The following is a 1153433-nucleotide window of genomic DNA, read 5'->3' on the forward strand; positions in this document are numbered from 1 at the left end:
TTATTAACGGTTTCTTGCTTGTGAAAGGTCCCAGTGCAAACAGGTTTTCCACGTCATCTTAAACAGTCGGTGTACGTATTTCGTTGATACGGCGGCGGCCATTATGTTTTTATGGTTCTATGGTTAACGGACGTAGCTACTTCTTCGTAATTTGAACGAGAGGTGTATCGAGTACAGAGTGGTAGACAAGCTGCAGACGTCTTTCTTTAGATAGAAAATTAACTAACAAAGGTTGCTCCAGACCTTAAATATATGTACGCAACACCATTCGCAATATTTACGTGTTGGTTGTGTACTAGGGCGGAGCGATAGGGTAAAGTAGCCGAATATGAGACCTATTTCTTAAAAATATCAGAACTCTTGACTGAGAACAGTTTTATTAAAATTCGATACACGTTTTAAAAGTCGTTCAAATACGCAGATAAGAAAATGGGCTCCTAATATGAGACCCAGTTTGTTTTTTCCTGAAACTTATTTTTTCTTTCTTTTTTTATAAAGTCGGCATGTGAAATCTATTTCTTCACTATCGCAGTCTTCGTGGGCCCACCACTGAAGTCTTCATGGGCCCACCACGCCCATCGTAACACTTTATACGTACACTTAACCCATTGTTCACCTAGCTAGCACATCTGAAGAATAAAGACCTGTGCAAAACAAGCATTCTGTATCATAATTTTCTTTCTTAATCACTTACATCATTCAGGACAATTTCTTCTTCACTCTCATCAGTAGAACTTCCACGGGTCTCATATTTGGGAACAATAACATGGTAACTACTAAGTAGCTTCGAAGTTAAGTCTTCATCATTTAATCATATTGAACTAATAAGCCTTAAACTCCATTGCAAGCACTGTACAACAGTATTTGTGAGAATCATTATACACTTACCACTTTAGAGGTATTTGTAATTTAATCGAACGACTTCAATAACTTTCTGCAACATATTTCAGAAATATGTGCTTGCTGAATTGATTACAATGCCACTGTGCGGACAAAACAACTAATACACGGTTAGTTAGTAAAGAAATAGCATCGCTATTACATTCAAGAGTTCTGTAGCGGAGATAAGCTGGGGTCTCGTATTAGGAGAGGTCGTCATATTCGGCTACTTTACCCTACTATACACGCGAAAATTTAAATTTGAATTTTCAGTTGGCCTGGTTGCGGGATAATTGTCCCTTGATTAACCACACACAACTGTAAAAAATTTTGGAAAAATATTCATGTCTGCAGGTTCCTTTTTCTCTTAAAAATGTAAAAAATAAGATTTACATTGTGAATTTTTACAGTTTTAAGAGAAAAGGTAGCCTACAGACATGAATATTTTTCGAAATTTTTTTTACAGTTCTGTTTGGTTAATCAAAATACAACTATCCCGCATCCTAGCCAACTGAAAATTCAAATTTAAATTTTCGCCTATATAGTATCGCTCCGCCCTATTGTGTGCCATTATAGCTTCGGGAACTATCTCACTCTGGTGAAATAAAATGAATTTGTTTCCAATTAATTAAAGGTATGTAATGGGAAAGGGCGTGACAAAATTTCGAATAAAGTTCCCTACCAAAGCTGCCCGAAACGTTGGTTGTTATTCGTGCATAAATTCGTTCCGATATGAACGAAATAAATTATAAATTACGAATTGAAACTGAGTTTTGCATTTCGCTAGAAATACGAGGCTCGTAAAATGGACAATTATTGAGCATAAAGTTTAAAGAAAAAGCTTACGATATGGCTTCATGGTCCACAGGTTACGCGGAGGCATGGCCTGCGAAGGAATTATCGCGGGACCGAAGCGAAGAAACGAGGCTAAACGTGTACGTCAAGATAGCGAGGGTCGTGCCCAGGTACAGCGATACCGAGGAGCGACCGGCACGGTTCGACCAGATGTAGCCTGGAACCTGGAAGGGCGCAAGTGCACCGCCATGTGTATTATGACAATGCTTTCCTATCGATGTTTACCCGACGATAACGTTGCTGGGTCTTACGAATGCCTCCTCTACGGCGGCGTACGTGACCGATATGTCGAAGGCGTGCCGTCTGGGATCGCAGAAGCTGCAACGGCATATAGCAAGGAGACACACTAAGAACCGCAGTTCCGAAATTTATCAGGTAAGATAGTACCCACTTCCAGTTTGCGCGATACATAGGTAACACGGATGAACAGGCACTGGTACTACAGAGAGTACGTGTACCCCCTTAACAGAGCCACTTAAAAGTTTCGTGCCCTTTTTTACAATGAGTTTTAGCACGAAATGTAAATTCATTTCCTTTTTCGATAAAATTCCGCGCGAGATAGGTAGCAATTTAAAGTTTCGCGGTACGTGCAGGAAAGTTTGAAAAATTTTCGTTCGAAATTTTACATCGGACGCTACTCTTATTTATTCGCTTCTCTCGTTGTTCTTGTTTTTTTTTTTTGGCACTGGAGAAATTTAACTGTTGCGGGCAGTTGAATACGGTATCGCTTAGTTTCGCGTTCAGTAATTAGGGATTCAATAGGAATCAATAGCAGTACGGTTCAGCGGCCCGATAAACAGTTGTAAACTCTTACAGACTTTTACGTTTGTTGCTCTCTTTCTCTCTCTCTCTCTCGGAACGTGAAATTGGGTTTATCGCGCGGCCGCGTTGAATCGCAATGAACGGTGATCATGCTAACGTTATCGTTAAAATAGTTATGGATAGTAAGATCTTTAAAGGGAAGTTCTGGTTCGCGGTCAAGCAATCTCCATACCGGACCGCTGCTTCTGTATCGCGATAGAGGAACACTTCTATGGATTCAGCTAATCGAGTTGGCAACTATTGTGTAGGCGCACACGTACACATAATCGTGTTACCGGGAGCCAGTCGAAACCCACCGCCTCCGTCTAAAACGGCTATACGAGTAATAGCATCTAATAACATCTTTTATTGCATGTACATGCTACATAAGCACGTGCATGGCGCCCATGTACTTGCGATAGGTGCTCCCGTGTGACTATTCAACCAACAAACAGTCTTTGTTTCTGCCCCCATTCGTTATCGAACATCAAAAACAAGACCAGTTCACCAACCTCCATATTAGTACCTTATATTTCTTTGTCGTGTTAGAGTTCGGATCAGGAGAAAGTAGTGGATAGTGGTAGTCGACGTAGCACGCCTGACCAGAGGCAATCCAAATTACACGTATGCATCGGTGTTCATCCTCCGTGACGAGCACAAGTAGATCAGCCTCGAGCTTACTAATTTTCTTTTTAATTGATCGGATATAATTGCACGAATGCTATCTTTCCTCAGATTCGAAATTACAGCTTCTCCGCGAAAAGTGCTGATGCCACCAATTTATTTACACGAAGCGTGATACTTTTTACCATTATTGTGCCGTGAAGGTAATCAAGCAGCCCTTACTGCTGGAGTTCAACGATTGTCACCGTTAGGTTTTAGGCTTAAGGGGCTGTATTTCCTCTATTCTGGAAAAGGGGGCTAAGGGTCTTGGCTTAGACGAAGAGCGTCGACAAAGTCAGTCTGCGAAATGTGACCAGGTTGTGCGCGTCGTGTTCTTGCTTGGCTGGTTAATGCCTTTCTTGTACGCAACTAACTTTTAAACCATACTTGCGTTTATAGCGTTGTATTAATTTCAACCCTAAAGAAGTAATTCTAACACTTACGTATTTAATTAAGGCAAATTCATGCGATCTGAATGCTCGCACATTATTTTGTTTGATATTGAAATCCCGTCAATTGAACCAAGCGGGGAGTTGTATTTATTTAATACGCGAGTCCCTTTTGATAGGGATGCGTTTCGTGTTCATTTACAGCGACATAATGGGCATATTACCTATATTGCGTTTCGCCGTTTAATAATTTTCAGTTAATTAACCGCGCGGTTGCTATGGTATGATTAGAATTAATTGCAGTCTCAACGACCGCGCTGTATAATATACGCGCAGCGGTTCAACGAATAGGTAAATTTACAACGACCGGCTCATTGGCCGATCGAATTCGGCTATTGAGCCGTGACTCTTTTTTTTTTTCTTTCTAAGCGCGCGTATTTTCCCGCTCGCGCATCCACTTCAGTTACAAGGATCATAGCGAAGTTATTTTCGCGGCGGGTGCCGTAAAAGCTTAAAAAGTATGCGTTGCAGGGCGCTGACAATTTTACAGCTGCATTTTAAAAGCCGCTCGCTCTTACCTACATATCGGCTTTAAAAAGTTATTGGACCGAGGATTACGCGAGTAAAAAAGTTTAAGGCAAATATCTTACCCTTGAATATGAGCTATCTTCCTCCGCGGCCATACGCAACTTAGGTAATACTTCGGCTTCCGGCAACCGAGTTAGCTTTTACGCGGTGCAAATTCGCGTGAAAAACGTCGCGCGCGTTTTAAGCCAGTTAGCGAACATTAATGAACGCGAGTTGTTAGATTCGAACCTGTTACCCCGGCAGGTCCCGCGGTACACGACGGGAATACGTGCGGCTCCGTATTAAGAATATTAGCATTTATCATTGCGGTGGAAGCAGCCACGTTGCACAAAAATAGATTTACCGTCTCCAGGTTGTTGCGCTAACTGGATTGTTGTCATCCGCTCCGGGCTGCAGGCAGTTTCAGAATTGCAGTTAGCGGCGGACCCGTGCTTTTCATTCATTTCGTTATTTCCAATTGAGAGAAAAACTCGGTTATCCCGTTCCTTTTGTCCCGGCCGGAAACTGATACACGAGTTTCATTATAATATTCCTGTGCCTTTGTTGTTCGGCGCGCAACGTTCGCCACCGATTCGAAAACACTGTCCCGATGGAGGTGTTTGCTAGATTTTCTTTTAAATCCCCCGAAACGCGTTGCGAGAAGGTGTGCCGTTTGTAAATTGAGAATTTTAACGCGTATCAGCTGCCTACATCGGTAACAATTGAATAATGGCGAACGCGTATTGATAAAAATCGTTTCGGTCGCTGAACGCGCCGCGCACCCACGTCGGATTTGGTATACAGCGCTTCTATCACGATTTAATTAAAGCCAAATTAAATATCGGATACACATGAATTACAGACGTACCTACAATAATCCGCATTCATTTAAAATGTTCGCAGGGACGTTTTAATGCTGTGCCCGCTTTCATTCCATTTCCTTTCTAGCACAGTTTATGCCTTAGTAATGAGAATATTTTGAGAATTACTGGCCACAAACCTGGGGCATTAATGACCGACGTTTACGACCGCCGATAATCGCGGTTCAATATTTCCTGCAGAGACGAAGCGCGCGTTAGCTGGTGCGTCAAAATTTCCACAACTTTGTGTGAAACAGCTAGGCATGTTACTAGATGGGAAACTGACACAGAGGAGTCACCGATGTAAAACTTGAAAACAAACTGCCCCCGTAGAAAGCTATCCCAAAACCAATGTGTACATTGGAGATCTACCTTCGGGGGCACAGTTAGCAATTCAAACATTGACATCCAGTAACGAATTCAATTCGAAACTCCGCGGCACGTTACTAATGAAATTACCCACCCTGATGTAAAAATGCACGCAATCAAAGACAATGTCACTATTTAGATCTAGTAACGCGCCTAGTAAATCGATAGAACGCCCTCGTCTTAAGCTTATTAAACCAAATACATTTCATGTAGAGACTGAAAGGGTGCAATCCAGTGTTGGGATTTAATACTACTAAAACGCTTCTGTACTCGCTACAGAGGCACTCTGTCTAGGTTACTCGTGACTCTCCTCGCAGAATTCATTGAAGCTCCTCTCAATTTAGTAAGAAAGAACAGAACTCATTCCTTTTTTTAGCAAGCGTTAAATCCCCCGCCGATATGCAAGAATCGATGATTTCACTATCGACATTTAAAGTGTATGGACGGAGAGGCATTTAATATCGCTACAAATATTTCCCTGGCGTATACATAAATCGTGGATTGCTACCCTCTGAGTCGGTAACGCCGGGTGCAGGTATTAAAATATCCCGCATACCCATGGTACAGGTGTATACATTACTTCGAACTCGGCTCTCAGTTTCCCACGGATTGAACGTCTCGGCATTCGTCGGGAAATTGGATACACGCAGAAGGAAAGAAAGCGTAATAATTCAAGAGCACCACACGCGCCACCCGTTGGTTATAATGTTCCTTTCATATTGCGACCGGGGTCAATCCCTTTTTTCCTTTCATTGCCCGGCGAACTCCTCGGAGTTCGGGTAAAATCGTCCATCCGTTCCGTTGAAATTGGAAAGCATAATTAGATTACGCGTCGGCACTAAATTAAACCTATGAATCACGGAAGAATCGATCCACCCACTCACGGGTAATCTCCAGTGATTAAGAACCAGCTATACGCGGTTATTACTGCCGGATTCTCCCTTCGCTTGCGCATAATTTCGATCTATTTATTTCCTTTAAACCAAAAACCAAATAACCCCTTAACAAATCTTATCCGATATTATCCTGTGTGCATACGCCCGCCTGCGTGGAATATCGTAGAATTTATTATTTAAACTCGACAAATTCGAATTATCGCGGGGAACAACAGAGCGGGTTAATGTTTCAGTAGTACGGTATCAATGAAATCTTCTCTGGATTAAGGGATTATACCTAGTCAGGCGGCCGAAAAGAGGTGAATATTTGTGAATTTTTTTTTAAGAAACGGAAGCGTATATTTTTACAAAACTTTTGGCGCTTAAAAGAGCAAGATTTGAAGAACATTTGGTAATTTTTTCGTAGAAAAATATTTAAGATTATAATAAAGTAACAACCGACATCCAAGAAGCATTTTTAAAAATTTGATATTGCGGTAGAGCTCTTCCATTCGGAACCAAATTATCTAAAATCAAAAAACAAAAAAGATTTCGTTAGTATATTAATGTATCCTCAGGTTGGCGGAGAAAATTTCCCGAAATATTAATTTAAAATAAAATGGCCGCTATTTGAAGTTGAAATCGTGATTTTTTCATTAAAAATCCCGGGGAGAAAATCATGATTTCAACTTTAAATAACCGCCATTTTGTTTAAAATTAATATTTCGGAAAATTCTCTCCGGCAATCGGAAGATACATTAATATACTAACGAAATCTTTTTTGTTTTTTGATTTTAGATAATCTGGTTCCGAATGGCAGTGCTGACTGCAAAATCAAATTTTTAAAAATGCTTCTTGGATGTCGGTTGTTACTTTATTATAATCTTAAATATTTTTCTACGAAAAAATTACCAAATGTTCTTTAAATCTTGCTCTTTCAAGTGCAAAAAGTTTTGTAAAAACATACGCTTCCGCTTCTTTAAAAAAAATTCACAAATATTCGCCTCTTTTCGGCCGCCTGACTAGGTACAACCCCTCAAGTGACGACGTTCAGAGCGACGAATAGGTACGTTTATCCGTTGAATGCACGCGAGCCCGTTAGTTATTTCTAGTTAGTTGGTCGGTACCATAGTTGATTGACGCGGCCACAGACACTGAATTAGAGCGCCTGCTGAACGTCGACCACCGAGCAGAAATTGAATTTCGATGACAAGCGCAAAATATTAATGGCCAGCGAGCACAGCTATGCCGTTACATAATATCCCGAGCACTTCGGTCCCCCGTGTAGTGCTAGAAATTGGGCGCAATTGTGGAATAATTGTGCATAATGCCGTCGCGAAAATATTAACGATTCAGTGAGAACGGTCGCGCGTTTGCACGTCGTCGCAACGCGAGAAACCGTTCAGCGAAACGAGAACCACGAATAACTTGCTAAGGACCGCGTGTTCCATAAACTGAAAAAAATCGCGTATTAATAATTAGACCTGAGCTGTCGCTTGTCGCGTCACGAGATAAACGGTCGATTGTAAATATGCAAAGGACAGAAACGAACAAAAGAAAATAATTGCGCGAAGTATAGTACACACGTAGAAATATAATAAACGGAATGCGAGGATCAATATCGTCGGATCTATCGATCGAATCGTAATTCCCTCGACCTGGACTCGACACGGGGACGTTACAAATACAGGCGGACTTACGCGTCAAAAGAGACACTCGGCGAAGCGCAGCGCTCGATCCGCGGAAAATTAACAGCACTCGCTTTAAAAGGGTACTCGCGCAGGGTCGGACCAATCGATCCACCCCTACACCGTATGGGCATAATCGCATTTGCATGCTGTACTTTGATACAGCGCCCGTAAAATCCTCTTTCGAGTGGTCCGATGAATGAGTGGTGTCTATTATGATCATTGTTATTGGCGCGTTCCTCAAATGCGCGAGATTGCCACTGCTTTCGCCTCCACGGGCGAATTTTGGGAATCGCGACCGAAATTCCGAATTTCTATTCGAACTGCGCGGATTTGGCCGCGAAATTGGTGCGGTCGATAAAGTTCGTTCTCTCTCAGTTCCTGGTGTGGAGAGCAGGGCCAGGGCGTCGATCAGGGGTATAAGTTTGCAACAACTCCGCGATCGAGCACTAAATGTCGAATGGTGTGACAAACGCTGGGAGAAAAGTGAAATCGAGCTCGTGCATCAGCGGAATTACACCTCGGAGAACGGCGGATGGCTACCAACGCTGTTTCGTTTGGAATCGAAGTTCTACGATGGATTTAATTCCAGCCCGGGCGGAGGAACTACTTGAAACCCAGGTACGCGGATACCGTGGAACTTCGTTTCCTCCCTCCGAAAAAAAAACTTGTTCTAATTCCAAGGAAAAGATTAGCGAGCAGGGAGTAATCAGATTACCCTAGTTTAAAACCGTGCCTTTCGTTTGTTCCCCTCCCTTGTTGTCTCTGCTAATGACTGCGATGCAGCAATCGCAAACTGGCTTGTCCGGGCGCAATCGTTCCTTTAAAGTTAACACGAGGCACGAGGGAATCCATTTGCACCCTCCTACGGAGCGCTCGATACTTTCGTCATTAAGCTTTAACGGCTGGCTTTTAACGTAGAATCGTGAAATTCGAGGAACAGCAGCAGCAAATGAGGTTCGATGAAGAAATGATACGCGCCGTGCATTGTGCGAGTGGGAAAAATTTCGTAGAATATAATTGGCGAAACGGGATTAGTACTGGCTTCCGTAATTGGCCAAACGAGATTGGTACTGATCGACTCGCTGTTCGCTGCTGTGTAAATGCGTCTGACACTTCTGCGCTGACGATACCAGTCCCGTGCTACCGCGAGCTTCCAGCTCGTAGTAGCGTTACATAAACAGCTATCGAAAATGATCTACAAACCGTGTTAGTGTCGACGACCATCCGTATAATTTTGATCGATTACCTCGCCGAGACGTGACGGATGCTCGTCACGTAACCGTGCGAATCAATAAACGCGGATTCTGAACCTGACAAATGCATGTTAACCATCCTTACGCGACGAGGAGGACAACCGACGAAAGGAAAGGGACCGAATAACTGCACAAGCTACCGTTTCCGCAAACAGACTATTAGCTTCCCCCCCCCCCCCCCCGGAATTCATCGCTATGGGAAAAAGGAGACTTTCCATCGAGCTCCGGCAATACAATGTATAATTCATACAATGTGATCTTATAAGGAAGCCGATAATTGGATATATGAAGGCCCTATTGAATCCTATGTACTATGCGTCTGGCTTCGATTTTCGATACATACTTGCTTTTGACAGGCACTTACCTCCCGCGACACAATACTTCGCGTATATACCTACGCATAATGCGATCGAATAGCATTAAATCGAACTTGTTTCGCGTAACTTATTTCTCCTCGGTTAGGTATTTCGAAAAATCCGCTCACTTTCGCCGGCGTGATTACTAATTGAACGGTTTTCTGCCTCTCTTCGCGAAACACCGCGCGTTACACGGTTTTCCCCCTCGTGTATTTTAGTATTTGACACGGATCGGGGCAACACCCGCGGATAGATGTGAGCGGAAATCAAGTTTAATTCACCAGAGAGGAAAAACCACCGTTGCTAATAATTGACAGGCTGTGATCCGTGTAACGCCCGACGCCCTGTACCTCGTTATCTTTGTTATTTTTTCACCGTGTTATTGCATCGAACTGGGCAAAAGTATCGGTATAAAACGTGGCGAGGCGTTGGGTACGATAAAATCGATTGGCGCGGTGTTACTAGAATCGCGTTTCCATCGAGTGAGCGTATTCAACGAATCTGCGAAATTATATCCGATTGCCTGCGCTTGGCTTCGAGCGTCGGGAATAAAGAATTAATATTTCGGAAGAAATTATGCTGCGAGCGAAGGCTCGTGGAAGGAAGACGGGAGCAGCCCGGAATGTAGGATTTAAGAAACTTTTTCGTGTAGCTCAATTATGCGGAACTGTAATTCGACTGGGTGACCGCGAGGGGAGTCGAGATTCAGCGGTGGAATTGAACAGCCCCAGGTGAAATTATTAAAAAATCCCCCTTGATGGGATAATTATTTAAAGTCCAGGGCAAACTATTTGCTACGCGAGAGTTGACTGCAATGCTCGAACTAAATTGAAGCTTTTAATTCGAACGTACACTTCGGACGTGCAACGGGAAAATACTCGAATCGAAGATTGAGTTTCGTTTACATTGCAGATTTTATCGTTGCAAATTGTTCTTTTCATTGGCCTCCAGCAAATGTTTGTCGAGCGGCTGCACGGAGCGATTGTTGATTTAAAAATTAACAGAGATATTCTGCTCGGGACTGGCCCGACGTCGAGGGCCGCGACGTTTCCTTCGATTTCGTCGACCCACGAACAACTAATAAGCGGCTTTCGACGAATCAAGCCGGCGCTTTATCGATGGCGCAACCCCCAGGTGCGTTATTAGTTTTCGAAGCACCATTGAATAAATCCGTGGCCTACTTTTATTGTCCGCCGTGTATTCGAGAATTGTGCGAATCGACAGACAGCGAGCAACGCCACGATTTGAAGAAAAAGATCGATAATACGCCCCGTTGCTGATTGAAAATTATTTATACGCCGGTGACTTCGATTCAACCGCTTAGGAATATCCTGCGAGTTTATTGAAAACCTGGCTATCGTCTGGAATCGCGGCGCGATAATTTATATCAGAGATGTGCCGATTGGGACGCTTTCGATTCGATTACCGAGAGAACGGAATCTGGAAATAAGGACTATTGACAAGGAGGAGGGAATATCCTCCGTAGGTATTTTTAAAGTAAAGGAATAATTAGTAAAGATGAGCCCGCTTGAATGAAATAATTCGGTGGCAGACAAGAGTAGAGCTCCTCGCGAAACGAGATATATCGAATTAAAAGTGGAATGAAAAGAAATAAATAGAATAAATTTCTAACGTGGTTGCGAAAATACCACCGCGACTTTATCCACCACCGGAAGTACGTGACAGTGACATAGATTTAATATTATTTTCATTTCCCGAAATGAAACTTTTGGCATGTTTCACCTTTTGCCCCCTATTCTCCGCGGACACGGTATCATTCGATAGAACTATGCCGTTTGATAAGCCTGTGACTTGTCATGCATTTAACAATCGGGGCATTCTTCTCCTCGTTTTCGTCGTTTCGCAACGGAGGTCAAAGGCACGCGCGATGCCTTAACTTCGCGTTCCGTGCTTCGTCTCTTCGGAAAAGTATCTGGGCGAATAATTCAATAACAGAATGAATTGCAAACTCCGTTTAATTATTCTTTGCTCAATCTCCTAGCACCATTTTCCTAGAGATAATCGATGCTCTACGTTAGCTACTCCAGGAGCACTCCCCATCTCTTGAAATTGAAGTACTTTGCAATGCGGCGTGAGAGCATCATAGACCAAGTCCTTGCGGTTGTCCTTAATCACGGATTATGTATCGCTGTGTTTCGCAATTAGCGTACCGCCGCGTTGGCAGCTCATTGAATTACATATTAATTGCTCGATTTCCCGTCTTATTACACCTACTACATTATCAATTAACATCGCAATTATTCCGAAATATAAAAACCTTACCGAATGGTCGAAGTGAACGTTTTTAAATTCAATTGAAACGGTGTCTCGGGCAATTTGCAAAAAAAAAAGAAGGCAATAATTTAAGCGCGTTGAATTGCGTATGGTAAAAAGAACATGAGTCTGAAGAATTTCGAGGGGAGGAAAACAGCACGTCGGAAAGAAAACTTATAAGGTCGATAAACGAAGAGGCAACGGGAAGAAGATGGCAAGAAGCACCATCGATTCCCTGGCAGTACATCCGTGTAATCCAGGCTATCCGCGAGTCGACTTTTTATTGCCAGGTCGACTAATTTATCTCCCTAAGCCCTGGTGGCGTCTCATACATAAATCCTACTGACCGTCTCTGCGCCATTGCCCTATTCCTACACTGGTCATCCTGTGCGCCGGCTGAATCGCGCTGGCGTCTCTTTCTCGCCTCCTCGCCCTACCTCTGCCCCTCTGCAAATTAGAGAAACCCTTCCAAGTGTACTTGGATGCTGCAAAAAGGCAGGTCGGTTCGCCAGCATACTATAAGGGGCAACGTAAACCCGGTGGGACGCTTAATTTTCTTACATCGTACCTCAGGGATATTCCAGACGCTTGGAAAAATCGTGATTACTCGACTCCGCGCTGCAGGCTAACTAATCTTTTTCTTCTGCGCGTATTTGGACTCAGAGTATTTGCATTCGCCTTTTCACTTACTCAATGCTTCATGCGATCGAATTTTAATGGCACCGAAGTAAAGGCGATTAATATCGATGCTATCGAACGCGGTGAACAGTCGCGAGCCGTGGCAGCTTATAAAATATGTAAACGCGTCAGTCCACCGTCGTATCGGATGCCGATAACTAACATTGATTCGTGAAATTGCAATAATTGAAAGCGGCGGAGTTCAGAGGAGAGGTGGTCGTCGAATGAGCCGTTAGGTTACATCTATGCTGCTGGAACATTTTGTTGCCAAACACACTTGAAACTTTAGCATTCTCGAGCTTTCCACTAGCCACAACACGCTCGTCTCGAACCTGCGCTGCTTTCAATTTTAAGTGTTCCGTGGCGCGAACGCTGTGCATCCTGTTGCAGCAGTGTAGGCGAGCCTTAATGAGGACATTATGACGGTCCAGGTAGGCTTTTAAGTACCCACCCCCTCTATCCAACAATGCTTAATTCTTACTCCAACCCCTCTTTACATCACAATATGTCCTTTCCGCGTTGGCGTTCTGTACTTCGCCAGTCGAGCACCGCCGTACTTAGAGCCGAATACACGAAATTCGGCCAAGTGCGACCAGCAAAACGATCAAGTTTGATTAATTAGAACTGGCTATTCCATTGCTGGCGGCTCCATTAATTCTGCGATTCGAAAACAGTAACTGGAGCTGCTTGAAATTTCTCGGTCTAATGGAATGATTAAGACGCGCGCGTGGAAATGCAGAATGACCACGAAGTTGCACGAAGTTAGCCAGAAAGAGGCTCGATTGTGGTAAACAATCGACGGAATGGTGCGAAAAGTTTCTGCCGTCCGACCAGTGAACTCTCGTATCACTGGAGGTCGCGGGAGTTGCCGTTTTAATCGGGCTACTTTAACTTCTACGGCAGAGTAAGTTCATTAATGGCGTTATTAACAGAGTATCGATAACGTCGTTAAATTGACAGACGACGCGTTTTATTTGCTATGAAACCAGCTGCCATAGTACATCAATGCAGTGGAGTAGGATTGGTGGTGTTTTAAAATTTTCATCTGACTTTATCTTAATTTTATCAAACAGACAAATTTGTTCCCACGAAACGAGTTAATCTTTCACATCGCGGATCTAGTTTCCTAACAGACTTCTATATACACTTCTATGCCTGGAAGCACCGTCAGGGCGCAGTAGTTTTTTTCTGAATCGGCCTACATTATCCTGACCGATACTTTCCCGGGTGTCCTTTATAGGTGGTGTTTTTTTTATGTACACCCCGTGTCGTTAGATAATCGGTGTCCCTGCCAGACCCTCATCAATCACTAATATCAGCTGCCAAAACCCATGCCGTCGTGACTATGCGATCAGGCAAACTGTAAAGGATTCCATACTGAATCTGATCGTTTTATTTCTGTTATTTGAATAATAGTCGTGACCTCGCTCAACCGTGAATGGCTGCTAATTACAACGTCGAATACCGCGCGCTGAATGGCGTTACAAGCGAAACGGCGCGTTTCCACGAGATTCCTTCCCGAGACTATAAAAAGCTACAATTCCACTAACGAAATATCGTGCTCGATACTACGGCGACAGGCTGTTTTTTTCCCCTTAAGTAGTTTCATAGACCGAGCGCCACGGATATGTTATAAACATAAGAGCTGATAACGCGTACCTCATTGGTGCTTAGAGAAAATGGAGTAACTACCCCGCTTGATAGCGCCTTCCACGTGCCCTTCTTTTCTTAATTTCATACTCGGGCTTATCGTAGTCCACTGTTACTCGCTACTGGTCCCCTTTCCTTCTTCTCTCCTTTTTTTTTCCCTTAAATTATAAGATGTAAGACACCGCAGAGTCGCCCAGCCCGGAACGTTAGAGGTTGGAGAGCCCTTCTTTTAAGCGATCCTCGCCAGTTATCTCGAACAGACTACAGCTTTGCATAACGATTATTACTTTCTTCCCAGCGAGGCTTTCGCCGGCCGCGTCGGGGGTTCGTATCTTTTTCCACGTCTCCGGATCCACCTTATGCTCCCGTGTCATCCACGGGGGCAATCTCGGAGGAATTAGTCGGTTAACTATCGTATTATTAAGACGCGCTTATAAAATCAGATAGCCCGCCCGGAACGATAATTCCTCGCGGGCACGATAAAGAACTTTTTCGGCTGGCCTCTCTGTTCCGTGATTCCACGAGCTCACGCGAGGACACCGCCTTCCGTTCCTCGTTTCTCTTATTCCCTTTATCTGCCGCTGAAAGAATTCAGATCATTAGCACGCCTCCGTTTCATCATAATGTTTCCTCGAGGAACGCTGGAAACGAGGGACGTGTTCCACTATATTCCACCGTGTTCCGTAATCTTTGCAGCCCGTCGCTCCGAATCTACCTAAAAATGTAACTTGCTACCTGCCGTGACCCGAGGAAAGACAGATTTCGTTATGGCTGGCAATGTTTCACGGGAAAGTGTAAAGAGGACGTGCTAAAAAGTCCTACTCGTTTCACCTAACTGGCATATTCGGAGTTGCAGGTAAATATACACTTCCCCCGCGTGTTTTATCTCCCCTGTAATTGTGCACCGAGCTAACCCACTCACAAACATTTAACCGAAACGTACATCGTGTGCGCGGCGCAAACTGCAAATTATCCAAGTATATCGAGTAGGTGGTAGTTAAATATCGCGTTTCTGGGTAAACGATGTAAGTGTGTTCACGCGATCGCCGCGGCAGGCTGAGTTTGCGAGCTAAATTCGAGAATACAACTGCAAATAGAAATCTTTCGCCTACCACATGCTTCTGGAATATCTAAGTGTTACATACCTATTCGAACGCGGTGTGATTTAAACAGCTGCTCGATTAATTATCTGATCGGGCGAGAATTGAAAACTGCAGAGGACGTAATTAGGAAGCCTGAAACTAAGAGTAAATCATTCGGGTTTGAGAAAACATTTTGATTTTCTACTATTTTCTCACTGTCGATTTTAGTTGCTTCAGGCTGTTCGTTTAGGTTAGATTAATAAGCGATAACGTGTTTCCATTATTACTTTTAAAGATATTTATATTTTTCGAGGTAAGTCTACCGCACTTTGCCTCAATAGTTATACGTCGAGTTTATTTTTGCTATCGTAGTAGTTAGAAATTTATAATTTTTCGTGATATAACTTTTGTAATACGTTAAAGGAACTCTGTGGAATATTTTTCGGCCAGAATAGGTCATATTCGACATAGCACTTGGAAATACGAAAGTGCGGCGTCTTTTCTGGGCATTTGAGATAAATGCCGCACTTTTATGCGCACTGTATCGGAAGGTACCTAAGTCGACTAAATGATGCTTCTAATGTTAAAAATACAAAAAGAGTGTCTCAAAATAGATACCGTGATATCTCAAGGCGAATTATTTATTTTTTAATGACAAATCTGATAACCCAAACACATTTGTGGGCTTTTTACTCTTTTTCACATTTTATTTTTTTTTTATTTGTAATGAATGTGGAAGTAAGAAGAAAAGACAATTAAGTTTAGAAAAGCAGAAATAATATCTGCACCTATATATTTTTCCAATTTTATTGTATTTTATAACTGTATAAATTAAAAAGATGTTTCATTTTACTTTGCTTTTACTATTTTTATTTTTAAATAAAAAGTTAAAATTAACAAGTTTAAATGGAAAATTAAACGTTTTTTCAAAATGCGGTACCACTCCCCACGTGCGGCGTCTCTCCTAAAAAATTGATGTATTTATAGTTTCCATTTTTTACGGCTGACAAATATTAAAATTTTTATTTTCTATATGCTAGTAGTGGGACACGATGTTCAACTAATATGTATCCTTGCAACAAATTTTCATTGTAAAATTTAGATACGGTGACAATTTTGCGTAAGGTGCGGCAACTGTCCCACAATTACCCTATAATCATACTGCTGTTTTAAATGAAAACACGTGTAAGCGTTCGTCCAGCGGAAAAACATTCCAATACCCGTTGGAATTGCATTGGTCGCGGGGGTAGAATATTTATATACAGATTTATCAGGTTTTCAGTTCCCTGGCTGATCGTTTTATAAACATTTGTCACGAGCAATCCAAACATATCCAGCCAACGATATGATCGATCGATCAACGTTTCAGGCGAGCAATTTTCTGCGCCTCTTGAGCAATATCATCGTGAAATAGGATTACTCGATTTTAAATTAAAATCCAGCAATTTCTGTGCGATAATGCGAGGCGTATGAATCCAATCTTCCCGAAATTGACAATAGAAAAGCTCGTGAATTTGTATGCGAGGCTCTCGTACAGTAATTGAGTCCTTTTTTTTTACAGAAAAGTAGATGGATACTTGGACGCGTAAAAGCATAATGGCACCCGGATTACGCCGGGCCACTTATCGAGTTTACACACCGTGAAAATCGCACGGTGAAATAATAGATGCGCTCCGATTGGTATTTCACGTGTAGCTTTTAAAACAATCCGCAGTTCGGCCTCGGCTGGACGAGCAGCAGGTCCAGTGTATTAGAATCGATAGTCAATTTTGCGATCGGCCGCAGACCTCGCGCTAAAATAGATCTCCCCTTCTCCGACGAAACTTTCCATTAGCTTTCTCGTTTTAAATTACACGCGACCGGACCGTTCGCTTATTCATCGATCGAACCGGGACGTGGCCGATAAAAATTTCTGGACCCCGCAGACTCCCTTTTGCGCGTCTGCCTCTCGATTAATTGCCCCGTCCCTTTGTCCCGGAAAGGTTGCACACTTATGCACGTCGATAACCCGAGCAGGGTTCGGCGACGAAGGGGTAGAAAATACGGTGTTCTGGATGCAGCCAGTTTCGGTGATCACCTATCTGGTAAAATGTATTTTTCACGCGAAAATCGGAACCGACAGGGCGCAACGGAGTCTGACGAAGTCGGGTCGTATATCGATTCGAGGTCGAAGCTCCTCCACCGGTCACCGTCCATTTTTGCCCGCGGTTTCCTCCGTAGATTCACCACCCGGCCATCCCAACCCCTCTTCCACGTTGCACTCTTAACCCACATCCGTCCCTTTTTTTTTCCATCAACATTTATTTATTCGGCGCTAATGAACAGGACTGCTGATAAAAGGGAGGCACGTAACCCGATTTCGCGGCCCGCTGCTCGCGCCTATAAATCAAACGCTTGACGGTCCTTGCGGGCTTTTTCTCGGTCTTCCTTTCCTGCTTCGCGCCAACTTTCGTTCACTCCCGATGTACGAACCGAGACGCGCATGTGAGCGTTTTATCATAGAAGGCTGTCGTCGTTCTTTTTACCGTGTGCCACGGCAAGACACGGCCGAATAACCGTGCCAGCAAAATACAGGCATACCGTTAAAAGTAACGCGATCTATTTGACAGAGGAATAGGTGCAGATAGCCAGTTGACGTTTCCACAGTCGGGTCGTCGAAACATTATGCTGTTATAATTTCGCGCCGACTAAAGGGACTGACTTTAGAAGCAACCCGTCGACTATGTACGATTGGACGATCAGTGGACCGATGGTGGAAATTATAGGAGTAACGCTCAATTCCGTGTTACTACTTAAGATACTAGTCTCTTCCGGTTCGGCGAGCAAGCAGGCAGAGAGAAAGAGATCAATCTTCGACGTGCCGCACCTCGAAATGGATATTACCCTGGTTTCACGGCCTCGTCGGAGACACCGATCCGATACGGGAGAGTTACGAGCGACTCTCACGGGGAAGGTATGGTTTCACGTGATACCTTAAAGTTTAATCTCGATACGGTGTACGTCGCCCCGCAGCAGCTCGAGCCGAAAAACCGGGACACCGGAGTGCTTTGTCCTCCTCTTTCGATTCTAACCCCGTTCTCGTGTCACTGGTTCTCACAATCATTTCCAGTCTATACTACGTTCAAGAGACGCAGGTGATTACTACGAGGTTTGAAAATTAAATCCCGAGGCTGTCTCTATTACACTACCAAAGGCGCGGAGAAACGTTGGGCTCAAAGAACTCCTGAAGGGAGATTTAAGTGTTGGGGGCAAAGGAAACCTGGATCCCCTTGCATGTCAAGTGAGATCTCACTCTGCAGTCTATTCTCCTCGATATCATACCCATGCTAAAGGAGGGAAAAGAAAATTATACTTCAGATAGTTAGTCCTACTGTATCTGCTTCTTACAATTATTTTTTTCTTATGTTTCCAATGTAACTTAATTTCCTCTGTAATCGCGGTGACGCAGAGTGTGGAACGCTCTATCGCAATGAGTGCGGGAATTTGCGACAATAATGCGGCGGTGTAAATAAATAGCGTAAGTGGCAGCGACTAATAATTCATTGGAGCTTAAGTGCTGTAGAAGAGCGACAGAAACGAAGGATTCTGGCCGGATCAAGATTGCGGTTTCGCCCTTCGCCTCACTGTGATCTGCATCGCTTAACCGTAGTAGCGCGGCCACGACGCTATTCCCACGAGGCATGAAACTTTAAAGAGGGTACCAAGAGCACCGAAGGTAGAGCACGTAGCGAAAAAAACTCATCGCCTGGCCGGAATCCCATTTACAGACGTATTTTTAACGCGTTTCCACGCTGAGAAACGTGTCCAAGCTGGTCCGCGTTGTCGACGCGGCTGGAAAAACGACGAATACACGAGCATATTGTCCGTGATTCTAGTATAACTAACGCTGAAAAATAATAGGATTGGAAGTAAAATATTAGTTGTGCAATCGCGATGAAAAAATGTTCCAAGATATAATATCGTCGGAAAATATGGATTAAATTAACGTTAAATATGAACACATTAGTTAATTATGGTATTTCTGGAAATTGGTATTAACACATAGTCATAAAGAAGCAGGGAAAGAATTAAATTAGCCTCACAATGAGAGGAAGTGTTCCCTAACCCGCACAATGTCTGTATCCAGTAGAGTAACCCATGCATTAGTCAGACGGCGCGGCTCAGGAGGACGAAGTAGGTCGCCCCGTACCATAAACTTTCTTGTATTCTTCAATCTACCTTCTGCACACGACTCGAAGTGCAATCGTTGTTTGCAATTGCAGAAACCTTATATATTTTTTTTCGAATGCCTGTTATTTAACAGTTTTCGTTAAAACAATCCTGAGGCTTCCGTATGTTCTTGCGGCTACAAATTCTCCGCGATGTATGGACGGAGCGAGAATTTTTCAGCAAGATTTATAACCAAACACATAACGATAACATATACTATTGTTTTCTGAACATTCTCAAGCTTTGTCTGATTTATACAGGCAATGATAAATTTGCCAGCGCGGCTATCCGCAGAATTTCTGACAGGCATTGATGGATTAAGCTTGCATTACTCGCTGGACCCGCCGGTTCTCCCGTATCTCGTAAAACTTTTATATATCGCGAAATGAGCGGTTGACTCCCGCTATCCTCTAACACACAGCCAGCTCGCGATTTCAGTACGCCCTTGTTCCGAATATTCCCATCGCAGCGTACGCGGGGATGTTTTAGGCAACGCGGAACGGTTCCCCGCAGCTTCCGCCCAATTTTCTCACTCTTCCCGCATTATGGTCTAATTAAAGTATCGGGGAATACCATTGCGCATACCTGCTACGTGCTGGCAAGTTATAATAATTTTCATGTCGCAGAATGTGTATAATTTTAACCGATGCGCGACCGCGTACACGAGATAACTATTGAAGGGCGTGCATTACTCGGACGATTAATGAAATTTCCACCGTGGAACATTGACGCCATTCGCCGCGAGATAAATCGGAATTAAAACACTGTCGCGCTTCATTCGGTACAGTGGTCTGTAATCGCGATGATAACGCGGGTAGGGGACACTTTTGTTGAAAATCATAGTGCGACTCTGATTCAACTCGAATAATTCGAGTTTTTTTTACAGTAATACTTCCATCATTACCATAACGTCTCTGTCCACGACACATCCATTCTTGTCACTCTAATTATCAAGTTCTATATTTTTCCAGACCGTAACAACTATTGCACCCGGGTTTCACAGCGTTGCTAACAGGATACGGGGTTGAATAATTATTAGAAATGACCTGACACTCATCGAACGACCAAGAGTAACGATCGATTGGCGAAAGCCATTCTGGTGACGCCACGGCTATCTGGGAGTACACATCCGGCCATGTTTTCGTTCGGACATACTTCCGTAGTCAGAATGCTCGATCTCCACGTCGAAGAGGGCAACGTTGATAATACGGAAACGGATGACGTATTTTTGCAATTTTATGTCGGTGTCGCTGTCGTAACGCACTTACCTACTCACCTTCGCATCATTGCGGCGAGGCAAACGCGTGGCATATGGCACGGGGCATTCCGCCCGCAATATTTCTAAAAGCGCACTCCGCGGGATTGTGGGTAACGCATTTACATTTTCATAAACCGGTCATGTTTTGCTCGTAGCCGGTTGACGTCTCGCCGAAAGGTCTCCGAAGCTGTGCTACCCGCTGTCCCACCCGCAGCCATCGCGTTTAATAACCCCCCCGGATCACAGCTTTCAATTCGACAAAACATAAACATATTTCACGGTGCAATAACGTCGCCTGCGACGGACTAGTAACGGGCACTAGCGCGACCTGATGAAAACGTACGAGCACTTCCCGGGAATTAGAAGTAACTGCTTCTTCTTCGACCTATAGCACTGGTTTCTGAAGTCAGCTGACCAGACACAGGATAGATGGCCACGTTCTTCGTCGATTCTTTAGACGCGGGAGTGTAATATTTGCCAGAAGACGGGACAAACTAATAATTCGTGAAATCGTTGCGGAGCTACAGGGGCGTTAAGCTTCAGTCCAAACACTCGCCCCAAGAATGCTTACTCGCCCGTGCTTGTGTAGCTGGGCTGTGTTTGCATCGCGGCAGGCGTCGCATCCTTTTCAACGATACACTTCCACGCCGAGTGTTAATACGTTCTCAATGAGAACGTTCCGCGAATTTGTGGACGCTTAAGACAACTCGACGGAGTCACTTCTGGGAATGTTTGGGCTTAAAGCCCGGAGAAAAAGCTGCGGAACAATAAACTCTCCGTCCTTCCTGTTTCTCCCGAAAGCTTACGGTTTGACTTTCGCTCTGCCGGGTGTATAAAGCTCTATGGTAGACTGAGTGTTTTACTCTGTTATCCTCTTACCTTTCGCACAGCTGTTTCCACGCCGGTGGTTATCGCGAGCCGTCATTCTATCTGCTGTACTTTCGCGTGTATTTTTCAAACTGGTGTGTCGCTGGCCGCTCCCGGTGTATAATAATACGGTCTCTCAAGTAAATGACGTCCCTTCGCGTGGGCTACAACCGACCGACGTCCTAGTTAACTGACAGCTGATCTACTCACCTTAGTTTTCGTCGAATGCTAATTGTGTCCCAGTTGGCCATCATCCTCATACCTTCTACATATAAATGGCACCGCAGCCGAAATAGCTCTGTTCATCTAAAGCTTCATTCCCCGGTTAGTTGTCGCTTCAGAAATCAATATCTCGTAAACGTTGCTAACAGCTGCCTTCTGCTCAAATTGGGAAGAGTCTAACTTAAGGAGAGGTCTGAAATAACTTCAGATTTAGACTGGGTAGACGTTATTGCATGGTCCTCGCGACTTCTGAAACGGTCGAAAAGCGTTCTACAAGCATCCTAATTAACGACGACGTGGCAGGTAAAGCGGCTAATAAGAAACTAGCCGCTGACTCTGCCAACGCGGGAATGACGTATCCAGCTAGTGACGTTACCGTATCTCTTTCTGCATCGTCCCCCGCGTTTCTTCATCCCGCCCGTGTCTCGGTTTCTCCGTGCACGCTTTCACGTTGTGTCGAGCTTTCGAGTGTTGTACTTCACCTTTTAAAGGGGAGACGCCGGTGCACGTCCAGCCCCGCTCGCGCGAATAGAAGCTGCCGTGCCCTAGATGCCCTAAAACGAGACGGGACGGGCAGAGAGAAAGCAGCGAGAGGAGAGCACGCATGGAAATGGCGGGCTGCTGCATTTGCATCTTCAAATCCGTTGTGATCCCGTTCCCGAGGAGCCACGTTGACACGGTGTAGACTGAATTTACTCGAGATAAGTAGACAAATACCGGGTGTATCCGGCTTCGTGTAGCTACATGCGTCTCTCCAGGAAGATTGGGACCACCGTCCCGTATCGATTGCGATGCTTCAGAAGCTCGTAATGCTGTTCCGACGAATTAGTACGCTGACGCTCGCCTGGCTTCGCAAATACCTTAGACGCTGATTAGAGAAACGCAGCTGTGCACGGTTAAATACGGCCAACCGTTTTATCCTAATTACACACGACCTACCGTTGTAGGAACAGTTTCTTAGCGGAAAGGGTTTCTTAAGGAATCATGCTCAGTCAGGAGGCCGAAAAAAGGGTGGTTTTTGGAAATTTTTTACTCAAAAGCTATAATACATTTCTCAAAAAATCTTTTTTCCTTTTAAGGATTGCATCTAGTACCGTGCATCGTAATTTTTTTAGTTAAAAATATTTATCAATAACTAAGTTATGGTCCATCACTCGAAGGTTCTCTTAAAAAAAGGCTTCTGCGGTGACCACTGCTGCTCGAAAGTCGATCATCTGAAATAAAAGATTCAAAAGAATATACTTATTATATTATATTATCTAGTATTATAGAAACGAGCTTTAATTTGAATAATATATATAATATACACATTCTTTTAGAAATAAGTGACGGAACGATTACACATCCTGTTCGTCACGAGGACGTGAGAAAATCGTACATCCTGTTTCCTGCGTCTCTATTAAACTGTGATATATTGAATAAACGTCTCTACTCGTGCTGCATTCCCTATTAACACAGCTCATGACATAGGAATGAATTCAAAGGATATCGTTATTAATATAGCAGAACAAGATTACACAACGGTGCTCGCGAACACCTACACGAATCTTGCGCGGCATACCGAATTGGTCGCGTCAGAGCATGCTCCTCGATGGGGTTTTATCAATTTTACCTACACCGACTACTTTTCCATTCCTGTTCGGCAACGCGTCACGCTACATTTAGCAATTACACCCTGATTTGCGAGCTGTCTGCCGAACCGGAAATGAGAAAGAAAGGCGACCGACATTCTCCCTCGACGCTAACCACTGTTTCCAAACGTCCCCCGGTTCTCTTCGTTGTATCGAACGACAAGCGACGAAGAAAACGACAGACTCCCTCGCCCACCAATCCAACACTATTCTAATTTCATTTGTACACAGAGAACGCGAAGGTGACGTTCAAATTAACACTCGAGCGCGTTTGTCTACGTTCCCACAAATTAAGATCCATAGACAATACTGAATATTACTCGCCGCTTTAGAAACCGACCCTGCGGAGAGTGTAATGGCTCTAAATTCGTTCGTGGACGTGTATCCGAACTGTCGCGAGGAACTCGTCACCGAACGTCAACGAGGATCGGCGAAATCGATTGCCCGCTGTTTCTGTCCCGGAAAACCCGAGCGCTCCCGTACTAATGCGCATTGTTCGGCGGCCTGCACTCCTTCGTATACGTGCCCGTACACAATCGTTCGGCTGCAGATGCGCGGGTATTCGCGTATACCCTGGAGACTTGACGAAATTTCAGTGTTCCGCGATACGGTCCGGCGTTTTAAGGGAATTTAAAATTCCGCTGACGATGCTGCCCTATTCACGTGTACGTTATGTGTAGCTACATGTACAGCCAGAAGGAGAAAGGGAGGACAGGGTGGCGAGACACACGCGCACACACAGGCAGGCCCACACGTACGCGGACGTATTCTCGCACACGGGGGAGTTTGATGTCGGCCACTGCGAAGGTTATTTCTCGGACGCCGCCAGCTCTGACTCGTATCTGCTCAATCAATGAGGGTTGCCAGACTGTTACGGGGTTATGAAATACTGGCCGGGGACGTGGTAGTTTTATAGAATTGCCGAAAAGTGAGGAGGGGACGGGAGAACACGAAGAAATCTTAGCCTCTCCACGAGAATCCCGGCGCGTGGGTGGATGTACCGATTCTTCGAAATGTGCCGTTTGCGACCTATCTCGGCGATTCGGCGTTTCGTCTCCGCCGAGGCTATCGCCTGTGCTATCACAAATGCCGGCGGGGCGATCATCTCCGCGGGAAATGCCCCGCTCCCTCAGAAATGGGTGTTGAGCATTGGCCGCGCGCATGGTTTACGAGGCATTCACCGCCGACGCTTTCGAAACATAGACGGCTGCTCGATAGCCGTTTTCAAATTGCCTCGGGACAACGTCGATACTCTGGCCCGCGAAGGTTTTTAGTTCGCTAACGCAATACCGGAGTGTTTGATCCTTGGAGGTCGTCGGATTCCTCATATGTCCCTCGATCGAGGAAAGGAAAAGCACAAAAGGCGCACAGAGGGTTGGTTTCAACGTGCAGTTGCCGTTTAAGTCGTGCCTCTTTCGTTGACTATTCTTCAGATTTACTGTCACGGGGCAAGCAGTTCTTTCCTGACGGCAGATGTTTGCCTGCGCTACTGGTAGATGCGCCTAGGATATCCTTCTTTGCGATATTACTGAATATTGCCCCGGCCGGGGAATGAGGAGGAGGGACGAAGAACGATGGAGGGTAGTACTTTCCGTGAACAAGTCAACAGGATTATATTTTCCACGGTGCTTTCGAATTACGAATCGCCCTTAAGCCCCGGAACTTTTCACGTGCCGGCAGCACCGTAAATTCGCGCGTTTTATTTTCGAGTTGGCGAGCGCCTGCGTCGAAAAACTTCCGACTAGGACCGAGAATCGATCGCGCGCGAGAAACTTCGGTGGCTCTTCTGCTTTTCTCGTGGCGCAGCGAGATGAAATCTTACCTCTGCTCCTCGGGAGATATTCAACAGTCAAGATAGGAAATGTCGCGGGATGATGTCATCAATCCTATCCAAGATCGATGCTAACGATTATATCGAACGATCTTCGAGTGTACACGCTGCGCGCAAAGGGACGCGGGGGGCAGTTAATTTATGAAGCTCCTATCGATCGGAACATTCACATTCAGCAGGACACAAAGAACAGAAGGCAGGTCCAGGGAAGAAGAGGAGACGAGAGAAAGAGAAGCAGGTTACACGGTAAAACGCGCCACGTCGATGTCGCGCCTGCACAAAAGGTGAACGGACGATTTTTCAGGCAGACAAAAGTCGCGAGTGAAAAATCAACATCGCCCCGGTCCGTTGTGGACGAATCTGCGCGGGCGATATCCATGTGTACGGCCTGTACAGGATTCGCCCATTTCCTCCTTCCCCGTGCGAAAAAAAGACACAATAATGAGGGGAGTAAGCGTGGAATGAATATTGTTTTGTTAGATGTAGCCTGTGATTTAACCGCTTCGTCAGCTCCCAATATCCGCCCTTTCAGTGTTTCCTCTGTCAAGGTGCTGTCGCTACAAGGCACGGCCACGTAGTCCTAGATCTAATGAACTTGATAGATCGCGGGGTATGCAAGCGTGAACCACGTAACCTGGCCGTCAACATTTCTTTCTCCGTCGAGATAAACGAGGCGAAATTGTGGACTTACGTTTAAAAAACTGAAGGCGACTTTGACAGCTTCGGAACGAAGTTACCCGACATGAGACAATTTGAATCGATCCTCTAATACCAGAAGGACTGTGAGTGATCAAGTTACGGAACTCATCTTGAATTCAAGTAGATTACGCTCGCGGTGGTCAGACAAGCTGCAATGAAGGATACTGTCAAGGGTTTCAAGCTGGATTGTTCAAGTATCGCTGTAACTGCATCGACTTGGACGAAAGGTGTTACATTTATCGTAGCGCGCCATGCAAATTGAATTTTCCTCTTGATTTCGCGATTTCGACAGGATTTTAACGCGCTGACGCGCCGCTGTTTAAACGCAGCCGGCCTAACGAAAGCGTATTCCACTTTCGGAGGGCGAATGACGTTGAACTAGCTGGCAGACAGCGCGTTGAAATCGAGCAAACGTGCCTCTGACAGTCATTTAACACCGTTTTGAAATACAGGCGACGTAGGACGGGGGCGCGTAATAATTAAAAGGGCGATTATACGCGCCATAAAGCGAACGGATCGCCGCGGGACATACGTGCTCGCCAACTTTGCCCGCATTCGCCTCGAGTGCAAGGTATCGATTCCTATATTATCTGAGCACGACGCAACGAATAGCACGCAGATTCCATCTGCAAGTGGAACTGCGGCACACGACCCCGCGAAACTTCGGCCCCTCGCAATAATGTTCGAGTTTTCAACTCGATAAGCGCTTGATTAAAATGTGCCTTTACCCTCCTGCCCCCCCCTCGCTCGTCGTTCTTCCGCTTTGGCCGAGCGGCGCCTGTAATTTGAAAATGAGACGCGCCTCCGCAGAAACTTTTCAATATCATGCCACGTTCCCACCGTTGTTCTTCTTGTTCACTACCCCTCCTCGATGTTATTGTTGTTCCTCGTCTGTTTCTCGATTTCACCGCAGCCTCCCTCGAGAACCTAGGAAACTATCTCAGTCTTCCTTTCTCCTTCCTCCGCTCGCATAAATATCGTTATGCACCCTTCTGCGCGGCGACCTTTTAATGAATCTCTTCGAGGCTTTGTAATCTCCGCGGAAGTGATATTGTACACTCGGAGCTTTGCGCTTCTTTTTATCATCAAGACGGAGGAAACGGCGAAATTGTTGCTGGAAGTTGGGCTCCTCCTCCGAAGAATTTCGCATAATTTCGTGTGTAATGGCGTTTTAATAATGACTGGAGAAATACGGTTCTTCAGCAGCCATAGATTCGATGAGATGTAACTAATGCTAGAGAGCGACTATTTTCATAACGGCTTCTTGTTAGCCGTATGATAATTATGGAATTGCTCCGAATTACCTAGAAATTGTTAAAATACGTAAGTGTTTTTAGCAGCGATTAGACTACGTAAAATATATTCCGTTTAAAGCATTATTAATACACGCTTTCCTCGACTGCCTGGTGAAGCATTATCGAGCGGTCATAATTGTAATGAGCCGTCAAAATCAAAGCATCGAACGTCGGCTAATAGCTGTTATTGCATTTCCAGTAAATGGGTCTATTTTTGTCGCTGTTCGTAATTCATATTTCATTTCGGGGATTCCAAATTCGAGCCGCAAGCATGCGCGAAGAATTACGTCGTGTCAGTAAATGACGGAAAGATTTTTTTCCCCGGCAGCGTTTCATTAATTGCATCGTCGTTTAACAAGCGCGACAACTCCGCGGCCGACGAGCAAAATAATTCACAGACACCACGATCCAGATCACCGTGGACATTTACACGTTATTTTTCATTTGGATGCGGACAGGTTGGAAATGAGGGTGGCGGAAGCGCGAGCAACGCAGGGTATCGAATTATTAAAGAGTCCCAGAATCATACGGTGGAAAGCAAAGGGGTGGCGCGAAATTAAAATAACGCATTATCTACGCCTCGTATCTCTTTTCCCGCCCCAGTGTTGTTTCTCCTTCGCGCGGCATAGTTTGCATTTATCACGCGCGTTGTTGCACAGCGTATGCAACACGCCGCGTTTCGTGCGCGTTAAGTACGGAACAAGGCCGCGCTAAATAAAAGAGCATTCTACGGAGTACCGTTATGCAAATTTCGTTTAAAGGATATCTTATCTGTTTTACGAGTCCCTTAAGGGAGCTAGTAGGTAGTAGACCACTGGTAGCGTGGCTTGGAAGCACAAAATTCGCAACCCTTGGTCCTGTATAAATGTATCGATACAGAGACCGCGCGACTTCGTTTGCAAGTCCACTGTCACAGTGGGAAGCTATTGTATTTTGACTTCAAAGAAGTCCATTGTAGCAGCGTGCCGGCAAAGTGGAGCATCGATGGGTTGAATGAAACCATTTCAGAAACGAGGGGCTCGAGCATGACTATCTCATAATTATACACTGTGAATTAGACCACGTCTGGGTGATGGGTCCTGAGTTAGACAACCATTCTTCCATCATCACCAGGCCTGTACCAAATGCGCGAGAACAAAACGCTCCCAGCCGATCCGTACAGCCGTGCAAGTGATAAAGCCTGCACTGGCCGACAATGAGCATCCGACAAATCCAGTGCAACAGGTTTTCGTTTGACGGATATCTCCAATTAATTTCGTTTAATGCCCGCGCAGCCGCGAATCACGAGGATAAAAAGCGAGAGGCCCTCGAGGAGCGCGTTAATAAATCGAAGGAACGCCAGCGATCGTTTGCAAATCGCCCGTTAGGCCGCGGCTGATTATATTGTCTGAGGAACGATTAATCATTGAACGACGAAACGGGTATCGCGTGCTGGGCTTCTCGACCGACACGGGGGTTCGTCTATTTTTATTTGTCTGACGGCCAACGGGTCTGAATGGCGGGCGTCGCGGGTGACTGACTTTCAAAAATGTTCCTCATAGAGCGGAAGTTGCGCCGAGGAAACTCTTCCACCGCGGAGACGATCCATCATGGGGGGCTCTTCTTCGCGACAACTCCTTCTTCCTCCGGCAAAGTCGAAGCGCGAGTGTAATAAAATCCGAGTCAATTAACGGAACGTCCTAGGGTGCCATTAATAATTCCGCGGGCTTCATCGTGGGTCCCTGGAATCCCAGAAGGGGTTGGTTACAGGCGAATGGGGAAGAGAAAAAGAGGGATTAGTGGCGGGAGGGACAACGACTCCAGAGGGAAGAACGTTTACCTGGCGATGCTGGTTTCACGGACCTTTGAACCTTGAGCAATAAAATCGCAGGAGTTCCTGTCTTCCTGAAGAATTAAGAAACATTTCAGAAACTTCAATTCCGACAACTCTTCTTTAAACATTGAATGTTTGTAAATGAAATCTACGAGGCACGATCTATCGCGCGGATATCTATGACAAGCGGAACTTAGTTTTTAATTAGTGCTTGAAGGCAGCGGAGGTGCAGTGCACACAGCGGAGAGTATTAGATGTCTGAGCGTTGAAAGAGCGGCTCTACTCACAGTAGAACGCGACCAGCATTGATCCGACAGTGGAAGGTCGGCGGACTAGGGGAAACGAAAAAGAAGGGCTCGAAATGTAAGCAAATAGTCGTCTTTCGAAAGGATAGCAGCATACCTGTATAAGCTCTTCTCGTGAGCCCTGCAGCCCTCGCCGGCTAGCGCGCGTTGCCGCTACTCTCTTTCCACCGTCTTCAGGCATTCGCTATGCAAAAAGTAGTCACGAGTCGTTACTCCCCGTGGACTTCCTCAGACCTTTCTTACGTCGATATGTATACGTATGGGTATGCACGTGTAGGTGGAATCTTGTACGTGCAGCAGTTTGCTTTTGTACAGTAGCTGGGTACACTTAACCGCTCTCGCAAATCTTCCTCTATGAAACAAATTAAATTAGGGGCGGTATGCAATGGAGATACCGCATGCAGCAGTTAAGCTGCATACAAATCGTATTTTTCTATGCGTATGCACTTTGTTCTCTTCTCAAACGGTTCGGTAAATACGAGAATATTTATTAACGTTTACTAGCGCAATAACGTTGCTTCCATCGAGCAATTATTCCCTCTAACGACCTAGTTTCGCTATTTTATAAAGTTATCGAGCAGCAGCGTCCCGCAGAACGAAGTATCAAATGGAAACTGCTTCAGAAGTTAAGCAACTATGCTGAATATGTCCGTGGACTCTTGACTCGCTGGGAAGGCACTCGGGGACGCTGCCGAGTTTGCCTCCTGCCGCTTTTACGACATCGCTATACCTCTGCGAGCCGTTATACGTTCGTTTATCGCTCACCCATCGATGGAAAACGTCCGAAATGAGGCGCGGGTGCAAAACAACACCAGTCGGGGAAGAGGCGCGACGTTGATTGCTCTCAGTAGGTGATGCCCGGCAAGTAGCCGCAAAAACCCTTTAATTAATTCCGCTCACGCAGGGCAAGAAATAATGCCCCAGGTTACACCAATATTACTAACTCGGCGTTCTGTACATCCGCCGAGTAGAGGGAACGTTTTATACGCGTCATAAAGAATCGTCCCACAATGAAAAATATATATCCGCGGCGCGAAGCGTTTGGTCAGCGAGTTATTACGCCCGCCGAACTTACGAATTTTACGGTCGAGAGGGAGAAATTTTTCAGAATGCCCAACATCCATGGACGAAGCTCTCCGTGGCCGGCGATCGCACGTCCATCACGACCAGAAGAAATAGAATATTCCAGTACGAAAGTACTTTAGAGAGAGAGAGCGTGGTATATATTTCCTCGGCCGCGTAATGAACGCGGCATAAACCTAAACGTTAATAAATCATTCGCATTACTCGCGACCTTATTGCACTCGGCCGTTTTCCAGGTTTCTAGACGAGCACCAGACGCCTCGCCATTACGCTTCCTACCTCTCTCGTCTTCCTCGAATACCTCCTGGCCCACGCACCGCTCCGCCGCGGTTTCAAAATTAAGGGAAAAAAGAGGAAGAACAAAAGAAAAAGGAGCAGCTCCTTTTGTGAGCCTCTATACATCGTGGTCCGCTGACGTTGAAAAGAAGCACCATCAGCTGTGGAGGAACGCGAAGTCCTCCGACGTGAAAATGCTTTTGTACGGGACAAAAGCAGTTGTGCTTTATGAGAGGGCAGAGTGTTTTCAGTATAAAGCGAGAAATGTTACCGACATCTCGACGCGGGCTATCTTGAAGGAGCATTGCTGTTCGTTTGCATTCCAATGACGTTGGGGCGCGCGACCTCGTTAATAAGTCACAAAAGCAGTCTCGGCGCCCGTAATTAACTGTTTCTCAGCGACTGTCGCGACGAAGAGTGGCGTGAAAAAGGCTTGCGCGAGGAAACGGCTCGCTTTCACCGACGAGGGGAGGGCGTGGGACGGCGGAGCTTTTTCTTTCCACGTTTCACCTTTGCGATAACCAACCGGCGACGTCACCGGCTCTTTCGGAGGATTCTAGAGGCAATAGCAAGCGACTGCCGTGGCAGACAATGCGACGCTTATGTCGGAAAGGTCAATTCCCAGCGAGTGTCCTATTCACCCGGCTCTCCGAAAGCTCCGCTGCCGCGCGATCGCTCTTTAAAACTTCCATCCGTGGTACACACCGTCCCATGTCCCGATTTTTCGCGTCTTCGGGAAACTCGGGCCCGCTAGTTTCTCGGAGGGCAGCGACGAAATTGTCACCTAGTTAAAAATCTAATAAACAAGTCAATGAAAGAATTTTAAGAAGAAATGAGGAGTCAATTGGATTGATTCTTACTCGTGGTCAATATCGAACGCTTCGGTTATTAAAGCACTTAAAGCAGGATTTTTCGGAGCTTGACGCAAGTGTCTTCAGCCCGAAGTAACGATGGAAGCAGGCAAATAGCTAATGACCACCAGACGACGTTAGATTTACGCTGTGAGGGTTCTCGGTGACTGTCTCTAAAAGCTTTATCCATCCTGTGATCGTCGTTCCTCAAAACTTTCACAGTAGAAGACTGCTTTCTCCTCACGCCCCGTTACCCCTTTCCCCGGCGCTTAATTACAGAAAAAATCTTTTACTCGCACCAAGCATCGCTACATGCTAAATTAGACACAGTGTCGCGTCCTATTTTTTTTTTTTTTGGCAAGGACACTCAATTTGCAGGTTTGCATAGAAATTTGCTAACTCTATGTTAATTCTGAAATTTTGTCAGGAAATCATACGAAGGTCGTTTGGTAATACTTTGAGAGCGATAACTAATTGGTAGCTTCGTTCTGCTCGTACCTGCTGGCGAGATCGAAGTCATCGTAAATTGCCGGGAATTTTAAAAAAAATATTCGATATCCATTCTGCTCGGTGGAACAACCAGTCTCATTACGGTGGATAGCCTTTAACGATTCTCGTTTTATCTGTGGATGCGAAATTGGGAAAACGGCCACTTAAGCTTCATTGCGAGCTACCGTCAGGTCAGCGAACAAAACGGTACAGGGTATTGAGTAAACAACGGGAATGTACGAAACATTCGGCGATAGTCTTAACAACGTTCGTGCACGCTCGTTTCCGAACTGCAACCTGTTATGAGTTTCGACTGGATTGCACGCTCGATAGCTCGTCAGTATGTATTCCCAGAAGTTCCTCAGCGTTTCGCTTTCACCTATCGCTAACTACATTCTCTCCCTTGAGATGTTACCTATCCTGAACGATGTAGGTACGTACAGTTAGTCAAATGCATGAGAACATTGTATTCCTCTTCAGAGAAAACTTGATTCTTGTTGGGAATTCCAGTGAAATATTTACGACGCCTTCATTGTTCCCTATTTCAAAAGCATTTTTCACTGATTGGGGGGCGATTGTAACACGTTAAATATCTCAAAACATATGATAGAAATTAACACAAATTTTGGATATATGATGAAAAATGACATTTCGAAAACACACATCAATATCCAAGGAGTATAGATACACAATAGGCATGCATAGTGAAGAAAATAACTTTTCGATACCCTAAAGTACCTTTTCCTTACTGATTTAAAATTGTAATATAAATACTTCCTTTGCGAGTACCTGTTTTCTCCATTTTTTAATATTTAATCTGGCCATTTTTTAAGTAATACTGATCGTTACTTAGCACTTTTATGCGTCCCGTTAGTCAAAATTTATAATTGAAGTTCAAAAGCATGGTCGGGGGCGATTGTAACATCGGCAATCGAGGTCGGTTGTACCGCAATAGAGCCGAATAATGACAGAGAAGAATAATAGTATTGTCTTGTTTGCATGGAATCCTATAGCACAGCACAAGCAAACCAAATAAAAAATGGGTGCAATGTACTGAATGTAAGTATTGATCACACGAAGAATGCACCAGCCAAAACGTTTTCTATTTCTGCCACAATGGCGACACCGCATAATTGATTATAAATTTTACTTTTTTCATTTATTATTATAATTAAGATCAATCAATATTTTAATTTTGTAAAGTTAAATTTGTGCTACTACCGACTCCATGCAGTGCTACAACCGACCCGGGGTCAGGGACGGTTGTGACACTTTCTCCGCTTCTCATTTTTGATTAATAACCGGAATATTACTTGACATACAGCGAAACTGTTGTGGCTCAAAGAATGTCAGACAAGTAAGTAACATTTTCGTAAAAAAACTCTTGTTGTAACTGTAATAAATTTTGCGTAAGCGTATTCCAAAGTCATAGTGTTACTACCGCCCCCGGTCTACCCTACCTATGTTTCATTGTTGACCTCCACTTCTAAATATACATTTCATATTCCCGATTTGCACTCTCTCGCGTATTCATCGATCAATCATTAAATAATCAAACATTCAAACTTCATCGGGATAGTTTTTTAATCGCGTGAAAGTACCGCAAATTTTGTCGACGCTTTAATTGTCCATTTGCTGCTCGTCCGTCGAAAGTCGGCGATAATTCGAATCGGCGAAATCCTTTGGCGGGGAATAAAGAGGACGCTCGCGTCGCTCGTAATTGCATTATCGCGCGGGTACTTTATATCGCGGTCGAACCGTGAATCGCGACGGGGCGCGCCCAGGGTAGAGAAAAATCAATCGCGCCCCGTTCTGCGTTTTACAAACAAAGCCGTACTAATTGGACAATTTGATTTAATGGAGTCGCGTTTACGCGCCCGTGCGCTCGCTATAAATTACGGGATACGTTTAATTGCCGGTCCCGGTTTTTCTAACGACACGAGCCGCTGGATGGTTCAAGATAGCGTCGCGTTGAAACGTTCCGCTCAATATTTATCACGCCTCGCTTCTCCGCCCCATCCATCCAAAGCTGTAAATATTAAACAGTTCATTAGATCGTTCTGAATTATAAGACCGTGGCGTTTTACGTGGCACGCAATAGATAGACGTCGCGACATTTTTCACGGTAGATTATACGCGACGTATGTACTCGCGGATGGCGTTGACGTGACGTCGGTTCACGAACAAGGTCGTATAAAAATAACCGTGATAACAAGTGGCCGTTTGGGGGGATTCATCGGACTCCGTCGCGTCCCGCTAATGACTTATCCCCCGCGAATAAAAGGAAGGCGCAGCTTCCGTCACGGAACAAAAGCTTGCTTCTTCGACAGCGATATTGAACTCGTACCAGCGAGCTACCCTTGGCAATCGACATCCTCCTTGGACAAATTTGTTTGGATTAACCCGGCGACGAACGAGTCTGTCGCGGACCTATGGTGAACGAAGATTTAATTGAGCTCTGTAAATCTCGCGCGGTTCATCGGGATCGCGGTTAAGTTGGCCCGTCCCGCGGCTGTATACCAGCGGAACACCATAAGAAACCGACGTGGCGTGGATATACCCGAGACCGTTCTCGAAAACCGTCCGAAACAGTCAGCCCGTGTACACGAAGGAGCCGCGGACTCACACAGCCGCGCGCATGACCGCGCGTCGACATAAATCCTCGGCTTTTAAACGGATTTATGAGGCAGAAAGGAGAATGGAGGCAACGGGAAGACGAAAAAAAGGCTGGCAGGGGGGGGGGGAAGGAAAAACGAGAGACGCGAGCGAAGAGGGCGGGAGGGTGAGAATTTTTGCGACGTCTTCTGGAGGTGCAGGCAGAATGGTCGCGAATCTTATTAAATTCCGAAACACTCGGCGCGGCTCTCGTGCGCCGGGCCTGCCCATAATTTCCGGCGGCGGGGACCTTAAACGAGTGCCGATGTACACGCTCCGCAGGGGAGGGCAAACAGGTGCGCGTACACGGAAGGAGGTCGGAATCGTGTACAGGGCACGCTCGAAGGCCTGCAGGCACAGCTTTAACAGCTGGATTACACGGGCTGAGCCAATGATTAATCAAACACTCCGATGTGCAACGTAGTAACAATGCACGGCTCGCCGCTCAGCCGCTCAGCCGCCATTAGACGTAGGGGTTGCGGCCTCCACGGTTAACCTGTGATTAACCATGTATCCGGATAAACACAGACCTGCTGGCCGTGGACCAACTTCAAGACGACTCTGGAATCGAACCGGTCGGGCCCCATTAAAGGGGAAGATACTGTCCTGGGGTTTAAGCGGCCGTTTCCCGCCTCGACTTTTCCACCCCTCGCCAGGGGGTTCGGAATCGATTTCAGTGCGTGCACGACGGAATGGGTGTCAGTGGTGTTTGGTATTCTTGCGGTGTGTGCTGGTTTTTAGGTGGTATTTTACGTGATCTCGAGTCGAATGGAAACGTAAATGGGGTGATCCGGGGGATGTGAAATTGATGGAAGCTCGGGGAGGTACGTTCGTGTTTGATAGTGTGTAATTTCAGCGGGGTGTGCGTGTGGGGATTGCGTAACTAATTACGCAAAGTGGGACGTGCGTCTGGGAAGACGTCGGAGAGATTTGTAGGATTGAGGCAGATGTGGCAGTGGAGTTCTTTTAACCGTTGGGCTTGGGAATGATGGAATCGTTAGAATGCGGGGATCTTATAAAAAATTATAGGATTAGAGAATTAAAGGATACGTCCACGTTGCAATTGTATGCACAGAATACTTCCACCCTCTATACACTTTGTGTTATCAATCTGTGTCACGATCCATTACGTTCTCGACGTTGTTTAATGAGGGTGCACTTGTTACGCGTCATGGCTGCCGTCTAGTTATAATACGGCATCACATTCACGATCAACTTTGGAATATTATGACACATTAATTAGAATTTGATAATTTATACAGGGATAATTAAACGGACAGGTATCTTATTATACTGGGATATCGCGAAAGCTTTTAGTGGCACGTTGAAATTTTCTTACACTTCGTTTTATTCTCCAGAATAACAACGTAAAATCCTAGCTCTTTATAACGTAATCATATTTTAATAACGCTTTAATTATTCGCGAGATTCGTGGATGGTAGTACGGTGTAAACGATTATTATGGAATAACGCAGCAGTATGCGGAACCTAGATATTATTAAAGAGAGAAACTTACTTGTTCAAGCTAAGTAATAAAGTATCGATTTATTTGAAGATTTATATCGACATAAAGATACGCTGTATCTGTATGAATACACTGTAAACTGATTCTTCTGATAAAATTCTGATTTTTTAAGTATTTAACAATGTCTTAAATTCCATTGTCACGTTTGCCCATTCTGTAGTCTTCTGCGTTACGCGGATAATACAGAATCAATAACTTTTAAATATCCAGTATTTGTACATCGTATAATTTCGGTGAATATAATTAAAGAGAATTCTCATATAGAAAACATAAATATCCCATTCCGCTGGCGAATGGTTTCACACTATTTCTGTCGATGAATAGAATCGAAGCACATCGAGATGTCATTATAATAATCTGCTGAAACAAACGCGAGCGCGTGCAGTTGCTTCGTATTCTGGTGGGTTTAATAAACCGCAGTTTCGCGTTAGGAGCGTCGTTTCGTTCATTGTCGGTGACGTTAGCCCGCGTTGCCTTCGACATCCGGTTTACGAGGAAATTAGTATTCCGCATCGCGGGAACGGCGAGGCAGCGTATAGACGCATTAGCTGGTTCTATCTTAGCCACTCGGGACAGCTTCGAATATAAAAAAATTATAAAAAAAATTAAAACCGACTTCAAAATAATAAAAATGCACTAAAAAGTAAGAAAGAATTTTTTCCCTTATTTAATCTTCGACTCTCATATTTTTTAAGTGCACGCCAGATTTACACAGTGCAAATGATGAGGCGCTGGCAGAAAAAATATGAGAGTCGTAGATTAAATAAGGGAAAAAATTATTTTTTATTTTTTAGTGCATTTTTATTATTGTGAAGTCGGTTTTAATTTTTTTTTTAAGTTTTTTTATATCTAACTTTTTAGTTTTATATATATTGACACAACATGCTGATGAGATATGTGCGTACGTACATAAAATAATAATAATTAGGTGACAATAGTCTTTATTATTAACCAGAACTGGCAAAATATTGGGCGAATATTGATGCAGTGTATGCATATGCTGAGTAGTTATGCGGGGACAAACATAAAAAAAAATACGGGTCGAGTCTAATAACCTCTTCCTTTTTGAAGTCGGTTAAAAATGACGAATGACGAGCGCGGTCGCAATCATGGTCACTGGCCTCTGATCGTTTGGTGACTTTTGTGGTGCGTGGAACAGTAAGAGAAGGGTATAAATGCAGGGAACCTGTGCCTGCGAGGGATTCTTCAGATTACAGTTGTGTTGCTAGTTGAGTGAATTCTAAGGATATACGTGGAGGTTTTAAAGATATATTTTGAGTTATTAATTCCTTCGTCACAAACTTTCTCTCATCGTGGGAACGTACTGTTCTTCCCTCACGCACCTATCGCGCCGCTGTTTTCACATCTCCACGAAGATCGATAGGCAGCGAATACAGCGTTTCGCGAGGAAGAAGGAGAAGCATGGTCCGCGGGAAATCGAGCAACACGATTCAAGCTATTTTTTAATAAAGCTTACGACGGCCCGCCCTCTCTTCTCGGGGCAGATTTTCGTAGCGACCGGCCAGAATTTCATAAAAACTCGTTAAAGAAAAGTGGCGGAGAGTCAGATGGACAGGGTTGTCGAGCGTGGAACGAGATGAACTACGCTGGCATGGGGTGGGCTTGCGAAAGAAAAGTACCCACTAACTTGCCGGTAAACAAGCCTACCTGTTATCGCTCATTGGTTGGAAGTAATTCGCTGAAGCTTTATGAATTCCGTGGGAAATTGAATAAGACGGATTGCAGGGCCAGGGAAGCATATACAAATTATTTCAGTTTTACGCCACGGCGACGTTTACGTTTATATTCACAAAACGGTGGTCAAGGAATTTTGGAATCACTGATCTATCGCAGCGAATTAGCTGACTCTACGCGAAGTAGATTGCGGGATATGGTTCCTTGTTCCTTCTCGTTAAACCGTGATATTTTTATCACTATTCATACTACGAACTTCTGCGCGTCTCAAGTGAATTGCTGTGCAAATTGGGCAAACATGATTAAACAAACATAAGGTCTGCCCATGGCGCGCATTCAGCTTCGACCTGCCCCCCACCGAGGTCAATATTGATTTTAATTTCGTTGACAATACTTGTACAAGTCTCATAACGAAAATCGGGGGGAAAAGGAAACGAACGAATGAAGGGGGAGCAAGAAAGGCAGGGACAAAGATAATCAAACTTGATAGAATCGAACCAGATATGTCGAAAATTCGAGCCGCTTTTATAGTGCCCCGTTTTATCTGACGACTTTCCTGAAACGCGATGAGTCAAGTGAAATTATGCTATTGAATAGAGAATGGCGGTACGCGTCGTGGGATAGGGGAAAGGATTTAGGGTAGAGACAGTCGTAAAAGCGGACCTCGGCCCTTTTCGACGTCGTTCCGAAAGGAAGGCCGCCCATAAATGTTTCTGCTAAGTTTTCCACCCCCCGTGAAAGAAAGTGAAAGCGACGGGCACCGTGGCACGTACACACGCCGCTCTATATTCTTTCGCGCGGCGATTTGTCACCGGCTTTTTGCTGGTGGAGGAGGCCGCCGGAAGAAAAATGTATGTAAATATCTTGCGAAGATACAAATGGTCCGCCTACAGCGCTAAACTAATCCTCGAGTCGCGCGCGACGTGATTTATGTCCGCGGTAATGTCCGAAATATGGTGCGGCTCGGGACGATAATGAGGACGCTTTGACAAGAATAGCGTTACTTTTGCCGCGACTCACTCTTTTATTAGCGAGAGCGAAAGAGACTCGAGCTGCTTAAAGTATTCGCGTAACAGTTGAGTTCTTTTCAACGAATCTACTCACTTGTGATTTTGCCTACAATTTTAACTTCTGCTGTGTCGCAATGCCACTGGTAGAATCGCGCGAAAGATCAAAACCAATCGACCAAGTTCTGGCGCAGGCCTTTCGCGTTGACGGCAGCCGGATTAATTGGCGGCGATGGTTTAAAATTCCTCACGGTCCACGGGAGCGCGTCGCTAATACCGAGCTCGTGGCAGAATTAATTCCCATAATCTGCAGGTGACGCGGGGCTAGTTCGGCAACAATGCCGGTGTTCATGGTCCATCCCCGATTGTAATACTTGACGGTGACCGGTTCTATTTCCTGGACAAAAACAAGACGAATAGGCCGGCTATCTAGAGCAGATAGGCGCCGAATGGTTTCTCGTGATGTACGGGCTCGAATCGAACGCTAGTGGCAGCAAAAAAGTGTCCGTACATTGGGCGCATTGAACGCGGCTTGATTTTCATCCCCTTTGAATTTCATCGATGTGGGTGTCGTTCGTTTGTGCGCGAAATCGAACAGTGAATAGGGAAGTGAAGTCGGAGAAAATAAAATCGTTTAAAAAGTCTACAGTCGAAGGATTGGATCCGGGATACGTACGTGTTTGTAACGCGCACACAGAGGAGCGAAGAGGGAGATGTAAGGACCGCAGTGGTGTTGGACATGAGATGTAAAGCAGAGAGTGGCCACTATGGCCAGATTTTCGTACTGCACATTAGGCTGGGATTAGGGAGGGTAATGAAGGCAAAGCTGCATGGTTACTCGGAAGTTCTTGTCGCTCTAATAGCTCCCAGGACGCCCCATTGCTGGACTTTACCTTTTCAGGACTGTAGTTCTTTTTGTGAATTTCTGGTTCAAGTACTCCCGATTAATCAATCTGTAATTAGAGTATTTTTCGCTATTAGTTGCTCTCGTCATTATTTTTTCCTGTATACGCGGGACCAACAAAATTAATTAACGGATAGTAAGAGCCACTAAACATACAGAACCTTCTGCTGCATCGATATGTCATTGATCTATCTCTACTGAAACTCGCTGCTCGCACAGATGATTGGATTGCAATTAAGTGGCCTCTCGTTTCCTCTTTTTCATCAATTTGGTTACTTTACCGTGATCTGTCTGCAGAGGACCTGGAATACACAGTGCATATATAGACACTGGCGGGTAACTTTGAGAGAAACGGTAAGACTCGGTGTGGTGCGCTGCGGTGTAGGGTTGATGGTCAAAGCTTGTATTAATTACAACTGTCACGGTTTTGAGAACACCGACTGGAGCAGAGGCTTGCCAGGCGCTGCCACTGCTTCGTCTGAGGTCCACTGTGCCAACCAATTCTCAGTCGAAACTCTGAGCAGTAAAAACCTTGCGAAAACTCCCAGCAATTATCAGGTTAATTGCGTTCTTCTAATTTTTCGTAGTCCAGTCAGCCTTCCGAGCCTTCCAGACCTCAGAATACGAAACATATAAAATACATTTCGGCACACAGTAACATCATTGGAACACCACTGATCACCCAGAATGTAATATAATGTCCCACTGGCAAAGATAATATTGCAGCGTGCGCGCGCGATGGGGTTGAGCAAAGAGGAGCCAGAAAATCAATAAATATTGTCTTAGGCGAGATTAGAGTCGGCGTTCTAATACCGTGGAGCGCATCAATCATGGAGGGGCTCCTCCAATATTAAGGAAACCGGGATAATCCATTATACCCGTCGGTGCTACATAATAAAGACTCTATCGCGCTGCATCTGGCTTCTTCCGCGTGCAGCCGCTGGCGTCTGGCGATTCGGCCCTCTGTATCGCGGGGCGAAACAAAGCGGGCTGAAACCCTCTGCTTTCGTATTTCGTTTGAGTAGGCCAGTTAACGGAGGCTCCGCTGGAAAATCGTCGCGCGAGCATCTCTTGGCTGCTGGCTGGATGGAGGTCCTCCGGCTGAGGAGGGTGTGGGCGGTCGAGATTATTCCCTCGCTCCCTGTTCCGGCCTGCTCCAAGTAATACACCCCGGCGTCAGCCACCCTTCGGCGCATAAAGCCGCATATCAACCACCGCAATAAGAAAGCGGTGCAACCGGATTTAATATGACGTGTACCCTGTTATTGCCGGTGCTGTCTTGACTTTCACCCGTTTCCCTAGGCCCAACCCCTTTCTTTCGTTGTCTGCCAGTCGGCAACGTCTTGGTCCCTCCTCTCGCCCCTGCCACGGCTCGGGATACACGGCCGGGCTACGCGGCTACGTGTGAACGTGAACCGTGCCAGTGAATCTCGCGCACGTTCCTTTCCTCCCCTGTATCCTCGCACGAGCGCCGTGGAATTCCGCGCTACGCCGCTGGGATTTCAATATCCCTGCGCCACGTCACTTGCCCACTGCAGACTTCGGATTTTAATAACACCGTGTTCCTGGCTATTACACCCGCCCGCCACCCGCCGCCCACCACGCTTTTTATCTTTCCAGGATCCACGAAGGCAGTTTGTAAACTCCATCCCCTAAGGGAGGAGGGGGTAATCGCGTTCGTCAACCGACTCTGTTGTAGCTTGGGGAAGTTTAAGGGAAATGTTTAAGATCCTGCGAATTGTCTGCTCGATGATCAGCGTGAAATGGTGATTTTAATCTAGGTGCGTCGGGAAGGTGTGTGGTGGAACCACGAAAAGTGCAAATGTACACGCATCATGAAGCACGGTGTTAACACCGCCGGACATTAATGGCAATATGCGGCGTGAATGATCAGTTTGTCAAAGCCATTGTAAATTGTGACAGTGAATTCAGAGTGTGCTTCGGTCATTCGAGCGGAAAGCACTGTTATTAAAGCGCCGAACGGCACGGTGAAAAGACCAACGCGAAATTTCGTATAATTTCACGCGGGCACGGGGGAAACTGGCTTACATTGTTGTCGGCCATTCGGTCGTTTTACACATTTTGATTACCATCGTACGTGGGACATTGCGTAGCCAGCGTAGAACAGGTCCGGGGACCATGTAAAATATGCATTGTTATCGAATACGTGAACAATCGCGGTGCTCGTGTGACGATGCTTGTCACATCGCACGTCTATTTCTACCATAAAATTATCTAATCTTCCTTCGTGCACAGGCAAAGATACCGTAATCCTTGGATATAAATGTTATCGGTGAATGAATCTAACTGAAGAATGTTATTTTAGATTATTGTTAACTAATCTTGCACTTTCAAGCGCAAACATATTTTTCTAGATCCTCGATATGTTTGTATCCATTAGAAATGTCACCCCTCCAATACGTCTGTTAATCGTTACGTATGATTCGGTCTAATTACTCGCAATAATTTATACTTCGATTGCCTAATTGACCGAGCATGACTGATTATAATTGACTGTCGGACGCAGCATTCCAGATCGCATTCCTGAAACGCTGTCCCCCGCGTGATTATTAACGACGCATCGGCTCGGCTATATTTTATTCGCCAACTTACGAGCTTTCTTAACGCGTTATGAACTCTTTCAGAAACTCTGTTCGTTCGTTGGAATACATGCTTTAATTCGCGCCTTTCTATTCGTCTCTGGAATTTTCTTTGCGTTCTGCAGTTTGCATTTTTTCCTCCAGCCGAAACGATAAACTACGCTCGTGCTTCTGCCAGGACCGAATTAACAACTTTAGCGGCCGTAAGCGCTTAAAAAATTTAGAGACCCCCTTATACAGGGTGATCACTTCAACGCAATATAAGATTTCTTAGGCATTTCTGATAATTTGACTACAAAGTGTTTCTAACAAAACTTAAATTTTTAAATTCAGAAAATTTCTATGGTGCCTCCGTTTATCCTGATCCCCTAAGCACGTACTTATTTTGCTTATTGTTCAATCTGGAACTGGTTTCTGCCCGTTGAAAATAACATTTTCGGCAAAACTTAGAAGGGAAGATCCCAAACCAAAGTTGAAATTGTATGGAAAAAAAATATGGATTATGCTGTTTCATAATTATTTAAACATCCAGTTGAGATTTCACGTGAAACAACGAATTTTAGAAAACATTATTAATATTTTTATGTATAACTTTTTTCTAATTGTTTAAACAATTGATAAAACATTTACCATTTAATAGACCTGATTAAAAGAAGTAACTTTTGTCTTGAAATTTCTGTTTTATCTCTTACAGATTGCGAGTTAGAAAATAAAATCGAAAAATAGCCGAACATCAAGGGTTAATTTCACCCTCTTAGTGTGATTTTGGGCAGCAAAAAAAAAAGCGTTGTAATCAGAAGAAAATTGTCTACATATGCACAAAGTTTCAGAAATTTTTGATTTTTCGGGTTCGGGATTTTCCCTTGTTAGAAGCAATCCAACTTGGAAGAGATATAGGTATACACGACTCGCGATCTTATAACCGCGACAAGCAGAGACTTCCTTTGCCCGTTTCTTCGTTCCCGGCTTTCCTCTCGTTCGACCACTCCACGATTTATGCGCCGCGCATAAACTGTTTGCAACGTTTGTATCTTATAAATAAATCAATGCCAGCTGCTGCGAGGCAGGTTAAACGAGGACCGATAAATATGCGATTGAACGCGACTATCGTTCATCGGCCCAACGTTACCAAACGCGAATTCTATCCTCGACCAGATGCACAAAAATATTCCTGAGTATTTCGTATTTTCATAAACGAACACTCTTGGTGGCGGACGTATATAGAACAGACTTGGGGATTATTCGAATAAAAATTTATTCTTCAGGTATTCTCGAATAACGTCATTTTATTCGCAATTCTGATTGGATATTCCTGGAATAAAAGTTTATTCGGGTAATGCCCAACTCTGGTATAGAAGGATAGATATAAATTGCGGCGATGGAATTTCAGAAAGTAATCTTATCTTTACGAACTAACAGTTTCTAATCCGATATTTAGCACAAGATTACACTTGCACCTCGAGGGAACCATCGCCATAGTATTATCGAACTATGGTAATCCTTCAACTACCGTTGTTATTTCTCTGAACTTTTTACGCCCCATTTCGCTAAAGAGTTAAAGCACAACCGTCGTCGCCGATTTGCATAGAAACGAGGCGATTCAAAATGCATCGCACTGCGAGTAACGCGGGCGCAATCTCGTAAGTCAATCGAACGCGTGCACGAGAAAACGAAAAGGAAAAAGAACAATGACAAATTGACCGAGAGCCGGTGCCGTGTTTTTCCTTTATCGGGCGTGTACAACATGCAACTTACGCGTGCAAGTCACCGCTCCGCCACGCGAGCTCCAAGATACGTCCCAAAGAGTTTAATTGAGTAATAAAATACACGTATTAGGCGGTAAGCGGCAATTACGGGGACGTTTAGTGAATTTACGCAAGCGTAATACCGCGCGGTATTCGATATTGCAATTTATGAGCGGCTTCTCAATTTTACCCCGCCCTGTTCCGTCTTGCGATAAACTTTCAGAGGCGTTAAAGGCGGCGATATCCTATAAAATGATAATTCGTCTCGATAGCTCTCGCGTCGACACTCAGCTTCGTCGATAATCTCCAAGTGTCGTCTCTTATAAACAGTTTTAAGTGTTAACGATCAACATCGAGGACGGATATTTGCGGGAAACGGGGAACGATTTATTCAAAGTGAAAGAGCGCAAAGTTATTTAAAATAGCGTAGTAAGACTCCAAGGGAAGTGGGTTTCTGGGTGGATTTCAGTTTCAGAAAGCCACCGCGGGGGCTAATTTCGTATTAGACTAAGCACGAGGGTAATATGGATAGCAGCAGATAAGGGTGCCGCTCTCTTCCTCCACCTTCGAATTCAATTATTCTTTTATACTTCTAGGAGTGTAAAACCAAGGGAACATGGGGCCGTGGTAAAATGAAACGTTCCTCAATTTTCCCACGGTCGTTTTTCGAATTTAAATCATCGTCGTCTACCGCGCGGGATCGCCCCGAAACGCGTAGGTGCTCACGGGCTTTCCTTTCGCGAATCACCGCCGGGGGAAAGGGACTCCGACGAAACTGTGAATAAAATAATCGTAAACGTCGTAAATTCATGGCGATGCAAATCGTCAGATGCGCGTGACGTTTAGTTTTAAAATATGTTTTCCGATCTCGATCCCGAAAGGATGTGCTAAATCATCGCGGGAAAAATGTCCGATTTTTTCCGCATCGTCGATCTTCCCCGCAGTGCAAACAGACACGCTAGACAAGCCCGTTTTTTTTACCAGTTTAATTAAAGCGAGCAGGGTCCGCCAGCACCTCGATGTACCATTTACTTGTTAGCGATTCAATTCCTAACAACTTAACAACCACGTTGTTGAATAGAATGCGAGGCAGTTCCATGCACAGAATTCTTTGAAAACAGAAGCAGTTCTTGCAACGATGCGACGCAGGGAAGATCTAATAAGGGTACCGGTGCTAAGCGTTTCAAATGCATTCGAGAATCGCGCAAAAAGGGCTCCCGATGTGTCTTGCTTTTTAAGACTCTAAAACGCGCGCACTTAAATCAGAAGAACGATTGGAAGCACGTCGCCCAAGCGGGTGCCGATGAAATATACCAGCGAATGCGAACAAAAGAAGAAGAGCATCGACGTTGTGTTTCTCGCTCGTCCGATACATTGTGCGCCAGGGAAACGCGCGATGTACAGTATATTTTCACCAGTGGTTGCACCCACGTTGCATCAGCCCTGCGTGATATACACAATGTACACCCATCGACCTAGAGGGCGATTCAAAGGGAGCCAGCAGATTATGCAACGCTGAGATTACGCAATGTTTCCAAACATAAGTGACCCACATGAATACAGTGTATCAATGTTAGTGGTATATCCTCTTGATAAAGAGCACCCTGTTTCAATTGGTAAATTTTCCACATGCAGTGTGTCAGCACTGTCAGCAGATTCCAGGGTCTACTCCTTCGTGTCGTATTGAACTTGAACAAGTCGCATGTCTGTCCAGCTCTTCCCGTAACGTCAATTACGGTGTTAATTACCGCGACACCAGAATTCCTACTACTCATAGCCACTTTGCTCCAAACAGTCCGGAAAAAACAACTCCGTTGAACAGAACATAAGACCTCCCACAAGTGTGTCCTACCGCATTCGCTCGTCACGAACGTCAGTGATATATTTTAACGACGTAGATTTTTGAAACGATCTGTACATTTAGGCCCGCGCGTCTGTGTCCGTGTGCGAACAGGCACGATAATTTAGAGCGGGAAGGGAAGGCGTCTAGATAGATGCGCCGTAGAAATCGACAGGTATGATGAATGCTCAACAGGCGCCACCATATACTGCTAGCAGAGATTATTGCGTATTCCTGTCAAATGCGCCGTCGGTGGTAACGTAGCAGAAGGTGAGGGAAGGCACGATGGAAGGCGACGGTGGAACATCTGCATTTTCAGAGACGGCGGCCACGGTGAAAGAGAGACGGCGGGGGCGCGCGACGTGTTCTTCTCGCCCTCTCGCCCCTCGGTTCTTCCACTTTTCTCCCTTTTTCTTCTCCTCGCCTGCTAGTTCGTCGCGGCGTGGCGCGGCGGGTACCCTGCGCTTTTTCGCACTCGTTTTTTTTCGCTCCCCTTTCTTTTGCATTTTCCACGACGCTCGATGCCTCTATCGAAATCCTTTTAGCTTCCCTCCCCCCCGTTCGAGTGATTCCAGGTTTTAAGGCCGGCGTTCAATCATCCGACACTTCACGCCGGCGGGCCGCGTCGCTCCACAAGACGGCGACGACAACGAGAGAGCGTACGCCGCGTCGAACTTCCCCGATGATTCCCGCAGAGTTCCCAAGGCAGCCTGGCTAGGCCGACGTGAATTGTTAGGACGAGTTTTGATGGATTATCCGCTCGCCGGGGAAGTCAGTCGATGCGAATTTATCGCGGGGTACACGGCAAACACCGGCGCGGCCGGGTCTCCGTCACGAAGTTGGATCGTTACGTCGATCACCGCGCGAGATAAAAGTTTTCCATTTACACGATTCGCGAGGCAGCCGCGTGCGCTTAGACTTCCTCGGATATAAAACACCCCTGTGATTGGGAGCACTCGGCAGCTCTGTTTATCTGCATCGAGATCTCGCGCCCTCCACCTCCTTGCAGGAAGCTCGTCGGCGGTTAATTCAAATTACCTCCGTCCGAACCGTAAATAATTTAGCCGGCGACCACGCATCGCGGCCTTCGGTAAATCATTCGAATTGGTACATCAGCCAAATATGACAGCCTCCGTGCAGTGTCCATCAGTGCTAGGCGTTCCTACGCGAGCCTCGGGCGCAGAGGACGAGCCGTGCCGAGCCGAGCTCTACACCGCCGGAAGGAAATCATCAGTACCTGACTCGCAGAGTCGCGGAGCAATGGACAATGAGTTATTACCTTCTGGCCTCGCGATAGTACCACACGCTAGGCGACCCATTATGTCCCCCGCATTGAAACATCTCCGCGAGGGCCGCGTTTAGGCACGAAATAACCAAGATCGTCGCGCTTTGTTTCCGCGACGTTGCGTGTCGCGGCCTCCTAGCCGTTTCCGGCGCGGCGGCGGAATCTCATTGTGACGATAATGCCCGACTTCGTATCGGGGCTGACCACCCCTTTGGCTGTTCCCCCTGAATTGCTTAATTCCAGGGGTCGCGGGCTCCTGAAGTACGCGCGCCTCGGCTCTCTCGCATTAAGTGATTTACGCTGTTACAAGTTTCGAATATTCTACAGGGAGGGGGCGGGATGGAAGTCGCTGGTCCCTCGTTTCATCAACGTATTGCCCGACAATTTGTCCCCGCGCGGCTAATATTTCCTCCTACTGGCTGGATCGGTGTTGTCGAAACGTCGAAATGGAGCAGCATGAAATTTTACTCATTGCGACTGTGAATGTACATGCCAGGGTCGTTTTCCATAAACAGGTCTCAATTTCGCATAACAGAAGGTATCGCAAACCGTGGAGCATTGTTGCTCGAGGATCAACATGTACGATGAAATCGTGCACACGACGGAATATGGTTATACGTACGCGACGGAATCGGATGTCTCGGTCACGAGGGTTCGTATTAGGTTGTTGCAAATGAAATGGCCGTTTTCTACAATTTAACTTTCTACTTGTATCATTTGAAAAGTACATGTCTCACACGTGATTTGGCGTATATAATTTCTGTTATATTGCGCAGTATACGTGATTAACAACCGTTTTAACTGATCATGGAAAAGAAGGAAATTCGAATAATTTACTTGTACGAGTTCAAACTTGGTCACAGTTAGTGTTCCTTCTCGAGAATGCTTTCTCGAGAATTTCTCGAGAAATTTTATAATCGCTAATTTCTTATTTTTCATTTTTAAAACGAGGTGAAACCATAAATTCAGACAAATACTGTCAAGAAATTGATATCATGTACGAAAAACTGCGTATTCAACAGCCGGCATTGGTCAATAGACGTGACGTGTTATTGCTTCGTAATAATGCTCGACCACACACTGTAAAACAAACCTTTAAAAAGTTAGCAGAATTGAAGTGCGAAGTTCTCCCTCACCCTCCTTATTCTCCTGACCTTTCACCTAAAGACTACCATTTTTTCAAGCACCTAGATAGCTGTTTGATTGGAAAAGTGTTTCGAGAAGAAATGGATGTAAAAACTGCATTCGCTGAATTTATTGCCTCTCGTACTTTGGATTTCTTTCAGAAAGGCATTGGTGCACTTATTTCGCGTTGGGAGAAGTGTATTGAAGTCGATGGTGACTATTCCGATTGATGAAATACGTATTAGGTTTGCCAAGTAAAAGTTTAAATTAAAAAATCAGAAACGGCCATTTCATTTGCAACAACCTAATACTTCCCCCGCTTTGTATACTGTCCTAAACATTTCTACGGCTTTAAATCTCTCGGTTTCAGCGTCATCCGATTCGCCCGTCAAGTTTATTTAGCCCCGCGTAAATAATGGAGGGGACGAACGTCACCGTGAAGCTTTGTTTTATGTATGGAATCGGTTTATCTTGATTTTTACACGAATTCTTTTATGGAAACGTCAAAATTGCATTCGATAGCTTGCACAGATCTGGACAGATAGTACATGTATTTCCAAGATCGTTAGTTACGGGTTAAAATAACAAAGAGGATTTGCACCCAGCGGTGTGTCGAAACATCATTTTCTTTTCTATTCACTCGCGCTCGCTTCGCTGGGGAAGCCTCGCCTTCGGAATTCTTACTCATTGTTGCGAGCAGAGGTTGCAAAATAAATGCAACGATGCGAGAAATAACGCGAACCCTGGTTCCATTCTCTTCGCCCGCGATTTCCGCGATTCAGAGGGAGAGCATTTATTTTTCTAGCCTGCCGCGTTAGACCTAACGCGCACTGGCAACGGGCGAAGGTAATTTCCGGCAGCCGAATGGAGTGGATTGGTTTCCTGTTACTGATATTCAAATGGCCATGGTCGCGCCGGAACGCCGTGTGAAAAATTTATCGTTTCTTCCAGATTCGAATGCAGGATCTTAATATCGAATCTTACTTAGCAAGTGTAATAACGTCGCTTAAGAGGTTGATTTTTGGAAACATTTGGGGTCCCGATGTTTGGAAATATTTTTCAAAGCACTTGTTTATTCTAGCTTGCTGAAACTTTCAGGATGATTTAGTACATATGTAAAAAAGTAAAAAAAAATCCATAATGGAAAATAGTTAATACATGTCGATTCATGGAAGCTGATCCCAGCGGACACGGCGTCAAAATTATAAATAGGCGTGCAACATAGCTAAACAAATTTTTGACCAGTCAACTATCTTTTAGTTTCAAATTCCTATAATTTTTTTTAAATAAAATACTTTATTATTCTAATAGGTTCATACACAGTGTAATCTTATCACGAAAACAAATTTTTGGGGTTTTTTGTTTGTGTCTTAAAAATTTCCAAAAATCAGGCTGTATTTCAGTCATCTTTATAAAGCTCCTCCCTTAAACGGGCACATTTTTAATCGTCTCGATTATTATCACCAACGCAGTATCAGCGTCTCGCAACTCATTAGTAATTCCTAAATATTATTTCAGCATAGTCATGAATGCTATTGAAAGTTTTCAACTCTCAATTTTCAAATTCAAAACACTGATGTAGTTCTCATGTTTGCCCTCCTGTCACCGAAGAAATACAGTCGCACGAATTTCTTTCGGTGCGGCTTTAGTTCGCGTTGAACATTCGAAACTGTCCTCGCTTCCAAGGGAGAGACATGTTGGCATCCCATGCGCGCAATTTAGCCGCGTTACCATTAACAAAGCGACCGCTTTTGCCTCGATAAACTCGAGAACAAAGGTAGTCGAAATCACGAAAGTTTTCACCCGCTTCCCGTTTTCAAACACACTTTTCAAATGGTTTGAAATTTCGCCAGACGTCGGCTTTAATTGCGCTCATTAGCCTTCAGCATAGATATATCTTACCTACCTCTTTGCATTTCGTTCTGTCGCCTAGCAGACGTTGGCGGACGCAGTACTTTGACGAGCTTAAACAGCTTCTCGCTGAGTCTTTTGATTTGAATCTGCATGCTGCTAAGCAGTAAGTACCTACCTATATGCACCTGTATATTCTTCTAATTGTCCGCTTCGACCTATAGCTACAATTTTATCCCTCCAATGAGCACTCTAGCATTCGATCGAAACAACGATTTCTGGATTCGTTATGCCCGGAAAGCGAGGCAATCAGAGTTTTTGCGATACAATCGGGAATGGTGGATCCGTGCACAGGTTCAGGAAGCTATATGTACAGGAGCACAAAGAACGGGTTCAGAAATACCTGCTTTTAGCCGGCAGTGATGCGTACCTACATTATACGGCTAGTTCATTGGCACAACATCGAGGATGCTATTCCACCCCGCGGATTCCCCGTAAATTCCTCGGCGAGGGTAAAATTCCCGATCGCCAGGATAGATCGCGGCAGCCGCGTTTTTTATAAAGCGCCATTGGCACACTTGGAGCGGACACTCGGCCCGGCGGGCGTAATAGACGCACCAGCCTACATTTTCGGGGGTGTTGGGCAGCAACCGGTGTGAATTCGCGTAAATTTGTTGGGGGCGACAAAAATGGTGGCCTGCACGGAACGAGGAGTGGGGGTGGGGGGGGGAGGAGGACAGGGTGAATCGTGAATAATGCTGGCCGGTTTAAACGGCGGCCGTCCGGTCATCGGGGGAGGGTGGGGCCCCGCGTTTATGCCGCATCAGAGTTCGCCAAATTTATTCCATTGCTCGTGGCCACGTTCACGTGACTTGCACGATGCCGTGGGCTGGCTAGCGTGATGAATGCGCGCATTAAAATTGTCATTGGCGCGCGCTGCGCCCGCTGTAAAGTGCACGGTTCGGTTGTGCGTCGCCTCCGCCGGCTCTCCCGCGTCGCGGATAATGCATTTCGCCTCTAAATTGTCCGCGGGGCCCCGTCGTTAAATAGATAATAACAGTTACTATTATTTTAACCGCGGATGGAAGTGGAACCGCGAGACGACTCCTCAGCAGGCTCGACGCACCACCGGCGTGCGCCGCTTCGCTGCGAGACGGAGCCACGCGCCGGAGGTGCTGGTCGATCCTTTCCCGCGACGCGCCCGCTGCTTTTATGATAAAAAGATATTTCCGAGACTCGTCAAGACTTCCGCTAACTAGGAAGACACTTCCAAGTGGAAAGAAGTCGCTGGCGTAAATCTACCCTTCGAGACTGTAACGACAAGTCGATGGCACCGACGTGGCACTGGCTCGATCGCGGTAGGACCGTCGGGTATAATAAATAGACTTCCCAAGTTTTCTTGCAGATTATTGCGAGCGCGTATTCGAGCAATAATTCAAGACTGACTAAGGGAGAGAGAGAGATCGAGGAGGTAGAAAGAGAGACCGCGTGTCGGAGGGGTGAAAGTTATTGGGCCACGATCGGTTAGAAAATCAGATATGCCGTAGAGTTTCGCTCCTGGGAGGAAGTGGCCCCAGCCGGATGTTTACTTGAAACTCCAACCGCATCCACGGAGCTAAGTGAAGTAAGGTGGGCCGGAAGCTTCTTAAGTAAAACCATCCCTATCGTTCCTCTCTTTCTCCTTTCTCCTTCGAATCAAATCAGCCCACTCCAGCTCCGCATAAGTCCGCTCGTCGCCGTCTCACGGAGATTTGTTTTCTCGTCGTACTTCACGCCCGGGCGAGAGTAACGATGATTAATCCTGATATTCGGGTCTGCCCGAGTCGTCACGCTTCGTTGATCCGCGCTGGTCCACGCTGGTGCACACGACGAGATTGATTTTCTGCTTTCATTCGGTCCAAACGACCACTAAGTAGTGTGGCAGTAACCGAGGTTGCTTGTACGTCGTGATATGGTCTTTGATCGAATCTAATTTAAATTATCGAGGAAAAGGTGCAAAGAAACTTTGTTCTCGTATTTATCTAGAGACGCGGTAGTGCCCCGACGCCAAGTACATGAAAGACACCCTGTATATGTCGACTGTATATATCTGCTTAATATTATGTGATACAATTTTTCTTCGTATAAATAGCCATTGTTATAATTGGCGAAATTTTTGTATATCATTGATTTTGTAAAGCTATTAATTTACGACAATGTTTTTAAATGGGATTCTTTTTTATGGGTTCATTAAAATGTCCGCGATATGTTAGTTGTGTCATCTTAAGCGCAGTTGGAAAGCACCTTTATGTACTTGCAGCTCATTTTGATTTCACATCATTTTTTATATTGTAATTATTATTATCTTCTATTCTTTGTGATTTATTTGATTCCATGTACTTGGCGTAATTTTTGTACTTTTTTGAAGTTTTTTATGGTGATACGACTCTACCGTGTTTCTTTCGCAACCGAGCATGGTTCCAATGTCGTCAGGTGTTCGTCGCTGCGAGGTGGAACTTGACGGGCAGACGCTGAGGTATTTACAAGCTCCGCGTCTTGTAAGCTGCGCGTATTCAATTTTACAAGCTACTTGTTATCCGGGCAAGGAAAAAGTTACGGGCGCAACGGCGGATCCATTGGTCGGCTTCCAACTCGAACGTTTTTACTGTTTGCACGAAATCCGAGACTGCCGATTACCTTCACATTGGACCACATCCAACTTCCCATTTTCGTCAGTTTAAGGTCTCCCCGGTGCTCATCTGCCGCTGTTTTTCTGGCTGCTCCATGAATTTGCCATCTCCCCGATCTACGAGCGGGCTTCATAACCGCATTTGCATCTATCGTTGCGGCGCGGTTGGACTTTGCGCGCGGCGGACACCCCCTCGTCGTTCAAACGCATCGCGCTCCCCCTGCTGATTATAGAAATCCTAATTAAGTTACTCGGTGATCCCCGACGGGACAATCGGGCGCGCCTCGCGGGAAGAAATGTTTGTCCCAGATTAAATTGAACGTGTACGTTCCAAGGGAGGACGATAATACTTTCCAACGTCGACCAGAAAATCCGATATTACGTCGGTAAGTAGTAACAATGATTCTCTTTCTGCTTCGCGCAATTGTTTCGATTTCATTGAGGCGGGCATTGAAGCGGGGATTGAATGAAACGGGTCGTTGGGCTCGAACAAGCTTGGGAAACACAGAAGAAAAGCGGAGTGGATATTTCATTGTGAGCCCCGAAACTTCGGGGAGGATCGTAGAGATTCGTTAATTATCATCGCCGGTGAATCGACTCTAATTACTTTCCCTCATTGTTCTGGTACAATCCGACGCGTTACAAGAACCAGTGCTGACCCGCGATAGTGCTCCACGCCCGTCCCTCTTTAGGTGGCCATTTGTACGCTTTACTACATAATTACGGCGCTACAACGTTTCAGAAGCAAAGCACACTGAATTTCTGCCGGACCCTTCCGACTAGATCGATGACAGGGGCACCTGTTTTTTGCTCATCGGACCCGGACACCTACGCGAGGTTCACTATGAATAATGACGTGACGCGGCGTGACACGAATTCCATGGCCCTTCGGCCCGCGGAGAGTAGGTTCCGACGGAAGGACGAAAGAGGTGGAGGTCGGGGCGTGAAAAATAGAAGACGAGGCCGGTTAAAACGGCGGGCAACATTATTGTGGGGCACGGCCGTGACATAAACACGACTGTCGCTACATCCGGAGCTATAACATCGTCCCAGAGAGAGAGAGAGAGAGAGAGAGAGGAAGAGGTAGCGGGAAAGCCTCGTCGTCACATGGTAAATTTTTCATTACTCCCTGACACTTTCTACGTACGAGAAAATGACGGGGGCACTCGCGTATGAAATTGAAATACGTCTGCCGATCGAGCGGCCGATCCATTTTCCAGGCTACGCTCGGGGCCGTGCGGCGAGCATCGCGACGTCGACGCCGACGCCGAGGCCAACGCCGACTCCGATTCCGACGCCGCGTAAAAATGACATCGGATCACGGGCGCGTTTCGTGCACTCACGGGCACGAGCACTCATATGTACCCCGCCACAGCCAGCCGTGATATTTCTTATAGATTGCCAAACGCCGACGATCCGGCGATATTTTCCCAGACTCGCCTCGATCCTCCCCGCCGGATTTATCGGGGAGCAGTGCTCGGAAGTAAATGCGGTTTCCGTTATCGCGTGCCCGCGAGATTAACTCGCCGGATAGGGGCTCCCGCCCGCTCAAAGGGCTCACCGGCGAAAATTCTTATCGGGGCGAGAAATTTGTTTCGAAACGTGCCAATGACGGTCGACCCCGATTTGTTTCCTACTCGCATCCCCGCGACGCGTGCTTTCCGCAAAACGAAAGTGTCGAAATCCCTGAGATATGATTTATACCGAGCGTTCATGGTGTAGGGAGTTTGAACAGATGTACTTACTTCATATTGATAGCACGACGTTCGTCAATCGGAAACTTTGATTTCCAATTTTCAATTTTCAAGATCTCTCGGAATATCGCAGTATTCCAATTATTTTTTCTTTCCCTCGTTTTGTCTTGCTTGTTTTCTCGGACGCTGCGGGAGCAGAGCCCGGTAAGGTGAATGTTCAAATTTCTGCTCAAGTCCCCATTTCTACTCATTTCGTATTTTTCTTATTATTATAAGCGTTTATACCATAGTTGCAATAAAATAATTCTAAATTATTTGTACATTTATGCGAATGATTTTTATTCCGTGTTTTAGCTGGTTGTGCTAAGGAACAGGGTCACTATTGGTATTCGATAATTGGGAAGAAAATAGTTTTTGCAGTAAAAGTTCTTATTTAATAACAAAAACAGATACCGCATTGTGTTCTAGATGTAGATTTTTCTACTATTTTTAATTATTTTAAGTAGAAAACAGGTGATTAGGTTTAGGGTTAAGTGAATCACCGTCGTGTCCGCATTTCTACTCAACAAAATTTTAGTAACATATCCTCACAATTCAATATATGCTGTAACCCCTATTTCAATTCGAAGGCATTTTATTTTTTGTTTATCATTATTTTATGCTTTACTGTTGTGTTATAAAACATCTCCATAAAAGATGTAACTTATTTTAACCTGAAAAGGCAACATATTATATGAGTAGAAATTCGTACAAATGGTGAGTAGAAATACGAAAATCGCTATTTTTCCTGAGCAGAAATGCGGACATTTAGAGCATTATATTTAATTACAAATTACTAGTAGTTAAACATCTTGAAATATCTTTCTTAAATAGTTTTCGACTGGTTGATTTATTATTAAAGAATTATTCAATTACTTTGCAAATTTTGATCGCAAACAAATTGTTTACACCTTCTTTCTGACGAGTAACCTCTTAAATGAGCAGAAATTGGGACATTCACCTTATTCTCGAAGAAAGTCCACTGTCTCTCTTCGACGAGAAAAATCAAGCCTTGGGTGCTTACGAGCAGATTTCCACGAGACTGTTCGTCGTCCTCCCTTTTTCCGGCTTCCTTCTTCCGCTCAATTTCTTCTAACGGCCCGGCTCGAGACGGGAATTACTTCCACGGAATCTTTGAAAATGATGATCCCACGAAATTCTCACCGCGAAACTTTGACTTAGAGAGACAGAGAGGGAGAGAGAGAGAGAGAGAGGTGGGGAGAGGGCGTGGAATCGAAGTGGAGTAGAGTCGACCCGGTGCCCCTTTGCGATCAATTAACTGCGTTAATTTCCAGCGTGGTTTTTGCGCTTCTCGGGCCGACAAATGAATAGAAACACACAACGCGGAAACAATGACAGTTTCGTACTTTCGGTAACGTTGTTTTGCACCTTGCAAACTCGATCCTTTCAGCCTGCCCCGTTGTTCCTCATTAATTATTCATATTCAATTAAAACTTTTTGCTCGTGCCTCGAGAGTGCACGGTAAACGTTTCGATTACCTCCACCGTCGGCTAAATAAAACTGCCGCCCCCTCGATGCTGCGAAGGGTTGCGCGATCGTCGAACGTATTAAGGGTATTGTACCACTCTGGGCAAACTGAACGGAAAGGAACAACAAAAAAAAAAAAATTGGCTATTGCGTAAATACTCGGGGCGGTGTACGGGGCAGAATTGTTCGATTTCTGCGCGCCCCATGTTAATCAGGAGGAACGCGGGCCCGTTGTTTGGACGATCAATCTTATTTGAACGCGAAAAACGTTCTCGTTTGCGCGAACGATGCAGCTTGATGGATGGTGTGTTTGCTCGATGACATTAATTTCCTGGCGAACGGTGTTTATTAATAAGACTGTTCTGCTCGATGCAGCGTGCGCTGTTGTGTAATCATTTTCATTAGCAAATCGATTTTACCCTGCGAGGCGCGGTAAGAACCATTTCGTTAATAAACGTTGATCGCTCAGCCGAAGGGATTTAATAGCAGGTACCTGTGAATTTGTGTTCGCTATGTAGATCGATCGATTCTCCGCGACGAATCTCTATCAATTTCGATGATTAATGTGTGTGCGTTTTGGGAAGTTTAGAAAGCGAGGGGACCTTTATCTTTTCCCAGCTTAATGATATATTGTAAATTCGTTTCCGTCGTTCCCCATCGAGAGAAAAAAAAAAATTGGCGGGTGAATCAGACCTGCCCGATGTTCTATCACTGAAACTTCCAATGCGCTCGCTTTCCATGCTCTTCCGGTTAGTTGAGCGTATACGTACTCCCTGTTTGAGAAAACAGCGATTTCGAAGGGGAGCCACGTTTCCATTTTATCTGCTGCCATATCGTTCCAGTCCTGAGAAAGAAGAATGGCCGCTGAGCAGAGCTCGCGAAGGGGTGGGATTCGAAACGAAGGGTTGGCTCAGGGATACATCCCCAGTGCTTGGAAGTTAATTGAATGCAGAATAAACAAGTCTACCGATATTGTCAATAACTCCGCGGACGCGCAACCCTTTAATTAAAAAGTTGCTGCGAGAGGTTATCCCTCGGAACTCAATCAATCTAAATAGATATATTCGTCTGCAAATATAGAGTTTCAAAATTTCAGTGAGTACCGTTTCTCCTTTTTATATAATATCTTTGGACCCAGCACCATTGCGGCCCCATCGAAACTATAATATACCGTGACTATTAATTTGAAAAACGTCCACGACAAGCAAAAGTGTACCTATCCAAAGAGGGTAAAGTGGGTCAAGCATAAAGCTGTCGAAAGTGGGATATAAAGCGTCTCGAGTTTAATGCGTGTTACGTCCGAATAAAATTTTACGCGCACTCGTCTCCCCGCGAAGTTTGAAGGGGCAATAGATATCGCGGGCCCATCGGGCAGAAACTCAAGAAAACATTTACCTAAACTCGGCGAAGATTCCTGCAGGCTGGCAACGCCAACTAACCCGGCGGCTCACCCGAAACCACAACGGGTCGTCCAGCCAAAACGGGAGGAAAATTTAACGTTAGCCGGCGATTCGTATCGATCGCTCGCAGTCAGAAGTTGGCCGAAACCGCAGGACCAAACGTCGCGTCGCGTCGGCTCGCTTCTCGCTCCAAGTCCCCGGCTCGGTTTAAGTCACTCGAGCGCGGGCGACGGTCGTCCAAATTATAAACTTTGCATCGACTCCGCGAGAAACGGTGTCTCTCAGCCGAAAGAACATTTCGCGCACTTCGCTTCTTCTCCGCCCCAACCCCCCCACGGAACGTCGAATCGCCGAAAAGTAAGGAGAACTGCGGAAGTTGGTCTTCGGACGTGACAACTATCGTCGGCTGGCGAAACTTCCAGCCAGTCCCGTTGCCGTTGACGAAACGTTTTAAAAGTTCACCCCCGTTGCTCGATTACCGGGGAAACAAATTCCTCTATTTACCACGCATTGTGGTCGGAGCCGCGTTGTTTCGAATTTAAACAAAATTGACTGCGCCAATAGTCGCTCGTAAAGTTCGCGAACCTCGTAAATAACGCGAACTCTATCGGGAACGCGATAAACTGAAGTTTATCTTTGAATCGAAAAGTTAGACCTCTCGAGGAAACGATAAAATTCGTTTCATGGCTTCGATACTGCATTGATTGGTACGGAAGAGATGTACGCGTACGAAGTGAATTTCAAGAATTCACGAACGTAAGAATTTTCATTTCTATTCGCATAGGTACTATCGCGAAACATATTGCTGGATAATTTGGGGTACAGGTTTAGACAGCAATGAAAACGAAGTCTATTACACTAAGACAATGTTCCCCAACTTTTTTGAATTGCGATCTTGATCTGCGTAAATTTAATAACGTAAAAAAAAAATACATTTAACATAGGTATTTCAGAATATAATTCTAGCTTAATAATATTAAAAAAAAAACACCAAAAGCCGTGGAGACCTCCCAGAAAATACTTCGCGACCTACCGTATCCGATTACTTTTTAGATGCTTCAGTTGTTACATCCTATAATATTTAATTGATACGCGAGTCCATTCAGAATCTCATCAGGATCGTGCTAGTATATCCAATACAGTTCACCCCTCCTTATTCAGTGTTCTTTCGTATTTATGTAAGGTCACGTAACATCGTCTGCCGCCAGTTCGGCAAGTCTTAGCCGAGTTTCCGGTTTACGAGCGCGGAAGGCTCCTTCCTCGTGTTTATTGCCCGAGAAATAAGGGACGGAATTAGAGGTCCTCGAGGGGGGTTCGCGTGAGCGTGAAAGGCACGAAGATGGAATAAACAGGAGTGAACCGCGTCGAAGGAAGAACACGGGAGGTCCCCAAATACGGCGTAGTCTTTACGCCAAAATCCGCCGCGGAATGCGTGATGGCTGCTTCGGCGCAGATTAGCTGTCTTACAGGGTCTACCTCGTTTCTTTCCTATTACCGTAGTTCGCTTTTGTCTCGCGTAGCTGTTCTACGCGCTAACCCTCCAATTTTACCACTTGAAATGTTTCCTCTGCTTTCGGCATTCCAGGCGAAAATATTTTGCAGAGATATTGGAGGCAAAATTATTCGCGCGATGCTTTCCACGGCATCGTACACCTTTGTTTAAAGAACATGTACCTACCTACTTGGTTGAAGTACCGAATTGCAGGAGAATATTTCTGGTGACAAAGTTAAGTGACTCCCTCTGTACACTGTGCTCCGGTTGCTATTGTATTTGGCGAATGAAGCATTTCGCGAAGAAAATACAACAGCCCGTGGTGTCGCGTGTCGCGGGCTCTTTAATAAATAAAATAGAATATGAAACAAACACGTTGACTCGTTACTGTTGCGCCGGCGGTCGTTGCCCGCAAAACTTTCTAATTACGCCGGAGCAAATCCGTCATTCGTTGCTAGGTATCGCGGGACTTATAACTTTAATAAAGCTTTTTAACCCGTACGAGGAAAGTCTGCATTAGCATTGGCGCTGACAATAACCGCGGTCCGCGTAACTATACGTCCTCTCTCTCTCTCTCCCCTCTGTCCTCTGCCTCGCACTATTTCCAGTTTCCCTTGGAAGGAAAAATCTGTACACCGCTCTAAGAGAGCCGAGAGCGGTTTCATTAAGGGGTTAAAGGGGGCAGAGCGAAAGAATTGTGTTGGCGGGGCGGGGACGCGTCCGTAAATACGGGGAATCTATATTAGAGACGTAACGGAAGGGGGATAATGGTAAATCGTCGGCGATTTCCCGGCTCGTCTAGTCAGAAAAATTACATAATATGCAGAAATCCGTGTTGGTGGCGAAGGAGGTGGTTGTAGCACCGTTCGGGGCCCGGTTAAACGAAATGAAAGGCTGCGTACGTCATTGTCTTGTAACGTTCCTTCCAGTTCTTTTATTCATTTTCCAATTTAATTCTTTATTCTCCGGCGGCGTACCGCGGCGGCCCGCCCAGCCCTTTGTCGCTTTTTCACCTTTCTCCCGCACTCACACTTTTCACGTTGCCCATGCTTTTGTGCTATGAGTAATTAAAACATTTTGGCCGGACCATGAGGGCGAGAGTTCTTTGAGCTTTAAACGCGCCAGAAAATTCATCCTTCGCCGTCCCCCCTTGCTCCACTTGCTCTTCCCTCTGCCCTGCTCACTCACTCGTTCACCCCCCCAACCCCCTCTTTATCTTTATTCGCGCAGCGAGTTCATGAAAGGATCCACGCACGTTGTACAGAAACAAAACTCTGTTGAAATGATAAAGGCAAAGTGTCCAGCGGAGAGCTTGCCGCGTTTTTAGTCCCGGCTCGTTTAAACGTCACTATTTTGTTAAGCAACACGGCCACGCCTTCGAATTGCCGGATTTCTTCCATTGTTTCGCGCGCTTTATCTCGCTTCTTTACACGAGTCCCCGCTACCCCGGCTACAGCGGCAATTTAGAGAAATTCTGTCCACCCTTGGCGCTTCTAGTCGCTGGCTGCAGCGAGTTCATCGAATCGTGGTGAATTCCCGGAGATAGAGAGCGTCCTTTGAAGCCGTGCCCGCGCTTAAAGCGTACCCATCGCGCGCCAATATTTTTATTAGCCCGATGTTTAATCTTTCCCTGAGCGAAAAAAGGGGATGGGGATTCATTTACCCGGCAATTTTTTTAATGCGACCATACCGTCCTTAATGCGCGGACCACTCGCGAAACTATTTGATCGTTAATTAAATTTGTTTGATTCGTTCGTTTTCGCAATTAAAATTCCCTCGATGCGATGAACAGCCCCGGGTATTTGGTACTCATTCGGACCGTGTTTCCTGAAAATAGTAATGTGTCCCAGGAAAAATATTAATCTACGCGCGCGGGAAATCGCGTTAGGTGGTTTTTAAAACACACAGTGGGGAATTTTTGCGATTTTATGGCCGAAACCACAAAAATAAATTTTTGAATTCGACAAAATATATGCAAATGTCAATTGAAGAACTAATATGAAAATAATTTCAAGGCATGGATTCAATTCCTGGTGGTGCTTAAGATATCTTTTTGTCCTCAAAATAATTATGTTTCGGTTTTTAATACGTAATTTATACAATTTTTAAAGTAGTGTTTTAGAAATAACCTTTTCATATAAGAATTAACTTTCAATACATAAAATAGTTATCAATCCCATAATATCCTACAATGATTTTCATTCCTATTTTACGTTGGACTATTTTAATTCTATAAATGCAATTATTAATTGCTAATAGTTGCTAATCTTGTAATTATATGCATTTTTTTAAACACGATCCAGTATGTCTTGTCTAACATACGGCATAACTGTGACCGAGACTGGTTCACATGTTATACATTACAAACCTTTCTATTCTTTTTTAAACGATTTTATTCAGCTTCGATCCTCTGATTGTTTGTATTATGTATGTTTGTTTGTCGTCAGGAGCGATAACCCTTCTGCTATGCCCTGCTGCACTGTGGCAGAGGCATGCTCTAACACAGAAAAAAGGGTATAAATGTAAATAATAAAAAAATCTTTATCGTTCGTAATTTTCGTAACTGCTGTTTCTCGGATAATTTAGTTTCTCATATATTAGAACGTAAAAGTGCCGAATTGTATATATTAAAAATAAGTTTTGCGGTTTTGACCACGAAAATGGATATAGTTCTTCAATTGCCATTTGTATTAAATTTGTAAAATTAAAAATTTTCATTTTTGTAGTTTCGTCCATAAAATCGCAGAATTTCCCCACTGTGCGGCGTGGCTATTACCGCGATAACTGAAAATGTATTACTGGCTGTTTTCGTGAAGCAATAAATTTAACGATCGCGACGATACACAACATCGGCACAATAAAACCAGCACTATTTCACGCAAAACGAGTCCCCAACTTTTTTTCGCGTTTTCGAGCCTTTTGTTTCGCAACCAGCGGCGAGCAGAAAAAAAAGCAATCATTATGCTCCGAGGCACGGAAACATTACAAGCAGAGCATAAATTTCACCCACACGTTTGCACGGCGAAATGTACACTCATTTTCCCAATAAAATAATCCTCTTGCTCTTCAACCTTCATCCAGGAAGTCCTCTAACCCCGAGGTGAAGCTTTACAGCCTCCCTTCGACACAGAAGAAACGCAGAAAACAATTACCCCGCAGGTTTCATTCGTCCCGCAGGGCCTCTCCGGGCATAAACTGAAACGCGCTGCGAGGACGAGCAATTTTCACCTGATTTACGTGGCTCGTCACGTACCACCGGGAACAGGGATGAGACGTGCCTGTCAGAGCTAATTAAAGATTCTCCCGATTCCACGGACAAGCTGCTTGAATTCTTGCGAGTATCCCTCGCGAGTCGGAAGGATGATACCGGCGGGGCCCAATGGTGGCTGCAACAGGGCACCTTTTCTCGCGGGGGAGAGCAACAAAACAGTCGTTGATTAATAGCGCCGCTACGCAGACCCAGCATCCCGTGTCTCTCTTTCCCTCCCGCCTTCCTGCAGGCACTCCATTCTTCCTGCCTCCCTTCCTTACTCCTTCCTTCCTCGCGTTTGCTCCCCCACGACGTACGAGACTATTTATCATTCGCGCGCTTCCGCGTGTTATCAATTCCGCCGACTCTAACGACTGTGTACAGGCGGACCTTCTTAATTTTTTAAGGCTCCGCCACCGTATGTGTAACAAATGGCCCGTGTCTGACTCGTCTCGGACGCTACTACTGCGCGCTAGCTCGCCGTTGCGTGGCTCGCGGTGATTTTCGGGAACTTGACGCTCCGCGGTACATTTGGGATAGTTACGTTTCTAGAATGAGGAAACAATTCTCGAGGCCCTCTGACGTGCTGCATGCTAGTGGCGTTAGCTTAATTTAGAGGAGACGGAGCTGAACGTTCTTGCCTTCGACAGTCGTGAATTTACAAATTATCCGTTGCCGAATTGGAAGTGGAAAGCATATTGAAGAACGCAGCCACGAGAACGGCGCAAAAATTGAGTTTAGCTTGACTGAAGGCGGTATGCGAACGTCTTTCGGGGAAGAATAATGCGCCTCCATCGCGAAGATTACATCTGTGCATCTGTCATGTGCACGCTGCTCGCGTCTGTTCAGTCAGGGGAGAACGTTCAATCGAACAACGCGCGCGCGTCAAAGGAATCTAGAAATCTGCGCTCAATCCCGAACGAATTTTGATAAGCGTACAATAATAGACATTTATAATTCCTTCGTTTAAACGAGAGAATTTAGAAGAAAGTGAAAGTAAGTTGTTGGTGAAGTCCGCCGCGGTGCCCCGGGATCTAGATTTTCAACAAATATTGGATTCTTCGTGGCAAAGATATTCGTGGCGCGCCGCAATTACCCAGACCAATTCCATTACTCCCCGAACTGAAGGATCGCCACCATTCTGGCCGCCCAAGTATGCAGGTAACACTTTCCAAAATTGAAATCTCCCAAACTGGAAACTGATTTTGAGTTTGAGGCAGTATTTGATTGCGGACTCGTCCCGGGAACTTGTACGATTTAGTCCCAAGATCCACGCGAAGTCTCCCCTTCGCAGACAACAATTGTCCGAATATTAACACGTTCGCGAACCCTTGACTCCTAATGCTTCTAGTAGAAACCAACCATCCTGGAGGGTTCCGTTATCATCGTACAGAAGACAGTGCGCAAGGAGGTCGCGCGGTGAGAAATTGGAATTGCCGAAAGTGCGTGCCGGTGGCAAAAAACTGGCATCGAAGAGCATCGCGCTGGGCCATTGTGGGTGTTGGTTCAGCTGGAAGGCCCGATACCCACCGCGTTACGACTACTCGAGCCCACGATAGAAGTACGTGCATTAGGGTGATCGATGATACTCGACGTCGAGCGGCTGGCACGTTGGTCAAGTAGATGCATCAGCTGCAATTGCGCCAGCGGGCGATGCAGATTTCAATGAACGTCCCGACGCTCTAGCCGAAATCGTATAGAAATAGACGACGGTTAACCGTGCCCGTTTACGTGGTATTTCGGCCAGCATTGTGTGCGCGCCCCCTTTCGCATGATGGATTAAAAAGCGCAAGGCCAGCGACTGGTCGGGGTTGGATCGTGCGAGTCCCTCGCGGTGGGTGGTGTACTCTCGATTCGCATTTGAAATTTATAACTCTGGTAATGCCGGCGCACGCGAGACAGCGGCGCGCACAAGGGCAAGTCGTAATCGGATGCATTTATTTTCATTGCGCAGCTTTCGTCTCGAGTTTCCCTTACGTTCTGGCTTCGAATTAATAATAAACTCCAGCGAAAATATTGGACGCCCGCCTGTATTAAAGTAACGCTGCGCACCGGAATTTATTCGATGTTTGCTCGCGACCCGAGGTCACAGAGATTATATTAGTGAAGTTTGCTTGCTTTTAATCGCGCTGTACTTAACGGGGTATACCCGTTTGAACCCTCGGAAAATGTGTGGATTTTTTTACAAGTCAACGGCTTGATGAAGATTTCCCGTTTTTTTAGTATCTTTACACAGTATTATGAACTAGTTAAAAAAAAAGTTTCAGTTAAAAAACTAATGTTTCTCGGAAGTTATGCATACATATCCGAAAGTCTCTCGATTTTAGACGGCTCAACGGTGGGCCTGAAAACAGCTGTATGTCCGGTCTGAAATGAAAAACAATAAAATCTTCTTATAAAGTATGTCAATAGCTATCGTCCAGCGGGGCCGAGCTTGAAAATTTTGAAAAATAAAGAAATGGTGAGAGATCAAAGGTGAAGTTACATTTTTCTAAGAGAAAAGGCCACTTTTTTTCTTTATAAATAATAAATGGGGAATCGGAATAAAAAAAAAACTCGTTGGACGATGTGGAATCTCATTACGATCTTGCATGCAAAATTGAAAGTGAATTGGTTGAACGTAGCGCGAGTTTTTAGGCCCACCGTTTAGCTGTCTAAAATCGAGGGACTTTCGGATATGTATGCATAACTTCCGAAAAACAATAGTTTTTTAACTGAAACTTTTTTTTTAATTAGTTCATAATACTATGTAAAGATAGTTAAAAAACGGGAAATCTTCATCAAGCCGTTGACTTGTAAAAAAATCCACAAAATGTACACATTTCCCGAGGGTTCAAACGGGTATACCCCCTTAACCGCCTTGTGGCAAACAGGAAAACATGCTAGGGAATTTCCTAAAGTTTATTCCAGACGTCGTTATTTCTAATTCAGAGCCTCTACTTTTATTCTATTATATTATTTTATCAGCGAGATACTCAGCAGAGAGACTTATTGAGATATTCCACGACTAGTCACCATGGATTGTACTCTCGTTACCCGTGTCAGTCAATTTCTTGGACAAATGCGGAGGCAGGCGGACACGCCTGTGCGGCCACGCAAATGCAATACGCGCCCCTAATATCCGTGACATTATCTGTCGCGACAGGCAAATCCAGCGCGAATTTGCCGCGTAAATATTGCTCGGCCACGACAAATAGATATGTAGGCCACGAGCCCGTCATCAGTCAGGGGTAGGCCGCGTCATTAATACAATGGGTCTCGCGCGTGCGCGCTACTCGGCTCGATGTACGCTGGGTAATTAATATTAACGGCACGGGCATCGGTGTAATTACAATTAAATAACGTCTCCGTAATTAACACTATTGTATCGCGGTCCGCGGTTCCGTTTCATGCTACGTGTCACGTGCCCTCTGGACCGTTGCCTCTGAACGATTAAACAAGGACAGTAGTGTGTCCGTTTCAAAAAATCCAGGAATGCTACAATAGATCGTTTAACGGCCATTGGCAGGACTTGGGTGACTTTTCTGGTGAAATGTGAAAGTTCTGGACCTCAGACTAAATGGTAACATATGAACTAGATCGTACTGCCAACTTTAAGTAGTCTTTCTGTAACATAAGCGCATCCCCTTCTTTCGACATCAAAGAAGTTGAAAAGTAGTAATCTTCTGGTTTTTATTTTACTCCTTGCAATAAACCTTCACTAGCGCGATACTCTCGTGTTGCATTTTTGTGTGGCATAAAAGGAGAACTGTGAAAGTTTCGGGGGTCGCGACAGGGGGATGAAATCGTTCGAAAAAATTGTACAAAAGTTTCTCCCCAGCGGGACGCGAGCTTTCAACTGCGGGGAGGCGTTCGCGAATATACGCAATTTGGAAATGCAGAAGTTTTCAGCGAAGGTGCCCGAAAACTGTAAGCGCTCCGCTCTATAAAACCGTGATGGCTCCCGAATTTTTGTTTTCGCCCAGTCATCGGTGTAGGGTTCGTGTCAACAGCTTCCATAATCGTTAGCGTTGTTGTACTAGCCAGTCTATTCTCTTTAGCCAGCGATGCTGACGAGACTTCATGCCTCTGACTGAGGGGAAAAAGGGAAGTTTGCATCCACGCCCTTTTTTGCGCCAAAAAAAAATACGAAAGCGATGTCGGATAAAATGTTGCTTGAATAAGAATACTGACATTAATGTATTAATTAGCGCGACAGTAGTTTCTCTGAACACACGAGGGGTGAAAAGATTCTAAAATACAAAGGGGAAGATCGCAAAGTTTTCACACTGTGCATTACACAATGCCAGTGTGATATCAATAGTTTTATGGAATAAGTTCTGAATATCGTCGCCGGTTGAAACGGAAAATTAATTGTACCTGGAGAGGTATTCTACTCAGAGAGGCAGACGGCACGAGATTGTTTTATAACGGGAAAATTCATTACGACAATTTTATGAACCTACGAGCAAGGGTATGCGAGCAAATTTTTTGCCGCTTTCCGTGAAAAGCAGAACACGATTTAACAAAGGGAGAAGCGAATGGAAATGAAAATTGTTAGCAACTTTCATCAGACGATTTTGATAAATAAAATATAAATCAATTCTGTCCCTTTTTCATTGGTTTCCTATTGTTCGAAGAGGTACGGTAACAAAGGCACGCGCAATATGTACACAGATACATACGTATATTGAAATAGAAAGGGTGCGCGATATTGTTTGAGAGAAGATAATGCTTGGCGAAATAATAAAACAGAAATTTATTTATATTTGAACTTCGCTAATTAATCCAGTATCTGCGAAATATGAGCGTACATGGTACAGGAAATGTATGAGAAATGGAGAGAAAATAGTGCAGAAATTCAACTGTACTGCGAAGCCAAAGGGGGGTCAAAATTATGTTGACGAGTTTGAGGGAAGGCCCACGCCTAATTGCACCAACTAACGTCATAATCCACCGTTATTACTGCTGCTGGTAAATCGTGGTATTAGCACTCCTGACCATTCTCTCCGTGCTTTCGTGTGTTAATACATTACTTGCCTTCTTCCTGGGGGCAATTTCACTAGCGTGAACGAGCATCCCTCACGGACGATAACGTGGCATGCTCGCATAAATATCCGGGCCCGGAGGTTTATTACGTCGATAATGCATATCAAAAGGAGGGATGAAGACTACTGTAACGAGATTGCGGGAAAGAAAAGGATATACCGCGCGTATTTTCGTGTCCTTCTTGTTTCAGCATTTTTTTCCAAGCAGGAATAAACGGCGGCGTCGTTAGAAGGTGATTCAACCACAATCCCTTCGTCTTAGAAAACACCATTATTGCGAGGCGGGCGCAATCGAGATAGCTATTGTGGCGATAACGATGTCGCCCACGGGTGTCGAGTGCCATTGAATCAGACCCTCGATAAAGCTTATAATATAGTCACGGGATCCTATTATTGCTCCGTATGCCGTTCAGGTGTATATAAATTCAATCCGGGCGATACGAACGATGCAGCCGCGTAAATGAGCTAAACCGAATCCCGTATATCCTTCCGAGAGGAACGTTTCAGACGCTGTCGCGGCGATAATTGCAATTGAAATGCTTTAGTGTCCTCTTTCCGTACGGCTTCATTTACTGTTTCATCACTTACGCCATAAAAGACGTTCCATCTAATTTAGAATATTAAACCGAGACAGTAATTCAATAGCACACACAGTTGGTAATATGAAATAATAGACAGTCTAACTTCTGATTATTTCTCGACGCAGACGTTAATACTTCCCTAGTTCGGAAAATAGCGGAACAAGAACAACGCAGAATGTAGTCCCCTCGATTTCGAATATCTCCGCGTCGTTCCCCTTCGCTGGCCGGATAAAAATCATTTGCATCGGTGTGCAATCGGTGATTTATTCGTCGGCGAGGTAGACTAAAGTCCTCCGCCGGGCTGAAAGTGACTCTGCCCCCGTCTTCCTCTTTTTCATCGATTTGCCGAAGAAATTACTCTTACACGCTATCTCGCGATAGTTCGTTCTCTCGGCGAAGTGGGAGAATTATGCGTTTGTGTTCTATGAAAGGCCAACTACCAGGGCTAGAAGCTCCTTTCGGCTCTTGTCATTTGTCTTCCTCCGAGAGATAGAACCAAAGTTTCAAAGACCTACCCAAGTTGCGTCCCGGGCGGTTACCGGAGACCGCCTCCCTAAATTTTCTCGCTGCAGGAATTAATGGTGAACACAGTTCCTAAAATCTTCGTTAAGTTCGCGGGAGAAGTCAGGATCTATGTTTCGATAGTTCGCCGCTGGCAAACGGAACTGATCGCCTGATACGACCGTACGTATCGAGGCTTCCTGTTCATACCTCTTAAAAACTATGAGAAGCACCTCCGTAGATCAATGGAGTTCGAAAGTTGCACCAGATCAATTCAAAAGTGGGTCGTCAAACTTTCCAACTGTATTCTGTGTACCTCGAAATTGACAAATCAACTGGATAGAAGACTGGAAAATCCTGTCTTCGCAAGTGAACTTCTGTGAGTTCTGTGGTAGGTTCGTCTGAGTAGTACAGACCAGTATTAGACGCTCGAGTGGTAAGGACCTGCGTGTAGTCGGCCAAGGAGCGCAGCCTCGTGCGTGGTGACGCAAGTAGTGTGACTAAGAATAAGGTCTGGGAAGTGGTATAACGAACATATCGTCGGCCAAGTAGTATAGACGCGTGCGTGACCAGACTAGTAGTATAGACTGCACAAACCTCTTTATTTCATTTTACATTGAATTTATGTATTGACTTTTCCAATCTTCTAACCATGTACTTAGATACATAGGATGTAATATTTGCACTGACATTTCAATAGTAGAACAGACGCGACGAGTAATTAATTAGAGACCTTACCAGTCGGAGGTAGCATCTAGCAGAAGTGCACACATTATATATTATGGTTATCACCTCGCCTGCAAATATAAGCTCCGTTTCAAATTAACCGATTTATATTTCCCTGTACGCGACTGCACTCGAATATTTGCAGGTAGGTACACGTACCAGCTAGGTCAAAGATTGCAAGGACCTTTCGTAATTAAACGTTAGATTCAAAGACCGCCGGCGCTGTCCCCTGTTCTCGTAATTCATTCGCAATTAATATCTCTGCTTCCATAATTTTATTGCCCGGCTCCGAGTATCTCTTAATAAATCTGGCGTCGAGTCGTTTTTTCCGCGCTCCTGTCGGGCCAGCGTTCTGGTAGCAGCGTTTTCACGAAAGAGCGTAATTAATATGCGAATCACGTGAAAACGGCTCGGGCTGTCAAAGATGTCCATTTGCAGACAATCGGGGCTCTTTATCATACCGCCAGTTAATCTACGGCTTCTATAATTCAACTGAAAATGCCTCCGTTATACAGGATAGCTCTGGAGAATACCGAACTAGTAGACTTTATACTGCGCACATGGCGCGTTGAAAAACAGTCAGCGTAATAGCGAGTAACGTGTGAAGACAAACACAATCGCGTTCAAATGCTGATTTTAATTAAACTCCGACACGTCGCATGTACCTATACCTTTCGAGTAATTTATTTCATCTACGTTAATGACTGCATTAATTATGGGGCAGGCGCAAAGATCGAGTATTCTACACTGCGGGGGCGTTAATTTAAAACACGTGCATATTCAAATGAAATTAATTAAACGAAGTAAATTGGAAATAAGAATTAATTTATTAACGAGAAGTACCTGACAAAATACCACCGTGGAACTGAAGGAGTAGCCACTGAATATTTTTGTCTTGCATCTCCAGAATATTTTCAATTTCACATTTGCTCGAATAATGTTGCTCGACATTTTTCAACGGACAAATATGGTAACACTCAGGACCAATTAATTATAAGTCACAGATTTAATTTGCTCGGAAAATGGAAGCTTTTCGGGGGCGAATAAAAGCGTTTTAGAATACGATATACCGACGCGTTAGGCATTTAAAAGCCACGGCAACGTATTATTGAGTCGGTATGGAAACACCTGAACCCGTGGGTTCAGGTGGTCATGAGAATTTCCGCGAGTCCGATTCAACTGTTCCAAACGGAACTACCGCGGCATTATGAGGTTCTCCATGAGAAACAGCCTACTGTTACATTTGAAAGCGATAGTTGAGACTGCCACATGCTTCAGGCATAAAATTAGCCGCTTCTCTTATAAACCATACTTTTGCAGACACAGTTGAAGTACCCACGACTCCTTCAACGTTTTTCATGCGATAAAACGTGTGCTGTTAATTGCAACGCATGGCTGCCTGTGTTGAAAAGAGAATCTCGAGTTTGAGAATGATCGTGCAATTCAGTATGCAAAATACGCTCCGTAATATCGATATCTCTGTGCAAGATGTACTTTGGTCATCGAAGAGGAATGTCGCTAGTTGAGCTAGTTTGAGAAGTGTACGAATGCTGGGTATCTCCGTCTAAGATAGATGGGCGCAAAACTATTCCACAACTATACACTGAACGCCCAAGGATTTATGCCCGTGTCCCAGAGATTCCTCTGGACTTCGCCGCTTCTACTGCAAACACTTGCTATGATTGTGATAGCAGATTACAGATAACTATCGGCAGGCGTTTATCATATGTCTAAATGCCCGAGGATGTGTCGCAAGCAACTGTGTGATTAGAATATTTGATCCATTAACCCGTAGCTGTGATTATTAAAGAACATTCGGAACCGGCCAAATGTCAAGAACTGTATTGCAATGCAAATGGCTTGCCGTCGGAGCGTGCGAATGCAGTTGACAAAAGTTTCCACGGCGTATGCAGATTTCAGGCGTTGCTAGTTTTCAAAACAGTTCTAGCGAACGGACGACAACTATTTTCGCAGCTCGCAGGCCAATTTACCGTTAACCCGAGGGAGCCATTACCAGCCACTCGAACTAGGAATGGTGATCAAAGTTTAATTGCACCCTTATCGAGCAGTTACACCTGCGAACAAACTCCAATTCGCTCTGTAGCAGCTGCGATGACGAACTAGTTACTTCGCTATCGTGTAAATCTCTCGAACCTTAAACATTGACTTTCTCTGCGCACACGACTTGCCACGTTACTTAGAAAGGCATCCGCACAGTATGCTTTTTTTAAAAAAAAAAGAGTATACCAGATTGTTTCGAAGGAAACACTGTGTTACGATGTTGATCGTTTTATTGGTCCTGTACATCGAATTATACAGATCAACTTAAACGTACAGCACACCGGGCAAATGTATTTGGACGAATACTTCTCTGAAGATATTTCGATGTCTGCGTTCACTGGTGAGAATCTCGAATATTTTATGAAGGAATGAGCTTCGAAAAGCTGCTCGTTCAAAGACATTTGGTCGATATTGTTTGCGTAGATCGTCTTACGAACAAAAAGAATGGATTGCGCTTTACACAAGGATTCCGAGTATACTTGCCATTCGAAACAATAACCGTTTCTATTATACAGGATACAATTATAGTAATAAGAAATTAATTCATTGCAATAAAACATATACAACCGTGCCAATCGCCTTCATTCCTTAAATATTTGCAACGACGGGTTCGTGAAGCCCGAGCAATAATCGTTACGCGTCAGAAATCGTCGCAGACGCTGGTGTAAAAATGAAATCTCGACCCCGATGCTCGCACGAAATTTATAATATACAGGAATAATAAGTACCGATGCGATCAAGTGCGACCCATTGAACTTACCCAATTCGGGCCTGGTTTCGATTACGTTAGATATTTCGCGTGTAAATGAACACATTTAAACAGAGATGAAATCAACAGTGTAAAGATAGGATTTCTGAGTACATAGTACTCAAAATGTCGTGCACAGTGTCACATAAGGAATTTAGTAATCGCTTACGCACGTAACGCACGCTTCTCGATAACGGTAGGTTTGTTCCTTTAGGCAACACACACCTACTTCCGGAACAAATAGAAAATGTAAAAATATATATGATAACATGTATCATATCTCTCCAGAATACATGGAGATGATACGTAGCTCTGGCGTGTATTTGTGTTGTATTCATTTGACTCGTTTCTGTTGTCTTTGGCGATAGATATCATTGGCGGGCGGTGGTGGTAAGTCTTCCTCTTCGCTGTCGTCACCTCCTAAACGCGTCCTTCTACGTTTCGATCCGAGACTGACTCCATCGTTGCTTTCGTCAACGATCCAGTGCACTGATTTCGCTAGGTCGAACAACTTCGTATCGCATCCATTATCTGCTATTGGTAACGGGGCTGAAAAAGGGGGAACTTTATTATACCACCTGTTATCCCGCTAACTTTATTCCGATTGGAAATAAATCTGTAACGGTACTAGAAAATTTACCATGCTCTGGTAGCTGAATTCGATTAAACACATCCATGAGTAAGTCAACAGCCACAAATGGCCCTCGGAAACAACCTGGAGGTGGGAGTATGGTGCACAATTGTGCCGCTGCCGGTGGTAATGGGAAAGATCCACCTAAAATAAAAGAAACCGAGTAAATGCGTAAAAATCAATGCAAAGGCTTCTTAGTGTAGACTGCGTTGATATAGAGGAACTAACCAGGTACCGGATGTTCTCCGGGTAGCGGATTTACTTTTGGTTTATAAGGAATCATTTGTGACAAGTCAGGTCTGGGTAAAGATGCCATTGCCTCTTCTGGATCTTGGATTCGCGGTAACACACCGGCTGTACTTCTGGTAACACTTGAGACTTCCATGTACCCGATAGACCTTAACTCCATAGGAGTACATGGATATAAATCCAAAAATTTGTACCTATCTACTAGCTGCGCCGTTTCCTTGCCTTCAAATTCTTTGATCTAATAAATAATTACGTACGATAACATACAATCCATAAGAACAGCGTGTTTAATAGTATACTAATACCTTTTCTAACACAGCACTGCGCCTTTTTTCAACTTTAACAATACTAGCTAGATCGCCGATATTAGATTCAAATTCCAGAAAGCGGTTCCATATGTCACTAAAAATAAATTTCGTATTATTAACCACAGATATTAACGTACTGTTAGATAATATGTTCTTGTTATTACGTCATAATTCGGCAAGATATATATGTATATATATTACATACACTGATTTCTCAGGTTCTAAACTACCAGACGACAAAACCCTTTCAAACAAAACTCTTGTATTATTATCCTCTGCAACATAAGATAAACTATAAAGATAAAGCCTTGTAATTTCTCTCAAAAACACGTTCGTACATCTTACCATTCAAGTGTGATAAGTAATCGATGTAACAAAGTATATAGTCAGGATTATCCCCAAATTTCTTCAAACCGAGTTCAAATATTCGAAATGCAATGTTCTTATCCTTGGTGCAGTAATATTCCATTAACGCGGCAGCGACGTACACGTGATGTTTACATCTCGGGTCCTCCCGAGCTCTTTTAAATACTGTTCTGGCAGATTTTATACCTTCCGCGCGTCTAGCGAATTTCATATATTGTACATACGCCTAAACAATAGAAATAAACTTAATAATGCTCGCATCGGTGGAAGGTGTTATACAATTCAATAAGTATCATTGATAAAAAAATATTAATACGAACTAGTGTAGGATCGATATCGGGTATATCAAGAAACTTTTGATAGATTTGATGAACTTTCTCGTATTTCACTCTTCCTTCTTCAAAATCCGCGTGTGCAAAATATAACAACATATTCTTCGACAGTAACGTGCTCGTTGCCCTTTCGAACATGGTAGCAGCTTCGTCGCTCAAATTCTTTGCGGCATTCACGTCACCCTTTTCCGTCAATATTTTCGAACTGAGTTCTAAGAAATGTGCAGCTTGGTGCCACACTGCGGGATGATGGCCCAAACATAATAAACATTGTTCAATAGCAAACATTACTCGTCGGGCAACTAAAGAGGTATCCTCGGTTCTTAATGGATTACTACGCTCCCATGCGATGTACTTCTTCCATAATTCAACCTACATAATACGAAAATATTAATTGTATTACTGGTGGAACTTTTCAGTTGCATGTACAGCATAGCTTTAAAATGTACCTGCTTAACTTCCTCTGGGTGTCCAGTTGGAGGCACACTAGGTGCACTTCGATTCAATCCCCTCGTTACCGCCTCTAACTCTTTAGCAACCCGTCTCGCGTTCATGTAATCCCTGGAACGCTCGATTGCCATTTTCTCTGCAATTATTGGATTAATATTCTGTTCAAAAGCCATGTAATCTTTCCACAATTGTTCCATGTTTATCATAGGATTGACAACTCCGCGCTGATACACCTGCAATTCAGTAACACAATTTAATTAAAGCACCCGGCGCTCGTCGATAAAATTATATATGGTTAATTACCTTGCGAACGGCACTAATTTTTTGATTCTCAGCGTACGAACCAACAGCTTCAACACTTTTCAAAAACATAACATAGTCATTCCAAATACTGTAGGAATGTATATCCATACCAATTTTGTCTAACGCAAAATCATACGCTTGTGCCATTTTCTCTCTATAAATATATTATTTTTTGTTTACTTACGTCGATAGATCTAAGCGCATTGAATGAATTCTCTTAGAGACGTTAGTACTCACTTATACGTTGCCAAACTGGCTTTTGTTTCTTTGACATAAGAAAGGTAAAGTTTCCACAACTCAATATTTAAGATTTTCATGAGGCACCTTTGGAAAAGCTGTCAGAGAAAAGAAGTATTTTAGAGGTAACATAAGGAAAGAACACGCCATCCATGAAGTCCATTCAAATGTGGTTACAAAACACGTGTCTACCACCTTACTTACCATACAGGCAAGTTTTTTTTTTCTACATACACATTTAAGCATTATCGACAATACCAATAAGAATCACATGAAAATATCAGGAAGTAAAGATTCAGTAATTTATTGATGCAAGTGTTCAATACAATTGCTACTACAATATTGTTTGTATATAACGGGAGAAATAATAATGCACCAATGCATCAATTGAGAATGGTTTATTGCATAAACATACGCTTCGATCGTTAATAATTAAGAAATCTTCTAGACATCAGATTATAAAGGTAACATAAAACAAACCCCATAAAATAAAAAAGTTTATTTATTTTTTGCAATCGGGGTTGGTAGTATAATTATGGAATTGACCTATGTGGGATCTAGAAATGAATGATCCCAAAACATGATGAAAAAATTTAGACAGTGCGAAGCAACACAAGGTGACAAAATTAATAGAATTACCATGCGAACGATTGATCGCATTTCCTGTCGCCGAAAGGCCGTACAAAGAATCCTAGAAGCAAGTATTAACGTTTCATCACCTTATGCTACCTCTGTGTTGTTTGCACAATATTTGAGAATGCCTCTCAAATATTATTCAAGGGGAAGGTAAGTTACGTCAGTCTCAAAAACTTATTTCAAAAGCAATTTCTTGAGAAGCAAATATGTACACTACCAAGACGTTACCGATATCATTATGCGCGGGCATAAATATACCTCGCACAAAATGTAATTCTACGATTCTGGCACTGAATACTTGTTCGTAATTGCTTTATTCTGTACCATTTGTAATAAGATTTTTACGCTCCGTATACCATGGACTTTATCCTATATCAAGTAACATAATCCAAGCACAGTGAAGAATATGTTGTAGGAAGGAATATAAGGCTGTTACATTCAGGAAGTTGCCTTCGCAAGTTGATTTACGCTAACGGCAAATCTGCTTTCGCTATTTCTGTACATCTGCTTCGTGTTCTCGCAAATACATGTTATTCAACTAAGAAAACAACCTCCCAAATGTATCAACAGATCAACCATTAATCAATGAAATATTTGCTTATGGTGAAATATTCTTTTTATTCACCTCATATAAAATGCAAAGTGCTTAGAATCACATTGTATGATAATATTTTATCATGATAGAATAACCTGTAATTATTACGCGAAGTCCTATTTTACTAAAAGATTCGAACAGATTCTTTAAAAGACCAACGTTCGATTAAAAAATTTTCCTGCTGTAACATGCAATTAAATATTGGTCCATATAGAGAAAAGATCTACCCAATAGTTTTATTCTAAACTCAATAAAAACTGTTTGCGTTTAGCTCTGAACGAACAACTTATACGATACATATAACTTCGATAATATATAAAGTGCTCTCATTAAATTTTGAAACTCAGACAATTAATATTAACATACCTTTTCCACCTTTTCAAAGTTGCGCATTTTCATCTGAAACAGCCACAAAAATTACAAACTAAAGTTTCGCTCTTATATTACTGCAAACATTCGCCTAGTCGTGTCGTTCGATATATCGCATTTACTCCAATATGGTTTTCCCCATATTGTGAAACAAACACACATCGATATTGTTTACAATATGTGTAATTAAGAGACGATAGTTAAGTTTTACCTCTTGTTCTATATAAATCTTCCAATAGCGACCGGCTGAAGGGAACACAGAGACGAGCTTCTCGAACACTGGTCTTACTTCTGTGATAGGCCTGTTCTGTGCTTCGCGGATGAGGATGCTCCATGCCTCCAAATCATAAGGAGACTCGTCTACCGTTTTCTGGGCACGCTGCAACTTCTCGTTTCCCCAATCCTACAAGCAGCAATTAGCATGGTACCTTTCAATATGTGCGATTCAGAATACACTGGGAAGTGAGGTTATGCGAACGGAATTTCAATTTTCGAAACACTATCCAGCACACTTACGAATTCCGTTTTATCGTCCGACATTTTTCGATAGCTCCGACGTCACTAGTGCCCCGCAATAAGAGAAACTTACACGTATAGAAGAGAAAAACGGTCGAAAAGAAGTCTATTAACTAACTCGTAAAAGCTTGGAATATTACAATTAGGCAAGCGGCGCAGTTCTGAATAATTTCGATGGCGTTCGATACATCGTTTTTAGAGGTCGTTCGATACTCGATCTGCTTGCGATACTCGCAGTTTCAACGCGCGTCGAGCTTCTGACATGGAGCTTTCTCTGTAAAGAAATTTCGGTTAATTTGGAAATTCTTGAGTTTAGCAGCGTATATTTTTTGGTATATAGGTAGCAGAAGTGTTAAGTAGTGCTCAGAAGTATAGTGAAAGTTGAGTGGAAAGAAGATGTATGTCTACAAACCGAGGATGTAGAGTTTGAATGGCCAAGAAGCCGGGCTCCTTCTTCCAACCCCCAACCAATTTACTTTCAGTGAGATGCAAGTCTTTAAATCAATCTTTTATTATTACTCTGTCAGATTACTCCAAAACATTGCATAAACGCTACAATCTAAATTGAATTATCTCATTTATATCATTTCCCAAGATATGTATTCTAATCATAAATTGCACCCCCGATGGTCACTGATACAATTATAAATTCCATAGAATCGTCTAATATACTACGATTTTTACAAGTGAAGTATTAAAGTAATTACAAATCGCTTACATTTTCTCTGTTACTATACTTTTCTGACGAATTGCATTACATTTATTTTATATAAAAAAGAAATCGCCTCCGGGTGGGCTCGAACCACCAACCTTTCGGTTAACAGCCGAACGCGCTAACCCATTGCGCCACGGGGGCGTTGGAAAGTCTTCTCCAAAAGTGCAATAACGAGTAGTGTGATTTTAGTTTTCTATTATTTTGTATAAAACAAAAGATTTATTATAAGAATACAACAACTCGTTACGAAAGAATACAATTTTCAAGCAAATATCTCATTCCTTGTTCTCATTACTTCTGCACCTATATCAGAGAAATAACCATACGAATGCAACCAGCCTTACATTTCTGTTGAACGGAAAGAGTATACACAGAGGCCTTTCTTTTTCAGAACTTGTGTGTGGTTCCAGTTTGTGGATTGACAATGCGGATGAACGTAAAGCGAGTGCCCGGATCCTTCGAAATGTGAGTCATACAATTTTTAAATGGCAATTGCATATATAAATGCATTTCAAAACAATTTCAAGCTCGTATCGTGGAATACAGTTGAATTCGTTTTGATATCAATTCGAATACATGGTATGGGACACATAGCATGTAGCTCCATCGTGAAGTACCTTTGCAAAAAAAGTGGTATTCATCGCGTAGCTACGCAATAGTTTCAGTTTCAAGTAATTATTTCGGTAGAATCGATCAAAGGGTTGTAATCCAGTTGATTTTCTTCGTTGTTTGTCAATTGAATTCCGCCTGGAATTCGATCCGAGCAATCGAATGAGGACGTTTCGATTTTCGAGCATAAATAACTATGGGAATTGAAAGCTACTGACTGCACGAGTATCGGTCACGATCGAGTCAAATCTACTGTGACAAGTTGGCCGATCAGCCCGGGGCACAAATTCAGCATCGATCTTAGGTGAACACCTACCTCCTGGTACTGTTATGCCATAGAATCTTACGTAAACGCTGAGGGGGTTCCCATCATTTCGCGGACAATACAATAACCGTCGATGATACGGAAAAACCGGCTGAACTTTGTCTTCTGTATAGTTTTCCTTCAATTCATTTTCTTGAAACATACACTGCTGTAGATATTCAAAGTTAAAACAAAATTCTTTTTCGGGCTAATTCCCACTCATTTATATCATTTCCGAAGATATGTATCCTAATCATAAATTGCACCCCCGATCGTCACTGATGCAATTACAGATTCCATAGAATCGTTTAATATACTACGATTTTTACAAGTGTAGTATTAAAGTAATTACAAATCACTTAGATTTTCTCTGTTACTATACTTTTTAGACGAATTGCATTACATTAATTTTATATAAAAAAGAAATCGCCTCCGGGTGGGCTCGAACCACCAACCTTTCGGTTAACAGCCGAACGCGCTAACCCATTGCGCCACGGGGGCGTTGAAAGATCTTCTCCAAAAGTGCAATGACGAGTGGCGTGATTTTAGTTTTCTATTATTTTGTATAAAGCAGAAGATTTATTATAAGAATACAACTCGTTACGAAAGAATTCAATTTTCAAGCAAACATCTCATTCTTTCTTCTCATTACTTCTGCACCTATATCATAGAAGTAACCAAACGAATGCAACCAGCCTTACATTTCTGTTGAACGGAAAATATACACAGAGGCCTTTGTTTTTGAAAACTTGTGTGTGGTTCCAGTTTGTGGATTAACAATGCGGATGAACGTAAAGCGAGTGCCCGGATCTTTCGAAATGTGAATCATACAATTTTTAAATGGCAATTGCATATATAAATGCTATTCAAAACAATTTCAAGCTCGTATCGTGGTATACAGTTGAATTCGTTTTGCTATCAATTAGAATACATGGTATGGGTCACATAGCATGTAGCTCCATCGTGAAGTACTTTTGCAAAAAAAGTGGTATTCATTTCAAGTAATAATTTCGATAGAATCGATCAAAGGGTTGTAATCCAGTTGATCTTCTTCGTTGCTTGTCAATTGGATTCCGCCTGGAATTCGATCCGAGCAATCGAACGAGGACGTTTCGATTTTCGAGCATAAATAACTATGGGAATTGAAAGCTACTGACTGCACGAGTATCGGCCACGATCGAGTCAAATCTACTGTGACGAGTTGGCCGATCAGCCCGGGGCACAAATTCAGCATCGATCTTAGGGGAACACCTACCTCCTGGTACTGTTATGCCATAGAATCTTACGTCCACGCTGAAAGGGTTCCCATCATTTCGCGGACCGGCTGAACTTTGTCTTCTGTATAGTTTTCCTTCAATTCATTTTCTCGAAACGTACACTGCTGTAGATATTCAAAGTTAAAACAAAATTCTTTTTTGGGCCAATTCCAAGGAAAAGTACCTATTTTCCAGTACGAATCCTGATCGATAGAAAGAGAAGAACGCGTGGATAGTTTACGCGAGAGGGATGACACGGTGTACGGTATTCCGTCACGCTCGATCCTACGCGGCGATTCATTATACACAGAGCTCCAAAGTCGGAACAGATCGATTAACACATCAATTTGCATTTAAGCGTAACTAACTTAATGCGCCGCGCGGATGCATACATGCAAAGTAAGCTGTGCCTTACAAATGATGGCTTCGACTGAGGACCATTTGTTATTCGTGTCCCCGAACAAATTTCTGTTTTGCATAAGGATCTAGATGAGTTCCACCCTCCGGAGATCCACCCTATCTCCATCTTTGAAGCCCAAGCGTCTCTACCGTCCTTTCCTACCGCGACGCTTATCCAAATTTCGTGCAACTTTATCTCTCAGGTATCCCGCGATATTTATTTTCGAAAGCTGACACGTTCCCATAGACAATTGCACGTGGCTGAAGGCGAAATGACGGGAAACGTTGAACCTTAAATTAAGACAGCCGCTGGCGCAGCAACGAGGTGTCGATAATGAATCTCAGCGTTAATTAGCCCCCGAAGGTGAGGCGATAGGTGGCTGGTCGTGGCATACCGATATCTTCTTCTCGGTCTTGCGCACACATCGCAAAGTAAAGCCTAACTGAAACGTCACGCCACTTGTTACTCGTTAGTGTGCACGATGCCATCTTTACTGCTGGCCACTCGGCCGAGTTACTCCTACCAACCGGTCACATCGATACCAGCGCGGCCCTGTAATTAACAATGTTCCCCGCCTTTATCTGGCCTTGGCCAGGGCGAGTTTCTTAGACCGATTTCGCCGAAGATCCGACTTATCGCCCCCTTCGAAGGGTGAGCCGTTTTAAACGGAGACACGTACGGCTGGCTCCTTTGCTTTCGGCAGATAAACAACTTCAGTAAATTGTCTTTTAGAATTCTTTATACAAAGTCACAGGTACAATGTTTAACACGAGCGTAGAAACGCTAGATTTCCTTTGCTACGAAACTTGGCGATCGAGTTTCAGATTAAAGTACATTCGTGCTGAAACGATATACTTCCTTCGTGAAATATATCGTATTAAAAGCCAATAGTCATTTACTTAGCTCTAGTAGCGCCGTAGTGTTTCAGTAATTGAAAAAGTAAACAAGAAGATGTAATGTAAAGTCTGTTTTTCCCTAAAGTGATTTAAGAATAATGAACTTCAATTGTAGAAATCGTGGCTGTTAGAAGAACTTCGTAATTTTCACTTGGCTACGGTAAAATTAGAGGAATTGCCTGTTAGGGGAATCCTTTGTAGCTGGGTTGCATCAGGTGGAGAGTTAGTTCGTCCAGCTGGACAGGGCCAGTGGTCCAATCTCGAAGGTATCTTTCGAGCGTCGACAGAGAGTGCTTCCATTACGCTGGGCGGTGGTCCCTCGTTATATCCGGGACAGGCAAGTCCGTGGCTACTCATCTGATAGTCCGAGGATTTATGGCGACCCTGATGGTTCATTTAGCGCTGACATGACTGGACACAGGGGCGGGTCGAGACGCTTTCGCGTACGTGTGTGCGTGCGCTAACGCGACAATACGGAAATATCTTGTTAAAAACGGGCTGAGTAGCGCTATAGATTGGCTGATTTAACTGCACACGCATCGTACGCGTCAACTGCATCAATTGGGAAATAAGGCCTAAACTGCGCCTCGAAAAATCTTTATTAAATAGTTGCTCGCCCGTTAATCAGTCCAAGCCCTACCGATATATCAACTACTATCCAACATAACATTCTTTACTCTCAATTTTATCTTCCGTAAATTCAAAATATTTAAATTTAATCACCTATCAAATCCAACGGCCAGGTTGGAGATTTGGCGCCCCTAAGCTAGCAAAACTCTGCTGCTCTTTTTGTGAAATATCATAAAATATTTTATTTAAACGAGTTGTGACGATTTTAAAATTAATTCAATATACCAACTCACATATGAATTATTGCTTATTGCTAATTTGCTACACGAAGAGAATTGAATTGTTTTTATAGCTGTCTCAAGCCTCTGTGTTTAAGGTCGCTCAGTAATAAAATCACCCAAAAATAAAAACATTCCGCTACGTTTTTCAATTTCTTTCGCCCAAAATTTGCCGCCCTACTTAGGCTACAGCTTAGTCAGCCGTATATACAAATCCGCCCCTGATCAAAGCACCTCCTTCCGTATCACCGCCACAAGTGATCCACGCTATCATAGTCGAATCACCCAACTTTTGTAACATTGTCCCGGGATGCGTAGTAAAAGTTCCGCGTCGCCGGTACTCTGGCTTTTTTAGAGCCCAGCGTAGAGCATCAATGTCGAAACTCTCGCCTGGAGAGGCGGGTGCGCGCGTAAATTACACGCGGCGAACAGTAAAACTCGCGGAAATATATGTTCGCGATCCAGCTCCGGCGGCGGTTAAGTGTAACTTTCGAAGATTCATGCGCGATAAACGCGGGACTGGGTGGTAAAAACCGCTCCTAATCCGTTAAACAGCGCGGCGAATAATGATCGATACATCGCGTAATTGTCGGCCCTCGTTGTTGGCCGAGCGTGGGACAAGCAAGGGAATCCTAGCGGCGTGGACACACGCTGCACAAGTCCATTATTGAATTTGACGAGGAGTCGTGTAAACCGCGGCGCGCACAGCCGGTGGCCGCTAACGACCAATAAAGTATATCGCGCGGTTCGTTCACAATGCAGCCAGGATTTTCATGCTCGTTTCAATATACACAACGCGCGTTTGGCATCGGGCCTTGCCGCGCTGTTGCGATTGAGCCGTAAGGTGCGTTGGCGCGCGGAGGTTTCACAGACTCGGGGAGTTCAGAATTTTATATTCGAATTTATACAGCTTGAGTTTATTAATTGGATCAGCCTGGCTAAGGCTTCTGAAATGGCAGTACTTTGAAACTCTGTAGACGTGCGCAGAGTATTCGCTCGCAACGAGGAAACGTCAAATCAAAGACGTTCGCGAAGCCCATTGTAACAACTGCGCTGCAACCTTGATACCCTCCGTGGTGCACCGAGTAACTGGTTAAGGTAAAGCTAATAATCGCAGACACGAGGACTCGCGTGTACCTTTCTACAGCCGTGCCAGTGAACTGATTTCCAAGAGCTGCATCATTGTGCAACTGAATTCGCTCGGTGCAACCTTGGCTACCGTAAATCAACGCCCAGCGTTCGCCATCCTCGATGCTCTTCGGAGAAGACTTTCCACGGCGATAGGACTGCGTTTCGCAAGAGCGTATTTCAGCGAGGAAAGACGAAATCAAAAGATCATCAGGGCTATTAAAAGTGCGTCTGCGCGTCGGTCCCAGTCGCCGTGATTTTCCCACTGTCGGGCCTCGTGAAATAAATAGAAATCGAGTTCCATCTGAAAGCAGCGGGCCTCGGTGGAAAAATACGAAAACATTCGCGCGTAGCTCCCTTTCGTCGTTCGCCTAAGAGGGGAACTGCGAAATGCGTAAAGAACATTTTATGGCGGTGAGTTTCTTGCATGCGCGTATGTATGCAACTCGCGGTACACCGCCGCCGTGGGAAACGTGACACGAGCTCGCTCCTAAACCTGAAAAGCTGTTTCGAGACCGTAGATACATAGAGGACGCTGGCTAGCCGTAGGAGCTCGCCGCGCCTTGGTGCAGCCTGAGGGAAAAAAAGGGCCTCTGATAGCCGTGCGCAATAAATTACTCATTTGCTTGTCATCAGACACGACCGGACGTCATCGAAACGTCACGAGCGCGGTCCTTTATGAAGAAATCGGAACGTCGCTCGGAGAACTTGACGAGCGCTTTTTAAATTTTCAAGCCTGCCTCTCCTTGACGTTATTTCAACAGCAGAACGATGATCGATGTTCATCGGCGATTCAGTTGCTCGTATCGCTGATTTTCATGCGATGGAACCCTCGTCTCTCGAATGACGTACTATTTGAACGCTCTACTGTTCGAACATTCTGCTATCATGGAAGATTTAAAATCATCTAAGATTCTAGTGGACGTTCACATTTGAGCTTCATTAACCAAACAAATCCCTCGACTCATCGTTCGCTTTATAGAGTGTCGGCGATCTACAGGGCGTTAGTTTTCATTGGTAGATTCAATGTTTGTTACCGCTTCTTGCGACACTGTTCGCTCGTAGCCGTCGTCAAATGATCAGCTTCCTCGTAAAGATCGCGAGATATGACATGCGTTATGGTCATAGCGCGGAGTTTCGCAGAAATGCAGGCGCGCGTGTCCGCTCATGTCCACCAACGGGGCCTGCGATCTTTTGTTTCGCAAAGTCGCCTCGTTATCCGTGAGTTGCGAGTCTGGTGCTCTTCTAGCACGTGTGCAGGTACAGCGGTCCGGTTTGTACGCGAACGTGCTGCAGCGATCATCTCCTTTATGAGAGAAATATCGATCTTTCCTCCGTTCCCTCGAGATCTACAAGAAAAAACGATTTACTCCATTACCCTCTGATCGCGAGAGTGGAGGTGCCAGTGGAGGATTGTCGGGGGTGGATTGTGGCAACTTTTTTTCATCTAGCAAATTAGTAATAACTCACATGTGAGTTGTTGTATTGAATTAATGTTAAAATTGTCTCAACTCTTTTGAATTAAAATATTTTTCATGGTATTCAGGTTTCTTCTATTAGAGTAGTACAGACGATAAATAATAATAATTTTACAGAAAGGGCGGCAGACGTTTGTGAACCTAGGGGCGCTAAATCTCCAATTACGATAAGAATAAGTAATTAATTTTATAGAAATTTCAAGAAAAATAAATTTAAATGCAATTTCAACAGTTGTTTTATTGTTATGCATAAACATATTCAAGTATTAATCTGAAAGGTCCATAGATTCAACAATTCGGTCATTCACTAGTTGTTTAACCCTAATTACTTTAATCCCAGCCGTTTCGGATTATCATGAAACATTTCTCGCTGGTTGAACAAAATCCGTTTTAGCATCCCCACTCTGAGATAATTAAATTAATATCCGACTTTATTCCAACTCGATGCGAGGGTCGGAATAATAGCTTTTCCGAGTCGACACTGAATCTCCATTTGCCTGCCGAATATTCTAGTGCTCCCAGTTTTTCCCTCGCTCTCTTGGCGTCGCTGTTAAAACCCGTAAAATTGAATCTATTAATCGGGTAACGAGCGCCAGAACTTTTTACGCGCCGCGGACATTTTCGTAATTCACTTTCTAATGCACGGCTAAAATTATATCGTCACTTTTACCGCGGCAACGGTCCACGTACTATCCAATCCCTTATACGTACGCAATCAAATGGGCTCGCCACGAATGTGCACGCGAGGAGACATGATTTATAACCGCGCGCGATGCCGCAAAAAGATGCTCGGTTTCGTTCACACGTCGCTGAAACGATGTTAGACCGGGATAGAAACCCTGGAAGATATTGTACTTATTCTCTTCATCCTTTTTTGTCCCTCCGGCGATCTAACGGCCCGATAAAATTGACTTCGAAATCTACGTGACTTCATAGATTTTTGAAGTTTTCTCCCGAGAAGAATTGAACACGTGAAAAATTCGGAAATCTCTGAAATCTTATCGAACCTGACTTAAACTGTGCTCTTTTGTTTGCCTCTTAAATATCGACAGATCCAATAATTATTTGATAATTCCACATGTTTCGTCCCGATTTCATGCTTAAGCAGGGTATGAATTGTACTGTTGGACGCAAGAAGGGCTTCAGTGCCAAAAGTCAGTTTCGAGAAAAGTATCTGTAAACATTACGAAGTCAGATATTTTTTATACATAGTGAAGTCGTTGTAAAACTGTCTATAATATTTAAAATTTTCATATATCTCCTTTGTAATTGCATTATTACAATCAGAATTACGTAATAAATTAATCTGCGAAATTAGTTCTAATTATAGCCCTCAAGGCTTCTTGCATAAAATGAGGAAATATAGAAAAAAATTTGTCTTTTAACATTATTTTTCATTATTTATTTAATATTTGCATAATATTTGAAAAAATATAGAATATTGAAAAAGTATACTGATAAAAATAGTCATAGATCGTGCCATGTTCAGGTGGATGTACTTTTGGTTTGTTAGATACGAGTTAGGGTCAGTTGATCGACATCGATGCACAAAATTTACCATAGCTTTGTCAATTTTAAAGATACGGCAATGAAATTTAGAGGGCACGTGTAGAAAAGAACGAGGAAAAGGTTTTATGCAAAAAGAGCCTGAGTGCCCTGAGGCAATTCTTGCATCCAACAGTACAATTATGAATAGCCTTCTACTTCTGGAAGTGCAGTCCCAAGACGACAAACGGATCCGACGTTTCCAAATGAAACGGCTCTATAATCCTCGAATTGTACCGCGCCAGTTCAAACATATTCGCACCTCGCACCCGCTAATGATGACAAATATATATCCACGCGAGTTAGTCCCTGCTATTAATAACGAACGTGGACACACTGAGCCATTCGTTACGTTCAACTATACGCAAACGTATATTTCAGTGTAACGGTAATCACGTTGGCTTTATGGGGGTACCCTTATTCGCGTCCACCGACTTCGTCGTGCAGGAAAATATAGGAAAACTTCGATACCGGTGATAAATGACGCGTGCTACGGTTTACGTGTCCCAGGGATATCCAAACACATTTATTCGAGTCATTCCGATTGGTTACCGAGCTTCCAGATAGTGCCTGTTTGCGTTCCCCTTCTCCATAGCGGCGTACTATATCCACGCGCCAACATCTATTAACAGCTCTCAAGTTTCTCGTGGAACTTAAAATTCGCCGGGTCGATGGCAAATTTAGCAAAACAGTAAGGAAAGTCTTAGATCAAATGCGCTAACGTTAAGGGGGTATTCCACTGTGCGCGGTCGAAAAATCAAGCTATTTTTAAAGATTTTTTTCTCAGTAAATACAACATATAATGGAATAATTCTTTTTGGTTTTTATTAAGCTACTCTTATATTATACTAAAAAAATTGAAAAAAATATTTTTAATTTGTTTTACTTGTTTTTTACAAAGCGTCAATATAGCGCCTAAACAAAATCGGTATGTTCGTGGTGCGGGTGATTTCCCGGCTTAGGCTTATCTGAAACAAAAAATTCGAAATGATTCTTAATCTGTATGAGTGTCGCTATCGCCCGTAGCTTAATTAACAATTTTTGTCGAAAAATAACCCAGAGTTTTCTCGGGGAACATTCGAGAAAAGACGATTTTGTGGATCTTTTCTTTCAACCCGGCCGATTTTGTTATTTCTCAACAAAAATTGTTAATTGAGCTACGGGCGATAGTGGCACTCATACAGATTAAGAATCATTTCGAATTTTTTGTTTCAGATAAGCCTAAGCCGGGAAATCACCTGCACCACGAACATACCGTTTTCGTTTAGATACCATATTGACGCTTTGTAAAAAGCAATCAAAACAAATTAAAAATATTCTTTTCAATTTTTTTAGTATAATATAAGAGCAGCTTAATAAAAACCAAAAAGATTTACTTCATTACATGTTGTATTTACTGAGAAAAAAAATCTTTAAAAATAGCTTGATTTTTCGACCGTTCACAGTGGAATACCCCCTTAAGTTCATCGTACAAGCCCGATCGCAGCGCGTAAGAAGTGAATCGATTACGATGCACGCGACGTATGAATTATCGATTTATCGCGTAGAGTGCATACTCCAGCGTTCAGCATCGTTTCGCTCCAATCGGTGTCGCTAATTGCAACCAACCGACCACCGACCCTGTACCCGATAACTCTTCTCTTTCTTTTCCCTCGTCCGTCGGCGGTCCAATTACCGAGCACAACACGGTGATCAACGTTCCCAAGGATCCCGCCATCGCTATCGATACCCCGTGATTCCTATTTCTAAATTTAATTACCGACGCGCCGGATCGCGACGGCGATCTACCTACATATACATTTCGCTCTCCATCGGCCGGGCTGTTGGCGTTGCCTCCGTCTCTCTTTCACCCCTGCGCCGCAATTTGTAACCGTTTTGTTGATAGTTAGGCCGCGGACGGTTAATAGAAATACCGGTGGCATAACGTTAGTTAAGTTATACCGTCATTAGCGTCGGCGAAATGTAGTATCGGCACGGCGTTCGGGGTGGGAATCGTGCGTGGAAGCGGGAGCATTAAGCACGTTCGTGCCTCGTAGGGCCCGCGACGCGATGGGAATGTCACGTGGCCGTCAACAGGGCCCCGCGGAAAATGGACGACGTGGGTATACGCGAGCCGTTCGTAAATTCAATTATGGAGACTCGATCCCATTAGAAGCCGGCGAGCAGTAAAAACGTCCACGAGGCAGCGCGCGCGGCTCGGCTACCCGATCCAGGGATGCGTGCCGCAACCGTCGGTCGGCTTCTCGGCTTCTCTCCCTCGGCGGCATGCAGATATCGCTCTTTCGAAACGCACCGCACGAATGTGTTTCTATCTGGATCTCGTTACATACATTCTTCGGACTGTCCCCCTCGCCGTTTTGCAATTAACGATACCTTCCGCATGGAGCGACACGTGGCTTCGTTTTCACGTGAGCCGCGCCGTATTTTCGAGTTCGGATGCCGCCTACCCGCAGCCCCGACGGCTCGTTACACAGCGGGCAGCCGTCTGCTCATCCATCGACTGTTATAATTTTCTTGCCTCCTCGTCAAACGTATCGCGCTCCAGTTTCTTCCGCCGATAAATAGCGCCAATCTGAAGAGACACGTGGCCGCGATGGGAATGCCACGGCTGCAAGTACGAGTTTCTTATCTGGCGCTACCATAAGCGACTTTGTTCGCCGCTCTTTTTCTCGGCATTGCCCGAGAACTTGGCGCAAGTGGCAGAGCGTTCACTTAATTCAAAGCGAAGCTTGTAAAACGCGCGCGTACACGTACAGGCCGGCCGCTTATAAAATAGTTTCGGTCCACGTTGCGGAAAGGGCGGGAAGGAGGGGAGCGTAGAGAACGAGCGGATGAGTTGCGCGAGAATTAATTATACGGTCGGACGGTTCGATCGACACGCTTTCGTTTACGAATACACGTCTCCGGATGGCGGGGCATCAACATGAAAGGACGTCATGTCGTCGTTGATATCCCCGATTACAAGCGACTTCTGCCGGAGAAAGAGAGAGAATTCTGGCGTGGAGTGGAATCAACGGCGGGTATTCAGCTTAAGTTATGGCCTCGGTTATAGCCGCCGGTTCGGACTACAAATTCTCCTGAAGGTATACGGTAGGATTTGTACTTACCTAGTACGGAGACTACCTACAACTTAGCGGAATACCGGCGCGCAGAAATCTTGTTGCCAGACGGGACAAATACGCGGCCGCGGCAGAGATATTGCGTCTCAGGGTGCTGCACTCTGGAAAATAGCCTAATGATCGTATTGTGACTGGCTGGGTTGTCACAAAACATCTCCCCAGCGCTTACTCGGTTGCGGCTTTATTTATCGTCCCCCGGCCGCCTAACTACCGTGTAACGGGTAAAACGTTAACGAGGATGCAGATGTATTTATATGGGAGCGCGGGCTGGTAATGTCCGCGGAAAGGGTTACGGCGTCGCGCCGGACGATAATTTCTGCGATCGACGTCGATCGGCTTTGACGCCGGTGATCGATACAAGACTTTTCCCCCTAACTTGGCACGGGAACACTTTTTTCGTCCTCCCGTGACTTTCTGTTCGCGAATCACGAAGCAAGTTACAGACCCCCTTTCTGCAGCTCCTTAAACGGCGCCGATTATTAACAATTAATATATAGCATAAATTTCTCCGATATGCGGCATATAAAACTGGATGTCCCATGTCCTACACTAATCACGACTACAATCAAATAATGGACTGGCTTAAAATAGACTTACTCCACGAAAGAAGAGTAGTGGCCGATCTGTCTTTCCTCTTTAAAATTTTAAACGGCCATATTTACTGTTCCGAGATCCTCAGCAAAATTTGTCTATATGCGCCTGAACGAAAGATAAGATCGTTTCCTTTGCTTAAACCCACGCTCTTAACGACTAGTGTAGCGCATCCCGATCCCATAAACAGGATATCCAACATAACGAACAAATATTGCTCTGAGTTGGACTTCTTTAATAAGGCTCTAACCCCCTTTCTAATAGCGGAGCGCAAAATTATACTTATAGAATAGCAATAAGCGGTTGCATCGTTAATCTTGTAATTTAGTATCTATGTAATACCTCACACAACATTTTTATTAACCGTACAGTGTATACTAAGGGCTAGTCTCGTTTAAATAAATAGATAATAATGATAATATAGGATCGAGTTCAAGGTGGGAATGAAAATCGAGACAGGTGTTAGCTTTTTTTACGATTTTAATGTCGTAACCCTGCCAAATACAATAATAATAGTAATAGTAGCAATTATAATAAGAATCATAATAATGATAATGATAATAGTATTATCTAAAATATGTAACCATCATTTCGATAATAAGATTATCGACAGGCGCGATGTTGTACCACACAGGACGAGCGCGACGCGCCGTGCACGTTGCCGCGACTCGGCGATATAATATAATTTATTAACGACAATCGGGACGCGGGCCGCCCTCGCGATACAATAATTTTCACTTCCGCAAGTAGGAGTCGCGAAGTGGAAATATTAAATACGCCCTCAACCGTGCCATCGTTCTTGTTTGTTAGGACTTTCTCGTAGCGAGCACGCATCCCGCAGACGCGTCCCCGCGCTGATAACGTGTATAAATATATGTATATATAATTTCGTGCGTATTAATATATTTCGCTATTACCCCCATAATTCCGTTTCACATCATCCGCGGGAGATACAATTATTAATTACACGCTCTTCGTTTCCACTCGATCGCAATAAATAAATTATCCAAATCAAGGACATCGATATATCGATATAACAGTAATAAGATTACAACCACATTTACAATATATATCTATATTTATCTATATATGTATATATATATATATAGATTTTCATTTATATATATATATATAATATATATATATTTTTTTTTCCTTTTAATGCACTAACGAACCCCCCCTCCCACCCCCCTGCCGACGCGACGTGCGCGATTACGAATAGCGGCCGTCCTCAAGCGACGCGGTTAAAATAATTAGAAAGTACAAAGTTCTTTATGTAGTATAATGCCTTCGTTTATACAGTGAGTCGTAAATAATATATTATTATCGATCCTAACGCAAACCTACGCGAGAACATATACAGTTTATTCCTTATGAAGTAATAGTTGGTGGCGCGCGACCATTATTCCGTCCTTCTCTGAACTTCGACGCCAGTTCGAGCGAACGTTCACGCCGCGCTACGTGCGACGAGAACACCATCCACCGCGGACCCGCGTTCCAGAAACGTGGCGGCCCCGATCTCCGTTGTTCCCCTCCGACGTAGCTTGAGCTTGCTCTAGGAATCTGAATTGTCGCACGGCGAAAAGAATGTCGCGGCGAAGTTCAGCGCTAAGGGCACGCCACGCGCCTCGCAGTGTTTAAATCCGTGCGAGATCCGAGAGAGAATTACTGGCCCCCATTGATTACATTATTGCGAGATAATTATGCTACGATGACCATCCATCGGCGATCATCAACGGATAACTTTACATATACTATATATACAGTAGTTATTGCTTCGATAGCATCTACCTTATGACCTAGTAGTTCCGTTTCAGTGTCTTCACGAGAATTTCCGTGTTCCGAGCCAACAATCGCCGGTTTTTGCGTGCTTTAACCACCACAGAGACATTGTACCACGAGGGAGGCATTGTGAGCTGCAAGTAGAGTAGGAATCGGTCGATCGATCGTCCCACCCGAGCTTCACGCTCGGTTCATTCGTCTGTTCATCGACGGTCTGTCTCTCCTGAATAACAGCACGTGTATTAGAAACGTTCCTTAAATTCTGTATTTGAAGATAGCTGTACTTAGTTTATGAAATAAAGTCAGATTCAGCTCTGCGAATAGTTCACAGAAAGTTGGATTAAACGTTCAATGGAATCCTATTTAGCTAAATTTAATTTAACATTGAATTTCATTTTCCTCCACGTGGTTTAATGCCTCCTGGACGCAAACACGCGCACACCATTCAAAACGAAACTCTCTGCGCTCCCGCGCAAGCGATCCTTAAGGATCGATCTCCTCGTATTGTCCACGTTGATGTATATGTACGCACGTCGAAATCAACGTACGGAAAGCACCAAGAAAGATTGAGCACCGCGCATGATCGCAGATTAAAGACGCAATTTATTGCAGTTGCTTGATAAGGTATACGTATGAGTGACTAATGCGTTCATGTGTGTCGTGTGTGCATGTGAACGTGTACCTCTACTGGCCCTTGAATCGAAGAATGGGAAAATTATCGCTGCTCTGATGGACCGACTCGTCAGCTTCGTCCTCGGAAAGCTCGATAAATCGCGATCATTTAAGGACTCCTCTATGAAGGCTGCTCTAAACGCCCGACGTTGAGAACTCTAAATGAATCACTCGAATTATCGACGGAACTCTGTCGAATTCTTTTCGACAGCCTGCAAGAGATTTGCGATGAAACGCAGAACTTTTAGAACAAATTCAGGTACGTCGACAACGAACTATCCATCAAAGTTCTGAGGCTAAAATTTTGAAAGACTTCATCGATTGCGAAACACATATCAACTCTGACGATATCTTGCCTAAAAAGGAGGTTTCTATATTAAAAAAGATAAGAAACCGTGTGCCGACAGATATTTTACAAACCGAACGTTGAAAGACTTCAAAAGGGACTCTAGGGAAGATTTGGAGGTTGCTCGCGTGTCCCGACATCAATTTCTCGCGAATGCAAATCCTCCACCAGCGTGTTTACCATCTTCGTCGAAACTGTGCCGAGTGAATTCTCGAGAGCGTCCACCCGATCGTAGAAGGTGATTTCGATCACCGAATGCGAAACCACGATTAGTCGGTTGTCAGTTGACGTCTGTTAAGGCACTTGAAATGCTAATTCCCCTAGGTGGGGCCCTCATAGAGAATCGGTCGCGCTCGAGCTCCATTACCCGCTTGCCCTGTCCATTGATGGTTCGCCTTCTACGGAAAATTGAATAGGCTCTCGCATTAACATGAAACACGCGTCAAGTTTTCACGAATCTCCTCATCTCAGGCGCGACCCAAGGAATGTCTGTCCGCTCGAGGAATGTCTCCGCTCGTCTTTAGCTTTCAGAAACATCGACGCCGAATGGGAATCCTCCACTATCCAACGAGCTCCTCCTTTCCTACCCAATAATTTCGCGATAATTTAACGACAATTACACGCTCGGGCTGTCGCGCCAGCTTCGTGGGGATTGGAATGTAATTGGAATCGAAAGCTGAAGTTTCTCGGGTCTGGGACGGCAGTTGGTGCGCGTGAGAATCCTATCCACCCAGCCGTATCTTTATCCATCCCGTCGTTTAATTAGAGCCGAGACGGACGCTCGTTTGGTTCACCCGAAAGCGAGCCCGCGCGATGAACGACGATCAGACGGCCCGCGTGCGCGGGCACGGCGCCGTGATCTATGGTAGTTTCGTTTCGCCGTCGTGTCGACAATTAACGAAAGGAAAGGAACCGTCTGTACGACGTCGGGATGCAGCGCCGAGATGCGTGCCACGGCCCCGGCACACTCGGGGCTCTCTCTCTGTTTCTGGGGGGGAAAAAAAAAAAATGATAATGATCAAAGAGGGTGTCGGCATGACGTCAGTATACATTTCTCATCGCCCGCGCCCGCGCTCAGATTACTGACGGCCGCTCCGCTGAAGAAATCCCCTACAGGAAAGGTACAACGGTATCAGTCATCAAGATCGTAGAATGGCATCCTGGGTGGCACCTCGTCCATTTTCGGATTGAATTTCGCAGTGACGAGCGTACGAAAATTATTCATACGCGCCCCGGAGGCGCGGTCGGTCCACCGTTCGAATCGTGGCTCCGATACGAGTCACCCAGCTGACCGAAATGGATGCGACCCGAAAAACAGGCGAGGAGTCGACGGTGATCCTATCGGATTGACATGTAGGTAGATTGTGTGATTCGTTGACATGGAAATTGTGAAATTGCAGAGTGTAGAGAGATAGAAAAAGGTGTTGGGATCGATGGAAGGTAGAAGCGGCAACTGAAACGGCTGCGGAATCAAATCACGAGCCTCCCGATTTTCCCGAGGGAACACGAGATTCGAGAACGGTAATTGGACGAAGAGGATGGAAATATAACCGACAGTGAATCCCGTTTCGAAATGATGGAAACTGTAATGCGAGGATCGAGGATCTAGCGTCTGATTTCCACGAGTCTCGAGCGGATAAAGCGACGCTAGGTATCTCTCGCCGTGGTCCTCCGGGCGAAGATTCGAATGGGTGTTGGGTTATGAAATGTGTACAAGCACGAAGATTCGCGTGACTTAAGGCACTAGCAGTATACTTAAGGCCTAACGCAGCGTTCTCTTCCTTAAACATTAAAAGGCACTATTCCCTATGAAAATACAACACGTAACAAATACTAATTTATCAATCTTCGCATTAATCTTACACGTAGAGGTTTCTCTTTAACGATATAAAACTGGCTCTAGCATATACTGGCATCTTGTTCCATCGTTTCAACTAGCTTCGAAATAGTTTCTGTTCTCGTATTTTCTCTTTCCAAACTAGCTTCGCTGCTTGTCGCGTCACTCGCGCGAGCGGTGACAACACGGGTTCACGAAGAAAACTGGGGAATGCTACACATGTGCTGTATACCGAAACGTACGCGTTTCTCGAGTTTTCTAAATTATTTACAGTAACATCGCGTATCCCCATTGTCACGCGACACGTTTGTAGTCGGGAGAGAATCAATTGGCGGTTTCAGGCTCACCTCCTCAATAGTAAATCGCGCTAAACGAATCCTCGGTTTTACGTTGCTGCATATCCGTGTACAGAGAAATAAAACGATGGGGGTAGCTTCTCAGTGGCTTTAAGCAGCCAATTGCTTTTTTCCCGACTGTAGTATATAACTCTACGTGAAACGCTCCTTCCGTCTATTTGCAAGGCAAACGGCAACGACGTTGCAGTCTCTTCGCAAATAGTTGCGTCGAGGAACGAATCGAAAACATCACCCTCGCTTCACTTTCAACGCACGCAGTCGACGTCTTCCTTCGATTTCGATATGTTTCACCGTGTTAGAATTTCTATTCCCTATTACCGATATTCTCTAATCCGCCCCTCGCTTACGTAGATCAACGATAATTGAACAGCTGACTCGATGCATCGATGATACGAACCCTGATACGACCTTTTTATATACAGTTAAACGAAAGCACGAGGAACGTAGACGCGCGTCCTGCGTTTTTAACGAAACTTCTCCTCGATTCGTTCGGGCAGGGTTTATACGCTCGAGCGTTTCGACTGGCCGCTGGATGTGTATCTTGAGCTGTCGTTTCATAGCGGATGCCAAAATAAAATGTGCACGGATGAAGCTTGAAACGCTGTGACGAGACGAAAGAAGTAGAGGGAGAGGTGCATCTCGGGCATCGTGCTCGAATCGTGCACGATGCCAAAAAAGCGTTTAAAAAATAATTCTTCGAGCAACTTTTTATCTTTCCACGTTTTTTAGCGCAATGTACCGATGGGAACCAGAGTACACTTGCACCTTCTACTTTGGCACCTTGTGTGGACAAAAAAGAGCGCACCGATCGGACGGCACGATCGAAGGATTTTCTGCCGCTGAAGAAAAGAAAAGAACAGACCCGATAAAAGCATCGTACAGTGACGTCGATGATATATATATACGCGTCGTGTGTTGCTTTAAACGCGCACGTATAATACTGGCTACCAGAGCGTCTGATTCCCTTGTTTCCTTTCACGATGAAAACGTTAATGATTGTCCGTCCCTAAACGCGAAATTCTTTGTGCATATATAACCTGAACATCACGCTATTTTAATTGCTGTACAAAAAACGTTCACGATCACGATTGTAGTTTATTTAACTGAGCATGCTAAGTCCCAAGCTCCGTCACCGGAGTTCGATAATTCTCTTTACTTATTAACCGTTTAATTACCTTAACGAATATTACTCCTTCTCCCCGTTTACTGGCTCTATTCTTCGCAATAGACGATACATGGTGCTCTAGACTAGTTGAGCTGGCCTTATTTAATCGTAAGAATAAAAAAGAGAGAAAGAGAGAGAGAGAGAGAGAGAGAGAGAGAGAGAGAGAGAGAGAGAAAAGAAACTGAAAATACGAACAAGTAAAAATTGGCTAGAAGTAGAAACAGAAGTGACGCACAGACGCGTGCTGCTGTTGCGCTGAACCTGCAGCAATCGCAGACTTATAACTCCATCGAAGCTATGCTTCTTTGATATTCGTCAAATTTCGATTCGACAACAAAATAAATAAAATTTCCGTCAAATGTTTCAAACACCAACAATTCTTAAGCCCTATCACGTCTTAACAAGCATGTACAATTGGAACTAGAGATTGCCTTTCGATAGGAACAACGCATAAACGAAACGGAAATAATGAGAAATATTTTTCAACAATTCCAAACGTTGCAACTGCTGACAGATCCGCGCGATCATTCACCAATGATTACAGCGACACTTTCACGTTAGACCTCTGAACCTAACGAGCGATTCGTTCGCTTCTCGGTTCCTTCATTCCTAGTTTTAGCCTCCGACCCCCCAGTCGCTCGATCGAAGCGACTTCGAGTCGAGGCGAGACTCTTCAGGTCCCGAATAATAAAAAAAAAAAAAAATGAAGAGAAGAATCATTGTCGTTGTACACGAGCGTGATTCGAGGCCCCACTCCTCCGGGAACAGCGGCCTTCCTTCCGCCTTATTCTACCTCCTCTCCCGAATCTTCCTTCCATCGGCTAGACGGTCCTCTTCATCAGTGCCTTTTCATGTGCAGCGACAGGTGATCGCTCCGCGAAAACGATCGCTGACAGAGATGGCACTTGAACGGCTTCTGGCCTGTGTGCTTGCGATAGTGCCGCGTCAATTCGTCGGAGCGCGCGAATTTCCACGTGCAGCCCTCCCATTTGCACTGATACGGTTTCTCGCCTGCAACAGATACGTCGAATTTTCAGATTATTTCCGGTATTTTCAGATTCAGCCTACGGGAAGAGATTTTCCTCACTTCCATCACTTAAAAGCTTATTTTGAAATCTGTATGGATCACAATGGACCTAGCAGCTGATGTGCGATTGATCTGTCCGCCATGTAACACTCAATGGCAGAATCACCCTAAAAATCGACTTCGCGTCGGATTAGAGTGCCCGCATGAAAGAGTGGGAGTCATGATTGCGTAATTCGCGTTTAAAGGCAACGATGGGAGCGCAAATGCGGTACTTGAACGAAACATAAAACCTGGCGCTAGGTTTTCCGTAGATTTACGGGCGCCGCGGCGTGCGTGTGTACACATACGTGTGTCTGATCCCTTTCATAATCTCCTCAGACCGGATACGCTTCTTTTCTTATGCGAACGAAAGTGCACGTCCTTGAGCAATTTATAGGGGACTATGGGTTTTATGCGTTTTCGAATTTACGATCAAAAGGCGCAATTGAAAAGCGACGACGGTCCGTCGTTTGCTAGCTTAATGGTCTTTTTCTTCTAATGATCTCGTAGGGGCTTTAATTGGGGACAAAGTGATCGGAGGTATCGACCCGACGAATGAGAAATTACATCAGTTACATCAGAAGATATGTTTTCATGAAGGTGGAGAAAAGTTTCGATGAATTTTAGGGAACATTGGGACGGCAAGGTGTCGTTACTCTTTTTACACTGTCTAGAGTCTAGACGTTGCTATATAGTCCTAGCCAGGTACTCGGCAGCCCGTCGATACAGGTAGATTTCCCAGCGTTTCACCCGTGGTGGCTCGAGTGTGTCCGTGCGTTTATTCTTGGCTCTTATCGAGCCGAGTCCCTCTCTCGTAAGGACGCCGTGACAGCTGTCGCGCGTTGCAACGGCTCCGGGATCCCTCAGAAAACTGCCTATCACTCTCTTCTATTGTATGCAAGTCACCGAGCGTATTTCTCGGTCCGGCGTGCTCGCCACGATTCGCCACGAAGAAAGGGAACGGGGCAGAAAGAGAGAGAGAGAGAGAGAGAGGGAGACGGAGAACGCAATCGCGAAAGCCAGAGAGAAGGAGAAAGGCAGAGAAACGAGCGGAAAACGAGAGTAAGAGAGCTTAGGGGGCTAAAAGCGTAGCCGTCGTCGAGCCGTCTAGATGTAGAAACGGCCTGGTCACAACTCGATGACGCAATCGGCCATCAAGTTCAGCCCGTTCGAGAGGACGAGGAGACAAGTCCAGGGGAAATCGAGCGTTGCGATCGGGCGCAGTTCGCGATCCCATTAACCGCGCGCGAGCACACGCGGATAATGGGCGACGCGAGTGACGGCGGGACGACGACGTGCCATCGCGCGGTTCTATCTCGTGGAAACCACCAACGGCACCGGTTTGATCGATATATTCGCGCTTGTCAACGGGAGATCTCGGATCTTGACGGCGACGAGCCGCCACGGCTCGCGGCCCGCCCGTCCCAGATAAACGATTACATTTTTCGCGCTGCTGGAATCGCTGTAGATCGCTTGCCCGAGCACCGAGGACACAATTATCGCTTGCGAAAATCTGCCATCGAACCCCAACCGTTCCATACTTTAAGAGTTCGTTCCGCGTCTAATTACAACATCAATCTCGCCGGGGGCTCCTCTGATCATCGACGCTCGGTACAAGCTGTAGCCTCGAAGTATGATCGCTTTAGTAATCCACATTAAAAATCAACAGGATACAATTTATTCCATTGCGGCGGGCGAGCGTCCCTTCAGAGGCTAGCGCCGAGGGTAGCTTTTAAAGTTGGCTTCGTATCGTTAACGCGCGACGGATCGCGGAATACAGCTGACTTGGACGAGGAGCTTATTGCTCCACGCAAGATGGAGAATCGATAGGGCGATCGTTCGAATGCCCAGCTACTATGTCGGATCTAAATCGGTCGTTTTAACGTTTCGACGCCCATCGGCTGAATATTATTATGTAATTCGCTGGGAATACGAAGAACTAATGACGGAGAAGGAACCTGCGCGCAGTCGGTCGTGTTGCGTAATTGCGAGTAATTAGTCCATTTACGAGCGGGTTCGAGTACGTACGCTTCGGGCCTCGTGCATACGCACGCAATACGTCGGCCGACGTGCGGGCACCGGCGCAACAAGGCATTAATTCTCCCGTTATTAATGCATTTTGATCGGATTTTTCCGTACCGACGTTACGTTTATTGCACCATAGATTAACGCCCCGTTACACCGTCCGGCTCCATTAATTAACCGCAACAGCGAGCTTAGCCGCTCATTTGTAACGTTGCCGCGGTGCATGCGAGTCTGACGTTCGATATTAAGCCAACGCGATGCGTGTCTCGTCTTTCCCCTCTTCTTTTCTCCTACAAGAAACAGACTTTCCTGTTAGCTCCTTTACAGCAATCGAATCGTATAAAAGAATATTTATATTATTCGTACATATTTCTCTTGAAAAGCTTACAGACGATAAACACTAGGCGACCACTTTCCTCGTTCAGTCAGCTCAACGGAAAACCATGAACGAAGAACAAGGAAGATTTGTATTTATCTCTTCTGATGGTTCGTTGCTAATAACAATCCCCATAAAAAACTTCGAAAAAGTAAAAAAATCACGCCAAGTACATGAAATCAAATAAATCATAAAAGAATAGAAGATAATAATAATCAGCATATAAAAAAAAGATGTGAAATCAAAAGGAGCTGCAAGTACATAAAGATGCTTTCCAACTGCGCTTAACATGACACAGCTAAAATGTTCATACATTCCATTACCCATATCGCGGACATTTTAATAATGCGAAGATAAAATGTGACATCTAGACATTTGCCTAGATGTCCGCAGCCTGGGAGTCATATACTTGGCGTGGCCAGGCAAGGTATTCTCAGATCATCAATACGCATACCTTCCCTCTCGCAGGCTTTCAAATAATTTGCCAATTTAAAACTCTGACAATATGAGTACATTATATTGCGTTTTAAAATAATTCTAAGATCATTCATCGACACCGATACCTTTCCTCTCACAAGCTTTCAGATAATTTGTCAATTTAAAACTCTGCCAATATGAATACACTTTCATTATTTTGCGTTTTTAAATAATTCTTATTCATCGACACCTTGACCTGATATGCGGTTTACATCAGAAAAATGCCTTTAAATTTAGAAAATATTGCAGGCGTGATGAGATATTAATGAAATAAGTTTCAGGTTAGGTTGGAATAGCCGTGCGACGAGTAAATGATAGCGGTAGCGACAGTCGACATATACACGGTGTCTTTCATGTACTTGGCGTCGAGACGCTACCGCGTCTCTAGATATCCTCCCAGAGGAAAAGTTGCCAGTTCCAAGAAGCACTTAGGACAGACCTTGCTCAAAACCACAAAGTTGCTAGACTGATACGCCGAGGTGCATTATTAACAATTATTTACCAGTGCCCCATTGGCACAGGCGATAACCCATTTTTTCGTTGCGTTCGCGATAATTCTGCCAGGCTTATTATCGCGTGCCGTGAGAAAACCGTGAGGTTCACGGATAAGCGACGCGATTCGTGTCGGTAACGAGCAGCAAACTGACAACTCTCGCGACCGGGAAAAAAGGGGAAAAGGGAAAACAGGGATTGGACGGAGGGAAGAACGAAACTGGGGATCGCTAGGTGCGCGTTGTCGACTCTGCGTGGCGTCCCCCTAATGCGCCCAATGGCTACTCCCGCGGCGTGCACGCTCGCCACCGCTTCTTGTAAATAACAACACTCGTTAGCCGGTAAGAAATACCGGCGGCGATGTGTAATACTTCGCAGGTCGCGCGATTCAATTTAATCGCGGTCATTACGCGCCGTTCATTATTTACGCCCGGTATTGTGGTTTAATAAAATATATCGGCAGGACGGCGGGGCGTTGCCGTCGAGCTTCAATTAGCCGCGAAACCGATTTATCAGCGCGCTACCATTAACGTTGCGGGCAATTCAGGATTCGTGCGTGCTTGGGAACTGAATAGCTGCAGCGTCGCCAGTGTCGATGCTTATACACGTGTCAGTTTTACATTCGTAGACGCACAATGTCTGCATCGATTGGTCGGAGGCTCTAGTCGAACGCCAGCTGAATCGACTAGTTTCCAGAGAAGGAATAATCGAAATCGTGCAAATTAGAGGATACGGTTATTTTCGGAGAATTTTGACCTCGCGTATACATTAACGAGGTCACTCACCTTATCACCGCTTGCCCTATTTCAACGCCAACCGGCAGACATCAATCACTCTCGGGAAGAAAAAAGAATAGCTTCGATCGTCACGGTAATCGCCAGTGTGCCGCCGATCGCGGCAAATTGCCCAGTAAAAATGCTCCGAAAGCGGTCCGGGGCCAGCGCGACGCGGGATAAAAAAGGAATTTAATTTAAAACCGCGTACAGCGGGCCGAACCCGATAACGAGAGTACAGCTCTCGCTCGGCAGGAAATTGTGAACGGAGCGGCGGTAATCGTAGCCCTCAAACAGTGATGCATAAGTGCATTGTTAATGGCAGGTCTGGATGGTTCATGCGGCTCGCGTGGAGGGATGGGAATCCCTATATAGCCTGTGTGTATCGCTCGATACACGGAACCGATCTGGCGCTCGTTGTCTACTTTATGCCAAGGCTAATTCGCCTTAATTAATACACGAGATCTCACCGAACCTCTGGCTGTCTATCAAGGATCACGCTAGCACGCCGTTGTATTCTGGCGATTATCCAAAGTGATTCTCATGTCGCGCTCGGCCCCGTTCGAATTCTTCGAGACGAGGGATTCGTAGGGCGAGGGTAACCGGGTAGTACACGTTTGCCACGTGGTACCTTTATCGCGCGCAGTTTCGGGTAGAGGAGAATGAGGCAATCGCGGTCAGCGGGCAATGATGATTAGTATTGTTATTATAAAACGGCATGTCCGAAATGTGCAATTTCTTTTCTTTGCGTTCCGCGACATCATTCGCTATATTGTCGAACGCCCTCGCCTTAAGGATGTATATGAAACTTGAAATACTTGAATAACTACGTCATACGCATAGTAAATCTAGATGTAAGGAACTCGAACGACAGTTGGAGTCTTATTTTTTACTCCTAGGAAGGTATTTTTCACTTTACAAATGTTTTCTCCAGCATAATTTGCTTAACTTTTGGCAGTGAAAATGCCCTGAATTCAGAATTCTCTCAAGTTATAATTTATTTCTTTAAAACGGTGTAGTGAAAACAATTGAAACTTGGCAGATATTTTCATCTACCCATATACTGCATGTAAAACGAATTGAAAAGATTGGTAGTATTTCTTCAACATTTTTTCAGCTGTTTTATCCGTTGAAGTCGTCTCTTTCCATAAGAGTACGTGTAAAATCAGTGAAAATTAAAATCATTATAACTCAGCAACCATTTACTGAATGCGTTTAAAATTTTTGAAGCGCATCAGGAAGATTAGAAAGAACAATCTCACAAATTTTCATCGACTTGGCACCATTTTGAAGATAGGTCCAATACATCCATAATCGTTGCTATGTAACCAAGGAAAACAAGCCTTTTTGTGTTTTAAATGTCGTTGATGTTATATTTTGTGTGCACAGCGTAAGAGATAAATACTAATTTTGAAGCAATTTTTACATTTCAACTTTACGTAAATACAGATATACTATCGAGGCCAAGGATTAGAATCAAATTTAATATAAATATATTTAATTCATTTATGTAATCGCGGGGATTAAGTATTTATTACCGTCGATCTCGCAGGGCCCGATCTAGCTCTTCTGCCGCTCTGGGCGAAGATGATTTTTGCCGCCCTATACCTATATTTAATTATAAACTATTATTTTAAAGCATAATTTTTAACAGTGAGTGGAATTTTTTGTACGCATTTGTGGGATAACAGAAGCCAATTTAGTAATTATATGGGTGATTTAAGAACCATATATAAGTTTGATACTAAATTTAAACGTGTAGGTATTACTTAATTTTTTACCGTTTTTTTTTCAAAAGCTTTATTATGCTTTCTATTAAGTATTTTTTATTGATTTTAATTTTCTCTTTTTACCAACTTTGCCGCTCCGGGCAGTTGCCCTGCTTCCGCCCCCTAGATGGAGTCCTACGATCCGGACTCCGACGTCGGGGCACCCCGAAAGTGCCAGTGCTGCATATCCTCGTGATATTTCGCCCCGCTGCCCGTACAATGTAGCTTCCGATGTTCGTGGCGTGTGTTCGGAAGATTCATGGTATCGAAAGCGGTAGCGCGGACCGCTATTACTCCATTATACAGTTTGCGAGCGGCACGATATAAATTCGATGCAAATTCTGGCCGGCTCCGACCCGTGAGAATCATCAATCACGGTTAGCAGGATGGTTTTCGGTGCTTTTGTTGCGTTCGTTACGAAGGGCCGGTCGATCCAAGAATGATGATGGCGTTCGTGGCTTCGTATCGGGGATCGGGGCACGGTGATTGGCGCGAAACGGAAACACAGCGGCTTTCAAATCTTTCCCCTTGATTCCGAATTGGAATTCCGTCGGGGTTATGATTTTCGCCGGGGAGAGACCGTTGCCGCAGTTAATCTCTGACAGAAGTGCTTGCCGAAAGGACACGCGGCGTTCCTGATAACCCTGTATCCCGTCGACCTTTCAGAACAATGGGCTTTTTCATAGGAGAGACAAATTCCACCGCATCTGGGAGCAGATGGAACGATCGTTTTACCTCGAGCACGATCCGCGAACGATTTATGCCGCGGAATGGCAGAAATAACAGTAATCAATGAATTGGCATTTCCCACATCCAAAGTGCCAGTATCCGCCTCTGTAAAGATATCTTGATGGCTGCATAATGCCGTGGCGTTAGAATGATGGATATACGTATCGTGTTGCACAGTCGTTGAAACAATTATTATAACGAGTGTCTGTGAACGACGCACTACGACACCGCCGGTATATAAGTCGAGCCCAGGCCTGCGGAATCGACGGATCTCCACGGTGCCAGGATTTCGTAAAACGGAACGTGATAATGGCACCCTAATGCGTGAAACGTGTTGCGAGCGCCGGGGCTCGTTCCCCGTAAGGAAATTCTAATATCGAGATAAAGGGGAGTATCGCGTGACGTCAGTCAGCTCAATGAAACGTTAATGAATTCCGTTCGGACACTTTCAATGAATGCGTCGATGGAACTGACCCCTAACCATTCGTTAAGCGCCCGAGGCACTGTGATAGCAAGAAATCTGTTACGATGAGAACATATAAATTTTCAATATTACGTCTCGTTGCTTATGAGTGTAAAACACATTATTAGTGACCCTTTATTAGCGATTTTGTTTTTTTTAAAGAACGGAAAAACGCATCGTGGGTGAAACATACTTCGTCTGATAACGCGTACACTACACGCTGTATAAGGTTATCAACACGGCGGCTATAAAAAGGCGTAGATATCGTATGCGGCGTGTGCAGATCACAACGCTGGGGAAACATGTCGGTCTAGTTTTTCGCTTTCCTGACAATGTTCGCCATTATTGGCACGATCGCTCATGGTGGAGAAGCGCGGGAGTTTTCTATCAGAAAGTCAGAGTATCGTTGCGACAATTAGTGTTCCAGTTCTGTCAATCGTACATGCCCCCGTCACACTTTGGCAGTTTGCGTAATGTGAGATTATGTTCCTTCTATCTTGAGACTGGTCACTTCGGGTGTCCTGAAGTTCAAGCGAGTCCAGAGAAGTTTTGGTAAATGAATCGATGCTAACCTTCTTGTATAAACATCGTATCGCAGGGCCCTATCGCTCTGCTAAATTGTAACGTGATAATGAAATCAAAATTCCCTGCAATACTCATATCTTTCGTACGCGTTGCCCACTGATTCAGCAGCACCCTTCTTGATCCCGTGGTTCCTAAAAAATTTGGAGCTGACGTCGGTAAAGGGAAACCCAACCTGCCGCCCCGTCCCGAGCACGCGAGCGCGGACCTAATCGTCGCTGTTCGTGCCAGTCTCCCACGAATCCTTTGCTCAGGTTGAGCACCTCGATTACACCGTCTTGGTTGAGCCATGGACCAGACAAAAGATCCTGGTTCTCACGACCACGCCCTCTCCCCGCCGCCTCTGCACTCTCTTAGACAGCGGCAATGCCTTCACGAAGGTACCTATCCACCGGAAATTCTTCGTGCCGCGGCTTCTTCAGCACTATGTACACACATGCGCGAGAAACGAACGGTGTGATCTCTTCCAGGTTCTCGCGGGGCGATAATAAATGGTCGGGCGAATGTTCCTATGAAACGCGATGGTCGCGGATAAAAACGCATTCTTTGGTGAATAGCATCCAGCGTCACCTTGGGGTATCATCGAATTTCTAAGAAGCTTCAGGTCGTGCGTTCCACTATGCGGATGTCGAGGACCCCTGACCTTCGCGGGACGTAAAAAGCCATTATGCAAGATGGAAATTCCACGCGGTGGACGCAAGTAGACGGGATTAAGTTCGGTGTTCGATTTCGATGCAACATTCCTGACATCGAACGACCCACGTTTCCCCCAACCACCGCGTCACTTGGACCCGGCAAACTTCCGTTTGCGGTTTTGCATTGGGTGCGCGAGTACCTTGGCTGGGTATCAAAGGCGAGCGATGAGTAATGACTTATGGTCAATTGGTTGACCCGTCCGCGGAGGACGGACCGTTTTACTGCTGGCAATGCTTCAGCGTTAACTATTAACGTTATCGGGGCGAATCCGGCTGCATTATTTGTTAATAACGCTGTCTCCGTCGAGTTGACGTGGGAAGATTGCTTAATGATCGCGGGGTCTGAACAAAAACGGGAATTTCCTTTTACCATTTCGCGTCGGGTCGCAGGGGATATCAGTTCGTTTCACCGAGGCGACTGAAAGGTGAAAAACGCAGCTGCGCTGGAGTTACGAGAGGCTAATCGCGGTGGTATTGTCCTGGTAATTAGCCGGTTCCTTCGGTGTTCCAGTGGGTTCGCGTAATTGTGAGCACACCTCGTGTGCCTCACCTTGAGAAACGGTAACGTCACCTGTGAACCTACGTGATCCCTCCGAGCGAGAGGAGGAAACGCGTTCCACGGTCCTGCTTATGACGAAACCGCGCGCGCGTTCTACGCCGGTGATCGCTGACGCGAGTGCGTGAATCATCCGCAAACAATAAAGCGTTTAGGAGCCAATAAAAATATTAAACGGCGAAAGCCAGAGGATTTACGAGTGTGGCTTCCAACGGTTCGTAGAACTTTACGCCTTTAAATCGTGGACAGACCGATGGGACGTTAAATTCTAAGTGGATGGAGTACGTACACGGTTCAGCAGAGTTTGTAACAGCGGGAAATGAAATTGGTAAATTATGGCGATGCTGGGTATCGAAATGTTAAAGTGGATTGCCGTTAATGGAAAATACTTACCAGTGTGAGTCCTCTTGTGAGCCTTGAGGTGGGAGCTCTTCGTGTACACCTTGTCGCAGCCCGCCACGTCACATCTGTGCACTTTGCGTTTCTTCAGCGCATCGCCGCATTCGTTGTCGACTCCTAAGTTACCGCCATTTCCGCCCACACCGGCATTGCCTCTCCCACCGATACCGATTCCGGTCGCTAGCGCGGGACGTTTGTGAAAGACCCTGAAATTAAAGGAATCGTGCCTAGTAGAAAAACTAATATTTAATATCGATTTCAATTCAAAACGGTAAAACAGTGATTCATCCTGTCTAGGTGGAAGAGAAAGCAGAATCTTCCGATGGGGACAACTGAGCAACGGCAAGACGGTGAGTACCCAATAAAAAATGGTCCTCCCAAATTATTAAATAGCCGAAATAATCGAAGTTGGCGGTCGGTGGCTACCTTCTCGGACCGTGTCGTTCGATACTCGCGATTATACATGTATACCTCGATACCTGCAGCGACGCTGATTACGACGGGCAAAGAAAAGGGCGGCAAGAAGTTCGAGGGACGGGTGCCCACGGTGATTTCGATTCAGATATGGATAAGACGTCTTCATCGTTATTTTATCTTTTGCCCTTAATCTTTCGTTTCTCGTTTCTTAAGAAGCACCGGGGAATCGACAAATTCGAGCGCATTTGTCATGGATTTATACAGAAAGTTTTTGGTATACATTATTCATCGCGCTGCTGGCATCGGGTTTATCAATCGATGCAGTTCGATGTGTTATGACCGGTTCGATGAAGAACGGGTGAAATTACTACTCGCTGATACATAATACATCGATACATCCGGGCGTGCGCGTAAAAAGGTAGAGCTAGCTTATGAATAATACCAGATTTGCCAGGGGAAGCGGAAAAAGTGGAAGTCATTACGCTAATCCGCGCGGTTGTATGGAACCGTGTGCCAAGCAACGGGATGCTAGACGAACGTTAGTCGCAGATTTTTAACGGGACGCACGATTTGCAACTTGGGGAATGACCTGTGATTTTCCGTAACGGCTTCTCGGATTTCGAGCTGCTTACGGAAGCATGCGATAATGGAGACAACGTTCTCGTGCGCTCTTCCCAGACTTACCTATCAGGGAATAGCCTCAGAAATCTGAGGAACAGGCTTCCAAGAATCAGAGAGCTTTTATTTCTCTGCGCGCATTACAATATTAAGACCAAGCCGTTCATTCCTTCAACCATACCGTAATTCAGTAATCTCTAACCCTAAAGAACTAGCAGCTAACGGAAAGAAACACCGCGGTCTCCGTTCCTTCGAATACCATTGCTTCCATTCAGCCTTCTCGGGATGCGCCACCGAATCTTTCCTAAGTCCAGCGAAGCGAAATGCGTCTTTCACCACGGAAAATGGAAACTGAAAATGACCAAGATTTACGTCAATCGGTAGCGAGGCATTTCTTGCTGAACGCTAGTCGCTCGAACACAGAAGAACCAGAGATGTCTGCTCGTTGTTTTATGTTCAGAGCTGTCTCTGTCAGCGCATTTAAGGGCCCACCTCTGAAATGGCCATGCGAACGGGTTAGAGAGAGGATTTCTCCTGCAATGATGTACGCCGGTTGTTCAACTTCGTCTGGGACGGACAAAAAGGGGCGAAAACACATCGAACCGAGTCGATCAATCTTATCTGGACGCTTGGCCAAACTCGTTTTCGCGGCCAAATTCGTACGACGCGCCGACGCGTGCGGCCGATTGTCCACTCCGTCCAAGCGAGTCGCTGTTAAAGGATAATTTAAGGCATCGGGCTGGGATCGGCGCCCGGCGCGATGAGTCGGACACTGTTGCGGCCGCTCTTCTTCGAACCGCGCCACTAACTCGGGATTATTTAAGGCGCTGCAACCAGGGACGAAATTTAAGGACACCATAATTCTCGGCTCTCATAACGGAGCAACGGTAAACAAAGTCGCGGATACGTAGGATTTTCTATAAATTCGCGTTGGGTATAAATTACGCGCTCTCGCGGCGGGACACGCTCGTCCTCGCCCATGGAATGTACGCTACCGCGCGGAGAGAATTCGCGTTTCAACTTTGAACGGATAAAACAGCGGCGGGCACCGCTGACGCATCCCCCGGACGGGCTATATTTCATCGGAACGGAGCACGGGACTCGCACACTTCGCGCCGTAAACCAGACCCGCAGCTCGCTGTTTAAACTGGCATAAATCCGCTTCTACTTCGCGATAATCCGACTGGCCGCTATCTCGATCTGCGCCCGGCTAGAGAACCTCGCGCCCCCTCGCGAGATTTTCCAGATCCTCCTCTTGTTCCTGGGTGGACGCGCGAGTTGCTCACCACTTGCTTCAACGGCTGAGATCTTTTCCTGTGACACTGAAAGTATAATACTAGCGACTTCTAAGGGGGTGCTTTTCATATACCCGCATTGGTCGTTGCTTCCATGGTAGCTTCTCGCGAAAGTGGGGAACAGAACTCTACTTAAGTAGCAGTTTGTCTAAGGGTCGTGTGCTACGCGAACGTGTAGGAAAGTATAACGGAATGGATCATTGTTTAGGCGTGGAAGTCGTAAGCGCGCGATTCGTTGGAAAGTCGAGGAAGGAACTGGGAAGTACATTTGTCGTGAAGTATTGCTGCAAGCTCTAGCGGCAGTTCCTCTGCAGGGGGCCCTGACATGCGGGTACCAATGCCCGTCGATGCGTGTGCACGTGCGTACACCCTCGTGTGCGCAAGTAGCTAGCGTATACGTGCATCGAGACGGGAACGGACAACCAACCGACCAGAGATTTATGCGAAACGTGAAGTATAACTATCGGACCCCGATCTGCGGCAATGGTGACGATTTCACAGTACGCGTGATATATGGACAGTGAACGGCCACGATGGTATAAATGTTTTACAATGCCACAAGTTGGGAGCGGATAAAGAGTGGAGGAGATATTGGAAAGCGAGCGATACAAGTCTCTATTTCCGCTGCTAAGTTTCTAAACCAAGGTCCCACGTTTCGTGTTTCACGATAATAAGAGAAACAAATTTTATTGGGAAGTGCCTAAACAGTTCTGCTTCGTTCAGAACGCAGCGAGTGATACAGAAGCTTTAATAGAGCCATTGACATCGAAGCAGCAATCAACGAAGGAGTTCCGAGGTAGAAGGAAACGTTGTGTCATCGTCTGCCGCAGCGGGATGAATGGAAAAGAAGACGAGCGGAAATTATTCAGCGGGATCTCGGGCTTCGTAGATCTAGACGGTCTCGTATGGCACACGCTCGAAAGAAATCGTGACACACCGTACGAAATGAGGTTTGTTAGCGTGCACTAGGTGTCACGAGATTACTATGTTTTCTGCAACGCCAGCCCCGCTGGTTTCCGCGACGAGATCGTCCCGGCGTCGCGGATCTCGACAATGGAAAAGACACTCGCGAGCACGCGAAAGCAAATTAAACGAGATTTACAGCGGGTGCACGATCCCGTCCTATTAACCCTGGACGCGCTTATACATTCGATGAAATATGACGGCACGTAACCATTGAAGCCGTGAACGAGTCGCCCCGACATCCTGCTGATTCCGACTGATAATAAAGTAATAATAGTCAGTCCTCGTGTGCACCAGCCGCATTGCAGGATACCTTAATCCTTCGTGAGCTTCGGAGATTCATGAGACGCTGTAGTCTCAGCTCACTTTTCGGTTCGTCCCGAGTTCTTCCGCTTTCCCAATTGGAGTACCATCCATTTGTGGTTCCACGACGAGAAATAAAGCTGTTACGCGATTGCGAGAAGAGAGCTTTTGTGTAGGCAGATTATTGTTTATAAGACATTTCCGAGAACCGTGTGGATATGTGTGATCAATGATGAACAAAAAATGCGTTGCAATGAGGAGGGAATCCCCTACATATTCACAAAGTTTCAGAATTTTTGGAATTTCCGGCTTCGGGATCTTCCCTTGTTAGTGCATCACTTGTAATGAATCCTTCACCGAAGACTGGGTGCAGTGCATCAAATGCAGGGTTGAGGTTACGTGGAGTGTACAGACCAAGAAGATATCGATCATTTTACCTGTGAGATTTGTCGATGTGGCTAAATAAAAGTTCTATTCTAATTTTAAACGTTTTTTACTAACACTATTAATTACTTAGACTTTAAACTCTACTAACGAAGTAGTTGGCCGGTACTGGAGGGTAATTTTTCGTTCGCTGCAAATGACGAACTTTTTTATTCCTGCGAATTATTAATCTTTGTGATAAAATTTAAGAAAAACCATTTGTCCCCTTTTATTAAGCACCATTTGTGCTACAAATTATTTTTTTGAAATTTGATTTTTACCAACAGTATCCCAAGTTATAGAACAAAAACTTAGAGTGAACGGTACTGCTCGACTCCCCCTAATAAAAAAATATAGAAGCCTACTAACACGATGGCACTGGCAACTCCCGGTTTTCCCACTTGTAGTAGAAACTCTTCAACCATTAAACCTCTTATAATTACACAATCATAGACTATCCATTTGTGGCTCCAAGACGGGGCGAAATCTGTTACGTCATCCCGAAAAGGGACAGCTTTCGAAAGGCCTGATTATTTATAAGGCACTTCCGAGAACCACGTGGAAATGTGTGACCATAGTCAAAGGAATACTTTAGGTTAATTACGATGTATGCAAGTGCGTCGTTTGGTAATATGTGTGGAAGGTTATCGCCACGATGGCTGTAAGATGTAAAACCGTGGACAGAGGTCCTATATAAAGTCAATCTGATCGGTAGTATCGTCAGTAGAGAGACACAACACACGAGAAACATGTGGACGAAGAGCTACAGTATTTTTTTGTTGATCTGGCTGTTCACCATAGTGAGCTCGTCCATTCTAGAAGAAAAAGACGACTTTGGTGAGTTCTCTTTTAACACATGCAAGTACAGTTGCAATAAAGCAATCTTTCGTCTCCTCATCGCTTAATTTTAACATCTGTTTTCTTTCGAAATGAACGTCCTTAGTGAGTACCTACTGTTTGTTGATAATTTGTTGTCTCTGCTTCCAAAGATAGGAAATGCGTGATGGGGAAAACTTTTTATGATGGGTGCAACTGGTGTAGTTGCGGTAGCAAGCATATAGCCTGCACTTTGAAGGCGTGTTACGACCCTGAGACTGGTGGTATCCATAAACCCAAAAAAGCACCAGAAGATTTTTGGGAGAACAGCTAAATACGCTAAGCATGTATTATTATCGCACGATCACGTTCAATCTGACGAATCTTGAAACTGGAATCATCTAAACTGTATAGACTATTATTCCCAACTGATTGTATTCTGATATTCTGTCCATTCGAAAAAGGGAGAGGGAATATTATAATGCTCGAATTTGAATAAAGATGCTTTAAGAAAAATGTCATTTACAAGATCATTTACAAGAGGCTTCCAAGAAAAGCGCAGCAGTGTGAGTAGGGTGGGTCGTGTGAGTACAGGGCTAACTGTATCTGTGTGTTTGCGAATAATTCTGTGGAATCAGGAGCCCCTACAAGAGGGAGCCCGGAATAAGAGACCTCGGAGGGTCGGCTTTGGCGAAGATCGTGGGTTTCGAGTCCCATCGCCCGAGGCCCTCTTTTCCCGTGGCTCTCGAACATAGGGTAAAGTAGCCGAATATGAGACTCATTTCCTAAAAACATCATAACTCTTGACTGAGATCACTTTTATTAAAATTCGATACACGTTTTAAAAGTAGAATATGTATTCTTTAACAACCTACTGGAAAGTATTACAACAAAAATTCGGTTTCTTCATAATAAAATAAAAACGAAAGTTATTAAAATACGCAGATAAAAAAATGGGTTGCTAATATGAGACCCAGTTTATTCTTTCCTGAAATTTATTTTTTCATTCTTTTTTCATAAAGTCGGCATGTGAAATCTATTTCTTCATTACCGCAGTCTTCGTGGGCCCACTACGCCCATCGTAACACTTTGTACGTACACTTAACCCATTGCTCACCTAGCACATCTGAAGAATAAATACCTGTGCAAAACAAGCATTTTGTATCATAATTTTCTTTCTTAATCACTTTCATTATTCAGAATAATTTCTTCTTCACTCTCATCAGTAGAACTTCCACGGGTCTCATATTTGGAAACATTAACATGATAACTACTAAGTAGCTTCGAAGTTAAATCTTCATCATTTAATGATATACAACTAGTAAGTCTTAAAGTCCATTGCAAGCACTATACAACAGTATTTATGAGAATCATTATACACTTTAGAGGTATTTGTAATTTAATCGAACAACATCAAAAACTTTCTGCAACGTATTTCAGAAATATGTGCTTACCTACTCAAGACGCTCAATTGATTACAATGCCACTGTGCAGACAAAATAACTAATACACGGTTAGTTAGTAAAGAAATAGCATCGCCATGACATTCAAGAGTTCTGTACCGGAGATAAGCTGTGGTTTCATATCAGGAGAGATCGTCATATTCGGCTACTTTACCCTATAGGGATTACGAAACCTATTCTACAGTTTCCTTCGTTGAGTGTATGCTCAAAAAATGTAGATTACCAACTCGATGGCAATAACTGTACGGATAGATATTCTATACATTTTTTATGTATAAAGTCTGTCTCGTCAGTACAAGCCCGTTGTGACAGTCGAGAAACATGTCGAGTAAGTTGTGACGCTTTTCTCTTGGTGTTTGCCATCGTTGATTCGTTCGCTTCCGAAGAAAATTGTAGTGAGTTCTCTATAAGTACCTACTCGTCACCGTGTACATGTAGGTATTGTCTTTAAAAATGAACGACGCTGTTCACTATTGTTCAACGACACTTCTGTTCTCGTAAAGTAAGGAAATGCACGGGGGGTGGAGAATATTATAATGAGTGCAATTAGGGTCGTGAACTTGGAGTATCTATGAAGTGTACCTACTCTTATAGTATGTATATAATTACACAATTTCCGAGAAATGTCTGATCATATTCGAGGGAATACGCTAGGTTAAGTACGATGTATGCAAGTGCTTTGTTTGATAAAGGGTGTGGAAGGTTATCGTCGCAATGGCTGCTAAAATATAGACAGAGTTCCTATATAAAGCCAATCTGAACGGCACTATCGTCAGTAGAGAGACGCAACACACAAGAAACATGTGGACGAAGAGCTACAGTCTTTTTTTGTTGGCCTTGCTGTTCACCATAGTGAACTCGTCCGTTCCAGAGGAAAGTAAGTTCTCTTTTAACACATCCAAGTACTGTTGCATTAATGCAATTTTTCGTCTCTTTATCGCTTGTTTTAACATGTGTCTTCTTTCAACACGAACGACATTAGTAAGTATTGTTCGTTGATAATTTATTGTCCCTGTTTCCGAAGGTAGGAAATGCCTGCCAGGTAAAACGTTTTACGATGGTTGCAACTCTTGCTTCTGCGCGGGAGGACGCAAAGCCTGCACTCTGAAGCTGTGTTACGACCAGACTGGTGCTGTTCTTGTACCCCTAAAAACACCCGATGATTTTTGGCAGTAAAGCGAAACACGCTAAGCATGTTCTACTAATTAGAATCATCGAAAGTGTATAGCCTATTATTCCCAACTGATTGCAATCTAATATTCTGTTCATTCGAATGGAATAGAAGAAATAGTTATCTATGTTAAATACTCTATTGTAATTAAATCTCTTATAATGCTCAAATTTTAATCAAGATGCTTTAACAAAAATGTCATTTACCAGAGGCTTCTGAGAAAAGCGTAGCAGTGTGAGTAGTGTTTTAGTGCAAGGCAAACAGTATCTGTGTGTTTGCGAATAATTCACTTCGCCTTTGGTTACTGTTCAACGACACTTCTGTTCTTGTAAAACAAGGAAATGCATTGGGGTTAAAGAGTATTATAAAGAGTGCAATTAGTGTCGTGAATTTGGAGTATCTATGAAGTGTACCTACTTTTATAGTACATTTATAATTACACTATTGTACCACAGACTATTCATTTATGGTTCGAAGATGAGAAGAAATCTGTTACGTCATTGCGAGAAGGGACAGCCTTCGTAAGGGTTGATTATTTATAAGGCATTTCCGAGAATCGCGTGTGTAGATGTGCGATCATAGGCGAGGGAATGCGTTAGGTTAACTACGATCTATACAAATGCTTCGTTTGATAAAACTTGTGGAAGGTTATCGTCACGATGGCTGCAAATATGTGGACAGATGTCTTATATAAAGTCAATCTGATCGGTACTATCGTCAGTAGAGAGACACAACACACCAGAAACATGTGGACGAAGAGCTACGGTCTTTTTTTGTTGGCCTTGCTGTTCACCATAGTGAACTCGTCCGTTCCAGAGGAAGGTAAGTTCTCTTTTAACACATCCAAGTACTGTTGCAATAATGTAATTTTTCGTCTCTATATAACTTGATTTTAACATTTGTTTTCTTTCAAAATGAACGACGTTAGTAGGCAGTGTTTGTTGATAATTTATTGTCTCTGCTTCCGAAGGTAGGAAATGCGTGGACGGTAAAAGTTTTTACGATGGATGCAACTCTTGCTTTTGCGCGGGAGGACAAACAGCCTGCACTCTGAAGCTGTGTTACGACCAGACTGGTGCTGTTCTTGTACCCCAAAAACCACCCGAGGATTTTTGGCAGAAAAACTAAACGCGCTAAGCATGTTCTACTATTGCATGACCACGGTCAATCTTACGAATCTTGAAACTGGAATCATCGAAACTGTATAGCCTATTATTCCCAACTGATTGCAATCTAATATTCTGTCCATTCGAACGGAATAGAAGAAATAAGTTATCTTCGTTAAATACTCTGTTTTAATTAAATTTCTTATAATACTCGAATTCGAATAAAGATGCTTTAACAAAAATGTCATTTACAAGATCATTTACAAGAGACTTCCGAGAAAAGCGTAGCAGTGTGAGAAGTGTCGTTTTAGTGCAAGGCAAACAGTATCTATCTGTGTGTTTGCGAATAATTCACTTCGCCTTTGACTACTGTTCAACGACACTTCTGTTCTTGTGAAACAAGGAAATGCATTGGGGTTAAAGAATATTATAAAGAGTGCAATTAGTGTCGTGAATTTGTAGGATCTGTGAAATATACTAGCATCTTCGATAATAGTAGTGAATTTGGTATATCCACGACACGAAGACCTCTAGGAGACTTTTAGGAAAACAGACTAATGCTATCCGATTTTCTGTACGTATACATATTGCATTCTAGTATCGAAAATACAAATAAAGCCAATTCCACGATCAAAGTGCCCACAGACACTGTTTCAACCACAATAATTCGCGCACCCTTGCCGCATGCTCATCGCGAATGTCCCCAAAATCGATCCACTCGCTCGATACCGTGGTAGGATCACTGAAGATACTTACAGGGAGGTTTCCTTTATCCTCTGCAACGCGAGTAGGGCCGCCGAGGAGGAAACGAAGACAGGATCGAGAGGTTCCATCACGCAGACCGATACGTCCCTCTCCCTGTCCCTTTCCCTGTCCCTCTGCCTCTCCCGATCGCGATCACGTTCCTTTTCTCGATCCCTCGGCTCCCTCTCCCTGATCCCTGCTTCCCTTTCTTGCTGCCGTTCCCTGCGCTCGTTCTCCGTGCTCCTCTCTCGCACCCTCTCGCGATCTCGTTCCCGGTGTCTCTCGCGATCTCGCTCGTGATCTCTCTCCCACGCTGTTTCGCCTAGCGCCGGCAAAGGCGGCGACACTGCAAAAAAAAAGGACGGCGGAACATTAATTAACCGGCCAGCTGGAATATTATTAACCGTCGCGGCGTTTTATCTCACGTTGCTTTCGTAATTTCATCGAACGCCGCGCGAAAGCGAACGTTCGAAAGAGATCGTTAATCCATTGGCTGCCGCGCGGACGCCTCGCGCTCAAACTCCGCGTCTCGCAAGACGGAATGGAATAGGGTGCTCGTTAAAGTTGCTCATTAATTGCTATATTTCGCGAAATAGTAGATTATATAACGGATTATCTAGCGAGCGACACCTATGATATTACGTAAGCGTTCTCATTTTCCAATGGAATATAAAATCCTGCAGGCTTGGACTACCCGAAGCGGTTGAACGGCTTGGTTGAAACGATTAACGAGCCGGGCGCAATTAGCGCGCGTCTTTTCACCGCGGGTTATTTTATCGCGTTGTTTATGTCGACGTTCACTGGATACCCGTGCAACATTGTCATAAATCTCGTATTATGAACCGGGCAGGTTACGAGGCAAAGGGTATCAGTAGATGATGGTTCTCAAGTTTGAAGATAACCGAAGCGAAAGTTCAGTCGTTTCACAGGCGACTGGTGTACGCATTGTGGAAAAACTGTACTACTTGCAGTCGCGTGTTGTTTCTTTCCTTCAGTGAAATACTCTTCTACGCGAAGAGCCCCCAAAAGTTTCCCCATTCATTTCTGAGACATTAATTGCGCCATGCTTATCACTCAATCATTCCCTGGCTCGACGCTAGTTGAATAGCCAAAGCGCTGGCTATAAAATGCAGGAAATCGTAAACAATTACGAAAACTGACACAGACACTAGTCGAGGGTAAGAAGTCGTCGCGATAACGGACTTAGCATTAACACTTCGGCTTTTCAGTAATCTTTGACCCCACGACACTCGACTGCAGCACTGTATTTTGCTGCCCTCTTCGCGACCCACGGCAGACGTGTTAAATTTCCGTGGCATCCTCGTTACTAATTAATACGCTGCAGTGGTCAATAAATTCTCAATCGATCGAGTCTGCAACGGTGATTAGATAACAGGTGCAGCATCCAGACGATGGAGTAACTTTTGACCGCGCGCGCCCTACTCGCGCGCGCCTCTCATTTGATTATATCGGAGTCGCCGTCTCGATCGCCTCGTAATCCACGTAAAATTGTAATTTCCAGGCTTACCCTCGTTACGTGGTAACGACTCGTTCGCCGGTAAACGGTGGTAATTAGTGCGGCGTAATATGGAGAATACGAAATTGCTACGATATCGTTCCTCGCAACTGGTTCCGCAGTGTTCTCGGAGTGAAAAAAGGCTTCCTCGCCCGCGACTAGTTAGGGGTAGCTTAAGATATTCTCATACATGCGACGTTTCACAGCTCAATCCACCCTCCATCGTTCTTCCCCTTATATCTTTTCTACGTTCGTATGTAGCTTTCTCCTTTCGTTCACAGCCGCTCTGTCGATCTCATTTCATCGCATCGACTCGGAGTCGCGCGGCAGAGCACCGTTCCCCTTTTTCTCCGCCTGACAGGGAACCGAGGTGAGGTAGACACGCACCATGCAGAATAACAGGATTAAGAGGTAATCGATTTCGGAGAGGGACACGACTGTTCGTGGCAGCGCTGACGGAACAACGCGGAATATTGCGTAACGCGGCACACGCACGCGAGTCCCTCGGTTCCCCGTGAATCAACGAGCCCGGAGATTTATGCAAACGGCCGTTTGCGGCTGGCTGGCCGGCCGGTTGGGCGCGCGCCAGCTGAAAGAAACGCGCCCCGACCGAAGATGCATGGCTAGAAAACGGGGCCCGCGTTACCGCGTTTCGCGGCTTTCTGATGGATCGCCGCGGAGAGTGATTTTTAATTGAATTCGAGGCTCGTATTTCCATCGATCGGCCGCCGAGTGCCGGGGGCCTCGTAAATACCTAATACCTGATTGACAACGCGCGCACGCCGCGACGTGTGCTCGATCGACGTCGCCTGGACCGCTCTCGATCACGCCTCTCGCCCCGGAAAGCCCGGGCTGATCTTATAATAACGAGGTTAATCACTGTAATCGCGCGACGCGTCGGGCCGCGGCGTACACTTTCCTCGAATGTTTCGAGGCGGCACGTTGCGAGTAATAACGATAATCATGACGCGTCGCTTCCCTGGAACCGTTTCCCGTGGTCCAGGGAATCCGATGAAAATTTCAATCTAAAAAGTCCCCGGTGCTACAGATTCCTATCTCGGATCCCGTGTTCGCCCTTATCGGCACGGGAATCTCGGAGAGAGGCTCCACTGGTCGATCGTCGAATCGTATCGAGGAGTCATTATGAATACAGTCGGCCGGGCCAAGACGCGTTCTATCTGAGCGCTATTATTAACTGTAATTTCCGTGCGTCGGCTGCGCCGGGCGGCTTCGCTTAATTAGCCTCCGCTTCGGACACTTTTCCCCTCCGTTCCGCCGAGGTCTTTCTGTCTCTCGTTCTGGACGTCTCGTTAGGGCCATTAACTGAAACCCGTGGTTCTAGTTGAGGCCTATGATCTTCGCTATCTAATGGACCACGAAGTCGTCAGAACGTTAGAACGCCCTGACAGCGCTCGTCTAACTCTTTGACCTGTGCTTGGCTCTTCCTCCTCCACTCTTCTTCGTCCAGGATCCCTCTTCGAGTAGTACGAACGTCGTTCACGAGTGGGAGTCGCGGATGGATGCATGCTCGTTGGGAAATAATGAAATTCTTTCCGAGGCTCGCGCAAACACCTCTGTACAATCTACCCAGACTCTATTACCTGGATAACTTTTCCAATTTCCTCGGTGTCGATGATTCTTTCACTTCCCTTTCGTCCCGCCGTTTGTTTCGGTTGCGAAGCGTTTCCCTCGGCGGAGGTAGTGCTCCTCTTCCATCGTCGCCTCGCCCACGCGAGGCTAACGTCGGGCATTACCAGCAATAATGCGTTCTTACGGCGTTTCGCCTTCCTATTCGTTTCACCTTCTTCTGCCCCTCCCTCTTTCTCTCGTTGCTCGTCTGCTTCTTACTTCCTCCTCGGCGTCCGCGGACTCCTTTCACCCGCGCACACGCACAGACACTTTCGTGATCCGGCGGATGCACAGTCAGGGGGGTAATTGATAATGTTAAACGGCGAGGTTAATCTGCCGATTTATGGGCAGAGTTTGCATCGTGGATTTTTCGAATCTGCCAAATTGAGGGATAATAGGCAGACATTAGTGCCTCGCTGCCAGCAATCTAGCAGCCAGGCGGCAAAGGGAGATAAGTAGACGTCCAAGGAGTTAGGCTTCGTGAATCCAGTGGCAAATAAGAGGTGCTTGCCTAATCCTCCAGAAGAGATATGAATCCTGGGGCTTGAATTCACGAATACAGACAACGTGGTCATTCGCTTTGAAACTTTTTCACGTTAGACACTCTTTTCCAATCGCAGTGGGCCGTATGCATAAAAATAAGAAAATGCTTGAAAGTAATAAGTACAAGTACATAAAAATTTCCTTATTTTTCAAATAATCTGTGCGAGATTGCGTTTGGGCTTATTTTAATCAGAAAAATCTAACCAAACCAATGATAATACTTTCCTGAATATATTGTGAAAAATAAGGAAATTTTTATGTTATATATTAATGGTTAACCGTCTGAGATGCCTACGCTATTGCTTTGGCGCTCGTCGGTCAGATCGCTCTATTCCACTCGATCTCGATGTGTTTTGTTCGCTCTCTTCGTCGCGTGGTGTGACAATGTATGTGTCTACTTCAGCCAATAACCAAAATACGTGTGCAGCGTCTTTAAAAATGTGCCCAAATAGGTGATTCGACCAATCGTCATAGCGACGGACTGTATCGCCCGAGCCCGCCTCTTGGGGATCTTCTTTCGGCCGGGTAATAGTACGTGTTATGCACACGTATTTACTGAAAAATTAGTAAAAACTATTTCTAATAAATACTTCATCCTTTATTGCATACGGAATTGAGTATTTGCTTGAAAGATCACCAGTAAAAGCTTATACTTTCGTTTATGCATGCGGTCCATTATCTGCTTCCCATAATTCGTATACTGTCAATGTTTCCAACACTGCCCCTCCAACCATCAACTGTCTGACGAAGCATTAGATCGAGACTATAACTCGTTTCTGTAATATAATCTATATAAAGAACGCAGGTTTTTATACAGGAAGATCATCAATTAAAGCTAGTAGAACAACGCCAGCGACGCAACGTGTCATTCCACAGTAATCAAGCCGGGAATTTATCAAACTCTATCAATGCCCAGGCTGGAGCTGTCCAAGACACAATCAGCAGGAAGCACGTCGTAATTATTTACAGTGCATGAAAACCCCCTGAAGACAGCGGCACAATCGATACTCGATTGACAATTATTAAACACTCGGCGTCTATTAATCAGCATTAATTACGGGAGAAAAGTTCGGCATTGAAACGATAAGTTCGTGGCCAGTTCGGCGGGGTCGAATGATGAATCGTGCTCATCGGCGGTAAGCTGTCCCGCGGCATCATCGATTATCATACATTGTACGATCAGGCGGATGTAATGCTTGTGCCGGAGCAAGGAGAAATATGCGCAAACACTGCCTCTCTCTCTGGAATATACGCGTATGCACGGAGGGGAGAAGTTAGGTGGGTGGACATGCCACCCGCATCGCGGAACTCGTTAGACGCGAGTTTTCAATTAAATTTCCGGCTCGGCCGGCGAAATGAAGATTAGCCGATGACTCGTCTTGTACCAATTAATCGTAGATTACGATTTTTCACTCGCGCAGCCACCGCCGCTTGTGAATTTATCGGCGCTGCCTGGCGCGCGCTGCGTCAGGTGCGATTATAATGCGCTTGGGATTATTTAACGTACACAGGCGCGCGCGGAATCCGCTGGAAATTGAATTCTATCCGTCGCCGCGCTGGACAGGCTCCCCTGCGGTAGTAACGCTAATAACTTCGGTCATAGCTATTCGAACAGGCATTCGATACGTCTTCCAAGGGAACGAATACGTACCGGGGAATTTTGTGGTATTTATTTCGAAGGTGAGTCTTATTTCGCTGCGCCAGGATCGAGAGATGGAATTGCATTGATGGAAAGAGCTTTCGGAGCAGGAATGGGTGAAGGTTTAGGTAATTGTTTCCGATGGAGCAGATGGAGCTGAAGCGCAAAGGAATGCATAATAAAACGAGGCGAGTCCACGTACAGCGATTATCTCTTCGTTAAGCGTTACATTAACGTGTCGTTATCATAATTAATCACCGGCCGGTGCAGGTTAATTGACAAAGAGGGCGATTATACCACGTCGCGGTGAAAGTAACACGAGCACGGGACCGCGCATGCCAATTGGTATGCGCTTAACACGAGAGCAGCGTCCGAAAAGTCCTCGCCCAGGTCTCGACCTCCTCTTGTCGGTACAAGAATACCAGCGAGATGCGTACGGTGGCCAATCAGCGCGGGGGAACGAGGTCGTCGAATTCGGAGGCATCTTAAAAGACGGTATTACCTCTCGTCAGGTCGTAAAGGCCTGTTAAACGGCCGCGTCAAAGTGGAGAGAGCTCCGAGAGTTAACCATTTCGCAGGCGAACCGCTCGCGGCGAGCCACGAATTGTTCCACCTACGCTCGCGATCCCTTTATGAGCCGAGCGGTCAGCGAGCACGGAGAACGGGCGAGGAGCGAGGCGTGGAGTGGACGGGGAGGCGATTCGAAAAGGCGAGAAACGAGATAGGGGGTCCTCTGTAATTACAGTGGGGCCGAAAAAAGTTTCGGGTAACGGGGCGAACCTCTTACGACGCTGCGAGCTTTACAGCCACGGCCTTCCGTCCTGATACCTTCCAGGCCGCAAATGAATTATGCGCTTACGATCGAACGCTCGAAAGCTGAGGTAACGTCTTATTCGCTCCACCGATTTGCGGATGTTCCCTGTGATTACCGGACCCGGTAGGACCGGGAGTGAGACTTTCCAGGACCATATATCGCGGTTCCGTAATCGGATACTCGTGAATTGGTACATTTTATGGCGTTTCGGGCACGTAACGAACGATACCCTTGCCTCTGAACGTGAGCGGAGCGAGTGTGGTAGTCACTTGATTAAAATTCGGCTTTCACACCTACACCATACACCTGCATTATCATTCTACTCGTTAATCATCCGCTGGTCTAATTATATTTCCCTTTCGTGCGTCCTACTTCGAGTCCAAGTTTCAATATCAAATCTTCTGACAACCTCTACGCGTTCTAACGATCCTAATCTTCCAAATATCGTTACCGTGCCAACTGCAAGTCGTAACGTACATCTCTACTGCTCCGAGGAACCTCCGAACTCGCTAACAGAGGTATTCCAAAATATATTTCACCCAGACGCGAGGAATATGTACTAGTAAGCTGCACCGTAGCAGATAGATCGATCCCTTAATCCCGAGTCTCATCAAGTAACACGCAATCCCAGCGAGCACGATCGCGACCGAAGAAATATCACGAGGGACGGGCCGCGCGGGGTTGCGGTTGGATCGCGAGCGAGAGCGTAAGGCGTAAAGAATAGCGAAGACAGCCTCGACACCGGGGCCCGCGATCTTTATTGCATTATCGGCGGATCCGTCGGGTTGCCCGATCGTTAGGTGAAAATGATCGTTAGCGGCGGAGCATTCACGCCACGGCCGACGATGCATCTTCCTCGTCATCTGGCCGAGACGTTCGTCGCGGAGCTGTCCGGGGGCTCCGCTTCAGCCCGGCAAAGGTGTATAAATTGTCGAGGCCAGGCGGGACGCGAAGGTGCCGATACTCGATAAATCTATCCGGCCGTGATAGACGAGCCGAGGTGCAGGTTGCCCTGACCGCGCCGTGTGCAGCCGCTGCACCTCTCTCGAGTGGCTCGATGCACATGCACGATGCGTCTCTCTCTCGGTGCACCTTCACCTGTGATCTCTCGCGGATGAGCGTCTCGCGAACGACAGCCACTCCTGCTCCTGCCATCCCCTCCCGATTCCGCCCCGTCGCCCCCCCGATTCACGTCGGTGCCTCTCGCTCATTCCCTTAATTGTCCCGTATCGACATTTTTCTTATCAGCGATTCTTAAAATAGGATTCGTCGAAGAAACGCCTCTTATAATCTCGGTTGATCACGTCGCGGTATCGTCATCGGTCCTTTAGAATACCCCCATGCGAGGAGGTTTCGATGAATGTTAGACGGATGACAGTGGATTAAAATTGAAGTGGAAAGATGAGGGTAATACGTCTACGACGCTTGGCCGTGATATCATTACCTCGATTGAATCCGCGGCGGGGACTCCAGGCTCGCTATATACAGTAATCTGGCCGCATTTATCCAGCCAGTGGGCCGCGGTCCCAACAAACGCAGAAATAATGAAAATTTATTGGACACTCGCGCCGTTCGACTTTCTGCCGTTACCTACCTGCACGAGAGGTCCGGAGGAACACAATGTACCCGGGCGATGGTGACACGCGACAAACCACAGCCGATCCCGCGCTAGCGCCGCTCCGGGACTCGCGGAAAGGTCAGCCGCGACGTTGAGCGTCGCTGTCGAGCATTGTCGCAGGTGTTTAACCTTCGCGGGAACGGGCTCAGGTGTGTTTCACCTGCGCTCGAGAGGCTACGAGCACGCGCTCGTACGTACAGTACGCGAACCACACCGGCCGGTCAATAAATTCCGCATTTTTCCGTTTCCCGTTCCTCCTGCGCTTCCAAGCGGCTGAAACCCGCGGCCGGCAACCATCCTGCGGGATCACCCTTTTTCCCCGCCGCTTCCTCCTGGCCATTTTTCCCCGGGCCGTTGCAGCAGGGTCGGCTCGCGGCGCGTACGAGCCGCACCGGGAAAAGGACGGCGATTACAAGGATAATAAATTAACGCACACGACCTTATCGAGCCGTATAATTCATCACGGGCTTACGTGCCAGCTCGCAGGCCGACGAGCGTACGTGTACGCTAGCCAGACCTCTCCTGTGATTCTGCTTTTGCACATTAACCTCGTAAAACTCTAACGGCGCTCGACCTCTACACCTGTAGAACGATCTGGCCCCGGCGCGATGTGAAAGTTCGGAGCACGGAAGAGCCACGGGGCACGGACCGGGGCGAAAAAAGTTCGCTCGTTAACCGAGAGAGCGTTATCGCGCGGGGCTCGTTAACGATGAACCTCCCGACCCGAAAGCATGCCACTTTTTCGCCGATTAGAAGATGTCAGGCGAGCGCTCCGTGGGCCTTGTCGAGCAGATTACCCGAAGATCCCTGGGTTTCGTTGAACACGCCGCGACACGGGTAGAATCAGACGCGTTCACCTTTTACGTATAGATTGCGCCCTTCTGCCGCAGATCGAGATAAATCTGATCTATGGGGCGCTGAATTATTCGCGCTTAAACGAAGGGGAAGTGGAATCGGAGATTCCTATTACGCAATGGGAGACGTCTGCTATAAATTTCAAATGAGTACAGCCGTGTTCGTCTATCCTTCGTAGGTAAGATGATAGGCGAGTGAAGGTGGATTTCGTGTTAGTATTCATCGATCGGTATTTAATTGGCCGACACTGATTGGTCTGCTCTCTGCAGCGAGTTGGCTTCGATATCTTTATCCAGATATGGATAATCTCACCGAACTTTCGAGGAACAGTGGAGTGGAGAAGGAAACGACTGAGAATTTAGGAACATAGAATGTCTTGATAACGTATTTATAATAGCGATGTAGGACTAGCCATTACGCGACCTGTTATAACGGCGCACAGTGGGGAAATTTCACGATTTTATGGCCAAAACCACGTAAATAAATTTTTGAATTCGACAAAATAAATGCAAATGTCAATTGAAGAACTAATATGAGTATCAAATGCCACCAATTTTACTGTTAAATGTTTAATACAATGCTCGTATAGATTCGCAAATGTTTATGTTCATGTGAGGTTAGACCGATCGCAAAAATTAATCCAGACTTTCAAGTTGCTTCAAACACTTATACTGTGTTATCCAAAGATCTGAAAATAATTTCAAGGTATGGATTCAATTCCTGGTGGTGCGTAAGATAACTTTTTGCCCTCAAAATAATTATATTTCAGTTTCTAATACGTAATTTATACAATTTTTAAAGTAGTGTTTTAGAAATAACCTTTTCATACAAGAATCAATGTTTAATACATAAAATAGTTATCAATTCCATAATATCCTGCAATGGTTCACATGTTATACATTACAAACCTTCTTATTCTTTTTCAAACGATTTTATTCAGCTTCGATCCTCCGTTTGATTGTTTGTATTATGCATGTTTGTTTGTCATCAGAAGCGATAACCCTTCTGCTATGACCTGCTGCACTGTAGCAGAGGCATGCTCTAACAAAGAAAAAAGTGTGCAAATGTAAATAATAAAAAAATCTTTATCGCTCGTAATTTTTGTAAGTGCTGTTTTTCGGATAAATTAGTTTCTCATATATTAGAACGTAAAAGTGCCGAATTTTATATATTAAAAATAAGTTTTGAGGTTTTGACCCCGAAAAAATGGATATAGTTCTTCAATTAACATTTGTATTAAATTTGTAAAATTCCAAAATTTCATTTCTGCAGTTTTGGCCATAAAACCGCAAAATTTCCCCACTGTGCGGCGCGTCGGCGTAGCCAAGTAGATACGGTTCATCTTGATCAGACGCGGAGCTATAACGCCAAAGCAACGCTGCGGAGCCGCGAATGCGAACGATTCGAGAGGGAAATAACGAGGGGCCTGGGTCCACCAATGGACAGTAAATGCCATTATCTCCAAAAGTAGAAGTAGCCCTCTATGCGCAATCGCGGCTACGCTCTATACCGGGCTTCATTAAACGGTCTCTAAAATATCGATCGACGTCGTCGTCGTCGTCAATCGCCGTTTCCCTTCTATCCAGGGGCCGATATCTGAGCATGCCGTGGACGAATTTCTTATTAGCCCGATTACTCGTAGAAATCGGGCCCGTTTGCTCCGAAACTGCCGCGCGCGCTATTTCTCATAATAGCTTCGTTAGAATTAATTAGACAGCTGTTTTCGCGGTTAATCCCCGTTGAATGGTCGCTTCGAATCGGTATCGCCTCGCACCTGAGCCCTCGAATTTACGATAATTATTCGCACGATCCGGCGCAGGGTGTCAAGCCCGCGTCTCCTAGCCGCGCGACTTTTCTCGTTGCCGTTTAAGGCCACAGAGGAAACGGCGAATCGCGCAATCGGGTGGTCGAAGCGCTCTCGAGCGTCGAGTGAAACGTTAACGAGGTGTGCAATACGGGCGAGGGGTAATTAATTGCACCGTTAGGCGACGCACTGGCCACCCTGGATTTACTTAATAAGAGATGTCGCGTACACGCGCGCCAGAGCTTTTTCACACGAGACACTTCCGCGGCAGAGCGGAATCGTATATTTCGCGCCTTTTGTTCTGGATTTACTGTGTCGGAGCCGTGCAGCGACGCTAGTAATGGGCTCGGGACACAATGAGTGACACTGACAGCTGTATCTCCCGCTCGACTCGCACGTGAGAACGACACATTGTGGCATGGCAAATAGGAGATCAGGAATGCGCGAATGTGCGAATGTGTCCTGAATAGCAGTGGCGAGTCACAAAAGTGTCTCGACCGAGAAGCTCCTTATAGATCGAGGCTCGCTCTAGCTCGCTGCGCCCTCGGGCGTTCTCCGCGCGGCCTTAATCGACTTCCTCCGCGGTCCCGCGGACATGATCCAATTTTACGCGCGTTTGTTTCTGGAATAATTGCACGATCGCCAGACAGTCCTGCAATCTATGCAGACACGACGATCCGTGCGTTTACGCTCGCCCGTTACTTTGTAATCTTCTCGGTTTGCTCGTAAACTCGGGGTCACTACTCGCGCGAGATCGTCTAAATAGAAACTGCGAATGCTGGGGTTACGTAAGCATTATTCATACTGGACAGGCTTTCAGACAGGCGTGTAATGTAAAGTTGAAGGATCCTTTAATAAAGAGCTCTCCTGGGCACAATCAACTCTTTCTTCTGGCTGTAACAAGGCTCTCTGCAAAATTATCATCGCACAGGTCTGTGGGGAAGTCGAGCCAAATTATTAGTTAGACTTTTGAAGAGGTGTACCTACTTAGGTACTTAATTCTGCAGACTTTTCTTCCGATCATAATCACTGTTCATCTTTTACTGGAAATAAGGAATCGAAGAATCTTTTTTGGCACACAATTCGCAGAATATCTGACAGCAAGATATCTGATGTTAATAAGAGGAATGTCAGCAACGTATCGCGCTAACTTCTCCCCTGAAATAGTTTCCTCTTAACATCTGATGGTCTGGAAACGCCGCGGGCGCCGTGGAAATTCAATTTCGCGGAGGAAAAGGCGCACGTTTGAAGACAGAAGGATCGCGGCGCAGAGTAGGTACCCACTGGTTAGGGCTGCGCGTTTCCTGGTTAAATCGCGGCACGAATAAGAGATCCCATTACACACGGTGCATCAACAAATCACGGCAACCGATAATCCGTTTCGACCTTCGTCTGCAACCTGCAAGATTGTTGTTGCAGGCCGGCCGTGCGCTGAAGCCGTATCTTCGAGCCGCGGAATACATTATCCCGAAGATTAGTGTGCGAACGATACAAGAAAAGGCATCCGTAACACCAATGGGGGTCCGCGAACACATCCGTGTACCTTTCCACGTGCTCTAGCGCGGCTATTGCGTGAAATTTACGAGTAAACGTAACTCGAGAACGTTTATATAAGTTTCGCTGAGTTTTACAAAAAAAAAGTCATCAACTTTTACGATGCCACGTGGATTGAAATCAGAAGCTTTTAAGGCAAATGTCAGGCGCAGTCTGCTTAAAGCTGGGGTTAGATCACCGGCTAGTAAAGTTCGCAAGTTCACTTGTACTTTTGGGAAATTGCTCTACCTTTACCAACTTCGAGTAAATTAGAAAAACTGTTTATAAAATTAGTGCTTTGACTTAACATTAAAAAGAGGACACTAATTGAAAAATAAATTTAATAAGTCATTGAGTTGATAAGTTTTCATTTCTATTTTTTGCGAAAAAATATTGTATAATATTAATATTAATATTAATATTAATATTAATACAAATAATATTAATATTGATACAAATCCAAAGTAAAAATAGAAATATTAATATTTCTATTCGAGTAAATTAGAAAAACTGATTAATATAGAAATAAAAATAGAAATAAAAACTTATCAACTCAATGACTTATTAAATTTATTTTTCAATTAGTGTCCTCTTTTTAATGTTAAGTCAAAGCACTAATTTTGTAAACAGTTTTTCTAATTTACTCCAATAGAAATATTAATATTTTTATTTTGGATTTGTATCAAGCGCACTTAACGATGTAGATTTTTTTTACGTGTATTACACGTCATAACTCAAAATAAAAAATGAAGATGCACCCTTCTTGCTGTAAGGTTCTCAGTTGTATATCGTGAAGCTCTGTGAATATTTCTTTTAAAAGAAGAAAATCAATTTTCATTGCCTGATAGTGAGTATCGAACGGTAATTTCTGGAAAATTCGGTTCGAGGATGGCTCAGAAGAAATTTAGCCGCGAAAATTAAAGGCTCGATGTAATGAAGTCGAGGATTAATCCAATCTTATGTCCCAGTAACACGATACGGTTCACGTGTTTGCCCGCCAGGGAAAATTCAACTCCAATCTCTCGCAAAGACCGTGAAGTATTACGGATTTCACCTGTGAAAGTTTTAAATTTCACCCGCCATTGAACTTGAGAATAGTTATTTTCCAACCGAGTATTAAATGTTTCGAGGCTCTTTAAAAGAAAAGTGGCTTTAATAATCGAGTCGTAAAGGCTGTTGCACAGGACGCTGGGGCGCAAGTGGAACAACTATTCATAAATACCACGAGGCGCCGTTATCGTGGGCAGCATATGGCATCGCAAATCTCTAGCAGCAACTATACGTATAATAAATTCACAGCCAGTCGGCCATGTCAACAATAGTATCGCCAGAATAAAAGCACGAGATACAGAGATAGATAGATTACGGAGGATGCATTTCCAGAATTAAACTCTAAATTTTTAATCATTCGTCCCGTAAGAATAGAAACGAAGCTTCGAAGAGGATCCTACTCCATCGTCAAGCACCATCGACCGGCCAACAGATTAGCAAACAAGAGCGCTCGATCGAGTTTATCGGGAATAGAATTTCGAGGTCGAGTCATCTAATCCGAGGTCGCGTGACCGCGGTCGACGTAATTCATGATTGAATAAACGTCAATACCGGGCAGGGATTGATGGCGTGCGAGTGCACTGGAACCGAATGTCCCGTTTACACGTAAACATCGCCTATAAACGCCGCCGTATTAGCATAATTTCAGCGCGACACAGGTGCACGCTCGATCCGTGAAATTGACTCTGGCGTTCAGCGATCGAGATCCCCCGAGCCACCGTATCTCTCTCGCATCAAACACAATTTATGCTCCATCGAATAAGAGCATTCTGGCGGCGCAGTCGCATAAATAAAGCGCGGCTCGAATGCTATTATTATCAACGCCGCTGTTACATCTAACTATTTCAAAGACACGATATTAAGACATAAAATCACGGGATTTAGAAACCAATTCCCTGATCGGCGACGATCTACACGATCGGCGGGCCCACGAGCCGACTTTTATGCCAGACCTTGAAACCGGTGAACAGGCAAACATCTCTCGGCCGCGATCGATCGCAATTGCACAATCGATAACTGTAAATGCCTCGGACCTTTTCAATTATTCCTCCACCCGCCCCGAGGTCCCTCTGTTACGGTCGTTCAGCAATCGCTCCTAGGATTTTGTATCAACGATCCCATCGCCAGGGAAAAGTGAAATAATAACGGGAACAACGAGCCGATGGATCGACGATGCTCTCCAAGCCCCTCGATCCATCGAACGATACCCCAGACGGGGCAGAGGCGCGTGGAACGCGTGAAACGAAAATATCTCCCGCTGCCTGGAGGAAATTAAGCCCGGGTTAGGTCTGAATTAGAAAACGAGAAAGTCGCATAAATCGGGCACGCTAAGAAGGTTAAGAAGAAAAGGGGATGCAGGAGGATTTGCAACGAAGCTCACGGCACAGATACAACGGTATCCCTTTCATTGCATCCTCCATTATACGGTGCTTATAGCACCGTAATCTCGGTCGCATCTCTGATTTCAATCTGCCCGCTTACAACGCACCCAGCTCGCTAGCTCGCGCGGGCGCGCGCGCGACCGATCTACAAATCAGCCTCGTTTCTTTTCTCCCTCGCAGCAGCGGCTCGAGCTGCGTGAATCGCGAACGTTACGCGGATACGTACGTGTACACACGGGGGTTGCGCAATCTGCGAGCCGAGTTATACGGCCCCAGGCCCCTTCGCGTGTACACGATCGGCAAATCTGTACAAACGACGCGACGGGCTTAAAATTGCCCGCCGCTGACTGACATCGTGGGCCCGCTACCGAGAATTCGTGAAAACCGATCGAACGCGGAGTAGGTTGGTCTAACTGATTCAAAGGGGTGATTTGATTTAACAGAGGGTCTTTTTTGGATGTCGGGGGTCGATTGAATTATATCGTGATTGGCTCTCTTTGGGAAGTATGTAGGTTAGGGTGGCTCTTATTTTCGACTTTTGAATTTTCTTCAAGGCACCCTCCAGAATAGTTCCGAATAATTAAAAAAATTACGGGTAAAGTTTGAGCTCGGTCGGATAACGGGAAAGGGTGCCAGTGGGTCCTTAAACATTTAAATCATTATTTAACAGCTCGCGAAGTTGATTTTTTATATTATCCTCCAAGTTATTGATTATATAAAAAACATGTCAAACAAAAGTTGTAGATCCGGACAAGGAACATCTTTTATGCTCTACTACTTTTTCTCGTGCGACAAACGGTTTTCGGAAAAAGTCCGAACAATTAAAAAAAAACTTTCATTCCTCAAATTTTGAAAGTTTAAATGCTTCTAGAGCACTTTTTATTTATGAAGGTGAACAAAAAATGGAATTTTTATTTTCGAGGACTATTTTTTAAACATTTAAGGAGGGCATATACCGAAATATGCGAAAAAGATAAAAAAAATCTTATTTTCAGTGTTTGATATGTCATGAATGTTTCTTGAAAATTTGGGACCGTTATTCGCAAAAATATCGAAATATGAGACAATATAGAGTCTATATCTTCGATATTTTTGCGAATTTCGGCTCGAAATTTTCAGGAAACATTCATGGCATATCAAACACTGAAAATAAGATTTTTTTATCTTTTTCGTATATTTCGGTATATGGCCCCCTTATATGTTTAAAAAATAGTCCTCGAAATTAAAAATTCCATTTTTTTGTTCACCTTCATAAATAAAAAGTGTTCTAGAAGCATTTGAACTTTCAAAATTTGAGGGAAAAAAGTTTCTTTTTAATTTTTCGGACTTTTTCGAATTTGAACGTCGTAACCCTTTGTGAATCGACAGTTCTGTAGTTCCAGTTGCCACCAACAAAATATGCTATAAACCGCAAAATCGCGAAAAATGGACATTCCCGTTTTTCCCCCTTACCCTTCACATGTATTTTACTTAATGCCTGAGTTTTGAAGAGCAAGTCTCATTTAAATAAAATAGATACTCCGCTCTCTAGTCTCTAATCTCAATGACTCCAGTCTCATTAGACGTAGCTTCGGCATATCAAATATTGCGCTCATTAACTGAGCGCAAATGTACCAAATCTTTCTTTACTGAAGGTACAAGCGATCAATTTCCATCGCCATACTTCGTTTCCTTACCGCCCTACATATTATTCGACCAAGTAGTAGCGCCTAATATCTCCTAATGCATCGAACGGTGAACGTAGCGATTTGATATTCGAGAGGGAAGCCAGTCCTTTCCCGCGATTTTGAGCACAGCATCCGCGTCACGTCGCTCTCTGTCCCTACAATTTTGCAATTCCGTCGACTACCCTGGGAACGGAACGTCCAGACCGACGGCCCGCGACTCCCACGAGACGCGCGCGCTGTGTATATGATTATCCATAAACGGTTAAATATTGCGCTCCCTAATGCAACTGCCAGCCGATGAAATTAATTAATCGTCGCAATCTGATGAGTGCTTATTACCCGCCGTCAAAGAGCTCGTTAGCCCGCTGTATCCATTTACCAAGTGGATTACGTCCACCGCATTGACCGACAAGTGAAATTCAGTCAACGGGCTCTTGGAAAATTCCCCACCGTTTCTGCTCCGTTCGTCTCGGGTCCAACTCGAGCAGCATCAGAAGAATCTCGAACCTCATTATCATAAGGATATCTGAGGACGTCAGAAATCTGGGAAGAAGATTTCGAATGCTGTCTGAAGTGCAGTGGCACTCGAAGCTACTCGAACTCTGACGAATGACGCCGCTGGCCTAGACGCCCTAGACAAAGAAAGACCTGGGATTTGATTGCGCCTCAGAACGTCGAGGTGCGCGCTGTGTCCTTCGACGATTTTTCACGTGCGACCGACACAATGCAAGCCAGCGCGATAATCATATTGCACAAGAGCCGTGTACAGCTCAAGGTTGCGGCGTTACTTTATTTCCATGCTTATTTCCCCGTAAAAGGCAATAATCGAGCGTTGCTATGATGCCGGGTATATCACCGAGCTTCCCACGTTTCAAGATCCATCGAATTCCACGAGGCTGATCGCAGTCAAATATTTATGACCGTAATCGTTGCGTCGTCGAAACATCCGCAATTATTCCACTGCGTCGCAACTTACAATTTGTGTCGTCGATCTTGAGGAATGGTCGATCTTACGCGAAACTCTGGTAGAATTTCAAATACACCAGGGTCCGGCGAACGATCCACCAGAAATTCGTTATTTTCCATCGATGAAAGTCACGATGTTCTGGATCTTCATAATTCCCTCACGTTCGAGAATCGATCGGGCTAAAGTGGAAAAGAGGAGAGACGACTTCCGGCTTTCGGACAATCCGTCGCGACTAAAAGACGATGCTCGACCAGCTCGCACGTAAAACGAGCATCCCGTAAAACGGTGTAAATCATCGTCCACGCATTCCCCTCAGCGTTAATGGGTGCGAGGCGTTCATTAAATTTCACGATTTACGCTTTAACGACGGTGCGCGGCGTGGTCCGCTCGCGAATAATGCTCCCGTTTAATGCGTTATTATCGCGATTTTCACTCGACCCCGAGACCGAGGTGCGAAGTGGCGAATTAATTCGTACGGCCGGGCTTTAATCGCGCGCCGGTCGATTCCTCTCTTGCGAAACTCGACGACGAGTCGTCTTTCATGCCTGCTGGACAAAAAAAAAAGGCGGCTGGCTTCTCGCCCCAGTAATTCACGTTCGAGCGGGGCCTCTCTTTTTGCACTGTAAAATGGACTTTGAATTTGCTGAATTTACTTAGCCCGCTCTCGGATTTCTCAATCGTCCGACTCCGTCTCTGCGATCGAGAGATCGGAGGCGGGCAAAAAGGACGGGGGGTAAAATCAGATTAGTCGATTCTTAATTGGGTATCAATTTACCGTCGATGGAACGAAGAGACTGCTAAAATATTAATACCCACGGAGTGTTCCGCGGCCGGTTACCAGGAACACTATACGCGCATAGAGCGGCGCGATTCCCTAGACACGATTTGTCAATCCACGTCCATTACATCAGCCGAGGGGAGACAGTTTACGATCGTGACGAATGCGACCGAGCAGAAGAAAAGTGCGACGGGATTGCAAAGAGCTTGCGCAGGTCCTCGGGAAAGGATCTCTTCCAGCGGATTGCGAGCAGTTCCGTACGCCTGCGCGGGACGAAACTCAAACACCGTTTATAGAGACATAGCTAATGGACGTTTTTCTCCGATAATTCTTATCTGGGGCTCTGATTCTCGCCGCTTCCATGCCGAGGTGGCCACGTTTTGCGGTCCGGTCGCGATGATTGCGTTCAAACAATGGGCCTATTATCTAAACGCTTGCTCCGTTGCTGGTCCCGGGATGGCCAGCTTCCCACGGACCCGTCGCTGTCCATCACTCTGATTATCTTTTCCCCAATGTCGATGGAGGTTTTTACGTCGCCAGTCTCCTTCGCGGGGAAATGGTTGGAAGTAATGGGATTAGTCGACGGACGACGCGATCCCTGCCCTTTCCTTCCACCACCTGTCACTCTAGAAACTCTTACGTCCATTCTTTGCTCTATGGCTTTATTATTACTCCATTATTCGCGTCTCATCGCATTCGCCACGTCGTTACGACAGAAAAGTCGCGGCCCGAAGCGAGAGGCTGTTCAAGAGCGCGCCGCGAAGCAGCCGAGATGGGCGCATTACCATCCCCGCTGGTATATGCGTGTCCATACGTAATCTAACAACTCGGGGAGCCCGTCCACGTGAAGGTGGCTGAAGGGAGATGGAAAGTGGAGCATTCTCAGTGATGCTCAACCAGTGCCATTAGCCGCACTAAATCACCCTTTTGCTCCATTTTGATACGCCGTTCGCAGTCACTATTACACGTGGGAAGTAGGCATCATCCTTCAAAAGCCTAACCGACCACGGTTATACAGCAATCGTCCAGCAGAACTTAGGTGCAGGATCGTCGAGCCCCCAGGTTCAGTTCTCCTTCGATTCCTAGCAATAGGACATCGCGAGGACCATGGAAACCCTGCGAACAAGCTCAGCGGAATGTCCTCACCCTGCATACGCGAGTGATCGCGTTCAACTTGGCGTGTGTGAGTCATCGCGCGAGATGCTGTGTCTGGACTGAAATTACCCCGACATCATCGTTGTACCGCGGCCTCTCGGACACCTCGTGAAAGGTAATCGCGAGGAAAGAGAGCGGGAGAGGCTCCGCGTCGCGAGCTGGATTTTTGCCCGAAACAGAGGCCGGAGCAGCCGAGATCGGACCACCGCTCCCTCCCACTCTTTTGCCGGCCGATTTGCCAATAGCTCGTTGATATGCAGAAAGCCCCATCGGTTTCAGAGCGCCGAGGCAAGAGCGGTCGCCTCTCGCGGGAGAGGAACGTTTCAAAACAGGGAACGCAACGTGTACGGAGCGACGCCGCCAGCCGACGCCAGGCCCAATGATATATGGGCAATTGCTTCTCTCGGGATGAAAATGGGGGAGATGTGTCCGCTCGATTTTCTTTCTCGCGAAGAGGCGAGTGAACGGAGAACGGTTGCGGACACGCTCTCCCAGTCCTTGAAGACGAACAGAGGGATTTTAAATCGCCCGCTGACGCTCCTAGGGAGCAGCGTTCTCGCGCCGGCGGGCGTCTAAGCATACGTTTTAAATGTTATCGGGATTGTCCATCGGATCCTTCGCGGCTCGTATACGGTAGCGGCCGACGAATATAATAACTCATTCCTATTGTTCACGAGACGCGACGCGGCTGAGGAAAGCTTGGAAAATCCAAGGTAGCCGGGGCATATCGTAATTCAGCTTCGTTTTCTTCGCGAAAATCTGACACAGCTTCGGAATGTAATTCCTGTCGGCGATGATGAGCAATTAGACACACTCGGGCGCGTAGAAGTTCGTTATTACTATTGCGCTTAAAGTTGAAGAATGTCTACTGCCAACATTTATGGTGCGGGTGTATTATTCAATCCCGTTGCAGGCAACCTCGGGCGTTCCACAGGGCTCGCATCTTGGACCTCTTCTTTTTGATATATTTATAAACGATGTCGTTCGTGAACTGCAGGATTGTGAGTCCCTACTATATGCTGATGACCTTAAGCTATATATCCGTATTTCGTCACTCGCTGACGCTCGTAAGCTTCGATCAGCACTTGAACGATTGGAATCCTGGTGTACTGTTAACTTAATGACTATTAACTTATCAAAGTGTTGCGTAGTGAGATTCTCTCGTCGAGAAAGAGTGATATTCTTTCCATATTCACTTATGGGTGCTGTTCTTCCAGCCGTCGACACCATATGCGATCTCGGGGTTCATTTTAACAGCCATTTCGATTTTAACGAACACATCAGCCATATTTGCAACTCCGCAAGAAAAACACTTGGGTTTCTGAAGCGTTTTGCGGTACACTTCAGGAATCCGTTAACGTTGAAAATCCTGTACTTTTCTTTAGTTAGAGCTCAGCTAGAGTATGCGTCGTTGAAAAAGTTCAGCATACTTTTTTGCAATTTGCGTCTTACCAGTTAGGGAAGCCTTTGAGGTTTTTGTCTCACGACTTTACGGATATAGCAACTCAGTTGAACATGACGACACTGGAAGTTCGCAGGACAACCAGCGATCTTGTATTCCTGTACAATTTAATTAATGGCCACACAAAGTGTCCGAGCCTGCTAGGAAGCGTGATTTTTTATGTCGCAGGGAGGGCTCTTCGTCAGAGCGCCTCTATTCTATGCAAGACGGTTCAGGACCAATATTGGTCATCTGGATCCAGTTACTCGGAGTTGTAATTGCTTCGACAAACTTAATAGCGACTCTCACTCTTTTGACTTTTTCTCTGGATCCCTGGCACCCTTCAGAACATCAGTGTTTAGGTATCTTGAAGACGGTCGGGGTGACACTGCTTTGTACACTTTGTATATATGTATATATTTGTAAGCGTATTCAACGTTAAGTGCAACGACTTGTAACCTAGTAGTAAGTTTTTCTTATTTCTTCTTATGTTTGTAATAATTGTATTTAAAGGGTTATACCCGTTAGTAATAATAATAATAATTATTATTCGACAAATCCACGATGAGGCAAAAAACATCGCGTCTCATATGAGTCTTTAATTTCACGCGACAATTATTTCATCATTTTATTATTTTTTCATTCTTCTGTCATTAGTTTCATGAAACTAGACTCTCATGAGACAAGTTTCAAGCTATATTTTCAAGAATCTCATCTCTGGCGACTATTTCCATTATTTACATTTAGTTGTTGCAGAGATATTTCACGATAGAAAAGTCACATGTAAAATCTCATCATGAGATAAAAATTAAAGCCTCAATTAAATGTAAATAATGGAAATAGTCACGATAGATGTGATTTTTAGAAATATCGGTATCACGAAACTTGTCTCATGAGAGTCTAATTTCACGAAAATGATGAATAATTAAAAAAATAATTAAAGTCCGGTGTGAGACGCGATATTTTTGTCTCACCGTGGATTCGCACCTTAACAGGTGTCAGGCGAGAGTCTCGCAAGCGACATGGATTGTCGTTAGGATTTATTGGGATCGGGAGCGTTTCGAAACGCGTCTGTCCCCGCAATCTCGACGCATGCGAAATGCGAACCGCCTCATGCATATTCACGAACGATGCCCGATCAAAAGTGTACCGAATAGTGTAAAGCATCGCAAGTAGGTGTCCGGTAAGGGGCGCTCTATGAATTCTCACGGAGACTCGATTTGAAAGTACCAATCTACAGCAGCGGGCCGGCGGAACGAGCCGCGAATGAAATCAATGGAGCAAAAGTGTTCTTCGGGCTTGCGAAATTGGATCGGCCAACGGGGAACAGATGCGGATGTGTTGCAGATGCAAATGCAAAGTGGAGAAACGTGTGCGAATCACCTTCTTCCTACCCCTGAAAGTTCCCCCGTGTCCACGCGTGAACTTTGATTCGGATGATAAATCAGGAGCCACCTTAAATTCGCGACGGAAACATTCGGAACATCTGCCAAGTGCTTCGTAGACAGGCAGACACGTGTCTCGGAATCTCCCCAAAAAACCTCTGACCATAAATTACATCGCCAGGGACGTGAGAAACGTAGAAACTTCGTATAGAACATTCGCGCGTAGACTTCAACATTCGATCAATACTGTTATCAGCGAGAAATTCGTAAAAATCGCCGCGGCTCTCGGCGCAGAAGAGAAGCAGTCGGCGTGACGCAACGTCGCTCCGAGCCGCGGGACCAACCTCGACTATTATGCAAATGAATGTTAATTAAAATCAAACAGACATCCTCCGCGCTCGCCGCGGTCCCGACACACGTTGCGTGCTCGCGCGTGCACGTAGAAGTCCGCGCGGAGCCCCGACCCTCGGTGTATAGTCGTTGGCCGTCATCGAAAGTAAGCGATCGTCTTAATTTGCTGGAACCGCCCCGCTATTGGCGCAAATGCAGGCGACTCAATTCCTCTTATCAGAAACGCGCGCGAACGCGCCATCACGGTTTATCTCTATTGAGACCATTCCGCGGTCCGGCCGTCGAGATGCGGTTTTACGAGGAATAAAACCGCCCTGTCGGATGAGAAACGACGTGTCTTTTATCGTCGCCCCAGCGTCCGCGGCTCGACGGCGGACGGATTGGAGCGAGTTCGAGGGACCGCAACTGGTGGTATTTCTGGCTGATATCGGGACGAAGGATGGCGTCGTTTCCAGAGAAATTATAACTTCCCGGCCATTAGAGTCTGTCGTTGCGTACGATCGCTCGTAAATGCCATTTACAGGAATCGTTGCTAGAAAACCGTGGAACCTCTGGTCGCGGTCTCCGTTTAATTTTCCCCGGTTGGTTGGCTTAGCGTGGGGAGCGCGCGTGGATCGTGTTAATTGCCGTTTTAAACGCAACGGGAAACAGCTCGGTTGCTCCGTTCTCGTTTGATCCCCGATGGTAATGATCGGGGTCGCCGAGCGCCTGCTTGTCTAATGAAATTCTGGTTATTCATCGATCATGCGGGCCCGATCGGCTGGAGCGGAGGTGAATTTAAAGGCGCAGGTGATCCGTGCCGCGGTCGTGTCGGCCCCTGAGACCGGGGGAGGAAAAATCGACGCTGGCAATCTACATACATCGGCGGGGTCACATTAGAAGTAACGAGAAAGCGGGTCGGGAGCCACGCGCAATTTACGAGCAATAAGCGAGCCCCCCAGATATCTCGTGGAAGAGCGGAGAGACGTCGTTAGGATTGGAATATGCACGGCCACGACCTCGGTGTGCCCGCCTAGCTTCACCTTTCCTCGACAACTTCTCGTCCGTGCCACGACCCACTCTCTCCACCTCCTCAAGTGCACCTTCACCGATATACACGTGCACCGCCGTGCCGCGCTCGACTTCTTCAGGGGAAGAGGATGCATCGTAATCCACCGTTGCTCGCGTAGGAGTCGATGTAGACGCCGGAGACAAAAGACCTCGTGCGGTACCCGCGCGATTAATGCACGCTGCACCGACGCGCGCACCGGAACCTTTGTACCTGTCCTCTGCTGCGTCGGGAAGTGTCCGCGTGCTCGGGTATTTATGAATGTCGCGAACGCCGCGCGGCATTAGAAAATATTGTAAAATGAATGGGCCTCCGGGGAAACGTGCAATCGTGTATAGATTTCTGGTCGGGACTCTGTTCCAATGCGATTGAAACTGCGAATTCAGAGGACTCCTGTGATCGTTCTTTCCTTTAATTATGTCACGTGGAAAGAACGTCGAAATGGACAGAGCTGTGCGCGATGGAGAACACCGAAGGAGACCGTGCAGAGTGTTTACCAACGAGGCTGTCGTCCGCAGGCTCGAGTCCTCCTCTCATCGAGAGGCAAAGGCATCAGAGGATCGCGGGTCCTCGGAACGGCGACCTCATTGATACACGATGCACCGGAGTTCCTCGTCCGATAAAAGATGCACCGTGCACCGCGGAGAAGCGCAGCGTTGACCGCGGGACGAAGCGGTATCCGTGGAACGGCGACATGGAAATAGTCGCGATAAATCGCTCGCCACGAACTATTCCATTATAAAGGAGCATGCCCCGGGTAACATAGCCGCTCGCGACCGTTGCTTTGTGCAACGGCGCACCTACCTGTACGTGCATCGGCTGCCGACAGAGCCGGCTCTATACGACTAACGACAATCGAGCTGCCTAAGGATTTCCCTGAAACCCCTACGCGAATCTTGACGTACATCTTTCCAGCCGCTTCCTTCAATGAATTTTCTGCATAGGGAAAAAGGGGGGAAGAGATGCGGGAACACCGCTTCCCAATTCCACAGCAGTTTTATGGGAGGACGACCCGTGCCAGTTTCCGAGAAAGCTAGTCCCAGATGGGAGGAGAGAGGCTAAATATGTATGCGTTGAATATGCTTGGGGAGTGATGGAACTTTTGCCTTGAACTTGGCAAGTGTGTTGGGGACGCTGGAGATTCCGTTTCCCATGTTTTCCCATGGTGCTTCTGACTTCCTTGTACTAGAATTGGGTAAAATAAAGGATACTTTGCAAATATCGTTTCGAACAAGTAAATGAGATTCAGCAAGATATCCTGTTACGAGGATGCTCTTAATTTGCAATCAGATATAATGAGTTTGAGGACTGGTGTCGAAGGAATCGGATGAGTCTAAACCTTGCCAAATGTTATGTTATGAGATCATCGCGCTGCACTAACCCAATTGTTCACCCATATAGGCTTGGTAAAACTGAGTTACCGGTAACCAACGAAATTAAGGATCTGGGAGTTCGCTTATCTCCAACATTAGACTTCTCTAAACACTATAGGGTCACTGCTAACTCTACTATGAGTACACTTGGGTTTGTCTTACGCTTCTCGTAGGATTTCCAGAATATTCATACTTTTTGATTACTGTATACCACTGTAGTGAGACCTATATTACAATATGCGTCCATAATTTGGCCCCTCTCGCGGTTGAAATACATTTCGCTGCTAGAAAGAGTTCAGCACAATTTCTCGCTTATAAACTGGGACGTCCAATGTCACGCGATAATCACAATTATGAACAAATTATGAGCACAATTATGAACGATCTGTGTTGTTTATTCAAAATTGTCAATGGTTGCATCGACTGTCCTGCACTTTCGCGGAATATCTCCCTCTATGCACCATCTAGAAACTTAAGAGGAAGAACAGCCTTTTACTGTTCAAGCACCAAATCTAAGTTTGGTGCTCGCGATCTGGTTAATCGGATCGTCAGCGTTGCCAATTCCTACTCAGACCACATCAATTTTTTCGGTGGATCAATGCAAACATTCAGAAGCAACCTGCTCAGAATTGTCATAGATTAAGTAAGGTGCATTATTTAGTTTTTTTCTATTTTTTTTGTATAAAATAATTGCACAAAAATGTTTAAAATTTTTTTTTTTAATAATTTTTTCTTAAAACTTCAATGTCTTCTCTATAAGCACCGTAAAGCTCATCTCCATCCGTTTACTACTTCCATAGCTATAATGTATTGAAAAAAAGTTAGCACTTAACTTCAAACAGCTGTAAAATCGTCATTTCTCAAAATTTTAAAAAATCCTTTGAGGTACGTTTAAATATCACTAAAGACTACAACATATTCAAATTTCAGCAATCTACGAAAACTCACTCCGAAATCTGTCCGCGTTCGCATGGAATGTCCCTTTGTAGAGTGCCCACGGCATCTCTCCGGACACCAAGACTCTGGATCAGCAAACAAACCGGCGAGGCTTCTTCTCCCCCACTTAAAATAACAAAATCGAGGCTCGCGTTCCTCGCGCGGTTCGCCATAGTGGTGCCATAGATCTCGAGCGGGCGTTTACGCGTAACGCAAGACGAGCGTGCACGGGCATGCGCGCACGAGACACATGGGCTCCCACACGAGCAAACCAACGAACCAGGCACGCCTGTTATTACTCCCGCAGATTGATGGAATCAAGCAACCAGTCATTTCGCGGTGGAATCAGCGAGAATTAATACCGGGCTATTAATTTCTTCCCCCGCTGGCGGCCGATTCGTCGGAGGAGAGGCAACCTCGCAGAGGCATGCTCGCCGAGAGTGGAAAAGGCACACATTGGTACCGGTTCCCTCTACGTGATTTAGACAACGTCTCATTTTTTCTCTCCTCTTCCTCCGCGTCTCGGGTACGCGGCTCGAACCGTCTTGAACCCCCCCCCGAGCCTCGGCCACGTCGATCGTTCCCTGATGAGGATCAGTCGGATTCACCAGCGCTTAGCGCGAATTGATGCACGGGCATTAATTACGCGATCGGGTTCTACGGTCCGTGGCCTCGATCGTGGATCGGCTCGAGGTCGACGAAGGTAGATCCTTGGCCCGCCGCGCCGATTCCTGCCGATTCATCAAGCGACGCCGCGGGAGCGCGCGGGAGAAGGGACGTCGATGGATCGTCCTCGCGGTCCAACTATCCCTGGCGATACAGCTGGAACACTCCAAGGGTGCGTTACCTAGGTGTCATCCAACAACCGTCGCGCGCAATAGGGGACACCTCCGTTTATCTTTCAGCCCGTACAGAGACACACTCAGCGAGTCTCACCCAGGGTGTAAGTGGTATCGGTCGAGCATATCGAAGACGCTGGCTGCAGCGCGCTCGCCTAATCGTCTAGTCGGTAATGACGCCGGGATCACCGTGTTTAATATTATCGCGGGCTCGTCGACAATAAATATCAGTTTCCCGGGTCCGGCCGGCGCGGCTTGGTTTTCAGTGTAAATGCAAAATCGCGCGTAATTTATGCTGGCAAGCAACACGCCCGGCTGGTCGAACCCCCGCGGCGAACTCGCAACGGCTTCATAAAGCGCGCCTTCGCCTGTGCACGACTCGCAGCGACCACGGACGTGCCACCGCCAATGGCCAACGATCGCTTACACACACCCAATAATGCTAACCTACTGTTGGAGACCACGGTTCAGGAATAAGGTAATTTCTTTTGCCTCCCAAGTACACTTTCGTGCGACGGGGATGATCGTGGAATTTAATCTGGATAAGTGGCGTATATGGGTCCTGCAGTGGTCGGCTTGAATATCCTCGCTTCGCTAAGTGGAGCAAACTATTATACTAAATAACTAGTTTAAATCCGTTGCAACTGGATTTAGTAACTCCACGCGTTCCGTAGCTTTCGTGCTAACAGTCTACAAATAGAAGTCCCCCAGGTGGGAAGCGTTTATATTCCGGAATACATTAAGCAAACGAAATTTATTCGTGACTTCAGCGACGCGGCCAGCTATGATCGAGTTAAAGCTCGAAAGGAACCGAGCGGCAAGATCGAACGACCACGATTACGTTTTACAAATGAACTCGGGCGATGAATAATCAGCGGCCCGGGCGATATTAATGCGAACATAAGGGGTTGATTTAACGTCTGAGCGCGGCGGCGCACTTGTACCGGCGGCATTACTCTAATTGATTCCCAATTTCCTCCGTTCCGACGAATGATAAATTGGGCATAAATGGCGTGCATTTTCCTTGAATATACGCAATCATAGTTCGCGGCCGGTAATGGTCAATTACCGAGGGAACGCCGCTGGAAAGCGTTCCCCGCGAGCGCTTGGAACACCAAATTGAGTGCCTATTGATCAAGAGAGCCTTTCCATCGCTCCTCGATGCCTGCCACTGAATGAAATACTCACCGCGCGTCCGAAGTGGACGACTAATTGCGCGTGTTGTCGACAGGTGGAACCGTCCATACGTCGTGCGTCGGGACGCTAATGAGCCCTTCGCGAGGGGAAATTTAGAGCGTCGTCGTGGGTCAGCACAAATTTCCCAGCCCGATTACGACGGTCAGCTTCGTTGCTTTAAGCGACACTCTCGCGGGGACACCTTGCACATTCTCTCACGACGAAACTGTCGACGAGGTCGTTTAATCATTGCGACTCTATATTTCTCGAATTCTACCGTCGCTATTAATCAGGGTACAGAGAATGATCGTATATGCGCACGAAATTGGCTGGAGCATCATTTATGTATTGACATTGAATCGATGAATTTTAAAGATGATAAGAAAATTGATTAGATTACCAGGTTCGACTATGGGAATGTTGCAGCTGTGTTAAACTAGTTAACTTCATCACATGTCAAGATTTACAACATGTGTAACAAGCTGTAATAATCCTCTTCAGCTATAATTGCGAGGGTGCAATAAATTGTAAGGGAACTTGCGAGAGAGAGGGACGCGTGCAAGGGGAAGCAGAGTGTTTGTCGTCAGACAGCCCCATGTCGCCTGCGATCAGGGGCGCACTCAGGATTCAAGTTGAACGGATAAAATTATTTTTAGTGCAAATTCAGTAAAATTTAGTAGGTGATTATAAAAATTTATTTTAAGAAAAATCCAGTTTTTTTTCTTTTTACAAATCCCCTTCTTTGGGGATGTCAGGGCCCCTTGGCTCTACCTCTGGGTACGCCACTGCCTGCAACTATCCCTGTGATCATCATTTCTAAAATTCTTTCAAATAGAACTTATTCAGATGACTTTAACGGTACAAAATTATTCATTCTTCTAGGAGGATCGTAGAATTCTCTTTTCTACACTGTCTGAAAGTCCGCCTCGTACCATAGAGTTCAAGTAGACATTCTTAATACAATCGCGATAAATTCTCTGCGCAGAACTCTCTTGACACGCTCTGTAGAATTTTTTCGTGTTCGATAAAATTATGGCTTCCACGATCGAACACGAAACCGAAGAATCCCGGCAACTCCGTCGACGGCTATTAGCGATCTCGCGCTTCGAACCCATTGTTCTCTCGTTAACGCGTCATTAGAAAGAATTTGTGCGATTCCCGTGCGATTCTCGGCGAACAATCGTACGCGTTGGAACACACGGGCCCGGTAATGGGGACGTATCGCACTGGCAGATGCAGTTACGTGAAAACAGGAACTCTGGTCGCAGCCAATAACGCCTCCACGTGGCGGTGGATCGCTAAATAAGGCAGCCGGTCCAGTTCGAACGTGGGTCGTTCGGCGGTTCTATGATTTTTCATCGAGCAATCGAGATAAAGGTAGAAGATTGCCGGCTCTCCACGGCCCGTATCCCCACATTGTTGGCGTTATTGTGGGAAATTGTTGTCGATCAAATCAATACGAGGTTATTAGGCTCGCCTCGACGCTCAGGCACCATTATTACAGCCTTGGTGGCGGGGATTAAGCGGACGCAGAGAATAACGGAATCTTTCAGCACTGTATTTGCAGACTTCTTAAAGGGTTTCGCTTAGAATACGCGTTGCTTTCCACGATGAACTTCCAAGTTAATTTGAAATTTAATCAGATAAATAGGTAATATATAATCTTAATCTAAATCTAATTTAATCAGATAAATAGATAATATCAAAAGTCGAATAAACTGTTCTGATTTTTTGTACGAGTAATACACTCACCACTTAGCACCGCGATTTCGTATTCCAAGGAATTTGCAAAAACTTACCTGTAACAGAAAAAGAAAGACATTAAAATCAGATAAAACCATGATCGAAATTGAAAAGAAATATTCAGCTTCCTTGATTTTCTACACTATCCTTTCAGGATCGTGTAGAAATCATTAAAGGAACTTACGAGGTATCTTAAAGGGCTATTTAAGCACCTGTACCCACGATATGGAGATTCTAAGATCGCGCGTCTCGCGATTAGATAACGACTAATTGTAAGCGAGAGAAGGAATTTCAGCGTCGCAATCAGGAAGAGAGTTTGCGGTTCCTAGGCTAAAGCAGGCGGGACGCGTTATCGGATTGGCCGACGATATCGTCCACCGGTTATATCTATATCGACGATTATAATCGAGGTTGGATCGCGCTCTCCTCGCCTCGTTAGCGGCGAGCATATCGTCTTAACCAACGAGGTGTTTCCTTACTGCCTACCATCCAGATAGAGAATCTTCTTGTTCGGTCACTTGTTCTTCGCCGATTACATCGCTATGTAAATTTATCGTCGCTACGTGTATATGCGCAACTGCCCTTTTTCCCTTCCCTTCGCCCTTCCACTCGTTACGTGTGTGCGCTGCGCCAGGCCGCGACGATTACGCTGTCTCGTATTCGACTGTGACGTATGTACCAGCGATTATTCCAGCGGTCTCTCGATTTAGAACACACACTGAAAGCGAAATCGTATAGGGTGGACCCGAGCTCGTTTTCACGGCGAACTGAACGGAGCGAGGGTTGTGGCTTCGCAGACGCAGATCCATGAATGTATAGAGAAGATTCTGTCTCGAAATTGTTCATTAAGACCTATGAATTTTCTATTCACTGCAAAGTAGTATAATTAAAAAATTTAAAACATATGATTTCGGCGCACAGTTTCGGTCAATTAAAAGAATAAAAGCTAATTTGCAAATATAAGAAGTATCATCTTCCAACGTTTCGGTCAATATTTAGACCTGTATCAAGGAAAGTTTGAATAACTAAATGCTTATATGTAACATGCTTGATAGAGGCGTGCGACGTACGAGTCGGTTGAACAATGTAGTTTAATGCGTGGAAACTTGAACACTCTAGAATTCAAACTAAGTGTTGCACCGTTTTCGCTCCCGCGGTTACAACCCCCTTCATACAGATTCAACGTAATTGGAGTATCAATTGCACACGTCGTAATTACATTGTTTATTAATCAACGACGATTTCCACGATCCACCGTTCTTCACCGACGATAATGAACGGCTGCCACGGGCAGACGTCGGTCACGAAATCCCCGGGAGGAATTTTTCTCCGCCGCGGATGATGGACTCCGCGAGGATGCCCCATTACACACGACTCGGGGCCAACGTAATTGCACCGCGGGGCCGGGGAGCAACATAATCGTCCCGATTAATACTCGATCGATTAATTAAGCGGCCGGCCAATAGTCATCGTCCCGAATGATGAATAGCGATTTGTTATTCACCGGTGAAGGATGTTGAGCGGCTCCGCGGCGATACGTGCGTGCAAACGCGCGAGTTCGCGAGTCGAGCCATTAATTATGATAATTGATTCGCGCGGCTCTGCGTTCGGGAACACCGAGCTCGGACGAAATACGTATCGTGGGAGACGGGGCTCGGGACCCTTGCGAGCCTGCATGAATTTTAATCGTCTCCCTTCTGTGTTCATCTCCGCAGCGAACGAGCTTGTCCGAGTTTGCTCCTGACGAATAAATAAATTCCGCGGATCCGCGGATTCAGGTCGAAATCGGAGACAAGAGAATTCTGGGAAGTGCGCAGAAGGGAAGACTAGATAAACCGATATCGCGTCCGCGGCAAGGGAAACGTTAGAGAGGCTCACGGTCGATTACTCGACCCACCAAGTGAATCAACGCTTTAATAAATGATCCTTCCTATTATGAGGATGGACAGTGAGTGGATAGCTCGGTAGCCTCGATCTTCCGGAAAAGGGAAAGTCGGCCTAGGCCGGATCCCTCGTACGACAGATTCTTCCACACGACCTCGGGGAACTTCAACCGTGTCGCGTACGGCCGATCTAATCGACGATCATGCCGGAACAGTAGGTATTTCTCGATTTCATCCTTCTTCCGACTGGCTGATGCTTGTCTCGCGAGTCCTTCGCGTGGAATGTACGACATGAATCGTCGTGTTTGGAAAATCGAACAGGCTCATTCTGAGCACGTCATAACGCTTCAGTCAGATACTTGAAAGATGAATTTTAATTTATTTATTTATTTATTTATTTGTCATGCGGGAAGACCCCATTATTTACAAAAAGACATGGCAAAAAAAACGCAAATCCACATTACCGCTCACAAAAAATCCACGCATCTTACCCCGAGAACCAAAAATCTAGAGACCAATACGAGTATCACAGCCAAACAAACCAACCAGGAAATAATTCCCTGATTAAGCGCATAACCACTCACTCAATCGTCATACCATTTCATCCGAAACTCTAAACAGTCCAGACCTAAAGACATGTACATTCCGCGCAAAGAAATCAGTAGGCTCGCACTAATTATTCGCCAGTGTACAAATTCTGGAGATTGGATCCGTAACCCTGAATCGCGATGCATACAACGGGGGCCTGAAGAGCATAGCAGCTCTGACGGATCGGGCAGGCGCGTTAAAATCAACCAACGAGATCAAGGAATTGTTTGTATGCCCGTGCATTACCTTAAATAAAAAACACAGGACTGCGACGAATAATCATGGCACAGCCTGGACATCGGTCACATTTAATGTATACTTGCATGCAAATCGGGAATATAGAAGAGAATTCTAGAGTCTTAGAAAGAAAGAGAAACTGTGGAAAGAAAGGCGTCTTCGTAATTTGAGCCGCGACGACGTTCTATCATTTATTCCTTCGTTAATTAACCAACGCTCGATGTCGACGGATTAGCTGCGCGAGGGGCAGAAGAAATGCGCGATTAGGGGTTCGACGTCCGTCCGCATTCATCATCGGCTGTCATTTCGACTTCGCGCGGAGAAAAATGGCGAGAAACCGAGAGGAGGCTAGCTGGCGCTCTTGCGGACTTTACACTCCCGCGAAGTACTAAGTCACTGCGGAGGCAATTAACTTAATTACCGCTCGATACAGCAACGAGGTGGTTGTGAAGGAACCAGCGAGTTTTACGCCGCCGTCAGCCGCTATGCAAATGGATTTTGCAAGTCGCTTCGCGGCTCCGGACACCTCCGCTGGTGTAATTGTTCAAGCGCGTCAGCGATTTTTATGTGCAGTCATCAAACTTCGGAATCGTACGCGCGATCGCGGAGATTGACTGCTGTGCACCTGCAATTAATTCTTTTCTACGAAACTGTCGTAAATACGGGACGGACGGGAGGTGGGAGACGAGAGGAGGGGAATGCCTCTTAGAGGTGTTGCTTAATTTGCCCATAAGCAGGCTGGAATGCTTTTGTGAGCCCCACGGGCGATTCTCGTAAAGGGGAGAGTTTCGCTGAAAGAAGCGGGAAGAGCCTCGTACGAAGTATCAGTTAATAAATCAGGTACTTAATACGCCGTAGCGGTGATGCAAGAATTATCGTTTTTGCAAAACCGTAAAATTGATGCGCCGCGAGGAAGCGTAATTAGCAGCGCAGTCTTTAACGCTGTATGAAATACTATCCTCCTTGAGATAATTGAGAAGCTAATAGACGTCTTGCCAAGTCTCGCAATTATTACACGAGCAATTGACACGTTTCCCTAAACATCTTAACGTAGCGAACACTTTTTTATACGCGTGCCCACAAGTTGCGTCGTTATATCAGAAAGATAGGACTTTATCTTGAAATTCCAGGGAGGGACCGACAGCACCAGCGATTCAGGGACCTTACAGGTGCAAGCGCTGATCGATCGGACGTTCAGTTATTAGCGATTATTATTCATCGACGCGAAAGTTACTTGCGTTTACCACGAGGCGTGGCGTGGCGTGGGAGTAGCACGCGCAGCAGATATGTAAATAGATCCTCGTTGGGAGTTCCACAGCTCGATTGTTCCTTCCTTCTTCCATAATACGAAAATCGAGTGCTCCGATATAGAAATAAAGTATCAAGCTCGTACACTGAATATAATTAGGGGAGACCGGGGCAAGTTGATACATTGCTCAGTTTTCAATTTTTGTCATTTCTGTTTGAATTAATTACTTAATAACAGTAAATGCTAAAATATACTTTGGTCCTTCCTCTTTAATATATTGTAAATGAAAACTTGCGGAAATACATACAAAATAACTGAAAAAATGTTATTCGCACGTAAGCAAGTTGAGACGTCTGTAAAATATCCGTTTAATGAATAACTATTAAATTTAAAAAATAAATATAGACTAAAAATTAACAAACACGTAGCGTAAAAACTGCATGAATTTTCGAACCCCGGTGTACCTACATTACAACTGTAACTCCGTCGTCAAACTCTAGCGTAATGAAACTTCCTTCACCAGCTGCCCACTGCCCAACGCGAGTCGTCGTTTGAAAACTGTACCTACTCCCTCGCCCGGTGGCTCGTAAATAAATCGATGCTCCGTCTAGCCCGCAGAATCATATTTACGATTCTCGAATCGCGTCTAATTACAACGTTGAGCGGGCAGAACTGCGTCGGTTTCCAGCAAGGGGCTGAGGCGAAACGTTTGACGGGGGCGTTGACACCCACACCGGATGGACAATGAAACGCGCCGAGAGAGATCATCGGTTTCCACGCCCAGACGGATATCATCGGCTCGGTCTTTCTTCTGTCTCGAGGCCACGCAACCGTGGCCAATTAAAAGGTGCTCGCCTCTCGTACATGCAAATACGATTCCTCTTGTCGGAGGACACCGGGGATTCGCGTGCAGACCGCCGAGGCTTGTGTTCCGTCAAATTTCAGCTTACGTTAACGGTAGAGATAAATAGTCTCGGCTCTACCCTGCGCACCGTTCGGAACGTTGAGGATTGGAAGACCGTGGATTATTCCACGATCAGAGAAGGCCTCTCTTCTCCTGAACTGTGACGGGACGGGTGTTACTTTTGCACCGACGTATATCACTAATACGACGTTAATTGCGACCTCGGCGATTGTCTCGCTTAATGAGCGCATCCTTTCCGCGGCTAGAGAGCTGCACCAATTACGATTGTCTCCGGGGCCCAGACTAACTGATTTGGAAAGATTTATCTTTAATTAGTTCGATTCCGAGCGTGGTTCGCGTTACGCGCGTTCCAGGGAAACGAGCGGGGGGTGATCTTGCCCGGATAGAAAGCTTTCTACTGGCAGGCTGATCGAAGCTGGCCTCGCGTCGCGCAGTTGCACCGGTGAAAACATTTTGACGTCGAGTGTATCGTGGCCAGGGACCGTGTACAGGAAACCATACAGAGATTGCCCGATTTTACCAATATCCAGGCTCTTTGAGCTGACCGAGCTTTATCTCAAAGCACCATATTAAGGGCCACAAATCAGACGTTTCGCGCGCGCGTTACCTTAATACCTTCTTAAAGCGCGGCCAAACATGCTGGCAAAACGAGAGGGAGGAAAGGAGAAACGGGATGACGTTAATCGCGCGAATATCTTAGTGCACTTGCGCCATTTACGGAAGGCAAGATCCCCAAATTTCCGCGATGCTTTATGCCACCGCTTTCTACGACAGACGGCCCAGCCTTTCTTAATCCAGCTCACCTTCCCCGTAGGCGTCGAGCCGGCTCAATAATTTAAGCTTTAATGCTGAATTAATGCGCGATATTTATACGGGCCCGGCGCGCGTCCAATGATTTATGCTCGCCCCGAGTGAACTACAATCCGGGGAAACGATGTTTGTCACGTTGTAACCTTGATTCCACGAGGAACGCGGACAAAAAAGAATCTCAGCTTCGAGAAGAAATTTACCGAAGATTGATAACTTCTTGGTCAGCAGGATGCAGAAGACCAAGTGTCGACTGTCCTCCCATAAAGCCACAAGCTCGTGGGAATCAGACATATAGAATGAGACGAAACGATCCCGCTCTGAACTGGCTTTTTGCCGAGCGGAACACGTGTTGGCGCGTATAGAAGAGCGGCGATATCACGTATCGTAGCGCATATTAATCGTCGCGGTACGTGCGAGTCGCTGGACGTCGGCGTACTCCTCCATCGCGCTGTAATACATTACGTACGTAACTGAAGCACTAATGCAGGAAGATGGCCTGTACGCCAGCTACGCCGGCGCATTCAGCAGGATTACGTAAAGCCAGCTTTACATTGCTGCAACATTTTGTTGCGGAGAACACTGGAAATGGATGATTTTAATGACGCGGAGGCCACGGAGCCGTGTAACGAGCGAGACGCGAGCTTCGTCGCTCGTGCCACACGTCCTAGTTTGCCCGTGTTCGAAAATAAATGAACATGTGTGTTTATGTAACGTGTTAGGTCTCCAGAAAGTATAAATGTATAATCAGATGATCTTGGATTCAGAGAACGCGATGCACGTCAGGGGCGGATTTGGAGATTTGGCGACCCTAGGCTAACACGCGTCTACCGCCCTTTTTTCGAAATATCAAATATTTTTTAATTTAAAGGACAAGAGACAATTTTAAAAATAATTCAATATGGCAACTCACATATGAGTTATTGCTAATTCGCTATATGAAAAAGGGAATTCTTTTTAAAGTTGTTGCTATTGATATTAATGTAATAATTACTTCTATAATTTATACTGGGGTTGACTTAAATGAATGATAATAAATTCCTCGGCCTACGTGTGTAAATCTTTTTTAATCTCTTTCGGCCAAAATTTGCCGCTTCCTGAAATATGCTAGTCAATTTAGAGGGCTTTAGCCTGAGGAGTTTGATAGCAACGATGCTAGTGGCGAGAGGCTTCGTGGTGACGCTGTTTGACACGATACACAAACGACTTTCGATTCGTGCAAAGTGTCATAAACGTCCCGTCTTTATCATAGGCAAACGGGGGAACCATTCCCGCAGAGTCTCGCTGAGAGGAATCTGCGAAGAGGCGTTGATGAACGGCCGATAGGAATTTGCACGCCGCTCAAAAGTCGCGGGATATAATTGCAAAGTATCCGCGTGCACGCAGCACGTGTCCGTCGTTGCATATTTTCGCGAGGGAAGCAATTATTTCTTAATTAGCTGGAAAATTGTTCACTGGCCGCGGACGTGGACGCAGCTAAACGGACGTCGTACCTCGCAGCTTTAAAGCAAGGTATTAACGACAGGGATACTAATAGGGGAGGGTAAGAACGCAATGGGCAACGAAAGTGCGTCGCTCAATTTGCTAACAATCTAAGTGACGACCAATTTTACCACCTCACAAGCCTCGAGTTTGTGGAAATAAACAGACATGGACAGAAAACACCGTGGATCTTCAAGAATCCTGAATCCATGCTGAATTAAAATGGAAAATGGCACTTCTTTACACGAGACATCCACCCACGGCGTATAAATCGATTTGTAGTGCGTGTGCAGTTCCAAGAAATCTTATTCCGAGCTCAAGGTAGCTGACGACGAACAGTCCCGGCGGAAAGAATAGGCGGTGAAATAAAAATGGACAGAGCAAGAAAGACGTGGCGAGACGCGGCCGCGACTAGATGCGAGATAGGTGAAAAGAGGAGCGAGAGGTAAGGAGAGGACGACGGCGCAGAGCCGATGCAAAACTTTCGAGCAACGTCGTTGAACGCGCAGATCGTAAGCCGGGGTCAAAGGGTTAACCCAGTCTGTATGCACGCATCTAGGCGAGTTGGACGAGGTGGGCTTGGATGGGTATCATCGCGTTTGCCTTTTACAGTCGCCACGGCGTGTATACATAAAATCACCGACACCGGTTGTACGACCGAGCGCCACCAATTTGCAAGTAGCTTTATCGCTCTCCCGTCCATTTTGCTTGAAACCGCCTCAGCAGGGTTGAGTTTCGTTGATGTCCGCCTGATTCTTCGTTTTACTTCTGAGCAGCTGCCATTTTCCCTCGAGCTGTTCTTCAGACTATTAAGAGCAATCGAAAGAGAAACCGCGAAATTTTATATAAAAGTGCAATCCCCATGTAGGGTAACTCGGGGTAATATGCCGCAGTTAACTTTGAAACGCGATATCTTACAAGTATAAGTAGATACAGGGAAATAGATAAAATTATATGAAAGTGTAACTAATTCTGGATATTGAGTAATAAGTAAAGATGTGTGAATTTTATAGTTCAATGAGAAACGTACAAATACAAAAGTCCTCGAAAGTGGACACTCAAAGTTTTGAGAATCAAAAATATTTTAAACTATTCAAGCTATTAGTAACTAATAACTAATATTTGAACTCAATGAAACGTAAAATATATTTGAAAAAATAGCTATTTCTAACAAACTAAACAGTCCCCAATCTCTACGCAGTCTTCATGGACCCACTTTTTGCAACAAGTAGTTTTTACCCAGTCACATTTAAGTAATTTTTTATCTTAATAATATAGTTCACATATTGCACAGTAGTTGCACATTTTCTGCATCAGTCATATTGTCTTAAAAATTTCTACATTCTCAATATTTGTTCTATATTGTAGTACGAGCCTTCTTCACCATTCGAATGGCTTCCTTTAAACTTTCGTCTGACCAAACAGCACGGTTTGAAGTTCGTACATATTTCTTAGGCATAATACGAAAAAATAACTCGATGGCATTAAATAGAAAGAGTTATAAAAATATGAGATGTGGCATATTATACCGACAAACATCTGGCATATTACTCCACACGTCCATAAAAAGAAAGATTAAAAATCTCTCCCCTAAGTACATAGTGTTAACGGATGTACGAGAGGTTGTAAAATTCGTCTGTTAGTCTACTTTGTCGTAATCTATTGATTATTTGTATAACTGTTCACACAAATGTATAATCTGCATTCTAGTTACAGTGTGAAATTAGATCAAGACGATACTTTTATAACTTACCAGGATTTACTGAAAATAAAAGAAGGTAAAAGCCAAAATCTATTGTCGTCTCAGCAGTCACACAAAATTAAACGGAATTAGTGCAAATGGTAACGGTATCTGTGCATTATTTAAACAATTATTGAGAAGTGGCGTATTACCTGCGGTGGCATATTACCCCGAGTTACCCTAGATGCAAACTGCATCCGTCAAAGTATACAAGAGGAACAGGATTAATGGAGCGGTCTCCTGAAAAGGAGTCGCGCGCTGTTTCGCGAGGCTGGCTTGGGTATTTGTTGAATTTCCACAGCGATTCCTTCTCGCCTCCCTTTCTCGTTTCCGCGAGGCTAAAAAGATTCTCAGTGCCGATCAAGCTCTCTGCCCCGATGGCAAAAGAAAGGACGCGGCGCGGCGTGCAGAGGCCGCCGCTCGTTAGCACACCGCGCCGGCAATAAAGCGGCTCCAGCACGTATTATTGTTAAGCGCCTGCTGGAAAACAGCCCGGCACGAGGAGCGCCGAACGAGAGAAAGACAGAGGAGTATCGTGCTAAAAGTGGATATTAGAAGTCTGGTCGGTACAGAGGCGGCACGTAATCTCTCCATTCGAGAGTACTACGTGAGCGTTTCCTTCTTCAGCTTTTCCCGCTTTCAACGATTCTGCCCCGCGATACTTAACGATTTCACGTGATCCGGCGCTACGTAGCGCTCGCAGTGCCGGAGAATCTTGAGAAGTTCTTTTGAAACTGAAGCGATGGTCGAGGCACGAATGCTTTTGCTATTAGCAACTTGATATGTAATTGGTTCCCCCGGCCACTTCCTCCGCGAAAAAGAACGTTCGTTTTTGAAAAATAACATATTCCCGCCCGTACACAGTCGCGAGTTCTACCCCGGCGAGTATACACTTGCGAATATAAATGAATCTGCACGTGTGCGAGATAAGTGGCGCGAAATTCCCAAGTGTTGACGGCGCAAGGGAAAAGCGGCGTCTACAGCGAATTACATCGCGACTTTTAACGAACGTGCCTCGCGAGATCGAATAGCCCCGCGACACGCAATCTCCGTAGGCCTCGGCCTAGCCGGAAGTCATGCGTTGTACCGCGATAGCGGACAAATAAGCCGTTTAACTCGAGGCCTAGCGAGGCTTTGATTTGCGACTTCTCTCTTTCCCTCGAATCCACGTTTCTCCCACGAACGGCAAAGTGATTCTTTGCGAAACTCCCGAACAATCGTTCGCTCGTGTACAGAGAGAGCTTCGGTCTCGTGACGCCGCTTAATTATCGTATATCATTATGATAAAAACAGGAATAACGCGGTGACACGCGAGGCGCAGACGTCCGTACCGTTTCAACCGGAAGCACGTTGACGTAGCAGCGTCACAGTCGATAAATACCGAGGCGCGTGCACTACTTTCTCGCGAACACGCTCGCGAGAAACCCGAGACCGCCCCTCGCGGCTCGATAATTATTACGACCACCGCCGGGGGATAACATTTCAACGCGGGACGCGCGATCGTGAACATTTCAGGGATACTTGGGCCTTTAATGGAAAGGCTCTCATTGAATCCCCCTTTTTCCTTCGGTACCGCCAGCGATCGCAATAGGTCGCACGGAGGGGGTTGGGAGTATCTATTCGCAATTACCCTGGAACGTGTTTCGCGGGGGACATATTACGCCGCGCGACGAGAGCTGCTTTAATCGGCGACTTATTAAGATAAGGGGCATTAATAACGAATGAAGATGTGCGGCATCTAACCCGTTTAACCCGATGACAGCCATTACACGCATCATTTACCTCGGTCTGCGGCCGGCTCGCTCGTTGGACCACCTGGAATGGATTACCGACATTATCGATTATCTCCGAGAGATCGATTAACCGGATTACCACTCTCTGTCGACTTGTTATTTCGTTTTATCGCGAAACGGGATCTTACACGTCCCATAGACATGCCCGTTCCCCTGCCACTCCGGCTGACCTGTCGTTTCGAAACGGCAAACTTTCCAGAGGAAAAATTCCAGATGAAATATAACAGATAAGACGGCCGATTTGCGTACAGGTGCAAGAGGTTTCCAGGGACCTCCTTAACAGCCTCCGTGCGATGTCTTCTATTTCGTCGCGTTTCTTTTTCCCTGCCTTCGAGGCCGGTACCTGCCTCGCGAATATTTATCGATCATGCAGTCGGCTGGGCGACACGAAACTTATTGTCTCTGTCTTTTTAAGCACTCTATCTCGAAGACGCCGTGCAAACGTGCACGAGTCTGTTCGCCGAGGGAACTGATTTTCTAACGAATACGTACCTAAATAGCTAATTGAGGTATTGAGAGCAAAAACGGACTAACCCACATTTCTTGCGAATCTCAGTTAGGAGCAATAATGCACTCCAATAGGCAAAAGTTATTTTTTTTTAATATGGGTTAGTCTGTTAGTTTTGACGCAGTTATTTTTTCTGCCGCTATAATTCGTCAGCGAATGTAAGTGTGTACGATTATGGAAGCAATCATCTTCTAATAAAATGCGTAAAGATCGTGTAGCGAGTTCGATTGATTTCCGAAATTGTGTGTTGATAAAATATCGAGCCCTCGTGGTTCACCGACCGAGGCGGTGCCGCCGGTAGCGATTGGCCGATTAGGATCGATTATTCATTTCTGTAGTTTTACTATCAATTAGCGCCTCCGCAATGAATCAGAGTTTCGAATCTGCGCGCTAGCACTCGTTACCTCTCTCGGCTCGACGTTAATTGATTTCTTGGATTGTATAATCGGCGCAGAGCCCGGCGGTCCTTGGCGGCGAAAGGGACTTACTTACGTTTACATTATTAAAAAGATCATCGTGCGTCGATACACACGGCGAAGCCAGACATATCGCGGTCCCGTTTCGATCTGTGGCTCGCGAAATCCCCTTTCGAGCATTAAATATCAATAAGAAGATGGGAACGCGATTCTTGTAACTCACTGGCGAGAGGATAGAAACTTTTTTAAACGTAGCATCGTTAAATTACGTACCCGATTTCTGTTCCGAGTATATTACATTTCACGGTATTTATCGCTGACTTTAATGGTCACTACTTTTAACGTGCTCACCTTTACGCTGCAACAGTTCGATGTTGCCTTCTATGTTTATTGGCACTTCTCTCGAGGGATTCACACTCGTACATTTCTCTGTGCAAATTAATGTTATGATACCGAGCAGTAACGCATTCAAGATTTAATCTTCGGGGGGAGCCGAGTTGAAGGGATACAAATATTTTTAATGCAAAGTCAATAAAATTCATTAGGTGATTGTGAAAATTTACTTAAAGAATAAAATGCAGTTTTCTTTTAGTTTTACAAAGCTCTGAAATTTCTTCAGCCTTGGTTACATTAATCTCCTTTTTCCTTCTCCTTTGGGAGGTGCCAGGGCCCATTGGGAGTGTCACTGCTACTGAGTTCAAAAAGATCAGAGTAGAATGAAATTTCAGTGAAAATTTAGGGGAAGCCATTAAAATTGCCTCGTCCCTTGCTCTTTAGGGGTAAGTTTGCCATGCAACGCTTACTTCAACATCAATTAGGATTCTTCTCATATTTGCCCCTCCAGCCCTTGTAATTTCACAGATATTTTCACCACTTCTACCGTTACTCTTCCGACTTTCTTCCCGCTTCTTTACGTACACTTTCGTTTTTTCGCATGTTCACGGCTGGATTTGCGACGCTCATTAATGCGAAGCTAATTTCACGACATTATGTCGCCGTATTAACCACCTATCCGGCCGGGGAGACCGATGATTAAGATGAGCGCTCGCGATGCTCTTTAAAATAACGCGCATCGGACAATTATTATGCGGAGAGAGCGTAATTTAAGTAACGAAATAACCGGCGTCGTATCTTTGCGTTACACGAGGGGCCCAATTTCACGGATCGTACCACGGCACCGCGTTTCGCACGGTTCCACGAAATAACGAGCGACAGGCGTTTCAGCAGCACAGAGAGAGAGAGAGAGAGAGAGAGAGAGAGAGAGAGAGAGAAAGAAAGAAACAGCCACGTTCGAGACGCTTTTCGCGTTACATTCTTGCCGCGGTAAAAAATTAAGTTACAAGCCGACCGATAAGTCAATTAACATGGTCCACTCGATTGCCATCTGTAATCATTACTTTCCAGTCCCCCTGTAACATGCATCCAAAGCGTTTTCCAAGAAATCACAAAGGAGAAATGTCGGATGTCAGAGTTTCCGTAATTTATGCAAAAATCTACGGGTCTGTTATTTTCACGGCCTTACTGGTTCCTGAGCAATCGTCACAGTGCCGCTCGACCAGTTTTTCCCAAAGATCCAAGCGCGAGATCGGCGGATCCTTCCCCGCCGCCGATCGCACCCAAATTACACTTGCAGGGCTGCAATCTTGGCTTAAAGACTGTGTTCGTGCGGGGCGACACAAGTAACGCCGAGGGAACACGGGGAGGGGTGGAATATTAATATTATTGGCGGTTGGCGGCCCGATTAACCGGCAATGCAAGATAAATAAGACGTTTGCCGGCACGCATACGTGTCACGGGTGCAGTTAAGTGAACCGGTTCGCGGTTCACCGCGCGTCCTGGAGACGCGGCGCGTACGAATCCGCGAAAGCCTCGGTCACCCGCGAGAAAGATCGGCCGTCCGGAGAGGAACGGAGGTCTTAAGAGGGACAGGAGTCTTAAAAACGCTCGATCCACTTATTACATTTGCCAGGGAGACGCTCGCCGCTGCTCCGGCCGCGCGTTTTACTCGCGCGTCCCAAACGAATTTATAGTCGCAAACGGCCGGCCGAGAAATTTGTTTTTACTCCCGGCCCAGTCCTTTTTAACGATCGAGCGGCGCAAGGGAAGGAATGGACCCGTATAACTGCCGGGAGCGAAGCTGCGCCGCTCTACACCCTGCCCTTTTCCTCCTCCAGTCCCTGCTCTCCTCCTGTCTCGCCTCGGCCGCAAATTACGACGATTTCGGCAGCTACGCCCATCGCCTACTGCTCCTCGTGTATTTCGGGACGAGGCTGGCCGCGGACGAGATCTTATCGGGAATTATTGAGTTTCGAAACACGATCCTTGAACCTTGTAAACGACAGTCGCCGCTCGGCCGGCCACGGGCATTAATTTATTGGCCTGTCCACCGGTGCCCGGCCGGCGAATTATAATTATACGCCCGTAATTGCGAATGATATAATGCCCCCGGTGTTCCGATATTAAGGAGCAATGAAAACGCGGCTGGCGACTCTGCTGGAGCGCGCGTCGCCGCGACGGAAAGGGGGTCGCGAAGTTTTCTGCACTTTCGGCCTTGTATCGATTTGCGCGCGATGAAGAAGAGCAGATGATTCGGTATGCGGGGACTTTATTTATTATACTAGTGGAGAGTAGCATTGTTGGATCTGTATTCCGCGTGTTCAGTATTAAGCTTCATTTTCAGCTTGTCACCCTTATTAAAGGGTCATTCTGGTTAGACGGTTTGAAAAAATCGATTTTTTTTTACATTTTTCGAAAGTAAATATCCTTAATATAATAATATTATTATCATTAATAATATTATTAATATTATATTATTATTATTATTAATATTATTATTATATACGGGAAAAACCCTTTAGAGTACATAATATGCAGGTAATTACAAGTAAGATTAAACCGTCCGCGTACTACCTAACAATAAAACGCTACAGCGAGGTTGAAAGATTATACTAAAAGTTGGTCAAACAATTGATTCCGAAATGAATTTTCATTGAAAAATTCAATTAATTTTAGCTTCTTTATAGGCATTTTGTAGGGAGCGCAGAGGCCGGGCCTCTATAGATGTAAACTTTGAACGCGTTTTTCTCGAAACGTCAATTTTTCACATGATGCAGGTAAAATCTCAAAATCTATCGATCCGATTGCTTTATAAATTGAACTGCTTATTTTACACACCTATCCCTCTGACCGGTACTACAACCAAGTATTTCTGTTCAGTCTAACCTACTTTTAAAATCGAAAATAGCACAGAAAACACAGCCGAAATACACTGATTCTTGTATTTTGCCCGCCATTTTGTTAATTTTAAGGGTAAATCATTTATTCTAGTTCGGGCCATAGCGACAGTCATACTGATCGAGAATCTGTTTGTAGTCTGGATTCAGATAAGTCCAACTGCTGAAATCACCTGCACGAGCGAGGCATGAATTCTTAAACATGTCATCAAAATCGCCTGCAAAACCATTTCAAAAGCAATAATTTTATTACTTTTATATTTTTTATTTATTGTAGAAATGTAGTTTAATCGATAGAAAAGAGTTTTATTCCATTACTATAATTCCTGTCTTCGCAAGAAATTCCTGAAAATCGCTGAATTTATCAGCGCGCTAACTAGAATGACCCTTTAAAACTGGCGTTTTAGGAGCTAAAGCTCTGTTCCAGGATTCCTGACCTAGAAACCAAAATTTCCTGAGAGTAGTAATGTATCTTTCGGTGATCGGTTCGTGGAATATCCTGCTGCATTCCTCGGGGCCAGCTCTAATAACCATCAACGACGATGAACGATCGTCACTCGAGATGGCGAGAAGCAGGATTTAAGGGGATCTTGCGCTGCACGTAAGCGGTACGTAGAGGCGGACTCAGCATGCGCGCACAACAAATTTACCGTGGGATTCGGTTATCGAGCGACCGTCCCGAAATTCTTGCGGGCGTAACGCGGTAGAAAGCTCCTTGGAATTCGACCGTCCCCGTTCGTATAAAAAATTGCACGCGTCAAATACCGTGCTGGCGGAGCACCGTGAAAGTGGAGTCCAGAGTTTATGTTACAGCGATGGTATTGCGTCCGACGAGCTCTCCTCGCTTCTTCCCAATTATTGACAGATCCAGGCAACGAGTTTTCCATCCACCTCCGTCTTCCTAAGTCGGCGCCAGAACAATCTTTCATATTCCTGCATGCATATTAAACGCTCCGAAGTTGAAGCAGAGTTATTGCCGGAGGTTGCACCTACCGCGATTGTGCCTCTTCCGCTTAGACTTTAGACTTATCTTCGGAGAGTCTCGGGGAGCCCGCGCTCTCGGAAGTAGGAAAACGAGAGGGAGGAAAGGGAGGAGGGCTGGAGGGATCCACGGGCGATATCAGCTCTCGCGGGGCTTGAAACGCGGGAGAGGCGAGCATCTCGGGCCAGAAACCAGCAGGAATCTTCTTCTCTGGTTCCGATCGATCGTTAGGGGCCCCGGTGGCGGTGTGCGCGAACCGTCTCCGTTTCCCACAAGCAGTGGCGCACCGTCACACGCGCGCCTGTGCAACGCCGGCCGCAGCTCCTTATGGGGTTGCGGCACGGTCAATTTGCGTCTAGCAGAAGTCACGGGGTGCCTTCGTGCGTCCCGAGCCGACGTCATAGCTGGCGCATAGAAATGTCAACCGCGGCGAAGCGCGCGTAAAATAAGATGTAGCGTCGCTGATAACAAGCGTCTCCCTTTCGCCCTCCCTCGGGCCGCCGCGAAACTCCGCGGGGGAAAGGCAAACGGGGAGGAGTCGAACGAGGGGGAAGAGTCGATCTGATAGCGCAGGAAGCCGGGAGAGGAACCGCCACATCCTTACGCTCCCTTCCTGCCCGGCTACCGTCTTTTGCTCTCGTCTTTTCTTCCTCCTCCTCCTCCTCCTCCCCCTTGCCCGCACAGCTCCTACCCTGTCTGCCCGCCTGCCTCCTACGTCGCAACGTTTCTCTCGTTCAACAGGATCGAGCTTGTAAATTTGTGCTCGCCTCCCCTGATAAAGGCACAAAAGGGCCGCCGTCTCTCTGGCGCATTTGCATAATGCGCCGCGCGAGGAGAAGGTGGACGGCGTCGGCGCCGATGTGATGACTGATTTAAGGGGACCAGGCAGTCAGAAACTCGATTTTTTTGTTGTATTTTTCAAAAGTAGCACCCTTCCCAAGTAAAATGCCGTTTGATTTATGTTAAAATTCGCAAAATTAAAGATTTTACAGCTGAAAAGGTCGAGCGCGGCATAAACCGTTTCTGCGCGCACGCAGGTAGACTATTTAATTCCTCTTTCGAAACTTTAAACGCGTTTTTCTCGGAATCATATTTCCTCTTCGTTTTGCAGTGATTGCGAAAAAACGGAGGTACGAATCGATTTGAAAAAAATTCATATATGCGAAACATGTCTAGTTACGACTTTAACCTAAGCGTAAGTCTGTGAAAACTTCTGTTTTGACAAAAAAAAAAAAAATTTCTCTTTTCCCTGGCGAAAAATCTAGTTTCTTTAAAATTTGCCGTTTTACAGCCGCCAATGATACCTCGGGTTAAATGAGACTGGAGGATTCCAAGCCACGAGCAATATTGGGTGTGTGTCAATAATTTAGCCGATCTTACTGGTCCTGGCAGACATTTCAACTCGGGGCAAAGCAACGGTGATCCTCTCAACAGCTCTGTAAAGTTCTGCGGGAGAAACAGGGGAGGGAAAGGGAGGACGCCGTCGCGGTGATGCAGGTCGCGAAGAAGATGAGGAGATCCACGAAGAAGAAGACGAACAGGTGGGGGTGAAAAGTTACGAGTACCGGAGTTCAGGTCGCTGGAGTGGAAACGGCTCTTCCGTAACGGTCAGCAGGGGACTTTCTTCCCCCGATTCCGATCGACGATATTCGCGAGTCGCCGCACGTTTCTCCCATTACCGGCACGTCGTAAATAAGATGCGACGACGCTGAGAAATTATCGCGGGGCATCGTTTCAATCGACGTTCTTTTGCCCCAGTGAAAAGCGGCCACGCGGTCATACATCACAAGGATGATGCTCGGGCCCGGCCGGGTTTGATAACTCTGCCCCGATGTTTCTTTTACCGGGAACAAATTGCGAGCTCTTATGACCCGTGTCGCTCGTACGTCACGACTTTCAACGGAAGCCGTGACTCGGTGATTTATTTAGCGGGCCGGTCCGCTCGGGCTTCCGGTATTAACCCCCCAAGTGGGCAGAACGGACACATCCACCGCGTATTCGCCAGCGTTCGTCCCGGCAATACAAGCACCAGACACCATTACCAGCCATTAAGTCCTCTGCAATTTCTGTTTGTAAGCGATTAAAGGGTTATATCAATTGCTCGACCCCCGGGGTCGGGGTCAAGGGGTTTCCCGGAAACTGCAAAGGATTCGTGGTCAGGGAGCCAGGCGCAGGAACAGATGCTAAGCTAATAGCAAGCTCAAGATTAGGTACCAACATCATCCTCGGCGCATCGACTGGCTGAGTGTTTTCAAATGCAAGCGGAGGTCGAGGGGTTGCCTGGGAGCTGTAAAGACTACGTGTCCGGAAAGCCGAGCAGATGAATAGACTGTAAACCAATAGAAGATAACCAAGCACTGGGATCATCCTTGGAATATCGATTGGCTGGACCCCGGGTCTTGCGCGTTTTCAAACGCCACCGAGGTCGAAGGGGTTGCCTGGAAACTGAAAGGGATACGTGTCCATGGAGCTCGGCGCAAGAAACTCGCAACGCGAGGAGTTTTAATCTCGCCCCGTCTGATAATGAATGCTGCGCAACTGGTTATGAATGGCCAACCATAGCCAGGCCTCGATTTTTAAGGTAAATCTCCCCGTGTGGTTACGCACTCGCGTACTTTATGATTATTAGAGGGCGTAGCTACTCGCAGCGTCCAGGAGGATCGTTCAAATAGAGAATGCTTGGCCGAACGAACCGGTCGTGGCTTCCACGGGCCGATTCGCACGCTGCAAAGAAAGTCTCCAGCTGAATTAACCCTTCTGGAAGACCGAGTCCCAGTGGACTACAGTGGGGTCTCAAACGAATCATGTTTCTTTGCTCGGTCGTACAGTTTCTTCCTGCACACTTGAGTGCGCATTTTTTAGGGGAGAGCGGGGACGAAAGTAACACTTTTTACATTTGGCCTAGCCTACAATTATCTTTTATAGATATAAAAATGAAAATTGTGCCTTAAGATACTATGTTTCTTGATCTATCATTTGAGCCCAGATTCAGCTTTAAGTGATAAGTAGTTAAAAAGTTATGGCAGTTTTCCGCAGTGACTGTCATTGTTACTGTTGTCCTGCAGGGGTAGGACGAAAGTAACATACCGTGGGGACGAAAATAACACTAATTATTTTGAGGAGCTTTAAGTAAAAACACCGTCCAACGGAAATGTTTGTGGAAGGGGGTGGAAGTAGCGTTCCTGATTTCTCGATATTTTTTGTTTCTCGAGAAATCAGAAATGAGATCATATTTCTTGAGAATTCTCGAGAAATTGAAAAAATATTGCAAAAATTATATTTTTGGAATAATGCTGATAATATTTATCAAAAACACGAGAAAACTTTAACTAAATGATTATTCCTGTCTAATTTATACAAAACTTGTGTAAATGAAAAATAGATATTAAATGTAATTGGTAAATTTATTTATTACATCCAAATTTGTACAAAGCGAAACATTACTTTGTGGTTTTAAAATTTATTTTTAAATAGCACGATGCGTCTAATGTAGCGTCAGCGAATCTATTGTTTTTTTATAGCAAAATCTGTTACTGTTATATTTTGACGTTTTAGAAATATCTATATTGGCTGTTAAATGAAAAAATGCGTTTTTTGACCCTTTTGGAAGAAATTCTGGTTCAATATATTTTAATAGCCACAAGAAACTCATTAGGTACTTAATTCAGTATACAATTTTTCTAAATTTTTAAATAAGAACTTCAGCAGTACCTTCAGCAGTTGATAATATCGAATCTTCTGTACTGTGATTTTCTATTGGAATTCATATAGGTTCTAATGTTATTAATAAGACGTATTATAAATTGTAGATGCGTTTATACGTTCGCGATTAACTAGTAATAAATATAAATAATTTACGAAAATAAATGAGATTTATAATATTTTTCTAGACTTAAATTTCTCGAGAAATTATAGTATTTCTCGAGAAATAAGAAATAAGCAATTATAAAATTTCTCGAGAAATTCTCGAGAAGGAACACTAGGCCGAAGGCATGTTACTTTCATGACGTCGTTACGTTTGTCCCCGCTCTCCCCTATACACTAATAGTAATTGCAGTAGCGACGACACATTACAGCTGGTACTGCCGGTAATCTACTAGTCCAGCTAGAACCACCAAAACATGAAGGAGCAAAGGAGCGTCGAAGAGGAAACTCATATTCCCAAACCAACATTGATGTCCAAGGTGCACAAAGTCCGCAAAGTACAAACACAATGAGCCGCGCCGCGAGCAGAACGGGCGGGCTTAATTGTGCGGCTCGGTGGCCGCGGAATTATGCGAATAATTAATTTGAATTACAGCCAGGGGGGTTGCAGGGAGGGGTTTATCAGAATATGCTCTTACCGCGGGGACATTTGAATGGGCATGTAAGACAGTCGTAACGTCGAATCGGCCAGTGAAACTGTTGGCAGCGGCAGCTCGGTAGCCGTGGAAAAGAGAAGGCGAGGATGTTTTACGAGCAAAAGGGATCCCATGCGTGTCTTCCCCTTTCTCCCTCCATCCTGTCCGCTTCCCTCCCTCGCGAGCCTCATCCTCCACACGTGGGCCCTTCTTCGAGGCTCGTTCCACGGCAACGCGGAGGCAATTCTCGTTAGTCGGCTTCTTCCAACTTCTCGCACGCATTGTTAGATTAATTAATAGGATATAATGGGCGTTCTCGCCGCGATCGTTGTCTTCCCTTTATAAAGCCGGCCTGGAGAAGCGGGTACCCTCGTGGGGAGGAACTGCCCGTAAAACGCGCCGGTACCAACAGGATAAACGTCGATTCACCCAGGCCCCTCTCGCTACTGTTACGTCTGCTTTTTGTGTCCCCTTCGAGTCTCTTCTCTCGACTTAAGGGGATTCAAGCGTGAGTAATTATGCAACAAGAAGGGGGCAAGATTATGAAAACGCGAGGGTTTTCGTCGAATCGAGCCAAAGCGTGTAAATACGATCTCTGATGAACTTGCATTTAAGTAATTTTATGTAGTTCGATTCAATTCCTCTCAATTTCCATTCCAACAGTGGGAAGTTCATTGTGTGAAGCTTTCACTGACACCTCGCAACCGCTTTTATTTCCTCTTCGTCGAAATTCCAGCGACTCAGAGCCGGTCTCTGGGACGTAGGCGAATTGACCGCGCGCGATTGATCGACCAGAAGAATTATTCAGAGAAAGGTCTGAAGGGGAGGTCTAGCGATCCAGAGACGGGGCAATATTTCGTCAAGATCCATTCCTGCACGGGTGGGCTATTGCCACCCATTAAAGGAGGTGAGGAACCCGGCGAATGATAAATAGTGCGATTACTGGGCAGCGAGGTTACGAGGCTCGTGGCCGCCGCACGTGAAATTGTCCAATCATCATCAGTCTGCGAACGCCACGAATTATTCTTTCGCGATTGTATAGCTGCTCTCGCGATACGAGCATCTGTCTTTTATGCCGGAAGCCACTGGTTTTAGGGGAGGTCGTTGATCCACCCGTTTAGGGCAGTTCATCCTACTGGCGCCTGACTGCTCAGTTCTTTTTTTCGCCCGCAACATGTACGAAGTTTCGCACGGTAGGAGATTCCAGCGATAGCTGTCAGTCATTTGAGTTTTAACTGGGGAACGCAGGTCTTGAAAGGACTCGAGACGTAAACTTTTTACGCGAACAGTGGGTTATCGACGGTTCCCGAGTTTCAGTATCATTTCAGAGTTTATGGACACTTGTGACGTTTCTGATTAAGTAGACTTCTCTTCGAAGGGCGTCGCCTGTAAAAATAGAGGCTGGGATAAAAGTGTTAATGATTGACGACGCGGTCCGACAGGTATCCGTGGCAGGAGTGGAATTTGCAATTCGGAGGATCGACCAGGTTCTAATGGCTCTGGATAACGGCCACCGTGGGAGGGCCGAACGGTTGTTAGACACCGGATTGGTCGTACCCACGCGAGTTTTGAAACGTAAACCAGGGCGATTTGCAGCGTGCCGGGATAATGAAGGAGGTTGCATGCAAGATCATATTTATACACCCGGGGCACTATACGTCGCGCGTGCCAGCACTGGCACGAAATGCAATGCGCCGTTGATGGAGGTAAGCCGCATGTAAAACACCGTGTGGGATTTCATGGGATCTCAGGTTCACCTTGCTCGCTTGAACTGTCTCTCTCGCCGCCTCCCTCGCTCTTCTTTCACCGTCCGTTAGATCCTGGTCTTGCTCAAACGATCTCGCTGGATAGATCTAGCACAATCGTCATTTTTATCGTCACCTATGTATATAAGCGTGCTCACCGATTCCACAAATCTTACTACACGGCTAATCGCTGCAAACTCTGCCGTCCATTCAAAAGCTGTTTGCTTTCAAGAGGAAACTATAGTAACGATTTCGCTTTATGTTCTCTAATCCAACCCCTCGGTGTAATGCCACAAGTAGTGGATCCAATTCAGACCTAAGCCCCGGGTTGTTCATTTGCATAACTGTTACGCGTGATAATTAAATCAGCAACGCGACGTGTTCGGATTAAAGACGCGTTAACGCGCGCGTGGACCCGCCTGGATGTATCGCCGAACGAAGACGGAGGACGTATTCTTGACTCGTTTCACTTGAACGGTGCCCGAGGGAAGTCGCGGCCCCGCTCTCGGCCGCGTATATGTATATTAGGCCAGGAGTCGTGGTAAACGGGCAACGAAAGCCGCGATCGAAGATCCAAGGAAAGGAGATTGCTTACCTCCAATCGAAAACGATACCTACACGGATTACGTACGATCGAGATCGTAACTTCACCCCGAGGACTTTACTCGCGCCGGAATCGGATCAGTCCGAGCGTTTTAGATACCGTCGTGGCCTTCCAGACGTATCGAATTACACGCGTGCGTTTCGCGGTGCGTGTGCGAATCGATCACGGCTGAAAAATGCCGCAGAAATTATCCGTTTATTTCTCCGTGTTCGCGATTGCGATACCGCTCGGCGCGACGTGTCTCGAACGCAGGCTCCGCGCGAGGCGCGCCAGCCTTTTAAAACGGCCACGGTCTTGTCCACCTAACGCGCAGGGATATTTCCATGGGCATTTGAAATTTTACGCTGTCCGTTTGGTATCCCGCGTATTCGTTCAGCCACGTTCCCACGAGCCTCCATAAACGTAAGAATGTTGACTTGAGTGGACGTGCTTTTCAGAATTGCGACTTTCTCGAACGTTTACTCGTGGGCCTCTCCTTCGTTATACGCGCTTAGCCAGCCTGGAAATCGACAATTGGACGTCTCCTATAGGATGCGAGAATGAAACGGCGAAGATTCTCGTCTTCCACGAGCGAGCAGATATTATCGTGTCGATTTGCCGCATAGTTGGAGCGAGGGAAGCTATGCAGCGAACGCAGCCATAGCCGGAAGGACGGCCATCTTCAGAAGATCTCGCAGCCCCGTGGCGCGGCACCAGCATTCTATTGCCGCGAATACTGCCTGGAACGACAATTACGCAGTTCGTTAACACCAACGCCATTAATATTAGCGTTTCAATACGATCGACCGAGTCCCCAGGCGCGGCAAACGTCTTCATTATCGGCTTATTTACGCCCACGCTTCGCGACAATTTTTCGTCGGCCGTTCTCTCCGGCTCTAACGCTTCGTGTGCCGTTAGCTTCCTTCGAGATTCCATCGCGTGTAATCAGCAGTTAGGGAATTACGATTCGCCGATATCGGTTTCAGTTACGGGCGGCGTAAACGACGTGGGAAAACGGTCGGGGAATTAATTGGAATTCCGTGGTAAAGATTTTAAGGGCGCGGAAGATACGAAGCATTAAGAGCAAAAAGGGATTAACTCACATTTTTGGGGAAATTGAGTTGGTGGCAATAATGTATTCCAGTAGGCTGTAGGGGAGACCGGGGCAAGTTGATACAGACGAATTATCTCGACACTGTATATATGCAGCTCCTTGTGTGCGAGATATGCGAAGCTTGTTGTTCAATTCTTTACTACGATTCAGCGTACGTCTGTGTACCTTGACGTTAACAATCGTTTTTTAACTGTTTTCGTTTCTATAGAGAAAAAGTAAATAGTTCTGTTCACTTTCTATCTTTCCAATCGGTCTTGAGACGGGATAGAGAATTTTATCACTCAAAATAATTGGGCATCACATTGAGTCCTTATGAAGGTAAGGTAATTAAGTTTTGTTATTTTGTTTATATGCTCTACATTTTTTTATGGAGATGTTTATACATAATGACTTCCTGCGGGGTAAGTTGATACGTTTTCTCTGGGGCATGTTGATACAGTGTATCAATTTTCCCTGACTACTTTTAATTGGATATTTCCTTTTATTTCTAGGAAAACGGTAAGAAATTATGTCAGAAAAACGAATCGCGGCAAAATACCCCAAAATATTTTTCAAAAAGCGTGCGTCGGTGTAGAAAAGGAGTCAATGACGTTACGTCAATGCGCGAGAATATACGAAATTAAATGGCTTTATTAAGATACATTAATAAATAGAAGCAAGCACCTCGTGTTCAAGTGGGATATTCCAGACATCCATCCTTTACTCATTAAACGGATATTTTACAGTTGTATCAACGTGCCCCAGAGCAGTATCAACTTGCCCCGCAGTGAGGTAATTTGAAACAGTTTACCTTCGTCCAAATAATATTTTTTCATTCATTTTGTATGTATTTTCTCAACTTTTCATTTACTATACATTAAAGAGGAAGGACCAAAGTATATTTTAGCATATTTGTTATTAAGTAATTAATTCAAACAAAAATGAAAAAAATTGAAAACTGAGCAACGTATCGACTTGCCCCGGTCTCCCCTACTAATTATATAAAATAGGAAAAATCAATTTTTTTTCAATGCGGGTTAGTCCGTTTTTGCTCAAAATGCTTGATATATGAAAGCTGCTTTTGATTACCAATATTAGAATCAACCTGAAGCTGTAGGGAAGAGGTGAATACTTTTAATTCACACCACTTCCACTAGATTTCGATTCCCCAGTCTCTCTATGCCGACACAGCACACCCACGAGGAACAGCGAGTGTGCCAAGCAGATCCACGAGACTAACGTCAGAGCTACCTGCTCGAAGCCACGTAACGGGCTCTGCTAGGCAACGGCAAATAATAATCGACCGGAAGAATTGAAATCGGTGGATGCAACACGCACCGCGACGCAGCTGCACCAGTGCCGTTAATCATAAAGCGGAGAGAAGTGTGCGAGATGAGCTCGCCAGGATAATAGTACGTCGAGCCGAAGCAGCCAGAGCGTAGAAGGAGAGGGATGGGCGGTGGAACCGAAAGAAGTCGAGAGAAATGAAAGAGATGCACAAAGGGAAGAGTCAGCGTTCACAATCGGATTGTGACGCGTACGTCGAGCACCTGTTTCCATAATTACGATCTCCTTAAGATCCGTATCGGGACCAGCGGCGAGTAGCATTATCGTCGCTGAGCACGCCACCACCACTGTGGAATCGCCTAGGAAAGCGACAGTCGTGCTACTCTGCGTTCCTATGGCTGAGCACTGTAGCAATTAACGATTACGCACAGTTACGATTCTCGGACGCTTTGTTCTCCCCGCTTGAGACACGGTGATCCACCGCGATTCGCTGATTCCTGTCCATGTCTACTGACCATGAATCATGCGAGTGGGATCACTTACCTCGGCATTGCGTTGAGAAATTAGAAGCCTCCTATGGAACCGCCGTTTTCACGGAAACTAGAGGAAAAGCTCAAGCTTCCATGCGGTCGAACGTCACTCCCCTCATCGAAGCCACTTAATGGTCCCCGCGAAGGTTCTTTTCACGCGTAGCAACGCCGCGGTTATCTGTACAGCGGCGTATCGCTTTCCCAGGGACGATAACGATCGCGTGAGTTACGGTGCGGGACGCGTTAACGAACGACCACGGCGGAGGCTGCATAAGGCGTAAGCGGATTGCATCACAGGCGTGAGCTCGATGACGTGGATGCGTGCGGGCATCGCGATCGGCGCTACGCGTTGAATTTCACGGCCTGGCGGCCTGTCAGGGGGAGAGAAGGCTTCTGTCGGTGGAGAACGGTGGAAAATGACGACGTCGAAACGGTCTCGTTAGCTCGAAGGACGAGGGCCGAGATGCGATATCGGCTGTTACTTATTGCCCATTGTCGAGGAGGCGAGTCGCGCGACCGTGTGCCTCGCACGTGATGCAGCGCGCTGGCGAAAAACCTATTAGCCAGATCGGAGCCCTCGCTTTTCCTCGCGTTAGTCCCTCTGCTTCCTGAGATCGCGTCTCCTTGTCTTGTAAATTGGACTGTGAGCAGATTTTTAGCGCGAAGAGTCGCGCGATTATTTCAGACGCTGGTGGAAGGAGCAGTGTGTGCCTAGTGTTCCTTCTCGAGAATGCTTTCTCGAGAATTTCTCGAGAAATTTTATAATTGCTTATTTCTTATTTCTCGAGAAATACTATAATTTCTCGAGAAACTTAAGACTAGGAAAAATATTATAAATCTCATTTATTTTCGTAAATGAATGTGTTACTAGTTAATCGCGATCGTATAAACACATCTACAATTTATAATACATCTTATTAATAACATTAGAACCTATATGAATTCCAATAGAAAATCACAGTACAAAAGGTTCGATATTATTAACTGCTGAAGGTACTGCTGAAGTTCTTATTTAAAAATTTAGAAAAATTGTATACTGAGTTAAGCACCTAATGAGTTTCTTGTGGCTATTAAAGAAGAAATATAGAAAAGAGGAGATAAGACTATTGTATCCCGTATAAAATTTTTGCATATTCAGAATTTCTTGGAAAAGGGTCAAAAGACGCATTTTTTCATTTAACAGCCAAGATAGATGTATATATAAAACATCAAAATATAACAGTAACAGATTTTGTCACAAAAAAAGAAATGGATTCGCTGACGCTACATCAGACGCATTTAAAAATAAATGCTATTTAAATTAATTTGCTATTTAAAAATAAATTTTGAATCCAAAAAGTAATGTTTCGCTTTGTACAAATTTTGTATTAAATAAGAAAAATTTACCAATTACATTTAACATCTATTTTTCATTTACACAAGTTTTGTATAAATTAGACAGGAATAATCATTTAGTTAAAGTTTTCTTGTGTTTTTGATAAATATTATCAACATTATTCCAAAAATATCATTTTTGCAATATTTTTTCAATTTCTCGAGAAACAAAAAAATATCGAGAAATCAGGAACACTATGTGTGCCTTCTAAAGGTAGATTTATATTATCCGTTCAGACACAGAACGTTTCGGTTCATACAAATATTGTTGTGGTTTATTGGATATGAATGTTTATATGCAGAGTCGCGATCAGTTGCAACACGTTACGCTTCGGGCATACGACGATCGACATTCTCGAAAAGAATGTTTGGACTGAAACGATACGTGACTGAAGTTGTCGGAACGTGTTTGAACGGAGACTCGTATGATATGTATTTATTTCAGGCAGAATCTGAAACGATGACCCCTATACAAAAGATATTTTATTCTGCCGCCTGTCGCCTGTCGTTGTCGAATGTGAGAACTGATGGTATAAAACACTAACTACATCGTTGTTGTCTGAACCGAAACGTTCCGTGTCTGAACGGATAATATAAATCGACTTTTACTTTACTTGTCGAATGAAGTGCCGTTTCTTCAGCTTGCAGCTTCTACCCGAGGCAACCAAAATGTAGGAGAAAAAGGGAAAAACCTCGGACGATGGTACTTGAACCCTCGATCTTCGGATCCACTGTGCGCAGGCCAGCCGCCTAACCGATTCCCCCAAAAGCGACTCCCCGAGATCTCTATGTTTTGGACTCTTAAAGAGGTCTAGGAACTTAAGAGGCACCGCCTATGGTGCCGAACTCGCACCATAGGCCGTTCCTAATCGCCAAACTCCTACAAAAACACCCTTATGCGATGCATGTGTTGAAGAGTCTCCTCGAAGATCGAACCTCGACAGAACCACCCTCGCGGAACTAAACACCTACAGTACCGTCGTCGCACTTCACCGACGATCCGATGAAATAAAAACAACGGGAGACGCATTGCTGGTCGATATAAACTATACGTAATATCACGTTACCGCGTGCACGCGCCCGTCCGCCCGGCCGGGCGATATTTTTCGAGTCGCGCGGAATGCAAAAGTCCGGCCAACAATACCAGACAATAAGCAGGCATTGCCGGAAGGCTGAAAAGTTATGCCGAAGTGGGTGTCTCGTGGGTGGGACAAACCCGCGGAGGTATTCAGGCACGATCGAGAGGAGGAAGAAGAAGCAGAGGTGGAGGAGGTTGGAGGAAGATACGAGGCTACGGTGGAGGAGGAAGGCAAAGGCCAAAGAGGGAGCGCGCGGCTAGGCATATCTCCGTGAAAGAGATCTAACGGATCGGGGGCTCGAGTACGCAGCAAACGATAAGAGCCACGGCGGAAGCTCTCGTTCCTTTGTCGTTGCACGCGTATATACGTAAGACTAACCACCGTTCGCTGCCTGCTTCCACCGAGCGTAACACCGTTCTTCCATTTAGCTACCCGGAAAAAAGCAGAGCGGCCCGAGCTCGGTCTGGTTAAACGGGGGGCGTTCGTGTTCCCATTGGCTTCTCCCTGATCTAAGGGAATGACACCAGAATGGGGAGGTGATTCCAAGCGGAGATCGACGAGAGAGAAAGAAGTATCTGCTGCTAGAAATAATTGACGCCTATCCTCTACCCGCCCATATAGAGAGGAGCTGTTTTCCTCTTCGTAGAAGACCCTGCGAAGCTGTTCCATAAAATATGGTAATCAAGTGAAAACGGCTCTCGATTGCTAAATAGAGACAACCTTGGAACAATTCAGGCACGGATGAACGAGTCGAACAAACACTGTACACACTTCAATCACGTTCAGCGAGTTCCACTTCCAACAATGCAGCATAGTGCAGCTACTGCTAAGCACCCGGCGCTCGTAGCAATAAACAAACCCAAGCAGCAAGGCTTTCTACGGCCGTGGCTCGCGACAATGGCGAAAACATCAACCTTTCGACGATAATTGAAAAGCTACCCCGGGCGCTGCGTCCCGTAAATTGCCGGAGCAACAATGGGGCCCGCGACCTTTACCCGCGATTACGATCTGGCAGTCGCAGTCCATTCAGCAGACTTATTCAATTTTCCGTCCCTCATTCAGTCCTGGCGTTGCTTTAATTAAAGATCAACGGGTCGGAGCCAATCAGAGGTGGCTCCTTGATCCGAGAAAAATAATTAGCGCCTACGGTGGGAAACCCGTGACGTGAATCGACGCATTCCACCGGCAAGGAGGAGGATTATTCGCTCGTTTTTAGCTGATAATGTATTGTTGCGGAACAATGAGCTGCGAAGGAGTGATTTAGAAGCATCCCGTCTTCACCAGTCACATATATCGAGACCTGCGCCTCGATACACCTGCGCAGATCGGCTTCCTTATGCGTTTTCTAGTAATTATTTGCCGCATTGTCTGCGGCGACTCATTAATTCCGCGATCTCGTGTCACCCGCCGATGGTTCGTCGCTAACGACGAAGCCGGGGGATCGCGTTTCAACGTGCTGAACCAATTCTTGGTAGAACGCTCGGAGGAAGGTGGTTCACCGAGGTTCAACGTTAATTGCTTCCAATTTCTCTGCTGGATATATTTCTGCGATGGATGAGAACAATCCTTTGAAAATATCCATAACCCAACTGGAGAGGACAAGTGTACATCCGCAAGGTACACGCAGCTTGCACCCTGAGGAAGAAAAGCACAATGGCCACTGGCAAGGAGTGTATCGGGAGCGGTTGATCTCTCAACTGGGTCCAGCCAGGCATTTAAAATTGCATTTCTCCCAAGCACGGGACTCGCTATTACCGACAGGTATCGTCCGTTGTATCGGGGCTCGCGCACCGACCGATTATTCCGCAATCGGCGAGCAACGACGACGACGCTTTTCTACACCTGCGCCACCGCTGGCGCGCGCTTATCTCTCCGGGCTGTTGCTCTCTATTTCTCCCCGTCCTCGGGCCCCCGTGTCTCACCACCGTGGAAACGAGAGGGAAAAAGAGACGACGAGGGATAGATATGGTGTACGGAGCCGGAGGAGGAGGGGATCCCGTGGAAGTCGGTGTCGTTTATTCCCATTTAAGTAAAGTCAAGGTGACGGGACCTTGCGCACACAAATCAGTCAACCCTCGTGGCGAAGGCTCCGCCGAGGCGTCCAATCCATCTCGGTGAAATCACCCTCTCTAAGTCGGCCCCCTCTCGTCTCGCTGGGGACGCTGTCCGCGTCCTCGTAGTCCCCGGCACGCCGGACGAGCGTGAGAAAACCGATCGCTGCCGCCGTCGTCGCCGCGGTATCGGCCGCCTCTATGCATAAATACCTGCGCGGGGGTTTTTTCGTTAGCAGCGTAGATCTCGGATCAGCGCTGGCGCGGACAATGATCTTGCGTCAGTCACTATTTTTGACTCGCGCCTTCGGAACGCTCGAATAGCTTCGATTCCGCGGCCGATAGCTCCTTCAGCTTTGATCGCGCGCGCTCGCTGATCAAGGATACGCGTAACTGCTCGCGAACGTTCCGCAGGGACTGCGAGGGACGTAGGGACTTTTCGACAGCTGAACGATCAATGAGACGCTCGGCAAAATCGCAGGAGAGGTGTTTGCGCCTTTTTCAGACGACAGCTGGTGGGGAATATCTTCGCTGCTAATTGCTCGGCAAAGGAACCAGGAATGTACCTAGTGGAGTTGGATCCTAGAGGCGCGTCATGAGAGAGTTCCTTTTCAATCCGTCAGTTACGACAAAGTAGATTGCGATTTTTATTCCGAGCAATGTGTTATCATTCTTGCGAATCTGGAGAGCACCTTCCAGTGCGTTTTCCCACGGTTGAAATTATTACATTTCAACACATTCCAGATACGTAACACAAAGACACGCGCGTCGGAGTTACCGTGCGATTGTGTAATTTCCATTCAACGTAATTACGTAAAATTAATTCCCCGTGAAAATTATGCAGTCGTAAAGGCTTACGAGGGCCCATCGGAGAAGGCCGTCTTGTGTCATAACGTACGTTTCCACTCGCGAGGCGGCGCTCACGAAATGCGCCCGATCCTCCGCTTGCGTCGCGTCGCGGCAATAAACGTAATTCAGCGGGCGCAACGCGTGCATCCTCGCGAGTCGCGACCCTCGGAGCGGCAAAAACCGAGAGAACGTTATTCGGTGCTCGCCGCCGAAGGAGGGTCGACGGAATGCGTGAAAAAATGAAACGTTCGGTCGCATTAGCGCCAACGGCGACGAGAATGCGCGGCGGCGAGCGTTTATCTGCGCTCAGGGAGGCCATAAAACCAGGGAGATTCAACGGTAGTCCCAAGTCGTTTTTGTTTCGGGGAACGTCATCCTCTTCGATATCAATTCTCGATAATTCCACCTGCTTGCAAACGAATGCGTCAGCGTAAATTAAGTAGACGCTCGTGTGGGGCATTATGGTGGCCCTTATTTATACGGGTCGAAATTTAGTTGCTCTCGTGCCTTAGAATGATTCCATTTCATAAAAAAATACTCCCTGAAAAAGATTATTGCAATCGGACGACAGGAGAGGATGCCGACCGGGCCTTAAAATTTAGAATTCGTCAATGGTTCGGATTTAAAGAATTTCTCGAAAATGGTAAGCCCTATCAAAATTTTGTTCAAATAATATTAAGAGAGCACACAGTTTTCTACAATTTCTGTATATATCATTTTTTCGTACCTCCAACCAGTTCACAGTGGGGAAATTTTGCGATTTTAAAAACCGAAACATAATTATTTTGAGGACAAAAAGATATCTTACGGACCACTAGGTATTGAATCCATGCCTTGAAATTATTTTCAGATCTTTGGATAACACAATGTAAGCGTTTGAGGCAACTTGAGCATTGTATTAAAACATTTAACAGTAAAATTGGTGGCATTTGATACTCGTATTAGTTCTTCAATTGACATTTGCATTTATTTTGTCGAATTGAAAAATTTATTTTTGTGGTTTTGGCCATAAAATCGCGAAATTTCCCCACTGTGCAGTTGTTAGATAGTAGCGTTTGAATATAGAGAGGTCCCTCTACCCACGGGCGGCGTGGTGTATTGCCTATACGCGCGTAGTACGGATCTCTCCATATTCGAACGTTATTATCTAAAAAATGGTTGGAAGCACGAAAAAAATTTTATATACAACAAATTTATAAAATTGAGAGGGTTTTAATATTATTTCAACAAAATTTCGATACGACTTACCATTTTCGAGAAATTCTTCAAATCCAAAACATTGAAAAATTCTAAACTTTAATACCTCGTCGGCACCCTTTCCTGTTGTCCGATTGCAATAATCTTTCCCAGGAACTATTTTTTTATGAAATGGAACCATAATAGAGAGTGAGAGAGATTCATTGCGATTATCGCAATCTGCTGCGCGTAAAGCCGTACGTCAAGTGTAAGCAAAAAACTATCACGGTTTCCTGAAAAGTATTGCTACTGCCGATCACCAAACTGCCTCGAAATGGGATACCCGTGTACTCTCTACTCGTGAAGATAAAAGAACCGCCGATTAACCGGCTAACGTAACGTACGATTTCCGTGATTCCGCTGGGTAGGACCAGTTGCCGGCTAATTACACTCGTAAAGATTAATTAGATTAACGCTAACCTATCGAACCGTCCCTTCCTCGCGCGGGCCCTATCAGCACCCGAGTGCTGCTGTTCGTCACGGTGAAAAAAAAGGACAAAGTCTTCATAAGTATATTTTAACTGCTCCCAGCCTTAAGTGGTTCGTACGCGAGCGGAGCGCGTAATTAGTCGTTTAAAATTGATAACGAAATCGCCGGGAAGTAACGACCACTTGCCGTAACAGTAATTATGATCGCAGGACAGTTGGATCGATGTTTCGGGTCCCCTACCTTGGCGATAATGAAGTTTTAATAACCCTACAGAGTTAGTTGATCCAGACTTTACGATACCATTGCCTGGGCGGAATCGCCCCCAATTGCTAATTGATCTTCATCGTTTTTAAACGAAGCGAGCTAAGTTCCAAGGGAATTCTTTGTCCCCTACATCTTGATCCCACCAATCTTCCACTGGAACCGACTAGAAGTTAAATCCATGCCCGGGATTTAATGCCGGCTTCCCTCTTTTCTTCAAATCCTTCAAATTCTGCCACTGACGATGAATACCAGCGATTCAAGCGATTGAAGTAGTCGCAAGAAAAAGACAGACGGCTTCCGTCCATTCGCAGGGTAAACGGTGGAGTCCGGACGGGACCACCTGGTTCACCGTGCGGAGATTGCCGCGGCGAGCCTTATCGATTCGACTCAGCGCCGCGCCCTGCGGAGCGACGTGCGCGGAGAACGCATCCCCGTTGGTCGCGCGGAAATCTCATTATCAATTAGAAGCACGATGGAGAGCTGTTAAACGATTCCGGCGAGATGACGCGCGGGTGTGGCTGATTACAAGCCGCTCGGGGAGCCTAATGATAGCCAGGCTAATACGCCTAACGCAACGTAACGCGCGAAATTACAGGCTGCGCCGGGTGCATAGGTGTCGCGTGTAATACGGCTGCACCGCCCGGAGAAACGCCGCGCCGGCAGAGACGCGAGAAGAAAAGAGGAAAAATGGAGGAGGCAGCAGCCGGCCGGCGGCTGCGGGCGGCAACGACCAAATCACGCGGTAGAATCCAAGCAATTTAAATGCTCATCCCGGGGAATGTTCCAATCCAATCTGCTCGTGGCCGAGAGGCCACCCCGCCCATCCGCGTCTCGTTTCACGTCGGCGCGATGATAATTCAGGCGGGCGCGAGCGTGAGCGCCGGCCACTGTAAACACAGTCATTACGCCGGTATTTAGATGATACGTCGCGGCATCCTTGTGCAAATCCACGCGCATTCGACGCAGCGCCGATCGGCCGAGCGTCCGAATGCGACGCCGCGAGGCGTCCTTCGACTAACCAACGACGGATAATTGCAAATGACCGGGTGCTGGAGGGTCTGGCGCCGCTGTAATTTGTGTGTCGCCAGAAATTGGCGAGACCGGTGAGGCGACGATGATGGACGGGGTGTTTGTCTCTGTTCCGTGGATCACGATCGATGATGGTGTGGGTGCGACGGGATTTCGGGGCCACGAGGGAGTTGTCAGGGAGCAAATGATCTGCGAAGAAGCGAGGCTAGAGTTCCTTCTTCTTGTACAACAATTTGTCCAGATCCATGCAACGAGTGCGAGATAGTTGACGAGCAACCGTGCCGCGATAAGAAATCACGCGAGCACGCGAGTCTCGCGACGGGACACCGTGCGCCGGGGATAAGTACTCGCAGATTTCCGGGAATGTTAATTATATGCATATCCACGAGGGCTTAAATGGCACTTGGCATCGCTTTATTACTCCGATATCGCGGGCGTGAAATTATTCCGCGTCAGTTAAGGTGATTTGAAAGGTAGCGGCGCGGACGATAAGCGACGCGAGCCGATACGAAATTTACGACAGGTGTCGGGAAGAATGATAGCCTTGATACGACATTTGCATTTCCTCCGATAGAGAATTTGCATAGAGCTACCGGCGAGATTAATCTCCAATTGTCGGCTTCGCATTTCTTTATCATTATAGTGTATCACCTGTCAAGCTGCTACATTTTCACGTAGCGAAGCTAGGGGGGACGCAGGTGCGAAGTAAGGCGCGAAGTATAAAAGTTTCCCGAGCCACTGTCTCTTGGGCATTGTGAAATTAGTTATTCCACCATCTCCTGCACGCATCGCGTACCCCGCGATTATATGCACCTTGAGGAAGGTATCAAGTGTACATTTCCTGAACACGAGAAACTTCCTGAATCGAATAGGAGCCGGATCTTGGCGCGAGCTTTAGCACGAGGCAAATTACTCAATTAATTAATGGGCTACTTGTCGGTTGCTATTGTGTAATCTAGACTCTACATCCTCTCGGGTGGATATAAAATATTTTCAACAGTAAATCCAGCTATTCAATCTCCTTTTATATTTATCACTAATTAAACTCTGCAATCGAAAGGAATTCCATTTTCCTTCACACCTTTCGCCTCTCTTTCGAAAGCCTACCGATCGACGAAAGCGCTTGAGTCAACCTGGAATTGCTCGCGCCTGAATGCAATCCGCATGATCGAACGACTCTCGACCTCCGGTACACGCAAAAAATGCCAATGAGGCGTAAAGAATCGTCCCAGGGAATCGCGTGCGCGCGAGCGATCTGGGAATCTTCCGCCCACGACGATGATCGCCGGTCGCGGCGTCTGATCGTGCCGCGTGATCGGAATGGTAATGAAAAGCGTACGATCGGCCGTGCGCCGCGGTGCCTTCTCAATACTTTTACCATGGCCGAGAGCTGTAAAACGCACACGCAGCCTTGTGCCAATTGCAATCAGCACTGTGCCACCGTGGACGCTCGATCCCCTCTCACACTGCTCCCCCTGATCGGTACGTACGTAAATGAAAATGGCTCGCGAAGACGAAAATATTGCATGTCACGCGGAGCCAGAGGCAAAGCTTTTCCGGCCAGCACAGTGGTGTTCCCCCTTATGGTACGTTACAATGGGATCCACAAGTTATTCGATTGTCGAGGAGCATATTTTCCCAATACAACAAAAGTTGAAATTGTATGGAAAAAATATGGATTATGCTGTTTCATAATTATTTAAACATCCAGTTCAGATTTCACGCGAAACCACGAATTTTAGAAAACATTATTAATATTTTTGTTTGTAACTCTTTTCTAATTGTTTAAACAATTGATAAAACATTTACCATTTAATAGATCTAATTAAAAGAAGTAACTCTTGTCTTGAAATTTCTTTTCTATCTCTTACAGATTGCGAGTTAGAAAATAAAATCGAAAAATAGCCGAATCTTCAGGGGTTAATTTCACCCTCTTAGTGTGATTTTAGGCAGCAAAAAAATTGCGTTGTAATCAGGAGGAAATTCCCTACATATCCACAAAGTTTCAGAATTTTTTGAATTTTCGGGTTCATGATCTTCCCGTGTAAGCGAAACATTTCGAGATGTCTGATCTATACGGGACACTGCTACTTGCAGCCGCTCTGCTCGCGGTCACAGCGCGCATTGTCAGTATAGTATTCTACATTTAACCGGATGTGAGCATTAAAGGAATCGTTAATAACTTATAGATTATACAAAGCTGTGAAAGTACCCAATAGGAAGAATATCCGAATGTTTAGTAAAAGATAGCTCATTAAAAACTTGCTGAACTCTTAGGAAAGCTACAACGCGGAGTAAGCAACGGAGAAGTCTATGGATTTAAGACGCGACGAGCCTATCCCATGCAAAAATAGCGGCGGGTAGATCCAGCGATTAGGAAGTCTGCCGTGTGATAAAAAATATTAATCGAGCCCTCGACGATTTTCAAGCCGAGAATTATACGGCTGTAACGTTGGCGTGCAGCGGCGTACAAGCGAGCCGCGCGCGAGCGTGGACACGCGCTAAACCACGATAACTATAAAGATAGGAAGTTAGGGAGGTCATAGTGCATTAACTGAAGCTTTAATCAATAAACTAATAGTTCCGCGGCCAGGGCCTCCGCGCTACCGTGTGTGCAACTCTGACCCCGGCACGATCGACGTTTCGGAAAAAGGAGAGAAAAGGGAGGCGGAGGAGGCCGGGGAAGGGAGGAAAAAACGTCCACACCGGTGGGCAATAACCGTAAAACCGGCTTTTAACGTTCCGTACGCGTTGGGCTATCGTGCATCGTGATCGGACATTTTCAGAACCTCTTACCCGACACACGCGGAGGACGGTACGTGTATATCGGCGGTTTCGTTCCGCCGCGCGTTTTCTCTCGTAAACTTTTGCAAAGAGGACCCTTCCATACTCTCCGACAAGTAGTTCCAGAGATCACGGGGACCGCGAGGAAGGGTTGCAGAGAATCGCGTCGCGGTCGCAGCATCTCCTTTCTCTCGCAGCCTTACGAATTCAATTATCGCATGAACCAGATCACTGGACCTAGAAATCTCTGGCGTCGTAGAAATTGCATTGCACCGGGGTAGTCTAGTAAACATTGCCGGCTGAATACCCTGAAAAGATTAGAATAGGAACGCTTCCAGACAGCCAACAGCCTTTCGTCTCCGCTTAGCTCGACGCTCGCGGGAAACGTGGTCTGCGATGAAAATTCGACTCGAACCAGCGATTTACAGAAACAACTTTCGAATTTCAAGCTCGTTTTTCCTTTCACTGTATCGGAACGCGAGCGATATCCCACCGTTTTCCATCCGCTGCCTTTCGAGACCGCTGAACAAAGGCTCGAATTAGAAGCCGGCGCGCACCGCCGGCATTGAGATTCAACGCATGGCCCGATTTCCTTGATTAATAAAGTTACTCGGCGGCCGTTCGCTGTAAAAGGGGGCAAGGATCTATTCCGCCGTCCGTTTCCATACGGAAAGTCAATTTAACTCTTCCCGAGGCGGAGGAGATCGATGATCGTCCGAGGGCAAGTAATCCTTTAGAAGGTTTTCTCCGGTCGGATAGGTGGGGAGGTTAAAAGAAAGAGAAAAAAACGCGGGAGGGAGGGAGATCGAAGAGAGGGAGGAAGGAACGAAAGAATGAGAGAGAGAGAGTGAAGGAGAAGGGACAAAATGAGCAGTCTCGATGACAGGCGCGTGGCCTTACAGGGCGGTGGCCACCTCCATTTACATTTACAACACCCGCCACTGCCTTATACGGCCTCTTATCCGGTCGTTCGATGACATTTCTCTTTTATTCCTCTATTTTCGTGCCCACGTAGCACGAAAGCCGCTCGCTCGCTTGCTCGTGCTTCAAACGGTCTTGAGGAGCGCGGAAGTCCACCGGCCAGCCGTAAAGTCGATTACGCGCCGGTCTTTGCAACTCGATCACGTATCCGACGGCTCGCCATTTATTCTCCCGGCTTGCAAATTAACGTGCGTGCCCGGCTCGGCACTGTCTCGCGCGCATCGCGATCTTTCGCGCTCGGGAAACGATAAAAAAGGTGGTATTTGTCGCGCGCCGATCGATCCGCCATCGAGCGCTCTCCGAAAAGGAAACCAAAACGGCGGAACCACGAGATCGCTCGCCATCGAGATTCTGCAATTATACCGAGCTCCGGGGAAAAACTGGATGCCTTGGGGAATTGGAATTCAGGTTCCTAAGAGGTTCAACGAGATTTTTGCGCCACTTAAACCGCGCGCTTTAACAGGCACGGGTCCGAAAAGAGAATTGCCATCGATTTTAGAAATCAGGGGTGTTGAAATGTTTTCGTATCGACGAGTACAATTTGCCTATTTCCCCTGCTGGCGGCGTCGCTCCATTCGCGGTCTTCAACTTTTCACGCTCTGAGAAAGGCGGTTTACCCGCAACTAGGACACACCGATGATTAACCGCTTAAACAGCCTCCGATCTCATCGGTTTTAATCGATTCTCTCGTTTATATCCATCATAATAAGAGGCACCAGGCTATTGTGGACGAGCCGTTCACCTCTTGGCGCGCACGCGGAATTTCATTGGCCGCGCGGGGTGTTGCAACGCGTGTAACACGCTGTGCGTGCGGTAATTGCGGTTTACCAGGGGGATATTACACACATTTTATGATGTATTAACGGTAGCATGAAATCGGTGATTGCGAGCATTAGCCATGTCCAGCCAGCCCCTAACGAGTTACATATCTTACGAATATTAGGTACAAGCTGAAAGCAGCTTTGATACATCAATCCTAATGGGAAAAATGATAACGATGTAAGGGAGAACGACTCCTGGAAGTCCGTATCTCACGCTGATCGCGCCGCTGGAGCCTACCTTGGGGTACCGTTCGCATGCACGATCATTTGTTTCGTTTGACGATCCCAGCCTCTCCTCTCCCTCGGCCAGATACGAACATTCGCGGCGTTTAGTAGCGATCGGCTCGCCGCGAACATTAATTTATGCGCCGGTCGCGGCGTGTTTCGTCGAGGGATCATTTCACGGCTCGTTGGAAAGCCTCGCGATCGATCCCTAGCGAGGGGGATATTTATGCGGCCAGCCGTCGTCCGGGAAGACACGTTTCAGGAACATTCCGAAGAAAACGCTCCTGATGGATGCGGCATGGATACCCAAGTACCAGATTCGAAGCCGGGGACAAGTATCGAGCCCGAGCACATTTCAAATGGCACTTGTCACAAGGCTCGTGTGTAGCAGCTCGCATGAATTTGCGCCGCTAAAGCGATAAGAGATTGTTCTATCGAGGACGTATCCTTGAAACGACGTCCACATCTTGCGACACGCAGTTCATACATCAGATTGAATCTAAAAGAATCCGTTGATTGCCTGCATAGCTCAATCGCTCACAGCCAAACGTTCTAAAGCTGATCTATTCGAAATGAAAGATGAATACGGCGCGCTAATAAGAGAACACAGTTCCCATAGTGCGCGCCACCGAGTCAGGGTTAACGAACTTAATCGCAGCACCGAACTTGAACGCGCCTTCGCCCGTAAATCTTCGGCAGAGACCTCCTCCCACGAGACGATCACCGATGCTCGCGGTTTATTCACGATCGCTCGCAATTCGTTTACAGTTACGCAGCGACGTTGCGCGGGCATTTTTGCACGGCCGTTTAATTACGAGGCGCGAGGTCCCACACGCCAGGGAGCCCGCTCCTGCTTCTTCCTCGTCTTCTTCTTCCTCTCCTTAGCGACGCGAAGCCCGGCGGTACCGTTACTGAAAATCACGCGTTAAAACTGCAAGAAACGTTGATTGTAAAGTCCGTCGGGGCGCAATAAATAATACGTAATTACCGGAGCCGCGTCGGCATCGCTCTGCGGATGGCCCTCCTTCGCGGCAGCCTCGACGCGCGGAATACGAATTGCTCGTCAAAGCGATATTAATTCCTGAGCCCGATCCGTTCGACACCCCGCGATAGCCAGTAATGATGGTGATTACACGGAGACGCATGGCCACCGCGACGAGCACCGCGATTCTCTCGTGGTTAAAAATTACAGCTCGTTCTCTACTTTGTTATTCCACAACGGAATATTCGCCTGAATTCGGAATTTCACTTTGAATTTTTTACCAGAAATTAAGGTGATCGTGGCGCTGAGCACGCGAATACGTGTTCGGTATTAAAGGGAGGTATTAAGATCGTCGAATTCCTTACTCATACTGGGAAGGGTTGGGGTTTCAGAAATATTCTATTTGTGAATGGCATTGCGTCTGTTTTTCCAATACTGTAACTTCTTATTTTATGCTAACGAGCTTAAAATTTTTCTGAAAGTCGAATCTCCTTCAATTGCACGTCGTTTGCAACTCGACCTGAACAACCTTGTTGTGGGGTGCGAAACCAATCACATGTCCTTAAACGTTACTAAATGTAAAGTCGTGCGTTTCACCCTTAATAAATCTGTACTGGAGCATTCATACTCAATCGATGGTGTCGTGCTTGACGTAATTCGTAATGTAAATATGTGATCTCGGGGTCTCATTCTCCTCCTCCTTATCCTTCAATGAGCATTATAATGACATTGCACGGAGGGCCTCCAGAATGTCCCTTGGTTTTATCACAAAATCTTCCTCCGAATTAAAAAATCCAGCAACATTTAAAATACTTTTCTTTGCCCTTGTGCTTCCGCATCTCAACTACTGCTCCACGCCATGGAATCCTCGACATCGGATCCATGTTTGTCTCTCTTGAGCGGATACAGCACAAGCTTCTGCGCTTTGTCGCCTACAAACTTGGCGAGCCGATCCTGTCAATGTTTATTGACCCCATTCTGAACAGACTCGGACTACCCATCCTCGAGGAACGCAGATCTGTGTCCGACCTACTGTTTGCTTTCAAAATATTAAATCACCTCATTGATTCCCCGGATCTACTAGAACTTTTCAAACTCAATGCTCCACCCAGATTGTTTAGACAATTCCCACTTTTCTCTTTAGAAATGCACGCTACGAGTTACGGCTAGCATGATACCATTGATCGTCTTTGTAGATTGGTCAATAGTGTCAGCCACAAGATAGACTTCTTCCCACGCAACTCTGTCGTCTCCTTCAGAAGGCAGGCCATTGGCGCGCTGCGTGATTCTGTCCGTACCTCATGGCTTTATTATAGCTACAGTGACTCGCATTAAGGTCGAAAATCACTGATTTCGGGAATTTTCGCTTATTCTGCGTTCTTTAAACGTTTGTAGCTCGGAGCAACGTTAACCGATTTTGATGAAATTTTAGGCACGTATACAACTTACTGCAATGTACAAACGGGTTTTTTGAATTTTCATTACAAGCTCACAAAAAAAAGTTTAAAAATCGACCTTTACTATTCTTTTTGCTATTCCAACCAAATACATTTTTTTTCAAAATGACGAAACGCATCAGTTAGCAAACTAATTCTTCTAGCTTCTCAAAAAAAATTCAAGTCGTTTGGACCAATTCTAAAAAAGTTATGCGATTTTAAAAAGTGTCCGAATATTAATGCGAGTCACTGTATTTATTTCTGATAACTTCGCTCATTTTCCCTGTACCTTTACTTGCATTTGTGTAACCAAAGGTTGTCCACCCGTTTAACTTAGTAATAATAATAATAATAATAATATGAATGGCACCGGTCGATCCCTCTTGACGAGAGTTTTCCAGCCTCGTACATAGATCGCGGTGCGCTGTTTGATCGCAAATCACTTTATAGACTTAACATTGTCCTTTCCAAGTGAACACGCCGGTGGGTCTCACCTGGGCCGCGCGCTTGTGACCCTGAAACCGATACCACTGGTTGCGGTAACTTCGCTTCACCTCTAGCGGTCGCATAAATTCGAGTGTCGCAAACCGGCAATGGATCGTTCTGAAGGTAATAACACACTCGGTTTTATTCAGCTGCGCGCGTAATTTAAGGGTGGTGGGGGAGAATTTATTACGATGCCGCTCTGTTGTTCGAAGCTGGAACGTCGCTTGTTACGATCGGGGCAAGAGGCTTCCTGGTCCCTTCAGCCTCGCGAAATTTGTCATTTTCCGTTCTCGTGGCGGGGAAGAGATCGTAATCGTTCGAACTCGTGGAATGTGCCTGGCGTTGGTTCGTGCTCGTGTTCTCTTAACGAAGTGGCTTCATTCCGCGGACCTGTTGGATGAACGACGCGATCGCATTCAATCTCTAACGATGCAAAAACTAATCGCTCGCGATTCGATAGACACCGAGCAGTTCTATGTTTATCTGATCAAGGCTATAATACTTTGCTCGAGACGATGAAACTCACACAACCGCATTCCTCCCGGTTACTTCGTCCAACTCTAAATCGCCGTTCAGCAGGTACGCATTCTTTCTATCGGGAGTCGTTGCTTAAACAAGATCCAGCTGCCCATTAGACAAGGCATCCGCGGCGCTTGACAGCGCGAACACCTGCGCTCCCAACGATTAATTTTTACGGTGCAATTATCGTGTTGAGCCGACCATTAGCCCTTCGAGATACATCATTGAGAGGTGTCACCTTTTCGACGCTTTCGTTCTAATGAACCATTCACGGCGTCGCGTCGTTGCAACTGCGACAAGACGCGTCCGCCGGTACTCTATCCGCGAGATTGATGATCGAGCCGCGGCGAAACACGGGGAAAATAATTACGGTTAATGAGACAAATGGCTGGTTGGCTGGCTCGCTCGTAACGTAACATCGCGCGGGCTCACGACAGATTTAACGCCCATTGGGTTCTCTCGCAAGGCTTTTCCAGCAAGTATGTAATATAAAAAATAAAGTTACTTCAGCTCCCATGGCACAGCTGTTCCCATATAACCCAAGCGAGTTCCTTCAACGGACTATCATCCGTATCGTTTGTATACATTCGAGTACAACGGCTCTCGAAGAGACGTCACTGATGATGCCGCTGCGTGAAATTTTCGCGAGCCAGTCAGACAGCGTAATTATCGGCGAAGTGACGAGTCCCGGACTCGCCGCGAGCTCCGTCGGCCGCGTTTCGGTATCCATCAACGTCCGCCGCTGCCCATTGGCCGCAGGAATGCAAGAGGAATCGTTGTCCATCGATAATAACCGTCCCACGATCGGCACCAACGCGAGAAAAGGTCTCTTTTATCGCTATTAACGTCTTATTAGCACCGCCACGGCGACGCGTGAAGGATGACCGTAATAAGGCCCTTTACGTTTTAACGTGACAAATTGCGATTGCGCGTGGCTGCCGGTACGTCCGGCTGCTCGGCCAGCCGCGAAACAGCTTCCAGCGTGGCGAAATCATCGTGGACCCGCGCCTCTTTACAGCAACGCTCTTCCGCGACCGCTGCTAACCTATATCGCCTACGTCCGAGCTGCGTTACCATTCCAGCGATTCGAATCCCGATAGGAATCACCGGTGGCACTGCTAATCGCTCCATTGTGCCACCCAACCGCGCGAATTACGCGGCTGATTAATACGATGTCTGTCATAAATCGCGGGGAAAATCGGGGGGACCGTGGACGGACACGGGAAACGGACTCGTTCGCTGGCCTCGCGTGACACTTTCTTGCGGCGCGATAGCGTGGGATGTAGGAAATGCAAAGTGGCGACGAGATTGTTAGGAAATATTCGCGAAATTGCGCAGGCACTCGGAAAACTAATTAAGGCTTCACTCGAGGCTAAGGAAAGTCCAGGTTAAGCTTACTTCTGGAGCACGGCACACTTTTCAACCGTATTCTATATCCTACGCTATCCGCCGCGAAACTTCGTAACATTGCGAGTCTCTCCCTTGGCCTCGCTGCAGGTACCCGCTGAAAGCTGTCCACGTATATGGTGCAACGAAGAAATCACGTTTATGGAAAGTTCTGCAGAGCCGACTAAACGTTCCGTTAAGTAAGCGAGATTCACAAATAAAAAGGGAAGAAAAAAAAGAGGAAAGGAAGCTTAACTAGGAGCGTTCCTAACGAATCACGTCGATGGCGGTGACCGGCTCGAAATGAAGTTTCTCTCGCGTCTGTCTATCCGCCGGGAGAATTACGAGGACACGCTAATGTCCATACGGTGATGAATCCGACGGATCTCACGGTAGTAACCGTAACGAAGAGGACGAACGATGGCAGCGAGCCGACGTGCTGGCCGAGGCTCGGCGAGTACCTACAGCCACGAGGCATCTCATCGTTCGCTCTCACCTTTCGACCCCTCGAAAGACTCGCGACCCGAACGCCTGTCATCTAACGACCGAACTTTCAAAGTCCTGCGGTGTTATTTATTCCTCTATGAAACGGGAACAGCTTTCTATCAATTAGGAAGCGTGGCTTGGTCCACGAACATGTTCCTGATTTGCGTCTGCCGAGCGACAATGGTTCATCCGCGTCTTTTCTAGACATCGAATGGCATTTTAGAAATTTCAGCGCCTGGACGAGAGGGTGCATCGAAAGGGAGCTGGAAAGGTACTAGGTATCAATCTGCCACCACAGGTCGACAGGATAAGCGGCTAAAGATCCTCTTATCGCGAGAAAATCCTTGCTAGAGGTACAAGCTTGAAGAGCAAGATTCCCCGAGGGATACAGCGAGCCAGCTAGAAGCGTTCCCTGAAAGTTTGCCTTTCATTCTGTCTGAAACGTTGGAGGATCGCAAGAGTAAACGAATCAGTAGTGGAGTAACGTGTATATCCTTCGCGAGACACAGAACGAATGGGTCCCTAGCAGCCGCACGAGCAGAGGTATACCTCGGTTACACAGTGTACGGTGACTAATGAACCTTTACAGTCACCTTTACGTCCTACTGCCGGCGTAGCGTAACTGGCTGAGTTTATTGCCGATGCTAATTCAGGAGTCCGAGCAATTAGAGGGCTCGACCGAAGCGGACCCTTTGAGATCCTCCTCGTGCTACTGCCGCTGGAATTTGACGGCGCTCTGCCGATTATCCTCGATCCTCCGCGTCAATAACGTCAAACACATCGAAACGAACAGCCCCGTTTACCGAGGAGTGGATGAGCAGAGGTTTCCAAGTTTTTCTGGCGCTGGTTATTGATTGCTTCAACGTCCAAACCGTTTCCAAGAAACGCGTCACCAATGTTCAAGCAAATACGTAGCGAACGGAGCTGCAATTTCTTACGAGGCACGATATAAGGGGCGCGAAGGTGGACAAAGGAGGAGAGGAGGCGAAGGCGACGGAAGGTCGTAGGGAAAAACCGGTACATCGGTAGCGCGTAAGCCTAATGACGGAGCGCGACGGTCGCCGGGATATACCACGGTGCGTCGTCAGGATCGGTGACGAAGACGAACGGTGCAGGTGAACGCGGTTCGATCGAAAGAAACGCGTTGTCGCTGAAAGGAATATTCATAAGGACGGCTGCGACCGACTCGGAGAATTGTTAATGCGCCTTAATGATTCCACACGCTTCCGCGCGATCGAAATTCAAGTAGACGTTGCTGCGGTCATTAGAAATTCTAATAACTGCGACAGTTATGGTCCCTCGCAGTCGCCTTGCTTACTGTCAGATGGCAGGAGAGCTTTCCTCGGCGCACAAATAGATACGATCCAAAAAAAAGTGAGACCGTTACCCCCTACGTCTTTATTAGACAATCATGTTGCGCGAGACTGTCGACTGCCCACTCGAAGATCGAGCCAAACGGAGCGCGGGCCGTCCATTTCCTCTGCTCCAGTACGAGCAATCTAAATAGAACGATCAAAATCGAGTCAATAATAAATACCCCGCGTAATTACGCCACATTATATATATCAACGCGCGATACGGTACAATAATTGCGCGTCATTACACGCGATCGGTCACGGTAATATATTATTAGGCCCGGTTGCGCGCCGACGCTGGCCGCGCAGATCGCGACGCGGAGAGATATCACCGGCCACGTTTCTACGATATTTATACCACCGCTGGCCACTGTTAATTAAGGAAAGCGTCGTAAACGTCCCCTGGCCCCTCTCCCTATCGGCGGAAAAGAAGACCGAGGAGCTGGGGAACAGAGAAAAAAGGGAACAGACAGATGAGGATCACCGAGCCAGGATCGCGGTCGCTGGGAGGCCATGAACCGATCGGATGAGGCTGGGTGAAAAAGTTGGTACGATCGATCTTTCGCTGAAATGACCATAGCGGAAGGCTAACCCCGATGCAAGTAAAAGCGATAATGCCCCTGCCAGCTAGCCAGGCCTCGGGAACGTAAAAGTACTCGGGGGCCCCCTCCCATCGTGTATCGCGCGCAAACAACTGGCCACGGGGACTTGCGTAGCCCCGCGAGAGCAACGAGAGAGAGACGCATGTGAGCGCACGCAGTCGATACACCAGATAGTGATTGATGATGATTAGCCGGCGATTTGCCGATAAGGGAATGTACCGCGCCAAGGTAAGCTCCGTCGCGGGCCCGATGCTGTAGCAGCGCTATGATACAGGGTACGATATTGGGCCCCAGCGCTGCTACAGTCGTGTAAATTGCTGTACAATGAGCAATTACAATGAGTTACGCAACGCACCACCGCCTCCCCCCTCTACTGATGCCAGGCGGTTCGATATTTTTTTTTTTCTCCTCCTAGTTGAACGCTCTTGCTGGCTCGGGTAGAGGAAAAATCGGCTTTTTTCACTGTTTCTGCTTTTTATCTGTGTGCAAGATCAGATTGGGTAATCGTGAAATCAGTCACGGTTATCCTTGTGATATACGGTAATCGACGATGGACAGAGAGACTCCCACGCTCGATGAAGATCCTACATAGCGAGGTTCAAGCTTTTACAGATTATAAATCAATGATTCTTTTGGAACGTTGTGAACTCCATGTTATATGAAGTAGAAGGCTACACAATTCCGTTTCTATTATACAGGGTGTCCCAGTATCGAGGGAGAATCTGGAACATGCAATATCCTGATGGAAGCAGGCATCGAAAAGTCCTTTACCGTTTTGGGATCCGAGGCTTCGTTCTCGAGATATTAACAGTTGAATATTAACAGTAAAATTCCCAGATCCTAAAATGGTAAAGGACTTTTTGATGTCTTCTTGCATCAGGATATTGCATGTCTTGGATTGTCCCTCAATTCTGGGACGACCTGTACACTCGATTGGGTTCCATGTGTTAGCCACCGACGCGTCTCGATACATTACAGCTACCGAAACGTGTCTGACTTAACGACGTCATATTCCACTTGCTGCCGCGACGGGTCGGACCCCTCCAACCGTTCTTCGCGCCTGCTTTATTTCCCTATTAAGTCGTGGCCAACAGAAAACGGCGAGGCATCGAAACACCCTCTCGATTTACAGCGTCGATTTAACGCGAGTTTCCCTCGGCAGCCAGCGTGAAGTTGCAGGTGCAGCGGCGAACCAGCGTCCGCTGTAAAGTACGACGGGCGATACCGATCTACCGGCGTGACAATCTTCCGATAACAAGCGGAGACGTCCGCTGTACCGTGGAAGAAGGTCCGCGAACGCGGCCAGATATCTGTTCGCTGAGATACGCGATGCGTAAGTGATAAGCCGTATCGTCGTCGCGCACGATGCCGTGTCCTCTTCCGGCACGATCCTCGCACCCTAACGTTCTATAAATTTCGCTTCGTCGATAGCAACCTGGATCGAGCCACTTTCAGCGTAAATCGATTGTCGAATGCGCTCTTCTTTGTATAAGATCTTTATACACGCTCTGACGCTACTGTGTCTCTATTCTGTTGTATAATAATCACTTTTGAAACTTCCTTTGCAAAAACCAGAGGGTATATACTGCTGGCCTCTTTAATTCATAGAATTTTCAATTGTCACGAGACTTTTACTTACAATTGGAACAGATTACTTAGAGAAGAGAGGATCACTGAGATGCATACAAAGTTTTACTCCTATCAACGCGCGATTACATCCGTAACTATACTATCAACGTCGGAAGGCAGAGTCGAGGACAACGTCATTACTTCCCCGACACTTGCACGGTACAATAAAATCCCGAGGATTGGAAGAGCGCGTCGGGGTGGCATGCAAATCAACGTCGTAAATAAATCACGGCGGCGGCGCGAAACTCTTTCGCTCTAGCGAGCCTCGCGCCCGCATGATTTAAGCACCTGCTAATTACGCGGCCAGGGTAATTTACACCGCGTAATAATACCCGCAATCGCTCGTAATTAATTATTCATAAGATCAGCTGGTTAATTATGCCGAGCGTGCCGGGGGAAACATCTGCCACATGTAAGAGCTGTGGTCCTCCTTTTCCTTGGCAAATCTTGAAAGCAAGGGCTCCTCGGTGCAAGGTAAACCGCAGATGTAGATGCGCAGGTAAACTACAGATGCGTTTCTGTAAGCTTACGTTTGCATTCCGTGTCATAAAGATTGGCACATGGGATGCAAGAGCGCGAGTGTTCTAATAACGAGTGTGGTTATTAAATCAATTTTTCTGATCCTCGGCTGCCTTTTAATCGACCTCTAGGAATAGTAGCGACGTTTCGCCTCGATTGGACAAGCATTAATCTCTAATTCGTTAGATAAATGCTGAGAAATTATAGGCTGGTGTCATCGCGACGTTCGTAATAACAGAGCCGTCTTTGCAGTCATTATTATTGAGAACGCTTTGACTTTAAGTGGACCTCGAATCAACGTATGAAATCGTCTTTCTCTCGCCTCGAATCGGTACTTACTCGTGAAAGTTTATAGTAATACGATGGTGGACTCGCGACACGGTCACGTGTACAATTACACCTATAGCGCGCATTCGAAGAAGTGATCAAAGAAAATGGGCACCGGATGTTTATTCTTGTACAGACGTTTTACAACCGCGTAAATTTCCTGGCCGATCGCCTCGCGCTCGTAAGGGATTTACGATACAATCTGGCTATGAATACGACGGTGATGCTGGGATCAATCATGGGCATAAGTATTGCCTTTTAACTAATGTTGAAACAATTTAATTTAACATAAGCCCATCCATCGTGCTAGACGACTGTCATCAGCAAACACTCATAAGCCCGACTCTCGACCCTCAGTACCCACCATAACCCTATACGCTCTTACCAGATGTGTCAGAAAAAGGCCACCTTTCGTATACCGCAAATTCAAATCTAAATATGGGTCACTTGATCCAATGAATCGCTTAATGTTCAGTGCTAGCTCCTATGTAGACTATGTCGACTTCTTTCCCGGTAGTAGTTCCTCTTTCAGTTGGAAGCTCTTCAGACTATTGTGTCAGGAAAATCCTATCACGTCGTTGTAACTGTGCTTTGTATTGGGCAATGCCCATTTAATTTTCAATAATAATAATAATAATAATAATAATAATAATAATAATAATAATCCTGGGACACCAGGTCCTCCGAATTTCTTTGAAATAGTCTGCATGTGACGAGACACGCTAGGGTTCCCTCGTAAGTCAAACCTCTCGGGAGAAGACCGGGACCGTTGTGTGGTCTTGAGGTCCGATCGGTCCGGCTACTAGTTAGCGTGATTCAGTCTGAGCCTTGGGTGCACTCTCACACGCTCGCAGCAGGGGTTCGAGAGACCGCCGCGGTAGTCGATCGGTGATTAGACGGCAGGTTGTTGTTTCCGATCACCGCTAAATATCTCGAGCGCGCCGCAGGACGACGCTCCTGGATCGCTCGCGGTGCATCGCGCGGATCCTGCTGCATCCTGCTGACGGCCCATCTACGCCCCTCGCCGCTCTCTTCCCCCTGGTCACGCACGGGCCGATCCATCCTGCTCTCTCGCCAGCGAGATCCTTGAGAGCCGCCTCACTTTGCGCGCACCGCGGTGAGAAAGTTTTACGACTCACTCGTGCGAACGCCTCGCCGGAGGAATCGCGGCGAGGGAATCTCGAATGTATATCGCCGCCTGTGTCTCTAAATACGTGGCCAGCACTAGCGTACCCCTGTCCTTGCTGGATTTACGGCGGTAAATCAACACTTCCGCTTTCCTTTGGCCATTCTTCTGCTTCATTTGCAAAGTTCGGCATTATTCGAATAATTTTTATTCTAATAAAAAATCCGGAATAAAAATTTATTCGAATAAAAAATTATTCTTTATTCTCGGATAACTTCATATTATTCGCAATTCTTATTCGATATCATTCGAATAAAAATTTCTTCGTTATTCTCGAACAATTTAAATTTATTCGAAATTTATATTCCAAGATTATTCGAATAATGCCCATCTCTGCAAATATGATTGGTCCTGTCATCTTTCCGTATACAATGACCCTTCCCCACTGTAGATATTTCTGTTGCTGTTGGGATTTCAGAAAAAGCAGGGCAATTACATCAAAAGACATGTCCTGTGCAAACATTCGTCATGAAAGACCCATGCATCTTGCTTCTCAGGCAACTGTCATCGCGTGACACATTTGGAAGCTGAGTTTCGAGCATGGCACGCGTCCACGGTGGGCCAGCCTCATCGGCGATGCACTTTGAAGTCGGCTGGGATTCGCGCGACATACACGAATGCCACGCGCGCGATGTTACCGCCACGATTAAGTCCAAACGTGGTGCGAACGAGATATTATCGTTTGCCGGTGTGTGTAGCCGTCGGTGTCTCGTTAATTACTCCGTGAGCTGTTTCGTGTCCCGGGACGGACACGCGGAACACCGCGCCTTTCCATATCCGACCGAGAAACATCGGGATCTCGGACGCTCCGAGTCGCACCTCGGGGCTCCAATGAATTTCCACGTGCAAAAAAAAAATGCGCAGCAGCCTCGTTACTGCTACGTGGATAGCGTGTCGCGATGCAGTGACTCGCGAAAATTAAACAATCAGACCGTGGGACGTTGAAGCTTGGCTTGCAGCGACTTATCCATTGTAACTGTGTTAGGAGTTAGGAATAGACACGCTTTTCATGAACATTCACTTGAATCGTTAGCAGCTGTCATTCCTGGAAATTGCAAGTGCATTGTGCGATAGGGCGGAGCGGAAAATTTAAATTTAAATTTTCAATTGGCCTGGGTGCGGGATAGTTGTATTTAGATTAACCAAACACAACTGTAAAAAAAATTTCGAAAAATATTCATGTCTGCAGGTTCCTTTTTTTGGAGAAAAAGGAACCTGCATACATGAATATCTTCCAACTTTTTTTCACATTATATGATTATATGATTATATGATCATTTTTAGGAGAAGAAGGAACCTGCAGACATGAATATTTTCCAAATTTTTTTACAGGTGTGTTTGGTTAATCAAAAGCCAACTATCCCCCACTCAGGCCAACTGAAAATTCAAATTTAAATTTTTGCCTGAATAGTATGATTATATAATCATTTTTAGGAGAAAACGGAACCTACAGACATGAATATTTTTTCAAATTTTTTTTACAGTTGTGTTTGGTTAATCAAAAGACAACTATATATTATCGCCCCGCCCTATTGTGCAAGTAGTCTATGCTTGACGAAAGGGAAGGATGGGCCTCGAAATTTGGGCTGTACTGAAATATCTTTGATAGTTGGGGTATTAAGCCTAGCGCAAAAAACCTCCAGGAAGAGCAAGCAGGCCGTTGTGAATATTGATTAGGCACCGAGTACATAGAAGTATTTAATTTTTGTTATTAACGAAAGATGAAATTGTTCTCAATCATCTATAATTGAATTACCCAGCTTTTAGTAGATATCTTACGATTCTGAGAAGATGCGAAAAGGAAATGAGATGTACGAGGAACCTTCGCGCCTGACGGAGTGGATGTATAGAAGCATGATCAAGCGTGCCAGTAATTTTCCTACCAATAAATAGACGCGATAAAAATCAACGGAGTTTTTTTCAACAGCATCCTGTATACACAAGGAGCGTAGCATCTACACGACCACGACTTTCGTATAAATCAAAGCTTCGTTTCGTGGCGAGTCGCTGCACGACCATAGATAGGCATAATATCTTATGTCGAGGTCAAGGCGAATGCGTCAGGCTCGTTTACGGCTCACACACGAGCTGGAATTAAACGCCACGATTCATCAGACGAAGTAGAAAATAATCTGGTACCTCTGCCACGGGATCTTTGCAAAATTCCCTGCTCGAACACCTGGTTTATCTTACCGAACGATGGTGGAGTACCGATCGGGTCTGTGCAGCTATTTCAAGCTGCGCGATGTACAAGTATCGAACTAAAAGTCTCCCGCTTCTTCGCTGGCTGCAGACTTGCTGGCGATGGCAGCATTACTCCGTTTCATTACTCGGCGAGGCGATCGTTTCTATATTACAGTGCCCGTTCAACGAATTCAGTCGCGTAATTCATGGCGTTGCATACACTCGCGGGACAAAAGGCTCCGCGCGCGTACGTGCACGCTCGTTTCGAGGGCAGTTCATTAAAATTTATTTATGAATGCCTGGTAAGGGCTCGGCACCACGTCCCGACGTCCCCCTTGTCGGCACGCATTATCGTCGGGCGCAACGAGTTTTATCGGCCCAAGGTGTGTCATTGTGCGTTTCGCGCCGCGCAATTTGCTCCACTTCTTTTTTTTTTTCTAATCGCACCGCTCTCCGACGCATGAGACACCGGCCGCGTAAACGTTTTTCTCGTAAACGGGCGTGCCAGGTTCGGTCGGAGATGACAAGGCAACAGCCGATCGAGCTGTTTAGCGGCTTCAAAGGATTCGCGACTGCGCGATCGTGGTGGAAGGAACGATTAGGACGCGATAGAAGCAAGTATCGCAGTGTTAAGCGTGTGGCGTGTGTAAAATCATGGTTGAAGAAACATTGAGAGTGGAGGACAAATAAGTGTCAGAATTGAAAAAAGTACGAGAAGCATGGTACGGTTATTACTCTGCAAATGGAGAGGGAACCGGGATATCATCGAACAGAGCCACCTACCTAAACACAAATTAAAGTAGACTTTACGCTTCCCAAAATCTTTAAAATTGATCGAACGTTTGAATTTCCAGATAAGCGAATTATTTTTCTTCCACCTCGCGAACACACAGTTTGTTAAAGCAATTAGAGTTTAGAACGCAATGACCGATTTAACACGATAGCAGGATGATTGTGTAACGCCTGGAAAGACTGAGGCCGAGATCTAATAGTGATGTAGAGAAACGGGATTAGTGAGTCGGTGACGGTAATTTGTCACGCGTGCATGACATCGCTCTGGCTTTCAGCGTGAGTCCTCGTTATTGGTAACAGGACAATCTGAATACCCGGTGACACAGAGCCGTGTCCTGGTTCGCACGTATGTCACCCACACGTGACGTCCCACGCCTCGTTTGCACGGCTCGCTGTCGCCGTCCCTTCTGCGCTGACGCGGCTGCCCGGGGCCATCGGCGTGCGCGATCCCCTACGCTAATTCCTCAAAATTCCACAGACGAAGAGTGACGCCGCATAGTAGGAAGTACGAACCGTTGATAACACTTCCCTTCCCGAAACTTCAGCCGTCGTCCTCCATCTGTTTAGCTAGCAACCTACTCCGTGCGTTTTCACCACATTCCGTCCCGTTGTCACATCAGCATACAGATCAGGCGCGGCTCGACGTAGATCTATCAACCGGTCGCGGGCCACGGATCGATAGGAAGCGAACGGGACCGGTGACAGATTAATCTCGAAGTGCAGCGCGTGCACGGCGCAACCTATCGAACTCGTTCGTTCGTCCCCTGGTATTATTCATTATTTTTCCGCTGTCGCTTGCCCGCGTATCCTGGCTAACCTGGAACAATGAGGGATCGATGGCGAAGGACCGGGCGTTCCGGGTGCAGGCAATCGAAAGCGCAAGCCGCGACTTTTCGCCGGCTTATTATCAATGCGGAGCGAGATACCGCGCGTCGTCGCGCGCATTCCGTCGCATTAGATCGACGCGCTTTCCATTTCGTCGCGGGGCCCGCTCGTTTATTTAGCGACCCGCAGCGGAGTTGGCCTGTTATACAACCGTCCGGGACAGCCGCGATTTCGTCAATCGAGAGCAACCGGTTGAAAGGAGAGGGAGTCGGACGCGGTCCGATATAGTTAAGTGGTATTGGTCGCGGAGGATGTCGCAATGCTCGCGCATAGCTTCCGCCTGCAATGGGCATAATTAGCATTAAATGTGTTATTACTCGCGTTTCGGGCCGCCGTACACCTGGTGGGCTCGCGTATCTCGACAGGCGTTTATGTTCGCTCCGCGGGCAATAATGTCCCCGCGCACGAGAGCCGCGATAAATCGGGCAATTGAGAGATCGCATCTCTGCCAGCCGATCGGCTGCTTTAACTACGTTTTTTTCTTCAGCCGTCGCGAGGGAGAATTCGAGGGACGCACGTGTTACGGTACCGAGCTGTTTAGTAAAAGCGTTCTGTAATGGTAGCGACTATGGTTTCGTGTGTAAAGCATTGGTTAGGAATGTGGGATTGGTGAAGCGAATGTATGCATCCCGTGAAATGCTTCGTTGTAGAGATTAATGGTTAAGAAGTATGAAAAGGTCTAGCCGGGTAAGGATAGGGAAAACGGTCCCAGCACTAATTTTATGTGTAACAAATAATGCTTTTAGCCTAAAAAAAGCACTGAGAGAAATTTCAGATCTCTACCCGCTCTCGTTAGGGTGATATGGGGATATAAACCCTAAACTTTTTCCATTTTTTTTCTCAACAACTACCTAAGATATTTGAATACTTCAAAATGCACGTAGTAGGTACTTTTTAGCTCTACTACATATATTTTTTTGAAATTGCAGATCAATCCTTAAGGGTGGAAATAAAGAAACTAATTAATTCTTTAATTCTTGTTTTTTAATCTTGTTTAGTTGTTGAGAAAAATAATGGCGAAGTTTAAGGTTGTTATCTCCATATCACCCTAACGAGTAGGGGTACAGATCTAAAATTTCTCTCGGTGGTTTTTTAGGCGAAGAACATTATTCGGTGTACATAAATACTAAAATTGGTGCTGGGGCCGTTTTCCCTATGCTTACCTGGCTAGACCATTTGTGTGCAAAGTCTTATGAGTTTGCAAAGAGAAGTACGAAAGTAAAATGCTGGGTGAAAGTAACCTACCTTCGTTCTGTTCTAAACGTGGAATGTTTCTTTTGACTCGAATTAGAATATTCCCTGTGTTAAATCATTTTCAATTTACCGTTCGATTAATTGAACCTCGACGTAGAGCTCATTGCGATACTCGGTCGAAATTCACCCTTACAGAGAACCTTCGGCGACAACAATGTTATGAGTTAAGTAACGCACGTGGGTGACTGGATTTATGGGAAAGTTACGGTGGTTCCATTCGTTGCCCATTGTGCAAGCGATGATAGGAGTCAGACAAGATTTATTCGCGGTTTCGTGGACACCGGCGACACTTTATTCACGACTGCAGATTGGTGCAATGCACACCTACGTTCATTATCGAGCAACAAACGTGTGATCGACTCGCTATTCTTACGTCCGAGATAATACATCAATACTGAAAATCACGACAGTTGATCACAACAGTCGCCAGACTTCTCAGTCACCGATAATGAAAAATAATGTACCCTATAAGAGAGCAAGCTGAAGAAAACTACGGTTGAAATCTCACCGTTGCTCAATGATGTCATGTCTGACACATCGCCGGGTGTTTCGAGATTCACACGGCGCGAAGGTTCCTTTATGCAAGAATGTGCATTCGAATACAACGCGAGTTTCGAAACACCGTCGGTTTGGCCCAGCGAGTGCGCATTCGACGCACGTGCGATCTCGCGAAGTAGATGCAGATCGTTTATACAGACATGCGTTTGGTCCTTGCTAAGCGCGCTAACTCAGTTACCTGAAGCTAGGCACTTTGTATAAGAAAGTCATGGCTCTTTCACAGATAAAACATGTATAAACAATGAAAAGGCACGGATCATGTCAAAAGTACGTAACCCAAGTGATAGTCATAATCACCAACCCTCCTATTCTTCGATCCTCGATTCCTAACAAGTTGAAAGAAACCCAAAGCAAGTCTCACCGTTCCCAATTTGCCGTTCTGTCTGAATGCTTGGAGCAACCGGTGAGCAGGCAGAGTGGCGGAGAACAGAGACGCCCGTTTATCGTCACGCGTGCGGCAGCAACGCGAAATTAATAATCCGTCGTTTCTTATGCCACGTTATCGCGCATCGTCACGTCTTTATAACGCGAGCCGGGGCCCGTACGTCAGATGGTATCGTCGTATCTCGTACGGGCTAGCAGCTAGTAAAGTAAGTGCGAGTAAGTATAAACTACCGCGCTCAGCCACCACCCTCGATGTTCCGCCCCAGCGGAGAGATAACATCTTCCTGCACACTCGCCGTCTCTCTTTCTCTCCCAGCCAGCCTCTTTCTCCTCACCACAACCCTTTTGCTCGCCTACCGTCCTTCGTCGATCGGCCGGAGGCTTCCCTACGATCGGCTACTTCAGTAGCCGCACCATCTGCCCTCCATAAATCCTCTCCAGCGGTCTATACTGCGCCGATATCCCTTCGAACGAGCCTCCGTTTCGCTCTATCCGTTCACCCGCCTCTCTTCACCGTTCTGCCAGCGAATTTGGGTAGGCCAGATCCGCTGCTCCGCGCGCAATAGGTCTATGCAGCGCATTAGTAATATTCCTTACTTATCACATGTTTGCAGGCTAGGGCTCTTTAAACGATCGTCTTGGCTCCCTCGCGGTTTGTAGGTTCCGTAACTTACTTCTTCCTTTAGCAGGGTGCTTCTGACAGCAAACGATGTAAATCCTAGAATGCTGGATTCGTTATAGAGTAAGGAGACGGGTTCCGAACTGGAATTAAACGTGCAGGTTTCCTCGAGGCATGCAGGCCCACATCCAGCGCGTCAGTAAACTATTTACCCGCGCCATAAGTACAGATATCAAATATTCCCTTAAACCTGTTCGGCGGAACTGCCGCGCGATAATAGCCGCAACGGGACATCAAACAAACCGACCCACGAGCAGGTCGATCTATCGAACGCCATACCGGAACGAGCATACGAGAGCCACCGCGTGGGAGAGTGGAGCCTCGGTTCAGCGCTGCCCCGTGTCGCTTCTTCTTCTTCTACGCCCGCTTCTTCTGCCTCTTCCTCCTCTATCTGTTATGGGAACGGACCTACCGAAGGGATCCCTGCTCGCGCGAACCGCGCAATATATTGCCATTTGTTCCGGCCGCTATAAGGCAATATGTTTGTCAGTATCGCGGAATCGAACCCGAACCCTCGAACCTCGACGAGAGCGAGCCTAGTAGGTTGATCTTGACCGTTATTCCTCGGGTGCATATGGTCCCGTGGCTGCCGATACCACCTCCCGATATCAGCCAGACGCGATCCCCCTCGGCTCTCGATCGCTCTTCTCTCGCTATCGATAAGTCTTACACGGGGATTCTTCCACTTCTTCTTCCTCCTCGTCTTAAGGCTTGTTATTCATTTGTTGCCCGTAGATCTTCCGCCAATTGCCGCGCTGGCTGCAGCCGAGTTAAGGCTAACGATCCGGGGCCGGGGTTCTCGCTATCGATGCATCGAACGGATCCCAGGCCGATCGCTGATCGTTATTTACCTCCGGGGGGATAAATTTCGTGGCTTCGCTCTTGTTTCCGACGGGACGACGATGTTCGTAATTCCCTCGAGTCGGACGGTCGCTGGAGAGGGAGGCTGCTGATAAAAGAAGTGCATGTATCCTGTATGCACTTACGCGCTTAACGACGGATCAGCTGGGAAGGGAATATTGAATAGGATTGGTAGCCGAGTGCATTCGCTCCTCGTTTATATTTACAAGGGCAGCGCTTCACCCGACGACGGCATATTCGTGTTGCAATTATCCGCGGCGTTTCTCCGAGTACCCACGCTCATTTGATTTTGTGGCTCGAGCAGTCCCGCTGTAGGCTAGCATCTCATTAAGCGTGTAACCGAGAATTTCATTAAGTATCGGACAGTGACGAATAATATGCATCCCGGCGCTATGGTGCATTCGATTACCGCGAAATGCGATTGCGCGTTTCGCGGGGTTTAGTGACGCGGCGGGTCGAAGGTCGCGAGCCTCTCCGCGTGTTCCTATAAATTCACCGCCTGGGCCCTTTCCCCGGCCGGGGATAAATGGCGACGGGGGGATTAAGTAGTAAAGGACTATCGACTACGAGATCAGACGCACGATCGCGGCCCGTGGCTTTCGTTACGCGTCGTTTCTTGTCGCGAGTTTCGTCGAGTAATTATTGGTTTGCCTACGAAATACTGCCGGCGCGGCCACTTTTTCCTTGTACTGCTATTTCACCGCGATGTTCGTTCGTTTTACGATGGTGATTTCAGAGAGAAAACGTGGCTCCCCGAGTGCTCGTGTTCTATGCGCAGATGTAGTGTCCCCTGCTCCTAAGTACTCGCGTAATTCGAGGCTTAAATTGGTTCGGTTTAGTGTATGTAAACCCCGTAATTTATCCCTCGAGTCAGACTACACTTGGTCTTACGTTCAGCCCAACAGCGCTACGTTTGCGAGTAACGCACGCTTCTTGCGCTACAACTTCCTTCCTCCCCATTCGCATCCTTCGCCAGAAATTCAGCAGGCGCAGCGCGCATCCATATTCCATTAATACACGAGCGAAGCATTTTCCATCGCGACGTCGGGCGAAACGTCTCTACTTCGATCCCGGAATCTGACATTCATCAAGCAGTCCCCGCGAGGTAGGAATGCCGACGAAAGGTAGATATTAATCGCGGCAGCACGCTGCCTATTATAAATAGCGAAATTATATCGAACAGGTTGTCGGGACAGGAGCCAGTGACGATCGGTGACATGGAGGCGATCTTTCATCGATCCTATCGACTCTACCGATGTAAGATAACCGTGGACGTACGCGACAGCCGCGGTGCATCTCGCGTACGCCACGACCACGCTGCCGATCGCGCGGAATTCATCTGGTTTCTTTCCCGCCGGGCAAAAATATACCTCGCCGGGACGACTCTTTGCCGACCGGTGAATTATTATGACGTTAACGGGAAGAGAGCACGCCGGCCGATGGACGCTGGTTTCTTCCCTCGTTTTCGATTCTACGCGTTTTCCTGTTACGCTCGATAATCATCGACACGATTGTTCGGATGTGACCGTAGTATTAACGACGCTCGGCCGGACGAAAGTAGCCTGGCAGCTTTCTGGAAGCATCCTTGGGCATTCTTGCGACGCGATACTATCTACATCGCGTTCTTTCCCTCCGCGAGCATATTACCCTCGTCGCCGCGCAAAATTCACCCGTAGAAAACACGATTTACAGGGGAAATCGAGGAGAAAAAGAGATCTGTTGGAATTACATCTACGTTGCGCTGTCGGAGCAATTTTTCCCTCCTCGAACTGCACGCGGCAGTAATTGAATTTATTAAATATGACGCAAGGATCTGGCGCGAGCGAGCACCCAGTCCATTGAAATTCCAGTGGACGAGTCAATCATTTCCGTCGCGCCGAAACCGCGGGAATAAGTGGGGTTGTATATCTGATTAGAGCGCGAATCGGACACAGGGGCCGAGCGGCGCGTATATACGAGCCACGGTGGAGAAAACAGAGGCTGGAACGGAGGATCGTGGCTCGCTAATCCGCGGGGGCGAGCAGAGATGCACAGATTGGCGCGTAGCGAGGCGATTCGCGGGACGCCTGCAGGTGAAGCCGATGCAACCGGTGGAAAGAACGAGATCGAGGGACGATAGGCGACACACGAGGTCGCCGCGGCAATCCTTAACAAGGACTCAAATGTCACTTCTGGGCCTGACCCTGGAAAACTGCTCCTAACGACCCCCCTAAGGTTTTTTACGGTATTTCACGATCGACGGCGAAATCCGAGGGATCGCACTGCACGTTCTCAGGCAATTTCGTACGATTCCCTCGCGCCGAGGCGAAGCATCATTTCTGCCCTTCTGCTCGGTGTCGTTTCATCGCGAACTTTCCAACGAGATTACTAGTGTTCGTTTCTCGTGGATCATCGTGGTTCTCCTATTTTAGTAATAGAAAATTGGTGATTACTATGAAGTTTGAAATTGGGACGCGAGGGCCAGGAAACGTTTTCGTGGATCGCGTGTGTGCCCACGGAGTCGCCAGATGTTATCGCGATCCAACCCAGGGGCCCAGTCCTGAGTTTTGGGGGATTATTGCTCATGTGCGTGCACGTGACCAACGACAGACCATTTTGTGATATCAGAAAGATCGGGGCAGCTCTCTTCCTGCCTGCGACGATATTCTTATCACGTAACGGGGTGCGTTCACCCCTTATCTCTCATCTGTCGCCTGCACGTTCATCGTTTTCCGAAATTACCGTGAATAATTTGCCTGCTGGAAATATCTTAAGATTTCTGAGCACTTACCACCGAATGTCGTGAAAGTGCGGTTAGCAATAAAGTTGCTTTCAGAGAACTCACCTGAAACAGAAAACAGGAGTGCAAATGTTAGAATGATTATTATGGATGGAGAGTAAATTAATTATGATTGACCGTCTAGGCTCGAATCGTGGTCCAATGCGAGCACACGATTCAGCTTCTTTCTTCCTGTATTTCTACCCACTGTATCTCGCATTCGTTTGGTCTGCAATTTATGGGAAATTGCCGTTTGGCGTATTCGAGGATACGAATCCTCTCTTGTTCGAGAAGTTTATCTTTAAATTACTGGCTGTGAACCTGCTGTTCCCACGTTTACGCTCGGCGCATGCATGATAACTGCACTTCGGGGTCCATGCAAATAGTCGCGCATAAGTGTACGGAGAGATATGGTAACGAATTTATCAGAGATCATGGGAAACCGTGCGTCGGAAAATAAGATAGCCCGATCGTGATCCAGAAGGCGAGAAATCTGCGCTTACGCATCTTTATAAAAGTATTTCATCCGCTCGTTCCATCGTAACACAATGTTACTCCATATTCAGGATACTTCCTCGTGTCTATTCAGTCACGACTCACTCATACAATCCTCACACTTTTAAAATATATTTATACACACTGGGACAAAATGACCCACAATCGGACTTTGAGGTAAAATATCTCTGAGGCATCATTGAAATGGTAAATGCTAATTTTCAACGATGAGCATAAATTCTACAATGTTCAAACTTTATCTCAGAATTTTTGTGACTTAATTTAACAGATATTTTTTAAACAGCAGCTGATTGAAAAATTGTTTGAGTTGAATGACCCAGCATGACAACTACGTTCGAAAAAATAGGCGTGGCAACGGAGAGTTAATACGTGTCAAAGTCAAAACGTTCCGTTTGTCAAAAGATGATGTTAAATGTACAGAAATATCTTTGTTCAGTAAACCTACTTGTACTTTTACCAGAAATGGAAACAGTTCATAGATACCCACGGAAAATACTGGATTAAAAAATCATGTAATCGACAAAGCAAAGGAACTTTTGCACAGACCTAATATCAATACAATACTTGCCCTTAGATTTAGGAAAATCATAGAAAATGCCTCGCAGGGTATTCCCCGCCTGCAACACTCCCACGCACTTCAATCTCCCCGAAGCGAAAAACGAGGACAAGCAGGAGAACCCAACAAGGGTTGAACTGATCCGACCAAGTCCAGGATCGAGTCACGGCAGTCGTCCCATCGTTAGACCAACCACCTCATCGTCTCGTCCTTTCTCACCCGAGGATGCGCGCGGCCGGTCTCTCGACGGTCCCCCAGCTCACCAATTCCGGTTCCCACGTTTACATTTCGTGCATGCGCAATGGGTATATACCGTGTGGCCGGTGTATGTAGCGGTGGTAGCTCGTTAACCGGCTAACGGTAGGTCGGCTAGCAGCACGTTGCAGGCGCACAACCACCGAGAGTACAGGCGGCCGGTCGTAGAGCACACTGGCTAGAGGAGGGCGGCGGGGGACACGTCCGAGCGTGGCTTTACAGGGTACCTACAAGCTACCTGGAACGTCAGCCGCATATAGCAATCCCCGTGGAAGCCCTTAGGCTCATAGCAGTGCCTACGTTAACGTGTCTATTTGAGATATCAGCGATCGGCTGGTACACGGCTGCTGCACGACGCGACGAACTCGCCCTCGGGTCCTCCACGTTTTCGCGCCTGATGCGCGTTGGAAACCCACGGGGCCAAGTGTCGTTGAAAAACTTTGCTTTTTGGAGGGCTAGTGTGTCGAGGAATCGATGGATTTTTGGCGAGGATTCTGGCACTCTATTTAATCCGTGGAAAAGTGATAAGGCGTGTCAGCCACGCAGCAGTAAAGTCGAAAAGATTATAGGCTTGAGAGGGTAGGAAGCGGACGGGGTGGTAGAGAAAGAACTCGTGGCAGCTATACCTGCAATTTAATCAGGTATAAAGTCATTTACCGGCGTAGAACAATTTGCTGGGAAAGAAAAAGCCTCGAACAGGCGGGTTCGCATTAAATGTATAATGAACATGGAACCGCGCGCTCGGTCCAAGGAGAATTTTCCTAAGGGTACTAATTAACGCCGCGCCACTGTGTTACGTGCAAGAAACGGCGCTGTTAGGAGTCGCCATCGCAGCCGCTGCTACCTCATTCAAAGTTTTATTCTCCCCTAGGCTCCCGCAACGAGTTCAGCCGCCGCTTTCGAGGCGGCCATCGCGATCGGTGCCCACGGCGAAAATGTTGCGGCAGGCAGGGTTAAATGTATACGAACGAATGAGTCTGTAAATAATCGCGCGGACGTTTACGCGACAGGGAACCGTAACCGGCCGAGGAAAAAGGTCGAAAGGGAGAATCGACGATTGCGAGCTGCGGATCGTGGCACCCTGCAATTACTTCGAGAACCGTCTCCCTTCGCAATTGCGGCCGTGAAAAGCATCGTGTTACTTCGAATTAGTATCTGCTCGAGAAATTATCTCAGGTCTTTACTAAACAGCTGTGTGGAGTAGAAATAGGAATGGGAGATTTCAATGTACAATAACAGACATTCCCGTGTCCCTATCAGAGATCTTTCAGTCAAAGATAACTCTTCAACATATATATTTTTCATATTTGAAATTCATTTTTTATATTTGAAATTCATTTTTCATATTTGAAATTCGAAGTAAGTATTTAGTAATATTACCGCTGAAACTGATAGCACTGCCGTTAGAAGATCGAAGAGACGCGCGTGTTTCAGTAAACTTTTATCCGAATTAGCAGGAGGCACGATTACACGCGACCGTTGCAAAGAAACTCGAAGTCCCCGTGCGCTTAGCGCTGGAAATTATCTGTTTATACGTCAGTTCGCATTAATGCATTTTTCCCTTGATAATCCTTGTACTTACTGTCGTATTACGCGGCACGACGCTAATCCTATTCATTCGCGGCTCCGTTTGCGCGATTGTGCACGCGAGTTAAGATCTACGGGCTAACTCGTGCCCATTGTCTACGCGATTTTTACGCGGCCCTAGCGAGCGGTATCGCAATTACCGGTTCACGCCCCGCGAACTCGCGCAGCTTATTCCTGCGATTGGCTGGCTTTAATTACCGCATAATTGCGGGGACATCGAGGAATCCGTTGCGTTCTAAGAACTCCCCGCTAACTGATCGCTAAATCTATTCCTCCCCTTTAATTCACTGCAAGGCCCTTCTGATTTCTACGCTCCTATAGCCACGATTTATCCAGTCTCAGTTTTAATAGGATCTCCACGAGAAATATTCGCTCGCGTGCAGTTTCTGTTCGCGCGTATCTGGTGCAAGTAGCGAGTCAGTGATTTATCGCGAAATTGATCAGACGTCTGGGCGTTAGCCCCGGAAGCCTCGTGTTCTGGATCTACTTCCAGAAGATTCTCGGCTTTTCAACGATGGTGTGATAAATAAAATTTGGTCAATTAACAAGGTGTACCTCCCTAAAGCATCCTCGGAGGGGTACGAAATCATTTTTGCACAGCCCGCGTCCTCGAATCCAAGAATCCTTGCGCAAACGTGGACCGACAGGCCCGGCGAGGCATCAATATTCGTCATCCTTTACCGCGTGCTTTCCAAGTGACGTGTAATCGCGCTAGTCCATCGACAATGAAGTTATCGACACCGATTGCGGAGTACCGTTGATCGTATCTCTTCCCCTGGGCGCAGCGTGACGGGCATGCGAGGAAAATTCTAATTAGCCGCGGTACGATTTTTTTCTCAAATAAATCAATAACACGTACAGTGCCGGGGGGGGGGGAGGGTGAGAGAGGCGTGAGAGGGAGAGAGCGTGCAGCGACGCATTCAGACGAGAAGGCTATCAGAATTTATGAGCAGTGCCGATTGAAATGTTCCAGCGTGTTAGCGATGAATACACGCCGAGATTTAGCCCGCGAGAAGCATGCAGCAATAATACCGAAAGGTTATGACATCCTACTATAACCGTGGTTATTACATAATTACATAGCTCGCGCTCGTGCATCCTCTCCCCCTCGCCCTTCCGCGCAAAGCGGTTCGAAAAGGGAGACGACGGAAAATTCAATCGTTCAAGCACCAAGCACAAAACGCAAGGGCTCCGTAACGACCTACGTCACTCACCAACGATATTAATAATACGCCTGATATACGTCGATATACATACGTCTGTACATGAAACACGTGGCTCGTATATCACGTCAATTAAGATAGAAAATGCCTAGTGTCATAAGAGAGCCCCGTCTGCCTTTAATTATCCGCGGCGTTCAGCTCCGACAATTATCCGGTACGCTCGGAAGCGGTCCCAATAATAACAGCTCGCGTTACAATAATAACTGTTATAAATAATTAGTCGGTACGAGGGAGCTCGTCGTAAATCTAGCGGCGAGTCGCGTACCGCAGCCCGTATGAATGTATTCTCGCTCCCCGAGGCGAACCGTCCACTGTACGTCGCTTCCAGCTATACAACACCATAAATGAACAATCGCGATATTTAAAGACAAGCGCCGCGATCAATATCCTCGTAGCTGTTGATCGTACCATACCGATTCCGGCGAGTTAAAAGTAAGCGGTTCCAAATATGCGCCGCGTTAACCTGGGCGCTCGCATCAACTGACCTGCCGCGAAATGCCCGGAGGCTCCTTGAATTTATTCAGCTTCCTTCGATCGGCGCGTTATTAATTAAATTCCAGTGTTAATTGCCAGTTGAATGGGCATTTAAAGTTCAGCTCTACGTCAAGCTCCACCTCGGCCCAAGTCACTCGTAAATCAATTGTAGCCCGCGATCTTCGCGCGCCAATAAAGTGCAGTCACCCGGAGCAGTTATCCAAGTGTTAATTGTTGTGGGACACACACCCGCTGTGTTATTGATTCGTCGGTATCGAGTGATCGATGGCACAAAGAGGTGGTCGGGCGATGGCATCCAGCGTGCATAAGCTCGGTCTCAGCCAGTTGACATTAATTAAGCGTCAACGCCGCGCGGATTACCATTTTAATGGATAGTCTCAATTAACGGTTGAACACCAATTTAGTGCCGGCCGATTAAGCGAGCTGGTGGTGTTTAGTCCCCCGATACGGTGGCACGCGATCCTTCGAGGCAGTCACGCCTCTGCACAGATCGATTCTTACAGGCGATGAGGATCCGCGGCGAAGTTTCCAGGCGTGAAACGTCCAACGACGCGAAGCAGAAATTATCGATCCGTTTACGTAATCCGTTCTAATTAGAATTCGGGCCCGCAGGCGGGAAGAGGCGCAGCGTGCCGCGAAATTTCTACATCCTCCTGATGGAAGCAGGGCCCTCCTACGACGGATTTAAAGGTAATTTACGAGCCCGCGTTGCAACAGGGCCTGCGTAACGTTAACGGCGGCGGTGAAATACCGCCCGAAGTCTACGGCGAATCGTATATCAGCGCAATTAAGAGCGATTTCACGTGCACGGACGAGCGAAATAAAGCAGAGGGGGCCGGTGCACTTGCGGCGGAGGCTAGCAGTTTTGTAGCTCAGACGGATAGATATATTGCTTCAGTAATGACCGACTGGGCTAGACGGTGACGAGGAAATTCGGGCGACGGCTCCTTCGGAAGCTATTTTCCCTTTCGCAACTTTATATCACCGTGGTAGTGGCTCTGGGAGTATCGACAGACTCCAGCTGTTTGCAAATGATTTCCCAGAAATGAAGCTGGATCACCCACCGCGGTATCATCCCCGCGAGAAATCGAACACACGATTCCGCTTGCTAAGCTTAGCCGCGTACATTAGTCGAGCATGCACGGTGGAAGCGGCCCGTGAATTACGTTCTAATGAAAGACGCGGTTCGTGCGTGAAATTAAACGACGATTACCCGCGTGTACCCTCTTCCTCGTTCCCTCTCGCTCGTCCCTAGCCCGCGAGACTTCCTTCTCCCCCTGTTCCAGGGGCTTATTCGTTTCCACATCGACAACTCAATCGCGGTTCTCATCCGAGCCGCGACGAGTCATCAGGAGGATGTTTTACGCAACCGTCCGCCATTATCGAATATCTTCTTCCTCGGACATCCCTCTACCCTACCGCGATTCCTCGGCTTCGCTCGCCTCCGCCTCTTTCTTTCTCGGCCGCTAACGATCGCCAGTCGTTACGTCGTCCGTGCGACGCGTACGTATGTACTCCGCGACCAAAGACGAGAGGTAGGTACTCTCTCGACTGTTACCCGCGAGTCCGGCTTCGTAAGCTGCTTTGCAACCTGCCTAGCCAACAGTAATCACCTGCCACTCGGCTCTTCCTACCTGGGCAAATAAAAAACAATTCCCCAATCGCCATCAATCATGGAGAATTAGAGAAAACGGTTCCGTCCCCCCGTGTCTCTCATCCTGCCTCTCTTCATCCTACCCCCTGCGTCAGCCTCCATTTTCCTTTCCGTCGCTCCTCTCCCGTGTCGCCTCTTCCGATACGTCGTCTTCGCCCTCCCACCCCTCCGACGACGAGAGGATTTTTCTCTATCTGGCTTCGTAGGGCACACCGAGGTCGACTCGCGTGTCGTGACTCGCTCCAGCAGAGATTTCCTCCTTATTGCCGTTAAACGCGATACCCTACGACCGGGACGAAACATCGGAATCTCATTTGATAACTCGTTACGATGTGTACAGCCGTGCGGCAGGACTCCAGGCACCTCGATAAGGTGGCGAGGTCTCGGGGAGTTTCGATGGGGTGCTCAGGTCTGATGGGATTTCGTTTTGGTAACCGAAGGATCGTTTACAGCGGTGGGAGATTGAGAGTTAGGTGGAAGGATGGATGAAGAATTTGTCAGATATGTTTCTCATATTAGACACTTAATATTTCCCACGTCGTGTTCACGACTTAATCCTCCGCTTCCCTGTCGCATAAATTAACTTGGCCGACCAGTGTATCACCTTTCTCACCCAGAATTAGCTTCGGTGAAACACCATATTGGACTCGAGTACCTATGCGCCTATTGGGTGAAGAGGGGCGCCTAGTAGAACGTCAAGGGCGTCATTTTAACTGACGGACAGCAAAACGACCAGGCATGCCTGCTTGTAAGGAAGATGACCAACGTCCGACGCAATTTCCACACCAGCACGCGCCGTCAGGGTAATTGACACCGTCGGACAGGCTGCATTATTTACCGATATTTAGAAAACCGCTGTCCAACACGATGACATGCTAAACCAGTAGCCACAAATAACGCTTACGCGCTTCGCAGGCAGTAAAGAGGGATTAGAAGCTGACAACAATTGCTCCTCTGACAAGTTCCTCCCTGCTACATTCCAGCTAAATGCTAGCAGAAGTCTTACAGACGGTAGAAGATTTTACAAAATCTGCAGTGCAAATAATTATTCTGCAGGCAAAGTAAAATTTCATGGCCTATGCAATCCCTGGTGCGTATTAATGGAAAAGACGGTTATCCTGTAATCCAGGAAATCAGTTTTACCAAATCTTGCCCTACGTTGAGATCTAAAGACGCGGTAGCGTCTCGACGCCAAGTACATGAAAGACACCCTGTATATGTCAAATTTTGACAGCTTATCGTCAAGTTATAACCAAGTTATAAACGTGTTTTTACAAATATGTATCGTTGTACCATGTTTCATTATATTGCGTTTTAAAGTAATTCCAAGATCATTCATCGACATTGATAACTTTCCTCTCACAAGTTTTCAAATAATTTATTATTTTAAAACTCTGTCCGTATAAGTACACTTTCATTATTTTGCGTTTTTAAATAATTCTTATTCGTCGACTTAACCTAGCCACGCCAAGTATTTGACTTCCAGGCCGCGGACATCTAGGCAAATATCTAGATGTTACATTTTATCTTCGCATTATTAAAATTTCCGCGATATGGATAATGGAATGTATGAACACAGCATTTTAGCTGTGTATATGTAGTTGAGTCATCTTAAGCGCAGTTGGAAAGCACCTTTATATACTTGCAGCTCATTTTGATTTCACATTTTTTTTATATTCTAATTATTATTATCTTCTACTCTTTTGTGATTTATTTGATTTCATGTATTTCGCGTAATTTTTTTACTTTTTTGAAGTTTTTTTATGGGGTACGTGTTACTGGGAGCCTCGTCCGCAAAATTTCGCAATCGATTCGGCCAACGCCTATCGCGAGACAGTGCAGACACCGAGGACAGAGGAAAGTCTCACAACAATAGCGTTTTCCCTCGATCATTTATGGCATCGAATTAAGGGCGATAAATTATTAATTGCAGGAAAGGGATCGGTTCACCTGCAACCGTGGGAACGTTGCAACGGCCTTGTGGAACCTCCGCGAGTGACGGCCCGTAAAAACGCTAATGATATCTGATTGCTCCCTATTCACGATGATACCTAGGCCTGCACGCCGCTCGTGCAGGCTCGCCTCGAGGTACCCGTCCCTCGGCCACCTTATCTGCCGTCTTATCACCGCGCCGCCTCCAGGCGCGCCTCGCCTCGTCAAACGTTGCCAGCCCCATTAGAATCGCTCCGCGGACAAATGTCACAGCTGGGTCTCTATCAAGAGACACGGTAGTGTCTCGAGCCAAGTACACGCACAGCGCGAGACACAGAGTGTCTATATTACGCCACGACCCGCTATCAAGAACCCTTCGATTATCGAATCTCAATAATGATTGATCCGATTAGATTTTGAATGGTCTTAATGGATAGCTTGGGTTTGATTTACATCAGAAAAGTGTCTTCGTTTTGTTCCTACGTGCCTTATGAGCTGAGATATTTCAATTCAAAGTTCCAATTTGCCGAATTTTATGTTCTAAAAGGTTAATCATCGTCGTCGTCAAGTGTAGGCAAGAGGGGAACATAAAAGGGTGAGGAAATGTACCGCCAAATCACGCAGCACGAAAAAGACAAAATGAAGGGTACACACAGGTTTAGAGGTTGTCCAGAGAAGGTTAGATAGACAGAGGAGCATCTTCTATTGCGCAAGTTTCTGGAAATTTGTCAAATAAGGTAAATCGATAAAATTTGTCAAAAGATATAGCATTATGAATTAAGAAAATTATAGTCGATTTTACAAAACTAATCATATACAAAAATTGCGCTAATTATAACAATGGCTATTTATACAAACAAAAAAATGTATTAAATAATATTAAGCAGATATATTTTTATTTTATACAAATAGATATTTAAATACCAATAAATATTTTATTCAAAATACTTGGTGCTGCGAAACTGAAAAAATGTTAATCGTCTTAGTATTAATAATTTACAACAACTCCGTTACAATCTAAAATACATCAGCATATACATATTAGAAACGCAATTGATACATATTTATTACATATATATTAAAAGATTAATGCAATTTATACATATTTATTCAGTTTAACAACACCAATTCGGGGCGCAGCGCCAAGTATTTTGAAAAAAATATTTATTGGTATTGAAATATCTATTTGTATAAAATGAAAATATATCTGCTTAATATTATTTAATACACTTTTTGTTTGTATAAATAGCCATTGTTATAATTGGCGCAATTTTTGTATATCATTAATTTTGTAAAGCTAAATATAGCACATTAATAAATTTACGACAGTTTTTGTCGTTCGTCTGCGCGCGCGCACCTTTTTGTACCTTTTTTTTAAAAAAGATAATTTTGTGGAGATCACAACTGACTGTACACCTCGCTTACCGCTTGCCGCTCGCTAATTTTCCGAATCATAGCGCGGCAATCGCGCCTCGCCAGCGAAACAACGGATTTCCAACGATCGCCGGGCTTCCCGAGGACATTATCCCCCGTGTGAACCGAGAATGCCGTGTTCACGCAGCGCGGCGGCAATCTAATCAGTCGACGGCCGCTGTAAAAGGATTATTCCACTTTTCAGCGTGGCTACCTTTGCGACGCGATACGTTGCTTGCGGAAGAAAAGCTTCGCTCTGTTCTTTTTCTCTAATCGATCTGTGATGGGTAGCGCAAGTAGCACACGAACAAGGAACGCGTGTGTTGGAACAACATCGAGGAAGATTGAAACTAAGGACAGGGAAGACTGGAAAAAGGCTGAAGTTACAAACTGATCGTAAGCTGGCGCTGCTCGAAGAAACTTCTTCTACCCGCGAGCGGTAATCCGATCGATCTTCGCGATGTCAAGGTTCGCCGCCTCTGTGGCTCGAAAGTCTGCCCCGCGACTTGAATCAATCGCCGCTGAAGGTGTTCGTGTCTGCCGAAGTAATAGTCACTGAAAGAAGCCTGAGAGGGGGACGGGGCTGGAGGCGGTGGTTCAAATGAAAACTCTCTCGCAAGCTTCTCGCCCCGTCGGGGATCGAGATCGTGACGCGAAGGGAGGGCAGGCAAGATTGCGGCAACGGATCGTCCGTCGCCGATAAAACAATAGTCGTAAGCTCCTGTCAGGCCGGCCAAAGGGACGGAAAGAGAGGCGGGAGGACGGGGCTGGGAGGAAGGGGAGCACAGACTGGCCGACTGCTTGTGGGAGGAAACCGGCAAACTCATTCCCAGCCGTCGAGGACCTCGACATTTCCCGTCATGGTGTACCCCCTGTCTATTCGTCCGAAACGTTTCGATCGCGATACTTCAGAAAGAGAGGAAAGATTAATGCTTCGCGAGCACCTCTCTCCCTCCCGATCTCTTGCTCTTTTTCTTTCTCTTTCCCGTGGTCCCCACCCTCGCTGGTTTCCATCGCCGCGGCTCGCTTCGACAAATGATACTCCGTTGGACGATTGCGCGATAGCCTGTCAGTTAAATTATTATTGCGTTTACTCCGGGGACTACGCAATCTCGCGGAGACTTTGTAATACGTTTGAGCGAAGGTATCGTCGCCTCTCGTAATTATGTGCCGATCGTGATCGAACGATCTACACCCTGGCCTCGAGGATAGCCTCGGCTCGAAACGCAGCGGAGGCTGCAACTCCTCGGATTAGCCCTTTTGCGCAACGTGTTACCTCCGCGCGTCGCTGACAGCTTATTCAGCGTGGGTGTTCGCATCGCTTGATAAGAAGGAGATGATTGAACTGTCTTTCATCCTGCACCCTTGCTGTTGAACTTTGCGAACTATCGGCGCACCGAACAACGGATACTTGCATCTGAATAATTTACTGATAAGAGCTGCGCCCGCTCGTCTTTGCATCGCACTTTTAAGCCGAGAGCAGGATACGGCAGGAATTAGGAAGTGAACGTAGCCGAGACGTTACGTAAAGGACTGTCAAAGTGTACGTAACGTATCCTGTACACGATTCCAAATAAAGAACCGTATGAATGCGAGTTTGATTACTATTGCTCTCTAAGGTATCGAGACCTCGGCATAAGGACTCTTGAGGAATTTATGTGAGTGACTTGCTCGCCAGGAGAAGAAGAGTTGGCTTGTCTTCCTCCTCTGACAGGAATCAATGGACAGACATAGATGACATGCCCGATCTGAAAGCATTCCGTCGAACGTACCGTGCCGTTCGAGATCAATCCGAGTTAATCATCCAACCTTCTGAGCCCGGATACCTTAGTGACAAATCGAAGCCCAGCTTGCGCAGGCTCCGGTTAAAGTCTGGGAAAGAGAGGCAGCCTCTTAAAAGGGAATTAAGCGAATCACCAAAACCGATCGAGCGCGGTTCTCTGGCCGCGCGGTTAGGACAGAAAACCGAGTGGAAAATTAATGCGAGAAGTCAGAGAACGCGGGGCCTAGATATGCCAGGTGATGGAGGGACGATCTGACAACGAGCAAATGATGATCCTGGTAGAAAATCGCCGGAAGGTGTTAACCTGGAACGGTACGAGTCAGGCGTTCACGTACCACGGAGACGTCGGACCGTCGGCGTCGGTCACGTGGCTGCATCTCGCATTAATTCGTTATTTATTTGAAATATACGGATCTTCTGCCGCTCCGGGCGCAAGAGTGTAAAACGACGGACATCAGCTGGCTGCTCTCCAGAGCGTTTAACCTTAATGACGCGTCTTTAACGACGTACAACCGTTCCAGCCGTGCCTGCGCTACGCTCTTGGCACCGCTGCAGCGTTTCCCACGAGCCTATCTAGACGATCTCTATGGACCACAGCACGATCTCTTAATTGTTACTTCGGCGCATATCATACGCGATCTCCTTGGTGTCAGTTTGCCGGCGAGACGGGGGCAGGGAACAAACTTGCAGCAACGTCCAGTCGTGTTCGCACCCTGCGCTAGAATTCTATCCGCATCCCATGGAAATCCTTTCTTAAGCAGAACAAGGACACTGAGACGCAACTGCACAATGCGCATTTTATAAAAGATTCTCTTAAGAATGAAAAGTATTCGAAGAAACATTAAAGACCCCTGGTACCTGCCAAGATTACTGAAACCTTGATAACTTCCTATATCCAGCAGGGAACAGTAAAAATCGCAAATCGTCACGAACCATAGCAGAGATGTAACTAAAAACAGGACTAAGAATCCTCGATACATGCGTGACGTATCTAGGAAGTGGTGGAAAAGAACGAATGCAGGTAAGAGGACCCAGATTAGCCGGGAGAGGAGAAGATCCATCAATTCTCCTGTGATAGAGCCTGGAAGAAGCAAGGATCGTCAGGCACGTCGCGTCGGCCGCGTATTTTGCAATGTCGCGGCGAGAGCATCGCGTGGTTAAACAGGCGGCCGTTGGTTCGGCACATGCAAATGCCGCGGGTGCAACAGCGGCCGGGGATCGTCGCGGGATTGGTCGGATATCTTTTTCGCTACGTGGCCGATGCAAAAGGAGCTCGGCCAGCGCGGATTGGCCGGGCGGCTTGGCGCGGTTCACCGCGACTTTTCCGATTAGAAATCAACGCTGCACTGGATGCCCCTCTACTTAGGAGGAGCCTGTCGAAGTAGGTCATCCTATCTTGCCTTGGACTAGCGGTAAAATAGCCTCTCTCTCGTCCGAGTGGGGGTGGCGTGGAGGGGTCTCCTCCTCGATGACTCGAGTCACTCTGCTTTTACCTATCCTCTCTATTTCTTTCTCGCTTCTCCTCCCACCTATTCCTCCGGAATATCTTCCCGCCGCGCCGTTGATCCGTCCTCGGTCTCCTCTTCAACGAAACCGAAGGAAAGAAAAGGAAAAAAGAGGAGCCGCGATACGCGAGGACCGTGATCCTCGGCCAGCAAGAGACATCGAACTGGATGGGCAAGAGGGGAGCAGAAAGAGGGAGGCAGAGGGAGATTGTTGGCGGGCGTGATGGAGGGGTCGCACTCCACCACCTGCCAGGTAAATCCCCGGAGCGGAAAGACCTCCACGTGCCACGATTCGCCGATTGGATCCCCGCCAATCCCGTTTCGCCCGATACCGCCGTGCCAAGTAATCAAGCGGAGGCGATACCGCGGCCTGGCTGCATGGAAATCCCGTTTCGATCCTCGTTAACGTTTCCACTTCTTATGGACGTTTTCTATACGAGGACGATCCGGTTTTGTCTGCCGGAGACCACCGGGGACTCGTTTCGACCCTTCCACGGTTTTCAGTGGATCGACGCGGGATAACGATTCTGGCACTCTCGGGAATCTGCTTGCTAGAATGACGAACAGAATTGCCGGGACGCTCGCGAACTGATACCGGGATTTCATCCCGTACGCCAGCTGGGTCTCTGATACCTCTAACGATTTTACGGAATCAGTAGAACAACCTCGGGTTCTATCATCCTAGGTAGCTATCACGAGGAGCATTCTAACGTCTGCTAATGTGGATGCATACAATTTGAAGACGATAAAGTGGAAAGCCAGCCCGAGACACTGCGCATCACTCATCGCGGAATGAATGTAATTGTCTCCGCATGCAGCGAAAGATGGATTTCATAGAATAATCGCCAGGTAGGTGCGCTTCAACGAGCTTCCTTCGTTGTTGCCCGCAGCTCTCGCAACTTTCACAACCACCCGACCCGCAGATTCATCCCGCAGGGTGACTAACGTTAAATAATAATCTATCCCCGGGGAATATGTTTTACCGGGGTCAGCGAGTGCGCTGAAAGTCAGTCGGTTATCGTTAGACGCTTAAAGAACCTCGTGTCCCGTTAATCATGAGTTCCAATATTTCTCAATGTCTTAATGAGAAGAAGCATTATCGCACGGCCTAACGTGGCACCGCTGTGTGAAATCGCGTATATAGATCGCGTGTTCACGTGCTATCATACTCGTGCCCGCGCCCGCGCTCGCGCGCGCGCGCACGCTGTATCTAAATATCCTTTCTGAGGGTAGGACACGGACTTCGTGATACTCATCGATGATCCCTCGACCTCTCGTGTAACGATAACACCGCGAGCGGCACCTATATCTGCTGATTTACGACCCGATACACGTTTCTCAGATACCAAGGAAGGATTAATTGAGAGGAGTCGAGTGACACGTTGTCTGCGAACGTGAATTTAAAATTTTACATTCGACCAAAGAAAAATATGTTCCTTTACATTACAGAGACAAAAGATACTGCTTTCGCAAAATTTTCCAATAGCTCGAAAAACATGAAACAATTCGTAGACTCTTCGATACTCACGAGTAACAGGTGGCTCCTCTAAAAAAAAAACTTTAGACATTAAACACTCTTCCCACGGCAATCAATTATATACCGCCTTGCATCGAACGTCGCTGGACCACCGCGAATTTCCATCTCCGATCCTTCGTCTAAATTTTCCAGCCCATTCCGGCCTCTATCTCGTTCATTAATGAACCCAGTCCGCCATCCACGTAATCTCTCTTCGTCCGCCAGTCTCCTCAGCATCCCCCACGAAGAAGAACGAAACAGAGGAATAAAAGTTCCGCGCGCTTAATAACTCGCATAGTGACATGGACACCCGCCCACCTGGGATACTCCGAGCGTTGAGTAATCCAGGCAAAACGATTATAAAGGCCTCGAGTGGCCGGCTGCGCGAGGACGTGCGCGCAATTGATGATTATAATTAAGAAGCAATTAAACGTGCTTATTTGCGCGTCGGCGGACCGTTATGTAGAAGAGGCTGCGCGGAGCCTAGCGCTAATTAAGGGTTAACGTTTCAATCCGACGGTCCAGGTGAGCGTGCGCGAATTGCGCAAATAATTGTACAATACGGCCCCTGGGTGACGTCGCCTTTTATCGTGAGGCCACGTCGACGTGGCCCACGGTCGTTCCTTCGCTCGTTTCCATCGCGTCACGTTTGCATTCGACCGCGCAATCTGTTCCTGGATCTGTGTGGACGCGAGACACCTCGACCCTATTCAGAGGGCTCAGCAGCTGGTGTGGAATCACAGCAGTCTATTTCTTAAATGAATCTTACGCAGTGCAAGATTATCAGCGTAAAAACGTGTCCCGGAAACTTCCCGGTTGACGACAAAAAAAACGTCCGATTCTCCTTCATGGAAGTCCCTCTAGAGGATACTACAAAGGACCACGTGAAATCTGTAGGTTCATTTGCGAGCCACCCCCTTCGAGAAGAAGAGAGTCTGTGACCGTGCACAGGTAACTGCGAAATGACGCTATCGCGGAACCACTGCCGAGGATTACGTCCAGAAAGCGTGCGCCGGTTTATCGAGCGACCATAACCCCTGCGCGGAATGAAAATCCACGCGAAGGTCGTGACGACGTAACGCGAGGGCCGCAGGAACGGCCACGGGTTAACGGGACGAGCGGACGGGTCGATCGGGGGTGGATACGCGCGGGCCGGACGACGCAACTTTTATCAGGAAACGAGGAGAGTGCGATCAGGAAGTTCCGTGGAATGTCAGCGTTCTGTCCCTACGATTATGTCGCGGCCGAGGTGAATCCTTATCCCGGCAGGATCGTCGGTCGTGAGGTTAAGTCTATAGCTGGAAATAGAGACTCGGCCGTTAAGGGGGAGGAAGAAGCGGCGGAGGTGGAGGAGGAGAAGAAGAGTTTCCTGAAGGAGGAGGATGAGGAAGAGGAAAGACGAAGGGCCACGGGCAGAGGGGACGAAGACAGAGGAGCGGAGAAGGTGGAACGAGCCAGGTAAAGATTACGCGTAGAGATACGCCTAGACGGCGAAATTCAAATGAGCCGCGGGACTAAATCGAAGAGGCTCGGCCTGCTGGATCGGTTACACCGCATTTGGTATCTGATCCTGGAAACTGGAACCGTACGGGACGTCACAGGGAACGGTGCTGTAACTCGGCGCGTAACGCGCGTGTCGTTCGTATTCGCCGGGGCCCGGGGTTACAATAGTCCCCATCATCCCCTGATCGTTATCGCAATTAAAACCGGTTCGGGACGGGGCACCGTGTATTATATAGGTACACCTACTTGGGAGCACACACCTGTCTTCTTTTTAGCGTTTTATATCCCGACACGCACGGAATTGGACGGGGTATTGTGTTACCCCGTTGTTGGCTTTGCGCGGCACCGCGATTACGCTGACGTTCCAGAGCTTCGACGTGGAGGAGATTTCAGTCAAGCGTCAACGTTCCAACTTCCTTCAGCTAACTTTGGACCTTAGCCACTGAGGTGACACATTGTAGCCAACGAATAGGGGATTTGTTGAACTTAACAAACCCCTCCTGGCATCATCAATTTATCACGATCGAAGATCCATTCCATCGATTCGAAAGAAATCGGGGATGTACAAAGAAGCAGAGGTCAGCGAGCGCCTGGACGTCAATCATGCACTCCCGCGCGTATGCCCGCGGATAAACAAAATTCAATTTGAATCGCGACCAGAAGAACCGTCATTAGCCGGGCGACGGGGAGACCAGCAGCGTCGAGAGATTACGATTCGCGACGGTGCATCGCGGCCGTGGATCGCGTAGTCGCAGCGGGTAAAACGAGAAGCTGATGCTCGCTGGAAGAGAATGGCAGAAGGGGAGAGCCGGTCATTACCGAAGGAACACCTAGCATGACTTATGGGGAGTCCAGCTCGCCAAGAAGAGCCTCCCAGGCAAGAAGTCGCGAGGATTGGATCCCGCGGCCAGGCTCACGCGATGCATAATTCTTCGACTTGCGCGAGACCCGAGCAAACTGCTGCTTGTGTCGTACTCGTCGGCTACCATTGTAGTAACACACGCGGGGGGAAAAAGCGCCAGCAAGGGTACACCTATCTGTACTAACCTTGGGTAAAATTGTACGCGCGTTTGTACCTCGGCAGGACGCGGCGCTGGGCAACGCTTCTGGCGAAGAAAACCACGTCTCTTCTTCTTCCTTCTCGTTTCTTCGCATTTCTTCTCGTTGCTGCGCTATTTTCGTAATTGAGTTGCTAGATTGCTTTTTCTTTCGGTATTCGCCTCGTTGCCGGGTTCGATATTTTAGTTCCTTTTAGGTATCAGTGGCACAGTTTGCATTCCATTAGAGCATATCCCCATAAACAACTTCAAAAAAGTAAAAAATTTACGCCAAGTACGTGAAAGCAAATAAATCACAAAAAATAGAAGATAATAATAATTGTAAAATAAAAAAAGATGTGAAATCAAAATGAGATTCACGTACATAAAGGTAATGATAAATACAAATAAATATTTTAATACGAATAAACATTTTATTCAAAATACTTGGCGCTGCGTCCCGAATTGGCGCCGCTAAACTGAATAAATATGTATAAATTGCATTAATTAATCTTTTCCTTTCTTTCTTGTGTGCATTCATGAATGTGTGTATGTGTGCGTGCGCATATGCTACGTATGACATTAGAATTAAATATATGTAGAATAAATCTGACTGCGTTTCTGATATGTATATGTATATGTTTATGTATTTTAGATTGTAAGGGAGTTATTGTAAATTATTAATACGAGGACAATTAACATTTTTTCTGTTTCGCAGCGCCAAGTATTTTGAATAAAATGTTTATTCGTATTAAAATATTTATTTGTATTTATCATTACCTTTATGAACGTGCAGCTCATTTTGATTTCACATCTTTTTTTATTTTATAATACGTATTATACTGACGAAAAATTACATGAACAAGAAAAATCAAAAGAAAAATCTTACCGGTTCTGACAGAACCATGGGACGATATTACGATATCTCTGTCATGCGTGGACCGATTTTATTGAATTTGGTCTTGATCGAAAGCTTATATCCGATTTACATGAGAAAAATGCCTTTAAATTTAGAAAATATTGCAGGCATGATGAGATATTAATGAAATAAGTTTCAGGTTAGGTTGAAATTGCCGTGCGACGAGTAAATGATAGCGGTAGCGACAGTCGACATATACAAGGTGTCTTCATGTACTTGGCGTCGAGACGCTACCGCGTCTCTAGATACCAACAGAAATGCAACAGCGTCTTTCCCGCCTGTTTCTCTCGATACCACCAACAAACCGTTCAAAATAAATGTCCACTTAACCTCCCACGACCCCTCAGGTGTTCCATGCACCGAAACCGAGGTATTCGACGAATAAAAGCGCGCCAGGCAGTCGTAGGTGGCTCGGTGAGACCGGGACGCTGGGAATCGAAGGCGACAGGCTGGAACTCGAGGTATTTCGGGTTTTGCGAGCGTCCTCGAATTAAATGCATCGCTAATGAGCCGCTCGTGAAATTGCGCTGCGGCACGCTGGTCGCACGAATGCGTCACGCATTTGCCACCTTTAACGAGCGTGCTTAATAGGGACGCGGCCGCGTAATCCTGCGGCAAAGAAAAACGCCAATAAATCACTGGACCAACCGGCCAGCATGCGATGCCGTCCTGTGTAAAATTGCTGGACATATCTGCGCATTGTTCGTTGCTATGAATTTTTGCATTTATGGGTTTCTCAGGCTTAAATCTGTTCTAACGTTGGGACGACGAGAGAACGAAGACGGTGATCTTCCCTTGCGTTTCGCCTGCAATACCTCAAAGCGAAATGGACGGGGAAGCCGTGCTATTATTTCGTTATTAATCAAGTTTTCTTGCAGCGCGACCGATAGCGAAATGCTCTTCTTGCGTGGCGGACGGGGGAAACACCGCGGGCGAACTATCGACGCAAGGATATGATACATGGGACGCCATGCGGCGTCAAACGCTTCTTGCAAGCTGCGAGGATAATGCCTGGAAACAGATTGTACCTGTGTTCCTTCACAATAGCAGTTTGGCTATTGTTGAAGCAGCAAAAAAGACATTAACTTTGCGACCACTTTAAATTTAAAGCCCCTCTAGACTACGCTCATTTCTACAACGTATCGTCCTTAGACTTTCCCGCTCGAAGCCTCTAGAGAAGTAACAGACATTTCACGTTGGTATCCAAGAAATCATCGCGAAAGGAAAAAGCCACTGATAAGATAGGCGGCGCAGCGCTTCGTAATTAACTGCGCAGCTCGAAGCCAGGAAACACGGTTTCAAGGTGACGAGATTTACTACTCCGGGGACCGATAGGGGCACCCGGTGAGAAAAACTATTCGATATGACGCAGGGGACGCGAGCGGGAGAGACGAAGAGGGTAGAACAGAATGAAGGGGGGCAGGGAGCTCGCGGGGACACTATATCAATGTAATTGACGTAAAGCCATGGCGTCCCCGAAGACCTTTCACCGCGAAACATATCTACCGTTATCGTCTTCCGTGGTTCCTGCTTTCAAGCTGCTTTTCCTGAAACCGCGAGCCTACACGCCAATCGACCGTCACCGTGGATAACGCGCCGGAGACGACGTTCGATGCCACGGCATCGGGAGACGAATGCTCCACTCGAGCACATCGATCCTTCGACGATTATTTTACAGCTGATTAGATCTCGCTGTGACCTCAGACGATTCGATGAAAATCAGTGCCTTGCAGATTTCAATCTATCCTACTTTTGTCGAGTGAAATGAGGAAACGCAATTAAACGCAATCAAAGGGTTTATTTCAGGTAGTTCAATGGTCTCCAAGACTCACAAGGCAAATTAGGCAACCCGAAAATTAAAAAAATTATGCATCTTTAGGCGTAAGTAACTGTGAGAGTAAAATTGAAATCATCCCTTGAAAAAAATGCAGAATTTTCTTCATCGTGGAATATATCGAGATCGGTGAGAGATATCGAAAAGAAGTTTGTTTAAAAGTTGCATCTTTTTTTATATCTACAAAATTGCGTGAAAATAATTTTTAAAAATTCATACCTTTCAAGTTACCTCCACCACCAATCCTTAATTCGATAATTACTTTTACTCGGTTTGGTAGATATAAAAAAGCAACATTTGTTTAAACTGTTTTTTCAATATTTTTCACCATTCTCGAGATATTCCACGATAGAGAAAATTCTGCATTTTTTCCAAGGGGTGATTTCACCCTCTAAAATCGCACTATGTCACGAACAAAAAATAGATTTGTGTCACAGATGAACTACTCCACTTGCACTCAAAGTTGCATGTTTTTTTGAATTTCCGGGTTGCCTAACTTCCCCTGTCAGTAGTACTGAGCGTACACATTGGATAGCGAGGTGAAGTGTTGAAAGACGAAGCGTAAAATAATTTGATAATACTCGAAACTACCCTCTGCGCGGACTAGCGCACGTGTCCTCGAAAGACTGGCGAGGCAGGTATCCTCGAAATTCGTATCGACGTCGCTGATCAACGAGGTAGCAAGAATTTCGCTGAACACAACCGTAAAGGGACTGCTGGTACTACTCCATATACGTGGGTTCGTTATTGGCGTAACTTGTTGCGGGATCAGAAAACCGGCGCAGCCGAACTTTACGATCTTAGTTGCCGCATGGAAGTGTGGTTGACAGCGGTCGTCATTAGAGTTTCATTGCCGCCGTTGCGAAACGAGTCGGCGTACATGTATAATTGGCCCCCCGCGGGTTACCGGAACGAAATTTTATACGAGGCGTACGGCATGCGCATTCGCATATCGCCGTGTATGGGCAGCGCGCGTTTTCCTCGTCAGGTTCGCGCGCCGAGCCTCGCCTTCGCGTGATCAACCAGCTCGATAATCTGTCGGAAACGTCTCGGCCACGTGGTCGTTTTATCAACGCACGATTCTTAACTATCATACGAACGGACGTTCTTGCATACCGTCTGACAATCACGAGATCCTTGCCCAAGGATCTGCGGTGTGTGACAAATGCTCCTAAAACAATTGTGACGGATGTTCCAGGGAGTCCAGGGCATGAAACTCGAAGTTAATAGTTTGACAAGACTCTCTGCCCTCGATAGTTCCATAGCCATCAATGAATTCGCGAGCAATATTCAACGAGTGACAAGGATATAAGGGTCGAACGTAACCAGCAGACGTATTGCGAGCTATTCAGCACAGAGGCAGATTCAATCGCAATGTTCCGTAAATCGACTATTAGATGTCGTCGGAGTGATACTCCCATAAGAAACGAAGTTGCCCAAAGGCCGGATAGCAGCGATTAAGGTAGTTCCTGAATAATCTACTAAATTCAAGAATTCTTTGAAATTTCGTTCAAAACTAATTTGGAATACAAGAAACCCTTGTACAAAGTTTAAAATCGATTTACCATATAGTTATTGAGAAATTGTTAATTAAAATTCATGCAATTTTAACACAGTGGCACATGGCAGAGTCGAGAAAAAGAGGGTTATAGTTTCAGTTTTTCTCCTGAAACAGGAAAACTATATTCAAGAAGTCTACTAAAATTGGCACAAAAGTACATCGAAGTATCAGGAAATGAATTTATTAATTTCTGCAAAACTGACCACATGGTTTCTTCGTAAATGCCTATAAAAAATAGGTTTACGTGCAAATTTTTTAGAAACTACGCAGAACAGTCAAGGTGGCAGCGTCGCACAATGGATATGTTTAAACATTTAAATAACGAACGGCAATTCAAATTCATATGAACATTTTTTCTGACATTTTGGTTATAAAAGACGCTACGAATGAATGCGACGGTGTCAGATCTGGTGCTCCAAATCACTACGCTAACCAATTTAATATTCTATTTTCGTATTACAATTGTATTTGTATTAACATTGAACTTTTTAAAAAATATATATATACATGATGTTAAAAATTATTATTATTATTTCCATAGTATCATACTTTATATTTATCGTTTATTACCCGACTCTAATTTGACTAACATAGTTGGTTAGGAACTACCTTAAATCGAGCGACTGTGTGGGGAAACCGGAAGGTGCGGGATCGTCGATGGTAATGCAAAGCGACGGGACAGCGACGCAACGCGCCGGGATGCAGCCAGCGTTACTTTGTCGGCGCGATAACCATTGGGCATTGAATTTATTCCACGGGGGATAACTCGAACTTAGAACGGAAGGAGGGAAACGATAAGATCTAGCCGGCATCGGGCCAAAGTAGCCCTCCGCGGTACAACACGATAACAGATACGAGCCGCAGATAGGCAACAGCGGGTGACAAATAGCGCGTGCTACGTGCAACCCGAGTTGCCGGCCTTTTTTTTCTATCTAGATAGCAATTCTCCACTGTCCTGTCTCGATGATAAACGTTTGTGAACTCCGCGACTGCTGCGTCCGGAGGATCGCGTTGGGAGGTTCCACCATGTTAGCGTGGAATGATAATTACGCGCGACAATGCGATCCGCGAGATTATTCCTGGTCACGGTATCTGATGATCGTTAACGAACCTATTGTAAAAGTAATATTGCCGATTTTCTGACTAACGGGGAATAGTCGCTGGAGAATTTATGGTGCAGATATCTTGCAAATTACTATTATGTATGTGAACGTGTAAGAGAACCGACATGGAGAAGTATAGGAGGATCGATTGGTGGTAAGGGCAAATAAACTTGAATGTTTCCACAAGTCAAGAACCTTTGGTATAGGAAAATATGTAGTCTTTTGTTCCCATGAAAGTATCAATTGGATATCAAGAGAAACGGTAGTGTCACGGAGTGTCTATATTACGCCACGACCCGCTATCAAGAACCCTTCGATTACCGAATCTCGAAATAAAGCAGTGAAATAAAGCAACCTTGTAATTAGGTGCGGAATTTTCTACAGATTCTATGGATAACTTATAACGCCAACGATTAGAGCCATCAAACATATCTGAGTTGAACGTAAATGAACATGTAAACTACAACATTATGAAAGTCTTTGATAGGCACTTTGCCTACGTTAAGTATCAGTGGACGTAAACCGTAATAACTGTATAACAAGTAATACAACAAGAAGATATTGGATAGAAAGAAGAATAATTTAACTCAGATGTGTTTCATATTTTTAATTAGCGTTACAAGTTAGAATATGCTTTAAAGTGTCTAATATTTTCTTGTTGTATTATTTGTTATACAGTTACGGTCTACGTCCACTTATACTTAACATAGGCAAAGTGCCTACCAAAGACTTTCAAATTGTTGTAGCTTACATGCAGATTCGTTAGTTTTATATAGAAGAAGGAATAACTAGTAGTTGGTATGAAGCTGATGATACAAGCAAAAAATGTGTTAAATAATATTAAGCAGATATATTTTCATACAAATATATATTTCAATACGAATAAATATTTTTTTCAAAATACTTGGCGCTGCGTCTCGAATTGGTATTGCTAAACTGAATAAATATGTATAAATTGCATTAAAATCTTTTTCTTTCTTTCTTGTCTCAGTGGCGTCTTGTCTTGTTTTATTTATTAACCAAGACAATTAACATTTTTTGGTTTCGCAGCGCCAAGTATTTTGAATAAAATATTTATTCGTATTGAAATATTTATTTGTATAAAAATATAACTGCTTAATATTATTTAATACATTTGTTGTTTGTATAAATAACCATTGTTATAATTGGCGCAATTTTTGTATATCATTAGTTTTGTAAAGCTAAATATAGCACATAATAAATTTACGACAGTTCTTTTTCGTTCGTCTTCGCACGCACGTATACTCGGCGCGCATTTTTGTACCTTTTTCTAAAAAAGGTAATTTTGTGGATTATAATTACAGAAAAAGCAGCAGTGCTTATGGCGGTGTGCCACAGTCGGTTCCTACTGTCTGACCAGTAGATTCGGACAGCGCCCGTCTACTACTACTTTCTCCGCTCGCCGCGCGGAGACCAGTAAGTAGTAGAGGATCGTGCGAATCAGCCAGCCAGTCGGAACTTCTCTTTCGCCTCAAACACGTAACACACATTTGTAAGAAATATTGACGCGAACAGGTGGACATAAGAATATCGGTTTTTAACTTCCTCCGACCACAAATTCGCAATGAATAAAACAGAATCCTCGGAAGGTTTGACGCAGTCCCATCCCCAGAGTAGTGTACATATTCTAATCAGGAGAAAGGGCTTTACTTATGTTATACAATTTGGGATTAATGGGGTGCAAGATAAAATAAATTTAACCCTTAACTGGTATCCTGGGGTCAGTCATGACCCCAAGCACGCAAGGTTCGCTGCAAAATATTTGGTTGTCTAAGTTTGTAAACTGAATTTTTAATTAATTTGATCATAATAGTTTAACTTTCTACGTATCTATTATTTTATACATTACCTACGAACAAAATAGGTATTCATAGAGGTTGATCTAATGTCGACTTTACAAATATCTGTGTCCTTTTTTATTTGGGGTCTGCCACGACCCCAAGATAACAGTTACGTTTGAAAAAACAGTATACCAGTTAAGGGTTGAGCTCTTAATAAATCAGCGATATCGTCAAGCACACTGATTCTCCCCTGCCTCGAAATACATTGGCAATAGAATCGTCATCATCATCGCGCGTCAAAAGGCGAAAGCAGAATTGGTGGAAAGGGTGGAGGAACACCTTGACGCGTGTCGAAAACGCCGGCAGCAGCCGCCCGTCACCGTGGACGCGCGACCGACAGGTGACACTTGTTACACGACTTTAATACAAAGCGGCCGCCCCCCTTTGAATTTCAGAGCAGCCGCCACGAGCGTCGTCGTCTCTCGTTCCTCCGCGGTCCTCTCTCCTATATGTAAATCCCTCGATCGCATGCATACGCCGAGGAGCACGCGCTCGCGCGCGCCTCGAATCGTGCGTCCGCTTACAAATACGAGGCGAACGCGATCTAAAAATACCGAGCGGCGGCTCGTGCACCCGCAATGATTGGCCTGCGTCCGTCCTCGGGGTGCAGTCGCGATACAAATACTCGGCTGAGCAGCGGCTCCCGACGGATTTCCATGGCACCGTCGCGGAGGCAGCCGGGAAAAAAGCGAAGGATTGAGCTGAGGAGAGGAGAAGGAGAGGCATAGAGGCACGAGGCGAATAAGAGGGCCGCATAGTTAGTGGCACGAGTTAACATTTGACGCAGAAGGAATACTAAGGTTCTGCATGCGAGGGGGCCCCTTCGCTCTCTCCATCTCTCTATTCCTCTTCCGACTACGTAGCATGTATCCTTTTCCTCGCGTTTCGAAGTCCCTTCTCCGCGCCCCCTTGGCTCCCTCCTTTCTCTTTGTCGCTCCGTCTCAGTCGTTTGTTCGGCATTTCGCATGGAAAGGTAGCGCGCGCGCGCGAGCGAGCGAGCGAGCGTTCGTTGGTTCGCTGGTTGATTTACTTCGTTATGCGAGCGATGTCACAGGGAACGCGTGTCTCTCGGCGAGGGCCCGCGTTCGCCAACTACGGGGGACCCGCGAGATTGCGGATAACGAATAGGTAACGATCGGATTGTGTTTCCAGAGATGAGGGCCAATTATGGGTATAACGTCTGCCGCACGAGCTCAGCTGATCTTTGCCCGTTAGCGGTACACCCACGCGTGCGAAGTGAAACGAGCGCTGGATACACTGCCGGATCATATCTGGGAATGATCGATCGATCGCGTGCTCGCGCTGTTCCGCGCGGATCACGGGAATTAGTGCTAATCGTTCGCTGCGCTGACCGCTGCGGCCGAAGTTCATTTCAAGATGCATCGCCTCCTTAGGACGTGCTTCATCTCACGCGTCGTTCATTTTCTTCGATTGCGACATGAACTTTTCAAAGCCTGCGAATCGCTTCTTGTACCGCGAAATCATACAAGCCCGGTTCTTGTCCTACCTGGAATTTCCTCCTCCCAATAATCTGCCCGAAAACTCGCGGTGCTCTCGCAGAATCGATCGCCGAAAAGGCACTCTCGCGCTTGTCGCCCAACACGCGCGTATTGTGCCGAGCAAATGGAATGAGCCTGGGTGCAGCTGGTGCGCATGGTTTTCCCCTCTGTCTCGCTCTCCAGCTCTCTATCGGGCCATCTATCCATCTCGATTCGTCGCTCTCTCCTCGCGGGGATCGTTGCGCAAGGCAGAAGATGCGCGAGCGAGCAGAGAGGAGCGGCACTCTCGGCACGGCCTCAGCCGTGCATCCGTACACCAACAGCCCGCTCGCGTGCCGTAAATTTCGAGCTCGTGCGCGATGCTACGGCGTACGTGTGCCCCGAGTGTGGCACGAAGTGTGCCAGATCGTATACGAGAGAGCGCGGCTCGTATCGGTACGTGGATGCTGGAACGAGCCGATCCTTTTCGCGTGGTCGACTCCGTGGCTCGGCTACATCGCTCCAGCCGCGCTCGTCCAGGTCGACATTTAATCCTTCCTAAAAGGCGAGACGCGTCGAAGGGCGCTCGAGCTTCCGCCGGCGTGTGTGGGTGAGCGTATAAGCGAGCTGCTCGAATCGGCAGCTCGAAACATCGAGATTGTCACGCCACGGGGAGAGATCGCGTCACGATCCACCCGCAGACATCCTTCCTAAGCTTTCCTCCCTCCTTTTTAACACTCGGATTCTCTAGCTCTCTCTCTCTCTTCCCTCTCCAACGTCGATCGGGATCACTTCTGTCCTGGCCTGTGTTCAGAAAAGCTTCCTCGAGGAATTATTAAACAGTTATTTCGGGAACGAAACGGGCCCTCGACGCTAAGGCTCTCATTCATGTACATACGTATTCTATTGATAAACTTGCGTTACGGTTATGCCAGACGACTTGCAGAAATAATTCAGCAGCTATTCTGGGAATAGGACCGTTTCGCAGAGTTCCAGTTTACTTCTTTCCATTCTCGTGCTTTTAATTATTCTCGAGGGAAGCACGATGGGTACCGTTTCTTCGCGAAACTCCGGAGTAATCTTCGCTTAAATTCAAAGCTCGCCCTCAGACGGTGCCAGCGACGAAGAGTTCCAAAAAAAAAGATAAGACTCGAAAGAGAAGCGTTTGGCCTCGACAGGTATTTTTGCGCAACCTGTACATTGCAGTTCGTTTGGTGGACGGGATGCTCGCAGAAATCGATTCGTCGAACGTCCGTGTCGGCGAAGGGTCGTCGAGGTGGATTGGAACGGGGCTTGTCGGTCGTTTCACAATGGAGCGAGTCGAACGCGTGCCGTTCTAAGGCACAACCCGGGCAACATCTGCGCACCGGGATTTCAATGCACGCGACACGAGAAAATAATCGGCCAACCACGAGTGTTGCTATTTGCCTCTATAAACGCTTGAATCGACGATAGAAGCCGCGCGGTTCCCTCCGCGAGGCGCAGCCGGTCGTATTCATCGCGAGGCCCCCATCCGACCCCAACGTATCGCGTGATCCACTTAATTGCTCCCTAGCGGATTGCTTACGTGTTTCCATAGAAATCGCTTTCAACGCGATTCCTTTCGAACTCCTTCCTTCTCCTAAAGGCTTCCATTCCTGGAACGCTGAGAAACGCGTAATCGCTTTATGGAGGATTAATACGCGAGGGAGAGATTTTTATCAGTCCTCGGGGGGGAGAAAGTTCTCGTTTCGAGATCGATACGAAGTGTGCCAGAGCGAATTGAAGCATGGGAGACGAATCGAAAGAATACAAGCAAACGAAGGTTTTTCATCGCCGTAATACACCAGTGAATTTTTTCGAAATAAGTGGTCACTTATGTTCCACTTGTTCCTTTTACACCTCACTTCTTTCCACTCCATTTTCAGCTCTCTCTTCGTTCGTGCCTCGTGTCCAATCGAAATCCTCTCCGACCTCTCTCCTCCATCCTTCCACTTTTCCCTCGCAAGCTCGAGCTTGCGAGTAATAACGTGCATTATCCCATGGATTTTGTACGTGACAAAGCGAGAACCTCCTACGAAAGGCAGCCGGAGGGCAGACGGACACGGGCTCATCCGAGGCGGTATCGACGCGTTATGGCCCTATCGAGATAGTCGGGGGCGGCAGGCAACGCGGAGGAGGTGCACCGAGTTCCTGGTTCACCTGTATACCCGTATGCCTGATCCAAGGCTCAACCGAGGCTCACCTGGCCGTGTTGCCACTCCCGCGGCCGCGGCACCACCTCCGCGACATGCCGCCTTTTCACTCGCGGCGGCGTTATTATCAAAGGTCAGCGGGGAGGTCGTTCGGGCCGAATTACCATAGTATAGGTCATGGAAGATGCACAGCCGACAGGAACCGCAGAGACGAGAAAGAGGACGCGGAGAAGGTCCAGCGATCCAACCAACCGTGAGGTGCGTAATTCAGCGACGCAGTTTCTTCATCGGTCGCCTTCATTCCACCAACACTTTCCAACCAATTTTTCATCGGTAGATTTCTCTCGGAAGGCTGTTCGTTTCTGGATTTCAAGTTAAGGGTGAAAGCTCCATCGATACGAACATAAAATTACATACAACGTAATGCTCCAGCCGTCCACGGTAACAGTTGTAGTGCTCGAGGTGCCGCAATGCGGGCACCAATCAACAGGCAGAATTTTCCCTGCCCGCCGATGGAACAGCCACCCTTAAGTCGATTTACTCCCACAGATATAACTTTACGCCTGCATTGCAGTTACGTACGTGTGCAGCGAACTCGCAACTGAACCACCTGGAAGCGCGGGTCGCGACTTCAACAGAAGCTCCTCAACCCTCTTCTTGCTCGTTGTATCCCCCGATGAAGTTCAACCCCTCAGTTAATCCAACCTACCGTCAAACATGGGAAAAGAAACGCTCCGCTGCCGCGCTCATCCACTGTTTAAACATGCATTTCTTCGCCACAGGCGAATGGAAGATCGTGCGTGCAGCGGCGGTCAAACCTAGCCAGCAATTTCAGTTCAGAACTCTCGAACTCTGGGCTAGAAGTTCAGAGTTCACCCGCGGCACAATGAACCGTTCATCGATGCCTCGGAGCGGTCCGTGCTCCGCTCCCACCCCCGTCGCCACGCGTTCCAAGTAACGGCGCGTCAATGGAGCTGTTGTAACCTCGTGAGACTCGGTCCTACGATTCTCCTCGTAGGAGAAGAAAAATGGAGGCAAGGGGGTTCCTCCGAGCTGCACGGATGATACAGCGCGGTCGGGAATCGAAGGTGGACCGTAATGGAAGGCGATTGCCACCCGCTGCGCGTCATACGGGGCCACAACCGTGTTACGCGCGACTATTCGTAAGATTTACAATCGGACCGCCACGGTATTGTGTACCAATGACGCGGCATCCGCTGTTCAATACCCTCCGTGGCACTGGACATCGCGCTGAACCGATTCTGGCCTAACTGCGAGATATTATTAGGTTGTTGCAAATGAAATGGCCGTTTTCTACGATCTAAACTTCTCGGCTTTGTAGCTTAGCTCTTTTCCGTGCAGATGACGTTGTATTTGTATCAATTGAAAAGTACATGTCTCACGCGTGATTTGGCGTGTATAATTTCTGTTATGTTGTGCAGTATACGTAATTAAAAACCGTTTTAACTGATCATGGAAAAGAAGGAAATTCGAATAATTTACTTGTATGAGTTCAAACTTGGTCACAGTTCAAGCACCTAGGTAGCTTTTTGATTAGAAAAGTGTTTCGAGAAGAAATGGATGTAAAAACTGCATTCGCTGAATTCATTGCCTCTCGTACTCTGGATTTCTTTCAGAAAGGCATTGGTGCACTTATTTCGCGTTGGAAAAATTGTATTGAAGTCGATGTTGACTATTTTGATTGATGAAATACGTATTAGGTTTGTCAAATAAAAGTATAAATTAAAAAATCAGAAACGGCTATTTCATTTGCAACAACCTAATACAATTAGTTCAATTCGCAGGGAAGTGATTGGGGGCTTGCAACAACCGTAGGGTTCTTCTGGAACGTCGAGATCAAGAGACGCTTACTTGTGTTTCCGTAGAGACATGTTAAGGGTGATTGAATGTATTTTTCGAGCGCTGCGACGTTGAATGGGGATGTGGTCTGTACTATCAGACACTGTATTAGTAGGAGGACGTCGGAGTTGTAGTCTGGTGGCACTAGTTTGTAATAAAAAGTAGTAGGTATCTATTAATAATACAGCTTGCAAGCCACCGATGTGAGAAAGCTATGTTCCTATATAAAATTGTAAAGGCATAAGCTTATAGGCTATTCGGAACCGATACAGGTGGCATCGGACACACGAAGTCCGATATGCAAGATAGTAGACTCGTGCGACCCGTTACAGACAACCCTGAGGCCGTGAATACCGACATAGATGAACCAAGATCCTTGGAACTCGATACTGTGGACTTCAGAACCCACGAAACTTTATACAAGTGACGTCAAACCCGTGGAACCCAACAGAGACGACTTTGGACCCGTAGAACTCGATTCAACTATCGCTGAAGATGTGGAAAGACACGAGAAAGACAATCCGAGACTCCCAAAAAGAGACCCAATGATTTCGAGGGTTTCAGTGGATCTCATGGATCGCAGCTGACCTCAGAGATCTCACGAATCCAGAGAATCTTCAGACTTCAGGATGACCCTAAGGATGTGAATGGTTTCTACAGCAGATATATCATACACCCCGACAAGTTATTCTCGAGTGAACTCATATGATTTCCTGTTCTTATACAATCGGGAAGCATGACTTACAGCAATCCGTCTAATGACACGTGCGGGCTTGCACTTCTACGGCGTCCATGCAATTTTTATCGTCAAGGTAGAGTTGCAACTTTGTACAGTTAATGGCAGAAGTCACAGAGCATGCACGTTCCGCGACAGTGTTGCACTTGAGCAACCCAGCAACGATCGAAGCTGTCTGGTGCGTTGCGTCGAGCCTATAAGCCCTCGACTTCACGGCGTGGCTGGGACTTCATCGTCCGGCGTACAGCCATCTCAAGTACGTACACGGACCGAGCCTATTGCACGAGATACCAAGGTCTACCTTTCGTGAGCTTGTTGAAGCCAAACAACCGAGGAGACAAACGCCAAAAGCTAGGTCCAATCTGAATCTCATCGCGGTGATTGGAAATTCCGTGGAAGAAGAAATCGTAATCGTTACAGGGACAATCGAACGCCGAGGCACGCCCGGCTCGCGGACAATTATCTCGGCAGAGATGGTCCGGTGCGTGCTCGCGAGGAGGACAAGGCGGAGATTGCGGAATCGCCTAGAATGCAGATCCACCGTCGCAGCGGCGTTTTCTGCGTGCCGACACTGCCGACTGATCCTCGAGGTTCCGCGGTGCCTCGCGTTTCTGTCTTTCCCTGCCTTCACAACTTTACACCCATGCATCGTCCTGCGTTATGCGCCGCAGTCATCGTTCGAGCCGCCACCTCTCCTCCATTTCCCTCGACTCCCCCGCCTTCCACCCCCTCAGCCCGCAGCCATATGTTCCCCTTTCCGCCACCTCCGCCGCCTACTTTTACCCCCTTCGCTCTACTGTCCTTGTCGCTCCCTCTTCCTGGTCTCTCCCTCCCCGACGCGGACGACCTGTCGTTTCGCAAGGATGCACGTATCGCTTTATCTCGGGCCGCATTTAATTCACGTAGGTAGGGACTAGGAAGAAGAGCACGTGCATAACCCAGTCACTTTCAAAGGTTGGGCGTTCGAACGGTTTGCGAAACGCAGGGAGCATGCCTGCTTCTCCCATTTTTTTTTCTCTCCTCGCCGCTCTCTTCCTCCCCGCGCAGTCGCCGGGTACACGCGTCTAGGATGCCTCGTAAATCGCGATAAAGTTAAGTAATTCCAGGCTCGAAAGTCCGCGTCGTGACGCAACGGCGACGCTAGCAGTTTTGACGACCGTCGGTGCACGCTTCTGGTACAGTTCAGCCCTGTACTCTGCTCGAGTTTAAGCTCGGTTCTCGTCGTTCGTTTCCAGACCTAACGCATCTGCATGGAGATTCCTCTATCAACGGTGCGTAATCATCGCTCCGCGTCCTTCACACGGGACCCAGCATCACAAACGGCGGCCATTTCTCCGCGAGCCTTCGTCTCTGACCTTCGCCAGCCCCGCGAATTCCATGTTAACGCGTGCAAATATCCCGACCCCCTGTGTGTCAGCCAGCTCTGGTCGCCGACAGCCGCTCCGATCGCGCGTCTCCCCGCTTCGGCGAGGAGTAGGAGAGCGAGGGAGTAACGAAGTGGAATAGAAACGCATCTCGGAGGATGGGTCGAGATAGCATTGTGCCACGGCCCCGATGGGAGATGCCATAGGTGTAGGAGGATGAGTTGTGCCTCATTGTCGGGGCGGCATACCATTAGAATACATTAGAGGATCCCTACTCCGTGGCCGCGTGCTCTCGCAGACTCTATCGTTCGGTCGCGTCGCGTCGTGGCGCGTTAGAAAGAGGAACAGCGGTCCGCGAGGGCCGGCAGGGAGGGCAGGGGAACAGAGGGTGGGATCGTCCGTGATTCCCCCGATGATTAAACGTTCGCGGAACCGTTGAATTATGTTGTGAACGACGCTGGACTTACGAAGGGGCGTGATCGATCGTGGACCGAGATGCTAACTAGACCCTGTTGGGAGACAACGCTTTATTAAATAACGGCGTACTGTTGTTTCCGCGTACCGGCTTAACCTTTCATGGCCGCGTGGGATCAGGCGATCAAGAGTCTTTTGGGACTTGTACGATGCTGTTGATGCCTCGTGCTACAAACGGGGAATAGTCTCCTGAGAGATCGCAGAATATTAATAGAATATTCCTTAAAGGAAAGCAACCGAAGCTCCGAAGGAAAACTAGGAATTTCGCTGGAAAAACAATGGTTGATCTAGAGACGCGGTAGCGTCTCGACGCCAAGAACATGAAAGATACCCGGACACTTTTTTTACTCTCTACACTTATAATAGCAAAATGCCACTATATTTCTTTATAAGTTCTACGTTAAGTTGTAACTAAAATCACTAAAATGTGGATTTTATATATTTACAGATAATCGAAGCAGGAGATGATACAGTGATATACAGCCAAGTAATTGACTGAAAGCACCTTTATGTACTTGCAGCTGATTTTGATTTCACATATTTTTTTTTATTTTGTAATTATTATTATCTTCTATTTTTTTGTGATTTATTTGATTTCATGCACTTGGCCTAATTTTTGTACTTTTTTGAAGTTTTTTATGGGGATTTCATTTACCCTCGAACCGCGACGATATTTCACGCGAGCCGAAAGCGTGCAGGCCGCGAGGAGAGAACACTCGCGTGTGCGCTGGTGGTGCTCTCGCCGTTTCTTACACAGGTACAAATTGCAGGCGCGTTAAGGTAGCGCCGATTTCTCTCACGAACGATACCCAGATCTGTTCCCCGATCTTTCACGGTTGACCAAGTGGAGGCGTTAATTAAGATATTCCCCCTGGCCTGGATGTCGGGCAGCCGGTGAAATAAGGCGAGGTCGATCAATCTGCGATCGGGAACCAACCGTCGCCGTTCCTGTTCGCTTTAATTAAATCGAATTAAATAGCCAACATAATGCCAGGGATCAAAGAAGATCGGCAGAGCGATCTTGCGTGATCGTGACGGATCATACTCGAACCCTGGCATTATTCCATTCGAGGTAGTGTAGTCAAGGTTCTCCAATACTTTCTATTCATCCTGTAACTGCCCCATTATTTCGGTTCTCGAGCGATTAATCGCGATAAAGCGGCCGTTTCGTCGAGAAAAACTAACATGTTACGTTTCGTAAGACCGCTAGATTCTCTGCTGCATTGTGTGGGCGTGGTACAATTAGTGCAATCTCAAATACACGAAACGTAGAACGTAGCTAACGCAAGGCAAGTGCAATCGACTGCTTTCGGCCAGCCAATTCTTTCACCATTCATCCAGAGTCGAAAGATGAAGTACGGACAAAATGTAGGAGAAGCGTAGACAATGTGTACTGTCTCCAGTAGACGAATGCTACGAGCAACTACTTAAAATGCTCTGAAGTAGCAGTGAGAGTCATTTCGACTCCACCTTGCCGATCGCGAATGAATGCAAATGATCATTTCGCCGGTTTACCCGCTATCTCGCGCTGGAATTTCCACTTGCCGCGGGATTATACGATCAACGCGACGAGGGGGACGCGTAAATCTGAGCAGTTAAACTCGCCGGGGGGAAATAAAATTTGTCATAGGCACCCTTCGTCGTACCTAGTCGGATTCGAAGCGTAGGACGTTGAATTTACGCAAACGGCTTGCATTCCCTGCTCCGAGGCGATTTACGGTTATAGTGCAACGAGTTAATGGGAATTAAGAAACGCCTGAGATGTATCTGTTGGGCAGACCGATCGGGGGGAGACGTTTTATGGGCCAGATGGCTCGAGCTCTCAATGCACACCACGAAATTCAAATGATGCGCATCACGATGTATCAAAGACCTATTCGTGACTTGTTCCTCGCATCTCGAATATCTAAACAGTGCACAGTCCGTAGGTCTCAACTTTTTTTCCAATCTACGCTCTTTACTTTAAATAACACGCGTCACTTTTGCGAGATGATTCTGCATCGAACTTAATTAAGAAACATTTCGTTCGGTTCGTTCGGAAAAAAAGTTCCGAGCCCCAATTCTTCTTGAACTATCCACCCCCGCCATCTCTCCGCGTAGACAGTGCGAAGCAACTTAGAAACCTTCTATTTCCATCTTCAATTTCATCCTTGACTTCGGCCAACTGAATCCAATCACACGCCGCGGCGGAACGTAATAGAATAACCGGTAATTAAATAACTCATGCCAGCTGAAAGAAACAATAAGCGACGAAAAGCGGGTTCCCTCGGGGGGTTCCCTTGAACGCTCGTGGAGGAGAGAGAGAGGCCAGCCACGGGATTCGAATTAACTCGACAAAGTATCGGCAGGTAGTCCTTAATTAGCAGAACTAATTGCGCGCTGACTCCGCATGCAGAAAAGGTTACGCGTCGTGATTTATTGACCCTCCCCGCCACTGTCCTAATTAAGTGCAAGCGAACGCTATTGTAGCCAGCAGCGAGCAGAAACAATTACCGATCCGGGCAGACGGCGAAAAAACACAGCATTCACGGGCACGGAACCCACGAAGAAGAGGAATCCGGCCGTCTCCTGCGCTTAAAGGTTCGTTAACCCGGTTTGTCCTCGCGGTAGCTTCGCGTACGATATATTTCCCTTTTTAGGAAGGGCCTACGAGACACCGTTTCGCCAACCACCGTAGATCGTATTTCACAGGACACCTTTACCTACCGTCGGAGGGTTAATTCGATCCAGAAACGGGTCATATTAGCGGCTACGCTGTTCGATAGCGACTCACTGGATAATTACACGAAATACAGTGTTGTCTCTCAAATTGCACGCGTTTCCAGATTCTCTATACGCGTGAAGCTATCCCCGCTACTTCTTCTGTAGTCGCCGCACAGTTAAAATACCGTGAATCAATTAATTTTCTTCGACTGAGAGACAGAATTTGGGTATCGCATATCAAAGAAAAACCCGAAGAAGCCGAACGCCGAACGAAAAACCAACTGCGCGTCGCTCCATACCACTCGAGCGCTCGAGGAGGAATCAAAGCAAGCCGAATAGGCTACTCGTCTCTCAAATTGCGTGCGCCCGGCCCCGAAGCTCGCGTATATAGAGAGACAGAACTGTACTATAATCAGGGGTGCCATTATCTTGACAGCGAAGTAAAGAGGAACTAATAATTCTTCTCTCTCTCTCGTTTCTTTCTAATTCCGTGAAACTATGATACTTTTATGTAACATCCATCTGAAATCGGTGCTCTACCAATTGGTATTCCTTCGTGCACTTCGCGTTCGGCTTTCGCTTGTCAGTTCTACTCATTTACGCAAACTGTACCTATAAACCCACGAATGCCTGCAGCTGCGGTACCCGTGCTCTCCGACGTTCCCATTGCATGAAAACGAAAAGAATTCTCCCAGAAGCGTAACGCAACCCTTCCTCCAATCACGGCTAAATTCCAATCAAGATTAAAATCCAAGCGGAGCAGATACTGCTACTGGTTCGCCGCGAAATGATCGGAGCCCGGCTGCATGTAACAGCCCTTCTCCCGCGAGTACGTGATCTCGAAAATTAAGATTCGCCCGTACGTAGCGCGGTTTCGATAATACGAGTAAACAACGCCGATAATCCCCTTCTATCTCTGTTCCTCTGGCTTCCTCGAGGCCGTGGTTCTGCCTCGCTCGGAGCATGGCGCACGAGGAGAACAATCGCCGCCGATCTCTCGCAACCGGTGGCTACCGTATCGATCGATTGGATTTCTCCGGCCGGGCGGAATCGCGTTGTTCCCTGCAGATCGATCTCGACTTGGATATGTTCGGTATGATTGCACCGACGGACCGGAAGGCGAGCAGGCGAGCGAGAGAACGAGCCGCGTTGCACCATCGCGCGATGTGGCACACAATTAAACGCAGTCCCACCGCAGCCAGCCAGCGTGTTTCGTGCGGTCGAAAGTCCGTCGGTAAGTTATTACGATTCTCCATCAACGGTGCCGACAAGCCATTATGTAACGACACGGTGATCGATCTTAAAAGCGAGATAATGGATCGCGGTTCAGTTCCGTATTTTAGAGAACCCTGACGCACCCCGCGCTCTCCACGCCACGGAATCTCGATCTGAATCTGTCCGAGAGGAATTAATTTTTGAAAGGAGATCGACGTGCCCGTGCCTCGGCCGTCGAGATCGCGATCTACACGGCATGACGCGGCCAACACCGATGGGTACATCTACCCTGACAGCAGATGCATTAGTTCGCCGAGTTTTATTATAATTTAGCGTACGACGATTTAACAGGGATGCTTTGCGTTGATGGGTCAGAAGGTGCTTCTTCTAATTTCGGCGCGTTCTGGAGATCATAGTTGTGTTTCGAATTAAGTAATAGTAAGGATCTGGCTCCTTGGAGTAGCTCAGCACACCAGTGTTTATTACAACTGATAGGTGGATAATTTACGATATTTTTTCTGGCAAAAAAGTAGGGGAATAAACCGGACGCCTCCGCATTAATCATCGTCTGGATTAATAATTATCGATGTAACATGCCCCCTGGTTCTCTCGCCCGTTGATTTATGCAGTTAATTGCCACCTTTATCGCGCGGCTCTACACTGCAAAATGTTAACGTTTGCTGGTTTCTTCGCCTTGAAATGCTAATGCGAACGTTCTCATGTCCCGTATCGATCTCCGTAATCTTTATTGCCGTCACCAGTGGCGAGAATATTGAAATATCTCTCCTCCACGCGAATGTACCGCACATTAGAGATGTCTACGCGGGAATGGCACCCATACGTAGGGGAGACTGGGGTAAAGTGAACCTCGGGGTAAAATGAGCTTTTTTACAAATTTTGGTGACGTAATAAATGTATGTAGGGTAAAGTAGCCGAATATGACGACCTCTCCTAATATGAGACCCCAGCTTATCTCCGGTACAGAACTGTTAAATGTCATATCGATGCTATTTCTTTACTAACTAACCGTGTATTAGTTGTTTTGTCCGCACAGTGGCATTGTAATCAATTGAGCAAGCACATATTTCTGAAATACGTTGCAGAAAGTTACTGAAGTCGTTCGATTAAATTACAAATACCTCTAAAGTGGTAAGTGTATAATGATTCTCACAAATACTGTTGTATAGTGCTTGCAATGGAGTTTAAGGCTTACTAGTTGTATATCATTAAATGATGAAGACTTTTAGAGACTTCCGATTGGTTTTCTTTTCAATTTAGCTTTATGGATACATGAGTCATAAATGTGTTATTTTAACTCTAAATTATTTCTGCGTGATTAAAACAAGCTTACAAACATACATGTACACGCGTTTGAGAAAACATTAATCCTAACATTATTAAATAATTAATTTTCCACTGTGTACATATTTGCAAAGAAAAGATGCGCGAGTGATGTGTGCAATATGCTAAAACATCATTATTTTTATCTGAAACCTGTCTTCCAAAAATTATCGAAGCCCATTTGAAAAAAATGTGATAAAAAAATATAAAATGTTTTTGTTAAAAAAATTATTTAGATAGGATAAGTATGTATTTTAATAATATTTATGTACGGATTTGTTTTAGTAATAATATGTCAGACTGTTCGTCTAAAGCCGCGTATTCACCCGCGCATTCGCCCCGAATGTGCATTCGGCGCGCACCGATTTTTTGCCCGTTCGGAGCTCAGCGCGCGTTCGGCGCGCATTCGGCGCGCGTTCGGGGTTGAGTGAAATTTGCGGCGTCCTTTTCATGGTATTGTTCGGACCCGAATGCGCGCTTTGATGGACCGCCAACAAGCGGATCGGCCCGAATGCGCGCCGCGCCCCGAACACGCGCCGAACACCGGACGAGCAAAAAATCGGTGCGCGCCGAATGCACATTCGGGGCGAATGCGCAGGTGAATACGCGGCTTAAACAAAGCTCATTTAAAAGTTCATTTTCAGAAGAAAATGTGTTTATACAAAGTACAAAGTTACAAAGTACAAATTAATGACGTTAACCTTGTATTAATGAAAAATATTTTTTAAAAAATAGTTCAAATAGTTTAAAAGTTCTAATAAAGTTAATTTTATAATTACATCCTTCATTAAAACTCGTACTTTATTTCAGACCACTTTACCCCATACATGGTCGTTTTCGCTTTTTCTTTTCAAGTTGAATTTTAATAGACTTTAAGTGTACTTTAAGTATTACTATTCGTCATTTATCAATAGTAATGTTCAAATTATATTATAAATCTATTTCCACACATTTTTATTAAAAGCGAAAAATTTTATTAGACTTCAAACTTTTTTCGTCTCCCCTACAATTAAATACCGATTAAGTAATTAAGATAGAATCGCTTAATTGGATACCGTGCCACGGTTAATCAAACGGTGTCCCGCGTGCTCTTTGTGCTCGGACAAAGCGGCCGCGATAGTAAACGTTTCCTACCGTTCCTTTATCGAGACCGGGATCGATCTGTAAACGCGGTAAATCGACTATGACCGAGCCCCGAGACTCGCCTATCCTATCGACCACTCTGGGCTGTCACGGAAACGCTCCGACCAGTCAGACTCGCGTCGTTTCAGCCTATATCGGGGACAAAAAACTTCACGTAGACATTTTACGTTAATTTAAAATCTCATTTGCCAGGCAACCACTTCGACGAATCGAGTCAGATAATTACTTAAACGAGGTCCATCTTGCACTTTCCCACCGACCCGCAATAAAATGCAACGAATGTTCTCTGATAACACGGAAGGGTCTTCAAGGAACACACCGATGCAGTGTAGCGCTCCGGTATGACGATTCCAATTTTATAAGCCTGGAGGACTAGAGGAGACACGAAATTTACCGGGGACACGAATCCATAATGATTTCCTCTTCTCGTGACTGTGTGAACAATACGAGCGAGCGAGCGAGCGAGCAACGCGCTCGCATTGGCAAACGGTGTGTTGCCCAACGGCACGAGTCCCCCCATGAGGCTCGTCCTCCTCTTCTATCCGTCCCATAAAGCCGCGATTTCGCAAGAGCTTTTGCAGCCCCGGTCTCCCCGTTAAAGCGACGACAAGATAGGATCGCGAGCGCGTCAGGTGCAGCACGGCGCGGCGCAACGACCGAGCTACACCTAGACGCGACGCGACGCGATCATAGATCCGATTTATATTTGCATGAAATTTATCGGAGCCGAGGCCGACATATGTTCCGCCGGATTATCGCGTCTCATCGGGATACCATCCATGTGTCTGGCCTTCCACGGTGATGCACAGAGGGGGCAAACACGATCCGCGGATATATTGTTCCCGTTGTAGACGCCTTATCGTTTTTCATCGATTATTCTCTGGGAAGTAAATAACCGAGCAGCGCGGCCTTTCATCCAGACAGCCGTGGAAAGCTGGCCCTACCAGATGAAACGCAACAGTGAAAAAATTGCTGGTTCAGGCTTCGTTCTTGTACACCTCTTGGGAAGATCCAAGGAAATATGTCAGTCTCCAGTGGAAAGGAGATAAAATTGAAGTCGGATCTTTATGGATCTGTGCTTAGGGTCTCTTAGGGTCTCCTTAGACTCTTTAACGCTATATTACATCCTAGGTACGTAGGTACTTTTTCTACCTCGAACAAAACCAATCAACATGAATAATTCGACCACTGGGATGCCCAGCAGAACTCCGCAGAGACGCCAATTCGCTTCGCTCGGTGATTGACTTTTACTTCTGTTGCGGCCGCGGTTTGATTCCGGAAACACTTGTGTCCATTCCCGTATGGTCGTTGCGCAACCGACAGCAGCACAGCGAGCAGACTTTTGTCGATCGCGAAAGCGGCCGTCCCATTTCTTTTTCCCCCATCGCGAATATGCAGATCGACCGGATCGCCGACTGACGCGGCGCGGCGCGGCGGTTAACGAGAGTCGAATTTGGCAATAGTTTGGCGAGCGGCGCCGGTGCAACTGGAAAAACCGCGGCGCGATTGCGCAACTCGCCGATCCGTCGGCTGTTCGTCGATTTAGGCGGCTCGGCGCCCAAATGCAAACCGCAGGTACGCCGGTGAACGTCGAGGCGCAGGTGCGCCTTCGCGCTCGATCGTTACCCGCTGTCCACGGGAACGGCCGGTGCATGTTAACGATTATTTTCCAGCGATCCAGATTCGATCCCCTTTGATTTTTCCCGCGCCGCTCGACCTTCGGTCGATTGTAAGGCGAGCCGCACGCACACAGCCGCGAACCGCTAGGTGGTTGCAATTACGACCGTATGCGGACGCGTACCCTTGGCACTGCCTCGAAAGGCGCGACAAATCCGCTCGACGTTTCTATCCGTCGTATGACAGTTTCTGGACAAAGGGATCCCTAGCCGATCTGAGGTTCCTGGGAATTTTCGAACGTCATCGTCGTTGATCGTTGACTAGGTAGATACGAGGCATTGAGTGCCAAAACAGAATAACCCACATTAAAAAATTTCCTATCTTATGTGATTTGTATGGTCTATTGAAATACCTTACTGCTACTAACTCAGTTTCGCCAAAAATGTGGGTTGGTCCGCTTTTGCTCTCAATGCCTCGTATGTGAAATAAATAAATATTTGTAATATGTAATGTAATATATATTTAATATGGTTGAGCACTGCTATGAGGACCACAATGGTGTTAGGGGTTAAGTTCAAATTGTATAAAGCAATTAAAAGAATGCTGTAATTATAGGTACAGCTGAATTTCAGTAGAATAACCCAATTTCACACCGCACCGAAGAAAATAACAAGGATACAGGTTCCACAGCATAGAAGCCACTAAGAAAAGCGGCGCGAGGAATTGGAATCCACGCGGAGCGATTCCCCAACAACTCGGCGGGAGTTGATTTATAAAGAGCGCGCAAACCGCTGGTAGCTCGCGGGCTTCTCTCACGCAGCGTTAATTTCAAAGACATCGCGCCGACGAGCATCAGGAGCGTCATTCAGTGGCTCAGTCGATACGGGGAGATGTAAATACCTTCTTCGTTCTTAATAATATTAACTAGCTAGCTGGGCAACCAACAAAATGGTAGCTGGATACTCCTCCACGCGCGGCTTATGGTTACGTCACCGGTCGCGGTCAAACACGGATTCTAAATCACAGAAACAGCTTCAAAGGGGACGAAAGAAACCGACCACCTAGCATTTCCCTAACACCGCGGGTAAACGCAGTTTGTTAGACGATTCCAGGCGGTTCTCACGTCTAATCAGAATCGCGGGGACGAAGTACGTACACAGGTGGAATACGCTGGGATACGCGCCTCGTACACACGAACCTACTTAGTACGTACCCGACGAGGTGCTCATTAACATGCATTCACGCCGCAATATTTATCGTTGCTGGTCGCTGGCCCTGCCTCTGTCGTTCGTATCCGCGTCCATCTTCCTCTGGATGCGACCACGTGTTTAGATGCTAGATAAAACCACGGCGAAACGCGAACGCAATGAGTGTATGCGCCAGGACCACGCACCGTGCAAATCAGTGTGCCCCTATCGCGCTGTCTCGCTTTGGGAGGATTTAACCAGCTTCCTATCGCCTTCACTCATTCCAAGCTTGGTTCTTCCGTGCTAGAAACTCGTTGCATCCATTTCCGAAGGGAAGAATATTCTGTCTCATTGTTGATCAGATCGTAAAGTGACTATTAGGTAGTAAGTATGCAACGAAACTCTGCCATCTGGCTCCGATGCTTGCAGAATTATAATTTTTAGTAAACGTTTAGCCTGCGCATCGCGGGTATCTTTTATCGATCAGCTCAATTAACCAGGCGATTCCCTAATACCTTGGAGCAGTGTGCCTCTAACGAACACATAAACCGAGCCTAATTCGCCAACAGTCATACAAACAGCCCTGATTGGCAGCAATTCAATCAAACACAGATACAACTCCGAGAAAGTAATGACACCGCACCATTGATCGGGCATCGATCAAGAGCAGCGATAAACTGAACGGGGCAGGGAGCAGCGCACAATGTCTTGATTAAGACGATCGTGTCCGCGCGCCCCGAGTCGTTCACACGCGTCGATCGTCCAGCACGTTCGAAAGCAAGGGGTTTCAGGTAAACGCGTCCACGAACGATTAATCAAAGCGATATTAAGGTCGCGGCATCGTCTAATCTCACGTACTAAGCCGGATAACCGGTCCACTCGAGACTTGGCGCCAACCGCGCTTGCTCAGGCTACGATGCCCGCCGAGCGTGAGCAACGGGCCAGATCAGGACCTCTGTATTGAGACGAAACATCGGCTCGGAGGTTGCGAAAGCTTTCTGCATATCTGGCACGCATGATCCGTCTCTGACACCGCGCGAAGCAACCGTTGGCGTTCCCGAAGCGAAAGGACGCGCGCTGGCTTCGGATCGATTAGAGAACGTAATTCGCAATTCCCCCCCTGGCGATTAACGATCCTGTAATTGGGAAGGTTTGCAATGCCGCCAGCGACAAAGGCTGCTCGACGTTTCGACAATGTTCGGAGGAGCATCGAGGGATGACGATCTCGCGTTAAGCACCGTTACGCGGATTGCGTAATAAATTATAACACCTTATAGGGACGCGCCGAGTTCTGAGGGAGAACAAGTGCAGAGGAGATAGGAGCTGCGCAAGGGGAAGCCGCGACGTATATGCTAATCGGCCGAGCGTGCCGGGATTCTTTCCACTATGCTGAGCCAGCCTAACCCGCTTTGGGGTGAACGCGGATGAACACGGTGCCTCTTATAAGGCACCACGTTTCCTGTCCCTTCCCTCTTTGGGCTTACGAATCTCGGCCGCGATCTTTGATACCTGTGATTCCAGGCCCCCGACAACAACTCTGTAGCGGTTACACTTCGTAATTGCCATTTGAAATTTTAACACCGGCTATCGAGGGTTTAATCGGCGTGTCCCTGCGAGCAGATCGTTCTGCAGGATGGTGGCGGACTCGCGCGCAAGTCACGCGTAATATCTCAATCTCGGAATTTATGAAACGCTCAGCTAACTTTGGACATTTTGGATTTGGCGTTTGGGAAACGGCCTACGGCGCGATATGGGCACATAGGTTAAGGGGAGAGGCCACTGTAATGGTCTGAAAAGTTAGGGTGTTTTCGGGAATTTATTTCAACCAAACAATGCAAGCAAATCAATGTATTGCTTGGTATAGTCAATATGTACATATTCAATTTTGCTATTTTTTAAGATAAATCACTAATTATAATCCCAGCGATAGCGACAGACATACTGATCAAGAATCTGATCGGATTTTTGGGTCCAAATAAGTCTGACAGCTGAAATCACCTGCACGAGCGAGGCATGAATTTTTAAACATGTCATCAAGACCACTTTCAAAAGCATTTGAGAAGCAATACTTTGATTACTTTTATATTTTTTATTTACGGTAGAAATGTAGTTTAATAAATAGAAGAAAGTGTTATCCCATTACTATAATTATTTTCGTCGCAATAAATTCCGAAAATCGCTGAATTTCTCGGCGCGCTACCCGGAATGACCCCTTAAGGCGCCTGGCCAGCGCGCTGCGGATCCGAAGATCGTGGGTTCGAGTCCCATCGCCCGAGGAAATCTTTTTCCGTCTCCTACACCAGCCACAACATTAAATAGGTCGGTACATTTCGATCGTGCTTGAAAATAAACGAAAATGCGGTCAATCGCGTCGGTCGTACGTATGTAAATGACGCGTACGCTGAAGCGGATCGATGGAAAACATGTGGAGTGTCCAAGGGAGCTTCGAGGCACCTGGTGGAGCCGTCTGGGACGCGCGAATCTACGGATGCAAATCAAGCCGAGTGGCAATTGTGCCGTAGCACGCGAGCCCTACATGGTTTCCAATGCGCAGGCTTGTCGGGAGGGCCAGTGGAGTCCTAAAAATACCGTCGCCTCGTAAAAATACCAGCCGATAATTAACTCCCACGAATCCTCCGCGAGTCCCTTGAATCCTCCACATTAAAACGTCCGAGAGGTATGCAAGAAAAATACGGCCTACTCTGGAGCGATTAAACCAGCGGCTGACCGTAATCGTCAGGAACACCAGATCGGGCTACTGTTCTGTCCATACATTAATGCGAATGCCCTATCAATCGGTCCACGCGGTTCGTAGGTAATTAAATTAATTAGTATAATCGAGGTCGTAGCCATCCAGGTTTTCACGCATTACGCGACCCACTAAACGTCAGGTGGAAATAAACACACGTTATCGAATACTGACAAACCTTTTCCACTGGTGATTACCAAGAAATTACGGGTAATCATCGGGAAATGAGGGTTCGCCTATCTCCCGGGAATACACTAATAACATCATTTCTTCCCTTGAATCGACGTGTGGGCTCGTAGTGATTACTGTACGTGCCAAAATGCGGTTTTGCGCGGTTTTGCTGGAAAGCTGGCTGTGCTTGGAGCCTTCGGAGTCTACGAATCCATCTACTCAACTTCGCTGTTCAATTTAGACCCGCAAATTTTACTATGACAGTCACCGTTACAAATTACACCGACCGAAATCTTGTACTCGGCATTACAGCTACGATAACGTCGGTGTGCGGGCTGTCGAAGATCGGAGAATCGGGACGGTGGAAAAGCCGAGCGCCGAGCGACCATGCAAATCATACTCGTTCCTCGTGAAAGGAAAAGTTCGCAACCTCTAAATGGGAGCTACTTAACACGCTCCGTACGTCGGTGGTTGCGTTACAGCGTAGCAGAAGTATTTTGATTGGCCAGATTATCGTGGAAATTTACGTTTACTGCGAAACGAAACGCGCCGCGGCGCAGCCTCGCCGCAAACAACGACGTCTTCATCGTGCCGCCCGTCGACCGCTCCTCTCGCCCGTTCATGTAGACAATAATTATCAGGCTACGGAGAGTCAGGTAGCTCGCGCACAGATGCAACAGTACGTCGTGCAGATGCAAATAAAGGTGATCTACAACGGTGCAATCTCGCGGTGGGCAGCTCACGATGGCCTGGCGTACAGCCTCCGTAGGCCCGCGGAGAGCTCGCGGCTCCACGCTCAAACGGAGGTGGAGAGAAATCGCGCGGCGTCTAGATTCTATCATACAGCAGAGTATACACCAGAATCGTACCGGGGATCTTAAAAGTGTCTCGTGTCGATTTGCCGCTGGTTACCGCAAGCGGTGGACTTTTTTTTTAAGGACGTTGCATTTAAAAGCGTGTTGGCTCCCGAGAGAAATCTGATTGGCGACAAATTTCATTCGCGGTTCCTGCAACTTTTAAGGATCTTCGATTTAGGACAGTTTACTACGTTCTCTTTGAATAGCTCAGGTGTTTCTGAGAGAAGTTGAAGAGGACGATCCAAGCGCGATGAAGATCAACAAACGCCTAGCATCTAACAAGCTGGCAATCAATGATACGTCGATTACACATTTTCCTTCTCACAAGAAGCAGCAGCGCGCGCATTTTCGATTGCTGCACGAGCATCTTCGCCAATAATTCGATAACGCTGGTGAAAAACGCCCAGTGACACCGGTACTTCGTTACACCAGCGACCAGTCATACCAGTCTTGACCCGAGGAACCGCTTCGGAACCTTTCCCAGCACAGCTGGGGGAAACGTTACCTTCCTCAACGTCCGTGCATCGACGAAACGATTTACGCGGTGCCTCCTCCATCCGTCGCGTCTTCCCCCCGATCCTCCCCTCGTTATCGATCTCGTACGCGTCTCTGACGGCCGAGGAACACAGGGGTCGTGGCATCAAGACGCACGCGCCGTGTTCCCGTAATGACAGAGCACCGTTTTCGCTGAATAAAAGTATCAATTCCACAGAGGAGCTCAGCCATCGCAACTGCCCTAACGAAGGAAGCGCAGGACGCTCGAGTCACCGACTTTCTTCGAATTTGCTGGGTGCTTTACATAATCTATAAGAATTAAAGCATCGTGTTCAATCACCTGCATTTAATATAAAAAAACACAGTGTACTGGATTTGGAATAGAAGGACCAGACGTGCTGGGTCAAATACACTGCAACTGTATAGCTCCTGCATTTTGGAATTTTTGAAATCATCTTTGTTCCAAAATTTCGAGAAATAATGTACGGTGCAATGGACCCTGGATTCCAGAGTTCTTACGTATAATTTCCCTGGAAAATCCGTGGATACGCGACGTAACAGTTCGCTTGGTTCAGGAGGCAGGCAAAGTCCGCGCGTTTGCAGCGTTTCGCGCGCGCAGAAATCCACGCGGGGACGTATGTACGTAGCTGAAAACGGGTACGTAATCAGGCGTAATTAGCCTGTTGTGCCGCGGTAAAAGGCCGCGTCGAGAGAGAGGAATAGGTGAGTGACCCTTCGCCTCGGGCGGGGTTCACCGTGGGGTCTTCTGCAGGGGTCGAAAGGGCTCTCCTACGGTCTCTGTCTTTTTCCGTCCGCCTCTCCTCAGGTGCGTGTACCTTTCTAGCTTCGGGATTCTATCCCTCTTTCCCTCCAGCTGGCTTTGTCCCCTTCTATCGCGAGGCGATATATCTTTCTGCGTTTTCTCTGGCCGGGGGCAATGGCCTCGGTCGACGCGATACCACCGCCGCCGATGCTTTTCCACCGATACGAGTAATTTCCGAACTTTTCTCGCCTCGCGCCGTTCGTCGTGTGTCCCCGGCGGTCGGGATTCGCGAACGAGGCGAAAATGGAGTGTGAAAGCCCTCTCGAGAGACACTTTCGGGGCATATTTTGGTCGAATGGATAGCAATGCGGTACGAACGCGTACGGATATATTCGAAATACTAGTATTAGAGTGGATTTTTCTTTTAAAAGCTTGATGCAAGATATCATTGATATTCAGCTTCGCGAAGATTATAATCATACGCTACATAGTTTACAGGTTTTCCCCACGATCGTTTATTTCTCGTTACCTGCGCCTGACCTTTCTTCCTATTCATCGCCGAGGGAAAGAACCCTACAGTCACCTGGAGAAGCCATTGCCAGAAGAGCCGCGAATTTTTCGTCTATCGATCGTGGAAACATCTTCGTAGGTGGTCGATGCGAATTATCGCGCAGTCAATGACCTGTAATAAGTCACTCTTGCACGCGATACCGTACGACTCAATGGCCGATCTCACGAAATCCACTTGTCACTAAATTGCTTGCCTTAATTATACAGAAATGCGGCTTATTAACGGAAAAACACAATTTTCGAGAATCGTCTTTGAAAGCATGGATTTTTTAAATTTGTGAGTGGACAATTCGAGTTTACTATTCTCCGATAGAATTCGTCGGACTTGAAGCCAAGACGATTCGAAACGCCCGTGTAGGTGCAACGTTCAATGTTGGACACGGTCGACGAAGCGAAGAAGAGCGAAGCAGAGGAAACGACATTACGTTTTACTACTGGCCGAGCACGACAAGCGTAAATTAATTTTACAACGTTCCAGCGCATTGGAGACGCTGGCTCGGACACAGTCGGAGGGATCCATCGATAAGAAATAAATCTTTAAACGCAACTGGAGACCAGGCATGCCATATATCGCCAAGGTCCTTGCTAGTCTTTCAACATTGGATAGACTTTCATTCTTCGCCCATACCCTTCACTAAATTAAACAGGAACCGAAGAATTCCTCATAATTCAGCCTGCGCCTCCGACTCTGAAGCGTTTAATAAAAGAATCGTGCCGGTACTTTCGAATTCATCCACGTTCAATTATCCCATCTCCCATGCTTTTCCTTTCACAATTAATCACGTAGGTACTTCGATCAGAGTGCTATTAATGAAACCACGTCCCGTTATAATTTATTCACAAGCTGGCACCCCTAAGTCTCTCCTTCCCCCTGCATACGTAATTCACGCTCTCCGTGTTTCCACGTTTACGCCTCGCGATAAATTACATCCTCGCCGAAGAACGTCCAGGTCCAGGCGGAGCGGATTTTTTACCCGTAAAACGTCGCGTTAGTTTTGTTAACTGAAAATTAGAGTCCAGCGACGTGGTCGACGAGCCGGGGAGGGCTCTGCCGACAAGCACGTAGCACAGAATTACGGGTGGAACGCGTTTGCACGACGAACACAGGTAGACGGTTCCCTCGCGAGCCTCCCTGCTTTTCAGAAGATTCGCCGCGGAGGAGAAAGAAAAACGATCGCGATGCAATCAACGAGATCGCGCTGCATCGGTGGCCGCCATTGTTGCTGGCGGTGCTCCAGGTGAAGCGGAATGTATTAGTGTCAATTAAGTGATAATAAGTCCGCCCGGCAGCGCGATATCTTTTTCTTCCGCGTTCGAACGGGCCGGGCTTTAATGACGCTGCATCCTGCTACTTGATCGTCGCATCCTGACTAGTTCATTAGTCACGATTGCTCAATAACAACGGGAGCGGAATTGTTACACCGCCGGTGAACTTATAAATCACATGATCCACGACGTGATAAACCGTAATGATCCCGCGAGAGAGCGTTCGCGCTAATTCGAGGGACTTGCCTCGCGGGTCAGAGCAATCGCCTCTATAATGCGCGCCCGTGCGCACCGGATGACTTGCGAGCCCCTTCGCTATTAATATCGAATATTCCTGAATATTACGCCGGCTGCGATAATACATGGACGGGGTGTAGATTATTATTCAACCTGTACTGATCTACTCAGCGATCACTGGCAAATATTTGAAGGCTTCGTTGCATTGTGCGCCAGGAGCTTATAACGTCGAGGGGATATACCGCTTCCATTACACGAGAGCTTTAACGATCTGTTTCTGGCGCATAGCACACGCTAAGTTTGCACAGTAATAAACTGATGTCGTCTCGAGAACTCTCAACGTTAATAGCTCTACGGACATTTCTTGTATACATATTTCTACGAGCACCCGTTAAATTAACGGGTAAACGAAAATACGTAATTGCCTTTTAAAAATCGATTATTCAATTTAAATATAACTTCAGTACACATAATAATAAGCTGCGTGTCTAAATAAATTACTAATAAGTAAAAAGTATTTCCCCAGGAATTATCACCGAAGTTGTATAATAATAATATTAACGTTATGCGATACTTATTCGGTGCATCTTTTTGCCAACGTACTGATTTTCTTCAGAGCCAGCCCCAGAACAATCTTCACCGATGTGGATATTTTTTTCCTCTCAATAGTTCTTTATTTCTTCTTGACGTATTTATGATTGAATAAACCCTTCTTCTATTATATCGTGTACAAAACGAAATATGGATCTTCTGGCCCGATTAACCGGCTACTACAACAAACAAACTTATATGCTGATGCAGTTGATTTCTTTCATGAATCTGTTGACGTATTAAAGAGTAAATTGCACAGAATGCTAAGAGCGAACGATCAAAATAGCTGGTAATCCGTTAACGAGACAAAACTAAAATTAATAGTATAGTATACACTTTTAATTCCAACCCTCACTTTTCACTTCTATTCTATTTTCTATGTATTTCTACTTTCATTTTCGTTCTCATTATTATTTCCTTTTCATTTTCATTTTCTTTTTCATTTTCATTCTCATTTTCATTCTCGTTCTCATTTTCATTCTGATTTTCATTTTCATTCTCATTCTCATTTTCATTCTCATCTTCATTTCCATTTTCATAGTACATTTTTCATTTCTCATTACTCATTCTTCACCTGTATTATTTCATTTTTCTCTCCATTGTTAAGTATAATTTGATATAGTATGCATATATTTAGATTTATTTTTATTCAACACGCATAATGTTATGTATCCTTGCTATATAATGGGTTTTAACCCGTTTATGATTAATAAATAAATAAATAAATAAATAAATAAATAAATGATTGCCAAAGAAAGGTGACTGGTGAAAATAACACAAATAATGTGCCCAAATTCCATTATAATAGTGAAGACAGGATAAAGAAATTTCAATGAAATTAAAGAAATTATTTTGCATGTACGCGCGTGTGCGTAGGTAAGCGGAATGCACAAGTATGGACAGGCACACATGGAAACGTGTTGATCGGTCAGCTTCGTGGGAAGCGCACGCACCCCATAAAGAGAGTGCATCGTGTGCCGGTAATCACGAGGTCCTCGTAATGATAACTATCTGACGTAATTGTGAATTCGTCACGGCGCCGATAAAGGTTATTCGCGAGTCATTATTCCGATTTCCCATTACCCGCGCGCCCCTAAGTATCGGCGCATCTATGCTTTGTGTCGCGAACGGCGCAGCTGCGCACGACGGAAGAGGAAACGATTAATTTGCAAGAATTAGCCCGCCGTTTCGTGCCCACCTCGGCGATGTTAATCGAGCTTACTTCGAACGTTGCTCCGACGACTTCATACCACTATCAATTTCCCTCTTTCCCTGGTGTTTACCAATTTCCCTTCAGGCACGCACGTACATGTGTGCATCCCTACTACTACCTACCTATTATTCTGAACGAACAAACCACCGATCGATCTTCTCTAACGAAATCCATGTATCCGCGTACATTTACTATCTGCCGAAATTTCCCGAAAAATCAATCCACCTTCTGTGACACAGGCAGCTCTCCACGCAATGCTCGCGTGTCTGAAAATGGCGGAAGTCGGATGCCCAATCGATGACTCGTCAGTTAACATCGATCAGAAGTGCGCACTTTGCCCGTTACCCATTGCCGGATTCCCATAGCAGTCGGCGGTGTAGTGTTAATCGTCCAGGCTCGCAGGCGATAAGGTGGAATAGGAAGGATACACAGCCGGCTAGTAACGAGGGGTCCGTGATCCTGGCACACGGAGCGTGGTAGGAGGGAACATCTATGGGAAACCGAGGATCGTGGCCGTATGTAGATGGCCACGGGAGGCGTTAAGAGGCCGTGGTGTACGTGGCCACGCCACGAGGGTCGCGCACGAAGAAGGTGGTCTATTAGTTCTGTAACCTTCCCGGGCAGTCGAGAGAAGGCACACCATATCTGCGATCACCGGCCGATAAGATACGAGACGTAACAGGAAGTCCGTGCTATTCTCACCCGAATACAAGCGTTTCGTTTTAGTAGTCTCCCTTACCGGACGCGCGCCGCTCGGGCTGTCGAACATCGAGTAGACATTAAATTTGCGGGAAAAAAGTCCATGGACGTTTGAGTGAAAAATCCCCTCGTGCATGGAGGAGATTGCTGTTCGATGTTAGAGCTGAGTGACGGAACGTGACCCGAGATGTATAGTTTAGAAGTCATTTAAGATCGTCGAGGCTAGTGAATCACTTTGTGTTTGATCGCAAACTCAGATGTACTACATTTTATCGTGGATTGCATATCGCCAGTTGCACACCATGTTTCTATTTTGTTCGTTGTGCTAAATCCATAAGCTACTAAGGGTTTTTTACCCAACCACCGACGATAGATTTCTTCTTCGCGTTTGGCACCGATGCACCGCGGAAGAAACGCGTGTTGAGCTACGAATTCCACGTATCTCTTGCCGCGATGTCCTAAACGGCCTCGGATCATCATCGGCGATAAGATCGCACGCACGATAACGCACGGCTTTATACGGTGTTCCGTTTGTAAACGCAAACGTGCCGTACAAGCGGTTGCATCGGCCAGCAAACTGCCGATCCCTGTGGATTCGACGTGGCATTAGCTTTTGATGCAATTGAATGCAGCGATTCCGCGAGGTCAGTTCCGGTTCGAGCTAGCCACACAGCCTGCCTCGTGCCGCGAGATCGAAGGATATACCTCGTCCGCGGAATCCTCCATCGTGTCTGAATAATGCTAATGTCGTCGAGGAAGATGTCTGTCTACCTCAGCCGTCCGCGAGACAAGTTTGAGGAAACTCGGGGAGATAAGGCCGCGGGTTCTGGCGTTCTACTGGCATTTTACCTGACATCTTACATGCTTTCTCCCCCGTCGACGTTCCATTATCAACCGGAATATCGATTCTCCTGCTTCCCGTTTTCACCGCGTTCCCTCAGTCGCTCCATCCAAATCATATCTGACCGTTTGATCTCAGCTTCTCAACGCTACGCACATCGCTTGATACAGGTATACAGAGGGTACATGGAAGACCAAGAGGAAATGATGAAGTGAATGATGAAGGTTTGGAGGGGCATGGAACAAATCGAGTGTACCTATATTCAAGTGGAAAGATCACTAGTGACGTGCCTGTGGGAATGAATTCTCGGAATGCAAGTGCAGAGATTACCCCACCGTTTACTGTATACCCTGCATCTTTATCAACATCCCCAGTAGCAAACGACTGGTCCAACGTCGGACATTAAAAGCCTGAACAGTTGGGGCTTCTTTCCATCGACAGGCCGCTGGCAAGTAACAAATTCACCCTGTCAGAATATTCAAGATACCGGCGTACTAGTGCCTCGCGGATATCCTTCCCTGCGCCCGTTCTACGACATCCGCGAATGCAGAAAAGGGTCGTGGCTCGTGAAGCTCGAATAGTTGGCGTATCCTGCTACCTGGGTACCAGTGTCCGGGGAGCCACGTAGAATTCGTGTCGATTCCTACCGGAGAAAAAGGAGCCTGCTCCGAGAAGGAAGGAGGGGTGAGAGAGGGACTCTCGGCGACTCGGCCAGAGGGAGGACAGGAGGCGCACGGCCCACGCCACGGATTCCACGGATGCAAATTCGCCTGAGCTATCGGCGCATCGTGAGCCTCTTCCCCCGGCTCGGAAGGGAAAAGACGACCAACAGCGAATATAAGAGGCGGCTGTCCCCAGGATCGCGACGACCGTGTACGTGCACCCACTCACACAAGCGGGGTACCCCCGGGGGCGGACGCGCGGGGATGGCGTCCCCAAGAGCCCGTGTGGGACAAGGGATGCCCCGTTTGTGTGCAGGCACCGTTGCACTTGCACCACGACCCGCCACGACCGCTGCGGATGCATGATGTATATCCGCCACCGGGCTGTGCAGCAGCGAATATGCAAAACCGGTGGCGTGGCCGCCCAGGGGTCAAGCCTCCCCTGCGCTCGCCCTTTTCTGTGCCCAGCCCCTGTCTTCGGCGCTCGTGTCCGGACCCACCGAGCATCCAGCCCAGTCGATACAAGGAAAGCGGTCGTAAATCATACCTCGTATGTACTTCTTTCGCTCTAGTCCACTGCGCCCGCTGTCGCGTCGCGGCTCGTTAACCCCCTCGACGTCGAGGAAACCGACGGTCACCGGGATCGCTTTTTCGTAGTTCCTTGGAGAAAAAGCTTGTTACCACGCGCGAGTTTTCGTGACATTTACCGCCGTTTCTGGGAATGAATGATACGGTGATTTATGGAGTCACTGTACAATTGGATCCTAGACTGAATGTCTAGATTTGGGAAGATGTTGAATTGCTATGGAAGAAAACTGACTCTTATAGGGTTCGATGTAGGTGAGGGTTGGTTTTAGAATGAAACTTGTGTAGATATCTCATTGGAGCTGTACATATGCTAGATATGCAGGACAGGGAATAACGCCACATAGTGGTTCCAACCTGGAAAGAACCCTAAATTATGAAAGTCAGGTTTTTAGGTATCGATTATTATTTTCTGGAAGACAATGAAGCAATCTATCTTGCTATGAAAAGGGATATATGTTTTTTCTCTTTAATAAGGAAGTAAAATGCATCTGAAGTAGACCTTTCATATTCTAGCGAGATTCTGACAGCTTTCTAACCAATGTTTCGACATTTTCCTTTTACTTTTGGGGACATTTATAATCGAATGAATTATGTATTATAAACGGATATAGTCTCAGCTTATGTATGACGTGAGTGGTTTTCAAAATACATAACCGAAATCATGTTTTCGAGCCTTAAAGAAAGGTACGTATAATTTGAGGCTGTCACTGCTTTTTGTAGGCCTACAAAAAAAGCTACGCGTTCCTACGTTCTCTTGATGATATATTTTGAATGTAGATACCATCACATAAATGTCCATCAAAAATCAGCTGCTACTTCTTGCAAAATTAACTGGTATTAATGTTTAAAGTGTGAGAACGAATGAAATTTTGGGGGTACAGCAGGACTTCTGAATAGGTTCACGGCTCTTCGCTACGCGTTTCGGATGACTTTCGTGCCTGTACAAAATTGTTACTCTCATAGGAATGCATACTTGACCACGCAACGAGAAGGATCTTCGAAACAAAAAGTCAAGCTGAAATTGAGGAACTGGAAGAGCAAAAAAATGCTGAAGTTATGAGTTTTTTCCACTTTCTCCTCTATGCATCGGACCACTGCGCGCCAGGAGCAAGTAGAAACAGAGCGCAGTGGACAGACGCGTCAGCCCAGTCGCACTTAAAGGGTTATACGTAGTCAGGCGGCCGAAAAGAGGCGAATGTTTGTAAATTTTTTTTGAAAAAGCGGAAGCATATATTCTGGCAGAACTTTTTGCACTTAAAAGAGCAACACTTAAAGAACATTTGGTATTTTTTTGTTGGAAAAATATTTACGTTTATAATAAAGTAACAACCCACATCCAAGAAGCCTTTTTAAAAATTTGCTTTTACGGTGAGCACTGCCATTCGGAACCAGATTATCTAAAATCAAAATACAAAAAAGATTTCGTTAATATATTAATGTATCCTCTGATTGACGGAGGAAAATATTAATTTCCGCAATGTTAATTGAAACAAAATGGTGCCTATTTAAAGTTGAAAAAATTAGGATTACAACTTTAAATAAGCGCCATTTTGTTTTCAATTAATATTTCGGAAATTCCCTCCGCCAATCAGAGGATACATTAATATATTAACGAAATCTTTTTTGTATTTTGATTTTAGATAATCTGGTTCCGAATGGCAGTGCCCACCGCAAAAGCAAATTTTTAAAAAGGCTTCTTGGATGTGGGTTGTTACTTTATTATAAACGTAAATATTTTTCCACGAAAAAATTACCAAATGTTCTTTAAATGTTGCTCTTTTAAGTGCAAAAAGTTCTGTAAGAATATATGCTTCCGCTTCTTCAAAAAAAAATCACAAACATTCGCCTCTTTTCGTCCGCCTGACTAGGTATAACACCTCTTAATCTTCCAGGACGGAACAACGCTTGATAGAAACAAACATATGTGAATGGAGCTCTTAACCTCGAACTATTAACGGCAAGATGTCGAACTTGGAATGTCTAACTAACAAACACGTAGTTTGTTAAAGAAGAGAATCGTTCACGATGAAGGCTACCGGTTTCTTGACCGCCGAACGCTCGCTTTTGTACCACTTTGCGGTTCGTTAAACCCCGAGCGTGCAATTTTACGAAAACTGTGATATTCATTCGAGTGACTCGACTGAGTATCCTGGGATAGCCGGGGAACTGATACGGCTCGATGGTTTCTGAAACGATAAGCGTCTCCGCGTGCAATTAAAGCACAGTCGGTATTGCGAGAATCGGAGCAAGGAGATATCGATCATTTAAAGAGAATTTGTAATCACAAGTGGCGGGCTCCATTAGGCGAGATCGATCTACCGTTGCGAGCGGGCTATGCGGGTAAATGATGCATGTGGAAACGATCGCGCCGCCGACATCGATTCGGGATAATGGCTCCCCGAGGAGAAAAGCGGCGTTTTCCTCTCTTGGAAACACGCCAGAAACTGCCGCTGGATGGAAAGGGTTGAAGCGAGGAAAGCGAGGGGAACGGATGATTGGGCGAAATAGGGCGCCACTTTGCGATTACGTGATGCCCTGGCATTGGCAACAAGAAACGCGATCTGCTCGCGCGCATGGAACCTTGGGAACATCCACAATGCAAAATTAAAGTGAACTCTACGGCCGGACGCTCTTATCTGTCATACAAAGTGATTCAAACATACACTTGATCAGCTACTCCCTTTCACTATTCTAGTCGCGGCTGGCTCCTGTGCCGATAAACGTCACGCGTATAAAACCCGCGGAACTTATACTGAAAATCAATTTGGATGAGCGAATAACACGCTTTAGATATCGACGAGCGAACACGGAAAGAAACTCCATGCGAGAAATGAATGAAGATCGTGACAAATTTGATTAGCGCAGAAATAAAGTGCCACGAGGCTGTCGCTCTTTTTGCGCCGATTTACTCGTATCGCGAGCGCTCCGCGACGAGCGAATTAATTTATTTTCGCGGTCCGTTAATCACCGAGCCCTCGTTACTAAGTGTTACTAATTTAATACCCATCCGCGCACATCGTGGCGGAGAGCCGTTACAGGGCGCGGCGGCCATTCTAATAAAGTAATTTATTATTTACGCCAGGATTTTTCCGCCTCGCGACGGTCTGTCGCTGATTTACGCTAATGACCAACGCGACCTGGGCGGTTTTGTTAACGCGGCAGCGGCGCCAATCATACGCTCTAACCGTGATAAATATAGTTCTTGACAAGTTGTTAAAAGGAACGCCGTGATCCCGACACGCCGGAGTCGATCGGAGCCGGCGAATCGCCACGGTTGATTGAGATTTATGCTGATAACATCGGCCGGGACGCGAATACGAGTCGCACGGTGTTAGGTCATTAGAAACTGCTGTCACACGGGTCTGGACTCGTTTATGATTTTTGGCCCACTCCAGGAAGCAGGAAGCCGAATATTCGATCGATGCCCGCTGGGATTATTCTATTCCGCTGCAATTATAGCAGCCTGTTCACGGTATCCGAAAATAAGACAGTGACGAAGATGGTCCGAAACTCGCGGCCAGTAGCGCGCCATATTTCATGCAGGCCTTGAGGCGCTCTCAGGTTAATCGACTTTTTTTTCGCGCACGGCTTTCGTTAAATTCTTTCGAGCTTGATTTACGGCCAATACTTTTTACCCCGTACTTTTTACGCTCTCTTTCGTTTTCATCGCGGAAGAACGGTAGTCGAGCCCTCGCCAGAGATTTCTACATACGTACGGCGCGGTATTTATTCCTGCATAATATGCGAGTGACGCGAGTGGAATTATGGACGCGCGCGGCCGCAGGGACACAAGACGGATAAGATCTTCCTCGGTGTGCGCTTTCTTTTTCTCCCCTGCTCCGGGCCGCGCGCACAATATAAATTAACGATCCGGCGATGATTAACATTGCGCGACGCGATCAGCATACGCGATGTTTAAGCCTCCTTAAATTCAGACAGGCGGAGATCTCCTTCCATCGCGGGCAGCTGATGAGAAACCGCGCGCGGCTGAATTGCAAATCATCGATCCCGCTGGATTTTCTGCGGACGTCGAAACGAGTTACCGGCTGCCTGGAACTGTACACGTACCGATAAATTTCTAGCAGCGGGATGATTCTGTAACGTGGAACCGATCGCTCGAGCCGAGGATCGCCGAGTTTCCAAAAGCTAAGCGATCCTCGAGTAACAGAAGAGTGGGAAGAGATGGTAATCGAGCAGCGATCATCCAGGCACGCTGGTCAGGGGCATTCCAAACATTCTGCCGAATGGGATCGCGGATGAAGTGCGCGACCCCTAGAAATCGTAGCCAATCGAGGCAGAATCGACGACTATGTGGTACAGGTGTTCGGTTCAGGTGCAATGGCAACGGGAGAACGGGCCAGAGGGATGCTAGCTAGAAATGCATTCCTACACGAGCCAAGAGCGAACGCCCGTAATGATACCGAAGAAGTAGAGGAGGTCGAGGCGAAGGGATCGGTTCGAACGGAGGTCGGTCGCGGCCTGCGCGCAGGCCGTCGACTTCGGTTTGAGCGATCTCCATGGCAGTTATCCACTTGCGAGCCCTGGCGGTCGACTTGCATCGCTGGCTACTGCTACTGGGTCAAGCGTCGGTGCCTTCGGGGGCACGGGAATCTCCGGTGCATCTCGGGATGCACCAGTTTCGTACGGGCAAAATAATTGCGGCTCGCGTGGCTTCGTCCGACGGAGGGGCTCGTTTCTCCTCGCTGCGATTATTCGAGGCACGTTTCAGGTTTCGGGAAGGTGATAAAAGAGGTGCTCGACGGTGAAGAAATGGACAAGTAGGTGCCACGGTAGCTTTGATAGATAATTAATCGCAATTGAAAGCATAGTTTGTACCCCGCGATGTGTCACCTTACTCCCAGGTGCCTTTTATGCACGAGTTATCAATTAGACCGCAGGACGCGCGTCGTTACGTATGCTCGAAGAGACGAAGCATGCTCCCACCTGTTCGTGTCAGCTCATACTTGCAAGGCCAGCTCGACGCCAAGAGCCTCGCTACCAAAAGTACATACATACTCCCATTGGCACGTCCCCCGGCCTCGGAGCTCGCCTCGTCCTACTCGAAACTCCGCGGGCAATTACCGCAAAAACGCGAAACCAAACGCACACCCCGCCGCGTATTATTACAGCCGTGTATGTACACAGGGTGCGCCCCACAGTGGGACGTGGAGCGAAGTTAACTGAATGCACGGCAGAAAAACGTTCCGTACGTGACAGAGGAGCATCATTACCATCCTTGCGGCTTGCAAATTATACTTTCCGAAACGGCCGCCGATCCTTCTCACCTCACGCGTTCATTTTTCAAGGCCGTGACAGAGGGGACGACGACCGAGCACGCGTCGACGAGGAGTGCCAATTTTCCGCGGCTTTAGCCGGCTTAATGCGCGGTGTAAGCAGGTGCCAGCGGATACAAAACGGGCCCCGTTTAGCTTGTCTGCCACGTCCTACGTGTCCGGGCGATACCGAGCGCGCGCGCGCGCGCGCGCGATAATACGTTTATTACGATAGGCAATTTACGATACACCGCGACGGAGCCTTGTGCCGCGTGCTTCTCCACCTTTCGACGCGTCCATTCCGCCCGCGAATATGTACGTCGATCATCGGAGGAGGTCCTTCTCTACTCGGCGTCGCGGGGCATAATGCTGCGTTGCCGACGCACTACCCCGCGAATCGACGGGACCGCGTACACATACGCAACGTCATTACACGCCAGTTTAACGCCCGTGCTTTGGTCACGCTGCGCCTTGATTATGATCTCACACGCTCGGGATCCAGCCGGTTGGTTAATCGGCCTAACGGTCCACCTCGCGCAGAATCTTCGCGCTGAATTGAATTAGAATACGCGTTTCAGCCGTGACGCTTTATGGGAGACCCACGGCGAGTCGCGACGGACGAGCATCGCGGAGGCGATGCGCGCTGACGCATAGAATCAGTGTCAGGTGGGACTCGTATCCTCGAGGATTACAGTTTCTTCGAAGATCCTGTTCTTGGGATTTCAGGGCACGCGAGGTAGGAGATGGCGAAAATAGAATAGTGTGTTGGCAATCTGTGGTAATAAGCTATGTCTCTAATAAGTTTCTGGAAATTTGTCAAATAAGGTAAATCGACCATATTTGTTAAAAGATATAGCATTAAGAATTAAGAAAATTGTAGTCGATTGCTTGCAATGTAGAGCAAGTCGCATTAGTGAAAACTCAAATTTAAACCAATTCCACCAATACAATTGTCTTGAAGTTTTACAGGCGTTCATAGTTTGGATAACAATACAATATATTTAAAAAAAAAAAACCCTGAGGGGTGAAAAAATTATCTAGTCATCAATAAACACTACAAAATGTGTGTGTGACACTTTTCTGATGTAAATCAAACCCAAGCTATCCATTAACACCATTCAAAATCTAATCGGATCAACCATTATTGAGTTTCGATAATCGAAGGGTTCTTGATAGCGGGTCGTGGCGTAATATAGACACTCTGTGTCTCGCGCTGTGCGTGTACTTGGCTCGAGACACTACCGTGTTTCTTGATGGGTGTTTATGTATCGAGAATCCTGTATGCCTCTAAGTAAAGAAGACTCATGGTAGACTTCAATCTGGGTGCATATGACGCACCAACCTGTCCCAGTATCCTTGACTGTGACTTCGCTGGCAACAAAGAGATTTAGATCGTTCGAGGACTCTCTCAGCATCTCTCAGTGAAATCCAAACGTCACAGCCAAACGCACTAATCAGATGCACCTGATCGGACGCATACTCCCGGAAATTCCAGACCTCAGTGTCTCGATCGGACAGTGAAGGAACAAGGGCTCCGGTCGAAAGTAACGCCAAGGTGCGCGGGAGCGCGCGACGGCGCTCGCGCCGATACAAATTGACAAGGATCTAGCGCGGCTAACCTTGAGCCGGCAGCATTATTTATCGAATTAAGCGGCGGCAAGGGAGTAGGTAGACGGCCGGGACGTAGCGTCCAGACGAGAAAACGGTCCGAGGCCGAGGCTGGAAGGTGGATGCTGGTGCTAGTGGGGGCGTGCGATAGTTCAAGTCGTGAGCGGGCAGCCCCGCCCGACACGACCGCGGAGCATCTCCGTTCTGACCCCCGCTGACTTAGGGGGCTCTCCACCAACCCCCCGTCCCGTCTACCACCCCATCCGCGGTCCCACGAGGTCCGGAGACGACCAGGTCCTACGTCTCTCTCTTCCTCCGTCTCTATTTCCCTGTGGGACCGATCCTCTGCTCCTTCCCTCGTCACGGCTCCTCTGCCGCAGGGTCTCGCTTCCTCTCGATCGGGCCGCGAGTCAGCCTGGCTCGAGCCACCCCACCCTGAGGCACAGCGTAACGCCAAGGGCACACCGTGCTCAGGCACCGTTCCAACAAGCCTCACGGGCCCCCTGATCTCCAGGGTGGGGATCCACCGCGAACACTACTCCTTTCCACCTCCCGGGCAGCTAGCAGCCAGCGTAGAAGGAATAGAGGACCGAGTAGGGGAAGGGACGAAGCAGAAGAAGAAGAAGAAGAAGAAGAAGAATGAAGGCAGTGATAAGTGTGGGAAGGGCAGGTTGCATAAGGTCTAATATTATGCAAGCGCACACAGGCCTGAATGCGTTAGATCCCTTGGGTCCTGCCCCCTCCACGGTGCGCCGCGATACTCTACACGGCGTACACGCAGAACATAAGGCCCCGGGTACAAGGGAACGGTTCTCCTGAACGTCAGGGTTCAGGGTTTGCGCGTGCACGTATATACGGATTCGCGTGTCGGTGTGCAAGATATCCCTCTCTCTCTTTCCCTCTATTTCTCCTCTGTGTGTATACCTTTATCCTAGCTGCATAGAAATCGCAGGAGCGTTGAACCCAGGAAGTGGCCATGAAATAGTCATTCCTGAAAGGTTAACTCTCCTACCGCATCTCGCGGGGCCCCGAGGTCGAGGCCTGAAAGTCCGGAAAGTCCGCGGGTCGGAGTGGACCAGCGGGAGAGACGGATATGAGAGACGCAGGAGAGGGTCGACGAAGTGGATGAGAGTACAGGGAGGGAGAGAAAAGACAAGCGGGAGGAGAGTGGACGGAAAAGTCTGATTGTCGGTGTCCGTTTGGGCTGGCCAGTCCTGTGGGATTCGATGAACCCTCTGCCAGGGGAAATGACGGAGGGGTCAACCGATCGGCCCGTGTAATGAACGACTAGTCAGCTGGGCAAAGACGAGCGATGCCATGGACATTTCGAATGACGTAGTCGTGACAGAGGGTAGATACTGGCCTGCTCGTTATGCAGGGTCTACTGAATGCCACTCGTGTCGAAACTGGACACTGCCCCTGGACGAAGCAACGGCGTGCAATCGCCCTTCCGCGTTTCTTTCGCTCGCCCACGAGCCAGGCCATCCATCAATTTTTGTCTACCAGCTCCAATCTCGACAGAAACAAAGTGAATAGATATCCCGTTCCCACGAGCGAACAGTAACCCGTCGATTCTCGAATCAGGAGGTCGAAGATCGAGCGAAACGTCGAACGTGTCAAAATTTGATCGGGGCCGTACGGTTCGACCGGCACCGGACGAACGCGAGTGAGGATAGCGCGTATAGGCTTGCTCGTCTTCCTCCTTCTCCGCTGCCTCTCTCTGCCCCTCTCTCGGTACACGACGTGGCTACGTCGAGTACCTACGGAGGAGTAGTACCGGGGTACCCTGGAGGCCACGAAGGTCACAGGGCTAAGGCACTTCTCACGCCCCCGCCATGTCGGAGAGGAGCACCCCACTTAGACGGACGGTACATACCTTAACGCGGCCGATTAGTATACGTGCTTAATTACCGCTAACGTGCGTGCATGACGCTGGGTATCGATCATACCGTGCGGGTCGAGCCGACTCGAAAAAGGGGATTAGACGTCGGCGATACTTCCTGGAGCGAAGGTAGAGAACCAGCAATTCCTCTTCCTATCCGACCCCGTGCTGCCGAGAATCAGGAAGTCCCAATCTACTTTCATCTGGCAACTGTTAACCTCGGATCCAGCACTGAATCGTTGTTCAACGTTGGAAGGACATACAGTGACATTATTTCTAGTAATCAGGAAGAAACAGATGGGAGCGTGAAAGGTTCAAGGTCGCCAGTAGCGTAACATTCATCGCAAGACATAAATACACTCTACTGTGTACACCTGATCTAGACTGAAAGGCTCATCGATCTCGGTGACTGGCTTCGATCTTTGAAATGTCAGCCGACGATCGCGTCTCTAATACACAGGGAGCAGAGGCAAGCCGTGGATAAGAGGGGACATAATGTCAAGGGAACCAATTGTACGCGCGGCGATAGAAAAATTGATGATGAATGGTTCCGGGTTGAGGATGAGCGCGGTACCATCTCCTTCGTTTTGGATCATCCTTGTCCTCCTTCGCTTTTACAGAAGCACCGCCCGAACACATGGATGTGCAAACAGCCTACCGAGGAACGCGCACCTTTCGATTCTGCTAATCAATCGACGGGAACCTTTCTAGATCCGGGGGCACGTCAAGGATTTTGACGCTCCTCGATCGTCCCATATTACATCCACGGCGATATTAACCTGTCTATTACACTGACCAATTTAGCTGAATTTCTGTCTGCTCGATGGCGTGTGATTTATTCGAAAGTAGGTATGTCGCTACTGGTTGCCTCTACTCCTGCCATCTCGGTACTTGTTGAGACGGCAGCTTCAACTTTCGACAATTTTTACAGGGCCAATTTTAAAATATCCATATTTTTGAAAATTTGTCCATCAAGGGAAAGGATAGAACTATATTCTCCTTTTTTAAATTTTTAAAATCGCGCCCGATGTTAAAAACCTGCATTTGTTTAAAATAATTGCACAAAAATGGTTCATTTTTTTTTAACTGAAGTAATTTTTTCTTAAAACTTCAATGTCTTCTCTATAAGCACCGTAAAGCTCATCTCCAACCGTTTACTACATCAATAGCTATAATGCATTGAAAAAAAGGTATCACTTAACTTGAAACAGCTGTAAAATCGACATTTCTTAAAATTTTGAAAAATCCTTTGAGGTACGTTTAAATATCACTAAAGACTACAACATATTCGAATTTCAGCAATCTACGAAAACTTACTCCGAAATCTGTTCGAGTTCGCATGGAACAGTGCTTTTGGCCGAAGATGAGTGGATCCTAGTTCATTTGTAAAACCTAGTTATCTGCCCACGAGTTACTAAAATAGAGGATAGAGAACGATCGAAAGACGCTCAGAGGGATGAAGCAACCCCGCTCGAAATCGCTATTCCCTTTTCTCGACTTTGCAATTCTATTGGAACTTCCTAACCCTTTGGAATAACAGAGGAACGGGACTGGTAGACGAAAAGCCGTTTTACGGAGAAACGCGCTCCCTCTTTACTGATTACACAAGCTGGCGGGTTTGGGAGCTCGAAAAGTGTTAGCAATGGCGGAGGAGGAAGAAGAAGGTGGCGGAGGAAAAGGAGGAGGAGGTCGAACACGAAGAAGGAACGGTACCGACCGTTTACACCGTGACGAGGACGAAAACGTGGCGCAACGGAACGTCGGCGTTATGTAAAAGCGTAAAACGACTTAAAGATTCGCCTCACGCTCTGCCCTGGCTAAGAAGCTCTCCTTCTCTCCACTTTCGTCCAGAGAACCTCCGCATCTCTAACGCCCTCGTCCCTATACATTTTCTTCAGCTCCTTGTAATCCACGAGGCGTTTACTCTTGGCAATGTAACGATGAAACGTTACACTAACACGGTAATTATTTCTAGATTTTAAACGCATTTGTTGAAGAGGTTCCAGAGTACCTAGCTTGTAGTAGCTAGTCAAAGATCGATTGCCAATGTTTTCGATTGAATACGAAAGGAAATAAAGGTAATTCATCATCTACTAGCGCCGACAACCGCGTACACTTTCTTATCTCGCATAAAATCAAAGCGTGAAATAAAAAGTATAGGCTCCATTTAAAAGGAGTCAAGGCAAACTTGGCATCATCGATGAAAATGAAGATAACGCGAGTCTGATTCGGTAAAATCGTAGACGCTTACTACAGAAGAATCTTACACCGACTGTCTGCTTTAAAATATTTCGAGTGGCTAATAACATACAATGAAGGATAGGTAAACCCTTGAATCACGCAGCTTCCCTAAATCTCCACCGCTATAGCACTAGAACTCTTAATACTCTTAATACCCTTCCATACAGAAGGACGAAACCACGCTCCCTACGTTATTCTAATTAACGGTGAGCGAAAGTGGGTGATCGACGCGACCCACGGTAAAAGAAGCGAGCCAAGAGAGACCAGTAGATTAGAGAAGAGGACAGAAGGGAGCCTTTATCCGACTTATCTGCTGACAGTGTCGAAGCGCGAGGCCCGCAGCTTCAAGTCGGGTCTACACGGTGCACAATCACTTACGGTCGGTCTGATTCCAACTAGCAGAGGGAAAGAAAGAAAGAGAAAGAGAGAGTGGCGATAATCGGTGTGTTCGTGGAACAGTGAATCGACCAGCCGAGGCTGTGTGCACCTAGCGTCTATACGCGTACCCCACGAAGAATCTAAGATCCTATCGTGAAATGCTTGGAGCGCGATATGACCGCCGCCTATTGCTACTCGTCTTACTGGCGGGCCGGGGCCCTCTCTCCATCGCTCCCGCGCGGCCTTCCTTCTCTCGATTATCGTTTTGCCATTCAACCGGGGGATTTATCTCGATCGACGGAACATGCTGCCCGCGGTGTGTGCTCTCCCGGCTCCGATAAGGCTCCATAAACGTCGCCTTAATTGCGGCTAATAAAACCGCGACACCTCGGTGCGGCCACCTTTTTCTACTTTCATTTCGCGAAAATCGCGCCCAAGCTAAATATAACCGTGCGCAGGGACGACAATAAAATCGTGAGGCACGGTAAGTGTCGCCGACGAGGAGCACGCGGGTTCCCTTGTTATCTTCGCGGTAAATGCCTTTCGGTGTCTCTCCCACATGGCTCTCGAAGCTCTTCTAATAGAATTTAACCTTGCGGATGTTCGATGTTCGGAAATTCTTTCCTATTCAATTGCATCGCGCAGAGATTTAGTTCCTGTTGCTCGGATACGCGCGACAGGGGCCTGACAGGCCGATTATCGCTGTAACAGTTTGATATCGTAGGAAAGTTCTATCCCTGAAATTTTGAAATCCGCTGTGCTCGCACATTGGGATCGACGATGACAAATTGCGCTGCCCTGAAGGCTCCATTTAGACGAACTGATTGTCTCTGACATCTACAAATCCAGCCTGCCCGCTGCTACAAGCGTTTATCACCCGATCAGCTGCTCAGTCACCGATAATCGTTTTACCATTCGCCCAGGGATTTATCTCGATGGCTGGGAACATGCCACCGGCAGACTCACTGCGCGCGATAAGGGAACGCTATGATAACAAGCCGCTGTTTGCTGGAGCAACACGGCGTGTCGCGCTGCGATTACGCGGGACCAGCGCGTGTCTCGCCTTTTCAGTTCGACTTCTAATCGGCTGCGAATGCTGTCGCGATTCCGTTATCTGGCTGAACAGTTGTCGCCAGCGCGTAGGACGCGCTCAAAGACGACGTTGTTTAATGGACACTTCGCGAGTCGACAGAACACGTTTACACCCTAACACCGTCTCGATCACTGTAATCTCGCTGCAATCACAATGCGTACAAATATACTACACATAATGTTCCCATTGCAACGGCAATGCGAAATGAGCGAGCGTTCGCTTGAAGTTACGGATAGATCTTGTAACAGACCCCTGGATCGGAGTCTCCAATTGAGAATCGAGAAATTGCCACGTTACGAAGAATTTACAATTTCACGATGCGATAGTATTTGGAAGTCACGGTAGTTTTTAGAGTCGACAGTGAGCCAGACCAATGGCACCGTTCTTCCCGTCCCTAAAAGCTGAAAGGTCGCTCGCATCGGTGATTCCGTCGGTTTCCCCCTTAAACGCAAAAAGATTACGCCGGACCGTTAATACGGTTACGCATTATCTAGATTGCTACCCGTCTGCTTCCGCCGGCCGAGAAACAGCATGAGTAATTAATCAAAGACAATCAAAGTCTGGGAGCTTCGGCTGGGGCCGACTCCCAACAAACGGGACGCTATCCGTCATCTTTTCTCCGTTAAAACGCCGGGGAAGCCAGAAGAGCGGCAAGAGGTCGGATAGGAGGAACAGAAACGCGGCGTTCCTCTCCCGGATGTGAATTACACATACGAAAAGCTCAGGCGGCGTGCCTCGCGAGCTGTCGGCGACTTTCTCCGGGAAGGTTGCACGAGATACCGATCTGTGCTTTTAACGAACAAAATGAACGCCCACGCGGGAATCTGGGCGAGCACCGAGGTGGAACGTCGCGACCATTTGGTTCCTCGTTGAAAGACTGGGTGAAAAATGCGGAACGAGCCTTCTGGGCTCGGTACTTTTTACTCGTTTCTTCGTGGAATGCAAAGCAGCGTCGGGCAATTTTCTAATTTCACTTCGATTGTTTATGCGACGAGTAGTACCGAGCGGTAAGTGGATCACTTTCGTGCGGTGGCCCTTTTACCGAATCGCGGCACGCCCTCCCGAACGTTTACGTGTGCAAACAAGTGACGTTGCTTCTAGATCCGTGGGACAACGTTCGTATCCCTCGAGTGAACGCGTGACAAGTTTCCTTTATAACGCCGACCGTTTCGAAAAGGGAGTCAAAGCGGGCCCCGCGATGAGAGCCATGGGCCGTAACAACGAGACCCGACCACGCTAATGCGCTCGTCAAGTTTTACGAGATTCTGCCGAGCAACACGCTGAAAAGTTAACAGTTAATGACTCGGCCACCAGGGTACGGAAAAAAAAATTAATGGACCCCTTTGGGATCCCCCGCATCCGTAATTGCTCATTTTCGTGGTACGATTTTGCCTGCGACGATAAGATTCGTAACGACCGCCTGCGAGCTTTCAGCAGACAGCGAAGAACGTCTACTGGGATTCAATTGAAGGGTAGCAACGCAATCGATAAGGAGCAAACAGCACACATCTCGCGATAGCATCTTGAAACAGTGAAGACTAGTGATTAGTTCCGGTGGTATGAAACCTGGAAGCATTGCTCTACCTTGGTTGCTCGATGGATACTTAAGAATTCCGACGCATGAAATGCTTCGAGACACATCTCAGAATGAAGCTCAGTAACAGTGAAATACTCGAGGAGAAATAACTTAATGTAACTCATGAACAGTAATAGAATTTGAGAAAGAGGAAACGAGACTTTTCAACGAGGTAAGCCCGCTGCGTTTCCCTCCTAATGCGACCGTGAAATTGTGCAAGCACGCGGATCCGTGGAAGTGGTAGCGCGCGACCTGTGTCAGGTCCTCGTTCCCCAGACAACAGGTCGCCGAAGCTGTCCATTTCTCAAGGTGTTTCATTTTTCGTTGCGTCAGCAGGCCTGAGGACATCCCGAACGCAGCTGAATACGCTGCGAGAGCCAAGTCAGCCGGTCGCGATCGACTCCGTTGCTCTGCACGCGTATATGGTATCCACGCACGATCGGAATTTTCCGATAGCCACCAAGCGGCGATTTATGGACGCGCGAGGAAATGGACGCGAGCCGTTATACACGGCCTCGACTCGGGCCTGGAAAGGGGAGGCTCGACGTTCAAAGTCTATGTTCGATATCTGGCTGTATTCTATCGCCGCGGGGTATCGTTACCAGCGATTTACGGGAAAACAATGGAACTTTAGAGAAGCAAAATGGTGCTCCTCCATCGATACATCCTCCAACAGTTTTCCCCTAGTTTCCAGCAGGAACAGCTTGCACCCCTGGAATGGGGACTTCGGTTATACGGATCGTTTCCCTATCAATTTCGGAACGTTTAACTGTTATAATTGGCAGAACAGGGGGAGGGTATAAACAACCTTTGGTCATGATTGAACCGAGAGAAAATTAATTCTGCAGCTGAGGTGGATTACCAAAGCACTCGATCAAAACTTCCCCAAGTGAGTTTACACCGACGAAGAATTTTATTCGTATTTATCATTACATACTACCACGTTTTCCATACAGAGCTCCATGGTCGCGTCTGTAGCGGGACAAATTAGCTTTCGCGGCGTGGAAACGGCGATTCGCGGTAGAAAAAGTACTGGCAACGTTTAGAGCGACGAACTCGGTGACTATACGACGACTACGATGCCCCGGGGCAAGGACTACGGGTTGCGACCCCAATCGCATTCGGATTCTGCTTTGCGCAGGTGTGCGTGGTCATTAATCCAGAAATGGAAGTGAATGCGGGTCCAAATGCTGGTCAGGAGCGCGGGGCACGTTGCTCGCGTCTCTCCTCTCCCTTACTTTTTTTTCTTCGCTTCCCTCGTGATTCCGGCAATAAAAAAGGGGCGTGGCCCGTGCCCCTCAACCGGCCGATTTCGCGGTTCGAACACTTAACCGGACCATGTTGCACGATACTTTGCGCGCGGAACGACTTTTTACTCGGGCCTATGAAACTGGTAGTTCGTGGCCATTAAGCGCTCTTAAGATTATTTCAGCTATTAGCAGCTTCTTTTATAGTGCGCGGCATTTCTGCTCTGTTCGGGATACTGGATAGAGTCTATTTCACGAGCAACCTCAAACATGGAGAACGAAAGCTGCCTATAGTAGCTATCAGCTGTATAATTGCCAGGTCTTATCTCTGTCTTTATTCTATGAATAATTTATCTTGCTTCGAAGCCTCCATTAGACTATAAAACTTTTGAAACGACGATATACAGGAAGCGATTTCCCCGGTTCGTACCTACAGTTCCTCAAGAACCAGCCGTACTTTCGATAAATAACGACGCAATTTCAGCGCGGCCGAGATTAGCGCACTTTTAGCGCGAGCATGCTCCCCGAGCCAAGGATATGCCGTATAGTGTCCGCGGGACGGTTCGGGGACGTTTATCGCGGGCAGATCGTGTGGCTAATCGGTAAAGCTGTGGCAAGGACGCAACCTATCCACCGTAGCCTTGGCTGTTTCGTGAAACCCGCGCGCATTGCCAGGCACATCGGTTTTCCATAGAATGGGCCGGGGTCGGTGGGCTCGTCCGCGAGCGGTATGCAGAAAAAATGCAACATAATTAACCCATAAAGCAACGCAATCGCCAGAGATCTCCGACGGTTTACCCATAAGCGAGAGAGCCCGGCCACTTTCGAGCCGCGCGCGGTATTCCGCGGTTGCTGCACGCTCGTATGCGCCCGTATGCACCTGCATGCACGCGCCGGTGCGCGGGGAACGTACAGCGGCCACGCGTGCACGTACACCCGCCGCGAGAGTGTACACAAACGCGCGTAGGGACAGGCAATAGCCGATAGAGGCGGTTTCCTTCGCCTTCGGTTCATAATGTGGAATTGTACGGTCTCGCGAGTGCTGGAATTTTAAGCGCGCCTCTCGAATGCGCCTTCTACGCGCGGTTTATTGCAACCGGGCGTTAACTGCGCTTGAGGATCTTCCTTGTTCGGGGAAACGTGTGAAACATGTGGGCTATGCCCATCCAGGTGGCAAATACTAACGAGGCAATTGATTCTCTTCTATGGATCACTCTTTTTATGAGGATGTATGAGCTTCGAGATTATAGGTTGCAATGAATCTGGGTGTCTAAACTCCTTGTCGATTGGGTAGGAATTTAGAGACCTTTAATTTAGAGACAGCGGCAAGGAAGATTTCCCCGTTGAAGCCCAGCGAAGAATGGCATGCACTGTTGAATTTCGTTCACTCACCGGTGGAGACGGAGAGAGGCGGTGGCGTAGGCGTCGTCGAAGGTGAAGGGATTCTTCTAGCCGCTGCGGTAATTATAGCCGCTGGACTGTACCGAGGCACCTGCAACACCACGGGAGTTTTCACGGACAGGTCCACTGGTTCCAGCTGCACCGGCGGTCCCGCCGCCTGAAACAGAAACGCACAGGCTCGTTAGTTAATGCACGTCAGGTGTAGCAGATTTTTCGTGAAACGCTCCTTGGGCGTAACATGGTAGGCCATCAATTATTCGCGCATCGAACAGAACACGTGTCGCGAGGAACGGACGATCTAAATATGCTAAATAGGTTTATCGAAGTTGAGGATACGAGACATTCTTTTTTATCCTCGTCCTCTCCGACTGTTCACATTGAATATTTATGTTGGCTGCTAATATGGAAGATTCTAGCGAGGGAGGCATGGGATAATTACCCTCGTTGCGCGTACACTCCTTCCTCGAGGAGTCTCACAACGTTCTCTACTTAAAAACTCTCTTGACGCACTCTCAACTCGTTATACACACTATACCGGCACTCGTAATGCACTTACTTCCACATATGTACGTCTCTACGTACTGCACTCATTGCACCACTCAACGGTCTCGAGCACACGTGTTCCTGGGCCCCCTTTTTCGAACCCGGCCGCAGAGACAGTTGCCGAAGGCTTGAATTTCAACATTCAGCAGTGTCCGAGGTTTACCCGAAATATTGGAGGTGAGAAAACGTGGAGGATTCTTTCGTGGAAATCCCACAGTCGCGGAATTCGCGCGCTGCAGACGGAGCTATCGTGCCCCAATGATCGGAACGGCCGATCTGAAATCCCTCTGAGGAAGCGAGCCCGATAAATCGATAGCCAAAGGTACTACCTTCGTACCTAGCTTATCTCCGGGCAGCGCTCGCCGCTAGTAGCCGACCGAAGTGCTTTCGCGCAATTAGCATAACTAGCGTTGCTATTGACGTGGACTAATCACGACCAGTTCCCACGAGATCACAGTGACCCGAGCCTGCCCACTGACTATGCACGCGATGCTATCCAGTGGCTTCGATCGTCTTCGATCGTTTTCGATCGTCCGAGGATCGACGGGGTTGATGGACGACGATGAACGTGCGACGAAAGCCCTCTCCGCCACCGAGAAATTTCACGGAGCAGCGAGATGCGTCCAACCTCAACGGGTGTCGCCAACGAACTGAGCTGAGCCATTTAACGCCAACCCTCCGAAGGGTCGAACTCCGGATAATAATATTTTCAACCCTATTTTCTTCACACACCGCAGAGTATCCCCGCAAACTCAGCTATTAATTAGTATTTATGGCTTCTGTTTTTACACGCGTATTATGTAAATTTTGAGAAGGGAGGTTGACTTGGGAGGGATGATTTGACGGAACCGTAATTTCGCAAGGGGAAACGTAAGACGCGTCGATCCGTCTTCGTTACGTTTTTGTAATTCGGATAATTACACGATCATCCTTGGCGTTGGCCTGTCGCGCTTAATTACTCGCGCATTTCCCTCCGTTTGAGAAGATTTATGGCCATGGCACATGCGAGAGGGACATCGGACAAACTTGCGTCTAATTTTTAATAGCGTCTCTTGAGTGCCATTCTTATTACTTTCGATTAATCTCTCGCCTCTAGAGGCATGGAACAGCGAGATTATGTCTCCCAAAGAAAACTTTTCCGTCTGTGACAAGAATATAAAGAATAGAGCATGTTCCCAGTTCCCTGCTACCCCTAATTCGACGCAGCTCCGTTTCGGCGACCACAACGAGTCGCCCTCCGCATCAACGACAGCGACGAACAGCAATTTCATATTCTACAGAGCTCGCTGGGAGGATCGTGCCGGTATCGAATTCACAAAACAGAGTCGGATGGAAGATCTGATTTACAGCGGCGGCTGGGTCCGACCACCGAGAGCGATTGTTTCCAGGTAATGTCTTGACGAAACGTGGGAATGCTTGAGCATATATCGACAATGAAAACCTCCGCCCCTCCGCCCCCGTAACGTGCCTTTCATAGAGCCGAACGAACGGTATCGCGTCGTGGAACACGATACACGGATAATAGCGTAACATCGCCGATACGTTAAGACGGAATAACTGTACGAAACTGTAACGTCCGCTGTTTGAACAAATCGAAGAACAATGCGACGAGGGAGCACGTCATGTTCGACGCGGGGTAAATCGTGACGATCGCTGTCGGCTTTCTGCGTTCCTGGCCGTTTTAGCTGGGGAATCGGGGACAGTGATAAAGTGGCAACAGTTTTTTCAATTCGGCGCACAATGATGGCTGCAGCCTACGATGTTCAGGATGAATATGATAGTTGTGTATTCACGATGTTAGGCTGGGGCCTGTAATCGTGGATGGTATTCGAAAACAGAAGGAGACTTGCGAAACGAGACGGCGGAATCGATTCCGAAAAAAAAAAAAAGAACAGGGACACTCGTCACGCGAGACACGCCCATGTCAGGCGTTCTCGTTTTCAGGAAACTCGTCGTTACTCGCATTTGTTATTCATGACCCGGGAACAAGGGGTCTAGCAGCTGTCGTCCGTAGTTTCGGCCACGACGATGAAATCGTAATGGCATGCACGTCACGGCGCGGCGAACACAAACAACGGCATCTTTGCGGATCCACGGTTTTAATTAAGGAAACACGATGCTGAGCTCCGCGAGCCCACCCGTGATTGATTCCCAGATTTTAATTCTGCTCCTGTCACTTTCGAATTGTTTTAGATACATAAAAAGAGAGGAATTATTTTTGTTTAGCGCAGATAGCCGACAAGCCCAGCGTGATTGATTTTGAGATTGATTTTAATTCTGCTCCTGTCACAGTGGATTTATTTTAGATCGGTAAAAAGAAAGGAATTCTTTGTGTTTAGTGTAGATATTACTCAGACAGTCAACCTTGGGCAGTTCAAGTGGTAGAGGAATTGTTTAAGAAATTACTCAATTGACAAATTTATCATCTTCTTGTTGTGCCTTTTTTGACTTACACCACTCGTGAGATAATCTTCGTTCAATGCATCGCGAGTAACCGCAGTTAAATTAATAAGGTTTAACGAGAATTCGACGAGGTCGCCCCAGGACAGATCGTTTTACACGATTTGTCTGGCACAGAACCGACCGTACCATGGGCTATTTTAAAAAGAAAGGAAACGACCGTGTTCTCGAAGCCTCCCGACGGATGGAATCAAACGACGTATTAAATCCACGATGACTAATGAAAGACCGGGTAAACTGTTCTTAATGATGCCAGTGCTCTCGAGATACATAAGGGAGCATGTGTACGTGTCCGTATATATTGTGTATTATACTGTACATATGTTCCCACAGTAGCGACTGCTAATGAGAATATAACGGTCATCAATCATTCGTCAGGCGATCCGCGACCGAACGACTCCCATTGGAATTAATTTAATTACTACAAATGATTAGCCATAAAAATGGTCAGCGATCGGTCGATTGTCAAGTTCCAGGTAAAACTGGTTCCAGCCGTTACAATAATTCATGCAGCAGGAAGCATTAGACTCATTTTGGGTAGCCAGAGGAGAAGCGGGAAAAAAAATGGCACACGGTGTTCCTGAATGATTCGATTAGTTCGGCGAGACGTAATTAACGGAATTTAATATGGATAATGACATCTAATGAGGGTAATAGTATGCTAGCAGCCGATGATCGATAACTTTTAATGAGCCGTCGTCTTTGGAAATTGATACCATAGTCCGCCATTTGTCCGCCGTGCGCTGACGAAGAAAAAACCAGGAGCAATGAATATTCACCGAGCTAACAGCTGACCGAGTTCGGCTAGTAATTAAGCGTTACACAACGAGGAGAAACTGGGTGTACCCATTTTCTGAAGAGCTCAGATCTGTGTCCCACGTTTCAAGGCGTGACTTTAGGCACAGATCCATTAATCTGAAGAAGACTTAATCGTGAACCTGAGCCAGGTTTAGTAGGACCTTCTTTTCCAACATCAACCTGTAGAATACACTTGAAAGTGACACGGAGGTTCCTCCTAAATTACTCACAAGCTTTACAGCTCCTATTATACCTACCAAAGCAACTAAGTAGATACACACAACTATTCGCTACTTAGCCACCGTGACATTTATTGCATTTCCTCGCGTCAGATTTCTGTTAGTTTTAAGTGGTTACGTTAACAACTGCTGACAGCTGGACCTCGCCTTTTTCGCTCTACTTTTAACTGTACTATTTTTCTCCTTCTTTTTTTCTTTTATCTATTTGTTTTTTTATCTTCTTCTTATTTTTGTAATGTCTACTGGTTCAATAAAGAATTATTATCTTTTATTATTATTAAATTTCGCTCACCTATTTCCACCTAAATCATAACCTTTGCCATTCACACTGCAAACTTCGACACTTCTTGCAGCCCCATCGTGCCCAGATTAGGATCGTGGATGCAGGTCCAGTGAATTACTGGCGCGATGAAAATCGATGAATAGACGGATAACGTTTCGAAAGAATTCCTTTAAAAGCGAACGTGTTGGCCGGGCCGAGGTCGAGGAATAAATTAGTCGGAAGAGTGTTGCCCTTCCCGTGGATCACAGGAGAGCGTGTGCACAACGGCCAGCGCACGGCTGTCTTTGGAATTATCGGCAAGATCTACCGTGGCCGAAGTAACTACAAGTTATTACGAAGATAGGCCCATTATATATTATACACGGTTACTTTTTATTACGACCCGCTCGGCGTACGCGCTTCGCGGTCGTGCAAGCCAAACACGCGCTGGATTAGGTTAACAGCCGATGTAGACATTACCGAAGATAGGGTGTTTATAGAGTAATTTTTGAGACGGTAAATTAGACTGTCCGCGACGGCGCGCGATCCAGGCACAGCCTTGAACGACCGGCCCCGTAGTTTCTCTCGATTTCTTATTCGACCTAGTGTCATCGTTTAAAAATTCCGTCGAGATTATGCGTCACCGCGGTGAGCCACTACTCGACAGCCTATAATACCGCGCGGGCAAAAAACCAAGCCAACGTCAAATTAATCGTACTCGTTAGCACCTTACGAGCTGGTAAACCCTAGTCGTTAAGCCGCTAAGCTTCGGCTCTGGAATACATAGCGACAGTTGTGGGCTCGTCATTCCGTTTAATATGTAGTAACAGCGGAAGGTAGCTGGTATATTAGAGATAACGTTATGTTGTAGCAGCGAGAATAACAACTGATAATGCCCTGCCGGCCGTCGAAGATCGGCTGCTGAGAAGTATCGTGGACCCGCATTACGCAAGGCGGGTACAGTATCCCTGGACTTCTTTTTACCGCGACGGGCACAGGTGATCCCCCGGCACGTACGTGTCCGAACGGCAGAACTGTCTTCATTAACGTTCTGCGTGGAACGGTGGCGAACGATCGCGGATAAATCAGTTTGCCCGCCGTTGTAAGTCGTCCAGGGCTAATCGAGGCTGACCAAATTAACCAGCGGCGCATCGTGCTCGCGGACCTTTGGAACGCGGCATTATCCTTATTTACAGAGGCCAGCGCTTGCTTCTCCCTGCCTCTCGCTGCTGCGATTCGAAACGAAATTGGCGTGGCCGGTTGGAACCCGGGAATTAGTCGGGAGCAAATTGTCCAGTGAGAAAGAAAGGAAATTGAAAGATTACCTTGTTTACCGTAAAGTAGATTATATATCCCTTTCCAAAAACTTGAGACGAAATCAAAGGTTTCGGTTTCATTGACAGACTTCGTCGGCCGACGGGCACGGGTGTAAAAAAGGGAGGCGAAGTTCTCCGAAGCAGCGATCGCGAATACTTTCGAAGCGGTCGAGGCGCGGCCCGTATTTCGACAACTGGAGAGCAAATTAGAGCGGCGTTTCCGCGAAGCCGAATCGTACATCTTCGAGCGGATCGTTACGGCGAGGACAGGGACCTTTTTACGAAACTGTCAGTGGCGATCGAATACGGAACCATCGCGGACGGCTCAATTCGAGCACGGAGAATGTTTATGACACCGGTCGCCCGTCTCCTTATTGGGCGCGGGGCGATGCTCGTTAACCAGCACGGGCGAAATAAAAGCGGAGAGCGTCCGAGAAGGAAGCGCTAATTCGAGAGGACTCGCCGTCGGTCCGAGCGCCGATTTCCATCGGGAACGTAGCCTTTTTCTCACCTACGTATTACCCTTTTCGACTTTAATTTGCTTTTTGCCGCGACATCTGCGCCCTGGAACAGCCCCGGTCTTTCTTCCGCGCGATCGAATTCAATTAGCGGAGGCCATAGAGCTCCGACGGTGGCCGTTGCACGCTGTAAATAGGGATCGAACAGGAATCGGGAACGATATCGTGCTACTTTTGCGGAGATCGATACTGCGAACCACCAGCCGGGATGGAGAACTTTCATTCGCTACGCGACGCCGCGTTGCGTAATAAAACGAATATTTTTTGCCCACTATGGAAACCCCCTACCTTTCACTGTGTTTTTCACCTATCATCGCGAGTTCGATCGGACCGAGACTGGTGCAAATTGATTCGCGTGGCGTTCCAGCCGACTCCGTCGAATCTATAAAAGAGACGACGGTGTCCTCGCGAATGGGAGTCAATTGGAACTGGTTTAAGCGAACCTGATTTGCGTTCACCCGAGTTCAAGCAGATCCTAAGAGGTTAGATGCTAGAACGATCGATACGTCCATCCCACCCCTGGTCTCCTAAAAGATAATTCAAGGATCCCCGAAAAGCGCAGCGACAGTGTCCTCTCTTGAATAGTCACTCCGTGACACGCGGTTCACGTTCGCCAGCGAGGCAAGACGCAGCTCCGTTAGCCGATGGTAGCGGAGAAGGAAAAGAAAGAAAAAGGAAAAGCAGTGGGATAAAAGATCCCGAGCACGTTTCGCGATACGAGACACGCCTTGTGACATCATCGCTGCTTGATCTGAGAGTCCCACGAGGACGAAATAAGAGAGCAGGAGGAGAAACGCGCGCCGGAGGAAGAGAGGTTCGATGGGGCAGGATGGAGAAGGACAGTGGAGACGAGCGAGCTCCAAGTGCATCGCGGCTCGACAAGAATTCGAACCGATGTTACAGCTGATGCGAATTAAGCTGCAACGGATTTATCATGCAATGCTGGACACTCCCTGGTGCCCCCCTCGGTACCCACCCTCTTTGCTCCATCACTCCTTCATTTCGCGTCCCGTCCTTCGACGGAGCGTCTCCTCTCACGGAATTCGCCGGCTTATCGCGCTCCTCGTAAAGATGTCATTGATTATACGCACCGTCCACGCGCTGAGATATTACGCCTAGTGCGAATATACCGTGCAATAAAGATGCCTGCACCTTCAACGAGGGCCAAGGCTCGTGTGAGTGCCAGAGCGTGTACGTGGGTGCGAGACGATGCATATGTAAGCGGGTACATGCCGCGGCTTCACGCGTGTCGGGGAACAGTCGCGACGGGGGAAGCACCGAGAGAACCGTCGCGGCGGTTTAGACCGATGCATCCGGCTAATTGCAACCGGAGCTCCACGGTATCCCCGTGGAACAAGGTAAATTCGATTCCAAGGCTCGTAACTCCAAGTCTTCCATTTTCCAAGGAACTTTTACAATATTCCTGGCAAACACTTAAATTTTAATTGATATTCGCGCGGGGGTGGAAAGGTGACGGTGTAAGACTTTAAAGTATTAATATTAATGGAACCTTAAAAAATTCTGGTATGTAAAACCAGATGGGGCTTGGAATATTTCACTAACAACAAGATAGGAAGGTAGTGGAAGTTAGAATGTTTGTAAGGCTATTTAAATATTGAAATGAGTATCTTGCAATACGTATAAATAGTAACAATTTGAGAAATGTTTAAACATTGAGAATGCAATAAAATTCATTCGGCGTAGAAATTCATTTCAAGTACAAGTTTAAATGTTACTAATTGCTTTATGTTTCGAGTTGTATCGATCATAGTTAATAATAATTTTACTGGGCGGTTAGCGTAAATGTTGTTAACGCCATTTTTCATACTAATAGCCGCTGGAATGAATATTTTAGCGGAAAATCCATTTTTCTCGAATAATTCACAGACTGTCGCGTTTGAAGTTAAGGGGTTATGCCTACCTGCAGGGTCTGAAAAAACAAGCATTTTCGGGATTTTTTTTTTAAAGTTGAAGACTTTTTTAAATAAACCTTTATGTATTCGAAAGTGTGCATGTTAAACTACTTGTAGTACTTTTTGCGATGAGAAATATAAATAAATAAAAAAAATATCAACGATCTCGCCGCAGCGATTTTATATACACTTTCGAATATACAAGCGTTTATTTAAAAGTCTTCAAATTTTAAAAAAATACTTGCTTTTTCAGACATTGCAGGTAGGCATAACCCCTTAACTGTTGACCTTGTTGTGATCGTGTGTATCCCGGGCCACGTGGACTAGGGTTCCAAACCTGGTCCTCTTCTTACTCTCCTCACCCCCTCACTCTCTGGTTCAAGGTAGCTTATTCGGTTGGTGCCGAGTGCCGACCACATTTTGGGGTTCGTTAAAGATTATTCCAAATTTCATTTTTCTGTAAAGGTCAACATTCAGTTTTGTTCTCTTCTAACTGATTTCTTCGATGGTTTTTGCATGATTTGTTCTGTTTCGTACATTTCTTCGATGGTCTTGCGTTATTTATTCTATTTCATGTATTTCTTCGATGGTGTTACATGAATTATTCTATTTCATGTATTTCTTCCATGGTTTTACACGATTGATTCTATTTCATGTATTTCTTCGATGGCTTTAACATGATTAGTTCTGTTTCATGTATTTCTTCGATGGATTTGCATGATTTATTCTATTTCATGCATTTCTTCGACGGCTTTCATGACTTGTTTTCCTCTCATGCATCTCATTGATGTGTTTACATTTCCAGTTCTCCTTCATATATCTACGATGGATTTGCATGCTCGTGTATGCTCTCCTGTGGTTTCAAATTATCTCGATCGGCACCAACCGAATAAGTCTTTTGTTAGTTCTCTCCCAAGCTTATTGCACCATTACTAACATAATGTAATTGATTGTTTCAGCTTTGCAGGCTCACCCTTTCGCAGGAAAGGAAGATAATAAAAGAATATATTTAAAAAAAAGTGGTGAAAAGTGATTGTGAAAAGTGATAGTGAAAGAAGACACCTAAGGAAGCCTAGGCTAAGTTATTATAGTATGAAGTATTTAAGGCCCTGTGTAAAATTGCCAAGTAGCCACTGAATTTGATTAGCTTTGTGGCTCGTATGCTGGCTCATACGAGGTCATCGCTGGTTTCGTTTGCGGAAACAAGTGACTGAGCATGGAATCGGTATGGGTGGATCAGTTTCATCCCCTGGTGTTCTTGTCGCAAGGAAAAAGTTTCGGGCGTAGGGGGTGTACCTTCTGGTGCACTGCCTGCGTAAGCCACCCGGTCTGATACCCAATCTCCGCGTTAGTCGGCTTGAGTCAGGTCACACCGAGTGTCGCTCCTGACGAGTCGCATCGGAGCAACAGGAATCGTCTGGGAGGCGCCGAGCGCTTTTCCCTTTCGACTCGGACAGCAGGGTGGTAGAAACTGCGCCGTCGAATACTCCTTTCGTGCTCACCCGTAGTCTTCCCTTCTTTGCTGAATTTCTTTTAATCGAGTACTTGCTTGGCAGTTCTCTAGTTCTAAACTGAAAAGATAGATGGAACTTTATTTCCATCTATCTTTTTGGTTTAATAGGCTGTTTTCATGTTTCGATGGAACCTGGATTCCATCTATCTCTCAACCGGTCTCCAAACGCAGCAACCTCCTCGTGGTGAGACCTGGTAATGGATGAAAACCAAGCCGATGGCTGCGATTGTCAAATATTCTAAGTAGTTAGATGAAAGCATTTCTTTTACTTCCATGTGAAATTATTAAGCGTTGTTCGATTATCCCTACCCCAGAATACGAATACAGTGATAAAATAGAAGGATAAGCGGAACAACTTAGAATATTTCGGCCGAGGTGCTGGAACATATGGCACTTTGAATTTTTTCTGAGTTTCATCTGTTCTATCATCTCACGGAAATATTCCAAGTTCTAACTCCTTGATAAGGTATTGATAGGTCTTTCTAATCTTACTTCAAACTTTAAACTCTTTAAAATTTATACCATAAGCCTTGCAACACCATGACAACATCCATCTTCAACGTCATGCCCCAGGACAATCTGTCACTTGCTTGATTGCGCCAAACTTTTACCAATTACTTGGGTTAGTAATTATTGCTACGCCTGTCATAAAGCACGACCATCATTGTCGAAGGATTTCTAGCCCGTTGCACGGGTTCCACTTTCGCGAGAGCGAGGGCACGTCGAGAGAAGATGCGTCTTTCAAAGAGGCGCACCGCATAGGCACGGTTTCGCCATTTCAGTTTTGCCATTCGTCTGGCCGCTTAAAGATGTCATTGATTAAACGAGCAGGAAGCGTTAGTCGAACGGGATATACTTGTGCGTGCGGGTTTCTCACCCACACGCACGACACCCGCGACGGCCTTCGTGTGGGCAACGCATTATGGCACGGCGGTGTATGAATAGCCATGGCCCCTGGTCCCGAGAGATGCGTCTGGGCGTGTACGGGGCCCTTTTATGCTGCACGTTACATACCTCGTGGCATACCAGATTCATCCTTGAATAGAAGAATACGAAGGGAGAGCCGCGGCCTCGAAATCAGTCACGCCCGAACCTCGTTGCTCACCGAACATTTCATTCAGAGCAAAGTGCCTTACAAGTCCAGCGTCCATTCCTCTTAGCGACCATCGCGACGATCGCGACCCCGCTGTCGATTCAGCGATAACGAAAGAGGGGAAAATAACAAAGGGAAATACTTCCCGAATGATAGTAAAGCGAATGGAAATTATTACCAGAGTCGATTCGAGGTAATCTGCATTGCTTGCGTGTGGAAAACACACTGTGCACTCCGCGTGGCGGTTGATTACTCATGGGAGTCGTTTGCCTGAGAAACTGTGCACTCCAATTTTTGACTAATCCATCCTCGTGCATCGAGTAGCTTCATCATCCTCGTTTCATACTTTGCCTGCCCCGATATATTTCACGGCGCAAAGTATGCAATTTGAAAATGGCATGCGCTAAAACGAAACGCTGGCGATAACCCAGACGCATCAAATGCAATTTCGCTCGACTCGTATTAACGTAAGTACATGAATCCAGTGTCCCGTGTTAGCCGGGCAGAAGCCTTTAGGAAAATAAGTCACGCACGAGGGCACTTCATAAGCATAATGCAGCTCGCGCGAGCGCGAGCAACACAGTCGAAGAGGAGGAAGAAGGATGAAAGAGATAGCCATCGACATACTCCAACGATCAGCTACTGGCGTTTATGAAAGTCTTCCCTATGGTGGCACTAATTCAACGCGGCGTTTAATCCGCGCCCGATTACCTGCCGCGAACTTCGTTACCCGATCACTAATTGCTGCTTCATTAACAGTGCCCTGCAGTTTATTGGGACGCGTTTAGTAGGGACATACGGTTTATGAATCCCCAAAATTATGAAATTTAACTAGGGAGAAGTTACTCGGGACACCACTTCCCCATCTTCCTCCTCCAACTTGCCGCTGTTCCCTCAACTGGCTGAACGGGCGACAAGTTTGATTGCGAGTCGTTCGATCTGCCGTTCCAGACAGCTCCCTCGTGGTAACCGATATCGACGATCGGCGGGATAATCAATGACAGGGAGTAGCAGCTACGCCGACTGCAAATTGTAAATTCCCCATGAAATTAGACGAACTGGCTACTTTCAACTTCCAACGAATCGATTCTGGTCTAGCTTGAATCTGTGTACGTGCGCATTGGTACGCAGATATCGATCTAAGCGAGCCTTAGAATCGAGCGCTCCACAGCTACGTAGGTACTTCATTCAGTTCGTAAAATCCTTTCCGCTTCTAAAATCTCGAAAACGGCACCCAGTAGGTACCTGCACGCGGTAAATACGCGATATTTTTCGACGGAGGCCTCTGAAAGTCAAAACAGCCAGTTTTGCCGAGCATTTAATATTTTGGACAGATAAAAAACGACGGACTTGTGATTAATGGTTCTCCGAAGCGCAAACGAACGAAATTGATCGACCCTTTTTTATGCAAATCGCTCGGCGTCCGCGGGACTTAATCAAGACGCAACGATCACGAGGACAATAATCTTGTTACGCGCGGATACCGTAACCGACCATCGACAATGCCATCGATAACTGGTCACGCAACCCCGTTGATTAATTACGCACGACTAAAACGCGCGCCGAATTAGGCGTTCCTGAATTACGATCCAATTATCGTCAGGTGTCTCGACGAGGAGCGTCGCGAAACGAGTTAAGTTGCCGTGTAATCGCTAATTGGAGACAGTCCCCGCGAGAGGACGCTAATCAAAAACCGAACGGGAAGATTACACACTGAAAAGTGACGTAATTACACGTCCACGGTATACGCACGAGGAAAGCCGAAAGAAAAACCTTGCAAAAATCTATCTTCCAGTTTGTCAGAGGTTCGAGCGTAAATCATATTCACAAGGGAAGATCCTCAAGCCGGAAATTCAAAGAATTATGTAACTTTGAGGATATATAGAGGATATACAATGGGTATGTGTTATACAATTTTTCTTTGACGTTCAAATTCACTCTATGGGGATGAAATTGACCCCTGAAAATCCGGCTAGTTTCCGATTTTCTGTTGTGACTCGCAAACTGTAGGAAATACAAAGAAGTTTTCAGAAAAAAGTTACTTGTTTTAATTAGGACTGCCATTTAGCAAAAGTGATACACGAGTTATAACACAATATAATATTTGTATCATAATAGCCGGATATTCAGGGGTTAATTTCACCCTTTTAGACTGAATTTTGGCGGCAAGAAAAATTGTGTAATACCTATTGTATATCCTCTACATATCCCCAAAGTTTCATAACTCTTCGAATTTCCGGCTTGGAGATCTTCCCTTGGCAGTCACGCTGAAACGTTTCCCACTCACCACTGATATCGCAACCACCCTGCGTTCTTGCACCCACGATACTTGTAAAATTGAAGAGCCACACTTGAGGAGGCTCTCCTGCGTTGACATTCAAATGTACCGTACGGCGGGTTATAGGACTTATAGGAAGTCGCGAGCCGGCGTCTCACAGGCGTGCAGTGGGTACATGCGACCGAGGAACCTGTTTGATTGAACAAAAATGTCGCCTGCGATGAAAAGAGTAAGGGAACGGTAATCGTCGTGGGAGGAGGAGGATGAGGAAGAACGATGTAGGTACACGTGTATGGAACGGGGGACGGTGAAGGAGAGACGTGGTGGAAGAAAAAGAGGAGCTAGATAAAAGGGTGGAAAGGAGACGGCGAACGGGAATCAGCGGTACCGACGGTGACCGGAGGCGCGTTTTACGGCGAACGTGGATGCGTCGGTTTTTCCAAACGGCATCGGCATCGAAACTAATGGCGGAATATAGATATGGCGCCGGTGTATCCGCCGGTGGCGGCGATATCCTAAGAAAAGCCGATTAAAACGGCCACGCGGCGGCGTTTTTCAGCGTCGGCCGCCGCGCAGAAAGAGTTGGGATCCTGTATAAGGAAGCACGGCCACCGAGACGCTGAACGGACAATGAGCGTGTGCCGCACTGGAAATGACATTTCAGCGCCTGCCGAGGCGGATCGGAGGAGGCCCGAGGACGGCCAGGACGAGGGACGCGAGGCCGCGGAGCGAGGAAAAGGAAAGGGGCAACACGAGCCAATAAGAACTATCGGCTCGTTATTGCTACCTGGCGAACGAGGATGTTTAAAGATCGTGACTTCTGTCGGCCGCCGACAGCTTTACGAATCCCCGAGCTGGCGAATTTCCACGATCCCGCGGCCGTACGCTTGTACTTGGGATATTTACCTCGCTCCGAGCACCGATAAATTCCGCCATCGGGAAACTTTAAACGGCCGCGACGCTGCGCTGCACGCTTATCAAATGACCCACGTTTCAATGGCGAATAAACACCTGATGCCTGCCATTAATATTTTCACGCCGTTACTCTATTTGTCCCTGTCGGACCATTCCGCTTCTTCCACGGTAGCATCGTTTCTAATTATTTCGAGCGTTCCACTGGGAGTGCCTGAAGATCGTTTCGAGATAATTGACTGCTGTTAAACAACGTTCCTACCTGCTGTCAGCGAATCTCCGGCTTCTACTTTTGAAGCGTGAAGCGGATTGTGAAATCTGTAGTTAAGGTCTGACTAACAGTTGACCAAACTACTGCAGGTGCTGGGCATCGAGGCTGACCTTAATCGTCTGTCGCTACTGAACACGCTTCGAGTCAATTAGCTTTGTAGATGAGCGCGCAAGTTTCTCTTGTCGCGGGTTTCCAAGGCGCTAACATGATGCCAGCGATGCTTGTTTCGCGTCACAGTTTCGTTAAGAATGCACACACCGTCGGCGAGGGAATATTATCCGCTATAACGGTCGCCCTATCGAGGAATTCAATTATAATTCAGCGGTCCCCGCCGCGGCGGTGTGTTGATCGATCAAATGCTAATGAAATCACGTCCACAATCAGTAGGAAATAGACAGTCGTACGCGCGAGCCTTGTCGATACACGGCTTGCACCGCATTTTTTCACAATAAATCACGCTAACGAGAACGATACTGATTGGCTCGAACGAAATACTTGGACCACCGAGCCGATTACAGGGGAGACGTCGAATCGCAGTCATTAAGGAGCCGCTTAGGAGGGGAGATTTAAAAAAAAAATATAAATAAGAGTTACCCGTCCGTTATTAAAAGCAAATAGTCGGCCAGGTTTCTTCCAGCGCCGGCGGTGAAATCCGCGATCACGGTCGCTTGGGGACCGGCAATAACGAAGATTAATTCGATAATGAAGACGGGAATAATAATACACACCGATTCTATTTACGTTCTTGTAAGTAAATCGTCCGGACAGAGAGTGGAGTTGTAATGCAAGGTTGCGCCGGTCCGGCGATATAACGACGCGCTGCTTATTCAAATGAATTCCACCGCGGACTCGGCTCAATATTTATTCTATCTCGGGCTCGGTTGTCGCGCGGGACTAATAATCACATCGTTCTAATGCGACAGCACGATCCGATCTATTCCCAATATTATTCTTAACGCGTGTACGAGTTAGACTAATAGCTGCTCCCGACCGAGCTACTCCGATCGAAGGCAAACAGTCCCGATCGCTCGTGGAAAAACTTGTCCGAGCTGTGGAAGTTTGAGCGACCGGGGAGCGCGAAGAAAAGCGATTTGCAAGCATCGTTCGCGGCGATTAAACGGAAAATCGTGAGAAAAAGTGTGGACCGATCGGTGGCAGGTTGACGGGGAAAGCGAGAATAGAGGACAATCGTAGAGCGAGCGAGCGAAGCGCTTACTCCGCCACGGTCGACCTCCGTTCCCCTCTTATTTACGAGGCACGCAACGCCACTTCAGGAACGTTTTAACGAACGAACGGTTCTCTTTTATAATAGCGGCTGCTCGTACAAATTAAGTGCCTTTCTTCCGATAATAAACGTCCGCCGGTAATTTAGAGATTTAGAAATTGCGCCTGCTACCGCCGCGAACGGTAGGGGACCGGTGCCATTAATGACGTCCTTTCTTCCATCGGACGGCCGGCGAATCCGTTCTGGCCGCGATTCGCGTGTCGTCTGCTTTCTACCCCGTTTATCGGCCGTTCAATTAGCGACGCTGGCCGCTCGTCCCGACGAAATCCATCGTCGGGCCTCCGCGTGTGTGCACAGCTGACGTCTGGATGAAGCATCGACGGGCCGACATAATTAAACGCCTCGCGAGATGGTTATCCGATATCGCCAATAAGCCGCGTAGATCCGATACGACACTGACAAATAGCCGTATTGATTCGTTCCGCGGAGCACCGACGAGCCGCCCCGCGATCGGATTAATTAACGATTTGGAGAACGACGGGCGAACGTTGCCGCGTCCGTCGTTCGGAGGAATCAATTTCGACGACAGCGCCTGGGAGCCGGGCTCCGCGCGGTGGCCCCCTGAAAGGAGATCTATTTCACATGAGATAGGATCTACGGGTACGATCGACGTGCGCGGCCTATCTTCGGCCGCGATGGATCTCCGCGGAATCAGTCGGTACTTACGGTTGCGCCGTCCAAGTCGGATTCCAGATATCACGGTTCGTTATCTCATCTAACTCGCGCGGTGGTCGATCGTTACGCGATCATTACGGTCACCGGGTCATTGCCACGATCGCTTAGATCCCAATGATAGCGTGCGATCCGAGGGTCAATTAAAAGCGTAGCGCAGGGACGGTCGCGGCGGGGCAGAGGAGGAAAGAGGAAATTAGCTGGCACGGCACTGGCTACCGCCTCGCTTCAGCGATGCTCTTCCCAGTCATTTCGACCCGGGATGAATCTCTCGGGGACTCCGTCCAAGACGCCAGCCTGAAGCCTGAGGATTACTCGCGTACATCGCGGAACCATGCATCGGTGTATCATTGAGGCGTAGATTCTCTAGCCGGTGGGCCGCGGAGGCCTCGAAAATTGCTTTATCGCCGGCGATGTCATATACTAGCTATATCTACGTCATACATATTCAGATATAACGATGGGTTTTCTTTACCGTTAGTTTCTGTGTCTACAGACAGCCTCTAGGAATCCCGAAATACCTACACATACGCAGAGAAAGTCAACAAACCCCTGGCTATCCATCTTCGAAGCCGTAGTGGGCAGAAAACGAAATTTGATCTGCAGGTATCGTTCACTTCCGCCTGCGCCAGAGAAAAATAGACGCGAGTCTGCATTCAGAGGGTCGTGAAAAATAGAAAGCACTGATTTCTCCGAATAGAAACGCCGTTTAAGCTAGCCTCTTTCCACGGTCGCGCGAAACGGTTCATTAGACGCGAAGCGCAGCGCGTAAAAGTCGCTCGGCTTCTGAAGCGAGGGATCGACGCAGCTGCGACTACAAGGATCAGCAAATAAATATTTGGCGAGCCGCCTGCGCGAGCGAGCAGCTATTGAAACGTGGCGAAAGAAAACAAGAGGCCGCGTCTTTCCGAGGCTTTTCGAGGGATCGCCGTTTCAGCCGGATTTCATGGGCGTCCGTGCCTGTCAATCACCTAATTTCGAGATCGATGGTCGATCCAGCGATCGTGGGTCCGAGTAATTGCAGGCTTGCCCGGCTCCTCCGGCCCGGTGGTGGGATCGAATAAACACACAGAGTCACATCCGCGACCATGGATACGTTTAATCGAATGATGGTATTTAATTACAGACCATCGTTCTAGATGATTAATCGATCGGCGGCAAGGTGCCACGGCCGGGATCTCCGATCGATCCTACAGCCCGAACTTGCAATCAGCGCGGTGAATTGTTGCGCTATAATTCGAAAGGCAGCCGGTGCCGATGTTGCACGACATCATAATCGCCGGCGAATTTCACCTTGCTCCTGTTTAACCTCTCAACGAAACCTGTTCTCGGTCCGACAGACTTTTGGCTGCTTGAACATCGAAATACTGATTACCTTTTCAGCAGCAGAAGCGTTAGCGGCCCACTAGTGTCCAGCGTCAGTCGTTCGTTGGAGGTACAGCGATATTCTTTATTATCGTTTATGAGACTCGCGGTGGTAACAAGTGCAACGGAACTAGAGCGAAGCTGTACGATTTCTCGCATCGGAACTGAGAGTGCAAATACAACAGAGTCGTGCAAACAGAACCACCTGTGCGCAGATAGAACCATACAGCACGATGCCCAGGGGAAGCAAACACGATCGATGCCAGCTGAAACGAAACCTCGGCCCGAGGAAGTGACCACGTCAGTCGATACGAGCTAATCGCCGTTGAGCGGCGGCAAACCGAACGAGACGAGCACTGTGACGTATGTTTACGACGCAGGGGGTACTTGGAGCAGCCATCCTGTCGGCAATGGATAATAAATCACGATCTGTCCGACTCGCCGCGTTCTAATCCACTGGCTAGACATCCGACGAGGTCCACTTTCCAAAACGACGAGGAAAGGTAATTTGGAGGAAGGGCAAGGGCCTCGGGGAAGGAACGCTGCCCACGTCGGCGCGAACAAATTTCACCGTGCTTAATTTATGAGCTCGACTAATCACGCGGGACGACATTTTTCAGAGAAGCCTTGGAACCGGTTTTCGTACCGATTACCTCTATTTGAGGCAATAAATTGATAATAGCGATTTGATTAACTGTTTTACTGTAAACGTGGCTTTGGTATTAGGCGGTTTCCTTTTCGTCATCCATTCTCCCCACTCTCTAGAACGCGATAAGAAAAGTCCAATGATTCTTCAAGTAGACATATAAACTTTCTTTCTCCCGTCACTGTAAAATTCATTGCACCAATGCGACTCGGTGAACGCTTCTCTTTCCCACATGCCAAGATTGCCAAGCTCAGACGATGCAGACGTGCATCGCGGGCCGTGCCACCGTCGCGTGGTCACGTCACAATCGCCGGGTACGTACAATCTGGCAAGAATATTTTGTCACGAAGATCGTCACCAGCAATCGACAAGCTCCGGGCGAGCAGGACGTGTCTGTGGATAGCGGTGAATCGGCAATCACGTAGCTGTTTTCTTTTTCCCGCGGAATACGGTCCGTGACGCGGCGCCGAGTGGATTGACCCCGAGCTAGCCGGCCAGCATCGCCTATCGGAACGGAACAAGTGAAATCAAGGATGCAGCCTTAGCATATGTCGGGGTCCTTTCTCCCGCGAACGTGTAATTCGCGGGACGGAGGAATTCACCTCGGAGCCAGCCGAGACTACGGTATGATTTAGCGACGAAACGCAATAAAACCCGCGGCAGTGAAAGAAGATGACAACGCGGCAACGCGCTCGCGCCTCGTCTGTTCGGTCGGCGCGGCGCGGCGGGCAAGCGCACCGCTACTCGACAATCAGCGACGGCAGATGTTACGACTGTGAGCTAGGCTAGAAGCGACTGACTCGACATATTTCGTCAGCGAAGGAGAAAAAAGGATCCGCGTTTTACGCGGCACCTTCCTCTTCCTCGTGGTAACGAGCACCTTACGTTGCTAACCGGGACGAATCGCGTCACGATCTTCCGGAAACGGGGCGAACCTCTGCGTCTCGGTCGACCAGCTGCGGTACGCCTCGAGTGCGCCAATTCGATCTACCGGTCGCAGTGTTTCCACCTTACTTCTCTGTTTAATCGCTTTTCTAAAACACTTCAACGAATAAACAGTCGCTGGGACCTTGACTGAATCGAATGTCGATTAAAGCCACGCTGCAAGTGATCCTAGAAGGCCTGGATTTATTGTGCTGCTAGGGATACGCAGGGACAAGGACCTGTCGGCCGATCGGCAACCAAAGGCTTCAAGGAAGAGCCCGAGATGTCACTGTTTCCACCTGTCGATCCGCCGAAGGACGCGGGTCTCCTGCACGGATCTAGGGGCACGATCGGCGAAGAAAGTAGGCGCGATCGTGGCCACGGCAAACACACGGACCGCTCGAACATCCACATGTAGGTATGCGCGCGAGCCAGCAGGAAAGATCATCATCGATCGAGAATCCGTGGGCCGCGTGTGAATCGTCGGAGTTATGCCTCCGACAAAAGCCACCATGGAGCCTCGACAAAGCAATTCCGTCTTGTGGAGGCACAATCGAACGAGACGCGCCTCGTACCGACGTGTTTTCCAGGGTCTCTCCTCCTCCCGTAAAAGCGGGCAACACGCGCGCTCCTCCGTGGTCGCGTTCGTGAGAAAGGAACCGGGAGGAGCTGAAATGGCCCCGTTTATGTGTGCGTTAACGTCTGAAAATATATGCGTACGACTTAACCACTGACGGCGCGGCGGTGCGACTCGTGCGCGCTTCGATCTCAAAGCGACCATCATAGTTGTACGTATATATATTCGTTGCAGCGCGCGCGCGAGCCTACGCGACGTACGTGTCGGTGTGGCCACACCTCGAGCGGCATGCGATTCTCGTTGCGGCAGGCCGGTCGACATGTAAATTCGTAGACGTAAAGCTCGCAGCCGCGAGCCACGCGGGACGATAAAGAAGAATGCCTCGTGAAGATGGGGTAGGGTGAAGGGGATGAGGAGGATAAGGTATCCAGCTGTTCGATGATCGATTAAAATGCCATTGGCGAAAACTGCGCTCGGGGTAGGACTCTTAAAGCGACCGTTCTTCATCAGTAACGCGAATACGTTTCGTGTGTCCGAAATGTCTGCCAGCTCGGGAAGGCTGCAGGCTGTTCGAATGAGATCACCGGCAGGTAGGTAACGGAGCAGAGATTTAAGAAGTTACTCCTTAAATCCGAGTAGGTGAATCGGATTGAGATTAAAGTAGAAGTTTCGAGATGGAGTGGAAGCATTCGCGCTATCTCCCCCTCTCCCGATTAGAATTTCAAATGGCAGTTCGCAGGACGGCCCGCGTTTAACGCGTCCGTCCAACATATTACCCTTCCCGTTATCGCGGGGCTCACGGGATCCTAGCAGCGGGATGATGCATCGCGCGCATCATGCGAACGCTTTCGAAGCGCGACTCCCCCTTCACCCCGCGGAGCGTGCATCGCATAGACGCGCCGACAATAGATATTCCGCAACGCCCACGTTAGCGGGAGACAAAGGGGCCTGAATGGCCGGCAGATGCACGGGTTGCACCGGCGTAATGCACCGACGTCCGTCGATTTAGAACGGAACGATGCGCCATACGTCCGTACGAACGTTCGTTTATTCGTTCTTCGTGACGAAGGTGCGGTACGTAACAGCCACGACCGACCAACGTCCCCGTTCCACCTTCTCGTGTGCGTCCGTCCCGCACACGTACGTACGTACGTACGCTGGAGGTTACGTAATTCGGAGAAGAGCACGCGGAGGAGCGACCGGTGACGACACCTTCTTCGGAGAGAAGAGAAAGATCCGGGAGTGTCCACTCCAACGAGGTACCGGCCCAGCCCACGTTCCGCGATCAACGTTTCTACGATTCCAGAGATTCGTGCGCCGATAACGCGACGGATTCTGGCCACCGTGAATTTTTCCACGCGCGCCGGTTGGCTGGGATTTCTAATTAGACGGGGCGGCCCGCGAGATCGTTGATTGGTGTCGTATATCGCGGACGAGAAACGGGAGACGAGATACAGGCATACACTGGGTATAAAAAGTCTGCGTGCACTAAGGTATGCAGGAATGACTGTTTATGAAAATATAGAAATATTCTTGAATTCAGGTCAAAATGTATTTGTAACATGGTATGTTTGCAATTCTAGTAATGTCAAAGTGACGAATTAAAAATGACCAGAACTTAAATACAGACAATAAGACGAAAAATGTCCCTGAAAAGTCACCAGAAAAAGTCTGTGTACGGCTACGTGAAATGGTGATTTCCCGAAACAGGATTGGGGATTCCCCGGTTCCTAACTTTAATTCTGGTTTAACGAAGCTCTGTGCAGATTGATACGCGTGTGCGTGTATTATTTATAACGGTACGGTAGGTTTTAACAAACAAAACTAGCATGGAATACGGAGGAAAAGACATTTCTGTCAGTGAAAGGAAAATTATCGTGAAATTGTGGAAAGAAGGAAAATGTTATCGAGAAATAGGAAAAATAATAGGATGACAACATTCATCCTTTCAAAGAGTTATAAATAATTTTAAATCAACGGATATTAGAACGTCCAAACCCCGCTCTGGTCGTCCGTCAAAATTATCCAAAAGAGAGCAACGGAGTATTGTAAGTGAAGTTAAAAAAAATCCGTGAATAACTGCAATGCAAATTGCTAAGGATAAAGCGTTCAAGTTTAATAAAACAATTTGTGTCGATACCGCACGAAAAATACTAAAAAAAGGCTGGATATCACGGCCTCGTCGCACGTAAGAAAGCATTTATATCGAAGATCAATCGAAAGAAACGAATTCAATTTGCGAATGAACATGTCATTAAACCAATTGAGTTCTGGGAAAAATACATTTTGACCTGAATTCAAGGATATTTCTACATTTTCATAAACAGATACTTCTGCATACCTTAGTGTACGCAGATTTTTTGTACCTAGTGTATGTGCACGAGATTAATAAGGATTGTAATTTGTTTACGTTTCTGAATCATCCTTCGTGATATATATGCTGAATGTGTAACAATGTTCATTTGAGATAGCACACGCGTTTCCTTGGCGTAGAGCAGAGGAGCTCCTCGGATCGTGATTATCCGAGAAAAGCGGGGGATTATAACAGACGAAGGTAACTCGCGAAGTGAGAGGACGTTCCGTGTCTATACTTCATAGCAGCAATAGAATATCGGGATATTACGCGCCACGCTACTTTTCTATGTTCCCTTGAATAGTTTACGAGCCATAAAACGATGGAATCATCGGTTTCTCTGTAGATTTTTTTTTGTAAAAAAAAACCACACGATCGACCTGATAAAAACGGAGGAAGGATAGCAGAGCCGCGGAGCCAAGGGGATCGCGTGGGCGGCTAGTTGCCTATTTACCCACATCCGATGAGAAATCGAAATTAGAAATCAGAGAGATGTGGATGCAGATCCGTGGTATCTAGCGGCGTGAAATCATGCTCATCGATCGTGTGATCGTGGGGCGTTCGAACGTCGTAAATTCTGTTCGACGAGCGGGAATCGACGATGACGACTCTCGGTGATCCCACCTTCGTGCTTGTCCCGGTTTCCACATTTCTGTTCGATCCGAGCTTCATCTGCATTGCTGTTGCCGCGATCGCGTGACCAGCATTCGGGCCGCGATCCCGGTAGCTTTTCCCTTCAAGGACTTCGCAAGTATTCGCCAAAAGTTGCGCGGATCTTGGCCATGATCCGTAGCGCCAGCGAGAAGGAGCTTGGCCGCCGTCACTTTTCAAGCACAAAGAGAAGAGAGATAGCAGCTCGCAAAGAGGCACAAAGAGTCGAATTGCACATCGTCGCGCCTTTGAGGAATCATCTCCTTCCACGCATTCCAGTAGAAGCGCACACTACCCTATGCTCCCAAAAGCAGAAGCGCATCCACCGACGAACGTATCTGTTTACCCAACGACCGGAGTCGTTAAATCACTCCAATCCTGCAATATATTCGACCATCAACGTATCTCTAACGAGCATCCCTATCTATCGTCTCCTCCACGTCGGCCAGGAAAATCCGACAAGGAGTCAAACGACGAAAGATTCCACGACTACCATGGGCAGGCGACGGAGGCAGCGGGGTAAGCACGATAGCCACGATGGAATCCACGACTATCGGAAGCGATCGCGAAATCTTCGGGCAATAATTCACCCCCTCGCCCTCCACCTCCTGCCGTAGCAACGGGCCCCTCCGACAACGATGGTCTCGTAGAGACTTCGGGAGAAGAACCGCGCTGCTGCTCCTGCTGCTGCTCCTGCTGCCGCATCGTTGAACAGTTAATGCTCGCATAATACGTGCACGAGGACGAGGCGGAAGGGGGACGGGTATTGTTACTAGTTTACGTACCGTTATTTTGTTGCAGTTGACAGAAATTCCTGAAAGTACAAAGGTGAGCTATCGGGGAATCTGCTTGGGTTTCAGGGAGAAGCGTATATTTTTTCATTCAGACAGAATGTTGAACCCTCTCCCCCAAGTGATTGCTGCGAAAGCAGCCAAGTCGTTGGTGTTTATAGCTGTTTATATAATACGGTGAAACTTTAATTGACTAGGTAATCTCCATTTTTATGATTTTTAGGAACACAGGCTACGATTAATTAATACGGAATACTATGGGAAGCGAGGCAACTCCGAGACTGAATGGACTTTTATTGCCAGCTTGGAAGGAACGCTGTAACGGCTCCATTTTTCCACTTGGCACTACCAGGTGCGCGGATAAACGTTGAACTCAAAAGCGGGGACATCGTACGGATAATTAATCGACATTGGTTCGTGCGAACCTCTCGAAGGTAGAGTTAGAAATTTATTAGACACGAGAACGAAGAAGAAGCAACAGTGGTATAAACGATCCCACCGAAAACGGCGTTCTACCGTTTCGCGGCATTTCCCTGCACGTCAAGATGAAGATAGCCCTCGACACGGGGCCGATAAAGGCCGATAAGTTGCTCGACGGAGCTGTTCGCGGGCGTGGAATGGAAAAGGATGGAAAAGGAACGCGAGACGTTCCCGCGGTCTAAATTTCCCAGACGCGTCTAATTACCGCGGAGCGTGCGGCGGCGGGATGAAAATGTAAACGTCAAAACGAAGACAGGCAAGGTAGCTGTGTATCTCTGCCGGCCTGTCCCGAGTCTTTACACACAATTACGTGTACCACGCGAAGCAAAGAGAAATATTGCGCCGTTGGTGGACGTCGTGGCCGGTGCATGGCAGCGTGCAGTTACTGGTGCAGGCGGTAATATCGCATTGCAGAGCAGCCAGTGGAGAAGAGGATGGTCGAGATTAGTTCCGATTGCCTCTGCAGAGTTATAGAAGGGTTGCCCGCTCGAGTGGCCAGCCATCGATCCCGGGCTACCGGCTTCTGCCCGTTAATGAGTCATGTTTAATTGGCGTGGGAAGCCCTCGGCTACGTCCACGTAACGGAATTGAACTGTACCCGATGCAACAACAGTGGTTGCACCGACGTAAATACCCCCACCCGCTCCATCCTATTGACCTTATACCCGTGCACGGTGGAGAGCAAATAAATGGAACCAAAGAATCCCTAATTAGAAGCAAATCGCGTGGATTAATAGACGTTCCAGCGAACATGCTCTCTGCTCGCTAGAGACTGGTCTGAGAAAGAGTGTTTCGTGGTGACTCTACTACTTACAATTAGTATGTTTCGATTTTAAAACCGTGAAAAATATCGCGTCATCCATCTCACATACATCTCCGAGCTTATCCAAGAGTAGGTATGTCGAAACGCTGTCACTCGATAAATGCTAGCGAGGTGGATCGTACCCACTAATTAACAGCAGCACGGGGACTTATTAAAATCCGCGTTCGGGCGGTGCGTAATTTTTAACGCGTCAGATTAATCTGCCGAGAGAGACGGAGGGTACGTTGTTACGCGACAAACCGTGCGGGTGTTGTACGCCTGGCACGCCTGGACGTGCACTCGGTTTTCGCAAGGGGCTACAGTTTTACGGCTGCCTCGACGACAGCCCATTCACCATCAAATCGCGATTTCTCAGGCGGCGATTTAACGCTCGCGGCCATTCCCCGGTCCGGAAACGCTGTCACGCGGCAGATGGTGCGCGACAGGCCGTTTCAAAGGATTACTGTTACGCACGAGCTGCACGGAGGCGCTCTCAGGCAGCATGCCCAGCGTCTACCGGTATGCAAATAAATGGCATCAAGCGGACGCGTTAAAAAACGCACAATACGCTGTGCGCGTGGCCACGACGCATTGTCTCCAGTCTAATCACGGGCCCGTGCATTTACGAGCCACCGGTTAGAGAGACGTACACAGGTACGTGGCCGCCAGGGAAAGACTACCTTTTGCGAGAGGCGGTTCTCGTATTCTCCGCGTTGCCGCACCACGTAGTAATATGCATCGCGAATACCAACACGAGTCACACCCATCATAGAGCCCGACCCTGTGGGTGGCGCCACGTACTCGCGAATAAGTCCTACGAACGGACCCGTAAGGCCATCATCCGCAGTCGCGTCCTGTCTCCGGCTATGAATATTCTACGGCGATATAATGGCTGCCTTTGTGCCGCTTCAAGTACGTAATAATCGAGGTACCCGGAGGTGCTCCTTGGAGCATTATCGCGCGTCGAACGGCGAGAGGAATTGTCTCCGATACGTGGCCCCCCGTCCTTTCCGTCCTTTCAACTCGAGGATCTATTAGAGGAAGGCTGCAGCGCCACGAGGGAAAAAGTCGAACGAAATGGCAGCAAGAAAGTGTCAAGGTGCCTCGTGGCCAGGTTCATTGGCGCGCTCGCAATCCTCGCACGATCACGTACCTAAATCGACACCTAGCCGCGAACCTGGCGCTAATCGTCTTTCCGGGAGTGACGTGCCGACATACCGTGGTTCTTGCTAACAACCCCGACGGTCCCTATTAGCAGCCCATATATATAAGTATACGGGATGTCTGCAGGCGTAGACAGACGCGGCCGCCGTCACGATTCGGGTGCCATCACGTACCGCGCGGAATCGAGCGGGTTTCCATTCGCGGCCGTTCGACACGCGCTTCCCGCCGATCGATACCGATCGATCCGTGATCGAAAGCTGCCGTAAACAAATGGAGAGACGCGGCCCGGAGTGGACAGAACGCGCGAAAAAGTTGGACAGCAGCTTCGCGCAATGGACATGGTGGTACTTCAAACTTACTTAAGACGCAAAGATGATTGCGATTACCGTGTCAGTACCGTTAACACGCTAGGATGGAACGCGAGCTTTCCCGAGGCGCTTGTGTTTATCAACGTTCGTGTAATAAATCTGAAGGTGCTTTGGAAATTGCTGAATTACTGTCCGTACAAGGCGGGCGCGCATGCAGATGTTAGATTGCCACGCGCGAAGTGACCATTTCGTTACGGCGCGATAAAAGGACTTTGTCGTTTTAACAAGACAAGTTTATAGATGGACTCCTGCTCTTTGAGCGCGACATTCGAAGGTGGCTGGCGCTACGAGTCTACTGTAAAGAGAAAGATTGTAAACAGATAGTACCTGCGTACGTTCGTCCTATCATATTCAGCTCTGTACATTACGATCCAATAAAGCACATCAGTATTATCCTGTGAAATGTTTGTCTGCATAGATGGAACTGTCATCTTTCCCCGTAAATATCGTAGGAGTATCTACGAACAGGCACTTTATACGTTGCAGCCGAATGTAAAGTGGCTGTCCTCCGCGGTGGAGGTTTAACGACCGTTCCTTTACAACTTTACAGCTTCACGCGATGTTAGTTTATCCGCGAAAGAAGCGATGAGCGACTAGAATGGAGGGAAAGTTTACGTACCTCCCTAGACGTTGGTGCCCCCAGGACGCAGGGGCTGTCCGGGCGGCGGGGCGCACTGGCCCACCGCTTGCTCGAGAGCTCGCTCTCATCCTGAAACAATAAACGTGACCTGTAATTAGACAAGACGAAGGTAAAGGTGATAGGCGGTTAGGCCTGCTGAGCGTTATTATAGCAATCGTAATGGATCCCTCGGAAACCAAATTGCTCCTCGCCGGAGATTAGCCAGGGAACAATGCGAGGGAGCCCGAGAGCTCGATCGCGCTATGTTGCGCGCGAAAATCGGACGGGCGCCTTTCTCGAAGCGACCAATTCAGAAATTGCTCGAATTCCAAGAAATATACGTTTGCATTAGCCTCGGCTAAAGACTTGGGGAACATGATAGACTGTCAACTATTTAGCACCCGACGCGTAAGTATACATATGCGTGGACCTATGATTGACGAGCACTTAGGACTAACGATCAGTGAACAGCGGTTTTCCATTAAAACACACTAACCGGCGCGTGAAAACATCGCGATGACCGAACACCGTTACACAGATCAATATTCCGTCCTGCTCGTACGCATTTCAATTTTCTGGCTCCGTCGGGCACAGCGTGTAAAAAAGTGCGACGTATACTCAGCTTCGTTTTACGATCGCAGTATTTCATACTTTTTCCCCCGAGCGAGGGACATCGTCGAGCGGTCGTGTGTGGTCGGCCGAGTAAACGTGCCCGCGTGGAACACGGGGGAAACGCGGAACGAGCATGGCCGAGAGCCGCGCAATTTTCCAGGCGCCAACGCGAATCGATGCGACTGCAAACACCTCGGAATTACATTCCGCGACACGATTAAGCCCCAGCGCTACGCGGCGGGAAACGGCGGGCCGGCTCTAATGGATCAATTATGTCAGTCATTTGGGGGTAGAAACCGGAGAAAGAGCGGATGGAGGACGGTACGCGCGACGGCGCGGCGGAATAATTAAGATCGCATCTCGCTGCGGTGTCAACGTGAATCGCTTCTGCGCGAAACCCGTGGTCTACGACGCGAAGGAATTGCGTGGAAACGGCGCGTCATCGTACACCGCCTTTCAAATCTCTGAAATTTAAAACAAGGGGCGAGCTACTTCAGGCTCTGCCTAGATAACAATGTGTTCGGCTGGTCTAAGGCTAATTTCTCGTGATGGAAAGAAGTTCTGCTAGTGAGAGAATTAATGAGAATACAGGACGAGTCGAGATACCGTAGCTTTGATATTAGGATCGGCGACGACGATCTGGAAGAGGCTGTAGAGGCAACGTGCATGTAACACAAGTGTAACGTATTTAAGTCAAGCCCGCATCATCCAAGCCGCTCTTTTATTATACCTGCATGCGGTCTCGTGCGAGCGTGCACGCGAGCGCAGTTATTAAAACGTTAAAACAATTATGCTCGTCTCGTGACACACACGAGTCCAGGGGAGGCACGATGGTGCTCGTGCGGCAATTAGGCTGTCGTTTCTTAGTGGCGTGATGGCACATCGACGCCAACGTAGGGAATATGGTAACGGGAACGACGGTGGTTGTACGTTACGTAAAATATTTTAATCGTGTATCGGGATCTAAAATACACGACGCAGAAGTGAATTGAAGTAGCTATGGCTTGGATCCTGTGCTTCTCAGGAGCTACTTTAATTCTTCAGTCTGCACTGAAGTATTTCACAAGTCTGGAACTTTCTTCGGTAGAAAACGTGAAGTACTCTTGCCAATCTTCGGCGACCTTCTAAAATGGAGGTCACCTTCAAGGCTGGGTGAAATACGTTTCCGATTGACGAGGTTCTCGAAGCGCTTGGCTCGGTGTTCGCTCCTCGCGATAAGGCAATCATCAATGGCGTCGCTTGAAATTGTTTTATCGATTTCAAAGGCGGAAGAGCAGACGTACGCTTCAGCCTGGATTCTTCTTGCTCGGCGCGGCATAATCGATGCATTCGGATGGGAAACACACCTATATTTGGGGTCGTTAATGCGCGCACGGCGTGTCCAAAGGAGCCGATTCAATTTCAAGCGCAATCACGCCGCATTACGGAAAATAGGAGAAATCTAGCGAAAGTAAAACGTAACGCCGGCCACCGCTGTTGCAACCGCTGCGTAATAATGCGATATGCAGTATTAATAATAAGAGGATAGTAACGCATCTGGTTACCAGAGTATGAGCGAGCGTAATGAACATGCGCGGCGCATTTTCACCCTGTTAGCTACGCCTCGGGATCGGTTCTTTCTAATTTTACGACCGCCTGCCGACAGATCGCTCTTATCCACGGAGGAGCGATCGTAAATTCGACGGGGACGTCTCGAATCGTAAGATAAGGCATATTAATCGAACGACACTGAAAACGTTGCGTAAAGAAAGTGCTGCGTGATGCGCGCTGCTAGCCTTTATTGCCGTTACGCAACGCTGCGATATTTAATAAGTAGCCGCGTTAAAGCATTGCCTGGCGACCTATCAAACGTTTCTTAGATTAAATACCCCGCTTATTGCATTTAATAAAAGAACCTTGTCGTCTCTCGATTCAAAGTGCGATGGAATCGCGAGCCATAAACTCGCGCGATTAAATGCAAATTAAGCGCCCGTAAAAATCGCCCCTCGAGAGGGAAATCCCTAATTAACCAGCAGCCGGAACGTCGCGCCTTTTAATTACCAGCGAACGTGGATGCCCGATCTACGTTTATGAACGCGGGCATAAGCGCGAGAGCCGCTCGCGCACCGAGACGTGCACGCACTCGCTCCAATCGTCCTCTCGTTCCCACGCCGTCTTTAACTCGTTAATGGATCGGAGCTTTTAAAAGCTCCGTCCGGGGTAAAGGCGGTGGAAAGGTTCGCGAGCCGCGTAATCCGTTTCGCGCACCGCCGACACGCCGAGCGGGTGGGCCATAAATTATAACTTTCGGCCGTAAAAACGGAACTATGAAAGTGATTCGCAAGGAGATAGAGATATGCCCCCGGACTAGTCGGCGCCCCGTTCCCGGCCGCTGCTATCGAGCAGGTGGGGCGGATTTGAAATAATCCATGAAATCATCGACGGACACGAGCGTGCCCGTTCTCCATACGCAGCCGGTAGCAATAAGGAGGTGAAACGCTTGCGTAACACCGGGCATTAGCAGAATATTTATAACGTTAAGCGCGTAACCGCGCCGATTACGGTGCACGACGGACGTGCGGTCGAAAAGGCATTCCTCGGTAATCCGATTTCGACCGCCGATCGCTTTGGAGCGAGTGGAGCGAGTCGATGATTTTCGAGGCTCCATTGCTACTCGCGAGGCGACGATGGACTCGTGAAACTCGTTGCGCTTCTTCGTAATTCCATGGCCCACCGTAGGAGGAAACTGTTATGGAACATTGAAATTCGAGCGGAATATTTGCGTAGCTTAAGTTAGAGGAGAGAATGAGAAGTGGATGATCCAAGTGTAAATCCTGGATCAGTGATCCGACTAAACCGAGGGCGCACTCTGAAGCATCCGTTTAGTCAGTGTCTCAAGATATCTAAACCGTAGTCTGTTTTAAACGTTGAGCTTACAAGAAGTATCTGTCGACCCAGGAAATCTGACTGGTTGCAGGAGACAGATGGGAGATTCCTATCCGAATCCCCAGTTAGCTCTGTCATTACCTGCCTGAATTTATCGCGTAGTCTTCCATTCGAAAGGGAGGCGATAATTAAGCTAAATGCCTGGCGAGATGCTTCTGCACCTGCCGTAAAACGGTGGTGAAAAACGATTTATCCGTAGCAGCCGAGGAACTCGCCAATAAGAAAGACTTAATGCTCGAAACGGGCGGGATTTATGCCGGATGCCGGCAATATACCGAACAGAAATATGGAATGCGGGAGACTACCGTGCAGCAACGCTCGGGTCATTCGATGAAGGAAAACAATGGAGGGCGTGATTTATGAGGGCATTACCGACAACCCACGTACATGCCCAGATCTACATATTATACCAATATTCTCGATGTTTACTGTGCGACCACTACCGCTATCCGCGTACACGATGTGAATCACGCGAGCCTGGCTGTGTCTTCCGCAACAGTCGGTCGCGAAGACGTCCCGCATGAATACCTAAATTTTTCGAACGATGCAAATTTTCGGCTAGCCCCGAGGCCCTGTGCCGATACCAGGATCCTCGACGTCAAATCGTCGGTGATACTGCAACACCGCGTACGAGCTGTTTGTAAATACCGCGTATCTGCAAAAGCAGCAAAATTGAGATTTCGTGCCCACGGTTGCCAAGCGCTGTTTCGCTTTTTTTAAAAGTCACGCCATGTGAAATAGCCAACAGGAAGCCGCCTTTTTACCAACGGAACCAGCAGGTTCAAGGATACCGTGAATCTGTCTCTGTTAGCAAGTTGGCGACAAAACCGCGCATTTACAGAGAAATCAGTGAAAGTGACTTTACACAGCAATTAAGCATTTTTATGATAAATTGATGTTACTATTTATTACAAGGCGTGCTAAAACTGACCCAAAAAAGTTCAGTCAAAGAAATCCCTTAAAATGGCTGAAATATTAAGTTTTTTCTTCCTCCTGTAAAATCGGTAAAACGCAGAACCGCGGTATTTACAAACTGCTCATACGCGGTGTTGCAGTATCACCGACGAAATGTCCCTTATGGGGTGTCGAGCTTCAGCTGCCTATAAGTCGAGGCGGTAGGTCCCGAAAAATGTCTATCGAGGCACAGATGTCTCCCGCGAGAAAGATGTTGCGCACTGTACAAAAGGAGAAACCGTAAACATTGTGAGCCGGCATTAACACGTAACATCGAACGAAATCGCTGGCAAAACGGCCCGCTCGTAAAAGGTAGAAAAGGAACGGAAGTGAAGCAGGTCGTTGGACATAAATCACAGGATGCGGTTAACGCAATAAGCAGAATATAATGATGACATATATCACCGTACTAATAGTAGGACCGCGATACGATCACGCTGGGCGATGGTCTCTAAGAAACGGCCAGAACTGCCCCCCAACCGCGCAGAAGCGGCCAACCGTTTCGTACGCTTATAATCGGGCGACTTCTCCGGGATAATTACATTCGTTAAAGTAACTCGGTCCTCCGGGACGCAACTACACCCACCCCGCCTCGTCTCCTAAGACCCGATTTTTTGCCGCATTTCTCGCCGCGATCCCGAATCGTCGATGAACACCGTTAAGGGTGTCCTCGGCCGTAAAAACGTTTTAACGAGAATTATTCGTTAAAATCCAGGATGGCCCGGCCTCGTGAAACCGGTTAAACGCTCCCGGCCAAACTTCCACCCCTCCACCTCGACAAATTCAGCCTCGTATATCTTCTCGGACAGAGGGTGGCAAGCCCCGAGCGGCTGGCCGTATAAACGCGCGTCGATATGATCTTCATAAACATCTAGGCGAGTTACGTTCTTTTTAGACTCGCTTCCCGCTCATTCCGGCCGCGCCAGAGGACGAGGAATTAATTAGCGACGCCTGGGCATAGAGAGAACGCGTGTCGGAGCGACTTAATTGCGAATTTCGAAACGCGACTCTGCGCTGAAGGGAGAGGTAATTAATTTGGAGGAGAGAGTAACGCTATATGCTTGTCGCAGGGGCTCGTGGAAGGGTGCAAGAAAGGTTTTGAGGTCACTGATTTTAATGTTCTTTTGGGAGATTTCGTCGAAACAGAAGGAACAGGTATTCGTGGTTGAGAATTTAGAAATTTTGATTCGATCGGAAAGATTTGCTTCGGAGAATGATATTTAGTTGGCGGAGGAGGGTGTGAAGCGGAAGAGGAGAAACCTAACCAGGCATACCTATCGTCGCTCGCGAAGTCGTCGAATGGCGCGTCTTTTAATTTCCCCAGCGAATCAGTTCTTCAGGCAGTTTTTACCCCCGTTGCAGCAAGGTGAAAGTATCCGCAGCCACCTATTTGCCGGCACGAAAGCGAGGGAGAGTAACCACGAACTGCCTCTACGTGTGCACCGCGAATCTTTGCGCATGCACGTAACGCAAATCATGCGGCAGAAGTGTGGCACGTGTTGTCAGCAGACAAAGAGGCCCCGGTACGTGTAATGAAAGTCGGCTGGCGCAATTATATAACGAGGGGGATTTCAGTTTCAGCGTGGAAGCTGTCAATCTTACCCCGTTACACGGTGTAATTAATAATAATTGCCGGTCTCCGTGTCGCTCTAGTTATTGACTTCGTTTCGACGGCTCATTTAGCGCGACTCGCTCGTGACGCAACGCGATGAATTAAAAATCACACGTGCGTCGGCTAAACCCTCCTAAATTCCCCCGCGGAAGAATAATTATCCCGTGGCTACCGGGGGGGGAGCACAGTGCCTTTCACGCGGTTCTGAAGAAGAATTTTCCGCTTCGAAATACCGAATCGATAAATGCTGAATGCGAGCACTGATTATGCAGGCTCGCGCGAGAGAGAAGGATCCCCGCGAATCGCTGTGGATCATGCAAGTAGAACACGGCACGTGTTGTCAGACTCGGTGTCTACGTGACCGTAGATGTATTAGGCTGCACGAGTTTCCTGCGATTACACCAGCGGAACGTGCTCGAAATAAATGTTAAAATCACGATCGAGCCCGTGTTAAATGCGGACGGATCGCAACTCGATCCAACGATATCGTTCGCTCGAGACATACGAGATGAGAGTGAAACATTGTTTTCTCTGATTATGAAGAGGGAACCGATAATGGGGGACGGTTGAAACAAATGACTCAGACTTAAAAAAAGTGGACGAAAAATAAGCAAACCTCGTATTAGTAATTTCTGAAAGATACGCGGTAAAAATGTGCACTATAATTTTGTAGGTAATTGGTTTAATAAAAGTATCCGACTCCCTTCAGTAGTACAAGTAAATATAATCGTAGACTGTTCATAACGATACTCAATCCTCCCTAGCTCTATATACTAAAAAACACAAAATCAACTATCACATGCAGAAAACCGATCGCTCATGAACCGACAACCACCAACTCCAGCCGTAGAATGACATCACCTCGCGACCAAGGCAGAATAATGAACAGAAATGAAAGTTCATTGGTCGGGAATAAAGAGTTTACGATGTGCACGTGAAATAATTACAGCGCTGCTAATCAGAGCGACCCGATTACAGGGTTATTCAGTGTTATTCCGTGTTATTCCATTGCCAAACGCAGTGCGAGGAATAAATATTGCAGCGGTCCCGAAGGGATTCCGTTTACGAGGCCGTTCACGTGCGCTTTGACGAGGACCCTTTGACGTTTAAATCTCGTGATATACTGAATCGTTCGACTGGTATCTTTTCCTCCGGGCAGAGAGAGCGGGACAGTAAAATTCGAGGGACTGGTTACGTCTCCTCTTCAGCAGCATCCCGTTCGAGCGGGAAAAATACAGCCACAATCACGACGATCGTATAAAGGTCCCTGGCGCCGTTTCGGGTGGTGTCAGGAATCGTGAATCATACGGGGATATCCAGCGGGATTCGCGTAACCACAATGTAGCCATCGTAATTTATTACTAATATCGGCTATTAGCGCCAGTAAAAATCGCCAACGATCTCCTTACCGGCCGATACCATCGGTTTTACGAGTGCGCCCCGCGGAACATTTATTTTTATACACATTGTAATTACAGACCGCGGGGACGGCACTCGCGGGTTTTACTGGCGAGCGAGCGGGCGAGTTTTCGCCGCTGCCGCGACGTCCCTCCATAAAACAATGCGCACCCGCCGCGTTGGTGTAACAATGTCTTGGCGCCGCGGAGGCACAATGATATATCTGTGAGCCGCGGTCGGTTACTTTAAACTTCATTGAAACCGCGAACAACAATGACTTTCTCCAGCGTCGAAAGGAGGAAGTGGAGCCGACTCCGCCGTACGACTATTCTCGTTGCTCGTGACGCTCCTGGTTCGAACGGACGGGGGAGAAAAATCAATTATTTATTTCGCGCAGACTAAACAGCCTGAACAGGTCGCGGACGGTGAAAGGACGAAACTGCCTCGCGAACGTTTCACCCATAGGGGATGACTTTCGATCGCCCGAAGCCAGAGAGACATAAAAACCGGAGATTCGCAGGAGTTCCCGCGGTATACGGTATACACGTTTCACTGAGAACCGTTCGAACATGGAGTATTTATCAAGGTGGTTCGAATGTTTTGCCTACTGTAATGAGGAAAGTTTAATAGCTTCATATCGGACTTGATTTATATGAAACTCCGTTTCCTTATTCTCATCGTTCGCCTATTTGAATGAACGTAAACCCAAGATTCTGTGGTTTCAGTGACCGTACGGTCTATGATTGTATCTAAAGTGCGTCTGGAATTGTGTAACCTTGCATATGGCGTGTCAGTTGTACAGGGTGGTCTAGCGTTCAGTGAGAACTACCTCGTAATGTCCTCTCCTCGGCTTATTTCCTCAGTTATTCTCCAGCATTTCACAGCAACCTGCGCAAAGTCCCTCGCGATTGTCTCTTCCCCCATTCGATGGAAAAAATAGCTACTCTCGCGGTAGCTTCCGCAGTCACTCTGCTCGTGCTACAGTTCGAAGGAGCACGATCCAGTTGTCACTATCTAGGATGGGTTCACCCTTCGATCGCGCGGTACCGGCACGAGCCTGCTCACGTTACGACACGCTGCCCCGGTAGGCTTGATAATTTATTATTGCTGAAGAAATGGAAGCCGCCAATCTATTAGCACGTTCGACAATAACAGCACCGGCCGTAAGTAACCTAAGTGGTTAAGTAACGTCAATGCGGCTCACCAACCGCCTACGCGGGCTTCTTATAGGCACGTACGTGTATGTATGGCCTGTCGACGATGCGGTTGCTCGCGTTTGGCCTGTTCGACCGGTATCGATCACGACGGTACAAAGGTACCGGGGTTCGTACGAGAGGCTCGTCGGTGCCGAGAAAACTGCATTGCCTGGACAAAAGCTACCAGACAATGAGAATCGTTCGTCTCAGTAGAGCACGTCGCGGCACCAGTTAAAATATGCGTTATTTTTAACAATCATTTACATACGTTGATAAAGTGGACTCCCGACACCATTGCTCGGTTAGAGTTTATCGTAGAAATAGGAGCACCGGTAATCCAGCATGTTTTATGGAGAGCCATTACCCTTCCGCAACGTCCCTTTGCTGCATATTTCATGGGTGTATAAGCGGCTCGCTAATCCGCCGGTAAACTATGGACAAATATCGCGCCGCGTCCGATGCTAAGCTCCTAATTAAATCAACGATTCAGGACGCTGCAGGACGTTTAAGAAGGCCCCAAGACTATTCATTTATGTGCATCGCTCAGCCGGCTACAAACGCGGCCGCCGGCTTCTGATCTACGTGGACTGAACCGGCGTCGTTCCCGTGCATTTACGTGATTGTCATACCGCCTCTCCGCCCCGTGCAACTGCTGAAACGCAGCCAAGTTAACCAGCCAGCAGAGCCGCGCGAGTAGTCCGCCGTGTTTTCTCTCTCGTAAAGAATCGAAAGGAGGAGATTCTTGAGCGGCCACCTCGCGAGCGGCCACTATTCGAGAAATTTTCTCAGCGTTTCCCGGCGACCATTCATAACGCATAAAATCGCCGAGCGGAAGCGTAACGTTTTCGCCAACGATCGCTGGGCGCACGCAAATGAAACACCGCGATAGTTTATTGCCGCGTAAATCGTTCATTTCCATTCCCCGGGAGCGGCCGCGCGCGCTTGGAAAATTTACGCGAGGCTCGAGCGTGGGTTTCTCCCTCGAAATCCGGACCGACCGGACGCGCAGAATCGCGCGGACGTCGCGGAGACGGACATGTCGGGCAGGCAGCTGGAAGCGAGACGAGGCAAAGTCAGGGCGAGCACGCGGCGAGATGGAGAGCCGTGCCGCGGCTTTAAGAGCGGCGCCGTCCGGCCGCAAATGCGATTCGCCTCGGCGCGACGAACGTTTTGTCGCCAGTGATTGGCGTTTGAAAGGACAACCGCGTACAATGCAATTACCTTGGCCTTAACCGCTCCGACCGACCGATAGGATTCGATACCTACATCGAATAAATATACACGCCGAGCAGCGAGCTCTGCGACTGGCTTCCACCTTACGTCCCGTTCTTTGCACAAGGTGTTTCCAGATTGTAATAAGCGTATCGATATGTCACGGGATAAGACAGAAGGAAATGTATGTAAATATCCTCGCCAAACGAGAAATAAACTAGCAGAAAGCTCGAATACAATCACGCGAGGCGTAACGAATCCTGGTTTTCCCCTATTTCGTGTTCGCGTCCCTAACGAACCGTGAGATCGTATCTCGTTAAAGGGTCGTAGGGTCGCCACCTCGCGCTCCCTCATTCTCCCTTCGCGCCAGGGCCGTTTCGCACGGCGGCGCGGAGAAGAACGGCTCCGATACCACGCGACGATTGCACGAATCCCAAGGGAATTCGGTCAGGAGTTGCCAGATTCCCTGAAATCTGACCGACGCAGCGCGGCGGGTAAGATCAGGGGCAGCGACGTGCCGCGATCAAACGGCGGGATCGTTTTTCGCAGAAGCACTCGGCGTAATTTCTCTTTCGGAACAATACCGCGGTTAAAGACGCGTCCCGGCCTTTTAAAGCGCAATCTTTATACGGGCCCGAGAGATACGCGAGAGCGTGGGCGTTATTGCCTTTAATGCCGAATCCAGGATCGTAAAGGAGCATCGGCGCGTCACGATTCCATGTCGTTTATTGCGGCAAAGTGGCGGTTCGGCCCTGGTAATCGTCGAATACATTGAATTTTTCGTAACGCCATACCGGCGATTATCACGAGTCTAATTAGCCCGATCGATCTCTTTCGAGGGTCTGGCGACCCCCGCGTGACCCACGCGGCCACGGTAAAACTATAAAAATCCGCCGAAACGAAACTCGCTTAATAACGATATCCCTCGGTCGGCCGATCGGGCGATTAACTTACCCGATCGCATCTGATAAGGTCCCCGTGCACCGTTACCGTAAACGATCCCGCGAATAACTGTACGGAATCGAGAACGATATTTCGGGAAAAGCTCGCGGCCACGAGATACGGCTGTAATTGGCCGTAACCTCTTGTCCTCGGCGGCGATCTTTTTAATACGGAGAAATTATAACTTCTCGGTATTTCCATCGAGGAGCTTCTAGGACACCATTAAACCGACGGTCGTACAGGTCACTTTGTTTCGCGATTAATTACATTCGTTACGAGCCGGTGCAATCGTCGAACGGTGATTTTACGAGCCGGACCCGATGGTGGAAAGGAGTACGACGGACCGAACAATGAGTCTGTAGGTACTCTGCCTCTATTGTGAACTAGTCCCGAGTCTAACCGGACAAAGAGGACAGCCGGGAAGATGGAGCGAGAAAGAAGCGCGGGAAGCTGAAGAACGAGGCAAGGGAGGCACAGGTGCGGAGATTTACGGGTTAGCTGGTAACGAAGGGGACTCATCAGCATCGGTAATGGCGGCATTATGCTCCCGCAGCCTTTTGTGCCCGCTAAGCGTGTACCTCTGTGTCGGGACGTTCAACGATTTCGAAGCGAGCCGCTCGCGAACCGGTCAATCAATTTAATTACTCGTTCGAACGAACGAGCCAGACGCACCGGAGTCGAACGTTTATCAGGATGCCGTACACGGCGGTTCGAAAGAGCTATTTCTCGAGTGACTTGTCTACCCTGATAGCACTAAATCTCCTTTAAGTGGCTGACTTGAAAATTGCGCGTAAAAAGGATCGTCGATCGGTCTACATCTTCTCGACGCGAAGGAAGACTTCAGGGAAGTGAGGACGACTCGGAACGGAGCGTAGTGAATATCAATAGCGATAGCGGTGATTGCTGTTGGGTGGCGATGTTACTTCTTGCGCGTGAATAGTGTCGATCGAATCTTTTCACTCTTGCGATGTTAAGAGCCACGGGTATACCTGTGTATGCGCAATCTATTGAAACAAGGTAAGCAGATATGAGAAGTGGAAGGATAAACTTATCACAGATGAGAAACGAGAATGCGAATGGGCAATGCAGCACTACACGTAGATACAGAAGACCAATATTTTACGATCGCTTTATAGCAGATAGGAATACGACGATCCTTGAAATCAGCGCGAGCCGGCGCCGTCTTCCTTATAACTTTATGACCCTTATGCAATGGCAGGACTAGCTTGAAATCATATCTTCACTTTCATTCCCACAGATCTCGATTTCTTCTTCGGAAAAGAACGGAACGAATTTCCCTTGATTCCAGTCGCAACAGACGTTACAGCTGCCAGGATACCTGCATCGATGCAATTCCACTCGTAAGCGCGATCCATGCGCGCCTCCCGATCGTTACGACCGCCAATTATAAAGGAGTTACAGAACGATTAGCGTTTCCATAAAATTGCCAGCGAAGAGATTCCAGCGGCGCGTAGAACGGGCACGTACAGGCGGGATAGCGACCGGCGAGGAATTAGAGATGGACACGCGTCACGATCGCGATCCTTGGGTATGGTAAACGAGCTTATTACCGCAGTCAATCGTGGCATTGTTCGCGTGTTTCTAACGATGCCAATTTCCATAACGCGTATCTAAATATTGCATCCTCGCTGTTCGCGCGCCTCTTACGTAAGATCGGGTTTTTCGCGATAATCGCTTGGGAACTTGGGCGACACCGATAGAAGGCGTTATTTAATTCTCCATCCGAGGAAGAGGACACGCAGCCACGCCTTGAAAAATCGCTGCTGTCTGATGGTAAGTGAAACCAGACACCCGGAATCGCTGGAATCCGTGAGTCGTTCTGCCGATGTCTCTGCATATAATTAAGCTTAACACTGGCGCATGCCATTTCGTTCGCTTTTAAACACGCGCTCGCGGCTCACCGGCAGGGATCACGGAGCACAATAACGCGCGGCGAAGAATGTAATTGCATCGTGATTTAATGAACGCCGCGAGGTGGGGCGGCCGTAAAGTACTTTTAAGTACGGTTGAAGGATTATCGCGAAAGTGAGCCCGCGAATACGCCGGTATAAATTTGATTATACACCAGCTGGAATGCGGGAGCTTTTAAAAGGTGACTCGATGGACATCTTAAAAAGAATTTAATTGTCTACGGCGTCGGCGTCCCTGCCGCGCTCGTCGGGAGAAGGATTTTCCAATCAAGACTTTACACGATTTCTCCTCTTTTCCATGCCAACCGGTTTTAATGGACGTTGCAGAAATCCCGATAATCATGATCGTCCTTGTCTCGATAGCGAAGAAGCAACCGCGCTGCGCGCCGTTCTTTAATTGTCGTCTCGGCAGACAACATCGAAACTGTCCGTTCTCCTCGCTTTCAGTTGCCTCGGCGGCGACGGATATCGAGAAATCAATGAACGATGGTATCGCGCGATAAGGCGACAAGTTTCTCGGTGAATTAAATGCTTTGATTAGATTCAAGTAGTCCGTTCGATAAGCATCAGAATTATCAAAGCGGCTACACTCGTGTACCTTGACCTTTATTCGATAATACCTACCACGCAAGTTCAACGAATCTTCCAATGAAGTTCAAGCTATTTGCACACGAACTGTTCTAGCCGTGATTCGAATGCTGGAGAATCGGGGCCAGCGATGTACGAGGTCGACGCCCTATAATAAGCAGCGACAACAGCTCGATACTCCGGCGAATTTCGAAAACCATTCACGGAGCCCCAGCCTCTCTAAAGTTTCGGCAGAGCCCTGAACCAGCGGCGTCCGCGAACGAGAGGATACGTCCAGTCGCACAGTGGGGTAAAAGACCTTAAAAGTTGGCATCAATTTCTAGGCGTCATAGTTACACTTATGTTAATAATATAACTTAATTAAAAACGATTATTTTGAAGTAAATAAAAGAAACGACTCCTCTTTTAACATTACTTAATACATTTTTCTACGTATTCTATAACACAATCTGTGTATTTATTTGAATAAATTTAATTTAATTTAAGTGAATTTATGTTATTTTTAATTATACGGCAATGAAGCGATCATGTTAATGATCATGTGAACTAGTATCACTGCCATCAGTACCATCATATTTATTATCAGACTGCAACGGTATAGTATGATCATCACGACTTATAACTGGAGGTAATAATAAGTTTAAAGCATTTTTGGGCAGAGATTCGCGATTTTTTGGGGGGTAATCGTCTCTTGCTGGTTATTACGGGATCTGAACTTAATAAAAATTGATTAAAAATATCCTGATTGCAAAAAGACATTATTTTCACGAACTCGGAATCTTCTTCAATAACTTGAAATTTTAGAGATTCGAGCAAAAACGAGCACAATCTGAAAGTTAATCTCAGTTCTTTGATAATCCGAGATGACAACTGTGCAAACAACAATGCTTGATCGTACTTGGAAGTTAACTAAATTTTTAATTGTTTTTGTAGATCAGCTATGTTAATTAAGGTTATACGAGGCAATTTTGAATTAAACTTTATGAAGGTATTATTGCTTGCCGCAATTGACGTCTTCATCGCGAAACAGAAGTTTAACACACAGAAAACACAAAATCGTTTGATAAATCGCTTGGAATAAACATGTAATAGAGTTCCTACAGCTAACTGTTTTCGACCGACTCGAGTAAGGAAGAAAGAGTCGTTGTAGGCAGTGCATATACATTTTATTGCGCGCACATATCTCAACTATACCAGGGATAAAAAATCAGATGCGTAAACATTCTGTTGCATTTCGATTTTTCGCCAACTTTTAGGGTCCTACCCCACTGTGAGCCGGTTTGTGGCGGGCTTTGATGAACCGATATCGTCCTGTTTCACGTTCGAGCGGGGCCGCGCAATAAATATTCACGAGGCTTCCGCCGTGGATTGTCGCGGAATACCGACCACTGGGACGCGACGTTGTAACGCAGCTGACTTTCATAAACAACCGCGGTGTACCGGCAGGTTGGTTAGTTATGATCCTCGGAGGTAGTGGCGCACAGGCTACGCCAGGCAAAAGAGCGAAAGACGGATAGCACGGGGCCGAAGAAGAGCTCTGGAAGGCGTAGCCGTGGCGCGCGCGCGACCTTTAAAATTTCCTTCGGGTTCTGCGTTCCTGCTGGCGTGTTTACACGCTTAGCCAACACCTGCGCGATCATGTTACCGGCGCGGCGCGCGGAGGTTTAAGATTTCCACCCGTCTACGTGGACGATCCGACGGTTTTCCTCGGGAGACCTTGTCGATTGTAAATTCTGATCCAACTATAGATTTGAGAGGGTTCGAGAGGAGCTCGCCTCGAGGAGAATCACGGTTCGTTAGGAATGCCTGAGAGGCTTGAAGACAACGATCGGTCTTCGCGGGCCATCGCCAGGCGACCGACACTTGTCTCGTTTAATGTTAAATTGCATGCTGCGCGCGGGCCACGGTAAAAACGAGGCAGTACGAGGGACGCTTTAACGAGGCGGTCGCCTAAGCAAGAAAATCACCACCGGCACTGGCACCGTCGCCGCTACACGTTATTGTGCTGTACGCTAACGTTCTATCGGCGCGCGCGAAGAAAAAGGGCCGCGGCCTCGCCTCTGTACACCGAGAAGGGACAAATGCCATTTAATCAGTAGCGCGCGCTCGTGCACACCGCACACGGGTTTACGACACTTCGGAACGTGGCGTTCGCCGCGCTCTTACAAATGCAACCCGACATGGGACCGGGCAAATCGAGCAAAAGCGGCAGCAACAACAACCGCGGCGGTTGTCGTTGCTTGGCCAGCAGGGCACCGGGCAACAGAAGCGGCCAGCAGCGCGTTAATTAAACGCCAGCGATTAGTTAGCGGCAGTTAATTATATAGATTAATATGCAAATGAACTCCCTCCCCTGCACCGGCGTCGCCGCACCGGGTGAAGGTAGTCGACGCAACGAGACCCCGCAATCTCGATTACATTATGCCTCGGACTGCTTTCATCGCGCACTCGGTTCTGCGTTTCGCCGCGCGACTCTCGCCTCCTGCCTCCAGTCTAATCGACCCAACCTCCAATCACAGATACCGGTGTAATTAATCTCGGGAACCCCATGGTTCGGTGTCTTAAACGAGCGCTCGATAACCGAGTTTCTGGATTGTTACGATCCTGCCCTCCACGCTAAATTAACCGATCAGCGCCGCGATGCTGATTGCGAGCGTTGCTCGTCGCGAGGTAGCAATCAGGTGGAATGGAGCGACGAGCGGTGCTCCAATTGTACTCGATCCGAGCGCGCTCTGGTATCTTGGAATAGAAAGAAACGACTTACGGATGATCGACGCGTCGGTCGCTGGAACGTCCGAGTTATATTTCAGAAGCACACAGCTTACGTGCACCGGAAAACCTCAACAACGCCCATCGTTTTCCTCAAGTGCCCGTAATACGTTTTTTGCGCGCGTTTTCAGGCTACGCTGAAAGCGTTTCTGCAAATTCTGTGACTTTTGCCAGCATTCCACGGTCGACGGAATTCTGGTTTCTAAACGTGCTACTTCTTTTCGCGCCACCGCGATAAAAACCCATTCACGTAGCGAGTTACTATGAAAAGGTATTAGAACGACACGCGTGACGGCTCCGCCTCAACTTTTTCTGCCACCGCAGGAAACTCCCAGATAACACTGGACTGGCTGCCAGCCGGCCGGGAGAACAGTTCCAGAAATCTGCAACCGCGTACAGGCCTCTCGAAGACGGCGAGCGCTCCATGTCGTAGTTCATGCATTATCGAGCGCACGGATTAGAATGGAGAAACTGACAAATCGGTCCGCTGTTTACCGTAAATTGACTTAACGGCGGCGCGTCAGCTGCGTTAATTATCGCTAATGAAAACCAATTAGAACTTCCCGATGCGTGGCTGGACGGGAACGCGGGCCGTTGCAAAAGTCCTGAGCTGCATTCAGGCTCGCGGTCGCGCGAAAACGTGCGGGAAACAGGATCTCGTCCTACCTACTGTCATTCCCTAACGTGTGTCAACGTTGCGCGCAGAAGCACTCATGATTATTCAAGCGACTGCGCGTACCAGAGCGAAGAATTTTAATGCAAACGGCACGGCCGATGTTGAGTTTTGTGTCCGTTCAGGCGAGAAAAATAATTCACGATTCGGATTGAGATTTCAGTAACAGGCGCGCTGCGACACGTGCGAAATAGACGTACACCCCGGTGTTCCAATCAGATGTGTTGAAATCGAATGATACGGCGGGTTCATCAGCGTCCAAGTGAAACGCAACGAAGCGTCCGCTTGTCAACGGAAACGTTAAACTATCGTGTATTCGACGACGTTTAAAATCCCGTGGTATTATGCCCGACTGCAAGTGAAGAGGCAAAAGAACGAGCTAAGCTTTGACGACAGGTAGACACGTCGGTGTCCGATCTTATAAACTCTCTGAGCCCTGGGAAGATGGGCCTAGCGCCTTCGTATACCTCATGTAACTAACATTAGATGCATAATGCATGGATAGGTGGCCAAGCTAGGTGTCGCAGCGACAAGGCTCTACAACTCCTCGACGCCCCTTGTGTGTTGCGTCGTGCCAACAACGCTAGCATCTCCAGTTGCCCGCAGTTCGGTCAATATGCAGCGGCGACAGCGACGCCGGGATCGATAAGATTTTAAAATAAAATTGCTCTCGTGCATCTGACTTTCTATCGCGCAAGTTTCGCGATTATAGGGGCGAGGGCTGAAGTCTTGTAGAGGCTAGAAGGGAAAGGATGTTTGCTTGTTTTAAGTCAGAGAAGAGAGAGTAAGAGAAATAGGTTGGAAGAGAATGCAGGGAGTCTGAGCAAGAAGGAATTGAGGTCCTTGAGGAGTTTGATGCAGGTCCGATAACAAATGAGCGATTTATTGCAAATAAATAAAAATATTAATATTAAAATTGTTGCTTTGATTTAACGTTAAAAAAGAACACTACTTGAAAAATATATATTTTCACACAATAAATACCTAGTAGTAATTTAGTTGATAAGTTTTTATTGCTATTTTTGGTGGAAAATATAATATATATAATGCTCATTTAAGAGGTTACTCGACAGAAAGAAGGTGTAAAAAATTTGTTTACGATCAAAATTTGCAGAGTAATTGATTAATTCTTTAATAATAAATCAACCAGTCGAAAACTATTTAAGAAAGATATTTCAAGATGTTTAACTACTAGTAATTTGTAATTAAATATAATGCTTTAAATGTCCGTATTTCTGTTCACGAAAAATAGCGATGTACGTATTTCTACTCACCATTTGTACCAATTTCTGCTCACATAATATGTTGCCATCTCAGGTTTAATAAGTTACATCTTTTATGGAAATGTTTTATAACACAAGAGTAAAGCATAAAATAATGATAAACAAAAAATAAAATGCCTTCGAATTGCGAGGTTATGTTGCTAAAATTTTGGTGAGTAGAAATGCGGACACGACGGTGATTCACTTGACCCTAAACCTAATCACCTGTTTTCTATTTAAAATAATAAAAAATAGTAAAAAATCTACATCCGGAGCACAACACGGTATCTATTTTTGTTATTAAATAAGAACTTTTACTGCAAAAACTATTCTCTGCCCAATTATCGAATACTAATAGTGACCCTCTTCCTTACCACAACCAGCTAAAACACGGTCGAAAAATCATGAGTCTCTCATTTTAAAAGTTTTTCGTTGCTTATGCTGCACTTTGATTAGCCCCAAGCTCGTGCAACACTCGCGTAAATGTTCAAATAATTTAGAATTATTTTGTTGTAACTATAGTACAAACGTAACGCTTAAATTAATAATAAAAATACTAAATGAGCAAAAATGGGGACACGAGCAGAAATTGGGACATTCACCACTGCGAAACAGCTGAACCTACCGGATTATTGGATTTCAGATCTACATTGAAAGTTTCAGATGAAAGCGTAGAAAAGCAACGACAGGGAACTGGCCCGAGGCCCTGATAGCAGCGGCAACCAACGCTACTAGGCTTTTTCCAGAGACACAAAACACTGTGTACCTAGTAGCTAGGTCGTCCACGTGAGATCCTAGCCGATACAGGCGTTGTAAACCATTGTAATGGTAATATGCCGCGCGCGCGGCGACCCGATACACATCACTGGCATAAGCGCGACCGTTTTGCCCGCGAGCGTGTCGCCGCGCGCGGCGTAATCGGTCGTATGTAAAGCAGCGGTTTTCGTAGCTCGTTCCTTATCGATCTAAGACTGGACGAGGGAAGGAGTCACTCGTTTTTAATGCCAACCACGTCACCTGGGGTTCATCATACGGTCACGAAGCACTCGCTACTTTCCAATCGAGGAACTTTAGTTTGCGATCGGCAATGAAATTAGATCTTATTACAGATAAGCGTTTTCTCTTCCCCCGTCTGATTATTACAATTATCATTCAAGATGCGCCCACTGTGCAATAATCAAGACCGCGTCCGCGGCCTCGCCACTCGGCATATAAAGCAGCATCGAGTCGTCTGGTCAGCTCCAAGCGATTTTCCCCGTCACCGGTTTCGCTGGTGAACACAAACGAGGCATAAATCACTGGGGGCCCGAGTCGCAATCATATTTCACCAAGGAACGGTAGCGCATTGCTAACAAGCTCGCAGCGTTACCGGCAATTACAAGCGCGGGCACGGAAGCGACGGAGGATCGTCCGCGGTCCCCGTGTACAGCTCCGACCGGGGTGATTCTAAATCGATTTGTCAGGACGTCCGACACGAGGCCCGCGGGACCCCGAGGACATAAGGCCCGGTCGCAACAATCGCGACCGGGACCGGAAGCGGCCGTGTGCGACCGCTGTTTCGCAACGGCGTACAGCAACGGGGAACAACCGGGGACCGCGACTTCAGGACGCTTTCCACAGGCACGGACAGCTAACAACCGCGGTTGGCCATTGTGGAAGGGGCCCAACCGGTGACTTTTACAAAGTGGACGCATAACAAATGCCCGGCACGCATACATTAGCCCGCATTAATACCTGCTTGGATTTATTAATGCCCATATTATATTCATGCGTTGGTACGAGTTACGGCGCGATGCATTGCGCCGGGGCCCGATGATATATTCAGCGTCGCGCTACTCCATTGTTCGAACTCCCGCCACGGGACTCGCTCTCTCCCCGTGATAGCCCCTGCGTTGCTGCCTCTCTACATCCAACCCCTCTCGCTTCCTCCTCCTTTCGCATGAACCCTTTCGGTTGCCGCGCATTTAGACGAATATAGCATGAGGACACGGGTATAGGATGTACGCGTGTATGCTACTTGTTCCTCGGGATTGCAATAAGTCTACGGTTGACTACCCTGTCGGCTTTACCGGGGCCGCCTCCCGCGTGACAACTTCCTGTCAGAGGAGCCAGAATGCGAGCTAGGTGTGGAGGTAACAGCAAGCTGGAGAGATGGCACGTTGACCAACTTTCTGGCGAGCTGATGATTCGCAGATTTAGATGAGTTTCGAGCACTGTTCATTGGGGTGCGTTACCACCGGAGGACTTTCTCGGTGGTCCCGTTGAACATGGTTTGGACTACGGTCCAACGGTTTCTTTAAGTGGCAAGTAAGAAGCGAGGAAAGGTATTGTGTAGAAAGAAACAGGTATCGGCACGACACTTTCACGTGATTTTCTTGCTGCCGTGCCAACAAAAGAGACTTTTTTGAAGCGTAACGAATACCTCGCTATGCGTCAGAGAGTCGTCGACCATCGATGCTGACTTAACCGCTGCTTTTTATTATACGCGAGTTTCTTTAGCCGGAGTATAGGTACAGCAAAATCCTTCGTTCTGCCATTGCGTAAGAGTAATTACAAATGTTTGCGAAATGCCTCGCTAATTTCACGCAATTAAAAGCATACTACCCCGACGTGTTTCCTTTCGCTATCACCTCCGAGTCACCTGTATCCCACGCAATTCACGCGCATCGAGCACAGAGCATCCGATCTCTTTAATCCCAAAGTTCCATAAGTCAATGTCGAATCGAGGCATCAGCGTGTCGTGGAGCACGGGAGCCCGAAGCGTGTACGTTTCTACTATGCATTTCCTCGTACACGAGGCGGCCTTGTTAGCCGCAGTCAATAGGTCCACCCGAGAGCGCGGTGCACCGGTGCGTCCGTGTGCCGGTGCACCGTGGGATCCGCGATATATAAGGACGGGACCGCGAACTTGCACTTTAGCGTGCGACGTCTCCTCTCGCGGCGATAACAAACGCGGCACGTCGTGCTCGAGTGTTGCGCGCCCGTGGGATGACCGCCAGCGCGCACCAGAGACGTACAGCCTCGGCTAAGTACGGGCGAGCCAGCGCACGCATGTCACCCCGGCAAATATAAATGCAGTTACTCCACGCGCGGACGGGAGGTTGAGCTTTAGGTGGCAATTCAATGGCCATCCGCGCGTGGCGGATCAAAAGAAGAAGAGCCAGCGCGGAGACGCGGCTGGTGGCTGAAGCGAGGGCCGACGAGGAAACGGTGGCGGCGAGCGACCCGATCAATAAGAATAGTCCAAGCAGAAGAGATATAGAGAGAGAACTGATGCATGGGCCCAGGTAGCACGGTGGACACCAACGACATGGCAGTTCCACTGGCCACGTCGATACTCGTTAACTGTAACACTACGTGCCTCCGCACGGCTGCAGCCCTTCACGCTCCCGCGTCTCTCCGTGCACACGTCGCAGGGCGAGACCAGAGGGAAACGCGTAGCCTCCAGTTTATCCGTGGATATCCGCGATATCGACGCGTCCGCGTCGCCACGACCATATCGAGAGACCGCCGAGAGCCGCGTCACGGCTGGCTATTATTCGAGAGCGCACGTGCTGCTGGGTCTCATTGCCGGCGCGCAACATAGGCGTCGCGTGGATCTAGAGACGCGGTAGCGTCTCGACGCCAAGTACATGAAAGACACTCTGTATATATGTCGACTGTCGCTGCCGCTATCATTTACTCCTCGCGCGGCTATTCCAACCTAACCAGAAACTTATTTCATTAATATCTCATCACGCCTGCAATATTTTATAAATTTAAAGGCATTTTTCTCATGTAAACCGCATATAAGCTTTTGAATAAGACCAAATTCAATAAAATCGGTCCACGCATGACAGAGATATCGTAATATCGTCTCATGGATCAGTCGGAAACGGTGATTTTTCTTCTGATTCTGATTCTTCACATTAGTGAAGAAAGTACAATGAAAATACATCTCCCTTGATGCTTTTCAATCTTTTGTCAAAGACATTCGTAATACTTGAATAAAATCCACAGTAGTTGCCACGCTATTCATTATTAAATCATTCATTTTTTAGAGTCCCATTAACAATATTTCAATTCACCAATAAACATACTAAATTAATATTATTCCAACACCAATAAATTGTGCGTTAAAAATATTGGATCTCTTCGTTCATTTTCGCTGAATTATTACCATTAGCATTTAAATTTCCTGCAACGAGACTTTCTGCCATACGCTCTCACCCTCCACTCTATTTCTATATAAGTTCTATATTAAGTTGTATCCCTATAAAAAACTTCAAAAAAGTAAAAAAATTACGCCAAGTACATGACAAAGTCGAGGACGAAGAAGAGTATCACAAAAAAATAGATATGTACTTGCAGCTCATTTTGATTTCACATCTTTTTTTATATTATAATTATTATTACCTTATATATTTTTGTGATACTCTTTTTCGTCCTCTACTTTGTCAAGTAGTTGGCGTAATCTTTTTCCTTTTTTGAAGTTTCTTATGGGGATGTGCTTTACATTCGTGAAACGTCATCGTCCTTATCCCGCACTCGACGCGACGCCTCGAGTCGCCAGATCGAATCGGCAGAATTTAAATCAGCCCGATACTTTAGATCCAGATCTAACCGGCGAGGTTTATGTCCGTCCTCGGATGTCTCTGTCATGGAGGTTGTCCTCGGGCTGACTATATAATATGACGTTTTTATATCAGGGCGAACTACCTTTAGGTATGCCATGCTTTGTGCGTTGCTTTGCCGGTGGCAACGTCTCTAGCCCTCAATCACAGTCCCTCGCTTCGTCAGCGTACTTTCAAAGAACCTTTGGACCGGGACAATAAAGGTAAAATTGTCCACGGCGGGCACGATAGCGGGGAATCCGCGCAGCAACCTTGTCTCCCAATAAGCCAACGCGGAAAGTGCTTCCCCGAACAGCGAGATAACGCGCGGCGGATTTAGAGAAGTGAAAAATGGGCGAGTAACGAACGCTGACGCCGTTAACTAACGCGGGGATCACGCCTTAACGGCCGCGGCTAGGCGTTGTGGCGTTTTATCGGTCCTAATACACATACGCGCTCGCGTATACTTAGCCGCACCGTTGCGTACCATTAATCGACGATAAAGCGACTCACGGCCAGGGAGGATCGTACCAATAAAGTGGCCAAAGTTACAGCTCCGGCCGGCGCGGCGTTCCCCGTGTACGCGGAGCGGCAACAAGCCGCGCAAGACGACAAAAAGCCTATCATTATTAACGCGTTAGCATAAATCCCCACCAGGTCGGTCCCCCTCGTCGAGGTGGCAAAAACGATTGTCCACACGGGCGTGAGTCGCCTTTAGGTTGACAATGACCATCGCCGTGGGCCGTGGTAGCCGTAAAGGCTCGTTGAACACGACGACGTGCCACCGCGCGGAAACTACGGAGTTATGGCCGCCCGGAGAGGTTGCTGCCTCGCTATCGAGGCACCGACTTACGATATGTCCCCGGGAACCGTAATAAACGCGGCAAAAAGGGCGCCGCCGCGGCTCTGCCCGCCGCGCCGCTCCGCGCCGTAGCAAAAGCCACGGCCGAGTGAAAAATGGCCGTCGAAGGAAAAACGAGCCTCCGCGCGCTTCCTGTTGCCTTGTCGCTCGTCATTGTCGACCGCCACTGTCTGTTGGGAACGTCAATGCGAACGGCTTATCTCAGCTTTATCGAGTGTCGGGTTTCCTTTCGTCGCGCGTTCGCGGACCTCCGGCTTCTTTGGATACTTTTTCCGCGAGCAGACACGACGCGGAATGTCATGCGACCGGAAGAGACCACTGTGCCCGATGCCTATCGATATTTACAGAGTGTTCGGAGTTTATGGGACGAGTCAAGTGTTGCAAAGTCCTTATTGATTATGATCGAGGGATCGCGTCGATGGGCGTGGTACGAGGTAAGATTGAAACGCGGAGGGAGACAGGTGGATAGAGGTCGAAGGGCGGGCTCGACGGTGCCATTACGGTGTGAAATATTAAATCGGAAGTCTCGATTCAATTTTCATCACCCGGCACAATGTTAGCTCCAACGAGTTCTATAATTAATTCGGGAAGAGACCTTCGGCGAAAGTTAGTTACACGTCAGGGTGAAGCTTATTTTTAAAGTATGAAATTTTTCAACTTTGAATTTTCACAATTTCTGTAATCTTTGACTCACTTGAGCTACCCCCAAACATAAGAATGTATTGACCACAGTTTTTACATAGGGTAGACAGGGTCGAATCGGATCACAGGGCGAATCGGATAAGTAAATAAGTATTTAGTCCATATTTCTTACATCGCGATAGAAATGAGCATTCTAATCGTGAGTAGTACTTCATCCCTGTCCCCCGCATCTACCGCAATAGCCCGTCAATTGTTTTAAGTCATTGTTTAGAGCTGGCACACGTTTTCAGTAAGATGGGCGCGTGCGAACGCACAGTGGGGAAATTTCGCGATTTTATGGCCAAAACCACAAAAATAAATTTTTGATTTCGACAAAATAAATGCAAATGTCAATTGAAGAACTAATATGAGTATCAAATGCCATCAATTTTACTGTTAAACGTTTTAATACAAAGCTCGTATAGACTCGCAAATGTTTATGTTCATGTGAGGTTAGATCGATCGCAAAGAATTAATCCAGAATTTCAAGTTGCTTCAAACACTTATATTGCGTTATCCAAACATCTGAAAATAATTTCAAGGCATGGATTCAATTCCTGGTAGTGCGTAAGATATCTTTTTGTCCTCAAAATAATTGTGTTTCGGTTTTTAATACGTAATTTATAAAATTTTTATATATGGGGCTAATCGGATTACTGTTATTTTTCATTTGAGTATTTTTATTAATATAAATATGATAATTGTTTATATATAGATGGTTCGTACGTACATAAAAAAAGAGCACTGAGGGATCATGGTGTAAAAAAAAAAATAAATAAAGGAAGCTGTGATAAAAATTAAATCTAAAGAAATGACGAAAAAATAAATAAATTAATGGTCTTAAGAAGATGACATTGTATTTACTATGGTGAAAAATTAATTCGTCCACTTTCAGAAGATTGTCTGAGACGAGTGGTGCCCCGAGAATTGTGCCGACAGAGGCGGTAAAAAGGGACAATATGCTTGCGATCTATGTGTCAAGTAGTGTCAATTGCTCTCATTGTTATTGAATTATATTTTTCTAAATTAATTCCAAAGATTTGTTATTAAAATTTGAGTTTTATCAGAGATTTTTGATATTTTCACTTTTTCGTTTTTTATTTATAAAAGAAAGATTTTTATGTTTAGTTTTAATTTTTATATATTAAAAAATTAGTTTTTTAATGTCTGATTATTATTCTTTTACCATCAAACACAAAGTGATCCGATTCGACACGGTCTACTCTAGTATTTGTATATCTAAAGGAACAAATCGGGGTAGCAAGACTTATAAATAAAGATTTAATTTTTTTTTAACTTTTAAGCTCCACCCTATTACGCGTAACCAGTCCCTTACAGCTATGAGTCTGAATCTACTAAAGATCCCATTAAGCGTGCATTTCTCAGTGTACTTGCGCCGACTCCAATTCCAGGCGAAAGGAAAAGAAAAAGTACATTAACCTTAAGCGCGACTTCAAAGGGGATACATCTTCATAGGTCGTTAACGAACAGAAACGAAGAAAGCAAGCGAGCGATTGACCCGAGCAAACGAGGAAATATGAAGAAATCCTCGGTGGCCGGGTGCGCGATGCATCCACCCGAGGCTGGGAGTCGGGAATCAGTTCTCCAACGATTCTTTGCAGAAGCAACGAACCCGGCCAAACGTACATACACACGCCAGCCACCGTGTCATATTAGCGGGTTCCTGGACAATTTGTAACGCCATCTTGCACCCCGTCCGTGCGTAACAATGTAACCAGGAGCCTAGGCACCGCAGAAAATGAATGATCACGCCGTCGTAAATCAATCATCTCGAAAATTGGCCACGAAGCCGCTGCATCTGATACGCACAGGTGGTAGACGAAGAAGGAACCCTGTGTTTTATGACGGCGAGGCTGAAGGAGCTCCGAGAACCATAGATGATAGAGGTATAAATTAGAAGCAGATTGACCTTAGGAGCTGCAGTTATTCGCGAAATGGCCGGCAAGAAGAGGTAGATCCGGCGAGGAAACGGCGGGACGCAAAAATCCAGCGGTGCTGCGACCGGTTGATGCCCGGTTGCAACCGCGAAGGGGACGCGGTCGTCATTTGATGCGGCTCGTTTAAATACGCGCGACGTCTGGTCTCGCGCGACTAGTACCAGCAAATTCACAAAGAGAACCGACGAAAGCGACGCGGTGGAGGCTACGAAAGGGTCTTCGAAAGGTAGGCCAGGGCAAGAAACGTCCGCGGCCTCCGTCTGTCAGCTCCTTCTTCTTCGCGCGGCGTGTTTAGGAGCTGTTGGAACGCGATCCGCCGGATCCCCGGCCAGCAGGGAAAAAGCATACCCGAGCAATTTGTGACGACGCCGAGGTGCCGTGGCCGCCGCCACCGCGATATAAACCTCGGCCGGCGTTCGTGTGCGTTTCATATGCAGGTACATGCACGCGTATAACTTTATACGTGTACGGAAATATATGTCGCCAGCGGCGGCGGTATTCGGCCACGGCAAAGACGCCGAATCCCCGGGACTGCTTTCATTAGCCTGTAATGCCTAGATAATTCGATAAAACTGAAAAATTCCGATGTCGCGTAAGCGAGTGATGCATGGGCCCGCGCGGCCATCCGTCCACCCATTTAAGGCCACGCTCCTTCTGCGCGGACCCGCGCCTTCAATTTCTGTATTTAAAGTACCATTACCCGTTTTTCTTGCCCCGTCGCTCTTTCTTCTCGTAGCCCCTGGAATACCGTGGACGTGACCCCTGTATTCCCATTTGCTTACAGGCGAATCGCGTGCGCCAGGCGCGAAGAAAAACACCTGGCCAAATGCTACGAGTTCGATCAGCCTTTCGCGGTGACGGATAAGCAAGGCTGAAGCGTTTCGGGGAGAATCTTCGGAGAAAGGAAGGACTGGGGAAATTAATGAGGATTTATAAGATCGGTGACGAGCAGGTACCGAAGTTTAAAGTACGATATCCATGATTTCGGTGAGTGCTCCTCGGGCGAACTGTCGCCGTTGCTCGGCGAAAACGAGCTCTCTTCGCCATCCGGATACGAAAAACACGATAAATCCTGCGTCACACGTGGGCGTGCCCGCCTTCCGCGGTACCCGCAACACGAGAATCGCGGCACTACTAAATTACGACGACGAGTTCGGCTCTCTCCTTAAGTAAAGTGCAGGTTGCCGGTCCTGCCTTCCTCTCGTCCTTGGCGAGAGGCGCTACACGGGCTTTCGCGCATATAAAACGGTCACGTTGCCGCCTTACAAAACGCTCCGTCCATCAATAACCATGGGCTAGAGGCGGACGAACCAGTGACTCACCGAAACCATCTTCGGATTCGTTCGGAGAAAAGAAATGTTGGTCAAGTGGCTAAGAACCGAAGCCATTAATAATATTCAAAGTTTCTACTTGTACCTATTATAATCAAGAGACACGGTAGTGTCTCGCGCCAGTTCATGCGCAGCGCGAGACGGCCGTGCCTATATTACGCCGAGCAGGATTTGGAAGAACCCTTCGATTATCGAATCTCAATAATGGTTGAGCCGATTAAGTTTTGAATGGTCTTAATGGATAGCTTGGGTTTGATTTACATGAGAAAAATGTCTTCGTTTTGTTCCTACGTGCCTTATGAGCTGAGATATTTTTTTAATATTTTATTCAAAATACTTGGCCCTGCGCTCCGAATTGGTGTTGCTAAACTGAATAAATATGTATAAATTGCATTAATATTGTTCTTTCGTTCTTGTCTCAGTGGTGTCTTGTCTTATTTTATTATTTATATCAAGACAATTAACAGTTTTCGGTGTCGCAGCGCCAAGTATTTTGAATAAAATATTTATTGCTATTGAGATATTTATTTGCATAAAATAAAAATATATCTGCTTAATATTATTTAATGCATTTTTTGTTTGTATAAATAGCCATTGTTATAATTGGTACAATTTTTGTATATCGTTAATTTTGTAAAGCTAAATGTAGCACACTAATAAATTTGCGACAGTTTCTTTTCGTTCGTCTGCGCGCGCGCGTATACTCGGCGCACTTTTTTGTACCTTTTTTTAAAAAAGGTAATTTTGTGGAGTTTATAATACATCGTCAAATATGACCTCAATCTTAAACGCCCAAAGATTGTGTACCTAGCTATTATTTAAGTCAAAACAGTAGTTTCGCGCTAGGATTATAATTGCAACAGCAATGTATCGTTGACCTTAGCTAATTAGAGCAGTGATCGGCAGCGGAGAAATCCCTAATCAACGGTTCTATTAATCAATTTCCAGAAAACGTCCAAAGCCACGTCGATCGGGGCAGATCGCGCGAGCGAATGCTTCATATAACCATGGACGCGGGCAAGCCGGCTGAAATTCTGGAAGCGTGGATCCACGGGACCTCGTGTCTCATCGGCGATGTTCCAGGGGACTCCGCCCCAACATGTACCTCGTTTTATCTCCGGATCGTCCGAGCGTTAATGAAGCGGATCGACCGGCGCTCGGTGCGCTCCGAGCCGACGAGTCGAGCCGTGGAGCGCGTCGTGCGCGACGCTCACTTGCTCGACATTCCATACAAATGTTCCAGTCGATCAGATTACTCGTCGCCCTGCCTGATTTTGCCTCTCCTCTCCTCTCGCTTCTTCCTTTCGCGCGGCATTTTTACGAGCGGTGCCCCGGCCGTCTCTGCAATTTCGTCGCGCAATGGCCCGCGAAGTTCGATCACGAATACTACTTACACGTGTCCCGATGAACCAGATCTCGCTTCGTGACTCTCGAATTACTGCCTGGTGGTAAATACATCTACGATTTGTAGAAAATTGGAGGAGAATCGGGGCAGGTGGTGATTTACACGCTGCGCTCGGTTAATGCTTTAATTACCACATGATCCACCAATGATCGGGATCTAGTCCAGACCTATCCATCGATCACAGCGAACTTGAAAGTGTCGATACCTCCACTAGTACGAAGCACGTACCAATGATGGAGTCAAAGAACACGAGATCGATTATTATTAATCTTTATCGTTTAATCGCTAAACTGTTAGGAACTGAAAGGAGGAATTGAGTCCGCCCGCGTTCCATAGATCCCAGAGTCGGCGCGAATCGGCCAAGTGAACCGGCTGGCTCGATCGCGGATGCAACGCACGCCTCGATCGCGATTCCCAGTCGTGTCTTAAATTACTCTCGCGCCTCAGCGACGGTTGCGCCTCTTAAAAGGTCCGTAAGGAACATTCATTTCGTTCGAGACGCTTATCGGCACGTAAGTACACGGTGTTACGTCCAATTCGGTCCCCAGGAATGCTGATACGCGCGCGATAGCTTCATACTCTGGCTCTAGAACGAAAGAAAAAAAGAAGGGAGCGCACAAAAGATCGAGGAAGGGAAACGGTTGGCATCGTCCGCGCGAGCACGCGCATCGAGCACCGGCAAAAATTCCATATTCGCGTCGTAAATCGAACGGCAGCCCGGATCTGTTATTATTCGAGACACGAGGGATCAGCCCGCTACGTTCGCGGTCCCTTATTTCCATGCGGGACCATGAGAATCCCGCAACAATCGGCAAATATATCATTACCCTTGGCCGGCCGAGGAGCAGTGGGAGCACAGGTAGCACAGGGAGGAAGAGGATGCTTCCAAGGATCGGGAATTAATTGGAGGGTGTCGATTTTATGGATAGAAGCGGCAACTACTGCTAGCCGGCAATTTCGCGAGGCGTGCTCGGCCAAGGGAGCACGGTGGTGGGGCGTGCTGTGGGAACCTTAAGTAATTTATAGGATGTTGTAACGGGATTTTTACAACATTGGACATTGCAGCATGGGAACGGTAGGCCGGCAAAAAACTGGGGCTACGATCGAGGTCGCGGTTTGCCCGCGTACACCCACCAGCGCTAGACAGCCATTGTCTCGCGAGCTTGAAAAACGTGCTCTCGTTTAAGCCGAGACTACGTCTCTTCCCACCGTAAATCGCAAGGATGATCTTAACACTTAACCGTCCGCGTCAGTTCGCGAGTCTGACGCGAGACTATTATATGCCGCTCTCCTGTTTGGCTAAACTTAGGAAGCTCACCGAAATTCGCTCATCTAACGTGCCACCTGCTAACGTAGCCGATAACTGCAGGAAGTTTTCCCATGAAACCCGCATCTAATCTACTTTAGACATTAGGCAGAGCTAGATATGTGAGAAGTAACGAGGAAATTTGATTTAGGATCGGCACGGTGTGGGATTAACGAAAAGCTGTACAAGAATAAGGAAACTCCTTTCGAGAAGTTGTCACCCAGTTTCCCAAGAAGCCTCGTTTCAATAGAAATCCGTGGAACGCGACGTTTACGTGAATTCGATCGCGGTCTAGGCACAGGCCTGCGTAACCTTTGCTACGGCTACGGCTACGCTCGTGTAATTCCCGCCTGAAAAATTCCTCTGATGCCCAAACGGGGACGAATCCAGCGGCAAATTTAAATTCCTAATTGATCTCGGCGCGCACGGGACCCTCTCGTGTACCCGCAAACGGGTACGCGGCCGTTACCGGTGGGGGATGATCGTGTAACCCGGGACGTAAAGTTGCACCACATTAGTCCCATGGTATATTTACGGCTGTGTAAACCGTACGTGGGGACCCCGGTTGGCATTAGCCGGGCCAACATAACCGCGACAGGCTACATATATGGCGTGCAATTCGCACCGTTAACTACCGTCCATAGCCGGTACGTAACCTGTTGTGCATCCCCCAGCCTCTCTTTTCCTTTCACCGCTCTCCCATCCTCCTCATCCTCCACGTCCTCCTCCTCCTCTTCCTCCTGTTCTGCCTCGATTCACCGGCATTGTCCCAAAATTAGCTCGATAAATCGTCCTATACCCGCGCGTACACACGTACGTGTAGGATCGCCGGTGTACGCGTAAGCCACGTCGCGTGGGAGTGCGAGGAGGGAAGGGTACTTTACGAGCCGAGGAATAATAAGGGAAAAAGAAAGTGAAATTCTGTGGCGCACGGCGCTTCGGGAATTTACACTCGACACGTTCTATCGCCGGAGCTATGCGGGACCCGAGTTATCAGCTGAGTTTTATTCCTGTTGTGCGAATCGCGGCTGAACGCGCGCCAGCCGCAAAGGTGACAGGCGCGCGCGCCCTTGAGCGTCCGCAAACGAGCTGTACACTTCGGCGTGCTAGTTGCGGCGCGATTCTCAGGCGAGGAAAAGAATATGGAAAGGAGGGAAATTATGATTATGCCCCCGCCAATCCCGTTTCTGCGCCTCGCGACTACGAGCAATCGTTATTTTTAATTAAGAGGAGAGAAGATCGGCGCGGCTCCGCTGCCACGAGGTGAAACCACTCTTCCAAGGTACCTCGAGGTCGTCGAATATCGCGGAGAGATGCCTCGGCCGCGCTGGACGCGCATTAATTGCGCGCGGTGTTAATGGCATTGTGACGATCTTCGCTTTATGAATCATTAACCGCAGCCACGCTCAGTGCGGTACGAGACGAGCGATATAGAGCTTCCCGATGTATGCACGTTGTGTATTCCTTTACGACTCGCTGCTCAAGGCGATTGACGATTTGTAAGTATCTCGATTTCATCGTCGACTAATTTCCCCATAAATTCTTGCCAGTCGATTGGTAGAATTCAGAAGGTGTACCGCCTGTTGCGAAATTTAAAGGTCGCCAGTGTTTACGCCGGGCGCAAGATTTCCTTCCATTTCAAGAATGCCACGCGTTCCACGAGATTCCTTGGAATCCTTTCGCGAGGGACGTTCCTCAATTAGGGAATTACCCGTCCAAGGAATTTGGAGCTTCGGTAGCGCTATACTATCCTCTTTGGTGTATCGCGGGATTTCAGCCGGCAATGTTCTCACGGCCACTTGGCCCCCCACCGGCCGCCGTTACCCTGGCATATTTCGTCAAGAATCGATATTATTTATGGCTGCTCTGTATCGAATCGGAGATCGATACTCGCGAGTTTCTCAATCGGGAATACAGCGGACGGTATCGTCGAAAGGGAGGTCGAAGCAACGACGAAATAATTGCCACGTTGGGCCCTTAGCCGCAAGATGAATGCCGCGGACGGGCGGCGGATTTCCGAAAGGTTCTCTCCGCTTCTAAAATCGGCACGCGTCGAGCGGCCGGTTACCAGAGGCGATTTCACGGCAGGAGCCGAGCGTAAAAGGGAGAACCGAAGGGAAGAAAGTGAGACGAGGAGGAAGACCACTCCTTCCGTCGATTATGGTATTATATTCCCATGAAAAGTGGCCTCTACCTTTACGCTCACCTGCCGCCATTTCTATCCTATAATCCGATTATAGTTAAACGGTATCGCGGGGCTCGATTCCCAGAAGCCGATTAAGAAATTGGGCAACCGAAGGGAGGCTATATCTGGGATGACTCGAACCATTCTTCTCCCTGCCGACTCTCTTTTCATCTGCGCCACGTATTCAGGCGAGCACTTTTCGAACTTGATGTCGTCCGAGCTGCGCTGCGTTGCGACATCACCAGCATGCACAGAAGCGCCATTCAACGCGAAAAATAAAAGGACATCCAACGGGCGGTTACTATTCACGCTTGTTAACCGACGTGAGTGTGAATTCTGGGCGATTCCTTTCTTCCTTTTCGAGCTTGCTCGCCGCACGCTCCTCCCCAGAATCCACGGTTCTCGACTGGTTAGGCGATTCCAGTCCCTCCGCGTGTACAGTTATTATTGTACCAGAAAGCAAGGGACACTAATGACAAGCTGCGTTTGTCCCAATTAGGGACGAGTACTGCGGTTCTAATGAAGTCGTCGCAACTAAGTACGCCCGAAGACACCATTCTGTCAGAGTTCGTAATTTCTCTTTATTTAAGCTCCAATTTAATTCCTCGAGATTCAGTGATATCGTCCCATTGACCGAACTACGCAACTCCTTAGATTGAACTTCTCTAACGTCTGACCTTCCAGCGCGAAATTTAATAGGATTCATGGATTTCCCTGCACGCGTGAGAGGATACGTTACCATGCAGCGATTAGAAAGGAAAAAAGTGAAATAATCTAACTCGACAGAGGAGTCGACCTTCGTCGACCCACATATCGCAGATCCGACACGTCCGCGAGTATGCTTCCGCGTGGGGAGTCGACTCGCATTTCAGGCATTCCGGGGGTCGGTACGTGTCCACTCGGCTAAAATCCACGATCAACTCAATTATTGTTATTTATCTGAATAGGAATGGCCGGTAATGGCCGACCTTATTCCCGTTCGTAGCCGGTAGTTCGTGCATTTGCATGCAATTTACTTAAATCAGCGGCCGAGCCGTGCCCGACACCGCCACGTTCACTGGTCCCATAAACCACCGGGGGAACCATTCTGACTTCTTCGAAGGTGTAGGTTGGTGTATCGTGTGTCTGGCGACTGGTGTCGCTGTTGCTGCTGTTGCCGGCGTTGCTGGTGTTGCTGGTGGCTATGGCCGCTGCGGTCGGGGTCTGTCCGCGGTGACAGGATCGGTCAGATCTCGTACCGATACGGTGGTACTCTCGTTTCAAAGCAATTACGCATAAATTTCCATGCCACGGCTACGACCTTTCCGCTGTGCCTGAGTTAACAACTTATGAGTGATCCCGTGCCACGGCCTGCCTCCACGCCGCGCCGTTCCCAGCCGAGCAGAAAAACATGCTGATAATTATTTCGTTCGGTTCTCCAACCGCGGTTCCATTTAGTTGTAATCTTAGCAGTTTCAAGAGTGCGTTGAATAGCGCACGTGGCTTCTTTAAATACAAACGGTGTGTATTTAAATAGCTGCTTTTACTATCTGTGAAGCCAAAAAGACGAAGGGGGAAAATGGGAATCTTCCTGTGCCTTCGTATATCCCCAATTTAAATTTGAAATACTTCTCTATATTGCTAATAATTCCACCGATATTAGCGAGTGCACAATTGTGGGAAAATCAGGTTTATATCGGACAAACTTCTGGACTTTTAGAAAGACGAATATATGAACATAAAAGAAATATTTTTTCATCTTCTCTACAACATACTGCTTTAACCAAACATTCGCTAGAGGTTGATCATAGGTTTGATTTTGACAATGTTAAGATTGTTGATAAAGAAACTAATTTAAATCAGAGAATTCTTTTGGATTCACCCCTTTTTCACCTTCTAAAAGCAGATGTGTTGTTCACGGTTTACCTTAGTCTTATTCCAACCGACTCGCGAGTCACACGTTGTGCCAGAGCGCGGTGACTTATTTTCAATAGCATACGCAGTATTTTATATATGTTTTTAACTTTCCTTGAAGATGATCTAAACCAAGATCGAAACGTCGGAAACTAATATATATATATAATTAATTAATTGCAAAATAGCTTTGACGTATTATTTTAATTTCTTAAAATAATAATTGTTTTAATCTGACCGATCCAGTGCGCCGATACCATTGTAGTTGTGGGAAAATACCTTGCGCGCGTAAGAGGGCATGGTTACCGTTTTCTGCTAAACTTGTAAGGATTATTCGCAATATTTGAAACAGAAATCAAAGTTGTAGGGCTCTCCGCGGTGTAGTAAGAAATCTTGTCACGTCCGCGACTCTTGTACCGCGGATCGAGGCTGCAAATTATTCTCCCGGCTTGCACAACCCATTGAGGAATCTGCACGTCATAGATTGACCATCTTCGGCTAAATTAACGCCGGCTTCGAAGAATCGATGGTCTCCGCTATCGCGTGAAAGTGGCATAAGTTGCTTCGAGTAAGTCACGTTCCACTGACCCTGGCGGCTGATGAACACGTCTTTCAACGGTTTTACCAAAAGAGGACTACTACGCGTACCCACGTCCATCGATTATCCGTCCCTCGTACCTTTGGGAGCTTCTTTTCTTCGTAGTGCTGCCTGACGTCTAACGAATCACGCGGCACCAACATGCGAAGGATTCTAATTAATCCTAGCAACCACCAGCGTTATAAAATACACGTTAATGCGCATAGCGCGGGCTCCCCAAGGCGTCGGTCATTTTTAACAGACATCCACGCTGGGACAGTACGGGAATCAGAATGATATTCACGAGACTCGTTGCTGGACAATAACGACACGCGAGACACGTCAGAATGAGGATGTCGAACCTATGCGAGATAGCAGAAGACGGGCGAATATTGATGACAGGGACATCTATAATAAATGTCACGCAACCTATGTTTTCCATCGCGTTAATTTCACCCCGTGACAGTAAAGTTTATCAATTTCTTTACCCTTAACAGATCTATCGAGACTTCTGAATGCTAAAGTAATTCCAGGTCCCTTTGCGAGGGCGTAGCTCGTTGGAAATCATCATTCGCAAAGAATCACACACCTGCAAGGCGGAGACGCCGATGCTAGACGCCCTGTAACTTCAATAACAAGTAATCACGGGAGGGGAGTCCGTCAAACGCGTAGTCGTTTCGCGCGGAAGAAGGACATTGCCCACAGGGTTAAACCTGCGGTCGCGTCATTCTTGTGCAAGTCACTGATAGGTTACAGCTGATTGCAGTAATCTTCGCGTCGATGGTCCGTAAACGAAAAGAAAAATGCTGGGAACCCTAGCGCGAGAGCGCGCGGCATTACTAAATAACGGTACGCCTAAGTACGGGCTTTAATGCGCGAGAGAAAATATAATCGCTGGCAGCTTCAAGGCCGATGCCTGGAGAACGGTGTCCCATGTGTGGCCCAGAAATACGTTTTTTACTCTCCCTCTGTCTCTCTCTCTCTCTCTCTTCTCCCAGAATCGACTCGGATACACACCGTACAGTCCAGCCGATGGATACGCATGCAAATTTCGGGAAACTCGCGCACTTTACGGGGAAACAGTGGAGGGAACCTTGAAACGTTAGAAAGTCGATTAGAATATCAGAGCGGAGACACGAGGTAATGTAGGCCTCTAATTCGGTTATACGTACTACACGATACGCGAGCAAGTCGGATACCTACCGGCATCAAAGAGATAGTAAACATTGCGGTTCTTGAGTCCTGTTTGGTCGAGTGTGACAAGCTAATGGTGTCCTTGCTCCGGCGAGGCCCCGATTGAAAATACCGCACAGTAGTGTCTACCAAATCGGAGCGAAGTGAGCGGGCAGCGCGCGGAGCCCTAGATGCAAGTGACACGCGGCCGGAGTCGCCGGTCGTCCGGCGAGAGGAGAAGGCGAATGTCGAAGGGGAAGTGTTGGCTTTCGAGCCCGAAGCACGTGAACGTTCCACTATACCGCCGTATCACGGAAAACTATAAAACCTGAAATGGCCAGGTATCGTCTAAGGGAACGATTCCTGCGAAACGGCCTCGTTGAAAGAATCGGTAAACGGCGCTGGCTCGCGGAGCCTGCTGCGCCTTCCGAAGCCAGCCGATCCTCCGTATCTTACCTCAACGATCTGACGACATTCTACGGAAGCTATTCAGCACCGTTCCACGGAGCACCCCTGGTGACTTCTGGTCACTTCTGCCGCCATCGAGCGCGACGCGAACGCGAGCGAGCGGGACCAGCCGCAGGTAAGTCTCGAAGCAGATGCGCCATAATTCGAGAGGGCCGACGAAGCGTCAATCGGTAGGCTAATAATCCACGCGGCACGAAGATCGATAAAACGGGTATAACTCGAGCCGCAGAAGCAACGGGAAGATCTTTGGCGGTCGGCTGTCGAAGAATATCCGCAGCATCGTTCCACGGGTGTTCAACAGTCCCACGATAATAAGAAGCCACCGTCGAGAATATACGACACCTGTTCGATAAGCGCCGACAGGTATGCGGCAATGCACGGGCCTGTCACTTTAATACAGCAGGCATAAGCGTCGTTATTGAAAGGGCACAAATGACGTTACGATGCGAGTCTCGTAGGGGTTACGGGTCCTTACGATCTTCTGAACAAAAAAAATGCACGCCTTCTGCCCGCTGGGAACGGAGGTATAAAAGTACCGATCTACCTCTGTGCCTGCGTTCACGATACCTATCGGGTGCACGATGGGTAATCGCGTAAAGAGCCCGATACGACACTGCCGAGAGTGCCGAGGCTCTCGGTAACGAGCTAAACTCGTGGCGAGCGCTCAACCTTGATTCGATCAACCAGGAAATATGCCCGCGCTTCCTGCGTTGTCATCGGTGGCTACGGCCGTGTCGAAAATTGTACCACTTGCGAAGCGAGGCAATTCATCACGCTCGCCGAATAACGTCACGAAATATCCAGATAAGTTGGCTGGTGGACGCCGTTCAATTTAAAGTGTTTGAAAGTTTTAATTGAACGTCGCTGGGAGTTTGAGGCGGACTCGCGGCCAACGTCGCAATTCCACGAGAATTATAATATGCGTCGCTGATTGGCATCGCGCCTTGTACCTTGAGCGAGCACTCCTACGACACGTTGGAAGCCGCGGGGGTTTCCTACGGGACTGACGACTTTGTTAGCGCGCCCTGATGTAGATAGAGCACCTCCCTGCCAGGCTGTTGACCATTTGAATGGTAGAACCTAGTTGGCTGTAGGTTACCGTGCTATCGATGCTGGCGTACAACGTCGAGGTAGGCAGCGCGAGCGGCAAGAAGACACCGGGGCTTTCCGTGGAACACCTTCGTGAAACGTACGACGTTACTCGGGGAACAGGCTCCCGCCAGCTAGTGCCCCGATACTTGAGGATGTACCAGGAGCGAGTGCCCCAAGATGTATTATACGACCAGTGGTCGGCTCTATGGTAGGCGCGGACACGGAGGGGGTGTTAACGCGGGACAACTGAAATTCAGTCAGCGGGAACAGCGCCTCCGCGGGACTCTGTGAAAGAAAACCTGTAATCCGGGGGAGATCTGATCGACGAACATTCCGACGAGAGGTATTCCATATATTTAAGCGCTCAGGTGCCTCGGAGGTGGCAGAGCATTACTCAAAATGACTTTCACCGCAGCTGCTGACGCAAACTCAACATAGCAGCGGTATGAATTTTGCTTAATGAAGAGACGCGCGGAACTGTGCGCTTCGAAAGTTTCATCGACGTGGACTCGGCGACGAAGAAAGAAAACTTATGTTTCCCGTTTAAGGATTAACAGCTGAGCCGCGCGAGGCATTCCCAAAATTGGAACGCGCGGTGGCCTCGCGAGGAGAGCCGAAGACAGAGTGCAGCGATCGGTAATTTACATCGACGACCATATTCGATGGCGAGATTAAGCGCGGCAACGGGACGAGGGAACACCTGAGGCCTCCGCCGCGGCAGGTGAAACGTCCGCGACCGAGGTACACGCGAGAGACGCCAAGGAGCGGTGTTCCTGATCGATCCCCGATGCACCTTACGACCCCTGCCTGGACACATGTGCCATACGCATCGACGTGCACGCGCCTGTAACGGTGCACTCCCACCGATGCGTCCAACGAGGAGAAAGATAATTTCAGGGAAACGGAAATTCTGCGGCTGGCTCGACCACTCCGCGAGATTGAAAGAGGATTTAATAAGCCCTGCTGCTCGTGGATCGTGTCGTGCTCGCCAAGTACGTCGCTGCGTGCGCAACGAGACCCCGGCACCAGGGGAAAAAAAGGAAAGGTTACAGCCAGATGAATGCATAATCCCAGTAATCTTCCGCAGTCTCTACCCTGTGCGCCACGGGACAAAACCTACGCTTGTTTCACCAGCACCCATTTTCCACGGGAGAGTAAAGATTTTTTGCTCGATTCCTCGTTCGATTCAACATTTTTTTATGTAAAACGCTCCGATGGAAACAATGGTGAACCCATTGTGTATAATCTGGGGCAAATTAACGGTTGCGAGAATGTAGCTTTTCCTGCGACATTTGCGATCACAGTTGGACTTCCCCTCGTTGTTAAACGCGCGTAATTGAGCAACAGAGTCCCGTTCACTGCGGCTGCTAATCGTTGGGCACAATGAGGCATAAGGTTTGATTACGAAAAAAAGGTCCCTGACGCGGCGGACGCGAACGTCGCGTTTGCGCGAGCCTGTCCCGTTACGATACGTATGAAAAGCCAGCGCGCAGGAACTCCGCGTCGAGGGGTAATTACGGATTCATTCATCGATCATTAAGGGACGTACTATCGGATTGTACGTAGACGTCCCAACCGCCGACGAACGTCCAGCACGCTGGGCGTAACACCGCCGATGAATTACGTTGTATCGGGGGCCTAACGACCGTGGCTAAACTGTCGGGCGGGAATAATAGCGATAACCAGACCTGCGGCCTATGAATAATACGCGAATAAATATCGGCGTGGAAGAAGGGGAACGCTCCCAGCCGCTGTACGTCGCCGTGTGCGACGCGCTTTTATTCCGATGCCCGTAAATAATATTTCCCCGAAAACAACGTCACGGTTTATTAGACGTCGCCATGAGATACACCACGTCGCGCGCGGAGCACAATATCGTTTAGCGTGCTTTAACGACCGGTTGAACGATTAAACGCGGGACACACGTGGCGCGCGAGGTGCCCGAGACTTATCTAGATTTACACGGCATTAAGACGTATGTCGAGTAAAATAATTCAGCGTTGAGAAACGTTTGACAAGAGTGTACGAGGGGCATTATTCTATTCCAGCTGCTTCGGGCTGGATATATGGACGGGACCGATAGCTTTCGTTCCAAAATTCGCACGCGCGACAAGGAATATCTTGAGGATTTTGCGACACGGCTCGCCGAGGCGTTTAAACAGACGACAGTTGATAATAATGAAAGACGATACTGCTCCAAGCATCGCAACATCGTAAGGTGAATATCACAATTTCTGCTCATGCCTCCATTTCTGCTCATTTTGTATTTTTCTTATTAATTTAAGCGTTGCGTTTGTACTATAGTTACAACAAAATAATTCTAAATTATTTGAACATTTACGCGAGTGTTGCACGAGCTTGGGGCTAATCAAAGTGCAGCATAAGCAACGAAAAACTTTTAAAATGAGAGACTCGTGATTTTTTGATCGTGTTTTAGCTGGTTGTGGTAAGGAAGAGGGTCACTATTAGTATTCGATAATTGGGCAGAGAATAGTTTTTGCAGTAAAAGTTCTTATTTAATAACAAAAACAGATACCGTATTGTGCTCTGGATGCAGATTTTTTACTATTTTTGATTATTTTAAGTAGAAAACAGGTGATTAGGTTTAGAATCACCGTCGTGTCCGCATTTCTACTCACCAAAATTTTAGCTACATAACCTCGAAATTCAATATATCTCTTGTGTTATAAAACATCTCCATAAAAGATGTAACTTATTTTAACCTGAAAAGGCAACATATTATGTGAGCAGAAATTGGTACAAATGGTGAGTAGAAATACGTACATCTTTATTTTTCTTGAGCAGAAATACGGACATTTAAAGCGTTATACTTAATTACAAATTACTAGTAGTTAAACATCTTGAAATATCTTTCTTAAATAGTTTTCGACTGGTTGATTTATTATTAAAGAATTAATCAATTACTCTGCAAATTTTGATCACAAACAATTTTTTTGCACCTTTTTTCTGACGAGTAACCTCTTAAATGAGCAGAAATTGGGACATTCACCTTAGCCACTGCACTTCTGCAGTGCTCCTTCTAACGAAGCAGAATCGTTAAGGGCGATCTTGCCACGCAGCACAAGAGGCTCCCGAGCTGAGAGGAACGGGAAAGGAGGCAGGTTTTTCTGGCTAATTTGAGTAACTAGTGGATACGGGGAAACAAAGAGGAGTGCTTCTCGACGAGGAGAAGTCTTGATGAGAGGGCGTGCCGGTTGGTGCCCGGACAGTTTTACAAAGTCCTACCCCGCCTCTGCTGTCGATAAAGAACAGCGTGAATCAACAACGGCCACGGGGCTAGCTTGGAAACCAGTTGATGGATCCGATCCATTTTTAACGAAATCGCTAGAAAAAGGGTAAGCCTCGGCCGTCGTAGCACGCGGCCCACGGCAAAATTAAATTAATTATAAATCGTGGATCCACCATGAAATTCCTGCGACCAGTTTTTGCATCGCCGAGTTCCACGGCTATGAGAATTTCCGAGAGGGCTGAGCACGGCCAAAGACCGGATCCCCGCATCGATACGGCTCGGCACGTGATTCGTGTGCCTCACCAATTCCGTGTCTCGCTCTATTTGTATGTTAATCCGCTGCCAGAAGAAAGGAATTAACGATTCCGCAGGCAAGAGCGACGAAGTTCGCGGAACGATCGTTCACACGATCGCGAGCGTCGCTGCGCTGCCCTTTTTGCCCGGGCGAATTCAATTGACTTGGGATTACCGATGGTAACGAGATTCCCCCGGTCCCCATGGGGATCGACCCCGACGAATTCTCACGTAATCGGGTCGCGACTCTTCCCCGAGGGACGACGCATCGCGACACCGAGCTACCTTGGAAATCGTGCGCCGGGATGAAGCTCGCACGGCCTCATTATCCTCGCGAAACCGAGCTCATTACCTCGTGGACCGCAAAGAAGGCAAAGCAGCGACGTGCCTCGCCGTTTACGTAGACACATTAGTAATGTAGATATTAGGTAGAGGCCAGTTGGGCGGGCAAGCTGTTAGATAATGCGATTTACAGTTATGGGACATGTCGTTCGTTAGGTGATGGCTGTGTTTCCGTAATGCTTACGGAACAGGCCACGGTAGAGTCTATTTCGTAAATGTTAGAGTTTAGACCGTAAAGAGTATCGAAGCATTTTGTTTTTTTAGGTACATTTGGAAGGGATGTTTACGATCTGAGCATTGTGCGCTTTAACCCTACTTTACCGATTAAAAACCAAGTTATACAATATAAGAGAAGGTCCACAAAAATTACTGCGTCGTAACGTAATTGGTACTTCATCTGTAACTACTAATTGATTAAAGAAGATCAAGCGCAACGGTTCCGTGTAAATTCCTCGACCTCCATCGTTCAAGCAGCCAACTGCTAAGAATATTACCATTCGATAAAGGGGATTAAGATTTTACAGGTAAAAGGGCAATTTTCCGTCTGGATCGAGTTCCGTTACCATTAATCGCGTTTATTACGGCGGTGCTCGCGTCAAACGCTTCACGGCAAAAGTTGCCCGCAGATAGAAGCGCACCTGCTTCGACAGTTAACACCATCGAGATTCTACACACCGTATACACCGACTCTCTAATTGCGTTCTCGAGTTCCTGGCACGACTTCCCGTAGGTATAGCGCGCTGCTAAAGCTTGTTTACCCTGAGCACGCAGAAGGGTTACAGACAGGTACGTTAATTTGCCGTCAATAAATGTAGCGCGTGCTCCCAAATGGTTTTTCCCCGTACACGGTATCGCTTTCTGATCGACTAGATAAACATTCGCACCGTTAGTCGATCCTCAGCCTCCAGCTACTCTTCATGCACGCTGCACAACCGATACATTTCTTAACAATATCGCACATCATCCACATGATCGCACATTCTGCGTTCGGTCGGTGCAAGAGTTCGTTCACTCACTGTTAGATGATGCTAGGTGCACGGAAATGCCATTTTTTTACTACACCTACCTGTACTTTTAGTAGAAACGTGGCAAGAACATGTAATATGTTCTTGCTTTTAATAAACACTTTGTTCAACAAAGCGAACTAACTTTTGCACCGACCTATTATTTCTGGATACATTAATTCTTAATTGAGAATCTAATCGTCTTGAAGCATTTCTTAATTTTGAAGCAAACTGTGCAAAACGGCGAAAGAAATAAACAGTAGGTAGGTACGCGATTATCTGAATAAAACTTTCTAGCAACCGAAGCGTATCCTATTTGATCTGAGCTGATTAGGTGTAGTGAAATGATGGTCTTTTAATTTGTCGAACAATCCAATATACTTTCAATTATTTATGGCTTTTGCCATTGCTTCTCTACCTGGTACTTTCGTCATCCGCCACAGATTGAAATAAGATTCAATTTGGATGAAAGTTTGATGCGTGCACAAGTGTCGATATCCCCACCCGATGCTGTGGTCCGAATCGACTGGTATCGACGCACGCGAATGCTCGAGAGCGGTTGCCGCGCTCGGATGTTCAAAAGCGAGCAATCAGCTCGGTGAAAGAGCACAACACAGACGAAACGCTCTTCTCGCGCGCTTCTGTATCCGCGTACGCCCACGAGAGTCTGTTCCAGAGCATTATTAATACACATATATACATCATGGAAACGCGCCTAAGTACCAGCGCTTAATTACTTGCTGCCAGAACTGCCAGCTACCGCGACATGGCCGCGGTGAACGATAGTTTCGAGCCGCCTTTCTGGTTGTCTCTCCACTTCGATCTGGTCCAACCGCGCACAGTATTGTGCACACGTAACTTCTGAACGATCCACGCCACCGCGATGTCCTCCGCGTCGCGCGTTTCGAAAGAAACATAAAAGTGAGAAGTACCGACTGGAAAGGCCCGCGCGATTATTTTTCGTATCGTGTTTCTGTCAAAACGACAACCTTCCGACACGCGTTCCCCGACGCGCGAGCGCGGAGGATTTAAATTATTCGCGCGAAGATACACCCGGGCGCTAATTGTTTCTTCGCGGGCCCAGCGATCTCTCTTAATAAAGCCTGCGCGAAAGCGAAAGTCCGTCGAAGCGGCGGATTTTTGCGTGACGCTGCTAATGAAACGCGCGCATTCGGCTGTTCGTCGAAGCGGACAGCGCAGGATTGCGAATAAATCTGATCGATGCCGCGAGCGAGACGCAGTTGCGTCGGACGCAACGGCTTCCCGCAATAAGGTTAATCCTGAAATCTGCACGAGACGGTTCACCGTCATTCCTGGAAAGGGAAAGCCCGGCGAGTCGCGAGAAGATTGATTTGATCGGCGACGATGCTGAGGGATCCGGGGAGTGCGAATATCGCGGATACACCCCGGTGGATGTACAAATTACGCGTCGACACGATTCGCAGGCGATTTCTAAAAGCGATAGGCGATGCATTTATAGGCCGTTTACCGGGACGTATCAGCGGAGCACCGCGAGCGGACGCGTATTTATGCTTTCATTGCTCGAACGAGCAGTCGTCGGCTCGCGGCTACATGAATAACGGCTTTCTGCTGATCGCGCAGGATTCGCCCACATTGGCCTTTGAATCAATTATGTACGATTTATATTTATGCGCGTCGAAGAGGAAGAGAAGTGGACAAGAGGCGTCCGAGGGAAGTGAAGCTGGGGGAAAAGAGAAGAAGAGCGATACAGAAGGGGGAGGATAGGAGGATAGAGGGATAGAAGGGGGGCGAATGTGCAGCGGAGGGTCGGACGAAGAACGGAGAGGGATAAAGAGGGTGGCAAGAGGGAGGAGGAGGAGGTGGAGGAGGAAAGTTGCACACGAGCTCGTTTGCGGTGGTACCATCTCGACGGAAATAAATCAAGGCTGCACCCAGATTTCAAAGCGTAAGATTACAAAAATTAATCGACCTGACGTTCAGCGCGATAAAATGCGTCCCCTGCGCCTCCTTTTTTTTCCGCTCCTTCTCCCAGAGGTATCCAGAGGAATAACCGCGTGCCGGTTTCGTGGACGGGTACGCGTACATCAGGTACCGGATAGCTCGTGGGGTTTATATCAATTACGCCGATCGTGGCCATAAAATTTCGATGAACAAGACCGGGACGTCGTTAATTACACCGCCGCGCTCCGTAAACCTCCAAATAAGCCCGGGACGCAGATCGTAATCGCGGCTACGTCGATAATCTGTTCGATTAACAGGAGGAAGGGAAACCGTGGTCCCGCGACGTTCACGGAGGCTTATCCAGTGGAGATCGAACATGATCGCTGTGCGATCAGTTGCCCTTAATATTTCAATTATTCCCTTTCATACGGAATTGCTTGACGACCGATGATCGACAACGACTCGAATTCGAGCACCAATCGGAGTAGCCGGTCATTGGGCGATGTATTAGGCCTACCTCACTCGATCTAAGTAAATTATAATAATTCCAATTAAAAGAGATTAAAACGATTTATGCGGTCGAAATTCAAATTAAATTATAATAATTATCGGTAATCCCTCGCATTTAGGGGTAACCATTCGTCCGTCATTCTATGAATGCTCACAGTCCTATACGAGACGAGTGCAATAAGAATCACTTTTGCTTCCATATAGATGATAGAGATTTATTCGTTTTATTTTTCGTCTTTATTTCACCAATTTTAGTATAGCTGCGAACATTAAAATAGCAGTACTTTAGGGTATATAATTAAAGTCGTCTTTCTCAATAATACAGTAGCAAAACTTTCAGCGTGAGCACATATATTGATTACTCAAGGGTTGAGTGAAATTATTATAAAAATAAGTAGATTTAAATCTAGCAACACTTAACGGTTAATCCAAATTATCAGTTCAGTGATTCTCCTTAATATTAAAATAGCAGTGTGATTCTTATTCCTCGTTTATTCTGCGAAGACAAAGAAGTTTGCGATTTAAATCAAACTAGAAGTACTTAAGTTATTGTCATATTGAAGTGAATTTAAAACCAAGTGCTAGTATTTTTATTGCACTTTGTTTCAGTGGTTCGCGCTAAACAATGTACGGATGAAAAAAGAAAACTTATTTTAAAATTGAGAAAGGTTGGGAAATCCTATACAGAAATACAGGCTGTTTTGAGCTGTTCTGCTAAAATCATCTCTAACGCTATCAAATATAAAGAAAAGCCGGAAAAAAGAGTCGGAAAACGTGAAAGAACGCTCCACAATGACCGCAATATTTTGAGAACCTCCAGAAAGGATCCAACAAAATCGGCCGTACAAATAAAAAAGGAACTTGTGGAAAATTCGACAGCTAGACAAATTGTCCGGGGCGCTCCACTTTAGGGCCAAGTGCATCCATCAATGGGATTAAGCGGATATGAATGAGAGATGAGCTACGCACTGCATACGACCCTAAGCGAGGCTCGTGTGTTTATATTCCCACGTTTTTCCGAGCCCATTGTCCCGACGCTCGAAACGTGTTTACTTTAACGCCTGGCTGATCCGGCCAACTTCCCTATTTCGCTGACCTTACATGTAGAGCGGGTGGACGAGAAATAGGGAAGTGGGTCAGATCGTGCAAGTGTTAAAGTAAACAAGCCTCTAGCGGCCGGACAAGGACGTCGAAAAAAACGTGGAAATATTTCGGGCGTCGCTTATGGGGGGTTTACACTCGGCCGAGTCCATCGATCTGCTACTCGGGCGAGTGAGAAACTTGACACAGTGACCATTTACGTGCATCTAGTCAAATCTAGTGGTTTGAACGAGTCAGCCCGTTTTTAATGGCGTACGCTTAACCGAAACTAAACTAATATAGATGAAAAAATTAAATTCTCTTTCAGAATATGCATAGGTACCTATTAGGCATATTAAGCATTCACATCAGTATGAAATAATTGCTGAACGGAGGTGATAGTTTAATTTTTGATTATTCATACTTCCTCCGACAATAGTAAACGTCATTCTTCAAACTAGCGATCTATTATAATTTCAATGATTATTCTGAGGTATTAAGAAGTCACATATGCGTGTGTTAAAGTCATATAGACGTACGTGTGTGGAACTGTATATTTTTAAATCTATTGGAACAGGATCGGAACTCTACGCAGTTGAAATTTGTCCGTCGTTGAATCCGCATCGACGCATCGCCATTTCACTACCCGCTCAGAACAGGTGTGATATAATAACACTTCTTTTTTATCATTGATATAGGCTGGTGCTACATAATTACGACTGGTAAAAGATTTCTAGTAATTATAAAAATTGAAATTAAATAAATGGACTTAGAACTTTCTCAAAAGACATTATTACATATCAGACATGCCAATTTCGATAACAGAGTTTTAAAAATTTCTGACCATACTATTGAAAAGAATGCATAAAAGAAAATATCCTTCAAAATAATAGACTTGCAAATAACTTTTATACTTCTTGCTTACAAAATACATATAGTATGTATGCCTGTTTCCTTTTTGCATTGCCTGTCGGTTTTACTATTTCTGATGTTGGGTATACCGACGGTCTGAGGACAGCCCGTTCACGTGATACTTAGTCGAAAAGAAATTAAAAAGAAAAAGTTGTTTCTCTAGAGAAGAGAATAATTGGGAAGGTATTTCACTCTATGTAGATAATTCTTGATTCAACGTTGATCCTTTACAGGCCTACAGGCTGAGTGTTCTCGCCGAATACTTGATGAACCCCACAGCTTTTTTCGAAACCGCACGCATGTAGCGCGCACAGATGTGTGGCGAACATTCAATTCATCACGAATCCATCGAATTCATTATTAAGCGATTATTACACTAAAGTGCGTATATTCATTGAAACTAACAGGTACACGATTAAGATGTCTTCAGAAGGAAGTAATGCGTATATAGATGATATATCGTATCAGTGCGATGATACACCGGTTTTAAATCCCGAAAAAAGTAAAATCGCCGAATGGTTTGCTGATACTAACGTTTTAGTAACAGGAGGGACAGGTTTCCTGGGCAAGCTGATCGTCGAAAAATTACTAAGGTACGTTTCCTTCAAAGATATATTCAAAATTCCACTAATCCTTCGCAACCGAGCGTTTTTATATTATTCTGCTATATCGCGTAAACCGGAAGGGATCGGTATTTTAGTGTATTAATATGATATTTTTCCCCCATTATTTAATGTCGCATCAACCACTAGTGTGGGAATATGATATTATACCTAAAGAATAAAAAATATATATAAAAAAATTATGTTAAACGATTTTATTAAAAATGTAGTAAAAACTAAATTAAAATGCACTAAAAACTAAAAAATAATTATTTCCTTGTACTACAATTTCGATGGTGATATACGAATGCCTGCAAAGTTTTAGTTTTACTATTCGTACATACGTGACGGAACATTTTTCGATAAGTTGCGTATTTTCGGTAATCGTTTTCGTAAAGAACGCGAGTGGCTGATTTCAAGTCGTTTGGATTTGTGGTTATGGGTTATATTTATTGATGACTGGGTAATTTTTTCACCCCCACGGGTTAATTTTTTTTTTAAATATTGTATTGGCATGCAAACTATGCACGCCTGCAAAGTTTCAAGACAATTGGATAATTGGAAGTGGGTTAAATTTGAGTTGCCAGATTTGAACCATTCAAACATACATACAAACAAGCATACAACAAACAGAGGATCGGAGCTGAATAAATTCGTTTAAAAAGTGAACATTTTTCGATGTGTCACATCCTTTAATAGTTAGTCACACACGTCAGTCTTACGTTTAATGATCAGTTGAAAAGGTACATCCGGTGTTTGTAAAATAAGGTGGTTGTGCTTACAATTTAAATGAATTAACGTACGATTACGTTGAACAAATGGCTTTCTGCGAAAATGAAAAACAGAATGTCCGAAGGGAAAGAGAATTCACCTTAGGAAATTGAAAATCCGGAAGCGTAGTAAATTTAACGATTTCTAGCCAACGTTTTCAATAACGTACCAGCCACCGGTATATTGGGAAACCTAATGACATATTTTTATAACGTTTTTCGCACTACTGCATTACTGTCATCGTTCTTTGACTGTACCGTAAACTCGGGGAAGATTGGCATGTTTTTGGAACATTTTGCTGTATAACATAAAAATTAATATTTTTACATGTGCTTTAAGTATCCTATCATAAATAATATTGCATCTTTTGTGCATGTACTACAAGTGTCAAAATGCATAAAATTTGTATTGTTTTCCTTCAACATTGGTACATCATTTATAAATAGTACTAAAAAGCTAAAGTTTTACCACATTTGAACTTACATTAACACTTAAATTTGTTTCTTTTTATGTTCAATGCACTCTCTTTTATATTTTTTTATTATTTTATTTTACAGATTAACATTTTTAAATTTGGTTTAGGTATCCTACTATAACATTGCATCGTTTGTGATTGTACTAGAAGTGTGAAACTGCATAATTTTTTTTCCTTTTTCCTTTTAATAGATGTTAAGTAGATGCCAATGTTACTCCGTACTCCTAATGTTCCCACAGTTTACGGTAACTTATTTGCGTAGTATAATTAAAAGATTGTCGTACATAAGATATTGAAGGAGTTGCGAGTGTGTTTATCATTATGTTCAGTGAATCACAAAAATATTCGGACACCCTTTTAAACAGAATAATTTTTTTAAAATTTTTTTAAAACTGTTATAAGTAGTAGAACTCACAGTCTTTTTCGGCCTATACCGTTAATAAACCTAAAGATTCTAACATATTCCGATGCCTGTCGCTTTTGGAAAATTTCGACGAAATTTTCAGCATCCAACTTACTTAAATCTACAAACGGGAGTTTTAAATTGTCATTACAGGCCCAGATAAAAAATCCGGCGAAACACGTCATCTAGTAAACTAATCCTTCTAGCTTCTCAAAAAAATCTCAAGTCGTTTGGACCAATTTTGAAAAAGTTATTCTGTTTTAAAGGGTCCCTGAATATTTGTGTGATTTACTGTATATACCTATATATTTGTAGATCCTGCCCGGGTATTGCGAGAATATATATTATAGTAAGGCCGAAAAAGGGGAAAATTTCAGAACAGCGGTTTAAAGAGAACTTCGAAGATGCTGTAAGTGATATACTTATACATATTAAGTTCTATAAGATTAGGATGTATAATTATTATGTACACGCTATTGTGATCAGGTATACGATAGATTGAGACGCGAGCAACCGAATTTTCTGAACAAGGTGATAATGGTGGAGGGTGACGCGATGCAAGAAGATTATGGTCTGTCACCGGAAACGAAAACGATGCTGATGAATACGAATATCATTTTTCATGCTGCAGCGACCGTTCGATTTGACGAAAAGATGCGCCTAGCCGTGAACATTAATGTGAAAGGCACGAGATGCATATTACTGTTCGCGAAACAGATGCCGAACTTAAAGGTAGATCGGAGATCTTTTAAAACCTTTCGTCAAACAATTGAACCAATCATTATAATTAAACGCGTATTATAAATTGTATCTTACACTTAACACTAAATCCCTAAATCTATCTACAGTCATTCGTACACGTATCAACTGCATTTTCGAACTGTATACATAAACACATTGATGAAATACACTACAAACCACCTATCGATGGTGATAAGTTAATATCGTTGTTGGATATCTTTGATGATGAAAAACTTGAAGAAATCACTCCCATGTAAGTACTAACTGAATATTTCACGGAACATGATTGCGCGAATAAGAAAACGAGGTAGCTATGACTAAACATAATTTTTTTCATTTTCATAGACTGCTCAAAAACTGGCCCAATATGTACATATTCTCTAAAGCAGTTGGAGAAAGTATTGTCGCAAAGTATAGCGAAGGTATTCCGACGTGTATCGTCCGACCTTCTATTGTTTTATCAACAGCCGAAGAACCACTTTATGGATGGATAAATAATTTATATGGGCCTACAGGGATGGTTATAGGAGCAGGTCTTGGTTTCTTGCATACGATACAATGTATATCAGAAAACACGGCGCAAATAATACCAGCTGATTATGTAGTCTCTACTACAATTGCTGCTGCTTGGAATACTAGTAATAGGTAAGTATTTAATTTTGTCATTATAATTGTTTTATATTAACTTCCTGCGTTATCCTACTAATATAATAAATGCGAAAGTGTGTTTGTATGTTTGTTACACAATCACGTCGCAACTACGCAACGGATCTTTCTGAATATTTGTATACACGCAGTGGCCTAGGACTAGGAATAACATATAGAATACTTTTTATCCAGTTTTTTTTTTAACCGATCTGGACCAAATTTTGCGTAATTACTCTCTACAACCCTGCGGAAAATATAGACTTCCATAAAATCTGGATATCCCACCCCTTCCCCTTATTTCACCCCCTTGACAGCGTGGGACAAGCAATGTTTTACCTGGGCAACACCGGGTGCATTAAGCTAGTTAAGTATATATATAACCGAATATAATCTTTGATGTTGAAACGAAAAACTGGAGTAAGATGCTTTTCACTTGAAATGGAATAATTTTGGTTTATTATAAACAGAAAGTAATGAAATGATCGTGACACAAGGATTACAAATGTAAACTATAGATTACTAAAAATTTTAATTATTAGGTAAATGTACGTACGTACATGTATGTAATATAAGAATGTTTGAAATGTAATCTTAGCATTACTGATTTACTTTATAGGAAATCTTCTGAAATATTAGATAAAGATTCTAATATACCTGTTGATGAAAGAATCCCCATTTACAACTCTGTATCTTCATGTCAAAATCCCATTAGTTGGGGTACATTTATGAAAAAATATGAAATTTTTGGTTTGGAAGTACCTAGTGTACATAGCTTTTGGTATTATATGCTGATACTGACCAGATATGTAATTCTCTACAAGATGTATGTCTTCTTCTTCCACATTGTGCCAGCAATTATTGTCGATACGTTGGCTTATGTTTCTGGTCGAAAACCCATGTACGTATTTTATACATCAATTGTAATCCATATTAGGTAAATGATAACCGACAGAATATGTATAGCATTGATTAACAATGATGGTCTATATACTTTCAGATTGTTGGATGCGTATAAGAAAATAGAGAAATTAAGCAGTGTGATGAATTACTTTTCAACACAGGAATGGAATTTTTCTGACGATAACGTTCAGAAACTTTGGCAAGAATTGAATTCTACCGATCAACGAATTTTCAAGTTCAACATGAAAAACCTAGACTGGAATGAGTTCTTTTACTGTAGTATTAGAGGCATCCGTATGTACTTGCTAAAAGACCCACTCGACACAGTGGAAACAGCATCCAGAAAATATAAGAAGTGTGTTTCCTTTCATCGAGTCATTAAAATTAAATTTAAAAGCATCCCATGGTATAAAATTGCTTTCTAAAATTCAAATTTCTTCTATTTCAGGCTAAAAATCGCTCATTATACGATAATGACATTAGTCTCCCTGCTAATGGTATGGGTAACTGTACATTTTCTATCATTTCTTTGGTCCCTATGTCCTTTGGCACATTAATGGTTGGTAATATTAGCTTTGTAACCTTTTCCTCTAAATGGTAAATTAGTTCAATGGAAATCTCGTTGCGGCTGTGTGTAGTGCATACCTGTTTATTTGAAACAGCTAATTATTATTGATCTCGTGAACCTAATTTGCTGTAACGCTAAGAAATGTCGCCACGGGCCTGTACCTTCGTGAATAAAATGTGAAAAATATTAAGCGTGCTGCGTTCTTAAATCGTATTACCATGCGAATCACAAAATTTTCTGCTTCATATCATTATCCTATGATAACATCTGTTCAGAAATCAGAAAGTCGTAGCTCTATGTTTAGTTGTAAGTCTGACAGTACCTAAGTTTTCAATGTTTTCAAACCTTTTTTAGTTCTGTGCCTAACTATGCGTCAGTTGAATTGCGCCATAATAATTGTAAGTCGCTATCGTTCGTATAATCACTGTCGTGATACGAAGGAACTGGAAATCAAATGAAATTGTCACGGTTCCAAAAAAATCGTCTCACTCGTTCATTGTACTCGAGTTTATCAAGAAGGATGCGTATCACCTTATACGCGAATACACCGGTACGTTAATGTACGTGCTCACTTGAGCAAAAGCAGCCTGAGCCAACATCTCCTGCCTACGACTTCACCATGTCGCCAACAGGAAGATAATGATTTCACGATCCACGCTACTGATTCTTCGTAAAAGTATCCCGAGTGGAGATAGCGTTTTCAAGAACGTCGAGGTGGTAAAAAGAGGTGCGCACGATGAAAGGTGAATTTTATAAATGACATCTGTTGGAAGCAGAGGGTTTGTTTTCCTTATTGGTTACGCAAGAGATTATACACGGTCGTATTTCACGGGCATTTTTAATTTAACAAGTGCCCGGCCCGGCAGCGTAACGAAGACCGTGTACGCCGATAAAGGGCGAGCTTCGAATCGCTTGACGAAGTTCCAGTCGGATCGGCGATCACTCGGAAGAGAAAGAGAAAAGAGGCATCGCCGGGCAAGATTTACGCGCCGCGCGGAACACTCGACCGGCAGCCTCTCTTTCCTGGAGTCGTTCAATAAATACCGAGGTACCGATCGGCCTCGTATGAATTTGCACGATCGTTAGCCTCCCTTCGACACGCTTAATTAGCCCATCGGCAGTGATCTCTACAATACCGGGCGCACGTACACGAAATCGCGTAGCGGCCCGATACGAACGAGATCCGGTTAACTTACGATCGGTGAATTCGTTAGCGATCCTCCGGCCACGATTCCCGCTAACACCTACGAAATTCATGCGATCTCCCCTTCCGAGTATTCTGATTTATAGTTATCGCCATGCAGATCGACATTCTGAAGCGACCAGTATTTCAGAACGTATGGCAGGACTGTTTACAAGGGAATTATACCGAAAAATGTATTCAGTCTACTGTCCTTCGTGCGAACATATGGTGCCACCCACACTTCGCGTTAACTTGCACCGAGAAGTTTCGCTTGCAACCACGATGCGCAGCCCTGTCGCAGTGTTATCGCCGCGACCCTCGCCCATGCCGAAATATAAACGAAAATACTTGCGCAGGGCGATCGAATCGGGGTCGTTAAAGTGTCCCGCCGCAGCGGGCGCGAGTGTTTTTATTGAACAGTGTAAAGTCAGCGGATAGATACCGGGGTTTCATACAGCAAGGGAAGAAGCGCAACGGTGGCAGGTAACGAGAGCATAAAAGTGCGGCTCGATAAATCTGTGGCAGCGTTACGGTAGCGGGCCCGTCCCGTTCTGTCCCCTTTGTCCGAGGCCCAACGCAGGCCCACCGGTACACGATACTTTGTCTCCACGATATTAACGCGATACGACAAAGCCGGTGCATACGCATTCCTTGCAAGTGGACACGCGAGGGGCGAGGGAAACGCAGAGCCGTTAAAGATTTAAGGAGAGGACTCCAAAGGCCCCTTTTCGATTGAACGATAAAAGGAAGGGAAATAAATGCGCGGCGCGCGCCGTACACCTTCCGTCGCTTGCACCAACAGAGTATCTCTTGGCCGCTGATTCCCCGGGATCTCGATTTTACCGAGGGCATAAGCCGCACGCGACTCGCCGTAAAGATCGGGATTCAAATTAAACCGCGGGCCCTAACCCCGTGATTCTTTTCCAACTCCAGGCTCTTATTACGACCACCTGACGTTTCAATCATGGAGAACGAGTTACCGCGGTGGAAAGGGGATTTCGGGTATCGAGGGAGGGAGGGAGAAGTGCCGACGCGCGTTATTAATTACTTCGCGCTTGCGATTTTAATGCCGCCAGAGACGGAGGGAGACGGCGGGTAAGAACTCAGGATTCTGAGCGAACCGTTCTACAGCGAGTTGAACCGGGGCTTATGCGCGTCTCGAGCACCGCTCACATATTTGTACAATTAATACGCGCGAGAGTACCGTAAACTGTGGTCCAGCCGCCACGAGAGAAGGTATTAACGAAGAAGAGTCCGAGAAATGTATCCGCGTAGGTGTTAAACGCAAGCGTACACCGGCTGACGGCGATTCCGGGAACCGAATCTGAGATTACATTGATTCCCGCGAAATCGATGCTCGCGGCTTTTCTAATTGCCGATGGAATTGTGATTGTCCATTAGCCTATTGTATCGCCGCAGTAAAATCGTGAATTGGATGAGTGGCACTACATTATATTCTGAGAATACCAGTAGTTGAATTACCGTTGTTGCTGAATCAACTATGCAGCAGACTTGCGTTTGTTTATCATCGCCTCTAAACCCCGGTCAACTCCGAATGAAAGAAGCTAAGTAGTGATCATCGAAAGAAACGTGGGAAGTACATCCGAAGAGTTCATTGAATCTGCAAAACCCGCTGGAATTCCTGCGGTAACTCGATACAGCCGCTCTTCTGGATAAGTAACGACAATTGTCGATCCCAGGGACATCGGGTAAAGACTTCCTAAAATGAGCGCGCCTAAAGGTGCGTTAGGACCTCGGGGTACCGCACGCTGACCGAATATAATAATACCCACACGCTCGGGCGTGCAAACACACCCGGACGACACCACCGTATCCCTGGACTTAGATACCGGTTTTAAAGGCGTTTTATGCCTGCAAACACTCGAAGGTCGGTCCAGCGCGGTTCCTCGAGCGTCGTTTCGGAGTGGCGGCGACTTCGGATCGTGACGCGCGTCATCCACCGTATGTGGGTCAACCGTACGAAAATTAATACGAGGAGCTTGTTAGTAACGGTGAGAAGGGGTCTTCGCTACCAATAGCGTGGCCAGTCGTTCGCGAGCGCTGCTTCTTCTCTTTTCTCTTTCCTGGCCCTCTTGTTTCGTTTAGCGCCAAGCTGCCACCGGTCCCTGCCGGCTCTTATATCCATGCAAATTGATTGTTATTGGCCATTACGCTCGCGGCGCACCGTCGCGCGGCTCCACTCGAAATTACACAGTGACTTTTGCCGTGCCTCGGCAACGACCCGTTCGTTAACCACACGCGAGGAACGGCCGGGCGGAGCGCAGTTCGGCGCATCCGATTCATTATGAATATGACGTCTCGCTTAACTGTAACGTCGATTCACCGTACACTGCGTTATGCGCCATTATGTCCCGGGATACTCGCGTTACGCGCCTGTACGCGACTCGCCGTTGCTCCGGCTCGTGGGCGCGGTTCGGCGGGCACCAGGTTCGCGCGCGGAGTCTGGAGCGGATAGCTCCTCGATCGCTGGACAAATACCGTTTACGGTTTCCGTAACGACGGCCTGAAAGTGAAGCTGGTAAAAGAAGGCGGAAGTCTTCTTATCCGAGGTCTCGAAGGTTATGCGCCATGGGCGATAGAGGAAGTGCAGCATACTTGGAATACTGTTGGTAATACGGAGTACCGAAGTATACAATAAACTACTAACGCTATTTAATTTGTAACACCGTGGATAATAGGGGCCAATGACCTGTTCACCAATGACTATAATCTGCATAATAAAAAAACGTGAATCTGCAAAACTTTTTCAGCAAGTATTCAATCGTTCCAACCATGGTTAAAATATGTCAAAACTTCAGAGTTAATCTACTGACTTGCATGTTCCTTCTATGGTTCCGTGTCAGTTTTGCGATAATTTCGAGAATACAAAGTGTGACATGAAATTTTAGGTTTCAATGCCATGTTGCTAATTCGGAATACCGAAGGTAATTTGGAATATACCAAAGCTTAGGGATGCTTTTGTTTCACGCGGAACGGCTAGCGCCGCGTCGGTTTGGGCCAGCGATGTTCATTTATATTTATTTACCTAAGATTGTTTCTATATTGTGATTTTTGAGCCGAATTAGATCATGAAAGAAAATATTTTTTAAGTTTATAAAGTGCACCTTAACGAAATCGATACTTCCTGTCATTTTTCATTTAGACCAAAGTTTCAGTTACTTTTGGTGTTTTATTATTACTGACAGTTTGAAATATAAAAGTTTATTAGTTTCCCTATGATATTATGCAGTTTTATGAGTTTTATTTGTTCCCATGCTCTGCCGCAATTTTTTTTATTCATCTTAAACAAACTGCTATTCCAAATATACTACACTTCCTCCGTGTTTTATTTGAACTCGAAGGGAAACCTTAAAATTTCATGGTGACAGCTAGTGTCACCTACGTTTTGAAATGTATAAAACGGTGGAGCAGTACGCGGCACGATGTGTTAGTTATGCCAAGCCAGTCACGGGTGCAAAGTCGCTCGCTCTCGAGGGAACCGAGAGGAAAAATCGCGGCTAATAGCGGAACGATTTCCCTGGATACGACAAGAAACACGGCGCCCATACCAATCGATCGTCCAACGAACTCGAACCTGGCAGGAGTCGTTATTCAAATCGAACAATGCGCCGTTTTTTCCGCCGCTCCCCTTGGCGCGCGCCCGCGACGGATTAAAGGAAAAAGGGGCAAAACCTGCCCCGAAGAACCTTCCAATCGATCAATCCTGCATCAGGCGGCGGCGAACGATGGACGACGTGGTCCCGTACGGAGGATGCGTCAGCGGTGCAATAAAATTAGTAGCCTTTACGACAACGCGGTCCAACGAACAAAGGCGTATACGATGCCGTTCAACGAGGCTCGTCGTGATAAAAAAGTACTTTATTACGGTTCGCGGATGGGCAAGGCTGTCGCTAATTATCGCACGACTAATTGATGCTCCGCAACTTTGATGAACGCCGCCTCTGCTACCTCGACGGTTTCTTCACCGTTCGAATCGAGCTGCGAGCCTGGACTCGAGCTTCCCGCGATACTTGCCGACGCTAGATCGAACTTTCTCACCGTCCTGTGGCCAATTTTTGACGGGATCTTTCTCCTCGATCGAGATACCATCTCAAACTGTACGCAAGCCACTTCACCGTGCAACAGTGTTAACCCGTTAACTGCTGAAGGCTAACGAGAACGGGCCGCTCGAAAAATGCCTGTGCATCGAGCCAGGGCGGGATAATTTTCGCGAAAGTTTGATAATTGCCCACTAATTACTCGCGCAGGAATAGCGAATCTATCATTTGTATTTCACATCCGCCGTGGAACGTGTGAACGTCCTTTAGCGCGCAGATTTTTGCAAGGTACCCTCGGAAAAAAATAGCGATCAGCGAGCAGGTAACGGTGCAACGTGGCATTTTTTTTCCCTCCCGCTTTTAACGTATTCCAGTCTACAAAGCGGCTGGAATTCAAGCGTGACTCTATAGACATCCAGTTAATATAAAAGCGTTCACGCACACGGCAGCGAGCGTACAATTCAATCGGGCCCGCGCACACGCGTGAACGATCGTCGCGCACATACTGCGGGGCGCAGGAACGGGCGCGCAAGTCGGACAACTCGGTGCCACGAGGCTCGTTTCGAAACTTCGTACTACAAACGTTTGTTTATGCCCACATTCTCGGCGGGGAAACTGATAAATTAATCTCCCATGCTAATACATCGAGGCGCGCTGACACAGGCCGCTGCCTGGCAAGCACCGCGGTTTCGTATCCCCGTGATCCCCGCATTAATCCTCGATCGCTTCCGGATTTCGATTCGTCCGGGGGTCGAGCTGGAAAATCCGCGCGATCGTAGATTACATAGACGGTGGAAAAAAAAAGCTAGGCCAGGTACGCATCCATTCGCATCGAACGCATGCCATTATGTGAGACGGTTTTGTTCCCCCGAAACGATACGATCCCTGGACTCGTGATTCAGCCGCGATGCCAGATATTTTATTATTAATCGCCGAATATAACGCGGAATGCAGGCTCTACCGAGTTCCTCTATCGAGTTCCCGCGAACGGTATCTTTTACGGCTCAAAGGTTAAGCAACGCGAGCAGACGAACCCGGATTGATCTCGTATTCCAAGGTGGAGGGAGATGAGAGGGGAAAAAGGAGACGTGTACGTAATCCGCATCTCTTGTAAATTAATGCGTCTTCGCGGGCACCTTTATCTAAAACGTTCCAGTTGTTAATCGCGACGATTTCCTTCCTACGAGGACAATATCTCAGTGTATTTTATGCGAGGTGTTCGCTTCCGAGGCAACACAGGGGCAGTTAGATTTTAATGCCGATTTCAGAGCTGTGGGCTTAATGAAATTGTAACTCGCGATGGTGGACGAGGAAACAAAGTTTATAGATGAGCTTACGGTGCAGCGAGGAGTAGGTAAGTACGTAGCGCGCGTGCAACGATGCCTGTCGACCCGAACGATCGCTGACGATATACCTCGGGTCTAATGTCAAGGGTACGAGCAGATCGTTCGATCTGGACGATCGTAAACGACTTTCGTCGCGCGCGGTGCCGAGTGAAGAGGCCCCAGGGAAGCTTGGAAAAGGAAAAGTTGGACGGCAAACGGACTGATGGACTTTCCCATGCACCACCTCCGCGGGAGAGCCGTAAACGTCTTGTCTCTCGATTTAAATGTCCTGGCATCTACTGGGTTGGGCAGATCCAACGATCCTGGCCACTGCCGCGCCCTAGTGCGTCCCCGTCTACGTATTACGCGCACCGTCGCATAGACGATCCCCATCTCTTACTTCGCAACATGCGCAGCCGCCGATACGATTTTTTTCCGCCAGGAAGCCCCTCGGCCCTCTAGAATGCTCTGCTCGACGCTAACGATTCGATTTGCCTGGCATACTCGAATGGTTCAATGGTTGAAGTTGGAACAGATTTAGGAGCGAACAGCTCCAGCGTCAATGCTTTGAACACGACGGAACGGAGACAAGGTCGGGAACAATGCTCAAATTTCCGCTTAGAAAAGATAAGGCGGGTTAAATGTTAAAGTCTCGTGGACGGGTGTCGCCGTTACATAATCAGAAACAGCGACGCTATTGCGATAAGCGCAATTATTACGTGGCTGCGAGCATAACGAGTGCATTTCGCGTGTGAACCACGGTAAGATCGCGCTGCGTGCAAACAGATGCTTCGCTTCCGAGAAGATACGATTCCGTAAAACACATAAAGACAATATTGACACGGGACACGAATACCGTTTTGCAACGCGTCCGTATTAAACCACGGTTCCTACGTTGAATTACAACCGGCTGACACGCGACGCTTTAACTTTCTTCGCTTATGCGCAGCATCGGTGAAATTTTTCTGGGGAGTGTTTTATTGCGATATCTGGAATTTTAAATTCAAAATAGAGCCGTCAATGGTACGGTAGATTGCACGAGACAAGTGTTCGATGCACGAAAATTTTAAACGCTAAACGATCGCTTGGGATTGAAGGTAGAGGTAACAGAGAATCCTCGGTCAATCCATATTTATACGCGACTGTTGCATGTACGGTACTAGTAGCCTGAAGGAGCTTAAAAGTCACGGAAAAGACTGTATTAAACGGAACTGGAAGGTTTGCCGGTAACTTGTACCTCGTGTATCGTAGTATTACATTCCTGTTACATTCTCCCTATCGCAACCGCCGGTGTACGAGCCAGAGAGCACGAGACCTTTACGAGGGGCAATGAATGTCTCAACGGCGAAGTTCCGTGAAGCTCCTCCATATATTACAGAGAACTTATTAGAATCAATTAACTTTTCACCTGTACTCCGCATTAGTTATTGGCTTCAACGACCTGGCCGGTCGTCGATGCCATGTCGCGACGTATCCGTTCCTCGATCCGCTTGTGAAGTTCGGCTCACATTCAACCACGTAGGACTCGTAAAGTCGGTGCAAAATGCTGCAAGGAAAGTTGAGAAGAATCTCGAGAAATTCGAGGTACCAGGCTATAAAGAATACAGGCGAAATTAGTCTGCTCTGCGAGAGTATCAAGCTAACTCTTATGTTGCCGGTTGCTGTTACTGCTAATTCTAGGTATAAACCACTCTCGTTAAATCAAGGCCAAGCATCATCGTTCGAAACGTCCGTAAAATGGCTCTCGGTTGCACCCAGCATCGGGCCGGACCCATGCTAATCCTTCTGAACGATCGAGGTGGATCAGGAAGAAAAAGAGAAACGTCGGAGCGGCACGGAAAGAACGGAACACCGAGGGAAGTAGACGAACGAAAGGTGGAGAATGAGCGAGGAGGTAGGAGGGAAGGCGAGGTCGAGGTGATTCGCGGTGAGGCGAGGCGAGGTGAGGCGAGTCCGGGCCCACCTGCAATTATCCGGTCTAATGAGCAAACAGTCTGCACAGTCCCTCTCTTTCTCGCGGGTTCCCTTGTTCCCCGTTTCTCTCGATTCTGCTCCGGCTAGACAGCCCATCAGAAACGCGTGTACTTGACTCTGCTGTACCAACAACCTTCCACGGCCGTGTTCTCCTCCACCTTCTCCACCTCCTTCTGCATCTCCTTTTCTCCTCTCCTTCCCTCCCGCGCCCCCGCCGCCCGTCCCTCAACCTTCACCTCCGCCTCCGTCGCTCGGATGCAGGTTAATGAAGATTATTAAATTAGTACCTCTCACGGCCGATTTTTCCGCCGGCCAAGCGTACCAAAGACCCCGCCGCTCCCATCGATACGCCGCGAACCCATCGGGGATAACCAACTGGTTCGTTAACGTCCGGAGGAGCAGCAGCGCTCTCGCGCTTAGGAGGCGCCACACAAAGGGGCCAGGACCCTGAAAAATGGACCTCGATTCCCCTGCGCGCTGGGTGGGGAAAAAAGAGAGCAACCGGACTGGGTTAAATGCGAGGTGCACGATCGTGTGCGCGGCACGGCAGAGGAGGAAACTATCCCATGGCTGCCAGGAACGTCGGGAATAATGCAGTTGCGAGATTTAAAGCGTCTCGGGCGGGGTCAAAGGGCGGCCTCGGCCGACGACACGTGGTGGGCATCCACGGTGCGATGACCCTGATTTCTTCATTTCAGAAATAGAAATGATTCGGCATAATCGAATGAAACCGGGGGTGCGAGGTGACACGGGCTAAAAGCGGATGACTCAGCTCGGTGGAAGAATTAGGAGGACCGTAGAGACACTGATTTCGAAGAGGAAAAAAAAAGTGACTGATGGACCTGATAGAAGGCCCAGCTTAGGAGTTGCTTGTCATTTCGCTAGTTCAATCAGCACTTAAACAGAAATCGATCGATGCCATATACGGTAGCCAAAGTGTATTTAGCGTTGAAGATGCCAATGCGGCGCTTTGGATTTCTCTTACAGATATTCCAGCAAGGATGACGAAACGTCTGTCGAGGAAGGGCGTAACGCGAAGATCATTAGCTTGATTCAAATCTAACGTTAAACGACAGTAGGTATAATTTATTCGTAAGTAGTACTAATCGTTCAGTCTCGATTCTTTATTTCTTTCCCGCCAGATCACGTAGAACATCGGATATCTCGGACGAATGACCCCCCGTCCTTCGTCATACGAAATGGCCCCTCGGAGGAAAGGAAGACGGCGATCAAAGCATCGTTCAAGCAGGATGCACTCATCCTACCTTGGCTGCCCGCCACGCCCGCCATTCACCTTCAACTTGGTCTCTCTTTCTGTCGCGGAACAAACCCGTGTGCTGTAACCGAGCCACACGGACGACGCACACGCGCGCGCGCGAGGGGAACGGGCCTGAAAAGCATCGCAGAAAATTGCGAGCCGCGATAGAAGAGGAGACGAACGCCGCTAGTCTCGCTGGCCAGCCACCGATGAATACCAGAATCGAAACCAGTCCCGACAAATTGTCCCGGGTCAGCGCAAACCTATTGCTTTCCGCGAACGACGGAAAATCACGAGCGGCAGAAAAACCGCGGACATATTTATGGACTCGCCGAGCGCGATGCGAAGTAATTTGTTTCGGAGCCCCAGTGGCAAATCACTCGCGTTCGTCCGTGGCGTTTATCATCGCTATTAATGTCCGATCGGGAACGATTCATCCGGCGACATCGAGCTTTAATGGACATCTTAACGAGCATTTTTCTTCCTCGTTTCATGTCCCCAGGGCTCTCCTGTCTTCATAAGTGATTTATTTGACCCCAAGTCGGGATACAAACTTCAAGATTTGAAGTCCTACGCGACTTTCAGGCTCGAGTAGGTGTGTTCGCGAAGTTCTAAGGAAACGATTCGGTATAATCGTGTTACCACATGCGAATTGTATGCGACGTATGGATCTGGTGAGCGCTGATTGTACAACTACCGTGATTCCGTAGGACTGAAGGGACGTGGAAGCCTAATGACGCCGGGGTTGCATGTATTTCAGCAGTCCGTAACTCTGCAATTCGTAATTGCCGTAATCACGTGACCGCTGGTAATCGCGGTTGATCGAAGAGGGATTCGGAAGGCTCGCCCGTTCCTTCGGCATTTCGAGCTGCGACGTCGCGCTTTCGTCCCGCATACATTTCCCTGCCGCGAAATTCGGCAATCTGGATCAATTTCGCGCGCAATCACACGTGCACGGAGGGACGCTTCGTACGAGCGCAATCCGAGATTACTGTCATCAGTCTGATAATTGTGGACGAGGAAGCAGGATGACACGCGATGAAGAATGTCCCGCGTAATCTGTACCTATATTCATCTCGCTGAAACCTTCGATACTTCCACCGAATTCGCAATTTTCCGCAAAACGCGACGTAATCACACGCTGACTGATCACTGTGATTACGCGACGACCTATAATCGACAGCGATCGAAGGAACAGTGATCTCTAATGAACAGAACGCAGCAGTCCAAGTATTGTCTTATAATTAATCTTTCCTCCACACCCTGAATGAACAATAATCCCACCTGTATACATTAAATGAACGTGACTTCCTGCATAAAACACTTGCCCGTTTGACTCCTGAATTGGAAACCGCAGAAGCCGCGATAACCCTGCCTCAAGAAATTTCACCAGTGACCAAGTGGAGATAAATCTTTTTCGCATCGAGAGGAAAATTGGCTCCGTTGCTTTACGCGGCGAGACTCCACTTGCATTATGCAACTGGACGTTTCCAGTGAACGAACTTGATGATCAAACGCAGCCGCCATTGAATCGTCTCGCTTGTAAATATAATTTTTACCTGCATACACTTGCAACTGGTCTGCGGCTACTAGTCCTAGCCATTCTTTCTCATGCAAATTGGAGCGCACTGTTCGAGCGACCGGCGCTGATAAGGTTTTAGGTGACGTTGGAACGCATTAGGGCCTTTTGTTACAGCCACGGAAATGCTCGGTGGAACGAGGTGAAGGCTACTAGACGAACGTAGACGCGGGTGCTCGCGCATTAAGGCGCATGCACGCGCGTGCTGGCGTCAGGTCGCTTAAAGAAGCTACGACGATGCTTAACAGTGCATAAGTATCTAACTAACAAGCGGGTTGCATAACGCAGCGGCCGTTGTCGCTGGCGATATGCACTCCGTACCAAGAGTTCGTGTAAAACGTTCAGGCCTTCCCGGCGCACGGCAACCCGGCGTCGGCTACCTATCAGCTATTGCGTTAACCTTAAGGCGATATACGTATGTTGGCTCGTTCTACATACGAAGAAGCGTGATATCGGGCGTACGAGCGCGGCCCAGGAACGATCCATGCATCATACGATGCAGCGCGATGCAGTTCGGTACTCCTCGTCGCGGAAATTATATAATATCGACGGGTGCATGCTCCTCCTACGCTACTCGGTGACGCAACGGCTATGATTTTGCGACCCGCTCGTGGAGTGATAGAAAAATTCAATTACGGTAAGTCTGTCCCGCACCCATTCAACCTACCAACAACTTTCAAGTTCCCTTTTCCATATACGTCCTCGTATTTCGATTCTATTCCTACCGATACGTATCCCAGATTGATATTTCGTCCCTCGAAGCAGAAGCAACAGATCTGGCTTTGCATTTCTCTGAATTCTGTTTCGATATTACCATTAATCTCATTCGAATCTTTAATGCTTTGCTGCGAATTATTTTAAACACTAAATACCGTGTAGACGTTCTTTTGCTCTCACCGTGAAGATAATCTGCTCTATCCACTCGCACGCTCCCACGAATCGACGCGGGCTTGTGTTCGCCGCGACGAGCGAGCGAAGCATTATCCAGCCAGCCGTGATGTAAAGAAGAACGAGATGGAAAAGAAAAGGACTTTCTATGGAATCGGCGACACCCGGTATGTAGGCGAACCACGCGACGTATCGTGCGACACGGGAGAAGGGCGTGCCTGCAGTCGCTGCACACTGCGCAGTTTGTTGCACGCGCTGCAATCGGCCGTATGCACCGAGATGTGAGAGTTGCACGAGCCACGTACGTGAACGCGTACGCGTCCGCACACGCGCCTGCCTGTTACATGCACAGTGGCAGCCGTGCACACCAGCGAGGCCAGCTTTTACGCGACGAAAGATATCCGATGTGACATTTCTCTGGGAGACGCGGAAAACGCGGCAGAACGACGCCCGCGGCGCACGCGGGCGTGTCAGCGTGCCAGAATACGCGCAGGTTTACTTTTAGAAGAACCGATCCATGAATGGGATTTGACTTATCTTGTTGCGCTCGGAGGTTCCGAGATGCGTGAGAAGATTATGGAGGAGAGATTGCAGGGATCGGAATGAATAATTGGGGCACGAGGCTCGGATTTAGTGTCGTCTAACTCAGTCAGTTTAGAGGTTGCTTATCGCCTATGTCACAAACGCCGTTTCAAAGCTCGATTCAGATATTACGACGGTTACTGATAAGACGTCACGAGAGCATTTTTCATCGCATCCGAGGGCACGCGTGCCAAGTTGTTTATAGCATCTGTATCACGATTTAAAGAAGAAGCGTGTAGCGAAGAGTTAGACATATTTGAAGAGGAAACCAAAAGTCCACGATGTGCCTAATTAAAAGGAAAGGAAGAAGAATTGACTACAGTTCAGAAGCACCTGATTAAAAAACTTCCCACTTACCTAATCACCCCGAGCAAGAATCATTAACAAATAATTCATTTCATATGTACACATAGATAATCGTTGAATTAATATCTACGATTGCAAACAATTTGCGATTTTCTTACCCATCGGGATTATCTTTTTACACGTACGTAGGTATACGGTGTTCGTTTCTTTTGCAAATCGTGGAACATGACGGAACAGGATTGTTTGCTGTTATACACATGTATTTACGGTTCACAAGTTCACGAGCTGACAGATGGGAGCGGAGTATGGGCCAGCCTCAACAGCATTTATAATTCTGGTCTCGGAGTACGGAGCATCCGAATGACCGTAGAATGATTCGGTGTAGCAACGAATCACACCGCGGATGACGTCCCTTGCCGTAGTCGAGGAGCACAGAGCGTGTCGGTGGCAAGGGTCCCCCTACTTCCGGCGAACCATATCCGGCAGAACGCCCACCTATATCTCGGCCCGCCAGACCGTGCACACTCCCTCCTGCCACAATCTACTCTATCGTCGTCCAATTGTGATAGATGTTCTAGCCAGACGAAATTGTTCGACTGGTACGCAGCAGTAGAAGCTGATATCTCATAGGAACGATTCGCGATGCTCTCATCCCCGAATTCGTGACGCGAAACTTAGGGTCTTCGAGTTCCCCTTTTTTCCTTCCTCTGAGGAAGTCTCGATCGGAAACTGGTGACCAGTAGTACGCGGATATCGACGAAAAATCGCGGAAGCTTATGAAAACTGGGTAATTTAAATCGTGTACTTACGTGTACGCTATCACACATTTCCACGAAACTCGATTAAAGCCAGTAAAGCGATTCGTCAGAATCGCGGATTTGGAATGCATTGAACGGAAGATGAGAGACGAGAAGGCGGGTCTCATGCGGCGCGGGAGTCTAATTAAAAATTAACAGAGCCTCGATCGAGATGTAAACAGCTTCATGACGGTGCCCCGGGAAAAAGTGTGAGAGGCGATAAAAAACGGTATTACGAAACTGCAAAAAGGTCGTGTGCGCCGCGGCGCATGCCTCGGTGCATATAATGCCAGCAAAAACTTGTCTGTTAGCGGCCGTCATCTGCCCGTTCGATCGCGTATACCGTCTAACCGCTCGTGTCCATTGAGCTCGGAATAAAAGTCGCGGTGGAGGACGAGGCACAGCCGGGCTGAAGAGCAGCGTAAAATAAAATCAATCGTTCCAGCGAGAAATTGCGTAACGTTCCCGCCAACGTTCCGGGGGAATATTATTGGCGCGCGAAAGCGACGTTATTAATTCCCCGTTCGTTAATAACGCTGCTTCGCTGGCCGAACGGGGCCCCCGCGCCCGAGACACACATACTAGAGGAGTTATGCAAGGCCCGCGATCCTTGCAGCGAAATCCCCTTGATTTTGCGCGCCAATATTTATCGCACCCACATCCCGTTATCGTAATTAACTTGGCTCTCGGGTAATCCGACTCGTGGCGCGGTATGCACGATACGCAGGCCCCGCGATCCGCGCAATTTTATCCAACCACGTGGGTGTCCGCGTGGACCCGCGCGAAGGACTAGCGAGATGTGACGCAACCAGCAAAGTAACGGGCAGCTGATAAACCTGATAAAACAATAAAGAACCTTTAAACCCTGTCCCGATCGCCACCATTAACCGGGCACGGTTCAACGGGCCTGGCTGTCCACTGCTGTGCCGACGAAGTAGACGCCATATATCATCCAAACGGCGCTGCTGCTTTGCAGCTTTGCTGCCTTCTTTATCGGGCTAGGTATACGGTATGTATGCGAAGCCGCGCAGGATGCTCAAGGAAAGTTGCGTGAAACTTTGGCGCCGCGCAATAATCGTTGGAATGATTGAAGAGCTGTTGATAAGGCTGGGCGAGATATCGAAGAGCCGGGAGAAGACGTAAGATAAGAACTGAAGTTAGGTGCAGAGAAGAAAAGCTGGATCCTGTTATAATGTAAGGCGGGCCTGTTTTAACGTTATCCATGGAAAAGCGTTAGAAACTGGGGGCACGAGCAGTGGCAACGGTCACTGAAACTTGGAAGCACGGTGCAAGTAGCAAGAACCGATAAATGTCCTTATCGTATTACTAGGCTCGCACAGGGTCAGCGTTCTGCTATCTGTTAATCATTTCGGGCTGCATATGCAAGTGGTTCTCGAGTTTCCAATTACACGTAACGAGGACCGGTTGCTTGAACGATACGCTGTATCAGCGGGGACAATAAACCACGAACAACAGGCATCAGTGGAACGGCTAAACGAGTGTAAAAATAGTGGACGCTACGCTTCGTGATATCCTATTAAAACACGTTCCTCTAATTATTCCTCCGTCTGCTAGCGAAGCTCTCGTCAACCGTAAATCGAAGGTGAACGATGCCAGTTGACGGTGGCCTGTCATTCAACTGAGAAATCTGTTATCGGGACTTTATGAATAGATTCCAGAGACGAATCGACGTGTACGCAAGTCATTAACTAATGAAAATTACACGGCCACGCTGGCGAGCTTGCAACCGACAGAGCAGACGCGCTCGAGACACACAGGCCAACAGAAGGAGAGTCTCTACTCGTGGCCAACGCACACTAACCATTTGTCATGGTTGGTTACTGCGTGCTTGGGCATCGAAGTGACTTCATAAACTCGCGGGAGAACACCTGCGGTGAGTGAGGATGCTCGGATACCTTCTATCGAAGTGTCAACCAACCTGTTATCCAAACAATCTGACGGTGCAAACTTTGCCTGGATGTCGAGCGAGACGTCTACACGGATCAGTGCTCGGTGGGTTCAGAATTTTCTTATCGTACAGTGCTTCTCTATCCCTTCTCTTTAAATTTTATTTATTGCCAGTATCAAAGTGCGCGAAAGTCGTGTTTCTAATAGCAGGAAGACCGCCGAGGAATTTTCTGTATAGGTATAAAAGCCAAGTGTAAATCTTATCCATTGAGAGCACTGAACGAGAAGTTGACAAAATAGTTTATGAACACAGATTCGTCGCGTGAGCGCGGTGTCTGTTATACAAACGAATCGCAGCCACTTGATGGAACCCTAGAGATAGAACCAGCAAATGTACGGTCTCAACAGGCATCATGCAGTAGGGCAATAAAACGGGCGTAGAATAGTGTCTGACATTCGGATTGCAAAACACATGTAACTTTGGTGGCGAGCATCGTTCAGTTGCTCGTAAAATCCCAGCACGAGATACGGCCCAGCCATATGCAGTTTGGATTACGTTCTCATTTTACTGAAATTGAGTTTAAACAACGAATCGTAAAGTCGCTGCCCGCCACGGGACAATTGGTACTCTCTCTCCCTGCCATGAGAAATAGAGGGGACGATAATTAAGTGCTCGCATATGTAGGAAGAAAAACATCTGACTAGCGTTACAACGAATCGAGCTATCTAAATTGTACATTTCTTTCTAAATCTACAATTTTATTGATGACCTTGCAGGAAGAGAGGTGCAGCTCCATATTTCCCAGCTTGGAGTAAATTAGAAAAAATTGTTTATAAAATTATTGCTTTGACTTAACATTAAAAAGAGGACACTAGTTGAAAAACATATATTATCGCACAATAAGTAGTAGTTATTGAGTTGATAAGATTTTATTTCTATTTCTGACTTTTTTTACCTATTTACATTTTTATTTCAATTTAATATTAATATTGATATTAATATTTTTATTATAGAATATTTTTCACCCAAAATAGCAATAAAAACTTATCAACTAAATAACTACTACTTATTGTGTGAAAATATATATTTTTCAAGTAGAGTTTTTTTTTTAATGTTAAGTCAAAGCAATAACCCAACCAATACTAATACCCGGAACAAGTTGAAAAGTGGAATGCGTTGTGTCGGTATAACTCAACAGAAATATTGGTAGGAGGGAGGACCATGATAAAGTGATTAAAAAAAATCGGTAAGGTACCCTTTTATGCACAATTACTCCTGTATCTTTTGAACGCATTAATTGCTGAAGCTAAAATTTTATATTTGGGGTCTTTCCACACCCCTCGTAATACCCACCAAGTTTCATCTCCATCGGTCTCTTTCAGAAGTACAGCCCTCAAAAACTGTCAAAATTGAAGCTGCACCCCTCTTGTTACAAGGTCCTCAATTGGAAAATAGTTACCAGCTACGCTACGAAAGATGGGATGCGTATGAAATTCATTCGCAGACTTATTGACGGTGTGCAGGAGTATTCAATTGCAAATATTATACATTGTATCATATAATACAGATTCGTATACAGATTCAATGTACGCTGCGCTGATGGCAGATATGACACGTAAATCCACGATGAACGAGAGGATTCTATAATAAGAACGTTCACACCCACCGAAAGTCAGGAATAAAGCGCGGCCCGCAGCATCGAGCAGCGATGCAGTACGCGAGGCATAAAAGGAACAACAATTATTCAGCGTTGCCGCGAGGAAGTCACCCACCAGGACCTCATGCTGAGACGATCACGTTCCAGGGACCGGTCCAACCGTATCGTATCACGAAACCACGTAACGACGACGAATCTCGGCCTCGCCGGACGGCACCGAAATCCTCTCCCAGAATTGGATTATCAATTACGCTGATTCTTCCTGGACACGACTCCTATCGCTGCTTGTCCCCTTTGCGCGACTATTAATTCCACAGAGTGCCCCACAATGGGTGGTGCAACTAAGAAGAGAGTGATCCCACAGATAATGGCCAGGTACATAAATCCATGCAGGCAATACGTTCTGTTCCCCCGTCAATAATAATCACCACCATCGACACTCACCGTGAAGTATGCGCGCTGGAAACAGCCGGGATTCAACCGACCGAAACAATCGTACGAGCGAAACGATAAGTAGCGATTTGAATTATCAGCAGGCACGTAGCGCGCGGGATGCCGCGCGTATACGAGTCCCTGTGCAGCGAGAATTTAATAAGCGATTTTCCAGCTGAGGTACAAGGCGAGCTCGATGTGTAACCGCTACCCACGATACGCGAGGTACGCGGTACCTTGCACTCGGCGGCTCGCTTCTGGACGATTACGAACCGACCTATCGCGTACTTCTTGCGCGGGACTCCTCTTACGCAATGGTCGTTTTATCAGAACGATACGCGCGTACGGCGCGAGGATAGCATGGAAATTCTTCTGGAAGCCGGTAAAATTGAAAGTGACGCGAGAATTATACCCATCGGCGGTCGGCCATCGTTAAGAGGCCCGCCGCGGTGGGAAGGAGCGCATTCAGACGCATTAATAATTAATCCGAACCGCGCCGGCGTTCTTAAGTTCCTCGGGCACGAGCAGTTGCGTGAAATGAATAGAAGACGCCAAAGGAGCGATAAATCGTGCGAATGGATCTCGCGGATTAATTCCTCCGATAGCGAGTGCCCAGACGTAATGCAGTTGCCGTTCTGTCAAGGATGTGTTCGCGAACAGAGCCAACATTAGTTTCGAGCCAATAAACCTTAATGACGGCTAACGTACGCGTAGGAAGCTCGCTAATGACCCCCCCGGTGATACAGCTTTCTTGTAATTACCACCGATTCCACACTTTCCTTCCCCCGACCCTCTCCTCTCCGTTGCCGGAGCCGCGATGCAACGCGCCAAGTTTCCACGTACCGTTGCCACCGATTGTCTAAACAACGGCGAGGAAAATTAATCTCGAAAGCAAATAAAGCCTAGCTCGTTCCGCCGGCTCCCTTAATATCCACGCTCGCCGATAACTTGATTTACCATGTTAGACGTCCCTTCCTTCGGCCCCCTCCGTTCAATTAACGATCATTACGGCGTACACCTGTTCGACCCGGTCTCAGGATACAAGAATATGTATCACTTTGTTCGTGTCTTTGGCGCATCTATCATGCACGTCGGATACAGACGGCGTTTATATCCAGCCGCCTGATTCCGTGGCAATATTTTACACTGTTCCGAGAAGTAATTGAAATTACCTGTTTATAGCCCTTTCAAACTGCCTCCCCCTCCCGTTTCTTATGAAATATGAAACACCTGTTGTGTACACCGAGCATAATTTTCTTGCGCTGCAAGAAGTGGAAATGTCGGCCGAAAAACGCCCGGCTGGTAAAAAAGAGGAGGCAGCGGCAAGAATTTATTGTACCCCGCATCTTCCCACGGGGCGCAACGCGGTAATTCAGGCTTCGACAATTAAACCGTTTCGCAAGGCAGGCCTTCAACAGGAGGCTGCCGGTAGCCAAGGGCTTTGATTGATCGTTAATAAACATTAATGCCTAACTTTAAATTGGAGCCTCATTTGGCTGATACGGAATTTATACAGGGAGCTTTCTCCGCAGCAATCACGAGGAATTCTTCGACGCGGCTCGATAATTATTCACGTAATAACTCATGTCGCGGGGCCCGATCGATAACTCATACACCGCCTCGCAGGCTGTAAATTATGTTATTAGCGTTTTAATTGCACGGTTATCGATTTATTCGGGGTACCGCTAAAAGTCACACACGCCGCGGCGCGAGTGACCTTTTGCTTTCCGGCACACGGGGGCAGCACAGCTTGCTCGCCGATAAAATATCGGGATCGATAGAGAAATTGGCGAGGCGGCTGCCGCGAAATGTCAACTCATCCGCAGGTCGGACGCAGCATCCAGCAAGCTCCGCAATAACGCGCGCGAGAACGTCCCTCTAATGGACGGATCGCTTCGAAGGCACCGATTTTCGCGGCTGCTCCTTTTGCTCGTGTGCCTACCAGTGGCACAACTACCACGGCCCATTTGTCCGTTTTTGGGGCGGCAACGTGCGGAAGAAACCTTTCCGGTTTTGGCGGTACAACAACCGGTTTCGCCTTTTTTTTTTTCGTTTCACCCACCTACGGTGATGCTCCGCGACACGAGGCCCTCGCCAACTTTTTACCTTTTATTTATCAATGTGCCCCGTACAGGCATGCGCGCGACCATAGAGATCGGGAGATTGGACGATCTCGCGACGCGAAACGTCATTGCGCCCGGGGATATAAACGGTAGTTTATTAAGAAAAGGGTGAAACGCCGCTTTTTCTAAGGGAAACGCCCACTGAATTGGAAGGAACGATTGTCAGGCATCGAAGGTGTAGGGAACGCGTGGAAAAAGAAAGGGATCGTATAGATAGAACGAGATAAACGTGGAGGCCCGGGCAACACGTTTGCGCGCGGAAAGGCGCACCGGCGCAGAGTGGGAAAAACGGCTCCTTTTTGTGATAAAATCGTAGAACTTTTGATAGGAATAAGATAGAGGGATGAATCTTTTTCGAGGTTAAAGCTAAGATGTTGCAGAATAAGGGGAAAATATTGAGGATGTATGACAAACAAGTTTTGACCTTGAAAATCTACGTCAAAGTTGACATTTTCGAAGAAAATTTCGGTTTTTCCGTTATAACGCGTGGTTGAAGTTTTTTCTTAGCTTGTTATACATCATTTCCAATAGATTTTGACGTGCTGAATTCGAATCTGTTCGCAGAAATTGTCTAGGCCTTCGAAATATTTCCGTGGAATATTTCGAGAATGGTGAGAGATATTGAAATGAAGTTTAAACAAAATATACGTCGTTTTCTTATAGATATATCTACAAAACCGTGTAAAAATAATTTTCAAAAAATCCATATTTTCAAGTTGCTCCCACCACCAAGCCTTAAATTAAGTTTTTGTATTTTGTAAATATAGGCTAAAATACCTGTGGATAATCTCTTTTCATACATATAAATAGTTGGTGTGTTATATTTTGTTTGGAAAACAAATAAAACCTCTCTATTACCGAATTTAAAGTCCGTTTTAGCAGTTTCCATTAATAAAGTGGTTTCTGAAAGCCATATTTAAATTATTATTTACCTATATAAAGTTTAGACAGCTTTCAAGTATTTAAACAAGACTCATCGCTTTTTGTACATGCTGTATTGATTGATTTCAGTATATATTTACAAAATGCAAAAACTTAATTTTAAGGGTTGGTGTTGGGGGTAACTTGATAAATATGGATATTTTGAAAATTATTTTTACGCGGTTTTGTAGCTTTAAGAAATCGATGTATCTTCTGTTTAAACTTCTTTCCGATATCTCTTGCCGTTCTCGAGATATTCCAGGGAAAAGAAAATTCTGCATTTTTGTCAAGGAGTGTGTTCACCCCCAAAAGTCGCATTAAGGCACCAACAAAAAATAGGGTTGCGTTACGGATGAACTACTCTACTTGCACTCCGAGTTTCATAATTTTCTGGATTTCCAGATTGCCGAACGTCCCTTGTGAGCGTAACCCCTTAAATCACATTTTTCTTCGAATCCTGAAGGCCTAGACAAATTCTACGAACAAATTTGAATCCAGCGCGTCAAAATTTATACGAAATGATGTATAACAAGTCAAGAAAAAGCTTCAACCACGCGTTATAACGGAAGAATCGAAATTTTCTTCGAAAACGTCAAATTTGACGTAGATTTTCAAGGTCAAAACTTGTTTGTCATACATTCTCAATATTTTTCCCTTATTCTGCAACATCTTAGCTTTAACCTCGAGAAAGATTCATCCCTCTATCCTATTCCTATCAAAAGCTCTACGATTTTGACACAAAAAGGAGCAGTTTGTCCCACTGTGCGGCAACCAGCAGAAATGCTTTTCATTAGCGCTAGCGAGAGTTCAGCCGAGTTAATTTGCCCTCTAAATAGATCGGCGGCTATGCACGTAACCCGTCATTAGCGCACGCCGAACAAAGAGAGACGCGGGAATTAAGAAGGTAAGAGACGGCGAGACGTTATGCGCCTCGGGAGAGCGCATAATCATGGTGGCCGCTCCGTGGCAGACTACATTAATGTTTCCTGTTACGACTATCCCGTCGGTTATTGTTTCTCCATTAGATACGTAGTTAAAGGCTGGAAACGGACTTGCCCGGCTGAACGGTGTTCCAGGCGCCATTCCGAGCGCGATCGGCCAACCACTACGACGACTGCGAGCGAGCTTCCTTCTACCATGAAAACCCCGTATAATACCGCAAACGCTGATAATTAGAGAATAATAACAGGTAAATACGGCCTGCAGTGCGATTGCGCGCACCTCTCCCCAGGTAGACGGGGGTTTAAATTAAAACATGAAGACGATCTGAGAGCAGCGCGCCGTAACAGCGGCAATAAGTTAACACGTTAATTAGCCAAATTAACGATTGCGATCGTTTCGCGATAAAATTTCACGCGTCGCAAGGCACGAGCCCGAGGACGCCCCGGGATCCCGGCGCTGCGGGATTAACCCTCCGAGCGGGGAGAGAATTTTTGTGCACCGTTCTCTGGTTAGGGAGAAGCTCCGGTGCTATTGCTCCCGTGGGCGTAAAATCCCTGTACTTTTATACGAATTTCATTCATTCACACAATCTATAAATCGCGGACGAATCAAATACCTATGGCAGGTAGAAGCGCAAAGAGGTCACTCCGTCAGTCAAAGAGCAACGCAGCTGAATAGTTAAGGGATTAATAAGGGCCGCACGTTTGGCGTACACGTTCCGTTGACGTTTAACGTTTCTAGACATATATGTACATACGTCCCAAGAGAAAGACGCGAAATCAGTCGATCCTCCGTCTGGACGATGTACGCGGCAGGCAGTGACGGATGACGACAGAGCCGATAAAATCGCTTCTTACGATCGTACGACCGGTCGTGCGATCGGTGTCAACCGCGTAAATTGACGTCGACACGATTACTTATCTATATAATCGTAGAGGTACGCGTATCGGTCTCCTCTGCCAGCCGGAGATGGCGAGGCCGCCGCTTTATGACAAGACCTCGCATTTTCATGAAACGATGCGACGCGTCCCGTCGACCAGCGGGCCCCGACCGATCAACCAAACGGCGATGTTGATAAATGCCCGATCGCTACAACCATATCCGCTGGCTAACATGCCGTTTAGAGGATCGATAGCTCCCCACCGTACAAAGGACAGGGCAAAAAACCGCCAGCTTTTCCTACGGAACACGATCGAGGTTGTATTTGACGAACACGTAGCTTAGAGTGACGCTCGTCTTCAAGTAGGGTGGACCGGGGGCGATTGTAACACGTTAAATATCTCAAAACATACGATAGATATTAACACAAATTTTGGATATGTGATGAAGAATGACATTTCGAATACACACGTTCATATCCTAGCAGTATAGATAGACAATAGACATGCATAGCGCAGAAAATAACTTTTCGATACCCTAAAGTAACTTTTCCTTACTGATTTAAAATTGTAATATACATACTCCCTTTGCAAGTACGTGTTTTCTCTATTTTTTAATATTTAATCTGGCCATTTTTAAAGTAATACTGATCGTTACTTGTCACTTTTAAGTGTCCCGTTAATAAAAAATTTTAATTTAAGTTCAAAAACCTGGTCGGGGGCGATTGTAACATCGGCAGTCGGGGTTGGTTGTACCGGGACAGAACCGAATAGTGACAAAGAAGATTAATAATATTGTCTTGTTTGCATGGAATACTATAGCACAGCACAAGCAAATCAAATAAAAAATGGGTGCAATGTACTGAATGTAAGGATTGATCACACGAAGAATGCACCAAAACGTTTTCTATTTCTGTCACAATTGCGACACCGCATAATTGATTATAAATTTTACTTTCTCCATTTATTATTATAATTAAAATCAATAAATATTTTAATTTCGTAAAGTTAAATTTGTGCTACTACCGACTCCGTGCAGTGTTACAACCGACCCGAGGTCAGGGACGGTTTGTAACACTTTCTCCGCTTCTGATTTTTTTATTAATAACCGGAATATTACTTGACATACAGCGAAACTGTTCTGGCTCAAATAATGTCAGATAAGTAACATATTCGTAAAAAAAACTGTCGTTGTAACTGTAATAGTTTTTGCGTAAGGGTATTCTACCCGCCATTTACAGCCCCGATCTGGATATAGAAATAATGCGTGGAAGGTAATGGGGAAACACGTGGAAAACGTAACTTCAACGCTTCGAACGTGAATTATTGCGAGCCGGTAACGTCGAGGAATATGACGGCGCGGGGCCTAAGCTCTTTCCGCAACGTCACAGCGATCTGAATAATGCAGATAAGCGAAGGACATTTAGGTACAAGCATGGGAACGGAAGAAACGATTTTTTTCTTTCTTTATACATGACGTCTTCGCGTGTCTTTCGTACGAACGTGCGCGATTCGGTCGACGTTCCGTAAACGCGCGAGACATACGCTGGATGCTTTGGCGTGAATGAACTTGATGAATACAATAGGCCGAGGAACAGTTCGTACGGGTAGTTTAGCGGTGGATTTACTTGTAGATGTAAACACGTGTTGCGTAATAGAAACAGATGTAACAGTCTACTACTTGGTCGGTTTTACGAGAAAGTATTCGTGGGCGCCTTGTTTATGGCCAATGTTTGTCGACAATATGACTCGGACGAAAAATGATAGTGTTCAGCTGGCAACAATGACATTCAGAAGCTCGTAAATTATAAGGGGATTTGTCCAATTGAAATGTGATTCTATCCGGTAGCAGATCCGTTCCGCTGTTCGATTTCGTGACAAAAAAGGGATTGCAACAAAGTCGAGGGACAAATCGTGGGCCCAATTAAGGCAGCGAAGAAACGATCGGTTGCGTAAGGTGGAACCTAAGGACAGTCGATTCTAAAAAACCGCGACCAGGGCCACCGTTCGGAAAGGCAATCTATGCCGAGGCAAAACAGTCGGGGCGCTCGTTCACGCTAAATGCACTTGTATTATCGTGAAAGCGAATCGGTCGGCGAGGTGATTTAAAAAAATTTTGCCACCTTTTTAACAGCAGCCAAATTTACGCCGGGCCTTATATCTTCCGGCCGAGCAGCGGGATCGATGCAACTCCATCGACTTTAGTGGCGAGCCGCGTGACGTTAACGGTTCGTAAATTAAAAGGTGGCCATTTTGCTGCGGCCGAGCCTGGCCAAAGAAAGAAGACGTTCCCCGAGCGGCCGTGTCTCGGTATAAAATTCACGCGATTCATTGTTCCCCTTTTTGTATCGCGGAATGCTTGGCCACCGGTGAAAGGATACACGAGATTCAGTGCCCCGTACTCGTTTGCAGAACAGAAAATGATACACGACCGTAAATTTCAGCACCGGTAATTATTTTCCCCCCTTGATCGCGCGGGCATTCCCTCTTTCGAAATTTCTGCCCGCCACGTGGCCTGCAAGAGGACACGCGCTCGATTATTTACGGCTTTTCTCCGAGCGGAACTTTCACGAGTACCTACGATCGATTATTGTCAGCGGGGGGGAAAGGCGGTAGAGAGACGGAAACAGAGGAGCAGGAGCAGGCAAATTGTTTCTATGGACCGATAAATTCTTTGTCCCAGTTCGAACGGGAATATGAGCATCCGCTTTCGTGCGGAATCCTGTCAGAAACGGCCCAGCAAGCTCGTAAATCACACGAGCGCGTGTGTTCACGCCCTTCAGATGAGACGATCGAAAAATCGTCCGGGCTTATCCGATAGCGGTAATCGAGTAGCACGTGAGTTGCCATCCCACGACCACGGGGATAAGATGCGTGTCTGCATACGGGGTGCTTCAGAATCACTGTTTCTGATATCTTCCGCGGAATATATGTGCCGAGCTACGGGTAACAGAAACGGTAACTGGTATGCGCACAGGATCGTCTGGAAATACCATGAATAGGTAGGGTAAAGCAGCCGAATGTGACCACCTCTCCTAATATGAGACCCCAGCTTATTTACGTTACAGAAGTCTTGAATGTCATAGCGATGTTATTTCTTTACTAACTAACCGTGTATTAGTTATTTTGTCTGCACAGTGGCATTGTAATTAATTGAGCGTCTTGAGCAAGCACATATTTCTGAAATACGTTGCAGAAAGTTTTTCAAGTGGTTCGATTAAATTACACACACCTCTGAAGTGTATAATGATTTTCACAAATACTGTTGTATAGTGCTTGCAGTGGAGTTTAAGGCTTACTAATTGTATATCATTAAATGATGAAGACTTAACTTTGAAGCTACTTAATAGTTATCATGTTATTGTTTCCGAATATGAGACCCGTGAAAGTTCAACTGATGAGTGAAGAAGAAATGGTTCTGAAGGATAAAAGCGATTAAGAACGAAAAATATGATGCAGAATGCTTGTTTTGCACAGCATAAAGTATAAAGTGTTATGATGGCGTGGTGGGCCCATGAACACTTCGATGGTGGGCCCACGAAGACTGCGGTAGTGAAGATATAGATTTCACATGTCGACTTTATAAAAAAAGAAAGAAAAAGTAAGTTTCGGGAAAAAACAAAAGGGTTGAGACCCAATACGAGTATTATTGATTCCTAATATGAGTATTAGGAACCCATTTCTTTATCCACGTATTTGAATGACTTTCGTTTTTATTTTATTACGACGAAACCGAATCTTTGTTACAGTACTTTTCAGTAGGTTGCTAAAGAATACATATTCCACTTTTAAAACGTGTATCGAATTTTAATAAAAGTGTTCTTAGTCAATACTTATGATGTTTTTAAGAAATGGGTCTCATATTCCGCTACCTTACTCTACTATCGGGTTATCTTGCTGCTACCAAAAGCAAACTTCCAAAATCTCTTATCACTAATCGACGCGTGTCCTTGAAATTCTAATCGTCCCAGTATACGTATGAACTCTATAAAACTGACTGTTGTCTTAAAAGCCAGAAGAGCGAATTGCTCAGAAACTATTAGCGGGCTCGTGTTGTAATCAGCTCTGCCACCCGGTCAAGTTTCTGTAGGCAGAAACTATAATTCTGGAGCACCTTGTATGAACGCGTGCACACGTCCCCGCGGGTTACAGCTGCATGCGACCGCAATGTTACTCGAAAATTAATGCGGTATAAATCAGAAGCAACACAGTTGCGACATACGTCGAGCACGCATCTGCATGTGTTGACGGAGCATTGTAAACACCGGACGGCGGTGGAAATTTAAAAGTTCCCTCATTCACGATTATTTAGAAGGCGGCAGTTAAATTCCTCGTGCGACCTCATCCCGCTGTATTCTCCAAGCGATTGCCCGCAATTTAACGGCTGAATATGTAATAATGTGTTCAGTGAAAGTTACACGCGTGCAATTCGATCATTATCCTTTTTCCGTGAATGTTTTATGATCGCATGGGGGAGACCGTCCGTCGTAAGTCGCGTACACGGTAACGCAAGTTGCACTTGTTGTTTTTTTTTTTACAGAGCCATGGAATATGTATATCTCCTTACGATCAATACCGACGACGCGTGTCTGAAACGCTTTTCGTCGTCGGACATAGAAACCCCGAGAGGGCGTGCAATATTGTTTGCGCGGGCAGGAACGCGGCGCACGACGAAAATAGTGCGCTAATAGGTAAATGACGTTGCGCGAACACGCTGAACAGGACACTCCTCCGATCACTGTGCTTGAAATCGTTAATCGATAACAAAGGAGGGTGGTGCACCTCGGCCCACGTCAAATTTACATTAACATTCCGCTAGCCCCGCGGTCTAGATGCGGACATCGATAGAAAGAGACGGCAGATAAGGCCACGCGTTAGTCAACGATACAATCTTCACACTAGAAACGGATGATTCACCAGCGTGTTGACATGTTTTTTTTTGCAACGGAAACGGATTTCACTGAGCCATTGATACGACGCGTACCTGGCCATCGTGTTTCTTTAATTACCATTTACCTAAGCGTCGAATGAAGCGTCCAATTATAGATTCCATGAATATGCAAATGCACCTATCATTGAGCAACGCTTATCGATCGGATCTGTGCATCGGACGCCGCGCATCCGATAGGAAACGCGGCTGCCGGCGCGGCACAGTGAATTTCATCGGTTATTTCAGGAATTCAGTGAAACCTGTCCCCGAACGTTGAATTAATTAAATTAAATCGTACACCGCGAGTAGTTTAGAACTAGTAACGGATACCAACAACCACGTTCGAGCGAGTGTTGCACTCGTTGTGCAATAACCAACACGTGCCGGCGTCTTAAATATAGCTCAAACGGTATCCTTCTCTCTCCCTGTCCCTCTTTCTCCCTTGCTGGCGCGTTTCGCAGTGTGCGTGGCACGGATCAAAGAGAGGCAGGCCCTAAAGTACGTTAACAAACGCGTTGTTGTCACCAGACTTCCGTGAATGCTTACTAATTGGGGGGCCGCGTTATTTCAAGTCCCGTCCGAAAAGATTTACGCGGGCATTCGTTACGCGATGGTGTAACGGCGTCGCATTTCCGTGGCTAAGGTCACCGAAATTCACACCTTCGGTGGTATCGTTTAATCCGGATTTATCTGTCGGCGTTACGTAAACGCCCCTGCACGGTCCCCTTTCATTGTATTTGTCGCATCGTGCCTTACGATTACGATAATTCAGCCGCGCGTCCTTCTGCACGCACGCCGCGGCGAAATCTACAATTGACACGAACGGCACCGTGAAATCCACAGAGATATTGTACAATCCCGCCGCAGGACCGTGTGCGCGGCTCGCGTGCAGCGTGTTGTGCCTTTACTGGCGACATTCATTTATTTCGAGCGACACGTTTAAGCTCGCCGGAACAATCGGAGGGAGTATGGATCGGCGACGGAAACGAAGCTTTCTGTTTGAATGCACTCGTAAAAGTGCAGCGGGAGCTCGTATAAACGGTTCAACTGAACTCGAGGCGGACGTAGACGCAGAGTTAAAATTTTCCGGCCTCCGAAATAAGGGGTTAATCCGATTTAGGATGAACACTTTTAAGTTTTAACCTTTAGAGGGCCGGGATTTTTTCATTGAAATTGTAAATTTTATTCACTTAAAATTTATGCATATGTACCACCAAAATGTACCGGCAAAGTATGAAAATTAACCCATCGAAAGTAGTAACCATTACGAGCTAATCGCGCCAGGCGATCTTCCAGGGTTGCGTCTTTATTCTCGAAGTAGAAAGGAAACAAAAGCGGTTGCACGAATTTAAGAAAACATAGAGTATAACCAGACGTTGTTATTCAGAGGCCCGGCACGGCTGAAATAGGAGCCTGAATCTGGGACAGGAGTTTCTCTTCAACATTTCAAATTTCCCATTTTTAGCAAGGCCATTAATAAAACACGAGGAAACGTCACCTTCGACCGGCTGTCGTTAAGGATTGAATAGGAACGCAGAAATATTCTACGCTAACGATCGCAACCTCTCATTAACCCGGCGTTTCCAATCTTGATTCGCGCCATTAACTACCCCGGAGGGAAAGATCGCGGATTGACGCCCGTGGTTGTATCCAATTAAAAATCTGGGCTCCCCGACCCCTAGAGAAATAAAAGATTCGGCAGCGCGTATCGCCGATAAAACGAATGGAAATTAGGTGCATTACCGGCTGCATTTGAGCCGCGGAACAAATGGTATTCAGCGTATCGTCTTTGACAAGGGGCATGCATCACTTTCACGAGGAGTGCGCGCCTGTACGGCTGATGAATCGTGCCAGGCTGTTCTTTCATTTTTCACGTCCCATAGAGCACACACCGAGAGCGCGTTCGACTCGCTGCCGCGGCTTTCGTTCCCGCTTTAAATGTCCTCCGGAGCACAGGGAGGAGGAAAGGAAAAGAAAAATGGAATAGAGATATACAGGTATACTGTATATCCACGGGCGACGCGTGTTACGAACGTTAAGCCGTCTCCACCCTTTAACGGAATTTAATCGAGAGCCGTTCGCAGCCGTTCAGTGCCCCGCCGCTTGCCCAAGATATACGACCGATAAACGTTCATTTGTGACGAAGGAAATTTTTATTGACCGCCCGGCCGACTACGCTAGCCCGGTAGTATCGATATTTACGGTGCACTTTGAAACGCGAGCCGTACAGAACGGGCACAAGTTACGTTTAATGTTGCTTAGCCGAGCGTTATATCGGTGACTACGTGATTCGAACGTCGTTACCGTTTTATCGTCGCGGAGCGATGAAATTCGGCGAGGAACGGCAACCGATGTGTGCCGAATCTGGTTGCCTACGGTTGCCTCGCGGAGTCGAGGAAAAGGAACGGCAAGGACGTCGCGAAACTGTGGAAAAACAGTGAGTTGCATCGGGGAGTCGAGGAAGGTCACGGCTAACGATAACCGTAGCACGCGCCGAGTTTATGCGCGTCACGATGCAAATGCGCCCGAGCCGTATACGTATCTGGCGGCGCAAACGAACACACGCGGCGGAACGGTCGCGAATTGAATTCCAAAAGGGTTGCCGTGCATACTTAATGCCATGCATCACGGCGGAATATTATTGATGCGCCCCGCGAGCGCAGCCGCGTGATGCACGCCCGAGCGATGGCCTCTATTAAATTCGGCCCGACGCTAAATATGCTGATTCGTCGCTGCAGGTGGCGGGGTTAATGGCTACGACGACCGTTCTCGTAGTGGAAGGTGACCAAGGGGCCGACGACCGATTTTCACGGGACCGGCCGATATAGGGGCACACGTGCTGCAGGAACGAGTTCCGCCAGGGGGATTTCTTTTTTTCTCCCCCAAGGAATACTCGCCGATTCGTCGCACCCGCGAAAAGAACGCGCATATTTATCGCGGTCGTTAATAATGCACCGCGGTGAAAGGGCCAGGGGAATTCCACCCCGTCCACCGTTGCCGATTTCCTTCGATCTTTGTCAACGAGGCTCCGTCGTTGCGTAGGTTTAAAGAGAGCGATCACGGGATAATTGCGAACAGCAATGTATAAATATCGAGGACAACGAAGCCCAGCATTTCTCGAAAACCCACCGTTTAGTGGCCTCGGAACCGTTCGATCGGAGGCGCTAAAAGTTTATACGAATTCGATTCTCGATATCGCCAGGAAATAACTGGGAGTCCGAAAGAATTCGGTGCTTCGCGGGATACCGACGCAGCGAGGGCCCGCTGCACGCGCGTAAACGGAAGCAGGGGACGAAATTTTTGCGCATAAATTGACCGGGCCGAGTGACAACGCGCAATTAAATAAATGCTCGCGAGATAAACTTGTTTACTTCCTGCTGAGGAATGCTTAATCGAGGGGGGACACCGCGGTGCTCGCCGTGAAATTCGCGGGACGATTCCTCGTATTACCGGTTTGTCGAGTTTCCCGGCGACGTTAATTTCTCAGCTTTAATTCCGCCCCCTCGCTTCCGAAATGAACCATCGGGGTATCTAAACGCCCGTACTTTGGATAAACACTGGTGTCTACGACCCACGTGGAACGACCTTTATCGCGGTGCGTTGATATATTCCGCGATTGGCAAGTGGCCGCAAAGAAGATACCAAAAGGTGGATATAAAAATCCGACGAGCGAAGGATTAAACCGCCGCGCCGACAGGTTTGAAGGCGATCGGAGAGGTGGCATCGATTCGCGATCGACGCGAAGATTTTCAATAATCCAGAAATAAATTCACCTCTACGGAGGCAGCGGGAATCGTGGATGACGGTAAAACCACTACGCGTGCGGATGCACCCTTTCACCATTGATTATCCTTTTTCGCGATATATACGTCCAACTGGTTTATACGAAGGCAACGTGGCACTTTTTCCTCGTGTTTTGCCGGTCGCCGGTGCCCCGTGGACGATCGCGAAGAACCGAGGGAAGAGCAAGAAAAAGTAGAGGGGTACCAGGGGAGGGCGGAGTAGGAGGAACAGAAGGAAGAGGAGGAAGAAGAGGAAGAAGAGGAGGGTTAACGCACTCGCCACACCCTGCTTTAAAGATTGTAAACGATTATTAATGCTCCACCGTGGCTGACCCGTAACCCGCCCGCTGGATCCCTCTTTGTATCCATCTCTTTTCTGCGCGGCCCTGCGGCGCGTCTCCTCTTCCACCCTCGAAATACCCGAGCGAGAGCAACAAGACGCGGCAGCATAACCAGGAGAAATCGAATGGATCGAATGCCTCGGCGCGGGCCCTTATCCCGGGCGCTCTTCTTAATTAGCGCCAAGCATTATGGAGTATAACTCGAAAGTTATGCCCCGCGACGGCGACTAATTTGCGTAACACGCTGTACCGTCTGCATTAAGGTGTCGACCACAGTCGAAGTCGCGGGGAATTCAGGAACGAGCGACATTTTGCGAGCAGACCAGACGAAGCGCTGACCTCTGTCGTACCTTCGCGTTAAGGTGACTGTCCCAATTTCTGCTCATTTAAGAGGTTACTCGTCATAAAGAAGGTGTAAAAAATTTGTTTGCGATGAAAATTTGCAGAGCAATTGATTAATTCTTTAATAATAAATCAACCATTTCAAAAACTGTTTAAGAAAGATATTTCGAGATGTTTAAATATTAGTAATTTGTAGTTAAATGTATAATGAAATAAAAATAGCGGTGTATGTATTGCCCCAAGCTCGTGCAACAGTCGCGTAAGTGTTTCAATAATTTAGAATTATTTTGTTGCAACTATACTACAAACGTAACGCATATAATAAGAAAAATACGAAATGAGCAGAAATGGAGACACGAGCAGAAATTGGGACATTCACCTTAGATTAATTAATTTTACGACCATTTGAATAATAGAAGCGTATAGATACATTGTTTGCTAAGTTCTCTTCCAATTTCAGCCGATAAAGTTCATGTTCATCCGGTCGTAAAGGCTAACCATATTCACAAGAACTTGAAGCTATTAAAGGTAGAAGGTGGTGAAAAAACGTGGCAAAGAAAATTTTATCAAACGATCTACCTAACGTCACATTCCTTGAACCAGAAGGAAATACAATACATATTTGCAATGCAGAAGCAAAATCGCTCGATTTCCAAGCCGACCCGACCAGGCGGTGGGAACTCGAGGAATTCGCGATATCCGCGTAGAATATCGATCGCATCGAATTCGGTGAACCCGCTTTATCAGAATGGTCACGGCGAGGCCCGTTGAACGCTACCTTCGAACTTGCGATAAGGGTCGGCGGGTGAAGGGGAATAAATTGCGAGACGCGGAAATTTGTAATACTTTCGGTAGTCGTTGTTTATCGTTATTTACGAGACAAGTTCAGTTCCTCGAATTCACCATTATCGGATGTTCCGTTTAATCCGCGCTCTCCGATAATCCAATGATCCGCGATATGAAACGATGCGACGCGCATAAAGATAACGTCCCGGCGCATCGGTGAAGTGTCGATGTCGCATTATGCAAATTGCGCGTGACACGTGCTATATTTCGTGGGAGTTGCGGCATCCGCCGCTGATGGAAGAAACGGCTTTGCATAAAATCGTAACGGGTCTGCTGGCCAATTCGTAATTGGACGGCCGACGAGGGAAAAAAGCCGAGGCAAAAACGAGGTGAAATCAGGTGCAAGAACGACGAGAAGTATCGTTGAGATTTCGTCCAGCTAATTTCGTCCGCGCCACGGCAACGTGCCGGAGACGGACGAAATCGCTGTTGGACTTTCGATGCGCGATAAAGTTACGACAATGCGAAGCAAAGGATAAGAGACGAGAGAGAGAGAGAGAGAGAGAGAGAGAGAGAGAGAGAGAGAAAAAGAGAGAGACAGAGATAGAGACAGATCGGGAATGGAAAAAAAAGGTAACCGTATTAGAATTAACAGAAATAGATACGATGACTCACCATGAAAACCATGAACCTTGATTGCAGGTTGGCGCTCTCGAAGTAAGTCAGCGTTTCCAGCCAGCGTGCTCGCCTGTGTGTACGCTGTTCACTTCCTTTCTCCGTTTCGATCGTTTTCCCGGGGTATTAATTCACTTCACAGCCGAGAAATCGATCGGTCAGTCCACTTCGATAATCACAATCCGGTCGCGATGTCCGACTACTATGAATCACATATATATATTCGCGGGAACGCGCGATTATCGGGAATTTTTTTTGTTTTTTTTTTAACGCAAAAGAGGGAAAGAACGCGAAGCGACTAATGTGCGAGCGGAGAGAATTGCGATCGCAGATAAAGCACGGCGAGAAAATAATTGCTCCCGTTTGCGATGCTTATTGCTTCTCGATTATTGGTAATACGTTGTTAATCGGCTACGTCTTTATAAATCGACGCTCCTCTAGTAAATGATCATCCAAAAGGGGTGATGTATCGCCTATTGATTCGACTATCTAAGAGTAAATTATTAATTGGCTATCGGTAGCGACAGATACAGATACTGGCTCTCTACTGGCATCTGATTGGCATACTGGCATGAATACTGGCCCGTTCGGCGTACGTCACCTGCAACATACAAACGTACGTATCTGCATTAGAAATTAGTCGGTTACGATTGCGGGAAACTTAACTAGTAACGGCAAGGCTTTATCACGGCTCCGCTAGTTTCTCCACCCTGCTAAATCGAAGCCATGGTACGCCGCGTACAAACGAGCAAACGTTCTGCATTCGAAATATCCTCGTTAAAAGACCGTAGAAATATATCATACGCCACAAAGCCAATGTCTTTGCCTGTTCACCTAACGATCATTCGCTTTCTGATTACGAGCTTCATTGAGCCGAGTAACGAGTTCGCTGGGATATTAAATGCGTGTATAAATAATCTTGCAATTAGAATTCTTTTGAAACCGAGATATCATAAGAAATCGTTTGTACTCGAAAACTGCAATAAGCTGCGCAGGCACTCTCGAACATTGCAGACAGAAGATCATTGAGATTGGGCATAATAATGAGTAAACGCAATGGCATCATTTAGTCGGGCGCGGTCGACAGTACCGAGCCGGGCCCGTGACGCACCCGGTCTTTATTTAAATCATTCGATCCGTCACGCTATAATCGATTAACGCTAATAGCCAGGGAAATGGAGTCGAGAGCGTAGCCCCGAGAATCGAGATGCACAATTCCTATTTAGCTACCGCGCCCTGCCCGCGAGCCTCCCGCTCCTTAATCGAGTGTGTATCCAAGTATGCAGCGAGCCAATAGCTCGCTAAACACTTTGTGTATTAATTAACGTTCCTCTACACCTACACACGCTACTTTAGATCGTTATCACGGTGCTGTGAGAGAATTCCCACTTTATCCAATCTTCGTACTTTCCGTTCACTCCGTTATCATTAAAACGCCCTGTAATTTACGGAAATATCCTACATTCTCCCGGTTCAACGATACTTTAATTATAAACCGCTCGAAATGACTTTATCGCACACAGAGCCGAAGTATCCTGTACCTCGGAAGCTCGCGTGTTCGCATCCTCGATTAGAGCGGGGAGGAAAAGTGGTGAAAATCCTCGCACAAGCCTGGTCTCGTGGCGAAAGGTCGATAATCTCAGCACCTTTCACGAATAAAAGTTATTCCGCGAGATTATCCTCTGTTTTACAAGAGCAACGCGATTGAACGTCGAGCGTATGCTTATAGAAGACCTGCCCGATCCTTTTCACAAGCTCGACGAACCACTCGAAGCCCCCGCCCATAGTTCTGAAACACCCCAAGCGGTGTATTGAAAAGCAAGGTGAATTGCATTTCACAGCTTGCACTTTGCAGCCGTTGTCTCAAGGAAACGATCTACGTTAACGGTGAATTCTAGATCCGGCACGCATAATGCGGTACACACAAACATTTCGTACACGGTGTGAGTAAAAACCGCACTGGTGTTCGCACTTTCGTTAGTGCACTTTCACGGCGGGCTCGTAACGGTAGCCCTTGCGCTCCTGCCACTGCGTATGCAGACATATACCCGGCCGATTCAATTCTCTACGATCGAGCTGTGCGCAAAGGAGATCGCTTTCGACCGTGAAGTACAACGTGCCTCGCTGCATAACCGTTAAAAACCGTGGATAATTATATATCCAATGAGTCCGCGTATGATAAAGCCGCTGAAACGTGCAAGCACAACGCAGGGAAACGTGCGAAGCGTACGCGAACACTCTGCGCTGCGAACGCAAAGTGGATCGTGCCAGTTTACGCTCGGTTTAGAGTAGACCTGTAATTATTCGAGGAATTTCCAATACGAATAGTTTTTTCGAATATTTGAAAATTCAAATAATTTCCTAATAAGTATTCGAATATTGTTTACGTTTCAAAATTTATAAATCTACCAAAGATTGATAAAGTTCCAAACTTATCGGTTGAAAAACAAATAATTGTACATGCCAACATGAAAAGAATTACACGATAAAGTGTGAAACAATATTTCATGTTCAGATTCCTATTCGGTACAACCCGAAATTCGATCACTCCGAACATTTGAATTCCCCGGTATTCGAATATTTAGACTATTCAAATATTCGTTACAGCCCTAGTTCAGAGTTTAATGCGTAGATTCGAAATATTGGAAACAATATTTTTAGAAACATTCAAACGGTATTCTACGCGGCAGTACACGTAAATAAATACTTGGGTGGTTGAAGGTATCGGTTACTTATTTTCTATGCTAGTATAGGCCTCATGGAACTTTATTTTTACAGTGTTTTAAAACTTCAAGACTAACGCGAGGGTATAACAATGCATACACGTACATTGGAAACTTGCATGACATTTCAACAGCACCAATGGAACTAAAGACGGTCGATGGATCTACAGTGTTGTAGGAATGTAAGTGCAATTCCGAGGGAATACAAAATTAATGGGAATCTAGATTCTAGCGAGGGATAGACAGGACAATTTCCACTGGAAAAAGCTTCCGTACGGGTCTCGCATAATTTCATACGCGTAATAAAAGTTCTAATGAAAGGCAATAAAAGTTATGACACGAGTGCTCCGTAGGAAAGTTCTATGACTGGGCTTGACCTAAGGCTACGTGTTCGTCTAGCGTCTGCGAGCTGCGAATGTAGACGGAATTACATATGTGCATTGTGTTTATGTAACAGCGCCTACTGCTCAAATAATTGAAAGGCGTTAGTCACGTTTCACGCGACGCCAGTTGCAAACTATATTCTTTCACTTAAATTTGATTTATCGTGCTCTCTGTTCGACGCGAAACGAACCACTCGTGTTTCGTCGGTACTAAACTTACCAAACTTCTAATTGCCAACATAGCGCGTAAAGAACGCCACGCGGCTGATCGCGGAACCGTTTAGGTATCGATCGCTGTCGGCTGGTTTTATCGCGAGACAAACACCCCGACGATGAGCGTCGATAAAGCTAGTCAGACGCGTCGAATCGCGCGTTATCGATCACGGCTCTAAATCATCGCTGGCGCGGTCGTCCGTTCGAGTGCGAATCACCGCGCGCGGCTCGGTGGAAGCTGTCTCCGCGGTTCACGCTCGCGGTTTCCACTTTAAAGAACGCGGTTGCACCGCCGCGGCACTCCGTTCTTAATTGAAAGGTTACGAAAGCCCGCGTTTAACGAATAAACGGGCGCGTTGCTCGGCTCGCGCTCAACCTTCTATGCAGAACACTAGATCATCCATTATATCTCTTTCAGTGGATATGCGCGGCGCATAATCGCGGTGCACCGTGGAAGCCTAGATAAATCGAGGGACGCGTAAAAGTCGGCGCTAGCAGTTTACATAATTTCGCGTTATGTAACGCGGCATCTTTGCGCGGCCCACTGGATCGTGGCCTCCCAACCATCCGCGTTTAACGCGTTCGATCATTTCGCGTCAACCCCCCCTACTCCTCCCCGGTATCAATTCCCTCGCAGCGAGTTTCGCGAAATGTAAAGAAAAGACAGATCGGCCAGGAATTACGTCTATGGAACGGGCACGGTCTGGTTTCCTTGTATTTATGTGGCTACGAGGCTACACCTACGTGTCCCAGCGGACTCTATACGCGCCTTATGGCTTTATGAATGGAGTAGCACGCGTGCGCGACCACTGGAACAGTTCGAGCCGGCAGCGAAAGTGACCTGCTCTAACTTGTACCTGCTCCAACGCACCGCATGTATACGCTAGCGTGTACACGCACACGCTAGAGGCGTAAGAACTGCCTCGGATAATTGCACCGAGCGGCTAACCGCTCGGTGGACGCGAGAGTGCACCGCACGGCTGCAAGTGTGAAATGCACCGCGGGGTTCCGTGAATGGTAGTCCCACAATTTCTGCAACTCCGAACACAACCGACTCTAATTTTCCAGTGGATTGTCGCCGACGAAACGTCTATCGATCGTCACGGGCTCGTGCCTCGGCGATCGCCACCGCCGCTATTAATTCTCTAGCAGGTATTTCTACCTAATAAGGTCCGCGGCACAAGTCTGCCAAGTAAATCGTTACGAGCTGCGATCACTTCCAGTCCCATTTCGATTATCTCGCCGCGCTTGTAATCGCGATGGTCGCTTTCGACAATCAGTGGAAAGTTATGAATCCTAACGTTAATGCGGAAACTGGGGACAAGTGCGCGTGAGAATGAGATACACGCTTGGCACCCGAGGTGCAGAAGTTTCCGTTGAACTTGAAACTTTCATACACCGATACCGTGGTTATAGACTCATTGCCACCGGTCGAGTCAAAATGCGGCGAATGTACTGATAGAAGAGAGAGAAAATCGTTCGGTACATTTCCCTGGTCGGAAATGGCGGAGATTTTCGCGATCGATAGCGACGGAGTCACTGGATCGGGACAATTATTCCAACGGCACAGATTCTGTTCAAGCGCATTGAAGTTTTGCAGCGGCTTTGACGCACGACATTTCTCACATTTTTTCATTCTTCGGCCAGTCTCTCAGCAATGTTACCGCGCGCCGACATGTCGAAATAGATATCTGCATGGAGCTCGGCCGGTGGTACTACCGGTGCAAATAATTGTGTTATACCGGGGACACGGTAGATAACGATCGCTGCAGATCGCTCGTATCCGCGTGTGAACGAAAGCACATGTACCATTGCCAGGACATTGCCTTATCTGGCCTCCTCTCCTTTCGCCTTGAAGACTACTACCGTAGTAGCCCGCGCCGGTCGTATAGATATCGGAGACAAATGCCAGACGCAATGCTACGTCGGTGTGTAAAGTGCCCGACGTCGAGACGGGGAACAATACGAGCGGGGTGCGTTACTAATTGCACGTCCGATCGTTTCCGTAATTTCCGAGCCAGTCGCGCAGCGAAGCTCCTGGTAACACCGAATAAGCTCCTTCGTACAGAATTTGCGGCAGACTCCGTTATCATATGGACAGGGGATAACAAGCCGCGGACATTAGCATTCAACTGGCGATTGGTAAATCGGAGTCATTTAAAAGTAAAAGTGGAAGCTCGTGTCGATGGACTGACACGAGGATCTACGGGAGGCACGTGTTTCGAGGCAGCGCCCCATCATCAATCACGGATTCTATGGTTCCTTTGCGTTTATCAATTCGTTGAGCAAGTCTAATCTCTCTGCTGCTCGGGGTGCCTCTTAGCTCGATCGATTGATCCGTAACCGAAGTGATACCCGCGTCTTTCACCCTATCGTGCGTTGACGCTGTTAATTAAACTAATTGCGGGCGGCGAGCGGTCTGCCCCCGCCTCATCGCCGCCTTAGAAAGTGCAGCGCGGGGAGAGATTCTATTAAAAGAAGCCAATTATATCGGAGCATTATATTCGACGTGATACCTGTAATTAAGACGTCAACGTTCGCGCACGTCGACGTACGAGAAAAGAAAGCCCTCCGAGAATCATTTTGACCGCGCTGAAACCGCGTTCCGATCTATTTAAGGCTGGGAATAATTGCGACGTTCCCAGGCGGAACGAACGACTTGTCATCCGTCAGCCGTTTGACGATCTTCTCTCGGCTCGCATTAATATTGTACCCACGGAACGTCTGCTTTGCATGAAACCGTCATAACGTTAGAGCAACCTTACGCCCGGCGTATTAATAAGCTCGGTTCGTTGCCGGGCGCGCCTCTGCATCGACATTAATTTGAAATCTGCTCGGCGCAGATCTTATCGATTTGTTTCGAAAGCGAACCGCGCGCTAGCATGCCCGGGCAAACTTGGCGACACTTTGGCGTAAGCGGGCGGACACGCACGACGATGCACGTTTGCATGCGCATTGTGAATCGCAAAAGCTATTGGCACAGACAGATTTTTTGGACTCGACGATACTCGCGTACGAGTAGAGTATGCATTCGGCTTAATAGCCTGATCATTAGAGGAGTATACGAAGGTTTGTAATTAATACGCGCTCGTTCAGGGGATCTAGTAAATATTTCCAGAAAACACGCCCGTTTCATCGCGTTACAAATCTCGTAGAATGCTCCTTATCTACACGCGTGTGAACGCGTTAACGGCTCGCAAGCACGATTTCTAATGGACGCCGCATAATAACGCGTTAATAGGAATGCATCAAGTTGGCATACCGTGTCATGCGTATAGATATACGTGCATGCGCCTTTGCTCCTATACATATATACCAATATATATATATATATATGTGTGCACTGATATATACACGTATATATCAGTGCGCACCGCAAAAGAAATTCTCATTCTGTCGCGTGTTAATGTAGATCACGTACGTGTGCCTCATACCTCTCCCCAGTATCAGATTTTATCGTCCCACGTGAAAGAATGAAAATTAACGAGCTGATTTAGGTCCCGGATTACAGCATATCGAGGCGGTAGACTTCTGTGAGCGAATTCTATCCGGTCTACGTGGAGCGCGTGCAGAGATCGTAGCGGAGAAGTCCTGTTTCCATTCGAAGCCATATTAGACGAATTTTCTGACGAAAATCGCGAACGGGGGAAACACTGGCCTACATGCGCGATTAGTTTCGAGCAGTATTAGAAAGCCTGCTTTCCTTTTAAAAATCTCCGCCGCACGGCGCCGAGGCGCACGCTAATTTTTCCTGATAGAGTGAAAGGGACGCGAGGCAAATGGTCCGTTTTCTCGGGATAAACGAATCCGTAATCGCCTTTTGTCGAGTCAAAAGCAACGTCTCATTAGACGTAATCCAGGGCTGTTTAACTACAGCCCACCGAGCTGGCGCTACGACGTTAGAGTATCAATTATGACGGGACGTACATCAATTGAGACGGAACGTTCCGCTCGCTTTTTATCGGCTTTCTCATTATCAACAGCTACTTGCTTCTGCACTCTGCATCGGCTACCGTTCGCCGTAGTTTACAACCGTTCGTCTCATTTCATTTCACCGCCGATCTATTCGCGTTTTTACTGCGCCGAGAATAGTATGTACGCGATCTTACCGGCTGTATAACGTAGAACGTTCTTGAAAACTTCCGCCAAAGTCTCGCTGCATTTTTAAAGTCGCGCAACTGTTATCTTGTATAGGGTAGACCGGGTCGAATCGGATGAAAATAAGAATTTAGTCCATATTTCTTAAATCGCGATGGAAATTAGCATTCCGATCGTTCGTAATACCTCGTCCCTCTCCCCCGCACCTACCGCAAAAGACCGTTAATTGTTTTAAATCATTGTTTAGAGCTAGCATACGTTTCCAGTGACATGGACGCGTGCGAACGTTACAATTTTGGTCCGAATCGAACTTACGTAATCTGCAATTTCGTATTTAAAATAAAAAGTAAGCTTGAAAATTCCAATGTGTTTATTGTTAGTAGTTTGCACGGTGTCCAAGTTTAGTATATCATGTATTTTAGACTATTATATCATAATATGTTTTTGTAATCTACAACCTTTGAAATACTTATATATGGGGCTAATCGGATCACTCTTTATTTTCATTTGAGTATTTTTATGATTATAAATATGATAATTGTTTATATACAGATGGTTAGTACGTACATAAAAAAGAGCAATCAGGGATTATGGTGCCCCCAAAAAATAAAGGAATCTGTGATAAAAATTAAATTTAGAGAAATGACGAAAAAATAAATAAATTAATGGTCTTAAGAAGATGGCATTGTGTTTATTCTGGTGAAAAATTAATTCGTCCACTTTCAGAAGATTATCTGAGAAGAGTGATGCCACGAGAATTGTGCTGATAGAGGCGGCAAAAGATAGCAATATGCTTCCGATCTGTGTGCTGAGTACCTAGTGTCAAAAATTCAGTTTTTTCAGAAATTTATGGGTTATCCGATTCGCCCCAAAGTTCGGGGCGATTCAGATATTTCTCACTTTTTGGTTGTTTGTTTGCAGAAGAAACATTTTTAAGTTTGCTTTTATTTTCTATTATATAATAAAAAATTAGTTTTTTAATGTTTGCCTAGTATTTTTTTACCGTCAAACACAAAGTGGTCCGATTCGCCCCGGTCTACCCTAGTTGTAGGTTCCCGCGTATTCGCAAACTGATAACTATACCTAGAATTAATAAGGTGGCCGATTCAACGGGGGTGTATTTACCTAGTAATGCTTTGCTATATACTTTAGATACATAGAGTGGTTACATTTGACTCTATTCGCGTAAATATCGAAATTATTAGAAATATCAAAAAGCGATTCACGCAACGCAACATCTGACTCATTTTTCTCCCAAATGTTTTCTGACGTCATTAGTCACACGTCAGTTTGCGCAAGAAATGTTCTTCACCATTAATCCCCCAGCACAGTGAAAACGTTCCCCATGCATTCTTCCATTCGCATCGGGACTCGCGCCTCGCAACGCAGCCGCTCGCTCCGAAATCCCCGCGGCTTATCGCATTATCTCAATAATCCTCGACGTTGAAAGTCCGACAAAACGATAATGAACCAACGACCGTTGGAAACTGTAGCAGAGGCGGGCAATAATGCAACAGCGCCTCGCGTCTTTTACTGGGCCGCGCTAAAACCAACGATTCGCGCGCGTTCGCTGCGCTCCGTAATGAGACCCGTAGCTACAACTATAACGCGATCACGTGTAAACAGCGATTGGTCTACAATGGCAGACAGAGCCGGAGACCAGCGCGTTAACGTTATCTATTCGACCGGCGATACGCGCGCGTTAAGAATACGGGCAAGGACCGCCCGCGGTGTGCCCCGATGATAAACGTAATTCGATGTGCTACTGCACGTAAGTCACGGTAATTCCCGATTACGCGCGCGTACACTAGTTTCTATTTGCGTGGACGGCGAGATAACAGGGCGGAGATAACCAAATTTATTAATGGACAAAAGAGCCGTGGCCGTAGCTCTCGCCAGAAAACAACAGATAGAACTGATACGCCGCGTTAGTCACTGGAATTAATCGCCGGCGACTTTTGTTGAGCAACGACATTGTTCCTTTCAGCGAGCCCGACGCGATCTGCCCGATGCTTCTGTCAAGTAACGTGTAATAACCACCAGCCACCTGACAATTGACGCTCGCGTTAACGACAATCCATTATTCTTTTATCGTCGTGGTAGAAAATATGGCCGCAGTTAATAACGTTTGCGTGCAACGCGTAGGACGCTGCGCTGAGTATAAATCATTTGCCCAGCTTCTGATTTAGAAAGGGGACCTGCGTGGTCCGAAGAGGATCGATCGCCGCGCCGTTCGCGAAGGGAAAAAATTCCTCCGGTCTGCATTGCAATTTCAATATCATCGACACCGCCCTCTCCCCTCCGGGGTGACCAGAGGTACGCGGGAGACGTGCTATTGAACGGTAGCCGTCAGCGTGCGATCCCATTAGCCCGTATTGTATGCTAATGAGCGCTTGTCGCCTGTGCTCCATGCTTATATCGAGTTATATCGCCGACAGCGGTTCTCCATTTTTCACTCGCTGACATAACGCATCTTTCGTTTCCTCGTGGCGAGATGCATCGCGATATGGCACATGTGCGCAGTTACATCATCCCTTTTAAGCGTGAAATCTTCGAACCACCGAATGCGACTGTTCCATCTCCCCTGTCCTCCGCCGGCCGCTAATTGTAACACCGCCAGGTTCCACTGTTTCAAAGTGAAGCTCATCAGAGCGGCTAAGCGTCAAAGCCAATTAAACGGTTAATTACAGCATGCTACATCGGTTCTCGCGCATTCGGGAAAATAACGCGGTCTCAATGCGCCAGGAGAAGGTGTGAGAACTGTTGCCTCGGCTGGCGCGTTGAGTTTATGCACGATTTAACACCCTGATGCTTGCTGCAGCTATGGATGAAGGAGCTCCGGTGAACCCTGGGGCCCTGGGGTCGCGGAAATGTTCGCGAGCGTCGAAGGGTTGCCCGTCGAGGATATTAATACGCCCCTTAATTTTGCAAGTAACGCTGGCATTAACGATCCAGCTGCTAAGGAAACTTACTAAACGGGTTCGGCGTGCAAACTTCGATACAATTACTCACGCCCGTAATCCCGGTACAATGTTCGCGACGTTAAGTGTCCCTAAAACGCAACTAGTTCGTCATGCCAAGGTGACCGGAGGATTAATGGGTGCGTAAATTTTTTTACGCGCCATTAAAGTGATCGGACGCGTTGTTCCACGCCTCGCGACGCTCCGGCGAGGGCGCCCGAACGCGCCCAACAACAACAACGCGGAGCGATGCTTTGCGCAAAAGACTGAAACGCGTGCAATTAACGTTACGAGGTACCCGACGGGTCATTATCCGACTGAATCCCAGCCTCGTCTCAAAACCGCAAATTACCTCCAGCACGTCTACACGCACGCACGCACGCTGGCCACACATGGAACGGAGCACACAGCGAGATCGCAAGTAGATTGTGTATCACACTACAAGATGAATTAGATATCAACAATTAAGAACACGAATGTACAAGCGCATTACATACTCAGGCACGCAGGGGGCTCTGTATATTCATACACCGGCAAATTAATTAACTATCGCCACGGACACGGCCGGATTGCTCCTTTTCATATCGAACTAATTCGCGCAACTTATTAAGACGTAAATACTGTATAACATTAAGAACGCCCGACGACGGGCGCGTGTAAACGTAACGTCGATTAAGATAAATCCGAATAACTCGTAATCTTTATTTCTATGCATACGCGTATGGAATGATACTTGTATATATGTAACTAGCTTTACTACTCGGCTTCGTCCGAAATTTAGATTCTGATTTTATAAAAAAAATTTTTTTTTTTTTGGTGAAAATAGTCACATATATCTGGATTAACCAGGCATAATTAGCCGAGGTACATTTCGTCACCTCCGAGTTTACCGTTCGAAAGTTTTTAGGCGACAGACAAACACACAAACGTACGAAACACTTTCTGCTTTATAGTATAAGATTCAACTGAGGAACGATTTAAAAGGAATTGCGTTCATTTGGATTCTGAAAGGAAATTTTTACTACTTCTACAACTGCTCTATGTTTAGATGAATTTCTCCGATTTAGCGACTCAACGACACCGTTATCGGCGAGCAGAAAAATCGCGTTACCGTTCGAAGATGAGGAACAGACGCGCGGAGCGTTTTCTCTCAATTAATTCTCTATTCGTTCTTCCGTGCGCAACGGTGCGAGATAATCGTGTCAATAATGATCGGGACAAGTTATAGAGCACGTGTTCCCGCGGTGGAGCCAGTTTGTAGGCGATTAAAACGTCTCGTTGTACGTCGGAAGTCGAGCGAAGACAAAATCAGGGACGTCTAGGCGTTGTCACTTGGCTCGGCGAGCCCCGATACACAAACCGTGTCGACATAATTATGCTACGCGCCGTCAGGTAGATGAAGCCGATACGAACGTGGGACCATTTAAGCGCCTTTAGGAGCATAAATAATCCTATTAAACGTGTCACTGGCTGTGTCAACAATCTGACAGCCAACAAGATAGGAGTCTAGTCGGAGAAACGGGTGGTCTGGGCTAAGGTGTGTTCTCCACGTTGCGCGACGTGGATTCTCGCGCCTCAAAATCAATCCTCGAAAGTCACCGCTCCGTGGTGTCATCTGGCCGGTGGAAAAATCGTGTTTTGTTTGAAGTGCATCGCGTTCAAACATTGCGCAAGACGCTCGAGTGGCAGATATATTTGTCCACCATCGCGCAAAGTGGAAGCCTAACCGAGCGCGCGTCACGCTATGAAAAGACTACAAGCGTTGCTGTCGTTTTGGGAACAGCTCGACCGTGTTCTACGAGTATTCTACGCTTCTACATAATCGCGCTGGTCTCTATCTTTATCTGAACATTCGTAGCGATATTTTGTAGGGTATGGGAGGATGTTTTCTTTGTAGAAAACTAAAAAACTAAGAAATAATTATTTTCTTGTATTACAATTACGATGGTGATATGTCAGTTTAAATAAAATCTTGTTTGATTAATTAGAATATTTTTTGACTCGCTCGAAGAAATTTGATTTACTAATATTTTTCAGACAAATCTTTTTCCCTGGCAAGTTTAATATTTCAAATCTTTGATATTTCTAGGTTTCATGGATAAGCATTACCCGCCAATCCCAAGGGTGATTAAAAAATGTCCTTTTACAGTTATCAGTTATTCCGTCGCCGAACACCTGTTTATTCATTTGGGTTCCGCAAACTACTTCACCCCTCTCGATGTGCAGGCAAATAGAAGTGCATACGCGGAACGCACGCGGTTCGAGTGTCGTCGAGGAGTCAGTAAACTCACAGAGGGGAAACGTATGTTTCGCTTCCGAAACCATAAAGCAGAAAACACATCAAGCAACTTTACACGCGATCTATTCTACGCGTGGTTTTACATCGCGCACTTTGTTTACGAAACGAAACTAACATCAATCTACTGCTGAACTTTAGACGAAGTACAAAGAAGTTGAATAGAGAAAGGATAATAATTAGAGTTCACGGTCGGTCAATTTACTACCTCGTGACAAATTAATCTTCCACCGTAACAAGCACGCGTTCAGTTAGATAATACATATACGCTAATTATCAACGTACAATCTTTCTGCGTAAAAAGAATTCAATGATTTCCCTAACAAAATACTTTCCGGATAATTTATATGCATTACTATCCTCGCAAGCGAACGATACGAACGTTTACTAATATCGTCTCCGTCTAGCGCGCAGAAACAACCAGACCAGTACATTAATTGCTCAATAGAGTGACGTTGTTTTTCAAGAAAACGTACTCTTCCAGCTGCACGACTCTCCGGCCGTAGCGCGATTAACAGTACTTTTCATAGGCCATAACTTTCTGGCTACGCTTCGACGGAGCTTTGTCGCAAGCCTTGGTGGCGAGACCCTCGTAAACCTGACAATTACGCGGGCCCGTACCCTGGACCATGAGTCGCAAATGAAATAACCGCGAGCGACTAATAACCGTCCTCTCTGTCTCTTCGTGCCCCTTACTCCCGTGTCTTTCTCCCTCTGTGTTCTCTCTAATGCCGTGCAACTACGGCGGAACGTTTATTCGTTGGGTGCACACGGACGTCGGTAAACCAAATTAGGAACGTGCGACCGCAAATTAAGACGCGCCTGCCCGTTTCTCGCGCGTATGCATATATGCTGTGCATATTGTACCATCTATCCGCGTGTACACGAGCACATATCTCGGACCACCTTCGCGACAGCATTCATTTTCAGTTCCAACGACACTCCTCCTGCAGCGAGTCTACGCTTTATGGATTTTTCTCTTCTTTACGATCTCGTAATGCGTGTATATTAACACTCGATTGGTAGGATTAAATACATACTCGTTATCAGTGGCGCACTCGGAGGAGCCAAGGGGCCCTGGTACTCTCCAAAGAAAAGGGAACAAGGAGATTAATGTAACCACGACTGAAGTAATTTAAGAGCTTTGTAAAAAGAAAGGAAAATGGATTTTATTTTTTAATGCTATTCCTACCACGACCGGTCAAATGACCGTTTTTTAAATTTCGATTAGAAATTCCTATATACAACGTAATTGAATTGCCTTTAAATTTTATGAATATTCCTAAAATATACGCATGTACATGATATACTTCTGAATAAAAGAAACTGTATTTTTATACTGTCAAATTGAGTATTATCTTCATTTTATATTAAAAAATATAAGTTGTGGTAAAGACCGGTCATTTGACCGGTCGCGGTAGGAATAGGTATACGTGAGGTGTCGGTAGGAATAGTGTTAAATAAATTTTTATAATCACCTAATGAATTTTATTGAATTTGTTATTTAAAAATATTTGTATCCCTTTAAACTCGACTCGTGTAACTGTATGCTATAAAAGGTGGATTCTAACCCTCTTCTGCGATAAAATTTGTTACGCTTCAGGAGCTTACACTTTATTGAAATATATATGTAAAATTTGAAAGTCTATTTAATCCCAATATTCTCATAATTATTTGAAGAACCTACAACGAAACTTCAGCACTCATTTTTCTTTAAATAAATTTTTCTAATCACCTAATGAATTTTATTGAATTTGTTATTTAAAAATATTTCTATTCCTTCAACTCGACTCGTGTAACTGTATGTTATAAAGGTGGATTCTAACCCTCTTCCGCGATAAAATTTGTTACCCTACAGGAGCTTACATTTTACTGAAATATATATGTAAAATTTGAAAATCTATTTAATCCCAATATTCTCATAATTATTTGGAGAACCTACAACGAAACTTCAGCACTCATTTTTCTTTAAATAAATTTTTCTAATCACCAAATGAATTTTATTGAATTTGTTATTTAAAAATATTTTTATCCCTTCAACTCGACTCGTGTAACTGTATGTTATAAAAGGTGGATCCTATCCCTCTTCCGCGATAAAATTTGTTACGCTTCAGGAGCTTACACTTTATTGAAATATATATGTAAAATTTGAAAGTCTATTTAATCCCAATATTCTCATAATTATTTGAAGAAGCTACAGCGAAACCTTCAGCGAGACTTTCAATGGAAAGAGACGAAAATGACGATCCCCACTGCAAAATCTTTTCAATGCTGAATATAGGAGAATCTAAGTAGATAAGTCCGACCAGACTCAAACGAGACATCCGAAATCCTCTTTCACCGCCGCCCTGCGCCGTTATTTTAATCCTACTAATCCACCAAGCAGGAATGAGAAAGTTGAACGATAATGTAAGTGCATGGCATGGAAAAGAAAGATGACTCACGTTCAAGAAATGCGTATTTTTCCCCCTTTCTTTAAACTATCAGAAACGTAGACGATAAACCGTATCGTTGCATGTCCCCGAAAGACAACAGCAATGCGTACTTATATCGTACGCCGTCGCTTATTGCCGAGAGCTTATCACCGAGTGTGTACCTTTATTATGCGGGCGGTGTTTATCATTGACTACGGCCAGTAGCCTGTCTCGCGCGTACTTATTCGTGAATATTCATCGTACCAACGCCCTATGCCCATTTTTCCCTAAGTTATTAATTTGCAAGCACAAGTAAGTAATAAATTTTTAGAGAAATATTTGACTCGTTCAGCAATTCGAGATAGCTTCTAAATTGGAGGGGAAAATTATTCCCCAGCACGCATGAATATTTATCACGCGAATGCTTATATCACAGGAACTGTTAACGGTGGTAATTAACCGGTCCGCTCCGACATTGCGCGCCGAAAATCGTAACTGGAAGCACTTAGGTATAACCACGCCAGAAATATAACGCGACTTGCATTCCTGCGTGACATAGAGCGAGGGAGGACAGACGCAGACAGGAGGTAAAGATCGATAGAGGTTCGTCGACTCCAACAACTGACTGGAGTCTATATTCCACCCAACGGGGTTCACTAATATCTCCAAACGTACCTCCAAACGGAGAAACATTTACTCGGACTACATGTTTCTATCGCTACAGAGTCGCGCGTGAAAGTTTAATCTCTTTCGTCCCGTCATACATAATGTATGATTTCGTTCGGGAACAAAAAATGGCGGGAATAAGATTATGCCGTGTTACGAGCTTAACACAGCTCGACTTTAAAACGACCAACGCGCGTACGTCCTTCCTCACGCGATTAAACAACAACGTCTGGAGCTACCTCGCTCTGTTTACACTCCGGCTAAAACACAGATGTTTTTTGTACTCACCAAAGCTTTCTATCGAGACGATTCCAGGGACCGCGCTCTCCTCATAGCTGACTTAATCCAAGACTTAATGACGTTGCTGGTGGCATCGGCTATCACAGTGTTTCCTAGTGCATGAGGAAATCCTTCGACCTGTCATCGTTGCAGCCGACGCGTGCGGGCTGCAGTCGTATCCACCGCACAGAAGGAAGCGAAATCACAGTTCGGACGAGCAATGTCCCGATGGGAACAGAGTCACTTTAGGCATCCACGACGAGTCGTCCTCGAGTCACAGGTACAGACGATTGTCAAAACATGTTCTTATGGGGGGAAAGGATGTCACCGCCAATAACGAATCCCGATTTAATCAACGAACAGGCTACTGCTACTCACTGCGATCACAATTTCATTTTTCGATTCGCGTTTCGTGCCTCGTCGCGCGCGTGCGAAAACTGCGCGGCCATTGCTCACTCGGCCCCGATCGCTCCGATCACTCCGACAAGAAACAAGATCGATGTATCGATAATTTTTTCGAATGTTCACTGCGACACCATGTTCCGGTCAGTCGAATAGTAACGACCGCGTCGCGTCTTCCCAAGCGTTCCTGTGCACTGCTAGTTTAATCCGGCTAATCGAATTTCGTCCGTTCTTGGATCAACCCGGTTCTGTCGTGTGTCCGTTCTCGGTAGTCCCCCGGAGAACAGGATGGTTATATCGATGAGCGATCTTTTTCGCGCGATATTATTTCGATGGTTTTGTGGCGTGTCGCCGATGGTCGCCAAGGGTCGGTCACGTTCGTCGATCCACCTGACGGGGCTACGGCGAACATAACGTACGGTCGCTTGTTTCTTCGATGCGCAGCGTGTGCACACGTGTGTGTCGCGTTAATGGTGAAATTAAGTGCGTTTGATGCAGCGGTGGTTAACCAAATATGCCTGTCTGGTATTCGACAATGTCACGTGTGAACATAACCTGGTAAGGTTCGATCTTGCGGAATTGGGCGATCGATAGTATCGGAGCGGTTTCGATAGTTTGCCACGACGTTTCACAGAGCACGGTCAGGGGACGCATGGCAACGAATTCTCGGATCCAGTGCAGCTGGGCATTCCTCTCTGGGGCTTCATTTCCGGACGATCGAATTTAAGATGCGCGACGTAAATCGCGGCGAGGTCCCGACGGTTGTGTACGCGGTTTAGCGGCGTCTCCCAAACTTGCTGGTACGTGCATCGACTGAGCTGCAACTGTGCTCGCACGACTTGTCATCGGCGCACCACGAACGAGTCACACGAGCGGCGCGGATGTCACTGTATCCTTCCAGCATCGAGGGTACCGAGTACTGGATCGTTGTGGCTGGTGAGTACGAGCTTATAGATACTCTCTGTCATCTCCTTCGGGATTTTTCCGTGGGCTTCGGCGGTAATGTTCGGGAGCCGATGATGGCCGAAGTGCACGCGACCGTTGGTTCGCTGATCACCGAGCCGTTGCGCGAAAGTGCGTGCGAAGGAAAAATTGTCGTTAAAGCACGGGAACGCGTGCGACGAGAACGCACGAAACGACGGACGAGTGGACGGAGCCGCTGCTGGCCGACTGCCGACGGTCGAACACGCTCGGGTCCCGACGATCAGCTGATCGCCACGCGCGCTACTATGGTAACCAACGTCAGTGGGGTCCAACCAACGGGTAGGGTTGCACGCGCGCACTCGACTTTTCGAGGGCGCCCCGCGCGCCAGTCGCGCGCTCCCGATAAATCTGTGTAATGTGCGCGCGTGTGTGCGTGCGCGCGCGCACACGTGGTAGGGAGCAAGTGCGCGCGTGTTCGCACACAGTGTCCGTCGATGACAAAACACGATAACGATGGTAATCGACGGGGAGAAGCGAAGATCGAATCGAAAGAGCTACCTTTCGGGCTTTTCTCGTGTTTCTTTATATTTCCTTTTCTGTCGCGTTCGTTTCTATCTGTTTCTCTCCCTCCCCCCTCTTTCTTTCGCTCTATCTCTCTCTCTCTCTCTCTCTCTCTCTCTCTCGCTCGCTCTCTTTCTCTCTCTCTCACTCTCTCTCTCTCTCTTTCTCTCTCTCTCTCTCTCTCTGGCTCTGTTACTGTCTCTACTGGATTGCGCGCCACGCAACGTCACAACGCGGCCCAAAGATTACGACCGCGTGCCGTCGCAAAGATGGTTCAAAATACCGCGTGACTCGTCACAAAGTACGACGGCGGTGACCGTGTCTGACAGGAAGGAAAATTTCACGAGGCAAGCGTAGCGCGAGCGGCAACGTACACCATCCGCTCGTGTCGGCAGTCGGGCGTGCACTGCCTTCCTGAGTCGCCGGTTGGCTCTCGATCCTCGACTCGGCTGGCTCGACTCGCTCGCGGCCTCCATCCCCGTATATCGAGTTACGCGCTAACACTCGGTGCACGGTGCACGGTGCTCGCACACACATTTGACAATCATTCTAATGAATTTTTGTTAAAGTACACATTTGTGTAAGGTTTTACATTTGTAGGTAGGATAAATTGTTGAATCAATAAGTTACGATCAACTATATTCTTATACGAATGGATTTCTGCCAATTTTCCCGAATAAAATGAATGTTACTCCTTTATGGTTAAATACGTTGGTTTCTAAAGAAAGAATAGTTTGTCAATGGTATCCTTTATTTTATTCTTTATTATAGAAGATATTTTTCGTTAGTCACGTTTCAAAGTTGAGCGCGAGATAGGAACCTGCGTGTGGCGCTCAGTTGATATTGGTCTCGCAGCAAATAAATAACCAATAAGATTTCATTCGATTGCGCATAAAAATTTTGTTGGCGTTATTTGACTTTCATCGTATCGATTAATTCTGCATGTTCAATTCATCAATTTCGGGAACGCCGTTTGTTCCTTTCCATGCCCCAATTGGTTATTATTAAGTACGGGTGGTTGAATATTTTAAGTATTCAATCTTATTCGCAATTTTCGTAGCTATCTACGGCTTAACTATTAATACCATAGTATTATGATATAAATCGGATACTTTTTATTGAATCCATTTCATGATTGATGTATTTTAGTATTGAAACTGCATTACAATAGTCAAAGGGGAGCAAAAGTCAAGAAACAACATCTCTCGGTCGATCTTTAACGATTAATGATATTATCATCTAAGAACTCCGAAGGGTAATGAATCAATCGGTTTTATACAACGTGCTCGGCATCTAGACAAACCTGTAGTCACGCCTATAAATGATTGCACTCCCAACGCGATTGTGAGGCTCAGGGGGGGGGGGTACTCCCACGCGTCAATTCTATTTCCACGATTGATAACTTTTTTTCACTCACAAACTGATCATTTAGAATTGCCTATTAAAGAATTTCAGTTTTCAGATGGTTCTCTTCCTCGATGCGAACTTTCTCCATATATCCTTTAATTTAAACGATTTCGAGATGAATCTGGTACATCATTAGAATCTTACTTGGTACCTATGTAGGCTTTGCGTGAAGTACACATAGAAGTCGATACTCGAGTGTCAACGAGCCTAAAGGGACGTGTCCTTTTGAGAGTTTCTTTCGGTAGTTGCTTCGAGAATGCTAAATTGTGAGTCCACTTGAGAACAAGTTCGAAAATTTTTACTCTCAGATAGGCGATAGAAACCTCGCCGAGAGCTTAGTATCCGATAGAACTTCAGAACCGTGCCCACTAGAAATTGGTCTGTGCCTACTCTCTGTAGTTTCTCTCGCAAACGGGACCTGCTTAAGCGTCACGCGCCGATGTTGATGAGACTCTGCAGATTTACAGAATTGTCAAAAATATTCGACACGTATTTTTTTTTATCGACCATCGTCCACATCTAGGAGGGGAAATAGCCGTCAATATTGAGGGTTCAAAATATATTTTGCTCACTCCTGGACACACCGGGACAATCTACGGGACACCGCAAGACACACTTGGACACTCCGGTGTCTAGTGGTGTTCTGGAGTGTTCCGGAGAGCCCGATAGTGTCCAAAAGTATCCAAGAATGTCCGGAGTGTCCTGGTGGGACGCAACAATGGTGTCAGAAGTGGGATCCACACCAGATCGTCGGTAGGAGATTCAGTTTTACAGATAATGTTTGGTAATCTGCAACGTTCTATAGTGAGTTAGTTTAAAGAACAACTAAAGCAATTCGACTCCCGGTGGAAAGATGAACATGCTGTGTGGAATGAGAAACAGGCCACAGACAAAGCAGCACAAGGAACACGGGAGGTTGCATTGGGCGCTCGCATATCCCAAATAGAAAATCAGGTCCAAGTGCTCTCGTCTTCATTACAGTATACTACTTTGCATAATACGGAACAGTCGGGACAAGGAATGACAAATAGTGAAACTAGTATAAATAGTGTAAATATGTAAAGTCTAAATAGTATAAACATTATACATAATGTTGTTCCTGTACCTGATCCCACGACTGTGCCTCAAATAGCTTCATTACAGAGCCCGGCCCGAAGTGTATTAAGTTCACTTTCTGCTGCAAAATATTCAGTGTATTCAATATTGTTTTCAGCCTTTAAATTTCCTTCCGGGGCGAAAAATGTATCAAATCGAAATAACGTTTGATTACAAAATTATTATCGGCAACAGAAAGAGGAGTCTCCCTCCACGTGGCTTCTAGTTCTTTCATATCACGACAGTGATTATACCAACCACGTCGACTTACAATTATTATAATAAACGCTTGATTCAACTGGCGCATAGTTAGTCACAGGACTAAGAAAGATTTGAAAACATTAGAAACTCACTGTCAGACTTACAACTAAACATAGAGCTACGACTTTCTCTTAACATCTAACAAATATTCCAGATTTGATCCAATACGTAACAACAGTTTTTCAAAATAAATATATTTCAATGAAATATCGTTTGGAATGTTGCCATGTTATCATAGGATAATAATTACAAGTTGAAATTTTTGTGATTCGCATGGTGGGAAATAGGATTTAAGAACGCAGCATGCTTAATATTTTTCACAGTTTATTCACGAAGATACAGGCGCGTGGCGACATCTGTTAGCGTTACCGCAAATTAAGTTCACGAGATCAATAATAATCAGCTGTTTTAAATAAACCAACAGGTATGCACTATATACAGCCGCAACGAGATTTCCATTGAACTAATTTACCATTTAGAAGAAAAGATTACAAAACTAATATTACCAACCATTAATGTGCCAAAGGACATAGGGACCAAAGAAATGATAGAAAATGTACAGTTACCCATACCATTAGCAGGGAGACTAATGTCATTATCGTATAATGAGCGATTTTTAGCCTGAAATAGAAGAAATTTGAATTTTAGAAAGCAATTTTATACCATGGGGTGCTTTTAAATTTAATTTTAATGACTCGATGAAAGGAAACACACTTCTTATATCTTCTGCATGCTGCCTCCACTGTGTCGAGTGGGTCTTTTATCATGTACATACGGATGCCTCTAATATTACAATAAAAGTACTCATTCCAGTCTAGGTTTTTGATGTTGAACTTGAAAATTCCTTGATCGGCGGAATTCAACCTTTGCCAAAGTTTCTGAACGTTATCGTCACAAAAATTCCATTCCTGTGTTGAAAAGTAATGTATCACATTGCTAAATTTCTGTATTTTTCTATACGCATCCAACAATCTGAAAGTATATAGACCGTCATTGTTAATCAATGCTATACATATTCTGTCGGTTATCATTTAACTAATATGGATTACAATTGATGTATAAAATACGTACATGGGTTTTCGACCAGAAACATAAGCCAACGTATCAACAATAGTTGCTGGCAGCATGTGGAAGAAGATGACACAAATTTTATGGAGAATTAAATGTCTGTTCAGTATCAGCATATAATACCAGATGCACTGTATACTAGGTACTTCCAAGCCAAAGTTTGCAATTATGTTCATAAATACACCCCAAGTAATGGGATTTTGACTTGAAGATACAGAGTTATAAATGGGGATTCTCTCATTAACAGACATATTAGAATCTGTATCTAATATTTCAGAAGGTTGCCTATAAAGTAATGGAATCCATAATTCTAAGATTATATATGTATACATACGTGCAACTACTTAATAATTAAAATTTTTATTAATCTATAGTTTACATTCGTAATACGAGTGTCACGATCTTTTCATTACTTCCTGTTTATAATATGCCAAAATTATTTCATTTCCAGTAAAAAGCATTTTACTCAATTTTTTCGTTCGAATATGAAAGATTAAATTCGCTTATATATATATTAATAACGTAGGTAGTTAATATAAAGAAATTACAATGACAAAATTAAATACTTACCTATTACTAGCAGCCCAAGCAGCAGCAATTGTAGTAGACACTACATAATCAGCTGGTATCATTTCCGCCGTGTTTTCTGGTATACAATGTAGCGTATGCAACAATCCTAAACCTGCTCCTATAATTACCCCTGTAGTTCCATATAAATTATTTGTCCATCCATAAAGAGGTTCTTCGGCTGTTGATAAAACAATAGAAGGTCGGACGATACACGTTGGAATACCTTCGCTATACTTTGCGACAATACTTTCTCCAACTGCTTTAGAGAATATGTACATATTGGGCCAGTTTTTGAGCAGTCTATGAAAATGAAAAATTTATGTTTAGTCATAGCTACCTCGTTTTCTTATTCGCGCAATCATGTTCCGTGAAATATTCAGTTAGTACTTACATGGGTGTGATTTCTTCAAGTTTTTCATCATCAAAGATATCCAACAACGATATTAACTTATCTCCATCGATAGGTGGTCTGTAGTGTATTTCATCAATGTGTTTATGTATACAGTTCGAAAATGCAGTTGATACGTGTACGAATGACTGTAGATAGATTTCGGGATTTAGTGTTAAATGTAAGATACAATTTATAATACGTGTTTAATTATAACGATTGGTTCAATTGTTTGACGAAAGGTTTTAAAAGATCTCCGATCTACCTTTAAGTTCGGCATCTGTTTCGCGAACAGTAATATGCATCTCGTGCCTTTCACATTAATGTTCACGGCTAGACGCATCTTTTCGTCAAATCGAACGGTCGCTGCAGCATGAAAAATGATATTCGTATTCATCAGCATCGTTTTCGTTTCCGGTGACAGACCATAATCTTCTTGCATCGCGTCACCCTCCACCATTATCACCTTGTTCAGAAAATTCGGTTGCTCGCGTCTCAATCTATCGTATACCTGATCACAATAGCGTGTACATAATAATTATACATCCTAATCTTATACAACTTAATATCCATAAGTATATCACCTACAGCATCTTCGAAGTTCTCTTTAAACCGCTGTTCTGAACTTTTCCCTTTTTTCGGCCTTACTATCACGTATATTTTCGTAATACCCGGACATGATCTATAAATATATAGGTACATACAGTAAATCACGCAAATATTGGGACACCCTTTAAAACAGAATAACTTTTTTTAAAATTGGTCCAAGCGACTTGTGCTTTTTGAGAAGCTAGAAGGATTAGTTTACTAGGTGATGTGATTTGTCGTTTTTAAAAAATTTGCAATTGTTCGGAAAAGCGAAGAAAATAGTGAAACTCGCTTTTTTCACTTTTCTATCTGGGCCTGTGATGAAAATTTAAAAATCCCGTTGATTTCGATGAAATGTTCAACATGTATACACTTACGTAAGACGTTACATGCACTCAGGACCGTGAAAAGGGCGACCTAATTTAAAGAATATTTAAAGCAAATAACGATAATTCGTCTTGTTCGCCGTGTAGCTGCTATTGAAAACAAAAACAGAATCGTCGCGTGAGAAGTTTGCAGTGTCAATATAAGTGTGTGAACTTTAATTCCACCCCGTAATGCAATTTCTCAGACAAATTTCATCAGCGTTTCAAACTGTGGTTATTATAACAAACATCCGTATGACAAAACTTAGATATTGACGTGAGAAATAATCGTGCCAAGTCCCATTCAAACCGGTTCGGTAGTTTTTAAAATATCATTGGCACCGATTTGGAAAACGTAGTTTCGAGAAAACAGCGTTTAAAGTTTAAGGTGCAGGTTAATATGAGATAATTTGTTTTTGCATTTACAGAAAATCGTCGATTCCGGAGCTACAGAAGTGACCTTGCTTTGATGTTTCTGCGAATTCTTTTCCGAAAAAATCGATTGCTTCGATCATTTTACTTCGTTGCGTGTAACCCCTTAAACCTACAAACGGGATTTTTAAATTTTCATTACAGGCTCGGATAAAAAGTTGACAAAGCGACCTTCACTATTTTCTTCGCTATTCCGACCAATTGCAAATTTTTTGAAAACGACAAAACACGTCACCTAGTAAACTAATCCTGCTAGCTTCTCAATTTAAAAAAAATTATTCTGTTTTAAAGGGTGTCCGAATATTTTTGTGATTCACTGTACATAATGACCTAACATGTGGAAATGTAAACACACTCGCAACTCCTTCGACGTCTTATGTATATCCACCTTTTAATTATACAACGTAAATAAGTTACTGTCAAAGGGCGATGACATTAATGGCGGAAGATGACAGTGCGAAAATCGTTACAAAAATACGTCATTATGTTTCCCAATACACTGGTGGCTGATACGTTAGTGGAAACGTTGGCTAGAAATAATGTTTACTACGCTCCCGGATTTCCAATTCCCTTTGGTGAATTCTCTTTCCCTTCGGACATTCTGTTTTTTATTTTCGCAGAAAGCCATTTGAACAACGTAATCGTACGTTAATTCATTCAAATTGTAAGCACAACGACGTTACTTTACAAACACCGGATGTACCTTTTGAACTGATCATTAAACGTAAGACGGACGCGTGTTACAAACTATTAAAGGATGTGACGCATCGAAAAATGTTTACTTTTTCTACGTTATCTATCGAAATTATTACGTGACTCAAAACACGTCCAGCAAAGGTTTATAGTTATCAATTTGAAAAACAATTGCAATCCGAATCCGTATATAGACGAGAACTTTCTTTTAAAACGATTTTATTCAGCTTCGATTCTCTATTTGTTTGTTTGTTTGTTTGTTTGTTTGTTTGTTTGTTTGTTTGTTTGTATGAATGGTTCAAATCTGACAACTCACATTTAACCCACTTCCAACTATCCAATTGTTTTGAAACTTTGCAGGCGTGGTTTTGCAACCCGTGGGGGTGAAAAAATTACCCAGTCATCAATAAATATAACCCATAACCACAAATCCAAACGACTTGAAATCAGCCACTCGCGTTCTTTACGAAAACGACAAAAAAGCCGCTGCATTCGGGACGCTAGTCGCATCACGATTACCGGAAATACACAATTTATTGAAAAATGATCCGTCACGTATGTACGAATAGTAAAACTAAAACTTTGCAGGCGTTCGTATATCACCGTCGAAATTGTAGAGCAAGAAAAGAATTATTTTTTAGTGACTGTAGCACTACAACGTTTAAGCAAACTGTTAAACTGTATACAGCAATAAAAGATATTTGTAAAGAAGTCTGAGCTGTGAAATGTAAATCCACAAACACTAAAAACTAGAAAATAAAAAATATATAAAAAAAAATTATGATAAACGATTTTATTAAAAATGTAGTAAAAACTAAATTAAAGTGCACTAAAAACTAAAAAATAATTATTTTCTTGTACTTCAATTTTGATGGTGTTAATATCACTTTAAATAAAATGGTGGGGCTCCGTGTGCAATCAGAAGTTGAAGTAGTGATGTAGAACCTGTTATGAAATATCGTGTCCCACGATTTTATTTAAAGTGATCAAACACCATTTTAACACCATCAAAATTGAAGAACAAGAAAATAATTATTTTTTAGTTTTTAGTGCATTTTAATTTAGTTTTTACATTTTTAATAAAATCGTTTAACATAAATTTTTTTTACATCTTTTTTATTCTTTAGGTATAATACCATATTCCCACACCAGTGATTGATGCGACATTAAATAATGGGGAAGAAATATCATATTAATACACTAAAATACCGATCCCTTCCAGTTTACGCGATATAGCAGAATAATATAAAAACGCTCGGTTGCGAAGGATTAGTGGAATTTTGAATATATCTTTGAAGGAAACGTACCTTAGTAATTTTTCGACGATCAGCTTGCCCAAGAAACCTGTCCCTCCTGTTACTAAAACGTTAGTATCAGCAAACCATTCGGCGATTTTACTTTTTTCGGGATTTAAAACCGGTGAATCATCGCTCTGATACGATATATCATCTATATACGCATTACTTCCTTCTGAAGACATCTTAATCGTGTACCTGTTAGTTTCAATGAATATACGCACTTTAGTGTAATAATCGCTTAATAATGAATTCGATGGATTCGTGATGAATTGAATGTTCGCCACACATCTGTGCGCGCTACATGCGTACAGTTTCGAAAAAAAGCTGTGGGGTTCATCAAGTATTCGGCGAGAACACTCAGCCTGTAGGCCTGTAAAGGATCACCGTTGAATCGAGAATTATCTACATAGAGTGAAATACCTTCCCAATTATTCTCGTCTCTAGAGAAACAACTTTTTCTTTTTAATTTCTTTTCGACTAAGTATCACGTGAACGGGCTGTCCTCCTACCGTCGGTATACCGAACATCAGAAATAGTAAAAAACGACTGGTAATGCAAAAAAGGAAACAGACTTATATATGTAGGTATTATGTATGCAAGAAGTATAAAAGTTATTTGCAAGTCTATTATTTTGAAGGATATTTTCTTCTATGCATTCTTCTCAATAGCATGGTCAGAAATTATTAAAACTGTATTATCGAAATCGACATGTCCAATTTGTAATATAACAGTAGGCAGTCTTTTGAGAAAGTTCGAAGTCCATTTATCTAATTTCAATTTTTATAATTATTAGAAACCTTTTACCAGTCGTAATTATGTAGCACCAGCCTATAGCAATGATAAAAAAGAAATGTTATTATATCACACCTGTTCTGAGCGGACGGCGAAATGACGATGCGTCGATGCGGACTCAACGACGGACGAATTTCAACTGCGTAGAGTTCCGATCCTGTTCCAATACCATTAAAAATATACATTTCCTCACACGTACGCTATGTAACACTAACACACGCATAGGTGACTACCTCTTTATGTTAATTCGAATAGTATTTAATAGCCCAGAACAATCATTTAAATTACAATAGAAAGCTACTTTCAAATATGAGTTTTACTATTAAAGAAGGAAGTATGAATGACGAAGCAATTAAACTATTGCCTCCATTCAGCAATTATTTGCAAAAAAAGCCTCGCTGCACCTTGATAGGATAAGCGCCTGAAATAATAGAATTCTACCAAATTACTCTACCGATTATTTGTTTATAACATATTCGTTTAACTTAACGAACCGGTGGATGCCCTTCTCCCTTCACATCGAAATGAAATTTAATGGAAAAGTGTATTATCAAAAAGATAGACTTCCTAATGTTTTCAATATCATTATCAATTTTGATGGATAATATTTCGCTTTAATGATGATGGTACATTCGAAGAGAAATAGGTGGGGATCGATTAGAAATTTTGTACCATCGAATTAACATCACAAATATAACGTATATAACGTTTATGCTATCAATTTATTTGTACTGATACATGCTTCACGAAAAGGATACAGTATATACAATACAATACATTTTGGAATGGTGTAATGTGTAATATAAACAAAGAAAATATACATACAGCATAAACTACATATAAATACAGAAAATATATAACATCATACGCGTAAAGCACTGCCTGCAGATTAATTATGCGAAGTGGTTGAATACTATAATAAATCAAGCAATGACTATTACTATATCTCATTTGTGTAATATTCTATTGTTCGTTGTTCTCGATGTTCAATGAAAATTCTTCTATCTTGATCTGATACTCCTAGTACCTCTACTCAGGGAGAGTGAACGTGGAAAAATACTGTAAAATATTCTTGCTTATATATTTTATAAATCATGGGCCATTCCATAGCAAATCCGCCACTTTTTGCGCCCATGGCCCTGCCGATTTCGTTTGTACAGATCATTTGAATAATATATCGCGCGAATGGCATGAGTTTGTTACCTGAAATGGAGTGCGGCGCTATCATTAACAAGGCCAGAAGGAGTATTTGGAAAACAAGAATCCTTCTTGAAGAACGAACTTCGTGCGATTCATAGTTTTGGAGATACGAATTTATTTATAGCGCCTGTTCTTGCAAAGATGGGCAAAAATTGCAAAGTTTGACGGGCTGTAGTTTTTCAATAAATTTGGAACCAGTGAAACAATGACGATTTGTCGTGGAATGGCCCAATAATTTTACAATTTTTCTCCGTGTAAAAAATTAACAAGAACGAACATACATATCATGTACAACGAATTTTTTTTCATCCATTATCTTTGCACAGTGCCCATATTTGTAACGCACAGCGTTCTCTCTCTTTTTTTCATAATTTACATAATCAGTACCGTGTACTTCTTTCCATTGTTATTTCCATAATCAATCTTACAACGTTTAATACATCATAATTTAAAATCAATTTCAGACAAATGGCTATTCGAGAGCGAGTAGAAATAAAATATATGCATGATTTCTTTAACACTTATTTCACCATCATATACTTAATCGTCTTGTAAAATACTTAAAGGATCCTCGCCAATCTTTTCGGCCGTTTTCTTTAGATCCCTCGTAATCGATTTTTTCACGCTCGCGCGCATTTCCGTTGACTTCATTTGTGGCTCACTCGTAGAAAATTTCTTCCCAAAAATATTACCGCTATCGTCGTCGTCGTCGTCGGGGGGAAACAAAGATTTCGTCGCGACCACTTTCTTCGGTATAGATTTTACAGCAAAGATGTCATCCTCGCCGCTAGATTGATCGGCTAAGATGTCTGTAATATGCGATGTCTTCACAGCTTCGGTTACACTCGCGAAAGCATCACTTTTGTTCAATTGCTCCCGAATACTCCCCGAATCCGACTGTTGCGATTGCTCAGACTGCTCGAAAAACAGATTAGCGCCGTCACCGTCATCGAGCAAGCTTATTTTCTTTCGTGGCTGTTGCGCGGCATTCTTCTTCTCAGGCTCAGACTTTACCGTTGACTTCTTTGTAATAGAACCAAACAAGCTATCATCTTCGTCGTCCTGATCATCATCGTCGAACAGGATAGTTTTCGCATCTTTCAAAGGTTTTTTCACAGGTTTAGCCAAAGGTACTGAAAACAGATCACCCTCCGTGTCGTCAGCGAACAAATTCAAGCCTGGCTTCGCCATAGTCTGTTCTTCGGATGACTTCCTCATGCCCCTGGAAAAGAGGCTGTCATCTTCGGCGAACAGCAAGTTTTTACCCTTTTCAGGGGATGGCGTTTTCGTGACGAAAGCAAACAGTGAACTCGGATCCTTCAGGGGATCGTGACTGCTATCTCGTAATGGGTCGATCATTTCTTTCGACTCATCCATGGATTCGGCGCTATCTCGCTTATTATCTTCCTCACTTGCCGCTGAAGCCGCAGGCGTCGCATTAGAATCATTGTTAGCTTCAGTCTGTAGGTTAGTATCGTTACCGATTTTATCAACCGACGTGCCTTTCTCCGCAGCTGCCTCTGCACTATCAGGTTTTCTAATATGCGTGTCTATCAACGACTTGGAACTAGCCGGTGGCTTTTCAAGAACCCTCTCGACTGGCGAAAGAATTGGCGCTCTACCGAACAGAGTGTCTTCTTTTTGCGGGTCTTCAGGTAGATCAGGCGGTACGTCAAATAAATCTTCTTCGTCGGTGGATGGTGATAACAGTGTGTTTTTATTGGCGCTCATCGAGCTTTCCTTGCTTATGCTACCAAGCTCAGACTTATCGTCCACAGTCAAAGAAATATTAGCATCGCCTATTCGATGAAGATTATCATTCGCCAACGACGGTACTAAACGATCAGAAGTCGCGGCAACGATGTGCAGAGTATTAGGATTTGTAGAACTAGTGGGCTCTTTGCCCAAAGTATTCGGTAATTGATTGCCACGATGTCCTTCATCTTGAGTACGATTACCCGCGGCGTCCACGGTATCAAAATCGATTCCGCTTTGTCTGAGGGCAGATTTCCGCGCGTGCCTGCTCTGGGGTCGACGTTTGGCCTGTATTCTAACTCTCGTCTGAAAAAAATGACACGTAAATTCAAAACAAACGAATAATCTTAAACTTATAGATTACAATATTTACTTTGGAGGCGGCAATGGACAACGTTTCCACTTGAGCAGGCTCGTCGAAGCTAATGGCGCTCTCCACGTTACTTTCCCCCGAAACTGTCGACTGCAGGGACTGTTTCTGGGTGGTACTGTCTTCTATAAAAAGAAACATGCAGACCAAACGCAACATTATCATTTAAATACCATACAACAAGGGACAAAGAAGTATACGTTTGCAAGTAGTACACGTTACCAGATGCACTTGGAGGTGAACTGTAACCTTGGGTACTAATACACCCGCCGTCATCGCTATCTCTGTCCGCAGTGCTATCTTCTTCGTCTGTTTTCTCTTCGCTGCGTCTCCACAACGGTGGCGTATCCATCGGTGAGAGTATTTTCAAATCGCCCATTCTCCCCATTAGATTCTTGATTTTACCGGAAACCGTGCGTCGGGCTGCCTGGCCGCTTTCTTCAGGCGGCGATGACGACAGAGCTGCCTGAATGTCCAGTGACTTCGGTGGGATTTTCTTTGGTTCGCTCTCAGCGTTCCCTGCGGTGTCTATTCCCTGAGAAGTGACCCGACGCGCATCTTTCTCGCTGCGTTGGTCCACTTTGCTCGACCTGCTGACACTGGATCCTTGATCTTCTACAATGATATCAGGAGCAACTGGTGTTTCGGTGTCCTTAGCAGATAATCCCTCGACCTTCGTATCCACCTTTATCTCTGGCACCGATTTCTCATCTCCCTTCCTCTTTCCCGTGGTTACACTCTTATCGCTGAACAGGTCATCGTAATCGTCATCTTCGAAGACTAATCCGTGCGAAACAACGGTGGAGGAGAACAACCCGTTGCCCGACAGAATATCGCTGCCCTTTCTCTTCGTTTTTCGGGTGGACGCATCTCGATCCACGGTATCTGTCCCCGATTCGCTGGTTCCTACTGGTTGTTTAGCCTTTCCTAGTGCTGGCTTCGCGTTGAACCTCTCCTTCGCCGAGAACAAGTTACCCTCGTCGTCGTCGTTGAAGATACGGGACTCGGACTTCGTCTCGGTTTGAATCGGTTTCGTGGCGAACAGATCCCCGTCATCGATATCTTCCACGTCGTCGAACAATCTGATCTCCTTCGGCGGGACGTTCTGCCGTTTCTCTACGTTATTATTGTTAGGCGCCGCGTCGCGGATGTTGCTTCCAAACAGACCATCGCTGTCAGAGATACCTGGGAGTTTCCGAGTCGAGAGATTACTTTCCTCCTTCGACGTCGGTTTCGACACGATGCCGAAGATGTCGACATCGGGCGAGTCTTTCCTGCCGAATATATCGATTTCCTCGTCGAATAGGCCACCTCGTTGCGTAATCTTGACCTTGTCCGGATGCTGAGGGACAGTCGTCAAGAAATCGCTGCTCTTCTGAGACCTCGAGCCCGAACTGGTCGTTGAAAACAGTTCGTCGCCGGAGTCGGAGTCGTCGAACAGTAACAACTCCTTCGACTTCGCTGATTTCGAATCTGCCTTCGGTAAGGGCGGCGGGCCGAACAGGTGATCGTTCTCGAACACATCGTCCTGCTGCACGGAGGAAACGTCCTCCTTCTGTTCCTCCTGCGGCTGATTGCCGGTCAAGTTCGAATTCAGGTTGGCATTGGCCTGGTTCCTAGAACGCGCTGTGAAGAGGCTGTCGCTCAAAACTCTTTCGCGATAAATCTCCTCCGATTTCAAGCGGGTGGACGTCATCTGAGGCTGAAAATCGACACTGAAAACAACGATGAACTTTGAAACACGGAAAACCCCACGATAACACGCCAAACCACGGATCGAGGCAACTAATCGTTATTCTTCCCGTGCAGAAATAATGGAAATTTTTATTTACGAGATACGCGCTGCCAGTGCGTCACAAGAAAAAAGAAGGAAAGGGCAGTGTGCATTGATAAGATATATTTAGACACGTGTCGTATAATTTGGGGGTATGTATAACGATGATCACGCTTTAATGGCAAGCTTGATGGGATTTGTGTAAATTACTGGTCGCGGTAAATATTCCATTTATAGGAGGGAAGAGTTAGTTATTAGTTAAATAATGAACGAGCTAAATTACTGTAACACTCTTTCGACTGATTGATTTTGCGAGGATACCACGGCATAGTGCAAACGTATGAATAATACTTACAAAATATGTACATTAAGAATTAGAGAGTCAAGAGATTATAGTAAAGGTCAACGAAGATACGAGGAGAAGTCTAGGTATAAAAGAGAAATCCGAAGACCCACGATGCATGAGTGAGTGTCAGAAAACCGAAGAACTCAAAGCGTACGAGATTAGAAGTCAATATGAAGAACATCATCTTGTGGACATTTTTTGTAGCACTGTGCTTACTTGTGGAAGTGAAAGGTATATTATTATCGTAGGACTGTTTTGCAACCTGACCTTGCTACCTGACCTATTACTTACTTCGGAGAAACACTCTGTAGATCAAGAAGTAATCGAAAAACATACGTACAATCACGAGATATATCAAATTGCAAAAAAAAAAGAGAATCAATCGAATACTCTTAGCGACAAAGTTTTCAATGTAATAATTTATTTGCGTCTCATTGTTATCGGGGCGATTAAGCTTCTACTGATACACAAAGTTATAGTAGAGGATATCTTTCGTCCGATGTCACAGCACGAAGTTTAATTTTCGAGTACGGTCGACGGAAGCATTGCATATATAATTATAAATTTTGTGACGAACAGGATCTAAGCAGAGCTTCCAGAATCAATGCGCGCGCGTTACGCATCACTCAAATGGAGACATAACGGCGGTTGGGTAAGTTATGTTATTCGAGTATTGTAAATTGATGTCTACTTAACCAGTGCCCGTGTACGTTTCCCCCTTACGTTTCACATATCGCGTCAGATCACAAGCAGGGCTGCATTTACCATAAAGCGCACTAGGCGCAAGCTGTGGCATCACTCTCTATTGGGCCACATTTTAAAACCTTAGAGGCAGCTGGCAAATTTCTGAGGCTCCATAATGATGTTGCGCCTAGGGCCTCCAAAAGTATAAATGCGGCCCTGATCACAAGATGAAACTTTCATCTCGCACGATCGATCCTTCGAAATCAAATATGTATTACGACGCTTAACGTCAGTATACGTTAATGAAATAGAGTTAATAAATCCACAGTGATTAAACGGTGCGTGTTAAGATACGATTAAATTTTCTAGATGTGGGACATACGAATGTGCAGAAGGAAAGCAAATTGGATACCGTCACGATGATTTAAGCAAACCTTACCCTGAATGCTGCGGAGGACCAATTTGTAAAGACTAAACCCGACAGTCGCGAGTGATCGATATTTGATGCAGAACAGAATCTCATTTATGGAGTGCACAGTTAAATAAATATGGACCATGAACCGAAACCATCTTACGCTTACTTGATACGATATAAATAGTTAAAAAAAAATGTAATGAAAAAAAATTACGATGAAACAGACGCGTACGAGATACAGGCGCGCGATGGGATACACTTAAACTGGAGAGGCTCGCCTTGAAGCTCGCGTATCTAGTTGACACAATCACTACAACGCAATGGAGGATGACTAATGTTTGGATCATCAATTCAATGACATTTTGAGTATTTGGCACGCGTACGTGTTCTTGTACGCGTGAAACGCAAAGGGAACATTAATTCTCATTGGCGTTTTATAAATATAAAACTGAATACCAGATTGCCAGATTTATATAGTCAATTTTTACTTTAAAATATATCCTTATTTTTATTAACGAAGTGCTTGTATCTAGTCCAATATCAATTAAGAAAACTTGTAAAATGATAATAACTCACCCTATACTCAAACTTTCTGTGTTAATACTCGGCGGTTGGATCGATATCCCGCTACTGTAGGTGCTTCCATTAGCAGCAGTTGAATTTCGGTCGTTGATATTATCGTTCGAAACAGTATTTCGCGAACTATCACGCACTGCTTCCTGGTTTCCATCGCAATTCCCTGATGTGTCACTGCCAGAGGATCCGGTTGACTGAGTTCTCGATACCCTGTTTGACAATTTATTTTCAACGTCTACGTTTAAAATATTTCCAGGTGTCGGCACCTCTCCGGCAGGTTTCTAAAATATTGAACAATAAACGTTAATTTCATTGTATCGCTGGAAAGCTCGGCAAAGCTCCATATTAACAAGTTTGCGGATAACACTTGAATCTTACTTTCTTGCTTGGCGGTTGATTTTTAGGCGTCCCGAAGAGATCGCCAACATCCTCGTCGTCACTAAACAAGTTGTTGGTATTTGCATTAGTTTCCGGCGTACTAGTAGCCGCTGGCACTACGATGTCCAAATAGGTTTTCCGTGCATTTTCTGTATTCACCGAATTCCCAACATTCGGGTGTTTATTCTTCGCGACTGTTTTGACAGTGCTCTTCGACGAGAAAATATCGTCAAAATCTTCGGAGTCCGCGTCAGAGAATAGATCATCGATCGAAGATTTCGGCTTTGTAGCTGAAAATACAAATTTTCGTTAAAGACTCTCTTGGAAAATTTAATCGAACATACAGCAGAAAATTTAACGAAAAAGGAACATACAAACTGTACTAATGGGAGGTGGTATATCAATGCTGGCGGGTATTATATTATTATCGTACGATTTTATGGGTTTGTCCTTCCATAAATTTTCTGAGGATTGGTCAGTTAAAAATTTATTTCCACTGAATATAGTTTTGGACTTATCAGTTGTAGCATTCTCATCCCCTTCCGGTGTAAATAAATCTTCTGAAGGGAATAATAGTAACTGAGTGTTGGCAAATAATACAAATTATTGGTCTCATTGAAATACCTTTAAATCGATTTATCGCTGCATCACTCTTTTCATCTATAATAACTGGCTTTTGTGCTTGTCGAACAGTGCTCAATCGCTTCGCTAATTCTTCTGCGAAATTTGGTGCCGATTCATTTGATAATGGTAACTAGGAAATAAAACAAATATTTTATGGCATTAAGGCGCGCAATGTAGAAATCGCAGAAGAAATATAAATTATAAAAACCTTTGGCACATTATCATTAGCAGTAATTGATTCGGAAGCAGAATGCACATTATTTTCACTAACTACATCTATATTATCATTGCTCATATATGTTAAATCATTTCTTTTACTGTATTCTGATTCACTCATAGAAGGTAACTTTTCAACTATGTTGGATTTCGGAGTAGTATTCATATTAAACTCTCTAAGGTGTGCTCCATCATCCACATCATCACTTTTCGATTCCTCTTCTTCGTCTACTTGCTCCGATTCACTGTTGCTGCTACTTTCCAACCCAATTTTACTTGAATTCTTCCACCTCTCGGAGCCAATAACATAAGGTAAAGGCCGATCTTGGTATGGATTATTTGGCCCCAGTAAGACACTGAAATTTCATTACAAAACATTTCAGAACATCGCTGTTGCAATGAAAGCACTACGATAGATTTATCTACCTTAATACTAGTCTATTGTCTTCTTCCTCTTCTTCATCCTCTTCCTCCTCTTCGCTATCACTATCGACAAACTCCATCTTCTTATATTTTTCATCCATTATATTTAGGCCTTTCTTTATGCTCTCGCTCACACTGGTTATTAAATCCACTGCTGCTAAGTCTTCATCTTTAGACTCCTATAGACAAATTGGCACTTTTACAGAATATTAACTTAAAAGCTTAAAATTCTTTGTAATCTATAACCTTTAGCTACCTGCATTGAAGCTTCTACTTTTCTCTCAATCTCAACATCATCTTCCTGTACACGGCTCTCAATAAATTGAGTATTAGCCAAAGCTAAAGATGTATTAGTAACATTATCTATAAGTATTGCTGTTTCATTTAGCTGAGCTGTCAACGAATCCAATGCTTCTTCTGTTTTGTTCGCCCTTGACATTACATTCTACAGAAAGTATCACAAACCAATGTAAATCTTCCACTAGCACCATAGTTAAGTAATGAAAATTCTGTCAGATTTGAATAATACCTCAGAAAATTGCTGGAGGTGCTTAAGAAGTCCTGCGTCACCTGCCAGACTCCATTCTCTTCTTTTCGCTCTCATCTCTTCGGTAGTCCATGGATGATCCCATGATTTATCCATTCCATCAGATATATGTGCATCCTAATATATAAAGTTTTTTTACAGTTATATTCGAGGTCATTTAACGAACCCTATTATATGCGTCACAGGTTTTTTAATAGAAAAGAGAAACATGTCGCGTGACAATATGATTCTATATCGGAAAAAGTAACATTATCCTTAGATTTTTGTTTATATTTGTTAACCTTAAAATTAGTTTTTACAGTAAATATGAATACTAGTAAACAGACACGTTACATACCATACCACCTAATCCGATTTGGCCTAACAAACTATTAATTTCCTACGGAATTACATTTACATATGTCGGGTTATTTTTTTTTTATCAAACTTAGTGAAAGAAAAAAAACACCCAGTTAGTGGTTTGGATTATCAGCCACAGTGTTCGGCGCTGTCACATCCGCCGTACATATCATTTAATTCATACGTTATTTTAAAAGTTTCAGGAACGTGCGTAAGTTAATCCGACGGCTCTCTTTTACAAACCATTCTTTAATCGCGTTATTAATAAATAAAAAAAAGTATGTGAAACGTCAGGCGAAATTCCTGGTAAAATTAAATTATAACAAGTAAAAATTCTTCACGTCAACATTTTTTCGATGCAAAACTGTTCATTTGCCAGTGGCCATAATTATGATTGTTTGATGATCAGTTTGCAGTGATATCTGCAGTAACTCATATTTTCACTGATTATCGCTGTACTCAAACCCTTTCCTTCGCCGACTATAATATGTAACACGTTTTTAAACATTATATGTACATTTGTTTCCACTAAACGTCCAAGGAAGGGTCTTTTTATTATGCGATACGATACTGCGCACGGGCAATGTTGCCAAACCGAACAGTATTTTGGTTCGCATTCAACATTCCGCTGTTCGACCGATAGAGGAACAGAACAGCAGTGCGGATTGTTTGTCAATATCTTGGAGTTAGCTGATTTTTTACTGACTTTAATGTTGAAAGCAATCATTTTACAATGACACGAAGACCCGAAGGAATATCCTGATTGTAAATGTGCCAGAGTCTTTAGTGTACGCGTGTGGAGTACACTGATAATACTGTCAAGAAGAACGTCGTATATGTGTAATAATGCTACTTTTATATGCAAGTCAGGAATCCCATCTGTTTCATTAGGGAAAAGAATGTTTGGGATCCTTGCAATATAAAAAGTATCCAAACTTTTCGGAGGTACTATTTCCGAGTTATACGTTACCATGGATATATAATAAAAATATCGGCCCTCCAAGTGGAACAGTGAAAATTTATAGTGCATAAAATAAAACAAGACAGATAACCCTTGTTGCACGAAAAGTTCCATAAATTGGCACTTTCAATCGGTAAGTATACGAAATGTCTAATGTTGTTCGTTATTTCGAATAAAAATCAGGTCAATTAAACATTTCTTTTAACAAATCTATTTAATTGTTTACATAATACAATATACATAATTATTCACACGCCCTATCTGTTAACTAACGATAAGCGATGATATACGCTTCTTTTTTATTATTCAAAATTAAATTAAGAGCCACCGTCAACTTACCGTTAAGGAGTCGCTTGTTCGATAGTACCAGTCGCACGTACTAAATTCTTTTACTTCTTATTTGTTTTAGATACATTGTAAAAAATGTACATCAGGATGATACATCAAAGAAATATAGGTGGTCTATGTAGCAAAGATGAATATATTCAACAGTTGTGTATCTTGTTTAGTTGATGCACACAATATTATTTTAGACAATTGTCGATTATCTTTATTGCATATCTTTATCGTTGCTCTTACGGAGCAATCTGATTGTCATAAAGTATCCAGTGTTCATAAAATCATTTTTAATGAGGCTGAAAGCACGAGTAAGAAGGTATACTCTCTTTTGAGAAGGTACAGTGTTCTACTACTGACTTTCATGAACAATGAACCATTCGGGAAGTGGAAAACGTCAGGCGAAGGTTTTGGAAGAAAACTATTGGGACTGCAGTGTCTGCACGTATAGGAATACCGCAGAAGCATTTAAGTGCCTCATGTGTGACGTCCGTAAAGGAACTTCTACGCGGAAACCCCGCATTAATCCCCAACTTGTGGCGCAACAGGTTGCAATGTTATAACATTCTGCTACAATCTTTGTCTACCTTTCACGAATCTATTGTTACTGTTTAAGCGCAAGTTAGATGATTAATTTTTATTGAAGCACTCGTTCGATTGTAGGTGGCACAGCAACAGTATGTACCACTTCTGAAGCTAGGGAAAAAGGAAGGTGGTTGTGGAGGTAGTACAGCTAGTAGCGGTAAAGAGAAAGACCGCAAATTGGACAAACCAAGACGCAAAAATAGGCACCCGCCTCGTCTTAAAAATATAGATCGTAGTACAGCTCAAACCAATGAAGTGACAGTAAATAATGTTACTGTTGTTATTACGGAGTATAAGCCCAAAGTGAAAAAAAGTTCAGATCAGTCTGGTTTATCTAGCAGTGCTTCATCCGAGAATGGAAGCCAGCATGATTCTAATCAAGACTCTAGAAGTTTGGATATAGGAACTGATGCTTAGCTCAATGCGCTATATCAGATATGTGTATGAATTAATCTAATTAATATATTATACAATGTATGTCAATCTCTATGGACTATGGTACATTTTGTGGGCAAAAAGAACGACTTTGTCTGTGTTGCAGGTTACATAATATTCAATGAGGTCAGACGTTTTATGCTATCAGTGGAATCATTGAATTTTCATGACTCCAATATGAAATAAGACGTATGTCGTATATTGTTGTTTCATACTGACATCAAAATTGTCCGTTTCATAACAATGATCTACTTAATACCCAGATGCGTCAAGTGAAGTTGTACTTAACGTTATTTATTTCATAGTCGGACAGTATTCTAAATTACGTTTCTAATATTTCATTGATTATTTTAGATAATTTTATTTGTGCAACTTCGGACATTACTTATTCTACTTATACGATATTGACTGTACCAAATGCATCCTATGCATTAATATTGCGAATGGAATTTGATATATCCATTGCTGACATAATAATGTCCATGTGACTTTCATTGAATCTATAACACCACTGCCAGAAAGCATGTTGTAAGATTATTGTTAATTAGAATGTTTTAAAGAACTCATTTATGTATAATATGAGTTATTTAACTTGTTTATTTAATATTTACTGTGACAGCGAATGAAGAAACTGGCATTGGTACGTATATACCTTTATCCCATTCCAAATTATCTGTACATCTGATTTGTTCCAAGCTTTATACTTTCATAGCAGTATAATTTCACTAATGCGGTAATTTCTAGATCGTACGTACGAAAGATTATGCAATTAAAATGCGTAACGTAACGAAATGAAATAAGTGATACACAGTTTTATATATTTTACGTAGTATTTGACTCTGTGTCCGACAACAAGATCCGTTTATTTTGACTGCTCATAATTTTTATTAAAACACGTCAAAAATAACTTTCATGTACTTTATTCCCCTATACTTTAATGACACTACAATAGATAGATTCTACAGAGTATCCAATCGCAAGTAATATTCGACCAATTTACATATTATTTTGTATATGTTATACAAAGAATATATTTGGAACGCGCAGTGAAAAGCTTTTCTTAATCGTGGTATCGGAATAGAACGTAAAGGCTACTATACTGGCACATATTAGTAACCAATTACTTATAACTGTGATTTATAGTTCTTTTTATATTTATTTTTACATACTTTATGTTACCAGATAGTAAATAGTATTGTCGAATTAAATCACAGAAAATTTTATTGCGACTATAAGGACCACGAACGTTCAGGATTATTTTCTAAGTGTGCGAAATTAGAAAACACTATAGAACCAATTCCTTTTGAATTTATGTAAAATATTTGTATGCCAGTTAAATTGAAATATAAAAATGTAATTTGTCATTGAAATTAATATTCTACATTACGAATATGAAAGTAAACAATACTTTTACAACTATTTATACATAAGTACCGCATTATTCAGGTAACAAAAGCATTGATGGATTACGATGATTACATAATCGTGCAATATTAACCGAGATTTTGTAATAGAAAGGAAGTTCTTGTAGCTGCCATTTCATAAATAGTTTTTCACCACTATCGTCAAAATTATAAATTTTTATAAAACAAATGTTACACTTGTACCGAGTAGGAACACTTTCCACGTTCTTGTCTTCTTTAAACCTGTAAAAAGTCTTTCTAAACTGTACTATAATATTGCTTCAAAATAATTTATTTTTAATATCATTTTACAATTCACAATTTGAAATTTTTTAAATAATTTGATGATTTTTTTTGTATCTTTATGATATTGGATCAATGCAAATAAAAAATTTGTACTGACTGCCTTCACGGTGTAGGAATGCGTTAAAATAGAATTGAATTTTGTGTGTATTGTAAATGATTAGAACAGAGTGTCTATGTTGTACAGATTGTAAAACTTTCGGAGAATACTGTTGGGATTAATATTATAATTATTCCAGGGAAAGAATAAATTACATGTTTTAAGAATAAACACTCAAAAATTTTATTCGACGTTCCGAACATATTCCTGTCTAATATTTTATTCGTGTCAAATAATATACAGGTGAGAAGTAACAAAACAGGAGTACCATAAATTCGCAGTCTTGACAGAATTCATCACTGATCATTCCCATATCATTCAATATCTTGGTCCTTTTCGTTTATTCTTCTTCTTCTTCGATGATGTACTAGGCTCAGCTGTGTTAAGAACCATTGACTCCATATCCTCGGATACATCCATCATCTTTTCCCTACTTTGGTGCAAGCCCGTATCTTGATCTTCCTTTGATATATTACATTTCCTATCTTGGAATCTCTCGCGTACTGTTTAAAAATAAATAAAAGGTTACAGAAAAAGCATAGTACAGTAACATTATATGCAGATGTACATGAATAAATTACAACGTACCATCTGATATGTCCAAAAAATTGAATACTTTGAAATTGTGCGACTTATTGTCACCGCCACCAGCGAACACAAAAGGATTATCTGGATTTGACGCGAGACATAGTATAGACCCCAGATTACTTTTCTTTTCCCAAACAAGTGTTGGTTCCGTACCAATAATATCCCATACTTTTATGATACCATCATTTGCAGAGCTAACGAGAAAGCCGGGACACGATGAACTAAGAGATAAACCTAATGTCGAAATGTAATAAATTCGTATGTAATTTTTATATGTAAAGTATTATTTATATTTAAATGCCATGCATATGTACCTGTAACTTCCTTCGTGTGAGCTTGTGAATTCCATATTGGTTCATCTTTCCTAATATCCACGTATTGAATGTATCCATTATCTGTGCTTATCTGCAGCCAAAAGCAAAAGTTCCGCGATTTTCATGAATAGAACTTACAATGCTGTGAACATTATTACAACTACCAAACTAAAAGTTTGAAATGCACTTACTAAACAGTAATATGGGTCAAAACGATTCCATAATACTTTCTCTACTTCCCCCAATGCTGTCCAAGATTTTGCAATTGTTTCGTATCTGCAGTCAAATAATCTCACCTCCCTGGGTAAACATTAGAATTATAAACATTGGAAGTGTAATTAAGAAACATTTATATGGATCAAAGCTTAATAGACATACTTATCCGCAGAACCTGTCAGTAGCTGATGAGTTTCCTGTGGATGCCACGTTAATGACTGAACATTTTCATTAAAGGCAGTGAACTTATTCACAGGCGTACCATTCTCTAAATCCCATAACAACACTGTTTGGTCAGCCGATCCACTGGCAATTACATGTCTGAAAGCGAATGTTCATAGTATCGAACTTTAATACTGAACCCAAGAAACTTTATTACCAATTTTAAAATATACCAACACATAATTTTCATTCCATGCCAAATCTAATACAGCATCCTTATGTCCAACACGTTTCAGATTTTTCTTTTTATTTGGTTTAGAACCAAGCGTATAAGCTGGTTCTAAACAATCTATTACATCTAAATCCCACACTTCTATTATCGGAGTCATATTACCAATTGCACATAAATTGCCTATAATACAAAGTGTTTATTTTAAGTCTTTATATTATCTTGTGTTCTATTAAACTCTGAAATTGCTTTGCGCTTACTTGGTTTTGAATCTGCAGGGTCATAGTTAAGCCACTCTACGCAGAGTGGAAACGATGGTAGCAGTATGTCATGGTGACAATAAAATGAACCTTCCGCTTCATTGTAAACTGGAAGTTAATTGAAATTATGAAGACACTAAATATCTACGATAGATCATGTTTCTTCGCGCAACAGATTTTAACTTATACGTAAATTAGACATATACAAACCAAATACTTCCAAAATGCTGGAGTCTCCTTCAACGTGTCCTACCAAGACAAGATTGTCATCATCTTTTATAGTGTCGTCCTCTTTCTCCGAATCATCGTCATCCCGTGTCACGAGAGGATCTTTCCCATCTTTCCCGAAAGTTGCGATATTACCAATATTGCAATGTATGCTGCCCGCTACACGATCAAGCACACGTTAAGATAAATGCTTGAAGAAAAAGGTACACGATCATCGATAGAAAACATAAAATTTGATGTCCTACATTCATCGTCATATTTGTCAAAGTTGTATTCATCGGTGTTGGATACATCGAACTTAGGCTTTGTTTCGCTCTTGGTCTCCTCGTCTGAATCACTTCCAGCACCTCTAAGAGAGCAAAATTGGTTCTACGATCATTAAATTATTCGTTTATCACAGAGTCACAAATTACTCTATCACTCACTGTAGTTTCGATTGTGTCTGTTTTATAATTTTCTGCAACTCTGCCGGTGTTAACTGAACCTGAAATATTGAAAATAGAAACTTAAGGTACGAAATTGAATTGAAATACTGAAAATTTCTTTCGATTATCGACCTTTTCAGGAATCCTAGCCGAGACACCTCTTTTTACCCAACCTGTACACGGTATTATATTCATTTTCGCTTTATATAATATTCACACTACGCTCGTACAAAAGTATATTCGATTCTTGATGCAAAGGTATCGTATTAAGCGTGATGTGTAAATGCACGTGGCAGATGCATGACAACTTACACTGCATTGCACGTGGTAGAAAACAATCTCGATTCGATGTATCGATTCAATGTCTACCATAATTTATAACGTGTTCATTGTAAGAAACAAAATAATTATTTAAAATCTGGTAATTGTTCAACTGGTATCATAAATAAACATAGCGCTTATATATATTAAACGTATTGAGTAAATTGCAAATAAACTAAAAATCGTAAAATGTGAATGCGCTATAAATAGGAATGAAGTTTATTATTCATTGCAGCCGAGATTTTTTTGAATCCCCGAAATTTCTCGGGATCTATCGATATTCCATCTGAAGTTAGGTAATAACAGTGTACATATTCAGCCGAATCATTGATACGACAGTAAACGGCTGTTTAATTGTTAATGTAAATTGGTGTTTTTAAAACAAGTTGCTTCTTAAATCACCTAATATCGGTGAGTAATTGACGTACATTTGCATTACTGTGGTTTATATTAGTTTGCGACGATATAAGACTATATTTACACTATGCCATTATTTCATAACCTTACAATCTGAATATAAGATTACGGCAGATCGAACAGGATTTTAAAGTACAGAGTTCGTGTGTAAATTTCAGGTTTGCAAAATGAATAGTTCGTCAGATCCTAGACGCCCAGAACGAGAGGTTCGGTATAAACCCCTTACAGCCAACAGTCAAGCGCAAGCAAGTGACAACTCAACGCCGGACTACATGAACATATTAGGAATGATCTTTAGTATGTGTGGTTTGATGATGAGATTGAAATGGTGTGCGTGGGTCGCCCTGTATTGTTCTTGTATTAGCTTCGCGAACTCAAAGGTGAGCGACGACACTAAACAGATTCTTAGTAGTTTCATGCTGTCTATATCGGCGGTTGTAATGTCGTACTTACAAAATCCACAACCTATGACTCCGCCATGGACATCGGCGATGCAATAAAGATCACTTAAAATGTCTGTGATGTTTTAAACGTTCGTGGTTCCTGTTGTGACCAAAACAATCATATTACCTCGTTTAACAGTGAATAATACAAGTTGGTTGAAGGAAACGAGAAAGCGATAAACTGGGAATCGAATTCATCTTTTTATTTCTTAAAAAGTATTGTATCTTATTACATTAAATGAACTTTATTACTATATATCACTTTTCTCTAACAATATTCTACAAATATTACTTATAATAAATCCAATAAGTATAGATATATACTTATATAACTTATACATCGCTAAGTATATATTATATTTATTAGAATTAAATAGGTCATATATATTCTTCCTACTTTTTACATAAATACAATGAATTTAACAGCTCGACTATTAAGAGACTGCTAACATAAATTATGGTTCATTCATTATTCATTCTTTAGAATGCGATCCTCTTTCAACGAATAAGTATCTTACATTTCATATATAATCTATATATATATTTTCAGTCCCATTTCGCATTTATTAAAAAATCAGTAAAAAAGTCGTGGTAATCGTTTTTTAAAGTACGAAAAGAACGATTGGTGTGTTTTTTAAATTAAAACATATTTGGCAAAATTATATGTAGATGATTAGAAAAGTTAGCTTGAAATAAGGCTACTTTTTATTGTATTTTTGTTGCTTCCGTTAAAAATCTGTACAAAAGATGTGTCATTCGAAACTCTCGTATTACACAATATCCATGCATAGTAGGCCAGTGTAACTTTCGTGCAATGTTCGTACGTTTCCACCGCGTTACAACAACTAGCAGTAAATGTCCGGAAATCTAGTAAAAAGATTGATTCTACTCCCAAGTAGCAAGGCATCTTGATCTGCGTAAACTACCATTCGTGTAGCACATTTCGTTTATCGTAAGTATCTCTAACTTACATGTAAGCGTCTCCGTGTATATCTTATGTTTACCTTTCGTCAGGCAGAAAATTTTCTAAATCAGAAAATACTTTGTCTCGTCGAAGAAATGTCTGTACAAAGACGAAGGAGGAGTAGAGCTCTCTGATAAAAAGGTGGACACCGTTCGAATTCGACTATCTATCTTGTTCGACGATTTTCACGCGATTCTTTTATCGTTCGCTTAGTCTCGAGCTGTAGATTCAGCGAGCGTACATAGACTGCAGCGTAAGATCGTATAAAAAGAGGCTACGGCGCGTGGCCCCTTAATTTTAGAATCCCTCGGAAGTTCGTTCGCACGAGGGCTGACGAAAACGCATCTGAACAATCACACGAAAACGTGATATTGGCACAGATATCTACAAGTTATTTTTACATTTATTCTGCCTCATCTTTATGGTCCCCGGTCGGTCTAGATCCCCCGCAATTAAACGCTACTTTCACCTCGACCAACCAGCGTGATCGGGTACACGTACTTCTTCCGTTTCGCGTTAAAGAAAGGCGAGCTGTGTTGTCCGTGCGTGGGCGTGGGCGAGAGCCCACGCAGCAAGGGTAACGAAGCGTCGCCGCTCATACCCGTCGGGTCGAATCTCTTTTTCCATTCCGCTCCTAAATCCGTGGCTGGTGCCATCAAGCCTTTGCACTCCGGGGAACTTCTAACGCTGAGGAACACGTCGTTGCTGCTGTCGCGTTGCCCAGAAGAACCCTGTCATATCGATTACGAAAGATTCATCTTTATATCATGCTCGGTCACGAATTAATCTGTATTTCTATTTCTACTAGCATTTCGTACCTTCGCCTCGAAGAAGTCCAAGCTGGAGCCGTTTGTCTCATTCTCCTCTTCCGCGTAGCCCGGGTGTGCTCGGTTCGACGCGTGAGACGTCCTAGAGGAATGAGAAGAGTTGTGCGACGAGTTCTCTGACAAATCGTCCCTGCAGCACGCGGCCGTGCATACTCTCTGCTCTCTGCGACATTTAGGACATTTTACCGCATTGCGTAGCAAGCGTTTTACGTTGCCAATCGCCAAGATCAGGTACGTACCTTCTAACGATCACGGAATCCCGTCTTCTCGGTACTGGCGGCGGAAGACCAGCGGCTAGACTTTTGGCGCTTTCGTAGCTCGCCTCGCTGTTGCCGCTGCTAGTGTTACTGCCGTTGTTCCCCTCCCTCAGGAAGTAGTTCTTCGCCGAGAGCATAGCGAAGTGAAGGTTGTTCTTCAAGTCGTCCGCCGCCGTTGACAAGTTTCCCGAGATCTTCGGGGTGCGCCTCATCGGCCTCGGTGGTGGCACCGGTGATGGTGGGCTGCTCGACGCCTCCGACAAGGTCTCTGGGGTGGCCAGTGGCGCCGTTCGAGAGGCATCGTCCCAGTCCACCCGACGGTTTAGCCTTCGCACGAGAGCAACATTTAAGACAGTTCCTGAACCCGATCGAGGAAACTTCTGGTCGAAGAGCAACACTTTACGATTCCGCCAAAGCGAATGGAAATAAAGCAACGCGGCGTAAAGTGTTCCTCTCAAATTCCAATGCTCCTGGAGATGAGTTTCTACGAGTTCCTCGTACTCGATGACACCTGATAGAGTGCAATGATCGTTCATGTGCGCGACAATTGAAGCGGTGATAACTGCGAATGGTGAAGTAAGCGATCAGTGGTGAACGAGAGCTTGTGAATGAACTTCATCGAACTCAATAGAACGATACTCCGATTCTCTGCGAATGACCGAACGAATTCTATTCCATTTCAAGGATGCTAAAGTCTCAAAACATAGCGCACTGTCTTTTCTTAACTTCGTACCCTAAATCGAACGCAGATACATTCCCTCGGTCTTTGCCAAATTGTTACCCCCTAAACGCAATTAAAACTGGGGAGAGATCGTAAGTAACTCGTGGAACTTTCTCCGTTTCCCTAACTGGTCCGTGAAGCTAATCCTAGGAATCCTCCGGCGCCAGTCCTCCGTTAGGGACCGCACACGGTTCGTGGTTCCTGACGAAAAATTGCTATTCTTACGATTTGCTCTCGTCGGCCCTGGGCGTGTTGAGCAATTCGCTGGCCAGGCTGACGTACTCCCACGGTATCCCCCTGGAGTCAACGCTGAGCTCGCGGCCAACCTGAGGGAATTCCGAGGGGCTCTGTAAGGACGTGAAGGACGTCTCCAGGCAGAGTCTGTGCGGCGGCGTCCCGGCCAGGTTGCTGGGGTGCGACTTAACGGGGCTGGACGAGGACAGCAGCGCTCTCATTTCCTGCTCGATCTCCAGCTCCTGGATCTCCACGACCTCGCGAGCCTCGGATGCCTCCGTGGACGATGCGTGACCGGAAGCCAGCCTCTGCGGCTTCGCCGGTCCCAGGGTCGTTACAACCTGACATATCCATACGCGTTTTTTTTCCATATAATCGTTTCGCGCAACCCTCGAGCATTAGTTTCCTGCTCGGCCACGTACCGTTACCATTTAATGGATCGAACTATTCGTTATAAGTCTTGGGATTAACGGATGGTCGAACGTGGGGATATAAATTAATTCCATTGATTTAATCGCTTTAATCGGATACCAGTATATCCGATTAAGCGGTTAGGTCGCAACTGATCGCCCGCTTGCTATCCGTGTATGCGGATAATGTGGTTACGGTTAACCCAACACTACCGCGGTGGCGTACGTAAAAAAATAGCAGTGCAACCAGTTGATGTAACTTATCTCGTGGAGCGCGATTAGGAATACAAATGTGGAGGAGTTAATGGCTGAATGCCTAAGTACTAACTAAGTTTGGAAGGACGCGACTATTGCTTCGAAGGTCTCAAGGAAGAATAGCTTTGTTTATTGAACTATTCTCCGTTCGATAGACTGTGCATTGGCTTTTGCACGTGGGTCGCGGAATTCCTGCTCTTTATGCTGTCGCAACAGAATTGCAACGAGGGCCAAAAATCAGCCCGGCGATGTGTGCCACAAATACAGCTTTCTCGTAATTGTATTCCATGCGTTACACTAACGGGTGGTTATAAATATTTAATTCATATTATGCAGACCGGATATTCTCAGATTAGTAGATTCATTAATTAGTTGAATATTAACACGAGACTCGCGAATAACAGAGCCAAATATGACGAAGGAAGAATTAAAATAACGCGCACCTATTATAGTGCCTTAAAACTGGATCGCGCGAGTTACGTAGAATAAGGAACCTCGTGCTCCATAATTTTACGCTACGAAGTAAGCGGGCTCATCTGTTTGGATCTGTTATCGTTCCCAGACAGTGTTACTTTGTACATTTCTGCAAATGGAAGTGAAGTATTACAAGTGATAGCAGAGCACAACTCACTCGAGTGCTCAGCACTCCGTTACGATACTTGGCATGCGATTAACGAAGGACAAATCGCGACGGAACCGCTCTATGATGTATCTAAGAAACCAAGTGCGTAGAATGGCGATCGTGGTGGACTAAATGATGCGTGGTGCACATGCATGAACGACGGTGACAAGTACCATTCAAGTGATCGACGGATCAATTCTCCGCTCCCCTCCGCGAGTCGCTCAACGATCTCGCGCAACTAATCTCTACGTCGGCTTGCAATACGTACTTCTCTCTTGATTCTTTGGGACAAGCGTATTTCGAACGAACATGGCGGTGAACAGTCGTGGATGGTGTCTAGATACCGTGATCCGGGGTGATCGCATGCGACGGAATGCAATCGGGGGTGGAACGTTGCAAATGCAGCTGCGACAGTGGCGTTAGTCGATCAATGCGATCTGCCCGCTGGTGTGTTTTAAGTTACCACAAGATTTCTTCAGCGACCTAACACCGGTGATGTTCCTTCAATTCATACCTTCCCCCGCCACTTCACTTCGTCATTCCATCGAGCTTCAAACCGAACGTACTTATCGTCAAATAATTCTACCATATACACCAATTTCCACAAACGTACCCACGATGGGAATACAAAGATACCAGGTGCAGCGATGAAACAACGATAGGAATGGATTGATGGAATATAGCGAGATCATAAAATGCAATCAAGATCGCGAATCAAATATTGGAAGTGAAGAATCTAAAAGGCAGTGGCGGATTTAACGGGCGGCCGATGAGCAGTTGTAGAGTCCTTGTAGAAAACTGTGAGTGGCAAGATTGGAAAAAAGAATTTATCGGAAAATATTCTACGTCCCAATGGTAATGCTGTAGTCTATAGAATTTGATTTTTGGCACTTGAGTGTTTTCTACAGGGACTCTTCAATTGCCGCCAGGGTCCCCACCCAGAAGACTCAATCAGGGCCTCATCTTAAAAAAAGAATTATGATTTTATTCAAATACTATATTTTTTTCTGTACTACATTTAGCCGGTTTTTAGCAAACTATCTCTTCAATTTCCAACGTTTGTCACCTGGGCCTTTTCCTTAAATCCGCCACTGCCAAAGGCCAATGGAAGTCGTTCCACGTCGCTTGAAGTATGTTCACGTTCAATGATGGAAAGATAAAGAAATCAGTTTCCCTGGAAAGTCTGTAGATACAGTACGCGGACACATGGAGCGATGATTAACTTTATCCGTCTCGATCATAACGATCTCGACGCGATCGTCGTCATCGCGAAAATATGTATCTCGCTACATTTCCTCCATCTACTACGCTACTGGCGTGCGCAGCCTATGGAAGATACGCCGGATGAAGCCTGAAGACGTCTATGTACCTTGTTTCGTGGCGAGAAGAGTGTGTGGTGGCATGGAAGTCGGCGTCGCGGCCTTGCAAGGTCGCCGATGTACCTTGATGATGGACCACGACGTGGCGTTGATCATCGTGCCTCCATTGAACCGCCGAGTCCGCTGCAACCGTTGCATGCGTTGCTGCATCGGCCTCCGCAGCACCCCGATCTCTGCGCGCTGACACCTAATCCACACCACACACCCTCAGCCACATATCCTCTGGTAGGATCGCTGGTTAGCCACGAATCGAGGGAGCAACGTGTCGTCGGTCTTACTTTTCGCAACAAGTGGGGGGTATACTTCGCGGAAAATCGTCAACACCTAGTCTAATAGATAGCTAACAGGTGAACAGATTAATTCTCTACGGTACTGGGCGAGGATGAAAGGACCGGGAGCGATCGAAACGAGCAATAGCGCCGAGTTCAATGTTGCGGGCCAACTGCGAACGGTTCGCACAGGCAATTGACGGCGCGCGAAGCGAACAGTTGTTCAATTCTCAATGCCTCCCGTTTGGCGGAAGATAATTGATCATTGAAGTTCAATTGCCACGGCACTCGACGCCTTGATTCACTCTTCCAGGCTCCGTGTGTGGGGAAAAAAATGCGACTACGGCATTCGAACAACGGGGCGTGGCGCCACTAAAGTTCAACTGACTACTTCGGGGCGCGGAAAGCGTTCACTCGTGAATATCCACCAGCATGCGCAACGGTTACGGTTACTCTAGTCGCTTCAAACGAGCGCGGTAGCGTTTCGATCGACTTGTACGAGATCTTCTTACGCTTGAAACTAAAGCTTGTTTCCTCGATAGGCAGCTGCATCTTTTGAAATCCGAGAAATTCGACGTTTCATTGTCATGCAAAGCGGAAATAGACTAGCGGCCGTTTGCTTTGGCCGTGGTCGCCGTTGAAACAGTTCCCGTCATCTAGAAAAGTGTTTCAAAATTAAGAGAGAGAGGGATCTGGTAACTGGAGACATTGAAGCCAGTAGCAGACACACTAGCAAAATATTATTAAACGACGAAACAAAAAGTGTAATTCCTACCTCCCATCACGGTATCTGTTATCAATGCTAATATCCAGTCTCTACCGTTTCGAGCACAGAACTAGGAAGCGAATACTTAACAAATAAATAACAACACGTTTGTGTGTAAAAAGTATATTGACCAAGGCAACGTACATCGCAAATTATACAGAATTGAATTGTTACAATGTGCAATCAAAACGACCATTGGAAATTCCGTTCTTCGAATATTATATAAAAGTACACAAACGTCTGTATCAATTACTCGTATTCATTGCTTGGACTACAGCTTCTCTTCTGTGCGAAAAGCTCCTTAGTCGTTTTGGGTGCAATCGATCACAGTGAAACAGAAAACTCGAGAGAGAGATCGCGAAAGTGATTGGAAGAAATAAAGGAACAGAATTACGTGATTAGCTACGTATATAAACTCTGCCAAGTGTTACGGTAGTTCATGCAGTGTCGACGAGCATGCGTGTCAATTGCTTGATCGATTTCAGCAGCAAAGTAAAAACAGGCGTGTTTCTCCTTTAACGGCAACTCTCAATCATCGCTTACATCGTACATAAACATCATTGCGTTATTCTACCGAACGAATGTCACAGCACAACACAGCACGCACGATCTCCGTTACAGAATAATCCTGAAGAGTGAACTGAAAGGAAAACGGTGGCAACGCTAATGGCGGTAAAAAAAGTACTACGCTAATCGACAAACTACAACTACAATCAAGTCGGTGGTTCCCTCCGTCACGAAGAAGTGTCTTAGAGATCGTTCATTGGTAAATCGGCGCCGGTTTAAAAAGCGCCTCGATCATCGCGATCCAGATCCTTTGGGTGGTATACCTCGATATCGATGACGGCCACCTCGCCAGCCAGTTGCTGGCCACTGATCGTAGCTATTTGAATTCGTGCACTACTGGGATCGCGATCGTTAGCGTGTCCGTTACTCTCTACAGTGGCAACTACGTCCTCTTCCTTCGTAACATCCGGCTCGGCGATCGCCTCTTCCAAGAGTTTGTAATTACCCAGCTTTACCGCGGGTATCCGGCTTACCTTGGTCAAAGCTTTCAGCATATGGTCCGGCATGTGGTCCTGTATCATCACCGGGCTTATCAGCACTTCGTCGAAATCACACGGGCCAGCCCACAACGCCTGGTACACTGGCTCGCGTTTGTTCAATATTCGCCTGGAATCGAATCGGAAAACACAGCTGTACACAAAGTGTCCCAGGACTACATGCACGCAGACATATCTGGACAATGAAACTTCTAAAAGGGAGCACAAGAGTCTTGATAAACATAGATTGGCAAGCTAATCGTGCCTGAGTTATCCTTTAATAGAACACATTTCTTGTTTAAGAATTCGTGACGCGAACCGAGCTGCCAGTCCCGCGATAGGTAGCATTTGCGCGCTCACGAATACCCATCCCGTCCGCGTTTGAACCAGCGCGATGGGTCACTTTCAGTCGGCACAGCTGCCGGGAAGAGATTCGAGGGGAATCGTCGCGAGCAAAAATACGGTTCCGTGTAAAAAAGAAACGATATCCCCGGGAACATAGAAACGGCAACCTGGAGAGAGAAATAGTGCTTCTATCTATCGCGCGTCTTCCTGTAAACCCGGCAACGGTTATTCGCGTCACTCGTACGTGAATTCGAAAGCAACAGAAATATTATGTAGATGCGGTGTGGTATCAGGTGGCCCACCCTGTTCGGTACGACACACGATCCTTCTAGACTCAATCATGCACGTCTAAGGAGACATTTATAGAGTAACGTCTCTGAAAGAAGATAGTAAAAGGGTGCGATAGACACTGTGGGAGAGGAGAAGTCTAGAATACAGATCCAAGGGTTCGCATGCGGGCACATCCCCAAGATGCAATTACCCAGAGCAACCTTGAAAAATACAAAGTTTCTAATGAACGTACCTCCAGCAGCTCTCGTACTTCTGCCTGGGAACGGAAAAAGAGATCGTGGATTAAAGTCTGTCTGGCATACGAACGGCTATCTCGAGGTTCGATGTCGGGCGGAACGGCGCGGGTTAAAGTCGAAAAGGGGACGTAAACGTTGCAACTTACTCTCCCTTGTTCGGATGATGTCGGACCACGTGGATGATTCGGCCGGGCGGGTACAGGGGCCTGTGCAGGGTGAGCGTGATGCTGGTATCGCTTGGAAGAACGGTCTGGGAGCGGGCTAGGTCCTTGTCCCTCTGATACTCGCTGATGCATCCGCCTGCCTCTAAATTCGCCGCCGAGGTGGGGGTGGAACCGCAACCGCAACACATCACCGAGCAGGCTATCGTTTTCCACTGTAACGAATGTTGCGTGATTGATGCGCGCATTTCCACTCGACTCTAGATTGTTCTCCGCCAGGACCACTCTGTTTATCCCTCGCCCCATCAGCTGCTAATGTATTTCGCGAACGCTGCTACGAACGGCGTCGAAACGGTTCAGGGATGTTAAACTTTGAGAAGTGGGTCGATACAAATTTTGCACATATCTGGAGATTTATTGGAACGGTAGCGACGCGTGAAAGTGTTTGATTGATCAGCGAGGAACGCGGTTCGAGACGATTCGGTAGCTTTAATGTATGGTTACTCGGGGAAGCTCGACTGATACGTACCTTGGGATCGACGCTTCTTTTTATGGCATTGATAAGATCGGCCCGTAAGCTCTCCATTTGTCGGAGACCTATCCTGGGCACAACATCCTTCCCGACCACCACGGACGTAATAAATTCCTGCGTGTACTGCTGAGCGGGCATGCTCAACAGACCACCCGGTGGGGCGAACGCGAAGCACACCAGGTCTGGGTAGTCTTGTTTCAGCAATATCGCTAAGATAGCTGCTGTTCCTGCTCCTAAGGAATGACCAACGAGCACCAGACCGAATTCAGTGGTTCCCCTCGAAGGATCCTGAGGCAGAAATTTGGACGGTGTCCAATCGAGTGGTCGAACAGACATTCCTACCATCTGTGCATCGAACCTAACACATTTATTTATTAAATTGCGCGCGAGATCTTACTGTTATCAAAGCCCTGGGAGTACCGAGTCGAAGTATAACCGCAGAAAACTCGATAAACTTGTATATTCAGCCTTTCCGTTCCGTGACTCGAAATAGGTAACGAGTTCAGCGATAAGTATAATTATTCCGTTTAACCAGCCGCCGATATGCGCCGTGCGCCAATCATTTACATTTAAAGCGACGTGGGGAACAATACCTTGGCGAAGGCACGGGACATGATTTCCTCGTCGAGTAGCTTTTTCTGAATATATTCGGCGGCTTGGACCATCCCCTTGTGCCCCAGCCAGTCGTCTCTCGGGGGCGACAATGGTAACACTTCAGCCTCCCCGTTCAAGTCTGTTAGCACGTCCTCCATGCTGAGGGTACCTCGTATACTAACGACAACCTTAAGAAGAGACAGCAGCAAAATTGGTAGTTAACCGTTCCGGGTGTAAGTCCGCCGGAGTTCGGGGTAAAGCGATCGTTACGGGCGCATTATTAGGCGGCTTAATTTTCTCAAGCGACCAGCTTTGATGATCGAACTAGAACACACTCTGGGTTCGTTATAGATTGCGAGACTAACGTGCTTACTACCACGCGAGATTTATCCCCCGACCGATGGGGTGAAATCTACGTTACACATTGACGCGACGAGGTCTATAACGTCGAGGATGCTGTAAAGTTTAGAATCGCGCTAAAAAAACGTGGTGGTATACCGATGTTCCATCTCTCAAAGTTCATTAGTAGACAATTTAATGCAAGTAATTCGATATTCCCCGATTAAACTCATGACACGCTCGATATAAGAAGGAAGCTTCGTAGCGAAGATTCTAATGTCCCCCGGTGTTCCACCAAGGCAAACGCTATCAGTGCACGGGAATCGATAAAGGAACGCGGCAAACCTTTTTCCTCGTGTAATCGAGCGCGACGTAGAACGGCGTCTCGCTGACGTCGACGTGAAAAGTCGCATAAGTGACTTCCACCTCGGCGACATTGATCAGCTTCTTCAGCGCCGTGTAATTGCACTGACAACAATTGTCCTCCACCACGGTCGCCTCGTCTTCGTGTCCGCCGCATGGGAAACACCCGCACCGTAATCTGCGACAAGATTCCGACCATGTTACTCCCGAGACCCGACTTGTAGCGCTAATCCGCTTCGACAGATGATTTCGAGCGTGTAACTGTATTATTCAGCGTCTAACTTCGACCGCTACCTGCTTGTTACCGTAGTGCGCGAAGAGTTTCCCAAATGGACGGCTAACTTTAAATCCACAATCAGGCACAGAATTTAATCGTCGAATCTAGCAATATTCCCGGTATAATAATAGACTGCTGAACAATTCGTGTTTTGTCGAGAAGGTGGCAATGAAATGCCAGGGGAGTTCAATCGATGGGTGACGCTTAATGTCGCGACGGCACGTGCGCCACGTTCCCACGACATTACCTTGCACACAACTGGCAAAGGCCGGTGGATTGATGAACGAGGAGCATGGGCCAGCCATAAGCGGCGAGGGCGAAGTGCATGTAATGAATGGCCGACTGGAAGTGGCCCAGATCACCGTCCTCGGTCAAGGACAAGAATTTCGTGCGAGGCGTAACCGGCACCCCCGACAGGAACTCGTACGTGTCGTTTTTCCGCTGCTTCACGATCAGCTCCCTTTCGACCTTCTGGAACTTCCTCAGCAGCACCAGGCCGGCGACCACGTCCGACGGCACCACGTCCAGGTCGCGAAAGAAATCGCTGAACAGCCTGGCGATATCCGCGAACGAATTCTGAGAACCGAAGCGATATTATTCTACAAGTGACGCCAAGCTGGTCCCGCGTCTGTTCTTGAAAAGCTCCCGTGATTCTCGGTCAAACTTACTCGGCTTCTATCGGAATTACCCATGCAGCAAAACAGCAGCCTGCACCTGTTGTGCCAGCTATCCTGGTACGCGCGTATGACTTTTCTAAAATCGAGGAAATTTTAATAATGTCAGTGGTTTCCATTTGGGAATACCCTAGAAGGAAGGCTGATTGTATTAATGCTGTCATTTGGGTCAAAATAAACAAGCAGCTTTCCGTAATGGCTCCCCCATTTTACTGCGAGCCCAGGAATGTTTTGGAATATACGTAGGATTTTAATTATCAAAACTAGATACTAATAATAGGGATTGCAAATCGGTAAATCGGTAAATCGGTTTGAAGTTTTTTTTTACTGATAACGTAGTAGATGTCGACGGAATTATGCGCTATATATATGCGCTACATTGCTATACATCCAATTTTTACCGGTAAATCGCCAAATTTTTACCGGTAATTTGATAAATTACGCATTTCTCGATATTTACCGGTAAATTACGTATTTCTCGATATTTACCGGTAAATTACGTATTTCTCGATATTTACCGGTAAATTACGTATTTCTCGATATTTACCGGTAAATTACGTATTTCTCGATATTTACCGGTAAATTACGTATTTCTCGATATTTACCGGTAAATTACGTATTTCTCGATATTTACCGGTAAATTACGTATTTCTCGATATTTGCCGGTAGATCGCGAGAAATAGTAGCACATATATGTAGCGCATAATTCCGTCGATATCTGCTACGTTATCAGTGAAAAAAAGCTTCAAACCGATTTACCGATTTACCGCTTTGCAATCCCTAACTAATAATAAAATAAAATTACAGGCGTAAGTATAGTTCTCGAGAACGACGAAACAAAGAATCTGCGCGTTACACTCGTTTCTCCGCGCGCTACGTTCGTTTCGTTCTGTGTCCTTAAGCATTCAAACAGCATAACTGTAGCTCTCACGCGACTCAGCAACAGCCCTCTGCCGCCACGTTGGCACATCGACCGATTCCTACATTCATTTACATTATTGATTAAAGGAAAAGTGATGGGCAATGAGATTAATGTCACTTCGAGTGGTAAAGGTGCCGTAATAGTTTCGATTTAAAAGAACTTAGCAATAAAGGCAGCGGGCGACATGAAAGGTGAACAGCGAGTGGCGGGAGAGATCTCAGTAGAAGTGGCGGGTAATAAGTCAGACGAGGGGGATCAAACCGACGTACAAACGAACACAGAGCCGTTACCTTTGCCGCCAGTTTCTGTTCCTACTGCCGCTCCGGTTGTAATGTAATTTACCGCATCTTGATTCCGCCTCCCTCATGCTGCGCTGGTATTTCTTCATTTTCACCCAGGACCTGCCCGCCGCGTCGTAGGTGCACCACACGGTCACCATCACCGACGCCAGCACGCACCAATTCGATATCAGTAAACCTGTGGTGGAAGTTCTCGCTAAAATCGAACCGTTCTGATCGCGAAAGAGGCATCGGTTCCTCGTTCACCGACTGCCGCGTTACGGATCGAACAAAGAGAAATGATTGGCGAAGAAAATCGTACAAAGCACCGTGAAATATCATCATCCTTCTCGACGTTTCAAGCACTAGGAGTTCAAGAGTACTAATGTGTAGCATTCTATTCGCCTTGAATTTATGTAACGTCCGATTTCCTTGGTACAGGATTCTTTGTCCGCGTAAAACATAGCTGGTACAGGATGTTCTTATTCCCACGAGACGTAAATAGAGCAGAGACTTTCAGAACGATACAGAAGTTCGTATTGTTTTATACATCGTCTTCGTTCGATGTTAGAAAGCCGAAGGAAAGTGCTTCACGTGTCCGTGAAAAGTCAGACTTACCTAACATTATATCTTTGAGTTGGTTGACGGGACAGCTTTGATAGTAATAGATTATCCACGTTACACCTGCGCACAGCCATCCAGTTTCCACCAGTAGCAGGACTGAAATAAAGTTTCGCGAAGTTCATGTAAAAGCTCGTGGGGCAATTTAAAGTCTTGGAATGTTTATGTACACAAGGCGAGCCATGGAACAGACTGCTTATTCTGTCTGTGCGAAAATAAAGAAACGATCGGGGGAGAAGTGTGATGATTTCGTAACCCCTGAGTTTCTGATCTCTTATTCCATTCGTAGCGCGAATGTGTACCTACAAGTTTATTCTCGTTCCAATGGAATTTGAATGAGTGAAGAAATGTGCTCGCTATTATAGATCGCCGATCCCAATTGGCGGATCCAAAAAATTCGGGGACAGACGTCGCTAATCAGAGGTCCTTCGAGAAGCCGGAATCGTTTGATAAATATTAATAGGGACGTCGAGCAAGCTCCTCAATGTATTATATTTCTCCGAGATGTCATTTTTCGTTATTATGTATTTCGCTACAATTTTCTTTCATAATTCGAGTTTCTTGATTTACTAGCACTTCTGTATACAAACAAAGTGCAAAGTGTTCCACTTCACTCTCGATTGAAGTGCATCAAGTGACTCTGAAAAGCGTTTAGAAATAAAAGATGATTGAAAGGCAGGGGCGGAATATATTTGGGTCAAGCGTCTCGTAAAGTCTGCGTGCGTTTCTTTTTCAAGGATGATTGGCATTTCTTGGCTGAAATGAAAGTACGTCAACGTGAATGCCGCAGCTTCGCACCGGATAAGGATTGAAGGTATCGACAGTGCTTTCTTCGAGCATCCAGCAGGAGATAGCTTCGCCGCAAAAGCATAACTCGCCGTGTTCCGGCGTGCCAGCTTTCGTTCATTTCTGCATTCCGGTGAGTGCATTTGACATGATTATGGATCTATAGGTGCCGTTGCATAAGTCGAGATAATTTCAAATCTATCCAAGTAAAGGTATTTTATGTGCGATAAAGAAAAGTTCCCCGGTGTTTCTCTGCTTGCAAGTATTCCTCTTGTGAGAAATATCAATGCAGATTTGCATTAACTAATAATATATAGAAAATTGCCTAAACTCTATGAAATGTAAGTTGAAATTAGAATTCAGAATACGACTAACAAATTCTGCTGATAAAGTTAAGATAAAGCAGTGTAGCTTTATTTCGAGGTATTTTCTGGATGATTCAGTTTGCTTTTATTTCGCCTACATTCGGCATACTAATAAAATGGTTAGAACCTCAAGGCTGTTACAGAACTGTCAACGTTAATGTTAAAAATATGATCGTAACGGTAACTCATTCAGATTGCCGTTAGCGGAAATAAAAAGTCTAAAAGTAGTAGCAGTACCTATTATTTTAATGGTAAAGTTTATTTGAACAACTTGAACTGTTGCGGTTCCGATTAGATTCACGCCGATTGGACTTTAGTCGCGGAATCACGTCGCGAAACAGAAAGAGTTAGCTCGCGGACTAGCAAAGCGCGAGGAAACTGTGAAAGCAAACACTGCTGTCCACGATTTAATTGCAGAGCTGCGAAAATACATATCGCGACGATTGATCCTACCGTCATCAATAATTTCTTAGTGTTTACTCTCACAGAACATATATATCCTGTTTCGAGATTCGTTAGAAACGAATTTGGACCATTTAATATACTCCACCGAACGTATTATATATATGTATATCTTGAAACATGGTTTTGGCAAGATCAGAGATAAACAAGTTATTTAAAGCGGGAACTTCCATTAGCCTATCCCTCGCGTTTCCTAGAGCCTTTGTTACAACTTTCACACTCGCCCCCGAGATACATTCTCACTCCTCGTGGTGCAATCTCGCCTGGCCAGAACTCCCAAGTCCTCTGTTGTGTCGAAATCAGACCAGCCGAATCGAACAGAGAGTCGAAAGAGTGTAGCTGCAACGGCGGCGGGCCTGCCACTCTGTACGCATCCGACCAATCAGCTGTACGTGAACGGAATTTCCATCGAGTTCTTCCTCGGTGCGCTATAACTCCCGGAGAACAGCGGATCACCGTTGGATCCGTTCCAGAATCGTTAATACCTCAGCGATGTATGTGCCTTTCCGGAGAACAGACGGCTAGAAGTAATTCTTTGTACGCCTAACTGGCATGTAATGTACATGCCGGCAGTGCGCGAGTAATTTTACGGACACAATGTCAGATACCACGAAGCGATCTCGGAGGAGAGAATGCAAATTCTCGAGTAGATTTGCACAGGGTGCATGGAAAATGAGATCCTCAAAAAATCCTGAAAAGATCCTCATTGTCGTACCGATACTGGCATCTTCTACAGCTCTCTAAGAGCACTTTCAAAGGAAACCGTAGGATTTTGCAATAGGCCATTAGATCAGCCTCTGGAACTTCACCAATCGAGTTTCCGAGCTAGTCGACCGTTTGAAAACTAAACTTATTGAATTCCCTTACTTTCAACTATCTAGCTGCCCTAAAAGAAGTTGCTGAAGTCTGGGATTGAACGTCTAAACTGAAAGCTACACGAGTACCAGATATAAAATTTGCGCTTTCAGTTCAAGCTGACGCTATGAGCATTTCCCAGCGCTCGCAAAAGCTCTGTGACAAAGATCACGCTCCAGTTTTTCGCGCCATCCCTTGATTCTCTCCATACATACAAGGCGCTGCATTGTATGTATGGAGAGAATCAAGGGATATGGAGATTTCTATTCAAGTGGTTCTAGACGCGCAAGTGGTGCATTAGCATAATGGGCAATTAAAGGGACACTTGGAGAGATCAGAGGCCGCTAGAGAGAGGAGCAAGAACCCAGAACGATATGACTTCCTATTTCTTAATGGCCAGAAAGACAGAAAATTTCACGCCCGTCTCCGCGCAGCGAAAGGGGAGAGGCAAAAAGGCGAGAAACTTCAGAAGCGAGGAATCCTCTCCTACTTAAAAGACTCCTTGAAGCTGGGCAGCAGGGTGAATGAAAAAAGTGGAACAATTTTTTCTCACAGTCTACGATTCCTTTCACTCTGAAGAACCTGGCAGTGTCTGATCTTATATTATATTTGAACGACACCGATAACCTTTGTCCGCAAAAATTCCTTGAAATTACACAAGAACGAAGCGAATCGATTCTGAAATTCTACCCTTGCATTATGCACTCGTACAGAGGATAAGCGCGACCCTCGAGGACCAAACTCTTTTCCCTCGCGAACGATCGTTTATTACCAGCAAGGAGCCATGGGTACAGACCGAGCTCTTATTAATATTCGCCCCTCGCCCTCGGGAGATTGGAGGGGCCGACAAGGGAAAAGTGGCCTCCCGTCGCCACCAACGAAGCCTTTCGTTAACGAACTCTACACCCTGCGCCTCTGGATCGATTACGATTTCTCCTACGACCACCCCGATCTTCAATTAACCACATATTCATTAACGCGATATAGGTAATTAGATTGGTTAGAAGCTTTGGTAAATACTTTGGGGCGTATCTGTTTTTGATTACATTCGTGGTATTACCTACATACCTGAACGTGTCTGGCCGTTAATGTTATTACAGGCCGAATGGACTCACAGGGATCTATATTAGACGACGTTGCAAGTCTCTCCTACATTACACGAACATGAGCGTTCGCGAGCGAATTTAGGAGACTCTTCCAACTGCAATTCCTCTTTTGTACTGGCTTACCCCTCAGCTTCGGTATCATAAATATATCAGGTAACAACGTCAGAAAGGAAAGTAGCTCTGGGATTGAGGGCGCTGAATTTTTCGGCCATAGGGGTTGTTAATAAAAGCCTGATCGATTCTAGCGACGATACTTCTATGACCTATCTCCATATTTACGTAATCTTCATCTTCTAAGAATAACTATTAATTCGTTCTCTCGTCACCACAGACACTTATAAAAATTCCAAGAGATACAAAGGGGAGAATGTGAGTAGTTCGAATGCCGAGCATTCGATCTTACAGCATCCTTCTGTTTTAAATAAGACTTGCGAAGTTATCGAAGCGCCATAACGCGTTAAAGTGAAAGTCGATGGGACGTGTCACTCACGAAGTCGTACGTAGAGGAAGTACTGCATGGGCGCCCTGACCGCGGTGTCCAGGATGCTCCCCCTGGTCGCCAGGAAGCAGATGGAGAACTCCGCCGCTATGGAGACCACGAAAATGGCCAAGTATCCCACCATGTATTCCCATAGCAGCAGGACGCACGTGACGCTGCGATCCCATTCGAGAATCCCCAGCAGAACGGCCAGTACTGTCACCCTGTAACACAGACGATAAGAACTTCTATGAAAGCAATTACCTTCGGCCCCCCTTGCCGCTTCTGGAATAAAAATATCACGGCTGGCCCGTCAGTTACCCGAGCGTGAACAGAATACATTTCAAGCAGGATATTCTCTCTCTCTTAGCTTTCACTCAATTGCCCGTTGCCTTCTTTTCGTTCGTCCTTTCCCCTCCGTGTAAAATATGAGAAAAATTATGGCCGACGATGCGTCATAGAAACGGGCCCCGTATATCAGGCAATATAAGTCTATCCACCGGTCGACTTTGAGATTTCAGTGGTTCTAGAGCCCGCGGTGACATTTACCAATCCCCTTTACGCTCATTTCGTCCGTCTCGTATTTCATTGTCGCCGTCTAGCGCGATATTTAGGTGCGTGCCCGTTTCGCGCGGCCGGCGCGTTTCGCTGAAGCGCGTAATAAAAATCGTGGATCGCACGCCTCTCGCGAAATTCTGTTGGAAAATTAAGGTCACTGGAGACGGTGATCTTTGATTGCTTGCGAACCAGGGCTGTAGGAAATGAATCGCTGGTTTAGCGTATTCCGACATCTTTAATATCCACCGGAGGACACTGATGTCCATCGACTAGCTGGAAGATTCAGTAATCTCGGCTTAAATTTTCGTCGGCTACGATATTACGAGATTTTCTTGGAACCAGAGGCTCGGGCACAGATCGCAGGAGTCCTTTCTCGCGGGCGGAGCAACTTCGCCGGGCTTCTCTCGCGTAAACTTACCCTTTTTCAGAGGAGTAACCTTTCGATCGCGAACGCGGAGCCCCGCAGAACCCGCTGAAGCCTCGTTAAAGCCACCCTCGATCACAAAGTTCGCGCAATTCCCTTAAATCTCTAACCTCACCCCCTCGCGATTGCTCTTCGAATTGAAAACACTTACCGACGGCCGTTTCTTATTCCGTTCCGTGACGGCGTAATTACGCGCGATTACTTTGATCGAGAATGCTATGCTACTTTAATCGATTCACCGATACAGTTTGGACGCTTCCGCGTCGGCAGCTCTTAAACTCGGCCACTTCTCTGCTCGTTGCTCCGTACACGAGCAAAGTGATTGGATTCGTCTGGGGGTGACTTCTTTCTTTACTTCCTTTGACGTAGATCAGCCGATTTAATTCTGGCGACGTCGGGGTAAATGTCGATTTCAGTTGGAGGAAGGGGAACGAGTCGTTGGAAGCTAAATGCGGGGAACACGTATGGAGAATAATTAAGCACCGCGACACCGTTTTGGTCCTTCAACTTTACACAGAATTTGATGTAACAACTTTGGTCTATTTCGCAGCTCCTAATAGCTCATTAACACACGCTGCAAAGTACATTCGTATGAAGCAGACGTGTAATATACATTAATGTGGTGAAGTGATCGCTTTAAATCCGTGTACACTCATTGCAATTTTCGCGCGTACACTGGGTAAATAACAGTACAACTTTTTGGTATTAAATAGAGCGAACCACTTTGTCTCTATCCCCGGTAGTTTTCATGGAACTGGCTTTTAACGTTTCATGTGGCCAACGTTACATATTCCCTTATACATACACATAGACCCACGAGTGCCCAAGGGATGCAAAAATGCATCTAGTAGCTCGAAGGATCAAGGGTTGGTTTTTTCCCGTGCCCATGGATCGCGAGCCAATTAATCGGGATTATTCCTGCCCGATTCCCCCGAATATTTCGAAGGGTATTTATCGATTTCTGGAGCGCTATTGTTCCCCGGCGATGACACGCCGGGATTACGGTACGGAATCGAGGGAACTTCTCCGTGTTTTTGCCTCCCATTTCTTTCCGCCCTGTGCCTGTTTCTTTCGCTTCGCGGATGATTAGTGGACCAAGGGTGAGACGTCCTGCGACCCGGTCCAATTTTCACCGAGACGGACGATCGATAAGAGACAGTTTAATGAATGCTTCGCGCGAATACACGTAATTGCGCAGTTTCGTTAGAGTACGGCGACAAGTAGACAAAAGCCGATGAATTATTAACGCTGAGCAATCGATGGCCGACAGCGAGGGAGCACGGCGTGCCCCAGCGGTGACCAGTTTCGAGAAAGGACGAGGATTAATAATGAATCCCGCGAATCGTATTCATCCTGCGCCACTGAATTTTTCAGCAGCATCACCGTCTGCGACACTTCCTCCCTCGTTCCTAATGTACCAGCGAAGGATCGAGAATTTCATCGGCGGGTTTCTGGCTCGCCGGTCCTCGAGGCATTTTTCGAAACAGCCTGCACGGGGAACGGGGAGTCCGATGAAAGCTGGTCGCGTTTATATCACGGAATCTCTTCAAAGCGGCGGCAAGAAACGAGGTGAAACGTGCTAGGCAACTGTGAATGGAGTTACATGGGCCGTGCTTTAATAATGCAGCGTGTGCATCGTGTTCTATGGATAAAGGTCTCAAGGGATATGACCGATCGTCGTGCTTCAACGTTTGTTAGCCACTTCAGAACACGATCTCGACAACCCGGTATCATCGCTCTCTCCGCGGTTCAGATGGGCCACAGCGGAAAATGAACGTGTCACGAAGCAGAATGTTGCTTGGAACGGACTATGTGTTATTAAATTGGCAACGGCTCACCGATGCCTGAAGACAGTTTAATTAATTCTTCCATATCCGACTCCCTTTTCACGTTATTCTTTCATTCAAATGCACTGTCCCGACTGAACATTTGTTCCAGAGTTAATATGTTAGCCGAAATGGGAACGCATTGAAGTAAAGAATGAAACGCCAGAAACAACCCTTAACGGGAGAACCTGGTTTAGGAAACTGAAACAAGGTGATTTTCGCGATTTTTTAACACGGATCAATAAAGTAAATCTTTCCAGAAGTTTAGGGGTATTTTAATGTATATTTAAAAAATACAAAAAAAATTAATTGAAAAATTTCTAGTTCATCGCGCCGAAATTGGAATTGTGAAATGGTGGGGAAAATGGAAGCTTTAATTTTTGCCCAAAATAAACACATCCAAGTTTTTCTTAGTTTCCATGAACTGAGTAACGTTTCCATTACATTGTCGATGAACTAAAAAAACAAGAGAGAAGTCTAAAATTGACAAAATTCTGGATCTTTGAAGGAAATGTCACGGTTTCGAGGACAAAATTCCGATGTTTTTATGCAAAAAAATGTGGTTTAATTTAATTTTTTCATAAATGTTTTCAGTTCATCTGCGATGATTGTTCGTTATTTAACTAAAAAGCCCCAGGAAAGGTCGATGGGTCAAATATTTTTCTTGCTATCTTCCCCGCTAATATGCAAAATGTTGTTTTCTGAAAAAGCGTTTTAAACTTACGGTTTCCACATAACTGCTGATACTTCCGAAATACTTTGAAATTCGCTCTGAAACTTTAGGAATATATTCTCTGAGAGTATTACCATCGATTAAAGCAAAAAAGCAAATCGCCAATTTCGACCCTCTAAACTAGATTCTCTCCTTAAAAAAGAAACCTTTAAACATGCTTTGAAATGAGCCCCGCACACGCCCAATTAATGCCAGGCACTTAAGGTCTAACAAACTGGCGGAGCTGCAGAATTTCCATAAAAACAGAGTACTACGAGCCACAATATGGTAATAATCTCGTCGCAACGAGGTCGACTGAAAGAGAACTTCTTAAAACAATCCGATTCTCCTGGCGAAACCCAAAACTTGGTTGGAACGAGCCAGTCCCGTTACACGTTTCAAATCCTCCAATTAGTACGAACGAGTCACGGGTCAATTAAGTCCGTGCTCTGGCCTCGGCTAACAAGAAGAACGTTTGTCAAACAGAATCTCATAGTTCCCCATGCAACTTGGCGTAGGTACAGCACTAAAGTTCCCTCCCGGCGTCCTCGATCTCACGGTGCACGCTTTCGATTTCCCCGTAACCCGAATCGATTTAGAACGATGTTCCCCGGGTACCGAGCACAGTCGCTCAAGGCCACGCGCAGTCGAAAAGAGCAAGGGCCATTGTGGAGGAGATAAGGGAGCCGTAACAAGCGGGGCGAAGAAATACGCGACAGAAGAGGGACGGACCGAGGAAGAAGGAAGGCGATTCTATGCGCGGTTAGGGGTGATTTAGGAGGGGTTGTGCCCGGGGTACTTCTGGCTGGATAAGTAGCGTTGGGATCAAGAGGCTCGCGCGCGACTTTCGCATCGGTGCAACGATTCCTATTCGCGTCTGGCTGGCGCGAATAAGCTCGCCCCGCGTGACCATTTAAGCACCGAGGGTGGATTTATACGCCACTAAAACTACGGCCCGCGTAATACGCGCGCTATGAATTTTTACGAGCCTTTCCGTCGCTCCACATTTTGCGCGGCGTTCCGTTTTCTTGTTTAACACCTCTGTGGCAATAATTCTTCAGTGTTTCGCCTATGCTTACGTGTACTCCAGTTTTCGCGAGGGAGAAGGCACGGCGCGTCACGAGATCGTTGGCGGAAGCAGAAATTTCGGGAACTTCCGATTTGAGATAAATTTTAAAATGAGAAGCAGTACAGTGACTTTTGTGATATCGTTCGTTAAATTTCGGTTAGTGGCGATAATTTCGTGGCTGGCTGCAAGTAAACTGTGTCGATCTAGGTGGAAAGTTCCACGATGGTTACCAATAGGTTCCCTGGTTTCCTTCCAAAGACCCGCGTCCGCGGCGGAGCGTATTTCAAGGACTCCGCCGCAGTGGAAATTTGACGTCCGAACTTTGACCGAGAAGCCTTTCGACAGCGGGTGACGTGAAGTAGATTGAACTGTCCACGGTGTCGATCACAATGGGGGATGCAGTTCGGCAAGAGCCTTTCAAACGGTTAGATCAACCGGAAGTGCGCCACTTGCGCGCATCGGATTAACGATTTTCGACGTGCCTCTGCTAGGGCCACCGGGCATCGGGATCGATCGCGCTGAAAGGGTGAATTGGTTCGTACGCTTGCATATTTACAACGCCGCGCGGTTGCCTCGTTAAAACAATTGAAAAGAAGGTAACGACACACCGAACGGAGAGAAACATTTTCTCCCGGAATATTCTTTTTTTATCTGCTTTCAACGGCCGCGAAACGAGAACGCTCCACGGCCACGTATTCCATGTATATATTCGTTCGATGGCCGCTTTTTGGGCCGCCGATGTAAAGGGCCTGGACACGGGGGTGAGGTTCGTAGAACGAGGGGCACTTTCCTTCGCCAGAAGTAGCGGGGCATCGTAATCTACGCTACTGTAAAAACGCGTGTAACGTTACAGGGTACACAGTGTCCGCATCGTGGATCTTCCAAGTCCACGAGTTGATGGAAAAGAAGCCGTGACGAGTAGGGTAAACTCTGTGGGATAAGTGGCACTCTCATTCCTATCGCCAGAAGCGAACGTCATAGTTCCAGGCACCATGAAAGTGCGAGGCATCGTTGAAGGGTATATGGAGTACTTATGTCAGGACGTTTAAAGGAGCTGAATTTATAAGGCAGATTGTACTAACAAGGCAAGATCCCGAAGCCGAAAATTCAAAAAATTCTGAAACTTTGTGGATATGTAGGGAATTTCCTCCTGATAGCCCCTCCTTTCTTAAAAGCATCGTTTTTCTTGATTGTACTGCATTGTAGTAGTTGCAGCGAGCATTGTACCGTTCGAAGAAATGGTAAAACAACATTGGTTTACAAGACGAATAAAATAATTTCCTAATAAATGTCAGAAGAACATTGCTCCTTCAGATTTCACGTGAAACGACGAATTTTAGAAAACATTATTAATATTTTTGTTTATAACTTTTTTCTAATTGTTTAAACAATTGATAAAACTTTTACCATTTGATAGATCTAATTAAAAGAAGTAACTTTTGTCTTGAAATTTCTTTTCTATATCTTACAGATTGCGAGTTAGAAAATAAAATCGAAAAATAGCCGAATCTTCAGGAGTTAATTTCACCCCGTTATTGTGATTTTGGGCAGCAAAAAAAAAATGCGTTGTACTTAGGAGAAAATTCTCTATATATCCACAAAGCTTTAGAATTTTTTGAATTCTCGGGTTCGGGATCTTCCCTTGTAAGGTGAATGTCCCAATTTCTGCTCATTTCGTATTTTTCTTATTATTATATGCGTTACGTTTGTACTATAGTTGCAACAAAATAATTCTAAATTATTTAAACATTTACGCGAGTGTTGCACGAGCATTATATATTTAATTACAAATCACTAGTAGTTAAACATCTTGAAATATCGTTCTTAAATAGTTTTTCAATTGGTTGATTTATTATTAAAGAATTAATCAATTACTCTGCATATTTTGATCACAAACAAATTTTTTACACCTTCTTTATGAGGAGTTACCTCTTAAACGAGCAGAAATTGGGGCATTCACCTTAGCTTGCTATATTTCAGAATTCCAAGTTGTCTAACGTTATAAGAATATATAAATAACCCAGACCTAACCCCCTTCAAAGCAGACCTGACCGCCTGCAATAGCGCACCTGCGTTCTTTTCTCTCGCGAGAATATTCCCTTTCGCCCTCACGTTTCACGACCGTTTCCGGGTCCGGGAAATGCAGGCACCGTATGCGCATAGTAGTCGCATTGTCACAATTACAAGGTAGCTACTTTCGATTTCTGAGCGTCAGCGATTCTCTCGCTTCCACACTCTGTTGCGATGTTGGTCGTCGAAAAGACTGGGAAATTTTTGTCACTGGATAGGAAAAGCAACGTTTCAGTGGCGTAAAAAACTGCCTTGTCTGCTGACAGAGGAAAATGGAACGATAATGGCGACTTGGAAAAGTAGTTTTTATCTCACAATCAGAAATACGCTTATCCTAATATAATTATTTTATTTTCAACAGGAATTTCATTCACGTTTGCCAGTGTTTAAAAATTTGTTGTAATTCGAACGTTATAGCAATTCATATTCACGTGGTCTTCTGTTGACAATGTTTTCTGCATATATGTTTCTTAAAAGGATTTAAGAAACCTTTAACTTTGTCTTGGCAACATAGAATTACCTACTTTAGTAATATCTGCTATTTGTGTCTGCTTTTGCGTCGCGCTAGCAGCGAGCGAAGTTAAATATCCGTTCTGACGGATCCGCGACTGCGGATGAGAAACGCATCTGGGATTGCTGCAGGAATAGGATAGTCTTCGACAATCGTCTTTAGGGTAATCGATGCTGCATGGGCTGGTTTCTAAGCGAGGAAAGGGTAGGTCTATTTTATTCTCTTAGAAGGATCTTTGGTCAAGTTATTTGGAATAGGGTAAATCTGTAAATGTGTTGGTACGGCAGGGGAGTTGGTACAGTTGCTTTATTTCAGAATCTATACGTAAAATCGCGTTAACGGGTTACGTCTTCCTTCGGTGTCCTGTAATGTACTGACCCTTTCTTATCGTTTTTCTCCGACTTTCTCTGTAAATATGATTCGCACTAATTACCCAAATGCTGCGTAAATGTAAATACCGCGTCATCCCTGCTACACATCGTTATATTAGCCAATGCGTCACCTATCCCAAAATCCTGCAATTCTGCCCTATCCCGTCATCCCCTCTCTTACATTCAGAAACCTTTAAAACCCATCACAGTCCCTTATCCTACAGCATTACTATTCCAAAAGCCACCAGTGTCAGTCACGGAGTCAAGATAAAACAGTTGAATCTCCAATATTCTTACTTTAAGTTGAATAAATATCTTTATAAGTATTATTCGCAAAAACGATAGTTTAAATTATCCTTGTGTCCATTACAGTCCTCCCTCTTCTTGTACTCGTGACGTCTTCACCTGGCGTTCTTATCCTACCACTCTCACCGACTATCAAAGTAGGTACATCCTTCTACCAGGATAAAGTTTCTTTCACCCTCTATCCAACGAAATCCCCCGGGTCTTCTGTTTCTGCAATCCAAAACGTTCCTGTACGTAAACTTCCGATGCTCGCGTGGCAATAGAATAGGCGACACACCTCGAAGGAGCAATTGGTGCTACGTTTCCAGCGACAGGATCGAGCATCCCCGTATGCACGGCTGCAGAAACGCGTGCCACGGTGAAAACTGCGACTGCAGAGTTGGCCCGGTGGGGTCTGGAGGTCCGCCGAGTCGATAGGCAAGGGGGCCCAGCCGCGATGGCAAACTCCGTGGAACGAGTGCCACTCCATTCCCATCGCTAGAGGCGAGCACCATAATCTGCGCGAGGGGTCGCGGATAGAAGCGAAGGGAGGAGAGGACGGATAGGGGGCGCGAGGAAACGAGGAGGAGAGAAAGTAGAGAGACGACGGAACGAAGCGAAAGGCCGTCAGCCTTGGCTGCTGCGTGGTCCGTATCGATTTACCTTGTGCTGGCTTCTCCAGCGTGTTTCCACGTTACTCTCACTCCCTTTCCCGTGTGCCTCTGCTCCAATCTCCCGTGCTTCTTCCCATCGGCCGTCGAGTTAAAAGCCAGAGAGGCCGACTGATTTTATTCCCTCCCTCTCTGTTTGTGCACCCGCTACTTGTTTTCAGGCAAGCGTCGCCGTATCCGCGGGAGAGCCGATCTGTCTTGGGGACAAACGTCTCCTCGGCCTCTCTTCCAGCCCCGAGTAGCGGCGGAGTGACTCGTTATCTGTCTTTTCACGGGAAAATATCGAGCAGCGCTGCATCCCCGCTGACTCAGTGGGTCTCCAAGGCCGTGCGCCGTTCTCGGAATCGCCTCCGAGAAGTTTAAGAATAGAGAATTTCGACGATACCCCTCTGCTTCGCTTCTACTCCAGCCCTCGTAAACGGACACGCCACTGGTAGATTAACGCCGGGTGTGAGGGTCGTTGCTCGACGACACGCTAATTTATATTCCGCGAGCTTTCTCGTTGTTTGAACTACTTACAGCCTACGTTTTCCCGCGCCATTGTTTCTCCCCGCTCATCCACGTACCACCTACTCGTGCCAGCAGCTCACGGTCGTGTTGTCGATGCTTTTAATTAAGCTCAAACGAGCGTCGATGGTCCGCGACAACTCGAACGTGGGGGAACGAGACGGGAAACCACGAACGGTTTCGTTATTCTTCTATAAACGTTTTGCCTTTCTTTTGTCTCCTTTTATTCTGCGTTTTGAAATAGGATCGTAGAAGCGTGCTTGACTCAGTGTAGCTTCTCTCGAGAACAGGGTCTCCGAAAGAGTTCCTTTTACACTTTCGGCTTATTGCTTCGCGCAGAATCATCAATTGCTCGGTGCCATCAGCTACCACCAGAGACACGTCGTATTTCCACAATGCTTCGTAGAGGAAGCGCCTCGCTATTCCCATTCCCCTGGTCACGTAGGCGGGTGCAATTCACCGTGTACGTGCTACAAACACGCAGACACCGGTGTCGCCTGCCTAGACGAATTCTGGACCAGCGTGTCATAACGAAGAAGCACTCGAGACCGGGTGCACACACTCGGTTACGGGGAAAACCAGATAACGAGAGTGAAAAGGGTCGACGCTTGCGCCGACCCGCCGCGACTTCGGGGCGTCTCGTGTCGATGCTACCCAGTTTCCTTCCGCCTCGATGTCGTTGCCTTTCCTCGGTCCCACGATTTTTCGGAGCATCTTCTCTCGCAGCGCACTCCATTCCCGCGTTATCTCCCGCATTTCCATATACAGATAAAACGGCAATTGCCCCGTTAACATTACGCTCGCTCTGATTCGAGCTAAGCGAGCAGCCATGGCATTATACCCAGGGGTACTTTCCTCAGACGAGCATCGCATAAATATCCGCCCTGCTTCGCGAGTAGAATATAATCTATTAGCTGGAATGAAACACTGCCGCAGAATTTCGTAACGTTGCCGCTTTTCTAAATCACAAGAGTTCCCCTCACCGTTCCTTTTAGCTATTGTCGCGTTGAGCCAGCTGACGTGACAAAGACGACAGTAAAAGCATTAGATTATCCTGCAGTTTAGGAAGAGAATACGAGGGGACAGGGGGACGGATAATGCCAGAAGATTGAATGGTAGAGAGACGCCAGTGTTATGGCAACGAGGAAGAGCCGTTTTTATCGTACGCAGACGACAATTCGAAGCCATCTTCCGCGGTTCTTTATCTCGTTCCTTTCAGTCCGCGCAGCAGGATTTAGAGTGACGCGAGCAATTTGTCGAACACGCGGAATACGCGCTTTTGATAAGTTGCCAGAGAGGACTCGGTGTGCGCGAGCGGTGGCGCACCTTTTATATCCACGGGCAAAAAGGAAGAAAAATGTCCCTTTGAGGAGCACGCGTGCATTTACGTGCAGCCAGGACGACAGCCATAACCGAACCTCCGACGCATGCACGGACGTCCCGGGCATTGTCGCGGGAATCTCTTCGCGCAGCAGCGACGATTTTTAAAGCCGGTGAACGTGTGCCCGCGTGTCGCTGAATTATCTCCCTTTGTGGATTTTATGGATACACGTTCCTCCCTTTTCCTAGCGGTGCCAGGACGCTCGTGCCCGCTCGTGCGCACGAGGACGAGGCAAAGTGCACCTCCGCCGCGAGTCAGACGGCATTATGTATTTCAAAGTCCGAATGCGACGCACAATTAAACTGAAACGCGGATGGAGTTCTCCAGACGCGCAGTCGGCGATTCGTAGCGACCCTGTCGGAGCGTGTTTCCGACCTCCCCGCGAAAATAATGCCGCGGAACGCAGGAATTGCAAAAGAAATGCTATTGATAAATTGTTCTGATAATGTTCAGCGACGAACTCTGTGCACCGATCCATTTACTTGTGATGGAAAGGGTACGATGCGTGCTCGAACAAGGGAACATCGTGAACTGAAGAGTAAAATTTTTATCGGAAGATGTTCTACGTGCCAATAGTAATACTGCTGTAGTATAGAATTTTAACGCAATTTTCCTTTGTAAATAAGTTACCAATAGAGCTGAAACACGGCACTGTTGGCACCTACGTCCAACCGGTCCAACGTCACTACTGTAGAAAACAATGTAAGTGCCAATTAACTAGGGACAAACAGGATTGGCACTAGTGTTTGTAAGTTTAAATGAATGGCACATTCAGTTTTCTGTACAACTAACTAAGAGGTGGCACATAAGTGTTTTCTATGAATACAATTCTTTTTTTGTGAATTTGGACTATATTAATGCAAAAAATTGGAAATTTTGCAATGCATTTGGATTATTGAATAGGGTAAAGGACCCAATTACTGACACCTAACCAATTACTGTCACCTTAAGCTATTTTACTTAAAATAACGAACAAATAAACGTTGTCACACACAAAAAGAATTGTGTAATTCAACCTATAATCTATACTATAGATTATATACTATAGTTTATTTATTCGTTATTTTATTGTAAAATAGCTTAAGGTGACAGTAATTGGTTGGGTGTCAGTATTTGGGTCCTTTACCCTAGTTCAGCATATTTATCAAACAAAACAAATAAAATTTCGTAAATAATTTAAAGTCAGGGAAGTTTTTTCTCTCTGCTAAAAAATTTGATTCTTGGCACTTAGTGTTTTCTACGAGGATTCTTCAATTCTGAATTAAAATAGCTTTTCTGTACGATCTTTTTCCCTGTGAGCAATTGAGGAACGAAGCGAAAGGTAAGAGACGGTAGAAACTAGGAGACCAATGTATCGGAAGCACGGTTTCCGCGTGGATTACGCGTAGCACTATCGGCAGTATGATATCGGGTCCATGTTATCGAGATGTGTCCGAAATGGCTATGAAATTCCTGTCTTATTGATTTCTCTGCTCGCGAAACAGCTACCCTCTCCGGGAAACGTTCACTCGTGAAATATACAAAATTCGTAAAGCCCTAGCTTTCGAGCACTAAATAGACTCTGTAGCCTACTGAATTTTTGTTCCACTGAAAAAAATCGCTGATTTCGGGAATTTCCGCAATTCTCGACCTTATTCTGCGATCTTTAAGGATTTATAGCTCAGAGCAACGTTAATCGATTTTAATGAAATTTTAGACATGCATACAACTTACTTCAATCTACAAACGGGTTTTTGAATTTTCATTACAGGCTCAAAAGAAAGTTTAAAAAACAACCTTTACTATTTTTGTTGCTATTCCGATCAATTGCATTTTTCTTTCAAAAGGACGAAACACGACACTTAGAAAACTCTTCTAAAAAAATCCTTCTAGCTTCACAAAAAAAAACTCGTGTCGTTTGGACCAATTCTAAAAAAAGTTATGCGATTTTAAAATTTTCAAACATTCTTTCGTCCGCCACTGTATATTACACGTCGCAACTCAAAAACCGAGAAAAATGGAGCTGCCCCCCTCTTAATGCAAGCTCCTCAATTCGTAATACTAAACGTATCGTAATATTTCAAGCACGGCGCAGAAACCATAAAATTATCATGTCCGAGGATGCAACCGATTCGCTTCGGATTATTAAACAATTTCCCCGGGATTAATGGCGTTACGTGTACAGTGTTTGGCCGCCATGTTGGAGAGGACACATTAGTAGCACACCGTCAAAGGGACAAACGACGTGGATTCGTAATCGAATTCTTCCTGAAATGGCTATCGATTCAGGTCCTTGCAGTCGACAGTAATTCGAACACCATAGCCTGTGACAGAACGATCTGGCGAGGTTGGTCTTTCCCCCGACTATCCAGCAGGGATAGGGGCAGAATGTAATGTATCGAATAGAAAGAATCGCCTGGATGTTAATTCGTGAACGGGGTTTATTTCAGCGAGTCGTTGACCCTAGGCTCGATGTGTCTCTCCCCGTGCAGCCGTACAACGTTATCGTACACGCTTGGTTTCGAAATTCTATTAACACGATCCTTATTCAATTAACCCGTTGTGGTAATCTATACCATTCGGGCACTGCCTTTCAACCGAGGAAAATAGCTCTGCGCTTCAGACTCGCCTCGATCAGACAGTATCAGCGAGCTGATCGGTAGTGGCTCGAGAATATTTAAAAATTTAAACGAACTGCCATCCCTGCCCTAATAGCCACTATTAAAGGATCAGTGAAACGAATATGCGTTACATCCTTTCACTCTACCCAATTTTTCATACACTGTGCTCCGATAGATTCGAGCCATTCGAATGCGCGTTACGCGAAACGTGACGACGCGCGCTTCCATTCAAAAGCTGCGCGGCCATCGGAAACACACGGTATAAAAATCTGACCGGATATGTTCGATTACGCGTCGTGGCGTACCGTGAATCGGAGCCAATTTCGCGAACCGCTCGAGCCATCGCGGCACGCGAAGTGTATCAACGAATATCGAGTAACATAACGAATAAAACGCTAACGTAGCCTGCCCCGCCAATTCCCTACGTAGCCAGCGATTGGGACGAAATACTATTCCCACGCAATCCCAGCCAATTGATCGATCGCCCGTGCGGCTATGACACTGGATAATACGCTGGGTTTACATCGCTGCCGAAATATTTCCGCGCCGGGCGTCGGAGGAATCGCAATTTCCCTGCCGCTCTGTTTCGCTTTCATTTTTGTCCGAGAACACGCGTCGCTTTCGCTCCTCAAAATACGCAGACACGCCGGCGCGAACATTTTCTCGGCGGCATGAGAACAGCAGGCCTTGCAAGTTGGCCGTTCTGGCACGCACAGTTCCGCGAACGATACGGCCGATCGTGTCATGGGAGAAGTCTATTAATTATCGTCGCGGTTAGCGTGACGACGGGCATGGTCTTTGGGAAATCGACTTAGTTAAAGTGGGCCATTGCCACTGGTACCAGTCCATACAACGGTGCCGATGTTTATTCCAGGTAAATCCGTTCTCGCGAAACGCCTCCCCGCGATCAGGCACGATTACACGCGCCTGACTATTGCCGCGCACGCGAATAGACGGCGCGGAACGCGTTCGATGGTATGGCACGCAGAATTTCGTGCCTCGTGGCGATTCGATGGTATCTTTCGATAGGGCTGTTGTCGAGTGGCAGGTGTTGCCGGGAAATAGATACTAGATACAGTTTCCCGCGAATGTTTATAAAAATTTATCGCCAGACGATGACAGCTACCCGACATTCCCATTCACCGCAAACTGCTTACTTGCTTTAGAGACAACCAGGCGCGAGAGATTCGTCAATGGTCGATCTACGAGCTATCACAGATAACGCGTGTCCACTTTCATACGCTATCTTCTGGCGCAGCGTAAACGCGATAACACGTGCGCCGGCTGCTATTCACGGAAATGATTTATCGCGACAGCAAGAACGTGAGCAATACACTTGCAATTTTAATCAAAGTTGTCGGTACCGCTGGTGGGTACTATAGGAATTCTCGATGCATTCCGCGCCGCCCCATCGGTCGTTCCAACCCTCCTCCCCCGTCGAAAGATCAGAAGCGCCCCGCGCACCCGTGGGGCCGGAAGATTGCTAGCTGCCCTGCCAGCCGATCTTTTTTCGGTCGACCTTACGCGCCGCGGCCTCCTGTGTCAAACGTCGAATTGTTTTACGTAGCCGCGCTTCTGGGGAGGGTGCGGGCCCCTTCTCGACATCGATGCAAATCCACCCGCGCGACCCTTCCATGGCTCCTTCCCCAATATTCGCTCGCGAGACCTCCCCCTCGGTTTTCTGAATCGCGCGTGCACAGGATCGATACGCGCGTTTTTCGGGGGCTGCTGTCGGGACCCCGCAGCGATAAATGGCCCTTTGTCTACGGAACGACCAAAGTACCCTCGCGGCGGCGCAAGCTGCCAGTTTCGAGGACACCGGGAAGTCCCTTTTCTGGCTCTAATTTCCTCGACCGATAATCGCCACGAGTTTCTCTGGTGTTTCAAGTTGCTTCGGGTTAAGTTTCGGGGGGGAATAATAACTAAACATCGCTGGTTTACTGTTTAAAAGCTACTCGAAGAATTCCTTACATAAAGTAGAGCTCGAAGAACAGAGAAACCTTAGTCTTCCATGTATGCACCGCTAAACTGTCGTTTACTGTCTACCAAGCACGTAGATATATAAAGTAGGTAATTACGTCACAACTGGCGAGATACGTGTTATTATCAAACTTGTGATAATTTCGCGCGAGGCTACGTCGCTGCCGAACATTGAAATTAGTCCTCTAGGGTCTAGACTCTAGCCTCGACGCCAGCCATTTCCTCCCTGTTTTTCTGTCACCGTCCAACATCGTCGGAGGCATCAGGGGGGTGCACGCGAAACGACGTGCACATAATATGCAGCCGCGGATCAATGAACCAAGCGTGCTTTCATTTCAGACGTTCTTTCAAGTCTGATTCTATAATCGACGAGAACGAGGCAGCCAGGTAGTCTTTATCTTCCGGCCGCCTCTGTCGGCAAAGACGGGTCCCCGCGTTGGATTACGCATCCCTTGATTAAGGGGCTTGCACTCCCTCCAATTTGCTCAAGTCGATAATCACGGCTATCGATCTTTCGTGTGGGTAGCACCTTTGTTCGTCGCGCAGGCGAGCGCGCCATACTTAAGACGAGGCGACTCATTAAATTAAGACCGCTCCCGTAACGACAGGACAAACTGCACTTTTAATTACTCGCAATTAGGATAATAACATTACACGCTCGGAATTATGGGGGCTTAATGGTAATAAAGTGTTTGCCCCGATATTAGAACCGTGATTTCCATTCAAACTTCGAACCGTCGCCGTTAACAGCCGAGAACACAGGCGGATGGCATTCCAGTTGAAATAATAGCGGATAAAATTCTACTTGGTTTGAAAGTTTATCGCGTAATTGACCTAGATGCAAGTTCGCCTGAAGTATATTGAAGAATGTACGTATTGATAATAACTGCAGGAAGTACCAGAGGCAAATGGATCGGGGGCAGACGAAATGTTGCTGAGAATTTTTAACGAGTGTCTCTATAGTAGGTTATAAAGTAGAGATGAGCAAAATTTTTAGTTAAATAAAATTTCCAATAACGAATATTAAGTATAAAAATAATATTCGTCGCGTGTCGAATAAACTCGAAAATTAATAAATTCTCGTCGAATAAAAAAATTAACTTTATTCGTCGAGTAATCTAAAGTTAGAGTAATTTTTATTTGATTCGTTATTTAAATAATTGTTTATTTAGCTGCTACCTGAACTCTGTTATAAAGTAATAAGAATCGACGCGTGTATTTCCATAAAAAGCTGTTGAACAAATTTCCAATAGCTACGACTATGACACAAGAATGCTAGAAAGCTACTTTTCCTTTGAGACTAAAATTAATAAGTCAGAGCATAGCTGTAGGATTAAAGTAACGCTACAATTCCTAATAAGGCGAATAATTATTAATCGCGAACGGTGCCGTACGTTGAACTCGGTCGAGCATACTTCACTTCATTACGATACGTTTAGCGCTGAATATTTACAAGGTCGTAAGCTCGAACGTCTGAGTGGCACAAACTCTCTGAGACGAGAGCAGTTGGTTTTATGTAAGACTTACGCTAATTTTCAGTTGTAAATAATCTCCGATAAGATTTATACTGTTACAAATGATATAGGCGGTTTATACGTGTTGATTTTTCTTTGAATGATCGGTCCTTTAGGTAATTAGCGCTCATTAATCGACGCTCGATTAATCGATCCTATTTTAGATTGTCCAGCAGGTAATCGAAGCTTTACGATGTGGCCTGGAGGACTGGCTATTGTTAGCGGACCAATTAAAAAGAAAGAAAAGGAACCGTACTTGTCGGCTCTCGTGCATCTGTGCTATGAGCAATGTAATCGTCGTACACACAATGTACCCAGGACAAACTGCAATATCAGCGCTTCTGCAGGCCGCTGATAAGGTTACAATGCTGACAAAACGTCCGAATCAGTCTCAAAACATACCCAGCTCGCGACTGGCTGTCTTCTTGACCAATGGTAAGACCTTAAACCGTGGGGACCTTTGAACTTTTGCTATTACCTAATACTCTTATATTGGCGCTGGTTCCTGCAACATTCTAAATTAAGGTAGTCAAGGTGGTCAGTTAAGATAAGCGTGCAGCTCGTCGAAATGTCAGCGCAACCAAGGAAATCTCTTCCATCTTCTAGACGCTAGAGAAATCTCAGCGTTTCAGCAGCGAACGCGAAAACTTCTACGCCAGTGGAATGTGTAAAAATGACCTGCAAGGTGGTGAAAAGTTATGGAAGGCTGTGCATACTGCTCGTGTAAACAGTGTCAACATTAGTGAAGGGTAAGGGGAAAAACGGGGAATGTCCATTTTTCGAGATTTTGCGGTTTATAGCATACAAATTTAGTTGGTGACAACTAGGACCACAGAACTGTCGAATCACAAAGGGTTGTAAAGCTCAAATACCCCCGTAAGATAACGCGAAAGATTTGGTATACTGGTGGAAAACAGGAAATATCCACTCTGAAACAAAACATGGAATGTCTCTTTCCCTGAGCATATGCTTTTGTCGCGAAGGTAAAACAAGAAATTATTTAAGAAGAAAATTAAATTCATTGAATCTCGTTTCTTTACTCATGGACTAAAGAATTAAAACTTAAATTTCTCAATAACGCTGTTCTGTGTGGCATTCCTTGTTTTTCCCCTTAACCCTTATAATATATGGTCTACAAACAAATTTGAGGAACCGTGTTAAATCTAACAGTATGTTTCGAGTTACTCCTCTAGCCCCAGCACAGACACTGCCATAGAACTAAGCATGTATCGCTCTGATAAACAACGAAACTTCTAAACACCTGCAAGTGAGCAGACCTCAATAGACATAGATGTGCAAGCTGATGGATGCGAGAATTCTAACAATGAATTATCATCTACAAACAAATATGATTCGACGGTTGTTGCCAACTCCCTCAACGCCGATCGATTCTGGAAACTCGAACCAACGTTATTAGCACAACATTTGTTTCTGCAGGACAGAAGCAGTTCTGCATTACAAATGGCGCTGTATATCCATACGCGAATGATAATAATACGGCGAGACCAGACACCGTAACCGAAGAGGCTACCTGATCTCTCTTCGGTTACACCCGCCATTGGTCATTTTCGGACCCTTAACGCGCAGATGAAATGAAAACGTGATTACTCGCTGTGAACCTCGAGGAGAGTCACGTCCATCCAACTAATTTATCGAGTGGGGTGTTTCTTGAATAATTCCCGACGAATCGATAGTGCTGCCAATAAAAGAAGACGCGTTCCATTCGACGCGTTTATTCGCGGGGCGCGTCAGCTCGGGTAAACGAAAAATTTGAAGCGTTCTATTTCCAGTCCTACTACCGAGTCACGTCTGTCGTCTAAAAACGACAGTGCCTCCGTTACGAAACTTTTGCGCATTGTCACGTCAGCGCCGCCCGACACGCTCGAGGGTGGTATTCTAGGATTCGTAGCGAATACTTCAACGCCGGTAACATCTTGGGTCGCCGTGCGTCGGTTTCGCAACTGGTCCCCGTTGAAAAGGCGATATTTATTGCGTAAGACGGGGGCGAGAAAGCGAGCCTCTTAACCGAGGGAAACGGAAGAGACTGTCGAAAAGTTTCATGGACGGGAGTATCGCGAGCGAGATAAATCTGCCAACGATGGGTGGCCGTGATCGCCAGTTTTCGATCCAGATACCGTAATATCGCCGTGAAGGGAAAAGGAAAAACGGTACGAGAAGGGTTGATAAAGCTCCCCGAGATAGGTACTTTCTATCGATTTACTATTACTCTTTCGCCGTGCCCCACGGAGTGCCTCTAATAAAGCGCAATCGGAGGCGAAAAACGAGAGGCATCGTAATTTTAACGGCTATCGCCGACGCGGCGGCCGATAGGTCTCCTGTTATTTGCGTTCGTACGGGCGGGGGTGTGGCCGTGCATACGTAACAAAGAGCACGGGGTCCTCGAAACAATCTCACCGAGGCAAACAACAGAGAGCTAGCAAACTGACGTCGATTGGAGTAAGATGGCACAGGCGCAGCGAAGCTACGGGACATCGTGGCTGACAATGAGGGAAAACAGAGCGGCGAACGATGCTAGCCTGCTTAATGCACTCTAAATTTATATTTCGCTACCTGCACATCGGAGAAAAAAATAGTATTCGATACAGGTACGTATCTAACCCATGGTGGACGTTTTACGCGATTATGGAGGTTTTAATGGTTCGGGTTCTTGCGGGTGAACGCGTCGAAGTTAGATAGGGTAAACTCGGGTAAGTTCGTGGTACAGGTTACTCCGTGATACTTTTTCATTTATCTGTAACTCTAAATTGTCTGACTCAATTTAGATGGAACAGACAGCGTTGATCTTCTAGTTTATGTTGTGGTGTAATAATTATTCATTTGAAGTAAGTGTGATAGAGTGAGAGAGCATTTTGTTCCACGAGCGCATTATTCGTGAAATTTTTCGTGCTAGTTGTGGACGATCGCTTGTTTATGTATTATATGTGCTTTAGAAGATAAATGGAAAGTTCAGACTGCAGGTAAGTGATGGTAAAATGACACTTTAACAAGTCTCACTCTTGAAATTATCATACAATAAGGCATCAGTGTTATTTTTGCTTATGAAAAGTGACTGAAGTCTTATTTTTCGTGTGCCTGAGACTGCGTTTCTGATTGCGCTGTTTGAGAAATTTTTATGGTCGATACCAGAAACAATGTTTCCTTACGTCTCAGACATTTAACGATCATGAAACGATTGATTATGCACAAAATAACAATAATATAAAATAATATAAAATAATATGAAATAATATGAAATAATATGAAATAATATGAGATAATATGAGATAATATGAGATAATATGAAATAATATGAAATAATATAAAATAATATAAAATAATATAAAATACTATAAAATAATATAAAATAATGTAAAATTATTTAAAATAATGTAAAATAATATAAAAAATGTAGCTGGTGGCCATATCCCGGGCTAGCGAGAACTACCACGGAGTTATCAGAGTACTATCACGGAGTAACCAGAGTATGTCAACTTCATTTTATATATTTTCAATTAAATATACTTAGTAAATTTCTGTTCACCTACTATTTGTTTCTCTGATATCTGACCTATCATTATATCCTAGACTCACTTTCAGAATATGTAAATATTAGCAGTTAATAGACACATTCTAAAACTATCACAGACTTACGCGAGTTTACCCTACTCTAGAAGAAAAAAAAATTAAGAAAAATGACCACTTTTACATGCCATCTCTTATTAAGAAACAATTTACTATTGGAAAGCACGCGACCACTATTTCGAAATGATTTTGGGGAAGGAACGTGAATAAACAACTCCTCGAGTAGGTACTTAGCAAAGTGAATCACAGTAGCAACATTGGAATTGTCTCCCAGAAGAATCTATGGCTCACACCCAGAGGCCTCGAGCCAGTGCTACTGGCAAGCCTTGGCGAGATGCACAGGACATGCTCGACGAATTTATCGAACACAATGCATCGCGTTCTTGGCTGCGCGTGATATCACAGAAGAATGCAGCCCGTATAATAGGTAGGGTAATGGGGTGGCGCTTGGTAATAGTTGCGGTGCACGCACGCATTAATGGCGGCCCCTCGGCTAGAAAATTTCGCCCGCCGACGCATTTCATGATTTATGGAAACGTGCGTGCTGCTTGAAACGTAAATAGAACATTCCCGGCGAAAGATGGAGTCTTGGCCAAAAAAGGGGCGCGCGACACGCTCGAGCGCCGCGACGTGTGCCAGTGACGACGCTTGTCAAACATTCGAAGCGCTGCTCGAGCTCGTTTTTCTTAAATCTCTTGATATACCGATCGTTCATTCAACTCCACTCCCGAAGTGTATCGTGCAGCTTCAAAGTTGTAAGGAAATGAAAAAAGAGCGAAATATCACAGGGGTAGTATAAACATGACGGCAATGGTGATGATAATACTGTATAAAGAAATTGATTCACTCGACACTAAATATGTAAATAATTCAGCTGGCCTGTATCAGGTTCGACAGATTACCATTTAGAAATTGAATTCTACGAATCCTGGGAGTTATAGTAGGTAGTGCGTGTGGGTGGAAAAGTACAGCAGGGATGCAGTAGACATATAATAAATCACGCGAGGTGATAGCGACGGTGCAATCGTGTCATTTCTCATGGCACAGAGCACTGTGCAAATATCAGTACTGTCCGTTTTTTACTTTGCTACGCTTGCGTGCAAGTAATTGAAATCGCTAAAAAATCTACATATAAATCATATTGCACATCGGAGAAGAGTTATAAATAGAATTGTCCTTAAATAAGGTCGCGCCGTATTTCGTGTTGGAAAAATATGCTGCATATTAATTAACTCGCGCATCATTCCACGTTCGCGTGGATAAACGAAGACCGCCTGTATAATACACTGGTTGGATATAAACGGGTTAATGAATATGAAACAACTAAATTCCTGGTTTCTCCTCGCGCTTTGTCCTCTGTCGCGCCAATTTCTTTCTTCTCTTAACAAAGTCCCCGTGGCTTCGATCTAAGACCTCATTCCTGGAGCTGCTTCACCGCGAGCTGTTTGGGGCTAATTTCTTCGAATCCATCCGTAGTGTCTTTTAAATCGCGAGCTATTTCAAGAGCAAGATGCTACGCTTCCGCTTTGCCGGGAAGCTTCGTTGTTTGAACGGTACATAGGAATCGGGCCTGAAGAAGAGGAGAAGGGAATGGAACAACGGACGATATCCATCGATCTGGGGGCGAAAAAGACGGGCTCGTTGCGTACGGTTTAGAGCGCGCGTTGCGCGTAAACACAATGCCTTTGAATGGGGATGGTTATATAGGGTGAGCCTTAAATGATTCATAGCTCGTGAGAGAGGGTGTAACGGGCCATTCACTAGCGAGACCATTGCAAGCCGTTGTGCCTGACGTATTGATCATCAAGAACGTATTTTTCGTCTATGCCTCTTGCCCATTCTCCGCGTTCTTTACCTCTGTTCACCTCCAATCATATTAACGAACCCGAATGTGCTCCTTCTGTCGCACCGGGTTTTTCGTAATCTTTGCATTCTATTTGTAAAATTGTGACATTTTATCTAACGTCGAATCGAAAGCGACATTAATTTCTATAGTATTTTATATTATTTTCGCGTGCTAAATACACATTCGTCGTTGCTCCCGCGTACCAGGCAACGCGCTCAGTGTAACGAAACTAACGCGTCCGTCGGAAGAAAAAAATAGAAATAAAATGAAATTCGACGAGCGTTGCGTGTACTTCAAACTGAGGCGTGTAAATCATTAATTCATACGACAAGCGATGTGTAAATCCATTTTCCTCGTTGACCGTATACTCCAGCTCCCGTCGTTCGCGAATGTTGCGCAGATTAACGCGTCCCCGCGTTTTCGAATAAATGAATGCCGTAAACGCCGGGGGAAACTTTCTTTTGTTATGCTTTTCCCCGGTGCTTCTCTTTCGTCGCGGGTCATCGCGAGTGAAAAGCGTACGCGCACCGCGCGATGGCTTCAATTTACTGAAAGGACGATGGGGGAGAAGACGATGAACGAAGTCGCTTCTCGGGGAGAAGAACGCGCGGTCACTTTCCAAAAACGTGGCCTTCCGCGCTGCGAGTGCCACGCGCCTGAAAGGGGGATGGTTTTATAACCAGCTAAGTGAATTAAACGCGCGTCTACGCGCCCCGTAACGCATGGTAACGCCGCGGAACCAAGGAAACAAGGGCGAAACGTGGGAGAGCGTGTACAAGTTGGAATTGTTTCGCGATTCAATTTCAGGATAATTACGATGGAACGCCGCTCATTTAAGGAGATCGAGGCACAGAATCAGCAAATTCTTCTCGTTCGTCTCAATTCCAATATCAAATTGGATTTGCAGCTGAAATCCTAGGCACAACACCCCCTTTCTTGTAGTCTGTCACCTATTTACTATTCCTCTATTTATTTTTATTAATATTGTAAGGGACTGTCTTCTCACTTTCATTAACTCGTAGGGTAGACCGGGGCGGTAGTAACACTTTGACTTTGGAATACGCTTACGCAAAAACTATTACAGTTACAAGAACAGTTTTTTTACGAAAATGTTACTTACTTATCTGACATTATTTGAGCCACAACCGTCCCTGACCCCGGGTCGATTGTAACACTGCATGGAGTCGACGGTACCACAAATTTAACTTTACAAAATTAAAGTATTTATTGATTTTAATTATAATAATAAATGAAAAAAGTAAAATTTTTTCAGGCGGAAATAGAAAACGTTTCGGCTGGTGCATTCTTCATGCGATCAATCCTTACATTCAGTACATTGCACCCATTTTTTATTTGGTTTGCTTGTGCTGTGCTATAGGATACTATGCAAACAAGACAGTATTATTAATCTTCTTTGTCACTATTCGGTGTTGTCCCGGTACATCATATTACAATCGCCCCCGACCAGGGTTTTTAACTTAAATTATAAATTTTTTATTAACGAGACACTTGAAAGTGTTAAGTAACGATGAGTATTACTTTACAAATGTCCAGATTAAATATTACAAAATAGAGAAAACTCGTACTTGCAAAGGGAGTATTTATTTTACAACTTTAAATCAGCAAGGAAAAGTTACTTTAGGGTATCGAAAAGTTATTTTCTTCGCTATGCATGTGTATTGTGTATCTATACTGCTAGGATATGGATGTCTCTATTCGAAATGTCATTCTTCATCATATATCCAAAATTTGTGTTAATATCTATCATATATTTTGAGATATTTAACGCGTTACAATCGCCTCCCTGTTACTATCGCCCCCGGTCTACCCTATAGCAGTCGAATACGGAACAATTTTCGAAATTGTTCTCGATATTAGGAATTTCGAAACTGGCGGTGCCAGCTTTGAAATCGCCGCAGCTTTGAAATCGCCGCAGCTTTGAAATCGCCTAATTGATTTAAGTGCGATATCAGGGATAATATATTAACGTTAACGCCATTAGCGTTACTAGTATAATAATAAATTTACGATGGCAGTGTATTACAGTGCTATTAGCGGAGCACTGAAAATGGCACCAAACTGAAAACGGTAACACCATTTACGAAGAATCATTTACACGGCTACTCGATGCAAAGATGAAACCTGCCTTTGCGTTCCCCTTCAGTCTGCCGACTGTTCTCCTCGCGGGATTTGCATCGTTGAAGAGAGATTCGTGGGTTGAAGGAGACGGCGCTTGGCCGTGGCGAATTTGAAATTTAATCGAATTCCAAACGTGTGCCTGCGTGGACCGATTTCCATGAATTTTCCATCGAGGAGAAGAAAGAGAAACGAAAGAACGGCTAGATTAAGCACCTAGCCGAAAAGGGGGAAAATTACGCCCACAGTGGGAAAGGAAGTGGATTCCCGTTTCACTGACGCTTTCATACCTTCAGGGAAACCCGACGAGTTTATACGACGTCGCGGTCGAGTTCGCGCTAAATCTATTTACCGCCGCAAACGAACCCCATGGAACTGCGCCTCCTAGATTCCCCGTCGGAAAAGTGAGAAGCGTTGTAAGCGGAAACTGCCTTCCTCGGGCTGTTTGCGAGACAATCGTTATGATTCGAGTAATTGGGGGCGGAAGCTCCACTGTCCTCGACTCAAAGACAGGTTCAATTAAACTTCCTATGTAAATATCCATTTGTCTATGCACAGAATGGCTGGGTTAAATCTTTGTTGTCTGTCAGAAAAAGGGAAAATGTGAAATAAACACCAAAACACAAAAAGTTTAAGACAAATCCGGAAGGATATTGTGCACTTCGCGACGCTCCTATTCCACTATAAATGGACATTTTTATTTACATTTTTTTATAGTTATAGAAGATGAAAGAACAAAGCTATAAACCTCCCATAATTCCTTCTTATAATTCACAAGAAATTAAGTTTTCTTCAGCCGGCACACTAGGAAAGCCCCTTAATCGTACATGTCAAAGGCCAACGACTTGTATCTAACAACGTTCCTTAAAATGTCTCTAACGATGCAAAACATGCTGATAGCGCGGGTCGTGTCTAGCAGTTCTTGTGCATGTGTTATTACGTATTCAATATTCTCTATTTCCAGCCGCGCTTGTTATTCCGTAGAGAAGTTCCGCGCGCTTGACGAAAGTTTTGCATCGAGATCGAGCCACGTTCGAGCGAGGCGCGCAAAGACTCGTCGTATTTGCGCTCTATAAATCGTTTGAAAGTTTGAGCATTGATATTATCCGTCTCGCCATGCTCCATTCATAACAATCGCAGCTCTTTTTATTCTCGTTCTATTTACACTGCATGTACGTTCCAGAGACGGACGAAGGCCTTTAGAGGCCCTAAGCACTTAAACGATTTTGAGGCCCCCTTATACAAGGTGATCACTCGAACTCAATGTACGATTTCTTAGGCATTTCCGATAATTTGACTGAAAAGTGTTTCTAAAAAAAAGTTAGATTTTAAAACTCAGAAAATTTCTACGATGCCCTAAGCATGAGCTTATTTTCCTTATTGATTAATCCAGCACTGGTACGTTCTGATGCAATGCTCTCTAACGTATGTAACGGGCGCGACAGAACAGTGGGGGCGAGTGTAACGCGGCTTTATTCGCGCCTACAAAAGGCGCGTAATATTTCGAGCATTGAAACAATTGCATCAGTATCCTTATTGACATTTGCACTGTTACATCGCGCTCAAAACTGCCGTCATCTGTCTGAACGAGATTACGAAAATTGATCAATTACACGAGCATACGCTAGCTGTGATTCTGTAACGTGTCAGGTATGCACATTAAGTTCTAAACATACCTGGAGAGTGAACAGCAGTGGGAAGAAGTGGAGGCGACAGCGGTTCGAAGGAAATAGAAGATAAGCGGTGAACCTATCCTTCTTCCTGTTATCCCTCTCACAGTGTATCATATATCTGTGTTATGTATGTATGTGTGCGCAGGTAACTTCACTCACTTGCACTATACATCCAGAGGCTGTTGTAAGACAGTGATAGGTTCACCTCTTTCTCGGACCTTCAACTCGGCCGGCATTGCTCTGTTCACTCTCCAGGTATGTTTAGAGCTCAATAGGTATGCAGATATACACGTACGTACAGTGATAAACAAAAGAATGTTTGCGACACTTGTATTCCTACAAGCTGAGACATAAAAGAAATATACAAAATTCCTCATTCTGAATCAGCAGTGATGCACCCAGAGGGGGGCAAGGAGCCCTGGCACACCCACCAAAGAAAAAAGGAGATTAATATAATCACGACTGATATAATTCAAGAGCTTTGTAGAAAGAAAAAAAAGCTGAATTTTATCCTTTAAATTAATTTGTATAATCACCTAATGAATTTCACTGGACTCGCATTAAAAATATTTGTATCCCTTCAACTCGGCTCCCCCCAAGATTCAATCCTGAGTGCGCTACTGTGTATGCGACGCAAGTTACCTTAGGTAAGTATTTAAACATCGCGATGCTGCAAGCCAGACTTCATTCTACCGCTCACGTCTCACAATCACAAGCGAAGGCTGCAAACCGGCAAAGAATTCATCGAGCCTTGTCGTCCCTACAAATTCACCCGCCTCTGTTTGCTCCTTATTTCACCGCATAAAAATACGCCTATATTCGCTTGACCATCGCTGTCTGCCGTACACGAGCCAAGTGCGTCGCTAGTTAGCCGGCAGCGTCGCTCCGCATTCCCCACTGCATCGAATCGGAATCGTTGAGTTCCCTATAACCGAGAGGCATCTCGATCTCTCAAGCTCTCATATCGTCGCGATTCGTCGAACTGCACGCACGTGGGTCGCTTCACTTACACGCAATTTCATAGCCGGCATAGGAATGCAAGCGCGCGGTAGGTAGGAACGAAGGCAGAGCCGCCCGCAGGTCGCTCCTCTTTGCACTGTCGCACTTACTCGAATAGATGAATGACTGCCAAGACAGTGGCTGGCCAGAGCAGGTCATCGCTGCCGACTCCCCAGCGTCTGCCGAACGCAACGAGGCTCGGCATCCTTCCACCTCCGATTCAGCTGACTACGCCGAGACTAGGCGAATGACCGAATCGCTGGGCCTCGTGACCAGCCGACTGTCACGGGCGCACTGATCACGGAAGCGCGGGTAGTAGAAGCTGTGTCTGTCGTTTTATCGACAGGCAGAGGAAAAAATGGAGGGAACTCTCTGGCCCGGTTTCGTCTCGCAGATTTAACACCTTCAGCTATAAACGGCGTACATACGCGTTAGAAGTGAGTATTAGCCTGACGTTTGGGAGCGTCCTATCCGCGCGACAGCGGAACATAAACGGTGTTAGTTACTCGTTCATAATATCGCGATAATCGCTAGTTAATCCCTCGAATAGACGAACTGGTGTCTGACACAGCAATCTTGGAAAACTGGGAATCTTTAGGAATCCCTTTCTTAAATTCCTTAAGCTGCTCGCCTACCTTACCGCCCACCCCTACACTAGCAAGCAGGTAAAATACCGGCCTCAAACAGAGGGATGGCTCACAATCAGTTAAAAACCAACGACCAGCAGCGTTACGTCATTCTGTACGGTCATTGTAAAATTCTCATAAAACTGTAAAAGTTAATATGAATAAAGACATAGTGGATTCTAATTCGGAGTTAGGTACCTCGACGATGATAAACGCCGCGCGCAATAATTCGTCGTTCCAGTGCAACAGTGAGGGATGACTCACTTTCTAAACTTTTACTCTATCAGTTAAATTTACAATATTCTGCGAGGGATTATTTTTTATATTACCTATTTTTTTTCTTTTCTTTTTTTATTAGTTTTGTTTGTTTATTTTATTTATTCACTTTTGTATTCATTTGATTTGCTAATTGCCAGTATAACTACATACCTAGTTCACTTTTTGTTTTATGTGTTTCTAAACTTTTACTCTATCAGTTAAATTTACAATATTCTGCGAGGGATTATTTTTTTGTATTACCTATTTTTCTTCTTCTCTTTTTTATTAGTTTTGTTTGTTTATTTTATTTATTCACTTTTGTATTCATTTAATTTGCCAATTGCCAGTATAACTACATCCCTAGTTCACTTTTTGTTTTATGTGTTTCTAAACTTTTACTCTATCAGTTAAATTTACAATATTCTGCGAGGGATTATTTTTTGGTATTACCTATTTTCTTTCTTCTCTTTTTTTATTAGTTTTGTTTGTTTATTTTATTTATTCACTTTTGTATTCATTTAATTTGCTAATTGCCAGTATAACTACATACCTAGTTCACTTTTTGTTTGATGTGTTCTTTACTTATTTAGCGTAAACAAATAAGGTTTCAATAAATCTGTAGTTGTAAATAATTTTACTGTCTTCTTTGTTATTTCTCATGAATGATTATGTGGGTCATCTCTCCCAAAGACGCGAACCATCCCTCTTAACGACGAGAGCCATCTCTCCTATCAACTTATAAGAGATGGCCCGATGTCATGACTTCAGCTTTCAACCCGATTTTCAGCGAATATTGTCTTAAAGCAAACGCCAACCAGTTTTTCTGAATCAGTATAAAATTCTCAACACACCAGGTTCGCTCTGATAAAATAAATAATATCAGTACTAGTTTTAATAGCCATTTCATATCAGGTGGACCGAGTGTCCTCAACTTGCCCTGTCAGCGTTATTATGAAATCTATAAATAAATGAGGTGCTGTATGATTATGGTATAATCGCTATTTCATTCCGATCGCAATCAATTCGACGGCCAATGCGTGTAATTAGAATGGATTATCTTGTACGGTTGCGCGGCGGCTGTAGATGTACACGCATGCATAAATTCATTAGCGGATTTCCAGCGGAGAATTGTGATTTGTTATGTATTTGGAGAGGTCTACTGGGCGCCGGCACCGTGCGATTATTATTAGCGATGATCAAAGGGTAGTTTTCGCGTCACGGTGGTTCGCGCCCATACGTCTTAGCTTCGGAAAATCGTTAACGAACGCGGCAAATGACCTGGGTAATATACAAGAGGGGGGCAAGGATAGCGGAGAAATTGGCGGTCGTCCATTTCATTTTCGTCGCCACTATAAACACGCGTCCCCCCGACTTGACGATGCTGCGACCGGGCTTCTCCGTGCTTCCTTTCCGCGCCCGTGGAAACGCGGTCGATAGGAGTTTGATTAAAACAACGTCCAACTACTGCTGACGTCTGCGCGATCTTCCGAACGGGAGTACAATCAATTTTCTCATTTCCGTCTGCGTGTCGTCCTGTAAAATTGTCACGCGCCGTGGCGGAGCTTCGTCTCAGCATTCCGAGGGAATTAAATCTGAATCAATGCAAATAAACTTATCTTCCGAGGGGCACGGATTCTTTATCGGACCGTCGCGATTATACCGGTTCGTCGGGTATCGATGACTTAAACTTTGTGCGAGCAGATATGATAAGCTGGATGTACCTATCAATAATCTGAGAATGCATCAAAATGTTTATGTCTTCGCGGATCGTGCTAGCGACTTGTTTCGCGAGTTTTCTTTGGACGACGTCTTTAAACGGTTTAAAAGTTCGCACAGTTGTTCTAACTACATACGTCGAAGTGCGCGCGAAAGAGAATAGCGACGCACGCTTTGTCGTAGTTATTGAAACAAGCTAGACGCTCGATTGTGTAACAAGTGTTGACACAAGTGGACTGAAACTGGCGGGCAACGCTTTGGACGTACTTTATAACAGGATAAGCTTGGAGGGTGTTCCTCGCGAAACAAGATAATCCCCTAAGTTTCTACCCTCTCAAACATAGTTCTCCGTTGCATTTTCAACTAGCAGCGAAAAAGAGATGTTCATCGTTAACGATGAAACTGGCCGAACGTAGCAACGAAACATTCCGTTTCTTTGTTAAGGGTAGGACTCTTTATAGCGCGCAGCATCGTTCTCGTAGCTTCGATCTATAAAAGCGTTTATGTGTTAATTAAAAGCGCGTATATCTGGCATAACGAGAATTCCCAGTTTTCTATTCTCTCGCAATTCCAAGCGTTTCACACCGCCCGGCAACGTGAATCGGTACGGAACCTAGAAGTTCGGCACGTACCTAATTGAAGTTCCTCCGCGCGACTAATCGCGTTTAATTATAAAGCAAATAATTAATCGTGCAATTTATACACGTGTTCGAAGACGACGCGATGGGACGTGCGTGTGATTGCGCATGCAGAGATCGATTATCGAATCACGCCGGCAATTAAGGGCCGGAAATCACGGTCTTAGAGTATCTGTATCAACTAATCGAAATATACATGCACCGTGCAACGTAGATGCATCGATGCCTAAAATGTAGGTCACGCGGAATTATCCGCGAACGTATCCTATTTTAAAGAGGCTCTATAAATACTAGGATCTCCTCGCAAGTGCATATCCTATCGTTGAAAATTCTTGAGACCCGGCGGGTAGCCGATCGTTAAGGGGTCGAGGCGATCGATCGGGGCCCCGATGTAAATACATCGGGGTGGTTTCGATCGAGAAATTCCTCGAGGCTCCCATCCCCGGGACTACTATCTCTTCTAATTTGTATAAATGGTATTACTATATAATAGAGACTGTTCTACTCTTTCTCCTTAAACCTAATTCCGAGATCGCGAGCAACAGATCTCGCTTAGCTTTATGCCCTCCCCCCGTGCCTTCAGCTCTGTCCTCACCCTCCTGCTACTAAATAAATAAATAAATACGCGACCACTCACCATATCAGGTGCAGGATGAACAGGAATGCACCGGGGACGACGAGGTCGTCGCTGCCGACGCTCCATCGGCGTCGGAATACCACGATACCAGGCATCTCTTGCTCGTTTCGCCGTATCTTCCATTCAAACGTCTACTCGGAGTGTTCAGAGTCGACGGGAACACGGGTCGGTGGTTTTCATCCTCGAATCACCGAGCAACGCGAACTTGAACCTTGGTCTGAGGCCTCTCCAAAACACGATAGGGACGCCAATCGCCACGTCGTCGTCGCTCTGTTCCGCGACGCGCATTTCCGCAACTTTTGTCAAGAAGATCGCGAGCCTCCTCCATCCTCCTGGCGTGGTAGCTTTATCGGAAACCGCTGGAGCCAGTGTTTTCCTCCGGGGAAGGCGTTCTTGACGCACCGTCACCGCCACTAGACGACACCGCGTCACGTTCCGCTGACGGGATCGTCACACTTAATCGCGTCGAGGGTAGTTTCTCTCTCTCTCTTCATCCCTTACTTCTCTCAGAGTTCTGTCAACTGTCACTGTCCACCGGAGTCACAAATTATCTGACGCCCGAAGGGTTTCTTCGGGAGGGTGTCGCGGGACCACCCCAGAGGAAGACGAATGCGCTGGGATTAGCGCGATTACTCGAGCTCGGTAGGCACTCGTCAGCTTTGCAGGCGCAGGATACCATTCGTGATAGTTCAACGCACGTCCCGCTGATTAACGTCTTAATTCCAATCTTATTAACGCCCTCCCGGGCCAATGTGCCCAGTTACAGGAAATGGCCCTTAACTTGCAGCTCTGCGATGCTGTTGAAGAGGAAGGTTGGTGTCTTCGTTACTGGTCCAGCAAGTTGAGTTTCCTGAGCTTCCTTGTCGAGGTCTGATGAATACTGTACCCGGTGTAAAAAGGTTCATATTGTCTCGCGAATTCGTTACGGGTCACTGTTTTATTTCCCTTGCATTCGAAGCTGAACGCGCATTGTGCAACACTGAAAGAGCGTAATACCAACTCACGATTTGTATACAGAACAAAGTTCTGTCAAATTGAATGGGCAGATAAGGTAATGTAGATAACTAAGAAAATCCACGGCCAAACGAAGGTGCACGTTTTTAACAATTTTTAGCTCGTCGTGACGTGACTCTGTCGCAACAGTGAAACGAATTTATTACATGGGAAATGGCACAGGGGTTGCGAGGACAATTCTGAATTTGTGTTAAATCTTCATCGAGCGGCGATGATAGATGAATAAAATACAGGAATCAGGTATGCATCATTTGCGATGCATCTCGCTGTAAGGGATGAATAATGGAATTCTGGAGCCCGTAACTTAACCCGTAGTTAGTATGCATCCTTCTACGTGTGTAGTTACACTTCGTCAGTGGAATCGTTTCACGGTTGGGAAACAGTTGAAACTCTGGAAATGTCTTGATAAAATATTCTCGAAGGATCGCTGAAGCTGTTAAACACAGTTCTTAAGTTCCAAAGTCCTGCCCAGCCTCCTGCGAGCTAGGGCATCGCGGATTTCACCCAGCTAGAGCCTCGAAGGGCGAGATCTTCTCGTCGCCTTTCCAGAAACTCGTTCGGGTCCTACATACGCAATGCCAATCAATGGGATCTATTAAAAGAGGCATAAAACCTCAAAGAACGGCCACTTTGTTCGCCGAGAATAGGTAAATGAGGATGACGTAACTCGCCGCCTTTACGGGGACTAACTATTTTAAAAGCGGATTTTCCTAGAAAGAAAGGATCGGTGCAGCGTTTAGCTTGCCGGAGATGAAACTTCCCTTTGATAGTGGCTTCGCTATCGTTTGAATAAATTCCGGCCCTTTTCCGGGATGACGGACGCAGCGAAAGGAAAATACTAGCGCCGCTTTTACTTTGCTTCTTTCAGCCCGACGCGGAAACTTCGCCAGCCGAGCTCGCGTACATGCACGGAGCTTGTGCAACCCTTGCCGAGCCAGCTTGCCTCCCGATAGCAATGAAACGAAAGCTACGAACTTTCCCAAGAATCATTCCGCGTGTCAGGGCAAGCTGGTGAAACGTGCAATCAATACTAATTAAATTATCACCGTCTACCGAAACAGTTACCTTACTACTTGCACCTCGCCTCCTTTAAGAAACAGAAACCCATTACTCCATTATTCCTCCCTCGGCATTCACGTTCTCTCTCGCCCTCGCCACGACGCTAACTGCATCGTCTTTTAATTATCACGCTTTTAAATAGTAAACGCTCGACATATATATCTGCTATCTCTGTTTCAGGATGTACCTCCGGGCCTTGTCGTCTGTCGCGGTCCGAGCAAGTTAAAAGTCCACGCTTTCCTGCCTCGCTTGCTCGTCGCCTGACGCTGTCAGACACAGAGAAAGCTAGCGAAGGGTCGCGCATTCGCTTTTTCAGCGTCGCTCGTAAGATTCAGGGGACACAAAGGCAGACGAATTCCCTCCGGCGGAGCCGATGGGCCAGCGTTACCGTTCACGGTGCCGCAACGCGTGTCCACGCACCCCTGGCATCGTTCCCTCCCCCCGTATGTCGTCCACCGTGCACAGGGGGTGCATTTTATTGGCGGACCTCCGGCCGACGCCGCGCCACGTGCAGAGAACACACCACCATCGCGAGGATGTCACCGCGAAGAACAATTATCGGCACGATCGTCGAGGTGAGCCACCTCGAGCGCGACTGAGCTAGCCGAGTTCGAGCCACCGTGCATCTTCCACGGCTCGGAGGGTGCTCAATCTATATGTCGGTGGGCGCGCGTGCGTCGCGACGCCTGTGCTGCAGTTGCTGCGTCGCTGCGACGCGACGCCTCGCTCCACGGGACCAGTCGTGGCAGTCGTCGATGATCAGTGGCACCAAGTGGAGCAGGTGACAGTTGACCCCTAGTTGGTGACGGTTCTAGGCTCGATCCTCCTGGCAAACAGCTCGGACGTATTTCTCTTATTCCTGTTCTGACCGCATCTCTCGTGGGATGATTCATTGTTTCTTCTATCTTATTACCGCAGCACGAGATTATAAGCTTGGCAGGCAGGCCTCGGTTACATACTGTTGCGTATGCTCTATCGTGGAAATATCTGACAGCAGTTGGAAAATATAGTATTATTCCTCTATTTAGATTTGTAAGTTACTCCTTATGCGCTAGTGTGATAAGAATACAGGTATAGAATGTGCTCGATCTTTCCTCTATTTTGTACGCTCAATTGTTTTGCTCCCAATGAGAGGATAAAAAGATTATCGACCGTGAATGCAGTGCAGATAATTACATTGAGATTTATTTGCTCGCATTGGCCGATCATTGAGCGCAATTGGAAGGAACCGCTGGATGATTGTAACAATATACATTTGCGTACTGACCTATTTCCGTAACCTTTGACTCCGGCGGTACGTTCGAAATACTTGTACAAGAAAAGTAATGCGAAAATAAATTTTTTCTGTGGTTTGATATTGAAACTTAATACATGTTTACTTGAAAATCAGTAATGTTTATTTAACAATCTTAGAATGAACGACATCCTGTGTGAGTTACAGTCTAAAGAAGACGCGTTATCTACAGAATATTTATTCCAAAAATATACAATTTTTATGGCATTACTTTTTAAAATAGACTAGTGGAATTGCCAGAAGTTAGGGATATACGATTACAATTCATTTTCAATCCTACCTATAATCTTTCATATAGTTACTTAAAAAAAAAATGGAAACGTAATGTTTCGTTCCACAGTTCCTTTGCTGTAATTACTGAAACAGTTACAATACTATGTAAATGAATTTGAACTTTCTTATTTTTACACAGCCAAATATATCGTAGATGGAATATTTGAATAGTTTATATTCGCTAGTTCCTCGCTCGTTCATAATTTTCTATGTACCAGTCGACAGTTTCTTTAATGGCTTGATCGAATGGCGTGAAGTGAAAATCTGGTAAATACTTTCGTAGCTTCGCATTGCTGGCTGTTTTCTTGTATTGTCCATCGGCTGCTGATGAATCGTATATCAGCTTCCCTTTGAAATTGAAGGCCTGTGCAATTGCTTCGGCAACTTGAGATATTGTAACTTCTTGGGACTCGTCAACTATTTGTTACAAACATAATTATTTGGATAATTCAAGCAATGCCACGCACTAGTTCTCTATGTGCCTTAAAATGTACCTGATAATATAATTGGCTCCACAGAGTTATACTCTCTCAGCACCCATACTATCAACTTAGCTAAATCTAAACTGTAAATGAACTGTCTTAAAGGCTTCCCAGAACCCAGTACTGTAAACGTTTTATCTTCGGTATTACCTATAACATAAATGTACCCATTCCTGTAATCTTCCGCAACATAATAGGTAATTTTAAAAAATTTATTAGAACATTGTATACCATCTTCTATTATGTCATAAAGTCTCCGCATTAAGCCTGGTATAACGTGACTGGCACTAGGATGAAAATTGTCATTTGGACCAAATACATTGCAGGGAATGACGCTGCTATAAACTCTGCCATACTGTTCGTAGTAACCCCTATTCGCGATATCTATAAGGCGCTTGGCGTAACTGTAACCATAATTCGATTGATGCGGTGGTCCATTGTGAATCTAAAGAAATAATGAGAAAGGAGAGATAAATTTAATATCAATCAAAGCTCCGATAAATAGAAATATTAGGTAAGCCATTTACCATAGTTTCATCGATAGGATATGTGGTTTTATCAGGGAATATACATGTCGACAAACAAGAAATAACTTTAACTACACCGGTCTCGTGTGCAGTTTGTAATACATTGTCGTTCATGTGAATGTTGTTCCGCTAAAAGTTTAAAGCATATGCTGCGATAAATTCTGTACTAATAATACACCAGTGGTTCAGAGTTTACTTCGTTTACCAAGAAATCCAAATTATGTGCCATGTTATGGAATAGACCGCCGACCATAGCAGCCAAGTGAATGACATGCGTTGGCCTGTGCCTTTCGAACAGTTTCTCTGTACTTTGCTTGTCGCTGAAACCATAACACGTATACTTTCGCTACTCCAACCATATAATTAATATATTGATATGCGAATAATAAACAACAAACTACCATAAGTCTGCATCTTTGGATCCTACGAATATCCACTTTTCTTTTTCATTTTTCTCTGTGTTAACGACACTTTGAATAGCTCTACCTACTAATCCTGTTCCACCGGTCACAAGTATAATCCTCTTGTCTTCAGACATGTTGCATGAGATCTACGAAGAGCTTAAATGTTAAGACTGGGCTCCTTTTATCAGAACTATAATTATATACAATACGAGTTACTTAAACTCTCAAGACAAACAGATTATTTCTTATTTCGCACTGCGCTTTTATTCTGCTGATGTGGTTGATCTAAGTATGGAACGCTTCTATAAATCGCATATGTTACTATATGGTTGACAACTGAATAAAATCATAACGTTTGTAGAATTGTTATCACATGTTATGTATGACACCAATATCGCATATGTTCGCTTGCTTATTAGTAATACTCTTCAGAGACTTACATGTCAAAAGCAAATGCCAATAAGTGGTTCACTAATGTCAAAAATCTTCTGTCACTAATAATAATATTCGAAATTGATGAAAATTGAGGTTTGAATTTCACTGTATAATAAAGACGTTCGTCGCCATCTGCTAGCAAAAATGGGGTATAATTTGATTAAAGTATTGTTAATAATACGTCATACTTCTGATCATATAAATGAAATGTTATTAATAAATCGAGTACACTTTCAAATTCTCTACGTACGATTTAGAATATACATATGTACATACAGTATAATTTATTATAGAATTGTATTGTAACTGTTCCAATGATTCCGTTACTTATTTATTTACGATCTGAGGCTCTAGGTTTGTAGAGAAACTGTAAATCATTATATCACTGTATTAAACAAAAGCATTGCTTATTTATTACTCAAAAGGATGTTTTAAAGTTTGAGCACAGACGAGGTATAGGATAGACCTATCACCTTATAGATGTTCGTGTCGCCACCCAACTGTGTTACCGACCCATAATTTGAGGCACAGACGAGGTATAGAATAGACCTATCGAGCAATGTATTTTTGTGTCGCCGGTTTAGGGGGTCCTAGGACCCCCTTGCCATTTTAGTGTCGCATGCAACGTTACCGGTGAAGTCTCAAAACAGATTGTAACGCTACGCGTGGTAGGAACTAGAATTAAGCACGAGTAAAACTAGTTTATGTTTTGAGAGTCAATGCCCGCGATTTACAAATGTTTCTGTTAGAGTAACAATTTAAAAATCATCTTATGAACATATTTCGTTCAACGGAAAAGAACGGAGGAAGAAAATAAAACGATATCACATTCGTCTTTTAACCTTGCTGTCCTATTCCGGTTTATTTAACGCAAAACAAATTTATTTAACATACAAATTTATATAAACAACAACATTATTTGTGGAAGACATGCTTTCATGATGTAACGTGGAATACCTCGCAAAGGAATTGTAACTTTGTATATTTCAATAAAATGCTGAAGCAGAGAGGACTTTAAAAATTGTGAAAAACTCAACAGTTCCAGTATCTCGCTGAAATATTCCAACTTGCACTTATTCTTCCATCTTAACACTATATTCGTGTTCTGGGGTTCGGTAGGAACAATCGAACAACATTTTAAGTTACATATTTTATTCTTACATTCTACCATAGTATTTCAAGTTAAAGAAATTCTTATATACGTCTAGAATATTTGACAATCGCAGCCATCGGCTCGGTTCTCACCGATTACCAGGTCTCACCGCGAGGAGGTTGCTGCGCTTGGAGACCCGTAGAGAGATAGATGGAATCAAAGTTCCATCGATCTCCCTTTACATGAAGCCTACTAAACCAAAGAGATGGATGGAAACAAAGTTCCATCGATCCCTTCGGTTTAGATATAGAATCTAGGGAACTGCCAAGCAATCACTCGATTAAAAGAAATTCAGGAAAGAAGGAAAGGCGAAGGGTAAGCATGAAACAAGTATTGGACGGCGCAGTTCCTACCACCCTGCTGTCCAAGTCGAAAGGGAAAAGCGCTCGGCGCCTCCCAGACGATTCCTGTTGCTCCGATGCGACTCGTCAGGAGCAAACACTTGACCTGACTCAAGCCGTCCAACACGGAGATTGGGTAATCGAACCGGGTGACTTACGCAGGCAGTGTACCAAAAGGTGCACCCCCTACGCCCGAAACTTTTCCCTTTGGACAAGAACACCAAGGGATGAAACTGATCCACCCATACCGATTCCATGCTCAGTCACTTGCTTCCGCAAACGGAAGCAGCGGTAACCTCCTCATCACAGATGAGGAGCCAATAAGCGAACAACAAAGTTAATGATTTAGTGACTGCTTGGCAATTTTACATGGGACCTTAAATACTTCATACTATAATAAATTAGCCTAGCCTACCTTAGATGTCTTCTTTCACTGTCACTTTGCACGATCACTTTTCACTATCACTTTTCACTAGTTTCTTTTTAAATATATCGTGTTATTAACTCCATTCCCCGAGTAACGGTGAACCTGAAAAGTTGAAACAATCAACTACTATATGTTAGTAAGGGTGTGGTCGGCCTGGAAAGAAATTAAGGAAAAGCTTATTGAGTTGGAGACGATCGAGATAATTTCGACCAACACCAGAGCACGCACGAGCATGCAAAACCACCGCAGAGATAAGTACTTGAAGGAAAGAGCAGAGAATGTAGACCCATCGATGAGATGCATGACAGAGTGACAGAAGTCACAAAAAACCATCGAAGACATAGACGAGATGAAATGAATCAGGGAAAACCATCGAAGACATCGACGAGATGAAATGAATCAGAGAAAACCATCGAAGACATCGACGAGATGAAATAAATCAGGAAAAACCATCGAAGACATGAAATGAATCAGGGAAAACCATCGAAGACATCGACGAGATGAAATGAATCAGAGAAAACCATCGAAGAAATTCACGAAAATGAAATAAATCATTTAAACCCATCGAAGAAATGCATCAAATAAAATAAATCATGCAAACCCATCGAAGAAATACATAAAATAGAACGACTCGCGCAAAATTCTCGAAAGTATGCATGGAAATAGGACAGATGATGGAAAACGACCGAAGAAATCAGATTCGACATTCGCAAAACAATAAAATTTTAAATGACTTACCGAACCCCAAAATTTCATAAGCACCAAGCGAATAAACGAACCCAGGCCAGAGGGGCGAGAGGCTGGCGGAAGAACCAGGGTTGAAATCCTGACCAGGTCCCCAGCAAGTTCAGCAGCTCCGGGGGGAGGGGGAGGAAGAACTAGGTCCCCAGCAAGTTCAGCAGCTCCGGGGGGAGGGGGAGGAAGAACCAGGTCCCCAGGAAGTCCAGTGGATCCAGGTGGCTCGGCAGCTCCAGAGGGGAGGGGGAGGAAGAACCAGGGTTGAATCCCTGACCAGGTCCCCAGGAAGTCCAGTGGATCCAGGTGGCTCGGCAGCTCCAGGGTGCCCGGAGGTCCTTCAAGTCCGGAGGACCGACGACGACTGAGTACATGAAGATCTGTGAGCTCCTTATGTAGACTTCGAGGAATGATGTCCCCCGATGAAAACAAGGTCGACGGTTAGTTACAATTGCGAAATCCAGCGAATTCTTCGGCAAAAATGGATTTTCGGCTAAAATATCCATTCCAGTGGCTATTGCTGTGACAAATAATGTTAACAACATTTACACTAACCGCCCAGTATAAATTATTATTAACTATAATCGATAGAACTCGAGATATCAAGGAATTTGTAACATTTGGCCTTGGATTTGCAAATGATTTTCTGCGCCGGCTGAATTCTCTTTTATTCTCAATGTTTAATCGTTCGATACATTAATGTTAATGCTTATACATATCACGTAGTATTATTTATAATGTATAAATACGTTTTAGTTGAACTTAGCGTAAGTGAATAGTTGCAGGAATATTTGGAGAAATATGAGCGAGATACTTGTTTCTCCCCCTTAGTTACTAACATCGGCGAAGTATAGGCTAAAACGATAGACCTATCACCTTATGGGAATTCGCGTTCACATCACTAACACGTAGAGGCACGGTACTCTATGAAACACTTTTTGATTACAAAAGCAGTTTCTGTTTTTAAACATCCTTCAGTTTCTGAAAAAGTCTTCTAAGTAACGGGTATATCTGAATGGAATTCTGTTAAATTAAAAGGCCTCCCACATGGTCCAGTAATCGATGAAATTGAGAAATCACGAGATAATATGCACTATGCCATGCACACACTTCACTGAACCGATGAATTTCTCAGGGCTAGACAAACTTTTAAGACACTCATGCATCATGCAACTTTCTGCGAGACTTTTAAAATTAGATTTTCCTGTAAATTTCAGTGTTGGCGGTAAACTAATATTAGGGGCAAACGGAATCCAATCATTATTACTTCACTGGAATGACTAAACAGTGCATTAGAAACTTGTGGGAATATCAGTAACAGCGTGAATTTTTAATACTTTTTTCGGCGCACGATACGTGAAAGGGTTCGCAAGGGTACGCAAAGTGCTAATAAACAATGTCATCTTGCAATTTATAGCTTGCACGGGCTTTGAAGAAATGCCATTTCTGAACGCCATAGTGTCTTGATCCACGAAATGGATTTTCGGAGAGAAATCCGCGTGAGTCGTTGACCAACCGAGCCAAAGCATACCGTAACAAAAGCCTACCCTCTTATGTCAAACTCTCTCTCTAAACAAGTCACACGTATACAAGTACGCAACACCTTTCAGCATTTCAAACATTTCAGAGTAGTTGCTGAGTTGGACGCTGTTCATGAACAGAGGTCGCTAAATTCAGTCCTGAAATTATGGGTCGGTAACACAGATTGGGTGGCGACACGAAGTCCCATAAGGTGATGGGTCTATTCTATACCTCGTCTGTGTTTGAGGACTGATTGTAGTAGCGAGATACTGTAGGGATAGTGGCAGCCACATTTGAATCGTTTCTTGTAGTGTGGTAGGCAGTGCGTATTCACCTCACATATTTTAATAATTATAGATGCATATTTCTCTTCAATTTTCATTATTTTTACAATTTATATTCGTGAATAATCACTTCATTAGTATATACTTACAATTAGACGTCTGTATATACTAATCTGTAGCAAACACTTGTTCATAATTAGCGGTACGGAGCATGCGTAGAATGCAACTAATCAAATCCAGGCAGATGTTGGTGCTCTCCCCCCCCCCGCAAATGCATATCAGTCCCCTCTCCTAAAGTTACAACTCTTCCTCCGTCTTTATATTCCTATGTTCATGGTGTAATCCTATACCTGGTCTGTGGTTTGAGCTGTTGTCCGAGTTGTCTCATTTACCGATCGTGAAACATTATAACCACCTAGTGGTGAAATGTACGAACTAAAGCCAAAAGTACTTTTGTACCAGGAAATTCAGGAATGTTATTAGGGACACAGAATTGTATAGGAGGTATGCCTCTATCCTTATTGCACATGCTCTCCTTCTCTCTCGCACGATCCGCGCTTTAAATACCTCCAAGTTTTTCTCGGATCCTGTTAACACGGGAGAATTTCTGCTCCTATTCGGAGCATACCGAGCAGTGTTACCCTGGCAGGGAAGGAACGACAGGACATGGGTCCCCTCGATTGTAAAGCGACGCAATTGTTTATAATTCAATTTCGGCAGTGTAATTTATTTCATACTCCGTTATTGTTTTAATACAAAATATTTACAATTGCTTGAGAGTCAGTGACTACTAATCAAGGCTGATGGCAGTGTTTGTACCTGATACTTTTAACAATCTATCGGAACTCTTGGAGACACGTATCCTTTCTGGCTGTAAAATCTCGGCTATTATCTTCTCGTCGCTTCGTCGTTCCGGCTTCCGCGCAACATCTTGCGTTTTATTGCATTGCTGGGCCGCATCGCCTGCCGCCTCCTCAGCGACAGCGTCCAGTTGAGTCGCTTGGATGTCAGAAAAAGTAAGTCTTCCGTTGATCTTACTTTCTGAAGGCACGTGGGAATCGGGTTCAAGTGCCGTGGGAACGGGCGATCGCAACGGCTTCTCGTCATTACCACCGTTCAATCTTAGAATGTTAGCTGGCTCCACATAAAGCTGCGTCACGATCATAACGTTAGAAACTTAATCTCAACCACGTACTACAAGCTTAAGATGCATTACTAAATGTCCTTGTAAGAGACTTACTGCATCGAATGTAGAATCTAGAAACAATTCCTGCAGAAATCGTCGTGCTGGCATTCTATATGTACCACTACCTAAACGAGCTGCTACATCCGAAAATAAACAAGTATCCTATAACATAAAACATCGTTATGCATCAACGTTTTAAACATACATATAATTCTGTTATTTCTAAAATTCGATTTCCAACGTACCTGAAACTTTACCGAATGCAGTTGCCTTAATCTAAGCAAGGTTTGTCGACTATGCCTGTACCATACAGGGTTTGCTAACCGCTGCGTGTGCCTAAGTATTTTCCTATTCGTATAAAGTGATATGTACGTATTAATAAACTTAATAGTATTTCATCTTTCCATCATATCATTTAATTGTGTTACCTTTGTAACTTCATATCTTGTTCTGTAATGGAATCTCTGCTGTTACTTTTGCCATGAGAACATACTAAGCATATACGACAATGTTCCGCATCTACATCGTACTCCGAACAAGACTCCTCATCTACTTCGGTGGTTTCTATATCGGGCTTAGGTGCATCATCCGCTATAACTGGAATCGGCGCCTGTGGCGGTTCTGGGAAAATAGTTATAAGTCTCTTTGGAAGGGCGATGCCCATGTAAAATAAATTATCATTATTATCTTCAGGGGGCGGCGGAGGCGTCGGGGTTAATACGTGTTCCGCAATCCAGCTACGAGATGAATCGAACTCTGACAAACTTTGCAACGAGAGTCGGCCATCCAAACTGTACATCTGTAATCAGATATGGTAATTGTTAACCAAACTTCCACAAAGCGTAATCTACTTATTAAAATAACATATCAATTTCGAGGCACGCCTACCTCTAAGCTACTTTGTGAATAACTTGGTCTTCGATGGCGTTGCAAGCTACGAAGCTTTGCGTATCCCTCAGCATCTTGTTGACTTAATCTTTGAGTACTGGAAACAGGGCTCGGCGTTTCTCCCCTTTCTCTGTAAACGCTCTAATGAAAATCTATTTCTAATCAATGTAAAATTATCTGGAGAATGGTAGTCTTACGGTAGTGCATAACGCCTAGCTTCCAGATCCGTAGCCGCGCTTTCAGATCGGTTTCTGGTTCTTCGAGCCACTGGTTCAGGTAACTCTGGCTTGCCATCGCTGAGACTCCTGTGGTGCCTTTGTATGGGGACTGGACTTGGTGCTGGGTATCTGCTTGTAGGAGGAAGGACTGGCCAGTGGTCTCCGCGTCTGTGTCTAACACACGGCCAATCGAAAGTTAAGAGTGCATCGGCGCCCGCACGGGTGGTACCGATGAGACTAAGAGAGTACACAGCCGTAGCTCGTACCATGTAATACGGGCACGTCTCTGCCATGGACGTTAACAGTTCTATCATCCCCAAGTGATTCAAATGTTCAGCACCCACGGCTGATGTCCCCATGTGACCCAGCGCCCACAAGGCTGATTTCACTTTCAAGATCCTCTTACTTAAGCTTGCAACCTGCTCCTCCCGAGATTCAGCCTCCAATCTCCAGCTCCTTTCCGGGGTGGTGCGTCTGGAATCGTCTAAGCTAGCCTTCCGGCGAATTTCGACCAGGGAATCAACCTTCTGTGTACCATATACATCCGTCGGCTCCACGCCTTCGGAATCCATTATTGTCTCCAATCTATTATTTAACTCCAGCGTTTCGTCCGTACCGGACTCCTCCGACATAGCGTAAGCATCGTCAACTACGGAACGATTAGTTTTCGTGCATCTGGAGTTTGACTCTGAATCTCTGCAACCTGCTTCCATCCTGAACCGTTGAACGACTCGCGCGAACCGTTGTATCACATTTCGACGTAGCAACAGCTGCATGCCCAGATCGTGTTGCGCCAATTGGCCTATTAAGTGTGGTAGAATGAAAATATTGTGAGGTGTCATGGGGACATTGGTCGTTCTCCTCTGATAACAGCCAGTTTCATCCCTTTGCCGGCGCGTTAGGGAATCATGTATTTCTCCCTCTATCAAGCCGACGTATCTCTCCGCGAAGCCTCCCGGGCTGATCCACATTTCTAATTCTTCCGCGGGGGACGACAGTGCCGCGAAGCCTTGGTGAAGGGAATACAGCCGAATCTTTAACAAGTATCCTTTGTCACCCAGCTCTTCTAGCCATTTACTCCAATCCCGGGATTGGCCCCCTTGCTGCAGCAGAGCTTCTAAATACTCCGGTTCTTCGCAAGCTTCGTGTAATGCCTCTAAAGCAGTTAACGCTATGGTTTTATTCGAATCTGACAAGCGATCCGTCAGTAGTGTTATTGCCCAACGATAGGCATCAGCCATCCTGGCTCTGAGTATCAATCGGAGGAACTGTGTAGCGTATAGACGTGTACTGTCCAATGCTGCTTCTGTGATAATCTTAGTCATTACTTTTCTATTAGGTCCGTCCCTAAAATAATCTAAACTCGAAACTATAAGTTTAACGTAACAGTCATGATTAGTAGCTAAAGCTAAGTCTTGCAGTTTCTCTAATAAATTAAACCCCTTCAGGATCACGGTGCCCTTCGCTGAATGGCTCAATTGTCCAAGAAATAGGAAGTACTTTTGACAGCAAGTGGTAGACATTTGACGGGGCGAAAACAAACACTCGTGCGCAGATTGGGCTGTGCGGATGCTAGCGATCTGCTCAGCTATGTCTCCAATTAATTCGTTCAATAACTTTGTGCCCTCGGGTTCGTGTAGTTCCAGTAAACAGTTCAATAAATCACAACCAGCCAGCGTTGCCTCTCGTGCTAGATTGGCATTTGTCGCTAGCTCTACCCTGCTGTATCCATTTAAGCACGGTTTAAAATAGCGCACCAGCCTTTTCATGAACAATCGGTGATCAGAATCGTGGAGTATTCGTATCGTGTCTTCCCGCGAGCGTAATATAGACCGCACTATCGGCCAATTCCACGCGAGGGCATCCTTAGAGCTGAGTACTTGAGCATCTTTTAGAAGAGGCGTCGTGGTTGGCGACTCTCTGCGTAACCAATTCCTGCTGGACGTTCGTTGGCGCCTTGGTAAAGTCGGCCTCAACCAAGTGCCTGCTTGTAAAATTTTGTCGAGGAAGAGACTGGCGGGCGCCGGTCTTCGCCGCATCATAGTGTGCATTCGCTCCAAGATTGTTACAGCTGCCAAGGCTTGGTGCTTCCCAGCGCTCGCGTGCTCCAATAGATTTGGCAAAGGAGGCGTGAGATCGCATACTTCGGATGGTAAAAGAGAATGCGCGAGATGCAGCAATGCGCCCAGGAGAACAGCTGCGCGTACAGAAATAAAAGTGTCAGTGGATACAATGGTTTCCGCGAGGGCGTGATGTAGACCACATTCCAGTAAAGCGTAAACCAACAACGCTAAATGTATTTCGGTGATATTCGGACAGCGCGACGATAAAGATGGTAAAATGTATTTTCCTTCAGCTGCGACGAAACCTTCTGACAACTTCCAAGAGTCACGCGCTCTGCTGGGATCCACGGCTGCGAGAGCAACGTCCGGTTCGTCGGTCCAAGTAGGTAAAGGTAAATCCAACAGTTCGTAAAGTAATTCTAAGACAGCAGCTCGCACTTCAAGTTGATCAACATACAATATATCCGCTATTGCCTTTAAGCCTGAATTATCATCGGGCCGGCAAAAATGTAGAACACCAGAATACGATCTTAGTATGCTTAGTAATGCTAATTTACTAGCAGCGAACCTCTCTCGATCTTCTTTCGTTCTGTCCATACTCAGAGAGTGTAGCTCGCAATAAGGAGCCGCGAAACATAAAAGGGAAACGCTACTCCTAGTATCGGGGGTATTTAATAACTTTAGTAAAACTCCTACGACAGATTCAATTATAGCGGGGCTTTGTCCAGTCATAGCAGCTCTTGCCAGGGTACCGATCCCTCCGCAACTGATTAATACATTTGAATTTAAAACACCTAATTCGCAAAGAGTTGCCAAGAATGCTCGAAACGCTCCATCTTTCTCCTCGACTCCTCCATTCGTTAGACTTATTAAAGATCTTGCTAAAATGGGACTAAAATGTTTCGGAGCTAATACTAAAATTCTTCTAACAAGCCTAAGAGCCTGCATCCTCTCCATTTCATTTCGTAGATTAACATCCATACTGCGAGCCACAAAGTATGGATATTGTAATTTATTAATCGCGACAACATCCTGCTCCTTCTTGAGCATATATCGCACCGCTCGCAAAGCAGCAGCGCGAACTTGTGTTGCTTCATGGACAAGCCCCAATCGCAAGCTGCAAAATAAATACATCGTATAATAATAAATAAGAGTAACAATCGCACGGTATTCGCAATAAGCATTCCCGACTTCTTACCAGCAAAATATATCATCGATGGAATATCCATAATCCGGTGAATCATTTTGGCAAATTAACTTAACAATGGCATTAAGATAGGCTAGTTTCTTTATGTTTGGAACATTGTGACGTTGACACAGATTAGTTAAAACTTCTTTCACATTCTCCTTCAGCCCTGAAAAAATAAATTCATCTAAATAACCATTACAAATACAAAAAATGCAGATATGCGATAAAAAATTATTTATACACGCTGTTGCATAACAGTGTGCAATAGCAAACATTTGCGTGCTACAATGTTGAGAAGCTTATGCACCCTAATCTTATAACATATTACTCCAATATTTTCCTTGGAAAATCATTTACGTTCATCTGGAAGTAATCATTAGTCGTATTTTCTAAAAAGGGACACCTGTCGCGTCGCAAGATGCGAACGAAAGGTGAGCATGCATATGCATATACGATCGTAGACCGATCCGAGTCGGTCACGTTATCAAAGTGCTGTGGCTAGAAAGTTGCAAAGTACAGGTTAGGTTACTAACCTCTTGACAGATCGAGCTGCACGCAGCTGTCTTCACTGTTTTGACGACCTATAAAAAGAACACATGAATAGAAAACGAGCACAGCTTCGAAATAAAGAAACTGACAGACCGATGCTCAACGTACTTCGAAGGGATCTGCTTGTGCGAAGGCTCCTACCCCAGATCATCCAACTAGAAATTGCCATTTCTTTACCGGCTGCTACCCGCGATCACAATCAACACTTTTTGTCCGCTTGTTACTACAAGTCTTCCCTGCGGTATATGTCATTCTCACTGTTAATCCGAACCCCGAAGTACTACAAACGCACCGCTGATAAATCAAAGTGTAACACGATTCAAGTGTTACATGGGAACGTTGCACCCGATCTACCGCAATCTTCGGGAAAATTCGTCGGTACCTGAGAAAGTTGCAAAAGTCACGGTAGACACGCAGTCGACAAGCGAACGCGCTATTTATCCGAAATCTTCCACTCAGCTTTCCGCGCACGCACACGTGTCACATTAATCTCCGCTGTAAATATACGATTTCGAGCTGAACCAGAATATCGAATATTTTATATTTCCAAGATTACAATGTATTTCCCATTGCACGGACGTACGATCGAAATACACCGTTTGACATGCTCGACTGGCCTGGACTAGTCGGTGTTCAGAAGATCGAGATTCCGATGCAACAATGCTGCACGTTACATTTATGAAATATATTAACTTGGAAGAGCTTTACTACACCTCGACTTAACGTCTATTGCGTTTTAACCGCGGCACTTTAATCGCACGGATTTTAATATTATATTCCTCATAAAGAAATTAAATGAGATCTGGCACGGTAAACGGTCCTCCGCGAAAATTACGTTTTACACGCGAAAACGGTCTGTCGCGAAACGGATCGTACGATAACGCGGTAAACAATGGTAACGTGAAATTCCGCCTTTCTTTAACAAATGCTGATTATGAAATGTTTGTTTTTGGCTTTATCATATTTGCGAAATAAGTACTTTATTTCTAGCGAACGTGTTTACAGTTTAGAAGGAAACTTCTCATTATCTTTCAATCGTTGTAGATGGACACACTGTAGTCGTGAATTAGCTTTCAACATTCAACAATCGGTAGCGATCGAGCAGAGGGTTGACTCGTTGCAAATTTAAAATAATGGCTTATATGGTGGATAATTTAGTTCAACCCAATATGGGCCCAACTACTGATAATTTAGTTCCAGATTGGCTTCATTCGGAGCAGAGTACTGGGGTAAGTTTCCTCGAACTCTGGCATTAACATGTTTCTAGGTTAGAATGACAGTGCAAAGTTAAGGATATCTTTGCGGGAAACATTGAAATAAAATTATACCTCTTAATACTGCGTATTTCTTTGCATTAATTTCGATCATCCTTCTATCTATAACAATATTTTGCTTTAACATTATTTTGTTAATCAGACCTCAATTATGGCTTGTGAATTTGACGGAGGAGTTGTAATTGGAGCAGATTCTCGAGCAACAACAGGGTAAGAAATCCTGCATAAAGGCTTTTTACATTACTTTTGTAGCAACTACATAATCGATGAATATTCTTTCAGAGCTTATATTTCCAACCGATTTGCAGACAAGCTGAACAAAATAACAGATTACATTTATTGCTGTCGCTCTGGTTCTGCTGCAGACACACAAGCTATTTCTGATATAGTTACGTACCACTTAGGACTCCATAAGTAAGTAACTTATGTATAAAGTGACCAGATGTCCCACATTGTGCAGGACAGTTCCGCATTTAAGCCCTTTGTCCCACAAAGTGTCCTGGATTGGACATGTAACCTTTTACATTTTTGCAGTGGCATAAAGTTACTGTTTCCTCTACTTTTTTGTTGTGAAAAAAGAAATATTATTAATTTCGTTTCAATGTATCACTTTATAATCACAAGTATGTATTTTTAAATATATTGTAAATGCTTTAATAAACTACAGAAAAGATCTCCTCACGGATCTGCCAACCCTTTCTTTTGTTTTGCTTGCCTGCTTGCTCGTTCCACATTGGAACAGAAAATATCTGGTCACTTTACTTATGTATAAAATAAATGCTGCTAGGTGAGACACAGAGGTATTAAATTACGAACATTGTTATACTTTTACAGAATGGAATTAGGGATGGAACCTCTAGTAGAAACAGCAGCGAACGTGTTTCGTGAATTATGTTACAACTATCGAGATTCCTTAATGGCTGGAATCTTGGTGGCTGGATGGGATAGCCAGAAGGGAGGCCAAGTTTACAGTGTCCCCTTAGGTGGTATGTGTGTACGGCAACCGATCTCCATTGGAGGGTCCGGTTCCACGTACGTGTACGGTTACATGGATTCCCAATACAAGCCGAACATGTCGAAGGATGAGTGCGTGAAACTAGTTGAACACAGTAAGTGGCCAGCAACCTTTGATCGATACGATCCAATTATCTAACGCATGGATACTTACCACGCTTCCTTCACTTTGCAGCATTGGCATTGGCGATGTCGCGTGACGGTAGCAGCGGCGGTGTCATTCGAATTGGCGTTATCACGGAAACGGGAATTGAAAGAAAAGTTATATTGGGCAACGATCTGCCGCGCTTTTACGAGGGGTGAATTTCCTTGACAGTTAGATGTAAATTGTATACTTGCATAAACCTTATTTCTGTATTTCCAAAAAGCTTGTATCAAATACGTCGAGTTTCTTAATTAAATCTAAACGAAAATCATCTCGTTGTTTCTTTATAAACTGCATCCCTTGCTGAGAGCAGTGACGCGCTTCTGAACGCGTAGTATTTAAATGGAATCTCAAAGTTAGTAGTATTATGAACGAACCCTTTGGTTGCCCAAAAACGTTCAGGAACTTGTTTAAATCGTGACCGTCAATCGTGACTAACGCACATCCACACAACTACAACTATATCTAGGTCGTATTATCCACTTACGATTCACTCCCGGTATATACCCGGTCGTTTTAGCTTCGTACTTAATGTCCATTGTCGGTTTAATGAGAAAATTGTCACAATGGCACAATCGTGATGTGTGCAATCGCATGGAGCCGCTTCGTGCTTTTGGCTCTTTTCAGATGAACTGTCACGGCAGTTGCAGTCGGTCGTCCGTGATACCCTCTGCAATCTCCTGCGGTCACCATACGCCACGCAAACCGTGTACCATGCACTCCGCCTAACTCCTTAAGTTCAACGTATCTGGAGACCTGTCTTCCTCCAAGTGTGTACAGTGTTTAAAAGCGCATTGTTTCTATTTCCCAAGTTTTACATAAATTTCAATCCGTCGCTCGCAAATGCACATGAGTGAACAAACCGGAAGTCTTCAGCTACGTGACCATTTCTAAGCAAAGTACCATTAATGGACGAGAAAACTGTCGTGCACAAAAATTACGGTAAGCAATGTCTTCGATTTCAATTAACTCCAATTTTAAGTTCACCCTTGCGTGACCCTCCTCATCCCTCGTCTCTGAGTACCTCAGAATTTTAAAATGGTAAATGGTAATGAACTCGTACCGTTGTGTGTAGCATTTTTCAATGAAAATTTCTATATAAATAAATCCGGCTATCAGTTGCTGAGAGGATCCAGTTTATAACACGGTGCGCCTGAAGGCGTTGGAGCGATCGCAAAAATTCCGTTTTGTAACAAAATGACGGCGGAGAATGCTTTGGAGGACCGGCTGCCGAACTGGTCGCAGGACATGCCGACGGTACAGGAAGTCGGCGAGATAATGCGAACTTTCGGCGGATGGGACTATTCGGTTTTCGGGTTCATGCTGGTGACCTGCGGTTTGATCGGGGTTTACTTTGGTTTCGTTAAGAAGTCCTCGGGAGAAGACGAGTACCTCGTGGGTGGTAGGAACATGAAGACCATCCCTGTCAGCATGAGTCTCATAGCTAGCTTTATATCGGGTACGATTTTACTTGCAATTATAGACAACCGTTTAAAAAGGCTTCTATTACCGCGACTCTCATACTGATAATTGCGCCAGTGGTTATGAAAGTGGTGTATGTAAAAAAACCCTCAAAATTGAGATTTATATTATTTTATGTTATATTGGTATTTCAATGTTATAAAAGAATTGTTGCAAAATAGTCGCCGAGTAAGCAATGATACGATAGTGTCACTTCAGGGGGTTGATTTTGAGATTTTGCGCCCCTAGGCTACAAGCGTCTGCAGCTCCTTCCGCGAAATATCATCAAATATATTAATTGAAATCAGCCGAGACAATTTCGAAATTAATATAATATGGCTACTCACATGTGAGTATTATTAATTTAATCTAATAACTTTTAATAAACTATCTTTTTAATAAAAAATAATTGGAAACATTTTTTAAAGTTTAATAAATTTAAATATCCTCCCAATAAAATTACTTATTTTAATATAATTACTAAATAATTTAAATTAAATTATAAAATTCTGTAGGGTCTTCTCGCCCCATGTATAAATTTAAGCATTTTTATTTAAAATTTAAATTAATAATTTAAACTAGAGACACCAGTAAATATTACATCAACTCATTCATACAAGCCTTCAATAAAAAGACTAATTATTATGCTACCTTTTTTGTTAATTTACTACATAAAAAAAAGTGAATCGTTTTTAAAGTTGTCTCAAGTCTCTGTGTTTAAACATTTTCAAATTTCTTTCGCTCAAAATTTGTCGCTCCTCTAAATTATTGCCCCGCGCCCTTCATAAAAATTGCTTCTGTTCGAAAAAATATTTGAATTTATTAAGTTGTGAAGATCGAAAAACTACGTTCGAGCAATTTTGGAATTTGGGAGACATTCGAAGGATTAAAAACACACATTTTCGTACAAGTTACTCAAACAATTTTGCAACGATAGATAAATTTGACATTAGAAGAGCATATACGTTGTGAAACATTTTGTTCAATAATTGCAAAATATTTTTTAACACGTCCAAAACGCAACAGTCTAAATACCTCGAAACAATGACTCTCGCAACACTTTCTCGAAACGCTCCACTTTCATAATCAACGACAGAATTGATACGGAAAGGAGAGTACTTAACGCGTTAATAGATTCGATTTACTTTTAACGCGCAGATTAACAAACTATTGTTGCAATAACAGGTATTTCACTGTTGGGCACACCAACGGAAGTTTACGTGCACGGTACCAGCTACCTTTGCGTCGGTTTCGGTGTCATCATCGTCGGTTTCGTAATGTCCGGAATATACTTGCCGGTTTTCCATGAACTGAAAGTAACGAGCACCTACGAGTACCTCGAGAGACGCTTTAACAAAAAGATAAGACTACTAGGATCTATGCTCTTCTCGATTAGCGTCGTAAGTGGCTGCGATCGATTTCGTGATAATATTCCGATACATAGAATTGAATACAAACTTGACTAAAAATCGTTTCTATAAAAAAAAAAAACATAAATTACCATTCTTTTAGATGACGTGGCTTCCAATAGTCATTTACGTACCGGCGTTGGCTTTCAATCAAGGTATCACATGCGTATCGAATAACACGCCGCTAAAATTACACATTAATCCCTGAAACTAATACACGGGTATGATGTGCTTGCAGTTACAGGAGTGAACGTACACATAGTCACACCGTTCGTATGTATCGTGTGCATCTTCTACACTTGCGTGGTAAGAGACGGCTGGTTAATCGTTGCGAGAATGCTTTTCCGTTAATCAGTTGCGTAATCTACTTCGCGTTCTTCCAATTAAGGGTGGTTTGCGGGCGGTGGTGTGGACCGATTTCACTCAAACCTTCGTTATGTTCGGCTCTATGCTGCTGATCATTATCAAAGGCACATCCGACGTGGGTGGATTCTCCTTAGTGATAAGGAGGAACCAGGAATCCGGGAGACTCGAGCTACCCTCGTGAGTATGGTATAATTAATTAGAAGACAGAACAAGGTGTGTATCATTCTTAACTCGTGCCTGTTGGATGCGCAGGACTGATTGGAGTCCTCTAACGAGGCACACCATTTGGTCCCTGACGATAGGTGGTTTCTTTCACTGGCTGCAAATAGCCGCTATCAATCAAAGTATGATGCAGCGGTATCTCGCGCTGCCCACGCTGCGATCGGCTAGAAGGTACAATTAACTTGTCCGCCGTGTAAATTCGGCCCCGCGGTGGTAAATAATGTAACTTAATGCAATTGTGGTTTGTAGAGCGCTCTGGATTTTCATATTCGGGGTCTTGGCTATAATGGGAATATGCGGATACGCGGGAATGTTAATATATGCCTGGTACCACGAGTGTGATCCACTTACGACGAAGGTAATGATCGGGCTTCCCTGATAGTCCAATTCCACCGCGCATCCTGACTCCAACAGTAATGGACAGATTCTCACATTCAATGAGCTCTATCCATATTCCTGATATTTAATATTTCCCATTTAATGGACCATTTGCAGGTATATCCTAATGCTAGTTTTTCCCTTACGCTTTATGTTTCTTCGATGAATTTTTTTGGGTGTAGTTGGCAGGCGCCAAGGACCAGCTGTTGCCACTGCTCGTCATGAACATATTAAGCGACTTCCCGGGACTTCCGGGTCTCTTTGTCGCCGGCGTATTTAGCGCAGCATTGAGGTAACTTCCTTCTTTTCTCCATCCTGGCTGACAATGGGAAGATTGAAAGTGCTCCTCTTTTTATATTTTAGTTCTCTGTCCACTGGGTTAAACTCCATGGCCGCGGTGGTGCTGGAGGACTTCGTTAAGCCATTCAGAAAGACACCCTTCACTCCCAAGATGGCGGACATTTTGATGAAGCTGACTGTAGTCGTTCTGGGGGTGATCTGCGTGGGACTCGTGTTCGTCGTGGAGAAAACAGGATCTCACGTTTTACAGGTACAGTAGAGGAAATTAATACTCGATGGGACGTTCGTCTGAAACAGGGCACGTTTCAGCTGTCCACTAGCTTGGCGTCCATCACCAGCGGACCGTCCCTCGGTATCTTCAGCATGGGTGTCTTGCTGCCCTGGGTGAACGCCAAGGTATGCAGAAATTTAATGTCAAATAAGTTTTATGAATTTTATATGAATTCGCGCGAAACTTAGGGTGCCCTCATCGGCGGCCTCTCCGGTCTGGGGTTCATGGGGTGGATCAGTCTTTCAGCGGAAGCAGCGATTGCCAGCGGAAGATTAAAGTGGGTCTCTTAAATATAATGACAGAAATTCCCTTGTCCCCTACTAACGCGAAATTGTCTAATAGATTCGACGAGAAACCCGTCACCACTGAAGGATGCTACTACTCCTTCCCCCAGGTGGAAAATCTGATGCTGTTCGATCCCCCAGTTTCGATCTTAGAAGACGACAGCTTCCTCCCGTAAGCATTTGCGAGATAGCTTTACGGGGAAATGGGTTTTCGCGATACACCTTCTGAATTGCTAATTTCTAGAGAGCCCCTAGCGTTGTACCGTCTCAGTTATCTTTGGTACACGGTCACTGGCGCTTTGGTAACGATGAGCGTCGCTCTTGCCGTGAGCCTTATCTCGTCGCAGAACGTTGAGAAGCTGGACCCGATGCTACTGGCCCCGTTTATAAGGAGATTCGTGAAAACGTCCGACAAAGTGCAACAAATCGAGGTAGATAATGTTCAATGAAGCAAGGGCGGGTTTTTAAATTTGGCGTCCCTAGGATAACAAGCGTCTGACGTCTATTTTAGTTTAAAAGAGTCGGGACGATTTCAAAATTAATTCAACATGGGTACTCACATGTGAGTTTTTGCTAATTCGATATATGGAAAAAGAGTGAATTGTTTTTAAAGCTGTCTTAAGCTCCTGTGTCTAAACCTTTTCTAATTTATTTTCCTCAAAATTTGCAGCTCCCCAAATTTTTTGCCCCTCAAAATATATCGCTCCCAAAAATTTGCAGTCCCCAAATTTGCGGCTACTCAAAATATATCGCTCCCCAAAATTTATCACTCCCCAAAATTTGTCGCTCCCCAAAATTTATCACTCCCCAAAATTTTCCGCTGCTCAAAATTTGTCGCTCCCCAAAATTAGTCACTCTTAAAATTTTATCGCTCCCCAAAATTTTCCGCCCCCCAAAATATATCGCTCCCAAAAATTTGCAGTCCCCAAATTTGCGGCTACTCAAAATATATCGCTCCCCAAAATTTATCACTCCCCTAAATTTGTCGCTCCCCAAAATTTATCACTCCCCAAAATTTATCACTCCCCAAAATTTTCCGCTACACAAAATTTGTCGCTCCCCAAAATTGGTCACTCTTAAAATTTTATCGCTCCCCAAAATTGGTCACTCTTAAAATTTTATCGCTCCCCAAAATTTATCACTCCCCAAAATTTGTCGCTCCCCAAAATTCAACACTCCCCAAAATTTTCCGCTGCTCAAAATTTGTCGCTCCCCAAAATTGGTCACTCTTAAAATTTTATCGCTCCCCAAAATTTTCCGCCCCTCAAAATATATCGCTCCCAAAAATTTGCAGTCCCCAAATTTGCGGCTACTCAAAATATATCGCTCCCCATAATTTAACACTCCCCTAAATTTGTCGCTCCCCAAGATTTATCACTCCCCAAAATTTTCCGCTACACAAAATTTGTCGCTCCCCAAAATTGGTCACTCTTAAAATTTTATCGCTCCCCAAAATTGGTCACTCTTAAAATTTTATCGCTCCCCAAAATTTATCACTCCCCTAAATTTGTCGCTCCCCAAAATTTATCACTCCCCAAAATTTTCCGCTACACAAAATTTGTCGCTCCCCAAAATTGGTCACTCTTAAAATTTTATCGCTCCCCAAAATTGGTCACTCTTAAAATTTTATCGCTCCCCAAAATTTGCCGCTCCTCAAAATTTGCCGCTCCCGAAAATTTGCCGCCTTAGGCTGCAGCCTACTTAGCCTACACACAAATCCGCCCCTCCAATGACTACTTAATTGATAAATAACTACATCTGGAAAGATCTGATTTGATTCCCTCGCATGACACTATGGTCGTTTCTTCGTTCAGGTTGGAAACTTGGAAGTTGGTCTCGAGCCGCGAAGAACCAGAGAGGAGAGCGCAGCCGAAAGCGTTTTATTGGGATGACCTTGACCAACGATCATTGATGTTGATCGAATCAGGGGTCGACAAACTGTATACGACGAAGTGTTTGGTTGACAGGCTGAAATATTAAATTAGACCAGCTGGATGTAAAATAAGTTAGGCCAATCACGAGGGTACAAAGTGACTCGGCAGTGCCCGGCAAAGTGAAACGCTGGCGATGATGGGACGGGGAAAACACTTTGCAAGCACAACTCGCAGCGGCGCGGAGCGAATAAAATAAAATCGATTCGCCACCGGCCACGAAAGGAAACGGACTTGGAATCAAAAGTGTCCATAATATTTTTTACACTTACCCGTAGATGTATTTCATACCGTATATTTCAATGTCAACGAAGATGTACAAAGATAATACATGTGATAGTATTCTTATACTACGCTAGTTATTCTTTTAACCAACTTTTACTTTCACTGTCAAATATATAACATTCGATGTAAAAAACAATGAAATTTACTTAACGTATTTCTTTTACTTCCATCTTTCATCGCACGTAAAAAAAAAAAGAGAGGAATGAAAAGACACCGGATCTGTACAGTCTGATGAGCGATGCGAATAACATCTGGTGATATTGTTTCCGATAATATGACGTATCAAAATCATAAAAATCGCAGTCTAATTCTCGTTTTCGTGGATACGCGGAATAAAAAAAAAAATAGAGAACCCAGAAAGAGGGAAATATCCTTGTAGAAATAAATACATAGATTGCTCGTGACCGAAAGGGATGCATCGATAACATTTAGATCACTATACTTTAATGTTTAATATATTGCTATTACTATTATTACGTTTTTACAATACGGTTAACAAATACTTAAGATCACTTTTATTGACTGCATGCACATTCGCGATCATCCGGGCCCGTGCAGCCTGCGTGTATCCGAGATTGAGCGTCAGATTATACAGGGACTTTCAGCTATTAATGTACAAATCGTCTCGGGCGGTGTGTTTTCATGGATTAATCATGTGAATACGTTCTACATCCTATATGCTTGCGCGTGCACAGATTTATCTATATAAGGGTGACCAGACACGGCATTATGATATTTTGTACTTTAGGAGGATGACAAGCTGCACGAGCATAGCTGTAAATGATGCAACATAAACGTGCTCCATGTAACAGTATTTATTCACGCCGTAATGAAGGTTTCGTCGACTTATGCTCGATAGCGTCTCGTTACAATTGTTACGCAATTGAGGACCTTGCAGCAAGAAGGGTGCAGCTCCATCAAAGGAATATTTTTATAAGCAGTTTTTTCTAATTTACTAATTAGAAAAAATTGCTTATAAAATTATTCCTTTGATTTAACATTAAAAAGAGAACACCAATTGAAAAATATAGGTATATATTTTCACAGAATAAGTAGTAGTTATTGAGTTGATAAGATTTTGTTTCTACTTTTGACTTCAATGACTTATCTCTACGTTTATTTCTATTTAATATTAATATTAATATTTGTATTATAGAATATTTTTTCGCCAAAAATAGAAATAAAAACTTAGCAACTCAATAACTACTTCTGTGAAAATATGTATTTTTCAATTAGTGTTCGCTTTCTAATGTTAAGCCAAAGCAATAATTTTAATATTAATATTAACATTAATATTTTTAATTATTTGCCATAAATCGCTCATTTGTTATCGGATTTGCATCAAACATGCACCAAACGATGTAGAATTTTTGTACATATATTACACGTCATAACTCAAAAACTATCAAAAATGGAGCTGCACCCCTCTTGCTGGAACGTCCTCGATTACTGTTATAAAAATAAGTGATTCGTGACGCGTTTCGGCGCAATCATTGGTCAAGCGAATGGAAAGCGTTCGAGCGACTGGTAAAAATAGAAGAACGCCGCCAAATTGTATTTTAAACAAACAGAAACAACCGCAAGTAGGTACTCGTCGCAATACAAACTCCGCTGGCGCGTCGGCAACTACAATTTGAATTCATCACGGTTCCTTACGATACTGCAAGGAAAGAAACATCCGAAACTGCGACGAAACATGGACGATACAATTTTAACTTATGCTCTTATTATCTTCGTTATTCCTATCTACATTATTCTTTAAAGAGTCTGGCACTTACAGCCTCAACAAACGTACGAATTAAAACGGTCACAGACGTATGAACCCGCGAATAAAGTATCCGCGGGAGGAGTGAATGTAAAAGATGATTCTTGTACTTACAAAATAAATCCCGGTACGTGTTCTTCTTTTACAAAGGACAGAAGGCGAAATGCGGAATGTATATTACCTAAATGCAAATGCTAGAGAGAGAGTAGACGCGCTCCGAATGGAATAAATAAATAAATAAGTAAATACACATGCGTGAACGCTGGAGTACATGTATTTATTTATTCGTACGGCTCCTTAGACTTTAGACAGCCACTGCTGAAGGAAATCGCAGAACGTTGTGCTAACGTCACACGATCGCCGTAAGAAACATGCAACGAGATTTGTAAACTGCACCGTGAATTCTTAACCGAGAGCCATCGGCACTTTCTGACTCAAATTCGTTCGTCCACAATTCCTTCTAATTTTATTATAAATCTCCGTGTTTCAATGCCAGAACTAATATATTATTACATACACTGTGCATGTTGTTTGTCACTGAAAGCAGTAATTAATAATATGGGCAAGACCCATTCCCATGATTATGGGAATATCAACGATTCGATATTAACACATAAAAAATATTTCTTTGAATTGGAATTGCTTTTAAAAGAAAAGTTAAATTACTGAAGAACCAAGACAAGCCAGTACCGATGGCCCTTGCTTCTTCGAGGTGCAGCCACTGTTAAAGATTCGTGTAGAAACGAATGACGTTCTTCGACGACAGAGTAACAGAATTAATAAAAAGGTCTCATTGTTCTCCATCGAAAGTACATCATCGGTTTCTACGTGAGATTGTTACCGTCGGGGTTGTAACTACTTTATACAATTTCGACTAGATTAGAATTTTTTAGAATAAGGGAAGCGTGACGCTCCGTTTCTTTTGCATCTACAAAAGCAACGTCGTGACCTCTCAATAGGCTGGCCACACTGGTATACAAAATATTTCTTGCACCTCTCGATATTACACGATACTACAATGGATATGTATATATTATACGTGTACGAAACAGATAGTATATAAAATATTCTTCGATCGCTGAGAGAACACGCGACGGACCTTCTCAGTTCTGCATCGAGATGAAAGCAAAATCGTTCCCATTCGTTCTAACGTGTAAAAACGCCCTCGAAGTATCTGAATATTCTGAATAGTTTAGTATCAAACGAGAATCCCCGATCATCGTTGGGCAGAATACAAAAGGATTACATTTGATTTCATCTAACAGACCTGAAAAGATTGAGGATAATTATGGAATAAGAGAAGCTATTGCCCCGTTTGAAAAATCTTACAAATTCACTTTTATAAAACCGTAATTGTAAGTGTACACTTAACCGAGCACGTCTTCATATGCTGGTGACTCGTATTAGATTCAAATTAGACTTGCTTTCCGAACGAATGAAAGGGTGGACGTATTTTGAGGTAGCACAATCGACACGATGTATCCAAAGAGGGATGATCTCATCGTTTGGTCCCATTTCGAAGTAACGATTTCAATTATTTGAACAACACTACGCGTTAGTTCGAACTTCAAATCAAATCTGTTTAGATCAATAACCGAATATGATCCATTGCTATCGAGAACGGAATGAAGCGAAGTGCACGAAACTAACAGCATCTGTAATTAATTTTAAATTGCGATAGAAATTGTCGATTATTCAACGGAGGACTACAGAAGGACAAAGATTTAATAATTTGGCCTGATTCTGCAGGTACCGCTATTAAGATTATCCATATCTACTTCCTTTCTAATTTTCCTTCCACCCCCGTTTTTATTCGTATTGAATCTATATTAAACGTTGCGCAGACAACAGACTTTTCAGCGGACTTCCTACTCTTGCAAACAATGAGAATCAATCGATTGCGTTACGTATGAGAAGTGCGTCATCGCATAGAACACGGTTTAATGAGAAGCAATCGCATAGACGTGAATGTCTGCCCGGTAACATCGCGTAACTAGGAAAAAAGCTTCTACCCTTGAGACGCAAGCCTAAAAATTGTCACCGACATAATGAGCGTGCAAAAACACGGTCGTCATAGGCGGTAACGCGAACCTATGAATCCCGTTCGGAGAAAAACAAGGAACTTAAGTCTTAACGTACTAATTCTAAGCATGTGATCGTTGTTCCCTATCTACATCTCTGGACGCACGAATCGACTTGCATGTTTAAAGAAAATAAAACGCGTTTGAGGCAGTTAAAATCTATGCACAGTCGCCAATGAAATTCGTCGCCCTCTAATATTCTAATTCAGAAATATTTTCACATATAAAAGTACAGTTAAAGTAAGAACGTAATAATAACGACAGCGGTAATTAATAAATCAGAGTACATATAAGTGAGGGAAAGTCAAGTATGCTTCACTAGACGGCCGAGGATATAAAAAGAAAGTCATTTATAAAATATATACGTGTATCGTAGATAATTTTATCTGCCTCGAAATTGAAACGTAAACGTAACGATGGGGATAATTCGAATGACATAGGAATTGTACGCGGCGGCCAGTCGTAATTGAAACACCGAGTACAAGTTCGAAGCACGGCACCGTTGACGAAATACTTTCGGACTTGGAGGCGACGTTTAATCAAAAGCTGGCCGTTACAAGATCGATGCTATAACTGCTGGCAAGGTACAGTTTGAGGTGGTAGCGCTGGTGGCAATGGTGCATTCTCTTCATGAATCATCACGAGCTTACCGTACTTCACCATTCTCCGTCTATGTCTCTGCTGCAAACAAGAGCTTCCTCTTTTAGCTGGCATTGACTTTCAATTTTCGAAACTGATAAAATTATTTCTCTCACACAGAACGTAGGTATAGTACCGCTTGTACATACCTTCTCAGTATTTTTAACTATATCAACTATATATTACGAAATTATAAATATGCTTATCATCGAGTACGACTTAGATCTAAAATTCTCTTTCGTAATGTAGTAAGCAACGAAGGAAATGTTCAGGCGAATGAACGAAAGAGGTCCGTGATAATTTGTGCACCGTTTTCTTTTCGAATGAAATCTCTTACAATCGCTAGAAGCTTAACACACGTCTATGCCATACACCCTTAAAACAGAATCTTAAGATTATGTTTTACCTGCGACATCGTGCCTGCCGTCCAACTTCCGTTGCTGCTGCCACTGTCACTGCCGCTGGACGTGATCCCGTCTTCCAGGACAAGCTTCGTCTCGAAACCCTCCACTTCCAAGTCCAAGTAGAGCTGGCCCAATTGATCGTTCACTAACAGGGGCTGATTAAAATTTTTTAAGGCATCCATGTCGGCTTGAAGCACTTCGTTCAGTGTCTTAGGGTGTATTTGATACTCGTAGATCAGCTCCGGCGTTAGTTGGACACCCTCGAGCCACGGCGGTTCCTTTCTTCTCTTTCCTTGGTGCTGCTGCTTGGCATTGTCCTAGAAACGAATCATCCCGTTTACTCGATGATCAAACAGCACTTCTCAATCGCGAGAACGTGCGTCGCTCACCTCTGGCACGTATTCCGTTGGCTTTTGGTCCGGGTTGCAGCTGCTGTCGCTGCTCTTGTATAAAAAGCTACTGTAAAAGCTCGACGAACTCGACTCGTCGACGGTGTAATCGTTTTGCTTGTGGAGCTTGTGATTGACAGGCGTTGGGACGTCCACCAAGCTCGAGCAACCGCCGTCGTTGCTCAGGCAAGAGGAGAACAGTTCACCGGGCGATAGTACCTAATCATTATTGCGTATCATTGTATATGTTTAAAGAACCTGAACAACTTAAAATAAGAACAATGTCACGCACGAAGCTGGCTAATATTCGCTGCCAGAATTTTAGTTTACCTTTTTAGAAGATTCAGACATCGCCATGATGCTGCCCGGTTCTGCTTTCACGCTCGTCGCTTGACTCGCCGGTCGCTTCCGGTCCGAACACTTGTCCACGTTCGACTGGCCAGTTTCCCGCGCGGCTGGTGTTTGCTCGGGGATGACAAATGGACGGTACATCATCCCCGTCGGTGGGGCGCCGATCACTGGAGGATAAATGACTCCAGCCATCGTTGTCGTCACATATGAAACTGGCACAAACACTGGAAATTAGTTTCAACATTTAATCTTGCTATGCGGTACAAATCCCCGCGTCCTTTACACAGTTCACAGGGGGTACGTACTGTAAGGGTTCAGCTGCGGGGGCTGCATCGATCGAGGTGGATTGAGCTTCTCCTGCAGAGGCGACAGTACCGCGGAGTCGCTGGCTTGTGAAACGGGAACGTAGTACACTGGTATCATAGGCGGCAGTATTGGTATTCTGGGTATTGCTTGTGAATTGGCACTGAAATTTACATACAATGGTCAGTGGATACGTCTCCCACGTCGCGTTCATTGCGTGCACGTTATTTAATACGAAGGGACTCACTTTCGTTGCACATTGCATCGTTGAGCAGGCGTTGGAGGTGGTACGGTAACCGACAGAGGCTGCCACAAGTTAATGTTAGTACCTGTTTGGATTACAGTTGATTGATCGACACTCATGCTTGTGACCGTTGTAGTGACTTTCGTGGGGAACTGACCCGCGTTACTCGTCCTCGACGCTTCGTCGTGTTTGGAGATCTGACGAAGCGTAAACGAGCGTATTAGATTCGTATCGACACCTAAACTCGACAGATCGTAATATGGATTACTAACTTTATAACTGTCTCCCTTCCAGCTATGGCTCCCGCTTCTCTTCACCCCGTGACCCTGATTAACGTAATGCGCGGTCTGATCCGTCGCCATCTTCTCGGTGGTTGTCTTTATCCGTGCGTCCTTCAACTTGTCGCTGTTCTTGATGCTGGAACGTAGCTCCCGGTGCTTCTGCATCATCAGCTTCTCCATATCCTCGTTGTGACGATTGAGCAGCGACTCGGTCAACGTTGGAGGCTTGAAACTCTCCGTGGTGGTGGTGTTGCTGGTGGTGTTGGACGTGTTGCCTCTGCTTGCCGAGCTGGTCTGGTTGTTGGAGCCGCTGCTCAGATTCTCCGCGCTTCCGCTGCCGCTGGCGCCGCTTCCGTTTATCGGCGACATGCATTTCCTCGCTACAACCAATAATTTTTGTGTTAAGATTCATTCGAGCACGTCCGAGCTAAATATAAGTAACAGAGAGAAGCTACCCCTTGACGATCCCTCACCTGCCAAATTCGGGCTCGTCTTCCCGCCCTCGTCATTGCTGGAATTAATGTTCTCCTCGTCGCTGCCGTACATGGTGGCCACCGGCGGCTTACTCTTAAAGAACCTTTCAATATTTTCGTTGTAGTTGAGCTGGTTGTAACTCGGCGGCGTCTCCGTGGACGATTTACTGTCGTAGTACTCGTGATGGGGCGAAATCTCACCGAGCATCACGCTGTCGTGCTCCTGTAACAAGGGATTGCGTGATCCCTTCACAAGTATATTGTAGCGACTTAGAAAGAGTTATCAAATGCTTTCGTCTCTGTCAGTTTGTTTTGCAAATTTGCCTTGCGTTATGGTCGCGCCGAGCATTTGGTACGTTTGTTAGACCCGTTTTGCGCAGCTAGTCGACCGTTAAGAGCGAAAGAATACTGCGCGATAGAGAGGATTCTCTGCGCTTACGCAAGTCCATCTGCTGCAACCTGGCCACCGTAAAAGCGCAATATTTACAGCGCACGAGCGACCAATCGACCGATTAACAGTTCTCCAGCATCAATGTTAGTCGCCTCGGCTGCTACACAACCCACCAAACTTCCTTCCCGTCTTCTCTTCTAACTACCTGCAGCCACACACCTTCATCCATACTCGCTCTTCGATTCAACAATTTCTCTTTTTTTTTTCTTTTCTTAAAATACACTCCCTCTTCTATTCACTCCCTCTTCTATTCTCGCCCTCTCATTTTGCCTCGTTAGTTTCAAAACCTTGTAAGTGAAGAGATATACCGAGCCTCTAATCGCGGCTATCATATTGCAATAATTTATAAATACACTTGTAGCCTTTAACGTATCTCGACTGTTACTCCAATCTGTGGAGTACTACCGTGCATCTCGCGCTGCATGGTGATGAAGAAGCAAAGGAAGAGACTCGACGCGCCTGCTTGATTTCGAATGATAACGATTTTCGAAGTCCGTGGTTGGGGTAACGTAGAAGAAACATGCCTGGACGCGTGAAGAGAGAAAGAATGTTCGAAGCAGAAGCTCTTCAGGTGACGAACACGACGAAGAAAATTACCATCCAGGAGCCACTGACAGAACACGACAATGGAAAGTATGACACGATCCAGTGATATGGATAAAAAATGAAGATTAAACAATTTCTCAGATAAAAGAGCGGCGAGAAGAAACAACGTGCTTCAATGTATAAAAATCGTTCCTTACGAGTCTATAATCGTTCCCTCGACAGAGTACACCATCGGTCAGATAAAGAAAAGGCCGTACAATAAGGCAAATTGAAAAAAAAAACATGTTTCGATTACGTTGTCAATTTCCAAGGCGAATCATTGACGACACCTTAGGTTCGTCAGAAGTAGAAATTTGAGATGAATGGACATATCAGTGAATTGAAACTTCTATTACCCATTTTATCGTCCGTTTTACGACAGATCTGCCGGCGAATCAAAACAGAAGCGACTTGCTACTGTATAATCCGAAGAGTTGCAATCGAGGTTGGTTTTTGCATATTTTCAGCGTGATTCGTTTAACATGTATATCACGAATAACACATTGAATGAAAAGATGAGTAAATAGACTTACCAACGACGTGCCTACAAGGTTTTGAAATTGACGCTATCCTTCTCACCGGACCTATACAATATTCACTTTGCCCTCCGTCCGTGTTACGTGCAAAACATCTCATTTATTTTCTTTTTTTAGTTGTGACTTGTAACGTTTTTACTTACGATCCGCCGTGCTACGAATATTATGCCCTAACTCGTGAGAAAGCGGCTTTAGTGTTACTTTTTCGAGATAACCATCCGGTTAGACGTGGCACCAGGCTGTAAAATGTTTAATCAATTGCTGCGTTCCTTACTCACCTTGCACCTTAGCTCGCAAATCTCATCTAAGTAAAATTCTGGGGCGTACCGTTCAGAAGCGAGAATCTCGTCGTTCCCTCGACTTTCGCGCGGTAATGCCAGAGTGAAACCAAAAAGGCAAACTCTCATTAATTGAGTAGTTTCTTGTCGCGTAAGAAATCTCTGGTTGCTTCACGAACAGATACATAGAACTTTTTCCTACTAGCCATCCAACTGATCGTTTATACTCTACTTACGTCGTACCTTACCTGGATCAGCAAAGAAAAAAGAAGTTTCACAAAGAACAATGGCAACTCGACCGTTCCCTAAGCAACTATTTCTTCGAGACACGTTTAAATAAATCTTCTAACAAGCCTCGCGACAAAATTCTTTTTTCCTTGGTCGTCCTGATAGTGACGATGCATTTTCGGTACAACGCATTCGTTTTCTTTTCACTAGGGCCATTATGGTAGCTCGCGATTCAGGGCAAAGAAAATTGGCTTCGAAGAATAAGCGCTTAAAGTATTTACAGAAGAAACGGCGCGCAAGACGGGGCTTCGATAAGCATCGGAAAAAAAACGAATTTGTACCAAAATTTTATCGTACGATTCGCGAAGCCACGGGAGCGACGCGAATAACGGCGCTTAGATTGTTTAAAAGTTCTAGCGTTAAGATCTAATACCTTCCACGTTTTACCGTCCTAAGCGTAACGTGGGAAATATGCAGAGCTGCAAGTGTGTGCTTGTAGCAAACCATTAACAGCGCACCATAGCGTACTACTGCCAAGATAGATAAGTGTCGGCGAAACTAAAACGTAGCTAATAGTCACCGAAAAACTCCTGTCGTCGGCAGCGAGCACATCTTTGCCAAGACCGGGTGCCCTCGTCTCCTGCAGCAGATTTTCCATGAAGGACGCGAGGTCCTTGCACCTCTTTGACACATCGTGCTCAGTTATATCTGACTTTCTTTGGATGCTCTGCGCAGACGTACGATAGAACAGAAGAGAAAAATTTGGGAAGTGAGCGGATTACATTTATCGGGGTAAGGATTTCGTGGAGAAACAAGCTAAAACATCGTGAAACGTATTCTTTACTGTCCCTCTGTCCCCCGTTTTCACCGCTCGAAATTCTTATCGTTTCGTTCTCGCATTTATTTCCGCTAACATGTATCCGTCACGAAATTCCGCGGCACGCGAAGTAATCGAGTTCAGTCGAATTAATCGAGCCTTGAAAGTTCCTTGCTACGCAACAAACTAACGCGCAAACTGGTATAAATTTTAGTACGCAGTAAGGCAAAATAAGATCCACGCCGCGTTTACTTTTAGATACTCGAAGGCTGCGAGTGTTTCTAGGGGGACAGGGAAGTTCGAAGGTAAAAATACCCGACTCCACTCGCCCCGAAAATTTCCATTACCCCGCATCCCTATCGGTCATACATTTACGTGGCTAATAACGTGCATTTACGATAGAGGGTGGCGTAATATTACTGGTGGATCACACGCCGTGGGTACATGTTTACCCTGTAAACAACTCTTATTCCTTCGCATACACGGCCTAGACAAATCTGCGCTAACTATATCGCTGGTTCAGGTTGGATCGTCGAGGGAAGACGTACCTCGTCGAGAAGTGTACGTATCTCTCCTTGTATGATCTTGGCCTCTTTCACCACCTCCTCGCTAATGTTCGCCAGTTGGACGTAATCGGTAGCGCGCGGCACGCGAAAGATGTCGGGATTCGCTGGACCCTTGAGTACCCTGTGCTGACCTACGACAAACTCTAGTTTTTTCGTCCATGGATTGATAAAGGACGACCACTCGGTTTCGAGGAAGACGTGGCCGCCGTTCTGCACCCCGAACCTGTAGGGTTTCGATCTGAAGGAGGCACCTTCGAGCCTGATCACCTGTTCAACGATATATATATATACATGTACACATACGAGCAATCGGGGGTTAGTAAGAGTTGCACTGGCTTGCACTTTTTCTGCGGATTAGATATTCTTTTCTGGCTATTTCTTTTTATTTTTGTCTCAAGCGTATACTCGATCGAAACCTAAAGTTTTGATTTTTTTGTTTGTTTGTTTGTTTTAGGGCGCATGCTCACAGTCTCATAGATGTCTTTGATGAAGGGCAGATCCTCGGGATGGTAGAAGTCAAACAGGGAACGGCCAACCATATCCTGAGGTAGATAGCCAAAGTATTGGACTACGTCAGGATCAACATGGGATAGGTGGCACGTCGCGGTGTGGCGGGTCGTGAATATCGAGGATATTATTGTTTCTTCTGGCGCTGCGGAGAACAATAAATAACAAGGTCGGGGTCATTCTCTCTCTTCCCAGGCGGTTCCTTCGTGATGAAATTTTTTAGTCATAAATGGTACGCGATTAAAGGCTCCCCCAAACCAACGCGAATATCCGCTCCGCGCCGCGGATCAAATAAGGCAGCAGTGTTTTTATACGTGGTGGCTTATGGGCAGTGTTATCTGATCCGCGGCGGATCCGCTCCGCGCGGCGAAATTCGCGTCGGTTTGGGGGAGCCTTTAAAGCGTTTCGATTGGCGGAGAAGCCTGCCGGGAACCGGGTGAACGCTTTGCAGAGACCAACATGAGACTACGTCGCGTAAATTCTGCACGGAACCATCGCAGGCTTCTGCGAAGATCTCTACAAGCTTCTGCATGGCACTCTAAATCGCCCTACGACTACACCGGGCTAAATAAACGAACACAGAAGAAATTATTGGATAATAAGCCGCTTCTAATGTAAGCGTTAATATCCAGGCGAGAAAGTAACAGGCCGATAAGTAAAATAAGCGGCAAACGATTTCTAAAGCGAGTAAGTAACCGGCGTACGCCTTCGTTTCACCATACTTTGGCATTTGAGTGCGATTAACGTCATGGAATACTGATTTGCGTTTCCTACTTTGTTCGTCGAAATAAAAACGTACGGCGAGGAAGGGAAAGGGAGATAATCGATAGAGTTTCAATTAATAATAGCAAACACAGTCGCGATATTGTATACTGCTTAATTGTCTCGGTTATTTCTGTTTCCCTCTTTGCTTTATTAAAACGTGGAGTAAACAATAGCAACGACGAAATATCGCAGCGTCTCTAACAAGCAAAGCGTGGGCTGTACTATTGGTGAGCAATTATGAATGCAGCGGAGGTTTGTGCTGCGTTTAAATGAATAATCGAAACAGTGGTCTCCAAACTGAACGGGAACGAAAAACTGGTCAGATGATAAGAGAACGAAGAGATGAGAAGACGACAAAGATGAGATGCTATCAACATCGTCACGACTCTCGGGTAAACATTTCTGATTTAATACAAATTACCTTCTGCTTAAGGCATGTCGCCACGGAAACCACCGAGTCATACAGTACCATCGAGGAGACTAGACCGACGAAACGACTCGATTAACGTTTCTTCCACTGCGAAGGATTCGGGTATAATAAATTCTAACAACTTCCGAAGTTACTGGCAACATTTCGCGGCGAGCCGGGCGAGAGGGGGGATTTATCGAATCTTTTTGTCAGTCGGCTCTCCTCGAAGATCTTCATCCGTACTACCTTTATATGCAGAACGAACAGGTTGGGCAGTAACCACCAGGAACATTGCTTTGTGTTGCTGCTCAGTGGCGCGGTCTCGATAGTCTCTGAACGACAGCGTCAAGTGGAACGGGAGGTACAAGTTCGACCTTGCCTCCTTGTGCTGGCCGCTGGATTGGTGAACAACCGACCTCGCGTACTTTCGCAACCCGCAGAACAAGCTAGCTCTTCTGCCGTTAATACCTGCGAAAAATCAGTGCCCCGGGTAATCTTAATATCGAGTTCTACGAGTTCAAGTTCATTTGTATTTTGTTGTAAGACAGTATGAATAGATCTGGTTTAACCCTTATTAGTCACGCGGGGTGTATTTCCTTCTTTGCCAATATTTCTGTAAATTTTTAGATCTTGATATTAAAATTTAAAAATTTGACGAATTTCAACCAAAGAAATCGCTTAATTCAGCAACTACTTTTTTAACTACAAATTTCATCGAATCGAAATTTACATTTCTAGAAAAGAAGACTATTAGATAATGATTGCATGACTGTTACGAATGTACAATTATCACTGAAAAGTTAAAAGATTCAAAAGTTCGAAAATGGTAACTGAAAAATGACGCTGGAGTGCAGTGAACCCCTTGTGACTAATTTCTGATTATAAAAAGGTGTGACTGCGAAGGGTTGAGAGATTCTAAATCCTACCTTTCGGTCTGTCCTCCTGCGGCGACACAATCCCGCTGGTGATCTGGCCAGCCAATGTAGCCTTATCCTTGGCATGGACGTAGTCGATGAAGGAGCGCCCGATCCATGAATCTTTCGGGTATCCTAGAGCTGTGCATATCGAGGGGGTTGTGCACAACACCAGGCCGTCGTGCATCGAAATCACCGCGCAAAATCCCTCCTACAGAATACAACATGAACACGTGTCAGGCCTCGTTCACGGCAGATCTGCATTTCGTAAGTGAGTATTAGCACGTAGGTGGCAGCGAATCTATGCCATCGAGAGCAGTTTCATGGAAAAAGCTCGACGACGTTCATCAAGTAGCTAGTAGAGAGAACACGTCCCTACTTTGTCCTCATTCATGTACCGTTCACATGTTTCGCTGAGCTTTACTAAAGATGACAAACAGAATTTTGACACGGCTTTATCGTGGGACATTTTTCTACGCGTATCAGCTTCACTGAGCTCGCGTTCGTTGAATATAAAACACCATGCACGGAGAAATAAGCATCCTTTTGATTCTTTAACGGACTCTATTTTAACACCGAGAAGTGCAACTACGTGCATTAATAATATTCTAAATTGTGCTTAATTTATCTTATTTATATGCCGATCATTCTGTTCTCCCTACGACGCGTGTTGCCATTTAAATATCAGTTTCATTAGTAAACCCATTAAATGCTGCTTAAACCAGTAAACTACAAAATACCCTGCTATTAGTATACCTATAGAAAACCATTCGTGTTAACGTGGATGTTAAAAAAAAACTGGTATACAATACTTCCTAAGGGACTTGGTAGCCTCACCGCCCGCTAGAATGTTGCCTCGCTAGTGGCTATCGTGGTCAGAGGGAATAAATCTCCTTTCTCCATGCATAAAATTTGCTGAAACCTCTCAACAACAACACTACTGTGTTACATCATCGTAGAGTCACAGTGAATTGCATTGATTAAAAAATAATTATACACAGACATGGTATGGGAAGCAGTCAGGTTACGCTCGTATTATAAATAGGTAGCAGGATGCTCCTCCGAGCATGCCCGACCCTGGACCTCCCCAAAAAGGAGCCCCTCGATCGACCACGGCCGAGCGAGTCCCGAATCACATAATTCTGGCGTTATATTAGACGGATTTATCGTTCGGCGTGTCCCTTTCCTACGTGTCCTTCTACCACGGTTACTACTTTAAGAGAGAATCTGTTTCCCCGTTGCTGTGTAATGAATACTAACATTGGCTTGAGATGTGCTATCATCCAGATGGTTCGTACGGGAAGCATGCCCTGCTTCCACATCTGTGACAGTATCGCCGTTGTGCTCGCCAGGGTCCGTTGCATCCACCAACTCTACAGTGGCTATTTCTTCTTGTACAACATCCAACAAAAATTCTCGACGTTATATTACGTTCTTCTTGGGCATACCTTCCCGCGTTTGCTATGGTTTGCGACATGGATGTTCATACTCGAGCAGCACGATCGCGTTCTATTTATTCAAACCTTCCATGGACGCCCCAAGTGTTTTCAGGAAAATAGGGAACCTTTTTAATGTTGCTAGGTAGCGACTTTATTTCTTTTTTGTTCTTTTGGGGAACAGTTGGGCCGTTCTCAGAGGATATTTGAGTATCTAGGAGTTTGCGAGGAGGGAAGATGGCAACCAAGGGGAAATAGGGTCACTAACAGAGGGTCTTAACACGTCGGATGAATCTGTCAGAGATATACCTATTCAGAGATCCGGAAACGTGTCTGGTGCCGGGAAAGACACCTCCGAATTAGATCGAAGACATCTGGATGGAAAGGTTGAGGGTGGCCTGAGAAGCAGGGGCGTCCAAGAAACGTGTTATAATGCCTCTACGAGCTATAGTGACTTAGGTGTGTGGTACCCAGCGGGTAGGGTTTGTCGGTTTTTCAAAACCGGTTTATATTTATAAATTTGTAAAATTCGAAAACCGGTTTTTAAATTTAAAAAATCGGTTGTATATACTAGAATTCATATGCAGAAATGAATTAATTATTTAATTAAAAACGTTAACATTTTTATTTGAAATCACCCCAGACACAAGCATATTGTAGTAGGTAATAGTTTACTAAAACTAATCTTCATGGGTTCATATTTTCCGACGAATGATACTAAATGGAATAAAGATTTATAATTTGGTACCACTGTAAAAGATTTATATTTTATGCGGATTTTAGTTATTTTAGTTTTTTTTAAATGAACTCAAAAATAGTACGGATTTGTACGAATTTTAGTTAATTGAATTCTTTATTTGCTTTTGTATAGATAGAGTATATTTTATTTTGTAATATTTTCGTAATTCCATAAATATTAAGGAAACTGAACATTTTTAAAATAAGTACAAATATTTATTTACCATTTTAATTACATATTTTTTGTGAAAATTCGAAAACCGTTTTTTGGAAATAATGGAATTCCAAACCCGGTTTTTTTCAAAAGTCGGTTTTTGTATAAACTTAATCGATACCCTGCTGGGTACGGGCCGCTAAACGTGCCCCCCCCGCACTACCTCTTGCAGGACTGTGTTTAGGGAAGACCAGGACAAAACCTGGGCCCGAAAGAGTAAAATAAGTTATTAATTTAAAATTATTTATACTGCTACTGTTCTAATGCAGTACATATACCTTACTGAAATGGATTTGTATTTAATATGTGCTGACAATGAGACAATTTTTAATAGTCAGTAGCAAAACTTAATTGGTGTCTTTTAATAATGATAAACAGTATCTTCAATTTCTGATTTATTTGATTAAAATCGAAGTTGTAACACTTAATCTATAAGGCCCCGGTTTTGTTCTGATCCTCCCTAAACACAGTCCTGCAAGAGGTAGTAGAGGGCCACGTTTAGCGGCCCATACCCAGCAGGATATCGGTTAAGATATCCGCTGAGTGACCTCACACCTAAGCCACTATAGCTCGTAGGAGCACTATACGCGTTACACGCAATGTGCTGCATGAGTAATGGAATGATGAAGTAAAGGATAGGGGTTGCATGTGTTTCCTTAGTCCAACAGAACGGCAATATCGCGAAGACGTTTCGCACTGCACTAATACAGAACCCAAAGCTCAGGGCAATAATCGAACAAAAAGCCGGAAGACCAGAAATTGGTCAACAGTCTTTCAACCTTGAGCTCTACGGGTGCGTCCTTCGGAACACAGTGGGGTGGTACCAAGGCAATTTTTGCTTCTCGACCCTGAAATCGCTGTTCGACGCGTACTTTTGATTTCTGTTCCCGTACGTGACTTCGTGACCTTTTTTTACCTTTTTTTTTTTAACACCGATCTGCACATGAAATTGTTCACCGCGCGAATACTCTCGCCGCGCAACGTAGTCGCTCGTCGTGCAACGAACTAAGTAGAGGCCGAGCATCGTTATTACATAAGTAACCGATCTATTCTCGCGCTGGGGTACACGTATAATACGCGTCCTATTGCAGGACTGCGATGCAAAGCTCGTAACGAGCGAATCAGGTCCAGGGCTCGTAACGGCCGACGAAAAAAGCCTATGTGAGGATCGGTCAGTTATTAAAAATTATGTAAAATAATTACGTAAGTCAGAGGCGCTCTCGCGGCGTTATATAAAGCTTGCTTCGATCCGGCAGCCGATGTAGTCGGACCAAACGAGAGTGCTCGGTCCCGCCCTTTGTTCACGGAATACTACTGCGTGATTATATAAAACTGATGTGGAATGAGAGGTGCCCGATGTTTAGAATGTTTTGGATACGTCATCCCCCGTTACAAATGCCGGCGACACATTTAAATTTCATTTCACTGCAGAGAAAATGTAGATCAGATGCATACGTGCTTAGGTTGCAAGAGAGTATCAGCGGTTTTGCAAAGAATTTTCATGAATTATTTTCAGAAACTAACGTACGGATTTTAACGTTCTTGGGGGTTAAATTTATTATTTTTCATGTTTCCAAAATATAATTACAAATGTGTGAATGTAAATCGCAATGTTTGTGCCTCAGAGAGGGTTTCTAACGATAAGACGAGGAAGTATCGATATTCTACCTCGTAATTGAGTTAGGAGACGAGGTGCGTTCTTCGGCGTTCTGATTCGAATGGAGAGGGCTGAGAATAAGTGCCAGGGTAACAACAGCTATTATTACTCCACTGTTTAAATACCGTATTCCGGGCACCACTCTCTCGTGGAGAGGCTCGCGATACCGACAGCTACCGAAATTTCTGTCCTCGAATTCCAGAGTCCATTGAATCTCGTCCTTGTCAAAATTAAAACACAATAGTCGAAGACACGGCGAACATACGTGGACGTTCCATGATTATAAATGCAACCAGCGAGAGATGCAATAGATCTACATATGAGATCGAGAGTCTGGCGGACTAAGGTAACTACGGGGATTGAGGGGGTGGGTTCATTCGAAGCCTTTGATTGTGAAGTAAGCGAAATCTAACTGAAGGGAAGAATGCACGAAACAAAATTGTTGCATAAAAGTATCGACTGCCTTTCTTTCGTCTAAAAAATTCTTTCATATTTTTGGAACTATCAACGACTCGAATATTAATATCCGCGCAGTATTCGGCGATTAAAATAGAACAGCTCTATGTTCGATCGGTAGACAAATGTTTCCGTTTCGATTAACTACTGAAACCGCTAGGAAGGATTGTATTCGGTGAGGTCGACAGAATCAGTAGTACGAACAAATATCTAGCCCGACGCGACGGTGAAAATTTGATATTCGTCCTGTCTCCCGTTGCATCGCCACTGCGATACATCGATTATAACACCTCGACGATGAAGGAGTGTGAGGAACAGTAGAGTTTAACGTGCATTTCTTCCCAACGATTTCTAGATCGCAACCAACCTGGTTTCTTTTCGAGGATAGGTTTCGTTGGGACGACGACATTATAGGACACGCCCTCCGGCGGCGTGCCGACGTTTTTCAACGCGCTATCCGCCGCATCGTTAACAGCCAAAATCGCCTTCGACTTCTTCTTCTTATCCTTTCTTTTGCTGATCGGCTGCGGTAGTGCTTCATTGCTATGTTCATATAGACATTATATGTACAATGTGCAAAAACTTCTAACCTTATCTAGCGGACAGATCCAAAAATTAGTACACATCGGTCCTATTGCATAAATAGGGGTGGTAAAGGGCGATGTCCCAGACAATATTTCGGTGGGGGAGATATTTTCGTTTTACGAATAAAGCAATCGCGATTAATAAAGTAATACAGACGAATAATAATAATAATAATAATAATTAATGGAGTAAACTACTTACAAGGGAACATCCCGGACCCGGAAATTCAAAATATTCTGAAACTTCGTGAATATGTAGGGAATTTCCCCCTGATTACAACGGAATTTTTGTTTGCTGCCCAAATTCACTCTAAGGGGGTGTAATTGACCCCTGAAAATCCGGTTTTTTCCCGATTTTCTGTTATAACTCGTGAACTGTAAAATAATTTTTTTTGCCAAATGATAGATCTAATTAAAAGAAGTAACTTTTATCTCGAAACTTTTTCTCTATCTCTTACATTTCGCGAGTTATAACACAAAATCGGAGAATAGACAAATTTTCGGGGGTTAATTTCACCCCTTAGAGTGAATTTGGGTAGCAAACAAAAATTGCGTTGTAATCAGGAGAAAATCCCCTACATATTCACAAAGTTTCAGAATTTTTTTGAATTTTCGGTTAGTTATACTTCCTTGTTAGTAAACTATCTCTCTTCCTCCTACGACATATGTACTGCATTATAAAATATTAATTTCTCGTTTTAAGTGGAATGTTCGTGGTACGTTTCAGCCGACAGACAAGTAGTAGTAGAGCAGAGACGGGCAAAAATTTTATTTAAATAAAAATTTTGAATAACGAATAAAAGTTAACGAAATTACTAGTCGTCAACGAGGTTAGGCATAATAACAAATCTATCTAGACCTCGCCTTTTCACCATCCTATGTCTTAAAATTGGTGAAATAAAGACGGAAAATAAAAAATAAATAAAAATCGTGTCGAACAAAGTTAATTTTTTTTTAACTTTTATTCGTTATTCGAAATTTGTATTTAAATAAAATGTTTTTCCATCTCTGTAGTAGAGTAAGCTTAATATTTCCAGCAGAGTTTTCGCGCACCGTACCAACACCTCGCGTGCATTATCGCGAGGCTCATTTCGTGGGAAATCTTATGAAAATACCCTTTAAAACACCTTAAAATAGACTCTGTCTGTTCTCTCGCATTCGTCACAACAACGTGATACAGGAAACGTTCATATCTTTTTATAAACTGTTGACGGGTACGGTATCAAACGTACATGTTCTAAAAATAAGTATAATTTTCGCTGATTCGACAATCAAGAAGCGCGGTGGCTGTACGTGCGAACGTGAGCTGCGGGTTGACTTCCGACGTGAGACATTTTGTCATCGGTCATAGTGTCATTGGTCGGTGTAGGAGTGAACTGAAGCTAGAGTGAACCGTGAGATAACTTTCTCCAGGAAAAGCATTTGCGGAAAAATACCGTGCATAACAAACGTTTCAAGACGTCGGATCGTGACTAGCTTCGTTACGTAACGAGGAGAAAGCGCATTTCTCTAACGATAATTTCAAGCTTTCTCTAGGATAAGACCGACCATCTAACGCGAGCACTTCCTTGTTCGGATTTAAAGGTTCGAAAATGCCAGAGGCGGGTAAAACTCTTGGAATAGGTCTCTAATATCCTTCATCGTCATATTGCATGAATGCGCACTTTGATTTTCTGTAACTACCCCATGTTTAAAACCTTATCTATACATTCGTACGAAGATACGACATCTAGGATAATAACTCTAAAGTTATAAGACAATGAAACTGAAAAACCTGATCAATATCGAATTTTGTTCGGCACAGAGGTAATTTTGGAGGATTTTGCTTCGAAAAAAGTTTCAAATAAATTGGCGGATGAAATCTATTTCCAAGGAAATCTGTTTCCGTTTCAATTTTGGAAGGTGATCTTCATCTCTTTGCTCCGTATAAACTACAACTGATACTGAAAATACAAGATTTTGTTATAGATATTTATAGATCCATTACACAGTTCGACAAAATTTGACTTTTTTCGGACTTGTAACATTCAATAACTTAAATGTTCATAATGTACTAACAATTTATATCGTTGTATTCGGGAGGGTTCATAAAATAATTTGACACCACAAGCAACCGAATAACCATTACTATTTCGACACAAAAGATGTTCAAAGCTGAAAATTTTCTTCTTTTTTTCAAAATCGAATTTCTCAAAAACTGAGGGTGGTGGCGACAAACGGTTTGCGGATTTGCTTTCAATGCAAGAAAATCTATAAGAAACGACTATTGAATGTTACAAGTCCAGATGGCTGTCGAACTGTGTTATCTTGCGACATCTTTGTACATCTTTGTACATCTTATACATTGAAAATGAAGGACCTTGGCCATTGAGATTAATCATCATCAAATTTTATTCGCATTATACTCGCGATGGATGTAAAGTTTCCAAATACACCGACTTGGTACTGCCATCGCCATTTAGAAAAACGCTGATGGAGAATCGTACTCGCACGTAACCTTGACCTAGCCCTCGCAGGAGGATTTCCACGCGGAGTGAGACTCTGCTAAAGTTCCCTACGAAGCTGTCACGCTTCATGCACCCCCTCTCTATTGGCTCAAATTCTGCACACTGTGTCGCCGAAGACCAATGAATTGCCGCCGACGCGAGGTGTGTCATTCAGCGCGACAAATATTTCCATGCGTGCAGGCAGTGGCATTCTCGCCGTATGAAAACGCACACCGCGACCGATCCCGTGGAAATTGGATGTCCACGGTTTTATATCAGATTTTTATAGAAGCAAACTAGACAAAAGGTTCGGCGAACGGTGTCGACGTATTTCTGCGAGCTGCTTTGAAGATAACGCGCGTGTAGGTGGATCGTGGGCGTTGTGCTTTCAGATACAAATGCGCGGGAGAATTTTTCGAAGCCAGAAATTGGAAATAGGGGTTGTTTGATTCTAATTCGTGGATCCGATGCCGATTTATTATTACAACGGTGCAGACCGTCCGGATTATGCAACGAACGGTACATGGGGATATCTCTTGCCACGTAGGCGACGGCGATGGCGACACTGCAGGCACGTGGCACGGCGCATGCATCAATGTTTACAGCCGCGGCTAACGGTGTTCGCGCGCGCTTTCTCGTAACTGAATGTAACCGCTCCGTGTGCGTGCGCCAATGCAGATGCTAAATATTCACGCCCAACGGGGGTATGCGCGCGGGCGCGAGTTCACGCTGCGTCACCTTTACTAATCGCGGTAATTATGGAAACGACCGCGGCGTTAGACACACGGACAACAGAGCGATGGGGAATAAAAAGCCACAATAAGTTCGCTGCCATTACGTGGGGCCGTTGAAGTAAACAAAAGTAGAGAGAGTAAACGATAAAAGAAATCCAGCAATGACTAATCCGTAACTAAAATCGTTCTGCGATCCTGATCGATGCGGGAGCTCTTGCGTAACGTTTCTAAAAACTGATCGTGGTTGTGCGGTAGGAAATAATCTGAAGAGTTGAATCGCCTATTATAGGCTTCGTTATCGTAGACCGATGGACGATGCAAAAATGAAACGCGCTTCGCGCACGACAGACGCGTTCTACTCGCACAGCTCACGTTAGCGTACAACGCCTGTTCGATGTTGCTAGTTAGGTATAGCAATAATTGTGAACACATTGCGATTACTAATTGCACCCTAAACAGCTATTTTAATTTCCGCGACAAAAATAGACGTCTGCGAGCGAGTGTTTAATAATAATTGTTCAGCTTAAAGTAGCTTTTATGATATTCGAAAAACAACTGTAAGGTGAATGTCCCAATTTCTGCTGATTTAAGAGGTAACTCGTCATACAGAAGGTGTAAAAAATTTGTTTGCGATGAAAATTTGCAGAGTAATTGATTAATTCTTTAATAATAAATCAACCAATTGACAAACTATTTAAGAAAGATATTTCAAGATTGTTAACTATTAGTAATTTGTAATTAAATATATAATGCTCTAAATGTCCGTATTTCTGCTCATGAAAAATAGCGATGTATGTATTGCCTCAAGGTAGTGCAACACTCGCGTAAATGTTTAAATAGTTTAGAATTATTTTGTTGCGACTATAGTGCAAACGTAACGCATATAATAATAAGAAAAATACGAAATGATCGGAAATGGGGACGTGAGCAGAAATTGGGACATTCACCTTACCAACTCAAAGTGTTCTTGATTTTTGTTTGTTCGCGTAAGTTTCCTGGACCCATTACTAGCCAAGCATTGAAATAAAGACTGGAATTTTCATTGCGTTTTTCCTAATTAAATCAGAATTTAACACGTTGAATGCCGCGCTAATTTTACATGGATTGCTTGTGGCAACATGAATTTTTTATTGTGCGATAAATATTATGTTGAAATATTATCTACAACAGATAAGTTGAGGTGTATAATCGTGTTTAATTAATTTATTTTCACCGATGGCCCCCACGGCGCTACCGCTAAATTGAGTGCCGGTCACCGGTGACTCCGATTGCATTCGACGTGTTAATTATAATAGTGATTAGGGAGTGTAGTTTGACGTTAGGGGAAGTTAGTTAATAGTAGTGCGGCGCGACAAACACGTGGTTGGGCACGTTTTCAAGTTACCCCTTACGTAAAGCTCACCGAGCACTGGGGGATAAAATTACTTTCCACTGGATTCCTTACTCTTATTGTCTACAGTCGAGGTCGTCATTATCTTGTCTATTGCGTATTTATTTATCATTCTTCTGGATTTAACGCCGGTGCTCGCCACAAACCCGCGAGGTGACGGTAATAAAAAACAAGTACTCGTACTGGAGATCCGGATAATCGACAAACTTTCTGCGTACAAGAATCGACTACCATCGCGATTGCTTCTATCGTACTAATTCTATTCTTTTTTTCTCTAAGTGACCGACGATAGAAAGGTGATTGAACAGTGTGTTACCTGGATCCAAATGTCGAGGGACGCCTACCGTAGTAACCACTACTTTCGGAGCGGTTGCTGTTCCTCGAAATCGAGCTGCCGCTGCTGAAACACACATTAATCGGAGGTTGGTTAATCAATAGCTGTGAAACTGCTTCACTTCTACCACGTAACGAGCAGAACGCGACGTTCTTGTCTTAAGCCAGGGGTATCCACCAAACGCCAATTTCTGACCAACGTTTGCGTCGAAGCATTTGCCGAGTGTCTCCATTAAATATACGCTTGCGAGCAGAAACGTATTCGCGAGTATTCGCCATCGATCCGTCAATAACGGTGCTTAGTCATTCGTCTCCACTGAACGTGCATAAATAGCGAATTACCTTTGACGTACATGCCTATCGATATTGGTCGAATACCGAGCTTTAGAACGTGAGACGCTTTATGTAACCTGTGCAGTTACGCTACGGTCTGACGTTTAACCGACCAGACTACTGTACGCGCTTAGGCGCCGCGTCTGACTTCGAACGTCCGTTGCTACTGAACGCGTTTTGGAGTCGAATAGACCAGCACTGAAGTTTCTCGCCTGTTACAAGATTTCGAGAACGCTAATGCGTTATCATCGATGCTTCTCGTTCAATTCAACGTTTCTTGAACCCTTTAAGCGTAGAGGACAAATATATCCGCGATATAAATAGTTTATACAAGCAAGTAATTAAAATGCAAGATAATAGCTGCTTACAGAAATAGACTTCTGCCATTGAAACGGAAGGACAAGCACGATGTTTATGTGCATAGTAATATTCGCGATGCTAAAAGGGAGATAATGAAAGCTAACACAGGTGCTACGAAAGGAAAGCCATAAGTTTGCATTGTGCTGTATTAAAAGATTGCGATATGAATGAGAGAAAAGCCATTAGAAAAGATGCTAATAATATTGAGAAATCGGCAGTAGCAATCTTAGGAAGAATAATCCCTCTATTATACAGCTGTGCGTAAACGATTTCCAAGAAATCTCTCTTCCTGCATCGTTAATGCACCGAGGACCGAGCGAAGACGTCACTTGCAAAACCTCGTCCCCGCAAGACTTACGGAGCTTCGATACCGGAGACAAAATAATGAGAAATCTTTGAAAAGTGTTTTAATCTAATGTTCAAAGTGTAGTCCGCACTGTGTCAAAATTTCAGGTCGATTGACCGCACGGTTTTTGAAAAGATTGAAATCAAAGTTGCGCTCTTATACACAGACTCTTATGGGAGAAGCGATAAAATTTCTATATAATGTTACACAGAGTCCTCAAAAATAGTGAGAAAGTCCTAAAAAATGTTGCAATGTGAAGCTTAAGTATTCCTATGAAATTCTAAAAAAGAAAATCGGATATGAACCGTACGGTTTACTAGATAATTGAATAAATTTAGACAGCAATGTGCTCCTATTTTTGGAACTGCCAGAAGGGACTGTTTGAAACGCGGCAACGCTGTACGCCGGGTAGTCATCTGTACAATGTATACTTGTACAAAGGATACAGTAAAAATTGGTAAAAACACTACCAAGCTGTAACAATGTATTTAGTAATTTGTTGCGAACCAGTGCGAACGCCCAAAAATACGCCACAATAAGTGTGAGATGGAAAGAGAAAAAAAGATGGACGCAAAGCGACGTTGCCGCATTTCACGCTACTTTTAATGAAAATATAGTGTTTCTAGCTGCATTAAACATACTTTTTGTTTAATTGAATTCCAAAACAAACAGCGTAGTAATAATTGTATTAGGAATAGACATGTAATTAACATTTTTGTCTACAAAATTTTTTTAATCTAAAATTGGTATCGGTGCAGAGCTCCCATGTATAAGCATAGGCTGACCCCTCTCGCCGTCTGTCCCGCAAGTGAGGTATCGAACCTCCTTAAGCTTTCCGTTAAACGTGCTTGGCATCCACGTGGTAGTGCTCGCATCAGCTGTAACGGAAATAGTCCTTGAACGGAAGAAGCTTGAGCTTCTGCAGAAACTCTGCTCCAAAGTCCTGAAGTTTGCTCCAAGAATTCCATGCCCCCTTTCTAACTTCGCTGACGCAGAGCTTTAAAAGTTCTGAAAGTGGCGTTCTCAACTCATAACAAACTCTACCCTATGGATATTCATCCTGTAATTCTACGTTCTCCATCCTTTCAATTATCACGAGCTCTAGAACGTAGCATCCGAAGAAAATGAAAGACTCGCTGTTCGAGCGGAGTATCGTGCGCATCCCTCGATCTAAGATCTAGCCGGCACCGTCTCGGTGACTAGGCATGCACATACATCCTGCGGTTCTGTCCGCGTCGCTGGTTCCGGCTAGCATAGAGATCTAGGAGCAATTGCAAAAGTGTTGCATATCTCGAACGGCATGAACGGCCTCGGCCCATTGGCCGATTAAACCCGTCGCCGAGAATGCCACGCGATTCGCTGACACAAAATCTCTGGAACCAGTTGTGGAACGGGGAGGGAAAAAACGGCCCGAGCACATGTTCGGCAAACGTGACCAACGCGCTAGATCGGCCCTTACGACCGGGGTCTTTCTGGCCTTTCACTGTCCTCATTATTTGCCAGGGAACGAGCACGGGGCTCCTACATTTGTTGCACCTCGTTTAGTAGGAAAAATTATTGCATAAGGTCTGCTTCACGCTCGTGGCCCCGTGACTAGAACCGTCGAACGGGACCGTGGTCCGGCTATCGATTCTCTTCGACGCTCTGCTCCCAGCGATTCCAAGGAAACTTCGCATCAACATTAATTAACGAACGTTAGCAGGTGTTTTATTACTTTTATCGTTGCAGAAGAGAGATGGACTCCAGTTTAGATTTCCATTGTGCGCGTATGCGTGCACTTATTTGAAGATTTCTTTATATTATCGTGGCCACAGAATGTATTATAAGAGTGAATAGTAATTATTTAATTGACCGACATTTGAAAGCAATTATGTATAATCGAGTTAATCATTCGTAAGTGCCATGGATGTTTGTCGCAATTTGTCAGTATACTTATGGAAATTCTGTGTTTACGATCGTCTAGAACGTGATTCATTATATCGAGCAATCAAAACGTGATAAACGTGTGAACTTTCTTCCAGCGGGACATCACGTTTCACTCTTTACCCAGCATCCGTGGCGTACGCGATTTGGTTCGAACAACAACACGTGAGAATTCAGAATCTGTATGTCTATAATTACCGACATGTGTCAATTGTCCGCGTAAAATCCAGCCAGGTCGCCCACGAGGCCCGGAGTAATTACAAAGCGTCGCTATTATCCGTTGCATTGGCAATATTAATTAAGGAGACGACTCGAAGCACGACGTATATAACGAGGCGTATTCAAACGATAGTTCGAATTCGAACTCGCAGTTTTTGAAGTTCTACGTTCTAAGAAATAAATTCTCCGGTTTCTGCGCTCTTAGCTAATAGCAGCGATTACGTGTCCGAGGTACGGGAAGCATTTCAATCAAGCACTCCCGACAACTCGGTAATCGGTAATCTCACATACACACGTCTCCCATTCGTTCGACCTGTTTCCACCGGGTTTCGCAAGCCAGGGTATGCCTAGGTGTATCAAATACGAACGTGGAAATGCAACCGGCATACTTCGTCGAGAAACTAGTTAGCCTTAACCGAAGTGTTCGAGTTTCTATCCTTCTCGCTCGCCGCGCTTTCCGTCCACCTCTCACCTACATCATTAACAAAGCGTGTCAATGCCAAGTATCCTGCACCATTGCACGCCAAAGAGCCGCTGGATACCCTAACGTTGTGCAAACCCTCGGTATCGTCTCGTTCGCGAAGTGCTACGACGATTCGACTCCCCCGGTGGATGCGCTATGTGCAATGTGCATCCACGGGGCGCTTCGCGACTGGCGCCAACGGTAATCTAGATCTGAAGCAGTGGCGGTTTAAAGGCCCAGGTGGCAAACGTTCTGGGGGGCCTATTTTTCGGGAAAATCAAGAGGTAGTTTACTAAAAACAGGCTAAATGTAGTAATACAGAAAAAAATATACCTGGTTGGATAAAATCGTAATTTCTCTTTTGAAGATGGGACCCTAGGGGGCCTTCTGGGGAGGGGCCTATTTTCCGGGGAAATGGAGAGGTAGTTTACTGTAAAACGAGCTCAATGTAGTAGTACGGAAAATATATATTTTAAAAGAAGTATTTTATAGTGTTTGGATAAAATAATAATTTTTCTTTTTAAGCTGAGATCGAGATTTGAGCAGATTCGTTTTTGGCTGCTGGCTTTCGAATATCAGGGGGAAAGGATCTGTAATAGCGCGGAGCGGAAAATTTGAATTTGAATTATCAGTTGGCCTGGTGCGGGATAGTTGTCTTTTGATTAAGCAAACACAACTGTAAAAAAATTTTGGAATAATATTCATGTCTGCAGGTTCCTTTTTCTCCTAAATAATCATATAATTATATAATCATATAATCATATAATCATATAATCATATAATCATATAATCATTTTTAGGAGAAAAAGGAACCTGCAGACATGAATATTTTCCAACTTTTTTTACAGTTGTGTTTGGTTAATCAAGAGACAACTATCCCGCACCCAGGCCACGCAACTGAAAATTCAAATAAAAATTTTCGCCTATATAGTATGATTATATAATCATTTTTAGGAGAAAAAGGAACCTGCAGACATTAATATTTTTCCAAAGTTGTGTCTGGTTAATCAAGAGACAACTATCCCGCACCCAGGCCAACTAAAACTTCAAATTTAAATATTCGCCTAAATAGTATTGCTCCGCCCTAATCTGCAGGCAATGGGATGGAAATATTGATAAAAGCGCAATTATACGATCAACCAATTCTTTTCGCCGTACAATTTTCGGAAACTGGATTTGCCCTCGTGTCTCGAAGCTCGGTTTTCATGTTGCTTCGAGCTTCGAATGTGAGTAGGTAATAGAACTATAGGCAGTGCCTACTTTCCCGGTGAAGCTTGAAAAGGAAAAGTTTGCCAGCGGCATAGATAGCTCAATCAGCTACCATTGTCCTCTAAATAGAAGTTCATCAAGTTTGAACCCTAATCTGTCCATATAGACAGAAGGTAATTGCTCAATAAAAGGTGAAAGAAAGCAAATATGCTAGCGAGATCTTTTAAACATTTAAAGATGCAACTGTGACGAAAGATTTGAAACCTCTCGCATGGTGCCGGGTCGCGCTAAAAGTTGCAAAACTTCTAGTAGCGTTTTGAAACGCGCAGCGGTTTCCATCGTGCGAAATGATTTATGTCGATTTTTACTGCCGATTATCGCCCGTGCGTAGATTTCGTAAACGTTCCGTTTAAAAACTGACCAATTAACTTTCAAACCTTTACTCGCTGGGGATTAAGTAATTAGAATCCTGCAAATAAGAGGCAGAGTTGAGTATGTGCAAGCGATTCTAAAAATAAAACAGACAGTAACATTGGCTATTAATTAGTTAAAAATTAATGGAAACATTGCATCTCAACTAACAAGGGAACATCCCGGACCCGAAAATCCAAAAAATTCTGAAACTTTGTGAATATGTAGGGAATTTCCTCCTGATTACAACAGAATTTTTGTTTGCTGCCCAAATTCACTCTAAGGGGGTGTAACTGACCCCTGAAAATCCGGTTATTTTCCGATTTTGTGTTATAACTCATGAAATATAAAATAATTTTTTACCAAATGGTAGATCTAATTAAAAGAAGTAACTTTTGTCTTAAAACTTTTTTTCTATCTCTTACAATTCGCGAGTTATAACATAAAATCAGAAAATAGCCGAATTTTTAGGGGTTAATTTCACCTCCTTCGAGTGAATTTGGGCAGCAAACAAAAATTGCGTTGTAATCAGGAAGAAATCCCCTACGTATTCACAAAGTTTCAGAATTTTTTGAATTTTCGGGTTCGGGATCTTCCGTTGTAAGTAGGGCCGAGATGTTCTTCTTGTGTTCGTTTCAGAATTATTAAACAGTAGCGCAATTAGCACTCGCAATGTTCCTCAACTCCGCCTACACTGCAACAGCAGTCGTTAATGCATGACTTAACATAAATGCTCCATTAAATGCTTGTATTATAGAAAGCTCGTGATTAGCGTAACTGAATAAGAACGCATTAACGTTTTTCTCGACGGGCTGTAACGGTCAACTTATAGATTTTTGTGGTTACCTCTGCGCTCTATCAATGTCGATCAACTTTGCACCGTGTGTGATGTTCCTTTCTCTCTATTTTTAACAGCGACACGCTATATATACATTCATTTGCTTAAATGCCATATAAAGCAGAGATGTGTATGGCTACTTGAAGACGCAGTGCAATGTGTAAAACTTTTTACTCGAGGATAATCGAGGACACGCAATCGATACTCTGGAACAGCTTCGTTCCACACTGATCTCTTCAGTAATCGTATTTATCGTAGTTATCACATATAATAGACACGGATGAGTTAGATAGCGTAAGGAAGATAGATATACAGCGTTATTTACGATACACAGAGTATACGATGCAAATCTTATCGATCAAGATCAAGGTTGCGCGAAGTTTGTAATTTGATAGTGGAAGTGTCCATTTCAGTTAGCTGCCAGCGTCTTTACGACGTGCCTTGAATTGATATAAGAAACAACAGAGGAAAATCAGTTCGATACGCACCTCCGCTGCGACTGACTATTGCTGCAGGTATTAGAATATCCGGAATCCGACACTTTGGCATTCTCGGTGGACACCTCCTCCATTGTTCTCGTCCTGGGGCAAGCGTTCCTTTCAGACGATATCCGGTAAGCACACAACACTGCTGCTAAATCAAATGAACTCGATGTTCACGCGTCATTGTTAGTTCTTTTGGTATATAAAGTGGCTGAGAACCGATGGAAGGAAAAGGGCGCGAAGGATGAAACTGTCCGCAGTGTCACGCGCAAAAGATAAAAGTTCTTAATTGTATAGTGTTCACCATTTAACGACTGAGGATTTAAAGTGTGACGCACCCACTTGGTTAATTTCGTTTTAGTGTCGTTAAATTAATTTGAAAGAACAGAGACGACTGCTTTCGCTATATCGCCTGGTGGCTTGCAGCGCGTATGTAAACACTATGGTGCGTTCCAGGCGGTGATATCTGTGGAGACTGACACCACACAGTGCATCGCATATCATTCGCGCGGAGAGACCAGCAGCGACTGTTTCGCATCACGCAGCACGTTTGGTAACACGTGAGCCGCTACCCCTTCCACTCCTCCGTTAACCTATATCGATGCAAAACGTGCCCCACTTAAGCCTCATGACCGACGAACGAGATTAAAATAGTCTCCCCCTCCCCGAAACCTCGTGCACTTGATTTAGCAAAAAATTTACACTGGCGCGAAAATTCTATTTTGCACATGATCATGACACCTACTGGCAAGCGCTTCGACGCATCCTCCGAGGAGGATTTTAGCAGTGCGCGTGCAATTTACATAGATAGCGGGAAGTTTTCGAAGCATAAACTCAATTCTGTTTGTAAAAATTGTTTTATTGTACACTTTATGAAAATATAAAAGAAATATTTGAGAAATAATAAATTATAAGTATTATACACTTAAAAGATGCTGTATAAAAAATAAATACGTTTCAATAAATACAATAATTGTTCTCTAATTAGCGTAACATTGTTATCCTAGCAATAAAAAGGAGGTCCAACGTAAAATTGTAATTTATTATTTGTACGCTGTACGTCTGATATACATTTATATCAGAAATATCTTACTCTGCTATGTTATCACAGTCATCAGGTACACGTCATTGAATCCTTCTGAGGTAGCCTGAAAGTTAAAAGAAAACGCACGTCAGGTCAGTGAGTTACGAATATGCAACGTAGTACACTCTGTTCAGTGTGGTTTAAAAAAAGAGAAAAAAAAAGAAAAATAAAGAATAAGTGGAAGTCAGTGTGAGGTTTTGAATACTTAATGTGTATTTAATATCATCAAACAAGTCAGTTACAGTCTCCTAAAACATCATTGCGTATGGTCATTGAGTAGAACAGTCTAACACACGTACAAAAGTGTCCATCATAAAAGGTTCATGTTGTGCGTCAATCATTAGTGTTTGACGAAGTTGTGATCATGGACGTAAGTATTAATTGCCTAAGAAAACGTACTTTTCTTGACAAGATCCGATCTATTTGTAAAAAATAACATGGCGATATATTTTATGCAAATATATCTATATTCATGAGCGTATGTGATGTTGAAGTATTTCCAAAACAAGATGTACTCGCATTCTTTAAAAAATTTAGTACCGTGTTTACTCTTCATTTTAGTTTCTTACAAAAACTGAGTTTACGCCCATGAAAGGGCACGGTAAAATATTATAATTATAAAACATAGGTCTGATACCTTTAAAACAATTTATATATAACCCATGATAAAATGTAATAAATGAACTATTAAACTTTAATTTCAACGTAAGCGAATGTAGCTTTAACATGCATAAAACTTTTCCGCCAAGAACGCGCGCTCGACTATATGTTTTTACAAAAATATAAGATCAACTTATATTAACGATTAAAAAACACGTTTGCGAATCGTTAAAAAATAAAAATGCTTTAGAGAATGTATCTTGTTTTGGAACGAATTCTATGAGATTTATTATTATCGCGACTCGGTATCGCGAAAATATTCCTTGAGATATATACAAGAAATAAATTAGTTTACGTTTTCTTCCATACACAGTATAGCTAATAAAGGAATAGTACAGAACTATTAAATATAAATTATAAACGAAACTTGGTTTTACTAACTCTAAAGCACAGGTAGTGTTTTAAAGCCTGCGCGAATAGTTAAAATTAACATCATAATCAATAATAATTTCTATTCCTGTTTCACAAACAAGAGTAGAGGATCTTAAGGAACGATATCAGCGTCCGTTTCCTTAAATCACTTCGCTTCTCTAAATCTACAGAAGACTCATTCCTTTTCAGGCATTTCACTGGAAAAACGTTCATCCAAATTTGATTTCGCTATAAAACTGTACGAGCTTAGAAATCCTCTTATGTCTGTCTAGTGCTTGTAGAACATTATCGTAATAACAATAAACGCCTCAAACGAGTTGCATCATCGTGCAACTTCTTTTTGTTAAAGAAAGACATTTTAAGACCTAACTAATTCCGCGTGCTCTATCTACTCGTAAATTGAATCTTTAAGATCACTTTTCGCACAGGCCTCTTAAAATAATCAAAACCAGGAAGTCAGGTGTATGTGTAACGATATGTAAGGATAAAGTAAAGTATCGTTAAAGTTTCAGTAACGTTGAAATCGCGAACGTAAGCGATAGTTAAAAGTAGGTAGTTGGAGTAGTTTCCTTGGATGCGGGCCCGACGTGGTCAAGTGAGTCTTAAAATTCGTCTCTTTTTATTGCGTGCGTCCAGCTTGTGTATACCAGTCAGTCTGTGAAGACAAATAGAAAAATTACATTTTTCTCCTGTTTCCCGAGTAAGGTAATCGTCAGTTACAACGTCAGGGTGTTAATATTTAAATGCTTCTCTCTCTTTCTCTCCTTTCTTTCTCTCTCTCGCTCTCTGTGTGCCATGTGCTCGACGGTGTACTTACGAGGTATACAAAAAAATTTAATTTTCATCTTCGTCCATTCTTAGTCGTTTTCTACGGTCTTCGCCGACGTTGCGCTCTTCTGCTTCTAGTACTTTTAGTCGTGAACCACATATTTCTTGCCCGTGCAGGACCTACCATAAAAATTTTCCGTTTCACGATTTAACAGCACCTCCCCTTTAATGCATCCCGCGTTCATTGAAATTAGGAATTGATTGAGATTTCTAATAAAATACTACAAAGCATACCTCGATCGCTTCGTTTGCACTTTCCACGCTAGCATACTTCGCGTAACCACAATTCTTCCCTGGGAGCATATAAACGTCTATGAGGTTTCCAAATCTACAGAAAGCATCCTTCATAGCGTAGATAGGTGGTACAGGAGGTCCACATACAATAAAACACCTCTTGGCAACCTCCGCGTCTATACTGGCCATCGGTTGCACGGGCGGTAACTTGATGCACATCGAATGCTCTAAACCTAATTATGCGAATACATAAATATGCGACGAGTCCAAGTATTATCGTATTGCATAGATAAAGTAATCTCTCACTTGGTGCGGTGAGTCCTGCAGCTTGAATTAACGATGTGGCTTGAGCTATTGTTTCTGCCAGATGCGCTAAGTCTGTCCGGGCACTGGCGATTCCACCTGCGGAGCTTCCAGGTTTTACGACACTTTTCGGAGGCACACTTGACAAATCTGGTTTCACTATCATCCTATGACCAGGAGGATACTCGAAGCCATGAAACTTCTCTCTTGCGTACGCTGCTGCACTAGGATTCGAGTACACCACAACAGCCTGACCTCTGGGCATCCTATATCGTACATCATTTTTCAAATGACAGTAATCTAAACCAGGTACAATATCAAACAACTTCCATAGCTGATCTTGATTCAACGCTGGATGTGCAATTACTTGCAAATGCGTATAACCTTCGGAATTCGGATAATTCGTAGCAATTTCTAAACTAATACTGCTCTTTCCAAAGTTCGACGAACTGTAACCACCGCTGGCACCCTCGTAATGAGAGGATATCCCATTGTTATACTTCACGTCGATGTGTTCGGGTTTTGGTTTCTTCGGTTCGGCAAATACAGCCTTGTATTTCCTATCGCATTCTTCGAACGCTCTCGCGGCGCTCGATACCTTTTTAAATTTCACGTAACCAAAACCTTTTGATTCGTTTGTATTTCTATCTTTGACCACGGTAGCGTATTCGATAGGTCCAAACTTTAAAAACTCTTGCTGAAGTTCGCTGTCGGTCATAGACTTAGGTAACACACAAAAAAGACGAACCCATCTTTCTTCCTCGTTCGTTTCACGCACAGATCCTTGGTCACGACTGCAACAAATACCTATATTTGCATGCTTATAATACAAATGCGTGTATATGCACTAAAAAGGAACCAATGCTTAGAAAGCGATTTACAATAATATTTCTCATCTTACTTCGAAGCAATCATTACTTTGATAGGTCTTCCAACCGAACCCAACATTTTTCCATTCATTTCTTCTAGAGCAAAAGCTGCCTCCGACGTTTTCGAGAACTTAATATACGTAACTCCTATATAAACAATACGCTTTCGTTAGTAAATATCTCGTACAATGTATTAGGAATACGTGAAAAGAAGCGGCACAAAGTCACGGAAGTGATGTATCAAGAAATACGCGGCTACGTTAAAAAAAACAAGCTGTAAACTGAATTGTAAAACCATAAATAGATTATTGATTTGTTTTGTAGACACGAGAAATTACCTTTATTTTCGCCCGAATTCCGATCTTTAACCACCCAAATGTCCTCGATCTTTCCAAATTTCTCGAAAGCTTTCCTGAGGTCATCTTCTTCCAAGCTTTTGTGACAGATAACGAATAAACGTGAATTCGGCGGGTCGTCATTTTTTGATCGTAAATCCGCTTGCGAATAATATGAATCCCTTTCCCTGTGGTCAGCCATTTTGCAAATGAACGCTGCAGACTACGTCGCCCGTCTACGGTCAGTGAAGCCGACACATTTCAGGGACGGCTGAAATCGGAGTTCCGTACTATCAATTTTCAAATGTTAGGATTTGCATACTTCATTCTTCCGACATTTACTTCGCGCCAAAATAAATTAACCAATTTACTTGTGTTCTTGACACTATATAAAATTTCTTATCGAATACTTACGAGAGAGGAATTTCTTTCCAAATCTAATGCACTTTTAACCAGTTTCAGAATATGTATAACTATTTCATATGTGTTGCATTAAGAGCCTCGACTACTTGTATAATATAACGTTGTAAATTAAATGTATTCTCGCGCAAGAATAAATAAAATACTCGTTAATTCAAGTTGCACGTTCCCTTGTTTTCTGAAGTTTTATTTAACTTTGATGACTCATGGCGCGTAATTATTTTTACTTGGATTTCCATTTTAGTCGGTATAGGTACAGTTGTAATTTTGCGCGTTGTTTCCTCATTGGACCGTGTTCAGGAAGAATAAATATTTCATCGGTCGAAGCATTTAAGCACATACCTATATGTGCGGGTACTTTATTGTTTAGAAATGTAATACGATAGACAATTATGATGAAAGATAGGTTAGCTTAAATTACTTCCGCATCGATTTCACAAATGTTATTCAGCAGCTTAACAAGTCATGCTCTACTAAATTTTTCCTTGTAGTAACTTTCTTATGTGGAAGACACATATAGGTAATTGGAACACTTATATTTATTAGTGTTTTCACCTCCTGATTAGATATGTACTTAAATCCTGCTTATCATCTGCCCTGTATCAGTTTTTTTTCTTCGACCTAAATTTGTCATATAATTCATAATTATAGTAATTTGATAAACTTGAAACAAAATAAAACGACGACCCAAAAAGTACTGCTTTCCTTTGAACAGCATTCTGAATTAAAATTAATCATCCACACATGTAGAAATATATTTAATATATTTTTTTTTCAATACAAAATTGTATACTTCTTAATATCAACAGCATTCCCCGTAGTTCTCCGGAAGTATTCACACATTATTATGTATAACATGTATTAAAATGTCTATCACCGATAACAGTAACCTCAATTACACATTGTATGTACATACATTCTCTTATAAAATCACTTGAAACGTTTATTACCAATTCTTATACGTCATACGTGGAAGCAGAGACATTACCACCATGCCCTGTCCAATTGGTGTGCACGAATTTTCCTTCTTGGCCGAGTAATTCATAAGTATGAGCTCCAAAGTAATCTCGTTGGGCTTGAAGTAAGTTTGCTGGAAGCCTGGCAGTTCTGAACCCGTCATAGAAAGCCAGAGCAGTCGATAAAGCAGGTGTGGGAATGCCAAGCGTTACAGCAGTAGACACTACTACTCTAGCACTGGCTTGACATTCTTTCATAGCTTTAGCGAAGAAATCATCTAACAATAAATTGGAAAGCTTAGGATTCTTGTCGAACGCTGCTTTGATATTCCCCAAGAAAGCACTGAAAGTATAAGTAAATAGATCAGCACGAAACATTCTCGAAAGCATTAATAAAACTTATAAATTTTCACAAACAAGACATACCTCCTTATAATACATCCTCCCCGCCACATTAGAGCTATACCGCCGTAATTCAAGTTCCAGTTGTGAACTTTGGCAGCTTCCCTCAATAACATAAATCCTTGCGCGTAGGAAATAATTTTGGACACGTAAAGGGCGTTCTTTAAATGCTCTAGGAATTGTTTCTTATCACCCTCGAACGTGGCATCGGGACCTTTCAGTATAGCACTTGCTTCTATTCTTTCACTTTGCAGAGCAGAAAGGCATCTAGCAAAGACTGATTCACCGATTAGGGTTACGGGAACGCCGTAATCTAACGCGGCGATAGCTGTCCACTTTCCAGTCCCTTTCTGACCAGCTGTGTCTCTAATCCGTTCAAGCAAGTGACCCTTCCCATCTTTATATTTAAGAATATCTCGAGTGATTTCAATCAAGAAAGAATCCAGTTCTCCTTTATTCCATTCGTCGAAGACTTTGCTCATCTCCTCAGGACTAAGCTTTAAACCGTTTCGCAGAATATGATAAGCTTCGCAAATAAGTTGCATATCGCCGTACTCGATACCGTTGTGCACCATTTTTACAAAGTGCCCCGCACCTGTTTCTCCGACCCAATCGCAACAAGGTTCTCCGCTAACTTTTGCGCATATCGACTGGAAAATTAATATGTTAACAATTAAATGTTTAATAAATTTGTGTTGTAAAACTGTTCAATAAACGGCTGCATTTTTGTCAAATACCTGGAAGATATTTTTAATGTGAGGCCAAGCTTTTGGATTTCCACCTGGCATTAAAGATGGACCGTATCTGGCACCATCTTCGCCTCCGCTAACTCCGCTGCCAACAAATAAAATTCCTTTCTTCTCCAAGTCTTTGGTTCGCCTCTCGGTGTCTTGATATTCAGAATTACCACCATCAATTATAATATCACCAGGAGATAATAAAAGTACTAATTGTTCGATAAATGCATCCACAGCAGCGCCAGCTATTAGAAAGAAAAAAGGAATTTATTAAAGGAATATTATAATTAAATATAATTACATAAACCAAATAATTTCATAGGATTAATAAGCTTTATATATATTGACAATTATTATAGATCCATAACTTGTGAGCTTTGTGAGTCATGTAAGATACATGATATCAGATCTAAAGAAATAATCGATTACAAGGTCAAGCACCTATGTCCGATGAGAACACCAGCTTACCTTTAACCAGAAGCATTACTCTTTTTGGTGGTTTCAATTTCTCCACCATCTCTTTCAATGAATATGCACCAATGACTTTTGTGCCCTTTGCTTCATTCTCTAAGAAAGATTTAACTTTATCCGTTGTACGATTGTATGCACATACAACAAACCCGTGGTCGTTCATATTTAGAATTAAATTTTGCCCCATGACAGCTAAGCCGATGAGGGCAATATCTGCAACACTATCGAGCATAATAGAATTACAATAGAATCATATTAGTCCAGAATTATAATATTGCACTGTACGTATCAGGATATATAACATATTGCATAAAATAGTAATTCGTAAATGAACTCTGATAATAATAAAATATCTCCCCGTTATTTATTTTCATACATTATCGTCTTGATCACGGTAAATGTATAGATATTTGAATTAACGTAAACGAAACGATGCGTTAATTAAATTACGGGAAAGCTGAAGTTTTAGATTTTATATATAATTTAAAATGTTCATTTGCTTGAAAATGATACTTACGGTTTACTCATTTTCGTTAATGGTAAAGCGCGTACAAACTGGTATGCAATACGTGCCCTTTGGAGTAATAATGAGCAACAAGTGGTCGAGCGCTTCTACCGAAGAGATCGAGAGTGAACATTCATTCGCGTGTAGTCCTCGGCATCAGCCGACGTTCCGTGAGCCAATCGCGATGCACACCAAGGTCATCATGGAGTCAGCACTACGCGACACTACTATACTAGAATTTCATAACTTAACCACCACACGCATATACCTTAAACGTAATATTATATAATGATTACCGAAAAGTAGATTTTTATGTGCCCGATTACTCAATCTTTACAAAAACTCCATCCACGTAAAAACGATTCACCTTTCTGTTATTACAACATTTACCGTTCTATACTGAAAATAATATAGCAAAATGCTTACATCATAATTCGGAGATTGGAATGACTAATCAATTAATTTAATTCAAACATTCCATTACAAAGTTCAGAATTGTTTGCGAAAAATCTTAAACGAAAGGTGAATGTACGAAGACAGTCAAATGTAATTTTTTATTACCGTATTTTACGGTGATGTAATGCCATATAGAATCAGGCTCATATGTAGATATACAGCTATAAATATTTATGATTATTTAAACATACGCAACGACTGCAAAGTACGTATCTATCATGCCCCATTTTTTTTTGGACAAAAGAAAAATGTAAGTATGATTCAGCGAAATTGACTGGATTATTTTAATCTTATATGAGGTGTACTAACGAATTCAAACGCTGGCATTGTTTTACGCGCGCTTTGCTGGAAACTCTGATTCATCCAATCGGTGCGCACGTACACGAGACTGACGTCGCTTTCGGTTGTCCTCGCGAGATGATTGGTCCGATCGAGCGTATGGATGTTTTAATTGGAAACGCAACATGTCGCGATTTTCTTGATTAGATTAGGGAAGGTCTTCGTATGTTTCTTTCACTTTAGTGTTATACTTAGCGAATTACCAGCGATTCGCAGCAACTCTTAAGTGCACAGTTCTCTTTTAATTTGCAACGCGTGGATAATGACGTTAAGTTCCCCGAAACATGTTATGAAAGACCTTTGTGGACAGACGAACATAACCCCGCGACAATGAGATGCCCCATTTCTGAAGCCAAATGCATCCTTTTTATTGAGAATAAGACTGTACAGTAATACAGCTAAATAAATATATTATCTGTCCGAGTTGTTTAGTGCTTCGAACAACATGGGACTACTCTTCGCAAAATTGTGGAGTTTCTTTGGCAATGAAGGTAAATTCAGCATATGCACTAACAGTATTGTGTTACGATTATTTCGCTGCTTTGTCTGTCGCGTCGTATAAGCAATCTTACTGCACTGTATTTAGGTTTAATAGCACGTGCGAGTTATTGCAGCTTGTTTAACACATTGAATGCGTGTAAACAATAACTATATAATTGCTCTTTATCTTCACCAAGTATGCAGGAAAATGGCCAACAAACTTCACAAACATGTTCTTGCCAAGTGTAATTATAATATAATGAAATTGATAATTAATTCAATACAATCTCCTTTCCATCTCTTACGAAGCTTTTTATTAAGAAAAGTATTCCAAAGATGATAGACTATTTTACTTATTGAAAGTATCAAGTGCTATAGAAATAGAAAGTTTTAAATGAATATTTCCATATTTATTGCGTACAACTGTATATAATTTAGAAAAGTAAATGAAAATCTGTTTACCGCGATCGATTTCATAATTAGTATGTATTATAAACAGGTTTTTTCAATTGATACTTGTCCTACTTTAAACATATGCTAACATATGCTTTCTAAATTAAATCTTCTGTAGTGCTACACATGTACAGTGTCTTTCACTTACTACAGTATAATGTAGCTGTAATATATGTTTAATATGAATGTAATTTAAATTCTATTACAATGTATGCACATCTGGATACGTTAAATGAACAGTAACGATTAGTACGACTTTTATTTTTCAGAACACAAAATAGTTATGGTAGGTTTGGATAATGCTGGTAAGACAACTATATTATACCAGTTTCTGATGAACGAAGTCGTTCATACATCGCCGACTATTGGATCCAACGTCGAAGAAGTAGTTTGGAAGAATATCCATTTCATCATGTGGGATCTGGGTGGACAACAAAGCCTAAGAGCCGCATGGTCCACTTACTACACTAACACCGAATTCATAATCATGGTTATAGATAGTACAGACAGAGAAAGACTCGGCGTAATAAGAGAAGAATTATATTCTATGCTGAACCACGAAGAATTGAGTAAAGCCAATGTCTTAGTTTACGCTAATAAGCAAGATTTAAAAGGCAGCATGACGGCTGCTGAAATTTCTAGGCAACTGGATTTGACATCGATTAAGAAACATCAGTGGCACATACAAAGCTGCTGCGCGCTTACAGGAGAGGGGTAAGAGCAGAATCTATTTGCGTAATGCTGTACGTATTTGGGACGAAGCAACTTAATCGCCCGCAATATTTCAGGCTCTATCAAGGACTCGAATGGATCGTTGGACGTTTGAAAAAGACATGACGTAGATTATGAGGATTCGTTTTAAATGTACTAAGATATCTAAAATGTAAAGTATATGTTCGCCGTAAGTTATGTGCCACTTTAATGATTGTACAAATGAAACGAGAATGAATGGTCATTTTCTAAATGGTACACTAGCTTCGTGCATAACTTGAAGCGTAACTGCGCGCATCGGTCACAGTTACAGCTGTGGACACTTAACGTATCAAATGGTGGACGGGTAAATTTTGTCTTATCTATTAATGTGATACAAAATATAATGGCAAATGATTATATCTATGATGTAATAGCGAAATAATGTTTTAACTATTCTCTGTGTAAAGTATATTTAAAAGGAATCATGTTACGAAAGAAGTGGAGAAGATTTAAAATATCAAGAGTCTTTTATAGGGGGTATTGTTGTATTAAGGGAAACGTGTATAGCCATCTTTTCTTCTGTGTGTAAAAAGATACGTATTAGGAACATTCTACATCGGGACTGCCAAATTTCACATTACCTACCAATATATCTTACTATTTCTAGCTATAAATGCTGCATTTAAATCGCAATCTGAGACATATTCAATTTTACTCTTGATTTAATAAAGAAATTTAACGACAATTCTGCATGCATGTGTGCGAAATGTAGAATGTAATCTTGATCCCGTCCACCTTTGTTCATATAGTAAAAGGGGAGTAGATAATTATTCATTCTATTCGGTTGACATGCGGACAAAAATTGTTTGGCCTGTGCGACTTCGAAAAATATACCTATGTACATAGTTTTTTATACTCCGCATTAATAGTAAACAATTGTAAAAAGTGAAATCCGATTTAGCACCAATTAAACCACATATTTTTCAATTTATTCTGCGCGAGGTTAGACGTCTCTTAGTTCTTGATGCTGCAAACATTTTGTAAGACTTCATGGCTAGGTCATTTGATCAGTCTAACTAAACGTTTAAAAGCAGACTGCTAACTGCTCTGTGATATGTGGATTCGACAGTGAGACGGTTGTTTGTTGGGAACACTGACTCTAAGTTCTATGAAAGAATGGTAGATGCGTATTAGAGAAACAATCTTTACGTATTAAAAAGCGTTTCTTTGATGTAAAAAGAACTGATCGTCTCATTGCGAATATTATGAATCTTTTACATTCTTAAATCTATAAATGTCCAATTGACAGCTGTCTCATTTCTTTTATTTACCTTATTAATTATAACAGCTAATTTCTGTAGCTAGAAATAATCCAGTATTTAATATCTATTAAAACTTAAAATATTGATAGCGTACGCAAAAGATGATTATAGAAATTGTTAAGATCATTGTATGAAAGATAAATGCCGTCTAAAGTCAAGAGTGAGATCATACACTTAAAGTTTCGTAAAAATAAACAGTAGTTTTCTCATATTGAGAAACGAAGCAATTAATTGTCTTGTATATGATATAATACTGCAGATTATACACGACATTATTATATATACTCAAGCGAGCAGTTTTCGTTACATAACAATTGTGAAATGTGCAGTACAACTTAAAGGTTGTTTTATTCCCAATGTACACGACGACTCATGCGAGTCCGATACGCTTGTGCGCGTTTAAGTTTCGCGAATGGCTCAATTTCAATTCGAATAAATTTCAAACTTCTGAGCAACATGTATTTTTATTGTATGGGCCGTTGTTGATTAATTCACGTTCTATGAATCAAATAATCACGTACAAGGTTGTTAATTAAAATAAGGACTGAGATCGATGTAAACTGAATTTATAAAATTTTCTTTTGCAGGAAAGAGACGAACAATTATGCATTGTAATTTTTTCAACATGCAGTCTCTTACTTCCTTCAGCTATTTCTCTGTTTCTAGACATTTTATAGTTAAATTTCATTAATTATAAATACAGTGTACTAACATGAAATTATGTAAAAAATTGTAAGCATGCTCTAGTAACTACTTATTCCACATACAAGGAGCATGAAACTTTTCATTTCTTATGTAATAAAATCATTTAATTTATAATAAATATATTTTATTGTATTTTGCTTTTTTCCCTTTCGTATTACGATATTCGTCAAAACATTTTAATTCGTGCTTTAAGTAAATACTTTCACAACGAAAACAGTTAACTGCGGGTGTTAGGAGTTGGAGGGAAGGTATTCGATAGATATAATTTTCAAAGATTTATTTATTTTCACGTTCGTTATAAATAAAGTATCGCACACACTCACTCATTCTCATAACAGTGGATCTACCACTGGTCATCTTTTTTTAATTTACGTAAACTGTAATGACTCGATGCGATTGAGCCATGTATTTAGTGTAGTCGAAGAATTTATAACCAACAACTGGTGTGCTAGTATTGCAACATTGTTTATATACTTCATTAGCCCTATATATTTTCCTTCTCTATTTTACTCGCTTTACTAAGAGTAATTATTGTTTTTCGTGAACATTCTGTCGGTGAAAATCCAGGCGTATTCTAAAAACTCCGATGTTCCTTGGCAGTGTCTGTTACATTACAAGACAGTGTCTGCAAAACGTTAACTATGCACACCTATGGTTTGTACTGAATAGTTCCGTAATTCGCTAACTTCCATTACGACGATTTGTATCGGTTTTACTTCTAAAATTGTCACTATTTAAGTTAAACGTAAAGCGACAAATATATTTACAATGAACCGTGCCTACTGTTAATGTATGGTATTACTTATGCTTTCGTAAGGGCTTGGCAGTTGAAACTATGTATACCAATCTATATTTGTCATACGTGTTTCTCCGTTGCAGAAACTCTACCCCATTTAACTCGAATCTACGCGGGCAGCAGGTCGAGAGAAATGCAGGTGAAAGTTTTCACGACGCAACGCACCACGAAATTTCATTTTAGAATATCTACATTTGAACAATACATATTTCGTTACGCGAGATGATACTTGCTGTTTCTAACGTCTAGTTCCGTATCTTCTTAACGAGACGCAGCAATTAAAACGACTTCCCTGAAGTCATATCAACATGAATTCGAAATGAGTTCCGAGAAAATTCCATTCGTAACATGATACAAAGCAGTCAGTTCCTTGGTTCCTGAAGTTATGGTGATGGTGTGACACGAACTTAGAAGCTTTAATGATTCCGATTTGTTTCTTTCCTTTTATAAATATGGATGTCGCCGTTTAAGCCTTGACAGATTTCATGAGGAGGTCGGTGCTCAGGGATTTGGGCCTCTCGATCGGAAGGCCGAGGGCACGGTCCCAGACGAGGGACGCGAGTACACCAAGAGCACGCGATACTCCGAACAGGACGGTGTAATAATTCATCTCCTTCATTCCGTAATATTGCAACAGAACACCAGAATGAGCATCTACGTTCGGCCACGGGTTCTTTACCTTGCCAGTCTCCAAGAGAACCGGGGGAACTATTTTGTATACTTGAGCAACCAGCTGAAAATACAAACATTGTCGTTGAATTTTCACAATTAAAGGACGAGACTTATTGCGAATGAAAGGAATACAGCGTGGTCGTAAAACCACCAACTTCCGAGTTCCTGCGAATCAACGTTACAAGTACCTCGCTATATTCCTGTCATCCGAAATACTCCAAGGCTTACCTTGAATAGTTTGTCGTCCGGCAAATGTTTCAACGCGAATTCTCTCTGGCAGGTGTACCTGGGATCAGTCTTCCTGAGCACGGCATGGCCGTAGCCGGGAACGACTTGGCCACTCTTCAATGTTTTCCAGATGAAGTCTTTGAGTTTCTCGTCGCTGGGGCTGTCGCCGACTTGAGCGCGGAGCTTCTCCAGCCATACCAACACCTCTTGGTTCGCGAGACCGTGGAGAGGCCCGGCCAAGCCGTTCATACCAGCGGCGAACGACAGGTAGGGATCGGACAATGCCGAACCCACCAAATGAGTAGTGTGCGCCGATACGTTTCCACCTTCGTGGTCGGAGTGAATCGTCAGATACAAGCGGAGCAGCTCGATGAACTGAGCGTTATCGTAGCCGAGCATGCTCGCGAAATTCCAGGACCAATCCTTGCCAGAGTCGACGGAGCCCAGGCCTTTGCCGCCCTTGTAAATGTTTCTGTATATCGTGGCAGCGACTACTGGCAATTTCGCGATCAAGTCCATCGAGTCCTCGTAGACGGTCTCCCAGTACTTGCTCTTGTGTACACCCTTGGTGTACGCCTGGACGAACTGGCTCTCGCTGTTCAGAAGAGTGATGGCAGCAGAGAACTGGGACATCGGGTGAAGGGTCTTGGGGAAGTTGTTGAGGGCTTTGACCACGTGGTCGGGCAACGCGCTCCTCGCGGCCCATTCCTTTGAGAGAGCTTTCGCCTGGGCATCGTTGGGGACGTCGCCGGTGATTAAAAGCCAAAAGAGACCTTCCGGCAGTGGTTCCGCGCCACCCGACGCCTTTGGAAGAAGCTTCTGGCACTCGGGGATCGATTTGCCGCGGAATCTGATACCCTCGTCGGCGTCCAATACCGATGGCTCCCACACGAGGCCCTTGATACCACGCATACCACCGTACATCTGCAAAGTTCCAATAATTTAATGCCACCTATCAAAGCTAGACTTTAAAGTTTCAAGGGTACAAACAGGAAACGAGTTCATTAACACTGACCTGTGATGTAATAAAGCAATAAAACGCACATTTTGAACAATTTTACCAGCTACTTTTATAACAATAACGACTTTATATCTACTTCAGTTCTCTCTGATTCTTTTTACAATTTTACATCCGCGGGACTTCGCGAAGTTCGTTCAGAAATATAAGACGATAATCAAAAACCGTGAAGTTTCGTTTTATTTTTACTAGCGGACAGAAGAAATCTCGCAGCCACCTAATTGCATCCCTACCACGATCACACGATAAGCACGCGATGCCCGCTCATTCTGCGGTCCCTATAATCTGTTCTTATCAGCAAGGCAAAAAAAAAAACGACCACAAGTATGCCCCCTTATAAGAATTCTTCTTCCACGTGGCGTTACGTACTTTTGCAACATCGTCACAGTTAATAGTTTACTTATCCCGTCCCCCGTTTTGTTTTGAAAACGTGCAATCGTCAGAAATTGCATAACGATAGAACGCGTACCATGTCCACGGTGACCTCTCCAACTTTGGTGGAACCATGCTGCTTGCGGAACGCCTTGACGCGCTCCTGTTCCTTCGGGATCTTGTCGGCTAGAACTTTCTTCAGGTCGGTGGAGGAGTCGCTCAGCGATCTCAAGAATATCGTGGAAGTCACCTTCTGCAAATGGAAAGACGCGCGATTAATTCAAGCGGGCGCTCACTGGTAGAGGAAGTTCCACGTTTCATGCTTCGGGAAGCCCATCATTCAGCGAATTAAATTATTCAGTGACGAGTTGCTCTCTCTCTGTTATCGCGGCGGGCATATTTTGTTTAAAATAAATACTTTGGTGAATTCCTGGCGATAAAGGTTCTTAAATCCCCGTTGTGGATTGGATCGCAAGTTTCGGTGTTACAAGTTTTAACGAACGATCGCGCGTGACGGATTACGTAAAAAGCACGTTGCAGCGCATAATGATACAGTTGCCGGATCCACTTCCGTGTAGGGACCCGCGACCGCTCGGCGAGCGTTAAAATCGACGTCCACCAGCAACAAATAAGTCCAGCTTCGAAATACACAGAGCTCAAGATAGATCATTTTCATGGATCGTTGGAGTTTCCTCTCGTTATCTTGCGAAACAATTAAGAATGAAAACGGTATAACGAAGCGTAAGAATAATAGCATCATCGAAGAATACGCATTATCTCGAGCATAACGCGCAAATCATAATTTATATGAAAGGAAAAAAGAAAGGAGAAAAAAAACCCTACTATAGATGTCAACGGACATCGCTGTGCGATTCTTGTTTCCCTCCTACTTGCCCCCCCCCCCCCCCCCCTAACGGAAAGAATCGAATACCACGCCAACTCTAATAAATCGTTCGCCCCGAGGTCGCAGGGTCTCGCGTTAGAGTTCATTATCAGAGTGCAGGTCTTGGTCAGATACACCGGCGAGCGTCGCGTTGGAAAAAATGATTGTGAGTGACGTGGCGTAACTCGTAACTCGGTTATTACTGCACGCGTGTACTCTCGAATCTCGTAACACAGGAAGACACTAGTTCCTCGAATGCCTCCTCCCAGGGATCAATTTATTTTCTCGCTCGACTTTAATTTTCACTCGCAGATAGCGCGCCGAGCGATACGCACTCCGATACGCTCGGAGAGAACGAATTTAGAAACACGTACGATCCGATTGTCCCGCAATCACTTCCCTCGTGATTATTCCCGCGGACGTCCCGCTCTCTGGATATCCCCGTATTTTTTCCGTCGGCTAGTGTTTTCCAGCCGAGCAGATTCGTTGTATCTGTGCGTCGTAAAAGTCCGTGGATAACAGTGAATGCAAGGGAACGCTCGGAGCAACACACAGGCGCGGCTTGCAATATACGTGAGGAATTAGGTCGAGGCGACATCTCGATGGGACGGTAAAAAGGGGACAGTAGCCGGGGATCCCGTGGGTTCTCATATTCGTCGTTTCGCCCTCATTGTTTTTTTACGATCAATCCTTCGCGAAGAATTGGAGATCGTAACCCGCGGACACATCTCGATTCGTTTTACGTAACAGCATGATCCACGGGAGGCCTCCCTACAGACACGTGATTAGTGGCAGATAAAAAAAGTAGTCGTCGAGGGACTACGTATCTTTCCAACGTTCCGTACGTTATTTTTTTTCTCCATTGTGTCTATACCGACCGGGCTTGGCTAGCGATTAGGAATTTGCTCATTGCCATCGGGTTACCGTGACACTTTGGGATTACAGTTTACAGTCTGTTCCTACACTGTTCCTCGGCGAGCGTTGCATTTACGAATTGGAAACGAAACAATATGCCCAGAACGTCACTACGCGCGGACCGTTGTGTTTGGAGAATGGCCAGCGTTTGAAATAAGTGGATCTAAATATAAATAATTTCACGTGTTCTATAATTCAAACCGCACTGCATAATACACACGTGATAAGGAACATTGGAAGCGGGAACGTGACCTTTGCAACACGGCGACACTTCAATGTTACAAAAGAAGGTTACGTGAGTTCTACGAGGGTATATTCAGTTCGGTGTGAAACTGTCCTTTATATTACAGACAGAGCAGCGTTGCGTGCCCCCTGGGAGCGAAAACGACCATTTTCTTTCGATGAAAAGACAATCTCTGTGGGATTAAGGGAGTTGACTTAAGACTCAATTTTTAAGGAGAAGCTGTTACTAGTGTTAATGGTTTGGGAGACACAAGCTTCTATCATCATTACACGTGGCGTATTGCATAACAGAAGGGGTCGTTGAAGGATTAGAGACCTTACTGTGTGACAAAATCGTTTAAGTAGATGCCCTCATTACTTGGAGCACTGTATTAACGCGAAATAATGCGTACCAAATATCAGAAAGTAAAGTAATAAAACTGTGTACTTATGAGGTTCCCGTGCGAGAATAAAGCGAGAATATATCTCACACGTTGCGGGTTACGGTACGACAGGTTAATGTCAGGAATTTGTCGTCAGATACGCAGGTAACAATATACTTAGAATGCAACGCAAGACGGGTATCAAGTTGTACCCGCAACGATGTAATGAAATACTAATTGAACAGATTGACGGCGACTTTTATTTCCGCTCCGCGTACGCTTGTTTATCAAATAGGGTTTTAAACCTCTCGCGATTCAATTCCTTTGCCAGCAAATTGACAAAGGAATCCAATTAACATTCGAGGGATATACTGCCAATTCTACTTGACTCCATCATACTCTCCTGCTCGAGTAATTTTTTTCCAAATACTTCGTAGGTAATCAGTGATTAAGTTTGGGAGGGGAGAATCGGCGATGCTGCGTAGCAGAGCTTAGATTTCCTCGAAACTATAGTCAAAGTAAACTCGTTTCATCGAAATTAGCGACTCGGTCACTCGAGAAAGTACTTCCAGCGGATGGAGAAAGTTCGATCTTTATGCGATTTTGAGGTGCGAATCTCCTACGATTGCAAATAAGATATGCTGCGGGTAAAGGTTACCGACGAGCTTTACGACGAAGGAAAACGTAAAGATTCGATAATGCTCACATTACACGGATACACACCACGGAGGTGTCTTATCACTGCACGTGTGCAAGGCTACAGTGGTATTGGTGGAACAAAGGTAAAGTAGCGGAATTTATAAAGAAAGAAGGAGGCAGAAGGGGAGTTGCAAATTCGCAGCTCGCAAAGTAGTAACAACTATCGTTTTTGCAGGGGCCGAGCTTTTTACGATGAGCGATAATTAGTGGGTTACGGACAAAGTTCAACACGCGATCGCGCTAATGTGGGTTGCGATTGCATCGCGTAATTAATAAACAGTTTTACGTAGTGACTAATTAAGTCGCGACAATTCGTTAATTCTTAGCCGCGCACTTATTCAATTAACTGTTTACCAATAACTGGAACGATTTGCGCTTTCTTTATCGATCGGTACTGATAATAATTAATCAAAGAATAATATCCGTTTACGTGTAAATCTTACGAGTAGCGAAATCTGTAACGTTTAACGTTCGAATCTGATGACAATGATATTCAAAGTCTACTCTGATTGTCATCTAATCGCGTGCTTGTTCGAACCCACTGCACATAAAGCAGCCAGCGTGCGCGTAAAAATGTAAAAGTCCAGATCACTGCGGCACGGAAATAAATTATAAGAATTTCCGATGGTTATTGTTAGAGGCGAAGCGCGTCTACGTAAAGCATCGCGTAACGCCAGATTATCGTAATGGCACAGACAGATGGCACATGTGTGCACAATTACGCTATGTCCACGCGAACGTAATGCACGTCGCGATCTATCTTCCAACTCGTGCACGTTGTTTTTTTGTTGTCGTCGACATTATAAATCATCCCAGATAACGCCCAAGCTACTCGAAGGCATACAAAATTCCCTAATAAAATTTCATTCGTTGATACGTGCAGAAGGTTCTGATTAAGCGATACAATATGCGTATCAATATGGGAAATTTCAATTGCGCAACACGATTCATATCGCTTAACGCATTTTTCGATGATTCCAATATGGATAAAATTATACCGAGACAATGCGAACCACCGATGCTCGAGACTTTGGCAAACTGAATTTTCTGAGATTTTAATTTATTTATTTATTCGATGACACGTACGCGAAACTTTTCGTCCCGTGACTCAGCTTAAATCATCGAAGTATTTTTTTTTTCGCGATTCAACAGTAGATAAAATCCTCGTGAGCAGGAAACTGTCAAAGGTAATTCGTAAGGTGATGTTTGTTGATTGCGTTTTAATCAAGAGCAAATACTATGACGTGGATGTGTGTATGCAGTCGTCTCGCTGAGCAGACGGTGGAGAGATTACTCCAGCGACCATGAGATGCCATTATATTCACGCTATAAAATATCGAGATTAAAGAGATTAAATTATCGTGATTACCACAAGCAAAGCAGATTTTCTATTAATATTTACATGCGCGATAAAAAATTTAATTATTGCTTTCGCTCGTGTGTCTCGCAAATTCCCAATTCAACGAATGTAATCTGAAAAACCGTTTACATATTTGACAGTGCCTATATGTAATTAAATTTCGGATCCACGAGATTATTCTGACGTGCTCGATAAATTATCGACCTACGTGCACATGATATAGGTATTTGCATATCTGATGTTCTGACGTCATTCCTCGAGCGCTATACTTCGAGCTTGCAATGTGACTCACGTACTCGCGATAAAATTTTAAATATGTAATTCCTACTTTTCGGCGATTCCTATGGCTCCGTGCTTGCGTGTAGAATTTCAATGATTTTCCTGCTCCTCGGCTATACTCGGTTTACATACGATAAAAACGATTCAGCTCGAAAAATATATATGTTCTAGGACAGATCATTTGAAGTGTAGTCTTCGTTAAACATTAAACTGCAGGGTTCATAGTTCACGGGCACGTGAGTCCTTTCAAACTGAACACACCTTTTTACTTTACTTTCCGAAGACAACAAATATTTGCAATGCTATGTGGCGGATTAGTTACATCATCGTTCTTGACGTTACAAGTGTGGCGTTATCGCGCAAGGTGTGCCCGAATTGAATTCCAAAATAGGGAACAATGAGTAACAGTTTATGGCTTTCTCAAGAACTAATGCATATGGGCCACGAGAGTCTACTTTATCTCTACCGTGGAGTACCGACGATCGCCAAGCACTGTGTCACGATTGACGTTATCGTATCGCAGAATTCAAGCCACGGAAAAAAGGACATTTTCTGCGCATTCGCCTAATGATCGTCAACCGAATAAAATTCTACGTACGCGCGCGTTGTCCTTCGTCCATTGAAAAATAAAGGACCCGTCGTTTAAATCTTGCTGAGGCGAATCACACCAGCGAGAAATTTGGAGTCGCGTCGATCTAAACGAGCAAACGAGCGATCCACAGTGCCATTTAAGATCCATGTATGTACATGTGCAGTATGAGGCGCATAATTACATTCTGCAGTCATGCCACGGTTTCATTGTCGAAGTGTCTGTGCACGTGTCAATGGTTCAGCATAGCCGCGCACGCTGGGTCAATTGTATTACTCATTACCGTGTTATCGAGATGACAATTTCGTTCTCTATTGATACACGTCTCTATATCTTGACCCATCTACATGCGCCCCGTTAAATCGATTCCTTTACGAATGTGATCGCCTCGATAAAATTTCAAACAGGTCGCTGGTGCGCTCCGTTGCTTTTATTATCCTGGAAAACACGTGTTTGCCTCAAACGAGTTTCCAAGAGAAACCGCGCCTTTCTTGCTCCCTTAGAACGGAGTCGCAGGCTTTTTCCTCGGGGCTATAGCTGCGGAATGACGCATAAAGTTTCCTCTCATTCTCATTTTAAAGGGAAACAGAGAGAGGGGAGAGAGAGAGAGAGAGAGAGAGAGAGAGAGAGAGAGAGAGAGAGAGGGGAGTGTGACGATGCATCAAACGATTCTATGATGGAGTAAAATCTATATTGGGAAAAATCGAAATAAGGAGCTTAAAACAGAGATCTTTAACCTTATTTCTTTCGTTGATTGAAAGCAGGTTAATTGGATCATGACATTGTACATTCGCTACGAGGAAGCTTCACTTCCTTCTCCTAATAATCTCCATTATTTCTATCTTTTGGTCACATTCCAGAGCGAACGATGTCAAGGTGGTAGACTCTTCGTCGAGTGCTCAGATAGTATTCTAAGTTATGTAGGATATTGGAGTTCTTAACTCTTAATTGCCGGTTTCGTGACTTTCGTCGGTGTTTTTTTTTTAAATATTATTAGCTTCTCCCGTGGAGCATGAAATGTATGTGCGTAAATTAAACGAAATAACAACGTTTGATAGCACCAACCGTTAAGAGTTACTATTCGAGGAATACCTAAATTATTTTTAGCAGCGAGCGAGCGAAATTTTTTTTCGCCGGGGCGATAATGTTAAAAACCGCTATCGGAGTATGTAAATGAGGTAATCTCGGTGAGATCAGAATACACCGACAGTCTGTTCAATTAATTGTTCGAAACTTCGTGTGTACCGGGCCATATAGCACTCGTTATCTGCCATTGCGTAACCAAGAAGCTCGTGAAGGGCATTACAAGATAGAATACACCCGCGGACTACAATTATCTAATTGATTTCGCGCCATATAATCGCCAAATGGCGCTAAAACGGCTGAAGAGGGTGTCACGCGCAATCCAGCCTTTATTAACGCTGGAATACAACAGTCTTGCTGCTGGCTAAAGCTTTGTCGTTAATTTCCGCCAAACTCGTAACTCCCGGCACTTGGACTTATAGTTGGCGAGTAACGGTACTTGTAAGTATTTTAAAATTACATCGATTCTCCAGCGGGGTTGTATAAAACATTACTTTGCGCTAACTGAGGTAGGAGGACTCTAAAAAAGTGATTAAAAGAATCTGCAGAAATAAAACGAAGGAGTTACTATGAGTTTGTATCTATCGTTTGTGTTTTGATTAACTGCATATGCCTAACTGTGGAAAACTGGTGACAGCAAGCAATCTAATTTCTCTTTCCCATTATGTATAGCGGGTACATTAATAGACACCTTGGATAATTAGGCGATGGAAAGTTTTGGCTACAACGGGGCATGTTGAAAGCTTGAGATACATCAAGCAAACGTTAATAATAAATGTTACTAATATGTAGAAGGACAAGAGAGAAAGAGAAAGAGAGAGAGAAAATAAGGCAAGACGTTCATGAGGCAGTGTTACGCGATTCGAAGGTCGTATTCGTATATCCCCGATATTAGGTAATCGTCGAGCCATCTATAAGTTGGGCGAGTCTTCGAATCTGCCAAAAATTGCGACGGCCGTGGGTAGACTACAAAACACACCACTCGAGCTCGATCCATTGGAGGCGTGGAATTCGACGAAATAACTCGATGAAACGTAATACTTTTGATAATGTAGTAGTATCGATCACGAGGTACCTCCTATTTCCACTGAAGAAATTTATGTCCCCCTTTCCTTTAATTGCGATAACTGTAAGGTTCAGATGGTTATTGGTTAGAACTGGAAATATGGTCTATTGTATGCAAGTAGAGGGCACGGATTGGTTCCTAATGGAAGCCACACGATCGATAAGAAGCTCGATTGCAAGCAGGTGTTCGCAAGTAACAGGTCACGCGACCGATGTGGATCAAGAGGACGGAACAGATTTTGACCTCGAATTCAATTCAAAATTAGCCAGTCCCTTGCGAAACGTACGCAATTGCCCTGAGCTTTTCTTCAATGGGCATCTGTGTCCGTGAAGAAGATTCTAAATTCTAAAGGGTACTTGCGCCTGTGACCCACAAACATGTGTGCTCGTGGCCTTATGATTTGTGACACGAAACCATTTCGGTCGAGGTTCCGTCGATTCTGGCTGCGGTGTGTATGCGGTATCGCGAGAATTTACAGCGACAGAGATCGACTGACAGAATTCGATTTCGGACAGGCCGACTGACCTTTTATTTTTAGTGTCGGTGAATGAAGCCAACATCTGGCCACAATTCTCTCTATCGGGCATAGAAATTCCACCTTTCGGTAAAATCAATTTCAGCCATAAAAAAAAACGATGTTTGTTCACATTTTATACTTATTCGCCGGTTTTCGTGAATTTTCTGTACACCCACGCTACGAATTGTTCTACAACAAACTTTGCACCTGGACTTGGTCAGTCACCGAAAACAATACGTTGAAAAAAAATCATTAAAATGTTCTATTTTCCTTGCAAACACTATTCGCAATTAGGAGAATCATTTATTACAATGCTAACTATGCTCTATCTGTAATTAACACTAAGTAATAGCCAGGTAACATATGCCTCCTAAAAATTGATTACGTAACTACTATTAACCTCTACTAAATGAATGCTACGCCTAGGTCAGGTAAATCTTGGTATCGTTCAATATACGGTTTCACTAAAATTTTTTGGAAACGAGATAGTACGTGTTCGTTCTACTGTGCTCCTGATATTTCCCGTCGCAACTGAGCTGAACGAGTGAGTTCGGTAGGACGATTGCATATTAGGCGTATTGTTCCGAAATAATGTGCATTGTTGGAGCTTCGCAAAGGTGTACCTGAGCCCCACGCTCGATACGTCAGAGAGCCTTCAGTCGCGAACCTTTCACGGCCAGTCTTATCCGGTTCACTAACGACGAATTCCAGACCACATCTCTACCTCTCTCTCGCACACACACACACACACACTCTCTCTCTCTCTCTCTCTTAAATACCATCCATGTGCATGGTTTGTCGTGATTTTTTCGAATTTTGAACACCCACCGAGGCTCGATCGCGTTATATAGAATAGTTACTAGGCCATCGGTCGATAGAACGCCTGCCTCGTATCTAGAGGCTCGTAGCGTCTTCGCTCTAAACGGAGCACAAAAATTCTGCCGTCACGAAAGGGGCAAACGACGAAACATGTTTATCCCAGAACAATTGTCGCCGTCAAGTTCATACGTTTTAATTACCAAAATTAACGACACACGTGAAACATCTACTCGTCATTCGAATTTCGCACCGGAACAGCATGTACTATGGTTTAGGGGCCATTCAAACATGATATTCCGTTGTAAGACCGATGAATTCTCCGTGGGCCGGTTTATCACGTACCTGGACTTCGAGACAGCGTTTTGGACTAAAACGGAAAAGTGCCATTGCTCTTCGTATCCTGGCTTACAGATCCTTCCTCTTTCTTGATACCGTCAAACCACCTATCCAACTGACCACGCGGAGCTCTGGCGCCCAACTCAACTAATTCTTCTCTCGGCTCGTCACGAATACGCCGAGGGCGCATGCGCACTGTAGCAGGTATCCTCGAAGGATCATCTGTATCTGCAAATCTGCCATGTTACGTTCATTAAAAGCCTTAAGTAAAGCATACGATTGTCATCAGTGAGAACGCGAAGATACCAAAGGATGACGTTTAGTTGAATTATTGTAAATCATGTTTGGAGCTCGTCGCGATTAATGTGCGTTTCCTACCATTAACAACGTAAATTAAACGTTTCCATGATTTAGCAGCGTTCCGCTATAGGGAATTTTCGCAATTGGTAATAACTGGTTAATTTGGCGCGTAATACGATCGCTTATAAACAGTTTACTGTGTATTTCTCAGGTGTACAAAATTGAAATACATAAATTGTTACAATCTGTGGTTTCCTTTTCAAACACGTTTCCCGTCTTCGAATAGTCGAGTGAAAATACCCAACTTGTCACATATTTCTGACGACAAAGACGTTCTGCAATTGGCAAATATATTTTATATGAACATATTTTTTGATCATCAGACTTACCTATTTAATGTAAATAAGTGAAAGCCGTAAGTAGTTTTACTCGCAATGAGTTCTTTGATTATGTTCGTAGCTAATTCTGTTCCATAGTTACGAACTTCGTGATCATCCCTTTTTATGGATTCTAAAGTATTTAAAATATTCTGTGGTACTCTGACATTACAAATTTTTACCATTTTTTCGAAAGTCGCATAGTTTGGAATCGGAAGAATGCCCGGAATAATCGGGACGTTGATTCCAATTTCTTTGCAATCGTTCGCGAACTTAATAAAAACGTCTGCCTCAAAAACTATTTGAGTTATGATAAAATCAGCGCCCGCATCAACCTTCAAATTAAATTAACGTCACGTTAATACATATATATGGGTGGCAGTTAAATCGAATTACAATAATTACTTTCTCTTTCAAATAAAGTAAATCCAATTCTTTGGACGGCGATTCTGGATGCATTTCTGGATAACCAGCAACACTTATGCAAAACGTATCTCCAAACTGATTTCTTATAAAACGAACCAAGTCCGCAGCGTATGGAAAGTCACGACTCGCCGTTGTGGAATCTATAATTCGATGTACAATTAAAGAAGAAAGCTGGAAAATGTTATCTACCAAAAGTTTCAGAAAAATATATTTCATTACCTCCCCTTAATGCAAAAATGTTGTTCACGCCACAATCTAACGCTTTCTTTAAGATATTTAGCACATCGGCGCGAGTTAAATCGCTGACAATTAGATGCAGAACCGTATTGCTCGGAAATTTATCAATCAATTCTAAAGACGGGCAATTGTTTGTCGTACCTTTCGCGTGCCATGTTAGCGCATAAAACAGAGGACGATATTTATCCATTTCTGTGAAGAAACTAATAGACAAAATTTTTATTTAAAAACTATAAACATGTTACTTATTACATAGTGCGTAACATACGAACCTTTGATAAAAATCATGATTCTTTGCAGGAAAAAGCTCGAAACTACAAAATGCACTGTTTGCATCGATTGTATTTTTTAATAACTTTCTTAGATCTGGATGTTTTGTAGTTTTTGCGAGCCCAGAAGTAGTTCGTATCATTATCGCGTTTACTATATAGCCAACCAATTTTTTGCGTACGTTACGCCTCAAATTACGCGATCGTAAGCGAGGCCTTAACTAGATATTTTGTTCTTACTCTCGTACTATATAAGACTCTCGTTATCGGATTATGCAAGACATGAAATTCATGACTGGTTCCACGTGGTGGTACATTCTGCTGGAGAAATTACTATACCAACAGGAAGTTCATATTACATGTACACAGGATATGAAATTTTTACTAGAATTCTTTAACAATCTATTTAAGTTTTTAATACAAATTTATTCTCATTTCTTTTTTGACAAATATAATTTTCTGCAAACTTCGGTTATTGGGATATCAAACACAGGAGGTATACCACCAGGAACAGTTTCTTTTCTGGAATGCGAATGTTTATCTGTAATTGTTGTAATATCGTCTATATCTGGCGTCATTAGCAGATTTATGGCTGGATAAATAAGAAATGCAAAAGTAGCGAGAGCGGTTAAACCCCAAATTGGAATCGCTATTGCCCAATACTTAGAAGGCCAATACGTTAATCCTAAACGATGTAGAATTTGATCCGGTACTATCGCCCACACCAAGAACAAAAAGAAAAGCATATTCGAGCCTATGTACAAAGCATATCCGTAAACAGATCTTGGTCCATATGGAGCCGGAGTATGCTCCATTTTACATAGGATTATTTGAAATAATTTTAGATGATTGAAACGATGGAAGGTAATGTGGAATGTTTACTCAATAATAATTATAAGTAGGTACAGGTGGACCAAACTGTTGAATAGTCTCCGTTACTAAAATTAAGCTATCGAAAAATGATGTCAACGCTACCCGGACCTTTCGTGCTTCTGTCCCAGAAATTAATCTATAAAAAATAATGCGCATTAATCGGGTAGAAGTAATTGTATATCACAGATCAGAACGTGTATGAACTTACACTTGCAATGAATTATTGTCTAGTATTAATTTTTTTGAAACGCCACCCCTCGAAGGTTCTTTGTCAACTCTCAATACCTGATAAACAATTTCTGCTTCCCTTGCTGATGGGAAAGGTATAGACAAATTTCTGTTCGAAATTAAGGTTAATTATGAAATACTTCGGGAAATATTATACAATATCGTGACATTACTTGTTTCAAAGGATACACAGTAAGATTACTCATGGCATTACAATGGAGATAATAGTGGTGAATAGTGGTCGCTCAATTCATGTACAATAAAGTACTTTTTATGCTACAATCAAGAAATCAATCTCTTAACAATCCATGATGTTTAGATTCTTCGCACGTGTTCTTGGTTGGACACAAAAGGTTACGAGTCGAATATATATATATGTAGTAGGTATAATCATTCATAGATAATGCACCGACATCGATCCTACGAAACAAAACAATTTCATTCAATATTTCGAATACTTTTCACGAAACAAAGGACTGCAACCTTAACATTACCTTCTCATCGTACATTCGACGCTACACATGTGTAACTTGCGTATACGTATACGCGAGTCTAGTAATTTTTTACGAACTCTACTGTGTTTTACCGCGTCCGGCTGATAGCACGCAACAGTTTACACATAAATATAGAGTACCAATTTCCTATAGGCCGCTATGCGTTGACTGAAAATTTCTTAATACAGGAACACATAATCTGATCTACTTGAGGCGTAATGGGTCGAAGGAAGAGCAAGCGAAAGCCTCCGAGCAAAAAGAAAGCCATTCAACCTTTAGACACACAATTTAATTGTCCGTTTTGTAACCACGAAAAATCGTGCGAGGTTAAGATGTGAGTATATATAAAAAGTTCGCTATCGATTGCTATGCTACTTGAATTTCGCATTTCATTGTCTCGTTTCCCCTGTACAGGCACAAGTCAAGAAATACAGCAAAGATCACTTGTAGGGTCTGTCTAGAAGATTTTCAGACTACGATAAACCTGCTTTCCGAGCCTTTGGATGTGTATAATGATTGGATCGATGCATGTGAGAATGCGAATTGAAGATTTATTACCGCTGTATGCAATAATTACAGAGCCTGCAGATTTCTTTCTTCCCTTTCGTTGAGAAGTCAGCATTTCGTAAGATGAATCAATGTCGAGTTGTGTGCAATGTGAGAATGGCAATTTTGAGTCACTTATTTTATATATATATATATCGATAGAGAGATATTATATATACACATACATCCGTACTTTACCTAATTTAGAGCATAATCCTATTATATTAAACTAGATCTTACTAATTTAAGTTATATGATATTCATATAGTCACACGTAAGATCTGTCGTACTTAGTAAATGTCTGAACATTTACCTTTAAAAGTAATGAAAAGTAATGAGATTATAAATCGCATATATTTATAAAAACAGAAAGGACATGTAATGTTTTTTACTCTATGTTTTTATCATAAGAATTGTCATGTTATTATATAATATAGGGACAGCACGAATAAAGTAATTATTATAATTTACGATGTACGTGTTCATGATTTTAACTTAAATTACTCATAAGAAATGCAGATGTATCGAACAATGCATTGTACCCACTGCAGACATAGCCAGTTATTTCGAATACATTTCTTTTGTGTTGCAATACTATATCCATTATTTAAAACGACATTTCAAAGTCTTCAGCATCGAATGGTGCCCAGACCTGAATGTGCTTATTTAAAATAAATTAGTGCAGTTAAGATCGTATTTCCATTTTCACGGGAACGCGGATAATATGTAGTACCTATTTGAAAAGTCTACGCAGAACGGGACGTTATTTCAATTACACCGAGCGAAACTCGGGAAATAAATGTAACTAATTACTATTTGGAACTGGAGAGGCATATTTGATCCAGCTGTGGGTGTCGTTCCCTCGCGAACGCTGAGCGGATGTTTTATAGCGCAGCCAAGATGGCGTTTCACCGAGTGGAATATACTTGTTAGAAAAAGTGCGTGAAAAAAATGCCGCGGAAAGCTTGAGAGCGACGCGTGCGAGCTTAAGTGAACTTGCGATAGTAAAGTGAATTCTCGTAACCTCGTCATGCGGTTCAGGTGAAAAAAGATCGGGAGCCGAGCTCGGAACGATGCGTGCATTAACCCAAATGACAAGGCTCGTTCGCTGATCTTCGGACATTGCGGAGAACCGTGATCGCCGAGCGGCGAACAACGACGCTATGGCGTCCATTCGACGTGTGTATGTGTGTGTGTCATTAGTTTTAATCCGTAATTAACGGCTAATTAAGCAGCCGTGGATGCGGAACATCGGTAGAGCCCGACGTGTGCAAATTTCGCGTGGATGCCGGTCCCTAAACGACGTGACTTCCTGGTGCTAATCGCCGAGCCGGATCGGCTCGTCCGAAAACAAACATTCTGAGCTGCTCTCGTTCTCCCTGTTTGACAGCTCCTACCTTAAATAACTCGGGACATTATGAATATCTCACCGCGATACCTTCGCCTGTGTTGCCACGAACTATGTCCCGCGGCTGTTGTAACCTTTTTGTTAAACAGTACGGCCGAATTCGTTGCTGTTAGAGTCTGTTCGTGAGTTCGAGAATGTGACTAACTGATCTCTCAACAAGTGCGTTCAATTGCAATCCTCCCAGAATGATTCACAGTTTATACGCTATGTTGAAATACTTTGCCTGCCTTAAGCCTTTATTTATATCAATCATATATATTCATGCACGTTATATTCTATGTAAACATTTCTACGCATAAGTTCGTAGTGGCTCGCTTCTATTAGGGCGCATAGGCATTTTAATTTTCACATCGTTGGATGTTTGTTTACGTCACTTCACATGTAACTAGTAAATTCTCTTTTGCACGCTGCACTTCTGTATGAAATAGGAATATCTCTATTATATATCGATATTGTCCGAGATAATTGTACGTGATATAGCAATGTATTCCATAAACGTGCAGGGAATTACTAGCTTTCTAAAATTATTGTACACTGTATTTCAATACTGCAGGATTTAATAAATCTTCACTTCCAGTGCATATTAAATGCATGCGCGACGTAGCAATATCTTTATTTTGTACTCTGTGTTGCATTACGCGTGTCATAGTTTGATTCTTATCGTCTCTGTATCGCTCTGTATGTCTAACTTTTTAATTTTATGGTTTCTCGTACTTTGGCTTATGCAATGAATGCATTGTTGTTTCCTGAAATGCAATTTATAGAGGAATACGTTTCTTATTACAGGCATAAATGGATATGAAATTATGGGTAAATAATGTAAGTGATGCATAGAATAATAGAATTATTAGTGTTACTCAGAAAAGTGTCGAGACATTCCATGAGTTCATACACAATTTTAATGAGACACACCGTGACTTAATGGACTTTGCGACGCATCATGTCTAATAGTTTGGACAGTTTTCTAACACGTATTGGGGACGTCACTATAGAGCGTGTGACTCCTCGCTCGGGCAATAAGCCTAACGAAACATTAATTTCTCATGAAACTTCGACAAATACAAACATGAACAATGTAGAGCCTCAGACAGGAAATGATGAAAGTTCAGAAGAATCTAGCGGTGAAACATCTGATGGGGAACACGACAAGAAAAATGATACCCTACAGTCGGAGGAAATAGAAGAAATACGTTCCGAGGGTTCGGGAGATGATATGGATTTAGATGAAACGATTGATTCGCAAATCGGAGTAAGAATGGAGTCAGAACGGCAGCATCATTCTTCGCCCGAAGAGGATGATGACGAACCAGTTAACATATTGGATACTTTGCCACTGGAAGGTTTGTATAATATTATTTCTTTTATAATTATTATATACAGTAACGTTATGTCATTCTCATGCTTTCTAAATTATATTAAAAGGAGCTCCAATAGAGGGTCAGGAAGTATCTGAAGCTGATTTACTCGGGAAACCAATTTCCAAGGACACGGATGATGAAGAAAGTATAGAACATGAAAGTGACAAACACGAAGGTCATTCCATGGAGGAGGAAAATACCGAGAATAATAAGAGGCATGCTGATTCAGAGCATTCTGATACCACCAAAAAGAAACAGAGGAAAGACAACGGCAGTGATGGAACCACATCAGAATGTGAAACAAAGGCAGAAAAGAAATTGGCAAATATGAGAAGAAATATTCGAGAAGTTATGGATGAAACCCAACTGGACGAAGCTACCTTATCTGCCCAGCGACAGGAGATGGAACGTCTTCGGAGGGTACAGGAACAACAAAGGATTATTCGGGAAGTTCAACGACAAATAGCAATAAATAGGCAAAACAATAAGACGCAAACAAGAGTAATCAGTCTTTTACAAGGGAAGCAAAATCAAGTGGGCACTACGATTTCACAGTCATCTTCATCATCATTTTCACCTACGCCAGTTCGTTTACCAAATACAGTACTTCTTAAAGTAAATTCCGGGTCTGGGACTGGATCCCAGACTGCTTCTAGTATACAAGCAAGTCAAGCGCAAAGAAGGGCGGTAGATGGATCTCGTTGGCAAAAGGGCAGGGGTGTTTACCAAGGGGCGCAGACATCAATTTCTCGAGTTCCAAATCGCTCCACTGGTCCCAATATGTTACAGCAAAGAATACGAATGATGACACCCTCTGTGAGCATATCACCCGTGGTTCCTAAAAAGGAACCTATGGATAGATCCGAATATTATTCGGATTCGGAAATCTCAGACATAGAAGCCGAGGAGGCGTTCCGCGAACAACAGATACTTTCTGCTAAAAAGATGTCTATCGGGCCAAAGTCTCAGAAACCAACTAAGGGCAAAGATGTGGTTACGATATCTAGTTCTAGCGAAAGTTCTGATGATGATTGTATAGTTTTAAGTGATCCGAGCGGAGAGGAAGAAACAGACAACGAAGACGATCCATCCAATTCTGGCATGCACACCAATGATAGATATAACATTCCAGACGAACATGGTAGAGTGTTAATTAACGTGGGTCATCCTGAAACTGAACCTGATGTATATTTAGCTCCGCAGGTAGCTCGTATTATTAAACCTCATCAAATCGGTGGCATTCGTTTCCTTTATGACAACATCGTTGAAAGTATCGAAAGGTACAAGACTAGTTCTGGTTTCGGTTGTATTCTTGCTCATAGCATGGGTCTAGGGAAAACTCTTCAAGTTGCCAGTTTTTGTGATATTTTTTTTCGATGCACCACAGCTAAAACAGTCCTTTGTATTATGCCAATTAATACATTACAAAATTGGCTAGCAGAGTTTAATATGTGGTTACCCTACGAAGACCCTAATGCTCCAGAAAAGCATCACAAAGGCACAAATATCAAATCAGAACCAGGGTCGGAATTTAAACAAGAAGTTAAGGACGAATGCGGAAATCAGAGTGATATATCAAATATGTCGAGGCCTATTAGTACAGAATCAGCTCATCACTTTGGACAAGAAAATACTTCCCAAACTATGAATATTATGTCCGAAAATCCATATGCTCATCAAGGATATGAAACTCACAACATGATGTCTGGATATGCACAAGATAATATGTTAAATAAAAATATGCCGGATACCCCGATACACGTGAGCGAAAATTATCAGAATGATATTCCACAGAATGCTTTGTATAATACAAACCCTAATCCAATATCTAATTTTGATTCGATGAAATCGGAAGTAAATTGCCATGGTATGCAACAGAGATCGAACATGCCAGATACAAAATTTGGAGTGGAAAATCAGAACTCTGGTAACATGTATCCTGGTTTGGAGAATCGGCCACAAGCTCCTATGTATTCAAGCATGGAACCCCGAAATCCTAGCACTTTATATTCTGCTGGAGAAAATCATCACCCTGGATCAATTTATTCAAATTATGATAATTCTACCAACACTTTCCCTAATTATACGAATCGGCCGTCGCAAGAATCAGATCAAGAGTCAAGAAATGAATGTTTCAAAAGTAATTTGTCTTCTGTAAATACCGAAATTAATGTAAAGAAAGAGCCTGAAGAAACAATTAAGAAGGAAGAAGGTACTTGTACGACAAAGGAGGAAATAACGAACGAAGAGAAAAAAGACGTCGAGAAAATTAAAACTCCGTATAGCGTAGATTCTCCAATTGGCGTGGAAACAAGATCGCGACATTTTCGATTGCACATCTTGAATGATTCTCATAAAACTATGACAGCCAGAGCTAGGATAATTCAAGATTGGCAAGTAGGCGGTGGTGTTTTATTAATTGGGTATGAATTGTATAGACAGCTGTCTTTGAAAAAACCGAACAAAGCTAAAAGGAAACGTGGACAGCCTTTCAAAGATACCGTTGATGTCGAGGAAGAGGACAAAAACAAAGGATTATTAGACGAGATGCATGTAGCTTTAGTTAATCCAGGACCTGATTTAGTTATATGCGACGAAGGTCATCGAATAAAAAATTCACATGCTAGCATTAGCATGGCATTGAAGCAAATGCGCACAAAGCGTAGGATCGTATTGACTGGCTATCCACTGCAAAATAATCTTTTAGAATATTGGTGTATGGTCGACTTTGTCAGGCCCAACTACCTAGGAACTAAAAGTGAGTTCTGTAACATGTTTGAAAGGCCAATTCAGAATGGACAGTGTATTGACTCAACGCCGCAGGACATACGATTAATGAGGTATCGTGCACACGTGTTGCATGCTTTACTAGAAGGTTTTGTACAAAGAAGATCTCATTCTGTATTACAAGTCTCTTTACCACGTAAAGAAGAATACATCCTTCTCGTCAGGATGACGCCGCATCAACGCAAGTTGTACGATACATTTATGAATCAAGTAGTTAAAACGCGCGCTGTTCCTAATCCATTGAAGGCTTTCGCTGTGTGCTGCAAAATCTGGAATCATCCTGATATTTTATATCATTTTCTACGGAAACGTCAAGCTAATGAAGAAGATGATTTAGATTTAGAAGAAACTATTGGCGAAAAGCCTGCCGCCGGAGGGAAACGTTCGAAAGCTCGTCAGCCAAAAGGAGAGACTAAAAAGGGGAAGAAAACGAACACGACTATAAAAAATAAACCTGCAGCCAGTGTGCAACCTAATGCTTCTTCATCGTCCAATACTGATAACGTAGAGTCTGACAGCTCGCATACTACATCAAAGCAGAACAATTATTCTAATTACTCTATGCCCGTGAGTAATTCGGGTTATTCGAATTCTGTGCCGCAAAATTCTTATTCTCATGGTTATCAGAATTACAGACCAAACGATCAAACTACGTATTATAGAAATGACAATAATCATGGAGAATATAATGAATTTTACAATAACCAAGGGCCGCAAAGATATGGAAATCAATCGTTCCAAACGTATGCACAGAATCCAGGATACAGTACTTCGCAGAACTATCCCAATCAGTCACAGAATTATATGCCGAATAATGAACAACCTGCGAACAATCATTCGCAACGGTACCCAGCTGCTTCTTCTAATTCGGAATTTCGTTCAGACCAAAATCAAGGGAGCAATTACGAAGTACCTGGAATGTTTTCACGTCAGCCTTATCCGTACCAAGATCATGGACGTAATTATGCATCAAACTTAAATCAAGGATCTAATAACTACCCTCAAGTTCCAAACCAGTCATCTTTTCAATCACAAATGCCAAATCAATCTACGAACATACCAATGCCAGATTACTCTCCGTATACACCTAATCAACCTCAAAATTATAATTCTGCGCCAGCTCAGACAAATTCAATGTATTCACGAAACGAAAGCCAACCGATACAAAATTCTACATTGGGATACGGTACTAATCAGCAGAGTCAGAATCCGGCCCCTCAGACTCCAGCTGCTGGATACATTCCGAATCAGCAAGGGCAGAGCACAGCGCCTGGCCAAAACCGTGGGTTTTCACCTAATCAACAAAATCAAAGCCTTACATTGCAAAACTCTTCTCACTCTTACACTGGCCCACAGTCACAAAATATGCCACTATCTAATCAGCCCCATAACTATCCTACTCAAGTGAATACTAATTCTTCGTCACAAACGTCTCTAACTTTTAATCAGCAGTCTCCAAATCCAATGTCACAAGGCCAGCCTCACACATATATGACAAATCCATCGAGTCAACCTTCAGTTCCACAGAATCAAATGCGTGGATACCCTACATCGGCTCAAAACCAAATTAATGTGCCACAAAGCTCATCTTCATATCCCACAGGACAATCAGCTCCAAATGCTCCTACTCAAACACACGGATACCCTCAAGATCAACAGGGGCCAGTTTCAAATGCACAGAATGCTATGCACGGATATTCGCATCTCGTACCTTCATCAGCACCACAAAATCAGTCATCGTATCCACCTACAGCACAAAACCAAACGGGAGCTCCTTCAGGTCCAAATCATGCGTACAGTTCTAATCACCAGGGCTCTGCACCAATGCCACAGACTCCGACTCACAGATACGGCACTTCCCAGCAGGGACAAGTGGCACAATCTCAGAGCCAGTCTCTTACGTACTCTCAAAATCAACAAACGCCAGCCTCGTCATTGAATCAAAACGATCAACTTTATCCTAGACCAGACAGTCAACAAGCTCAAAACTATACACCGACATCTAATACGCCTCATGAATTCTCAACTGACCGGCAAAGTGGAAGTTCATCTAGTAATTCGACAAATACCTATTCGGTAAGCCAAACACAATCGCAGAACACTGTCCTGTCAAGTTACTCGTCGGACGGCACTCACCAGAATCAAGTGGGTCAGATGAAGGGACCAGAAGATCCTTATTGGCAAAGAAATTATTCCCAGCCATTTCGATCCGATCAGTGCAACGATCCTTATTACAGGGACGTGAATCCGAACGTGAACCGCTACCAAAATAATTACTTTTCATCGCAAAATTATCAAAATCAATCTTACGATTACGCTAATAATCATAATTCAGATGTGAACTCCCGCTCGGATGATTCAAAGTCTCAGCAGTCTACCGCGCATGTTCAAACCTCAGGACCTTGTGATAAGAATAATAAAGAAATGACATCGAGTGTTGGTGTACAAAGTCAACCAATACATCAAAGTAATGTATCTACAAGTTCAAGCTATAGTTCTGAATCAAGTTGCCAGACTCCAATATCGAGATCCATGCAAAGCCTCAGTACATCGCACAGTCCGCGACTAAGTCAGAGTGATTCGATAAAGGAGGATGAAAGGGAAAAAGAAGATTTATTAGACAAAGATAAAGAAGACAAGTCGGATGATGAAATTCTTACAAAAGATGAAGAGAAGGATTGCAAAAGTTTTTCAGGAGGAAAAGAAGATCCTGGAATTCCATACGACTGGGTAAGTGGAATGTAAAGAAATAATAAATAATACTAGGCTACGGGCAGCCAGTTAATGTTTTATTTAATTTATTTGCAGGCAACAGAATTGATGAAGGGCTATGTACCAGGATTAATTGACGCATCCGCGAAAATGACCATTTTCTTCTGTATTTTGGAAGAGGCAATCAAGCTTGGTGATCGTGTTCTGGCATTCTCCCAGTCACTGTTTACGTTGAATCTCATCGAAGATTTTTTAGCTAGAAATAGTTTAAAACATCCAGACGGACAAACGGATGCTTGGATTAAAAATGTAAATTATTATAGGCTAGACGGGAGCACTAGCGCTTTAGAAAGAGAGAAGCTTATCAATGAATTCAATAACAATCCAAAAATTCATCTTTTTCTCGTTTCAACGCGAGCTGGCTCGCTGGGCATTAATCTTGTTGGCGCGAATCGTGCCATTGTGTTTGACGCTTCCTGGAACCCTTGCCATGATACGCAAGCTGTTTGTAGAGTTTACAGATACGGTCAACAGAAACCTTGTTTTGTTTACCGTTTGGTTACAGACAACTGTCTGGAAAGAAAGATATATGACCGACAAATTAGTAAGCAAGGGATGGCTGATCGCGTCGTGGATCAGTGTAATCCAGATGCTCATCTTTCGTTAAAAGAAGCAACCACGTTATCTTGGGATTGGGAAGAGGATAGTCAAGTACAGGATTTCTCACAAACTAAGGACACTTATACCGACGAAGTCATGCACCGTGTATTAGAACGGCACTCCTCGTTGCTCACGAAGCAGCCATTCCACCACGAAAGCCTGCTCGTCGATCGGAAAGACAAGAAACTTAGTCAGGCCGAGAAGCGATTAGCTCGTCGTGGATACGAACTTGAAAAGATGGCTGCCAATTGTTCCCGACCTAGTTATAATTACGTGCCCGGAAATACTGCCACACGCGGTACGATTCAATGTGTAATATTTGGTTACATTAAGTTCTTGCTAAAATCTTTGTACTTTATATACTGTATTATTGCAGCAGGTGGATTACAAATTAGAGCAATTCGAGGTGGTGATAGTAGTACCACATCTAAACCTGTCGCTTCGGTTAGACCGATGCAACAACGTGGTGCTGAGGGATTAGGTTCGCGCGGCGTTACTGGAAGTCGGTGGATACCAGTGGAAGTATGGCAGCGACAAGGAATGAGTGCACAAGAGATGACATTACCTTTGGACGTTGTCATCCCTACCAATTCGCCTGATAAGGGAAGCATCGTGCTAAAAGCTGGACAACGAGTGATGGTACTGAAGAGTCCGAAAGGCATTTATATGCAACTAGAGTCTGGAAAGATTATAGCAATTCGAACGGCCCTCAAACTAAACCAACAGAAACGAGAGGAAGAACCTAAGAAAGGTATGCTGCGATTTCGATTTTGTTTTAATGATTATATATTTTACTCTTGCGAATGAATCTTTTTCTAAGTCTTATGTATTTATGATTTTAGGTGTAGCTTCAATGACACAGAGAAGTTCTAAACCAGAAGTCGGATTCCCATTAAGAAACAATTCGGCCATTTCCATAATACCGAAATCGTCTTCGAGTAATCAGACAAGTGCTCGTCCAATTACTAAGCCTGGAACCGGTCCTAATTACAGGCCATTTGCTGATAAAGAAATTTCGAAAAGACCAAAACCTGTTGCTACCGCGACTGCTAAACCTTATATGAGTCAAGTTACCTTAACCAATCAAGTTTCGCTCTCAAGGTTACCAAAAGTAAAGCAGGAGCCAGTAGATCATTCAGCGCTTGGAGATAATTCGAACTCTTCGGATGGTCAGGTTAGGACGGAGCAGAGGGTCGAAGAAGTCAGATTAGAAGATGTAGTCGCCGAAGTAAGTTCGAATACAGATTATAGCCCTCCTAACCATAATCGTGTATCTAATTCGGATACTGATAATTCCTTACAAAAGTCGTCCGAAGAGAATAACCAAATGTACACTTCGGATAATGTGACTGTACAAGGTGTTCAAACGCAACACGATCAAACGGAAACGGACTTGATATCGAACATTAATAAACAATGTTCTCCTTCGATGGAAAATCAGCTTACAAAAACGAATGACACGCTTACAAATTATGGGCATGCTTTTCAAACTCGGCAAGAAAAGAGAGACGCGTCTAATGATGAAATTATAATTGAAGATGCACCGCAAGTAACGCCTCAAATACAACCACAAATACCATCCCAGATACAGTCGCAAATGCCACCACAAGTATCACAAGTACCGCAACAAATGTCATCTCAAGTACCAATTCAAGTGCCACCACAAGTCCAACCACAGGTACAGCTGCAAGTACAGCCGCAAGTGCAGCCACAGGTACAACCGCAAGGGCCACCACAGGTACCTCCACAAATACCACCACAATTGTCATCGCATGTCGGAACACAATCAACACCCGCTCCATTGCAACCCCTCGTAACGCAACAGCCTACGCCGTCGACTATGCAGGTGCCGCCAACGCCTACGTTACGAAGCACTGAAATTCCTAAAAGTGCGACAGAGTCTACCATTGCCTTGTCTACTGCGTCTGTATGCACTGGAACCAGCACCATGACATCTCCAAAAACGACAGAATCAAGTATACGCGAAATATCTGTACAGGGCGAACCAAACGTTCCACAAGGTTACCCGTATGCCCAATATCCTCGGTACTACGATTACACCGATCCTCGATCGCGATCGTTATCCACTCCGTACGGCACATACTTCCCTGGTGTTCCACCCCACGCGACAAACCCCAGATTGCCAATAGACACCGCCAAGTCACAGCCAGACTTAGGGAAGCCTATGGAGGAAAGGGCAATGGTGAATGTGTCTGCTGCATACTCACAAGTACCTAACACTACTGCCAAAACATTAGCGAATACAACAGAAGCTAAAGGCGCGGAAACAGTGGTAACTACGACGGTTGCTGCTACTCCTAGTAGGGACGATGCGCATATACCTACTGCATTTAGTCATCCCACGAGTAGTCGTTATCCTGGACCTTATCCACCGGGACCGTACGATCCGTATTCGCAGCACTACCCTCCGGCGCCTGGTTCTTCTGCGGCATATCCACCAAGTGGTAAGCTCATATCTTTTATGTGTGATTGCTCATCCATACGATAAATGTGTGCTGAAACTGAGTTTGTGATGTAGGTGCACCTGGATATCCAGCATATGGCGGGCCAACTTATAATACGGATTACGCTCGTATGTACACGGCATTTCACGGTCCTCCTCCCCCAGCGGACCCTTATATACATAGAGGTTACGCGCCACCTTCTACGCATCCGCCTAATTATTATCCTCCCTTTCCACATCCTCCACCACCTTACCCGAATTATTCATTTTTATCGCCATATCCTAATCCCAACATGCCTAGCGAGCCGCAGCCACCTGCTCAGTAGGACGGTTTAGTGGTGTTTCGATGAACGATTAGTTTATTAATAATTTCAAGAGATGTCGCATATTGCGAAAGTTCGAAGGCTGTCGCGGTTCAGAAGCTTAATAGACTGAAGCTGTAAAACGCATTGATGTAAATATTTAGTCACGAGTATTGTATTAAGGATAATCAATTTTGCGCTGGTACTTCCCCGGGAAAGTACCGAGTCTTTGTCGAGGGAGATGGAATAATCTCTATGAACCTTGAACTGTGCAATTTGTTGAAATGTTCAAAATATTTAGCCTTGACTGTCATGCCGTTTTACGATGCGTCTGTACGACTAAATATCATGTCTGCGTTTAGAAGCATACAAGCATATTTCTCAGTCGAATATCCCCGAGTTTCGTGGAAGTTTCGATGGGGTTACTTCATGGACACTTTGGTTTTATAAATTCATCAAATGCTGATTTACGTATTTCCCCGTATTGGTAAAAGTCAATATTCTTGACTTACAAACAATTCTGAATAAAGATTGATGAACGCGAATGACACTAGGGATATTAAGTGGGAAATAATTTTGTAACTTTTAAACGAGCCATACAAAGAAGAAAGGAATGCTGTATACTATCATTTAGCTTTGTGCATAAATGATACCGCAGATCACTTTTGTATATTCTCTGAGGAAAAAAGGAGGGAAATCATTTCGATTAAGCACAATACTGGAGAAAATATAAAGTATAAGAAGAAAAGTAAGAACGCGTTGTTGAGAAAATTTTGTACATCAGCATTCCATCTTCGATTTTATATACACTTAAAATAAAAGTATACATCGCTTAAACAATTGATTCTTCCTCCTCAGTTAACATAAGAAGAGTGATGGATATTTATAAATTACTGGCGAAATGATATGATTTAAAATACCGAAGAAGTTACCGGCACTTGGAAGGCAGTAGAATAACAGATATAACTTTAGAATTTAATACTTTTGTAATACCTGAATTGAAATGTTGTGTACATTCTACGTAATAAGAATATTTTTCATTATATATTGCAACATCATTCATCACTCTTCCATATATGTAAATCGCATACTACCGCGCATCGTTACTTCGGTTCCCATAACTTCAACAATTACTATACATAAAGAATGAAATTTATGCTTCGTTTATGCAATATGCTCTGAATCTATGTGTCACTTCTGACTTTTTACATACATTATACGTACAGTATTCACTTGGAACATTTAGCAGCCAGTATACAGTTTACAGCATCCTTAGCAAGTTGTATATGACTATGTATTACTATTAAAAGTTACGATTTCTGAAATAGGTAATCTCATAGTAGCGCGTAGGATTGTTGTTAACTAGGATGTCTTGCAGTTCATGACTGTCTTGGAACATAGATAGAAAGAGGGACAGGGAGAGCCATGATTTTCGGAAGCGACTTTTCAAACTCGGAACTGTGATATTTTGTCATATTCTCGTGTGATACTTTTGCTTATATTTTTATTTAGGATCAGAGTTTAACTTTGACCCGTCGCGTGGAACTAAATGGGGAAAAGTGATGAGAGTTGTAATTGAGGTCGGTAGTGTACTGGATCGGAATTGTGCATTTATGTTAATGTAAGCTAATCGGGAGTAAGAGCACGAGATTTTTAATCAATTTTCCAAGTGGGATGTAGAGCCGCATGCGTGTTTATCATGGTGCTCCCTTCGAATATTATAGATGAATTATTATAGAGAATAAGCACTCATGCTGCATACTATTAGTATGTGTTTCCCATCGAATCTGTCACGTGTTTGCTACACGCAAAATGAGGCAAACATCGTTACGTGTCGGTACGTGTCACGGCTGCACGTTCTCTAGGTTCTAAGTGTACAGGTATTGCATGACGCGATATTAACGTAAGATGTAACTTTGCAAACAGGCGACAGAATCCATTGTAAAATACATACGAGATTATATTTACGGAGGATGAAACAATTATTTTGTCTCTGTTATAGCTTTTTTGCCATTTACATACTTGTAAATACCCATTATTTACATTTCATACATTATTTATTAGTATACATTATCCATTATTATTGCTTTTTTGATGTCAGAGTATTGCTCTTGTGTAAAATAAATTGTTTACACTGATGAAGAGATTGTTTTTGATTGTAGCGTTGTTATACAGAGAAATTGGAGGCGTATATATAATTGTTTGTATGACATTTACCCTTATGTCTGACCAACCAATCAACTTGGAATTAACACACGGTGCATGTAAATGCGTAGAATTAAGGATCTATTACTTGTATGTCGAAACGATAAGATTGTAATTAAGAAATGGATCTACTCGTAAAAATTTTAACATCCCCCGTGGTAGCACGAATGAAACATTCTTGATTACACACTTTCCTCTATGCACATTATGTGATTCAGAGTCACACGCCAGCTGGGTTTATTGAAAAGTTATAATTTACAAATAAATTTGTAGAAGAAATATATCGTATTCGTCTCAGTTTTTTTTGTATAAATCATTTTCTCTAATTATAATTTTTCTATAAACCATGCTATAGTGTACAAGGAAAATAAAATCATTCGAAACTAAGAGAAACAACCTTTTTTTTGTAACAAGTAAGTTGGTTTGATGATGCTTCACTAATTTAATAAAAAAAAGAAGAAATAAGAAAGTTATAGTTGCTTATGTGCGTAATATTTTCTACTTTGTATTTATTCTTTCCATCAGAAGCTCTTTAGTTGTAACCACATGTTATTTGTTTTGGAATATATTCTTTATACAAAAAAATATAAGAATATCGTTATAGACAAGAAATGTTCGTTATTTGTAGCGTTTATATTTGATACATTACAAGAGTACAAAAGAAAATAGCCTTGCAAAGTATTCATGCGTACAAATAATTATTTGTGTCAAATGTTTCACGGAAGCTATGCTATTCAAATTAGATTATACAAAGATCAAGTAAAGACATTATTCGACAATAATAAATTGCTACGGTTTCATCATGCTCTCTTTGATTATTTGAAATCGTACGTATTGTTGCCGCCAATAGTATCGTATCCTTAAAAATCGGGGCCGGCGATTCCGTCCATTAAGAAAGAGGTACAAGTCGGCGTATTCTCGCCATTCAAATAGAAAGCATCGCGAATGCAGTGCATTTCGCATAGTATACGCTTCCTTTGCAGACAATCTGCTTCAGCCACGTGCAGGCAGATCTCAATTAACAAACAGTTTCTTCGCAGATTTACCGTTACCTCTAGGTTAGCGAATTTCAGTAATTGGGGTACGACTAAGAAGCATCGGAACGTAAAAATACAGATTTTACTCGATATGGTGGATCCAAAGATCGAAGAAATTCTGTCACCCCTTCGAGCTAGTGTCAAGGAACAAGTAAGTGCCATATGGACGTTAATCGGTCTCTGTCTGCGACGCGTGTGCCCACGTGCAAGACGTTATAATTTATTTCTGCATTATTAGTTAATTTCTATCACCGAAGAACTTCGTCTATATAAATTATAAAACGTAAGCTTGTTTTATTCCAACAATTAGTGTTATTCGATTGTTTCATCGCCTTTTTCTTTAAAGGGTGACTATGTTCGAAAGCTCAAGGCTGATGGAGCTCCGGAGTTGGATGTCAAGAAAGCAGTTGCTGAACTTAAACTTCGTAAGAAGTTGTTGGAGGACAAAGAATTGTCTCTGTCGGAGTCGTCGACATTCGATAGAGCAAGAATGGAGGATCTTTTAAAACGTAGATTCTTCATGGATCAATCTTTTGCAATTTACGGCGGGATTACTGGCCAATTTGATTTTGGCCCTATGGGTTGCGCATTGAAAACAAACTTGCTGAATCTGTGGAGGAACTTCTTTGTATTAGAAGAGCAAATGTTAGAAGTGGATTGTTCCATTCTAACACCGGAGCCGGTACTTAAAGCATCCGGACACGTTGAAAGATTTGCAGATCTAATGGTGAAGGACGTAAAGTCCGGCGAATGCTTCAGACTAGATCACTTAATCAAAGCGCATTTGGAGAAAGTTATTAGCGATAAAAAGACTGATGAAAGTACGCGTCTAGAATGTAAAGATATAATCATTAAATTGGATGGAATGACGAAAGATGAAATGGCTGCAATTATGACTAAGTTTGCTATAAAATCTCCTCTGTCTGGAAATGATCTAACGGAGCCGATAGAATTTAATTTGATGTTTGCGACACAAATCGGACCTTCTGGCCTTGTAAAAGGATTCTTGAGACCGGAAACTGCTCAAGGTATCTTTGTAAACTTCAAAAGACTGCTTGCATTTAACCAAGAGAGATTACCATTCGCTGCCGCGCAGATTGGCAATGCATTCCGTAATGAAATTTCCCCAAGATCCGGGCTGATAAGAGTGAGGGAGTTCACTATGGCGGAAATAGAACATTTCTGCGATCCCAGCGATAAGAGTCACCCTAAATTTGAGACAGTGAAAGATTTAAGCCTGCTCTTGTATTCCGCTTGCAATCAGATGGATGGGAAGAGTGCTCAGCATATTACTTTAGGTGACGCGGTGTTGACGAAACTTATAGCTAATGAAACGTTAGGATACTTTATGGGTCGAATTCATCAATTTCTAATCAAGGTCGGAGTCGATCCAAAGAAATTACGTTTCCGTCAGCACATGGGAAACGAAATGGCTCACTACGCGTGCGATTGTTGGGACGCCGAGTGCTTGACTTCTTATGGCTGGATCGAATGCGTTGGTTGCGCGGATCGATCTGCTTATGATCTTACGCAACACACTAAAGCCACTGGAGTGAAATTGGCGGCAGAGAAAAAGTTACCAGCACCAAAGAATGTCGACGTATGCGAAATAGTAGCGAATAAAGTCATAATAGGCAAAACGTTTAAGAAGGACAGCAAGTTGGTACAAGATGCATTAGCGTCGTTAACCGAGATTGAAATCAACGCGGCGGAGGCTGGCCTTAAGAAAAATGGGGAGTACAGTTTGAAACTTTCTAACAATGCAGAGGTGGCGATTAAAAAGGATATGATTCAAGTGAAACGGTATCAGAAGACTGTACACGTAGAAGAGATAATTCCATCTGTGATTGAACCGTCCTTTGGGATTGGTCGTATAATGTACGCGATCTTTGAACATAACTTTAGGACGAGGGAGGGAGATGAGAAACGGACCTATCTGAGTCTGCCACCAGTCGTGGCTCCTTTGAAATGTTCGGTCTTACCTCTGAGTGGCAATGAGGAATTTGTACCATTTGTAAAGCAATTGTGTAAGTGTGTTTGCTCTGAAAAATATATGGGAACTCTGATGGTTAGAGTAATACTTATTTGTCACTTATTTACAGCTCAGAATCTCACGAAAGTAGATGTCTCGCATAAAGTGGACGATTCTTCTGGCAGTATCGGACGTAGATACGCACGAACGGATGAAATCGCGATACCATTTGGTATTACGATAGATTTTGATACTTTGAAAACACCTCATAGTGTCACACTTCGTGAAAGGGACGGTATGGGGCAAGTCAGAGTAAACGTGAGTAAATACTTTGGAATCCATGAAAAGGGGAAGAATGGATAATTAGAGAGAGAATACATTGTTCTTTTAAATTTGCAGTTGGACGAACTTCCGAGTGTAGTAAGAGATCTGTCTTACGACAAAATTACGTGGTCTGAAGTTGAAGCGAAATATCCGAAATTCGAGCAACAAGAATCAACGGAACCATAGGGAAATACGTTTAATATGTGCTGAATAACTTATTTGTAATATATAAGTATAGCTGAATTGCTACAATAGCAATTTTTATTTTGTATCGATGTAACTTGCATTTTTTTTAAAGTATTTGCTTTCCGAATATTTTCCACAAGTACTATGTTAATAATAAAGTACTCACATCTGCAATATCTCTTTCTTGGAAGTATCTTGATCAGCAGCGATAGAAGTCGATATGAAATTTAACACCCATTCTTGCAAAATCATGTTTAAAACAGACGGTTAAACACTTTACAGTTTTCACCCACTTTTCCTTATCCATGTCATCGTGGACAACTTCTTGAAGTTGCATATTAACACAACGAACATCTGAAGAACACGACAATAAAATAGCAATTAGTAATCTAGGGGTATCTAGTAAACAAACTATTATAGATATTAATTAAATACTCACTGCATTTGCGAGATCGTATTTGACAGCACATGGCGCAAAGTGTTTTCAGCGTTCGAATTTCGCCGATAAACTCGAAAACTTGAAGCGCCGGTAACTTAAGAAACAGCTTTTTTAATTGTTTATCCAAATCCTCCCGATTATGCCACAGTTGTAGACTCAGGTATACTGGACAGAGTTAAAAAGAATTTATGTAATTCTATCTTTTCAAAATAATAAAAAATCTATCACACAGTAAGACTGCTAAATTAGATGTACAAAGATCGCGAGAAATTAAATACAACATACAGTGTTCTAGCATCAGAAAGGAATGAGAAAAGTCCAATATAAATAACATTGAACAAAAGACGATCGACCGTTTAAACGCGTCGATAATCGATGTACTTTCAATCGATAAAACAGTTAGTACCGCCTTCTGTTCATAGGTAGCGCTTGTTAGTTTCCCGCGATTTAAAAGTTTCGTTGTAGAAAGTGTAACGGAAAGTAATAGAAGTAATCGTGGCGTGAAATAATAAAAGAATTCTCAAATATCACGAACACAAGTTATATCGTTACTTGGATTACCTAAAGTGCTTGAATACCACGCGCACAGTGTCTTAATCGTGCAGTTGAGGTACCACGGATGCCGAAATCTCAAATCGATGCTTGTCGACAGTGCAAAGGTATGTACTTCCGTGCTTTCCGTCAAGAATTTCTTATGCACGTCATACTGTGGTATTCCGACTGAAAAGTACGAACAACTAACGCTTGCTATGCACGAGTTCGCGTTGCAAGACGTCGATAATAATCATACAGTATTTTCGTACTAATGGCATATTGTACTTTCAGTGCCGGGGCCCAAAAATGTGTTTCTCGCCAAGCACCGTTGGGAATCAGAACCGCTGCGCTGTAAATTTCGTCCTCCATACACAGCAGTTGCAGCCAACGCCAGTTCCGGCCAAGTTTTCTACGGGATTATGGCGGGTATCGGTGCATTTCAAATTAAGTACGTATTTATTCAGATTTTCGTAGAAATAACTATTCGTTTCAAATATTAACTAACGTTTCAAATATTTAAAGCGTACAATAGTGACGATGTTATGAATATATTATGTATGCATATACCGTAAAGAAAGATCTATCATTGGTTAGGTTCAAGATTACGGTTTTTATGCCAAGAATAGAACAAACGAACCGTAGTTGCCATGCTTAAGGGGCCATATAGGTTTCTCAACGCTAAAACGTAGTCAATGTTTGCGAGTGATTCAGGGATAAACTATTAATCCGATTGGTTTAATTCTTTTTGTGTTTTATAGGTACATGTTTATATATATAATTAAGTTAATCGGATGAACGGCGAGACAGTTATCATGCCCACCATCTTGGAAAATGATGTTTCGAGAAAAACCCACATTTTTAAAAATTTTCCAATTCTCATACCTGAGGTATGTAACCATATATATATATATTATGGTGATATAGATATATATGTATATAGATATATATGTATATATATGTATATATATCTATATCAGGTATGAGAATTGGAAAATTTTTAATAATGTGGGTTTTTCTCGAGACATCATTTTCCAAGATGGTGGGCATGATAACTGTCTCGCCGTTCATCCGATTAACTTAATTATTTACACACATATTCTACATAAGATTCGTTATCCGGTGACGGTGAACTTTTTCAATTAAATTGGACCATTTTTTAATAACAAGCGAAAACGTACGACTTTTATAGCGAAAATTACGACTCTTTTCTTTAAAGTGTTACCATTGTCGCAATTTTTTTTCTCGAATAAATGGCGACGTCATCGGATAACTACGATCCCAAAGATTCTTAAAAAACCGAGATTTTTTATTCAGACCGCTCGTACGAGCTGAATCGTGCACACCGTTTGGGCAGACGCCACATTTTACCTATACAACACAAAAACAATTAAACCAATCGGACTAACAGTTTATCTCTGAATCACTCTAAAACATTGACCACGTTTTAGTGCCGAGAAACGTACATGACCCCTTAAAGCAATGCCCCGTAGTTGTGTGCGTATAATGGATTAAGAATACGGAAAAGATTAAGTTGGTGAATGTACTTGGCTAGATTGACAAGCAGATCCCCCGTGGGTGTTGCTATATACGCGTAGTTTACGGACAAGGTGGTGAGAAACTCGAAACAGCCGATCGCTCGGAACCAGTCGCATTTCTTGATTCTTTTATCCGCATAAAATCTTGATCCAACGGGACGGTCGGTGTCTACTGCGAGGCCTACCATTTTCTCGAACGCGCGCCAACAATACACGTATCTCATTGTTTTACGAGAGTTGTACAATGCCAATAGCAGCTGTACACCTTCGTCTGGCGTTAATGACAAACCTTCCAGACAAATAGATTCCAGGCCGGTCTGTTTGCTATAATGTACGACGTACACATAAAATCAGTATCACCGCAGCCCGATACATGCCTAACATCCTGTCGCGCTTTTACGATTCCATCTGCACGTTCATTTCTTCGGAGGAACGTGACGCAACTGATACGTTATCCAGCTGGAAATCTGACCAACGAATTCGCGCGATCTCTGATTTCTATTTAGTAAATCTGCATAATTGCTAAATACCAGAGGAGCTTCTTGAGATGATTTATTATGCCCTTCCGACCAAAGTGATCAAAGCTCCTCAGTTGTATTAATTCTCCCCACATGCTGATGCATCTCTTGCGCGTTCGGCTTCGCGTAAGTCTGCAAAAGGGACGTGGCGTAGAAAATTCTTCGGAAGGTTCACGCGCGCGTAGGGTTACCAGATCCAAAAATGAAAAAGGACGTTTTTAGGCGATAGGAGGACACTGCGCTTCAGTGAAAAAAGGAGGACATGTCCCCTTTTTGCATACCATGTACTAACCCTAGGCGCGTGAGAAGATTCGACAAGGTACCGAAGGGTGAAATGTATTTCTTACTTGGCCAGCGTAACGCGGAGGGCTAGATTGAGATTTTTCTGGTAAACGGGCGAGTGCCTTGCCGCGGTCGAGTACAAGTGCCAGTAGAAGCGGGCCTGGGCATAATAACTTTTTAATTATCAGCCGCCGCACGTTCTCGCCGACCGACATCCGTAATTGAGTTCTAGCCGCTCGTGTTAATTGAGTTCTCGGCTTTCGGATACATCGGCTTTCCTCTAGCGATACCTATACGTACCTCCCTCGAGGGCAGAGGCAAATTCGGCGTCGCCCTTGGAAACGCGGCCCTCTCGCAATGCAGCATCATTTCCCAGTGCCTGCGCGATTCATCCGCGCGTTGCGTTCTGCGCAACGTCGTTCGGATCTTATAATTTCCCGCCGCGCGCCAAGCCATTGTTCGCCTTCCCATCTCGTTATCGTAATGGAAATATTACCTGGAAAGCTGTTTCAGCAGCTCCTCGACAAAAGGGTCCTGTTCCTCTGTCATATCGTAACACACGGAGTAGTTTCCGCAGGTGTAGTCGAACAAGGACGTCTGCCTTTTCATATTTACGTCGATCAATGACATAGATCAATCGGAGATTCGGAATCGAAAGTCATTTCTTCTTATAATTTCATATATTACCTACAATCCTCTTCTTCCGGATCTTTCGTCGACCAATTGGATTCCTTAGATGCATTGGAGCACACCGAATGCTCTTCACGAACGCAAGTATTCGGCTCCCTTTTTGAAAGATGATTTAATGGGAAAAAGTGTACATTTTGGAAAATATAGCAAAGTATTACCTATGCTGCTTTTGCAGTTCTTCCGTCAAGGAATCGGATTCCTTAGATGCATTGTAACACACCGAATGTTGTCTACAAACGCAACTATTCGGCTTCCTTTTTGAAAGATGATTTAATGGGAAAAAGTGTACATTTTGGAAAATATAGCAAAGTATTACCTATGCTGCTTTTGCAGTTCTTTTGTCGACAATTCGGATTCTTTGGATGCATTGTAACACACCGAATGCTCTTCACGAACGCAAATAGTCAAGTTGCTTCATGAAAGATAATTTAATGGGTGAAAGTGTACCTACATTATGGAAAATATAGCGGAGTATTACCTATGCTGCTTTTGCAGTTTTTCAGCTGATGAAGCTGATCGTGAGTTTGTACAGGAACTATCAGACTTCTTCGTCGATATGCAATTCAATCTATAATTTTTACAGACGGAAGAGTTTAGATCCATTTTAATGCTAGCGAACTAGATAAAGAAAGTCGATGGTTCGGAAGGGAAAATATCATACTGTCACTTTCACATTATGTGGTTGTACCGTGTAATGATTCAGGTTAAAAATATTTATGATTCGCAAATGTTCTCTGCTACATTCGTGCCAGATAAACGAATAGAGATTCTGTCCTCTAACCGGCACGGGTAATGGGAACGATCGAGCCACTTCCTTTTAAGTGCCATTGCTTTTATTGGAATTTCGGCCTGGTACCACTCCGCGCACTCACCATTCGACGTGACGTTTTAAAAAAGTTTTAGTAGGCTACCAGGGAAAAGTACATCAGCCACGCGTGTTCCACTATCAGGCACCGTGGAATGTATGGTGCATTAAGAACGCAGGAGACAAATTACTCCGTTATTATAGCTGATCCTCTTGCACATAGAATGCCACGAACTGTTTCCATTAGTTTTGTAATTATCTGTACGCATTTCTTCAAAAAATAGCATCGCATTATTCTACCATCACTCAGATCGTAGAGACCACCCACGTATTTATGATCACGCAAGTACATTTAACAACGATTGAAGCGACTCTCCCATCGAATACTTAGAATCCTCGGGCAGAGTTGCAAAAAGTAATCTGATTAAAGCTCCTATTGGAAAGCCCTGTTTCCACGGAGTTGCAAACGCAAACACAGTTTCAAGGTGTCTTACGAAGCCAAAGAAGGACATGGGAGGTGGGAAAGAAAAGGCGGGACAATCATACAAGGACCGAAGCCGAGTTCGTGGGTGCGGTTCCAATTATCCACAGTGGCTCTGAGAATGGAAAAAAGGACCAGCGTGGCCCCTAGGCCGTAAAAAGGGTGGGGTTCTTACCCGTTCCCTTTTCTTCCTGCTCCTTCATTCAACCCTCCCGGAGATCGTGTCGAATCGATTCTCCACGACTCGTTTGCAAGCCGTCCGTCGAGTGACACACCGGATGCGTGGCGGCTGTGAATTATCATTTTTCCCAGCGAAAATACTTTGCATACCTCCGTTCGCTTAAGTCGTTCCCGATGATATAATTTTATAGGTGTCGATAGAGAGTGGGGAGGGCAGGATCGATTTCGATCGTAATTCTCTCCGCGCTCTCGATTCTGTGTTCGACCAGCGGCCGTTCTATTTTCCGCTTCCTACGGACATTCACGTCCCCGCGATAGCCGCCCGTGGGCTCAGCTCGGTGTCATTCAGAAAGTCCGCGGGGAATTGTTTCGCTTCCCTGGTCTTTTTATGCGCCGTCTATTTCTTGCCCCGCGACCCGTTCAACCGCAACCCGTTGATGCAACGGCAGCATCCTGTTCCTCATTGAAAGCGTAACTTTTTCCCGCGTCGACGACCCCGAAAATAGCTCCTCCAGGAAGGAGACCGCCTCTATTTGCGTCGCGGTAGGTCCGCGACGCTGTTATTGCTCTTACTCGAGCAGGCCCGAGCCCTCGTGGTCCACAAACCGCCGGCCTCGTGAAAACGCTTACTGGAGCGTGGCTAAAGACACAGACAACTGCCTGTTCGTAAACGAAAAGTCACTCCGGCGAGTGCGAGCCTCTCGAATAAGTCTCGCTTCCCTCTCCATCTTTCTCTGGCCCCCCCCTCGTGTTACAGGGTGCAGCTACCTGCGTAGGTGAGCGAGGGTTTCTTCGATGTTCCGAGCACGGTCGTCCGCTGAAACAGGAAAAAAGAGATCGCGCGATCGTCGCTCGTTTTCTTTCCCCGTTGCGTTTGCTCGTACACGCGACCTTGCAAATTGTGAGTTATAGTATCAGCCGGGGTTGCGCGCAGCCAGTCGTGAAATTATTGGCATAGATTTTCTTGGAGCAGTCTCTACGTTCGATTTCCTTCGTATTTTCACAACCACCAACCACCTGATCTTCAGATATTAATTTTTCATCGCGATATGAGTGATTAGTAATGAAACCTGACGCACCGTTTCTGAAAAATTACGACCTGTAGGGTGATTTGAACAAAAAATGTCATTACGTACCACTGTGCGCCGGCGGGTTAAGGGGTTATACCTAACAAGGGAAGATCCCGAACCCGAAAATTCAAAAAATTCTGAAGCTTTGTGGATATGCAGAGAATTTTCTCCTGATTACAACGCAATTTTTTTTCTGCCCAAAATCACACTAAGCGGGTGAAATTAACCCCTGAAGATTCGGCTATTTTACGATTTTATTTTCTAACTCGCAATCTGTAAGAGATAGAAAAGAAATTTCAAGACAAAAGTTACTTCTTTTAATTCGATCTACCATTTGGTAAAAAAATTATTTTATATTTCATGAGTTATAACACAAAATCGGAAAATAACCGGATTTTCAGGGGTCAGTTACACCCCCTTAGAGTGAATTTGGGCAGCAAACAAAAATTCCGTTGTAATCAGGAGGAAATTCCCTACATATTCACAAAGTTTCAGAATTATTTGAATTTTCGGGTTCGGGATCTTCCCTTGTTAGATCTTCTAGATCCTCGTTGCGCCAATAATTCTGCGCCTCTCCGTGGACATGGTGCAGGGAGCTTAGGATCGATATCTCACGTTCGAATGCAGGACAGAGGAAGAATGGATCGCGTCATCGGTTGCGTACACCAGTTGCAATTAACAGTCGCTTCCTCGTCGCGGCCCCATGAGAACTCGCGTTAACTGTTCCCCAGGCTTAACGGGTAGGACCCCGTGCGATAGTAAAGCGCGCGATAACGACCGAGTAAATTGTATCGTGCACGTTTTACGCTTTCATTTGCATAAATATTCTTCGGTGCTCGCGTTCTTATACGGCCACGAGAGCCATGATGCCCGGTTTACCCGCGAACGCGGCTGTCCGCTAACAATTTATTCGGTCCGTTCGCTTTTGTTTTTCCCAGGAATCCCATATTGCGTCATCACGCTGGCGACCGACACTTTGTGTAGGATTTTACGACTGGGCGAGGTGTTCTAAAGCTGCCCCGTCCGGTTTTCCATCCCCGTAAAAATGATTGAACATCCGAGCTCATTAAGTGCACTCGCTTGTAGAAGGTTATCAAATAAATTGCTCGATAAGATGATAGGAGTAATTAACGCCGATTTACCATCGGCAATTGTACAGCTGATTTTAACTGCCCGCGATTCCGCGGCTGGTCCCCGCGGGTCGCCGCGCCGTTCGAATTCAGCGCGCATTTTATCGCATTAAACGCCCCTGTATTCGTCGCCCATTAAAAGAGCACGCCGTTGCCATCTGTTACGTTTATTTTCGGCATCTGCTACTTTTTTTCCCCGGTGTCGAAGTAACGTTCCCAATTAATCGATGACTGCGTCATTTACAAGGTGCGGAGGGGGCATTAACAGAATTCTAAGTTACCGGGGGCCGTCGCGCTCTGTGTCCCCAAACGAGCGCGACACATTCCTGAAATTTTATTGCATGGTCGGAAATCTTGTTCGACCGTCTCGCCAACAGCTTTTCGATCGTGCCCCGTTTGTTCTTTTCTCTTTTATCTCCTGGGTACCATGAAATCCCGCGTGTCCCGCTCGGAACAGGACTCGGCCTGCGGGGCGCGGATTTATAGGCTTTAATTAAACGCTATTCATTAGGCTTGCCTTGGCGCGCGCGCCATGGTAGCCGAAATTGGCTCGAATGTCCCCCGAAAGCACCGATTAGGTTGGCGTATCGTGTTCGTCGCGTTAGACCACACAGGCCGGCCGAGCCTTTCGTCAGCTCGTCGACGATAATTTTATACGCGTAACGTTTCGCGAGTAGGATTTTATCGGGACTCCTTCTATCCTGCTAATGCACCGCGTCGGCTGTTACAGATGCGTTACGAGTGTGTTCGATGTGTCCGAGATAAATTCGCGCGGCCGAGTGCCATTATTCCGCTTGGTCCCGGTGATTTTCTGCTAGGCCACGTTACCCTCCCTCCGTCCCTGCCATCCCCCGTCATAACTTCCCAAAAAGTGGGCTCGATGAAGCGGTCTGATTAGGCAGCCTGATTTATCTTCTCCGTCCGCCAGTACGACTAGCCAGGGCCAGGTCGTCCCACTCTCTCTCTCTCCGGCAATCTCGTTAAAATTTATTCATGATTCGATACTGGCGGAGGCGCATCCTTAGCAAGACCCCACCGGGGACTGGTCCGACTGGTCGCGGTCCAAATATTCGCCGAGACGGCCTATTTTCCGCGTAATGCGATAGGGGGTTAATGCCGCTCTCGAACCGGTCGCGAGCACTGATTTATCGATCGGCGGTATCGACTTTGCTGCGTTGCGGCTGATCCATCGCGGCTCTCGTTGTACACGGTGCCGATGCGCTCTCTTATTGTCTCGCCGACGCGAACACGTCGCTGTGAATCTTAAGCACGTTAATAGGAAAATTAGGGTTACGCATAAGCTGCTGCAGGTAGAATGAAAGGGGGGGCGGTTTTATTTAATATCACACCGAGGACGCATTCCTTTGCATTACCGAGGTATTAAGAATTGGAAGGGGGCCAGTTGGGCGTGGGCGCGGGGTCAGAAATTGTTTTCGAGAGGATACATTTGCGCTCCCCACTTAGCAACTTGAATAAGCAATTTTCTGTCGCGGTAGCGTCGCTAACTTCCTCCGGGAAGAACACCAATCGTCCAAAGTAAGGTCTGGCGGTGTGCTCGGTGTAACGGGGAGGGTCTGAATTAATCACGGTGAGTCGGGAAATCCGTTGTGGGATTTTTATTCGAGGTGGGGAAGAGCTGTTCCCTTCCAGACGGTTTCGTGTACCCCAGGAGTGATGCGCTGGCACCTTGTCAGACTTGTAGGCGTTCCGCCTGCCTCGCTTCATACCTTCAACTTGTACAATGGGGGTACAACGACGTGGAGAAAGAGGAAGAGCATGCTCGCCCACCTCCGAAACTAATAAGTATTGTCCATCAGGCGCATTGTTTCGATGCCCACGTAGGCCAGGCAACACGTTCGAAGCAAGTTACAGTTTAAAGTACCCCGGTCGTTAGTTAGAGAGAGGGTGATCCCTGCTCGCTTCGTTAGACCTTCCTGCGCACTCAGCCCCACGACATTGTAAACGGTATCAAGATTTCGAGGGTGACGATACTTTACGCATTCCAGTCTCTTCCTCTGTGGTTTTACCGTGATTCATACAGTACCATTTACAACTACGTAAAGCGTAAAGGATAGCGAGCGCTCGCTTTGGAGTATCTTCTTTCAAAAGTGCTATTAAGTTTTTCATTAGCTACTTTATTCTTAAGATGACCGCGTGTTCTGGTACTCTACTTTCCGCAAGGGACAAATTAATGATATACAAAAGTTTCGCCAATTATAACAATGGCTATTTATACAAAGAAAAATTGTATTACGTAATATTAAGCAGATGTATTTTTATACAAATAAATATTTTAATATGAATAAATATTTTATTCAAGATACTTGGCGCTGCGAAACCGAAGAAATACTAATTGTCTTGGTATTAATAATTTACAATAACTCCCTTACAATCTAAAATACATAATATACATATACATACTAGAAACGCAGTCAGATTTATTCTACATATATTTAATATCTAATTCTAATATCATACGTAGCATATGCACATACACACAAGAAAGAGAGAAAAAGATTAATGCAATTTATACATATTTATTCAGTTTAGCAACACCAATTCGGAGCGCAGCGCCAAGTATTTGGAATAAAATATTTATTCATATTAAAATATTTATTTGTATAAAAATATATCTGCTTAATATTATGTAATACAATTTTTCTTCGTATAAATAGCCATTGTTATAATTGGCGAAATTGTTGTATATCATTAATTTTGTAAAGCTATTAATTTACGACAATGTTTTTAAATGGGATTCTTTTTGATGGGTTCATTAAAATGTCCGCGATATGTTAGTTGTGTCATCTTAAGCGCAGTTGGAAAGCACCTTTATGTACTTGCAGCTCATTTTGATTTCACATCTTTTTTTATTTTGTAATTATTATTATCTTCTATTTTTGTGATTAATTTTTTTATTTTTTTGGTAGTTTTTTTTATGGGGATCTTCTTTGATAATCGTCACGAGCTTGTACCTACATCTATATTCAAACACCCAATAACTCGAATTTAATTTACGATCGCATAGGCTATAATCCCCTCCCCCATCGCACAGCACGTATTACGTTCTCCCATCTTTCGATTCCGCAGTTTATAAGAGGCGGTAAATCGGCAACAGCTTGACGATAGCCGGCAAAATAACAGATTTGCAAATAGCCGGCGATGATTACCTACGCAGTTTTTCATCCATTGCCGATAATCCTCGCCTCCCCTTAAGCAGATACTTCTCGATCCACGAGGTATGTGTTCACAGTTAATCATATTGTTGATCCCATGTCCAGACAGTTGTAGCCCGTTTTCCGTTCCTGCCTCGATTTACATAACACTCTTAAGCGCCACGTTAAGACCCCCCCGTTTAGATTTAACTACCACTTCGGGAAATCATATTAACCAAATACTGCAGTCGTTATGCGGGGATACCCGATGCGCTGGAAATAAATTACCGCGGGCACCCTTGGAACCTGACTGCGGTGAATGGGACGCCGGCAAGAGAGAAAACGGCTCCACGTATTCGTTCGCCCGGAGACCCACCACGCATCGGAATTCTTTACGATTTCTATTCAATCCCTTTATCGTCCCTTGGCTCAAGAATTCCATTCTGGCGCTCCTCGTTGGCCAGTCGTCGATCAGGGCCCGTGTTTCACTTGGTGGGTACGCCCTCGATTTACGTTACTGATCGCTGCCCCAATATCGCGACAGATTAAATTGCGCCGGAGTTTGTGCGACATTCCGATCTCGCGTTAAGGTTGCAGAATTTTTTAATCGGACATATCGTAAGAAAGTTCCATCACGCCCGTTATTTTAATTTCCAAACGCGAAAGGAAAAGAGGCAAGAAATTATCGTTGCACAGTTTTGTGGTCGCTAGCTTGTCCCAGAGTGTATCAGTGATCGGATGTTCAGCATTGTTTCCGCGATAAATTCGACCGTGGCGCAGGGTTATCGCGTACAAATTTCGCTGCCGTGTTGCGAACTGGTGCCGCTGCGAGCGGCGGAAAAAGGAGACAGAGAGAGAGAGAGAAAGAGAGAGAGGAAAGAAGGGTACGCGCGAAGAGGGAAGGGGGATGGTACTCTCTCTCTCTTTCCTTCGCGTATGAAATAAATTGGCCTTTATATTAGCACGAGTCACGGCATAAATCCCGGTTCTCATTGTATCGGCCCCCGTGGGTGGACGACGCTGCACGTGGGCAAAATCCGCTTCCCTTCGCTTCGAAAGTGGCGCGCGATCGTGGGGGTGGAGGAGGCCGCGATCACGGTGGAAGGGGGGGTCGTTCGACGTGACGGTATCACGCGGCATGGGAGAAGTTTTCTGATGGAAGTCGTCAGGGTGAGGAGACGCACGTGTTCGACGAGTCGATAAAATAAATCCACTTAAATCGGAATCTGGGGATGCTGGTCGGCCCGCGGAGGCACGCCACACCGAGCGCCCTATTTTATAGAGCTGCCCCCGCGATAAAAGACCCACGCTCTCGCGGAAAATAAGAAACTGTTGGTATGGAAGCAGGATCTCGGCAGGTGCGTCCGTTATTGCGGCACCCTCCATTTAGATTTCACCACGCCGCGCGATAGCCGTGAAATTCGTGAGATTCGCGGGTGATTCGTGACAAACGTGAATTGGTGAATTAGAAAAGTAGGGGAGACCGGGCATAGTTGATACAGACGAATTATCTCGACACCGTGTATATGTTGCTCCATTTGATCGAGATATAGTGAAGTTTGTTGTTCAATTCTTTACTACGATTCAGCGTACGTCTGTGTATCTTGATGTTAACAATCGTTTTGTAACTGTTTTCGTTTATATGGAGAAACAGTAAATAGTTTTGATTCATCCAAATTGATCGTCCAAATAACATTTTTTCATGCATTTTGTACGTGTTTTCTCAAGTTTTTGCTTACTATATATTAAAGAGGAAGGACCAAAGTATATTCTGGCATATTTGTTATTAAGTATTTAATGCAAATAAAAATTAAAAAATTGAAAACTGAAGAACGTATCAACTAGCCCCGGTCTCCCCTACCTAGTGGTGGTGTTATAACCATAAATCAAAAACGCGGAGTAAGATCTTTTCTTGGAACAAGAATCTTATTGTTAGTTTCGGAGATTCCTAGGGTGTCTGACCATTGGTGTCCAATTCTACTTGAATCTATGTACTTTCTACTTCTAATTGTCTCTATAAATTGTTCCAGCTTGCTCCATTTCGTTACGTTTAAAAATTCTGTTCGAATACGAAGGTGCGCAACACCTTGACGCTGAACGTCGCCACACATCGCGCCGTTTCACTTTTACTTACGAGTTTATCGGTGGAAGGGGTGGTTCGTTTGCGGACGGCGCGAGCGGAATTATGCGTGGAAAATTGCGATTTAAAAGCTGCCGGCGTGAAGGTTGGTGAAGAGATCGGCGGGTATTCGTGCAAATCGTTCGCGCGCGAGTCCGGGAGGCCGCACACGGTGCTGTCCGTTCCGGATATACGCGCGGCTGCAGTAGGCGGGCGTTGTGCGGCGCGTCCACGCGTCTACGTCGCGCGACACGCCACGCCGCGAGGATGTCGATTTATATCCAGCGATGAATCGTGGCTTTCTGTGCCTACGATCGCAGCCTGGGTAAAGAAGGGTGATGCTCCGAGACTAGGTGGCTCTCGGTCATTTTATTCGTCTTATTGGCTCTGGCCGGGCACAACGGGGCGGAATAGAATTCGTGAGGTATTAAGCCTGGCGCTGATGCGACGATTTATGAAAATCTTTCGCAACTGCTTTATAAATTGTGCTTATCATCGTCATTATTCCACGCTCGCGTGTATTCGCATCTTTTCACTCCTCTCTATTCGTAATCGGTAGAAAGGGGTAGTGGAGAAGCGTGCCTAAATCCCTCGCGATCGGCGTACTCGACTTAGTAGCACTCTTGGCGCGACGTTTATCGCTCCCCACCGGTTAATACAACAGGCTTAACTTAACGAATCGACAAGATTTACGAAACGTATGTGGCGTTCGCGAAGCTGATCATATTTCTTCGTTCACGTGACGGAGGCGGCGTACATGGAAGTAGCCGCTGTGGTTCTTGATAAATTGAGGCACGTGTAAGACGATAAATCGTTGCGCGCCGCATTAGTCCCGCTACTCCGTATTTGTCTCCGTTCCTTTAGTATATTAATAAGCGATAATATATTAGACGATGCAGAGAAAGGGTAGCGCGGTTTCGTAACGACGACGCGGCGAGCACGGCCACGATCGCTCGTGCCGTTGCTTAATTGTCCTACTCGATCCTACTCGATCCTACTTCCAGCGATGGTCCTTATTCGAACGCTGGCCCTTGCCGTCCAGTCATCGTTCAAACCGGTGCCTATGCTCTTCTCGTGGAGGAGGCGAAGCCGAGCCACTGTAGGCCGCGCGAGCGCATTTACGACAAAGTAATTACGCATTTCCTCGTCACTAGCGGTCGTGTTGTGACTGTTTCTTCACCACGGACGATGTGAGCGATGACAAGGAGTCGCGGTCCCAGTGGGAGGTCTTAACAATGACCATCCGCCTCCGACTCGGCTACGCCGCTACCTGGAGAACCTCGGCTCGTGGCTTCGCTTACTGATGGCTCCCGATCGCTCTCGAGCTTCGTTCAAACGAATCGTTCCAACGGGGTCTCAATTCTTAATCCTCGAAGTTCCATGTTCGGAATGTTCCTAGGTCGGTGCTCCGTCGTACCTAAGCTTTGACTTCGAATCTGCGGTGTGAATCTGGCATTCCTCGTATAAACATAGATATCACGATCCTACATTCCTCTTCTCTCTGTTCTCTCCCTCCAACTTGTTATTTGCGTTTTCGTCACTAGGTTTGGGGCTAGTTTTTATTGCTAGTCACGTCCTCTGCTCTGTGCATCCGAGTTTCTATCGGTGTTCGAATTTGAATCGATTCCTTTTCGATTCATTGATCGATTCAAGTTGAACTCCAATCCGTTGGTCGTGTTCGAACGAAATCCAAGTGAACTGGCAGCAGTCCGGTCGGTTCAGCGGCGAGCTCTCTTCACAGCAAGTGAGACAGACCTCCTTACTGATCGTAGGTGGTCCTCTTCGTCGGGCGCAACGATTTTAAATTAAAATTAAAGTCAAGCGATCTTATGGTTCCCGCAGCCGACAACGCCGCCACCCGCGTAACAATGTTAATGGCCCTGGTGAGGAAATTGCGGACCCTGTCGCTGCGAGCCGCCAAATTCCCCTGCACCTTCGTAGAAGGGGGATCGTGATCCTGAAAACTGCCGATATTTACAGTAAACAAGTGCACCGCCTCTCGGGAATGTCACTTCATCCCGACGTATTATTGCTAAAATTTAATTATCAAAATTATACGCACTTCGCAGCATCATTTCGCTTGAATTTTCCAAACTTTCCTTAATTCGCCCAAATAACATTAAACATCCCGAATAACAACACGAATATTCCATAACTAACGTGTTTCCTGCACGACTCTAAAGTCACATTCTTTGATCTCGTTTCATCTCAACGAGTTTAAACGTGGAAACTTATTTCTTGGGCTAAAAACAGCAAAATTTGGAATTTTTTTTAAGAAAATAGAAAATAGTAAAAATAAAACTGTAACTTCTTCAAAGATGCATAAAAACATCCTCCAAATATCAGACGAATCAAATCGCTAGTTTCTTCGACAAAATTCCCAAATTCTGCTATGTTTTTATCCCCAAAAATAGGATCCCTCCTTAATACCCTTACTCAAGAATTGATCACCAAGATTTTCGCTGAAAGGTAGAAAATTCCAATTAGGTATGTAAGTACTAGAATAGGTGAAGGAATCGAAAAGAAAACGGATGGAAGGACCGTGCAGCGAACAGAATGCAAATCCGTGGTTATATCCAGCATAAGGCATTGTTTGAACTAGGGGCTCAGGCCCAGTCTCAGGTCCGGGCCTCCATTGTTGATTTTTGCTCATTGTTCGTCGCGCATTCGCACGACGCTGGCCACTTTATGAGAGGGCGTACGTCCGTTCTCACCGGGCGGCAGATAATTGGCTTCGTGTTTTTCGGAGTGTTACCATGTTTATATGCGCAACGGGCTCGTATCACTATTTCATAATTAGCAAGAAAGTTATTGTCGGTGCGGCACGGCGCGGGTCACGCTGCGAGAGCCGTGCGTGAAAAACGAGCGGGACCGCTTCGTTATTATTTCATTAATGTCGTCCTTCGAGTGACGGGTATTGTCCAATCGTGGCTCTCGTACGTTCGCATAATTTATCGCCAGTTTTCGTTTCCGACTAGCCCCGACTGGCTCGCAGCTGCACCTCGCGTCAACGGGACAATTTGTACGAGGAATAAAAACATTGCGTCCCCGTTTCAATGCTCCTCCTTTACCCTCCTCTCTCGACGCTTAATTTAACGACGGACCATTCGGCATTCAACGATCGTCGAAACGCGTCACCTAATAATCCCCCAAACAACGATACGAAAGAAACTCTTTCCGCGACTTTAACTCTCTCTCTCTCTCTACGATCTCCCCCTTAAAACATCCCTGTTACACCTTCTGTCAGCGACGTTTCCTTTCTGTCCCTTTACTTTATACGCCATAAACACCTTCGATGCGTCCGTCGAATCTTTGTTTTATGACGGACATCAAATCCCGACAGCGATAGCTTGGCCCGTGTACCCGAAGGTCCGCGAGGACCTCTAATTGGCAATTAATTTAATAAGCTTGATTAATCTGCGGGGTTGGATTCAGCCGCAACGGGAACTCGCTCGCGAATGGAGGCTGGAACGGAGGGGGGAAAAGGAGGAAACGCACGTATCACCTGGACGAGAATGTTTCCTCGTATTTCTGGCGGTGGGCGCGAACCGTGGCTGCCTTTCTGCCTTTTCGAATATCAAACAAGGTCGACAAAGTGCGGTGGCCCCCGCGCTCGTCGTTCCTCTCTCGCCTGCACTTCTTTTCTCCCTTTTCTCGAAACGAAGATATGCTAATTCGACGGGCGGGCGTACAGGTGCGCGTCAATTTTTTCCTCGCCATTGGCTACGTGAGTCGATGCCGTAAAAACGACGGTTTAAAGTCTAAGAGCACCGGGGTACCGAACGTTCGCCATGCGAAATGAATTATCCCCTCGGTGGTCGGCTGATTTTATTTTGATGAATTTCGAAAAGCAGCCCGCGGCCACGAGGCATTAGTCACGGTGTAATTGGCGAGGGGGGAAGGGAGCGCGGCTCTATACGCGCAGCGGCCACCTCCTCAAAGAGTTTCCGTCGAAAGTGATCGTACGAGCGATCGCCCGAAACGTTCGCGCGGCGACCCGGGCCGATTGACAGGCGTTATTAAAACCTTCTACCTACCTTTTTTGCCGTCTCGCGCGCCGTTCACGGTTTCCTGAAACGACGCGGCTCGGCTGCGCGCGCTCGCGATAACAATTTCGGCCATCCGCTTTGAAGCACAGAAAAGGAAATGTTCACAGGGTTACCTAGTGTCCCGTGAAACCGAGCCTTGCGGGATCATCGACGGTCCTCGCTGTTCCGACTCTCTCCGCGCGCCTCGTAAAAAGTCATCCGATAAAGATCCAGGCTCGGTTTCCACTGCGAGAGCCGCGGCTGTTGAATGGTTTTCGGAACGGTGCAGCGGTGGCTCTCTGTTCGTAATCGCGATTGCAGCGCGGTAAATTTCAATGTTTTTAATGACTGGATTCTAAGAAGGGAGGACAGAGGTAGGGGCGAAGGCCTGTATGCTAAGCGCAGTAGAATACAATACCGTGGCCTGGCAAAAAGAGGAGATTCAACGATTACTCTGCGTCAGGCCTCCTCTACGGTCACATAGATTTACCGTTCTTGAGGCTTAAAGTCTTAATCACGTTGCGTCGCGACTTCGTACTGGCGATAATATTCGTAGAATCTAGTAGACGAATTCAGATTCGAAGGTACCTAGTACAGATGCTTTCACACTTTGAATATGAATGAGACAATTGTGGGAGCAACGCTGGTTCCGCGGCGCTAGGCAAAGTTTACTTTATTATCGTAGCGGCGGATGATGTTCGAGGATTTAATTAGCATAGAATTATAAAATGTCAAAGGTAGGCGTTTCGCGCGAAGAGAGATCCGACTCCGATCTCCGCGGGAATATTGCACCCGCGGGCAATAATCTGTCCCGTGGATTATTCACCGCGGCTATCGCCCGATTCGCCAGGCTGTATTTGCATACACGCCCAATATATTTGTCGATTACCTTTACAACGTTTTCTCTATCGGTGTTTACACCGTATCTCACCCTGGATACAAAATACTGTCGTATCAATTACACGCGAGTATATCTTGCGCGGAGGTGAAATTAACGAGATGCGCGCGCGCGCGCCTGCTTTCGCTGGCGTGCGAAAGAAAGGAAAAAATCGTGGCCCGAGCGGTAAAAACGTCGAACTGGCGCCACGATGTTGCGGAGAAGCGGTCGATTCTCACGAAGTCGATCCACGACGCGAATTCCACGTCCCACACGTTTCCATGGTTTTCAGTTTTGCTGGCGGTGGTCTCTCCCGCACGTTTTTTCCGCGACCATTCTTTCCCTCCGCCTCTCTCCGACCTTCGTCCTTTTTCTTCCTCGCGTCTTACCTTATCCGTGGTTCTTTAATTCGCACGCGTGGGCGCGAATGGACCGCGAAGAATCGCTCCGTCCTCTTCCGCGGCGTGGAATCCCCCATCGGACCTGTCTCTCTCCATCCCCCGGCGGTTCCCGCGCCAGCGCCGAAAGCACGCGCTTTTAAACGCTATAATCGCGTGGCCCTTTGGAAGCTAATGCATTCGATCACTGATTTATGCACTATCCGCGTCGAATATATTGGGACTCACTCCGTGTATGAAATTAATTTCGTACATGCCCCGCTGGCCTCGCGGCCGTGTAACTATCAATAATGAAACGCGGGGCTTACTCGTCTAAGGTTCATTCCAACGACGCTCTCGTCCTTTCCCCTCCACGCTCTTACCTTTTATTTTTCTCCTCTGTCTATTTTATTAAACGATTTTATGTTTGTTTGTATGTTTGTATGGTTCAAGTCTGGCAACTCAAATTTAACCCACTTCCGACTATCCAATTGTCTTGAAACTTTGCAGGCGTGCGTAGTTTGGATGACAATATTTAAAAAAAAAATTAAACCCGAGCGGGTGAAAAAATTACCCAGGCATCAATAAATATAACCCACAACCACAAATCCAAACGACTTGAAATCAGCCACTCGCGTTTTTTACGAAAACGACAGAAAGCCGCTTGCGTTCGGGACGCTAGTCGCATCACGATTGCCGAAAATACACAATTTATCGAGAAATGATCTGTCACGTATGTACTTACTTATAGTAAATCTAAAACTTTGCAGACGTTCGTAGTATATCGCCATCGAAATTGTAGTACAAGAAAATAATTATTTTCTAATTTTTAGTGCCTTTTAATAAAATCGTTGAACATAATTTTTTTTTATATATTTTGTTATTTTTTAATTTAGTATCATAGTTCTTTTGTCGCGTTTCCTACGGCCGTACTAAGAACCACGTTTATTTGCTTCCCTCTGAACATGGGAAATAGATGTTGGCCACAGTACCCCACGCAGGGAGTCGCGAAGCATTAGGTGAATTAGCATTGGAGAACTCCAAGCCTCTACGAAGGTGGACGGATAGGTCGGTGATTAAGATTAGCGATTAGAGGGAAGCTGATAAAAACGCCAGTGGCTGGATAAGGGTACCGTTCGTTTCTCTCTTCCCACACGAGCGCGCAACGAGACACATAAAGCGCACTGGTGCTAGACGGTGGGAGAAAGCTCGCGACCGCGCGGCAGCGTGCAAGTTGCGGGCGACCGATACACATGTCGCGTTATTAATATTGGCTGCACACTCCGGCACCGCCAGAATCTGGGAACCCCCGCTTTCTCGCTACTCTTTTTTTTACGCCCTGGAATCTCGTCTCCGAAGTGTATAATCTTGCACGCGAAGTTCGGGGACACGCCGCCACCCAGCAATCTGCATATGCTTATGCCGCCATACGACAGCCGAAACCCTCCGCCGAAAAAGACCAAATAAGGGAGGCTCGTCGATAACGCGGGCTGTCGTCGACCTTTCTCGTCTCTCGTAGGAAACTGTCCTCTTTTTTTTCCCAACCACTTCGGTCCGAGGACCTTGCCCCGACGTTATTAGAGGCGTTAGGAATATCGATGAGACGCCGAGGCTAAAAGTGACGTTTCAGAGGTGTTCAAGCCTCGCGCGGATCAAACTCCACGGGACAAAGTAATAGTTGCGATCGAGGAAGACGGGGAAACATTCCTGGGTAGTTGCAGCTTCGGTGAGCATGCGAGGCGCAAGCCGAAGGCTTCATGTTTGAACATGCAATTAACACCTGCGTCCGAGAAATTGGCCAGCGCGACGGCCCGCCTTTCGAGTTCCCGTAATATAAATATTACGGGTTACCGTGTCACGTTCTCGGCGTCGATCATGAAATAACCATTATCCTCGCCTGATGACCCGCGATTCGATCTCGCGATGCCTCTAAAGGGGATATTCACGGGATCCAGCGCGGAGACCGTTCGATCACGCGATATGGCGCCCTCCCCTGGTCGGATTAAAAGTTCCTCTCACGAGTATCGCGTAAGCGTCGATTACCAGGCACTTTCTCTGCATCGCTGTCCGGGGACCGAACGCCTCGCGTCCCCCGATCCGAACGGAGCAGGCACTCCGTATTGGTCGTTAACGTTCAGATGTTAAATACTTTAAAAGCTCGACTCTGCCCGATCCGCCCACCGCTCGCGTTTCCCCGAAACCGCGCTCGCCCCTTCCGCGATGGAAAACCAGCTCCCACGAGCTCGCAGCGCTATTATATTTTCCCACCCTCGTAACGGCAGCCTCGGGACCACTCGAGATGGATCAGGGGGGCCCAACCGCGCGTCGGTGAAGTAGGATGTTTTTCTCATGAGCTCACGATGCATCGCGGAGACTCGTTTGGATCGCGTTTGGAAGACTTTACCTCCGCCTTCCATATATGTAATGACCGGGCTCCGAGGGAGGCGAGGTGGAAGAGGGAGAAGGTCCAGGCCCCGGAAAGAGGGAGCGAGAGGTGGCGATAGAGGGACGGGCGAAGGAAAGAAGACGAAAGAAAAAGACTGCGACGATGAGGGGAGGGGGAGCGGGATGACGGAGAACACGAGGCCCAGGAGTATGGGCCCCACCTAGACGCGTGGGACCGACACCCACGATCCTTGCATCAACGTACCGACTCTCATCGCGCACACGCGGCACTTACATATAGCAGGGTTTTACGACGGGGAGACAGCCTGTCGTAGTAATAAGAGGGGCCCTGGCCACGCGCGCCCAAGCCTGCCAACCGACTCGGAACAGAGGGCCGATCTACCGAGCACTCGCGAACGTTGCTCCTTTCGTCTGTGATCTCGCCGATAAGGGGGCTGATCTAGGAGCAGGGCTTGAAACGGTTCCGAAAATAACTGTTTAAAACTGTTATATAAAGGTTCTGATTAAAACGGTTTTGGAGAACTTTTATTCCATATAACTGTTATGAAGAACCGAAATTTCCAACTATTATCTGTTTCGGTTACGGTTCCTATTTCCTTCTTCATATCAGTTCCATAACCGTTATTTTTTCGGTTCTATATCGATTCCGAAACGGTTCCAGAACCAATTCTTATATCGACTTTTCCCTAATTGATATCATTCATTATCGTAGCTGTAGATTGCTGTAGATATTCATCTGTTTTACAAAATCCTTATAGAAACAGGAGAAACTTTTAACATCCTATTCTGAATGATATAGTGTGTGTGAATGTAAAAAATATGTATAAATGTTCCAGAAATTGTTTTTGCAAGTCCACGTCTCTCTAGTAATAATCGTGAATGTTTGACATTTATCCTCCTATTTTTTCCAAATTTTTAAAAAGGTGCCTTCAACTATAAAATTGCATTTGTTTAGAACAATTACTAAATAAATGGAGAAATATTCGTTTTAATTAAGTGAAATAATTTTTATTAGGTACTCTTATATCTGCACTGTAAGCACCCAAAAGGTCATTTTTATCAGTTTATTAGTTGAACAGTTATAATTTTTGGAAAAATAGTAAACACTATATTTCAAAGAGCCGTAACATCCACAATTTTTGACATTTCGAAAAATCCTTCGAGATATGATTATATACCCCTAAAGCCTGCAACATATCCAAGTTGCACCAAAATCCGAAATGTTACTCCGAAAAGTGTCCGACTTCGCGTGGAATGACCCCTTCGAGAATCACTGAATAATTCTGGAACTTGTCAGGGATTACTGATAAAATGTCGATGTAATATTGTAAAACCGAACGGCCTCGATTCGCGTGGCAAAAAAGTGGCAACAAATTTACCGATGTCCCGTGCTTGTTCCATTGGCATCGCCGTGGTTTCACGGTGTTCGACTCGATCCAGCCGATCCTCGATCCGGTCCATTCGATTTCTTCGAAGCAGCCTCGCCATCAGAGCGAAGTCAAATTAATATTCAATCCGACCGCCGATAAGGGATATATTGGGAACACGAGTTTTATCGTTAGTGTGTCTCCGTCGCAGATAACGCTTACGAATTAATTAAGCAAACGACATTGTGCGTCTCGTAGCCTACCTCTCCCCTCGACGGGAACGACGTTCCGCGTCGTGCAAAAACGGGCCTCATTTCGATGCCGACCGAAATTCATTAGCGCCGTGGCCGCGTTTCAATCGATGCAAAAGAAGAATCGGCCGAGTCGCGGAGTCCGGCTGATTTATTATGCGAGGCTGTCGAATATTTTATATCGCGCGGCCCCGAACGATGTATAGGGACCGTCAAAACGCTTGACGGGCCCTATACCTTCCGCGGACGGACAATGAAATTCCGTCTAACGTAGACGAATCGTCGAGATAATTGCTTGCCTGGTGAAACAGAGTGACGTGGGTGGGTGGTAACAAATCACGTGAAATCCAAGCGGCCCGAATATGTATCCCGCGTCCACGAAAAGGTAACGGGGCCGGCGTGCCATATAAAGAAGAGCCACCGAAGTCGAGCCATTGCTCCTTGCCCTCATCCTCGCCGACGAGAAAATGATATTTCGATGTAACGCGCTTCAATTGCGATCGTGAACGCCGCGAGAGCGAAATGGTGCCGTTCGAACGACGACAAAATTACAAGCCTCTGACACGGACCGCGTATCGTCGGCTGGCATCGCTTCGGGTGACGGTGTTCCGTGGCTCGTTGCTCGCGTGACTCGAAAATCATCTGCCATTGTCGGCTCGTTCCGCGTGGAGAAGGTCAAGGGACATCCATGGTACATTATTCAAGGCTGTACCAAATGAAGAACTTAGAGTGGACAAGGACGAAGGCGCTGGTACTTTCTCAGCGGTTGATAAGAAAAGGCCCGGCGCGAGCTCTTTCGATTTCTTCTCGCCTCTTTTTTCTGGTCCACCGGTCGAAGGTGCGAATTCTTGTATCTGGGCGTGGCAAATTGCCGCACGCGAGCCTCTAATGATGTGAACAAACGAGAGGGACCTCGAGGATAGAGAGGATTAAGAGAAAGAGGGGGGGCGGCAGTGATCGACCAACGAAATAAGGGCCCCTTCGACGAGTGTCCAAGTGCGAGGAATCGGGCCCCTTAATGCCGGTAACGCGCGGCTAAAAGCGACAGTACGGCGAGACTAACTACCTGGAACAGTCTGGACGAGGCTGTTTCAACGAGTTGCAGTGTAATCCGCTGGAATCGACCTTAAACATGGTCCAGATCACGCCTGAACTGAATACAGAACCGAAGAATGACAAGTATTAGCTCCTTAGGTAGTTTTAAAAGCAGATTCCCAAGGATCTTTATCAATTTACTTTGGAACCAACGCTATTCCTGCCGCGTAAATATGCAATGCTACCACCGCTTAGCCGTTGCCTCTTTAGTTAGTGAGGAAGTTGCAGATCTCCCCCTTTTCTTGAGAACAACCTTTCAAACCAGAAATTGAGCATATTCCTAATACACATCAGGGTATCATTCTATTTTTTTTACCGGTGCAGAGCGACAGTTTGAGCAGGCGAATAAAGTCGCAACATTTGTACAAGCACCGTGACGTTTCCACGCTGCAAGAATGCAAGCGTATCGTTTCACGTACACGTAGCAAGGGAGAAACTGAGAAGAAACCGACTGGCGCCCAATCGATCGATTCCTCCGTTCCCCTGTTCGACTGAAAGCCACCACGAGAAGAGCCAAGCCGAAGGCGGCTTTCGTTCTGGACCGACTGGTTCTGTTTCTCTCTCGCCGTCGATCGGCCACATTAATCATATTGCGAACGACGCCGCGCCTCTCTTTATTTATTCACCTTCCTTCTCTCTCATCCTCTCCGCGCTTTTTTCTTTACCCCGGGTATCTTCTTCGTGCACGGAGCCGCTCGATATTCGTCGCGAGTCCACGGTTCAGCGACTCCGACTCGACGCTGGATCATCCCTATCGTTCGACACCGCCACGCGAACCGATCGACGCGTCTCATTCGCATCTCGATCGAAGAATAACGAACCATTCCCCTCCCCATTCACGGGTGGTTGCGCTCGGCAAGTGTTACTAGCATCGACGATCCAGAAACTTCACATCATAATTAATCCTTGACTGATGGGATAGAACTGATAGAAATACTTGTTACGTTCGAGTAGAATTGGAGAAAAAGAGCATGAATATATTTGTTCGCGCGCGCTCTGTTTATTTCGTCAGGCGGATTGATGAGTGCGAGTGATTAAAGACGCGTTGAATTTATCGAACTCGCGCGACGGTGCAACGCGGCAATCGCGCGTCAGAAAGGAGAAGCCGAAAATGGTGGATAGCGCTAATAAGAAGAGTGGGCGCGATATTTATTGCCCATCGCTGAAGAAACCTAACCCGTCGTTGAACGCGCAGATTACAGGCTATTCGCGCTAACAGGCTGAAACGATTCTGGAAAGAGAACGATTTCGGGGTCCGGCGGGGAGAGAAGAAATTCGACGAGTAATGACGCCGGTGGCCGCGGGGGACTGCAAAATTGATTTTTCGAAAATACGTCACGCCCGCGGGACGTACCCGAGACGGTGGTAGCATTACACGATTGCTTTAAGGTCGTTTCTTCGGGAACCGCCGTGGATCAACGATAAATTGAAGGACTTACAAAGGAAAGCGCTGGCGAAGTAGCCGAAGGACATCGTTCGACGAAAGCAATCTCCCGGCGATATAAAGGAGACTGTACTCCGAAAAATAATAAAAGGCGATACCACATTAAATTCGGGATGTACAAAAAGAAGGATGTTATTTATCTCAATGCTCGATTTAAATCATAGTAAAAAAGAGCAGTTACAAGAGTAGCTTCAAATGTTTCCCCCGGGTCGTTCGGTATCCCGTGTCGATATTGTATCGAAAAACAAAAGGAGCAGGGATTGAGAAACGAGGTAGCGGACAAACGGTGTTCAGCCTGAAGTATTTCAAGATAAACGAGTATCCCCCTGACTATTTCGCCCTTTTATTCCTTCAGACGTGTATTTCAGCAAATTCGGTTTCGTTCTCCCGATTAAGGTCGTATTTTGCGACTGGAGAGCCCTTTTCCCTTTGCTCGATAAAGAATCGGGCAAAAATACAGTCGGCAGAGTCGTCCTGTGTAAAAGTTCGCAGTGCTTCCCAAGACTCGATTGCTCGCCGGAAGGGTGTAAAATAAAAGCGAATCCTGTGCGCTGCTACGGAGGGAACCACTACAGAAGTGCCTTTTTATTCCTAGTCGAGTCAAGGAGCTAGAAGGAACAAAATCCCGAGCTGATCTCTTACACCGCTGGCCCACTCCCCCGCTTTGTAACCAGATTAGCGTTTTCATCCCCTAGCAGTCGTAAAGGGACGCGGTGGGACCGCGTAACACGTATAAATTGACCTTAAACGACGGAGAAGCGCGCGGTAACAGGATAACCGCCGGTGCGCCACTTTGGGAAACACTGTTCTAGGGCCAAAGCGAAAGAACAAGGGGTGCGCCCACGCCTGGAAGAACAACTTGATACAAGAGACGCCGTCTCGCTTACAATCTAGTCTCTTTATAGAATCCTCCGTTCGAAGCCGAGGAGATGGCGGTGGGACAAAGACAAAGGTGAAGGAGCAGCAGAGACAGAAGGGAGGCGGATAGAATGGAAAAAAGGTGGGGCGCGCAAAGACGTGCACAATGGAGAACCGGAAACTCGAGCCGGCGCACCGAGCGGGCGCATCTTCGGCAACAACGAGCCTGAGATCTTGTCCGACGGACAGCTTTAGGAGGAAGCAGATGGAGAAGTGGGGAAAGGCGAAGGGGGGCAACCGTTGGATGAAAAGAAGGAGGCACAATCGACGGAACGTCGAGATTTATCCGAGGCCGCGCGATAAAACCCGTGCAGCCAACGGTCCGCGGGTGTGAACGAACCCTTAGCTCGTGGAAGCCCGAGGGCCGCGCCCCTTGTATTAGGCAGATTTATTAACGCGGTATCGAGATGCCTCTTCGGTGGTTTGAAACGAAATGCATGAATAATCTGACCGTGGGATCTACAGGCGTGAATCAGTCCTCTCCTGTGGTTGGTCCGTGCCGCGGTCTTAGGATTTGTAAGAACGGCCTTGAGGAACACCGGTTGCATCTTTGTTGAGGGTCCCAACCGGCGATGCCTGCCGTTTACACGCCGACGCACGGTGCTCCGTTCCTTTTCGCGCGCCATACTTGGTTATTGCCACATATCCTACCCCTCTTCCTTAGAAATTCGATTTTCCTTACGTTGCACAATCTTTAGCGTTCGTCATTTTTGTAAGTGCTGTTTCTCGGTCTAATTTATTTCCTCATATATCAGAACGTAAAAGTGCCGAATTTTATATATTAAAAATAAGTTTTGAGGTGTCGACCACGAAAATGGATATAGTTCTTCGATTGACATTTGTATTAAATTTGTAAAATTAAAAAATTTAATTTCTGTAGTTTTAGCCATAAAATCGAAAAATTTCCCCACTGTGGCGTTGCAAGCTTTTCGTAAAAGCCTCTGGGTGACTTTGGATCTGAGCATGTCTTGCTAATTTGTCACAAATTCCATCTTCTATTACGCTAACACAGTGTAAGGTGTGTTGGTCCGTCTGCAAAGAAACGGACACGGAAATCTCGGACTGCACCGTTATAGACTGTCACCCAGTCGATGTATCGGCATCCAATAATTTCCTAAGATCGCGGCGGTGCATGCGCACGATTGCGGGGGTGTAGCGTACAACTCGGTCGCTTTTCGAAGTCACGCGGAGAGTTATAGATCACCGGAGTCGGGTGCATTTCTTTATTCTTCGGCGTTTAATTGTGATATATGGACAGTTACATCTAAGCGTCTCGTGTACACCTTTCCATAAATTGTCGATTTTACATGGAAAATTTCTCGCCCCCACTGATTTATTACCGATTTATATATACGCTATGCCTTTACAAGGCCCCGGACACCGTCGTTAAGGCTTTTAGAGCACAAAGGGAGGCAACGTCTCTACATTATGGCTACATCATCCGGGAGTGTCAAATTGTTTTCCAAGCACCAATTTAGTTGTCCAAATTATGCCGTCTAACCTCGGAGCTTAGGAGATGCTCGGAGGTAGATAAGGTGAAAATACGAGGGGACGGGATTAAGATCAATCAGCCGTGCGCGTTTAGGGGTACGGAAATAAATCTTGCACGCTGCCCGGGACGACTCCGGGAATACGATTCGTGATTAATGTGGCCCCTTTTATCGACGCGTCCATCGGAACGGCATAATTACGCTTTCGAGAGGGAACTTTGTCTTCGCGTTGACGCGTCACCCGGTTTAAAAATGGTCCACCAGCAATCGGCCGCCGATAACGAAACAAAACGCTGCGTCGTCCCGTCGATACATTCCGATCCGACTTAACACCTACGTCCCATTAATCATCGCACTCCTTACGTCTCCTAATTAATAGCCAATTCCCTTAACGCGATTATTCACCGTGCCGCTAATAGACAACACATTATTCCGTGAAATCCTTCCTTTCTAATGCTCGTAACCACTGTCCGCCACCTACTCGTTTCCTGTAAATTCAACGTCTGATCCTCGCGTGGCGATCTGTCTTGCCTATCAGGAAGCTCGTGTTGCTAACAGGTAACATGTGTAAGACCCAGAATATCGGCTTTCAAGCTTGAATAATAAGTGGTGCACGAGCCGAGCAGACATTTACCGCAGGAATTTCACGGAACGGGAAACCGATACAGTCACTGGCAGTTGCTCGAGTTACGTTTCAACCTCCTGTCTCTGTCGAAGTAGCTTTCTCGACGAAGAAAAACGATCGGCTAACCTCGGGGGGGACTTTCACGATCTCAACTTACCCCGCGTATCACCTCGATATTTACACCTCGTTCCACTTCCTTTAATTACTATATACCCAACGATACAACCCCCTACTTCACATTCGTATACCCCAAGACGATTTCCATTTTGTAGGTACACTGAAAAAAATCGGTTGGGTGATAAGATAGCGCTATGTCGCTGCGTTCGAACGTCAGAGTATTCGGTAGCCACGTTGCCAGGAATTTTAAGACGTTTAGGGAAGCCGCAGTAGAGGGGGAACGGTGGCGCTCGCGGAATACCAACAAGCGAATATTTATCAAGGATAAATTTGAAGTGATCTGAAAATCTGCGGCTAGGGGGTGGCTCGGCTGCTTCTTCGACTTTGTATATCTAAGGCCGAACGTGTAAATGTTTGCTCGCGAAGGGGCAAGATATACTCCGTGCAAACTGAAAGCGGCATGGTGCAGCCAATAAGACAGGAGGAGGAGCAGATGGTCCATGTGACCAGGATCCAGCGCAGAGTGGGGAAATTTTGCGGTTTTATGGCCGAAACCACAAAAATAATTTTTTCAATTCGACAAAATAAATGCAAATGTCAATTGAAGAACTAATATGAGTATCAAATGCCTCCAATTTTACTGTTAAATGTTTTAATACAAAGCTCGTGTAGACTCTCAAATATTTATGTTCATGCGAGGTTAGATCGATCGCAAAGAATTAATCTAGATTTTCGAATTACTTCAAACATTTATATTGTATTATCCACAGTTCCGAAAATAATTTGATTGCAATTTATATAATTTTTAAAGTAGTGCTTCTATGCCCTGCTGCACTGTAGCAGAGGCATGCTCTGACAAAGAAGAAAGCGACTCAGTGTATAAATGTAAATAATAAAAAAATCTTTATCGTTCGTAATTTTTGTAAGTGCTGTTTTCGGATAATTTATATCCTCATATATCAGAACGTAAAAGTGCCGAATTTTATATATTATAAATAAGTTTACAGGTTTTGATCACGAAAATGGATATAGTTCTTCAATTGACATTTGCATTAATTTCGTCAAATTAAAAAATTTCATTTTTGTGGTTTTGGCCATAAAATCGCAAAATTTCCCCACTGTGCGGCGGTAGAAAGACTCCCGTCACACGGGAATATAAAATATACGTGCTCGATACTCGGTGTAACTAAACGGGGACACGTGATTCACGGTTGGCGACTTAAGACACGGACACTGGTTTCGGATGGTCAGCTGTGGCATTTACCGCCATTCCCGATGTTTGTATTTCTCATCTACCAGTTCCGCCACCCACACCCGACCGCCGTCGGAATTCCTCATCCTTTTTCTCGTGCCGTTTCGCTCACCGGTGACTAACGCGCCGTGACGAAATGAAATATCTGATTTACACATCTGACGCTGTCTCTTGTCCACGTTTCGCGCTAATGACTGCTATTCGCCGCTGGACGATGGCGACGAATAATTTCGGTATACGAAATGGTGGATCTCAACAGAACAATTAAGATTTATGCCTTGGGAGGAATTGCGAACATTAAAGAAATGTGTGCAGGTTCCACAAGGTATCTAGAAGTGGGGATGAAAAAGGAATTGAGGCGCTAGGTTCCAAACAAAGGGTGGAAAAAGAAATTCTTGAATAACTCAGTGTGAGTACGTCGAAGCACTTCTAGAATCTAGGTTACTTACGTGCAAGCTGAACACCTGTGACAAAATCTCTATAAACCTGTGACACCATAGGTAACACGATCACGTTGCTCCAGGTTGCCCTTGTATGATCAGCGTCCTTGTCCTCCACTTACGCGACTTTACTACCTTTCTGCCCTTCTCTCGCCGCTCCGGTAGCTATCCTAGGAGAGGAAGCTATCCCACCGAGCGTAACAAATGTCCGCGATTAAAAGTCCGCTCGACGTGGAAATGTGAATGGCGTTACTCGATATGCAGGCTTCTATTTAACGTTTTATTCTCCCACCGAGCCGCGAGCTTCGCATTGGAGGGATCCCAATTAAATTTCGCCCTGCTGCTACAAATGCACAGTTCTTAACAAGGACGTTCACGGTAAACGAGATGAAAAGATAACGGTGGACTAAAAATAATTAGATGGTGACCAACGCGCAGAATTCACGCAGCCTTTAAGGGAATATTGAACGAAATGGTTTCTCGTATACATTTGGCACTTTTGATTCTAATTCACTCCTAAAACTACCCTCATTGTTTACAAGGCAGCATGCATAAGAACTTATCAACACTCTTCAACATCGTACTTCAGATCTACTCAATTCTTGTTTCGCCTCACCCCTATCCTATCTCTCAAATCTAAGTGCTGTATAGAGTCAACAAGATCTTGTTCCTTCTTGATCGATTTAGCGCACTCCTGCGTACTCGACGCTTACACCTCAAGGGTCTGCTTCAGACCTCTCTATAGCGTCATTCCCATACAAGCAGTGTTCCAAGTGAGCCATTATCGCGAGTGGCCACAGCAATACGACTCGTGTACGCGTTTATCCCCGGGTACACGGTACACTGGAGTTCTACCTGAAAAGAGCGAATCACTGATGAATCCAGTGACCCCGGCGTACAAGCACGGGCTGCGCGCGATACGTTATTTTGACAAGGCGCGCGTGCAGCATCAGCGGCATTGTGCGTGGACGTGTCCGGAAGAGCGTGAATATTCAAATGCCGTTGGCTGGGACCTACGATCGTCGCTGCCATCGTCTCTCTTGCTACGTGGAAGTCACGAAGCAGCCGTACAGCTCGGAGGAGTAGACACGGAGAAACCCGTTCGGTCGCGTGGCTCGCCCACGCTCTGCTCGCGGGTGTGCGTGCGTGCGTGCACGCCGCATCTCGTAGATAGCTAGCAAGGTCTTCGATCTTAACGATGAACCACCGACGCGAACGTGTCGATGCCTCTCGTCGTCGTCCCCGTCGCCGTCGTCCGCCCTACGGTGTATCCTTATCTCTCGCCGTCGATGGACCTTATTATCGGCCGGCTGCCGCTACGAGCAGCTGTCTAATGCACTGCCCGATTGGCACTTACGTTTCGCGGACGTCCATGCAGCGAGGCGCGATAATACGGTAGGCGGTATTCCACCGATAGAGTTGTATTCACGCTCGTGTCCTGACGCGCTCATTTGAATCGGCTCGTCTGTAACCCTCCTCCCTGCGCTTTCTCCTTTTTCCTCGAACCCGCGTCACACCACAGGACATTGCATTGTACGGCTGTCTTGCGGCAGTTGCGGGCTCGACTTCGCTGCGGTTCCAATGTAAGAAGTTCGCGGGTTTAATTGCTCCATAGGTAACACGAGATATAGATCATTCTAGGGTAAGGTTGATCACAAACAAATTTTTTACACCTTCTTTCCGACGAGTAATCCTTTAAATGAGCAGAAATTGAGACATTCACCTTAGGTGCAGGTTGAAAATTTGCAATAAATTGCTTATTTGTTTTAGATTTTTTTTACATACATTACACCTCATAATAAAATATATAAAAAAATTAAGTTAAACGATTTTATTAAAAATGTAGTGAAAACTAAATTAAAATGCACTAAAAACTAAAAAATAATTCTTTTACAGTACTACAATTTTGATGGTGTTAATGTCAATTTAAATAAAATCGTGGAGCACCATGTGCAACCAGAAGTTGAAGTATTAAACTGTTATGAAATATCGTGCCCCACGATTTTATTTAAATTGATATTAACACCATCAAAATTGAAGTACCAGAAAAGAATTATTTTTTAGTTTTTAGTGTATTTTAATTTAGTTTTCACTACATTTTTAATAAAATCGTTTAACTTAATTTTTTTTATATATTTTTTTACTTATGAGGTGTAATGTATGTAAAAAAATCTAAAACAAGTGAGCAATTTATTGCAAATTTTCAACCTGCACCTAAGGTGAATGTCCCAATTTCTGCTTATTTAAGGGGTTACTCGTCGGAAAGAAGGTGTAAAAAATTTGTTTGTGATCAAAAATACGAAATGAGCAGAAATGGGGACATGAGCAGAAATCGGGACATTCACCTTATTCAAGTTTATAATTCAAATTATTAGTCAATTAAGTCTTTTCACCATTTCCCTCGAGCTCCCTTAATCACTGGCGGTATATATCCCCTGTACGCTTACAAAGCCTTGTAGAGCGTACAATCTTAACCGCTCGACAGAAATATAATGAGCAATCATCCGCGGTACGGATCGAACGTTAACAAACAACGTCGGCCGCGGTTGTTAACGCGCGACATTTACTGTTAGAATTCATCGCTTCTCGATAGGGGATACCTCTGTAGGTACTCGAACACGCCCCGCGGTGGATTCGTGCCGGTAGATTGTCGAGAAGGGGCTGGCCGATAGTTATACGGACTAGGCTGCTTGCTCCATATAGAAAAGCGACAAACGGTGATCGTCGCGACGGCAATAAAATCCGGCAGTATGCACGCCGTACGTACCCGGGACGATCATTTTCGCGGCGCTGATATATACTGGTACGCTTTACTACCGTGGTAGCAATATTATAGCTTATAAATTCCAACGTGCCCGGTGCTATGCACCCCGAGATATAAATGGGCCACTTAAGCGGGATGTCGTTCGCACGTAATGATGCCTTCAAAGCTTACCTACCGGAACACAATCTTCGACGTGTCGCTCAAGCGGTTAGCGCCGATTTTCCCACAGTTTTCGGCCGGAGCTCCGTCGGAATTCGACCAGCGAGCTCGAACGCCTGCCACATCGCAGCACGGATCTCCGAATTCAGACTACGAGGGCGGAAAGTGAGTGACGAATCCACACGTGAGACGGGACTTATCAATGAGACCGTTTAGTGGCTCAGAGCTAACAGAAGGCTGACCATCCAGCAGGTCTTTGACTGCGTCCCATGTAATATATTCATGAGCAGAGGTCTAAAGATGGAGACGCGCTATTTTAACGAGGCTTGCCTCAAATTATAGGTCTTCGCGAGCTGTTTAAGAAACACTCCAGTTTTAGACGTTATTTTCCGCGGCAGCGGCTCTTGCTCTTATTTCAATGTTCGCCGCGGGTAGATACGTTTAAATTTCCTGCTTCCAGGGCGATAAACGGCGGTCCGGAGACACTCACTGTCCGCTGTTAAAACGTTGCTTCGCTCGCTTCCCCGCGCCGCTCGGGGAATCGCGCTGTTAAACGTCGAATAACAAACAAGGTTCAGTTAGCGGCTGTACGGTGGGTATTTTTACGAGTATTGCTTTGTGCCGGACCGAAGACAATTGACGCTCCGCTCCGGGGCAAAAGCGTTAGTTTTACGACGCCGAGAGGGTTGGAGACGCGCTCCTGTCGAATGCATCCGCGCGTAGATTATGATTTCTGGCGACGAGCAGCAGCCTCGCTCCGTCGGGTGGAATGGAGAAGGAAGGAGACAGAGCTTGGGCCCGAAAAGAAGGGGGGGAAAAAGGAAAGCGAAAAACAACCACATGCGGTCCGTTATCTCAGAGCTGCGTCGTAAAAGACACAGGAGTTACGACGCGAGCGAGCATCCAGCCAGTTGGCCAATTGGAAAACTTCTTTTTCGGGCCTGCCTGCCTGCCTCCACCTTCTCCCTTTGTCCTTCTCGTTTTCTTCGTCGCACTCCACCCACGAGCGATTTACGGGCCGAGTGAAAGACACTCGTCTGCCAGTTTTATACCGAAACGGCCATATAGAATGACGCTGCTTTACATACTTAATGGAATTCCTCGGACGGGGCCTCTTCACCTTCGATCATCCCGGCGCGAAGCTCGCTCCTCGGCGAGTTTGGCCCGTAGAAAAACGCCCGCTCCTCCTTTTCATTCTTGCCCACCGACTGTCGGCTTTGTAGCTTAATAAGCCGTAAAACGCTGTCTATTGTTCGACGGGATTCGTAAAACAGGATACCGAAACCGGGGGGGTATTCAGGGTCGATCCAGAAATTATTCGCGGCCGCGATCGTATCTGCCGCTGTTCGGAAATTTACGGGACGACCGTGCGCTCGCTCGCGCTTGAATGTCTTCATCGGAAGAGCGGAGAAGGCGATCGCGCGCTGCATGGGACGCGATACCTACTTGGTCGACGCGGCGCAACGGTTTTCTCGTTCTACCATTGCCGCGAATAACGATCGGTGGTATCGTTGGACGGGCTGACAAACGAGACGGTTCGACCGAACGTGACGGCTGGCTGGCTAGCTCCAACGCCATATTCGTAGCACCAGCGTCGTTATTCGCACGATTTTTGAGATGTTAGGGCGCGGCGAACGGCTCGGAGCCTCGTCGCCGAATCGGTCCCCGCGTAACGGCCCGTAATGTACTTTTCAAGCGTCCCGAACGATCGCGAAATTTCTGGCATCAGGCTGCCGGATAAGTGGCGGGGCATCCGTGGTTGTTTACCCGTTCGAGCGTTTTAATTTTATGTCCCCCCGTATCCCGGGGGAAATTAAGGGCGGCGAGATTCCTACCGGATACTCGCGCGACCGCAGCGATTGCAATAAATTCGAACGCGAAGGGCAACTTTCTCCACGGGGGTACGCGTAGGTGGTTGTCGAATATTGCTTCGATACTGGTTTCAAACGAGCAGGAAGCATTCGTTTCGAGCTGCGATGCTTCGATTTTAAGCTTCTTTTTCGAATAGCGGCGCGCGAGGCTGTCCCTCCTTGTCCCTCGCTCGGGTATACGTTAAACACGGGCCGCATTAAAACAGGAAAAAGGCGTTAATACGTCTGTGTTTTCATAAATTTCTGGCCAGCCTCGCGTTCAGCTCGCGGGAATCTCGCGGCGCAGAACACGGTCGTTGGGAACGTGGCTCGCAAGAAATCGCTCTGATGAGAGGAGTCTTCCGGGCATCCGGCTCGTGAGCTCACGAATCAGATAATTTCGCGCGCCAATTACGTTATCGTGAAAAGGGGCAAGAAAAGTCGGGCGGAACGAGATGGAGATAAGAGGGGGAGGCTGAAAACTTCATTGGCTCTGTATGGAAAAATCTCGCGGAGGGGAAAAAATGTCTGCAGATAGCCGCCAAGTAATAGAGCCGTGTACTCGTCGTGGACATTATCTGATGGGAATTTGCATCTTCCCTCTTGCCTCGCTATAAATACCTAGCGTGCGCTGCCGGTTGTCGACGAACCGACTGGATTCGACTGGACTCGACTTGGACTCGGCTCCAGTCAATTCGACTGAGGCCGATTTCGATCTAATCTAGGAGAAAAGCAGGTAGAATAAGCTCTCAAAGATTGGCCATTGATACCTTCAACCCTCGTGCTCACCGTCGACACTTCAAATCACTGAAATCACCAACCCCCTGAAACTTCCACTTCCAACTCGAATCCCTTCGTTACCGATCATCCCTGCCATTCATCCACCAAGTGGATGAGGGAGACGTGGAAGAGAAATGTCCCTAGACAGCCTCTAAGTAATAAAGCCGTGTAGTCGACATGGACGTTATCCGATGGAAATCTGCGCTCCCCCTCCTGCCCTGTTGTAAATCCTTAGCGTACACTCGCGCAGAGTCGCTGGCAGATGAATTGATTTGGAATTGATCGTAGTGGATGCAGACTTGATTCGACTTGCTCGTGGTTGTCCGCGAGTGGGCCGCCGCCACAGCGCGTGCGGAACGCGCCGGCATTGTGTACTCCTTTTTCCACGCGCGCTCTCAGCCGGTGCGGCTCGCGCCCTCGCGCAAACGACAAATTATGTACTCGCATTTGCATATTTGATACGTGGCTACAACCTCCTGGAGGAAACGGTCCCGGTGCTGAGTTACGTTACGACGCCCCTGGCTCGGACTCTTTTTAAGCTTTTCGCCCCGCTGGCCGTCCCATTCTGGCTTGCACGCGTGCAACTTTCCAGAGGATCGAGCTCGTTAGTCTGCCGCGATCGAAAAATCGCTGGATCGCGAGTCGAGACTAGCTCCTAATAATCCACGCGGACAAGTGGGTTTATCTGCGCGCAAACGGGCGGACGAATAGGTATTATTGATATCTCAACGGCGAGTGACTTATGCAACGCGCGAAACGGTCCCGCTCGCATTCGTAGATACGGTTATCTACACGTGTATTAACTTGTATCCGTCGCCGCGCCTCGTCTGGTATCGATTAATTTTCGTGTTCCAGTTAATCTGGCTTTCTAGCACCCCGTAAATACGCCGTCCTACTGCGCGCTTCCCATCTTGTTACCGACGATTACGTAATTACCAGCGGAATGGCCGAGTTGTCGCGCGGTTTTTCACCGCGACGCCCGAGCTCCCTCTCTTTAATCCCCCGAGCGTTTACGAGCTCGACGATGATGCAGTGAGATTATAAATGTCGATACGGAATCGGACTTGTAATTCAGGTAGCGAGATCCGTGGAAGTGTGTATCTTAAGTCGATCGATGTCGTTCCGCGTCGCGTTTTACAAATGGGCCCAGGGGCGACTTAACGCGTTTCCCTCGGCTATCGTCGATCGCGATGCGATGCGATTTTTCACCACCGTGGGCCGTGGATCGCGGCGATCGCGCTGGGCGACAAATTGTCGACTCGTATTTGCATATCTGGCGCGCGTGGCTGTGCTCCCGCGGACGGAAACGCTCAGACGCGAATAGCGACCGGCCAGGCGGATTAGATCATATTCGGGAAACCGGTACGAGCGTGGAATCGACGCAGCGCGATTTGAAAAAGAGATCGCGGTTCCCGCGATACGAGTTATGCTGTTCGCCGAGCGCGCGTTTAACGTTCGACACGTGGGACGTCGGCTTAAAATACGCGCGACTTTTGCGCCACACCATTATGCCATACTCTCTTTCTCTTTTCCCATGGCGTATGGTCCGTGAAAAGCACGAATTCTATACAGAGTGTCGCGTTTTAATCGATCCACTCGAACGTACCGCTATCAAGAATTATCCAGATGAATGCTGAAGGGTGTTGAGGGGAGCAACATGATTGAACTTTGGATCAACTTTGGAAAAATCCTGATTTTTTCGTGCAACAGTCACGCGAAAAAATCAGGACTTCAACTTTAAATAGCTGCCATTTTGTTTTCAATTAATATTTTGGAAATTCCCTGCGTTAATCAGAGGATACATAAATATACTAATGAAATCTTTTTTGTCTTTTGATTTTAGATAATCTGGTTCTGAATGGCAATGCTCACCGCAAAACTGAATTTTTAAAAAGGCTCCTTGGATGTCGGTTGTTACTTCATTATAAACGTAGGTGAGACCGGAGCTAGTTGCCTAACGAGGTTAGTTCACTAATTATCTTTAATTGTTGTATTATGTTATAAATTATGCTGCGATTCGCGATATTGAAGTATATGAATGACCAGCTTGCCATTTAATCTTCCTGAACTCGCGTGTTGGTCTCACAGACCGGCGAATACAAAATTCGCTCATTTTTCAGAAATCATTAATGGGCACGGTTGATTTTTTATAATACACCCGCGGAATGTAGTTTCAAGTTCAAATTATTGAAGACTGTTTCGGAAGACTACTAAAGAGAGAAATATATATTTTCCAAATTAGTTTGTGCATTTTTTTATTGTACTATAACCCTGAATAAATATTAAAAATTAATGTTATGGAACTATAGAGAGTGAATATCATATCTTCAACGCGTAAAACACGGTCGCACGTTCAGTTCAGGAAGGTTTAATGTGTCACCGTGACAAAAACTTGCGTGTTCTATCAGTGAAAATGAAAAATCTAAAAAGGTCGGCGGGAAATAAATATTTTTGTTTCGACTATTTATGAATTTTTGTCCATTAAGTATTGCTTGATGTTTTTTCATGAATATTTTGTGGAAACGTGATACATTAACTACAATTTAGGGTATTTTATTTTATCCGGTGCGTGGAGGTTTTGTATGTACGACCCTTAACATGTTGACAATGTCGGACGGGGTTACTTGACTAACAAGGGAAGATCCCGAATCCGAAAATTCAAAAAATTCTGAAGCTTTGTGGATATGTAGGGGATTTCCTCCTGATTACAACGCAATTTTTTTTGCTGCCCAAAATCACACTAACGGGGTGAAATTAACCCCTGAAGTTTCGGCTATTTTTCGATTTTATTTTCTAACTCGCAAACTGTAAGATATAGAAAAGAAATTTCAAGACAAAAGTTACTTCTTTAATTAGATCTATCAAATGGTAAAAGTTTTATCAATTGTTTAAACAATTAGAAACAAGTTATAAACAAAAATATTAATAATGTTTTCTAAAATTCGTTGTTTCACATGAAATCTGAACTGGATGTTTAAATAATTATGAAACAGCATAATCCATATTTTGTTTCCATAAAATTTCAACTTTTCTTGTATTGCGGAAATATGCTCCTCGACAATCGAATAAATTTTGGATGTCATTGTATAGATTCATATAGATTAAGAATCTCATTTCCTTTTTGTGTTTCGGATAACCCTTACAGTACTTTTCGTCAACGCCAGGACCACCCGATTATTTTTCCACGCTCTCTTTGTATCTGCCATGTTTATTTTCACTGTCACACAAAAATTCAGAACAGTAGTTCAAGATACAATAAAACAGCCTGCCAAACCTCAAAATAATTTGTCGAACCGTTTTTATATAAAAAATTCACAAAAAATTACCAATTTTACGGCCCAACATGACGCAGTCCCCCCTTAAAGAAACTCCCCTACTCAGGAGAGACAAGAAATCATATTCACTATAGAATGTCCTCCTCGATACCCTGCAACTCAGATAGTAATTACTCCTTCACGTCATCAACGGATTCACCGACGATCTTTGGGGTCGATTAAAGCAGGACACCCTGCGCCAACATTTGCATAATTCACACGTGGGTACAGGATGCGCCCGCTGGCGAGAGACGGTCGTATAATATTTTTCTTGTTTATCCGCCTGCTCTCGCGGTTCATTCTCTTTTTTCCCCTGATCCCCGTGTACTTTGCATTGTTTAACATTGCCGAGGCACCCATCCTGTCGATACAAGCACGGAGGAGGAACTCGTTTCGGAGCGTCGCGCGAGGCTCCGTTCGACGAGATACGAAAACGGCCGGCTGCTCGTGACGACGCCCCTGCTCCCGGGATAGCCACCCCGCGAGTAATCGGTATCCGATATCGCGAAGAAATCCTGCGCGGTCGTTAAAGCGCGAGATTATCCTTCGTATCTCGCGTTATCGTGCCCGGCCGTTACTCCATTATTACGCGGCGATCGCGTTGTTACGATCGGCATTATTAATATCACCGATGCCGCGCGTAATATTCATACTCGTTAAGTTCGGATTAGAGGCGGGCGGTGCTCAGGCCGTGTACACTGCCGGGTCGTAGCGTGAATACCCAGATAAATTCAATCTCGAGAATCCATTAAGTGCGACGCACTTCTTGGGGCCCGCGTTACCCTGGCGTGCGTGGGTGCCCGGTAATGGGAAGTGCACATAGAAACCGTCCTGCCCATATTTGTCTACCATTCGTCTTTTTCAACCTCGGCCTCCTTCCTTCGCTCTTTCGTGTGCTCGCCTCGAGAGCCGAGGATTTTCTGTTCAGGTATAACACACGGGCCGCGCCGCGACGTACGTGCACAGGAGCGAGGGTACGGGCTCGCACTGTGCGCGTAGGTCGTGCATTCCTGAATGTCCTTTGGGGAATCAGCGGCATTAGTCCTTCGGGATTTTAGGCCGTCGCGGGGTACGCACACTCGTCACGTGTCACGGACATGACGAATGGGCCGGCAGCGATCGCGCCGTTTGATAAACATATTAAGTCGCTTTAAGCCTGCCTACGAGCAAACGGGGTAGATCCGAATCGATTTCACCACGGGTCGTCACCCCGCGCCTGGAATTCAGCTGGCTTTTTTCAACTCGTAATCTACCTGGTGGGACGCCGTATAACTTACTCTGTTCGTCTGCGCTGTACACTCAGAGAATCGATCGTATCGCTCGAATTAATACCGTGTAACGTCGCTGACGTCTGAAGGGACATCTGCCACGTGACGTGTACATTAGCTCGGCGAGATCCTTTCGCTTGGACACGGGTATTATAGTAAGTATAAGTGTATACGAACGTTTCTTCGATTTTCCTTCGTTACGTCTATCGGTGTCCAGTTTTATCGAGCCTTCTTACGATCGATGCGAATTTATAGTGGCGACGAGGGAGCCCTGCGTTTGAGTCACTATAAATATCGGCTTGGGCTCCAAAATGTGCCTGCCGTACGTAAACGTTTGCGATTCCAACATGGTGGACGGTATGCACGACGTGGCAGTAAATTTCGCGTTAAGCCGAAGTCAACGTGGGTGATTTACGTGAGTACGCAGAGAGAGAGAGAGGGAAGGAGAGTCGCTTTGGACCGACAGAATCCAAACCTTATTGGCTATCGTTTCGCTTTAGAAACTTTGCTTACGAAACGCTGTGACGTCAGTAGCTATCAGTCGGTCCCAGCCAATGTATTCCTCGAGCACTTCGAAATCCTATGGGGCAATTAAAACTGTTCTTTAGTATTCTCTCTCGGACGTGGTACCCAGAAAAATGGCCCTTCGATCGAGTGGACAGTCCACTAGGTAATTCTCTGGAACTACAGAAACCATCGCGACTGTCGTTCTGCCAGAGACTGCAAAAGTTAGGTACGTTTCAAGCCTCGGGAGATGCGACTATAAGCCAGCGCTGATACGCCCATAACGTCGTCGCAACAAAGCTTTGTGTCATTACCGAAACACAGCAAAGCCGACTGCATCTGTTGGTGAATAATGCTCTCCGTCCTTTCGCGAAACCTGAGAGAGTAAGGAATGGGAATATAGGTGCTAGTACATTTGCCACGCAGCACGCGACGCCTTCGTAACAATAGGATTTTAGGACGCGTGGGTGGGCCTCGCGTTTATTTCGCGCAAGACAGCGCGAAATCCCTTGTTTACAGACGGTTCTGTCTCGACGCGACCCTGTCTTCGCGCCTTTCTTCGGTTACACCCGTCCCTCGATCATTATTCCCCCCCATCAGCATCCTCAAATTCCATCTTTACGCTCGCAAAGAGCAATGGATCTTTCCACTACGAGCAACAAACAGAACATCACGAAAGCCAAACGGGGAGGTAAGAACAATATCACCGTTCAAACTTGCTACCATACGTCTTCCTTAATGGATCTACCTAAGCAGGATCATCATAATTTTCAGTGGCCATGGTCCGCGGCTAAACCGGATACGTATTTCTAATCTCTGGAACGCTGCGACCCTCACGTGTGCCATTTCTGTGAATACCTAGGGACGTCTGATTCAACCTCACAATTATTCTTTCGGAAATCCATTGAAATTGATGTCGCGCCTTTTTCACTGCTTAGCGTAGTTTGTGATGGATGTCTTTACCTTTCTAAACCCCGAAACACTGTTCCCCTTTCTCCTCAGAGAACACAAGCTTCATTCAGCGGTACCAAGTTCTTCTCCAAATTATTATACAGGCAACCGGCGAGTGACATTTTTATGCCCGGTCGGTGGACTGACACAGGGGATGTTCGACGACGTTTGGTCACGTCTGGTCGTCAGTTCGCGTTAATTTACGATGATTCGAGGGTCGGATTAATTTCGTTCCGAGGCATTGAAAGTATCGAAACGCGTCTGGCTATGCAGCGACCTCGCGCGTTCCGAGGTCCTCCGAGGCGGTGCTCAGCGACTCGGGGGCACCCTGTTCGCTCCACTTCAGCCGCGGATCTTCTTATGAATGCCGCTTACTGTCTGCAACAAGTGCATAATCAGCGGGCGTTTGAAAACGGCCTCGTTATCGTCGGATCGTGTCGCGTCGCGTTTCGATCCGATCCGAGGACACGCCTGGATTCGTCATCGTCTGGGCATACCGGTTCCCCGGTGTGTCGTCTGAAGCGTTCTACGCGATCCCAAGGCCGCGATCAATTCGGCGGAGCGGTTTCCACCCCGACTTTCGCGCGTTCAATCTTTTCGCGAGTCGCCTGACCTTCTGGGTGACTGGAGACGGCATCGCGCGAGGCGTACGAAATTTTATCGCACTTTCCGGTGGTTTTACAACATCACGGAATCCGCTTGAACCGCGATCGGCTCGACCAGGCACCGCCGTTCCCCCCTAGGCGATTTAAATAAATTGTCTTCGACGGACCGGCGGAATTGTGCCCCGTACATTATGACACCTTCACTCCATATTTATTCAATCGTCGCGGTGTAACCGCGAGCCTAGACAGGGGGACGCACCGTGGAATGCATCCCCGCGAATTCCTGCCACGTAGCAATATCAATATTATCCGAAAATAACGCAGCTGTCATTCGCCTGGGCGACGCGAATCTCGCGCGTGCACGTGCACACGCGTTCGCTGTTATTTTCTCTTTTTCTCTCATTTTTTATTATCACGATCCAGCGACCGCACAGTGGGGAAATTTCGCGATTTTATGGCCAGAAACACAAAATTAAATTTTTCAATTCGACAACATAAATGGAAATGTCAATTCAAGAACTAATATGAGTATCAAATGCCAGCAATTTTACTGTTAAATGTTTCAATACAAAGCTCGTATAGACTCGCAAATGTTTATGTTCGTGTGAGATTAGATTGATCGCAAAGAATTAATCCAGATTTTCAAGTTGCTTCGAACACTTATAATGTGTTATCCAAAGATCTGAAAATAATTTGAAGGCTGGATTCAATTGCTGGTGGTGCGTAAGATATCTTTTTGTCCTCAAAATAATTGTGTTTCGGTTTTTAATACGTAATTTATACAATTTTTAAAGTATTGTTTTAGAAATAACCTTTTTATATAAGAATCAATTTTCAATACATAAAATAGTTATCAATTCCATAATATCCTGCAATGGTTCACATGTTATACATTACAAACCTTTTTATTCTTTTTTGAACGATTTTATTCAACTTCGATTCTCTGTTTGATTGTTTGTATTACGCGTGTTTGTTTATCGTCAGAAGCGATAATCCTTCTGCTATGCTCTGCTGCACTCTAGCAGAGGCATGCTCTAACAAAGAAAAAAGTGTATAAATGTAAATAATAAAAAAATCTTTATCGTTCGTAATTTTTGTAAGTGCTGTTTCTCGGATAATTTAGTTTCTCATATATTAGAACGTAAAAGTGCCGAATTTTATATATTAAAACTAAGTTTTGAGGTTTTGACCACGAAAATGGATATAGTTCTTCAATTGACATTTGTATTAAATTTGTAAAATTCAATAATTTCATTTCTGTAGTTTTGGCCATAAAATCGCAAAATTTCCCCACTGTGGACCGTTGAGAAAATACTTTTCGCTGTTCCGCGGCGACGATCACGGCGAGGGCGCGTGCTGCTACGAACTGATCTATATTTTCGGGCACACGGGGTATTCCGGCCGAAGTTTATGCTCTAGAGGCGTATTTATTAAGGGGAGGATGTCCATTGGCCGAACGAGCAGATATCGCGTCGGTTTATAAACGGACGCGAGGAAACTGTCTCCCGGTGCACCTGAAAACCGGTCGCATTCTGCTAATTGGCTAAACAGTGTAACTACCCCGAGTTATAGCCCGATTTACATCGCCCATAAGGAATTTGTTGCCCCGGCTACTCGCCACGGCGGCCATAACCGCGGCTATTACTTTAATAGAATATTGCTGCGCGAAAGGGGGCGCAGCCGATCGCGAGGCATTCGCTGCTCCGGCCTCGATACCTCAATCATTAAACGAACGCGTTTCCGATCCGTTAACGACTCGACATCGGCGCCTTTGAGCCCGCGATGCCACCGGCGTACATACAATCGCCCCTAGCCCGCGGATCGCTCGACTGTAATCTCGCTCGAGATACAGCAGTTTATTAGTTTTCCAATACTACCGAGCTACTTGAGAACGGCAAGCCTTGCGCGTTTACTATCAGAAGCGGTCCGACTGATAGTACATCGTCCTAAGTAGAGGGATAAGCTGGCTTACCCTTTTATGCAGCCAGTGAGCGTTTGCGAGTCGTTGGTTGCGAAGCGATATTTCACATTTCAAGGATACCGTGTCTCGCGGAAGGATGGGGTGTACAGTGACACCGCGTGAGTTCTAGTAGTTTTATGCTTAATCGATTTCAGTGACTCGATAATGTACAGCAGTGTGAAAGAAATCAGCAGGTCTTTAGACGTTTAGGTTGCGGGCAGTTGGTCGTAATGAAGATCTAAGCCGAGAACACAATGGGATTAGTAGTTGGTCGTTTAGGGCTGATGAAGTCGACCCTCCGGGAGATAACGCTATCCTATTAATTAGCCGTGTCGAAGCGTCGAAACCGATTAAATCGAAATGGCGAGCGAGACGTGCCTACTTCGCGGGGGCGTTTCTTAGCCTCTTTAAGACCGCATTAATTGCTCGTGAAAACGCCCCCGCGCGCGTCCAGGCGCGCGCACACGGGCATAGACACGCGGGACCCGGTTTCGCCACAGTTCATTAGTGTCCTCGTCGGGTAACTCCGGTTGAATCCGATACCGCGAGAATAAATCCTTACGGATGGACGCCTCTGTTCCTCCGTTCTACAAGGCGCCATCTTGAAGAGTAAAGAGAGGCCCACGCGGAAGTTTACCGTGTTCCGCTACCATCGTCGTTTCACTCCCCACTTGCGGCTGTTCGGCTTCCTCTCCTTTGCGCCGTGTTATCGCCGCCCATTCGATCCTTACCAGAGATCGATTCTCGTCGACGGTTCCTTTGATGCTTCAATTTTCGCCCAGTGGCGTAGCCACGACCACGGCCTCGCTTCTTCTCCCTTCGCTCCAGCCTCCAAGTATCAGAAAAGCGGAGTCGATCCAACCTCGTCGATTAAAATCAGCATGGATCGTCTTGGCTTGAATGAATCATTAATGGCATCAAGGGTGATATTAACTCGCCTAATCGTGTATTTACCTACGTTAATACATTGAACGAGAGACTAATGCTGAATATTAAAGAGAATCGCAGTTTTCGTATAGGAGAGGAATAATGTTAGCTAATAACAGCCGTCGAGCATCGTCGCGGAACGTTTTGATTCCACGTCTGGCAAGGTGGCGTGAGATAACATATTCGAATCCGTCGAAGAGCTGGTGCACGCGGTCCCCGGTTTATCGCGTCCCGATCACAATAAATTAATAAACGTCCTTTTTTTTCGCCTTGCGCCGCGGAGATCGTTCGGCCGCGATATTAGTGGTTTATTAATTTATTTTTTCTTTATTAGTCGAACGAGTCGCGCCCACCGGTAATCAGGGATCTGTAATTAGTCGAACATGCTGTCTGTCCATAGCGATTTATGCCGTGCCCCCGGGGATCACTTCCCCTCCTCCACCCTTCTTCTTTCGCTTCGTCCGTTCGTTCCTTCCACCAACGCTTCTTCGATACTCTCGTCGGCGAAGAGATCGGCCCGGCGCCCTTCGCTCGGTTCTCTCGTCATCTTCGAATCTCCCTTCGAGGAAAGACGGAATCCTTCGCCTTCCACGTATCGCCGCGACTTATCCCCGAACTCCGTAATTGTTGGTTTACGCCGGGAAACACGAACGCATGGTGATCGATCGCCCCGTTGCATCGTGAATTTCGTTACCGCGAAATACTCTTCGTTAACGTGCACGCCGCTGCATAATGTCCCGAAAATTACACGCTATTCCCCCGTCGAATACGTAATTACCCCCAGTCGCTTAATAATCATACACTGTGTACTCTTCGTTACAATCGGTGCACGTTTTTCATGTCGCGTCCCTCCGACGCAGTGGAGACTCTCCACTGGGGAGAAGTGGCCCCCGCTTAAGCGGTTATACCTAGTCAGGCGGCCGAAAAGACGCGAATATTTGTGAATTTTTTTTGAAGAAGCGGAAGCGTATATTTTTACAAAACTTTTTGCGCTTAAAAGAGCAATATTTAAAGAACATTTGGTATTTTTTCGTAGAAAAATATTTAAGTTTATAATAAAGCAATAACAGACATCCAAGAAGCATTTTTAAAAATTTGGTTTTGCGGTGAGCACTGCCATTCGGAACCAGATTATCTAAAATCAAAAAACAAAAGATTTCTTTAGTATATTAATGTATCCTCAGGTTGACGGAGAGAGTTTTCCGAAATATTAATTTAAAACAAAGTGGCAGCTATTTAAAGTTGAAATCCTAATTTTTTTCGCGTGATTTTTGCACGAAAAATCAGGATTTCAACTTTACATAGCTGTCATTTTGTTTTAAATTAATATTTCGGAAAACTCTCTCCGTCAACCTGAGGATACATTAATATACTAACGAAATCTGTTTTGTTTTTTGATTTTAGATAATGTGGTTCCGAATGGCAGTGCTCACCGCAAAACCAAATTTTTAAAAATGCTTCTTGGACGTCGGTTGTTACTTTATTATAAACTTAAATATTTTTCTACGAAAAAATTACCAAATATTCTTTACATATTGCTCTTTTAAGCGCAAAAAGTTTTGTAAAAATATACGCTTCCGCTTCTCCAAAAAAAATTCACAAATATTCGCGTCTTTTCGGCCGCCTGACTAGGTATAACCCCTTAAACGCTCTGATGCCCCGTAACTCGTAGTCAATCATCATCTCGGAAAGAAAAATAATACAGCACGGATGCAATCGTTTGTCATGAAAGTCCTAAGCCGTCGCGTGCATTGGCTAACAATAAGTGGAACACAAAGATGTAGGTACCTACCTATATACCTACTTACAAGAAGCACGTCTGCTGTCTGGTTGGCTTCAAGCCAGCTAGATATCCGTCTGTCACTGACCACACCTTCCCTTTCTTGCGTCTCGTTTATTCTCCACGAGACAGATCCCCCAGGGATCCAATCGTCTCCACCTGAAACGGCCCCTGGTAGGGACTATAGGGAGGAAAAGAACGCTGTCAGGCGGTCGTAATAATAGGTGGTGGCTTTCCAGTCGGGGAAAAGCTGCGTAATTACACGTGCCTCGGAATACGTGGTCACGAGGCGGAGATTCGAGGTGCCCCGCCGCGAGATCGTTCAGCAACGGGATCGCTCGTGGACGTTTCCCATCGGTATTTACATTTCCCGTTGCGCGTACCTCATCGGGCGCAATAAAGGTCCGCACAATCGCGGCTGTACATTTTTCTTCGTGAAAGTTTAATCCCGCGTTGTGGACGTTCCTCGCGCCGTTTACGGTTCCGCAGGGCGCTCGCGGCCGGCTTATCGTCCGAATGACTTATCGCTTAAACAGCAACCTTTCCGCAAGCGCGCCGGGCCCCCGTCGTAACAACCTAAATTAAGTCCGTGCGTCCGTCTCCCACCCGTATTTCATTTCCACCGACGCTCGCGCGTGCACGCTCGTTTTCTCGGTTTAAGATTACCGGCCTGACTACCCTCTTCGAACCGCCGTCATTAAACGAACCCACGACCACCGTCACGGCGACGATCGGCCAGCGTAGCGCAAAGTGCCTCGCGTGTACACGCGATGGGGGCCCGGCGAATATCTGTAATTGGCGCGGACGTCGAATCTAAAGCGCTAGATAGTCCGGTTGCGGTGATGGTTTTCGGTCAATCGTTCGCGGTTGTCGTCCACCCGGTTTACGACAACGCAAGCCTCGTAAAATGGTGGGATCCAGTCGCGGGATGGTTCTGGGTGTACAACCACCCGATGCTCCTCGAGTTCGATAACGCGCCGCGGCAGTCAGTCGGACTGCGGTCGCATTAAGATTGAATTGTGGAACGATCGCGATTTACGGTCGATATACGGCTCATTACCGGGGAAAGTGGCCAGTTTGCGTCAACTCTGAAACGGATTCGAGCTCGAGTTGTTGACGGTATCAGCGATCTCCACCGGTGTCGAGATAAGGCGCTTAAGAAATTCTAGGGGATCTTTAGCCGTGCGAGCTCCGCTCGCGTCGTGTTCGCACCCCGCGAGCTGGGTACACGTTTCGTTTCAAGGGCCACGGGTGCCGTGCTCGATCGAGTAAGACGTCGAGTGGGTACACGTGTCCCCGCGAGTCTCCCTCGTTAGAATGCAGGCATTATTATCCTTCTGATAACGGTGCGCACGTAGGCAGCAGCATGCGAGACGCGGACTTAATTTAGGCTATTACGACGTCCGGGATCGAATCGGCGCGTTTCTCGATAAGCCGTTTCGGCCGAGGGGGACATAAGTCCATTGGCCACGGCCGATTAAGCAGGAAGCTGTTCTTCTTGAACTACATTAATCCTGCTTAAAAATGTCCCGAGTCTCGCATAAATCTTCGTACACTTTGGCACGCGGAGGTTCCCTCCAGTCCGGACCGTAACTGCTCGCCATTTTTCTATCTAGAACTTCAATTTACGCTCGTTCGCCTTCATCCGTTATTTCGCAGCTCGCACCACTTTACTGTACGTAACGTACACTTTCTCGAGGCTGCCTGCGTACGCTACGCGGATCGCGGGCCTAGCAGCGTCGTTCGTTACTCGAATAGACTGTTAATTCCGTAATAAGTTAGAGACGATCGGCAATCTCTCGCGACGTGCATTGCCGCGACGCGCGATAATTCGCAAACACCCGAGAGATCATAATCGACTGGTTACGGTGCAAGTTGGAGAGCGGTGGCACCGTTGCAACAACCGACGACTTATTCCCGTTGATTTGTTCGTTAGTGACCAGGGGGGAGGGGAGCTGAAGGGGCTCAGGGAGCGAGTCCTATTCGACGGGTTTCACCGCGAGTGCCGCGAACGGGAGACGAGGGAGACGAAAATGACGAGGAAGAAATAGGAGGCAGACGCGGCGAAGGAAGCAGGACGAGAGGCGGTCTCGCCGCGGCGAGCATATAGCTGGCATGAAATACGATGAGAGAGTGCCTCGGGTGCGAGACTTATGCTAAGTACACGCACACCAGCGCGCCTGTGTGTGCCTTTTATGCCTCGCGGTCGTGGCGCGGTCCACCGTTCTCGCCTTTCGTCTTCGTCCAGGCCAGCTGCCCAGCATCCTCTCGCCGGGCCCTGCGCACCCGGGTACGTGTGTAAGCGCGCGGTCGCGTGTTTCGCGCTCCCGCGTTCTACCTGTGCCAAGCCTTTATATGGGATTCTGCGTGCCGCTCCGATGCGCACGGTAGTAACCGCGTGCCACGTCCGACAGTTCCTCCGCGTCCGAGATGTCCCGCGCTCCTCGAGCGCCGTCGCGTTCCTCGTGTACGCGAATTATATCCACGCTCCCCACCGTAGATTAGTCAATACCACCCACCCCCGTGCGATCGATCCCTCCCGTTACTCCTCGAGCCGCGGCGGTCGTATCTACCGACAATCGTATTACTCAACGTTGCCCTTGACAAACATATAAAGGCTGAACCACGCCAAGCGTTACGAGGTACGCGCACGCGAGCATTTGTAAGTTCCCGCGACGACGCACGGTGGGGAAATTTTGCGATTTTATGGCCAAAACTTCAGAAATGAAATTTTTTAATTTTACAAATTTAATACAAATGTCGATTGAAGAACTATATCCATTTTCGTGGTCGAGACCTCAAAACTTATTTTTAATATATAAAATTCGGTACTTTTGCGGTCTAATATATGAGAAACTAAATTGTCCGAGAAACAGCACTTACAAAAATTACGAGCGATAAAGATTTTTTTATTATTTACATTTATACACTTTTTTCTTTGTTAGAGAATGCCTCTGCTACAGTGCAGCAGAGCATAGCAGAAGGATTGTCGCTTCTGACGACAAACAAACATGCGTAATACAAACAATCAAACAGAGAATCGAAGCTGAATAAAATCGTTTAAAAAAGAATAAAAAGGTTTGTAATGTATAACATGTGAACCATTGCAGGATATTATGGAATTGATAACTATTTTATGTATTGAAAATTGATTCTTATATAAAAAGGTTATTTCTAAAACACTACTTTAAAAATTGTATAAATTACGTATTAAAAACCGAAACATAATTATTTTGAAGACAAAAAGATATCTTACGCACCACCAGGAATTGAATCCAGCCTTCAAATTATTTTCAGATCCTTGGATAACACAATATAAGTGTTTGAAGCAACTTGAAAATCTGGAATAATTCTTTGCGATCGATCAAATCTCACATGAACATAAACATTTACGAGTCTATACGAGCTTTGTATTAAAACATTTAACAGTAAAATTGGTGGCATTTGATACTCATATTAGTTCTTGAATTAACATTTGCATTTATTTTGTCGAATTAAAAAAATTATTTCCGTGGTTTTGTCCATAAAATCGCGAAATTTCCCCACTGTGCGGCGCCGCGACCAAGGGTGGCTCGGGTTGTAACGCATAGCCCGGAGGCGACGCTCGCCATAACTCATCCTCGTTTCCCCGTCATCGACTCGCTCCCCCACTCGATCCACTCTATTCGAGACGCGACGCGTATGTAACGCGCGCTCCGTGTACGGTAAATAAATTCAGCCGAGCCGGTGATCGCGTCGTGCGCCGCGAATAAACGATAAACTGGCCGCGGCTGGTCTCCCCTAGCCCCTGACGACGGGGACAAATCCATGGCGCAATAATTTCCGATGCTACCGCTCGTTGTAGATCGGAGAGCTTATAAGATTAGTTTAATCAACCGTACACGTACTTACTGTCCCGCTCCAACAAGGATAATCGGCTGGTGCGCGCCATCAGCGACAAGGATATGGTCGCGGGGCGAGAGCCGTGCCCCACGGGGCAGACGGAGCCAACAGAGATCTGGTTCTCTTTTTATCCGGCCACGACAGCCTCATCGCGGCGAGGTCGACCGAAACAAAGTGGCACATTAGCGTTCCTTACGTGTATTGTTAACGAGCCACGCAAATCGATCCATTCGTTAGCTGGCGGATCAGTCGGCGCGGTAGCTTGTCTCGTCTTTCCATCGCCATATTTTACTCCCCTCGCTCGACGATTTGTCTACCGTGCTCTCCCATGTAACCCTTCCCCCCTGTACAACAAACAGGTTGCGTCGAAAAAATCGGTATCGCTCGACGGTCACGCTCGTCCCTTTAGCGCTATCAAGAACGCTCGGGATAATCCTAGATCTCATTACCGGCACGAAGATGCGCCTCCGCGGCCGCACGAAAAGATCGGTACACACCTCGGACGTGTTTATCGCTCGAAATTTGTTCCCGCGTGTAATAAGCGACCGACGGGCGGAATTTACAGGCTCGACGATGGGGGAACCACGTATAGCGCGATAGGCCAAGCTAGATATCGATCTAAAAATCGTTTCCTCCGTGGTATGGCGGGCGGACGGTGGTGTTATAACGAAATCCATAACTGTAACGGACATTGTGATATACTCCGGCGTGGAATTGCGCCATTAACACTTGGCAGGATATTATGCGTTCGGGAACTGACTATTCCGATGGAAGATACGAGACAATCCCGCGGCGTAACGTCCACACCACGCCCTTCGGGGATACGATCCGCGGACACGAGGTAAGGACATGCACAAGGACATGCGGCTGAAACGATCCGCGACGATATGTCGCGAGCGAGCGTGGGCATCGAGGAGCGATTCGCTTTGCTCGTCGGCGATCGTGCCAGGCCGCGTGCCTCGTGGCAGGGAGGGAGGCAGGAGGAGGTGGGTGGGGGGGGGGACTTAATGCCTCCATAGAAGCGTTTCCAGAGCTGTTCCTTTCGAAAACGATCGCGTGCCAGCCGCGGATCCGGGCCGTTCGACCGTGCGAGAAATCTCGTTTAATCGGCGGCGATACGGTACGGATCGTGCCATAAGGCATTCATTAGCGTCACCGTTGCCTATTACCATCGATGCATATTCCCTCAACAATGCCACTAGCCCAGGCCTGCATTCCTCCGCGGCCACGTGGGCGAACGTCGGCCAGATACGGATCTGTGTTTCATTATCGCGTCGTGATAACTGGTCCGACACTGTGTCCTGGCACTACACGAGATTCCCGGCCTATCGAAATGCCCACGTTTCCTGATGTCTCGCGCGAGCACGCGCGCGCTCGCCGCCCTATTAGTCGTCCTAATGAGCGAATAGAGGGAAACGGATTGCCCGGCCGTGGGCCGAGTAAATTGGTCGACTGGGCTAATGAAATCGCGCGTCACTGCTGGAAAGTTGGTGTTACACAGAAGTGTCGTCGAGGCAGGGTAAAGTGACGTGAAAGTTTCTTTTTCCTGTATGCTGGTTTGCAGACTTTCTACGTTTTCATTCTCTACTCGACTTTTCCTGGTGTTATGCGCTTTGTTCGTTTAGCGGTGCGCTCTTGTATTTGTCTCGCAACGATTCTTACAAGTGTCGTTCTGATTTTCAACGACCAGTTCTGGCCACCCCCTTATATGGTGTTGAGAAAGTTCTTGTACTGTACGTTTGTGCGTTGAGAGCCGTGGATGCTTAAAAATCTGTTCTTGCAGTCGGGTAGCAATATTTTATTAGCAGGTAATCGTATTAAGGAGGAATGTTCCTAGTGTCTTGTATAATATATCTCTTATCTTGTGATTTCTAGAGTTCTTTCTTCTTTAATGGTAGAGTCCAGGTAAAGTGTAAGGGTTAAATTGAGGACCTTGCAGCACGAGGGGTGCAGCTCCGTATTTACGAATTTGGAGTAAATTAGAAAAAAACTGTTTATAAAATTATTACTTTAATTTGACATTGAAAAGAGAAATATTGTTAATTGAAAAATTGAAATTTTTACACAAAAGCATAATAGAGTGGCTGAGAGAGCCACATTTTAAGTAGAAAACAGGTGATTAGGTTCAGGCTCAAGTGAATCACCGTCGTGTCCGAATTTCTACTCAGCAAAATTTTAGCAACATAATCTCGCAATTCAATATATGCTGTAACCTCTATTTCTATTCGAAGGCATTTTATTTTTTGTTTATCATTATTTTATGCCTAGCAATTTTTCGATAAATTGTGTATTTTCGGTAATCGTGATGCGACTAGCGTCCCGAATGCAGCGGCTTTTTTGTCGTTTTCGTACAGAACGCGAGTGGCTGATTTCAAGTTGTTTGGATTTGTGGTTGTGGGTTATATTTATTGATGACTGCATAATTTTTTCACCTGCTCGAGGTTAATTTTTTTTAAAAATATTATATTGTCATCCAAACTACGCACGCCTGCAAAGTTTCATGACAATTGGATAGTTGGAAGAGGGTTAAATTTGAGTTGCCAGATTTGAACCACACATACAAACATACAAACAAACAAACAAACATGCAAACAAATGGAGGATCGAAGCTGAATAAAATCTTTTAAAAATTGTCATTAATGGAGCTGCACCTCGCTTCCTGCAAGGTCCTCAATTCATCACTAAAAAGTACCTACCTATAAAAAATGAGTTCATCCGAACGTATGATATTCATTGTATATTCACGAGCACAGCGTAAATAATGCAAATGCATGTAGACTTTTGATCGATAACGCGGCTCTCAGTTTTTCCCGCGGAATAGTAAGACCGAAGCGTGGGTGCTCCATCGTTTTCCACGCCAGGGCAGAGATCTAGTGTCCACTTTGTGGATCATGTCCGCGAACGTTCGAAACTCGAGACCATATCTGGTTGGCAAGACAAGAATCTCATTCCATCCACGCCCAGCGCGCGGTGCTGCATAACATTGTACGCGAGCGTATAAATATCCGCGGAAATTATGATGTACCATAACTGACGACACCGTAGATCAGTCTTGGTTCGCGTTCTGCCCCGCGCGGGGGAAACTATTATCATAAATAAGCCGGCACCGAGCGCGCCTCTTTCCATGTACGTTGTCACGTCGAAGTCGACCCATTAACTTCCTCTACGGACTCGTTAAAAAAGGATTCCCACCGTTTCGTGGGTGACGCTCGGAGCTCCACGCGTGGCGGAGTGACCGCGCGAACGGGACTCGGTATTATCGATCGCCATCAATTACCAACCGACCGAGATTGTACCTCGTTAACTTGATATAGATTAGATCGTTTCACCCGGATTGCCCCCTTTCGCCTGGCCAGCCGTCACCCACGTTGTCGAAATCCTCTCCATGTCCAGGCGCTGAAACGCGATCCGCACGCAACACGCGCTGGTCGATTTAGGGGTTGACGTCCCGATAATTCTTCCAAATCCACCACAAGCAAAACGACTCTGGCCATCTTAATTCCGAAGGGTAGCGTCTCACGACAGATTCCCCGCACGTCCACCGAGGATTCTCCTAGACTCGCGACGGAACAGCTTGGAAGATCGTAGATATCCGTTGACTGAGACGCAGTATGGAAAACATATTAAATCTAACCCATTAAATTTGACCCATTTGCTTCTAATGTCAGGGTGATCGTGCACCTCTTAGGCACCGTGCGCCCATGTCTTCCATGGATCGGTGCGCGTATAAGTGTGTCAATAGCACCCACATATAGTACTCATGTTGGGCACTCACGTGGCAGACACGTCCGCCTGGCTGTGTTGGTGAAGTTTCTCTCCTCTCTCTGTCTTCTCTCGTTCACCCCCCTCCGACCGTGCTCCCCGAGCCGGCACGGGAACAGACACGAGCGTGCACCGAAAGAGGCGGCAGCGTGTGTGCGAGGCTGTCGGTGCACACACATCCAGCCGGTCATCTCTCTCTCTCCCTCCTGGTCCCTTGGTCTAAGGCGACTTACGCCTACACGTTGTAGTTGCAGCATCCACACTTAGCCCTCCTCAGTCCAGCGCGTGCCTCCACGCGACCAGCCACCACCTCAACCACTGCTCTCTCACTCTCGCGCAGGATCGCGGATAGTCACCGTGCCAACCTGAATATCGAGCGGGCCGCTGACTTCGCGTTGACAGTGCTTTTGGCAACGGTTAATCTCGCGTGCACGGTTCGGCGCACCCGTCAACCGAGCCGCCTACCCGGTTCCAGCGGTCCATCGGAAGAGATCCGCGAGCATCGGGCGTTATTCTTCGGAGCGATCCTGTGACAGCTCCCTCGACAGCGGTCGGCGATTGAATCGACACCACCCGATTGACGAACGGTTATCGCGAAACGGCCTACAGCCGCGGTAATCGTGATTCTACGTTGCAGCCAAGTGATCCGTGACAGTGGATTCCCGAGCGTTACCGAAACATTAGTGTCGGCCAGTGTCTCGCGTGTGGAACGTGCGCGATCGTTCGTCTCTGTTCTCCGTCAAGACCCGTCGGGTTAAAAGGGAAGGATTCTAATGGACGGTGGGAAAGTTCGGTTGGAGTGAAAGTCGATCGCCCGTTGCAGTCGATAAGCGCGCGAAATTGTTTTTCCAAGCGCGAGGAGTGGACGATCCGGCTGCGTCAATTCCAAGGATCAGGCCACTCCGAGTTTACGGGGATCGGGAGAGTCGGCGAGGAGGAAGCTCGATCGGTTGACGCGAATGCGCTCCTTACGACTCCTTGACAGGACGCGGGGAATTGTCGATGGTCGTGCGTTCTGTAACAATATCGCGGGGAATCGGCTTCTAGTCCCATCGGGGCGGCGATAAAACGCCGCTGATACGAGGCGACTCGTTGCCGAAACGACAGTTTATCGATCGATCGATCGAATCTCGCACGGTTTCGCACTTGCCACGGTGGAACGGGAAACGAGTGACGCGGATTGGAAATCGGCGAGCGTGGGTCGACACACGGCGCCAACCTGTTGCTCAAGATCACACGCCTCGTAAGATCGGACTCGTTTCCATTTAGAGGGCTCAGGCTCGAGCGGCCAGGTATCGTTCGCTAGAGAGAGAGAGCTACGCTCCGATCGACAGCCGGGAACTAATCAAACCGAGGCGGGGATCGAACGGAGAATCCTCTTTTCGATCGCGCTAGCGGCTGGTCGCGTACAGTGCTATCGCTTTCCAAGTATCACAGGAACTTCCCGAACGTCATCCATCATTTCACGTCCGTAGATACCCGATGCTGATTACGCTGCACTGGCTGCGACAGGGACTCGATGTGAATTAATTGAAATAATCGGGTCGACTTCTACCTGCGCGTAATTGAGCCATGCCGTTAACGAACGCGATGGTGCGCGAATAATTACGGGGCAATCGATTATATTGGCTAACACAGGAGACACAGTGCGCGAATTGGCGTTGCCGAGGGGCGAAGTGATGCGCTGAGCGGAGCGAGTTTGGATACGCAGAGAAAGAAAATGGGTGTGAGCTTGAAGATCGGTTTCCTCGTGCTGTGGGCAAGCATCATGCTGCCGATGGCTGTCTCCTCGACGAAGGAGTTGCTCGACTGCCGGGCGAATTTGACCGCGGCGATCAGGAACGACACTATGTTCATGGGGAAGGTCCGGCAGGCGGACTACATCTTCACCGGGAAGATCAAGGACCTGAGGAACGGGCGGTTGCACGTGCGCGTGAAGAGAGCGATCAAGGGTGTGCTGAACGCCACCCTCGATCTCACCGTGAATGACACTTGCGGCCACTATGTGCGGCGCTGCTATACAGGCATCTTCATGGCGCGCCGCAACAACGGTTTCGGCGATCTTCGACACCTGGACAAGATCGTGATGCACTTCGGCCCGGTGCCGCTAACTCTCGCGAACCTGGACAGGCTGAACGCGGCTGTCAGAGGTGAGTGTCGTACCTGTTTCTCACTTTCACGTGTCGCCTTGCGTCGCGTGGTTGCTCGCAGATCGGATAAATCGGGGCATACGGATGGAAAACAAGCTTGCGTAACGTATAATGTACGAAAATGTTATAGTTTCACGAGGAAGGAGTACGTTCTTCGCTCTGTGCAGCGTACAGAGCGGAAATTCACCCGAAACGTCACGTTTCGTTGTTAGTTATACAATCGTGGGTGCCACTCGACTTTGACGTTTAGTTAGAGGATCTTTTAGCAGCTACAGTTTCCTAGAACAGTCAGTATAGCTAACGCGAAGGACTTGGCATCTCGACGCTGTCTTTCCTTCCATAAATTTGGATACGACGATGAAAGAGTGCGCACGTTACCACGTTCGCGGTAATTAAAATCGCAGGTGACACTTACTCCTGTCCGCTATCTTGTTCGAAACTGTTCTGCGAACGAAGGGCAAGCTGGCCGACACAGCGAGCGTTGTCCGCCTGCTGTAAGCACCGAGGCTGCCGTCAAGGTCCGCCGGACACTGTCTCGCGAGCAGTCGTTGAGCTTTTGAAAAAAGTCGGCGTTATTCTATTATTAACCTATCAGGGAGGCTGCCGTAAAATTCACGGGCCCGTTTGGATTAATAATTTACGACATTTATAGCGGTGCGAGGTTTATCGATAGGAGAGGTAATGGCGGTATCGAGTGTCGCGCTAGGTGGAAGACAAAGCGACGTCCAGGACTATTAGAGAAATTAATGTAGGAATTATAAGATGAGACTCTGAGATATTGGCTGACTAGTGTAAGGGGTCGAATGATTTATTTAATAAGAAGGGGTTAAACACGTAGCCGGCGCGGTGGGACCGCGTGGTTTTTCTCTTTTTCGAAGATCGTCTTACAGGCGTGAGCGCCGACGGTGTCAACGACGAAGGTGTCCCAGGGACTTTGATGAATAAAAGTGTCCTGCGGTTCCCGCGGGCCATGGACGGGCCATCATTTAATCTCAATAACTTACAGTACCGTCCACCGACAGGCGTATCACTGCCCTACCAGATAGCGAGCTCCTTTCTTCGTCATTTGCAAGTCGATCGCGCGTTAGCGTGCCCACCGTAAAATTGTCGTCGACGTTTCTCCGAAAGCCGTCGTATATAATTAGGAGTTTTTCTTCCTCCCCCCCCTGGAGAACGCGCCGCGAGCGAAATTCAAATTAGCTATCGCGGCCGGGTTCGCGGCCGAAGCGCCAAACGTCAATCACAACCGATACGGAAGCGGTTCGCTCGAAATAATGAAAGGGTTAAAGCCGCCTGGAAAATGGTCAAGCTCCCGTTCGCACGGAATGGCGGCCACTGGACAGGATTGATTAACACGGCTGCTCCTTTCCGCGCGTTTTTCTTCGTCCCGACCCCCCCTCGTTTTCCTCGACAGGTACGTCAACCTGGCGCCTTGCTAATCACAGTGTCATTACATACTTGGAACGCTCGGTCTTCTGGGTATAAATCTGTCGTTACACCTTGTATCGGTTTATCTCCTGTTACCCAAGCACACGGGGGTGTAATTCGCGATGCAGTCAAGTAGACGAGAAACTTTTCCTTTCTAGAAAGAAATACGAGTCTGATATCCATGGACTTCCCTGAAACTACTCTTATCTACCATTGCAGTAGCTGCATTATTGCCATCGTTTCCTGCTTGCCATTACGTTATCTCTATCGAACTCCTGGAAGAAGTATCGTTAACTTAAACTGTCGCTACCGACTAATACGAAGAGATCACTGGCTTCGAATGCAGGGGTCGATGAATATAAACGATTCGTGGGACATTAGCCACTGCTGATTACCTTTCGTCATTAAACAAATGGCTTCAAACATCGTGCTCCATTTGAGCACATTTTGGCGAATAGAATCCCCTGCTTCTCGATTCTACCTACCGTGTAAATATTTCCTCGCACCTCGCGCTCCTTCCACCTACCGTAAATCCCGCAAAGTGTTTCCATCTTCCAGCCACAGCCGCCGCTTCCCTCGGCGCGTATGTACTCACTCAAGTGACTAGCGTAGCAAAAACGCAGTCGTCGACATTGACACGATTATCCTCGGAATTTCCATTCCCGCGGTGGTTTTTCTGCGTGGCGCGGCATAGAGGGCCGTGGGAAACCGTATCGTCGCCGATTTTTCGCCCGCCTTGCGGAAAATGGCAACCGCTGCTACCTGCGACACCTGGTCCACTCGGTGCTCTATAGCGCTCGCCCACGTACATACACGTCCATGAACGTAAGCAGGCGAGCGTGTACGGCCGCGTCACTTGACGCGCGTTTTCAATGCGACAGGCCACGGCATTTCTGCGTGGACTCGCGGCGGTGCGCGCGGGCCCTGAAAGTCGATTCAAGTCCTCGCGCGAGTCTCGGGGGATCAGCATAATACGAGGCCAGCCTACGCGTTCTGCCAAGCTGTGCCAACACCGACACGCCCTACCTACATAACCGCGGCCCAGGTGTGCCTGATTTCGAGGACTTTTCCTTATCCCTCCCCGTGCGCCCGGGGTTGCGCGTCTCCCACGCCGCCAAACATTTTCCACGTGCCATCGGTACACGGGGGCGTGGAAATATATGGCGGCGGACGATGCTGCGCCCTCGTTGCCCCAGAAACGCGGGATTTTTCACGCGCTCGCGAAATCACGGCCTGGTGACGTTTATTATTCCATTGGGAGTAGTACGTGGCTGACGAATGGGGATGTTCGGGGAAGGGTGCTTAATGAGCGCCTCGCGTGTCGTGTTGGTGTGACTGATTGCATTGTTAATGCAAAGAATCACTGTCCACGTTTGTATATTGAGGCTCGAATAGAAAGAATTGTTAGTGGGTATTATGCAGAACTTTCGTACACGTGCGGGACATTCCATGCGAACTCGGACAGATTTCGGAGTAAGTTTTCGTAGATTGCTGAATATGTTGTAGTTTTTAGTGATATTTAAACGTACCTCAAAGGATTTTTCGAAATTTTAAAAAAATGTCGATTTTACAGCTGTTTGAAGTTAAGAGCTAACTTTTTTCAATACATTATAACTATGGAAGTAGTAAACGGATGGAGATGAGCTTTACGGTGTTTATAGAGAAGACCTTAAAGTTTTAAGAAAAAATTATTTTAGTTTAAAAAAAAAAAATTGAACCATTTTTGTGCAATTATTTTAAACAAATGCAGGTTTTTATCATCGGACGCGATTATAAAAATCTGAAAAAAGGAGAATACAGTTCTATCCTTTCCCTTGATGGACAAATTTTAAAAAATATGGACATTTTAAAATTAGCTGTGTAAAAATTGTAGAACTATATCCTCTTTTTTTTAGATTTTTAAAATCGCGCCCGATGTTAAAAACCCGCATTTGTTTAAAATAATTTCACAAAAATGGTTCAAATTTTTTTTTTAAACTGAAATAATTTTTTCTTAAAACTTCAATGTCTTCTCTATAAACACCGTAGAGCTCATCTCCATCCGTATACTACTTCCATAGCTATAATGTATTGAAAACAAATTTCGAAAAATCCTTTGAGGTACGTTTAAATATCATTAAAGACTACAACATATTCAAACTTCAGCAATCTACGAAAACTTACTGCGAAATCTGTCCGAGTTCGCATGAAATGTCCCGTGCTTCAAAATGTACGATTAGATATCCATCAAGCTCTATCGGCTTTGTATCGATTCAAATCGGACAAATGTCTTTAATTACGCCTCTTAATAGGAACGCGGATATGACTTGAGTGAAACGCAATTCCTTCTGTCAATCACAAAACCGTATCGATGTCTGTGCACACGGAGCAGCGTGCGCAGTTTCGTGCGTAGTCATCCTTATACGAGGGAGCAAAGGGGGAACAATAGATTCTTTCCCCATTGGGTTCTGCTGTATCTACGATTGAAAAGAAAGTCGACAATGAATCGTGGATCGGGTTCGCGACTATTGTGCCCCGACGCTGCGGTTCTGCCGATGCCCATGCGTGTAAGATTTCAAAACTATAATTATCCTCCGCGCCTACGCGCCGCTTATAAAGCGCTCGGCGTGCCGACGATGATGACTCCCTTCGATCGATATCACCGTCGCTGGAGAACGAAGGGACGCGCGGACGGAAGCGGGACGCGATGATCGAGTGTCCGCTCCTGAGGGCTGCGTCAAGCGGCTTCACCCCCAAACGAACCGTGAAATTAGTGCTGGGTAGATTATGATGTATACATTTAGTATAGTTTCGGTGCGGAGACAGATAACCGCACTTCTCGCAGGGGGCGACTGATCGCGTAATAATTCGCTCCAGTGCCTTTTTCTTTTAATGTTGAATCGAATGAGTTTCACCTCTATCGATACCGAGCGGAAAATCGCGAACCACGGTTCGGAGCGTATCGTTTTCACCGCGTAACTGAAGCGGGACTTGGGTTTCACGCGGCTCGTACGCACGCGTGTTAAGTGTCTGTCGTTCTGACACGCTCCTCTCCTCAATTATCCAGCGTACTCGATAAATTTACCGCGAATCGACCGTCGAGATTCTTGGACTGTTTAGCAGGCACCGCGAAGACGAGCAAGTTCGAATTTGTTTCGACAGGCGAGACGGTACGGGCGAAAGCTAGGTCTGGTTGCGCGGTGCGTATCGGTAATTGCAATTTATAACCGGGTTTGTTAATGGCGCGTGTCATTTGTCGTTCGGCGCACCGTTCGTACGCGTTCGAGATCAAAGACGGCGGTGCTTGGACACCGGGGTCGGAGCCCGTTACTAATCCAATAATCGAACAATCATCCGCGGCAGCGAGCGAATGTATTACTTTCACTGGCTGGCAACGGTCAGGTTGTCTTCGAAGGCACAAATGTTTGGAGCTGGACTTCGCCCCGAACGATTATTGATCGAGGCCTTCCTATCGAATCTTCCCATCGCGTGAATTATAGTGTCCTGTTGGTGGAGTTTGCTGGGAACTTCATCCTTCGATTGGTGATAAATCTCTGGTCGCTGTCTTACGATTCGTTTCATTATGAATGCCTTACCTTTCGAAATAGGGGATTTAGTCTCCGAATGATCTTGAACGATACCACCACCAGCTTCTCGATGAATAGAGACCTCGAGAATAAGCAGATAACTACTGCACAGTGGTAAAAATTGAAACGTGGAGACGTTAAATTATTTATCAGGCTAATTATCGTTCGGGCACCGTAATTGAAGCGCTCATGAATAACGCTCCACAAAAGCCTACCCCCCATTATCATAAAATCGTTCCCGTAACTGCCAGCTTGGCTCTGACAACGTTATTACGATCGACCGATCGTCTGAAAATTTCACTAATAATTCCTTAGGCAGATTGCGACACGTAATGGATCGCGCGCGCGGCGGTTTAATGCATCTGTCACCGTGCGATGCCGCGCGGAGTTTATACAGAGGCTGATTCCGAGGGATTAGTCGGTGGGTTGTTGCTGGGTAAGGTTTACACCGGTCGGTCCTCGTGTTGCTCGTGCCCTGGTAGGCGGCTGATTGCACAGCCGCGAGTGTATGCACCGAGGGCGCGTATTATGCACGCTTTGTAAGCCGAGCTGCTGAAAAATTAGTCGCGGCCTTACTCCGCGTGGCCTGCCCGCTTGTCCGTTGGGGTAACTTAATACGGACCTGGTCGCCGCGTTGCTGTGAAAATTTCAGCTCCGCCGCATGTATCGGGCCGAAATTAGGGTAATTCCGTTCGCGGCGGCACTATTTAAAGATGTCGCCAGTGGACGTCTTTATACGTCCCATTTGCATAAGAATTCCTTTTTAGACGATACCCCTTCTCTCGCTCCTCCCGCCGTGTAACCGATGCGACCTGCTCAGGTATTTACGTTCAACACCTTTGTCGACCGGTGATCATTCTATTCGACGGCCTTTTCACTCGTCGCCCGCCGGCCCTTTTCACTTGCTCACGCGTTTCCACGATTATTTTCTCAGCCGCGCGCTCCGTCAGCCGACGAGTCTCGTTTTCCGTCGTCGCGGGAATAAAAAGAGCCACGAAGACGCGCTTCCGCATCTGCCGCCAAACCCACCGCGATAAAAGCTTTTAACGACGAGGCACGGATTCGTGGCTTCGTTGAAGAACAAAGAGGTACGAGCAGAGAGGATTCTTTCTCGCGACAATATCGTAGCAGCCGATCGAATCGTCCCGGGCGATAAATCTGGGATTGTTTGAATTTCCCTGAGTTATATTTGCAGCTGCCGTGCATTAGTATTATTAACGTCTGGACGAAGGGAACGTGGTCGTTGCGGTGCGTTTCAGTTCGAACCGGTGAATTTCGACACCGTTACGGACGTAAATAGAAAAGACACGCGCTGTTTCCTGCTGCACAGGCCGTAACGAAGCGTTTCGGGGCACCAGATTCATCGAATTGCCTTAGGGCATGGATCCAATCTCCTCCAATTTGCCTGGACCCTAGAAGGGCGAAGGGTAACTCATTTATTTGGGTGCCAGAGGCGCATACGCCGATCCCCCGCCCTTGGATCGGTCCTAATTAAAAGATTTCACTTGACGCCGTGAGTATTTCCAGACTTTCTCACGGGCAGCTGTTAGCAGGTCCTCCCTGGCGCAGCCAGGCGCCAGTTCCTTGGCCGAAGAAAAGCTCTTGAGACACTCCTGTAAGCGTTACGTGCGTGTTTCTACGATAACAGCGGTCCTTGTAAAGCTTTCGTGGAAGCATCGTGGATTAACCGGTTGCTTCTTCAGTTTCCCGCTGGCGGATGGGACAAAATATTTTTCTGTGAAAAGTGAACGCTGCCGATAGTATCTGAAATGAGAAAACCCCCAATCGTCATCGAAGGATTTCAAATTCAATTGCTTCCTTCATTGTCAGCCTTCAAGTCCAGCCTTAATACGCGCCGATACCTCAGGTTCCTCTTTCCTTCTCACCCTTTGCGTCAATTAGTCCCTCAGCGAAAGCAAATCTTTCCGCGCCAGAATTCTTTTCACAGCGCCGTTTTCTACGCAGCCCGAAACTGGCCGCGACTCGTGTTTTATTTCAAGCACGCCTTTATCTTCCTCGGCCCATAGTTGCTGGCTCACCGTGACACGAGGGACCTTTCTCGTTTTTCCAGTCACCTTACAGCCGCGCGGGCTACCGATCCTTCTTCGTTCGGCCGCAGATCGCCGATTATGTCCCTCGGGCCCGTGGCAATCCTCGGAGGTGAAGGAGCCGTGACCTCGCCCACTCGTCGCGGTGCCTCCCCTGGCTCGCTCATAAAGACGTTATTGCTATTATTATTCTTATTGCCGTCATTATCGATACCGCTGCCCCGTTCGGGGCAGAAACTCGTGCCGCACGATCGACAGGGGAGGGAATGGAATCGTGCCTCTCGTTGAGCGCTCATTGGCTGGCAGCCTCGACGAGCACACCTTCCGTGCTTGATCTTGTCAGTCGGTTATCTAGTTTGACTGCACACTTTTTTCTCGTCTCGCTAGACGTCGCGAGCCACGATCTAATTACCGAAGCGTTCTCCAACCGAGGACGTATCCTGGACCGCGATTTCTCTTGAATAGCAGTTTGAATTGAATCTCTGGGACGACTGGATGGACGCATGAAAGATGTACACAGTGAATTAGGGTCGTGGGTTCGTTGCAGTCGCTCGCTGTAGGTATAAGGGTCGAGCTTTTTCTCGAGCGTCGATCGTGGATCGGCAGAAAGGATTCAGTGGTTATTTACGAGCTCGAGGCCGAACGACCTTCCTATCGTTGGCACGATTCCGATCGGGAATACCCCGCTGCGGCTTTCGGACACCGTGGAGCGGCAATTAGACAGATCGGAATCTCGTTTTCGCGGCAAGGATCGTTAAGGATGCAGCGAGAGCGCTCCGCTGGCATGGCTACCGCCCGAGGGGAGGTGGCCCGGAGTGGCTTTAACGACGATTTTGATGAATTTAGTCGGATTTAATTAGGAGGCGCGTATTTTCGTGCCCCGTTACTTAAGCCAGGCCCCGTCCGCGTCGGAGGACCTTAAGAATCGAGTTTTGCATGCCTCGAGGACAAAGCCATAAAATACCAAGCGTAACAGCTTTCAATTACAGGTCCCCGTGCGCGTATGAGCCGCTGCGCTTATACCGTGGCTCCTCCGCTCGTCTCTCCAGCCGAGGGAAAAAACGGGCAAGGGCGGAAGGGAAAGAAACGAAAACGAGCCGAAGAATTCACCGGGACCCCTTGAAATTGCCCGTTGCACGGTACCTACGGGTATTTGGGACGTTCGTACGTGACCAGCGCCGGTTAATGATGTATCGAGGGTAATTGACGATCCCCCGAACACGATCGTACCCCTACATTATGACACGTGATAGTGGCCAACAGTGATACGTGTCGTGCATCCGTTAACGCGCGGGCTACTTGTCGGAAATCCATACGCATACAGTTGCAGACTCAGATTCTATGCCCAGACATACAGTGCGCCGCATTAATATTCGGACGCAGTGGTACTTAGAAATATATTGCTGTGTATTTGTAGTAATTTTGGAAGTAAGGGATTCGTTGTTTTTTTATGATTTAGTAGACTTATTCTAGTTGCTAATAACAGATACACAACAATATATTTCCAAGTAGAGTGAACGTGCGAAGATGCGCGAAGTGACTCAATTGCTGTTCTGCTGAAGCAGACACGTTTCAAGTTGTAATCTACATAGCAATTACATCTTTGAGCAATTCCTTCGTACAGCCTTCGAGGTATCCTGAGCTTTCAGATCTTTTGTGCAGGCAGAATTACTCGCAGTCGCTAAACTGGCCAATCAATAGCCGTTTTCCAGTTCGAAATGACTTCGAATCTCCAGCACGTCAGCCTCATCGAGCGACTACTTTTCTTTCCCTCGAATCGCAAGCTTCGCGCGGTAATAACCGTAGCAGGGAAAGCTCGCGAACACTTGGAAGTTGGCGCGTGATTACCGCGTGATGAATTGTCGCCCAAGGCGATCGGGCATTTTTCCGGGAATAGACGAAGATATTACATCTTGTTGCGTAGTCGAGCATGATTGGCGTCACCAAGGTTGCCGTAAAGGCGCTGGGTGGGAAACGTTCGAGAGAGGGATGGATGGAAAAGGGAAGGTGAGTGACGGGTCGTATGGTAATTGGCGATTCATCACGCCGCGACAAGCCGCGCCAGGTCCTTGCTCACCGTGTTAGCCACTCGTGGAGACACGACGTGACTTAGCCGAGAACCCTCTCGGAGCACTTTGCCGACGAAAACGTTTGATCAAGATAAAACGGCGGAAAAAAAGATCGCGCGGCCGGCTGCGAGGTTGTTTTCGGTCGTTGTTCAACCGGTGACATGACTCGCCGTTTCTTTCGCGACATCGTAATTATTTCGTAATTACACGCTCATTACGGCGGATAGAGGGCCGGGCGGATGGGCTCGTCGGGATTGCGCGCGAAACAGTGCTTTAATTCCGAGATACCGCCGGGATTGGTGGATAATAATAAATCAGGCCCGTCGATGCGTGGCCGTTTAACGGACTCGTTAAGCTTTTCGACGGAAGAGGCAAGGGTGGAGCTGCGTCCGCATATTTTACATTTATTATACAAATTATAGAACGTGGCTATAAGTCATCGCTTAGGGGCCAACACGATCGATCATCGAACTACGGGAAGCAGCACTCTTAACAAATTCCTTCGACCTTCTCCGTGTTTGCCTTTGACACGTGTCGTTCCTTTTCTTCTCGGTACGAAGCCAAACAGTGGGTGGAACGTCATAGACGCATCTGAGGACTCTTCCCCGAGCGAGCCGGGCTTCGAGTGGGTGGAATGCACCCAGCTCTCTCTCTCTCTCTCTCTCTCCTTCTTTCGACGTCCTCCGCAGCTGGAAGAACCAGTTTTTGTTTTCTCGAGAAAATTAAAATTCCACCCGTTGGAGTATAAAAAGGCGGCAGTTTTCATCTCAAGCACAATCAAGATGCAATGTTTCGACGGTCTTTCTCTTTGTCGTCTGAAAGCTGCGGAGCACCAAAAGGCGAGTCCAGTCCCGAAAGGTCCATTTTGCTTCGTCTGCTTCCTCTATATACAATAGACAGTGGCGTAGTCGCGATCCACGGGCCAAGCAGCTCATATTTTTTCCATCGACGAAAGAGATACCCGGAGAAACATCTCGATGGGGAATTAAAAGGAACGGTGTTACACGGACAAGGGGGGGGGGGGGCTAAGATTTATCGATCTCCGAACGCGTTCGTCCAGTCGCGTCTATTATAAATTTCTCAATCAAACGACGGTCCGCGATTTCGAGACCCGATGAAATCTGATGCAACGTGAAACATGGGATATTACGTAGGAAACCCGAGTCCTTTGACGACTCTTAGTTATCTGATGAGAGGGGGCGCACGGGGGTAAGTAAAAAGGGATTCTACTTACGCCACTGATAAATCATTTCCATATAAGGCGGCAGACGCGCGGTACACGTTACAGATTCAAATTAAAAGCGTGCTTCTTAAATGTAACCCGAGCCCGGGCATCCATTTGGAGCCCCGCCGCCGACCTGTGCTCGCCTCTCGAATCCCGAATGAGATATAAAACGTATACCTAATCGGATTCACAACTCGACGGATCAGTCGAACCGACCGCGCGAGACGATTAAGTGCCTGGCTGATAAGGGGACCTTACCAATCAGCCCAGGCCATATCTCGAGATAAGCTAATCGGCGGCCCTTTTACACCGGCTAAACGTTCCCTCTGTCGATGGCCCTTTCGCCGATACCGGTCGCGACTTATAGCCGCTCGTTGACATACGGACAGACTCCGTGTATCCCGGCGCGAGCGGCTGGTTTCGTTAGACCCGGAGTGTTCTCACCTTCCTTCTAACATGAAACAGCACCAACGACACCGTGGGAGAATAACTTACCGACAAGTGCCTGCGATCAGGGCTTGAAAACTGTTATAATATCCATTTCGATTCTCCAAACGGTTATGAAGAACCTTATTTTGTATAACTGTTATGAAGAACCGAAACTTCCAACTATTCTCTGTTTCAGTTACGGTTCCTATTTCCTTCCTCATATCGGTTCCATAACCGTTATTTTTTCGGTTCAATATCGGTTCCGAAACGGTTCTAGAATCAATTCTTGTATCGACTTTTCCCTAATTGATATCATTAATTATTGTAGCTGCAGATTACTGTGTATGTGCATATTCTTTACAAAATCCTTGTAGAAAAAGAAGAAACATTTATACTTATCATATATAATAAGGCGTTGAAATAAATAAATCAGCTATATATTTTTTACAATCACACACACCGTATCATTCAGAATAGGAAGTTAAAAGTTTCTCCTGCTTCTATAAGGATTTTGTAAAAAAAGATGAACATCTACAGCAATCTACAGCTGCGATAATGAATGATATCAATTAGGGAAAAGTCGATACAAGAATTGATTCTGGAACCGTTTCGGAACCGATATAGAACCGAAAAAATAACGGTTATGGAACTGATACGAAGAGGGAAAAATAGGAACCGTAACCGAAACAGATAATAGTTGGAAATTTCGGTTCTTCATAACAGTTATTTGGAATAAAAGTTCTTCATAATTGTTTTAATCAGAACCTTTATATAACAGTTTTAAACAGTTATTTTCGGAACCGTTTCAAGCCTTGCCTGCGATGTGTCAAGTAGTGCCTGCGTGTTCCGAGCGAATGTGTGTACACGGAGATTGTAACGAAATCTATGAAAAAATGCTGCTCGATTGGCCGCGGCGTTGTTTAAGAACAATTAGCTGCGCTTACAAGTAGTCGATATTACTCTTCTGCGTTAGGGCTGGCGAAGTAATTTATGGAATATAAATCCAAGCGAAACCAACCCCCGGCAAATTTGACCACACCCCACCACGCCTTCTCGCGTGGTGCTTTTGGTTCCGTCTGCCTCCCCTTCCTTCCTTTCCACCTCTTTTGCCCCTTTGATCGTCCAGTAATTTTCTGTGTCCACGCCGGTATAATAACAGACCATTCTTTGCCACGTTCGCGGTCCCTTTCACCTCCTTCGGGCCTTTATTTTTCTCTCCTCCCCTGTTTGTCCGGTGTTCGTCGCGCGTCCTCAAGACCCTGCGCTCCGTAGGGCCATTAAAATGGCGGAGTCGAAACGTAGTCGGGCGAGCAACGGCGAAAAGCGAGGCCGGGGATCAACCGCAGCCGGAATGTGTAGCGCGTAACTGAGTCATTTGTTTGGCGAATCGATTCTCCAGTCTCAAGGCCGACCCAACAACCTGACGGAGCGCGCGCATCGGAGCGTGCCCTTCGTCCCACTAATTGCCTCCTGTCTTACATTTCGTTGCTGCTCATTCTTCTGACCCATCCGGGGTAGCGTTTGTTCTCCGAAACGCCTTCATTTGGTTTCCTCGACGCTACGGAACGTGTTTCCGACCATTCTCGATCTGAATGCGCTATGCTTGTCGCGTGAATTTCGGTCCTCTCGTGCACCCTCGTCCTTGCCCGGTGTCGAAATGCTGGATTAATAATAGCCGTTTTCGAATTCGTAATTATTTTCTGCGGTCGGCGAGGATCGTGCCTGGGTGGCGGCGCCTTCCTCGTACGAGCGGTCATTAATTATTATACCGGACAGCAGAAGGGAGGTACGGGTGTGGGAGTGGGTGGAGGAAGACGGGCGGCCCAAGGGGAATAGAAACGAAAAATAAGTGCGGAGATGTAACGGACGACCGTAAAAATATGCGAGGACAGATCTCGAATTAGGAGCCTGCTTGCTCACGGGGTTGCTCTCCGCGCCCTACGAGGACGACCGTGACATCGAGACGTCATTCCACCGAGAAGTTGGTGGTCCTGCGCACCGTTGGGAAATAATTAAACGTTTCACGGTGCTCCAGCGATCGGGGAGGATAGTTTTATTATTTAACTCGAGAACCCTTCCCTGGCAATGCAAATATCTGTGATCGTCTCCCGATAAAGGTCAGTCGGGGGCTGATATTTTGACAGATATAATTACACGGTCCAACGAGCGACCGTAATCAAAATTCAATTCGTCTCTATCTTCTTCTCTAACAACAGGCGTCATCTAATGCGCAGTCCTCAATTCGTTGGAGAATGTCGTGGGCGGATCTTTTCTGTAGACTCGAGAATGTCACGCGTTGTTACGGGAATTCACCTTAAACTTTGCGCTGGCTATTACCTTCGCCACGTGCTCCTTGGAAACGTTAGAACAGTTGACGGACGATTGCGTCACGGCGCACAGTGGGGTAATTTCGCGATTTTATGGCCAAAACTACAAAAATAAATTTTTCAATTCGACAAAATGAATGCAAATGTCAATTGAAGAACTAATATGAGTATCAAATGCCACCAATTTTACTGTTAAATATTTCTAATATCCCTGGTATAAACGTTGTTTTTAAGTTAATTTTTGTGAAAATTGATTATTTTCCGATTCTTGACTAAAACGGTACAATTAGAATGTCGAATTTAATATGAACGTTAATTTCAAAACTTTTTTAAAGTACTGCACCTAATACTGCGGTGAGAAATAAAAATTAAAACTAAAATGTAGATGACTGATTTACTGTTTTTTCTGGAAAAATAACTCTTACTCTATCGATTAATAACGCTGCATTACATGTATTACTGTTTATAACACAAATATAAATGTTTTTCAAGTAGGTGTTCATGACCGCCATATCGGGAATCGACCGAAGTTTCGCCTTGACGAATTTCAAACTACGATAAAAGAATTAATAATAATTTTGCTGCACAAATTTATTAATAATTGTCTGTAATAGAGTTTAAAATAATTTCATCCAAAATTTTCAAGAGATTATGTACTTTCCAACATTAAATATATTCTGTTTTAGAATATCCGCAGTAATCGAGGAATCCGAAATAATATGCACACTTACCCTATTGATAATAATTGCTATCCTGCCTGTATGATATTGTTTCTGAAACGGTGGGAGCCTCGGCGAAGACACGCGTCGAGTTATGCATTCGGGTGGGTCGAGGGCGCGTCAAGCATCTTCAACAATGATTAAAAGAATTTCTATCTTCCACTCCAGGAGTGCTAGGTTTCGAGCCATCATAATTCCAGTAAATATTCCAGGCCCGTAAAATCGTCACGTTGAATTATTTTACCCGCAGCCCTTGAACAACTGTAAACGCGTCTGTCAGATCGCAGGATAACGCGTCCAAATAATTTCACTTGTTTGCTATTCTATTCCCGCGGAACGATAATTCCGAGTGTCATCGAGGCGCTGTGTTACGTTCAATGGGCACAGTTCGATAATATTACTGTCGCTCTAGCTGTCATTTCGGCTGGAACGAATCGGCCGCTGTGCACGCGAGTTTACGTAGAGTGTTGGCAGGGCTGGCGAGAAGTGGAACGCGCGGTATCTCGATTCCCCCCAGGAATTGACGGATCGACAGGTGAATATACAGATTACAAATAGTTCGGTACGAAATTATCGATGGATCTGACATTCACGGTGGCCGGCGGTATCGCCGAAAACCATCGACAAGGGGACCCTCCTCCCTTTCATGAAGAGATCAGACGGAACCAGTTGGCCGAAGTGAATCACGAGCAGCGCGCATTTCTACCCCTCCTACCTCTTTTACCTTTTTTCCCACTCTGATCTCCCTCTCTCTTTCCCCCAGCCGGTACGTGTTTACCAATATGTCCGTCCGATTTATCCGCAACGGAGGCTCTCTCGCGGGGCTGTTCGATTACATTGATTAACGATGGATAACGCTACGAAATATTCACGTCCCTCGGGCTCCATTTACTCTTTTATCGGCGGAATAATGGGAAAGCGAGACGGTGTCGGCGATCTCGTTATCGGAATCGAATGATGAATTTCAATGTCGAACACGGCGGACGCGTGGTTTCACACCGCGGCGAAGGGCGTGAGCACAGGGAGCAGCGGGGCGAGAGGAGGGAGGAGGATTTATCATCAAGCGGGACGGAGGAGGGGGAGCAGAAAAACTGCGAAGAAATATTTTAACAAGGGACGTTTGGAGCGAGCAACAGGATCGCTTTTAGCCTTATCGGTCTAATAGGACACGTGAGGCGGTCGTTTCAACGCTCGAAAGCCGAAAGTTTCGAGATAAGCCGATGGACGGGGGGAGGCCAGGAATTTTTGAATAATTATCACGCGGCGCGGAGCGAAGCCGCGTTAGAAGAGAAGTAACCGCTATTAAAGTTCAATGGAACCATTTTGCTGGATGCTGGATGCCCGTTCCTCTCGGTCCAGGCGCCTTTTTCGTCGTTCGCGGCCGGCCGATAATGACGACTGCTTTTCGACCACTCATTTCGAGGGGAGGGGACAAAGGACGCGACGCAGCCACCAAGGACGAGCGAGGTCCTTTACACGTGGAACGGGACAATCTGCCCCGTATGCAAATGCAATTTCGTTGGCTCGCGATGGTGTACTCGCCGCTCGCGCGTCCCTTACGATTGGCAATATTTCGGGTGTAAGAAATGAGAGGCAATCTATATGTAAGTAAGGCCCGGGAACTATAACGGCCGATCCTTCGGGGGCCCTCCTCCCTCTTCGCCTGGGTGGAGAGATATGGAAAGAACGTGGAGGCAGGCATCGGCAGATAACATCTAAGGGATCGGTAGCCGCAGAAGCAGGGGTATAGATCATACTAATGGCACTCGGGCCGGCGCGCGGCTCAACGCGCGGCACTACGCGCGTACCCCGGCAACTGTCGATCGCTATCGATAGATCGCTGGTACGTACGCGCGCACGTCGGCTAGATCAGTGGTGAGCAACCTTTTGTCCGAAGTGAGCCACGAGTGGAAACCTACTACACTACGCGGGCCGCAATATTGAATACATAAATATAACTAATCCAAGAATTTTAATTTAGCGGCTGAATGTGTTATTCCCGACATTGATTTGCAATGAAACGTTTTTTTAACCCTTTCGTTACGGCGTACATTTAAACGAAAGTGCTTTTTCTAATTTTTTCTTCTTTTTTTTTAAATTACTGGAGATGCTGGCTAAAGTTGATGCTAGGATCAGCGCTCGTGCACACAGATCGTCGCATGGGTGCCGATTATAGTCGGCGCTCGTAGCGAAAGGGTTAAATTTGATGTACTGTTTATTAGTAATATATACACAGTAATATATACCTTCGTATTATAACATAAACAGGTATATGTATGTATATTTTTCTAATTAAATGAACTTAAATGAATATAAATTACACATTCACAGGCCTGTCTGGGATCATGATTTTGCATCGATACTTGTTAAACTTAATATGACAACGCTTTCTGCGCGCAGAACTGTAACGGACATGACCTTTCTTTTTAAGATCATAAAGAGTGAAATTAATTGTTCTGCGCTACTGGAACTCGTTGATCAATATGCTCCTACCAGATGTGTGAGAAAAAGGCCACCTTTCGTATACCGCAAATTCAAATCTAAATATGGGTCTCTTTATCCAATGAATCGCTGAATGTTCAGTGCTAGCTCCTATGTAGACTATGTCGACTTCTTTTCCGGTAATAGTTCCTCTTTCAGTTGGAAGCTCTTCAGACTATTGTGTCGTTGTAACTGTGCTTTGTATTGGGCAATGCCCGTTTAATTTTCAATAATAATAATAATAATAATAATAATAATAATAAATAACCATTGATATTTACTTAATGAGATACTTGATTCTGTTTCTCATTAACGAGCTTGACAATATTGGGTGCGTTATTCGAAACTGCTACTCTAATACAATTATTTAATTGTTCGTAATCGACTCGATGACGAACGATCAAACAATTGTATTAGAAACCACTTAAAAGGGCATTAAATAAAGTACCAAATAAACAGTTTTCAATTTTTTTCATCATAATTAAGTTCACAGAAATGAAAAAATTAAATAAACGTAAAAAAATATAAAATTATACAACATTAGAAAGGGATAATTTTATCATATTTTTTCGCGCAAAATCCATTCCGATATCTTCTACAATTCAAAAGATATATGCCAATGTTCAGGCGGGCCGCGGGTTGCTCATCACTGGGCTAGATCCTTTCTGTTCTGACGTCTCGCGGCCTCCTATCTACTCTGACAGAGCCACGGTGGCGTATTTAGATCGACAATCAAACCCGTGTCAGCTTTGATATCCCGCGTCGTTCCCTTTGTGCCTCCGTAAGCTGCCATCTCTGTGTCACCTGACAAACGCGGCACTGGCGATTACGAGACGCCGCGCGGTTTCACGTTTCCACGTAGCATTTGATTCGTGATCGATTGCGCTGACCTTTATCGACGATCCTGCCCGTTCCTTTCATCCTGGACAAAAGGAGGAAACTCGCCGGCTGGACGAGGGGGCCCGCTCATCAGTCAGAACGGGGCGACGAAATTGCCCGGTGTTCAGCGGCGTCCGATTATGACATTACCGTTCATTTGTTACGACTGTCATTAAGTCCCGGACCTCCGACCTCAGCGAGGCGTCGAAGGGGCCGGATCGATCAACTTCGACGTACGCAGACGGGATCCCAGCTTGCCCGTACCTCCCTCAGGGGCATCGAAAGGGGGACTGACGGGGACGGGGCGTCTCGAAGGGAGGCCGTAACAAATCTCGAAACAAACAGACGCCGGTAGATTCGCCATTTAAAATCACAGCATGAACGACCCTGTGACCCGCTGGCCGGGCTTTAATTTGGAAATATGTCGAACGATTAGAGCTCACAGAGGGGGGTGGCTGTACGCCATTCAACGCCCTCTCCCTCCCGAACGGGTAATTTATGCGCCTCGGGATTTCGGCCTTTAAACGCGAGCTTAATAATAGACTAAACGGCTTGTTAACCTTAATTAGCCGTAAATCAGCTGCGACTTGTGCCCTGTACGCCTCGCAACCCTCGTGCGTAGATTAACAGCCGCGCGTAGAATTGCCATCAATAATACATCGTAAGCCGCGAAACAATGCTCTGAGGGATACGCGTGCTTGATTTATGCACGGTCGCCGGGAACCGGGATTCCGCCATGCAACCGCGTTTCTACGGCCAAGAGTCGTTATCCTCTCCACCGTGAGCACCCATTTTTCTCGCGAATGATTCGGATGATCTTTGAATTCAGAAAGTTCGTTCGAGGGTGACTGTGGAGCCTCGTGCGACTTGGGTACTTTCTCTGTAAACTGTGCAGGGTCTCGCGATGCTGGTAGAAGGATGGTAAAAGGTTTCTGCTGCGACCTTAGTAACACTCGGATGACCAGGCGACGCCGTAGAAGATTTTTGCTTCGTTTTCCCTTCGATTACGGTGGAATCTGGGACGCATGAGGTAGGATTTCAACGATCCTGCTCGACCAGAAAGTGCAACACAATTATGGGTCGATGACCGTATTATTCATGTCCTGTCTCAGTGCCGCGGACCTGTAGTTAACTTATCTCATCTACATAACCCCCTTCGCCGACACCTCGTTCGAAAATTTCACTCGCAGGGAGCAGAAAACGTTGCCCGCGCCTCTACTGTGCTTCTTCGAGCCACTACAACACTCGTTGCAGGTTGAGGGCTTTATTTCCACATAGGCGGAATGCCCGGAACATCTGTTAGCATTGTGCACGTTCGCCGGCGTACTTAATCATGCTTTCCACTTTAACGCGACTCTTTCATCGGAACGCAAATACTATAAATCTACCTTACGTTGAGTTAGTGCCGCGTCGACCCGAGAACAAACAGAAGTTCTGATTGCCCGCGCGAACTTGAAAGCGATAATAATAGATATCTGTGAACTAACGAGCCTAATCTACAAAGCTAACGCAACTAATCCGAAATGTTATTAATCATCGCTCGATATCTCAAGTTTTATGTTATTAATCATCACTCGATATCTCATTCTCGCGACAGGGTTCGACCAATCCTGGCTGTTCCCACTTAAAAGTCAACGCGCAGCAACACCCGCTGGCCGCAGCGCAGAATTATCATCGTAAAGCTCCCGGGATATTAGCGGTTGCTTGGCCGCAAGTGGGTGTTACAATAAATATAGGTGCGATCGTGATGGGTGGCGAGCATGTAAAAGGTCAAGACACGGTGCTCCTCGAGCGTAACGCAAACGGTGTCCGATAAATTACGAGTCATTGCTATGGGTACACTCGTACGTCAGCCAGGAGCGTCTAGTTACCCTTATCGCGTCCACGCTCGAAAGGGTCTCCAGCGACCGGCCGGGCGCGGTGCTCGCCGCACCGTCACGATAAATCCCCTTCTTATTCCGAATGGTATCTGGCCGATGGTGGTCGTGCGGCACGCCACAAATGCCCGACGGAGGTCTGGCGGATGAAGAACCGACGTCGGCGCCAGAGCCCCGCTATTACAACTTGTACAAGCGTTGCGCAGCGCCCGGCGAGGGATCCGGGTGTTGCTGTTGCCCACTTTTACGCCGGCCGCGACCGCGGGCTCGCCTGTTGATTACGTATCGCGCCCGTGCGTTATTACACGCTTCCACATAACTATAAAGGGGCGATTGCACGCCTAACTGCGACTTTAAATACGCATCGACGCCGCGAAAGACGCGCCCGCGGGCAAATTACACGTAACGCGGAGCATTACGCGTTTTCTCTTCGTTTCCAGCCGGTCTCCTTTCCCCCCGGATTCTCGGTAATCCCAGGGAGTATAAGAGCCGCTGCCTGGCTTCGATGCGGCGTTCGGCAGCGGCCTGGAACTAGTGGTACGCGTAATTGATAGGAAAGCGTTTCCGTGCTGCTATTAGGGGCACGTATACGGTTTAAACGAAACCGATTAGTAATCGCGTAGGAAAATAGATAGTAACCTGCAGACGAGTGGGAGAGAGGGGTCGGGATGAAGACACGGCGCAGGGAATGTACGATTGGTTCCGCGCGCACCGCTCTGCCCCGCGAGAAAATACAATTATATCGCTGCGTTAAGCCCGCTGTAGTGGTCGTTTTGTTGCTACCAATCCTCATGGAAATTTACGAGCGACGTCTGGTTTGTCGCGTGCACCTCCACGCCCTGGGCCATTCGCCTTTGTTGTGAAAGCTGGGAAACGGAGGAACGATATGAAATTTCGTGTAGGGTAGTGATCGGACCGATACCGATACTATTAATGATATTCAATCAATTCGATACTACAGTACTCAATGGACAGTATCGATACGTATTGAAATTTTAGGTACTTGGTATCAATTTTCGATACTGATACTACTTGAATCGATATCAACTCCAAAAGTGCTTACACCGAATCAATACCTGTTTGATACCTCATGAAAGTATGGATACTCGTTTTGATACCTTACGAAAGTATCGATACCCGTTTGATACCTTACGAAAGTATCGATACCCGTTTGATACCTTACGAAAGTATCGATACACGTTTGATACCTGATGAAAGTATCGATATACATGTCATATTTCTACAAATATTTGGTATTCGTTTGATATTTTACGAAAGCATCGATACCTGTAGATATTAAACTTTTGATATTATGGATATTCATTTGATACTTCACCGAAATATATTGATAAAAGAAATGACATTTTATCAATTAAGCAGGTGATGTCAAGATGATTACGGTAAGAAGAAATTGTATTGATTCCCCAGTTAATTGTATCATGCTTAACGATCTCTCTTTTTTACTTAAAAACTTACGATTAGTATTCTTGTTTCGATATATTCATTTACTAAATTTGTTGGTCCAGCTACAAAGTGAAAAACTCTCTGTTTTTTGTATTTAAACCGCGACCGTCTCAACGGCGCAAAGGTTATTACTTGTATTAATGCTTTGTATTTACTTGTGTTGTATTTTCTTGATATCAAATGGATATCAATACTTTCGGATCGAACGGGTATCGATCCCTTCATAGAGGTATCAAATAGGTATCGATACTTTCGTGAGGTATCAAACAGGTATCGATACCTTCATAGAGGTATCACGCGGATAATTAATGTTTCCTCGATCTCGTGGCGAAAATCGACGTAAGGTACTGCAGCGAGGCCATCGATGTCTGACCAGTCAACCGCGACCGTCCACATTCTACTTCCCGTTCCCATTCAGACGACTGCGCTGGGACGTCCCTCGATTGTCCGCGCTTAATAGAAACAATCAGACAGACAGCGCGTATTGACTTCTGCGAAAGAATCCAGCAACACGGACGCTCGCTAATTATCAACCGGTCTTACATCCCCAAAGGCTCGGTTGGCCACCAGAGTTTCCGCCACGAGCGATAGCAAAACTCGTAGCGATGATCGCGCGTACACGCGGTTCGTCCTGTACGAGGAGTCGTAACTTGTCGGCGCGGTCCGCCGGCATTTAAATGAATTGCGCGAAGCGGCTCCCAGGATTAGTCCATTTCGATATTAGACAGCTCGTTAATTCCCTTGCCCCCGGCTGGCTCACAATTAGCATGGCGTACACGACTGATTGGCCGCGCTGGAAAAAACCCGCTAATACGCCCGCCTGACTAATTAATTACCCACTTATCTTTATCCTACGAGCCCGTCCCCTTTTATTGCCCGACCATCGCCGACGCACAATGGCAAATAAGCGAGGTACTCGCGGTTATCGAGGGACCGTGACACGATACAGCTTTTAATGCAGCGGCAAGTCGGAGGACGCGGTCGAGCGAGTCCCTTGGAAGCGAAAACTCGGCCGCTCGTCGCGGTCTTATTGTTCAATTAATTACGAACACGGTGGAAACGGTACTCCTTTCTGGGCACGGTTTTTAAAAGGGTGGCTGGTTGCACGAAAACGAGCATAAAGATAACGCAACACCCGGGCATTTCTTAATTCGTCGGCGGGGCTATTAACTGTGGGGTCCGGGCGCTGGCCGAAAATCGCTCTTAAAAATTCCCACCGGCGATTATCGCGCGCGATCTGTCCGCGTTCGTACGCGGCGGCCCGGCGACAATATAATCGCCGCCGATAACCGAGATACTCCTTATGAAATTGCCCGTTCTGCGATTGCCGGATATATCTACGTCGGCCGATCTGACCGTTCATTTATCCGCCGAGAAAAATCGCTCGAAATTCCGCGCCACGTATATTTAGCCGGGCATAAATCTCTGCCCGCGTGGCAACTTTCGTATAATTCTCGTGTTCAATTTCAAACTACGCCCGATAATGGTGTCTTATACGCTGTACGCATTTATCTACTCGTTAGCGGCCGTTCGGTTTCTGTTGGTTACTGCTAACGACGGCTATTATGAATTCTATGAAATGTATCGCGGAATTCGCCGCGATAGCTTGAATGGCAGCGCGCGGATGGCTGCTATGTAAATGAGAGGCCGCAATTAACTGGGGGACAGGGCAAGAGAAACGCCACCGGTTGGCTGGAATTTATCGCGAACAGCGGACCACATTTTTACGTCAATCTTTCGGCTCGTCCGCGAACCGCGACGGTGCGTCGACCGAGCCGCTAAAACGCGCGTCTTGGCATTGCCAAGAGACGGTATAGGAGAAGCGTCTCGTACGACACGACCGTCTTCGCGCTTCCCTGAAAGCCGCCGCGTCTCAGTCTAGTAATTAAAACAGCAATGTAACGACTCGATATGCAAATTTATGATAATGCACGGCACCGAGTTACGCGCGATAATTAGCGATAATTTATTACTATTTTTCCGCGGCTAAATCGCCCCGTCGATGACCACCTTGACATCGCGAAGTCGCTTTTTGCGCGCTTCCTCTATAACTGTCTATGTTAATTTCGCGGGGTAAATGTTCCGCGTCCGATAACCCGGATACTTGCGCGCGCGCTTGGCGTCTGTTCTTCGAGTTTAATTGAAACATCAGGGGGAAGACAAAGACGCGGACGGAGGCAGCCGTGAATGCCTTCGGCCGTGTATTAATTATGAATAGCTTGCGGGACGGATTCACAGAGGGATGCGTCCAATTACACCGCGATTGTCTTGGGGCGCGTGACATGCGTTCGAGCGTATCCGCGGTTAAATGACTGTATTATTATCGCTACGGTAATTGCGCGAGCACTCGCAGAAGTCGCGCGGAACCTGCCGATGGTCGCATATAATTAAGATCCGACTTGTCAGAGGCCCTCGGCCGTTTCTTGTTCCCTTCTGCGTGTATACACACGCGCCGCTACGCACGATCCTTTCACGTTCCACGCGTGCTTGCTCGCTCCTACCACGATTACGGTTCACCCACAGCGGCACCGCTCGCCGCGTTGCTTAATCAATTCCGTGGCTGGATTCCCCGAGTTCCTACCGAGCTTTACAGGGGGAATTAAATGGCCGAGCGTGAAAACTGCGGTGTATCTGATAATTTCACTCGCCGCCACCTCCAGCATTTCCACTTGGATAGAGTAGCGTGGACGGTCAATTAACCTAGTCGGTTTCGTATCGTTTGATCTGTGACGCGGATGAACGGGCTGCCCGTCCGTGTGCTTGCACCGGGATCTTACAGCGCGTTTACCTTTCGTGGTGAAGGAATTTAGTGGAACGGTCGAATCGATCAGAGAGGAATGTGCAATTAGAGATAACGTATCGGTTAAATGTCCTCTTCTTTCACTGATGTGATAAGAGGAAATATGATCTTCCAGGGACACGGTTTAAGATCGCCCTTCTGGTAGCGTCCTTCAACAGACTCATAAGGAGATGCTCCTTTCCGTCTTCGTTGCTCTCTCGAACGATCCTTCTCTTTCATTTCACAGCCACCTGACTTCCATTGCCGTGCAAAGGGTACCTCCCCTTTTGTCATTATTGTAAGTAGCATCATTTGAAAACAATCACAACCGTGTCAATATTGACGGGCATCGCGTTTAGACGAGGCAGTCACTTAGGCATTCCTCCTTGCTCATAGGAGGTGCAGATCGCGGAGTCATGCTATGACTCGGCAGTAAGGAGGGTGGCGTGGCGCTGGCTTACAACCACCTTTAACCTGCCACGGGTGCGAATGTACCTGTTGTCGGTCCTGCCACTACCGATCGGCACCGATTTCGTCCGAACCTCTTCCTCGTGCCTCCTACCAAGCCAGGTTTCCCCACCTGCCATGCCCGTCGGCCACGCCAACCACGTTCTACCTACCACGGTGGCAACTACCACGCTTACTTCGGCTCACTTAACGCCGTGGCCGCGGCTTCCATTTGTATCTGATCTGTTACAGATACCGAACGCTGCTTACACGCGCGTGAGACACTTAACTCACGGGCCACCTGACGGTTTCGTTTCGTTGGATTCACCGTATAGGTGTCCGTGGTAGCACCAGCTGTAATCGTCAAAAATCTATGCACCTTGACTTCAGGTGGCTTTTACCTAGCGAATGCTAAATTTATCACTCGGCCTTTGAACTCTATTTCTACGCTACCACTTTGAATCGATGAGTTGAAATGGTAAACGCTACAAGTGCCGAAATAAGAGAAATAATTTTTCAGTGGAAACAGATGTGAATTCCTTGCGGAACGCGGTGGCGAAAGTTATAAGTGCTAGAATGATTTATTTGAACTGTTAGGGCTATCGCAAGATAGAGCTAAAATCGTAAGTGGATGAAAGTGGTAGCAACTACCTCCTTCACTGTCCCAGTCTTTCTATTTCTCTCTAAATTTGTAAAGGTGGTACACGCTGAAAGTCCATAGCGGTAAACGATCCAGTTGTAATTGACAAAATGGCCACACGCGTTTTTTATTTCTACTGAGAATTCCATCCTACTGGCACTTACATCGTTTACCATTTAAACTCCGCAATTCTGCTCACTATCCTCGACGGGTTCCAAGCTCTTCCATTTGATTCAAATATTGCATGCTGGAACGCATCATCTGAAACGTCGGGGGTCCTATTTCTAATCCAGGTGTGAGATCAATCGATTATGTTCCCTGTACGGTGGCTGAAGGAAACGGTGAAGGGAACGAGGCGCCGCTCGAGCTGTCTCCCGTACACCCTGGTTGAAGGGCTTAAAAGGTACAAATTATTTCGACGGAATGCCAAGGACGAGCATACCTCGAATGCAAATAGGGGAGAAGCAACGTTGAATGCCCTCGAGGGCCGACGTTTCTGTGCTTCCTGGCGCTCAAGTAGACTATCGTTTCGTGGCCGAATGCTTGTTTACTCGGGAGGCGCGCTCGTGGTTAAACACTTCAGTAATGGCCGGAGCATTAATGCATGTTATATTGCCAGATGCCCGAGCGACAGAGCGAAGCATGTTCAACGCCTGACAATGCACCGTGCTCGCTTACGACGTAATCGCGCGCGTAGAGAGGAATCCCACTTCCATAAATTTCTTCCTATAGTCCTCGGCCATGTCGCCCGGTGAACAATGCTCGTACTCCATCTCCAACGGTCCCGTCTAACAATCGACGACTTTTTGCGCGTGACTGGGTAATGACTGATGGCCCGTCGAGGCGCCTGTGATGACTCAATGACGAACGCGATTAATGTCTCAATCGTGAATGGCACCTTGTCCGCGTCAGAGTGTATGAACAATTCCGTCGTTCGGTGAAATAGTGATTGCGAGCGAGATCACGAATCAGTGAGTAATTACTAGATGGTAATTAGGTGAAAGGATCAGAGCATTTTACCCTAAGCTTCGCGAGGTTCTGCCTACTTAGTTCCAGTGGTATTAAATTATTGTGGAGCAGCGAGTAGCGATTACGGGTGCTGTTCGCTGGCTGCGAGATGTGCGAGCAACGGGACGCGAAGTGACCACGAGAAAAAGACGTCGCCTAGGAGAAAGAGGGAAAATATAACGTAGTCGTAGTCGACCAATGGAACAGGTTTCCACACGCGTGTCATAAAAATGCATCCGCGACGCGCGAGAGCGAGCGTCGGTCCGGGCTCGTGACTAATGGCGGCCCGGGGGTTGCCTTTATCCTTTTACGGCGAAAAGTCGGAGTAAAAAATCGTGTACCCGGCGGGGATTAAAGGTCCTTACGTGCCCTAATAGCCCCTAATTGAAAGGCCCCTCCGCGGTAGGGCGAGATTCTTATTCGACATCTTTATGCAGCGTAACGTGACATGCTCACGCTCGGGCTCCTCTTTCTCCCTCTGTCCTTTCCCTCTGTAATTGTTCCGCGAGTGTAGCGCGAAATCGCTGGCAAATAATATAAGAGGACCGCGGCAGCAAATATGCAAATGGAAGAAAACCGAAATAACGATCGGCCGCGGCTAATGACGCGCGATTAAACTCTGTTAGCGGCATCAAGTATCCCGCGCTCCGATCTGGTAGCCTCGCGTCCCCGCTTTAATTTCCTGATTATAACTTGCCATTAATTTGACGAGCGGTAAATCAATCCTCCTGTTCGTGACTGGCGCTCGTGCAGACGTAATAGGAAGCGCGCTCGGATCCACCGACGAAACGAGGGGGTGGCGGGTGGGGGGGATAAGAATGATTCCGTGAATAAATCTTGCTGCCACCGCGCACTCAAAGGCTACCGTCCATCGTGATTTATGAATCAATCATTATCACTTCGGAGATCCGTGCTCGTAGCCCACGAACGTAAGAGCTTCTATGGTGGTAAACGACTGGCGCGGCAGCGTTTCCACTAGAATGTGCCCGACGCACTCGTATCCCGCTTCTCTGTGAATGTCATTATGGAAACGAGCGTTCCTGTAGTGACTCACAGAGCGCGTATTATTCATTCACTCGATCGGGTCACTTAAGATCCCCGCGTCATTCGTGAAAACTTGAACGGAGCTCTGTCTCGTAAAGTCCGCCGCAAGTCAGACGCCCGAGTGCGCCGAACGATTACGGCTTTTCGAAAGTTGGCTTTCGCCCGTTCCGAACGTCTTAATTAGAAGGGAATTTCGGTGGCGATAGTCGAGACACACCTTAAGTCTACTCGGAACTACCCCGCACGCTTTCGTTTCTCCGCGCTCGTTAAGAATTCCTCTCGCGCGCCCTTCTCGTAATCACGCCTGGGCCAGAAAGGTGTCTCGCCGCGTAAAATAGCGCGCTGATATTTTTCTCGGCGCGTCGAGCGCCGAGGTGGAAGGGAAAAAATAAAGCCGCGATCGTTCGTTAAGCGTGTCGAAGTTAAGAGGATACGGCGATAAAGGAGCGTTTTTTAAGAGCACGTATGCGCCTGGACCCGAGGATTTCGCAGGGTACGCGGCGACGATCCGTTTTAATGTAGCTTTTACGATCTGTTAATTTCAGAAGCGTCCTTAAACGCACCGATACTCGGCGTGTCCGCGTATTAACATATTAAAGAGCGGATTACACCGCGACATTCTTGCGGCGGCCGACGTTTCCCTTCCCGTCTATCAGCCGTATTTCAAAATTCATTACCAGAAAAATACTACGAGCCACGCTAATAAGAGCCTATCCCCAATAACGTAATTACGTATCAGCGTGTTTGAGTGGAACGGGATCTAAACAGGCCTGCGGTAATCGCTTTTACGTACGAGACACGATTACGCGGCCAGTGTAAACGGAAAAACATCGTTGAGACACGGATTCCTCTCTTTCTCTCTCTGCTCTCCCTTCGCCAACATTCCTCCCCGTCAGAATAAACCCGAGAGCCCCAGCGCTGGAGCAGGTGGTGTCCGCGGTGGCCGAGGATCAGGGAAAACGGGGGGACGACTATTCATGATAGTAGCTGCGTCGATATCCCAGGCACGCCGACAAAAGCGGTAGTACCGCCGGGCCGATGCTCTATTATTGCCTCCATTAGTCGTTAATATATGCAAAATATCCTTATTATGTTGGCTCGGTCTGTGTGCGTGGCGCGTAGAAAGCGCGCGCTCTCGGTCGCGGCCGTCTCCGCGCGACGAACGCTGCCCGATACGAATCTGTCGACGGAGCGCCGCACAGTAGTCCGAAATCCCCATATCAAGGAAAGAATGTGATAGCATCAATGTGAAACCTTCAATTTATACAAAACTTGATATCCTGGGTTTTTTGAGGTCGCTGATTACAAATCTGAAGTCAAAATTACTGAAAACAAAATGGCTAATCCAAAGTGAAACAATGATCCGCGTTAGTGGTGTTTTGAGAGGTATACGGAAAGGTAAGGAACTTAAAGTTGGGGACGCTTCATGTAAAAATTAAACTGATAGTTTTGTGATTTGTAAAAAAATATATTTCATAATTTAAATTAAATAGGAAATGGAATATAATTATGCACATGTAATTATAGTTTTGGAATAATTTAGTGTAACTAAGTAGTTTTTTTGCTGTCGCAAAAAAGTTCTGTCTAATTAAACTTCGATTCTATTATTAAAAATATCTTTTTGTTCAACTTGTGTCCTATTGAAATCAACGATGGTGTCATTGACTTAATTCATATAATTCATTTGTTCAGTATGAACATAATCAAATTACAAAATTGCAATATTTTTTAATTTGCAAATACTTTAAATTTTACTTGTAAGATAGTGCATTTGCAACTCAAAATTGCAGAAGTTCTGTTCCTCAACTTTCACGTTGTAATTTCCTTACAAATCAATGGTATTTACAGAAAATTCTTGTTGGTTCTGGTGCTTCAACTATCCTACTATGGAATTGTATTGAAAAAATTCTGTGTACTTAACATTCAAAAACTGACTTTTTTCCTCCATTCAAACCACTGTGCGCCGTGTCGCGCGGCGTTCATATCACCGACCGCGTCAGCCCTGATCGAGTTAAGGCTCGTCTCTTCTAATTATTTCGTGCTCGGCGAGCTCGTTGCTTATCTGCGAAATTCCCATTGCCGCGGCAATTGAACCGCCATCGTTCTCGTACTCGGGCCGCCGATTTAAATCCCCGCTTCGACGGTGCGTGTGTACGAGCGGCGGCAATCTATGTACCGGCTACATTTCGCGCTGGCTTTTATTAAGCGCGCCGCGGCTTTCTTAAACGGGATTATTCGCTTCATGGGCAGCCGGCGGAGATTTAATTAAGCTGTGACACTTTTCGCCGGCGTACCGTCGTAATAATTTGTTCTTATCGCGGGGGCTGAGGAGGCCGGGCTTTGCGGGTGGTGTGACGCGGCTTTTTGCGTTACCGTAGTCGCGTGGTACACTCTTATCGTGGATTCCATCGGGCAGCTTCAGGCTTTCGGTGTTTGGTTACAGGGGAATGCGACTTTACTGATGACTTACGCAGTTTTTCATCTTGCTGAATTCATCTTTAAGCCGTCAATCCACCCGGAAGCTAAGCTAAGCTATGCTATGCTACATTTAAAAAAAAAACAGCTTCGATACATCCTTTTCCACTAAAATCCTAAGCGGAAAGACGAATTCCGGCCACTGTCCAGCTCTGCTACTGTTAAAGCATCGAATCACATAGCCCTTCAGCTCGCGTCCACACAAAGAGCGTTCCCGTTGCGCGGGTGCGGTTTCCTATAAACATCGCGTTTATGGGGGGACACGGAAGGTGACAGGAATTCGGAGTGCCCCGGCGGGGACGGTACGGATGCACGGAATACCGCACGCGATGCGAGGTAGCCGAGTGGAATTTGATTTCGAGGATCCTACGCGATTGTAGCGCGCTCACGCTGGAGAGCGCGCAACGGAGGCGACGCCTCGTATCGTGAGAAAAATTACGGCCACCGGTTTAGGGCGCGCGAGAGAAATTACGAGCGGGCAGAGCGCACGATCGGCTCGCCTCGAAGCGCGGAAGCGGACACTGGGATATTTGTGACCGTGCCACTGTCCTCCTACGTGCCGTATATAGGAACAAATGTCTTCCTCGGGTCCACCGTTAATGCGGTTCACGCACCGAAGCCGCCTGGCTAGATTCCCCTTCTTTGTCTCTTTCGCTTGATGATTTCCTCGCCGGCGTTACACGGACGACCAGGGGGGGAGACCCGTAAAGCATTGCGCGTGATATACCGCGTCGAGCGGCTATACTTCGGGGCGCACGATTCACTCTCGACAACGCGCTATATCAGTAGCGTTTTATGGCGCGGTGTATAAAAATCGAGCAACGTCTTTGTCGAATGTCAGCGCGCCCTCGAGACAGACGCCACAGAGTGGGGAAATTTTGCGATTTTACGGCCAAAAACACAAAAATGAAAGTTTTGAATTTGACAAAATTAATGCAAATGTCAATCGAAGAACTATATCCATTGGAGGCATTTGATGCCCGTATTAGTTCTTCAATTGACATTTGCATTTATTTTGTCGAATTGAAAAAATTATTTTTGTGGTTTTGGCCATAAAACCGCAAAATTTCCCCACTGTGCGCCAGCCCCCTCGTCTTTCCGCGCGCCCCATTTTTCCTCGCTGCAGGCACCGCGACGGGTTTTACTGCAGACGTGGCCGCGATGCCCGGCTAGAGATAGAGATCGCTTACACAAATGATGTAGTAAAGCAACGAAATAAAGTAATAGACGACTAATAAAGCTAGAACCTCAACGGGCATCGCGGGAATTAATTTCAGTTCTCCAAGTGGTGGTCCCGTGTTATGATCGGTAGGTATACGCACGGAGGGCAAGTTCGCGGTTGGCGCACCGCTTTTCAGCTGTGCCGTAACTTTCCATACATGGCGGTTCGTAAAAGCTGGCGAGCAATAATCGGCCGGACCTCTCAGGCCTCGCGGGCTTGTTGGTATAGCGATACACGCTTGTCCGTACAAGGTTTAAAAGGTAACGACGAGCCGCGACTAATAATCGCCACCTTTGAAACGCCACTCCAAAACGGTTGCCTATCTTCCGATTGATTCCTGTTTGCTCTCCGTTCTTTTCTGTTCAACTCGATGGCCGTGCACTAAAGAATATTTATTTCCCGTGGAATCAGGGGCACTGTGTACGCGCACCTTTCGGGTGGGACGAAGAAAGGGGACAGGGTAGATGTTGGTATGCGGTCAGCAGATGGAGAGGGCTTGACGGGGGAGAGGAAGAAAAAGGCGCGGTGGAACGAGAGAGGCTATCTACCCGACTGTACAGGCTCGCCCTCGCAAATCACACCCGGTGTATGCATTGAAATGCGAAATGGTGCAGACCGCCCAGCTACCATAACTCCGATTAGTTAAGACGCGCTTCGGCAATGTAATGCATGTGAGCCCCGACCGGCAACATGTGTTATATCCTGTGTCGTCACATATTTACGAGGCCAACGCGTTCGCGGCGGTAATTCGAGACGCGGCCCTTTTTCTCCGCCCGACTACCACGGCATTTAATTAATCGTAGTTTCCGTTTAATATACGGCAAATATTTACATACGCGTCGTAAAGCACAGGGCGATTCTGCTGGCAACTTGGACGTCCTTCGATTCTTTGGTTCCCGTCTTTTGCGAAAAATCTTAATCTTTAGATATGTATACGTAATACACTGTCCTTATTGTTAGGTAGACAGTGTAATTGTTGTTTATATTTACCGATGTGTTGCATAGAGTATTGATGTAGCCATTCGAGTAGGTAGCCTTTAATTGCTTCGACTCTCAAACCAATTTGAAAAAGTAGCTTTTAAGTAGGGTAAACCAACCAGTGAATGACCGAATTGTTGAATTATGGACCTTTGAGGTTAGTACTTGAATATATTTATGTATAACAAAAATACAACTGTTGAGATTGCATTTAAATTTATTTTTCTTGAAATTTCTATAAAAATAATTACTTATTCTTATCGTAATTTAAAAAAAAAACAATTATAAAATACAAAACGTATAGAAGCCCAGTAAATGACCGCATACTTTTAATAAGAATTGTACTTATTAATGTTTACTTAATACGCGAAACTAAAAAGATAGGATATTAAAAGTACAACTACACTCTATTTATAATCATATAATAATGTTTAAATTTATAATTGACATTTCGTTGCCTAATGGTCATTCACTCGTATGCGGTCAATTACTGGTTGGTTTACTCTGCTCCTTGTTCCCAGCATTCAATTATTTCGAGCTGGTTAACACAGCGATTCTTCGGCAAGAATGGCCGACGACGCCCCGCAAAAGGAAGTTTCGAGACATTTTTTAGAGGCTTACAGCCTCTCGTGCGGTGTCTCATCATCCGAGGCTCGTACGCCTCCTGCCACGCCGCTTTTAATGTTCCGTAATTGCTTTCCGTTTGCGGCCTGCGGTGAAATATTTCATACAGCACTAAAATGGAAGTCGCGGTGGCTCGTCTACCGCAGGAATCATCCTTAAATAATCCCGTATTCGCGGCTGCCGCATTTCTGAAGCCCCCGTATCTTCATCCGCGCCATTCGGCTGCGACAAGCCGCACGATAACATCATCGTATCCTCCTGGATCATGCTGATCTCGCCCTGTCGATGCTTAAAAATACACCAATCGTCCGGTTCCCCGAGCAACATAATTCCACCGGGCGCTATCTATATTGTCACGAGAAATTTGTTCAGCGTTGCATCGACAAATTATACCCGTGGCCTGTTGCTCCGTTCATTCCTGGCTGGCTCGTTTCATCGCCGCGCTAACGTTTGAGAATATACCGTGGTACCACCCCGTCCCTCTTGATAACGCGATTCCGCAACAAGTTATCCGAAAAATTTCTTTAAAACGCATACCGACGGCCGAGCGCGCGGCACGACACCACCGCATCGACGAATTGCGTACATAAGCCTCCGACGTACCGATCCCCGGCGCGGTGCTCGTTTCGCACCCGTGTCTGTACTTAAAAATACTCGTACCATTTCGTTTCCCGCGATAACATAATTTCCCCAGGAGTCAGTCGTATCGACACCGAAAAATCCCGCAATCTACCTCGTAAATTTCTCTGCTATGGTGCCCCCGATGCAAAGCTCCCCCTACCCCCGCCGTCGCAGCGTGTTAGCGCGGCGACGGGGCTTTATCAAATATTTCGTGAACGCCAGTTTTATCTGTCGGTTATCCAGGATTCACGGGACAACGGTGGGGACGATAAAAAGCCCGAGAGATGGGATAAGGGGTTGGACGTTTTTCCGGTACGAAAGATTCCACTTCTCACGGGGCTGGTCCGTTTGGCCTCGCGCTTGCGGCCCGGGGTGGGGGATACTTATGCGGCATAGTCCTGTTTATAAGGACGCGTGGTCGTTGTCGAATTGTCTCGGCCGAGATAAAAAGTTGATATGTGTACGTTCCACGCGAGGGGATACAGATAAAAGGAGCCGTGGAACGTGGTCCCGGGGCGCTGCACGCTCCGTGTACCGCGATCTTAAATTGGTTTTACAAATTTATCACCCTGGGCCTGCCCTCCTCCCTCTTCACCCAGCCGTCCTGTCTACTTGTTGCTAACCGCTCGATTTCCTAGGAAAGGGTAATTTTCTTCCGTGCCGCCTGTTAGATAGGGAGGAGGGGGATTTACGACGCGATCTCGCTGATAACCTTGTATCTGTACCCACGTGCGTGGATCTTTGAAACTAGTTTGGATGCGCGACAACTGGACGGGAAGGGGGCGTGAGTTATTATTCGAACTCGACTCGAATCCTAACCCTGGGATGACTTTAGTCGAGTACCTACGACTTTCTCGGTCGTCTCGGATCCTTCCGGAAGGGGAAGCTTATTTGCTTCGAATTAGGTGAATTTGCAGCGCTAGTGGCAGAATGACAATGCTATTAGCGGTGTTGAGAATTAAGGTTTTGCGGATCGCCGAAATTATTGTTCTTAATACTGAATCTTCTGTTTAAACAATAACACAATAAGTACGTCTTTATTCATCGCTGTGATTGCACTTTTAAATAGAGATACACTTTAGTGCTCTACTAGCCTGTTCATTTACTTCTCTCTGCTATCCGGACTACCCTCTCTCTCTCTCTGTGGCGCTGCTGTCGCTCACCTCCTTCCTCTCACACACACATGTAGCGGACCGAAATTACACACATTTCAACAAGCGGATATGGGGATGTTTTGGCAAGTAAATGGAGAGTTTCTCCGGAGGAGGATAAGCTGAGAGCACGAGGCCTTCGTGCCAGCTTGTACAGCTACTCGTGTACGGTTTTTTGCGACAACGGTATCAAATATTTGAAGGATGACTTCATCGGTTAGGTGGTATCGCCGCGAATCTGCTGCGGGACGAGGCTCGTTTATAGGAGATTTGCTCGGCTGATCGGTTCTGAGATTGATAAAGTCATTCTGTAACTGGTTCCGCGTCAGATTGATGTCGATCCGGCACCGAGGCCCTCGTTGGTCCGGCAAAGGAGAGCGCGACGAGGCCTCCAGCCAAATTCGGCGACGGCCGATTTGCTCGATGGGAAAAAAAGAGTAGGGGAGAGTCGTACAGTACCGACCAAAGCTAGTTCTCGCTTCTTCGACCAGATATTAGCACTTTATATGTATTAACAAATGAAAATGACAATTCTCTATAACCTATTTCGGGGTCATATTGTTTACTCCATTGCTCTCGATGTTCTGAGGTCTTAAACGTATACGTTGATATTCAGTGGGTTAAAAGTTATATATTAAAGCTAATCTTTTGTTTCTCATGTGAGTAAATAATTTTGTTCTATTATGTATACTATCTCTAGTCTATTAAGTTTACTAAAACGCCCCAGTTTTGCAATATTTTTTTTCTACATAATATATCACGATCTAAAATGTTTCCCCGTGTTTGTCGCACAGTACCGACCATTCAACTGTCGTGTAGTACCGACCAATAGACTGTCAACCAGTAGAGACCAAATTTTTCTTATCTGTAAGTTCAATCTGTTAGCAACTCAGGTTAATTTATCAGATGTTCATTTAGCCTTCCTTCTACCTCGTCCCGCAGAAAAATAAAGTAAATAAGGATAGGTACGATAACCTAACAAACAGGAAGCTAGGATTTAATGAAGAAGTTATCCAGTGTGCTATTTGCAAACGTTAGAGCGGTTGACTGCATCGTCGGGTAAATGATGCGTGAAAAATTCAGAGGGACGTGTGTAAGTATTGTTGATAAGTCACCATGACCCACTCACAAACACAGCAAGTGGTTTCACGAGCTTCGTAACCCCCCGAAACATCGAATCTATGTACACGCCTCTTCTACGTACGAAGAGGTTCCCATAATCTCCACGCTGGAGCCGCGTTATTAATATGTAAACGGCTGGCCCCGCGATAGACCAAGTCCGTCCATCAGGGGGAAGAAACGTAGGACGTCGCGAACACGGTTAGGTAGCCTCTCGCCGAAAGGGAAAAACGAGCAGAAAATCGGGAACAACACGAATTCCCTTGCGGAGGGATGTGAAAAAAGGACTAACGACGTTCGGAGGAAGCGGACATAAATATTGTCCACGCCCAACCCGTGAATTCGCAGCCTTGCCGAGAATCCTCTCCTTCCATCGCGGCTTTTTCTTTCCCACACGCAGAAGACCCGTCCACCACTACCACCGTCCCCTGTAACCACCGCCACCGTCCTCCTCGTATCACCACGAACGGTTGTCCACCGGTGTCCACCACCACCACCGGGCCCCGATCGTCATCTCGCCACCATCGCGGGGCCCGTGCAATCGCCATTGCGGCGAAAACTAATAAAACGAAAGGAAAGCGGCGGAGCGACGTCGATGTGCCAGAAGTAAGGGACGGGGGAAAAGAGAAAGGCCAGAAAGAGGCGAAAAGAGAAAGATCCGACGTGACAGCGGAGGAGAGAGCGAGTGGGAAAGAGACAGCGGAGGGAGGAGGCTCTCCCGCGATCGGGGACGAGCGCACCTTCCGCTGGCGTGGCCCTATTGAAAGGCGAAGGTAAATTTACAGCCCGGGTGGGAAGGGTGAAAATTTACTACTGGCCCCGGACGCTCGTCTACGGGGCCCGCGAGGCCCCGCGCGCCGAAACTTCGCCGAAAATCCAATAACGACGCTCCCGGACGCGGCGAGCAACCGCCGTCGCTCGTATTAAGTGAATAAATAATCGCGCGCGCGGCCAAACCCTCCTCGCGGTGCTCCAGCGCGGTACCAGGGGTGGGAATTTATTTAAATTTTTACTACCCTATAAATAAGGGCTCCGGTATTGTGCGACGGTTACTGCTCGGCCGGCGCCGAACATCGACGCTGGGATCTAGACGCGCGGCAGCTGGATCGCGAACGGATTCATGGAGATTATGACGTTCGGCTTAAGAATGCACGCGGATGAATATTCTTTCATGGCTGCGCCCGCGATACAGACGGTTTCCAGGGCGTTTTATGGACGGACTGATGTGAACACGTGAGAAGTTTAATGGCGCGGCTAGTAATAATCGCGATACCTTTCGTTATCGTACGTAATACCGGGGAGAATCTATGGTTCGTAGCAATTTTATATACGACGCAGCTGGGAGACTGTAGGTATTAATATAGCTGCGCCATAATGAAATGATCCATGTACACAGGTAATTCCAGTTTTAGATGCCGGTGTAAGAAGCAAGGAAATGCTGTACAAAAAGTTTATATAGGTATACATTAAGGGGGTAGTAGACTATTGGATACCTAAAATCGTTAGTTTCTTTGACGCTAAATTACTTTGATACCAAACAATCGTTTTAGTCGTGCTTCTGACAATTTATTGTGGGCATGTTTGCGAGTATTTACAAAATAAAAAATCGTCGGAATGTTTAAAATTGTCGAAGTTATTAATCGTCGAAGATAGTCCTGTACGGCGCGCCGCTGCAGGTGGTGTACATCGATTCAGGTGAACCGATCATCTGAAAACAAAATTCATTGAGGTGATTACTCTATACACAAATATCTACAGTGTGGAAACTGGCCGATGAATTTGAACAAAAAATTGTGGAAGTTACACAGTAATCAATTTTCTTTCCACATTGTTACGGGAAAAAATCGTCTTTAATCAGTTATAAAATGTTTTACAAACATCCAATATCGATGCGGAATTTCTACACGATAGAGAATGGAATTCTACAGCTCCATTTAAAATTTTAAGCGAAAATTCGTTCACGAGTTACGAAGTACACCGTTTCTGAAAATGGTGTTTCGAGAAATCCGGCTTCAAAGTTCGGGGTGTCACCTTTATCTCGCGGTTACTCGACGGTACACTGTGTTACGTTCGCTGCTATAGCTTCGACAATTATTTGAATTTTTCATGAACATTTGTTTAAAATGTTCGTAAAGGATAAGACTTTCGGAAGCAGTAAAATAAGAAATATTGATTTTTTTTAAGCTGAAATAGTCCACTACCCCCTTAAAGTAAAAAAAGTTTCTTTAAGTGTCAGTGATTCACCCGCTGTACCTCACGATCTTAATTTACATCTCGCTCGTCTACAAGTTTGATCACTTTTTAAATATCGTGTACCACGGTCAATTAATACGTCGCGCCACCATTCGGGCCAACAGTCGGATCGGTCGTAGTGCCGGTCTGGGCCGTTCTTGATTGTATAAAATCACGAAGATCGGTATCGGCGACTGTATCGGATAGGACGGTCCGAGGAGCATCGATTACCTAATTGGGTAAAAGTTAAACGCGAGTGGAAAGATCACGCGATGTCCCGGGAGATCTTAACGATCGCGTCGCTAACGAGATAGGCCAGAGGAGTTCTAGGTAGTGGCGCGTTAACGACGGGCCCCCATCGTCCGAAATATTTTATACCCGAGATACCACGGCCGCCGGATCCGCCATTAATTTCCAAGGCACCGTCGTTTCGCGCCTAATAAATGTTCCCTGGAAAGAGTTTCTGGACCATCAGCGCGCAGTCGATTCGATAATTTACTATTTTAACCGTCGTAAATAAGCGCATCGGTCCGCGTTTATAGGGGGGGAGGCTGACTCCGGTGGATCCGCGCGGTTCTCGGGGAGGATTATTGTAAAACGAGGGGGAATAAAAGAACGAGGCGTCGTGTTCGATTACATCGGGCTCCCTTTTTTGCCATTTCTCCCTCTCTGCGTTTCAACGCTTCTAGCGCGCGGAGACAAAATGGCCAGGGCAGGTGAAAGGACGAGCCGACGATACCGTCTTTGTTAGCGTAGTTGACAGCGAAAATGGCACTAAAATGTACGGCTAGGTCCTTCGGTGGTTCCGCGGCGAATTTATCGCCAGATCGATCGTAAAATAAAGGCTTGCGGGACCGGGGAACGATAACTTTCCGATTGGTATTCCGCGTTCGGTGAAATACGCGGAAATTTTTTGGCCCAAAAGGTCCGCCCGATTAATGCCGATCCGGAGGTTCCCAAAATGTCCAGTTTATGTAAACGATTCTTTTCGGTTTATATGCAAATGCCCGCGTCATTACCATCGCATTACCATAAAATGCTATCGGGAATTCTTCTTCGGTCCAGTTTCGCACGCGTATTTGTCCCTTTCATCATACGGCTACTACAGTTCCGCCGCCAGTCATTAACGCTAATACACCCGATAAATCAAGCATAGCCCGTGTATACCTACGCTCTCGCCGCTCCATCAAATATTTACAAACCGTTATTCGAGAGGGTATAACAGTATTACATACTGGCTCGAGCTTTATTATCTTCTAATTACGTCGCCTACAACCGCTGATCATAAATTTCAGGCTGTAGATCTGGTCGCGCTTTGATATACGTTTAACAAGCATGCCCGAGCATACTGGTTCCTGGAAACCACTTAATAAAATGAATTACACCGCCGTTCGGTGTTCATTTATTCCTCATTTGCGCTTTACGAGCCGCGACAAGGATCGCGCGGAATAGTTCTCAGTTGTTATCGGTCGAGGCTGCGGGCTTTTCATCTTCTTGGTCCATTATCGCCGGACGCGGAAACTAGTTATCGTCGGGTATTGAACTCGTTTGCAAGTCCCTCGCAAGACGCGGAGCTCGGGCAGTTCAGAAGTATCCGCTGCTCGTAACGTAGCTGTCTTCGGGTGGTAATGCAGCTGGCCTCTTTGCCACCAATTGGACAGCAAGGAGCTGTACGCGAGTTTCGCTTTTAAAAATAATTTACGTATTAACGAACTTAAAGTTTGTTAAGTTAGGAATACTCTGTATTGTTACAGATTTTAGAATGTTACTTAGGGAAGCAATATATATATATATATTTCTAGTGTACTCTCCAATATTACTTCAAATATTTATTGCACATTAAATTACACGCTGTGACACGATTACTTTAGGATAATAAAAAAGTTTACTACTTTAATTATAATCCGGGTCAGTGGAACTACGAAAATTTATATTTTATTTTCATTTCCTTAAAGTGTCAAATTCATTATGTAAAATAATACAGTTCGTATAAAATTGCAGAGAAAATACATTAAAAGCAACTGTTTCGAACAAGCACCTGTCGCGTTTAAATATGCCCGCGCGTCGGTAACATCGATAATCACGCATTGTGGATGCGCGTGATCTGACTCCGATAATCGAAAGTGCAAACAAGTCTGGATCGTGCGGCGATCGTGCGCGCGCCACTCGAGACTTTTAGTCCTTTAGACAAACGGGTATCTGAGATTATTTTTCTTTGTGTCCCGCGAGTTCGACTATATAAACACGACGCGCTCGAGTTACGGTATTTATTCTTGTTTTCCGCGCGGACTCGGTCGCATCTTTGCTTCGTACGATCAGTATTTCCGGGTCAGCAACATCGCGGGACCGTGTTTTCGTTTCGCGTATAAACATTCAGTCGCCCGTGGCTAAACATATTTCTCATTGCCGTGAAAAGTGTAACCGGAAAATAAAGCGATGCGCGATGTTTCTGTGCGGCTCGTGTTTTATTTAAACAATCCTCCCGGCTGGTGGCCCTCGTACGTGTTGGATTGGCAGTTTTGGCGGGCAAACTGGATCGCCGCGTTCAAAGGTGGGGGCTCGAATTTATTTCTCTATTCACCTGTTTACATTATAAACAATGCACATGCATATGGTTACAAATTAAAAACAACGTGTACACGTTAGATAGACAATATGTCCAGTTGAGATAAGACTGATTCGAGGTATCAAGTTTAGAAAGCGCACTCAGGAAAGAAATTTACTTAGGTCGATCATAAAACAACAATGAAAGTCCTTTCTCCTCGAACGTTGACTAGCTTTTATCCAACTCTAAAACTGGCAATCTGTATTTATCGTCGACACGTTGAGAGATAACTCTGTAGGATCGTATATATCGGCATGGCTCATCAGTAGAAACATTGAGAATATGTAACGCCTCATCATAAAACAAATCCCACTTCGACCCGCCCGTATCCTCGCAAATTCGATTTATCCACTCCTCTGAATATGTGACGAACACCAGCCAGTCCTCGATTTTACTACGCTTTGACGACTACGATTCTATCAATCGTGATATCGAGTAATGAAATTTGAAGGGCTGTCGGGGGACGAGAGCGATTCTGAGAGCTGCATTCTTTCACGCCGCGCCGACGGTCGCACTTCGCGCGCGTACAATTCTTGTTCGTCGTAACACCGCTCGTTTTCTACCTATTTTCCATCTTCCGTCAGGCTTCCTTTGCACGCCTGCAAATCCTCCAGCCATGCCTCGGAATCGTAATGGAAGAGACGGCATATCCTGCGCTCAATAATGTCCTCTGTTATTCCTTATCCTCCTCCTGACTCTATCCCGCGCCGACGATCGATGAAGAAATCCCTGCGACTCGCAGAACCGCGGGAAACACCGGCTACTTGGTTCCGCGGGGACGCAATCACCGTGCCAGCGATCTTTAGACTATTGTACGCACGTCGACGGGGGAAAGGAGGCGTGTAATCTGGACGTGTCACCCTTAATCCATCAAGCTTTTATGGCTGGGACTATCCTATTCAAAGAGAGGGCAATATTCTTCGGTAACGCGGCACGGCTCGCGCCGCCGACCGCGAATAAAATTCGCAAGAAGCGTGTATCTCGGGGGCGGAAGCGAGGTCCAATGTCTTGCGTTGGATCATCGATCACCGCCGAGATGGAGGGAAACCCTTTCCGGTTTCATGCGCCACTCTCTCGCTCATTGTCAGGCGATTCCTCCTTCTGCTCCTCTCCGGCTGCTTCTAAGCGACCCTGACGCTCCAGCGAAATGGATAACTCGGCCACGACGAGCTGTCGCGATTTCTTTGTTTCACGGGGAAGGATCGTACCTCTCCTCCTTTATTCGTGCTGGAAGGAAAAGGGATTCCAGCCCTGCGGATCCGCGAGCTTTAATACTTTCACGGAATTAAATGCGTCGAGAGAAGTGGCTGATAGCGATAGAGGATTACTTCCTCTTTCGCTCCGTCGCTGCATTCAATTTTTCTCCATTTTGAATGACAACCGGAGAGGGAATCCCGATGGCCTGGAAGGTCCTTCATTTTCTATTCGTTCGCGATAACGTTCCCTGTACAGGGTCGTTAAGCTTCTTCCACTTCGCATAAGCCTGGGTGTTGAGTACTTCTGGCCGGAGGAGAGAACTCGCTTTACCCTCTTGCTTCTTCATCCGCCTTGGCCGAGCTCTTTTACGTGTCTTCCGGATGGCTGGGATAGGGGAAAGGTAGAAAGACGAAGTCGCGTGATGGCATCCCCCTCGCTCGGTAAATAAATTACCCCGACCTTATCAGGAGTAATAGGAGCGTGCACGACACAGATTGGTCGGCGTCGGGCACGCGAATTAAAAGTTACTGCCCCCTGCTTGCTCTCGCCCGCAGCAGACGCGGGAAAAGCTGAATGTGAGAACGTATACGCGCGTTCTCGCCGCTCACGAGGATGGAGGGTGTATCGCGGCTCGTATTTTTTAAAGATTACACCGATCTCGCGGACCTGTCCTTCGATTCTTATCGCGCTGCGTAAATTGTAGCCACGTTCTTTATCGTGTCGCGGCAATTGCATCCCTTGCTACTGTTCCGCGCAACATTCCCCTCGATCCGCGTAGGAGTTGCGTTTGGCGATGGTTTTATTAGAAGTTCAATGTGCCTGAAGTTTTATACGTCTTATAACACCCTATCGTAACATCTGAAAGAAACGCGTGGTGTTACGTAAAAATCGGTGCCACTGCAAGCTTCTAGCGAGTGGTTGCGCTGGAGAAAGATCAAGGGCAAGGTAGACCTTGTAACCTGTACCATTTCTAATTAGAAGAGATGATTTCGGCGCACTGGTTCGGTCAGTTAAGTAATTAAATAAAAGCTATTGTGCAATTTTCAGAATTATCGAATTCCAACGTTTCGGTCAGTGGTTGTGACCATTTTCAAGGACTCGCACGTTTCTAGCAAACGCGATCATTGTATAAAAGCATACGCAGTATTCTTATAATTTGATAATTCTGAAAATTGCACAGTAGCTTTTATGTAATTACTTAATTGACCGAACCAGTGCGGCGAAATCATCTCTTCTAGGTAATTAGAACATTTTTTACGGTCGAAATTCAACTTATATTATCTATACCATTTCCTCTACTACCTTTACCGCCAATGAAATGCGTGCCAGGACTTACACCAATCTCGCAACTCACTTTACATAAAACACTTCCTAGAAGCTGGACTCCTAGCTCAACCATCCAGCGCGTTTACTAGCAGTGCTCGTGAAAACCAGCTCGTCCCACGCGCCCCGTATCACAGATCCATCGTCCAATCATTCGTACCAGTGTCAATCATGACGATTTCATTCAGCCGAACGGGCTATTTTTACTCGGAACGTAGTACTTAAACGGCCTGATGTTTCCGCGTATGCAGAGCGTCGGGGAGGTTTTATTTCTCGGTGCGCGTCAATCATCATTTGCCCGCGCTAGACACCCGGGGGCGTTGTGAAATCCTTCTGCCATAGAGGGAACCGAAGTGGTCGCCTTCTCGATTCGTCGCTCCCGATTTCCTGCGGATATATTTTACCGTTCTGCCCCGATACAGCAACTTTGTCGGCACGTATCTTACATAAGGAAGGAGCGTTGGTTCGAGCCGCGAAACTTTCCCGTGCTTCTTCCCCTTTCCTCCTCCCACCCTCGTCCTGTTTCCTTTTCCTCTTCCTGTTCCTCTTCCTCTTCCTCTGCCACGCGATTTCCCTATTCCCCCCCACGCGGCGCGAGCGTCTGGTTCGAAATTTTTTTCTCGCCGGCTCGCCCACTCTCAGCCTTTCTCGGTCCGTTCGCGCGAGAAGATCTCGTTTGTTTTCCTCCTCGTCACGACCAGCCGGCTTCCCACTTTCCCCGGAAACTCTGGCCGAAGTGCTGCCGGAAGCACGGTGAAAAAACGCCCCGGCGCGTTTACTTCTGCCTGATTGATACGATTTTATTGCTTCGCCGAGATTTATCGGCGCGCTGTTTTGCATATGATTGATTCACGCCGTTTCCCTCGTTTCCCCGATACGACACGGTACGAACCTACCCCCTGTACCTCCCCCGCTCGCTTCACCGTCTTCCTCTTCTACTTTTCACTCTACCTTTCACGATCGTTCCATTATCGGCCCGCTGCGATCGTACCGCTATGTCGCAGACGCGAACATTGGCTGCGAAACAGTGAGACGTATCTCTTCGATTCGCTGCTACGGTGGCATCAACATCCTAAGGCGAATTTTTCAAAACATCGTGCGAGAAAATGAAGCGCACTTATTGAATCTCGTTCCCTTTCTTCGACGAGGAAGTATTCGAGGATGGGGGATGAAATCGGGGGTATAGTAATTCAGAGTCGATGGATCGACGCATATTTTAATTTTGTGTGGAAGATTCTTGATGATAATTTTATTAAGGTGATTGCACTATTATTCATCGATGTAGACTGTAGAGTATTCTGGTCGCGAACAGTTCGTCATTACATTTAGAAAAGGAAGCTAAAGATTTTTATTTGAGAAATTCGAGGTTGGAGGAATCTCACCTCGAAAACTGAAACTCAAGATTTCTGGCCCAGAAAGCTGAATGTCTGAAAAGTTCTAATTATAAGGGCTTAGCACAGTAAATCTCCAATCTCGAAAGTTTAGCAACAAATCACACTGTAATAAGATTCTATCAGGGGTGAATTGCGTGTGACGAGGAAAATTCACTGTTATAAGCTATGCTCGTTAGAATCCAATATTAAGTACAGATTCAGCGCGATATGATGGGCGGTTCTAATGAAATTTGTTTTTTTTTTCTCTTCTGTTATAGGTGAGTCGGTAAAACAATCGTATTTGTCATCCATGAATTTTTCCGGGACTAATGGAAACTCTTGCGGTAAGACCTCTGGTTGATTTACGAGCGCGGGATATGAATGCGCAGCCGGAGGTTCGGTAGAGAAGTGTCGGGGGTGAGTTATTAGCTGAAAAATATGTTTTCGCGGAAACTTCGGTTTAAATTGACAAAGGGGCCAAGTTTTCAGCGTTGCGAATCGCGCGGCCTCCGCCGAACCCGTGATTTATATTCGCATTAAGGAATTTTAAAAAACGCTTCGACGGATCCGAGTTAAATTTGTCGGGTAACGGGCATCGATTTTCCCCGTTCATGGTCCCATAAAATCAAACTCCGCTTAGTACCATATAATTACAGCGGTTATATTACGTTCCCGCGATAGGCGTCCGTTCCGTGAAACATTCTTTCTCGTAAAATCAGGTAAACAGAAAGACGGGTGCTCCTCTCGTTTTCTCTCGCGCAGAGGATCAAGAAAACTGTACGAGCCTGAAATCCGTATTGAAGCATAACATGGATTTAATTCGGATGCTCGCGCGAGCAAAGCCATCCACTGACACGAGTCACGCGAGTGTTCTGCAGGTACATAGCCACCCGAGAGCGTGTACAAAGGTTGCCTACAGCTCCCTGTGATCTCGTTGATCTTTGTCCTCTAATTGCAATTCATCTCGGATTGATATCTCGCTCCCGCCGCGATAAGATTAAATTAGACAGTAGCTCGCAGTCGGTCCCAGCGCAGTCGTCGCTAATAAGACCACCCGTGACTGTAGCTTCCACTTTAAACACACATTTAAGTGTCTCGCCCTCTGTCTTTACTTGGCAAATTAAATCGTATCCTTCTGCTGGGGGTTGTAACGACGGAACGAAATTCGCCTCGGGAACAGGGCCGCGGGGTCTCCGGGTTAACGCCGGTTATATTTAATCGTGCGTTTAACGCGCGCAGTTAGTCTGGCGAATTAAGGTGGTATTGTCAGAACGGCCAGGTCAGCTGGAAGCATGTAAATGTTTACCTTTAATTGCCAATGTGCACAGGGTGTCTGCCACCGTGAGGAACAAGTAACATTTGTCGACGTGGCTGGCGACTGTTTGGAGCTGCGGTCAGTGGTTGTAAAAGGAGCAAAGGGGCAAAGGGCCAGGGGAAGGGGTGGGGGTGGGAGTAAGGAATATCCAGGAGACTCGAAGAAACTTTTGGTAGGGATGGTAGGACACTAACCTGGTTCGACTAATACCCGGGCGAGGTCCCATCTACTTTAACCCGACCTAACTTAGCCTTAGATTAGACCAACGGACCATGTACTTGTTCACTTGCACCGTCTTTACCGACACGGTCCTCGACATAACCGTACCTTTCCGGTACCTGCACTTTATACACGACCTTTGCCGGGATTGCGAGGCAAAGATACGTGGAAACTTTTTCTCCCCCTCCCCGAAGAAATTTATCCCGCTGTTGTTCGTACCGGTCTTCTTCGTTTCTTTTTCCCGTCGCAGGTCTCGTTTCTCGGTTTCGCAGCCGTTCGGTTCGCCGAGCAATCGTTGCCGAAGAAAACGGTGATTTAAGTAGATGCGCATTTCGAGCAGATAGTGATTCGTGTGTTCAATTTTCAACTTTTGTGAAAATTTCGAATGCGTATCGATCGGATACTTTATTCCGTACTCACGAACGATATGGGGGATTGTTTATCAGTGAGTTTGCTCGGAGTATTCTCAGTCTGTTCCCTGTTTGCCTTATATCGAAATTGGCTTCTCGTCATATACCCGTCCCTCTGCGCCCCTGGACTCGGTGGTCCGTCTAAGCCTCGAAAAGTACATAACGCCCCTTTGACGGACGCAGGATCTGTAGCGGATCCTGTGTTGTGTACTTAAGAAATCGACGCCAAACATAATTAGAGGTTTCGCTCGTTTGCTCCCGACAAACACGCCCCTAGCTAATACGGTCAAACGCATTCCTCCGCATCCCCTAGTTTCTGAACTACGTCCCCGTGTGCGGGGCGCGACGATGATCATTAAATTGTGTTTGTATCGATATACGTATCGGACTCTCTCGGGTCATTAACGAATCAGTGGATGCCACCGACGAACATATCTCTCGTTTCTCCACAGGGATCTGATAAATCAAAGTGAGTTAATTTTGCTGTGATTATCACACGCCACGAAACTCTTCGATCACTATTCATATACCTATCTCCTTCCATTAATTTAATGCGTGGCCCGAGTAAATAACTAAATCCATATCTAAAACGAGCACGTCTTTTCGAAACTGTAATTTCGAGACCCAGCTATCCGAAACTAACTCCATTCGAGGCAACGCATCCTCGAGTTCGCAGTCCCTAAAAACCTAAGGGATATATGACAAAATCTGGCCCGTAATCCTTTATATTCTGTACTACGTCTTTTCCTAAAGCGCTTGAAGAGGCGTCGGGGCTGCTTCGAATCCGGAGAGATCTCCTAACGTGCAGAAAATCAAGTGGGTACGCAAAGTAGCGAGGGGCTTCCATAACTTTAATCCACGTATGACTACTAGGAGGTAAAGGGGACGTGTCCGGGAAACCGGCGTACATAAGTCTCCCTAGGCGGGCGTACAATATTTACGGAGAACCAGTAGATTCGCGGGGTTCTCTTCGGTGGCAGCCGCATAATTAGGTCCTGGGAGGGCAGTCGCAGAAAGTCGCGTAACTTTGTAACAGAATTAAGCCAACATATCTCATTCTATCTTTCTTGCATTTGCCCGCTCGCTCGCTAGGACACCCTAGCTCGCTCGTTCGGTGGGCCCCCTCCGTAGAATCATTTGGACGGTGGCGCCCGTTCCTGCAGCACGGGGCCCCGCTTATTAAATTCCTCCAAGTTTCTTCTCATTTGACACAGTAGCACCTCGTGTCTTTACGGCATGTAGCTGCGTTTCCTGCCGTCCGTATCCACCCTCCTACCCTCTTCTCTCATTGTCTCCCTCATCCTCGCCCCGCGAACCGTGTGACCTTCCAGCACGTGCTTGACTTAAGCGCAATTTAATATGGTTTAAGTTGGCGCGCAAGGAGCCAGCACGGAAACAAGTTGCCGCGCCTAATCAAGCCTCGCTTTAACCCTGAGAACCACCCTCGAGAGATGCTGGCAACTACTTGTCCAACTAATAATCGCGCAGGATTTCCAAACTAAAACTTAGCACGCGCGACGAGTAGCTTGCTCCGCGAACGTCCTGGATATGTTTCCCGATAACGATCGACGCCGAAGTTGTTCGGTTTCCCCGCTTACTGGCTTTACGATATCGCTGGAGTCTCTTGCAGAGGATCGGTCTTCTTCTTGTAAAAGTTAATTACGGTTTTGTTGCTTCGTTCTCAACTATAATGGATATTGTAGTACGTCGGTCTACTCGGGTGACCACACTTTGGGTACAGGTGTCCTGTACAGTGGTATTTGTTCCGTATTAAATATTCGACGTAGGGTAAAGGACCCAATTACTGCCACCTACCATATAACTGTCACCCTAAGCTGTTTTACGTGAAATAACGAATAAATCTTGTGAAATGATGCATACAAAAATTAGCATACAACTGAAACTGTTATTTATACGATACAAAAAACGGTACTTAATTTTTTCTTCAATAATTTGAATAAAACGATCAAAAATTTGAAACGAATATTAGGAGAGTGAAAACGATGACTTCCTTACTAGCGAAAGAGAAAACAAGGCGTTAAAGAAAATGCTGTGATTGTAATATTCAAGCTATTAACATAAAAAAATATAATGCTCTAAATAATATAAGCATCATGGAAAGTAATAAAGATCCGAATTCAACGATTCATTAAGTCTTTTTACTTATTAATTGGGTGACAGTGCAAGCGTTTCAAGCATTTTGCTATTACTGCCATGGCAATAACTACTCATGTGAATACAGCATGGCATCATTACTGACACCCAACGTCATGATTTTTGGAAAAATGACAGTAAGTGTGATAGTAGTATTAGGTTAGCTAGCAGTAATTCGGGTGACAGTATTAGGATGGCTGGCAGTAATTGGGGTGTCAGTAATTGAGTCAAACACATTTTAAAGGTGTCAGTAATAGATCCCGAAATATATTTTTGAAATTGATGATTTTATACATAAAAATCGAAGTTTTAAGGTTCCGCAATTTTTTTCCATCAAGCAAACATATTAAACAATAATAAATAACAAGGACAACATTATACATTTAGTCTACAAGTAGAAAACTATAAGATAACGTCAGGGTCAACGCTTAAAGTGTCAGTAATTGGGTCCTCTACCCTATAAATAAAAGCATCGATCTCTGGGAAATTGTAATTGCGTCTTCGATCGGTCTGAATATTCTCTTCCCGTCTCGCAGGACTCTGTAACATCTTTCCTCCAGCTTGTTTTGCGAATTCATTCGCTTGGATGTCGATAGCACTTCGCCTCCCGTAATTAATGTCCACTCGACTTCACGGTTGTTAGGAACTTTAACGTGGAATTATGGAGAATCCAATCGTGGCTGAGTTTCAACCCTCTCTCAGCCAGGCAGATGCGTACACCTCATCCGTGATATTTACTCCGTAAATCTGGCTTAATTAAAGTCGTGCCTCGATATCACGATTCAGATGGGTAACAACGTTACCCGCCCTCGCATTCTGCGTAATCAACTACATAGAACAAACTTGACAGTGCGCTCACTGATTAGAGAGTTTGCGAGCAGTCGTTTCCGCTCTATCTGTCGCGCGGGAATAGAATCAGTCCTGGAAACGGCACGGGACTTTCGTTAAACTTATTCGCATCCTCCCTTGAATGGATATTGATTCGCACTGTTCCCTGCTTGATTTGTCGCGGCCGCGCATTTCTGCCCGTCGCATTCGTCGAACGTACACGCGTTGGGGTATGATAGTTGCTTCTTTCTTCGCGAGACACCTTAACCGGAGGGCTCGCGCATCCCACCCGACGTTTATCGTTTCGAGACGCGTTAAGGGTGCAACAGACAGGCGTCGTTTGCCGTGTGTCGGCGAAAGCAGCTCGCGAGGGAAGTTGCTTCCACGGCCCGGGTAATATATTTTGCCAGCGAGTCGCGACTTCCGACAAATTTAAACGCACTTCATACTTCTCCGCCGATAGGTATCGATTTCTGGCCAGGTGGCACGGCCTCGATATAATCGCGTTATTCCGGAAGCCGCGTCGTCGCGTGCTCTCCCATCCACTCCTACTCTCCCGCTCCTTATTTGTCTTGTCTTCCGTTCTGCTCTCGAACGAGAGCAATTGAATAGCCTTGCTGGAAGACAGTGGGGTAGACAGAGACGGGGCGTGAGAAGCGACGGACGCCCATGTGAAATACAAGCGCGCCGGGCCACCTAAGCAAAGAGAGGAGAGAAGACTGCGGAGGAAGGAGGCAATGGAATTTGATACCGTGCGCAAGACCGGGAAAATAAAGTGGAAAAATTCCATCTGGTCAGACGTATCAAGCTCTACGTCCCCCGTACCGGAAAAGAGAGGAAACGGGAGGAAGGTACACGGGGACAACTCGGCCAGACACACTCAATACACCTTTCCTCGATCCGCGGGAAAAGGAGCGCGGCGATACGAGGGGACGAAGCTTGGCAGCGCCGGCCGAGAAATTTATTACGTTTTTGCTGTATGCTCGGCCGTGAAAAATTCATGCGAGCAGACGTTACCATACGGGACCGCGCGTTCCATTTTCTGCCGGTTACGAGGCTGTAACATTAACATTTTCATCTTCATCGAGCCTCCTCGACGCGTTGCCCACTGAACGTCGCTGGTCACCCTATTGATTTACGGCCAGATATTAAAACTTCATCTTGATATTCATAAACGTCTAAACAGTAGCGCTAACACAACAGCGACTATAAAGACGAATTTACACTTTTCACTTTGGATTCGTCCACAGCGAAAGGTGTAAAGATTGTTTTCACCTGCATTTCATCCAAAGTGAGCATGCAATGTGACCAGTAAACAAGGTAGAGACAGTCTTTATTTTTGATGAATTCACATTCACTGTGGATGATTCATCCGCGATGCGCATCCAAAGCGTAAAGTCTAATTTCGTCTTCAGGGTCATGTCTACCTGTGAGGTGTAAGAACACATGTATTTTTGGGATTTGCTTTTGCAAAACTTGAAGCCTTTTTTAAATAAACGGCTGTGTATTTAAAAGTTTATACTCTACAGTTCTTGCAGTATTTTTGCAATGCAATATATTAATAAAAAAAATTATTTGCTATAAAATAGCGGCTATTCATAGCAAAGGATCGATCTTTGCCACAGAATCGCTCTCATTTTTCATTTTCCATAATTTTTCATCGTGAAATAAAAACTACTCAACGAAATTAAAAAAAAAAACGAAGTTCGGGCACTAGTTTAATATACTAACTAAATTTGGCCGAGTTTTGTATTTCTGACGAAGCAGGTCAAAGCTACTTTAAGCACGGGAAAGTGCTTAAAAAAAAAAACGCTGGCGGAAGTTACAAGAACATTAAAATATATACTTTCGACTGCACAACCGTTTAATTAAAAAAGTCTTCGTTTTTTAAAAACAAATTTTAAGAATACCCATGACCTCTTAAGATAACGGATTTCCCTGTTCCTCTATAAGGAAGTCAATCGTGATTCTGCAATCAACGCTTTCTCCTATAATACTACTCCTAACCACCGTGAAGCTTCAGCGAAACTGCCATCTGCTCCCCAGGGACGATTCATTATTTCGCGCGTTATCGATCGGTGCCGTCTCTTTAAATTCGTGGAAGGAGCTCGAGCGCTTTTTATTCACCCCTTGGAACGTATTTGAGACGTTTCGCCGTCGTTGATTTCATCTTCCATCCACCCAGCGCCCTTCCCCGTCCGTGTCTCTTACCGCCGGTTTCCCGTGGCACTTTTCCGTCTCACGAACCGTTGACTTTCGCGACAGCAAAAAGCGGCGAACGACGAAACCTGCTGGTCCTCGGTCCAGACGGGGGTGGCAACGAACCGCTAGTCCGAGTGTTGGCAAGCGACGCGTCGTTCGCGTTTGCCATTTTCCTCCGCCTCCCCCTGGCTTCATCCTCCGTTCGTTTGTAAGTGGCGGGGTCGGGGCGGAGGGTCGGGCCTGGCGAAATTAAAAACATTTACTTCTGCGAAAAAGAAACGCGAAGCGAGGGGCCACCCGCTCTCATAAGCTCGGGGACACATCTTGTAGCCGTAGAAAGGAATAGGATGAGTAAAAAGCTCGCGAAAGTGGAGGGCCCCGGAGGTGGGGTGGGTAGAAGGCTCGTACCCACTTTGGAGACGTACAGGCTCGTGCCGTCGCCGGCAGCGAAAGGAAGCTAGGGGAGGGAAGGATGGGAAAGGACAAACCGTGGGCAGACCAGACAGCCACGACCGTGAGAATTAATTCGAGACATCGCGCTTAACTGGAGAACTAGGACCAGATATCAGGGATCCTAAATTCGCGAGATTGCTTATAAGCAATCTCGCATCGTTGAATTTCATGGAAAATACAGTCTATTACAGTTCTGTCTATTTTAATCGTTAATGTTCGAATGTGCTGGGCGGTGATCGGGTCAAACTTAATCCGTACTGATACGAGAATATCCTGAGAAGGAAATTTTGATTGTCGAAGTCCATATCAATTTAAGCATACCTAAGCACTAAAAACGTAGAGACTATATATTTCTGTGCTTTCGATAATTGACCCTTTTAGAGCGTGAAACACCCCTTCAAAGTACGTCGACTGAAATAATCTTTTCATATTTAATGCCGAATGATTGGCCGAGTCGAAGAATAGTTTTAAATACAGCATCGTTTTGGAATAAAACAATTCCACTACTCATCGTGCTGTTTATAAAAGTAGGCAGATTCTATTAGGCGGGTATTGAACTGCATTAAAACGGGTATAACTTTTAGATTTACCCTGCAAGTAGGTATTTCTGTCCTGTATTGCTACTTCAATCGGACGCGCATAGGTCCGCGTGTTTGCCAAAAGGCCCTATGTGGACTATCTAACCCAAAATCGACTGAAATTTCGCGTCGCTCGTGATCCTCTGTTAATCGGTGTCTCGCTCGGAATCGGAACACCATTGAGCCCAATTTCTGAATGCCGACAAGCACACCGCGACGCACCACGTGACACGAAACAGGGACGGTTCACAGGAGGAAGCTGGGTTGATAGAGGCCGCGTAAGCAGATTACGCAACTGTGTAATTGAATGGGCACTCTAAATACCCCGGCCGCTAATTAAGAAGGCGATCAATCGATTATCCGATAGCCAGCATCGATACACGGGCCCTCCTTCCACCTGGCTCCCTCCTGATCCGGCCTTCTAGCAATGTAGCCGTGACGTCGATCAGGGAATCGTAACACGGTTGCTCGTTGCACCGGAGGGGGTTTTAACCCTGTCTCTCCCCACCCTGCCGCACTTGCCACCCACGCTAAGTCTGTTATCAGCAAACCCCAGCCTCATCGGAGACTGGTAGCTCGGCTAACTGCCGATTATTGCCAGCGGCATAACCTTCGATTAAAATCAACCCCCTCCCCCCTCGGGCGCGTTTAATGGTCTCTTTAGTTACCCCAACCAATGATCGCGAGCATAAAAGTATTCCTACCTCGTCTCATTTTTCCCTAACGAGACCACCGCGGCTCTACTTTCGTTCTCCCGGATTCTTGGTTAAGCGTGCATCAATAACACAGTTCGACAGCCATCTGGACTTGTAACATCCAATAGCCGTTTCTTATAGGCTTTCGTGTCCTGAAAACGAATCCACAAACCGTTTGCCGCCAATCACCCTCAATTTTAGAGAAATTCAATTTTGAAAAAAAACTGCACATTTTCAAATTTGAACATTTTTTTGTGTCCAATCGGTAATACTTATTCTGTGGTAGCCACGCGCGTTAAGCGATTGCGTTACGCTGAGCAGCAGTGGATCGCGCGCCGCCGATGTCTACCACTGTCGGCACCGCCTGTTTTGCCAAACTATTTCGATTCTGTATTGAAAACAAAACGTGACTTACCACTTCTGTTAATGCCTTCAGAAGGAAAAATGTCTGCTGCATCGCGTGGAGTAGTCAGATTTCCTCCTAGACCCTTACTTTTGGAAATAAATTGAAAGATATCTTACAAAATGGGTGCATTTCGGGTGTCCTTTTCCCTTTGATCGTTGCTTAAACATATTTAAATGTTCATAATCCAATAATAACTTATATCGTTGTATTCGGGAGGGTTCATAGAATAATTTGATGCAACGAGCAACCGAATAAGTATTACCGCTTTGACACAAAAGATGTTCAAAGTTGAAAATTTGCAGTGTTTTTCAAAATTGAATTTCTCAAAAACTGAGGGTGTTGGCAACAAACGGTTTGCGGATTCGTTGTCAGGGCACGAAAACTTATAAGAAACAGCTATTGGATGCTACAAGTCCGAAAAGAGATCAAATTTTGTCGAACTGTGTAATCAGCCCGAATTCTCGATTATCGCGACGTAACCTTTAATTCCAGCCACTTCGGAATCGCGTTTCTCTAATCTCGAGGGGTTATTAGTTCCTTCGCAATGGTTTTCATAATCCGCGTTGCAGTTTAAGCGCCGCTTGTTCTCCCAGGTGAGATTAACAACCGGTAAACCAGCGGCAGTGTGCACAATGGTTGAAAAGGGTCTGAAATATTGAGGCGTTAAGTTCAACGTTCTGCATTTTTCTGGGTAGATTATGGCCCCGGGTAGATCCTGGATCATCATGGGTCGGCGGGGGTGAGCTTTCGAGGGATTTAAGGGGCGGATGATAAATATTAAAATAACAATTTGAATTCCACTTTCGTCCAACCACCGTCCGGAATCCCGTAACACCCGAGGAAGCTCGTGCAGGGGGGGAGGGTGTAAACTCTTGGGCGTGCGAATACTGTAGATTCATGTAATAATCATCCGGGCGTTGCTCGGGATCTTTTTCTTCATTTTAAGATCATTTTTTCGTGTTTAGACTGAAGTCCGCGATCGTTGCGCTGGGTCGAAAGCAGCTTGGCTTCGTGGTTTTATAAAATCGCACGGAATTCGGAGACGTTGACACAATTCTTTAATGGCACTATCCTCAACGGTCCCGCAGTCGAATGAATCAATAAGTTCTACATACGCGAGGTCTATAGGCATTCAGGCCGCAAATAGGTTCCGCAGGCGGGCCGATCGTAAATAAGGAATGAAAATCGCGCAGGTCAGTGCACTTATCGAGCCGTCGTTCTACCGTTTCAGGATCGATCGCGCGCCGAGGTAAAGCTCGCGAGCCTAGTTGTAGATTCGTGGACGGTTCTATGTGTTTTCTTCGCCGGCAGCGTATCGCGCGCATTCGAGCATTCCGCGCGCCTCGTTGCCCTCTTTGAAGCATTATCGTGCGAGCACGTGGCACGTGCAAATCCATTCAAAACTAACTTCTCGAGCAGCGCAACGCGGAAAGCCGTGAATAGTTCCTAGCGTGGAAAGTTGCTATTGGAATCTTTCGCTTTAAATTAACAGCGCGTTGCAGATAGACTCAGCTTGGGCGTTAATTACCATCCGAACGGATGATAGCTAGCTTCCCTGGCACGATCATAATCGCGACAGAGAAAGTTCGACAGCGAACGTTACATTTCACTCAGCCGTCGATAGCGCAAGGGCGAGAATTAGAGAGACTGCTTAGGGCTTAGGTGTTTGGGTATCAGTGCGTCCTCAGCGGTTGGCGACGAGAGGAGAAACAGGATGAGGGTTTCATGGGTTATAGGAGGGCTGGCCAGGTGGAGCAAGAGGGGGAAGGGTACTGTTGGTCGGCGCATTCGCGACAAAGGCTAATTGCAAAGCGCGGGAGAACCGCGTCGCAAACGGGAACAAGCCCATATTACGTCGGAACACACAAGCAGCTATCGCCACCCCGCGTTGCGTCCCCCTCTCTCTCTCTCTCTCTCTCTCTCTCTCTCTCTCTCTGTCGCATTCTCTTTCCTTCTCTTGACGAGAGCTTCCGACCTCTTTCTCTGAGCGTTCCTCTGTCGAACTTGCTTCCCTATCTCACTTGTTTCGTCTCTCTTTCCTCTGCGTTACCTGTGCACGTTGTCCGTGGATAGGGTGGCATCAGCGACGAGCCCGAGGTCAGGTGACGCCTCCAACTATGCGTGTGTCGTAGAGGAACGATCCAGGATGGTCTACCATGACTGAACTATGGTCCATCAGCCCGCCAACCCCGGGCTTGGTATGGTACACGCGCAAAGCATCCCTGCACAGCGGTGCGACCAGGTAAACCTCGACCTCCAGACCGCATCGCATACAATTCCTCTGTTACCCCTGTTTGGCCATCCCTTTCACAGTGAATTCAACCTTCGACCGTCCCCCACCCCTCGTATTCTCGCCCTCTCGAGCTTCACCGCGGTTCCCCATACCGTTCTGCGCCCGAGCCACGTGCACGACAGTGGCGAGGGCGTGAACACGATCGTGCATCAAGTCTCTTTCGATCGGCAGCGCGGCGTGCACCCTCGCGAGCCGCACAAAGGTGCTAATTGACAATATCGCGGGAACGAGGGAAAATTGACGGGAATGACGTTAGCGTCAGAAAATTCGTTAAAACGGTAAAATGATCGATTATGAGAGCCGCCTCTGCACAGGGCGAGGGGATGGACCGTGGCGCAGCCGAGAAGGGGTATCATGCTTCGTGGAAAAGTGAACCAAAATTGGGAAAGGAAAGAGTGACCCAAAAATGAAGCCTTTTTTAGCCTCTTTTCGGTCCCACGATTTTGGAACGGAATTTTGTGCGAAATGATACCTTATGATGAAGCATTAATCACAACAAATTTTCGAGTTGAGGTGACAATTAGTTTCTGAGATATGGGAGGTCAAAGAAGTGGAAATTCGTTAACGCGGTCAATCCATACGCTTCGATGTACGAACTTCTATGTCAGTCCGATAATTTAAACAATTATTTCCAGGGTTTTGCTGACTACTAACAACGAATTTGAACTTAGATTTTCAAAATTCACGAAAAAAAATAAAAATCAAAAAATATAAATGTCTGTGTAGTGGGTGTTTTTTTTAAACATATCATCCACCATATTGAATCGACCATTGTGACTTTTACTGACTGCTAACAACGAATTTTAACTTAGATTTTCAAAATTCACGAAAAAAGAAATAAAAATCAAGAAATATAAATGTCTGTGTAGTGGGTGCTTTTTTTAAATATATTGTAGACCATGTTGAATCGGCCATTGTGAATTTTGAAAATCTAAGTTCAAATTCGTTGTTAGCAGTCAGCAAAATCCCTGGAAATAATTGTTTAAATTATCGGACTGACATAAAAGTCCGTACATCGAAGCGTATGGACTGACGCGTTAACGAATTTTCAGTTCTTTGACCTCCCATATCTCAGAAACTAATTATCACCTCAACTTGAAAATTTCGTGTGATTTATGTCTCATCATAAGGTATCGTTTCGCATAAAATTCAGTTCCAAAATCGGGGGCCAAAAAGAGGCTATTTTTGGGGTCACTCTTTCTTCGCCGCAGATCTCTTTTTCATGTGAAATGTCTAGTTGTGAGATTTAGATCGATTTTGGCACGAATGGTAATTGATAAGTATTTTTTCTACCGATTGAATGTTGCTTCCAATCGAAATTCATTTGGTAAACACCAGAAAACACAAGTTCCAGTCCTTAGTGCCAGCGTCAGTGTCAGCGAAAGCACTACTAGCAAGTAGAAGTAACCATCATTAGTCAGACGCGTTCCTCTAAGTACTCATCCTCGATAGCGTGCCCGAACAGTCTTCGAAATCGATATTCTCGAGAACGAGGCTCCCTACGGAGACATTATGTTACCCATTTTTAATTAATTTTTGCACGAGGATTTAACCCTTTTTCGATCGCGCAACGGATTACGTTCCATTCTGCACATAACGCGGATGTTACAGGAGGTCCCCGACCCGAGTGAAATTTCGCGCGCGCCATTGCACAGGTTAATTCGATCACAATGGACGCTTTGAGCGAAATTTAATCGAATTGAACTAAATGAAGGTTATTTAGCCGGGATATTGCATGGACGGTACCGTACGCGAAGCAATTACGGCGAAATGACCGCGATTCTTCGTTGAGCGAGCCGCGCAAGGAAAACGCGCCTGGAGAAATCTTCGCCGAGTTTCCGGGGCCCTTGACGATTATGGATCGCCCTTCGTAATTGAATGGATAATTGAAACGATCCTTATCAAAGTTGCGAGCCTTATGGAGCACGGTCACGGCAAACACGGGGCTCGTTGGCCTGCAACTGCGCCACGACCTCTTTCGACCCGCACGGATGCGCCGCGGTACGCTCTCTGGTGTTCGCTCAACTAACCGATAATTAATCGGTTAATCGTTAATCCGAGCCGTGCGATTCGCGTCTTGGAGAAATCGCGCGTTCACTCGCGCGGAAAGCACCGGCAAAAACAGAACAGACGCCTCTGTCTTCGAATACTAATTACCCTGCGGATTATGACACACACCACTGTGGAAAGACGCAACAAGTCGTCGATAGCCGTCGATAATTAAGACATCGCTATCGAGATGCTAGGAATCTCTCGACCGCAACGAGTAGGTATCGCCTGACTTTTGACTGCATGCCATAAAGGTTCATACAAGCCTCGGCACAAAGGACGCTCATTGTCAGCGCGAAATCGAATCCCTTTTGTAACCCTCGATGCGTTCGTAACGGCTATCTTGGAATTTCACGATATTCCATAGTGTCGCAATATCCTGCCACATCGTGCCCCGGTATTGTGAGTCGGCGCGAAAGGTCGTGAGCGGCGGTTTTTACGAGAATAGGAGAAGCAACGTCGAGCTGCTCCAAAAATTGTGACGTTGAACAGATTAACTCGTTATAGCGTACTGAATAAAACCCGGCTATTCATCTTTCACGCGCACTTCCGTGCTATCGGAAAACCGTCCGGGGATTTATCCGAGAATCTCAGGGACACTTTTTGTCTGTCGTTTAATTTCGGAATCGATTATTGTCGTCTGCCCGTTCTATTCTCGCCGGTGCGCCGCCTTTTTAGACGGAGCCGGGCGGGACGTGGTACAGCGAACGGTAGGCAGGTTACTTGGCATGCAGGACGAGCATGGTCGGGCCTGGAATTCCGTATGGATTAAGAAACCCCGTGCGCATAAGCCCGGATAAAATCGTGTACACGTACACAAGCTGCACGCTCGAACCGTTGCACGTACATTTTTAAACACCCCGCTGTGACTACGTGGAAGAAACTTGATTTATTCGTCGTTTAACGAAACTTGATTTAACGGGAGCCGCGTCGCGCTTGCTTTTTACATTATTAAACCCGGAGATTATCATTACAGCGCTTTTACATCATAACAAGTATCCTTTTTTCTTCTGTCTGCAAATTTTTTTCGGACGAAATGGCGCTGTAGCGGCTCTCTGCTTCGTCTCGCATCGAAAGCTACTAAGTTTATACTAAAGTAGGTTCGATGAAACGCATAATTGGAAGCGTTGAAAGCATAAGGGTTAAGTGTCTTTTATACTGAAACTCCATGCCCTAAGATCCTCGAGGGTCGTTCTAGCAACATTGTTAACAGGTAACTTGTTGACGCAGCAATGGTATTCTTAGCGACGCGTAGGGGTGTTCGAATCTCGTCAAGCTTGTCTGGCTGCTTTCTAGCACGAGTTCTTCCGAGCTTTCTTTACATCCCTCCATTCTTTTCTTCCCTTCTCGGGACGCTGAGTGCTCAACCCCTGGGTAGGGAGAAGGAAGGACGATGACGCAGGGTGACAACGCAATTTCGCGGCGGAAACAGGACGGGGGAACGTATAAAGGGATTGCCTTTCGTCGTGCCGTTTAAAAATTTGCACTCACCCGCCGCGCGGAATAAGACTACCCGCGCGAGCGTGTGTGGAAATTACCCGCGGGCAGGATCGACGTTCCCTCACGTTCGCGGGCCTGCACGCCGCGAGGTGGTGCGCCGTTCCTTATTACAGCACGGGGATAATAAAGCTAGAGCAACCATAACCAGTACGTTGTTCCGCGCGCTACGTTGTAAACGAGTCCGTTACACCCGCTTACGTTGGACGACGGAGCATCGCGATAAAGATGCGCGTTATCGCCGTGATACGATTAAGCTTCAACCAACGCGAGCGAGTTGAATTCCTCGAAGAATGGTATGAATTCCCCGCTCAAGAATCTCCCAGCGTTTCACGGGGAAACAGGGGTGAAGTATACAGGGTGAAAGGGAAGGGAGGGTATACTGGGTGTCGCAGGATTTTCTGAGCGAAGTGTGCCAGTAGCTTCGCGAGCGGAAGTAAGGGAAAAATGTCAGACGAGTGTGGGCACATAAATGTTTTATAATAATAATAATAATAATAATAATAATAATAATAATAATAATAATAATAATAAAGTGACTTTATTGCACCATTACAATTAAAATTACAATGGCGAGTAGACGAGGTTCAGCATTAACTGCTGCTCTACAACCTAACCTAAAAAGTTGTTGGGAGATAAAAGAAAAGGAAAGAAAACAAATAGACTACCTTTAAATAAAATAAAATTAAATAACTAGGAACAAGATAAGAATAAGAAAAAGCCATTTATTGGAGAATCGGGACGAAAATACGAGATACGGAGGGAAGGATAAGAGGTCCGACGCGTATGAGTGTTCTTCAAACAGAAGTGGACTAAAATTATGTGAGTCTATGAGTGTAAAGAAATCGCAGAGAATTTATGGATAATTATTTTCATAAAAGATGGCTTTAAACGTCGATCATCCCTTAACTTCGCTAAAATTTAAGTGGTTTCCAACCCACCGCGGTAGCTCAGCGAGGGGTCATCGTCTTTATTGGCGAACTTTAAAAGACTGTAACTCGGAAAGGAAGCGCCTGTGCACCAATCAATATGATTAATAGGACTCACCGATAAAGCGCGGCTGAGCAATCGTGGAGCAGCCTGTACGCTGGCACAGTCGGAGGATCCTGCTGGAACCTGGAACCCCCTGTATCGGTGAAAATGTTCTCGCGCAGGCTGCGGTAAGTTGAGCCGGAGTCCGCTGGAAATATAATCGATGCGCGCCCTCTCCTTTATCCACCTGCACGGAAACCACGAAATAAACGCTGGCGAGATCAGAGGTAGAACGGAGCAAGTATGTACGGCGAAGACACGCCCAGCTTTTGCCGGGACCCCTTTTGAACGCATCAGCCCCGCTCCACGCATATTTCGCATACGCTGACTCGTGCATTTTCCTATTTATCTCGCTGCTCCGTTGCAGCGCTCCGCGCAGAGCGAGTAGGCGGTTCGGGGAACGGCAGGGGCCATCGACTTAGCCAGACAGACATTTGACTTTCCCGTGTTTCCCGCGGGTATCGACCTTTCCCTCGCAGGATCTCCCCAAAACGGATGACAAGACGAGTTTCCATGCAGGTGGGGGAGGGTTGGTTTTTGTTTGAACGGAGAGTAACCATTCCCCGCCAGAGTCAAAGGGGCATGCCTCATTGAGATGCCGATGAAATCTGACGACGCGCAAACTTCCCGTCCCGATATTATGCACGGCCGACGCCGAGCTGCAATTCCACTTTTAAATCCTCACTGCCACCGTTCGACGATATGGCACGATTCTGTGCGCCGATCTCCTGCGGCAGTAGCGAACTTTCGAGTTCGGTACTTTACGCATTGTTCGCCGCGTAGCTTTGTTCAGCGCGAAGACGCGTGCATTTTCGTTGTTCAGGCCCGGGATTTTAATCGTTGATGGTCTCAATTAGACTGCAGCGCGATGTCTTCTCCCGCAGAGGGAGGAGAATAGAGGAGGAAAAGATGGAAATTAAATTTTCACGCATTTTTTTTCGTAGCGGAGAGCGGGGACAAAAGTAACACTTTTTACATTTGGCCTAGCGTAGAATTATCTTAAACAAATTATTTTTGTAAAAACGGTGCGCTTTAGGAGAAACATTTCGAAAATCCGCGAATAAGATGGATAGTTTTCCGAGCACATTTAAAAAAAATTGTTTCCAATCAAAGAATCTGTACGTACAACATAAACTACACTCATGTCGTTTATAAAAAAAAAATGAAATTTGATTTCATATCTGCTGTTACATAGTTACACATTCGACCAGCTCGCGTTGGGGGTCTAGAAGATTAATTAGTAAATTAAAATTTATGGATGTTTTTCTATTTTTTTTTGTATAATCTCTTAAGACAGCGTACTAAAGATAGGTAATACAAATTTTCTACCAAAACTGTAAATTATTCCTGAAAAAAAATTCTTAAAAATGGTTTACTTATCGGACCGTCGCAGTGGTGTTCCCCCTGAAGCTGCACGATGAGCAACGTTCTTCTAACATTTATTGGGAAATAATACGTGACACGTAGTAAGAAAGTAAGATAATTTATGTATATAGCTGTTTTTGTTTACCATCAAAGTATTATTTCATGTCTATTGTTCTATGGAGCATTGATAATGAGAATAACTTTTATCAGTAACGTATTTCGATGTATTCGCTCACGCATGGTATAGAAATGGATATTGTTGAGAAACCAAATAATTTTGAAAATCCAGTAGATTTCGCCTTTTCAGAACAAGAGTTCATATGTGTGAAGTTATCCTCCACTTTGTGAAAAATTACAAAATCATTGTTGTACTAGTTTGTACTAGTTTTGTATCGCGTTGTAATACCGTTAAAAATTTTCAAAAATTCCATATCGTTTTCGAAAAATTGAGAAAACCAATTTTAATGATAGCCCCTCCTTTCTGAAAAACATCGTTTTTCTTGACGAAAATCGAAAAATAGCCGAATCTTCAGGGGTTAATTTCACCCTGTTAGTGTGATTTTGGGCAGCAAAAAAAATTGCGTTGTAATCAGGAGGAAATTCCCTACGTATCCACAAAGTTTCAGAATTTTTTGAATTTTCGGGTTCGCAATCTTCCCTTGTCAGTACAATAACGGAGACACTATACACATGTAACTGTGTAAAGCAAACGTTTTGGAAACGTCTGTGGAAGGGGGCAGAAGGCGTGTTACTTTCATGACGCCGTTACGTTTGTCCCCGCTCTCCCCTAATCTCTGTGTCATTTAGTCATTTATTAAATTCCAAGGGCGTTTAAAGGTACCCACGTTCACGCGGTACAAGATTGAAACGGTGTTACGAACCGCTGCGTTAAGATTCCACTGGATTTTCCCTTCGTCAGGTTTCCCAATGCTTCCGACGAAATTCCCGTCGCGGGAAATTACCGAGAGGCCGTCTCTCGTCTATCTCGTTCGTTCATTATCGACGTTGTTAGCGAGCGAATTTGTCTTATCGCTAATGATTTTTCGCGAGCCCCGAGAACGGGACGTCGACCATTACCGTGGGTATTTCGCGGGCCCGAATTGCGAGTAAGGAGTATCAATTACGTTTATATCCAGCTAGATCTGGAACGATGAAAAATTAATGCCCGCATGCTGATGAATGTACATAGTGGCCCAGGGATGAGGGTAAACGTTACCATGAACCTGTCGTCCACTAGTCGTGACATTTCCGCCTCTTTAACGGCACGTTATTCTATTCGAGGTGTCGCTAATCGTAGAGCCGACCGAGCTGAATCAATCCATTCCACGTTTATTAATAATTCCGCGACGCATCCTGCATTCAGCCGATCCCAGAATAAACCGGGTTATATTTGTCGCGCGGGGGTTGGAGCTGGCTGGGCGCGGACAATCCGAAGCTAATGCGTCGATCGACGTTTCGCCGGAGTTATCGACCACTAATTAACATCGCGACCGGCTGATTAACATATTATCGCGGCAAGACAGCCGTCGGTGGCGTGGGTGTGCGGACGTGGGGCGGAGGAAAGCCGAGTTGCTTGCAAGCGCGGAAGCGGAGAGATTGCGTGGCCCAGGGAGCGTGGGTGGGGAGAGGAGGAAGCAGGGGACTGAATGCTGAGATTCAGCCTTTCAGAAACGAACAATAATGGCGCGGCGGCGTGGAGGGGCGGCGGAGGCAGCGCTGGAGAATCCCTCCAGGCACGTTCGACTATTAACCCCGCCGAGATTCGGAAACGCTCGGCGACTGAAACCACCATCTCTACATCCAACCCCTTCTAGGACGTTTGAACGAGACTTCTACCTAGCCGCAGTGTCTCCGTAACAAGGGTGAACTCAATCCCCGAGCAGGCAGACACTACCCCCTTCCACCAATCCTCCCCCGAGCCAGAGCTTGAATCAGTTTTCTCCGCCTCTGTTTCTCACCGTTTCGTTCCCGGCTCTCTTTTTCTGACCCCCTGGTAAGCGCCGCGGAGTTGGCATGATTAAAACAAAATCGTCATCGTTGCCGTGTCGCCCGCCGCACCGCGTCGTCGCGATTACGGGCCCTCTGACGATTTACACTTTCCAGGAAAGAGAGTTCACCACGCAGAACGACCGAGACGCTGGAAATTCCAATTCCTTTGACTTGCAGGGAGCGCCGTCACCGACGATGTTATTGCCGACGGCTTGTTTCTGTTTAGACGTTTCATGCTGAATATACGGGCCGTTCCGCAACGTTTCATAGCAGAAGGGATAATTTCTTATGAGGTTCTTCTCGGGAAAATGCTTTACTAAGCTTTGCCAAACACTTCTCGTTCTGCTCTTGTTCTTATACGCATTGATAAGGTCACGACTTGCTTTTTGTCGTTCTTTCCATCTTACCGTAACAAGACAACATCTTTGCTTCCTTACCATTGCCATCGAATGGGTTCTCGACGTTCAAGTCCTGAAACCCAAGAATTCCGAATCGTCGATCAAGGTTCCAGCGACCTATCGTCCTGTGTAACAACTCTTTCGTTCGTACGATTTTAAACGCGAGCCCAATCATTTCGACAGCGTTGAAGTTTCCCGGGTTGTAGATAGCGAACGATTACACGTCGCGATAAATAAATGACTTTAATGGATCCGTGGCATGTACTGTCGACGGAGAGATCGGGAGCATGATTACCAAGACGGTTTATTAATGATCCACCTACGTCGTATCATTGTATATTCATTTTTGCGTCCACGCCATGCGCCACTGGTCCCATCCCCCCGGCGAGGTTAGATAAAAGTAGGGGAAGTGCCGCGAAACAATTTGTTATATCGGAGGCCGATGATCCGGCCACGGAGGAATATCTTTACGACGCAGTAAATAGCAATACGTTCCCTCGTAAACTGCCTCGCGACCGGCTTCCGAAGCTGATTTTTAAAAGCGACGCTTTCTCGCCCAGATATCCGGCGCTCTGCAAAAATTCTAATAATCTCGTTATTAGCTGGCCACACACGGGGAGGTTTCTCTCCGCGGACTTCATCCGTCGCGGACAAACTGTAAATACCCACTAACATAGGACGAAAGTTCACAGACAAATCACGTTGGATAAATCGGTCACAGATAAAACTGCGTGTTAAGGGGACTAGGCAGTCGAAAAATCGATTTTTTATTGCATTTTCCGAAAGTACAATCTTTTCTGAATACAATGCCGCTTGGTTTATAGTAAAATTTGCAAAATTGCAGATTTGACAGCTAAAAACGTCAAGCGGCAACCTATAGCGTCGCCTTTGCCCAGAAACTTTAAATGCGTTTTTCTCGAAAATTTTTTTCTCTTCATTTTTTCCTGATTGCGAGCGAATTGAGGTTCAAATCGACTTGGAAAAAATTACAGGATGTGTAGAACATGTGTCATTTCGGCGCAAACCTCTGATGTGGTCCGTAAAATTTCGAGATTTTCATAAAAAAAATTAAGACGTCACCGGATTTTTGTTTTGATCTGCAAGCAATTTAAAAATAAGATAATTATGCACGTGGCCACAAACGGTACATCTACCCTAATATTGAACAACTGTTTTGTCACGCGTTTGAAGTTTGTCACGAGAATCGTGACGGTATAAATCGATCATAGACATGCACCACTAACATGCAGTTAAGTCTGCAGACTTGAAACGCGACGGATGAAAACCGCGGGTAAACCTCCCCGTGTGTGGACAGCTAATGTGTTTTGCGTACCCCACTGGCGACACGGTGCCCCTTCTGCGCGTACACACGTATCTTGGTCAATATTCAAAAACGTTTCCCCTCGCATAACAATGCGGATGGTTTTATGCAGCAGTGATATCCGCAGTGACCCAGAAAGATATCGCGAAAGATACACGTTTTTCCGCGATATCCGAGAGTCGCGGAAAATTTATGCGACCTACCAGCGACGTGCGAAACTCGCGATCCCGCAGTCGAAACGCGCAATCTCGCGTCTCATTGAGAAAACGTTAAAACGGCTGCTGCTGGCTGTCGCGGCTAGAGAATTTCGAAAGTTTCGGTGGCAAACTGGTCCTCGAGGTCTGAGCGAAGGAGCGTTTACCTGGGATAGGATGTTACAGAGTCGGTGGCCGACATTGCCAATACCTATATTTCAGACTTAGCGTATTATGATGGTATTGCATGTACAACCATGCTGCACCTACCTCCGGCTACTTGCGCGTAGGTGTGCCTACCTTGCGTGTGTACTCCGAGATGTACACATGCAGTGAAGTTCGAAAGTGCAAGAATGGTTGCAGAGATTTTGCTCCTATAGCGCTTGATAAGCTGCGGGATGTATGTTGTATGCAAAGGCGCCGTGTTTTAGGAAGTTCTAAGCTCTGCATCCCGAAAAGATGCTAGAATTGAAGCTCTGGCATAATTTTACTGCCGGTTTCATAGTTTCACATTTAACATCTCTATCCTCCTACACCTCTGACGATGAAATTTTCATGCGGAGGTAATCATCTAGGCTAAACGCCCAAGTTTAACCCCCGGAAGCATCGAACAGTATAATAAATTTTTATTATTATTATTAATCGTCTTTATTACTTTAATAGAAGAAACCTGAATATTTACAATAGGCATAGGCAAGAATAGTGAAGGAGAAGCTACAGTGGTGGCACTGGTAATTTCAACTTATTAATCTTAACTTAAAGTAATATTAACATGAGACTTTAAGCTAAACATGAGAACACACGAAAGTAAAGTAAAGTAAAAGAAAAGGAAACAAATAAAATGCAAAGTAGGAGTACATGCACATGGACTAAGACAGTAGATTTTGCTACTTAGGAACAGTGTTGCAGGATAAATAACCGAGTATGAGACCTGAAGGAGGAGTAGGATATAATGTCTCTATTCTTCTTGTCCTGTCGATCGTCGCTGAGTACAAGCGTTATTGCGACCTGGCATTATTCTCTTCATCTTCCGACATTATTAGCCGCTCACGTGCTCGAATTGGACGATTATTCGGACGCGAGCGTTTCGAAAGTTCGAAACTGCATTGTGCCAGGAGTATGTATTCCGAGGCCGCTGCTTTTCCACCTTCAATATTCACTTTTGCTCGCCGTGGACTGGCAGCGTCACATTTCTACGGGAGGTTACGTATAGAGTTCGGCTAAGTTAGAATTTACTGTATGCTTACGCGAACGACGGCGCACCTGGTCGCGGCGTCGAGCACGCTTCCACAGGGTTGAGGGAGGTGTGCGTCGCCGGAGAGCACGACAGAGAGGGATAGCGCGGCGACGAGAGGAGACGAGGGACGCAAAGCGAACGGGAACGCCAGCGGGACCGTAGTACCTATGTATGTAGGCTAGTTGGTAAAGGCAAACCCGAACAATTTGCCGTAATAATCCGATAACTGATAATATTGGCAATTTGGCCGTAGCTAAACGGATCTCGCGGCGTTGCACTGCGTGCGTTATCTCGATTATTGTTATTGTTCATACTCAATGACCACCGTAACGCGCGTGTCGACGGATGGATCGCGAGCGTCACGAATAGTCCCCAGGTTTCCTTTCTTTCTTAGCAATGGACAGATAAAGGGGGTTGGGGTCTGCGAAGTATTTAGGGACACATAAGAGGGAACGCTCGTGAATCTTTGAAAGATTCTGTAGAAACGTAGACAGCGAACGTCCAGTTCGCGTTATGCCTGCGAATCTACCGTGCCGAAGTGCCCTGTGACTTTTAGTTTCACCGACTCCAGCGAAGGTAAAACTTTTGGTTTCCACTTTTGTGGGTGCTACGCGTTACTAAATTTTTCAACCCCTTTTGTTACTTCATCCTTTACTTTCTTAGATGCTCGTGAATTGTTTATGCCGCGCACACATTGTCGCTTAAAGCCTCCCCGGAGTGCGCGAGGCAACGGATTGGGTCTTTAGACGTTACCTAACAGCAGACGTAACGGTAATGACTTCGGAAGCGCGAAAGTAGTTTGAAGCGTAACGGGAGTTTCAAATAATCACGAACTGGTATCGGTTTAATCCTCGTCAAAGCGTTACGAACGCGGACGAATCGTTGCCGGGAAGAATCCTCGCGTTTCCAAAGTTCCCGGGAAGTGGTTTCGGGGGTGATTGATTTCCCGCATCGAATCGTCGGCGCCGACTTGGAGAACGCGGGCGCGGGAGAAAGCGAACTAGAGGGAGGCAGAGAGAGAGAGAGGGCGGTAGCACAGTGCGGAACTGAGATTCCATGGGTTACCCGCGGAAAACCGTTGACTGTGTTGAGAACAACGATTCGATTGATTTATCGCGGTTGACTTTAATTAATCGGTGACGACGCTCGTGCATCCCTCCGCGATATCGCGCCGCGTTACGCTGCATCCACGGTATTCGTAATATTGTTGACCTTCCGATTTCATTTCCCGCTATTTTGTCACGGGTCGTTCCTCCGCGTTCCACGTCCTCTCTGAGAGTCTTTGCTTAACGCGCTCGTGGCCGTGGCAAAGCACATTAGCGAACTCGGTTAAAATTGTAATCCACAAAGCATACCTACGGTAGGATGGGTATTTCAATTATTCTTTAAAAGGATAATTTAAAACTGAAGTGCTCGCGCGAGTTATTAAGTAACTGTAAATATAAGAAGTATCATCTTCCGACGTTTCGGTGAATATTTAGACCTTTAATTATTTACCACGTTAACTATTAAATTTGGTACATTGGCAGTGGTGTTGCGAGGTGTTCGGATTTCCGCACTTTTGATTTACTTCATAATATTTAACGGTTCCAACCGCGACATGATGTTGGCCACGTGATTGGTTTTACCCTCTGGACGTTCTTGCGTTCTGTGTACTGTTTGCCTCAGTCATTGTTCAACCGACTCGTACGTCGCACGCTTCTATCAATCATGTTACATATAAGCATACGCAGTATTTAGTTATTCAAACTTTCCTTAATAAAGGTGTAAATATTGACCGAAACGTCGGAAGATGATACTTCTTATATTTGCAAATTAGCTTTTATTCTTTTAATTCACCGAAACTGTGCGCCGAAATCATATGTTTTAATTTTTTAAAAAAATTTTAAGGTCGAAATTCCAACTTCATTATTTATTAAGTAACTGTAGTTGACAGGAAGTCGACATCATTCTGCTCGTAATTTTATTCCAAATTTAAAGCACCGATCCTTCTTTTAATCGACTCCACTGCTCTTAAAACATCAGCCAAATTCCAGGCATCCATAATCTTGCACGCGTGTACCGCGGTGCGGAGGTCAGTGGTAACCCCGATGGGATAAATGCACCACGCTCGATGACGCTCAGCCCAATTAACTGCTATTACATAATATGCACCCTACCATTACGCGCCTATAATAGCGATAGGTAACATCGCCGCACCGCCTACTACATCACAAATCCAGCTGGACTCTAAACGCGTGAAATACTTGAATCGATTAGAAGCGTCTTCCATTCCCACTGTTCCCCAGTCGACCAGCCTGCTCTTCTAACTTACATCCTCGACTTGTGACCCATCAGTGGGTCGCATTCCGTGGCCTCGTGGCAACGGTGTCCACACTCTGCTCGGTCGTCCGCAAAGGAAGATTAAAAAGCCAGGGCGGCGCGGGTGCGCGGGAGGGCGCGACTGACGATTTCTTCCCGACTCTATTTCACCTGCACAAGCAGCGCAGGAGTAGCTAGTGTCAGGCATAAAGTAGAAGGAAGAGTCTCTGGTCGGACGGTTCACCTGGCGCAGGCGCCAAGTCCTCCATCCCTCTCCCTGGTTTCTGTTTGTGCCCTCTTCACCCCCTTCCCCACCTCCCAGCCACCCCTTACCGCGTATGGAGGACCGAGGGAGACGGCGGATTCGTTGGACGAAGAGGGCTCGAGGCGAGTTTCGGGTTTGGAGTCGGTCGACAGCCGAACCGTGCTTCAGTCGGCCGGCGAACTCGCGTGCCGTGCCTTCGTTCCGGTAGTGACGTTCCTCGGTGCTCGTCGGCGAGAGCGCACCCCCCCGACTCGACGCGATGCGAGCGTTCACTCGTCGCCGAGGACCCACGTTGCTCACCGTAGCCCGGGCACCGTGACCGCGCGAAATGTTGCCGTCGGGTCGCGACGCCCCTCTACGTCGCCAACAAGGACACGTACTCCGCGGACCACGGGGCGCCAGCACCGCATATCTCGCGACGGACGATGATTCTGTAAGCCTCTGTCCGCCAGACGCTTCCAGCGGCGAGCGTACTCGCGAGGATGCCCAGGTCCGAGCAGCGATGACGAATTAGACCACGCTGGATTACGATACTCGCTAGTGCAACAGTGTACGAAGTGGCGTCGCGTAGAGTGTATGTGTAGTGCGTAGAACTTAGAGAACAACCCCCGAAATCGTTACGACCGAGCCGCAAAGTGTTCCCAGAAGATGATCCATTAACTTCGTCCGGTATTCGCCGCCGCGCGCGCCGGGATCCGCTCAATTTCCGCCATTAATAACCCAACGAGCGTCCGATGGTCGGGGAGTCCCGCGAAACTTTTCACCGCCGATGTGCAGGCCTCGCGTTGCGATCCATTAAGGTCCATTAAGAGTCCGTTCTCGCGCGACGCGAGCCGCCAGCAACCGCCAAGCACCGACTCGCCAAGTGTCCCGCGAAAGGGACCGCTCCAAACATATCTATAAACATATCCGAGGACTTCGATATCCCGGTTCGAGGGCCACGATACACCATCAGACAGGGAAAAAAAACGCAATGGTGGAGAGTTTGGCGAGCCTCTCCAGCGAAATGGGTCGATAGTAGACTGGTGATACGTATCGTTTGCAGGTGGTTCGCGTGGTTCGATTAAAATATCGCGCGTAATCACAGTGAAAGGTCCCGCGGAGCGTACGGTCCCGATTAAAACAAAAAGAAGAGACAACGACCGGTTTCTAACGAAACAGACAAAAAGGACCAGCCGTCGTTTCGCGTTCGATTTCGTCGCTGGAGAGTGAAGTGCTGCGCAGGAGAAGAGGGACAACGGTTGTTAATTAAAGAGCAGGAGAGGCCACAGGGAAACGAACAGCCAGCAGCCTGACAGGTAAATATTTACCGACACTGCGCCACGGTGAAATCGGAATTTTACGCCGCGCGTTTTCCCTTCTACGCCGGAACGGCCAGCTGGGACAATTGGGGACGCGTAGCAGCTCCCTCCGCGAAGGGCGATCGAATCCCTCCGGTCGTGGATTTGTCTTCCTTGGCGTGTGCCGCGAGTGGCACACGACGTCGTAAAGAAATCCCTCGGAGGGGTTTTACGTGGCAACGACACGCGGTGATAGGTTCCCTGGTTCGATTCTGAGCGGAGAGGACCGACCAAGGTTTCTTCTCGGTTATCTGGCCGTTCCCCCCTGCGTGCGAATTTTCAGCGATGTACGTTTACTGCTTCCCTGATCGTTTCCTTTCACGCGAAATTGGATTTTCGACCTGTCCCAGTCATCCTCTCGTTCCATTGCCTCGGAAAGACGGGCGCCGCTTATTCCTGTCTTTGGTCCTTTGAGCCCTGCGGCGCTCTCCTTAAATGTCTGAATCGGGCGGCACGCTTTCCTACCCACTTCGCACGCCCCCGCGGAATCGAACGTTTCATCCGCCTCCCAATTTCTTTGATACGTCGGCACACACGGCAGCCCGCGACGCTGATTTCTCCCGAGCCCTCTCGCGCTCCGTTCCCCCGTCTCCTTGGCTCGATACGGGCGCAACGAGGGCGAACGGCATTCGACATGCGAGCACGTACCTACCCCTCGGCGACGTTTTACATCGGGGTGAATTAGAATCACGAGCAAAGTCACGTGACCGGATATGTCGTACACGAGTAATCGACCCGCGACGTGCCGTAATTCTTGCCAGATTTTCAGGCTATTTCTGTGCCTCTCTGCTCGCCAACTTTCTTCAGATTCCTGAAGCAGCTTGTCTCAACGTACCGTACTATCCGCGAGTGCAATGAATTTTATTGTCAGCTGGAAGTATCGGAAGGATTTGTAGTTATAGTAGGAGGTTTCAACATCCGAATGCCTCGTCGAAAATTTATAGAGTCAGTCGAGACTTGCTATATTCTCTGCGACTGCACTCGCTGAAAACATTTTAAAGAGTCACTCAAAGGTTACCTTTCGCGACGCATTGACCTCGCGAGGACTCGTCTCCACGCACGTATAAATGAACGTACTCGAAGTCACTTCTCAGGTACCATCAGCTGAAATCTTTTTTCCAAGCAATCCAATCGCACCATTACGTCGGAAGCTCCTACTTAGAAGCTCCTACTTCAACGGTAGAACGCCTGAATGGTATTAATTAACTGCGACGTGCAAGGCAATGTTGAAATGCACTGATCCAAAGCTACAAGTTTACATTCGCGATAAGCAGATCGGCTGGATGTTGAAAAGTCTGCTGGAAAAGTCCTACGGTTCACAGTCTATCTAAAAAATCGCAGTGTCCTTTTACACTCAGACATCCTAAATCCAGTTACAGACCTTTAACGCCACTTTGAATCGTTTTAGTGCCGTTTTACGGGGAATCGTGAAGCTTCTTTTGATACTCGTTCGAGTAACTTTATGCCTGTGTCGAAACAACGTACCCTCGTTCGGCGTGTTTAAATCCTCGGATCCGTTGCCCGTATCTGGCGAACAGGCGGGATTAAAACGCGTTCCGCCGAGACTTTCGTGCTCGACGTTGTTTTACACGCGGCAATTCGATGCCTCGTTAATACGGTCTGCCGACATATTTTATAGCGGCGCAATTGACTAACGGGATAACATTCGACTGCCGGTCACGAACGTAATACACGTGATCGGCGTTTTACGGCCAGTTGTGTGATAACCTGGCGAACCTTTCGTGCAGCACAACCTGGCTCGCTATAAAAACTGAGGTCACGGTCGGTTTTTCGATGGCCCCGATAATACTGCAGACGTTGTTCTCGGGTTTACACAGTGGCTCACGGATTTGTTCAAATAAAACCGACCTATTTACTCTGACCTGCCCTACGAGCACATTTTATAGATATACCCGGGGAAATTAATCTGGAACACGCATTATGGAACACTCTTGCCATTTTTTTTTTAATTTTTAAACGCAACAGTCACGTTTTGCAACGGCACATCTTGTAATTATTAAAGACTTAGATTTTTTATGTTAAAATTAATGAACCCTTCGTTGACACTCTAGCTGTGACTTCTATATGCAAAATATATATCTTTTCTCGAAAGCCCACTTATAAACTATTTTTTTCTTAAAATATTATATCTGCACAACAACTCTGTAGATTTTTAGCTTCTAATATTGAAATTTGTAAAAGTTACAATTTTTTTAATATTTTCTTCGATTTTTCTCGTTATATGGTGACCTAGAATTTTTCCACAAAAACTGTGATAAAATTCCAATAAACAAACTATTGGAATATATTCTAGAGACCTCGAAAATGACCGGTGATTTTTTTCATAACGATTGGATTCTTTGGATGAGAACGGCAGCCGTTCAAAAATTGCTCTGGGTGTGAGCCTCCCAGGTATGTCAAAGTTGATCGAAAAAAAGGTGTGTCAACGAAGGGTTGAAATTACTTCTTTTAACACGAAGGCACCGATCGATAATAATTGTACAAGTGGCCTGCGTCTGGTTCCCATCGAAATGTTGAGATCCGAGCTATCTCGTGGTAATTCCGTGAACATTACCGGTCTTAATCGCGCTCACAGGCGCGCGAAAGTTTACCAGGAAGCAGGGTGTATCAGCTTAAGTTCGTGAGCACGGTATCGGAGGAATCAATTGGCACGCCACGTCGTTACAACGATGACGCTCGAGATAAAATATATCCTGATTGGGCGAGTAACTTCGACCTCAGACCGTAACGAGGCTCGTCGTGAATTACTCGAGTTTATCTTTACGCAGATCGCGCGAGTCATCGGCGTAATCGAAGCTCGACAAGTCGACTTTTCATCGCGAAACCGCTACCGACGCGTTACGTTTCCACGCTTCCAAATCAATCCGGCTGTTCAAGCCTCGGCGACAAGCTAATTAAACGCTATGGAAATATTAATCATACGATCATTGTTAATACTTATATTTATAGTTAACAATCATTAGCGTGATTTAATACGATTATACAGGGGATGTAATAAAAGGACAGGGTGGTCGTTCGTAGCTAGTAAACAAAGGGACGTTATTTTCCTGCCTGTTAATGTATCGGTGGGTTCAGTTCGATGGAAGCTGCAGTCATTCATTAATACGTGTATCTCTCGCGGCGACAGACAAACGAGCTTTGAATGAGGTGTCCGCGATCCGTCCACGGAAATGACAACCTTGTAGTAAACGAGGGAGGAAAAAGGAGAATGCTCCGCATCGGCTCAGACGCGGCCAGTAGTAATATCAAAGGCTCGACAGACCAGCCGGCCTTTGGCCCACGGGTAATTAATTACCGGCGCGCGATCGTAAAACTTTTGTCCGTGATTAGCATCGGGAACATTTTTTTCACCCCCTCCATAAAGATCCGGCGACCTTTTGTCCCCCGAAATCTGTGTACCCATGGGAATGGCAGTTTTAAAAGAACGAACGGGACAAAGGAACAAGGCAAGAACATTTTTCTTCCGAAATCTCCGTGCAAAGTTCGGGTGAAATATGATCCTGTTTTGTTACTACAGTTCTTCTTTCTCGACCAGCTTCACTCGAACGTTTTTAGCCTAAAATTTTTTGCGACGTACAAAATGATTTTTCGACATCGGGATACATCGCGCATGCCCCGTTTAGAGGAATATACATAATAGAAACTGTGAGTGGAACATGACAATGGCATTGTGTTAACATTTAGTCAATTATCGTCGATTGATAAATCACACGTTTGGAAGGAACATTGAAATGTCGGACAAAGAGCAGAAATTCGTACCTCTTCGTATTTCGTTCTGTTGCTAATCACTCTGTTCTGAAATGCTTTGTATTATCGAGTTAGTGATCGAGTATACTGACTTTATATGAATTCATTAATACGTCATTTTATTTGTATAGTTGATGTATATCGCTTCTGCTAATTAGAGGAAAATTCACAGGGAAATGAAGTTCTTAACGAAGGTGATTTCATAACGTTGCACCGTTTCCATTCTTGTTTCTATACCGCGCAGTTCCTCTTTATTGTCTGCGAAAATTTCAATTCTTCGGATTAATGAGGTGAGCAATGAACGAAATGTATTGATATTGCACGCTGCGGAGTTGGGAATACGTTATAATTCAAGTATCAGTCCGTGTTATCGCGGGAAATTAACCCCGCATATTTCGATTTAGATTCACTTCCATTTCATGGCCAAGAATGTCCAATATCACGGATAGAATCTTGTTTCATAAATTGTCTCGTTAGCGTTTCCTGAAAACTTTCAAAATTACACAAATAACATTGGGTTAAGTGAATTTTCAACTCTGGTTTTCCGTCTCTGGTTTTCACGAACCTTCTTCATTTATTTTATTGTCAAGTTTGTAACATTATTCTGTTAATTAGACAGTCTGTTCACTATTCCAAACTTCATTCGTTTCTTTTCGAACGTTCGGCAAGAGGTCCCCCTTACTCTGTTTACAAGCAGGAAGTTGTTGGCGTGCTCTGTACTCAGGGAATTATTCAGCCCAAGAAACAGAAGTCGCGGTAGTTATCCACGGCACTCGTTAACAACAGCTTGTAAGTTCGGACAATTATTCAGAGGAGTAATTGGACCACCCGAAATCTGCGGGTCACGTAGTTCGCTTTGACTTGCAAGCAAGAACACAATTTTGTTTGCCCCGTTTTACTCGCTCGGTCCAGCATCTTGCTCTCCGCTAACGAATTGTTCGCGAACATATTTCCTCCAGTTTTTATGATTTCTGTAGTATGGTGGACGCAGTAACGATGAAAGACGAAAGACTGGTCGTAGCATCGATAAAAACATATAATCTCTCTCGCGTCCTGTAACACAGAGACCAGGCTGCTGATCTCGTCCGACAAGAGTCTATGTATTTATCCCTATCGACTAAAATGAAAAATTCGCACAGTTTTGAACAAATTTCCTCGTGGAGAACCCTACAAAAGAAAGCGAAAAAGCTTCTGAATTCATGGCACCAACGCCGTAAGCAATAATTTATCGGAGCCCGGGGCGATTTTTTTCTAACTCTATTTGGAAAACTCGTGTTGATTAAGTTCTCGTTAAAACTTCCCTTTGATCTGATTTATTTCACTCGACTAACTCGCGCCGCTTGAAATTCACTTCGTAAACCGAAGTTAATAAGTAAATAAAACGAACACGACGACGTCCAAGGGAATTCCATTTCTCGCTTTTCCCTTATTTTACAGGCGGTACAGGGTGCTCTCAGCAATTTGTAAATATTCCAGCGAGATGGTCGATACTGGCTACGATATATCACTCAGACGCGACGTCAAAGTATAACGTACCCCGCGACCAGTCCCTCTCCTCGGGCAGTCCTTCATTTCTGCCCAACGCATATCGATGGGAAAGTAAAGGTTCTTTAATTTCGAATGATTCTCGGGAGCTTTGTGTCCGCTGCCGAGGCCGAGACACAGACGCGTCCCCGTGTACCGGGCCCCGTCCGTGAAACGCGATTCAAGATGCATTTAAGGTAAATGCCTACTTCCATCCAGGGAAGTGCAGCCCCCGGCGCTAGCCCCGTGGCCAACCCTCCCCCCGTCTCTCCCTTACTCTTTCACGACGGAACCGCAGCCACAGCTATCAGAGAAATCCGTGCACTTTCAATTAAAGTGACGCAGCTCGGCTGCATTAAGGCCGCTCGAGGCTCTACGGCGTTATGGCTTCAATTAAGGGTTAGAGGATGTGAGGGACGGCAAGACGAAGGAGGGGAGGGGAGGAGCTGGTTGGGCGACGATGGTTGGTCCCCAGGCTCTCTGCGCATTTATTTTAAGGCTCCTCGAAGGGAGCCGAGCATCCGGCGACCGCGTTCGGAGCAACGACGATGAGCTACGCGACCGCAAGCTCGGGCAGAGGGAAAAAAGAAGGAGGAACGGTCGGGGGTATCTAAAAGCTCGACAAAGTTTCATTTAAAAAGCTAATTAACTTATCCAATTACCGTCTCGCCCCGGAGGCCCAGCATCACGGAGGGCGCAAAAGAAGGGAAAAAGAAGAAAGATGGAGAATCCGGCGGCCGCGTTCGCATTCTCCACCGCGCGCAGAATGCCACGGGATTTCTCGCGACTCGTGCAGAACCGGAACCACGATGGAGGACGCGCAGCTCCTCGTGCGGTGGACGATCGTGAATGAACGCGCGCGAGGATCCCGGGAAGATGGTGCGGGGGAATCAATTTAGTCGCGACCACGCGAGCTTTTATGAGAGAGCGCGCGGATTACGGGGTTCGGTAAGAAATACAAATCGTCAGGGAGTAACAGCGCCGCTGATCCCGGTGATTAATGATTCCTTTTGCCGCGTCGCGCGTTCCCACGGTGTACGCTAGCGTGCACAGGGCCGCGATGAATCGCGCGCGCCTTCGTAAGGGGAATAGGGCATGCTTTAGTCAGACGACCATGCGCGGAGGCGCTTTCGTTCGGGAACGTGGAAACATCAAAGACGAACGGGTTTGTAAGATAAAGGAATTATAAGGAACGCTGTAAATATTCCTTCTTCGACTATATAATTGCAGCTCAGTGCATTTTTTCAATGATAACTTGATTAGTAAACAGTGAAGCTTGTCCACGTTAATGCTTAAATGTAATCGAGCACCATCAGTTTTTACAGTTTTTGAGTTATATACGTAACAAAAATTCTATGTCGTTCGACGTACGTTTGATGTTAATCCGGTAACAAGCGATTTATTGCAAATTTTTAATCTGCCTCATTACTGTATTGCGCAATACGAATGCTCCAAATTTGAAGAATTTCCCGACAATAGAAATAAAAACTTACCAACTTTAACTGCTACTTATTGTGTGAAAATATATATACTTTTTTCTAATTTACTCGAAGTTGGTAAAGGTGGTGCTGCACCCCTCTCGCTAGGTCCTCAAATGCGCCAGTACACCCAAGAGTATAATAAATCTAAACAATAAATAAAAAAGAGTATCATAGATATAGAAACTACGGTTGGAATTATTTCGATATTTTTGCGTCGCGAATATCTTTGTGTCCCACTGGGTTTGTCGATCGTTGCTCTCAACGGTTCCAAAGTGGCATAGCATTCAACGTGTCTATTATAGCTGGCGAGTCGATGGATTCGGTATAATCCCGTTATTCCGGGGGGTTCTATTTTTTTTTTTAAATTCCAATCTAAACACAATATCGCCGGGTTGCGCGAAACGAATAATAACGCGCCGGTGTAAAGCAACGCGACGGGCAGAGGCCGTGTCTGGATTTGCGGGGCCGTATATCCACGCGTGAGAAAATATCGTGTTTACTATGCCTGATCAAACAGCGTGCATGTGTATTGCCATAGTCCAGCTATCGCGCGCCTCTTCTTCTCTCCGTCCTCCCTCGGTCCTCTGATGCAAATGCACAGCCCCGTGGCTGGCATGTATTCCGAATCACGCGAAGAACGCTTGACAGACAGGGAATTCTATGGGCAACGATTCGATTTGTTCATGCACGGCGGATATACACTTGGGCTACTTTCCCTCCCCCTTGTGTTCCGAGCAAACAGACGGAATTCGAGCATCCTCGCCGGCTGGCAACTTCCGTGGACCGAATTTTTTGCAGTGTCACGCGAATTGCGCCGCCGCTGTACGCTCTGAAAAATTGAAACACCGAAGTCGAGCCGATACACTTTTTGTTCGCGGCGGCGGTTTCAAATCCATTTAAAGTCGAGGCACATTTCTGCTAGTACCGGCTTTTAGCGGGATCGCTCGGAATGGACACACACGCTAGTGAATACGGTGCCGAAGAGGATACGAATTCGGGAACGCGTGGCAGACATTTACAGTATTCAGTAGCAGGCGATGCGTTTCTACTGCTTCCTGGATGCTGTATTAATCGACAGCTTTGGAGAAGCATTTATTCATACCTTACCTCGGTACTCGTAACCGAGCTGCGGTGCTGTAACTTTTTCAGTTTCTCTGAAGTTTCTTCAGCAACGGAATCCCTTCATTCCATCGGAATGAAAAGCCCGTTTCCACGCGGGCATGTGGGGCGTAGATAGCGCAGAAACACGCGCGCTGCTGTCGGGGAGTATTAACCTTTCCAGGGCCAAGACTTCGGCATTGTGACCTGACATTCTGGCCCTTCTCGTGCCGATATTTCGTGGGGTACATACCGGTCTCGAACGAGCCGCGCATACGCGCATAGCCGGTCATCACATTCTCGTTCTGCGCCTGGAAATGCGCCGCGGTTATGCGAACTTTCAATGGGGGGATGCAATCCTTCCGCGCCCACGCGCGACCACGGCGTTTTTAACCGCGAGACCGCTAGAAATGTCTCCGCGGACGTCGTTGGCCATAATGCGCGCAATTTACCTGAACATTCTGCCTCGAGATTCCGGGCTGAATCCGGCTACCGGCTCGCCTGCTTGTTCCCCGTTCTTTTTCATTTCATTGGCCAACCTATTTCGTTACGGGCGTCCACTTCGTGTTGCTCGAAAGGAGGGAAGGGATATACGTTGACTCCTTTTTTCAAAGAGTGATTGGTATTGACGCAGGCTTGGCAAGGAGCAGAGTTATGAAATAATTCCTCTCCGTCGCCACATTTAGAGAGTAATCTAACTTTTTAATTGGTTTTTAAGTTTCTACGGCGAAGCTGAAATTCCAGAGAACCGATCAGCGTATTACACAACGCACAGTGGGGAAATTTTGCGATTTATGGCCGAAACTACAGAAATGAAATTTTGGAATTTTACAAATTTAATAGAAATGTCAATTGAAGAACTATATCCATTTTCGTGGTCAAAACCTCAAAACTTATTTTTAATATATAAAATTCGGCACTTTTACGTTCTAATATATGGGAAACTAAATTATCCGAAAAACAGCACTTACAAAAATTTCGAACGATAAAGATTTTTTATTATTTACATTTATACACTTTTTTCTTTGCTTGAGCAGGCCTCTGCTACAGTGCAGCAGGGCGTAGCAGAAGGGTTATCGCTTCTGACGACAAACAAACATACATAATACAAACAATCAAACAGAGGATCGAAGCTGAATAAAATCGTTTAAAAAAAGAGTAAAAAGGATTGTAATGTATAACATGTGAATCAGTCTCGGTCACAGTTATGCCGTATGTTAGACAAGACACACTGGATCGTGTTTAAAAAAATGCATATATTTACAAGATTAGCAACTATTAGCAATTAATAATTGCATTTATAGAATCAAAACAGTCCAACGTAAAATAGGAATGAAAATCATTGCAGGATATTATGGGATTGATAACTATTTTATGAATTGAAAATTGATTCTTATATGAAAAGCTTATTTCTAAAACACTACTTTAAAAATTGTATAAATTACGTATTAAAAATCGAAACATAATTATTTTAAGGACAAAAAAATATCTTGCGCACCACCAGGAATTGAATCCAGCCTTCAAATTATTTTCAGATCTTTGGATAACGCAATATAAGTGTTTGAAGCAACTTGAAAATCTGGATTAATTCTTTGCGATCGGTCTAACCTCACATGAACATAAACATTTGCGAGTCTATACGAGCTTTGTATTAAAACATTTAACAGTAAAATTGGTGGCATTTGATACTCATATTAGTTCTTCAATTTGCAATTATTTTGTCGAATTGAAAAATTTATTTTTGTGGTTCTGGCCATAAAATCTTGAAATTTCCCCACTGTGCAACGGAGGAACCTGATCGCCTCTGGCCTCGGTCCGAGGATATCTCGACGTTCCGTTGGATTGTAAGAAATTCCACCGGACCTGAAGACAAATTTATGCCGCCGAGGGTAATATCGTCTCAAATTGCCGGGAGATCGTGCATAATTCAGCCGGTGTCACTGCAAAGTACCCTCCTTGAGCTATGATCGCTTTATTATCCCGCGATTACGCGCACCGCTCCATTTGCATTAATTATCCTCGCCGGCCGCGAAATAGAGTCGCGTACGCCTGGTTCTGTCGTTGACGTGCTTAAGCAACCGCTCAAGGATATAATAAATGTACTGGTCAGTCTTCCCGATCCCGATAACCCATCCCCATTATAACGCAATCTCAGATAAGAAACACCGCCTGGTAGAAGACAGTCCCGACGATAATTCGTACTAGCGAGGGGCCGAGAGAATGCTGAGTTCACCCAGCAGACGCGAGCGCAGTGTCGCGTACGAAATAGTAATTCTGTAGGGCCGATGAGTGTTTAAACACGGGGAACGAAAGCGTGTGTGTACGGAGGAGCGTATAAGATGGGCGATCTTTCGCTAGGCTCGTTCCGTGCTTTCGGTTCATGGGTTATCAGACAGGTGGAAGATAGGTAGCTAGTAAAAGGTATTGTCGTCGGAACGACCGCGTTGGTCACTGGAGAGGCCCTTTTATATCCCGCCGGAAAGGCACGAACCGGCAGAGAAAAAGGACGATCGAGCCATACTGCAAACTCTCGTCTTATAGTAGAACCAATCTTCGGCCGTCTGACGGCCGGCCGCAGGGGGGTGGGGCGGGGGAGAAGCGAGCCGAGAGAAAGGAAAGAGATTACCTCGCGTAAAATCGGGCCGGCGACTTTTCGACGTTCGCGAGGAGGCGGTCGTCGTGTCGACAAGTTCCTTCCTCTTTCCTTTCAGCGTCGGTAATTCCCTCGAACCGGAGCCATCCTGTAAGCTACTGGTTCTGACAGACAAAGGAGCCCTGTAGCGGATTTTCGCCCGTGAACGGCCAGCACGTCCGTGGCCGCAAATAGGGCACATGGCCAGCGTGAATCTGGCGGCGTTGAAAGTTGAACCGGCCGACCGGTTTCGGGGAAACAATTTACACCGATCACGTTGCCTCCTTTTTAGTTGGAAGTCACCGCGGAAGGTACCGCGGCAGTAACAGATTCCCTCTTCCCAAAAGCAACGTACCGTATGATCGAATACCTCATTACCGCCTCATTTGTCACAGAAAAACTGAGCGCGATAAAGTGAACGGTCTCTATCAACATCAGATGCAACACCTAAGCTCGTTCTAGCGCACCAGGACAGTAGCCAGAGGTCCTCGGAATCGCGTAAAGGCGGATCTTTAACAGGTGTCGTACGTGATTAGATTTTCGCCGCGTTCATCCCCGTGAAAACGACCATGATCGGTCACCGTGCGTCGCGCGCTCTTCGAGCAGTTCAGGCGAGTTTTTGCGGCTTCTGTGCCGTCCCATCGTTCGCCCGGCACAGCGGGAGATTAGTCAAGCAATTTTAGCGCGTGAAAAAGTGGAGACAAAGTTTGCGGCGCGAGCAAAGGGGGCCACGCGCGGCTGATAGTAAACCAAATTAAAGACCTCGCGAGGGGGCGGTAAAGCAATTTCGTAGTCCCGCACGGGCTCGTCGCGAAGCGTTTCTACATCACTGGATACGAATGGCGGGTGGAGGGTAATGGCGAGAGACAGACCCAGACCGAAATGTATCCTCTCTCTACCCTCAGCCGGCTCCCACACACCCTCCCCCCCGTCCACCCGTCTTCGCGAGCGCCGCGAATCCTTTGCACGTGCACGCTTTCACGTAAACCTCGTAGACATTTAACCGTGCACGTATACCCTGGCGACGGGATAGAGAGGCAGTCTACACGCGTTCTCGGTTAAAGCGAACGACAGCGTGTGGAAGTCAATCCTGATCCACCCCGGTACTGTCTACCACCCCTTGAAAACCGTTCGCCGTTCGCGTGGCGGCTTACGACTCGGCGGAACGTACGGGTACACATAGAACGCGCTCGGTGCTGAAATTCCGTACGTAGTCGTCGGGTGTAGAGATTTTATAAACGTACAGACGCTTTATTAAAACTCCCTGGAAGGAATTCCATTACGAATTAGGCGGGAAAGAGCTCGCAGCGGGAGGAAGTGAAATTTGATTTGCAGACTGTGTACAATACATTCGTTCGGCTGATGTATCGGGGGATTAGTTCACTGGTGCTTAAAAAGCTTGAAAAAGTTCAGATTTGCAACGATAGAGGAATATTGTATTTGTAGAATCACTAAAAACTTATTCCAATATCGCCGATATTTTTGAATGGAAACAAATATCACGAATTTCACCTGGAAAATGGAATGTTACTTTTACAATGCTGGATATTGCCTTTGTTAACTAATTACTCTGTAGAATGGATTGTTTATTCTGTTTCGCTGGTAGAATTATACTTTCCTCGGGGAAGTGTGTTTCTGTTAATTATGTTGAAAACGCATGCGGAATTGTTATTCTTTTGCAACGCACAGGTATATTGTTTCCGCGTGATAGGGCAGGACGCCAGATATGGACGATATTTATGGAGCATCGATAAATATCGAATGATTGATGTTTTTAATGGCGATGAGTCTGCAAATAAAATTGCGTGCAATTTGAGGGTATGATGTTACTCGTATGTGTTCCATCGCGTGAACATGGTTAGAGTAAATAGATCGATATCTGGCGGCAAAAATAATTAAATTACGGTGTTCTAGCCAACGAAGAGATTTATGTTCAATTTGTGCGAATTGATCGCTTTTGGTTCTTGTAAATATAATCCTGCATTCAGATGGATCAATCGAGTGACCATTTAAAGAAAATTTGACGGTCAATTGCTTCTTAATAATAATAGGATCGATTCCATTGATGTATAAAAAAGAGTACCGAATATTAACCTCATTAAATTACAATTATACCGCCAGATATATAAGTTTATATTTATTGCTCACACGAAAAAATATTATATCTTTTAAGAAATGGCCAAAACAGGTGTACAACACCTTAAAGTGGCGACAAATGGTGCATCTACCCTAGGATGTCCAATTTTATCGATGATGAATCATTGGTTTTACGAGTAAACTTGCTATGAGATTTTGTCTAGCAAGCTGATCAATCAGCTGCCAGCTACGAATTAGAAGGTGTTACGTTGAATTTAACCCCCTTCACGCGTCTGTACCAAGGAATTAAGCTCAGTAGGATCCGTCTAAGCCATCGACTTTGCTATTTTTCCCAAGAAAGTGTTTTTGCCCCCGGCAAATCGTGCGGATTAAGCTAAACGTGATCCTCAACGCTCGACTGTCGAGTTCACTGCAAGGGACCTTCTCGCGTGGCGTAATTGGAAGTCGTAAAGTTCCCGAATCCCATTTTGTCGGCAACTTTCCACGCGACTTTCGTCGTTCTTCGGACTTAGCGCCCACCGTTAAGTATCCGCCCCAGCCACAATAACCGTGGACTCGTTTTCGCTAATTCTATTAGCTGCTCACGCACAGAACCCTGCCGCGCCCTTCCTTTCGCCTCGAACGCGCTATTTTATCATACACGACGGCGATGCCTTTTCTGGCTCGTGTGTCAGTCACGTATATACATACTATAACCTGCATCCAATCTCCCTTCGGTTGGCTGCTTCTTCCCCATACCTCCGGGCTGCCATTACGGGAAAGCGTTTATTAAGTCTTCAACTTCGCGTAACACGCGCCCGTCCATCAGTCTGGTGATCTCGTTCGCATTGATCATCGCTGCCTTCTGACTTATTGTCAGAAACGGGGTCACAGGCAAGCGTTATAGTCTTTGACGCTGGTAGGCCATTCGGGAAACGATTTCCCGAGGTCCTCGATAGAGCCATTTACGAAATGGATTAACAGAAAATTGGGATAGGAAGTAGTAGACGTATTTAGCAGCCATGTACTGGTATACTCATCGAATTAAATAGTGGATTACTATGGATAATTTGGGATCTTCCTGTATTTAAGGCGTGAAGAATTAGCTTGAAGCAGAAACTAGAGACATTTCGAAAAGAAAGCAAGGCTAATACAGCTCGCTTCGTTAAAACCTCGTGAAAAGCATTCGATGGAACTGTGTTCGCTCGCAACTTTGCACTTCATTCGCCACCTATCCATCGTTCCATCGTCTCGGCAGGGCAGCCATTACAGGAAAGCCTTTATTAAGTCTTCAACTTTGTGGGACGCGTGCCCGTCCATCATCGCGGAATTGAGTTCCCATGCAACCCGGCCAAGCCAGCACACATCGACGATTTTCTGGCTAGATGTAATTAGAAATCAGCCCGACGTAAAATCCACCGGCCTCGGTTCGTTAGACTTCTGCCCGTCTTGCGAGCGGTTCGCCGTGTACGGGCATGAAGGCATCATAAAACGTTGAACGAGCCGAAAAATGAACCGTCACGGATCGAGCTCACGACTAGCCACCACGTACTCCCTTTTTCGAATGCCGGGAACGCGCGACGAGCCGGCATTCCTGGCAATTTCGGGAATGATTTCCCTCGTCCCTGGTCCCAAGCGAGCGTGCGAATTTGATTTCGCGCCGTTGGCAGGGGCGCGTTCGATGAGTTCCATCCTCGACATCGGGGCTCTTTTTTCCACCGCGGTTCTGCGCAAGGCGTATGCAAAATGCAAGCAAACTGTCGGGCTGTTTCGACGTTTCGAAACGCGAGCCACGGGAGCGGTGGTCATCGCGATTTCGCGAATCGAACCGGCCCAGGTGCGCGCGCTAGTTTGAATATTTTTCGGGGAGCAAATCGGTGGAAACTGTCCGCGGGGAACGTCGCGATTCCCTGCGACGAGAGATCATAAGGGATTAGCAGCTCGTTAGCGCGCCGCGGTTTCGACCGACTCGATCCACTCGCGATCGATCGTGAATATCTCTCGCGCTCCTATGCACAGTGAGAGGTCGCAGGGGTGGAATCGTAATTAAGTCTCTCGCTGGCGAAATTTGAATTGAAAATAGAGGGCCACGCGTCGACTTTAACCTTTACCCTCGAACCTCGGTTATCCGTTTTCTTTGACGATGTTACACACTTCTGACGGTTTATATAGCGGGTTTCTTCGGGACGGAGCTGTATGCCTGGAGGACATATCAGCGGAGAGAATGGCGTGCGTCCTGACACGTCCCAGATACGCGGAGAAACAAAGTACGTATATCGAAATCGACGACCCCAGTGCTGTGACCTCTTCCTGTTAGCCACACATACAGAATGCATGCTCTCGAGAGCCTGCATCGTGTCTAAGAGGCAGATTTATTATGCATACACGCGAGGATATTGAGATACGCGGAGTGGAAGCTCGTGGCTCCCCTCCGGGGAGGAAAACTTCCTCGTCCCATTGTCCGACGGGGGGTTTGAGCGACAGGGGTGAAGCGGCGAAAGAAATAGGAAAATGCCGGCACGGGAATCGTTGGAAATATTTCCTCGATCTTTTCATCCTCGTCCCCGACGCGAACACTTGAACGCACGGAAATAGATCGGGAACAGTCGGGGATGGAACGGGGGAGAATAAGCGCGCACCGTTTAAAACACGTAGCGACGCTTAATGGAAAGTCGGGGCGAGCCGTCGATCGTTCGGACCGAAAAGGAGTGTGAAAAACGAAAGCACAACGGAAGCTCCATTAGAATAATCGTGTCCATCGTTCTTAAATTTCGAGGCCCGACTTGAACTCTCGCGTAAAGTCTACTTTGCAAAGTGGCAAAAGTCAGCGAGTTGCGCGCCTCGTTTTTCTCCTCGCCCACCCTCCCTGTGGCAAAAGTTTGCCGCGTATACGGCTCCGAAGATTGAAAGAGACGAATCGAAGACGGCCAGACAGCCGGGGACTGGAGGAGGACAGAGAGGAATGGAAAAGAAAGCGAAGAAGTCGAGAGTCGTCGGAATATATTTCTCGGTTGTCTATTGGTCCTCGAGATGCGACGACGTCTCGAGGAGACACGGCGTTTTTCTAATCTCGAGAGAGAGAGAGAGAAGGAAGCGAGAAACGGACGCTGGAGGAGAAAGTTGGCGAAGACAGGGGCAAGGTGGAGGAGAAGATGACGTGGGAAAGTTTCATCAAAGTTCTCTCCCCTCTGCGTTCCCCGCTGTTGCGAACCGGGCTTGGGAAACGACAGAAGGGGATACTTTATTCACGAGAATCATATGAGAACTGCCTATATACGGGCCAGCTATATTACTTAGTTGGTGATCTTCGTACGCAGAAATGACGGTCGCAGTGACGGAATTTCTTACTAGAATTCGTGAACATGGTTTCACTTGAAAGATACCGCCTTTTTATTTCTGCGAAATAAAATATATCTGGATAGAAATTCATTTCAAGCTGGTTCTCTGCAGCGGAGCACAAATTTTAGGAGTACCTTCATGATACTCTAAACTCGTAGAACTGGTATACCTGCTGTTGAGTACCTGGAGAAGTATCTCACTTTATGTTGAAGCGTGAGTGTGACGTGAGTGGAGCATGAATGACAGAAATGCACATGATTTTGTACACCGTGTAGATGGTCAGGTCTTTTTGTAACGGCACTGGTCGGTTGTCGACCAGATGACGGCTTCGCAGGCCTCGTAAAGGGTTATAAAATACGGTGAGAGGGGCACGTTGCGAGCGGCTAGGCCGCGACTTTGGGGAAAAGCGTCCTTTCTTCGGCTGTGTCTACCGCGCGATTTTTCGCGGTTCTAAAGGACCAATCAGACGGCTAGTTCAAGCGTCAGTTTTTCGGCGCTAACAGCGACGGTGTTTCCGCTTCTGTGGCTTCTTTCGGGTAAGCTCGTGACGCTATAGGAACTTTGGGCCGACTGAGCCCAGCACTCGCCCTGTCTGAACGCATATTCTAGTATTCGACCGAGTAGGTAGTCCGGCGGGCAAATCGGTATAAATTTCACTCGGCTGAGTAGCAGACCGGGTGACTCGGCCGAGTCACTCGTCAGGTGTAAACCCAGCTTTAAAGAGACAACACCAGTCAACCTACCATTGTACAATTTACTCTTCTTAATATAGTTAGTTGTAATTAGTGTGATTCCCTGAGTCATTTATTTCGTTTTACCGTTCCGCACGAACGTGAGTCCAATCATTTTATTTCTACGTGAACGGTTCGGCAACTGCGTACGAGCATTTGCGTACGCAACACTTTACTTGTTGGAACACCGAAGATAACTGACGTGAACTAAAGTTGATGAGACAAGAAGTTTAAAGTTCGCTGTCTGCTTTGGAGTCTCTCTTAGAGAATATTCCTTGTAAGTACTTTCCATTCAGTAGCACAGATTTTCAGAGCTGTTCAGAATTACATAATCGGAAAGCGGTAGCAGGCTCGTAAAACCAATCAGTTACTCGACCACTTCTAGATCAAGAAATCCTATGTATCTACGCGATCAACTATTTCGTTACAAGTGAAACACTTGCTGCGGGAAAGAGTAAAGCAGGAACCAACAAAGAAACGGCCCGGAGAGGCGAACTTTTATCGCAAATATCCCGGTCTAAGGGTGAACCAGATTGAAAAGCGATAGCCCGCCGTCGAAACTCTAAAAATTCGTCGATATTTTTATCGCCGCGGATATTCATTCGCTCGGCTCGGCCATTACGCCAGCTCCGCGCTCCCGGGGTACAACTTTCGAGGCGACTGTGCGCGTAATCCTACTCGAAACTTGGAATTGCATAACGAGAGTTTCGCCTTTCCCGATCCCACCAAAGATTTTTACGGTCCAACTTCACCGCAGGAACGTTCTCTATAGGGCCGAGCGCGGGCCCATTCGCTTTCTTCCGTTCACGGGACGTCGATTTTAATCGAGCTCCGAGGGACGACGCAAGACGTAAAAATTGCTCAACGACTTCGGGATTCGGGGGAAAGAAAGAAACAGCCACGTGTTCGCGGGTAGCCGGAAGCTCCGCTTGCGAGCTTTGCGGGCGCACGGTCAGACCCTCGGCGTTTATTTCAATCTGGCTTTTCCACTGCTTGGCGGCTGCTTTTGAACACTCGCGGAAGAATGGTTCGCGTCGAAAACGCTCGGATCTCGGCCTAAAATGTGCATTCGGGTCACGCGGGCGCCCGTTGCGAATGCAACTCCGAAGAGCGCCCGACTTTTCTCATATTCGCCCGTTTTGACGAGAATCACGTATCCCTCTTCCGTTTGCGTACAAATTGGGAGGGGGTGGCGAGTGTCGCGGGTGGATGGAATCCAGGGTGGTGTTTGAGGAAGCACTCGAGTAGTGTGTGAAGCAGTAGCCTTGAGAGTAGGAAGCCACGAAATGTGTCTTTCACCACTGGCTCGGAATGTCTTTTCGATTTGTCAACGTTAGACGGAATTCAGACTAAAGCGGTAGCCTTGTTTGCTTTAAATTTGGGTGGTTGTTGACAGAACTTGAGCAAGTAAGTACTTTGAACGAAGATTTGTGTTACCGCTGCAAGGCTCGGCAATTTTCTTCTATATTTCAAGAGATGTTCGGTTTCTTCATCCAGAATTCTTGTTTACTGGGTTTTTCCTGCGAGCGTCAGTGGCAATTCAGACCTCAGTGCCACGCTTTGCTTGATTTCGTGTTTGCTTAATGCTCGTAGAGGGGGGAAAAGGAGATATAGACAGAGAGAGAGACGGGGCCTCCCATGATTTCGCTATTTACATTCCAAGAGATGGTTGCGCGATAGACACGAATCAATTTCCAGGGAAAACGCCGGACGGGATGTTTGCAGAATGTAAAAAGTTCGCGGGATACGTTCCCCTGGCGACTAGGCGTTCGATCCGCGGGAAAGTTGGCGGGGCTGACTTGCCTATGTAAAAGAATTTTTTTTTTTTTCTTATTTATAATTTAGCGTTGCACCCCGGCGAGGGCGAGCCGATAACGCGCACGCGAGCCGCAATTTCTTACGTGCCCGCCCGCGCAAAAAAGCCGCCCTAACGATGCACATTAGCCGAAAGAAATAAGAGGAGAACGACGCTTTACGATCTGGCCGTGTGGAAACGAGGCCCTGGGAATACGACGCCTTTGTAAACAGCCGTATATTATTTTTCCACTGAAAAGTCATACCCGCTACTTTTAACGCGGGCGCGCGTACGTGTATGCAGACAGCGGGCATTCAGCAGAAATGGTTTCGCGAGGCTGACCCCGTTTTTTTTTTTTTCGCTCTCCCCCGTCCCTCTCGTAAACAATACGTCAGGGTCGAACAGAGTCCAATAAGTAAATGGCTTCTTGACGACGTGACTCCGGCTTTCTGACTCGACGATTTCGCGACCATTGCGACGCGTCGCGTCGCGGGCTGTACCGCCAGCAGCCCCGGTGTCCATTGACTCCTCCTGACGATCTGCGACGCGAGGCAGAAGGCAGTTGCGAAGGACTAAGGCAGCTCTTTTCTTGCGGAACGAGGTCTTTTCATACGAGAATCTTTAAACGACCGTGCTTCTTTCTTGGAAGGGAAATAGTGAGTGGAGGAGTCCGCTGTGAATCGCTGCGGAGTCACAAGGAATTGCTGAAATCCTCTATCGTTGAAGAGGACGGGAGTTCGATTCCATGGATTACGCGTGTATTCTGGGATTTATCTCGACCCTCCACAAATTCCAATATAGTCGGCGTTTCTAGTTTTGTTGGGATCGTTACTTCGTTGTGTGTACTTAACGTACCGTGCTCAAGATCGATCAACAGTCGATGACACAGCAGTCACGCGTACGTTGCTGCTTCCCTCATTTTCCTGCTTTTACAGCCGAGCTAAGCTTACTCCCGCACATCGTGTGTACGAACTTTGATCCAGAAACATCGACTTCCCATGCCAGACGGATCGGAGGGTCTGGCTCTCTCTCTCCCTCTCTCTCTCTCTCTCTCTCTCTGTGTCGCGATTCCATCGGTGGCGCTAGAACACTGTGACCTATCTCACGGAAATCGATACTCAGCCCGAGGATATCGAACTGTAATATCCTCTTCTGCGAGCCATAGTCACATCGTCGCTGGCTTTGCCGACGTTGAAACGGTTCATCGTACCGTGAGTTTCGGATATAGTCGTCGATGTAACCACTACGCGGGGGTCGACGCGGCCCCTCGCAGAGGAAATAATCGGTCGACTTTTGTCTCGGCCTGCAGTGGATTGAAAATATTACGGCTCAGATATCATCCCCCGGCTCGCTCTGTTTCCTTCGTAAAAGAAATTCGATATTGCTTGTTCCCCGTATCTCCGACAGTTTTCCTTGCTCCCCTTCCCGATCTTCCGGTCGTGATTAGCGCCGCTACGCTAATAATTCCTACGTCTTCACCGGGAGAAGGAGTTCGCTGTCTCGGGGCCGTCTGTGAAATAATTCTTACGCAACCTGTTCACCATCTTCAGACGAATTAACCCGTTGACCATCCGCCAGAACAGTGTTGGTGCACAGTGTTCGTTACATATGAATGAAACCTGAGATCTGGCTTTTTACAAGGAGGAAACAACTCCATCGCCCCTGCAATCCACCGGTACACAATCCGGCCGCGGCAATCTATAGAATTGTCATCTCCTCTATATTCCGCTATCAGCCGGCGTCGTTGATCATCCGATGACAGATTGAACCCGACGACCTCGTTCCGCGCTCAGCGTCGTTTGTAAAACGAAGGGAAGAAAACCAAGGCGGTGGGTGTGGGCGATATGAAAACGAGAAACGACGTTCGCGGCGGCGACGTTGAAAGGGGAGAAAGAAAGCAGACGGGTGAAAAAGAGAAAGGGGCAGAAAAATAGGAGGAAAAGCGAGAAACGTTCGCCTCGACGTGGCCGTTAAAGAGCGTCGGCGGTGGAAGGGTGTGGACGATAGAAAGCAACGAAGGAAAAGGAGACGGACCAGAGGGTGGTTCGCGCGAGCCTGGACCACTGGGAAAAAGAGGATGGTGGGAACGGAGGACGGGTGGCATCTAAATGGAGATGTCTTGTATGCAGAGCTGCTCCGTCAGAACGACAGCAACTGGAAAGCCGTGTCTGCTTCCAGGACTAAAAGACAAAAGTTGCTAAAAGGGAAATATATCAGAAGCCTCCTTCTCGTCGCCCAACCCCGCCCGTCCTTGCCTTTATCCTTCGACACGTTTCTCGATCGGACTCACGATCTCTATTTTTTGCTCCGCTCGTACATACGCTGCACCTTATCCCACACGCAGAAACGTCCCTACACTGTCTACGGTTCCTCCTCCCTTTCGTCTCTGCCCTCGATGCACCGCCTTTTCGATCATCCACTCGCCTCTCCGTCTCGCAGCCCCAGCGCCGCGAGCAACCTCCTTTGCGTTGCATTTTTACACGACGATCCTCGAAACGTCGAGATGATGGGAAATTGGGATCGGATGCGTCGTTGTCGGTGTACCAGAAACGTCCTCCTCGAGGGAAACTTTCCAGCCGTTGCTGAGAGTTCGCGTTTCGGGAAGCTGTAAGCTAAGACCCCCGCCGCGCCCGTCGTCGCTTGTCGACCTTCGATTCCGCTCCGAGTGACAGCGGCGTGTGCACCTCGAGCGTCGCGCCGTCACGCCATCCAGTTTGCATGTAGCCGGGGAATCCTCCCTCTTGGAGAGGCAGTCGAGAAACACGGAATTTCTGGGAATATTGTTTCGGATATTTCTTTGTTTGAGCAACTCACGGGTTGGCGACGCTACGTGAATAGAAATTCTCGTCGCGGGAGCAGGCTGCAGGGAAATAGAGCTCGAGGGTGGGAACGGCGGGGAGAGAAGAGATCAACAATTGTCGCGCTGGATCATTGCTCTGTCGAACGGCGAGAAATTAAATTCAGCTCGGCAAACAGACACGGGGAAAGATCGATTGAATCGGATGGAGAGGCTGAGCCCCCTCCCCTATCCACTCGCTGGAGTTCTTTTGGGAATAGTGGCGAAAACGCGGGCAACTGTTTGTCTTCTTAAGAAATTGCCTTGTTTCCACGACTGATTGCCGGGCATTCGTTTAAAATGAAACACTCCTCTGATTTTTATCGATCGCCGGTCTCCAGGGAGAGCCCGCGAAACGGGGCCAGGAAATCAAAGTGTATTGACCCGCGAGCGCCGGGCGAATCGCGTGGATTTACTTCCAGTTATCGAAACACTGCTATCCGAGATGATCACAGGGATCGTTAACTACTGAATTCTTTTATTCTACGATCATACATACTAGCGAACATTTTCAACGAAAGGTACAAGATACTATTTACCTATTTGGAATTTGAGGCGATGAAAAAGTTAAAAATAAAAGTAGGGTAGAAGAATCGATGTGGCAGCGCAATCTCAATGAAGATTTCAATTTTATCGCGTTTCGTGTGCTATCTATAGACTCGTTCCTCAGAGACCGGGTTACATAATACGAGTACAATCATCGATAGCAGTGATTTTAAAAGGACACGTCCTAAATTCGCGTAGTAGTCGCTGAGAGTAGCATGGAGTTTCTTGTCCAAGCAGATATTACAGGGGAGAATCAAGCCAGTGAAAATAATCGACGATGTCAGCGGCGGCCGCCTCTTAAAATATTCAGCCGCGTAGTTACGGAAACGTGTAAAGCTTCTTGCCTTCCCGGCTAGACCTACGGCTACGGGACCTTTAACTATTGTGCTTTATCTTCGGATAGTAGCTACCGTACGCCCATCCAACTCTCTCTATTGATTACCAAGTGGTAACAAATACCGTAACAGCCCATCGACCGATCACTGTGGCGCCCTGTTGTTCGCTGTTGCACTTTTCATGATCGAAACAGGGAGGTCTATTGTGGCGCTTCGGTGTCTCGGGATGGGTGTAGTATAGCTCACATTTTCTCGTGCAATTGCACAATTGCGCAATACAAGAGCATAACACATTCTACTTACGTGACTTCCTAATGTATCTTATCACGATACTGTCTCATCTAATTTCTTTCGCCCTCGTAAATTTCCTACTTTCTTTAAGGGGTTAGCTACCTTCAGGAGGTAGAAAAAGAATCAATTCTTTGGCAATTTATTTCAGAATGTACATGCATATATTTATGCAATGGTTTTTGTATTCAGATGAGGGATACTTTAACAGGTTATTATATTATGTCTTGGTATAAAAAAATATTGAGTTATTGGAAAATTACAACTGATTTACCGGAAGCTGTTTTTACACCGGTGACCACGATTACTCCAAAACCGCTTCACCGATCTTTCTGAAATTTTTTAGGTTTCTTCTAGACATTCAAATTTAGTCTTTAATCGAAGCATTTGTTTTTCCAATGCATAGTTTTTACTTTATGGATGAAAAATTAGTATTTCTAGCTAAAAATAAGTGTTTTCATCCATAAAATAAAAACTATGCATTGGAAAAACCAATGCTTCGATTAAAGACTAGATTTGAATGTCTAGAAGAAACCTACAAAACTTCAGAAAGATTGGTGAAGCGATTTTGGAGAAATCGTGGTCACCGGTGTAAAAGCAGCTTCCGGGAAATCAGCTGTAATTTTGCAATAAGTAAATATTTTTATACCAAAACATAATATATAATAACCTGTTAAAGTGTCCCTCATCCGAATACAAAAACCATTGCATAAATATATGCATGTACTCTCTGAAATAAATTCCCAAAGAATCGATTCTTTTTCTACCTCCTGACGGTAGCTAACCCCTTAATAGAATGTAAACAATTTACACGTTTTCATGTTCCGCGCATGGCGCTCCTCCACTTCCTCCCCTGTTCTGCAGCCAGCCGTATTAGAGGATGAGGTAAGAATCAAAGAACCTCTATTACACTGTTAGGTAGCGTCAGACATCTACTCAGAAGTAGGGCTCGCAGGTTCTCCTCTATATTTTCAGCCAGGAGCAAAAGTATTTCCGATTGCAGCAATTGCCGAGCAAAGCTGCGCGGCCGTGGTTCAAAGCTGCATAGCCAATCTCTGGGTAGAATTAATAGAAGCTCATTTGGGAGGTTTGCGCGGACTTGAGAGCAGGAGAGACGTTTGCTCAGTACCTCGGTTCTTCTTAAGTACGTTTCGCCCCTTCTTTGAGGCCCCATCCGCCCAACACCTCCCTCTCCTACCCCGCGAAGCAAGCGACGTTGTTTATCTTTCTGTCTCACCCTTTACTCTCCCTTAAGCTTAACAGCGAGAGGCAGAGAGACAGATAGGCGGCGGGAGCGAGAGGAAACGCTAATTGTTAGACCAGGATTCTGTACGTTCGTTTCTTGGCAACACGCGACGTCGCTGCGGATGCCTCATTAAGTTGAGCGCTGAAGAGAATTGTGTATGTCATGGATGTCGTTAATAAGCATCGTTACGGAAGATTTGCAGCGGAAGGCCCGCTTACGCGCCACCGATTTCCGGCGTCATAATGTTCGTTCCGCGATGGCTGTAGTTCTGGCTATTCGTCGAGCGACGTTTTCGTCGCTGTTAATTGTGTGAGATACACGGCGACCCAGCTTATACTTGTTTGCTCCGTCATTTACACACAGATACACGATCTCGCAACCAAGGGAATACGTAAATGATAATTCAACAAAATGTTTCTCTTTCTTCGACAACTTCCTCAGATTTAATGGGACGAAAAAGATAGTTGTTCAGTTTTAGTTTAGTTGTTTCACTCGGTTGTCATCGTCTTTGTCCTTGCACCTTTCTACAGCCTTAAATTGTCTCCTGTATAACACTGTGATCATTTCGAGCTTGCAACTGAACTCCATTTACAGACGACAGAATCGAGTTGAGGAGAATGTTGGATACGTGTTTCATAAAGGCTGGTGAGGCCTGTTTATCTCTAGATCTGGCCTGCAGATACGCTGCGAGATGCCTCTTTTCTTCGGCCACTTAGACCCCAGTTGTTACACACGACGTGCTCGCCCGGCTCATTAAAGCTGGCTGCAGCTACGTGTGTCCCTAGGAGGTACCTAGCGGTGGTCGCGTCTTCGCCCCCAGCAATCCGTTGCCGGGGGTGTGTCGTCGTCAGCATCTCCTGGCGGGGTGCCCTCCACTCTCCGAATCGCCGGCATCGCAATTTTTCGAGTAACATTGCGTGCCTAATTAAATCTGCCACTCTCGGCGGGGCGATGACCCAGAACTTGACGTAAGCCTCTTGCTATTGGGGTGCAAGCTGCAGAATAATTTTACTGCGACGCTGGATTAAACACGGAATCTCCATTAATACCAGACTGGTGACAAATAAAAGCGAAGGCACTTTCGGGGCAAGTGGAACTCTAAGAAAAGCAAACGTCGCGAATCGGACTCGGTAAAATTCTCGTGTTCCAGAACATCCACTTGCGCGCGTGTATTAACGAAAGCAAGGAAAATATGAGTACATTCTTCCGCGGGAACGCAGCTTGCACCTGGAAGCCTTTAGTGGCAAGCTCATCTTTCCCACTCTTCCAATCTACTGCTCTGCTAGCCAGGGAAACAGGAGCCGTAGAAGTGTTTAATTCGCGCAAGGTATGGCGTTTCTTAAAATAACGTTTGCCGAAAAACCTTTGTTACAACGATTCCTGGCAATGCTGCATACGTTTTAATTAACTCGGTCGCGTTACGGTTCAAAGGAGAAAGAAATTCCACAGTGTTGCCCGGAGTAATTATTCCCGGCGGTACTTTTATTTAGCCTGGAGGGCAGTATTACTTTGATTAGGTAGACGGCGGAAGTATCACTTCGCGGAACACGAGGTAGAGAATTTTACATTTTTTTTTTTCACCACCATTCTTGTTCTTCGTTTCTTTATCTGTGCCGCGTTCTCTGCTCTTACCGAGAGGATTGGAGAGAAGCATGCAGAGTACACATAAATAGAGAATAAAAATAATTGATTTTCTGGGTGGTCGGGTATTGAAACGGTTTCGAGGTCACGGCCGGTAGCACCACTGACGGAAGGACGTGGATTAAGGGGCTGGCCCGTGCCGAATGGAAATTGGGAACAGGCAGGTATCGATGAATCACCTATCCACCGGTGCTGTTCCTATCGATTTATCGGGGTGGTTACGGCACTGGACTGTTGCCCAGGTGATTTGACGCGCTATTCGCCGAGGCCAGTCTTTTTTCGTACTTCGATCGAGCTTGGCAAACACGCAGGCTTTGTTCGGTCACTTCCCGTATGAGAAAAAAGTGGCGGGATCGCCACGCGGAGTTGGATCGGTTACCGAGCAGGAGATTTAGGGGCCGTTTTAAATTCCTTTGTAAACCGCCCCTTTTGCAAATTCATAGCGCAGCCCGAATCCCCGCGCAATTTCTGGCTGCCGCGCCTCGTAACCGTCGCTCCACTGTTATTTAATATTAGTGCGTGGAAACATGGCCGACGTCTGTTCCGCCGATACGCGGAGAGCAGTTAATGTTACGAATTAATATTTACGATATTGTTCCCTCATGGTAACCTATTTCGCGCGTCCAACTCGGCCGATCCCACCTAACATTTCGTACATCTGTAATTACTGGATTAAACTGGCGATACACTGACCATGTTCGAGGTAAAAAACTTACACTTTTATGTAGTATTCTACAGGCGATTCTTTTTAAAGAAACGTACCTACGTAGTTGCGTGGAAGAATGCTTTTTCTGTGACAGAAGCTTCCATGATATTTTAAGGGAGCTGTACCTGATCTCGCATTAAATGTAGCATTTAACTAATTGTAACTGATAGTGCCAGCGGTATTTCATTAGGTCTATATTAATGTAGTATCTATTTCTTGAATTTATTGCATTTATTATTATATGCTGTTTTCTGTAGGATAATTTTGTGTACGAACAATTTTCAGATTATTACATTCAATTCCAATTATCTTAACCTTCGATACAGTTCAAAGAAACTGTTGTCGCCTTTACGAAAGAGAACGGTATCGTGGAATTTTTGCGTTCACTCAGTCAACATCGACTACGCACAATCGCACCCACGTGACCGTAAAGTAGCTGTTCGCGCACAGGCCAGCCTCGTGCTTTCCTTCGCCATTCTTTCGAGTTCCTTTCTCTTCTTTCTGGCGCTAGAACGATTCATTATTGTGGCAGCATGCCCCCTTGTCAGGCACGACTGACGCCTGGTACCCTCATTCCCCCGCAATGCTTGTATTATTAACGAATTTTCTTTCGCCACTTTCACCGTCCACAACTCTCCGCTTCTTTCTCCCTCGTCTCTCGTCGTGCTTTTCCCTCGCCCTTCTTTGATTTTCGTTTGCATAGTTCCCGTGTCCCGTGTGTCATAATCCCCTACTTTGCAAGGCGAATCCGTTCTTAAATTACAAGCATTCCATCCTCCGCACGCTCGCAAGTCTTTCTTTTGAGATAATCCTCTGTCGAGCGGCGAATCCTTCCCGAGCCACGAACTGATCTCATTTGTCACTTGATTATTTACTTCTTTCCTGCCTTTAATCTACTTGGGAGATTATCCTTCCGCTGTGGTTGCTATTATATTTAAGATGATTACCCCTAAGTAATGAAACACGTCGGGTTTCCTTTTCACGGAAGGCTTTCAGCTTCAAAAATACTTTGTGGGGCTACGCAGAGGGCAGGAAGCTTATTAGAAGTACGCTAGACTCCACTTTTGTGTAAAGGGCTTTCAACTTGAACCTTGAAATTAAAGCTGAACTAAAAGTAAACTGCAGACGCGACACGGAACACGGGTCAAAGTAGCGTCAAAGTGAAATTTTCGCGCGAGTCAAATGTAGCTGGAGTTTCGCCGCGTGTGGTCCGCATTCCGCGATCAAAACTATGGAAACTTTTCGTACATGGCTTCGCTGTGCCTCGCACGCCCGTTGAACACCGAAGGACCAAGTTTTTTTCTCCGATCTACGTCGCTGTAATATTTTCTCCTGACGGGGAGACTCATCAAGCAATTTGCGCAAGTACAACGCCGGAGACAAAGTTTCCGTCGCGGATAAGGGGGCCACAGGCTGATAGCGAAGCGAATTAAAGACTTTGCGACGTGGGTTCAGGGTGGTACGATGAAAACAGGCTCCACGGGTTCTTTTGAAGGGGAAGAAGCTGCTTTGGTCGCCTGCGTCTTCGACCCTCGACGCAGAGGGGCGCAACTGGCATCTTATGAAACAGTAACTCGATGTCGACGCAGGTTTCACCGCGGAAATCCTTGGTATCCACATGGTATCCTTGTGTCATGCGATTCTCTTCGTGGCGCGGTCGATAGAGGTGCGGGGATGCTGGGCGAGCCAAACTGCGAGCAGGAATCGTGCCAAGATTCGACGATCCTCCGCCAGCCTCGGTTTAGCTCGTCGCATGCCGCGGTGTTGTTTATTCGAATTCGAGGTAAGAACAATCCGTGGTTTCCGTGTTTGCGTTGGGAAGGCGAGAACCCTGGTCCCCGCGTCTACTGGAATGCGAGATTACGGGCCTTCGAACCGCGCAGGGAAAGTAGGTATATACATACTTGCTCAGCCTAGAAAGAACATACCCTCGGGGCAACTTCAGGCGCCTTCGCCCTGAAAATTTTATGCTGTCCCATGCTCTCCATGCTCGATTAACAACTTGCAAACTAACTTAATTTCTCCGTTTTCGCGATGGTTCCAGTGTCCGAATAAAATCGATTTATACTACTGTTTGCACATTCGTATCGTTTCTTTTCCTTACTTAGACAGAGGAGTCGAATTCCTCTTTCATTATACCATCGATTATACAGCCTTTCAAAGCAACACTTCATTACCTGGTCATAATTCTCGCCACTTTTCAATTTAGATTAAAGAAAATCGAGAGTTCCGTGGTAATCCTTGATCTAGCGTCTGTAGAGTCCTCTCCGGCGTCTGTGTATTAAAGCTCATTGTTGCCGTGTTGCGAGGATACACCTACGTGTGCACACATGTGCAGATACGCGCATTCGTGGTGCTCGGAGCGGTACAAGCAATCGGGGCGTAAAATCGAAATGGATTCAATTTCTGTCTTGATTCGCCGACTTCATTACTCCCTTTACACGTAGGTGGCTGTATATGTATCCGACCACTTCATGCATTTACCACCCTCTTCCCTCGCTCGCCCCTTGTCGAATGCCGGGGGGCTCGAGAACGAAGGGTTCTTCAGGCTGTATGCCCAATCGCGAGAGGGCCGCAGTTCGAACCGCTCGTCTCGACGAGTTCGACGAAGGAGTCACGGTTAAAATTGAGACAGAGGGAACAGGGCCGAACGATCGGAGGGCGTAGGAAAGAGACAGCGTTATCGGGTGCGCGGGGCGAGGGTGTGTAAGGGATGTAGGAATGCTCGGAGTCAGGGTTAGACCGAGGGAGAAGACTTTTCGAGAGCAGTGAAATTGGATAAGAGAAAGTGAAGGGAACGGCGCGATGAACGAACGCCGAACGAGGCAGTAGAAAGGGTCTTAATGAAGTGCGACATCCGTCTTCTTTTATGCGCCGTAAGATTCGTTGGCGAAGCGTTCTCCTTCCCGCCTTTATTTACCGTACCTTCGATCGTGCCAGGCCTCTCGATACCTCCTAATTTCCTGTCGATCACTACCTCCTAATTAAATTAATTGAGCGCGTTTCATGGATGGGATATGCCTCTTGAATGTTTGCTTGCATCGCGACAAGTAGATAGTCGTATTGAGCTGCAGCGTAATTGAGCCAGATACACTGGCAGTAGAATGTCATTAATTAAAATGTTTATAAAATACCGGTGACCTTATTGCCTCCTTGCGTGTGATTGGCTCCATTCCTGACATATGTTCTACTACACGAGTCTCTCGATATCTTTGATTTTCTTTCGACATAAATATTAAACAGTAATATCGATCTTCCTATTACCATCTCGCCGCAACGGAAGCAGAGCAATTTTTGTTCCCTCGATCCGCAATTTAGCAGAGGCTCCTTTCGTTCGTTCAAAGCCTCGGAGGGACGAGGAAATAATCCGCAGACAGGCTATTTCTGTATCGTAAATAAATGGGGATATACCGAGGAGCCGAACAATACGGAACCATGCTCCCTACGTTCCCATTCTTCTTTCTACGCACAATCGGATACCAATTACGAGTCCCGCAGTCTTTTCGCTTCGTTAAAGGGCAGCGCACGAGGCGAGTCTCTTGCTCCGACACCAGGAACAGCTGCACGGATCTGCTATACCCGATTTTGCTCGAGTAGCTCGTGTCGCGAGAGCGGTTCTCCTACGACAGGCATCCCGGCAGAGCTAAGCGCCAAACGTACACACCAAAGTCCCTAATTTCCAGCGGTAAACTTGTACACGGCAACAATGTGCTCTCGCTTAGTATCTGACGCCTGATACGTTTCCTCTCGCAACCCCGTTCGTCGAAGGGGGGAGGAGCGAGCTCTCGCTGATGAATTCAATTTTGTTGTCGCGTATATGCGCCGTATGGGAATGGAAATGCGGCTTAACTCGAATTGGGCGCGTGACTTTCGTGTAACTATCTGGTCAACGGGCCTGGAGCCTGTGTCTGGGTCTCTGCTCTCAATCAAGCAAATATCTCGAAGCGAAGCCTTGCAACGCACACCGGCCCACCACGAAAAGTAACAAGGATCATTTTCCCCATCGTGCCAGCGCAACTCTCTCGACTCCTTTAATTGTCCACATCTTTTGTGACTCGGTGCGTGGAAACGACGTCCGGCCGTGTGTTTTCCCCCAACGTCAGCTCGGGCTTTTCCAATAAACGAGCAGCTTGTTTCGCTACGCTCGTGAAACGATATTTTTTCCGTTCCTCTTGTTTGTCCGGCTCGCCCCTGGCGCTTCCTTTCTTCTCTTTTTTTTTTTAAATAGAGACGCTGGAGGCACTTGGCCCGCTCCAGATTCACAGATTTTTATCGCTGATATAAACACAGTATTCCCCGCCGTGGTACTAAGGTAAATGTCCTAATTAGCGATCCAGTCCCAATTATTGACAATTTATCCTTTATATTTAAATATGAATTTGTTTCGGTTCGAAACGGGCGTTAAAAGTATCGAGTTCGACTCGTAAATATTCAAAGTATCTTGCTGATGGTTTCGCTAATGTATACCATAACATATAATTAAGTAATTAATAAATGTTTTCACGTGTGTCAGCTATAAAGCCGTGAAAAAGTAGTTTCCCTCGTTTCAAGGAAAATATTGTGAACACCAAAAATTGAGATATCGTATTATGTTGGATATAAAAAACAGTAAGAGTTTTCCTTCTTCAGTTTTTTTCAAATACTTACCATTTTCGAGGTAATAGTCGGAAACATCAGGTATAGTCGCTTGGCCGCTGCGAGTACCTCGGTGCTGGGCGACGCAGCTTCAACTTTCGACAATTTTTACAGGGCCAATTTTAAAATGTCCATATTATTGAAAATTTGTCCATCAAGGGAAAGGATAGAACTATATTCTCCTTTTTTTAGATTTTTAAAATCGCGCCCGATGTTAAAAACCTGTATTTGTTTAAAATAATTGCACAAAAATGGTTAAATTTTTTTTTAAACTGAAATAATTTGTTCTTAAAACTTCAATGTCTTCTCTATAAGCACCGTAAATACTTTTAATATGTAAATATGTTAGAACGTGCGCGTAGATCTTACAGGGTCGATAATTGGGACATTTACCTTAATAATTTGCTTTTTTAATTGAAATCCCCGTCCCCTTTGTCCCGCGAAGGTCAGTCGCGACGAGTTATTCTTCTTTGGTGACGGGTTCACGGTGTCACGGCATGGGCAGCAGCGTGTTTTTCCTTTCTTCCACGTTCAGTTTCTCCTTCGTCGTTGTCAACACTGTGGGATCAGGAACCCCCTTAGAATAAAAGGGAGCCCGGACTAAGAGACCAGGGAGAGTCGGCGTAGCCGTGGTGGCAAACGCGACTGATCAGCACGCGGGCGGCTCAGGGTTCGATCCCCGACGCCCTGACTCCCATTTTCCATGGTTCTCGAACACGTAGGAATTACTAAATCCATTCCTACAATACTCGGGCCTTTGCATAGTTAATCTCCGGACGTAATGAATTGCGTATTCGGTTTCTCGCACGACACCGCGTCACTTTGACCTTAGCGATCGTCAAAGCTCGTGCGTTACTTCCATTACGCCGTGAATCAAAGGCAGTCATAATTTAATGCCGCGGCGTGGCAGCAACGCGGCGCGAACGGGCTCGCATTTCCACGGAACGTTCGAAACTGTACACGTGTATCTGTCGAATGCCTTGTAGAACGAAGCACGGGCTGTTGAAGCTGTTAGCCAGAGGGCTGGTTATCCCTCGTGGGTGATCAACGGCGAATTTTGCTCGACGTTGCGGAAGAAATAACCCTTAAGGGGCTACATACGTTTAGCCGCGGCGGAAATGAATGATATTAGGAATGTTTTTAAGGGGTTTTAATAAAAATAAAGTAAAATACTTATTACGCATGATTTATTACACCATAATTGCAATAATTTTTGTATTAAATTATTTTTATTTGCTGAGGTTCGCTTAGACCACTGCAGAAAAAATGGTCAGCATGATATCTCCATTAAACATCGATGGATTAGGAAAATAAAGTGATGCTCTTGTAAAATAATGTCGCCATTAGGTATGGGCCGACGATCCATTTGTATGGTAACGGTCGCGGTAGAATTCTATTTCACAAAAGAACAGTGTCATTGATAATGCATGCAGCTACGTTTGCTCAGTCAACGTGGAAAGACTTGCAAAGCGTTTCGCCCATTGTAGTCCCAGGAACATCGTCCGAGAGCAGTTTGACGCGGAGAAAGATTCGAGACGCCAGCGTGCGCACGGGCCGTATTAATTTCTGGATACGTTTCCTCGAGCTGTAGATACATCGCGAGGATACTTAGGAGAAGTTGGCGCGACGGACAGAGACGGAGCCCCGTTCCCCAGGCCGCGCTCCATCTTCTCGACGTTTCCCTCTTCATCTTCCGCTAGGGGTGAGCTGGTACTCGCGCAAGACGAGTTAAACATAACTCCTGTCAACTGTAGCCGGAACAAAACAAACAGAAGTTACTTCCTGGGTTGGCCGCCGCGACGGAAGTGCTGGGGATCCTCCGGCCGTTCCTCCACCACGGGCGAAAACCTCTTTTACTCTACGCTACCTACCCCATCGTCACGCTGGGATTAACTTCCTTTGCCGCGGTGAAATTAAATTATCAAGTTTTCAGCCCCGTAGGTTCGCTTATTGCGCAACTGGCCCTGAACAAGTCCGACCTTTAATCCGATTACTCGTACGATTCGTGCAACATGGAAATATTGGCTACCCAAGTCTACGCGCGTCGCCTCCTCGCCGGTTCGTTCGTCGACAGCGCTATTTCTCCCCTCGATTCTATTCTCTCCTCTATTTCCCTTTGCGATCAGATTTCCCTCGGTAAACAGATCTGAGAATTATATCCAGTCTGTTTAATCTAGCGTCCAGTGTAATCTCTTTACGCAAAAATCGCTTTCAAGGATACGAGGGTGCACGTAAGTCCTGAAATAGAGTTGAATCGAGGGATGACGTGCCAGGGCAAACTTGGCATTTTCACCGAAACGTCCATTAGAGATCTCCACTTGTCACTGAATCAAATACAGGGGCGACTCGTGCTTCCGGAAGGATATACTTAACCGGTCCAACTGCCTGCTTTATTCCTTAACTAGTCAGACGGTGGACAGTAATAATTGCAAGATAATGATCTTCATCGGCTGAATCGATAGAAAGCTATTTAACTTTCCAATCGACGCGACGGTGGCCCCTCGATAATGTCAAGCGCGGGTACCTAGCTTCCGAAGTTAAATAATGGTTTTCGGTCATGGGGCGAATATAACTTAAAGGCACATTCATCCTCGTAAACGTTGGACTTTCGGCACGATCCATCACATTGATGAATCGTTCACACCAAATGGATTTACAGCGACTAAGGGTTACCCCGGGCGCTAAGAGTGCTCCAAGTTGGAGAGAACAGTCGGTGCCGCATAAGTAACCCATTGGAAGGGGCATTTGTTTTAACGGGACTTAATGAGGGATCTTCTTAATGATCATCCTTGCTTCTCGCGTGAATTATTCGCGATTCATTGCCTTTTACGGCTCACGGCCTCGAATGGATGCTGGTTCACCTTCTTCTAGAATATATGATACGTGTTTTGCCGATCTTTGAATCACATTAGTATATTTAAACAGGTATGCTCAACGTGAAACGTTGATTGTTTTATGGAGTGCCTGTTTTTGACTGATGGTCACGCGAGTCGGCCCTTAAAATCGACGCAGGTTCTTTCTATCTTGGCGCGAACGAAAAATGTACTATTTCACAGACAAATTTGACGCGTCGACTCGAAGCGTTCCACCATAAGATAGTGCCCGCTACCCAGCAATCGCGCGATGTTTCAATGCCCCCGTGGTCCTCGTCCGCTCAATTTGCATCGTAATAAGTTTCAAATTGCACAGTTGTTGGCCCCAATGGTCGGTTTACTCGCGGGCTCATGTCGTACCGAAATAATGGACTTTCTATCCCCTGTTTGTCGCGATTCCGCGCACGTCATCGCCTCCACAGGGCGCCTTTTCCCCGCGCGGAGGTCTGAAAATTGCTCGCCGACGAGCCGTGGAAGGTGCCCAGCCCCCCGACGTCAACGCTCGACGAAACTGCTAAACAACTTCACTCCATTCGCGGCGCCGAACTAGCACGCCGCAGGATGTCTGGGACCTGCCGAGTGCAATGCACAGGCCCCCCGAACCAGATACTGCACGACAAAGTCAGGACTTGCCGCGACAGTTTCGTAGGTCGTGCTGGGGATGTGTCGGGTCTGAGGGCTATCCGGAACAAAAGGGTGGCCGAGAGGGTGGACGGCGGTGGCGCACGTATTAGAACGACGTGTCAATTGTTCCACAAGACCGGAAACTTATCGGCCCCTTTCGTAATCCTGCACTAAACGTGGCCACTGCCGCCGACGGAATGGCCAGTTTCAAGGACGCCCCTCCGTGTATCCTCGAAAGTTCTCCAATAAACCCCTACGTTCCTCCTCGACACATCCTTTTGTTACGCGCTCGTTCCCGTCACTTTCCTGGCTTCCCCGCTGTGCTAACCCAAAGAACTTCGAAAGCAACAATCTCGCTCGACGCCTGGACGATCTCCTTCGCGTTAACCCGTGAGTGGGAAAACGTATACAATGTTAGCTATCAACACACGCGCGAGGGATGATTCCTTCTCTTGGGGTTGTAAGGCCCAAGTGACTCCGTGGTACGCGGTGCTGACAATTCTATCACTCGCCAAATTAATTTTGAGTGATTGTTTAATTGACGCGACGAAAAGAAAACTTGCTGGTCCGTATGATGACCAGAGAAGAGTAAGAATGTCTTTGATCGATGGTGTTAGTCACGAATGTTTGACTAGATCACGCGAAGTCAATCGTGTCGTGTGTATCAGTAGAGTGCTGAATGAGTTTGTCACGAGAGATCGATGCGTTCGTTCGAGAGACGATTGAATTCTGTCTCCTCCAGCGTTTTTAGACGTCGAAGGTAGACAAGACATCAGAATTTCGGGAGGTGTCAAGTTGATGATTGGCTAGTCTTTCCTTGAAAGGGAGGAGACTTCCTTTTCGAATTTAATAGTGGAGGAGGTAGCCTCTCCTTCTTGGTGACGTATAAAGGGAAAAACCAGACCTTTGGCTAGCAAACCTAGCTAATGTGTTGAGTCGAAGCGTTCAGCCAGGGTCACGGTGTATGACTAACTAAGTAATATCTAGTGTACAAAAGGAAATTATATGCGTATTAGATATGTTTTGTTTAGAATTTTATTGCTAGATAACTTGAGAACTACATTTTCCTGTAGGAGGACACTTTACTATAAGTAAACTTCAATAATAATTATATTTGTTAATTTGTAGGAAATACAAATTCTGATTTATCCGTATTTTCGGTTCGGCTGTGAAGTATAAGAAAATAAATTTGCATGAAAATAGATGAAGATTTACAAGAATTATAAACAAGAAATAACAATTTTTTATGTATTATTTAAACAAATGGACTTTTTGAAAATCTGGTGAGTCAGTCATATTTCGCATTCAAAGACACAAAATTCGTCCATTGACACTATTCCCCTATCTCTAATAGTTCTCGAGATATTCCACAAAAATGATTTTTCAACCCTAACTTTGAACGCAGTTTTCACCCCCCAAATATGAAAACGGGGAGAAATAAAAGAACACGTATTTCTTATTTTTCGATCCTCTATAACATATCCAAAAATCAAAATGATCTGCCAGGCAAATGGTTCCCAACGAACGCTTCGAGAACGAGCAATTGCCCACCGTAAAAGACGTTGAATTTTCGCCTCGCCCTGAGTCCGCCATTGTCTCGTAAGACGGAACAGACAAGGCCGGATCGAAATACGCGGCGCGAAGCTGGTAACAGTAGCGGCAGATGAAATCACCCAACTGCTCCAGTTTTGCAGAGTCGTACTTATTTCTGTGGCACTAGCGCGGGATTTGCATACCTCAACTTTCCCGTCGCCCTTCGTCAACGCTAGCCGTAAATCGGTGTTCAGGGGAAACGGAGTTGCTCGAAATTTCAAACCAGCGCGATACGCGGGGGTAGGTTTTCCGTTTGAATTGATAAATTTAATTGAAACTTGTTACCGAGAAAGTTCGAGAGCGAGTAGAAGTTCAAGGGCCGTTGATATCGAGCATCCCGATGATTTTAGGTCAGATGCAGAGGCAGCCGTGTATATTTTCGAATCCACTCGAAACTTCCCCTCCGGCTGAAAGTTTTAATACTTGCCGATATGGGAACCTTCATCCAATCACCGTCGACGCCTCCTCGGCGACGACTCGCGACGGTGCAACAGCCTGTCGAAGGGCCTGGCGGGGAATTTTTCTTCTCATCCGGTTGGCAAATTTAATTTCTGTCTCGTTCGACGATGTTCCGCCCTTCAAAGACGGACGGCCGTCTCCCTATGTATTTCCAATCATCCCGCGCGTCGCAGAACGGAGATTCGCGCCCTCTCCCGCAGACTGGAAATAAAATCGCGCGCCTGCTGCATAATTCCGGGCAGGAGGCCGCGCTGCAGTTACATAAAACATTATTCGATGTTCTCGTTCCGGTGTCCCATGTATTTTTTATCCGGGGTCGAGCTTTCGCTCGCTAAACAAAAAACATATACCCACGCTCGGTCACCTATGCTAATTTCGTCGCAGTTTTTGCAGATCGCCCCGGTAACTCGCGAACAGTGACACAATTCAACGAATATTTCTTTTTATGGAATGCGAATGCGCTGGCTGGCCTGAACCATGAGGGAAGAATTTACGGGTCAGTGGTACTTTTGAAAAAAAACTACGAAATTGCGAACTCTCCTCCAGAGTATTGTTTCGTTAATGCACGGTAAATTGGCTCTTTTTTGTCTGTTTGCCTGGGTATCGCAGGTTTTTGCATCATCGTGTGTTTCGTGTGCCAGTGGAACGACAAGAAACAATGAATTTCTCGCATGTACGAGCAACGAAAAGACGAATATTCGCTAGCGAGAAGGTTCAGCGAATTCCCCAGCCCACGGAAAAAGCAGTTTACGTGATTCGAGTATCATGCAGCTCTCAAGTAGATCGAAGGGGCTTTTATACTGGGAATGATCTTCGAAGGGTTTATTTTTATCGTATACCTACGTTCCTTCGTACACAAAAGTGGATGGGGGTTTATATGTACCAGCTACGTACCAGTCCCACGGTATAAAACAGTTCCATCCACCAGGAATCATGAAGTAATCCTTTCCTCGATACATAGCAGATATTTACCGACCATGTGTGCATCACTTTGCGCACAATCTGTTCTATTTCACGGGAGCGCATAGTGCATTCGAAACGCCCTGTGAAACCAAATTCCGCGGTTGCAGGAAAGTGTGGCCCCATATTTTGTAGTCTCAGTTAGTCATTGCTGTTCGTGTTCGATTAAAAGCTGGCGCCGAGGCGCTCGAAAATTCGGAATTATACCGTAAGGGATGTCTAAATACCTTGGCAATTGGCAAGCGCAAAGCGTCGTCACAGTTGCAGGTAGATGATCGCAGCTACTTTGACAGTTATGCGGAGGATCCGCATACCATAATTACGCACGCGACGTCACGCTTACGCGTGGTGGGCCGGCGTTAATTAAGTAATTTCAATTAAAATTCTTCACGGTTCTCGGTACTTTATATGCTGACACGGGCGGGCCATGGCTCGCAACTTGGACGAACACTCGTCATCGTAAACAAGTTCCACCCGTACCCGGCTTCCGGGGCCAATTTGTATGCAAAACTCGCGCGTAAAGGCTGTAACCATGGAACACCGTGGCCCGTTTCGTTAGCCGCCGCCGCTCTTGACAGAGCGCTTCGCCTTTCGAGGATGATCTTCAGAAATTTTGTGTCGTTTGTCGCGCGGCGATTCCCTTCGCCGAAGGGACCTGTTCTCATTTTCGTCGCGACTAGAGCGATATTATTTACAGCCGAGTAGGGGAAAGCGGGGTAATTCCGGGCCACATAAGCAGTGAATGCTATAAAATTTGAACAAGATACACATTTGTTGGTTTTTTTTATATTAATTGATAGTTTGAAGTGTGTAGTTGGTATTAGTATGACCGAGAAAGTATAAATTTACGTTGTAATAAAATTGGGAACAATAACATAAAAATAGTCATTTGGCCGGAATTACCCCACACATGATTTTTCTTTATAACAGATAGAAAACTGTTAAATTAATAAAAATTTTATTTTTTTTATTTTAAAATTAATTAGTACATATATCGCAAGTGTGTTCTTCAGGGGTATCCCATCCTGAACATTCTTCATGTGCCCATTGACCACATACTGCGCACCGGAACCACATATCATCACCTTTCCCGAGTTCTTTGTAAAACAGCTTTGGATAAATTTTCCTGGTTCCATTTTGCCTTCTTCGAAATTCTTTTAAATGTACGTGGCATCTACGCCAGAAAAAAGCAATGTTAAAAGCTGGCTGGAATTACCCCTCACTTTTGGCCGGTATTACCCCACACCTCATGTTCAGATATTTGAAGTAATACACTGAATTGAATTTACATATCACTAAAAACCAAATGTGAGTCTGAAAGTAGAAGCATTCCTCTATTTAACGAGATTAATATTAATAATTCATATCAATTCCATGTACTAACTTACCTTGCTTAACAATCGACCACTGTTATATGATTACGGTGCGAAATGAACACTCCTGGATTTGTTTGAAACAAAACACTGCTATCGTCATGGAAACCACGAATATTAACTCGCCGCATCATTAACAGGTGGTAGTATCATACAGAGTCAAGTTACGCGGTTTTTATTTAAAAAAAAATAGAAGTGGCTGGAATTACCCCGCTTTCCCCTGCACGCAGCAGAGGAAATATGAATGCGCATTTAAGGTAGCTGAAAGAACAATCAATGCGAGTCTAATCGGTGACTGATAAGCGCCTTGTTATCCTCTAAATATTTAAGACACCTATAATGGCCTCACGCGTTGTTGACAACTAATTAATCGCCAGAGAACGTCTGTGTTGGCATGGAAATTTCTACCCTGGTAAAAGTTAATTAACGCTTCATGTCGCAATAAATTGTTAAGGTCCAGGTGCATTATTGCGAGGCAGTGTGCTGGGTAACGTGTCGAGATTACACAGGTAGTCGAATCGACGGCATAAAGGCGCAATTAACGTCGAAAAATCCATTAGAGTCCGGCCGGGCTCTGTCAGTCCGTTAATATTTCCATCGCGTCGCTTTATAAACTGGCCTACGGATCCATTGTCGTGCGGCACGCTGTTAACGATAATGCAAGGTAATAGAGTTCGTTTTGACGGGGCCGAAATTAAGTGAACTTTAATTACAATTTATACGCGATGCCCGGATACGTAGGGCGTCTAGAGGCGCTTTGAAAGTTTCTCTCTTCTCGCACGGCTGCCGGCGATTTGCTGGCTGGAGCGCACACGCGCGGGAAGAGTGGGCTGGAATGTTCCTACGGCAATTAAACATCGCCGTGTTGCGTTTAAAAATGACGCTTTTTTTGTCGACGTTATCTTCCTTTGAGCCTGTAACGGCGCTGAGACGCGATGCTTCTCGGTTGGAAAACTACCTATGAAATTGTCTGTACTTACCCGCCTCGGTGAAACCACTGCGTTCGCTTTTGCAAAGATCGGTCACCCGCGCGGGAGAGAGGCCTTGATTTAAGAGGATTGGATCGAGAAAGCGCTTTACAATAAAATCATATTCATACGCTTATTGCGGGCTATCAAATGAAGGGTAAGGGGACAAACAGGGAATGTCCATTTTTAATGATTTGCGTATTTTGTTGGTGGCAACTGAGGCCACAGAACTGTCGAACCACAATGGAATATGAAGTAGAAATGTCCACAAAAGACAATGTTAAAGATTTGGTGTACTGGTTAAAAACAGGGAATGTCCACCCTCTACTGGAATGAAACATCGAATATTATTATATTGTTTTGATAATAATAGAAAGGAACATTTATTTTGTTGCAGTATTCTGCAGTGTTCTACTTGAAAGATATTAAAGCAATGTAAAATAATTATCTTCTTGCTCAGGTCTTTTCTGATGTCTACTTAGAGTATAAATTGCTCATCTTGTGAACGATACAGTTAAGTTGATTGAACCTTGTTTCTTTACTGACGGACTAAAGTATTAAATCCTGATTTTCTCAATAAAACTGTTTTGTGACATTCCTTGCTGTTTCTCCTTGCGCTTCGGCTATTTTAAAAACCAATACAAATGATTTAATCATAAATAATTTAGAAACTCGATATTCACGACAGTAGTATAGTAAAGATAGTTCTAACCCAAATTTGAGTTTTGCGTTCAATACACGTTCAGAATGGTTCGATAGACGTTCAATACACATTCAGAGTGGTACGATAGACGTTCAATACACGTTCAAAGTGGTACGATAGACGTTGAATACACGTTCAGAGTGGTACTGGCGCCATAGGGGTAGTGAACGTCTATCGTACCACTGTGAACCTTTATTGAACGTCTATCGTACCACTCTGAATGTGTATTGAACGTCTATCGTACCACTTTGAACTGTATTGAACGTCTATCGTACCACTCTGAACGTGTATTGAACGTCTATCGTACCACTCTGAACGTGTATTGAACGTCTATCGTACAACTCTGAACGTGTATTGAACGCAAAACTTAAATTTGTGTTAGAACTCTCTTTACCATACTACTCACGACACATGTTGTTGCGACTAGCTAGAAAGTACGCCTTTTCACGTCGATGATTATTGAAACGTGAAGGAACGAGGACGACCCAGCAAGACACTCCAAATTGATTTGTAGAACTCGGCGTGTTAGCGAGCCGAGCGAAATTGTATATACTCTGTCCGCGACGGGTCAGTGGTTTACGATCGTGGTACTCGTTGTCCTGACAAAGTGGAATTCGGGCATTAGAAACGTACACTGAACTCGGGAAACGAGTAGCTGGGCTCGGACGTGGATGTACGTGGGTATTACAGGCTGGTACTCGTGCAAAAACGGCGCACACATACGGTCGCCGCCGCCGAACGAGTTTCCACGGGCACGTATCGCGTGTACGTCGGGAACGAGTGCAGCCCAAGCTTCTAAAGATATGCTTTAAGTAAAACTTCACGTGTCTTCTCCGCGTGTACAGACCGTATCAATTCCGTCTATTGGGTAATAGCTGTAAACGCAATCAGATAAGAAATACGAAACCCTAGTTATTGCCCGGAGGGATCATTGCTGCGTTGCAAAATTGGACACGTGATGCAGAAATTCGTTTAGCTTTTGATGAGGCCACGTAGGAATCCGTTCTGAAGTTCCGCTGATTCCCTGGGGTACGTGGCCATTCCGAAACGGAACGTTATCCTGACGCGAATTCTTTCATAACGCTGCGAATCACGTGCCGGACAGCGGATAAACTGTTAATTATAATTACGTCGTTGCCAGGGCGCGTAACGATGACCGATTCGTTCGATGCGACTACGAACGTACCAGCCAGTAATAATGTCGGCGGCCGTAATATGGAAATGCAGGGACGTCGATAAATTATAATAAACCGGCGAAGTTGACTTCGTTATAGAAGTGAGGGAAAATATCGGTTCGGTTCAGCCAGGAATTTCGAGGACATCCACCGCGAGAATTACATCATTAAACGTTCGGTTCAGCTGAATGTTATCCCTGTTGACGAGGAAAATCGTGCTGGCTAGGTTGGCGAGCCTTTTCACGGCGATTTGCTGGATCGATTAGTTCGCGGCTACGGACTTTTCGCGTTTTTCCATTGGTAGAGCTTGCAATTTTGGCATCGTTGATTGGGATTCCACTATGCGGCAGCAGGACTCGCTTGTTGGACCTGCTCAGCTAGCTTCGCTACGAAAAGCGAGTCAGCCCGCAGTACATCGGTTAATTGTGTGGCTATTAAAATATTTAATCGCGCCTTAATCATTCAGAATGGAGGAAACATTGTTCTTATTCTGGGAAAGAATGTTTCCAATTTAAATTGAACTTTTCTGCTCGCCCTATTATTATTGCTAAAAGTCTTTATTGCACCATTACACTTACGAATATTATAATTACAAAAGTATACCACTGATAACGCGAATGCAATTAATCTATTTGCTAATGAAAATGAGAATTGAAAAATTCCATAATACAGGCTTAGAAGAACAGACTCGCCAGTACATGTATGGCAGCAAGTAGTATAAGTCGCACAATGGTCAGACAACCATCCGATGCGCCGACCCATAATCTGTCGCATTCACTGCGCAGCAATTCCTGCTGCGTCACTATCATCCCCACTTTCTAACCTTCCACCACCTACCCCGATACCAGCAAGAAACACGGCGTCGGGGGGGAATTTTCTTGCTGAACAACTCGGCACAAAGTAGCTGAAGAACGGAATGCAAAACGATACAACAGATTCCAGGAAAGTTTCCGCATTAACCGAGAAGAGGGTACCGAACCCACCCCTGTAGATCTTAACGGTAAAACCACTGCAGATACGGCGTTATACTTGGCCCCCCGCGGCGGTCCCGTGTAAATCGTACCTGTTAAAAACGTAAAGCAGGGCAGGTTTTGGAATAATTATCTTCGCCTGTGGCCGGGAGATCCGTGTAGAACTACAGATTACGGGCTATCCGTAGCGTTTACGGTCGTCCCGCTGAAAGTGTCTCGCCGGCTAACCAAAAACAAGAAAAACCACGGAGGGGAAAAAGGCTGGAAGGGGAGAAGGAGCCGGGAGTTTATCGCGCAATTTATCGTCACGACTAACCCTCGCCGCTATCACGGATTGGATTAAAACAGTGATTAGCACGAGAATCGGGCGTGTTAGGCGTGCGTGCTCTCCACTGTTATCAGCGGCCGGCTATACGATAGCGATCGGACATTTAGTAGCCCCGATAGTGACGCTAATCCGGAGTTACGAAGGAAGGAAGCAGTGGTTGTCAACCGTTATCCAGGAAGGAACAGCAGTTTCGTCCGGCGTGCGCGGATACGCAATCAGAAGGGCATGTAAATTGTAGATTAGCGAGGCGAACGGCAGCCTCTTCACTCGATCGCGGATCGATACCGCGATAGGTGGAGTGGAAATTAAAACGTTTACGGCCGGTGTACGCCGCTGTTCGTGGAAATCCCTTAGGAAATTACGGATATTAGCTAGTCTCGGGCTAACGTTCGCGGGGGAAAAAGAAGGACCGGCAGCAGGGAACGTTGAATTTTTCCCGCAGCTTGTGAAGTTCTAACTTCTGATCGATAACTTAATTCAGCCGTTTGGGATACAAAGAGGATCAGATCGGTGAATTATAACGGAACGGGAATCCCTCGCTTCTACCTTTATCATTTCTTGTCTGATAGATTTAAGCTCGTCGATGAGTGTTTCATTCGAAACTGTAGATCGAACTCCATCGAGTTACATAATCGAAGAATAATCGTGCGAAAGGGCTGCACGGAGTCGCCACTGATGTGCTGAATAACGTGTAAAAATTTCAGACTGATTGGTCAAAAAGATTTTTTTTCAATCACCTGCACCAGTTGAAAAAATGTCGTTTTGAGATAATCGCGTTTAACGTTTTAAAACAAATTAAAAAAAAATCTTAAATTTTTTTTTGTATAATATAAGAGTAGATTAATAAATACCAAAAAGATTTATTGCATTATATGTTGTATCTACGGAGAAAGAAATCTTTAAAAAGAGCTTAATTTTCAAACCGTCACAGTGGACTGACCTCTTAAAAGTCTTATTCGCTTGTCGTATCTTAATATCGTCGGAGATGAATATCGCAGTAATTTTGTCGTTAATTTTACTCGTTTTACTACACCTCGCGTATAATCCCTTCCGTTAGGTACGTGTTCTTTCCTCGCATTTCATAGATCTGTGATGCGCCATAAATTCAGGCTTAACCGTGATTCATAGCGATCGCTAATCTTGCCCGTGGCACGCCGTCGCGGTGATATAAAACGGGCCTAAGGACCGTGGAATTTTACTAATGCGTCCCCGATGTAACAAAGGGAAAACCACTCCGCTGATCAGCCGAGGACGTGATGTACACCCTGCTGTCATGCGAGCGCTGCATTCGTGGGAGCGGCGTCGTTCCGCGAGCAACCGTATAAAAGTTTCCGCAGCTATTAATCCGTAGGTACGCATTAATAATTGCCGTTCATCAATCCGGCTTCCAATTTGCCGGTATCAGCAACGGCTGACCGATACGAATCAGACATTGTGTACTTTGCATATACGCGTTTAGCTGGGGGAGCCAAATTAAAGGATTGGGATCAGGAACGGCGAGCCTCTAATCGTTTTCTGCGATCAGTACGTATTGCTTCTGGGCTCTCTGCTAGCAGCATTCCTTTCCCCTTTATCATATCGTCCTTGGTGCAGGATTCTTCGTGTAAAATCGTGTTGAAGTGGTTCAGGACTAAAATGCCAGATATATCTGTGATTCAGCTAAATACGGGAATTTTTCACGAGCAAGTGTAGTCTGGAATTACGACTCCGCGTCTGGTCACGCATCGAAGTCGTTCAACTTACGAGCCTCCCTCAAATGTCCTCGAAAAGTAGGAGCGCTCGCGAAGTCAGCCTCCGAGAAATCCTATCGCCGGGGCTCTCTGCAACACGAGCCCAACAGACCAGCGGAATTAATCGAGTTGTTTCGCGGGGAATCGGATTATCGCGAACCATTCGAGGCCTTTGCTCGAAAGCATCCGCCGTTCTTGCCGCTTCGCTCCGCGGCCATAAAAGCTTTTAAAATGGCAGGAATTTTCCGGCGCGGCCAGTCTCGGCGTGCTTCGGGGCAAGAAAGCAAACGAAGCACACCGCGCAATAGCAACGAGCGCTGCGAGGTACATTAAGCTGGCAATTAAAAGGGGGGCAGGGGAATCGGAATTCGCCGCGAGCAGGTCGGGCTCCACCTTCTTCCGCGAGGGCGTTCAGACCCTGGACCCTTCTGCCCCGTGTAAATCTAAGCGAAACGGGTTGCTCGACACTGAAGCCCTGTGCTTGCGGCACTAACCCATTTCGATGCTACAATCCCTCTCTTTTTCCTCTTGTTGCGCGAGCACGACGGAGATGGGGAGGGTCGTAAATTCCTTTGAATCGCAGCCGCTTTCCGCTTGATCCTCAGCCTTTCGATTACCTTCGGTTAATTAACGGGCCAGCCGAGTAGGGAACAAAGAGCGAGATATGGCCAGATTAACCATTAAACTGCTACGTTTTTTTAATCCGAACACAGCCCGCGTTCTTTGGCAGTTCTCTGCCATCTTGTTCCCTGATTTTGGCTAAAAGAGAAAGTAGTATCCTCCCAGGGAAGGTGTTACATTATGTAGGGTTGATCGTTCGCAGACGGCGGGCGTTCGACGTGGACGCGTTGGCAGCTTACGCGCGCCCGAGTTCAGAGACGCAGATGGAGGGTTAGTCGGAGGATTTGGAAGAGGAGGAAGGCCCGTTGCTCGTGTTAATAGGGCCGAGCATTAGGTTATCTCCCCGAGGGTCGGAGTGGTGGCGGCGCGGTGTCTGTGGTGGTGCAGGTTTACTCGGCGCAGAGGATGGACGACGTCGGGGCGCCGCCGGTCGTGATTCGGTCGGACACGCGTATCTCTTTGATATATTGCGGCCAGAGATGCGTTTTTACCCCCTAAAGCTCGAGCCAGCTCCGTCGGAGCCTGTGCACCTAACTTTGGATCTCTCTCGCTCAGTTTTTCCCTTTTTTCCCCTGTCGTCCCCCATTCCCGTGCCATGCTCCCTATTGTCTATGAAGTTGGCAGCGAATTATGGCAGTTTGGGGCTCGAAAAATATTCGCCACTCTCCGTGACTCCGTATTCACGAGAAGTTCGTTGGTTGCGATTGCGGAGGGCGGAGGATCTGCGAATTTGTTGGTGATACTTTTCTCGGTGACGCGAATCCGTGCTGGTTGTTGACGTAGTACTTGCACTGGGTAGTTTACGAAAAGCAAAGTACATTATTCCTAATAAAAAAGTTACGAAGAATCTGCGAGTCTTTCCCTAAAAGTTAATACGCTTTAGTTCCCTTAAGGGGTTACGCCACCCTGAGGCACTCGAAACAGCACTAAACTAGACGAATTTTTTTCACTGATACTATGAGGTTGAAAATTATTTATTTTCTTCTTATGGCTAGAGCATGTATTAGTGCATATATTGTATAAATACTGTACAAAAATATTAAAAAATGACCGAGTTATTTGTTCTCCCGCGAAGCTCGTCCGCCGTTACACGCGTGACTAACCTAACAAATTATAACGAACATGTTCGTCTGAAATCAAAAACCCGATGATTTTCGTGTTCCTTAATAAAACACCTACGATGTAGCATAGGGATTTGAGAAAAACGAAATTATTGCACAAATGAGAGCAAAGTGAAAAAAATTATACGTTTTTCACATGAAAAAACGAATTTAAACCATTAATTATATACGAATGGGGTATAGGATGGAAAAACAGATATGCTACATCGTAGATAATACCATTAAGAATATGCGTGCCAAGTTTGAACTCAATCGGACAAATAGTTTTGGAGATATTTGATAGGTCATCTTTGAAAATGTAGTTTCGAGAAAAACGCAAAAGAAGAAAAGTAGAATGGTCGCTACCTGCTGCGGAATATCGACATCCGCGCCTCGTTGAAAGCCTATAACTCGGCTATTTTGGGGAATTTTTGCGTCTACAATGACTTAAATTATTCTTAAAACTTCGCGTAATAAGAAAATGCAAAGAAAAAAAATCGTGTTTTCAAAACTTTCAGGATGGCGTAACCCCTTAATACCTATAATTTTATGCTCCCACTCTCTGATTTGATTATTCATTTATCTCGCATTTCGCACGACTAATATTTGTATTAAACCAGTACAAATTTAGTTAAGTCGCCACACAGTAATAAATCGATACCACGCGGCGCTTGGTCATCAATGAATTCGCCGAAATCGCCATCTGACTATTTGATTTACTTTCGGTACAAAGTGTATGTATTTATTCGCCAGGAATTTTCGTACAAAGTGCAGCTGCGAATGGTCCTTTTATCTGTCCGCCTTCAACAGGCGTTCTCTCCGTTCAACGGTATGGATAGCCGCTAATTAGCTCCGCGGTGAAACGTATCAAACGGTGGAAATCCGTTAAGTTCCTTGGAAAAACGAGAAAAACCATCCTCCCGCTCCCGCGCCGAGCCATTTTTCATATCGTCGTTCGCACGAAAAATTCCGGAGGGAACGGGACCATCGAGAACTTAAACGATCCGTCGATGACTACGCGAACTTTCCGTTCGCAATATTATTGGCAAATACCTCGTGCCTGTGTCGCGTCGTTTTTCAACGCGGATACGATTTTCCAGCTCGCGTTCCCGAGGAAACCGATATCAGAATTTATCAGAACCCACGGTTCTCTCGTATAATTTCACTGCTCCGTTGTCAATTGGATCTTTCTATTTTCAATTGGATTCCCTTGCGTCTAACCGTATTTTTTGTTCAAATAGAAGAATGTCAATTGCGTATTTATTTAGCATCTTCCGAAAATGAATTAACCAGGAGTTAATAATTGGAAGAATTATTTGGTATTAATTCAGATTCCTGCTTGCACGTGCCAGCAGTAATTTCAGGCTTCCTCAGGCTCTGCCTCAGACTTACTTTCTTTTCTAGCTTATTTCTTATAGGAACTGAGAGAAATCACCGAATTCCGATCGCCACAATAGAATGGTTTTCTTTGCCGCGGAAATATCAAGATGATATTCCAATACGGCTGGTTCCCATGGATCTCATCATTCGTTGCAAGTCCCATTCTCGTCGATGCGTTTCCAGCGCGTGCACGTATCATCCGGCGGATAGCTAGCAGGCCACAATACGCAGGCTTCGTAGAATCCGTGCCGCTATTGCAAGACGATGCGGAAACCCGTAGGAAAAATCAGAGTAGCCAAGCTATTTGCCTGTCGATATTAGACGAGCCGCTCGAATAACGCTTGGAAATGACGTAACGTCGATTGGAAGCGAATAGACGATATATTAAATGCAGCTCCGACTGAAACAGCGGGTGATTACTTTCCGCGATAATAAATTACGCCCGTCGTCGTGGAAATTTGCCGCTCTTTGTCCCGTTCAGCTACGCCCAGCCGTGGCGACACATTCAATTCTGATCCCGGCGCTCTTCAAGTCCCCGGAGAAGCGTTTTTATCGCAGTCCTCGTGTTTTTAAATCGCTCATCAGACACGGATTGTCGTGGAGATTGAAAGGAACGGCGGTAGTTGCGGCGCGAGGTCGCTCTCGGGTCCCGGCTATTTGTTTTTCATCAAGCTTCGATAAACATTTTCGCGACTTCGCGACAATGGCACCCCCGAGGAAAAAGGGCGCGCGTACACGCGCCCTGGGAAGTTTCAAATTTCTGTTTGTATCCCCTCGTCCTGGCGCCGGACCTTTTCACCGTTTGCTGATTAAATTTCGCTGCACTGGCGAATCGAAGTGAACCGTTCCCTAGTGCCGACGATTATTTCTCACGATCCCTGATTTATATTAACCAGTACAAACAACGACAACGGTGAACTGTGCGCGTCGTAAAAAGGAATACCCGCTTGGGTCTAGATTACAACGGCGCGACGGGTCCGCCGTATGGAAGGTATGGACAAAATATTCGACCGTGAACGAGCGGGCGCTCGCGTTTATGGCTATGAAAATTGAAACGCGAAAGGGCCTGGGGGGTGGCAATGCCGCGGAACGAAAATTGAATTGTCGGATTTCAGCGGGCCACAGCGGCTTTCGCCCATTACCAGCCGGCTAATTCGAAAAACGCGCGCGGATTTCCATTTCGTTGCAAGTAGTTTCTGTCGCGCCGGGCCAGACCATATTCGCCTGCTCGAGATTGTCGATTACAGACTATTTTAGGGAAGGCTGGCGAGATTACACCCGCGCACCGTAGCGATTTTCGTCTTTTTTCCCCACCTGTCCCACCCCCTCGCGTCGTTCGCCTCGCTTTCGGCGCTCGCATCTATCTGCATGCAACAGGCGATTCAGCCTCGTTCGATTTGTATTTCGATGAGCCTCGATATCCTTTAATCCTCTTGCTGCGTTTAAAATCCTATAGAGAGGTACGCTTCGGACGTTACCGGTGGCTACGAATCTTCCCGAACCCGAAGCGGGCGTTGGCGGCAAGTTCGATGGAGCTTAGAGTTTAGACGAACTGGGTACAGCATGCGAGTGAAAGGTCTGGATGGTGCGACGCGGTAATTTGGTTGGTAAGTGGCGAGGAATTTTAGAAAGGTTAACAAGGGAACAGTCGAGGTTTCAAGCGTCTGCTGCGAGAGATAGAATTAGCAAGCTGATGGGTAAGAGGGCACAGAGAGCGAGGGGTGTTTGCACAGAGCAAAGAGTTAGAACTGCAGAGTAGAATTATGCATATTTGTGAGACATATTTATCCTTCTGTCACCTCAAATGTTTCTGCTGAGTTCGGCGATAGCGAAAGTGTAAGAAGCTTTTCAGTTAAATGGCGGATGTCTGGCGAACGAGGCGGGGTACCTTCAAGCTTGTTTCTGAATTCAGATAGTAATCAGTTAATAGTACCCAGCTTCCTAAGTGCTGCCGCGAACTTTGCACGTCTTTCAGTAGTCGGAGCCAAATCTGGTCAGCCCCGTCTATACTGATATAGCTCAATGTTCGGCCCTCGCGCCTTACCTCTCAACACTTCTCGCTCTCCCAAGGGAACTTCCTTCCTCGGATTCAGGCACAACAGCGTGCTGCTAGAACGTTCGTAAGGAGCACGCTGTTCAGTGTTCTGGAATCATCCGGCCGCTGTTTGCTTGTGTTACGGGGTGAAAGTCAGAGAAGTGGAAACAGAATTTTCCTCGCTAGAAGAAGTATTTTAGGTACTCCGGTCGACGGAGCTTCATAGAGGCTACTTCTCTTTCTGCGCGAGAGCCGACCTTCCGGTCGATGGCACGTGAAAAGTTGACTTTCGATAAACGGGTTTATAGATTGTAGAAAGCCTTACGACATGCTTCTTCCGCTCGACTGTCCTCCACGAGCTGCGACCCGACTGATATCTTTACGCGAAATCTCGGATCTCCGGTTCTCCCTGCCGCGAAGATTTAAATTCCGCGAAACTTTCTCGCCGCCCCGTCGGTATTCCTCCCGCGAGGCCGATTTATTCGACTGAATGGGATCCATCCCCGGCATAAATTCCCTCCGACCGATCACCCGTTGTATCGTTATCAATGCTCGCGTATTCGCGCGAACCTGCGGATCCATTCTTCGTGGAAACGCGTCGCGAACGTGGCCCGCAAGACCTGACGCTTACCCACGACTTTCCGTCGATGCTGTAAATGCCGGAACGTCCCAGTAATGGTAATTTTAATGACGTGACGGATGAATTAGTTTCTGCGATTTAGAATTATACCGCTTCTTGTAACATGATCCCTCGCCGGTAACGCGGTCGAATCTGATCTCACTTTCAGGAGCATATTTCCTGCCCGAGGGGTTGGTTTTGTTATCGAAGTCGTAGACAGAAGGCAGAGAAAGCGCTTCACGCTGCGGAGACGCGAGCCAGTCTTAAGCAAATTACGAGACTGATCTCCTTCGTCGGGGAAGTGTCGCGAAGCGGAAGAGATAAGGGGTCGCTTGCTTAACGATTCTTGTTTCGCGAACTAGCACGCAACATTCCATCAATTCAGCCATTAGCAAACCTTGTGTACCGATTAATGGCCGCCGTTCACGACTTCAGTCTCAACTGATAAAAAACTTTCTTCCCACATTCTCTGCCGCTTTCGCGAGCACCTGATACGGCTTGTTACGCTTCATTTCACTTTGCCATTCAATTCTACGGAGGAATATCAAACGTCGTCTCCCTGTAACGCTATATTTATCCAAACCCTTAAAGCAACAGATGATGATGAAATTGCGAATTTATTTGGCACGTTTTTTGGATCAGTCTATCGAAATAGCACTACTAATTACAAAATCCCGGAAAATGGATGTAACCCCTGTTTTTATGACCTGGATATTGACTTTAGTGATGTTTATATCAGATTAAATAAACTTGATGTCAATAAAGGTCCTGGTTTAGATGGTACCCCACCCTTGTTTTTTAAAATATGTAGCTTTATTATATCTCGGCCGCTTTGGATAATCTTTAATAAATCGATAAAATCAGGCTTATTCCCGAAATCTTGGAAGACCAATCTGGTTACACCCATTTTCAAATCGGCGATAAAAAAAAATGTTGAAAATTATAGACCTATAAGCATTATTAGCGTTGTACCTAAAATCTTCGAAGAAATTGTAACAAATAAGCTACACTGTACGGTTTCTCTCTCAATATGTGAAGACCAACATGGTTTCGTAAATAAGCGATCAACAACCACTAACCTAGCGGTATATTGCAATTATGTCGTATTTTCTTTAGAAGCTAAACTACAGGTTGACGCAATATTTACTGATTTTCAAAAAGCTTTTGACACTGTAAATCATTCTCTTTTAATTGAGAAGCTGTCAGCTTTGGGCTGCAAGGGTAATCTATTGGCATGGCTAGGGAGTTACCTTACTGATCGTTTTCAAATTATAAAGAACCCTATGTAAATATTCGATCATGATTACTCTACAATATTAAACACAGTCAACCTCGAAACATTAGCTGCACGTAGAAGAATATCCGACCATTTCTTTATTTTTAATTTAATCAATAACCATATTGATTGTCCCTCTTCTTATGCAAATCAATTTCTACGCACCTGAACGCGCATTGAGATCTAGAGCAGGACTACAACCACTTAAATCCAGATCTACATATGGATTAATTAATCCAATAAATCGAATTATTGTTGACTCTAATACTCTCTATAATAGTATTGATTTCTTTAATGGATCTGGGCACACCTTTAAAAGACAGTTACGTAGGATTATCGCATAATATCTTATCCGGTGTACCATGTAATACAGCATGTCTATCTTTTGTTATATTAGGTAAAGTTCTTTTTCCTTTCTAAACATTTATGTAAAGAGAGCTTCGGTCCGTTTATAAATAAATAAAGCATTAAAGAAATGCAATGTTCAACGCTGACATAATTTCCCTGAACTCTACCAACTTCTGCTTCGTCCTTCAAAGGAATACTTACACCACTTTGGAGCTTCCCTTCGGGCAAGGAAGACTCCTCCAGGTTCCTGATTTAAGGACACGAGAAAACCTTCGAATTTAGGCGAAGGCACTTCCGCTGGCGCGAGTCTCCATTTCGCCCCCCTTTCCTTTCTAACGTTCCCGCAAAACAGATAAGGGTAGTTTACACCCGAAGATGACCGCGTTTGTATGCAGAGTCCGCGCCGCGCGGAACGCTGAGACAGGAAACGGGACAAAGGTGGAGAGGAACAAAAAGAGAGGGAGGGATCGTACCGGCAGACAAAGCGGAGCAAAGTGAAAGGAAGAATGGCGAGAAGTGATTTGCACGCATGCAACAGCGGGTTTTTGGAATGGAGGGCCTTTTGACCGTCGCCTGGCCATCCAAGGAGATACTGTTGCCTCGGGAGAAGCACACCGTTTACTTCCAGTACTCGTATTCATACGCTGCCACACAAAACGCTCCCGTTCTATTCCGCGCCTCCTCCTCTCGCCCCGATACGCGGCGCAGTTTTCCGCCTGGCATTCTGTTTCGCGCGTAATTGAACGTAACGTCGTATCTTCTCATCTTCAGGACGTCCTGCGCTATGCACTTCTTTGACCCGGACTCGCTTTCATCTCCTCACTGTTTTTCCTCCTTCGCTTGTCTCTTGTCTCTCGGCGGCGCACTTTCTTCTCCCGGCTTAAGCGAACGAGCGCTGCCATTGTTTCGATTCATCGACGGCAGCGTCGGACCGAGGGGGTGGTTCTTTTGACGGATATTTAGACGCCGTTCAGACGACTGTGCTGAGCGTTTCGCGTGGAGGATATCGGGGGATAAATATTTAAGAAAGAAGAGAGCGAGGTAAATATCTCATAGAAAGGGTATCGACGATCGAAGAGTTCATTGTCAAGCGCAGGAAGGTCATAAAGTTCGATTCTTCGCTTGTGGGAGGAATCAGCACTCTTCAAATTGCCTAGAAGTCTGCAGGATAAACTTTGGAAAGCTGCTAATCGTTGTAACGTATTGTGATACTGTTATCGATAGGTGGAGAAATATTTGCGGTGTCAATAGAACTCTGAGAAATGTTAGTACAGACACTTTCGCGAAAGACGCCCAAGAGAGATTATCTTCCCTTTTTGATCAATTTCGAGCGACCTCGGCGGCAGAGACATATTGTCCGCTGAAAGCGTAGAACGCCGACAATTTCTCTCCTGTTTGCTTCCCTATTTTGCCCAGCCGCGCTGTATTCTACGTCGGTGTCCGGCAACGACCGATATCCTTCTTTACAGTTCGCCTCGCTGGGACTTCGTTTAGAACTCGGAGCGTAACGACGCCGCCGCAGTCGCAAACGAACTTTTACCGCAATACAAACTGGACCAACAAAGCGCTCGTAGAAGTTAAGAAGTTAAGGGATTGCGAGGAGTTTTTCAAGGCCGCTGACGCCGGTTCCGTTACCCAGCATCGAGCAGCGGGTACAGATTTTTCACCGCATCCTCGCGAGGATATTTTAAACTGTCCATTAGAATTCAACTACGATGAAAACTTTCCCGTCGCCTCACGTACAACTTCCTCCGAGCTATTTTCAAGGTTGTGAAATTCATCTGGCGGGGCTTCTGTTGCGTTGTTACCGAGGGTAACTCGGAACCTCAGAGCATCAACGCCTCACGGCTGCATTTAAGGACCGATACATTCGTCGTCGACTGTATTTCAAATTAACGGTGCAAGTCAACCGTTGCCATTCTATTCGATTGCCAATTCTTAGAGCGTAAGAAGGCACCCTTAGGAGAATCTGCCAATCGCAAGCGAGGTGGACATATATTTACCACAGGGTACAGACAAACTCAGGGTACACACCGTCAGACGTATCGGTAATTGAGAGGAGACGTCGGAGGCTCGCAGGGGTTTCGAAATTTTCCGCGTCGACGGAAACGAGCGGGCAGCTAGTCTCCTTGCCGTTTCGTGCGGACCCTTTCATTCGCCCTGCCAACCTTTGTCTGCGGCGAAGTGATCGTCAAAGAGCGACCCCCTTGACTTTTCCCACGTCTGGTCATTCACTTGCTACGTGAAAAACACGGTACACCGGCGAGCACGCGAACATGGAGGAACGAAGAAAGGGGCGAAATGGGGTGGAGAGAGGCGCAAAGGGAAAGTACAGGGGCCACGGGAAGGGGAGTAGAATGCGAGGGGAGGGAAACACGAGACGGGTGCTCCATTTCAGGATGCACGAACTCGCCCGTACCATTCGGAGAAATAATCTTCGCCGACCCTTTTACGTGCGTCTGGTGTCGTCTTTTCGCCCTTTCGACCTTCCTTTGCCTTACAACCCTCTCTTTTTTAACAGTCCACGGGGACCGCCGCTCCCCCTCTCTCTCTCCGTCGTTGCCTCCGTCCTCCGCGCGTCGCGCTCTTTCTCAGTGTCCCTTTACAGCCCTTTCTCTTTTTCGTGGCCCTTTGTCTCGCGCGAAAGTGACTTCGGATGTTGCACCATACGTCGGAAGGTGTTTCACAGCGATGTGGAATAATCGACCGTTGCGCGTTCGTAATTACAACCTTAGCGTAGCCAGAGGTTCTTCGTGTATAATTATCGTCGTCCTTGGTCGCGTTGCTTTCCTCGTCTTGCGAAGACAACCTTCTTCCAGAGCATTCAGCTTTCTGAACGTTGTCCATTTTCTATTCTCCGCGTCGCAGACCCAAGATCCAATGTTCAAATACCTTTTCTACCCATCGTTGATACAATAAACCAACCGCGCAACAGAGAATTAGAGCAGTCGGAACTTGTTGCGGTTCATTGAACATGCCGAGCATTCGTGCACGCGGCCAAACGCTCCGCGATCGATGGGAAACTATTTTAAACTGTTTGACAAAACAGCTTGGAACGTTGTTTCAACAGTTGGTTTTGCGCGAGGTTTACGCTCACAGAAAAACACATGGCTCACGGATTACGGGTGGGCCGCGCGTCGGTTTAACGTCGACTGCGGACAGCGATGTATTAACTTGAAACGAAAGTTCCGCGCTGATCCGAGTGTTTCGCTGTGCAACTATTGCTAGCACACCTGGTACCATTGCACGCGATGCTCGTGAGCATCTCTATGCTCGCTACTATCCTTCGCAGCATTTTGAAAAGGCAACGTTACCATTCGTGAACGACTAGCGGAACGATATTGAGAGTCATGGTCTTACCTGACGTGTTGCGAAAAATCGAAGATCGAAATTCAAAGACCGTGAAGCGTCGGTCCAACTTTACGATACCGCGCGTCGCGAGTGAGACCGGCCGCGAGCGATCTCACGGTTTTAATAGAAGAAAGAAAATTGTTATGTCGTGCGACGATCAATGCGTCACAGTCAGTCAGGTTCGTTCCAATAAAAATCGTCCGTTTGCGAAACGCGCGGCACTGCGCGCACCAAAGGTGGAGGCAGAAAGAACGCAGAGCAGAGAAAGAGAAGGGCGCAAGGATTAAAACAGAGAACTCCGCGAATTTTCAGGCGGCGCGTATAGCTAAAAATTGTACTTGCCGCACGAAAGTTGTAACAGCGGGCGTGTTTCATGGGACGTTTATCATCCCTTCTTTTAATTACGCTGTAACGAACGCTGAAATGCTAAAATACGCGGCCAAGGAGTGTGGATGAAGCGTTTCGCTCGACGAAACAATTCGGATTTTAATGCGAGGCTTTGGCTTCTGTACAGCCGCGCTGCCTCTCTTCTTTCCAATTTAAACAATGTAGCCTGCTATGTAATTAATACCGCGCCTCTCCTAATTAATACGGTAACCATTGAACCGCCCGCCGTCGAATTTCATGAATTTTTTTCCCCCGGGAAAATACTAGCGCGTCTGGCGCGCGTTCGTTCCCTGCTAGACGAAGGATCGGGGATTAAGGTCTTATCGGAGGTAGCAGTGGCCCCAGCAGCTAATAATGCTCAGCTTCGATTAATATATCGAGAATTAGGGGGCTGCCCAGAGTTTCGCGCCGTCGGTAATATTCGCAGCTCCTATATTCTGGCTAAGCAGCTTATTTTTTTCACCCCCGGCGCCTTAATGCACCACCGAAGGCAAGTTTCGGTACACAGACCATATTTGTCTTCTACGTAGGAATAGAAACTGCAGGGTTCTAACGTTCCACCTTACCTCGAGCTGCGCGTGTTTATTGCATTTTTTACGTTGACATATCATCGCGTTTATCAGCCCGGTTCGTTGATACGGTTTATTAAGATTCTCGGACGATAGTATTTATGACACGGCCAGAGCAGTATTATCGCCACAGGAACGTCTCTTATCTACCAGGCACCGAAACGAGGAAACCAAGCCCCGTAAGGTGATTCGTGGACTATCTTTGTAAAAGAGAATTTAGTTCAACGTTATCTTTAGGTAAGGTGGCTGTTGGAGAAGTAATGGATGCACGAACCACAGGACTAACTAAATTTCGAAAGAATTCGGAATTCGTACGGTAACCCGATTCCTTAATACCCTTAAGTGGAGTATCTCCTCGGCTGGAAGAGTTCCATTCAAGGGAGCAAAGACTAATAGAAGCGATTAAATAATAGACTCCCTCCCCTCTGACAAAAAGAAATTTATTAAAGCTCGTGACCGGTCGGAGTAGCGTGTACGTGATCGAGGGCATCGCCCGACCGCAGAGTTGAACCGTCGAGACGGAGCTTATCAGGGCTGCGCGCCCATCCGATATCAGCCCTCTCCGCTAACCAGACCCCTCTCTGCACCTGATCATCGATGACCGAATTTCGACCGGTGAAATCGCATGGAAATGATCGATGTCGATCTCCGCCCCCTTCATCTTCCCACTCGTTCTTTTCACTCGTTCTATTTCGCGAGACCCCGATATCGACAAGCTCGCTGTTCGACCGGGGAATCCGCGAGATAGAGTTGAACCGTGTAACGTGATTATTAAACGATGGTTATTAATGGAGGGGATCGTCTGGCCTAGCAGTTGCCGCGGAGCGTTCGATAATTACTGAGCGTGGTTAACAAGTTTCCTTCGGAATTGCCCGTAAAAATCAAGATTTCCGGGGAGAACCGCTTTGGAACTAGCCGATGAGCGTTTACGAGGAAGAGTATGATTTTGCTAATAATTCTAGAAGTGTACGGGAAATGTTTCCCCGCCCGGCATCGCTCGCCGATATTAGCAAGCTTGTACAGAGCGCTTCGATCACTCCGCGTGTATTAATTACGCATAGTTTGTTTTAAACTTTATCTTTTCGGGGAGTAGCCTCTGTTAGGTGAAAGGGAAACGTATAATAGCTGGGCGATGGTCAGCTCATTATGTAAACATTTCTTCGCTTCGGGCAGATCGGGTTAGCTCGTGGGGAAAGTTTAATAATTACACTCGCGTAAGATGAGTAAACGTGCCATTTACATCGAACCGTTCGCTGCGAGCGAAACCAGTTGATTTGCGTTCAATCGGGTTGAAATACGCTCGTGTTTCTGTTCGAGGAGTGACCTAGTTGTCAAGTTGATAGTTGGTAAAGAAATATGTTTTTCCAGGCCTCCATTAACGCCAGTAACTCCTATGCAAAATAGCCGTCGATTACCGTGCGTAGCAAAAAGTTACAGGGGGATATGTTTCCAATAATATTGATTCCACAGTGCGTCTGACTACTGGCTGACCGTTTCCACTGGCGCCCGGTTTCCCTTCACTTCACGTTCATCTCTACCAGTCAGCAATCAATGTACAACCACGAATAACATCCCTTGCAATCGTCTATTACCAAAGATCTATTTTTTCGAAACGAAATTTCGTCAAAGTTACAAACTGGGTACATTTACCCTATCGAGTCAGGTAACGAGTCGATCATTCGATGCCCACCGCCCACAAGGGAAGTTCTATTTACACGCTACTGCTGAGAAAAGATTGAAAAAGCTTTTTCATCGCTCTCATCCCTCAACCTCCCTTTTACAGGACGGAACAATCGTGACAGGTAACGGGGATGCGTTATAGTCCGACGTTTTCCACACCACGGAAATCGTTCGGTGCGGTTCAGCGGAAAACGTGCCGTAATTGCAGCCCCGCGAAACTAATTAATTATGCAGGGATGGATCGATGAAGAGCTTCCCCCCCCCGCACGTAATTCTCCGCCAGCTTTTTTTGCTCCCCTTGGTTTTTCGGACCGTCCGTTTCCAGCGGACCTAACCGACGTTTTTAGGATCTCTTTATCCCTCTATCCGCCCCGTTCCGCGACCACCCTGCCCACCGGGCGCGGGTGATTCTTCTTTTTCTCTTGGTCTGAGACCAACTTCCGCCTCTGGGAGCTGGTCGATCGATGGAATCGATGGGAATCGGCGCACTAGACGGTGAAACTTCTAGCTTTATGGGATCGCGTCTGCTCGGCCACGCGATATATCATCTTTGGAGTTCATTGGGAAAACAAGTGGAGGCGCAAAATGTGCTCGAATACTCGTGACGTTTGGTACGGAGCCTTATTGATCTAATGCTAACTGACGAGCGCTCCGGCCGCTGGGTATTAAACTTGGAGCATCTCGAGGAATCGCTGTAAACGAATAGGATTGTGCGCGGTGTTTGAGCTGGCTGGAAAATTGGAAAGGACTCGATCCTTTTGAACGCGCAGCACGTGACCCGTGCAGCTGGAAAATCCCCTGGTCGCGTAATTGCGTTTGTTCTGCGCTGTTGACGTTCGATTTTTATTAGCCAAGAGCTGGTCGCGCGAAATAGAGTTAAGGAGAGGGACAGATGGAACTATGTCTGCTGCAGTGTCAATAATGTCGATGGTATTTCAGGGAACGGTCGGCGACGAACCGTGCCGGATGAAATATTTTCGCACGATGATTAAGGGCGGGAGGAACTTCGCCGCTGGATAAACGCGAGTCGAGTTATTTCTACTCCGAATCGGATCTGCGAATTCCGTTGTATTATCCACCGAAATACGGCAATAATAGAAAACCAGTGAAAACAGCGAAATAATCGCGGCAAAAGGGCGCGAGTACCGTGCTACAGCGTTAAACCATAAGATTTGATAACGCAATAATATACTTCCGTGCGCAGTAGCCGCTGCCACCGTGCCCTCTCCGCATTTAAGTATTTATTTAACGGCGCAAGGAAAGAATACGCGAGAGGAAGACTGGAACGTGGGAGGATGGTGTAACGGCGAGACATAAGACGGGAAGGAGGGCACGGATCGGGGGAAAGTTCTTCCGGTCGAGACCGTTGTTGGGGCACGGAAGTGCCCCCAGGGGCGTGCTGCGGACTTCTACTGGACCCAGAAGTGCCATATTGGGGAACGCCTAACGGACACGTACACATCCTACGTACCTGTCGCATTGTGCTCGCATCCCTCGCATCTTCGAGCACACACGTAGCTAGCACTCGACCGAGCCAGGGCCTTTCTTACCCGTGAACCTGAAAGCAAAGTCTGGTGCCGCTGCGAAAAACTCGTCAGCTGGAATTACTCGGCGCTACCTCGATTGTTACGCGCGTGGAGGCTGGAATAATTGCTGCAGGCTGCTGGCGGGAGAATTCTTTACGGTTATCGCGAAGTGAACGGGGGCGAGGCTTCTCGCAAGGTTAACAGCAACAAGAAACGCGCAACGTTTTTATTCGCTCACGTGAAATTCTAGCGCGGCTACGAAAAGGGAGGTACAGCTTTCTCCTCGGCTCGCACGCTTCTGCGTGTCTCGTGTTTTGTAAAGTCGAATGTTTTAATGAAAGAAGGGTGGGTATGTGGGATGTTGGGGTCGAATGTGTTAGTTGAGACTATTCGAAGGTCTGCGTTGCAAATTCAATGCACAAGTGATTCGAATCCTTCAGAAAATCCGTTTTCGAGTAGCATTAGGGGAAAGGTGGGATAGTTGATCACAGTTTTGCTTTTTATTTATTAAAATTATGAGAATGGTTTGCTTTGTTTGTATTTAATTATGTAATGTTGCGATTCTTAGAGTATTCTCAATATACTTGTACAAATTTGAGAGCTGAAAACTAATTTTCATGACTGAACTTCAATATTTGCTGGCAGTGATGTTATGCACAAGTATCCCCCACTGAAGAGGAGACTTGATCAAAAGGTTAGGGAGACTTGATCTGTGAACTTTAAGAGTAAATAACATAATAAATTTCTAAAGAATATTTATTCTCTCCGTCAATAACACGAAATAAAGGGAATATCGTAAAAAGAAAACTATAACAAATTTGAAAGAATTACTGAAAAATAAAACCGAAGAATTAAACTCTATGACATAAAACAACATAAATGCATTCATAAAAGATATTTCACTTAAATATCATCTAATTAAGATGATGATGATGAAGAAAAGATTTTCCTTCTCACTTTCTTTGTCGTATTTTTCTGATTCATTAGCCGTTCTATGGTTCTTTTTGGGGCATTTTCAGCTGTTCAAGTATCCCACCTCACACACTGATCAAGTATCCCTAAATGCACTCGATTTGAATAAGATGAAAAATTAAACTTACCTTAAATATTTAGCTGAATCAAGAAACAGCATTAATAGACCAGAAATTGCTGTTTTTATGTAATATATTTCAAATCGTTGAAAATGACACATTTACTCGAAAAGGAGGAAGAACAAGCAGACCAAAGTATTTACTTTTTGGCTGCAAATCAGGTCGAAGCTTCTGACAACATTATTCTATGCTCCCAAAAGAGAACTGCAACGTGAAGTGTTGCGATAATGCAAACATAGCCACGATGACGTGACAGCAGGCACAAATTGCCAATATATTAATTAAAAACAGAGGATCGAAGCTGAATAAAATTGTTTAAAAAGCCGATCAGATCATGTATCTCCGCTGATGAACTATCCCACCGTTCCCCTACTAATACCATTTCTACAGCGACACGCGTGTACTGAACAGCTATAATAGTAACAGAACTGGTTCACGTTCCTCGTAATTTTCTTTACCGGATTTGTCGTTCGAATTTGAACTTGCGATTCGATGTTACTGTCGTTACAGGTGCACAGGCTTCTGTACAACTGCACGCGCGTTTATGCACCTGAAACTGAAACTGTAGGCGAGCCGCCACCGCTCTCCTCCCGCCCCTCGATCGCTCCACTCGTAATCCTAACGTTTGATTGCACCTATTACGGTTGAAGCACCTAATACGTAACTTTCGAGGCTCGCGCGATAGGTCGCTGCACCAGCCGGCTAGAATCGATTTCACCTGCGCTCTTCACCTTCCCTACCCGTTCGACCCTTCTCGCCTCCACCTCCCTTGCCCTTTCGTCCCTCTCTGTTTTTCCCGTTTGCTGTCTCAATTACGGGACGAAGACACGATAGGGTTACACCTGCTTCTTTCGTCTCGCGTTTTTCCGTCACGTTTCGCGCTTTTAACGACCCTTCAGGCCACCTGTCTGGTTTTTAATTCGACACCATTTCGCTGCGCGTTGCGAGGGATACAGCATCCGCGAACGTGCAACGCAATTTTGACGAATATAGAAATACTTTAATAAACATAAGTTTGCTTCACATTGTAAAGTGGACGAATAAGTTTAGCTGCGACATATTTCTCAATAAAATCGTGTTCTTTATGACAAGTTTCTTGAGTTCTACGGTCAGAGTTGGGGATTAACTAAATAAAAATTTATTTAAATAACGGATCAAATAAAAGTTACGTTAATTTTAGATTATTCGACGAATAAAGTTAATTTTATTATGCAGGGTCAGTTCTGTCTGACCCGGGTCAACTTAATTCGAAACACGACGAATAATTTTTTTAACTTTCATTCGTTACTCGAAATTTTATTCAAATCAAATTTAGCCCGTCTCTGTCTACAGTTCACTAGGCCTTTGCCTAAACGCATTCCAGAGCTCCTACGCAGCATATACGTAGAACATATGCTGTTATATTCTATCGTAGATGAAGCTTGCAGGCTCGAGAGAGCTAAAGAGTTTATATTGGCACATTTCCATGGTCGTCACAGAAGCTTGTTTCGAAAACGGTCCAGATTGAACAGCCTGAATTGCGTGGAGTCATCGTCAGGTTTATCAGTTTAATTGCGCGTTACGCAACGATCGGGGCTGGACAAGTTTCATAAACATTCGCGCGGCAGCGGGAAATAAAGCGATGTCGTTTGCAATGGCCGTGTCGCCGACAACGAGTAACAGACAGATTCGATAATGAAGGGTATCCTTCGAGCGAGTTGTCGTTCGCCACGGGCGTGTGCAATTAATGCGGCCGCATTGTCCAGCCGAGTCGCCGGGCGGATCATTTTTTCCAGATTGGTATAGGCGTACGTCGAAAAGCCGTTCGAGAGTCCGATTCGTTGCGTTTTTCCACATTTTCTATCAACGCTGTGAGCTACGAAATGTTTGTTATTGTCGTGAAAGTGGCATTGACGGGGCTTCGTAAAAATTCAACGAGTGTTTTTTCAAACATCGAAATGCTTTCACGGCTGGCCGTGCGTTCAGCCGGAAATTTTAGTTATCTGTTTTATTATCGTCCTATATTCACGGCATCTCGCGATATCCACTAGAGGAAGATCCGATTTAATGGCCCTCCCCCCCGGCGTGTTCAGATCCCTCCGACCAAGTCGGGCGTTGACGCGCGGATCTCCGTGCCCCGTGAGCTGACCGAACGCGAACACCGTCCGTCGCATTAAACATTCAAAGGGACAGCAAAAAAGGAGATGCATTTGCATCCTGGGCTGCAACTGCGGACCACCCGGGAAAACATAAATAATTCAACGGTTTTTACGCGGCCGCCGAAAGGGGACGCGTTGGTGATTCGGGCCGGCGGGGAAGCAGAGCTCGATCGGAGCGTGCCAAATTGTCAAATAAATGCATGAAAAATGCTCCTGGGGAATGGCGGAAAGCGTCAGGAAGAAGCGGCGGTTTCAAACCGGAACCTTCGCCAGTCGGCTATGAAATTTCCATCGAAAATGACGCCACCGTTCGGCTGTCTGGAATTATTGAAGTCGTTCGCGTCGAGCGGGCGCGGGAAATTTAGGGGCGAGCTTGCGGGATACATTAGCGAGCACGCTGGGGCCATTTAGACGAGTATTGGATGCGAAAGCAAGAGGATGTTGAATATCTCGCAATCATTGCCTCCTGCATCGCACACATCACCATATAGTACCTATGTTTTTCCTCTTCAACTTTTATATATATTATTGTGCTGTGCATTTATTTACATAAGCAGTGACGCGAAGGGAAAAGGAGAGAAAGGAATGTGTCACGGAGCTAGGGATCTCGGTAAATGGTTCGGAATCATAAGGCAGGGCTGTCTTTTAGGGTGCAACTACCTCGTCAAGTTCTGGGACCCGGGCAACAGCCGAGGGCTGAACTGTTACTTTATTAACCGTTGCGTGGGTTTTTGGAAGAACTGCAAGAGTGTGTGTGCGCCCATGCACGTGAGGATCAGCTACAGTGGCGGACAAAAGAAAGTTTAAAAGGAAAATTATACCAGAAAGACCATGATTTGTACAAAAAGAAACTTTATTTTAAAACGCTAATGATTTGTTTATGAATATTTACATCTTATAAAGTAATGAAAAGAAAAAAAATACGGAAAGGAATAGAAAGTTAATAGTCTAGTTGATAAAACGAACCAACTGAAAAAAGTCGATGGACAAAAGTAAGTTTAATCCCACATTTCTATGATAACCATCTTTATATTTGACTACTTTATTAATTTTAATATTTTGTAGGCCCTCCGTTGCTGTCTATTACAGCTTGCAGTCTTTTTGGCATACTCTCAACTATGTTTTCTAATATATTTATTGGAAAAGTATACCACATCTTATTATCTCTTGGCGATGTTTTCCGTGGTCTACCAGATTTGATTAAATTATTGACTGTTCCATATTTTTTTTTGTTTATCACAAATTTTTTTAGCTCCCATCATCGAAATTTCATACCCTTTTGAAATGTCTTTAAATGTTAATCCATTTTTTCTATCTCTAACAATAAGGCGCCTAATATCGACGTATTTTCTATTATTTCCATTTATCTGTGCAATTAAGGATGCACAAGATTATTAAAATCAATACATATATAGAAGGGAATAGAAAGATCAACAAATGTTTACTAGTTTATTATGTCATGATATATTTATGACAATGTTAAATATTTTAAACTTACTTTTGTCCGCTGCATATTTCGAATGAACTCGATTGTTAACGCACTATGGGAAAACAGTCGCATAAAGAATAGACTTTTTATGTCGTATAGAATGGGAGAATGCCCGCCGACTAGGTCACTGTTACCAACGTCAGGAAAGCACTCTAGTACTAATGTTACTAATATTCATGTGCACGGGTACCAACTTTAAACTTTCTTTTATCCGTCACTGTACATAGACTCGTGGTACGAGCCAGTATGAACGCACGCACGGTCTTGCAGTTCTCCCGCAGCTATGGTTAGCAACGTAACAGTTCCGCGCTCGGCTGTTGCCCGGGTCCCATAACTTGAGGAGGTATTTGCACCGTAGGGCAGACCTGTCCTAAAGACTAGCCGAGGAACCATAAATTGATGATCGTACATCAGACACACCATGCCGCATATCGGCAACGAATCAGACACTGCCTGTGTGAGAATATCGAGAAAGTTTTAACGGCGCCTCATTACAGAAAATAGCTGAAGATTGAACACCAACGAGAGGCGTTACTAATCCGAAAACACGGAATAGTTGGCGTCGCTCGACGTTCCCCCGTTACAATAATTGCCAGCTGGTGACGGAGGTACATACCAGGGAAGCGCGCCGCGAATGACAAAAACTGACAGCCGGAGAGATTACTGTATGGATTAATGTTTCGCTTTCTATCCTTTGTCTCTCGTAACTTTGCGCTCGCCCTCGTCTATGGAGCAACGATTCCTCTCAGTCGAACGCATTAAATTCTCTCGTCAAACGCGCTTCTCTCGCTCTCTTTCCCGCGATCCGTTATAAAACCCTAGCCGTCACGCGTGCGGTCGTCGGTCCTACACCGTGTAACATAAATGTCAGTGAAATCGCGAAGCGCAGTGTCCTCGTTGAATTAGAATCCTCGCTTCGATCCACGCCAATTGCGTTTGTTATTTCAACGTTCTCCACGCACCTATTCAACGACCAATTTCAGAGAAGTCTTCTAGACTGTCATCTCACACTCAGAACTGACGAAAGAAAATTCCTCGATTATTACCTATTGTATCGCCAGTTAAAATGAATTCGGTGTAAAGGTAGAAAGGTGCACGCAGCTTTTCTGGCGGGCACGCGTGTGCAGACGACGCTGTTTGGAAAGCGAGAGTGTCCCGTTTTTCAGCTTGGGTGTATTGTCATAACGAGGTGACTCGTAATTGCGGGCATCCTTTTTGCAAACGAACGTTGCTGGCGCGCGGATGGGACATTTAACGACTGGCAATCAGGATCCAGGAAACGGCAGTGCCTTTATCCCGTTCCTGCTCGGACCGCCGACCATTTTTCTTCGCCCCTGTTGGGTCACTCGTCCTTTACAATTCCTGGCAAAACATTTTTTCCTCACCCCATCCTATTCTGACCCTTGCCGTGCTCACAGCCGGATCCCGCACCACGCCCATCCTGTCGTCGTTTGCATAAACTGAGCTATCTGCGCTTTTAATATAAGCAAATGAAGTTACGCTCCGGAACTAATCATATTTGCATGCGGAGCAGCGATCTCCTTTGGAGCCCTTGTCGTACTTATTACTACAGTTTAGTCGCTGGTGAACATTTTACGACGGAAAGCCGACTGGCATGACAATATGTCGATCGATCCACGATCCGGCTCGCATCTGCCTGACACGTGTGTCGCAGGTATCGTTCGGGCTGACCGCTTATCGACTTGCGCTACTTGTGTCTGTCGGACAGGCTTCTCCGTTAGACGTACGTGGATGGACGAGTGATAGTTTCAATGATATTTCCTGCAGCGGGATATATTTCTGACCCTTTTCCTTTAAAAATCGCACGTGACACTGCACTCTAAGTTCCTCTTTCCAAGCCTGCGCCTCGGGTTACTTAGAAATTTTAGAGAAACGCTGTAATTTTAAGGAACAAGCCGCCTTCTCCGAGACCTAGTTCAAACCAAACTTTCCCGGAACGAATAGAGAGACCTGCCGCGGAATTAAAGTTCGTCGAAATTTCCTGGGGCATTGATTTTCCCTGAAACCACTCTAATTGAGATTTTTATTCCCATTCGGGAAACTTTCATCGCGCATCGCAGCGCGTGTCGCGAGGCGCTGGGGCAGCCAGGATCGGAATTTCCCGAGACGGCGGATCATCGTTCCATCGGATGGGCGAAGATTTTCAATTACGCGGGGGAACAAAGTTCCGTTTTATCGGTGGTAGCCGAGCGACGTGGGGGATTACGCCGTTATACGTTAATGAAAGCGCGGCTTGCACGTAAGATACGTACGAATGAAAGATAAACGCCATTCTAGCGGGACACTGTTTGCGGAGCACTCATTGTACACTACTTGAGAAGTTTCGCAACTACGCCGAAACGATATTCTAGCCGGGGCTGCCGCCTGGAACTTCCGGGGACGTGACATTTTGTCGTTTCACCGCAATCATGCTTAATTAATTATCGATCGGCCCCGACCCGGCGTTCACTCCCACTCGAGGATTGATAAGCGTTAAAAGCGCCAGCGTTTCATCGATTTCGATTCGAAACTACTTAGTGGATTTATTTTCCTGACATTTGTACGTTAGTTACCGCGCTACTTTGTTCCTTAATTCGTCATTTCGCAAAGTATTCAGTGAATCGTTGTGTGACCAGAAAAATTTATTCTGCACTTTTAAGTCGCCTCTTCCTTAAAGATTTCATCCTGTAGTCGATTGCACCGAGATCTAGTGGATACGTTATACAGGGTGGAATAGGGGCAGTTGACTTTGTTTGCCGAGGAGAAGGTGGAAGGTATCTGAATGTTAATTTTATTTGACACGTAGGGCTTCGGTTTTCCTTGAAATTTAGTCGGTGCACGTGAATTCAGGGCTGGTATTATCGTCGGCCGCAACGAACATTGCATTTCGGTCACGCACGATCGAGTATTATCGTCGTCATTGTTATATCGACCATTCGTGAGGTAGCGAGCATACGGCTGTAATCGTAGTCTGGAGGGACGCTTACCGAATATTGCGCCTCTGAACACACTGTATTCAGATACACATATCGATAACCGACTACGAATAAGCGCGCTTTCTAAGAGCTCGGTGAACCGTCGCAGAAATGCAATGAAGGGATAAGAAGGGGGTGCAATTAAAAGAAAACTCTCGACTAATCACTAAGCAACGATCCTACGACATCGAATACTTTCACCCTGCAAGAAAGATGCTAACTTGACTTGGAACTAACTCTAACTAACCCCCACCCTAATCTACGCAAAATATTAACCTCGTAGTAACTCCTTGTAAATACAAAATCCTTTAATTCTAGCCCCCTAACACAATAACACCACTAACCCCCTCTCTCTTCTCTTCTTTCCAGATTCGGTGTCGCTCACCGACTAACGCCTACGCCTCGAAACGATCACTGCCCACTAACCGTCACCGAAATGATGTTCTCGCTAACGTAAGAGGCGCCTCGCGAACTTTAGCCGCGCGGCACGAAGGCGATCGTGGTGCAGGAGCGGTCGTCGCGGTCGTTCGTCACTCGGGACCGACGATGCGAATTACTGAAGATGCGCAGGACGAGCAGCAACGGTTTGAAGCTGGACCTAACAGAGAACACGCCAGGTAGCTCGTTGTCGCGGCTGCCGAACTTAGTCGAGCATGCGGAGACTTGCCAGGCGCTGTCCGCCGGAACCGGTGAGAATTTAAGCAGCAAACTGCCGAACGTGGTCGAGGGCTCGATGGACTATGGTAGCGAGCGTAGATCCTCCCGGTACCTCGAGTACCAAGACACCAAGCCGTATCAAGATGCACAGTCGGCCTCGGGCCTGCCCCCGTACGAGCAGGCCTACCACGATCCGTCGAGGAGCTACGGCAGGGGTTACGAGCGAAAGCCGTACGACAGGGAGGACATCGAGCGGTACGATAACAGAATTTATCCCGAGGACAGCCTGAGGTACGATCGTCGCGGCGATCAGAGATCGTATCAGGAGTCGGACTTGGACGCGCCGTACGAGAGAAGCGATGCCCAGAAGCTCAGCAGGACTTATCCATCGGAGCTCCAGGAGCCGGGCAGGAGGTACTCCCGGGACTTGACCGATTACGAGTACGCGTCCCGATACGCCGAGGAGACGTTGAAACTCGAGCCGAAGAAGGACCACCACCATCATTCGGGCAAGGTGTACGAGCCGACCCCGTCCAAGGGCTACGAGTCCGGGGTGAAGACCCACGACTCCGCCTACGAGCTGTCCTGCGCCGCGCAACAGGACCTCTCCGGAAGGAAGTACGAGAGCAAGTATCACTCGGTGAACAAGATGTACGGCACACTGCCCAGGTACGAGAGCAGCAAGTCCTACGATCCCAGATCGTACGAGTACGAGGAGCAGGCTTACGAGGCGAGCAGCAAGCCGTACGACTCCAAGTACGAGCTGACCAGCTCCAAGAGCTACGAGAGGACCAAATACGATTGCTCGACGTCATCCAGGTATCAGGATAAGTCCTACGATCAGACACTGAAGATAGGGGAGCTGGGATCCTCGTCTTCCGCGGCTTACGCCAGGAAGACGCAGGATCACGAGGAGACCAACGCGGAGAAGATGAACGGATACAGGAAGAACAATTTCGAGTCGTACGGAGTCTATTCCGATCCCGAGGACGATCACGGTTTCCTGGCTGAGAAGAAGCCACCCCAGTACCCGTACAAGGGGGTCGTTGTGAACGTTAGCGGGGAGTCGAGCGTCATCGATCAGAAACGGGCCAAAGATGGCAGGCAGACCGAGGTGGCTGGGAACCCTTGGTGCAAGCCCACTATACTCCTGCTGCTGCTGGTCCTTCTCGTTGTTATCTTCGTCTTCGTCGCTGGAATCCTTCTGTACCTAAACTGTGAGTTTCAGCAGAGCTTTTTTTACACATTCGTTTTTCACAGCGAACTATTTGTGTTTGCCAACCGGCGTTTCAAAGAGTTCAGGTTCGCGGCCACGTGGGATTGGTCACGTGGTCTCTAATGGGGCTATTAACTGTACAGAGTTTATGATAGAAGTCGTGAAAATGAAATGCCGGTTAATTCTATGTTTTTCTCTCGAAGACCGTCTCGATAGCGCGAAAGATCTTTGGGGCGATGCAGCCTCTAAGTTAACGTCTCGTTTGCACCCCTACATTTGTCTCGCGAGGCTGATAAAGCCCGTTTAAAGTTATAAGTCACGTTCCACGGGAAACGAATGCCGTTAGCAAGCAGGCGGCGGAGGGAGGGTGGCTTTGTTAAAGGTGGATACAAAATTAGCGAAGTTTCAACGGCTACAAAGACTTGCCTCGCTCTTCGACTAATAGCACGTCTGGTCCGTTTCCTCGTTTTCCGTCATTTTCTTCTTCGCCCGCGTCCGAGCGATTTCCGAGGGCCATTTAGTTAATGAGCATCCGATACCAATTATTTACGGTCGCCCATGTGACCGCCATAATAATGGCCGACGACGACGCCGACGACTACTACGACACGTGCTGACGATACGTTAAGCCGGAACGGTTACTGTCTCCGCGGCAGTTTTATGTGTCGAATTTGACTTGCCCGGCACGTAGAGACTTGCCACTAGCGAAACTGTTCGGTCGGAATTACAATGCGAAGAGTGAGAGGGCGGCCGGGTGGGGGGTAAATGGAGGAATAGGGTTTAAAGAATAGAGGTGGACAAAAGTGACGTATACCCTGGGAATTCGTTTCGTTTCATCCCAGAACGTAATAGTCCCGTACAACACGGGAAGCACTGTACATTTATATTAAATTTCCTTTGGGCCAACGTAGCTTTCAGCGCGATCGGGTACCTTGGTGATTTTTCAACGATTCTCAAAGTCACAGGTATTAAGGGGGTAGACTACTGTGACGGTCCGAAACAGTAGGTAATCTTCTGATGCAAATTTTAGAGAATCTAATCGGCCGACCAAATTGTGGTTTAGGACTTGATTTTAGCAAATTGTAAAGCATTAAAAACCATTATAAAAATTAAGAAAATATATATATATATGTCACGAGGTGGCTCCGAACTGATGGTCTTTCTTAAACGGTGTACCTCCTAACTCAAATTTTGATTGTCTAAAATAAAAAAACAAATGTTGTCTATTAAGTATAATGTTATTCCTAAGCATTAACGGACCCTTTTTATAATATTTTGAAAATTCGTTGAATAACAGCGTGTTGAAGAAAAGGATGCCGATTTTCGCGACGATTCGTCTGTAACTCCCGTAAAAAAAATGAATTTTCAGAAAATGGTCCATTAATGTTTAGAGAATGTAGCAACAAAAGTGTAAAATTCAGTCGCAATTGCATCAATACATATTGAGAAATCATGTACACCGTTTTGAAAAGTATCGTTCGGCGCGCATACATTCGAGCTCGGCTCTGTATCTCCAAAACTAAGCTATATTTATATTTCAAACCTTTTGCATGTCATTCTAGAGATTTCAAAGTAATATTTAAGCCAAAAAAGAAAATTACGATTTTTCCACCGTTTACAGTAGTCTAACCCCTTAATTGAGACAGTGAGAGCAACAACGGACTAACCCACATTGAAAAATGTTTTCTTTCCCCTACTTTATATGATTAGTAAAGCTTATTGGAACACATTATTACTAGTATCTGAATTTCGAAAAAAATGTGGGTTAGTCCGTTGTTGCTCTCACTGCCTCAATTCGTTCTCGCTTTACGCGAAGCCTATCCAAGCGAACATATGTATATAATTCGTTGAAATCTCGACCAGCGAGCCTCTCGACGGCTTTCCCTTCGACACGCGAGTCCAGGGCTAGTCCCGCCAGCATCCGTTGAACGTGAACAAAGGGACGCGCCGAAATAGAGGGGAGAAAACAAATTTCCCCGTGAAAAGAGAGGCGCGTTTCGCACGATACGAAGGAGGCCATCGGCCGTGCACATTTCCCCGTGCGATTTCCGTTTGCCTAGGTATCAGCCGGCGGACGGCACTCCGGGTGAACGATGGCCGCGTAACGGACAGGGAAACCTCCCTGCACCCTGTCGACCCTCTCGGCCCCCTCCTGACGGGGGAAAAATACCAAGGCCGAGCCGTGCCATGGCCCAGCGTCCTCGGGTGTTCCGAGTGGCTGCATTTGGCAGCGGTCGACAGGGGCGTTTGAGCGATTCGGTTTATTTTCGGGTCAAGTTTTCGCCCGACCGGTTCGCAATCAGCCGCCGCATTGTCCCGCGGACAATACATTTACTGCGACGACTGGCGTGTCCACGTAGGAATTCGCTCAACGACCAAAACCCGCCGTCCCACAGACCCACTCGTCGAACGTCGTATTTTCAGCGGGATTTTCGGAAATTCGATTTAGCCGGCGACGCCGCGACGCGACGCATCGTTTCATGCCACCGACTGACGCTGATCGCACCCAGTCGATTTTCATAGAATTCCGCAATAATTGGCTGACTATAAATTCGCGCCGGAAGGAATTCCTTGTCACCTTTGCATTTGCTCTCCGCGAATGGCCTATAACGGTGGATTCACATTTTATAAATTATCCAGCATTCTGTGCATGCTAAAGCGTGGAGGGCGTGCGAATGGTTAGAGGGAGGTGTTGAAACGAATAATTCGTGGAGGAGGTGCAGGTACGTTGTCTACTCGTATCATTACTCTGCAATGCGACAGCGATAAATCAGAAGCCGTGAATCAGACCTAGATAGCCATCGTAAAGCATAAAGATTATTAAGCTGGAGGGGAAAAAATGATGGAACACGCTAACTGGGTTACATTTCAAGCAAGAAACCCGGTAATTCATAGCTCGCTCTGATTAATACCTACCGTTGCCATTTTCCTGTAACGCACTCAACAAGCATCCAGTTAGTACGACAAGGATGACTGGACATTGACGAATTGGAGCGAAATGAATCGTATATCGTTGCACAGAGGAAGATTTGTGTTACGAGTTGATGCGGGATAGACGATACTGCTGTATGACGAGGTATAAATTCTATCTTGCCACTTTACAACGTGGCAACGTACGACACCAAAACCAAGAACGACGCAGCAATATATCACTGCAAGCTCGAAACTTCCATTCACTCTTTTCTTCGAGTCTCCTTTGCTTCGCACTTCCCCATTTTCCCCGGACGTAATGTTGCGCGAGTAGTAGAGCTCGAAAATTCTATCTACTCCTGTCTGACTCGAACGGAGTATACTACTGATAAAAGAATCACGCATCGATTTTCCAATCGGTACAAACAAACACGTTCGCCTTAACCCCTAAATATTCCCAACTGCATGAAACTTTATAAAAAGAGGAGGTCCCTTAACTTCCCCTGTCCACATTGCTCTCATAGCTCTGATCGCTCGAAGAATCCACCTTCAACCTGTTACTCATAATAACGCGACACGGAAAGTGTTCGTAACCCTCCGATGCTAAATTCTCGCCGCAACATCTAGTTCAATTTCGACCAGTTCCGCCCCTCGATCGTGTCCTGTGCAGCCCAGGATCCCAGTGAAATTAGAGACACCCGGTATATATGCGGCAGCACGACGTCGTGAGCATGCAGCGCGGGGCTTTGGCGCAGGATGAGGATTTAGTATGTAAGGCACGTGTTCGCATCTGCCTTTATGAACGTTTCCCGCGATTCCACCATTCCGTCCTCATTCTCAGGCAACCTTGCCACGGTTGCACGGCATCGAGGCGGGCTCAGGGTTTCGGGATTAAGGGCGTCGCCGATCATATTAAGGCTGGAGATATCTCATCCGCTCCTTATCCAGGCCCCGCTACGATCCCGGTAAACTCGCCCGCGTTTGTTCCACATAAATTACAAGGACTTTGCCCCGGAATGCAACGCCGCCCCGGTGTGTACGCGGCTTGAACGCCGCGTAGGGTCGTCAAACTCCCTATACCGCCGGGCACGGCGACGGTTTACGAGACGGGCCGGAGGTAAACGGATTTTAACGTTGGCCCCGGGATCAGCCCTCGCCCGACGACGTTGTAATTGCTCTTCGGATTATCGTTGCAGTTGAAACTTTGACTCGCTCGCTCCTCCCTCCTTTTTTTCCGCCGTGAAATGTGATCTCGATTAACGCGCGTTGCTTCGTTCCCGCTGGGATCACGGCGCACCCCGTCGCGTTATTTGCCAGCCTCGGCACCATTCGCAAACTGGGATACACAGCGAATGGAAGTCTTATCTGCGAGCGACTGCGACTTGCTGCGAGGCCGAGTAACTTAAGTGGCAGTATTAGAACGTTATGTACAGATGCAAAGCTGTAGACTTCGATTGAACATCCTCTGTTCATTTCTCTAACAAGGGAAGATTCCGAACACGAAAATTAAAAAAATTCTGAAACTTTGTGGATATGTAGAGAATTTTCTCCTGATTACAACGCAATTTTTTTTGCTGCCCAAAAATTACATTAACGGGGTGAAATTAACCCCTGAAGATTCGGCTATTTTTCGATTTTATTATCTAAATCGAAATCTGTAAGATATAGAAAAGAAATTTCAAGACAAAAGTTACTTCTTTTAATTAGATCTATCAAATGGGAAAAGTTTTATCAATTGTTTAAACAATTAGAAAAAAGTTATAAACAAAAATATTAATAATGTTTTCTCAAATTCGTTGTTTCGCGTGAAATCTGAACTGGATGTTTAAATAATTATGAAACAGCATAATCCATATTTTTTTTCATACAATTTCAACCTTTGTTATATTGCGGAAATATGCTCCTCGACAATCGAATAACTTTTGGATCCCATTGTAACGTACCTTAAAATCGAAAAATAGCCGAATTTTCAGGGGTTAATTTCACCCCCTTAGTGTGATTTTGAGCAGCAAAAACATTGCGTTGTAATCAGGAGGAAATTCCCTACATATCCACAAAGCTTCAGAATTTTTTGAATTTTCGGTTTCGGGATCTTCCCTTATAAGTCCATCAATTTCTCGATACTCCTAACATGGTTCCTCGTGTGACTCGTCAAAGTAGGAAGCATTTCGTATCTCCCAAGCCACTCCGCACCTTACCACGCATACGGGAATCTACGTAGCATGAATTGCCCCGAAAAAATCACGTGTCAGAAGGGTCCATTAATCACGCGGGGCGGACAGGACCGTTACCGAAAATCCGCGAAAACTGGTCCACCAGCTTGAATTTCCCGTTTTCACTCGGCCGTCAATCCTTCTGCTTGCCCGTCAGCCCTCGAGGAAAGTGTATCCGGCCAGTGATACCGTTGCTAACGCGCGCTCCACCCTCCCCCAGCATCCACCCCACGAGCCGAGCGCCGCTAACTCGGGCTGAGACGTGTCCCGGGGCGCGAGGCGGGAATGTCGTGCAAGGAACAGGACGAAATTGGATCCTCGGTCGGCGGGTAAATTGCAAGCGCGGCCGTTTCGCGCGTCGGCGAATCGCGGCCCCCCGTTTTATGGAGCGGCCATCAGAGGCCCGTGGAACGGAGGAGCTGCGGTGCACGGCCGCTCGCCGAGCAGCGACTAGGGAAATTTGTTGCCAGCACGAGCAGGCACGATGAACGTTCCGTAACCGCTCGAAATTGCCAGGGGCTGCAAAGTGTTTTCGCCGCGGCTGGAAAACTCGGCCCTCTTTAAACCGGTACAAATCCAGCCGCCAGATAGATAGGCCTGGGGTACAGGGACGGTGGATGGACGACGCGCGATATTTTCTCGCCTAGCGTCTGCTGCCATTAAGGGCTCGTTTACGTAGAATGCATCGCGAGGATCTTCGAAGGCTAATTGTAAGTCGCGAATCACGGGACGGAGTTGCCTTTGTCTTTAAAGGGGACTAGGCAGTCAGATCGCTCGAAATATCAAGTATTCTTTGCGAATTAATTACAAGAAGATGAATACAAATTGTGACTAGTACTTTTGGGTAATGTTTGTTAATACTATAAACAGTAAAAAAATAATTATTTGAATAATATGTACGTATGTAATTTTGCAGTGATTCTGGCCGTAAGAAATTGAATTGTGAAATTGATACTTTGCCCTGACCCCCATTCTGCCCTGAACCTATTGAAAAAGAAAAAAAATCAAAATTATAAAACTAGCCGCTGTAAAATGGCAAATTTTAAAGAAACTTGATTTTTCGCCAGGGAAAAGAACCATTTTATTATTTTTTTTTTGTCAAAACAGAAGTTTTCACAGACTTACGCGTAGGTTCAGGTCGTAACTAGACATGTATCACATCTGCTGAATTTTTTTCAAATCGACTTATGCCTCCGTTTTTTCGCAATCACTGCAAAACGAACAGGAAATATGATTCCGAGAAAAACGCGTTTAAAGTTTCGAAATAGGAATTAGTCTATGACGCACTCGACCTTTTCGGCTGTAAAATCCTTAATTTTGCGAACTTTAACATAAACCAAGCGGCATTTTACTCGGGAAGGGTGGTATTTTCGATAAAGACAACAACAAAAAAATCGAGTTTCTGACTGCCTAGTCTTCTTAAGTGGAAAGATGTCTGAAAGTGTTCCGGAGAAAAGTACAGTGGAGGTGTTTGTATGCTAGACGGCGGTGGTAATTTTCCATCCTCAGCAAATTCAAGCTGCCCAGTTAGAAGTTGGAAAATTCTTTAAGCAAAGCGACCGACGATGCGGTTGCTCGCAAACAGTTTCTGTGTTACGAGATTCCGCGCTAATACGATCCCCGTGGTCTTTTCCCTCTTTCCGGCGATGCAGACGTTCGCGTGTAAGTTTCTTATTGTTGCGCAAACTTATCCATCCCCCGCTTGGAAGGGAGGTCGGGCACGGTGTTAAACTGGTAAACGATTCGGGCAACTCGCTGCCGAATATATGATGTCTACGGCGGTGGTTCATGCCGGATTAAATCCATAGAGGTATTTCAGGGAGAAACAGCGTGGCGTTGCTATTCGTGGCGGAGAAGTGACGCCGGGGAAAGGACAATGGAAGTTCCCGGCGTTTCGTTCTCGCGCTTCCAGCGAGATACGGTTCTCACCGTGATCCTGGGAATTCTCCGGACAGAGGAGGGTTGGTGGATGGGGAGAGCCAATAGGGAAAAAGGTCGCAGCAATCGGTGCTCACCGATCGCTCGATCGGGATTGTTCGCGAGCTACCGGCTTCGAGTCAAGATTAATGTTAACTTCGCCGTAGGAGTTAATAAGTCCGAGACCGATAAATCCTGCTAACTCCTTCTCACCCTTCCTCCCTATCTCTCTCTCTCTATATCTCTCTCCTTTTTCTTTCCTCTCATTCTTCTGGTGCCCGCGCTCCTCTGGGCGGCTGCTCCATTACAGTTCCCCTTTCCTGGCCGTTCGCGTTCGCGTTCGCGCCGTTCCGAACCGTCCCAGGGCTTTGAGAAACTCGAAAACTTTGGCGGCGAGAAAAAGCCAGCCGTATCGGCCTGGGCAAGAAGCACGCCGTTCCGAGGCGGTCCTTTCCACGATCATTTCCTGCAGGAATCCGAGCCCTTTTTGTTGCGATTACTCGCGTCGAATAGTTTTCCTATTATCCAGGTCCCGGGCCTGCGGAGCACGGTTCGCTATTCGGGACTCTCCCGCATTCGCTCCTACAAAGTGGTCGCGTAAACGTTTTCCCAAGTACATTTTTGTTTATACACAGGTAATAGCCCAGTGTACCACGCATTATCCGCGGATCTACAATGTTAGGCAGGCTTCGCGAGCTTTGCGACTTAGCAAAACGCAAGCTAATCCCAATTAAACTCGTGGTCATTGAGCGTTAATTTTTGTTCTCGCGGAGGTATACGATACTAATTACATCAAGCCATCCTGTGCAGATAATTAAATGTAAGGGACGCGCGGTAGGTTGATCGTAATAAAAATGGGAGGCAACTTAGGAAGAGCGTAGAAACACCGGTCTGACACGGTCAGCTTGCAGGTTTTCCGCAGGAAGAAATAGAACGGAAGTTGGTCGCTGAGGAGGACTCTCTGGAAAAGCCCTGTCAGGGAAGCTGACGTTTAATTTAATAAATGCCGCGCTGTCGTGCTCCTTCTTTTCCCTTCGTTCCTTGGCGACCACCCGGGGAGAGGGGCGTTTCCACGCCATTTCCTCCTGCCGCTGGTAACTGCCGCCTTCCGTTGCCGTGTAAAATTTTCTTCGGAAAAACTGTGCTAGGCGAGGCGAGGCACGGCTTATTAAGGACGTCGAACTCGTAGGCAGCAAGTTTCTCCGTAAGTTCGTGGCTCCTCGGCCCATACCAGCACACGTTTCCTCGTTTTCGTGGCTGTCCTGAACTTTTATCTCGACTCTCCGCTTCTTTTTCAAACGAACAGCGTGGAAGCATGCCTGTCGACTCGCTTTTCGTCGATTCTGAGAATGGCAGAGCCAATCGACGGACGAGCAAGGTCGCCCTCTGTTATTCCTCAATGCACTTCTTCGTTCTTCTTCGTCGAACTTCCTCTTTGAATTGCGACGGTAAGAAATGTGCAGATGCGTGGCACGGTTGCATAAGTTGCGATTTTTCTCCTGTTGCATCGAAATTGTGTGACAGTTTTGTTGAGTTTACCTAGGAACCGAGCTCTGTGAAACAGAGGACGCGTGACAGGGCTTTGCGTTACAAATGACACAGATACAGAATGTGTCGACTCGAAGAAGCGCAGAATTTTTAATCACTCTCGTTATCATAGCATTTAAAATTTTGTACTCGCGCAAATGTTTTTCCAACCAGCTACCAAGGAGAAGTCTTTGAATTTCTTACACTTCCTCGCTATTTTTGTTTCAGGCACTTTTCAAAGTTCGTTTTATTTAGGAACAGGAGTCTGTGCGATCGCGAAGCTCTACGTCAACCGAATAGTTTTAATTATTAGCGACACACGCCTAATACCATTACTGTCAATTGTGCTGTGGCTAATTGCGAACAGCTTAATAGAATTTCGGAGTAGGCTGGAATTATTAATTGTCATACAGTTTACGAAGGAGAGCTATCGTTTAAAATTCTACGCTAACTGGGATTACCTCTGTCAGTTCTGGCCGGAGCTCATGCTGGCCTGCTCAAATTCATTCGAGTCTAAAGATATAACGAGATCCATTATAATTAAACATCAACGTCAAGCTAGAGTGGAACACCGAAAAAGGAAAGGAATTATATACTCTGTGCGGTTTCAGTAGATTAATCCCCAACTAATCCCAGGTTTCATTGATTTCCAGTCAACTTCTCGTAAGTCGGCGAAGTTTCGTTTCTAGCATCTGTACGTGTGAATTTTCGGAGCTAATTCCCACATACACGGGCACAGGCACGCGAAGATGTAGACAAAGAATCGGGGCAAGTATATCGCGCACGTGGGCACAGTTACGAAAGACGTGAGCGCGAACCTGGCGAAGAAACTTTCTTCATTTTTCGACCCCCTCCATGTCGGTCGGACCAAAGTTTTTCCTTGAAATATCGCGGGAATCAATCGCTGGCACGAGTGGCCCGGATCGAACGGCCTTTCCCACGTTTTCCCGTTGCCCTGGACTTTGGGAAAAGTAACGAGCCAGTTTTAGCCGTTCCGATGCTTTACCGTCCTTCCTTCCACGCTCCTGGGAAAATCTGAATGTTCGATTAGTCTCGGAATAGCAGCTGCTCCTTCTTCCGAATAAATCCCACGACACACGCTTTTTTCTCTCCAAATAGGCATAGATTCCCGTCCATCGATACAGATTTTTATCTCTTGTATCGAATATAAATTTAAAGTTTATTTGTTGGTCGATGATTAATAATTTCCAACGTCCATTTAGATCGTTTAAAACGAGCAGTAGGCACTGGGAATCATAAACAGACAGTGCCCAATCCAGTAGGGTTTCCAGCAGAGATGGGCAAATTTCTGTTTAAAATACAATTTTGAATAACGAATAAAAGTTAAAAAGATTATGCGTCACATGTCGAATAAAGGTAACTCGGTTTAACTTTACTCGACGAATAAATTCTCGTGGAATAAAAACATTAACATTATTCGTCGAATAATCTGAAGTTAAAGTGACTTTTATTTGATTCCATATTTAAATAATTTTTTATTTAGTTACGTACTGCCCGATTCTGGTTTCCGGGAGCTAGGCAGTAGATGTGGACGACTTTTGTCAGGCAGAGTGCAACGCGGTCAGTCAGTTTAAGTAGTCAGCTCAACGCATGTCGCGGCAGGACTAATTCTTCCATCTAAATCACACCACAACAAGATTATTGATCGAACCACCATCCTTCTAGTTAAATCGATCCGAATCAGTAAATCTGCTTGTCATATACGCGTGTACTCAAGCATCGCTTTATCATCGATAGTGTCTACGCTTTCGCAGCAATTCACCGATAGCACAGAACTCTGATAGCATTGTCTCCCAGAAGTTATTGCGCTTATCGATGGCACAATGGTCCGCGGTTTTCGGAGCAAGACTTATTACTTGCACCGTCGACGGATTATAAATCGCCGCGTATTATTAAAATGAAAGGGAGAAGCGTCGTTATTCTAGCCGGTTCTTTCGCGTGGCAAATTCCTTTTCCGCCGCGCCACCTGACGCCTATCGGTTTATTGGAGAGTAAAAAAAAAAAAAAAAAAAAAAAACACCGACGGTATACGTGTTTCGTCTTCGCCACCGGTATACAGCGGAGGAAACGGAAAATCGAAAGTGCTTCACCACCATTTCCGGCGTCCTCGCACTCTCCCTCTCACCCCTCTCCCCCTCTTTCTCTCTCGTTCACCAGCGGAGCGTACCTCGGGCGTTGCTGTCGAATGCAAAAAAGGAGAATGAAATATCGCGTCTGCGAGCACGACGCGTGAAATTCTTCCTTCGAAAATGGCTTCGATATACGAGACGCCCGGCCGGTTTCCATATATCTGTAAATCCTTTCGATCTAGGTGGCACCGCGAAAATAACAATTTTTCACGGCAAATAATCCACCCCGCCCCACCCCCCCCCAACCCCGCTCTCTCACTCTCACCTTTTTTTGTTTCCCCGTTTTCCTTCATCAATCGTACATCGTAAAGCTCTTCGCTACAAATACAAGCGGCAATTCAAGCCGACCGGGATCGTCCCTGAAATGAGAGTGTCCCGACGGGTCGAGTGAATTTTACAGGAAAGGAAAACACCGTCGTCCGCTCCGCTTCTACGTCACTGCGACTTTTTGACATAGTTTCCAGCCGTTACAGAGGGGACCAATAGCAACGCGGAGCAAAGCCAGGGGCTAGCTATGCCCGTTCAATTTTTCACGATTCCGCCTGGTTATCCAATCTCGAGACGGTTTCGTAGTCGCCGGCAGACAGCGTACGTACGGATACGTACACAGGGGTTCGATACAGTTCGATGAGCCTCCTCCGCGTGGAAATTACACCTGTGCACGCAGGAAGGCGCGCCTGTGTGGCCAGCCGATGCGCGACTGTGTTATTCGTCGGTTTGTGGGAGTGGCAACACATGTTATCCATGTGTGTCAACCCGCAGTCGTAGCTGGGTCGAGAAAGGGGAATATCGGCGCGATATCGGGCTGCACGAGTTCTCATAGAGGCGGGCTGCATACATATCGTTGGTTTGGTAGTGCCGCGTGGCACGAAATGCGCGAGACGTGTATGCACAGGTGAATGCACGCGTCCTCGTGCGGTCTAGGTTTGCTCCTCCGACGTTGAAGGGCTTCTCCGTGCGCGGTAATTTCTCGTAATTTCTTTCGTAAATCCTGGCGACCAGTTTTTACGAATCAACTTGCGTGGATCGGGGTGGTCCTTCGATCTTTCAGTTGGTCTGAATGTTGGTGAGTTTGGTATTTAGTCCGAGGTGAGAATGAAGACAGGATTAAAAGCTCGTGGTTGCAAAGAATCTTTCAGCATATCTTATAAAATGGTATTTATATTTTCTGGGATAGCTTTCAATAAATAATTATATAACTCAGAGCCATCGTGCACAGACAAAACGTTGATGCACTCGCTCGTCGAGGTCTAGAAAATCTGTAATTGCTGGTTTTGCGAGTACAGTCTTTGCTGCAGATTCGACTTGGAACGGACCTGGTTATTAAAAATTTGCCAAGCAAAAGATGAGGCTACTCCCGCTGGTTTGGGAACGCCGTTCATCGAACGGCAATCACGGGCCAAAGGTTAGATTCCGCGAGGCGCGGGAAAGCAGATGAACGAGTCTAATTAAGAAACAATTTCGGGGAGGTAATGAAATCCCGTTTTCCCGAGGGCGGGTGGATAAAATTTGACCGTTATCGAACGAGCGCAAGAGACCGTGCAACGATGCGAAATTGCACTGGGGGGTCCTTATGAATCGCCGCGGCGACGTAATTACGTCGCCATTGCAACGAGTAATTTCCGAAACGCGCGTCTCGGTCCCGGATACCTCGTGAAATTTCCTAGAAAAATACAATTATAAGGGAGTAGTGGAGCGATGTGCAAGTTTCTGTAGGAAGAAGGTAAGTCTTAATTTAACAACTGACACGTTTAAAATTAAAATGACAAACAACTCTACGTCATAACGACTAAATGACTCTGTACTGCTAAATCTTTACTACTTGGTGCCTTCGCCGTTACTAGTCTCCTAGCAATGTCTCCTAATTTATGTAAATTTTACTGTAAATTATCCCCGACAAAAATCTTAAAAAAACGGCTTATTTTTCGTCACAGTGGTGTCCCCCCTTAACTATCACTTGTTTCTATTATCTCCACCAACAGTGCTTATTTACTACTTATAAGGGAAGATCCCGAACCCGAAAATTAAAAAAATTCTGGAACTTTGTGGATATGTAGAGATTTCTCCTGATTACAACGCAATTTTTTTCCTGCCCAAAATCACATTAAGGGGGTGAAATTACCCCTGAAGATTCGGCTATTTTTCGATTTTAAGGTACGTTACAATGGGATGCAAAAGTTATTCGATTGTCGAGGAGCATATTTCCGCAATACAACAAAGGTTGAAATTGTATGAAAAAAAATATGGATTATGCTGTTTCATAATTATTTAAACATCCAGTTCAAATTTCACGTGAAACAACGAATTTTAGAAAACATTAATATTTTTTATAACTTTTTTTCTAATTGTTTAAACAATTGATACAACTTTTACCATTTGATAGATCTAATTAAAAGAAGTAACTTTTGTCTTGAAATTTCTTTTCTATATCTTACAGATTGCGAGTTAGAAAATAAAATCGAAAAACAGCCGAATCTTCAGGGGTTAATTTCACCCCGTTAATTTGATTTTAGGCAGCAAAAAAAATTGCGTTGTAATCAGGAGGAAATTCCCTACGTATCCACAAAGTTTCAGAATTTTTTGAATTTTCGTGTTCGGGATCTTCCCTTGTTTGTGGCTCCACAGAACGACATAAAACTTTAATCTTCATGTGGCGTGTCGTATTCATAGTCCACGGATACGGAACAGAAGTTGCACCATTCATAGCACCTATTTCGTGGCCAAGACCTAGAATCCATTCAACACCCTACTTAATGGCAACCTTCACCCTTCAATTTCTTTCATAAATACTCGTCTACCGCGCCAGACACCCCCCTTCAGTGCATTCGCCGAGCACCATATTTTCCCGTGACTCTTCGTTCGTTGCAATCAGGGTCTCCCTGCAGAATTTAAAAACGGCATTTCCATTCCATCGATTTTTGCATTATCCCCCTTCCTCCCGTACGGGCAGTACGCTGCAGATTTAAAATACATTTGTTCCCCTGGAGGGCCCGTTTTTTCCGGCGCGCGTACGAGTGTAGATTACCGTAAATGCATATGCGTGATGAATTACTCCGGCGAACGGGCGATATTTCTGCGTTAATATATTCCAGCGTCGGAGGGGCGGGTGGGAGGAACAAAACTGCGACGCTTAAAAAATCCTCCTGGCCCCGTAACGTATATTTAATTGCAAGAATTATTGCGTTACGTCCACCGACGTTAGTTGCAATTCATATCAACGCTGACAGCGTTCGCGGCACGGTTGCGCGGCTACCGTCCCGCAATAACGCTCCATCCGCCCTAAAATACACGCTTCCGCGCGCTCGCGCTTTTTCTTGTGCCCCGTAACTCTGCAGGGGCTTCGTATTGGGGATAAACTTCAAGCAGGATAAATATTAAGTCGCCTGGGGTACAGTCGGCTACATAAAAGCGCACCCTTGTTTATCGAGGAGAGTATACAGGAACTGAGGTCATAATATAGTTCCATATTACGCCAAGATTGAGGAGATTAGAGACAAACACTCTTTAAGTTTCATCTTCCTATGGTTGTATTTTTACTGAAGATACATCGATGCGCCTCCCTCTGAATCGAACGTGGAATAGAAAGGAAGTTAGTTTCCCTTTCTTGCGATAGGCTGTACGTAGAACAGAGCCGGCGAAGGTAGGAAAAATTTTCATCGGGTTGCTCGTTACACGATTATGATACCCGCGATACGGAGCAGCGTTGAAGCAACGAGATAAGCTTGGTCGTCGTAGAACGGGCGCCCTTCGGCACGCTCCAGAATTCATCCAGAAGCTTGTAATTATTTTCAACGTCATACGTGCGCGGGGGGAGGGTCCTCTTCATTAAAGGGCGGGCAGGGAAGGATAATTAAAAGTTTCATGAGGAACGTCAGAGTGCCTAGGATGTTGTTGCGCAACTAAACGAGGGACCCTGGATCTCCCTGTTATTTGCTCCTCGAAATTGCCCCGTCCTTCCGCCTTAGCCTTGATCCGCGCGAGTCTTCCTTCCTCCAGGGCCGTTGTTCGAGAAACCTCGGATCGGGCTGATTAACACTTTGGACGTTGATTACGGTTGTTTTACAGGCCGCGACCAAGTCGGCGGAAGTTTTCTCCGGGGGAAGTGGTTGTTTGATTTTGTCAGGAGATATTTCAATTGCCCCTCTAACTTCTTCGACGCGCGAAGTTTGCTCGAAGGACGAATATTCCTGCAGCATCCCGAAGGACGAAGTGTCTTACGTTAACTGTACCGTGGCACAGAGATTCGCAGCTGGAACAGAAAATTGAGGAACCAGGTCACATGTATTCTGGCCCTAGCTGAGCAACCTGTTGTTTACTTTGTGGGGACGCTGGAAGTAGAACGTAATTAGTATGCAAGGGGGGAAAACGAAATCGCGGGTTAGCGAACTTGTCAGCAAGCCTTACTATTTTCATTTCACTCACACTAGGAACTTATTGCTCCGCTCTGAATGCCGAGTGTTTATGTAAAGAAGCTTGACAGGTGGTGGAAAAGCTTTACCATGTTTCCTTCATTAAACAATTCTTAACGAGCCAGATGCAGATGTGACTAATCTCGCTAATATCAATCCTTTTCTCTTTCTAGACATGTCCTACAAGCCGCAGCGTCCCATTATCGAGGGTGAGTACTCACTTCCATTTCTTCGTTACCGTGGCTTCTTACCAACCCCTCGCCGCTTACCGGTGCACGCTCTTTGTAATCTAGACTTTCTCCCAAAAATGGCAAAGCTTATCGCGCTTGACGCCTCGCGAAAGCGACGATAACATTATAAGCTAGGCAAGCCCCCGCGCGGAATCTTACCCCTGAAGCAATCGGGGAGAACTGGCACGAAGAAGCGAGGAATCGTAAATGCTTCGCGCTTTCACGGCTAGGCGATGCAAATTGGCGATCACGCGATATTTAAGAACGCGTTATCCCAGACGATGACGGACACGAGGGCTCGTGTCTTTCAGGCGGGCCCACGACTCAATTACCAGAGGGAGCGCAGCGCCTGGCAGATCTCGAAATTGCGATTCGAACGATCACGCCATCGCGCTCGCATCGAGAACCTCGCCGGGTTAATTGAACGGCCCATTCTTGCGAGCAATTTTTCCCTACGCTTGATCGCGCTCATTTCGCCCGACGCTGCTCCTATCGCCAGGCTGGCAATTTTTCACCAGGTGAGATACAACAATGGTCGCGCATAAATACTCGGAATTACGTACGTAAAGCACTGCTATATCGCGGATCGCGAAACTCCTGTCGTCGTGCGAACGACCGTTGACTACTTGGGTATACGTTTCGTGGTGTTTTTCCCTTGTTCATTCCTTGGAAAGATCGTTATATATTAAAAATGCGTGGACTTTGTATATAGAGCTGGGTACGGTTCAAACGATTGTGGCCGATGGAGATTTGATTGTGGGATAGCTTACCATGTTTTAGCCTTTTTTATCGCTAACATTCTACAGTATTTCACGAACATGGTTTAGGGCACTGCCAAGCCACAGGTTCCCGTCTAGAACACTTCTATTTCGCGAGGGAAACATCACTGCGACCACATCTGCGTTATCATAATTATATAAATCTTCGCGGTCTGCTGTGTTCGATGCTGTAGCGTAAATGATGCCAAGAACAAATGTAAAATAATTTTTATTGCAATGAACTCGAGAAAAATCAGAATAATTTTATGCTCCTCGCTAAGAGATATCACTCATCAAATTTCCGTAGAAGCGCGATATCTCGTTCGTACATATATTGGCCACCTTACGTGTCCTAAACCATGTTCATGAAATACTGTAGAATGTTAGCGACAAGAAAAAAGACCGACCATGGTAAGCTACCCCACAATCGAATCTCGATCGGCCACAATCGTTTGAGCCCAGTGTACAGCCGTTTGAAGTCTTTTAGGGTTTCAATCACCAAAACCTCCCCCGTAGGCAATACTTTTAATTAAAAGTAAAGCTGTGTTGCTTGGTTCACGGTGGATTCCACTATCGCTCCTGTAATCGTAGCTGGCACGCTGCTAAATAGAAAATATTTAATGCAAACGCTATCAAAGGTTCTTTCATAAATCAGAATTCCATTGCAACTTTTGGGAAAGTGAAAGAGCATTCATCGCCCTGTTTCGCCGCTGCGTTTTGATTATAATCTTTCGGTAACCTGAAAAGCCACGCGCGTTTACAAAACACCGGCGCAAATCATTCTGTCAAACACGTTATGCGAGGACTGTTTCCCAATTCCCCGCCCGTGTTCGCCATTGTTGCAAATATCCTATGTGTACCGATACTGGGCACGGGTTTTGTTCTGGACTCTTGTTGGCAATGCCCCTCGCATTTTGCTATCACTGTGACAGTGTAACCGAGGTGAGTGCGGCGAGGGGATGTATTAGTTGTACAGACCGTACGGTCTCCGTTAATTTGGAGTAGGGTCCTGTTAAAGCGCGGAGAAATACATGAGAAGTTAATTCGTTAGTTATAAACGAACTGCCAGGGGAAAGAGGAAGGTTCATATTTGTAGGAGGTACGTCTTCTTGTCCGCTATAATTACTACCCCTCCACAATGGCTTCGTTAATTAACAGTTCAGGAAAATAGGTCGAGCAAACGCGAACAGAAATTATAATGGGTGCTTTAGTATTCTATTATTTCAGAAAGATTTGCGGGAGTACCAGTGGATGACGTAACGTTTCCGCGATGAATAATAGTCACTGTCTGACACGAAACGGGAGCACCGCTTTGAAAATTATTGACAGTGGCGGGGGGGATGATTTAACGTTTTTTGACGAACCTTTCAAACAGCAGATTCTTCCGCGAGAGTTGCATCTCCGTGTACGCGTAACGAGCTTATAACGTACATTAAATGAAAACATTCGATGAAGTACAGCTTAATTATTTTATAATTACACTCTGCCCCGTCAGGAATTCAACCTTCCATTTCATGCAATCCGCTTTCTCCGCGGCAGACGCGGTGGATATTACGCAATTTTGCCAATACCGTTCCCCCGCTTTTATATCTCATCTAGACTTAAATTCTCTCTGAAATTAACGTTACCGGAGTACACAGCTTTCCTCGCCCACTTCGAGCAACAATTTCTGCAGAAGCACATTCATCGGGTAATCAGCGATTTACCGGGAACGATCGCGACTCCCTTGTCACTTAACTCCATAGATCATGACAGATGAAATGTGACGGGCAATTTCCAGAATTTCCGACGTCCCGAGGTGTAAAACAGTTGGCGGGGAACGCGGCCGCGTCGGGTCGCCTTAACAGACGCGGAAATTACTTTACACGTTTCGACGGGGCCGCGGAATGCCTGCGTGAAATTTGTAGCGCAGCGACTGTCGATTATCAATTATTACCGAAGTTGGGCGCGAGGGAGGGGGCGAGGGTGTCGGCGGGAAAGGACGAGGGCGGACGTTAGGTACAGTTACCATTATTTGAATAGTTCACCGATACGATCGTTTCGGCAATGCGCACTGCGGCTATCCGAAGTTTGAACATCCGGATATTGAATACGGTTATGCGGAAATTGGGAATATTCCGGATACTTCGCTCGCCGTTACTTCGTGGCAACGTCAGATGTTTCGATGACAACGGTGCGCCCTGGCCAATTAGTTTTGAATTCCGCGTAAATCAGGCCCCGGAAATGTCGTGCACACGATCAGAGTAATTGGAAACGGCGCTGGTTCCGCGGGCTGATCACCGAAATCCAGCGAATTTGCTTCTTCGGAACCCTCGATCGGGGGACAAACCCTCGTCGTTTAAATTCCGGTCTGCTCTGCTCTGTAGCTCGATGCTTCTTTCTCTCGCGCCGCACAGTGTCGCGGCACGTGTTCAAAAAGCAAAAATTCGAGTTTTCAAATTTTGTATTTCATTTCATGGAATTGATAGTAAACACTCCTCCGACATAAAAAAAATAACGGATTTAAGGTTGTATGCTTATGTATGCACTGCATTTTTGTTGTATTTATAAGTTCTTTTTTTTTAAAATAAGCAAAATATATCCTTCTTTCGTTTTATTAATTAAAAATTCTTGTATTTAAAGATATGGAGACGTGCCAGTGGCTCAAATTATTAATATTTTTGTGGCATTTTCTAATTCTGGAGAGGCTTAAAAAAAAGGAACATATCGGTTCTTTCATTTTTTTACTACAATTACTTCTTTTTATGGCCTTTAATTTGGTATAAATTGTATCTGCTCCCGAGTGCTCCCACATAAGAAAAAATACACATAATGAAACGAAAAAACTAGACAAATTTGTGCTAGAATATTTATTTTTAAAAGACACTGAGTTTTGAATTCCTTCAGATTCAACTGACAGAGACGAAGATGTATAGTAAGAATGAATAATTTAAAGTTTACTATCAATACGAATTATTTAAAAAAATAATTTTATTTATTTATAATTGTTTCATATGTTTGTTATTAATTTGTGTTTAAATGTATTTAAAAATATATATATTTTATTTGTTTTACTTTTATTATGTTCAAAAATATATATTTTACTGAATTACTTTATGTTAAAAATTAATTGTTTTGCGTATAAATATGATTAACATATCAATTACATGTAAATAACTGTAACTTAATGGAAAATTGATTTTTGATTTTTTTCCCTATACACTCGTTACACAGTGCGTCGCTTAGAAGTGGACCATCCATCTTTTCTATTTATTGGTATATATCGATAATGGAGATAAATAAGAGAGTCTGAGAATTACATACGCAGTTATTGCTGTCAGGGAATAATGGGAATGATGGAAATAGCGGGCTCAAGTGGCCATTGCATTTTCATCCAACTATACATAACTGTTACTTGCACGAGTATCAGCCGGCGTATCCGTCAGCCAGATACACCTACACTTTCGCATAACGATAGAATATCCGCCATCGAACTGGCTGGAGTGTTTGCACAGAATCATTCGAACATTTTCAGATGCTTCGCGCTTCGAGTGCATCCCCGTTGCCAAGGAAAGCCTCGCGAATATATCTCTGCGTTTTGTGGCTCTCGAGATGCTCCACGGCGCCGCGAAATTTATTCCATTTACGAATGGCTTTCCCGCGAATAATTTTTATCGAGTCTCTCGTCGCGCCCGTATTTCCGCTTGCGTTCCGCGGGGGCGATAAGGAGATCCGTATAATTCGGATAAATAATACAGCGCTGTAACGAGGCTCTATTTCTTCCTCCTTTCCCCTCTTCAAATAATACTTTCCTGGTGTTACGTACGGTATGTTTCAGTGACTGTGTTATGAGGAATCTTTCAGGGATATATTCATGATATTCGTTGAAATTTAATCGCACAAAGGGAGCTCTTAGGGTACACGAAAAAGGAATTTACCTGTATTTCTTTGGAAAGTTGAGAAGTGGTTCAATTTGAGAATTACTCAATACTTTGAGTAATATACGTACGGTACTTAATATAATATTATTCAGAAATATAGAATTAGTATTGAATACAATTTTCAATGTAATAAGTAGAGTGAGTTCCCTTCACTCCGGACGGCACTTAATACCGGACATTCGTTACCGGGCATCAGTGATACTTGAAACGTTACCGAGCCGTTATTCCGCATAAACCGTAGAGGGGATAGAGACAACAACAAGTAGGTTTCGAGTGTTTCGACACATTCCAGTCGCCTGTGCATATGTAAGGAGTCTTCTTACTTGAGAGAAACTGGTGGGACAGAGAGCTTCAGTGATAGAAGGTTGTATATGGTCAGACGCGCCTCGAGTCCCCTAAAACAGATGCTATGTTCCCCCGCACACGGCGATACACAAATTATCTTAGTTTTATTTCGAAAATAAGAGCTGTCCAAGTCTACTAAAACATTCGTTTCAACTTCAAGAGACTATCATGTAATTCGAAACGTCATTGGATAATACAAACTATAATCTGCAACCAACTCACTGCAATGCACTGTGCACGCGCGATATTAACGAGAAACGTTTGGATACAGGATACAACGCGATTGTCTCGCTACACTATGATGCATGCTAATCGAAATGTTACCCCGGAATCGTTTGAGCGTTTCGCGCGTCACGGTTGCCAGAGGATTCACCGGGAATGTATCTCGAAGCGGAAGAATTGTCTGCGCGCACCGTCGCATTTTGAGATTTCATCCGTTCTTTCTGTCCACGAGACGCATTGCGCGGGGCGAAGGCCCACGCAGCGTTGCGGCTCTCTCGTTCGCTGAAAGGTCTCACTGATACGCTATTTTCTTCTGTCCCCCGAGGGTGCATCGCGGCGCGATATGCATCAGTCGCATTACAGAGATCGTTGGCGTGCGTTCCTGTAGAACGTCCACATTCCTCGGTACGCTGGCGCGGACGCGGCCTTCTCTTACAATTCAACTTTAAAATCGCGCGTCGGAATACCTGGGGTTCGAGCGTCTACTTTTAAATAAATTCATCCTCGGTCGTGTGTCACCCCACCGCACAGTGGGACGGATCGACGTTTAGGTAGGCATTCAGTTCATTTCTTACATATTTCATCATTTAATGATTATAATCTAAGATTACAGGTAATATATTGTATAATAAATACAATAATCATTTTTTTTCTCGTCGCTCTTTTTAATAATGGGACTTCAAGATTCCCTTCATGTTGATTTTCATATATATACATCCATATATATGGATCGGGGCTTATTAATAAATTATGTAGAACATCTTGATTTGTCATTTTTCGGCTGCTCCTTTTGCGTATAATTCGCAGTAGTTTTTAAAATCATTATTTCGGGCGTTCTGGGCTTCCTCAGTTAAATATTCCAAAAAAAATTTAGATTTCCATTTTTAGAAAATGATCAGCTTTTACACATTGGAATAGTTTTAGTTAGTCTTTTTCTTGTATTGAAAAATATAAACACTTATATTCTATTGCCAAATTAAGATTTTTTGTTACCATTTTCGTATTTTTCTAAATTAAAAGAATTGTTCGTATTTGTCCGCAAATTCAAGCATACCTCATAATTCTGTATAGATTCAATTTCACAAAATTCAATTATTCATATCCGACCGCATCCGACCCTTTGAAAATTGATTTTTTTTTGCACAAACGCAGGTGCAAGTCAGGAGAAATATACTAAATTTTAGTAGATAAAATAATTTTTTTTTAGAATATTTAACTGAGGAAGCCCAGAACGCCCGAAATAATGATTTTAAAAACTACTGCGAATTATACGCAAAAAGAGCAGCCGAAAATGACAAATCAAGATGTTCTAAATAATTTATTAATAAGCCCCGATCCATATATATGGATGTATATATATGAAAATCAACATGAAGGGAATCTTGAAGTCCCATTATTAAAAAAAGCGACAAGAAAAAAAATGATTATTGTATTTATTATACAATATATTACCTGTAATCTTAGATTATAATAATTAAATGTTGAAATATGTAAGAAATGAACTGAATGCCTACCTAAACGTCGATCCGTCCCACTGTGCAGCGTCGAGATAAAATGAAACACACTTCAGCCAGATAAGGGACGATATTCAGCGATGAGTCCGTGGAGGATGCGCTGCTCTGAAAGTTACGATTACACTCGTCTGCTGTGAATAGTATTGGTTATTAAGTATCGCGAAATTAGTGTAAGCTAATGCGCAGAGAGTAAATACACATTTAGGAGTTACGGCTTGGAGTTGTTATTTGTAAACGTTTCAAGGAACGCAATTAATGAATTTCTGTCGAAACGGAAGCCACTGGACGCGCTGGGAAAGGGAGAATAAACGCGGAACAAGTGGCGCCAGCAATCAGATGCAGAGGAGTACAGGGTATATCGTTATTTCGAACGGTGAAAGTTCCATTTATGTTTTATGGCACGCTCCGGAGGGGTTCGTTGAATGGAGGGGAAACGCGTGGCGTTCCATAAAGACGACTGGATGAAAAAGGTAGAGTAGAAATTCCGCCGAAAAATATTCTACGACAGCGGGTGCAGTTACTATAAATCGCTGCGTCCTCCTGTTCCATTCACCTCCCACCGCTCCGTCGCGGTGGTGTGAATGCAAGCGAGGGTCACGGGAGGGCGAGGCAGCCGGGGACGAAGGGTAAAGGAACGCAGCCGTCGGAGGAAAAAAAAAACGAGTCTGGCCGATAAATTACACGTGGAAAAAAGCGTGCACAGTCAGTAGGATGGGGAGAAAGAGAATCAGAGATCCAGGGTGGCAGAGCGAGAGAAAGGAATGGAGATAGGAAGAAAGGGGAGAATCGTCGGTTCACGTGGTATAAATGTGGGAGGGCTCGGTTTTTACGGTTTTTTCTGACCCCTCTTGAAACCACCTTACACTAGCAACCGTTATCGGGCGGCTCGCTAATATCAGCCGCGAAATTTCAGCGAACACCTCGGTCGATAGCGTGGCGAGGAAAATCCAGACGTAGTTTTCTCTGCTGTCTGCTTGGGCGAAGTCGCAGATAGTCGCAATGAAACGCCTTCGTTGCATACGATCTCTTTGTAATATCTCTCGACTGATCCACACTCAACTACGGAGAAGTAAATAAACACTTTGAACGAACAGACTGGAGATTAACGCGAGACTATAACACCCCCGGAGCGAACGAAACTCGAGCCAGCACGCGTATCGACGAGTGCACCTGACGCCAGGTGTTTTCGAGGCGTCTCGTGGCGGTGTCGATTTGCGGGGAAACCGGACGCGCGTTGCGTAATGGCGCGGATTCCCGAGGAAATGCAGCGAAAGCGACCGAAAGAGTTACGGGGCGCACGTGAGAATGTCAGGGACGCCGGAGATCCCGGCCCACGGTTTTACTATTCCCGGCCTCTGCGGTTCAGATATTTCTAGTTTCTCCCCGCGAAACGTGGCCGGGCAGCTTTGTGTGCGCGGCACATACGCGTCTTTGCGCGGGCCTGTACGTGGCGTGCAAGCTACACCCGCGGACAAAGATAAGGTTACGTTAAGAAATTGCTTTCCGTGGGACGAAGCCAAACCCGTAGCAACTCCCTTCTCGGGCGGCAATCTTTTCTTCTTTGCCGCTTTCCGTGGCCCGCGGACCCCCCTCTGCTAGCCACCCACGGTGGTTTCTTCCTGTTTCCCCTTCACTCCCATCCTTTCCCTCTTGCCCCGTGTTTCCACCCGGCGTCGTTCCCCTCGTCTCATACTTATACCGCTTCAGCTTTCGTCTCTGTCCACTTCCTTCCGTCGAGATGCACGCCGACAAAGGGCCACGGAGTCAAAGAGGCGCAGGCAAAGAACGCGGGAAGCCGTGCAGCGGTCTTTCAGCTTGCACGAAGCCAGACTAATGCTCCGTCTTTGGTCGCGGGGCAAGCTGACGGCGATCATTTTGTTACGATAGCAGTTCCACTCGCGCCCAGAACTTTCGCGCCTCTCTCAACCACTCCTGGCCCCTCCGTTTGCAACGACCTCCGCGCCCTCGCTGCGCGGGAGAGACAAATTGGATAGGAGCCATCTTACCATCCGGTTTTCCCGAGAAATTGGACGCGCAGGGTGAGAAGGCTTGATACCTCGGACGCGTGACTCGGTGCTTGGGTAATTATCCGGATCTCGCGCACAAGGGAGTAGACTGGATACTTCGTGTGTACTTCGTTGGGTATCTCCTTTGACTCATGAATATGTATCTTTTGAGTACTTTGATCTTGGAGAGCATTGGGTCAAACGGTAATCTAGAATTTTTATCAAGAATTTAATCACTTTATTTAATCAAGAATTTTTTTAGCAATTTATAAATCTGTCCAGAGCACTGTTATTGTTTTATGAATATACATGGAGAATAGACGAGACGCAGTAGATGTCGAGCAGATAATGAACAGAGAAAAGTCGAATATCCCTTGTCGCTGTAATTCCATCGGTTCACTTTTTGTGAACGTCGAGCCGCTCCAGTGAAAGGATTTAATGCGCGACAGTAAATCGAGTCGCTGAAATATCTGTCTGCTAGTCCGGCAATCCTGTGTACCTATCGCATTCGATGTATCGGACAGAGGGCACGGTAACCGCGTAATGCGTGGCATAACAACGAGCGATAACACTTTATAATATTTTACAAAACCGGTCAGTAGCACCGGTTGCATTATGAGCGAAAAGTCGATGCCTGCGTGGCTCGTGGAGGGGCCAAGGGAGGATTAAAATTAGCCCGTCATATTAGCAGGACCGACGGCCAATTTACGTATTATTTAAACCCGTTTGCTGTAAATAAGCGGGACGAACGGTAATCCCATGCAAGTTATAATGAAAAGCAAACGCCCCGTTTGTTTAACTGGCCCACTTTTCCACTTCTTCGATCCTTCATTTCGCTTCTAGACCTTCGTATTTAAAGCCTGCCTTTCATGGATGGAGAGATCAATTGCTGGTCGAAGGAAACGACGCATTTAACAGTATTTTTTAATAACTCCTGAGCACTGACATTCGAGTTCTCGAATCCAGCTCCCTTTCATGAAGAATCACGATGCTAAGAAGAAGGGTGATTGATAGTCGTGACTTCTAGGACCGCAAAAAAAATTATTTTCCACAACGTGAACGCGGCTTCTGGATTATACACGAAGGAAAGAAACGAAACCCTCTTTCTTCGATTTGGGAAAATGTATAATCGAAGCTCCCGCATCCATGGTTAATGGATTCGATATCTGATGAAGTAAAAATGCCCGTGCACCAGTCCGCGGATTAAACAAAAGGAGATAAACGCTAAATGGGTCGCCACTGAAAATGGGAGGTATGAATTAATCAACCGAGCCGAGTCTCGTGGTCTGCCGTTTATCGAGATCTCTCCACCCTACTGTGAACCTCGCGCGCCCCCACCGCGCTTTTGCAAATCGTGTTACGTCATTCTTCATTTTTCACCTCCATTGGTCGAAATAGGCTTTCGAGTGATTCGGGAAGAATCATCGTCCTCGGCGCGGTAGCTAAATTTTATCAAATGCAGTTGGATGTGCGCTTGCCTTTCGCGCGGTCAGTTTCAATATTGACCCGCTTCAGCGACCGGCGTTGGCATTTCATGGATACTTTCATTTATTTTTGTGGACGCTACCGTTCGACGATTTTTAATTACCTTACATTGGAAACAGTACCGCCGACCGTTCAAAAGCACGACTGTGTGCTGTATTGGATGCATTGTTTCGATTGGGTGGAGATACTGAATTGATTGTTGCAGAGAATTATTTACAGTGACAGTAGATGAGCTAAAAGTAACAAGATTCCAAAATGAACAGTGAATTTTCACTGTTCAGCTCTCGTCGCGTGTTCTACTTGGCTGACTGCATTCCATCCTACACCACTTGCTTGGGTACGCACTGGTTCGCACTACTTGACCCGCGAAACCTTGCGACACGTCGCTCGTCGTACTACGTGCTGGTTTATACTACTTGTTTCGACACTCGCTCGCTCTTCCAGTTGGGCGACTAGCTTCCACCGGTTATTTCGCTCAGTGAATTGGTTTTGAATAGTTAAAATTCTGCTTCGACTCCAGGGCAGACGTTTTACGCAACAGAGAAGGGATACTCGCCCCTAACCGTGCTCGAAAATTCTGATTTCACGAGAGATTCCTTCCACATCCTGGGCCGTTTAAATAGTTCGTTGTTATTGAATTCATTAGAGCTCCAAATATCCAAGCCAGCTACGTCTATCGAAAGAACTGGCTGCAGGAATTGGTAGGATAGTTCCGCAATGCATGTCCATCGAAACCGTTGCACGAGCCACTTCGATGTTAGAATTAGGGTGAAAGAATTCAGAAACTGCCCGGATAGTTACGATCCATCCCAGGCATAGTTATCCAGCACGTTAGTAGTTTCAAATTTCAACGTTCCTGCGAAAGAACGACGAACGCGAGGCCACGAACGATACTGTATTTACAATTCAGTCAAAACGTTTGGTTTCGAACGTGCAGGCAATCTTTCAGAATCACAGTCACATTTAACGAGACCCAAGGTTCCAGACACTTCGTACCAGCACACAGACACGGGCGTAGGTACCGGGACGGTGTGTACCTACGTTGCGGAGGTCGAAACCCTTTAACTCGCGCAATCGCGCGCTGTGACTGAGACATGGTTCTCCAGGGACGACTGGCCGAGATTTACGGACTCGATTCCCCTATATCGTCCCTCTGCACGTACGTACGCAGACCAACGTGAGCTTGCAAGCATTCACCTCCGCCGACTGTGCGCATATGTGCACGTGCACATCTTCGAGCACGTGATCGTCCCGTTGTCACACCTCGTGCCCTTCGAAAACATTCGATTCGACTTTCGTCTTCTTGCCACGTCGATCCCAGCGTCCCCTTTTCCCCGAGTCCGAGTGCATTTTGGCGATTTTTCAGCTGGAACTCGAGGCATCCTTTCCGATAGCAGAAGGCGCGTGATAAAAGGGATGGATAAGGACAAACAGTCTGGAAAGATTTATTGGGTACCTTGACACTGGGAAATCTGAAGGTTATTTGCAAAGAAACTCCTATTGTCAGCGAGATTCTCGTGCAGATGCTTCCGGATGTCCATAAACTATCTTCGCGACTGGAGCAACGTGGAAGTTGATATTTGAAACGCGCGGCTTTGTTCGCAGTTAATCGATCGCCCCCGCGAATGGATTACGATGCAGCGCACACGATCCTTGGCTTGCCGTTAAGAGACGGTCAATCGAATTCCCCCGATCGTAATGATAATGCGCGTATTATAGCTCGTTCTGGCCCTTGCCCGCTGATATCCGAGTTCTAGCTGCACGGCTGATTGCGACTCAATACCGGGACGCCGCTCGACCCGATGCAACCTCATATACGCTGCTATCTGACTGCACGTTTCGGTAACAATGGCGCATTACGTCGGTTTAATCGATGATAAATCACTGGCCGATACCCACGACCGATACAGCCTGCTTTTCGAGATGCAACGCTGAGAGAAATATTTATCGCCCCGAAATGATGCACGATCGTTTAAAGCCACCGAGTGCGTTGCACTTTTATCTCCGCCCCGTGTTCACGTCCGTACTACACGGCCGGCGAGGCCGTAAGCCGTGTTATCAATTATTTACGGAGTCAAATGGCGCCTGCAATAGCGCTACAGCACGGAGATCTAATTAATGCTGGTGGACCGGTACATAACAACAACAACGAACGACTGGAACTAGAGAGACTGACAATGAGTTCAAGGCAGAGGGAACGATGCGTCAGTGTTGGGGAGGAGTGATAATGGTCCGCATAAATATATAAGTGGGTACTTTTCACAGGGCGCACGCAGTACATAAATGCGCCCGGGATTGTAATATTAAAGGGACTTGTATATGCAGGATCGAATTAAGACCTTTAGAGGCCCTTAAGCACTTCAAAGATTTTGGGGCCCCCTTATCACTTCAAAGCACTGTACGATTTCTCAAGCATTTCCGATATATCCGAGCGTTTCACTAAAAAGTGTTTCTAACAGAAGTTAGATTTTAAAATTAAAAAATTTCTATGATGCTCTCCTTTCCCCTGATGCTCTAAGCACCTGCTTATTTTATGCTTATTGGTTAATCCAGCAGCATACAGCTTTCAATATTTTTTCGTGGGTAATATTGGCTCTTTCAAAGAATCTGCACTCAAATTTCTGTAACCATTGTAAGTGCAGGTACACGTCCGTTTAACGGGACTTTTCTCGTTTATAAATAAATAAATAAATATCTCAGACTTGAATATAGAAAGTTAGAGGGCTGACAGGAATAAACTCCAATGGTTCCGGCTGCAAGAATCTGAACAAGTTGATAACACAAAATAGGACGTAGGTACGTAATCTGCAGCTGGGACTGTTACCTAGGCTTCTAACAACAATATCGACCCCCGTGATTAGTCCAAGACGAGGGACACGTATGCAAACCGGTCGATGCAGCCTCAGCCGCATAAGGTGCATCGCGCAGCAGGTGTGAAACGCGTTCTCCTAGCGTCGCGACGCCACCACGTACGTGTGCATCCGCGTACATACATACATACCTGCCACGTTCCAAATAGCTTCCACCGCCCAGGGGGGAACTCCATAAAGACTGATTTACGCGTTGGATTTATGAAGACCGTTCGGTTTTCTGGGTAGTATTTCACCGATGCGGCGGCGTTTTTTTCGCGCCCGCGCGAAACCTTCAATTCCTCCTTTTTCCTCCCGCCCCTGGGCAACCCCTCGCGCATCCCTCGCGCGCTCGCGAAATCCTCAACACGCCCAGAATCAGCCCACCGAAACGTAACAAATGGAACAATGACGCACTCTGTTCTGGCCGCGTGTATCGGTCGTTACGTCGGATAATCGCATAATTCAACGTGGATGGAGCCGATTCGACCGACCAAAGCGTTATCTCTAAACCTGGGAAAGTATTAAAAGGTGAACGCGATCCTGTGCGGCCGATCGCGAGCTGCGAATTTTCCGTCGCTGCCCCCCCTGCCGTTGCCGCACCGTGAAACTATTATAGTTACGAGCTCCGGCGATCGGGGTGGCCATGATTAATAGAGAATTCCAGGCGACATTCGGTCGAGGTTCGTTTAAAGGGGCGAGTTTCCGATATTTCTCGTCCCTTCGAGGAGTCAATAGTAGGAAATTAATTAATAGTAGGAAACGGGTATGCACTGATAATACCTACCAGTGAATTATTTAGGGACGTTACGCAGCACGAACTTAGCACTCGCGTTGTTCATACTCGGCGATAAGTCGGTTCTTTAAATATTGATATTACTGTCTTACCACGGGGTTGGGCATCATTTATGGTTCTTTATGGGAAAAGGCTGCGAGGAAACGGGCTCATAATTAATATACTGCTTCGCCGATGATGCGGCAAGTAGTGAGAGTCCGTGTCGAGTCAGCCTTAATTGAGACGTATGGAGCGGTAAGTGGCAGTGGAATAGCTGGCTGAAAAGTCAGGCCGACGACGGTATTGCTCGATTTTATGATGAAGCATCTTCAGCGTACTCTTTAAATTACAACTGCGCGGCGGGAAAGGCTTTTATTTTCCACGCCAATTACCCGCTTTCTTTATCCGAGGATCATCTAATTCAAAGCGGAATACCCACTTCACCGCGGCTCAGATAGAAGTAATTGTCTTTCAGAGAAGAACAAGGGAACGAAGCGATTAAAATTGTCTGCGCAGAATCTTATTTGTGGAAGCCTTTGCGCGCTCGCCACAGAAGGGCGCAGAGGGCCAGGGGATAAAGAAAAAGGGAAGTAGGTGTAGATTACTATGTGACTATGCAGTTACACAGCTACTAGTCATGTTTTACGGGCATCGGTGGGAATGTTACGAGTCTGTGCATGTGCCTCCCGACGCGGTCTACTCGTAGGGAGAGCCAGAGAAGCAGGATAGCGAGCGAGGCAAAGGGATAGGGCTTACAGAGCTCTAGGATTTAACTCCCCAGCGAAAGGGGTGTATGGTGAACGGAGAGGAAGGAGATGGCGTGGAACATACATGTGCATCGATACGAGCGTGGCAAGTGTACTACACTCCGCGACAAAACTATAAGACACTTGTAAGTTTGTTCTTTGTCTCTTGCGAATTCATAGAAAAGCGTAATGTAATACAAGTTTTTAGGTAGAATACTATTTCTCGCTTCCAACCGTTTCGTGTTTTGTAATTTAAGACGACTGTGGGGTCTGTGAGTGTATTGTCCGGGTTCCCATCGATGTGCCTTGTGTAAATATGATCGCACCACCGCGACAAGACTATAAGACAGTAGCATTTCAGCGATTTCCATTAGACGAGCTTGCTCTTCGATTGCAATCACACGTATCGAGAATATTTCTGCATTCTATATTACTTAATAATATCTTAACACTTTTTATTATATTGTTTTAATTATAATTTATAAGTTAACGAAAATGCCTCGAGGAACGAAACTATCGGTCGATGAAATAAAAGTAATCGAAAATTTGAAAGATCATTACTCGATTGCGAAAATCGCAAGGGCACTTGGACGGAGCCGATGCGTTGTGCACCATTATTTAAAAAAAATAGTGAAAATTACGGAAAGAAAAATCCTGGTGGACGTCGCGTGCTGTGTATGCAAACGGAAAACAGTTTTCCACTGTGGACGAGCTGAAGGCGTCTATTGAGGAGCAGTGGATGAAACTAAATCAAAAGGAGATTAAAAAATTGTATAAATCCGTGCCAAAACGACTAATTGAAACCATAAAGAATAAAGGCGGCACGACTCACTACTAATAGGTAGAAAAAACTTGTTTTCATTGATTTACTTCTCTTTTCCCTGCACAAAGTGTGGTGTATTCACGATGCTCGCACGGTGTCGGGGTATCGCTAGGGTGGGGACACGATAACAGTCAGTACAAGGCCGGTGTTTACGCGTAACGTGTGGGTACGCGATATGACAAACTGTAATTCAATGATCATATAAAATATTCACTAAGTAACAGGTGTTTTTGGTTAATCCCCAAGTGTCGCAAGACATGACACAAAGTATACCGTGTCTTATAGTGTTTTCGCATCAAATCTCATACAAAATTCGAAATTTCTTACTAAGGATCTTTCCATCGCTGGCATTGATGTTACTGTGGGAATGTATGTATTTTAGTTGATTCTCTATAGTACTAACGGTTATTCTAACAAAAATTTCACTCATATTAACATATTCCCACAAATTATGGGTGTCTTATAGTTTTGTCGCGGGGTGTATACCGAGGTATTCGAGAGGGTTGATGGAGTTGGGGAATCGAAATGATGAAGGGGTTAATACCAGGTGGCTAATCTGGCATGGATACACTGCTGTGGGTTAAAAGTAGTCAGAGGAAGGGTGTAGCCCAGGAACAAAAACACGTTGTCGCGACAGAGTGTTCAACTCGGACAAAGGAACACCGTGGCGTAGGACAAAAGGATAATCTTCCTTTTTCACGGAGTTTAACGCCATCGCCAACCATCCATTCCACTTTTCCCCTCCATCTTCCTCGTTCTACGCGTTCTTCCTCCTCTCCTCTCACCCTGCCCAAGCCAACGCTGCTCTCAGACGAGTACGCTTAGATTTATAGACCAGGAGATCCTGCAGGGGGACAGACTGCGCGCTGAAATACATCAGCGTTGAATCTCGATAAACGCTCGCCCACTACAGCCAAATTAAAGCGGTTTACGTCGATCAACCTTCCGAAACGATTTCCAAGATGTACCGTCGAACGTAAAGAAGGCATTCAACAGGGAATAGAGAAGTAGGATAGAGAATAGGGAACCCCAATAAAAAAAACTTCAAAAAAGTAAAAAATTACGCTAAGTACATGAAATCAAATAAATCACAAAAGAATAGAAGATAATAATAATTACAATATAAAAAAAAGATGTGAAATCAAAATGAGCTGCAATTACATAACGCTGTTATGCGTGGACCGATTTTATTGAAATTGGTCTTATTCGAAAGCTTATATACGGTTTACATAAGAAAACTGCCTTTAAATTTAGAAAATATTGCAGGCGTGATGAGATATTAATGAAATAAGTTTCAGGTTAGGTTAGAATTGCCGTGCGACGAGTAAATGATAGCGGTAGCGACAGTCGACACATACAGGGTGTCTTTCATGTACTTGGCGTCGAGACGCTACCGCGTCTCTAGATACAGAATAAACATAGTTCCACGTCCTGCACGTAAGGGAATTAAAAATCTACAACCCTACGAAGTCGATCCTCTTGTCCCATTTCTCTTTCCACCGAGAAATCCCTTTTTACCTCGGTTAACAGAAAATATCCCCAAACGAGGTCTCTCCGCTCTTCAGCGATTAAACGTCGTCCAGTGCCGCCTTGGATGGGCAAAGCCCTTCTCCTCTCTTTCGTCCACTCGGTGTGTGTACACCCCCATACATACCCGGTGTTTGCCTCTGTGGAAGGTATATTGCGTGCACGCTGCCGGTTAAAGGGGACACGGTTGCCCCGCGTTTCGAGGCCGGGACATAATGAAACTACGCAGGCAGGAGGAGGCGCGACTCCATTTAATTCGCGAAGTCTGTCTGGGTCCGGCGGCAGGTATGCCGTAATGAAATTCATCGCGATGCGATATTGAATTCAGAATCACGGTTACTTACTTCGCGACAGTCGCACCTTAAACGGAATTCCAAGAACGTCTGCAATAAGTAAGGGGGAGGATGGCGGGCTGCAGAACGTTGTTTACAGCGGAAGGCCCGCGCGATAGTGATTCCAGCCCTTGGGGGTAGGATAGACCGCCTCGCGGTGGCATGTTTCAGTCGAGTTCGAGAATAATTTCGAAGTGGGACGAGTCGGTTGAGGAGCTGACGAGCTATCGCACTCGCCAAGCCGCTTTCTGTATTAGACTTTGAAATCGAGACCGTAGATTGGACCTTGCGTGCGCCGGCACACATTAAGAATACCTACGCGAGGATTTTTCAAGATATCGCGTCTACGTCCTTGCATATTCTCCCTTTTACCCTGGCGTTTCAAATGTCGAGTTTACTACTTACATAATAACTGTGGCGGGTGGTACATCATTTCGGGAGGTAGCTACATTAGGAAGGCAAAGGATGTGACGCGAATAACACTCTAGAACCGTCACGAGTGCGAAAGTTTGTAACAGGCCGCGTCTGCAGCACGTGCACGAGATTCTTGACTTGCACGAAGTTGCGCGTCTAATTGTAAGCAACGCGGTTCCAGGATACCTAACCGGTTAATTCGCCTATGGATCTCATTCTTCTACTCTCTCGTGGGTGAGTAGAGTTTTAGCTCCCCCTACACCCAATCGCCTCTCGGTTCTGTCCACCTGAAATTCCACGCGTAACGTCGACACGTTCCGGTGTACGAAAAACACCGGGAGCACCGTGAATGCAGCTCGTCCTCCCGTTCTCTCCGATTATCGTTACAGCTCGGGGCAAGTAAGCAGCCCCGGTAGCTTGTTACCCTGTAACGGCCACTATCTCGGCCTTAATGGGTCCAGATGCTGTTACGTCCGATGGGGAGGGGGTGCGGCTTAAACTACTTCTGGACAGCTTTATCCGTCTAGTCACCGCGACACGAAACGGGCGACCGATCGTACCCCGTGCCATCCGCTCGGATTAACAATGTTGTACAACGCACCGCAGTGGATCCTAATTACACTTTATATGGTGTATTACGGCCGCGATACGTATCAGTGGAATTGCCGCGCCCCTCACACGCGGATTTATCGCCGCCCGCCATATACGACTCTGTACTCGACCGATAAGAAACGGGTGAACTCCCTCCACTCGGATCAAGGGGCCCGATTCACCGAAGGCGACGCCGCTCTTCGACCGTCCTCTCCTCGTCGATTCCGTTTCTCGCCAGCCAATCTGTCGGCTGTGCTTCAATTAATTGGCGCGCCCTAACGAGGACCCCTCGTTACGCTCCGATGAGAGAACTTTCAACGAATTTCGACGAGTTTTTCAAGAGTTTTTCGAGCCACTTCGAAACGTCAGCGTCCTCTTTTCGAAGGAGGCTCGTCTTCGACGTAACTTTTACGAGTCCTTCCAGGCCGCCTTCTCCGCTGCGGCTTCAGCGTCTTTCGTTAAACTCAGGCATCCGTACGCGCGAGTCAGGAGACAGATTACTCCGGGAACGTCAGCGAGGACTTAATGGTCGTGACAATTAAACGAGAGTTTTGACACAAAACGGTTTGTCCGGGCGAGTATTCACGTTACACTCGCTTTAACACTCCTGCTGGGCGCGGGCGCGTGGTATGGCACATACAGGGTATACCAAAGCGAAGGGTCGACGGACCGAGGGAACATTGGAAGCTGTTCGCTTCCCTCCCGGCTATTAATCTTTCGATTCTAAGTTCACTACGCCATTTCACGTTGCGCCTGATGCCCACCCTGCGTGCTCCTCGCAGGTCCCATTGTCTTTTCCTCGAGGGACACACTCTACGCGTCTACGCAAACGGGATACCTCCACGGTACCCTCCTTCAATATCGGTTTCCTTTCGGCAGTCGCGTTAATTAATCATTCTCAAAGAGAACCAATAATCGCGAAGGAATCCGTGCTCGTCGCCCAAGGATCATCTCTTACACTGTGCTCCCAGCTGCCTGCGCCTCCTCCCCCGTCCCGGTTCCGACCGTCTGCCTTTTTCCCTCCAGGGCCTGTCTTATAAGGGAGGATTAATTAACGCGGCCGGGGGCCACGATCTTCCCGTAATTGCCGCGAGTGGCGTTGCTCCTTCGTGGCCGTTCTCACGGCTTATTTTAAATGCGACGTGAAATCAGCTTAATAGCGTACCACGGAATCGCAGCGGCCCTCTGCTCTTCGTTACGTCTTCCGTCGTCGAACGGAGTCCTAACGGGGCAACGAACCGTGACACTTTTAAGCCAGTCCGGATAAGACTTAAGGACTTAACGTCGAGTGCCCGGGCCTCCCTTGTTATCGTCGAGATCATCTTGGATGATGACGATTCTAAATCAAGCTGCGCGCCACTCGTTAGCCCCCACGTGCTCGCAGACAGCCGCTGGTCGAGTGTCTAGGTACGGAGAAGTTCGAGGACGGCCTGGATGGCTCTATTGGTCGGTGAAATTGTCCAGCACGCCCGGACACTCAAGTCGAGATCTCGATTAAGCAAATCGCGAGGACGATCTCGTTCTTTTTCCTCTACCTCTATAAGCACTGCACGGGAACTCCCGATTCTCCGAGGGCACTTTCACGGACTGCTGAAGCTCATCCTTTGGGCTTAACGATCCCAATTCTGGGCGTTATTGGAAGGGTTTGTTGTGAGTTCGGCTCATTGCCGGGATTGGATCGATGAGCTTAATATATTAGGATAGAGTCTGGTAGTTCCTCGTCTGTTGCGACAGCATTGCTTTCTTCAATTTTGTGAGCAATCGTTAGATGTCTTTACCAGCAAGGTAGCAAATTCAACTTCGTGCACTGTCGCTCTACACTCTTTATCCCCGACGACAAGAAACGTCACTCACAAGGGAAGATCCCGAAACCGAAAATTCAAAAAAATTCTGAAACTTTGTGGATATGTAGGGGATTTCCTCCTGATTACAACGCATTTTTTTTGCTGCCCAAAATCACACTAACGGGGTGAAATTAACCCCTGAAGATTCGGCTATTTTTCGATTTTATTTTCTAACGCGCAATCTGTAAGATATAGAAAAGAAATTTCAAGACAAAAGTTACTTCTTTTAATTAGATCTATCAAATGGTAAAAGTTTTATCAATTGTTTAAACAATTATAGAAAAAGTTATAAACAAAAATATTAATAATGTTTTCTAAAATTCGTTGTTTCACGTGAAATCTGAACTGGATGTTTAAATAATTATGAAACAGCATAATCCATATTTTTTTCCATACAATTTCAACTTTTGTTGTAATCTATAAATTTTAATTTACTAATTAACTAGCTTCCCTTGTCAGCCACGTATCATCCCGTCTGGTCCAAGACGAACGTAAGAAAGGAGAGAAAAGAAAATTAGGGAGTCCAGCGACCTAACCACGATAGTGTCCTCTACATCCGTTTCCTTTATGTCTCCCGAGGAAAGAAGAAATTACAGCGATTCTCTATCTGTCAGGAAAATAGTGGGGCGTCGTTACGAGGTGGTAGACTCTCTCGCGGCGTTGGTGTACCCACTCGAAATCGTCGGAGTAGGTACAAGTAACGCCTGAAGTTCGAAATTAGTAGTGTTGCCGGCCGTTTAAAAGATAAAAGCAAACTTTTCCCATTAATGGCCGCGGGGCAGGAGTGTGGCGGCTCGTGGTGGATGGGAATGGGGCACGGGGCACCGGGGGACGATGGCATCGCCGTTCCTCTATCCGGCTCAATTGCAACACTTCGCCCCGCCGCTCCCTCGCCTGACCCAGCGACGCGGTTCCCTGTAATTATTTAAAAAGTTTTCGGCTCGCCCCGACTGGGTCTGTCGAGTACTCGCCGCGGATCAGGTATCATTATACACACGAACATCCGACACGATTTATTCCTCAACTTCATCGTTTCCGCCCGCTGTAGTTGGTCGAGTGCTACTTATAACGGAATTATTATGCGTTACAGGATTTGATGCTTAACGAAATGCTCCAACTACAGGGGAGAATTCAGAGAACCCAGATCCTGGACAACTGGTATCGTGTGTGTTTAGGTTGGCAGCTGGTGTAATTGGTACTGAGCAGTGATCGAAGAACCGTGACATGAAATGCTGGCGTTTCTGTATTGTTAAAGAGTAGTGGTACTGAGTTCGGATGTAAGAAGCGTTTATCAAAGCTTCGACGTCCTTTCCTCTTTTTAATCGAAGTTTCGAAACGATTCCCTCTATACAGCAAGCTCAGACGACTCCATTTCACTTGAGGGAAATATCGGAAAATAAAGCTTCTACCATCGCAATAGAAGCTCTCATTCACCAAGCGTCTAATTAAAAAGTATGCCTTCTTCCAGCGATATTCTTCTGAATGATTCATCTATGCTTTCTTCTGCGCATCGGTATTGGCGTTTCGTGGAGCGCGGTGGAAGGCAATCCTTCGATTACACTCAGGCAGAAAAAAAGAAGTCGGTGTATACACATCCTAGCATTATTGCACCGGAGATGATAATTTGCGACGGCAATGCCTTTGGAAAATGCTGTAATGGCATTATTGCACTCAACCCCCATCGTCCCCCTGCCCAATTCACCCCCACCATTTCGTCGGACGGCCACGCCTGCACGTCCGTTTCCGGCTATTTTTGGCAATTTTCGTCCATTCACGGGACCAAATAATACGCGAGCCGCCGGTCTCGTATAGAACCCGCGGCCATTTGAAAGGGAAATCGCGTGTTCGCGATGAAAAATACGCCGTCCAGCAGTCTGGAAAAGTCTCGATTTTATTTCGCCACGCGAACGTCGCGACGTCCAGTAAAACCTTTGGCTGGACATCGCGTTTAATCCGCTTTGTGGCGCGTATTGTATCTTTCAGCTTCGAAATCAGATTTCTTCCTTCTCTTCTGCGTTCGTCTTCGGGGGTTGTTTTAGATCCATTCCATTTTTTTCAGAGCTCTGTAGGGTCGAAGAAGGGAGTGTCTCGAAGCAGAAAGGAGCTAAGAGATGTAATTCATTCTTTTTTGTTATTGTTCGATGGCGTTTCTATCAGGAAGGAATTTTACAAATAAGCCAGTGAAAGTAGGAAGTATCGGAAAATATCTGAAGCTCGTAGAATATAATCAACTTACGAGTGGCTCTGCGAGGGACGTCCATCCATCACTGCTCACATGCACGGTTATATCGCCTTGCTGCACGGGTCAACGCTTTTTCTTCCTGGAAAATAGAATTTTTAACTACAAGTACACGTGTAAAGACAATCCCCATAAAAAAACTTCAAAAAAGTAAACAAAAAATACGTCAAGTACATACATGAAAAAGGCGAGGACAAAAAAAAGGATTATCCAATAAATCACAAAAAATAGAAGATAATAATAAATATAATATTACAAATTATCTGAAGTCATTCCGTATGCAAATTATCTTTGTAAAAAGAAGTGGGATCCCCATAAAAAAACTTCGAAATAGTAAAAAAATTGCGTGGACCGATTTTATTGAATTTGGTCTTATTCGAAAATTTATATGCGGTTTACATAAAAAAATGCATTTAAATTTAGAAAATATTGCAGGCGTGATGAGATATGAATGAAATAAGTTTCAGGTTAGGTTGGAATAGCCGTGCGACGAGTAAATGATAGCGGTAGCGACAGTCGACATATACAGGTTGTCTTTCATGTACTTGCAGTCGAGACGTTACCGCGTCTCTAGATAGTAACGCCTCGTGGGTATTCCAGCGTGTCGTATTTTTTCGCCTCGAATTGGAAAGCGACGACTTAAATATGCCATCGAAAATTGGCTTACGTCATTCAACTCGAAGAGCTGTGTCCGTTCCTTCCGCGTTTATCCTTCTGAGCTCTCCTCCCTCTTTGCCACCCTTTGATTCCTTCTGCACCTTTAACTGTTAACTAGCGCGTAAACAGTAATTAACGCCGGCAACGGGAGTATTCTGTATTCATTATGCACGCCGTTTTACGATACCGTGTCCCGCGTATAATATCGCGTCGCGTTGCACCGAGGCATTAACGGCTCTGAAAACACCCCCCTTGCCACCATCAACGATTCCAGTCAATCCTTCTGTCTCTTGTACAAACCCACTTTTCATGGGATACTGAGATCCTAATTAGAGCATTCGCAAATCATAAATCGGTATATACATGGAGCAGCCAGAAATCATATGCCTCCACTTGAATCACCCATATTATTATTATTATTATTATTATTATTATTATTTTATTATTTTTAATTTTTTTATGGGGATCAAATTTGCGAACGCAGAATTAGTAACGGCGGCAGGAGTTTTGAACACCTTGAATACATTGTTCGATCCGGTTTGTAAGACATGTTCCGTAGACCGTTAAACAGTAATCAAACAGAGAAATCACAAGTGACTGAGTGATGAGGAGTTTCTGTGAGGAAGCAATGGCGCCCACTTAAACTGTTGTAAAATTCTAATGCCACCCTATTTAATCTCACATATCCCAGGCTGGGCCACCACATTCCCAATAATACTCCACTATAGAAGAACAGAAACTGCAGGATAACATTTGGCTGACCCGCAGCGTGCACCTAAGCCACAAATATTCGATAAGACCGATCTCGCTCGGCTGAATTTCGAGGCACATCGGCGCAGGTGAACGTGATCGAAGGCTCTAACTTCGCGCGGCAGGTTCGCCACCGAATTGACAATCTCCCAGTCGGAGGGGTGAGACTGTACTGCGGCAGCGGTACGTTCGTGCGCGTAAGACGCATGTATGCATAAAATTTAATACAAAAAATTCTTGCCGTGCATGCCTCGTAAAAGTTCCTTTACGATAAGGGGCGGATGGCGTGCTCGAAGGAAGCCAGAATGGGGAGATCAAACGCGAGGAAGGGAGGGTATAAGTTACCCGGCGAGCCGCCACCGAAAGAACTAATATATTCCGCCAGACAGAAATAAAATTATTGGCCCGAAAGGGTATTATCGATATCCGGAAGATATCGAAAGCCCGAAACACGCGGTCCGCTCGCGAGGGCTCCAGTGGATATTCAAATGAATCGATATCACCTGTTTTCCTTTTCTGAAATTAATTTCGAGACGCTAAACCGAGCCGAGCCCGTTCATCCCCGTAGCGTCGTCTCCCTGACGATCCTCTCAGCGAACTTCCCTCGTATCCCTGTCGCCGTTCCGGCTCTCTATATTAAAAATGATCATTTCGCCGCCGCTCCTTGATGGATCCGCTCTCGCTTTACGGCCGAGCGTGTTTTCCTTTCCCGGTTCATTTCACTCGATCCTTTCTCATCACGCGATTATATTCCACTGTTGTTCCTGCGGTATTGATAAAACCGAAGAAGTTTTCCTGAAATTCGGGGAGTTTTTGCAGAACTTTGCTGCCTATCTATATATATTTTATCAGCGATAAATCGCGCCTGCTCAATCCAGCCCCAATCCTATCTTCCCACTGTTACAACACTGGCGACACTCCCTCCTCTCTCATTACCAGGGATGTTATTACAGGAGCATCCCTCTCGCCTTTACTACCAGTCAAACTAATCGCAAACAATTCCGTCGCGCTCTCGGGGCTCGCGCGAGCGGGAGCCATTGTAAAAGTCGGCTTCGGAGGGGGTGGCTGAATATTAAAACATCTCGTTGAATAATTCGCTGAGGGGGGGGTGGGTGAGCGGCTGAAAATAGCCAAGGAAGAGGGGAGATCCGAGAACACGGCTCGCTCCGCGCAAGGGAAAAGGGAGCGGCCGTGGCGGCGCTTGTCCCGGTGAGAAAGACAATTTCAGGTTAGGAAGCAGTTCATCACTAATGCATAAAGCCGTGAGGAGTAGTAGGGCGCGCGAGCCAACCTACGCGGAGGGATGACGGGGGGATAGCCAGCCGGTGAGGGGGTTTAACCGACGGCAGCCATGTTTGTATAATATATTCGACTGCAATAATAGAGTCACTTTGGAAGTAGCATTACCTGCTTGCACTACTACGCCGGGCTTCGTAGATTGCAGGAACGACTGTTTGCACTCTCTAAATATAATAAAGCCAGGGGTTCTCCGACAAGCGCCGCGTCGTGCCCCCTCTTCGTAGATCCCGCGAGTAGAACGCGGGGTCAGGGGTTGGGGAGCAACCCGGGAGGAACGCAAACCGAGATTCGGATCGAGACTAGGGCGCGTGAATCTCAGTGGATGTATTCTGCCCTCCTGCAGCGGCATTTACCGAAACTGTTAGTCTCGCGAGGTCCTTCGAGGTGCACTGGAAATATCGCCTAACGGAATGTCCACTGAATGACACTCGATTAGCTCACGATCGCCTTTCGTTCGCGAAGTGACGGCGGGAATCTTTCTACAAGTTCGAATTTTTATTTACTGTTATTATTAAATGACTTTATTGCACCGTTGCAATTAAAATTAAAATTACAATGGCCAGTAGGCGAGGCTCAGCATTAACTTTACCGCCTCCGTGAACGCGAATAGCTCTGGTAGTTATTCTAGAGAAATCGGTAGTAGCGCGAGTGACGCAGGGGCGCGGAGAAGAGTTCTCAAGTAGTAGCGCTCAGCCTGCGGTCAGACGCAGTTGCCGCGCAGGAAACACTGGAAGACCGCATTGTTCCGAGGGAAACAAAAGGATCAGGCCCACGGCCAGACGATTATTCGCCGTTTACCTGGACGGCCAGCGAAAAAAGGGCTCGGCCGGAGCGGAAAATGGAACCACGAAGGCGAATAAAGCGAACGCGTTCAGGCAACGGGACAAAGGGCGTTAAGCGAGAAACGAGTCGTCGCGGGAGAATGTGAAAACGGCGGATGGGGACTGTCTGCGTGGAGAGACGGGACAGGGACGCTGATAGAGGGAGGGGGTGTATTGGCCATGGTTAATTGATTACGTATCGTGGGAACGGTCGAAGGGTTTAATAACACGGAAAGTAGATGCGCTCGGCTAATACTTATCCCCGGGGAATATTTTTTCATCTTACGTTAAAGCACCCTACCCTTTGCCTCCCTGGACCTCGTGATTTAATATTGTTCCTTCAATAATTAATTGAACGTCTCGGATATTAAAGACGCGGCACGGCGAAAAGAAAGAAGCAGGAGCGAGAAGGATGGAGCGAGCCTCGAGTTGCTGTTTAAGTCTCTGGCGCCGCGTATAATAGCCTGAGTCAATAAATGCGAGGGAGAAAGCGCGGAGAGGCTTCTCTTTTTATACGTCTCGCAATGCCACCTGCTACGAAGGTGTCTCAATACGTTCAACGGCGCATAGCAGCTTCTTTTGTGAAGATTCTGCGACAAAGTACGAGTTGGCTTGCTGCCACTGCGACTCTCCTTCGACCACCTTTATATGGCGGAAAGCTTGTCGGAATAGTGTTCCTATCTCCGATCCCACCCCTCCAGTACCGAACCCTTATCCCGGGGGAACGTCCGATTTACGGCCTGTTAAAAAAGTTACGCTAAATGAGAACTTCTTCTGCGCGGGGAGAACTTGGAAATTAGACTCGGAGTTGGCTGGAGATATCAGCGGATCGGATTCGCAGGTTATCGTAAAAGTGTCCTGAATGAGGAATCGCTTGTTCGCTGGTAGCTTTTCAGCAACATTTCATAAGGTTATTCGTGATTCTATTTCTCTACGTACTAGGGGAAGCCACAAGCCTCGACAATAGAGTAACTCACTCTCTACGGTGGCTATCCTACAATAAGCAAAACTGAATACTGCGCTTGGATTTCTTTTTACCACAGAGCGCGACCTGTTTCTCCGAGTAGTGGAAAAATATAGGCTACTCTTGTCTCGAAGCAACTCCGACGTCCACTTTCCCAGAGATCGGCTAATTGATACAGCGAATCAGCTCGTGCCAGCAGCAATTTTTACGAATTCGTTACCAGTGCGAGGCGCTTTTATCCTGCGGCGTCTTCTGCCCGTGGAAAACTTTTAATGAAGCCGCGCCTGCGTCACAGGGCACACGGGAGAGCGGGAAACAGGTCGAGCAGGTTTCTCGCTCCGCCCGCGCGAAACATATTTTAATATCCTGCCAATTTAATACGCCGCGCCTCCCCCAATGTAGCCGGAGCCGCGAGTTTTAATAAAGTGTCATCCATAGCGCAACGTCCGCGGAAAGTGGGTGTCGCGCGATTGCGTTTTTCTCATCTCCAGCCCACATCCATTGTTTGTCCTCTCTCCCCTCCGGTGGTACGTTGTTTCGCACTAACCCGGGCGGGCCATTTTGCCCGGCGAAAAGTAAGTGAGCACCTGCTGTTATTATATTTAACCAGTGTAAATACGAGCTGCCGTGGCAATCTTAACAGCGGAGCTGCGCCTCGCTGCTGCAACCGCGAATACTTCGTTATGCGCTGTGGATTCTGTTGGAAGTATTAAAGATTGAGAGCAGCCGGTTGTTGTACTGCAGTGCCACGTATTTCCGTTCGGGGGTTGCGAAACAGGGGTAGGCACTGGGTTCTATTTCGAGGTGGACGCAAATACAGTAGCTATAGGTTACTCTGGCTGGGTCACAAAGGGTAATTATTTCTTGCGATAGTATCATTGCCTTGGGCGAGGAAGTTCAGGGAATCGTGAGGGTGGAGAATTATCCAATAAAATGTGGATGACACGTATTTAAACGTACCTTAAAGGATTTTTCAAATTTTTGACAATTGACGACTTTACAGCTGTTTGAAATTAAGTATTAACTTTTTTTCAATACATCCAGAATGTAAATAAAAAATAAAAACCTCGAAAAGAAGGGTACAGGTGAAGCGATCGCGTTAAAGTTCGATTTTTCTAGAAAATATTATCAAAATCGTTCTTTCAACGATGCAGTCCGTTAGTTTAGATGTAGAAGAGATTTGCCCATGCATTAATTTCGTATGCCCACCCTCCAGAATCGAATTATTAATAAAGCGATCGCGTTAAAGTTCGATTTTACTTTCGATCATACTTTCTATGGGAAACCTATTACAATATATTAAACACAAGCTTAAAATCAGAAGATACAATAAATTTAACAAGAAATTAGTCAATAGTGAAGAGAATAACTACATTATTTTCCAGTCATTTTTTATGTTTTATCGAAATCGGAACTTTTAGCCCCGGCCTCCCCTACACCATTTAAGTAATCCCTAATTTCTCGATAGTCTCCACGCTTAAAATTATAATAAGTATAAGAGTTACGCAACATACACTTCGGAGCCGGTAAATTTAAGAATACATGTAAGAAGAAAGAGTTACCTTTGACATATCATCATTAGAAAAACACAGATCAAGCATGTTATTGAATGGGTTATAAACGATGTTCCTCTGATGCAAATTATAGTAGTTGAACAACTGTGACAAGAATTCCGCAGAGATGATGGAGTTCGATGAAGCATTTTCCCTTGAGGAGAAGGATAACAGCGAATGTTGAGTAGACCAGTTAATATGAGGAAGGTTGTAGTTCCCAAATAAGTATATATGGCTGACTGAGTGCTGATCCAATATTTCGGTTACACCATTGCAGTAACCGTATATTGGATATAAAAATCAGTAAAACATTTCCTCCTTCAGTTTTTTTTTTTCAAATACGTACCATTTTCGAGAATCCTGTATAAGAATATCAGGTATAGCCGCTTGGCCGCTGCGAGTACCTCGGCGCTTGGCGACGCAGCGTCAACGTTCGACAATTTTTACAGGGCCAATTTTAAAATGCCCATATTTTTTAAAATTTGTCCATCAAGGGAAAGGATAGAACTATATTCTCCTATTTGTTTAGTTTTTTAAAATCGTGCCCGATGTTAAAAACCTGCATTTGTTTAAAATAATTGCACAAAAATGGTTCAATTTTTTTTTTAAACTGAAATAATTTTTTCTTAAAACTTCAATGTCTTCTCTATAAGCACCGTAAAGCTCATCTCCATCCGTTTACTACTTCCATAGCTATAATGTATTGAAAAAAAGTTAGCACTTAACTTCAAACAGCTGTAAAATCGTCATTTTTGAAGATTTTGAAAAATCCTTTGAGATACGTTTAAATATCACTACAGACTACAACATATTCAAATTTCAGCAATCTACGGAAACTTATTTCGAAATCTGTCCGAGTTCGCATGGAATGTCCCATGTCGACAAGCTAATTGCGGATTAAAGTGGAGAGGAAGTATTATATTAATAGGTGACACGTTTCGACGAAGCTAACGTCAGACGATTTTCAGTTTCCTGTTCGATTTCGACGAGTATCGTTATAGACTTTAATGCACCGTCCAGACGAATAAAACCTGGACGAGTCGCATGACTTTATTGGATCCCGCACGTGCGCGGGTCTGCTGCACATTCTGACGAAAATTCACGTTTAAACCGGCGTTTTCGTCCACGTACGGCCTAACATATATCTAATAACGGCTCTCTGGCCAATCCTCATCTGTGTCCTTTATTGGTTTCCAATATTACGTCAATAATTTCTAGTTTTCCCCCTCCTAATGGTCGTTTTCGTTTGTGCAACGAAGGGAGGACAGGGGACGACGCATACAAGCTCATCGATTAGACTTCAATGGGATATACTCATCCCCTATCTTTTTCTACAACTCCATCCCACGGTTCTATTCACCTGCTTCGATCACTTCTCGTTTTCAAACGAGGAGCCCCAAAAATATCACAATCGGGCACTTACAAGGCAACTTCGCAAACCCTTCCTCACCGATTGGAACGCCACTTTGTGGGTTTATAAAGTGACTCAAGACAAGAACAACGGTATGTTTCATTCGTGCGCAATCGTCCTTTAAGTGGTTATACCTAAAAAGAGGCGAATATTTGTGAATTTTTTTTGAAGAAGCGCAAGCGTATATTTTTACAAATTTTTTGCGCTTAAAAGAGCAACATTCAAAGAAAATTTAGTAATTTTTTCGTAGAAAAATATTTAAGTTTATGATTAAGTAACAACCAACATCCAAGAAGCATTTTTAAAAATTTGGTTTTGCGGTGAACACTGCCATTCGAAACCTGATTATCTAAAATCAAAAAACAAATAAGATTTCGTTAGTATATTAATGTATCCTCAGGTTGACGGAGAGAATTTTCCGAAATAATAATTTAAAACAAAATGGCGGCTATTTAAAGTTGAAATCCTGATTTTTACATTAAAAATCCCGGGGAAAAAATCATGATTTCAACTTTAAATAACCACCATTTTGTTTTAAATTAATATTTCGGAAAATTTTCTCCGTCAATCGGAAGATAAATTAATATACTAACGAAATCTTTTTCGTTTTTTTATTTTAGATAATCTGGTTCCGAATGGGAGTGCTCACCGCAAAATCAAATTTTTAAAAATGCTTCTTGGATGTCTGTTATTACTTTATTATAAACGCAAATATTTTTCTACGAAAAAATTACCAAATGTTCTTTAAATATTGCTCTTTTAAGCGCAAAAAGTTTTGTAAAAATATAAGCTTCCGCTTCTTCAAAAAAAATTCACAAATATTCGCCTCTTTTCGGCCGCCTGACTAGGTATAACCCCTTAAGGGTGTGAAAACTAACCTCAAAGTCAAACAGGCACTTCGACTTTATCGAGGATAACTCTTAAAGTACAAGGGACAGAGAACAAATATTAAACAAAAGCTGAATGGTACAGAAAGCACTGCAAACTTGCGTTGACAAAATCATGAAAAGAGTTTAAAAAAGAAAATACTTGACGAAAACCAACTTTTTTCAAAATTTTCTTAACGCAAGTTTACAGCGCTTAGAGCAGCATTAAACTGTTGTTTATTTTAAAGGGCGATTGGGCACGAATGAAACATACCGTTGTTCTTCTATTGACTCACTCTATAAACTTACAAAGTTGCGTTCCAATCGATGAATTTGGGTTCGCGGTGTTCCGTTGTTAGCTTCTTCCATTATTTACACTCAGTTTCATATTTCTTTAATCGTTGCCAGCGTTACTACAATCTTATATAAGCAATCTTATAAAGCATCATCGTTCCATAATCTGTTCATCTCACATCGAACAAGCTTCCGCGGCATTAATCCATCCCGGAGGCATCCATCGAGCCCGGAGTTCTCCCGTTGCGCTGCAACCCGCACGTACGTCTGTCTAACGCGTAGCTGCGCGTAGTTCTGCATCATCATCATCCAAGACTGACAAGATTAAAGTCCCCGGCCAGCGGAACGGTCGTATTATTGGAAAATGGAGCCGCGGTATCCCTACGTGCAGCGTATACGAGAAGCCCGGGGGGCAAGAATTGATTCGAAACGCTCGGACGACGGTCAACTATTCGAGCCACCCTCGCCGAAGCAACGCCCAGTGCACAAGCCTCGTCGATGCTCCGCTGCAGCCACCCTCGTTTTATTCCCCCTCCTTATACACCCACCATCCGTGTCCTCATCTCATACCCGGTGTCTCTGCTCGTGTCCCTACCCCGAGATTAGTGGCTCTAAATCAGCCGCGGAAACCGTCGGTCCGAAGAGGAAACGTAGCTAGTCGGCGAGAGCTGGCCCGCTCCCGCAACAGGGAGCAGGGTGGACGAAAAGGGCGACGGAGGGTGAGCAGGCCGAATAATCCAGCTGGCCAACCACGCGTGGGATTAAGGAAGTCTGTGGTCTTTTCAAAATCTCGGCCATCTAGCTAGCCCGGTTCCAGTTGGCTTAGGGGTGGATATCTTCGCCAGGGGAGAGAAAGCGTGCGTATCAAGGGCGGGAGAGTGTAATCGAACGGCTGATATCGCGATACTATTACGCTGATAGAGTTTCACGGGCTGACGGGCTGCCGGCGGACGAACACCCTCGGACAATTCGTAGACGTTACTTTCCGTTGAATATCAAGTTCACCGCTCTGCCTCCGCGGGGGTAGGTGTCTTTTCAATTACCTATGTCGCTCTGGAGTTACTACAGGCTTTTGTTCCTTCAAATACATTTCCCACCACCCCTTTTTTTCACCTTTGGATACATTCATATTCTGTATTCTTGCCCCAAGTGTCGCCTAGCTGTTGCGTTTACGTCTGTTTAAATACTCGAGAGCGTACTTCCATCGGTACCAACCGCCCCGCGGTGTTATCGAGCTCAGGCCACTGCACGAGGGTGAATTTCCCGTGGAATAGAAATATCATTTCGACTAACGTGCACGGGTAGATCCGTTGATCCGTTGGCTTGGCTGTGAAAATTTTCTCCCCCGCCGTTGGATGCTCCGTTGTGAGGATTTATCGGGGTGGATAAAAGGAACGACGGAAGATTCGCGGTGTGGATCGTCTTTTTGGTGGAGGAGCTGCTGAGCGGCGACCGTACAGACAGACCTAACGGCCGGAGGAGGCAGCGAGAGGTGGGAAAGCAGCGAGAAGGACAGAGACGAGGCAGAGAATAATTTTTGAGGAAATACATTTTTCCTGCCCCCTCCCCGTGGCGAGATACCCATCCGTTCTTCGGGCCATATACCGCGCGCGATGGCGCTATGGTGTCGAGCGAGAAGGATGAAGGCACCTCCTCTCTTCGCCCGCAATTTTTTATCTAAACGCCTTCGCCTCTCCTGCTCAAGTTCGAGAGCCACGATGAACCGTATCGTTTTCTCAGCAACGGTGCGCGACTGCTGCACAGACGCGAGTACGTTACGGAAGGAAACTCGACGAATTATCGAGTTTTCCGTGGTCCACTAGGCGCTCTTTTGCTTTTGGCGGGTTCTCATTGTGGCTTCTTTCTTCGATTATCTTAGAAATCGTTCTCCGACTTAAATTGCTTCGTTTCGAGAAGGCGGATTATAGAATTAAGGGGTCATTCATGTAATCACTCTGCAAAATTCAGCAACATTCAAGTTTTTTTTTACTGAGTGAATACAATGATTAACAATGTCAAACTTTTTTCGTTTATGAAGCTACTTATAATGTATACGGTATAATTTTTAAATACACTTTTAATTGCGTTTTTTCAATATTATCTGGAGGTAAAAATCGCGCCTTTGAAAATAAATTCTCGTCTGACTCATCTGAAATAAAAAAACCAAGCTGATTCTTAATCATTATGAGTACTGCTATCGCAGGTGCCAGAATTAGCCACGGAAGTAAAAATTTAACAAAATTGCGCACATTCAAACCTCAAGCCTCCATTTTTACTTTTGTGGCATAAATGACCCCTTAAGGGGACTAGGCAGTCAGAAAGTCGATTTTTTTGTTCTATTTTTCGAAAGTAACACCCATCCCGAGTAAAATACCGTTTGGTTGATGTTAAAATTCGCAAAATTAAGGATTTTACAGCCGAAAAGGTAGAGCGCGTCATAAACCGTTTCTGCGCGCACGCAGGTAGACTAATTCCTCTCTCGAAACTTTAAACGCGTTTTTCTCGGAATCATATTTCCTGTTCGTTTTGCAGTGATTGCGAAAAAACGGAGGTACAAGTCGATTTGAAAAAAAATTCAGCATATGTGAAACATGTCTAGTTATAACCTGAACCTACGCGTAAGTCTGTGTTCATCAGGCAATAGAAATGTTTTGTTATCTTGATCGATGATCGAGGTTACGGCAATGTAATTCGATTTTCCAGCCTCTGTTGCTTTCACTTCGAATACGAATTTTAGTTTTTCCATTTTCCAAAAAATGTCGTTTTATAATTTGTTATTCCTTCAGAGTAATTGATGGTGATTAACAATAACAAAATTGAGTTTCTCCGTAATCAAGTAATTATATTTCGTTATTTACGTTTACTTACAATACTATTTACAAAGTCCCTGCCTGTAATCAAGAAACGACATTTAATGTCACTGATCACCCTGTTAATCTCTATTTCCAACTTCTGTTAATACCTATAATTTATAATTACTCTGCGTGAATTCCCACGTGCACAACTGTTTTCTGTTTACCCTCTCGTCCTTCACACGCTCTACTTTATTAGCGTTCGAGAGAACGCGGCAATATTCCAATTAAATTAAAGAAAATTACATTTCCTTTACATATATTATTCAAATAATTTTTTTTTTACTGTTTATAGTATTAACAAACATTACCCAAAAGTACTAGTCGCAATTTGTATTCATCTCCTTGTAATTAATTCGCAAAAAATACTTGATTTTCGAGCGGTCTGACTGCCTAGTCCCCTTAATACGACTTCGTTCAAGACGGTGTCGCTTTGGAGGTACGATATTCATCAAATTCTCGCGGAGACTCGCCTGTACTAATCTCAAGTTGAACAGTCGCATTTCTCTTTATATTCAGCTGAGAAGACGGGACGAGGAGGGGCGAAGGGAGAGGCGGGCAACGCGTTAAGCCGCGTACGCTTTGCATATCGCGTAGGACGACGGAAACGAAGGGGGTCGCAACGTTTTATTTTCTTCCGGCTGTATTTGTATCCGGTTTCGCCCGGCCGCCTCGAACTTCAAGTTCCCGGGGTTTAATTTCGCCGGGACGAAAAGACAAACGATCGGTCATAACTTAATATCCGTCTCATTTCCATACGGCGCGGCGCTGCTATTTATTACGCTTCGGCAACGCCTGCAGACAGCCAATTGCGTGCATCTAAGAGCGGCCCGCGGGCTGTGATTTATTTTCAACGGTCCACAGGAACACCGCCGATAAAACGGCACATTCGCGATACTGAGAGCAATAGAAACTTTCTACCCTCCAATTCGATCTTTCAATTTATTCTCAGTGTCGCGCAATTAAACGGCAGGAAAGCAGACGTCTCGGGGAAGATGGCCGCCGTGCAGTTTCGATAAAGTTATTTGTTGCGACCTGCCCGTCGAGTGCAAAGTTCACCTGCAGAGCTTAACGAGGGTCACGAAGTACAAGCATCGTAGGACAGGACAAGGAGTACACAGACATACCCCGGCTGCGATCCAACTCCCCGTCTCTCTCTCGCTCGGCCTCCCTCGGCGTCTCTTCCTCCCTCGCCCCCTTTTTTTGGGGTCGGTGCATTCGCGCGGTCTCCCTTTGGAGGAACGAACATTCCGACGTAACGGGAGAAAATAGTGCGGTGAACCCCGTTGGAAAATTCCCGGGCCGCGATGAATGCTCGATGTAATAATCGAACTTGAGAAATTCAAGGCATTCGGCCTCCAAGAACGGCAGATATTCATTCGTCGTGCACGATTTATCGACCGGGAAGCTAGCTGCGAGCTGCCGCGACAATGAGCCTTGATTAGAAAGCGGAAGGAATATGTAAATCGCGGACAAAGTAGTGGTAAACCGTGTTTAACGCGGCAGACACGTGTCAGGGTACGAACCCGTTTACTGGCAAGGTAATTTCCAGAGCGGAGGGGGTGGAGTAAGATCTTACCACTTTGCGAAACCTGGGAACTTAAACATTTAATGCTTTCCAGCTTAACTAAGGAGCAAAGGCTTGTGTTACCTGGCCGCTTGCCGTGCATCTTATTATTATGTTATGGAAAGGAGCGGGATGTCGGCGATAAATATGCGGCGCGGATTGAGGAACGTGCCTGGGGGTTTGAAGGGGGTGAAATGAATCACAACTGAATTCAAACGTGTTGAAGCTCGCGAGAGACCGCGGGAGGAATTTTCAGCATCAGCTGCACCGATTCCTCTCCACCGTGATAACATTGAGATTTGACTTTCGGGGAAAGGTGGGGTACGCCACGGTCCCAATCTCTCTTATCTACTGGCATCAGGGAACAATGGATGTCGAAGATGTTCAATTTTTCATGGCGTCGCCATTTCTATTAAAGCGGCGCGCAGCTGGTCGGATGCGCGCTTCCTTTTATGCATACCACGTTTATGTATACTTTATGCCGTGTTCCGTTCTGATCGCGTAAGATGAAAAGAAATGGGGACTGATCGTGGGAATCAGCATCTTTCCCCTGGTCCATTGCTCGTGACTCGTATGATAAGCATTTCATTCGGGCCCATCGCGCTTAGGACGGCACTATCGATACACTGAGCGTCCAATTTACCCGCATGTTTTTTTTTTTTTTAATTTTTCACGAAAATTAAAAGCCTCGAATCAATTAATGCACAACGGTTGCAATACCTCGTGAAATATTCATCGAAATGTTTTTTGGCAGCGAATATTTTGATCATTCGTTGTACCTCAGCTAACAAGTATGAAATATTGAAAGCCCTCGCATAAAAAATTATACGGGAAAGTGTAGATCGATGGGAATATTAAACACTGATAAAATTCATTGAATTCCGAGTGCGTGCGGGATTATTGCATTGCAAAAATGATCGGCGACGAAATTTTTAGCCCGGGAGCAGGGAAAACTTGCGGGGCATTCGTTACAGTGATATATTCAAAGGGGCCAGAGTATGTTGTTTTTAGGTATTAGCATTGGGAACAGCCTGTAATTCCCTTCGAAACTCGATCGTCGTTGAAAAGAATAATAAAATTCATCCATTTAAGTCGTATGGTAAAGAGAGATGAAAATGGAAGCGGTGCTGTATTGGTGGGTCGTCGCCTCGACTTGGGTACTTAGTGGCCATGGCAACGGGTGCCAACTATTTTTCAGTTTTCCGCCCTTACGAGCGCCGTCCAACCTCCTGCTAACTTCTCCCAAGCTTTCCTTCTTCTCGACCTTCGCTCTGGATTCCGCCAGACAGGGGACACATTTCTTTCCTTTGTATCCTTTCAGGAACACCATCCCCCTTTTGAGGTTAAAACACGAGATTCCATTTGCGCCACGCTGCCACCCTAATGCAACAAACATCGGTTCGCTGCGAACGAATATTATTCTACTTCGGCTCTGTATTATTTTCAATGAAAAACTCGCGCAGCAGCTCAATCGCCGCTTTCCAAATTGATTTCCCCTCGTCGCAGCCGCGACTCGACTGTATTTCCATTCGCTCTACAACCCTCCGCGAATCGGACCCTTTTAAGTCGCAACAACTGCAAGCTTTCGTGCAGTCTTTCGACACTGAGTCCATTCGTCCCGAAAGGGTTGACACTCGATGGAAAAGAAGGGTTGCACTAAGTGGTAGATTCAGGGTGATCGAAAGAGGGGTGAGACGGGGAAAAAAGGTTACCACGCCCCGAGGAAGGAAGCCGAAGTGGACTTAAACTACTCGAGAGGGTTGCACAGCGGAGGCGGAAAGAAAAGAGTTGGACGTCGATACAAAGTGCTATTTATATCTCTATCTCTCTTGCTAGTTTCATTTTCTACACCCCCACCTCCCCGGGCCACCGTTCTTCGCTTCTGGAGATTTTAACCGTCTCCCCTTGAATGCCATTACTTCAAACACGATCGCTTGATCCTTTTAGGAAACGCTTGCTACGGTGGTCAATTATCGGAATAAATTTTGCACCGGGTTTTTTTTTCTCTTTAATTATTCAGTGAAAATACGCGGCCGATCCGCAATGATTCAGCGATACAGGCGATGCTTCCATGGTAAATCAAAAGTGCTTGATTTTCCAGTAATTAATTGAAACCCACCAGGGCTTTTAATCGATAGTATTATTTTAAATTCATCTCTGCCACTCCGCCGCGCAAACCTGGCAGTGCTAGTTATAAAACTCATAACCGCCGGTTTATTTAACTCGAATATCATTTTTGGTGCCGCTGGTACTTTGGAAATTAATTTCCCACGCGCGAACCGCTACGCGGAGCGTAACGTAATTTCTAACTTTACAAATATCACGGAGATGGAATCGGGCAGACATGAAAAACGATGGAGAAAAGCCGAAATTCCGTCTCGAGGAAAATCGTGAGAATTTAATCATTTAGAAATTGTATCGACACCCTTTGAATCGTTTAACGAAAACTTTCGAAAAAAGCAGAGCCACAGTAGAAACTTATTTCCAACTAACCTTAATTAAATCTAATTACTTCCACACCTGAAACACGTGATTAAAAAGTAACCACGGTCTCTTCTCTCGTGAGTCGAAAAAGTATGGACGAGTGGCGAACGATGCGCGAATATACGAAACTGCCGGTGGAATCGGAGTCGATCTCCGTGGAAATTTCGATTCGCGCAAAGTTTATCGCCGGGTCGGAACACTTGCGAGTAATATTTGACAGACGGCGGAAAATACTGACGCTTGATCCGGCATCTTTCTTATTAGACGTAAATACGACCGCCGAGAGATATGCGTACCCCCCGGCCACCCCACGTGGAAGGGCTTTCACCCTATAAAAAATGTCGATCTTACCCCGCGCGATTTTTTTCCCGCCCCATTCGCGCGACGGGTCCGGAATATAACCACGACCCTCCCAATTTGCATTTTTCTCTCTTCCTTTCTTTCTCGCCACCCCTAGACACTCGGTGACAAAGGATCCTCCTAAGTGGACGGGACGAACGGAATAAAGGTGTTCCGGCGATGATCCTCCATTTGGCCGCGACCTCGCGATAAATCTCCCGCGGACAAGCGCGATCCATCGACGCCACTATTGAACGTTCTGCTCGTTTACTCTGCCCACGGCTGATAATGCAACTCCGCTCTCGATAACTTAATACACCCTAACAACACCTCCTCCATTTTCCCTGCAACTTTTACGCCATGTCAAACTTCTTTCGCTATCTGTCCGAAGAAAGGGCGCGCGCCTACAGATCGGGGCTGACAGAAGAAATATGCGCTGATAGGGTAGCCGGAGGGTACTACTGGGAGAGCCTTCAGAGGCCAGCTGATTTCCTCCCGACAGCAACAATCTTCGTGATAGCAAGGGCGTCCTTTATCGCTGTCCCCAGTGTCTCCCGCTAGACTCCCTCCTCTCCGGTGCTTTCGTCATATTCTGATCTCGATCGAGCAATCGTGAAATCGCGAGGCAGGATCGTATGTGACAGGGACGAATGGGCAGGGCTTGAAGGGGATGGAAATCAAAAGTCATCGGCCCCCAAATTTCATTTCTGCGCTCCATTCGCGTCCAATCTTTTTATACTCCATCGTGTATTCCCGAATCGCTCGTTTCACAAATATCCAACTTTCGCACCGGTCGCTTCGAAACAGCCGAAGCAAAAATTCACGCGCTGAAACGGGATATATTGTATGTAATGCACTGGCCGGCAGGGGATATTGTTCGTTCCCTGTGCGCGGACGCTTGCAAACAAAGTGTGCAGTTAATAAATAAAGTGGCGATGTCGATGGGCGGATGGGAAAAATTCCCTGGCACGCGGACGCCATAGGGGACGTTATTAGTAATTTCGCAGCGAAAGTCAATAACCCCATTGAAATGTCGGAGCAAGCTCAGTCGAGGCTCGCCAACGAAGCTGCTCGGGAATAAGGACACTAAGGGTCGCGCGGAACAGGATACAATGGGAGTCGTGGTAGCAGCCGGGTTGATTTCGAAACGATAAGTGGCAAAGGCCAGCGCGGAGCGCGCTGCATCTTCCAAGTCGTATGCAGTTACGAGCGCCGTGTCCTCTCGCACGCGCGCATTATGCAGCGGAATCGCACTATGCATTTCGTCCTGCATATTTACGTATCTGCGAGCTCGCGAGATCAGCCGCGGGATTCTTCTCTGGTCGGCTTCGTCCCCCCTGCACGCTATCCAGCGTATTTGCAGTATCGTAACTGACAAACTTTCCACTCTGCGTGCGCGCCGTTAGGCGCAAAATAATTCCGATGCTACTCGTTAGACGTGTTCCGTTGGAATCGTTATCCTGGGCAAGTTTGCTTGGTTCCTTTTTCATTAGAAATAATGGGATTTGCGAATTTCGTGGTACCTAGCAGGTGTTTTGACTTTCGGTTTGACTTTGGTTCGGTCATAACCAGATTCCGTCATAAATCTTATTATCAAACAGGTGGAACCTCGGTGGTCTCTTCTACCTGTTTTACTTGCCTGTATCTAATCGTATTTTAACCAAATTTTCATCGCTCACTTCTTGGAAACCCATCCTCCAATCACGAACCGATAAATGACTTTTCGACGAATTTCCCCTTGTTCTACGGTTTCGAGATATCCCGCGGATCTCGTACGATGATAGGTCTCGAGTGCGCCCACGGAAGTGTTAAGTGCCGCTTAATTAGAAGAATTATTAAGGAATCTCGTTTCTCGACACCGCTGGGTATCGCGATCGCGATAAAAATGCTTAATGTTTGAACGGGTTCTCCCTCGGGCGCTTAAATTACCCGCGGGTATTATTAGTTTACTTGAAAGGGTTTTCGCGTTTATATCGGGTGGCATCGCTGTACGTTAATTGATATACACCGCGAGAGAATTAATTAGCTGTATGGAGTGGCACAGCCTTGCAATGTAATGTGTTGTCCGGATACGGGGCACGCAATCGATGCCAGTATTATGTTGTATAGGATCCTTGATGATACTTGATCACCCTAACAACCTCTGCTTCCTCTGTTTCAGGTAAGGATCAAAATTTCGCCAGTAATAACGCGGGTGAGTGTTCATCTAACAATATAACATTACTATTGCATGCACATATTTTACGTCTGCGCTGTTGCTCCCCCGCGATGTGTGAATTTTTCCGCCCGACGCTTCTAAGCCATAATTCCTCCGAGTAATTAACGACTCTGGATATCATCTTGAGTGAGATGAATTGTGAGCTTAATGCAGCATCAGTCATCGCTGATTTTTAAATTAATTAGGACGTCATATTTAACAGTCCATTAATCATATTTTGCTATTAAGGCGTGGAAAATACCGTATAACTTTCCGATATCGCATTCCATTGACTATCAACTGCTAGGTTGACTCATAATTTCAGAAGTGAGAGGAATTTACCTTATGTAACTTAATACTCCACTTCATCCGCGTCCATGCCATATTAACTGTTTGTGAAGCCATAAACTCCAGAATTAATATTGGAAAGTACATTACGATTCACTCGAATCTCAACTGACCGGAGATATAGAAAATTCGAAACGGAACAGCTTACAAGGAAACATCCCGAACCCGGAAATTAAAAAAATTCCGAAACTTTGTGAATACGTAGGGAATTTCCTCCTGATTACCACGGAATTTTTGTTTGCTGCCCAAATTCACTTTAAAGGGGTGTAATTGACCCCTGGAAATCCGGTTATTTTCCGATATTGTGTTATAACTCCTGAACTGTAAAATAATTTTTTTACCAAATGATAGATCTAATTAAAAGAAGTAACTTTTGTCTTGAAACTTTTTTTCTATCTCTTACAGTTCCTGAGTTATAACACAAAATCGTAAAATAGCCGAATCTTCAGGGGCTAATTTCACCCGTTTCGAGTGAATTTTGGCAGCAAACAAAAATTGCGTTGTAACCAGGAGGAAATCCCCTACATATTCACAAAGTTTCAAAATATTTTGAATTTTCGGGTTTGAGATCATCCCTTGTTAGATCGCTTTGAACTCATTCTATCAATCGATGTGTTGAATCTTACATATTCAGCTTTTACGAATTAAAACTATCGTGCAGGCAACCGACCATCAGTAACCTCGAAAGATTCGCTAAATTCGTCGTAACAGCTTAACCTCGAATACAGTGGCATTACGTACAGTTTCAAGAAACTGGACTTTCGAGGGTGCAGATAATTCGTTTACAGGAACCGTGGCGCGGCTTTCCATCGGGGAGGAAATTTTAATCACGATCGTTCTCGGTGACAATAAGCGAACCGAGAGGAAGGTCTCGGGTTCGCTGATCTGTTATTTATTGCGATCGTAATTCTAACATGACGATTCGGCGGAGAGGAATTTCCTCTTTACGGGGACAGGTTCGAGGACGATAAGGAGAATCTATTCAAATCTGCTTCTCCTTTTTTCGTGTCTCGCGACTGCAATTTCACCCTGAAGATTTCCGTGCACCCGGGGACAAAAGGGCGCGACGGTGGTGAGGGAAGATTTACGTACATTGTGGGCATGAGGATGGGCAAGGGGGGGGGTGGAACGGTGGAAGAGGGTATTCTTTCGAAAAGGCCATTTTCAGTAATGCCCTAAGGTGGGTTTTCCTGGGGGGAAATAGATCGCGATCGTGATCGTGAAATGTACCGAGATAAGGATGACAAATTGCAGAAACAATCTGGGCGATTAACTATCAGGCAGCGATGATGATTCAGGCAATTTTACGATTGAAATTTACCTGTGCGTAAGACTGATCGAGCACTCAATTATGTTACAACTGTCGAATATTGAATAATTCAAGAAGACGTAATAATTCAAGTAAGTTCGACACTTACCATTGGGGTTCCCAGGACTAGATTAATATTGAAGCGAGATTGAACTTGCTAAACGAGTGGTCTCCAGATCGACCCTTATCCCCAAAGGGCATTCTAACTATGAATATTCGTTGAAAATTAATTTTAGCGAAAGCCAATATTTACGAAGTTATCGAAGCAATTCCAGCTACGTGCCCCGCACTTCGCCCTTTATTTCCCTCTATCGTCGACACACATTTATTTATTCCCTCTGATTTCAATCTACAAAGCCTCGCTATCTTACCAAAGAATCATTCGAGCAGACTGTTTACGTCTTGATTCTCCCCTACGTTCCATTAATTTCCAGAAGAACTACCCACGATCCAGGTTCTAACAGTTGCCAGCTATTTCTAAGCCTGCTCCAACACTCCTAACCCCCGAGCAGCACCCATTCGATAACACGCACGCATACAGGCTCGTTCGGCAGCAGGCATCAACTTCCCGCGATCCCAGGAAACAACATACCGCAATTGAAATTTCCACACGCGGTTCGAGCAGCTTCCGCGGATGCCGTCTCCGCATTCACCCCCACGTCGATTTCCTCGTTCCCCTTGCAACGCGCGTAATCCCGAATGTAGTCGAAACGCGTGTCCCGGTTCGACGCAGAAAGAACATGGAAGCGTACGGGGGTTGATTCGGGGGATGGGTCGCGGGATGGTGGCACGGCCCAAGTTGGCTCGCGAACGGTCCGTCGTTCGGCGGAGGAGGAAGAATAGAGAAGAGCCGCGGGATGTGGCGAGATAAGGTCGGCAAATTGCTGGCAATCTGGCTGATTAGGCTGCACCCTGGTAATCCTGCAGGTTCCATCGGGGACCCGGGCCACGACCTATAACCGCCTTCAATCCCCCCCAGCCCTCCTCTTCGACGTGTATTAGCCGAAGAAACGAGAAAGGATGGGACGCGGGCGAAGTAACCGCCCGGAGGGTAGCGACGGTTCTAAGAGATTAGAGGATCCTTTTTGGGACGGAGGCCTGGGCGAATCGAGAGAAACCGGTCCTTTTCAGGCTCCAGATAGACGATATACGTTTTCTTTTCCCCCGTGCTCCTTCTCATTTCATATGCGCTTACCCAGCACACGGCGTTTCGGGCTTTGAAGGGTTCGTTTGTCGATAGAGGGCGAAGTGGTTTCTATAAACTTGGCCGCGCTTCCGCTGGAGTTGGTGTTTATATTGTAGCGATACGCCGCCCAGGGGGGGCCTCGCAATTGCTGGGGATCGGTTGCTGGTTTTCCCGGGGCACAAACCGGTCTGTCACTTTTTCTAATCGGGTGAGAGTAATTGGACAGGTGAAACGTGTAAATGGCTGTGCAAGTTTGAGCTGCGAATGGGTAGCTATATTAGCACTGATCGTTAGAATTCTATACAAGTTTGCATAAGTTATCTAGAGTATAGGAGGAATCTATTTGTGCTCGCGTAACGCGCCGTGTTTATTTCCAGCATTGGGAAACGGTCGAAAGAATGACACGTTGGTAGGTAATCGAATTTCGAAAACGTCCGTCTCGGCTATTTTCTGCTGCGTGGAATACTGTAAAATATCTCCGTCGCTGTTAATAATTCGGTATTTAGTGCTGCCTTCTGAATAGCCCATTTTCACGTGTACGAGAACCGTTTTGCAATAGCTATTTCTGTATTCAGTTAAACACAGAGACCAGAAATAACAGTTATTTTTTTAATTTTTTCGAAAAAAATCATTGAGAAAAAGTTCAATTTTATACCAATGAAAGTCAGTCTTCATTAAATGCTGCATACATTTTCCGAAACATTAAGTGATTAAAAAATATTAAGACTTATCTGTTTTGGGTACTGATAACCATTATTGTCGACGGAAATATTTTTTGGTCAGTAATAATTGTTATTGACGACGGAAATTATTTTCGGTAACTAATAACTGTTATTGACGGCGGTTTTTTTTTGTCGGTTACCAATAACCTTTATCGATGACCAGATTTTTTTCTGATTACGAATAACCATTATCGTTGACGAGAATTTTTTTTGGTTACGGTATAACCAATATATTGCGCAGGAATTTTTTTTTGGTTACGATATAACTAATATCTATTGCGGGATTTTTTGGGGGGTTACGGTATAACAGATATATATTACGGAATTTTTTTTTGTTACGGTATAACCAATATGAATTACGGAAATTTTTTCGGTTACGGTATAACGATTAAACTATAGAATATCTGGAATGCGATCACGGTACGGAAGAACGTTTAGTGTCTATCCTGTATTATACACCATCATATAGTAAATTTGAGTATATGTAGGCAGGTATAGATGTGTGTGTAAGAGTGAAACAGCATCCCACGCAGTGCAACTATCTCTTTTCAACAGCGTGCCGCGGCTCCTAATACCCAGAGTTCGCATTCCAGATATTCTATAGTTCAATAGTTATACCGTAATCGAAAAAAAATCCCGTTATTCATATTTGTTATACCGCAACCAAAAAAAAATTCCCGCAAAATATATTATTTATACCGTAACCAAAAAAAAAACGCAATAGATATTGGTTACACCGTAACAAAAAAATTCTCGTCAACGATAATGGTTATTCGTGACCAAAAAAAAATTCTGGTCATCGATAATGGTTATTCGTAACCGAAAAAAAATTCCAGTCATCGATAATGGTTATTCGTAACCGAAAACAATTTCCGTAGTTAATAACAGTTATCAGTGACCGAAAATACTTTCCGTCGTCAATAACAGTTATCAGTGACCAAAAAATATTTCCGTCGACAATAATGATGATTCATAACCAAAATCATTTAAAGAAAGATATTAATTCTTGTGCCATAACTTTTAAAATTTAGGTTACAACAGTTATAGACTCTGGTTAAATCTCATTCGGCCCATTCGGGATTAATTCTCTTGCTTTTATTAGGAGCGTAACAGAGACATAAAGGTCTTTGATAATATGTTACTTACAGGTAAGTAATTATGAAGAAATTTGGAATATTCCAGCAACGACCTGTGCGACTGATTGCATTTCCATTGCCCAATTACTTAGAACACGTTTCCTGTTTCGCGTTCGCGTAAAACAGGGGATCGTAGCGGGAAGGAAATTGAACGAAGGGAATCAGATTTTTTCGCTCTCCAGCCGTGGACCAGGATTCGAGCGAGATTCCAGCAAGATTGAAGTACACTTAAATTCCTCTCTCAAAACTAACCTCCTCGGGACTGTCTCCCGCGAATCCTTCTTCTCACCCTTCATTTACATGTAACGCCTGCATAAAACGTTACTTGCCCGGAGTCTCGTTTCCCGTTCCATCGTTGTCGGACTTATCTTCCTCTTCTGCAAGGGCAGCTCGTAAAGCAGCCCCGTTGCTGTTTACGACGAGATGAAAATCGAAGCTCGCTGTCAGGCTGACTTTTAGAACGGCGACGCGCTGGGATTGCGTATTAATCGATAATGGCATAGAATACCGGTTGACTTTCCGCATTTTCCGACACGCCAAAGGCTCAACCCGTGGGATTAACATTCGTCGAGTGTCGAGTGCAGACTGCCAGCTGATAATGGCGCTTGATAACGATTTAAAGAGGAGCGAAAAATGTAGCAGGGCAAGTGGGTCCGCGTGAAATCGAAACACGATGAAATGCGCTCGAGTCTCGAAATTCGAGGATTGGTTAAAGAACGGGGGCAAATAAATCAGCGAGCAAATAAATGAATTCGAAAAGTTTAGCATTCCCGGGGAAACCGTTGAGCCCCGATACTCTGTCGACGAAAAAGAAAAATCGAAACATGCACGAGGGGGGACCATTTTTCCTCAATTTCCTTCGGGACGGCCAGTTTCGCTTATTTACAGTGGGGGTTGGTGTTTCGATTCGCGTTGCCAGGATAAACGTGATAGGAAACAATTCTTTGGTAGGAAAGTAGTCGAAATTGCAAAGTAATTCACTGTTATTTCATTAAATTGCGATGCAGCGAATCTCGTTATACGTACCTACATCATCCGCATCACTTTATCACTGTATCGTCGTTTGTAGAGTTGCGCAAAAAGGAATTCCTTGTTTCGAAGAGTAACCAAATTTTTCTTCCACCCTTCACGCGAAGATGTAGCATCGCAAGAATGACTTTTCCTGCGGTTCCATTCATTCCGTCCAGACCCGATGTTTGTTGAAACCGTATTTTTTCTTGTAACCTCTTGAAGCCACTACGTTCCACCCGCGCGCTGGTATCTGTAGAGTGCCATTCGCGAAGTTGCTAGGCTCAACGTAAAAAGCTAAGCGTTCCTTGGATGAAGAATCCTCTCATTACTCTTGCTTCGTTGCAAGCGAGACGTACGAAAAATTGCGCGAATAAAAGTTTCCACCGGAGCGGTTTTATATCTTGCTTTAATATGTGTTCCGTTTCGCCGTCCACCGCGCAACGGAATTAATTTTTAATCGTCCCGGCGAATTATGGAACGTCGGATCGGATAACTTTATAAACGTTGCCGGGTCGAGATTTAATAACCGCATCAGCGCGGTAAAGCAGCTCGCTGTAATCGGATGAGTTACGCGTGTACACGCGAGCTGCCTTGAAAAATCACGCGCCGAAATGTTATTTCAGAGAGGATTCCTTCAATCCGTCGAATATGAAACTGAGAACCCGTTCAACAGCGATAGCTCGTCGCTCTCGTACCTATCTACTTCCGCGCATATTTAAAAATCATTTAACATAGCCGTCTTCCGTTGAAACATACCAGCATCTTGGGGGTTGGGGTGGGTGGAGGAATAAATCGAGAGAAAAAAGCTCCTGGCTGACTCTATTTATATCCCCGAGGATATAATTGGGATTAAAGTTGGCCATAATCTTCTATTAACCGAACCACATTTTTTCATCCCCCTAACCACTGCCCGCGGAAAAAGAAGCACGGGCATGGAATCCATAAGCGGAAGTGGTAATGGAATTTCGGAACGGGTAAAACGGGAACGGGAGGGTGAAACGGGGAGGAAGGGGCTGAAACAGGGGTGGAACGAAGGGTAGACGAGTGGCAGAGGGATGGGGAAGAGGGAGGGGCATCGTCAACTCGACCACGTCTACTGGAGGGATTATCGTGGGTGACAAAGGGATTTGAAAGAGGCGGCACGGAATTGGATTCTGGGAGAAACGCAAGAGGCCCTCGAAAGCCGCTTTGTGTCTCTCGTACAATAATTATTTGAGAAATTGTCGCCAAGTCGCGAGATATCGAGTGGCTTTTGATGACGGATATTTCTTCGAGGGCCCGATAGAAAATCGTCGAGCATCGGCTGTTGCGAGTCCCGTAATTATTTCGATCCGTGGTGAATCAGACCCTTCCGTCCCTCCGTTCCCTTCCATTCTTTTCCGCCGCCCACCCGCCCGAGCCCCTACGCCGCGTTTCTGTCGCCGTTTGTAACGGAGCGCGCGACGTAACGTATGGAAGAATGCCTGCGTGCCCGGTTTTCCCTTCTTTTTTCCCCTCTGTTCTTTTTTTTTTTTCGGCGGTCGTGGTTTAATTAGAAGCCGAGAAATTAAAACAAACGAACGCACCGGAGGTCGTACGCCACGCTCCGACGTGGCCATTGTTGTTTCTCCTTTCGCTGGGCGTGCAAGCATCATCGTCGTCCTGGGGACCAGGCAAATTGCGGAGACCCTCCCCATGAGCCGTTACTTTCCGCAACTTTTCCCTGCTCCCCTTTTGGCAAAATTAATAGTTTGTTGCTGCGCTGCTCTGGAATTCTATTCTACGCTTTACACGCCCGAGTGACCATTACACTCTCACCTTGCTCCCTCTTCCTTACGAAATTCGTGCGTCATCGTCGTACTTATCATTCCCGCGTCGTTTCTCAAATAGTTATCTACTTTTTCGTCGGTTCAGAATTCAAAAGAGTAGGGGAGAATGGGTAATAGCGGTCTCTTAAGCAACAAGTGTAATAAAACCAAGATATAAGGTGCAATATCTTTTTAAAACGATTTTTTTTATAAACTCAAACTATCAACCTATTCGTAGGATACGAAAATAACTAATTTTATATTGATTTATTCAATTAAATTACAAATACAGAAAAGATGCGTTTGACAGCCATTGTTCACACCTAAGGGTAATAGCGGTCGCGTTGCGGTCTAGGGGCTGCTACATTTTTCGCATATGTATCCATCCGCACAGTCCCATCCACAACATTCAGAATGGGCCCAGAGGCCACAAGAGATGCATCGAAACCGCATTTCATTATCATGGCCAAACTGATAGCAAATAATACACTTGTACACTGCTTCTTCAAGCGTTTGGGAAGCCCAATTAGCTTTTCTAGTTGTTCTAGGGCGTATTTTTCCCATCTGCAGAATAAAATTCTTCTAATGAAGAAAGATATGTTTATTCTGCACTGGGGAATAACGGTAATCGTGTTGTAGGCGTAAATGTAACTTGAAGATTACATAAATAAATTAAATATATTTATATTAATTTTGATTCTAATACTTTGCCTTGTCTTTAGTGATATTTAAACGCACCTCAAAGGATTTTTCAAAATTTTGAAAAATGTCGATTTGACAGCTGTTTGAAGTTATAGAACCGAAAAAAATAACGGTTATGGAACCGATATGAGGAAGGAAATAGGAACCGTAACTGAAACAGACAATAGTTGGAAATTTCGGTTCTTCATAACAATTATACAAAATAAAGATACTTCATAACCGTTTGGAGAACCGAAATCGATATTATAACAGTTTTCAACCCCTGTTTAAAATACAAAAAGGCTTCTTTTCCTTGGTTACTTAGCAACGATTAACGCGAGGGCGTTCGACAATATAGCGAATGATATCGTGGAACGTAAAGAAAAGAAATTGCACATTTCGTATATGCCTTTTTATAATAACAATACTGACCACCATTGCCCGCTGCCCGCGATTGCCCCATTCTCCCCTAAGTGGATACGGATGCCCGATGAATAAACACCCAAATTCTTCGCGACTCATCGGATCACATCACGATAAACACTTTTGCTGGAACTGAAACACCGATCTGCCCTCCCACTCGAGGCTATCGTATTTCCAATTCTTTCACATCCAAGCTCGTAGACGTCGCAACGCGCTACACAGTCGCTGCATCACACCGATAACGACCCTGTCGCCGAGCCGGTGCCTTTCTGCGAAGCCAGTCGCAGGAGACATACCGAAAATGCACGGGAGCCGGAGAATGAAAGAGGAAAAAAGGCGCAGAATGCACGAGGAGGGTGGTAACAACGCGCGAACGGGGCCGGAACAAATGTGACTTTCAATAAGCGGCGTCGCGCTCTGAAACGGGCGGGGGCGCGGGGAGGGTGGGTCTTTCGTCTAGCGGAAGCGCTCCCTTCTCCCGTCGCGCGCGGTCAAATTTGTTCGTCGTTACGCGAAGCGGCGAGCGACGGAGGATGGGGAGGAAAAATGTCGTTGAAATAAGGGAGCGTGTATCGCTGGCTGGTCCGCGAGGGGCGATATAATAGGGGCGCGCGACGGGAAGGGGCGGACGGCGCGCCCGTGCGATGTATCGGTCGAATTATCGAGTGGTGCGTTTCGGGTTTTATGCAGATTCGCCGGGAACCGCGCGGCAGTTTCGGAATTAATGCCGGCTGGACAAATGTTTCGCGGTTTTTCTGCTGAATTATCGTACCCCCGGGCGCAGCGTAACGTGTGTACGCTCGTCACGCGCGCGTGCACGCTGCCGCGACCACGGCTGAGGTAAACGCGATTTGACGTTCCTCGTACGTGTACGAAGCTACGTATTACGTCTCTGTGTGCGCATGCATGCCTGTGTGTACTCGAATTTGACGTACGCCGTGTATCGGGCCGCGTCCTTCCGTGTGGGTCATTCCATGCGAACTCGGACAGATTTCAGAGTAAGTTTCCGTAGATTGCTGAAATTTGAATATGTTGTAGTCTTTAGTGATATTTAAACGTACCTCAAAGGATTTTTCAAAATTTTGAAAAATGACGATTTTACAGCTGTTTGAAGTTATGTGCTAACTATTTTTCAATACGTTATACCTATGGAAATAGTAAACGGATGGAGATGAGCTTTACGGTGCTTATAGAAAAGCAAAAAACTAAAAAAACTAAAAGTCACCCTCGTTTCAAGGAAAATATTGCGAATACCAAAAATTGAGATATCTTATTATGTTGGATATAGAAAACAGTAAGAGTTTTCCTCCTTAAGTTTTTTTCAAATACTTACCATTTTCGAGAATCCTGTATAAGAATATCAGGTATAGCCACTTGGCCAATTTTAAAATGTCCACATTTTTGAAAATCTGTCCATCAAGGGAAAGGATAAAACTATATTCTCCTTTTTTTTTTAGATTTTTAAAATTGCGCCCGGTCTAAAAATCTGCATTTGTTTAAAATAATTGCACAAAAATGGTTCAATTTTTTTTTTAAACTGAAATAATTTTTTTTTAAATCTTCAATGTCTTCTCTATAAGCACCGTAAAGCTCATCTCCATCCGTTTACTACTTCTATATCTATAACGCATTGAAAAAAAGTTAGTACTTAACTTCAAACAGCTGTAAAATCGTCAATTTTCAAAATTTTGAAAAATCCTTCGAGGTACGTTTAAATATCATTAAATACCACAACATATTCAAATTCCGGCAATCTACGAAAACTAACACCGAAATCTGTCCGAGTTCGCATGGAATGTCCCGTGTGTATGAAGGCACACGGCCATTCGTACACGGCGCAACGCGGCCGCTACACGTGCCACCGTTTCGTATACCAATTCTACTATTGGATTTATAATATACGCGGGCGCGGTGGATGGAGACGTATGCGGCAGCGCACAGCGCCCCGGCAAATCTATGCGTTCTTGTCAAAGTTTCGTACATTGCTGGGTCTTCGTGCGCGCATACGGCCCCCGCGTGTGTTGCGGGCATTTTTCGCGTGAAAGGGCGCCGGCCAATATTGTTGCTGCGGTAACACTGCTTTTATGCTGTCGAAAAATATCCTTTTTAGAAAACGGGAAATTTACGAAGAGTGGCGTGTGTCAGCTGAGGTCGTACGAGGTAATTTTCCAGTGAATGCGGTGCAATAAATATCGCCGTCGCAGCTGCCTTGTTTCCCGAGTACACGAAAATATTCATTTTACGAAATCGATAGGAGAGGAGGCGGGGCACGGGGGCGGCTAACGTGTCGAGTTTAAATCAGTCATAAATCGTTGGGCGTCACGTTTAAATTGTCGGAAGCGAAAGAACCGCATGAATGGTGTATAAGTGTTCGAGCGACAGCGTTTCAGCGGCGTCGACGGAACAACGGGAGGATCTCGGTGTTCGATACGAAACGCCTCGACCCTTGTAGAAACACGTCGAGCGTTCGTGGACGCGTGACACGTAGAGGGACGAGTTTCAGTAGGATGTTATCTTTCTGTCACGAGATGTTATCCCCGAAAAATCTTGCCCGCACGATAGTCGCTCGTGCCTCCCGCGGATTTCGCGTGTACACAAAGACGGGGCGCTGCGAACAATTCGAGAAAAAAAAAAACAGGGGAACACGCGAGCCTGGGCGGACGGATATGTCGATGTAAAACACAATGCGAGCTCGCGCTATTCACGGGGGAGGCTCCGGGCGGAACTTAATTCGCGCTAATCGCTCGAACTCGAATTAATCCCGGCTCTACCACCTCCTACTCCTCTGCGCCCACTTTCTGCAAACGTTTAATTCAATCCGTCGCCGACAATCGAGCTGGAGTACACTAGCCTGGAAATTCTAGCTATTCGCCTGACTTCGCCCTTCTGCATTTCTCGTTTTCACCTTCATCCTTGCCTACGTTGATTTCTGCGTTTCTGTTTTACTCTCTACCTTTCTGCCGATCTGTTCCTCCGTGTTCCTTGTCTCTCTCTCTCTCTCTGTCTCTCTCTCTCTCTCTCTCTCTCTCTCTCTCTCTCTCTTCTGCGGGTGCGCCTCCCCTCGTAGATCTAACTTTCCACTGATATCTTGTTTTCCGTCCCTCTTTCTCGTAATCTGTATCCACTGCGTCGCCCCATCTTCTCCGTTAATCGCACAGTTTCCAGTTTCGTGTTTCCATCGTCGACGACACTCAGGGAGAGAGAGCGCCTGGTCGCTCGGTACGGCTGGTGGTAGTACCAGCCTCTCCAGCGGTTACGCCGCGTCTGGAATTACCGCAGCACACCCCAGGCTCCCGCGACGTCGAGTTTTCTGCGTTCGCGTGATTTTCTGGGCAGAATGTATCACGCGTCTCGTTGATCGTCGCTGTAGGCGGACGATTCTGCGCGTTCAACGTGATTTGACGGATTCAAGGGCTTTCAGAAGGATTTTATACAGATTTCACGATTTATGATCGTGCCGCGAACATAGAAATGCACGGCGCACGAACCTCGTGTTTCGTGATTAATGTGTACACTCGCTTCGAAACGAATGAAATACGTCATTATGGGATTTGCTGACAGGTTGAAAGCGGATGGTTGCGATACGAGTGGCATTGAAGCTATCAACTATGCTACAGGTTGAATGTACTAATGGAACATGAAATCTGATGAAGTTTCGGTTCGAATTCAACGTTCAATTCTGCTCCGGCTACATAAACTGCCTCGCAGCAATGGCTTCTGTTACCTGAGAATTTCTGAGAATTTATGTCACGGTACGTCGCGCTCAGATGGCACAGACGCAGCCGAGCGTTCAGATATTATCCACGATCGGTTAATGTCGCCCCTGATGCGTGTAACGGTCATTAAAAGATTATACGTATTCGCGGGGCGCGTGTTTGCGGCACACAAGTCGCGCGTCTAACAAACTGGACGTTATTTATATAAAAAATCGGGTTTTTGGCCGTCACGGATTTACGCGATTCCACGTACGACAAAACCCGATAGCCGCTTCTGTGACAATCGAACAAAAATTCATGACTTTTTTTTTTAAACGACTTTATTCAGCTTCGATCCTTTGTTTGTTTTTTGTATGCTTGTATGTTTGTATGTATGTTTCAATTCTGACAACTCAAATTTAACCCGCTTACAACTATCCAATTGTCTTGCAACTTTGCAGGCGTGCGTAGTTTGGATGACAATACAATATTTTTAAAAAAAATTAACCCCGAGCGGGTGAAAAAATTACGCAGTCATCAATAAATATAACCCATAACCACAAATCCAAACGACTTGAAATCAGCCACTCGCGTCCTGTACGAAAACGACATAAAGCCGCTGCGTTCGTAGTATATCACCATCGAAATTGTAGTACAAGAAAAGAATTATTTTTTAGCGACTGTAGCACTACAACGTTTAAGCAAACTGTTAAACTGTATACAGCATTAAAAGATATTTGTAAAGAAGCCTGAGCTGTGAAATGTAAATCCACAAGCACTAAAAACTAGAAAATAAAAAATATATAAAAAAAAAATTATGTTAAACGATTTTATTAAAAATGTAGCAAAAACTAAATTAAAATGCACTAAAAACTATAAAATAATTATTTTCTTGTACTTCAATTTTGATGGTGTTTAAATGGTGTTAATATCACTTTAAATAAAATCGTGGGGCACCATGTGCAACCAGAAGGTGAAATATTAAAGTGATTCATATCCTGTTTTGAAATATCGTGCCCCACGATTTTATTTAAACTGATCAAACACCATTTGAACACCATCAAAATTGAAGTACAAGAAAAGAATTATTTTTTAGTTTTTAGAGCATTTTAATATAGTTTTTACTACATTTTTAATAAAATCATTTAACATAATTTTTTTTATATATTTTTTTTTATTCGTCCCTCATTCCGGGCTGCACAGATACAAAATAAACAATCGAAAAAAGCACGGAGATATTTGTAAAACGCACGCACTCTCGTTTCGAACGGCTGAAAAGATAAAAGAGGGAGAAGGGTGCACGATGTTTACGATAATAGATGAAAGTACCATTTCAAACAGTTGAATCTATCTTTCAATTACAACTGTCTCTGCGTTACATAATACGTACGCGAGCAGGTACGAGTTTCGTAATTTTCATTGACGATCGCGCAAGCAACCCCTCATCCCCAATTTTTATTCGAGGTGAAAGGAACGAGGGAATACTGTGTGATTCTTGAAACGACCAAAAGAAACCGTCCACCAGTCGATAGACTGCAGAAGTTATCGAGATATGGACTAGATTTAGGAGTCTATAAGTCGGGGAATCCGTGCGCGCGCGTGTACGTGAGCGTGTGTGTGTTCTAGAAAACGGGATACCTATCTACGTTCCCTTATATCTGTCGCCAAGGCCAATCTCGATTTCGCGACTTTCGTCGCCCTGAAATAGACACGTAATACGGCTGGGGATCCTGTTAGCGATGGGATCGAACGACACCCGCGGACACGAAATATCACGCGGGGAGGAATAAATTTTTCTCCTCTCCGCCACGATATCGCCGCTGATCCCACGCTGATAAAGTCCCGCGATTTATTTACGTTCGTCGAAGACAGAGATCCGGTTTGCACGCGATCGAGCCCAGCCCGGGGATTAATTGAAAGAGAGCACGTTCGTCTGCTAGATCCCAATCGTCCGCCTTGCAAAAATTCCGATTGAAAGATTGATAGACGTTATTGCGCCGCGAGTGCGCCGTGTGTCTCGTAGTCTGTGACTCTGTGATATGATATTAAGTAGAATAGGGACCGTTTAGTCAGACTTGGTACGCCCTTTATCGTAGTCGAGAATTTCGTGGGAATTGCGGCGAGCGAGTCGTTTTATTATGATAGAAGCTTTGTCTTTACGTTGTCTGTATCTGAACTGCTTTTATTTATGGTTCATACCCTACTTGAGCAATATAGAGAATCGGAAGATCAAGCTTCACTACAGAATAGTTTTCATTACCGCGATTAAGGGGTCATTCCGGTTAGACGGGTTATCAAAATCGATTTTTTTTAAACATTTTTCGAAAGTACATATCCTCAAGAATGTACTGTTAAATTTTCATGGAAAAATTCCTATTGTTTTAACTTTTACAGAGGCATATTGTAGGGAGCGCAGAGGCTCGGCCTCTACAGATGAAAACTATGAACGCGTTTTTCTCGAAACGTCATTTTTTCACATCGTGAAGATAAAATCTCAAATTCTATCGAACCGATTACTTTATAAATTTTATTGCTTATTCTGCACACCTATGACTCTCGCACGGACTGCAACCAAGCAATTTCATTGAGTCTAACCTACTTTTAAAATCGAAAATAGCAAAAGAAAAAAGTCGATAAACATTTTTCTTGCATTTTGCCCGTCATTTTGCTAATTTTTAAGATAAATCACTAATTGTAGTCCGAGCAATAGCGACAGTCATACTGCTCAAGAATCTGTTTGCATTTTTGGGTGTAGATATGTCTAATGCTTAGTTTACACCTGACGAGTCCACTGGGCCGAGCACTCGCCCAGCCTGAACGCATATTCTAGTACTTGGCCAAGTAATCCGGCGGGGAAGATTTTCATTCGGCCGAGTAGCAGACCGATGACTCTACCGAGTCACTCGTCAGGTGTAAACCTACCTCAACAGCTGAAATCGCCTTCACGAGCGAGGCATGAATTTTTAAACATGTCACCAAGACCGCTTTCAAAAGCATTTTAAAAGCAATAATTTGACAACCTTTATATTTTTCATTTACTGTAGAAATACAGCTTAATAAATAGAAAAAGTTTTATTCCATTACTATAATTATTTTCTTCGCAATAAATTCTTGAAGATCGCTGAATTTATCGGCGCGCTAACCAGAATGACCCATTAAATGATAAATTTATATTTCTATTGTCTTCTTTTGTTTTTAATGTAAATAGTGTAATAAAGACGTTTTTATTATTATTATTATTATGAAGATACTTGTCGCTTTCGCAGAACGAAAGCATTCCGATGTCAGAAAGGAGAAGTTTACCCCGAAGCCCAGGTACAATATTTTCTAAATCCCTGTTCTGGGAAGACAATAAGCAATAAGCATACATCTGTAAGTAAATTCCCCTCGATAACCGTCGATCCTTTTTCAATACTTGTAGTGCGCGGTTCAACCGAACTCTGTTCGTCGACTTTCCCTCGGCTCTTCTCTCGAATACCACTGAGCGGATCGAATGCTACCCATCGTGATCGTTGTTTGTGTATTCGTACCGTTTCCTACCAAGTGTCCCTGTTATAACCGAACTCCATCAACGTGCTCGACGAAAACGCGCTCGATTCGGCGAATACCCGCACGCGAATACGACCCCCGGCCAATGGAAGCTCATTGGAGCTTTCCGCGATGGAGAAAGAAGCGATTTGCCGGGGGCCACGGAAACAGCGAGTTTTCAATGCCAACGAACGATCCTTTTTGTTGGATCCCGCGATTCGTATCCACCATCCCGCTTTCTCGAATTTAACGTGACTCCGGGGCAGGAGGGAGACGGGGCGATGCGGAAAGACGGGACGGAGAGAGGGGTTGGGTGAGGACGGAGCATTGATTGGCCGCTCGTCGAATCCATGAAGAGAGGAGCAACGAAATGGACAAAGTGTAAAGGTGACCAATAAGATTACCAGTCCGATCCTCTAACGTAAATCCACTTTTCAGCTAGTTTCTCGAGACCGGGACGCTCGTTGCCGAAATGACCGTTCCCGAATCGTTTCGTCTTTCCGTTCGGCGATCGAGGGCCGTATCGAGCGCCCCTGTCCCGGGAAAATCATCGAAAATTCCGCTGGCGCCGACGGTCGAAATTGAAAATGGATTGCGGGACCGCGGCGGACGGCAAGCAACCGAATATCGCGTTACCCGATGGCTGAACACCGCCCGAGCGTTCTCCCCTTCCAGTGCTCTTTTTGATATTTTAACCCTGTCCCACTGTATTTCGGTCGAGATATTTGTTTGTAGATCGAGCCGACATTTAATCTCCGCGGTCCTTTGTTACAGCCACGGGTAACGTTAATACCCTTTCAACGCACCCCCTCGCGGAAAATCCGTCGCGGCAACAATGCGGAAATATTTCCTGGTACAAACTATTCTGCGCCGGGGACAGGTCGAGCTACGTTTCGCAAAAATTTCGTCGTTATTTCTGTGAAAATTTCCTCTTGGAAAATCGTCTAGCTTTCGGATCGCTGTGCCGTGGCTTCCGGGCCACAATAGGTCACTGTTCCCCTTCTCTCTCGCCAGTTACGCGACGGAAGTGTTAAGGAGGGGATACGTGGTGCCGCTAATGAAAGCAGGATATAATTTTTGCACGTTGAAAGCTTTGAAAGATGCGTGGCATAAATTTCTGCAGTGTCGTTGATGAACTTCAACGATATTCGCTTGGATCGATTAAAACTAGGACACCCGGGCGTTTGAAACAGGAATTACGGAGAAAGGTTGCGCGACGTGTTTAATTAGTGCCTCATCTTGATCGATACCCATCGACCGGGCGTTTTACGTAGACGTGGCCGTTTGATGTGTTCATTAAGGTCGATGCTGCATTACCTCTTTCGTGGAATATCGACCCCGGTTTAACGAGCTCGAGAACACGAGCACCTATGACGTGTCAACCTCCCTTTATCTGCTTGCTTCAGGCCAGTTCGACGATGCTCGATGTGGTAGCTACATGTGTACCGCCCCTTGTAACGCCTGGTTTGAATTAAAGCGCCCGGCGTTTATGCGGATTACGACTTATTCCTTGATGTCAGCCCGCTGGGGAACGCACGAATGCTTGCCGTGCTGCGAGCTCGACGCGTATTAAAAAGTAATACGTTTTAATCAGATTTTTGGTTTTGAATCGGAGCTCGCGTGCTCGAAAGGATTAAGAGAGAGCGGGGACAAACGTAACGGCGTCATGAAAGTAACACGCCTTCTCCCGCCTTCCAAAAAAGTTTCCAAAACGTTTGCTTTACATAGTTACGGGTGGTTAGTGTTTCTTTCGCTTCACGGAGTTACGCTGAGCAATGCGACGATTCGTATACCGTGGGCAAGCTGATTTCGTTATTTTGATCTGTTGGTTTTTTTTGTTGATAATATTCATAGTGAAACTATAGACATTAATCCAATTATTTGTTAGAGCGTTCTTAGATAATGTCTTTTTAAGTTCCTGTATTTGATTTCAATAAGTCTTGTATAGTTTGTACGTTATAACAGTTCCATGCTGAAAAACATGGCTGGGGACAAAAGTAACACGTCGCTACGGGGACGAAAGTAACATGTTTTTATAAGTTTAAAGTTGCCTCCATATATCCCAAAAGAGTTGACTCTAATTAAAAGTATTAACAATACTTTTTAAAAAAATCATAAATATTAGTTACTTTTGGGGCCGTTACACGAGATTCCATATTAAATCAAATACACAGTATCAAAGAAATGTTTGAAGCTGGTTATGTTTTTTTATCTTCAGGTATCTACTTAAAATATGTTTATTTAAATGTTTGTTTCTATCGTTTCTGATAATAAATAATCCTATTTCGCTTTGGTAGAAGTGTTTTTACTTAATTCTCCTCATAATAATTAGTATTACTTTCGTCCCTACGGTATGTTACTTTCGTCCTACCCCTGCAGGACAAAAGTAACAAGGACAGTCACTGCGGAAAATTGCCATAACTCTTTGACTACTTATCATGGAAGGCTGAATTTGTGGTCAAATGATAGACCAAGAAAGACACTATCTCAAGGCATAATTTTCGTTTTTATATATTGCTTTTATTATCGTTGTAATTGGCAGCTAGGCCAGATGTAAAAAGTGTTACGTTTGTCTCCGTTCTCCCCTACTCGTCTGCACCCAAGAGATGCAGGACCCGTTGAGGGCGCCAGAAATTCGCCTCGTAGAAAAGTACGGCGGTACGCATCGGTACGTGATTTCCGTAAGTTATCGGTTTTCGATCGTGTGTAATGAAGGGCTCAGCCACTAACGTAAGGGAGTGGTCCTGTCGGGACCCATCCTGGATATATTCCCGTCTGAAGTGTAACCGGCGCCAACCGGGATTATGAATCGTCCTTCCTCCTTCCTAAAGAAATATTTCACGCGGCTCGTAACGCCGTAACTCGGACAAATTCTCCCGCTGCTCTTTCGACGCTCGCGCATGGCCGCGGTCTTCGGTCAGTTAAATTGAATCCCGTAAATTCGGCCCCCGCGTAATCTCGCGGAAAATTCAACGGCCAGTTGTTTTACTTTGCTTAACAGGTTTAATGGCCGGCCTAGTTCAAAGTAATTAGAAGTAGTCGAATTCTTTCATTATTCGGCCTGGATAACGAGAAAGCTTCGAAAGTTGCCAGGCGTTAGTTCTCGGTGCCCTGCATCGAATGTTTTTCCGTGTCAAGTGCGCATCACGTTTGTCATCCCTGAAATTTCATTATTCCCAACGGTGCATGAACTTCCGTCCTGTTTCGTAGCACCCGCTCGCGATGCGCATTTCATTATTTTTAATTGCTGCTCCTTCGTTTCCCCGTGCACATGGATATCGCCGAGTCCCGTATAATTAGGACGTTATCGTCACTGGGCACTCTTTGAGAGCTCGGTGTGTTTGTTACTGAAAGTACCGCCGTGATAATAAAAGAGAATTGAAAGCTGCCAGTCATACCTGCGTAGGATAAAAAGTGCATTGGTGTATAAACACTGTCGAAACGATTTCAACGGACAGCGCACAGGACGGGAATGAAGAATTAAGTGAATCGATAGCGTGACCCAGCAGGCGCCGGCGAAAATTCGCAAATGGTTCCTGCGCGATAAATTTCTCATCGATATCGGCTGGAAATGCGACGAGACCGTTATTCGCCCGTCCAGGGATCGTTAGCATATCGGATATAAGTAACGATTCGCCGTGGCTCGTGTTCCCCGCCCCACTTTTAACCCATTTCCAAAAGTCCCCGACAAAGTCCTCGTCCCTAACGATTCCGTCAATTTAAAGTTCCCTTCTCGATCATTCTTCTTCGCGCGGCTCACCGCGACGCGGTGGCTCGGTTGCGAGCAACGGAGGAACGGAAGAGAAGTACACAGAGGGTGGAGGGATGAGGCGCGCGGAGTCCTTGCGTTTTTACAAGGAGAAATAACGTGAGACTGGTTGCGCGACTTTACGCGCCCCTCCGCGGTGCTCCCCTTTTCCCCAGCTCCTGTCGCTCAGGGACCAGTGTACCCGCGCCGGCGTTCACGAGCGATCGGCAGCTCGTTTTTCCAGCCCGAGTTAGAGCTGCCTGGATACAGCAATCTTCAAAGGGGTGCAGACGCGTCAAAGGAATTTTCCAGCCGGCGCGAAAGGAAACTCGAAACTTTGCTCACGTGCGTTGGAAAGAATGTACACTGTCGCGCACAGGCTCGCGAATAAGACGCTCTGTTAGGTCTTGTCACGCGATGCAACTCTTTGAGGATGCATTCTGCACGTAGAAATGGAGTGGAGCAGTTGGGTGCTGGGAAGATTAAAAAGGGATCGGGTGGCCTCCGGAGTAACAAGTTTACTGCGACTTCTAGCGAACCAATTTTACGGGAACGCTGTATGAAATATGTTTGCGGGTATGCAGCGCGCGGATGATGTTTGCCCGCTGGAAAACATAACTGTCTAATGCTTGGAAACCCTCGTGCGCGCAGCGGCGTGCCTCGTTTCTTTGACGTCGAGATTGCGACCCATTACCGTGATCTTACGTCGACGCTTTGTACGACGTTAAGCGTAACGGCGGAGTTTACTTTCTCAACGAGTTTCTACTTAAGTCCTGCGGTTCTATTACGCCGCGGCGGTGCGATACACGGTCGATCGTATATTACAAACTTCAGTCGTAACTAATGCCGCGCTTTGCCTCCGCTTATTCGGCGAACGACTAAGGCAAGTAAGTATCAAGCCCGGCACAATTACGAGAACACAGCTGGCTTCCAATTTTCCTTTCGTTTATGAACGCTGCTACCGTGGACGATCGACCCTCCGCTAATCGAACTTCCCCGGCTCGCTGCTCGATCGCTTTAATTGGCTTCGATCTTCTTACGTCATTCAGCTATTCAATGGTAATCCCCATAAAAAAACTTCGAAAAAGTAAAAAAATTACGCCAAGCACATGAAATCAAATAAATCACAAAAGAATAGAAGATAATAATAATTGGAGTATAAAAAAAAGTGTGAAATCAAAATGAGCTGCAATTACATAACGCTGTTATGCATGGACCGATTTTATTGAAATTGGTCTTATTCGAAAGCTTATATGCGGTTTACATAAGAAAAATGCCTTTAAATTTAGAAAATATTGCAGGCGTGATGAGATATTAATGAAATTAGTTTCAGGTTAGGTTGGAATAGCCATGCGACGAGTAAATGATACCGGTAGCGACAGTCGAAATATACAGGGTGTCTTTCATGTACTTGGCGTCGAGACGCTACCGCGTCTCTAGATTCTACCATTCATACATGTACCCCTTCAAGTACTCGAAATATTTTTCCCTTAGAAGGCTGGCACACTTTGCTTTATGGTTCAACTAATTTTTTTCATATAAAAATAATATATCAGTTCAAATGAAAGATAAATCATGAATAATTAAACTAAACAGCAGATATTTTTTTAAATTATTCTGGGATTATTAAACTAAAAATAGATGCGATTGAAATAGAGCTAGTAAGGGTAAATGAATTGGTTGTACGTTGCTGACTGCAGTTTGCAAATTGAACAAACCATGGCTGCTAAGGAATTCGAGTTTCTCTGGCGGTGGAAAACGTTCGCAGCAAGGGCGGGCAGCTCGAGCAAGCTTTCCGGTTAATTTTCCGGTAAATAAAGGCGGGAAATGAAATAAAGCAACGAGACCGCTGCAGGGTGGCTTCGTATCGCGAGGAAAGAATCGATAGTCTATTATTCCGGCTTAAGTTGCTCGATTTATATGTACACCCTATCTTCGCTCCTTGGTGGGAAAGTCAAGTGCACCGCCGACTGAATTCAGTTTCCGAGATTTACGCTTCCCCTTTTTCTCTCCTTCTTTCCGTGGCGGCTACCTTTCGCCCAGAACGCTGGAAATTCACCAACATATTCCCAGAGGGGAGGAAAGGATGTTGCTCACTTATAACTAAGAATTAATATTATTCTGGCATTACTGCAACAGGATTCCAAAGGTATTCTGTTGCGAAGGGTGAACGGAAAGTGTACATTCTCTGCTCTAAGGGTACTTCTTCCAAAATTCCAGGAGATAATGCTCCTTATTTTCATAACTGAAATAAATTCCTTAATTCTACACTCTCCATTCATATAATTTTTAAACACTCTCCTCTATCTTGAAATCCAAAGGACTCATCCAAGCGCGCCACCCGCAGCGACTAACCCCGCATAATCGTCGCAGCGTGGAAAAAGCTCCCGCCCCGCGATCAGTTAACCAAACCCAGGCAACAAGCACGAATCTCGAGGCACGAATATTTTACACGGCCCCGAAAATTCATGCGATCCCGATCCGGCGGCGCGCTTAATAAATCCAAAATATAAATCTGCCGCGCGGAAAGGGTCTTCCGGTCAGGGGGCAGCGAGCGCGGCCCAAGAATAAATCAAACGCGAGCGTCATTATTCCCCGGCGAAAGGCTTTCTCAGCCTCTCCGCGGGGACATTGTCTCGCGCACCGTCTGTCTTCGCTACCTGCGGCCCGGCAACTGGGAAGCCAGAGGGATGGGAGTCGGGGGCGGCTGGTTGGGCCATCCGGTTTACGGGGGACAAAGAAAAGTTGGCGACTACCACGAACGAGTTGGCTCGCGCTAAGAGTATTTGGGCCGAGTTTAACCCTTTTTCTCCGTTCGACCTCTCCCCCCGTAGCAACCCCTGCCGGAGAGGCCGAGCAGCCGGCCCTCGGGGTATGAGTTACCCTTTATTTCCGGCGAACGTTGTCCAACAAGGCGTTCGCCACAATGGGGCGAACTTTTCATTGTGCCGCACACGCCGACACTGCCATTTCCGCGCACACGTTCACGGTGTCGTGAAATTTCTCTTCGTATGGCCGATTCATGGCGCGGTCTCCGGGTAAAAGAATCTTAAGTGCCCCGGCTCGAAAGGCGACCCTCGGTTACTCGCTCACGATTACCCAGGGCGAACCACTGGCAGGCCGAATTCTAGAAATGTTGATGACTGCGTGGAATGTAATATACAAAACACACGTGCTCCCTATGTTCCGTGTAAATTAAAACGAAACAATAAAATGAATTCGGTGTATGTGGAAGTATATCGGAAGTGCAACCGAGCTCGAAACGTCTCCGCGTAAAGTCACGTTTGTTATCTATCGATAAATTATTCGAGCGTACCGTGCACGATACGGGGCTTCCAGATTCGCGCTTAGCTCGCCGCGCACTCACCGAGATTAGATCTCGTAGTATCGCCGTTGAATAATAAATTGTCCAGGATGTGGAAACAAACGCTATTGTTTCTACGCGTGTCAACCAGCCATTCCTCTCAGGCTGTGCATAATTCAGCCCATCTGTCTGCCCGCAAACGACCGAAATCGACAATCTTTGCGGCGGCTGGGAACCTCCAGCTTACGTGCAGGTTCCTTCAAATAATTAGACGAATTTGCATCTCTGGATTCAATTCAACAGGATGGGCCAACTACCAATTACCTGGCATACTAAATCAATGATTCTCCCTTTAGTTCCTCGTCAGTAGACCTCTCTTCAACCGTTCTTTTCTCGATTGCTTGGTTCCGCCTGCCAGCACGAAACGCGTCACCTTTAAGGTCTGCGCGCACATATCCGTTCCGTATCCGTTCCGTGTCCGTGCGGTGTCCCTAATTTCACTGACTACTGTGTAGGAGGCCTGCTCTGGCTCGGTCAGTCCCAATTCAGCCGTTTCTGCAAGACTGCTGTACAGTTCTTGCAGTCAGTAGGTGACAAAAGTATTCGTGCACCCTTCGAAACAGAATAACATTTTTAAAATTGGTCCAAACGGTGTGATTTTTTTTTAGAAGATAGAAGTATTAGTTTTCTAAGTGGCGTGTTTCGTCGTTTTGAAAAAAATCGCAATTGGTCGGAATAGCGAAGAAAATAATGAAGGTCGCTTTTTCCACTTTTTTCTCATACCTGTAATGAAAATTTAAAAATCTCTTAAGTAGGTAGATTTAAGTAAGTTTTACTCCAATGCTGGTACATAGTAAAACATCTGGGTTCCTGTAAATAGATGTTTTCCTCGACATCAGCAACCCACTGCTAATTATTAATGTAAAAGTACGTTTTAATCTATACAATCTCACCCACACGCTTCCCTTTTCATGTCTAAAGCTATTTATGGGATGAACCCAATGCTTCCTCTTCGCTCGTTTTTTACTACATCTTTTGTGTAAAATCCAGCTAGATAACGCTTCAATCTCATTCATTCTTTCAGAGAAATATTTTGCCTAAAAATGTGCGGGGCACGAGAAGAAATTTTTTCCAAGTTTTATCTGTCGACTTCAGACAAAAAGTATCGTGCGGCCGACGTTTGCGGGGTAGGCAAAATCAGTATCGTGATACGAGAATCGTCGTGTGAACGGTTCTTATGGAAGCTATAATGATCAATGGAAAATCGGTATGCATCATACACGATCTGCAAAAATTTGCAAAACTATATTTTGTGAATTGTTTTCGAGTGCGACGCTCGGCAGGAGAGATAGCGCAGTTGTTATATTTCAGTAATGTAATGTAATTAACAAGAAATTAATAGTTATAAGGCACACTTATAGTTATAGATAATCTATAATAATAATAATAATAATAATAATAATAATACGTCTTTATTGCCCCAACAAATTATGCTATTTTAGCACACATTTGTTTTTTTTGTTCCCTTTTGTGGCGTAATACGTATAGAGTCTGAAATATAACAACTGTGCTATCTCTCCTGCCGAGCGTCGCACTCGAAAACAATTCACAAATCATAGTTTTGCAAATTTTTCCAGACCGATCATGTGAAAACTCAGAAATTACAGGAATAATCATAACGTTATAACTGATAATTATAGTCGAAGTACAATACCTACTGTCGTTTTGTTCTTTTTCCTTTACTGAATTATTCATATTTTTATTTTATTGATATTTTTAGTGAAAGAATAAACTGTGATACGAATCAGGTTTGTTTCTAACAATTTGAACCCCATATAAACCCAATACTGCGAAAAAATAATTTTGTCCAGCTAGCATGTAGCATACTCGAACCACTGTGCGGCGGCAGACAGCCGGAGCGGTCCCACTAGCGCAACGGAGACACAGATGCATACTTCTCCATTGCGAGATAGTGAGAATCTACGTCAAATCGCTCGAAATCTACTGAAATTTGCTTGCATATTCTTGTCATGCTTTCGCTCAACATAGATCACATAGCTCGAGTTTAGAACTGCGCGAGTTGCGTTGCAACTCAATCTCGCCCAGCCTGCCCTTATGCATCGTTTTCCGTCGCTCAGAGGGCCTGGCGCAGATGATGCTGATGGAATGATCGAGCTCGGACCACGACGTCGCAAAGCCTCCATTAAAACTTGCTCGGTGGAGCGGTTTGTCCACGCCACTATATCACCGCCAATGAATTTCAGTACTTCCCACTTCAGGAATCGGTAAATATATTCTCGAGCGAAATTTCTTGGGAACGCTCTTGGAAGAAGCATTTGTGGGAATAACGATCTCGCAGATAAAATAAATCCTCTAGCATCAGATCCATTCCGACAGAGTCGAACCATCGAGTTGAGCCATCGAGTCCACCGCCATTATCCGGCAGACGCAACTTCATGGGAAGAATTTTATCGTGGGAACTTGAACTGACTGGAGGCAATTTCGCCGGGCGTGGTAAACTCTCAGGAACGCTGGATTGAAATTTTATACCTATTAGAAGCTGAACTCGAAGGCTTTTCGCTTCTTCGTCGCCCAAGAGGATCCTTAGTTCGCGGATCTAAATATTCAGACCAGCAGCGGAAATCGTTCTATCGTACTCCGCGTTTCATCCCTCTCCGGAAGAATGGAGAATATGAGTATTCGCCTGTCGTGCCCCCAGTGGCACAAACAAAACCCTCGCAAAGGAATCCAATTATTGCAAGATTATGTATCGCGGTGTATACGTAAAAAGCGACTCCTCCTTCGAGCGCAGGGTATTTCACAGTAACTTCACCCTCTAAAATGCACTTGCTGCTGCATATATGTATATCCACGTGGCAGATTACGCACGAACAAGGAACATATCGGGTTCGCCGGGAGACTGTATCCAATTAGAGCCAAATCTCGACCCAGTTGTCGCTGAAGGATCAGATTGATGTAGCGCATTAGGTTCGTGAACGCAGAACCATCGAAGCCGTTCCATCCAGGGATGTTGAAAATCGAATTCAATCGCGGTGCCAATGATGACCAATCGTCTGTCGCTGTGTCACTCCACGGCGATTAGCGCGCCCATTAGACGAGAATTCTGAGTCATCTACTGAAAACTTTCTTTATGCACTCCCAAGATGAGCGATAAAGTTGGGCTTCGTTAGAATTCTTGCTCATTTAAAAGTTTCAGTGGAGTAAGTGAAAAAAATCGTTCCATCGCATTTGAACCGAATAAGGCTCCCTCGTTATTTCTGCTAAGTAGATCTATTATCGCATCGACGCTCCGCTGTCTGTTGATGATCTGACGAGTAAAGAGGCTCATAGGTGCACTTGCGGTTTTAAGGTCGGCTAAGTTCGCGGGGAGGGAGGAGGTGTGACAACGTTTGAACCCGGGACGTCTGAGGCTTAGTAAACTAAAGCAAACTATCACTGCCGCTTACCGTTCCTGGCATACCACCTAAACGCATCACTGGTGCAGACAAAGCGGAAATGAGACGTGCCGGAAGATCAAGGCTGCCTAAGCTCTGTCGTAACTTCCAACGACAACTATTCGCGGTAATGCGCGGCAAATGCGCTACACTCGCGGTGTTTCTCAATGAATGGCTCCTCCCTGAACGATTTCATCGAGACTCGGCCGATACGATCATCCCTCGATCATCCCTTAAGTCACCCTTAATTTCACGCAGAATACAATCGAGACTCTATATCTCGGGTCCCTACACTTCTCCGCGCCATTATGTCTGGCAGAAATTTGCTACCCCTTGAAACACGCGTTCCGTTCGCACCCTACGCCATACGTATCCCCCTGGAAGCCAGTATCACGATACTTTCGACCACCCACGGGCACCGTTTCCTTTAGCAGGTGATTAGCCGCTATCAGCAGAAGGGAACGGTCAATCATTAGCTCGTTATCGCGTCAGATGGAAATGGAGCTCGTGGCTATCAGCTATCGACTCGGCTTTCGGGGGCAAGCTAATGTTCCCTGCCACAATAGCCGGCTACCTGGTGTACTATTTACCCCGATAAAGCGAGCCACATATAATTAAGTTGCCTCGGAAGCTCGCGGCCGTGCCGCATTCACGTGCAGGCGCGGGGGTAGGTATCGTCGCGACGGACGGTTCACTCGGGCGAGATAATTGAATAGGGTTTTCGGGTTGCCGGCGGCTGTGCGCCTCCTGACCCTGGAGGAATGGACTGTACAGCTGCGGATGTATTGTTCAAACGCAGCCACAGGAACGCTCACGGATGTCGATATACCCAGCCGCTTTTGGATAGCCAATTCCCTGGCCGCGGCTTAATTAAGGTCGGCCAGATTCCATCGATATAATTATATCCCATACTCTTTCATCCCGGCAGCGACAAGAGCCAGGACGATCCCAGTCCAGTTGTCCTCGTCAGGACGTCTTTTTGTGCTTCGAAGATGGGGTTCGATGCTGTGACACTGAGGATTTAGTCCATTCGCGCGAGTGATTTTTAGATGAGCATGTTTAAGTGATCTTCAGGTTCCTGAGAATATAGTTTTCACAATGTAGCACAGTAGAGTTGAGTGGAATTTTTATTAGATATCCCTCGGTATCATTTATCTATTTGAAAGGTGTTTAGAATTTAATAGGAATTTTGTAGCTGAAGGAGTCTTTGTAGGTATTATAGGTACTCTTCTCCTACGTACTAAGCCCCTCTTAGACCTCGAGAGGATGCAGTTCGTCTTAATTATTGAGAGAATACTCTGCAGTATCAACATACTATCCTGGAATTACACCCTCCAGAACTCGCTGCGCACCGTTATGCTAACTTTTCGATCTTACAGTTGGAACGAAGGGTGGCGAGGGTGGGACCAAGCATATGTAGCTGATTCGTTGCGGGGTTGATTTATACGACCGTGATTTTTACCGCGGCCGACGTGCAGCGTTCGCAATCCTTCAGCTCGACAATCGCACGTGACGCTTTTAATTAAGGTGAAATTTGCACGCGACATAGTTGGGCGAAACAAAACGGTTGACGGTGAGGAGGGAGGGCGGCGGAGGTGGGGGGGGGAGGGAGCGGGTGGAAGATCGATCGTTGAAAAGCAGTGGGGGCGCGCGAAGTCCGCCCCGGTATCGTACATCGTTCCCAATTTTCAATGTAAATGAGTAGAAAATCATGCGGCGCCGGCTATATGTAGATAATAATTCTGCGGCGACGAAATGCTCGATTACGCGACCGGCGTCGTATCGAATTTAATGGCGGACAAATTAGGGCACCGCGGGTGGGAGCGCGGTCGCGTTTCAGATGCCGGAGTTACACGTTATTCCGTATCGTAACACGTAACTGAATAACAGTTTGATGTGATTCTCGATATCCCCCGCGGGTCGTGCGCCGTTTCAATTTAATCAACCTAATCGCGGTCCTTTGATCCGAGCTGCAACTTCATATCGTCGAAGGCGACCGTGCTTACAATCGATAACCCTCGCCAGTCGATGACTTGGCCTTCTGCAATTGCCCGTATCGAGCGCGATGAAAAGCCACGCTTCCGTGTTTTTGCGTTGTATCGCGTGCGCGGAGTTCCCTCTGATGTCAGATTTCTCATGGATACGGACAGTCATTGCTCTGGTTGGTCGCTCCGGATAGCAATTGTGGGGAGTCAGGGTGTTCTAACGACATGCTAGTAGAAAGGCTTGAGATTCCCACGTAGAAAGCTTGGATGGTGCAAAAGATTTGAAAGCTAGTCTCTTAGGACTTGGAATTCAGGTGGCTTCCAGGAGCTGAGAGATTTCTTCGCAATATGTGCGCCGCGAGTCCTTAATTCCCATGATGTCGGTAGAACACCTCCGCGTCCCTGGAACGAACTCGCGGTCGAATTGTTCGGATCGATTGGCCCATTTCCGATCCTTTGATCGGGCAAGCGTTCATCCATCCGGACAAACAAGAGGGAACAAGGATGTCTCTATTGCGGGCTACGAATGCCAGCTACCGTCACGCATGCTGTGTGCGTGCCCGTCTACGTGGCCAATTATGAGCGGGGCCTTAATTAACAAGGGATGTGAGGGCGCACAAAGCCGTGCACTCCGCGCGCGGGTGTGCAACGCTCTGAGTTGATACTTCACCGACGACGCTGATTGCCCCTGGTATCCCAGGGTTGCTATCCTTAACCCGAGCGGAATCTTCACGTGTACGGATGATTGATACTACTCTATGTCTGGGGCAAGAAGATATTCGCGTAGCCGGTCTCTTTGCAAAGGGAGATTCGCAGAGCGATCAGCGGATTGGGCGGCTCAGCTATCGAGATGGGCTACTTAGCGTAACGAGCCTGATTTCGCGGCATGGTGTAGTTTGGAATTATAGCAGCGACGATATTGAGTGTTTGGGAGTGTAGTTTTGGATCATACGTTAGAGGGATGATGGAAAATACCCCCAAAAGGACTGTGAAGTGTTGTAAGTTTGATTGAACGGAGGAAGGTTAGCATAGAATGTTGAAACGAGCAGTTATTGTGTAATTTCTAACACGAGGATAAAATTTTGAAACTTCGTGAATATGTAGGGAATTTACCCCTGATTACAGCGCAATTTTTGTTTGCTGCCCAAATTTACTCTAACGGGGTGTAATTGACCCCTGAAAATCCGGTTATTTTCCGATTTTCTGTTATAACTCGTGAAGTTTAGAATAATTTATTTACCAAAAGCTAGATCTAATTAAAAGAAGTAACTTTTGTCTCGAAACTTTTTTTCTATCTCTTACATTTCGCGAGTTATAACACAAAATCGGAAAATAGTCGAATTTTCGGGGGTTAAGTTCACCCTGTTTGTGTGATTTTAGGCTGCAAGAAAAAAATTGCGTTGTAATCAGAAGGAAATTCCCTACATATCCACAAAGTTTCAGAATTTTTTGAATTTTCGGATTCGGGATCTTCCCTTGTCAGACGTGCCTGCTATTTATTACGTCGTTGTCGCCCGGCGATAAATGCCCGCGAATTTGCAGTGGTGGAAGAGCAGCAGATCCCGAGGCGAAATTATTCGTAGCACGCGGCTGTTATTTGGTATCATTTCGTGGTCCTGGCCGTGTCCTGCTGGGGTCGACCCCGAGAAATTCCACGGAGGAATCGTCGAAAGACGCCGATTATGCGACCCTGTGACTGGCAATATCTCTCCATCTGAATTCCAATCGAACGTGGAATAACGAATGATGGGCTTGGCGCCGGAACATTGGTTGCCGTGCATTTCGATCGATCAGATATTCCTTGTTAGGCTCTTCGAGAAACCCAGAAAGCGAAATTCTTCCAATCTCAACACTGTGCTACGATCTTCTCATCACAAAATATTTGAAAATATATTCAGATTTAGTTCTTGGACGAGCACTTAAGTGTCCTAGATAAACTCCATATATTTAGGTAAATAGTAAACGTTTGAAAATCTAGTAGGGGAGAGCGGGGGCAAAAGTAACACTTTTTATATTTGACCTAGCCTACAATTATCTTTTATAAATATAAAAATCAAAATTGTGCCTTAAGATACTATGTTTCTTGGTCTATCATTTGAGCCCAGATTCAGCCTTAAGTGATAAGTAGTTAAAAAGTTATGGCAGTTTTACGCGGTGACTGTCATTGTTACTTTTGTCCTGCAGGGGTAGGAGGAAAGCAATATACCGTAGGGGCGAAAGTAACACTAATTATTTTGAGGAGAATTAAGTAAAACACCCCTTCCAACGCAAAATCGGATTTTTTATTATAAAAAAATGATAGAAAATAACATTTAAATACACATATTTTATATAACGATAAAAAGAAATAAATTTTAAATAACGAAATGTGGAAAGCTTAACCAACTTCGAACATTTCTTTGGTATTGTGTATTTAGTTAAATGATAGGTATTAAATTTCACCTAATCCGAATTAAAATTATGACATACGTAGTGAAGATCACCCATTCTCTCTCGAACAGCTTTCACTGAAAGGGTCCAATCAAACCAGTCATAGACAATCATTATCATCTGAAGAATTCCTGTCCTGTATGCTATTTTCCTCGCCCAAGTAATATGTTACTTTTATCCCCGTAGAGACGTGTTACTTTTGTCCCCAGCCATGTTTTTCAGAATAGAAATGTTATAACATACAAACTATACAAGACTTTTTACAATCAAATACAGTAACTCATGAAGACATTATCTAAGAACGCTCTAGCAAATAATTGTTTTAATATCTATTGTTTAACTATGAATATTATCCAAAAAAAAAAACAACAGAGGAGACACTTACCTGAATGATCAAAATAACGAAATCAGCTTGCCCACGGTATACGAATCGAGAAACACTGAACACGCGTAGCTATGTAAAGCAAACGTTTTGGAAATGATTGTGGAAGGGGAGCGAATGCGTGTTACTTTCATGACGCCGTTAAGTTTGTCCCCGCTCTCCCCTATATTTATAAGAATAATTTAAGAATGTTATAACTCACCAGTGCAATGCATGCTTTATGAGATAAAGCCTCAACCACCCAGCAAATCCAGCTTCACCGTTTGTCACATTTCTATTTCAACTTCGAATCCCTTTCGATTGCCCTCGGTCGCGGAACACGTTTACATTTTTCTTAACTTCGCCTTCTCATCGCCTGCTGTGCACGATCCTGAAAGCTCCGGCTGATCGTCGCCGCGATCGACTATGAGAAAAGCAAATGCCCCGTAAATGGAAAGACCCACGCAGGAGAATCTATATGGAAATGATGCGTCGACTTTAGCGGGCAGGATTTACGAGGAGCCCCCAGTTCGCGAATATAGAGCCTCGGTGTATGCGAGCCCCGTATAAAATAGCCCGCAGGAGAATGCAGAGGAGTTGAGATTTTCCTGGTAACGGGGGAACGGAAATTTTTATATCCACGTTGCGTGGTAAACGGGGTAGACACGGCGCACCGCGGAATCAGACCGAACGTGGAAGAAAGGGGAGAAGTAAGGGGGAAAGTAAGGAAAAAGAACGAAATGCCATGTACACAGCGATAGGAGCTCGTCGAGCAGGCAGAAAGTCGAGAGATTAGGTTCGTCAGGAAACTATACCGGCGGAGCTTGTAGGGTAGCTTGAAAATTGAAACGTCGGCCTTCGCGGAGGCTTGATAATCATCGTGGAGCTGATTCCCTACGGAACATTCAAGATTCCTCCACTTCCTCCGCGCCTTTCGGAAATCCTCGAAATTCACGGTCTTCCAATGATTACATCTCACGGAGCCCAAGTCGAAATCAAGTTTTCAATTTCATCTGCCGAAGGTCCGGCGATTTGCGAGAGGCGGGCGTCCCTGGTGGTCCCGTTCGATGAATTTCAAGCAGCTTTCACGAGAATATTCTCAGCCACGACAAGGTGGCAGTCGTACCTGGAGGATATTAGCTGCAACTGTACTCGAGGCGCAGCCCCGCGGTAACCGCAATCACTCTGTGTCGCATCAAATCGAAGTTTAGAATCGAATTTGCATTAGACACGCTGGTTTTGTCCCCTTTCGCGTGACCAGTTGCCTTTGTCTAGTTTCGTTTGCCTGGTTTGCTGAACCACGTTGACTTATTGATACTGATGCTCGCTAGGCTCCTGCACACCGTTCCTACAATCATCAAAGAAAACGCTAACAATACAGTTCCATCGACATTAAAACATACGTTGCAAAATGATGTAACAGGTTCGTCACCGTTGAAACCCTAAATTTAGGAAAAACAGAAGCGCAGCATCGCTAGACTCGTGAGAACCCCATCGCTGACCGCAATAAGCGGATCCAGTACACCTTGGCAAGAAAATCCGAACACGGGAATCCCACCGTCGTTCGGATCCCGCACTTTACGACACGCTTACGTACTTACTCCCTGTATCTCGAGATAAATTTTCGAGCCACGTGGCCGGAATATCTCGCTTCCTTTCGCCAGCTCCATCGGTTTATTTTATAATTCTCGTATCTCAGCGGCTAGCACCTCGCTGATAGTCCGTATCTCGTGGATATTGGGCGCGTAAAATCCAGCACCGCTACCCCTCGTCGGTTCTGTAAAGTCCAGCGAAATCGAGCTCGCCGATCGAATTTACATGGAACAGCCCAGAGTCTTCCAGGCTCCTCTGCTATCCGTCCGCGCTGTATATGTATTTCCAGCGGCTCCCGGCTCCACCTATTTCCTTCGGCAACCTACCCCCGCGCGCTCCAGCCACTCCTTGCCGCGCGACTGCGAAAACTTGTCGCGAGTTTCGAGACTTTGGAGACGCGGCCGGCGCTCGCAGACGCGTGGACTTTTAGCATTTCGAATATCGTAATGGCACGTGCGGCATCGAGGGGAGCTTGGGTACAAGGCCGCGTCTCGCCCTCGCGCGCGGCAACGATCGCGAACTTCCGGAATAATATTCGGTTTCGCGGCTGAAGCGCTCGGGAATTTCGCGAGTATTTGTTTCAAGGGCGGGGGAGGTGAATTTAAATGCGAAATCTCTGGGCGACGCTGAGGAGCGACTAAACCAAAGTATCGATTTATGGTAACGCACCTCGATTTCGCCGCGTACGGCGCGTTTAAATAGGCGCCCTACGTTCCCTTCCTTTTTGCATCCCGAGTTTCAGATAATTTTCCCTGAAGACAGTAGATAATACGAGGTGCCTTATACAAGACTTATCGTGGTCAGACTTACTAACAATATTAACCTGATTACTGAAAGATTTTCAATACTTAAATTCAACGGGACCCTGCATTCGTTTAATTAAACCCTACAGCAGTGCAATGGCTAAAGATCGAAGCAAAGTAAATCGCTGAAAGACGCTTCAGCGGTACCTATTCATCAACTGTCCAATCGAGTTTCACTGGGTGAATCGAATCGAAAGCGCACTGTAAATCTTGACCCCATAAAAAAACTTCGAAAAAGTAAAAAAATTACGCCAAGTACATGAAATAAAAAAATCACAAAAGAATAGAAGATAAAGATAATTTGCCTAGGGAATGACTTCAGATAATTATTAATATTATAACTTGCAAATTATCACGGGACAGAATTAAGGACAAATCCAGTCACAGCATCATTTTACGCTTTGATTATCTACATATACATAAAATCCTCAGTTTAATTACAAATAAAAAACAGTTTGATGATATCCAAATATGTCGCAATTCAAATTTCGGCAACTTTCCTTGTGTTTGAGACTGCATTTTGGTTGCAATTCAATGGTACAACGATACATATTTGTAAAAACACGTTTATAACTTGGTTGTAACTTGACGGTAAGCTGCCAAAATTTGGAGTAGATTGCATAGTGAAGATAGTGATTGACGAACGAAACATGTGTTAGTTTCTGTTGGCTGAAGGCGTGCGTGTAACGCGTATACGTATTATACTGACGAAAAATTTCTTGAACAAGAAGGATCAGAAGAAAAATCTTACCGTTTCTAACAGACCCATTGGACGATATTACGATATCTCTGTCATGCGTGGACCGATTTTATTGAGTTTGCTCTTAATCCAAAGCTTATATGCGGTTTACATGAGAAAAATATCTTTAAATTTAGAAAATATTGCAGGCGTGAAGAGATATTAATGAAGTAAGTCTCAGGTTAGGTTGGAATAGCCGTGCGACGAGTAAATGATAGCGATAGCGACTGTCGACATATACAGGGTGTCTTTCATGTACTTGGCGTCGAGACGCTACCGCGTCTCTAGATCTTAAATCAGTAGATTCTATTCGCGAATATTTAATCTCCCTCGTCTACAGTATCTCTACAACACGACAGGTCGTCAATGAATTAAAGCAGTTCCTGGATGAAAGTGCCTGCGATAGCTTATCAGTACTAACATCGCAACTACATAATTACCACGCAGCCTGAGTTCACGCAATACTCAGCACCAGCGAACCAGGTAAACCGAGGCCTCTTTCTTCGCTACAGCACAGAGATTATTCTCATTAAAACCTCGATCATAGTACCCACAAAACATCCCTGGGGGTTTAATGAAACTCCCCTAACAACTGACTCGAACGTTGCTCCTGATCTGGTCGCTGTATCGTATTTGCCTCGGTTCAAAGACCCCGGTCGCGGATAGCGGTGCCCCGGCACCGTCATCGGGAGGGTGCCTCATTGCCACGACCAAGAAATAATTATCTGCCGCGTCGTCATCAGAAAATGAGCCGCAGGGGTGGCGGCTGTCGGGGGTGCGGTCTCTATTCGTCGGCCGGTAAGGAAGTTAAACGGGGCGAAAGGGGGAGAAGGGTGGCGGAAGGATCTGGCGAGATGCAACTCTGCGGCTTCGGCAACAGAAGGGCCCTCAAAAGGCCGACCCTTGACTGCACTCGTGCGGAGGGGAGGGCGAGTCCAGGCCGGAAAGAGTGGTTGGCCAGGCACGAGGTTCTTGTCTCCGTCGTTTCGAGTGCACTTCCGGCCGCCTCGCGGCATGCAAATATTGACTACGTGCTGCCCGCGCCCCCGCCCCCCGCTACTGACCCCCTCCACGCCTCGAACCATCCCCCTTCTCGCGCTGACTATTCTTTTTATCTTTTTCGCGTGCACTCGAAACGCGGCCCCGTAGGAAAAGTCATAACCGTAATTGCGCGATCCCTGGGGGGTTTCACGATCGTTCGCGTCGGGCTCCGTGGAAAATTTCACGGGAAATCGACACTACTCGTGACTGGCGGCGGCCACTCCAAATGCACCCTCTTGCAAATATTCAGATGGATCAGGGAATTTTGCGGAGTCTCCACGGTGTCTGGGGGACTGAACTAAATAGCCTTGCGAATCTGGATATTCCGGGATATCTGTAAAGTCTCGTGTAGTATTTCGACAGTGGGGAGGAATTTGTAATTATTCAGATGGAAAGGAGTGAGCGTGCCATAAATGTGGGATGATTCGAGGATAAACCGTAGAGGCACTAGGAGACTGTTAGATACCTACTTCGCGACTTTCCTTTCTTCTTACACATCTGGTCATCGTCACCCTCTAAGACCCTTAGCCCCAGGAAACCGAACCCTAACCCGTACCCGGTTCGGTACGCCGTATCGTCGACTAACCCGCCTCACCGGGTAACAGAAATCATCTGTAACCCGAGTAACCCGGTTAACCGGGTTAATGCGGTTACAGTATTACGGTGAAAAACATAGTTGTAACTATGTTTCCAAATACAGATGAATTTTATTTTAATATCGGAGACTTCTTGGTAGGGTGATGCATGCACGTGAAAGTAATAAATATGCGAGGTCGAAGATTAACTTGGCCGCGCCGAAATCGCGAGCGTTTGCTGACGCACAGTGTAAGATTTTGGATAAAAATCGCTCGACAGCGCAAATCTTGACCGATTTCAATAATTTTTTTTTAAAAATACTCGTAAAGGATTCAGCAATAACGGATCACAGCGATAAAACCAGTATCTATTGGTCTAATCTATAGAAAATACTATTTAGCAGAACATAACGTAAAAACATAAATAAATAAATTTTGCAGATTAAAGATATTAAAAATTAATTTTTTGTAAATTTAATATTAACTGTAAAATAAAAGTTTACTTTAAATTTACAAAAATTATGTTCTAAATAAACTGTATAGTTGATTTAAATCTTATATTTATAAATTACATTATAAAATTAGTTACCATAAAAGATTCGATTCTAATTATTCCGAATTACAATTATTATAAAGTTATTTTTAAATTTATATATTAAAAATAAAATCGAAACTAATAAAATTGAAATATAATTTAAAAATATAATATTCAAATCAGTTATGCAGTTTATTTAAAACTTAAATTTTGTAAATGTAAAGTAAATTTTACAGCTAATATTAAATTTGTAAACAAATAATTTTTAATATCTTTAATCTGTATAATTTATGTTTTTATGTTATGTTGCGCTAAATAGTGTTTTCTATAAATCAGACCAACAGATATGGGTTTTATTGCAGTGTTCCGTTATTGCTGAATCCTTTACGAGTATTTAAAAAAAAAAAAATATTGAAATCGGTCAAGATTTGCGCTGTCGAGCGATTTTTGTCGAAAATCTCACACCGTCTAGACTGTGCGGGTTTAGGACCCGGTTGTTTGGTGCTTCGGTAATACCTGCCGCATGGACGAGACCGACTGTCGACCAGATGACGGGACCTTTGCCTATTGTCTAAGATTTAGGTGTGGAAAATATTCGAATGCTAGAAAATGGAAGGTATAAGGCGAAACGCGTACACGGCTGTAGAAGATATTGATGCTAAAAGATATTGGTGTTGAGTAATTCTTGAAGTTTAAAAAATAAAGTATAAATTCCGTTTCTAACAACCCTCTAAAATTAATCGATCCTGCACGGATAATATACTCGTATATCTTAAACACTGTGTATTCATTTGATCCGAATCTGCATTCCCTGTAGATTCACATATCACTGACTTGCCGTAAATGACTGTCTAGTCTAGGCTAGACTGTCTTATTTTACTAGTAACCCGCTCGTAGCGGGTTAACCCGGCTACTTCGGTTCTTTCTAGAATTTAAGAACCGTTCCCTCGCGGTTAGTATGGGTTACAGAAACCTTCCTTGGTTAACCGGGTAAGGGTTAGGGTTACGCGGCGTTTCGGATCCCTGCTTAGCCCCTTCCGAGCGAACTTGACTTGTCTGTAAACAAACGGATTAGCCCGTGGGTCCTAAGGCCCACTTCCAAAGTGAAAGCTAACGTTCTATCACCACGGAACTTTCTACAAACCACCTCTTCCTCCCTTACTCAATGACCAATCCTAGCTTCCACATCCTCGCAGTAGAAACAACCAATAGGATTCTCCGTTGTTTCTTTAGCTACAGATCTCGCTTGTACATCGCACCAGCAACTTGTTCGAACTGACTTGTACTAAAGGACATTTTTATACAAGTATTTGTATTTGCATTCTACCGGTTACACGACAATACGAAGCTCGGGAGGCTGATAAAGAGACATGGTGCTGTGCGAGGCGTGAGCGCTAGCCACGGGATTCGAATGTCGCGCGGGGGTAACGAGTGTGCCGTGGAATAAATGGAGGAGCCCGGCGAAAGGAGGGATCGCGCTGGCAGACGCGCGTAACGAAGAGAAAATCACGATGGAAGGGTGCACGGCATCCAGACCTCGGACCACACGTTGTTATACCCTGCGGTCCCCTCGGCTCTTCCGCCAGCCCTCTTCTGGCTCACTGCAGTCACCTCTGAAGAACCCAAGAAAAATAACGTATAAACCGCATATATCCAATCTACCGGTAAATCCGTGGCGGTGGTGAAGAGCGCGCCAGCAGTAGGGAAGCTCGGCGAATGGGGGGTCGACGTCGGCGAGGGGCCGTCGCGGACGAAGTCGTTTAGATCGCCATAAAAAGATGCTTCGCCGACCCGTCGCGTCGTTTCTCCGGGATACCGCGAGCACGACGATGTACGCGGGCATTTCTTACCTTGTCGCGGGGAAACTATCCTTTCCACGACGTAGCCGCGACTGGATATTTAGGGGGAAATATGTTCGCGAGAAGCAGATAGGTTAGCGAAAAAATACCGGGTATTAGAAAGGGGTAGAAATTTGATAGTAGCTACGAGAGAAATATTGGAAATATGGAAAGGTACGACGAGAGCATAAATGCTTTTACACTTATGTAGGTACATGCACTCACGTTCTATTAACAAAAGCATGATCATGACGAATATTTTATACTGTCGTTAAAATTCATGCAAGTCCCTGCTAGTAGGCAGATGTTCAGACAGCTGGGGGTGGTCCACGGAATTAGCACGCCAGATTATGATTAATATAATATGTTACCACTCGCGCTAAATGGCCCGTGCACGGTTTAATCTCGTATAAATTACTCAGAGGCTTAGTAGACGGGCTCGTAAGGAACAAAGGGATCGGTTCGATAATTCATAATTACCCACCCGCCGCCTGGCTGCCCTCCGCCACATGGTTTTATTCGTGTCTAATGGATGCGCTCGCGCGGCAAACTTTCGCGTTAACTTTTCTTTTAGCCCGCTAGCCCTTCCATTTCTGGTTGCTCTAATCTCGCCGACACGTTCGCCAAGCATTGTGAGGTCCGCGGCGTGCTGTGTCGTCGCGGGGCCAACTTTAATGCATCCGAAAAGGGTCAAACTTCCGGTCGCTACTTCGGAGACCACTTTGCGCCAGTCTACGAACCGCCCCGGGTCTCTACTCCCGCCCCTCTCTCTCTCTCTCTCTCCCTCTAGTAGGTCCCTTCATTATGTCACACAGGACCGAACCAATTCCACGCCGTTGGAACTTTCGTCTTCGAATTCGAAACTTGAGAGGTGAGGGGGCGTCGTGCTCCCGAGAACGAAAGTTCAGGGCGTTGGGCAGAAATTGCAGCGCGAGAATGCCTGCCACTTATAGACCAAACGATCCTTCGCCACGAATCAGGTTCAACGCTTTGGCTGCTGCGTCAACTGCACATGTGCAAATAGATTTGCGTGTCTCGCTGTAAATGGTACCGTGGAAGACGGTGAATATATATATTTCTTACGGGAGAATATATTACAGCTGTAGCCTGTAAGCGTCTCGCATTAAGAGGTCATGCTCAGTCAGGAGGCCGAAAAAAGAGTGGTCTTTGGAAATTTTTTACTCAAAAGCTATAACACATTTCTCAAAAAATCTTTTTTCCTTTTAAGAATTGCATCTAGTACTGTGCATCGTAATTTTTTTATTTAAAAATATTTACCAATAACTAAGTTATTGTCCATCACTCGAAGGTTCTCTAAATAAAAACGCTTCTGCGGTGACCACTGCTGCTCGAAAGTCGATCATCTAAAATAAAAAATTCAAAAGAATTTACTTATTATATTATATTATCTAGTATTTGAACGAAGGATTTTTCGAAATATTGATTTGGGAAAAAATGGCTGATGTTTACAGTAAAAGTTTCAATTTTTATCATAAATCGTGCCTGATTTTCGTCAATTAAAAGAAAACTAAGCGTCGGATAAAAAAATCCTTCGTTCAAATACTAGTAAATATAATATAGTAAGTAAATTCTTTTGAATGTTTTATTTGAGATGATCGACTTTCGAGCAGCAGTGGACACCGCAGAAGCCTTTTTATTTAGAGAACCTTCGAGTGATGGACAATAACTTAGTTATTAATAAATATTTTAAAATAAAAAAAAATACAATGCACGGTACTAGATGCAATCCTTAAAAGGAAAAAAGATTTTTTGAGAAATGTGTTATAGCTTTTGAGTAAAAAATTTCCAAAGACCACCCTTTTTCGACCTCCTGACTGAGCACGACCTCTTAAATACATGGCAGTCGTGTTCAGATGCCACCCAAGTCGATCGACTTGCCAATCGTCACCGACTTCATTAACTACTTCCTTCGTCGCCCGCGGCTCGCGACTCGTTTGCATTTTATTTCGTGCCCCAGCCTGGGACTACCACCGCCTTTAAGTTATTAAAAGTAATAATTCATATTAGCGGCAATAACCCCCGGCCCGGAGGTCTGTATATTCATTACAGCACTCCCGGATCACAAAACTCGTCCGCGGGATCGCTTTCGTCTCTGCTCCAAGCCACCGAAAACGGCGCAGCTATGCAGCAAGCTTTTCAATTTTCACTGTTAACATAGTTTCCACGTGCAAATTGCGAGTGGCATTCAACGTCCCTGTCAAAGTCGATTAGAATGAAATTCACGCGCAAACTTTGAACGCAATCAAAGGGTGAACGGGGTCAGTTTTATCGGGGATGAATTAGTAAAGTTCGTAATTTATGTACAACACCCTCGGAAACGCTAGTCGGGGGAGCCACGCCGAACAATCGGTTTCACTTATTTACCGCGGCACAGACGCGCCAGCGTCGTAAACAGACAGCTTTTTCACGCTGAAATATTCAGAGTTCCGTTGCTCGCGTACGGCGGGTACCCTCCGGCCCATTCGGAGCAATCGAAACTTCGGTTACGATGTCAGATGGCAGTGATGGTTTTTCAGGGCCGCTGATACATAATAGCGGTCAATAATTTTCGGCTGATACGCAGCTGCGCGGACCGTATCGCGGAAAGTTTGTTATTATTGAGGGAGGCATTACGGTTCCCTAAAGTGTACTAAACTCCGCGCCGCCCGTTACCATATTTTATCGCGCTGTCATATTTGCCGTTAACCAAAATAGCGAGGCGCCATTTTCTACGCTCTTCGTCTAGATATATTCGTCGATCGGGAACCGAGAGGAGAGCGCTCGACGACCGCGAGAAACGTTTACCAATGGTGTTACGAATTCGCGAAATTCCTCGAAATGCAGCATTATTAAATTAATTTATTTTACAGCTGAGAATGCTGAGTCGTTCCCTTCTGCCGTGTTAACGCACAGTAGATCGAACAGATATAAGGAAGAACAGGGAACCGCCACGAATGCGAGTTAAAACGAGAGCGCGATGGCCGCGCGTGTGTAATATCGTGCCAGGAGTGTCCAAGTGGCAAGTTCCTTGGGGAAGGACCCCGGGAATTTAATTTATAATTTCGCCGCGAAATTCCGAGCAGACGCGCAATAAAAAGCACATTAGAGGTGCCCTGGACGCGTAACTTGCAACTGCAAAGTGGATTACCGGCAGGTTAACTACTGGGTATGAGTTAATTAACGGCTGTTCGAACTTCGGTCTTTCAGGGGTGCATCCGGCGCTATTGCTGCATCGTCGAACTTCGCCAAACATTTAATGGCCCCTTGGTAATTCGGTAAATACTCTTTTAGTATCCCTTTGCGCGGACAGTGTCGCACGGCTGTTTGCTCGAAACATCCCTTACGATCGAAAGAATGCAGAGTGTCTGGATTCATGTTGCAGCCTTTCAATTTTTAAAGTTGATCAGGTGCGCGTGTCTGCTAATAGTTCCCTCGATATCATAAAGGCTATGAGGTAGCCGACTGAATTAATTTCTTCGGCTCCTGTATCCATTCTTTTAAGCAGTCGGTAATCTCCAGTTTTCATAGGCAGGGTAGACCGGGGGCGGTAGTAACACTTTGACTTTGGAATACGATTACGCAGGAACTGTTACATTTACAACAAAAACTCTTATATGGAAATGTTACTCACTTATCTGACATCATTGAGTCACAGCAGTTTCGTTATATGTCAAGTAATATCCAAGTTATTAATACAAAAATGAGAAGCGGGTAAAGTGTTACAACCGTCCCTGACCCCGGGACAGGGATAGTGAAGGAAATAACTTTAAGATACCGTAAAGTATCTTTTTTATGGAAAAAAAAAGATACTTTACGGTATCTTAAAGTTATTTCCTTCACTATCCCTGTCTACTGTGTATCTGTACTCCTGGGCCATGGATGTATACCTACATTCCAAATGCCATTGTTCATCATATATCCAAAATTGGTGTTAATATCTGTTATATGTTTTGAGATATTTAGCGTGTTACATTCGCCACCCTGTTACTACCGCCCCCGGTCTACCCCACTTCTTTGTTATAAATGTTCTGGGAGTCTAAGCCATAGCTTCCAGGCGTTTTTGTTTTTGTTTCCCTTAATCTGTACACTATTGTATGATACTTCCTTGCGTAGATATAAACTGGGCTTCGTCGCGTTAAATAAATAATAATAATAAAGGAAGTTCTCTCGAAATAGGGCAACAGGAGGCAGGGGTTATTAATAAACCAGCACATATGGCGTTCCCTCGCGAGGCATATGAAAGAGAAAATCGACCTCTTTGTCTAGACTTGGCTCGTGACGGATATCGCAGTTGCGTCAGGGTCGAAGTTCGTCGAACTTCCGTCGACGAGCTCGCGGTCGAGACTAAAACGTGGAATGCATGGCCGAAGTTTATGAAAGAAAATTAGAGGGTTCAGCTGGCTGGCGGAGTAATTCCATAGAAAAAAACCCCGCGATCATTGTCAAAAGCGTTCTCCGCAGAAAAATTACAAAGGAGTTCGTATAAACGAAGTGGGTAACTTGCGTGTCTCGAATCGATTCTGAAGACCTGGGCTGCCGTTTTAAAGAATCAAATTGAACATAGCCATCGACGATGCATACCGAAGACGAAGCGAGTTGAAATTAGTTCGAGCAGGATGAAATCCTTCAAACATCGAGGAGAATTTCAAATTTAAGGACCCGTTGGAAACCCGTTGTCCACCTTTCAATTAGGAACACAGTAAACGCACAGATTATCCGCTGCTTTTCCACCGACGTAGACGTGCAACGTACTGTTTAATTAACTCGAGGTATCGTCGAGATTCGTCCATCTAATGAGCAACCGCGGGGACCAATTAAAAATTCTGCTAGAAAAAACAATTAATATCCTGACGGGAGAATGTTTCGCGTGCACGGGGAACTTTTCAACGACGCCGTTGCTTCCTGGATTAATAACCTCGTATTCTTTTAACGACCGAAATGTCTGAACTGGGAAATCTGCTCGACTTTGCACTCCAACCTCGCTTTGCCGAAAGAAAAGACGAAGAAGTAGGTGCACCTAATTACGCGATCGTAACGAGATCAATGGAAATTGGAGGATCAATCCTCGCAGTTGATTTTTGTTGAAGATAACCGTTTATGTAGGTTCAAATCTCACCATTCTATTGCAGTGGTATTGCGTTATAGCTAATAGGAGTGGGGAGAGATTTTTGTTTTGTCTCCCTGTTAAGGTCGAGGACGCTCGCCTCGTGCGGAACACAGTTGTAGAGGATTCGCAGTGAGAACAACACCTGTAAACTCTCCCTATCAGTTTACAGATCCAAAGTTTCTTTTTTGTTAAAACATACTTTCATTATTCAATGAAATCTTAACAATTTTCCAAGCAGAAATTGATCTCGCTGTGACAGAAGACAAGGAGTGCCGTAGCCTGAACGCTCACCGAATGTTTCGTGGGTCCACGTAGCGCGTGCCTACCTGGCCACGTGTATTTTAAGTTTAACCGCGCACAGAAATGTTTTCCGCAGCCCGAAAGGGCGATTCTACGACACAATAATTCGTGCTACGAACTGGTCTCCCGCCGTAGATCACAATTACCCGAAAATGGTCGGGAACAAGCTCGTTGGAACTCTTGCAGTTACGATCGCCGCGGCGGCGCCGCCGTCTAAAAGCGGCCCCGGCCCCGAGTAATGGCCGGCTACTAAATTCTAATAAATATCAACAGATACAGCAAGCCACTGGTCCCTTTCGTGTGCCATCTAAGTGTTATTAATCGTGCCGTGAGCCAGAGTCAGGCGGCATCTTCGATTCCGCCCGGCCCTTCCCCCGCAGTGAAACGCGCGGGAAATGCCCGCGCCGTTATTTTCAATCGCGGAAATGTTTATGTTCCTCCTTGGAAGAGCGCCGGAGTCTAACAGAATTACGATCGCGCGGATACCGGTGAATGCGCTGAAACGAGGAGATACGACTAAATTTTACTCTGTATAAGCATGGAATCTCTGCGTCCGTTCAAATACGACGGGGATCCAAAGGTTCAGCGGATTCTGCAGCTGCGCGTTAGTGGATAATTGTATCTTACTTTATCGCCCCGCGGATGTAACTGAGTCTCGCGTTATTTATCGTGTCCATAAACTCTTATTTGCAAGTTCTCGCCTAGACCCCGATTTTTACTTATAAAATTTGTGCCAGGACTGTTAGAAGTTACTGATGGTTCCAGTAACGAGTCCAAGAGTAAAGGAGCTTCTTTCGTGCTTGAATCATCCTCTTCACCCTCGTCCTATATTATCTAGTGGCTTTAAGGGGACTAGGCAGTCAGAAAGTCGATTTTTTTTGTATTTTTCGAAAGTAACACCCATCCCGAGTAAAATGCCGTTTGGTTTATGTTAAAGTTCGCAAAATTAAGGATTTTACAGCCGAAAAGGTCGAGCGCGTCATAAACCGTTTCTGCGCGCACGCAGGTAGACTAATTCCTCTCTCGAAACTTTAAACGCGTTTTTCTCGGAATCATATTTCCTCTTCGTTTTGCAGTGATTGCGAAAAAACAGAGGTACAAGTCGATTTGAAAAAAAATCAGCATAAGTGAGACATGTCTAGTTACGACCTGAAGCTACGCGTAAGTCTGTGAAAACTTCTGTTTTGACAAAAAAAAAATTAAAATGGCTCTTTTCTCTGGCGAAAAATCAAGTTTCTTTAAAATTTGCTGTTTTACAGCCGCCACTTTTATAATTTTAATTTTTTTTCTTTTTCAATAGGTTCAGGGCAGAATGGGGGTCAGGGCAAAGTATCAATTTCAGAGCATATTTCACAGTTCAATTTCTTACGGCCAGAATCACTGCAAAATTACAGCGGCTCCAGAAAAAAAAACACTTATATATCAGGCAACTGTAGCGCTGTCATATATATATGTATAATGTTCTGTGATACAATTAATTCCCCTCCTTTTATGGGAACGGTTGTGAATAAGTAAACTGAATTGTTTCTCTGTAAATCAAAGAGGATTTATAATTATTTTTTTAAAAACTTATGAGCTAAGGATTACTTATTATAATCATACCTGTAAATCAAAGAAACAACATTCAATGTTTATTATTCCCTCTATTATATATTTACACTTTCTTTGGTTTCTTTGATACATTCGTACACACTCCTTTCAGCCACGTGTTTCTCCTCATCACCTTCTTATCATTTTTTTCGCATCTCGATGTTTGCTTACCGACCGTCGTTATTACGCGGGATGCTTCACGTAGCTTTAGGAAAGTGCCATCTCCTTTCCTTACATATGTATATATTATTCAAATAATTTTGTTTTTACTGTTTATAGTATTAACAAACATTACTCAAAAGTACTAGTCACAATTTGTATTCATCTCCTTGTAATTAATTCGCAAAGAATACTTGATTTTCGAGCGATCTGACTGCCTAGTCCCCTTAATAGACAGCAAAAATTTAATAGAGGCTCGAACCGTTCAACTTCGCATTCGTTTAGACTTCATACGTCAGGGCCACTGATCGTGGCGTTTCGAATAACGAGAATTCTGCAGAAAGTTGGTCGCGTTCAATTCCCACGCTCGTTTCTCATTTTCCGTTTCTATTAGGGCTGCGTGGTCGCGGGGGGAAGTCGGGCGAAGATAAAGGGATGCGAAATTTCCAGCCAAAAATCAGCAAACGAGCCTGCCTCGGGATAAAGTTTTCAGCATGAGGGTAATACGTTGCTTCCCCCTCGAGAGGCGTCTGTTTTCGTTTTAATAATCCCAGTCCTCCTGAAATAATTATAATACCTTTCGGGCGTTTCGAGGGAAGCGTACAGACTCCCGTCGCACCCGCTCGCGCCGCGCACAGCCCCGTCCCACGAGTTCTGTCTTCTTAGCAGATAGGAAAAGCCCGGCAGGACGGGCGCGGTGTACACTCCGGCGGAATTACTACGAATGAAGTTCTTAATCTTAATAAACTTCAAGGTTCCCGCGCCTTCATCCACTTCCGCTGCCACCCCCCCCCCCCCCCCCACAGCCTTTTGCCTCTCGAGTTTATCTCCTGTCAGTTGATTCACAATTCTCTCGCCGGATCTTATCGCGGGAATTCTTTAAACCGCGTCACAAACATGGAGGCGTCTCTGACTCTCCCTGGCGACGTGAAATATCGCCGTATCTCTCCGGGAATTTCAGCCAGAGGGAAGAAGATCGGAGTGGAGACGCTGCTGTCTTTGTTCGAGCCAGCTATTTCCGACGAAAATCCTTGTAAATAGAATTCTTCGGCATAACGAATATCAAACACTCCCGTGCTATTCATTATTACTGTTCACTCGGTATTACTTTGGTGTTTGCTGTTTAATTTCCCGTTGGGATGTTTTCCAAAAGGAGCCTCGAGTCCGATCCGGGCTACTTCGCCGGTGACCCATTGTGGACGGGTGCACGAAGCTACCCGCCGAGTTTCACCGGCAGATTAGATTCATAGGGGACTATAGGTGGCCGCGTTTAATAGGCAACTTCGCCCCTAAATATCATTCGTCCTCCTCGAAATCCTTCAAACTCGAACACAATATCCTCTCGTCACTCGCGGCTCTACACCTCGAGCACCCGAGCGAGTAATCCAATCCGATTGTTGCATGCATCCAGGAAACTCTTGGCGGAGTTCCGAAGTGTCCTTTGGAATCCTAATGGCGCAACATCTGACGTCACGTATTTCGAGTTTACCCGATACGTGCGACATCGAAAGTCGCAGGAGACGTTCAGCGCCGCGCCTTCTGCGCAGCGTTGCCACCGCGATCAGCGAACCCTTCCCGGACTTTTCGTCCAATAATTTCTTTCCTCCGTTATATTTTCCTCGATCCCCTACGAGGACTTAACATGTTTCACGCGTCGACGCACTTCGCACCCGCTTTATCTCGCACAGCCTCTGCTAAATTGGTTGCCGTGTTACAGTTACTGACACAATACTTGAAGTGCTCCGAAATTGTTGCTAAACTGTCTTCCCCCTTCCGTTCCAGTCGAGGAACGCCATTTACACGTCAGGGAATGTTGCTGCCGTGTAATATTCGATAACTCGTCATTGAACTTGCGAATTCCAACGTTCCGGAATTAGGTTCATCCTGTTTCGCTTCATAGTTACAAGGGTAGGTACATTGGGAACCGTTGGTCCGTGGAAACTTCCTCGAACTGAACCCGCAACGCTTGATTTCGTAGTAGCTGGTACATCTGGCAGGAGCCGGCTGTCTTTGCAATCGAACATTTTCCAGACCCAGCGAGGAACGAATTAGCCTCTTATCTTTAAACCGTACAGGACCCACTGAAACATTGAATTGTTAATATATCTCATCAGCACGGAACATCGAGGGATCGGAATAAAATTAGCGTTTAATTGTCCACGTTTGCGAGGTGGCCGCTGAAAAGCGCCCTCTTCGCATCGAGTTGGCGGGTCCGTCGGTTCATTAAACGGGTCGTTACGCTCCCTCCCGTCCACGTACGTCATTTTCGCGCGTTGCTACGGCCGCTGAAAAGTGTTATCCCCGAATAATAGCACGGTTATCCAACGGCCCTGGGTACGGTCTGTAATCCCAGGACGAGACGACTCATTGGGCCTCTAGGTCTCTCCCTCGGCCACTCTAATTCTCGTTCCTCTGGGCGTTAATTGAAAACTTTGCGATTCCGTCCCCGGGCAGATATTAACATTCATCGTGGTAGCGGCCACCGTTGTCTAACGCTCCATCCATTAGGAATTACATCCATTCGCCCGACATCTCTGTCCCGCCTAGACCCGGGCGCCGCTCCCTCTCATCAACCCTCCCTCGCCCGTCGCCATCCCCTGTCTCGCGATTGTCCCAACGAAACGCCGTGTAACTTGGCCCGTCGGCCCTCCAGTTTGTTCGCAGGCGAGCCGCCACCGGAAAGACTCGGTCGGATTGATCGCGCGACAATTACAAACACGCCGCATCCGTAGTAATTCCGAACTTCGTTCGAGTTTGCCATTGTGCAAAGCTTCGTCAGACTTTGGGGGGAATGGCCGTGGGACGGCGGAGGCATACCGCGTCGATGGAAGAAGATTGGGAGGCAGCTCGAGCGTCGTGTAAACCCAAGTTGCGAATTCAGGTAGATGTTTCTATAAAACTGGATGTAAATATGAGCTCTCGATTAATCACCCGCGAACGACTCTGCGGGGAGTTAATACTGAGTGAAAGAAGCTCGCGATATCAGCAGGGCTCATCCCTGAATTCGAGTGGCTGTTTAAAAAATTAGTTCTAGCAACAGGTTACTCGATCTTCGGGGAATAAATTACAGTCACGCTTGGCCGTCACAGCTGCTCATTCTGACAGTGATTAAACGCAGAACGAAGGATTCGTCCCCATGATCCTCACCCGGAAACGTTCCATATCGACCCATTCATTGGGATTCACAAATTGGCTGGAATAAGTAATCGTGTAGCGTCTGCAGCACCTGGTGGTCGCGTTAAATAGTGAGAACATGCCTGCCGAACAGCGCGCCTTCTTCTGTTCTTGTATTCGCGGTGAAGTTTTCCACTGAATCATTTATTGCCGAAGTACCGTGGAACGTCTAACTCGACTTAGCGTGCACAGTGGGGCCTCCATTGTTCGGCGGGCTCATTCATTATTCAGCCGCGGGTCTCGAGATGGATTCTTGAAATCTGGAAAAATTCCTCGCCGCGGAGGAAGCACCGAGCTCCCGTGGAAACCGATAGCGGATTTGTACATCGGGATATCAGGCCGGGATTGCATGTTTCATTGTTGACTGTCGCTCGTCGGGCCTTTTAACTATTCATTCCGTTCCTCTCGGAGCGATACTGAACGATGCTTGACATGGTTTCTGAATTGTTGCCTCTGTCGCTAATGCACGATGGCTCCGATCCTTTTGTTTGTCCTTTCGGAGCTCTGTCTGCCGTTGAAGTCGAGAGAGCCCTCCTTTTTCACCGTGTACCAAGATTAATCGCGTTTCTTCGGTTTGGAATATGTACGCTTCCTCTGCCATTGCTACCTTCCCAGCTGCATCGAATAGAATATCGCAGAGATGTAGACATGTGCATACATCTCATACGCAAACACACTAATTTCACCCTGTCTCATTATCGCCAATGCCCCACTTGACGAGGCAAGCGGGGAAGAGAGGACGAATTCTCTCCCCTTAAAGCCGGCTAACCGTCCAACGCTCTCACAATGGGGACATTCCATGCGAACTCGGACAGATTTCGCAGTAAGTTTTCGTAGATTGCTGAAATTTGAATATGTTATAGTTTTTAGTGATATTTAAACGTACCTCAAAGGATTTTTCGATTTTTTTTTCAATACATTATAGCTATGGAAGTAGGAAAAATTATTTCAGATTAAAAAAAAAAATTTGAATCATTTTTGGGCAATTATTTTAAACAGATGCAGGTTTTTAACATCGGTCGCGATTTTAAACATCTGAAAAAGGAGAATATAGTTCTATCCTTCCTCTTGATGGACAAATTTTAAAAATATGGATATTTTAAAATTGGCCCTGTAAAAATTGACGAAACTTGACGCTCCATCAAAGGGAAGGATAGAACTATATTCTCCTTTTTTCAGATTTTTAAAATCGTGCCCAATGTTAAAAGCCTGCATTTGTTTAAAATAACTGCACAAAAATGATTAAATTTTTTTTCTTTTTAACTCAAATAATTTTTTCTTAAAACTTTAATGTCTTCTCTATAAGCACCGTAAAGCTCATCTCCATCCGTTTACTACTTCCATAGCAATAATGTATTGAAAAAAAGTTAGCACTTAACTTCAAACAGCTGTAAAATCGTCATTTTTCAATATTTTGAAAAATCCTTTGAGGTACGTTTAAATATCACTAAAGACTACAACATATTCAAATTTCAGCAATCTACGAAAACATACTCCGAAATCTGTCCGAGTTCGCATGGAATGTCCCAATGGTATCGCAATAACCAAACATCGCTGCGCCATCCTGCACAACCGTCGAGTCAGTCGGTTCTTCTCCATCTACCCCGTCGTTTCTCATAGTTTGTTCATCTTCTCATTTTTAATCTGCCTCCGCCGTGCCTTCGTTCGCTCGCGAGGGACAAGGGGTGACACACGCGCGACAGCCACTGCTCCACGAGAAAGGGCAGAGAAGCTGGGAGGAGTTTTTGCCCGAAAATATTTGCGTTCCCGCCGAGAGAAATACGGCATCGCCCGCTCGTAATTACGTCGAAACGTCGCGAGCTCGCCGGGGATGCGAGGCTAGGAGGGGGTGGCGAAATATTCGCCCGGAAGACGGCACCTGTCGCTTCAGCCGGCAGAAATTCTGGCCAGGGACGTAGATATGCGTCGCGTTCCACGGCAGCGAGAATGAAGCCGGCGGAAGTGATAAGAGACGAGGAGGGAAGGACGAGCAGACCTCGAGGAAGGACTGCAGCAGCGTCCTCCCCCTTGGAACCTGATACGCCTACCAAGATTAACTTTTAAAGTGCTTCGGGAGCCGGGTCGAGGAGGCCCAGGGTTTATTACTCAATTTGGATGATAGACGAACCGCGTGGAAATGGGGGTGTGCACGCGGCGTGTTCTCGGCCCGGATGGGAATATTCGGGAATTAATGAGATAGCATTCCTGCGGGCGCGCGAAGAAAGTTGGCGGGCTCTTTCGAACCATTCGGCCACCCTTCCTACCGCGCGAGAAAGATGATGAACATAATTGAGGCGACGTACTGGGGTGGTCCACGGTGAAGGATGTTGAGCACGCTTTATCCGGGGTAGAACTCTACGTATGGATCGAATTTATTGTGATAGTGATTATGGTAAAATAGTGGTTCTTTTGGATTCCTTTTACCCTTCAGACCTTCCTTCGAACAGCCCGGCAGGTACAAAGAGGTTTGAGACGAGGAAAGTCTCGCAAGCTTCGTTTACTCCACGGCTAGTGGCGTCAGAAAAATTGTAGAAGACATAATAGTCCCCTGTGCACGCGTGAAATAATGGCCGAAGGAGAAACGGGAGAGATTTTGGGGAACAAATGGAAAGTGTCAAATGCAGGAAAGGGGAAGCTCCCGCGTCGAGTGAGAGACATTCTCATCAGAGCCGAGACAGAGGGCAGACCTTGTTACTTTGACTCGGTGATTTGTTCGCGTAGTCCCAGCTTTGTTCCACGAAAACCCTAAACCGTGGAATGTCCATCCCTCATATCCAACTACGCCTTTCGCCTTTGCTAACAAAGAGCCATTTTTATTATTCAACGTGACGCAGTAATTTCATCAGCGTCAGCTTCTCCTCCCTGTGACTTCAGAATGCTCGCGAGCTTACGAAAAGCACGCTTCTCGCGAAACTAATCGTCAGAAGCCCCACCCGGTTCGCGGTCTACAATTTTATCGAATCGTCGGGAGGAAGCTGAGTTATAGAGACGCTGGCAATTACTCGTCTAATTAATGCGGCAGAGAGATCCTGCATTCTGATTCCACCCGTTATTCTCGGTTCTGGGCGACGCTATAAAGTTGTGCTCGCGGATCCTGTTAATTATTTCGACTCGCATTTGCGCAAGCCGGGATAGCGATCCACGAGAAACTTTATCTATGTGGGTGTCTTTCTTGCACGGAAACATCGATGTGCCGACAGACTTTCGTTTCACAGACACTACCTACGCTCTCGGATAAACAATCCGAAGTGAACTTCAAAGATCTCAGAAGCACGACTTGCAAACTCACAGCCGGAGGACCTCCTCCAAAGAAATAATCTCAAACGTAATCTCCATCAAGGTTGACTCGCGTCTTCGATCCTTCTTCCACATCCACCCTTCAGATCCAGGTACCAAGCGAATCGACGATCCTCCGCTGAAGCTAGCATAATTTAATCACGTCAGACTCTCTGATCTCCCCAACGCCTGGCAGATATCCTCGAGTATATTAATCAGCCTTATCGCCCCGTTAAACAGCTTCGAGCGTCGGCGTTTCAAAGATCCCGCCATTATCGGCGCACAGTTTATCGAGACCGGACGCGCCACCAGGGATAATCAGCGGCGGGATAATTAACTGGGATTGTCATCGTTTAGTCGGACTCGGCAAGATACGTCTGTCCATCTCGGACGATTTCGTTTCGGCCGCGGAGAGTGCGCCGTCGCTACATGTATCCCGGAATCGTTGGGCGCGTAAATTCGCCCCGATTGCACCAGCCTCCACCTCATTTACGAGCATAAGTGCCGGTATGATTATCGAGGCTGCATTATAGTCTGCACTCAGCAGTAATTGCCATCCATTACGGCTCGATCCATAATCGAGCGGGAAACGCTCTCGAGAGAAGGCTCTTTGTCCCTTGTTCGGATGCGCGCGGATTCCATCTTTCCTATTGCGACCATCCGCGTCAGCCGCCCTGCCCGTTCATCCTCATTAACCAGGCTGACTTAATTAGCCGCCGGGGCATTCCGCGAGAGGAAACGGCAACGACGATATCAGGGGGGCACTGGCTTCTTCTGTCGGGCCGATAAACTCGAAAAAAAAGCTGTCGACACAGGAAAAGGGTAGCCGTTTGATCGAGGATGCGCAGTACGTAACGAAGTTACGTCGCTGATAGACGAGACGCAACGAACGTGTTATTGGATAGATGGAGGGGCTGGTGTGCTTGCTTTCCTTCTCGTTAAAGTCACTGGCTAATGGCTATGTGAATGCCGAGGTGGATGGTTACAATATTTTTGGTTAGCGGAATAATAGAATATTATTTAATTACAGTGACATTCTCGCTTCGGGAATATTTCAATATTGCCATAATTTTAGATATTTTAAGAAATATGATAATTGAGGCGTCGAGAACAAAAACGGACTAACCCACATTTTTTTTTACGAAATTGAGTTAGTAATAATAATGTATCCCCATAAAAAAACTTCGAAAAAGTAAAAAATTACGCCAAGTACATGAAATCAAATAAATCACAGAATAATAGAAGATAATAATAATTAGAATATAAAAAAAGATGTGAAATCAAAATGAGCTGCAATTACATAACGCTGTTATGCGTGGGCCGATTTTATTGAATTTGGTCTTGATCGAAAACTTATATGCGGTTTACATGAGAAAAATGCCTTTAAATTTAGAAAATATTGCAGGCGTGATGAGATATTAATGAAATAAGTTTCAGGTTAGGTTGGAATAGCCGTGCGACGAGTAAATGATAGTGGTAGCGACAGTCGACATATAAACGGTGTCTTTCATGTACTTGGCGTCGAGACGCTACCGCATCTCTAGATTAAGTATAATGGGCTGTACTAATCATATAAAATAGGAAAAAATATTTTTTTTTCAATGTAGGCTGGTCCGTTTTTGCTCTCAATGCCTCCATTATGGGACACAAGAATGTACGGGGATACACCTGGCTTCAGCGAATAGTTTGGCTGCAGAAGTGTACTTTTCTTAGTTAAGAAAGAAATAAGAAAAGTGTCTCTTAACTGAATCCAACAGTAAGTCTGACTTCTGGCTCCAACCTTTTGGCTCCTTTCAGCTTGCAACTTTGGACTTCAGGCATGCTTCCATGACTTCTAACTTTTCACTCCTGGATTCTTGCCCTCGAACTTCGGTTGCAAATTTTCGGACACTCAATTTCATCCTGCCGGCTAGAGCATTCGAGTAAAACCGATCGCTTGAACTGTGACTTGTCAGTGAAGCGTCCCGAGTTGGCAGTTTCCACTTAGCTGCTAATGCACGGTAGTAACAAGTGACTCCGACGACGTAGTGGTTGACGTATCGACGATCCCCATTCGACGTATCGGAACGAGGACCTTTTAATTGTTATTTAGTTCGGCACCTAATCGAGTGCCGTTCATCAGAGGTTAATGCAGCCCGACCATCAAAGGAAATCATGAATCCCATTTTCTCTCAACAGTAATTGCAGTATCGGGGATCGATATATAACTGAGCGAGAAATGGTCCCCGGGCGACCCTCTTTGTCCCCGTTTTAGCGCTGGGAGCATCTTTGACGTAACTTCGTTACTATACCACTTGCCTGGCTGTATCTACGCATCCGCGCGACACTGCAACTTGTTAGGCGAAGGAGCACGGTTGGCCATCTTGCGTAAATTAATTTCCACGCGAATACCTCTCCGCGCAGCACGGCGACAGACCTTCCATTGACGTTGATAGCCTCGAAGATATCATTGAAATATCTCCGCCTGGTCTGAAAGCATCCGATCTCCAAATCGTCAAATTCGTGCCCTATCAGTGCCTCGAAACTAGAAGTTTCCTCGAGCATGCAGAATCTTTGCCTCCCCTATTATACAGTACTTATCGTTTACGAGAAATCGAACGTCACGTGCAATTAAGAAGCCTGTATTCAAGAATCTTGACGCATGATCGGCACGAGACTCTACTTCAGGTCCGTGTTACAGCGCCATAATAAAGATAACATTGAGGACATAGTCCTTTGGGAGGTAATGGCAGGCTTCTGAAAGGGTCCTCTGTGCCTCGAAACACGCCAGCATTACCGTCTTTGTTCCAAGTTCATTAGCTTATGGCTCGGTACTGCCTGCACGCTGAACTTGCTGAATGTTATTAGCATGGAAGGGGATTGGGGGAAGGTAGACGTTCGATCTAATAATTGTAACAGCCCGTGGAACAGTGCAGGAGGGCAGGGGAACTTTGAATCGATTGGATTAAATAATAAGCGCAGCTGATAATACGGCGAGTTTACGGCGGTGTGTTACAATTATCGTGTCGGAGCCCGATGATAACGTTCGGTAAGCGTCGGTATCGTTCTTCGACTGCCTGCATCAATTAAACTGATTAAAGGGAACGGTATGTTTATATTAATAAGCAGACAGGCTCCAATGAACCTCCACCTGCTCGCATTGTGTTCTACGAGTTCTTATCAGCAGAAATAAAATGTCTGAGAACAGGGACTAGCGTCTTCCTGTGCACTTAATTCATCTTTCAATTCATCTTCGTACGTTCCCCCGGTTGCAATTTAAACACGAATACCACCTCCCTTATTAAAGTCCAAACAAAACGGAGTTGCTCGTTGGTGCGCCGCAGAAACAAACGAAGGGAAGTTTCGTAACGCGCGGGGGGCGTTTTGCTTCCCACCCAGGCTGCTCAGCGGGACAAGATTTTCCCTATAACTACGCCGTGGCAATAAAGATGGCCGCCGTTTCCTAAGTACCCGGGCTTTCGTCTCGCGCGGCCCGCGTAATTAGCCGCGTTTCGCGCGCGCATAACTCCTCGAGAAATGGTCCTTTTACGTGTGTGCATTACATCGCCGGCACTCAAAGCGGACAACGTAAACTATCATCACAGCGGGCTGTAATTAAATTGACTTTGTAGGTGAGAAGCGGGCGCACTATATAGAGGGGCGGGAGGGGGGGTGTGGGGACGAGGGTAGATCAAAGCGGTCGGCCGCATCCGCTCGGGAGCGGAAAGATGGATTTTTGTAGAGTGAATTTCATTACAATTACCCAGCGTGCTCCGTCCGCCCGGCGATATCATTATAATTCCAGGGAAATTTTTTAAATAGCCCCGGCTCCCCGTCACGCGACGCCACTGTTATTATCATCCTCCTGGAATATCAATCGCGACGTCCCTCACCTCGGAATCTACGGGAAACTCTGTCCACGACCGTGGAACACCCGCGAGAACGAAGGGACTAAATTAGCCATCATTGCCTCGACCTCATGGTTAATCGGACAATTGTAAATTGCACGAGTCGCATCGATTGCGCGGTCGCTCTGTCGATTTCGTATCAGTTTGGAATGACGCGGGAGATCCACCCTGTGGAGCCGCGAGCGCGTGCTCGCGTTCCACCCCTGAAAATCAAGTTTTCCCTCCGTCCGTGTCACGTAGCCGATGTCTTCCAACACGTATGATTCACCGCTGAAGGAGGTCTCGTTGGAAAACACACCGTAGGGGAGAAACGTGCGATAGAAACGGGCTTTCGAAGAGCGGAGGGTAGCGTGTTGGGGAGTGAGGTAGACATGGCCTGGAGGAAAAAGGGTGCCAAGTCCTCCGGGACAGGGAGCCCCTTATATCTTGTCCTGACAGGACGTCCGGTCGGCCATATTGCCGAGCCTCCTTCTTCAGCCACCTTCTTCATCCCTCTGCACCACGCCGCCAGCCTCTCCCCGCCCTTCTTTTCTCCTCTCTTCTTACCATAGACGAGGGTTGCCTCTCCTTCGCAGGCGTCGGTTTCGCGATAGAGGGTGACGAGCGATCGAAAAGAGGAAGGAAGCAAACGGAGCTGGGAGGGGTAGGGAGGTTAGTTTGGCTCTTGCACGGACACGGCTGCTTGGTATTCGCGGCGGACAGTCGAAAATTTAATTTCTAGACTCGGGGCCCGGGCGAAGCCAAGCCTATGTCTACACCGGAAAATGGCGGTGGGATTGAGTTGCCGACGCGTCTTTGAAGACGCCCGCTCCCATTGTCGGATCCACCCTCCTTAGAAAGAATGCAAATCAACGCTACGCGGGCAGAGAGGCTGTACACATTTTCGAGATTATCACGGCCCGCCGCCTTCGGGATCTGACGAGGCTCGAATTTGTATCGGGGCGGACGTAATCTTGTTTCCGCGCGAACAATCGACCGCTGCACCCTCCTTCCTTCGATCCTGTTGAATCTCGACGAAGAATGGAGCTGGAGTGCTTGGAGGTCGGAGATACTTGATCTCAATGTTGTGAAACTGCAACAGGGAGCTTCGGAATTGCAGCTGCTGAAGTGTTGCCTATAGTTGCACGGTGGTAGAGCAACGTTTCTCCATGAAGTTCCTATGGTTTCCAGCAGAATCTCCATCGATCTCTGTACATCGCTGAAAACACTTTACGAATGAAGGAAACGTTATTCACAAACCATTGATAAGCTTTCTGAATCATGAATTCTCAGCCATGCTGGAAAGTAACGCGTCAAAGGGCCCACTGCATCCTCAGCTACATGACCGGGACATTCCATGCGAACTCGAACAGATTTCGGAGTAAGTTTTCGTAGATTGCTGAAATTTGAATATGTTGTAGTCTTTAGTGATATTTAAACGCACCTCAGAGGATTTTTCGAAATTTTAAAAAATGTCGATTTTACAGCTATTTGAAGTTAAGTGCTAACTTTTTTTCAATACCTTGTGTGGCCTTGAAGGTCATAATATACCATATGGTTGAATTTGTCTTGACAGTGGCTTTCATATTTGGTAATCAAATATATAGCATTCCATTTAAGAAACTAAAAGTCACCCTCTTTTCAAGGAAAATATTGCAAACACCAAAAATTCAGATACCGTATTATGTTGGATATAAAAAACAGTAAGAGTTTTCCTCCTTCAGTTTTTTTCAAATACTTACCATTTTCAAGAATCCTGTATAAGAAAATCAGGTATAGCCGCTTGGCCGCTGCGAGTACCGCGGCGCTGAGCGACGCAGCGTCAACTTTCGACAATTTTTACAGGGCCAATTTTAAAATGTCCATATTTTTTAAAATTTGTCCATCAAGGGAAAGGATAGAACTATATTCTCCTTTTTTTTAGATTTTTAAAATCGCGCCCGATGTTAAAAACCTGCATTTGTTTAAAATAATTGCACAAAAATGGTTAAATTTTGTTTTTTAAACTTAAATAATTTCTTCTTAAAACTTCAATGTCTTCTCTATAAGCACCGTAAAGCTCATCTGCATCCGTTTACTACTTCCATAGCTACAATGTATTGAAAAAAAAATAGCATTTAACTTCAAACAGCTGTAAAATCGTCATTTTTCAAAATTTTGAAAAATCCTTTGAGGTACGTTTAAATATCACTAAAGACTACAACATATTCAAATCTCAGCGATCTACGAAAACTTACTTCGAAATCTGTCCGAGTTCGCATGGATTGTCCCGACCGTAATCCGAAATGGAAGTTACAATGCATCCGACTTGACAAGGCGCGGCCGTTCGGCTGCCGAAATAGAGGAAGCGCCAGTTAACGTTACGGTCGCTGGCGGAATCAAGTAGTTGGGGTGTAGCAGACGGGAGAAACGAGGGGAGACGGTTTGATTCGAGGCCCTCGACGCTGCCGTCGGGACAGACTGTAGGGGCACTCGTAGCCTGACGCTAATTAGATGGGCTCACGGGTGACTATGATGGGCGTCGAGGCGCCAAGAGACGCCGATTTCATGTCATGGAAATAATAAATCGCGCAACTACGTTGCGTTTCAATGCGCCCGTCAACGATCATGAATATTTCATTTATTTTTTATTTTCCGTCTTCTAAGATGTTGAAAAGGCGAGGCCCAGCTATAGCTAAATATCGCTTGAAGTCTTAATATTTCAAGTAAAAATTACTGAATTACTGACTTGAGGATCAGGTTCAGAAAGGTCCCTCGTCTATTTCACCTAGAAATGCTACCCTCAGTGTTTCAAAATCCACTTCCACCTCTTGCAACTTGCTCGCGAAACACAGAATCCTTCAACGCTTCTTTAATCCGTTCAACGCCGAAGAACACCGCAGCCGATCGAAGACAAGCGACGAAAGCTGGTTACAGGCATCGACCCAGGCCACGTCCAAGGGGGGAGACAAATAAATCCAGGTAGCACGCACTTCGTCACAGCCCGCGGGCGTACTCATTTCGACGCGATTGCACTCGGAGGCATTGTGCATCGGAGGCACTTCGTCATCGGGGACCTGTCGTTGACGTTTAATGGCCGCCGCGACGGTTCTACGGCAGGGATAGATAAAAGGGAGGCGGAGAGGGCGGGGAGGGAAGAGGCAGGGTGACCTGTCGAATTCCATTTCGGACGATTGCCCGCCACGAGGTGGTCTGGGGCCTGGGTTCAGGTCTAAATTCGTATATACGCGCCGCGTGACCGGATGTCACGCACAGGAATCGCTTTCCCGCGATTCGGCCTGTCAGCGGGCGTCATCGTCCACGTGACATCGAGAGGGACGAGTATGTCCGCAATATTGGACGCGGCGTCGATGCCCCAATGACGCGCGCGTTGTTTTTAGACCCTTCGTTGGTTCGTTCGTTTAAGCCACTCAGTGCTGGCGCGGTCGTGAAACTCGAGCACGCACTCCGTTATCCCCAATTAATTGATTCCCGGCCGCTGTAACTCGGTCGGACGAAAAACCTTTATCTATCCTTGCTTCTCTCCTTTGCTCGGCAGCTCCATGTATTTAGCTGACCTGATTCCTTTTAATTTCGTTCGAGTGTTTGATTAGCGTAAGTAACTCTTCACCGCTAAGGGGATGTAGCCAGCTCGCGTAACCCAGAATTTTGATTTCGAGAGGACTGGCTTTCCTAGTGTACTAAAATTTACTGAAGACACTCATTTTTTAGAAATACAAAATATTATTGTATATAGTGAAAAGTGATAGGAAAGTAAGAGGGGCATTGTATACAGTAAATAACAAGAAAATAACGCAAACTTCCATTTATTATCGAAGAGGCACAAGAGAAAACACAAAATGTTACATGGAAAAAAGTATCCGATTGGTAGAAATACTGGAAAAATGAAATCTGAAGATTCTCCAAACCAGTCTCCTATACTTGGTATTAAAAAATGTTCTAGAACATGAATATATGTTTCCGAATGAACATTCTGATAAAGGATGCATCATTTTCCCACTCCTTTCTCCGTCATACAGCTCCAAATTATATAAGATTGTCCAATTTGCACGTTCTTTACACCATCTTAAGCGTTTCTTTTTATGCTTTTTTTGTAAGCAAAGGTTTTGATTTAGCCTTTCGAAATGAAAATCCCATCTCATTTAATCGATTTCTGACAGTACGGCCAGAAACGTTTTGTGCCTACTGATTAGTTATCTCTTTCGAAGTTGCTCGTCTCATATTTTTGACAAAATGTAACATTTTGTGTTTTCCCTTGTTTCTCTTTGGTAGTAAATGGAACTTTATGTTATTTTTTTTTTTTACTGTATACTATGCCCCTCTTAGTTTCCCATCACTTTTAACTATATATAATAATATTTTGTAGTTCTAAAACATGAATGTCTTTAGTAAATTTCGTATCAGTACGTCTGATCGGAAACTTTTTTCCAGAGGTTGTAGCTACTCGTAGAAAATGATAAGAATCTTCTTTCACCGATGCCACAGAGTAAACTCTTCTATTCTCGTAAAAGAGGAGACAGCTTTCTCTGTGCCGGAAAGAAGGCGAACATTATACAGGAGTTATCAGAAAAATGTTTCATCGCTAGCCAAAGTGTGTAATTTCCTCTGAACCGAGATTCCATCGATCGACACTCGTCGATTTTCACCGATAACAGGGTGATAGCGAAGAAAAAGAAGCGCGCCGATGCCGTGGTCATTGACATCGGGGCCATCGAAATTATTGACAGAGTGTCGCGACGGCTACGATGAGCTTCTATTTAGGGCGATATTCCGCAATTAGTCCCGCCGCGCGCCACGGCAAAAGCCTTTCACGTGTCAGGGCCCGAAGATTGTCAGCGGCCTGACAATCCAGTGGCACCGCGGTGGCGGCCACTCGTCTGGATCGAGCGTTTCAAGAGTTTTCACGCCCCGAGGGATCCTGTTAATGTATGACGGGCTCGCGATGTCGCTGACACGTCGAGTGGCGCGCCACACGAGGACATTTTTTTTACACAGTCATCGCGCCAGCACTCTACGTCGAAGGATTTCAATCCGCACGCAAGGTCTGTCATCGACACGCCCTGCGGTGAGATATCAAGTGTTCGCTTATTAATTGTTCGTTCAGCACCCCTTCACCGTTGCGCTATAAGTGGAAGACTCGTTTCGCCAGTGGTGATCGTTTCTCGAAGGTGAACCTCGTTCGAAATTGATTCTAATAAAACGAGGATATATTTTGTTCAGCTTGAAGAGTTCGTTGTCGAGCTCTGGACTTTGTCTCTCCGTACGTGGCTGGGACATTCCATGCGAACTCGGACAGAGTTCGGAGTAAGTTTTCGTAGATTGCTGAAATTTGAATATGTTGCAGTCTTTAGTGATATTTAAGCATTCCTCAAAGGATTTTTCAAAATTTTGAAAAATGACGATTTTACAGCTGTTTGAAGTTAAGTGCTAACTTTTTTTCAATACATTATTGCTATGGAAGTAGTAAACAGATGGAGATGAGCTTTACGATGCTCATAGAGACGACATTGAAGTTTTAAGAAAAAATTATTTGAGTTTAAACAAAAAAAATTGAACCATTTTTGTGCAATTATTTTAAACAAATGCAGGTTTTTAACATCGGGCACGATTTTAAAAATCTAAAAAAAGTAGAATATAGTTCTATCCTTTCCCTTGATGGACAAATTTTAAAAAATATAGACATTTTAAAATTGGCCCTGTAAAAATTGTCGAAAGTTGACGCTGCGTCGCTCAGTACTCGCAGCAGCCAAGCGGCTATACCTGATATTCTTATACACGATTCTCGAAAGTGGTAAGTATTTGAAAAAAACTGAAGAAGGAAAAGTTTTACTGTTTTTTATATCCAACATAATACGGTATCTCAATTTTTTGTGTTCGCAATATTTTCCTTGAAACGAGGGTGACTTAGTTTTTTAAATTAAATGCTATATATTTGATTACCAAATATGAAAGCGACTGTCAAGACAAATTCAACCATATGGTATACTATGATCTTCATGGCCACACAAGGTTAAGCTAACTCGAACAGCTAACTCGACCAGCTCTATGTACACATTATTCCCTTTGTTAAATATACCCATTTTATTATTCATATCAAGTCACACATACAGAGTTATTAAACCACCTACACAGTAACGCGATATCCAGTCGTCGTTCCAATTAGTGTTACGCTTACGGTTCGGCAAAAGCGTCGAACATTCGCGTACGCAACATATTCAGCAACCTCTCGCCGATTTATCCGCGAAGCTTCTGCGAAGATAGTCTCGTGACTTTGTATAGGATCTAACAGAGGAGCCTCTGCAATTTCGTGCATCAATTGCTCCAAGATGCCGAAGACGATGAGCGTCACAAACCAGTGTGTCGCGCGCTTCATCGTCTAAACTCTAAACACAGATCCCCGCCGGTGAGGATAAAGTGTGTGTTTAAGGACTGATTCAAATATCGATCTGAATGGCACCCGAAGCCGCGAGGTTTCGCTCGGGCGCACGCTTGTGGTCCCCGCTGATGAGATCGACGATGTTGATCCACGGGACGCGACACCGCGGAGCAAGGTTTGCCTCGCGCCGCGCCCAGGAGAAACGGCGCATTGGGGGACATTCGGGAAACACGTGGAACCGAAGCCGAGGGGATCGTAAATCAATATTTTCAATTATCGACCATTCTTTCGCGCAAGATTCTCCTCGAGCACGGCGGGAACCTTCGTCAGGAGACCGTTGTTAGGCGGCTAAAGCACGGATAGCTATTGATTTTCCGGGGCAATCCTGAAAATCGGTCCTTCGAGTCCTCCAGCTCTGCTCGCGTCTCCACGCCGGGATTTTCAAGAAGTAATTTCGTTACCTCCGTCGTCGTACTTTCATCCCTCTGTCAATACCTTCCGCTCGCCCCACCCAGCCTCGCCCCCTCATTCCCCGCCCGATGTTTATCGGATTTTAGAAATTAGCCCGAGGACACGCGACGAGAAAGAAAATCCCTCCGTGGGATTCCGATCCGCCGACTTCCGTCCGCGTGTTTCGCCGCCGTCGATCCGATCCCATCGGCCACGGTCACTTTATCGGAGATTCCAGAAGCTCCTTGGACCCTACCGATTCCTATATCGCTCACAATTACGAAATTTCACGTCGTCTCGAGGGGGGGACGATCCTTCGATTACATTCAAGTAGCTGTGCAGGTTGTAAGGCCGCTAGATCACTTTGTAGCAACTGCACTGTCCGCGCGTAGAAAGGACTAACTGGAAACGTCGCGCGAACGATTGCAGGCTGCGCAAGAGATGAAGTAGTGTAAAGCGTTAGGGGGATGAGGAGATGTAAAAGGAAGCGTTCGCGGTGTCGCGATTCCACTACCCGTTACTGAATCGAAAGCGTAAAAATTTTAGTATCGTCCCCATAGGGGCTTCTATCTGGATACTTGCGGAAGCATTCGCAGCGTCGTAAATTGTGTATCCGTTATCAGAAACAAGAGCGGCGCGCTAAAAGTTTTACACCTAATGATCCCGATCTCCCGGTTACGCGGCCGCTTTCCATGCAAGATAAAGAGCGTCACTCGTAAGATGAGAAGTTTATTGTCTCGGAATCGAAGCTCCGCCGAAGTGGAAACCAGTGGGAGCCGAAGTGACCGTCTCGCGAGGAAGTTTAAACCGTTTTTGCGGCGTTTTCGCGCCGCGATGCGTCCCGGTGCATCCATTTTCGCAGGTGCCCGCGAAACTGGGGGCCGCAGCTTACCGAAACGGAAGTGGAGAAAAAGTGATAAAACGCTTTACGCTTTGCACCGAAGATAGAGTGTCTAGACTAGTTACAGAACCGTAGGTTATAAAATAGAGAGAGAGAGCGGGAAGGGTAGTGACGTTGTTTTGACGAGAGGAAATCGCTTTCTGGAGGCGAGCTGGCGTGTCTGACTATACAGCGGCTCGACTACTTAAAATACTCGGCGCAGTTTATTACGGCTGTCCCGTGGAGAACGATTTGTTACTTCCCTTCGTTCCTAATTACTTTCACGCTGGAGCCCCTGTTACGAGCGAATGGACTGTAATAACGCGTAACATAAACATCGTTTGGGGCTTTTGTTTATGTTCAAAGGAATGGTCCATCACAGTGCACATTACCATTCGAAGTAAACTGGAACGTGATTCATGATCGAGTCTGAGCTAATCGCGAAGTAATCGTCACCTAATTTAAAGGAATCGAACACGTACCTTCTTCATGTTTTTTTTTGGATACTGGGGCACGAATGTGAAATGAAGCACAAATATATGTGTAACAATAACAACATATATTTAACGATTAACAAAGTGAATACAAATAACTTGTTAACCCTCGTCAGACGACACAATTTTACAACATTAACAGACGGCAGAAGCACAATTGCACCGTAACATATTTTATATGAATATTCTCACTATCGGTATAATTTATACGATAAATTGATAACATTTAGACTCAATGAAAATCAATAAAAAAAATTCCCCAATTTTCTTTTATAATGTAAATTATCTATTTTTTCACTTTTTTATAATAAAATAACATTATCATTAAAAAAAGTCGCATTCTTTTTTTCTTGCATTATCTTCATAAAAAATATATAGGGGCGCCATTGCGCCTATGCCGCTGTTATCGATGCAACCCTCAACTCGACCCCTTATCTCGCAAGGGGGTTGAGGTATTTTTCTGAAATTTGGTCTATATAATCTAGGCCAAAAATTTAGAGATGTCACGAAACTTCAGCCGTCCCCGGCTTCTCGAAAAAAAGTTATCGCAATTTAAAAACGCAAAAGTTACAATTGTACCTATGCCGTCTGACGAGGGTTAAAATGAAATGTCTGAGGAGCACGAAGCGTTCGGTACGAAGTCCCGCAAGGCTCTGCCCTTTTTCGTCGGCGTTTGAAGATCGCCTAAAAATTAACGAACAGGGAAAACAAATTTCCCACGCGCCCCAAGCTTGCGGAAGAGGACACGCTGTCCTTAGGATTTCACTGGGGCTCTGGCAATCGTCACTTTTATTGCCCTAGCCCCCAAGCTCGACCACCCGCAGTAGGCACTCGAGCAATCGTCCGTTTTAGGCCTAGGAAATAAATAAAACTCTCTCTCGGCCTACAGTCCGCTACTTTTTGATAACGCATGCGGGTAAAGAATGCGCTTTAAAAAGCTGTAAACGTCGAAAAAATGTGTAACTAAACGGTGAGGATATTAACAAGACAGATGAAGAGAAACTACAAAGCTCGGGACAGAATGGAATCAAATTGCAAGGAACATAGTTGACCTTCCCATGCCGAAGAATCCGCAGCGCGGAGTTAATGGAATTTCTATGAAATCGCGGCGCAACAAAAGTTTCGTCGAAAGAACGGTCGTTGTCAAGGTTTATCTTGTTACAGAAATTTATGATAGTTGGAAGACTTTCTTCAGACTCCGAGCGGCTGGTACTTTTTCCTGGTCGATTAACTGCCGCGGCTATCATGGTGTTTCGTATCGATTCGTTCGACAGTGATGGATGTCGATCTTAATAGTTCGGCCTCGAAAACGTGCGGGCTGGCTACGACGGACCGCAACTCCTGAAAAGTTGCCGGAGAAAACGGTCCAACTTGGCGATATCCGTGACGCGATATCCCGGAGAATGAGTCGAGCACAACGCTGACCTGATATTTCGATGATATTTCCAGCCAAAGAAAAGTCATCTAGATACGCGCTGACGCTCTCCCTATTCTTTCCCTCTCTCACCCTCTCTCTTCTTTTTTTTTGTTAAACGTTCCAGTGAAGCTGCAACAATGCCGCGGAATCTGGACCAGCGGTGACCCGATTTCTGGTATCGCGACACCACTGCTCCAGATGTTACACTCGAACACGGAAAAGCTCGACACAAAGCTCTAACGCCTGCCACACGAGGCGAAACTTATACAGAATTTCGACAGAAATAATTTATCTTCTTACATTAGCTTAGCTACTTAGCTGGATTATTCGAAAGCGTCAGCCTTTCGATTCAGATTCGCCGAATTTCGTGTCGATTTATCTTTGAAAAAAAAAAATGGTTGCACGGTGCGCGCAAAGCGTTCGTAGCGCGTAGAATGCGCGAATTAAATGATAGCACGCGATGGAACATTCGCAGAAAACCCACGGCTCGGGGATCGCCAAGCCTACTTGACGGATCGGTCGATTGTGCGGAATAATTGACGGCGATTTCGAGCGTCACACGCGATTCCGTGCAACGATGAGATCCGTTGTGCTCGCGGGACTCGACAGTTGGCGTGCATGCAGCGTGCAGAAGCGTGGAAGAAAGGTCGGAGGTGACAACAGGCAGAGCCCAACCCACGGAACCAGCCCAACAATGGCTTTTTGTCCTCCTCTCTCAATACGTCTCTATCTGGTGTCCTCAATGCTTGACTGATGCCTGGCCATTTTACACCTATTCCTTTCCATTCCCTTCCATCCCTTTCCTAGTCACACCCTCCAACCCCCCCGGTTTTCTGGCGACGTCCTCTTCCCGTTGGACGCCGCGATCCCGTGCTGCTTTCCTCGAAGATCGAACCCTTACATTTTTCACGAACTTCTTTCCGTCCTGCTTTATTAATATCCCAAACGCCTTACCCGCCCCCCGTTTATCACGGAGTGGACCTGGATAGAGCCGTGTCGAGGAATAATGGGGATGAAATGGAAGCAGTGTCTGCACTTAGAAAAACGATGAATAGTTAAAGCGGAGGACAGTGGTTGTTGGTTGTGGAGAGAGTCGAGAACGACAGTGTTCTCCGGTGGAACTGACAGGGAACCGTTGGCTCGGAGGAGAAGCTTTGCTCTCGAGTGCTTCTTCGTTATTTGGTTTTATCAACGGGATCGCAGTGACGAGTATAATTATAGCGGATGTATAAGCTTTGCGGCTTCGACCAGCTGGCGTGCGACTTATGGATTAAGATCGGTGCTCGGTGGTTATTTCTCCCTTGAATTTGCACGAAATTGGATTCTGCAGGAGGTTGAAACAGGATGGAAACGATTGGCCCCTGTCGTCTGGTTTATTTCCCTCATCCTCCGATCGCGGAAAAACACGGCGATGCATTCTGCTAATGACAGAACGCTACTGGAAATAATGGGAACTGATTTGCCGGACTGTATTTAGAATCAGACCCGTTAGAGGTGCGACCCAGTTGCGGATAATGAAGAATTGCTACGGCAGGAGCGTGGCCGTCGACGACGGAATCGAGCGCCTGGCAAATTGCTTAGGTAAATTTCCAATTTTCCGCTGTTAGGAACGGTGACGTCCAATCTCCCGACGAGCCTGCCACATACTTCGATGTAATCGAATCGAGATTTCATAAAGTCCGTCCCAGGCGAGAAGGTTAATTGCCAATTGGTCTGGTGGGGGCTCGCGATGGACCTGATTCCCGTGTGATCGTTAATCGTCGAATTTTCAACAAGCTACGATGCCCTATTAAAACGAAACCAGCTTGCAATAATAACGAAGGAAAAACGCTTGGGGAGCATGGGCAACTGATGCACTGCAGACTGGTCCAAGTAGCACACAGATAATCTTACCCTTCGACTTTAAATTAATCGCGATACGAATCCGAACTCGACCGACACCAAGATCATTTACGCATGCGCACACGTGCACACCTAGGGTAATTGTGGGACAGTTGCCGCACCTTACTCAAAATTGTCACCGTGTCTAAATTTTGCGATGAAAATTTGTTCCAAGGATACATATTATTAGTTGAACATCTCGTCCTACTACTGGCTAATGCCAGTAGTTAATGCAAATATTAAATTTTTGATTTTCTTTAATAAGATTTTCTTTAATAAGAAAATCAAAATTTTAATATTTGCCACCCTTCAAAAATTGAAACTGAAAACATCCGTTCGGGAGTTATAGCACAAATTCGGAAAGTAACCGGATTTTCAGGGGTCAATTACAGCCCCTTAGAGTGATTTTGGGCAGCAAACAAAAATTGCGTTGAAATCAGGAGGAAATTCCCTACATATTCACAAACTTTCAAATTTTTTTTGAATTTCTGGGTTCGGGATGTTCCCTTGTTAAGTACCTTTCGATACAGTGCGCATAAAACTGCGGCATCTATTCCAAATGCCCGGAAGAGGGTGCGGGAACCTATTCTGGCCGAGAAATATTCCACAGAGTTCCTTTAACGTATTACAAGAGTTATATCACGAAAAAAATATGAATATTAACTACTACGATAGCAAAAATAAACTCGACGTATAACTATTGAGGCAAAGTGCGGTATGCTTACCTCGAAAAATAGCAAAATCTTTAAAAGTAATAATGGAAACACGTTCTCGCTTATTAATCTAACCTAGACGAACAGCCTAAAGCAAATAAAATCGACAGTGTCGTAGTTTATTTCCGATAACTCTGAAATATCGCAGCTGCGGCGTCTCTCCCAGCGCGGCGTCTCTCCCAGCGCGGCATCTCTCCCACAATTACCCTACATGGCAATTCCCTCATTAAATAACAGGCTAATGCGATCGCGTCGGCGTGCAACGAGCGGGCTGGCGGCGCATCGTCGGGACTTAATTGGAAATTTATGGGGGCGCGAAGGATTTTACGGGCGATTCGTTTTTGACAAACCCCCGTTCGCGCGCGTCGATCCGCGCGTGCACACATATTCCCCCCGTCGCGGGACCCCGTTGAACGTCAGTTCGCTCGTTACGGCAGCAAGTAACGAGCGTTTCGAATTGCCGGAGCCATTTTTCTCGCGGACGCATCTAATTGATTGGACGCCTCTATACCTATTGTTCGTTTCTTGATTTATGGGGCCCCCGGTCCGACCCGCTGGAACAAGGGACAACGAATCGCTGGAAACTGTGCCACCGCGTCGCTTCGACCAGCGACCTGCGGGCGCAGGTGTACCTTCATAAATGTTCCTGTATCTTATGGCGTCTGGCTATATATTTGCCTGCTCCCCTTAACTCGATTTAATCCCTTCATCGTCGCTAGAATATCTTCTGCACAAATACCGATTCACCTTTCAAATTTCCAAGTTTACCTTGATCTTGTAATGACGAACTTGATCCCATTTTCCTGCACTATTTTAACCGTAAATGTGTAAAGTAAACTAGCCAGCCGAAACGTATTTTAAGGTAGTATCCCGCGTTTCGCATATTGATGGAGTCGTTGAGCAATCCGTGCTCAAAAGCGATACCCTTGTCCGTTCGAATTTCGACAACTTGACGTCCGTCCCGAAACGAACGAGCACGGTAAATTTATGCGAAACATCATTCCCTTCCGCGCTAGGAACGTTATTGATCGCGTTAGGTGTCCCCGTTCGGAATTGCCTTTATGGCAGGGCAAGTTTTGATTGGATCTGGAATTTACGCGATTTGTACGAGTCGTAAAACGAGCAGACCAACTTAATTATTTGCCGCCGCGCGATTCGTTCGGGATCCAGCTGCCAGCTGCTTACACCGTCCAAGTCGAGCACTGTGGCCGACGTAACGTGGATGGTGACGCGATAAAGTTTCAATCCCGCGGTTGTCGTTCGACCGCTGTATACTTATAAATTTCGCTCGACAGTTTTCCTTAGTTCTCGACAGCTACGAATGCCTTCTAAATCTGAATTTCAAGATTTTCGATGGGAATCTACTAGCAGGAGGATATTTCTAAATATACTGAAGAACCTTAGCTCTTAGGGGAGACCGGGGCAGATTGTAACAAAAAGGTTTTCACAGTTTTTTCTCGAAAGTGTTTTCCTCAATCAGGAAATAATTTGCGTGATTTACTACTTTCATAAAGTGAATGTCCCAATTTCTGCTCATTTGAGAGGTTACTCGTAATAAAGAATATGTAAAAAAATTGTTTGTGATAAAAATTTGCAGAGTAATTGATTAATTCTTTAAAAATAAATCAAGCAATTCAAAAACTATTTAAGAGATATATTTCAAGATGTTTAACTATTAGTAATTTGTAATTAAATATATAATGCTCTAAATGTCCGTATTTCTGCTCATAAAAAATAGCGACGTATGTATTGTCCCAAGCCCGTGCAACACTCGCGTAAATGTTTAAATAAGTGTTAAGATAAAATTTACTTACGTGCTCTGAATACTAAAATTCTGGCTATAACCACAAATTGAATACATAACGCTTGTTTGTGTCACTAAAACCGACGGTGCTGATATCGTCAAGCAGCTCTCGGATGCTGTGGGTTATCAGATTTGGCATTGAAAAGATTTTACTTATGTTACAATTTACCCCGTGTTACAATCTGCCCCAGTCTCCCCTACTACGTACCATTCCGAAGACGATTCATCCCCATATAGAAAGGAACACCTGCACACACTCATATCCATCAACTTAACTATTCTAACTCACACTTATATCTCTCAAATCTGTATCTCCCGTCACACCTTGCTCTGGAGGAACTCTATTTTATGCTATATTAAACTACCCTCCTCCATATTAATCTGTTACTAGACAGAACGTTCAAATTGAATAATTAAACTAATAATCCACGATCGTGTAATGGTGCCTCGGGTCTTCTTCCGGCAGAAAGGAGCTCGACAATTTTCTCCCCGTCGTTGGAAAACGATTCGTCGGCAATTCCCGTCCCGTAGACGATCATAATGCCCGCCCGAATGTTCTTCCGGTTGCAGGGCTGCACGGGGGGAAAGGAGACGTGCCATTAAATCCATTCTGTTTAAACTTTCCCGCATAAAATCCTCATTCAGCCCGCGTCGTACGGCCAGGCCGATCCCGCGTCTCGCATCAACATCTTCAAACAGACCCACACAGTCCACAATGAATGCCAGATTTTAATGGCGCTATCGTGGCGGGAGCTCATTACCGACCACGGACCGGTAAACCTTGATTAAGCGATTCTAAAACGTCGGGGATCGAGGACGTTCGTTTCCTACGCGAGGATCGGGAGAAAATGGCTCTCTGCCTCTTCGTTTAAGCCTTTACATCGTCGCACGACAAGCGGGCCCACAGGGCCCACAAACATCAGAAAATATTATAAAATATTACTAGAAAATATACATTTATTTCGCGAGAATTTTAATTGCACTTTTTTGCCGCGTATGTACGTAAAGAAAATATACTTCTTTAGTTTGAATTCTGCCGCGCCCCCCACGTAAGTGGAGACCGACTTACGAGGGAGAGGGAAGTTTTTGGGAGTGAAGAAAAACACAGATATAAAACACAAGATATAAAGAGAGCGAGCGTAAGAGAGTGAAACTGAATTAGTATAAAATTTGTAAAAAGGGATTGACAGATTAAAGAATAAACTTTAATTGTCGTTTCTTTGTTTTCAGGTAAGCGTTACTGTACATAGCAAAATAGGGCATTAAAATAATGAAAATAAATCCTTCGTTTTCAGAGCAACACAGCATCGTTTATTTCAAGAGTGATTTCCCCTAAAACCCATAAAATAGATCTTGTATGTATTATTTTAAAATTTTATTTATTTCTTATAAAATAAACGATAGTCTTAGTTGTGGGTGTGCCCCCTTTGTATTCTTATTATTATTATTAAATGACTTTATTGCACCATTACAATTAAAATTACAATGGCGAGTAGGCGAGGTTCAGCATTAACTGCTGCTCTACAACCTAACTTAAAAAGTTGTTGGGAGATAAAAGAAAAGGAAAGAGAACAAATATACTAACTTTAAATACAATAAAGCAAAATAACTAGGAACAAGATAAGAATAAGAAAAAGCCATTTACATAGGGAACCGTGAGAGGATGAAAGAACGAGCACTCAGCTTAAATGAAGCAAACGATGACAGAGAACGTATATTAGACGGAATGAGGTTATAATAATAGGAAGATATGTAGGAGAAGGACGCAGTGAATTTACAAGAGCGATCCTGGCGACCAATCTTTTCAGACCTCGCCCGCCACTGCATATAGATATTTATTCTGTAGTCGATATACTTGTAACTATTTACACGTTATTAACAAGTTAGAGAATTCTGAGGCTTTGGCAACCCATAGAGTCAGGCTACTTTCACAAATTATCCCCTCTGAAACATTGCTCGCGTTTACACGACCACATCTACTGAAACTTCACCGTAACGAAAGTGTTTAATATCGCCCAAGTCGAGGAAACCAGCCGAACAAAGGGTCTGAACGGAAACGACATTTTTCCCATTTCACCGGCCCTTCCTTGCATCCCAGTTCATCTCCAGCGATATCTTGCACTTTGTCGAGAAGTCCCGCCGCGTGTCCGCTCCTCTAACGAAGTCTGCCTTCCGTCGTTCTTCCCAGCGCGCAATAACCAGAGCGGGATCGCGAAGTTAAGCGGCCCAGACTGCTCAGCTACCTTGGCAGTCGCTGGAACTGGTATCCGAGCTCGTTTATGCCTTCGTCTTCCATTCATATCGACGGATTCCCAGGTCGTTCTCCAGCAGGGGAGGTGACGCGTTCACGGACGACTGAGTCGCTATAAAGGAAATCGCAGCGGAAAGAAATGTCCGTGGAATGGGGACTGCTAGAGGGGTCGGGGGATGGCTGATCGAGATTAAAGCGTGTACACGATTCAGTAGGCGGGATCTTAATAGAGATCAGTCGGATACCATTCAGAATCGAATCTATATGCTAAAATAATTCAATTTTCATTGAACCCCTTGGAGTTTAAAGACTGAACGATAATAAAAGCGCCATAATCCGACAAGGGGAGCTGTATCTCTTGTTACGTGATAAATCAAGTAATTACCTAATTATACAATCTTCCCTTATCACCACTGTGCCTTCATCGAAAGTGAACCGAGGGCTCGGTAGCTTAATTCAGTTATCAGTTACATAAAGCATTAGTTAAACGGCGTAGATTTCATTGGGGATAGATAATGGGTCTGTCAGGAATGCTTAACGTACCCTGCACACCCTTACGAAGCAATTCAAGCATCCCCTGTCCCATAATACGTTAAAGCATCTGGCATTCCCCGTTCTCGATTATTTAACCTGCGGACAAAAGTGGCGGACACACTATTCTCCCGCGGAGCATGAATATCGACGGATTTCCGCTCCCTTCGCAGCGGGGCGATCCACGGCAGGGACCAGCCACTTAGACTCTTCGGTCGTTACTGGCTCCGAGGAATTCCCAGAGGACGATCGAAGTCGAGAGCAGGTGCAAGCACGGAACTCGAGTGACGTAATCGTTTTACAACCGACGGAGAAGCTGGGCAAGTGGAGCTGGCGCGAAGGTGGCTTGGAATAAAACGGAATCTCGCTAAGGTGCGCTTTCCTTGCGTTGCTAGACGCCATTGCGTCACGTGCTCGTTCGATTCCCAACGTCCAGTCCTTCGGCTGCTCGGAAAACGTATAATTACTGCTGGCTAGGCGATCTTTAATCGCGCGGCTGATCATTCGGTAACTTCGCCTGCTAACCCTTAAGGGGGGAGCCTGGTGTAGCGGATCGAAGATATCGATTTTTTTTTTTGCATAAATCAATAGTTAAACATCACGACAATATGTTCCCAAAGCCGCAAAACGAAATTCGAAAAATTAAAGCGGATATAGCCGGTTTTGCTACGGAGCGCCAGGCTACCACAAAACTTTAAATGCGTTTTTCTCGAAACGACAGTTTTATACTTTGCGGGCAATGTAACTCAAAAAATATTCGACCAATCGACTTGGCCTTGTGCACGGATATTTGTGAACATTTTCTTCATAGTACTAAGTTATTAGTATAATGATATTGTTTAAATAAATAACTTTTTTTTAGACATTTAAGGCAAAATTTCGTTGGAAACAGTGAACTTTTTATTCAAGAGGCCGCCATTTGTTCATTTTGCATCTTTTAAGTTTCAAATTACTTCATTCTGTGCGTACACTCATAAACTAAAAGAAAATTGTTCGATTTTCGGTTTCAGATGAAACCAAAAGACGCTACGTTGCCCGCAGTGCAATAATTGCGTCGCCAACGGACTGGGCATAACTTTGTTATTTGCCGCTCTTTTTTAATAATTTTTTTTTGTTATATACCTTAACCTGTTAATACAATATCCTGAAAGTTTCAGAAAGATCTATCAAATACTTTCTTTAAAAAAAATCCCGAAAAATGCCTCGATTTTCATTTAGTTACACCAGGCTCCCCCCTTAACTGGTATACTGTTTTTGGCAAACGTGGCTGGTATACTGGGGTCGTGGCAGACCCCAAATAAAAACGGACACAGAAATTTGTAAAGTCGACCCTGAATCAACCTCTATGAATATTTTGTTCTTAGCTAATGTGTGAAATAATAGAAACCTAGAAAGTTAAACTATTATTATAAAATTAATTAGAAAAGCAGTTTACAAGCTTAGACAACCAAAAATTTCGCAGCGAACTTTGCGTGCCTGGGGTCACGAGCGACCCCAAGATACCAGTTAAGGGTTAAACGTCTACGAGGGACATAATTATTGTGAACTTGCGCAGCATAGAGCTCTCGAGGAAGGCTTGCTTTAAATTCTTTTAAACCGGGCACTTTGCAGCTCGGTCGGTGAAATTCTTTGGGAGACTGAAGTCGCCGATTCACATTCCGCTGGGAGCTCTCCCAGTTGTGGAGTGTCATGCTGGACTTTCCATTGCGATCCACGGCTGGCCGTTTCGAAGCAAAAACACCCATAAAGTTGCGTGCTCGCTGGAGAGTAACGCTGGCTCCTCCGTCGCGTCCTGCATGAATATTAAGCGATCGGGCTTGGGAGCCCTGTTACGACCAGCTTGTCGGTCGAGTTAACGCGGGAAATTGAGTTCACCCCTGATTCCCATCTCTCCCGTATTGCACGGCTATTGTTGCGTAACTCTCTTTCCGCCTCGTCCTCGTACTTTTTCCCTCCTCCCGACTGTTTCTCTTCCCGTCGTCGCTGGCAATCGAATGAAGCTTCTGAATAAAAATCGTTCGATCCAAAGTGCTCCCGAGGAAGTTGATCTTGGCGTCGGCTAAAGTAACATCGTGAACGTGGAGAGAGAGAAGAAGGAAACAATTTTAGAGAAAACGCGGCTGTATGCGGAGTTCAATCGCTCAAATCCAGTCTCCTTTCGATTGCTCTTCAGAGAACCTTTTCGCAAACGAACCTAAAAATAATTTCGTTAACGAAGTCCCTGAATTTCACGTTCGCCCCGGTATCGGCCACTGTCATGCGAACCCTTGCGGAACGTTGCGCGTTACTTCATTCCGATGCAGGGTTTCGCGCAACAGATATCGTCGCAGGGGAAAGTCGGGATTACAAGGCCACCGATGTCTCCTGCGAGTAATCGCTCGAAAACAGGGTGTTCCTCGAGCACAGCGCGCCGATCACGCGACGAGATTACAGGCTAATTATCGTTAACCAGATTGGCTGGATTGAAATTTAGCGAGATCGTGGAGGCGAAGACGCCACCCTCCCGCCCCGCCGGAAAATTGGAAACCGATGCGACTTGCCGGGCGAATTCTCAGCCCCGCTTGATAATCCACACCTCCTCTCGCGAGGCGGCTTTGTGCGCGTTGTTTGCACGGTCCTTCGTGTACACCTTCGCCACGCCTCGGTCGTCTACCTTCGGCGTGTCGGGTTCCTAAAACCCAACCTCCCACCGGCTGGCTCGTATAAGTGAGAATTACCGCTTGCAGTTACGATCAGTTTACACCGCGTACTCGCTGCGTCGAGATAAATTAACAATCGGCCAGTAAATTGTTGCGTCTCTAACGCTTGACCGTGGGCGATGAGGTGCAGATTAGCAAATTTCAAGGGTGATTAAAAAGTGGGTGGAAGTAAGAGGCGAGCATGAAAGTGCGATACTGTTTGGGAAGCAGTAATTCTGCGAGATAAAGTACCGAAGGAACTTGGGCGCCCAAAGTGCGTTTTATTATGCTGAACACGGTTTCCTCGATACACAAGGACGAAATAGAGGAAGGAGGAATAACGGCGGGCCAGGGGTAAGTAGCGTCAGCGATCGTGTCGAACAGCGCGCAAGGCAGAAAGATAGGATTTCCTCTCTTCCTGGCTCGCTGCTTTTATACGGGGGTGGCTATCGCGCGACACAGATCTCTATTCAAAGAAATATCAAAGTGCTGAGTTAGACCATCCAGACGCTGGTTACCGAGAGCGGGCTGTCCTGCATTAAGCGTGTCCCCCAGCGTTAACGAAATTCATCCACTTTGAATATCCTCGCCACTCCATTTACGCTCTATCGCGACATCTCTCCTCGAGATTAACCATCTTTTCGTAAATAACGAGGAAAAAAGGTCGGCAGCGATGAGATCCACTCTGTACGCCTACGCTTCCCTTTAACTCTGTCCACCCGGAGCCCTCATCTGGTCGAGACACCTCCATTTTACCATCCTCTCTGTATTACCTGCGTATTATTATTCTTCGTCTCCGAGAGATTTCTCCTGCTCCGCGAGCTGTCGGCTAGATATTGCAACTCCGGTCGATCCTCCCTTCGAAAACACTTGCTGACACGCGGATCTGTCTCTTCCAGGCACGGAATCGGGGCGAACAAAGACAAAATTAGCATCCTTTGGCCGTTGAATTTTCGTTTAACGATCGACGGAAGTGACACAGCAGCCAGAGCCCCTCCGCTTTAACCAGAACTGCGCGGGACACGGCGAATAACGTGCCCGTCAAAGATCCTCTGATAATTGATGCTCCGGCGCCACGCTTTGAATCCGGGGCCGATCCCTTTTGTGCTCTGTTTTCGATATTCATCCCGCGCCGAAGAATTGCGCGCCGTTCCGGCAGTTTTATCGCGGCCCGTGCAACAGACACACGGCAGCCCTCGATTCTCCTTCGGATATCGTTCGTTCAGTCGCACAGAAATAATCGACCAATAAAAGACGCACTTGCTCCCTCCGCCGCCGACCCCCGACCACCTCTCGTCCACCGCGTCGTCGAACCCCTTCAGCGGTTTCCGCCACGCGTTTTTCCACTCGAAAATAATTGGTCTCTCGATCGAGATGCGGCACGAGTCGCTTTTCCCCCTCTTAGCCACGCCGTGCAGGACATGAATGGCATGGGACCGCGTTCCAACTCCGTTCGCCCACCTTTCTCACTCCGATCATCGAGCATTTCCCCTTCCCAGCCGCCACACCGATACGATGGAAGAGACGCGCCGCGAGCAAACAATGCGAAAAATAGACTTACAAGGACACCGTGCGGCGACGAACCTCGAAAGGCAACGATCGATCTCTCGACCTCCCTCCCATCGTGCTACTACATCTTCACGCCCTGCCACCTCCGAAAGGATCGGAGTCGTAAAAAGGGGCGAGCGGAGACCCGAGGACGGCCGGAGAACGTTCCCTGCGAAGAGACGATTTAAAGAAACGCGGGCGAACGTATTTCTTCCGCCGAGCGATCCTCCGCGGGACAATGCCTAACGCGACGTAATGGCCGTTTTTAGGTCGTCGTAATTAATACCCCTTTTCGTAGCATTCACGTGTAACGGGGCAATTGTCCTGTCCTTTCAGCGCGGAAACGATCGAGCGGCTCGAGGGCTAAGAGGCTTAATGAATTCGCCGATCTTCCTTGTAATTAAAGGCTATTGTTTACCCCGGTCGGAGCACCGATCCAGGTACTTTCCAATCGTTGTTTTATCACTGTCGCCGGTGGATTTGTTGGTAAGGTTCGCTGGTGGGGTGGGTCTGTTTTCGTAAATGGAATATATAGTATTTGTGATGGGTTTTCGGCGGTGGAAATAAGGGCGGGAAGATGTGTATTGGAGCAGGCTGTATTTTGATTACTGCAATTTTCCTCGTGATTTATTTTTGTGGAAAATGGAGGGTTCGTTGCGGCAGGAACTAGCTGGAACGGAACGCCTGAAATCGAAGTGACCCGATTTACGGGAGCGGTGAACAGATTTCATTTCAGACCCGTGTAACTGTCTCAAAATCTATCGCCGTCCCGCAATTATTGGCATCTGATAAATCTGCCGGTTGGGCGGGCCGCGAGCGTGAAGAAGTAGGTATTTACGTAACGCTGTACATTCTTTCTCTGTACCTATCCTGGAACAGTTTGACACGATGGTTGTTGTAATTTTTCGCTCTAGAATCTACTATCACGATGCGATACTAAAAGGGACGCGTTAGGGCTCTTCCCTGCATCGGTTGTATGAAAGGACAGTGTTTGTTTGTTAAATTCAGACTTTCCTCCGAGAAACTCAAGTTTCAATTACTTTTCGAGCAATAATTTTTTATGTGATCGGTAGCGGTGGAGTTATGCGGATCGATCATACAGTTCGTGAAGTAAAGTAGCTTGTATAAAAATACAAAAGTCATCGGTCGCTTTGGAAAACTGGATTGTTGCCGTCGCATCGTTCACAGCCGACGTGTCAGCTCGTAGATTGCGAGGGAGAGGGAACGCATCCCCCATTTTCCTGTTCCTTTCGTCAATCCTGCCATGGGAAGGTCGGAGGAACGATGGAGCTGCTGTGAGCAAACACAACGGGAAGACAATTCACCGTCTACTGATACATCTGCCGCGGTTTACGTAACACGCCCGAGGGAGTGCTGTATACAGAAGGGAAGGAAGATAGAACCGGTGTTCCTTAACGCGTGTACTCACGGAGAATACCCGAGAATTGATTCGGAATCAATAGAAAATGATTCCATTTCATGAATAACGACAGTGACATTTTCATCTGAATTACAAACTCGAACGACCAAGGGATCTGTTTCTCAAAATACGTCCTCTACACTAGGGCTGGGACTATTCGAATATTTTACAAGTATTCAAATGCTACGAAAATACGAAAATGGTATCTCAAAAATAATGCTGGGGTACGGAGACCACATGTGACCAATTTGTGATTATAAAAAGGTGTGGCCACGAAGGGTTAATAATATCTAACGTGTATATTCAAGATTCTAAATCTACTAAACCCTATTATCTATTGAAACACTAGACCACTCAATCAATTATTCAAGCTCGTCGTTTAAGGGGAGGTTCCGGTCTAAAAATCGATTTTTTTTATTTCACTTTTCGAATGTTCAACGTTTTTGGAATACGTGTTTAAAAGGATTTGTTGAAATTCGCAAAATTCCCAAAGTTAGCGGCAAATGCATGGGCAACAACCGGACAGTCGGCGCCCACGTAAAACTTTAACCGCGTTTTTCTCGAAACAGAGTTCTCAAAACAGTGGGACCTGTATCTCCAAAAGTTATTATCCGATTCGACTGAAACTTTTTTATTTTGAAGAATATAGTTCTGGCTATGTGGTATAATAGAAAAAAATACAAAAAATTGAAAATTTATAATTTTCTAAGGCCTTGAAAGGATGAAAACTATAGAGAAAAATTGATTTCAAACTCCAAATGTCGTTATTTTCTAAAAAAATGTCGTTTTTGTATTTTTTTCTGGTTTCTTCCCTATCCAGAAGTATATTATTCAAAATAAAATGAGTTTCAGTCGAATCGGATAATAACTTTTGGAGATACAGGTCCCACCGATTTGGATCAATTTTTTGACGCCTTGACATTAACGACTCTCCAGTGCCGTCTGCAGTGCTTAATTATAAAACAAAAAAATATATTTCTGTAGCTTAAGACATCCTTAATACAATGCAGCAAGTCCCATTAAATTATATACAGTAGTTTTCCTTTAATTAATTCCTAAAGATTATCTATTTTTTGGGGGCTCTAGACCGGAAGGTCTCCTTAAGTCCAAGCAGAGGCGCAGACTTGATTCCGTACAGTATTCGGTAAGAGTGAAAGTAAACCACCACCAGCGACCGTTTCTCGTGGTTCCCCTAGTCCAAGTTCCTCGACGAAGCCCAACAGCCAGTTGCAGAGTTCGCAAATAAAACCGTCCACGCGCAAATATTAAATTAACGTGGAGATTCCTCTGACCAGCGTTCGGGGAGCGTTCGCCGGAGCCACGTGGAAGAAGGTATCGGCCGCTCGCAAGGTGAATACACAAGATACCGCGGAAGCCGCGGGGCACCCCCTGTCCCCCTAAATTTACCGACAAATATTTAACGACGATGGCTAATAAAACGTTCACCAGCGGGGTCCGGCCTCCGCCAATACGAGCCGAGGCGTACAAGGAGCTCTGTTTACGCTGCACGGGAAGAATGGACACGGAAAGGAGCTGCATAATTTAGGATCCGGACGTAAAGAAGGACGCGCGCGACTCCGCTCCGAATTCTATAGAGAGGCGTATTTACGCTGTGTTTCGAGACTCGATGCCCGTAAACACGAGGCAACGTGTCAGCCGGCGTATACACCCGTATAACAGAAAAATAACGTCGTATATAAAGGCGGAAGGTTTTACGTACGGCCGCGGCCGGGGAATTTATGTGGAGACGTGCGCGGAATACATTCCCGCGCGCTAAACGCGCGCCCATCGCCGCGGTGCCCCGGGGAGTATTTCCGCGTGGAAGGGATGAAAAAATAGAAGGGTAGAGAGACACGGAACGGAGGAAATAGCTGCGAAATTCGAGAGATCATAAGGAGGGAGAGAGGTGTCTTCCAGCGACGGTTAATATTTCCTTTGTGAATTTACACCGCGGTACCCTCCGCGGTCTCGCGTTTTACGCGGCGGCAGAGGGTAAAAGGCGAGACGCATGGCTAATCGCGGTGGCCCGCTCGCGAAACGCGAGTAAAAGCGGGGATACTGACGAACTGTACTCTGGTGGGAAGAAAGTATCGCGGATGTAATAATGGTGAGCAAAAATGCGGAGGAGAAAGGAATAAAAGGCAACCAGGGGGTTGGAAACCGCTTGCTTGATTCCTTCTGTCTGAAGTAGGTACAGGAAAGGTCTCGGGAACTTACCCTTTCCCGAATGGTAGCTTCGAACAAGCATACAGTGGCTCGCATTAATATTCGGACACTTTTTAAAATCGCATAACTTTTTTAGAATTGGTCCAAACAACTTGAGTTTTTTTGAGAAACTAGAAGGATTAGTTTGCTAACTGACGCGTTTCGTCGTTTTGAAAAAAAAAATGTATTTGGTTGGAATAGCGAAAAGAATAGTAAAGGTCGATTTTTAAACTTTTTTTTGTGAGCTTGTAATGAAAATTAAAAAAAAACCGTTTGTAGATTGCAGTAAGTTGTATACGTGCCTAAAATTTCATGAAAATCGGTTAACGTTGCTCCGAGCTACAAACGTTTAAAGATCGCAGAATAAGGTCCAGAATCGCGAAAATTCCCGAAATCAGCGATTCTCGACCTTATTCTGCGATCTTTAAACGTTTGTAATATCTTTAAAAATGACCGGGATATTACAGTTGAAGTGTTGACGCGTCAGCCGATTTTGTTTGAATTTTCGAAACTTTAAGATTAAATATTTCGAAAACTATTTGACATAGGCCGTTGAAATTTAGTATACTTTGTTTTTGCAAGGTTATCGGCAAATGCTGTAATTTCGAAGAGAATCGGTGAAACTAAATTTTTCACCTACCCGTTTTAACGTGGAATAGCTCGATCGCAAGTATGATCTTCATTCTCGAACAAGAGAATAGATCTAAACGATAAATACAGATAAATCACCCCCCCGCAGTTGGAAACGGGGAGGGAGACGAAGAGGCAAAAACTATCCCGGAGGTAGCGAAAGCCAAAAAATGTGAGACCCCGTTGAGGAGGTCGTTTGTTACCGGTAGGCGGAACTCGAAAAATCACGTGGTTTGCGCGGGCTGAGACAAAAGACCGAGGATAGATTGAAGACTGGGAAGAATGTGGGCGGGTGTATCTGAAAAAAGCTCATTTTCGTGGCATTTATCGAGTAAAAGCACCTCTTCCCCGCCATATTGCAACGGAAACCATATGTCCCGGCGGAGCTGCCGCCCTCCTCTTTGCTCTAGCAAATACGATCGTTTTTGTCGCCCCCATTCCTCGTCGCTTCCTTCGTCCCCGTCGTTCGTCACTACCGCCAGCGTCTTCCGGCCGAGGGGGTAGCTGGTACGCTTTATAAAGTACGTGACTTCCCTCCACCGATGCGTGCTCGCATCCTCGAATCCTTTGTTCACCCCCCACCCCTAAAGGCTTGAATCATTGTTTCCCACCGTCTTCGTATTCCCGGGGGTCCATCCTGGCTGTGTTGCATTCCAATCGCAGATGGTCGAGGATAATGCGGGGAATTGCTGCTGGAACTATCGCCGTGACCTCCAGCGTCGACGTACCTCGAGTGGCTGCTTCGAGCCTCTTATTGAAAACCTGGATATGAGTGGAGGATTAATAGAAAGCGACAGATTACACGAACAGAAGAGAAGTGATATAAACGAGGGACGCAGAAGAGGTGCACGTCTAATCCAGAATAGAAGCAATTGAGAGGACATAACGATAAACTATATGCCCGGGGGATTGAACTTAGGATTCTCGTAATCTCAAAGGGTTCCAGAGACCCGGAAGCTTCACAGTGGAGGGAGATTCTTGGGGGTGGGTCCCCCAAAGGTCCCAGGAAACTTCCAACCTTCAGGACCACAGAGATCTTCAGGATCTGCACCCCAGAGACATCTTAAACCTCTCAGTCTTCTGGTATCTTTCCCGCAGACCTGTCGGACACTTGGGATCAGCGGTAGCCGAACGTGTTGGCTCTTGATTTCACGATTCTATGGAGACTGACGTCACGTTCCACGAATCTACTATTACCCACGCTATCGCTCCACGAGCCCTGGAACGACTCCTTCTCATTCTCAGTACCTGAATCGAATTCTGCATCCAGATCCCGGGAACGTTCTGTCGTAATTAAGGGAGTCGAATGCTGCGCCCGTAAAATTCTCAGGGAATATCTGCGCTTAGCGCGAGGGGAATGTAAAGACACCCGAACGGGGGAGGAGGCGAGAGCGACAGAAACACGACCGTTGCATTCGAGGGGCTTTTGTTCGACCGCAGAACAACGTGGGCCAAACCAACCATTAGTGGAGATGCGAGCTTTTTGTCCGCGGTCGCGGCCCGACAGAACGGATAATGGATACTTAACCGCCTTGTTACGCATCAGGCCGGCCCTTGTCTGGCGATCCCCGTGATATTCGTCAGACTGAAACAGAAGCATATGCCACTTTTGCATAGCGGAAGGACGAGGCTTACGGAGCCCCGCTGCCAGTCCCGTTCGCCTCAGCGTATCCCCAGAAGCAATAGCTGCCGAGTCTCGACAAACGAATCTGTTTTGCGCGGTATAATTGCGCGAGGCTAGTCGCCTGCTTCAACAGCGCCTGCTTTCAGCCTCGTGTATTCGTTTCGAGAAATCTAGGATAAATCTTTGGTCGATTCTCTTCGGCCTGTTCTGTCTGACGAGTCACTTTCAAGTAACCTCAGACATCTTTGGTCTAGCTTTGAAGATGCGGAGGAAATTTGAAAGGCTGTCAAGGTTCCATTTAGGTTTCTGCTAACATAGGTGTCTTCAGACAATAGAATCACCTTTAATAGTTTAAACAAGACTTCACTAGATTAATCCTCGTCTTTCGCGTGTTTTATAAATTCCATTCTTTAGATCTTTAGGAAGTACTGCCTTCTAGAGTTTCTATGTATCTTCTGATTCTATAGACTTGGACAGAACGATTTTGAATATAAATTTGCACCGTAGCGCAAGTGTACTGTAGCTCCAAGGACACTTGGTTTGGCAAAGCAAAGGCAGCACGGGGATATTTTTTACGTAGACGTTGAACCTCACGACACTGTTTCCCGACAGGCTCGTCACTTTCCAGTACCCTCGGAACGCTTTTAGCCTGTCGGTCCGCGCAATTTAGAGCGGAAGTTCGTAATCGTATAATGGACGCGGCTTTAGTATAAGCACCCGAAGCCGGTTTCAACGTTAAGAACGCCCCAGTCTCGCGAGATAGAATTTCAAAAATGCCGATAACTCCTGCCTCGTTTCGGAGATTCATTTGCAACGGCGGGTTTTTAATAATGGACGAAAGAAATCTCATTAACATTTCTCCCTCTGCTCCGGGCCAGTATGATCTCTGGACACGCGTCTATACGGAACGCAAAGAGAGACAGCTTAATTAACTTTTATTTTCTGGCAGTTTCCACTGTCACGTTTTAAATTCTCCCGTCAGACGGCTGACAGCCGTATTTCTCCTCTTTCGGCCGCGGAATAAACAGCGGGATGAAAATACACCCACGTGAATGCTATCGTCTCATCGATGAAGAATGGTCCGAAATTTAGCGACGAGAAGCGAGCCGTTACGAATTTTGTACTCCGGCCGATCGACAGAAAATCGATTCCACCGAACATATAATTCTCTCCTGCACTATGACACTACTCTCGGCATTGATTATTAAATCGCCAGTGTCGCGTCGCTGGCGGAGAAGCAATCGCAGGACAGAAACGGCCACCGATGGAGCGTCTGCCTGCAAAATAAACGAATTACAAGTTACCCTTTCTCAATATTTCACGATTGTCTGCCGCAGATGCACGTAGTGGCATCAGGTCGACCGGCTGTACCTATAAGGCACTCGTGAAAAATAGATGCACCCCGAAAAAAGGCCAGGAATCCGCAATGCACGAACCGCTCTCGAAACTCTTGAAACCACGATCCCGTGACGGCGGCGTTCAGACGATGAAACACGTCGAACTCTCTTTGTCGAACGTCCTCCTCGGAGGTTTTATCGTATGTCCTGCTCCAGCCTCGTTTTTTAGAAACGGAAATCAAAGTGATCGAGTATTCCCTCTTGGCTCAGCCTCTCTTCGGTTGCTTTGACGTTATTTTTAGCTGAGGATCTTAAAACGTACCTACTTCGCCTGCCGCACCGATAACGCGGGAGGAAGTGAAGAGCTACCACTGACTTCTCACATGTAATTTTAAAAGTAAACTAGTCGTACGTAAATGGCTGTTCCGAGGGTTTAATATTCAAGCACCCGTTCCCTTTGATCTGTGAGTGTTTAACCTCTTATCTGGGTCACTTATCGATCACAAAGGAAGCGCAGGGCATTTTACCGCAATACATCGCCTTGTCTTCCCTATTTAACGGATTATTTCTCTGGTAGCCTAGATACTCAACTTTCAGCTTCCAACTATGCAGCATCTCACGTGTCGCAACTCCCTCCCATTTTCTACTTCTTAGACTCCCATTCAGGGCCGCCGGAACCCATTAAATTTATTTTCCTTATTTTTAAAGATTGTTTCAATTTTTCTAAGTTAAAATTTATTTTACCTTATTATAAATCGATGCTTAAGTTTTTTTGTCTGGGATAATACTTCTCATATTAATTATCTACGTTAGATTAGGGTAACAGAAGCTGGATCTGAATCGTTTTGTTGACTTTTTGAAGTTTTATTTTTCTCTGCCTATGATAAGTGAAGATTTGATTTTTTAAGTTCATAGTTCGTTTTTTCTATAACATTACATGTGATCTTAATTGTAAGCTCTGTGATCTTTAATTTTACCCAAAGACTGTGAAAGTATTTTAAGTTTTTTGTCTGTGAAATATATGTGATATATATATGTTTCTCTACCTTATTTTTCATTAGTTCATTTCTCCATCTGAGTTCTCAACAAGTTAAGAAGAGTTCTCTGTATTTATAAAACTTGAAAATTTAAAATTTTTTAAACATTTGCTTTACTAAATATTTAAAAAAAAAACAATGTTAAAAAGTTTTACAGTTTCCTCTTAAAATACGATACTGTAGGTATATGGTGGTACTCCGTAAAGGCAAAAAATATTAAATACAAAACAGGTCCAAAAATTAGAGGCCCCTAAATTGGGGGCACCAAAAATTTTCTTGCATAAGGGCGCCAACCATCCTCGCGCCGGCCGTGCTCCCATTTCAAATCATCCTCCACTTTAAAAGCTTTTCCTCTAAGTTACAACATCAAACTTTCCATTTTTACATCGTCTCATTGCGTTTACGTTTACGAATAAGCACCACTCCCTCTACCAGCTCGATTACACGCGAGTGGCCGCAGTACCGCGGACGCGCGGCTCGTTCACGTGACTAGCATCGAATATCCACGAGCTAGGTGCGAAGTTGCCACCTAGGCTGAATCGACGGTGACTTTTGAGCGCCTCGAAACAAGGGCCGCGGCTGCAAGGGAAACCGTGCGTTTCCGTAACTGGCTTCCTCAGAGGCATCCTCGGACACAATAGGTTCCGTGCATAATAGAGTACCTAGGTCTCGGTTCTGGAATGGCTTTGGAGCCCGCGGAAGCGAATGAGACGGTTAATTACCCCGGCAAATTAAGTGGAAACAGTCTGATTAGTGGTAGCTGTCTGCCTCCTGACGGTATTCCGCAAGTGGCCGAGCACTGTGCCCCCCCTCCCTTGTATGAACAACCCTTTATAGGCGCGCGAGGGTGCGCCGGGGGCGTAGAGAGGGATGGTCGAGAGGTTGAAACTCCAGGAGCTCAATTTCGTGGCTGATGCGCCGCTTCCCGTGCAAATCGAAGTACGTATTCCGTGTCGATATTTCAAGGGAGGTTTGTCGGTGCCTCGCCTAGGAAGCGCGAATTCATAATTAGTTGCCCGGCTCGTGCCCAAGCAGCGATCTCCGAGATGAATGACGCGGGACGCCCGCGGGAGGAACTCCGAGACGGGATGGCGGAATGTTTTTCAACGATCAATAACGACATCGTGACGGCGACTGTTGGTAAATATCGGGAGATGAGGTCTGATAAAGACCACCTGCTGACTCCCAGAAGCCTGTAACGATGACCAGGGGGTTATGCAAGCTGATACCGGCGACCCTGAGGTCGTGAAAGCCGATATTATCAAGCCAGGTGTCACGAAACACGATACATACAATAATGGGATCATAACACCTTGTATCGGCGATCTCGCGGTCTTGGGGGACGATACTATCAATCCTAGTGCCGGAGGGTGGCGCCCAGCGAAGCTGAGGCAGTAGGCCACCGGCACCATCAATTTAGTATTCATAAAAGAAATAACAGCCGCTCGAAGCTCGTGCAAATCGGTGGGATTCCATGTCGACGGTATCTGGAGTGTGTTAAACGGTAGAGTGCGCTTATGAATCGATAGACGCGACTGGCGGCCAGCCTAGAGTCGTTGCAATCGATAGCGAAGCGTCGGTGGCTCTAGAGTCATCCTAACCACTAGCGAGCACCTCGCAGTCCCAGTGACAAAAACTGGTGCGCTATAGTTTCGCTAATCGATACAAAGAACCCTTATGCTGACTGATAAGAAATTGATTCCAATTTACCTTCCCTCGTTTCACTTGCAGCTATTCGATCACGCTCGCCTGTACGAACTTCATTCGCATTCCACATGAATATCCCAGATAGCAGTGCTCCTTATACACCGCCCTGGTCCAATAATTGTTCGTCGACGTAGATGCAGGAGGAAACTTTTTAAATAGACTGCGCCGAGCGCCGAGTACAGGGCCACGGATTGGTACATCTTGAATGGCGTTCTTAGATGGCGCGAGATCCAGTTAAAGATCGAGCGAAAGCCGCTGAATAAGTGAGAACAGGTCGGGCATTAATTTTCCACGGGAGCGTCTCGAAGATCCCCCGCGATCGTCGTCGTCGCGCGAAATTAGTGCGCCATCAATATTCCACGGTCCGTTAATACCGTCGTGTCGATTATTAGCGAGTTAGATATCCAATTGAATATTCCGTAGTCGGTGTAATTACAGTATCCCGTCGGCTGTCAGCCAGTTACATAATCGCTGGATGGGTTACGCCTAGCCGGACTAATTAATTAGGCGTTTCGCGTCTGTGCTGCGCGACGGTTGCCAGCCTCTGTTCCACTCGTGCATCCAAGCTCTCATACATTTCGCGCTCTGTCCGCTCGGGGTAGTTACACTACCACTCAAAAGTATTCGCAAAGAAAATAGAACGTTTTTCTACGTGCCTGTGGTCCATCTTGGAGGTTCCTTAGCACGCAGCAATTGTCACGCTGTGTTTTCTTATTTAGAATGTAGTTTCGAGCTGCAATTCGACTATTATTATCGACGCCTGCAGCCATCCTCTCAGGCAAGCAATAATCAACTGCGCGTACCTGATCAGATACTTTTGAGCGGCAGTGTACATCGAACCCGTGTCTGTGTTCACGTAATCTGCGCATTGTTTCGTTACGCAACGAGACCTATTGTCCCCGGATAAGAAGGAGCACTGTACAAAGGCTGGGCACAGCGGCGCGAAGCCTTTAACACGATATTGCATAACGCGACCACATTACGCTGCTTCGTTATAACGAGGCAGCAATAGCGTCTCGCTGGCCCCTCGAATAACTGCACTTGTTACTCGAAGAGTCAGCCTGAAACGCCGGGTTAGAACCGCGACGCAGAGGACGACATAAATAGGTCCGGGAATTTGGGACGGCCAGTAAACCGATGAATCGATCCCCTCACTTTTTAGCTTCCATGTGCCCGCTCTCAAGCTTCCACCCACTATGTGACACACGCGTGGAACTGTTTTCGGTACGAAAGAGAACAGGAAGGATCTGCCTATTGGAATAGGCGAATCGAATTTTTAGGCCACGCCCGATCGAATGGAAAAGTAAAGAGCTGCGAGAGCGGCTCGTGCACACTGATTCCGAGCCACTCCGCGAAAGAATCCTCGAAACTGGTCTCAGCGGAGTGACGAGAAACGAACGGAAACCCAAGTTACAGGCCCGAGACACGCGGACAAGCCTTATCCACTGGTGTTTCCCGGGGCGAGTCGCCCACAGCGGGAGGGAAATAAAATATAAACAGTCCAGACGGCTCAAGTTTTATTTGCTATCGCCCCGCGGAATATGAAAAAGAAGATCGCTGGCATCGATCTCAGCCTTTCGAACGGCCGAGTGTACACTCGAGGGTGGCCGTAAGATGCCAACGACGTCGCGGTATCGGCGAGAACGATCAATAGCGTTGGCCACTAAACGTCGCCGGGGCCCACTCTAAATGTCCGAAGTTATCGATCGCCGACACCGGCGATGAAAATCGTGATACGCCGTGATAGGAACGAGACCCAAGGCTCGGGCATCCGTGGATCGCTCGGTCATCGAGCTTTCCTCTTCGGAGGAGGGCGATGGGGGTGGGAGGTTAGGTCAAGCCACAGTAGGTTAGGATAGGTCAACTGAGGTCGATCGGCCGCGTACGGCAGTCTGCGTTTTACGATGGCGGCGCGACAGTGGTTGCTGGCCAAAGGGGAGGGGTGGAGGCAGCTTGGGAACGGAGGGGTGGTTCGGGGGCTGGTCGAACCGCAACCTCACCCTCCGCAATTACAATGCTAATTCCGCGTACACGGGCCTCTACGGTTAATCGTCGCGCGATTTTCTTTACCCTTAAGCCGCCACTCCCGCCGTCCCTCCCGCGCGATTATCGCGCTCTCGTCGCACGCGTGCACGCAACGCGGGATCCCTTAACGCTCCGCGTTGAATGCCTCTAACGAGCGTAAATTTCGCGTCTAACCTCGCTCGCACGGACGGTTGACAGGGTTCTCTCTTTCGAGGGCTCGAATGCTTCGCGATCGCTTGATCTCTTTGGATGTAACGGGAGGACGACTAGGGAACAGTGAGGTGAGAGGATCTTAGCGCAGGAGGACACTTCAGGGGACTGAGGATTCGTAATGAGGGAATGCTGAGGGACGGGACGGCGAATGGGAGTGGGATGTTGTAACGATAAAAATGTGTCGAAGGCTGTGGCTATTTAATTCTTCTTGCTCACGCGGCAGTTACGTGATCCTCTAAAGCTACGCGATAATTGCATTCCATTTGATCGGTTTAATTTCAACCCATTACCGTGGTGTTCGTAATGAACCCAGTTCCTGCGGAAAGCTCTTTTATCCAGACTCGCGATTAAGCCTAATCGAATGATAGGAGAAGAAAAAGGGATACCTGGTTGCTGGCGATAAAAAGGGGTACTCTTTTCACGAATCTTCTATGACACAAAGAAACGGCACAGGGAAGAAGTTAGAGAGCAGATTATATCTTCTCGTTTCCACTTCACACTCTATTTCTGTTTGATTCCTGCTTCCTAAAATGCGATAGGAATCGTCCCAGTGACAGGCTCCAGGTGGAAGTACAGCGGCTTTTAAGAAGAACGTCGAGCTCAGCTGTCAAGGCAATCTGCAAGAACAACGTCTGTCTCGGTAACGGGAACATCCGATCGAATTGGTAATTAGACCCAGGTCGCCAGGTTCCTATAACGATCCATCTATGGCGGACATGCTGGCGCCGTAGCAGCGACGTGTCATGCGGGACAATCCTGTAGCATCCGGGCGAATCGAGACGAGACCCGTGTGTGCGCGTAGATTAACGTTACGCCATTGCCAGTTGCCTGGAACGAGCCGAGAAACCGCGTCTCCTTCCTCGCTGCACTTGCTGCAACTGATATAACAAAGTACCTGCGGCACTCTGAAGTAGTGTCTGAAGCAGTACCGGTTGAAACTGGAAGGCACGAGCTAACAAATGCTTCTTCCAACACTCGCAAGCTTGTACCTCCGAAACGCCCCGACGATCCTACCGATGTCCAAAAGCTACCCTAAGTATAATACGTTTCGAAGCTCTTAAGGGAGTGTCCTGCTTTACAAAGTTCAAAAAAATGATTTTTTCGCGAATTTCTTTCAAAGGGAAAGGAACAATTGATCTTCGTAAACTTTTAGGTATATTTAAACATATATTCGATGAGTTCAAAAAAATTTTTGTTGTGACAAAATTGTAAAATATGGCAGATTCATCAGCCGATTCTCGGAGCGCTTTGCCACTGCAGTCTCCAATTGTCGGGCAGGATTCTGGTTGTAATTCTTGTCTGAAATGAAAAAATCGAAATGGTTTTTAATGCTCATATATTTTTCTTCTGCGTGAACTAAGAAAAAGCTGAAAAAGCGCGAAATCATAATTTTTTTTAGTTTGATAAGAAGAATGTCTATTTTCTAAAAGCAACATTTGACTTTAACGTGGTATAAAAATTATTTAAAAAGAATTTTTTAACAATCTTTTCAGTTCACATAGAAAAGAATTTAATACTGAAGAGCATAAGCTTTGGTTTAATTCAATAGGCCACGTAGTTTTTTTGCTATCACGCCCGCCAATTTTAAAGAATCGTAAAAATGAAAACTGCAGAAATCGCGCTTTAAAGTTTTCCGTAGGAGAAAATATTAATTATTGGTTACTTACACCAGTGATCTGCTAATCAGCTATTCCTGCCCCACATAATAGCCCTTCCGACTGTTCAAAAAATTTATTTTGTTGCATTTGCTCAATCCTACGAGCCGTACGAGCCTCCTTGCTGCTGTATGTTTGGCGCTTGTCTTCCCGCGCGAGTCGCTGCGCGTCAGTGGTACCGGCGAACGTTTTGCACTGCTGGCCAATATTCAAATGCAACAACTGCATTGTAATTAAAACTGCTGAATAACCTTCATTGAATATGCCTGCAGCCATGTAGGCGGCAATTTCAATGATTTTGTTGCCTGAATTTAAATGTTTAGGAGTCATGCGCCACGCCGTTGCATTGAACGATTCGTTGGGGTTTTGCGTGTGTCCGCCTGAACATCGTTCCAGAAGCTCGTCGTTGAAAGGTCTTCATAGATCGGACGGATGTGTTTTCCTATGATTTTCTATAATGATCGACGAATGAGGACGCGTCAAAGGGTGAAGCACTCGTCCGTTTCCATTCGAGCGCTCACACATATGCTCGCCGCTTACCTGCTCTCGGTTCTGTATCTTTAAAAATAATAATAATAATAATAATATTTATTTTACGGGACAAGCCCATTACAACAAGTATGTGCAGTAAAAATACTTCGAATTGGCCGCTATAACTTTGTGAATACATTCTTGGATAATTTATCTATCGATTTAGGCAATAAAAAGAAAATCGATTCTTTGGACCTTATAAAGCAAGACACTCCCTTAATGACGAATGCTGAAGGATGTCTTCACCTTCGGCTGCTTTTACAAACTCGACTGATACGCGACATCAAGCACACGTGGATTAACGTCTCGCTATTGCCATTCCTCTGAAACCAACGAGACACACAAATGGAAGAATACTGTGTCTCACGGTTCCTCGAATGGTACAGGGGACTCGAAAAGTATCGACTCCAGCAGCACCACTTCCCCGTTCACCCGTGTTTGTACACCTTTATAAACCGCTTTGAAAGCAGCGCTCCAAGGTATTAGAATTCTTCCTCTCGTCTGTGCCCTTTCCAGCGCGGTTGCATAAAGTGGAAGATGCCTCGCGAGCATCGCGCTGCACCACGGCTGGCTTTCTTCCCTCCGCAAATATATAGGTCGCATGCTTTCGCTCGGATATCTACTCCCGATACGCGGAAATTTCGGTCTGGATCCAGCGAGTTGGAAGAGTCCTCTGCTCGGCCTGCGAACGATACCGTGACACGCTGGGACACCGCGTTCATCGGGTTCTGTAAATTCCTAGAGCCTGCCGAGTAATTTCTAAACTAGCAAAGTCTCGCCGTTTCGAAAGGGACGATCTTTGTTCCTAAATAGAAAGTAATCCCCGTCGCCGAATCGCCGTGCAAACTTTGCTCGAAGTATCCTTTCACGGCAGTCGGAGCTGTTCGGAGTCGTCAGGCTAATTGAATCACCCTGTGTATTCTACCAACGCGTCGCCAGTACAGGATACTCTGTTTGGCGGTTCTCTTTTGGGGAAAAAAATATAAATGTCTGTACCGGCTCCATTGCAGAATGTACTGTGGCTCTATTGAATTCGGTTCGCGGGCTTGCATCGTTACCGAGCCAGTTCTGATACTATTTGTACGTGTTAGTTCTGTTTCGTTGTTGCCGCGAAGCTGCGCTGCTTCCTCCGTGGATGCACGCGTGTACATACACACTAATTACGAGTCCGTGTGCATCGATCACTGTTGCACCTCCGCTCCCCCGAAGTAATTAGCGTAAATAGAACCGTCTGTGATAATTAACCGTACAACACTGCTCCGCGATACAGCCGTGTTTCGTCCGTGTTCGGTGGATTTATCTTTCCGCGCAACACTTAATTTCCCCAATTGCGTTTCTAAAGATCTCGAAACGGGGGAAATTCTATCGCGAAGCGTCGCGGAAATTTCATTATTCTCGCGGACAATATTTTCCCACCCTTGCAAGCCTGGCTTCACAGCCCTGCAATTATTACCCGCGGTAAATTGCAATTCTAACAAACATCCTTGCGATATCGCATTGACCTACGCTTCTTAAAATCCTATATATGTATACGACAAACATCAAGCGTCAACTTCGAAAACTTCGAGTATTGATTCGGCTAAGAGCTCGCGATCCGAAACAACTTGTGTCCTTCGTGGCCCTTCGCGACGGTCCATTAAGGTATCGATTCTCGGCGGTGTTCGTGAAAGGAATATGACCGTCGCTCGCGAGTAATTAACCCTGCCTGGCAGTCGAAGCACGGACCAATTATCACGGGGGAAAAGGATGGCGGCTCGTAGACAAGAGATATCTCGCTGCCTTTCCTCCAAGGATAATTCCGTGCCGCGCGCTCCTCTCGAGGAGTTTTTAAAAACGATTAAACTTGGAACGGCATCGCCAGCCCTGGCTCAAGCTTTTTCATCCCCGTCGCACTTCGTCCCCCTCTTAGCCCGGCTAGGGGGCGGCTCTTTTTTCATACGACCATGAAGGATTAATGCTGGCTGAAACGTGAAGAAGGAAGTTGCCACGGGCCACGACGGTTTTTACGATACACGGGCGACCGTCTGCCCACCCCGTTGTTCCCTTCGTCCTCGCGCCTAAGTTTTAACGTTCGAGCTTTAAGGCGTCAGTGGAGCTTCGCCTTGACTGCTAGTGTTAGTTCCTTGACTATTTATTACGACTCACCGTCGATCTTACATGGAGAGTCGCGAGCATTGTTTGCTGCGTTGGAAGCTGTTCTGGCGAGCCACTGATAAGGGTAGTGGTATCTACTCCTCGGTCTGATTTTAGATGAACGCTCGATAAACACAAAAGTGTGATGTAAGTTAAATAATCGAGAAAGAACCACTTCCCGACTGGACCCTGCCGGCCTCGGGGCTACGGTTTGACGTCACGTCTGCTCGTTCTAATTCGAGGTCCGTTAAACGAAGCCAACAGCGGCCGCGATCGAAGGTTCCGACTGCAGCCGCGGACGGGCGTAAAAAAAATATTTCATCGAGCACAGGGACAAAGGGGGCGAAGGATCCCTTTCGAAGCGATTTAACGAACGATTCACGGAACATCGCTGTATCCCGCGGCCCAATTTCTGCCTCTCAGCAACAATTAGGCGAGCCTCGAAAAGGCTTCTGCCTCTGCTCTCGTATTTAAATCGAATCGTTAACGGTACAACAGCTTGTAAATATACTCGAGCCACTCGAGCCTGGATAATTGCCCGCGGCACGGGAGCCAGCGGGAGAGTTTAAAGTTAATAAATGATCCTCGGCCCGTTTTATCGACGGAAGGAGAGACGCTTCTGCACACTCGTCGAGGAATCGTCGAGTAGTTCTAGCCGCTCGAACCGCCTCGTCAGCCCTAGTTCCTTGATCAAAGGAATCGAACTTCCTAAGGGTAGTAAGAAGAAATAGGTGTAGGCGAACCTTCGAAAGAAACTGAAGCGTGGTAGAGGGTCGGTGGAGGGGATGAAGAGGGACAAGACGAAGAGAAAATCGAGGGCTGAGGAATAAGATCGAAGGGATAATTGTTTGGTCACCCTTACCTCGCGTTAGGGTAAAAGGAAATGAAAAACTGGACTCGACTGTGTTCGAATTTCCTATACATTCCACAGAATTTCATTCAACCAAGAATTATATTATTTACGTGCTCAACTGACGCTTGGAACTCGCCAGTAACCCTCTGAGTACTGACTTTCTGCACACGCGTATACGCCCGCAACCGTGTGAGTTCGGTCACAGTAGTCAAAGGGTTAAAAACGCAGGAGTGCTGTGAAATGTCTAATAGTAATTACCGAGGACGTGGAGATTTTCGCAGCGCGACTTTAATTTGCACCTTGATAGCTAGATTACTTCGCGGAGTACTATTACAGCACATTCTCTCGCTACAGAAGTTCGAGTGACAGGGTGGCCCGAGTTTTTAATAGTGCGTTGAGCGCGCAGAAACGTGCAATTTGTCGCGGAGATCGCGAGAGAAACGCCTCGTAATATTAGGGACAGAGGAAATGTATAATCACCGCGCCATTACGGTCCCCTTGGATCGCCGTGATTCCGCCGATTCGTGCCGATAAAAGTACACTTAATTGTCCCTCGGTCAGAAATTAGACGTCGCCGTCATGAAAATTCTATCATTCGATTCTTTTAAGCGCCGCATTAAATGCGGCTCGTTTAACGAAATCGACGTTAATTGAATTTTTCTTGCTCGCCCGTTTCACGACCCTCGATCCCACCCAGTGAAAATCGCGACCCATTTGTAACAACGATTACCAGGCCCGATCTATCCGCTCGATACTCGCTCCGCTCAATTACTATTTGCAGAGCTCCAAGTACGTCCTAGTAGTAAGGAGCCGCGCTTGGCCAGGCAGTTGGAATTCGTCGATGAACGACGCAAATAGATCGCCGAGCGAATTTATTCACGGCAGCTAATAATATTCAACGCGATCACATTTATGACATTGATTATTTTCCCGACGATGTGCTATCGAGTGTTGAATTGGAAGTAAGAGGATGGTATTACTCGGTAAACGTGAGATATTATCGATATTAGAATTATATTCGTCTTTTAAGTCATTGATTCTCCAAAAAGTGGGTTAAAATGTTTTCTAAGTGGGTCGCCGTGGTTATTTTTAGTCGAGGATTCTTACAAGGGAAGATCCCGAACCCGAAAATTCAAAAAATTCTGAAACTTTGTGGATATGTAGGGAATTTTCTTCTGATTATCGCGCAATTTTTGTTTGCTGCTCAAATTCACTCTAGAGGGGTGTAATTGACCCCTGAAAATCCGGTTATTTTCCGAATTTGTGCTATAACTCGCGAACTGTAAAATAATTTTCTTATCATATGCTAGATCTAATTAAAAGAAGTAACTTCTGTCTTGGAACTTTTTTTCTATCTCTTACAGTTCGGGAGTTATAACGCAAAATCGGAAAATAGCCGAATTTTCAGGGGTTAATTTCACCCCCTTCTAGTGGATTTGGGCAGCAAACAAAATGTGCGTTGTAATCAGGAGGAAATCCCCTACATATCCACAAAGTTTCAGAATTTTTTGAATTTTCGGGTTCGGGATCTTCCCTTGTTAGTTATTTATGTTAATACAGTTACATTACCATTCTATTAATGCTGGAACACTGATTTTTCATTTATGAAAAAAGACGCCGGTTACCTCGACGCAAGCACGACAATCACACTAAATAAAATAATTAAATATTATTAAGTTAGAATTATATTCTGAGATACCTATTTTAAATGTGTTTTCTTTATCTTGTTAAATTTATCTTACCTTACACGGGGTGGGAGATTGCGTGTTACTTGAATATTATAAAAGGTGATCGCTGCTTAAAAAAAGGTTGGGAAAGATTATCTTAGATACTTGACTTCTCATCTATTCTTGACTATTTGTTCAGCAACAGCTTTTTATTAATTTCGTCGATTCTAACAAGCCCGGTTATCATCCAAAGTAGGTACGCAGGGTGCACGTGTATGTTTTTCCTTGGCCTGTTATCCGATCAGCGTCAACTCGCCAGAACAACTGCAATTTCGCGGAGCGACGTGCCCAGGGATCAGGGAAAAACGCGACGCTCCACTGGCGAAAATGTAACGCGAGTAATTAGCGGAGTTTATTCGAATAATTTGTATTCGCGTGGAGAGTCACGGCCCCAAGTTGAAGGTTGAAATTGTGGTGTATCGCGGACACGGGGCGCGAGAGGGGGTGGGGGGAGCGTTACACGCGCAGCGAGGGGCGGCTAAGTGCAGGGACGGGCTAGGTAAGCTCGTCGGAGACTAATCAAGTGGCATGCGGAATAATTACACTCGCCGGCAACTAGGAAATCCGCGCTCACGGATCGAGTTTGCCCTTTCAACAATCGGATAATAATTGTCCCGGTTAATGAACCGTGGAGGAATGTCGCTTTCTACTGTTATTGGATTTCCCTGCCCCGCCTCTCCGCCGACGATTCTTGTACTTGTCAATTAGAGCCCCGACCTCCAGCGTGCCCCCTGGGGGGACGTTCGAAGATTATCGAGCCGAGGATCTCGAAGAAAGTTGCTGCATTAAGATTACGCCGGCTTACGTCTGTTTCGCGATTAAAGCTCGATCGCGAAACACGTGAAAGCGGCTGCAGTACACGGATTAAAACAAACCGTGCCGTCGAGATAGTTGCGCACTTGACTTCTGAAAGGGTCCCATTAGTCGTTACGGGGCGCAATAAAAATTAACCCGGCAGCTGCTTGGAGATTCCAAGTTCCTTAGGAAGACTTCTAATCCGACTGTGAGTTAACGCTTGAATATTTGTGAACGTCGGTCTCTTCGGTTTATCGAGCAGAAGAAATCCGAAGGGGAGATCATTGTATCCGGTAGCTCATTGAAATCAAAGCGAATATGGCCGCCCCTGTGCGTGTCAATTGATATTCGAGTGGTGTATTGCTCGCATTGTCAATTCCATATTAATATACCGTAATTAGTGGCGTGAAATAGTGATTATTAATGCCTCACTCGGACGCCCCTAACTCGATGCCCATTACTCTTCGGCAACACGTCCGTATACGTGATCCCACGACTTCCCTCGAAGAAACGTGGCTGCTCCGTTCGATAGCCCAGCAAAACGGACCATGACGGATGATCGAGTCGGGGAGGAAGTGTTAGTCAGTCGCAAGAAACCGACACGGCCTCCAATCGAACCATCAGAAGTATGCTGCCTTTCGCGGCGACCACCTTCTTGTCGCTTCTTCTTCCCGCCGGAGCACTGCTTTCCGCCTTGCGCGACAGGGGAACTGACAATAATTGCGCGGCAATCGGAATCGCACTTTGTCACGTCGAGCAGCGTACGTTCGCCGGTACTATTCGATCGAAGCTTGTGTCAGAACTCAGACGTCAAACAGACGTCTTCGCGACGCAAACAAAGAAAGGTTGACAGTTGAAATTTCAACGCTTCATTGGAGCTCGCGGTGCAATAAACATTATCTAATCCCGCAGAAACTGTAACGCGCGTGTTATATTCCAGTTTGATCGTTCGCATCGCTACCCATGATTTCGGTAAGATACGCTGGATGCGTTTAATCAACATTCAAATGTGTTATCAATACAAATAACGTTGCGTTCTGCCCGGGGATCGATCCACGCCCGTGCCGCAAGTAATCGAAGCTCCGCGAAGCGTTTAACGCGACGACGAATCAGGGGAATTCTATTCACCCTCCTGTATTTCAAAACTCCGCTGTTGCCGCTCGGGCGACTGGACCAACTTATCCTTTTCGGCAACCGAAATGTAATTTGTTGAGAACCAGCAACTTGATATCCTTTATTTTTAAATAGAAAGTGAGAGCTTTTTCTGTCTCTGACCCCCTGCCTTCTCTTCCTCGACGTCTTGTTTTCGAATTTTTAAAAGCTTGCTCTGATCTCGCGTTTAAAAACCAATAACTACTTGCCATACAAAATTTCACAGCGAATTCTCGTCGGAGATTCAACTTCGCTAATTAATAGCTTTCCAATTGTCATCAGGACAGCAAGGAACGCTTCAACGACAAATGTTTACTCACGCCATTAGCGCAGCCTGACGCGCGGACTTATTAATTTCTCTCGGAAAATGTTATTTAATTAAACGCCGCAACGCTAATGGCGTGTACGCGAAATATATCCAGGCTCGAGAGGGGGAATTAGCCCGTTATCAGGCAGTAAAATCTCGGCCGTAAGGGGTGCCTCGGAACCACCCTTTACACACCGTTATCTGCTGCGCCCTTATCGCGATACGAGTGGCCAGTTATGCACTGTCGACGTAACACGGAACGCGTAGCGGTACTTTAAAACGATCGTAAAGGACGATACACAAGACGTCCGTGTCGTATGGGTAAATGGCCGCTGTTAAAGACCGTCGATCGTCCAACGAGCTCGTTCGCGACACTGTCTTCGTTCCCATGGTCGCATTCTGCCCCGGAGAACTTGGGCAAATTATGATAGCGCGAAACTTGCAGAGGAATTCGTCCGCTGGCAATTATCGTTAAGCGCAATAGCGTAGTATAAATGCGAGGGGGGCTAGGTTGTTTATCCGAAGGTGAGGAAAATAATGGGGGAGGACGTGAACAGTAGGGTGGAACGAAGAAATCAAAATTGTGTGATTGTTTCCATATTGAAACACACTTGTCTTTAGTGATACAGATTAAGGCAACAAAAGCTAGATTCTGCCCCAAAGAAAACTTCAGGTGCCACAAGAACCATGAAGTACTGAGTAACTTTTTGTTTTTTAAACATGTTCTTACAAATTTGTATGTGGTATTTTTTTTATAGTTTTAAGGTAGCTCCTAACCAACTATGTTAGTCAAATTAGAGTTGAGTAATAAATGATGAATATAAAGTAGCATGATACTATAGAATTCATAATAATAATTTTTAACATCATGTATATATATTTTAAAAAATGCAATGTTAATATAAATAATTGTAATACGAAAATAGAATATTAAATTGATTATCGTAGTGAACTGGAGCAGCAGATCTGACAAAGTCGCATTCATTTGGAGTGTCTTTTATAACCAAAATGTCAGGAAAAATGTTCATAATATAAATAAAAATAATAATTTTTAAGTGACTCGTAAGTTCCTTTTAATAAGAATTGCTATCGAATGACAAAATAAAATTCATAATACAAATAAAAATAATAATTTTTAAGTGACTCGTAAGTGCCTTTTAATAAGAAGTGCTATCGAATGACAAAGTAAAATTCATAATATAAATAAAAATAATAATTTTTAAGATACTTACTGCACCGTGAAACATTAATTGCTGAAGCTCAGATGTTGACAGCTTAAGTACCATCATAAAAGGCAAATTTCGCCAACTGTTAGAAATCACGAATAACAACAAAAAATTCTGCCCCTATATTTCGATCCACCCTAGTTAACAGATTCACAGAGCGAAGAAGATATTGACGCGCTTGTATTTCGAGCGGTTCTATTTTCGAAACTCCAAGCAATTCCGAATTCTTCTAATTCTTCCTGCGCTAGCGAGAACTGCGGAGTGCTTAACTGAAGTTCACTTCATTAATATAGACGCTATAATGATGGCCGCGCCGTTGCATACAGAATCATTGGCCACGAGCTAAATTATTACACGCTCTTTCAGGCGAGTACGCTGAATCTTCGATTGCCGCGCTTTGGTACATTTGCCCGTGATAATGTGCGCGCCCCATTCGGACCGGTTCATGCATTAATTCATCATTTTAATAGGGGTGATCGACATTTCCAGTAGAAAGTTATCGAGCGCGTTGAATTTTCGACGCGTTTCACGGAAAACTGCCCTCGAATCGGCCGACACACTTCCCTCGTAAACGGCACGGTCGAGCGGCCTCCGTGAATCGACCCTCGGGCGCAGGGATACGAAATTTCGCTTGGATGGCATCAAAGTGGCCAGGACCGAAAAATTTATGAGGTCTGTTCACTGGTATTTGTTATTGATTAACTCCGTCGAGCGTCCAGCACGGCCGCTGATCGCCGACGTGTATTGAAATTCAGCGCGCGGAACGCCAGTTTCGCGAACGTCATTAGTTCCGTGTGGCATCCAACGAACTTGAAAGCAGGATTCCCTTCGATCGACCTGCCGTAACGACATTCTCTTCGATTATTAAATCCAGTCGTTAGAAGGGATTTATTATTCGAAATTGCTACAAACCGACGGGTAGACTCGACAAGCTGCACACAGGCGTGCAAATACGGTTTTTCGAGCCGCTGCCGATTATTATCGTAAATTTTCACTCTGAATAATAGAATCTTGATGAAATACGCGTGTTTGAGGAGAGGGCAGCCAGAACGACGGGCGTTAACGCGAACAAACCCTGGGGCGGTATCGAATGGCGAGGAGCGTTGACCCTTACCACTGGCTGACTACAGGCGGCGCGTTACTACTTAACGCGGAGCTGTTTACCGTAACGCAGCAAAGTGCCCCTTCTCCTTCGTTATAAACCACGTGAAATATGGATCGTAGCGCGGCGATTGCATCAGCCCGTGTGGCAAGAAAGGAGCCAACCCCCATTCCGGGAATATCTACGGGCCGAAGAAGGCGGACGAGCATCCCCTTTCCGACGGAGCGTATTTCGTACACAACCGCGGCCGTTAAGCGTAAACGAATTCCAGCGCGGGCCCGTCACGATCCGCAGCCGATTAATTTCTCGCATTCGGAGCGGAAATTAATTACGGGGCCGACGGTTTCGAAGCTGCGAGACCCTATCAAGAAGCTCGGTCCTGTTACAAGAAGCTGCGCTCCGAGCAGACGCTTGTTGCCGAGGGCTGAGCGATAAGTAGCGGCAGTTCTCGGATATAATAGAAAGCTCGTCGACGATTAATCGTGCCAGAATTTTGGGGACTCAAAGCATCCGCGTTGCCTGAACGACGCGGGAATCCGGGACGGATTAGAAAGACACTCTTCGCGGAGGCACGATGAAAAATCGAGGCCCAGGAGTTGCGGCTTTAACTATGGGATTAACCGTCCGTGGAAGATTCTCCTCTTAACGAGCGTCGAATAGCGAAAGGGGAGGATCTAATGAGAATTGATAGCCGGTAGGAAGTCGATCGCCAATGAAACACGAGCCCATCCTGCGTGCCCAGGCGAATCCTTTTAACAGTAAAAACCGGCAAAAGTGAAATGTATTCGTTACAGCGAATGTTCTGCTTCCACTGCGATCCAATAGAGACGCGCGTAATTGCGTTACACCGGGCCATTTCTATCGGGCGCGACAAAACGGCCGGCATCCGATTGAAGTCGTATTCAACGGGTCGCGTGTTTCGTTGTTTTTTGAATTCGGATTTGCCTATTTTGGTGAAAAGTGTTTCCGTCAAATCTGCGAATATTTCCCAACTACGAAGTTGAAACGCTCTACGTCCATTGGTATTCTGGTGTAACGAAAAATCGTCGAAAAGGTGGATACACTGCTGGACGCTATTTTTTGCCGATCGGTCACGTGAAAAGTTACGCGAAATTCATGCGAAATAAATAGTGTGTCATCTGATTCATAGACGGCATTGTTTTAAATTATCAATTACCGTAAACTGGGGTGACTTCGCACACTTTTGAAATTCAAATAACTTTTTTAGCACTCCTAGTGCATTCAATTTTTTTTTGAAAAATACTATTATGTGGTAGATGGCGTGTAGATTTAAGTAGGCTTTTAAACAAAATTCTTTACTAAAAGCGAGGACAAAGTGCGAGTCGGCCCGAGGGCGGAAGATCATTCTGTGATCGGTTGCCATCGGGTCTACTTCGTGTCTGCACAAGTAAATACTATTTCTTTTAATTAAAGTATCTGTTCCAAGCCCTGTCTACTCAATTTCCCACTCACTCTCAGCCATCCCTACATGTGTAAATTTCGTGTATTCAAATCGCTTTCTCCGCCTTATTTACCGCAAACATTATTTTTAAGAAGATTGTACATGCCCTTTCTTGGGCATTTATTTGTAATTAATACATACATAATCATATATTCGGCAAAGTATAGTGTCGAGCAGTGTAGATTTCGTGGGCGAATGGCTGCTGCGTGCGTGTTGAGGTCGCGAGAGTTCATGGTACCCTCTAAAAAGCATAATTACCGCGATTCCGCCAAGACAAACGTTCGCGTGCAATCATGACGAATAGGCCAGCGGTCTCTTTGCCTGCAGTTGATGATTTTTTGCAGGAAAAATTGCGGAGGAACGCGCGCCCCCATTGAGCGTATGCAAATCCCATGTAACATTACGAGCCACTCAATTGCGCGGACAAGGGGTGAATGGAAATGAGATCCAGGGCTCTCCGTGTAACGCGGTCGGAAACGGTAACGTTCCTCTGTTCGGAGGAACAAACGTCTCTATCATTTTTTTCTTTCTCCAAATTTCTCGCGGGCAAAGCTGTTCTACGTTGCAGCGGGGAATTAGAATAAGGTGTGGCTCTCGGTTGCATGTTTTACGTCGAGCATATAAAGCGACGCACAGTGGAACGGATCGACGTTTAGGTAGGCATTCAGTTCATTTCTTACATATTTCATCATTTAATGATTATAATCTAAGATTACAGGTAATATATTGTATCATAAATACAATAATCATTTTTTTTCTCGTCGCTCTTTTTAATAATGGAACTTCAAGAGTCCCTTCATGTGGATTTCCATATATATACATCCATATATATGGATCGGGGCTTATTAATAAATTATTTAGAACATCTTGGTTTGTCATTTTTCGGCTGCTCTTTTTGCGTATAATTCGCAGTAGTTTTTAAAATCATTATTTCAGGTGTTCAGGGCTTCCTCAGTTAAATATTCTAAAAAAAATTTAGATTTCCAATTTTAGAAAATTATCAGCTTTTACACATTGAAATAGTTTTAGTTAGTCTTTTTCTTGTAATGAAAAATATAAACACTTATATTCTATTGCCAAATTAAGATTTTCTGTTACCATTTTCGTATTATAGTCCCATTATTAAAAAGAGCGACGAGAAAAATAATGATTATTGAATTTATTATACAATATATTACCTGCAATCTTAGATTATAATCATTAAATGATGAAATATGTAACAAAAGAACTGAATGCCTACCTAAACGTCGATCCGTCCCACTGTGCGACGTGCAGAAGCTGCGAACGGATGAAGCGACTCGTACAGGCTGCAGAAATTCCATAGGATTTCGGGAACACAAGATGCTATTATAAGAATCACCTCCGCCTGGCGCGTACGCGAAAATAATTTCCCCTTGACGAAACAGCCCTTTTAAATCTGCCTTTGATCGTCAGCGATGAATCCTAAAATTAAAAGGGAACGGGCTGCACGCGTCCCACCGGTCCCGGATGAAACTATACGGACGAGGCTCCACAAACGACAGAATCCAAGATTAAAATCCACTCTTGACCATTGCAACCCCCGCCCCTATCCCGTGGCAATCCAGCTGCGCAGGGAGCGCTCGCCAAAAGTCACTCAGCATTCATCAAACCAGCCGTGAAGTATTACAAAAATCTGCTCCACCTCAAAGGGGGAAAAAGGACAGCCATTGAAACGTTACACGGGAATGCTTTGAGCCGACTCGCCTCCCAGAGGCGTTTTCCGCCTGGATGATGACAAAACCGCAAATCCGCCGGCAGATCTCTGTGTCCCCGGCGTCCGTCAATTCGCGGGAAGAAAGGGAATGGTCGAGCGGTAAAAACACCACCCCTTTATCATCCTCCTTTCTTCGACTAGTGCCGGTGACGGTGACCACACCCTGCAGGCACGACGAGATATTCGGGGCCGTGGAGAGGCCGGCAGCCAAGGAGAAGGGAACGATCGACCCGCGGCGGAGCGGTTCGCCGGTGGTCGGGCGATTTTTTCACGGGGGATCAACTTGTCCGCCATATTAATGACCACGGTGCTCGGATTATCCGTCGAGGTTAGCCAGCTCGGCCCTCCTTCGTGGCTGAAGCCAACTTTCCCGGAAAATTGATTGCGCTTCCTTGAATCTCTCCTCGACGGCCGAGGGCGGAGGGAAAAAAGAAGGGGAGGCGACGCTTGGAAAAAGGGCTTCGTCGGGGGTTCCGCACGACCTGGGGGAATCTCCTCCGCGCACGTCCAAGGGTGGAGGGTGTCATCGGTCGAAGGAGCGGGAGAGGGAGGCTAATTATTTTCGTCGAGCGACTCCCTTTAATTGGTGTTTTCTTATCGACTGTCCCCGGCGGCGTAAGAACTACAAAGCCTTCGAAACACGAATTTCCGCTCCCGACGCTGCAGTAATTCAGTTCTGAGAAGTTTCTTTCGCGGACCCCTCCGCCTCCGACGAAACTTGCTCCGACGTCCCATCGGCCTCCTATCCCCTTCGTTTAAGGATGTTTCGCGGACTTCGTTAAAGGGGGATCGTTAACGTCGCGGCCGAGTTCCCTACATAATCGCGAACTCGAAATCTCCGCGGTCGCGGTGGGGGATCGACGACGTCGGGAAAGAAACGGACTGGGGATTGCTGCATTGCTTTCGTGGCTGATTGGAACAACGGTTAGGGGGGCAGGCTGTTTGTGTTTGAAGTGAGCGCGAGGACAAGGGTTGGCAAGTACGTGTCTGTCGCAGAGTTTCTTCTGCTTTCATTCCTCGGTGGCTGTATCAACGCTTCGATGAATCGTCGTAATTATTTATCGTTGCGATGCACGATTGAACAGTACATGTAATACGAGGTGTGGCGATAAAGTTTCGAGAATAATTGAGCTGCTTTATTTTTGTTTGGCGGTACTTTTTAATATCCTTATTCCGTGCTTCTTGAGCTTCCTCTGAAGCTGTTTAATTTGAAGGACAGAATTTTCGATTACGCGAGGACCATGAATTAAAATTTTGTGTACAGTAGTAGGCATCGTGTACCAAGGATATAATGCAACAAATAATTTTGCCGTTTCTACAGCATACATTTGAAATTTTTTAACATCTACTGTGTAACCACTTGATATTACTTGTAAAATAACATGAAATCTATTAATACAAACAATCAAACAGGGGATCAAAGCTGATTTAAATCGTTTAAAAAAGAATAAAAAGGTTTGTAATGTATAACGTGTAAATCAGTCTCGGTCATAGTTATTATCGTATGTTATACAAGACACTGGATCGTGTTTAAAAAAATGCATATAATTACACGATTAGCAACTATTAGCAATTAATAATTGCATTTATAGAATCAAAATAGTTCAACGTAAAATGGAAAAGAAAATCATTGCAGGATATTATAGTATTTATATGTATTTTATGTAATGAAAATTGATTCTTATATGAAAAGGTTATTCCTAAAACACTACTTTAAAAATTATATAAATTGCGTATTAAAAAGGGAAACATAATTATTTTGAGGACAAAAGGATATCTTACGCACAATCAGGAATTGAATCCATGCCTCCAAATTATTTTCGAAACTGTGGATAATACAATATAAATGTTTGAAGTAACTCGAAAATCTAGATTAATTCTTTGCGATCGATCTAACCTCGCATGAACATAAATATTTTCTCAAATATTCTCGTCTACACGAGCTTTGTATTAAAACATTTAACAGTAAAATTGGAGGCATTTGATGCCCGTATTAGTTCTTCAATTGACATTTGCATTTATTTTGTCGAATTGAAAAATTTATTTCTGTGGTTTTGGCCATAAAACCGCAAAATTTCCCCACTGTACGTCAGTGCTCGTTCTGAGAGTCGTCAATCGTTTACCGAGCCAGGCTCGAGGAGGGTAGCCACTTTGCCACTATAATATATGTATATCCTATATCCATAATAAATACATATCTTTTTTATTCTCTTTTACCACACTACCAGCTTGCAATAAGGTAAACATTGCCAATTGTTTGCAAGTTGGTTCGCGTAAAAAGGTGTTTGGGTTCCGTGTTACATGAAAAATGGAAGAGATTTGCTCGATCTCTCTCCTTGTGGTACCAAAAAGGTATCTATTCTCTAGATACTAGAAAGTGAGTACCAGGAATGCTACGATGGAATGCGTGTGCACAGATTAAAAACGTATGGCCTCACACCTGTTTAATTTTCAGAATGAAAATTTCAAACTAATTATTCTCGACACTTTATTATCACCTCTCGCACTTTGAGCCCTTGGATTTCAATTCCACGGCGCTATTCACCTAGCTTTGCAACCAGGAACTGTAACCGTCACGTCAAACCACCGGTGAATTTTTTTCTCCAGTTATTCCGTTCTATATTTTTGTGTTTCAATCACAGCACGATTGAAAGCCACACCGTAGTGTTCATTTACTCAAATATCGCTGTATCAAGATACACAGTTGTTAACAATATATATTTTCCAAGTGGCCAGGTGCAGCGAGATTAAATCGAGTGAAATTCAATCTTCGCCCGGCTGCCTTTTTGTTTCGCTGTAATATGAATCTATTTATGTTTCCCATAGGCTTCCCCGTATCGAGTGCGAGTTACGTGAATGCCACTTTAAATGATTCGAGCGCTATATTCCCGCGGACCCCTCGTCACGCGCCGTTTATGGGTCTATGAACATTCCTCCCCTACAAATTGGTCACATTCTGGTTTCAGAGCCGTGCGAGAAGACATATTGTTCGTGGGGGGCGACGTGCGTCGTGTCGGAGAGCGGGAAACCTTTGTGCCAGTGTCCCGCCGATTGTCCATCGACTTCTGAACCTGTCTGCGGCTCCGACAACGTGACCTACACCAACTATTGCCACCTACGGCAGACCAGCTGCCTCAAAAGGAAAAGTACGCGTGTCAAGCACCAGGGCGCCTGTGGTGAGTACAGTTCTATTATACTTTCGCCGCTTTCGGTGCCCTATTCTCCGTGCCAGTACATTGCTAGCTGAAAAACATTCACCTACAGTGGAGCAGTATACGCCTACAGCGTACGACCAATCTCTGCGTCTGGTAAATGAAAGAGTAGTGTACGTACAAACAGTTTCAATGATCCTTCGAAAATGGTGATAAATAAAATAGATTCTGTCACGATTTTATCACGCGATTCGTATCGAGACATTATTCTCCTGGATGTTGATTTCGGATGCTGAGAGTGTTTATAGGTATTTTTCGAGTGTATTCCCAGAATAATTGATAGAGGAGTATTTATTTTCCCGACGATGGTGCTTTCAATAGCTCCATTCATCCAACAATCAAGTATTATTATTATTATTATTATTATTATTATTATTGAAAATTAATCGGGCATTGTCCAATACAAAGCACAGTTACGTGATAGGATTTTCCTGACACAATAGTCTGAAGTTTTTCCATCTGAAAGAGGAACTACTACCGGAAAAGAAGTCGACATAGTCTACATAGGAGCTAGCACTGAACATTAAGCGATTCATTGGATCAAGTGACCCATATTTAGATTTGAATTTGCGGTATACGAAATACGGTGGCCTTTTTCTGACACATCTGGTAGGAGCATATAGATCAACGAGTTCCAGTAGTGCAGAACAATTAATTTCACTCTTTATGATCTTAAAAAGAAAGGTCATATTGAGTTTAACAAGTATCGATGCAAAATTATGATCCCAGACAGGCCTGCGAATGTGCAATTTATATTCTGCAAACCGCAGAAACCTATGTTGCACCCTTTCCAGTTCAGTATTGTATTTAATTGTATTTGGAGACCATATAATAGATGTATACTCCAAATGAGGACTGACTAAGGATGCGTACAATAACTTTAAAGTACTCCTACATTTACAAAGTCAGCAGAGAAACGTTTCATGAAACCCAAAGTCTTCGAGGCTTCACTGAATAGTGTTTGGAAAAATCTAGCGTGGATGTAACATGAACCCCAAGTATTAAGTATCTCGTGCTATTTAAAACTGCATGTATTAACCCTGCGTCGCAAAAGCTGTCCTCCACTCCTGAGGAGCATTCGCAGAAGGAAACGGTAAATATTCAAAGAGCCACGTTTATCCAAGTACACCAACCACAGCAGACAAACTAAATCGATAAGTTGCCCCGTTGCCAAAAGAAGCACCGAGGGCGCCGCGAGGAAACTGAATCTGCTCCACAGGCGACAGGCTCAAACTAAGTTTCCCTCTTTCTGTTTCGCTTATTTCTTTCTTCCCCGCCAGCGAAACGTGGTGCGCGAGACTCGCGATCCCGCGAATATCCCCGCGATAACGCCCAGCGCCGCTCGAGCGTTTCGATCCGCCTAATGGCGCCGCGGAACTTCCGCGAGAATTTCCAGCCGGCCGGTGAGCATCTGTCGATGCAAAGCGGAAACTTATTGCGCGATATCCTGCAATAACGATAATGTCCCGGTATCGGGCGCACTCCGACGTCACGTCATATTACTCGCCCTGGGTATCGCGGGACGCGGAAATGGAGACGCAACCGCCCCGATACACCCCCGTCCCGGATGCTTCGATGGGCGCGTGACGGCGGGGGAAAAAGGTCGGAAGGATATAAACGAGGAGTTATGCCCGCGACTGGAATCAGGATTGACGTGCCCCCATTTGTCGCGCTTGTAATTTCAAGGAAACACGCGGCTCCGCGCTATCCGTTGCTTCCGTCCCGGGGATGCTGGACGGGTTCGTTTCACGTTCACCGACCATGGGCCATCCTCACCTCGTGTTTCATTCCGTTCGAGTTATTGTTTCCTCGTTTACGACTCGGAACGTCGTTTTTCGCCCGGCGATTGGACACTTCGCGGCATTTCACCGGCCAATGGACGCAGTCACGCGCTTCCAGAGCTTCCCTCCGCGATCGTAAATGCTCGCTGAGTATCCTCCTTCCTCCTTTTTCGTCTGCGGGTAATGTTTTGTTAAAGTTTCGTGTTATACAGTCGTGCGCCGCTTAACGACGGGGGTGCGTTCCGAGAAATGCGACGTTAGGCGATTTCATCGTCGCGCAAACGTCAGAGTGTATGTACTTACGCAAACCTAGATGGTATAGCCTGTACTACAAACCTAGGCGACTTGGTACAGCCTATTGCTCCCAGCCTGCGAAACTGTGCAGCATGGTACTGTATTGAATACTGTAGGCAATCGTAACAGAATTGTGTTTGCGTATTTAAATGTATCTGAACATCTAAAGATGATTATTTTACTTCGCAAACTTTTTGGTTGAAAACTACACATGGGGTTCTTCAAAGGGGTTATACCTAATCAGGCGGACGAAAAGAGGCGAATATTTGTGAATTTTTTTTTGAAGAAGCGGAAGCGTGTATTTTTACAAAACTTTTTGCGCTTAAAAGAGTAATATTTAAAGAACATTTGGTAATTTTTTCGTAGAAAAATATTTACGTTTATAATACTCCGGGATTTTTAATGAAAAAATCAAGATTTCAACTTTAAATAGCCGCCATTTTGTTTTAAATTAATATTTCGGAAAATTATCTTCATCAACCTGAGGATACATTAATATACTAACGAAACCTTCTTTGTTTTTTTTATTTTAGATAATCTGGTTTCGAATGGCAGTGCTCACCGCAAAACCATATTTTTAAAAATGCTTTTTGAATGTCGATTGTTACTTTATTATAAACGTAAATATTTATCTACGAAAAAATTACCAAATGTTCTTTAAATATTACTCTTTTAAGCGCAAAAAGTTTTGTAAAAATATACGCTTCCGCTTCTTCAAAAAAATTCACAAATATTCGCCTCTTTTCGGCCGCCTGACTAGATATAACCCCTTAAAGGGTTGTCACTATTTTCAGAATTGGTGGTTTGCTTGGTTTGTTTCTTCTTTTATGCCGAATTCATTGTAATCTATGGGGCGCTATGCAGCACATGACTGTATTACTATTGTCTTGTATCTTTTTCGATGTTCGACAAGTGTTCCGTCAAGCGTTTTCCCATAGTTAGGTTATTTATTTTATGTGAAACGTCCGGGAATGGAAAGCGTATTGGATGAATAGATCGAGGAAATTTGAAGACATAAGGGATGCACATACGGGAGGAGCGGTGAAAAACGGAATACACGGTTGGAACTGTATTTTATCCCTGTTGGATCTCTTTTTACCCCGGGGCGGGTCCAGTGGGATCCCACCGCTATGAATTAACCATCGGCCGATACCCGATTTTTGCTCCGTTAGAAAGCTCGACCGTGGCTCGCCCAGCGCGCTGATTCTTAAAACGATCTTTTATTCAAACGAGCCCACACGTGCTTGTATCGACACGTTCCCCTCGAGTATCGGGAGCAGGAGCGCCGTGAAAATCTTATGGCCTCCCCGCGAGCAGAATGTATTGCCTGGATTGGGCGGCGAGGTGGGTAACGTACGTGTTCATGGAAATTACTTGGAATTCTTTCAACTTCTCGCAATTGCCGGGACGAGCTGGAACGGGATCGGCGTCGGGAAGCTCGGGCGTTCTGGGACGCGAAGATTTTTTAGACTTTGAGGGCACACTGCGCGAAGAACTCCGTGATATGGAACGCGGATGGGAAATGAGAAGATTGGACTGAATTCTAGATTAGCTCTCACATTTCTCTGCAGAAATTTCTATTTCGTTAGTTCGCAGTCTTTGGATTTCTCTGGTGCCTCGGTATTTCGGAACTTTCGTTAACTCGTCGCATAGGCAATCGATATATTACAACACCCCCCCTAATTTCACCGAACCGCTTTATAAACCTCCTTGCGTTAATTTAGTTTAAAAACAGATCTCCACGTCCATGATAAAAGTTTCGAGTTGCAACTGGAGGAATGCTCGATCGTTTCCCTCGGAATGCATTCCTCCGTTGAAAACACCCGTTGCAGCGAGCGCTCGCGACGCAACTTTCGCCTTCTCGGTGCTGATTAGCATTCGCCGGTTTCTTCCCTTGCCCCGCGACGAAGGATCGACGAGAACGTAACTAGAAAAAGGTCGGAGCAGAGGGAAAGAGAGTCGCGCCCTCGTAATTCTCATTCGGAAGTCGAACGAGCTCGAGCACGCGCGTATTATCACGCTCGCCGTTTCCCTTGCTCTCTACCCTTTTCGCTGCTACTTTCGTGCCTTTCCGCTCTTATCTTATCAGACGCAGTTCTACTTCATTGCTTGCCCCACGCTGCGAGCAACTGGCAAGACGCCGGCGAACTTCCGCGTTATTAAACGAAACTGCTCGGGCAGGAGGAACGCTGGAACAGATTTAGCAGGTCTGCCAGCATTGTTGAAGTCGGGGCGCGAGTTTTTACGTTTTCACTTCGTCGTTACGAAGTGATTCCGCGTAACTACTGCAAGTTGTCGAGGAACATTATTCCTACGGCGACGAATGTTATTTCAAGCGTATTCTAGTAGAGTCGCAGCAAAATCAAGTGGCCCGTCGAAGCGAGCAGGAGGAGATCACAGGAAATCCATAAAATTGAAAATATATTATTATTATTATTATTTGTTGTGGCAATGCGTCGCTTTGGTTGAAGTTTGTAAGGCCTCGCGATTCTCTGATCACTTCTTCTGCACTGTGATAACGTGCAAGAGCCCAAAGATGTGAAACTGATGTTCCAAAATGAGAAGCAGGTGATGGGGGTGATTGAGGAAAACACCGCACACTATTTAAAACGAAATACTCAGTCTATGTTTTGGAATAAAAGAACTCAGTAACACAAAACTCAGTTCACAGGTATTATGACACGTCTTCTGCTCGCAAGCAGAGCTCGATGTCTCTTAGTGTGTCTCCAAATTGCTTCTGCCCTCGATGGCACATTCGCTCGCGACCGATGACTCCAGAATTCCTCACAGGGGTGGATTCTTAAAGCTACAGAGATGGAGAACTAAAACTATTGGTGGAGTTAGAACATAGAGGTGGTAAAATAAATTATCTATCGGTGGAGGCGCGTCCATAGCGAGGATGGTTGAGAGGCGTGAGGACGGGACCTTCCAAATCTCGAAACTGCTCAGGAAAAATCTAGAAACTTCGCTAAACTAATTTATGACCTCAAAGATCATGGTGCATCGGCGACAGTTTACAAGCCGACGCGAGGCCACCCGAGTGGAACCCTTAATCCCTGGGAACTTTAGTTCCGGCTTAGGCTATGACTCTAACCGCGATAATAAACGGTTGGAAAACAGACCTACGCTTGAAGTGACGAAAACCAGACGCGTGTCCTTTAACTTACACACAACGATACGCCGATGGCCCTGTCTAGTCTCGGTGGTTTGAATGCTTGACAATTTCTCTTCTCAACATTATTATTATTAAAATTCATTATTATTATTAAAATTGAAACCATTTTCGCGCTGAGCTTCTATTACTTCAGCTCAACAATTTCTCGGGAAAGTGTACCTACGTGTCCTCAAAATCCATACAAAATTTTGGGTCCCTCAACCTTCCTTCTTCCTTACTAGGGATTGCAATACCCTCAAGTTTTTACCGGTAATTCGCCCAATCTTTACCGGTAATTCGGTAAATTACGTTTAACAGTATAGCGCATATATGCGTTCATTAATTCTGTTCACATCTTGTCAGTGAAAAAAAAACTTCAATTGCTAATAAAAACGAAAACCGAAGTATCTCACGAAGAACGAACTCTGACCGAAAGGAAACTAAAAAGCTGAATCAAGTCATCGAACAAATGGACGTACTTTCAAGTAGAAAAAGTAAGGAGAAAATTTATACAAATGGTATATGAAATCTGACGGAAGGTTTGCGCCTTGTTGGGCCGAAATATAGGTAATTCTTTGTGAATTTTTTCTACAAAAACGGTTCGACAAATTAATTTAAGGATTGGCAGGCTGTTTTATTGTACCTTGAACTATTGTTCTGAATTTTTGTGCGACAGTGAAAAAACACATGGCAGCTACAAACAGAGCGTTGGAAAATAATCGGGTGGTCCTGGCGTTGACGAAAAGTACTGTAAGGTTTATTTTGAAACACAAAAAAGAAAAGAGATTCTTAAGCTATATGAATGTGGCTATCGGTGGTGGTAGATTTATTAATAAATATAAAAAAAATGTTAAAATGGCAGCCTTTGGAAGAAGCCGAAGCGTCCTGATTTGAGTCTGAAACAGGTTTTGCCGCAAGATCGGGAAAACTTCTTTAAATAAAAAAGGAACGGTAACAGATACGGCAATGAGTCTACTATCATTTGCATATATAATGCTCGATTAGAGTTAAAAAAAAGTTTTTTGTAATGTTCACTCTTACATTTTCAAAAGCTAAAAAGAAATACCGATAAACCTGTTTTGATTGAAAATTTTACCGATTTACCTGCAATTGAGAAAGTCGATAAATTTGCAATTCCTATTCCTTACCTCAAAACGTAAAAAACGAAGCAGGAGCTATCATAGACGGGCACTCTGTCATTTAATTGCGAGCGCGCTTTCCCGATGCGCGTAGAATCCTTATTTGCCTGGCTGCTATCTCTCTAACAGCTTTCCCGTGCGCGCGTAAATTATTATACCAGCAAACAATGCGAGACAGGCGTCTAGGTAGGTATCGTGTAAAATAGCCCCGCTGTCCCTGGGGGGTTTCCCGTTCGAGTTATACTTCTGACGTTCCCCCTTCTTTCTTTTCTCGCAGACTCGTGTCCTCCTTGGTCAAAGTATCTCTTCCGTGTACGTCCCAACTACTTCGCTGCGAACCCCTCTTATTCCTCGTTGCTATTCCTCCCTGGAAATTTTATATTCCACACGCACCACTTCGCCACTTTCTTCGGCAACTATAATACACGCTCGAAGCTTGCGTACGCCCCTTTCGCAACCCCGTGTTCCGCAATCATCGCTGGCGTTCGAGTTCCTCCGTGGAACGAAGAGGCTGGGCGCTGGGACAGATAAGAGCGCGGGGGGGAGGGAGGTAAGTGAATGATAAGGCGGAGGGCTTAAGCCTGTCCCCGTTGTTCCAGCGACTCCAGAGCAACGGAGAGCTTTATCTCTCTCCTCGAAACTGCGTTCCATGGATTCCCGCGGCCTCCTGACGAATAGCTGGCTTCGATTCCCGTCGAAACGTTATTCGGTTCGTCAGCCGCGCGTTGCGATCGCCTGCGCTGCTTTACTTTTTTCGCTACTGTTTTCCCTCTATAATTCGCGAGGAGGAACAATAGCGCGGAATGATGGAGAGCTTTCGAAACGCGCGCGTACGCGGGGAAAGAAAGGGAGGATCGGGAAGCTGTCGGCTGTAATTCTCTCCACCCATTGATTCCGTTGACGTCTCCGAATTCACGGGGACATGACACTTTCGCGCGCGACGCGCCTCGGAAATATTTCCTCTTCGGTGTCCGATAGTGGCCCGTTCTCTCGTGCTGGAGCATCGTCCGAAAAGTAGCGCGGATAAATATCGCATTAGGGGATCGATTATTTCGCGGTGGATATTGGGGTTCTGGAATTGGAGGGAGCGGAAAATCCAGTGAGAAGTTGGCGATGTTCATTACGCCGAGGAATTCCTGCAGGTTCTTTCGATTAGCAAACATTATTCTCCGCTGTATTCTCGTGAGCGCGCGGGTGTGTGCTCGGACGAAAGCAGCGAGAAATTAAATTAATTTTATCGGCTTAAGGGAGGCCCCTTCCGAGCCGGATACCAACCCCGATCCCTTCGTTTCCGGCTCACGTCACACCACCGGAAATGCCCGGCTACCGTTCTTGTTTCTTCCTTGAAGGGTTGCTTGCCACGCACGGCCAGTGTACAGCAGCGTCCTCTCCATATTTTTCGCTGTTTCGTTGCATCGAGGGAGCTTCTAACGGACGGATCTTCTTATCTCTCGCCAGGAACTGCAAACAGAAGAGCAAGCTTACAAATAAAGCGCTACTATACTCATAAACGCGTATGAAAATATTCTCACTACTCTCCAGCTTGAAACTTCTCAGAGTTCACTGCAACACCCACCATTTGCTATGTAATACCCACCACCCTAGTAGAATTCCCCATTTTCTTCCCTCTTGAAAACGTCGCGCTCTACGAGCTCCATCGATTATAAGCTGAACACTCTATCAGGGACTCGGGTGCTGCAAAGAAGATAATGGTTCTCCCTCGACTTGCAGGGACTCTCTTTACAACTGAATACTTGGATGAAACGCTGATTTCGCGGCGTGATCTAATTGACTTCGGGCCGATTTGCATTAGGGGTAATGCAGACGCACGGGGCAGACGAGGCAAATCGAATTGGACGTTAAGTTAATCGTCGGTCGAAAATTGGATTTCAATGGAGCTCGCGAGGAGATCCAGCCGTGGATTGCTGGCGGTATCGTTAGCCGGAGGCAGCTCGAACGATATTAATAAGTTGGCCGGCGATCAGGAATTTTTACGACGTCAGACGTCGCCGGCCGCTCGAGGGCCACGCCGTCGCCAATGGGGTGTAATTAAGTTAATCGTGGACTATCTCCTCGGTACACTTCATTACATCCTCGAGCGGGGGTCTCGATCGCCGCTGGGGCAAGTTTTATCTAACTTTCTGCGCCGATAAATCCTCGATATCTCACGGCGCTCCTTATCCAGCCATTTCGAGCGCCACCTTGTCAAAATGGAACAAAGAAACTGCTCCTCCCCTCCATCCGTGTCACCCGAGGGAGCAGAGTTGTGGAAACTGCGGTGGGACAGACAGGTCTTTCGCGAAAGGAAGCTCATAGCCGAACTGTGAATATGTTTAAGAGTAACGTTGACGATAATGCAATACAGATTTTCAACTCTGTATCGTTTTGCGGTGGGAAAGACTATGTGACGCGACGATGACGACGAATGGATTGTGCTTTCAACAACTACGATGAAGTACAGATCTAAAATAAATAAAGTCACACTCACTTCGACGGACTCTGTTGATTAGGAACTTCGTGGACGCCGCGAAGAAGGTAACAATTACCTCCATGTTATTATTATTATTATTATTATTAACGGGAAACCCTTTAGTGTACAGAGATACAAAATTATTATCATTATTATTATTATTATTATTATTATTGACGGGAAACCCTTTAGTGTACAGAGATACAAAATTATTATTATTATTATTATTATTATTATTATTATTATTGACGGGAAACCCTTTAGTGTACAGAGATACAAAATTATTATTATTATTATTATTATTATTATTGACGGGAAACCCTTTAGTGTATAGAGATACAAAATTATTATTATTATTATTATTATTATTATTATTAACGGGAAACCCTTTAGTGTACAGAGATACAAAATTATTACCATTACTACATAGAAATATAAGAATAAGAGAAAAAAATAAAAAATATATATATAAAATAATAACATAAAATAAAATAAAATAATATAATATAAAATAAAATAACAAAGATAAATTAAGATGAGATAATAATAGATAACAAAAACATAACATGTTCAGCTACACGTCCTACTTCGGAGAACATCGAGTAATATCTTAATCCCCAAAGTCTCCACGTGCATTCCGTGACCTTACTAAGCTCCATTCGCGAGCAATCTGTGCCCTAAACAGTCGCTCGATCTCCTCCCTAAACCGTTACCATTGAATCCTGCACGCTATAACTTTGTTCATCCTGCACCATACTCTCCCCCTCATCTTTCACTATAAATCGACCTGCATAATGAAAGAGTTTGCCTAGGAGATAGCTTGAATGCCTGAGTCATAGAATATCTGACCGCCAGAAAAGTCTCCGACAAATACAACATTCGCCGTTCCCATTAACCACGCTCCCCGACTCGATTGAACAGTTTAGGATTTTAATTAAAACACTGATTGGATATTCCTGGTCGCGAGCCCCCTGTAATTAAATTATTTAGCGGAAAGTTGTGAAACAGAGGAACGATGCCCAGTCGCGCGGCACGTGTTTGTGATTCCCCGGTAATTCGGTTGGTCATTACGAGGTGTCCTCGCAACAGTGCATCCTTCGCGATATTCATTCGCATTACTGTTAGATGCCTGCCTGCAGCTTCGAGCCAGAATCTCCTTCGAAATGGATGAATTTCACCGTGTTGCTCCCCACAGAATCAAAGTCCCCCTTGCTCCATGCATACCGAGCCACTCCGATGCCCAAACCGATGTCACCGAGGTAACAATATTCCATACGTCCTTTGGCAGGGATGCTAGATGGCCCGATCCCTCGTATACATCTTCATTCCGCGAAATGGCGTCCCTGTTTGTCTTCTTTCTCTGCGAGGCACGTCGAGAGAGCTGACTGGTCGCGTTGTCGTACTCTTGTCTCTCGAGAAAGGCGCGCGAATATATCCGTTGGAGGACATAAATTCGATCCGAGTCCCGTCGGGGATTCCTGGCCGTGATTTAGGCGGATTCGATGATAGGTGAACGAATAATGCGTTCCGGGGACGTCGTTATGATACCTGACGCGCTCCTCGCGTATTTCTCTGGTATATCGGGTCGCTGACGTTCCAACGTGAACATCTTTAAGGGCACGAGTTGTTGACGCACCGGAGGACACGCTTCCCGGAACGGCATCTCTCGCAGAGGGAATTGGAGACACGCTGAGGCGCGTGACAGCCGAGAGATGGATGCTCGAAGAAATCGGAGGGCAGTGGTTTAACGACATGTAAATAACGGGATACAGATATTCCGTGCGCTCGTCGGATAATCGTAGATTCAGAATTTATACCTACACTGCGCATTGTAGACGATCTGATATAGGGTAAACTGTACAATGATTGGCAAGCTAAGCAGAAATCCGAATTGGAATGTGTATAATTTTTTGTCAAGTTTTTATATGGTCTTCATTTTCAGTTATTATAAATGATTACGGATTTCTCATTAAAATAAAACATCTTGAGTACCTATTAAGTCTTCAATTTTAAAAATATTCAATGAAAAACAAAAATAGGCATAAAAGTGCAAGCATTGGCACCCTACAATTTGAGGTTATATAGAAAAACATATGTAGTTACAAACGAAGTTTGAAGTGTTTAAAGAGACTATTTCATTCACTATTAAATACCTACAAAACTTACAAGGGAAGATCCCGAACCTGAAAATTCAAAAAAATCTGAAACTTTGTGGATATGTAGGGAATTTTCTCCTGATTACAACGCAATTTTTTTTGCTGCACAAAATCACACTAAGGAGGTGAAATTAACCCCTGAAGATTCGGCTATTTTTCGATTTTATTTTCTAACTCGCAATTCGTAAGAGATAGAATATAAAATCGAAATTGTTTAAAGAATTGATAAAACTTTTATCATTTAATAGATCTAATTAAAAGAAGTAACTTTTGTCTTGAAATTTCTTTTCTATCTCTTACAAATTGCGAGTTAGAAAATAAAATAAAAAAATAGCCGAATCTTCAGGAGGAAATTCCCTACATATACACAAAGTTTCAGAATTTTTTGAATTTTCGGGTTCGGGATCTTCCCTTGTTAGTAAATCTGTATTTCAATCCATTACTTAGTTATACAGCGACAAAATATGCTTACCTACCCCTTATCAAAATTTTAAGAAAACCCCTAAAACTCAGCCCTTTGTCCCACTTTGTGGTGTTGCCAGATGTAGAATGTGTAGTTCAACTACTGGACTTTGCAGTGTTGTAGTGAAAGAAAAGTAATAAATTAAAAAAAAGTACTTTCTAAGCTCGTACTTCTTAATATTTGACTTTTTAATCAGGAGTGCCAATGACTAGTGCAGCGCCAGCATTAGTGCAGTTTACCCTACAACATCTTTAAGTTCAAAATAAAAAAGAACCAGACACATTTCTTCTGTATTGACTGTTTTTTTTTTTGTTTTTTTTTGTAAAATTTCATAATCAATAAAACACTTACATTAAATGTACCGAAACATACATACTAACCCAGAATGTTTTCATTATTTTTCCCGGATTCAGAGGCAAAATCTACGTTAGAATTTTTGTTTTCACAAAAAGAAAATGTGCAGTGTAGGGTTAATACCCTCTTTTACGATTCTTCTGTAGTATAACACCGAGAGAACGTCGCAGTAAGTGCGCCTGAATAAGATAACTTGACAACACGTTCTAAATACAGTTACGACGCGAACGTGACCTATAGCCTGCTAGTTTAAAGAGAAAACGACCGTTCGCTCCGCCTCGCTGCGTATTTCCGTATTGATAGTGTCACTAGCGACCGACGCTATTCACGCGCAATTCGACAGTATTATACTTGGATGGTCGCGCGATTAACGACCCGCCTCGTATATCATTCGTGAGAAATTGATGCGTCGACGCGGGTGTCGTTAAATAATAATCAATACTAATTGTCGGGGCTGTGTGCGTGCGTTTAACTAGCGATCGCTACTGACTCGGACAACAGCAATTACGTAGCGGGCCGTTTTATCGAGGCGATTTCTATTTCTCGAAACACCGTCCGCAAGCGACGTTCTCGCTGCCCTGCGTGTCTTCCAGCACCCTCGATCACGGTTTCTGGCAATGAATTTTGGTGCCCCGCGTTCATCGACAAGATCCACCATCCACTGTCAGCTTGTCTCGCGAAATTAAGCTACACATTTTCCGGCAGCCCTCGCAGAAATTGGAAAGCAGCGTAACGAGCGCGGGCTGGCAGGTTGCACCCTCCCGGGTGCCATTTGTTTCCATGGCGAGTGCAAATTCTGCCCCTCAGACAATGCGCCGCAGCTTCAACCGGCGGCGGATGAATGACAGTAACCAATGTACCATCCCTCGTCGGGCGGCGAAGAACGCGGTGGCCCGCGCTGCGAGTAGAGTGAGCCCACGTATGATCAGCCGTCTAGTGTAGCTGCATTAGTATTTATCGTTTTCCAAGCAGGCTGCCCCGTAAATGTGTCTTTATTACTTGTCTGTCGGCTTGCGATAAACCAACTCCGCCGCCGCTGTCGCGTTTCCAGCCGTGTCGCCACGTACGCGGAGCTACTCCACTTGCCTCGCCGCGCGCGACCTTCGTTCCATTTGTCTGACCGTGTGCGGCGCAGCACTACTCGTATGACGATCACGTAGAACGTTACACGACCTGCCTGATCATAGAAGACACGTATCCTCCCGTTCCGCCGTGTATAGCAGGACACGGCGGTATAGCGGACTCGTAAATTCGCCTCTCAAGCGGCGGCACCGATTGAGGCGCAGGCAGCCTGGGCCGTATATGCGAGTGCGGTGTAGGGTTCCACGTGGTGTACATTTAACAGTTTCTGATCAATGATAGCTTACTTACCATCGGGAAAATTACAAATTTTAATCAAGTTTCGCATTACTTGGAGATCGTTTCTGCGTTTGAACAGCGATTCGTGGAATTAAATTTTATACAGATATATGATCACCTGCGCGGTCTGTTGCGCAGAAATTCTGTCATGTATGGCCTCTAAAGAAGTATTTCTTCTTTCCACCTAGTCATACGTTATTACTTGTTAATTTTAACTGTAGCTTTGGTTTTTATTCAGCTTTGTTTTTATTTTATTTATTTTTAATTTGTTTCTATCTTTAGTTTTAGTTGTAGCTTAAGTTTAAATTTTAATTTCGTCTATATGTAATCCTTATTTTCGAGTTCTTGTCATTGTAAACTGAAGTGCGCGATACCCGTGAAATAATAATAGTAATAATAATAACAGTAATAATAATAGTAATAATAATAATAATATAATAATAATAATAATATAATAATAATAATGCGTTTATGGTGTAATATAATGTATTGTGTAAATAACTTTTCTCAAAATTGGCACTGAAAATTACTAGATTATAGACTTAAGAATATTCGTGCAAAATTTTATTAAAATCGGTCCAGTGGTCTTTGAGACATTTTTGATACCGCAAATGCAGTAACTATGAATAGGCCTTGGGAGAAGGAACTCTTATAGCACCATTTCTTAAAATATCAAATTTCTTTTTGTAGAGAATACAGCTGAATTTATACACAACAAGGCGTATATCTTGATTTTTAAATATGTGTGTTTCTTTAAATGAAAAAAAAATCATAAAGGTGACTCTATTTTCGGACCTGTCCAAGATATGTAACTCCTTAAGGAGTTATACCTAAGTAGTCAAGCGGCCGAAAAGAGGCGAATATTTGTGAATTTTTTTTGAAGAAGCGGAAGCGTATATTTTTACAAACTTTTTGCGCTTAAAAGAGTAATATTTAAAGAACACTTGGTATTTTTTTCGTAGTTAAATATTTACGTTTATAATAAAGCCCTTAATCGGTACCGAATGAATTCGAGATACCGGGAGAGTCTCAAGTTTTTATCTCCCAGATATATCTATTTACCAAGCGGCTCGTTCCGACACCTGAAACATGTACACTTTGACTCCTTCGGGGATTTACGGGTTCCCTATACCACCGCGTAATACTGTGTATGCTCTACTTGACGCCTGAGTATGAACAAGCTTATTCTACTTACATATAATCGTACCCCAAGTTTCCACATGCTTCACGTTCCTCTGACAAAGTGGATCGACCAGACGCCCGTTTTATTTCGCACCTCGACTGCTCGTCAATGCCTTAATTATTAATTAAAGCCATTTTCCGCGGGGGTGTGTGAAATTGGTGCAGCGGTATCGTGCCGAATGCCATCGCGGCTCTGTCTGGGGTGAATTTAACGAGCTCGATGTCAGAGGGCCTCTCACACGCGGAAACTAATATCGCTGTGCCCCTAATTTAAGGCCGGCTCGCCTTTCACCCCTCTCAATTTCGAGGCGTCTTCCGCGCGCCAGCCAGCCAGCGAGTCGCGCGGAGCTCCTCAATTATTACCAGCCGTAAACCCGCTGGTATTTTCAAGGTGTTTTGACGATAACTGATGGGGCCGCAGCTTCGAGGCGCGCCGTGCTTCGCAGAGACGCTTAGAAGGGGCGCGATGCGCGCGTACACGCCAAGGAAACATTGTTTCCCGCGTCGGAGGGGGAGTGGCGCTTTCTCGCTCGTAGCTTTCCAGCCACGTCCCAGCCACTCGCCCCGACACAATGGTAACGCGTTGCTGCCTACGAAATTTAATTCCAACGGGTGGCATTCTTACCCAGCCAGGCCGCAGCATGATTTATAATGACATTGAACTGGCGCAACAACGTATTGGACGCACGGTTACGCGTGTTATAAGTTGCTCCCGCATCACGGTGAAATATCGTCCTCGCTCGTTCTTGCTTGCACTTTCTACTCGAAGCAGGCACAGGCTTCTTCCCTTGGGTTCATCGCTTAGCTGCGATAGCGCTGAGAGATACGCAAGATGGTCGATTGTACATGTGGGATCAGGAACTCCCATAGAATAAAAAGGGAGCTCGGACCAAGAGACCAGGGAGAGTCGGCGCAGCCCCGTGGTGGCAAACGCGACTGGATCAGCACGCGGGCGGCTCGGGTTCGATCCCCGACGCCCTGACTCACTTTTTCCGTGGTTCCCGAACACGTAGGAATTATGGGGAATTTTGTAATGACTGTTGAGACTCAGGACGTTTGATTAGTTAAATAAGTATATATTCATTGAATTAAGTAACCTAATATTAAAGGAAAAAACTAAACTAGACTAAACTAAACTAAACTTTCACTCACAAGGGAAGATCCCGAACCCGAAAATACAAAAAATTCTGAAACTTTGTGGATATGTAGAGAATTTTCTCCTGATTACAACGAAGATTCGGCTATTTTTCGATTTTACTTTCTAACTCGCAATCTGTAAGATATAGAAAAGAAATTTCCAGACAAAAGTTACTTCTTTTAATTAGATCTATCAAATGGTAAAAGTTTTATCAATTGTTTAAACAATTAGAAAAAAGTTATAAACAAAAATATTAATAATGTTTCCTAAAATTCGTTGTTTCACGTGAAATCCGAACTGGATGTTTAAATAATTATGAAACAGCATAATCCATATTTTTTCCCATACAATTTCAACTTTCATTGTATTGTGGAAATATGCTCCTCGACAATCGAATAAATTTTGGATGCCATTGCACATATCCACAAAGTTTCAGAATTTTTTGAATACTCGGGTTCGGGATCTTCCCTTGTCAGAAAAATCTCTCGTTTGACCGTCTCTTGCAGGTCCAAGTTTCTTCACGCGCGGCTAACACAACACTGACTGCCTCTCGCCTTTTCCAGGCAGTCACCGTCACGCACCCCTCATTCACACGCACACACAATCACCCGTCTTAAAACTACACGGAGCCCGACCGATACCCAGCGCATCGCTCCTCCGTGGCCCCTTAGCCCGGGTCGCTCCGGCCCAAATTTATGACACTACAATTACTAAATCTACTCCTACATATAGCACGTTGCCCGCGTAACATGTTCTTCGGTATCTCGCCAGATGCGAGATTTCATTCTCTCGATCTGGTTGCATACTGATTGCTTCGCCATTGAATGGAGTCGCGTAATCACTAGATGCACTTCGGTATTGTTGCCCACACAATGCGCGTTAGTAACGTAAACCACAGAGTTCGATCCATTACCTGCCGGCGTGCTTCCGCTTGTAACCACCGGTGTTGCCAGCGCCGCTGTAAAAATACGTAGCCGAGCGTGTCCCCGAGCTCAGACTCGATTCACTTAGTTCCGTGCCTGGGGACGCGCCTTGACGTTCGTGCGCGCCGCGAAAGTTCCAAAACGCTCGGATAAAATTCCGTTGCTCCACGATCCGGGTTGCCGTTCGTGCTCGGAATACCGAGTGTCTCGCGGCTGCTCGCTGTTACACGAGTTTACACGCGGAACAGATACGAGGTGGGGGCCTGGGGGTGCGGGGAAATGTGGAGGCGGCATAAACAGAGGCGTACGTCGCGGCGGGACGCGGAAACGCGTGCTCTTACCGGCGCACCAGAAGATGTAGAAAAATGTAACCGAGCTGAAACGTGCACGGGGGAATTCGATGGCCCTCGGTTCTTGGTTCCCGAGGCTCTTCCGCCCGCTGGGGGGTGTATTATGAGTGTCACGTGACGGAGACGCGGCGAACACGTCGTTCACGCGGCAGCGTCACGCAATTTCATATCCGCCCGAAATGCGCCGCGTTTCTCCTCCCTTTATCACTCGTTTCCCTTGTTCCGCTGGCTTTATTCTGAGTGCACGTGAGGCTGGCAAGCGCCGACAAGAGTATAGAGGACGACGAAAGTAACCAGGGACGGGGAAACCTCTGTGGAATAGAACTAGAACTTTCTACAACTCTGTTTCTTTAGTAATTTTGATTAAGGGTTTTATAGGTGAGGTGGATCCAGTTAGATTGCTTTAGTCCTCTCTGAAATTTTGTATTATATAATTCACTTGACTGGTCTGGGCATAGATAATTACAGAGCACTCGGCTGACTATGCGCGACCTTACTCCACTTGAAGTTGTATGCGATTAGCTGCAGTAGTTAAACGGTTACGTGAAATCCTAATCAATTTGTACGATTTGAAGGCGACGCAGCTGCAGTTGTTTGATAGTAAATTGTCTTTCTAAGCTCGTCTATCTCGAATGCATACAGTAGTCCGATAATGTATACAAGTTATTGTACCAATTCAATTTCATTGTTGCTGCACGTGAACAGTAAGATTCTATATTCAGACGAATAATTCAGTGAAAGCTTATATTATTTTATTGTATATTCGAAGCCCATTGTACGTGAAGGAAATCACGTTGTTATTCAGTTTGGCTCAAGTTCCATTACAAAGAAATAGCGTTGTTTGTTGTAAAGTCGTATGTAAATCGAGCAACTTTTCTGAAGCGGCATATCGATCCGGAGGGATTTGAAATTTAAAACAGAGATTCAATACCGAGTGGCCAACGCGCAGCTGAAACTTGTGACTCGCGTATATGAAAAACGGATAACGAACACTTTTATACTAAAACGTCGTTCAAACGACTTTGGACCTTCTGCGAAGCTAGCCAGTGGAATTATCACGCAGTCTTCTCATTCCCCTAATTCTCCTGACTCTTAGAACCAATAGAGTTGTATATAAGCGAAATCGATAAACGACGCAGGGATATTCAGAAGGTGCTCAGAAAGCATCAAAGCGAAAGAATCTCAGGTGCTATTATAAAGCGTGCGCGTCCAATTCGAATATTATAATATCGCGCGTGTAACGGGGCGAGGGGGCAGATGTGCAGGCTCGAAAAAACGTGACACGATACGACTGCAAAGCCTGGACGATATTAGATAGTAGGTAGACGAATAGCGCTTCAAAAGATTGAAGATATTCGTCCATATTCTCCCATCTATGCATGTTCAAAAGATTGAAGATATTCGCCCATATTCTCCCATCTATGCATGTCCCACGCGTAGCGCTAAATTCTTATTTGCCATTGGAATATATATTGAAATCCTTATTGCGTAATTCCTGCGCGAATCACCGGTACAAACTTTCGCTTCGCAAACGGACTTCGCGTTCGCCGAACACTTCGGTGTACCCCCCGTAACTTATTCAAACATCCCCCGAACCTTTGCCCGCGCATCGCTGCTAATCGTTACAACAGTTTCGAGTCTCGTTCGGAATATCGCTTTCCCCCTTGGCCAGGGAAAAAATCTGCGATCCGAAGCTTTTAAATCCTGCGAGCTTCGTACTTCCCCATCGAGTGCAGGAGTCACACGGTCGATCGGGCGCGAATGTACGCGCGCCTTCGAATCAATGAGTCGTCGATATCCGTTTGATAGCGTCGCCTACTGTTTCGCAGATTCCATTTGCCAACTACGTCCGCCCACCACTAGTCGCGGAATATGCACACCTTCCTGTAAATCCGCGCGTGTTTCCGCGATAGAGATTGCGCACAAACTGGATGTAAAGTAAATAACAACATCCGCTATGATTGCATGTTGGTGATACCGCCGCGGGGCTATAGACTGCGAGTTTCATTGTCGCGTATGGATTACGCAGCAGCCTAGGCGGGCTTTATAATCTCGGGCACGAGGATATTTCGCGAAACCGACGCCGTTCCCGCGTCTGCTCGTAATTAGAAGGGCAGATAAGAGGGCGAACGTAGCACCGGAGGATATTAGGGCAACGCTGCTGAGCCTGGGCCCTTTTCATCGCGATTTCATTTAGTTCGTCGCTGCTAGGTACGCTTTAAATCTCATTAAACGTATTCGTTTCTGGCAAGATACGCGGCCCTGATCTTTGATCACTTTGCACAGTGTATCATAACGTTCCGCCGTGTGTGTACCGGGCTCGTAACGCGCCTCAGCCTTCTATGCGGTGTAATTCACTCGTGTCGTCTGGCTATAACCGGGTGCATTCCACTTGGCTGAGTATACATTGGTATATACTACTTGCCGGGGTCTACATTGTTCTATTTCAGATGTTTCGTTGGTGATTTAGTAAGATTTTGGCGACGCCGACAGCGCGGTGTAACGCGATGATAGTTACAAGATGGATTCTCGTGAAAATGGCGAGCGTTAGTTAATTTAACCTTCGAACGGGTCCCGCTTTATTTCAAGTTTCCCTCGACGTTAACGAGCTTCGCGAAGCACTTGCAAACAGGGGTTAAGTTTCAAAGCTGAAGTTGGGCGAAAAAGTGGGTTGCCAAGTTCTGGGGGGAAGCAAGGGAAATACCAATTCGGGGTCGCTGAAGAGAATGGTATTCTAATCATCTGGATCAAATTTTGGGGAGATTACAGCTCAAACTATAAAATTAGACTAGCCTTTTTAAATGGTAGTACGACTTCTAAAAGTAGCTGTTTCAATTGCTTCGTTTGCGAAATAAAGGATGGTATTGGGGCGAAGAAATATGTTTTATTGATGACCAGTAGAAGGGAGTTTGTATATGTGACGATTTATAATGGGTAAACGGCTCGACCAAACTGCGCCTATAATTCTGGGATAGTCAGTAGGAGGAAGTGATAAGAGAGACGCAGGTCCTCCAGAGGTGGTTGGAGCCAGGTTGAGAATAAATTACGCGGCCCGGAAATTTCGACAAATTTCGTACGAGCCGTCTTAATCCATTCCCGAGCGGAAGTTTCAATAAGGGGCATGAGTTATGCGTCGCCATAAAGACTTCTCTATTTTCCTCCGAACGTACCTTTCTGTAAATCTTCCATCCTCTTTCTTCCTCCACGCTGACTTTCCCACGCGTTTCCATATTCCTCCTCGCTCAATATTTCGTTATTTCTATTATTATATTCCTTTGCACCGAAATTTTCACGCTTTATTCACGTATCGATTTCCGTTGGGCGTGCCTATTTTAAAGCATACCCTTCGAACGTATTTTGTGTCTAAAGAGATTGTTATAAATAGTGTTACTCAATATTTATTTCAGTAAACACAATTGTGGAGATGTCAAATGAAAATAGTTCCTTAAGGAGTTGGACGAATTCTGGGTAGTAATCATTTATAAGATTATTTACGTTTTTACAAATTCATTTTTATTGAACCAGTAACCGGAGCAATCTTTACTTCAATCGTCCAACTAAGATAATGCAAGGAATATTGGAGTAGGGTAATTGTGGGAGAGATGCCGCACTAGGAGAGACGCCGCACCTTTGGTGTTTCAGGGTTATCGGTAATAAAATACAACACTGTCGATTTTATTTGCTTTAGGCTGTTCGTTTAGGTTAGATTAATAATCGAGAACGTGTTTCCATTATTACTTTTAAAGATTTTCCTATTTTCTTAGGTAAGCCTACCGCACTTTGCCTAAATAGTTATACGTCGAGTTTATTTTTGCTAACGCAGTAGTTAAAAATTCATAGTTTTCGTGATATAACTTTGGTAATGCGTTAAAGGAATTCTGTGAAATATTTCTCGGCCAGAATAGGTCACATTCGACATAGCACTTGGAAATACGAAAGTGCGGCGTCTCTCCCGGGCATTTGGGATAGATACCGCACTTTTCCGCGCACTGTATCGGAAGGTACCTAACAAGGAAACATCCCGAACCCGGAAATTTAAAAAAATTCTGAAACTTTGCGAATATGTAGCGAATTTTCTTCCGATTATCACGCAATTTTTGTTTGCTGCTCAAATTCACTCTAAAGGGGTGTAATTGACCCCTGAAAATCCGGTTATTTTCCGAATTTGTGCTATAACTCGCGAACTGTAAAATAATTTTCTTACCATATGCTAGATCTAATTAAAAGAAGTAACTTCTGTCTTGGAACTTTTTTTCTATCTTTTACAGTTCGGGAGTTATAACGCAAAATCGGAAAATAGCCGAATTTTCAGGGGTTAATTTCACCCCCTTCTAGTGGATTTGGGCAGCAAACAAAAGTTGCGTTATAATCAGGAGGAAATCCCCTACATTTTCACAGTTTCAGAATTTTTTGAATTTTCGGCTTCGGGATCTTTCCTTGTAAGTTAACTAAACGATGATTTTAATGTTAAAAATACAAAACAAGTGTTTCAAAATCGACACAGTTACTGTATTTCATAACTGTACAAATTAAAAAGATGTTTCATTTTACTTTGCTTTTACTATTTTTTTAAAATAAGAAGTTAAAATTAACAAGTTTAAATGGAAAATTAAACGTTTTTCGAAATGCGGCACCACTCCCGCACGTGGGGCGTCTCTCCTAAAAAAAGGATGATTTTAGTTTCAATTTTTGAAGGGTGACAAATACTAAAACTTTGATTTTCTTTAATGCTAGTAGTAGGAGATGTTCAATTAATAACATATATCCTCGGAAATAATTTTCATTGCAAAATTTAAACCCGGTGACAATTTTGCGCAAGGTGCGGCAACTCTCCCGCAATTACCCTAAGCCTCTCTCGCAAAACCACACTGTATCTGTCCCAATATTTATCTATGCCGTTTTTCGCCATCTGTTCGGCCGACGTTCCCTAAAATCTCTGTCCGACCTTCTACGCTTTGCCTGCTCCTTCTGTCCGCTGGCGGGCAGGCTAATCCTGAAGAATAGCGCGCAACATTTTTCACAGGATTCGAAGTAGCAATTTGTAACGGGGAATCCGTGGATATGGGTCTCATCGTCGTGTCGGATGTATAACATTGATGCCTGAGAGGTCCACGAGTAACGGACGGGTATTCGATCCATTCCGAATATTTCACGACGCGGCGCGTACATAAAAGGGAACAGACGTTATTTCGAGTCGCGTGATAAAGGAAATAAATAAATATCGTATCTCCTTAGAGAGATGTTTTATGATACAACAGATTCTCAGTAAGTGCAACATTTTCAACATTCTTTTACTTGTCTGGTTATACACGAGTCTCTTCTACTTATCCTCGCATTCAGATATCAATTTTCAGACACTTCGCAGTTTACGCGTGACACTTCTCAGCGCATACGTCACAGCTCGCATTTCATCCATCACTTTACACACCTCCTAACCCACTAATCATTCATAACTTATAATTCACGTTTCGCATTTCACAGTATATATCTCCTACGTCCTACTTCCCACATCCTACGGCTTCCTCCATACCTCATACTTCATACTTGCCGCATCCTGCGCCATACTTCATACCTCGTACTTCATAATTCACGGTTCATAGATTATAAATTACATTTAACACATCACGCGCGACGCGACCATCGTATTCGGCCCCGAATCGAATACGTTTGCACGCGACACGAAAGTGGCACGATAGCTCCAAAGCCCCCGGAGCCGTGCGGCAAAAAATGTACACCGGATGTTTGGTCTACCCTCGAGCTTCCCTGCGCCTCCGTCCGCCAAGTATACCCGCTGCGTAAAAGTACCCGGCATCCCAGCATCCCCGAGCAAAGTCCCAATTAGAAAGTTTCGTCCTCGGCGGAACTTATCGTTGCCTTTGCGTCCGACCGGTTGGAAAAGCGAGTTCCGTCGGGCTGGCCTGTCGATAAGCTTCCGACTGGTGTGCAGCGAGGAGTCGGCGGCGGAGGAGCCGCGCAGCCGGAAGTAACAGGGGGTGAAAGAAGTCGAACACGCCGAGGGGGGCCGGTGTAACGAGGTGAGGGTTTGCAAGTATTGCCGATGGCAGGTATTAAAGCATTTGTCAGCCGCGCTGAATATTAGCGCCCAGGCGAACGGTGGTACACTTATTAGCGTGCGCCTCTATGCATGGCTCCGTGCCAACTAGTTACGAACCGGAAGGTGAAGTCCGAGCGCGTACTCGAGCCCAGAAACCGGGCTATGCATACTTAGTGTCCTGCTCGCATCCGTCGCCGTAGCGCCGAGGGGGAGAGAGACAGTGGCACGGGAACAGAGAAGGCAAGGGAATACGGGAAACCCGACCAGGGAAAGGGGGTGAATGGGTGGGCAGAAGAGAACGAAAAGCGGATACCGGTGGAGGGAGGACTGGTCGAATGGGATAAAACGGAAAAAGAAAGGGTCACCGAACCGATGACCCGTCAGCGACAATGAAGATATCGATTCCAACCGAGCCCCGTCATTTTATCTTGCGCACACGTACCTACCTCGAGGTATTGTACCACAAACGTGGCAGAGCGAGAACGATATGGGAATTGGCAGAACCCCACTCGTCGATCGATATTTTTGTGCCTCCAGATAATGAAGCGGTTGTAATTCTTAAACTCTTTCTTCTTAACAGATAGTAGAAATAATTTGTACAACCTACGACAGTCGATCTCCTTCAAATATACCGTACAGTCGCTGCTCGATTCTCCATTAAACTTGGCGCAATCGCTACATTAAATCTAGTTCATCTTTGCCTGACTCTCTTGTTAGAACCGATCCCAAGGCTGCCTGTTGTGGCGTGGAAGATCAAGTCGTATATGATCGACGACCAGTCTGAATTTGACTCACTCTTATGACGGGTTAAAATCACAAGAGCTCACTGAATTTTTATTGTAATTCACGCGTAATAGATTTATTGTCAATAGTTACAAATGCACTGCGAATACTATTGAAGCGTAGAATTCTTAAGGTTTTGCTGAGTTCTTGAACCGTGTGATTCCGCTTACACGTGATTGAGTTCTCGAATCGTGTGACTCTGATTAAGTGATATTGAATTCTGACGTTCTGGTGTCGTGGTCGCTCGCAGGAAAACTAAAATTTCCCTCTCCAAGGAATTCGGCGAAATAGTGGTGGTTCCAGGAGGAGGGTTGGAACCGACTGATTGGCGTACGCGTATCGCGAAGAACAGTGGTGAGGGTGAAAATAGCGGGAGAAAATCTAAGTCCCTCCTACGTGTCGGGGACCGGAGAAAAACAACAGGTAATCGCGCGGCTGCAATAAAATGCCTCTGAACTTTCCAAATTGGCTGCGCTAATAGCCACACTCGGTAGGCTTTACAATTGAGTTTTAATAAAAGTCCCGAGTTTATGGACGAGGACGGAAAGCCAAGTGTTCGCCAGATGACGAACGCTGCTTCAGGAAAAATCTCTGACCATCGGCTAGATTATAACATAGCTTCTCTCAACACTGCTCTCAGGCACCGCGAGAAAAATCGGCGCGGCTGACGAATCGCGACGGACGTGGCTGCCCGTCCGTCGCGACACGGTGAGGATTCGGTGCATCCTAAACAAACTCGTATAAACGGCCACGCTATTTCAGGGCGCGCGAAATTGCGCTCGGTGTATATATCGAAGTTAGCCCCCTTTTGCGCGCTCCATCGCGACTCTGTAAAGCTGTCGCGTTTTTCCTACGTTTACACGGGCCCGATGCTGGGATCGCGTAAATTTCCTTTGTCCGCGCGCGAACTCCGCATCCTGGACTGTTTTATTGAAATTTCTCGCGTGCCACGGCCTTTTTTCGGGGGCCGAACAAAAAGAGCGCGCCGATTTGAACTATCGATCGCGTCCGCGGGGGTGGACACTTTGGAAGTTTCCACGGGAAATCCTGAGGCCGTGGAAAATTGCGCGTGGGCCGTCGTGTGCACGTCCGTGGACGGAAGGGCACGCGAAGGACGGAAATGAAAATTCCGTTGCCGCGGGAATATAGGGCGGGCAGAACAAGAACGATGGAAATGTAACGTTGCGGCGCACGCGGGCGGCTCAGAAAAACGAATTCCTGCTCTCGACGCTTCAGTTTAATTTTCATTTGTAAATGGCATCTTGGCTGGGTCGATGAAAAGACGGGGACGTTTAGATTAATGAGCGTCGTGAATAGCTGATGCCTGATGGTATCGCGATGTACTGTCCCATTCTTACTAAGTTCTCTGTTAAACGGGACTGCATGGCTGACGTAGGTATCGCTACGCTACTTACTGGATCGCAATATTCTGTGGCTGTGGTGGAAGTACCATTACTGTGTACTACTTACATTAATGTAAACAACTTTGTTCTACTCGGCTGAGAGCATCGAGTGCTGCTCCACTGGGCTGATCACACAATGACCTATTCTACTGCGTTGGGTTGCATGCAGTTCTAATCCACTTGTCTGACAATACACCGAGCTGCTCTACTTGATCCACTATCTAGCATGTTTACACGATCACAGATAGTACGATGCTGTTCCAACCGGACGATGACACCCTGATTTATAATAATTCTACGGCACCGGCGGTTCTGCTGTCGTATTTTATTTGTGACTAACTGGCAAGGGAAGATCCCGAACCTGAAAGTACAAAAAATTCTGAAACTTTGTGGATATGTAGAGAATTTTCTCCTGATTACAACGCAATTTTTTTTTTGCTGCCCAAAATCACGCTTAGGGGGTGAAATTAACCCCTGAAGATTCGGCTATTTTTCGATTTTATTTTCTAACTCGCAATCTGTAAGATATAGAAAAGAAATTTCAAGACAAAAGTTACTTATTTTAATTAGATCTATCAAATGGTAAAAGTTTTATCAATTGTTTGAACAATTAGAAAAAAGTTATAAACAAAAATATTAATAATGTTTTCTAAAATTCGTGGTTTCACGTGAAATCTGAACTGAATGTTTAGATAATTATGAAACAGCATAATCCATATTTTTTTCCACGCAATTTCAACTTTTGCTGTATTGCGGAAATATGCTCCTCGACGATCGAATAACTTTTGAATTTTTTTCAGGAATAATTTACAGTTTTCATACAAAAATTGTATTACCTATCTTTAGTACTCTGCCTTAAGAGACTACAAAAAAAATTGAAAAACATCCATAACTTTAAATATATTAATTAATCAAATTTCATTTTTTTTATGAACTATGTGAGTGTAGTTCTCCACAAAGTTTCAGAATTTTTTGAATTTTCGGGTTCGGGATCTTCCCTTGTGAGAGTATTTATCCCCTAATCACTTTGTCAACTGACCTACATATAAGAATACAGCATCGATCGTATTATTCTAGAGAAATCTTAGTCGTTTATAAAATTCTAATTATAAGTACTGTTGCGAGGGCTGTGTGTAATTTCACCGACTGAAATTCTTATTGATTTAAATTGAAATTTGATAAATCGGGTAACTAAATGTTACTGTCGCTATAAATAATCACGTCTAACGAGGAAGAAGAAAGGCACATCTGTATATTCCGGATCCTTCTTGACTGACAGTATCCTATCGCATTCTACGTTCAAAAGTCGCCGAATATAGACTGCAAAGTAATGGGGCTACGTTCCGAAGATAGGAACGTAACAAATATATTCAATTCCCCAACACACCGATGCTACCTGTATCCTTGGTAGAGTAGAATTTCGATATCTTTTCTCTTCACTTCCTCGTTGCTACTATATCGAAATTCTCGCGAAACTTCTGGCCGTCTTGACATAACTACCAATGGGATCGTGGCAGGGCTCACGTAAAGGTTTCGCGAGATCCCCTCAGGAAGAACTTCGGCTCAGCCACGAAGCAGAGAGAATGGAGATAGCAGGGTGGAAATACGAAAGCAGTTTTCCCTTTACCGACCCGAATTTCTTCCCATTTCGGTCCTACCAACTCCAGGCGCGGCCGGGCACTCGACACGATGTTATCACTTTTAATCGAAGGGAGAGCTAATTACAACAGGAATTCCAAGAAGGGCGCGCGGAAGGAAAAGTTTTTGTTTCTTTAATGAAGAAACTAAGAAGGGCTTCATCTTTTTCAAGTCGAACTTTCCTTTTGTGCCCGCATCCTTTCGCGCAGCAGACCCTGCTGCCTTCAGAAGTTTCATTTAATTTTGAGAAATCCACTTTACTCTGTATTTAAAGAATCAAATAGAATTCTCCCCGGAAGATGATGCCAACATGAACCTTCTCCCTTATCCTGCACCAGTACCTCGAATCTTTTCTTTTGACGTCCGAGAAAAGCTCACTGAACTTGAGTCCCGTCGCGATCCTTCTCCGTAACCAAAGTACAAAATATACAGAATAAAATAATGAAATAACAGCAAGCTTTGAGCAATTACATCGACCGTGCCGCGTTAACTAATCCTCTTATATTTCCCAAACGAAAAAAAAAAAACGATTTCAAACCCCGCCATTTTCGCCCTTTATTTCCGTCCGTCCAGAAAGAATCAATATCTCAGTAAAATACACCGACATCCTTTGTTCCCCGGTCCGTTAAAAAAGAACAGACACACGGGATATTTTCACCCATTGTCCTATATCCTACAGCCCTCTCTGTTAATGCGCGTGTAACTTTCGTCGTCCCTTCTATTATCCATACGCGAAATGAAATTTTTAATCCGCGCAGGGGTAACGCCCGCTGCGGCGCTCTCGTCCTTTTTTCTAGATCCCGCCTGAAACAAAAGAGGGGAAAGAGAGCAACGAACGTACACGAAAAATATCAATTTCGAAATCGACCGTTCCGCGAGCGAGACCATTGACTTTTATCGAGCGAGTTCAACCCACTTCCCGCCGAACTCGCGTCCAACGGTATCGGCAAACACGGTGCAGGCCATTTTCATAAAGATTCAACGACGTTCGCAGAGGACGCGGAACGGTCGGGCTCATCCCGCATTCATGTATTTACCACCTGAACTGCCCACCCGCGGCCACGTTACCTGCTCGCCGTGAAACGGTGGCACTGCCAGGGGGCAGTTACCCCTTCGGACGACCCCTTTGGTCGAGCGGGCGCCAGCTAAAATTAGAACGGGAAAGAAATCGACGCACATTCCTGGAACAAGCTGGTAAGTAGCGGAGGACCTCCCTTGCAGTCAGACGCGCGCGTCTTGCAAGTGGCCCTGCACTCCCGCAGAGGCTGGAAGCTGGGTCAAGCCGAGGCCAGACAACCGCCTCCCACACCCGCCCGACATCGTTTCGCCCCGAATGGTCTTTAGAATTTAAATTTTACGGGCGGAGATGGAACGGCCGCCGCGTGTGCTCCGAGCAGGGACAGTTTTGGGGTCGGAACGAGCCACTCCAGTCGAAGGAGCAGCTATTTTTGTACTCTGTACCTTTCCATGCTGGCTTCATTGTGTTTAATAGACGCTGCTTTGCATACAGTTCCGTGCAAGTGTCTCGCGTGTTTGTGTTCCGTTACGAGATCCTTTGTATCGGATGTTTGCTCAGTTTCGGCGGAGCTGAACGCAGTTGGCGCGGAGTGGATCGAGGCCGTTACAGATTTTTCACAGTGCCATTTGAAAAGGGAGCGCCTCGCCGGCACCTCTTCCCGACGCGGTGGGAAAGCGCACGAACACAGAACCGGCCGACCCGTCGGACGGTGTCCGTTCGAAACGTAAAATCGACGGTGTTGCTGGCAGCTGTCGCCGTTGCCCGAGTCATCGCGCGGGCGTCTCTGGCGCCCCGTGTTTTTGACACGGCGATTTGCCTCGATTCGCTGACACGATGCTCCACGATTGATTATTTATCAATTCCACGGCCGAAACATCAATCGACGCCGGATTATTTATTTGGATGGCACGGCTGGACAGCGCGCGTGCACGCTCGTTAAGTCAAATTACTCGTGCCTGCCCCACGGGGGAAAGGAGGAAGCGAAAATTGGAGTAGGGGTGGACGGGCGTGTATAAAAGGAAGGAAATCGATGAGACTTTTCAGGAACGTAGAAATTTTCCCGGCTGCGAGCTTCCCTGCGAGATTCGAAATCGTTCGTCAGCCATGCCCGGGGAAATTTAACGATCTTATCGTTCCTTCTTTTTGTAAATGATGACGGATGACCGTGCTTTCCATGGTATAACGGCGGCTTCCTTGCCGGTTTAACCGCTCCTCGCGCAATAAGGTAGATCCTCCTCGGGGAAGCGCTCCACGTTCGTTGCATGAATTTCGTCGTGCCGGCCATTAAAAAGGATTATGCGTTTCAGGTAAGGAGGAGCCTGCCTAGAGACGGAGTTAGAAATGCAAACGGAACTTTTCAAGCCCGCGAACGCGCTTTACGCCCCGAGGTTACGAAAGTTTTGCTGTTAAGACGATTCCTCGAGTTGCTGGGATCTTTGAGTCGTAGGAAGGTGCACGTGGTCCGTGCGCTGTTATGAGGAGACGTTTAGTTTATAGTGAGAGGATTGATGCTTCCGAAGTGACACGTAAAGCGTGGATGTCCACGTTCCTGATGTAACAAAGATATAAGCTTCTACTTTTTTTTAACAGCTTCCAAAGTAGTCCCTTGTGTGGAAGGTGACTCGTCGAAGTAACAGATTCGATGTAGGGTAGACAGAGTCGAATCGGATCAAAATAAGAATTTAGTGCATATTTCTTACATCGCGATAGAAATTAGCATTCCGATCGTTCGCAGTACCTCGTCCCTCTCCCCCGCACCTACCGCAAAGCCTGTTAATTGTTTTAAATCATTGTTTAGAGCTGGCATACGCTTTCAGTGACATGGACGCGTGCGAACGTTACAATTTTGATCCGTTACTTTATATTTTAATTACGAATTTGCAGATTACGTAGGTTATGTAACCTACGTAACCTAAGCTTGAAAATTCCAATGTGTTTATTTTTATTAGTTTGCACGGTGTCCAAGTTTAGTATTTGATGTATTTTAGACTATTATATCATAATATGTTTATGTAATCTACACCATTTGAAATACTTATATATGGGGCTAATCGGATCACGTTATTTGGAGTGAATCGGATCACTCTTTATTTTCATTTGAGTATTATGATTATAAATATGATAATTGTTTATATACAGATGGTTAGTACGCACATAAAAAAGAGCAATCAGGGATCGTGGTGTGCAACAAAAATAAAGGAATCTGTGATAAAAATTAAATTTAGAGAAATGACGAAAAAATAAATAAATTAATGGTTTTAAGAAGATGGCATTGTATTTACTCTGGTGAAAAATTAATTCGTCCACTTTCAGAAGATTATCTGAGAAGAGTGATACCACGAGAATTGTGCTGATAGAGGTGGCAGAAAACGGCAATATCCTTCCGATTTTTTAAGTTGATTCTAAAGATTTTGTTATGAAAATTTCAGTTTTTTTTTAGAAATTTATGGGTTTCCGATTCGCCCTGAAATTTCCCACTTTTTGTTTTTTTGTTTGCAGAAGAGACATTTTTAAGTTTGATTTTATTTTCTATTATTAATCTTAAAGCCAAAGGTGTACTGCTCACGAATATATAATAAAAAATTAGTTTTTTAATATTTGACTAATATTTTTTCCCGTCAAACGCAAAGTGATCCGATTCGCCCCGGTCTACCCTAAATACTTAGAATATCTAAAGACTGACTGAGTTTTAGAAAATGTTGTTCAAAGAACATTCATGCTTAAAGCAACATCATCCTTTTACAGTATGATATTCTCAAATTTCTAATGGACAGAGTTAAATTTGTAATCCTAATGGTGGAGGAACAAAATTCAGGAAGCCCAGTTTTCTATGTATTTCCTACGCACCGTTGCACACCGAGGCAACGTTCAGGACCGTTATCGCATTCATTAGAACCGTCTCTGTAAGACACTGGTAACACAAACGATACCATATTTAGCTGAACCACGGCTAACTTTTCCCAGGTCCGCGAAATGGCAGCTCCGCAAAATAATACGCTAATGGAATATTATTTCGCCGAATGCATCGACAGAGCGTGTAGCGGAGCGAAAATATTTCACCGACGGGAAAGAGGGAGGAACTTTATGCAAACAGGTCGCTGGAGTAACGCAGAATCCGGTAAATGTATGTAATTGATGAAGTTCGTATGCGCGAAACCGGCAAGCAGCGAGCTTCACATTTCCGCGGGCCCTGGGCATTTTCATCGACACCATCGAACTCGACGACGGCGAGGGCTCGGTGTAATTCCACGCCATTCTTCTCCGTAAATTGTGCAACTGTTACGAGCCAACGATTCCTTGGATCCTGGATAATGGGTATGTGACTCACGTGCGCCCCAAATGTAGGATACTGGTCGCCTATCGGGAACGGTCTGCGCGACTGGTAGGAACCAGCTTGGACAATTATTGGCACACCTCCCAGAATTTCCAAACGCTGGCTAATTTAAATTCCACCGTACTAACGTTCGATCCTGGGCAATTAAGGTTTTCCTCAAGCACTCATATTGCTGCCTTCTGGTTCCTCCTCGTTCAATGTTATTATTTACAACGATAGTAACACCATTTATTAAACTGTAACTTTATACGCATAAGACAGCAATTAGTCGGTCGATGAAGACCAACGGTGAAGATGTAAACAGTGCTCGCAGGAATATGTATTAAAGAACGCGGAATACAAATTGGCGCCTAATCGATGGAATTGCTGATTGATTGACTGTCATTTGCTATTTTCTCTGAAGCCAGCATTACTATATTAGTATATGAAACTTGAAATACTTGAATATCTACGTCTTACGCATAGTAAATCTAGATGTAAGGAACTCGAACGACAGTTGGAGTCTGATTTTTACTCCTAGGAAGGTATTTTTCACTTTACAAATGCTTTCTCAAGCATTATTTTATTAGAATTTATTATTATCAGTGAAAATGCCCTGAATTCACAATTTTCTCAATATATAATTTATTTCTTTAAAACGGTGTAGTGAAAACAATTGAAACTTGGCAGATATTTTCATCTACCCATATACTACATGTAAAAAAAAATTGAAAACACTGGTACTATTTCTTCAATTTTGTTTTACCTGTTTTATCTGTCAAGGTCGTCTCTTTCCATAAGAGTACATGTAAAATCAGTGAAAATTAAAATCGTTTTAACTCAGCAACCATTTAGTGAATTCGTTTAAAAATTTTGGGGCACATGAGGAAGATTCGAAAGCACAATCTCACAAATTTTCATCGCCTTGGCACAATTTTGAAGATAGGTCCAATACATTCTTAACAGCCATCAGAATATTCTCATCCGAAGCTGCTGCTCGTCACATCCGAATCAATCGCCGCGCGTCTGACTGCACGCGGAGCGTTTCCACTGACGTCGCGACTCAGGGGCTCGGCGATGCGTCGCGTGACCGTGCGGGTTGTTGCCAGGACGCATTGTCGCAATATGCGTGTGTTTCATGCCTTTTGCGTCCACTTGCATGCGATTCACGGGCCAGGACTACGCAGGATGCATTATGAATGCAATCTCGTGCGGCCAGAGCCGGCCAGCCTGTTCCCTTGTTAATGCCCCTACTTAGAATAACGCCGTCGTCTACTTTCCCATTCGCCTGCGGAATAATTAAATTACACCGCGTTACGCGTACCCCCGCTAATATCGTTGTGTAATTATGTAGTAAAACCGTGAACGCTCTTTTGCGCCTCGCGTAATCAGCCCGCAAGAGCTGCGGTCTCGGCTCGAACAGATTCCTCTGCGACTCAAGCATCCCCTGGCCCCCGTTCCCCTCGCGGAAGTTTTACGTACGCACCGAGCGCGTGCCCTGAGGCAGCTTCCAGTTCGAAATAGTAAACGAGGTGCTTCTGAAATTTTTTAATATCCGAACGCGCTAACGGGTGAAATTAGGTCGAGGCTGTAGATTCCTTTATCTCCCACCCTCTTCTACGGCCCTCTTCTGTACCGTTCAGTGGAACGCTGATAGGGCGAACGGGATTCCGCAGTTTCACAAATCCAGTCGAATTCGAGCGACCTCGTAGCGCCCGGCTGGCCGAAAGGATTTAAATAATTGAAATAAACTGGTGGTCGACCGTGGCGGCTTACCACGGTGGTCACAACGATCTCTGAATGGCGGGCGACCACCCTTGCTTTCTGATCTCGCGCTACCAGTCCTGACTCGCAGTGAAAGGGACCATATTCGTCGGTTAGCTCGGCCAGCCGCCTTTTCACGCTCGCCGTCGCCATTCCAGCGAAATCACCGACCTGTATATTGCCAAAGTTTCATAATTTCTCGAGCTCTCGCCTCCGCTTCCCAAGCGTCCTCTTGCAAGTCAAGCGCGAGGTGGCGCGCAGCCTACTGTTCCTTAAGAACTAAGGAACTTTTACGCGAACATACTGAAATCTGGAATCCCGTTTTATTCGCGATAAAACCACCGTATAATTTCAGGCTGCACGACAGTTCGCTCCCCTCGTTTTTGTCGCTCGTTCCCTCGATTACTCGACCCGAAACAACGTTCCCGCCGATCATTACGCGATGGGAGTTACGAGCAGTTTATTCGCCATAAAGACGCGAGTCTCCCTTCATAGTATCCCCGTTGTGAAAATAGAAATAAAGCTGATCCTATTTCCCCATTTATATTCGTCCATCTTCATTCGCAGGTTTTATAGCGACACGATTAGCACGTGATTCCCGCGTACGTTTCAATTTTCCTGTAATTTGCTTTTATTTGATTCCGCCTGCTCGGAGGTGCACGCGAATCTATTTTCTATCAATCAGGATTCATTCCACGGCGCGCATTGAAAATTTGTCTGGATTACAGTGACGCAGGGGGCACGCCTGCGTTTCAGCGCGACAGAGTTTAGAACCGGCTGACTAAAACCGGAGAAATCTACTGACAACTATGAATCACCCAGTCGCGGTGCGCGTCAGTGCGGCAAACTGCATTATGGGACTTGATTTCATTCTCGGTCGATGGTGGATTTTTATCGCTGCGTATTGCAGATTGTCGCACCGGCGAGGCTTTATTTAAAATTCCACTAGGCGCTACGCGATTGCAGCTGTCGCGAACGTTAAACACGTCAGGGGAAATAAAACGCGACGCAGTAAGGTAAACGTACCTATTATGAAACGCTTTTCGATGGGGTTTTGGAATTATAATCTAATTTATAAAATTTAGTGGGTTAGCTTTGAAAATTTGCATAACGTTCGATAGGTCATTGTTTTGTGATTATATAACGAGCCATAAAATGTATATTTATTCTAAATAAAAAATAATATGACTAAAAAACTAAATGAAGGACCTGTATCTATTATGAAACGCTTTTCGATGGGGTTTTGGAATTATCATCTAATTTATAAAATTTAGTGTGTTAGCTTTGAAGAATTGCATAACGTTCGATAGACCATTGTTTTGTGATTATATAACGAGCCATAAAATGTATATTTATTATAAATAATACGACTAAAAAACTAAATGAAGGACCTGTATCTATTATGAAACGCTTTTCTATGGGGTTATGGAATTATCATCTAATTTATAAAATTTATTGTGTTAGCTTTGAAAATTTGCATAACGTTCGATAGACCATTGTGTTGTGATTATATAACGAGCCATAAAATGTATATTTATTATAAATAAAAAATAATATGACTAAAAATCTAAATGAAGGACCTGTACGTATTATGAAACACTGCTTTCGTACCATGACTAGCCAAATTTATTCGTTTTAAATGACCAGGAAAAACACTTTAAGTATTAAAACCATAAAAACAAATCAAAAAGAAAAGAAAAAAAAACAATGTTTTAACGCAATGTGATTCGACCTAAGTATCCTGATATCCATGGAAAATTAAATGGTTGTAAGGAATGGGTCAAAATAAATAAATAATCAATTTCCTCTTTTATTATCTCTTATTATCTTATTTCGTTATTTATGATGCTGTTTCAAAAAGGGGACATGTTTGAGAAGGTGTTTCATAACAGTTACGTTTACCTTAATACCTTTTAATGTGAAATGGTCGCGGTATTATGAGCGTGGGTATTAAAAACCGTTCAGGGGTGAAAAACTATCATGGAAGCTAATGGTGAATTTATGCGCAACGAAGCCATTCGTTGTTGGACGCCCCAGCGTTTTAATTCCATATGAAAAGTTAACAGATTCTTTGATAATTTCATTTACGATCGCAGCCGTTTGTAATGCACCCCTCGAACAAGTGTAATCCACACCCGCTTCCAAAAAAAAGGAGCGTAACTCTCTCGCCAAAGCAAGTCACTTTGTAGCTCGTAAAATTTGGACGAACGGGGGAAGAACTAACAAGGTTTCCCCCGCGGAAACTTATCCCGAACTCATTCAAAACCATCCTGCACTCGTCCCGGAAATTCATTCCCCCGCTCCTGGACCGTGAACTTCATCTTTCACGGCGATGACCAAGAACTTTTCCCGAAAGCAAAGTTTTAAGCCGCTGGAGTATAATGACGGAACGCTAAGAGGAGACATACCGCCGAGATACTTCTATTAACTTCTCGCTTCCTGGGAGAGTCCTTTCTGGCGGGAGGACCGTAAGACACTACCGGAGCTATGTCGCGATACCGCCGCAACTTAATTAAGATCCCCTATCATCGATACACCGTGCTCGGAACGACAGAAAATAATAAACGAACCGCGCAATGTCCCTGCAAACAGAATTTGCAACGCGTGTATCTTTATCCAAACATGCAGGTGCGAATGCGACAAACGTATCCTTGGATCACCAATGCGTCGGAGTAACGTGTGTTTGGATAATGCAGGCACCGCTGTATTCATAAGCGAATGAACACAGAGTTGATCCGATTTGGTGTCGCCCGTTTCCACGATATCCAAGCGAGCGGAGAAAGACTCCCGGCGTAATCGAGGATTAAAATGATTTCTGATAAGCGGCCAGAGGTTTTATTGGATCATTAATTACGGTCACACTTGATATCCGCGTTCTCGTCCTCCGTGCGGGCAGTGGTTCGCAGATCGAGCGCGGGGAATATCGACTGTTCGTGGATCGTCCTGGCGACCGTGGCCGAACGATTTGTTATGAGCTTAATTGATAATTTACCGGCCCATAAGCGCGTACCTGCTGCAAATTATTTTGGTACCGGCGTCCAGGCAATAAATATCGCCACCGACGTATCGTCGTTCGTAATTAAATTACGACTTATCGATCTGTCTGGCCGGCGGTTTGAACGTTTCGCGAGTAAGGGACGTTTTCAAGGTTGCCGTCCCTTCCGCTGGTTATTGGCATTGGTTACCGAAGTCGCGTGATTTCGGAGCCGAATACGGAACGAGGAAAATATTAGCGCAGGGAAAATGGTAGAGCATCGAATAATTGCAAGCGATGGAAGAATGTTGGAGAGGAATTTGCGGTCGCTTGAGTTGAGACTGCTGTACAAGGAAACAGCAATTGTGGGACGAATTTACATTGTAAGCTGATGAATCAGAATCAAGCAGTAGAATCGCAATGAATTCTGATGGGGAATAAATTTCGAATGTAGATGCCCGGGCTTAAAATCGACAAAAGCTTTCGTTTTCTGTATAAAAGCTGTTGAATTTAAAGACTGGAAACGAATAAACGATCGTGCATTAAGCATTCGGCGAATTAAATTTTATCCTTAGCTAGGTTTTAATTTACCAGGGTCGATTTGCAAGTTTGATCGAACGTAAATTTTTCGATTATCGCGTAAACCCACGCGTTATAATTACATCCGCGTCGCCCAGCTAGCACGCCCGTAGTTCCAAGCGTGTTTTTCGGTATTTGTTCCGCCACACATTTAGCAGCGAGTTTCGGTAATTTATTATAACTCGTGGCAGATTCCAGTTAACTGCATTGGCCCCTGAAATTACATTCCACTCAAAATTCGTTCCGTGCCGTGCCGTCAACCCGGTTAACGTCAAACGAAATTTCAAATGAATTTCATCGACGCTCTCTCTTTACCTTGCCGCGACTGTATCTGTTCCGAACAATCACTGGTTGTGTTTATTTACATTTAGCATCTTTAATCAGATTCACGCGGCCCAAGTGTAACAAACAGAGGTTTCATACCGTAAAATAGGGGATGATGTGGTTGCTAAGCGTCGAAATCCTCATTCGAATGATTCTTGATAACAGGGTGAATCTTTTAATTAAGTTCTCAGTTTATTTAGTTAATTTAAGCAATTTGTTTGCTGCACTACTTTCTTAAGTGGACAGTGGAGCAGAGTTTGAATTCAAAGAACCACGAACTTCTCGAGACAGAAATTATTTTCTTGCACGAGAGGCCAGCTTCTAAAACCGATGTTGCAGATGACCTGATATCAACCGAGCACCGAAAGGAGCAACTCATTTCACTCGTGTTCGCGCCAGCTCGCAGCCAATAACAGCTCAGAACAATGGAGTCCGTGTAACTTCCGGCAACAACGGCACGGCACGCTGTTCAACCCCTCTGTTTCGTTTGCGCTTTACGCGTTCACCCCGAGAAAAGTTTCAAGCAAAGTTGCGCTCCGCTCACACTTTTCCGCCCGCAAATCCGTTCCACTGGCCGCCCGCTCGGGGAGGATGGAGCAAAGTTTCGCGGTGGACCAGCAGCCAGCCCCACCCGCGATCGAGGGGGTGACAACCCCTGAACACCCGTCCCAGCGTCCAGAGGAAATTATTTACGGACGTCGAAACGGCCGCGCGGCCGTTCCGCGGAAAAGTTGCCACCCCGCGAAGGCAATCCGCTCGTCGTTTACAATCCGGACGCCCTTCGCGGGGCGAGTTCGCTTCACCCCCTGGTCGCGGAATTCCCAGGAAAGTTTCGCCACGGTGGCCCACGAACGTTCGACGACGTGATTAGTCGCTGGGGGTAATTTACGGGGGCCGGAGGGCGAGTTCTGCGGGCGAAGCTTCGCGCCACGGAAAAATAATGCCCGACGCGGCCGGAATATCGAATTAATGCAATTACTGGGGCGGTCTTCGGCTCCGAGGGGAGGATGAATATTTTGGAACGGTTAATGGTGAACCGAAGGAAGTGCATTTCGAGGGGCGATATTTATTGCGTCAAGGTGGTCCCGGTTGATGTCTTCGGTTTTTCGTCTGTGTTAATTCGCAGAGAGGAGGGTGCCTCGACGCAACTGTAAAGAAGCTAGATACATGTACTTGTTACTGTGCTGGTATTGGAAATTCTGCGTGGATATTCCGTGTTACGACATCCCTTTTCGTCGCACGTAAAAGAAATCATAAAACCTGCGCTCATATCTAACTGAACGTAAAATTTACTATGATAAAATACCATATATCTGGGTCTCCACGGCACGGAATTCCGAAGGATTCCAGTTCTAGCCGACGTAAGAGTTTCAGTTCCAAGATAATAAAGTGCACGTACCGCTCTGTACACGGTGGCCTGAGAATCACGATACTAGCATGAAACAAGCGCGTCTCCATAGAGCAGTACATAATTTTAGTACCAGATCACGCTTTCATCGATCACTTTAAATCCAACGTCGCATGGAACAACGTAATTAAAACTGCCTTCTTACTTAACACTACGATGACCACTTATTTCATATTTAGCACCGATAAAACCTCTCCATTGGAACACCTACATTCTATTTACAATACTCCGTTTTGATGTTTCTCAAGAATCAATGAGCAGTTGAGAAATTGGTAAAATATCGACAGGGAGCGTAAGTTTGTTTGAAAATTCCTAGAAACCTATTTAGACCATGAACCATCAGTATCCTTAGGTATCGCAATCAACACACAGAAGCCTCTTCCAAATATCATCCCCAAAAATCTCCCACGCTTCAGCCTTACCCTCCCTCGATATCAGCTACAATTTCGACCCACCCTGTACGTCCTCGAGCAGCCTAGACACTCCAGCAAAAGAGCCAGCAACAGTAAACCCGGCGTCGTTGCGGCAAGTTCTCAACAGACGAAACGTCTCGGCTATTCGGTCGTCTCAGCTATTCATGGCACGCAGCGGAATTTCGCGCGATGGTTACGCCGCGCGGTGGCGTTACAGCGCTGTAAAAAACAAAAGTTCGACAACAGAATTAACCGGCGGCCAGGGTATAAACCGCCCCGGCCTTACGTCAGCCAGTTCCGAGGCTGGAATTTTCGACGCTCCGCGGCGGTCGCGTCAGCGCCAATTGGAAAGTTTCGCGAGGTCGAAGTTCGTGCGGGGCAGCGCGCGTTTCCGGCCCGATTGCGGCCCACTGGCCGAACAATGAGTCCCCTCCCCACGTGACATTTCAGGCTGGCGCGCTCTTTACTTCCGCTTTTACGAGACGCGCCCGGCCCGTAGGGCACTTGTTCTCGTTCCAACGGAAAATCGCGCCGTTAGTTCGTTTCACGGCGCGCTGTAAACCCGCGCCGCTGAATTACGCCAGCGCCAGGCCCATCCGCGTCCTCCCCGTTACGGTCTACCCTCGCGATTTACGGAGTAAACGTGTGTTTACAATTCGCTGGCAAGCGTTTCGGCGTACGCGGTGTAACGCGTTCGCTCGTCGTTCAAAAAAGGAAACGGGGGAAGGAGAAGGAAGAACGATGGTGTATTAACGCTCTGGAACGAGAATGTCGGATCACGTTAAGCGTCTTTGAAGTCCTCCCTAACACAGAAACGGGTTTCTTTTTTTTTATATAAAAGGCTGCATCTGTGAAGATCTTCGAGGGCGTTGGACAGTAATAGCGGAGTTTAATCTCGCGAAGTATTGGGATTAACAAAGAATGTTGCTGCCGTGATTACGATAGGGACATTCCATGCGAACTCGGACTGATTTCGGAGTAAGTTTTCGTAGATTGCTGAAATTTGAATACGTTGTAGTCCTTAGTGATATTTGAACGTACCTCAAAGGATTTTTCAAAATTTTGAAAAATGACGATTTTACAGCTGTTTGAAGTTAAGTGCTAACTTTTTTTCAGTATATTATAGCTATGGAAGTAGTAAACGGATGGAGATGAGCTTTACGGTGCTTATAGAGGAGACATTGAAGTTTTAAGGAAAAATTATTTCAGGTTAAAAAAAAATTGAACCATTTTTGTGCAATTATTTTAAACAAATGCAGGTTTTTAATATCGGGCGTGATTTTAAAATAAAAAAAAGGAGAATATAGTTCTATCCTTTCCCTTGATGGACAAATTTTCAAAAATATGAACATTTTAAAATTGGTCCTGTAAAAATTGTCGAAAGTTGACGCTGCGTCGCCAAGCACCGAGGTACTCGCAGCGGCCAAGCGGAAATTATTTGAAAAAAACTGAAGGAGGAAAACTGTTACTGTTTTTTTATATCCAAAATAATACGGTATCTGAATTTTTGGTGTTCGCAATATTTTCCTTGAAACGAGGGTGACTTTTAGTTTTTATAATTTCTTTGCTGCCTCCACTAAAAGATGGGACATTGTAAAAGAACATGTTTCTACGATCGCAGTAAAACCTCTTTCAAATGCACGATGGGAATCTCGGACGGATGCTATAACTCCTCTGAGATATCAAATCGGTGAAATTTATGCTGCATTGTTTCATTTATATGAACGTGGCAATAATAACGACACAAAATTTGTGCAAAAAGTTTATGCGAAAAAATTAAAAAATATGAATTTATATGTCAAATTGTTACTTGGCATGATATTTTAATCCGTGTTAATGTTACAAGTAAAATGCTGCAAAAGATTCGAACAAATATAACTTTGGTGCCGAAAGCAATTGAGATCTTAATTAATTATTTAAAAAGTGTAAGATAGGAAATTGGGTTAGGTCTGGGTTAGGTAGATCGTGAGAAATACCTATTTCTCGATATTTGCCAGTAGATCGCGAGAAATAGTAGCGCATATATTTAGCGCATAATTCCGTCGATATCTACTACGTTATCAGTGAAAAAAAGCTTCAAACCGATTCACCGATTTACCGGTTTGCAATCCCCATACAGCATATTCAAATTTCAGCAATCCACGGAAACTTACTCCGAAATCTGTCCGAGTTCGCGTAGAATGTCCCGGTAGTGGTGGCGGGTGCCCGCCGGCGTTGGTACCTAAGCGTGATAAGCACACGTTTCTTCGCCTTTCCCGGAATAATCAACAAAATTGCGAGGCTATGCCTATCGATCCGCTGCCGCTGGTAACGCGGCACAGGCACGCGTTCGCGTTACAACATAAACAAGTTGTAATCTTTGAATTCGTAATACGTGTAACAAGCTCGCGCCCTTCTTCATGAAATAATCATGGAATTAGCGGAGTGCGCGGCCCGGCTGTTTCGCGCGGGCTTTCTATGCAGTCGCACGTAACACGCTCCCCTCGATTACCCTGAAATTAAGCGCCATACCTCCACTAATATACAGCACGAATATGCAACGGAGAAGAAAAAAAAATGCCGCTTTAATAACGTAATAGCGGCGACGGAACTCAATTTCACTGACACTGATTCGCCCGCGTACCCGCGGCGCCCCGTCGAAACGCGGGATTACGGACGCGTTAATTATCCGCGTTCGACGAATTCCGCAAGATCTCGGAAAGCTGGGGGAGGGGGGGGGCATGTTATTAAGTCATCCCCGTGTTGCTTATCGCCACACAGGAATTTACTACCGGGAGGAAGGGGGCGCAGTGAGAGAGAGTCGTTTCCGTTTCAGTCTTCTTCATCTGCCGGCTGGAGAAGCAGTGGGGAGAGATAGTGGCAGAAGGTAGGGGTGGGAAGCAAAAAAAAGTCCAGACTGGTGAAGATCGGAAGAACCAACTCCCGCGGGGGAAATTTAGAATTCCTCTCTCTCTCGATGGAGAGGGAGAGAGAGAGGGGTGGCGGAGGAAGAATGTGAACGAGAGGACAGTGCGGGGGATGGGTTATTAGAAAGAGACAGAAAAAATAGGAGAAAAGAGAAACAACGGAAGTTGGAGGCCAACTGCAGCTGACGTGCCAGATATTAAAATGGATTCCCTGCCGCCGTCGATTTTCGAACTATCGATATAATTCAGTCGTTACGAGATCGTCCGTCCCTGTACCACCGCCATTTTTGCCTATCACACGCGTGATTTCCGTTTAACGGTAGTTTTACGAGCGACGGAGAATTAATTTTCGTGTGGCAAGCTTAAAAACGAGCGACGTACTCTTCTTGTTACACCTCTTTCATCCCTAGTCTCTCTCTCTCTCCCTCTCTCTCTGCGCTTCTGTATTGTCTCCTCTTCCCTGCGTGGCTTTCTCTTCCCGTTCCTTGAATGTTTCTCTCTTCTTCAGGCCCGACAGAGTCCTTTTACAACCGCGCTTTTCGCGTTCAATGTTATCTTTACCGCCTACGCGTACGTTCCCCCGGCGAGGTAAGTCGCAACAAGCGATAAATTATCTCACGAGAACGCGGGCATTATTGTTACACCCTTTCCCGTCCGTGTCGCCTTCTGGCCCGCGCGTAATTGCCCCAGCATAAACAAGGATTCGTTTTTACGTCCGTGAAATATCTTCGATGTCAGGAACCGCTACCCCCGATTTCGTCTTGCCCCAATTTCGGGGGTTGATACAAATTGCGCGCAGGTGAAGGAGAAGAGGCTTTCCGTGGTAAGACTCGCATTAAGGAGAAGAAAGAGGGAAAATAATGTAATTGTAACCTGCACTTTTAAATTTATAATTCAGGTAGAATTAGAAATTCCGAAGTCCCTCCGTTACAACACGATCGGTCGATTTTTTTCCAAGGTAGAGGAGAATGTGGTATTATGGACCCCTGCTGGTAATTCGGCCCCCTCGTGAGTTTCATATTAGAAACAAAAGAATCTAGCGGCAAATAAGGTGAATATCCCAATTTCTGCTCATTTCGTATTTTTCTTATTATTATATGCGTTACGTTTGTACTATAGTTGCAACAAAATAATTCTAAATTATTTGAACATTTACGCGAGTGTTACACGAGCTTGGGTCAATACATACATCGCTATTTTTCACGAGCAGAAATACGGACATTTAGAGCATTATATATTTAATTACAAATTACTAATAGTTAAACCTCTTGAAATATATTTCTTAAATAGTTTTTCAATTGGTTGATTTATTATTAAAGAATTAATCAATTACTCTGCAAATTTTCATCACGAACAAATTTTTTACACCTTTATTTCGAGTTACCTCTTAAACGAGCAGAAATTGAGACATCCACCTTAGCGTTATCTAGTAGAGCTGTGCGAGTACTCGGAAAAAGCGAGCCAGGATACACTCGGTTCGAATAACCGAGCCGAGCGCTCGAAAGAACCGAGCGGCTCGATTGAAGCGAGCGGCTGGAAAGAATCGGGTGGCTCGAACGATCCGAGCACGCGAGCAGGTCCGGCGTACAGTGTACAATGTATGTACATCGGATCGTTCGATGCAACCCGATTGTTTCCAGCCGCTCGCTTCTTTCAAGCCGCTGGGCTCGGATCGGAAACCGAGTCCCGGCTCGACTCGAATTTCGAGCTACTCGAATATTCGAGTACTCGAACAGCTCCATTATCTACTGCACTTACTAGCTACACACACCGAGAAACATATCGACACTGTCTATTCTACATCGTAAGTCTGCGATGCAATTTTATGCAACTTAATGGGCTTGGGAACTGGCAACTGTGATGTAAGTGTTTGCAAGCAACGAGTGCCATTTCCCGAGGTAACTGAATAGCGTAAAAATTTGACACCGTTTCGCTGGTGCGTCCCGTGTCGGCGAGCTGCGCCCTGTAGCAGCACACTGGGGTGCAATAAGGTGTCGTTATCGTCATCGTCGTCATTATCGTCATTAACCGTCAGCAACGCTCGCCCTGTCATTACGGCCACGCGAGCCTCGATTTACGATGTCGATCGGACAGTCGGTCCCGGTTATGCGCGTCGGAAGTTGGAGCAGGCTGCTGCCACCGAAACTAAAATGTGCTCGTGCATTATACAGGTTGCTAATAAAAATGCGGCTTCTCCTTCCAGGATGAATTTCGCAGGCCCAAGTAATAAAAGAACAGTTCGCTTCGTCGTTTACAATTCGCATTTCACTTTCACCCGTAAAGTCGATTAAGCAAGAATGTCCCATATTTTTATTAACACCCTGTGTACCATAGATGGACCGGGCGCCGGGATGAATATGGATGACGAAGCGGGCGTGTGTAACCGGCCGTTCTTGCCGCGTGGTTTACGTATTCACGAATTTATAACCGCGGAACAGCGGCTTGTCGGGGTCCCGTGTCGATTGCTCGTCCTGCTGGGACGACGTGCACCGCCGCGTTTGTAAGGAATTTTATGGGACACCGTGTACGGAAGCGCTGGGATTATGATTAACTGGACGGGCAGGGGAAGTGGCCGGGGGACGTGGAAAGATCTTTCCACGCGATGGACGGAAGACAAAACTCGATGCTGTCAGGGTTGTAGGGAATTTTAGAAGTAGGGGAGACCGGGGCTAGTTGTTACAATTTTCAGTTTTTTATTTTTTATTTTTTTTGCATTCCATATTCAATACTATCAATGACTCTCACTTAAAGTACGTTCTTTCCTCTACCGATGACCGCTATCGCATGTAATTAAACGAGAACCATGACTTTGAAACAAGCCATTTTGAAGGTCGAGACATGTTGTATCAACGTGCCCCGAGTAGGGGCTAGTTGTTACACAATACGGGGCAAGTTGTTACGGGATTAAATTTTACGAAACGAGGCTTATTATGAGTAATATAATTATTTTTTCTTGGACAAAAGTAAATTTATTAATGGTCAGAAATTCTTTATACGTTACGTTTCTTTTAAGCGAAATAAATAAAGTGGCAGTAATAGGGACACTGACAGTAAATGGGACATCTACCCTACACAACTGTGTATGGTTGAAACACATCAGCCACTTCATCGTCCAAGTGATAGTGCAAGCGAAAAAAATTTAAACTGCTTTGTAACATCTGGCCCCCCCTATATTTGAAACATCTCGTAAGTCCTGAGCCTGTACCTAAGTAGTGCATGAAGCAGTCTATATAACGGAGGAATGGAGCTCGAGTGGTTGCAGGTGTATCAATTGGAGAAGCATCTCTCGTCGATTTGTTCCTAACTTTCAAGCTTCCGCGGGATTAGAGGCATGAGGGAAATGCACGATTTGCAGCTCACAGATGGAAGAAAAGCGAACGAACTTTTTATTCGGTGAAGAGGGAACTTCCGGCGTTGAAACTTTAATCCAATGGCAAAGCGTAATCTGTGACAGGCAGGTTAGTCGAAGAGCTATTATTTAGTGACCTGTTTCCAATTCTAGAGGTAATGGGAACGGAAATATTCCTCCCGCGAGTGGTGAACAGAAGAGGAATTCCAGAATGGAAAATTGATACCGTTAATATCGAAGCACTTATTTATAAGCATTGAAAAGCTAGCATCCTGTTGTAGCGACTAGCGATAGACTCTAAAGCGATCAAGGATCGTATAATAGAAAGGGAATAATCGACTTATGAAACTGATTACTTGTGCAGGGTGGTTTAAAAGGGAGGGATTAAAAATGGCTCGTAACTTTGCGTTTAAATGAAGATGGAAGCGAGATCAAAGTGTTTATCGTCGAAGTCACCTCGAATCACAATCCCCTTACAGTAGGAGCAGGCTCCGGTTTGATAATTTTAAATACACTGTAGGCAATAATTCTGTATTATGCACTCTAATATTTCGGCCGAATATCCCGCGCTAAATGGCAGCGTAACATAATTTTTCATAAACGAAATGCAAATAATCTCCGTATGCGTCATTTTATATTCTACTCCATTATAGCGGAAAATGGGGGGGGGGAGGGGTGGGGGTAGGCGGAACTCATGCACGGATGCAAATCGGTTAATATTTCAATAAAATCACCGCGCGTGGTACAGCCATTGGAGGATCGTTAACCCGATTTCCATATTCCAGGGGTTAATTTTATAACCATAACGCGACAAATGTTCGTAGAAATATCTACTATTTCCTATACATATAGAACTTAATAGTACGCATTAACGCGACTTCCACGTAAACTATACGCGCGGCCTGTTATCGCAGTCTCGACATATTTAACTGTTTAATTACCAGCCATTTCCATTTTTCCTTTCGGCGTGTTATTAAATTTCCCCGCCGTGTCCGCCTCCCCATCGATATTCCCGTGATATTTTTCCGCGGTTCGAATCGCAAAAATTATTTCCTCGGCCCGACCGATTATGGAAATCGCTGGCCGCGGATGCGCAACTCCTGGAAAGTAAAAATGCCGCCTCGTACAGAGGACTGGAATTAAAGGAAATGGAAATCGTTATTTTCGTCGAAATCAAGCGAACCCGCGATTCTATGCGTACCCGCGGTGAAAAATTGACGACCCCTAATATGATCGCTGCAGGATACTGCCACTTTCGAGCGATTGAATTCTATCTGCTCCCGAACTCGTCGTTTTCTTCTTTGCGGAAGGTACTTGTCGGAATTAAATTAAATTAAATCGTTACCGGTGAAATTCGTTTAATACTTCATCTTCGACGACGGAAAGCGACAGATATGAGAACGTCGACCGTATTTTGCGAGCCGCGCGTCCCGTATAAAATGACGTTCACTGTGTTTTTAGGGGGCGCAGTAACAATCGAGTCGTGACATATGAATTTTCACTTGTACGTCGCCGAGTATTACGCGCAGCATTTGTCGTTTTTAATCAACGTTCGAGGGAGCGGGCCAACGCTAAAAGATCAATCTCGACGCGGTTCCGTTGGAGCCCAGTCCAGCTGCCACTTAAAAAAGCAATAAATTGCGTCGCATTGGAAAATATCACTGTCGTTTCTTAAACGAATGAAACGCGGGTATAAAAATCACAGTGCTGTTTAATAAAACAATAACAAGATAAAAAGCGCCGCGTTTCTATCGTACAAAAGCTTCTCCCGAAGCTGTTCGTCAATTCCTTCCATCGTATAACAAACGTTTGTCGTGCAGCTAAGTCGAGGCAGAAACAACCCTGTGCTCCTGCTGCATTGTTTCTCCGGCTGAAAATCTGTAACTTCAGTCGCGAGATTGTTCTTTCGGAAGTAACTTCAGACTGCGTCTGCGACATCCAATTCCCGTTTCCTCGACGAACCACTTCAGAGACTTCTGCGACTGAGAAACTGCAATATGGAGATAATGCAGCGCAGAACGTACGGAACTAATATGCTTGCCTTTTAGTTCCCGAAGAATCGAGGGTGATTAGCGTAGGTCTCGCGTTCCCTCGTCGCAAAACCTCTCTGCGGTTCAACCGCGAGCAGCACCCCTCGCGGCAGGTTTACGAAATCCCTGATCGACGACTCGGAGCACGTGAATGCCAATGCGGGGACAGATTAATCTCCAGTGACGATGACCAACTACCGGGGAACCCATTATTCCCGGTGTAATTCGACGACGTTATAAATATTGATACACCACGTCGGCGCGGGAGGGTGGGAGAAAAAAAAAAGGCAAGGAGGAGAGGAGGCATCGAATTCGATTTACATGAGGAGTCCATTTATCCCCGTGTTGGTGCGCGTGCAACCGCCCGGTCACGCAGACGCTGCTGCACGTGCACCTACACGGGCCTGGTCTAATGGGCAATTTGAATAAATACGATATTAAAGCCGCGGAGCGGCGTTGTCGACGCCGTGTAACCGGTCGTGCAGCGTGGTCACCCTCGAATCAGGAAGAGGCAAGAAAAATAGCCGACAGCCAGGCCAGACACGGGCCATTAGCGTTGCCATCGATTCCCGCACGCCCCGTTACGGCGTATTGTCAACGAGGAACGAGGCATGCATCAAACGCGTTTCCTGATTACGCCGGCGGGTCGCGTTTACCCGCGGCGCGATCGTAAATTAATATACGCGTCGACGAGTGCCACCAAGGAGCCCTGTTTCGTCGGAAACAACTGCGTTCATAAAGCCAACAGCCGTAGTAGGTACCTATCTGCTCGTACTTGTAAATCCAACGTCACTCCTTCGTGGTTCACTTCGAAACACACTGAGACCTAACCAGCTCCGTCTGCAACAAGGCAGACCACGGTAACTCCTCATTTCGCGACCATACACTTCGGTGCGATCCCAAGCGACGGGATAAAAAGTGGTCACTGCAAATCCTCAGACGATGCATTGAAAGCGGCGCGACAGTTCAGGTGCCGAGAGTGATCTAGATGAATAATATTCCATTAACAGGCGAGTATTAATTAGGAATTTAGCCAGCCAGGGAACGTAGCCGCGGGGATTTTCATTTGCGAGAGCGAAAAATCGGTGATCAAGATAGAGGCCAGGTAGCGCGCTCGGGGTGGTGGCGTGGATTTCACGTGGAATTACGGGTTCGTTCGGCTGGTGTGGCAGGCTTTCGGTAGCTGGGGCGACCACGTTCACCGTGCGGCACCGTCAAAATCGACGGGCGCGCGCGTTCACCGGCTAATTAAATCCGGTCGAGCCTTACGTGGCAGGCGACGGGACAGGCCACAAACAGACACAGGGCCCCGTGCGTGGCTATATGCTAGCTAGCGGGCCGGCAAATAGAATTTCGTGGGCGACGAGGACGCGGCCGCTGCAGGATGTTCAATCGGACAGGATGCGCTCAATGTCCCGAAAGGCTATCTGCCTCGATATACCGTCCGTTTCCACGCGTGCACACACGTGTATAGTACAGAGAGAGAGAGAGAGAGAGAGAGAGAGGCGTGCAGGGACGTACAGAAGGCACCGGGAGTACGTATCTGCGAGCGAGTCATGGCGTTCGTAATGCGGTGACAATGAGGGGCCATATTAAACCAGTAATGGCGCCATCCGAGTACACGATAACCGATGTCGTTGCTATCTCGCCCGGCGGTCAGTTGATCACTCGACGAACATCGTGAAACCGAGAGCTACTTTCATCTGCATTTTTTCCTGCTTCCTAGTGACTTGTTGCCCGATTGGCGGACGTTTTGTAGGTAGGTACGATGCTTGGGGGTTGTGTAGTGTGATTTCTGGTGGCTGAGGTAAATCGATGTTGTTTCGATTTTTAAGACAACTTGTAGTACGTCTTGATACTCCCATACCTAATTTTTCTAATACTTTATGTCATAGAACAATCTATAATAGGTAGGGTAAATCGTACCCCTTAAGAACAAATGCTTATTTCATGAAAAATAACAGGGGAAATGAATACGGAATTAGTGGTAATCAACTCTATTAATAGAACAAATAGTTTTATAAATAACAACAAAAATAATCAACTGCTATTCATAAAATCTATCTCCAAAAGTTATTATCCGATTCGACTGAAACTTTTTTTACTTTGAAGAATATACTTCTGGCTAGGAGGGAAATCAGAAAAAATACAAAAAATTGAAAATTTATAATTTTCAAAGGCGTTGAAAGGACGAAAAATATAGGGGAAAAGTGATTTCAAACTTCAATTGTCGTTATTTTCTTTAAAATGTCATTTTTGCATTTTTTTGTCCTGGTTTCCCCCCTAGCCAGAAGTATATTCTTCAAAATAAAATAAGTTTCAGTCGAATCGGATAATAACTTTTGGAGATACAGGTCCCACCGATTTGGATCAATTTTTTGACGCCTTTTACTATTTTTTTTTTTAAATAAAAAGTTAAAATTAACAAGTTTAAACGGAAAATTAAACGTTTTTCGAAATGCGGCACCACTCCCGTCTCCTAAAAAATGGATGTTTTTAGTTTCAATTTTTGAAGGGTGACAAATATTAAAATTTTGATTTTCTTTAATGCTAGTAGTGGAACAAGATGTTCAACTAATAATATGTATCCTTGGAACAAATTTTCATTGCAAAATATACACGCGGTGACAATTTTGCATAAGGTGCGGCAACTGTCCCACAATTACCCTACACTTTCTATCGCTAGGAGCGATTGTGACTGTCTCAGGTTAAAAGAAACAGCGGGGGTACGATTTAGGCGCAGGTTCGAATTAGGCAAGTTTACCCTACATATAACCAATTTGCATCCCAATTTGCAAGGAGATACGTTACGCAGAAACGAGCCGCGATAATCAGCCCCTTTAATTCGAGGATCTTCCCTCCGACACTGGAAAGAGTGAAAAGAGTGGAAATCCGATGGAACGGCCTTCATTATCGTTCGTTCTTGTCCGAGCACATTCGACGAAACGATTTCACATCACGATCCCAGCCGCCGACCACCCCGCGTGCTCCTTGCTGAGCAAGGACCTAAACCAGGATACCTCGTAACGCTCGCGGAAAAGCGAACGCAGCGCGGCAGGATGTGATCCAGGATGCACTTCCGGCGACGCTGATTCCGCCAGCCGACCAACCCCGCGCTCGATCGCCGCCTATCCGCCTCCCTCCACCTTCCGACACCGCGCAGAAACGGAACCCACGACCAAATATCAGAGTCAGATCTTCCGTCCAACCCCTGTTCCGTGCTCATCTTCCCGTCCCCCCGTCGCCCTACCATCGAATCCACGAGAGGAGAATATGAGGCGAGAGCGTGTACATCCACGCACGGTCCATCGGATATTGAACGGTCGAGAACGTTCCGAGCGGCGAATCCAGTCGAAATTGGCTACACAATTAGAATTTTTGAAGGGCCTGCAATTCGCGTCTCGCCGTCTGGCAGCTGCTCTGTCATTCTGATAATCACTTTTCAACTGATCGGACAATTCTTAGAGCGTGACGCGACGATGTACCTACACTCGATCGACATCGATCGGATCTGTTTGAGAAGGGTCCAATTTGCAATGACAGAAGCTGTTTCCATGATCGCAGTAATCTACGCTGTCTCGCGGCGATTGAATTTTGTATGATTACCGGCGATGCTATAAATGCCGCGACGGACGACGATTCCATTTCGATCGGGCAGCGACCGGCGTTCCCTCGAGCACGCGAGCCGCATCCCCCGATACCGAGAGTCGCGCAGCTTTGTTCAGTACCTGTATAATCGAGACGAATCCTCAAATCGAGCGGAGAAGCCAGCAAAGCGCGGCTCAGGGAAATTTACGGCGGCGGAAATCCATGCTGGGGGCGTTCGGTTCCGGTGGGCAAACCGGATCCCCCGTACGGTTCTGCTGATTGGTTAATTAGACTCGAAACGAAGGGAACGGCACCGGGTTTCGGGACCGAAACTCCGCGGACGGAAATAGTTCCGCGAAACTTCGTGGCTCGTTAGCGACGCGCTCCTCTGCCCCGCGATTACACGCGGGCCACGTGTGTTGCTGTTATAAATAATCGAACCGATTCGACGATCATAGCGGGCACAGGGATCGTTATTAGATGGGATAACATCGGTGGGGAAGACTGTTACTGACTGCCGGCGAATCAGTTACAAGGGATCTGATATGCGTGAGTGATTAAACGGTGAAAGAGTGAACATTTATGATAGTTCCTCTAACAAGGCAAGTTAGCCAACACGAAAATTCAGAATATTATGCAACTTTGTGTGCAAGTAGAGTAGGAGACATTCCATGCGAACTCGGACAGATTTCGGAGTAAGTTTCCGTAGATTGCTGAAATTTGGATATGCTGTAGTCTTTAGTGATATTTAAACGTACCCCAAAGGATTTGTCAAAATATTGAAAAATGACGATTTTACATCGCGCCCGATGTTAAAAACCTGCATTTGTTTAAAATAATTGCACAAAAATGGTTCAATTTTTTTTTAACCTGAAATAATTTTTCCTTAAAACTTCAATGTCTTCTCTATAAGCACCGTAAAGCTCATCTCCATCCGTTTACTACTTCCATAGCTACAATGTATTGAAAAAAAGTTAGCACATAAATTCAAACAGCTGTAAAATCGTCATTTTTCAGAATTTTGAAAAATCTTTTGAGGTACGTTTAAATATCACTAAAGACTGCAACTTATTCAAATTTCAGCAATCTACGAAAATTACTCCGAAATGTGTCCGAGTTCGCATGGAATGTCCCGTAGTTGATTCATACAATAAACCTATTTTTTGTTGATGACATAGTGAGGTTTTAGGGGGTGAAATCACCCCTTGAAAAAATGTAGAATTTTCTTTACCGTGGAATATCTCGGGAACGGTGAGAGATATCTAAAAGAAGTTTCAACAGAACTTGCATATTTTGTTTACATCTACAAAGCTGTGTAAAAATAATTATCGAAAAAAATCATGTTTTTCAAGTCGTCCCCGCCAATCATTAATTTGAGAATTATTTTTACCCAGTTTTGCAGATGATTTTTGTCTGAAAATCACCGTGGATATGTAATTTGTGGCGCGAATGAAAGATCACTGCGAGCAGACGTGACAAAATATGCATTACGTTACGCAGCGAGATTTCCAGGCGTTACGAAACACGTCGGCGGATCCGAAATGTCGGTGAATCCGTGTAATTACTGGCAGATGTAACGCGTGCAACGTGCTCGGCCACGAAGAGGCCTGTAACCGAGGAATTCTATAGGACAATGCGATACTCGGTTCTTTTCAAACGATGGGGAACGCCAAAGGGCCGTGACAAAGGGCAAGAAGTATTCCTTTGCGCATTCGACTGTAAACGAAGTGTACACTCGCGAATTTCTTTAAAGGGTTGATTTCTGCGCCAAAGAACCGGCTCTAGTGGCGGCAGGAAACCACGATGGAAGTTTTCCTCGACTTTTTAATTGCTCGACGCATTGCTTTCATCGATTTTCGCGTGCGCTCGTTTGCATTTTTTGTTTTCACAGATTCGCTGTCGGCGGCGGTGGAGAACTCCCGTGGCGAATAGAAGCGTGATGAATCACTGGAGAGCGATTAAGGCCGTTTCCATCGAACGCGATTAAATAGGGGGCGCACAATCGAACGCGGGAATTTCTACGCAACTACATTTCTAACGACAAAGTTGCACCGCAAAAATTGCAATAATTGTGAGGAATGGTTTTCAAAAGAACAACGCGGGCTCTCTGCGAGGAAATGAATGGGGACTGACAGGAATTTTCCGAGGGAGGACTGTGAATTTATGCAAATAAAATGTACGCTGAACAAAGGTCATGTATATGCAGTACCTCAAATTCAACCCTTTCTTTCCAGCACGACCCTCCGGGGATATTAAGGCTGGGTTTAATAGTCGCTGTAAATGGGCACAATACAGATTAAAGGGTTTCCCAGGCTGATGCGGATATGCGCGGACAACGGAGGGGAATTTTAATCGACCACGAACACGCTTATGTACTATTCCCTTCGCATACGCTCTGAAAAGCCGCTGTAGAAACCAAAGCAGGTTCTCTGATATTCGTAATAATTACATATGTATGTACTTTTTAACAATACAAAATTGTTCACTCTTTCTCCAACGAAGAATATTAAAAAAAAACACTATCAACTAGGGTAAAGGACCCAATTACTGAAACTTAACCAATTACTGTCACCTTAAGCTATTTTACTTAAAATAACGAACAAATAAACGTTGTAAAGTCATACACAAAAAGAATTGTGTAATTCAACCTATAATCTATACTATAGATTATATACTGTAGTTTATTTATTCGTTATTTTAAGTAAAATAGCTTAAGGTGACAGTAATTGGTTAGGTGTCAGTAATTTGGTCCTTTACCCTAATCAAGAATCTTGGAAAAACATCGGATTAAAATTCCTAAGCAGTGGACATGAATTACACCTCGAAGCCTTAATCCAGTGTTTCCCATCCTTTTTGAGTCGCGATTCCCTTTTATAATGTTTAATTAACTTCCGACCCCCTCCCCCCATATAACTCCAAGGTAAATTTAATAAAGTAAATAAAACAAATTGAAAAAAAGGTATTTCAGAATATAACTCTAACTTAATAATATTTTAAAAAAAACTGTGACGACGCACAGTGTCGCGGCCAGGGCTTGAAAACTGTTATAATATCGATTTCGGTTCTCCAAACGGTTATGAAGAACCTTTATTCTGTATAACTGTTATGAAGAGCCGAAATTTCCAACTATTATCTGTTTCGGCTACGGTTCCTATTTCTTTCCTCATATCGGTTCCATAACCGTTATTTTTTCGATTCTATATCGGTTCCGAAACGGTTCTAGAATCAATTCTTGTATCGAATTTTCCCTAATTGATATCATTAATTATTGTAGCTGCAGATTACTGTGTATGTGCATATTCTTTACAAAATCCTTGTAGAAAAAGAGGAAACATTTATACATATCATATATAATAAAGCGTTGAAATAAATAAATCAGCTACATATTTTTTACATTCACACACACCATATCATTCAGAATAGGAAGTTTCTCCTGTTTCTATAAGGATTTTCTAAAGAAGATGAACATCTACAGCAATCTACAGCTACGATAATGAATGATATCAATTAGGGAAAAGTCGATATAAGAATTGATTCTAGAACCGTTTCGGAACCGATATTGAACCGAAAAAATAACGGCTATGGAACTAATATGAAGATGGAAATAGGAACCGTAACCGAAACAGATAATAGTGGGAAATTTCGATTCTTCATAACAGTTATTTGGAATAAAATTTCTCCATAACCGTTTTAATCAGAACCTTTATATAACAGTTTTAAACAGTTATTTTCGGAACTGTTTCAAGCCCTGGTCGCGGCACGTGTTAACAAAGCAAAAATTTGAGTTTTTAAGTTCTATATTTCATTTCATGGAATTGATAGTAAACACTCCTCCGACATAAAAACATCATAACTTAGTAACATAAATAACGGATTTAAGGTTAGTAATTACATTCAAAGTCGAATAACCAAACACATAGGAAATATTTACCCACTGCATTTTTGTTGTATTTATAAGTTCTTTTCTTTCTTTTTTGAAAATAAGTAAATTATATCCTTCTGTCGTTTTATTAATTAAAAATTCTTGCATTTAAAGGTATGGATACACATAATAAAACAAAAAAAATTGACAAATCTGTGCTAGAATATTTATTTTTAAAAGACTGAGCTTTGAATTCCTTCAAATTCAACTGACAGAAACGAAGATGTATAATAAGAACGAATAATATAAAATTTATTATCAATACGAATTATTTAAAAAATTAATTATATTTTTTTATAATTGTTTCGTATGTTTGTTATTAATTTGTGTTTAAATGTATTTAAAAATATATATTTTACTTGTTTTACTTTTATTATGTTCAAAAATATATTTTACTGAATTATTTTATGTTAAAAATTAATTGCTTTGCGTATAAATATGATTAACATATCAATTTTATTTATTTTACTTGTATTATGTTCAAAAATATATTTTACTGAATTATTTTATGTTAAAAATTAATTGTTTCGCGTATAAATACGATTAACACATCAATTTTATTTATTTTACTTTTATTATGTTCAAAAATATATTTTACTGAATTATTTTATGTTAAAAATTAATTGCTTTGGTACAAATATAATTAACATATCAATTACATGTAAATAACTGTATCTTAATAGAAAATTGATTTTTTCTCCTATACACTCGTTACACTGTGCGACGCACCGGTTTGGAATCACTGCCCTAATCAACTAAAATAACTAAATAAGCGATAAAATCGTAAAGCATCTATTAAACTATCTACTTAAAATTCTTATAGGTAATAATTATCAAGACCCACAGCACTTCATCCTTCAATGTACCCACACGAAAGCGTGCGGAGGTGATGCCCGAATATTCGTTTCGGTCATTCGCAAGTCCGGCCAGCGAAGACCACGCTGTCGCGGCGGTAAAATCACACGAGCCCGCGGTTTCGAAGCGTCACGGTTTAATCATCGTTGTAAACGCCGCCACCGGTGCTTCAAGGGTTCACCATCGATGTAAAGGTCAAGCGTGAAGAGGAGCCGACAAACCGCGGAAACGGTTCCTGGCTGCCATTGCCCGTCACGCCACCCTGTGAGCCGCCCTCCCCTGTCGCCCCGTTTTCACCCTTCTTCGAGCCACTGTGGCTGCACTCGATAACCTCGTTGAGGATCGGAAACGGGGAGGCGGACACGGGGGCCCGTTGACATCCGATCGGCAAACGGAACGACGTTACCGTGGAAACTTCGTTACGCCGCGATACACGTCGTCGATTTAACGATACGCCGCGACGGGAGTCTCAGCTACTACTTCGACTCATTTGCCTTTAGAAAGGGAGCAGGGTGTCTTGGGAACGATTTACGAGCGCGTTCAAGGCGTTCGTGCTGTGGAGTTACTTTCGGATCGGCATTTACGTATTTATACGTCGATACAATGCACAGCACCCATATTCGAAGCTTCGAGTGAATCCCAGTACCCTACACATCGAATAACAGTCGCAAAAGCCTGACTTTCCACGGACCACCGCTTCCCTGCTAGACGGGTTTCGTGTACGAGACTTATCCCCTCCGTCGCTGCGATTTATACAAGCTGGGATCGGTCGATGCACCGTGGAAAGAACAGAATCGGCAAATTGGACGGGTCTCGGCAGTGGGGAGGGACCGCGGCCGTGGCAGCGTTTTATCAACGAATTCCTGGCGAAAGCCGGGGGTGAACGTCGCTGGCCGATCACCGGCGATACGCCCCGCGATTTTTCTATTTCCTGGAATCAGCCGCGTGGCGACGGGTGCGGAGACGGGAGGCTGAAAGCCAATAGATTGGCTCCCGTTGCGCGTTTTCGCGACTGCCGAAAGTGTAGTCGAGTCTGGGAGGGTAATGCACGAGACCGATGGTTTGGTTTTGGCGACCGGAAAGGGGCGGGGAAGGGAGTGGGGTCCGACGGGGCAAGGGGGGGCGCTCGGGGTACCCGAGATTCGTGGGACAGGCCACTAAATTTCCCGTCCAATTTGGGTGTACACGATTCGAGCGCTGTTGTGCTGCGCCCTACCCCCGGGCCAGCCACCGTCCGCCCCCGCGTACAACGCTTTACACCGAGCACGGATCAGCTCGGTGTATACGAACGATCGAGCCCCCTGTTGTCGTTCCGTTAACCCGCATAACCGGGTTCTTACGCTGCGTAAGCGTGCGTGTGCGCAGAAACAGCCCCCCCCCCCCTGGCATAAGCTCTGCCCGCAAATCCATCCAACGACTCTGTATTACGATTTCGGCAACTAACGAGGAACGATCGCTGGTCGATTTCCGCCCGAGGGCTCCGTATGGTATGGTACTCAGTTGCAGGTTTAAGAAGAGGGTGGTTTACGAACTATGGAGCTCAAAAGTTATCTAAAAGCAGGCGCTTTCGAATTCCAATTTCCTCTCGCGCTAATGCCTGTAGGTCGACTATATTTATAACATTCGCAGGCTAGAAAGAGCAGCGTGACTGATTGGCAGTTTCGCAAAGTGATCGCGTACTTATAGCGTGGACCTAAGCTCCGTGTCAGTTAAAACAGAAACTTGATATCGGGGATTCGTCATGCGTTTTCGTTGAAATCGATCGACTAACAGACTGAAATACTACCCGCGGAATAGGCAGGGGGATTAACCAGGGAAAATTTAATCGACAAATCGACTGTTCGTACTAAGACCGAATGATTTCACGTGACAGATACTCGATACGACTGTCAGAGTTTCGCGGGGACACGCTTCGCACCGGAGAATCCTTCTCGAAGCTCCGCGCTTGATAGCTTGGCCTAGATAGGCGCGTAGGAGTGCCTGCCTTATGGCTCCCAATTACATTATCAATGACGCGAAATATAAATTTATCGGAGCTGTCAGCTGCTCCTTAAATGGCGCGCATTAATTCGCCGGAGGATTGAATCGAAGTCGATCAATCCCGTGGGAGTTATCGGACACTCGGTACAGTTGTTATGGACGGATGCGTGAAACACCGTAAACCCGCATATCCGATTCCTTTACGGGCGTGCATATACAGTTTGGAACATAAACGCGTATTATGGAGCAGGCAGCGCTATGTAAACACGTCGGGGGTGGCTTGTATTTGCAGATCGATTCGGAGACCAATGAATATCTGATCGCGCACCTCCTCCCGGTGATACACCCTGGCCAATACTATACCGAGAGAGTTACAGTGGATTCTAATGCCGCTAAGAAACTGGATTCCAGATACAAATTCATAAGGGACACACAGTTGCTTCGCAGGTGCAGCGCAGTTGTGTTCTATTAAGTACAATAAGTGTATAATACTGTTCTTCGATTTTCTCGAAGGTAACAGAAACACGTTGGCGAGGGTATTTTGCTCCAAAGCTTCGAGGGTTATTTTTTTTTTTTTTGCTGCAACGGTGTTATCAGCCTTCGAGACATGTCCCTCCGCGAGCTTCGACCGTCCATTCCGAATTGCATTTCTGTTTCTTCCGCGAACGACGCGCCGTATGACCTCCCCGGTACAATTTCAAAGCGCAAGGCTTTGAATACGGAATCCCGCTCGCGGGAAGAAATCAATAGACCGAAGTTGGGAGCCAGCAACAGCCGCAATCTGCACCTACGATACCGATCCACAATCAAGCCACGTCGAATCTGGCCTGGGACCGGCGGGCTAACCACATGTAACTTTATATCATAGCCAACTTAATCAACGTCCAACACATCCGCAACCCGAGTCCATTCTGCCTTTAATCTGGACTCAGGCCCTGCACCGCATCCGACCGCATCGCTTCTATTTCGAGGCCGCATTGGATTCGCGCGCCGCGCCGGCTGCTGGCAAAGTTTTTACGCCACGCGGCGATGTGCTCGGAAGTAAATAGGGTTTAGAAGTGGAAAGGAAAGTGAAGACTTTTTCGATCGAGAAACAACGTTTTTACGAAGATAATTGGGGATCACGTGTGGTAGTTGGAAAATCTCTTCTTCGTAACAGAAGTTTGGATAGTGGAAGCTCGAAAAAATAATTCATACGAATAAATTTAAGCTCTGCGCGAGCAGTACAGACTGTCAACACACTGCTCATATTCTAGAGTCAATCTTGCTTTGCTTTAAATTATTATTATTATTATTATTCGTCTTTATTACTTGACACATCCAGAGAAGAAAATAATACATAAAGACAAGCGAAGTAAATGGCGAGGCTGCAGTGCAATACTCTTAGAAGCCTAACCATAACTAAATAACTAACTAAATGACTAAAAACTAACTAACATTAAGAAACTAGAAAGTTATTGTGACGCATAATGCAACCGTATATATCGCCGAGCTTTACATTTAAAATCAGGAAACGAATTTAAACCTCGAATATCAGGTGGCAGGGAATTATAGTAATGTCTAATCTGTAAAATTATAATCGTGTCTAATCTGAAGTTATTAGTGCAAAATACCGTTTAAGGTAGCGTTAACATTTCAAGCAGTGAATGAGGCGGAAACCTCCGCAACCACGCTTACTAAAGCCGCATAAATGGCACTCATTACTATTCAAGCCATCTGTGTTGATTTGCCAAAAAGACGTGTCGATTTTATCGGATTGTCGACGTACTCAGCGATTAATCTCGCAAAGGTAGCTCGAGAGATGGCCGATAGCGGATCTTCCTGTACCAAATCGATCGTGGCTGTTAGCTGACCGAACGAACGGACGAAACCACAAACGCGGTCCCCTTGATATGCCACTGATACGACTATGGAAGCCGGATGGTCTGGTCTCAAAGCTACCGAAAGCCACCGGGGCTGCGGCAAATATGCGAGTGATCTGGCCTCCTGACTGGCTATTAGTCCTGCTGCTGCCCATACTAAATCCCATTACACTCGTACAGGTACGTTTATTTCCAGCGGTTTATTAAAGGTCGATCATTTAACGGCCCGCTAAACCAGAGACTGCATTCGATACTCTTGCGCATCGACTCGACCGCCATTAATTCAGTTACGTGTACACTAATTGAGAAAAAGCAACACCTCTGCAGCTAAGATCACCATACATTTAAATTACTCAATAGTTAGTAATCAGAAAGGGTAGCTTCGCGTTTCACGGCTCCTCCGAGCGACAATGCGCAACCATCGAGATTTCTCTGTCGAGTCTCCGTTCTACCAAAGAATTGAAGATTACAGAGGAACGGAATAATTCCCTTGCCCGCGAAGCAATCCCTGGATCGTTAATAAAATCGAAACGGGGCCGCGAGTTCGACCCATTGAAGAACGCCACAGGGGTCGGGGGGTGTCGTTTTCTTTTACGCGAGATGAGCCCCGCGCGCACTTCGACGTAGCCACCTGTTGCGGATGACAATGCATTAGGTATGTATATCAGCGAGTGTCTAATAATGCTAATTCATTGCTCGGCCGAATGCCACAAACACGCGCGGCGCTAACGCGAGCAATCGCGCCGCGCGGCAAGCAGTGGAAAAGGTAATTCAGGCGAAATTGCAAGTACCCCTGGATCTTTAGGGTTTGAAAGCCACCGTAATCTCTATTAGATTCGCGGCCCGTGTAATTTACACGGCGACGTGTTCCCCGAACCACGTGAACGCGACGTCGCGATAACGTGCGATACAAGGGGACGCCCTGCTGGAATTACTCGCAATTTCGCCGTTCCTTTAGCACACTGCGAACGGTGACAACGAGCGACCATTTTGAATCTCAAGATTGCAGGATCCTCTGGATGTAGATAATTCCTGCTTTCATCCGAGCGACCCTACCTTTGGTGAGATATTAGAACACTACGGACCATCAAACTGAAATGTATTTCAGGGTTCAATTATGCTTCAAACACGCAATAATCTTCAACAAGAGATATAGTTGGCTTGTTGGCGAACTCTCCAAGCCCATACTTCTTAATTTTCGGTAAATTTAGAGTCCAATCTATTAAGGGAGACCGGGGTAGGTTGTAACACGGGGTAAAATCTTTTGAACGACAAATCTGGTAACCCACAGATTTACCACCGTCGGTTTTAGTGACACAAAAGAGCGTTATCTAGTGATTTTGTGGTTATAGCCCAGAATTTTAGCATTTAGAGCATGTAAGTAAATGTTATCTTAGCACTTTTGTTTCAATTAACCGTTATTAGAAAACGTTTGAATTTTTGCTTCTTTGTCGCAAACGAATCAGTACACATTGGTTTATTATAATCTGTACGCATTTTAGTAATTTGATGTTAAGTTTCTCGTTTGCTGAGATTAAACGCACAAATTCAAGCTCGGGGTAAATTGTAACATGTTACTACTTACTCCGCTCTAAATGGTGATAAAGCAAGCTATTTGTTGACACATCGGAAAAAAAGATGCTTTAAATGAACAACAGAATAATCGAGAATCCAAAAAGTATAAAAAAAATTATAAAGGCAAAAGTAAAGAATGCGAATAAGATTTTGATAGAATCGGATGAATAAGTAATGATTTTTTAACTCGTGTGTATCAAATGTTTGATAATGATCTGTGTTTTCATTTATATTTTTTAGAAATGTTTATTTGTGTTCATATTTGTATTTAAATAAGTAAAACAGATGTGTTACAATTCATTGTAACAAAGGTTCAGATTTGTTTAAAAGCTAGATCGAGGAAAACACTTTCGAGAAAAAATTGTGAAAACTTGTTTTGTTACTATCTGCCCCGGTCTCCCCTACAATAAATCAGGTAATAATTAATAGCTATTGCAAAATACGTAGATAAGTTGTTCCTCATATGGATTTTTATTAATCTAATCTTATAAAATATTTAGAAAGTAATTTCTATTTCATCTGCTGTCGTAGCCCCCAGGGATTCTTAAATATTTGAAAACACGGTATTACTTAATGATTCAGGAAGCGTTCTGAAGGCGAACAAAGAAATACCCGTTACAATGGGTAAACTTTCAACGACACTCTCGTCAGGCGCACGAACGGTGTTCGTGGATCACGCGAAAGTTCCTCCCTTTCTGTGACTCACACGGAAGAAGCGTCTCTGCAAATTGAAACCACCTTCGCACGCTGCTCCTCGCGGGCGTAGCTCGCGAGTGACTCAGAACCACGAGGCATAAACGTCTTCCAGGCGGCCATTCGAAAGGCGACCGTCGTGTTTTCGGGTCGTAAACCGTACCGTGGCTAATTCACCGGCAATCCCACGCTAATTGTATGTATGAACGAGTCGTGACTAAGGAAGAGGGGCTACGCGTACGCTCCGGTAATAACCGAGAGGTAACTGCGAGACAAAGGCAGGAGGAAGAGGCTGCAGGTCCATTGTTGCTTCCCATTCCCATGAATCGTGCTTCGTTAAATAAACATATATGAATTAATTTCATTGTCCCTTTATGAAGTAACATATTTTCCCGAGCCACCTTCTCTTCACTTTCCTCTTGATAAAAAAGAAATTGCTCGATGCTGCATTGTCATGGATAACCTAATATTAAATACGATTGTAAATAGCAGTCTTGAAATGCTTGCAAGTAGCGTAACTTGTTGACTTGATCTAATTAGAGAAATAAAAGACGGGTGCCTTGAAATTAAATATTTTCGAGGAATCAATCGTAATCAATGTATTGCACTTTTCGAAATATCACAACGGAATGTCAAGCTCGAAGATTAAAATATACCTACAGTGACTCGCATTAATATTCGGACTCTTTTTAAAATCGCATAACTTTTTTAGAATTGGTACAAACGACTTAAGTTTTTTTTTGAGAAGCTAGAAGGATTAGTTTGCTAAATGACGTATTTGGTCGTTTTGAAAAAATGTATTTGGTCGGAATAGCGAAAAAAATAGTAAAGGTCGATTTCTAAACTTTTTTTTTGTGAGCTTGTAATCAAATTAAAAAAAAAACTCGAAAAGAATCGCGAAAATTCCCGAAATCAGCGATTTTCGACCTTACTCTGCGATCTTTAAACATTTGTAGCTCGGAGCAACGTTAACCGATTTTCATGAAATTTTAGGCACGTATACAACTTACTGCAATCTACAAACGGTTTTTTTTTTAATTTTCATTACAAGCTCACAAAAAAAGTTTAAAAATCGACCTTTACTATTCTTTTCGCTATTCCAACCAAATACATTTTTTTTTCAAAACGACGAAACGCGTCAGTTAGCAAACTAATCCTCCTACCTTCTCAAAAAAACTCAAGTTGTTTGGACCAATTCTAAAAAAGTTATTCGATTTTAAAAAGTGTCCGAATATTAATGCGAGTCACTGTATATACAATATGTATGAGTAACTGTTTCTGAGATGGATTTACCAGACCAAGTTTTAATATTTTAACAAATGTATGCTGTGATGAAAGGATGTGAATTTAAAAATACACCGAGCGTGGAAATTTAATACAAGCAAAAATAGAAGACCCCGTTTCCCTGGATCAATCTGGACGATCTCTTTTTAAACGCGACACTGGCCAATTATTCTTTGAAAAGCTGCTAAAAATTCGCCGCTCACGTCCATCCGAAAACACCAGTTATCTCCTTAAATCATTGAAACAGCAACACCGACGAAAATAAATAATCCTGTAAAGTCGGGGAGGAACTTTTAATTGAAACGTTCGAGTGGGCGCAGCGGTCGCGAAGGAAGGATGAAGAAATCACTTGGAGTACTTTGGAGAAACTCGAGGAGGATCGCGCGATCCCGGAGGCGATCGCGCAACGAATCACGGCTCTGCGGCGTGGATAATTAGAAATCGAGCCGGGGCAGCGAGCGATATTAACTTCTTCGATGGGCATGCGAGGGCGAGCACGCGGTTAGGCTAATGCAGATTGACACGCTATATCGACATTACCGGTTAAATCCGTCGTTAATACCGATCGCGCTCGGCCAAGGCTCTTAATTCACGGGGCAACCGCCGTGCGCGAAATGTAATTAACAATAATGGCCGGTATATCGCGCCGCGTAATTAGTTTCCGAGCCGCTCGTTGCAGGAGCCAGCGCGATTCCTTCAATTAATTTCGAACCGATCGAATTCACTGGAATACGCGTATTGCGCTTTGTCGGGGCTCGTGGCGATGCGGAGTTAGAAACTGATATAGAAGAAGGGACATCGAACTTCTGATGGGAAACGCCTATGTACTCCTCTAAGTGCCCGTTGCGAAAGTATCGTCGATGGTATCGCCAATGTCGACAGAAGAATAACTCGTCGCATAAAAAGTGTGATCGTTAAGCAATAGAGTTTTCCCTAAGTACGTAAGGGAATCGTGGAATATTGAATTGAGCAGAAATTGAAAATTAGGGGAGGCTCGAGTTCGTGTCGAACAAGTTGCTGCGGAAGAAAAATTGCGTGCTGAAAGCGCGGCGAAACCGATGGGGGTTGGGAATTAGAAGCAGTCAGGCTAGTATCGAGTTACCAAGATCCAACTTTCGGGGTACCAGTTAAATTTGTTTCGCACGCATTTATCGCGTCGTTTCGCGCACGTCACGATACCTCGGTTGGATGATTCGTGCACTCGGTAATTAAGTGGTCGACCGATAGCGAGCGTAACGCGATTCCACGCTTTTCGGCGAACGCAACCAGCTGTTTGCTACCATTATCGTTTTACTGCGACCGCAATAATTGCAACTCCCCCGGCGAGTTTAGTTCGCGAAAAATGCTGGTTTCCCAGAAAATCGTTACCCCCTGTGTTAAATTGCCAAGATTAAGGGGGTAGTTTAAGAAAGTGAGGCAAAAAAATAATTTCCCTATACTCTGTCTCTGTAGCTACTCTTTAGACTGGTTTAAGAAACTTCAGGGGCCTTCTACGTTTATCCGAGAGGAAGGATTTTAAGGGTGTATAGTCAATTTTAGAAAGGATTCAAATTTAGAATGAAAATTAAAAATTCAACTATTGCGAATTCAACTCGGTAACCACATAGTTTAGAGCTACGTGTGGCGCAGTACTAGCTGAGCATTCGAATCCTCTAATCTTCTCTAACTTCTCTAAACTCAACGTAGAAATAAATAGAACTAATAACTCAAACACTGTAACCCACTAATCGTTACAACGACAGATCCAAGAGATGTCGTTCGAAGGTACCGGAGCTCTTCAGGTACACAGAGGACCCGAACGAATACGACACAGTGATCCCCTCTAAACTAAAGAGAAGCTAGGGAGCATAAATTTCGTCGCAAAACCAACGGCGTCGACTCGTGAACGGCGTACTCTTATCACGGATTAGCGTTCAAATTCTTTCCCAGCCGACGTTCCAGAGGTACGAACAGCGTCCCCGTTCCAATTTGTCAGCCGTCGAATTCGTTGCCGGCCAGCAACGATTCGGGCGGACATGCCATTCCGTCATGGCTGTGTGATTTAGACAAGACAGGCCGAAAACTTTCCCGTCGAACGTCCCAGCCCATGACCTCCTCGAACCCAGACGGGCGGAAGTTTAAATCGCCTACAGAGTGTATTTGTCTCTCCTTCTGCCACTCCGCACCTCCGCTTCTAGCTGATTCGGACGTAAGAACGTAGTGGCTTCTTTTTTACACATCGAAAGCCCGCGAACCAATCCTGGACTCACGTCGAAACGGCAGACGATCGTTCAGGAGGATCGCGTCACGTGGGCGAAGATAACGGGCTAGTTGAAAAATTTGCTAGGGAGCGAAGCGAAAGTGCGTCTCTTGCTCCCTCGAGGAACGTTGGCTATGATGCATGGATCTCCGCACTGCTTGGCACTTTCTTGCGCCCTTCGTTGTCCTTTTCTTCCGAAGAAGAATTTTTAAGTGATAGGTACAACAGATTTTTACCGATTCGGATATCCCGTACCACCTGCAGAATTCAGTAGCTTAGGTATTCAGTGAATAGGGGAGAGTAGGGTAAAACGGAACGGGTGGGTAAAACGGAATATCAATGTTTCTCTTAGATAAGACCTCCGAATGAGTTGGTATCGCGTGACAGAGGACCAAAGGGTCCTCACAGCATATTGTGATAGACCATAGACCCCTGCACACGTTACTTTTCCGTTAAGAGAGTTGGAAAAAATTCCGGTATCGACGTTGCAATATTGTATTGTACTTTCGACCACTTTTCGGCACTTGGACTTCGAAAATTAATAACAGTAGGCACATCATTGGATTCTATAGTGCTTGCGCTACATTTTGACGTATTAAAAATTAAAAATTTTATTTCTTTACCACACGCTGAAGTGGAAATATTAAATGTTTACTAAATGACTGCATCTGGGGCAAAACGGAACATTTTGCGTGGGGTAAAACGGAACGCCTGTTATGTATGGGGAGGAATAGAAACGTCTCTTAGTACGTGTTTAATTTCTCTTTTAATTATTAGATTGTAGATTAAAATTTTAATTACTATCCTTGTTTTCAAGAAAATTGATTTTGTATAGAAAATTATGATGTATGAGATACATCTTTCATTCGATCAAACCGTTAGTTTAAATTGTAATAAATAACATAATCATTTAACGCAGATGTAGCCTTAGAGAAATCTCTTACGGACCGATGCAAATTTTGTAATGAACTCTTTGTTCATTCCGCACACGAAGAAAATCGGATACAATGCATCACATGTAAAGGGTGGGCACATGAGGCCTGCACCAGTGCTGAAAAGGAAGATGATACATTTGTATGTGATTTTTGTTCATAAATTAATTAACAAACTGTATTAATACATCCTTTTTGTACGATATTATATTTATATTTGATTATTTCCCGTAATTTTCATGTTATCCAGTAAAATATTTTTTCTTATATGAATAACATATATTTTTGTTATATTTTATTTGTAATAGTTATACCTAAAACATATATTTATAGTTTCTAACATAAACGAATACATTTTAAACCATAAAAATAAAGATTTTGTACGTTTACATGGTCTTCAAGTGGGTGTTCCGTTTTACCCTGCCACTTGATCGAGGCGAAGATTTCAATACCTCCGGTAAATTTCATTTTCCGTCGTTCCCAAAGATTGTTCTTAACGATGGCTTTGATTTTCTTATAGTCTAAGGTTCACTGAAGACTCCTGTTGAAGTCCCGTGTCTTTTTCTCCTTCCGACTTTATGTTATCACCCTCCAAAGTTAAGCGTTCCGTTTTACCCAACTCTCCCCTACTTGGAACCAAACAAATTTGTGAATAATATCCAAGGAAGATTAAGCAACATATACGATAAAAAAATTCGCCGTATTTAGAACGCAATAATCTTCAAAGAGAACGTTCTTAAACGCGGACAGCGATTGCAGAACGATAAAGAGAGACAAAATAGAAGAAGGGAATTCTTTTATTTCCCCACGCCACGGTGCCCAGGTCCATAGACTTTCAATAATATTTCCCGGAAGCGTCCCGCGAGCATTCTGAAAATCACGGCAAGAAATTGTTACGGCGCGCGAGGCACCGGATTCCCAAATTGAAAATTCCAATGGTTCGGCGTGGTATTCTTTATGCCCGAGGATTCGTTTGGATCCGCAGTGGCTGGGGGTTGCCGAGGATTGCCAGGGGAAAATAAAAGCGTTCCAGTGTCATCAGAAAGAGTTTTACGCAGAGCCGTCCCCGTATAAACTTTTCCGTATATGTTTCTGGCTGCATCAATCTTCCATGTCCGCTCGACGTTTCTTCTCGCCCCTCTGACCCCGGGGCCGGGTTTCGAACGCGCTTACGACTTCGGCTGCACCCTGAATATTTAACTAAATCCCACCTGTATCTATCGGCGATTCCTTTTCGTCTCCCGCGACAGAAGCGAGGGGGTTGCGTTCAAGGAGATGCTCGCGAGAGGAAGAAATAAAATCAGAGAGTAGAAACTGATTCCAGGACGAGTATATACCGCAGGGAGCGCGGGAATACGAAGGGTTTTCCATCCTCGGTTGACTTAAGTTGGAATATCGCCGACCTTGAGTGCGCACCCCGGCGTCTGCGCTTCCTATTGGCCCGACAAAGGGAATTGGCAATACCGTTGGCTTCGATTAATAATAAGCGGAGGATGTGGATCGAGGAGATATAAAAGATTAAAGGAGATTGCCGGGAATAGCTAGAACTCTGAATTGTAAGACACTGAAAATCTGCTCCTAATGAGAGGAGAAGTAGCCGAGGTCTCCGAAAAGTTAAATGCTCTGGCAGCTGCGCTCAGAGTTCGCGTGCTTTCGGCTCGCGGGGGGGAACTTTGCGTGCCACGGGAAGTAGTATTATTAAGTATGGCAATTGTGCATTTTAAGCTGCTTCAATTTGCGACGCTCTAAAATTCATTTAGTCAAGTAGCTAGTTGGTTGGTAGTTGAATACATGCGAGCTGAGTGAGCATCAAAATTGTCTCTTTACGAGAGGGTCTATCCTGCGATGCCTCGTGCAAGAGCCTCGTTACTCCCGTTTGGTAGTCCTCGAAAGGGTCCTCGATACACAATTCGAATTACCTCGAGCAATTTACATGAGCAATTTGAAAAGGACAAAGCTGAATGCGAACCTGCATCGGTCCATATTTTATCGGGTCATGGACAAGTTCGACAGTCCATTTGCGACTGGAAATAGCGTGCCGCTCGTTACAGCGGGAACAAATAAAGCAGCCTGTTTGCCCGGAGCGGCGAAAGGTCGAGAGGCTAGGTCTTTTCGCGATGATGCGGATCTCTCTACCGGCGAAGGGAGAGAAACGTTTTACACATTTATCCGGGTGCTCGATAATAGAAGATGATAAAAGTCGATCGTCGATAGAGCACTCGCTAAGCCGCAGATAAATAAAACGGTGGAATCCTAAACGGGACATCAATGGACTGCATTTATATCTCGAGCAATTAATTTAATTGAAAGAAAAAAATTCCGATGTGACGTCCATCTCGACCGCGTAATTGAATGCATTCTTCGTGAGATTGGATAAAAGGCTTCCTCCATTTACGAGGCAGCGATATCTTTCGGATATCGATTAGAAAATCGAGCGAGTTAATATCCATCTGGATTTCGCATTATTGTAACACATTTAAGTGCGTGAGAAATTCACGATTCACAATATTCAGCGCTCATTTGTTGCCCGACAAAGCATTTGTCGAGCAGCTTCGCCAAATAATCGCGCGGAGAAAAGATTTATCAGCAGATGCAAATCATACCAATGTCAGGGGGCGAAAGAAGGTGCAGAGCGTGCAATGCCTCAGCAATCAAAGCTGAATGGGCAAGTGTCATCCCAGCAAAGGAATGATGCCGTTGACTTTTCGCGTGTCGTTGATCCCTGCCGTTTTATCCGCCGGGTCTGTGAATATGTACACGCGGAATCTCGTTCCCGGTCTGAACGTATGAAAAGATCCAGGTCAGGCCGTGCGAACGCCTTCCTGGTGCATCGAGCAAGAAGTTGGCTCTCGCGGTGCTCGCGGAGGAAACTAAAAAAGAAACGGGCGAAAGAGACGAAAAGAAACACGGGGAAAGCATACGAGGGGCTTTGCGCGGTTTCGCGGAGCTTCGCCGTGCAGGTTTGAGAATTTCCTGGGCGAGAGGAGCCGGGGGAATCGAGCCGCAAAAATTACAAGACGCAGGGGACGTAAGAAAGCGGACTAGATAGTAGCTTCAGCAAACGATCCACGGAGATTGCACCGAATCCCGGCATGAATATCAGAATTCACCTTAAACGTCAGAATTAATGTATAACTCGCGTGTCTGGCCATAGTGCGTTTATTCTACTTGCAAGTGAACCGAGAAACCGATAACGCGCTATGTATGCACATAATAGGAACGGACCAAGTGCCTGACGATTGATACTGTATTTTACTTCCAGGAGAAATACCTGAACCCGCGACCTTTACTTCTTTTAGAACACACAAACCATTATCAGTATATTCCACTTGTAAACCGAATGAAAAGCCCACAGCCCTGGAAGGAGTCTGGCCACATTCGGTCTATTCTACTTGCAGGCGAATTTCCATACAGTCGTATATACAGGAGGATCTCTTTTCCCATCTTACATTTCCGCGGTTTCCCTCGAACGTGTTTTCGCGTGGCAGTGTCGTCCCCAACCCCTTCGCCCCGTCGCAGCCTCCACCTCGCGTCTCCGATGGCGAGTCACCCGGTCGGTAGCATATCATAGGCACACCTCTATTCTGTTTTCCCCCGGAAAATCAATATCGGAGGTCGGCAGCGCCTCTCGGGGGTGGCACTCGCCGGAGACAAATCTCAGTGTCCGGAAAATCCGTGGCTGCTGCCAGCCCTGCGAGATTCCATCGATAAAAGTGGGCCACGCGACCATTTACCAAGACTCGTGCGGCTGTTTCGCGGAGGGGAAAGGATCTCGCGACAGGGTTGTCAGGTATCGTGAGACCGGGGGACAGGAGTGCACGGTAGGTCGGCGACGAAAGTCGAGCACGCAGTCGAGGCTCGGACCTCCAGTCTGCGAGGGAAGGACCTAACCTCTCGTGGTAACCTCGTGCGAGGTGTTCAGTGTGTCTGCGTGCCTGGGTCTGTTCCGCGAGAGTGTGGCTGTACCTGGTGGCCATATTGAGCGACGCGAGCGCCGCCACGCTACTCGTCGCGGCTTTTTTAATTGTCGAGCAAAGTTTCGCCATTTTTTATTTTCTCGAACTTTCGCGGCTGCATCTTCTCGGCTCATCTTCCTCTTAAGTAGTCGGCGGAGCGAGGCGAGTGGGGGGGGGCTGTAATTGACGACAATAGGGGAAGAGATTACAACTGACAGGGTGGAGAGTGGGTGAAAGTTGAGGGAGGGAACAGGCCAGAATATGAAAGTTCCCGACAGTAGCGAAACCACAGCGGAATTTATGCGGCAGGAACGCGGCTAATCGCGTTAACCCTGCTCGCGGTGGCGGCTTAACTGCTTGTGATGCAGGATTATATCCGACTTCGCGTTACCGTTGTTCTCCTGGGTTTTTTCTTCTTGAAACGTTCGCCGCGGATTACACGGTCGTTTCATTGTTTTAGCTAGAAATTACTTTAGGGAGGGCAGGGGTCGCTCGGGGGCACGGGATATAATATCCAACCGGCTGCAAATACCAGCAACGGTTACGCCGTGTGCGCGAGACACGTGTCTGTTTTCTGTAATCCGCGAACCGAACCGCAATACACGCGCGACACGGTAACATACGAGCCTGGGACGGCTCGCTTTAACCTTTAGAGGGCCGGGCTGGCCACTGTAGTGGCGACATAAGAATTTGGACACTTTGCCGGTCATTTTGGTGATATATATATGCATGGATTGGTTCTCTGTATCTGAAAATTCATTTCGGAATCAATTGTTTGACCAACTCTTAGTATAATATTTCAACCTCGCTGTAGCGTTTTATTGTTTTGTAGTACGCGGACAGTTTAACCCCATAAAAAACTTGGAAAAAGTAAAAAAATTACACCAAGTGCATGAAATCAAATAAATCACAAAAGAATAGAAGATAATCATAATTGGCATATAAAAAATGGATGTGAAATTAAAATGAGCTGCAAGTACATAAAGATGCTTTCCAACTGCGCTTAAGATGACACAGCTAAAATACTGTGTTCATACATTCCATTACCCGTATCGCGTCACTTTAATAATGCGAAGCTGCCAAAATTCGGAGTAGATTGCATAGTGAAGATAGCGATTGACGAACGAAACATGTGTTAGTTTCTTTTTGGCTGAAGGTGTGCGTGTAACGCGTATACGTATTATACTGACGAAAAGTTTCTTGAACAAGAAGAATCAGAAGAAAAATCTTACCGTTTCTGACAGATCCATGGGACGATATTACGATATCTCTGTCATGCGTGAACCGAGTTTATTGAATTTAGTCTTGATCGAAAGCTTATATGCGGTTTACATGAGAAAAATGCCTTTAAATTTAGAAAATATTGCAGGCGTGATGAGATATTAATGAAATAAGTTTCAGGTTAGGTTGGAATAGACATGCGACGAGTAAATGATAGCGGTACCGCGTCTCTAGATCTTACTTGTATTTACCTGTATATTATGTACTCTAAAGTGTTTTTTTCCGTATATAATAATCATAATAATAATAATAATAAATAATAATAAATTTTAAGTGAATAAAATTTACAATTTCAATGCAAAAATCCAGGCCCTCTAAAGGTTAAGGTTAATGATACAGGTATGGTATGGGGGTTGGAAGTTCGTTCTACGATCGTGGAAGGGCTGGTTCTTTTCGTGCAAAATAAAGTCAAAAGTGCGTGACAAATTTAATTTTTTTTTCGACGGAACCAGTGTGTACCTATTTGCAATTGGCCGTCACTCGTCGCGGAACGCTCGTTAATTCCCTCCTTTGCGCGTGCGGCGTGTTTAATTAATCGACCATCCGGGCTTTAATTACGGCACAAAGCAGCCAGGTGGATGTTGACTTCGTTAATTGGCCGTGGAATATCGGAATATCGGCGATAAATCGCGCGGCAGCGAACGGTGGTCAGCGAGGAGCCGTCTTCCTCGAGAGCTCTCCGCAGGCTCCTCGTGATGCAGCCGCGACCCGCTTTGAAGCTGCCCAGGCTTTTCTGCCGCCTTCTTTGCCCGACCACCATCTTTGTATCTGTATTTAGATTACGTGTACAGAAAGCCACGCAGCGGGGAAGCCTCTGACGGGACTTCTCTCTCCTTTACCCCCGCGCTTTTCGGGGCGAAAGCAAGTCGACGCTCGTTCCCTTTTTCCAAACCGGCTTTGAAAATCCCCTGCACCGCCGAAACGCGCGCTAAAATCGAAACTTAATCCTCTCTGAAACCGTACGGCTTCGGACCAAAGGTTCGCTGGATTCATTGATCCAGCGTTTCCGTAGGCTGGGAAAAGGATGGAAGTTTAACGTTTCCGTGGAGGATAACGAAATTACAGTTTCGCCCGGGACTCGGTGGTTTCGACGAACTTCGAAATATATACAAAATCGCGCGGCCATTGTAAGTCCAACTTACAAAACGGCCGGTCCGAGGACCGTTCCATCTCATCGAGCACCATCCACCGAAATGCAATTCAATTAAGTAGTATCCTCCACCGAAAGTACCCTTTTCTAATTAAACTAAAATCTTCAGCCTCCTCCGACCACGCGTACATAACTTTCGTCCCTTTGTTCCACGTGCAACCTAACAAGCGACCCGCGCTCTTTGGCAAACGCGGGATTTAATTATTACTGCTGGCGAGAAGAAATAACAAACGTAATATCGTCCGGCTAACAACGGAGGTGAGGGGACAACTTAATTTCCCACGCTAATTCGAGGTAATGCGTGCCACCGGCAAAGCTTTCGGCAGCAAAGCGTGGACAGCGAATCAAGTGGCCACCGCGGCGCCTCAGACGGAGGTCGAATAAAATGCCGCGGAGACTTCATTCCGCGCCCCGGGATAATTGGGCTCGCGCGCAACGGGACGGCGGTTTAATCGGACGTGCACGGTGGGATTTTAATTCGGTGCCCGATACCTCTAATTTATTCCTTCATAAATCTGTTTGTCCACTCCCGGGTCCGCGGGGGCTGCCTCGAGCGCCACCCCCTCGGCGGTAGCTTTTCCGGGAGCGGAGGGGGGGGGGGGGCCGATTTTTCGCCACGGCCGAGCTCGTCCAATCGGCGATCGAGTTATAATTCAACGACAGCCGGCCACCGGGTACATTTTGTTGCGCGAGCCGCTGCTAAACGTTCGCTCGTCGTAGGGAACGATTTATACAAATAACGGAATTCGTACAAATCTCATTAATGGATCCCCGATGGAAATCATTCGACATTGTTTTATGACGACGACATTGTCATTTTCCAGCGGGCGCCGAAGCGAAATCCAATTAGGCGCGGGCCGGGGTGGGATCCGGGGCCGATCCCCTGAATAAATGAGCTTGAAATGAGCGAGAATTATAAATGAGATGCGCCCGAACGGCGGGTAAACGTTCAAACGCTCGTTCAAATGTTAATAATTAAGCGTTCGAGTGTTTGAGCTGCAGCGTAATCGGTTTTCGGCTCGCGCTCCCGCAGCCTCCGTGCGGAGGAATGGGGAGGGCGGAGGGGACAAGATGGATCTGTTGGAGCCGTCAGTTTGAAAGAAATGACGACAGGGTAGGGGGCAAATATTTACGTTGAGCGCAGGTGCTGGAAGAACGAGCTTCCACGGTAACTTTCTTGCCAAGACAAGCACTCGTGATTTCTTGAACCTAAATGCGCGCGATGTGACACTTCGTACACTAGCGGGAAGACAAGCACAACTGCGGCGGATTCTCAAGAGAGAAACGAGCTTGCATAGCCTCCCAAAATTATTAGACGACGCGAGACATGCAAATTCTTAAGTAGACCGTCCTTTGCACCCGGCGCAGAGATACGACAATTTGGAACGCGATCCGGAGTACGCGAACAAAGTGTTCCACTCGAAAGTGTCGGGTTAAACTTCCTTTTAAATACCAGCAAAGAAAGCACCGTGTCAAAGGTAATCTCCCTTCGTTCCAAGTCCCGCGGCGGGGCCTCAGCGCTCGATTCCGCATCGCCCGTGTCCGGAGGAGCTCCCGGGCGCGTCCCCGCGCTTGAGATCGCCGCGTTTCAAGGCGCGCAACCTCGGCCTCGGTCGCGCGACCCTCGGTTATGCAAGAAAACGCGCGAATTATTTTGCAACCCGCTCGGAGGGCGGCCCTCCGGGCAAACGTTCCGCGAGCGCTCCGCTGAAAGCTCACGTTCGGCCGACTCATTAGAAATCTCACGTATTTGGGTAAGAGCTTCTCCCTTTTCCGCGAGACGCCGGTCTCAAAGCTTTGACCGTTCGTACGTGTTCAGAAGCGACGAGGGCTGTCTGCTCGGTACGAGTCCCCGGAAGATTGTTTCTAAAACACGTTTTACAGGGTTAAACTCCCGCTCCGTGTCGCCGTCTTCCGCGCCCCCTTGCCCTCCAGCCGCGACGTCCTGGGCTATTCATTTATTTCACCCCTGCGCGACACTTTCCTCGCTCTCCTTGGGATAACTGTCGGCGCTGGTTGGTCGCGGACCAAGGAAGTCGAGCTTTGTTAACTTCAAAGAGGCTCTAGAAGGGGAACGTGTCTATCGTGTGCTCGGGATTACGGGAGAAGTGAGCCCGAAAAAGTTTGAAGTCGAATAAAATTTTTCACTTTCGATAAAAATGTGTGGAAATAGATTTGTGATGTAATTTAAACACTACTGTTGATAAATGGCGAATAGCAATACTTAAAATGAACTTAGAGTATATTATAATTCAACTTGAAAGAAATTATGCAAGGGGTATCACTTTACCCCGTGTATGGTGCAGAGTTGGGAATAATCAATTACATGTGTAATTGATTACGTAATCAGTTACTTTCATTGAAAGTACAGAGTAATTCCGACTAAAAAGTAATTGCAATTACATGTAATCGATTTAGCAATTACAGTATAATTTGCAATTACATGTAATTAATTACAATGTAATTGCTCTGCACAATTACAATTACAATTGTATTTTTGTAGAGCAATTGCAGTGTAATCCCAATTACAATTGTAATTGTGCAGAGCTGTTACATTGTACTTGTTAGATGTAATTGTGAAGCACAATTACAATTGTAATTGTAATTGTAATTGCCCCACAGTGCAAAACAATTAAAATTACGATTAAAATTAGCAAATAGATGTTGCTGCGAAAACAATAGCATTTTTTAAAGTTTTGTTATAGATGCCGAATTCTTAGTCAGTCACGATTTCGTCAAACTGGTGTAAAAATATTAATTTCAGTAAAGGATCATAAATTGTAAACAAATTAAAAGCATTTATGATACCGCCTATAATAATAAATTAATAACAAGAAATGAGAAACAACAATTTCTTTAGAAAGAAATATTAAAATTTGTATTTGTTAATATCTTGCTCTAAAAAATAATAATATACCTACTTTATATCATTCGAGGAATTTTCTTACACCTTGTTTTCTTCGTAAAAGTGCAGACACGACGTAAGAAATGAAAAACTGGGCCCATCTTTGCGATTTAGATGGATTCGCAGCACTTTACTAAACGCGGCGGCTTATTAGTTTGTTCACATTTCCGCGTTGGTTTGGGTGTTAGGAATAACTAGTTCAAAGCTGCGGAAGTGTATCGGAGCCGGACAGGACAACGCAGCGATGCATATTCCGTTGCGCTACGCGGCGAAAGAAAGCGGTCGAAGATTCTCGGTGAAACGGTAGTTTCGTTCAGAAGAGGGGTGAAAGAATCACGGTGACTTGAGACGCTATGCAGCGCGCTAGGGGTATAAAGGAGGAAGGGGTTTGCGGGGTGATTGAGACAGTGGGCGACGGGAAAAGTGACGGCAAGATTGCGCAATGCCCAATACAATAAATCGAGCGGTGATGCGAGCTTGGGGGTAGTTTCCTTGGGGCACAAGGGAGGAGGAGGCGGTTAAAGCAAGAAAGCAGCCGAGTGGTTGCCACGCCGGTGGCTCGGATAAGCTATAAATAAACGAGCACACCCGGTATAAGCGGGAACGTTTATGGCCGCCGCATACACGGCGTATAGAGCCCTCGTGCAGGCTGCCTAGACACAAACTACTTTAAAGTTGCACGAGCCGAGATCTAAGAGAGCGCGGGCACACCTACTTCGCCCCTTTTTACGCTTTTATTATGCCGCGAGCGCGGCCGGGAATATCGCCATCGCCGCGGGGCGATGGCTCGGGGTGGGAGTAAATTTTCAGGAAATTAAAAATCCACCCGCTCGCTCCAGCCGCGAATGCCGCGCCCGGCGATATTATTCCGCGCGTTACCCTTGTAATCGCGGGGATACGTTTTCGTTAAAACGTAATGGCGAGCCGCGGTGGCCGCGCGGCAATCTGGAAACCAGCCCGGCACCGCGATACGCTAACGAGAGACGAGGCGCGGGTTTGCTTTGGATTATTGACGCGCGCTGGTTAAGCAGTTGAGCGTATTGGAGGTTCCCAAAGAGGTGTTAGGATAACGTCAAGTTGGCGGAGTGATTTGTGGCGCGTAGCGAGAGCCGTACAACGGTTGAATCTCGAGCGGCGTCGTAAAGCTCGATACCCGGGGCAAATTTAAATCCCGGGAAACGTCTCTTCGTAGAAGGACGGACCTTCCTGTCCGATCCTCTCCGGGAAATATGAAATTTGCATATGAAATCGAAGGATCTTATGCTCGTGACTGTGGAAATCTGTTTGAACGCTCGCTGCGAGTCGGATGACGAACGCTGCAGTTGAGAAGCGTCCATATTCCGCGAACAAGAATTCCCTCCCTACAAATTCTCTACCGCTTTGGAAACACCCTGGACAGTCGATGCTAGAGCATCGGCGGTGCGAGCTAATTTTTCATTTCCCCGCAATAATGCGCCGCACTCTATATATCGCAGGGATGATTCGAGACTAGCCGCAGCAATATCGTCCCGGTTATTATTGAACGCGGACGCGAGGGATAAAGCTCGAATGAAATTTCTAGGGAACAAACGGCCCCCGCCCCGGAGCCCGCTTTTATCCCGCGCCACTTGACTGGCCAACTTTTCCATTCATACTCGATAATAACAATCTCTTACGGTGCGGTTGTAATTGAATTTTTAAAAAACCCCGGTCGGGGCAAAGCTCGTCGCGTTGATACGCTCCATTCGGCTCTTGTTTCCGTTATTATTTTTATTATTACTATTATTACGCTATTAGAGCAGCGCGGCCTGGCCAGCGAATAGGGGTACGGGTAGCGGTGGCAAGGGAGGGCGAAGCAGCGGACACGGGGCGCGGAAAATAATTGCCAGGCGCCAGGGGAGGGATGCGTCTGAATGCGGGATGAAATGAAAACTTTCGTCGTTTACATTCACTCTCGACTTTTATCGCGGAAATCCGTGGATATCCGCCGACACGGCTCGCAAAGCCTTTATGAATTTTCGCTCCATTTATACGATTTCTGTTCCGCCCCAACCTTTTAGCGTTCTCCTCCACTCCGCCCCCCTTTCTCGCTCCGGAGAAGAGGACGGAGACAGGGGTGGGAGCGACGGTAAAAGTCACCGTATAATTTTCCGTAATCGTACGGTCCCCAATGAAACTTCCCCTTTGCCTGTTTCTCGTCGCGAAAGAACAACGACCGTTCTGCCTTTTTACCTCGTTTACCATCGCCGTCGACAGTGAATTAAACGAGAAACAAAGGGAAAGTAGACAGAAACAAGGAGGGGGGGAAAGCATCTCGAAACTTTTCTTATTCGATTTGCAGGGTAAGGAAAGTCGCGTGACGCGCCGCGAGACGCTTCAGAATGCATCGGTCACGCCTCAGGCGGGGCTTTTGCTCTTTTTTTCTGACGCTGTTTCACGCGAGTGCGCGGTCGATGGACGAGTGTAGTTGGGAAGTGGCAAAAATCGAGCGAAGCAGGGTCGACGATTCGTTGACGATCGCCTTTTACAATGGTTGTTGGTGAATCAGTGTTGTTACAAGTGGTACCGAGAGATTGGAACGATTTACTTTGTGGACGAGTTTTAGCTTTCTACGGAATCCTTTATCAGCAATATGGGTCGATCGTGCAGCCGAACATTGGCAACATTTCAACCGCTGATCTTTAAATCTCACACCATCCTTATCCTGCGAAACAGCTCCGAAGCTTCCTCGCCGCGCATCAAGTGGAAATAAGAAGTTAATCTCGCGCAGGATCACTGGAAATTGTAGACATTCGGCGTTTGAAACGGCCTAGGGTGCGATTGGCAGATAGGTGGCGCCCCGGTAACCCTTCAGCGTGGAGGCTTTCTGCCCAGAACAGTACCTAACTGTGGAATGAATTGCACTGGTCCAAACCCTGCTGTTAAGGCGTTACTGCATAGCAGACCTGAAGAGGTATTGTCACACCTCCTAATCTAACCAATGGGACTTGCATCCCTCCCAAACGGCCACTCTCTTGAAGAGACCCTCTTCAATCCAATATCTCCTTCTCAAGGCCAGAATGTATATGAGAAGAGCACAGCACCCCTCTAATTCGGGTGTCCAATAGACCTTGGTCTCAAGCCCTACTCGCTTACGCCTCCGCTTCACGTCCTATGACGAGTCCTGCTCATCATACCACGCTGAGAGGTTAACGGGTCAGAAACTCGATTTTTTTGTTGCATTTTTCGAAAGTACCACCCTTCCCGAGTAAAATGCCGTTTGGTTTATGTGAAAATTCGCAAAATTAAGGATTTTACAGCCGAAAAGGTCGAGCGCGTTATAAACCGTTTCTGCGCGCATGCAGGTAGACTAATTCCTCTTTCGAAACTTTAAACGCGTTCTTCGTGGAAACATATTTCCTCTTCGTTTGGCAGTGATTGCGAAAAAAACGGAGGTACAAATCGTTTTGAAAAAGAATTCACATATGTGAAACATGTCTAAGGTGAATGTCCCAATTTCTGCTCATTTAAGAGACTACTCGTCATAAAGAAGGTGTACAAAATTTGTTTGTGATCAAAATTCGCAGAGTAATTGATTAATTCTTTAATAATAAATCAACCAGTTCAACAACTATTTAGAAAGATATTTCAAGATGTTTAACTATTAGTAATTTATAATTAAAATTCCTGAAAAAATTCTTAAAAATGGCTTACTTTTCCGGCCAGCATAGTGGTGTTCCCCCTTAAGGTACGTTACAATGAGATCCAAAAGTTATTCGATTGTCGAGGAGCATATTTCCGCGATACAACCAAAGTTGAAATTGTATGGAAAAAAATATAGATTATGCTGTTTCATAATTATTTAAACATCCAGTTCAGATTTCACGTAAAACAACGAATTTTAGAAAATATTAATAACATTTTTGTTTATAACTTTTTTCTAATTGTTTAAACAATGGATAAAACATTTAGCATTTGATAGATCTAATTAAAAGAAGTAACTTTTGTATTGAAATTTCTTTTCTATCTCTTACAGATTGCGAGTTAGAAAATAAGATCGAAAAATAGCCGAATCTTCAGGGTTTAATTTCACCCCGTTAGTGTGATTTTGCGCAGCAAAAAAATGCGTTGTAATCAGGAGGAAATTCCCTACATATCTTTCGACTAGAATCACTTCAAAATTATAACGACTCCAGACAAAACACCTACATATCAGGCAACTGTAGCGCTGTCATATATATGTACATATTATTCAAATAATTTTGTTTTTACTGTTTATAGTATTAACAAACATTACCCAAAAGTACTAGTCACAATTTGTATTCATCTCCTTCTAATTAATTCGCAAAAAATACTTGATTTTCGAGCGATCTGACTGCCTAGTCCCCTTAAGTAGAGCTCTGAACACAGAGACCCCGGTGAGTCGGCGTTGGAGGAGTCGGCTAAGGCGGCTGACCAACACGCAGTGGATTCAAAGATCCTCGGTTCGAATCCCATCGCCCGAGGTTCCTTTTTCGCCTACAAAATGTTAGGAACTCTCCCCTACATTCTCCGGACGATCGATTTTAATTATTCTCAGAAAGGACGACCGAGCAGAACGATGACTTTTCATTGCGACCCGATGTAAAAATGCAATGCACGAATTATCGGATCCAGCATGTGCACGCACATCCAGCGACCAACGAAGATTCTTGGCTGAGCGCGCGAATTCATCGGATCCCCGAGGAAGAAAGAAGAAGGAAGCTTGGGAAGGATCCAGCGAGAAGAGAACGAGACGCAGAGTGGAGGACGACCGTGTCCCAGTGGTTAAAGTGGAAATGCAAAAATAATCATCACCCTCGTTCCTCCGTTCGAGTCGCGATCGACCGTCGCGCCGAGAAGTTGAAATTAAGGGGTCTCACGCGACCGCCGCCTCGCCGCGATATTACGCGCCTACAGGGCCCCCATTATCGAATTAAACTGGGAACCGAGTCGAATCCGCGGTCGTTGGACAAAGGAGAAAGATCGCAGGGTATCGCGTGCTGGGAACGGGGATCGGTGTTAATTGTAACACGAGTCGCGTCTCGGGTCTACCGGCGTTTCTTCCTTCAGCGATTTCGTTTGATTTATGGACAACGGCCCGCCGTTAGATAAGGGGGCATGCAATTTCGCGCGAGAGGTTGGCTCCAAAAACTTCATAATCCCGTTGGAGGGTGAAGTAACGAGCAGCTGCGCCGTTTCGCGCGCACAAACGAATCGAACGCGTCGGGGGCTATCAAATCAGATGCACGGTAATAAATCGTTGGAGCGGCGAGACACAATATTGAATTCCGTATCGGCGAATCGATCACCGTGCCGGGAAAGAAGATAGTTGAAGGCCATTGGCAGATCCTTCATCGCGGCGAGTGCAAAGTACACACACGTACGCCGCGCGCCCTAGGAGAAGGAAGGAATCGATCAACGACCTATCCACGGAATCGCGTGGCGCGCACGAAACTGGAATCCAAGTGCAGCTCACGCGACCATCGACACGGGGATTCGGCTCGCAACGGGGTCACAGGCGGTACGTGTTATTGAATTAAAGCTGCGCCCGTTGCGAGGTTTTCTCGCAGGTGGGGGAAGAGGTAGTCGCGTGTAAACACGGAGGATCGTGGGACAAATCGTAATCAGAATCGGTAGGAAAGCGATAGGGGTGGGTGGATCGCGGGGTATAAAATCACGCGGCGGTGTAAAGCGCGGCGTCCTATCGTGTCCATCGTGCGGCGACGGCGAGCGATTAATGAGATATTAATCGGACGTTACGTGACTGCTCGGTGTTCTATCACTGTACGTACGGGACGCGTATCGATCCGCGCTTGTCTTTGCACTCGTACCTGGCGCCCCACTCGTGCGTGGTAAGAAATTCAGCAGCCATTATTGACTAGTTAGAGCGGCGCCCCGCTGTGTGTGCGCGCGGTGTGTGTGTGTGTGCGTTCACAATATCGACGAAGGGATTAACGAAATGACGAGTGGAGGCAGGCTCGCCAGGCGGAAACGATCGACGTGGAAATGGCAATTCGTTTCCGTTTCGAGCACGTTACGTGTTCTCCTGTGCACTCGTTACATCTACCCCGACGAATGAATTTCGGGCACGAGCATTTGGCTGAGCGGGAGATTGGACTGGTAACTGTCGCTGCGAGAGATGGACCTGTACGCAGGGAACGACGTCGATGACGCTGGGGGTAGGTGAAATAAAATGGGAGCGCTTTTGGAGCTTGGTAGCCGTGTACGTTGGATGGCATCAATGAGAGTCGATGAACGATGGCAGATTCCTGGGGCGGATGATGTATGCAGGTCTTTCATGGGTCACGGCAGATTTCAATAGGGGCTGCGGGAGTCTGAGGATGTTTTGTAAGTCTTAAGGGGTTACGACACAGTAACGGGCCAAGAATGCAGACCAATCTTTGATTATTTCGTTGTTTGATTATTGTGATGTAGTCCAGGTTTATCCTATCATCTTTCTTACCTTATCCAGCGAGTTCAGAACTCCTGTTTGCGTTTTTCTTTTTGTGCCCCGAAGTATGATCATATCTCTCACCTATATGTCAAAACCTCTTGGTTACGTATGCCTCAGCGCTGGATTTTCCATTTATGTTGTATCGTTCACAAAATACTCTCATCTCATGTCCCGCCGTATCTCTATAATATTCTTCGCAATAATCTTTCTTACCACGGGTCTAATTCTGTTTCTACTCGACACCAAAGTCTCCTTTCCATACCGACACACTTGACATCTAAATTTGAATCATCCTTTGCTTATATTCCGGCTCATTACTGTAATTCCCTCCCACCTGATATTCGAGGTTTAAATTCGTTTCCTGGTTTTAAATGTAAACCTCGGCGATATATATGGTTGCATTATGCGTCACAATAACTTTCTAGTTTCTTAATGTTAGTTAGTTTTTAGTCATTTAGTTAGTTATTTAGTTATGGTTAGGCTTCTAACAGTATTGTACTGCAGCCTCGCCATTTACTTCGCTTGTCTTTATGTATTATTTTCTTCCCTGGATGTGTCAAGTAATAAAGACTACTGGTGGGTCAACTGGTGGGCCGGATTCTGGGAAATCGGATGAACTGTATCAAAAACCTTAAAAATGTTATGAACTATAATATATTTCCTAGGCATTGACGATCCAACATTTCAATTTTTGCGAGAATTGACAGAATGGCAGATGTTTTAAAAATAGTGGTCAAATTTCGACAAAAGTGTGTGTTACTTCGAGAAATAATCCGAATTTAAAGCTGAAACATTTTTCATTTTATTTTCAAGGCTTCAAACTACTGTTTAAGCGAGAAAAAAAATCGATTTTTCTAAAATTTTACTGTGTCCTAACCCCTTAAGACATCGAGGATTCGTGAAGGCCTGAGGCTTCTGAGATTTTTGGGGATTTTTAGGAACCAGAAGACTGTGATAAACTCCCAAATATTCTTAATGTGCACTAGCGTTATGTCACAGGCAATAGTAATTGTTTTAATTCCATTACTCGTTGATATAAAGAGGCCATTAAAAACATCCGGGTGAAAATTAATTAAACGCTCACGGGGTGCGCGAATCACGACGCCAAAGCAACACTTGGATCGTACATCGTTAACTAACACAAATGGAAATTCGATTGTCACCAGCGCAGTGGTAAAGACCGTGAAACTGTTAAACCGCTGCCTCAATTAGGGAGTTGTACGCGCGATCGTCATTCATCAACGACGAAAGCGTTATTAAATGCAACGCGAGAAAACAGCCGCGGCAATTACGCACAAAGGGACAGCCCGTTGATCCGTGATACAGCTTGGACCGGACTGGATAGAGGGAAACAATCAGTTACGTCATTTTTCCCAGACTTTAATTGGCAATCTCGCTGGCAACGCGCGAATGAATGAGGAAAAAGGGGGGGTTGGCACGAATAGAACGGGTGGAAGTAATTTATTGGCGCCTGTTACTACCTTTTCCCCTAAAACTAGTCACGCATAATTATTGTCCGGCTGAAGAAACAGTGAGAACAGACACCGAAACCCTCAAACTCTCACACCGACGAAATCTATCTCCCAAGTTCTAGCGCGTAACGCAAACAATTCTACGCTTCCAAGTTCGAAAACTTGAACGTTCCTCTCTAACCAAAACACCAGGAAACATCTTCGAGGAGACGCGACCTCGACTCAGCAACGACCAGCTGCGATTTAAGAATCACAGCTGGGTCTATAGTGTCCGTTATCTTGCTACCGACGCCTCGCTGCATTGCATTTCAATGGGAGTCGTTAACGCACCCCCGTGACCACTGACAGCCGCGCGTGGAAGGGATGGGATCGATGATTCGCGGCGGGTATGCAAATCCACGGGATCGTTAAGTTTCGAAATCGCCCCGACGTAATGCCGATGTTTATTTAATACGATTGCTCGGCCGATAGCCGGCGGGGGGGCGCGCGCGCTTTTCATCCATCAACCGTTTCTTTCGCTGTTATTAAGAACAAAGATGCGGTCGCGGGATAAGAGGAGAGTGGTACTCGGAAAGTGGAGACCGGTTATTACATCATTACGCGTGATATATAGCGGCCGGGGGTGGCGCGGTATTAATCACGCCCGCCAGAGATAAATTTCGATGCAATCGGGACGTGTGCACGCGTGTATATGCAGGTTCGCCCGTGACGATAACCCGGCTGAAAATACGCGGCCGCGTTTCGTTAATTTATTTCCACCGCGGACCGCCGCATTAAGGGGAGGTGGGTCGAGTCGGGTGACGCCGGGGAAACACGCTTTTAAGCGACCCGCGACACGCTTTAACGACGACAAAGTAATTGTAATGTTTCTTCTTCTCCTGCCTCTGGCGGGGACTCGGAACACCGCGGGTCCCCGTGCTTTTCAACGGGCCATCCGTCTTCCCCGCGAATATTTAGTGAGATTTCTTGGACATCCTCCCTTCTAATCCCCCGCGAAAAGTAAACGAATTTAAACCCGCAAGTAACAGCGATAATAACTCTTTAACCACGCGATTAGGGAGATTCGGTCAGCTTACCGAAGCTACAGAAACAAGAATCACCGGGTTTATTAAGCGCAACGATCACAGGAATCGCTCCAGCGTGTCCCATCGAAGGGAATGCGATAATTACTCGTCCCCCGTGACTATCGGATTCCATTCATTATCGCGGGGCGAACGGATTCCTCCTCAAAGCGCCTCGGATATCGACCAGTAACAATGGGAGTTTTAAAACGCGAGGCCGGTCCTCGGCGGCGGGCTACGTTGTAATTACTTCGCTCGATAAATGTTTTCAGAACCGGCGACGAGGGTGGGAAAAGTGGCGGTGGCTGGTTTCCACTGAATCCCCATACTCGCCTTACCCGCGGACGCGTGTTATTTTTAAAACTACTGTGCCCACGTCCACCCTAACCAACCGACCCTCTTCCCTCCGAGCTCCGTACCCTTGCAGTCTCTTTCGTTTTCCTCCTGGTAGCGGGTGGATACATTGAGCACCTTTTAACGACACGCCAGGCACGAGCGTGCTTTCATGAATTATACATTCGGTTTACCTTACCGGTTCGTATAATTCTCCGTCATTAAATGCTCGCGCGCATAAACTTTATCGCTTTTGAACCGCGTGCGCGCTCCTTCCGCGGCCAGACGTTTTACTGCCAGACGTTACGGCGAAAACACCGCCGAACTGTGTTTGTTTATCTGACAGACGTTTTCGTTGTTGCGCCGACAGGAGAGACAGGGAGGTTATTACAAAATTGCGCGGGGGAGGGGGAAGGACGGCTGAAACGAGCGATCGTAATTACACGCTGCATTGGAAATTGTAATCCGGTTGCGTCTCATTCTTCACCGGAGAGAAACAAGCTTGCAGGATTACTGAGCAGCTGCGAAACAGCACGGTGCCCTGCCCCTTGCGGCTGCAACGTTTTTACCTGCTCCCCCGTTACGATCGCAGAAGCACGTTCAATGAAAAGATCAGACGTTCCTCTTGCTTTCCATTCGCGACGCTTAGTATTCCGCGTTTTGCGCGAGCCTTTCAACCTTGCTGCTCGCAAAGTTGCATGGAATTAAGAGCTAGTAGTCTGTGACTGTGCACAGTCAGACCGTATTCTTCCTCGGAACAACAGCGTCTTGCTGCTTCTTTGGGGACTTCTGTTTCAACGTTGCTCTTCGTCCTTCTACCGTAGAATTCATCAGCGTCGGTTGTCGAGTCACTCTAACACGTTTGTCCAAATCCCATCACATTTTTGGAATGAAAAGCTACGGGACTTTAAGGATAAGCAAAGCGTAAAGTTCCTTTTGAAATCTAGTCTTTCTACGATTCTATGCCCTCCACTGATCCACGCGAAGCTAATTGAAGAGTCCTTGTAGAAAAATTGTGAGTACCAAAATTAAAAGAGAATACTAATACTGTAAAATAGAATAGTAATACTATAGAATAGAATTTAATTTTTGGCACTTAGATACTGTGTTTTCTACAAGGACTCTTCAATTCCGAAACGAAGGAAGGCTTTTGAAACTGTTGAAATCGAAAGGAAAAAAAAGGGCTCTTTATTTGTCCGCAGAAATTTGAACGACCTCGGGAGGATTTGGTGAGCGAGTAAAGCTTTCTACCACCATCGCACCCTTGGAACCTATCTTTATCCCCTTCCTCTTCGTTCTCTTTCTGTCACCATTTTTTGCAAACTCTCAGACTAGGGAAAAACCTCTCCCCCGGACTGCCAGTAACAGACACTAAGTATGCAGATGAAAAATACACCACTTTTCCACTGGTCTTCGCCATTTTCTCACGTCTCGGACCTGAACCAGACGAATCACTGTCTGACGCAACAAACGAGCCCCACATTATTTTTACGGGACGCTCGCGTATTTCCCCCGAGATGTCTGAGGACCGTTATCCTTGCCATTTTTTCCTCCGCCGGCGGGTCTCCCGACCTTCTGCGAGCTTTTGCCACATTCCGCCGTTTTATACGCCCGGCATTCCTGCGGTTCCATTCACTTTGGATTTGTTGCGGGCACCTTCCTCCCAGCGTGTGCTCCGAAACGCGAATTCGGCTAATTCAGGAGGTTAAAATCTCTATTTTCAACTTTGCGCACAACGTGTTTACCGTTGTTCAATCTCGACACTGGTTTTTAAGAGGATTCGATTGGAAATAAGTGTTACCTGGTGCCCGTAAGGGAGGATTCTCGTCTAACAGCCCTAAAAGTAACAGTTATTTAAGATTTTTTTTTTGGAAAACACTGTTCGTCATATTGGATTAAACTCTTTTGGGATGTACGGAGGCATCTTTAAACTTGCAGAATTTTTTTTTTTGCTTAGGTCGATCCTTCTTATTATTTATTAATTATTGTGGAATCTTATCCACCTCTTCGACCATGTAACTCCTGTTGACGGGATATGTGGCACCTATCACAGTCTTCTGATTGCAAAAAGAATAGAAGTTTCTTAAAGTTAGATAGTTTACGCTGGAATTGGTCCAGTTTAAAGACAAAAAAAGAAATATTGAAAGAGTTATAGCGTTTGAAAGAAAAAGTATGTTTTTCCTTAGACAAATTTCTCATATTACTCTTTATATCGACGAAAAAAGTATTATAAATAAAAACTGAAATTAAAATTATAGGTCCAGGCCCAGCGGAAATTATTTCACTTTAAGAAAAATCACTTCTTTTCGTAATTAGATGAATGTGGCAGGTGCTACACCTGACGACAACATCGTTGAAGAAGTTAACACGATTCCACAATAATTAATAAATAATAAGAAGGATCGACATAAAAAAATTCTAAAATTAAGAAGTCACCGGATTTTTGTAGCGCACAAAATGGTCTGGGTTAAAAAAATTCGGTGACTTCTTAATTTTTTATAAAAATCTCGAATTTTTACGGACCCTATAAGAGGTTTGCCCCGAAAGGGCACACGTTTTACACATCCTGTAATTTTTTCCAAGTCGATCTGAACCTCAATTCGTTCGCAGCCAGGAAAAAATGAAGAGAAAAAAATATTCGAGAAAAACGCGTTTACCGCTTGACGTTTTTAGCTGCCAAATCTACAATTTAGCGAATTTTACTGTAAACCAAGCGGCATTTTATTCAGAAAAGATAGTACTCTCTAAAAATGCAATAAAAATCGATTTTTCGACTGCCTAGCCCCCTTAAGGGGATATTCCAGTCTAGAGCCCGTACAAATAGGCGATCCTTAGGAATTAATTAAAGGAAAACTACCGCAGAAAATTTAATGAGATTTTTTGCATTGTATTAAGAAAGTCTTACACTATAAAAATATATTTTTTCCTGTGATTAATCATTGCAAATGGTAGGTAGGTACTAGAGCTCCCTTTCTCACCCCTCATCTGATTATTCGATCTGACTATTCGAGTGTTTCATTCAATAATATCTAATGTTAACCTAGCCGATAAACCTGTACGGCCAATCCCTGCCAAGTTTGAAAGCAGTGCCAGCCCCTGTCACCAACCTAATAGGTTAGGAAACCCGTGCTAGTCTAAACTCAATTATTGGGAAGATCTAGTCACAGCTGGCTCAATCCACGTTCCCCCAACTTCGACTACATAGCTTTGGAAAGCGAAGGGGAATCCATACCCTGACACAGCTCTACGTTGCAAACAGAAGATACCTTTATTCACCCTCCTTCCCCATTAAGGGTGAGGTTGTTGAGCCTCTTGCAAGGTCTCAACATAGGTGAGCCGGCTCAGGTACCCCAGGATCGCCGGTTCCCGTCTCGAGGACATGTTTCAAGGAGAATCACCCATGAAACGAGCCCCAAGCCCTGGGGGTCGTTACCACTAACGGAGTTTCCTTAAAATCTCGCAATTGCCGTCTCGCACTCTGCCCAGCGAAGAAACCGGCGACCCTGGCAAAGTGGATAAACAATCCGTGAATCGATCAATTACTTGCACGTTCGTCGATGGTGTTCTGCGGGCGGGACGCGCGATAAATCGATCCGAGTGGCGATAAAAGTCAGCGGACGGCGGGGGAGAGTTCGCTGGCCGTCTTAAACGAGAGGATTTAAAGCGCTCGCGCCGGGGGTAATGGAACGGACAATTTCTCTCTCGCGAACGTCCTCGCGTGGCGGTCTCGATCCTGCAGGAGAACGCGCGGAGTTAACGACCCCGATATAGATTTCCAGGGGCCGCGGTACTCGTTCGGGCCGCGCTCCTGCGAAACGTAAACCGGCATAATGAGAGTAACAACGACGGCACCCCGGCAATACGCGTACGTTTGTCTAGCAATTACGCGAATTTGCACGCGACGCCACGCGTGTGCATCGCTACGTGTTTCGCTGAGTAACGAACAGCTAACTTCCAGGGGGGGTGGTGTAAGACGTTCTAAACTATTATGGAGGGAAGAGAGTAAACGGGTGGTTTGCGGCGCGGTGAAAATTCTTAATTAAATAATGGGCGCGTTTCAAACTATTACCGCAGATAAGGCGGCTCTCGGTGATGCAAACGTGCGCCACTACGATTTCGACTTTTAACAGCTAGGAATTAACGCCCAGTGACTTCGTGCTCCATTCAAATTCCACGCGTATTCTTCGAAGCTGTTCGAACGTGCGTGTATGCACGCTGGAAATCGATCCTTGCATCTCGATAAGCGGGCCGATCTCTATTCAGATCACTTATCATGCACGCTCCCACGCGCCCCACTATTGTTGCTTCGATTATACTAAATCCTGTTTAACGTATGTATCCAGACATGTTATACCGTAATTCCGCGGAATTACAGGAAGTTGTAAATCTGGTTAGCGCCAATGTCGCGACGATATTCCATCGGATGCCGTGCGTCAAATTAATGCGGTGCAACCTATTCGACTGACGGGTTAGGATAGCAAGATGATCGGAGATCAGATACGCATCGATTTAATAGATTAAGTAGTGGCTCGATGTAATTGGCACGCGTGAACTCCTGGCGCCGGATCTTATTTACTTGAACTCCAAATGAATTTCATTAAGTGCCAAGGCGGTGCTCAGTAATCCCCTTGAAAAAAATCACGCCTTCCTGCGTAACTCGCCGGAGAGTTCGGCGAACAGAATTTTCCAGCAAGCTGGCGAGAGTTTTCAGGGAAATTGAGATATTTCGCGAAAGTAACGCGACAACGGCCGAGGTGACGTTGGATTCTGTCATTTTACAAATTCCTCGGATCCGCCGACGCTTACGGGGAACTACGCGAAACCTTCCCGATTCCACGGAAAACTTTCATCAAAATTCGAGTTAGGAAACATGATAGCGGTGTATGTAGCGCTGGAATCCCGCGAGTTTCAGAAATTTCCCCGCGTTTCCTGGATAATGTCCCGAATTAAAACTTTCGTCATCCCGCGGAAAACTTTGGCCCAAAATCGATACTGCCTATTGGAAAAGTATCCCGGCACGCAGTTCCGGCAATTTCTCGAAATCCGGAGCACCTCAGGCCCCCGACGAAATTACGCGTACCGAAATATCGGATTACGTACGTGGAACCGCTCTCCCTTCCCAGTATTCAATTGTCTCGTCGCGCGAGGGTAACGCAAAGACCCTGCAGAAATCTAAATTCTCAAAGCTCCGACAGAAGAGGAGCCTTACAATTTCAATTCAGTTATCCAAGGGCATCGCCATCCTCTGCTTTACATTTTCGTTGAAACGTAAAAACGGAGAGCATCTACTAGCGATGAAATCGATTCCCCTTAAATCCAGCATACGCGGGGGCTAGTTTTTCTTCATTTTAGAAGGACTTCCCGCTTTAATATTGATTTTCAACGTAATAAAACCCTAAATCTTAGACTTTTTTGCTACCTACAGATAAATTTATGTTTAAACTTTAAGGAAGAATTTTGAAAAGTTGAAAATAAGTATAACTTAATTACTTATAAGATATGGAAAAATAAGGTAACTGGAAACCAGTTTTTGATTATCTAAAATACATGGGAACTAATTTGTCATCACGAAAAAAAACATAACGACAACGCGCAAAGACAAATTATTATGATTTATATCCTCTAAAGCTGACTGACTTTTAAATCTTCTTTGCTATACTTTTTCTACCTCTTCTTCTTTGTACTTGCCATTTTGGGTTAAGTCCAACACATGTCTGAACAAACCTATGTGTTATTCATGTGATCAAAATATTAGTTATACTTAATATTATATAAAAAATTGAAACTAAATAACGATGACTGACTTTTAAATCAAGATGATATATATAATACAAAAATTCTTGCCTTACATCGTAAGTAAACTATTTAATAATCAAAATGTATGAAAATAAGCTTTAACAATTGCAAAAGCGTGAAAGAAATCAGCTGTATCGCCGATGGTGCTCCCTTACTCCGATCAATAAGAGATGGCATCCAATAAGTCCTTATACATATAATGTTATTGTGCCGGAATAATCACAAAACTGAGTTTCTCTCTCTGTAAAAGAGTTTTTTTTATTTTATTGTTTATGTTCTTATTTACAACTATTTACAACGCTTACCTGTAAAAGAGAAACGACATTAAATGTCAATTATTCCCCAATTACAATCTCTATTTCCTGTTGTCCTTTTAATTCGTGGAGCTTTGTCGTTGCACTGGTGTTTACTCCTTAGTCTTTCTAACCTCCTCAGCCAACGCGCCGTGAGTGCGCGGGCTAATTTAAAAGGGAGTACCCTATACTTTCTTTACATACATTTAAATTCACGAAAACTCACAATAGTAACTGCTTTCACATATAACACACGTGGTCTTGAATTGTCAATTTTGATTTTAGAAATAATTTCAAACAATTATTACGTCGAACACGTAAAAGCTAAAACGATTTCTTTCATAAACAGATAAAAAATTAGTGCCTGATCTAGAAGCGAGCCGTTGGTCCCGGCGAGGCGTATCTCGCGATCAGGTCGATCCCTGGCGCCGCTGGAAATATTAATCGTCCCGTAAAATCCACTGGGGCGCGATCCTGGAAGAGATAAGAGGCTGCGGGGCTGTGCCTGATTGGAATCGCGGACCTGTTTTCCAGCCGAAAAATCGCGGGGATGGGACGTTGCGGCCTGTGTCGTGTCTGAATCAGATAGCGATGTAATTGGCCGTTATCGGGGCTGGAACGCAGGCTAGTACGTCTCGTCGTGTTCTCGGGTCAGCGTTCAAGTTTACCCCGTTTAACCCTTTCGCCCTCTTACGCAACAAGCCGCTTCTGGCGCGGACCGTGTCCCGGTCGCTCCCTCCCCCGAAGGGTCGGCGTTACGTTAATTAGCATAGATAATGGAGCGGGCTACTGTGCACGCGTGCAACGCGGTACGCTTTCGCCCGGGGAACAAAAGCGGCGGGGGGCGAGATAAGTAGAGTCGGTCTGTGCGCGGTCAGCCAAGCGGATAAGTAGATGGAGACGGTCGGATGCTACCGGGTGATCGTTCAGCACGGTCCGTGCTCTGTTCTCCGGTTGATGGGCCTGGCGGAATTCTCGGGCAAAGATCGAGCATTGATGGAGAACACGTTGGGGAAATAATGAGCGAGGATCTGGGTCGAAGGGGGTTGAATTAGTGGAAACGTGTGGAGATGCACGCACAGATTATGAGATTGCTGATACGCTTCATTGAGAAGGTGTGATTGACTGTTACACGAACGTCAGGTTTAATTAATAACTCGTTGCGTATGAAATATTATTCCAAAGGGATGGCGCAACGGATCGCTGCCACGAATTTTCACGAATATCCATTGAAGTCCGCTGAAACGTATGAAATTTCACTTTGGTAGCAGAAATTCCCGTAAGTTTGCCATTGTCGCTGACAATCGATGTTCCAAAAAATTCTCATATAACGTGCCAGATCCATGCGTGTCGCGTTAAATTCATTATAATGCCGTGAAACGCGGATTGGGTAATGCTATTACTGGCATTAAAGCCATTACTGGTTTCGCATGGTTACGTTCAATAATATTCGTTGCATTAGCTGGAACACAATTACAAATATTGTGCATTATACATAGAATACCGGCGCGATAATTAATTCTCAGGCGGCTTTAAAGCACTTTCTCGTCTCGTAAATTCGTATTAATTCCCGCGGCTGTGTCCCAGCGATATTTGTTATTTCACGTACCGATAAGCTCGCGGGGACCCTCTGTTCCCGAAGACTTTTTCGCGGGCAATGTTGCGCGGCACATTTTGTCGCAGTTGGGGTGGAGTTTGACCCGTTTTTGGCCCGCGCGCAGATAAGTGGAACGAGGGCACCGCTGGTCAGCCAAGTAGATAAGCGACGCGGGACAGGCTGGAATCGATTGCATATCTAAACTGAAGCGGGACGGTGGCTCTTTTGTCGTTTCAACGGCGGCAAAGGGGGACTCGTGAAAGGTCTGTAATTACGTTCGCGCGAGTCACGACGCGTCGTCGCTTCTCCTTTCGCGATATGGCAGGCGAATTCCTGAACGATAAACGTGCCGATTGAATCGCGACAGGAATGGTACGATGGTGCTGCGGAGAAGAAGATAACGAGCTTTCAAAGACGATTAACTCGGGCGCCGCGTCGATCGGGAGCGCAGAGGTGGCTCGCGTCATGGAATTAAATTATTGTTAATAATAAGGGAAGGCGAGCGTGCACGCGTTGCTCAAAGCGGTTTACACGCGCCCGTGCGCGTTTAATATCAATAAAACGGGAAGCGCGGTGCCGCGGAATATCATTACGCGGCATGTTAAATGGAAATCGAATGGACTTTTTCAGAAGAGCGAAGCTGACCACGCGGATGATACGCGAATAGCTTGAATACGGTTTTGCAAAGTGACGTCCGGCTAACGGGCGCAAATAAATGGTAGCGGACACGCGACTCGCGAGTAATTACTTCCTATGCAATAATTTGCCCTTTTATGCTGTCGATAGAACCGATAACGGTTCATTAATGTACCCACTGACACCGGGGCTAATGATTTCGTTAATTTTGCAGGACACGGTGTAAACGAATTCTCGAGATTCGATTTGTTGTTCCACATAATGACAGGTCTGTTCTCTTTCCTCGTGCCTTTTAACTGTATCCCGTATTCTGCTTGTACAGAAAGTGATTGCTTTTTGCTGACAGCAGTGAATCTAATTGTAAGAACAGAATTACATATTTGTAAAGCGCGCCAAGCGACAAGACGTTCGCCGTGGAGCGTCTGGTCGAAAACAGTGGACGATCGAGGTAGGCCTCCGCCGACTCGTCGATTAAAGTAGCTGTTGCTAACTAGCCGAACGAACGACACGCCTGCGTTTCATTAACCTTCCCCGATTCCCTTGCACAATCTAATATTCAATCGACAAAGCTACACGCTTGCGAAGTCCTTCCAACCCCCGAAAGCGAATCGCCAACGATCAAACAGAACGCACGAATTTCATTAATCAACGTCGCCATTGAATCCCAATCACGATTAAGCGCTCACCGCACGTTCTTCGTTTCTTCTTCCTCGCCCGAAACTCTTCCCCTATCGACCTCCAACCCTGCTCGTCCCAGCCACCTGGAAACCCGAACGAAATCCAACGTTTTGATCCCCCAAGCGGATGCAAAACTCTGCCTCCGCTTCTGCATGCCTGTCCCCATATTTACGGCGCGATCTCTCTCATCCGCCGTGAAACAAACAGCCAGCCGCCCGGGGCTTCCGCCTCGCCGGCGTAAACTTGAAAGCTATCGATTTATTCCGCGCGCGTCTTCATTTACCCCCGAGCGCGGCGCCTGTCGAAATATTTGACGACGAGGCGAGCCGCGTCGTATAATTTGCCGAGGTGAAAGGTGGGAAAACGAGCGACCCACAGCCGCCGGCGCATCCCCCGCGGGCCATCCCGCTCGATCGGGATGCGTTCTCGCGTCATTACGCTTCCAAAGGGATGGCGCGACCCAGAACAGCCCTTCTTGGCTGCTTCGAGGCACGGTCAGCCTCGCGAGGGCAAGCCTCGGACCAGCGCGTGGAAAAGGAACGGAGTCGAATAGAATGCTAGCGACGACGGAAGCTCAGCGGTAAATTGTGTCACGGAGAGGGATTCCGGGGGCTGTTTCTATCCTGTTCTTGTTATTACGACGACATCGCGAAATTGTAATGCTTCTGGGACCCGACCTGTGGTGCTACAATGTCCCGATGTCGCGCATATGACAGTCGTCTTTAGGGGAGGGTATCTTCAAGGGTTTAGGATATGTTGGGGTTCTCTGCGATCAGGGTAGAACTGTGTGGAATGTAGAAAACGAGGGAGACTGAACTAATGGGAATGTCTACCTTGCTTTCGTGGCTACTTCTTCCCGTTATTTTCAGCCGCCCATTCTGATGATTTCACTGTCCAACAAAATTAAACTTTTCTTCTGTTCTGTAACATTCGATAGTCGTTTCTTATAGATTTTTGTGCGCTGAAAACGAATCTGCAAACCGTTTATCGTCATCGCCCTCAGTTTTTGAGAAATTCGATTTTGAAAATAAAATGCAAATTTTCAAATTTGAACATCTTTTATGTTCAAACTATAATAGTTATTCGGTTGCATGATCTGTGAAATTATTCTATGTACCATCGCAAACACAACGATATAAGTTATTATTGAATTATAAGCATTTAAATATGTTTAAATAACGATCAAAGGGAAAAGGACACCCGAAATGCATCGATTTTGGCAGATATCTTGCTATATATTTTAAAAACTAAGGGCCTAGGAGAAAATTTAACTGCTCCACGCGATGCAGCAGAAATTTTTCTTTCGGAAACCACCAACAGAAGTGGTAAGTCACGTTTTGTTTTCAATACAGAAGCGAAATAGTTTGGCAAAACGTGCGGCGTCGACAGTGGTAGTCAAAGGCGGCGCGCGATACACTGCCGCTCAGCGTCACACAATCGCTTAACGCGCGTGACTACCACTGTCGACGCCGCACGTTTTGCCAAACTATTTCGCTTCTGTATTGAAAACCAAATGTGTCTTACCACTTCTGTTGACGCTTCCCGAAGGAAAATTATCCGCTGCATCGCGTGGAATGGTCAGATTTTCTCCTAGACCCTCATTTTTGTAAATAAATTTAAAAACATCTGCAAAAGAGGGTGCATTTCGGGTGTTCTTTTCACTTTGATCGTTGTTTAAACATATTTAAATGTTCATAATGCACCAATAACTTATATCGCTGTAATCAGGAGGGTTTACAGAATAATTTGACGCAACAAGCAACCGAATAACTATTACTGTTTCGACACAAAAGATGTTGAAAGTTGAAAATTTGCATTTTTTTTTTAAAATCGAATTTCTCAAAAACTGAGGGTGATGGCGACAAACGGTTTGCGGATTCGTCTTCAGCGCACGAAAATCTATAAGAGGCGGCTGTTGAATGTTACAGACCAAAATGGCTGTTGAACAGTGTTACTAAAATACAAACGCAAATGCGAACGACGAAGTTGAGATGTCGCTGTTCGGCGTAATTAACGTCTATCGGAAAGAGACGTTACGAGGACGGGGCGAATTTATAGTTACAGTAACGTGCATGTTCGAAAGCAATCCAGTTTTTTCATTAGTCGAGGCAAACAAATTTCCCTGGGCCACATGGCTTGCTAAAAGTCCAGCGGAAACGTTACGGCCCGCTTTTCCCTGGGCGTCCTTCAATTAGCGAGCGCACACACGCGGGAGAATAATTTCGCTCGTCCGCTAAAACCAAAAACGGATGAATTCGATATCCACTTGCAGCTGAAGCTGCGGTTCAGTTAGTTTATCAACAACCGAGGAACAAAGCTTCTCGAGGATAATTGGTTAATATCGTTTTTTATTAAATTAGTGAGACACAGACACTCTTTTAACGTTGCTCTACTTGTAGCTTCGAATTTGAATAGGGATTGGCAAAGTTAAAAATGTGAATGAATATTTATTGATTTCTAGATTAAGCTGTACGAAGTTGCGTCAGACTGGCGGGCAGAGCAACAGTTGATTAACTTTTCAGGAACCTTGATACTTCGGTAAATAGAAACTTCGAAGGTACAGAATTCTGTGGGTAGTAAATATGGTAAAATTCTTAAGCAGGGATAGCCGCAGGAGAGATTCCATTAGCTCGAGGTTTCTAATAAATGAAGGTGTCAACAATTTCAGTGCCTAAAAGGTAGCATACTTTCGCCCCGCTTCCATAGTCTCCTCACACCCAGTTCAGTAGGATCCAACGTGCATATTTCAGTAGTGGAATAACAAACGCCTTCCTGTTCCTAAGTACTAAGCCTCTTTAATAACAAATCTGACGAGAACTTATTAAAATCGATCACCCCTCGCCCTTTACACTGAAACGAGCACGGCAGGGCGCGATTATCGTGTTTGGAAGTCCAAACGATGTCGCGCCGTGGATAAAGGGCTTTCCGTCAAAGAAAGAGTAGAAAGGGGAACGAAGAAAAGCCGCTGATGTTACAAGAGCCTCGTAATTAAGCCTCGCGATAATTGCGCTTTTAATGCTTCTTCCTCCGCCCCGCCGGGCACGCCCTCCTTTTCTGTAACAGTGTTAGGATCAGGCGGACAGACCCGGCACGGGCCACAGCGGGAACAAAGTCCATTGTTTCCATCGAGTGAGGTGAGAATTGATTAGTGATTTGATCCGTTAATGACTCCACCACGTAGGAGGAGTTTTTCCATCGGACCGTTCAGATGTCGGACACGCGCGCTCTATTTGTTCCTGGTGAAAGGAAATCGGATCCGATGGTTCGTCGAGAAAGCAAGGAGTGTCACAGACATAGATATACGAATGAGTTGGAATGGATAAAGAATTAAACGCCTGACGTAATTCAATCGACATGAATTTTAAGGGTTTGAGTCACACTAGAGTTTTAGGAACTCCTTTCCCGAATACTTTCATCCCCGCAGGCCCGAATTCAGTCACACGTACACGTCTGTATTTATCAGCGATCGAAAACATACTTTTAAAATTGCACGCGTCGGATCTGCTAAAATCCGATTACATCCACACCCCTAATCCTCTCCAGCCAGTCGAGAGTGCTCGATGGGATCTCCAGCAATCCCCAGCAAACAAGAAAAATCACGCGATTCGACCGGATTTACCGGGCATCCTTTGCATTCTTATTTCAGCCTTAATCTCTCCAATTTCGCGCTGCCTGCGTTAGTCAGCGCACAGTCGGGCATGATTCTGCTAAAATGCCAGCAGAGGGACAGCTACACGTAAATACACATTCCACTTGATCTCGTTTTCAAGTTATAACCACTCCAAGTTCGCATAAATAGAAAGTGCTCGCGGAAGTAGCCCGTGCTGCTTCAGTTGGAGCCATCAAAGTGACCGGACTCGAGCGCAGTCCACCGAACGATATCTTGCCTTTCGACCCCTTCGAAGCTCGAACTCTAATTTCCACGTTTAATTAAACAAAGTCGGCTCCGCTGGCCCAGTTCGCAACGAAACACCCTAACGCTGATAAATGGCCCCGGACCAAGAAATGCCAGACGTAACAAACGTTTCCTCGAACCTTCGTCCGCGTTTCCCGCCCGTCGAATCCCCGCAGTTACGCCCCCGTTGTCGAGCCTCGCGCTGTACACGTGAACAGGCCGGGAACGCGTTCACATAATTCCACGGGCGAGCCTTATCGAGGAGGACGGTAGCACGTCATCCTTTCGATCCTTACACACGCCGCGCTCAATCCCGAATTCAATCTGATGCCTTTACTACCGCCAGGCTCCGGCCGAACAGCCCCATATCCGCTTACGGCCATAGAAACGTCCAGCTGACAGGCGAAACTCGCTCGTTAATCACGTCAGTCGGCGTTCCCTCCTTCGATCTCGTTTATGCCGATCTGCACGCCGTCTCTCCGTTTATCAGCCCATCCCGGCGCCGGACTACCGTCCGTGTGAATAATTTGTTTCTCTGGCTTCTTGAGGGTTTAAGGCTCGCGGAAGTCACTCGTCGAGAGAGTTCACAGCGCCACGCGTGGCACGGAGTAATCCCGTATCGATGGGTCTGTTAAAGACCGGCGAGCAGAGCGGCGGTGAAAAAATATTCCCCCCGATGCTGAGGGGAGAGATTCGTAATATCGCTGGTGTCAAAGTTCCCGCGGAAGTTGGGGATAGGGTAGTAGGAATTATAAGCTGCGACCTAGTTTCCGAGTAGCCAGCTCGTTGGCCCCTGTGTCGAGACGCTGGCAGGTTTTCGAGCACCAGTGATATGAGAAGTTTGAGATTTATTTTCCTGCTACGGACGTTAATCACTTCGATTTGACGGGGGGGGAAAGCGTGGTTCGCGGTGGCGGTAGAATTCTGATGAAACTGAAGGAATTTCACGCGTTATGTACCTACTAGTTTAATTAAACATCTCCAGTTTTAGTAGCACACTTTCTCGAACTGGAAGCCCTTAAACAGTAAGCATATTCACTTCCACGCAGAGTGTCTCTACCAGTGTTAAGCCTCCGAGTCCATACTGAGTAATAACCCCTCGCCAAAGCTCGTCAACTTTACGTATTAATTACCGCCAACGGTCCATTAGTTCCAGTTAAATAACAAAAAGCCTCAGCCTGCACGCATCAGTTGCACGCGGAAATGTAGATTAATGGGTTCCTCCGCTTAGGGGTGGTCAGATTATTCGACAAAGTGGCTCGAAGAAGGGTGGGATTCTTATCTCGAACGATCCCTCGTCGTCATTCACTGTCGAAGTCCACTTCGTCGTTTCCTGACCCAACAACGGCCGACCCTGCTCCCAAAGTTTGCCTAATGAAGCTCATTTGACACGGCCCGACAGTACCAACCGTACGACCGATCCTTCGATCCCATTATTCCCTCCTCTTGATCCACCCCCCTTCATCTTCCCGGCCGTTATCTGCCGATGCCCCTTCCCACGCCACTATACTGACCAACCTGCGTCTCGATAATGGCCTACTAATTGGCAATCATCGCTAGATAAGCTGGGTATCCAATCACCGATCGCTTCGTCATCGTCTTAAACGTTTCTCGGAAGAAGCTGCAACTGTCTTTTAAAATGTTTACGGGATAGGGTGACCTGTCCAGTGAATGAACACTTAAGCTGCATGGTCTGTTTAATTAGTATTCAAAAGTCGTTACTTAATCCCCTGAATGTTATTGCTATAAGCGAGCTGTTTCATTAGTAAAGTCAGACATCCCGGAACACAATTCTAGCAGTGTTTGATAGTTATAACTTTCATCAAAAATCCGGCAAAGGATTAAATAAAAAAATGGGCCACTGACCAGTGAATGAACATAAATTTCTAATGAATCAACAGGGGTACCCCAGTGATTGAACGGGATAAAAACAGTGGTTAGGTTTCCAATGTACTTAGACGATTTTTTGTGTAAATAATTTTTCATTCTCCAATTGCAATAATATTATTGATTTGATACTTTACTAGTCTTATAAGATCATAATTATGCATAGTTGAAATTTGGTTTCTGGGGTGGTTTAACTTAATCTCCACACTAGCGGCGAAAGTGTCAAGAGAAAAAAAGACCGGGTAAGCTGTTCATTAATTGGTTAATTAAGAAATGTCCACTTTTGCCAGTGAATGAACGGCCGTGAGGACAATTATTGAATAAACGGAATTAATGCCGTAAAAGTTATAAGTAAAAACAAAAACGCTTTTGCGAGACGTCTGTGGGTGTCCACTCTAAATTTCGAAGTAACTTTCAACGTGAAATGAGCGCGATAGGCGTTAATAATTTTTCGTATTACATAAACAACGTTCATTCACTGGGGGTGTTCATTCATACCAATAGTTGAATAAAGAATGTCTATTTCGCTTTTACTTCTGTTTGAGCTAAACTCGCATTGTACCGAATATTTATTTTTCACTAAAAAATGAGTCAGTCTGAAATGGATACAGTCGGGGTAGTTAAAGTTGAAATAATCCTGCGATATTTATGGTAACTAATCAGTAACATCATTTATTTGACATTGCGTACTCGCGTTTGATATGTTACACCTCCATTTTATCCCATTTTCTCCGCATTTTCCACCCATTATACAGCCCAGTTTTTCACCAGCCACCGTGTATCATCGAAATCTGCGAGATAATAGAATGCATTACACGCTAGTCGCGCTATAGACGTGGCCATCGTTAAAGCACCGTACCAAAACGACCATGGCACAGCGATGCCATCGACAGTCGACAGACGTTTCGACGAGCATTAACGAAGAACCGAGCATCAGTATAGGAGTAATGCGGTGCTCGCCGATAATAAATTATCCGTGAGCGGTTAGCGGCGGACTGCGACGGTCAGGTGCACCGGCAAAAACCAGCAAAATGGATTATTAATTACGATATCACGTCGACGTTGCCATGGGAGGAGGGGTGGAACGAGAAGGGTGGCCTTTGAGTGGGAGGAACCTTCGTGAGCTTTTTCTCGTCCCGCGCAACCCAGGTGGATGTCGATGAGTACGTTTTAGGATGGACGTTGGTGGTGAAATTACCCTTCTGTAGTCCAAGTTTAGGTTACAAAGTGTAGATTAAAGATACCCTCCCAGTAAAGTTCTACAAAAAATCGATTTATTTTTTTATACATATAAATTTTAGTAGTACATCATCTGAAGAATGCGCAATTAAAATTCGGCGTCAAAATTCGTAGCGATGCAGCAGTTAAACTCTAAACGCGTTTTTCTGTAAGCACATTTTTCTTAACACTGCGGAAGTCCTAACGAATGAAATAATCAACCGATTTAAAAAATTCTTGCCGGATTTCGTTCGTTCCTAAATTCTCCGTGGAATCATCTATAATGGTAACTGTCCGACCAATCGTTTTCTTTTTATAAACATTTTCGTGCTTAAAATTACTCGTTTTTTCGGTGTTTGTGGTTCAAACATCTGCCAACACATGAGATTACAATATTTTGCTATGACCGTAGATTGTTCCACGAACAATCTTACAAACTTTAAGAATTTTCGAGGTTCGTTGATGTCACATAAGTCTACCAGGCGCTAAAAATTCCTCACAAAAGGAACTTTTCTATATCACCCGGACAGTCAGCAGTATTAGATAAAATTCCCCCAAATTTTTATTTCTTATCTTTGGAAATGTGCAAATATAGCCCAAAAAGTCTTTTGACCCTGCGACGTTCAATTTTTAAAAATAAAATCCTAGAAATTACCTATTTTTGGAGTGATGAGATGGGAGAGTACTCTTAACACTGTTTTTCTCACTTTAAAACTTTTCGTAACAGTTTCGAGGTTGGGGAATGCGGGTGACATAACAGATATCTTTTCGATCGTGTTCTACGCTTCGTATTTTTTGTAAATTATATGGAATTTCGGTATATAGGTAACCTGAATGGGTCCACTCTGAAGGTATACTAATTTTACAGCATAGAGGTGGGAGAAAATATAGTTATAAATGCTAAGTCCCTGAATAGAATTGAGCAGAAATTGTTCTTAATTATACTATTCTACTGTTTGATCGGGCATTCAATTTTTCACGAGCGCGGAACAAGCAATGTTCGCAGAAGATTGGCTCGCGAGCTCGATTAAACTGGCTTTCCGAATCGAAACCGCATGCGACTAACTGATATCCGACGCTATTTCGTTCGCTGAATAGAGACGCGATAGTTCTATAGACAAGATTAATCTCCCATTGTGTGACTGAACGAATGGAATGAATTAAATGTACTGAACGCGAATTCGCGAAGTCAAGAGAGACAGATGGAAGTTTTGAAAGACGATCAAGTGCCTGCGCTACAAATTTCCCCTTAACGAAGAGTTTCGTAATTTTTTTTAGGATTTTATCGCTTGTTGCGGTGGAGTAAATTCGCTTTTGAATTTTCTGAAATGTTAAGCGCAACGAAAAAAAAACTTTGTTGGAGATAATGGCGATACTTTTAAAAGCTCCTTCCTCTCACCTCGACCTATATGCTTTCCATTAACGGCAAATTATTCTGCAACATTCTTTGCAATTCACTCCACAAACCGAATAACTGAATTTTCACGATGAAAAGGATCCCCCTTTCGTAATATCGCCGCGAAAGCAACCGACGCCACAGGAATTTTTAATTCTAGATTAATTTAACTTTCAAATCGACCCTAGCGAAATTTCTTTTTAAAAGTGATCGCGGCAACTTCTCCCATTTGCATTTAAAAATATTTCCCGTGTAAATGTTGCACGCCTACACTAATAAAATTTGTTTACCCCGCGAATCCCCCTACGATACACTGGCACGAGCAAGTGATAAGTGTTTCCGAAGAACTAAAAAATAAAGTTACACGTACTAAGTTTCTCCGAGATTTCTATTTTTAATTCCTCAACAAATTAATAAATTCTCTGCCTTAATCACGATTTGAGAACACTGTCAATATTGTCCCAGAACTTGTATATGATCCGCCAAAAACAGAGGCCCCTATGGAGCCACATTCAGCCAACGAAAGCAGTTCGAAGAATTGTTAGGCACACCGGGACCAAGCCTCTGTTACCCCTCGACTCGTTAGATCGGCCCGCGTTGCATCAGGAATATTCGTTCCATTAGGAAGATTGCGGGATAGAGATGGGGGAGAAATCGACTGGCGTCGTCCAGCGACGGGCAGAGATAACCGACCGCTAATTGTGTTTGTCATACCGATAATTAATAATGCATCGGTCGGGATGGGCGTGACGACGAGTAGCGGGCGGCGAATTAAATGCGTTAACGACGATAATCGGGTTGCGGTGAATGCCAAATCGAAAATACACCGGGGCGGGAGTTATTGAATGCAAACGAGGCTGCGATCCATCATCCAGCTGAGCTGGCTGGCTTTCCACGCTGGCACAAACGTTTATCTGCGCAACTGTCGATCGTTTTTCAAAGGCGAGCTAAAACAATTACTCTTGCTGGCTACTGGTAAGAGGGCCAGCTGTTAAAAGTTCAGATCCCCGCGACTGCGACGAAGATATGGTTCTTGGAAAGTGCACACTTTGGAGACCGACACTTCGTTCGGAATACAAACGCCAAAGATACTTAATATAGCGACCGTAGGAGTGCAAACTAGAGTTGGGACTGTTCGAATAATTTAATATTCGAATATATTACCAAGTATTCGAATGCTACGAATACACTTCGAATATTTGAGTATTCGAATGTTATTATTCGAATACTATTCGAATAGTATGGTGTGAAGTGGGTCAAAATTAGCTTACAAGGTTTCATCCTGATAAATGAATCTAAAGAACTTGATTTATAATTCACATCATACTATTCGAATACTTAAATATTCGAATAGTATTCGAATACTTGGATATTCGAATTCTGTTCGCCAAATAATTGAGCAACTGAAGTATTCGAATATTCGAATACCGAAAAATTCGACAAATAATCCCAGCGCTAGTGCAAACACTAGTATTCGAATACTTGGATATTCGAATTATATTCGCCAAATAATTGAACAACTGAAGTATTCGAATATTCGAATATTCGAATACCGAAAAATTCGACAAATAGTCGCAGCGCTAGTGCAAACACTAGTATTCGAATACTTGGATATTCGAATTATATTCGCCAAATAATTGAGCAACTGAAGTATTCGAATATTCGAATACCGAAAAATTCGACAAATAGTCCCAGCGCTAGTGCAAACACTAGTATTCGAATACTTGGATATTCGAATTCTATTCACCAAATAATTGAGCAACTGAAGTATTCGAATACCGAAAAATTCGACAAATATTCCCAAAGCTAGTGCAAACACTAGTGACTGGTCTAACGTAGCTGATGAAGAGTTAATGGCCACCCGAAGTGTACGCGTGTATTAGGGATCATGGAGTTTTACGTTCTGTCTAGATCGTTCACGTGGGAGCTGAGTTTTATCGCTTTAAGTAGGAAAGCAATCTTGCTTCTTGCAACCCAGTTAAAGATGTAGCTTCCTCCACCAATTTCTCGGATAAGCTTCTTACTTGTCTCATCACATACACTTCTTCCTTCCTTCTTCAGCTCCTAGTCCACGAGTTCGTAGCCCGAGAAGAGGGGCAGGTGGACTTAAATCGCGAGCTGTACGATAAACAGCCTCCGCTTGCAATACGGTCAATAAATAATCTCGAATCTACGATTACGATACAAACACAAGTTCCCTCGCCAATTTTCTCGCCTACCATCAAAATCCTTCGTCAACCCCACGAAACATCCCCCATGAAATGACCAATTACGACCACTCGCTCCTCTAACCTCGACATAATTCACAAATGTATTCTTCGCTTAACGACGCCGGCGCTTAATTGCGAAGAAGCATACGGCCTTCAAACCGAGGTGTCGTTAAAAAATTCACGTCGCTTCCGGTGGCTGGTGGCGAGGCCTCGAGAGAGCGCTCAAAGCGATCGCAAGTACGCGCGTGCAGGCTTGCCATTGTCCCCCGGCTGAAAGGCGAGAAGAAGACGGCGCCCGCTGATGAAATGCAGCGAGTAATTGGAACGACGTTACTCGGCGACGCGATGAATTGTGTGGTCGGTTTGATTTGCAGAAGCCAGCGAGCACCGGACGGGGCCGCGGGAACAATGATAGGGAAAGCTGTTCTGATACTGTGCGCCGGCTTCACGATATCCCAGTGCTGCTACGTTTTCCCAAAAGGTACTTGAGCGCGGATAACGAGCGTGACGACGACCGTCCCCGGCCTCTCCATATTCTATTCTCGGTCAACGAGAACTTGATTTGTAGCCGCGGGAGCGCGTAACGAGGCCCGCGCGACGAAAGGCGGAAAACCCCGGCAGCCTTGCCCGCGGAGCGGGACGTATCCGAGATTAGTTTGTCGGTGGAATTTTGCGGTAAGGAAAGCACAGGCGAGAGAACGAGGGAATATAGAGGCCCGCGGCCGTAAAACCGCTATCGATATGAGGGCTGTGAAAGAAAGTTGGTTCTCCCGTTGATTTTACGTACACATCCCGGGCGGTTGATCTAATGAGAGGGGAACGCGATATCGTATCCAGCACGGACGGGGAGAAGGATAGTGAGCGTTTATAATTGGGTTTACCGTTCTATATTCCTTCGCGGCGCTTCCATTAAAAATTTTCAACGGCTTAGCCAGCCGCTGAATATTCGCCGGCGGTTTTTATCTGTTTAAATCCCGGGGAAGAAAAGGGACGAAGACCGCGGGCGCGGTCACGCGCCGCGGAAAACTGTATTTTATCGCTGCCGGGGCTGAATCCTCCCGCCAGGCGATACTTTATTCACCGTGAATCGCGCGGATTTAATTTCACGCCGTTTTACCCCGCGCCCCGTGTTTACGGTTTGTAATTACGTTTGACGCCGGGGCGGCCGTGACGCGGGTCGAGAAAAAAACTTATCGATTAAAAGCGAGTCAGCGTAGCTCGATCTTAAACCATGGGAATCGCTCTCGGTCGCCCGAGGGAAGCGATTTCCACCCCATTCTCCTGTGCAAAATTGCGTTAGCCGGGATCAGTGAACAGCCAAGGATCACCGCCTGAGGATCGATGCTTCGGAGCTTCGGTTTGTGAGCACCATTGTGCCAACGGCGATTCAAACAAAGGAATCGCAATCTTGGAGCGTAGAATTTCGGTGTAGCTAATTCTAATGTATTTAATGTTGAGAAATGCGACGACTCGATAGTAGGCAATCATTAATCAGCCCCGACACGACCGTTCTTTTTGTTGCAGAGATCCAGGACCCCTGCTCGAAGCTGAACTGCACCCTGGGCTCGCAATGCGTACGAAGTAGAGACGGCACCGAGGCCTCCTGCGAATGCCTGGAATCCTGCCCGAATTTAGGGGATCACGAGGGATCGAGCCCTGTCTGCGGCACAGATTGGATCGACTATCCGTCCCTCTGCGAGCTGAACAGGGCAGCCTGCGCGAAGGGCGCTAATATCACTGTAGCGTTCCAAGGGAAATGCGGTGAGTATTTTTCTGTCGGCTTAGAAGCGGTACTTACAATTAGTGGCGCCCGCCCTCTCGGCGTGGGCAGAAGTGAACAGAAGCATAGAACGTAAAATGGACACGGGAATCGTTCCTTCGGGGTTATTGAACTGAAGTTTGGCGACCTGACGACTCCGTCGCTTTCTCTGCCACGTGTTACAATTAAGGGGTTATACCTACAAGGGAAGATCCCGAACCCGAAAATTCAAAAAATTCTGAAACTTTGTGGATATGTAGGGAATTTCCTTCTGATTACAACGCAATTTTTTTGCTGCCCAAAATCACACTAACGGGGTGAAATTAACCCCTGAAGATTCGGCTTTTTTCCGATTTTATTTTCTAACTCGCAATCTGTAAGATATAGAAAAGAAATTTCAAGACAAAAATTACTTCTTTTAATTAGATCTATTAAATGACAAATGTTTTATCAATTGTTTAAACAATTAGAAAAAAGGTATAAACAAAAATATTAATAATGTTTTCTAAAATTCGTAGTTTCACGTGAAATCTGAACTGGATGTTTAAATAATTATGAAATAATATAATCCATATTTTTTCCACACAATTTCAACTTTTGTTGTATTGCGGAAATATGCTCCTCGACAATCGAATAAATTTTGGATGCCATTGTAACGTACCTGAAGCTGCACGACGAGCAATGTTCTTCTAACATTTATTAGGAAATAATAAGTGACTTGGGACAGTATCCATTTTTTTATTTTTCTTGTAAACCAATGTTGTTACACCATTTCTTCGAACGGTACAATCAAGAAAAACGATGTTTTTAAGAAAGGAGGGGCTATCATTAAAATTGGTTTTCTCAATTTTTCGAAAACGGTATCGAATTTTTGAAAACTTTCAACGGTACTACAACGCGGTGCAAAACTAGTACAAACTAGTACAACAATGATTTTGTAATTTTTCACAAAATGGAGGATAACTTCACACACATGAACTCTTGTTGTGAAAAAGCGAAATCTACTGGATTTTCAAAATTATTAGTTTCTCAACAATAGGTATATCCATTTCTATACCATGCGTGAGCGAATACATCGAAATACGTTACTGATAAAAGTTATTCCCATTATCAATGCTCCATAGAACAATAGACATGAAATAACACTTTGATCGTAAACAAAAATAGGTATATACAGTGAGTAAAAAAACTATTTGGACGGTTTTTGAAATCGCATAACTTTTTTTAGAATTGATATTCCTAAATTGTAGTCCTCTGTTTGTTCTTCACTCAGAGAAAAGTTGGCAGGCTCCCAAACAATAATGTTAAAATATTGGAAGCGAAAAGGAAAGATATAGGTAGAAGTGGAGGAGTAAGGGATTGCGAGGGTGGAAGGCAGTGCGGTATCCTCCACGCCGTAAACACGCCAAGGCTGCTCTCCGAAACGCACTTGGCTGCAGCAAGATTATTTATACAGAAAGAGAAGACGCTCGGACTGCGCTAAGCTTTCAGTTTTCCATGGAGTAGGAAATATTTACAGAATCGAGGGGCGCAGAGCGCCGGGTTTGTCAGCACGTATTTACTCGCACCTTCTTTACGCGCCCGATCGAAATTACTTCCGGGCAGATTCGCTCGTCTACATTCGCGACGGGCCGCGTACGCGTCCCAACGATATCGCTCGGATCCTTCTTTCCCAGTGGCTGGTTACCATAAAGCGCGGGATGATTCCGCTCGGAATCGATTCCCCTCGGGTCGAATTGCGTTCTGAATATGACACGCCCGAGAAGATCCGCCGAAAGAGGACGAATACCGCTCGCTAGAGCTACTATGACTACAAATGTTACTACCCCTCGGTTACCACGATGTTCTCCACGAGACTGATCGATTAAATGGCACTGCATTGCAGTGGATTCTCCTTTGATCAGTCCGGAACATCTTCGAAAATATCAATGGCACACCATTTTAAGCCACTACCACCGGAGGAGCCTCGATTCTCTTTTCATTCTACTCTCCCCTTTGTCGTGACCAGCTTCCACCCTGCTCCTGCATTTTAACCACGTACACTTCTGCATTCCGTTAACAGCGGGCCCCGTAATCAGCGATTAAAAAAGAGAGGAGACAAAAAAAAACCGGCAGGGCGAATTTCCCCGGCAAATGAAAGCCTTAAATTTGGAAACAATGCGTCTTTAGCGGCCCCCTGCCCCCGCGGGGTGCGCGCATGCATCGCGTCGCCAGAATTAATCAGCCACGGTTTATACAGCGGCACGACAATGGCGCATCGAAAAATGGTAGGAGAATTAAACGAAGGCCCGACAAAAGGCAGGAAGACATAAAGGCAACAAAAGAAACTGGATGGTAGGAGGGCGGCGTGAAATCGGCGGAAGGCCGCGGCCGACGGAAAGACAATGATAAATTAGCGGTATGCGAGCGGCGTAGGCAGCCGTTCTCCATCCGTTTAGCTCGCACCTACTTGCCCGGGCGCGAGCTAAATCGCTCGCACGCGTGGCCATAAACGAGGCGAAACACACAAGATATCGTGTACGCGGGCGCAAGGCAAGGGCAGTCGAGCGGAACGCGCGAGATTCGGGATTTAACGTCTGACTAAATCGATCCTGCCACTGCTAACGAAACGGATCCAGCTCCCTGCCGCGTCTTCCGCGTTCCTCGCCCGTCCTGGAATCAAAAGCGGCAGCCACTGGAGAAAAAGCAGGATCCTCTTTGTGAGCTCGAGTTTCTTTCTTTCTCCCCACCTAGCTCATTTCCAGTTGTCAGCGTTCATCTCTTTATGCTCATCGGTTTTCTTCTTTATCTAATTTACCCTTTGTCCGCGCCTCCTTCGCTGGCCCTGCCTCTATCTTTGATACCGCCTTTAAGACCCCCCTCCCTTCCTGGCCGCCGGAGTCTAACGCATTTTCCCTGCTTCTAATTTTCTCTCTGGATGCGCTGCGCGTTTCCTCTCTCGCTTTCCACCTTGTCCTTTCACGACTTTCACCGTCGCGGAAATAGTAGCTGGCCCTCTTTGACCGAGGAGCTTTCCGTTGGTCAAAAACCTCTCGCTTCTCACTGCATCTTCTGGCAAGTATATTTCAACTTCTATATCCTCTGCGGTCTACATTCGCCACCCGTGTTTCCTTTCGCAGCCACCCCTAACATCCTTCTCCGTTCCTCTGCTCCCTGTTCTTCGACCCCCAATCTTCGATCTTCAATCTTCGCTTTTCCGTCCTCCCAAATCGAAGAACCAGTCCCCAGGATGTCCTCCGCGCCGCGCGGAGCGGAGCGGGCGCGGAGGACGGCACCGCGGGCTCGAACGTAGTACAAACTCGGCGAGCGTTTAATCAACCGAGTAGTAAAGACAAATGTTTGATCAGACAGGTAGCTGCGAGAGAAGGTGGTGGCGTTTACTTAGGATTAGGCAAGTCCATCCGCCCCACTCGCCAGCTAGCTCGCTCGCGTCTTCTTATTCTTTGAGCAGCCGCCACGGGCGGGGCACGGTTACGGTAATCGTGGATGGCGGTTGCCGAAACGCCCTGGGGGAAACCGACGCCTCCACCCAACGGAAGGACGGTTTCGGCACGATGTAATTGCTGTTGATCTTCAGTCTGACTGCTGGAAAGTGGCTGAGCAAATGTGAGAGGCGTAATTGAATTACGTGGCTCCCACGCAGCGCGGATTTCGAAAAATACGCCAGAAAATATTGGAGGGCATCAAGGGATAGGGTTGATCAAGTGGTCGACCGTGGAGGAATATTCCAATTGGCCTTGAAAGAAACGTATTATACACGAGTTTATGAAGATCCTGGATACCCGATAGCGCGACTGGACCGTGACTAGTGTTCCTTCTCGAGAAAGAATTCTCGAGAATTTCTCGAGAAAATTTTATAAATGTTTATTTCTTATTTCTCAAGAAATACTATTTTTCTCGAGAAACTTGAGTCTACGAAAATTATTATAAATCTCATTTATTTTCGGAATTGAATTTCTAGTTTGTTCAATTTGTATATTACTAGTTAATCGCGAACGTATAAACACGTCTACAGTTTGTAATAAATCTTATTAGTAGCATTAGAACCTCTATGAATTACAATAGAAAATCTCAGTAGAGAAGATTCGACATACCTACTGAATTAAGTAATGAGTTTCTTGTGGCTATTAAAGAAGAAATATCGAAAAGAAGAGAAAAAACTATTGTAGCCTTTATAAAATTGTTGCATAGGTAATGGAGGATCTCTTCAAAAAGATTCAAAAGACGCTTTTGTCATTTAATACCCACGACAGATATGTTTATAACGCCAAAACAATTTTTAAGTAGCTAGACTTTTTGAAAAATATTACAGTAACCATAATTCTCCTGAAAATACTGGAAAATTTACGGGTCCTCAAAATGAATAATTACCATTAAGAAAACAATTAGAGATAGCAATCGCAGAGAGCCTCCAAGAAATTAGTATCAACCAAGAAAACGATAAATTCTAGACTTTAACAAAGGAATTTCATATTTTTCAGTCCACTGAAAGGACACTTAATTTACCATAACTTTTGGATATGCTACACAGGATTAAGTCAACATCCACTCAAAACGAAAGAAAGTTTTCTACAACTATAGACTTTATCACAAAAAAGAAACAGATGAAAAACCATTTTAAAATAAAAAAGTAATGTTTCACTTTGCACAAATTTTGTATTAAATAAATAAATACATCAATTATATTTAATATCTGTTTTTACATTTATACAAGGTTTGTGCAAATTAGACAGGAATGAACAATTAGTTAAAGGTTTCTTCTGTTTTTGATAAATATTACCAACATTATTCCAAAAATATAAATTTTGTAATATTTTTTTCAATTTCCCGAGAATTCTCGAGAAGTATGGTGTGATTTCTGATTTCTCGAGAAGCAAAAAATATCGAGAAATCAGGAACACTAACCGTGACGTTCGTTGACGAAGAATGACCAGGGTGGAAGATATAGAAGCAGAAGTGGAAGAATTAAGATGACGATACTCTCAAGGGTTCCAGGAAGGGGAGTTTTCGTCTCGTTCGTCCCTCTGTTTCTCAAATTGCACAGAGAACAATGAGCCATAATAACCGGACGGGGCTGCCATTCCTAGCCGCTGATACTCGTCGAAGTGAAAGTCGCGAGAGGGTGTCCTTTATCAATCGTATCCAGCCACCCCCCACCGCTAGTCAGCGAAACGACGAAATCAATAATAAATTCCCGGCGGCGAGGGGACCGAGACATCGTTCCTCCTTCGACCCACCCCCTCCCGTGCAAATCCCTGACCCCTCCTAATTTCTTCGGCAACGAGGACGCCGAGTCAGGGGTGGAACGAGCCCGGTCGCGAATCTCAAGTGGCTTGCGACGATAAATCAAATTAGCTCGAAACTTTCGAAACTTTTCGATCGTCAACCAGCCCCCGGCCCTCCGCCCTCTGCCACCCTTGCCGCTGGTACTCCACTGTCAGCGACGATTGGCTCGGGGGTAAATTGAAAAAAAAAAGGAAGGTGGGAGGAGGCGGAGAGAGGGGAGGGAAATGAGTTTTTCGAGGCAGACGAACTTTTTCAATGATTGAAAGTAGCATCGGAGACGGCGGGGCGAGGGACAGGGGCGCGTAGGGCCGCGAACGCGATAAAGCGTGGCTGTAGCTCGCGATTAAAGGCGCAGCGAGGTCTTTAGCATTAATGTTATTTAGAATCATCCATGGCGGGGAGGAGAAGAGATGTTTTGTAAGGGTAGAACGAATCACGTCGAGTGCAGGAGGGTCCAAGGAAACTACTCGCGAAACAGTTGAAAGGGGTGGATATGAAAACTCGACGGAAGCGAAGTTGTTCGAGTTTCTTCCGGGTAGCAAGTGACAATACCCAGTCGATCGCGATTGCAGGAAATAACGGAGGCCCGCGTTGCTCTAACGAGGACGAATAATTTTCTAATTAGCAACTGGACGCGTAACGAGACCGATTAATTTGCTGGGAAAGTAGTGGCCACGGTGGAGGATTAATAACGCCAGGTTGCGCGAAGGACGCCAAAGTTATGGAGCCGCATTAACATAATTCCAATTATCTGTCGCGGAGACTTGTAGTCGATTCCTAGCCCTCGATCCCAGCCCGTTATAATTAATGCCCCGCTAATTACTTACAAAATGGCGTCCAACCGAATCTATCTTCACAAGTCTTCGCACTTGATTTCACGATTGTCCAGCTCACCGTGAGCCCGTGCCCACACTACTGTCTCGAGTGCGACGTCTAAGTAACCCTTTTCTGGACGAGTCATCGGGAGACAAGCGCACGAGCGCGGTTACGTCCCAGACCCTCCACCCCGCCGTGCTTCCTTCCATTTCCCCGAGAAATTCCTTTCAGCTCGGTCCCCGTGAATATCCAGATCCGAAATGGAGGTGAGCGTACCGTTTTCTTCACGCTCCACTGTGCCGAAATAAGGGTCGTCGGGGGGCAAAGGGGGAGAGGATCCGCAGCGAAGAACGTTAGCCCCGAAGTCTGAGCTCCCCGAAGTCTGGGCTCCCAGAAATGGGCTCAACTAAATTCTCACACTAGCCAGGCTAAGGTATTCCTCCTACGGGCTGCTTGAGACGTCCAGGGAGAGCGTAGAGGGACCGATCGCGCGGCTCGAATGCACTCACCCGAGCACAATTCAGCGAGACGAGTGCAACGGGCCGATTATACCCTTTGGGTGTTTGTCTCGCGACAGGCGAGCCGCTCGATTGATCGCGCGAAACGGTAAATAAAAGTCCCTAGACGCTGGAACGCGGCAGATCTGGGCAAACAGATTTGCCTTCGAGGCAAGGGTGTGCGACGAGGATGCGCGAGAATGCCACTGGTGTCAGTACATGGTAAGTGCGGAGCTGAAAACTGAAATTAAGAAGAAGGTATGCGAACTCAGGTATGGGACATTCCTTGCGAACTCGGACAGACTTCGGAGGAAGTTTTCGTAGATTGCTGAAATTTGAATGTGTTGTAGTCTTTAGTGATAGTTAATCGTACCTCAAATGATTTTTCAAAATTTTGGAAAATGACGATTTTACAGATGTTTGAAGTTAAGTGCTAACTTCTTTTTCAATACATTATAGCTGTGGAAGTAGTAAACGGATGGAGATGAGATTTACGGTGCTTATAGAGAAGGCATTGAAGTTTTAAGAAAAAATTATTTCAGTTTGAAAAAAAAATTGAACCATTTTTGTGCAGGTATTTTAAACAAATGCAGGTTTTTAACATCGGGCGCGATGTAAAATCGTCATTTTTCAATATTTTGACAAATCCTTTGGGGTACGTTTAAATATCACTAAAGACTGCAACATATTCAAATTTCAGCAATCTACGAAAACTTACTCCGAAATCTGTCCGAGTTCCCATGGAATGTCCCGTATGCGACTTGAACGCTCTGAGCGCCACTAATTGTCCCACTCTATGTTTCCCGATTATCCAACATACTTGCCCAGCATCCTCATGCATAGCACATTCGGTACTCGCGGAAACTATCTTCAAACTACCCCCAGAAGGTTGACTCGCCCCTATCCCAAACGCACCACAAATCTCTCCAAGCAAGTTGCAACGGAATATTCAATTCCATCTGCGTTCATCCGCGAGATCGGTCATTATTCACCAAAGACACTGCGCCGCGGCGGGTCTCCGCAGCAGCCTCGACTAGGTCCCCGCAAAGTAGCCTGTTTACGGCGCAGCAGACACAACGAGGGATCCGTTGGAGCCAACGCCTCCCTATGTTCGTATCCCCCGGACCGCTGTAAATTACCATCATATTCCTGGGCGGATGCTGTTGCGCGCTTATGTTTACGCGCCCCGAGCCTAAGTGACTGGCGCTCTGTCGGGAGAGGGTCTGCAGGGTTTCCGTACACTTCAGGGCCGCCGCAGATCGAACGGAAGTGGCTCGCTGCCTGGTGCACGCGAGCAGGAAGCGCAACGATGCCGCTGTTAACATAAACTCCAGTCATTGCTCCGGGGGCATAATTCCCTTATACGATGCTCGTAACGCTACCCCGCCCCCACCTAGCTCGAGGAATTTTCCCAGCTATCCCTCCAAGTGTCGGTGCAAGCTACTTTATACAGGCTTCAGAAAAGGATCCTCTTCCCCGGCTTGTAATGAACGTTCGATGCCTCTTAAAACAAGGATTCTTAATACAGAGTCCACGCGCCCCTACGGCAGCGAGTTTCCATGAAACGCTAAACTTCAAAGCACGCGCACTTCAATTCTGGACGACATCGCGATATCGCGAACCCGCCTGCTCGTCGAATAACATTTCCCACGACAAAAACGGCCCCTCGTTACGCCACCAACGTGTTGTACACTCAGCTGAAACGATTGTGGCCGATCGAGATTCGATTGTGGGACAGCTTACCACGGTTGGCTTTTATTCATCGGTAACATTCTACAGTATTCCATGAACATGGTTTAGGGCATGATGTGAGGATATAAGGTGTGCTCGCTGAGCGGCTGATTTTCGTCTTTTACTGCGCATTCCCAATTGCCGCCTTATTATAATATGTATGTATATGAATGCATATGCAATTGTGCCGACGCATATCGAACTGTTGACAAATTCATTCTATACTATTAGTTGATAATACAATATGAAGGATCTTAGGAAGAGCATATTATCGGCTAATTTGAAAAGGGTGCGCAAGAGCAAATCTTATATCCTTACATCGTGGTTTACGGCACTGTAAAGTCACCGAATCCCGTCTAGAACATTTCTATTTCGTGAGGAAACATTACTGTGACGCCATCTAATATGACACACGTTCACGTAGTCCTGTCAGTGACAGGCTGTCAGAAAATTTAATTTACATTGCTTCGGTTATGTTTACTTTCCCGTTGTTAACATAAACTAACGGATAGTAGATTTTGAAATAAATGCGTACTTCTTTGCTCTGCACATTTCCACTAATAATCAGCGTCTTAGATTTTAATCTATGAAGACTGCTACGAATAAAATACCACAAGACTTTATTCATCTCAGTATTCTGGTTTCCTAACCCTTGCCATCTCTACGAAATACATAACATTCGTTTCCATTCTTTTCCTTATTACCCCAGCAACCCGCTTTATTTATTTGTGTCTTCCATTATAAATCCGTTGATTTATTTACTTTGGACATTACAAGTCTATCGTTTATAGTGTCAAAATTATTATGATTTTTCTTGAGGTTCATTGCAGTAAAAGTCATTTGACATTTATTCTTGGTGTCATTTACGCTACAGCATCGTGAACAGAGCCGATCGCGCAGATTGTGGTGTTTCAACATGAATTAGAAGTGTTCTAGACGGGAACCTGTGGCTTTATAAGGTGAATGTCCCAATTTCTGCTCATTTAAGAGATAACTCGTCACAAAGAAGGTGTAAAAAATTTGTTTGCGATCAAAATTTGCAGAGTACTTGATTAATTCTTTAATAATAAATCAACCAATTGAAAAACTATTTAAGAAAGATATTTCAAGATTGTGAACTATTAGTAATTTCTAATTAAATATATAATGCTCTAAGTGTCCGTATTTCTGCTCGTGAAAAATAGCGATATAAATGTTTAAATAGTTTATAATTATTTTGTTGCAACTATAGTACAAACGTAGCGCAAATAATAATAAGAAAAACACGAAATGATCAGAAATATTGACATGAGCAGAAATTGGGACATTCACCTTAGTGCTTTCACCATGTTCATGAAATACTGTAGAATGTTAGCGATGAAAAAAATCCAACCTCAGTAAGCTCGAATACAATCGAATCTCGATCGGCCGCAATCGTTTGAGCCGAGTGTACAGCTTGCACAGGGGGGGAAACGGAGGAAAGCGTTTCAAAGTCGCTTTAAAACTGACGGACGAAACCGCGAACGGACGCGCTGGCCCGCGAGATGACTTGGGGGTGCGCGAAAGGATAAACAATAACGAAGCGGGAAATAAGAATCCGCGAAGAGGCGGGGGAGTTGGAGCGATCTTTCAATTCGTTGACCAAACTCAATTCAATTCCCTTTATCCGCCACTTACCCTCGCGGACAGCTTCTTTGGTATTCCGCCCCTCACCCTCCTCGCTTATTATTCCTTTCTGAAAGTTATTCCGCGGGAATGCAAAATACGCGCGGCGCGCCAGAACAAGCGAGCCAGGGGGCAAGGAGGGTGCCGCAGGGACCAGGGCAAGGGGTTGCTGGGTGGTGGACGCGGAGGGAGATGGATATATCAGAAAAAAAGCGAAGAGAAAAGGGAAGGAGAAGAAGAGGAAACGTAGCAGGGGCCACGTAGAAAGTTTCGCGTAACTCGAGAGATTAGACGAGGCAGGCGTTGAAAGGGGACGCGAGGGGCGTGAAAAGAAGCCGTGGTCGGGGGGCGCGGACGGGCGAGGCGGGTCTTAGCGACGGACTTAAAAACAATTGCCCCGCGGCGACGCGGGAATTTTAAACACACTTTTATCGCCGGCCCGGATGGCTTTTGTTCGAGAAAATCGCCGAGCGGGGCTGGAAACGGGGCGAGAATCGAGAACTCGACGCGACCTGTCCACGGATCGAAGGGCTTTAAGGCAATTTACGAGGAGTGGGAGGGGAGGAGGCAGGGTTTTACGGTTTCAAGTGACGCCAGCCTGTCCTGATCTTTTTTCCCATTTCCCTTATCCGCGCTCTTTTGTCTCTTCGCCTCCCACCCTTGCTCGCTTTACATTCGATGTTATTTTAATACCTCCCACCGTACCTCCACCTGCGCGCCTTCCTTTCACTCTCTCTCTCTCTCTCTCGCTCTCTCTGTCTTTGTCTTTGGGTTGAGTTATAAGAGGGAGGAAAAATACCCATGGCCCAGGGAATTTGAATACGGCGAATCACCGCCTACCGTCCGCCCGACAATTCCTTTGATTGGACGCTTGATAAACTTTTAACAATCGTGCTCGGTTAAACGGTTAAACTCTGTTGCAGGGTTGATTCTTCTTCTTCCCTTTGTCGTCTTTTTTTCTCGTGCACGTTTGTCTCTCGTCGTTGTTTGCTGGTCGCGTACGACGTCGTTACGCGCACTCGCGGCGCAATTCCGGGGTAACGACGAACAGACGCCGATAGAGAATCCTCCGGCTCAGTCTGACGACGGTACAAAGAAATCCGCATCAGGGTAATGTCGCGTGAAGTTAGCCCTCCGGCTTAGAGACCCGTGGCGAGCAATTCTCGAGGCCAGACCGTGACCGGTATATCGGCAGAGAGCTGAACGTCTTCAGGAAGGGTGGCTACGCTGGAAATGTCCCCGAAGACAGCTCCTCCGAGAGTGTAATAATCGAGTAAATTCGCCGCGGAGGGATGGGACGCGCAGCAGAAAACTGCTGTACTGAAACAAGTCTCGCGTATTGCTTTCTGAAGAACCGAATGATGTACGGGTTATTCCACGCGAAGTCGAACACTTTTCGAAGTAACATTTCGGATTTTGGTGCAACTTGGATATGTCTTTAGGGGATAAACATGTCTCGAAGGATTTTTCGAAATGTCAAAAATTGTGGATGTTACACAGCTCTTTGAAATATAGTGTTTACTATTTTTCCAAAAATTATAACTGTTGAACTAATAAACTGATAAAAATGACCTTTTGGGTGCTTACAGTGCAGATATAAGAGTACATAATAAAAATTATTTCACTTAATAAAAACGAATATTTGACCATTTATTTAGTAATTGTTCTCAACAAATGCAATTTTATAGATGAAGGCACCTTTTTAAAAATTTGGAAAAATAGGAGGATAAAGCCCTGTTTTTCCTCTTTATGAACATGTTTTGGAAAACGTGGACGTTTTAAAATTGGCCAAATGAAAATTAATTGAATGTAACGCTGCGTGAAATCACACCGGCTCGACTGGTCGCTCGGGCCGTGCGGTTTTATATAGGGTATTAATGAGGACCGCTGCAAGGTTTAATACCGTTAATAGTTACTGGAAACTCACTCTCTGTCGATGGCACTTATTGTTTGAAACATTTTATGACCCGTGTTCTGAGTCATCCTGCATTTCTTTTATTAAAAAACGTATTAAAAAAACCTCGAAGTTGTTCCTCGATATGTCAAAAGATAACAAGCTACAGCAGCGGCGAACCCAGTGGAGCCCTGGCATTCCAAAAAAGTGGCTTTGTAAAATGAAAATAAAACTGGATTTCATTCTTTAAATAAATTTTGCTAGGTAATCACCTAATGAATTTTATAGAATTTGCATTAAAAATATTTTATCCCTTAAACTCGGCTCCCCCCAAGTGTAAATGCTGAGTGCGTCACTGAGCTACAGGCTCTGTAACTGAATGAAATTGATCAAGAAGGAAAGGACCTCACAAACCTCTAACTTTTAACAAGAATCCCACAGAGAGCAGAAACTTTTCAGCGACCCGCTTGCGTCGGCTCGAGCTACGCGGAAGGAGAAATCATGCCTGCCTATCGTCGACCCATAAATTACCCTCCGGGAGGGACCATCGTGGCGGAATTAAAATTGGTACCAACAGCACCGGGAATATTTGTGTCTCGATAGGGAGGTTGGGCAGGGGGAGGTGGCGCTTCGATTACAACTCTGGACGAGCCACTAAACGGGCGGCTGGTGAGGAAGAAACGGGGGTGGTTGCGGAAGGGTCGAGTTTAGCCGCTCCACTGGTCTGTAACTCGAGCTAACCCCGAGAAACACCACCAGCGCCTCGGGAACTTGCCGCGTCAGCCCCCGCTATAAGGTCGAAACCTACCGCCTACGGACAGGAAACGGAATCCAACTTCCTTCCTTGGTCGAGGAGCGAAGATTAATCTCGGCCTGGTCATGCCTCTCTACCTGTGCCACGGGTAACCCAGCCCCGACACCCTCCCACCGACGTTCCCTCATCGCGAGACCGCGTGCACTTCTCGCCGTGCTCATTCTATCTGCCTTTATCAATCCGACTCCCTCTAACCTGCTTCTAGGGCCGCGCGAATCACCTTGATGCGTTTTCTTCGCGAACCTGAACTTGCTCGTGCGACTTCCTATTTTGTCCCGAAGACAGTGGTTTAAGTGGTCATGCTCAGTCAGGAGGCCGAAAAAAAGGGTGGTCTTTGGAAATTTTTTACCCAAAAGCTATAACATATTTGTCAAAAAATCTTTTTCCTTTCAAGGATTGCATCTAGTACCGTGCATCGTAATTTTTTTATTTAAAAATATTTATTAATAACTAAGTTATTCTCTAAAAAAAAGGCTTCTGCGGTGACCACTGCTGCTCGAAAGTCGATCATCTGAAATAAAAAATTCAAAAGAATTTACTTATTATATTATATTATATTATCTAGTATTTGAACGAAGAATTTTTTTATCCGATGCTTAGTTTTCTTTTCAAAGCAATATTTCGAAAAATCCTTCGTTCAAATACTAGATAATATAATATAATAAGTAAATTCTTTTGAATTTTTTATTTCAGACGATCGACTTTCGAGCAGCAGTGGTCGAACCTTCGAGTGAAGGATCATAATTTAGTTATTGATAAATATTTTTAACTAAAAAAATTACGATGCACGGTACTAGATACTATCCTTAAAAGGAAAAAAGATTTTCTGAAAAATGTGTTATAGCTTTTGAGTAAAAAATTTCCACAGACCACCCTTTTTTCGGCCTGCTGATTGAGCATGACCCCTTAATCACTTTTAGTATACACTGGGGAGCTATTGTCTGATTAATTGGGGCACAGCTGAGCAGGCGACTAAAATATTAGGTCAGTGGATAGACGAATTCAGTTACGTTCACTGGATATATTAAGGAGATTGTAGGGTTTGAAAGGGAAGCTTGTTGAGGATCTGTAGTCTCTCCGATGCTCTCTGGACGGGCAGAATAGAAAATGTAGAAAGTTTGCTCGTTAGTTTCTGTCTACGTGGTGCAATATACACTCGGTGGAATAGATTGCAATGGGCTGTAAAACGAGGGCAGGGGAAAGTGACGGGGTTGGCGTTAATCCCGGTACTGCAGGAATTTATAGCCGTCCGAAAACGTTTGACTAACGAACAACGTGGCTCGAGCGCGAGGGTTGAACGTGATCTCAAGCTGCACGTACCGCAATTTAATTTTCCAGATCCTTGCGGTAACGTGGAGTGCGTAAAGCCGGAAATCTGTCAGCTGGACGAGTCGAGGCAACCAGGCTGTCGTTGCGGCGAACAGTGCGGCCTCGAGTTCTCGCCAGTTTGCGGCAGCGATGGCAAAACATACTCGAATGAATGCAGCCTCAGGCAGGAAGCTTGCAGATCGAGATTATCGCTCAGGAAAGTCTACGACGGCGCCTGCAGCTCAGGTAATTACGAGAACCTGCCCGCGAAACCGTCGAAATTTCTCATAGATAAAATGTATCGAGGTACCTTTCTCACGAAGTACCAACTTTCTTTACTAAAGACTGAATTTTGGAATATCTATCATTTCTAATAGAAACTACACTGTTCTAAATACAGTTTTACTTTTTAAACTCAAGGGAATACGTATTCACGAAATAAAATTTCAGAATTAGTAAACAAGTAACTGTTTAAAGCGAAATACTTTATCGTCAAAAAAATGTGTCGCGATAAATTAACCCTCGTTAGAAGTTGTCAAATTGTTTTCTCTGTTTTATTTACGTTTTACGTGATTTTATTTTTTAATTAATATATATCACTAGATTAGTATCAATCATCATCCCCGCCTTGCCCCCAATTCTCGAAACAGCCAAGCCCCATTCAGAATAAACGTTCCATAACTTCCAGTATAGCCCCAATACAGAACAAACGTACGACAGTTGCTTTTAATCTCCGTCCTTGTGCAGGAATCAATCCCTGCGACGAAGCGAAGTGTCGCTCGTACGAGCAATGCGCCATCAATCGACAGGGGATCGCAAGCTGCGAATGTGGCCCAGAGTGCGAGCCAGTGATGAGACCAGTTTGTGCACGAGGCGGGAAGACCTACACCTCGCTCTGCGAGCTGAAGAGGCAGGCCTGCCTCACGAAAGTCAACATCGAGGTCGCCTATACAGGAACCTGCGGATCTAAAGGACCTTGCTCTGAGAAGGTCAGTCGTGATTTCCACCCCGCAGGTAAAAGTTGAACCAAGGAACTATCCCTTTCCTGAAAAAGTACACCCATAGATGTATTCTTATTGGAAGCCTATAAGATGCCTTGCTTGTTTAGAGAGAATTTAGAAAAATGAGATCTCTAGATTTATTTATTTATTTATTTATTTATGGGAAAACCCTTTGGTACATTCAGAATAGAAAAGATCAGTAGAGGAATAGTACATAAAAGTAGAAACAGAAATACAGAACACCTAAAGCCAAAGAGAAATTGTGCCAAGATAGAGTACGAGCGAAAGGAATAGGATGAAATACAATAGAAATAATAGCAGTTAACGAGAACTATTAACCGCCTTACTCGCAGAGTGCTTGAAAGAGTATAACGAGTAGCAGAAGAAATCAACGAAATGCGCGACAGAATTAGAAGTTCTACGCAGTCTGCATACAGTAATAACGTCAAGTGGCTTAAAAATCTCACTAATGTTGAAATTCCAGCAAAGGTAAAAAAATTATTATTGTTGGGACCCAAACATGCTCTTTGTGTACAAAAGAATTTCATTACCTCTCTAAAATTTATTGCATCAATAGAGTCAGGTTTATCGAAAATTAATAATGACGACATCCAAACGTCAACTAGAATTAAAATAGTTAATAAAATCTGGAATTACACCACCCATGCGACAAAACCCAACAGTATGTTTGTGTCTGAAGCCGAGATTGCTGAAACTAGGCAATTTTTCAAAAGAAATAATAATTTATTAGTTTTAAAATCTGATAAAGGTAACACTACAGTATTAGTAGATAATGAGTTTTATATCTCAGAAGTGATCAAATTGCTGAGTGACAAGACCACGTACATTGTTAGTAGATTTGAATACACTTGTACTTTCGAGAGGGAGGCGAATTCCATTATTTCTAATATGTGTAAAAAGAAACTTTCCCTAACCCAGACCTAACCCAAACTCTCCATAGAATTACATATGATCTAACTAATTCCTACATATCAGTTTATTGGTATGTAATTGTTTGTTTGCTCGTTAACACCTTTAAGAGTGTATATAACACACCATGTTAGCAAGAATGTTTGGTTACCGTAGACTGTATATCCTTTAATTTTGAATTTCGGGGGTTTTAGATATGTTTATAACTGTCAACGGTATTTACCCCTTTTTCACCTTCTAAAAGCAGATGTGTTGTTCACGGTTCACCTTAGTCTTATTCCAACCGACTCGCGAGTCACACGTTGTGTCAGAGCACAGTGACTTATTTTCAATAGCATACGCAGTATTTTATAAATGTTTTTAACTTCCCTTAAAGATGATCTAAGCCAAGATCGAAACGTCGGAAACTAATACATATAATTAATTAATTGCAAAATAACTTTGATGTATTATTTTAATTTATTAAAATAATAATTGTACTTAGGTTTTACGGTCGAAATTTAGTTTATTTACAATTCTACGCAGTCTATCTACACAGTTGTTCAGATTTAGATGAAAGAATATTCCGAAGCGGAGTAATTCTCACGCAACGGCAGACTGAAAATTCTGCTGCTCACCCTCGTCCCCAATAAAGAGTTTCACGATACTGCGCTAGGAATTTGGTCGCAGAAGTCAGGGGTATTCGCAATCATAGCTGGTATTCGTGGTCTTTGGCCCGATTCTCAGTGACACGAGCCGTCGACGACGGTTTTCCAGGCGCGACCCGGCGTGCTTCGCCTAGCTTCATTATTCGCGAGCCCTGTCGTTCGTGTCCGCTTAAATTGGATCGGTTTGACACGCCGGTTTTCTCTGTACGCCGTGACGACGTCACGGGATACGTTCAATTTACTAAAACTCGCATTTCTCGTTGTCGTTCATAATTAAGCCTGACACCGTGGACCCTCGCGAGCTTCCGTCGCAATAAAATCAAGCGGTGGAAGCGATTGAACCTGAAATTTAGAGAAACCCACCACGAAAATAAGCAGCAGCGTTAATTATCGTATAAACCCATCGGAAACGGACGGATAAAAGCCATTGCAGGTAACTAAACGATCGTTTAATCAACGGTAGAATTACGAAGGGAATTTCACCGCGATAAATTCTTCTGTTCCCCATCTACAGTTTGCTTTTCATTCCCAACCGTACACACGTAATAATGAACGCGACTGATTAAAACGAAAATTATGACGGCCGTGTGCATTGGCGGTCCGCCGTGGATCCCCAACCCAGTTGCATTTCACAATAAAGCCCGGTCTCTTTCTACGCGACAGCGTTGCCCGGCTTAATCGCAGCGGCTCGTCGTGAAAAATGCCGTCGCGACCACCCGTTCGAAGCTAGCGAAACAGTTGGAAGAGGCGTCGTTACGGGCCGCAGCGAGGGGTGTAAGTTCTGGTCATTAAAGCGGCGCAACGAAAATTGCCGCGGTAAAGCATCGCGAACGATAGATTATCAGCTTCGCGCGGGAAGGCGGGACGAATATCCAGTGGAACCGGGCGACAAAGAGGCCGGTGTCGCCGAAAGGGCGAGATTCTCGGGGAGCCGGGCGACGATCCGTCGCGATTAATCTCGCTGCTTTTTTCTCTTGCTTTTCCTTCTCTCCCTTTCTTTTTTTTCTCACAGCGGGGAAAGAGGGCTGGGAATGAGGAGAGCGCCAGTTTGGGGTGGATCGAGGAGAGTCGAACTCAGAGGGATTTCCTTTGCAGACTTGCCAGTGGGGCGCGATCTGCGCGGAGACCGGCGGCACAGCGATTTGCGAATGTCCAACCTGTCCGGCGGAATTTCAACCGGTTTGCGGGAACGATGGCATCAGCTATGGGAACGAGTGTAAGCTGCGCCTCGAGGCCTGTCAACATCGGCGAGAGATCCGCGTGCTTTACGAGGGGCTCTGCAGTGAGTACCGATCCCTCTGGAAACGGGGGCCTTTATTTCACGCGGATTTCTATTCCCAACCCTGTCTGTCTGGCTGGGCCGGCTGGGGATAACTGCTCTTTGAGGGGCGCCTCTGCATTTTGTGACGGCTGATGGGAAAGCTTTGATGGACAGCGCATTTGAGAATCTGCTGCGCGATGATAACGTCGGTTATTATTATATGTTCCAATGTTTAGGAATATAAGCAACAAGCATATCGATTGACTACAGGCACTCTCGCGAGCCTGTAATCCTTATTGCGAAGAAGTTCCTCCGCGGAGTACGCGACTGCGATTCTTCTGCTGCCGGTAGCTTTGCAGCAGTCAATTGATGAGGTTATAGACAATTCAGTTATACAATGCCGGGGATAAAACAGGAAAATGAAATTGCTTCGAGAGTTCAATCCAGACAAGTCAGGGGGAAGGCTGCACCTGGATCATTGATTTTCTTCTACCTTTTTCCGGGTTGCCTCTTCAGGAAACTTGTATTCTCTGATGCTGCTGGTGTATTATACAAGAATAACTAAATCCTCTGCAGCGCACAACTTCCTCCATTCAATTTACTTTCGACTTCAGTCGCCTAATTGGCCTTTCAAGATGGCTCGGTTAAATTCCCAAAGCAGGCACCCCTTTCTGACAAACTTCGATCGAATGCAATTATAGATCTTATCGAATTGGCGGGGAAGAAATGTATCTAGTATCCTTGCCGTTCCTTTTATGCAAAATGACGCACTATAGAGGATTCTTAGATGCTCGGGGGATATCCTTTAAGACAGCCAAGGCTAGGCAGCCCCTGCGCTCTCACACTTTTTGTCCGGAACTTTCGACTTCATGGAAATCGAACACAAACGCGCTCTGGCACGAAACAAACGCACAACTCGGCGGCGGGGGGTGGTTCGCGACTGGTGGCTGCCACGTGACACACGACATTGTTCATTTCCAACGCAAATTATTTCCACACGTGCACCTACGGATCTCCCTTCGATTCGGGTCACTCACACATGTACAGACTCTGCTACACACTTACCTTCGATCGTCGGTCAAAAATGAACTTTACGGAGAACGGGAGAACTGTGTCTGGAATTTTTGGGGAACGAGGTCGGGACAATACTCGTTAAGTCGCCGATGTCTGTTCGACGTGTACACGGCTCCGCCCAAAATAATTCGGTCCGCTGGAAATCCATTCGAACGTAGAATCTCCTTAATAAAATTCTGGACAGAGTGTCGATCCTCTGATGAGAAAGCGAGCAGGTCAAATTGATTTCCTGATGAGAAATGGGCCCCGGTTAAATTCGAAGCGCGGCTTTCCGCTAAGCAATCACGGATATTGGATTTTAAATTATTCAGAGGAATTGAATAAATTATTGCCGATGAATGATAGACGAAAACGATACAGCCCGGGATAGACGGGCGAAATAGAATATTCAATAATAATTCTAATGAATACATAAGTGGTGGAGCCATGAAGAAGAAGAAGCGGGGTAGTATGAATTGAAGAAAAGCACCGATTTACCATCTGTCCTCGTTTTTTTCCCAGGAAAATATTAGTTCGTTTGCAGGCTCGTTATGCTGATTTTCCGCGGAAATTCAGCCGAGTGAGATGTTACAGTGGAAAATTCGTTGATCGGGTATTGATCGAGCCGAAGTGGAGCAGTTGGAGCGGGGCCCTCGAGTAAATAATTAAGGAAACTTTATTAACGAGAGCAGACGGGGAGGAAGAAATCGGAGGATGATCAATTCCGGCTGGCTAAGCTCATTATATCGAGACGAAGGTTCCAGTTGTGGCGTCTGGGCTCACCTTCGACGGCGGAATTTTACGAAAACCAAGGAAACGTCTGATGATTCGATGAGCATTCGATACATACCGCGTAATTTGCATACAATAGCCGAGGATCCTTTGACCTCCGCCCCCTCCTACCCCCCTCCATATCGTAATCGTATTTGCATGTTGATCGACGATGAACCTTTGTACTTTAAGAATTCTTCATTAACAGTATTTGCATTTTTATTGAAAAACCCTTTAACCGAGTGCTGTTGGAAGGTAAAGGGAGGAAAAAATTGAGTTAGTCTATGCCTTCCGGAAAAAGCCTCATTTCAGCGGTCCATCATCGACCACTGGGCTTCCTACCTCTTCGAGTTATAATAGCAGACAAATAAACGGAACGATCACCGAACGATCATCGTCATCAAACATCTAACGCCAACTATCACTCGTGCAGCTTTCGAGGGTTTAAGGCGGAAGACGTTGCTTTCAACCATGGAAGCATGGGATTAATTGAAGGGTCGGATGCAATAAGGGGACTAGGACTTTATATATATCGTCATATCTTCCACAATTATTTATTAATCAGTGTGAAAATTGGTGAAAATCTTCCTTGTATATTAAGGAAAAACTTTGTCGCTGCAAGTTTTTATTACTTTTGAATTAAATATTATTACATTTGTTAACATAAAGATTTTGTGCATACATTTTACGGCTTCGCTAGAGTATTCTGAAGTTATGTTTTAAGTCTCACAACTATCCGTTAAATTTACTAAAGTTATCGAATTTTATGTTTAAAGAAATAATGATTTTGGACGATGAAAAATTTTTTGTTTATAATATTTAGCTCGAGTAGTAATGATTGGATAAACAAACTGCAAATAGAAAAAATGTGTATCGTGACGTGCTTAACAACACTATATTTTTTAAAATTCAGTTTAACATCATTTAATTTTCCAATCTTTCTTAGCTAATATCTTTCTTAAAAATTTTTCCCATTTTCGAGCGCTAGTCCCCTCATTGCATTCGACCCTTCAATTACTGTGTAAAGGAACGCGAAGTTAACTTTTTTCCACGGAAATGGCAGAGGATCAATTCGAAGAAATCTGTGCCGTTTCTTACAACTCGCGCTCCTTGGTCCACCGCGAATCGGCGCGAGGAGCCCGACACATCCTTTCCTCCCATCTGGACGTACGATAATTTGCATGGTTTAAAATCGCGTGAAACTTCTGAAACGTACCGGCGGGATTCGGTTCCATGCATATCACGGCACGAGCGACTTCGACCCTCGCTGAAATTGTATGAGTTGTTACCCCGCGGCATGCACGTTGCATATGCATGCAGCTCCGTTTCTCCACCTTCAGCCCCGGCGGCCCCGCAGGATCCTACTTCGTGTGTGCCGATCGCAGGCAGCGGGATCCTGGCGTCGCGAGCACAGAAAGCCTGAAGCTACCTCACCCAGCCCCCGCCGCGTTCCAAGGCCTCCTCATCCTCCCGAAGGCTTGTTACCCTCGACTGTAGTAGCATCATCGACACGTCGCTGAAGGAGGGGAAGGGTAAGCTGACGCCCCTTTCCTCCCCGGTTTCAATGAATTCTAAAGATAACTTCTCGACTGCAAATCCTACTTCAATGGCGACCACCCACCCTCGCGATCCGAGTTTTCTCCCTTTCTCTGCTTCATCCTGCCCTCCTCGCCCGTTACCGTGCTCGTCTGGTTTCGCCTCCCCTGGCCTCTCCGTTTCACTTTGTTCTCGGTCTGGATCCCGGGGATCCAGTCGACACCGGCATCCACCGCGCGCCAAAACGGCCGAGATAATTCCCCGCGAAACGGATGCAGTTATGCAAATACCGGCTAGGCCGAGAATCTTTATTAATGTCGGGGCTGGAACGTCGGCCAGGAGGCGAGCCGGAGCTGCAACAGGGGGCCAGGCGGTGGCTCGGCGAACGCTTCGATGCCCTCGCGGGGCGCAGGAAGTGGCGCGCGCCAACCGAAACAATTCACCGCCACCCTCGGAGGCTACGGGTGAATTTAGCGGCGGTCGAACGGGGCGGCTCGAGGCGTGCGAGGTATCGCGGGGATCTGCGATTTCGAGAGCCGGCCCGCCGCCTCGGACTCGATGACGAATGGCCGTGCCAGTCTTTTTGCCTCCGAGGGCAATTACGGAGGGAGATAGATTGTCCCGGGGATCGCGTTGCCCGGGAACAGCAACGGCGATAACGGAACGCTCGTTAATTGGTGATCGTTTGCTTGTTTGCTTGCAGACGGCTGCGAGAATAAGAAGTGCGACTATTACGCCGAATGCGAGAGCGACAGCACGGGAGAGGCCAAATGCATTTGTCCCAGCAAGTGCGAGAGTTCGGTAAGTAGAAGAGCTTTCGTTCATTGCGTTATTTCGGTGTTGCGGCGGGCGCGTTTAGTTTTATTTAGAGTGCGCATTGCTTGGAGAGAAGGCCTCTCGCGCGTTAAATCTATTATACTTAACCTTCGCGCTGCAACGCGATTATATTTGCAAGATTAATCCTCGAATCGCAATCAGGTAAATGAGTTGATCCTTATCAAAGTGAATGGAAACCGCCAGATGCGTGGTTAACCAATTCCAATTTTCCGATGCGCGAATCCGCTTACGAAGTGATCATTATCCACTCGCTTGCTGGCTAGCATCCCCCACTTCAATAATGAAGATAGAACTTCCTTGTTATTTGAAGTTTCTCCTGAAAATCCTAGAAAAACCTACTATTAGGTATGTTGCTTAAGGGGATATTCTAGTCTAGACACTCGTTTTTGAAAGTGATATTTGGAAATTAATTCTGGAAAACCTATCGCACCTACAGGGCAGGGGTTTTGCACACATATTTAGTAGTGTTTGAACTATCAGCACAAATTTTTAGAATGCATTATACTGAAATTTGTACAAGTTACAGGCCGAAACTATTAGAAAATCAAAAGGAAATCGAATTTTTTGGTAGAATACCCCCTTAAACGACTGGCTACAGAATACCTACTTCCATATACCTACTAAATTTATTGAAAATAAATTCCAATTATTTTGTTACGTTTCTCCGTAATATTACTAATATAATTAACGTTGTGATATCTGACCTAGAACGATTTATTTGACTGAATATTGACCTTCATTCGTTCAGTACATTCCTAAGCTTTTCATAAGTTTTACAGAAAGTTTCGCCAATTCATTATCACAAAATTGAAATAATTTTTTTACTATTTTAAGAACTTCTGGGTATTATATGTTTAATTTTAACAAATAAATATATAACTGAGTATAAATAAAAAAAATTGAATACCTTTTTCTCATTCGATAAATATAAAATCAATAATGCTTAAAAAAAATGTAATAAAATAAACTAGAAACACGGTAAATATGAACCCCATAGTAATTGGCTCCTCTACCCTACCTACTAAAAAAAATAATATAACCCGAAGTCTACAAGAAAGCGTAACACCCTCAGATTCCCTAAAACAGAAACTTCGTTGGATGTGTGACTGCGACTCGACCCAAGGGTATCCTCGCGAGGCCGATCTATTCGCCAAAGAAGACCCCTGTTAAACGATCTGCAATGTAAAACTATGGTCGTTGAACATAATGAAGCATCGAACGAGCCGATCTCTCGGCCTTTACGTGCTTGGGGCGAGTCGTTGCTTTAAGCCTCGCTCGTTAGCGCGGGCGAAGTTAAATATTCATACAGTGATGGATGTGCTGTCGCGTATATGTACTTGTCGATGCTGGAGTACGCTTCCGTGCACGATATTTCGCGTTTCCGCTGGCATTGCGCGGTGTTACGCGATCATGCAATGAGCCACAGTTCGGTTTCGTCGAATTCGACCGATCTGCCAGCCGCTTTCATTAATGGCTTTCCATCCATATTTACTTTTTCCTCTGCTCAGCCCGCGTGCCTTTACAGCTTTCATCGCGCGTCTAACCATGTCGATCCGTCTCCTCTATTTACCTTCATCGACCCGCTCATTTTGACAGAACGATACTATACGACAGGTTGCAACGGCAACTTCAGGACTCATCAATTACTCTAATACGCGCCAATCTTCCTTACCGCGAATCAGAACTGCCACCGCATAAGTGGAGGCTTTCGTCCGAAGCGTTTTCCGTTGTTCTGTCTCTAATTTGATTAGCTCGCGAAAGTTATACGTCGATAGAGGAGAGTTTCCTCGAGGAGGGTTGTATTCTTGGAGAATTGGACTTGGCAAACTAACAGGCACGCGATTCCACGTAACAACCATCACCACAGACATTAACCTTTGGCACGACACTATAAGTCCTCGATCTGCCCCCCATTATTCGAAAATACGTTCGCTCCTTCGAGCGCCGATAAGCTTCCCACAAACCCTAAGGCCCTCGAGAAACATGCACCTGCGCAACCAAACGGGAACAAGTGCATCCAGAAACTAGCCCCCCTCCCCCGCAAGCAGAAGGGGTAGATCTTGTCAGCTTTATCGCGAGTAATCGGCGAGTTCCCCGTCGGAACTGGTGGCATAAAATTTCACCCCTCGGAGGGGGAATATTCATTGCGAATGGAGAGCACGTCATGGTCCTCCGAAGAGATATCGTTATCGGAGGAGAGGCTCTCGTCGAAGCAGCCTCACGATTCAGGAATTCACGGATTCGCGGAGCGTCCTGCTGACAAAACCAGGAACAATCCTGCCGGGTTTTCTACGATCGCGGCGTCGAGTTTGTGGTCGTCGGGGTAACTACCCGCTGGCGCATGCTTGTTCTTTTTTTTTTTTTTTGCGAAACGGAGGTCGCTGGAGGAAGAGTGGCTGGACGTGGCAGCGGCCGTGCACCCTCCTACGGGGCTATCCGAAATTCAACGACGACCACGTTAGGGGACGGTTATGGGGGGCAGGCCCGACGCGGAGCCATCAACCAGAACGACCTTCTTCAGCGGCAGCACGTGCTATCGTCTGGCGAAACCCTGGAGAGATAGACATTTAGCGAGAGATCTGCTTGGTCGCTCAGCCAGGTCTGGCTGCAACTGCCGTGGATGGTATCGACTTCCACCCTGTCGCCAGTCAGAATCTACAGAGCTGTTTAGTGATGTAGTCGGCAGGAGAATACGAAAAGAAGAATATCTAGTGGGTCTGGCAGGCGACCTAAGTTAGATCGAACTGCGCAATTGAAACTAATTCCATGGTTACACGAAGTACATATCTGCTGCGTTATGTGGGCCTTATGAGCTAAACACACTTATCAGTTCTATGACAGAGCAGTGCCGCCAGTGTCAATGGTCTCTTTGTTTCAGTGAGCCACTTTGTTTAGAACATGCAATGAGATAGGGCTGGGAGAAGTAGATAGACCGTTGCAATAGAAATAAATAAATGTACTAACACTGCATTAGACACTGCAGGGTTGAGTGCTATCTGAACTCCTGGATGGTGCCACTCTCGATGGATGGAGTGGGAGCAATTTGATTCTCGTAGGGTTTTGCGTAAGGATGACGAGTAAAGATTAACAGATAATAGTATTGATGAAGATCGCTATTTTGTGGATGGGAAGTAAGTTTAATTCTCACGGACTTCGAAAATGACATTTCGCATCGTTCGAGCTGATTGCGACGTATCAGTAGAATTTTTAGGATAAGATCGTCGAACGTTCCACGGCTCGTCGTCTTAAACGCGAAATTACATCTTTCCCGCATGGACGCACAGTGTCTCAGCGAATCCGAGGCGTCAGCATTCCGTGAGCTGGGAACGCGGAAGGTGGGGCGAAGGACTTTCGAGAAAAGGACTGAATCGGAGCGTGGGGAAAGAGATGAGGGTCGGAGGCATTGTTTGAACTGCAAACGAGGAATATCGGCACGCCCCAACCACCCTTATAGCCCCGTCGACTCCCCTCGTAATTGTCTCGTAAATTACAATAAGATGAGAGGAAATGCGTATCGAATTGTGGGGAGTAATTAAAACACATCAAGGGACTGTGAATGCCACCCAATGGCTTCTCGCTAGTCCTTCATTCTCCGTCGTAAAAACAAAGCCGATCGATTCAGTAAAGCAGAAGCAAACTAAAGAAAAACGTCCACATTGCATAAATGAAAATTGAGATCAGCACTTACCAAATAGAACCAGAATATAAAAAAATTATAGCTCACGCGGAGATTCAGTAAACTAAATCGCTAAACTAAATCCTCTAAAAACGTTTTAATTTCTCAGAAAATGAGAGCTCACAGAGCGTCCCTGAAGGAATCGATCCCAGGACGAGCTACCTAGCAAAAAGTCACCCCTGTGTCGGTCAATAATTTTTGCTCGTCGAGCTATCCATCGCGAAATGCCCCGCTGTGCAGGACGACGCATCGAGCGCGACCGTGTCCCAGGCTTCCTACCCATTATCGTCCATTTCAGAGACAGCAAGGCCGCAAATACCTCAGTCTCGAATTTCAATTACAACCGACGAGCCTCTCCTCTCTGTCCGTCGCTCCACCATCCCTTCACACCGACGTGCACGTGTCCCTGCACGCCTCCTGTTACACACCGAACCGGGCACGTTGCTCGAAACAGGGATAACGCTGCGAGCTGAACGCCGGCCAACGCGCGCGTGAAACGCGTGTAACAGGCGGACAACGGCGGAGCTCGGATACGGCGACGGGCTAATTAAGTTTTGCTCTTTTGCGCATTATTTTCTCGCCGCTGTGCACGGCTCGTTCCCCTGGCGTCGCGACCCTGGCGTACGTCAGAACGACGCCCTCCCCCCATCCCCCACGCTGCGCCTTGCCACGCGCAACAAGTGCGAAACGCGTGCTACCCGGCGTTTTTCTGCTGCTCCCTTTCGCGATCCCCCTCGCGGCATAAATATACAGGTTTGGTTTGAAAGAAAAACGGTCGAAGAGATCAGGGAAACGTTGTGCTCGCGGAAACCGGCAAAAACTGACGGTTAACATGGGTCTCGGGGGTAAAACAACCCTGTGGCTGCGGAATCTGGGGTGGTCTGTTGCGGCACGCGTGGGGGATGTTTTAGAATCTCCGTGCGGCAAACTTTATGGTGATGCGGAAAGTATTGTCACTGGCTTTGCTGAAGTTTCTTGCTCTCTAAATATTATAATTGAAGCTTTTGAAAGGAACGACGGTGATCTGGATTATGGGGAGAGTGGACGTACCTATTTTGGACTTTGTCGTTTCGTTAAGGAGAGGAGCGGTGACGAGTTAGTTGAAAAGCTTTTGGCTGACGCATTCGTGTTTATGATTTCAGGAGAAAGAACTAGCGGACGCTGAGAAGATATGCGGCTCCGATGGGAAAACCTATGGCAACGAATGCTTAATGAAGGTAGCCTCCTGCACTTCTCAGACTGACATCGCTATCAGCTACATAGGTGACTGTGGTAAGCATCGCTCGCAACACTCGTCGTTCCCGTTACATATCGTTACAAATAAGGAGGTGGACATTCCTTAATCCCATCATTCATTTGACTGTGAAAGTGTTAAAGAGAAGTCAGGAAACTTTAAAGGAACGAGAACCATACTTTTGCAGAACTTTGCGCGCGAGTAGAATGCGAGCGCGGGGCCCACTGCATGGCTGGTGTATGCGTGTGCCCCGAAGAATGCCCCGAAAGCAGCGAGGAGCCCGTGTGTGGCAGCGACACGAAAACGTATCCATCCGAATGCGAGCTGCAAAAGGCAGCCTGCGGCAGGGACCCCAAGCTACCTGTCCTGCACGTCACATTTTACGGCGACTGCGGCGAGCGATTCGCTGTGGCAGCGTTAAGTACGTTTCGAAGCCATCCGCGAAAGCATTGCAACCATTCTAGATTCTAGCCTCCTGAGATCGCGCTAACAAGCGAAGATCCCGAACCCGAAAATTCAAAAAATTCTAAAACTTTGTGGATATGTAGGGAATTTCCTCCTGATTACAACGCATTTTTTTTGCTGCCCAAAATCACACTAACGGGGTGTTTCATAATTATTTAAACACCTAGTTCAGATTTCACGTGAAACAACGAATTTTAGAAAACATTATTAATATTTTTGTTTATAACTTTTGTCTTGAAATTTCTTTTCTATCTCTTACAGATTGCGAGTTAGAAAATAAAATCGAAAAATAGCCGAATCTTCAGGGGTTAATTTCACCCCCTTAGTGTGATTTTGGGTAGCAAAACAAATTGCGTTGTAATCAGGAGGAAATTCCCTACATATCCACAAAGTTTCAGAATTTTTTTAATTTTCGGGTTCGGGATCTTCCCTTGTAAGTGCCAATAAGAGTATCAAGACGATTGGAACTAATCAGCTATTAACTCAGTAAAGATTCTTTGCTAAGATAAAATAGCTTCTGGAACTGGAAACACTTTGACTTTTTTTCCTAATCACCCTTATTAATCTCACCCCTCTGAAAGCGCCATTTTAACGAACTAACCGTACAGCGTTCTAACAGCCACTAACTACTTTAACCACCGCTTTTTAACCACCCTCCAATAGCCACGATGTCGACACCCGCGGTGGTTCGATTAGCCACCACAGCAGTAGACGTGACCAGCACCCTGGGTCGCGAGGACTGCAAGAACATCAAGTGCGACTTCCAGGCCACCTGCGAGGTCGGGCCTGACAGCTACCCCAGGTGTAGTTGCAAGTTCGACTGCGCCTCGATCTCGGTAGAGAACATGCGCCTGGTTTGCGGCAGCGATCTGAGGACCTACTCGTCCCTGTGCGCCATGAAGATGGAGGCCTGCCAAAGGCAGCAGGACCTGAGGCCCAGACCCATTGACCTTTGCCAAGGTTCGCGCCAGAATGACAAGCTTGCTGTCCATTCGCTGGCTAATCGCCCCGACCTTCGACAAACTCGCTTTTAACTAGTTACATTGCTCCCATAGCGCGCTCCCCAGCTTTGCGGTTCGCGTAATTGTTTACCAAGCTGTTTTTTTCCGGAGCTTTTTCTTTTCGATCCAATGTTTCTTATAGCTTCAGCTTTCAGCTGTTTCGGGTAGCGTAATGATAGGATCAAGGGTTAAGATGATCCGTCAGGTTCCTTTAAAGTGTTGTGCTTGATCGTAGCAGTTGCTTGACGATGATAAGGATCCTCGTGGCTGTAGCGTACTTCACACGAGATTTTCTGTAACGCAGGCATGGACGTGAAGCCCTGCAACGGTGATCCTCCGTTGGTGGACGAGAATGGACAGGAGTACGACTGTGGCAACGGACCAGAACGAAGAGACTGCCCGAGCAATAGTTACTGCCATCAAACCACGCGACTCGCTCGGTGCTGCAAAAAAGGTCAGCTGGATTCACCTGAATATCTTGCTTCAAAGCTACACTGTCTTCTCACTGCTCCATCGCTTCCTCTGTATATGATCATAGGACAGTTTGGAAGGCAATAGTCAATGTACAATAAATGAAAGAATAAGCGAAAGAAAGAAGTAAATGTAAACTGTCCATCGTCCAGCTCCAGAAACCCAGGTCCAGAAGTGCTCGGACTCCTGGCACGGTTGCTGCCCGGACGGCAAGACAGCCGCTCGCGGGCCCAACGGCGCAGGTTGCCCTAGCTTGTGCAACTGCAACAGGTTGGGCAGTGCTTCCGACACCTGCAACCCGAAAACCGGCCAGTGCGAGTGCAGACCTGGCGTGGGTGGTCTAAAATGCAACAGATGCATGCCAGGCTACTGGGGGCTGCCCAAGATCAGCGAGGGTCATCAGGGATGCATACGTAAGAACCCGCGAATGAATTGAAGTTGATCTTGAAATTCAGTTCGAACTTCCTTATACTTGCTAGCGAATCTGCTCTTATCTTATCGAAGCTAGTGGGTGCAGTTTTCAATGGTAGAGCTTGAGACACTTTGCTAGATAGTTCGGTTCACTCGATAGGTACATGGGAAATTTGAGGTTGTTTTGATACAATGCTTCAGCATGCGGCTGCTCGCTGTTCGGCTCCGCCAGAGAGGACTGCGAGCAAATGACAGGCCGCTGCGTCTGCAAACCGGACATCCAGGGCCAGAAGTGCACGATCTGCACCGATTACAACAAGATTTTAACGACTACCGGTTGCTATTCAGGTATCACGTGGCAGCTAAGCTTTATGAGAAACTTTGCGAAACCTAGAATCTAAGGAAACACAGTGGAATACGCTAATGATTACCAATCACCGCTGAAACCTATCTCCCCAAAGTGGAAAGAAATCGAGGTGTTCCCTATCAAAGCAACAAACCCTCGCTTGTAGAGTGTTCGAGTATCCATCGATGAATTATATCGATCGATCGACGAGTGTCTTGACGCGGTCGTTCTGTCTGCTTGCAGCGGACACGATACCGCCGATACCAACGTCCTGCAACGAGCTGGAATGCTACTCTGGTGGCCACTGCTCGGAGATCGGTGGACCACACTGCGTCTGTCCATCGGCCTGTCCATCGGACATACCGTCGGTGCCTGTTTGCGGTAGCGACGGTCAGACATACGACAACGAATGCGAGCTAAGGCTCTACGCTTGTCGCCATCAGGCAGACGTGGTCACGCAGGCGTTCGGCCACTGCAGAGGTGGGTTCACTGAGCGCACGCCGTACAGGCCGCTTTATATACTGCGTTATTAAACTGACAATACAGCTGGAACGAACGACTATTAGATAGAACTGGATCCTAATAGAGTTTCGAAGCTCGACAGCTTTGTCTTGCCAATTGGTTCTCAACGATAGGGACGACTACAGTTAGCGACTTGAAATTCACTTCAAGCTCATTTGTGTCAAAGAGTCTGTCACCTATCTTCGAGTCTACGCTAATTCTATTTGTATTTCTCGACGCTTGATTTTGAAATAAGGTCGATAAGTTTGATGACGCGAGTCGTGGGTATATTTCCAGTTGAATTTTGCTATTAGCGACGAGCAGCGAATTTCTAGGTAATCGGCGAAGCACCTGTAGGTTATTAAAAGAAGACAGCGGGTTGCCTAAACGTGGAGCTACGGTCTTAACGATTTCGAGGGTTGATGTATGATGTAGAGTTTAGAGTAGGTGAACGTTAGATAACATGTAGCATTGAATGGTCTAGGACCGAGCGTTATCCGAAAACTCGAGGAGCGCTTGATCGCGTTACTTCTAGGTTCGATTTAGACAATGCACTAAGAACACCGTGAATAATTTACTAACGATGCTATTACTGTTGGCCTGGGAGACATCGAACCGATCTCGCAGAGCTCGTAACTAGGACTAACGATTAACAAACCTGTTCCTTTGTATCCATAACGTGATAATAAACTCATCAACTTTCTACTAACATGTATACATGATATGTTTATAACCCCCTTACACCCGAACTACTAACCCGGCTACTTTGCTTGCTTTCTTCGCTAACGACGTCGCGATCGATCCGGTTTGTAACGTCTGACCAAAAGAGTCCACTTCCAAAGTGCCCGGCGAATGGGGCGCAACGAGAAAGAAAGCAAAGTGAGTGAAGCTACTCGGAGAGTTCACCGTCGCCGGCGATATGCCCGACCTCGACTACTGAATTATTGAAACTAGGAGGCGGCTGTGCATCGCGTCCAGCTCAATGCTAGATAGTTTCTTCCGCCGAGGGGGGGTCAGAGAATCCGGCAACGCTAAAAGATCCACAGCGTGGCTGTCCGAAGGCGGATTCGTGGAATTCCCTTCGTCCCTGAATGCGCGCTGTCTCACTCCCCATAGGTAAATTCCTGGGGGAAGTTTGGTGACGTTAACTCGCGAAACTAAGCGGCAAAGGGTGGATTTAACTAAATCACCGTCGACTTCCGAGACCGAGGTCTCGTCTTAAGTGGTCCCCGTGAGATACGCCCCGAAACTTAACATTGGAACACCTTTAAGAAACGGTTACCGAACCACTTGCCTCGGTCGTTAAGCACGGCCTCGAAATAAATTAGTCCGAGGCAGCTAAAGCCCACCCCCATCTTCCGACGAGCGTTGCGCCGACTGCTTTTTGATACCGTTGTCCACCATAAATCCATCCCGTCCCCGGGAGGGAAGGGAGCCGATTGGCGTCGAGCTTCGTCGATTCGAGAGTCGCGATAAATCTGTCGAACGGCGCGACGAAGAATTCCCTTTGCATAGCTCCCCCAATCAATTCCTACGGTCTCCAAAACGGAAATTTTGCCTGAAAATTTCTTCGGTACCAACTGCTGCGGATTTCAATTTTTATTCTCCGTTCATACTTAGAATTAAGTAGTCCTCTTTGGAAAGTTCAAATCCCTCGGATCGTTTAATTTCTTGCGCTGACGAGTCGTCCGCGCATGTGCATCGAATTCTTTTACTCCTCCATACCACCGGGGGCATAACTCCGGCAGATTCGGGATTCACGCGTGATCGATTGACTCGTCGTGCCGGGCTATTCCTCGACGCGTACAAGAGAAGGAGGGAACTCGAGGAAAAAGACACTCCAGACTGCACCGACGTCTCCTATCCTCGCAAAGTATTCCACGCTCACCGACAAACTTCGCGAAACGAAACGTTGGAATCTATTAAAGTCTCCTGCTGGGTTCCCGCGACCTTTCACCCCTTATTTTCGATTGCTCAGCCCCTCCGACAGCCCCCAACTCCCGTCTAACTGCGTCGCCCGGTCCTCTCGATCGGTGGAAGTCAATCTCTTAAGAAGTTCTTCCCTGGGACTCGTTCCGCGGAGTCAAACATAAATCAGATTACTCCTGGCTGCTGGACTCACCCCATTCCGCCCTCTTTACCATCCCTTCCATGGAATACGCTCTACGGAGGATCCATGGATCGAAATCACCGGCCGTTTCTTCGTCGTTCTTTCCCTGCGATCGCGTTGGCGCAAGAAAGCTAAGATTCGGCGGATGAAAGGACGCGAAACCGTATGTAGGGGAGACCGGGGATAAAAGTTCCGATTTCGATAAACCATGAAAAATGACTGGAAAATAATGTAGTTATTCTCTTCACAATTGACTAATTTTATCTTAAATTTATTATATTTTATTTTTTTTTAGCTTGTGATTAATATATTGTAATAGGATTTTCATAAAAAGTAATTTATTTGTGGCTGATCGAAGCGAAACTTCTTACCCCTTTATGGGGCAAGTTGTTATCGCATTAGGGCAAGTTGTTTCTAAGATATAAGAGTTGCCTTTTAATGAAATACTTCATTTTCTAATGAAATAAAACAGAATTTTATTAATAATGTTTATTTATGAAGGGTCGGATCAACAAAAATGTATTATCTTTAAAAGAAAGCCAAAGCAATATAATTACCATGAACATTATGTTTGGTATAAAACCTAAACTCTACAACTATTCTGCTTATACATATATTGAAACGACAAATACTATTACATCGTGTTCTTAAGTGTCATTTGATCCATACCAACGAATCGATCAATAATGTCGACGTTAAATAATCGAAATAGAGCAAAAAATAATGATAGAAAAATATTTACTTATCTGGTGCGCGACTAAAAGGTTCTTGCTTACAACCACACGAATCGCTGTCGCGGACGCTATTAAAATGGGCGACAGAGTGGCGTGATCAACTCACGCGGAAAAAATAATTTAAAGTGCAACGCTCTTTTCACTTTGAAGATAGAACCGTCGGAACAACTTACCCCCGGTCTCCCCTGCGCCACTTTCAAGCCCCCAATAAATGCACGGCGTTATTTCCTCAAAGTTCCTTGCAATGGAAGAGCTACGGACTAGAATATAATTGAAAAGGGTCTACATTCCCCGAAATTATTTTCACTCGTGGACAAATCACAAAACAGGCATCAATTTGATTACTGCTTCCAAAATTTTCACAAACAATCGTGACTCCCTTTTTCTCGAGCCGCTGAAAGACGGCTCCCATTCGCGACAGCCAATGACGACGATTAAAACAAGCAAAAATCGTGGAAAGTAGACGTAAAAGCGGAGAGTGTAAGTGCAGCGACGTCCTGCTCGCGTTTGAGCCCTCGACTACGTCGACATTCCACTGCTTTTCAACGGACAAACACAGGGCTAATCCCCCCCTTACTTCAGGGGCTTTTTATAAAATAAACAGCAAGGCGGATGAAATAATGGAACAGCGGAACGGTTAACGGCAACGTCGATAAAACCTCGCCGATGAAAAGGCCAATCGACAAGGAGAGACGGCGCCGTGAAAGAAATTCTCTAGATTCGTAAATGTCAACTCGTATTTCCCGTCGGGCACTCTTCTCCGCCACTCGGCGAACTCTTCAATTGACTAAATCCATCCCCTCCCGTTCTCTGCCTCCCTCGCCGTACCAGGTTCGCTCCGTTCTTCGCCGATTTTCAGGGCGGAAAATACTTTCAATAGGAAGGGTGGAGGAGAGAGGCGGAAGAGGGAGAGAGAAAAGTTTCGTTGTCGGATTGTCCCGTAGTCAATAAACGGGAGTTCGATTATATATATATATATGTCGAGGGGAACACACGAATACGACAGCCAGGCGAGGGCTAGAGGGGCAGAGGGCGGAAAAATGGACAAAGGAAAGAGCAGCGTGCAGCCGGAAGTCGTCGATGTGAAATAATAGGAAGCAACGGTGCAATTGGAAAGTAATTAAAATCCCATCAAGCCGTCTCCAACTTCTGCCGACCGGGGCCACCGCTTTCCCCTTCCGATAGAATTAGCTTCTCGATTCTCATTATTTAGAGAAATTGCGACGCACCTCCGCCGCACTGCCGCCGAGAGAGCCACCCTCTCTGCTCAAAGCCGCCCGATTTTCTCTGTCGGCGGTGTATTAGCCAAGGCCGCGGGAGGAGGATGGAATTACTCCGATGATTAAAACGGTGAGGGATGTCGCCGAGGTTTACATGTCCCCCGCGTAATCGATCGAATGGGGATATGCATCGGCGGCGAAAAGTCAGACGACACGACAAAGCTTTGCATCCCTTTTCCCGCGATCTCTCTATTTCAATCGTCCCGCGGAAAGAAGGGAAAAAGCTACCCTGCGACCCGAGTGCTTTAATTCGTTGCTCGTCCAATCGCGGTTCAGACACTTTTAAATCCACCGAGTCTAGACCGAAAGTGACAGGAGAGGTACGAATCCGCCGGCGCACGTCTACAGAATACAGGGAATTGCGTGACATTTTCAGACGACCCCATGGTGAACACGGACTTTCCCGTGAAACGGTACACCGCGGTGCAGTACACCCAGCCGGCGGCCGCCATTTCGCCGCTATCGAAATCCACCAGGCATCTGTTGGTGCCGGAACCGGATCCACGCTATTATTACACCCACCGGGCGCATCAAGAAACCATCACGATCGACAGAGACAATTTGAAGCACGGTAAAAGCCAAGCCCCCGCTATTCAATCTCGCACCGCGCGCCCTGCGGATTCGCTGGGGCCTTATGTGCACACGCGCGGGCAAGCGGAGCCCCCGGGATCTACTCGAAACACGTTCCGTGGAAAAGCGTCGGCTTCTGGAACCCCACGCTTCGTAATTCGCTCGCGATAACATACTCGGCGCGACGTAATTAATAGTTCGGAACAGCGCTGGGCCGTGATAACGAACTGTGTGTACTTGCTGCTTTGAACCGCGCGCTCTAAATCCGCTTTACAGTTAATTCTGGATCGGCTCCAGGTCGGTGATTGGATCGATAACTGTTCCGAGCAGCGTTCCAATGAGCGCCGAGCGTCCCGCGGCCCGAGGAACGCTACGCCCGCGTGCGAAATGGATTTACAGTGGCGTTCTCTATTTTGCAGGAGTGGCGGCAGCTTACAGGCCGACTCCGGCGACTATCCGCGTGGTGACTGCGCTGCTCGGCGATCTGTGCACCGACGACAAAGACTGCACCATCCCTAACAGCGAGTGCTCGAATGGGGGGTGCATTTGCTCCGATGGATACGCGGAAACCAGCGACAGGCAGGAATGTTTCGGTAATAAACAGAGTGTTGAATTATCGAGGTATATCTACTTACAATTAGCGGTGGTCTTAACCCTTCCAGTGTTTTAATTAAACAACGCGGTACAGTCGAAAAAGTGACCACATTCTTCTTTATATTTATTTATTTATTTATTTATAAACGGACCTACTTTACCTAATATAACCTTTACCTAATATAACAAAAGATAGACATGCTAAATTACATGGTACACCGGATAAGACATTATCCGAAAATCCTACGTTGTTTTTCAGAATTTTAATCGGGAGGGTCGGCAGATTAAAAGAAACGCAGAGAGGACGAGGTTTACTGGAATTTTTACTACCCAGTCTTTTAAGCGAAAAATTGCCAATATATTGATATTAATCTTCCATTAAGTTCATGAAGAAGTTCCTGAACAAAGTTGAAAATATTGCACGTCACAGTAGAATACCTCCTTAAATTACCACCGACTGTCGCAGAAATTTCTTCACTATTTAGAATTCGTCGAACTAAATCCCGCAAAGTTTACGCAAGTTTCCAAAGGAAAGCTTTTTCACGGTGCCCATGCTATCGACTTAAGAACTACGTCCCATTGCAAATGGGAGCAAAACGATGGAGTAAGAAGGCAGTTTAGAAAGTAGCGTTTTTCCTTGCTCGAGCGTTTAATGCTTCTTACGTCCTTGGAAGGGCCGAGAGAAGAATCTAATTAACCCGTTTGCAGCGAATTACGTGCCGGTTACGCCGACCGAAGAGTTCCGTGCCTGCCTGTCGTACCCCTGTCACGCGACATCGACGTGCATCGATCTGCCCAGCGCCACGTTCGTCTGCATCTGCCGGCCGAATTACACCGGGCTATTATGCGACGAGGAGATCAACAAAAGGGATTACGAGGTGCCGTCGTTCGACGGCAAGAGCTACGTAAGGATGAACAGGCTGAAGGCTTATCACAAGTTCAGCGTCGAGGTCGAGTTCAAGACGTACGCTGACAACGGGATTATACTTTACAACCAACAGAAGAGCGACGGAACTGGGGATTTCGTCTCGTTAGCCATCGTAGACGGGTATGTAACTACTTGTTATCCCGTCGACTAACCCTGGGGACAGCAAAGTGAGACAACCACCACGGCATTACTAGTGGACGATGAAATATCACAACAAATTAAAAGATTAATTGAGAAAAATACGGGGGTTGATTGAGCCGAGTTCGATCATTGAGACTATAGTCGATGTGCATTGCAAAATGATTATGAATTTTCTATTTGTTGGCTGTTGAAAACAGTGATGTCTACAGTCAATTCTCGTTATAAGCTCATTTCGACTATGCGCTGTATGCTCGGTGGCTATCCCCACCATTTCTTGGAATCCTGCGGTCGAGAGTGAATGTCGATTCTCTCACTCGCGCGACACTCTCGTTGGCGACTCAGAATAGTCGACGCTATGCGTTGTAAGCTCGCCGCCAGCTCCGAGCATATAACGAGAATCTACTGTATTGTGTTGGTAGAGAGATTTTTGAACATGTACGATTCCTCTTACAGGCACGTGCAGTTTCGATACAATTTGGGAAACGGCCCAGTGATCCTCAGTTCCTCCGAGAGAGTCACCATGAAGACGTTCCATCGCGTGGCAGCGAAGAGGTACCACAAGGATGGTGTTTTGATTTTCAACGACGGCGAGGACGTGGCTGGCCAGAGCCAGGGGATGCTCAAGTCGCTGGATTTGAACCAGGACGCATTCATCGGGAACATGCCCACGAACTACTCCAAGTGAGTACACTTTATAGCGATTTTAGCGTGACGAAGACGACTTGCATTGTACGAAGTCTAGGATCGTCTACTTTAATCTTTTTACTGGTTTAAAATGGATAACTCTAGACTTCTGAACTGTATCTCGGATTTTAGCAGAAACTCATTGACTGGCATTTTTACTTCCCAGAGTTTACGACAACATCGGCACCAACCACGGCTTCCTCGGCTGCATAAGGAAGCTGAAGATCAATCGGAATTTCGTGGACCTTCACGTGGGCCACGACAAGGACATCCTGGAGAGCTACCGCGTGAAAGAATGCGGGGAGAATGCGTGCGCCAATTTGCCCTGCCAAAACGGCGCCACGTGCCAGCCGATCTTCGAAGAGGATCTCTGCAACGGCCGCGAGTGCAGGCGGATCCAGAAACGCGGGAAGAATAGGAACAAGAGCGGCGTGAATATCGTTCGTTGCAAGGGATCCCATTGCACCTCGATCGATCAACGGAGGCCGAAGAAGAACCCGAGGAAGCGTTGCACGACGCCCAAGTGCGATTACGACTACGACATCGACTACGAGAACAATTACGAACACGGGAATTACGCTGTGGAGAAGTACGACCCACCCGATTACAGGTGCATCTGTCCCCCACAGTTCACCGGAAGGAACTGCGAAGAATCCTTGGATCCCTGCATAGGCGAACCTTGCCAACATGGCGCCACTTGCGACATCCTTCCGCAAGGAGGTTACGTCTGCAAGTGCCCGCCTGGTAGAACCGGAGAACACTGCGAGATCCGTGAGTAAAATGTGCTATTATATATTTCTGGTGGCCGGGCAAACGAGTATAACCCAGACCGAAGAGCAACTCATAACATTTCCAATCTTCGCTCGATTACAGTGGACGCCGAACTGACGGAGCTGTTGATACCAGAAATGTCTGGGGACGGTTTCCTCGAGCTACCCTGCCTGGAAGGTGTCGCGAAAGCGTTCTCCATCGAGCTGTGGTTCCTCACGCACGCCAGCGACGGCCTGCTCCTCTACAACGGCCAATTGAACAACGGCCGAGGGGATTTCATTAGCCTAAACCTGATCCACGGCAAGCTGGAGTTCAGATTCAATCTCGGCAGCGGCATCGCCAACATCACGTCGCCGGATCCTGTCACTCTCGACACCTGGCACTGCGTCAGGATCAGCAGACTCGGCAGGGAAGGTGTCCTCCAGTTGGACGACGGGACGGTCGCCAGAGGGTTGTCCGGGAGTCCTTTGACGGAGCTGAACCTGGAGATGCCGCTTTACGTCGGTGGCGTCAAGTGCGTTTGAAAATTAACGAAGAACTCAGCGTCTCTCGTAGAGACGGTGTCAGGCACGATGAAGAATATGCAATCAATCTTTTGACGATTGCAGGCATTGGCGAGAGGTTCATCGCCTAGCGGGAGCCTGGACCGGGTTAGTCGGCGCGGTGCAAAGACTGATGGTGAATGGAAAGACTTATCAGAATCTAGCAGTGAACGTCACACAGCACAACACGGAGATCTACGATGGTCTGCCGTGTCCCAGCAACGAGAACCCATGCCGCAACGGTGGAGTGTGCCTGCCTCTTCTGAACAGCTACCTATGCAAGTGTGCCAGTGGCTACAATGGCCTCCATTGCGAATTTTGTGAGTTCCATTCTGTACTCTCGTTCCATTTGATTCGAGCATTGCTCGTCAGCTGAGCAGGAAGAATCAAGTATCATAATATTGAAGATGTATCGTTCTAATTGATCCAGTCATGGGCTACGACGTGTCCACTGAGCTAACAGAGAAGCCAGTTCGCTTCAAGGGCGACAACTTCTTGCAATTCAGGCACCGCGGCGGAAGAAGGTAAAACCTACGGGACAGTGCGATATGCTCTACCATTTATTCTTAGTATCACTACAGCACACCTCTCGAGGTATCCCGAATTTAGGGGCACCATTGTTCTTAGGCTGTCCGATAACGATTAGTAACGGTAGACTAACTAGTTCCTCGTTGACAAAGTATCACTAACCTTCTGATTGTGTAACACCAACTAGTACTAACTCGACTAACACTACCCTCGGCGAGTACTTTGAGGAGTCCTACTCCGACTACGACTTGGAGGAGGACGTCGACTACGATTACGAGAGTTACGATTACACGGAGTAAGTTTCTAGGAAACATAGCTGTGGCGTACTCGTTTGAGGAAGATCTATCATGTACCCTGTGCCCGTGTGCCGTCACGATTCTCGTTGGTGTAGCGGATGCCAGTAGCAAACCCTTCAAGCCTGATCTCGAGCATCCGCAGACACGATGCGTTCCAAAAGGGCTTCCAAAGAAGTGTCGCTGATCAGATTTGAGGGGTTGACAAGAATCAGTAAATGTTGCTTATGTTTTGGAGTAATGCTTGCCTGAATGTGTAATGTCCTCGTCCTACGGCACCGTAGATCAGTGTTTAGTGCTTCCAATCAAAAGCACAAGCTACAGAGAACGATGTTTTAGGCGCAGAGGGCAGCAGTCGAACAAGTTCGAGCTGAGGCTTAGAACAACGCACGCGGAAGGTCTCATCGCTTGGATTGGAAGAGGGAAAGTCGAGCACCTTATATTATCGCTACACGGTGGCCAAGTGGTTCTCACGTACAAAAACAAAAATGACCAGATATCCTTGAGGAGCAGGGTTCGTATCATGCCATTCCTAACACGGAACTTCTAAGTAAAGCCACCAAGCTCCCGCAAAGATTCCAAGCAATTAAATAAACCCGCCGACCTGAAGTACACCGTGTAAAAGCCACGTTTATTCCAGGAACGAGTGGACGATGGGGTTTTCCATCACGTGAGGGCTTCGAGGAGGCGAAAGGCCTCGATGGTACAGATCGACGACTACGCCCCAGTGAAAGTGTCCACGGAGGCCACGCTACTGACCACCAATGGCAAGCTGTTCATCGGTGGCAAGCCGGGCCACCGCGGCATCAAGGGCTGCATGACGGACTTCGTCGTGGACAAACGGAGGCTCCAACTAGCCAGGCGGAAGATAGAGCACTGCCACGACAACGACGTATGATAACGAGCCCCGGGTACGACGACCGTCAACGTGACGTCGCCTATGGCCACCCTCGTCGACTGGACGGCACCTTTGTCCTCGACGAGTTAGCACCAGCCTGAACACAGACGCGAACGGAATCCTTGGGGTTGGCTGGTTCCTGAACAGAGGGAACCAAACGGGGCGCGAGTCTCGGACGGACTAAGAAAAACGGGGCAACGAAATGGAGGATAGAAGTGGAAGCTTATAGAGAGACACGTGATTCCTGCCAAAGCCGTACGAGGGGGGGGGGGATGGGACTGTTGGAGAAAACGATGATCGTGCCATGGGGGAAGGATGGAACGCGGATCCAATAATATAGCAGGCTAACTCGTATATTTATTTTCGTTCGGATAGCATAGAGACAGAGCTATGTTCCGTCAGGGTCGTTCGTCGACTGGCAACCGCCTAGACAGGGGGAAGTGTCGGGTAAGAAGATGTACGTGCACGCACGTTAAACGCCGCACGTTCTCATCGAAGGACAATAATATATTTTTAAGGTGAACGAGATTAATATACATACGGTTATACAATATGTACGTATGAATCTTACGCGTATACGTGCGACGAGGGGGGCGCCGATGTTGGCGCGGAGTGTGGCAAAAAAAAAAAACAGTGCTAGGCATAGGAGGGAGAGGGGAAGGGGGGGGGGACTTATCGATAATCGTTAGTCGTTACTCTGTAAGTTAATAATATATCGAAGCACCTATAAATGTTTTACGATGCCAAGACTGACTAAAGAGGGGGAAAAAAAATACAGGACGGATAGCGTGGCTTGGGCGAATGGTGGGAAGTAGAATTGACGGGGGGGCGATAAATCGGTGTTATGTTTGAGTGTTTCGGTAGAGAGATTTAACGATCGTGGATTATCAGAAATAGAGGAATGTATTTTAAAGGACTTGTTGATTTATGCCAGTAGAGAAGATAAACAGAAGAATAAGATACACCTATACACACGCGTACCCCTACACACACACACACACACACACACATACACACAGTGACAGATATTATACTAAGCAAAAGTATAAAAGTATATGGAACAGACACACCGTACAACGTTGTTCTACTGTTTCTAGGGAGGCAAGGCTTTTTACAAATGCGCAAAATATATATATATAATATAAATATAAATATATATATTATATATATTATATAAATATATATATATATTATATATATATATTATATATATATTATATATATTGATATGATGCAGATTACATTCCATGTAATGGACACACGCCGCGGTTAAATTCCACGCGATAGGGTATACTGCGAGCGTATCGGTCAACGATGTCCTCTTACATTTCAATCAAGAAGCAAAGCATCGAGGGAGCCTCGCCGCGAGGTCACTCCCGGTTCCGTTCGACAATCCGCGCGCACTTGTACACGAGTGTACCCTTCAGATTCTAAAAGCGAAAAGAAAACAGGATGGACCGTCAGTCAGCGGGAAATTTCTTCTTGATAACAGGGTTCACGGGAATGCCGCGATCGATTCAAATGTAAATGGACTGGAATTGATGCGAACGAATTGCGCCGAGTCGTTTCCCCGACACCGTAATTGTAACTTTTAAGACATCGTTAGTTTATGAAGAGGGGAGAAAGGAGCTCTGTAGCCAAGAGTGCTCTGACTGGCCTCTGATGTGGGAGACGATTCGAGTTTCTCGGAACGACAGGAAATAATAATTAACTATACGATAATGTACCCGCTTGTGTGTAACCGAATGATCAACGAGGAGTGTCTGAATGAAGTCTGACGTGTGTGCGTGAGGATCGACAGCCGTTTCGCTATACACTTGTAAATAACTACAACACGCTGATCTACGAATTAATTGTCGTTTAGTGTGTGTGTGTGCCGCGCGCGCGCGACGCGCGTACGTTGGACCTAACGAAGCGCCAGGACGACCTAATTAATCGTTAATGTTCATCGAAACAGCCTTTCGACGGTTCGCGTCACCATTGCGATTTCAGTTTCTCTGTCGCACGAGGGAAACGGAAATGTCTGCGGGAACGTGTTCTTCCCCTGCTCATCGATCAGAGCTGTTCGAGAACTCGGGAAAAGCGGCCGGAGTTTCACTCGAGTCAAACAACCAACTCGAGTATTAGGCAGCATCGAGTAGCTGAAAATAAATCGCTGCGAGACTCGACCTACTCGGCTCTCCGTTTCGGGAGCTCGAACTTTTTTCAACCTACTCAAAGTATCACACGAATGGCGATAGATTCAATACGAATTTCGAATTGCTCGAGCAGCTCTGTCATTGATCCCTTCGAACGAAGCGTCTAACCAGAAGCCTAAGTTAATTGTTCCATTAATTATCTGCCGCGAGAGCAGCTCCGAGAATCTCGATTTATTTCGTCGAACCTTTCCAGCGTCGCTCAGTGACTAAACGAATCTTTGGTTTGTAAAAATGCGGAGCTAATTGAAAGGGATACTTGGTAGGGATAAGTGTCGGCGAAGAGGAGCGTCTGCGAGCTCATAATTGTAAGTTTGTTTCGAGCACGCTGTTACGTGCGTGATTATAGTCAAGAACAAAATCAATTGGCTGATGGAGTCTAATAGAAGCGTAGTGTCTAGCTACTCCCACCACTGTACTTCTCAAACAGAGAAGCAAGCTTCGCATGAAGCAAAAGTAGAATGTAACCTATCCAATGTAACTCACAACTTGGGAACATGGCTTTAAGCATTGATTTTGTTCTAACTATAGGGTCTAAACGCGAATATGATACATATCTTTAACAGGCATAATTTTTTATACCAAAAGTCGACGCGATTTGTTATTAATTGGCGCGTGAATACGACCATTTCTGTCTGGAAATGTTCGACGTCGAAAACGTTCAAGTAGTTCGAAGTATTCGTTGGAGAAACGACCATCGATCGACCAAAACTATCGCGTCATTGTTGTTGAAAACCGAAATCGTCTGAACGTCTAAACAAATTCAGCACTGACTCCGCTGCTACGGTGAACCCGTTGAATACTTTTATTCTGTTCGTTTACTTCAGAGACACGCTTACACGGACTTTTGATAAAGCCAATCGTTTTGTATCCTAACCTCAACGTTTCGAAATAATCATATCTTCTCGCCTGTCTGTCGATTTCTATTATAACCTCGAAGAAGTTCAACGAATCATCACACCTCGGACAGTCAGGTCTCGACTAATATACTGTAAATTGTTCCTCGTCGGTAACACGCGAGAAATCGAACGATCGCTCGCAATATCGTCACATATCCTCCCTTTTGAAGTGCGATTTTTTTGTATCCGCTAAATTGATATCGCCGTTTAAACATATCGGAGTATATTCACGGCCAGTAACGCGGCTCCCCGTGAGGAGACAAAGAGCAATTCCATTGGAACACACGCTTGTATCGTACAACTCCTGGTCGCGTTCAAAAAGCACGATCTGTACGTTTGCTACGACTGATCGACGTTACGCTTACGAAACATATTGTCCGTTATCGTTTGAACGATATTAGCCGTTATACTTCCACGGAAACTATATAAAATTTATACGTAACAGCAATTGTAGGTTTCAGTTACGCCCGCGGGCGACACAGTCTCGAGGAGGATTATTTCGTTCGCGACGTCGCGTCTCGGAACACGGAGGGAAGTTCTAGCTAAGTAGTTTCTGGTAAAATAGAATGCACATTAACTCACCAGAAAGAAGAGACGGGAAGTGTTCCGAGACCTTCGTTATCGACTGTGTGTCACCGTACGCTTGTCCCCACTGTCGATCGCGAAGTGTCGATATGCGAACCGCCATGTTCGTTGCGCGGGAGACCGTCGACGCAAGCGCGAGCGTGTCCGCGCCGATACCTAAATGTGTTAAACCACGTGGACTTGATGGAAAGGTACAAAATGAACCAACAAGAGGCGTTACCTTGCTAGGTCGAAATTGCGGAAGGATACGTAGCTGCTCTGCCCCGTCGAGAATCACTAAGCGGTTCACGTGACCGAATAGCACCTGGCCGTTTGAAATTGAAGCGTGCGCATCGAGAAAGAGGTAGGGGATCGGAGGGGATATTCAAACCCCACGCCAAAGAATTACTGCCAGTCCATGCAAGCGTGGTACGCCTTCATGTTTCGCTATCTCTCCTAAGCACTGCGACTCCAATTTCTCACTGTCTCGAACACTAATTTCCCGAAATTTCGCGACGCGGGGGACGACCGCCTCGCCTGGCGGGCAGGAGATGAACCGAGCGGAGAGTTGCGGTTTACAGCGACACCGCTAGAGCGCCGTTTGTTTCGCGCGTAGGACACCCCCACGCGACAGAGCGATCATCTTAATTAGTTTTTTTACTTTGATACCGTCTTTAACTGCGACCACACGCCGTTCACTGACCTAAAGTATTCGTGAGCTACACACTGTATAACAAAAGGTAAGCGTTGTAAAGTGACTGTATATACAAATATAAATTATGCGATTATCTTGAACACGGTGTGCCTTTCCTAGTTCCTACCCTGCTTATGTATCAGCTAATTTAGAGTTGCATAGTTCACGTCATTTATGGGGCAGTTGTCTTCTCGGAGCAATATCTTTATTTTCCTACAAATACAAGTTTGTTATGCGTATGTATTCGTCTTAAGAGTACGCTCATAAATATGTGAATATAACATTTACATGCGCTTTTGTTCAAATATACATAATATAGTACTATCTGCAGCTCGAAAGGTGAGCAGTGATGAATCTCTACATCGATAAAACGTAAACGTGTTTAATGTTAGTAGAAAAGAGTAGAATGATGTTATTAGAAGGAAGTATAATGAGACTAGCAGATTGATCGTGTATTTATCTAATAGTTGTCGCAATTGTCAAATTACCGTTGTTTTATTTGAGGGTCGCTTTCTCCAAGCGTCGGAACCTCGAAACCTAAGAAAGTTTCAACTTCGGAGTTTCAACTAAAAATCAATGCCTCGAGAATTTGTATATTGGTTTTCTTTTGTATTATATTTAACTATGATCGATAAAGATTTACGTAAAAATTTTGTTGACTTCAGTTCTTAAAGCAACATGTTTCATTTACAAAACAGAATCGGTACTTCAAGTTTCGAGAGTTTCGAGTTTCGAAGCCTTACAAACTTTCGGATTTGAGAATTTAAAAATTAGCTTCGAAACTACCCCTAGTTTTACTGAGGTCAGAATTGAAATCTTCCCATTGACACAGGAGAATTTGTAGTATCGCTTTGAGTAACAAGTATGCCGTACTTAAATTAATTAGGATAAGTGGTTCCCAGTTAATTTGTCTGTTTTACGAATGCCGATGGTCAGAATATATAATACATATCCGAACATTGGGAGATTGTGTCTTTAATAATATTTCATCATGTTCGTTACAATGATACGGTAGATATATGATGTCTGTGTTCTTAGATCTAAATTTTTTTTTTAATGCAAGTAGTACACATACCATTATTATGCTAAGTCATATGTACAAATCCTATTAATGTTACTTAGAACTTGTAAATTATGCCATTTACGTATGCACATAAATGTCTTCCTACCGAATACGTAAAATTGTTCACCTCTAAAGAAGTGGCTTTAAGATTAAACATGAATATTCCCACTTATTCAAACATAAAACATTCCTCATTCGTCATTATGACATTCTTTAGCCTTTTAAAGTGCCATGTCAATACTTTCCCTTCTCTTCTAATTAAGAATCAAAATCCTCCAGCGAATTCGTCACGAGACATAAGTGATATAAAGTAGCATGGGAATTGGGTATTCTCTTCTCAATGTGAGTCAAAATTATAATACATTCAAATATAAAACAATAACAAATTCTAATAATAGATTAAATAATGACATAATACTTGTATCTGCTAATATAAATGATAATGACAAATATACAAATGTTGGTAATGCGTAGAATTCCATAAGAAACGGATACTACTGTATGTAAATTAGATATATTACACGAAGAAACATTTCACGGTATGTTATACAGAATCTCCTGTCCCTTGACAAATTCTGTATAAAAGAATAACGATGAGTACCAGATTAATATTACTGTAATATCATATACATATGTATATTTATCTTAAATATATATTAATTGCATCAATTATACTGTATTACAATAATATTAATATGTAGAAACCACAAAAGAATATGAGCATTACATTTCTTCATTCCTAAAAAAAAGTCTGTTTTCATGCCTCTGATTATACATGATTAAAAAAGAAAATACGTAAAAGAAGTTAAAATGAAAACTAAAGTGTGAAAATGATAGTACTCTACGGAAATTTCAATTAAAATTTATAGTTCTTACGTAATTCTTTTGTATGGTAATGAAGATTATAATATATTGCGTTATACTTGCACTTCAGTTGCATGTTATTGTACAATAGTTTTACCTTCTTTTTACACGATTCACGTACACGAAAATGATATGTACGCGCTGCTTGTAAGCTTTATGCAAAAATATATCGGTGAACAGATTAATATTCGTTTATAAGTTACTGTAAATATTTTCATGTAAGGGGAAACATATGGACGGCAGAAATCTTATGCTCACCATATATACTCGCGCATAAATGAAATATGCGAACAACGAATGATCGAAATTTTCTCTATACGTTCTCATATAAACTCTAAAAATCACGCGAAACAGTTTGATTGTGTCGTTTCCATGAGACACCGATATACTATCCAATTACCAGAAAAATGTGTAAAAGACTACTTTATCCTAATATCAAGACTTGGAAATGGAAACTATAATTTGAATTTACTGTGCATATAGATTATACAGCGGCATCAGCTAATAACAGCAGCGATAATCTTATTACATGTTGTATCAACAATGATAATAATGACGATAGTGGTCATCTACTTACATGCAACTAATAACTACTTATACGACAAGTGCAAATAAAATGTATCCACCTAATTCTAACATACGAAATAGACAATTATTATACAATACCTTTTAGGAACTTGAAATTCTATAATATCGCGTTTTATAAACACCTAAATATATCGATATTGAAATTAAAATAATTAAGCGCCGAAACGCTTCGGTTATTTTCTCAGAAAATTGAAAACAGCGAGCTATACTAGCAGAGCCTTGTTAGAGTGTTATAGCTTCGTATATACATCACTTCATCTTCAAAAAATAAACATCCAATGCATTTTAAAGTCTTTAATCGCCTGATTGCTAATCACGAAATTAAATTCATCTCTAGAGGATAAACCACCGATCTCGTTTCTATGCGATGCATCTTGTCCTCATAAAATACATATATGTGTATCAATCGATATCGATATATATATATATATAAACTGTACATAGAATGCATTAATAAATTAGTGTTAAGATACGAAATACAGGTTTGATTGAACTATTGACCCTATGAAATCTTTGCCTGCAACATATACTCGATCTTCCTTCGCTGGCACGTATGCCCTTATATTCTGTACACAAGTATAAATAATGTAAAAACCATTGAAATGATATACTAATGCTACACTGTAGTTGATGGGCGTAACTCTTACACGTTTACTTTGTACAATATTTTACATTTAGCGGTGTGAATAGCACCTATCATAATTCTCATTCAATAGATGTGTAAGGCATAAGCATTGCTCTCATACTTTCGGTGAAGAAGTGAAAATTACAAGAAATGTAAATCGCCACCCATCAACGATCAAACTCTTCCACGGTAATTGGTCTCCAACGGGACGAGGCAAAGTAGTGCGCGTACTTTCTTAAATAATGAGAAACACATTTTTAGCTTCTGTTACACTCTACCACTTGAATCTGTAAGACCCAGCTACTTCTTGTAATCGCTATAATCGTCACGCTACACGCTATACTGTAGTGACATATAAAATACAGTTACATATTTACTTGACGTATATTACGGAGCATATTATATATAATTTTATAGTTGGGAAAAATAGAGACGGAATACGTTACGAAGGCACAAGGAGGTCCTGCTACATAGATTCAACAATCTGTCAGATAAGAACGTAAAAGTCTTCACGTTCAATTGTCTAGGAGATGTGTCGTGGAAGAATGAATCATTCATTGCAATCTCGATAGAAGTGCAATGTATACTCCGAATAATCGATACCGTGTTTATTCTGACAAATATTCTGCAAGAAGAAAAGAAATCAGGATCTAAATGCGAACACACGATATTTAAAGATTGCGCAACTTTGGCAAGAGATGGAACAGATTACGTACCTTCTGCGGTTGCACAGTGGGTACACGAAACCTCAATGTTTTCCTGAGATAGTGAGCAACGTCGAGAGAAAACGGCTGATTGTTATTTTGAGCTTGCTGCTGCATCGCATATTTCCGACTGCAGATCATGGACTCGTCCACGCTAGGATTCGTCGGCGAAGAGCATTGTTTCACTACTTGCGAGTACCAAGGCATCCCGCTGGAAGGACAAGATATTTCAAACGTTCCTCCTGTTTATTCGACTAACAAGGGGAGGACACCATGTGATAGACACCGATATTGATGAGCCTTGGAACGATGGATCTATGTCGAAAATAAATAAATAGGTGTCCAAGCGTTTCTGCTAATGGGCCTTAATAATAGAAATTATTAAAAATTTCATAGTGGCCGTGGGGTTTTAATGGGTAAAAATCCCACACTATAAAGTTTTATAAAATTTTTTTTTTAACGTGGAGACATCTTCAAAAGGCACCCTGACGCCTCCAGACGGGAATCTCCCGCGGACGCCAGGATAGTGTAGGATTTTTACCCACTAAAACCCCACGGCCACTATGAAATTTTTAATAATTTACATGTAAATATCTCTATTATTAAGGCAGATTGGCTGAAACGCTCAGACACCTATTTACTTATTTTTCACATAGATCCATCGTGCCAAGGTTCATCAAAATCGGTGTCTACCACATGGTGTCCTCCCCTTGCAAGATACTAGCAGCGCGCAAGATTTATAAACTCACACAAAGTGTAATGTGAGATGCATGTCCGGCATGTATTTGGATAAAGGTATATTGCAAGTAATGTTATTCGGCGTGTCCTGCGAGGATGGAGAGCAATACTTTTGGTCAAGCGAAGTATTGAAGCTTTCAGCAACTATCCATAATTGCGGCTTCGGCTCTGGTGGTAATGATCCTGCAGCGTTACTGGCGACTTCTCCCCAATCACCACCGTTGGTTTCTCTCCTTGTTCTCTTATGTGGATACTTGTGATTAGCCCGCAACAAATAAATGCACAGTTACTATAATATACTCTGCCTGAAATCACCATTCCTACAAAACCTATTCGCCGCTATCTCACCTCCTTCACGAGCGTCTGCGTGCTCGGGTCGGATGGACTGATGCCATTCTGAAAGCCTTTCCTTCCTTTACGTTTCTCTTCGTGCATATTCAATGGTTGCTCTATGTGATCTGCTGAAAAAGCCAATCGCAATTTATACTCGCACGAATAGCAATATACAGAGTCGCGTTGCAGCTCCGACCGAACAGTGTACGAAACTTACAAATTGATTTCTTTTCTGGAGGATGGTCAGGCTGTGGATCCTCGAACGGATGAATATTAGTCGTGCAGCAGTATACCTAAGGAAACATTTGCTGGTTAACGAAGTAGCAGACGAATGAAATAGAGCAAACAGATTTTCAATATTCCACCTGACACTGATTCTCGAATTCAGTAAAATGCCTAGGACAATTCATCGGTCTACCCAAAGGAGCTGGACCTTTGTTGAGCGACGAGGAGTCTACGTCTGACCCCTGATCATTTTCGTCCACGTTGCTGGGGATAGCACCAGCGCCACTTCTGCTCAACCAGTTTCCTGGAAATTCACTGAAACATTTGACAGTATTAAAACAATCTGAATGCAAGTGACGAGTCGGTAATATATTGCAATCACAGACCTGTTCTTTTCAATTTTCGGTTGAGGCCCCGAGTGACTTATCGGGTACCAAGTTATCTCCCGAGAATAAAGTTGCTGTTTCGTGTGAGGTGCCTGCGTGGAGAGTACGCTGCTTTTAACTGGCAAACTACCGTCCGAAGCTCTGCTGTGCGATCCATGTTTGGTATACGAAGACAGTGTACTGCCTAGCAGCGAATTGTACCGAGAATCGTAATTGGGAGTACTGGACACTGTCGATGGATGAGCAGGGCTAATAGCCAGCATCCCATTGCTGGCCACCGCCGACCATTCGAGGCTACTACGTTTTTGATACTCTAGGAAATATAAGGTTGCCATCGCGACTAAGCTGAAATTCAAATGGCCCGTCTGAGTATATAAAGCTCCCCTGGCCCCTATAAAGCAGCCTCTGGGAATTCGAAACACAGCACTCACCAAAACGCCATGATAAGGATAAGTATAACGATGATGATTTGAATGAACTTGTTGCTGCAAAGAAGCTCGTCCTCCCGATCGTTCTTTTTCGCTTTTCCCAGTACAGTGGCCTTATTATTGATAGAGGATGAGTATTTGTTACTTGATATGCTAGATATTGTACTAATGGAGCTCTTGAGACTGTCGCCTCTCTTCAGCTTCGCCAGCCGTTTGTTTATTCTTTCCAGCTGGTCTATGCGAGTCTCCAAGCTATCCGTTACCTACGGCGCAGGGTACGATGAGCATACAATGAAGTTCGGCGATTAATAAATAGAAGAAGAAGAATGGATAGATATCTCACTTTACACAACTCCTTCACAGCACCGACATTTTCCATGAATATCCTTTCCTTATTCACCACCAGGAAGTTCTCGATCCTCTGGCCATTTGGAAGGACTATGTCGCCCGCCGGTAGCACAGCTTCCGGTAGTATTTGCTGGACCTCCTGTGCTATGACACCCGTGTCTTCCTGATGCTTGATGCCCAGGCCAGAGTGCTGCGCGAATTCTGGGGCGTATCTGTAGCGAACTACTCTCAGCTGCTGCACGTTCCGCAATTGTTCGCGCGTATCCACCTCCTGCACGTTCTGCTTCGCTCGTGCATCACTGGGTTGGACGATGTGTCCCGTCACCTGCCAGCATGTGCCAGTGTTATACGAATCCCGTACGAACATTCACTTCATGAAGCAGGGAAATGGAATGCAGGATTTACCTTCATGTTACCATGAACCACCAGAGCTTCGTCTGGCCTGTCCGTGTTGATCCCAACTCGACCGGCATGGTAAACGCTGTCTGGTGCGGCCCCTCTCTGCCAACCACCCTCAGCGCCTACACCGCTGCCCTCGGATTCAAATTGTCCTGGATTACTCGCCTGCATGAAACACAACCACTGATACTACCTATCCCCATGGATCACGGAAGACTGTGTTACGTTAATTGAGAAGAAGAAGGTTCTGGATGACCTTGCATCCAATGATAGTCACCCTCACGATTATTCTCTCCGATGCGTGCGCTACCACCTGATAACTAGCTTGGTCCGCGGTGTGCGCGTGCAGCCCGACCACCAGGTGGAAGTATCTCTGGTCAGGGTTCGGCTTCCCTTTCTTCCGCATGTTGTTGCTGGTGGTTTCGCTGAAGTGCAGACGGCCAACGGTTACCTTCGTAACCCGTTCACCGCCCAACTCCACCCTGAAAGCGGCCCTATTTTAGCGTAACGCAACGGCTTTGCACCTCCCGCGATAATGAAAAGAATTTCGCACCAAGGGATCCGAAACGTTCGTACAGTATTCCAGTGTGAAAACGCAAAACCAAGAAAGAATCGTGTAACTCCCAGCTACCTCTCTCTCACTCTCTGTATACTTACGTTACAGGATGGAACGGTTTCTTGCTCCTGTCGCTCTGGCTCTGCTCCACTCTGATGGTCTGCGTCGGGGACTCGACTTTGACGCCGTAAAAGTGCAACTGGAAGCTACTTATCTTTTTCAAACCCTCGCCGGTTCGGACGAATATAGCCTCGCCTTGGAGCTGAGCGTGGCAGGTGATCTAAAAAGCCAACGTCGCCTTTTAATTACGTCCAAGCACGCTTCCACGACCTCGGCGAAACGTGGAAAGTAACCGAGAACGTCCAGCGACGCCGCTCGCTCGTCTATCCACCTGAAAATGATTCTTCTTCTGGCAGACGAACGCGTCGTCCGAGTTGCTGAAGTTGAACCCCTTGTCCGCGTCCACCCTGTAATGCGGCACCGGCAGCTCCTTGAGATTGTGGTCGCAGAGCACGTGCCAGGATGTCTGCTGAAAGGGATGGAATCGGATGCACTGGTAGCTGGCGTCGATGTAGCTGTTGTCTGCCACCTCGTCGCCGTCGAGTACGGCGCTGCTGCTGCTGCAGCTGTGCTCCACTGTGCCCAGCTCCGGTTCCTACGAGGCAAGGCCAATGATGAAGGGGAAAGAAGACGGCCGAGGGGGATGTGTACGTGTTCAATCGCAGGATCGCAACTGAACGTTTCAATCGGTATAATCGATGTTAGTAGCGAATATATTTTACTCGTTGCACCTGCTTCACGTGAACAAGACCGTCCTGGCTGAGCTTTCTCTTCTTGGGGGCGGATTGCAGGGACGAGTACAGGGTATTGATGTTACCAGGGCTATGCTCGTGTGGCAGAGGCACGAGGCTTTGGCCAATCTGCTGCTGCGATTGGATACTCGGTGTTGCTGGCGCGAGGTGGGACGTCAACACCGAATGGGTCAGTAACATCGGGTCCGTGGAGGAAGCCAACGTCCTTGGCGAGGATGGTAATAAAGTTGCAGCGTAGCTCGCCTGATTCCCTTGGTGATGGAGGAGCATATCTTGGAGAGCTACCTTTTGATCTGAAAGCAGGGAGAAACAGCTGTGCCACGCGATATTCTGGTAACACTGTAACCCCCACATCGCTACAAGCAGAGCAATCGGGATTAGAGATTCAACTGCACTTCACAATAGTTCGGGAGACTCACGTGGGGAGTGGACGTGCTGAGTGTCGTTGTGACCAGGGGGCGAGTACGGTGGCTCGCTACCACTATCTGGGGGACTTTCTGGTAACGCGTGTCTGAAAACCAAAGATCGCTTCGTCACCTCTTTCAAACATTTCAGCTTCTCGAATTTCCACGAGAGTGTCTGAATTTCCAAATAACTCCTTTTATTGATCTTAATTTAATTCGTCGTACGATTCTTAATCACTCGACGCGTATGCAGAAATATTTCCGGGCACAGGGAATACGGTAAAAGATGCTAAAAACCTTAGGGTGTCTGTGTTGCGAACAACTTGCATGTTACTTGCACCGTTTAAGCTTTTCCGTAGCTTCTTATGTTCAATCAACTTACGGGTGAACGTACGACTGTGGATCCTTGTAAGCAGTGCCATTTGGTACAGTTGTGGTACCGGATGGGCATGTACTCGAGACCGGATGGCTTTGGGTGATCGGCGATGGTAGTCGAGACGGTGGTTGCTGGTTAACCGTCGCCTCGACGCGGCCACCGTGGGTCGTCGTCCCACCCCCGTTCTCATTGTGAGCAAGGGTGTCCGCGAAATATCTGCGGTAACACAGTCGGCTACTTGATTATACCTCATTAAGCGACTACAGTGCATGAACGGCCGTTCGGGACGAGACGCTTAAATTAGTTGAATTTTTCTTGAATGATTCTCTGAGGAACCTTCGAGCGAGCATTAATTATTACTATAAGCTTTCGAGTCTCAGTACTATCGTGCTCTGGGGAATTACTTCGAAGAGCTCTCCATAAGTCGCGTGCCAGGCATGTAAATAGGACGAGGAAGTAAATTATACTGTTATCGTATTTATTACTGTTGCGCGCCGATCTTTTTGCAAACCTCCCGATGGTTTATAACGTCCCTGCATTTTAAGCGAAACACAAGGCGTAATATACCGTTACCGTGGTAGTTTCTCTGACACTGACCCACTCATACATCATTATTTCCACGATCGTACACTCGCGGAATACCGTACTTTTGCCTCGGTTATCATTGGCATCCTACGTGTACGATAGAAGCGCTTTTTTCCTTTCGTGCCAATCGCGGCCGTTCGAGCAAGAAAAGAAGATTGACGAATCAATCGATGCCGCCAATTATGAAATCAAATGACTATCAATTTGCGGTAATCATTGATCAGCAACAATTTGATAAATTAACCTATGGTAATCATAATCAGCGGACGAACCTTTTTTTTGGCTTTCCCCGCTTCGAGCTTCCACGAATTCCGTTCGTAACGCAGTTGGAACAACAATTTACGTTGAATAATAGATACTATTACAGTGCCTGTTGTAATTATGTAATTATCTTGTCACGATTTCAAGCCCGGGATCCTTGAAACTTGCGCCGATTAACATTGAATATTTTCTTGTTCACTCCGGACAATCGCGTTTTTCATGCCTCCGTTAGACAATTCGCTTGCGATTCGCCCACTGTCCTTTTAGAAACGTTTAACCGATACCGTGTTGTTTTTATAGCAATCGTAACTTATGAAGTTTAGTCCCACAAACTGACTTAACACATAGTGGATACAACTTTGTATGTTCATTTAGGATTGAATTAGAAGCTGCTGGACCCCGGGGCCTTACGAAGTGGGACCCAGTAAGGATAGCCCTAGATAGCAATGAAATTGTATATACGTCTTTGGACTCCAGGGTCCGTGGATCTCTCGAAATTTCTGGAGGCCAAGAAGGTCAGGTGCCTCAAGTGTTTCTGGGGATTTAAGGGTTCCTGGGGCCACAAGATTCTCAAAATTTCTGAAGTTAATAGTTCCAGAGCTCTCCAAGTTCCCTAGGACCCATGAAATCCTCGAAATCTTTGGAAGTCGAGTTCCAGGAGTTTCTAAGTTTCCTAGGACCCATGAGATCCTCAATATACTTAGAAGTCGAGAGTTCCAGAAATCTCGAAGTGTCCTAACACCCATATACCTAATCCTCAATATTTTTAGGAGCCGAGGATCCCACGATCCTCAGAAACTTGAAGTAAAGCTTCTCAAACCCACGAGATCTTGAAAATTGTCAAATCCCCCAAACTCCTCAATTTCTGAAGAATTCATATCTAGCCCTACAGATCTATGATCATCAATATCAAATCCAAGAAGTCCAGAGCTCTCCGTCACGTTCAATCCTCACTCCGTAACTAGTCTTGAACACAACTGTTCAATGCAGTCGACAAAGTGTGAGAATTAAATCCTGCACAAGCCCCTGTAGAAATGCCAGAAGATATTACGACACAATATGATTTTCTGCAGTTGATCCGACTGTCTCGATGACCCCATGGCGCAAGAAAGATCAAGGGTGATGCTACCATTCGGTTGATCCGTGAATGAAATCTGTTTCTGAGATCAGAGCGGGGCCTTTAATGGAACGAGTGCGTTAGGCTGGATTACCAGGCCTAACGCGGCAAGCACTGATTCCATCAATTCCGTCCAGGCTGTCTCTGTCATTATATCATTACACCTCTGCGGTCGCTACCACATGATATCTGTCTGCTGTTTCTACACTCGTACGTATCCGCGTGCATTTGCATGGCTGGCCGTGTGTTCGACCTGGCACATGAACGTTCATCCTCTTTCTTCTGTGTGCGTTTCGTGCAGGCGCGTACACTACCGGCCATAAGTTTCAGACCAAATTCTTCACTCCCACATTTCACGATACAACGAGGAAATAATTGCAATTACAGTCCACCTGCTACCAAAACTAATCGCCCTGTATCCGTGTGTAGAAATAATTATTTCCTCACATCAAATTTCCTGACAATCGAATCCTTCAGAAATTAAAGTCGAATTTTACAGAGGATTTACATCCTACGACCTAAGGATCAGGGAATTAGTTTTCGACGAATTAAAATTCCAGGATATTTGAGAAACTATGGAGATTCCATTCGATTCATCGAGGGGTGGCCCTAACTTCTGATCGATAGTGTATATGCACTTTCCTTCCTCCGCGTGTGCGTGCATAGAACCGCTGCGCTGCATCGCGGTGCACTGCATCGACTGCACCGGCCACGAGTACCACTCACGCTAAATAATAGCAAGACTCGGAATATAATTCGAGTCTCCGTGTTCGCCGCGTTTCGAAATCGTTGGAATTAACGTTTCCACGTACTTTGTTATGCAATCCGCACCGTAACGCTCGCACGTACCTACGTTTTTTTTGTTTTTTTCAAAAAGAGGAACACAAAGGGAAGAAACAAATTGCACTCGTGCTTGCTGCTAGAGGGACAAAAGGAATTGCGAGTTAAGTGGAAAGAAATGCTGTCTGGAATGATATGCATGGATTTGTGGAAACGTTTGCGTTGAACTTTTCAACGAGAGTAAGGCAGAACGATCGGGGCACTTTGTGGCTAGATCGTTCAATTTAGAGATTCAACGGGATGCGTTCTATAGTTGGCAGGAAACGCGTGCCATTGCATCACGCTGGTAACCGCGTTATATCTGAATTCTTTAATTGGCGTGATTTGAATCGGGGTGCTCGAGGCGAGAACATTTTGTCGCTACTCCGAATTCATGACTGCCAATCAAGCAGGAAATTATATCTTGTAATTCCCAGCAGAACTGAGCGAGTGGCCGCGAATAGGGCAGTGCATAAGTAAAAATGGAAGTCTCTTTGAGGACTATAATCTCCTACAAATTTTTCGGTCGATTAAGTGTATAATATAAAATATTGTAAAGTATACTGCCTTCTTTAGTTAAACTGTGCTATCTAGCATTTTTTCATTTTTTTCTTCAGATATATGTTGAAATATTTGAAGATCCACGCGTCTTTTACCTTTTAAGTAAAGTTAGAAAACTCTACGTGCTTTGTAAAGATTTATAAACAGTATAGTGTATTTAACCCAACTTCTTTCCAAATGATTATAGTATCCTATATAAAACAATTAATTAATTGGTACGTTAATAATACATCACCTACCGGTACACCTATTGCAACAAATTATATTAGCCTGTTACGAAATAATGTCAACACGTTTTAATTTGAATGAAGGAAAATAAGGACGGTGCAAAGTAAATGATAAAACTTCAGTTTTCTCGGTTGCTTCAAAATGTTAGATAGGACATTTTTACTAAAGAGGGCAGTGTAAATGACACTAAAAGAAATCGATACTTTTGAGGAGATCCTTTTAAAATGCGATATTTAACGAGCAAAGTGATATACCGAAAAGAATTATGCGTTGATGATCGATCGAGCATGAAGTGGAGATTCTGATTGCACGGTACACATGTGCCTGTGTGTTCTCGATGTAGGCGTCAACGATGGCTTCCGATCGAACTTCAGTTCCATCATCGGCCAGAGAAATGTTTGATATCGAGCTTCACAGTCTTCGCACCACGGCAAAGTTAAATATAAATCCTTCGAGAGGAAAAAAGGTGTGAAATAAACAAAGTGTAATAATAGAAGTAATATCGAGGCAGTGCTTCGCCTGAAAGCTTCCTCAAACATGATACGAAAGCCCCGTTTACGACGTTTCTGATAAAATCCACGGAGCACGTAGTCATGCTACTGTAGAATACTGGGACGCAGGAAAATGTTTTAAGAAGACTCACGTGGCAGGTTGTTCACTGTCGCTGTTAATAAAATCTTCCAATTGCGAGAAGTCCAGGGCCTCGTTGTCTATGCCTCCGACGAAATCGCCCCGACCTGAAACGAAAGGGAATTGCAATGTTCTGTGAATCGTTTCTATTTTGTTATCAAGGGGTTACCGCAGTCAGTAAGGTCAGAAAAAGAACGATTCTTTGGGAATTTATTTCAGAAAGTACATGCATATTTTTATGCAATGATTTTTGTATTCAGATGAGGAACACTTTAACAGATTTTTATATTATGTTTTGGTATAAAAGTATTTATTTATTGCAAAATTACAACTGATTTCCCGAAATGATTTTTGGATTCCGGTGACCACGATTTCTTAAGAACCGTTTCACCAAACTTTCTGAAACTTTGTAGGTTTCTTCTCGACATTCAAGTTTAGTCTTTAATCGAAGCATTTGTTATTCCAATGCATAGTTTTTATTTTATAGATTAAAAATGAGTGTTTTCTTTCAACGAAACTCCATCATTCCACTTTAATATCCACCATTTTTTCCCAAATTAATATTCTATAAAACGGAACGATTAAAGACTAAATAAACTATTGTACTACCTAAATCTTCTTCGTTTTAGATTTTAGATAGCCCAGTTCCGAATAATGTTGGTCACCGCGAAGCGTATTTCTAAAAACAGCTCCCGGGAAATCAGTTGTAATTTTTCAATAAATAAATATTTTTACACCAAAACATAATATAATAATCTGTTAAAGTGTCCCTCATCCGAATAAAAAAAAACCTTTTCCTAGAACTATGCATGTACTTTCAGAAATAAATTCCCAAAGAATCGTTCTTTTTCTGACCTTACTGACTGCGGTAACCCCTTAAATGAAATTGCCTGATCACAATCTCCAAATATTACGATAACGTTCAAGCATATATCATTTTGTACTATCTTGTACTATAATAGAACACTAAAGGGCGATCATTAGTCAAACCCCGATTGTTTATGCAAAAAAAAATTCCCCTCTTTCATGTTATGCATGCAACATTTTTGTCCAAGCAGGATTACGCAATCCTTACGTCACGCATTGCGGTACGCCTTCTACGTTGACGTAGATGTTTCTAAAGAACAATAGCAATCATAAATTCAGGTACAAAACTGTTTTGGTTCAGAGTTTTTACTTATTCTCGAATAAGGTACCACCATTTTCCGCGGTGCACCAATTTCTATTCGTGAATAAAATTTTGCCGAACCTCCTCGCCATTGAATTTGCACTGTGACACATTGAAAGTGTAATTGCAGAAATGTTAATTCTCATTTTCATCGGACTCATGAGTCATCAGCGTCGAATGAAATCTTCACCGTTGAGTGAAAATATTATTACAGACTGGATGGTGTGGATGAGATGCGCCCGATTAACTGTTCTAATGTTAAAAGTAAAAGCACGCAAGGTTCCAAGGCAACGGCGGCTGGCTACCGTGCATAGTCAAACGATTTCGAAATGATTCCCTTTACGTGAGCCCGTCGAAAGACCTTTAAAGAAGACCTCGAGTCCAAGTATCTTCGCGCTTCTGCATCGGCTGTTCTCACCTGCAAAACGCCTTGTTACTCCCACGCGGATGTCTCTCTCGCGGAATACCTGAATTATCTGCATCCTCATTCCTGCAGCGACTCGGCGCTGGAAACAACTTTGACACGCGTAGACAAAGACGCGAGTCGCCGTACATTTCCCGAGCTCGTTTATGGAATGAAACGTTCAAAGAATATGTATATTGGTACTTGGAAGAGACCAGGTTTCCGTGCTGATATCTTGCATATGTAAACCATTAAAATCTACTTGATCTTGGTAGTTGATTCTTCGGGTGATTCTTACACAGGATTCTATTTTCATGATATTGATAGCTTAAAGTACTCAGCGTTACCCGGGCTTCTTATATCGCAAAGTGTCAAGGGGATGAAAGTAGGATGAGAGGTGAGATGTCTAGGTTTCTTGGTAGCATGTATTTTCCACTGGGTTCTAGAGAGAAGAAATGCGCAATATTTTTAATTTTTTAATCGCCAAGCATTTCAACTTGAGCGTCGATTAAATTTGTCAACTTCAACTTTAGCTTTAACTTTCACGTTAACTCTACGAATAAAAGAATTAAGTTTAGTCGTCAAATAATCTAAAGTTAAAGTAACTTTTATTTGATCACATATTTAAATATTTTTTTATTTAGTTAATGCCCAACTATGTTAGAGAGTAACTTAACTATACAAAATTTGGCCCAGATCGGTCAAAGGGTTTAGGAGTTAAGGGGTCAGTCCACTGTGACGGTTTGAAAAATTAAGCTCTTTTTAAAGATTTTTTTTCTCCGTAGATACAACATATAATGCAATAAATCTTTTGGGTATTTATTAATCTACTCTTATATTATACAAAAATATTTAAAATAATTTTTTTTAAATTTGTTTCAAAACTTTAAACGAGATTATCTCAAAACGACATTTTTTCAACTGGTGCAGGTGATTACAAATAACTATTTGACCAATCAGTCTGAAATTTCTACACGTTATTCAGCACATCAGTGGCTATGGTCGGGACTAGGATTATATTTACTGATAAAAAATTAACAAAATAGCGGACGTTTGAAGTTTAAGTGTCGAAATACGGTGAATTTTTTAAGCATTTTGCCTTGTAAAAAGTATGAAATGTTTACTCAAAAAAGGTTTCCGTAGTCCCGGCCATAGCCACTGATGTGCTGAATAACGTGTAAAAATTTCAGACTGATTGGTCAAATAGTTATTTTGTAATCATCTGCACCAGTTGAAAAAATGTCGTTTTGAGATAATCGCGTTTAAAGTTTTAAAACAAATTAAAAAAAAATTCTTTTAAATTTTTTTGTATAATATAAGAGTAGATTAATAAATACCAAAACGATTTATTGCATTATATGTTATATCTACGCAGAAAAAAATCTTTAAAAAGAGCTTAATTTTTCAAACCGTCACAGTGGACTGACCCGTTAACACGGAGCATAAGTACACACAGGCATTCTAGAAGATTATAAAGGCGACTTCCTCATGTACAACCTCTGCCTTCAACCACGAGGCAACAGACACCCGAAGGTTGCTCTTACTTTCTCAAATGGAATCGTGTGCTTCTTTTACATAGCATTAGAACTTCACGAAAAGCAAAAACTGTGATCTGTATTAGTCAAGCTCCTACAACATTCATTGTCACTGAATGCATATAATTCGAGTTTAATAGAATGCTCTTAACCTTGATGCTCAAAAGGATGTCCTTCGGTTTAGATAAAAAGGCAGCCTCTATTCGAGGAACGTATATACTCGTTGGAAAGTACTCCACTAACTTTCAAAATAATGGGGCATTATTACATTTAAAATGATTCAATCGTCCCTTGCCTCATTTTTAGACACTGAGAGCAAAGACAGACTAACCCACACCGAAAAAATTTTTTTTCCTATTTTATATGATTAGTAGCGCCCATTGGAATACATTATTGCTAACTCAATTCCGCAAAAAATGTGGGTTAGTCCGCTTTTGCTCTCAATGCCTGAATTACTAGTCAAAGTCTCCAGGAACTCTGAGAACCATAATCCCACCGTGTTTCCACCCCTTTCCCACTTCTACCACAAGTCACAGGACAATCACTTTGCAAGCGCATTTCATCGAGACTTTAGTAATAATAATCGCGATGGTGCACCGTAAACGATTCGAGCGTAGGAGAAAGTACGGATTCATTCAATGTACAAGAGCGAATTTCATGGGCGATTGGAGCTCGGTGACGATACAGCTGAATGAACAAAGCGACAACGTGCACAGAAACGCTCACCGTGTTGCTGGAATTTCTCTGGGGCCAGTAAATTCTCACATTCCTCGCGATCTTCGCGATTTTCTCATCTAATATACAGGGCTGGACAATTTGGGCCCATATTAATTATTAGTAGCATTCAATGCTCCGGTTAGGAGCATGCGTTCTAGGCCTCTCTTTGCGGCAAGGGTACCGAAATATCGACATTACGCTGTTGATCCTATTAATAGGGCGATGATTATTGCGAATCAGAATTTCAATGCATAGAACCCTTCCAATGCTCCTTGACTTCGGTAAGGACGATTCTTTGTAGGACTGTAACTAACTTACACAGGGGTATTTAGTATTTAGTATTTAGTTTTGTGTTCTTAGTTCTTGTTTAGCTTTTAGTTCAGTTTAGTTGGCTTTGTTAGCCGTGTATCCTTGGCTTATTTATTGTATAGACTCTCTAGTTAATTTCTCTGCTTTGTCTCTTGTAAACCATGGGTATTCCCCGTATAATTATTTAAATAATTATTTAAATAAATAAATAAGTAAATAAATAAGTAAATAAATAAATAAATAAATAAATTATCCCACCATGCACATTTCAAACAACGTTAATTTCTCAGAGCATTAGAAAAGTCATCTTCCGATTTTCTAAAATTTCCCCCACTATCGTCGCACTCCTCAACGTCGCGCCAGGGTCCGAAAAGACCCAGCACCGCTGTTTTAGGGCTAACCAAATTTCACATTGCTAAAGCTCCACTCAGCGGCTGGTTTCGGAAGCAGGCAAAGGGACTCATCGAGGGCAGGCTCGTCCGAGAATCAGGCCAGCTGTTTTTCAAAGCTCGCGCGTAAACATTCGCGTGTGCGTGCCGTGGAACACAATACAATCCGGTTGGATACACTTAAGCGTTTAAGAGAGCACGTCAAGTGTCATAACTCGTTGCTTCCGGCGGACCATTCACGCCGGCGACCAAGTGTAAGGGCGCCTTTAAGACTTCGGGCGGAAAATATCGTACGAGCCTCGCTCGTCTTAGCAATGAATGCTACATTCAACGATGCACCGTGCAATTTGCCGAGCAAACACTGGCTTACAGTTTCTAAGTGCTTTTCGAGGAGCATCAAGCTCGCACGTCCACCGACGTTGAATACCTGTGCTTTGGGAGATGGTGTTGCTAACGAAAGACGTGAACAAGTCAATCTAAGAGTATTAATGTCTTTCGAGAAGTGTCAAGAAGAGAAGTTGAGTGACTTCAACTGTCATTTATGCGATAGCGATAGTTTAACAGTAGATAAAACGATAAACCCCGAAACTAGTTCATTGCTGCCCCCACAGAGCCTCGCTGCGCACTTCCTTGGGTTCGCGCATGCGCATTTAGAGGAACCGCAAGCCCCGCGGCTGCGTCGAGATAGAGAAACCGATGCTGTGTCAGGATGGTGGGACAGATCTCGGCTTTTAATGCACAGGGCCGAGCTCGCTGATTAAATATACGATTGTGTTAGCGCATTAAGACGTGGGATTGTCAGAAACGCGAGTGTCGCCTGCAACGTCTATAAATAAATACAAAACAAGGACGCGCAATGGAACAAGTTTAAAACGGAACCTGTTTCCAAGCAGCGTAACAGATTCTGAGATCCTCTTCCTCAAACTATGCAGCCTGCAGCAACCGCTGCAACGGAGAACCGTCCAGCAATCGATCGTGGAACAATGCAGCTATCTGACATATTTACTGTCGAAACTTCAATTTATATAAACGATTGCTTAACACCTGTGTTAATTGTTTATTGCCAGGGGAAGTAACGCTTTATCCTGCGTGGTTTGCCTTGAAAGTATTGATGATAGGCAAAAGGTGGAACTGATATGAGATGACAGGGGAAGGAAATTTGTAATTTGGAGTTTGTAATTCTATTGCACTATGGGTGTGCTCCTGGGGAGTCGCTTAGGGCAACGAGAATCGTCTCCAAGGCGTCGAAAGCTGATCTTCTTCAACTGGGACGCCTGGGTTGCATCAGAGAACACCGATTTCAGGGGACGTCCCGCAGTGGTTTAAAATGCGATTCTAGCTAAGCAAAATTATTTTTGTCATTATTTTTTCGCGTAGGTACGTATATGTACTTTAAAAGTATTTATTCGTTCATCATTTTTAATGTTTTTTCTACTTATTTACGACTATTTTTTGCTTGTTTTTCCGTGTGAATAGAAATACAGGTGTTTTCGATAAAAGTTAATATTTCCAGATTATAATCAATTAGTTTATTTTAAATTTATAAATAAACAGGTAAGTATTTCAGCAAAAAAAAAATAGTTATACTGTACCTATGTAAAATAAAAATAGCGCGAAGCATTAGGAAGTGCTGTAATATTTATTTTCTCTGGTATTTTGATAAATATATTAATAGAATTTAGGAACGACCACTGTGCTCGTCTGCGTTTCCTTCTTGTTGGATTTCATATTACAAAGCGAACACTTTACAGTTCCTTAGCTTCTAATGAGAGTCTAATGGTTCTGTGAAGGAAGATCATCTGTCTATGAATCTCCATTCGCAGGAATGATTGATAGCTAAAAAATTCGGTGGAACGAGTTTTAAACACAATCTGGCACTTGGCCTATTCTTTATCTAGATCCTGTGATCCCTGAAGGTTGATTTCTTGCAAATGCTAAATGCTTTGAGAAAAGTTCCTCCCTGAAAGTATCAGCCATTTTGAAATGGTCAGTGAGGCAATTATAGGGGTACGCGCGCACACAGAAAGGCCAGTATAATGCAAGAGACAGAAACCTAAGGGGTGAATTACAGCGGTGGTTGGGCCGTTGCCAACCAATCCCTCTTCGAAGTATCGACCAAACACCGCCCCTTGGTGCAGTAAGATGGACTTAAATCTGAATATTATCGCGACTAAATATACTTAGCTAACCATAAGTGAATTTATGTATTCCATAGTAATTTTAATTGCATAATCAGAACAACAAAATCAAGGGACACTGACCACCCCACCCTTATCGAAATTCAAGGAATTTCTCCACACTTAAGCTTTCAAATTTTAAAACATTAGCATCGAGGTGTTGATGAAAATAGTTACAGATTATAAAATGAATCTTAACAGAGTTGAAAACGGAGTTCAGCTAGCCACACCTACGTCCTAAAATAAATAATTGCACGGTGTTGCGTTTCCTTTCTTTATTTCTCTCATCGTCCGACTCGACAGTAGGATTTCTGCAAAAATGGTTTTATTCCTCAAATATGGGGATGACGGGCTTTAGTAAGTTTAAACGTAGAGAATAATAGGGAACGTGTAAAACCGCTTGGGAAAACAGCATTTTTACTCCGAAAGAGAAAAACAGCGCGGATGGGACGCGAAAGTGAGAAACGGAGACAAACGCGCACGTCTGTCTGTAACAATTTTATTGTCTGGCAAAATGGTCGTGGCGGAATGAAGCGTAGGGGAACTTTCTAAGATAAAAAGATTGTCTTTTTACCACGGTGAGCCGCGTACCATCAGCAAAGAGTTTCACCGAGTTTCTGCCTTTTGCGTAATAATTACATTGTTATTCGGAACAAAGCAAAAAGGAAGTCGTTAACGAGTCGACGAGGCGGCCGTGATCGTACGTTAAATCGGTCGGCTAAACGGTGCATCGCGAATTTATAAATAATTATTCCACTCCTTGTGACATTAGCATCGAATTTTCTCACATTTCCTCATTGTAGCAGCTGCTCACAAAAGTGGCTAACGGAGCAAAGAGGATATTCAATCTTAGCAGAGTACAGTAAAGGGTTATCTAAACAAGAGTCGAAGAATTTCGTGGCACATTCATGTTAGTTACAAAACTTATGCACTTGATTCGTCATAGCTGCTCACGTGCACACAATTACAAAAATTTCAAATTTATATAACAAATAAAAACTAAACAATCGAAATAACGTTTCTTGAATACTATATGCCCACCAATTCTTCACCTCTTCCATTAAACCCTGCATAGCTTAAATACCCAACATTTCATTTCAAACGAACTCCACAATCTCCAATCGTTCCACCATTTCCACCCCCACCTGCAGATTAATCGCATTAAGGGGATAGGTTACCCTAAAAATGTTCGAAAATTGGTTTTTAGGATGTTTGCATATTCCGCTAGCTAAGTCTTTTCTACGTATTTTAAGCACAACCGGGCCCAGAAATTCTAAAAAATGAAGGAATTACAGTAAAAAATGTACGAGCCTGCACATGTGATTGGATAACGATGTCCAACTTTAATCGCGATTTCCCAGAAACTACTTTTTCCAAAACGGTGAACGTAAAATCTCGAAATCCGCTCGAACGATTTGAATGAAAATTTACAGGGAGCTGCAGGAAACTATTCCCCTCCATGTATTGGGAGCACATTTTCAATATAAATTCTTTAAAAAAAGATAAAAAATATTTTTCCTACGAGAAAGGAAAAAATCAGAAACATCAACATAAAAATTGTATTAATTTGTTTAACAAAATTTTACTTTCTGCACAAGATGGATACTGTCTTCCAGATAATAAAAATGCCTTTACTTTGTGTTTTAGGTAATTCACCTGTCCGGAATCGTTTTCTCCATCAAACGGTGCATCGCGTACACGCTCTCACATTTATATTTACAACTTTTTTCCCTATAAATATACTTAAAATTTTCTTCTTGCGCGTTAAAGTCAACGAAATAACGCTTAAAAAGTAAAAAAGCAATTATCTCTATATTCATTTATAACTTCAGAATGTGCGTTTGAAGAAGAGCCTGATTTTGGGCTGTTGAGGGTGACCTACCCCCTTAATAAGTACACTTTTACCGAAACGACGAGCCAGCAGCGAAGATCGCATCGTTGGCTCGTATCGACCAGCATCCCCTTTCCACCCCAGCGATAAAAGAGGTCGAGTTAAATCGAACGAGATAAAACGAAAGTTGCATCGCGCTGGTATCGTCTTCGACCATCGAAGCTCCGGCTGAATCGTTGAAATTAAACCTTGCCAGGACTGCCTCCTCGTGCCCACGTTATAATTACCGCGATGGTGGAACGTTGTTACGTGTTTACGTAAGTTCGTGCGCGAACAGTTCGAATAGGTAGCGTTCGGTGGACCAAACGCGCGTAACCTTGACTTCGCGACTTCTGATCGTGGATCCATTTGGTTCCACTGTATTGATCCTGCGTAAGTCCCCTCGTAGGTCAAGGGTTGAAACGTCCTACAGAAAATTTCATGGGTAACATTCCGGGTACACGAAGCTTTTCTTCCTTTGAGTTTGCTTCATCCCTTATTGTTCGCTGTGATAAGTGTAAAAGGTCGAGAGTTTGGTAGTTCCTCCTACAGTTTTTGCCCTGCAAAGGAGACAGTTTCGTGTGCTGACAAGTATCAGCTCGTAACAGCTTCTCCTGGCGGTGTGAACGGATGCTGATAATGCTCTGAACGCATTAAGAAAGCGGTGGCTTTAATTACAGTCCGCCGGGTGTAAAAATCAGCGTACTTCGCTCCGCCGCGGTTGATCGAGTCCGAAACGATGCAAAAAGGCTGGCGCGTATAGGCTCGCCGGTGACTTTCTCCGGCAAAGTAAATAGAAATGCGTCGCGAACAACGGTTGCGAACTGTGTCGCGTCTATGAAAATTAGCTCACTTTCGTTCGCCGCCGTAAAGAGCCCCATTCGCAACGATCGATGCCAAATGGTAATTGCACTAATCGTTGCCAACAAAAGCGAATAATAAGGAGGGTAGAAACGGTGGACAGGAAGGAGTACTTTTATTGCAACGGATCCTCGGGACCAACTGCAATCTTATTTTCGAAAGTGGTTACACAACAGCGCGGCAGGATTACTCGTTCAAATATTAAACGCAGGGTCCTAAAGGGTGCGAACTTTAAAATGGCCAGTTTACGAAATGGCTCAATCTTTCCGTGGACTTTAAATCGAACGTGAAGCCCGGAATTTCCCGAACGTCCTCGTGGAGGTGTCGATATCGAGACGAAGGAAGGGACCAGGGAACGATCACCTGTCGCTGGAATGCACGCGCGCGAACAAAACGCTGGTAATTCCCTATGAAATCGCTTCTCCACCATCTGACCCGTGAGACTTGACGATCGCGTATGATACCCCGCGCAACACCGGAAGGCCGTTTAAACGGAGGAAGTTAATCGAGCCGAATCGACGATTTCACCCCCCTTAATCGTCCCGGGGGTGAGCGCAGCTGCCGAATTCGCCGTTACCGCCCGAACGATTAGGGAGCGCAAGCCTCGACGCAACCTTTTTTCACGGTAATTAGACGGTCACGGGGGGATGAACCGGCCACAGACAGGTGTTGAACCCCTCGCTGACACGCAATCCCAATGATTTCCAGGGATAAACGCGATAAACGCGAGTGAACTCGAGCACCGTTTGTCGACGCAGTGTCACCTGACCGCCACGGCTGTGTTTACGGCAAAGTGTCCACGATAAAGTCAATGAATCTCGACGGGCCTAGCGCGCGCGGCAAATTTGCACGTGCGCAATTCGCTGCCATCCACTTGAACGACTTTCATCGTAGGTATAATCGTTTAATCGCCGTTATTAGAGTCGATTTCTATTTACCGTGAGACTGCATTGTTTTCTTTGTGCGACGAATCAGGGTTTAAATGCTTTTTTTAGCTGAGGAATAATTACTGTAAAGGTGGGGTTCGATTGTTTTTCTGATGAAAAGGGGGAGGGTGATTTAGTAGCTATTAAGGACTTTGCAGCAAGGGGGGTGCAGTTCCATATTTACCAACTTCAAGTAAATTAGGAAAAGAACTTCAAAAAAGTAAGAAAATTACGCCAAGTATATGAAATCAAATAAATCACAAAAGAATAGAAGATAATGATAATTAGAATATAAAAAAAGATGTGAAATCAAAATGAGCTGCAAGTACATAAAGGTGCTTTCTAACTGCGATTAAGATGACACAACTACATATACACAGCTAAAATGCTGTGTTCGAACATTCCATTACTCATATTGCGGACGTTTAATTAACCAAACAAAAAGAATCCCATTTAAAAACATTGTCGTAACTTAATATCTTTACAGAATTAGAAGAAACTGTTTATAAAATTATTGCTTTGACTTAGGATTAAACAGAAGAAAAGTGGTTGAAAAATAAATATATAATTTCACACTGTAAGTAGTAGTTATTGAATTGCAAAGTTTTTATTTCTATTTTTGGCATTTTTGACTGGTTTCTATTTTTATTTCTATTTAATATGAATATTAATATTCTTATTATAGAATTTTTTTCGCCAAAAATAGAAACAAAAACTTATAAACTCAATAACTACTACTTATTGTGTGAAAACATATATTTTTCCATAACAACATATATTAACCTATATTTTTCAACTAGTGTTCTCTTTTTTAATTTAAGTTAAATCAATAATTTTAATATCAATTTGTATTTTAATATTAATATTAATATTCCTATTTATATTTATTTGCAATAAATCGGTCCCCAATTTATATTCAGGTATAATGAAACGTAATGCTTCGAAGTGGTAAGAAGACTTTGAAGAAAATTATACGAACCGTGCATGATAATGTGTTTTCATTCGCGTTACATCGAGATGGTTTACGAAATTCGGTACAATTTACTTCCAGCAGCGTGGAATAGAATTACTTCCCGGAAGTGTCGCAAAAAGTTTGCCACGGTGCACGGATCTATGGATCCCCGTGGACGGCCATTACAGTAACAATAAAACGAGTTTCATTAATAATCAGAGAGAGTGGCGCAGGCGCATTTCTCCATTGTCTCGCTAGTACGCAATAATCTAATTTACCAGAAGCACCTCTGAACCGTGGTAAACGCGAGTACAATATCCGTTTTAACGACACAGCAATTTGGGCAGCATTAAATATGAATTTCGTGCCGCATCTGCCGCTATAAAACACAGTTCCTTGATTATTCTCCAATTATCATTAAACCCTATTAATTAATCTCTCGAAATTTACCGTACCCTTGGCACTCGAGATTTCAAGCAACCCACTACAACAATCAGAGATGTGCAAATTTATTTTAAATACAAATTTCGAATAACGAATAAAAGTTAAAAAAAAAATAGAACAAAACTTAATAAAATTAACTCCACTCGTCACATGACGAATAATATTTTAACATTGTTACTCGAAACTCTTATTTAAACACAAATTTTCTCCATCTCTGATAACAATTCGCGAAGAAAATATCTGAAATATATCCTGTTCGAGACACTAAATTTCAGGTTTTTATCGAAGCAGAGCGATTCGACACGTCGCTCTCGAGCGCAAATTTCGACGCTGCTGCAATTGCGTAACGTTACACGTGCCTGCGGCACAGCACTGTAGCCATCGCGAAACAATAATTCCACGGGAAGTCGTAATAAACGTGTTCGAGCTTCCTAGCATTGTTCGTTTATTAAAAAGACCGCGCGGAAAAGGAGAATAACGATCGGACGTCGAGCACGGGGATGCAAAACATTCCCACGCGGCTGCTGCTGATATTTAATAACCGGTATAGTAACGCGCGCCGATTTTTCAGTCCAAATTAACCGGGGAATTTTTCGAAAATTTCAGATACCGGTTTCCACGCGTCGACCTCGATTCACTTGGCCGATCGGCACGCCGAGCAACTTCAACTACACTCGCCCGGCGACAAAGTTACCTGTGACGGTCAATAATCGCCGAGTGGCCACTTGGCTAATCCCAGAGTCCTCCTGGTGATCGCCCTGGTGGCGTCCAGTTGGCACAGGATCGGCCGGCTGGTGCTGAATTGTCCATGGAAACTCCATGGCGAGTGGATTCTCAAACTCGATATCACTCTCGGAGGAATGTCCCGCAGCGGAACGCGAAACCACTGTCTCACTACATAATTGTGGCCCTGGAAACGAGTTCCCTCTGTTGGCTCCTCAAGCCAGCCCTGGCGGTGCCATTTCGACCGAAGCGCGCGACTGTCGAGTTCGATTCTTAATTAAAGAACGACGGCGATCTTCGTGATCCAACGCTGCGGCGCGCCCTGATGCATCGCGCGCCACCAGTCGAATTATTTCTTCCGAATTATCTACCTTCTTCCGAATTATTCTCGCCTAGAATGCTTCTGTCGCCGAGCACGGTGCTAGCTTCTACTCGCTCCAAAAGCTTCGGCGGCTGGGAGTCGCTGGCTGGGACGGTCAGTTTCACGAGCACACGCGGACAGATCGAGGGCGACGGTGATGGAGCACTGGGATCGATGACTTTTTCAATAACGATCGTGCGATGAGACCAGAACGAGTCGAATGGGTTGGCTGGCTCTCGCGGACCTTGTTTTCGCGCGGGGAAACGGAGCGACATTATCGTAGCCCTCCTGGTATCGACGAGGGTCGCTCGTGCCACCACCATGTCTTGGGTATAGTGGGGGTTGCCATTGGTGGCTCGAGGGCGGCGCTTACCCTGAGGATCTGAGACGACGGGGGGTAGTCGTGTGCAACCCCTTCGTTCCACGCGTCGCAACGAAATGGCCCAGAATCTTCTTACTTCTATGGTCGCGGTGTTGTACTTAAACGGGCGAAATTGATTCTGGGCTTGATAGATGACGATGGGAGTATTCGAATTTCTTGAGGATCATGTAATTCCTTATTTTTTAATGCTTTCCGCAGGATATTAAACAGGATATTACGTCGGTAGGATATTACGCTTTAGAAATCGATAAGCGAGGAGTTCTATGAATAAATTAGCAGGATTATTTACGAGGGTTGTTTTCTGTTCACCGTGCTTGGAGCTTCAGGGGGCTTCGCCCTCTGAATCTAAGGGCGGTGTTTGAGTGGATCCTTGGGCAAGGGTTAAACACTTATTTCTAGTTTTATTGACTAACTTTATGCAGTCGCTTTATCGGATATATGATCCTCGTCAGTGCAGAGATTCTTCCCAAGAGAAAGGATTATTCCTCGCTGAGATTCGTGGAATACGAAATTTACAGCTTCGTAACGATGGCGATAGTAATATAGTACTCCAAAAGTACTCGAAAACCATTGCACTGGCTTGAAATCGTGTCTCCGTCGAAGTTCCTCTGAGCTTCACGAGTTGGTCGACCAAGTGATTGTAAAATACGATTCTTCGCTGGCGAAAACAACGTGCACGAAGTATATACTTGTTTCAAAGGAAACAATTACCACGAGGCGAAGCATTGCCTTCGCGATACGATCTAACGGAGTTGATTAATAGTAGTAATGTTATCAAACTATGGAGCGCTGATTAAAATTGATTAGACTCATCGGCGAACGCGAATCTCTGTAGCCTGACCAATTGCCAGCAATAATGATAGCCTAGTTCTGATGTATCGACGTTGTATTCTCTTCCATTACTGGCATTTTACTCGCGGCTCGCTATCGAGAGACAAGCTTCCTTGATAGGAATGAATTTCAAAAGGGGACGAACGACATCGATTACCAATTACGACCGCTAATGGCCAGCATTTAGAGCTATTCGCGGTGCACGAACGGGAACAACTCGACGACACGAAATCAGCGAATAAATCCCCAGCACCTTGGTTCGTTTATTAATTTAAAAACTGTCCATCGTTTGGTACTCGGCGTCTCGATACTCCCAATCGTTGCACCGGAGCAAAAGAAACAACTGATAACGGAAGAAATGTGTTTAGCAATCTACAAATAATTTTAGTCTGTCCAACGATAGCAATAGAAGGGACAGAAAGTGTCAACAGTGATAATTGCCTTAGAAAGAGAAGTGGAACGAACTTTTTCTCAGTGATCGTTAAAACTCCAGATGTTCGACAGTTTTTCAGCAATTCCGCCGATCTACGGTTTCCTGTTGCTGCAACTTCAGGGGCAAGAAAGAGGAACGAGGAACTCAGGTAGGTACAGGGAAATCAGATGTTTTCAACATTTGACACGAGGTGACGATGGTCCACTCAAAAGTAATGTAGGGGAGACCGGGGCTAGTTGATACAGGGGCAAGTTGATACAGACGAATTATCTCGACACCGTACACAATATGTAGCACCATTTGAGCGAGAAATGTCGAGTTTGTTGTTCAATGTTTTACTACGATCCAGCGTAAGTCTGTTTATTCGTTTATATAGAGAAAAAGTAAATAGTTTTGATACATCCAAATTGACCGTCCAAATAACATTTTTTCATGCATTTTGTATGTATTTTCTCAAGTTTTTGCTTACTATATGTTAAAGAGGAAGGACTAAAGTATATTTTGGCATATTTGTTATGAAGTAAATAATTCAAATAAAAAATCAAAAAAATTGGAAACAGAAGAACGTATCAACTAGCCCCGGTCTCCCCTACTTAATACCAGAAGAAACTGATGGATCCAAAATAACTTAAGGGGACCTTCTGATCTAAAAGTCAATTTTTTTATTTCATTTTTCGAATGTTCAACCTTTTAGGAATGCGTGTTTAAAAGGATTTGTTGAAATTCTTAAAATTCCCAAAGTTATAGGGATTTGAGTAGCGGCAAATGCATGGGTAACACCCGGCCACTCGGCACTCGCGTAAAACTTTAAACGCGTAAAAGGAAAAAAGATTTTTTGAGAAATGTGTTATAGCTTTTGAGTAAAAAAATTTCCAAAGACCACCCTTTTTTCGGCCTCCTGACTGAGCATGACCCCTTAATTGTACAAAAACAGAATCTAGCGCACATTTGTAAAAGCAGGAACAGAAGCACAGAACCAGTGACGTGTCGTTCTCCATCAAACTGTTCCCGCGAAATTCTTTCGGTAACCACCTGCTTGTTCTTCCAGCCCGCGTGAACCCGCGAGCGGTCGCGTGCGTGGAGCCACGGGTGCGTGTAATCGCACGCATTAAGCGGCCCCGTGTGCTCCTATCAACCCCTCCGGTTTCATTATCGTCACACACGACCGATCCGACCAGCCAGCGATCACCCCCAGCCCCCCAATCGAAATTCTTTCGTCGACCTGGGCGCGGACAGCCCGATAATATGTAAATGTTTACCCCCCTGGTTAAACAACCACCTATTCACCCTAAATTACACAAACCGCCGTTTTCACGACCGTCAATCGTACCAGACTCCCCCGCGACCCTTACGCCTCTACATTATACGACAGATTGATCACCGACGAGGAGAAAAGCAGAAGAAAATCTTACGCAACGCTACCAGCACAAGACGCTCGTTTATCAGCGACGATATCGACGTGCTCGAACGCGTAAAAAAAGCACCCAGTAGCCGTTTACTAATAACCGGCGTAAGTGGCAGGTTGCTGACTTAATCCACGCTCGTTAGGTTCATTCTGAAGAGCGCAGCCGTACGCTGAATGCTGGCAGAGGGGGTTAAAAAAGTGTTCCACTGAATTCATTTCCAAGCAGATGCGATACGCGCGATGCATTAACATCGGATAGACAGAGGCGAACGAATAGAAGAAACGCATCGTTCGAATGCATTTCGTACGCGGCATAGTGCCGTTTTTTTTTTTCCTCGTCCACTGAAAGCGCATCGACGGTCTTCGAAGTTTCAATTATATCGCGTCCCTTGGGATAGGATATTGAAAGCAGACACAGATGAGTGACGTGTATGGATGTACAGTTTATCTATCGATTTAAATTTAATACGTAGAGCGGCGGAATATTCGAGCCGTTAGAGACTCTCGTTTTATTTCGCTGCCGTTCACAGTGGCGTTTCAATAATAGTGTACACAGCTCGCGCGAAGTTTCGCGTTTCGAAACAGTCGCGCGGGCGTTCGTGGAAGCACAATTAATTACGACCGCCTCTCGGCGATAGCAGCGCGATTCGCGCGCGACTGTTTTCGATTTTCCCGTGCTTTTCGCGTCACGGTGATCTCATTGTTCGGGCCTTTGCCGTTGCCTTATCGGGATTAGGAGCGCGGTCTCGGCGTTCGTTTCACGGATTGTTTCGCCCCGGCCCGTTGAAATCGCCAGAGGCGAATCGCTCCGTCGCTGACGTCCAGGGGCACGCATATGCTAGCAGTCGATTGTAACGCGACCCGCGCTATCGCTCGCGAACTGACTGGCGAGCGTCTGTTTTCGAGCGGTTGCAAGAGGTAAACGGTCGAAGTCCAAGGGATGCCCGTGAAACGTTCCCGCGAACGTTTTTACGCGATGATAGAATTTTTCTGGCTTTATTAGGCGAGACGAAGCATGCGTGTTCCTCGCAGCAAAATCAATCGAAAAGTTCTTTACCACTTTGGGATCCGAAGCTCCGTTTCCGAGATATGAGCAGTCAAAGTTTGATTCCTCCACTTCCGGCGCGCGCCGGAAGTCGCGGAGCTGCACCTTCGATCGCTTGTATCTCGAGAACGGAGCTTCGGATCGCGAAATGGTAAAGGACTTTTCGGTTCCATTTGGCGCGAGGAATTTTCCTGCTTCAGATTATTTTGGGGCAGCTTGCGCGAGAAATTCGTCGTTATAGTTTGCGTTGGAACGATTGATACATCGAAGAACATTATTGGTTGTCTAGTTTATACTGTGATTTCAGGATTTCAGATTATTTGCATCGACGATGAAGAATTCCCATCTGCTCGGTTTCGCGATGATCTCGAAGCTTCCGAGCCGTGACCTTAACTAACTGGAATTGGTGTGACGAGAAAATTATTAGGGTCATTAAGTAATCATCCTACGCGGCCGTTGGGGCTAATGCGAAAGCCGCGTACGCGAAAATTAAGTTCTCAAATGAAATGCAGTTATCTCTGGTAATGTGCAACCGTGACTTCATCGCTGCTCTTTGCCCTTTCGTTTTTTTCCGATGGATTTTCTTTCCCATTCGTCGTCCTTTTCCTATTCTTCTTCGCGTGAACGGTGCTCCTTAGGGGGATGCTTTTGTAGTGCGTTATTTTCAGTGCCAAGCGACAGTGGCGTGTGGAGTATGGCAACGTGGAACATGCGATCAGAGATTTCTCCTTCCTTTTTGTTACGAGACTGAATTCCCCGAGGTGTAACAATAACCATATTATCCTGCTCGAACGTTTCACGTCCACGTGCACGTGTCTATCATCGTTCTGTGTCTGAAGCGAGCTCGAAGCGTCGATCGCGGAGAGCTCCAACGAAATTCGACTGGTTTTCCTCCTAATCCGATAAAACTCGAATGAATCGAACGAGGGAAAATATTTAATTTCACCCCTTGGCACATTAAAGGAGAATAAGATGTCTGAAGTAAGTGTCAAGGCTTGGATGACATCAGTATCAGGGCCGGCGCGAGAATGGTTGGCGCCGTTATGTGAGAAAATTTTTGGCACCCCCAAATTTTTGCACCTGTCTTCTATTTAATATGTTTTGCCTTTACGAGGTACAATAGAAAAAGAAATACATTTGCATTTTGTTTATATGGGAGTTGGATTCCTTTATTATTAAGTCTCCGACATAGTTTTTAGCGCCCCTTTTGGCTGGCGCCCTTATACAACGCATTACTTGCACAATGGGTTCCGCCGGCCCTGATTAAAATTCTTCAAATTTTTGTGATTTTAAACTTTATCTGAATCTCGCATTTTACAGTGGCGAGTTCTATCATTTCGTGCGATATCATCGGACACAAATGGAAGGAATAAGATGTGTGTTCTAAAAGGATGAGGAAAATGTACCGAATTAAGCAGGTTCTTATGGCCATCAGCTGCCAAAATAGCGATAGATACAGTGACTCGCATTAATATTCGGACACTTTTTAAAATCGCATAACTTTTTTAGAATTGGTCCAAACAACTTGAGTTTTTTTGAGAAGCTAGAAGGATTAGTTTGCTAACTGACGCGTTTCGTCGTTTTTAAAAAAAATGTATTTCGTTGGAATAGCGAAAAGAATAGTAAAGGTCGATTTTTAAACTTTTTTAGTAATTACTGCAATCTACAAACGGTTTTTTTTTTAATTTTCATTACAAGCTCACAAAAAAAAGTTTAAAAATCGACCTTTACTATTCTTTTCGCTATTCCGACCAAATACATTTTTTCTCAAAACAACCAAATACGTCATTTAGCAAACTAATCCTTCTAGCTTCTCAAAAAAACTCAAGTCGTTTGGACCAATTCTAAAAAAGTTATGCGATTTTAAAAAGTGTCCGAATATTAATGCGAGTCACTGTACGTGAACGCGGACAGTCTCGAGGCTGGATGAGTTATTGGTGCCATTATCATTGTTCCTAACGTTATTGTGATTATCGAACGTATCTCCATCGTGCGCATCTACGGGCAATAATTCTCGAAGAACTGCTCCATTTGCATTCCTCCTCGCTTCGTATCGGTTCCTGGAAAACTTTAAGAAGCCGTAAAAGGCACGCGGACTTTGCATACCTGCTGCCTAGGAAATCTGGCTGTTTCTTCGTGGGAGAAAACCTCTCGTAAGGACGATGTTAAGTCGCAGAGGGGATTACTGACCTACGAGCCTACAGCGTATGCTATACACCGTTGAACAGATCTCGCCAAGACGAATTGATTGTTATCATTTCTAACTTCGAAATCAGATGGGATCACCTCGAAAAATGGGCTCAAACTTCCAGATTTTTTTTTATTATTAATTATTTAAACGGGACTGGCCCTTAGTACACACTATACTGAAATGAAGGTCACGGGGTACAGTTGCCGCCCCAAGCTGCTAGAGAATCGCTTACATCCCTCCGTTTTCCCTCAGGTGCCTACCCGAGCTCCCTCGGGTCGAATGGGATTTTACTACCGGTTTCTTCTGTTCAAAACCGCAAAATCTCGAACTTTGAGAGCATTTTTCGAGGTGATCCCATCTGATTTCGAAGTTAAAAATTGTATCAATTTATTCATCTTGGCGAGATCTTTCCAACGGTGTATAGCATGCGCTGTAGGCTCGTAGGTCAGTAATCCCCTCTGCGACTTAACATTGTCCTTTGTCAACCAGTTTTTCGAAGCAAAAAACGTGACCGATTCTTGAGTGCAAATCGGGTTTGAACAGAAAGATACTTTTTCTGTTGAAACAAATGCTTTTTCAATATTTAGACTTTCGGGCTTGTTAGAATAATTGAGGGCCTTGCAGCAAGAGGGGTGCAACTCCATTTTTTACTGTTTTTGAGCTGTGACGTGTAAAAAATATTTCTACATCGTTTGGTGCACGGTTGATGCGAATCCGATAACAAATGAGCGATTTATTGCAAATAAATAAAAATAGAAATATTAATATTAAGAGATATTATTACTAAGAGATATTAATATTAAGGGATATTAATATTAAGAGATATTAATATTAAGAGATATTAATATTAAGAAATATTAATATTAAGAGATATTAATATTAAAAAATATTAATATTAAGAGATATTAATATTAAGAAATATTAATATTTATATAAAATTTTTATAGTATTTTTATATTAGTATTTTTATTATAGAAAAACTAATCAACTCAATAACTACTACATAGTATTCTGTGAAAATATATATTTTTCAATTAGTGTTCTCTTTTTAATATCAAGTCAAAACAATAATTTTATAAATAGTTCTAATTTACTCGAAGTTGGAAAAACTGAAGCTGCAACCCTCTTGCTGCAAGGTCCTCGATTAAAAGGTAAGAGCTTTAAATCTACATTACACTATCATTTCAAATATTTCTTTAAACGAACAGATAACGATATATCCTTCAGGTTTTCCAACCTGTCCCTTCATCTCGCTTTATTGAACCGAATATCGGGACCGTGTGAAGAAACAGATGAATTTCGTCATAGAGTCCCGCATTCTAAATGACATAACGGTACCGTGTACGTACCAATAATTACACACGCCTTAAGAATACAAACGGAAATTGCTCCTAACGCGGTACGTACGCCTGGCATAATGTAATGCGCGAGCGTTGTTAATTGCTGCGAATTTATTGCAACTTTACGATCAACGTGGGAATATCTGCTAAGCAAAACCTATTTCTTTAACGAGACCCTAGTATCAAACTGGTGCACGACTACTCACAAATACAGTGTCCGTGTCCCTCTTTCCCTTTGACAAAACATCTCATTAAAACTCGTAGCATCTTCAAACAGATTTTTTTTTCATTCCTGGCGCAGTAGACAATATAATTACTTAAACATCACAATAAAGTGAAAGAACCAATGGATACTTTACATCTACGAAATTAGGCTCAAAGCACAAACTGGATCTCTGAAACGAACCGGCAGCCACTTTCACCGTAATCATATTTGAATCAGACACGAAGCATAGTTAAATAGATTCGTGTCATATATGAGTCATACTATAGAAATGGCAGTGACTCGACTACTCGAGTAGCCTGACAAAATTCGAGTACCTTAATCACTCGCATAGATAAGAAAAAAGATGCAGGTAACTTCATTGCAACACTGTCCAACCAGTTACAAAATAAATTCTAGTACCTCGAACGTTTATGTAACATGATAAATCTAGTGTCATCAAAAATACTTAGAGTAGCCGAATGAATTTGAGGATTTTCATTAAGATTCTTTATTGCGCCTGAAACTGTTCCACCAAACAGCGAAGAACTGCCAACACAAAGACGAGTCTCCAAGGCTTGTGTTACTACGAGTGCCGCGTGGCTCGTAATTCATTCTTATCTCCGTATTCGTCGCACTGGATGGTTAACTTTTTGACGCACTGTCTGGAATTAACAGCCCGTAATTGGGCTTTACGCGATTTGCTCAACCTCTCGCGGTTCTGCATCGCACCGCGGTTACGTTAACCACACCTGCACACCTTTCACCTGGCACGCCGGCACGTATATGATTGAATGGAGCCTATCTACACACGCGCCATCGGCTATACAATTACAGATCCATGGATTGTTAGTTAATAACGGTATTTTACCGCGTGCGCGACAGGGATAGTAGACGCGCGCGAGAAAACCGCGGTACGCGCGGGCACTTTAAACAGAATGCTCCTTGGCCTATGTTATTTACATACTGGGACGCGGGAATTGCTTTACAGCTTTATCAGCTTTTGGCAAAATAACGGAGGTAGACGGTGGAACCGCAGTGATTCATTGTGGTAACTATGTTCCAAGTAAAACCAAAGTGTAACAATTGATAAATTAGGTGGAGTCTTTACGGTAATAGTTTCGTTGGTGTAAGGCAAGATGGGTTGAGTTAGGGTACCGTAAACTGGGGAACAAGGGCAATTACTTAACATGTATTAAAGAAGGAAAAGGACAAAAATTTTATGCATTTTGACACTTGTAGTAGAATCACAAAAGATGCAATGTTATGATAGGATAAATACTTGAGGGGTCATGTCTAGTTGACAGGCGAAAAAACGTGATTTTTATGAATTTTTTGTGGAAAATTTACTGTTTATTTTTTACAAATATTTGCTTGTTTTAAAAGTACATATATTCAGAAACTGTCAGTAATTTTGTTATAGGAAAATATTAAAAAATGAACGAATAACAGCCACTCTTTCGGAAGATATTTTTTTTGCGGTGAGCACGATTTCGAAATCGAAAGGTTAAGAAGATTCTGTTAGTATATGAGTTTATCTAGTTCGTGAACGAAGGATTTTTGTTTTTGATGAAAACTTTATTTTTAATTCACGAAAAACGATCAATTCAGACATCGAAAAATCATAATTTTGCATTAAACGGGCGCCATTTTGTCTGAAATCATTTTTTTTTTAAATCCTTCGTTCACGAAACAGATAAACTCATATGTAAACAGAATCTTCTTCACTTTTCGATTTCAGATGATCCGGTTCCGAGAAACCGTGCTCACCGCGCAGCGATAGTATAAAAACAGCTTCCGCGATAGTGGCTGTTATTCCTTCATTATTTAATATTTTCCTATAACAAAATTCCAGAGGGTTGCTGAATATATGTACTTCTAAAATAAGGAAATAGTTCTAAGAAACATACGTCACATTTTTCACAAAAAATTCCCGAAAATGACGTTGTTTTTCGTGTGCCAACTAGGCATGACCCCTTAAGGGATTAAAATTGTATAAAAATCCATAGACTTTTACTCAAATTACAGCGTACACCATTTCGGGAAACGTGGTTTCCAGAAAAACGCATTTAAAGTTTTCAGAATGTTTTGATACTTGAAAAAAAAAATTGTATATATTATTCAAAGGTGTCTCTATCTTCACTGCATAATTTTTATCGATAAAAATGTTTTTGCCACTTAGAAATAAATTCTCAAAGATGCGACATTTCTTGACCTGGCCAAGGTTGACTAACCCCTTAAAGCAAATGTAAAAATGTTAATATTTATATTATGTAGCAAATGTTTTAAAAATATACCAATGTCCGCCAGTTTACTGTAACTTGAGGCACCGGAGGCATAACATATTTTCACTTAGAAACCTTCAAAAATACCAAGAGGAATATTAAATAATTGGGATCGTCCGATGCATGCATTTACAATCTACTTATCCAAGATTTTCTAATTCCAATAGGTTAATGACATTCTGGAATTATATTTAGAATATCTACCTCTCCAGAATATAAATTTGCCTCAGCCCGTACCATTTTTAGCACCGAACGTGATCTTTTTATCCAACGCGCATAATATTACGAGCTCGAAGTAAATCGTGGCCTACGTCCACGGAATGCCCAATAAACGAATGGAATTTTTTCTATAAATCGTTTCGATCCCCGGAGCGCGTGCGGTCGAGCGCTTAGCCTAAACCCCAGGCCTCATCCGCGCATCATTCTTCCACGACGTGCCTGTCTGCGAACATAAATATTGCCATCCCGGCAATAAATATGGTAACGCGTTTACAACGTGGGCGTGCATACGTAACCGCGCACGAATGCACCGCGCGCACAGCGAATTCGTGAACGTGCACGTAACATACAATCTCGCTTCTATTGTGACACGGTCGTGTTAGGCCAGCAACGAATCCGGTGTTACGTAAAATATTGATTGCGCAAAAAATTTGTATCGTCACGATGACAGATTTTTCAACGTCTACATCGTCACTAACCATCGTCTGTGTTTGGCCATTATTTCGCGGCGGCGTCCAATTAACACCTCGCGATTCAAGTTAAACATTAGCGTTCTTCATAGATGAAAACGAGAGTTTAACGATGTCGTAAAGGGAACGAGTGGTAAGCAAGTATTTCCTGCTCCTGCCGTAATCCAACTGCACTTCAGAATGCCTGAAATTGAAGTTGGGAGGAAAGGTTACCAGCAATGGTTTCGTGTCGAGTAGGGGAGACCGGGGTAAAGTGAACCTCGGGGTAAAATGAGCTCCCTTAATTTGTTCTTTAACTATAGAATATATTTACAAATTTTGCTGACGTAATAAATGTATGTAATATAAGAATGATAATTATGCACATTCAGATATCGAAAAATGTAAATTCATTTAAAAAATTAGAAATTAATTTTTAGAGACTTCCGACTGGTTTTCTTTTCCATTTAGCTTCTCGGATAAATTAGTCTTAAATGTGTTATTTTAACTCCACATTTTTTCTGCGTGTGTAAAACAAGCTTATAAACATACACGTACACGCGTTTGCGAAAACATTAATCCTAACGTTATTAAAGAATTAATTTTCCACTGAGTACATATTCGGGGTAAAGTGAGCGGGGTAAACTGAGCTGCAAATGGCTGCTAAGAACCGATGCGCAAGTGGTGCGCGCAATATCCTAACCTATCAGCTGGCTAGTAAACCATGCGGCGTAGTGGAACAGAAATTAACCTAAAAAATAATGAAAAATCTGCCACAGTTTTTGAGAACCACGGTTAAAAAAAAAACAGAAACTGACGTGCTACACGCGTCATCCCAGCGCAAGGGGTTAATAATTACCTGTATCCTTAATTAACACTCGTATTTTATTTCAGCTCACTTTACCCCATATATGGGGTAAAATGGTCGTTTTGGCATTTTCTTTTCAAGTTGAATTTTAATATACTTTAAGTTTATTTTAAGCATTGCTATTCGTCATTTATCAACAGTAATGTTTAAATTATATTATAAATCTATCTCCACGCATTTTTATTGAAAGGAAAATTTTTTATTTGACTTCAAACTGTTTCGGGCTCACTTTACCCCGGTCTTCCCTAAGGGAAATAAACAGGGATGTCACAAAACAGTTTCACTTTGTTAAAATAAAATTACCTGTTTTTAACCTTGTATACTTATCAAAACATTAACGTTATCTTACGGAGCCATTTGAGCTTTACAACCCTTTGTGATTCGACAGTTCTGCGGTCCCAGTTTCCAGCAACAAAAAACGCTATAAATCGCAAGTTTGCGAAAAATGGACGTTCCTCGTAAATAATTTCGGGACTCGCTGTATCCTCAGTGTCCTAATAAATCTCGATTCGTAGAACACTGGGATACGTACGCTCTGCCCTTCCCGCGATTAAATTATACAGAGACGCTATTGGAATTCTTTAGTGTCACTTTATTGCCGCGACGAAGATCGTTTGGAACTGCACGCAGAAGGAGGTAGTTGCCGAAAACGGATTTAATGGGGAAAGCAGCGGACGTAACTGGATAGAAATGAAAAATTGCTGACGGTGCGTAGAGGCAGGCTTTAAATTTCCACCGCATCTGGAGGACGATTACTGTCTTCGACGTCCATGAATTGCAGGACAGGAGGTCTTAAACAGTTGTATGCACGCGGCCACGATTTAACGCGCATTGAATCCCGAGGCAGAAAACCGTGGAACGTGATCCATTACGGAAGAGACACGACCTCGATTGTTCATCTTGATGTTTCGCTGCCGTGTCTTCTGCTTAGGTCACGCTGCAATCCTCTTTCCCTTCCCCTTTTCACCTGGCGTTGATCGTCCTCCCCCAGACCTCTCCGCCGTACGTTCGATACACACTCGCGAGTCTCGAAACCATTAAATACACATTTCATAAATATACTGGCCTAGGCTTACACCAGCGCAGCTGTACCTCTCATTTTGTACCGTAACTACGTACTCCTTAATGCCTGAAGCCTTCGTGTCACATATCCACTGATCCTTCACAGTGCACGCAAATCCGATAAAATAAGTATCACAGTAGAAGCCCGATTATTGGGATTAATCGGTGCGTACACTGTTCGGGAGATCGGTTTCTTGTATTTGCATAATAAGGAACCGAAGTTTCTGACTATGTTATGCTAGCTTCGCCACTCGGCTTCGCCCGAAATTTAGATTTTGATTTTATGAAAGAAAAGTTTTTATTTATCTATGTTTTTTGTTGTGAAAATAGTCACATTCATCTGGATTAGCTAGGCATAACGAGCTGGGACACATTTCGTGACCCCCGGAGTTTACCGTTCGAAAGTTGTTCAGCGACAGACAAACACACAAACACTTCCTGCCTTATATATTAAGATTATATCGGTTCCATAACAGTAATATGTATATCGGTTTTATAACAGTAACGCATGTATCGTTTCCGAGGTTTTACCGTAGAACAGGAACCGAAACCAGTAGGTATAGTCCAGAGCCTTTTTCCCTCGTAACTGTTTCAAGATTACTTCGATTCTTATAACTGTTCCGAAAACCGAGACCGATATCATAGCCGTGTTCAATCCCTGGTGTTCAGTGTCCAGTTGGAGTAACGTAGGTATCTACGGTTTCTCGTCAGCTGGATCAAGGTACTTCGGTGATGTTCGAGGTACGCTGCGAAGAGCGCTCAGCCATCCCCACGTGAACACGGATACCCGCGAATCACCTTGCAGCACTCGTGGCAATGAGTGATCGATGCGTTCCTCTCATAGCTCCAGCGTAGAAAAGTCGCCTGATTCCCACACTGATACGCTCGCTGAACTTTACCTCGTGGAATCTGTCGGCTTTCACCGGTTGCGTCACTTCGGCGATGATACGAATAGAGCTCGGGCGGGCTGGCGAGCGACGTAGCTAATACCAACGATGCTGGGGGGTCTAAACTTGCTGTGCACGTAGCCCCGAAGGGTTCGCGGGCAGACCTCGGTAACTATGTACATGTATAGTGCCTCTACGAGCTATAGTGACTTAGGTGTGAGGACAGTCAGTGGGGTCTTAACGGGGCAGACTGTAAAAAATCGGAAAAATCGATTTTTTTTCTTTTTCATATTTTCTGAAAGACGCACAGTTTCGAAAGAATGCTCTCTCAAAATTCTGTGAAGAAATTCGCAAAATTGAGGGAGATATAGTATTTTCCGTGAAGCGGTGTCAAGCGCGCGACTGACAAGGGAAGATCCCGAATCTGGAAATTGGAAAAATTCTGAAACTTTGTGAATATCTACGGGATTTCCTCCTGGTTACAACGCAATTTTTGTTTGCTGCCCAAATTCAATCGAAGAGAGTTAAATCAACCACTGAAAAATCGGCTATTTTCAGATTTTGTGTTATAACTCGCAAAATGTAAGAGATAGACAAAAAGTTTCAAGACAAAAGTTAGTTCTTTTAATTAGTTCTATCATTTCGTAAAAAAAATATTTTTCACTTTACGAATTATAACAGAAAATCGGAAAATAGCCAAATTTTCAGGGGTTAATTTCACCCCCTGCAAGTGAATTTGGGCAGCAAACAAAAATTGCATTGTAATCAGGATTAAATCCCCTGCATATTCACAAAGTTTTAGAATTTTTTGAATTTTCGGGTTCGCGATCTTCCCTTGTGAGCCGCGCGGAACTTTGAACTCATTTTCCTCAGAATGACATTTTTCAACCGCATTGACAGTCTACACAGAAAACTATACATCCAATTGACATCAGCCAGTAGCCAAGCTTAATCGATGTCTTTTAACAATGATAATCAAGTTCTTGAATTTCTTTTTTAATTTATTAAAATCGAAATTGTAACACTTAATCTTTAGGGCCCAGGTTTTGTCCTGGTCTTCCCTAAACAGAGTCCTGCAAGAGGTACATAGTAGGAGGCCACGTTTAGCGGCCCATACCCAGCAGGATATCGGTTAAAACCCCGCTAAGTGGCCTCACACCTGAGTCACTATAGCTCGTAGAGGCACTATACCTAACTGTATTAGGACACCTGCTGTTTTCGCAGAAAATGTGGTATTCGGTACAGATTGAATACTCTTCATTGCTTGTAATTCGAAATACCAAGTGAACTAAAATTTCTTAGTTCTTCAATAAATGTGCAAGGGTTTTCATAATTATTACACATAGAGTAGTTGCTCTAATACTTATAAAGAAGAGTGTATCTTCACCTCTGATTGAAATATCGCATTTTCATCAACCATGGATGTAACCAGAAAATAACTATGTCCCTATATGATTTGTTTGCGAAGGGAGCCGTATGCTTCGTTAGACTGCCAAAGGGCCCCGTGGCTCGGGGCAGGATAAGTACCTCGCCGAGGATAAAATAACTCGCGTAAGGATACTGCAGATCGAATAGATGGTTTAGAGCCGCTGTTCGATAAACCCACGCCTGCACGGGATGCAAATCCGTTCCTTCCTCCCGCGTCTCGAGCTCAAGGCTGCTGGTTACGCGCGTACAGACACAGAGAACTAGATGCAATGCTCGAGGATCGGTGGAACGATCCCGGAGCGTGTCTCCGTCGCGGAGAACGTAGCACCCACGTGAAATACCAGCGCGACACGTGAGCAACGTGTGCCAGTGCGAGCCAGAACGATCTATAGAACCGGGATGGAATTGATCATCGAGCACGAGATACCGTTCGATCCGCTCGCGACGGAAAATAAGATCATAATTGCGGCGCGGCGGTTCTGCCACGCGGAAAGTACCGTTCCGCGTTTCTCAGCTTGCAAAGCGAAGGAGCTTGATACCGGCGCGGTGACTTTTATTCGGAACCTTGTTCATTTGTTTGTCGAGGGAAATCTATGAAAAGTCTGCTTCCGAAAGCAGGGAGGTACCGAGTCTTCTTCGAATACCAAAGGTAGACTGCTCAGCATTGTCAGTGCATCGATATGTGATTCTTTATGAAACCCCGCGAGTTGCAATGACAGTGACATTATCTAAAAAAGGAGGTTTTAAATTTATGGTAGATAATGATCAACCCTAAGTACCGTCCAGAAATGAAGGGTCGAGATCACAAAGTGTTGGTAGGACTCGAGTGTTCCTTCTGATATTCCAATGACAATATTCTTAGGATGTATCAGATGTACAATATGAGACAGAAGTATATGAAATTTAAAATACTTGGATATCTACGTTTTACGCATAGTACATTTAGATGTAAGGAACTAGAACGACAGATGGAGTCTTATTTTTACTCCTAGAAAGATATTTTTATACTTTGCAAATGCTTTTTCCAGCATTATTTGCTAAACTTCTGGCAGTGAAAATGCCCCGAATTCACAATCTTCTGGAGTTATAATTTATTTCTTTAAAACGGTGTAGTGAAAACAATTGAAACTCGGCAGATATTTCTATCTATCCACGTACTATGTGTATAAAAAAATTGAAAACATTGGTACCATTTCTTCAACATTTTTTCAGCTGTTTTATCTGTCAAGATCGTCTCTTTCCATAAGAGGACGTGTAAAATCAGTGGGAATTAAGATCGTTATAACTCAGCAACCGTTTAGTGAATTCGATTAAAATTTTCGGAGCACATCAGGAAGATTAAACAGAACAATCTCACAAATTCTCATCAACTGGGTTCCATTTTGAAGGTAGGTCCGATAAATCCTTAAAGAACTGGAATATCGAAACTGCCTCTACAAATGCAGCATTGGATTTCCTAATACCGCTGACACGAAAGTAAGTCGAGCTTACTAAGGAGTTAATCCCGAAGCGTTACTCACAAAAGAGTACAACACTTCCACGTTAGCTTTACCAGTCTCCTGTTACACATATCCTGAACTTTGGTACATAGTTAATCAAATCCCGCGACTCATCTACCTTAAACTTCACCCAGCTTCCCTTTCCAGGCCAAAGCTAATCAGCTCCAAGTGCAGCAGCCAAGATCGTCCTTTCGTAACGTTGCATGAAAGGTTACTTCCAAACGGAACGATATAATCACGCAACGATCCTATACTCGATTAACCATTGTACCTACGTGACGCGGTACAAACGAACGATGTTTGTCCGCGGCTTTTGTTGCGCCCCAGCTGGACTTCCGTTAGCCGTAGAATCCCGGGGCGTCACGTAATTCGCGATCGAAATGGTCAAGTACGATCCGCGAGCAGGTAGCCAGCCAGGCGCGTAACGTAAAAGGATTTAATCGTTGTCAAGATAAAGCGAGCCGCGGAGGTGTTGGTGCATCCACGTCGAAAGCGATAGCAATCGATGGAAGGTGTTGCTTGAGAACGCCGACGGAGAGGATGATTAACGCGAGTCGCACACTTCCAGGAAGATGATAAAGGAACAACAGCACCGCGGCTCTGCCGTTATTGAGTACTTTTCCTGTCTCCGCGTTTCAAGCCATTCTTCTCCTGCGCATTGTCCGGCGCTGACGATCGCTCCGAACGATCCAAGTATCCCATTGGGAACGTGGCGAAGAATGGAGGACGGCAGGGAAAGAAATTGACAATAAAAATGAGAGAAGCTGTAAAATTCTCCTATTCAACCTCAGCCGCCGGTATACACGCGCGTACACATCCGTACGTACGTGAACTCTACGAGAACCGACGGAAACACGGGTTCCCAAGCCACCATATTTCCGATTCTAACCGAGATATCGATGTAATTATCCTATTAATATTTATTCCTCTGCGGGGGCCGCGAGTTGCGAAGCTGAACTGAAATGCTGCAAAAGCAGCAATTGGGACTGTACAGGCTGTTCAAGGGAACAGGGACCAGTAGGCAAAGTGACGCGAAAAAAGTTTGAAGTCGAATAAATTTTTTCGCTTTCAATGAAAATGTGTGGAAATAGATTTATAATATAATTTGGACATTACTATTGATAAATGACGAATAGTAATGCTTAAAATAAACTTAAAGTATATTAAAATTCAACTTGAAAAGAAAATGCCATATATGGGGTAAAGTGAGCTACTATCTGGGGTAAAGTGAGCTGAAATAAAATACGAGTTTTAATTAAGGATATAGGTAATTATTAAGCCCTTGCGCTGGGATGACGTGTGTAGTATGTCAGTTTCTGTTTTTTTTAACCATGGTTGTCAAAAACTGTGCCAGATTTTTTTTTTTTTATGTTAGATTCTGTTCCATCACGCCGCGTGGTTTCCCAGCTAGCTGATACATTAGGTTATTGCGCACATCACTCGCGCATCTTTTTTACAGCTCACAAGGGATGATCCCGAACTCGAAAATTCAAAAAATTCTGAAACTTTGTGAATATGTAGAGGATTTCCTCCTGATTACAGCGCAATTTTTGTTTGCTGCCCAAATTCACTCGAAGGGGGTGAAATTAACCTCTGAAAATTCGGCTATTTTCCGATTTTGTGTTATAACTCGCGAATTGTAAGAGATAGAAAAAAAGTTTCAAGACAAAAGTTATTTCTTTTAATTAGTTCTATCATTTGGTAAAAAAAGTATTTTACAGTTCACGAGTTATAACAGAAAATCGGAAAATAACTGGATTTTCAGGGGTCAATTACATCCCCTTAGAGTGAATTTGGGCAGCAAACAATAACTGCGTTGTAATCAGGGGGAAATTCCCTACATATTCACGAAGTTTCAGAATTTTTTGAATTTTCGGGTTCGAGATGTTCCCTTGTCAGTTTAACCCGGTCACTTTACCCCGAATGTGTACTCAGTGGAAAATTAATTATTTAATAATATTAGGATTAACGTTTTCTCAACCGCGTGTACATGTATGTTTATAAGCTTCTTATAAACACTCAGCCAAATTTCGAGTTAAAGTAACACATTTAAGACTCATTTACCCAAAAAGCTAAATTGAAAAAAAAAACCAATCGGAAGTCTCTAAAACTTTATTTTTAATTTGTTAAATGAATTTCCATTTTGCGATATCTGAATGTGCATAATTATCATTGTGGTATTACACACATTTATTACGTCACCAAAATTTGTAAATATATTCTATTGTTAAAGAATAAATTAAGAAAGCTCATTTTACCCCGAGATTCACTTTTCCCCGGCCTCCCCTAGCTCTTAAACTTATCTATCTAATGGCGTAGCAGGTACCGAGGGTGTATCCAAGAATGAATGCAATTTAGAGTTTTGAAAAGCATTCAAAGTAGAAACCTGGTTACCCTTAATCCCAATTCTACTACCATTCCAATTCCATAGGGTGCCCTGTGTACACAGAGCCCTCCAGCACGAAAGAAAAAGGCTCACCTCCAATTTCCTCCAGAGACAAACTCTGCGAAAGGAAGACAAAGAATGGCCATCCCTCGGAGCCATTAATTAACCAACACCAAGTGCCAAGTTGCACGTGAACCATCGTATCGCACACCACGATAAATGTTGATCGCTGCGAGTCGGTTGTTGCGCCAGCATCAACCATTTATGGCAGTCTTAACCTACTTATTTCGTGCGTAACGAGATTCAAACAATTCGTCCAACTGCAGTCGTTCCCCGCGCGCACGGTGTTTACACGGAGGGCGGGGGCGCGCGAGCAGAGAGGAAGAGGTCTTTTGGAGAGGATGATCGTTTCCTTGATTTTACGGGCGTTCTACATGTGGAACGTCCTAGCGTTTCTGCGATCAGGCGACGCGGCTCGCCGCTCGCAAAGTAGTCCACACATCCTCTCTCTTGCATTATAAACAATCTCCCATGAAAATCTAGAACGACCGCGCGCAGTAGACTCGCCGTGGCACGTTTGCGCGCCGCGTCGCGCCGCCGCCGCGGGGAACCTTAAGTCGCGCTCCCACGCGCGCGGAACAGTGCGCGCTAAACCGATTCCAATCGGATGACAAGTACTGTTCCCTAGTTCAAAGGTGTGCATACACCTGTTTTGGAATGGAGCACTTTACGGAACTAATATGTAAGGCTACCTCTTTCGTGGAGTCTCTAACAATAATTGTACCAACGTCTTCGGATTTGAGAAGGGCCTACGGTTGAACTGATTTTCTGGTGGATATTTAAACCCGTGGAGGGAAGTTTGAGTCCACTTTTACTCATATTAATTATTAAACAGTTTCCAAGATTTTTATCTTGCACGCGCTATAAACGAATGGGAAAATTGAAAATACCGGCGATGAATATTCATCGTGACACGAATACGTGACGGAAGGACTGCGAACCAGGAACGCAAACGATTATCGCGAGTGATGCGAATCGTCATTAAACTAACAGGCCGCGACACTTGTGAAATCTTCCGCGGTTTCCTCGAAAACCATTCCTCGTCCACTTGCACCGTCTTCCAGCACGAGGAATCGCGCGGAGCGAAAGTTTCACACGAGCCTCGACTTTTCTTTTTATTCAAATTATCGCCTGAACGCTTGTTTCCATAGTCCAATTGTCATGTCAGCCATGAATCATCGAAATGAACCGTGTCGACAAAGAATTCTCCCTGTATTTTTCAACCTTTCGAGTTTCTAACTGCTTCGAAAATTGGGAATTCAGTTTTGCCAGCGTATTTCTTTTAGAAGCAGAAGATTCGACGGATAACGTCCTTCGGTTTCCACGAATTGTAAGAATAGTTCTTAATTGCAAGATTTCTTTAAAATTATTTATTTGGAAAGGTCGCGGCAACAACAAAATCATTAGCGACCGCATTTTGATAAACAGTTACAAATTACAGTGACTCGCATTAATATTCAGACACTTTTTAAAATCGCATAACTTTTTTAGAATTGGTCCAAACAACTTGAGTTTTTTTGAGAAGCTAGAAGGATTAGTTTTCTAAATGACGTATTTGGTCGTTTTGAAAAAAAAATGTATTTGGTTGGAATTGCGAAAAGAATAGTAAAGGCCGATTTTTAAACTTTTTTTTGTGAGCTCACGAAAATTCCCAAAATCAGCGATTCTCGACCTTATTCTGCGATCTTTAAACATTTGTAGCTCGGAGCAACGTTAACCGATTTTGATGAAATTTTAGGCACGTATCCAACTTACTGCAATCTACAAACGAGTTTCTTTTAATTTTCATTACAAGCTCACAAAAAAAAAGTTTAAAAATCGACCTTTACTATTCTTTTCGCTATTCCAACCAAATACATTTTTTTTCAAAACGACGAAACGCGTCAGTTAGCAAACAAATCCTTCTAGCTACTCAAAAAACTCAAGTTGTTTGAACCAATTCTAAAAAAGTTATGTGATTTTAAAAAGTGTCCGAATATTAATGCGAGCCACTGTACCTACAGTACTTTTAGACATTCACCGCGAAGATTTATTCGCCCGCTGGAGCGCCAACATCGCAGCGAATGACTTTGACTTTCAACCCGGAAGTCTGTTTGCACCGCCCTACCTGACGTAATCCGAAATTAGAGGTTCGTGCGTGGGCGTAATAGTGTCCTGAGGAGACAGAAAGTTTCGTCCTCCGTGGAACGAGGCGAAAACACGATCGGAGCGGGCAGCAAAAATTACGAACGAGAAGTTTCGTGGTCGATCGTTCGAACCGACCGTTTTATTAGAATAAAGGTGCCATTACGAGGCTAATGGTATCCGTTAGAACGTGGCCGCGATGAGAACTTTCTCCGCGAATATCCGATTAATTTAAGGGCTCATCGATGGAGCGGGGTCGAATCGCCGACGCTCCGTTCACACAATTTATTACCCCCCCCCCTTTTGTTTTTATCTCATCCTGGTAACAATTTAACGGTCCGTTAAAACTTTCGGCGATTTGGTTCGACTTTCGCCGGGGACGAGTGTCGAGTGCTCCTCGCCTCCCGCTTTCGTGTTATCACAATAAACTGCCGAAGCGATAATTGTCGGGGTACATTGAAACTGCTTCCGCGTTCAAGGAAACATTTACCGATAAATTCGTGCCCGGTTTTCTGCGCGAAAATTAGGAAGCATCCGTGGAGACGGAGATCCAAGTGTGTACAAGTGGGCGACTTCGCGATTTGTAAAAATAAAGGAATTCAGGAGTTGAAATGGTAAACGATGCACTTACGTGCCAGTAGCTAAAATTTTATGACTCGTTTATCTCAACTTGATCGTTTATCGCTATGGACTTCAGCGTATGTCGGCTTTACAGAGTTAGAGGGAAAGAAAAAGATTGCTGGCACTTTCATCATTTTTCACCACAGCGAAGTTGACACTTGCCATTTTAGCTCTAACTTGCGACAGCCCTAACAGTTGATACAAATTATTCTAGCACTTATAACTTTTGCCAACGTATTCCGAATGGAATTCACATCCTTTTCCACTGAAGAAAATATCGTCTATTTTTTGGCACTTACAGCGTTCACCATTTAAGGATGTATCGGACGTGCAATATTAGACAAAATATATGAAACTTGAAATACTTGAATATCTACCTGTTACGCATAGTAAATGTAGATGTAAGGAACTCGAACGACAGTTAGAGTCTTATTTTTACTTACGTGCCGATTTTGTAATCAAAATACTCTTGTAAAAATAGTGTGCTTTACACGAAAAAGTTTCGAAAATCCGAAAAGAAGAAGGGCAGTCTTTCGAGGGTATTTCAAAAAATTTGTTTTCGTTCAAAAAATCGGAGTACTAAGATAAATCACGGTAATGGGCGAATTATGCTGTTACCAATAATAAAATTGTAACTGCTTGCTGGGAAATGAGAGTGAAAATCAGCAACGTCAGGGATATCGAGAGACAGTAAATTACGTCAGAGCCTCGAAGGAGTCCTTGTTGATCGTTCAATCGATTCATTCTCGAGATACCGCACAAGAATGTAATCGCGCCGAAGGATCAACGAGAGGGATCGAAGTGATTTTCGCGGCGATAGATCCTTGCTCTGGCAGCGAGAGCGTATCCTTGAAAACTCCCGGTTCTCCGTTTCAGGATCTTCGTCGATCCACGATCGAGACGATCTCTCTAACTCGTTCATCGTAGCGATACACGCCAAGCGGATGGAAATCTCGCGATCACGGGCCTTATGTTCAGATACACGGCACGGCGAAAGGGAAAAGGGTGGGGGAAAGTATTCTTTTTGCTGAATAACATGACGTCAAATACGTTCATCACTGGAATTCTACGCACGAAGGTGTATCTATCGAGGAAAAAGGTAGTGAAATGGGGAACCCGTTCTTCAACAGGTAAAAAGTAGCTGACGACGCCAGAGCATCGGTCGAAGGTCGTGGCGTACGTCACTAAAATTTAATAAGTTTGATAAAGATAAGAATTTAACGTTCGGCCAGCATACGCGAAGTGTAAGATAGTTACGCGTGTGGGAACACTTCAGGCGCGGAGTCAACGCTAAGAAAGATAAGTTTGTATAAATATACGCCCAGTTTCACTTGCTCCCGGAGTTACAGCAAGCATTGTGTACCAGTAGGGGAGACCGGGGTAAAGTGAACCTCGGGGTAAAATGAGCTTCCTTAATTTGTTCTTTAACGATAGAATATATTTACAAATTTTGGTGACGTAATAAATGTGTGTAATACGACAATGATAATTATGCACATTCAAATATCGAAAAATGGAAATTCATTTAAAAGGTTAAAAATGAAGTTTTAGAGACTTCAAATTGGTTTCTTTTTCAATTTAGCTTTTTGGATAAATGAGTCTTAAATGTGTTATTTTAACTCCATTTTTTTCTGCGTGTTTATAACAAGCTTATAAACATACATGTACAGGCGTTTGAGAAAACATTAATCCTAACATTATTAAATAATTAATTTTCCACTGAGTGCACATTCGGGGCAAAGTGACCGGGGTAAACTGAGCTGCAAAGAAAAGATGCGCGAGTGATATCTAAATTTATTTAGATATTATAAGTACGTATTTTACTAAAAATTATGTATGTATTTGTTTTATTTATAATATGTCAGACTGTTCATGTAAACAAAGTTCCTTTAAAGACACATTTTCAGAAGAAAATGAGTTTAGGTTAGTAACACAAAGTACAAAGTTACAAAGTACAAATTATTAACATTAAGCTTGTATTAAAGAAATATATTTAAAAAAAAAATAGTTTAAATAGTTTAACAGTTCTAATAAAGTTGATTTTATAATTATATCCTTCATTAAAACACGTATTTTATTTCTGCTCACTTTACCCCAGAGAGTAGCTCACTTTACCCCATATATTAAAATTCAACTTGAAAAGAAAATACAAAATCGACCACTTTACCCCATATATGCATTTTCTTTTCAAGTTGAATTTTAATATACTTTAAGTTTATGTTAAGTATTGCTACTCGTCATTTATCAATAGTAATGTTCAAATTATATTATAAACCTATTTCCACACATTTTTATTGAAAGGGAAAAATTTGATTCGACTTCAAACATTTTTCGTCCCACTTTGCCCCGGTCTCCCCTAATTCATTTAATAGCCGAAGTTAGTGTCACCGGTTGCCTACATCCGAGCCTTAACTTCTTCAACAAATGGAACAAGGTTCCCAGTAAATCCGAGCAACGCCTGGACGCGTGGACGGGATAAGAGAATCACCACGAGACTTTTACGACCTCGCGCCGAGACGCAAGGTGCCGTTTCGCGCGCCCACTGTGCGTGCGAGCGGATAAAAGTGGCTGGGAAGGAGAGATTGACCGCAACTTCGGAGAAGAGCAGAGTTCGGGGATTTATTGCCGCGCGAAATGTCCCCCGCGGATTTCGTTACACTCGCTCGCGCGGTGTGATAGCGCGGTGCTGAATTCTGGAAAGATTGCGGCGCAAGAATAGGCTGCTGTTTACCTTCGCGGATCGGTGCCGCGCAAAGGAAACAAAGGCCACGTTGTGGGGGATCCGCGATTGTGAAAGGGAACAGAGGCATTGTGGACACAACGGGATCAAAGAGTCGCGGCATCGATTAAACAAACCACCCCATCGTTTCGTCCCCTTTCTTCCGTCCGAGAAAAGGACTCGCACGAACGTTCCTCCTCGGTGGCTATGTATTTATACACCTGGGCGACCCCGCGCCCGCTTCTACACACAAACGCCGAAGGGGGCAACTTCGGGTACTTTATGACTGTAAACAGGCTTTACAACCTGCGTCGAACAGGTTCACCTACAGGTGTGCACGCAAGAACGTGTCTATAGAATTCTTCGTGAAAAGTCGACGAAAGTAGGTGATTACCTAATATACGAACGATTTTCTATTTATAAAAAATTCAGGCCCATTCTCGAGGATAGCTGTACAAGTTTGAAAAATGGACCTTCGTTGAGTGCAACTATCGTCGAGCGTGTCGCGCCTCCTCCACGAAGTTACCATTTTTTTTTTTTGTAATTCGTGGATAATGCCACCGACGTGCCCTTTCAGGCACATCCACGCGCGCTCAGCTTCTGCTCGCATGCATGTTCAGCCAGAGCGTTGAAGCGGAGCTCGGAGCACGGAAAATTTGTACTGCTCCCCTGCTCCAATTTTTTTTTTATTATTCGAATTTTCTTTCATTTTATAAGAGCAGATGGATGAATTGTTATTAATAAATGCCTACCAATTCTCAATTATTCATCATTGAAAAATGTTATATCGTAGGGCCACGCAGCCCGGTGTTAAAGAGGCATAGTACTTCCTCCGCCCGGAAAATTAAGCATTCTTTGTGAATTTTTTTCTACGCGAAAATGAAAAGCTAGAAAGATGGGGTTTGTTGCAAATGGAAGATCGCTGTTTGGAAGTATTAAATGAATTTTTATTTGAAATAAAAGCACGAGCAAAAGCTGGAGCAAGTATTTTGATGTCGGAGCGGAGCAAATTAAACACTGGTCTGCTACAATCCCCTGTGTTCAACGACCCTGCGTACGTAAACAAAGCTCGTCCGTCGAAATCTCTGTAATTAGGTGGTTGTCATCCGCGTCGGACGTTATGTCGAGCGCCTATGCACTCTCTGTCTGCATGCGTGCGCGAATAAAGCACACGTGCCGCGCGGTTATTGCAAAAACAGGGATGTCATCAACGGCGGCCGTTCCACATCCACTTCCGCCAGGCGAACAAAGTTTCCGCGGCGATTCGGGTCGGGGACCTGGAATTCAGTTTTACGAACTGACACGCGTACCCCAGAACTGATCGCTTCTTGGAGTGGGGTCTGTCCTTTGCATCATTCCGCTTCGAATCGCCTCCATTCCATACAGAAGATCGTTGCGTAATGCCTTGCCAAAGGCCTTCGATTTTAGAGACAATTATACGGAGAGCGCAATACGGAGATCTATATAAATAGCGCTGAAAGGTGTGTATACCTCAATAAGTAGGTAGGAGAGACCGGGGCAAAGTGACGCGAAAAAAGTTTCAAGTCGAATAAAATTTTTCCTTTTCAATAAACATGTGTGGAAATAGATTTATAATATAATTTGGACATTACTATTGATAAATGACGAACAGCAATGCTTAAAATAAACTTAAAGTATATTAAAATTCAACTTGAAAAGAAAATGCCAAAACGACCATTTTACCCCATGTATGGGGTAAAGTGAGCTACTATCTGGGGTAAAGTGAGCTGAAATAAAATACGAGTGTTAATTAAGGATACAGGTAATTGTTAACACCTTGCGCTGGGATGACGCGTGTAGCACGTCAGTTTCTGTTTTTTTTTTAACCGTGGTTGTCAAAAACTGTGGTAGAATTTTCATTTTTTTTTTTAAATTAGATTCTGTTCCATCACGCCGCGTGGTTTCCCAGCTAGCTGACAGGTTATTTAGGCACCACTCGCGCATCTTATCTTTGCAGCTCAGTTTTGTATGTTTGTTTTGAATGTAGGAAATCACACATTCAGGGGTGTTTTCACCCTCAAGAACCGAAAATGGACACGAACGAAAAACTGCCTGATACTTCTATCGAGGTCCCCCACAAACCTCCACAGTTTAAAAAATATCTGAATATTCGGGTAACCGAACATCCCTTAGTAAGGCCTCCAAAGAACACCCACAACCACCCCAACAATTTACATACTTCCAAGCCGCAAACTTTCCATCCGTTTACAGACTACTACCTATATTTCTCTGCCTCCGAGGTAGGTAGATACCTAAACGCCCAAATTGCCCATCTTCCGTCCATACGCGCGGACCTGGTATCACAGTCGTCGGAGCGTATATTTATAATCCCCCAGAATGCTCCTCGACTGACAAAATATTCGTTCGTGTCTCACCGTTATTTATATCTGCCGTGGTTGTTGTTCGCCGACGGCACGCCAGGAAAGTATAGCTGGAAACGGGGGAAAAGATATAAAAAAAAAAATGAAAGGAAGACAATAACACGGTAGCCAATGGTTGTCCCTGGGCGACGGGGTGGCTGGGAGACGCGCATGCCCGAGCTTTTCACCGAAAGGCGGGACCCGCCGGTGCTTTTCATCGACCAATGTGCTTTTGTGGGTGGTACGAGGCGAGGAGTGTATCCAGCTTGCGCCGTGCTTTCCTCGACGGCCATGTCGTGCGGCCGTGTCCCATAACTCATCCTTCAAGTCCGACGATCGACGATAAGCACCCGCGCGATCGAACGGTTTTATTGTCGCTGGCGTGCGTTGTCGAAAATAAACTTTTGCACGGCGATCGATGCGATCCCAGGGGGTGGGAAGAAAATGACGAGAGTAATGGCGAACGGGCACGAGATCCCTCGAGGCCTCGCGGTCAACTCACGGCGAACGTACCCCGCTCCGCGGGATTGTTTTTCCCGGCTTCTCTGACCCTCGTTGCAAACGCATCGGAAAATGTGCACCTTGCTCGGGATCCAATAAGTAGGACGAGACGAGGGGAGAAATTTGGGTTTAACGGGGTTGAAGTGAGTATATTCTTATTCAAAGCGGGGTTCCGGTCTGGAAAACGATTTTTTTCCTTTCATTCTTCGAACGTTCAACCTTTCAAGAATACGCGTTTAAAAGGATGTTGTGAAATTCGAAAAATTGCTGACGTTAAAACTTTAAACGTGTTTTTCTTGAAACAGTGGTCTTAAAATCGGTGGAAGGAATGTCGCAAAAAGTTATTACCCGATTCGACTGAAACCTTTTTTATTTTGAAGAATACACTTCTGTGTAGTGGAGAAACCACTAAGCTTTTAGGATTTTTGAAAATTTGTGGTTTTTAAAGGCCTTGAAAGGACGAAGAATATAGGGAGAAAGTGATTTCAAAATTCAACTGTCGTTATTTTCTCAAAAACTGTATTTTTTGTAATTTTTAATGGTTTGTCCCCTAGAGAGTTTCATTCCCTTTAGTAATCTGGTATTGCTTTTTATTTCAGACCAAAGATTTAGGTGCTACAAGATCCACCGTTTTGTATGAAATTTTTTGTCGCCCCGACTTTAACGACTCCCCAGTTATGTCTGCAATGATTTAAACACCAAAAATATATATAATTCTATAGTTTGAAACGTCCTTAATCCAATGCAGAAAGTCCCATTAAATTATACGTAGCAGTTTTCCTTTAATTAATTCTTAAAGATCGCCTATTCTTAGGGGCTCTAGACCGGAACATCCCCTGAAAAAGCAAAGGGTGTTAAAGCAACTTGCGAGCTTCCCAGCACCAGTATTGGAGTAGCTTATGTGTATTTGTGCATTGATACGTCTAATGTGTGGCAAGTGGTGGAGGATGCTCAGTCGGAGATCCAAAATGGCTATGTTCCTCCTCCGAGAAACGAGCGTGAAATACAGTTTACTTTCGTCCGCGTGTCCTTGAAATGTGTTCAGTATAAACTTCGCATCGTTGACTGCCAATAAAGTCTGGAATGGAAAGGTTTGTGATTGTTTTTCGTCGATCGGCGTTAATTTCAGGAACAACATCGGGAGCGAAAGGTGACGCGTTCGCAGAGACGCAAGGGCGCAAGTAGCAAGTAGTAAATTGGCTCTCGTGACGACACCGTTTGTTGCAATTTATGGCCGCCATTACTATATGGAGTATAATAAACTAGTGCTGCCGGTACGGCTTACCTACCATTCGTTCCTATTTATAGACAAATTCGACGAAGGTGAATCTAGAGCGACAGATGCTCTCATCCGCGGAAGAACGGAAATGTAGGAGGATATTCGTCTGATCGATAAACGGCCCTGGTTATCGTTCGTCGTGCGTCTCACGCGTATATAGCTTTTCATTCGCTATATAGACTTAAGCGAATCTAAAAAAAGCAATCTATGAAAACGAACGAGTCTACTCGAGGCAAAATAAAAGCAGCTACGCTCGATTGGAGTGGGTACTCAAATTTGGAGTACAACAAAGCCAAAAAATTGGAGATGAATAGATACCTGAGTGAATTTTTATTATTCTTATTCGTCTTTATTACTAAAAAAAGAAGAAACCATGATATGTAAAGAAGATCCAGATGCCTGTAAATTCTTGATCACCTCGAATACCTTTTCCTTATATTCCAGGATTTTAACACGACCAAGTAGTCTTTGAAACTAACTTTGAGACTTCTTTTGCTAGTTTCGAAAGCTTCGTTCTCTACTTTTCTTTAATGGTACTAGGCAGTCGTTTCTGTCTAAAGTGAAGCATTTCTGTTTCAATTAATTACAAAGAAACCAATTGAAACTGAGCCTTGTTCTTTGGCATGAAGTTTATTAACATCGTTAGCATTAAAAAAATTGTTTGTGTAGTAAAAAATATGCGTTATATATTACGCTACAGATGGATCATTAAAAAGGCTTATTAAAAAAAGTTTCTTTTGTTTTGCAGTGATAACTCAGAAACGGAGGTTCCAATCGATTCGAAACAAATTCGAGGATCTTCACAAAATGTGTAGTTTCAGACCAGACTTAAATTAAAGTTAATGAAAACTCTTATTCTTTATGAAAATAAACTGAAACCCCATTGACGAGGTTTTACCATCCCCCAAGCCCCAAAAGGTGAGGTCTTAGTTTATTTTCATAAAGATTAAGAATTTTCATTAACTTTAATTTAGGTCTGGTCCGAAACTACATATTTTGTGAAGATGCTCGAATTCGTTTTGAATCGATTGGAACCTCCGTTTCTGAGTTAACACTGCAAAACAAAAGAAACTTTTTCTCAAAAAGCCTATTTAATGATCCATCTGTAGCGTCGTATATAATGCATATTTTTCAGTAAACAAACATGCTTTTCAAAACTTATGATGTTAATAAACTTCGTGCCAAAGAACAAGTCTCAGTCTCAATTTTTTTCTTCGTAATTAATTGAAACAGAAATGCTTGATTTTAGACAGGAACGACTGCCTAGTACCCTTAAAGCAACAAATACGACTGTGATACAACGCTGGAGTTCTCAAAGCGTTCACACGCAGAATGGAATTATTCATTCGGATTATTACTCAGTAGCCTGCAAAAGATCGAAAATTTCCATATTTTTTACTACAATACTAGTATGTACCTACACGTTTGCCGTAATATTATCGAAATCCCCTCTCATTCAATAACGCCAAGGATCTTCGTTCTTAAGTCAAACAAACAGCCCCGATGACTTAGCTCAAGCCGAGGAACGTAACACAAAATCGTACGAGGTGCTGGTGTTTATTCTCCCGTTTAGCAACCAGTTTACAGTTATGGCTTCTGGTGTAAAACGTTTCCAATACATCGTGTGTGAGAAGTCTGGATCTAGCCTTGGCTGCTCCTTTTCTTTTCCACGATAAAGGGACCGGCGCGACTCTTGGACACATAACTTGAACCCAGTCGAACTTTATGCTGCGCCGATCGTTATAAATCTGTGCTCACCATGCTAAGTAGTATACTCCACATTCATGCCAGCCGAGGAGTTAGAGAAACTTCAGTTATCAGAAACACTCCCACACAGAATTCGTTCCTCTTCATCCGCGCAGCACCTGCGGAGAGGCAAGCGCGCTTAAAAAGATGAACGAGGCCCGATTCCATGGAGCCCACGAGACGTCAGCTGGGCTGACTTTTAAACACCGAAACGGAGCATTGAACTTGGTTTTCTCCCAATTAATATGTACCTACGGCCGTCCAGGTTGCTCTCGCTCGCTGGGTTTCCGCGTACGGATCCATTATTTATTCAGCGCAGAGTGGACGTTTCATAACGCGCGTTCGCATGGAACTCGAAAAATCGAAGCGCTTTGAAACGCCCGGGAACGGGACCGCGCCGCGCCGATCGCCTCTGCCGTCTGCGCGCCGAGCCGGTGACGCTGGTGCACGCGACCGCGCGCTGCTGCATAGACGCTGCATCCCACCGTGTACGTGTGCACGTGTACAGGCACGTTGCCATTAACGCTCATTTTGCGTCGTTACGCGGTTCTGCGCGGACTGCTGATAAGCGGCGTCCAAATCAGGAAAGCCGCTTTCGACATTGTACACGCGGCGAGAGCTTCATGATCTATCGTAATTTTCCTGGAGAAAAGATTGTGCCGCTGGCGGAACAGATATAGGGACGTCGTGCGAGCAACGGGGGGTATGAGATAGCGGTAAAAGTTTAATGTCGACAGTCTACGTCCTCGGAACTCCGTGGTTTTCACTCTGGGAGAATAAAAGCGACTAGATTCGAGGTTTGCTTGGTGATCTAGTATCGAGGCATTACTGTTTCATGGCTGACAATAGTGGCAACTGAGAAGTACGGATTCCTTTGGTACCCACCCCCGCCTTTTATGGACTACAACCCTCGCTATAGCTTGGTAGGGGAGAGGGGAGATAAAGGTAACACATTTTTTACATTTGGCCTAGCCTACAATTAATTACCTTTTTTGTATTTGTAATCAGTTGTAATTGTGCAATAACTAAATATTTTTATACCGAAACATAATATAATAACCTGTTAAAGTGTCCTTCATCCGAGTACAAAAGCCATTGCATAAAAATATGCATGTACTTTCTGAAATAAATTCCCAAAGATTCGATTCTTCTTCTACCTCCTGACGGTAGCTAACCCCTTAAAATATAGACATTGAATCCACTTTTCTCTCGCACAGCTTTCAGTGGAAGGGTCCAAACAAACCAGAAATAGACAATCATTATCATCTGAAGAACTCCTATCCTGTATGCTATTTTGCTCGCCCAAGTAACGTGTTACTTTTGTATTATAACATAGAAACTGTACAGGACTTGTTGAAATCAAATACAGGAACTTATAAAGACATTATCTAAGAACACTCTAGCAAATAATTATTTTAATATCTACAGTTTAACTATGAATATTAAAAAAAAATATATGAGAAACTTACTTTAACGATCTAAATAACAAATTTAGCTTACCCACAGTATACGATTCGCGTTACTGCTCACCGCCACTCAGCACAATAAAAGGGACACTATACAGATGTAACTGTGTAAAGCAAACGTTTTGGAAATGTTTGTAGAATGGAAGAGAAGGCGTGTTACTTTCATGACGCCGTTACGTTTGTCTCCGCACTCTTCTATACCAACACAATGTTAGAGCCTAGAAACGATATTCAATGCGCCCCATAATATGTATCCTTCAACCCCTAGAATATCAAGACTCCCGACGCTAGATAAATATTGAATCTGAACGAAGATCGTGGTCCAGACTCGACCACTCGACTGTTATACCATGCCACTGGCTGGAACCCTCGATCACGCAAGACTCGAGCGAGCTTGCATAATTTAGCGCGGCGAATTAATTAGTGGCGAAGAGGAAAGTTCGCCTCTATATTTAACGCTGGCGCACTAATTTTATTAAGCGACGTTCCGAAGCAATTCTCCGCTTCCTCTAGCTTTCACGCCGATGCAGAATGATCGCTGGATCGCGGACGTGCTCGGCCGAGGAGACCCGCGCGCCGAAAACAGGGCATTGGCTAGGCAACGGGACCATAGGTGCTGCTAGAAATTCGAGGGGAAGTTGGGGTACAGTGATCGGAAAGAAATGCTAACGACAGGCGATGATGGTGATGAGGATGACGAGCAAAAGTGAACGTAAGTGTGGAACGCTCGCAGCGGTACACGCGGCACGGGTTACGCCGTAGTATCGTATCCGAGCCGTTAATTTCGTATAAACGGAAAAGCACGTTCACCAACGCGACTTTCACTGTCGGCCTGCCGGCTAGAAGAGAGAGAATTGTACTGGAATTGTTGGCTGAGAGCAAAGAAACGCGGCAATGCCTCGAGAGCATTCTAGCCCGCATCTGGACGACGATGATGATCGCAATTACGTTTCAAAACTTTGGCTAATTGCTCGGATCTTATCGAGGGAGCCCACTGAATGCGAAATTGATGCGATACATGGTGATCTTAAGAAATCCAGATTAGTGTTTCGGTCGGTTGCAATTAGCGAGCGTTTCTTTGATTCCTCTCAGTTTCTTCATCTTTCAGCCGCGGATGGTTAGCGAAATAATCAACTACGTAGAAAGCTACAGTGATTGGAGCTATTTGACGATCGCACAGACTTAGGTGATGGGTGATTGAAAACTGTTCGCGTAGGGAAGCAACTGTCTTTCAAACCAATGCACAGAAGACTTGGATCACGCCACGTATATTAAGCTGGCGTAGCCATTTGAAAAGGCCAACGCAAAATTAATACGATATTTTTTACCTATTTATTGGCTAATTATTTGCCAAAGAATTAATTTCTTTGCTCCAGCCGTTTTCGAAAAACTGTGGCTATGCTACCGTAATATTAAGCTAACGTAGCCACATGCTGTATCACAGTACATAACAAAGATATCGAAGCTGTCTTTGCGGCATATTTTGTTGCTAATTATTTGCTCTTAATCCATCGAATATTAATTTTTTGCTGCAGTAATTTTCGAGAAGCGATGACCGCGCTAGAACAGCGTTAATGTAGCATAGTCACGTGTCGTGCCTTTGTACCTAACAAAGATATCATCGCTACTCGCAAGTGACTGCAGCGAAAAAATTAATATTCGGTGGATTGAGAGCAAGTAATTAGCAAAAAAATATGCTGCAAGAATGGGATTGATATCTTTCTTAGGTAGCGTAGCCATTGTTTCTCGAAAACGGCTGGAACAAAAAAATTAATTCTTTGACAAATAATTAGCAAACAAATACGTAAAAAATATCGTATTAATTTTGCGTTGGCCTTTTCAAATGGCTACGCCAACTTAATATACGTGATCACGCCTCTGGACGGTTCAAGGAGGTACGAGCTGGCTCCCAAAGACGACAGAAATTGAATATTCTATCGAACGATACAGTAGAACGCAATAGGCAATCCTTCGATCCCTTTCAGCATTGAATTTCACAATCTCGAGCAGTTGGCGAGGAAACAAACAACTTAAGCAATCCCACTGCTCAGAAAGATTACCCGCTCAAGCAAGAAGGCTAATATTTTCAATGTTCATTTGGCAACAGCCTCGCAACGCGAAGTCTTCCAATGATTTTAACCCTTCGTTGACACTCTGGGTGTGAGCCACCCATAAGCTGATTTTGACGCTCTGTACCTTCTATGTGCCAATTAAATACCATTTCTCCAAAGTCGACTTATAAATTATTTTTTCCTCAAAATATTATATCTGAACAATAACTCTGTAGATTTTTAGCTTCTAATATTGAAATTACTAAAAGTTACAATTTTTTGAAGATTTTCTTCGTTTCTTCTCGACATATGGTGATCTAGATTTTTCCCACAAAAACTGTGATAAAATCTCGATTAAACAACTATTGGAATTAGGGATTGCAAACCGGTAAATCGGTTAATCGGTTTGAAGTTTTTTTTTCATTGATAACGTAGTAGATGTCGACGGAATTATGCGCTATATTGCTATACGTACAATTTTGACCGGTAATTCGCCAATTTTTTACCGGGAATTCGATAAATTACGTATTTCTCGATATTTACCGGTAAATCGATTTACCGGTAAATTATGTATTTCTCGATATTTACCGGTAGATCGCGAGAAATTTGGCGAATTACCGGTAAAAATCTTCTGTACAGCAATGTAGCGCATATACGTAGCGCATAATTCCGTCGATATCTACTACGTTATCAGTGAAAAAAGCTTCAAACCGATTTACCGTTTTGCAATCCCTAATTGGAATACATTGCAGGGACTTTGTAGATGATCCATGATTTTTTTCATAACGATTGAATTCTTTAGATAGGAATGGCAGTCGTTGAAAAATTGCTCTGGGTGTGATCCACCCAGGTATGTCAAAGTTATTCGAAAGAGAAGGCGTGTCAACGAAGGGTTAATCGCTACCTCAACGAAATGAGTAAAACATAGAGGGCGAGTTTCTTGAGCATGTCCGGCGGGTTTAATCGCGTCTATCCGCCAGCGAATAATTCAAAGTAATCGAATAAACAAGCCGCGCGCGTACGTGTGTATAACTTTCCCAGTAAACGTGCACGGAAAGATCAAGTTAAACGGAGAGAACCTGGCATTACATCGCAACCTCCGACCCAGATAAAGAATGCTACAGTGCACTCGTTGCAGGTGAATGCACCCGACGCGGAAGACCAGGTTCAGCCGTGGGTATTCAGAAAAAGGTACCTACAGCCGCGGCGGGTGACGTCGGATATTTCGACGAATGAAAAACACTCCGATGTGCTTTTGTGCGCGTTCAACGATGAATCAACGTTTACCGAAAATCTTCCCTCCCCCCAAACAAGACCACCGTATATTAATCACCCGTCGCGCGCGTCGAGCCACGCGTATCTTAATTTAATACCCGTGTCCTCTTATCGGCGCTGCCTCTAAAAATGGAAATAGCGAATCTGATTCACGTTACGCGCGAGATCTGCCGAATCTCCACGCACGCGGGAATTCCTATTGTAATAATTCTATACGAAAAATCTGAATTTACATAAAAAAACGGCCGCGGACCTGTGTTTCGGCATATCGGCCCGAATAGCCTGCGCGTATTTAAAGTCCATTAGTCCTCGAGCCACGCTCCTGCCGGCCTGGAATGATTGCTGCATACGCGCGGCGTATCAGATCTCAATTTTAATAGGTCTTCCGTCTTGAGCAACTTCTAGTGTCAGCGAATCGAGCGTCCGGTAAAGGAGGCATGTAACGCCGGGGAGACGGGTCGATTTAGCCTTTTTTTCTCTCCGCGTTCTCGCTGCAAATAGATGGTGCTGCCGCAATCTGCATACCAGCGGCCGAATAATGGCAAGAAATGATGCAGCGCGATGCACCGAGCCGAACGTGTAACAGGTATGCGAAGGCGGTTTTTCCGCGAGCGTGGAGGGGAGGCGCACAGTCAAGGCAAAAGTAGGGTAAATGTATCCACGTAGGCGCGCTCGGCTCTCCATCGGAGATCAATCAGAGCGAGCTAAGGATTTTGCGAACATTCACGTCGATTCAAGAGAAATTAATGAATGATCCCAGCAAAGTGGCCACGGTACCTCGAGCCACCAATCGTGGGCATTGCGAGAGCAGGAAAATATTCAGCAACCAAACTTGGGTGGACCTTATGCGTCGCCACTTTGACGGATCTACCGCTCCTCCTTAAATTCTAATATAAATACAATTACCCGTCTACTCGGACATTATGCTTCGCAAGGAGAACGCGCTACGAATTCAACTACTGTTTTTCTGATCCTAGAATCTCAGATTCTACTGGTCCATTAATTTCTACTAAAAAAATAACCGCAGGCATTAGAGTGTCTCGAATCGGGGAGACACTGGATCTCATCTGAAGCGAGTGTCGCTTCGAGGACGTTACGACTCGATTCGTGGGACCGCTACACGTGACGAGGTGCACCGCTGCGAATGTCAAGAAGCGAGCATCGGCAATGTCATTTTCTTCGCTTTACAAGAGCGTGTTTATACCGAATGGTTCTCTACTCCCGATTCGGCTGGCTGGCTAAATCCTGCCCAGAACGTCCCGCCGGAAAAGGCGAGGACGCGCGCAACAGGAACAAGTTCGAAGTGGAGCAGGATAACGCCGTTTATCCCGTCGTACGTTCGTGGCAAAGAGGCCGAAACGCGAAAACGCACGATCAGCCGTGTCCGGTGCGTTTAAAGGTCAATGGACGGGGAACGCGGAGTAACCGAAGCGAACGTTCCGAAGGTATGGCGAGCCGCGACCGATTCGCGACACTCGGTAGCTGTCACGCTTGTCAATCGTGGTCGCGAACCGCTTTGCGGGTAACCGTGGCTTACGTCCTCCTGGACCGAACTCTGCGCATATAACAGCGTCTTAACTCACCGAGAATCGCCTGGAGGGTTTGCTCGTCTCCGTCCCCGATGACATCCATACCTCCGTCGATAATCGGACCCCAGAGATGTTCCGGGCCCGATCAACGGGCCCCATTTTGTCTCCAGGCTACGATGTCACTCGACGCGACGTCCCACATAGTACGCAACGTTTAATATAACTCTCTTCCGTTTTTCTCTCTGTCCTGCACCTCTGCCTGCCTCCTTCCCTCCTACTCCGGGGCACTGTACGTTTCCCTCGTTTAACCTGTCCCTTTCTTTCCGCCGAAAATCCACGAACGACACGCGTCCACGGTCGTACGCTACTTCCGTGCGGCCACTTGTACGTTTCCCCGTACCTTCGAGTGCAGCGACACCCGATCTACCAGCGATCGACGACGGGGATCGGCACGGTGAACGAGACCATCGCTAGGATTAAGGATCCGTCCCCGTATCGACAGAAACGCGCAACACAATCAACGAGCCTGTCGACTTTTCTCTCGCGGTTTTTTTTCCCTCTGTTATTCCGTCCGCGGAAACACGATTTCTCTCCGTCTAACTATCCGCGGCTGGCTCGCCACACCAGTGTAGCCGTGTAGAATCCCGAGGCGCGGACTAAACTTGAGTTCCGTGCCGACACCACACGCGCGCGGAATGTAATACATGCAAACGCGCCCCGTGCATGTCGCGCGGCCAGAACGAGGGGGTCACGTGACGCACGCCGCTTCGGTCGCCGCCGAGGGGGATTCGAAAGACCCGCGCCCGTACTCGGCTCGCGATAATGTCGCGGGTTGCGCGGTAAAAACTCGACGAATTCGTCGTTCGTTGCGTAAATATTAAATTAGATATCCCCGCGTCGCGTTTAAGCTTTGAAGTCGTGGTGGTCAGTGCGCTGTAGCATTGCAATCAGGAAAATACTTTGACTGCTGCCGAGGAGGACCTTTTGCTTCGCAAGATGGCCGCCTGGAACTGCAATTTACGCGGCAAATCGAAACCAGGGGATCTACTACTCCGAACGAAAAGGATTCTTCGTTCACTCTTACCATCGGGTTTTCTCTGAGCTCTTCTGGGATAGGTAAGTGATTTATTGATGTCTTTATTGTTGCAATGTTTATTGTACGTATGGCATATGTATGGTGTACTTTTCGTAATTACTGTCGGTCCGATGATTAGCGGGAAGCAACTACGATATGTTGAAGTTAATTCGCATATAGAAGGAAAGTTTATTGGGAGATACGAAATGTATGTTAACCTTTCAGAAATAATATCAGTATCGAGATACCTGCTCATTTATAAAACCAAGTACAAGATAGTATGTAAGATACAGAAAGTACACATAAATATTACATGGGTACTATAAACATTTATTACGTCACATAAGTACAATTGAACACCAAAGGGCTTCTAAATTATTATTATTGTTATATTATTAATATGTTTACATTAAACGTTGCTTAAGGCGTTACATATTCATAAATAATTTACTCTCAGTATGCTTACACAAATACATACTCTCTTAAATATATTTTGCTCTCTGTACAATGTATGTACAAGTATATATATATATATATATATATATATATATGATATTATATATGTATACATATCACAATCTTTCGCACAAAATTCACGCTCATACAGCCCACAAGATAGAAGAACTTTGAGGCATCGTATCGATAAATTCGAATGAAACATTCTTACAACACAGTTAATGAGGTGAACAGACTGATTTTGTCTGAAATAACATCTGACTTCACTACGGCACATCCATTCTAAGATATTGCCAAAATAGTTTAAGATAGCTCGAAATTGAAACGCATAGCCTAATGGAATACATTATATCGGAATTCGATGAGAACTAGTACAAAAAAAAACGTGAATCAACGTTGAAACAATAGTTGTTAGTCGTCGCAAGTTTTATAGAGCCTGCGATACACCTTTTCATGGTACGCAGTGCTGAGTAAATACTGGTGACTTTGGTATTGTTACAATGTTAGAATCCATAGTCGAATAAAACGCATTTCCTCAATTGATAAAGTTCTAGTCGACAAATGTAGCTGCTCAGCTTTCGCCATTCGCGTGTATCGAATTTTATTTCCATCTTAATTTCCTTAGAGACTTAAAGCGCACTTATTGTCAGCTACAGACTAATCTTTAAACAAGCGAACCAGTCACTGGCCACATATAGAAGCAGCGGTTCCTTTCCTTTTCCTTTCCCTGCTAATTAATGAGATTCGTAGTGAACAGAATAAATAATTTCAGTTTTGTACGTAATACTTGGAGGAAATGCTATTCAGTGAGTTTAATCATCATTCACTACATCGGGAATCGATCGGTATCGCTAAGGTTTAGATAAATGAATCCACCCTACAACTCGCTACTCCCAATGATTTTCATTTAAGTGAAACTACTCGTCTTACAACAGTCATATTAGTCATGAATTTTGCTTTGCGTTACAGAAGCACATTATTTTCTAGTTAGAGTTA

The 1153433-nt window shown here is 45.3% G+C and overlaps 30 protein-coding genes, 7 long non-coding RNA genes and 2 other non-coding genes across 101 annotated transcripts in view; 17 read left to right on the plus strand and 22 right to left on the minus strand.

The window, feature by feature from the left end:
- The first annotated feature begins 64783 nt into the window (after positions 1-64783).
- LOC143378986 (uncharacterized) lies at positions 64784-354658 on the plus strand. The gene is made up of 2 exons (XR_013088404.1): positions 64784-65196; positions 353860-354658. It is a non-coding gene; the product is annotated as an uncharacterized LOC143378986 (long non-coding RNA).
- Positions 71438-77162, minus strand: Su(f) (cleavage stimulation factor subunit su(f)). The gene is made up of 13 exons (XM_076830532.1): positions 76971-77162; positions 76666-76857; positions 76452-76484; positions 74855-74952; positions 74618-74771; positions 74314-74547; positions 73853-74236; positions 73512-73758; positions 73372-73441; positions 73164-73260; positions 72838-73096; positions 72619-72753; positions 71438-72527 (listed from the first exon to the last, which is right to left on the minus strand). Exons 1-13 carry the CDS (start codon positions 76992-76994, stop codon positions 72313-72315), a joined length of 2142 nt encoding a protein of 713 aa, XP_076686647.1. The 5' UTR covers positions 76995-77162; the 3' UTR covers positions 71438-72312.
- Trnan-guu (transfer RNA asparagine (anticodon GUU)) lies at positions 77753-77826 on the minus strand. Its single transcript has one exon. It is a non-coding gene; the product is annotated as a tRNA-Asn (tRNA).
- On the minus strand, positions 79026-79099 carry Trnan-guu (transfer RNA asparagine (anticodon GUU)). Its single transcript has one exon. It is a non-coding gene; the product is annotated as a tRNA-Asn (tRNA).
- Positions 91127-405560, minus strand: LOC143378968 (uncharacterized). Of its 3 annotated transcripts, XM_076831181.1 has the most exons (8): positions 403283-405560; positions 387242-387842; positions 301554-301643; positions 274732-274897; positions 204806-204859; positions 115751-116084; positions 106414-106625; positions 91127-97028 (listed from the first exon to the last, which is right to left on the minus strand). In XM_076831181.1, the coding sequence occupies exons 2-8, from the start codon at positions 387251-387253 to the stop codon at positions 96856-96858; spliced, it is 1041 nt and encodes a 346-aa protein (XP_076687296.1). In that variant the 5' UTR covers positions 387254-387842; positions 403283-405560; the 3' UTR covers positions 91127-96855. The 3 variants fall into 3 exon arrangements, with proteins under 3 accessions (XP_076687296.1, XP_076687294.1, XP_076687295.1); XM_076831179.1 differs by lacking the exons at positions 387242-387842; positions 403283-405560 and adding an exon at positions 375618-375719; XM_076831180.1 differs by lacking the exons at positions 204806-204859; positions 387242-387842; positions 403283-405560 and adding an exon at positions 375618-375719.
- LOC143378978 (uncharacterized) lies at positions 111079-115236 on the plus strand. The gene is made up of 3 exons (XM_076831197.1): positions 111079-111124; positions 114570-114710; positions 114859-115236. The coding sequence occupies exons 1-3, from the start codon at positions 111094-111096 to the stop codon at positions 115014-115016; spliced, it is 330 nt and encodes a 109-aa protein (XP_076687312.1). The 5' UTR covers positions 111079-111093; the 3' UTR covers positions 115017-115236.
- Positions 111083-114082, plus strand: LOC143366408 (uncharacterized). The gene is made up of 4 exons (XM_076807477.1): positions 111083-111275; positions 111428-111585; positions 113450-113594; positions 113742-114082. The coding sequence occupies exons 1-4, from the start codon at positions 111188-111190 to the stop codon at positions 113891-113893; spliced, it is 543 nt and encodes a 180-aa protein (XP_076663592.1). The 5' UTR covers positions 111083-111187; the 3' UTR covers positions 113894-114082.
- On the plus strand, positions 329404-353764 carry LOC143378960 (fatty acyl-CoA reductase wat-like). Of its 2 annotated transcripts, none has more exons than XM_076831163.1 (9): positions 329404-329409; positions 348873-349058; positions 351032-351125; positions 351203-351448; positions 351565-351710; positions 351803-352102; positions 352722-353003; positions 353103-353360; positions 353454-353764. In XM_076831163.1, the coding sequence occupies exons 2-9, from the start codon at positions 348886-348888 to the stop codon at positions 353560-353562; spliced, it is 1608 nt and encodes a 535-aa protein (XP_076687278.1). In that variant the 5' UTR covers positions 329404-329409; positions 348873-348885; the 3' UTR covers positions 353563-353764. The 2 variants fall into 2 exon arrangements, with proteins under 2 accessions (XP_076687278.1, XP_076687277.1); XM_076831162.1 differs by lacking the exon at positions 329404-329409 and adding an exon at positions 348049-348212.
- Positions 404479-484080, plus strand: LOC143378983 (uncharacterized). Of its 2 annotated transcripts, none has more exons than XR_013088401.1 (3): positions 404479-404611; positions 475756-476074; positions 481395-484080. It is a non-coding gene; the product is annotated as an uncharacterized LOC143378983 (long non-coding RNA). The 2 variants fall into 2 exon arrangements; XR_013088400.1 differs by lacking the exon at positions 404479-404611 and adding an exon at positions 475488-475718.
- On the minus strand, positions 408231-414348 carry LOC143378962 (fatty acyl-CoA reductase wat-like). Its single transcript, XM_076831164.1, has 9 exons — positions 414193-414348; positions 413335-413520; positions 410538-410631; positions 410215-410460; positions 409953-410098; positions 409562-409861; positions 408995-409276; positions 408638-408895; positions 408231-408544 (listed from the first exon to the last, which is right to left on the minus strand). Exons 1-9 carry the CDS (start codon positions 414300-414302, stop codon positions 408436-408438), a joined length of 1731 nt encoding a protein of 576 aa, XP_076687279.1. The 5' UTR covers positions 414303-414348; the 3' UTR covers positions 408231-408435.
- On the minus strand, positions 414812-423911 carry Nclb (PWP1 homolog no child left behind). 2 transcript variants are annotated; one of them, XM_076831111.1, is made up of 12 exons: positions 423763-423911; positions 423408-423542; positions 423135-423323; positions 422882-423057; positions 422448-422811; positions 422251-422369; positions 421990-422177; positions 421616-421905; positions 421238-421518; positions 417665-419157; positions 417446-417567; positions 414812-417378 (listed from the first exon to the last, which is right to left on the minus strand). In XM_076831111.1, exons 1-12 carry the CDS (start codon positions 423763-423765, stop codon positions 415858-415860), a joined length of 4881 nt encoding a protein of 1626 aa, XP_076687226.1. In that variant the 5' UTR covers positions 423766-423911; the 3' UTR covers positions 414812-415857. The 2 variants fall into 2 exon arrangements, with proteins under 2 accessions (XP_076687226.1, XP_076687225.1); XM_076831110.1 differs by having other exon boundaries at positions 421990-422175; positions 422240-422369; positions 423763-423910.
- On the plus strand, positions 419639-421180 carry LOC143378981 (uncharacterized). Its single transcript, XM_076831203.1, has 3 exons — positions 419639-419793; positions 420142-420214; positions 420616-421180. Exons 1-3 carry the CDS (start codon positions 419733-419735, stop codon positions 420719-420721), a joined length of 240 nt encoding a protein of 79 aa, XP_076687318.1. The 5' UTR covers positions 419639-419732; the 3' UTR covers positions 420722-421180.
- On the minus strand, positions 424913-430581 carry LOC143378965 (periodic tryptophan protein 1 homolog). Of its 2 annotated transcripts, XR_013088395.1 has the most exons (12): positions 430442-430581; positions 430310-430368; positions 430130-430233; positions 429867-430043; positions 429657-429764; positions 429405-429579; positions 429168-429326; positions 428981-429089; positions 428790-428880; positions 428476-428709; positions 428156-428390; positions 424913-427727 (listed from the first exon to the last, which is right to left on the minus strand). XR_013088395.1 is itself a non-coding variant. In XM_076831173.1 (11 exons), the coding sequence occupies exons 1-11, from the start codon at positions 430502-430504 to the stop codon at positions 428206-428208; spliced, it is 1464 nt and encodes a 487-aa protein (XP_076687288.1). In that variant the 5' UTR covers positions 430505-430581; the 3' UTR covers positions 428069-428205. The 2 variants fall into 2 exon arrangements, 1 of the variants encoding a protein (XP_076687288.1); XM_076831173.1 differs by lacking the exon at positions 424913-427727 and having other exon boundaries at positions 428069-428390.
- Positions 425433-428068, plus strand: Rybp (ring and YY1 binding protein). 4 transcript variants are annotated; one of them, XR_013088397.1, is made up of 3 exons: positions 425433-425609; positions 425725-426361; positions 426436-428068. XR_013088397.1 is itself a non-coding variant. In XM_076831192.1 (3 exons), exons 1-2 carry the CDS (start codon positions 425433-425435, stop codon positions 426061-426063), a joined length of 516 nt encoding a protein of 171 aa, XP_076687307.1. In that variant the 3' UTR covers positions 426064-426087; positions 426188-428068. The 4 variants fall into 4 exon arrangements, 2 of the variants coding, with proteins under 2 accessions (XP_076687307.1, XP_076687306.1); XR_013088396.1 differs by having other exon boundaries at positions 425725-426120; positions 426188-428068; XM_076831192.1 differs by having other exon boundaries at positions 425725-426087; positions 426188-428068.
- LOC143378977 (PAT complex subunit Asterix) lies at positions 431215-431746 on the plus strand. The gene has a single exon (XM_076831196.1). The coding sequence runs from the start codon at positions 431215-431217 to the stop codon at positions 431545-431547; it is 333 nt and encodes a 110-aa protein (XP_076687311.1). The 3' UTR covers positions 431548-431746.
- Inae (inactivation no afterpotential E) lies at positions 431609-481915 on the minus strand. Of its 10 annotated transcripts, none has more exons than XM_076831148.1 (17): positions 481773-481915; positions 479513-480491; positions 448935-449146; positions 444868-444969; positions 444262-444448; positions 443044-443128; positions 442623-442951; positions 442081-442276; positions 441396-441584; positions 440800-441090; positions 440256-440485; positions 440106-440129; positions 439235-439367; positions 434485-434834; positions 433521-433865; positions 433273-433444; positions 431609-433185 (listed from the first exon to the last, which is right to left on the minus strand). In XM_076831148.1, the coding sequence occupies exons 2-17, from the start codon at positions 479605-479607 to the stop codon at positions 432907-432909; spliced, it is 3219 nt and encodes a 1072-aa protein (XP_076687263.1). In that variant the 5' UTR covers positions 479608-480491; positions 481773-481915; the 3' UTR covers positions 431609-432906. The 10 variants fall into 10 exon arrangements, with proteins under 10 accessions (XP_076687263.1, XP_076687266.1, XP_076687265.1 ...); XM_076831151.1 differs by having other exon boundaries at positions 479513-480382; positions 481773-481910; XM_076831150.1 differs by having other exon boundaries at positions 479513-480392; positions 481773-481909.
- Positions 482960-485452, minus strand: Gmer (GDP-L-fucose synthase-like protein). Of its 4 annotated transcripts, none has more exons than XM_076831184.1 (8): positions 485277-485452; positions 485006-485132; positions 484563-484711; positions 484367-484481; positions 484162-484290; positions 483866-484079; positions 483647-483784; positions 482960-483569 (listed from the first exon to the last, which is right to left on the minus strand). In XM_076831184.1, the coding sequence occupies exons 3-8, from the start codon at positions 484697-484699 to the stop codon at positions 483334-483336; spliced, it is 969 nt and encodes a 322-aa protein (XP_076687299.1). In that variant the 5' UTR covers positions 484700-484711; positions 485006-485132; positions 485277-485452; the 3' UTR covers positions 482960-483333. The 4 variants fall into 4 exon arrangements, with proteins under 4 accessions (XP_076687299.1, XP_076687298.1, XP_076687297.1 ...); XM_076831183.1 differs by having other exon boundaries at positions 485251-485452; XM_076831182.1 differs by having other exon boundaries at positions 485232-485452.
- A 4715-nt stretch (positions 485453-490167) lies between these two features.
- Positions 490168-496473, minus strand: Rictor (rapamycin-insensitive companion of Tor). Its single transcript, XM_076831112.1, has 9 exons — positions 495663-496473; positions 495539-495586; positions 495015-495171; positions 491733-494933; positions 491536-491665; positions 491076-491446; positions 490893-490995; positions 490702-490809; positions 490168-490611 (listed from the first exon to the last, which is right to left on the minus strand). The coding sequence occupies exons 1-9, from the start codon at positions 495721-495723 to the stop codon at positions 490252-490254; spliced, it is 4539 nt and encodes a 1512-aa protein (XP_076687227.1). The 5' UTR covers positions 495724-496473; the 3' UTR covers positions 490168-490251.
- Positions 496474-496598: 125 nt separating this feature from the next.
- Positions 496599-498258, plus strand: Prosbeta1 (proteasome beta1 subunit). Its single transcript, XM_076831189.1, has 5 exons — positions 496599-496783; positions 496971-497038; positions 497111-497242; positions 497663-497937; positions 498018-498258. The coding sequence occupies exons 1-5, from the start codon at positions 496688-496690 to the stop codon at positions 498143-498145; spliced, it is 699 nt and encodes a 232-aa protein (XP_076687304.1). The 5' UTR covers positions 496599-496687; the 3' UTR covers positions 498146-498258.
- Positions 498259-498605: 347 nt separating this feature from the next.
- Positions 498606-504959, plus strand: LOC143378959 (sodium-coupled monocarboxylate transporter 1). 2 transcript variants are annotated; one of them, XM_076831161.1, is made up of 15 exons: positions 498606-498929; positions 499063-499446; positions 500634-500848; positions 500961-501012; positions 501096-501163; positions 501246-501400; positions 501476-501616; positions 501695-501803; positions 502006-502115; positions 502187-502373; positions 502433-502519; positions 502583-502671; positions 502737-502850; positions 502923-503109; positions 504493-504959. In XM_076831161.1, the coding sequence occupies exons 2-15, from the start codon at positions 499185-499187 to the stop codon at positions 504568-504570; spliced, it is 1854 nt and encodes a 617-aa protein (XP_076687276.1). In that variant the 5' UTR covers positions 498606-498929; positions 499063-499184; the 3' UTR covers positions 504571-504959. The 2 variants fall into 2 exon arrangements, with proteins under 2 accessions (XP_076687276.1, XP_076687275.1); XM_076831160.1 differs by having other exon boundaries at positions 498607-498929; positions 499107-499446.
- On the minus strand, positions 504889-534978 carry Per (period circadian regulator). Of its 10 annotated transcripts, none has more exons than XM_076831135.1 (17): positions 534499-534978; positions 527892-527972; positions 522749-522924; positions 519141-519271; positions 517893-518091; positions 517213-517434; positions 515753-515937; positions 515268-515552; positions 514483-514629; positions 511825-512071; positions 511343-511731; positions 511074-511267; positions 510829-510989; positions 510503-510747; positions 510173-510391; positions 509786-510100; positions 504889-509421 (listed from the first exon to the last, which is right to left on the minus strand). In XM_076831135.1, the coding sequence occupies exons 1-17, from the start codon at positions 534579-534581 to the stop codon at positions 509308-509310; spliced, it is 3393 nt and encodes a 1130-aa protein (XP_076687250.1). In that variant the 5' UTR covers positions 534582-534978; the 3' UTR covers positions 504889-509307. The 10 variants fall into 10 exon arrangements, with proteins under 10 accessions (XP_076687250.1, XP_076687253.1, XP_076687252.1 ...); XM_076831138.1 differs by having other exon boundaries at positions 511825-512047; positions 519141-519268; positions 527892-527975; XM_076831137.1 differs by having other exon boundaries at positions 511825-512047; positions 527892-527975.
- On the minus strand, positions 519470-521761 carry LOC143378984 (uncharacterized). Its single transcript, XR_013088402.1, has 2 exons — positions 520863-521761; positions 519470-519754 (listed from the first exon to the last, which is right to left on the minus strand). It is a non-coding gene; the product is annotated as an uncharacterized LOC143378984 (long non-coding RNA).
- LOC143378985 (uncharacterized) lies at positions 527473-535465 on the plus strand. Its single transcript, XR_013088403.1, has 2 exons — positions 527473-527997; positions 534949-535465. It is a non-coding gene; the product is annotated as an uncharacterized LOC143378985 (long non-coding RNA).
- On the minus strand, positions 535331-540209 carry LOC143378966 (RNA-binding protein 45). Of its 3 annotated transcripts, none has more exons than XM_076831175.1 (7): positions 539592-540209; positions 539181-539448; positions 538875-538989; positions 537977-538767; positions 537671-537903; positions 537426-537556; positions 535331-535640 (listed from the first exon to the last, which is right to left on the minus strand). In XM_076831175.1, the coding sequence occupies exons 2-6, from the start codon at positions 539377-539379 to the stop codon at positions 537443-537445; spliced, it is 1452 nt and encodes a 483-aa protein (XP_076687290.1). In that variant the 5' UTR covers positions 539380-539448; positions 539592-540209; the 3' UTR covers positions 535331-535640; positions 537426-537442. The 3 variants fall into 3 exon arrangements, with proteins under 3 accessions (XP_076687290.1, XP_076687291.1, XP_076687289.1); XM_076831176.1 differs by lacking the exon at positions 535331-535640 and adding an exon at positions 536437-537263 and having other exon boundaries at positions 537671-537897; XM_076831174.1 differs by lacking the exon at positions 535331-535640 and adding an exon at positions 536437-537263.
- Positions 540210-540344: 135 nt separating this feature from the next.
- Pgd (phosphogluconate dehydrogenase) lies at positions 540345-542848 on the minus strand. Its single transcript, XM_076831178.1, has 5 exons — positions 542681-542848; positions 542161-542384; positions 541693-541937; positions 540980-541605; positions 540345-540896 (listed from the first exon to the last, which is right to left on the minus strand). Exons 1-5 carry the CDS (start codon positions 542689-542691, stop codon positions 540554-540556), a joined length of 1449 nt encoding a protein of 482 aa, XP_076687293.1. The 5' UTR covers positions 542692-542848; the 3' UTR covers positions 540345-540553.
- A 695-nt stretch (positions 542849-543543) lies between these two features.
- Arl5 (ADP-ribosylation factor-like 5) lies at positions 543544-547248 on the plus strand. The gene is made up of 3 exons (XM_076831190.1): positions 543544-543954; positions 544666-545110; positions 545185-547248. The coding sequence occupies exons 1-3, from the start codon at positions 543909-543911 to the stop codon at positions 545231-545233; spliced, it is 540 nt and encodes a 179-aa protein (XP_076687305.1). The 5' UTR covers positions 543544-543908; the 3' UTR covers positions 545234-547248.
- Positions 547249-547378: 130 nt separating this feature from the next.
- On the minus strand, positions 547379-559520 carry Kdn (citrate synthase). Of its 2 annotated transcripts, none has more exons than XM_076831172.1 (4): positions 559360-559520; positions 550300-550455; positions 548813-549736; positions 547379-548645 (listed from the first exon to the last, which is right to left on the minus strand). In XM_076831172.1, the coding sequence occupies exons 1-4, from the start codon at positions 559402-559404 to the stop codon at positions 548379-548381; spliced, it is 1392 nt and encodes a 463-aa protein (XP_076687287.1). In that variant the 5' UTR covers positions 559405-559520; the 3' UTR covers positions 547379-548378. The 2 variants fall into 2 exon arrangements, with proteins under 2 accessions (XP_076687287.1, XP_076687286.1); XM_076831171.1 differs by lacking the exon at positions 559360-559520 and adding an exon at positions 551046-551207.
- On the plus strand, positions 551362-554791 carry LOC143378982 (uncharacterized). The gene is made up of 3 exons (XR_013088399.1): positions 551362-552290; positions 552351-553387; positions 553480-554791. It is a non-coding gene; the product is annotated as an uncharacterized LOC143378982 (long non-coding RNA).
- LOC143378987 (uncharacterized) lies at positions 555067-559353 on the minus strand. The gene is made up of 2 exons (XR_013088405.1): positions 556270-559353; positions 555067-556203 (listed from the first exon to the last, which is right to left on the minus strand). It is a non-coding gene; the product is annotated as an uncharacterized LOC143378987 (long non-coding RNA).
- A 143-nt stretch (positions 559521-559663) lies between the features above and the next one.
- On the minus strand, positions 559664-561218 carry LOC143378970 (methylenetetrahydrofolate reductase (NADPH)). 2 transcript variants are annotated; one of them, XM_076831187.1, is made up of 5 exons: positions 560966-561218; positions 560676-560896; positions 560436-560596; positions 560043-560365; positions 559664-559988 (listed from the first exon to the last, which is right to left on the minus strand). In XM_076831187.1, exons 1-5 carry the CDS (start codon positions 561103-561105, stop codon positions 559913-559915), a joined length of 921 nt encoding a protein of 306 aa, XP_076687302.1. In that variant the 5' UTR covers positions 561106-561218; the 3' UTR covers positions 559664-559912. The 2 variants fall into 2 exon arrangements, with proteins under 2 accessions (XP_076687302.1, XP_076687303.1); XM_076831188.1 differs by having other exon boundaries at positions 560676-560885; positions 560966-561101.
- A 149-nt stretch (positions 561219-561367) lies between these two features.
- Pig-p (phosphatidylinositol glycan anchor biosynthesis class P) lies at positions 561368-561777 on the minus strand. The gene has a single exon (XM_076831195.1). It carries the CDS (start codon positions 561775-561777, stop codon positions 561394-561396), a length of 384 nt encoding a protein of 127 aa, XP_076687310.1. The 3' UTR covers positions 561368-561393.
- A 43-nt stretch (positions 561778-561820) lies between these two features.
- On the minus strand, positions 561821-564673 carry LOC143378979 (EKC/KEOPS complex subunit Lage3-like). Of its 3 annotated transcripts, none has more exons than XM_076831200.1 (4): positions 564534-564673; positions 562253-562483; positions 562044-562172; positions 561821-561971 (listed from the first exon to the last, which is right to left on the minus strand). In XM_076831200.1, exons 2-4 carry the CDS (start codon positions 562267-562269, stop codon positions 561845-561847), a joined length of 273 nt encoding a protein of 90 aa, XP_076687315.1. In that variant the 5' UTR covers positions 562270-562483; positions 564534-564673; the 3' UTR covers positions 561821-561844. The 3 variants fall into 3 exon arrangements, with proteins under 3 accessions (XP_076687315.1, XP_076687314.1, XP_076687313.1); XM_076831199.1 differs by lacking the exon at positions 564534-564673 and adding an exon at positions 564128-564254; XM_076831198.1 differs by lacking the exons at positions 562253-562483; positions 564534-564673 and adding an exon at positions 562558-562674.
- Positions 562776-563573, plus strand: LOC143378980 (transcription elongation factor 1 homolog). Its single transcript, XM_076831201.1, has 2 exons — positions 562776-562891; positions 562972-563573. Exons 1-2 carry the CDS (start codon positions 562776-562778, stop codon positions 563102-563104), a joined length of 249 nt encoding a protein of 82 aa, XP_076687316.1. The 3' UTR covers positions 563105-563573.
- Positions 564146-577468, plus strand: LOC143378947 (uncharacterized). Of its 6 annotated transcripts, none has more exons than XM_076831100.1 (7): positions 564146-564286; positions 565298-565851; positions 565934-571386; positions 571465-572326; positions 572405-572779; positions 572871-574493; positions 574568-577468. In XM_076831100.1, exons 2-7 carry the CDS (start codon positions 565452-565454, stop codon positions 574816-574818), a joined length of 8964 nt encoding a protein of 2987 aa, XP_076687215.1. In that variant the 5' UTR covers positions 564146-564286; positions 565298-565451; the 3' UTR covers positions 574819-577468. The 6 variants fall into 6 exon arrangements, with proteins under 6 accessions (XP_076687215.1, XP_076687214.1, XP_076687217.1 ...); XM_076831099.1 differs by lacking the exon at positions 564146-564286 and adding an exon at positions 564533-564670; XM_076831102.1 differs by lacking the exon at positions 564146-564286 and having other exon boundaries at positions 564749-565851; positions 572871-573256; positions 573335-574493.
- Positions 577469-577773: 305 nt separating this feature from the next.
- On the plus strand, positions 577774-580694 carry Glyrs (glycine--tRNA ligase). Of its 2 annotated transcripts, XM_076831159.1 has the most exons (5): positions 577774-577899; positions 578040-578187; positions 578383-580063; positions 580139-580326; positions 580408-580694. In XM_076831159.1, the coding sequence occupies exons 2-5, from the start codon at positions 578128-578130 to the stop codon at positions 580516-580518; spliced, it is 2040 nt and encodes a 679-aa protein (XP_076687274.1). In that variant the 5' UTR covers positions 577774-577899; positions 578040-578127; the 3' UTR covers positions 580519-580694. The 2 variants fall into 2 exon arrangements, with proteins under 2 accessions (XP_076687274.1, XP_076687273.1); XM_076831158.1 differs by lacking the exon at positions 577774-577899 and having other exon boundaries at positions 577906-578187.
- A 124834-nt stretch (positions 580695-705528) lies between these two features.
- Positions 705529-1084639, plus strand: LOC143378950 (agrin). Of its 4 annotated transcripts, XM_076831106.1 has the most exons (28): positions 705529-706645; positions 774076-775580; positions 790879-790914; positions 831344-831376; positions 937950-938159; positions 1043567-1043803; positions 1057822-1058037; positions 1058539-1058780; positions 1061465-1061651; positions 1065694-1065791; positions 1070646-1070775; positions 1070925-1071158; positions 1071866-1072162; positions 1072508-1072657; positions 1072827-1073087; positions 1073287-1073433; positions 1073675-1073911; positions 1078433-1078627; positions 1079046-1079219; positions 1079929-1080268; positions 1080743-1080970; positions 1081140-1081744; positions 1081847-1082258; positions 1082353-1082606; positions 1082717-1082810; positions 1083002-1083109; positions 1083447-1083621; positions 1083748-1084639. In XM_076831106.1, exons 2-28 carry the CDS (start codon positions 774269-774271, stop codon positions 1084003-1084005), a joined length of 6870 nt encoding a protein of 2289 aa, XP_076687221.1. In that variant the 5' UTR covers positions 705529-706645; positions 774076-774268; the 3' UTR covers positions 1084006-1084639. The 4 variants fall into 4 exon arrangements, with proteins under 4 accessions (XP_076687221.1, XP_076687223.1, XP_076687224.1 ...); XM_076831108.1 differs by lacking the exon at positions 1083002-1083109; XM_076831109.1 differs by lacking the exon at positions 1071866-1072162.
- A 4539-nt stretch (positions 1084640-1089178) lies between these two features.
- Positions 1089179-1151610, minus strand: LOC143378954 (myelin regulatory factor-like protein). Of its 12 annotated transcripts, none has more exons than XM_076831121.1 (18): positions 1150961-1151609; positions 1101421-1101514; positions 1097213-1097422; positions 1096846-1096937; positions 1096406-1096719; positions 1096006-1096269; positions 1095716-1095894; positions 1095315-1095552; positions 1095065-1095223; positions 1094655-1094984; positions 1094315-1094574; positions 1093884-1094228; positions 1093638-1093812; positions 1093490-1093565; positions 1093288-1093409; positions 1092951-1093192; positions 1092214-1092412; positions 1089179-1092122 (listed from the first exon to the last, which is right to left on the minus strand). In XM_076831121.1, exons 1-18 carry the CDS (start codon positions 1151007-1151009, stop codon positions 1092048-1092050), a joined length of 3423 nt encoding a protein of 1140 aa, XP_076687236.1. In that variant the 5' UTR covers positions 1151010-1151609; the 3' UTR covers positions 1089179-1092047. The 12 variants fall into 12 exon arrangements, with proteins under 12 accessions (XP_076687236.1, XP_076687239.1, XP_076687235.1 ...); XM_076831124.1 differs by having other exon boundaries at positions 1093288-1093397; positions 1096397-1096719; XM_076831120.1 differs by having other exon boundaries at positions 1093288-1093400; positions 1096397-1096719.
- LOC143366524 (uncharacterized) lies at positions 1142120-1143165 on the minus strand. The gene is made up of 3 exons (XR_013084751.1): positions 1142850-1143165; positions 1142482-1142638; positions 1142120-1142396 (listed from the first exon to the last, which is right to left on the minus strand). It is a non-coding gene; the product is annotated as an uncharacterized LOC143366524 (long non-coding RNA).
- A 718-nt stretch (positions 1151611-1152328) lies between the features above and the next one.
- LOC143378621 (tyrosine-protein phosphatase non-receptor type 7) overlaps positions 1152329-1153433 on the minus strand; it is an 11120-nt gene continuing 10015 nt past the window's right edge. For all 6 annotated transcript variants that reach the window (XM_076830468.1, XM_076830465.1, XM_076830464.1 and 3 more), the window contains exon 8: positions 1152329-1153433. This exon is cut by the window's right edge and continues 999 nt beyond it. The gene's annotated coding sequence lies outside the window, so the exon portion shown is untranslated.

The sequence above is a fragment of the Andrena cerasifolii genome, chromosome 2, assembly GCF_050908995.1.
Source record: "Andrena cerasifolii isolate SP2316 chromosome 2, iyAndCera1_principal, whole genome shotgun sequence".
In the NCBI taxonomy this organism is placed as follows: Eukaryota; Metazoa; Arthropoda; class Insecta; order Hymenoptera; family Andrenidae; genus Andrena; species Andrena cerasifolii.

What these genes read in the sequence shown, in the direction of transcription:
- LOC143378978 (XM_076831197.1), top strand. Translation starts at nt 111,094, where the DNA reads ATGGCTGTAAGATGTAAAACCGTGGACAGAG. An exon ending in ATGTAAAACCGTGGACAGAG is followed by an intron (nt 111,125 to 114,569) that starts GTCCTATATAAA and finishes ATATGTGGACAG; the next exon opens with ATGTCTTATATAAAGTCAAT. An exon ending in CTCGTCCGTTCCAGAGGAAG is followed by an intron (nt 114,711 to 114,858) that starts GTAAGTTCTCTT and finishes CTGCTTCCGAAG; the next exon opens with GTAGGAAATGCGTGGACGGT.
- LOC143366408 (XM_076807477.1), top strand. Translation starts at nt 111,188, where the DNA reads ATGTGGACGAAGAGCTACAGTATTTTTTTGTTGATCTGGCTGTTCACC. An exon ending in AAGATTTTTGGGAGAACAGC is followed by an intron (nt 111,586 to 113,449) that starts TAAATACGCTAA and finishes GCTAAAATATAG; the next exon opens with ACAGAGTTCCTATATAAAGC. An exon ending in CTCGTCCGTTCCAGAGGAAA is followed by an intron (nt 113,595 to 113,741) that starts GTAAGTTCTCTT and finishes CTGTTTCCGAAG; the next exon opens with GTAGGAAATGCCTGCCAGGT.
- LOC143378960 (XM_076831162.1), top strand. Translation starts at nt 348,064, where the DNA reads ATGCGTGTGTTAAAGTCATATAGACGTACGTGTGTGGAACTGTATATT. An exon ending in TCACTACCCGCTCAGAACAG is followed by an intron (nt 348,213 to 348,872) that starts GTGTGATATAAT and finishes TGAAACTAACAG; the next exon opens with GTACACGATTAAGATGTCTT. An exon ending in ATCGTCGAAAAATTACTAAG is followed by an intron (nt 349,059 to 351,031) that starts GTACGTTTCCTT and finishes ATATATTTGTAG; the next exon opens with ATCCTGCCCGGGTATTGCGA.
- LOC143378968 (XM_076831179.1), bottom strand. Translation starts at nt 375,704, where the DNA reads ATGGTAGAAGGAAGCTCGCTCGCAGTCGTCGTAGTGGTTGGCCGATCG. An exon ending in GGGCACCAACGTCTAGGGAG is followed by an intron (nt 274,898 to 301,553) that starts GTACGTAAACTT and finishes TTTCTGTTTCAG; the next exon opens with GCGGCGGGACCGCCGGTGCA. An exon ending in GCCTCTCTCCGTCTCCACCG is followed by an intron (nt 204,860 to 274,731) that starts GTGAGTGAACGA and finishes TTTCTGTTTCAG; the next exon opens with GTGAGTTCTCTGAAAGCAAC.
- LOC143378962 (XM_076831164.1), bottom strand. Translation starts at nt 414,302, where the DNA reads ATGTATATTTTTAATGGTATTGGAACAGGATCGGAACTCTACGCAGTT. An exon ending in AAGAGAACTTCGAAGATGCT is followed by an intron (nt 410,461 to 410,537) that starts GTAGGTGATATA and finishes TATTGTGATCAG; the next exon opens with GTATACGATAGATTGAGACG. An exon ending in GCATGCAGAAGATATAAGAA is followed by an intron (nt 408,545 to 408,637) that starts GTGTGTTTCCTT and finishes CTTCTATTTCAG; the next exon opens with GCTAAAAATCGCTCATTATA.
- LOC143378981 (XM_076831203.1), top strand. Translation starts at nt 419,733, where the DNA reads ATGAAGAACATCATCTTGTGGACATTTTTTGTAGCACTGTGCTTACTT. An exon ending in CTTACTTGTGGAAGTGAAAG is followed by an intron (nt 419,794 to 420,141) that starts GTATATTATTAT and finishes TGTGACGAACAG; the next exon opens with GATCTAAGCAGAGCTTCCAG. An exon ending in GGAGACATAACGGCGGTTGG is followed by an intron (nt 420,215 to 420,615) that starts GTAAGTTATGTT and finishes TAAATTTTCTAG; the next exon opens with ATGTGGGACATACGAATGTG.
- Nclb (XM_076831110.1), bottom strand. An exon ending in GACAATAGACTAGTATTAAG is followed by an intron (nt 422,812 to 422,881) that starts GTAGATAAATCT and finishes ATGAAATTTCAG; the next exon opens with TGTCTTACTGGGGCCAAATA. An exon ending in ACCTCCCATTAGTACAGTTT is followed by an intron (nt 421,906 to 421,989) that starts GTATGTTCCTTT and finishes TTGTATTTTCAG; the next exon opens with CTACAAAGCCGAAATCTTCG.
- Rybp (XM_076831191.1), top strand. Translation starts at nt 425,433, where the DNA reads ATGAACCATTCGGGAAGTGGAAAACGTCAGGCGAAGGTTTTGGAAGAA. An exon ending in CCCAACTTGTGGCGCAACAG is followed by an intron (nt 425,610 to 425,724) that starts GTTGCAATGTTA and finishes GTTCGATTGTAG; the next exon opens with GTGGCACAGCAACAGTATGT.
- LOC143378965 (XM_076831173.1), bottom strand. Translation starts at nt 430,504, where the DNA reads ATGAATATAATACCGTGTACAGGTTGGGTAAAAAGAGGTGTCTCGGCT. An exon ending in CCCTGCAGATTCAAAACCAA is followed by an intron (nt 429,580 to 429,656) that starts GTAAGCGCAAAG and finishes TTTGTATTATAG; the next exon opens with GCAATTTATGTGCAATTGGT. An exon ending in TCACACGAAGGAAGTTACAG is followed by an intron (nt 428,710 to 428,789) that starts GTACATATGCAT and finishes TTTCGACATTAG; the next exon opens with GTTTATCTCTTAGTTCATCG.
- LOC143378977 (XM_076831196.1), top strand. Translation starts at nt 431,215, where the DNA reads ATGAATAGTTCGTCAGATCCTAGACGCCCAGAACGAGAGGTTCGGTAT.
- Inae (XM_076831148.1), bottom strand. Translation starts at nt 479,607, where the DNA reads ATGCCTGGTATCGTGGTATTCCGACGCCGATGGAGCGTCGGCAGCGAC. An exon ending in CTTTGCCAGTTGTGTGCAAG is followed by an intron (nt 442,277 to 442,622) that starts GTAATGTCGTGG and finishes ATCTTGTCGCAG; the next exon opens with ATTACGGTGCGGGTGTTTCC. An exon ending in TCGATTACACGAGGAAAAAG is followed by an intron (nt 441,585 to 442,080) that starts GTTTGCCGCGTT and finishes TCTCTTCTTAAG; the next exon opens with GTTGTCGTTAGTATACGAGG.
- Gmer (XM_076831184.1), bottom strand. Translation starts at nt 484,699, where the DNA reads ATGTCTGAAGACAAGAGGATTATACTTGTGACCGGTGGAACAGGATTA. An exon ending in TCCAAAGATGCAGACTTATG is followed by an intron (nt 484,482 to 484,562) that starts GTAGTTTGTTGT and finishes TTATGGTTTCAG; the next exon opens with CGACAAGCAAAGTACAGAGA. An exon ending in ATCCTATCGATGAAACTATG is followed by an intron (nt 484,080 to 484,161) that starts GTAAATGGCTTA and finishes TTATTTCTTTAG; the next exon opens with ATTCACAATGGACCACCGCA.
- Rictor (XM_076831112.1), bottom strand. Translation starts at nt 495,723, where the DNA reads ATGGCAATTTCTAGTTGGATGATCTGGGGTAGGAGCCTTCGCACAAGC. An exon ending in ATCGATGATATATTTTGCTG is followed by an intron (nt 494,934 to 495,014) that starts GTAAGAAGTCGG and finishes TTTATTTTGCAG; the next exon opens with CTTGCGATTGGGGCTTGTCC. An exon ending in CAAGATATGAAGTTACAAAG is followed by an intron (nt 490,996 to 491,075) that starts GTAACACAATTA and finishes TTATACGAATAG; the next exon opens with GAAAATACTTAGGCACACGC.
- Prosbeta1 (XM_076831189.1), top strand. Translation starts at nt 496,688, where the DNA reads ATGGCTTATATGGTGGATAATTTAGTTCAACCCAATATGGGCCCAACT. An exon ending in ATTCGGAGCAGAGTACTGGG is followed by an intron (nt 496,784 to 496,970) that starts GTAAGTTTCCTC and finishes TTTGTTAATCAG; the next exon opens with ACCTCAATTATGGCTTGTGA. An exon ending in GATTCTCGAGCAACAACAGG is followed by an intron (nt 497,039 to 497,110) that starts GTAAGAAATCCT and finishes ATATTCTTTCAG; the next exon opens with AGCTTATATTTCCAACCGAT.
- LOC143378959 (XM_076831161.1), top strand. Translation starts at nt 499,185, where the DNA reads ATGACGGCGGAGAATGCTTTGGAGGACCGGCTGCCGAACTGGTCGCAG. An exon ending in CATAGCTAGCTTTATATCGG is followed by an intron (nt 499,447 to 500,633) that starts GTACGATTTTAC and finishes TTGCAATAACAG; the next exon opens with GTATTTCACTGTTGGGCACA. An exon ending in GGGAGACTCGAGCTACCCTC is followed by an intron (nt 501,401 to 501,475) that starts GTGAGTATGGTA and finishes TTGGATGCGCAG; the next exon opens with GACTGATTGGAGTCCTCTAA.
- Per (XM_076831131.1), bottom strand. Translation starts at nt 534,581, where the DNA reads ATGGAGGAGGTGTCCACCGAGAATGCCAAAGTGTCGGATTCCGGATAT. An exon ending in TGTCTGAATCTTCTAAAAAG is followed by an intron (nt 510,392 to 510,502) that starts GTAAACTAAAAT and finishes AATAATGATTAG; the next exon opens with GTACTATCGCCCGGTGAACT. An exon ending in CGGCAGGCACGATGTCGCAG is followed by an intron (nt 509,422 to 509,785) that starts GTAAAACATAAT and finishes TCTTGTTTGCAG; the next exon opens with CAGAGACATAGACGGAGAAT.
- LOC143378966 (XM_076831175.1), bottom strand. Translation starts at nt 539,379, where the DNA reads ATGGCTGACCACAGGGAAAGGGATTCATATTATTCGCAAGCGGATTTA. An exon ending in GAATTCGGGCGAAAATAAAG is followed by an intron (nt 538,990 to 539,180) that starts GTAATTTCTCGT and finishes TTGTTTATATAG; the next exon opens with GAGTTACGTATATTAAGTTC. An exon ending in GTGCAAACGAAGCGATCGAG is followed by an intron (nt 537,557 to 537,670) that starts GTATGCTTTGTA and finishes TTTTTATGGTAG; the next exon opens with GTCCTGCACGGGCAAGAAAT.
- Pgd (XM_076831178.1), bottom strand. An exon ending in AGTAATGCTTCTGGTTAAAG is followed by an intron (nt 541,938 to 542,160) that starts GTAAGCTGGTGT and finishes TCTTTCTAATAG; the next exon opens with CTGGCGCTGCTGTGGATGCA. An exon ending in ACATTAAAAATATCTTCCAG is followed by an intron (nt 541,606 to 541,692) that starts GTATTTGACAAA and finishes TTAATTTTCCAG; the next exon opens with TCGATATGCGCAAAAGTTAG.
- Arl5 (XM_076831190.1), top strand. Translation starts at nt 543,909, where the DNA reads ATGGGACTACTCTTCGCAAAATTGTGGAGTTTCTTTGGCAATGAAG. An exon ending in GAGTTTCTTTGGCAATGAAG is followed by an intron (nt 543,955 to 544,665) that starts GTAAATTCAGCA and finishes TTTATTTTTCAG; the next exon opens with AACACAAAATAGTTATGGTA. An exon ending in TGCGCGCTTACAGGAGAGGG is followed by an intron (nt 545,111 to 545,184) that starts GTAAGAGCAGAA and finishes GCAATATTTCAG; the next exon opens with GCTCTATCAAGGACTCGAAT.
- Kdn (XM_076831171.1), bottom strand. Translation starts at nt 551,192, where the DNA reads ATGAACTCTAACGCGAGACCCTGCGACCTCGGGGCGAACGATTTATTA. An exon ending in GAGAGGTCACCGTGGACATG is followed by an intron (nt 549,737 to 550,299) that starts GTACGCGTTCTA and finishes GGAACTTTGCAG; the next exon opens with ATGTACGGTGGTATGCGTGG. An exon ending in CGGACGACAAACTATTCAAG is followed by an intron (nt 548,646 to 548,812) that starts GTAAGCCTTGGA and finishes TTGTATTTTCAG; the next exon opens with CTGGTTGCTCAAGTATACAA.
- LOC143378970 (XM_076831187.1), bottom strand. Translation starts at nt 561,105, where the DNA reads ATGATACGAACTACTTCTGGGCTCGCAAAAACTACAAAACATCCAGAT. An exon ending in TACTTTATTTGAAAGAGAAA is followed by an intron (nt 560,366 to 560,435) that starts GTAATTATTGTA and finishes TTTAATTTGAAG; the next exon opens with GTTGATGCGGGCGCTGATTT. An exon ending in CACTTATTTACATTAAATAG is followed by an intron (nt 559,989 to 560,042) that starts GTAAGTCTGATG and finishes TGCCAATTGCAG; the next exon opens with AACGTCTTTGTCGTCAGAAA.
- Pig-p (XM_076831195.1), bottom strand. Translation starts at nt 561,777, where the DNA reads ATGGAGCATACTCCGGCTCCATATGGACCAAGATCTGTTTACGGATAT.
- LOC143378979 (XM_076831198.1), bottom strand. Translation starts at nt 562,586, where the DNA reads ATGTGTAGCGTCGAATGTACGATGAGAAG. An exon ending in GTCGAATGTACGATGAGAAG is followed by an intron (nt 562,173 to 562,557) that starts GTAATGTTAAGG and finishes AATTTCGAACAG; the next exon opens with AAATTTGTCTATACCTTTCC. An exon ending in GACAATAATTCATTGCAAGT is followed by an intron (nt 561,972 to 562,043) that starts GTAAGTTCATAC and finishes TATTTTTTATAG; the next exon opens with ATTAATTTCTGGGACAGAAG.
- LOC143378980 (XM_076831201.1), top strand. Translation starts at nt 562,776, where the DNA reads ATGGGTCGAAGGAAGAGCAAGCGAAAGCCTCCGAGCAAAAAGAAAGCC. An exon ending in AAATCGTGCGAGGTTAAGAT is followed by an intron (nt 562,892 to 562,971) that starts GTGAGTATATAT and finishes TCCCCTGTACAG; the next exon opens with GCACAAGTCAAGAAATACAG.
- LOC143378947 (XM_076831100.1), top strand. Translation starts at nt 565,452, where the DNA reads ATGTCTAATAGTTTGGACAGTTTTCTAACACGTATTGGGGACGTCACT. An exon ending in CTGGAATTCCATACGACTGG is followed by an intron (nt 571,387 to 571,464) that starts GTAAGTGGAATG and finishes ATTTATTTGCAG; the next exon opens with GCAACAGAATTGATGAAGGG. An exon ending in TGCGGCATATCCACCAAGTG is followed by an intron (nt 574,494 to 574,567) that starts GTAAGCTCATAT and finishes TTTGTGATGTAG; the next exon opens with GTGCACCTGGATATCCAGCA.
- Glyrs (XM_076831158.1), top strand. Translation starts at nt 577,945, where the DNA reads ATGCAGTGCATTTCGCATAGTATACGCTTCCTTTGCAGACAATCTGCT. An exon ending in GAGCTAGTGTCAAGGAACAA is followed by an intron (nt 578,188 to 578,382) that starts GTAAGTGCCATA and finishes TTTTCTTTAAAG; the next exon opens with GGTGACTATGTTCGAAAGCT. An exon ending in ACCATTTGTAAAGCAATTGT is followed by an intron (nt 580,064 to 580,138) that starts GTAAGTGTGTTT and finishes ACTTATTTACAG; the next exon opens with CTCAGAATCTCACGAAAGTA.
- LOC143378950 (XM_076831106.1), top strand. Translation starts at nt 774,269, where the DNA reads ATGCGCAGGACGAGCAGCAACGGTTTGAAGCTGGACCTAACAGAGAAC. An exon ending in AGCGTTCCAAGGGAAATGCG is followed by an intron (nt 1,043,804 to 1,057,821) that starts GTGAGTATTTTT and finishes TTAATTTTCCAG; the next exon opens with ATCCTTGCGGTAACGTGGAG. An exon ending in CCAGCAAGTGCGAGAGTTCG is followed by an intron (nt 1,065,792 to 1,070,645) that starts GTAAGTAGAAGA and finishes TTATGATTTCAG; the next exon opens with GAGAAAGAACTAGCGGACGC.
- LOC143378954 (XM_076831118.1), bottom strand. Translation starts at nt 1,151,009, where the DNA reads ATGGATGTCATCGGGGACGGAGACGAGCAAACCCTCCAGGCGATTCTC. An exon ending in AAACCGTTCCATCCTGTAAC is followed by an intron (nt 1,095,553 to 1,095,715) that starts GTAAGTATACAG and finishes ACGCTAAAATAG; the next exon opens with GGCCGCTTTCAGGGTGGAGT. An exon ending in AATTCGAGAATCAGTGTCAG is followed by an intron (nt 1,093,566 to 1,093,637) that starts GTGGAATATTGA and finishes ATGTTTCCTTAG; the next exon opens with GTATACTGCTGCACGACTAA.